The sequence below is a fragment of the Maylandia zebra genome, linkage group LG13 (assembly GCF_041146795.1).
Source record: "Maylandia zebra isolate NMK-2024a linkage group LG13, Mzebra_GT3a, whole genome shotgun sequence".
Taxonomy (NCBI): Eukaryota; Metazoa; Chordata; class Actinopteri; order Cichliformes; family Cichlidae; genus Maylandia; species Maylandia zebra.
The window spans coordinates 5,259,277-6,412,709 of record NC_135179.1 but is presented as its reverse complement, the minus strand read 5'-3'; the positions used below and the strand labels follow the sequence as shown (position 1 = coordinate 6,412,709).

Here is a 1,153,433-nt window from a genome sequence, read left to right as displayed (position 1 = left end):
GCTTTATATAAATGTAACTCTTCACAATTTTCTGACATTTTACAGTAATGTGGATGACCTCTAATAGTTGGCCACACACTAATCCCTGAGAAAAGTCTTAGGTGAAAAACTTTATTCGCTTGTTTGGTCCGAGGGGAAAAAATAGATTCACAAGAAGGGCCAATGCTCAGTCACACAGTCTGTTATGAACAGTGGCTATCATTTACACAGCTGGTCCTTGCTTTTAATGGATTGTAATTGCAACAGCAATCAGTAAGAAAAATCATAATGTATGTAAGAAAATCCAAAGTGTGTGATAATTCCTGGAGTCACCAAGAAGGTAACTTGCAAACTCTGCAGGCAATCATTCAGATTGCCTCATTTGAAACACATAAATAGCTTGGCTTTTGCTCGTGGTGACATTAGACAGTCCTCCCTGCTGGTAGGTGTGACATTCAAAATTAGTACAACTAATGTCATTAACATGCTGCTCGATCTGTGCGCGCACTTAAAAAACAATATTTTGAAGGCTTGTTATACAATTTGGTATTTCTCTATCATGATGTCCTGTGTCAAGGCTGTTTCTTAGAGAACAATGATCTTTCTTACCTGGCAAATAAAATTATTTTTACTCTAAAATATCTATTTAAGTAGTTAATTAGTCACCGCATGACTGTAATATATATATATTAACTAATTGCTTGAGTGATTACTAGTCTTCTGTCTCTCTTTTGTCTCTCTCTTCTCCTCTTCCTGGTCTTTATCTTTGTCTCGTGTGTGTGTGTGTGTGTGTGTGTGTGTGTGTGTGTGTGTGTGTGTGTGTTGTTGTTGTTCTATCAGTGATAAATGAAAAAAAAATGCAGTAAAAAAGTAACCTGAAATGCACAGGAGGAATCAACAGTACTGAACAGATGAATCGCAATACTTGGGGGCTGCATGTCGGGTCTGCAGTTATGATGTAGCTATAGTGTATAGAAGCACAAATCCGCAGGAAGACTAGCTTCTACAGGGTTGGCCATTCTCCTACTCAGTGCAGAACAGTCGTTCTGGCCACTTTGAAATTAGTTGCCTTGATCTGGTTCTAAACTTTTACTTTCCTTACTTGTCTTCTTCCATCATAAAATGCCAGCATCCCCGCCTCTGGAAATTAATGCCCGTATTCTGGAAAGAAACACACCTGCCAGGCAAAGGTGAAAGCTGTGGTACAAATAGATCTGGAAAAGCCGTAGAGGCCTTGAAAACTGAACTTGAGTATCCTAAAGGAAAAAAATCTATTGATTAATTCTTTCTTGAATGCACAGTGCACAATCTTGACCTATAACACCTCCCTGAGTGCCTCATTAATACCTGTTGAGCTTTCAGCTTTTTGACTGTGAGTCCTTTCAGCCCACCCATAACACAACCTGTTGGCTGCTCCTCATGAGTCACGGTCAATTTTGGAGAGAGATCACTTTTTGAAAATTCTGACTTTTTAAAAAGCCAAATCATTCTCAGACTCTGGCCTGTGGCTACCTGATGCATTCTGAAAAATGTCATGACTGTTTCTTTCTATATAGACCATTTACCTGCATGCATCCAAAGCTTGCTCAAACATTATTGGTCACTGGAGCTGGGACTGAATGTGTACAACAAATGAAATCCCAAAAAGCTCCCAGCACTGAAATCTTGTCCCTTGCCTACAGACAGTTCAAATTCAGTATATCCATTTGCAGATATGTATTTGGAAAGATTAAAGTGAATAACTTTTAATAATCTTTAGTTGAGTTAATAATGGAAATGTTTCCACAGCAAAGAAAACTGTTCTATTTCAAGCTGAAGTAATCTTGTTTGAACCAGCTTGTTAACCGAAACGTTTTGGGATTTTCTTAATAATTTTTTGGGGCAAACAGAGTAACTTTAACTCCCTATTGGAGATTTTTTTTGCACACTTGGATGTAAGTTTGTTCTCTACAAACTCAGGATGAAAACATCTGACTCTATAGGTCCTATGTACTCATCTTCAGTGTGATCTTTACTGTGTCTGTTTGGTGATGCACAGGTAGTGAACAGTGGTTTATCGCAGTGTGTTTGTTGAAAAGGGCTGCTTGCTGCTGCTGCTGGTAAACGAGGTTTCTGAGAGCACTGAGGCTGAACCATACTGTGCCTTAAAATTTAAACTGAGCTGAAAGTGGCTGAAAACTTCTACAGAGCTGCAGTGGTTTGCTAAGAGAGTCTTCGTTTTTTTAAGAAAAAAAAACCCATAACCATCATTTAAGTTTGGTTAAAGATATACAGTATTTTAATATCCTTAGAGGTTGAATTTCCACAGACATCAGGTAGATACTGTACTTCCCATCATTTGACCTCCTGTCGCCCTTTTCTCAGTAAACTGACACTGTCCTTGTCACTGAAGGTGTGTGACAGAGTTTGTGTATGTACCTAAAGTGGCCGACAGCCTTTGTCCCTCAGCACTCAGACTTCCTGATTGCTGCTATTTGGTCAGCCATGGCACCCGCTCACTGCAATTTAAAAGATGCGAGAGGTTGGGTGTGTATGTGTGTGTGAGCGAGTGAGCGAGTGAGTGAGGAGAAGCGGGAGAGAGAAGAAGAGGAGGAGTGAATGGAAAGAGAAGAGTATGGCAATTTGGAGTAAGCACAAGTGTGTGTCTCCAAATGTGTTTGTGCGTTGTGTGTGCAGACAGTTCAAGCAGCAATTTGGAGTAAGCAAGTGTGTGTGCACATGGTATGTGTGTGTCTGTGTGTGACTGTGTGTGTCGACAGCTCCAGCAGCTTTTCTAGTGGCTACTTTGATGTCTGACCCACTTTGGCTGTTGCTGAGTATAAAGCTATTTATTTAGTTTCGAGTGTGTGTGTGTCTGTGTGTGTGTGTGTGTGTGTGTGTGTGTGTGTGTGTGTGTGTGTGTGTGTGTGTGTGTGTGTGTGTGTGTGTGTAAAGCTATTTATCTGGCAGTGGACTGGGAGAGTTTTGCTGTGTGTGCGTTTGGACCGTCAGCATCTGCTGGTGGAGACAGCAGAACATCTCAAACCCGTCTGCTTCGCCTCCCTCTTCTCCTTTTCTGTTTCCTTTCTCCATTTTCAGTATTTTCTTCTTTCTTCAGCTCCCCTGCCTGTGCTGCTGTTTTTCCTCCTACTCCTCCTTCTCCTCTTCACTTAGTGTAATGTGTTCTCCTCTTCATGCCTCGTAGTACCCTGTTCTTCCATCTTCCTCGTGCCATTAACTCTCTGTGATATAGTGGTTAGTTGCGGTTCTCAGTTTTGATTGGTCGAATCGCGTTAGAAGCTATTACAAAGCACCAGATAAATCTTTTTTTTTCTCCCCCTTCCAGACTTGAAAATGAACGCTGCTGTCTAGAGTTGTGTAAAAGTGCCGTCATTGGAAGGGAAAACCAGAGCTTACAGTACCTTAATAATAATACTATTAAAAATCTATGTAAATGCTATTAAAAATGACAAATCTCACCAGCTTTCTACTCTCTCTTTAATGAGCAATTTTATTTATTCGCCAATTTCTTAATAATAACCACAGCACAGTCTCTGTGATGAGGATGTGAGGATATCAAGTACCCCCACAGATCTACTAACATCTTATTATTAAAATAGTTTGGATTTCATGTTACTATAATCTTGGCACACCTTGACCACAAAAGCTAGCATTTTCTAATGAATGTGTACATTTTTATTAATAACTTATTGTTTTTATTAATATTTTTAGTTTAAAAAATATTTCAGTAAATCAGTCAAGAGGAAATGTTGGGGCCTGTTTTCCATGCAAATGAATCTACACTACAGGTCCAAGCTGCAGTATCATGCATAATTCAAGTGTGTGGATATAAATGAGATGTCATTGTTGTGAAATTGAAATGATACAGTCCTTTTGTAAGGTGTTATAAGTGCATAAATGTTATACAAATTGGTCCTTTTAGCTTGTTCGTAGGTAGTTGCTAGGCGACATGATGCCATCATAATTTGTGATATAAAAGACTATTCAGGGTCGTAAGATGTACCTGTGTGCCGATTTTGAATGCTCATCTGTTCGAGGACAGTACAAATTTGTACATTTATGGAAGCGGGGTGATGGGACTGAATTAGAATAACCAGTATTACTAAATACATACTGCATATTAGTTAACTCAAAATTACTCCTTCCTCACAAAAAAGCGACTGCTTCCAGCTATAACTGCGCAGCTGTAATGCTACACTTACATCTGCTGCAGAGAGTGCTTGGATACCATTTCTACATTACACCCAAACAGCTTTTTTCTATACAAAAATATTGGAAAATATCAGCCAACAAACACATTTACAGTATACTGAGAGAAAGGCCAATATGGGCTTATAAATGTAATGATGAAAGAATTGGTGTCACAAAACTATATCAGTGTAACATCTGTGGGTTGAATCATTTCATTTTAGGTTCTGATATCTTCATGGGATTTATAGACAATAAGAAAAGACTTTTTTTTTCGAAAGTTCATGTGAACTTGATTTTTGTCTGATAAAGACGATAAACGGTGAAGCAGATAAGCACACTGTTGTTTTTAAAATGCAATCATTAATTTAATATTTTAGGAAACCTGCTTGAATAAAACGAGTAAACCTTTTTGTGTATTTCATCTGTACTGAAAATCTGTTAATGAAGGTTTACAACAAATGGTGATAATACCACTAACTTGTTTTGACATGTGACAAAGTAATCTCACTAAAGTCTGATTCTGTTTTCCTTTTTTTGTTAATATCATACAACCCTCATTGGTAGATGGAGTTTGCACTGTTTTCAATGGCTCGCTTTGACATTATATGCTGACATTTACATTCCTCTCTTTTCGTTATGTGTATTTTCTGCAACAATGCTGCTCTGTGGCTATTTTTGTACTGCAGTTTTTAGAAATCATTTGTCAGTGCAGCCAGTGCTATGACGTCTTTTTTTTTCTTTCTGTGGATAATCTGTCGACCACAGGAGTGCCCTTTTTTCCCTTTGTATGTGGTATTTCAGGGCATGCTGACTCTTCGGTGCTTTTTAAGATATAAACTCGACCTCCAAATACAGCTTAGACATTTGGACATGCATCATGTAATACTATAGCAATGTGCCGTGCATATCGATTAATTGTTCTGGTTTTGTTTTGAATGACCTTTACAGTTTTCAAAAGCCCAAGAATGACTCTTTTGTTTGTTCTGTTCCAACATCCGTCATTATCACAAAGATAGTCAGATTACACTGCTTTTTAACTTTGAAAAGCAGCAAGTTGTCACAGAGTAGATATGTCTGAAAAATGATTTCCATTAAATGAATTATTAAAATATAGATTGATTTATTTGCATTGATCTCCTAATTATTGTTATTTTATTTAACACATTTAGGACCATAGGTTTTTTTTAGTTTAGCTTTTTGGGTAATGCGACAATTTTTGGAATTTTCCCCTGGTACACCACCACAGCAGACTCTAAATAAGAAAATCAAATATGTGACTGCATTTACTTCAAAAGGCTTTGGCATAAGTATTGGAAATTATGTTCAGAAATTACAAACATTTTTACACAATTTAAGCTAATAAAAGATCTTGAGTGTTGCATTTGATATTTTTACTTGAACTCTCTGGTCCAAAAAGATGCTAATGCAGTGGAAGGAAGCTATCATTAGACTGGAAACCAAAAAGAAACCTGTCAGAGCAATAGGAAAAACTTAAGTGGCCAAATAATCTTCTGCATTCTTTAAAATAATTAATACACTAGCCAGTTCACTAACACTGAATGGCCAGGAAGACCAAAAGTGGATGAAGTCTTTGTAGAATTATTTCCTTGCTTAAGAAAAATCCCATCATAATACTAGCTCAAGTAGAGAAGACTCTCAAGGGGGAAGGCATATCATGCCTCATGCCTTGAGGTAAACAGTGTTTACCTCAAGGCACTTTATACTTGATATTGTACTTTATATCAGCAAACACTTGGCGACAGTGGGAAGGAAAAACTCCCTTTTAATAGGAAGAAATCTCCAGCAGAACCAGTCTTGGGGAGGAATGACTGTCTGCAGTGACCAGTTGGGGGTGAAGGGCCACGTTTGACATTCGTAGTCCTTTCTGAAGTAACTTTGAGCACGTAAAACACCCTCAGATGAAGTTAGACTCCTAAATCCTTGGATGAGGAAGGGGAAGAGGAAGACTGACTGCATGGAGTCATATGAGTTTAACCTTTGATTTAAAATGAAAACTTCCCTGACAGTAGAAACCTTGGCATGCGATGGGATTTGAGTCAGGTCACTGGAGTTGAAGGTAAATACACACTTTGATCCACCAGCTCAGCCTCCACACTCTGACTTTGCACTTTGCAATTTCACTCTTAGACCTCTGACTGTATGTGCCGCTGCCTAACATATTTTTCCCATTTTTCATGCATTTAGTCATTTCTCACCATACCACATTTCTTCAGCTCTGTCTGTCACCCTTGTTTTATTAGACAACACATGAAATAGTATTATCTGTATGTATACACTGGCAAAATTTAGAAACCCACCACTCCTTTTATTTAGCATGATCTTCAAAGTAAAGACGCATTACGCCATAGGAACACTGCGCCCAATCAAATTTTAGATTCCAGCTTTGTCATATATAACACTGTAGCCTTTTTATTACACTGGTGATAAGACTATTTTATACAAGCAATAAAAGAGCAATAAACTGCTTGACAGCTTTCTTTACTCTGATGTTAAATCAGCTAACAGGATTTTTAAAAGGCAGAGACTTCTCTTCTGAAATCACTCTGGCCTCTCGTGGTTTATTCTTTAATTTTCTGCTCCTCCAGTCTCCTCTCAACTCGATCCCTTTCTTCTTCCTCCTACATCTCCCTCTTGCTCTCCTCCTCCTCAGCTCTGTGTTTTGATGTAATTGAGGAGGAGGTGGTGTGCAGTTCTCCCCCACAGCCAAGGGTCCAGTGAGCAGAAACGTCTAATCAGTGATGTCAACAGCCGACACTTTACAGCACTGCAATAGATGCTAGAAAAAAGACTGACTTTGTGGACTCGTAATGATTGTCTGAGCTCCTGACAACCAGATCACATTCATTTCAGCAAGGCTACAACAGACAGGAACTGTAAAGACACTTCTCTATACTAACCCCAATGCTAATGCAGGCATACTCTCGCTTTTCCCCTTTAATGTGACGAGGCTTGAAGTGATGAAAGCCCAAGAGGCTGAGGTGGAGATGTGAAGCCTCACACCAAGCTGGCTGTTATTTCTTTAACAAAACAGGCTGTAACACAGAAATGCTCAATAAACGGACCTTGCTCCCTGTCCTCTTCTCCTTCCATCGAGCAGTTTAGCTCCCGTCAGGGTTTGAAGGCTGATCTTCTTTTGGCACATTAACATTTAAATTAACATTCATGCGGTCACAGGTGTTCGTTTATTGGGTATTTAAAAATGGCTTCAGCTCAGCCAATCAGAGCCTAGGACAAGAAGTATCCATTTTATAAGTCATCATTAACATCGGCGAGCGGCACAGATGTCATACTCGCTGATGTTTCTGGGGAGCACTATCTGCGTTCACAAGTCTATTTCTGACTTTCTGGGATCTCGTCTCAATTATTTTTTTACACTTAAAGGCGGGCAGGACTGAAATCACCTCCCTATCTTTTCTTTATTATTGAAGGGGGAAGAAAAAACCTGATGAATAAACAGCACTTAAATGAGAGACAGAGCCCTGCACTGTCATCTGTAGAGCTTCAGCTCAGATGTCACACTTCAGTCACTGTGGATTACGTCTTTAAAAGGAGCCTCTGTGTGCATTTCTGTGTGCACATTTTCAATATATACGCAAGGCTCTTACTGAATTGTACTTCAGCCTTTACTCTATTAAGTGATTTTCTGAAAAAATACATACACTTAAATGGCTGTATGGTTATTTTGTGTTCAGCTCTGAATGCACACATTAGTTGAGAAGCTATTTGTTAAGATTTGTTCACATGTTATGGGGTGTATACAGTGGGGCAAAAAAGTATTTAGTCAGCCACCGATTGTGCAAGTTCCCCCACCTAAAATGATGACAGAGGTCAGTAATTTGCACCAGAGGTACACTTCAACTGTGAGAGACAGAATGTGAAAAAAAAAATCCATGAATTCACATGGTAGGATTTGTAAAGAATTTATTCGTAAATCAGGGTGGAAAATAAGTATTTGGTCAATAACAAAAATACAACTCAATACTTTGTAACATAACCTTTGTTGGCAATAACAGAGGTCAGACGTTTACTATAGGTCTTTACCAGGTTCGCACACACAGTAGCTGGTATTTTGGCCCATTCCTCCATGCAGATCTTCTCAAGAGCAGTGATGTTTTGGGGCTGTCGCCGAGCAACACGGACTTTCAACTCCCGCCACAGATTTTCTATGGGGTTGAGGTCTGGAGACTGGCTAGGCCACTCCAGGACTTTCAAATGCTTCTTACGGAGCCACTCCTTTGTTGCCCGGGCGGTGTGTTTTGGATCATTGTCATGTTGGAAGACCCAGCCTCGTTTCATCTTCAAAGTTCTCACTGATGGAAGGAGGTTTTGGCTCAAAATCTCACGATACATGGCCCCATTCATTCTGTCCTTAACACGGATCAGTCGTCCTGTCCCCTTGGCAGAAAAAGAGCCCCATAGCATGATGTTTCCACCCCCATGCTTCACAGTAGGTATGGTGTTCTTGGGATGCAACTCAGTATTCTTCTTCCTCCAAACACGACGAGTTGAGTTTATACCAAAAAGTTCTACTTTGGTTTCATCTGACCACATGACATTCTCCCAATCCTCTGCTGTATCATCCATGTGCTCTCTGGCAAACTTCAGACGGGCCTGGACATGCACTGGCTTCAGCAGCGGAACACGTCTGGCACTGCGGGATTTGATTCCCTGCCATTGTAGTGTGTTACTGATGGTGACCTTTGTTACTTTGGTCCCAGCTCTCTGCAGGTCATTCACCAGGTCCCCCCGTGTGGTTCTGGGATCTTTGCTCACCGTTCTCATGATCATTTTGACCCCACGGGATGAGATCTTGCGTGGAGCCCCAGATCGAGGGAGATTATCAGTGGTCTTGTATGTCTTCCATTTTCTGATGATTGCTCCCACAGTTGATTTTTTTCACACCAAGCTGCTTGCCTATTGTAGATTCACTCTTCCCAGTCTGGTGCAGGTCTACAATACTTTTCCTGGTGTCCTTCGAAAGCTCTTTGGTCTTGGCCATGGCGGAGTTTGGAGTCTGACTGTTTGAGGCTGTGGACAGGTGTCTTTTATACAGATGATGAGTTCAAACAGGTGCCATTCATACAGGTAACGAGTGGGGGACAGAAAAGCTTCTTACAGAAGACGTTACAGGTCTGTGAGAGCCAGAGATTTTCCTTGTTTGAGGTGACCAAATACTTATTTTCCACCCTAATTTACGAATAAATTCTTTACAAATCCTACCATGTGGATTCATGGATTTTTTTTTCACATTCTGTCTCTCACAGTTGAAGTGTACCTCTGGTGCAAATTACTGACCTCTGTCATCATTTTAAGTGGGGGAACTTGCACAATCGGTGGCTGACTAAATACTTTTTTGCCCCACTGTATGCTGGTGAGAAGGTCAAGTGTAAAAGAGCATTTCAGAGTATGAAAGCTAAAATCTAACACCTGATAAGAGAAAAAAGAGACAGTATAAAAGTACATTGACATTTTGGGGGTCTTTCATGATGGCAAGATTTTAAGATGACGAGGGCTGCAACTATCAATTATCTGTTATTCTGTTTATTTTACTTAAAAAGAAAGAGAAAACCACAGATAAGAGCTGATATTATATTAAAAAAAGCAGCAAACTGTCACAGTGCATGACCAGTTTTTGGAAGACCTATTATTCACATCTTCAGCTCTATGTTTTTATTCTTGGTCTATATTAGAGTAACTTTGTGAGATTCACAATTCAAATTAATTTTTATTTGTCTTATATCGGCCAAAGATGGAACCCCACAGTCAAAGGAGCTTGCAAAGAAAAGCGTCTGGACTTCTTTAAGTTGCTTGAAGACGTTTCACCTCTCATCCGAGAAGCTTCTTCAGTTCTAAGGTCAAATGGTGGAGAGTCCCAGATATAAACCTAGTGGGAGTAACCCCCCATAGAGGGACAAAAGGACCCCCTGATGATCCTCTAATCGCCTGAGCCAAGGTGTGAAACTGGGTGTGGGTCCCAATCAGGCAGAGCTTCGGGTGTGTTCATTGTGAAACCTGGCCCCACCTTATCATGCGAATTCCTGAGGTCAGATGGCCCAGGATGTGAGTGGGCGTTAAGGCGTCTGGGAAGGGATCTCAAAACTGGATTGTAGATGGCAGAGAGTTGGTGTCGTAAACCCCCGCCTCTGTACGACACCAACTCTCTGCCATCTATAATCCAGTTTTGACACTATATAATCAGGGGGTCCTTTTGTCCCTCTATGGGGGGTTACTCCCACTAGGTTTATATCTGGGACTCTCCACTATTTGACCTTAGAACTGAAGAAGCTTCTCGGATGAGAGGTGAAACGTCTTCAAGCAACTTAAAGAAGTCCAGACGCTTTTCTTTGCAAGCTCCTTTGACTACGATGACCTGGATGACTGAGAACCTTCACAGACATGGAACCCCACAGTTCATCCACTGTCTGAAGCAAGCGGTTTTAGCTCCCCTCCCTTTAAGCAGTCTTACTTTAGATTGGCTGCCCCTTGTAAACAGAAGGTTTAGGCAACAAGTGGGTGGGGCTTCTTGCTTAATTTATTTATTTTTTTGTACTTTTCCTATGTCCCAGTTTTCCAATTTTGGAATGTTTTCTTGCTATTTTCACTCACTTGTTAGTTTTATTTAAACATATTACCCACTGGAATGTTTCCCAACCAACGTGCTGCAGCACACAGGTGTGCCGTGGAAGATTATCTGGTTCCACCTCTAAGCGATCGCCGTGAGTAACGGGCAGAACAATTACATTCTCTTCCAGTAGAGGGCAGTACAACTTGCTCCAATTAAATGGGTTTGCCAACTGCCAGTAAAACAGAACAAGATGAAGAAGAAATTACATAATAGTCATACTGTGAGACAACGCAGCAAGTAATAGCAATAGGTAAATAATGGAAAAGAGTCTGACCTGGGTCCTGATGAAAATTCCGACCTAGATGAAGGCCCTAGCATGAGTAGTGGTCAGAAGAAAGCAAAAAAGGTATACTGGGGCCAAACTGAGCCAATTCCACTATACCTGATGCACGGGGAAAAATGATCAATATGCTTTTTGTGATGTTTTTGTTTGGTGGTGTGCTGTGTTTTTTTTCTAATGTGAAAATCTCCAAAAGGTTCGGAAACACGGACCTACTGTAACAGGGAACACCAGAAGCCCCCTGGTTACAGTAGGATGAAATGTCCCGTTGATAACAGTGATCGTGCATCTTGAAAAATTCAGTTTATTCAGGCCATTTAATTGTGGTATAAAGGAGTGTCCAAGCTCATCTATATGGCAATGAGTTGGGAGTTAAACTCATCTCACTATTATCATATTCCAGTCTATTATGTCATGGCAGATCTTGCTCCATTAACCACTATCTGTGCTTCTAACAGCCTGTACACTATGCCTTATGTACAGTTAATTTATACGAGGAATCTGTTCAACTATTGATTCAGTCAGGTAAATGTATGGCACTCAGTAAGCAAACCATATTTGTAGTTGTTGTTTTTTTTAAGTACATTTATCTGTAGTTTTAACCTCAGCTACTTTGTTTTGTTTTCTATTTCACTGAGCAATTTTTTTCTTTGCTATTTGTTCTGTTTATTGTTTTAAGTGCTGTAACACAGAAGTGGTAGAAAAAAGTACATCTTAAACTGTTATCTTACATCTTACTCTATTTTATTTCTCAAGCTCCCACACAACAAATAAAAAAATAAAACTTAATGAAAAACTAAACCAAGGCCTAGGCTGTTACAAGCAAAGAAATCCCATAAAAGCATGTAGTTATAGTAAAAATGTGCAAGTTTTGCAGCTCCCTGGTAGATTCTACAAACTAAGTTTTATGACAGCAAAATCACTGCCAGCACTTAAGAGGAACAACTGAGAGACTTTGACTGCAAGATGAAAGGGGAGGTTTTAAAACATATCATAAAGTACTCAAGACAAATCCGACCTGTCCACCTACCTGTAATGTGTGGCACTGTTTGGTATGTAATTTGAGAGACTGACAGTCAGCACATTAATGTCACACCAGCTGAAGGACTGAAGGTCTATGCTCAACCGCCAAAGAACCACAGTAAAGCTCTCACATGAGGCCCATTCATCCACTCTGCTGCTGAACCATAATCACTTCGCTGCTCCGCGGCTGGCCGGTGTGATCGCCACCTGTGCTGACAGCGCTGGCAACGGGAACAGCAACCGCAGCCAGGAAGTGCATCAGCATTTCACCACCACACCGCGATTAGAGCACACACTCTGTACTTCATTTCATGGCATAAGAGTCTGTGAGATTTCTGTTCCACAGCTGTGAGAAAGCAGTAAAAACAATAAAGTGTGAGTTTTGCAGGTAAAATGTGAGAACTGACTGTTGTTGGCATTATGCTGCTATAAATAATTTCCTGCTGATTTTTTTAAAACTGTTTTGACATTTACATTAATACGAAAGTCTAATTCTCCTTTTATTGAAAAAGTAAAGACCCCAAGTTATTCTTAAACTACACAATATTGCTTTAAATCATCAGACTGATCCTTCAGGAGATTTTGAACGTATAGCTTTTAAGGTCTGCTATAGAACTACCATACATTAATAAATACATAGGTAAACACGATGGATTCCCATCTTACATCACTTCATGTTGAGAATTATCACTGGTAGCATGATCGAGACGTTTGACTATGACCGAGAGACCAGGAAGCAGTCTTTGCGGAGGAAGATTTCAGAGTCCCCAAGCCAGAAGGACAATTTTCTTCAGCATTGTGCTCCATCTGTCCACAGGGTAAGAGTGTCAACACTATCATCTAACATAACTGTAACATCGTGATGCCTCTGAGGGAAAACACTGGTTGCAAAAATCTCAGATGTGACACGCCAGCAGTTGGGTGATCCATCACAACACTGCACAAGTTTTTTTGGAGCTACAAGTATCACTGCCCACTCGTCCTCTTCACCAGATTCACCCTCATGAATGAAATCCAGGTGTCTTTCACACAGCTTTGTGTGAAAGCTGTGTGAAATATATATATATATATATATATATATATATATATATATATATATATGCAAGATGCTAGCAGGCAAGGCATACATGGAACGCCATAACCAAGTGGCCGGCATAGTGTACAGGAACATCTGTGCCGAGTATAACCTAGAAGTCCCGAGGTCAAAATGGGAGATGCCCCCAAGGGTGGTGGAGAATGACCGAGCTAAGATCCTGTGGGACTTCCAGATACAGACGGACAAAATGGTGGTGGCTAACCAACCGGACATAGTGGTGGTAGACAAACAGAAGAAGACGGCCGTAGTGATCGATGTAGCGGTTCCGAATGACAGCAATATCAGGAAGAAGGAACACGAGAAGCTGGAGAAATACCAAGGGCTCAGAGAAGAGCTCGAGAGGATGTGGAGGGTGAAGGTAACGGTGGTCCCCGTGGTAATCGGAGCACTAGGTGCGGTGACTCCCAAGCTAGGCGAGTGGCTCCAGCAGATCCCGGGAATAACATCGGAGATCTCTGTCCAGAAGAGCGCAGTCCTGGGAACAGCTAAGATACTGCGCAGGACCCTCAAGCTCCCAGGCCTCTGGTAGAGGACCCGAGCTTGAAGGATAAACCGCCCGCAGGGGCGCGCTGGGTGTTATATATATATATATATTTTTTTTTTTTTTGTTTGTGTTCTGATAGTGAAGAATTTGGCTCATGGTTTAGCCAAATGCTGCCAATAGGTTCTCTTCTTTTGGAGTTCACTGCATCTTGTTCCTTATTTTCTGTCATATAAACATAACATAACATGAAATTCAGTTGTGGACATTTATATTAACTATTTTTTAGCATTTTGGCCAAAAAGCTCAGACTCAGAAAGCTCGAATTCTATGTGGTCATTTACTCCATGCACAGAATAACACAAAAAATGTTGTTCCGAGGCAAAAATCTGCCCAAACCCAAACAACCTTTTAAAATGAACATATGTTCAAAAAAAAAATAGTCTATTGGCGTAGTATTACCAGCATACCCCAAGCATATAAATTGCTGACTGGGCTGAGTTATTAATAAATGATGTAACTGGTTAAGTTTATTTGCCTTTTTAGCATGAAAATTGGTTACATTTCAGTCTGTTTCTGGAAGCCAAGTGAGGGGCAGCCAGTCAGAAGGAAGCAGGCACATATATGGGGAGACTGGCCTTAAAGGACAGGAGATAAAGTGGCTTGTTTCAGACAGAAGATGAATCGAAGGCCTGCATGAAACCCCAAGATGAAAGAAATATGGATTATTTTGAACACTGGTATGTGCAAAGCTTTAGACCAGAAAATAAACATAATAGGCCTTTTAATGTCAAATCAGGCAGTGATTCATAAGTTATTAACTTTGTGGGTTTTCTGAGAGGGTTTTATGGCGGGGGTAAAAACACTTCGCACTTGTTCAGTCGGGAAGGTTCCCCTGCAAAAAAAGTCATCCTTGAAGCGTTTTTCTCTCTTAAAAGTGAAACATGAAATAGCATCAAAGGCAAACACAAATCCCATAGTTGCCTAGTTTCTCTGCCAGTCACATAATCAAACAGCTTCTACTGTCTGGTTCTTGCAGCCGACGAACATTTTGCAGCCCTTCAGACATTTTTCCTTTTGTCTTTTTTTAAGCTCCTCGTTATGACACTCAGTGACAGCAGTAATTCTTGGTTGCTCGACAGATCATTTGGTCCCCAGTTTGTTTCGCTTCGCTAGTAAAAATATTGAGAGATGTTTTCGACGTTTTTTGATGGCATTGAGGAATTTATTTTCACTTTTTTTTTCTCTAGCAGCAAAATGCATTACCTCCCCCAGTCAGAAACTACTGAACATTAACCTGATCTTCCCATTAACTTTAAGGGCTGGCTAAATCTAAACGACACACCATAAAGAGACTTGAAGAACATCGTGAGCCTAGCACCATTAAGGCTACTAATGACCCATAATGCAGTGTCACACTGGTGCTCTCTACATCCGAAAAAACTATATCTGAATAGATTAGTGTCTCGTCCTCACTTAGAATATGACCACAAATGCAATTTTCAAAAATAAATGTAGCTGCACGTTTGGGTCAGTACTAAATGAGAAATCCAAACTGCCCTTCAGTCTTAAATTTTATCCCCAAATGTTTTCATTAAAGGAAATAGATCGTTTAACTGAAAAAAAAACAAAAAAAAAACAAGTCAATCCAGCTTCTTTGGTCGATCATGGCAAAATCAAGATTCTGCTAATGATTTCTCTTTTTTTCGGAGAGCAGTTTAAATCCATTGCACTCTCAGACAGGCTGGATTTGACTCTGTGCCACACGTTGTGTAACTGGGTTTTAGGCTTCTTATGGAGAAGAAAACAGGTGTTTGATGAAGCTTTAAAACAGTTGGTTATTGAGCACAGGAGCTGCTCAAGGTTGTTCCGCCATCCTCCGTTGTAATTTCTGCACAATTGGTTGTGTTTATCAGGCTGAGTCTGTAAAGTTGTTTAAGCTCACAGACAATGCCGCTGTTGTTGGGCTGATTGCAGATAATGAATCACTTTGCATAGCTAGCACTGAAGCACAGTGGAGAGGTTTTCAATCCGAAATAACCTTTTGTTTCGCCTGAACAGGAGCAACACTGAGAAAGAAACTCCAGGCGAGAAATGAGATGCAATCAGTCATCCTAAATGAGCAGAAAAGTGGAAAGGCTAGAAAAACTTTTTAAGTTCCTCAGCGCTAAAATACTGTCAGTTTTGAAACTGGAGAGCAATGTTGACAGCGTGGTGAGAAAGACCCATCAGAGATTCCACTGACTCAGACGACTACAAGATGTTTGATGAGTTTCTGGCAGCCATGACCCATTTCTGCAGTAACAGGAGTGATCAAAAATGTTAGAACAAATGTTATTGCTTTCTGTTGCTTCCCTGTGGTTTGGGGCTTTCTGAGTCTTGACTTCCTGTGAGAGGAAACATTCACCCATCCTGCTTAGCCATTACCAACCATCCCAGTGTGTGTCGGTGCACCGCACACAGGCAGAGTAATGCCTTGAGGATCCCACTGTTGTTCTGCTTCCTTGAAGTTAATGTAGTAATGCCACAATGGTATAAGCCTTCGTTACAAACAGAAGTCATTTAAGGACATATTTTCTTGGTAAACATTAGGAGTAAAATTAATTCAAATAGTCTCTGTCAGAATTGAAGAAATTAACACAGTGAAGCATAAAAATCGCCAAAGCTACAGATAAAATGTTTAAGACCCACCAGAGGAAGGATTACATGCTCCTTCACTGGCTGAGGTAAGTCTCTAAAACCCTTAAGATAATGTCTAAAAGTAATTTTCATCGAGGACATATTTTATAACCCCAGCAAATCAGAACCTGCAGAGCAGCTCGAAGAGATACTGTAGCCGTAAAAGACAAAGTAAAATAACTTCCCACTTTCTTTAAAAAAGGAGAAATTGTATTTACCACCCACAGCTCCAGCCGAGGATGCTAATAAGCTTAAAGTCCTAAACAGAACGGATGGGGAGTCTCATGTTCCTCGGAGTCATAGAGCCTTTCAGCCCAGCAAAGATAAATACATACATTAAAAAAAGCGCAAGCCACCTTTCAGTCTTGAGGTTTTTCTCTAAATTTATCCTCCGAGTGATATTTCACCATCATCAAGAGCGCCAAATCCATCTCTATAAAAATGAAAATTGCTCTTTATATGTCTGTGTTTAAATTTTTCAAATGTATTAGATTATACAATGCAGCAGACAGAGAGCAGCATTCAGTGCTCATAACTAAATTCTGTGTATTATTATTCTGCCGAGTTTCTATGAGCTATGAGCTGGGGTATATTATGCTGTACCCTTGTTATGGTGCTCTATTGACAGAATTTGATATGTATTTATTATTTTCCAGTATAATAAAATCCCATCTGCTTCAATAGCTAATATAGCTAACAGTTTCTGTGAACAGCAGCACTCTGTTTGAAAATGTTATCAATCCACTAAATGGTTTTTATCAGTCCCATATTGTGAGTTGGAACCCTCCTCTGCCTACTAGAAGGTTCTTATCACATCTTATCACATTCTGTGGGGTCATTTTGCCTTTCTGAACAGATGAATGGTAGAAATGAATGGTGTGTTCTCAGTTTAAAATAAAAGAAGCCGTATCTGGATGCTGGAGGGCTGGAAGTTTTTCAGTCCGCTCAACTTCTTTTTCCTGCCGCTCCCTTTAGCGGTCATCAAAGCAGATTATCTGACTCCATCTCACCCTATTCCTATCATTCTCCTCTGTCACACCATCCCTGTGTTTGTCCTCCATCACTAAATCTATCCGATCTTCCTCTTTTCCTCCTGCCTAGCAGCTCCATATTCAACATCCTTTGTTTAATATCCACCATCCCTCCTCTGCACATCCAAACTGTCTCAGCCGTGCCTCTCTAACTTGGTCTCCAAACTGCTCAACCCGAGCTGTCTGATTTATTTGTTTCTAATCATGTCCATCCTAGCCACTTCCACTGAGAAATCTTAACATCTTCATCTACTGCCACCTCCAGTTCTGCGTCCTGTCTTTTGTAAGTGCCACTGTCTCCAAACTACATATCAAAGCAGGTCTCACTGCTATCTTCTAAGCCTTCCCTTTCACTCCTTGTGTCAACCTTGACACTCATCTCCACCCACTCTACCCTACCGACACTTTCTTCTTCACCTCTCTTGTGCACTTATCATTACTTTAGATGGTTGACCCAGGGTATTTAAGCTCATCTTCTTTAAGTACCACTACTCCTTTCACAAGATATTTGATTAGGTGAGGCATCAAAAGTTAGTGGTAACTAACTTTGTTAGTTTTGGTAAAAAGATCATCTCTTCACTTAAAACACATACATTTCTGAATTTCAAAGCACATTTTATAGAGGCACATTTGCCAGCTTATGGTAGTCATAGTCCAGTGGACACATCAGAGAGCAACATGAGGTTCAGTATCTTGTCCAAGGATACTTGACCATACTTGGCTAGGCATTCATACTGGAGATTGGAGCAGCTAGAGATTGAATCACCAACCTTCCCATTAGGAGATGACCTGCTCTACCTCCTGAGTTAAAACCACCCTGGGTGGGGTACAGTAACACCATGGAAAAGTGGTTGGAGATGCAGTGCAAATAAAATTATTGTACCATGTTCAATGAGTCCTTGCCTTCAACATTTAAAGGCTGAACCATGAGATAATTGCTAAAATTTCTTTTGTTTTTTTTTGAAAATGGAGTGTTTACTGAACCTCCTGACAAATTTAAGAAAAAAAAGAATTAAATATTAATTTGTCTTATGTGTGCTACATTAGGCATCCTTTTTTTGCAATTTATTTCTTAAAAATGTAAAAATCTACATGATACACTTGGCGTGAAAGGATTAAAATGATTGATTCAAAGACAGGGATCCAGATTTGTGACCACTTGCAGTTGGTTGTGATGTTCAATGCCACTTTGGTGAATCAAGATGAGAGTAAACCAGCAGTAAAAGAGAGTCTGTCTGCTACCAGTCTAATTCGACTGCCACTGTTTTGATGCCTCCCACCAGGCAACCTGTGCATTCGCCTTGTAATCTAAAGTAGTCGCCCAGAGATTGAAGCTGTTGCACACAATTTAGTGACCACCGCGACTTCTAGCAACTGGTCTCCAACACCAAAATAATTCAGTGCAGCGACCAAACAATCACTCATTTTTCCCAGTTGCAAAGAGGTTGCTCTCCTATTTTTACTTTGACTGAGTCTGAACACATTTACTGCTCATATTTTACATGCACTTCTTAACATGATCTCTAGAAGTTTTTACATCGCCTGTGTGTCTCTCCGTTTGTGGCTGATTAAATTGCATAATAACAGCCTGCTACTAATAACAACTGATCAGTGCCATAATATCTGAATCAGATGCGAGCTTCAGGGTCGTAGCTATGTAAATTTTCATCTGACACATTCCATGTCACATGTGGATGATGTAGCCTCAAGCAGAGATGAATTTCAGACTACAGCCGTCTGCTAGGCTCACTTTTTCTGACGTCACACTTCCAGATTGTTTTCAAGCTCGTAGTCATTAGCATCAGCCAGCAATTTATGAGACTTGGCTCAGCTCCCTCTGGAGCATCAAAAGGCTTTATACGTCTTCTATGTGAAATATGTAGACCTCTGACCTGTCAACAGATTTTAAAGTGTTGTTCCCTTACACTCGTGTGCTGAGCTGTTAGTTGATATATATACAGACAAAACATGTGCGTAGGGGCCCGTGACTGCCAAAGGCCCTGTTGCGCAAACATATTTTTCCCTTCTGCAAATATAAATTGATACATTTGGTAATTATAGGCCTCAGTACTGTCGCAGTGCATAACAATCAACTCTCTGCCCTCCGAACATAAGATTCTTCTGTGTGCTTTTCCAGCACTGCCCAGTTGGCTCAGTTGGTTAGAGCTCATCTTTACCAACATCAGACAACGTTTTGCATCAGAAATGGAAACAGACCTGCTTATATGCGTAACTGTAGCAGCTTTTTGATGTAAAACACATTAGCAATCGTAAAGACATTTTACACAAAATGGACCAAACACATCCAATATATGTCATCCAGTCCTTTCTTTTTTAAATTTTTTTGAACCTTTGATCTGTTTTTTAATGTCTGGACTTGAGAAATTTTTGTTGAAATCAAGAGAAATCAAATGACAATTAAGACATGATGGCATTTCCAATTTTGTGAAAAAGGCTTTTTTCCTGTTTCAATATCACAATGCGTCTTGTGCCACATGTCAGGTAAAGAAAAGGTTTGGCCTTCTCAACCCTTTAACCCCATCCAAGAATTTTACAATGACCTGTATCGCCGCCTGTAAACCCGCTCTTATCGCCAAAATGCAATTGACCTTATAGATACTCTCGTTGCTGAACAGAGGCAAATCCCAGCAGCCAGGTTTCAAAATCTGGCAGGACTGAAAACAGAGAGTGGAGGCTGCAGCAAATAATAAATTGCTTTTTGTAGCTGTTAATGAGACTTGTGCAGTTCTCAGCTGGTGATTTGGCCCACTCCTTTTAAACAAAATCCTTCACCAGGCTTGATGGGTGCCCTTTTATTAGCTGTGAGTTTCAGCTTGTTTCATTCAGGATCTATCAGATTAATATCATGCATCATAGCAAGGCAATTCATAACAATTAGTCTTTGTTTTTCATCCATGTATGCAGGGAACATGACCTACAACTGAGGCAGACTCTATAACGCTGGGCTGATAGTTTTCCGATTTCCTTGTGTCCTGAGCCAACTGCTCCAGAGACACCAGATAACACAGCTGAGCCTCCTCTGTGTTTCACAGTAGGGGTGCTGTTTTTCTTCTCTGACAGATTCTCTTTTTATCATTGCATGAACACAGGACTTATGAAACTTGAAGTGACAAAAAACACTAATTTTGTTTCATCTGTTCCAGTGACATCCTCCCAGAAGCCTTGTCAACATGCATTTTAGCAAACTCCAGTTGGGTTTTTTATGTTTTTCTTTTAAATGTGAGGATTTTTCTTCCACAGAGCCCACTTTCCCTCAGAAAGCCACATACTGTGCAACCTTGAAGACTTTTAATTCACCACTCAAACCCTGCTTTAATCAGTCTGGTGGGTCAGTGTCTTGTAGCCTTTACCACAAGCATGCTTGTCAATTATTTTCCTTTCCTCAGTCAGCAACTGTCTTTAATTTATCTTGTTAGGATAAAGCAGTATGACAATGAATGTTTTTCCCTATTTAAAAAGCACTTTTTGCCATTGAAGATAAGTGCAATAATACTTAAGGACAATTGGAATTATTAAGATTTTTCTTCAAGATCTCACTTATAGTAAATAGCAGCCAGTTGCTGCTAATCAAATACATTTGATTCATCAATCATCAGCAAGTGTGGCCACCTCTGCAAAAGCAGAAGTTTGGTGAGTTTGCTGGTCTGGAGCATTCAGGTATGTGTTAACACATCTCATAATCTTCCCAGGAGTTGATGTGTCAGCAAATTCACCCCAAGGTCAGACTGTGGTTGGAGAAATAGCAAAAAACCCAAGAGCTACATGTCAGACTCTACAGGCCTCAGTTAGCATGTTAAATGTTAGAATTCATGACAGAATGAATAAGTATGGACAGTTTTGAAGGCTCTTCTCTACCAAAAAACAATATGGAAGAATGGGTCTGAACAAGCCACTTTTTCTGGAAGAATATTCTTTGAAAATATGAGACCAAAGTAGAATCATGATTCTGGCTGGTAATGGTTGAAAAACTGTAAATAATATTAATAATAATAATTTTTGTAGAGAACAAACAAATTCAGTTATGAAAATATTAATACATTACTGATTTGTGCATGAAATGTTTATATGCATGGTTTATGCATTAAGTTGTGCAGTGGTCCAATCAAAGCTCAGACCTCAACCTGACTAAAATGCAGTAGCAGGACTTTGAGATTGAGGTTTGCTGGCATTATTTAATTAAAAGTAATCTACTGAAACTAGCACTGTAAAGAAGGGTGGGCCAGAACTCTGTTCTCTGTCAACGTACGTACTAAAAAAATCTCAGCTATGGGTGTAAATATTGTAGTAGAAAGATGGCGAAGCCAAACACCTGCTAAGTGTCATTGGAAAGTGATTGCACATTAAAGTCACTCCGACACAATGTTTTAATTATTTATTTATTTATTTATTTTAGCAAAGACGGGAAGCACTATCTAACCACATGCTCTCAAAGTTTTTACAGCTCCGCGGGCTTTTCTCTTTTACTCAAGTAGGTTGAAGTTACATGAACATGATAAACTGATGGTTTGCCCAAACATCTGGCTTTTTTTTTTTTAAAGTGATTCATTGGAGTGACTTTTGTGCACAAACTGACATTATTTCTTTTTTGAACATGCTGCGTCCTATGTTTTGGTGGTATTGTTGGTTGAAGTTAGCTCATGGCACATATGATATAAGTCCTCTGGAGTTCTTCCTATGAAGGTGCCAAGGAAGACCTAATAATATGCTAACTACCCAGTTAGGTACATTGAGTACTTGTTGATCTTATTAGATAAAGTTTGCTTATTTTGAACAATGACAGAACATTTAACCAAAGACATGAAGATGACTTTGTAAGTGCAAGTAAGTAGAATTAGCAGTTAACATCACTAGTTTTGAAGTATTCTCAAAGTAGGCTACTTGTAAATTAATTATTTTGCACACAAAGAGAGTGTCCTGCATAGTTCCAAAGGTATTGCATTTCAAAGTAGGCCTAAGCATGCTAAAAGATAATGGAAATCATTAAAAGTTTTTATCAAGTTAAAATTATTAGTTGCACCTCACCTTAACAAAAAGGCTCAAATATGTTTTAGTTTGAATTTGTTTCACTAGGAATTGCTTGAAACTGATGGTAAGGGTTGCTGACACCAGTGGTAGAAGGGTGGGTCATCCATACACCTGACAAACGTTTAACAAATATACTCTGTGTTAATGCCTTCTATGGATATATTATTATACAATGACGCAAGTGTTTGTGTTTTTTAGCAAGCACTGTCTTATAGTTCTTTTTTTGGTTTAGTTGTGATTAGCTTGTGTTAGACTACACAAAAGGAAATATCTGCAGCTTGTTTTTCATCATCAGTGTTCTTCACGCTTGATAGAACGATAGTTTGCCCAATAATCAGCAAGTTATGTTTTTGAAAGTGCCTGCCCTTTTTCAAACTGTTTCCAAGCAGGATTTCTGTGACCAGCCATCTGGTGTGTCAGACACAAAGAAGGAAGCATTTGGTTACATTTGTACATGTCCCAAAATTGCGTACACACAACATTATAAATGAATGAATCTGAATTTAACTGGGTAAAACTGGCAATTTACTGTGTTCCTGGTAAAAACATTTTTACATATAAATCTCTTACATATAAATATTTCTACAGGACGCGAGCGGCTTTCTAGCTTTGAGTGCTTCTGCTACAGAATTTATTTTTGTCAGAAAATATGCATTTTTCAACATATTTTGTTTCTAATTGAGCCTGAAGACAGTGAAAACAGCAGTTTCTGTTCAACCTACTCTCCATGCTCCCTGTGCACAATGAGCCACTGCTGAGGTTTTCTTAACACATTGTTGAGTAGTTTCTGTGGTTGGAGCAAAGGAAGTGGACCATAATGTAGTGCCGCTGATGCACCGCGAAGTCTATTAACTCATTCACCATAAAGTGCCTGCCTGACTCGAGACATCCATCAACCCTTTCTGCCAAGTGCGGGGAGAAAAGTCAAATCACGGAGGCTGTAAGAAGCTGACTTCAGGGCCGAAAAATCACACGCACTCTTTGTGAAACTAATTCCATATGGTTGAGTTTTAATGTCAGAAGTTTCTTTGTTGGTTTTTAAAGGTCACTGAAGCAAATTACTGAGAACCGTTGATTCAGTAATGAGGTGAACTTGAATCGTCACACTCGCTGCATTTGTTACTTCCATACCCTAAACACGCTCACACACAGATGGAAACACTGTATGCATGTACACACTAACATAGCCCAAGGTGTTGAACATGTTGAATTTTGCTGCTATTTTAGTCATTGAACATGATGGTCGCAGCTGTCGGTGGGCCCTCTGGACACATGCACACACAGCCACACATGCATAAGGTCTCAATCCCAAAGCAAGCACGGATCATCTGAGGGAAATCTATGAATTCCCAGGCATGTTTTTGCCCCTAGTTTGCGATCCAAGTTTGAAAAATTATTAAAATATTTTCGAAATGAGCGCTGTACTCTTTTTGTCTTCATTTTCTTTATTGTTTCACAGGCAGGGGGAATTACAGGGATGTGGTGGTAAAAGGTATCGATTCACAGTTTCATGGACTGGGCTTATGAAAGCAAGTCAAAGGAAGAGAAAAACAGTGACAACAAGACACTCTGATATCAAGTCCACTGATTTATTTCCATTTTCAGAGTAATTCGTTTTTCTCAATGGATTTACTAGATCTATTATATTAGCAGGGTAATATCATTGAATATGAGTTTGCAGAAATGAGATTACACAAACAAATCAGCTAAATATTAGTTTATCAGATCTCAAGACAAAACAGGATAAAATGCTTTCTGAAGAAACTGAAATAATGCCTTTCGAACCCATTAATTGATGACCGGACCTTTAAAAGAACATACAGTGTGCACAACAGCTCAACAAGAGGACATAGTAGGTGGGCGTGGGGGTTTGTTTACTAGCTAAAATAGCATCAGAGTACATGATACAAAAACTGTGCCTCATTCAACTGAGGGTTCTCTACAAAAATACATCTAATAACAGCTTTTTTTTCTTCTTTTCTAATGTACACAGTTTATCACAATAATACAGAAAACCTATGTTCATAGCGAACATATGGTTTCATACCCCGTGTGGTGCACGGCTACAAGGAGAGGACACCTTGCTGTGTCATCACACTAGCTATAATTCTCATGTTTTCTTGCACACACTGCTGCAAGAAGAGGAATAAGTTTTGAGGTTTGCTACTGTTCGTAAGCTGCATGTATGTCACCGCAGGCACCTATAGTGTCACTGCAGAGACATGTCTAACCTACCAAAGGTGAGGAGGCAGCATTTACTTAATGATGAGCTCTGGGAAAAACAGCAGAGCAGGCAAGGCAGGCAAAGACTGTTCCTATTAAGCTGTGTGTGTGCGCGCGCGTGTGTGTGTAGGTGTGTGTGTGTATGTGTGTGTCTGCGTGCGTTCAAGTTTCTGGGATCAATAAGACCAATATATTTTACAGAGCATGCCTTAAGATTTTAGTGAGAATAAGGATGCCAATCTGCCCATGCATATTTTTATTTGTTTTTATTTTGTCATAGACGCCTGCACCAGAATAATCCATATTCGCTGAGATGAATAGGTGCTGCCAGTGATGCCCCACAGCAATCGCAGCCAGATGTTCAGCTTCAGAGGAGCGAGAGAAAAACAATGTGTAAGTAGGTGTGGGCGTTTCTCCGCTCTTCCTTCCTCGTTACTCCTGCCATTCACGCCTCTGAAAGTCTGAGTGTCATGCAGTCGGGAGCGGCTCTCCGGATTTACGAAGAAGCGGCGCATTTTGTTATCTGAGACAAATTTCTCCTGCACTTCAGCCGAGATCATTTAAATGCGACAGATTTAAACAAAGAATAAGGGTAGAGCTACGCCTTTTCCGTATGTACTGTGTCGTATCCCTCTGCTTTAAAGGAAAAATCCACCCTGAGGCGTTGTTCAGATAGAAAAAGAAAGAACACTTTGAACATCCTGCGTTTGAGTGAAATGATGTGACTGCGCTTGGGTTATTTTGTCACACACCACAGAGTGGAAAATCACCTGTCAAAGTGCAACAAGCAACCAGTGAGTGACAACAGAGGGGTGAGAGTGTTAATTTAAAAAAATGGTTATTTTTTCATTACCTGTCAGTCAAATCCTCACATCTTTCTACGTTTCATCGCGGCTCTGTCTCATGGGGAAAACCCCTGTTGGAGTCAACTGTGTCCTGCGGCGTGCTAAATCACTCATTGTGTGCGTTTAGGCCTAAATGGGTGAGTCACTAAATGCAAAGTTAACCACCTCTTCGGGATGTTTGTAGTTCAGCTGCAGTGGAGTGAGACGGGAGAAAATCAACAGTCTAAAACGTCAAGCGTAAAGGTCAGACGCTGGAGCCAGTTCATCAGAAACAAAGAGCAAAGGCTTATTTCTGAACTTAACATTTTGTTCTGACGTTCAGCCGTCACAGCCTAAAGACACACTGCAGTACAGACTCACAATTTATGTTATACCATAGACGATAGTATATAAAAGATGGACGTGGTTTCGTGGTCTAAAAGGGGAAACGTTGGATTTTCTTAAAGCAGGTAGTATATGGTAAAACAACCCTAATCCTCACCTGATTTATGACCTCTGATTATTTTATTATCTCAATAGCTAGTTTCAAGCCTTACTGAATACAACATGTCGTTCGTTTAGTAACTTATGGTTGCATTTAGAGTCAAACAGTTCATAAACCAGGGTATGTTTTAAGGCCAGAGGTGGGCAATTTAACTTTCCAAGGGGCCACAAGAGACGTTGGGTCTGCTGGAGGGGTGCACCAATAGGCTTGTAAAGACTTAAATGAATATTGAAAAGAATTGAGTTCAACTTATTGGTGCAGCTTTCCACTGTGTCTCGTGTGGTCCCATGGGAAAATGCATAGCCCACTCCTGATTTAGCCAGTGCCAGAATATAAATAATAAAGTGTGACAAGGGGTATTTTACAACCATGCATGCATAGGACACAGAGAAATGGAGCTATAGTTGCAAAGTGCAGAAATATCTGTCTTTGATGGCGTGTTGTGGAAAACAGGAAAGTAATTTTTCCTACGTGCAGAAGTGGATTAATGAACTCGCTGCACAGAATTACAGTCGGGGTCACAGAGAGAGCGCAGAATGTGCTCAACACATTTCCATTTGTTTTGCGATTTTTGAGTGAGATCATGCTTTCAGTTACAAAATTGTAGGATTTAATGTAGCTGAGGGAGCGCACAGTTGCTACCTTATAATAGATATACAAAGTGCTGCCATGTGAGCATGTATTTCTTAGTATGAAGTCTTGGCAATGGCCAAAAACGCTTCAGTCAAGGTTTTAAGATTTTACAAAGCATTATGTGAAATCATTGTGGGTTTGTTCATCTATTATTTACAATCAATGGCTTTTGCTGTAATGGCAGCATTAGCAGTCCTATATTGATTCAGAAAATAGAAAATAATCATTAACATTTTACATTTTACTGTAAGTTGTGTTCGTGTTATCCACTGATTTTCCAGCTATTCACACCTCCCCCTTTTTTAAAATTTAGTACTGTAAGTTATAGGGTAATACAACGTAAAACAAAGACTATATTTTTGATACATTTATAAATTTACTTATAAACAAATAAATAAATTTAATCACTTTATTGCTATGTAGGATTTAGGACATGGCTTTTCTGTAATTTCAGATGTCAATGTAAACTCTAGACAAATTCATCTGCAAGGTTGCTCTTAAGTGTTTCTTGTGTTTCTTTCCCACACGACTGGGTCAAACTTGTCTGATGCTTGGTTCCGAGATACCTGTTGTTAAGCTTTGATTGGTGTACATACAGACTGCTCTGCGACCTGCAGTTATCCCTAACACTCATCTCTAAATACAGGGAAACCAACATCTTTCTCTGCTGCTTTAAAATCTCATTGAGCCAAGGTTTTCAAAGGGCGACCCACAGGCCAGTGGCAGTCCTTGGTGACATTAGGTAACAACAAGTCAATTCTAGGTAATAACAAATCAGCTTAGAATTACCATCAGGAAATCTGCTCATCCTTGAGCAAATGCAGATGTGTTTGCTGCATCATGTGCTGGCTCCCTAAATTGGCACTTTTAAAACCTCTCTCAAAGAAGGTTTTTTTTCTCTTTGCACTTCCTGAAAATCATTATTCATCTGTTTTATTGCTGTACTGGACAGTAAAATGAAAACATAATTTTGAAAGATAGGAGAAAGAAAGACAATTTTGTTACACAGAGTCTCTTAAGAGACCTTTTTTTTGGCTCATGCTGCATTCACATCGTGTTGGACCCTGAAAATTTCCTGTTATTCTGACTAGATAGTGTTCACATTATCTCGGCCTACTTATGCTTTCACGCCCTGAACATATTATCTGTCTATTACTATGCCAGTCTTGTAGTATTCTACCATTTTAGCATATATTAACTCTGCTGGACCCACAATGGGCAAATTTACTGTTAAAGCAGACTAAAGAGATATCATCTTTTTTAATTCCATACATTTTCTTCCTTGTCTTACTCTGATTCCTACATTACCCACAGTGCCGAGTGACTGCAGATGGTGCACTTCAAGGTTTGGGTATGTTATGCTAGCATTGGATCCTTTAGCTCCAAGCCTACAGCTTTAGGCAGCGATGAGGAATGGGCTACATGTGCCTGCTGCTAAGCTCAGTTCTTTCCAAACTCCACACCCCCAGATTTTATTCAGTTTCAAACTTTAGTCCCAGCCAGTTGACTCAAGGGCAACTCCACAAGACCTGTAAACAGTCTTTGATGTGTAGAATTTGTGGAGTTCTCCTTTAATTTTGCGCTTTATTTAGCTCCAAGTTAAAGAGGATTTGCTGCCATTAGTTCTATACAAATATCTGAGATTCTGTCTAGAATATCTACGATTTTTCAAGTTTGTTTCATTATGGTGTGGATGTGTTTTTCCTGTCTGTTAAATGGTGGATGCTTATACAGTACTAAACAGGGTCCTTTGAACAGTGAATCACACAGAGCTACTCCAGTATAGTTTAAGAATAAAAACATGTAGGTTTAAACTAAGTGAATGTGGCAACAGACTCATATTTTGTTAGTGAAATCTAACCAGAAAATACCCTTTCGTATTTGTTAAACGATGAAGCTTTCTAATTATGCAAAACAGCAAAGTAGCAAAAAATTGCGTGTTTAATGTTTTTAGAACTTTGGGTTTCTTTTGAACCCATTCTGGGAAAAACAACTTCCTGTTGTCCTGTGCAAATCTTGAATGCCATCAGCTCTTGATGGCCAGCGACCCGGAACATACAAATTAATTTAAAGAAAAATTCCCGCACATCTACGATGACAGACTGAAGAAATCTGAGCATGCGAGGGTGAATTCATCCTTTAAAGTCACAACATTTTCTAACGTGCCTCATGAGCAAATCGCCAGCTTAAAATGCAAAACAGCAGCTCTGACTGATTTCTGCTGAGGGAAACGAGCCCAGCTGTGTATCCCTACCACGATCCCGCTGGCTGCACACCTGAGGCTCATTTCAAGTGGGATTGCAGTTGATGAAGATAATTAGCCATCTTTATTGTTTTTCAGATGTGTGAATCAGTGCTTGAGTGTTTGGACGCGGTGATGAAGTTTTCCAGAGGATTTGACTTTAAGAAGGATCAGTTTTGTGTTTTTACTCAAGAGTTCCTGAAATTCCTCACATTTCATCTACAGTAAAAGTATGCAAGCGATGACACCCAAAGCTGTTTGCACCCACCTGACAAGTAATTTTTTGTATCACAAATGTGAACATGTACCACTCTCAATTCTTTCTTTTTGTTCCTCTTTTTCAGAACAATAACTGCAAGGGCAAAACTGCTGGATGTGGAGTGGGGTACAGAGATGGGTGGTGGCTCTGCACAGGGTGAAATGCTGCTGCTAAGGGATATGGACCAGGGGCATCCAGGAGAGGGATGGGAGAAGATGCATAGAAAGTGGGAGTAAGAGCGGGAGGAGGAGGTAGTGGTGGTGGAGGTGGTGGTGGAGGGATGGGAGATAAATGTGGGGAGAAAGAGGGAATAAGATGAGGGTAGGAAGGAACGGGGAGGTGTGGTGCGGGTGGGAGGAGGGAAAGGTGATGTTGGATGATGGTGTGATGGAAGGAGATAGAGGAAGAGGAGGATGATGAAAAGGATGGCTGGAGCAGGAGAGGAGGATGGAGGTGGATGCATGATGGAGGGAGGCGATGAGGAAAGCGGGGCATCTTCTCTGGGAAGAGAGGTTCAAAATCTATCTCCCTCTCCTTACTTCTTTCCTCCCTTTCCTTCTCCTTCCTCCTCACCCATTCCTTCTCCCACTCTTCGTGCCTCTCCTTCAACTTTTTCCTCTCCATCTGTTTCTCCTCCTCCTTCTTTCTCTCCTTCTCCACACCGCTTTCATCCTCCATCTGCTCCCTCACGGGTGCAACTTCTTCATTCACAGCATTAGCACAGTGATTACAATCAGTGACATGATTACCGTTAAAATCGTCACACTGACCACCGTCAATATCATCGGCTCCACCTCCAACACTTTGCTGAATCCCTACGCCGCTTTTGTAATCAATCACTGAATCAGAGAGGCTGCTTTTGTGTCGAATGTGGCACTGAGATTTGGCTTTCTCCTCCTCGCTGTGGTCACTTTTGTTATTTTTCTGGCTGTAATCGCAGTTATGACTAAATGCGTCATTGGCTTTGGAGTCATTAGACTCTATTTCATTCACTGTGTTTTTACATTGACAGTGGTCAGTGTGTCTGTTATTAGTGCTACAGGCAAAATAATCTTCAGAAAGGCCATCCACAGGTGTGTCTGCAGTTTTCTCACTGGCTTTTTTAGCCACGTGACCATGACAAAGACTTTTGTCTTTCTCAAAAGTAGCACTAGAGATGGCAGAACTGTCACGCTTATTTTGCATGGTGCCCTTTCCATCATCCTGACTGTGGTCATTGGGTTTGTTATTGGTATGACAGTCACTAAAAGGTTTCTCCGGTGAACACTTCACCTTTTCCTCGCCTCCAGAGGGACCGACGTTAAACTGGCTGTAGTCATTAGCGTCTGCATTGCTGAATTTGCTGTCATCAGAGCTGCAGTAGTTATCGAGTTTGTCAGCAGTGTTACCCTCCCTGGTATTTGAACACAGAGAGTGTTTTGTCCTGCAGAGCAAATGGCAGTCAACAGTTTTGTCCTCTGAAGTGTTGCAGGTGTCCTTGCTATTGAGTTCAAGCGCCTCGTTACCATCCTGAATGCAACAGGCCTCGCCCTCGTTTAAATCCGAAGTCATATCAGTGCAAGCTCCGTCTTGCCTTAAAACACTAGCGACTCTCCTCGCCTGTCTCCTTCCCCTTTTCCGTTTCTTCCTCGGCGTTGCCCCAGCCTCCGGCGATCCGCTCTTCCTCTTGCTGGCTGTTGCTGCTCTCTTCGACATCCCTTCCTCTGAAAGCGCATCGGCAGGGAGGGTCATGTCTACACAGGCCGGCCTCAGTCTGGGCTCTGTTTCTGTCTGTTGGGCAGAGCAGCATGTGGTCGGGCTTGACACAAGATTGCTGTGTCCTGCAGGTATTGTTTGTCTTTGACTGCACGCTGTTTCTCTAAAAGGAGCAGGGACAAGGCTAATCGTTGGTTTGCATGCTGTTTCTCTGTGAGGTTTAGGAACAAGACAAATTTCTGCCTGGCTTGCAGTGTCACAACAGGAAAAAGGAAGACAGCTAATCGCTGGGTTACATGCGTTTTCTTCAGCTTTCGGAGCAGCGCTTATCTCTCCCTTACTCAGATTCCTTTGCTCCTCATCTCCCTGTCTGTCCTCCTTCCCTGCTTGTGTATTTTTGTGTATCACCCCCATCTCTCTGTCATTCTGAGCAGGGTCGGGTGTAATTGCAGGACAGCATGGCATCTCTATAACAGACCCTGGGACGAGGCTAATCACTGAGTTACATGCTGCATCCCTGCAGAGGAGCTTTCTGAGCCCCTGGCCCCACCCGGAGGCTGATTGCTGAGATTGATGCTGGCTGGCCTCCCTTTTCACCTGCAGACACAGCTGGTTACACCGATTACACCGATTCACAGGAAGATTACTTAATAGCTCCACTCTCTTCTCGTCATTTCTACCTGCCCTCTCTTGCTCTGTCTGATCTCGTCTTATCCTTCTCTCTTCTCCCCTCATCCTCTTTTTTATCCCTCCCACCAGCCGATGTGCTGCAAGATTACTTAATAGCTCTTTTTCTCTCTTCTCCTCTTTTACGGTGCCCTCTCTTTGCAGCCTGTCTTCTCCTTTTCCTTCAAACATCTGATTCACACAAAGACTGCTTATTATCCTTTTTCCCCTTTCTGACTCTTTTCTGTCTGTTTCCTCTCCTCTTTTCTTTCTCCCCCTTTTTCTCATTCCTCTCCTTACCCCACCCCTCCTCTTCCTCCTCCTCCTCCCTGATTTTTGAAGGCCTAGCGTCGGAGCATGGTGGCCTTCTGCAGAAATGGGAACAAATTTTAAAGCGCTTTCATCATGGCAGCTGGAGCGATCCGGAACTGCGTCGCTACCGCTACAATGGGCTACAAGTTCCATAGGATTTCCTGCCTGTCCTCCTTCATCCTCTTCTTCCCTTTCATCTATCTTCACCTCCTTTCCTCCCTTCATATCCTTCTGCCTCTGTTGGCAGTCAGGTTGTTTGATCACAGATGGCTTTATTCTCTCACCCCCTTCCTCCAGCCCTCCTTTCTTTTTTTCACCCCCTTCCTTGGCCCTGTTATGCGCTCTGAAGTCATAAAGTAGAGGATTGACACTGTAGGAAATGGAGGGCGAAGTTTTGGTGTAGCTGACCATCTCCGTTGGCCACAGAAGAACCCTGCTACCATCTCGGCTCAGGACACGACAAAACGGCTCTTTGGGACGACTTGGAGGCAAAGAAGCCGACTCTTTTGATGGAGCGGAGTTTGACTGGGGAGATTGGGGATTGGGGAGAGGAGTTTGCTTGGGCTGTGCTTGAGCTGACGTGGTTTCAACACATGAAATTGATTTTTTAGGCTCATTTGTTGTAGGACAAGCCAGATCTTTTACTTCTTGGGGTTGGGTTAAATCTGTCTGATTTTCCACAGCATCATGGATTTCAACTTTGCTGCTTCCGCATTCTGAATCTGTGCTTACACTTTCAGAAATATGTCCTGAAATGCCACTGTTTAAATAAAAATGAGCTCTAGTCCCACTTTCACTGCTGACTTGGGCTCCAGTCCCATCGTCCTTACATAAGGAGAGCTGGGCTCCATTCCCATTGATAATTGAGTCCTCTACTCTGATCACATGGCGATTACATAAAGAAACCTGGGCTCCAGTCCCAGAGAGTCCCACAGTTCTTTTCTCAGTAGACATAATGGCTCCAGCCTCAACGGGTCGAGTTTCAGTTTTACTCTCCTCACTGCACTGGTTTCCAGTATTCCAGTGATTTACACCAACAGCAACCATGTCTGCGGATGATTTGAGCTGCTGATCGGTGACTTTCTCCCCCAGATTTGTTTTCCTGTCATGCACTGCCGCACCTTCTTGCTTCCCTGACAAGCCAGAGCCCTGCCCTGCTTGGATAAATACGGCAGCTGATTGGTGTAAGAGGACACAGCTCCTTTTGGGGAGCGAGAAAGAGACAGGGCGGACTCTGCTCAGGATAGACTGGACGTCAGAGGCTCTGCATACTTCCCTGCTGCTGTTGATGCTGACATTGGTGGTATTAGTAATGGAGGGGGTGGTGGAGTTCTTGCTGATGCTGGTCACTGTGGTTTTGTTGAAAATGGAGCCATTATGGGTGGCGCCAGAGGCTGTTGTTGGGATGTTATTGGGAGTAATGGGATGGCTTAAATAATCATGAGCCCAAGGGATCTTGTTAAAGTGGCTGTTTTCTGTAGAGCTGTTGGTATCACTGTTTGTCAGGGTGGTGCTGATGCTGGGTGTAATGGTTGGCAGTTGACTGTAATCCAGATGGGTCTTGTCAAGCACGCAGGAGTCAGAAGCAGCAGTAGTTGTGGTGCTGTTGGCGTCTGTTTGCTCATAGGTCCACTGTGTTTTGCTCAGGAGTGCGGTTTCCAGAGGAAGGAAGGGCTGTATCCGGGGGATCTGAGACTCTAGATGGAGAGGGGAACAGAAAGGATTATAGCAGCTGACACTGGTTACATTTACATGTAGAACATAACAGGATTATGTGTCGAACCTAACTATAAAGAAAAGAGTAGGAAGGGATACAAAATACCCTTCCTACAAAGAATACCATTCATTTTTAAGGCTTCCTATACAGTAATCTCCTTAGGCTTTTTTGAGCATTTTGGTACCGCACCATTACTCTTTTGTTGCTTTCAGCACGTCTAAATATGATTTATGGATGTAGGATGGACTTAGGAAAAAATAAGTGCAGATTTGAATGTGTCTCACTTAGAAATGGCAAAAAATAAGACTTGTGTAATATGTGTAATATCCATCTTTTTACAGCCATTATGGGGCTCACCGTGCTGTCAGACATTCGTCTGTCTATACGTCAGTTTGGTGAGAGATTTAGAGAAATTGTTTGTTGAGTGAAGGTTTTAAGATGAATCATAACTTTAAAAGTGATCTATAATATGCTACATCAGAAACCTTGTTTGTAAACTGTTTGAATTTTAGAAGGGGAATTATGAGTCTTCCTACTCTAAAAGTGAAATGTATTTAGGACTTCAACTCCACTTAAATTCAACCCTTCTTGAACTTTTGCACTGATTTCAAATTTAAAATGAGAAGAGGAAACATATTGAACGCGTTGCTGTTGCTTACTTTTGATCTTATTGAGTTATTCTCACAGCATTTCTATTGAGACATTCACATACACTGTGAATGTGTTGGACAAAATACTGTAATCTCAAGTACAGTATAATAAAATAATAATAACTTATCTCAAGTGCAGTTTTCTCCCTCTTAACTAAAGGAGAAGTAAAGTAAAAAGTAGTAAAAACTCTATAATAGTAAGCAACTTGACCCAGAAGCATCCTTTAGTTATGCTGCTATAGGGAGGTTGCTGGGGATTTCCCATGATGCACTGACTACTTCTTCTCCAGGCCCTGCTACCACAGCATGTCATTAACTCTTGTATTTTTCTTTCCCAGAGTTTGACTGATGTTTTTGTTGTTCATGGACTCTCTATGAGGAGCTACAATCTTTTCTGTCTTCTATATTCTCATGGCTGCACCTCCTCTCTCTCTACTTCTTCCTGTTACAAAGAAATTCCTTCACTGGGACTCTCCACCATTTGACCTTAGAACTGAAGAAGCTTCTCGGATGAGAGGTGAAACGTCTTCAAGTAACTTAAAGAAGTCCAGACGCTTTTCTTTGCAAGCTCCTTTGACTCCTTCTCCCCACCTTCACCAAATGCTTGTTCATATCATCTGGGATCATCTGATCATTTATAATTTGAGTTTTTACCTTACAAAACAAGCCGCCTTGAGACAAGTATTCTTGGTGCTATATCAGTAAAACCGGTGCTATACATGAAACTAAATTCAGTTGGAAAAATATTTTTGAACAAGATACGAAATCTTAAGTTGCGATAGTTATATACCTTCCACCTGTGTTGCTTCCCGTTTCTTTCATTATTCTGTTCTGCTACAGTGTTTCCTCTATCTCAGGTCCACCAGGTAGACTAATTAAGGATTACCCTGCCCCTGCTTATAGGAGGCTGGGAGAAGGGTCTCACTGTCTCCCAGACCAAGTAGCTCTCCAGCATCCCTGCTTCTTTGCTTATTTTCTGGTTCAGGACTCATTGTTTGGCTTGCCCGGACTCTTTATATACTTTTTGTTTCTTTTTTTGCCAAACTTCTAGACATTTACTTCCCATTTTTTCCTGGTAAACTGAAGTTCAGGTGTTGTTCTACTGGGAACAGCAACTTTGTAATGTGTTAAGGTGAGCATTTTTGTTTTTCATCGTAACTATGATAGTCAAGCCACTTCCTTGCAGAGGACAGTAAAAGCAGAGATATAAGTGCTAAGTAAATGCCACCATTTATGCTCAAGCTCCTTAATGCACAACTAAAATACCCCAGTGTCTGCCAGAGCAAAATATAAACTGTAAAATGCTCATATGATATGATTTATTCTGGAGTCTTAAGCCATTCCATTCGCACAAAGGTCAGCACTGCTGAGATGGGTTGGAGTTGGTCAACAGCAAGAAATTGTGTGTCAAGGTTCATCAATGTTGAACACAGGGCAAAATGTCTGTGTTGATTTATTACAGCAACTCCAGTGATAGCTTAATTTTCCCTAATATTCACTGCAACTACAGAGACCCTAAAGCATCATTTTATTCAGTGTCTAACCAACCAGATTAGGTGCTTGTTATGTTGTACTCCACTCCTCCTCAAACCACACCCTCTCATATGTGTGCATTTCAGGTCTTATACATTGGAAAAGAAGTGAAAGCTCTGACATCAGAGTCTGCTGTCAACAGAGATATTTCAGCGATTCTGCAGCAGACCACACGCTATTGAATCCCTCAATATCAAGAGTGATATCCTCATCACCCAAACCAAACACATACTCATAAAGTATTTAAGAAGCCTAGTACATGCCTTTTTAAGTGGATAAAAGCTCTTACTTGTTCCCAGTGTGGTGTTGCTTGGATGGATATTGCTGCCGTTCTGCACAATCTCTGGTCTGGACTGTTCGGCTGAGTCGACAGCCACGGTGGTGGACCGGAACATGGGACCAGAACCGGGAGCACTAAGGAGAGGAGGATACAAAGACCAAAGCGTTAAAAGACCGCGAGAACAGGATGCAGCAATAGATCAGAGAATGAAATAAACAGAATAAATTAAAAGAAGAGAAGAGAGAAGAGTACAAAGGAAAAAAGGGAGAAGGGAAAGAAAATGGGAAACGTAGACAAAGGCAAGGCAAGGCAAGGCAAGTTTATTTGTATAGCACAATTCAACAACAAGGTGATTCAAAGTGCTTTACAGAGACATTAGAAACAAGAACAAATAAAAAGCATGATTTAAAATTGAATAAAACAAGCAAATAAACTAACTAACTAATTAACAAACAAACAAACAAACAACAGTATATAAAATCAAAACAGATAAAATCAGAACAGTAGATAAAATCAGTAGTTAAATGTAAGTTTTGAAATTTAAGCTTAAAGTGTGGATTTGGTGCTTTATTCAAATGCAGCTGAGAACAGGTGAGTCTTCAACCTGGATTTAAATAAACTGAGTGTTTCAGCTGATCTGAGGCTTTCTGGGAGTTTGTTCCAGATATAAGGAGCATAAAAGCTGAATGCAGCTTCTCCGTGTCTGGTTCTGACTCTGGGAACTGATAAAAGACCGGATCCAGATGACCTGAGGGATCTGGATGGTTCATACTGGGTCAGGAGGTCATTGATGTATTTTGGTCCTAAACCATTCAGAGCTTTATAGGCCAGCATCAGAACTTTAAAGTCTATCCTCTGACGGACAGGCAGCCAGTGTAAGGACCTCAGAGCTGGACTGATGTGGTCCACTTTTTTGGTCTTAGTGAGGACTCGAGCAGCAGAGTTCTGAATGAGCTGTAGTTGTCTGACTGATTTTTTAGGTAGACCTGTAAAGATGCTGTTACAGTAATCAAGCCTACTAAAGATGAATGCATGGACTAGTTTTTCCAGGTCCTGTTGAGACATCAGATCTTTTATCCTTGATATATTCTTGAGGTGATAGTAAGCTGACTTTGTTATTGTCTTAATGTGTTTTTCTAAGTTTAGGTCTGCATCCATCACTACACCCAAATTTCTCGTCTGGTTTGTGGTTTTTAGATGTATAGATTGAAGTTCTCTGGTGACCTGTAATCGTTTTTCTTTGGCGCCAAAGACTATTACCTCAGTTTTGTTTTTGTTTAGCTGGAGAAAATTGTGGCACAACCAGTCATTGATTTCCTCAATGCATTTACCAAGAGCCTGTACAGGGCCTCGGTCTCCTGGTGACATTGTGATATATATTTGTGTGTCATCTGCATAGCTGTGATAGTTTATTTTGTTGTTGTTTATAATCTGTGCCAGTGGGAGCATGTAGATGTTAAACAGAAGGGGTCCCAAGATGGAACCTTGGGGAACTCCACATGTGATACTTGTCTGCTCAGATGTGAAGTTACCTATTGATACAAAGTATTTCCTGTTTTCTACGTATGTTTTGAACCAGTTTAGTACAGTTCCTGAAAGACCTGTCCAGTTCTCCAGTCGTTTGAGTAATATGTTGTGGTCAACTGTATCAAATGCTGCACTGAGATCCAGTAAAACTAGGACTGACATTTTTCCACTGTCTGTATTCAGACATATGTCATTAAACACTTTGGTCAGAGCGGTTTCAGTGCTGTGGTTCTGTCTAAAACCTGACTGGAAGGCATCGTAGCAATTATTCTGTTTTAAGAAGTAACTGAGCTGTTGAGAAACTGCTTTTTCAATGATCTTACTTAAAAACGGGAGATTTGAGATCGGCCTGTAGTTGTTCATTTGTGTCTTGTCAAGATTGTCCTTTTTCAGTATAGGTTTGATTACAGCAGTTTTTAGTGATTCTGGAAACACACCTGATAATAAAGAAAAGTTGACGATCTGTAACAGGTCTGACTCTAAAGTCTTTGAGACCTTTTTGAAAAAACTTGTTGGCAGGACATCTAAACAGCAGGAGGAGGAGTTCAGTTGACCTAAGATGTCCTCCAGGTCTTTGCTGTTAATAGGTTGAAACTGTTTCATGGTGTTTAAACAGTTTTTTGGTGGACACAGTACATATCCTGGATCTGCTGTTGATGTACCAATTGCTTGTCTAATTTTTTGGATTTTTTCAGTGAAGAATTTGGCAAAGTCATTGCAGGCCATGGTCGAATGAAGTTCAGCTGCCACTGGCACAGGAGGGTTTGTTAGCCTGTCAACTGTAGAAAATAAGACCCGAGCATTATGGCTGTTTTTAGTGATGATGTCAGAGAAGTAGGACCTCCTTGCATTCCTCAGTTGTAAATTATAATTGTGAAGTTTCTCTTTATAAATGTCATAATGAACCTGGAGGTTTGTTTTTCTCCATCTGCGCTCAGCTTTCCTACACTCTCTTTTTTCATTTTTCACCAGTGTGGAGTTTCTCCATGGAGACTTTTTCCTTCCAGAGATAACCTTCACCTTAATGGGAGCAATAGTGTCCATTACATTTAACATGTTAGCATTGAAGCTATTGACGAGCTCATTGACTGACCCTCTGGGCAGGTCAGGTGTTAATGGGAAGACCTGGTTAAAAATTGCACTACTGTGTTCAGTTATACACCGTTTTGTGATCACTGTTGTTGATATATTTGTGTGGGCTGAGATTTTACTTTCAAAGAAAACACAGTAATGATCAGACAGGCCCACATCAGACACAGTAACCTTTGAAATGCTCAGGCCTTTGGAGATCAGTAGGTCAAGAGTGTGTCCTCTATTATGTGTGGCCTCTGTTACATGCTGAGTCAGCCCAAAGTTGCCCAGAGTGTTACTCAGGTCTTTAGTCCCTTTGTCCTGAGGGTTGTCCACATGAATGTTAAAATCCCCAACAATAATTACACAGTCAAAATCAACACAGATCACAGACAGCAGTTCACTGAGGTCATTAAAAAAGTCTGTGCAGTATTTGGGAGGCCTGTAAACATTAAGAAACACAACTTTGGATGGGGCCTTCAGCTGTAAAGCCACATATTCAAAAGACTGAAAACTTCCAGGAGATAGCTGCTTACATTGAAATGATTCATTAAATAAGACAGCAACCCCTCCCCCTCTCCTGCTCGCCCTGACCTCACTGATAAAACTGTAGTTAGGAGGGGTCGTCTCGATGAGAACAGCTCCACTGTTACTTTGGTCCAACCAAGTTTCAGTTAAAAACATAAAATCAAGGCTGTGCTCAGTGATTAAATCATTAATTAAAAATGTTTTCCCAGCTAGAGATCTAATGTTTAATAAAGCCAACTTAAGTGTTTTAGAGGTATTACTTGTCCCCTCGTGTTTGGGAGCAGTCTGTGGCACACAAGGTATGTTTACTATGTTTAAAGATCTTTTAGAGTGCAGCTCTCTGTGTTTTGACCAGGCCACATGTCTCCTGTCACCTAAAAGTACAGAAATTTTAAAACCTTCTAGTAAACAGGGTCCCAGCTTCTCCTGGGAAAAGTCATCACTGCCATAATCCTCACAGCCCGGACCCTTCACACATCACGCATCAGACTGCGGAGACAGGGCATGAAGAGGAACTAAGGGGGGCGAGGCTGGGCAATGTGACTTCGATTGCTCTGTTGAGGGTGGGGCTCGATGGCGAACCTTTGGCCACTCTGGTGGGGGGTTTATGGGGGACAAAAAGGGATTGGGACGGGGGGTAGATCTGAGCCCAGCATTGACCCGCTCCATCATCTCCTCAGTGAATTTCAGGTGTGGGGAGGAGGGAGAAAGGGAGGGGGAGGAGGGTGATGGCCTGTCAGGGGTTTGGGGGACTGGGGAAGGTCGTGGTCCCTTGTCCTGGTCGTTGGTGTTGTTGAGAGAGTTGGAGGCAAATAGGGACCCCTCTTCTTGCCTTAGATGTCTCTCCTTTCTGAGGCTCTTCCTCAGATGCCATGGATGTCTCTCCTTTCTGAGGCTCTTCCCGGGTGGGGGCAAATAGAGCTCCTCCTCAAGGTTTCTGCTGGGCTTTGTCTGTTCTTGGAGTACTGTTTGTTCCTCTTTATGAGATAACTCCTCGTTTATCTCAGCCTTGGCACCAAGCACGGATGGATGACGTATGGAATAAAACAAGTTGGAGGTGAACAGTTTCACCCCTGACTTGTTAAAATTAAATCCATTTGCTTTGAACAGATGCCTGCGTTCCCAAAAAATATTAAAGTTGTCGATAAAGTGCACTGAGTGGTCAGCACATGCTGATATAAGCCATTTATTCAGTGTAAACAACCTGCTGAATCTCTCGTCTCCTCCGCTGACCGGCGGTACAGGTCCACTGATGAATACAGCTGCATTCAGAGAGTTTACAGTATTTAATAATCCAGTAAAGTCCCGTTTCAGAACCTCCGACTGTTGTTTGGACACATCGTTTGACCCTGTATGCAGAACAATGTTTGTCACAGTTGGATATTCATCTGCAATTTGAAGAATTCTCTCCTTCAGGTTGTTGACCATATCGTTAGGAAAGCAGAGGACTTTAGTGTTCTTACCGCACATCCTTTGTACATCCTTTACGGCAGAGTCACCCACAATCAGAGTTTCAGGCCTAGCCTTTAGCTTTCCCTGTGGCCTTTCACTTTTCAACAGATTTTCAGACCTTACTTCGCTGCTTTTAGATGGATGGTTGTCCGATATAGATCCAGGGTCCTTTGATAGTGGAGCAAATCTGTTCTGCAGTTTCACATTCAGTTGTTTTGGAGGTTTGTTGTTAACCTTCCTATTCACGGTTGTCCAGTCCTGTTTCCTCCCGTATACAGGGGTAGAAGAGCTTCTCTGTCTCGTAGGAAGTGAAGGCCAGTCGGTTTCAGAGATTTCAGCTCGCTGTGCCCTGCCTGTGATACGTCCTCCCCCTTCCAGGAGACATGATTTATGTCTTGGTTTTGCACCAAGACAGTCTAAGGGGGGATTATCACTTGAGGATTTATAATAATGCACAGAGTCTACTTTCTTGGTCATGTTATCTGTGCTCCTTAGCTGTGTACTAGCTTGCTCATCGCCATTGTTTTGAATCAAAGGCAAGGTTGTTTCATTTCCACACAGTCCATTTACCTCCACGTTTACTTCTAAGCGATGAATTTTTGTCTCCAGTACTGCAATCTTCTGCAGGAGGCTGTGGTAGTCATCTGTGGAGAGGGAAGGCATCTTGTTGCTAGTTAGCCTAGCGGTTAGCACCTTTCCAGGCTATTGAGGCTGCTCGGTGCCCAGACGCTGTAATCAGGCTTCAGCTGTGTCTAGGCCACAGACACACGGAGCGCTGAGGATAAGGTAACCATAAAATGTTGCTGTTTCTGTTAAGAACACTCTAGTCCTAATGATCTACAAGTGTCCAGAAGTTATCGCAGGTAAGCTCACACGGAAAAAAGGGAAAAAATCAGCGTAAAAATCAATAAAAATCAATATAAGAAGCAAAGCATTCAAGAGCAAAGAGATGAAGCGTCCACCACAAAAGATGAAGGTAATGAGAGAAAAATGACAAAAGAAAAGATAAGGAAATCAGAAAGAGGAAGATAAAAAGAGATGGAGAGGAAAAGGTTAGAAGAAAGAAAATGCAAGGAAAAGAAAATGAGGAGACAAGAAGAATCAAATGATGAATAAGAAGAGATGTGAGGAGAAAATGAAGTGGAAACAAAGAGGAGAGGAAGCAAGGAGATAGGAGGGAAAGATTAAAAAAATAAAGGCAAAGAGGACAATAGAAATATAGATGGGAAACTGAAAGGAAAAAAATGAAGAGTGGAGGAAACAAGAAGATGAGCATTGAGGAGGGCAAGAGGAGAGTAGAGCTGAAATCCAGCTGAAAATCAATTTGGCCACGCTTCTCTTCTCTCTCCTTTTGTGCCAGGAGCCAAACTGCATTGTTGCAAATCTGAAAATGGCTATGACAGCCGATACTGATACATGTACAGTGAGTGGGTTCAGCCGTGCAGCGTGATTGGTCAGAAACACTTCATAGCCACTCTGAAAATACCCGTTAAGCACAACAAAATGCATTTTATTGCATTGTGACCAACGAGATTCTCAGTGATCTCTCTTTTCTTCTTTACTTGCAAGGCTGAGAGACAAACATAGGTCAGTCCAGGAACACATGAAGAAAACTTTCATGCATGGAGTCAAAAGTTGGATGTTAGATCATGTCTTCAGAGAGTATTTTAAGGCAGAGATCAATGTTCGCTTTACGTGGGCGTGTTCGGGTTGGGACTTGCAGCTTTGAGCTCAAATTGTGGATTCGTGTGCAATCGTATACATTTTGAGAAATCAATTTTTTGTGCTTGGTAGCTCGCCAGATGAACCTTTCTCATCACACGCTTTGAGCAAGAAGCAGCCAAATCTGCATCATCTGTTTTTGGACCTCTCTGTTTGTTTATCATTATTCTTACAGGATTTTTTTAAAGACAAACAGCACGTGAGCACAACAACTGTTTGGCAGCCCACTTGAGAGTCCCAGATGTCGGAGCCTCCCACTGGCACATGAACAAACAGACTGATATGTAGATTTTTCAGCAACATTAACACGCAGCTGTAAAGCAGCTCTGACAGACATAAACATGGCGGGGTGTTCCCCGTAATGGATAAGCCAGCTCACGCAAGTTCATCATTTCTACCGTCTGATGATCGTAACTCACTGCAGCTACATGAAAAGGACAGGGCTGATTTAGTAAAAGTCATTCCTGTTCAGTCGGGCGTGAGAAAGTACCCACCTCCAATATTTTGTGAGCTTCTGTTGTGATAATTGTGGTAATTTTGAGGCATATTTTCCACTCATTTTGCATCCTATCTGCTGTTTTCAACCCCTTTCTAGTAACTGTAGATATTTGTGTTAATTTTGTGCAGTCGGAAATTATATTTCAAATTAAAGCCTTAATTTGTTGGTCAACTATTTTTTCAATATTTTGATTACAGGCTTGTGTGGGGCAAACATTAGGTTATTTTTAACCACTCTGACAACTATACTGTAAACATATTGGAACAAACATAGTAACTGAACATGCATAATATTTTACGTAACACCCATAATTTGCTTCTGCAAACCCAGAACTTATCCAACACACCCACTCTGGATGTTACAATAGTACTGGACAAATGCAGCTACAAAGACACTATAGAAATAAGTACAGTGAAATTTTCCTAAATGGGTACTGCACATCTGTAAAATACTTCAAGTTAATTTAAATATAATCAGTTACACCAACTTAAAAAGGTCGAAAATTTCTGAGACATTAAAATGATTGAACTAGGATTTTCTAAAGTATAAGTTTTGATACAGTTTTATTCAATTATGTTAGTATTTGTCACCATGCTCTTCACTCTGAAGCCACCCATGGGTATAACTACTACAACTACTGTTCAGGTCCTTAAGTTTTGTGGCGTACTGTATTTGGGTCTCACGTGGTTACTTAAACACATAATTTTAATCAGATGAGGGTATACATACTAACAAGCGCAGCTATATAAAGTACTCTACAAGTTCTTGAAATATCAAAAGTTTGAATGTGTTCTCACGAGGGTCACCACATGGGCTACACAGGAAACAGGGAATGTCTTTGGACGTGAACACATGAGCAGCAGCGAGGCCAGTACGAGCGCTTTGGTGTTTGTGGATTTTAAATTGTTTTCTTGAATGAAAAAGATGTGCTCGGAGGTTAGACAAGTTTCAAAATGCAGCAGGTCAGGTTGCTGTTTGATTAGTGACATTATTATCCTGTAATAATTCACACTTTGCATATTGTTTACACAGAGTACTAAAGTAAACCAGTGGAGCTATCAAACTGAGACACAGTGTGAGGCTCTTAAATACAAGGCCATCATTAATTCACATTTGAACTTTGAATGTGTCAAGTTCACTCTGCTACCACATGACTGTACCGCACAGTGCAGCTCAAATCACATCATCAAGTTTGCAGATGACACAACAGCGGTGGGTCTCATCACTAACAATGATGAGTCTGAATACAGAGAGGAGGTACAACACCTGGTGGACTGGTGCCAGAGCAACAACCTGTCTGTTCAGGAGACTAAAGAGATGGTTGTTAACTTCAGGAAGACACCCCACTGCACATCAATGGATCTGCTGTTGAGTTGGTCAACAACGGGAAGTTCCTGGGTGTGCACATATCAGATGACCTCTCCTGGAACCTGAACACCACCACCATCACTGAAGAAAGCCCAACAACATCTTCACTTTCTCAGAGGCTGAACAAGGCCAGTCTCCCTCCTCACGTCCTCACATCTTTTTACCGGGGAACCATTAAGAGCGTTCTCATTCCTCACTATCCAGTACGGGAACTGCACTTTCGCTGAAAAGAAGTCTCTGATAGTGAGAACAGCAGAGAGGATCATTGGAGGCCCTCTCCCAATCATTTCCTAGCTCATCATCAAACACATCATCCGATGTGCAATCAGCATAGTGAATGACACTTTCCACCCCTCACATGCACTGTCCTCCCTTCTTCCATCTGGCAGACGGTTTCACAGCATCAAAACCATAACGGCCAGACACTGCAAGAGCTTCTTCCCCCAAGCAGTCAACTACCACCAAAGGGCCGATAAACATAAACACTTTTACAAACAAACACTTTGACAAACATAAAGATCTCTACAAACATTTTTACAGTACTCACCAGAAGACTCAATAATAACAACACAAACTTTCACATCTACATTATGCTACACTTGCACATTTTACATCTTTCACATGTCTTCGTCTTGTCTTGTCCACAATATCCTGACCATAACTTGAACATAGTATTCAATACCAACATCTCACTTTACTGTAATTACACATGATCACTTTGTATTGTCTTTTGTCCGTGTTTATTATACATAGATATAGTTAGTATTAGTACCTTTTCATCTTTTTCATTTTACTTAAATATAGTGAGTTATTAATTTTTTGTCATTTCTAGTTTTATATCCCCTGTAGATATATTTTGATACCCTTATAAATGCACCATGGGGGGCTTGGGGTGAAATGGCATTTCAATAGATACACTCTATACTATATATATTGTTGTATTGACAATAAAGATCTTGAATCTTGAATCTTTTCCCGCCATCTATTCTGGAATGAGCATTGTCACAGTTTTAAGTCCTGTGTGATGATGAAGCAGAAGACAAACTAAGTGTGGACAGATTATTAATAATATTAGTCTGATAATGTGATTTATTTAGCTTAAAAGATAGAATAAGTTTGAGATTAACCTCATGCAGGACAAATGTACTTATTTATGAGCAATTTTCCAAACTTCTTATAAACATAATGGAAAAAAAATTGTATTTGATAACATTTAATATTACAATAATGGATTACACAGAACTGGGCAATAAATGTCATTACACTAGATGTCTTTCTGAAAGTGCTGTAACTACGTTTAAGGAAGTACGTCCTTCACTGTTATCTTCTTTAGTGCCATGTAGCAGGACAAAGCAGAGCAGCTACCTTAACTCTACTCCCACAGAATGCAATACAATGCAAAACACCTTGAGGTGACTGTTGTTGTGAATTAAATTCAGTAACAACTGAATTTCATTTTTAGCTTATTCAGTAGTCCATCTAGTTTTTTTCCTCTAAATCTGCTGCTTGGTGCTGGTGGAAATGGTACTCCTGAGAGCTGGAAAGTGAACCAAAACTATAAATCTTCTTGGTCATAAAACAAAAAAAACAAAATAGATTTTTTTTATTCATGCTCTGTGGGGCTGAAGAGAAAGGCAAGAGAAAGGCAGATGTGGACATTGTACTCTTTTCATCCCATTGAAAAACTACAGCTTGAAGTCCTAAAAAAGACTTTAAAAGATAAAGAAAAACACAATGTTTAACAGTTTCACTGATTTTTGGAAAACATATTTTTTTACCAAGTCGATTTTGAAACATATTCCATAAAATATAAATGGAGCAACTGATACAATTGAGCTTTTTACACATAAAATATAATAAATGGGTTGAAAGGAAAGAAAGAACTTATGGATGCTACTAACCACTCTCCCGTCCTCCTGTCTTCATGCTGATTGAGTCTCCTCAGCACTCTCTCCTCTCTCTTCTCCTCCCTGCGCCTCCTCTGCCTCCTGCAGGCCAGTGCTCTGTAAAACTCCCTCTGTTTCAGCTCCTTCAGTCGCTGCAGGACAAGCAGAGTGATTAACAGAAGCAGATGCGGTCGTATCAGGGCTGCATTAAAAAGGAGATGTAAGAGGTCAAATGGATAATGCATTAAAAAGATGAATTTAAATGTTTAATTTGTGAGGTAAGTGGGTGGAGTTATCAGTCTTGTGTATTTGCTCTGTCTGTAAGCGTGTGTGTGTGCATTGTTTGTGCATGTGTGTCTATATGCACCGTCTAAGTCAGCCAGTGTCAGCTTTAGTAGAGTCCAGACCAGCTTAATTCACTTATTGAGCTCTGTCTGCAAGCTGTCTGCTGACCGGAGATACTGATACAGTGTGCGAGTGTCATTTGTGCCCGTGTGTGTGTGTGCCTATGTGTGTGTCACAAATAATAATAATGATAATAATATACCTGTGGGTTCACATCTCAAATAGACAGATGACAAGAGACAGACAGCGAGGCGGGCGGAGACACCAGCAAATAGATAAGCAGACATAAATAGACAGACAGATAAAACATGGAGGCAGGCAGGGAGACAGACGGACAAACAGAGGCACAAAGAGACAGGCTGGAAGACAGACACTGTGGGGTTTGTTAAAGTTTGTTATGTAGCCTGTGATTTTTCATGGAAGGTGTACATACAGTGTGAAGGGTGGACAGAATGACAGGAAGCCTCACGGTAGACCATAACAACGCGACAAACTAGGACTGAATCAACACTGTTAGCACACCGTCAACCGTTAAACTGTGAAACATGTAGACTGGTTTACAGCATATCAATATAAATACGAACATTTAAAAAAAAACAACCCAACACGTGATAGTTTCCTGCAATACCGATGATGTTGCCTATTAACCTGAGGTGGAATGAAGGCTATGTCTCTTTTGTGCAAACTGAGCCCAAATGCTCTTTTTTTGCTAACATTTGAGTGATTATAGCATCATATTTTTTAGCACTGATTTAGGCCACATTCATTCATAACACACACATTTACTGCTTACTTTTGAACCTATTTTTAACAACCTTTCACACACTTACAGGGAAATTCAGGGGATTCAAGGGAAATTTGGGGTTATGTATCGTGCCCAAGGACACTTTGACACTTTGTGGAATAGAGCCAGTGTCCTTCCAGATGGTCAAGCTGCACAAACTCCTAAGATACATTCATTCAGGTGAGCCCTACATACCAAATCATATCATAGAATGGAGACTACAATAATAGAGCCCTTGAAAAAGTATTTGCCCTCTTTCTGATTTTTTTCTTGCATATTTGTCACACATGTTTCAGATCATCAAAACATTCAATATCATATACAGATAATTCACATGATTAACTGATTATCCACATTTTCTAAGAAACTAACTTACATTTCATCAGCCACACCATGCTCAGATTAATGTTAGACCTTTTGAATAAATAACTCACTTAAATATAACCTGTCTGACAAAATGAAGTATACTATCAGATCAAAAAGCAACACATCATGCTGTGATGTAAAGAAACAGATGAGAAACAAAGCCATCCATCGGTCTGGAAAAACATTATAGAGCATTTTATAAGGCTTTGGGACTCCAGTGAACCACGATGAGAGCCATTATCCACAAATGGAGTAAACAGTGGGACAGTGGAACAGTGGTGAACCGAGTTGCTGGCCGACCAAAATTACTCTAAGAGCGCATCAACAACTCACCCAGGAGGTCACAAAGGAATCTAAAGAAAACATCCAAAGAGCTGCAGGCCTCAGTTGTCTCAGTCATGAGTTCATGAGTCAACAATAAGAAAGAGAGTGGGCAAGAATGGCATCCATGAGTTCCAAGGCAAAAAACTCTTTTGGGAAAATATTTAGTGGACTGAAAAGACAAAAGTCGAATCTTTTGGAAGGTTTGAGACCCGTTACATCTGGTGTAAAACTAACACAGCGTTTTAGGTCATACAAACAGTCAAACATGGCGGAGGTAGTGTAATGGTCTGGGGCTGCTTTGCTTCTTCGGGACCTGGCGACTTGCTGTAATTGATGCAATCACAAATTCTGATGTCTAACCATCAGTTTCAGAGTCATTACCAGTTGCTGCAAACATTTGATTACAGTTCTTGCAGGCAAGGGTGGCACAACAATTTATTAAGTTTAGAGGGCAGTTACTTTTTCACACAGGCACTTTTAGATACCGGTTTTTTTTCTCTGAATAAATGAACTGATCATTTAAAAACTGCGTTATGTATTTACTTGTGTTTAATATCAAAATGTGTTAGACTAACATGTTCAGATCATCAAAGAAAGATACAAAAATAAGAGATTAAGAATCACAGCATTATACATGCTCTACAACTATCTAGGAACATGAAAGTCGTGCATTGCGAACAGTAGAACCTCTTGGAGTCTTAGGATGATGCATGATGACATTTTTCATCCAAATTTCATGTTGTCACATTTAGCTGAATACAGTTTGAGTGATAAACAAAAATAAGCTATTTCCAAAAACAGAAACATGATATTAACAGATTTTCTGGTATTTCCCCTGTTTGTTTTCAGTAATTAATTTGCCCTGTGGTACACAGCAAGATAATGAAATCAGAGGAATTTCCATGTACTTTACATTGTGTCAGCTGGGATACTGAAGCGTCATTACTCAGATGTGAAGCTATCAACCAATGCATAGTGTTTATAAAACAAACACCTCCCTCCACTCCTAGCATCATGTAGCAAATTCCTTTTTAAAAATATATATTAGTCTTACTGCTGTATTAGCAGCATTTTTAAATTAGACATCTCCTTTGTGTGAATCTTTTTTGTGAATATTTCTAAAGGGAGCCCTGGTTCAAGGGATCCTTATGCTTAGTATTCATCTACAATCCAAGGTTGCATTTATTTCCTCCCATGCTGATATTGTTATGTAGTGGAAATGATGCTGACCAGGTGAACTGTAGATAAATCACTGCTGGCAATAGCAAACAGGGAATAACAACTTACCCCAAACATAATGTAATCAATTGGAGTGTTTCACTACACTACACCATATAGAACATGAACAATAGATTTGAAATTAAAGATCCACATCGAACAGTACAGTTTGTATACAAAGGGCTACTGTATCTAGAAATTTCATCAGCTGTAAAGCATTGGCCGAAAGTCGGTAGTTTCACCTCGAGGATTATTGTTTCCTTTAAGATTCACAGTGCTGGAGTGCAGAGCACACACAAAAAATGATGTGTCACCTTTCTGCTACTGACAGGTCTCACTGTTTAATTTATATATTTTATAAGATAAAAAAAATATGTCTCTGTAAGCAGCATATATAGGATAAACTGTGGATGGTTGTTTTTCTCAGTCTGGCTCGTTTCATCTGTCACAGCAGCACATCAAGCGCTGGTGACGTAGCCCCTCTGCAAACCACTTCATTTCTAAAAGAAAATGGGACCGTGACTGACCGTGAACCAAAAGATGGGCAGCTTAGCCGAGTGTGTGCAGGCTAGAGAATATTAGTGCTGGAAAATCCATTTCCTGCAAGTGTTGCAGTCTCGAACAATATGCCCTAAATGCTCCGCATCCTCAAGTAAACCTAATAACTCTGACACACAGCTAACTGTGAAAAATATTATGCCTCTTTCATCACTTGCAAGTGAACAAATGGTAATTGCAGCAAATACATTCCTCCCAGCACCTATAATTTTGTAAACACCCAAACAGCTGCAAGTTCTCAGAGTTGCCTTCCTCCACATCTCTCTTTTTTACATCCAACTGAAGAGAGAAAAATAATGAGAGAAGAATGTTGCAGCAATGCGACAATTTCACATATTTAGTTCAGGTAATCAGGCTGCATTATTGATAATCTTTGTGTTTTTATTTAATTAGGAGAATTTGTACTGTTGATTTTTAACCTAAAATGACCCTGTTTGCCTATTATTGGCTTTATAGATTTCATTTAATCTTTATGTCTTACTCTATAGAGGTATAGACTTCGGAATATCTTCATGAGGAATGTCTATGCATGCTGGTTAGTCAACCACAAGATTAAAACCACTGACTAGAGGATAATAACATCGATCACCTCATTACAATGCAATGTCCTGCTGGGAAATCTTGGGAAATAATAGGACTGAAAGCTATATTCTCTTGGGTGAAAGTCCAGCATCTGACTTACGCCATTGCACCTTCCTCCTCTGGACTTTGCTTCTTATCACAATTTACTAACTTGAAACCTGACACTTCAATGTGTAGATTTATGAGTAACCAACACACGTGGAGCTCTTTGGCATTGATTCTCCAAGCCTTTGAAATCTGCTACAGTAACGAACACCATTTTTCCAAATGAAATTTCCTCATTTGGTGTTTTGTTGATGATGGAAAACACATTAGTCTAATGTCTTCCTTAAGTCTTCAATGCAATTCTAGTGACTGTTTCTAGGATACGATTCACATCATTTTCAAACTTATCAAATGTGTGACCTCGTACCCTATCGATATGATTACTGTCATCCTAGAAGACACTAGAAGAAATGTATCATCATATGATGAACGTAATCACTCAGAACATCTTTGTATTGATTTGTGCTGACCTTTTCCTCTAAGAAGACCCAAACCATATCGCCCCACCATCAACTATCTGTACATATAAAGTAAAACTGATGACTGCTTTTGCCCAATAAAATAACTTGTATATATTAAACATTGATTATTTCAGTGTTTACTCTTACTTTTTTATATTATTTTCTTTCTCTCTTTCTCAAGTGCAAATGGCCCGTGGATGATATGTATAAAATCCAATATAACATTATACAATTTTGGAGGGGCATAATACTGATATACAGTGGGCTGTGTCATCAGATAAAACCGCCATGCATTATGTGAAAAAAATCAATCGTTAATGGATTTTAAAAAAAGAGGAGAAGAATATTTGTTTTTGGCGAATCTTGTAAGTTGAATATCTGACTGGTTGTGATACTTAATCACATTGATACGAAAATCATTTTTAAAAAATCTAATGCTGCCATAAAACAGTTGTACTTATTGATTTGTAACATCAGCCACAATAGTCTAACACACACGAGCTGTGTAACTGTTAAAGGGGCAACAGTTTTAAACAAACTATCTAAATTTCTGCTTCAGATCTCTTGGTATATATATATAAAGTATATAAATTCAAGAACTGTAACAAGGACCTAATATAAACTCATTTTAAACTTTATTAGGTACACCTGTTCAACTTCTTGATAATGAAAATATCTAATGAGCCAATCACATGGCAGCAACTGAGCAATTCAGGACAGGGGATGAAATGTGATTTAAGTGACATTAAGTGTAGGCGGTCAGAGTATTTCAACAATGGCTGATCCACTGGATTTTCACACACAACCAGCTTTAGGGATTACAGAAAACAGACCAGATAAAGAAACTCTACAGTGAGCGGCAGTTGTCTCGGTGGAAACACCTTGCTGATGTCAGAAGTCAGAGGAAAATAGCCAGACAGCATTTACCTGAGAGAGGCAACAGCAACTCGAATAACCAGTTACAAGCAAGATATGCAGAAGAGCATCTCTGAATACACGACAACCTTGATACTGATGGCTTTCAGCAAGAGAAGACCACAACAGGTGCCACTGATGTGGGCTAAACAAAGGTAACTGAGGCTACAGTTCACACAGGCTCACCAAAATTGGTCAGTAGAAGACTGGGAAATGCTGCTTCATAGGAGGAGTCTGGATTTATGTTGCAACATCTGGATGGTAGGGTAAAAACTTGGCATAACCAGCATGAAAACCTAAAGCCATCCTGCCTTTTATCAGTAGTCCATGCTGGTGATGGTGTAATGGTTTGTGGGATACTTGCTGCACGTACCTCCCTTTGAGCCTCTTAGCACCAACTGAGCATCGTTTGAACTCTACAGCCTGCCTGAATGTTGTTGCTGACACTGTCCGTTCCTTCAAGATCATAGTGTGCCCATCTTTTCCAACAAGATGTAATGCACCATGTCACAAAGCTTAAGTAATCTCACACTGGTTTCTTGAACAGCACAATGAGTTCACTGTATTTCAGTGGCCTCCAGAGTAATGGGACCTCAGTCCAATAGTGCACCTTTGGGATGTGGTGGAACGGGAGATTCTCATTATTATCATACAGTCACAAATCTGCAGCAACTGTATTACGCAATAATGAAAACGTGGACTAAAATATCTCAGCGATGTTTCCAGCACCTTTGTGAATCTATGTCATTAAACTTTAAAGTAGTTCTGAAAGCTAGAAGTGTGTGCCTAATAAAGTGTCTGTTGTGTGTAATGTTGTTGAATACGAATATATTTAAAAAGTAGATCAAAACGTATATTTCAACACACATAAAGTTGTTCAAACTTCTGGTTTCTTCTCTTGAGTGTGTGCTTTCCCTCTCGCTCTCTACCACAGAGAGCTAATTACTGTAAACTCAGCTTTTTTATTTTTGTTTTTGCTTTTTTTTTTTAGCACCACTTGGTCAAAAGATGCTTTGATACATTTTCTCTGCTTATCACAGAGGAAAGAAAAACCCGGGCTTTATGGTTTGATGTTCTGCTTGCTTGTCTTGTTTGCCTATATGTTCTACTGCTGTGCGGTGTGTGGGCCAGACCATCAGGTCAGCTGCAGACGCTTTGGCCCAGTGTTTCACCCATAAAACTAAACCTTTGGGGGCCCTTGTTCCATATGCATCTTTGCTTCGTGCCACTCAACATTCCCACCAGCGTACTGTTCACTAATCCACTCACACATTCTCGGTACTGATGAAACTGACTTCCAGAGCTCACGGTCGTCTTTGTGTTGGTATTTTTATGTTAATTTCATGTTTTTTGTTAAAATAAATTAGTATTTACTGGCCTTCACCCTGTGTCTCTGTCTCTTGTCATGGCTTCTGAGCTGAGGTCTTGGCAATTTGCATATATTAAGAACATTATTATCCATATTAATCACATTATAATAGTGGGTTACCAAACAACGGGCTTTGCCTAGTGCTACTCTGTCACCATGTCCACTCCGAGTAAAAAAAAAAAAAAGAAGCTAATCCTGTCATAATGTAACTGTCAATTCTTCCATGAAATGAATCAGAAGTGCTGCAATTTTTAGTCATAGTGGTCATGAGGATGGATACGGTTCTGTGTTAGTGGGATTTTGTAGACCACAGCGAGTGTGCCGTGTGTCTGAAATCAGACTCGAGTGCTTGTTGTGGCACTGGGATGTAATAAATCCATGACCTTGGTCTGGAAGGTTTAAGGTGTTCTGTGGCAGGATAAACCAGACCTCTTGGTGCCTTGTTAAGGTGGCATGACTCACCTGCCTGTGGTGATGGTCGTAGGAGTTGATGTGGTTGTCAAACTGTTGGTGTCTCAGATACTGCTTATCGCAGAGCTCACAGTAAAACCTCGAGTCCCCCTCCTCCTACCGAGAGACAAAGGTGAGAAGGAAATCAGACAAGGAGAAAGGAGTGAAGTCTTAATATGAAAATATCATTTCTTATATTGTGTCTGTGTGGTGACCTTGGGAGTTATTGCTCCATTAACAAGACATATGGCTCTTTATTCTCAGTTTATGATGATTTTTTATTAGAAAAATATTCATTTTTTAAATGGTACTTTTTGAAGCATGAAGCATATTATTTTCTTTATTTCATGTGCAAAAGGATTCTGGTTAGTGCAAAGGGAGTACAGTGTGAAAAAAAGGAGGAAAAACAAAGATGAAGCTGTATCACACAAAGTTTCTTTCCAGATTAATTTTCAGCAAACTATCACAGTTTTATCTCTTTAAAAGTTTGGCTATAGCTTCCTCCTATACACACTTTTCCCTTTGGACTTTTGAAAATGAAAGATTTTAAGAACAGACTTAAATCATTCTTTTTAATAAAGCTTGTAATTAGGGCCAAATCAAACTCAGACTTTCTGTGATACACAGACCATTTCTTTCCCACCCTCCTCTATTATAGGCGTTTGTACACCATCTCTGCATGTCATAAAACTGTGTCTTCTCTGTCCCAGGCCAGTGTGTGTTCTGTTTCCCTGTGCCTTTTTTTTTTCTTCTCACCCCCGAGCTGGTCAGGACAGATGTTTGCCCTGCTTGTTCTGCAGAGGTTTTGTTCTGTTAAAAGGGAGTTTTCCTCTCCCTCTGTGTAGTACTTGGTCACTGGGAGCCATCTAATTGAAAACCTACTGGGTTTCCATACTGGTTGTCTGTTTTTCTGTGCTGGCCCTGTAACAGGCTGGTGACCTGTGCAGGGTGTACCCTGTCTCTCGCCCTATCATAGCTGGGATACACTCCAGCAGCCCATGACCCTGAATTGGATAATCAGAATAGAATGGATGGATGAAGTGAAATGAACTAACTGAATGCATTGACTGGATATTGAAACCTTGACTCTTCAGTATGTCCTTTGACATCATGGTATCTTGAACCCTGGCAGGAAGGTGAGGGTGAAAGACGAAGGACCCCCCAGGTTTATACAGTAGCAGCCTGTCACTGACAAGAGTAGAAACCCTACCTACCCTATCATACCTTGCTTTATCATCTATTTTAGACGGGACCATAAGTTTCTAAATGAATATCATGGTATAATGCACAAGACTTGCAACCAGTGACTGAGACTGTAAACTCTTCTTAAACTGTTACTCAAGTCATAGTCTGAGTGAAAAGTGAAGTCATATTCTCAAGGTCTTCTTTACAATTGGACTTCTTTTGTGCAACAAGAGAAGTCACCCGAGTGCTGGTCATTAGAGATAATGCAGATCAGAGATCTTTTCGATTTGTCTATGTGTGCTGACCGTAATGAATTTTAGGTAATGGTTTTTCTGTGTAAACACTCTGCTTATTACAGAATAAGAAAAAAGATTTGTAAACCCTCTAATATATATTTTCTACATATCTCCAACAAACATGAACTAAACTTCACCAGATCTGCACACAAGTCCTCAAAGGCAATAAAGAGAACCCAATTAAACAAATGAAATGAAAATATCATTACTGGTGATTGTATTTTTCTGGGCTAGATGACATTTTAAAATACGTAACACTATTCGGATCACAAGGCATGCAGCTTTTAAAAAATGTAGAGTTTGTTAAATTAGATTGAAAATAGTCATTCTCACAATATCCCAACAGAAATTACAAACAATACTTATACTAAAGCACTGTAAAGTATTAACTAGCTAATATGTTTTTTGTATTCAAATCATCTGATCAAGATGTTAAATACAATGCATAAATGTATGTGAAGGCCCTGAAGGTGTTTTGAGAGAAATAGCTGATTACAAAGACGTAGATTGTTATGCAAAACCAAACAAACTAACAAAGCCTCAGAGTTACACAGAATGTTTTTATTTTCATCTTATTGCACAGGATAAAAAATAAATATATAAACTTTAAGGACCTTCGGGCTACATGATTTAACTGTGGAAAAGCCCAGTTTGCATGATGAACACTTTTAGTGTTGATACCCTTAAGGAATTTGACTTCTGCCAAGTGGAATTTAAAATACAGATGTTTTTCATATTGCCATTTTCACATAAAGAGGACCAGTGATGCTCATTTTCATATCCTTTATGTAATCTTCAGGTCTGCTACTGTAGCTTTGATTCTCATTGTTCAAAATCAAGGAGTATTTTGATGTTATTATCTGCACTGATGCAGCCACTTTTAGTTTATGCCCTGTCTGTAGCAAGGTATTTTAGCATCCTTTCCTCTTCCTTTAAGCCAGCCTTGCCCCTTATTAGCACAAGGATTGAATGTGCCTACAGCCAGGGCTGTGTGCTTCAGAGGAGCATATAAGGGATATCCCATCTGTCTGATGTCTTACAGGTCCAAGCTTACAAAAAATGAGCATTTAGCGCAGTCTGAAACCTTTTCGCTCACAGGGATCAAATGCACATACAGTGACTTCAAAATGTGGCAATGTTTAATATGAGCATTCCCAATTCTAACAGTAAATAGTTAACAGAAAATAATAAAATAATAATAAAAGCACTTTAGCTGTGCATTTTGTAAAGTGTAAATGTCTCTTATGACCATGTCTAAAGCAGATTTACCTCATATACTCTTTCCTTATCGAAGAAAAAAGAAGAGAAGACAGAAACAAAACTGCATTAAGCCGCCTGCTGATTAAATTATTAGTCATAGACTCGAAAAATCAGTTCACAGCCATTTAGATTATGTAAAGAAAAATAAAATCTGACTTATCAGATAAAGATGGAAAAGTACATTTCAAAGTGTGTTTGCATATTTATAAATCATGATTTTGAAAGTTGGCCATAGGAAGCAAGATGAAAACAAAATGTGTTTGTGGAAAATCCCTCTGTGTTGGCTGGAGTGGTAAATTACAGCCATAACCAGTATCGGTTGTAAAATGCGTTTATGGGGATGTGTATTCATCATACTCAAGCTTTTAATTTGTTACCTGTCATATTGTGTGTGCGTGAGTGTTTGTGTCTGTGTGTCTGTGTGTGTTCATTGTTGAGTTTGTCATTTGGAGTGATGCTGTCTCTATTGCTTCCGATGGCTAATGGGCCCTTCAATCACAATTATTGATCAGCAATCTGAGTGTCTGAGTGAACACACACACACACGAGCTGATACACACCCAAATATACACGCACAAAAAAAACACACACAGTTTTGCAAACCCATATGTGATAATTTCTCTTTATACAGAACATACAGAAGTGTGTCTAAAGCCCACGTGCTTTCACAAATGCAATGCAAGATTTTAACACGCACGCACACACGCAGACACACACATTCTCCATTAATGGAAGATTGATTTATCTTTTAAAGCAGGGAAAACTCAATCTGTGACACGACCTTCAGTGGAGGTCTGGGTACTCGGCTGTGTGTGTGTGCGTCACAGATTGCATAAGTTGGAAAATTCCAACTTTTTGTCTCTAAAAATCGAGAAGCTTCCTGAGCACTGTGAGCATTGTGAAGAGGTCTGTGGGAGAGGAGGGGCCAGAGACAGAAAGACAAAGACAGAAAATGTGATAGAGGACAGACAGAGACAAACAGAAAGCCTGTGACAAAAGCAGAGGGGAAACGCAGACAACCTCCCTTAATCCCTCAACGTCCCAGAACGGCTGCCATCCTCTGCCATTACCACAGGGATCTCCTCCTTTACTCAGCATTAGCTCATCAGAGAAGTGATTACCGTAGCTACCATAATTCCATTAACTAACGAATTTATGTTGCATTATTCTATTACACAACGAAACATTACATTTGCATTATTTAATCAAAGACGGCATAGGTTTGCATTATGTCATTAAAGATGTCGTTGGGTTGCATTAAGCCCGCTGAGGATGGGTTTCCATGTCCATTACACATGACTTGCTGGATAGTTTGGAAATTGCTGCTCAGTAAACTCAAATTAAAACACATTACAGTTTAGAAGCTTTTGGTGCACTGCTGTGCAACAAAATAAAGATGTTTTCTTGCTGTTCTTTGAAAATCGCATTCCTTTTTTAAAATTTTATTTTATTTTGTTTTTTTACTTCAGTTGTGGGAGAGCTTTGTGGAAGAGTTTGGGAAATTGTCTGACCTGTAGAGTGAATGAATTTTTTAAAACCCTTTGGACAAACTCAGATGCACAGTTGTGAGGAGAAAAAGTAACCTCCCAAATCCACACTACATCTTACAAGCACAGTTTTCAGTGTGAAAAACAATTTCTGAATAGCTGCTTAGTCAGACCACATGTATTTAAAAAAAAAAAAAAACTCAGCTAACTGAAGTAGAGGTGAGTCACGACATATCAGTCAATCTCCAAAAGCTGGTAAACAACTGCATTTAAAAATACTGGCTGCTGCATTCCCTGCTTTAATTTCCAGTTTATTTCAGTGCTCAGGTGTTTGGTTCATGAGAGAATGAGCATAACATCTCACTGTTCTGCCTTGTGACCTAAGTGGGTGATTGGTAATTCATCCAACTGTGTCTGTTCAAGCATTACTCAAACATTATTCAGTTGCAGATGAGTTTGAAGAGACTTAAGTAAAAGTAGCTGCAGTAACATTGTCTTGGCTGTTTGACTCTCTATGTCTTTACACACCACTGTGCATTTAAATATTACTTATTATTAATCTCTGGCTCTCTTCCATAACATGTTTTTTGTCCTGTCTTTCTCCCATTATCCCCAAACCGTGGCGAACGATGATGTCCCTCCATGAGGATAGTGCCTTGCTGTTAAAAGGGAGTTTTTCTTTCCGACTGTCACCAAGTGCTTGCTCATAAAGGGTCATCTGATTGTTGGGGTTGACTGCATTATTGTAGGGTCTTTACCTTACAAAATAAAGCGCCTTGAGTCAACTGTTGTTGTGATTTGATGCCATATGAATACAACTGAGCTGAAACTGAATTGAATAAATCTGTTTTCCCTTCATGAGACACCAGGAAAAAAAGAAAAGAAAAAACAGGGAATTCACTTTCAATCACTTTCACCAAATTTACTAAATCATATAACTAAATAGCATATTTCCATACTTCTGTGTGGAGCTTACATGCTCTCCCTGTGCTTGCAGGGGTTCTCTCTAGTTGCTCTCACATTTTAATACATGCATATTTGGTTAATTGGTGATTAGTTCACTCGGAATTGGTCACAGGTGTGAATGTGAGCATGAATGGTTGTCTGTCTCCCGTGCTGGCTCTACGATAGACTGGCAACCTGTCTTGTGTACTGGACCCTATCCTAGTGTAGAAGCCTGAATTGGATATGCAGTTAAAAAGATGGATGGAAACACAAAAGCAACTCTGATGGACCTTCATCTTATCAACATGCCAATATGAACCTATTGGCTAGTCTGTTGACTTGATTTTCTGGGTACAACTCCCAGTTTTTAAGGATTCTGGTCTAGCCACAATAATACAGAACATGCATTATATCTATACCCAATGATGAATGTCCAATTCTTTCATTTCTAATTCTTTAAAATGGAAATTGATGCTTTCAAGATTGTATTTTGGTACTTGCGTGCAGCCAAAGCATGTTCAAACATGATTGCTCACGAGAAATAACAAAAAAAACTAGAAGACTTCTGGTACTGAAGATCTTGTCCCTTGGTTACAAATTCTACATATTTATATGATGATATCTGATTATATAGACATTAACAAGAAGTCAATAGGTAAATTATAAATAAGATACAACCGTTAGATGCAGAGCAACATGAGCATCCTCTTGATTTCATGATTCTGGACACTTGACTAATGTTGAAAGGTTGGAATGAAGCTATTAGAAGAAAAGATAACTTTCTCCATAGACCTGCAGACAGCTGGTATACATTTGTCTGAATTTGAGTTTCCTTTTTCATATTATGAAACCAAAACAGGGCTCATATCTGCTTGCAGATGCAGAATTGTCTGTTATGTCTTGTTACTGTAATTGTCAACATCTGATTAGACCTGAGTGTTTCATCTTGACTCCTCTGCTTTTTTTTACATTTCAAGTTGAAGAAAATATATGAAAGAAATAGAATATAAAGCATCAAATAGTCCACATTTTGCCCCGCTCAACTCAATATCTTGAAATGTTTTACTTTTGGTGAAACAAAGCTGTCGGCTGTAACTAATTTGATTTTCGATGTCTTGTAACTGGCTTGATAAGTCTGATGTGTGAAGTGAAGCCCCTCTGCAGCTTTTTTCCTGCCTCGCATGCTCACTGAGCTGCTCCTGTAAATGACTTTCTTACTGACAGATTTCTCTTCCTCTGTCTCCCTCAGGGTTATGTTCTTTCTCCAAGCTTGTACTTTCTTAACACTAATGACAAACCACAGTCAGGATGTAGATAGACTCTTTTATCAGGTTTAAGGGAATAAAAAGGAGAATATTGATCATTTTATGCTGCCCATGGTGTGGCTTAATCATCACTTTAATGCACTAAAAATTAGGGACAAGGTCAAAACATTTTTCAAAAAAAAAAAAAAAGGAGAAAGAAATGAAAGAAAGATGAATTATTGAATATTTTCTGTCAGTGTATGAAGAAAAAGACGAGATCTGTAGGAAATGCTGCGGCATTTGTTCACCTTTATACTGACTGAGCTCTTTAAATGTTCTTTCACTGCTTATAATGAATACCGGCTGATGTGACAACTAGGTGATAAGTAGCCTGGAAGGTTAGCAGCATTCAATAAGAAAAACTGAGTCAACCTTTTAAAGAGCATGCAGCAAGGAAAGATGAAGTCACTGCTCACTACTAGTAAGGTCTCTGTGTAATATCTCAGAGTGCCAAAAGTCAATAAAATATGTAATATAAGTAAATATGAGGTTACTTTATTACCACCAACCAAAGAATGCCACATTTTTTATTGATCATCTTTTCAAAGGGCCACATGGAGCTATTGACTCGTGCGCTGTTATTTTGTGTCTTTATATTAAACGCAGTTATAATTTTCTTTGCATTTGATCCGTTTTATTCATGTGTGGTTTTGGCAGGTTTTTTTCATCATTACATCCCTTCTGGAAAAATAAAGGCTTGCAATAAAAAAGGAAAATCAAATTCAGTTAAATGGTACTGTTCTCGTGTGTGTGTCAAGTGTGTGTAGTCGGAATAAGTATGTTCTAATTGCAAGAAGAAGGAAACATGGTTCACCATTTTATCAAATGTACCAGTCTCCAAGAAGGACCTATTATATTATATTATATTATATTATATTATATTATATTATATTATCTGTAGGTTCTGGTCTTCTAGAGGGGAAATAAGCATTTATTAATTTGTTGTGAGAACATCCAGGCCTTCACATTATGGCAGACCAGCTCTATTACATTTTAGAAACTAACAGACTCAGTTTTAGAGCTACAGAAATGTATTTTGCCTTCAGTGGATAAATATAAAAACCCTTCCAATTTAAGGCTAAATATGAGAGTTTCAGTCCCTTTATTTCCTCCATGAGTCTTCAGTTGATGAGTGCTTTGTAAGGTCTGGTAGTCCAGCGAATATTGTCCCTTGTTCATTTACTGGAGATTGGAAATGGTTCAAGAACAGAATGACCCGTCCTGCCAGAAGATGTACAGACAAGCTCATGTACATATAACTGAAAACTGAATTGGTTGCTCTTTGAAAATAACAGTGTTGGTTTAAGGGAGGTAAGCTGATTTAGAAAGAAAGAAAGTAAACATAGTATTTGCAGTAAAGGTCTTTTTATAGCCTTGATGCTATTCTATATGAATTAAAGGCAACCTATTTGGATCAGGTCCAGGTATGTATTTCTTTTGTTGGACAGAGCAGCTTTGCATGCCCTCCAAGTCATCCAAGTCTTTTTAGCTCGGGAGGGTGGAGCTAAAAAGCCAACTTCCTTCCAAACAGCTCTGCTCTGTATGATATCATGCAAAACCAAGAATAAAATTCTATATATAAATAAAATGCATATGCTCATCTCATTATTTGAAACTACGGCCACCTTTAACATAAACGTCCACCATTATAAGTATGTAATATATAAGAAAAGTAAAAAAACAAACAAACAAACAGTTGTTTAAAAGAAAGCTCTCCTGATATTGGGACTGATAAAAATGCCAGTGTTGTGTTTGAATCTTTGTTTACCCCAATAATCAAACCAGCAAAACGACTTTCAGATTCATTCTTTCGAGTATGTGATTCATTAGAGATTCAACAGTTATTTCTCTACTAATAACAGAAATGTGTACAGATTCTTGTCATACATAGTTTTAATCGCAGATGTCAGTAATGCCTTTGAAAAAAAAATGAATATTAAAAATCAAACTTAGATTTGCAAGCATGGAAAAAGACATTCAAGGAAAGGAGGCAATGCAAAGAACACTTGTCTGCATATAGCACTTTGCAAGAGTCTTGAGTCTTCTTTATGGTTTACTAGGAAAATGGGAAAATGCTGCAGCATTATACTGAAACATAGGAATACAGCATATACTATCACCACAGCCTGAACCCTTTTAGGCAACTTCATTGTAATTTTTTAAGCAGACCTCGGGAATACTTCTCCAGGCTTCTTGAAGGACATTCTTCTTTGGATGTAGAAGGACTGGACTGAAAGTAAAACATTGAAAAACCTTCAGAAAGTCCAGAGAACTATTCATAAGTCTCAAGAAATCTTAAAAAAGTCTGCATCTTAAGAGGCAAAATACAAAGAAATGAGGGATGTAGCTCAAGACTTTTGCACTATTATTATCATGACTATTATTATTATTAATCATGGTAATAATTTTATATTACTATAGGTAACTTGTTTTACTTTCAGTATCCACTGATGTGAATTTATGTCAGAAGAGCTGCACAGAAATGTTTGGCTGTATTTCAAGCTTTGCTCTGGGGAGCACACTCCTGCTCACTCAGCTGTTGGAGCTGCTGCATTTCAGTTAGCCAAAACAACTTCTTGTTTTGTACATGCAGGGGACCTGCGGGATTACTACACATTTTATAACATGTTGTCAGAGTCAAAGTATGCTGGTAGAGTCAGAGTTTCTGCACTGAGGGACTGCAACAAAGAGAGGCTGCTGCCTAAAAGCACCACCAGTAGCTGGGACTATAAAGGCCGAGCTGTCCCCAGCCGACTGGATGAGTCTGTGCTTAACCTCATCGCGCTGCAGTAAGGTCTTCTCTGGACTCTGTCTTTTTATGCCATTGCTGACAACAGCACTGAAAGAATGTGTGTGGAGTATAAAGAGGCTCAAAATTTTCCTGGGTGCCAAACTGAAGGAAACTATCACTGCTGGACAGCAAGAACTATTACTTGGATTTAAAAAATGACTTCTTGAGTATTTCTGCAGTGATTTAAACAAGGTGTGCATCAGTCATGGTTTTTCAGTTTTGATCATGCTTAGCCTCGGGCGATTCTCTGTGATCCCTTTTCATTGCTGTCAGTTTAACTTCCTCCCTTTGTTGGTTTTCTCCCCAATTTCCTCCACCACCTGTTCTTGATCAGTTAATCGCTCTCCCCAGCGTACACACTCCCCTGTTTCCCTCGCCAGATTGTCTTGTCACTGTCCAGTCAAGCTTCCAAGTGGATATTCCTTGAGCTAGATTTGACTCCTTGTGTTTTTCTTTCCCAGTATTTATCCCATGTGGGGTTTTTTTCCCTATTTTAAATTTTTCTTGCATGTTTTTCATAGTGTGACTCTGCTCACGTGTGACCTTTCACCAGAATCATCTGCCTTACTGACTGGGAACCCATGTATGACCATTGGTAACTTTGAAAATAAGCTTTTGATTTGATATTTTGCATTGTTTCGTGTTTTTGGTTTGTTTGTTTGCTTCCCTCATTGAATTGATACATCATCAGATGGTCATCATCATCTTTGGTGTCATTACATCACACAGTAAGTTCAACTACAGTCAGTCAAAGAAGACACTGATACACTGAGATAAAATAATAAAGTAACCACCTGATCGTTGCAACACCCACAACTTGATGTCTATTTTTTACGATTGCAAACTTTTAGAAGCAGTGAAACTGGATCCAAGTTATTCTATAGGTTGCGTGAATAAATTATTATAAATTATTATTATTATTATTATTATGTTTGTTTGTTGCATTATCAGAAATGCATTATATTATTTGGTGTTTATGGCTAAGACAGGCTAGTATAAGGATATCTTACTCGGTTTACTTGGTTATTACAAATGTGGTTATTATTGTGTTGGTGGGACAGGACGCTTTCTGCAGTTAGACATTAAAGGCTGCAGCCAAGTAAATGTACTTTGGTTTGAGTGTTTGCTTCATTCATACTGGCAGCCAAGTAGAAAAACATTTGTCAGCTTCGTGGTTGAAATAACAACTAGTAGATTTAGAGAATATCAGATGGCTACAAGTTCTCCTGCGTGAAGATGTGCCAAAAAATAAGTGCCAAAATGGCTCCAAAGCCACCATTGCTGGCAGTTTACTAGAAGTAAAATCCAAGAGTACAACTAATTACAAGAGGCATACACAGTATGACCTGGTCTGTTTATTTATACATGCTTTAAATTAGAAGCCCATTATCTTTAGGCTTCTGTATATTTGGAATGATTATGGGTCTAGAAATAGGTATAAGCCACATGAGAATAATGTGTGAATGCTTGTCCTTGAGTATATTTTTGTCATTGTGTGTCAAAATAATGTGAACATTGTGAAATATGGTACAGTACACGCAGGATCTCTGAAGTGGAGAGTTCCAGTTTGTAGAGAATGCTGAAGTGGTAATTAAGGACTCATGCAACCAGCACAGACTGACATTCATCTAATTAGAACAAAGACACTGTGACACTGGAAGGTATTTTTGTAAAACATGCACACCTGGTGGCCCGAAGTGATACTGAAATGTTTTGATCCAACCTAATGTCTCTCACAGAAAAGTGACAAATTGTTCTTACCTCCAAGTTATCACATATTGATATTTGGGCTACGTCCACACGTACACGGGTATTTTTGAATACGGAGATTTTCCGTTTTCATTTAAAAAAATAATCCCGTCCACACGTAAACGCAGAAATGAAGGAAAACGCTGCTAGGAACATGCCAAAGCAACAGGTGGCGATATATTCCTAACCGTGTAGAAATGTTGGCCAATCAGAAGTCTAGAAGCCTCGGTGGGAAATAGTAAACAAAGCTGGGGCATAGAAGCAGAACCGAGTCGTATGTGTGGAGGGACAGTAACTGTGTGTGTATATGTAAGAGAGAGAGAGTAAAATTAACAGTAACAGTATTGTAGAAATTAATTTCACCGAAACAATAACGTGGCGCACAGTGTGACGTCAAAAAAGGCGCACACCTCTGACGCTGCGTTTTCTCCGTTTTTTCTCGTCCACATGCAAATGCAAAAACGGAGTTTACGAAAATATCCACCCTGGCGGCGTTTTTAGAAATCTCCGTTTTCAGTGACCGAAAACGCCGTTTTCGTGTGGACGAAAGGTGCAAACCCATAGAAAAATCTGCGTTTTCAAAAATACCCGGGTACGTGTGGACGTAGCCTTGGTCAGAACTCATTTCCACTTAGAGGTTAGCCACTTACCATCAACTTTTTTCATCTTCTTGTGTTGTAAACTAGACTTCAATATGCTTGCTGGTGTTTTCACAGAACCATTTAACAAAGGAGGAGAAACCTCTTTGCAAATGGAAGAAATTTGCTCTTTATCATGTGGTTCAAGTTGTTGAAGAGTGTGTGTGTGTGTGTGTGTGTGTGTGTGTGTGTGTGTGTGTGTGTGTGTGTGTGTGTGTGTATATATATATATATATATATATATATATATATATATATATATATATATATATATTAGGGGTGCAACGATACACAAAATTCACGGTTCGGTTCGGTTCGATACTTTGGTGTCACGGTTCGATATTTTTTCGATACAAAAAAAATGTTCATGCCTTTTTAATTTTTCATTTATTAAAATTATAAATTTATATTTTAACTCAAAAGTACAGTTTTTAAATTTAACCCTAACCCTTGTGCGTGTTTTTTATTTTGACAGCGAATGCGCACCTGCGGACCACTTATGTGCAGCCCTGGTTATATAGTTCGTCATATTGCAGCCACAGAAATTATTTTGTCCATGAAACCATAAAGCTGCACTTTCTTTTTGCCTTATAGTCTGATTTGTCATAACATCTCCGTTTTGTGGTAAGCTTTTCTTTGGCTGTCACTTCTTCACCCTGACCTGTCTTATTTGGCTCAGCAGAACTAAAATATATATATCCTGCTGCTTTTACACACGCACTCACATAAGCTCAGCGATTCTCTGCGCAATCAACCTCTCACATGTTTAAGCTTGCTGTGGGAGATTTCACTTGTCATGTTTGCATAGTAAGCTAACGATTAATAAGACGATGTCAGAGGAATTGGTGCGCAAATCATCACTCACAGATCAGTGCTGTCGCTCTCTATACACAGTTCGCACGATTGCAAAGTGAAAGCAAAAAAACAAGCGCAAATTCAAACGCGATTTCAATATGTCATATATTGACAGTGGCTCACAGATGCCAATGACATAATTACCTAGCTACATTTCTGAAAGAATGCAAAAGCATTGACATATATTTTTCCTTCCTACAATAGCCCGACGGGCAGGGCAGAGATAGATTTTGGTAGCCCGACTGAAAAAAAATCGCTAGCTCCAGGACGTCGGGCTAGCGATATTGCAAGCCCTGTATCTGATTGAGGAATCACTCATCTTTGGAAAAGAGAGTTTATTACAGAGAAATGTCTCTTTCCAAAATAAAAGCTATACTATCCGCTTCTTCTGGGCTATATTCTCAGCAGCATAAGGAGAATCATGTGCTAACAGCTGTCTAAATGACTCGGCTAAAGTTAGTAGCATGCTTGTTGTTTTGGTCTTTGCACTAGGATGATGTCGGTGTAAATGTGCAGTCATATTCGTTGTGTTCCCACTAGTGCTTTCAGGTTAATCTCGTTGAAATGACCTTAACGCCACAACACGGCAAATCTCCATTAACGAGCTACCGCCGATCGCCCCGTGTGTGGGGCTAGACAGCCAACACGTTAACGAGCTAACTGCGCTAACACACTAGCTCCCACCCATGTAATTGAGCATTGCATGGCACATCCAACATACTGTTTTACTTTAGTCCATGACTCGCTTACCTTCAGGGTCATACGTCACATGAAAACCAAAATAATTCCAAACGCCAGATCTGAATGAGGGTGGGGGAGGTCCATGTGTCTTGCTAGCTTGCCCTGCGCTCTTCCTTCTGACTATGCTGTCTATGTTGAGTGCTCAGTGGATCTGCGCTCGACAGTGCAGCCTAGGCGGAGTAGTCGAACGAAGATTCACTGAGCGCTCAACACAGACAGCATCGTCGGAAGGAAAGTTGATAAAATAAATTACAAATGTTGTATTGTTCGATACATATGCGTACCGAACCGAAAGCACTGTATCGAACGGTTCAATATCGATACGAATATCGTTGCACCCCTAATATATATATATATATATATATATATATATATAAACACCCAGCACGCCCCTGCGGGCGGTTTATCCTTCAAGCTCGGGTCCTCTACCAGAGGCCTGGGAGCTTGAGGGTCCTGCGCAGTATCTTAGCTGTTCCCAGGACTGCGCTCTTCTGGACAGAGATCTCCGATGTTGTTCCCGGGATCTGCTGGAGCCACTCGCCTAGCTTGGGAGTCACCGCACCTAGTGCTCCGATTACCACGGGAACCACCGTTACCTTCACCCTCCACATCCTCTCGAGCTCTTCTCTGAGCCCTTGGTATTTCTCCAGCTTCTCGTGTTCCTTCTTCCTGACATTGCTGTCATTCGGAACCGCTACATCGATCACTACGGCCGTCTTCTTCTGTTTGTCTACCACCACTATGTCCGGTTGGTTAGCCACCACCATTTTGTCCGTCTGTATCTGGAAGTCCCACAGGATCTTAGCTCGGTCATTCTCCACCACCCTTGGGGGCATCTCCCATTTTGACCTCGGGACTTCCAGGTTATACTCGGCACAGATGTTCCTGTACACTATGCCGGCCACTTGGTTATGGCATTCCATGTATGCCTTGCCTGCTAGCATCTTGCACCCTGCTGTTATGTGCTGGATTGTCTCTGGGGCATCTTTACACAGCCTGCACCTGGGGTCTTGCCTGGTGTGATAGACCCCAGCCTCTATGGATCTTGTGCTCAGAGCTTGTTCTTGTGCTCCCATGATTAGTGCCTCTGTGCTGTCTTTCAGTCCAGCTTTGTCCAGCCACTGGTAGGATTTCTGGATATCAGCCACCTCCTCTATCTGCCAGTGGTACATACCGTGCAGGGGCCTGTCCTTCCATGATGGTTCCTCGTTTCCCTCCTCTTTCTTGGGTTTCTGCTGCCTGAGGTATTCACTGAGCACTCGGTCAGTTGGGGCCATCTTCCCAATGTATTCTTGGATGTTCCTTGTCTCATCCTGGACTGTGGTGCTGACACTCACCAGTCCCCGGCCCCCTTCCTTCCGCTTAGCGTACAGCCTCAGGGTGCTGGACTTGGGGTGAAACCCTCCATGCATGGTAAGGAGCTTTCTTGTCTTTATGTCAGTGGCTTCTATCTCCTCCTTTGGCCAGCCTATTACCCCAGCAGGGTACCTGATCACGGGCAGCGCGTACGTGTTGATGGCCCGGATCTTGTTCTTACCATTCAGCTGACTCCTCAGGACTTGCCTGACCCTCTGCAGGTACTTGGTGGTTGCAGCCTTTCTAGCGGCCTCTTCATGGTTCCCATTTGCCTGCGGGATCCCCAGGTACTTGTAACTGTCCTCTATGTCTGCAATGTTGCCTTCTGGTAGTTTAATCCCCTCAGTTCTGACTACCTTCCCTCTCTTTGATACCATCCGACTACACTTCTCCAGTCCGAACGACATTCCAATGTCATTGCTGTATAGCCTGGTAGTGTGGATCAGTGAATCGATGTCTCGTTCACTCTTGGCATACAGCTTGATGTCATCCATGTACAGGAGGTGGCTGACAACTGCTCCGTTCCGTAGTCGGTATCCGTAGCCAGTCTTGTTAATGATCTCACTGAGGGGGTTCAGGTCTATGCAGAACAGCAGTGGGGACAGAGCATCTCCTTGGTAGATCCCGCGCTTGATGGTGACTTGTGCTATGGGCTTGGAGTCGGCCTCTAGTGTTGTACGCCACATCCCCATTGAGTTCCTGATGAAGGCTCTTAGGGTCCCATTGATCTTGTACAATTCTAGGCATTCCAGTATCCAGCTGTGGGGCATTGAGTCATAGGCCTTCTTGTAATCAATCCAGGCAGTGCACAGGTTGGTCAGTCTGGTCTTGCAGTCTCGGCTGATTGTTCTGTCTACCAGTAGCTGGTGTTTTGCGCCTCTGGTATTCTTGCCAATTCCTTTCTGTGTCCCGCTCATGTATTGACCCATGTGCCTGTTCATCTTAGCCGATATGATGCCTGACAGGAGCTTCCATGTAGTACTGAGGCAGGTTATTGGTCGGTAGTTGGAGGGGACCGGTCCCTTCTTGGGGTCCTTGGGGATCAGGACCGTCCGGCCTTCAGTTAGCCATTCCGGGTGTCTCTCGTTAACTAGCAGCTGGTTCATTTGTGCTGCCAGACGCTCGTGGAGTGCAGTCAGCTTCTTCAGCCAGTAGGCGTGAACCATGTCGGGCCCTGGTGCTGTCCAACTCTTCATACTGGAGACCTTTTCTTGGATATCTGCCACTGTGATGGTTACTGGACCCTGTTCAGGGAGGTCGCTGTGGTCTGCCCTCAGATCCTCTAGCCACTGAGCATTGCCGTTATGGGTTGCATCCTTCTCCCATATGCTCTTCCAGTATTGCTCCATCTCCAGCCTTGGTGGTGCTGTTCTCTTATTGTTCCCTTGCCACTGAGAGTACACCTTTGCTGGTTCTGTGGAGAACAGCTGGTTTATTCTCCTGCCTTCTATCTCTCTGGTGTACCTCCTCAAGCGGCTGGCCAAGGCTGTGAGTCTTTGCTTGGCAGTTTCCAAGGCCTCAGGTATGGACAGCTTGCTGTATTTCTTAGGCACCTTATTTGTCGCACCTTTCTGCAACTCCGTTAGTTGGCTAACCTCCCTCCGTGCTACTTTGATCTTGCCCTCTAGCCTCCTTCTCCATGGAGGGTACTGCCCCTTGTCGCTGTTCAACTTGTGGCCAAGCATCTCACTGATCACTGCTGCCGTATTGTAGATCAGCTTGTTAGTGTCGGTAATCGTGGTTGTAGGTATTGCCCGTAGTGCTGCATTAACATCATCTAGCAGACCTTCTGAGGGTATTTCACGTAATCTTGGTAACCGGCTACGGGGGATCCAGGTATACATACATATATATATATATATATATATATATATATATATATATCCAAATCCCTTTCGCTAAACGTAACCAAGTAGACAAAGTGCCTAAACACAACCAAACCAAATCTATGATTCTGTCCCCACTTAGTGTCATGTCATCTATGAGTACAAACTGTGTCCATAGGTGGGAATAAGATTGCAGATGCAAGTGGGGCAATTAGCTTCCTGGGCTCCCCTCAGTGATTTGCATGAACCACTGCTTTCCTGCATTGTAGTGTGGCATCTAACTAGGATGCCTCCTGGACGTTTTCCATGGGAGGTGTTTTAGAGAATAACCAATTGGGAGAGGACCCCGGGGCAGGCCCAGGACATGCTGGAAAGATTATGTCTCTCAGGTGACTTGGGAAGGCTTCATTATCCTCCCGTATGAGCCGAAGGAGGTTTCTGGCGAGAGGGTGCTCTGGGCATCTCTGTTTAGTCTGCTGCCCCTGCAACCCAGACCCTGATAAATGGGAGAAAATGAATGAATATATGGATGGATGGATCAAAGTAAAATAAGTGGGAAAATAGTGGTCCCAAAAGGGATATGAATCCCCTTCTTCTCAAATCGAGAGATTATGCCAACGACATCATTATGCAAATTTGACTCATCTGGCAAAATGGTATTCAGGAGCCTTACCGTGTATGTTACCTGGTGAGAAAGCTTCTCTCCAAGTATTAGCATGTGAAAAGTTGGGACTTAAAACACGTTTTGGGTCTTTTCCATCAAATGGGGGGAAAAAAACAAACACAGAAATACACAAACAAGCAGTATTAAGAGCCAGGGTGCATCACGACTTTATAGAGCCTTAAACTGACAACAACTTCTTTAGACCCACAGCACATAAGGAGTTTTAACCTCAGAAGCGATGTCGTGCTAAAGATGTCAAACATATGGACGTGCCTCTGGCTTCATGTCCACAACAGATTTTATGCACTTTTTATAAGTTGTGTTGCATAAACAGGGTGAGGATGTGTAACATTTGGAATGGGGATGTGCTGCAAACACATTTAAATTGATGTTCCTGGCTACTTTAGACAATAGCACCCCCAAAGAGCAGCTTATATACTGTGGATGATAAATACTGCATCCTACTCTGTGCTCGAACATCCCAGCAGGGGATTAAAACCTGAACAGGCTATCCTTACAATGGTTTTGCAAATCAGCTATTTTTTCAACTTTGCAGACTTTGAAATGTTTTTGTACATTTATTGAACTGTTGTCCCCTGGTTGACTCACACTGTTTTGTCCCTGCAGTACCTTGTTAATTGCAACAAATTAACCCAATTATCTTAATGGGACATTACCTCATTATAGAACTATGATTGACCTCAGTTGGAACCAGGTAATTGCGGAAACATCAACAGGTCTCTGGGATAATGTGTGGCAGCCATTAATGCACGACAGAAATATTCCACAAAGATTTAATTTGATATTTTAGAGGTTTTAATATTTCTGGATGATACAGAGACAGAGATATCTGATATATGGTCTCTGTAAAAGACTGAATTTGATTTATTTTTGTTATTTTTTTATTTCATCACAGATTTAAAAACAAAACCCAGCCTGAAGACACTATTACTTCTATAAAGTCAAATTTCGTATACATTATTTTCCCATATGGAAAAGAAATAGAAAAAACGTATAAAAGACTTGCATAAGATTTGGCTTACTTCATATAGTGAATCATGTAAGGCTTATATGATTTACTCATGAAAGTGGCCACTTTCTCATTACTTTCATATATTGTTTTAGTAAGTATCCAAAACATACAAGTTTCATTTATATAATTTTTCAAGGGATCTTATATCTGTTTTCACTCTTGTATGCTTTTCATATAAGTTTCGCACAAGACAGATACAAACTTTATAAGATTTATATATATCTTTTCCATATGGGTTGTGAGACCTAAATGTCAATGACAGTATCAATACTTTTATGAAAGACTACATCTACATTATGGTGCAAGTAGCATTTTTATGTTACTCATATTTCACCTTTTTAACAGTAAAATTCAGTTTGTCTTATAAAATAAATAATTCTATAGATCTGTATTATATTTCTTTAATAATATTTCAATGAAACTTAAAATACATCATTTAGATTATTATATTATTATAAAACAAATCTACAAGGTTCAGAATAAATGGTAGCTAACTTATAAGCGTTAACATGAATAAATATCTGTTTCATTCTGTTATTGTCAGTGGTCCAAAATATTTTTGAATTCTTAACAGACATTTCATTAAATAAATAATATTTTACTTATCACAATAAGGATACTGTAAAACAAAAAGTGATTCATACTCAGCTTCTCTTAAGTGACATAACTTACATACCTGCTGCCCTCCTTTATATTTGTAAATCTGCCAAATTTAAGAGAAAAAAGCAGGCGTCCTGTTTGCTGCTGGTGCAACTAAAGCTCTTTGACCATTTGATAAATTTGCAGAACTTTTTGGGCCATAGTTATGCTTGATCTAAATATAGATTGGCAATTTTCTTCGTGCCCATCTTAGATGATAAATTATATATTTATACAGATATATATTAGTTCCTTAACAACTGCACTGGAGCTCCAGAGCCCACAAAAATTGTTTGATTTACTAATTTAATATGGAGTAATTTAATATGAAAACACAAAACAAGAGTGCAATCATTCATCATTTGATATTTTCAATCTATTGATCCAGAAATCTATCCCATAACTCTATCACAGCTCAGGCAGCAATTATTAATAATTTAGCCACCTACATGTTTACCACAAGGAAACAAGAGGTTCACTTGATTGCATCTCTAAACCTTTTCTTTCATAGAAATTACACACTTAAAGAAAATCCTTTGTGCCTGAAAATGGCTTCAATGTATCTCTACACCCCCTTAAATATGTGCAGATCTATGCATCTATGAATATGCAAATTGTTCTTTGCTTCGGTCTCCACCGTCCCTCCACCAAGAGCATACCTGCTCACCTCCGACTCTGCAGAAACCATTTGAAAGTATGCAGTGGGAAGTTATATAATTGGAGCACTTTAATAGTTCGTGCTCAAACTGAAAAACAATACTGAACAATAACAAGAAGAGTTGTTGTGGGTTGTCTTCATGGGAATTTTATGTATCAGTCTTTATGGTAGAAGTGGAGTGATAATTACTAAAATGAGCCTTAACAAACAGATCAAAATGTTCTGCCAGTGTTATATTAGCTGAACCTTGACTCCTGAAGCCTGCTTTGAATAGACAGCCATACCCTGGAGTTGTTTGAAATTATTCCATAGGTTTGTTATTTATAAACAGATGTCTGAATCTTTGTTTTTGAGGCTGCAATTCGTCCACTGCACTCGCTTTGTAGTAAAGGAGTGGTCAGTGGCCCCAAGTCTGCCTACCCAGCACAACCTATAAGTGCTTGATCATAGAGCTGAAGATACCACCAGTATTATTTATCTGGTAGACCTTTCTTGCAGATCCTGCTTGAGTCTACTGTTTTTAATTGTAAATATTTGACCAACAGAACACAACTACCCATTACCTTTTTGGTATTTTAGCTTTCAAAACAGTTGAAAAAATGTTCTTTTATAAATTGTATCAGATTTATTTTCTCATTAATTGAAGGTTATCATGGTACCTCATGGTACACTTTAATGTGGGAATCAGTCTAAACTATAAAGAAATCATATAGCTGAATTATCAAAAAAAAAACTTGACTATTTGCCACACAGACACAGAGTGAGACATCAGTTTCTGTACCATAATGGTCACAGCAAGGGAACGGTACAGAAACTGTCCCGCTCTGCCACTGTCATTTCATGGCAACTGCTCACCTGTGGTGTTGGCTCTTTTGTCTCATTTATCACTTTATTCATCCCTTTTCTTTCTTTTTCTTTTTACTAATATTTGAAACATGTTAGCAACTATTAATAATATTTTGTATATTTTTTCTATCTAATTTTTTCACATTACAATTTTTTAATAATCCTCTATTCTAATAAAGTTTAAATGAATGGGCTTTAAAATGTTCATCCAAGGTGTATATGTCATTTCACTTATCTATCAAATTTAGAAAATACAACTTTTTCATTTCTAACATTTTAGCCAAAACTAATTTTTTTTTTTTTTTTTTTTGGGGGGGGGGGTCCTTTAGATGCCCAACAAATGGTATGTTAATTCCTCAGCAAGCTTTGTCCACCTTTTTAGTTAGCAGTTCTTTTTTGTTATAAAATATTTGTTAAAAATGTCCTAAATTGCAAGTTTGTTCACTATATGTGGTCGGCATGAAGCTGGACACTCTGGTGACAGTGGCAGAGAAAAGGACATTAAAGAAACTGATGGACATTATGGACAATGCCAGGCATCCTCTGCACACGGCCATTAACAACCAGAAGAGTCTGTTCAGTGACAGGTTGCTTCTCCCCAAGACAAGAACTAACAGACTTAAAAACTCCTTTGTCCCACACGCCATCAGACTGTTTAACTCCTCTCTGGAGGGGAGAGGGAGGGGAAACAGGAGGACAAAGGAGGGGGGAACAACTAAGCTGTAGTGCCTCTTCACCTCACTGTGCAATACCTTTTGTGCAATACTTTTGTAAATAGTCAACAGTGCAATAGACTCAATACTTGAAATGTGCAATTCACTTGTATTTTTATTTTTTATTCCTATTTATTCTATTTATCCCCTTCGTATATTTTATTTATATTGTCTCTGTATTATATATATGTGTGTGTGTGTGTGTGTGTGTGTGTGTGTGTGTGTGTGTGTGTGTGTGTGTGTGTGTGTGTGTGTGTATATATATAATATTCTGTAACTCTGTAACTTCTGTCGGTGCTGTGCTTTTTTGGAAATCGAATTTCCCAGAGGAACCCACCCGAGGGATTAATAAAGTTCTATCTTATCTTATCTTATCTTATCTTATCTTATATGTCTTTCAGAGGTGCTTAATTAATATTTGTTCTTCAATGCTGTAACACGTAGAGGCTGTGCTGCACATGCAAAAATTACTCTGCACAGCAGCCTGCAGCTTAACATGTAGTTGAGGAAAATGTTTCTAAGATAAATTTGGTATTGGATGAGTGTTTACCCTTTATTAAAAATAACGATATTTTGTTTTCTTTAGGGACCTACAGAGAAAATTACGTGTTTTTGATGATTCAGCAATACCTGATATTGTGGTCAGGGATAATTCCTGCAAGAATATCTTTACATAGCAACTAGTCAGGTTTAGGGGATGATTGTGTTTTATTAAACAATAAAACACAATCTTCTGTGCTAATTTAGTAAATTTGCTTGTGAGATTTCTGGCTAGGATCTCCGTGAAACATCCTCTCTCCTTGGCTGGTCAGCTGTGCAGCCATGACTAGATTCACAATTTTTAGCAGCCAATTTGATTTCCTGCCTGCCAAATTACTTTTTGGATCACAGAAGTCGGATCAAACGCAGGTGGGCTACCTTTCAGAGTGGCTAGTAGACCTGACAGACTTAAAGCCAAAGTCATAATGCACACAAACACCCACTCTCATGTGCACAGCCTGCCACCCACACACACAGAGATACACACACTCAGAAACTCTCTCTGTGTCTTGATGGCGAATATTTCATGGCTCATTTGTCTGAGTGTCTGAACAACAGAAAGCAAGAGAGACAGAGAGATAAAAACTAATGATAGAGACATGAAGAGAGAGGATGAATAATAGAAAGAAAAGATGAGAGGGAGTGCGAATAATAATGAAAAGAGAAGATGAGACAGTAGAGGGAGAATGGGTGTTGAAGTAATGATGCAGGAATAACATCCTCCTTATTGTCTCAGTGTATCTATGTGTCTCCTATCTTAGTCTTATTCTGTCTCTTCCCCTTGCCTCTCCATATCTCCGTCTTTCTTTGGCGGTCTCTCATCTTTCAAGTCATTTCATCATCAGCCATGCGGCAGAGTCAAAAATCACTCAGAGACATTTTTTTTTCTTCAGATTTTCACTTGAACCAAGACCGCAAAGGACCTCTTTGTGGTTTACATCAATGGATAACTTACTAAACATGCCTACTGAAGATGATCCATGACACAAACACATAACAACCAAACAGAGATTAAACAATCAGAAGCAGCCAGAAAATGACCACAAAGAGATACAAAATCACTACAAAAAGATAGGAAATATCGGCACATAGAGAAAGGAAATTACCATAAGAAGAAAAAAAATGATAATATAACACGGTAAAATGGCAATGCAGACACTTAAAAAAAACCAAATACATAAAATAACAACCAAATCACTCAAGAAGTGAAATATGAGCACAAAGAGATTCTAAATGACTACAAAGACAACCAAAATTGACACAAAATTGTCTTAAAAAAGAAGCAGAATTGCCATAATTGTCCATGAAATGGTGCAAAATGACCAAGGAAGGCATGCATTTACAACAGAGCAACACAATATGACAAAAGAAAATGGTCAAATGAACAGCAACACTATATAAAATTACATCAAATAAACACAATGTGTTGCAAAGCATGACCAAAAAACAAAATGCCAATCAATAGACAAAAAGTAACTAAAAGGATGTGCTACTGACAAAATGGAAATGGAATGGCCACAAAGAAATGATCATCATTACAAACAGAAAAATGGGTGTGCATTATCCATAATTAGACACAAATTACCCTAATAAGATGCTAAATTGCAATACACTTAAATCCTAGCAAAGTAGCAAAAAAATGGACACAAAGAAACTGAAAATGATTATGCAGACAGTCCTAATCTCCAAAAACAGACACAAAATGACTGCAAAGAGATGTAAAGTGACAAACTAGATGCAAGCTGCAAAATTTCTACAAAGAAACCTCAAATGTCTACAGACTATAATGACTGAAAGGAGAAGCAAAAGTGCTTTAAAGGGATTCAAAATTACCACAAAGAATGCAAAAGCATGACAAATGGCCTACCACGAAACCTTAAAGTGACAGTAAATTGCAGCAAATTTGACAAAAAAAAAGACATATAAAGCAGCCATAAAGTTACATCACAAAAAGATAAGATTAAAAAAAAAACAAAAAAAAAACAATTGCAAAGATACAATGCAGCAACTGAGAGAAATGGAAGTGAGTCCAAAATATGCCAAGGGAGATACAAAATGTCAATAAAGTGCCTTCAGAGAAAGCCAAAATACCAAAGAAATACAAAACAACTATTTAACTATTGTGGCAACAAAAAGAAGAAAATTTATGTTGAAGTATTTTTTTTTTATGTCTGCAAATAGAAACCAAAAGAAGGCAGTGAGGTGGCTATATAGCCTTAAAATGACTCAAACATGAAACAACCACAGGAATAGTTCATTGGCCAAAAGCAGTCCAGAACCAAAAAGAGAAACAAAATGAATGCATAACCATAAAATGAAATGAGAAACAACTACAGAAATAAGTCACAAAAAGAGAACTGAGACTCAAAATGACCACAATCAGAATTTAAAAAACAGACACAGAATGGACCCAATGAAAAAAGCCACAAATAAATATTAAATAGCTACAAAGAGAAAGACAATGACAATAAACTATAAAAAAAAAAATAGAAACATAATTCAAAAGTACTACGGAGCAATGTAAAAGAGTGTCCCTTTTTTTCAGGGTATTTATCTGTGGGGGGGGGTATGGTTTTTATCGTTAACCCTGTTTCCCTGGGTCTGTTCCCGTGTATTATGAATAAATCTTCCTTTTTTTGATACCGGTACTGGTTTTATTTTGTTGGAGATTATGTACCAGAATTTCAGGAGCAGGACCACGCCTCCAAACACGCTCCTTCCGGTTGTCGTCTATATAGGTTCCCCCAGTTCTGCAAGCTGTTCATTCTCGTTTACGTTCCCCACCCTCCCTCTGCCAGGACCTGCCGGGCCCGGGCGCCGTTGCCAGTCCCCTTCGAGGCCTTCCCCAAACTGCAGCTCAATTCATGTCCAAGCATTCACCTTTACCTACTAAAACACTGTCAAACCTAAAATGAGGATGTGGGCCCAGCTAGTGAATTGTATTTATCTGCAACACCTTAAAGGCCGGTCCGTGAAAATATTGTCGGACATAAACCGGTCCGTGGCGCAAAAAAGGTTGGGGACTGCTGTTTTAGTTGACCTATCCGCTTGTCTTGTGTTCACATTTGATCTTCACAACTGTTTCAAGAAATCAATTCCACTCTCAAATATAACACAGAAAAATGCACATAGGTTTCCCCCTTGCAGGCACCTTTCTCTCACAGCTAATTTAAAATGAGTGGATTCATATGTTGCAGACATTGGCTCTACATCTCCAGGGAGGTTCTTAGGCTACACGTTACTTTACTCTAACTTTAATGCTAGTCTTAATTAACACCCCGCAGGCATCACCGGCTTCTCTTTTCTTACATGGACTGAAGCGATCAAAATATGTGTGTCTTTGTCCTGTTACGCCTGTTTTGAATTGCTTAATTCCAAAACACAGAGCTACAGTGAGGCTCAGAGGAACAGGAAATCAGTTGCTTGTCTGAGGAGCTAGTTCCTTTAATAGGAGTTTGACATCCTCGAATCATGACTTCTTTCTTCTCAGCTTCTCCCTCTGACCCACCCCTTTCCTCCTCATCCTCCACCTCCTTGTTCTCCTCCTCCTCCTCCTTTTCTTCCTCCCCTCCACCGCCTCATTACGTGCTGCTTTAATTAGCCTGTCTGATATTGCAACCGGACTTCAGAGAAGCGGCAAGAGATGAAGATAGAGAGATAGAGACAGGGACGGAGGAAGGAATAAGTAAAGAGGGTTTTTGAAGTCGACAGTGTACTTTGTGGGTTAATTACACAGCTTTTCCCTCCCACTTCTCTTTCACATTTTACTGTTGTCAAATGATAAGTGCATGTAGGGATGTTGGACTAAAACTGACAACAAGCATACGTTTGACACACTCCCAAACCATCTGCTGAAGTCCTCAGAATTAAACATAATTCAGTTGTTAATAGTTTAAACAAATTTAGACATTTGGAATTTGTTTCTCTTTTATATTACCTCATTAAAACTAGTGGACTGACTAGAGGCTGTAGTTAAAAAAAATGCACTAAAATGCAAGTAACACAAGCATAAAAGCAGTATAAAAGTAGATCAACAGAAACATTGTACTTCTTACACCCTTGTCCCAAACTTTAAGCCACGCCCATTAAAAATGTTCCTGTCCAAGGACAGCTGGGAAACATAAAACCACAGAGGGTATGTAAGAGATGGACATTGCTACTGAGGAGTTAGATTTTGAAGTCTTATTGCTGGGTTTTCAGAGCCCGATGTGACCATATTTGGTCAAGACGGTGGAGCGCTAAGTTATCAGCTAATGCTTGCAGGCTTAGCAAGATGCATGGGTAAGCTACAGGGCTAAATGCACAGACATGCATGCACTCATTACCTTTTTAAGTTTCACAGCTGTGTCTTTCTGTGGGCAGAACTAGTCACTTTTAATTGTGTTCCCTTATTGTTTTGTAATTTATTGCTAGGTGTCAAACACTTGGGGGTCTGGCTAGAAAAGCACAAACTTCTGGGACAGTCAGCACCACACTGCAAGAGATATTATTTCGCAGGTAAATCCATTAAAATGCTAACAACTTCACAAACATAACAAGAGGCCCTTTTTGGACTGACTTAGAATTATGAGCTAAATGATTAATTGGTTAATGGAGAAATGAACCAGCAGGTTAGACAATAACTTAAGTTGCTGCAGGTCTGATAAAAAACAAACCTGTTTTTAAAATAGCTTATATCTGCGACTGGTGACTTTGGTTTGAGAGTTATTTGTTTCAGCCTTTAGAAACCATATGGGTTCAACTCCTTTGTGTATGTGTTGTTGTTGTTCCTCAGCGTGCTCCCACGCAGGACAGATATTGGCCAGATTACCAAGCTGTGCTTCATGCCAGCTACTTTTTAATGGCGATTTTGCTCTCAGTGTGAACTCCTATTCGGGAAAGCAACTTTGTTCCATAAAAGTAATAGTTCCTTTAATGCTCAGCTGCCTGAATCGGATAAGGTATGTTTTTTTATGATATGTCTGCAAAAGTTTCGCTTTCTTTTCGTCCTGCAGTCCTTCATGCTTGTATGAGAAGTAAGAGATGAAACAGATTTACTGCCAACTCTGTTTCAACACAATCGCAAAGATAGATTTGGATTTCTTGGCTGCTTAGCCATTCTTTTATTTTCTCTTTCTCTATTATCTAATAACCATTATCATACTAACATGCCTGCAGTTTAGTATTTATTAAAGTTTTCTTTCTTTACTAACTAGTTTTGTCCACTACCTCTGTGCAGATCAGCTAAAAGGACATTATATCAAGTACAGATTCTAGTACTTTTAGGATTTTATTTCTTTAAACGAATGCCTAGTTGATCACCTTTTCAACAAGTTTTTCTTGTTTTTCAGCTTTTCTACAAGCTGTAAAGAGTTCTTTAAAGGAAGAAAAAACCAAGACTAAGAGTCCTGATTCCCAGCTTTAAAATTGAGGTAACAGATTTTTTTTCATTAAATATTAAACATTCACACTGAAAAAATTTACAATTTAAAGAAAAAAAATTCTTATAGTGTTTTTATAAATTATTATAAAAAATTATTTAGTGTTTGACGGTAGCAACAGATCTCAAAAAGACCATGTTTACCACTAAAAGTCTTGGAACTGAGGAGAACGGTTGGTGGACTTTTGGGAAAGAAAACATTCCCATCCTTGTCTGATAGAAGATTCTTCCTGCTCATCAGTCCTGGGTCTGTGTTGTTTTTTGCATTGTTTGTCTCATGGTGCTCCAAATGTTTTCAGTTGGTGAAATGTCTGGTCTGTATGACAGGCCACTCTAATACTACGACGTCATGCTGTACTATGAATAGCTACAGTATATGGTTTAGCATTGTCATGCTGAAATCTGCAAGGCTTTCCCTCAAAACATATGACTCGGAGCATATGTTGGTCTAAAACCTGGGTACACATTTAAATGTTCAGGCTGCCAATTCCATAGGCACTAACGCACCCCCATACCATCAGAGATGCAGGCTTTTGATGAGTGCTGATAATAAGCCAGATGGTCGCTGTCTTCTTTACTCCGAGGGATGCAATGTACATGTTTTCCCCAAAAAATGTCAAATTTCAATTCGTCTCACCACTGAACAGTTTTTCACTTTGTCTCAGTCCATTTTAAATGAGCTTTGGCTCAGAGAGGACATCAGTGTTCTGGATCATGGTTACATGTTGCTTCGTCTTTGCATCATAGAGCTTTAACCTGTATTTATGGATGGCACAGTGAACTGCGTTCACACACAGTGACTTCTGGAAGTGTTCCTGACCCCATGCAGTGATTTCCATGACAGAATTGTGTCTGTTTTTAATGCAGTGCTGCTTGAGAGCATGAAGATCACTGGCATCCGAGATTGAGTCTCGGCCTTCTCCATTGCACACAGATTTCTCCACATTTTTGGAATTTGTTGATTGTTACCACAATTTTTTTTTCTTCAAAAATGTTGAACCTGTGCTCATATTTACTTCAGAGAAACACTGCCTCTCTAAGCTACCCTTTTTATATCCAGTCATGTTACTGACCTCCTCTAACTGTATCCAGCCTTTAGTTTTCAGCCAAATTCAGAATACGCTGATATATTTCATGAAATATCTTCTCAGTTTAAATAACTGATCTGTTTTCTGTGTTCTGTTGTAAATATAAAATATGGGTTTTTATGAGATTTCTAAATCTTATTTACATTTTATTCAACATGTCAGTTTAAAAACATAGTTATATTTAAATTGTATATAAAAGAAAACATAAAAAATATTTTATCTTGTATTAGTTGGGCTACAAAGCCGCAAAACCAATGAAATGCATCCGCTGTTGAAATTATTTGTCAATATTTCGTGTTGTTATCTGACAAAGTTGGGTGTTTTCACTTGAGAGTCTGATTTTAAAACGAATGGTCAAAATTGAAGCCTGAAAAGTCAAGATGTCCTGACTTTTATTCCCCAGAATGAAAGATCAGGTTGACTTGGCAGCTTGAACCTGATAGCATCTTTTGTTGAATCCTTCCTGCTGAGGGATACAAAACTCTTTCATATTGCCCTCCACTATTTATAACACAGACTTTGTGTTTAAAAAAAAAGTTTTAAGGTAAGGCTATTTGGACAGAGCACTTCATATAAAATGGCAAACAAAGTGCTTTCTTAATGCATTGAGGATCTTCAAAGATAAGCAGCATAAATACATCACTGTACTAATTAGAAGAGTTGAAAATGAAAATAAAAGAAAAGCATGCAAAACAGATAACACAAGTTTAATCCATCCATCCATCCATCTTCATCCGCTTATCCGAGGTCGGGTCGCGGGGGTAGCAGCCTAAGCAAAGAGGTCCAGACCTCCCTCTCCCCAGCCACCTCCTCCAGCTTGTCCGGGGGAATACCAAGGCGTTCCCAGGCCAGCCGAGAGATATAATCTCTCCAGCGTGTCCTGGGTCTGCCCCGGGGCCTCCTCCCGGTGGGACATGCCTGGAACACCTCGCCCAGGAGGCGCCCAGGGGGCATCCTTGCCAGATGCCCGAACCACCTCAGCTGGCTCCTTTCGATGTGGAGCAGCAGCTGCTCTACTCTAAGCCCCTCCCGGATGGCCGAACTTCTCACCCTATCTCTAAGGGAGAGGCCAGCCACCCTTCGGAGGAAGCTCATTTCCGCCGCTTGTATCCGCGATCTCGTTCTTTCGGTCACTACCCACAGCTCGTGGCCATAGGTGAGGGTAGGGACGTAGATCGACCGGTAAATTGAGAGCTTCGCTTTTACACTCAGCTCCCTCTTCACCACGACTGACCGGTGCAGCGTCCGCATTACTGCAGCCGCAGCCCCAATCCGTCTGTCGATCTCCAGCTCCCTTCTCCCATCACTCGCGAACAAGACCCCGAGATACTTGAACTCCTCCACTTGGGGCAGGAACTCATCCCCGACCCGGAGTGGGCACTCCACCCTTTTCCGGCTGAGAACCATGGCCTCAGATTTGGAGGTGCTGATCCTCATTCCCGCTGCGTTACACTCGGCTGCGAACCGCTCCAGTGCGAGCTGGAGGCCCTCACCCGATGAAGCCAACAGAACCACATCATCCGCAAAAATCAGAGATGAGATTCTGAGGCCACCAAAGCGAAAGCCCTCCGCCACTTGGCTGCGCCTAGAAATCCTGTCCATAAAAATTATGAACAGAACCGGAGACAAAGGGCAGCCTTGGCGGAGCCCATCACCCACCGGGAACGAGTCCGACTTATTGCCGGCAATGCGAACCAAGCTCTTGCAACGGTTGTATAGGGATTGAATGGCCCGTAGCAATGGGCCAGACACCCCATACTCGCGCAACACCTCCCACAGGACGCCCCGAGGGACACGGTCGAATGCCTTCTCCAGGTCCACAAAACACATGTAGACTGGTTGGGCAAACTCCCATGCACCCTCAAGTATCCTCGAGAGGACAAAGAGCTGGTCCAGTGTTCCGCGACCAGGACGAAAACCGCATTGTTCCTCCTGTATCCGAGGTTCGACTAGCGGACGAACCCTCCTCTCCAGCACCCTGGCATAGACTTTCCCGGGGAGGCTGAGGAGTGTGATCCCCCTGTAGTTGGAACACACCCTCCGGTCCCCCTTCTTGAAGATGGGGACCACCACCCCGGTCTGCCAGTCCACAGGTACTGCCCCTGATCTCCACGCAACATTGCAGAGACGTGTCAACCAAGACAGCCCTACAACGTCCAGAGCCTTCAGGAACTCGGGGCGGACCTCATCGACACCAGGGGCTCTGCCACCAAGGAGTTGTTTAACTGCCTCAGTGACCTCGCCCCCGGAAATCGGTGGGTCACACCCCTCATCCCCAGACTCTGCTTCCTCCCCGGAAGACGTGTCAGTGGGATTAAGGAGGTCCTCGAAGTATTCCTTCCACCGCCCGACAATTTTCTCAGTCGACGTCAACAGCGCTCCGCCAGCACTATACACAGTGCAGGTAGAGCACCGCTTTCCCCTCCTGAGACGCCTGACGGTTTGCCAGAATCTCTTCGAGGCAGTCCGAAAGTCTTTTTCCATGGCCTCTCCGAACTCCTCCCACACCCGAGTTTTTGCTTCAGCCACTGCCCGAGCCGCATTCCGCTTGGCCTGTCGATACCTGTCGGCTGCCTCCGGAGTCCCACAGGCTAACCAAGCCCGATAGGCCTCCTTCTTCAGCCTGGTGGCTCCCTTCACCTCTGGTGTCCACCATTTGGTTCGGGGATTACCACCACGGCAGGCACCAACCACCTTGCGGCCGCAGCTCAATGCAGCAGCTTCGGCAATGGAGACGCTGAACATGGTCCATTCGGACTCAATGTCCCCAGTCTCCCTCGGAATGCTGTTGAAGCTCTGCCGGAGGTGTGCGTTGAAGATCTCGCGGACTGGGGCCTCTGCTAGACGTTCCCAGCACACCCTCACTACGCGTTTAGGTGCACCAGGTCTGTCCAGCGTCCTCCCCCGCCACCTGATCCAACTCACCACCAGGTGGTGATCAGTTGACAGCTCAGCCCCTCTCTTTACCCGAGTGTCCAGAACATATGGTCGCAGGTCTGGTGATACGATTACAAAATCGATCATCGACCTACGGCCTAGAGCATCCTGGTGCCACGTGCACTTATGGACACTCTTATGTTCGAACAGGGTGTTCGTTATGGCCAAACTGTGATTAGCACAGAAGTCCAATAACAAAGCACCGCTCGGGTTCAGATCAGGGAGGCCGTTCCTCCCAATCACGCCCCTCCAGGTCTCGCTGTCGTTACCCACGTGAGCATTGAAGTCTCCCAGCAGGACAACAGAGTCTCCAGGTGGAGCACCTTCCAGCACCCCCCCCAGGGACTCTAAGAAGGCTGGGTACTCCGAACTGCCACTCGGCGCATAAGCGCAGATGACAGTCAGGACCCGTTCCCCGACCCTAAGGCGCAGGGAACAAACCCTCTCGTCCACCGGGAAAAACCCCAACGTACCGGCAGCAAGCCGAGGGGATATAAGAATACCCACCCCAGCCCGCCGCCTCTCACCAGGGGCAACTCCAGACTGAGACAGAGTCCAGCCCCTCTCCAGGAGACTGGTTCCAGAGCCCAGACAATGCGTAGAGGTGAGCCCAACTATATCTAGCCGGTACCTCTCAACCTCACGCACCAACTCAGGCTCCTTCCCCACCAGAGAGGTGACATTCCATGTCCCTATTGCCAGTCTTGGCAGCCGGGGGTCGGTCCGCCAGGGCCTCCGCTCCTGGCCGCCACCCGGCTCACAATGCACCCGACCCCTATGGCGCCTCCTGCGGGTGGTGGGCCTGCGGGAGGATGGGCCCATGTCTCCTCTTCGGGCTGTGCCCGGCCGGGCCCCATGGACTAAGGCCCGGCCACCAGACGCTCGCCCTCGGGCACCCTCCCCGGGCCTGGCTCCAGGGCGGGGCCCCGGTAACCCTATCCCGGGCAGGGTAAACTGTTCCCTCGATATTCTTTTCATGGGGGTCTTCTGAATCGCTCTTTGTCTGGTCCCTCACCCAGGACCAGTTTGCCATGGGAGACCCTACCAGGGGGCAAAAGCCCCCAGGCAACATAGCCCCTGGGATCCCTGGGACACACAAACCCCTCCACCACGATAAGGTAGCGATTCAAGGAGGAGTTTAAATCAGAGTTAATAGAATATGTAAAAGTGGCATCTTAAATAAGTAAAAACACTGGGTCTATATCTTAGTTTTAAAAATGACAAAAGTTGGGGAAAATCTAAGCTTCAAGGGGAGCTGATGTTTGGGTTGAACTCAGAATGCCATTATCTAACCAACCCCCGAGGAGCCGAAAGAACAACTAGACTTGTGCTCAGCAGAAATAAATCTGATGTATTTTTGGCCTGGACCACTGAGAGCCTTATAGATAATAAGTAAGGCTTTAAATTCAGTTATATATTCACGCTAACAAGAGGCCAGTGCAAGTGTCTAAAAACTGAAGTAATAGTGTTTCCCCTCTTGGTGTTTATTGAGACTATCCTTCCCCCGAAAATGACCTCATAGGTGATCGTACAAGCTGTTGTTCCTGCAGTTATGTTTTAAAGTTAACCAGCTTCCAGCAGCCTTATGAATAAACACAAGTAAAACATATATTTGTTTTGTCACCTTTAGTGGAACTCACTACCCTGGTAACCTCTGAAAAATTACGCTTTGTAGCATTTGCTTCACATAAAAAGGGTAAATCGTGTTTGTGTTTGGTATGTTTCACACAGTAGGAACCAGCAGCCACTATAACTGTTAGTTGCAGGGCTGAAGTAGTTTTGTAGAAGCGGCGTGTTTAATGAGATGTCCACTTTTCCTACTCGGGAAGCCAAAGAAGAGTGTGTTACTGTTGTCCATCCTGCAAGAGCTCAAAGTACAAATGAGGTTTTCTAAATCTTCCTTAGACACCATGTTTCTCCTTTTAGCTAATTTAAGATGCCAGGATAAAGCCTGAGTCATAACTTGGAAGTGGACAGTGAAATTTAGATCTTCATCAATGATTACACCGAGATTCTCGCCTTGGGTTTTAGTTTTTAGTGCTCTTTACGCTGTGTGAGTGTAAGTCTTCCTTCTTTATTGCCAAAAGAATTACTGCACTCTTATCTTTATCTGGTTGAGGAAAGTTTTGTTACAAATCCAAGCTGAGATAAAACTTGGCATTACAAAGGGGTTTTTTCCAGGCTGAAACCGCAGAAGAGGTTTTTAAAACAGCTTTCCCAGGTTGACTAACATTACCTGTGACTTGCTGCCTGTCTGATGCTCTGTTGCATGTAACACCAATGCAATATCTCAGTTTTGTTGTGTTAAAGTCTGATTTCAGTGAAAAGTAACGGAACGTTTCCTTCACTCTGAAGTTTTAGTATTAAGAGTAAATTAAAGGGTTACACTGTTTGTTGAGTGTAGACCCTCCAAATCTGTGACACTGGGATGAAAAATGAGACGGGCATATTGACATTAATATTACATCACTTTCAAGAGTGTTTGCCATGTTGTTTCATGAACATGACAACCCACATTCTCGCCAAACAGCCTAATCCTATGAATAAACATTGTTCAAATTAGACACGACATGCACTCCCTCCCTCACCGATGCCATATATTGTCCTCATCACTAGGGCTTCAACGCAGGGCTCATCTCTCACAATTATGGCAGTTATTTCATATTAGACTGAGACTCTATTACTCACGGTGGATTAAAGAAAGAGCCAATTGTGTTTTGTTTTTAATCGAGAGGCCGAGCATCACCTTTCCATCCCCTAAATAAATGAGAAGCGAGTCCGCTCCGAAATGAGCCGGTGGGCCTGCTGCACACCCACCATCTCCACTTTACAGTCAATATTAAAGGCTTTCATCCAAGAGACTGTAGAAATATCTTGAAATGGAGAACAAAATTTGATTTATGATGTAGATTAAAATGTATTTGAGTGGCAGCTTCAACAGGGAGCACTGTCTTTTAAAGCGCAGGAAAACCAGTGCGTGTACTGTTCACTTGTGAGTAAATGTAATTGTGTGCATGCCTGTGTGTGTGAGATTGTGAGAGTGTGCGATGTAGCAGGGAGGTATTTGCAGCCAGAGGGCCAGATGGAGACAAATGGATGATCTTTCAAGACAACAGCTCTCCAATTAACACAGAGGCACACTCACAAATCACACTCACACAAGCCACATCCACACACTCATACAAAGAAAACAGGCACACAAAGCTGCATCAGCTATACTAGACACTTTCTCACACACACACACACACACACACACATATATATACATGCTTATTTAACACTTAAGAGACTTTAAGATGTATAGAGTCACAAGGGGTCTCATCGGGTCACATGCTACCTGAATAGTTATAGCACCTTTCCTAAGTTTGGAGGCGTGTGCAGAGCACTAGATCATCCTGCAGTAAGTCATGCACACATGCATATGTAAGTGCAGCAGCTAAATTAAGTGAAAGTGGAGGAAGTGTATCAAGATATGTATTAATCATCCAAGTTCAGTGCAACTTTAGTTCATGTCAGATTATAATAATGTTGTCATTGACTTTTACATAACTCATAACTGAGATCTGAGTCTTATTAGGCAGTGGGTGAAGGATCAGTCAGCGAAAACTTTTGGCAAGTGCCAAATTGGTCAGATAACTGCATTTCCAAAATAACAAGGCTTGTGGGGAGCTCTGCATTAGTTCAGCATGTAGAGTTCGTAGAGAAGCAGTCTGAGGAGAGGCAAAATAACAGACTGCTGAATGGGCAGGTACTTTTACTGCGCTTGTTTAGTTGAGTGTGGGCAAAAGTGCACCTGTTTTAGGTTTAGGTGAGAGGCTTGAAATGATTCATTATAACAGACACAGTTAAGGTTATTGACTCAAAGTACATAGTTTGAAATGGAGAAACAAACATCAGTCTCCCATATTAAAGGCAAGTGTTTTATAGACCCATCCATCCAGCCGACCACCTGTCTATTCAGACTTTGCAGCTCTGTAACTGCATCACAGCACTGCCTTCTGTGCTCTTGTCACAAATATTTGCAAGGTACTAAAGCACCTTTAGAGGTCTTGTAGAATCTATGCTTTGGCAGCAAAAGGTCAACAGCATATTAGTCAAGTAGTCATAATGTGTTGGATCATCTGAATAGGAAGTGTGGGGAAATACATATAAAAATACAACTAATCCATTAGTCACAGTACAGAAACGAGCACTGCGTATTATTCACAAGGCTGGTTATCTAGATCATACTCACAAATTCTTTCTTCAGGCAAAGTTACTTAAATTCCAGGATCTGGTTAATTACAATACATCCATAATTTTGTATAAAGCTTTTACTAAACTTTTACCGGCAAATTTACAAACTAGATTTGAAATTCGAGAAAAGGTTTATAATGTGAGAGGCTTTGGAGAATTCAAATTACCCAGAACTCGAACAACCCGTAAAGGCTTTTGTGTGTCTGTATGTGGTGTGAAAATCTGGAACAGTCTGAGTTTACAATTGAAACAATGCAAAAATATTCATAAATTTAAATTTCTCTACAAACAGTTGGTCTGGTCACAGTATACTCAATGATGGGTTTTAGTGTGCTCTGTAATGTCTGTCCTCTTACCATTGCTGGTATGGATTCCAAAATAAAAAATAAAAAATAAAGTGTGCGTATGTATGTACATATATGTACTTGTGTGTGTAGATATATATGTATGTATATGTATGTGTGTCTGTTACTTGTAGTTATTACTGCCTGTTACCTGTGGTAATGCAATTTATAATTTATATATTCTGTATTCAGTTATGAAGGCTCTAATTGTTGGTTGCGAGCTGCCGCTTAGATGCTTGTATCTGCCCGGGGCTGTTGATGGGTCTGTATGCAATGATGGGCGTAGCTGCGGGAAGTTTATTGTTTTTTTTTGTTGATGAGTGAGTATAGGGGTGGGATTTAATAAGTTTTCTTCGTCCCACTCCTTTTTCAGGCAAGTTTTGTTTTTTGTTTTGTGTATTTTATGTTCAATATAGGTATTTGTTGTGCCTGAAAATGAATAAATAAATGAATGAATGAATGAATGAATGAATGAATGAATGAAACCACATGCCTTAGCTGTCATTATTCATCATCTATTATTGTGCTTCAGCCTCAACACGATCTGACCTTAATTATTTGTAGACTAAACGACCAGCCTAAATGCAACTAAGTACTTGAGCACAGTTTAAAGGACAAACTTAAACACTGTTGATTCAAATGCGGTCTGTCTATTTAAGAGCCATTTGAAATAATCATTCACATTCTTTAGTAACCAAATCATATTTTAAATGCAGCTTAAATGTTTGACATTTTGCTCAACAGTGTACAAGTCAAGTGGCTTTATTGTCATTCCAACCATGTGCAGTGGTATAGTACACAGTTCCTCCAAGGCCATGGTGCTACATATGACATATAACAGACAATCAACACAGGACGACATAAAGTGCAATGTGCAGACACATAAACAGATTTTCCATCTTGTTAGAATGGACCTAATAGTTAAATTTCAGACATTATTGCACACAGAAAGTTAAGTACATTTTGAAAATATTCATATCATGAACTTGATTTCTAAAACTGATAAAATAACAGCCTGAGATGTATTTTTTATGCCTCAGTGTTTCTACATTTGGCCCGCCTACATTTATGACATAGACATGTTATTCTAATAAATCAGCAAGACTGGAGAGTTACAGTCTAACAAATAAATCTGTAAGCTTAAGAAACTATATTGTATGTAATTGTTCCAGTTCAAAAACTTTACATTTTGTGTTAATTCAAAGAAAATGTCCTATTTTTTTTTAGACCCACACTGAAAAATAGGAAATTTTCTGTTTCTAATTTTCTGTTTTTGATGCTGTGTCTATTATTCTGGCATTATATGGCAGGGCAAGGTTTTTATTAAATGGCTGCAAGCATTACTGTGACTGAAACCTCTGGACTTTCAGTTTTGACTTTTATGATATAGTTAAAATTTTACATTTATGTCTTATTTAATTTAAATTTTCACATTTTGCAGAGCCATGCAGTTGGCAAAATTAGAAACTATGTCCTATGTCTCCAAGTCTGTGGGAAGTCCCCACATGCTAGTGACAAATAGATACCTATTGATCTTCTGTCTGATCTTTCTAAAGGGAATATAATTCATTCAAAATTCACACAGAGCATATTTTGATAAAACAAAATCACTGCATATACGCTATAAAGACTGTGATTCATAAGAGATGGAGTTGACGTAAAGACAGACCTGCACACACTCCACATTTAGTCATTCAAACACCTTAATGTTCCACCATATGGAGCCCAAACATCTGTGCCGTGCTGCAGTATATCTCTGACTTGCAGCACTGTAATCTGAGCAATAAAGCGTTGATGAACTGCCCAACATGCCAGGATTCTGCCGCGGTGTTATGGATTTCCTGGAACCTGCAGTGTGACCAGGAATAATGATTTTGGATCCCGGCTTCATGCGTGGGATCTGGACAGGTTAGTGCTGCTTGTACTTACACGGCCCTGTCTTTAACCCCCAGCAACCCTTCCCCCTGCAACCCCAGCTCGCCGCTTCCTCCCGTGCGTCTGTTTTCCGCCTCTCTGGGCCAGCAGAGCAGACGTCCACTTGAGCCGGCTGAGCAAAGATAGCGTGACCAGGAGGAGGCTTAGTTTCACTTACTACCCCTGCCCTTTCCCCGCACATTTAATAAAGTGACTTTTTGTTGAACCTGAACTTTCCCTCATTGCATTCTGGGAGCTGCGTTTACCTCCAGTGAGGCAAATACACACTTATGTAGACATGTGCGTATGGACGGACACACACACACACACACACACACACACACACACACACACACACACACACACACACACACACACTCATTCTCAGGGCAGATACAGCAATCAGCCTACGACTCTGTATCAGACTCAGACACACATCCCAAAGGCTTAGTTAGGATTAGACCACACACACACACACACACACACTGCAGATATTCACTCACATCCACACACACACAAACAGATGCTCGATTTAGACACACATCCTCTGTCATACTGTCTCTCTCTTTCACACACACACAAACACACAAACACACGCTGTTTCTCATTATCATGCATAGTGGTAGTGGCTACATTGATTTCCACTCTGTCTTAAACTTAGCCCACACAAAACGTGTGTGTGTGTGTGTGTGTGTGTGTGTGTGTGTGTGTGTGTGTGTGTGTGTGTGTGTGTGGTCAGCTTGGCAGAGCTTCTCCAGGCTGAGTGAAGATTATGGCTCAGAGATTTTTCACTTCTCCTCCTTTTTCATCCCTCCCTCCCTTCTCTTTCCCTCTATTATACCCCCCACATACACACTCTTACTCCCTCTCCCTGTCTCTTTATTGCTGTTCACTCCATCAATCTCTGTCTTTCCTTGAAAAAAAGAAAAAAACGAAAAGTGCCGTTAAGGAATTTCTAAGAGGCAACTAGAGGGAATGGAAGGAAGAGAGAGAAATAAAAAGACAGAAGGAGATGAATTGATAAGAGAGGCGAGGGAGGAGCACAAAGAGAGAACAGATAGGAGGAGGGATGGAGGGAGACAGGGGGAGGATAGAGGGAAAATGCAAGTGGGTAAATGACAAAGAAAGATGCCTAGGAAGATGAGAAAAGGTAGGGTTTCAGCCAAATTCTGAAGTTATTTTGCAAATAGGGAAGCTGTGACAAAATCCACTGAAAGGGATTGATGGATGAAGCAGAGGGAAAAACACTCTATCGTCTCATCTCGCTGTGGTGCTTCTAATATCTGACGTCCAGCTTCTCAGACGTCAGATAATGCGGCTGGAAGCTTGAGTCGCTCCCTTCCAGTCAGAGGGGCTGTTCACATGAGATCTCTCAGGCATTATAGCTATATTATGGGATGTCTTAACCACTGGCGTTGCTCCACTCTAATTAACTACCTCACAGCGTATATCTGGCTCCTCACACATTTAGTTAATGGTTTGCAGCAAAGCATGAGCGATCCAATACCACAATTAGAAAGGTTTACTAACTATCTAGCATGAGATACCTGCAACATAATTACTTAAAGCTTAAATCCACAATAGCGAGACCCCTGTTTTTTTTTTTTTTTTTTTTCATCACAGATTTAGGTAATGAATTTCAGAGTGGAATAAATGCAGTTAATCCAATAAATCACTGTCAGCTGAGCCTCAGGCTGTATAATTCAAGCATTTGAGCAGTGAATAATAAATGCTATACAGTATGGTGCAATTTTGCATTTACATACAACTTGGGCCAGGCAGTAAATCAGCTGTATTTCTTGCATTAGATTGGGCTGAGTCAACAAGAAAGAGCCCCTCATTTAATTTTTGTGCATTTGACCCCTATAGATGAATATCACTCAGCTCTACAGCTTTGCTACAGTTTTTCAGCCTCTTTTATCCAGTTGTTTTGGTGCGATGGCACTTTTCACTTTGTCGGTCAATCTTGTTACGCTCTTTAATCTGGGTTCAGAAGCACCAAAAGACAAAATCAGACAAAATTAGTGACTGAAAGGTCAACATATAGTAATTAAAAGGTCAAATTATTCTCACAAGAGAAGAAAAAAGAGGCTACATGTAGGAAATGTATCAGTTAAATATATATAAATATATATAATAAACTTCCAGCGTGACCGCTTGTCTAAGTAAACCCTTCTTTGATGTATATTTTGCTCTTATTCCTACCGTAACTCACATTATGAACAATATAATCAGTAAGACCTGAAACTAACTCACCATAAAAAGTTGAAAGAATGCAGGTTAAAGGCACTTCTTTTCAAACGTGACAAATTTGTCCATCTTTTTTATACAGTCTGTGGTGTAAACTGGTAATCAATTCCTAACATTGTCAACTACTTTCAAAGCCAGAAATTTTGCACCAATTAAGTGAGTCAGTTCAACATAAAACTCTTCCAAATTAAATGTGATTAGAACTGAATTTGCTTGTTGTTGTCTTCTTCTGTTTTATGTATTAATTTCTGTCTTCCCTTGTTCTCACTTCTTGTTTTGCTTTGGTAATGCCTTTCCTTCCGTGTCTGCAGTGTTTTTGCTTCATTAGCTTCCTCTCCTTTGTGACCACCTACCTGTTCCTCATTAGTTTCACCTGTCTTCAGTTGTTTTCACCTGTGTCCAATCAGCCCTTTGTGTACTCGCTTGACAGTTTGTTTGTTTGCTCTAGGTTCACCTTGCTTTTTTTTCACCTATACCCCATTTTTGTTCTGTTTTTCTCTGCGTGTGTTTTTTTAATCAGTAAAGTCTACTTTGTTTTTATCCAACCCTCTCTCTAGGAGATCCAAAAACATAAGAAAATGTTAAATTTAGGTATTTAAATATGATGATCACCAGTTTGATCGTGCTATATCTAAAACACGGTTTTCATGCTTCTGAAAAGGAAAAAAGTGAACATAGCCGTAGGCTTGTGAAGTGTTTTTGTTAGCTACAGAAAAGCTGACATTTTGGAGGAATGGAAGTGGAGATGGAAGTGTTTTTTGGGGGCGGGGGGTTGTCCATTGCATACAGCAGTCTATAACAGACTGATTTCATAATGAGGATTTAAAGGATTTTGTTTACAGTTTTTGGATAAAAGGTTGAAAAGATGTGTCCATGTTTAATAGGAACATTTTCATGTTGATTTTTTTCACAATTCATATTCTCTGGGGTGTAAATGAAAATATCTATATTTTCTTAAACTGCAACTTGTGTGCAGGTATTTCCCTACAAACAGTTTTAATGCTCATTAATTAAAATGCTGTTTGTCTGACACAAACATACATTTTGAAAAAGACATTTCGTAGTTGTGTATTAGGGGGAGTTAATGCTCTAATTCTGTCTTGGCTAACGACAGCCAGTTGCTTTCAGAGTCACAGTAATAGCTGGAGATGGAGAGATGCATTGGACAGATGGAAATGTTTGCTGTTGGTTAGTTACAGTTTGTAATTTGACTAAAATCACAAACTGTTCATGAAATGTGTTAATTAGTAAGCTTGAGGTGTGTTCTTTAGGTTATTGTTGGTTATGAGTTCGAATAAAGGATTCTAACTGAACCTGTTATAAATTCTGGGAATGAGAAATAGGATGACAAAGGGAAAGGGCAGATGATTATTCAGGTTTTCACACAGTTGGTGAGAAACAGATCAACTAAAAGGACTGATGTAAACCCAGCAAAGTGCCGTTGGACCGTTTCATCACTTTCCTGACTGGATTTTTTTCATCATGTAAAACGTAGGCATTCACTGGAGAAGTGGAGGAAAAAAGAAAACATGTATTTGTTCATTTCTACTCAGGAATTGTGAACAGAAAACAAAGTACCAAAGGAAAAAAGGTTATCAGCTCTCTAAGTCCAAAGCAAAGGACCTTGGCAGAGGTGAAACGAAATAATCTAACTACAAAGAAACAGAAAAACGGTGCATCACTTCACACAAGGAAGCCAGAGTGTTACCCACTGCAGAAGCTATTTACAACAACCACATTTAACAATAATAATGATTGTTAATAAACTTTAAAATATATTTATACGGATAATAAGTACCCAAGCAGGAAAGCAAACAGGAACAATTATCAGCGATGTCTGGCATATGAAATGACCTGTTTTGTTCGACTTGACGCTCTAAAAACAAATGTATGTATGGTTTTAAGTATGTGTTACATCAGCACATTTTCACTGCACATTCTTCCTTTATAGAAACCTTTGTGATGATACAAAGCTACTCAAATATAGGACCCTTAAATCTAACTTTAAGGTGTGAATGGTAACAATGTAGGATCAAGTGAATGAGGCTCCAGTTTCACAGGCTTAGAGACTGACCTGCAACCCACTAGCAACCACCGGCTGCGAGTTGTAAGTATTGATTGATGGTTGATGGCAGTTGCTGGGAAAGTCACTAATAAAGAAAGTGAATACGCCTCTCCTCCAGCAACCATCTGTTGCTAGGGAAAAAGATGTATTCTCCTGCTGTGTGGTAATAACCTACTCGTGATCGCTTTGGGCACCAGCATAGTGCCGTGTTCATAGTTTTAAAAATTGTCAGGCTTGTCAACAAATGCTGTCAAAAGTTGCAGCTTGTGAAAAACAATTGTTATTTTAAGGGCAAACTTCTCCATATAGAGCAATCTTTCAAGTTTTAATAGTACTCAACTAGTAGTCAACGAGTATTCTCAGTCAAATAAGAAAAACTACAGGCAACCGTGGCAATCAGCTTACAACCAAAGCAATCACTAGTAGGTTTATGGTACAAGCAATTTTACCTAGCAACGGCAAGCAACTTCCAGCAAACACCACCAACCAATCAGAAAAGGTACATTTTTGGTGTTTTTATTACATCCAATCTGGCAAACAACTCTTGAGTAATGAGTAATGTGTACGAGATGCTGTTTTCATTATAGTTGCCATCTACAATCTTGATAGGATTACCTTAACTTATAGTATAGCCACAGTAGCTTTATCTGCTCTAAGCTTCAGTTTTCAGGGAGTTTTATTACATACCAAACAGCCTCTAACATGTATTTGTGAGAGGCGCTTATTTGTTTATGCATCAGCTCTCCCATGCTGCTTACTTGTTCTTTCATATGTTCTGCTCTGTATGTCTTTACCCCCTAAATGTGGAAATTATATGTTGTCAGTATAGCGGCGTTGAACTGACAAATGCAAAGTACAACCTTGCTGCGTCCTGCCTCAATCCCTCTTGTCTCTTGTCTGCACCAGCCATAACTAATTTTTTCCCTTCTCAGCTAATCCCTGTGCATCTTTTTTTTTAACTTGTTCACCTTCTATCACTCATTTCCCTGCCTCTATATCTTCCTCCATCGTCTCACTTTTGCCCTCATCCCTCCGTTTCTCTCTCTTTCTTCTGTCTTCTCATCCGTCTCCCGCCTCACCACTTCCCTCCTCTACTCCCATTTCTCTGCCGTCTTCATATCTATCTCGCTCTCTGTCAGGGGTAGAGGAGGCAGAGTATCATTTAGAGAAGATAGCTTTGGCAGACATGCTGATGCACTCGTGCACAAATACACACACTCACACACATACGCAAGTTAGCTCGGCTATCCATTGTCGTGTTTTGGTGTGCAGCTGCTAAACTAGATGTTATAAAGTGCAACTGGTGCTCTGTTTGGGGAGAGCTTGAGAGTTAGAAAGAATTGAGAAAGGATGAGGAGAAAGAGGGAAGGAAGTAGGAGAGGACGGGGGAACGGTGGATAGAAAGAGAGAGATGAGGCGGGGGAGATGGAAACAGGAATGAAACACAGGAAAAAGTGAGGCGGGGGAAAAGCAATCCTGTTGGCGCTGATAGATTTCTGGGAGAACAATGTTATCTCTGTCTCCCTCTCCACACACACACACACACACACACACACACACACACACACACACACACACACACACACACACACACACACACACTCAAATGTGCACATCTTGTAATAGAGAGAGCTAACAAATCTTTGTGGAGAAGTACATGTATCCGCAGCCTTTATTTTACAACCAAGAAACACTCCAAAGGCGGCGCGACAGACTTACAAAGAACTCGAACCAGCCCGAAATAGAAACACAGTGGAACTCGTTGCCGCATACAAATCTGTGTTGCGTGCACGTGTGTGTGTGTGTGTGTGTATGTGTGTGTGTCTGTCTGTGTGTTTCTGCATGAGTGAGTGTGCGTGCTTGCTATGGATTCGCAATGTTGGTTTATTTACATTCCACGCTGCATGGGGGCGCGTGGTGAGGAAAGAGGTAAACCGAGGGAAGCCGGAAATAGCGGCGTTAGAAAATCTGAGACAGGTGAGATTCAAGCTGCGGCGAAAGAGTGGCAAAGAGGAAATGTTTGAGAGATATCTGATTCATTGAGATGATCATCTTGTGGTTGGAGTCACCTTTAACCGCAGTGACTTGGAGGTTAAAAGGAATTGGAAATCTATCTTTTGAACAGCAAATGCTAATCCTCTGTGGGTTTGAGTGTCTGGAGCTGACAGAGCAGCTTTGATTCACAGCAGTTACGGAACAGAAACTTCTCAGACCATTTCTGCAATATAACTGACTTCTTCACAGTTCATCTGCAAGTTTTAGAAGTGAAAGATTTTCAGTTCATTAGAACTTTTAATTACGCTGTCCTCTTGCTGAGACCTAAAATTTGGCTTGGGTATTTGGAAAAGCACGGGTTTGAGGATTGGAGGGTTGTGCTGGGCCACATACAGGAGCTGATCTCCAGTGGAAACCCGTGAAGCTCCAAGCACACTGTCTGTTTTTGTTCTGATGTTTTTGTGCTGATGTTCATGCCACATGTTGTGACCGTGTGTAACTTTACATTGTCTGCAGGGCAGAAGGGAACACATTTTGGAAATTGACTTGTTGCAGTGGTGGCGTCCTGTTACAGTACCACACTGGAGTTCAGTGAGCTCTATGGAATTAACTATTTTTTCATGAGATGATTAATTTTATACACCTGTGGCAACAAGACCTAAAACACCTGAACTCAAAGACAAAGAGGTGTGGTTTAACACTTTTGTCCATATAGTCGCAGGTTTGTCAGAGATACTTAGTGACTCTTTTTTTTTGTGATTTTTATTTTTCCTCTTGCTGATTTAATGAAATTCTCATTCCCTTTTATTTACCTTTATTTTAGGCAACAAAATATACTGTTAAAGTTTGCATTTTGGGTTACAGTATGAGCCTTTGCAACACTAACCTGGCACGTTGACGAATGTCTACTCTGGAGTGACCAACCTGTCTCACTGATGTCATAACCTGATACATCAGACTCTGTCACTAAAGGACATGTTGTGCATAAACGAGTCACGCCATCAGCTGTGACAAAACATTCTTAATTGATGGCTCGAATGAGAACAGCCTGGCTGAACACACAGACTGTTTACCTGTCTGCAATCTAAGTCAGTCCCAGTGTGACTGAACTATGCAGGTCAGATAGAAACTAAACTGTACATGTTCATGTGCAGATATCTGTTCATAGAGATTAGTGATTATATGCCACTATTTAAAGTGTTATAAGCTTGTTCTGATAAGTGTTGTCAGGTAAACAATAACTGCCATCATCGTCCAGTAACGACTGATTACTAATCCTTTTTTATGATCATTTTCATAATACATATGTGTTCTTTTTTGTGGATTTTTTTTAACAAAAAGGTATTATAGAGTTTCATTTATGCATTATAAAATCTAACTGTAAATCAATTCTTAATTATGACAGTATCTGACCATTTTGGCATTTCATCTGGCACAGTTGTAGACAGACACAACACAGACCATGTGTAATCTATTTACACTCTGTGCTGAGGCGTGCTATGTCCTATAGCATTGCATTTTGTGCAACATAATAACTTGACTTCAGCTCTCGCCAAAACCTAGAGCACCCGAGGAGTCATATGCAGGTCGAGTGAAGAGGAAGCTCTAAATTGTTCATTAAATGTGTTTGTTCATGCACTGAGACAGCAATGAGAAAGGTGAACTAAAAAGTCAAACTGGCCTGAGAAACAAACACAGTCGCACTCAATTCCTAGTTGCATACAAATGTGCAGAAGCTTTCAGCACCTGTTTATCTGAACTCCCCTCTACAAGGAGATTAATGGGTAACTGTAACCTCCAAGCAATTATTAGCTTGGGGATTTTGTCAGTTAAAATTCAGGTTAGAGTTAAGCACAAGTGGCCATTGTCATATACCTTTAGATTACCTGTTAACTGTAATTTCAGGGGTATTTATTCCATATTTCTGAAAGATTCATGTCCACCTGTGCCAGAAAAACCACTGTCCCACACACAAAAAACATAAGTAGAAATGCTCTTGAAGCAATATAGCGAAGGAGCAACAAAGCCAGCTGAGAATTCGAGGGTTCAGCTTTCATTGCTACGGTCGACCACGAGGCAGTGAACCAGAAGGCAGGAAATGGAGACGCTTTTCCACAGTGCAGCACCACCAATCATGTGGCATTTTACACTTGTCACAGACGGTCACAAAGTGGCGGCTGGTGTGTGAAACATTTGCCGAGTTCAGCTTGCGAGTGTGTACACAGCGTGTGGAAGTGCAAAGCGAATGTGCTGCGTCGTGATTTTTTTTTTTTTAATAAATGTGCCCTTTTGTCTGTGCGAAACTGTCAGAATTAGATTAGTTTTCCACAGCAAGCATGGCCTTTACACATATACAAACACACTCGAAGATACACATAGACAACTGGGCGCTCATTCACACACACCAAGAAGACAAAGAAGGACACACACAGACACACACGGACATTCAGGGATAGACTCTGTGTGTGAGGCCAATTCATTTTGCCACAAGTGGTCCCAGATTGGATCTGGTCAGAGTCCCATTACGCCTCACCTTGTCTGACCTTAAGCTGCCCGACCCCACCCCCCCAACACGCACACACACACTTACAACACACACACACGTATACGCACAGGCAAATGCACCCTCACGCACGCAGGTAGCATCACAAAGACACAGGTCAGGTCATCAGTGCAGACACACACAGACAGACATACCGAGAGTGTTATTGATTGTAACATTATCTAGATGGGATCATTCCTATTGATTTAGAAAGACGGGTCATTCTGATCAATGCTATCTGCTCATCTGCAGTGTCATTAGAGCAGACCCTGAGTGCCAAAATATCTGGCTATCTTCTTTTCCTCTTAGAAAAGAAGAAGAAATTACTTGTTTGATCTCAGGTATCAACAGCGGCCGATGCTGCTGACGTGCCCCAGAGCAAGGGCATCTATATGTCATCTGGGTTTATCTGTGTTTACACCCTCTGCTCTGCTACAAAGGAGCTGTACTGGACATTAGCTAACAGCTAGTAAACAGAGATAACAAGAGGAGTGGTTCATAGCACAGCTTCTGTTCTTAATGGACACTTAGAAACCTTCAACGAGTATTTTTGAAATACTCTCGTTTATGCTCGGGACTGAAAACGAAATGGAAAGGAGTAGTAGTAGTGTCCTCGCTCAAGGACGGTAGACAGGAAAAATATTATTTATACCTGGTAAATATCCTTTCTGTGCTTAGTGAAGAAAATCAGTCAATATCAGTCCTTATGCCTTCACTGAAATATGTTTTCATATATTAAAAAATATATCCTAAATACCATGTTCCATTTATTCAGACTGAGAATAATATCAAAATAATCCTTAATTATTTCAATCAGGCACCGGATGCAGCCCTTCAGTTCCTCCTCAATATAAAAGTTTACATTATCTGCAGGGCAGAAGGGGGAAATTATTATGTAGCTCCTCCCACTGTACACCAGCTTTCTTGTCATTGGCTGATCTTCACAAACAGAAGGACAGAACAACTGGTAGAAGGACCTCTGTGCTCAAAGCCAGTGCTGAGTGCAAGAGATATCTCCCCTCTATGACATCATCCAAAAAGACAAAAACAAAAAAACTGCAGAAAACAGTGTTTCATCCACATTATTACATTTGCAGCTTTAATATCATGATCAGTGGAAGTCCACTCGGTCCTTTTGTTGCTCATATTTCTGAGCTATCTTTAAGCATCATAAAGACCAGAAGGATTAGCACTGGCGGTAGATGTGGGCAGCAGAATGGCAGATGTCCCTAATGGCAACCTCCATGGTTCAAGCCCCACATCCTAATGCTGGCAGCACTAATGTTTGCAGACTGTCAGCAGAATTTTAAGTACTTAGGTTAGTATGCTTTCTGTTTCCAAAAGCCTTAAAAATGTTAAGCTGTGTTGGTTTTCTCATGTCTGAGCTACTTGTTTAGTTGCTTGTGAATAACACAAAAGAAGCCAGAAGTGATGATTAACAGCCAGAAATGCGGCCCATATAGTGACCTATATTCAGTGGTGATAACACCAATTATTGGCCATGGAAAGCATCTCAAGCACATCAACATGGCCCACTAAAAGGACATCTTCCATTTCATTATCTTGTAGTGTTTCACTGGAATACAAATAAATATACATTTTCGTGAGATTAGCAAAATCAGGGGAATCACGTGTTTTAAACTCAGATGCTTTGAATGATCTTTTGGAAGGCCAGCAGCACTTAACAGACAATATCGGGATGTCTTAATTGGATGAAAGCAAAAGTAATTATGCAAAAAGCAGATGATGACCAGATAGGAAAAAATAATCAGAGGCCACACAGTATCATTGCTTTCTTCAGTCTTTGTTTGCTTCAGTGCTTCCTACTTATTATCTTAAATGTGTTTATACCAAACGTAAAAACAGTTTCAAAAAGTTGTTAAATACAGATCATCAAATAGAGAATCTTATTACACGAAAGAAACCGCTTATCCCAAAGCACACTCCAAATAGTCTCACCATTATTAGTTTCCACAACATAAAACCACACAGCTCGTACAGTGTTTGCCTGGAAAATGGTGGAGAATTAAAATGTAATCTGATTACATGTGTTCACAAAATTTTGTTGTCCACTACTACATGTAGGGAGAGTTTAAAAGAGCTGTGTTTCTGTGTGTGTTAGTCGACTCTCTGACAGACATATTTTTGTGGAGAGATGTTTTTGACAGGAGACTTCTGGAGAGGACATGATTGATATTGAGTCTCTGGCTGGGTCACGGTGACATGTGCTGTTGGTGCTGCTTTACCACATGTTTGTCAGAAAACTGGGATGATGGCTGAGGAAAAGTGTTTTTCCTCATCTATAGAAAACTCGAAGCAAATTTCCTGGAAATGGTGAAGTCTGCAAACCCTATTTGGTTTGTTTTTAAAACTTTGGATCAAAAAGAACATTTTCCATCACAGCTTGCATTCAGGGCTAAAGTTTAAATTTAGATTTTGACATATCTCAGCTGGAGTCTTCCACTGTGGCTTCCCTGGGGCAGTTATGACCAGATGTGCCCCTTTTGCCATATTTTTGCACCGCTGCTTCGCAAACTGGGCCCCAGCAGTTTCACTGAGGAGGTCAGTCCTTACATTAACCCACCTCTCCAGTGACAAATCATCCACTTAAATTTGAAACTGCATTTACATTTTTAATCCCAAAGCTTATCAGGTCTTATTACATTCACTTAAAAAATACTGTAAAAGTCAAACTTATACTATCAACGAATAACTTTGATGTTTTTGTACACTCCATAGTCTCTTCCCATCTAACCTGTTATAGCTCCCAATTTTTCCTATTCTCTATGTTTTGCTATGTTCTCTATATATAAATGTACACTTAAGAGCCACTTTATTAGGTACACATTGCTTGAGTAAAGCAAATTTAAACAGTTTGAGATGATCTAAACGTTGTGACACTGAGTATTCTCCTGCTTGAAGCAGCCATCAGAAGGTGGTCAGCAAAAATACTGAGGTAGGCTGGGAATTGAAATGATTCTCAGTTGGTGTTAAGGGGCAAAATGTACCGAGAAAATATCCCTCACACCATTACACCACCAGCAGCAGCTTGAACTGTTGATACGAGGCTGGATGGGTCCATGCTTTCATGCTGTTTATGCCAAATCCTGAAAAACCAAAACTCATTAGACCAGGCAACATTCTTCCACTCTTATCTTGTCCACTTTTGGAGAGCCCGTGTGAACTGTAGCCTCTTCTGCATACTTCAGCTCAAATGAGTGGTTATTTGAGTTTCTGTTGCTTTCCTATCAGCTTGAAGCAATGTGGTTATTCTTCTCTCACCTCTGATATCAACAAGGCATTTTCACCCAGAGGACTGCTTTTCACTGGATATTTTCTCTTTTTCCCACCATTCTCTGTAAACCCTAGAGATAGTTGTTTGGAAAATTCCCATCAGATCAGCAGTTTCTGAAATACGCAGACTGTCCCGTCTGGCACCAACAACTGTGCCACACTCAGAGTTGCTTAAATCACCTTTCTTCCCCATTCCAATGCTTAATTTGAATTTCTGTAGGTCATCGTGACAAAAAGGCCATTGAGTGCATGTTTTAGTTTTGTGGCATGACTTCAGGGTATGGTTCACAATGATGCTTGCAATCAAATCTGCATGTTTGTACACATGTATTAATAAATGCATGTATGTTTGAATGTGCATTTTTTATGTGAAGAAGATTTAAGAAGGAAGGAAATTCAAAGGAAATCTGAATATTTGATCATAAATAAATGTAGAAATCATTAGATACAAATTTGATGACCATGAAAGGTAATAAGCTTCACACCAGTTTAAACTCCAAAGCAAAATCCTACCTAAATAATCCTACTTAAGTAATTGTCTAAAAGCTTAAACATCCAAATATGCTTAAGACAGCAAAGCACAAGTATTCCTTATGCAGATTCCTATTCACTACATGATTAAATCATAGTATTGATTCATGAATGTGCACATCTCTTTGATGTTATAGCTGGAGATCATTTTACTTTGGTGGGTGTTATATATACTAAAAAAAAGCATAATTTATTAGGACATTTATATTTTAAAATGGTAAATATGTGAACTGGGGTTGATGCCACCAAATAACCCCCACCCCCTGGGCGCATTTAGTGACACATTAACACACACATGCGCTTCTGTAACGATAAATACTTAAAGTCAGTAATTAAATGTTAAAAGATCTTCTAAAATGCTTTAAATGTTTCATTCACTCATGTATTTGCAGTTTCAGTGGTACAACCAGACATCACTGCAGTGATTTCCACTTGATTATCAGTTTTTACTAACTTAGCCCGGCATCACTCCCTGACCTCCAGGTGTCTTTAGTCTGAAACGTTCCCTTGAGTATCGACAAAAATGTTTCAGGATTTATCTCATCTTCCTGCGGCTGCGAGGACACGAGGTTCACACAATGACAGGAGTGAATACCCTCTCTGTTCACGCACACAGTCTCGCTCTATCTCTCTCCCCATCTCATACACACACATTGTAGAGTCGCCTCCAGTCAAGCGTGTCTTATTGGCCTTCTGTTTGACTTCCTACTCGGCTCGGTGTGTGCGTGAGTCTGTGTGGCGGTGTGAGCGATCCAGATGGAGATGGGTTTATAATCACGGGACAGTTGTTGTTTTTATTATTATTTTATCGTTGTTTTTACTGCTCACTAAACTAAGGGAGAAGAGCGCAGAGGAGAGGAGAGGAGGCGGAGAACTGAATGCAGGAAAGGATGAATAGAAAGCAGGATTTTAAAAAAAGCAAAGGAAATAAAATGAGAGAAAAGGAGAATAAACAGGAAAAGATGATGAGAGGAGGAAGGGATATGGAGGAGAGATTGCAGGAGAAGTGATGGAAGAAGGAGAATCTGAAGGAGAAGAGGGTAGGGAAATAAAGGATGGCAGAGAAGAAAGGAAAACAAGGAGTGTAAAGGTAACAATGGGAGAGGCAGAGAGGAAGCAGGTGAAAGAGAGAAAAGGCAGATAAGAGAAGCGGCATATTATGATGAAAGGTGAGCAGAGAGGAGAAACAGATCAGTTGAAAGCAAGGTTGGAAATGCTTCATCGGAGAGGAGAGGAACAGGTAGAACAAGCTTAAACATGGGTAAATATAAGGAGTAAAAAGATGAGCAGAAGGCAAATTTGCAAAGATTGGGTTTAAACAAGAGAACAAAAAGTGCTGAGGAGTGAAAACAGAAAAAGGAGTAAAAGAAGAACAAAATGAGGGAGAAGTGGGTGGAGATTGATGTAGTGGAGAAATGAAAAGCAGAGTTGAGGAGGAAATGAGAAAAAAGGGTGTAAGATTAGTACATAAGTATAAATGACGGAGGGAGGACACAGATAAGAGGGTGACAAAACCCAAAAAGCCCTGTTAAAACCAAGAGAAAAGTAAAGCGAAAGAGAAGAGAGCAAGCAAAGTGCAGAGACATGCAGGAAAAACAAGAGAGAGCAGAGAAGCATCAAAGGTGAGGGCAGAAGCAGCTGAGGAAAAACCAGCCGCCAGGTTACAAACAAGGGAGGGAAAAAAGAGAGAATGTGGAAGAGCAAAGGATGAGTCCAAGTTAAGAAGAGGAGGAAGAAATGGTAGCATAAATAGTACATTCCTATCCCATTCAACTAAAGTGGTGCTTGAATCTAAAGGTGTACTCACACTAGGGTTGGTTGCCTCGTACCCAAACACGACTATCGCCACTCCCTCACTGGCCCTCACAGACACTGTAATTAATGTTCCAGGCTCGAATTTGCTTCAGTGGTCACTCCCTATATTTTACTTTATCCCTTTTCTCCCAGTTTCCATATCTTCATTACTCTCTATCTCACATAGAGGGATGCTTGTTGTTAAGGTTCATGATTTTATGGATTTTGTGCCTTAATTGGGGCCATTTTTGGACCTGTGTGTGATTTATAGATCTACTATTTAATCAACACACCAATTTTCAGCTGAGCTTCATGAATGCAGCTGAGGGAGTCGCCCAGGTCCACCCTAACTATGCCCCCGCTTCTCTTATTTATTCTGATTGGTTGCTGAACACTGGTTGTGTGAATATAATCCTGGAGAAGGTGGAGAATGGTGGAGAGCAACTTGCCTCCTCCCTAATTTTCTTCAAAAACATCTTTATCCTTTGGTTGTTTTTACAGCTTTGTTTATTAAGTATACGTTGAGTTGGGAGTTACCAGCACGTCCCGAGACAAGCCAAAGCCATAGCATGGCTGGTTTGTTGTTTCCTTCCTCGTTGGTTAGTTTAACCCAGGGTTCCCATCTCTTTCTATTTCCATTTGTTCTTTGTAAGTATTATACATCATTAAAAGCTTGTTGAAGAACAGCAGCATTGTTGTATCTGGTACGTTTTGTTTCTTTCAGCCATGAATTTCGGAGCTGTAACACAAACTAACTGGACTTTGGGGTTCAAACGTGCTTGGACACAATACAGATCACCAAGCATGAGTACATCTTTATCTTTGTCTTCATACGACATACCGTCACTGGAATGTTTTGGGGGGCAACCCAAAGAAGAAACTCTTTCTGGAGTAGCACCAATAGCTGAGTTTATTAGCGGAATTTCCAATTTACCAGTAAGTCCTATGAATTTGTTTACTTCCACGCCTCTGCCTGCCTTCAAATAAACAACTTGTCCTTGGAGAGTCCACACCTCTGGGACTTGGTCACTTTTTTACTGAAGTTTCTGTAAAAATTTTAATTTGTGCACATGATATGCGGGCAAAATGTTAAAAATCAACAAGGAGTCCTACAGCAATGAGTACTGTTAAGGTGGCTACTTGCAGTTTTAGGGCATGTGCATATTTTGAAGAATGACTGAAGGATTTATGCATGAGTTCAGAGGAAAAGTGTTTTTGAAACAAGGGGAGAAAATGAGAGGAAACATGAAGAAAGGGAGAGAAAAAACAACACGAGTGAAGACAAAAAAATATGAGTGTGCAAATGTTTTTTTCAGACTAGGGGAACGGACTGAAAGATGAGAAGAGACAAGCGAAAGAAGTGAAAAGCAGGACGTGCAAACTTCTCATAGCAACCAAACATTACCTCATTTCAGCGTTTCTTTCTTACTTTTCTCCATCTGCTTTCATTTCCTCTGTCACTTTATCTCTCTCTCTCCGTCCCTCCCACGACATTTGCAGGGTTCATCCAAGTCGCGTTGACGCCCACTCACCTCCAACATGCTACCTCAGTTTCCATGGTAATCGAGTAACGGCCATGCTACATAAATATATACTTTAACATTCAGCACTCCACAACTCATTAAGAACATCTTCAGATGAAAAATTAATCTCTCAGGGTGTTTTTCTTCTTAAAGGGCCACATCGGCTAAATTAAAAGCACTGACAGCACAAAAACCTGTAAGGTCAATGGAAAGGAATGTGACCGGGTCAAGTCATGCAGAATGAACTCGCCGTCTTCCGCAGAAGCATTTAATGAAGGCGGAGAATAAAGTTCAGCAATACAGGTTGACACGTGAAGCAATCCTCTTCTCTGAAATTCACCCTGATAACAGTTATGTGAAAATAAGCCTTTCACGTGTAATTAATATATCACAAACATCGCAGACGGCAGATCAAGCTCTGCAGGCCCCCCGCTGATTATTCCTACACATGATGTTCCTCGTGCTACATGAGCTTTGCCAGGCACCTCTTTTGAGGAAGCCACTCTAATGCCGACATTTCACGTAAATCGTGAAGTGTTGGCAAATTATTATTTCCACTTTTGTGTTTTACAAACCTAGCCTTGAGTGTCCAAACCACAAACAAGCAAGTGCATGCTCTTCAAGCAAATCAGAAAGCCCTTTGAGGTACATTCAATTTTAACCCAAGTACCACAAAACAAGTAACTCCAACCTCTTAGGCTGGCAACACAGAGAAATGAAACAGTGCAGGCTGCTCTCTCTAAATCACAGCTACCACTAATGACAAATTGGCAGCCTTTCTGAGCCAGCTGCTGCAGTAAGCTGGAGTGTGGTTGGGGCACAGGAAAAGGGCACCGGTCAAATCAGGGATGGTGGAAGGTAGAAGTGTGAAGCACTTAAGAATTGGAGGGTGGGATAAGGTTCAAAAGTAGACACCAATCAGGTGCGTGGGTCTACACATGGTAATCGGTATACAACAAAGTTAAACCAAAACCAAGGGGAAGGAGTGCAGCAACCCTGGGCTACAAAACACATCTATACTACTTCTCTTCTCTTCAAACTGAAACTTGAAACTGAACCGATCCTTTTCATCTATGACCTGTTTCAAGTCATCTGAATTTTGCTTTGAGCCGGAGTGACCATACCCTAGCACACATTTTGATATTAAAAAACTGTCGATTGAGCTTCTTTTCTCTACACCTAGTGCTAATAAAAAAACAAAGTAAAATGCAAATTAGAAGTTGTGTTGTGAAAAACTCTGAAGTGTCATCTTACTGGACTTTCTAGCAAGATTGTATACAAGAATTGCTTTATACTATCCCTTTGCTGACGAGAACTAAATAAAAGCAATTATTCTTGGCTGAGAACAATAAGAGACATGAAAATTAATCCATGATGGGGGAGGCTCAAACTAGTGACATTAGGGGGTGTAGGTGATGGCTGTGACAGTACAGGCAACAATAAGAGCAGCAGTGTGTTTAAATTAAACGGGTAACAGCTGGTAATAGTCATCTGGGTAGATGGGAGGACTTTGGGTGGCAACCACTTTGTAGTCCAGTATAATGGTACAAATGCACGCAAGGATAAATGTATAGTAGTGTTTGCAGAATCTGAGATCTATAATAATCAATAAATAGAAATATGATCCACAACTAGCAGCTATCAGAGAGACCCCCTCTCCAGACCCACATCTCTTCCACTACCTCTAAAATCTTAGTGGATTTCTCCAGATGTTTCCCTTTGTCTTTCTACAAAGCATGCTCCTGCAGATTGTGCTCTTCATTCATTCATAGTTCAGTGGGAACCTACTTTAATTACAGTGTGCGGATGGAACAACACCATATATGCATGAATCTCTGCAGTTGGCTACATGTAGAGAGGCTCCAGCTTTATTTGAAGGGAAGGATTTAATGGGGATGAGATTAGATTCACCAACATTTCATAGAACATTTCAAAGTTTGTGGACTTTGCAAATCATGTCTTTCCAAAGTTGATCTGTCACAGAGTGTCTTGGATTGTAAGCTAAAACATATTAAAACCAAAAGATGGAAAACTAACAACAAAATGTTTTAAGAAAATAGAAGAAAATAGAAACTTCTTTCACTTTTTTGTGTTTTTTCTATGTGCACTACCATCAAAGTTGGATCATCTTTATACAATAAGGATGCTGCAATCACAGGTGTTGCTGCTTCTTAAGAGATGCACATTTACGCACCCCAAGCATGGATTTCCACTTTGTGTGAAACGCTGCATTTTATTTTTAGCAGGAGGAAGACAACTTGCTCTGCAACAGTGCACTTGTTGTGCTTTAGTACATTGTGTAATCAGAATCAGAATCAGAATACTTTATTGATCCCTGGGGGAAATTATTTTTTTGTTACAGTGCTCCATTATAAACCAACATTAACAAGACAGACAATACGCTAACTAAGAATAACTACCCTTTAGTGGTTTTTCATTGCAAAATACTCACCTGTTTTTACTTAATCAAAAAATTTACAGCATGTAATTCTTGGCAAAACTGTAAACTCAAAATTTCTCTCCTACTTTACACACACCTGATCAATAAAAGCCACTATATTAAATAATTGCTTATTTCTCTCTTGAGAAACTAGTGGTTCAAAGCTGCATTTTTATCAATTTTTCATTTTTTCCAACTTGTGTCTTTTTAATAAGACAAATTCCTTTAGTTAATTCAATGTCGTAATCAGAAGATGTAATTCAAAATTGAGAAATGCAAGGTCTGCGTCTTTTTTTTAGCACCTGTGAAGCCTGCATTGACTGAGTCTGCTTTTGCTTCTGAAATACCAGCCACGTGTCTGAGAAATTATATTCATACAGACTGCAATCTCACAATGTGAAATGTTCTGTTAAATGGTGAAATTTGCTTATTTAAATTTCTGCACAGCCTATCGCTCATACACCGTTCAGATCAAATGAGTGTGTGCATGTAAACACGAAGGTGTATGAAAACCATATCACATGTCAGCACTTGGGAAATCTTCAGTTGGAACGATTTCAATCAAAATGAAAAAACTGCGCACATGGAAACCGCTGGCAGCGATGCAGTTCATACATGTGATGCATCATTCATTCATTCAAAAAGAATCTAATTGTTGCCTCTGAACATAATCCAGCCCAAATGTGAAAAGAATTTAGTTACACGGGAATGCAATTTCAAGACGACAGACTGCATCTAAGGCAAAACAAAAAAGCTGGCATGTAAATTTTAACAGAAGCAGACAGAAACAAAGTTTCATCCGGAGGAGGAGTTGAAATAATTATTAGATACTTTAGCTGAGCGGGAATCAGCTTGGAAACTTCTTGATGTCCCACATGCACAAAAAAGCAGCAACTTGTTGGTTCAGGCAAGTAGTCAGTAGTGCACACACATACTCGTACATACACTGCACTGTCACATAAACCCACTCATGCATGTAGAGCAAAAATACGTTCTCTCTCTCACACACACACACACACACACACACACACACACACACACACACACACACACACACACACACACACACACACACACACACTTGCACTCTATCTCTCCCTTTGGAGCAGATGGCTCCACAGTCATAGCTGATGTTTCACACATCAATGAAGCACACCATGTACTCACAACTACCGAATACACAAACTCACTCCATCACACACACTCATGCCATGCAAGTCACAACAGCTGAACGCACTCACACAGATCATGCTTGCACACGCAGACACATGTAACCCTTTGAAACCCAGATGAACTTGGAACGGTTAAACACACACATGCACGGACGCAGTCACACACACACACTCACACACGCACAAATCATGCACGCAGCGTCCTCCTCTGTGATAATTTATGGAGCGTGGAGCCACGTTGTTGGAGAATTAGCTCAAATCTTATAGCGCGCACACACAAAACACACAGGTTTAAAGCGTTAACAGCTGAGAGGCAGTGGGTTATGGCGTAGTATTGTCCTGGGTGTTGTTAGGCCTGATGTGAAATAGCCGATAGCACCAAATGAGTATACTGCTCAATAACCCAGCGGCTCAAGGACATTATTGCTTTTATAAGATAGTCTGCAGCACCTGTGGTTTTAACTGAAAACACTCGGCACTAAATGCAGACTTCTGATGAAGAAAATAAAACAGTCCAGAGTTAAGGAGCTATGCTGCTGGAGCTCCGGGGCAAAACGCTGTCACATCCTCAGCGGCAACTTCGGACAAAACAAATAAACAAAGACTCAAAAGGAAGTTCATGTCAACCTTTTTGCCAAGTGGGGTGCAGAAAAGAAGCGTTACTTAACTTCCGGGAATCAATGTTTCTATAGCAACATAACGCCGGCCTCACTGATATTGGGAAAGGTGTGAAAAATTCCCCGACAGCTGGGCAATCATAAATTAATGTCACCGTGGTGTCGTTGTCATGCCAGCAAAAGCACATATTTAAAACACAAGCAGACACACGCGTGATGAAGGACAGAAAATCGACATGCATGTACACCTGTTGAATGATTTCAAATGTTGCTTTAGGACCTTCATGGACAGCATGAATAGTAACACAGAGCGAAACACAGGCGGCAGGCCCAAATATCTTTGGCACCTTAAAGCAATTAAGGTACAGAAAAACATTTGATTCAAGGTGTTAGAGTGATTTGTTTTCCTTTGAAGAGGAGCGAAGTGGGTGATATCAGCATGCAGTGTGAGATGTGTTTTCTCTCTGCAGCAGGGAAACGCTCACCTGTCGGACACAAAGGTGTCAAACATCTGAGGAAATAAGACTAAAATGCTGTTTATTATAAGCATTACACAAGGTCTGAATTTTGCATAATAGTTTCAGGTGTTTCTTACATGATAGATGCCTGTAATCAAGGTACTTTTATGCAATAAAGTTAGATGCCTGATATGCCTATGATCATTTTTTAGGGCTTTGGAACATTTTACCACAGTTTCAAAATATTTTTAAATACTCGTTTGACTTGAGAAAATAATCTCACCAAAAGGTCAAATGTGATTAAAAGCTCCAGATGGACCTCATAGTGAGATTGTTTTCATAGCGGCTGTTTCCATGCGCAGCATTGAACTTTGAACCTCAATTTTGAGCCAGCATGGGCACGATGTCCTGAAAGAGGTTGGAAAAAATTAAATTAAAGTCTTGCATTTTCATGACATCTGAGAAAGTCCATCTGCTGGCGATAATGATTGAAAAAACAGGAAGAGAGGGATGCTGCTATAGCTCACCTTGTTCAGCAGGCGACCCATGTTCCACCTTGCCGTATGGTGTCCTGAATTTGAGTGCTCTTTAAACCATTTCAGACATGTTGATCCTTTGGAGTCTTTCTCTCTCTACTGTCCTCATGAATAAAAGCTTAACATGCCCAAAAAATAATAAAACATTTCAAAAAGAAGTTGCTGATCGGGGTGGATAAAAATGCATGCTGGTAATGTAGCATGGATAAAATAAAAACATGGTATAGTCAGCCTGGAGGTACAGAGCTAGGCTAGCTGTTTCGCTCCTAAGCTATGCTAACATGCTAATATATGCTAATATTTACTGGACAGATCCTCTCATCTCAACCTTTATCCAAAATGTTACTCGCTAGCCAGTTCTCAAGAAAGAGGTGTGGCAAGGCAAAAGAAGGAAGCCATTGTAGGGCTGGATTCAAACTTTTTTTAAACAATGGGAGATAAGTCTTGATCTGTACTCTCTGTAGCTCTCTGGCAACGCAAGGAGATACACTATGTAAATTAAACCTATACAGAAGCTACGGAAACACACTCGCATGTTGCCATGGTGTCTTTGTAGTTGCCCAGTGGCAATAACACTAGCATGCTGCTTAGTTGAAAAGTTGGCTTGAACAGAAATAAAAACGACCACAGAGTTTAACATTAAGAGGAAGAAGCACAAAAAAACATCAAAGATCAAAAAACCCTCTGAGAAGCACTCACATCTCTACAAAACACTCTTTATGGCCTCCATCTTCTCTTTAAGCTGACGGATCAACAACTGCACAAACATAAAGTAGACAACATCGCTGCTTGTTTGATATATTTCTGACACTTCTCTCTGGTGACAGTACACAGCTACAACATCTATATGTGGGTTTACAAAGGTCTGTGTTGCACCTAAAGACTACCAATGCACTACCACGCCATGCCCATTTTTCCCCACCAGACGTGAGGACACCTACTCTACTGGGCATTTTAGCAGATGCTAATATGTGTCTGTCTGCCTGTGGACAGATGTCTTCACCACAGTAGCAACTCAGCCATGCAAAATGCACTCTTAAAACTTTACAGGTGTGTAGCTGTCATCAGATTGTGTCCAAAGATGGGTGATAACTGGATAACTGTACTGTAATGTAATGTAATTGATATGACCAACACCGAGAAAAGGTTATGTTGAGTAATTCAAACTGTTTAAGGTAACTTTTTGATCATGCTTTACAAAAAAAAATGCTAAAAATATTGTTTGCTAAACGAGGAGTCAAGTTGAGTCATTTGAGTTGAAGGAAAGTCATCCATCCTACTGATCCCAACACTATTTTGGCGTCAGACTCTGCTGCCTATTTCTGCCCATGTCTCTCTCATGCAATTCTTTTGTGCTGGCGCAAACATATCGCTCTCATTTTCTGTGCACAGGCCATGTTATTTGAATTTTTAAAACCTCATCATTTCATGCAATTTCATCAGACCTGGCTGTGCTAAAGAACTTGAGGATAAAATTAGCTTGGGTATATGAGGATCCAAGGTGACTGGTGATAGTCATGTGTGGTTGTTTGCCAATTAAAACTCTTGATATAGCTTTCTATTCCTGGATTACATGACGAACAGAGTTGAATACGTGCCTCTGAAATGCCACCGTTTGCTTGTGTGGGTAATTAAAGAACATTTTATTTATGGTACTCTGTTAGCAGTGGAAAGTTTACCTTATGTTTTCTTAGTTGGATATCATTTAACAAGTCTGAAAGCTCTAACTTGTTGAAGGTGCTATAACAGCTTCATTAGTTTGTCATCTATTTAATGAAGCACAATAATTAATGTGTTAGAAGTAAGTGATCGTCTTTTTTTCTTTGCTTTTTATGACAGTCTTTAATGAGAAATGTGGCTTCAGTGATGAAGTTAGTTAGAAAAGAGTTGGAAATAGGCCCTGTCAAGAAGATAACTTAACAATATATATATAAGAATATATATATATATATATATATATATATAAATAAATATATGAACTTCATTTCAACATGATTAAACATTAAAACCGCTGACAGCTGAAGTGAATAAAATTGATCATCTCATTACAACACAATCTTCTCCTGGGAAACCCTTAGTCCTGACATTCATGTGGCACATACCACCCAGCTAAGCATTTTTTCAGACCAGGCATGCCCCCCCATCTCCCCACTGTGAACAGATATTACAGTGTATGTTCAACTGTAGTACATTTCATCCTTTGTCCTGTTCTATCCAAATATTCAACACATTTCACCAAAAATGCACAGCTCAAACAGAACTCCTGCATTACTGATTAAGAGATAGTATGACAACTGAAGTGAAAGTTAGTTTCTTTAATAGTTAGTGGACTGAAAGAAGTACACCAATATAGAACCAAAAGTTAGGAAAATAACATTCAAAGGAAACAGAATATATTTCTCCATCACATGACTTATGCCACTTCGATAACCTGCACAGTATCTGTTTATTTTTAAGATAGATATATCCAGATTTCAAACTGCTTCTCAGTACAGTGTAGTAATATTTTTAAAATAAACATCCTATTTCTATAAACTGTGCTGCCAGACTATGGGTTTAGAGCCCAGAGTTTTTGTCTGCATGGAGGATCCAAATGAAAAAAACAGCAGACAAACTTTGATGTCAATCTGTTTGAGACTTAATTTGAAGTTCCTAAAAATTGGTCTATTTAGCATGAGCCAGAAATAAAACCCAAACCTAACCCTAACCTTAGATGGATCACCAGAGACCCCCTGGACGTAAAGAGGTTAATAGGGAAGGTTCTGGGTCTGTGAAGGTTCTCAGTCATCCAGGTTAATAGGGACTAAAGTCACAGCAGCTATTTTTTAATGAGTAGTAAGAGGTTAAGCAAAGGTTAGTTGCTTAATTCGTTTAATGTATTATTTGTCTTTTACTCTACTATATATTGTAAGATAAAGACACTACAATATTAGAAGGGGAACCATAAAACTATGACGAGCCCTTATGGGCAACAACTTAGAAATAGTGAGGAGGAAGAACTCACTTTCAAACAGGAAGAGCCCAGGCGCAGGGAGGAGCGGCTGCAATAGCGCAAATGATTGGATTATGAGGGGAAACTGGAGATAAAGACAGCACGGAGAGACCACAAACAACAAACTAAACGTCATGTTTGCTGGATGATCTTTTTGTTGGATTTCACCGAACATCAACAGTGAGTCAAGGTTCAGACGATACTTAATTAACAACAACACATACGCAGCATTTAACAGAGATAACATTTCTCTCTTCCTTTGTTCTGTTCTTCTGTTTCCTGGCCAATTTCCTGGATGAGCCTATCCAGTGAACCCACAGAGATCCAGCAAGCCAATGAACAAGTATTCTTAAGAGTAATACTATATTGCGGTCATTGATTTTCCACTTTCACTCACTATTCAGACCTAAAAAACAACATTAGTATCTCCTAACCATGACCATAATTATCCTTGAAGTCAGTCAAGTGTTTATTATCGTCACCGTATCATCAAAAATCCCCTTACTTTGAAAACCTGTGATCTTTTTCTAGCCTAACCAAACCTCAGTCACAGCAGGGTGAAATCACAAGACACAGTCGCAGTTTTTTTAGGACACTAAGAAATAACTTGTCGAGTTCTTAAGAAACACTGACAGATTCAGCAAGCAGAAATCCCCAAAAGATAAACACGCAGGCTTTGTTTTTCCTGTTGTTTTTTCCTCACTCTGTTTTTAGGAAATTTGGAAGATATAGCATTGCTGATAAAAGTGTTTGATAAGAAATCACTTCTTTATATCACTCTAGTTAATATAGAGCGTAAACACACACAAAAAAAGGGTGGTTGGGGGGGTGTTTGGAGGCGATGGTACAAAAATTTAATTAAGGGCTTTAATATTAATGCTTCATTACATGCTGGTGCAGTGTGCATGGACTTAAATCCACTTTAATTTTAACAACTTGGGCTGTGCATTGTTGCTTTTTTATTAAAAACACAATAACACAATCCACAGTGCTTTGGCTGCACAGCGCTCCACCGCTGCTGTGGGCTCTGTTGTGCTCTCTAGTTAATTGCACGCTAAGTCAAATGCATTGTTGATTTTCTGTTGTCCAGCCGGGCTCTCCTGAAGACTTATAACCCTATCATTTCACCATGACAAGCCATCGTCATTTATGATCAATGGCTGTTATTAAAAGTATTGACACAGGTGAAATATGATCTAACAGTCCTATCACATGATAGAGATGGAGTAGAGATTTAAAATGACTTCTTTATCAGCAGAACGCTGGCTTTTAATTGATTTGTAATGGCCAATGCACAGCTCCCATCAGCGCTTTTGCTGATAGAACATAAAATCAGCCATGTTTTGCCATGCCAGGGTTAAGCGTGAAACTTTTGATTGATTTAAAATGACAGACTAATTTTATTTCTTCTAAACCTTGCAGCAAGTGTTTTATGCCTAATGAGCTTACTGTAGTTCTGCCCTTACACAACCTCTTGACATCTCATGTGATGTGTCTCTTTGAAGCCTGTTGGAATCTTTGGTGCATCTCTACAAGGACTCTCAGTAATTATGTTTGCCTGCAACAGTCAGTACGAATGAAGTACAAGGTTTAGTCTGAGTTAAGAGAACCAAAAAAAAAAGTCAAGACGCGTGTGACTCATCTGGTCAGGTCGAAGCATCCCACACAGTTTCATGACACCACAGTCGTTCTGAATAACTAATTTTCATTCAGGTTTTAATAAAATGCAGCGAGGGGGTTTTAATTTGTCTCTAAATGTTATCTGACTTTATTTTTAGATACTCCCCACTTCATTAACATAAGGAGGCTTGTGATAAGAAGATAAAGGTGAAATTTACACTACAAGATGTGCAGAAAACTGCGTGAAAATGATCCAAGTGCATGTGTTTGAAACAGAGTGCTGTTGTAAAAGCGCTGAAGTGGCGTGTCAAACTAAGGATAAATGCAAATGTAAAGAGAGAACACCTACCTGACTTTTTAACTGAACTCAATCAGTAAACACTTGAAAGGTTAAAAGGGAAAAAAAATCTAATCCTGGGCATGTTTAAGCACGGACTCTGAGCCAGAGAAGCTCTTAGTGCAACAGACGGGGACCCGCACCAGCCTCCCCACCCCCATCTGGATCTTTCTGCCTCCAATACCGAGTCAATTAACCTAATGGAAGTGGCAATTAATTAACTCTACAAACACTATGATTAAGGAGCTGACAATCAAGTGAGTGGGAGTGGTTTAACTAATGATAATTTAGAGGTAATGATTTCCTGGACGTGTTTGTTGCAGGAAAGTTAAAACACTAATAGCTACACATCTGAACTCTGGATTAAACTGGATTTATGCCAATTAAATGTAGACAGAATCTAACTAACCTCCCGCCACCAAAAAGCCTCGAGTTCAAATACCAGAAAGACTCCAATAGTCTGGACGTCAAACACAGTTACACTTATGTGACCTTTTTCCCTTCTTTTCTGCAAACTCTGCATCTATAAAAGAAGTAACTGTTTGGTCTTACCGTGTTTCTTTGGCCATTGGTTCCTATTGGTCCTCTGAACACCCCCTTGATGCTCCTCAGCTGTCCGTCACGCAGGTGGGTGGAACTGATCACAATGTAGTAGCACGCCATTGGATATACTTCTCTTTCATGCAGTTAAATATCTATCTATAACTCTCTTGATCTATCTGGACTTTGCCAAAAAACCCTTGAAAACTCCTTCTTCTCCTTCTTCTGATGTTGTACTACTCAACTCTCTCCTCACTTCATCTCCCCTCCTAGGTTTTATCAAGAAGAGGAGGGACAGAGGAAATAAAAAAAAGAAAGGATGAGCGCAGTTTCCCTTCCCTCTGCTGCTCTGATTTATTCTCTCTCTTCTCTAAGTTTTTGCCAGTGACTCTTTAACTCTGCGTTCTCCTGCTCATTTCCCCTCAGCTTCTGTCTCTTCTTAAATATTTCACCCTCTGCTCCCCTTTCTTTCCACTCTTATCCTCCTGTCCTTCTCTAAATGTTTTTTTAATTCTTCTCCCTTTCTTTTCTAAATTTGCCTTCCGCTAGATGCCCCTGTCTCCTCTTAAATATTTCTCTTTAAGTCTCCTTCTCTCCAGATGTTTTGCTCAAATCTTTCATTAATCAATCTTTCCCTGTCATTGACTCCCTCTCTCGCTCGCTCTCTCTCTCTCTTTTTCTCGCTGAGTCTAAATTTCTTCCCGAAATCTCAGCCGCTTATTGATCAGTCTTGCAGTTCCTTTAACTATCTCCCGTCCGTTCTCCTCACTCCACAATCTCTCTAGCCCCTTTTGTTTTCCCTCCCTCTTTGTCTCTGTATCTCTGTAAGTGGCTGGGAGGGATACTTTTTCCCCCTCCTGTTACTATCTCAGCATCTCCTCTGTCTCTGTCTTTGCCCCTCTTTTTGCTCTCTGCCTCCTTGTTAGTGTGGAGAAGAAGTACTCAGTCTTCTCCTCCCTCTCTTTCTCTTTCTGTCAGAGCAAGCGTGCAGCTTCCTCTCAGATGCTCCTCTCCTCTGCTGCGCTGCATGTGTTCACTCTCCTCCCTCCCTCTATCTCCCTCTCTCCGCTGATCTCTTGCTCTGTGGCCAGCAGAGTGGTTTGCTCCTCAGTTACCCGCGGTTACCATCTGCCCTTTTAACACATGGAGTGCTGACGCTTGCTCTCTACTCCCTCCCTCCCCATTTCTCTCCCTCCCTCCCTCCCTCCCTCCCTCTCTCTCTCTCCCTCCCTCTCTCTCTCTCTCTGCCTCTCCTTTTGCTGTCTTTCTTCTCTCTTTAATCATCTCCTTCTCTCCCTCCTTCTCACGCTCTCTCAAGCCAAAGGAGACAAGCTCCACCTACTGGTAAGCAGGAAATGCACAGACAGGAAAGACGGAGAAATAGAGCTTAAAGGAAAGTGAAACAAATGAATGTGTTATTTCTTTAACCCATAATGCCTTTGAATTAACTGGATGGATTAAAACTTGATAGTAAAACTGAACCATGTAGTGATTTAGTGTCTTTCTTAACATGCATGTCAGAGCAAAATCATCTTCCCATGGCGAATTTTAATCATTATGAAAAAAAGAAAACCTACACAATTAAGTTCCCAAATGATGTGCAGAAATTCAAGTATAAAGAATCTGTAGATGTCACAGGTGTCGCCACGTTTATGTTGGAGGCTGGGGTGGATGGCTGGGTTTAGAAAACACAGCCAGAACTAATAACTGCTTCACAAACCACAATCTTTCTCTGCAGCCCCTAGGACACCTCTATATAGGAAGCTCAACAGATATGGATTATTTGATTTGTCACTTTATTTGTGTGTGCACACACTTGCTGTTTTTTTCTCAAGTTATAGTCGGATCACAGGACCAAGCCCCTGCCTAAACGGTTATAGAGCCACAATTTTAACTTAGGTGGATGAGACATAAAACATAAAACAAGTTTGATTAAAGCTTTTTGACAATGACCCAAAAAAGATGTAAAATTATTCCTTATCCCCAGATTATATTCCACTATAAGGAAAGTTGGACACAGTTTAATTAAGAGTTTAGTTCAAACATGACTTAACTCTCTACATCATTCAACCAAAGCGCTTGAACAACCACCTCGCTATTTGACATTATGAATACAGTTAGCCAAGAAAAAGTACATTTACCAAAGTCTTTTATACAGTAATGAGCAGATATATCGTTTGTCCATGTAACAGTATATTTGGTTTGTATTTTCCCAGATTGATTGCCATTTTTCGCCCTAAACAGTTAGTTAAATAATTTGTTAAACAGTTAATTCCCATTAATACAGATATTTATAGCAGAAAGCTAATTTTTCCATTAATGACAACTTAAGAGGGGTTAATTAAGGCTTAAATTTATTTTAAAAAATGAAAGGTACATCGTGTTGAGTGGGCATTCACAAGAGACAAGGAGTGATGTGTCTGCCAGAGACATTGGTATGTCAGTTACATCTGATGACATGTAGCAATGCCAAAAGTGAAATAACCATAAAATCAGCAGATAACAAATTATCATGTCAGCTTTGAGGCTGGCAATTTAAGCAACTCCCATCTTGGATACAACTTTTGTTTTTTCAATAGGAAGAGGGCCATGTGACACATCAAACTTATTGGTAATGTCACAAGAAAAACAATGGTGTGCTTGCTTTCAATGTAACTTTATTCTTTCATGAGTTATTTACAAGTTTCTGACCACTTATAAAATGTGTTCAATGTGCTGCCCATTGTGTTGGATTGTCAATGCAACCCTCTTCTCCCACTCTTCACACACTGATAGCAACACCGCAGGAGAAATGCCAGCACAGCCATCCAGTATCCGTAGTTTCAGGTGCTGCACATCTCGTATCTTCACACCATGCACTAATGTGCCACAAACAGGACTTTAATATCACCAACCATTCCCATTTTATTACGGTGTATCCATATAAATGGCCCACCCTGTATATATGTGTGTATGTTTATATATATATATATATGGTATAAACCAGGATAAATTTTAAAATCTTACTTCTTACATACAAGTGTATCCATAAATCTGCTCCTTCATATTTGTGTGACCTGCTCCATATCACCACTGTTTCCCTCCCTCTCAGATCATCATCTGCTATTCGTCTTACCGTTCTGTCCTCATGCCTTATTACTATGGGGAACAGAGCTTTCAGTCACTCTGCTCCCCGGCTCTGGAACTCTCTTCCTCCAACCATAAGAAATATTGACTCCCTTTCCGTATTTAAGTCACAGCTCAAAACACATCTGTTTAAACTGGTTTATTCACTTTAGTGCTGATTTTATCTGTTGTCAAGCTCTGTTTTGTAATTTTAACTTATTTTTTGTATTTTATGACTACTGTTCCTTTTATTAATTTTGTTATTTCTAAGGTGACCTTGGGTTTCTGAAAGGCACCCTCAAATAAAATGCATTATTATTATTATTATTATTATTATTATTATTATTATTATTATTATTATTATTATTATTATTATTATATTAGTTAGCTAACTATGCAGTCAGAGCCTAGAATCTCCACTATTAACTAGTCAGTTACAAAGTGAGTTGTTTTATATGTGAACTGAATTATGGAGGTAATTTCTAGTACTTCTGAATCTGTTTTCCATTAGCCGGAATTAGCCTCCTATTAAATATGACAGATGCTGGCTATAGATCAGTCTTAAATCTAACAGAGTAACATGTGTTATAGCTACTAGCCATAGACTGTATATAAGACACTAGAGGTTCCACCCACAGGCGGAACCTCTAGTGTCTTTGACATTATCGACTAATAATCGATAAAACATTAATCATTGTTTAGGTTCAGTAAAGCACACAAGATTGTATGGGTTTGTACTGAAGTGGCTCTGCTAAGTTAAGCCCCAAAGGGAAAACCTCATTCAGTCAGTCACCAACAGCATAGCTTGAAGCCATTTCTTTCCTCACACTTTGATTTTATAGCAGTATTTAAAATTGTAATACTTCTGTTTATAAAGCTGGCAGTCAGTTTTGTAAAATATAAAAGGGTAGTTTAAAATGATCTAAGGTGTCAAAACCCAATATGCAGTTGCCAACAGTTTAGTTGGAGATTTGACTTGGAGGGTTTCTTTGGCTAATGGAAGCTAAGGTAGTCTTAAGTTTGTAGCGTCAAGCCTCTTGCAAAGACCATCCACCATACAGTACATCAAACATGGTCAGAGTTGGTTACTGAAGACGTGTAGTGAAGCCTTAAGCTGTGTTTTTCACACATCATGAATATGTGGTGTTTCTCACTGTAAAACCAAGGACACTGCACTGGACTTTTATCTTCCTGATGAGTTATATAGTTTACAAAATTAACTCAACATTTTATTCTTAAAACTAGTTGAGCCCATACCTAACAGCAAATGGCTTCTTCTGAGGTCATAGAGCAAAGGACTTCCGATCTACAGTACTGGTTTTCCAACCATTCTATATCTTCGATATCTTCCCCTGTTGGTCATTATAACAAATGCAACAAGTCCCTACCACAGCGGTTTAACCTTTTATACCTGGAAACTACATCCATTTTTTTTTCATTTACAGTCTAAAGCATAGACAAAAAGCAGATATAGTTGGTTTTAGCAGTAAAACACAACTTTTCCTTTGGGTAGAAATTCTCAATTTTATGGTTTTGGTTTTCAATTTGTAAGTATTATCTGAGTGTGTGCAGACAAGTCAGCATTTTCCATGCAAACTATGGGTAATGGCAGCAATCTTCTCGAGGGGACTTTTGGTGCTGCATCCTCTTCAAGACTAATTTCAACTAGCAACAGCCAGCAACCTCGAGCAACTACTCCCCCACAGGTTGGGGGATGTCCAATTTTCCCTGGCGCCCATAGGTTGCCAGGGGTTAGCTGAGCAGTCTCTAGGACTGTGTGATTAATATTAAGCTGGTTGATATGTTGCCATAATGGATGTACTCCATACTGGGGAGACATTACATTTTCTGATGGTCTTTGATCACATTCTCATTGTATCAGATGTCAAGGGCTTGGACCAGATAAAAGGAATTTAGTTGCTGTAGCTAATGTAAAATATGAACAGGTGGAACCGAGATTTAAGGTGAGACTTTAAAAAATAAAAAGGAATTGAAACTTTCAGTCAGTTGTGTTTTAGAGGCCAGTGGAAGATTTGGTGCCTCTTCTTCGTGCCAACAAAAAAAAAGCTGGGCAGACAGGCGAGACAGAGCTGAGTCACACAGTGCCTCACAAAAAATCAAGATGATAAGAAATAAAGGCATGTAAAACAGTCTTCATATCCCTGAAGTATTTTATTCTCAAGCCGTCCAGATATCCTGCTGTTTAGCTCAGAAGCTAAAATGGGTCAGTGTCTTATTCATAATAAATGATGAAGTTTTATTTTATTGTTAGTTAGAGAGACTACAGTAATCTCTGATCTACAAGACAGACTTTGTCTGACTTTGTTTATTATTTCCCGGCCCTCCAGGGAATTATTTTTAATCTATATGTAAACTCTGGTTTTTCATTAATTTATGGAAGGAAAAGGGGGGGGGACTAAGAAACGAATTTCACATAAGAAGTCTAGAGAACAAAGTTGGATCATTAGATCTTTAGGCTGTAAATATTCAGTATATTATACACTAAAACTAAAATAAAGCTCCACATAGTCCTTAATTTCATCCCTTTTACCTCTTTCAGTATCAAATAGGTTTATTTGTCTTATCAATCCTACCTTTAATTCAACATTTCCCCTCATACTTTATTTAACATTTTTTCATCTGAAAATGTTGATTCTGAGCCCATGTTGTTAAACAAAACAATCACTGTATTATATTCCAGCATAACTCGATTAAACTTTCATTTATAGCATCACTGACTGGTCTCAAATTGAAAAGACTTACGCTGAATCTTAATAGAGTGTTTCCAAGCACTGAGGACCTTTATCTATTTCTAAATTCCTTACTATTCTCACTTTAAGCTTCCCCCAGGGGGAAAAATTTCATAAAAAGCAATGCAGATGAATTATGGATTTGTGCTTTCTATAGAATCAAATAAAACACTTCATGTGCTACTTTAATAAAAACTTTTCAAAATTTAGACTTACTGATGAAAAAAGAGCAAAAATAAATAAAAATGTTGACAATGATAAACGAAGCAGGCCCCTGCATTTTAACAACGAAAAGGCTATTTGCCTTCTGAAATGATTCATTTGAGTATTTGTTCTGGTGTACCACAGTAAGAGTGGTTAGGTTTAAGTAAGGAAAAGGAGGTCAAATGACCTTTTTTATGTTCAAATGATAAAGCTCTCTTGTAGCTGTTGTGATGGCAGCAAAGGAGAAAGTCGAGTGACATTATTATAGAGCTACAAAGTGTGTGTAAAAAGGATCTTAGACTGTAATTCAGAAACATAAAGAGAGCCGGAGTTGGTGCTGCCACACACTCTCACTGCCAGTTTGCCCCAGTGGCCACTTGTCCAATTCAAAGCTGTCAAATCTTTCATAAACTGCAGCAGAACACAAGCGCTCTTTATGCAGAGATGCTCTTGTGGTTTGGTGTATATTGGATAAACAAAAAGGCCTCAGTTTAGGGCAAAATTTGACTCTGCTGCAGACTCAAAATATGAAATAAGCTACGGCACAAAGTTATGCACAGGTGCACTATGGCTGTGCAACTTTATTAAAGGGCTGAGGAATAAAAAAAAAAAAAAGTCACCCTCCTAGAGGAATATTGGATTTATACTCTCAGTGCAGTTGAATCTGCTGTCATGAATGAAAAGCTGAGTCAGCTTTAGTTCATGGTAGAAAATGCATCCTTTCTATATACTTCTATGTATGTTGTGTGAATGTGTATTGCACATTGCAAAGTGGTAAATTTGCACCCACAACTATTGTTTCAACTATTCCATTCCATATTGGGACGTTTCCGCCATGCTACCTTTAGTAGTATAGTAATACCTACATAGCAAAACCTTTGGAGGAGAAGTCTTAGACAGCATCACAGTACTGAGTTTACATTTAATAGATCAACAGATATTTTAAGATCTGCTGAATTTTCTATTCTTTGACTTAAGTGCAGCTTTTGCTACAGTAGAGCATAAAATTTTGATTGAGGGACTGCAGCACCAGGCTGGTATTTCTGGGACGACTCCACAGTGGTTAGAATTTGACCAATCAAAATAGTTTTACTTCCATTGCTGAGCTTTGTCTACTCTGCCCTAAATCATAGAGTCCCTCAGGATCTATACTGGGAGCTGTCCTTTTTTTTCTTATAAATGCTACTTCGTGTCCACATTATATAGAGATCCAACATTTCACTGCTATGCCGATGACACAGAGCTCTTTCTCCCAGTAAGCCGAAAGCCAGTGATTCGACTAACCTCTCCAAGCTTCTCGATTGTCTATTGGATATTAAGAAAAAGAGGAAAGTTTTTTTTAAAGTACACTCAAACAAAAGAGAAATTCTTATCATTGGTTCAAGTCCTCCCTTTCCTTTCATCACTTTTAATGTTTTTAAGTTTTTTTAAGTTTCTTGAAGACGTTTCACCTCTCACCTGAGAATCTTACATTGGTGTCAATTAGTGGAGAGTCCCAGATTTTAAGCCCTATGGCAGTGTCCCCAAGAGGGTCATGGACCCCCTATTGATCCTCTACCTAATCACACGAGCCAATGTTTGAAAATGGGTGCGGGTAACGGTCAGCCAAGGTTTCGGATGAACCCATTGTGACAAGATTACTTCGTCTAAATTCAGTAACTACACACACAGCCTATTAAGAAGCATGCACAGCATTGCAGAAACTATGGACTCTATTATATAATGATGCAAGTAGAAAGCAATGACATCACCCTTCAGGTTTAAGAAAGCATTTTTTTAATGGATTGCATATAAAGTGTTAACACATATTTCTTTTTTCTATATTCAGTGGTCTGTTTACACAGCTAACTGGAAAACAAACCTATATTTGAACACTGATTAAAGTGAGCTAATGAACATATTGTGGATAATGTAGTACCCGCAACACTAACAAGTGATGGCTCAAGTCTAATTTATGGTCACTGCATTAGATATATTGCACGCCAACTCTGAGGTCACCACAGGAGTAGAAGAAAATGAAATAGGAAGCACATAATACTGTATCTTTTATCTCATCTTTTTAAGCTGCATATTATAATCTGCATAATCTGAAAATCTCCTGTACACACTAATACACGTGTGTATTCAATCTGGTTGATGCAGGAGCAGCAGACAGAAGAGTGAGTATAAACTAGATGTAAAAGTCATATGGAAGCTGGCACATTTCCTGATTGTCACTATTATCTCAAAATCCTGCCTTAATAACTCAAAATTTCAAGTTATTTTTGAATTTCCAATGTTTTTCTTTGAAGTTTGAGTTAGCAAGTGGAAGTATTTAGATACCTAGATATGTTAAAATTTGTAAACGAGAGCCTCCTAGTCTGCCTCATTTTGTCACACCACTAGTTAACACCCGTCACTAAATCCTCCACCGTAAAATGCTTCTTTTTAAGGGTTAATCCACTTCACTGATTTGCCACTAATGCAATGATCAGAAGGAGTGAACTTGGCTTTACTGTGAAAATTAAATGACTGACCTAATGAGGGAAGATGACTGGAGATATTTTTAGTAACCTTCAGTTGTAGTTGACTTGAAGCTACTCGTCTTTTAAGCTCTTGCTGCTTGCTCACAGCATTAGACTGTTTCAGATGTTGAAGGCTGCAAATCAATCAGTGTGTTCCAGTGTTTCCCTCTTTGAAGTTTGCCAAATTAATCTTAAAAGCTCCTGACTCAGCTGCATGTTGCTGAACAGTGTACAAAGAACCTTTCTATCAACTACTACTTTGTTTCATTTTGAATAAAACATTATTTTTCCATGTAGGTTTTACATTTGCAACATTTTCCCAGAGCCTGAAAAAGCGGTTTTAAATTTGAAAATGCAATTTCATCACAAAGTAAATTTCCGTTTCTGAGATGGAACATTCTGCATGTGCGCACAATCCAAAGCAAGGCTTGTTTGTCATTACATATTTGCCATCTTTTTACTTCACATTTATTATTCAACATTTAATCATACTACACAGTGTTCTCCTTGTCAGTTGCTGCATTAGATTAGAAATTTGTACTTTCACAAAATGGTCCAAGAATAAAGTCCAAAAAGAAGATGGAGATTTTTGAGTGTTATAACATAACAAAATGAACAACAATTTACGTGTTAACCAATCCTACATTAGATTATTATAGTGTATTTGAATATGCTTTTAATGCTGTAGATATAGGTATGATCACACACGTATATTTTCGGCTTAAAAGAGGTGTGCGTGTGTGCATATGTGTAAGTGGTAAAATAATCTGCAGCCTGCACCTGCCAAAAAAATAAAAATAAATAAATAAAATAAAAATTGATGTGATGTGCCTCCTGGTGATTGCACATCCCAGCTGGACCTAATTAAGTAAAAGTGCACCTAACGACCTTTGGCAAGTACGCCAACCTGCAGTGCTTCACTGCACATCCTCAGGAAACAAATTTGCAACTTTCTGTTGAAGTGTGCAATTATATACTGTAGATTTATCATGGCAAAATATCACTATAGACAGAAACGTAAATATTACTTTAGTTTTCTAAGTAGAACACGGCCCACGGACAAAAAGCGTTCTGAGGCTCTCATCTTAAACTAGTCCTGCATGTTGAACTGAAACTCATTGCTGATTTCCCAGTTTATGTCTCTCAGTTATTTTGCATTCAGTGAGAAACAAAACAAATCCTTTGTCTTGTTTCTTATTGGATGAGTGAATTACTACTTTTGCACTGGTGTTGTGTGTTGTCTGTGGCTCACAGAAGGATTTTCCTCAACAGGAAATTGTCAAGTCCCCCAGAGTCCCTCTCCTGTTTAGTAACCGAATATTGTCGTTGAGCTTTGAGAAAATAAAGTACACAGTAAGCAGCTTATCTGATAAATTTCCTTCTTCTTTGGGTCCCATGATCCATTGCTGAAATAAGCTTAAAATCCTCCCATCGGCTTCACTAGATTAATTTTACACAAATACAAAAATAAAACAGAGTTTTTAACTCCCTGTCCAATTTTCATTGTGATTTGGGCAATGATTTATCTTGTATATACACATGCTTTTGCTTTTATTTGTATAAATGTGTACATTTATATTTTCCCCTTGCATCACATTGTGCTTTATGTCTATATATATATATATATATATATATATCATGGCATATATGTATGTATATGCACTGGAATAATATTGTGTATTAAATGCATGCCTGGTTTATTTCGCAATATATCACTTTTAGACCCATAGGAGGAAATAAACACAAATGTAGGGCAATTCATTTTTGCTATGTGCATATTTTGGAGGGAGGAAGGAAAAAAAATATTACTTGGTGGAGAACAGTATATGCAATATTTAAAAGTGGATGATTTTAGAATCATATTAGTAATATTTTAGTAGGTGTCCAATGCATTCAGATGAAGGAAAAGTTACATTGAGAACCAATATAAAGTCCAATAAATGTATGAGAGATGCACTGGTACATACTGCAAAAGAAATGTCCATCATATTTAAGTAACTTTCCTCATTGTTGAGCCGTAGACATATTAGACGCTTTCTCAAGTGGAGCTGTTCTACTTTTTCTAGATTTTGAGAATAAAAGTTAATTTTGTAGCTTTTTGCGATGTCACCATTTGCAAAAAGAAGCTAATTTTCCAAAATGCTTTTTTGACTGGTGTGCAATGATAGCAGAATATGTAATACAGTTTGGCTAGTGCCTATCCCAGTGGCCACGGGGTGCGAGGCAGGATACTTCCTGGACAGATTGTCAATGTGTTGAAGAGCTACCACACAGAGACAGACAACCGTTTAGACTTAGAATGACAATGTGGAGTCATGAGTTACACTAACTGTTCTGACTGTATGTCTTTGGTCTGTGGGAATAAGCCGGAGTGCAGACACAGGGAGAACATGCAAACTCACCCAGAAAAGCCCCAGTTATGGTGGTGGATTTGAACCTAAGACTTTATTGCTGTGAGGCAATGGTGCTAACCACTGCAACACCATGCTCCCTTAAATCTAACATATCATGCAGTAATGTATTACTACATTAGACTAATACACCACCTTACTGTGCAGGATTGTTTGTTGGCTTGGGAACAACAAACTTAATAAAAAGAAAAAAGCGTTCAGGTGAGGGGAAGAACTGAGGAGGGTGCAGCATGACCTAGGGTTGAAACTAAGGAAATGCAAGGACCTCCTACAGAAAGGAGCTGAAGGCTGAGCTCAAGCACAACATGAAGGATGTGTGCAGTGGAGGAAAATCACTGAGTTTAAGGTGACAGTCTACCAGTAGTCAACTTCGAGAGAGCAAATGAGCTTAACGGTTTCTTCAGCAGGTTTAGTTCACTTCCTCTGCTGCCTCCTCTACCTCACACCCTGGCCTCCACACATCCACTACCTTCAACACCTTCATCCTTCCATCCTGGTGAGCTCTGTCTATCACATCCTGATCTGTGAGTCACTCTGACGAGCACCTGATTCTGCAGTTACCGAATGAGTGATGTGCAAGAGGAGGCGTACAGAGCACCAGTGGATGATTTTATGGAGTGGTCTGGGAGGCAGAAATCATCTCCTTATGAATGTAATTAAGGCCAGAAAGATGGTGATTGACTTCAGAAGGAAAACGATGGCTACATGACCCATTAATGTGGCAAAGGAGTACAAGTACTTGGGCAAACCAAGCTTACACAGATGGGTCTTAAGCTTTTAAAAGTAAAAGTATCAACAATATCCACAGATCTTAAGTCCAGTGAAAGTGAGTTCCATAATGTAGACACAATGTCTCCTACAGTCCTTAGGCTCGATGGAGGTACCACCAACAAGCAGCAGACCAGTAGTTCTGTTAGTGTAAGTAAAAGGTAAATAAAATAGGGAAGGATCTGACTATTAGTAATCAATTTATAGTAATCACCAAACTTTTGACTTGAACTCTGAACTTTATGGGGATCCAGAGCAAAGACAACAAGCTGGGTGTCACTTGAGAGATTTTAGGATCTTGTGAATAAAAGCATGCACCATAATTTCCATTTCAGGTTGAAACACTATATATTTATGTCAGTCAGAGATCCACAGATTATAAAAACAAGATCTAACAAGAATCAGCAGGTTTATCAAAATTGAATGCCTGATCACATCTAACACCCAGACTCCTGACTGCTGGGAGACTGAAAGAAGTGATAGTTCAAAATTCCGACCACCATGGGGACAAATCATCAGGGGGATAAATGAGAATGTTTTTTTGTGTATTTAGTGACAATAATTCACTTCTTTATAACATTAATGTAGTCCTGAAAAACAGATTGGGCTACATTTGCATGAAATGTACAACAGGATATCATCTCTGGTATAAAATTGTCTTTATGGTTGGTCTAGGTGGAAGCAGATATAAACCAAAGAAGATGGGCCCCAGGACAGAACCCTGGGGCATGGCACAGGATAGAATGGGAGTATAGGACACAGACACAAAGATCCAATCCAGAGCTTTCGAGGTTAGCATAGAAAAGAAGAAAGGGATTTCCTAAACGATAATAAACACTGCATCTAGTTAAGTAGGTTAAATATTTACATACTATATATGATTTACATGTGATAAATAAATGCAGATGGCACACTTGCAGCAGAGCTTATATGCATGATTACTTTCTTATAAATAATAAATAGTAATTAGAATTTCCTGCCCTGATTATGGCTTGTTTATGACTGAATTTGTTTTTCGTGCATGCGATGGACGCACGTGGAAACCAAAGAGGAAAAAGCAAACCAGGATTCACCATTGTTCACTTCTGCACTTCATCAAATCTAATGAAAACCTGCAGGCCTGATAACATTGTACTGCTTCAGGGGAAATTATTCCACATCCTGCGTGAAAGCTACCTCTGCCTGGCTGTTAATATTCTCATATTTAGGCCTGCACAGACTGAGATGGTGGTTGGACCCCATGAGACCCCGCAGATGGGACAGCTTGTGCCATACTGTGTGCCGCCACATCCAGACGGTAAAATGTCACAAAAATGTCAGGGGAAACCCAGTTGGCTTCATAGCTGATACTCCTCAGTGATACACCATTGAACAACACCAAAGAAAAGGCCAAACTGCCCTACACTCAAGTACTGTCACAGACTGTATATTGGCACTGTTGCCATTAGTCAGGCATTGGTTCAATATCTTATTCTCCTGCTTTTCAGCTTGAGATTATAAAAAGCAGACTGGTGTATTTATTGGACAGATGTGTGGATTTATTGGGAACAACAAAGCCATAAGAACCAAACATTTAGTTATTAACTGTGACAGGGGCTCGCTCTTTCCAATCAGTCCACGGCTTTAAAGGGGTGTTAAATAATCTATGACCTTTATAGGACCAGTAGGAATTGCAACCAATTTGGCAGAACTTATCTCCTCCTCCAAGTCTCTGGCACAGAACCAACCTCGACCCCTCCTCTTCCCCTGAGCGACGGCGGCCTGCAACTGACAAAAGCTGTGTTCTCGGAAAAGGGTCAAATAAACTTTCTAATGAGAGCAAAAATCCAATGCAAATGTCTCCTTTGAAGAGGTAATCATGTCAGGATGAAAAATACTGGCAAACCTAGTTGTGTTTTTTATGCTTGCTACACGGAGTTTCTAAAAAGTACTGAATAAGCTAGATCCTAATTACAGCACAAGAAATTATGTATTTTACCTTTTTATCTTTACTCAGTTGTATATAGTATTTGTATTTGTATTCTATTTTTATCTTATTGTATATTTATTTTATTTTATTCTACTGTATATAGTATTTTATTTTATTCTATTCTGTACAGTTGTGTACTGTATTTATTCTTATTGTATTCTAATTTTTGCCTCATAACTTTTGCACTGTCCACTTCCTGCTGTGACAAAACAAATTTCCCACGTGTGGGACTAATAAAGGTTATCTTATCTTATCTTATCTTATCTTAAAAAAGAACATTTTCACTAGCAAACTCCAGTCAAAATGACAAAGTTTGAAATGGCACTGCTGATAACAACAAACAAAAACTTCTAATGTTTAATACATATTTTATTGCGTCTTTTTCCCTCCTGCAGATCGTTTTGGAGGTCTTCCACCAGCAACCACAATCTATTTTAATTTGTTCCAGCTCTTCCATTTCCTCTGGATCATTGCACTGATAGAAAACACTATGAATCAATTACACAGCCAAAACTCTGATTTTTGTTTGTTTGTTTATTTTGTGCATGCACACACGTTTCTGTTTACGTATACTAAAATAATACCTATCAGCCTATGATTATCATATAGCATGAATACAGTTGATAGCTAACTGTCACTATGACCAGACTAAACCATAAATCTTAACAAGAGGGAGTTTAAATAAAATAAATAATTTGTCTTAAGCCGCCTGCTTGTGTTTGTGCCAATCTACCCATCTCCTAATCGCAGACATGAAAACTTATTTTAAGAGGAAAACCTTCTATATAACCCCGATAAACACTTACATGGCTCATTTCATGCAGAAAAGTTGGAGCACTCATTGTACATCAGGGACATGAGACTCTGTGAGGCTTTATCCAGTTTTTCATATATATGATTTGTCCCCTTTTTCAAAGCACAAACACAATTTCAGCTCAGTAAAAATTATATTTTGGAAAAGTTTCATTGTAAATGTATTCAGAGACTCTGTAGTGCTGAGGTGTGCACAGGGAGGAACAGACTTCTGAAAATGCTGACACGAAGGTTCACGTCCATATTAGGACTTAACAGTCATTTCATGTCCTTCACTCATCCACTATATCCTGTGAATCTGCAAATAAGCAAGCAATCTCCTGCGTCCTCTGTATACCAGCAAGCCCATGCTCAATTTAGGTAAATAAACGGTGACTTTAATGTGCTGCTAAAATGCTCATCTGCACACAGACAGTTTCATAACCAAGTTTAAAATTAAAATTGTATGATGATAGAGCCATTACACAACCTATCATTGTTAACACACTGATAGACTGTATATAAAGGATGGTTATGGTCACATTAGATTACCCATTGTAGTCTAAAAAAGACTTGATGAGCATCTTGATGGTTTGGGAGCAGATTTGTCAATCACATTGTTAGCATACCCTGGTTTATCTCCCTTTTTGATTCTAACTGTGTACATTGTTCACAAATTGAACATTTTGTTTTATTTATTAAGAACTAAAAATAGCAAATAAGATTCTAAACATCATCACAAACACATCAATCCTATAGCGCTTATATTCATGTGATACCAAAACCAGCAATGTTATTGATACGTTCGATATTTGGATCCATCTGCGCACCTCTAACCACCCCTAACTTAACAATAACAATAACTAAAAAGAAGCCTTTAACCCCTCCAGTAGACATTAATCAGTCTGCTGAGGAAGTGTTACAGGATCATGAGTCTGCACAAACTCTATTTGGAGCACTTTTGTTTGGAGTTGGTATCTTCTCCCTGTGCTTGTGCAGGTTTTCCCTGTGAGCTCTGAGCTTCACTATGAAAAACATGCTACATTAGGTCCTGTCACTGTGCACTTGATTAAAACACTGACTTACAGCTGGATTATGTCCTCAGAAACTGTACAATGGCTGCCCACTGCTGCTAATATAATACGGTTAAATGCAGTAAATGAGTTTCCCCGCAGGGATCAACAAATGATACCTTACTCTTACACACCGTAACCTGATGATGATGCTGAATTAAAAGTTAAGAGAATATAATGGTAACTCTTAACAGTTGTCAACATTTTATGCTAAACCATAAATGCAATCCTCAGTGCAACGCTAGAGGAAAAAGCCAAGCAAGCATTCAGGTAATTAGGATTCCTCCTTTGGGTGCAGTCTCGCTCCCATCCATCCAATACCCATTCAGATACTTCATTCTGGACCGCAGCGGTGGACCGAGACATTGAGATTACCATCCTTAGAACTCAATCTGCCTCAGTGCTCTGAGCTAATAGTCTAGCCTTAAAAATTACTTTTTAAAACTAGAGAAATCTGTGAGATAGTGAAGGAAATAAAGCAGTTATAGGGGCATATTCACTTGCTTTTGTGTTAGTTTGAACTCCCTAACATTGCTGATTAAGTTGTCTTACAAATATTACATTATATTTAAACTACACTGAGGTAATTTCAACACTCTGGACATGAATATGTAACAATAATCCGTTGTAAACGTTCTCAGCCAGCTGAACAACAAACACACATCTGGCCTGTAGCCTTTATATCCATTCAAACGGTGAACATTAGGATATAATACTTTTGTGTGCTGTGTGTTTGCAGTGTTAGGAGCTCACCCCAGCGGTATTTGTCGATTAGCATGCGAGCCAACTGGATTCTCCCTCATTATCTAACAAGCTAATTACAAGCTAATTATTTCAGGAGAGCGGGGTTAGCACATCAACTTTGCAAAGTTGTGAAATTGATAGAGACAACGCTGCAGTGAGGGCAATCATTATAATTGATGGTGTACTTGTTTGTGTAGTTGAGAAAGGTATCAAGTAGTACCTCAGGAAAACCGGTGCGTCTTTAATTAGAAGACAATCTATACTGCAAAGCAAATAGCTGTGTCTAACATTAACAAATCAAATAGTAAGTCAATTTCCCAGTAGAGCTTTAACCATATTTTTTCAACTGTATTACAAAAAGACAATGCTGAAGTTTAAAAATAACACACTTACTAGCACTAGGCATGCAAATGTTTATTACTTATCGGCAGATTCATTTACATAAAAATCAAAACTGCAATGTTTCAAGGGGAGCCGCATGTAAAATCAAATGCTCATGTTCTTCCTCTGCCCTGTAGACATATTTGTCTTTTTAGACTGTTTTAGTGTGAGTCAAACAGTTTGGGAGATACTGACTACAGAAATGTCTGCTGTTTCTTACTATAATGGAATTAAATGGCAGTTGCCATATGGTGTTTTAATGAAGACTTAAAACACTCAGAGGCGATGTCTCGTTCCAGAAATATTGGCCTGGTTAGGCAGGCCATGTCATTTTATAAAGGAACTATCTTGTTTTTGCTTTCTACATCTGCCAACCTAAACAAGCATGCAGCTAGCTAACAGTGCTGCTCAACACAGTAGGACACCCGTCACCCTGTCACAAGCATGAGCGTCATTAGAAGTAGCTGAAAACTATCTCCTGGAAAGTGAAATGGTTGGCGAGTGTAATTGAGTAGAAAGAAAACAGTTCCCACATAAAAATGTTTGTGATGTTATCACAGGGCAAAGACTTCCATTAGTGCTCCAGTTATAATTTTGATTTTGTCACACAGTTTTAAAAGCAAAAAACAGACTTTTAGACCCTTAGGATTTGTATTTCTGTAACTGCTGATAAAAGCCGGGGTTTGGGCGAATCGATGGCCTCGCCAGCTTAACCTGGCTGTATGCATCATCAAATGAAAGCTCCTCCCTCAGCATCAGATACCCAATCACGATGGAGGAAGAGCGGGACACGCCAGCATTACAGTGGACCAGCACCACACCGCCCTGTGGAAAGAGAATGTGACTGTAAGACCAAAAACAGACACAGTAAACATTAAGAAAAGTCAGGATTTCACATCTCGACTTCAATCACAACCTGTCCTCATGGTAAATTAAAATTACTAAAGAAAATATATAACACTCTAAACATAAAATTGGTCAGTTTCAAACAACCATTTAGCCATTTACAAGATCAGTTTGAGGCTTTAAGGCATTTAAAAACCATGAAAACTAGTACACAGTTATTCAAAACAATTATCTGTTCCTTAGCAAGTCTTAAAAGTAGAAACAACGTCAGGTGCTGGGTCTGTGACCGAGCATTTTCAGTTTATTTTGTATTTTTGATTTCTTATTCTTCTTAGTCTTATTCTAGTTTAGGTTTCCAGTCTACTCTTGTCTTCTGTGTCAATATGTCATGTGTTTCTTGTCCGCATGTCTCATGTTGTCAAGCCTGTGTTGTCATATCTAAGTCTCTCCATGTTTCCTGTTTTATTTTGAAAGTCTTGTGTTTCTTTGTTCAATGTGTTTAGTTTTACTCTATCCCTGTGACGTTGTTATGTTACTTTGTGTCAGCTGTTTCCTCATGTGTTTCCACTTCCCCTTAACACCTCCTGTGTGTATTTAGTGTGTGTGTTTTCATTCAGTGTTTGTCAGGTTGTCTGTGTTTGCTCCCATCACGTCACATCAAGTTCCATGTACTTCATGATTCTGCTCAGGTTGTGTCCTTGTGTTTTGTTTTGTTTTTTTTTCCTCATCACAGTTTCTCGCACGTTCCTGGTCAGAATCATGTTCATATCTGTTGTCATAGTTATTATAGTTGAATTATAGTTACCACAGTTTAATTTCCCCAGTTTAGGTTTTACTTTAGTTTTCGCCCCTGTTCGCTTTTTGCTTTATTTTTGTACTCATGTTTAATCAGCCTGAATAAACGGCTCGTCTTTTATTTGAAACGCAGTTCCGTCTCCTTCCGTGTCTGCAATTGGGTCCCACTATTCACTCAAGACACAGTCAGCTCCTGCTGACAGCGGCAAACAATCTCATATGAACAACAAGACTTAGTATTTTAAACTGTATTCATTTAACAAAAATCAATGCAGATGCCAAAATGCAGGAGTGTGTGAAAAACTAAGACCATCTTTAGCACCATTTGTTTTCTCTAGGACTTTTTGTGGAACAATTTTGTTCTTTGTCCCGTCACAGCATTTCAATTGGGTTGAGGTGTACACTTTGGTTTTAAGCTTCCCTGGGAATTAAAAGGGTGAATAGCCATCAGCTGCTGGTAATCAGATGCACCTGATGAACTGATGATCAGAAAGTGTGACCACCTCTATAAATGCACGTTTCATCTGCAGCATTCTCGTGTGTGTGTTAACATGATGCAAAGGAGGACAGACATCGGCAATGATGTTAAAGAAGCAACTGTTGCTGCCCATCAATCTGGGAAGGGCTTTAAGGGCATTTCCAAAGAATTTTACGTCCATTATTCCACAATGAACAAGATCATTCTTCTGCAAAGGATCTAATTATTTTTTATTATGTCCTGACATGTGAAACCTTAGAAATGAAAGATATGCTTTCTTAGACATGCTTTCTTTTTCACATGACCGTATGGCTGAGGTTTCTACTCCCCACTTCAGTAAAACAGAGTTAAGTAAAAGCATTACACTGAAGTACAAGGGTGACTCTAAGTTCACAAAGATCACTTTGTCTCTAAAGAAGAAATCTGTCAACTAAAACAAAATTTTAAAAAGAATTTGAATGGTATAAATAAAACTTTGATTCACAAAAGATTTTCATACGACGATTTCTCTTAATGTTAGCGCACAAAGTGAGCTTTTTATGTGGCTACATACCGGTCGTGAGTAAAGGTGAATAAATATGTTTTTATGCTATTTATTAAAGCTTAAAGATAAATTTCGCTGTATTTTGTATTTTGTTATTTTCTGATTTCTTAATATTCCTGAAGGAGCATTAGACGGATGATGTAGAGCGAGTTGAGAGAGAGCAAATCTGCATCTGGGACTGTGTGAGAATGTGTCAAAAATTTGCACTGTGATACATATTAATGTTGATGTAATTATTTTACTGCCTAAAGTGCCTTGCTGGAAATATTTTTTAAAAGTCTAGCCACATCTTGCGTGCAGGCCCACGGCTCACTTCTGAAGCTCAGTGTATTGACACTTTTTTGTCTCTTTTATTCACAGCGAAATCTCCCGTCGCACAATGAAGTCTCTTTCCAGGCTGAAATTAAGTGGAACTGAACGTGTGAGTGCAGTTTTGATTTTTACTGTCCATCAGTACCCAGGAAGGAGAGGATATTTAAATGATCTTGCTGCAAGTGGCATGCTATCAGAGTGCTTTCTTTTTTTTTTTTTTAAATATAACAATATCCAGCAGTTCCACTGGGAAAAATACAATTTATTGAAGTGCACACAGAACAATATCTGTATTGTGCTGTATAAGACCTCTCTTTTATAAGTTTCCATCTTTCAGAATGGTTGATCTGCCCTTATAATATCTGTGCTGGTGTCTTCAGTCAGCATTGTTACATATTAGGTCTTGTTTTCCTTCTTTACAAAAGAAAACTACAGAAAACTTCTGCAGACTGAAAATTGCCTGAGCTACATAATCCATCACAGCAAACACAGAGACTTAATTTGGTTTTGTCAGTGTTTCTTGTTTTGCTGTTATTTCATTGTGCTCCAGTTGAGTGTTTTCATATCAGCGCTCACATCACATTATGTTCTGCTTACGGTCAATACACACACACACACACACACACACACACACACACACACACACACACACACACACACACACACACACACACACACACAAGCAGAAAGAGATGCAAGTCCGTGCCAAATAATCCCTTCAAAAGTATTTCATACAACATGTAAAATCACTGAGGAGAAAATTGAGTTAAAGCACACAAAATGTTACTTTGCAGACTACATTAGATGACCCCAGCATAAGCTTTTAAAAGGTAATCAGGCCTGCTACCTCACCTTTGTGCTGAGTTGCAGATAACTGCCTCCTGTAGATGTGTGTAAATGCATCACAGTGAGGCAGCAGAATAGCTGTGTGCGCACACTGACATGTTAAATTAGCCAGCAGATATGAAAGAAGGCATTTTCAGGCTGCATGAATCTCCTCAGGGAAGGTAGATGCAGGAGTTTTTAAATAGATCAGATTTTCTTTTTTTTATGTTGGTGTTGTTTTTCATTTTCATTTAATCTGGCAAAACCATAAAAGCTGACAAGTTTGTCGTTTATATGTACCAATCAGCCACAACATTAAAACCACCTGCTTAATACTGTGCAGCGTTCCCTCTGCCTGCCAAATCAGCTCTGACCTGTTAAGGCATGAACTCCACAGACGTCTGAAGCTGTCAGGCACTGAGACATTAGCAGCAGATCCTTTAATTCCTCTAAGTTGCAAGGTGGGGTTTGAGGCCTGGGAAATAGCAAAGCCAAGTCGACACCATGGGTGCTTTGTCATGTTCCTGAAATCATTTGTAATTTAGTTTTGCAGAACAGTTGCATTATCAAGCTCAGAGAGGCCACAAGAGTCGCAAAAGGGGTGTACATAGACACCAGTGTCCAGGCAGGCGGTAACACACACGGACTGATCGTCTACTTGATAATACAGAAGCTAAAATAATAAATCTTATTTATTACCTGATCTAATAATAAGAGGAAGCTCGTTCAACAGCGGTGCAACTAAAACAGCAACAATGTGGATCCCCTTCATTTTAAGCCTGGACCGTGGAATCTGTGGCAGCCATTGATTCTCTGATCCGAAGGGTTCGGGCGCAGAAACAGGGGGTTAAGAGTTCTGAGATATTAAGTGGAGCCATACCATGTAGTGGTTTAAAAGCAATCAATAAAATCCTAAATTGGATTCTGTAGGAATGGGAAGCCAGGGTAATTCTGCGAGGACTGGAGTAATGTGTTCGATGGGTTTGTGAAGAGCTTTGCTGCAGTGTTTTGTACTAACTATAGACGACCAACTGCTGCATCATTGAGGCACGTGCGAATGAACTGTGCTATTTTAATGAGCAGGAATTGATTGTGGGTAAGATGTCCTGTAACATGAAATTTAAAGTTCTTGTCAAAAAAATTTAACAGAGCATTTTCAATTCAGCATTTCTAAGCATACTAATTTTTTTTTTTAATTGTTCTTGGAAAACATCAGTTTTATTTTCACACAATTACAACAACAAAAAATACCAGGGTGAATATTATTACCCCCCTGATAAACTGACCTTTTTATTGAGCCATAGAACAAACCACTGCTGTGCAATGATGTGAACTTTGTAATGCTCAAAGCTTTTAAAATCAAGTTAAAACTTTCATTGTACTCGCAGTATAAAAACTTCAGCAAGGGTTTGAGTTGTCACTTGAGAAAGCACCTTGCCAAAAACAAAAGAAATCAGCTTAGACTTGAGAAAAAGAATTATTGATGCTCACAAAGGAGGAGATGGATATACAAAGTTATCACAGCATTTCCAAGTGCCAAAAACAGGAGTGAGAAGTATCATCACGAAATTCAAAGACAGCCACAAAGTACAGAACAAGCCTGACAGAGGTAGGAAGCAAAATATTTCAAAGACTCTAGAATGAAAACTGGTGAAAGATGTGTCTAAAGACCCCAGAACAACTGCCAAGACTAGTGAATGACTTAGGCAAATCAGGGATTGTAGTCACAGAGAAGACAATCACTAGAACCCTTCACAGGAATAGACTGCAAGGCAGCAGACCAACAAAACTCCACTTCTGCACTTCAAGCCAGACTGAAATATGTTAACGATAACCCGGAGAAAGATTATGCTCACTGGAAGCGCGCCCTTTAGTCCGATGAGACGAAACTAGAGCTCTTATGTTTGGAGAAAGAAGGAAGAGGCTTAAGACCCTAGTAACACTGTCCCCACAGTGAAATATGGTGGTGGAAGTATTATGCTGTGGGGATGCTTCAGTGCATCCGGAACTGGGAATCTCATCAAGATGGAAGAAAACATAAAGAAAGAAGAAGATGTGGAGATTTGTAAAGGAAGCTTCAAGCAGTCTGCAGAAAAATTGGGTCTGGTTCATCAGCCTTCATCTTCCAAGTTGTTTTTTCACAATTTAGGAATAATTTAATCAGAAATCAACATTATCTACCCAAAACATGCACCTGGTGAACTCCAAGGTGAATCCTACTGACAAAGTCCTGACTTGTATCCCACTGAAAATAGTTGAGGTAAACTGAAGACCAATGTCCATGCCAGAAGACCATCAAATCTGAAGAAGCTTGAGATATTGGCCAAAGAAAAATGGGTAGGGAAAGCTGAGGATGTGCAACACTCGTTGAAGCAAAAAAGGATACACAATTGACTATTAACATCATCATTAGAAACCATTTTGTTTGTGTGAGGAAGTAAAATAATGTAAGCTGTCAAAATAAAAGTAGCATGTTTGGGAAAAGCTGGTTTAAATATTGCTTGCTTTTTTTAGTCTCTGGGAAGAAAATTAGCCCAACGTCATTTATTCCATGGCCCAGTTCTGATGCTCTTGTGTTCACTGCAGGCATCGTTGGTGATGGACAACGAGAAGCATGGGTGGGCACTGTGACCACTCTGCGGATACACAGGTATCTGTGATCCTGTTGACATTCACCAGCCCTCCCGCCTTGGCCCACTTATGGTAAAGAAAATAAAGAATTAAGGGGCAAGGGGAGTAGGGGTAATATTCCCAGAATAACTCAGATTTTAGATCTAGATTAAAGTTATAAATTCACATGAAAGAAAATGCACATACGTATTGATAAAAAACAACAGCTTTCTTAAGTTTTCTTAAAAGGGATTTTTGGTTAGATGTCTGATATAAAGTTTGTGGATAATAAAGGCTGCAGACATTTAAAGTTATTAAAAGCGTGACATTAAATGCATTAATGTCACGCCTTTTAGCCTAACATCAGTCTTTCATGTCTTGCGATTGCATTTTATGCTTCAAAAAGATATTGGAGAAATTTGTGGAGTTCATCTTGCTGAACACAAAGTGTAAGTGTCAAAAACTTTACATCCCATAGGGCTTATTTCTGTAATAATCATAAGTTTATGGATAGTCAGTTGAGCCAAAGCAATGCCAGGGTTGGCCTGCAAAGAACATCATCTCTGCAGAACTCTGCCGCCATAACTGCCATCCACGTATAGAAGTGGATGACTTTATTCTAACTGTGTGTACGTACCTGTTCCCGAGTCTGATCTATGAAGGACCTGCACTCCTCGAAGTAGGAAGTGATCTCGGTTTCTGGGAGGTCCAGGATCTGGAGCGTCTTATAGACCATCTTATCTGGGAACAGGTTATCGACTCCATATGCAACATTTAGCACATGAGATACCTGACAGAGGGGACATGGGGAAGAGGGAGTGGGTGCAGAGACATGAAACTCCTTGAGCAAATGACCCCTGAGCATTGACTTGCTTTAAAAGCTCTTTTTGCCTTGACGGAAGAGTAAGAGAGATATTCTGTCAGCCATATTGATGACATGACACAAGCTGAATGTGACTGAGAGAGGGCAGAGGCACAGGGAGAAAGAAGGAAAGGGGAGAGAGATGGAGAGGAAAGGGTGAGGAAAGCAAGAGGGAGCGAGTGTAGGCAGGGAAGAAGACAGATGGCTCCAATTCATTTTGCAGTATCTGTCTACTCTCACTTAAATTTAGCTTACCTCAGAGGGCTAAATTCTCTCCTCCGTTACATCTCAGCGTCGCACTAATGTGCTCTGCTTTTAGACTACTTGTATCATCTAACATCCTCTTCCGCGTTAAGAGACAAGTTAGGCGTTACACTATATTTTTTATTATTGACAACAAATCCCATTAAAGGCCAAAATCAACAGTGAAATGATCCTTCTCGGAAGTATTGTGTGTGTATCAAAGTCTGATAAATCTCATTCCAGTATGCCAGAGAGCTATATTATTGCCTAAAAAGTATTAAAAACATATCAAACACACACAGTGTGGTTTATTTTCTGTCCTGCTGCTACAGTAAATACTTTCACACTTAATATATATAAATCTGTAGCTGTAAATAGTCCCAACAGATGTACTTATTCCTCCTATTCAAGTAATGTTGGCTAAAAGTGAAAGTGAACCTCGTTTTAGAGAAGTTTTGAGTCTTGCCACACAAGGTAAAAAGAAACATTTTTACCTCGTTAATTGATTGAGCTTTTAAAATATCCCTGTATGTTCCGATTAGATAACAATAATTTTTTCATTATTACAGATATTCCTTGGTGGATAAAATGCACTTTTGACAAACCACAGTTAATGTAGTTGCTGCCTACAGTGGATTTTCAAAATAAAGAAAATGACATACGGCACAATGATGATAAATAATAGAATTATGTCTGCATGCTAAATGTCTGGCTTTTGACATCCACGTGGGAGTTTTTTGTAGATGGAAAAGTGAATAGGAAGGCAAACGCAGTTAGACTTCAAGCAGTAGAAAATGTGCCTGCAATAAGCCAGACAACCAGAGAGTTGATCACTATCAAAACCATGACTACAGGAAACCAACCAAGCACCAGATGTCTACTGGGTGCTGTTTTCTTTGGCTAAACCTGCCTGGAGCAACTAGGCCTTTAAAAACACATATGACATTTTTAGAGTGTGTCTTTAGTTTTATTGATATTTGATCAACCCAGCATCTAGTACAGACAGACAAACTATTGAAGGATGGCAATAGTTTGACAAAACACGCTTCTGTCATTTATATACATCAACGTGTGACTTGGGGTTCTAACTGGGTAATGAATGGTTTGCAAAGCTGCCTCCTGGCTAAAAGTAGGAATCTGTAGGTTGTTTCATGATTGTCCATAGGAGTTCTAAAAATAAGACTACTCTTCACCTTTCACTTTTTAACCAAATCTGCTATCCAGTATATTCTTGCTGGGTTGGGAAATGGACGTTCTACTCTCTGTAGCATCATATCTATAATATGTCCGTTTTACAGTGAGTAGATCTGACATTCTGCCAGTCTCAATGTGAGATTTACCAACAAAATACTCCACTGCAGTGTTTAAAGGCATTGTTCTACTGGTAAGAGCAGGTTTTTATAAAGTGCCTTTGGGCAGGCTGTCAAATCTCCTGAGTTTAATAGCTATCTAAGAAAACCTGAATTTAGACAGCCAAGGTTTCATCCTAGAAACAGGAAGTGAAGGTATTCGTAATCTCTCCAATTCATCATCCTGAGAGTGCACAGGCAGCAATATGCCCATGCCTGGGAGCAGCCACTGCAGAGAAGGACTAGTCACATTTCACTGATGTGGAGGAGCAGCGCTGAGACTTACTGTAATCATTTACTCCCTCTACTGTGCTAAACTGTCACTGCATGAGTCATGAAGCTCCTCTGGCTATTCGCTGGCTGCTGCTGACCCGCAGGAAAGCTCAGCTACATAGCTGCCTCTAATCTCATGTCACTACACATGCTATCACAACAAAGCAAGGGCATGCCCGCCCTATTGATCCCTCTGCACTGACCTTATATCTCTGCAGGGTGTCAATGTCGTGGGCTGCATCCTGAGAGCCTGAAAAGACAGAAACAACTCGATAAGAAGGCAGACAGATGGGGCATGCATCTGCCTACCAAGTGTGTTTAAATAAAGCTTCCTGTAGCATGATGATAATTCCTCAGCCGTAAAACTGCTTAAACCAATTTAATAATAGAAATATTTTCAGCACACTGTGTTTATTTACACCTCTGAGAAGTAAAATGTACCATTTGGTCATATTTCTTTACTGGGGTGCTGCTTTTTTGAGTAAAACTTGAATTTTCACAACTAAAAGCAATGCCAGACACTGTGACTGAATGATCTAAAGAAGTGACTTTGGGTTGTGGGGAAACAAGGCAAGGTTTGTGCATTTATATTAACAATGCTTGGTGCATGAACTCCACTACTACTGAGAGTCACTGCTCACCTAATGCGGAGTTTTTAATGGTCAAATGCAGACCTTATTATCTCCCCAGAGAATTCACTTCGATCATACTCACTGCCGTGTATATACCCCCTGACGCTAATGCTAGGTTGGCCATGAAAGAACTTTCTGCAGCCATTAACGAACACCAGAATAAACACCCCGAGGCTGCTTTTATTGTTGCTGGCGACTTCAACCACACCAACTTAAAGACAGTCCTCCCCAGATTCCACCAACATGTCTCCTGCCACACCAGAGGAGACAAGACTTTAGACCATGTGTATTCCAACCTGGCTGGAGCCTACAAAGCCACACCCCTCCCCCACATTGGACAATCGGACCATCTCTCCCTGTTCCTCACACCTCGGTATTCACCACTCATCCAACGTGTGAAACCTGCTGTGAGGACAATTAAAGTGTGGCCAGAGGGGACAGACGCAGTGCTCCAGGACAGATTTAAAAACACAGACTGGAATATGTTCACCCACACAGACCTGGACCAGTACGCCTCATCTGTACTGGATTACATCTCCAAAACCACAGACAGTGTCACCACCCAGAAACGGATCACCATGTACCCCAACCAGAAGCCTTGGATGAACCGGGATGTTCGTCTCCTCCTGAAGGCCCGCAACACTGCCTTTAGGTCAGGAGATGCACACGCCTACAGTACAGCCAGGGCTAATCTAAAGAAGGGCATCAAAAAAGCCAAACACCATTACAAAAAGAAGGTAGAAGAACACTTCTCCAACTCCAACCCCCGACGCATGTGGCAAGGACTCCAGACCATCACAGACTACAGGACCACCAAACCCTCCCCCGCATCCTCTGATGTCTCCTTCCTCAACGAGCTCAACAACTTTTATGCTCGTTTTGAGCGAGGGAACCCCACAACCACAACCAAAGCAGACATGACGCCAGACCACCAACCTATGACTCTCTCCCCCACCGATGTAGGAGCGGTGCTGAGCAGGATCAATGTCCACAAGGCTGCAGGCCCTGATGGCATCCCCGGGCGTGTTCTCAGAGCGTGTTCTGGGGAGCTTGCAGGAGTGCTCACAGACATATTCAATCTGTCCTTGGCCCACGCTGTGGTACCGGCCTGCTTCAAATCCACCTCCATCGTCCCGATACCCAAAAACTCCAACCCATCTTGCCTCAATGATTACCGCCCAGTAGCACTCACCCCCATCATCACTAAGTGCTTAGAGCGACTGGTCCTAGCACACTTCAAATCCTGTCTCCCCCCCACCCTGGACCCCCACCAATTCGCATACCGCCGGAACAGGAGCACAGAGGATGCAGTCTCCATCGCAATGCACTCTGTCCTCTCATACCTGGACAACAACAACACCTACGCCAGAATGCTGTTTATAGACTTCAGTTCAGCATTCAATACAATCCACCCCTCACAACTCATCAGGAAACTGACAGACCTGGGTATCAGTTCCCTCATCTGCAAATGGTTACTGGACTTCCTGACCAACCGCCCCCAACATGTCCGGCTGGATAACCGCTGCTCATCTACCATCACAATGAACACCGGTGTACCACAAGGCTGTGTGATGAGCCCTTTCCTCTACTCCCTCTTCACCCACGACTGCAGACCTGCTGATGGTTCCAACACCATCATTAAGTTTGCAGATGACACCACGGTGATTGGCCTCATCAGTGACAACGATGAGGCCGCCTACAGGGAGGAGGTGGATCGTCTGGCTGAGTGGTGCGACAGAAACAACCTGCTGCTTAACACCGAGAAGACCAAGGAGCTCATCGTGGACTACAGGAGGAATGCTGACCCACATCCACCCATCCACATTAAGGGGACGGCTGTGGAGCGTGTGAGCAGCTTCAAGTTCCTGGGAGTCCACATCTCCGAGGATCTCACCTGGACGACCAACTGCTCCAAGCTGGTCAAGAAGGCTCACCAGCGCCTCTTCTTCTTGAGGACTCTGAGGAAGAACCACCTGTCCTCAGACATCCTGGTGAACTTCTATCGCTGCACCATCGAGAGCATCCTGACCAACTGTATAACAGTCTGGTACGGGAACTGCTCTGCCTCGGACCGGAAGGCGTTGCAGAGGGTCGTGAAAACTGCCCAGCGCATCGCCGGAGCACCACTTCCTGCCATAAAAGACATCTACAGGAAGCGGTGTCTGAAAAGGGCTGGGAAAATCATCAAAGACCCCAGTCACCCATCACATGGACTCTTCACCCTCCTGCCCTCTGGGAGGCTCCACAGGAGCCTCCGGACTAAGACCACCAGGTACCGGAACAGCTTCTTCCCCACAGCTGTCAGACTCCTGAACTCTGCCTCCTGACATCTGACCCACGTTAAACTCATGGACTGAACATACACACACCCACAATGGACAACTGTACCCTCAAACACAATAATAACATGGACTGAACCACCACTCACAACCACTAGCACTTTATATAGCCTCTGTAGAAACTATCTACACCCTCACTTATCTTAACTGCACTACTGTATAGCTCTGTGTAAATAATCATTCTGTACATTCGATAATCTTTAATCCTACAACTGTTTACAACTTGCATAGTTCACATTTCTGTATAGCTGTATATCTCAGATTCTGTAAAGTTATTTATTTCATATTCTGTATAGTTTTTCATATTTATATCCTGTTCATATCCTGTACATAGCTTGTACTCACTACAGCCTGTACATACTTATAGTTATAGAATATTCACAACATACTTCATACCGTGTACATTATAACATACCGTAATAGACCCATTTCTGTAATATACTCACATATCTATATTATTGCTAATATATATTGTAATATATCTATATCACTAAAGCACTTCTGGATGGGTGCAAACTGCATTTCGTTGCCCTGTACCTGTGCATGTGCAATGACAATAAAGTTGAATTCTATTCAATTCTATTCTATTCTATTATTTCCTGGCATTTAATAGATTACAGATGATCAAACAGACCAGGAAACAGCAACTATCTCATGAAAAGGACACCTTTGACCCTATCGATATGAGGATGTTTTAAAGCGGTGCCAAGTTTTGCAGGGAAAGCAAAAGCTGAAGGATATCAGCAACAATATCACTTCGTAAGAAAACATGCAGACACAAAACCCTTTTTGAACAGCCGCAGTACCAAGCGGGGAAGATATCAGTCAGCAAAAACCAAGAGCAAAACGGCTTAAAGCTACAGAAAAAATCTGGGATAGGAATCAGATGATTTGTGTATGTAGTCACACTCGACTAGGCTTAAAAACTGCTGAAATACAGTAGCTATTCAGAGTTATCTGTCACTGCAGAGAAGGAAGTTCATGATTCTTTTTGCGAGAAGAGACAATTTCATGACAATAAACCTTCATCAGCAAAATTTGAAAAGAAATAATGCAGCATAGAGTGTAGGTGGAAAACTGCATTATTATCATTACTATCATTATCATTATTATTATTATATACATATACATAAATTAGCAGATATATATATTCCCTATCACTCTCCCACTCACAAACCCTTTTAATTGTTACTTTATTATAGCTGCTGCTCACTTGTCCCCACCTAAATCACCTTACTGTATCTAAAATAAATGGAACTGATCATGCTCATCAACTGAACACAGAGAGGGACTGAGAACAAGTCAGGGTGGATCACGGGACATTTGAATATTTAGTGAGAAACAGAACACCGGTCAAGAAATCACTGGCTGCGTATATTTAAGCTTATAAGCAGCGCTGTGGAGTCATCCATATGGAGTTACATGCAAAATAACACAGTGAGCAAGGCTGATAATTGAAAAGCATTGAAACCCATTTTGCTAATTGGGAAACCAAATATTTAGATACTTTACATAAGTAAATGGAATACTACAAAAGTTTTGGCAATCACATACAATGTATGTACTGTGACTGTTTTCATTACTTTATTTGTATATCATGGTAATGGATTCATTAATGTGTATATTACTTTAATGTTGCAGTAGGAGAAGATTTTAATTACTATGTATGTATATTAATTACTGTATATTGCCTGAAACTTTCAACTATAATAACAGAGAATTGTATAGCAGCAGATTTATAGTTTAAAATGAGCAAAATAGTAATTATTTAAAGCTTGAAAATAATGGTATGAAGAACAAAAACAGTATTTGCATCCAAAAACTGTTAAGTAGAATGACCTGGAAATACAAGTACTGTAAAGTACTTGAGTAAATGTAGTCAGTTTACACGTCACTAGTGGCCCTATCTTTACCAGTGGTGATAGCACATGCATGTATGTGACATGTGGGCTACTTTGTGTTTGTGGTGGTGTTGCTTCTTTGTTCCTTTGCGTATGCCACAGGAAATACACACATTCATTTAAAGAATATTTTTGTAGTGCCATTTCTGAGTTTTGTAAATTGTCATGCATACATTTTTCATCATGGTCAGAGGAACTGTAGGAGAAGGGGCAGGTAGGATGTTCACAGAGCTGGAGGAAAGGGTAGTGATCAAGGCAGTGGCTTTACCCTTTCCAGGACAAGTCATTCTTTTAACCAGTGAACATTCCACTGACGTGCATAGGAAGGATGTGAGAATAACTGAAAGCAAATTACTCCAGGGTGAACTAAGACCAAAGCAAGAAAGAAATCACAACTAGCTTTCTAAAGCAAACCAAATCAGACAATCAGCATATGAGGGAAGCCTTTATGAGGAACACTTACAAAACCTGCTGAAGTGAAGGCAGTGAAAGAATTCTGTCCCTACTAAACTGGCTCATTCCTCAGGGTCTGGTTTTGAAAGGGAGCAAACCCCCTGGGCCAGCCTCTTCCTATGGAGCTCTGAAGTTGATTCAAAAAGGACCAAAATCAGAGAGAATAAATTAAAATATCTCCACACAAATGACAGCAAGTGGAAAATATGGTGTTAATCACACAGGGGTGATTTTAATAAAGATAATCTTTAATTAAAAAAAGATATTCCGCCGCCCTTGGCATTCTAGAGCTCCAGGCGGTGCCCTGTCCCTGCCTCTCTGCCAGTGGCAGGGACCAACACACTACTTACCCCGACTGATTTATTATCATTACTTGTAGCCGTGATGGAGGTGGTAAGAATGATTACTTTGGCATTTTTTCCACCACCTTCCCACCTCTTCTGATGCAACCCCCTGGTCAGACATTGTGGGACACAAGCAGGTATAGATATAATGATTCAGTCTTGTTTGTTTTGTATTTGTTTTGTGTCTCTGCAATATCCTTGACCATGCTTATTGTTTTGCAGGCAATAAAGTAAAAAACAAAAAGGCAACAGCACTCCAGTTTCAACTGAGAAAGGAAATCACGCAGGGAGACAGTTAAAATGGAGCAATGATCTCTTTCCATTTGTCAAATAACTCCTCATGAAGACAGCAGTGGAAGTCTTGAGTAGCAGGAGCTGGGTAATTATGTGAGGGAGACATATGGGCAGGAAGCAGAATATGATGGAAGCACTTGCTCCAGACTTTCCAGGGTGGATTCTCAGCTTACTGTCTTCAAAGTAGCAACATTTGCACTCTTTGCATTAGCCAATCCACTTTTACGTAATGCCAAACTCATGGTGCTGAGATGCACATCTAAAGCCAAAGGATTGAGCGTGTGTTTGGAAATAAGCCTGCTCCGGCCCATATGTCTCATCAGTATAGAAGGAGACGATTTACGCTGACACATCTGTGAAAGGATGCCAGGATTTTTAGAGCACTTTTTAAATAAGAGTCTGACAGGGGACCTTGTTCAGCGAGTCTGCTAAAGAAGAGTAGACAGATGTCCATCATATTTTTAGTGGTGTGTGGCAGATGTTATTAAAAAATCAATAGACTCAATGTGCTGGTGTTATTAAAGCAGAGGTAGACATGTTTTTAACTTATAATAAATTATTATTATTGCACAGTATAATAGCCAACTGAATATTAATGTGGTCAACAATTAGACTGGCTCTCACCGAGAAGAGGAAAGCACTTTTATTTCCTGTAGTTTTCCCCACGTAGCTGACATGGTGGAAAGTGGAAACAAAGTAACGGTGGATACAACCCGCCAAAAGAAAACGAGCTCTGTTGTTAAAAGGGAAGGCATAAGGTGAAGTGGTAGAGTCACAGAAACCAAAAGTAAAATAAAAGTGAGTATCAAATTAATGGAGAGAGCTCCCCAACATGAGAGGGTTCAAAAACAGCGTTTAGTTGTTACTGTTTCTGTTGTAACAATTACTGCACAGGGGATGAAGACACATTAAAGTTAGGCCCCAGTCATATAGCCTTAGAGGTAAGTTGAAAACCGCCAGTTGCGAGGTTAAAATGTGTAATGCACGATTATCTGCCAGCTGGTTTTTGGCCACTACTGCAAAATCAATCGCTAAAGCCTCATTTATGCAGACCTAGAGAGTTGTCTGTGAACCCAAAGCAACACAACATGCCACTGGCTAAAGAAACTCGAGAACAGATGAGAACCAAAGTGATCTATCAGTCTGGAACGGGTGACAAAGCCATCAAGGAGAAAACTGATGGTGAACCTTCCCAGGAGAAGTCGGCCTATGAAGATTACAACAAGAACGCACCCACAACTCATCCAGGAGGTCACAAAAGAGCCCAGACCTGCAATAAATGAAATCATCATTGAAAAAATGTATTTTGTATTTACTCGGGTTATCAGTGTCTAATATTAAAATTTGTTTAATGGCCTGAAACATTCTAGTGTGACAAATATGACAAAAAACAAGGAAGTCAGGAAGGAGAGAAATACTTTCTTTCATCACTGTACATTTCCCCCGTAGCAACTGAGGGTGCCAGAGCGTCACCAACTGGTCTCCAGGCCTGTGTGACTGAGGTTTTGCCACTTTCATTTTTTAGTTGGCAGACTTTGCCCCAAAACCTTTAAATTAAGTCGATACTTCTTCTATTGATTTTCACTGCATTTCCATTTAGTTATTTTTGTATATCATTATTACATGTTTCTGCTTATCAGTGAAAATTGTATCTGTGTTATTAATTGGTGAGGGAGAATCCTCCCTTAAAGCGACATGTACCATGAAAAAAACTGCAGATCATCCCAATGAATACCCCGCACACACACAGAGAATAACTTCTCTGCTCTTGCCTGCAGATGTTGTTGTAGATGCATTTGAATCAATAATGGGAAAAAAGAGTCCATTTTTATTCTAAAAATAATGAGATTTGGAAAAAATGTGTCTTAATCGATTGCTATTTTTTATATTTTTATCTCCATCCTGTCTCTTAAAAACTAGAAGAGGAACAATCTTTGCCTCCATAGATCAGATGCACTACACACGGTCATTTTTAGGTCTCCAGATAAAGGAAGGGAATTTCTCCTACAGTATGTGTGTGAGGGATTTTTCTTGAAGACTTTTTTGGGCGTTTCTTTTCAAAAGATGTTCAAGGCCACGGTCAAAGGAAAATAATGTTAGTTTAAGCCAGTGGCTGTAATACTACTACTACTAATAAAAATGAGAATAATAAATTGCATTTATTGAATTATTTAAAGTAAAATGTTCTGTTTCAAGATTCCAAAGTTGCTCATATGAGATACTTCCTATGTTTTATTACCTTCAGTCAAACACAAATCAGTTCAACATTGCATTTGCTTGAAAGATCAAAAATATTAAGCACCAGCACATAGCTAGACTGGAAACAGGGGGATGCCGTCAGCCTTTCTACACGTTAAAAATAGAAGCTCAACAAATTTTCTACAGCACTAGAGACATTTGGGTTAAATGAAAAACACGCAAACCTGTAGGTTGGAACGCTTTGAAAGACTTTTAGTAGGTAGTTTATTTTAATTTTAGAATGTTGCCAGGCATACTATTATACTATGACTCTTCTTTGGCTATAGCTTCATATTAAATGCATCTAAAAGGGGGAACGAATGTCATTTCCATGACCTGACACTCTGCAAGAAATATAAAATCGTAAAACGTTTTTTTTGTTTACTTTTTTAACTGATATTGTGGAGATATAGGAGCTGGTTTAAATTGGATGATATCTATGTGTATGTCAAAATATAATAACTGTCAGTGGATTGTAGCCAGAGGACAGCAACACATTATAAATATTAGCAATATCACAGCATCACGCCAAAGACAACTGAGGGAGTCTGCACAAAGCCTTCAGAGAGGAACTCGCCTCCAGCCTGACAGAGCTGTACTGTACTCTATTTACAGAATATACAATGAAAATCTGTCACAAGAGCACTGAAAAAAACAGAGATACTCTCACAGGCAGTTACAAAAATATCAGAGAACTATTAACACATGCCCTATCATCCTGTACAGTGTGATAACAGGTTGATGTGACCACTGAGGTACTTTGGGGAATGAAAACAGGTTTTAATGTTTGAAGCGCATGGATCACTGTATGGAAGAGAGTCACCTCTGTTGAGCCAGACAGATGTAATATTTTATTGATCCCTGCTGAGAAACTCTCTTGTCGATTGTTTCTCGCAGTGAGGTCAAAGCGCAGCGTTAGTTACAGATGTGAACAGCACCTCAGAGCAGGGTGGGAATTCAATGTCAAGCTCAAGGACGCTTCAGGATGGATGCATGCTGACATGTGGAAAGCTGCATCCTCCAGCTAAACGGGCAAGTCAACATTTATCTTTGGACAAATTGAAAATTAACAACAATGATTTATCCATTATTAGGAATTAATAATGTTAAGTCATTGCCACAGTAACTGGATCTGCACAGAGACATTATAAGAGTCCTGAATTTAAATCTGTGGGAAGGTTCAGCAACAGTAAAGATGGTGGTAGAGGTAAAATGTCCATGTGGAAAAAAAAGCTTTTTAAAATCTTGTTTTGGGGCAAAATCACATCAACTTCTTATTTCTGTCCATGTTATACCATTTACTGTATATTGAATCCTGCTATGAAAAGCCTGTGTGCTGTCCAGTTGTATCACTGTGTGAAAAGCATGGCTAATATTCCAGTAAATGTACCATTAGAGAGTGGGTGACATGCATCCTGCATGCTCTGTCCAGGCAGCTTCTTCATGTAAAGTACACAGAGTACTTCCGGAAGTGCATATGCTTCTGAAGTGGACTATTTTCTCCCAAGTGTTAGACGTGACAAAGGAGAAGCGTGGAAAATATCTGCCGCTTATTCTCCTCAAATTGTTTGTTCACGTGTGAAAACTGAGGGACGCTGCATGCTCATACAATAACTTGTCAGTTACAACAGAGCCATGTGACTCAGAGTTATTCAACCCTGCTGCCCTAAAGAACGCTTTATATATATATAAATGTTTGCACAGCTGAAGGCCCTTACTATGTGCCTGTGATGGTTTTACTTTAACTATGTTGTTTTACACAGGTTAGCCTCACAGCAAGGAGGTCCTGGTTTGAATCCACCATCTGACCAGGGCCATTCTGTCTTGATTTTTTTTTAAGGCTTTAGCTTTGATAAGGCCAGTGAAGACTGACAGGAAAGTGGAGGGAAGAGAGAGGGGAAGACATGCGGCAAAGGGCCGCAGGTTGGACTCGAACCCGGGTCATCCGCTCTCAGCCTTGTGGCATATGGTCGCCTGCTCGTTCCAGCGATCTCAACCGGCGCACCACACTAGACTCTTTTAAGACTCAGAAGCCAATAGGTGAAATCGACTGAGAAAACTGAGCAATTATGCTTGACAGGATATTGACTTACAAATCACAAGATAGCCACATACCCTGTTTTATCACTAATTTTACGCTAAACTGGATGACAATTTAGAAAATGACCATCATGCTCTGTTAAATGAGTCTTGAACCTAGCGACTGAGACCACAAACCCATCAGGAAAGGGTTTACTGAGCTTACAGAAAAAGTGAGAAGTAGGGCTGTTTTTCCATAGACTTCTAGACAACTTGAATTATTTTTGCTCCCTGCCAGCCATGAGAAAGAATACAGGTTTACAACACTTCTGCAGCTACTTTACTTGTTAGACCCAGATACTGTGTCAATTTCTGTTGAACCTATGCATATTCCCAGATTCACTGTTTTCTGTTGAGGGTTCCTAAAATAGATTTGCATGCTTTAATATTCAAAATGCAAAACTGCTGACACTCTATGTGTAATCAGCAGACAGCGATGAGAGATTTCTGTGTTATGTTTTGTGAAAATATTGGTGCATATCAGACAATCTATATGCAGATATATACGTGTGATAGGCCAATAGGTCAACTGCTAATAATGCCCAACAGATATATCGATCTGGTTCTAGAATAGTGCAATCATGTGGTGGGATTAGCACTGAAAAAAAAAAAGCATTTGTAAGAATGGTGCTACAGAGATTACCCAGCAGGAGGAACGGTCTGATGACACCAACTTGGAGGTCCAGGCTGTTATCTTCTACAAATCCACACCCATTTCCATCCTCCAGCTCTTCAACCAGCTCCACATCTCCCTCTCCTCCATCACTCCTCCTCTCCAGTAGCTTTTTGCCTGTCACTGTGGTAACACGCGTGCACTGTTTCTTCAGTCGGTCTTTCGCGAAGCCGTGGATCTCCTGAGCCAGTGAATGCATCTCAACAAAGTTTACAAGACTGGCCTGAAACATGCAAACGTATATTTAGCTGAAGCATTAAGTTTGTAATTGATTTGTTAAGTATTGGTAATGTATAGTTACACAAACTGGGCTAAAACTGTGTATGCCACAAGAAATGTTAAACTGAAAAGGGAAGGCACTGATGTCTGTAACAAGTGAAGCTGATGTCTGAATGTAAACACATCTCACGTTAGTTTCTCTACTTTTGTACTAACCTGGTTTAAATGGACTGGATTCAATCAAATTTCCGCAAAAGATTAGACCGCTGTTGCCTTAAAAGGGCTTTATGCCATCGCTGCAGTAGAATCTCACATTATCACAGCTTTATTTTTTTTAATACAAGATAAAAAAAAAAATTTAAAAAACGAAACAATCTGTGAGAAAGTGTAAGCTCCTGCGACTGACAGCTGAATCGGAAGCTACGTCACAATGTGATACGTTCAAATGCTCAAAATAAAATAGTAAATTTGTTAGATTTTTAAAGGCCCGGTTTGACTGCTAGAAAATTATACTTCTACTTAATATTTTTTTTTATCTCTGTTTATTGCATTTATTTTGATTTTGAACTATTTTTCATCTTTTTTTTTTTGCCCTGTCATATTCTATTTGGTTTTATTGAGTCATATACTCTTCTACTTATTTTTTAATAGCTGCAATGAGCAGAGGTAGTGATAGTGAAACCTGCTATGACATATGATTAGGAGATGATGGCACAAACAGAAAGGACAGGAGGTTGAGCTGGAGGTGGCAGAGTTGAAGATGCTAAGATTTTCATTGGGTGTGACCAGGATGATCAGGATTTTTTTTTTTTTTTTTAAACGAGTACATCTCAGGGACAGCTCTGGTTGAAGGGTTTGGAGACAAAGTTAGAAAGGCAAGGATGAGATGGTTTTGATATGTACAGAGGAGGAGGAGTGGATATAATGGAAAAAGGATGTTGAAGATGAGATAAGAAGAAAAGGAAGAGCCCAGGGAAGGGAACATACAGACGGTTGATGTGACAGACCCCTATTCTACTTATTTAAACTACTTTGTTATGAGCTGTTAATGTTTAGGTGGTGTACCAAATGAATTTGCCAACTTCTGTTATAAAAACAAATCTTAGCATCATCTGGAAGTATACGCCAAGTCTTTAAAATAAAAAAAATTAACGAGGGTCCGTGAACGCAGCATTAGCCAGCCTCGTTGTGAAAACCAGGACAACTCCTCATCCAGGGAACGAAAAAAAAAAAGAAAAACAGGCAGGGAGACGGTGGGGTGGAGTACAGGAAGCTGGTTGAACATGGGCGAAATTTAATCTAATAACGACATAAATCATAGTTTCCATTTCTTCCCTATTTTTACGGAACAAGACTGCGGAGATTTGTGGAATTTTTACTGGATTGCTTTGGAGATTTAGGCGAACAGCGAGGAGAAGATGTCTCGGGGAGTGATCCAGCCCAGCCAGCAGAAACTGGCAGAAAAACTCACCATCCTCAACGACAGAGGCATCGGGATGCTGACCCGTGTTTACAATATTAAAAAGGTTCGCACACACACGCAAGGCTGTGCCCCCCATTGATCGCATACAAGTCTTTGAACAGATTTTTTTTTTTTTTTTTACGGACATCCCAAATTAACATCAGGGAGATATATGGGATTAGCTAGCACTGATTGCTACTCTCACGGCATGAGCAGTTAGAAGACTTTTAGGTCTCATTTTAGACATTAGGCATTATTATTATTTTACTAACTGCGTGTTTATGTGCGTCAAACGACACTTACGTTATCCCTTTGGTATCCCTGGAAGCAGGTTGTGGGCACAGCTAGCCACTAGCTGTCACGTTAGCTTGCGGTAAAGCTGGCCATTGGATTTACGACGTGAACTGATTTTCGGTTAGATTAATCAAAATGGGAGTTGATTGTAATGGGTAGCGCGATAAACAAAAAGAACCGAAACAGCCAAACAAGCCCCTTAAATCCCTGGGCCTGCGTTAGTGGTGGAAGCTAGCTGCCGTCGTTGGCCGCTATAATGGCGGCGGCTGCTAGTTAAGCTAACTGCTAATGAAGCTAGGAGTCGGGCGTCGTCTCCCCTCCACCAAGAGCTAAAACGCCAAACTCCAGCTGCAGGCAGCCTGTTAGTTCACCCCAGTCACTGACATATACATAACCGAACTCGATGCTTTTTTCAGACCTAGCTGGCAGGTACCTAGTTTAGCTGGGTACACTAATTGTGGAAAAAAATGAAGCGAAAGTAACGAGTAAAGTCGGTTAATTGGACGTTCGATTGTTATTTTCAACTGATTACCGAACAAATATTTATGATACAACCAGAATCTAATTTTTTATATATATGCTGGCCAATGATAAACGAATGGTTTCATTTGCACCCTAGCTGTATCCAGCAGGCGTTTTGCTTGACTGCATAAATGCTATGCAGTTTGACATCTGTCCAATAAGCTTTTCATGGGTTAATGTTAATCTTTAAAGGCACGTAATGCAAAATTATGTATTTAAAATGAGCTAAAAAGCACAAAGGTAAATAAAGCTATCAAGAGATCATTTAGAAACCATCAGCATGACTTCATGTCAAAAACGGCTGTGTGTTGTGATAGAGAGGTATCAGCTGAAACTAAGCTAGGGTAAAGCCTTACTTTCACATAATATCAGTTTTTACCTGGCATTTATTTAACCAGGCAAGTTATTAAAATTTTTTCTTATTCATCTGGTTAAATGGCAGCTTGGAAAAAGTAAAGCCTCTTGAGGAAATTGGGGTCTGTATAGAGAAATTTCAGGGCTGCATTTTCCTGATCACCTTGAGAAAAGGGCTTTAGCCCTCTCCTGAAAGATAATTTATAAGGAGTTAGGGAAAGAGAAGAGAATCTGGCTGCGCTTATAAAATGTCCTTAATAACTTGATGTGGGCTGGTGTGGTGACAGTATAATATCCCAAAGATGAATTACAAGAACCTTATCTGAGATACTTTGCCCCCCTTTGCTTTTCAGTGTTCAATACATAGGAATAAATGGCTTATAGAGTGAAATGAAGTGTCTCATTGAGTTGACACTGCTGGAGAGATGGCCCAGTGTAACTCCTGCCTTTATTAAAGCTTTCTGAGCCTGAACCTTAAGAACCTTAAGGCTGAAAATGCAGTATTGGACAGAAATGATGCAAAAATGAATTATGGCAACCCTTCAGTTAACTGTAAAGATCTGAACATGCCAAAAATGCATAGAGCTCCTTGAAGCAGATTTTATCACAACAGCCTGCTTTTGATCATTTTCCTTGTTGGTATAACACGACTGATAACATATCAGGCGGTTATCAAATTAAAAGAAAAACAAACTTAATTAATGTTTACCCCATCAGCTTTGTTTCACAATCATAATGATTGATTGCTGGATAGTGCATTTCTATGAGTTATGGCATGGTATTATCTCTTTTCCTTTGATACAGGATGCTTTATCCTCTGCTAAAAGGAGGTGACAAGGGACATGCTGATCTCCTTTCCTTCATATTTAGAGGATCAGAATCTCACCAGCTCTTTTTATGGCTGTCATGCAGGTGCCTCCTGCTCACTTTGTGCAGTTACAAATTAAACTAAGCAAAACTGACATTTTTTGACCATAGCCTTAAAGTTTCATAGCAGAACACACCCAAAAGCATCAAAAACACACCCTACTTGCATGTTTGTGGTAAGTGCCCTAAGGCTATTACAGTTGACTACAAACACACTTAAAAACCAAGACTAGATCAGAAGTAAAAAACAAACAAACTGCATTTTAGTTAACTAATATAAAAAACTAGAAATCATTCTTTGATTGTTTTAAATTTTCCAAGGCAGAAATTATGAGGATGCTTTAGACTGGGATGTCTGTCGAATTATGAGCCATTAGTGTGCTGATGAATAAACATCAGCACACATAATAATTCAGTAAAATAAAAATAGATACAATAAAACTAGTAAACTCATGCGGAAGCTAAAGTGACGTGGTGGGAAAATAAATTCAGTGCCCACATTGATACTACATCTGCTTCTTATTGCAATAGGCTCAGTTATATAAGACACATTTACTAATGTTAACTGACTCTTGCTCAAGTTTTACACTAATGCTTTGTGTGTGTGGGAGGGAAAAAAAGAGTAGTGGGTCTGTTTGTGTGGGATGAGCCTTTGTTGCTTGAGTATGTATGATGAATAGAAAAAGAGGGAGCGAGTGAAAGAGGCCAGTCATATCTTAGCCAGTTTTAACAAGTGAAGAGTAGAGTGTTAAACTGTCTGAAAGCCCATACTGTTTCCCATGTGTAGTTTGGAGGTGTCTTTCTACAGCATTTAATTTTCAAAGCATTATTTTGTTTTGGTCTGAAGGCACCCTCATTGTGTAAAACACTCAGCTAAAATGCCACTGTAGTAATAAATTTGCTTTGAGCATGTCTGTTAAAGTTATAACACAGTATGAGCAGTCAGACACTAAGATTTTGCTGCTGATTACTCTTCTTAATACGCCCTTCCTTTCCTCCCTCCCTTCTTCCTTCCTTCCTTTTTTCTTTCTGTCTGTCCCATCATCTTCATATCTATCTATATTCAAACCTGCCCCACCATAAATCCTCTGAACATATCCACTCTGACCTGTTCATATGTTATTTTAATGCTTCATTTTACCTTGTAATATTAGAAAACGTCCTAGCATCCAGTATTAGCTGCATCCCAAAGCTAGGAATGAAAGAACTGGGGCAGAAATTTGTACCAAAATCCATGTGCTCAATCTTTTGATTTGGTTCTTTAATCTTGCAAACCCTATCAAAGTTTCCTATAATATTTAATCAGTGGAGATAATTGTGTTTGCTTTGTTGTTTGGTTTCTACCTTTGGGAGATAGTAATTCATCTAAGATCACAGCAATGTTCCTATCCATTTTAAGCATATTCACTCATCACACCATCGACTATCTGCAGAAACCCTAAAATCTCTTCCTTAATTAATCTTGGCTGAGCTGGCATTAAAGTTTTTCTTTGCTGTGCTTATCTTTCAGCCAGTAGACCTTCTAACATCATTTTACTTCTTCGGGGTATCTGTTCTTCTTAACCCCACTCACACTCAGCTAACCCTTCGTGCCCCTCACCCCAAAGCTAGTGTTAAGAATATTCAGTCAGTTTCCCACAAATGAATTAAGCTTAGTCCTAAAATAAGAGAAACATTCACTGAAGCATTGAAAAAACACATTTAGTCCAAGACTACAACTTAATCCATGTCTGAGGAACTTGAGTCAAAGGCCTTTAGTTTATTGTGACTAAAATCAAAACTGGCCAATATGTAAGAATGCAGTTGTGTTGCTGAAATGTATAGAAAAGTCTTTAAACTGCTTTTCAGATGTCATGTTTAAATTCAGGATGCACCAATCAGATATCTGGATCCTGTGCAGTTCTTTGTGCACGGAAGAAGCTAACATCTAAGCGCTTGGACAGGATCGATGCGTTGGCTTCTCTCTCATATTTACTTTTATTCAGGTACTCTTATTTACTTTCCTTTGATTATGTTCTGTCAGAGACATCAGGTAAGCTAGGAACTGGAGGGATGTTGGTTTCACTGTGGGCTGAAATCAGACTAGTACAAATAAATTAAACAGATAATGCTAATGTATTTATTTATTTTTTTAATTCTGTTGTATTCATCTTTGGCATGTAGTATAGTGAATTTGTCCTTTGATGTATTTGTTATTTTTAGTCAAGTTAGAATGAAAGTTGTTTCATTAAACTTTGCTCATAAAATGATGGTTTTCAGTCATTTTCTCACAGTGAGACATTAACTCTGATATCAGATTGGTACTCTGTATTGGAAAACCTTTAAAGCCAAGGATTCCTCATCATGTTGGAAGTGGAAAAAGCTGGATTGGTGCATCCCTAGTTTAAAGTTCTTCAAAGGTCTCTTAAGTTATACCTACACATCTGTGACACCATCACAATTAAACAGCATCTCTGAAACGTTACTAATTTGGTGATTCTTGCAGTACTTTTGCTTTCAAGTTCAAGTTTCAAGTTTATTCATTTATATAGCACTTTTAAAAACAACAATTGTTGACCAAAGTTCTGTACAATAACATAGTCAAAACAGAAGATATACCAAAGTTTGATGAAATGAAGCAGTTTTTGGGAAGATAATCTGAAATAATTGTTCCTTTATGATTCAGGTTCATTTGGGGATATATATACATACATATATATATATATATATATATATATATATATATATATATATATATATATATATATATATATATAAAATTTTCTTTTCTTTTTTTTTTTAAATTGTATATTGGTAAAATATCAAATATTTGTAAATTTATTGAAAGTGTTATCACTTTTACCTTCCAGAAACTTAATGCCCCTTCTTCTGTCTTTTACCACCAGCCTTTTTTTCTTCCCCTGAGCTTCAAAACCTTTTTTCGGCATCACTCTGCATTCTGATCCACAAAATGTGGTTGCTTTCCTTTTGTTGCGGAGAAAATACTGAAAAGTATCGCCTGGCCATTAGCTTACCTATTGTATGGTGGCGCAGAGGGGACATTAACACATTAATGAATAACTGCTGGGGTGAAAATTTGCAGGTTGACATTTATTAAAGGGCACACCTGATTACCAGGGGCATTTTTACTCCTCATTTTTAATTTCAAGGCTACTTTATGAGATGGATAAGGCCCAAGACCTCCATAAATTTTACATGGTTTCAGTGGCATGTTGCCCCAAAGAAAATGCAGTGCAAAGTGAATTTCATCAGAGTGCTGGCAAATTTAATATTTTTTTAAATTAATTCTGTTTGATTTGAAGATATAAAATCGGCTAGGGTGAGTTCGCCATTAAGGGAAGAGCCAGCAGTTTTTCAGGTGCTTCTTTTTGCTGACATGTGCTCAATAAGTGAAATTAGCTGTTTGATTTGGATGAAAACCTGCTGACTTTCATCCCTTCATGGCATCACCTTCACGTCTGTCACCACAGACCTCAAATGCCTGGTGTCACTAAAATGTTTCCTGAGGGATTCCCCATTTCCTTTATGTAATAGATGCTACCGGAAATAAAATCTGAACTTGTGAAAACAGAGCCCAGTATTCATTTTAAGTTTGCTTATAGGGCCATGGCTTTGTAGCCAAGCTTTGATACATAAAGACAAAAACAAACAAATCATAAATCCTTAACATTTTTAATTGACTGGCTAACTGATCAATTGATTGACACCATGCAGTTGAATATACTGCATGGTGTGTGTGTAAGAAAAGACTCATAATATATATAGATTTAAAAGAAATGCCATATTTGGCAACATATTCATCATGAATAGAATTAAATACTAATTGAGCAGTGTATTTACTCTAAGCTTTAAACATGTGCAAAGATTAATTCCGAGTGTCTTGTCTTGTTGTTTTCTTGTTAACACTAAGAAAACAACAAACTTGTTTATAAACGCTTTATTAAAATTGTAATTGAAAAATGAGACCCGGGATCTTGGCATGGGCTTTGTATGGTGGTTGGTAGAGATGCCATAGATTATAGCTGCAGGAAAGCCAATAAAAAGTCAAAGTTAGTGAGTAGCATTAGTTAACATAGTGCATGTATTAAACAAATGACATGTATATAATGTAATGTGTTTAAAAAGTGTTGGAAGAAGGTTTGGAGCTGGTGCTATCATGGAAATATTTACAGAGCGTGTACTCAAATTTGGAAACTTCGTACAGAACCAAAGATTGCATATAGGCTAAGTTACACCCATACTTTCCCTATTACCCAGATAACATGATCAAAGGATGAACTGACATGATACAGATTTCACGTCTTAATTTATTGTGCACCAGTATCTTTCAGACAAGGACAAAACAGGCATTACACAGCTTTTCCTGGCTCAGATTTGGCCTTTGTGTTGTTATCTTATTTAACAGAATCAATTCCTTTAGCTGTAATTTGTATTATTTAAATGTGTTTCATGTGGAAATACTGTAACAGATATTTGTGCCTTTGAATGTTAAGTTAGCACATCAGTTGTCACAGATTGCTTGGAAATGCTGGTGGAGAGGGAAAAAAAAGAAAAAAGGATACACTGCATTTAATGTGTATTTGTCAAATCCAGCCCCAGAACTGCTTAGTAGTTGTTGGAACTTGTTTGTTACAACTAACAAATATGTTTTCCTTATATTAATATATCTAAACCAGTTTGAACAAACTCACAGTTTCAGGTGTTTCAATTTTTTGTAGCTAAAACAGCACCAGAGCCATTGGTGTCCAGAAATAAGTGGATTGTCTCACACGTATCAGAGCACCACGGATGCAGTCAGGAAACACTGCATCGTCAGTTACTAAGCAACAGCCAGAACACGAATGTGGAGCAACATTATAAAACTGCAAGGCCCAACTTCAACTTCACACTTTTCTGTGCAAGACAAAAAGGCTTTCCATGCTCTTAAAATGGATGTTATTTTCAATGTGCTGAAGAGCGTAGGTAGAATTACTACACATTGTGTTACTTTCAAGACAGCGTGCGTTAAAATAAGTGTTAATGTGATAACATGTTGGCGCGGCATGATTTTTGTGTTTTTATGTGCTGTATTGAAACGAAATGCCAGAAGGGCTATCCTTAACAAACTCTCCAGCACGCAGGAAACACCTCAGCTGTTGTTTTTAAAACGTGTGTGTGTGTGTCTGACATGGAGAGAGCGTGAGTGAGTGTATGGATGAGTGATCCAGCAGTTTGCCTGGGTGGGCTCTTTGTTTTGATTTCTTCTCTTCTTCTCTCCGTTCCAATGCTTCCCCCCTCTCCTATGCAGCAAGGACAAGTTTGGAAGGTTTGCAAAATTTATCACCTTCCACTGATGAAACCCCTCCCCTTGTCACCCTTCCTCAACTCCTTCCTCTCCCTCCTCTCCCCTGTTCCCCGTCCTCCTCCTGGCTACCTGTACTGATCTGTTGGTCCTCTCCTTTGTGCCTCACTCCTCTTCATCTGTAGTGCTGAAAGTAAGGCTGGGCTCCATTCCCTGTCAATTTTACCAACCCACAATGTTAATTCATTGTGTTATTCATTTGCTTATGATAAAGCATTCAGACATCAACTACATTTTTTCCCCATAAAATAAAGCCTTTTAATTTTAGTTCACATAGACAGTCTTTGAAGCAGTCCCCAAACTAGATTTTTGTCGCTGGAAAAATAGTTAACAGGTGTTTAAATCTTCACCTATGGTGTGTAAAAGTCCAGTATACATGATAAAATAACAACATAGTCCTGTATTAAATTTAATAATACACACAGTGAAAACATTTCTTTAAAAAGGTTTAAAAATATACATTATGATGGGTTATGGATGTGTTTCATATGCAATAATAGTTGTGTATATAATGTGTCAGTAATAGTAGCTATATGTTTTTTTTTTCTGTTTATTAATAGCAACAAATTGAGATTCATGCCAGTAGGTAGGCGTGCCTTCTTCTGTTTATTTGGTATAATTGTAGATGGCAATATCTTGAAAGTACCACCTAAAAAGGGTTAGGTGAAATATACTGTTTAGGACCAAAAAACCCTCTTCTATTATTGTTTTTCTTTCTTTCTAACTAAATGACTATTTAGATAATATATAATATAAAATAAAAATAAGATGTATATATAAAATAAAAAACAATAAAATATAAATATAATAATTTTTAAATCTTTGAATGGTAAACAATTAGCTATTGCCATCTTCCACAGTTCATAAAGACTGCTTACCAGCAGAAGTGCCCTCTGGAGCCCCGTTTGTGCAGTGCACTTAGTACAGCATCGTTATATCAGTTTGATAGAAGGATATCATGGCAACCACTGGTCGCTAAGGAAAAATTATTCCCCAACCTGTTGGCAAATGGTTGCTGGCGGTTGTAAAGATGCTGCACTAAAACATTCACTAACTACTGGTTAAGCGGTAGTGAAAATTGGAAAAAGTGCAATACAAACTGGAATGGGCCACCATTTACCTTCAAAGTAAAAGTTGCTTCATTTGAAACATGTTGGTTAAAGCAGTTACTTTGAAGGTGAATGTTCTCCAAGTTTTCTCAGACAAGTCTGCATCTTATATACAACCGCGACAGTCTGCCAGTAACCAGAGCAATCATAAGGAGGATTTTTATGCAGCACCATCTTCACGATTGATTTCACTTGCCAACCAGTCAAGAAATACACCAGTCATAGCAGGTTGGAGTAGTGCTTTAGTGGTTTCATATCACATGAGACCATCCATCCATTCTTTGGGGAACTTTCTGTTTCTTTTTTTTCCCCAGCAGTTAATCCCTCCTTGTGAAAACGAAGGCGCTCACACTGAGAGCAATGACAGACAAAAATGAAATCATCTCAGGGAGGAGGTAGTTTTCACAGATTCTGAAGGGTCACTCAGTAGGTGCCAAGCAGCGTTCAAATATTACATCCAGTAATTAGCAACTGTAATTAGTCCTCAGATGTGTGCTTCCTTGGCCCGCTGCTAAGTATCCCATGGTCCCCTGCCATATGTCGGTCAGTGTGGGGACCCTTTGAGAAGCTCAGCTGTTTAATTGCTGCCCGGAGTGGAGAAACGATGGTGGAGGCGAGACTGAGGTCTGTTCTGGTATCCAGGCAACAGCTCCCTTACTCCTTCCTGACCACTACTGATTCTCAGCTTATTCCCATGCCCTGTCCCTTCATTCACTGCGCCCCTCCTTCCATCCATATCGCCATCAGCCCCCACCCCACCCCACCCAAACCCAGCCAACCAGCTTATTGCACTAGCCACCACCAGCACTAACAGACAGTCCCATGCCATATGAACTCTGTCAAATTTTAACTAGTATTCATGTCTTTGATCTGTGATGCTAAGATGTTAGTTATCCAATTATGGTCTGTTCTTCTGAAAATAAAATGGTCAATAATACCCAAAGAGTTATCCTAACTGAACCCAAATAAGAAAAAATTCAAGAACATTAAAGAAATCTCTTTAATATACTATTATACAATTTGAAAAATAATCAGAATTGGGGTTTTGCATGTTTTAGCCCATTAATTGCAACTCACTCGACTTGATATTAGTGGCAAACTATCATTCAAGTAATAGGAGTTTGTATGAAATTTTTCAGTGTGTGTTTCCTCCCTATTTTAGAGCTTTCGAAGGGTTGTGGAAATGTTTTTTGTTTTTTTGATTAATATTTAACTTTAGAGAATCAGTAGAAATGCTATATAGAATCACATGTATGAGCTCTGAAGGTGAAAAGTCAAACCGGAAGCACATAATTAAATTAAGTATATTTTTTTTATTGTGTGTTTAAAAACTTAGCAGTATGTCGCTAACAGACTGGCTGAATATCCATATCAGGCAGCATTGGTCCTGTTGATTGATAAAGTGGCATTTAAACACACTGGGGACTGATGTTTGTCTGTTGTGTCAAATTACTTTTGTGTGCTAAACATTCAAAATTGTGACTTTAAAAATACACAGGCTATCACTAAATGCATAAATAATACATAATTACACACATAATTCTTCTAATAACTGTTACACTCAGTTTAAAACTGTTGAAGTTGCTGACTATGTAGAGTTGTTAATGTAATTTACAACAACTATAAATGAATTGTCTTATGCTTTGAATTTGGGCTAAAACATGATAAAACACTGCGTTTAGCATATCAATGTGATGTAGTAACTGAACAATGTCTTTTCTGCAGTTCCCCGGTGTGAGTCAGAGGGTAACTACATTACAGTTGCAGACATAGTGACTAGTCTGTTGTTGGGTGAACCTAGTGGTGCTGTCACCAGATGAGTGCTGTGTTAGCAAAGCCAGGCTTGTGCTTTTTGCAGTTGCATGGATTTAACAGTCACATCTTGGTTCCTTGTTCTTAACCTAGTTAAAATTCAGCCTGCCTCTCGTACACTTGAGCAGATTTTCACTTAGCCTTTGAACATTGTCTGGCTGCTGTCTGACCTGGTGTGAGAGAGGTGGGCATAAGGAAACAAGCTGAGACTCTAGGTCCATTCTGTCATTGATGGGTCTTGAAACCTTGTTGGTGTTGTGTGTTTGTGTCCAATCCCTTCATAGTGTCCACATGTGTTATGTGTTTCAGATCCAGCAGTAGTGAGTGCGTTTCAGCTATAGAACTGTAAGAGCTAAGCATGCAGAGCAGAACTGGGTTTTGGCTTTGTCTCTAGCAAAATGCATATACTGTAGTTGATTATGCTCGCTGGGTAGACTGGATTTTCTTTTTCATGTCATAGTTTTAGGGAATTAAAATTGTGTCTGCACCATTCTGCATTCCAAGTTGAATTTTAGCAGATACATAATGGTAGCAGCTGCTTATCACTGTTTCCTCTTTAACCGGGGTTAAACCAGCCACAAGCTTTGACATGATTCTATAGTAGCTATTGCCATTTTTTTTAATTTAAAGCGTGATTAAACTTTAAATCCTAAAAGAGAGGGCACTAATTGCCATTGTTTAAAGGCTTCAGAGTCTTAAGGCCAAACCCATTGTCAGTGATGCGGTATATTACAACACAGCTTTAAATGGAGCTACTGCTCGCTGTCTTGTGGGAGTGTCAACAAAACCTGAATCTCCAGCCTGCATTTCATCATGTTTTGATACCGAGGTTGTCAGTGTGAATTAGCATGTGTTGTTGTGTTGCGGGTTCATTTTGTACTGGCTGATGCTGGAAACCTTTCAGCGCCATGCAAACTGAAATCCAGGTTTTATGCTTGTGTTGCTGTTTGCAGGCCTGATGGGCCACTAGCTATGATTTGTTCCTGCAGTGTAGAAAACAGTTCATTTATAGTACAGCTAAGTGTTGCAGTTCTCATTATGGTAACTTCATGTTACTTTTTCTGGCCTTTCTAAATGTGTACTTCCACTTTCTAAACTTGAACATTAACCACGAGGAAGTGAATCCTCAGAACAAAGGGTCTGACCTCTTCTAGGATTGTTCCTCGGTGTTGGCAGCCAATAAACTTTACACATTCACTCTGTTTATGGCACATGCATGGACCACATCTTCCTCACCATTTGCTACTACACTACCCATAATGCATGAGAGCTGTTGCTTCCTGCCAGGCAGTCAGGGCAGACAATTCAACACCTGCAGAGTAAAAGATTAGAATATGAATAAGCAGAAATGTGCAGGTGCAGTGAATTAATTCTGCTCATGTAGGATAGAAAACACTCAACTAAGAAAAGGCTTTCTCTCTGAACACTTATCTCTATCTCTCTCTCGTTCTGTGCCCTACTTTGCCATTTCTCACTTGAAGCCTCCATGTGCCTTTAATTTCTCCCTCCTTCCCATTTTCTACCTATTTTTCTTTCTCTCTTCTGTTTCATTCCCTCTACCTGCTCATTGCTCTTCCCGTCATGTAGTGGTGTTACTAACCACTCAGAGACACAGTTTGACACTGAAACCATTGTAACCTGGGACTCTCAGTGGTTCTCAGCCTCATTTGTGTTGTTGATAACAAAGCTAAACTTTCAGGATTAATTGTTTGTAAACCATCACTAAACAATATTTAACAAAAGTCTTAAAAACTAGTAATTTAACCAAATTGTAATTTCCTAAGGAACCGCCACCAATTGCTTTCTGAAATAGTTAATCATTTATTAAAATACTGTGGTTTGTCTTGAAGGAGGCTTTAGAGGGCTGTTTAATTCATCAAATATTCATTTCAGTTAAAGTTTTAGCTTCAAAAACTATTAAAACAAGATAGATGATTATTATGCCGCATTCTTTTTTGCATCAATGCTTTTGTTTTGTGTTTCAGCCACCAAATTTACTTTTGTCACTCCAACAAGCTCAAATTGACTCCCTGCCAGGCGTTCAGCTCTTTCCTTCTTATTTATTTTCATTGGAATTAGAATTAAATTTCAAGGAAGTTCACTCAGAGGAAGTTTAAAACGTCTGTTTAGGTAAACGTCTTGAGTAATCGTGTGGAATAATAATAATCTCGTTACTGATCATAATAACACAATAATGCAGATTTTAACTGTAACCAACCATGGTATTTATTATTATAATTTACCCTTTTAAAAACATTTTTTTCATGAAAATGCGTAAATAATTAGGTCATAATGTGTAAAAGTAATCTGTAAGTCAAAATCCCCACTTCATACCTTTCATATGATGTCATAGAATGGACCCTAATATCTTCAGTCATAAGTTGTCATATTTAACTCAAGACAGAATTATTTTTCTAGACTTAAGTCTGGTTGTCATTTAGTTATCAGTGAGGAAAAACATGACATGAGGTTCATAAAGCCTGGTGAATTATGCTACCACCACCCTGACTGCCGAGTTATATGTAATTTCATATGTACTAAAACAGATATTAAAATATTACCAGTTGGTACATATTATCAGTTTTAATACCAGAACTAAAATAACCAAGAACTAAATTTCAATTAAAATTCTGTCAGTTATTGGTTATAGGGTTATTATTCACAAAAAGCAACTGTCTAATCAGTAGAAATGAGCAATTTTAAGTATTTATTCTATTTAAAATCTCTAATCTCTACAGCTCAGCAGCTGAGAACCACTGATAAGTTCAGGCTCTTGCTCAGTTGAACCTGGTTTATCCAAACATGAAAACCGCAGACTTCCAAACTTTGTTCAGCCTGGTGGAAATCTACCCTGTCAATCCTTTTTTTGGCATGTGCATCTTAATGGAAAATAAGACTGCACATGCCACTGCATCAAGTTTGTGTGTGTGTTCGTTTTCATGTCTTAAATATGCCTCTGGTTTGGAAACACCACTGAATATATGCAGTGCTGATATTTCATTCACTCAAACGCCTCCTCTGATATCAGTCCTGGGATAAACCAGGTTTCACTATGAGCACTAAATCCAACCCCAGTAAATACAACAAATTTAACATGCCATACTATGAGAAAGTGAGAAAAGGGTAAAAAAGCCAGATGTTTCAGTAGCAGCACTGTACTTGTCATATTTTTTTTCCTCTCTCCTCACGTCCTCTTCTCTTTTCCTCCACAGGCATGTGGCGATCCCAAGGCTAAGCCCTCCTATCTCGTCGATAAGAACTTGGAGTCTGCGGTTAAATTTATTGTCAGGAAGTTTCCTGCAGTGGAGACGCGGAATAACAACGTGAGTATTCCTACGTATACGTCTATTATGCAAAGAGAAGTGGAAGGAAAAAGTGTCTTTTTAGCAGGATAGATGATTTGATTTGTCTTCGTTACTACACACTTTGAATCAAGGGTGCAGCTCTATTTTTATGCTCTCCATATCTTCTGATTGTTGCATTTATAATTTGCTATCTTATTGAAAATAAATAAATAAAAAAGCTCCTGCACTACAAATATAGGGCAGAAATAGACCCAGACACTGAACAACATGTAAAAGCAGCTGCTAATCAGTTGAGATATAAAAAAAAATAAAGTAAAATTTGTATTAGAAGTATTAGTTTACAAACGAAATACTTTGAAACATGACACGTATTTTTGCTAATTTAATTCTATATAATGTTTAGCGAGATATTCACTTGCATTACTAACTTGTTTATATAAACTCTGTCTGGCAATTGCCAAATGATGTTGTTTCTGAATGTGATTTATACTTTTCTTTTTTTCTTTTTTTTTATTGGACTTGTTTATTTGTTTTTTCATTAAGCTTACTTCCCACTCAGGAAGCTACATCACTCTGATTTGGTGCTTCAGTAAATGTTAAGACCATTTTTAGGTGCCTAGCAGTCAGTGTGGGAGATTCCTGTAAGGTAACAAACCATTGTCCTCCCTGACACCATGTGTCAGGCAAATTACTTTTCCATTTATTAATTAAGCCCGCGTGCACTTTAATCTTGCATTGGATTGCTCAGCTAGCCCCAAAAAACTGCTGGAGTATTGTTGACTGCCCGTGAATCGAGTAGGGTTTCCATGTGGCTGGTTGATCTGGTTGTTTGGTTGGCTGCCTGTTTGTTTCCTTGCTTTTGGAAGCTTTGATCTTTTGTTGAAGATCTGAGGATTTATTTATTTATTTAAGTTTTTCTCTATTAGAGGGTGCCTGATAATTTTACAATATTACAAAATTTTACAAAAGACATCCCCACTTTTCCTCGGGTGGCCCTAATCCTCTTCCATAGTCATGTGACCATGTAATGCAATTTGAGTTGGGTTTAATTCTAAAAAGAAATGGGTCAACATAGCTGAGAAGATGGTTTCCCACAGGTTTAGTTTTGTGTGTGTGCTTGTGTGTGCACATTTTCTTAAAAGACTTATTTGGTGACAAAGAAACTGAGAAATATAATCAGCTACCTCACAATTATCACAGCTTTCTCCAGAGCATAGAAAAGACTTCCATCATTGGTTCCAGCTCAAACAGCAAGTTCAGTTCGTCCGATGGCGAGACTCTAACCTTTCTACAGAGGCAGCCAAGTTAAATTAAAGACGGCGGCCCAGCCAGGGAATCAAAATAATGAGTAGAGTAGGGCAGTGACTAAACTTTCAAAATAAGAGCAAGGGGAATAACTGCTGATTACTGAGGACTTTGTTCTTTCAGACAAGTTAAAAAAAAATTGAAATAATAATGAGACAGAATATGCATGAGGATCTGTTCATTTCCAGTGGTGGCTGGAAATAGGCTGGCCAGGTAAAGACTACACTGGTGTGATGGCGTTGGGTATCCAGCATCTCTTACACCTTTGTCAGGTGTGCGTGTGTGTGTGTGTGTGCGCATGTGTGTCAAGTGAACTAAAGTCATTGCTCATCAGATTTTTCTTTTTAGCTTTACTTGTTAGCATATGGCGTTTGTGTCAGAGCACCATTTAGCAAAAAGCTGTTTGCGTGTGTGTGTGTGTGTGTGTGTGTGTGTGTGTGTGTGTGTGTGTGTGTGTGTGTGTGCGTGCGTGCGCGTATGTGTGTTTATACCGTGTGTGTAGCTAACTGCTTTATTCAGTATAACTGTGCTTAAAAATGTGTCTCTTATGTTGTTTTTCTGCTTTGTTTCTGTGTTTGTTTGTGTTCTGCATGCTAAACTTGGCTTAATCCGGACTTGTGCTTTTTGGTAAGTTTTTGTATCTAAGTTTCTGTAACTTTTTGAGTTTAATTTAAGCACTTAAGTTTTGTAATATTATGTATTTTTATTTGTACCTGTGTTTGTTTTTGCAGGGGGGGGATTTATTTATTTATTTTGGTTTTGTTTCTTTTTGGTTTTTTTAAAGCTCTTTTGGAGTGTGTTTTGCTTTGCTCAGCTTTCTCTGGCAGCATTTTTATTTTCTCTTCTTCATCCTGTGAATGACTGCGTGGCTAGTTACCCACCTGGCTAGTTGGTTAGGTTTGCTTGATGACTGATCAGCTGGTGTTTGAATGACTTGCTGACTGCATGCAATAAGGAGTGTCACTCAGCAGGTAATCGAAATTGTGCAAGAAAAACTGTTTTGTTATTTGTTTTGTTTTTTTAGGAATTAAAAAATAAACAGTGATTGTTCCACTTTTAGTTGACTTGAGCCAAATACCAGATGTTTGAACTCCTTGTTGCAGCAGCAGTGTTTCACGCTTCCTAGACTTGTCATGTTTTGACCTTTTTCCACCTTTGCCTATTAGGCCAGTTCTGGTTTAGGGTGCGGTTCTGACCTCAGATTGCTCTGGAGCTGGGTTCAATTTACATACAGTATGCTTCAGTCATTTCTAGCATGTTAATACACTGCTTCTCAGGTGCTGAAGTCAGATACTTCATGTTGATTTTTAGACTTTAAAAGATTGATGCAGCAATCTTTTAAAGGTAAACTGGGATTTGAAAACACTTTGTATCCACAGCTAAAGACTCGTATTGACAGTGTTTTATTTTTTGAGGTGCTGTTGGGTTAATGGTTTCTGCTTTGCTTATATAGGCAGATTTTACTTTGGTGAAACATTTCATTACAGCTTCTGGAAAACCGCCACACGGAAAACGAGTTATTCAAAACTTTATTTAACATACAACAAGGTGCAAAAGAAGAAAATTGATAACCAAGTTCTCCTGTATGCAAAGTGTTCCAGAAAATCATTAAATGAAATAAGTTCTTCACCAAAGTAAAATAACTTTCATGTATCTACATGGAATAGAAAGTCATTTTTTAAAATTGTCTTAAGAATAGTTTAGCTCCAATAACTGAATTATTTAGCAGCTGTGTGTGGTTTCTGCCGCTTTGCTGTTGATTAAGTTTCAATTAATTAACTTCAAAATGAAGAAACTCAAGACCTGATGATCTCTACGGATCCCTGAAGGGAAACTTGATAATTACATCTTTTTAGCTGGGTGGGATAGGAATATGCAGATATTTCTCTTCAGAGTTAATAAAAATCAAATTGTCAAAGAAACATATTTCCAGAGTTAAATAGAACTTAACCAGAGTTTCTTTTTTATTTAAAAGATGATTTTGATGATTCATTTAAGAAATGTCCAAAGTCAGTCCCATCTTTTAATCATACCAGCTGTAAAAGAGTAAACGGTCCTGAGTTGCTGTATGACGTTTCTCTGTGACTACTCTGAAGGGAACACAGTGAAAGCAGTACTTAGTTACTGGAAAACCTAAGCCTCAGGTTCACGCAGCACTTCTAAAATTCACAACTTTGTGTTCTTTGCCATGTGGTTTTATAGCAACAGCTGGCCCAGCTGCAGAAGGAGAAGTCAGAGATTCTGAAGAACCTGGCTCTCTATTATTTTACCTTCGTCGATGTCATGGAATTCAAGGTGGGGAAAAACACACAGTGGCACTCAGGTGAAGCACACGAGGACGTGTTTCTTTTACTTTGGTGGTTCTAATGAAAACATTTCTCTTCGCTCTATTAATAGGATCATGTGTGTGAGCTGCTGAACACCATCGATGCCTGCCAGGTCTTCTTTGACATTGTAAGCAAATATATTTTATTTATCTTTTTTAAAGAATGTGTATCACATGTAACAGGACAATGTTTTAACGCTTCAGAAAACATAGAAAGAAGCCTAAAAAGGAAGAATTACCCACCAGAACCTGCAAAGTTCTGTTGTGGGTCAAAGACTCCCTTTTCCTAGAGACTGAAAACGAGGCCCAAAGGAGGAGCAAGAGTCTAGATCCCACTCAGAAGTCTTGAACTACAATAAGCTGTAAAGTTATTGAAGATTTTTTTTTCCCCCCTGACGACTTCTAGACTTAATCCTTTCTTTTATTAGAACCATTAAGTGAGATCTTTCTCCTGTGCTTACCTCATCATGTTTCAGAACCGAAGAATCCTAAAGAGATTCTCTCCTCCCCTTTCTTTCCTCTATTTTTTTTTCATTCTTCCTCATTCCCTGAGCATTCCAGAGCCACAGAAGTATTTATGAATATGTTTTACCTCCAGCAAGGAAGTTAAATGGTTGGTTCAGTTTTTCTGTTTGCATGAAAATGTTACCACAGGGTGGGTTTAGTCTGGGACAAATCCTGGGAGTTAACCTGCACTGAAGTTTAGGATCTTTGAAAAGGATTCTTTACCTTTGTGAATTAGAGCATAATTGCACATTTTGTGTCATACTTTAAAAGATACGCCAAAGTGATAGAATTTGGAAGGTATCATCTTGATGTCCTTGAAAATATTACAGACTAAACTGGATCCAGATCACCTCCGCATGTATAAACTCAATTTATACATATTTCAGAGCAGGAGTGGGTAATTAAAATTCCCCAGGGCCTGTTGGGGCTGTTGTGGGGCTACTCCAGTAAGCTGAACTCAATTCTGCTCAATTTTATCTCTTTAAAAACTTATTGGTGGTGTTCTCCACAACAGTCCCAGTATCTCATATGGCCTCTTGGGAACATTAATTGCCTGCCCCTCCTTTAGAGGAAGTGTTCAGCCTTGATGGAGGTATATAGTCTCTTGTTTCTGTGTAATCGCTGCCTTTCTTGTTGTTTGCTTCATGTAATGACACACCTGTGTTCCCCCATCAGACGGTGAATTTTGACCTGACTAAGAACTACCTGGATCTGGTGGTAACATACACTACTCTGATGATAATACTTTCTCGCATAGAGGAGAGGAAAGCCATCATAGGGCTTTACAACTATGCCCATGAGATGACGCATGGAGCCAGGTAACTGAGAGTTAGATTGATGTGAGAAGTTTGCACACTATTACAGACATCATAGCAGCATAAACTGTTAGTAGAAACAGTTACTTAGACACTACGTCACTACCTCTGTGTGTTGCTGCAGTGACCGGGAGTACCCCAGGTTGGGCCAAATGATTGTGGATTATGAGAACCCTTTGAAGAAGATGATGGAGGAGTTTGTTCCACATGGAAAGGTGGGAGAATTGTTTGTGCATTGTGAAATGTAGGTTTTTAACATTGTACAAATGCAAGATAGTTGATGCAGAGAGCTTTTGGTTTGCAACATCTATACTAAAACTAGGAAAAAGGTTTCTGTAAAGGAACCCGTCTGTTCTGTTCATCCATGTAGATCACTTGTGTATACACCTGTAGCTGTACTGAATAAAAATGTGATGTCAGTACTGATCAAAATAATCACTGGTTTGATTTTCCTTGATCAATAGCCCTGGTATATGCACCATGATCTACAGTGTTTACAGATACTTCTGCTTTTATTGGTTAGTGTTGTTTTTGAATGAGGTTCAGTTGTCATAGCATTTCAAATGCCTCACTGAGCTTATGTGGCATATTGTCCACAAACACACAGACTTCTACTTTTCAAATCATGCATGACTTATGCTTGCGTGGGAAATCTACGTTGTGACTTCCGTCATAACTGGAAACTCGGTTTTTGCCCTACTCTGTAACATTTTCCGTAACCTGACATGCGCCTCATGTTGGGTCGACACAGCTCGCAGCGACTCGAATGGTGTAGAAGGTTACAGCATAGGGCTGGGGAGAGTTTCCGGTTACGATAAAAAATGAGGACATTTATTTCCTGCAGAAGTCTAAATCAGGCTTGATACTTCAAATAAACTTAATTGAAAACAAAGAGGATGGTTTAACAACTTTCATGACTTTAACAACACTATAAAGGGTTTTGGGGTTTGTTTGTTTTTTCCAAGTTTGCGTACAGTGGCTCTGAAATTGCTGCTTATTTAGTTTCAAAAGTCAGTTTTATACCGGAAGAATTTAGTCCTGTCTCTCCTCCTGCAGTCCCTGTCAGATGCGTTGGTCAGCCTTCAGATGGTCTATCCCAGGAGGAATCTGTCAGCTGACCAGTGGAGGAACGCCCAGCTGCTTTCTCTCATCTCTGCTCCCTCCACAATGCTCAATCCTGCTCAGTCTGACACTGTTAGTATCCCGATTGACTGTCTTAAAATAATCTGTATGATCTGAATGATCATTTAAAGCTTCTCAATAATCTATTAACCTGTTCTGTGCAGGCTTTTGATGTCAGAGCTTCTTTGTGCCAAGTGATACAACTGGAAAAACTGAATTCAACTGTGTCTTTGTCTTTAGATGCCCTGTGAATACCTGTCACTGGACACAATGGAAAAGTGGATTGTTTGTAAGTAGTGTAGAAGCAGAGTCGAATCTAGTGCTCTGATCATGTGAATTGGGTGCCAGATGATCAAAAGGCTTCAGTCTGCAGTTAGCTCTGTATTTCTCTCCGTTCTCTCTGCAGTTGGTTTCATCCTGTGTCATGTGGCGCTGAATAGCGACGCAGCAGCGCTGTCTTTGTGGAAGTTGGCTCTGCAGAGCTCCACCTGTCTCTGTCTGTTCAGGGATGAAGTTTTCCACATCCACAAGGCTGCTGAGGACCTTTTTGTGAACATCAGAGGGTATGAGAATGTGTCTATGTGGACACAGGCAGGCGCTCTTTAACTGGTGCACAATCACACAAACTGTGATCATGTCTCCTTTTTTTTACTTTGATATGATTGTTGAATATCTTTGTGGTTTGAATTTTTATTGAGGAATTTGAAGATTTGATTGTCATTTTCTGTCCCAGTTTTCCCATTTTGCTCTTTTTAAAGCATCCTTTCCTCTTGTGTGTTTTGCAGGTACAACAAACGCATCAATGACATCAGGGAGTGCAAAGAACAGGCCCTGTCTCATGCGTATGTATAACCTTGTTTCATACTATCTCATGCAAACATAAAATACACTCACATTTTATTTTTATTTTTTTCTAATGCCCCCATTTTCTATATTATTAATTTATATTCCTGGTCTTTTATTTAAAGATTTTAACTGTCATTTTAGCATATGCGTCTACCCTCTCTCGGGAAGCTTCACTGTGAAACATCACCCTTTTCTCTGTATCCTTTTTCATGTTTTCCTCCCGTTTTATCCTCTATTCGTCGTCTTCCCCCCATGCCTCATCTCTGCTTTTATCCTCATTACTTATTCCGTCTTCCCCTTTCATCTTTATTCTTCTGCTGTCACTGTCATCTACTTACTTTTTGTCCTCCTGCGGGATTGTCCTAAAAGTGTCAGAATACCATTTAATCACATTGCCTTGTATGTTTTGATGCACTGCTCTGACTTCCTCGGTCTCTCTGGCTGCCTACAGAGGCTCCATGCACAGAGAGAGGCGCAAGTTCCTCAGATCAGCTCTGAAAGAGCTGGCCACTGTTTTAGCTGACCAACCTGGACTGCTTGGTCCAAAGGTAATATAAAAAAACACTGCAAATAACACTCTGTTCAGTTGTAATCATAGACTTTCTGTTTCTTCCTGTTTCAGGTTTAAACCTTCTTTCTTTCAGCAGGACATAACTTTGTTTTTGTTACAAAAACAAGTTGGGTTTTATGCAAGTCCAGGGGGAAATATCCTCTAATTCATTTGATCTATGACCTTATCGCTGGTGTTTATCGTCTCAATCTCTATTTTCAAGTTGTGTGGAATACAACATGATCTTTATATTTTAAATCATGGTCCATATTACTGTCATGACTGATTATAAGGCAGCACATGATTAAGGCCAGGCCTGCCTTATGATTTGTGTTGAACTTCAGTTTCACAATCAGATCTGCCCAGTTTCCAGTGAGGCTTCAAAAACACTAAGCTGCCGAACACATTCAGCTCAAAACTTCAAAAAGTGGTCTTTGCAAAACAATGGTTCATTTCACAGTGGCTCACATAACTTGAAAACAACATGTCAAATGAAAGCGGCTGCAACCTGATGAATTATAAAAAGCTGCCTCAAATACTACAGTATCACCTGTTTAGTTGCTTTTTGTTGCTCGGGATGTTTGCTATTGTTTAAATTGACCAAAACCCATTAGATAGACCTAAACTAATTTCAAATTCATTTATTTTAATTAATTAATTTAACCAGATCTTGTGTACAGAGCCTGAGAGGGAGCTCAGGCAAGCTACAAAGCCACCCTCATTCAGCCATTTTAATGTTCTCTACAGAGCAGGTTGGCGTTTACAGAGATCAATGCAATTCTACAAGTTGCTTTGCCATCATCCTTTCCATGCTCTTAGACTTTAGTGGTATCATTCCTGCTGCCATTGATGTTTATAGTTCTGTACAGGGTGGTTTTCCTGTTGCTTTACCTTTCTTCAGCTTTTCATGTATGTGCGTGGGAGAGCACACAGATCCCAGAACAGGTCCCAGTAAATATAAAACTAACATGGATTGAAATAACCTTTTGTTTTCATTATAGCTGAAATTCAGTCAGGATAAACGGAATAGGTAAAAGAGTGCAACAGATTATATAAAATATGCAGTAAACTACCACAATAACATGTCTTTTAAATTATGCATCATTTAGAGTCTTTACCAGCCCAATTCTTCTAGTGGAACTTGATATACGGCACCAATAGCTGCAAAGCCATTCATAAAGTCTCAGATTGCATTTAGAGATTCTGAGAACGCAGATGCTGCGAGCTTCTCTCTCACCACTTCCCTCCAAATTTCTGGTCTGCTAGGCGCTGTTTGTGTTCATGGCGCTGTCATTCGCCCGTGATGAGATCATCTGGCTGCTTCGACACGCAGACAACATCCAGAAGAAAAGCACAGATGATTTCATAGACAAGTAAGCGTGGACAAGTGTGTTTGTGTACACGCGTCATGCCTGTATAAACACACTTGCGTCTTCACACCTGCTGATGTGTGTATGTGTGTTTTGCAGACACATAGCTGAGCTGATCTTCTACATGGAGGAGCTCAGAGCTCATGTCAGGAAGTATGGGCCTGTGATGCAGCGATACTACGTCCAGTACCTGTCTGGGTTTGATGCTGTGGTGCTGAATGAACTGGTTCAGGTGGGAACATTTAAAAAAAAAAAATACAAACTCCTGAGACTAAGCACTCTTACTGCATTCAGTCACATTTAATCTGATATTGCTTTCCTCCTAAAACATGGTGTTATTGAGCTGGTGTCACCATCCAGCACGGCTGTGAGGCTGCTTATGTCAGGTGTCAGATTACAGGTCTTACATTTACTGTAACGCAATTTTAAAAGCATGTTTTGTTTTTAATATTAATATAAAAATTCAACTTTTTTGTTTCTATAATGCTCTTCAAACTTTTAATGTACTGTATTATTTATTAACATTTTTGTCATATTTAAAAGATGAATCTACAGTGAATACAGTCCTGTCTAATCAGCCTCATTTCCGTTTTATTTTACAGAACCTGTCTGTGTGTCCAGAGGATGAATCTATAATCATGTCTTCATTTGTCAACACCATGACTTCTCTCAGTGTTAAACAAGGTAAGACTGTTAAATGGAAGATCAGAGAAATACCAGGACGAGTCGTTATTTTTGCATTTGCACTGGCAGTATTGATCGTAGTACAGTTATTAATAATTAAAGTTACTAAAATACTGAGTGTGATTTGTGTGTTTCAGTGGAGGATGGAGAAGTGTTTGACTTCAGAGGCATGAGACTGGATTGGTTCAGACTGCAGGTATATACACAACTTTCATGCTTAAATTCTTTTGAAATAAGTCTTTCAAGGAAACTATGTTATCCTTGAAAACTAAAACATAATAAAATATTTAATGTGATATTAACGATCCTGTTCAGTAAGTCGGGGTAGTGCAATATGTAACAATAAAGAACTTGGATTTGTCTTTTATGCCCTGCTTGTGCTGTTATTCCTCTCTCTAGGCCTACACAAGTGTCTCTAAAGCCAGTCTCGGTTTAGCCGATCACAAAGAGCTCGGTAAAATGATGAACACCATCATCTTCCACACAAAGATGGTGGACTCTCTGGTGGAGATGCTTGTGGAGACATCAGACCTGTCTATTTTCTGGTGAGACACTCATGTGAAACTCTGGTAAGTCCTGTGCATAATTCAGACATAAGTTTAAATATGTATATTTTCCTTTTTTCTCTGTTCTTGTGTGTAGCTTCTACAGCCGTGCATTTGAGAAGATGTTTCAGCAGTGCTTGGAGCTTCCCTCCCAGAGCCGCCACTCAGTCTGTTTCCCTCTGCTTTGTACACACTTCATGTCCTGTACACATGAGCTCTGTCCCGAGGAGGTAAATACACACATGCATACAAAAACCCAGTTTGTGTGATATTCTTTTTAATTTTACATAATGGCGCCTGTAGATGGGGAGATGAGGACATTTGAAAGTTTCCCAAGAATAGATATCTGTGGGTTGAACGGAAGGTACAGAGGAAGGAGGATAGATGGGGAGATGTAATGAAAGGGGGGTGGATATAATGAAGGGAAATGCGTAGAGGTCAGTAAATCAACCGAGACACATTTTCTTCTTTTTAAACGTAATCGAGGACGTTATCAGCACGTGTTGCTGCACTTCAAATAGGATCTCCTAATGGCCAATTCTGTGTATGTTTGATGGTATCAGTTGGTCAAAATGTCAGCAGCAAATGTTACAAAAATGTGCCCATTTGGTCAACTTTTAGTGAATTTTCCAAATATAAAAATGTGGAGTCTTTGACTTCCCAGTTTTAATCCAATTTCACACTCCGATGATTTAAATGTTTAAAAATTAAAGGGGAAAAAGGAAAAACATGGAAGAAGAAGAAGAAACTTTCCATGTGAAAAAACTCACATTACAGTTCAGGGATGTTCAGCCAGTCGAGTGTGGCTTTAATCAATGCTGGTTGGAAGTGAAAAGCAAAAATTGACTCCGTATAGGCATAAACTGAAGGACACTGATAAACACACTTGTTATTGGAACCAGCAGACAGTTGGGCTTTCTTTTTTTATACCCATCTAAAATGCATCTAAACAGGCACCCCGCAGTAACTGTTTTGGTCTTTTTGAAACAGATTCTACAAAATTCAATACAATTTTTATCATTGACTGACAGCCGCTTTCCCCTCTGAGCCTGGGCATCAGGCGTGATATGTGTGATGATTATGCTGTTTTGATAATGATTTCACTTTGAGTCTTTTTGTCTCTTCCTACTCTCCTCCTCAGCGTCACCACATAGGGGATCGAAGCCTGTCGTTGTGCAACATGTTTTTGGACGAAATGGCCAAACAGGCCAGAAACCTGATCACTGACATCTGCACCGAGCAGTGTACACTTAGTGACCAGGTAGGAACACAAAGCCAACTGTTTACAGGGACAGTTTGACATTTCTAGCTTGAATACAAATGCTACAAATTACTGATCAGACTGACAGTGATACAGGTTAACAATCTGCGTCAGCCAACCCCTCCAACACCCTCTGTTTGAACGCTGGTTAGACGCTGACAGACTTTATTGAGAATAAAATCAATCCAAAGATAAACTGACCAGTTCATCTGGTTTAATCTATACTTAAACTACTGTCAGGGTTTCCACTAGGAACAAAACAGCAGGGCTACAGTTGTGCAGACTTCCACACAAGAGGAGAAATACATCCGGGAGTTTATTTCCTTCTTCCAGTATGAAAAAAATACTTTATTTCAAGGTAGAATCAGGCTTTGTAAAATATTTTGCCACATGTAATTGCTACATGTCGATTCAGTTGTAAATTATCCCTTTTTTGGGCATTAAGAAATTAATTGCTGGCTTATTAATGTAGAAACAATAATACATGGTATTGATAATTTTGCTATTATGCAAGTTTGACCCAGTACTGAAATAGATTCTCAGATCGACCAACACTTTGCCATCAATACCCAGAGCATAAAATGATGTTTGTCCATATAAATATTTAGTCATTTGTTGAAGCTTGTTGTTGTTAAAAGCTCCTTAAATATGTCTGTCAGTCTCCTGGTTTAACTGCCTAAGAAAGATTACTACTGCTTTTCTTTTGTCTTCAACATGAGATGAAATATACCTCATTTATCCCAAACGTTCAAAAAATCCACAACCTTACTTAAATAAAATACAATAGCTAAAAAAAAATGAGAGCAAGGCAAAACAAAATCAATCAATAAGTTAAAAAAATAATCAACAGAAAAGATTTCAGTTAAATGAGGGAAAAAAGGAGCTTAATAAGTAAAATTTTTATTAAATTGTAAAAATCATAATATAAAACAATAATGATTCTTTAAACAAGTAAAAAGGTCTCATGTAAATCTGAAGAGCACTTTAAAACAAAATATCAGTGGCTTAATAATTGTAGTGAAATGTTGTACCTTTTTATTTTTACCTTAGCTGCTTCCCAAGCACTGCGCAAAAACCATCAGCCAAGCTGTGAACAAGAAGAGCAAGAAGGCGACGGGGAAGAAAGGCGAGCCGGAGAGGGAGAAACCAGGCGTGGAGAGCATGAGGAAGAACAGACTGCTGGTCACCAAGTTAGTACAAAAAGAGGGAACGTGAAGATCTGAATATTTTTGAAGGATCTGCAGAGCCACAGTCTGCCTCTGTCTGTTCTCAGGCTCAGCTTATTCTTTATGCTTCTTTTAAAAACTCATTACTGTTGAGTGTGTTTTAATTATAGTGATCTGTAATTGTTTATAGATTAATAAGTATTCATCTTTGCTCATGCAGTAAAAATGAAAATGGTAATATTTAGCTGTTTCTTTCTCCTATAAATAGTTGAAATATTATTTTTTTAACACATCAAATCTGGCTGGTATTGTTTTGAACCCTCCACCGTGTTGTTATCACCGTTTCCCAGACGTGTCAGCGCTTTCCAATTAAGTTTTTATATTTTCACCTACATATATCTATACTTCCTTCATTTTAAGTCTCATAGTTTTGCTCTCTTTTATTGGTTTTATTGGTATTGTTGCTTGTTTTCTCTGCACAGATCAGGTTTTAATCATATCTGTTGTTTATGTGTCTCCTCCCGCCCCCCAGTCTGGATAAACTCCACACCGCCTTATCTGAACTCTGCTTCTCCATCAACTACGTTCCCAACCTGATTGTGTGGGAGCACACTTTCACACCGAGGGAGTACCTCACCTCGCACCTGGAGATCCGATTTACCAAGTAAATAAGCACGCACGCATGCTTTCATAGTGAAGGTGTATAATTACAGATACATTTGTCCAATTTAGAGTTGCATCTGTCGACCTCGCAGCCCAGCTAACGCTGCTCTTCACCACCTCTGTGTTAATTAAATACTACATGTACAGCTTTCAGTGAATAGGAAAAAGTACAAATTACTACCTCATCATGACATGACAGTAATTATTAAGCAGTGCACAGTCCAGAGGTTGTGCTTTAAGCAGTTATTTAAAAGCAGATTAATTGAGCAGTTTAGGTGTAAACCGCTTTGGTGTTTCAGAATGAAAAGTTAAGGGATTGCAGCTTTATGATCGTTAAAATTAAGGTAATTAAAGTAAGTTGTGCAACTTTGAGGTTTAAAAGTGCTCTTACTAAATGTACTTTAACTTAGGCATGTCTTATTGACCTCTGATCGTGTCCAGGTCCATAGTGGGGATGACCATGTACAACCAGGCTACTCAGGAGATAGCCAAGCCCAGCGAGCTGCTGACGAGCGTCCGAGCATACATGACCGTGCTGCAGTCCATAGAGAACTACGTCACCATCGACATCACACGAGTTTTCAACAACGTCCTCCTGCAGCAGACGCAGCACCTGGACAGCCACGGAGAGCCCACCATCACCAGTTTATACACAAACTGGTGTGTTGATTTTTAGCACTTCTGCAATTCTCCAAAAACATTGTTAATAAAATACCAAAAAATGACACAGCAAAGGAAGCAGAAGTGTAATTTGAGGAGGAAATAAACAACAAACAACGCAAATAACTCACTAGACTTTTCTCAGTAGTTTTAGATGATTGTTTTTTTTAATCAGAGCAATTTCTATTCTCCTCACATCCAGCTCCATGTCTTTATTCTTGGGCTCTACTACAGTAGCTTTTTTCGGGGCCTTAATTCAGCCTCTCTGTTTACCTTCTGTCTGAAACGAACAGTTTTGAGTGCACCCTACCTTAACTTTCTTCTGAAAAGTTAGTTTAGTTAGTTTAACATTTAATTTATTATAACATTTAGGAAGATGCACTATTTAACTAGAGGACCAAATAAGCACATCCACACCAGTGAGGGGTAAATCCTGAACCCAAAACAAGCAGAAAACCAAATAAAAAATTTAATAGTTTGCAAGCTCAGTGGCTACAGTTTTACTTATTTATTATACCCGACAGACCTTAATGGAGCCCAGCTTGTTTTTCTTTTGAGGACCAAGCATGTAACCTATACTGAGACAGCATCCTGTGTGTGTTTGTAGGTACTTGGAAACGTTGCTCCGCCAGGTCAGTAACGGACACATCGCCTACTTCCCCGCCATGAAGGCTTTCGTCAACCTGCCCACTGAGAACGAACTAACTTTCAATGCTGAAGAATACTCTGATATCTCGGGTACAATCACTCAAAAGATTGTTTACTCATACAAACACACTTTGTGCATGAAAATGTTAGTAACTTGGTATTTATGACGACAAACAATAAATCAGCTATAGAAGAGAAACTTTAATGTGGGGTTTTGTGTATTAATATAAGTTTAGAGTTTAGCCATCTTGTTTTTTTTCTGCTGAAAGTTTATTGAAAGTGTTTATTTTTTTGCTTTTTCCACAGAGATGCGTTCCCTGTCAGAGCTCTTGGGCCCATATGGTATGAAGTTTCTAAGTGAGAGCCTAATGTGGCACATCTCATCTCAGGTTGCTGAGCTGAAGGTATAAACATGTCCACAATCATAAAGATATACTCACATATTGAATAATAATAATATAAACTGTTATACCAAGTTGTACAGGTGATATTATTAGTCAGTGAGTTTTATTCAGATGAGTGATTTCTTTTTCCTTACCTGATGCGTCTCTGATTCTTTCTTTTTTTAAAATATAATATTCAGAAAACTGATTCATATATTTGTAATCTTTTGTGAGAAGTCCGAGCAGTGTGCCTGGCCTAATTGGGGATATCCCTTCTTCCTTACATCAGAGAGAGCCAAAAATAGGGAAACAAATTGGTTGATGTTGAGTGTTTAGTGTAGTCTGACGCCTTCCATGGTTTCATTCATAACCAGGCTTTTTTTTTTCTTTTTTAAAAATTTTGACAAAATGTTCTTACATATATTTATGTTTTGTTTATTTGCGTTTCTCTGTAGAAACTGGTGGTAGAAAACATGGAGGTGTTGACCCAGATGAGGACGAGCTTTGACAAACCAGACCACATGGCTGCGCTCTTCAAGAAACTCACCTGTAATTACTAACACTAACGCTAATACTTGTGCTTACACTTACTTGGCACAGATCTTTGCAGCTGCAGTTTCATCATGGTGCCAAACAATAAGTGATTATCCAAACACGATGGGAGTACTTATGCCACTTTTTGTGTGTGTGATATTTAGCTGTTTACAATCAGCAGCCTTGGCTTGTTTCATGTCAGTGTCTCAGTGTCAGTCTCTTGTTTGAGATTCGATTAGATCTGTGTTAAACTTGCCATCGTATTGAAAGTGGTTGGTTAGAAATGACTTCAAGTTAGTACACTTGAAGTACAAATTGATACACCTCCTTGCAAGTTTATTTTTGTGACTGGTGAACTCCTGAATTAACACTGATCACTGTGACAGCTGCTGTAATTCCACTCACTCGCTGTGTTTTCTGTCTTTGTAGCTGTGGACAGTGTTTTGAAGAGAATGACCATCATTGGGGTCATTTTGTCCTTCCGCTCGCTTGCTCAGGAGGCTCTGAGAGACGTAAGGCACACATAATCATATACCACTTTGAGGAGATAAATACTGGCAACTTGTGTCAATCAAGGTTATTATAATTAACTAAAACTAAAGCTGGATGTGGAAAAAAATACTGAAAAAAAATTAACTCAAACAATTTTGTGAACTTGAATAGAATAAAATGAAAATGTAAAGGAAAGTTTGACTATTTACGATACTGTGACACACCGTGGGTCAGCTGCGTTTGAAAAATTAGTTTTTATTGTAAAACCTGTATTAATTTTCTCTGCGACATTCAGAGTAATAGCATGCAGTAATAATTAAAAAGACTAAGATGAACACGGAAACTAACAAGAACTAAACCGAAATAAGAAAATCCACTCTGGAAACTAACTGAAGCTAAACTTCATTTAAAACAAAAAGTCAAAACTAAAACTAGAAAATACAAAACTATAATAATGTGCATTTCTTTATTCAGCTTTGGGGCATATTCATGGCATTAAAATACAGTCATTTAAAAATGTTTTCATTTAGAAAGGTACAGTAGATGTTGTAGGCATTTTAATATTGAACCTCATCATCTTTTATACTGTAAATGGCCAAAATCAGTCTTACTAGACTGTCTCATCGACAATCACAATAGCTTGCATTATGTCCCTGTCAGGTTAAAGCTGAGTTATAAGCTGAGTTACATCAAATATGAATTAAACCTGGCTCTGATTCCAGCTACTCCCCTCTTGTCTTTTTAATGATAAATATCATGGTTTATACTTACAAGCTTTCATGTTCTTTGGTCCTCTGGATTTAGCAATTTAGAAGTTGGAGTTGGACCAAGTTCCAGAACTGGATTAACTGACCTAAGCCTTCTAAGACTGACATTTAGCTGGTTTCCGGAAACGCTGCTTATTAAAAGTGAAAGGATAAAAATATCAGGCAGCACTCTGAAATCACACATTAAATTAAGACATTCAGTGTAAGTGTTGAGGTACACGTTTATTGGCCCTTGCTCATTCAGTCTGAGATTTCCTGATAGTGGCTGCTGAAAAGCACACTTATAAATATTTTAGAGTATTTCCTCTTCCATCTTTCTCCGTCTTAGTGGTCTGTGTCGGTTTTGCTTTTTCCAGGTTTTGTCCTGTCACATTCCTTTCCTGGTCAGCTCAGTGGAGGATTTCAAGGACCACATTCCCCGAGAGACGGACATGAAGGTAAAACACACTGACGGGCTTGTTGAGGTAGATGCGCTTCCGGATGTCCCGCTCTTTGCGTTCATGTGGATGTTTTGTCTGTTTCCAGGTGGCCATGAACGTTTACGAGCTGTCCTCAGCAGCAGGTTTACCCTGTGAGATCGACCCAGCTCTGGTGGTGGCTCTGTCCTCTCAAAAGAGCGGTGAGTCGCAAACACGGTCACACACAACCACCATCCAGGAGCCACGCAATTCATCTGTATGACCATCACGATGTTTGTCTGCAGAGAACATCAGCCCAGAGGAGGAGTATAAGATCGCCTGTCTGCTGATGGTCTTTGTGGCAGTTTCGTTGCCAACACTTGCCAGCAACGTGATGTCGCAGTACAGCCCAGCCATCGAAGGTAGGACACCATGCTCTGTAGATTTGTTAAGAAGATCTAGTTAAAGTGACTCTCTCTCACACAGATTTTATGTTTGCAGTATGAAGTGCAATAAAGAGAAGGCACGAAACTTCAAAGACTCAAAGTGGCGGTTCATCCTAAAATCACATTTCTATATTTTTCCTGTGGCCTGCAGTGCTGTGTCTCCATCTAGACTGTTTTGGTGTGAGTCAGCCAGCTCTGTAGATATTATTAGCAGAGATGTCTGCTTTCTCTTGATTCTAATAGAAAGAAACGCTTCTCCCATTTTGGTATTTAAGGTGCCAAAAAGTTCATTTGGAAAAACTCAGCATTAATGTCTCTTTCCACAAATTGTGACCCAGTTACTCGGAATAAACACACCAACCTTGCAGCGAGCATTTTCATGCAGGGACTACTTTCTGCCTTGCAAACTATATCTGCCAGTCGTATCTGTGTGCAGAAAGAAGTCTGTCGTGCGCCAGTGATAGCGAGACAGGATGTAAAATTAATGGCATCCCCCCCCTCAAGCTGAGCGGTAATGATAGCTCGCTGCTTGCTTCATTTATATGGAGGATGTAGGCAGTGGAAAGAAAACGTGTAAAAGGCTGGTATTGTTTAAAAATGTTTTCCTTTTCCTTTTTTTTTTTCTTGTTGTTGTTTGAGAACCACAAAGGAAGTGCCACCTAGTAGACTGATTTTTAAAACACTACAGGCCAGAGGTGAAGAGTGTGGGCAGGGTGGAGTTGGCAGCCTCCCTCAAGATGCTCAGATTTGTTTGGTTGGGAGTGACCAGAAGGGACATGACTAGAAATGAGTGTATCGGAGAGACGGCACAAGTGGAGCTGTTTGAGGACAAAGTTAGAGAGGTAGGTTGAGATGGTTTGAATAGTGGAGTTGAATATGGAGCTGCCAGACAGGAAGGAGAAGAAAAGACCGCTGAGAAGATTCATGGACGTAGTGGTTGGCGAGACAGAAAAGCATGCTAGACACTAGAGTCGAGAGGAAAAACATGTACATCTGATTACTGGGTTAAAAACAGTAACATGACGGTGATGCCTTCAGGTCAGGGGTGTGGAATAATGAGTCCCGGAGGCCAGAAGCCAGTTGGGTCCACTGGATCTGTATTTTCAAAAGTTTTCCAGCTTTTTCTGTTGGTAAATATTGATCTTCCCCACTGCCATTCACACTACATGAAATACTTATGTAATAGATTAATAATTAAGTGAGAGAAAAGTTTCTGTTTTTCCAGTATCTCCACATTTCTAATGCTGAACACTCAGTTTTCTTATATTAGGATAAGTCAGGGATTAAATGTTTAGTTGAATGCGTTTCCACCAACAGAAAGGGGAGTTTCACTGGTTCAGCCCACTTAAGGTCAGAGTGGGGCATTTGTGATCCACGATGTAAAATTAGTTTGACATCTCCGCTTTAGGTTTCTTTGTTTGTTTAACCCACATTACAAATCTTTGTTATGTTCACTTTTGCTGTTAGCCTAACAAGCAGCAGTTACCTTCTGGAAATTACAGATGCCATGCATGCATTCTGCTGCACTCCAGGTGTGTTCTTTTAAAAAAGTGTTTGGCTTAATGACTTGACTTTGGTTTGAGGCCGGCTGAGACTCTATGGGAGGAAAGATTCTGGAGTAATTGTTGTGACTCAAATGATTACGGAACAGAAATTATAATACATGATGCACTTAAGTATATTTGTGATACGAATTGATTCCTCTCCATCATTTTGCCCTCCATTTCCTGCTCTAATATTCATTAATAAAGGGGATAATAAGCCCGTCTTGTGACTCACTGCTGGGGGAAAGAAATTCCACTTTGTAAGAAACAAAATTTACCACGTTCAACGCGCGAGACAGTTTCTGCATGCAAATGACGTCGACCTTGTGCCCCAAGATTGATTTATGTGTGTTCATTAGAGCCATATTATCATCTTCATTATGTGTACTTTTTAAATAATTAATCAGTTTTAAATGTCTGTTTAGCCCATGTGACCCGTGTTTGTTTTTATTTATTTGCCTGAAAGATTCATTCAGTTATACAGACTTGATATTTAGATCCACGGAGGGGCATCGCTGCAGATACATGAGGCCTTTTGATGAGGTATCGAAGAGAGTTATAACTCAAGGTCGCGAATTATCAAGACAGTGCCACTTAACAACCTTGAAATGAAAGGCGCCATTGTTAATAAGGGACATTTGAAAAGGATAATGAGTTGTAATGGGCTCCACCATTGTTAGTATGCAGACTGTGTCCCGACGAGTGATTGGTTTTGCCGGGAGCAGGTCTTAACACGTCGCACCGGTCCAGCCACACTAACCGTTCTCTAACCTTACGATTACACGCGCGTTTTATATTCATGTGCTTGTCATCCATGTCACATGCGATACAGAAATGAAGCCCAGGATTGACAGATCCATGTTTTATAAGCCTGAAATTTCCTCTGCTGTGAAAGTCACATGTGAGAAATTAAACCGAGTCAATAATCTCTCCTTCTTCAGCTAATCGTGTGTGTTTGCTGCCTCCTACAGGCCACTGTAACAACATCCACTGCCTGGCCAAAGCAATCAACCAGATCGCTGCTGCTCTCTTCACCATCCACAAGGGAAGCATAGAGGACCGCCTCAAAGAGTTCCTGGCTGTAAGACACTGCATTTCTGTTACTCTTAGAGAACTTTACATTATAACTGGGGTTTCTCTAGTGTAGCACTGCGCTGTGATGGCAGCTCTTTAGGGCATCATGTCTGCATTCTGACGTAGAAGATACGCAGAATAATTAGATTCATTTAAACTTATAGGGGGATATACAATCTCTCATCATAATGTCAACATCAAACACGCAATGTAACAAATTAAAGGAAAAACCTACAACTGAGGTATCCGGTGACTATTATATGGCTTGGAGCCGTTATTCGGGTCCCCTTTCGAAGTTATCCTGATCAGCTCTGTCCTTTGATGAAACCTTTTTATCCTAAAGGGAATGGTCTCTTTGAGGATGACAGTGTCCCAAACCTTGGGTCATGGACTCGCTGAATGGTTTGATGTGTATGAAAATTATGTGATGTAAGCAATGACCTTCATAGTCTTTAGATCTGAGTCCAGCTGAACATCTATGTGAGCTTTTTGGTCGTCACCCTTATCAAAATACCAGGTATCTTTCAGACAAATGAGTTTCATCCCTCGAGTTACAGCAGCTTACAGAATCTATTTCAAGGAGAACTGAAGGGCTTATGGAAGGAAACTGTTATCCCTAGAAAACTTTGTATTGTGGCTCATTATTACCAACAGTCTGTGTTATAAGAAGTACAGAGTAGACAAGCAGTCATGAAGTGCTTACATGTCTTTGAAGCTCCAGTAATTATGCAGTTAAGTCAGATTTTCTTTGATAAATTTGGAAATGGTGTGTAATTTCCCAATTTTTGTCAAGAAATTCTAAAGTTTAGTTAAAACTGATACGAAAACAAAACCGAAGATTGACTTGAGAGACTCTTAACATCAGTCTGTAACATGTTTCTGTGTAGCTGGCCTCATCCAGCCTGCTGAAGATCGGTCAGGAAACGGACAAGATGACGACACGTAACAGAGAATCTGTCTACCTGCTGCTGGACATGGTAAGAAAACTACGTACAGGAGACTTTATCTGTCGACACTTGTTCCTTTTTTAAAAGTAAAACATCCTAAAAAGCAACTATCAAAGCTATATCAGGATGTGAAAAAAAAATGGATTCAAGTTGAAGTGCAGAACTATTTTTAACATTCAAGTTTACTTCTGAGTATTACCGTATATTTCCAATCGTCTAAGAGTTGTTCTGCATTTCGTTTCTGCTTCAGATTGTGCAGGAGTCTCCCTTCCTCACCATGGACCTGCTGGAGTCCTGTTTCCCTTACGTCCTGTTGCGAAACGCCTACCACGCCGTCTACAAACAGAGCATCAGCGCTAATGCATAGACACACACAGACACTAACCACACAAAGGCATACCTTATAGTCTGCTATTGAATGGGGGTACAGACAAAACAAATACACACTACCAGAGTACACTAAATCCAAACTAAACACACTAATCTATGCCTACAAAGCCTCAGCGTGTTCGGACAAAAAAGCAACACTGTCGGCATTTAACACTAAACGCGTAGCATTGAAAACAAATCCACTCAAAATATAAGAAGAGCGTATGAAACACAAGTGCTCAAATTAAAAAGAGGAGGGAAAAAACACAACATATGAACAGAAACACGAGCTGGATGAAGTTGGGGGATCAGTGTCTTTATTTTAATCGTACCGTTTCCATGATGTTGCCAGGGACCACGACCATAGCAACACAAAAAATACATAATGTTTGGTTGGTATAAAGAACAAAAGTATAAATATATAGTATATATATATAGTTGACACTAAAATATTTTTTTTCTCCTTTGTTTTTTTTTGTTTTTTTAATTTTGCAATGAAAGTTTTGAGAACTTTAGTGGCCAGCTGATAACTACTATGTGGTGATGGATTTTTGGATGCTTACTTTGAGAATGCAAATGATTCTGATGTTTTTGTGGGGTTTATTATTATTCTTATTATATTTCTTTTATGGATGCGGGGTGAGGATTCCTGTGTTGATACTGAAAGACATGTTGCTCATTAATCTGAGTTTACACACGCGTACAGATACACAATCCTGAGCAGATCTACGGTTCCAAACACTAATCTTCGACCATTTCCTAGCAAACAAACACACACACACACACACACACACACATATTCAGACGGACACACACTTGTATAACATGGTGATGTTTTCTTTCTTTTTTTTCTAGCTAGTCGTAACATGAACATTTTGTGGGTAAAGATATAATATCTGTATTCTACTTTGATGTGAAGCTGTCTGTTTTTAATGTTTATGTTTTGTTATTTTTATGACGACGACAATGACGATTTGCCAAATGTGTTGACACTAAAAAAAAGAAAAGTGTGTATCAGGGCTTGGAAGGATTGGAGTGTTGACAAGTGGTGAGAAATGCCGTTTTTTTTTGGGCGTTTTCAGTGTTTGACGCCAGCTCTGCGGCAGCTCTGTTAAACTCTTACAGTGGGATCAAGCAAAAGAAAACACTTGCAAGTATTCCCCTCAGCTCCCCTGACTGACGCTGCAGTAGGTGCTACATGTTGTCTGCGGTAGAGTAAAACTACAAAATAACCCCTAATCAGAACGAGTCCACTTGTGGCTCCTGGAAAGGAGCTTCGTTGTTCTTTTGAAGCCCTACTGAAGCAGCTGGGGGAAGCACGCCTTACTCAAAGGCACCTTAGCAGCAGCTGATGATAGCTGACCATCTATAGTCCAGTTATATAACTGTTTAACTTTAATACTAAGGTCATTTTAACCACCTAACACTAATAAAAAAACATAAGATGAACTGGAGCTGCAATAAGAATAAAAAACAATTATTATTCACCCTCAGTGCCGCTTTCACTGGATTTGCAAATTCTGGTCGAAGGGGCATCCACCAATGACTCTTACATATTTGCGACGGTTGTGTGGGACCTTAAAGGACAGATGGACAACTTTTACAAAGTGCAGTCTGATTTTTATTTTCTTCCTCAATCAGAGCACAGCAGGGGCTACGTAATGAGACACAAACCTTACTCTCCTTAAGTTAGCCCTTTGCTAGTGTAATACTAACCCCAGGGCTCTGTCTGAAGGTTCATTCTGCATACTACTCATGACTTTTAACCACTGCTGGAGTTATTCTGCAAGTGGCTGCAAAGTGAAGTCATATTTACAGAACGTAGCAGGAACACAGAAAAAAAAGGTGTTTCTTCTGTGGCGAGTCAGTAGTTTGCATTATGAGGTTGTAAGGACAGCTCCGTGGACACATTCTGCCATTTGATGTGGAATGGTTGCTGTTTTACTTTATAACTTTTTTTTTTTCTTCTCTTTTTTTTTTGTGTTTCTGATTCCAACTTGTAACTTAAAATGACATGAATAAAATAAACTTTAGGGCTGTGTCAGACCTGAACTCTGAGTGTGTGCCACTACCTGCGATGAATGAGGTAAAAACCAGTAAGTATGAACACACAAGGGTAATTCACAGTCAGGTGACAAGTTAGACTTTACGCAGCAGGTAACCAATCTACTCAGGACTCCTGCAATGATCTACAAGTAAACAACTGTTCAAAAAAATCAATAATAAGATGTTGCTTTTTGTTACTTCATGTTATTTTATTCAATTATTCAAGATTTTATGGCATTCCTAACAAAACTACTTTGGTAGCCTTGCTGTGTCATAGAAAAGCCACCAGGAGGCATCCAAGATGAAGACAAAAAGTATACAGTAAATTCCTGGTGGCTGAGGGTGTAGCATATATGTCGTCAAATTTGACAAGTTATTGCAGTTATTTATAAGTGCCGGTGATGCCGATCACGTACGCAGAAGAAGAAAAGCACATGGTAATGAAAAAACATAACTCATCTTCAAAGTAATCCATTATAATAATATGTGGTACATTTAGTAATTCCTCATCAAATCCAGTTTATTTGAAGAAAAACAAAAGTAGATGTAGACAAATGTATCATGATGCAGAATTGCAGCAAATTAAAGTGGCAGTTTCCAGTGCTTGGATGCAGATTTTTGAAACCATTCAGTGAGTAAAATGATGAAAAGCTATAATAAGTGATTTGATTCCTGCAGCAACAAACTGCAGGAATCAAATCTCAAGAACACTTTTAAAATTAAATGCAACACAGAACTTTTACATGGTGTGCAGTTCAATAAGACACAAAAAGAAGGGGGAGGGACAATGACCTTTGCACCTGAGTGTAGCCAGTAATATTTGTGCTTTTCCAGTTAGATGGCAGAATGTTTGAGGAATGTCTTATAAACCTTTAGGGTCAACCCGACAATCAATGCAACCTTCGATCAAAATACTGCAATATTTATTGCAGTATTTTGTGTGTTTAAGATATGCTTTGCCTACAAGCTGCAATCTCACGGTGGACATTTTGAAAACTTCTGGTGGGAAATGTATGCAAATTAAAAATAATACATGTATAAATACATATTTGAAAATCCTCCTAATCACGTAGAAGAGAAGTTGGATGATAACATTTTTGCTATATTTTCATTTATCCTATATTTTTGAAATTTGCCAACTGTGTATTAGATCCCATGTTATATCTAGTTGCTATCCATTGTAGTTAATGTAATTAGGTAGAATTAAATGTACCTAGATTAATTTCCTCCTTGATATTTAAAAACTTTAAAATGATATAAAATGTATAAACAAACAATTGTATAAACAATTTTCCTTCATATATTAAGACAAGCTTGAGATGATAATGTTTCGTTTCCCACCAGAAGCATTTAAAAATCTGGGGCAGTTTAAGGTTCTTTTTTTAATCACTTCTGTTTAAGGAAAAAACATATTTCTGCCCTTATTTATGAACTAAATCTGAGCTCATTTTAATTGTTATGTACTTGGGTGTTAGTTGTGGTCAGGTGACTGTCAGCTGGGCTGTTCCCCTTTTGTTTAAAGTGAAGGAGATGCTGGTTGAACACGTTTCTTTACCTACTGTGATTAAAACCTTAACTGAGCTTTCTATAACCTCCACACAGGTCAGCTTTCCCAACAAGCCCGGACATGCACAGTAGGTGCTTGACTTGGATGGAGATGGATGTTTGAATCCGTCTTGGGGTTTGTCCAGAATATCCACAAATAAATTTGGCCGCCTGTTCAGTGCTGAGGTTTCTCTGCTGGACTAGTCGTCCTGAGCGCTGCCTTCCTCCTCTTCCTCTGGCACAGAGCTTTCCAGCTTACCTGCACAGACACACGCGACAAATGTACCAAAGTCTGCTGAGTGAATTTCAGTTTCTACTGTATTCGAATGATTCTCATACACCTTGAAGGTGTATGCATTTGATTACCTATGCAATGAAAAGAAACCATTACATGATCATAATATTGTCATATAATTAACTTGAGTGTAGCACTTCAATCTTTTGAAAAGCTTTCTGTCGTGTTGTCAAAACACTAGAGAAGCTCGTGTTTTGACAAAACAAGAGAAGCTTTATATATTAAATACTTAATGAACGACAGCTTTACAATGTTATTGTTATAAAGTCGATGTCTTTGGCTTCTGACTACTGAAATACATTCATGTTCAGTAGCACAAACGACTCAGAAACATATTTAGAAATGGTAAATGGCCTATATTTGTATAGCACTTTACTAGTCCCTAAGGACCCCAAAGCGCTTTACACATCCAGTCATCCACCCATTCACACACACTGGTGATGACAGCTACATTGTAGCCACAGCCACCCTGGGGCACACTGACAGAGGCGAGGCTGCCGGACACTGGCGCCACCAGGCACTCTGACCACCACCAGTAGGCAACGGGTGAAGTGTCTTGCCCAAGGAGACAACGACCGAGACTGTCCAACCCGGGGCTCGAACCGGCAACCTTCCGATTACAAGGCGAACTCCCAACTCTTGAGCCACGATCTCCCTTAGTGGATCAAAAAGGCAAAGATGTCCAAGTATTTTCTGTTTAAACTATTTTTTCATGCCTGTTATGCAGTTATTCCTCAGCCCTGTAAGCTCCCACCCGACTCCTCCATGAGCTGCACGAGTACAAGAGTTTAGGTTTGATGGGCAGCATCCAACTTTTAGTTTTCTAGCAGTTAGAAGTTATTAAAGGAGAACACTGTACTACACTGGAAAATGAGAGGTAAACATCCAAACACAACTACAGCCTTATCGTATCAGACGGTAAATGCAGCAAGAACTTTTAGTGTTGTTTTCTTCCCCCCTATAAGGATAATTCTGTTTGATGTGTGCTCATACGTGTAGCTTCTTTACAATCTTTACTCATTGTCAACAGTGTCAGCATCATGGACGTGTGAAGCGAGCCTTTAGTTGTGAGATTAGAAACTGAAATCAGAGTTAGAGCTCAGTCAGACTTTTATGTTTATTTCTTAGCATTTTTACTCTTCTCTCATTTTAAAATATTTTTTTCTCAAATCAATAGAATAATAACATAAATTAATTCTTGTTTGAGTCTTATCAAGGCAGTGGTTTAAATGACACTGAGCCAGCTGTAAGGTCACATGTCTGACATCAGCTCAACTTTTATTTTGAACTGTAAATCAACCAAGATAAACTTTGAGAAAAGCTGATGGTTATTCAGAGTTGAAATGTTTGCCCAGAACAGGAAGAGACCTCTGGCAGAATCAGGAGGGGCAGCTGTCAGCTGCAGCTGGAGGGTGAGGAGACGGAGCTGAAAAGAGAAGCACGGCGAGATGACCAAACCCAAACTACAGGTGAGAGCAGGAAAGGTAATGACACTGCAATTATGGCTTATAATGAAACACCCTGCTGTCCACGCAGAATCTGAAATAGTTATTTGTGTTCATGGACATGAATTGTCAACACAAATTTGTAGATAATGTGTTGGGTTTCAGTAGTAATCAGAAACATCTGTGACACATACTTTTTCTAGATAAAGCTTTGCAACAGTAACCAAGAAACCAGGTTTTAAAAACGTGACAGACACTGTGGTCAGTGCCTCCAAAAAAGTCAATACATTAAAAAAAAAAAAAAAAAAAGGTCTTACAATGATACAAAAATCTGCTTGTAAACTCCTCCTACATGATCTGGCGCACAGGTACATCTTCCACCCCATATGATGACATCATCATGCTTCCCAAAATTACACATTTGTAGCTCGTGCTCCTATAACACCTTGTAAAAGCATATTATGATTTTAATTGCATGACTGTAACATGCACTTATATCAACAAGCCTTTTATATACACAGTATATCGTGACGTTAACTATTTGACTACTTCACAATCCGCCTAGCAACCACCTAACGATGGACTGTGTATTAATAACACAAATGAAGTGTGAAAATCTGAGATGTGTGTGCCACATTGGGCTGCTTTTGTGAGAGTGAAGTGATTTGTTCCACCATCAACCTTTCCAAACACCAAATGGGAATTCTTAGATTTTTAAAAGTGGAAAATATGAATTTTGCCATTATGTCCATGAATAAGAAGTGCAAGGAAAGAGTTAACCTGGTGAGATCACAGTAATTGATGAAGACCTCCTAATTCTCATTAACTGGAGGACAAAAAATAAAAATAATGAACACACAAAAGTATTTGGTAGCGCTTGCTGATACCGTACAGTTATCATAGTCCTCCTTAGTATTCCAAATACAGATTTGTTTATCCATCTGTTACTGTTACACCGTGTAAAGGCATCACTACTAATAATAATCATAACCATTGTCATAATGATATATCTGTACTTATAATACTGCATAATTCTTAATAGTGTGACATTATTATAAGATGCTAAGTATTTATATATAAAAAGTCCTTTATTTCTCTTGTTCTTTTTTCCACCCATGAGTCAAAATGTCAGGTTTTCTGGAAATTTTGACTTTCAAACTAAAACTCCTAACTCAGTTTTGCATTATGAAGGCAGTTTTAAGCTGCCTAACCTGAACTTTTGCCACTTTTGACAGGATGCAGTTTTAAGCAGGATTCAAAGATAAACCAGATAACGATGCATTTAACCACTTGTGATAGTAAAGCCACTTCTTCTCACAGCACATCCTGTCTGTGGATTGTTTTTATTTCCCCCCTCTCACGGCCTTGGGATTTAAAAACACCAGGACTCGTGCTGCATAAACCAAGCACTCCTTTACAACTCCACATGTTAATGCAGTGATGTGCAGATGCTGATCTCCAGATAGTCACGTCGCTGCAGATATAAATGCTTTAATCTCTTAATGGTTGTCTCAGTCTGCTCTGCTCTATCCCACATGGCTTCATATTTAAAGGAGAGACAATAAGACATCGTCAGACATTTTGTTTTTTGTTTTTTGTTGAGGAAGGAAAAAAATGTGCTGTTGCTTAAAACCACACTCAACATGAAGCCAAACCCCAAATGCAAAAATGTTTCAGCCTAAACGTATGTTTCTTTAAACGGTCTTGAGAAAGTAGGACAAAGACGTGCTTGAATATAATCTTTATTTTTACAGCCAAAGTTTTTAAAGTTGGTACATCCAGCTAAAATCTTTTATGTGCATGTGTGTGCGCATGAAAGCGCGTGAGAGCTGCTACCAAATCAAATCATACTGCATATAGGTGTAGCATAAGAGTGAAGCAGAGTGTTAATAGGATGTGATGAACACCAGTGAGAAAGATGAAGGGGAAAGTCTGTTACTGAGAGACGAGGAGATGAAAGGCGGCTATCGGGAGACAGAGTCCGGACTGGACACTTCCTTTTTGTGGTCACATGACAAATCTGAGAAATGGGAAGAGAAGAGGAAGGATGGAAGAAGGCACAAGAGTGGAATATCATGCAAAGCCACAGGAAGATAAGAGAGGGAGACACAGGAGTTGTGCTGTTAGTAGTCTCTTCTCAACAAATTTCAAATCACAGACTGTTAGTATGGAAATGTGAGCATACAGTGAAGGTTAGAGGATGTGCATCAGTGATTATTTTAGAGAAATAGCAGATTTTGGACACTCAGGATTTGAGTAAAAGCAGCAGCTGTTTACAGTCGCAGTTCTTCCTTTCTAATAGACTAGCTAAGAAAAATATCTGCTTCTTTAGCTGCTCGATGTTCAGCTTTCCTCACCTGCTCGTATCTGACTTTCTGTTTGCTGTGCGTTGCTGGGAGGTGGTTTTCTCAGGACTAGGCTGCGGTGGCTGATAAGAGCAGGCAGCTGAGAGACTAGAGCTTAATTTATAGTACTGCATTGAATCTTTGCTGTAGTGATCGATGTCGTTTGAATTTATACACTGGTGTGTCTGCATAACTCTGCTGTCAGAAGCAAAACTCCGCTAATAAATCCTGAACAACAGTTAATTTCATGGCTATACAGGAAGGAGAGAAGACTTAAAGCTGAGTGCAAACACAACTTTGAAATGTTTTTGCACTGGCAAAATGCGAGCTTGTTTATTATTTTAATGAGCAAACTCGATGCAACTACATCCCATTACAGTTTGTTTCATGGAAATATTGTCCTTGGGCTAATCAGTAAACTGTTTGCACTGCATCTATGCACTCATTATCGTCTATCCAAGGTTCAGTTTCAGTGTACTTTAGTGCACAGTACTGTAAATGTCTTTCTCCAACACTGTAATATTCCTCATAGTGGATCCTGTGGCCTTTCTGTTGGGACACGTAATCTCTCCAGCTATACCTGAGTCTTCTCTCCAAGGCAGGAGGCGCCAGTCTTATTAAAAAAAGGCACTTCAACAGTCTGCTTTCAGCATGAATCCCCCCCTTTTCTAACTATGCTGTCTGTGGCCCCTGGAGGATCTCCTGAGGATAATGGGTCATGCTTGCTCAGAAGATAATTACCCCCTTCAGCCTGACCTTGGAGAGGAGCTTGCTCACAAGTGTCTGACCAGGCCTGAATACATGGGTCCTAATTTAGAAAGGAAAATAACATGGATCTGCTGGCCTGTAGGCCCATACCTATTATTATATTCAATGCAGTACTATAAATGACACTGATATAGTTTCTGCGTATGCAAGCATAGCTAGATCTGCATGGGTTCAAGTGACACAACTTTCTTCACCGGTGTTGGCCAAATGTTTGTGCTGTTTAATATCCCTACACCTGAAGGTACAAAAGTCATAACAAACAATTACTTTGTAGTGAAGTGAGCGTTAAAAACAGTGGAAAGTGTTCAGGTTAGCAATTTAAATAGCATCATCACTGATGGGCTATTTAATGTTAGGTCTTTTAGAGGACTGCACAAGCATGTCTGCACTGGCTGTTTCCATATAGTCCAAAAGGTAATACCGTGCATCAATGCAAATATAATTTTGTTTCTTGTTATTTTATTTTATGACACTTTATCTGCAGTACTTGCATGCAACTTAATCTGGCTTTTGCTGCTGGCAACTTCACAATATCATAATTTAGTCTTGAAATGAACGTGTGTGTGTGTGTGTGTGTGTGTGTGTGTGTGTGTGTGTGTGTGTGTGTGTGTGTGTGTGTAAGGCCAACTGTTTACTCCAAAAAGTCAGATTATGGTATGAGAACTGTGTTTTGGGTTTCAATTTTCCTCTGCCAACATTTAGTTGGCATGGAAGTCACTAAACTAGCTGACCTTGAAGTCAAAGTAAGTCATTATTGTGTAACAACTAGACAAAAGTGATTGGTTTGGGGGGTTTTTTGGAGTACACTGCTGACCAGTTGGTGTTATGTATGCCCAGCTAAAAATATTTTACCCCCTGAACTGTTGCTCTCTGCCATTCCTCTCTCTTGATTGGCTAACAGCAGACTCGCCTCATTCCCATTGGCTTCCTCTGGCCCATTGTGATTACCCCACATTGCAGCGGTAACATAGAGCTCTGCTGTGACTGGGCTGAGCTCGCTGTCTGTCTCACAGAGCCCTGCCCCCAGAAGGTGTTGCTCCACCCCCAGCTGAAGCTCTGAGGAGAGAAGAGCACCTCTAGTGGAGATACACTTCAACTACAGGCACATCACTTTAGCGCAGGAACGGCTCAAGATAGCAAACGTAAAAAGGAATTTGTAGAATGAAAATGAAAGGGACCAAATTAGAAGACCAAAAAGTTAAACTGAAGGAGAGCAAAACAGATTGGGCTTCTAGTAACATCAGAGTTAAACCAGAGGAATATGTATCACTTGTAGAAGAAGTCTGTGAAGGTTCTCAGTCATCCAGTTGAATGTAGTCTAAGGAGCTTGGAAACAAAAGCATCTGGACCTTTTTAGGTTTCTTGAAGATCATCCGAGAAGCTTCTTTAGTTCTAAAAGCAATTGGTAGAGAGACATCTCTAAAGGACTGATTGTGACCCACACCCATTTTCACACCTTGGCTCATGTGATTAGGTAGAGGATCAATAGGGGGTCCATGACCCTCCTGGGAACATTCACATAGGTCTTCAAATCTGGGACTCTCCACCAATTGCTCTCAGATTTGAAGAAGCTTCTCGGGTGAGAGGTAAAAAGTCTTCAAGAAACCTAAAAAAATCCATACGCTTTTTCTTTTCAAGCTCCTTAAACTATCACTTGTAGATTTTTTGCAGTTGCTGATTTACTGTAAAAGTTTAGGCTGTTAAGGAAGAACTTTTGTATTTTATAAGTTTGTCAAATATAATACTGAATCACACACAGATCAAGGTTAATATAGTTGGAACTAAACTTAAAAACTTAAAAGTGTATTAATAATAATTGTTTATTGTTTGAATTAAAGGTTTTTGTTTTGTCAACAGTGTGTGCCTGATGAGGCTTTAATGAAATATAATATTTTTAAAAAAAAAGTACGACAGTGAGAGAAAACATATTAAACACCGCGCTGGGACAGTAGATTTATAAATAAAAAAAATGTCCTTATCCAACAAAATGTAAATGCTTGCTATGGATTTAGGGCATAGGCAGTTACTCAAGAGACTATTAGCCACACACACACACACACACACACACACTCCCTCTTTCACTTAGTCTTACATACACACTCACTCAGCTGGGATCAATAAAAGAAAAGCTTTTACAGTCTCCACTTCCCGGAATCAAGTCAGTGCTGCACTCTCTGCCCAGACTTATATGTGCTGCGTTCTTTTTCTTTCCTCTTTATAATTTCCCCCCTAAAACACACACCTTTTTCTGCGTACTCCTAAAGCAGAGTTGTCCGTGCTCCCCGGATATAAAAAAATCACCAGTGTGTTTTTTCCCCCCTCTTTTTTCTCAATCAGCCTCTCCTGTTCTGCAGCAGTTGCATCACTTCCTCTGATTCCTGCTTTCCATGTGGAATCTCTATAATAGTTTCATCAATTATTCAGCTCCAGCGACGATAACAAAATGACAAAAACTGCTACAGGAAAGTCATGCTAAAAGACATCAGACGGGTGCTTTTTGCATTGTTTTGCTGGCGACAGCTGAGACGCTGCCTGAGTTGACAAATGAATCTGTTCAAACAATTAAGTCCCTGCAAATCTGTGTTTCTGATCAAAGTATTCATCAGACCATTATTCACAGCCGATTATGAAGCGGCAGGAATGAATGGGCACCTCACAATCTGAGGCCATGGTTCTCAGTTGGAAAAGGGTGGAGTGAAATGGTAAATGGCCTGTATTTGTATAACGCTTTACAGATCCAGTCATCCACACACACTGGTGATGGCAGCTACATTGTAGCCACAGCCACCCTGGGGCGCACTGACAGAGCCGAGGCTGCCGGACACTGGCGCCACCAGGCCCTCTGACCACCACCAGTAGGCAACGGGTGAAGTGTCTTGCCCAAGGAGACAACGACCGAGACTGTCCAAGCCGGGGCTTGAACTGGCAACCTTCCGATTACAAGGCGAACTCCCAACTCTTGAGCCACGATCGCCCAGAGTGGGACAAGTTGCTGCCCTAAGTAGACGAGTTTAGGTCGTATCTCTGAGTCCTGTTCATGAGTGAGGAGAGAGCAGAGTGAGGAGCTGATGGAGGGATTATTATTAGGCCTAGAGTACAGCATTTCTATGAACTATATTTGACATAAGTGGTTATTAATCCATCCATACTTTAAAGAGGACCTCTTCTGCTCAGTTCCACCTTCATAATTTTGTAATCTTGGACTCTAGAATTCCATGATTAACAGTTCAGAATCATTTTTATTCATATTATGCTGGGGCCCTTACTTCATCGTCTTCTGTCTGAACCAGGTTCTTTTGCCTTTCTTTGCTTTTAAAGCCACCCTTCCTCTAGATTTTGTCATTGGCTTCTCCTCATAAGTAGAAGTTTGAACGCCCAGAGCCGTGTCCATCTTCCTGAGGACATGTGCTCTCATCCCGAACCAAGACTAGAAAAAGCTGTCTGAAAATGAGCCTACAGAGGATTCTTCTTTTTTAAAAAACATTTGCCTGATTCCCTTTAATATAAACACCCACCACTGTGGTAGGATATATATGTGAGCGATAATAAAGGAAAAAAGACGAGCCATTAGAAGTAACCCTGACTATCTTCTCTCTGTCACGCTGCCAGCTGGAAATCAGATCACAGGCTGGGAAAAACAGGGCCAGAGGCTAAAGAACAAACAAGGCTAAAACTCAGACTAAAGAAAGGAAATCTTAAGAACAACAAATATGTGAAGCAAAACAAGCAGAGCTTCCATCCTAAAGGCAGAGCATACAGATACCACAAAACTTAAGAGAGGAGGGAAGAGACTAGTGTGTACACAGCTGCAAGCAATGACACTGCAGACATTAGAGGGTATCGTATCAAAATTTTGTAGAAAAAAAAATCAATAGACTGAACGAAAATACACGCATAAGGACAAGTTTGTAGCTTTTATTCTGACTATAAATCATGTGTTAGTTATTGAATATTGCTGGTTGGATAACATTTTCTAACAACATGCGGATTGTCGGCTCGGTCTCCCTCAAATCAGACTGATTTTGATGATGCCAAAGAGATACAATAAAGAGTCTGTTGCTAATTATCCAAAACTTTAAGCTCGTCTGAGTCAAAGATGTGTAATTGATTTATAAAAAAAAACATCAACAGTAGATGCTTTTATTTCTGTTTCTGTGCCTTTTCATAGACTACAAAGACAAACGCTGTCGCAGCTCCTTAAACATGTAGAATCTTTGCTTTTCTATCAGTGATGCTACATGTCTTTCATTATTGTTTTAATGCACATTTTGGTGTCTTTGTTGTTTCTGGTGCATCTCGTTGGTGTTTTAATTATAGGAAAAATGTGGCTTTTAAAACAATAGATAACATTTGGGCTTGTGATGCACCACATAAATCCTCATAATCCTCTCCTCGAGGGAAAACTGAGCTTTTATGCTTTTTATAGACATTGTACACATTTGGGTTTTTTTTGTTGTTGTTGTTGTTGTTTTTTTTAATTAAATGGAGACGAGGCTGGGACCAGCTGTGCATTTACCTTTCATGGAGGGTGGGGCATAGGTGCTCTGCTTCCTCTGAGAGGACTCTGAAGCCTGCAGAGCAAAAGAAAAGAAAATCATCTTTGTGACAAAAGTTCAAAATGAAAATTCTCCTCTAACCGTCAAATGACTGAGTGGAGTCCAAACATATCTATTTATCTGCTGTTGTGAATCTTTAATCATAAAAATCTTCCAATAATTGTTTTTCATTCAATAATCAATACATTATTTTTTGCAGTGAACCATGGCTAACAGTCAAATGGTTTGAAACATGAATATGTTTTTAAAAGGATGAAAAAAACACTTCATTATAATGGGTGGTTGCCTCCAGTTCATCTACACTATGATGTTAAAGTGATAGTTGGATACAGTAATACAAAATCAAAATTTGATTTTTTTTCTAGATTTATTAAAGATTGTCTAATTTTTATAGTTAGTATTTTTAAATTCCTTTTTTCATAAAATGACTGAAAACCTTAAAGATATTTTGCATTTCTGTCATAGATGAGACTGATTACAGTCATGTGAAAAAGAAATGTAACTAAAAGGTTGTTTTGCAGTACTTTATCAGTCGCTAACATCGTGGAGGTCTTTTTTTTTTTTTTTTTTAATTTGCTTATACAGAGAAGATTATTATTTTCATCTGACAAATGTTTACCTGTTGCTGAGTTTCTCTTTTCCCTGTATCTGTGTGCATTTACAACTATATATACAAACCTGTGAGTCTCCACTGGCATTGTTCTGATCTCCAACATCTGCAGGAGAGATAAAACAACAGAAATTGAGCTTTATCCTTAAATCCATTTGCCATAACCTCACCTCTTTCTTTTGATTCTTTGCTTTCTTATTATCAGGTTTCCAGCTCAGTAGTGTGAATGCTGGCATTAAGAGTTCTCATGGGGGGCGGGGTCTGCCAGCTAGTTCACACCACATGGGTAATGGGTAGCGGGTTTTTAGTAATTTGGCTTCCTCTGTGGCCTGAAGCCATGCTGTGATCCACTTCAAAAACAGCACAGCTGCAGTTTGTACGCTTCCCAGTGCAACATGTACTGGTGCTGGTCGTGTTAATCAGTATTGATCGCCCATACAGGCATGGAGGGATTATGAGAGAACAGGCCCCTGGTCATGTAAAAAGCCCCTCACCAGTATGCATGCAGTAACAATACACCCACACGGGAGGAGGTGCAAAACAATTCAGTTTTGAGTCTCTGTGGTTGTTTCTTCACCATCTGCTCGGATCTTTTTCTATTATTTCTGCACCTACTTTTGGCTGTCAGATTTTTACTGTGGTCAAAACATGTCATTGCTATCTATAGAAGATTTTGTCTGTAGAGAAATGAATTAGTTATTTTATTTCATTCTTTATTTTTGGCAAACACATAAAACCTAAATCACAAATTAACAAAAAGAACAGTTACCGTTATGATATTATTGATGAGTTGAAATATCAATATAGTATAAATACATTTTTAAGCATAATTTTTATTTGTCAATAATGGGATCTGTATTTTTTTTTATTGCTTTACATCTGTTTCTGTTGTGCATCTTGTTTTGCTTGATTTGCATCTCTTGGCAGTTTTTCATGTTATTCTTCCAACTTTTCTGCTTTTTGTATTTCTGTGTCTGCTTTGATTTAACAGCCTTAATCCCACTCAAAGCACCAAAAGCTTTTAATGCCAGGAACCTGTTACAAGAAGCTAAAGGGTTCCTATTCTGCCTGTGTTTCCACTGCACTCGTAAAGCCTGAAAAGGTTTATTCGGCTAAAATAGTAATGACTCTTTCTACATGTGTGTTACATCTCAGCTGACTCCATCTCTGTCCTCAGTCTGTGTCAGGGCTGCAGGTCTGTGCAATTTAGAAAATAACATTTTATTTCTCCGGGTGGCCACCACTGCTTACTCGTCCTCGTGCTCATTGAAACCACAGACTGTATACAAAAGATGGATGTAGTATCCAGATCTTAAATTATGGCCTGACTGTTACGATGGCCACTGTGACAGATTTGGTATAAACACAGAAAGTGCAAAAGTAGCTTCTGGATTGCAGCGCTTTTAACCTGCATCCCTATTAATGACCAGTAGGGGGCGATTTCTCTGTTTGCAAAAACAAGACTGGCTGTATAAAAGTTTGTGAGAAAACACAGTAGAGCTGCAATCGCCACTCCTAAAGTTCCTAAATTTTTATAAAATATTAGTGACTCTTCTGAAACTTGTGGGTTAAATAATTCACTGTAAAATAATAACACTCTGAATGCATCAGGAGTAACTCAGGGTCGGGTGCCTTGCGTAAGAACACTTTGGCTTACAGACCGCAGCCACAGTAATGTTTTGGGGTTTTTTTTTTAACTTAATGTGAAACATATCTGCCATCATTTCAAAGAGTGGAAAAATATTGAAACTAATTAGCAAATTTAGAACATTGGGTCTGCAGTTCCTGTCCCAGTGACCTTATTTGAAAGCATGTGGTTGCTTCTTGCTTTCACAGCTGCCAGCTGCTTCTCCTCCTACAGACCGTCGGGTGAACTGACTGAAAATTAGGAAGAACTACAAATTTAAAGTGGTTTTAGGTCATAATTGGTTAATGGAAATGGTGAGATTAAAAAGAATATTCATGTTTATACCACAGACGATAAAACATTTAGATTTATGTGCAGCCTCTCTCAAGACTCTCACTGTTGTGTTTTGAGTGTCATTTGCTAGATAAAGAGGAAGGAGTGAAAAATAACCAAGGTTTAAAAATGAAAACAGTCCTTTCTTTAACTAAGACTTGAAAATCATGAGCTTTAGATTCTTTTTGTGCATAGCATAGCCAATCATGCACAGAAAGATCGAGATGATTTGTGGCTGCCCTCTGCTGAGAATATTTCTCTCTGTGTGTTGAAGATACTGAAGTTGTTTCTGTCTGTCTCGCTCTCTGGCTTTTTTTTTCCCTTTTAAGCAACATTTTTGGGATTTTTCTTTCTTTAGAAATGGACAAAATGGCAGCTTAAAACCAAATCGGGCGCCTGCAGAGCTCAGTGCAGTTGTAATGGGACCAGCCTCAGAGCTGAGCTCACAGAATGGAATCAGCGTGATTATTCAATCAGTCGGTTCCCGTGTAGAGGGATTTATAACAGCTTAGAGCACAAACACACACTCTGCAGGCATCCATCAGCCCGCTCTAAACACTCAGATCACTTACCAAAAGTAATCTAATAAAGGTTCCATTACAGCTGCTGCTTTTCAGCAGCCCGTCTCCCACTCTACCTCTCACCCTTTCTCATTTCCTCTTTCCCTGTCTCACCTGTGCCAGGTTGTCTGTAGATCTGCAGAGTGGCAGGAGTTGGTCTTCTGCGGCGGATCTGAGGTAAACACACACACATTTTCATCATTAACCCTTGAAATCATTCGTTGGCTTTGGGAACACTAACTTCAGTCCATTGTCCAAATAAACCTTTATGAAAAATACCAGCTGGAACAAACTGTCCCGACTATCGCAGTGTAAAGAAACACAACGCTGTGCATCTGTGTAAATGTAACAGTGTACTCTTATTAGCAGGGTGAGGTTTATGGGTTTATGATCCCCAGTGCATATTAAAATTACAGTCTGCTACTTAAACTTTTATTACTTGATTCAAGGTTTAAAAGCACATCTTTCCCACAAACCACGCTGTGATAAAGTAACTAACTAAAGTAAACTAACAACTGCCTGACTTAATATTTATTTTTCTACCTCATTCTTTGGAAGAGTGTAATATTGAGGACATTTCAAATCCAAATTTCTAATTTTTAAATGCAACTCGTAGTCTATATTCCCAAAGATTTAATGCGCAGACACTTTGGCAACAGTCCCTAACCCTTGCAGTGCATGTTTTCTGGGTTTTCCTGGCTCAGAACCAGCCTGTGGGTGTACAACTGCACATTGAAGTAAACACTATACAGTAAGGGCATTCAGTCTATAATCATATATGACTAAAAAGATCACTTGACCCTTACTGGAAGGTGGCTTTTCAGGAAAAGAAAAAAATGATAGCCAGTAGTAAAAAATGCACACTGTCGTTCATTGTTTATTTGACAGGGAGAGGTTGGTGCGATGGTATCTCTTAAAACCATCTGTGAAATTTATCTGTGATTTGTGGGAATGCTGACACTTTCTGAGGCAGTCACTCCCCCAACATTAGATGCAGGGGGCCCTAATCAGTCACTGTTCATCACCAACTTCCTCAAACAGTCCATAAAGATGTCAGGAAAAAGCAAAGAGCAGCAACTCCCTGATATATGATGGTTAAGCTTGTCTGTAAAAGCAGCTTATGCTTCTTCCTCTTAGAGCCACTCAGGATCAGCTAAAGAAAAAATGTGCCTCTGCCAGGCTTCTCCACATTTGAGGAAACGGTCAGTTAGTAAGAATTATCCCATTTTACCATGAATGCCTTTGAACCAAAGTAACCTAGAAGAAAAGGTGAGCAAGATTTCTTGGGATTTCCGTCATCAGCTACTTGTAAAACAAACAAGGAAAAGCATTTCTGATTCCTGGAAGAGATGGGAGTAAATACACTATGTAAAAGTTTATGGAAGTTACAGTAAATAAGTCACTGTTAAATTATTTAAATGGTATTTCAGTGTGTATTTTTTTCTGTAATTCTTCATATCATTTATTCAAAGTCACATAAATCTCCTGCACTTAAACGCCTGACCAACAGATGTGAAAACAAAGCACTTAAAAGTGTCACATGCACTGCAGCTCAAACACAGCGTACCCATTAAATACACATGCTGTCAGCCAGATACACAAACGGCCGTTTTCATAATGCCGACTTGCGCACATGCTCTGCACCCACACACCGAAAATTCCCGATAACACACGCAGGACATAAAAGCCCCATTCAGCTCTCACATGCATGAGCCAAACTCTTTGGCCCACACATGCTCGGATACACTCACATGTTCGGCAGCCTGTGGGTCAAGCTGTCCCTGCAGCGGAGGCACAGCGAACTGGATCTTCTTTGGACTGCTGGGCTCCATTATTACTGACTGAGAGATAGAAAGAAAGACAGAGGAGAGAGAGAGAGAGTGGATGTGTGTGTGTGTGTGTGTGTGTTTGTGTGTCAAGGAGGGAGGGAATAGAGAGGGAGTGTGGGAGTGGTCTCCTCTTGGCCGATGTGGTCCATTATCACTAATTGACAGATGTGAAGAGCTAGAGAGAAAATGACGGGGGGGGGGGGGGAGAGCAGCCAAGTCAGTGCAGTGTTTTCCGAAACAACATCTGATATTTACTGAAATAGTAAATTTACTCAATTATTTCCAATCTCATGATATTATTCTGTTCATAGAGTGCAGATGTGCCTGGCCTGATCTCACATGTTCACTTGAGCTGCTTCAATTTACAGCTTTCACTTCACCACTAGAAGCCACATTTAGCCCCAGATCAATGCTATTTGAGGTCTGTTACGCTTGAAAGTTATAAGAGTATGGCATTGATTTTATGATGGAAAAAGACCATGTGACCAAAGATGGCAACAACAGGCCTCCATCGTAACTTTTTCTCAATTTAGCAACATGAGTAGGAATCTGCAGCCGTGCTCTGCTTAGGCATGGTGGAGGAAAATACTAGCACTGAGGTTTTGCAGGTATATCATGGCCACCTTATTAGTTTAGAATGCTTGTATACAGGTAGATGACAACTTAAAGGGAAAGCCTGAAACCCTTGACCCCTGCAGGGAGGATATCTGGTGAATCTGTTATGCTACATTTGGTTTGGGTGCTCTAGAGTGAAGGTTTGCTGTAAATCGATGCAAAGCTGCTCTGAGGGATCACATTTATTCCATAATGAAATATTTTTGCCCTGATGGGAGTCGTCTCTTTCAGGATGACATCCATGGGAAACGAGGATGAGGATGAAAACGGTGTGAATCATCTGCCGTGACCTTCACAATCACCAGATCTCAGCCCAGCAGAACACCCGTGGGAGATTTTGGACCAATTTTATTTTAAACCATCACCGAAACACAAAACGACAAGCTGTGCTTTATGCCTCCACAGAATTTATGCCAAGCTGCACTGAAGCTGTTCTGGTGTTACATGTTTATTTTATAAAGCTGCTACAATAGTTATTCCGTTTATTTTGTCACCTGTCTGCATCTTTTCATTTAGAAACCAAGAAAAGAAAATCTTAATGAGATGCTAACGTTTTGCTGCATAGAGTTTTGCCACCAATGAAAGATTTCATTAGTTTGTGTAATTTTTAAATGGTGAAATATAAGAGGAAAATGCACGAGTTTAAATAATACATTTAATGTGTGGTGAAGTTATAGTTTTGGTGTTTGATTATAGAAGCACGTATAAAATCATTTTGTATGTACTGAGGGAAGTTAAGAGTAAAAAAAAAAAGGAAGAACGGGAATGAAGAAAAGTCATCCTCCCCTTTGGTTCTCTGCAGATCTGCAGCATTTACATGTTCTACCCCCAACTCTGAAAAAACGCCATCCTTTACCATCAATGACATCAGTGTATGTTTGTGCGTGTGCTGGCAGCCATAGTGGAAACAGTGTGTCGCAGTGGAGACATCTGGAAACTTGGTGGCTACTGTAGGTGGAACAAACCACACACGCATCATACAAAGAGCCTCTTGTTAGTTTTTTCATGCACTTGGAAACCGTCCAATGCTGTTCTGTGAAGGTGAGACAGAAAAGACTGTTGTGTTATCTGCAGCGTACAAGCACCTGCATTTTACCCTCGTAACAGTCGAGTTCCTCTGTGCGGGGCATGACGTGAGATCACGGGTAACATGTTCTACCAGAATTGCTGTGAGTACTTGAGAGGATAATGGAATACATTAAGGAAAAAGGAAAGAAATGAGAACATCTGACAGATCGCTAAGAGCCGATCTTATCTTGGTCTTTTTAGCCATTTAAGCAATGCAGTATCCATCAGTCAACTCGTTTTGGTCCAAAGTAAAAAAAACAACAAAATTTTAGATGATATTATCCACTGTAAAAATAATAATAATAAATATCCAAGATAGATGTAGAATAAAATAATCAAATATGCTAAAAACCCTCAGTCTCACTCTCACCCACAAAACACCATACACATTACAAAACCTTTGGTAACCACACCAACCCAAATAATGTATATATAGATAGATATAGAATAGCGGTAGGACTACATGCCTTTAGAGCCAGAGTCTTAAGTTCGAGTCCCAGTATATCCAGTAAGGGGCAGAAACAAGAAGGCATTGGTAGGCAAGAGATGAAAATAGGGTGCTCTTGAAATGGGTTGCAAATGTTGTCTATAGGCATCTTTCATACCCAACAGCCACATTAATGACAAAAACTATTAGCAATAGTCTTCTTCTGACATTTGTAAGAAGGGACTGCTCTCACGACTGGACAAGGTACAACACAGGTTGGGGGGAGAGAGATATAATCACTCCCACCTGAGATGTTATTTATCAAGACTACCATAATAAACCCAACATAAAAATCAGAATAAAGGATAAAACAAATGTTGACTGATGCCGATGAAAGAAATTTCGTAAGAATGTGTTGTGGTGTATCTAGAAACTTTAGACCAGAAGGAGACACAGCGAGAAAATATTACTGGATCCAGGCATATCATTAATGCTCGATGTGTAAATGTCTTTAATAAAAATCTATACAGCATTCCAGGAGATGACACGAATTCTTCAGGGGTTGCTTCAGAGCGAGAGTCCAGCATTAAAATCTGCCAGATACAGAGGCACTGGCTTTGGTGAAATCTTGTGAATGCAGCTGAAAGTAGCAGAATTCTTCATGCAGGTCATCAGAATTCAGATTTACAGCTTCATCACGAACACTTTCACCTCAAGACAGAACAATTTATTACAAGCTGGTACTTTCTGAACCCTGGTGTTTGAAAAGGCCTCCCACCTACAACTGATAAAAAGTAACTCATTTCGTCGCCGTTTTGACGGATACTTTACTCAAGGACAGACTTCCCAAAATGACATTTAACTAAAACTGTAATATAAAAAAAAATACAAATTTGATGATCGAGCAGTCCTTATGTGACTCTCTCTTGTTTATAAGCCCCTCCTACTAGATGAGGTTTCCACGCAGGATTCAAACAAAACTGTCCTTTACGATTGCATGCATGTGATGTATGCAGAGGAGGTCCACTCTCCCAGACAGGATTATTGCATTATTGTTTACAATGACAAAACATTAATTTAATGCCTTATATTCACATTTCTTTATTGGTTTTTTCACATGCTTAAGGGCTGTATACAACACTGCAGGGCACTGTATTACCAGGGCAGCTGTGTACTGCTGTAATGACTCCAGTGTGTGTGAGGAAAGTACATACAGTAATAACACTGGCATGGTTGTGCAGTAAGTGTTTGCAGATGTGTGCAGGATGCATTTGGAGCCTGAAGAGGTGCATATAACATAGGAAACGTGTGCAGAGGTGGAGGTATATATTGACCCTGACGTACGAGAGGAGGAATATAGTCAGGCTGAAGATGTGGTGGCTGCCGCGGGCATGGGAATGGTACAGAGGGAGGGATATTGTCTCTTCTTCCTAAGGTTCCCCCTCTCTCTGGTCGGCAGATGGTGTAGGTGGTGTCATTCTTGTGTTTTTGGGGCAGCACCTGGAGGTGAAGGGTGGAGGTGACTTGGCGAGGGTGGGGCAGGAGACTGACAGACTTGGTTAGCCGAGGTCTTTTGAGCATCCCCTTCATCCTTCCCTTATCCTCTGGAGTCTCAGATGTCTCCGCTCGCCTGTCACCATCCTGCCCTCCAGAATCAGGTTCAGCAGTGTCTTCACACACAGGCCTCACTGGTGTCTCTTCTACGACGTTCCCAGTAAAGCAACTGCTGCTGGAACTGGACTCTGCTTCTGAGTCGGACTTAACCTCTGATCCAAAGTCTTCGTCAGATGAGCTGGACTCACTCCTGCCCCCCCACCGAGACCTGAAGTGTGCCTTGTGGTTGTAGCAGTCAGGGCAGCGAGATAGACTCTGGAGTTAGAATAGAATAGAATAATCCTTTAATTGTCCCACAAGGGGAAATTTGGTTGTATCAGCTCACTTTGGAGTAGAATCAGCAGGAGATAAGGACATGCATGCAGGTCCTCCTCCTACAACACTGAAACAATGCTGGCAATTCCCCAGATTTACACAAATATTGTAGAAAAGAAAAAACATTAAACCTGTTAAACTGGACTTATAGCCTCAGTATTAACATTTTGACTGCTGCCATGTTTGTTAGGATCCAGAAGCGACCATATTTTGACTAGTTGGAAACATCCAGGACTTAAAAATGAAGCCGAATTTGGCCCTAAAAGTGAGTCAATCCCAACAGAAAATACAAGGCCCACCTTTTCTGGATTGATAAACTCTGCTTACCTGTGTTACTGAACTTGAGCTCGCATACGATAATATGGTTTGTAAGAGCATGGAAAAGTCGCTGATGAAATGAACTCAGGCTTCATAGATACAGAAGGAAAATTCCTATTATGGTTAAGCCCCACCCCTTCATTTTCAAACCTGTTGTTTACAGGAGCAGCCAATCAGAGGACACTGACTTAAGGGAATTGAGGGCTGAAACAAACCTTTGTCTGACAGATGCAGAATATTTTGAGCTGTGAGTCACACAAACTCTACCCGGATACAGTCTAAGAATTTAAAAACCAACAGATCTCTTTCAAGCGGCAATTTCTCACATCATTTAAAAACATAGGTTAATACCTTTGATTGTTTTTGACGATGTGCTTGATTGTCCTCAGTGTTTTGTTCAGAATCTGAGTGAAGTCCTCCAGACTCGTCTAGAAATCAGATGGAGAAGAAAACGTGAAGGAAATAAGATGCACAACTACACGCATAACAAAAAAGAAAGACAGGTGGTTATTTGTGTTAGGGTTTTTTTGAAGCTACAGTTTGTTGAATTCTAGATTCTACATGAATATACAAACGCACAATCACCTGTGGCCTCTCATTACACAACATTTGAAAACACCTGTCCTACTTCAACACACTAGCAAGAAGTTGAATGGTTACATTTTCTTAGCTGACAATAAAAAAAAAAAAAAATACTACCAACCCATTAATAATCCGTATTAAAACTGAACCCAGTTGGAAAACAAACCAGAGAAATTACACTTATTTACTAGTGTTTGAGCAAAATGTTACAAATCACATTTAAGTGACTGAGTCTGGGCTCAAGTACTTTGAGATTAACAGGAATTCACATTTGCTATTTGAGAACATATGAGGTCATGTTCATTTTGATTTAAAGTCGTTTTGATAACTAATGAATGATTTCAGGCTCAGGATTTTTTCTGTCAAAGAACAAAATATGTCCTCACTCAGTTTGCAGCAGTGCAGACTGAGCAGATTAATTGGTGAGAAAAACAGTCCTAACCAATTTCAGCTGTTAACCCTGCGTAATGTGTGGCATAGTAAAGTTTGTACTTGCTACTTCTTAAGATAACAAGTTATTCATTTATCACAAAGCGCACTCACCCATGCTTCCCCGTTCTCTGCCTCAGGTCCGGGATACTTCTGCTTCACACACCTGCGTGTCTTTGTGCAAATGAGTGTCAGGTGAGGGCGTTTTGATATGTGCTGTTTGAGGAAGAGACACACTGAGCTCATCGCTGTCAGAAAATAAATAAAATAAAGAGCCGACTTCCAACCACAGATCGACACACACAAGCACATATGCATACACACACCTTTTGTAAACACGCAACAGGATCATCGTCCAGGCCCCTCCACAACCTCCCACCAGCTGAATAAACACAAAGCTCCTATTAAAAGTCTTAAACTGCTGTTGATTTATGGGCAGGTAGTATATGCATGCGTGTTAAAGGTCTATATAAACCCTTAAATATGAAAGGAAAAAAAAAAACACCTTCAGTTTCAAACATTTCTTTATTCAGACAATGAAAATCTGATCTGATACAACCACTTACGTCACTCAGAGACAGTTAAGGCATGAAAATCTCTGCTGGTTTGGCCACAACAAATACAAAATAATCCGCAAGAAGAAAAAAAGAGATTTGGGAGTAACTCAGGAGTGTAATATTTAAGCTTCTCTCTCTCTCACATCAGAGCTTGTTGACTGAGGTGTTTAAGGGCAGGATATTTATTTATTTATTTATTTGGGGGGGGGGGGGTTCCAAAGAATCCTGAACACATGAATCTACAGCTAAACAGTTTGCTTAGCATGGAAATGTGGAAAGGGTGGCTTACACGTAACACAGTCAGCCTCCCCGTACTTGCAAAGATGACTCATTAAGATATGGGCGGGATCTCAATATCTGGATGCAAAAGAACATCAAGAAAAACATCTTTATATTTATTTTAAAATTCATATATCTAGAGTTTGTAATATTCTCCTTACATAGCTCAGCAAATATATTCTGATGAGTTCTCTCCCCTGCATTCATCAGCTCATTGTTTATGCATGGTCTACGGCTTCTCTGGGCACAGGGGCATGGATGCTCCCACCTCCTGCTCTTTGAGAAATTCCCAAACCAGCCGAGAGCCACAATCTCTCCTGAGTGTGCTGGATCTGCCCCTGGAAGTCCGAACTATGTCAGCTGGCTCTTTCAATTCAGAGAAGCGGTGTCAACTGTATTCTGTCGGTCATTAACTGAAGCTCACGACCATAGGTAAAGGTAAATCTAAAACTTTTTTAAAAATTCACTGTATTAATAAGTGATTCAATAATAAAAAAATAAAAAAAAGTCCAGTTTTTGATCGATTTAATCTATCATCTGTGTTATTGGACAGAAAATGGATCATATATGAGGCCCAAATATGTCCCGAACCAGCCGGTGGACCACGTCAGTAGTCAGAGAAGCAAAAGCTCATTAAGCGTTGTTGTCGTGCTATCAAGTCTGAAAATTTGGCAAAATGTAGACTTTATTTTATATGGGCCCACACAATGATCAAATACAGATCTACCAGCTCTCTGCAGATGAGAGTAACATCACAGGTCAGTGACAGGACATGAAGCTAACATCCAAAGTTTAAACTGTGTGCAGCTCTGATTATACACAGGAAATGCACCTCTGGGTCTTCATCACAGAGAGTGAACAGACATTCGAGTAGAATAATACACAGAAGAAAAGTTTCAAGAAGTTTTCATATATTTAAGGCTGCAGCTTTCAAAGTTTCACAGCCATCACTGTTTCCAACACGCAGTACCATTGTCACTATAATCCACTTATTTAGTTCTCAAATATTTTTTTAAAAAAAGACTGGAGTGCAAAAGTCACCACATGAAAGAAAAATGGATGTTAAGGGAAAGTACTGTAAAGTTACTAGGAAAACTGTCTGTTTCAAAACACCCACAAAATTCACAAAGCTTAGGATACAACAGACGTGGTCCATCTAAATTGGCACGAGTGACGTTAAGGTAAACACAAACGCACTACGGCATCAAATATTTGGGGGGTTTTTTCAGTTCAGTATTCTGCCGGGAACGTTGGTGAGCATCACTGTGTTTGCTTTGTTTTCACATGACTACTTTTTCTGTGTTTGAACAACAACGCAAGCGTGGCGTGGCGTGACACGACACTGTGCAGACTTCAAAGGTGATGTGTGAAGATTTGGGACAGCCTTCCTCGTCTCTCACACACGCACACAAATCTAAATGTCTTCTTCCACTCAATGTGTCACTTTGACCTTTAGAGTGTCTGAGCCACAGAAAATTATATATCTTGTGTTTTTTTTTATTTTCTGGTGGTGAACACTGTTTATCCTGCTGTGGATACTATCTGAAGGCAGTTTTTCAAATGGCACAAACACGTTTTTTCCTCCTTGCAGCTCCTCAGAAAGAAATTTACAAAGACAACACTTTGCAAACAATACATCATCGTCTGAAACGTTAAGCTTTACATATTTTTAAAGTTTGATAAGGTTTTGGGAATCAACATGTGAAAATCAAACACTGTAAACGTTTGATCACCAGTGTGGCTGCAGTTTTTAGATGACTGCTGCTGTCTCCTTGCACTCGCTCCTCTGCGACGCCGCTTGATCGCCTCTCGTGTGTCGGAACAGTTATACTTCTCATGATTTTATACTTTCAGGAAGTGAACACAGTCACAGGGAGGCAAATCTGGGGAGTTAGACAGGTGGTGAGCGAAGCCTGAATGTCTGTGGCTGAAAAGGTGGCAGTTCAGATCGTTGCATCTGAATCTCCTCCCTCAGACACCTCAGGATGTTACAGCAGAACTCTGTATCCACAGCCTTGTGCTGGGGAACGAATCCATGATGCACAACCAGATAAATGTTGAAAAAAAATGCAGAGCGTTCTTCTAAGTTTCCTCAACCTGATGTGCTGCCTTTGGACTTGGAAACTCTGGTCTTTGACTGGAAACTGCTTGGTCATAGCTAAAGATTCAGCTCTCATCACCAACGATGATCATCCACAAACTCTGGATCAGTTTAAAGTAAAAGTTGATGTTCGTTCTTTGCACTAATGTGAGGTCCATGGTGAAGTCACACAGTGAGAGTGGTCAGAATGGAGGAAAGAAAAAGACATGCTGAAAATGACCTTAAAGAGGAGATCAGATCACAGTAAGGTTCAGATAAGGTTTTTGATTTTTACGCTTCAGTTTCCGGAACCTTCTCCAGTTTTCCGTGAAGCTGAAAATGACAAAAACAAAAGAGAAACGATGTTGCCAGTGTTGGAAACGCAGGACTGTAAAACAGACTATATGTCAGTTTATACACAACACTTTGGTTCTCTCATTTGAAAAGGCTGGATAACAAGTGTGACTGACTGGGATGTGGCATCTGTGGTGACTCTCATTCTCAAAAGGCAAAGTTTTTATCCGCCACCATTCGGTTGTTTTGAAGAGAATTTTGATGAACAAGTGATGAATGTGACCAAGAAACAGAGGACAAATAACTGAAAAGTCATAAGTCTACGAGTGCACCTGGATGATTCTCCTTTCTGACTTTAGTAAATTACAAAACGACCTTCACAGTTCCACAAAGACTAGGCAGCACAAAGAGTCGCCCCCTGCTGGCAATCAAAAGGAATGCAGCTTGAAGGCACTTCCGCCTCAATTAAATCCCAAAACTGAATCCATCTTCTAAAACATCTCCTAATCTGACACAGTGACCACACACACAAATATAATATGATCTGAGCTAGCATTAATGCTTCAGTCATGTCAGTGACCGATTGCTAAAAAGCTCAGTTTTCATATTCACCCTAAAATGAGTGGTGTCAGGGTCACATCTTCAAGGAAATAATTAAGAAATTCAAAGATTTGCTCACATTCCCAGCTAGATTATCTGAAATTTAGTATTTCTGTTCACTTGTCTTAAGAGTTTAGGTGAAACTCGGCTCAAAACGAGGACAAGCTGCAAAGAGCGTAACACGGTCCAGGCTGAGCATGACCGCCTGGAAAAAGAAAGGTGGCAGCTTTAATGCAGGTGATTATGTTTTGGCAAACATCTGAAGACACAAGCAGACTCGTTAAAGCAGGGACGGAGAGTGATGGAGAACGTTTTTTTTTTTTTGCCTTTGCTTTCGGCAATGAGCTCAGCTGGAGGCCTGGAAGAAGAACACAGAAGACGGGAGGAAAGAAGTAATTTGGGGCTCTTTAGGAAAAGCCAGAAAAATAGATGCTTTTGCGTCACAGTTGCTGGATTTCAACATCCTGTCTAAGTGCCACTGAACAAAACTTTTGGCTCTGCGGTCAGTTTTTGGATGCACAAACAAACCTCAGAACACAACAAACCTTCAGTACATTCTGATTAAAGCAGCCCTGGCATCTAATTGTTCCAGAAACCAGGAATTCATAGTTCATCGTGTCCACACTGCGTCATGGAGCTGCCTGATACAATCATCTGGTTCCAGCTGAGGAAATTCGCTGGATCGACTGGGGATACTTACAATTTTCCTTGAATCCAGGATGTGGACTTCAAGTACAACTACATGACTACAAAAGTATCCATGGTTAAATCTGAAAGGTTAACAGTGTGGAGTCCTCTCACCTCATCAGGTTAAAGCTTCATATAATTCATACTCTCAATTTCTCGAACTTCAGCTTGGGACTGAATTTCCGTCAGTCTAGTGTATACTGTGCAACTGAAAGACTTCATGAAATGAAAGCTAATGAATCCAAAGTGCTTTTGTTTGGCAATTAGCTGAGAAACAGCTTGTGAAGGACGTTCCTACAACGAAAATGTTCATCCTTGGTGTAATGGTGTCAGTATCTCAGCAAATAATGATCTGGTGGCGTTTGTGACATCTTCTAGAGTTTATCAGGGTTTGGATGGGCATCTTGGGGTCTTCAGATGGAAAGGTCAGTGTCTGTGTCAGTGGGCGTGGTCTTTGGGCTCACACTGCCTGCCCTCTCCTCGGGAATGGAGGACGAGTCACCGTTGAGAGCAGGCAGCAAACCTGGAAAACAAAACAAATATATTAACAGGTGGGTCGCTTTCATTCAGGATTCTCAAAATCGAGTTACACCGCGGAAAGTGCAGAAAGCTACAAAGAACGTAGTTAAACCACTCACTGAAACAGCCATTGGTAAACTCAACCAAGGGTCATACAGGCTTTAACTCTCAGTACTGAATACAAAACATGTTTTCAGCTCAGTTGTAAGAATTCATATTGAATGTAACTATACCTACTTATACTAATTAGCTCATATAATATCACTTAAAAACTTAATGTGTTTAAGTCTCTCTACTATTTTCTCTTTATTTAGTTCTGAAGTGTCACTTATGCAGACTATAAAAAGATGTTATGTCTTACGTTCAGTATCATAAACCGAGCTGTCAGAGTTGGTACGGTTTCTCCGCTGAGTTGACCTTTGACCTCCACTCACGTACTCCTTCAGTACACCTGACCTGAGGAGGAGGAGTAATGAAAAAGATTGAGAGAAACTGAAAACTTTCTCACCGCAGTAGTGTTATTTAACAAGTGTGTCTTACAGCTGTAATTTAATGGGGAGGTTTTGTGAACAGTAAAAAAAAAAGTCATCCACAAATATTTACCCCTATTAGCCAGAAGGAGAACAAAACTACCAAGAAGTAAAAGGAAGAGATGTTTGGACATCTCTGCTCAGACTGCTGGCCACAGGACCCTGACCCTGACAAGCAACAATGCAAGCTTTAGCTGCCCTCAAACAACAACAACGGAGAATCTCAGCTGATAGGATTTAGCAACACAGTGTCAAACAAATTCTTCTCCAAACTTGAAATATTTTCAACTATTGTGTGTTTGTCTGACTTCCCAATACTGTGGTCCCCGCCAACCTTGACAGAAACATGGTTAGGCGGTTAGCCACCGCATACAGCATTTGCTTCAGTATTGTTTAATTTCAGTCATGGCATCTAGTGTCTGCTTTATTTCCAAATCTAAGAAATGGACATTTATACAGAAACTTCTTTTTTCCCCAAATCATTATGTTTTGAAATTATAGAACTACACTGCTGATGCAGCACAGCCTGTCACGCATCTGCACTGCAGTCAAATGAGCCTTTGTGTGGCAAATGTTTATGTCTAGATTGGAAATAAGGCAGACACTAGGTGCCATGGTCATTAGAATTACGGAAAGGCAGCTTATTAGGTGCTTTTCCATAATACTAAGACTGCCTTATTTCAGCAATTACCAATCACATTTGATATAACAAGCAAAAGTGACATCGGACTCGACAGTCCTGTCCAGTTAGAGATCAAACTGCAATCAGAATCGTGCTAAATTATATAAATAAACATTTCTAATGCTAAAGAAGTCCTGAACATGTGAGAAGAACTCTTACATATTTATACGAAGCTTCCAACTGATTCCAGCTTAATTATCAGTTGTTGAAACAATAACAAAATCTGTAAAAATAAATGAACTATCTAGACTGTCAACTGCTCCTTTACAGAAAGCAAGTTTATTAAACTGATAACTGAGTTAGTTATCAGCTGATCAGAGTTAGTTCAGTTATTATTAATTATTATTGTGTTTTTTCTTCTTCTTATTATTATTATCAATAAATAATATCATTACTATATTCAGGGTTTGTTGAAGAAAAGCAGCCAGTGAGTGAGTTATGTGACCTGGGATTTCTGCAGTCCAACTACAACAGAAAACCCAGAGTTGCCTCCAGTTTTCCATTAAACCTGCTTCTGGAGCAAAGCCCCGCTTCCATCTGAGACGATGCAGGAGCATTTGCTCATCACACAATCAGACTCCAAAACACAAGAACATAAACAAGCTGTCGTTACTCATTAAATAAATGCAATATATAATCTTCATAATACTGTACAATTTCCACTCAGACCACTGGGCTGCTTCATAGCCACTCACTGTCATAAACATTATTACTGCACTCATATTAATCTGTCAGTCTTGTGACTCAGCACTATCACACTGGACTTTACAGGTTGTGCTGTAAATATTTAGTTTCATCCTGATGTCTCATGTGTTCAATTGCACATCAAATCTCACATAAAACCTTTTTTTTTTCCACAATCATGAGTTTAAATTTTATCGCTTGCTTTGCTTTTTGTCCTCTTTACAGAGAATGACATCCTCTGAAAGTTAAATGAACCAGCAACAAAAATGAAGGGACCTTTAAATCCTCACAGTCATTTTCATTCAACAGATTTGAGAAAACCTAAAGAACTAGTTTGGTTTCTGAGAAACTGGTGAAGAGCCGTTACATTTGATTTGTAAAGGTCAACAACAACAAAAATTAAAATATTCAGTTTATTTTTTGCATGGTGTGTGAACGGCTTCCCCCCCCAAAAGATCCAAGACACAAGTACAGAAGGAGTAGAAACTGTTGTAAAGCGGAGTGACGTATGAACACTTAACCTTGAAGTAACCAAGTGAGGTGTTACAACTTTTCACAGGTGTGACAGGGTTAATGGGTAGTTAGGTGGGTCATTTATTTTTTGTTTTAACACTGTGGACAAATTTTTGGTGTAATTTTCTATGTGCAAAGTGATGTTTCGCAGTGAAGTGGTGCTCACGAGAACTAGCAGACACCTGAGACCCAAACTCACGATGAAAACAACTAAACTGACATTTTGTGAGGTTGACGCTTTTGTGCCCAAAACATATTACTGATAAACAATAACTGAATATTGTCATGGGAAAAGTAAATAGTATAGGCATCATTAACACATAAAGCTGTAAGGAAAAAGGAAAAAGGTTTCCTGTACAAAATCTAATGGAGTCATAAATGAACCCACTCAGTCATTTCAGTGGCTAAAATAGCAGTCACTTGAGGGTTTAACAGGTTTTATTTGCTTTAATAATACCTGCTGTCTATGCTAGGCATTAATGTCAGCAGATTTTAAATCACTAAAGTGAACAAATGAAGTTGAGTCCGATAAATATCCTAACATCTATTTCATTCTTATGTGATGCAGCAGTCATCAGCAATTGAAAAAGCACTTACTTTATAATTTTAACATCTCCCAGTAACAGATGTATGTAACACCATTACTTTAAAAAGTGTCCTGCCATGCATCTCAGTCCAACCATTGGAACGAGACTTTTTACAGAATCCATCAACAAAACATGATTTTTTTTTTTTTTTAAAAAGGCAATCATGCTACACACAAAACAAGTCACTTTGTTGAATTAGCTCTCAGGTAGATGGTGACTCTGCTGTCAGAAGGTGACGTGTGTGCAAAGCACTGCACACGGACTATAAAATGCCAATATGTGACAATAATAATTAGTGTGTGACGTGTCCATCCTCCAGTACTCTTCAGTACCTGCTGTAGTAAAGTCTACACTGAGTTGTGCCAGTTCAGATTGACATATTTAAAATACTACATTTCTGCCTCCTGGAGGCCAAAATCAGCATTCCAGTAATTCCTTTCTTATTTGGAGAACAGGGTCAGATTGAAAGCTTGTACAAATTCAAAAACTTTCACGTAAAAGTCTGCTTCCTGTCCAGGATGATTTTTCAGTGTCTGTACTGAATAATTTTACTTTAAGTAGTAATACTGAAACAATGCTGTGCATGTTTGTATCTACTTTATTGTTCTTTAACTTCCTCCTAAAAATTCTAGTTTGAAAACTCTGATCGAGTCTTTGCCTCAGACTAAACGATCCACCCTAAAACCAGCTTATTACTTTTAAATCTGTGAAAACACATTGAATTGAATTGCTTTTAAAGGCAAGTTGTAACACAATGCTGTAACTGCAAGGCATTGTGTGCATGACATTATGATTGGAGGCTGAGCCTGCATAAAAGTTTGAAGCTAGAATCGCCCCTGGTGCATCCAAGGGTTTTTTTTCCCACGTAAAGATCTTTGAACAACATGTTTGTAATAAATATGCTTCATAAACAAACTTGAGTATAGTCTACAAGAAACTTTAAATGTGACTTTGAATGAATTTAAGTCACCTCTTTTTTGTTACAACTTTAAATTCATGATGGTTTGTGTACGTGTTTCACTCACCTGTCAAAGCTGTATGTTCCAGGGTGACTGATTGACCGCTTCATCTGTACAGAAAGTGACACATTTGGTCATTTAGATTTTTTTTAAGTTCAATTAAAACCTGATAACAATTTCAAGACCTTCACTTTTGTTTTTGTTCTAAATATCTCTGATCCCTCGATGAGCTGTAAAATGAGAAAACATTTAGACTTTAAGCCATTTTGTTAACTTTTTATTTCCATCTGGCACGTCTAAATAAAGACCTGCATCTTGAGCATTATTGGAATTATTCTGTTGCAGATTAAGATTTTTTTTTATTATGCCTGTAGGTATTGGTATTACAATGTTCAAAGTACAGTGAAAAGAATACAAAATAAGTAAAAGGAAATGAAAAGTGTCTGAGACTAAAAATGGAAATTGACTGAACAGTTTGATCATTTTTGTGCATTGTGTGAGGGTAACCTGAGTGACTGGTGCACCTTTCAAAATACAAAACAGAGTCATCACCTTATAAAAAAAAGTATTGGTCTGTTTATAAATGAAACAAGTAAAAGATCAAAGTAACATTTTTATTGAATTCTGTTCAATTTCTTTCTTACTGTAAAAATATAGTAAACTAATCAGTGAAGATAACATTTTGCTTGAGGTCAAGTGTTTTCTTAACCTCTCCTGTCACGTCTGCTTCAATGTTTTACCCTGAGTGTATGAGTACAAAATAAAATCTACAATAAAACAATTATGCCACACTGTTATTTGCCAAGTCTACAACTACACAATATTTCTATCCAATTACAGAACGCCTAATGACTCTGGTTTTGTGCACCAGAGCACTCTGTACTGCTGAACATCACGGGCACATTGTGAAACTCGAACAAACCATAGGAATATAAATGAAAAAAATCGGTCGTGTCAACAAAGATACAAAATTGTATTTTATTTTACGGAGGATGTTTCTTCTTGAATATTATTACTCATGTTGTATTAAACATCTTTTATCTACTGTAACTGAATAATTAAACAACTTTTGAGTTAGAGAAAATAGATATTATTGACCTTTTTTTTTTATTAATCTAAACCTAAATTACAGGCTTTTGATTAGCTAGAGAAGGTGAAATTACCCTTTCAGGAGGTCGGAGGTCAGGAGTCAAACTGTGATTGGCCAAGGTCATACACTCCTCCAGAGTCCTGATGAAAGTGGCACATGTGGCACTGAGGAGCGAGGCCTGAAGACACACAGACGAATAACCAATCATCTTTTTTTTTTTTTTACACTCACATACCTTCAAGCTTCAAACTGAGAAATAATTTTGATTTAATTTTAGACATCTTTCTGCCTGATGGGTCTTTTGTGTGCACTAAAGGTTCCTTTTTTTTTTTTTTTAAATGGTAAAATGCCTCCTTTTTAAATAATTTCTTTCACATATACACAATAAAGCAAAATAATATCATTTAAGTACTGAAAAAAGAAACTCTTATAATTTGAGTCTAACTTTGAAATATTGTAAAGATAAGTTTGAGGTAAAAAGAACCCCCGTTTCTTACCTCAGAAGTCGGCGCGGTCTCTGAGTCAGCGCTGTACTGTGATTGGATTGTTTGGACCTGCTGGACGAGGAGGTCACAGTACAGGCGGAGTTCAGACATTTTTGTCTTCAGACAGTCTGGACCTGACAGACAGAAGTGTTGGGTTCAGGAAACTAATAAATGTGTACCTGAATCAACTAAATGATGCCACTGTTCACTTCTGTTTTATGTTAAAATATTTAAACAACTAGATTTCCATGATAATGTACATGGAAGGGTTGCAGAGTTGGACGACCCTTCTCCATGTCTTATTCGATTTTGAGATGACCAATAGTCAATATCACTATCCACACTCCGTAATGCATATTGTGTCAAAATAAAATCAAAAAACACAACAGTAGTCTCTCACAGGATGAAAGACACTGAGCAGCTTATTTTGCAATTCCAGAATGAAATAAAGTAATATCAACAGGAGAATCATGTTCACATACAATAATGAATGGTTAAGTCTGTAATTAATGACCACAGGTGGACAGCTAAATGGCTAAAATGATAAGTCATAGCTGAGGATGCACCAAGGAACCTGGGAATCATTCCTTACAGTGTTTAAGGTAGACCTGAGCATTGTATGGCCCTGGCCTCATGTGGCCTTTACCACACAGCTGTCAAATAGCTCAACCTGGGCAAAGCGTTAAAAAGCGTCTGGGGCCTGAGGGCAGAAATTTATGAGATTTTATGAGAAGAAATGTGAGGACATTCCAGAGCTCTCAGATGCAAAAAGACAGCTCTTTGATTTGCTGTTGATGCAACTGTCCTTCATTTTTCCACCTCATACTTTGATCCTGACTGAGTAAAATAGTAAAGCATTTTGTATAAAGTTAAAGGTCTTTAAATTTTTCAAAAACAATACAATTTGTTCGGTTTGTTTTGGGAATGTTGATTAAACAGTTATGAAAGGCTGGAGTTTTTATTATGTCTATATCATGTTTTTATTGCCTAATTGTAAAAGCCACTGCTACTGCTACCAGCAGCAGTTTATAAAGAGATAAAATTAATATTGAGCACAACTAAATTTAACTCATTGGTGTAGCCCTTCACAACAAAACCAGTTTCTTGGGGAAAATAATTGTCCATCCTGGTTTAAGGCAACATCAGGCTTGACCTAAATATTGCTTTCCTAACTTTAAAAAATAAAATAAAACTAAATATAAAACAAGACAATACATGCAATACAAACATTACTAATCTAGTTTGTAAGATAAAAAAATAACACCAGGACCAGGTTATATAAAACAATCTCATTAACATGCTGCATACTGCTGTCATCTGCAGTTGCTGTTTCTCCTTTTTATAAACCTCCTCATTTAGCAAACAAATCATATACAGAGCTGCCAATAGATAGCAGAAGTGAAATATTTAATCAAGCTGTTTATAAGGTGCTGTTACTGTAAATGTAACAAAAAGTGTAATAAAACTCTCACTTTATATATTGTCTCTCTGACCAAACACAATGACCGAGCGCGAGAGATAAGCCAAAGAATTACGGTGGTCTGAGTCTTTCAATGGTGTCGGCTCACCTGACCTCAGCTTGCAGTCTTTGTAAACACGCAGATAAAACTGCTGGTGTAGCAGCTGTTAAATATCTCTGAACTGCTAACCATTTCCTCTTAAGTCTCTCTATGCCACATCAGCTGTCCCGTGGCTGACATGTGGTGAAGTACGCACAGAATAACATTGAACTAGCAGACTGGGCTGCTTGTTCTTTTACTTTGTAATTTATTCTAAATTGTTGCTGACTGAAATGGTTTCCAGTTTTTGTTAGGTAATTTTCCCACGGATCAATCCTGAGAAAAAAGAGCAGACATTGCAGACTTACCTTTGTGTTTGTTACTGTCCAGTGTCCCAGCTTTGGATGACCCCAAAGCCACGAGCCACCTCTGCCTCTCTGCAGCGTTCACAGCTCGTACGTAGAAATGCTGTTCACCAGGGATTATCAACTCTAGACGGGTCGTATCTGTCGGATGAACTGAGACATAAAATATGAGGAGCGTTAGTGTGATGGATATGTTTGCTTTTGTGGCACCATGAGAGAGAATGGGTGAGATATAGAGGAGCTAACCTTTAATGTCACATACGGACATCTTGATGGATCCTTTGCTTCCTTTGCCAACATCGTCCTCGCTGTCGTAATAAGAGATGACTCCGTTCTCTAAGACGAACCAGCGAGGCTGCCATCCTGAAGATAAAAAAACTTACATGTTTAATACAAAAAAAATCAATGACAACACTGACTTTATAATTCCATGATTTTTTAGGTTTTATATATTCTCAAAATTGCACCCGAGTTTTGTTTATTTTAAAATGATATTTAGTTTCAATTTTACAGTTTAACATTTGTTTTTTGTTTTTTTTAATTTTAATTAAAAAACATGATGTAGCAAAAAAAGGTTGGTTATGGAACAAAAACATGCATAACAAAAAACAAAACAAAAACCTAAACAAATTTTTTTTAAAGATTCTGGCACTAGATTGTGACACAGAGTAAAATTAATTTAGTTGCAGTTTTAAACAAGTAAAATGTGTCTTTCGCAAACCTGGAAATTTCATGTACACAGCCTGGACAGTCAGAATTTTCAAGGCCAATATTGATATCTGGTGATCTAAAAATCTGCTATATATGCTGATATTTTTCCCCTTTTTAGACATTTTCCCACTAGTGGGCAAACTATGCACCATCAACATCAATATTTCTCCCGTCACTTCCTTCCTTACTTTTTAAACTTTCATTTTTTGGCTGTTATCAGTGCTGATAAGGATATAATGGCCAATAATCATCTGTTGTAAACATGAAGTTATGATGGCTCAAAAAATGAAAAAAAAAAAAAAAGAACATAAAAAGACTGACCTTGATATTTGCATCTGCTATCAGCCACATTCCTATTTTAAACATTGTAATTTAGTAAGTGGTACATCCCTATTTATTATTGCCCAGTAGGTTTTCTTGATTTGACTGGTCAACAACAAGAGAAGATAGTGATCAAACTCATGAAAGCCACTTTCTGAATTTTCCAACTCTACAAGGCAGAGGACGTTGCTGAATATACTCTATCTTATCGCCTTAACCCAATTGTTTAACATCCACAGATATTCAGTTTACCATTAAATATGACAAAGACAGGGGCCCATACTTAGAGGTTGAATCAGTGCATTTTGAAGCCAAAAATCTTGACCATTTCCTGCTTCAAGTGTCTGAACTCTAACTCTGACTATAACCGTTTTTGGCAAGGGATCATACAATGAAGTGAAAAGGGAAATTTAAGTCTCTTTAGAAATGTCCCTTCAGAGGAGATTGTTCTGATGACATTCAGTTTCCAACTGACAAAAAGCAGATGACAGTGGCAGTGTTTGAGGTCACAAGCAGTGTATAGTTTGTCCTCCGCCACTATTATTAATAGACATGTTATGCTGGCATCATTAAGGTCAAACACCACTTCAGGTCCTGTTACCATGCAGCTGGTTTACATCAGAAGATACGTCCCTCAGTGGTTGTGTGTGGCTGTCAGTTCTCCTCTGAGCAACATTTAAGTTAATGCTATAAATACATTCACTCAAGTCCTGTATTTAAGTAGCTCATTTGCTACTTTAAACTCTACTCTATTACATTTTAGAGTTTACAGTGATAAACATTTACTACATTTATAGTTCCTTTGCTCTAAACTGGGAGCTCCATTTCTGGCATCCTTGGTGTGATATATCCACTAATATTTCCTTCTTAGGTTTAGACACACAAATGTATTTAATTTTATTTACTCTGTGAAGACCCACTCGACCCCACCTTCTTTTCAGTCTATGTGTGTGTTTATTTCCATTGAGCAACACCGGCAACATCTCGGCCTTCTGTGCAGGTCCGCTATTAAAGCTCTTAGAGCTTAGTTGATGTGTAGTTCTCTTCCCTGAGAAACATCCTTTGGATTTTGGTTTCTTGCACTAAACAAGATTCCATACACAAGCACTTTAGTCATCGATTCACTTACACCTAGGGCTGAACGATATATCGCATTTGCGATAATATCGCGACATGATCAAGTGCAATTTTCTAACCGCAAAGGCTGCGATTATACTCTGGACATGTCCAAATTCATGGGCTGCATCCTCCTGAGGCCGCATTTGTAGACCGATTACGTCACAGCGACGCGCCGAAGGCTGTCCAAATTACTACCATATCCCAGAATTCATAGCGCGGCCCAGCCAAACTCCAGTTTCCAGCAATGGCGGCCGCTACTAAGTTTTAAAATTACTCATACTAATCTTTCTGGGTCACAAAATAAACTTTTAACATATTTTCAGGCGAGAAAGTAGTTGTGTAAACATCAAATATCTGCTCAGTTTATCAAGATATCCCATATTTGCAAAAGTGCTTCGACGTTTTCAGAGGCGTCTGCTACCCACCAGCTCGACAGCTAGCCGGGAGCTCGAGGGTTACTGATGCGGCCGAGAACGGCACAACTCCCGGCACATCATTTTCAGATCACCGCGGAGTTTCGCTGCTCGGGTTAAACGTAATATATAAGTCACTTAGACAACCTAAAAATGTTATTGTTGGGCTTTTTTCAGTGTTTTGTTTGTTCGTGAGTAAATCGGTTTGGCTGAGATTAAAGTTATTAGATTAGATAAAATAAAACTATTAATCCCCCGGGTGGGTTCCTCCTTGGTTTTCACACAGCTGACTAAACGTCAAACAGAAAACTTATTAAACAGAAGTATGAGACAGTCGAGAATTTACACCAGTGTCTGGTTATATTTTAGATAGCAAGAAGCAGACGGCCGAGTTTATTAAACTCCACCGAGACAGCGGTGACGCTAATCAGAAGGCTAGACCGTCCAATTTCACGCCTTTAAATTTTAAAGGCGTGTTTGTGTGTGTGTTTATACAATTGCTATTATGTTTGCACTTTATGTGTAATGTTACTGACTGCAGAGATCAGTAAGATGTGTGTATTTTTTATTTATTAGTTTTATTTATTTAATATTATTTTTTAATTGAATGACTGTCTAGTAGTTCACAGATGTCGAAAAACTGAGTGTGGTAAAGCCACTGATTTTGTTTATGTATATTTCTGCAATCTGCACATTGTACTGACTTTCATTTTAATGTTTACACCAGGGTTCCTTGTCAGCACTTTATGCTCAGATGTTTGTAAGCTAAAAATAAACTATTGTGTATGTTCAAATATACTGTTGTGATTGAAGAAGTTAAATAAAAATGTCAGTCATCAATTCATGCATCACCTCATGTCATCATAACAGAGGTCTGTCTTCCAGGAAAGAACAGTTTAAAATTAATGTAATATAGTATTGGCCATACTATATGATGTATTGCTTGTCTTTGTTTAATAATACAGAAGACAAAGACCTTAAAAAATAATCGCATATCGCATCGCAATCGCAATATTGGGGCAAAAAATCGCAATTAGATTATTTTCCATAATCGTTCAGCCCTACTTACACCACTGACCATAACAGCTATACACAGCAATTAGCTCACCTACCTACTTTGTCATTTGATTTGACAAATATAATGCTTTTTATTGGTATTTGTATGCATCTACAGTGGGGCAAAAAAGTATTTAGTCAGCCACCGATTGTGCAAGTTCCTCCACTTAAAATGATGACAGAGGTCAGTAATTTGCACCAGAGGTACACTCCAACTGTGAGAGACAGAATGTGAAAAAAAAATCCATGAATCCACATGGTAGGATTTGTAAAGAATTTATTCGTAAATCAGGGTGGAAAATAAGTATTTGGTCAATAACAAAAATACAACTCAATACTTTGTAACATAACCTTTGTTGGCAATAACAGAGGTCAAACGTTTACTATAGGTCTTTACCAGGTTTGCACACACAGTAGCTGGTATTTTGGCCCATTCCTCCATGCAGATCTTCTCGAGAGCAGTGATGTTTTGGGGCTGTCGCCGAGCAACACGGACTTTCAACTCCCGCCACAGATTTTCTATGGGGTTGAGGTCTGGAGACTGGCTAGGCCACTCCAGGACTTTCAAATGCTTCTTACGGAGCCACTCCTTTGTTGCCCGGGCGGTGTGTTTTGGATCATTGTCATGTTGGAAGACCCAGCCTCGTTTCATCTTCAAAGTTCTCACTGATGGAAGGAGGTTTTGGCTCAAAATCTCACGATACATGGCCCCATTCATTCTGTCCTTAACACGGATCAGTCGTCCTGTCCCCTTGGCAGAAAAACAGCCCCATAGCATGATGTTTCCACCCCCATGCTTCACAGTAGGTATGGTGTTCTTGGGATGCAACTCAGTATTCTTCTTCCTCCAAACACGACGAGTTGAGTTTATAGCAAAAAGTTCTACTTTGGTTTCATCTGACCACATGACATTCTCCCAATCCTCTGCTGTATCATCCATGTGCTCTCTGGCAAACTTCAGACGGGCCTGGACATGCACTGGCTTCAGCAGCGGAACACGTCTGGCACTGCGGGATTTGATTCCCTGCCGTTGTAGTGTGTTACTCATGGTGACCTTTGTTACTTTGGTCCCAGCTCTCTGCAGGTCATTCACCAGGTCCCCCCGTGTGGTTCTGGGATCTTTGCTCACCGTTCTCATGATCATTTTGACCCCACGGGATGAGATCTTGCGTGGAGCCCCAGATCGAGGGAGATTATCAGTGGTCTTGTATGTCTTCCATTTTCTGATGATTGCTCCCACAGTTGATTTTTTCACACCAAGCTGCTTGCCTATAGTAGATTCACTCTTCCCAGTCTGGTGCAGGTCTACAATACTTTTCCTGGTGTCCTTCGAAAGCTCTTTGGTCTTGGCCATGGCGGAGTTTGGAGTCTGACTGTTTGAGGCTGTGGACAGGTGTCTTTTATACAGATGATGAGTTCAAACAGGTGCCATTCATACAGGTAACGAGTGGGGGACAGAAAAGCTTCTTACAGAAGACGTTACAGGTCTGTGAGAGCCAGAGATTTTCCTTGTTTGAGGTGACCAAATACTTATTTTCCACCCTAATTTACGAATAAATTCTTTACAAATCCTACCATGTGGATTCATGGATTTTTTTTTCACATTCTGTCTCTCACAGTTGAAGTGTACCTCTGGTGCAAATTACTGACCTCTGTCATCATTTTAAGTGGGGGAACTTACACAATCGGTGGCTGACTAAATACTTTTTTGCCCCACTGTACCTTTCTGTCAAGCCTGCACAGCCCAGTTTGTGCAACCATGACAACAGGGAAAACTACTGGCTCCAGCAAATATGAAATCTACCAAAGCTGAGTTTCATATAATCTAACTTGAGGCCTTTGGATCTGAGGAACGGCTGAGATGCCTTAAAAGCACGTTGGTGCACCGCAAAGAACTAAATGCACTTTCCAAGAAGAAGGTGAATAATTTTAAGACAGCAGCATTCACCAAAATGACCTTGTTTTGTTTGATTTGCAAACATACACCACCACTACCACCAACAACAACTTTAGTTTAATGAAGATATTCAAAACATACTTGTAATTTGTGTAATGTGGCTATTGTAAATTGCTGAATTATTATGACTTTTGCCAGTAAACCTGGCATGCAGTGGAGATTGAATAACTCTGCTTCCAACTGTCTCTAAAGATCATGACAAACTGACTTTTAAATTCTTCAATGCTTTAATTTAATTAAGCGCTAAAGACCCATGTGTAGGTAAAACGGTGAACATAATAAATGCCAAAACTTGTATTTACTGTTTCTCCACGTCTAATTACTTGGAATACTTTGATAGCTCAGCATTTACAATCTAGTGATGTCTTACATTTCACCATGTCGACAAGGTATATCATGACTTTTAATGCTTTAACTAAGTTTTTGCAGCAGTACCTTGGCATTGGCATGACGCTGATTAGCAACATAATTCTGACAAAATAAATCCAACATTACATTAATTTACAACCAAAAACAGCAGCCGCACAGTAACATGTACAGTTTTAATTTAATATTAGCTTGTTAGCTAACCTGCTAATTTAGAAACTTGTAACATATATAAAATTGGCTGACATTATTCAATACTAACACGGCTAGTTCAAATCAGTTTTTAGAAAGACTCACCTGTCATGTAGTTCGTCCATTTGTAAAGTATCCCCTCCATGTCTTCGTTTCACATCGGCTAACGTCGCTAGCCTTTTCCGTAGCCAGGCTAGCTGCAGCCGAACACTAGCTATATGTAGCTAACGGTCGCAGTAACCCTTGGTTTTCTGTGTAGCACCGCTGGTTATGTAAAACATGAATGAAGCGTTTGTGGTTTGTGACAGCTGAATGACAGCGTCAGCGGGTAAAAATAAAGCTGAGGTGTTGATTTGTTCTGAGCTGCTCGGAAACTCGACGGCTAACTTCTGGCCACTCAGCTGATGGAGAAAAATGTCAACAAACCACCAGCTTCTCTACGGAGTCCCGGAGCAGCCATTCCACATGAACGCAAAAATACAAAAAGGAAATTTGCTTTGAATTTACGCAAATATTTATTTTTTTCAATTTTATGGTCGTTTCAGTTAAAATATATAATTTTTTCTTCTACATTTATTTAATATCTGTTTTTGTCGCTGATATTTTTTATAGATATTTTATTTGGCAAAATATATTTATGTACGTTCCTAAAAAATGCAAGGCTTGCAAAATGTCATACATACAATTGAATTTACTAAGGTAGAAATTGTGATTTTGTAATACAATTTGGTTTATTTGTAATCCTTTCCCCGATTAATTAACGGAAGAACAGAATGAAGCACTATGATTTTCAAATATAAACAGACTAGTGACACTTTCCAGGCAGCATAAGTTAACGTAATCGGTAATTTAGACAAAGTACCTTACAAAGTGTAGGCAGATCTCTAAAGGAAAACACTAAACAGGAGATTTTTGAGAAGTTTAAACGTCTTGAGTAACATCTGAATAATGAACAGCACCTGTAGTACTGTCTTTAGTGAGCTTTTTCTGGAGGGACAGTTGTGTGACTCTGTGATCCGAGCTGGAGATGTTGAGTTTAAAATTCACAGGATCATCCTCTGCAACTGCAGTGCATACTTCAGGTGAGCAGGCCTGTGTTGTTTGGCTGTGGTTTGGTTCTGCATTTATCCTACTTCAAAGCTTTCATGTAACACAGTGCAGCAGGTATTGGGAGGTTTCAATGTTACACTGTACTTTTTGATCACTAGAAATGTTCTGGAGCAATTTTTAGGGGGAAAAAATCAGTCCTGTATTTTTATTTAGTTATTTATTTTGGGAGGTTTGTTGGGATACACATATAGTATAGGTTTGTGTTTGACTCCACAATGAGCCTGTAAGAGGTAGTTTGAAAGATTACAGACACTATAAACTGGCTTTCTCATGATATTTCATCAGCACGACAACAGCAGCAGCAGTTCTAATAAAGTTGTTCACAAACTGGCCTGCACCAAAAGGACCACATCAGTGGTGATATTAGCTGTGCCTTCACCAGTTTAGCTGAAATTGTATGTCTAAATAGGCAGGTAATCAATTTAGGGCCAGACTGAGAGGTGGCCAATGATATGCCATTTCTGTTGCAGTGGGACATGTCCGCTCTTTCCAATTCTGTCTAGTCAGTAAATTTGATAATGTGAAATTCAGTTATTATATTTGCAGCTATTTAATGCCTGCTGTCCCCTGTCGCCCTAACCCTGTTACTGTATAGGAATATTTGCTACAATGCCTAGACAACTCTATATCCTTCTGTCTGTCTAAACATAGCAGCAATGCTGAATGTTTTTCTGGACATGTCTGAATAGATGACCTTAAATAGGAGACTGCCCATTTGAAATCAAGTCATTTTAGATTTTTGTTACTTTAATTTCATATCTCTTTGATCACAGCTTGCTCAAGTAAGCATGCAGCTGAAAAATTCTACAAATGCTATTTAACTATGAGCTGCATGACATCAGGTACTTTTTAAGTTCCATGACAGAGAGACAATGTGAAAATGTTGATCTGAATCTGCACAGGGATCTCTTCTGCTACAAACCACTACCATCAAACAAGGTCTACAACTTCCCCACTGTGTCTCCAAAAGTAATGAGCCTCATTTTGGAATATGCCTATACCCAATCTGTTGTGGTGACGGAGGACAATGTACTGGAGCTGTTGGTGGAAGCAGACAACTTTATCGTGACTGGCGTCATTCAAGCCTGCTGCGACTTCCTGGAGAGGAAGCTTTGTGTAAATAACTGCGTCAGTATCTGCAATCTGGCACACTTACACAACTGTCCTGACCTCAGGGGAAAGGCCTATCTCTATATCCTCCATCACTTTGAAGAGGTTGGTGCACTCTCCTTGGAGTTCCTGCAGCTCTCTGTGCAGCAACTATCAGATCTTATCGAGAAGGATGAGCTCAATGTGAAGCAGGAGAGCACTGTGTTTGAGGCCATTCTCAGATGGATCAACTATTCCCCTGTGGAACGTGGGTGTGACATGCCCGCACTGCTCAAGCAGGTAACTGAAAATGGGATATCAATTTAATTCCTCCTCTAAGTGCATTTATTTTGTTTATTACTCAGTGAGGGGCTGTTGAATGAATGGTAAAGTTTGAAAGTATAGAAAGTAACTTCCGCTGTAGCACTTTGAATTAGGAATAAAAAATAAAGCATAAGCTTGATGCCTGATGCAAAAAAAGAAGTTTGATTGTACACTATTGTGTTTACAGAGTTGGGTGTCCAGGCCGCCCACCTGCTCACCCATCAGCCTTTTACGGCTGACGTGTAAAAAGCTAAAATTGCAATGGCAAAATTACTCAAACTTAAGGCTTGGTAATAGAGTTAATGTAGGAAAATCATTCTTCTTCATTCTTAATCACATGGGGGGGGGGGGGGGGGGCTATTTCTAATTCACTTGGGAGTGTGCATCAGAAGGTGCTCATCATTTAGTCCTTAATAAATTGTCAAAGTATTATTTACACTTGCGTCCAGATAAAACTGGCCGTTGTTTTGTAGTTTCAGAAGTGCATTATTGATAATCTGTCTGAACTGCACTTTAGCTTTTCTGACAGAAAAGTTGACTATGCCCATAGTGTTCTGCCAGAACTTACTGACTGGTCCTTAGGCATTTACAACAGGACACACCCTCATTGTGGGACCTGTTTCTACAGCAGGAGGTTACTCAGTGCTTAGATAATGGCATTGACACTTGACTGTGGCACCCCTGCTTGTTTGGAGCTAATGCCATGACCTGCCATTGCTGTTTGGCAGGTGATGCTGTGGCTCTTTACAGGTAATGTTAGGGTCTTTAAGGGCAATGCCACAGCTGATTGGAGGCGATGCCAGGAGCTACCATAGCTATCTGGGTGATTCCATGACATTTTGATTATAGAGATAGTGCTATACTTCACTAATGTGTGGTGGCATGGTGGCTACGTCCAACTCTTATATACAGTCTAATGTTGTATTTCTTGCCTTTTTCCCTTATGATTCTTGTTTTCATCCAGGTCCGCTTACTATTAATGCCCACTGAGTACTTGGTTGACACTGTGAGCAGAAATGATCTGGTGAGTAGTAGTCCGGCATGCATGAATATGGTAACCACTGCCATACAGATGCTAAATGAGTCCAATATGGAGAGACCTCTGACCCAAACACGCCTGCCGTCTGAAGTCTTATTGGCCGTTGGTGGATGGGTGAGTCATTTCCCAAGTGACAAGATTGAGTTGTACAATGTCCGAGCTGACCACTGGGTGCCGCTGAGCTGGAGACACAATGCTTCTCTGGGATTCTATGGTTGTGCTTACCTCAATGGATGTATTTATTGCATCGGAGGTTTTGATTTCATAAGCTATTCAAGTCATGTGAGAAGGTTCAGCCTCACCAGCCAAACCTGGACAGAGGTGGGCTCGATGCATGAAGAGCGGGGCTTTCTCAGTGTGGCCACACTGAATGGCTGCATATATGCTATGGGAGGGTGCCAAAAACAAAAGAAACTGAAAACTGCAGAACGATATGAGCCTGACACCAACCAGTGGACTATGATTGCATCAATGCACAAGCCCAGGACAGAAGCTGGTGCTGCAACACTACACGGTAAGGTAAGTGGAATTGAGGTAGTGGAAGATCTCTGCCATGTTGGTTTTGTGGAGAAAGTGATGGACAAAGTTAACTGGTAATGCTAACAACCTTGGTTAACAAGCTGCGTCAATAAAATGTACAGTCAAATAATTCCATTAGAAATGCACCAAAAGATGCCAATGCCTTAATCTGTCAGTACACTTCCCAAAGCAGTCACAAACCCAAATTTTAGCTAGGACGCTATCCATATGGATTAGTTTTGTTTGTTTTTTTGTCTTTTGTGTCTGGCTGTAAAAATGATTTTTAAGGCTATGTAGTTGGATTTACAACATATGGGGATTTATTATCTTTTGGAGCCAGCCAACCAACGAATTTATGCACTGGAACATGAGAGCACAGTAAAATATTACTTTTCTGTGAGCTTCTGTGCAAAAAAACATTTTTTAATAGTCTTATAAATCTGGCCAATGGGAGTAATTTTTAAAAAATGATTTTTTTTTTTTTAGAATAATGTCATGAGTATTGAGAAAGACATTCTTTCCTTGGTTGGTACTTTTTTTCTTGCAAACTTATAACAATCCTGCAAAGGATTGTTTTGGTTTTCTTGGTTTGGTTGGGATCTTTTTGTTAATTTAATCTCAGTAAATATATGTTTTTTAAAAAGAATATTATGGCTCGGCAATTTCTTTATTCCTGTTTTATTTGTTTTGCTTAACATGGCACTGATTTGCAAATGTACTTTTCGGCTTGAGGGCTTAATCATCACTGGACCTTTCTGTGGAAAATATGAATAGTTTATGAATTGTATCAGTTTTATAATATTTTTTAAAACTAAATATGTCTATTACCATTAATCCAACAGCTCAGGGAGAAGGTTAAGGTTACTTCACCCTCAGATCGTGAAAAATAGTAATTTTACAATTTCTGCATCCATATTTTCCAAGTCTGCAAAATACAGAAAATAAATGCAGCAAACCTCTGCTAAAACTAAATGTTTTAGGATAACACCATCATTTTTAGATTTTTACTACTATTATGCAAAGTAGCTACACAGAAATCTGATGAAAACATTTTTAGTTTTTCACAAGCGCATGGCACAACATAGAAGAGCCACCTCCACGGGACAAGACTCAGCAGTCCATCTGCATCTTAAGGATAAAGGACACTCTTTCGAGGATGCCAATGTTCACATTTTGGACAGAGAGGACAGATGGTTTGAAAGAGGAGTGAAAGAAGCCATTTATGACCACTGTGAGCGACCATCTTTTAACAGAGGCGGTGGTTTACGACACCAACTGTCTGCCATCTATAATCCAGTTTTGAGTTCGCTTCCCAGACGCCTTAATGCCCACTCACACCCTGGGCCATCTGACCTCAGGAAATCACATGATAGGGTGGGGCCAGGTTTCACAATGAGCTCACCTGAAACCCTGGCTGATTGTGACCCACACCCTCTTTCACACCTTGGCTCATGTAATTAGGTAGAGGATCATCAGGGGGTCCTTTGTCTCTTTTGGGGGGACACTCCCACAGGGCTTAAATCTGGGACTCTCCACCATTTGACTCTTAGAACTGAAGAAGCTTCTCGGATGAGAGGTGAAACATCTTCAAGCAACTTAAAGAAATCCAGATGCTTTTCTTTCCAAGCTCCTTAGAATACGATGACATGGATGACTGAGAACCTTCAGACATTTTTAGTGTTTTTAAGTATTTTCTGGAAGCTGAAACATTTAATTCTATTAATTTTGACTTAAACATGATTTTAATTTCTAGGTGTACATTTGTGGTGGTCTTACTGGAGATGAACCTCTGTCATGTGCTGAGTCCTACAACCCTGACACCAACCAGTGGACACTGATCACACCCATGGAAACCGGGAGGACTGGGGGAGCCGTGGTCGCCTACAATGACGAAATCTATGTAGTAAGAAGAGCTTAAAACATACTCTTACTACGGACAGAAATTCAAACATGGAATGTTTACTGTACCTGTATTTGGGAGTCTGTATTATTTTCCAAGTACCATGTACTGGATTATTGGAATGTGATTTCTATGATTACCCTAGAATCAGATATTTTGGAATCTGGAGACCTATTTACTTTTTTTACAACAGAACATTTTTACGTTACAGACTGTAACAAGTCCTTTGTCTGCACAGGTTGGTGGCTTTAACGGTATCACTCAGTTGCGTAGTGTCATCGCATATGACCCAAGAACAAGACACTGGCGCAACGTTGCTCCCATGTTACACCCTCGCAAAAACTTCGGCATTGCAGTGCTGGAGGACCAGCTGTATGTGGTTGGAGGTTTCCACAATGGCGGCTCATTCTGCAATGTGGAGTGCTATGATGAAAAGACCAACAGGTGGTACATTGTCAGCGACAAAGGGATGACCCAAGGTGCTGTCAGTTGTTGCGTTCTGAAGCGACACCCTGATCTGACTGCTTATCTTTCATAATTATTTCACATAAAGAAATAAAGAAATACATTTTTCATCAATAAAAAACTGGCTGTTTTTCTGCTTAAGATCCTGAGGTCTGACATCCCAGTGAAAAAGTCTCTTTTAGCTGAACAGAGAACTTGAACTTTCTTTTCAACATGATGGGCATTGCAGCTTCCACGTTTTATGGCCACAAGGGAGGTTAACAGCTATGATATTAAGATCCCATTGGTAAAAGTCAAATCGTTTCTTCACTAATAGGTGATCCATTCAAGCCGCCATCTTCATCTCTACCACCAGCGTCTAGACTCCGGGGGGTCCTGCCCTAATCCCTATCACTGCTCCGATTCCATTCTGCCAGGATGGACTATCAGAGTCTAACTGGCAAATACCTCAAATTGAATTCTGCACATTAATAAATCATGTTCAGTTCCTTTGATTGATCTCTCCTTATTAAAATAAAGCTGATGTGTTTTCTGAAACCCAGTCTGTAGAATATATTCTGGCATTTAAATTTATAGCGTTTGAAATTATTTTGAAACACAGGAATTTACAATAGGAACCTGTAAATGAAATGCCCTTTATTTTGTTTGAAGTCGTTATGGAAGCATGAGAGGGCTCAACATCTCACTAAGGCCTTGATCACATGCCCAGACATCAGTCAGTGATCCTCTGGCAGCCCCAGCTCATGAAGAAAAATGTGTATTCCCAAATCAGTTGGTGAGTGGTTCCTGGAGGTTGCTACGTGAAATACTGTAGGGCACAGAAGGATATGCTTCATTTAAAGCCTCCTTGTGATTGCTGTAATTGCAGGCAGATTGTTGCCCATAGGGGAAAAAGTGGAAGCATGGAAAAAAGTAACTTCTTTGCAAATACTTGCCAATTACCAAAAAAACTGATAAAAATATGAAAAATGTAATGTAACCTGGAAATCACTGCAGTACCAGTGAACGGTCTTCATTTCCAGTTTACATAAACTTTTTCAACTTTCACTGCCACTTTGTGACTTGTTGGAGAGTGTTTGCAGAAAAGTTGGATACTTTTATCTAAATTACAAGAGACAATCAGTGGCAATCTGCTGGCAAGCCAAGCAATAACAAGGTTTTTTGTCCAAAATCCTCTTAGCGACCATTTTTATCAACAGCTAGCAACCACTCACCAACCAGTCAAGGAATATACATTTTCTCTTTAGACACCACTGTTTAGCTTGAGATAAATGCTTGTAATAAAACTAGAAGTTTAACAACATATTATAGCTTTGGTACAAAAAAGTGTTTGTTAATTCTTTTGTCTTATTATTGCTTCTGTTCTTTAACACTACTCACCTTTTTCCATGACATGGTCATAGGCTGTTTATAAAACATGGACATAGTCAGCATGATGTTGTCCACTGGTTTGTGAAATCCCATTTCTGAAACCACAAAATGAGCATTTGGACCAATTCATCTTTGATGAAGGATGATGCATTTTATCTAGCTTTATCTAGCATTCTGTGGCCTTTCGACATCTTTACCAGCAGAGAGAGGACAAAGAACTAAGTTTAAAAAAAGACTCTGGGGTTTCAATTGACAGTACATTCACCTCTGACTTAATTAATGTTGCTGCACAGAGTTATCTGGATAAATTTAAGTAATGCTACCCCCATTTGCACAGTCCCCTAACTAAAGTGCTTCTCCAAAGTAAAACCACACATCTGCATTGGATCTGACTCTAGGTCCTTCTCAGACCTAGAGAAAAGCTTCAGCATGGAACTAAGAGAGCACAGCGTTGTCCTTACTGCCACAGTAAGGACAACACTGGGATGGGCATTATAACGTCTCTTGGTGAGTCACCTGAGCCACTTCTATTCACTGTAATCACAAAACAACCCGCAGGAAGAAAAATACACATTGAACATTTTTGTCAAGTTGATACCCTTATCTTCAGATATGAAAGTGTGATTACTCAAAGCAATATAAGCAGGCAACGGAGCTCTTACAGGCAAAGACCATACAAGTAGATGTACATGGTGCACCACCCATCCACTTAATCATCCATCCATTAAGAACACCAAATCCTGATTAATTGACACAGACAAACCTTTTGGAATGGACTTCTGGATCTTGTGTTTAAATGTGCACATCACATCATTTACTGTGAGCCAGCTCAACCGTCTTCAATGTAGTTTTCTCGCCTACTTTAATGTCCAATTAAAGTAGATAAAATTCAATTAGAGTCACAAATTAGAGTTACTAAGGCTGACTGTAATCGGATCCACAGTTTATGAAGTGAATGCATCATGTCACATCAGTAAGACTTGAAACTAGCAATGGGACATAAATTCTTCATAAACTGTTGAATTGGGTTATATATCACTTTACAGAAAGAACTTTTTTCCATGTAAATTTTACACAGATGTCATTTTGAATGTCTGCTGGCCTTAAGATATGAGGAACGTTAAAGTTACTCCAGCTGTGGAGTCAATTTTCAGATGTCAGGCGTCAGTTACCTTTTATCTTTTTTTAAGACACTGTTTGAGAGAAATATTCATCATGTGTTTATTTCGATAGCAGAAACATATTTTACTGGTTGATTCTAAACAATACTCTGTATAATGTGTTTAAATATGATTGAGCTTCTTTTAATAGTAGAAAGGGATGTCATTCATGCAGAAGTCAGGTTGCAGGCTCTCAAAGGTGCAGTCAGATGTGTCCATGGCACAGCGACCGCAGTGGCAATTCAAAGCCACAGGGTAGGTGACGATCGGGTCTACACCAGGTGGGCAGTCAGGAAGCTCAAATGTTTTATAGTACAGGTCCCGGTATGTGCACACATGCTGGTACACATTGCTGAATGGTATCTTGATGACAGGGTCCTAAAGGGAGGGGAAATGAAAACAGTGTCCTTACAAAAATGTTGTTATAACACTACAGAAGCAACTGTTTTTAAAGGAGCTTGCAAAAGAAAAGCGTCTGGACTTCTTTAAGTTAAAGAAGTTAAAGTTAAAGCTTTTCTTTTGCAAGCTCCTTTGACTACGATGACCTGGATGACTGAGAACCTTCACAGACAACTGTTTTTAAACAAGAAATTCACCTAAAATGTTAAATGAAGTTTCAAAGTCCTGGTTTTAGGCATAAAGTCTTACTGTTAAACTGTTGTGCATCACAGTGAGGGAAAGTTGATGCTTTCAATGAACCATGTGCCAACACAGTGCAGGGGAGCTACCTAAACGCTACTCCCACAGAGGTTGATTATCTTGTTAATAGTGTTACATCTTCGGTGCGTTCAAGTCTGCATGTGCTCCTCAAATTTAGAACCAATGGACTCCCTGGTATAACTCACAAATGTACACCATAAAGTCATAAAATTTACTTTTGGTTCTGAGGGATTTTTAAAAGTAGAAAGGGAGGCAGAGCCTTCAGCTTTCGGGGCCCTCTTCTGTGCAACCAGAGTCAGACACACTCTCTACTTTTAAGGCTTAAACCTTTTGGGTTTTTTCTTTTCATAAAGCATATAGTTGGGCTGGATCAGGTGACTGAATCCTTCCTTAGTTACACTACAATAGGTCTAGCCTGCCAGAGAGGCTTCCCATGATGTGGTTTTATTGGATTTATTTTCTTATGCTCCACTCTGCTTTTAATCATTATTTATTATTAATCTTTGGCTCTTTTCCACAGTGTGTCTTTTTTCCTGTCTTCCTCCCCTCACCCCAAACCAGTCACAGCAGATCGCTGTCCCTCCCTGAGCCTGGAACTCCTGGAGTTTTATTCCTGTTAAAAGGGAGTTCTTTCTCCCCACTGTCACTAAGTGCTTGCTCTAAGGGGGGGTCATCTAATTGGTGGAATTTTGTCTGTATTATTATTGGGGTTTTTGCCTTATTATATAAAGCACCTTGGGGTGACTGTTTCTTGTGATTTGTTGCTATATAAATTAAATAGAATTGAAATTTAATATATTCCTTTACTTTTGCTGAGAAACCAGAAAGTTTTTAGTATCTGTGACACAGATACAGGTGAAATGCACTGACTTTCTTCCCAGTTTAGTCACTTACATGTTTATAATAAAGGTCTGGAGTCACATGGTAAATATACTAGACACACAGCTTGACTTTACTGCAAACAGCAGCTGGCAGCATGTTTGTGACTTCAGGAGTACTTAAACTTAACCTTCCTGATTTCACCACAATAAAATCCACAGACACATCAATTGAAATTGAAAATAGCTTGAAGCGGCAGCTAACACATTCTTAATAGCACGTATTTTTTTAAACCACAGATTATGCAGTTATACAGGTATTAGTTTTTGCTGACTGATAAGCTTTAGAGGCACCATGACTGACTTGCTCAGAATATTTTCCCAATTTGTATACGCATGAAGTGGAAGTTTTGCATAATGTGTGTCAGTGCATAGCATGTGGACTGTAACACCAGTCAGTATAGGTGGTGTCTGTAACCAGCAGCTGAAAATGTAGAAAAAAGAAAAGAGTCTGATATTAATATGTGGTAACACTTGTAAGTACCCTGTACTTTCTGGGGTGCACGTTATGTTATGGAGTGACTACGGTGCAAGTACCCTACACTTGCAATTTGTAGGCAAGTGCGGGGTACTTACAGTGTACATGTTTCATTGTTTCTTGCAAAAACCTGACTTGTTGCCTTCAAGATGCACATAAGTACAGAACACTTGTGCCTTATTTGCAGGTCGGGGTATAAAGTGTTACCTCATATGTTTTTGTAAAGAATCAAATAAGCCCTGATTGTATTATTTTTTGGTTTTGGGCCTCCAAATGATTTGTTTTTATCTCCTGATTTTTGCAGCTTTGAAATTCTTTTTGGTTTATATTTCTCTCCTTTACACTCATGAACCACATTACCTTGGTGATGCAGTGTCCACTGCAGATGGTTGTCTCCACTGGATGACAGCTGGGACAGCCCTCCTTCTCCAGAGACACTGTCTGGTTGATGAGCTGACAGGGCGGCAGCTGGAAGGCCGCTGATGGTGGAATAAGTTTTTATTTGGTTCCAAAAATAAAAGCCTAAAACTTGTTACAGATTTTGGTGTTTGTGATGTTTGTGGTAATACAGGATGTCATGTAGCTTTTAAATTTGTTTTTATGTACAAAACTGGAACAACACAACTGGAACACAACCATTAATTCTATATTTTTGTTTGTTTGTTTTCTATTATTATACATTTCCTTTATAAAAGCCTTGCACACATATAAATATATGTTATCAGCATTTTTAATATAAGAATGAGAGAATCCTCCGCCTTTTTCACAATATTTCCAATAACATCTTAGATCAATATAAGCTTCCTACAATAATCATACAGTTCTCTTACCTGCAGGAGATAAGATGAAAGTTGAAGCTCCAACAAACAAACTCAACATCAGTGCAAGGAGCATTCTGCTAATCTGTGCCATCATTCTGTAGGCGTCAAGTTGCATTAGTTAGTCACTTAGTTAATTATTCCTTAAGACTTTTCAGCTAGCAAACATAATGATGGGGGGCATTGTACAAAATAATTTTTAGACTATATTGGGTGTAATTCTAGTTTCAGTGAGAAAATTAAAAGGTATTGTCCCCTTATTGTGTTCATGTTTCAGATTAAATAAAGAATAAGCCTTTAATTGGGTGTTACACCACTATCCCTGGTGTAAATCTGTGTCACTAACATATCTATACATAAGTAAAACATAAAATATATGCACATAAATCATTAATAACTCATCTAATATCTATTAATTAGGTCAGCATATACTGCAAAAACACCAGCTTTTCTATTAACAATTTCAATTTCTTGAGCTCCGTGTTTATAATACTGGAGCTGGAATACAGAATAAAGTTTTAAAGCTAATAATATAGATATGTAAATATCTATATAGCCCTCCACATTTAAACAGCATTCATATAAATCATCTGTCTGCTAGTAAGAGCAGCATGTCTTACCTCTCCGGTGGCTGCAGGCAGTGTCTGGAGGTAAGCTGCCCAGCTTTATAAAGGACACAGGAGTCAAGTATCTAGTACCAAACAAACTCGTATAGGATATCAGTGTTAATCCCTACTACCTGTTTTTATTAGAAGGATAAAACATTTAAACCTTTTTTTTTTTACTCACAAGCTGGCAGAAATATAATTTTAAGAGGAAAATTTATTTTTAAAACCTTTTTTGACACAGAAGCACCAAAAATGTAAATGGTTTTCACCCAGTTCTAAACATGCAGTCTTCGCTTTAACTATTAAAAATAAAAGTCGGTTCAGAGAATGCTTAAAAATCTGTTCAAATAACTTTTATAATATATTTGACACAAACTTTAAACAATGTTTTACACTGTTTATTAGTCTACACCTCTTCTTTCTAGTCACTCCCCCTGTTATAGGTACAGTGCTCAAGTCTTTAATCTTCCTCTTTCATTTTTGTGATATTCAGTCAGACTCCTAAAGTGATGTAATAATAATAATTACCAACAAAACAGGATGACTGCTAATCTGTTGCGGATGTAGTGAAATAACCTTGTTTTTAAATGGGGGATCATTGTGACATGCAGGCTTCCTGTTTGATGTTGTTTAATGGAAACGTTTACCCTGTCACATAATTCCCGTCAGGATTAATGTTTGTGATAGGTTAGGATGACACAGCAGTGTGACTTCAGTTTCTTTTTCATTTAACTAATTAACCATTTATTTACTGTATCCATTTTCTATAACACATAAAACAAGGCAGCACAGTCTGTATTTAGAACACATTGTCTTCAACCAGTTTACTGGAGTTTTTTTTTCCTTAAAGCAAATAGGCACATCTACAAGCTTTTTTTGATTGATTGGTAATTTATTTCAACATGTGAACAATATACAAGTACATTTAGAAAAGAAATGAGAGAAAAAAAATATACTATACAAATTACATACAAAAAAACATTCTGATTAATTTACATGTTGAAAGGGAGTGGGAAGAAGTATACACTTATTTAATCCCACCCCTGTCCCATAAATTATCAGTGAATATTTAGTCAGCTTCCTTACTGATATAATTTGTAATAAAAATAGTGAACAGATTTCTGATATACTATATACTATAATATCACATCATGAATTTTTTGTTTGTTTGTTTTTAAATAGAGACATTCACTTAATTTAAATATTTTCCTTTTCTTTATAGATCGAGAAGATCATATTTTTATAACTCTTTTTGAACAGTTTTATGTTTGGACATTGCTTTAATTCCATATTCAGTTTGTTCCATAGTTTCACTCCTTGAACAGAAACACAAAAGCCTTTTCTTGTAGTACGTACCTTCATTGTTTTGAAGTTACAAAAACCCCTTAAATTATAACTTCCTTCTTTCAAAAAAAAACATACTCTGAATATTACCTGGCAGTTCTTTATTTTTTGCTTTGAATAGAATTTGTGCTGTTTGGAATTTCACTATATCGTCAATTTTCAATATTTCAGACTGCAAAAATAGTGAGTTTGTATGTTCCCTATAACCTGCATTGTGGATGATTCGAATTGCTTTCTTTTGAAGAGTAAAAAGTGAATGTAATGTGGTTTTATAGTTATTGCCCCAGACCTCTGCACAATAGCTTAAGTATGGTGAAACCAGTGAACAGTAGAGAATATGAAGTGATGTTCTGTCGAATACCTGTTTTGCCTTGTTTAGTACTGCAATGCTTCGTGATACTTTGGAATGAATATATCTTACGTGAGCTCTCCAGTTAAGTTTTTCATCTATTATTACCCCCAGAAATTTATTTTCACTGAAAAGTGATTGCAAATGTCAATGTTCTCTGTTTATTTATTTTTTTAGTTTTTTTTTAAATATATATCTCTGCTTATATTGGCAAATAGCCTGTAGTAAACACTACTGCAATCATTTTTTGTCAGTCAGTTTTATATATCTTTCATTTATCATGGGAAAAAAATTCAAAAAATTGGCAAAGAGGGCAACAGAAATAGTAGAAAATAAATAAATAAATAAAACAAATAACATCACAGTTCATATTTTAAGTGACCGAAAAGGCCTGGGTTGATTACAATGTAGGCACAGTAATGAAGAGTCATAAAGATACTTGCTAAACATGTCATTACTGACGTTTTATATCTAACCCCTTTATAAATCCTGTTCACTACTAAGTAGCGATATTAGACGTGAAAAACACAGAAAAACAACAGGAAATCATTTTTGCAGACGCCGGAACCACACATCTTTAGTACGTTTGAGTCGGCGACTTATAGGGAACGGACCATTCGACAGGTACGACGCATGCGTATAGAGGCAATGATGTTACGAAAGTGATTATATGTTTTTAATATAAATTGAACTTGCACGTTGAAGAAGGACACAAATACGGCGGCTATATGGCAGGAGAAGATAGGGAGACTCAGACCAAGGTGAGAACTCGAAGGGACTCGATGGAATCGCGGCGGAAACGCATTGGTGTTTGCAGAAGGTCAACATCAGCCGATTTGATTTAGCTTGTTTAATTTGAACTGTAGGAGAAAATGAGGAAAATATAAGTTAACAAAGAGCTCAATTCGAGTAATGACAACAGGCCGAACGTTTAAATTAAGCAGCAGTTAAAGAGGACAGCTGGATGATACATAACCTTCGTGAGACAAGACGCTTCAGACAAGACCCGATTTGGAAATTTGGTGCTTAAAGATTAACTTTAAGTAGCAGACATGAAACCAGCATCCCTGTTAGTGAGGCAACGATTTTCTTAAACAGTATGGCAATCCGAAAACTTCGGCTTACGGATTATTGACCCTATTATTCAATATTTCTGTAAAACGCCTGTCTGTGTTCACAACAACACATTTAAATGAATAAAAAACAATGGACTGTGAGTGGTGTGACTGTGAGTACTGGAAAACATTAACGTGCAATAAACTGTAAAGATATTCTTTTTGGCATCAATGGATTTCTACCCAGTGTGGGGAAAATGTTGTAGGTGCCCGTTGGTCACCATGAACATCTGATTATTTCCTAACTGACAAACACAGTGTTCACACAACATTGTAAAGCATTTATAGACAAAGATGGAATTCGTTTTTGGAAGGAATTAAGATCAACGTGTATGTCTTTACTGTCTGTTCTTCAGGGTCTGAGGCTGCTGGGGATCCTGGATGTCCAGAACACTCCTTGTGCCAGGGAGGCCATCCTGCATGGAGCTGGAGGCTCAGTAGCTGCTGGGCTGCTTTATTTTCTGGCTACTAGTGAGTCTTGAGTCTGAAATGTCTCTGAATTTACTGCTTGATTGTTTTTATTACTGTCACTCAAATGTTAAAGTACAGTTACTTTTGGATGCTCCCTTGCCACAAGAGGTCGCTACAGCAGGTAACTGTAGTCAACAGGGTTTATAAAGGGGATATGCACAAAATAAAGAAAGGATGTGTTTTGTAATTATTTTTATGACGCTGCATTACTGTATCTACATTATAATCAATACAGTACTTTAAAAAATACTTTTTGATAACAATGTGACTTTATCTGGATAAAAACAGAAAATCTAATAATCACTTTGCCAAAATCTGATCGCAGCTTCCACCTTGTGAGAGGGATGCTGTTTGCGACTCAAAATGACTTTATATGTTTCACGAGTAATCTATTTGGCAAACATATCACGGATTATAGGCCAACAAGTCACTTAGAACAGTTTAAATACAGGCAATCATTTTTTTGGCAAATAACGTAAATCACCTTTTGGCACAACATGCAGTACCCTTCCTGACGCAGCATCAGAGGGGACGTGTGTCACGGTTCGCATGTGGAGTAATTTACTATAATTTTCTTGTACAGTTCATCATGCAAAGCCAAAACCTCTTGATGTATCCAAACCTTAATACACATTTTATGGTAGTCCCTTTAAACAGAAATGCAAGTAAACAAAAGTTATTCCAGTTCGTCTTATAGTTATCTGACTCGTTTTCTTGTTTTCCTCAGGTCGGGTGAAGAGGTCTTTTGATGTGGGATTTGCGGGTTTTATGGTCACCACACTCGGGTCCTGGTAGGTCTTAAGGACACAATTTTTCTTCAGTGCCTTTCACGTTTTAGTCAGAATAAACATTTCTGTTTTGGCTCTTTCTCGCCTGTCTAGCTTGTTTACTACTTTGTTGTGTAACTGGAATGCTCCTGTTTCTTCCCACTGTTAAGGTTTTATTGCAGGATGAACAATGCTAAGCTCCGTGTGCAGCAGAGGCTGATACAGGAAGGCATCAAAAACAAGGTCGCGTATGAAGGAACTGTTATGGACCCCACAAAAAAAGGCAAAGCAGAAGCACCTTCAGGCCCCTCGTGACCTCTAGCTCTTTTCCTCTCGGAGGACAAAAGAGAATGCAGCTAGGCTAAACAGACCTAACTGCGTTTCTCTGAATTGATGGACAACATTATTAGAAACATTTCATGGATGTTTTTCTGTGTTGGATTGTTAAGGAGCTCCTTCTCTGTTATTGAAATTCCTTCATAATCTGAAAGCGCCAAAGCAAGTTAGTTTCATTTTCCAGTCCCTGACATGATGAGTTTGACTCATTTTCACTGTATCCTAATGCTAAACTAATAAAAGAAGTACTGATTTTGTTTTAAAATGATGATCAGGTTAAGTTATTACTGAGGTTTTCTACACATCAGCCTCTACATAATGTAAAATGGAAACTGCTAGTGTGAATCTGTTGTTTTATGTTATTAAAGCAACAAAATCAAAAGGTGTATCAGAAATGAAGGAAAATCAGGATGTACTGGAGTCTTTTCAGTGGTGTTTATCTGAATGTGCTGAATGAAGCGTCTGTGGGAGAAAGTACAGAGCAGCAGGATTTGTGACTCAGTCTTTAAATCCACTGTATCCCTGAAGGTTTGATTATTTAATGTAACAGTTACATGCTTTCGAAATTAAGATTAAAATTAAAAATCAAAACAAAGGCCTCATATAGAAATTGTAATTGATCTTTTTTTTATTATAAACTTTTCTGTGATTCAACTATTAATAAAATTACTGTGAGCCTTAAATTTAGGTTTAGCTTACATTTTGAGTCTGTTACCAGGGTAACAGTTTCTGTGATCCTAGCTTACTGGCAGGTTTTCTTTATTAAACAGAACTTCTCTCTGACTCCTCTTCTGAAGCTGCAACTGAACCAGCTGACCGAGGCTCTTTTTCATTTCTGCAGTCACAAAGTTGCCATTTTGATATTAATTTGTTACTTTTGTTTGTTTAGTTTGCATCAGGCTGTCAGCCTCTTACTGTAGTGATCACGTATGTATGAAATTTCAAACATATACGATCTACGAACAAGGTCTTCTCAAGTTACAGCTGAATTCAACTCAAGAATCACATGAAAAATTTGGTTGACTCCTGCTTTATTTATAGAGTTAAATTGAGTGCAGATAAATGCTGACTGAGTGGAGAATGCTGATTACGATGACTCATTTTCCCTTGTGTATTATTTATTTGTTTCTATGGGGCTCATGGTCCACACTCAAACACATTTATTTGCCCTTTACAGCTGAATCAAAACTCAGGTTCTGCAAGCTGATCAGTTTTTCTGGAAATTCAGTTTCTCATTTCTAGTCAGGATTTTTTAAACCTGCTCTCTGGAATATAGCCCCAGATCCTAGCTGGATAAATGTGTTTGCTACATGTTCAAGTGGTTTTATATTCTTGGCACACTGTTATAAAATGTTGGCTAGCAAGTGTCTATCTGTCCTTCCTGTTTGTAGTACTGCAAGCCATTGTAGGTCCATTCTAATATCAAAACGGCCTCTTTAAAAAATATTTAGTATGTTTTACGACACATATTACACTATTTCAAATGCTTTTGGGGCCAGAAAATGTTAGTATGCCCTCCTGTATGAAATCAGCTTGCTTTTTGTCCTTAGTGAGTTCCTGGTACCAGCTACAGGACATGCAACAGGAGTGTAAAAGTAGTTTTATATCTCAGCTGCCTTAAAAAGGAAAAACTGGAAAATGAAATCTAAAACATTGTGCAGAAGAAGTAAGATATGCAAGGCTACATCAAACAGATCAAATTAAGAAGGGAATCATTGTTCAGTCCAGGTTCCTGTTCAGCTCCTGTATATTTTACTCTGATGCACAATGTACAAAGAATTTCTGCTCACATTCTTCATTTACATTTTTTCTCCTGCATAGTCACATAAAGTAAAAACCTTTATCAGGTTGTGTAGCTAATACTAATCTAATGAACATGAGATTCCATTTATTGTTATTTAGCGCATGTGAAAAGTTTTGTTTTAGGTTTTCTATCCGATCAGTTTTAGAAAGAGAAAAATCATTATTTACCACTTTAGCAAGTTAATAATTTGTTCTGTCTGATCACTTTTGACCATTTATAGCCCTGAGCCTTAGAACTTCAAAGAAAAAGACAAAAACAACAACAACAAAAAGAACATTTAGAAAAACAAAGCAGAAAATATGGCAGCATTTTAAACAAACAAAAATAAAAACAACAACTACCATTTTAGGAATTACAGTATTTAATTTAAAAAAAAAACGGAATAATTTGAGGGTTTTTTGATTTGTTTTTGTTGCGTTTCCTGTTTTTTGGTCTGTTTTGCCCTTGTGAGTCATATATTTGATATAAAACAAACAACTCTTTAAGGCAAATAATCCTCCTGGGTAAAAATAAAATCTAAGCCCCTCCCTTTAGAAATAAAAAATAGTGCGACACAAACATACAGAAATAAAGTTTACATACAGGCTGTTAAATTATACTGATATCAGTTTTTAATGCAAATCTTCTCATCCTGCTGTGTCACAGACACGAACACCAACAGAGGCTGAGCACATCCACGCCTCATTCAAAGCAGCTTTCTGAGTGCTGTTGAGATCATGAGGCTCAGCACAGCAGCAATAAACAGCTTTGTAAAAGTTCCATGACACGTAGTTTCACAAGAAGACTTAATTCACACACCAGACATGTTACTCAGACACATGGTGTCTGACATTTTAAGACGGAACTGACATATTTGAACAGTTTTTGAATTTAATCTGGAAAAAAGGCTGGGATCACACCTGAAGTGGTTTTGACGCATGGCAGTAAACACGACATACACCACAGGTAGGACATGAAGAAAGTTATTAAAAATGATAAAAATACAGTCTGTCCTTTCTCTGAATTCAGGATTGCAATGGATGTTTTTAGGATGCACCATTTAGTTCCATTATAATCTAGACCTCAAAAACGGGTAACTCTCACTCAGACGTTCTGGATGGACAAGTAGCACTGCAGGGAAGCAGAAAATTATGTAAATGTGGGGATGAATTGTCTCTTAAACGATCTCTAAACTTAACTCGCTTCTCTGCTGCTGTCATGTTGGTATGTTCCGTCAGTTTGATGACAAATATATATTTATTTAGAAAAAAAAATAACCATGTTAACAAAAAAACATTTTTTTTCTTAAAAGGAAATGTGCTTATATTGAAATAGAGTTCAAAGGTCTCATATTAAATTAAATGGGAGCTCAGTGCATAGTTTAGACAGAATCGTGGATAGCTAAGCACTGTTATTCGTCTATATTGAGGTTTGTGTTTAAGGGCTCACATGTACATATCGGATGTGTTTATCTGGCACATTAAAAATGATTTTGTCCTTGTGTTTTTGCATACTGCAGTAGGTGGTCACTACAGCCTGCTGCCTTCACAGCATCACCTCTTTGATCATCTAAACAGCTGAACACATAAAGAGCTGCTGTGCAGCCTCTTATAGCTGACAACATGGTGACAATAGCTGTCCCTGACCTCGTCATTTCCACTTTTAATGCCACTAATAATAAAACCGCCACCAATGTCCACTTAGCCAAAGTGATGAATTGGCTGACCTTCAGCCTTGGGCTGCCCGCCATTGGACTCGCTCTTTACATCCTCAAGAATCTCTCCAAAGGTTTGTCTTCTCTGTGTTTAAATATGTCTTGTGATTAGAGTACAGCCTTTCAGAGCTAAAGATGCAGAGGTTTGAGTTAGACATTTTGGCTAAATCTGGGACAAAGTTGGCACTAGCAGTGTGTGCAGCACAGTATATGTTTTTTGTTTTGTTTCATTCTTGGGATTTTATCACTGTGCATCACTTTAACCCCCACTTCTAACTGCTTGTCACCACTGAACACCTTTTTCAAGTGTGGCTAATGGAAACCAAAGAAAATAGCCCCTTCGATCTAACATGAATTGTCTTTGATTACTTTTACCTCAAAACTGGGCAGATAACAGCTTCTGGGCACCTCCTGCGCATCCTGCTGGACACTAGGAGGCAGTCAAATTTCATGTAAAAGTAAAATTTCATGTCTTGCTTTCAGCAGTTGTAAATTTACACACAAGGTAACAGCTAAATGTAGACAATACAAATTTGTTTCTTCACCCTGAATATATAGCCACTATTATAAATCTACTGAGCCACTAAACAGGTAAACCAAAGACAGTGGAGACGATTGTATCATATCATCAAAGAGGGATAAGGAGGCTGACATTTGTCTTCAGGAATGCAGCGTATGCTCCCGACAGGTTGATATCACAGCTAATGTGATGGCAGCAGCAGAATACACTGATCTAAATGGGACTGCTTACTGATGGCACCAAAAAGACCTGAAACAAAATTCAACACAGACATATGGAGATAAACTCTGGGTCTCTGGCATCATAACAGCCTGGCTGATAACCTTCAGGAATACTTCTTGTACCAGAAACCTTCAAACTGTTAGGTGTAGAACACATGCCTCACAGAATGTAAAAAGAAATGAGAAGAAAAGCAACAAGCCACTGAACCACAGCAAAGGAATCGTAGGCACAGATATGTAGTGGCTCTTAACACACTTTAAACAAATAGCCCAAATTACTGGTGACTGTGGTCTACGACATGCACATTCAGTGGAGAAGGGGTGATTAAATGCTGCCTCCTAAAAGTAAAAGACTTTCAGACAGGTTGTTAAAGCACAAATACGATGAATGTGATATTTTGCGCTGTGCCGCATACATTTAGAGAGGAAGCGTTAAACCTTGTTTAAGCCTGCTGATGGCTAACTGTTATCAGATGTCCACAGGCAAAGTTTTGTTTAAGCTACTCAGCCTGTGCATCTGTTTCAAATAACTATGTATTTTTTTCATTGGGATGAATTTGATAAACTATTTGAAGATCATCTGAAATTACTCAGAAATCTGATTGTGACCCACACCCAGTTTCACACCTTGGCTCAGGCGATTAGAGGATCATCAGGGGGTCCTTTTGTCCCTCTGTGGGGGGACACTCCCACTAGGTTTAAATCTGGGACTCTCCACCATTTGACCTTAGAACTGAAGAAGCTTCTCGGATGAGAGGTGAAACGTCTTCAAGCAACTTAAAGAAGTCCAGACGCTTTTCTTTGCAAGCTCCTTTGACTACGATGACCTGGATGACTGAGAACCTTCACAGACATACTCAGAAATCTATGCTTATAACAGCAAACATCAATCTTCTTTTCCCTTCATCCCCCAATGACCTTGGCCACGTCTCATAAGTAATCTGCAGCTATACAGTAAAATACAAGAAAGTAATGTGAACCCTTTTGAACAAAAATATCGAGTATCTGTGGGACGTGCTGGACAAACAGTCGCCAACTGCTAGTGATCAGGGACTTCTGCGCTTCTGAATAAATATCTTCAGCACTTCTGTTGGATCAGCAAATAATGGATAAGCACCTGTTTCTAACAACATGTCATCATCTTGATAGGTTTTAGTATTTCCTGAGTACAAGTGAAGTATTTAATAGCAATAGCTCAGCAATTCATTTAATTTCTGTGTTTGTTTTCCAGGTGGGAATAAAGTTCCCATGCACGTCATCTTCCTCCTGGTTTCTGACATCATCAGTTTCTTCGGACGTCCTGATGTGAGTCAGAAAGTGGACAGCGGGTCCACGTTCTCTGCCAATCCCACCGACTTCATCTTATATTTTGGTGTCGTCTCCAATATCACCCTCATGCTGTTCATAGCTCAGGAGCGCCATCTCCAGGTGGCCTACCCACAATGCCTTGCCTGCTGCACCAGTATCAGGAGGCATCCCGTAGTGGCCTTGGTAGCATGGGCTGCCCCATTCGCCATCCTGGCTCTCGCTGTGCTACAGTACAACCTCTGGTTCGCTGTGGCTCTCCTTGCTCCTTTCCCCTTTCTCCTCTTCTTTGCTGTGGACTCATGGAGGGCTCTGAATTGCTCCAGATCTAATCCTTCATCACCAGAGAGGAGAAGGACAGTGGTGGGTATCGGTGCAATCTGGGCCAACTACACTGTCCTCTATGTCCCTTTCATCCTCAACCTCCTTCTTGAAGCTCTGTCCTTGACAGAGGTGGTGAGCTATCTGGGGCTAGTGTCTCACTTGCTGCTCTACCTCAGCCCTCTGGTGGACCCTTTCATCTATATATTCATGAATAAGGGTCCCAAAGAGGTGCTGCAGGCACTGCCCTGCTGCCAAAGGTGTAATCAGAAAGAAAACACGACACCCACAGTGAACACTGTGTCTGAGACAGTAGAAACAAGACTTTGAAGAGGAAATACAGGAAATACACAAATCTGGCATGGGACAGTTCATAAGTCTGTCAGATTTCTGGAAGAGATTTTTAGTCTGAGGCATTTTACACAGGAATGATTCTGTTACTCTAAACTTGTAAAACTATAAACTACTGTAAACACATAAGACTGCAGTTATGTGCGGGCAAGGAGAAGAGAAATCTGATAGCAATTAGCTTTGGCAAGACCACACAAGTAGTGTCAATGAAAAGTGTCAGGTTGAATATAATTGGATGTTACAGGTCAGCTGGTAACAAGGTGGTTGATGAGATGGTAAACAGAATGAGAGGCTCCATTCCAACACTGAAATAATGCATATAGAGAAATCTGGCTCTCAAATCCTTCCTCAGCCATACGAGCACATATGCTTCATATGCACAATCAAAATAAGGGTCACTGGATTATCCATTGTCCATCATAACTGCAAAGCTACCAACACGGTCTACTCATCTATTTTAGCTTATCATAACGTCTCTCTCTATATCTGAAATGCTTTGTATTTGTTTGTATTAACACTTGCTTTCTTTCATTGTCAATTTCTTTTTATAAGTTAGCGTTCCTTTTTAAGTATATTTACAATTGTAGGAAATTGTTACCAGTGCTGGAAAATCAACTTTTCTTGCAGGAATGTGCACACACACACACACCTGCATCTAAAGGGCAGCCTAAAAAGCGATCTGATGGCTGTTCCCTTCAGGATCTTGCTGGATACATTTATTTTTGCTGTGTTCTCATATTTTAGTTAATGCAAAGCTCAGTATTGCTGGATAACTGTAAAAAGTACAAGTTGAAATGTAATGAATTGTCTGTGTTTACACTGAGCAGTAAGGTCACTTTTGATCACCTGACAGGTTGTTCTAATATTAGAACTGCCTCACATACATTAAAAATAACACGGTGAAGCTCTTCCATACATCTTGCATACGTTTTTTTTTTTTTATTTAAAAAAAACAACTGTGAAAATGTAAATTCCTGCTGATTTGTACAGTTTTTAAGATCTCACAATACTTCTTGCTTCATGTACTTTATTAAACCTATAAATTTTATTGTACTTAGATTTGAATGCAGTTACACATCTATATTTCTTTCGTTTTCCTTTTTTCATTTTGTTTTTCTTTTCTTTTTTTCAATTGTGTAAATATCAGTGGGAAACTGTCTCGGTATTTAAAGAAAAAGGTCCACATATAAAGTCTAATACAGTGCATCATCTTTTAGATCAAATAAAATTGTAACTGAACATTGGTCAGTGCAATTTTTTAATGTTATAAAAAATGACATTTATTCTTTCTTTTTTTACATTTTTGGTCAAAATCTCTTTTGATTTTGAATTCATTCTTCGTTAACCTAATTGTGACTTAACTTCTAGGGAAAAAAGCGAGGATTCCTTGGATACATCTTTCTTTCTGAAATTAAAAAGAATGGAAAAAAATGAATACAGACCAACATAATATTTAAAATAAGTTAAATAAAACATCAGTAGCTCAACAAAAGGCTTAAAAGTCTTTAAAAAAAATCACACAGCTTATATTTTAAATAACTTCATATATATATATATATATATATATATATATTTTTTTTTTTTTTTTTTTTTATTTTTTTACACATTTAATGTATTAATTTAATATATGTATTGTATTATGTCACCAACCTTGGATTTTCTATGTCATCAATTGTCTCAGGCAGCTTCACATTCAGTGTTTCTGGAAGAAGCAGAGCCACTAGGCCAGAAATAATGGCTAAAGAGCAGAGGATGATCTGAGGAAGAAGAGTCCACACATCCTCCAGCAGCAGGATGAGTGGAGCAATTGATACTCCCAGACGACTCACGAAACTAGTATAGCCCAAACCATTCTGCCTGATAAGACAGAAAATAAGTCAGAGGAAGTGAAACCTCTGTAACCCTGCTGAAGGCAGACGAGTTTATAGACCTTAGGTGATCTTTACTCAAATAATAATTAACATCCAATGCCGGAATAATGCATAATAATCCTACCAAATAAAAAATAACTGGCATGGGTCAAGGGATTGGAAGTAAGTGAATCACTGACCTGGTCACGGTAGGGTAAAGCTCAGTGGTGTAGAGGAAGATGGTTGTAAATGAAGCTTCTGAAAGGCCTTTTCCAAGTGTGGCAACAATGGCACGCACGTGCCACAGATCTAAAGAAAAAAAAAGGAAATAAATAAATAATCATTTACATTTAGTTACTGTGAAACAAAAGGGAAAACTGATCACTGCAGTATAAGCTGCAGTATTTATTCTACAGCAGTGGTCTGGTAATCTAAGGATATAACATCTGTAAATAAAAGTGGAGCATGGTTTTAAAGTCTTACCAAAAAAGTGCCCTAAAAACCTGCATTCTTTCTAATGGCCAGCAGAAGGCTTTTGTGAAAAAGAAATCAAGTAGTGATTGCTTGTAAGTTATTACTTGACTAAAAACTTAAGTGATGACTAAACAGTCTCAGTCACAAAAATCTTTAAAAAAGTCTAATTTACAGTAAAAAAAAAAAAAGATAGTAATACTTCAGGTAATGGCTACATTGTGATTGACAGGTACCATTAAATACAATTTCGATGCCAAAACTAGCATACAAATTAATATCATAGTAAATGAACAATGTATGCTGGGAAAAAAACAGGCTAGCAGAAACTAGCAAGCTTGGTTAGCCGGGTCCTGTATGTGTGGAGTTTACATGTTCTCCCTCCCGCTGTGTGGATTCTCTTTGTGTACTCAGGGCAAATCCCAGACCTTAAAGACAAGCATTTCAGATTAATTAGAGACTCTAAATTGGCCATAGATGTGAGTGTAAGTCAAAGGTTATCATTCTTCGTGTGTTAGCCCTGCGATAGACTGGTGACCTGTCCAAGGTCTACCCCCCTTCTCCCAAATATGACAACAGGGATACGCTCCAGCCCTGCGATGACCCTAAACTGGATGTGTTTTCAAAAAACAGAATGGATGGATGGCTGGATGGACAAATAGATGGATGTATATCTTCACAAAATGCCAACAGGCAAAACTCCCAACTCAAGCCTTCAAATCAGTGATCCACAAACGACTGGCTGTAAAAACTGCATACACAAGAAAAACTGCATTCTTCCTCTTCCTGTAAAAGAGAGCACATTAAAATCTCACGGTATGATTTTATTGTGCTCTCTTTTACAGTGACCCTGTTTGGGTGAATGAATGCACCTGAAGTGAGAAGTTATTGGTTTCACAAAGATACCTCTGCTAATAAAATGAGTGCACTTTAGTTTTCACAGTATTACAAATAAACAAACCAGCCTGCAGTCTGTGCGGTTACAAAACTTCTGGAAAACAGGTAACAAAAAGCTCTCAGTGACCTTTGGGAATAAAGATGTTTATCCCGATGCAGATCCCGGTCAGTAGCAGCGTGCCTGATTGGCATTTCCTTCGTCCAATGATGTTGAGAAAACAATAAATTGTGAGCTTGGCAGGAACTTCAATGGCTCCATAGATAAAGTGTGTGAGGTACATATTCAAACCAAACCCAGTGATGTTCAAGCTGATTCCATAGTATGTTGAGGCGACTCCATACCTGCAGAATATAAAAAAGTATTTTTATAAAACCTACAGCATTCAAAATTCAACTATTGAAAAGAGATTTCTGATTAATTCAAAATCTCAGAGTAGTAGATAGAGGTAGTTTATGATTTATATAATTGTTGTTGGTATTGTCTTCATGCTGATACACACCAAACAATTCCAAGTAAAAAAGTTAACCATCTCATTCTCGGTGTTTTGACTAGGTGGAAGTACGTATAGTTTTTTGCCTGGTTTTCCTGGACTTCTATGTTGGAAAGAGTCTGTAGAAAAACAGAAATAATAAGCAGTTAAACATGGATATTGATTTCTGGGCTAAATCGAAATTTTTATTGTTTTTTTTTGTTGCTATTTTAATATGTTGGTTCGAAACAGGTCTCTCTTGTAAATGATACACAGAGTCTCAATGTTTTGTCCTTCAGAATGCTGAGGCACAAAACTCATATTGTATTGTATTGAAGAAGGTGATGAAACAGGAGGAATGACTGCAGTTTTAAGCGGTCTTTCAAGAAAAGTTCATTCAAGAACTCTGGAGTTTCACAAAGTGTGGACTAAGGCTGATGTCACTGTTTCAAGAGCCACAATCCACATCAAACCACCCCTGAACCAGAGACAAAGTCAGAAACATGTAACTTAGGCTAAGGAGAAAAAGAATTGAATTGTTGATCATTGATAAAAAGTCCATTGAACATCAAAGTTAAAGAGTGTGGATGAAGAGTGCACAGTATCCAAAGTGTGTGAAGTCCAATGTGAAGTTTCTGCTGTCTGTGATGATTATACAACTGTCTACCAAGAGATTTCAGAGCATTTCTTTAGTCTGCTCACAAGCTTTGTACAGATCCTGAATCTCTTTTCCAGTAGGAGCTGGCGCCTTCTCACAGTGCAAAACTTTTTGCTTGATTAACCCATGCAACTTAACTTATGTACTTAAGTAGAATTGTCAGGTATCTGTACTTTACTTGAGCAGTTTTTTTCTGACAACTTTTTACTTTTACTCCCTACATTTTTAAACGATTATCTTTACTTTCGACTCATTTTCTTACATTTTCAAAATGGGCTTGTTAGTTTTGGTTTGACGTATTTGAGGGAAGTTATAAACGAAGCCCAGCCTTACCTCTAGTTTTTCTCTGGAAAGTTTTTGTCTTCTGTTGATGTTTGCACATTTGTCAAGATAAAACTGGGCCCTTTCCACTTTACCATTTGCTAAAAGCCAGCGAGCAGATTCAGGAATCCACCTACAATTATAATCATACAAAATAATCAACCATTAATTACAACGATTATAAGTCAGATGTGGGAAATACACTTCCAAAAAATGTCATGAATTAATGTTGTTATGAATAAAAAACATCTGTTTTGTTCCCCTGCTGTTGTACTTCACTTACCACCAGGTTAGAACTGCGAATCCTAACGGGGCTGTAACTGTCATGGTCAACGTCCGCCAGTCAGTGAGAAGAAAGGCCATCCCAGCCAGCAGCATGTAACCTACAGACCAGGCCAGGCTGCCAATCACCCCAATAGTTGACCTATGACTTATGTCAGCCCACTCAATGGCTGAAAGGTATGAAAAGTACCAAAATGAATGATTATTGGTTTATTGTTAATTATGAATTTTAAACCTACAACAACTGATTTTAGGGGCGCAACATGTGATGTGTTAACATTTTTTGAAGGCAAAAAAGTCATTTACTGAGAACTATTGAGATGATGCTGATTCCTGTCAGTGAAAATCCAGTGAAAAATCTCAGCACTGCAAACAGTATGTAGGAGTTTGCAAATGTGCTGGAGAAGCCGAACACGATCGACAAAATGTAAGAGACCAGAAGCATGGTTTTTCTCCCATACCTGGAAACAGCACAGGAAGTACATTTTCCCATAACAACCTACAAAGGCCTCAAAGGGGTTTCACAAATGTAAAAGTACAGTCATGTTTTTTAAGTGTGGTTTTGACCAAAGAATTATCACAACTATTATTCCTTGTGCACGATAAATTGAACAATGGAAAAACAAATGCATATCCAGCATAAAGTGAACTGCCTTACTTATCACAGAAGAATCCAAAAGCTAGGGCTCCGATCATAACTCCAACGAAGAATATTGTGTTTGTGGTTTTTGTCAGGCTCTTTTTATCACAGACAAGGTTCCACTGGGAAAGAAACCCACAGAGGAAAGCATCATTTAATTTGATCCATTTAGGTACTAGTTTCTTCTATTCAGGCCAATGTAAGGGTCAATATTTTTTTAAATAAAATTTGAATTTCATGACAGTCAATTTATGTCACACACATCTGTGCATGTTTTTTGTTTTTTGCAATATTAGTTTTTAGTCGTACACTATTTTTACTGTACCTCTGTGGCCAGCGTGGAAATGAAGGTGGAATTGTCATAAACCCATCCACTCTGACACCAAACTGTGGGCAGGTCAGTGCGGTTGGAGTTGTTGGATAAAAGCTGAAACTGAGGCTCTGCGAACATCTCACAGGATTTCGGCTCCCCATCTTCTCGTACAGGAAGGCTGACAGTCAGTTTCTGCTCCTGAGTTAAATTTATGAAGAGTTCTTCTGAAGACTTCTCCAGCGTGCTAATGTCACAGTGGTGAGGGGGCACAGCAGCAATGAAGTTATTTAGTAAGAAGTGACAGGGGAGAACCATCCGCGAGGTGCACAGCAGGATGAGGATGGCGATTTGGAAACGCCCAAACCCATCGATTTCCTCAAGGATGGTCTCAAACTTCATCTTTGCTCTGCTTATGACTGCAAAAGTAAGAGGTTTAGAGTTAGTTTAAAATGTCAGAAAGTTAAAGATGTGAACATGTATCAATACAAAGACTGAGATTACTCACCTGCATAAAAAGCTGCATAGGGTGCATGCACTCGAGCTGCAATGTCCTCTTCTGAGTTCTCTGCCCCCTTTTATATGATAGGGTTGGATTTAAGCTCTTCAGAAATTTGCCTGGCAAACTGACTTGATCATTAACTTCAGGGTGACTTTTGAACATCATTACATTGCAAAATATGTCAAAGTCCAAGTTGGTACTCCAAGTTACACATTGGAGAAGCTAGTACAAATGTCAAATGCCCCTTAACCCTCCTGCTACATGAATGTAAGGACAATAAAATTTAAATAATGCAAACCGCAAAACCAAGCAAACAAATGATCTCCATAAAAATGTATAAATTATAACTGTTGGCTAAATTTGACAATCTGTATTTATTAACTGAGCAAGTGTTTTGTTTTAGTCATCTGAAACTGATTGAAGTCATGCTCAAGTACAATGGGTATTCGTTACGGTAGTGACCATATTTGGACACTAGGTGGTGGTGTAGCCTCTTCTTATAAAGATAAATTAAACTCAGCATGCTACAGCAGGTGAAATGACAGGATTAACACACTGAATAAGTAATAAGCTAGTTTGTCTTCCGTATTTAACATTATTTTCTCATAATTTCAGAGTGTCTAGTGCACTGGTCAAACGCACAGGACATAAAAAGGAAAAAAAGGGATACAAGTCCTTTTGGACTTTGTTTGCGGTTCACTATTTTGTTAATCAAGCATTAAACAGAATAAACCAGCAGCCCACACTAAAAGCAATTAATGTGACTGATACACAGCAGCAAGAGTTGTAAGAAAGCAAAGAGTCTCTACGATACTATATAAAAGTCCTCAAGCAAACCCTTTTAAAAGGGAAAAAAAATCGCAGAAATAAAGGGTTGGCACAAATGTCACGTGCAAAAAAAACGTCAACAGCTCATTCTGGACAGTGGGTGACGGATTGACCGTGAATATATAGTAACTGTATCCGCACAAAACTGGAAAAATAAGGCCCTTAAAAACTTTTATTATCTTACATTCTTTCTGTGTGTAAACGACTGTTGATTAAATGCATCTATACTGAAACTGGAGAAATATGTCCCTTTGGTTTCAATTTAACAGGTAAACCTTGTTATCAGTGCATTTCACTTCAACCCATTTCAAAGGATGAATTAGAGTGGAAACTGTGAGCCGGGCCTGCTCGGATCACTTCTGAAAGAATGGTCAAAAATTCCCATAAACACACACTTAAACCCTGTGGAAAGCCTTCCCAGAAGAGCTGAATGTCAGGAGATCCTGAAGCCTCAGAACATGAAGAAAGGAAAATATTTACATTTCATTTTAACATCATTTGTTATTTAATATTTTTTATCGCTTTGTTCTAAAATTCAGAAATTGGAAAAAAAAAAACAAGAAAAAGTCAATTAATTTATATATTTTTAATGTTTCCTAGTTAAGACAATACCAAAACTTAAACACACTGTTTTGAATAATCATACATGTTCATTTATTTTAAAGAACATGTGAAGATTTGTGTCAACTCAGAGAGGAAAGCTTTCTGAATGTATATACACGGAGAAGTGCTTTCTAAATGACAATCTTTTATTTTTTACATAAAGTTCAATATTGAGTACACATACAGACAAATACACACATGAAAAGCATCTAAGCAGTCAAAGAGAGAAGCGTTCTCATGAGAAAGCTGATGTTTACCCTGCGGAAGCTATACAGTCTGCACCGTCTGTGGCTTTCACTTAAACACACACACTGACGGATGAAACGTCTCCCCGGCCATATGTCTGTGTGCTTCCCCTACGCACAGGAAGTGCCCTCGAGGGCGCCGAGAGGTTAATGACGCCACACTAACACAAGGTCAGAAAATGTAGCACATTGAATAACAAAATAACTGGAATGTAAGATTTTTTGCTTATAACTTTTCATTTCTGAATATAAAGATGAATAAGTAATAATAGTATTAAATTAACTAAAACTCAGCATTTAAATTGTGACAATTTACTTAGAAGACAGAGCTTTGTATTGAGCGCCTCTTTGGGCCATCGAAACCACAAAACCACAACTTTGCTATTCTGGTTTATTCTGTCTGCTGAGACACTGCCATTTTTGGCCAAAGGCATTTATTTTCATTGCTTGAGCTCGGCGACATACAGCAGACAGATGTGGTTGTGCAGTAATTGGTGCACATAATAAAGCACTTAGTAGTTAAAGAGCAAGATATTTCTGTAAGGAACTAGTAGACACCATCTGCTACAATAAGCAGCTTTATTTATACAGCACAGCTCTTCAACAAGTTAGTTCAAAGGTCTTTACAAACACAGGGGTGACAAAAAAGCCAGAAACAATATTAACTGCTTTAGCGTAGTGTTGGGCCAACTCATTGTACCAGAACAGAGTCAGTGCACCCTAGCAGGTGTCTGAACTCAGCTGGACAGATGAACATCAATATTCTAAAAGGTTTACAGTGGAGGTGGAGTGCTTTCTCTAACAAGTCACTCCAAAATGTCACATTATTGTTGAATTTGGGTGAGATCTGGTAACTGTAATTATATTATTCACACCATTTTTTAAACCATTCACTTTCTCCCATGGGGCTTAAAAAAGAATCATAAAGTAAAGGTTATCGCTCATAACAACTTTGTATTATTTGCAAAGGATCCATTATTTTTCCTTATACTTGTTGTTTGCCACCTGTCTGTAGGTGGAGCAGCAACCTCTAGTGCTGAAAAGCTATGAAACTCTAATATAAAAGTACCTTTTAATGTTGGCAGTAATCCATTTGTTTTTTATATTGAAGCTATTCTGCTTATTCTCAGCTTCATATTTTAATTCTTGGAATCCACTACAGTTGATTTGAATAAATCCCAGTTTAGAAATGAAGCATTTTTATGTTATACTTGGCCATGATGCAGTCCTTCAGCTCATTTTGCATGAAATAAGCCATTTTTGCTACCCTCCCTTTAAATCAACTTTCTTCTGATTGGCTCTCCCTTGCAAATAGAAGGTGTGAAGAGCATGTAGGCAGGGTTTTCTGTGCTCAAAGCCAGAGCTGTGTCTGGTGAAAGTGAGGCTGATCTGGACAGCACACCACCTGCGGGCCCCGACCTCCGACCCCAGCTAGGTAGATCTCTCCTGCACGTTGTCCACCACCCCAGGCCGAGCACATCTTTCCAACGCTTCAACCTCCGGCTCCAGCTGGGCAGGACCTGCTGGCTCTTCAACCTCTGAGCAGGTGAATGCACAGGTGGTGGGGGTGGAAGTTGTTCAGCTGAGCTCCTCCAGGGAACAGGCACGGGTGCAGGCTCTTGCCGGGCACTAGCTGCTCCCACCCACGGAGTGTGTACAGGTGCAGAGGGAGGCTGTGCCTTGGGTGCCCTCACCCTGGGAACCGGCACAGGTGTCAGAGTAGACCAGACCTCAGCCACTCGCACACATTTGGGAGACGCCGGTGGGGATGGCCGCGGTGGCGGCCAGGACCTGATCTTAGCTGCCAGATCCTCAATCACCTGCATCTGGTGCTCGGTCCGCTTCTGCGGCTCCTCCTGGTGAGGGTGTGCCACAGCTGCCTGTTCCTTCTGCATGGCCTCTAGGTCAGCCAACATTTCAGCCAATCTTGGGTTTTGTCACCACTGTAATAAATCCACGGCAGACCTGACCAAGTTTCCATGATTTTCAGCATGGCAGCAGTCGAACGCACACAGGAACAGCAACACAAATTCAGGACCTAATACAGACTTTAAAGCCGCGCTGCAGACCACGCTCTGCCACACACTGCCTTGTAGTTGTTTTGCCTCAGCCAAACAGTTAAGTTGTGGTTTACATCCTTGTCTGTCCACCTATGATGCAGTATACATATGTAGTCAGTAGTGGCCAAAAACTCACCTTTGATTACCATATTGCATTTACTTCATCAATGAATCCAAGTGAACATTTATCCTAGATTAGCACTGCGGGGTCTTTACCTTACTGGTAAGTGGTGCTATAGGAATAAAACTGAACAGATCTAAAGAAATTGTTCCTGACATTTGGGTTTGTTAGAACAGGACGGCTGGGTGACCACAGCCCTTTCAACACAGAGCTGACAGAACTTTTCCTCCATATATTAAAAAATACAATACCCAAAATAAAACATTAAAATAAAAATACATCAAGGCAGATTACTATACTAAAAATAAAGATAAAAGTACATTTATTGGGTTTGTTTTGTCAAACTTTGCTACTCAAAGACAATGAGGAGCAAAGCACAATTAAAAGTGCTTGTTCTGATGGCAACTTTAAACTGTAAATAGTAGCTAAGTGTCCACACTTGGGGTTTTGTGTTTTCTAAACAATGTGAGGACGCTTAAACTCCATGGTTCCAGGACATCTTTTTTCTCTGCTGCCATTTACACAACTACATTCACGCCTCAAAATATCTTAAAAGTGTATTTTGTGACCCAGAAAGAGTAATATTACAACTAAGTAGCTGCCGCCATTGTTGGAATTCAACTTTTGCGAGATCTCGCAAAAGTTTTGCGAGATCCCGCAAAAGTTTTGCGAGATCCCGAGTTTGTTTTGCGAGATCCCGAGTTTGTTTTGCGAGATCCCGAGTTTGTTTTGCGAGATCCCGAGTTTGTTTTGCGAGATCCCGAGTTAGTTTTGCGAGATCCCGAGTTAGTTTTGCGAGATCTCGCAAAACTTTTGCGAGATCCCGAGTTAGTTTTGCGAGATCTCGCAAAACTTTTGCGAGATCCCGAGTTAGTTTTGCGAGATCTCGCAAAAGTCCGTCTTAATTTTTTTTTCTCCCATGTCCCCTGTGGGGCTCCGTAATAAAGCAATAAAGAGGACTGAAAAACAGGGACAATGAAAAGATAAGGGAAGAGTAAAAAAAACACCATTTCGGTCAGGCTAAAGTTTGGTGATGTATTTTAATGATCCAATCTGTTTGATTGCAACAGATTTCTAGAACAAAATAAAAGCCTGAATCTTACCGTAGCCTTGTATCATCTGTTGTTAGACTGCAGCACAGTGTAAAACTAAGAAATTACTTTACAGTCTCATTTTATGGTAATTCCTCTGTAAAATCACAACTCAACACTATTGTTTCCTACTTCTGAGGTACTTGTCTAAGTAAGAAACAGAAGAAAAACTTTTTCTTAAATCTCTCACCAATTATTTCTTTATTTACAGTGTGTGAAGGATGTGTTACAAATGTAGCGTTTTTATGTTTATTAATAGGGAATTACCCCTGACCGCTTTGCCACCCTGTCCCATCAAAAGGCTTATTTTTGTCGCCTTTCCTGATCAGGCAAACTGGGCTCTGCTGGGGTCAAACAGTAGAATGATTAAATAATCATTGCATAAGCTCTTTGTCTTTGTGCTTCCCAGATCAGAACAGTTCCTGAAAACAAAATTCTAGACTGGAAATGGTTTGATTTGGCCAAGCATTGTATGAATGCTGAGTAACTGTATTCCCACAGAAAACAGATTGTCAGAACTTATGTGATGTCAGATAGCCATTGTCTTACTATGTCACAGTAAAAAATAGCTGGGTTCCAGTGTAGCAAACATTGCTGATTATTAATAAAGAATTAATTGTTTTGAATAGCCATTTCCCCGAATGGGGAGGAGGGAGAGATAATAAAATTACACAGAAAGCTGAGACTTCTCACTTCAACAAATATCTGCTGTTAGTCAGTTTTACTGTTTTACTTACCATCAAGGCAAAAGGTTTTGGCAATGGCACAAATTTTGTGTTTCATTTTACTGCTTAAGTTTTTATTTGGTTTATATTTGTTGATGACATTCACACAATGCTAGCATCACAGGCTAAACACAGAAATGTCACCAGCATCGCTAAGGGGTCAAATTTCGCTAGCTGACTGGTCAGGTCCCACCCCCAGGTGTGTGTAGCTGTACTGAGCAGGGATTTTTCCTCAGCAACGTTTGCTGGACAAGGATTTGGGTAAAGTAAATGTTTATTGGATATTTATATGGTCTGAAGTCAGAAACAGTTAAATAAATAAAAATTTTCAGACACCGTTTTGAGAGAGATAATGAAGTTCATATAAACACTGAATTCTTTGGAAAGTATTCGATTGTGTTGATGTTTGGCTGTTTTTGTGTGCAGCCAAGATTTTCAGTCTCATCTTTGGTCAGCTCAGCTTTTCTTGTACTGCATCTCAACTATTATCTAGAATTGTGGCATGGTTAAAATCACTTGCTAATAATGACAATTCTCATATAAGCACTTTTCCAGTAACGCTGTTCTGAGTACCGACATTGTTCCTTATATTTCTATCACAAAGACAGGTGCTAATAGCAGCAAAAAGTAGCACTGACCTGGTACCAAAACTGCCTGTGCCAAAGTCAAAGGAAAAATGGACATCTGTGAATATAGGAGGGGCTAGCACAAGATAACTGACCTATTATCAGCATATGCCCCCAGCATATTCTACCTGCTATGACTATTACTTCAGTGTATGCTAGTAATGCAATGTAAACTTTGGCCTGTTGAAATGTTGCCAGTATGTGATACCCTGATGGAAACTTCCAGTCATGCAGAATGGAAATCAGACACCAAGCTCCTCTTAAAGGAACTACGTGTCTTTTAAGTACATTTTGTCGTCTTTAATTTTTACTTGGGATTTAGCAGAAAGCAGTTCCAAAGTATTACTGTCCAAGCATTGGACACATGCTCCTCCAGGGAGCCTATGTGTGCACAGCAGAATTTATTCTCTCCACTATATTTACACCAGAGCAATCTCTGCTGTAGAAATAGCAGAGATCCTTAAACTATAATTTCAGCATCCTTTAAAGGAACAGTCTAAAGAGCTTGGAAAGAAAAGCATCTGGACTTCTTTGAGTTACTTGAAGACGTTTCACCTCTCATCCGAGAAGCTTCTTCAGTTCTAAGGGTCAAATGGTGGAGTGTCCCAGATTCAAACCCAGTGGGAGTTTCCCCCCAAAGAGGGACAAAAGGACCCCCTGATGATCCTCTACCTAATCACATGAGCCAAGGTGTGAAAGCGGGTGTGGGTCACAATCAGCCAGGGTTTCTGGTGAGCTCATTGTGAAACCTAGCCCCACCCTATCATGTGATTTCCTGAGGTCAGATGGCCCAGGATGTGAGTGGGCGTTAAGGCGTCTGGGAAGGGATCTCAAAACTGGATTATAGATGGCAGACAGTTGGTGTCGTAAACCAGCGCCTCTATTCAAAGATGGTCGCTCACAGTGGACGTAAATGGCTTCTTTCACTCTCTTTCAAACCACACCCGCTTTCACACCTTGGCTCATGTGATTAGGTAGAGGATCATCAGGGGGTCCTTTGTCCCTCTTTGGGGGGAAACTCCCACTGGGTTTAAATCTGGGACTCTCCACCATTTGACCTTAGAACTGAAGAAGCTTCTCGGATGAGAGGTGAAACGTCTTCAAGTAACTTAAAGAAGTCCAGACGCTTTTCTTTCCAAGCTCCTTAGACTACGATGACCTGGATGACTGAGAACCTTCACAGACTTTAAAGGAACATATAATGAGAAAATTAATTCTAACCGCTGTTGGGATCCAGTAACTTGGTTGTCAAAACAAGATGTAAGGTATACCACGACTCTCTTTCTATCTCTCTCATGTTATAATCTAAAAGTGCTCTCTGATTTTAACATGGGAAAGTGCCTGTTTGTTTACAGCGTGATTCGAGCTATACTGGGGGGGGTCAGTCCCAGCTGAAGCAACGCAGTGTCTTGGGACTGAATCGGAAAAAAACAAACTGTTCCTGGATCAGCTTGTTGGAAAACAAGCTGAGTCCCCACTGCATTAGGCTAATATAAGAGTGGACAGAGAAAGGTTTTGACAGAAAAAAATGACTGAGTCAGGTCACACCCTTACAAAAGTTAGTTTCCTCTTTTTATCAGCTTATCTGTTGACGCTTCTCATAAGTAAAATAACTTGTTTTTGAGGGTAATATGAAGCTTTGAGAAGCTCATAATATTATTAGCAAATATTGATTTGATCCGAATAATAAATAAATATATATAAATTACTGACAGATGAATGGTAAAAATGGTAAATGGCCTGTATTTGTATAGCGCTTTACTAGTCCCTAAGGACCCCAAAGCGCTTTACACAACCAGTCATCCACCCATTTACACACACTGGTGATGGCAAGCTACATTGTAGCCACAGCCACCCTGGGGCGCACTGACAGAGGCGAGGCTGCCGGACACTGGCGCCACCGGGCCCTCTGACCACCACCAGTAGGCAACAGGTGAAGGACACAACGACCGAGACTGTCCAAGCCGGCGCTCGAACCCGCAACCTTCCGATTACAAGGCGAACTCCCAACTCTTAAGCCACGATCGCCCAATCTTTGAATCTATTTCATATCAACTCACCTAAATGACAAAATATATCAGCTGAGACTGAAGAAGTCACTTGGATGATGACGAAACATTTCTCCCACTGAAAACGCTACGTCCAGATGAAGCGAATCAACTTTTGGAGATATCATGGCTTGGTGCATTAACTCCACTGGTTGCAAACTGAGTCACAGTGAGTTTAAAACCTTACTAAACACTTTTCTGGTGTGATACAAACTACAGATTGACAAGTTGGTACTGTATGAGCATGCACACCAAGAATGCAGTGCTTGGCTCAACGGTCCCAGTTTGGTTGCAGTAAAAGTTAATCAAGACATTAAGCTCAAATCTTTGTTTAGGTAAAAAGAAAAAAGATCTACTAGCGCTGCTATCAATCCATATTTTTAATGTTGTAAAGCATTCAGTGAAACTTCCGAGTTTCAGCCTTTTACTTTTACTTTTTCTGGATGTTCAAAAGAAATTTCAAACCAGTCCGTTGCAAAAAAAGATCAAATTTAACTCCCCGTGTAATTAACTAACACATATTTGGAGTTAAGCTTTAGGTAAGGTTTTCAAATAATTTTTTCCCCAAGAAAATATATTGTTTAAAATGGTGAGCTGGCATTTAATGACCCCAAGTCGGTTACCTTGCACCGAAAAATAGGAGAATTTTAGTGATTGATGCTTGAATTAATGCTGGTTTCACTTGAGTTGATGAACAGCCATGCCCAGACAATGCAAGTAGCACCTCCTGGCTTCCAGCAAACCTGACAGGTGATGATTCATCTCTTCAGATAACACCTTTCCACAACCCCAGAGTCAAGTGGGTTGGTGTTATTCATTTCCCATGGTGTTCCAGGCAGTTCACTGCCAGAAAAGCATGGCATGCAGCTTTAACTGAAGCTATTTTTGATGCACGTAATAAAAGCCACAGCCCTTCAAGGCATGGTGGCATAGATAAAGGGACTTGTTGACTGTGTTGAAAATGTGGTTTGCCAGAACAAGCAATGTAGTGCCTGCCATTTGTCCTTCTTCATCTCTCTCTCATTGGCTGCTCACTTGTTTCTGCTTGTGCTACTTTTCCAGACACTTTTTAATATAGATTTGGAGACCCATCTCACTTGTACACCCATTATATCATGCTAATGTGGTAAGAAATATGCTGTTTGGTGTCTTCAAAATAAAAGCCTCATCCTGGTTTGATAATCTAATTTATTATAGTCAAGCAGCATTACATTTTTGTTTTTTCACCAGTATGACTAAAAGTGATTAATTGTAGTAAAGCTAAAAGAATAAAGTGATACCATAGATATGAAAGTGAACTCAACAGACCAGTGGCAGACTGCCATCTGAATCACTGGGTCTGGTGGCCTGAGATTCATATTAACCTGTTGTTAACATTTAACTTGTCCAACTTGTCCAAAAAAAGCAAGAATGAGATACTCTCTTGCTCATCTGCCTACAGGCTTTCTGCTTTTGTGGCAGTATCTGTGGTGCACCGTAGTGCACACCAAACATGCACTTTAGTGCATGTATGCAGCCTTGCGGTACAAGCCATACATACCAGCTTCTCGTGCAGTAAATTTTAGTTTGCCACATGAAATGGGCAGAGTGAGAGATGCACAAAGCTGCAACCTGATGCTGAATACTTTACCTGATTTACATTGTTTCAACCTAAACTTATATTAAGTGTGTCTGTGTGTGCATGTGTGATTTAACTTTGCTTACCTGCTGAATATAGATATTCATTTTACCTTTGTAGCCTCTGATTAAATGGAATGATCCTTTTCAAAAAGTGCTGAAAGACACCACAAAAACTCTTGTTGTAGAGAAAGTCGGACACGCTTTTACTTTTTAAAAATTATATTAAATTATATCACTACATTGACAAGAGGAGTTGCCCTCAGCTGGCCAGTGGGCCAATGGGTCAACTGGTCCTACAAGCACTGACAGCAGCTCATTCATCCATTTTTATTGCTGACACTGTATTACCCAATCAAATCTCTTAACGCAAACACCCCACCCCTACCTTCGTTGTGTAGAACAGAGTTTAGTGTGAAAGAAGTGGTGAAAAGGTGGAACTGAAAAGATAAGAGATAAAAAGAAACTAAAAATAAATGCAGCACAAGGTGTCAAGTTAACTGACATGTTACCTGAGATTGTTGCTAGCACCAGCAGTGGAAAAGTGCAGGAGGAGGGGCCACGACCGCAACCCTAGAGACGAAGAGACGGAGAAGTTTGACCTGCTTTGACCTTGAGCCACTGCTAAAGTGTAGTTTTTAATTGTCACATGATGCAGTGCAGTGCAACTGAACTAACCCAACACCACCAGGACTTGTTAAGTCCAGTAGAAGAACTATTTTGAGATGAACTTTTTTCTTTTTTTTAAGTCAGCCTCAGCTGGTCATTACAGGAATTGCTGTTTCTTGACACTTCCTTCTACTCATTTTTCAATCCACAAAGTTTGGCAGTTTAAGAACATCATGATTGATAATTACATTAATTACAATAAATTCTGTACCGTGACACGCATATTTCACAGGCAGCTGTCTAATAATTTAACACAAACAACAACAAAACAATTCCAAAATATTAGGCACTAGTAGAGAAATGATACTAAGTATAATTTGGAAAAGATTTGGTGCCATTAAATGTTCTGCAGAAAGCACTGGATAAAGACTTGCATTGGAAACCTGAAATGAAAGGAAGCTGGTTGGTCTGCGTCGCCGGTTCCGCCCATTTTTACCTCCACCGTGTTTTCCTGGCTCCCTACCTGAAGGAAACAAAACACTCTGAATCAGCATGGAACAAAGGGATGCAAGATGTGTGTGTTGTTTACCTGCAGTCCTCTCTGAATGGCCCATGCATGCATTTGTATGGCCAAAAAGTTTGGGTTCCTGTCTTGATGCAAAGGAAGGAAGAGGTACAAAACATTAAAAGTTGAATGTATTTTGGCTGATAAGCCATCAGGATGTGCTGGCATAACACTTTACAAGAGCCTCTGCCGTCAGCTCCCATTGCTTTAATGACTGGGAAAAATTCTGTCATCATTTGTTTGAATTATGGGAAAACACTGAGCTAACTAAATGCAACAGGAATACTCCAAAGACTTTTGTTTGGTAATGGTTGTTTAAGTATATAATCTGCTTGTGAATCAGATTATCCTGTGGAGTTCATGTAAAAAAGATGGACATAGCTAGCAGGTTTGAAAAGAGAGGCCAACATGGAAATTTCCCCAAACCTGCAAAGTCAGTGAGAAAAGGATCCCACTTCTTAATTACTTCCCCAATGAGGTGTTGTCTCAGTTATTTGCACTATCAGATTATGTCTGGTTATTGAAGCCTTAGAGGGTACAGCAGAAACATTCAGTCAAGGCTCAAAAAACTCACATCACCACAAGCGTGACATGTGAATCATACATCTGCGTCAGATCTACACCATAACCAGAACCCCATTTTAACCCTACACCACAACCTTCTACATAATCTTATGTGCACCTCCCAAGAAATGTAACTACATGGTTGACACAACAACTTGAATGGTGCGGAATATATGTATTCATAGCTGCTATAGTCAGCTGCTGTGTAGGTGTAGCACTTAGAGGAAGCTGAATATGTGGTGGTGTTTGTCTCATCCTACCTGAAAAACTTCCATTACTTGTGGCTTTGTGGTTTAGTTTATCCTCAGCATTGTGACCTGAATGTGGCAGAACCACTCTCACCAGGGAAGCAAAAATGTGGCGAGACAATAAGTCTATAATTGCCTTTCTGTACCCGTTTTGGTCTGTTTGTGTGGATCTCTCAGTATTTCCCAGTCAAATAGAGGATGTGCGTCATAATGCAGCATAAAAACACAGCAACAAAAGCACAACAACAAAGGTAAAGCTTTGAAAAAGGATTTCCATGCAACAGGAAAGCAGATCAGACTGTCATCAAAAGGTTTTTAATAGCATGTGGAACATTAATGGTGGAAAGTATGCCCATCTTGAGTTTGCATTTAAAATCAGGTGGAACAAAGCCAAGTATATTAAAATGATAAAGTACAATTCATTACAGTTCATTTGTTAAACTGTACAGACAGATAGAAAACAAAAGACACAAAAAACACCAGCTGTCTTAATGAAACTGGGCCACCACATTCCTCCACAACAGGCAAACTGGTGTTCTGGTGATGGTGATGTTCACTTTGTTTCTGTTTTGATAATTGTGGTGCTGGTGTACAGCACGGTCAGTCTTCTACATTTGTGCTGACGTTAATGCCCGAGAAGGTTTAAAACTCTGCAGAGTTACTGATTTTGGTGACTTTTACTTACTATGCACATTCACACTCCGGGACCTCACTTTGTAACTTCGGTCTGTCACTTCACGCCTGAGATTCCTAAATGCTTCCACCTTACAATGTAAGTCCCAGATCTTCTATTGGTGAGTTTCAATCTAGTGATTCAAGATCACTAGATTGAAACTCAGTCAGATCACAGCATATACTTCAACAATCCATACATTTTCTGATGTTTATCTGGGTATGGGTCGCGGGGCAACACTTTAAACAGCCACGTACTCCAGCTATTTTGGTGAGACATTGAGGCGTTCCCAAGCAATCTCAGAGAGATAATCTGTCCAGCATGTCCTGGGTCTACCCTGAGGCGTACTTTCAGTTGAACATACCTAAGACACCCTTACCTAGGAAGCGCCTGGGAAACACCCTAGGCATCCCAGACAGATACCTAAATCACCTCAACAGCCCCTCCCAAATTACCAAATTCCTTGTCCTATGTTAAAGGGAGAAATGCGGTGAGGAAAAGGATTGATATCCCTTTTTTTAACGATACCATTCATTGGCCATGCAAGTAAAGTTTCTGCAACAGCACAAAGAAAGCTGCCAGGTGCTCCTAGTGTAGGATTAGAGTTTTTCCTTTAATTTTTCACCTGGTGTGTGTTGCCTCAGCTTGGCCAAAAGTTAGAGTTAAGTAGGAGTTAAGACGACTTTGTCTCAAACAGAACACTTTTAAAAAAAAAAACTTTTATGCAAATGTTAGTATTGTGTAATTATTGATTTCAAAGTGTGTGTGTGTGTGTGTGTGTGTGTGTGTGTGTGTGTGTGTGTGTGTGTGTGTGTGTGTGTGTGTGTGTGTGTTTGTTTAACAGGAACAGCAGTCTTGTTATTTATTTATTTTAAGTAAATGTTAATAGTCAGACAATTAATCATTTTCATGAGGTAATCACATGGAAAACAGTCTGCAAATATTAAGATTGAGTAGAAACACTTACTTTTAAGCTAACCTGAACTATGACAACAGAACGCTTAATTCCAAACTTTAACATTAGACTAAACCTGAATCCCCAAAACAAACTGAAACCCGCAGATTTACCTTGTAACATTTCTCCTTTGATCCCGTGCTCACAAAGATGGCGCTGCAAGAGTACACACAGCGAGCGAGGAAGACGGAGGGACCAGCAGCACAGAACAGGCTGTTACAGAATGTTCTTCAATTAAAATGTTTGAAACTGCTAAATGGTCTTGAACTGAGCACTCGATTGGCTCCAGACCAACTCAAACACAAGAATACACACGTGAGCGCGCACAAAGTTGCTTGTGCAAACTCTTTTTTTTTTTTTTTTTTTTTTTTTTTAAATGACATCAGAAACAGCAGTATGCGACATTACGTGATGGCAGAGCTTCAGTTCATCCTTTGTCATTTTTTTTTTTTTTTTTTTTTTTTTTAATAAATAGGACAGGGGGAATGAATGAGAGAGAGAGGGGGAGAGAAAGAAAGAAAACCCAAGGGGAGAAGAGACGGTGAGAAGGGGGGGGAAGAGAGACAAAAAAAAAAAAAAACTCCTGGGTCACCTGTATGGAGAAAAAACAAACAAACAAACAAACAAACAGAGGAGACAGCAAACAACAAAGAGCAACATAATAATAGAGAAAACAAAGCACCATCACAATAAACTAGCTAGTCATAGATATCAGTATTTACTAAGTAATAAACGATATTGTGCAGCACGCAAGATAGACAGCGCACAGTGTGCTTTGAGGCAGCAGCCAAGAAAGCTTTAGTCCGCGTCTGTGAATACCCATGTGTGCATACCTGTGTGGATCAGCATGCTTGCATTCCAAAGGTTTCTCCATGTAATGATCTGCTAGGGAGTGTGGGGGGGCCACAGCCCCATCCTCCAGGGTGTGAAGCGGGTATGGAGGAGATCAAAACTCCAGACATCCAGAGGCCCCCAGAACACAAGAGACCATGGAAGACCAACAGAGGGGCAGCCGCGCCACTGTTCCAGTAAGAGCTGAGGAGAGTCCCAGATGAGGGCTCACTCAGCAGCCGCGGAGCAGAAGCCAGGGGGGGTTGCAGTGACGCGCCCGTGAGCTCCGCCGGCCCCCAGCTGCGCCTGAGTGACCGAGCCCTAGGCCGAGAGGCCGGGGGCACCCCACCTCCAAAGGGGCCCGAGCGAGCCCCAGGCCCCAGGCCCCGACAAGCGGCCGCCAAGGAGTGAGCCGGTGTGTACCCGGACGCCCACCCCCAGACACAAAGAACCACCAACACACCGACACCTGAGGGAGTCCGCCACCGGCAGGGGAAGTGGTGGTGGGTGGAGATAGGCCTCCAAACCTTGGAGGGCCTGAGGTGTCCCCAGAGAGGTGGCGTCTGATACCCAACCTGACATATAGACACAGACATACAGGCACACACAGACACAAACATCCATTCCCACCCTCATGCTCTCATATGCACTCACTCCACACTCAACCAACGTGGAGACAGACATAAAGAGACGCTGTACACACAATCACACTCCCCAAGCGTACTCTACAAACCGGGTCTAGGTACCCTTGCCCCTGGAGGGGGGAATTGCACCCAGACCCAGGTGGTGTTACCCTTTTCCCTGTGGTGGGGAGAGGCAGACCACCCCGACTCCGCAGCAGCAGGGAGGCCCCACACCCCAGACCGCAGTCGGACGGCCAACTCCTCCTACTAGCCCCCCCGCTCCAGCAGGCTTGTGCGAACTCAAATCATCTGGTAAACAGTCCCGCCTGCCACAGTAACATTTTAACAAGGATGAGTACACTACATGATAAAAGTACACCAGCTTTGAAAAATGTGACACAGCTGGCTGTCAACCAGACGTGGAATGTAAGCAACTTTATTTAATGTGGTGGGTATTTACAATGCAGTTTTAATGTGCAAAACACACCATTATTTATAGTTTTGGAGCTTTACTTGTTTTTAGATGAAGTGAACATTAATTCCACATTATAATCTTTCAACTGATCTGAGAGGATGATGTTTAAATATGTCAGGTTGAAGTTCAGCAAAGCTGTGCCACATGTACCTCTGTGACATGTCATATTTTTGAACCGTTAAATACATTTGAGATGGTTTTCACTAGCTGGGACCACATCCTCATTTTAGGTTTGACAGCATTTCTAGTGGACAATGGCAGATGGCTTGAGCATGAGTTGAGGCTGTGGTTTGGGGAAGGCCTCAGAGGGGACTGGCAGCGTCTACTGGGCCGGGCAGATCCCCATGTACTAATGAGAAGTGAATATATTAAAAAAGTGAGGTAGGGTGGGGCATGAAAATGAGAGCAGCTTGTTGTGCCAAGGAGGGGGACACATATAGACAGTTCTCTGTCTACAGGAAAAAGCCATTTGCCTGCACTGTCCTTATGATACAGTTGAATAGCATATGATTTGTTTGGTTTTTTTTTTTTTTTTTTTTTTTAATTTAGGACAGTTCTGATTTCTATTACTTTTCAAACATTATGACAGTCAAAAGGAATATTCTTCAAAAAAAGAAATTCAGACATAACTATGTGTTATCCTCAGTTATCTGACTTGACACCACAGGTCAGCCCACAGCAGCAGTGCTCCAAGCTTCAGACTCAGACATTCTGAACCACACCAGCGTAAGGGAGTGCTTTAACAGTCATTAGCAGGATGTGGTTAAGGGATAAGGGTAAGGGATATTGTCATGTCTATTTTTGCTGAGGTCATGGTGGTTTGAATGTTTTGTAAAAACCGGTATGTGATAGATATCTAGAGAATACATCAAAAATAATTACATCGAAAAGGTAGGTTTTATCTAAAAAGATGTTTAACTGGGGGGGATCACATTTTTATCATGTACTCCAACAAAAACAAAAAAGATGATTCAGTTGGTGAAGAATGTCAAACTTATCTATATCACACGTACTAGGTTTCAGCTTCTGTTAACTATTTATAGATGTAAGCTTGTCACTTTTTTTAGGTACACCTCTTCAACTGCAAATATCTAACCAGCCAATCATATGGCAGAAACTCAGTGCAATTAGGTATGTCGATTTGGGCAAAACGATCTGCTGAAATTCAAACCAACCATCAGAATGGGGACGAAGGCTGAATTAAGTGATTCTGAATGGGGCATGGATGTTGGTGCCAGACAGAGTGGCCTGAGTTTCAGAGAAGGTGATTTCCTGCACAACTACCTTTAATATTTACAGAGATCAGTCTGAAAAGGAGAAAATATCCGGTAAGCAGCAGTTCTGTGGGTGAAAATATGTTGTTGATGTCAGAAGAGAATGGCCAGATTGCTATAAACAGATAGGAAGGCAACAGTAACAGAAATACCACCTCCTGCTACCAGGATGTGTAGAAAAGAATCCCTGAATGCATAATAGCAAACACATGGCAGCAGCAGAAGACCATACTGGTGCAGCTGATCATAGGAAACCGAGACTGAATATCAAATGTGGACCACAGACGATTGGGCAATCACTGTCTGGTTTGGACGATCTGATTTCCTCGTGTCAGCATTGTTCCCACATCATCATAATTAATGTTGTTCCAGGTTCAACATTGCAAGTGACCAATCACCTTCTTGTGACGTCATTCCTTTGCGACTTCGAAATACCCGCCTTCGATTATTTCGAAATACAAGTGAAGAAGCGAAAAACCGCCGCCTGTCCGCCGAATTTGAAGTCAATTTAGGATACTTTCCTTTAATAAACGGTAAGCATTATACATATGTTCCTCTAGTGATGGGCAGATGAAGCCCCATGAAGCACTGAAGCTTTTCATCCAATTGGTTCACCCCAACGCGAAGCTTCATGAAGCTTCATTTGCTCTAGCAGGACGTAAAAATAATAGCTGGCATGAATTTGAAGAGTGTGGCATTTTGCACACAGCCTGTAAATGTCAACAACAAAAGGAGTGTGTAAAACATGTATATTGTAGTGATGGCAGTATACTGTGTATATTTATAGTGGCAGTATGGGAAATGATTATTTGGAAATGCTTGAAATGGAAATGATCATTTACTGTGAGGTGAGGTGTGGTTGGGGTGTGGACAGTGGTTGTGCTTTTGTAACGTTGAGGTATGGACAGCTACACACTCCTGCCTGTTCACATTTTATTCTGTAAAAACTAAATTTTCACTGCTTTTATGACCTTTTTAGTGGGGAGAACATAGCTAGGATTTAATGATTTAACAAATCTTTTGAATCCTTTGTCCTCCACAATGCTAAATGGCTGGGAGTCCTCAATCACCATGCTGACCAGGTCTTCATCTATTTGAGATTGTTCTCCTGAGGAAAGACAATAAAGATAAAGCACAAATATAAATATCACACACGTAACTTATAACAGTTGTATAATATTGTTATATCATTTAGTAACATTACTGCATCCTATATTATCATTGCATTTGATGGCTCACCTGGTCTTGCTCCACAATCGGTGTCCCCCTTATTCTCATGCAAAGCTCTGTAGTGCCTAAGCATGGATAAGGTGTTGTTGTTGTTATATCCCAGCTCCCTGGCACATAGAAAACACTTCACCTTGTACAAAAGTCAAGACAGCTCAACATAAATAAGTATTGCACCATCAGTATCATGAAAATACATCTTCTGTAGAAATTTACATACCTTGTTGGGAGGAATAAGATCAAAATGTTCCCACACAGGGGAGGACATCCTCCTCTTCTTAGCTGGCTCCATTCTCTCCTGACTTTCCTCACTCTCATAAACCTCCAAACGGTCTCCAAACTCTCACTAACCGCAACTCTCCATCAAACACCCACATTTTTGAATGAAGTCTGAGGGGTTTATATCGCTGTCATATCTCGCGGCAAAGTTCGAACCACTTCATGAACCAGTCACGTGGTACAGCCGGGCAGCGAGGCTTCGGACGTCATCATTTTCAGCTCCTCCCATAAATGAAGCAAGCCTCGATACGCGCTTCGCGGAAACGCCCCCTCCATTACTCGACACACGCTCCGAAGCCTCGATACAGAACGTCCCATCACTATGTTCCTCACTTGGCTTGCTGTTTGTTTGCTAGCGATAGGCTACTTGACGACAGCATTAGCTAACCAGTGTTCTCTAGACCAGCGTTCCCCAACTTTTTGGGTGTTTCGTGGCCCGGGGGTTGGGTCAGGCAAAATTGCAGTAGCTTCCCTGATCATTTTACAAACATAAGTGAAGAGAATCTGGACTAAAAGGCCTAGACTTATGGTTGTGTGCTGAATCTATGAATCAAACTATCACCTGGAAACATAATTAACTGGTCCATAGCTGTGAAACTGGACATGAGTTCTTGATTCTATGGAGATTAACAGTAATCCAGAAATTTACAAATTTGTCCTGGTACATCGCGTAAATGTTGTCCCAGGGACATCGCGTAAATGTTGTCCCTGGGACATTGTGTAAATGTTGTCCCTGGGACATCATGTAGAATTTGCCCTGGGACATCGTGTAGATGTTGTCCCTGGGACATCGTGTGATAGCTTGTAAATAATGGAATGAAAATTATTGATTGTTATTAATTTGTGAAAAAGAAGTGTAACAAATCCACATGTTATGTTCTTACACCCTTACAGAAACTGTGACTCCTTCACAATGTCAGGTAAATGTCAACTCATGTTGAATAATCAACCAATCAAGCCTTTTATTATCACATGCAATGTTACACGTACAACTGCAATGAAAATTTCACCCCCTTCTGACCATACATATATTGCTTAAACATCACATTGGGAAGACAGGTCGGAAACAGTTAGGAAGGTCAGAAAACAATTTAATTAACAGATGAGGAGGAGAAAAAAGAACTACAACCAGACAAAGCTCCTAGAAGACTGAAATGGATGATGGTTGCAGCATGCAAAAAGAAAATGATATCTGTTGACTACAGCATATGCTTTCTCACAGATTACCTTGTGGGAGTAGCTGGACCAAACTCTATTGGTATTTCAAGTTTGAAATCCCTGTTTGACCAGACTAACATTTCAGATGAGGTACCTCTTGACATAAAAATCCTTTTATGTTGTCATAAAACTAATGTTAAATTCTGCTGTTCTGATGTTGCAGCTCTGAAATATGGCCGAACTGGTGGCAAGTGGCATCTTGGCAGCTGCACGCTTGACTTTTCTCAGTTCATGGGCAGTTATTTTGTGCCTTGGTTTTTCCACACGCTTCTTGCGACCCTGTTGACTATTTTGAATGAAACGCTTGATTGGTCGATGATCACGCTTTAGAAGCTTTGCAATTTTGAGACTGCTGCATCCCTCTGCAAGATATCTCACTATTTTTGACTTTTCTGAGCCTGTCAAGTCCTTCTTTTGACCCATTTTGCCAAAGGAAAGGACGTTGCCTAATAATTATGCACACCTGATATAGGGTGTTGATGTCATTAGACCACACCCCTTCTCATTACAGAGATGCACATCACCTGGGGGCAGGGATAGCTCAGTAGGTAGAGTGGTGGCCCCATGATCGGAAGGTCGGGGGTTCAACTCCACTGAACGGCTACCCTGAGGTACCCCTGAGCAAGGTACCGTCCCTACACACTGCTCCCCGGGCGCTGCACTGGTGGCTGCCCACTGCTTCACTGGGTGAATGGGTTAAATGCAGAGGAACTATTTCCCTATGGGGACTAACAAGCTCACTTTACACTTTACACCTAATATGCTTAATTGGTAGTAGGCTTTCGAGCCTATACAGCTTGGAGTAAGACAACATGCATGAAGAGGATGATGTGGACAAAATACTCATTTGCCTAATAATTCTGCACTCCGTGTATATTACTATCTCTATCTCCAAATAAAACATACACACATATAGTTGATGAATAAGGGTAAGATCAGTATGCTTTAATAAGATATCAGTGCAGAAACACAAACTTCTTATTGGGTTACATTCCCCACATTGTTGTAATAATAATATTCATAATAATAATAATAATAATAATATCATCAACATAGATTTTAAGCATATTTTTAAAAAAAAATCAAAATGGTATTGTATGACATTGACAGAACAGAATACAAGTAGCTTAACATGGATCCCATAAGGAAAAACAAAAACCCTGTTACACAAGCCAAAGATAAAATGCGGATATCTTTTTAAAGAGGAAGCGCGATGAGTGAGTGGATTAACTCCTGAATGATTTGTCACTTTACCCTTCAAGCAGCACAGTATGTTGCGCACTGGTGATAAGCCTCCTAGAGTTAAAACACAAAGCTAAAGACCCAATGATTTTTTTTGGGGTTAGCGTCACTAATGCTCGTGTCTCTTCGACATTTCTTCAGGGAAGGAGTTTTTGTTTGTTTGTTTTTTGCTTTTACCCCCTTTAATTTCCGACTTTGCAACATATCTTAGTTGTTGTTTTATTTCAACACTGGACATACATTTCACCTATTTGGCATTCAACAAGTTTCATGGTAGCTGCTGAATGCTAACAACATAATAGCTTTTAATTTTCTGACCAAAGCTAGTGGAGTTTTTTTCCTTCTTTTTAAATCAACTTCCGTGTAGCCAACTTTTTCCACATGCATTACCACAGTTTCTTTCTTATCTGATGAGGTCATTTAAACTCATCTGAGGTGCTGTTCTTTGTCGCTGTGCATATTTCCTCACACTAAATACATCTTTGGTTTGTAATATTTCACTTACCACTGAGATTCTTTACTAGTTTATATTGCACATAAAATTTGCAATTAAAAAACGATAACATGCTTCAAACATGCTGTAAGGTGCTTTTCTGGAAACCAATGTTTCTATATTTTTATATATTTCAAACACTGTACATAATCCTACAAACATTAGCATTTAATTGAAGCCTCTTTTTACTCCAAATATGAAAAACTTCCAATTTAATCAAGGGTATAAATGGCCTCTTCTTTTGGGTTGAAAAGAAACATTTTGGTAAAGTGAAAGGAGTGAAGAGGAGAGGAGAAACAAAGAAGTGATTTATCAAATTGGCAAGTGGAGAAATATGGCGCAGGTAGGCAGGCTGAACAGGAAGTCTGTCATTTCATTTGTCCTTCAACTGAACTTCACTTCTTTACATCTCCTCTTATTTGAGATTGTTGCAAATTTTGATCAAGTTTTGGTTGCAATTTTACTGTTAAAACTCTTCCTCCTGACAGATTTGGCCTAATTATATGCGGTTAACTAGAGGAAATTTAGAGGTAATTAATTTAGAAGTAATTGCACATTTTCATTGTGTAATTACCTACTGCATTTTTTTTTTTTTAATTGTTATCAGGACGGTCCCCTTCCTCTTTTTTGGCACAGTTTCAACATAATCTTTTGATATTTTACAAAATTATGCTTGTAACAGACACCTTTAGCACCACTCAGTACCAGAAAACCCTTATAGGCACATGAGCGCTGACTGAAGCAGCATGTTGAGACACTATATATTAAAATATAAGAGCTTAACATTACAGTCAAATCTTTTTTCCCCCACCCAACTAATTCTAAAAACCCACAAGCAGCCTCATTAGCAAACAGGTCATCTGATAAGCCTCACACAAAGCTTAATTTGTTATCAAAAGGAAGGATTGGTTCTAATGGGATTCTACTCAAATCCAAGAGACTGGCTCATCACTGCTGATCAATTAGGATCGAAATAGATCCCAAAAGCTCTATTAGGTTTGGGTATATTTAAGGAATAAGTGAAAGAAAGCTACAGTGGCGCAAAATCTGAAGAGTTATCATCAAAATCATTCCAACTGTGAATGTTTTCTCCAAATATTATAAAACACATGACAAATTTGTATTTAACAATAATCTATATTTCTTTAAAAAAAAAAAAAAAAAAAACTTTTGGGGGTTTTATTTTTAGATTGATATCTTCTACTTGGCTGCGAGAAAATATCTCAATTTCATATCCAAATTTAGATTCATGCAGCAAACAGGAGAAAAGAATTTACCTTTAACTTAAGATGCAATGTCAAGTTAAGATTGCATTTGATAATCATCCCCCGCAGACCTACAGTATGCCATCTACAGATCTAAAGGAACAAACTGTGCACTTGAAGGGTGACCTCGGTATGTTGAGACAACCATAAAGTCATAAGGCACATCATAATGATTAAAATGAACTTGAAAGAAGTTGAGCACATCAGGCGGAGAACATCAAAATACAGTGTTAGTGGATCCAAGAGATGTAATAAAAGTTCTACAAATGACAATGATACAATGTCTATGAAGCACCTTTTGCTTTTATATATGCAACTGGAAAACTATGTGATTAACAATGTGGCAACTTCACCTTCCTTACAATATTCAAAATGCTACATATCTGAAAAGTGAAACTTAGAAAACTGATATTTACCTCTTGTTTTGTTGTTGTTGTTGTTTTTTTATCTGATTTTTTTTCTTGTTATTTTTAAAGCAAGAACAACAACAGTACTGGCCAGCCAACAGATTCCATGGATATTTTAGGATAGAATAAAAAATAAAAAAAAATGCCACCACAACACAGAAACAGCACAAGAAGAAACAGCACTGTGAGGGACTGGCTCTAACTGCATCTATGGGGGGGTAAGGTAAGGACAAAGTACCAGGACACAAACACGAAAAACACCATCTTTAACATTAGTTCTGTTTTAAATACATAACATATGTGTACAAAGCTCAAAGTGGTCACCACACAGAGACAATTACCTCAAAAATATAGACTGAGCTTAAGAAAATACTTTGAGAGGAAAGAACAGAAAAACTGTATTTCACTGAAGACATACTGACAATGTTTGGATGAAAAATTAGTTTCAAAATCTGCTCTTATGGCAAGTAATAATCAAAGCCTTAAAGCTTTCTGTAACTGGCAGCCACTTGGTTTGTGAGTAAAGAAAAACTGGCCTTGTCCTAATCTTTAAGAAAATTATATAAACTCCACTTTCAAGTCATGTCACAGGCTGCTGTACTGCATTAAAACCATGGCTGCTGCTATGTACATATGCATTGTCTGAATGAGTAAGTGATCATGTCAACGCTGCCGTCTTTACCCTGTCTGTTATGTGCAGCGGTGTGCACAGGAGGTCGGGGCGGGGGACGACATCCAATCATGATCTTTTGCCCTAATAAAACACCAAGGGGCAACAGAGGTTACTAGAGCCGCTTAAGCTAAGCGCTATTTCGGCTCTACTGGGTCCCCCAAAAAACACCCCTCAGCTGCCCGTCTAGACAGCTCAAGTGCCCACCTGATCAGCTAAAGTGCCCTTTTGATCCCTCCCACGGCACTTGTGATTAGCCCAAGTGCCCCCTGTGTTGGGCTCAAATGCTCTCCAGTTGGCTTAAAAGAGCATACCAGTGACAAATCTCACATACTTTACCACCTGACCATTCTCTAAGCATTCTGCAAACCACATTTTTTCAAGCTGTGCTTCCTACAATGATTGTACAGCTTGTCTGCTAACAATTTTGTTGTGTACTGTACATAATTCAAACCAATAAGTGTCTCAAACTAAATGTAAAACCGTGGCACGACAGGATTCAGCAAATCATGCAAACTTTTTCTTAAAGCTTCCCCAAGTACAGGTGCAGGACAATAACGAAACCAAAACACCCCCACCACCACACAAAGGTGTCCCCCTTTTTCAAACAGTCCCTGGTCCCCTCATAGTCTGTGCACACCACTGGTCTGGTCTTTATGGTTTCCTGTATTGCATAAAATGTGTGTTAGCTAATAACATTTAATTATATGAACTCTTACAGTGTGTGCATGTCACATTCCTTTGTGCAGGCTATTGATTATGTACATAAAGTCTAGCTTTGTTACTGACAATCTAAGTTTTAGCTCAATGAAATAATTGCACAATAAGAAAATAACCCTGTATCCACACAAGCTACACACCTGACTGAGACACTAAAGTGAGGAAAGCGTGTTTAGACAGATTTAAGATGAAGATGTTAAATCTTAAATGTTCAGATTACATATATTGCAATATGTTTATTACAGTGTCAGAGAGAGAGTGAGAGACAGAGAAAATAAGAGAATGTAGAACGTTGAGTAAGAACTAAAGAAGAAAAAAAGGCAGTGTTAATGTGGTGAAGTGTCCGGTCAGTTTGGATTGAATAAACTGGGGGAATTTCATAAAAGCTTCAATATCTCAATTCAGGAAAAGAAGAAAAGACTATTTACAATAATGATATGTCATTTGAAACATACAGATCTAATGCTACTAGTTTATCTACTAAAGCAGCAGAGATATGCTACAGTGATTTATGGGATGGATTCAGACAAAACGAGGCAGGCTGATGAATGTGAATATGTGGAAAAAGGCTTGAGCAAGGCTGGGTATCACTTTTACTGCTTCCGATTCTGCTCGGCAGTTCTGGTTCTGGTCATAGCCTTTCAAATAAAGCAACCTTTAATTCTCTAAAGATTAGAATAATACTTAAATTGGAGTATATTTTAAGTCTTGGGCATAGAGGAAATGAAATTAATACAGATTACCGCAAAGTTACAACATTACATCTGGCCGCACTGTAAAGTACTCCAGTCCAGCATATTGCACCACTATGATTAAAAAGAAATCATCTTTGGGTGTCCGTAATGAGAATACAATAGTGTAAAGGATTCTTAAGAAATCTTTAAAATGGCTACAATTTACCACAGTTCATGATACCCAACTCTTGCTTGAAGCTTCAACTGCGCTGTGTCTACAAGTTGCTGGTAAAACATGCAAATGTGAAAGAAGACCGTGTCTCTGTTCATGTGTAGGTAGTATAATATCATCTCTTCTGAGCCAAATGCTTTAGCTAGAAGAGCAGTAGGGCTGGGATCTGAGCTGCATAGAGTCCATATCAGGACGTAGGTCAGAGACCCACTGCTCACAGATTCCCGCTTTGCTAAACCTAAGCAGGAATCGGCTGGTAGTCAGGGTGATGTGGCTGTAGATGTTTGAGCAGAGCTGGCCTTTGAGGCAGGTTTTCTTCCACACCACTAACACCCCTTTACACCAGAGACCCGAGTTCAGGATGTGTTTTCAAACATAGCTTTGCCACCCTGTTGGCATCTATACCAAACCCGGTGAGATCCCAGTGTCAAAACTCTTAATTAATGTGATGGTGTGACCATTGTCATGTATTAAATGTGCAGCATTGACCTTTTTTTTTTGACCAGTGATCGTTTGTTATACATGCGGGTCATTTGATGTTTGGCTCAATGGTGGTCAACCTGCATCTGATATGAGTCAAGAGCTTGGCAGGGAAAGGGGTGCATGTGGCTTGACCCTGATAACTCAGCTTGGTCTACACAGAGAACTTAAAAAGGGATGGGGAAAAGAGTGTGAGGCTAAATAAGGCAGGATGTGGCCATTAATACCATTCTCTATAGTTAGCTGAGCTTTAGGGCTCATAGAAGGCCTAGAGGTACAAAGGTAAAGAAAGGCTTAAGTCTCGTGCTGCAGGTTGAGGCTCAGGGCAGGGAGTAAGTCCAGGTTTATGTCGGTGTTTGAATCTGGGGCTCTAGGTGGCCTGGTCCAGGGCTCTCAGCAGGTCACAGCCCTGGAGGAGGTGCAGGTTGCCCTGCAGCGGGACATTGACCTCGCAGTCATAGCGGGTCAACTCCGGCAGAAAGGAGGGTTCAAATGAAGGCCCCAGCAAACGACTGGCTATGCCTAGAAAATGACAGAAATAAAGAAAATCCCTGTGTGTCAGTGATTTACTTGTTTATTTGAATTAGAAGACCACTTGACATGAGTAGATTTAGTCAGAGCAAGATGTTAATGGCCGAGTCATATATTCTGCAACGTAAAAGTACTTTAAATTAAACAGAAGACTAAATGAGTGCTTTAACTGTCCACACAGTGATATTAGCTGACTAAAATCTGTAAATGTTAGTAATTCCAGCTCACCCTCACACTTGTTAGAAGGCAGCATGTTATACTCTCTGTAGTCACAGCTCTTTTGGGGAAAGCCTTTTTCATTTCGACCACTTATCCCATTTCCTGCGTACAGTGACTTCCTGTGTTGTTGCAGCGAGTTGAGACATGGAGCCATGTTCCCTGGCATCATTCTCGCCATCTCCGACTCTGAGAGGAGAGAGCGAGAGGTTAAAAAGGTGCAGCTGATGCGTGGAAGAGATGATAAAACATGGTTTCCATCCATTTGCTGCACAAGCATACCTGCCAGTGATCCTGCACAGAGGGAACGATCCATGCAACTGTCACTCCTTATCTTCTTCCATATGAACTCTGGCAGCTTGCTTTCACCCTGAAACAGTCATACTCAATTGATTAGCAGATTGTGCATGCAGATATTTTTTTAGGCAAACTATCAAACTCAAGAATTTAAATCGTGGTTTGGAAACTAACATGCAACCTTGCGTGGAACACTAATGCCTCAAAATAATGCACTATGTTACACTGAATACTTTAAGTTGCAGTGGAACTTTTGCTGTACGGTAGGAGTCGGAGGAACTCACCACAGCCATCTGGCTGAAGGAGCGCTTCATACTGTTGGCCATGGCCACTCTGGCTGGACTCATGTCTCTGTAAGCTTGTACAAAGTTGTCGATGGACCTGCATACACAAAGTGGATGAAAAAAAATAATATTAATAATAAATAATTGCGGCAATAATAAAGAGAATTTGGTGGTCAACACCCTTTTTTATTTAAATCATGTTGTTAAGGTTTTTATTCCTTATTCCTTTTAGTCTTATATTTTCACAGTTATATGCATCAAGTTAAATTTTCCTTGAGCACTAAAATAAGAGACTCATAGTTAAGTCACCTCTGTTTCTGCATGCCATGTGGCATGTTCTGCTTGCAGGATGGCCGTTCTTCCAACATCGTGTCCATCAGACAGGCTTTGGTGGGCCGTGGTTGTTGTTGGTAAGTCAACAGCGGGTCTGGTGGCCACTGCAGATTCTGACTGCCACCCATGGAGGACAGCGGGGAGCTGGCCGGGGCCTGGTATGGGGGATTGTGCAGATGCCCCATCATGTATGACCTTCCATGGGGATCTGCATTCCCCTGGCTGGAGACTCTCTTTTCCCCTCCAGCCCAGGATGAAGATGTCGCACGCTGGTAGTGGCCTGGGGATTGGGAGGAGGTGGACAGGGGCTGTAAGAGGCTGGCCACATTGTTGAAACTCTGCTGGGTGGTCTGGTTAATTTGGGGCAGGCTGGTGTTGCTCCCCATGGATCCTGCTGGAGCTGCCTCCAGGGGCTCTGACTCTGTGACAATGGGATTGAGCTGGAAGTCCTCTCCATCCATAGGGATATAAGGAGCCAGAGTCTCCAGGTCCAAATCATTCAAGTCCCTCTGGATAGCAGAAATAATTTTTGTTTTGTTTTTTTCAACACAAATATTTAAGAAAAGAGATCCTTTTAAGCATTTGGTGAAAACTATAAATTATTGCTTTACACATGTGAGTATTTGTGGCTGAGATAATGCTGCAGTGTTCATAAACTGCCACTCAGTTTAGACTAACAGGATTATGATGATTACATTAGGAACTCAATAATAAAAACATCATTGAGAGCACTAATATTTTATCAGCAGCCACTCAAATATGTAAACCACTGATTTATAGTTTTGTTTAATCCAGTACTCGTTAAATTGAAGAAATACTAACATAAAATGGAAAATGTCCTGGATGCTTTTCTCACAGATTTATAAGCTAAAGGTCAAAGACACTATAGCAGTAAATTAAAAAGCTAATGATACAGAATACATATGTTGAGCTGGTTAATTCAGGCTTTTTTCTTTGTTTGTCTGAGTTAACATAAAATTCACTAACTCTACACAACTTTGGTCACACACACACACACACACACACACACACACACCTCAGTGTTTGCAGAACTGTCTCCCTTTGTGTCCAGAGCAAACAGCTTCTCTGTGAGCTCCACCCTCAGGTCACTCTCCACTGAGCTGTAGTAATCATCTGGGCTGCTGGGCTGCAGAGGTGAAGGACAGAGGGAAGGATGAACAAAAGGAAGAAATTAGATTTGAATGAGAGAAGTGGAGAGAAAGAAAATGATAAACACAGACAAAAAGGACTAATACATAAGAGAAACAAGAGAGATGAGTTTTGACAAAGGCACTATTCACTGCTACGAGCCTATTCCATCCAAATAACCACCCCCGTTATTCTCACACACTCTGCCCAGTTTTAGTGACCTCATCGCACACTGAAAGAATAAACCATGGAACAAGTGTAACCAACCAGTCACTCGCTCACTAACTAATTACTCTTTTCAATTTCACAAACTGGCTCTCAGTCGTGCCCTGTCGCGCTGTCCTCACCGTGGAGCAGCTGCTGAGGCTCGGAGTGGCGCTGCCCGATGGAGGATTCTGCTGCACAGTGAACGAACCACCGGCCATTTTACCCACGTCCCCTGGAGCTGCAGTTGGGGGTCCAGAGGCATTGGAGGCAGACTTGTGGCTCTCACTGGCCCAGGACGGTGGTCCCGGAGGGGCCATGGCTGAAACAGACACCTGGGAGTATGCTGGCTGCTGGGGCTCTTCAAACTGAACACGACCTGCGAAAAAGAATCACAAATTTGAGCCAATTTTTTAAAAAAGACAAAAGGAAACTGTATTAAAAAGTTGTTTCTGCTATATTGTTTTTGCCAAAGTAAGGTGGAAGAATACTATGACCATAACAGACACAGTTTTACAGAAGTAAATACTGACTGAAGTCGAGGGAAACGATCGTGTCTCCAGGTGTTGGAGCAAGCTGAGCGAGATCTTCCGGCTCCTCTTTGAATTTACTGAAGAGGGCATCTCCAGGCTCTCCGCTCATGCCCACTCCAGGACTGAAGAAGCTGCTCATGTGTGGTGGCTTGAACAGGGACTCCGTCTGCCCCAGGGACAAAATCATCGACTTCTCCTCAATGTCACTACGGATTGGAGAAAACACAGCAAATTTGAACTTTGAGATATAGAAATCTGAATATTTTATGATTAAATCCAGGCAAAGATGGCATTTAATTGAGGGAAACTTGGATTAAAAATGAAGACTCTTACCTGAGGACATAGTTGATGCACACGATGCACTGCGGCTGAGAGTTGCGGCTGTTATAAATGACAGTTCCCTGGGTTTCTACCCAGACGTAACCCCCGTTCTTAGCCAGCATACGATACTGACCGCTTACTGCCTGACCCTTGGTACACACTGCATAAGGAAGAGAAGAAGAAACAAAAAAGAAGCTATGAATAACATTGGCGTTATTGCTTGCAAGTTTAAAGCAGATATAAAAAATTTTCCTGAAACTGTGAGCATACTTCCTTTATTCTTCAAAAGTGGCACACTGATTTGACTCGAAAGTGAATGACACTGAAACAATAATGTCAGGATCTGGAACATTACATGTCTTTAGTTTTAAAAGTCTCCATCTTTTACTGGTCAGGGTTTTATTAAGTCATTTCTCCATGTTCACCTTTTGTTGTCATTTTTATTAGAGTCTTTACATAACGATTTAAAATGCCATGAGATGACTGTTGACTGGCACTAAATAAAACTGCGCTGAATTTGATTTCAGCTACTGTCCTCAAGCGTACAGGACTGCTTTAAACAGGGCCAATGTAATCAGTGTTCTTCCTTATTACTCAGAAATTACTCACTGAGAGTACTTGTTGAGTTTTTGTTGTTCATGCGTAAAATTGTGACGCGTTCACATTGTTGTATAACCCAGTGAGTAATCTTCTGATGAGGAAACAAAACCAAAGAGAAAATAAACTGACAGTTCTTTTCAGTCTGTCGATGTCAGTGACAGATGGACTGTTTAATCTTCTGTGTTGCAACTTTCCAATCAAAGGTCACATCAGTAGTAAAGTTCATAAGCCTCAGGCCAGTCAAATTAGAAGACTGTGTAAACCTTCAGTACTACTTATTAAAAGATTTATGTGAGTTTATGTATATATTGGAGCTTGCATGTGTACTTTTGACCATGTGTGTATTAGAGGAAATCCAAATAAAGTCAATTTTTGCTTTTTAAGGTTATTAAAAGATCTATTCTAGGAAGAGAACAGATCAAAGAAAGTATTAAATTCATGCCCATTTGGAGTGCCTGTAAAATCTTGACCACAACTGTATGTGGTGGATTTTTATACTTTGTTTTTATTTAGGTGTTTAAAGTCCAGATTGGCTAATTATTTGTTAAATATTTGCATAATCCTTTAAAAATCAAGCAAATATTTGTAAGCGGGACAAGGCGGGATGTTTGACTTTGACTCGAGAAGGAAATGTTCTGGCTACAGTCCAAAGTTCAGCACTGGCGTGGGAAAGGCGTAGGAATGGTCACAAAGCGTACATAAGGCCAGTGACTCCCTGTGTGTGTGTGTGTGTGTGTGTGTGTGTGTGCGCGCAAGTAAGACTGTTGAGAAAGCTTGGAGGGGACAACACTGCATGTAGCAGAGAACACTGTTAGCATGTGCTGATCGACAGGCTGGTCACGTTGGCCGTGAGAGCGGCTCGTCTGTGTTTGTGAGACGTTCAGATGGATAGAGAGTCCTTTATCTTGGCAAATGTCAGACAGCTAAGGGCTGCGGATGCAGATGACTTAAGATCAGTGGAAAGAGAACATGGCTAAAAGAAAAAAAATTCACATGCAGCACACTAAACAAAAACCCGAGGACTACAATCCTCTTTCAAGTCACTTTTTTGGTTTTTGTTGACATGCAAAATTAAAGTGCAGCGAGACCAAAAGAACATGTCTAAAAGGTCAACTTTGGAAGTGCAAAACTTCAAAAGACAACTTGGTATCAAACAATCCCAATATGTGCTGAAATATTTCTGTTTCAAGCACAATGGGTCTGTTTTTTAAGCCTATTGTTTTTTTGTTTTTTGAGCCAACCTTTCAAAGTAAGTCTTTGATTTAAAAAGTCATAATAATTTGACTTTTGTGAATGTGAGTTACTTTGTTTTTTGTTTTTTTATTTAAAAAGAATGCACTTATTACCCCAGATGCTTTTAGATATTATTACTTTGGGCCTGCGGTGTTTTTTAATCCATCCAGACCGTTTCAGTGTGAATTACCATTTTCGGAAATATTGTCCATGTTCTCTTTAATACTAAAATATGACAGTCATATTCTATACTTCTTATGGTTATTGAAGTATCAAAAACAGAATTTAAAAATTTGCATTTAAAATTGCACAAAATAAATCGATCTTTAATTGTAAGCAGTTTCCCCCATAAACTATTTTCATTCAGTTAAACTACACCTATAAACTGCATGATTGTGGAGAAAGACCCAACTGTGATGAGAGGCTCGTGCTTGGCTGTATGCATTAATGTCATCCAGTCTCTATTGAGGGTAATGTTAGCTAGCGGCATGTTTTATCTGACTAGTGAATGGAGAAAATTGTAAAACCACAATTTGTCTTTATGATTTTGGACTAATTGAGTGTGGAAAAAGTTGTTGGTTTATTTTATTTTTTACTTCATGGTAAGACAGGGAGAGTGCTTTTAGTTTAATGAAACAGGCAGCAAAGACTTGTACAGCTCTGAAACTCACACCATTACAATCTAGACTGAAACACACCACTACAGGCTACAGGGGGAAGTATTTGGGTTGTACTGCTTCTTTAAGTTTCTGCTTGACATCTTTTTAAATGATGAAAGTTTTGGATGAAAATATTATTTTCTGTGAAAAGTAAAATATCAAATTAGGTACAGTTTTGTGTCTTGATGCATACTCAATCATCCAAGTAAGGAAAGTTGATTCTGGTCATCTGGATGTAGCGAATCAACTTTTTGGAAAGTACAGTTTTACTTTTCAAAGAAAATATCAGGATTAGTGTTGGCCCAGATATGCCAGGAGGGAAAAAAAGAAAAAGAAAAGCATAATCCTCTTTGTAACAAGAGCATTTTTTGCTGTGTACACACAGACACACACACCCATTATGTTGCAGGGGTGGTTTTAAGGAACTAAATTACCACTTTCCCTCGTGCACTGTCAAAGCCTCTAATGATACAGTACTGTCAGTGAAGAGAATAGCCATGACACTTCAGAGCCTTGTCCGCGCTCGCGCGCACACACACACACACACACACACACACACACACACACACACACACACACACACACACACACACACACTTATTAGATTGTAATAGAGGCCACCTGGTCCCCTGTCCACTGTGTTTGTGGCATCAGATGTGCAAACCTCATCAGGCCATCAGTGGATGCACCTAATTTAATAACAGACATCTTAATACCATGTTGCTGCTCTTTACATACACACAGACATCCACATATGTCTAAACAAGGATAAATGTATTTGTCTACCTAAAACATAAATAAAGAAAATAAAAATAAAATTTAATGAAACAAAAATGTCTGACAAGAAAAACCCCCAATATCGTCACTCAAACCTTAGGCTGTATTACCAGCTGACTACAAGCTTGAAGCGTTTAGCTGATCTGGCTAGTGATTATGCAGTTTTTACATCCTGATCACTAAAATTAGAGTTCATTTAGGGAATCCTTCAAAGTAAGTTTGGGTGACCATGGCTCAGGGGGTTGGGAAGTGCATCTGTAACCGGAAGGTCGCCGGTTCGATCCCCAGGCTCTCTGTCCTGGTCGTTGTGTCCTTGGGCAAGACACTTTACCCTACCGCCTACTGGTGTTGGCCAGAGGGGCCGATGGTGCGATATGGCAGCCTCGCTTCTGTCAGTCTGCCCCAGGGCAGCTGTGGCTACAATCGTAGCTTGCCTCCACCAGTGTGTGAATGCGAGAGTGAATGAATAGTGGCATTGTAAAGCGCTTTGGGTGCCTTGAAAAGCGCTATATAAATCCAATCCATTATTATTATTATTATTATTATTATTAAGTGCCTCGAATGTGCCATTTCAAGATGGCTGCCAATACTGGCAACCATGCAGAAAGGCTCTAATTATTGTTTAAGAGTTGCTCCATATTTCATCAGGTTTTTGAACCAATCGCTTACTGCTACGAGCAAAATCTGAGGACACGCAGGCTTAGATCTTAGCTAAAGGCTAACTACACGTGCAGATTGTGTTCATAGCTGAATCACCGTGGCTTGTTTTGCTTCATATTTGATGTTTGAGGCGTTCAAAGTCTTTTTTAAGGTCCGAGCATGTACTTACAGTTTTGATGACTCTTGGTGACACTGTCTGAGTCCAAGGCGTGGTAGAAGTCGTAGATGGAACGACCCAGCAGATCCTCGGGAGTGTAACCCATCAACTCTGTTACCCTGGAACACAGACACAGACATCTAATAAGACACGGGCTTTTACTTATTATTTGAACTTTTCTCACATGTACGACTCAAAACACAAATCCTGCACTTCATCCTGAACTTAAAAAGACATCATGTACCATTTGGAAATCAAACTGAGAGGTGGATAGATTTCCAAAAATAAGAATTGCTCGTTCTGTCTCCAACCTCCCGGTGCTTCTGGGAACAGCTAATCTCTCGTCTCTCATCACAAGTTCACGTTGTTAATCAGGATTTTGTTGCTGGCTTTCAATAACCACGTTTATAAAACTCCCTTTTATTTCTCTCCAACTCTTTCGCCAGTAAGTAGAGGTTTTGAGAATAAATAACAGGATTACTGTAATCTGATTACAGGTGCACTAATTTAAATGAAGTTTTTGAGTGCTGAAAATAATTACATACTTAGCTTCAGGCTGTTTTGACAGCAAATAAACTCAAGTTAATAACGTATATAAATAAGTGTAATTTTGACTTCACTGAGAAGCCAACAATTAGGCTAAGGGTCAAAAGCAGAGCCTCTTCCAAACAAACTGTGCTGTGAGAACATGATCCAAACCTACAACAGGAAATGGGCCCCTGAAAACAAGGTTTTATCAGGATAAGGAGACCGGGGAGGGTAAACTGGGACAGAGAATGAAGATAAGTTGTACTTAACCCAAATTAAAGTGCTAGGAATGTGATTTTACTCCAACTGCCACCAAAATGTTTTCACTCTGGCATGAGGATAGACTCCAGAGTTTAGGGATAGGATACACTGCAGCATAAAAAAACGTTTCAAATTTCCAGTAGGTATAAATGTACTCTTTCACTCCGTTTCATCCTATTTGTACCTCTGATCATCACTCTCAACATTTTTTGATGTCAAATCAGTTAAAATACAGTTTTCATCATCTATATTGCCCTTTGGATAGCTTTGGAGGTGTGAAGCCAAAGTTTCATTGAGATGAACAGTCAGCGGATGATGATGATGATGATGATGCGGTGGATTTATTGTGTGAGGGACAGAGTGAGAGGTCTGGTGATGCAGACCCTCAGATTGCATAACGCTGACAGATGTAGTGAGGAAAGGGAGGGAAGGGAGGAAAGGGAGGGGATGAATGTCTGGAGGGAAGAGGAGTACATAGGCACAATGGGTTTAAAAAAAAAAAAAAAAAGAGACACATGAAAAAAGGAAAAAATGCATTAAGGCCAGAGAGGAGAGTCAGAGTGGGGAAAGAGACGAAACAAAAGCATTAATAAAACATGGTCACAACTAAAATAGCTTCAAATTATAACAATGATGATTACGATGGTGATTGCTTTCTTTTCTTTCCTTCCATTCATTTCCTCCATGTTAAGTAAGTACAAGCGTTTCACTGTTATTTTTATTTTATTTTGTATCACGGTGTACTTTACATTATTACAGATATAAAAGTAACAAATGACAGGAAGACCAAAGCAGAGGAGCACATTACCCTGCGGGCTATCGTCTGCATACAAATGATTTTATACAAATGTTTGAATTAAAACTCTAAAATTAATTAATGCAGGAATCAACAATACACAAATTGTATCTAATTTAGTGTAATATTTGGGTCAATGTCCCTGTATTACTGATAAATCTACAACATGCACTGTAATAAGTAGTGATTACTTGCATGACGTTTCTGACTGACACTTAAAAGTAACATAGTACACACAGAAGTGTTGTCCACGTCTAAATTATCCAAGTTGTATAACTTTAGAACTTCCCTTTGTGTCCTTTTGTGTTTGTATTCCTTATACTGTAGAATTGAGAATATAGCCAATAGCCTTACGTCATTTATAAAGCTGGTATTTAATCATAAAATGGACTTTCTTACTGTACTTAGTAAATTATAAAGAATCAACAGGGATATTGAGGGGAGGAAATAATTGTTCTTCTTAGGTCAAGCAGAGTTTAAGCAAACTAGAAGGTTAAACTTCTGATTGTTACCCCTCTTGAAGAACTAATTATTCCTAAGTGATAAGTCTCTGTTCTTTCCCCCTCTCTCTCCTTCTTTGTTTCCTCCATCTCTCACACTGCCAGGCATGAGCTAAAGAAACTTTCCGTCCCTCCTCTAATGAGTGTAAGTCTCTGCTGAGCCAGGAGGGTCGACCCACCTACAATAAACTCATTTGCGTAATTGGAGAGAAGATTTAGGCGGCTATTAAATTGCACTAAAAAGGGTGAAAAAGAAAATGGGCTCTTGTTTGTAGTGCGGTCACGCACAGACCTGTGCATGCAATACACAAAAGGAACATTTCTCTTGCATGAGAGGCTTGATAAGATTACAGATTTGCGTGCATGCGATTGTGTAACACCAATCTGAAAATGCGTTGTGTTCCCTTCTCGTGCCAGTGGGAAAGAAATATCTGGGCGCAAACTATGAGGTTCTTTGGGTTTAAGATAGCCGCTTTTCATGCTAACCTACAAGTGACGAATGATAACTGACACAATGTCAGATGTCATTTTGTTTGGCAGCTTTAAAAATGTTTCAGCTTTAGGCTTGTTCACGATCTAATCCAGGGTCATTAACACTTGGCACGCTCTGACAACGTCATGACAGCGCCTTATTAATTTATGTTTCATCACCAACTTCTATTTTCTTACCTGCTAAGTCAACACACTGCAATCGCTCAAATCTTCTGTGTGTGTGTGTGTGTGTGTGTGTGTGTGTGTGTGTGTGTGTGTGTGTGTGTGTGTGTGTGTGTGTGTGTGTGTGTGTCAGACTTTAAGGGTTGTGTTTTAATTGGCAGCAATGTGAATCTGCTGCTCTACTGAACTCTGCTGAGGTTCAAACCAAATATAGGTGCATAAAAATATATTCACCGAAGCATATATTATCATTTAATACAAAATCTAAAAAATATGTTTCTGCCTACCTCTCGTCACAGTAGGTGAATTTCATGTCCATGCTGTGTCTGCTCAGGAAGGTCTTGCTGTCCAGCGGCGTGTCGATGTTGGACGGGTGTGGTATCGGTTCGCACATCAGGACAGCGCATGTGAGCGGAGGCTCTTTGAAGCCGCACAGCACTCGCGGAGGGCAGCTGTTGTACATCCTCAGTTGTCCAGTGCAGTGAAGCACCTGAGGAAGAGCAGCAGGAGTGTAAATGGAGTTTACACAGTGTCAGAGTTACCCCTGTGGTGAATAACATGCAGCCATAGCGCGATTATTACAGTTTTCCCTATCTGAGTGTTCATATTTACCATGACGCAGACACCTATTGTAGTGGTCATGTCTTTTTTGGCCCCACATTAGTCGATATTAATGGCCAGGGCTGCGATAGGTTCTTCAAAAAACGGTAAAGTACTTCTTACCTTTGAAAATAATGCTTTGCATTACTGCTATACAACCCAGAGAAAGCATTTCTCTACACTATTTGTTACACTACTTGTGTTGCTGCACAAGATTGCTTGTGGAATTGCTATTTAAGGATATAACATTAAACTTTTAATATGGGCTTCTAGACTCCTACCAGCATCATGAATTGCTCTGGATGATGGAACTCCAGGCCTCAAGGGCCGGTGTCCTGCAGGTTTTAGATCTCACGCTGGGTCAACACCTGAATCAAATGATTAGTTCATTACCAGGCCTCTGGAGAACTTCAAGACATGTTGAGGAGGTAATTTAGCCATTTAAAGCAGCTGTGTTGGATCAAGAACACATCTAAAACCTGCAGGACACCGGCCCTTGAGGCCTGGAGTTCCCCCAACCCTGTTCTAAAATCTAAACCCTACTTGTGTCCAATATGTGGCTAAATCTATTCACAATGTAATAATCTCATTTTGTGTGTGCAGTTGCTGCAGATGTGATGCTTTGTAGATGTAGCAGTTGTTACCTTCCAGCTGGCTGACTTGAGGTTGACAGTGCGTCCTCTGTTGGTCACCGTGCATTTCATCCTCATGAAGAAATCTCTCTCTGTGCTCAGCTCTTTGCATTTTTTACCAAAGCCACTTCCTGGAAGACACAAAAAAACAGTGTGTCAGAATTCATCATCTGAATCATCATACAATAATACAATGTCACTGAGCAGGGGCAAACATAAGCATTTAAATGATTCAGATCCTGCTCTTGTGAACAGCTTTTTAGCTTTTTGTACAGTATATAAAATTCGCTTGACATTAAAGCATAATAATATATGGATCCTATAAGTATGAGGAGATTTAAAACAAAGTTCAGTGTCTTTTGTTTTTTTTTTGCAATATAATAAACTGGAAGTTCACTCCCTTTATCTCCCTTCCAGCTTAGTCACAGAGGACTTGGAAAAATAGGCCAAGTTGTTACATCATAAGGTCAGAGTTCAGCCCCGGAGCTGCAGCCACAAAGCAAAGAGAAGTGTGTCTTTTGTCAAACTCCACGCTTAAAAGTGTGTCTCTAACTCCATATGGTTACACTTGAGCAAAACAAACACCACATAAATGTTTCCCCGACACTTACAAGCACGTTCATGTTCAGATGTGAATGAGTGTGGAGTGAAAGTGCGTTAAATAGAAAAGGTCTATAAATCAGAAGGTATTGTTCTGCTGGTGTGCTTTGTGGCCACTGCTGATAAGAGTTATCAACCACAGCACAGCGAGTGTGACCCTGTGTGTGTGCAGGAGAGAGGGATGGAGTAGAAAGTGGATTCACAGACAGAAAACATGTAGTATGGGTGTACTTCTGGCTCTGCTTTGCACTGCGTGTGTAACATACTAAGGTCATTATCTCTACCCCATAATGCCTTGTTCCTCTCTCAGCGCCTTTCCTCGTCTGCTCTTCCTCACGGTAGCAGCTCTTATCTGCTTTCCTTTGCACATGTCCTTTACAACTCTACTTTATCTGTTTATAGGTTCATCTCTGTATGACCTTTGAACTTTTGTTCTCATGTTTTTTCCCCCCTTGTGGACCCATCAGATATAGAATATTAATAACCACACTCTGTTCATGTTTTGAATTGTTTTGCATAGATCATCACCCACACTACACTACAACACAGCAACCACGCTTGAATCTTCCATATGGACAGCTGTCTATTCACAGCTGTCTGCATAAGTATCTGCAAAAGCATATCAGCAACTGTGCATTCAGTTTTCGGAAGTTCAAAGGTTTTTAGGAAGAAAATGGGCAGGGATTTCAATAACTCCTGAATAATCATTTAAGTTAATTTAAATTCCTTAGATCCTAAAAAGTGAGCATTTATCTGATGGAATTAGCCACTGACATCAAATCGAGTCAACGCCCGGACCAGTGAGACGTTTTTGGGCAGCACAAGGGATTTTGTTAATTATGTGGCCGAACTGTGTATCCGGGAATAAAGGGCATAAAAGGAAAATTTAAAAAAAAATCAATTAAAAAAAAAAAAAAAAAAATCACTCTATTAAGAAGAAGAAGAAAACATGCTTATTATGACTTAATGTCATTAAAAAAAAAAAAAAAAGTCAAGGTTAACACAGTCATTACATCTCTCGGCCCACATGACAGGAGCTGGAAAGTAAGCCAAGCTGTTACATGACAAGTGAGAGTTCAGCCTTGGAGCGATGCCTCAGAGCCAAGAAATTAAGTGTCTCTTGTGTCAAACTCCAAACTCACAAGTCTTTATCTCCGTATAGCTAAGGTTGAGCAAAACAAAACACCAGACGAACATCTCTTCAGGCCAAAAACAACTGCGTACGTTAATATGTGAGTGACTGAGTGAAAGATTTAAATAGAAACAGGCCTATAAAATATAAAGTATTGTTCTACTTGCAAGTTTTGCGGCCAGTGCTGATAAGCGTTATCAACACTCTGTGTGTGCTTATATTCTATATATACATGCAGGGGAAAGAGTTCGAATTCTCAACAAAAAATAAATAAATAAAATAAAAATCACAAAATCCTGCCTCAGAGTTTGTTTGCGTTAACATCAGCTGATGACATTTTATTTCACTGGAGTCACGCTGCAGATACGCAACACCAGTGCGACCACACATACTGAAGTAAAGAAGTCACACCGGTGTTACTTGTCCACAGAAATGTCCAGAAAGCAGCAAACTAACACAAGATTGGTTTATTGTCTTTTATAATTGAGGCGACTGTTGTTGTGATTTGGCACTACATAAAAAAATTTTTTATTTGAAATCAGAAACAACTAGAATTAAAATACAAACTCTCACATGATTGGGGGAAGTTTACTTAGATTATGCCTCCAGTTATCCAGCATGGCTGCATGACTTCACACTTACATAATCTCAAAATGCTGTGAGTGGACCTAATGAACCACTGCCACGATTTCAAATAAGGAAGTCAGAGTATGTACAGGCAATTAATATGAGGCACACTCTCGGGCTTAGATAATACACAGTTTAACACAGTTTCTTTTGCTCTTGTTACTGTATGATGTCATTGTGAGTAGATTTCCCAATATGGTCATGAAAGCCGACTCAATACGGAGGGTGACCATAAATGAGGAGGAGCTGATTTCAGACAGAGTGAACTGAAAGGCGAATTGTTCCTTTACTAACAATATGAAGCTGGTAATGAGTATTACAGGTGACCTTTAAATGTTTCCAGTCTGAATCAAAGCTTAGGAATCTTGTCTTCTTCGAAGACTTAACTATTTGTATTGTGAGCATCTTTTAAGTGTATTTGTTTTTTTAATTAGCGTGGTATTAATGCTCTCCAGTGAGTTGCTTAATTTGTTTTCTGTTACATACATTCTATGATCTCCTCATGGTGACGTGGGTGGGACAAAACATCAACTTTGTACACAGGATATCCTATTATCTAATGGGCAGCATAGCTTGTGAATTGCTGAGCAAATTTATTCTTTTATTGAGTAGATAAGACTCCACAGACATTCCTCTACTTTATTTCAGGGGGCATTTTCTGATAAGGAGGAGAATGAAAAGATCACTTGTCATGTCAGAATGACTGCATATTTTTTTTTAATCAGTAAACCATAATCAGGTGAATGTAACAGTTGTCATAGGTGGATAGAAGATAATGCGTATGAGACTGTGTACTAACCAGTCGTCTTCAGACTGAGGTTTTCTCTGATCTCCTCATGGTCGCATGGGTGGGTGAAGTCAAAGATGCTGTGACCAGTAAGCTCCACCTGAAAAACAAAAAGCAAACAAATAAATAAAAATCCTGAAATAAGGAATGTTAAATAAAGATATACAATTGCCTTTCTGTTACAGTTTTCTCTACATTTTACAGTAGTTGTTCCATCAGTTAGACATGCTGCATATTTCTTTTTCTGGCACCAGCACCAGTAGTTTTGTTTGGGATAAATAGATGAAGAGGGGGTAGTGAGCGTGAGTAATGGCGGCCACCATGAATGAACAAATGCACAAAAGTGTGTCACCTCCAGAAACACAGAATGCTTCAACACTAAACAAACAAAACTTTAGCAGCTTGTGATTGTAATCCTCCGATAACCAGTCAAGCTGCACTTTCTATGCAGTTTATATTTGCCCCATATAATATAAAATATGTAATGAACACACTAAAAGAATAAAATTTGGACATCAAAGACAAGTGTCCAACCAGAAGTGAAATGTGTTCTCCTTCTGTTCCACAGCAACGGTGTAAGGAGTGAAGGAAGACCACGAAGTTTTTGGACAAATCTTCTACCACAAATGATTTTCTTCCAGAAAATCCACTTAAGGGACATAAAGTTCAGGCAAATGGGTCACAAGGAAAGCCTGAAATCAGAAAGCTGAGGGCAGCGTAGGGTCGCAAAGCAGAGCTTTTGTTTCAGCGTTTACAGTAAACTTCTCCTTTACGATTTGCTGTTTAAGTTGGTGCCAGAGAGGGTGGGGAAAGAAAATGCACAATATGTTTATAGTTGAACCTCACCGTCTTGACTGAACACACACTGCTGGCATAACAGGCATTTCACATAAACACACCCCTCTCTCTCTCCTGAGTACCCGTTAACATCCACATCTGCGTCCTGTCTGACTGGGTTAATGTCTTTCTTCCAATCTTCTTGAGAAGTTAAAGAAAATTAAAAAAAAAATCTATCCACATGTCACGTGCAAAGATGTTAGATGTTGGTGATGTTTATGACCTCTCAAAGCACTTTAAACTACAAGCCAAATTCACCTGTATTTATATAGCACTTTATTCTGTGTCTGTGTCCCGCAAAAACAAAAAATAGCATCAACTATGACTGCGTGCAAATAAACAGGAACTGATCACATTTAGAAGTGTCTGCACTTGTCTGTTTATTTAAGTGTTCTTTAATGGCTGTGTACCTGCGTGAGTCCCATGAATTTGTTGATGTTCTCGGACAGGAAGATCATGTCACCATCTGATGTTACTACGGTGATGAAGCCCTCCAGAGACTTCAGGTACAGGCTGTCCATCTGTCCGTTGTCCTCGCCGTCGCTGCTGCTGCAGCCTGGAGGGAGAGGCAGCAAACAGGAGACGCTTACAAATTGTTTCTCATTCAGTGCTGATTATAAATGGATATCATTGTGAATCTGTGTGTGTTTGTGTGCACGCATCAGGCTTGTTTTCCCTCTTGAAGCTTTGGCTCGGGGACAAAACAAACCACTGTAGCTTCTTCCTGCATCTCCGGCCACCCCTGATGCTCGACCCTGACAAACTGCAGGCAAACTGCTCAAGCGGTGCCCGCTTTTAGGACATAACTTGCAATTATGCTCAAATACACTCAGCGCAGTATCCAAACATTTACACACAGTGACTCCAGTCTGTCCACAGTGTCTTGTTTCAGCTAATTGATAGAAAAAACACCTCTAGCCTCGAGCTGGCCCCAACTCAAGAGGCGTATGTGTTTGCAGACGCTGGCTTCACGCTGAACAAAGCCCAGTAGTTGATGGGGGTGGAGGGTGGGAAGCTTGCAATTCCTCTAGTGTGTTTCCCTGAGATAAGAGAGAGCAACTCTCAAGGCTTCCAACAAGGCCTGGGGCTCGAGTTTGGAGCTGGGCCCAGATAGCATTAGCCCCTAGAGGACCCGGAGCTTTCACATGGGCCCCAGGGAGCTGGGGAGACTCTCAAGGCTCTATCCAAAGACCAGCGCCACCTTTGGCCTAAATACTAAGCTGTGATTACCAGTCATTTGGACTGAGTTGCACTTTTCTTCTCTGTGCTGTTCTTTGGTTGCGTAACTGCCCTCGTTTCAGAATAATGGGGAGCAGAACAGAGCGTTTGATAGGGACAGCTGCTGCTAAGAGAATCATTTCCCCTCTATTTTCTGACATTTGTCCGGTCATACTGGACAGAATGAAGGGACAGAGCAGTGAGGCAAAATTAGTTTCTCATAATATGAACTCAGAACATTATGTGACTGTCATAGTGGGAATTCTTTTTCCACCATTTTCCTGTTCATCACGTTTGTAAAGACAGAATATCTGGTGCATGCTTTCACATGCCAAACAAAAGAGATAGTATTCAGGGTGTGCTACACATTAGGACGCCACAAGAGAAAACCTTGACAATGTCACCTACCCGATGTGGGCTTCAGGGACTGAGGCTCAAATGAGCATCTATTTTTGGGGTTAGGATTTGATTTTAAAACGAGGAGAAGAAAACGTGAAACTGAACAAAAACAAATATTTTCTTTCTTTCTTGTTGATAGAGCCTAAACTGTCAGAATAGTTTTGTTAGGTCAGTAAATGCCTGAAGGGAACCAGTACCAAATATTTAGACATAAATCTAAAAGTAAGGCACAATTTCGATAAGTACCATTAAAAAAACAAAACAAATGCATGACACACAAATTGTGTTCTGAAAAGATGAGAAATATTCAGTAATGAACGCAACCAAGAATAGAAAAAAAAAAGAAAAAAAAAGAAAATCCATATGCAGTTACTAAAGTTACTAAAGCAGTAACTTAATATAAAAGCACTCTACTGAAAACATCTGTTATAATAGTTGTTTGGAAATTTCTATATTTTTCCCCTTATTTTGGTCAATCTGCTTTTTATTCTACTCCTTATCCAATCGTTAGGGTTGCTGGAATGCTGAGCATAATAATTTACGTTTTTAAAAAAAAGTAATATATTATGAACTCAATTGAGGGAACTTGCAATTTGCCAGAGAACAAATGGCGTACAGATGAAAACAAAATATTTGGCCGCCTGATCAAAGGGCAGTAAATCAGTATATTTCCCAAAATGTAGGACTCTACTTCAAACACAACTGGGACCTCTGCAATTAGGAACGCATATGTTTCACAGTATTTTGATCCAAGTTAAGTCAAAGTCAAGACAAAAATACAGCTGAATCCTTTGAGGTATCTCCTAATCAGTACATCAAAGTTCATCAGGTCCCAACTGAGCGTAAGTTACTTAAGGGAGGTGTTCCCTACAGCGGCTCTTGGGTGCATATACAGTATGTTTGTGTGTTTGTGAGGGTGCATTCCAGCATGTTTGGCGCCAAGGCAGTCGGCTGTTATGGCTAGCAGGGGTAATGCCAGCACCAGCCGAACGATGGGCAGAGCTCTTCGTTTCCTCCGCAATCTCTCCTTCCATCACGGAGCAATCAGACCGGCCTGATAATGCTGTATCTGCAGCTGCATCTCACGGATCTCCTTGTGCTCTCCTCCCCTCTCACCCGCTGCTTTCCTACCCTCATTACCTTTACAGCTCCTCCCCGTGCACGCCTCCTCCTCCTCCTCTCGTTCGCACTTGTTAACCTCTCCTTTACATACATCTCATACATACTCCCCCCCTTTAACACTTCTTTATCTATGCGAGCACGTCTGACAACCGCTACTGGAATTTCAGAAAATGTTAATTACCCTAAATTGGTTGTATCACCCAAATGACTTTTGAACCCTGCTTTTGAGTGCTTTGAGAAAGTTTCAGTAGCTACCATTGTGTTTGGATAGAGGCAGATGTTTTACAGGTGGATATCTCAAAATCTTGGAATTTGAAACTGAAACCATTTGCATTTTTATCTCTTTTTGTGGTTAACTAACCCTTTAACCTCAGGCAAACGCGCAACGAATGTGCTGCTGGATTGCTTTTTTTTTTTTTTTTTAATCTTTGTAAAACACCCTGATTAATTGTTCTTTTTTTAGTGGAAACGCAGCCCATATTCCACATCTTTATCAAGCATCGATTTCATTTGTGTAATTTGTGCGCTAAAATCCTACTTGAGATGCTAAATGAATAAAGAAACGACACATAAATGCTCTGATTAATGATAGTCTACAAAGAAGAAATGGGAAGTAGTCATCATTGTTGTTTAAGGAAGCACTGGTTGAATGCATGGCTATTTCCTCTGCGAACAATGAAAGTAGTCAATCATAAATAAAGAGCAATAAATAGAAAAATCAAAAGTTACATAAGAATAGACTAATGGCAGTCTAAAGATTTACAGATAAGTCTAAGGTATGGCATTAATCACAGTGCTTTCCTGTGTTTTATTACTATGGTGTCGTAGAGCTGACAGCTTTTATTAATTGCTATAAAAATGGTTTTAAAGAAATTATAAATCAGGTCAGCTCACAAAGTGTGAATGATGGGAATTATTTAAATTACATGCCAACATTTTTTTTCCTCCTCCGTGTGTTATAATGACACAGTCAATAAAACCAAAACCAAAAACAAAGACAGTCATTTAAATCAGCGACAACATGAATATTGCTCATCTATACACAAACAGCTTTGACTTTAAAGATATCCTGGGGAAGTTTACCAGCATACAGGTGTCAAAGGTTAAAACCTCACTTTACCGCCTCCTCCCCTGTGTGAACTCAAGTTTTCTAGCTCTATTAAGGAAAAATAAACATTTTTTAACAAGCTGCAGTGCTGACAATTGACGTTGGTTGTTAAATTTTGTGGTTCTCTGATCTCACTTCGAGACACGGACGCAGTGGAGGAATTCCAGAACAATAGGTCTGATTCTTTGTTAAGCTTCCTCGGCTTCTAATTTTAACTAAGACGATAGGAAGGAGGAGAAGTGCAAAGAAAGACGCCAGCAAATACTTTCCTGCTTTACTGGACAACTCGACATAGCAACAGACACACACACGAACGTGCCGACACAAATCTGTGATCACACGTCAAAGAAGCTGCTGGAGGGAGGTGGTGTGCCGTTTGAATTTTTTCTCCTTTGTGTAACGAATTAAGATTCACTGCACGGAAGCTTGCACCGATTTGCATTTAGAGGTGTGTGAAAAATTAAAGGAAAAAAATACATATGGGCTTGGTAAAGAGCTGATGTGCTGTAAGAACAGCACATCTTCAGAGCACCTTGGTATTGACACACTAAGAACTCTACTGAAGGGATGGCCAATTCTCCCAAGTTCATTCTGTTCTCCTAGAGGTAGGGAGTCCTGTCTGAAGGACCAAAATCGTACATATTTGACAGCAAAGACCAATCACAGCATTGGTGGCAACAAAAGTTGCCTCAAGGTGCTTTATATTGTAAGGTAGATCCTACAATAATACATACAGAGAAAATTCCAACAATGAACAAGCACTTTGGCGACAGTGGGAAGGAAAAACTTGCTTTTAACAGGAAGAAACCTCCAGCAGAACCAGGTTCAGGGAGGGGCGGGGCCATCTGCAGCGACCGGTTGGGGTGAGAGGAGGATAAAAGACATGCTATGGACATGCATATGCCTATGACTATGTTCATAACTGAAACCAAGTCAGGAGTCTCAATTTCTCCCTTTAGTTTGTCACCCATGTGCATATTTGTGTGAGTCTGTGTGTATCTGCCTGTGGTGTAGCGTTCGTACTTATGGCGAGCAGCTTGCGTGTACGGAGGAAGCTGATAGCGAGCCTCATGATGGATGCCTTGTCCAGGTGAGCGCTGACGCTGTGGGATAAAGGCAGCTGGTGGGCCAGCTCGTAGAACACCTCCGTCTCTTTGCTGCGCCTGCAGCGCGCTGCATCGCGAGACTTCTCCTTACGTCTCTCTGAGCTGCTCCTGCGCCACAAAACAGACAAATGGTCATTTAAACATGAACAATGACACATAATCATACGGTTACTCTGGAAGTCGGTTGGCTTAATGAGACAGTCGGTCTTCGTTAATAATTATATTTCAGGTTCTTCTGTATCATTCAGCAGTTAATCTTCCATGAATGCACTCACTGTCTGGGGTCTTTAAAATTTCCTACTCGACCTTGCTGCGGGCACACCACAGCATAAAGAAACCAATCTCATAAATCCCCATGTGATTCGACAAGCACCAAATGTGCCCGTTTCAAAGGGGGTTCGCTCACAAGTTCGAATACAATGCATCATTCAGTATAAATACAAAGAAGTGGTTGGTTTATAAAGCTTTTCTGCAGCCCTGAGGTACAATAATTGCTCTTTTGTTTTTTTCCCCCTGAAAAACTAGGACTTACATATTTCCACATCAGAAACAAACTGGGCCATGTTGAAATATCAGCAATATCAGAAATTCACATCAATGATACAACAAATAGAGCTGCAGAAATGTTATTGCGCTGCCTTTGTTTTTGCAACCCAACACACATGAATTCACTTTTTTGATAAAGTTACGCAAACATATTCAGTATTCAAAAATTGCTTGACTTGCTTCTTAAAGGACTACGATTGAACCTGAATTTCACTTTGTGTGAGCTTGACACCAGTTATTGATCATCATACATGCTTTTGGTATCGCTTCAAAGCCTATCAGTGTCTGTCAGTACAGAAGGGGACGTCCCTGTTTGAGATGCAGAAAGCCAGTTCAGTTCAGCAGTTGGCAGTCAGGCTGGTTTAAGTTGCAGAAACAGTTTCCGTGTAATGGAAAGAAATAACTTGTATAACGAGTAAAGACACTGCAAGGCAGAACTACAGAAGGAACACAAAAAAGATGTATTTAGAGATAAGAAAACAATAACTTCTTATGACGCGACACCATTTCCTTCACTTCCTGCATGAAGAGATCAGTCACCAGGTCACTAACACAAACACTGTATATCTATGAAAAACACACATATGTACTCGCTGAAACAGCACACTTCAAAAATGATCAAAAGATCCTTTTATGAGAAAAGTGAAATGTGGAAAAAAATGCATTAAACTTGTTATAAAAGATGTTCATCCTGGCTTCTGATTTGAATACTCACTAAAATTCAGTCCCTAACCAACTAAAGACTGGCTTTTCTCAACCTTTTCCTCTTGATGTTAAAAGAACAATTACAATATCTTAAAAATAACCATCCCACTGGTAACTCATTCACCTCCTGTGTCCACTTTCATGCATATTTTTGTTCAACTTTCTCATTCGTATTTGGATTTAGTGAAACCTATTGAGCAAAATTCAATTTGAACTTTGCCAACAGGAGGATTATACAGCGTGTTTGGAGTCTGTGTTCCATGCGAGGAAAATGGGTTTTAATAGATGTAAATTGGTCTTTAAAAATAAAATTTAAATTGGAAACCTGGTTAAAGACGTGTAGGCAGGTGATTATTTTAATTTCCTCTGGTTAATGCATTTGTTGTTTGAGGGAGAGAGCTTTTGCTCACAGCACCGAGGTTCCAAGATAAAAGCGTTTACTTCAACAATCAAATTGCAATCTGAAAATCTTTTCATGGCGGTCAAGCTATAGCAAAAATGCCGCCAACAAAGCCTACACAAGAGCGGGCCAAATTATGTCAGCAAGCAGAACTCTGGGTAATTTTCCATGGATATGGTTTCTTTTTTTTGGCTCCAGGCTCTGAAAAAGAAATGCATCAGATTTGGACGTGAAAGCTCAAATAGGCAAACAGTCCTAGTTTAATCGCTGATCCAAGACATCAGCACAACAATCCATATTAGGACATCACACGTGGAGTTTGGCTTTATCTGGGCTCCCTCGTATGCTCAAATTCAACTCTTAGTCACTGGATACCGTCTGCACAACATGGGACTGGTAAGGTTGCGCAACAGGGTTCAGATTTATATGAAAAAGCTGCAAAGCAACAGCAGCAGGGGAAGAAACTGACAGAAGAATGCTGCCGGATGGAATAAGAAAACTGTGGTAACATCATAATAGCAGACTCATCATGCTCCATTTAAATCCACTGAATCACCTCTGCTGAAATACCTGGACAGGAACAGCATGATTATGCAACAGGTGTGACTATAAATAAGACAGTGACCAATATGTGTTTTTTTTGCAGTTACTGCAGTTTCTCACTCAACCACCTGGGGATTACTCCAAAAGAGACAATTGTCATAGACTTTCATATTATTTAGAGTCTGTTACAAAAATCAGTTTTCATCTGTATAGCTGTTCAGAATTACTTGGAGGACTTTTTTGTTTTTCTAATTTATTCGTTAAAACATTTTTAAGGCTTAAAAGTTATACTCTCTTTTGCTAGTTTATTGTAGTTTATTGTATAAATACCCATCTATAAAGTCTTGGCTCCAGTTCTGGTGGTGTAGTACTTTATTTGGGCATTAAAAAGCAGGTATCTGCACCTTAAGTTCATAAAAGTGTATTAGCTTGGCTCTGGGATATCAATTCTCAGGTAAAACAGCATTTAATTCATTTTTTTAAGTAACAAAATTCACTTTAAAATTTCTTGAGTAACAAGACAGAAACATTTTTACAATCTCCATCCTAAAATGCAGAAAAGAAAAAACTAAAATAAAAGTTCCGATACAATTAAGTGGGACCTTTCTCATACAGATTTAAATTGAGCATTTTGTTCTTTAACAAGAGCCAAAAACAGGTTAAGTTAAAAAAAAAAAGTGCTGTGAACAAAAAGCTTTTTTACCCTCAGATCTGTGAGCAGCCTCTACGGAAAAGATAACTTTACAAACCACAACAGGCGAGGTGAAGCTCTGCTGAACTTCACATGCCCTCTGTCAGTGGTGACACGATGTGGTTTATCAGACTTGATCACATCTGTGGCAGAACTGCAACATGCAGGGCCAGAAAGAAAATGTAACAGTGCAGAAGAAACAAATATTTTGGCACCAAGGTTAAAAGGTAAAGAAGCCAGATGCCTTCACACCGTAAAAGATCTCTTCTGAAGCGGAGACTTACAACCCACTGAGATAAGAGAATAAAGTGCCAAATTAAACACCTGATGAAATACTGAACCAAGTGAGACGACTATAGAAGTGTTTTCTTGCTATGACAAGGTCGAACAACAGAAAACGTCCTGCATGCCCATATAGAAAGTGTACATTGAACCATTCAACCGTTGTGCATACCGATGCTTTACACAACACAGCAGCTAAATGCCAGGAAAAATGGCAGTCGTGTGTGTTCTGGACGCGTTTACATTATTCCATACAGCGGAAAGTACATATAAGAGGACATTTTATCACCACTTGGATCAGATTTACAGTCTCGGTGAAGGAACTCTGATGGGGGTGGGATCACTGCTGTTTTAGGACACTGTGGGGCTTAAAGTGTTTTTACTGACTCTTGTAGATTTCAATATATTACTGGTTTCCAATATTCAGCTTACACTTTATTTAAGATACTTTAGATGACTCTTGGTGAAAAACACTTGCTACCTTTGCATGTGTATTGAGTGGTTTTCACATTTCCATGAGCCCTGGCTCGATGACACATATCCCTTTACCTCAGGAAGGGCATCCAGGGTAAAAAAAATTATTAAAAAAAAAAAAAAATCTGCCAAATCAAAGATGTGGAGTTGCTCACCGTCATGACCCTTTGTGATTAAGTGTTCTGCCAAAAGTGGCTTTTGTTGTGCTGCAATGAAGGGATACTTCAGAAAAACTAAGTTATGATAATACTCAACAGGTGCTGAATGTGTTCATGACCTTCCCACTGGAGACTACAAGACATAAAAGCTTGTGCATTAACATAAGATCGCTATGATGTACATTTATCAATTTATGTAAATAAATGTTCTGAAAATATATATCCAAAATCAAAGTAGAAATAAAAAGGGTAAATTGGCATTTTATTTTCTATTATCAGAATTATTTTGTCACAACATCGTTTCTATGGAGAGCAAAAACTGCCAAAAGTAAATAATCATAAATTATTTTATTTTTTGTAACTTAACTAAAACAAATTCTAGAAAGTTTATAACATAAATTTATAGTATTTCTGATTTGATTTGCACTTCTGTTAAATGACCATAATGTTAATTCCTTATATCTGTTTATGCTCCAGAGACAAATCCCCTCCTTTTAACAGACAAGATTTTTTAAAAACATTTTTTTTTTTTTAAACAAAAACAGGACCAAATCATCTCTTTTACTTAAACATAAAGCAAGAGCGTTTTCAGTGGTTCGCATTACAAAATTAAACTTTTCCCTGCAGCCAAAATCTGGAGTCCACAAAACGCACAAACTAGAAAATACAACATGCAAACACACATTAAGGACAAGATAGCATACAATTAACAGGAAAGGCAGAGCACAGAAGCACCATTATCTTATCTCATCGAGTGTTATGTCCCATCAGTGCGTCTCCCTGCTCGTCTCTGAGGTTTAAACTCATTAACCCCGACTGTCAGTCACTCAAAGTCTCATTACTGATGAGCCAGCAGACAGCAGACTGCTTCCACTCAATCAAGCCAACTGAGAGAGCAAACTTCAACTAGCTCCTTGATGTGTGTTCTTTTGTCTTTGTCTGTGTGTGTGTGTGTGTGTGTGTGTGTGTGTGTGTGTGTGTGTGTGTGTGTGTGTGTGTGTGTGTGTGTGTCACTCTTTGATTGTCCAGGGCCATTGTTGCTGAAGATCCCAGCAGACTATTTCAGTACAGAAAACAATGGGAGTCACAGCGCTTCACCAGGGCATTGCAGCCTTCCGATGTACTCACTGACCCCTCGCTCATATTCACAAACGTGCACGCAAACACACGCACCCACCTGCGCGTGCATGTGCATACCAGAGGTTAGAGGTCAGGTGCATCTACTCAAGTAAAACTTTAAAAAATTTCCAGTATTTTTCTTCTTCCTACCTTCTCTTTCCTTCATTCCTCAAATCGTTCCCACAACGATTTACTGCAGAAAATGTGTTCACTTTGACCTGCAGTAAAAGATAAATCTGGTCTGACAGATTTATTTCATCTTGTGCTTCAGTGACTCAAATCAAACAAAACCAATGCTGGTAATCAAGTAATGCCGTTTCTAGAAGAAAAGAGTCTTGTCAGATACCTCATATTCAATTATTTTCCACTTACGTTTATTATATATGTATATGGTTTTTTTTTTTTACCTTCCCTTATGTCATTCTTTGAATATATTTAGGCAGTAAAACTACGTGACTAAGTTTGCAATCATGGCTCAGGTTAAAGCACAATGCATTTATGACAGTATTGACACAAATGCATCACATCCATTTCAGACCATAAAGCACTCCTACTGAACTCTATAAATGCTTAAAGTGTTTTACAATGTGGCGTCTGAGTCCTGAGCGAATTGTTGTTCCAGTAGTAAAAATACATCAAGTGGAATGTCTCGTCTTAAGAGAGAGGGCCATATTGGACAATTTGCCAACCAAATTTACTCAATACTATCTCAAGTTCTTGTGTGGAATTGCCTCACTTGAGTGAGACAGGAAGTTTCCTCTTCTGAAGCCTGATTTCTGGACATTGAAAGTTACTGCGCAAACTTGAAGTGGCTTAGATATTGACCCAGATTGGTAAATGGAGGTAAATGGAGTCTTTCCTGTTTGCTCCATCTCTTTTTAGGGTTAACCCCAGCTCTTAGACTTTGCACCCTACTCATGCAGGACTCCTGATCTGATACATTTATTTAAAAAGAAAGTCTTCGGCCTACAGTACCTGCTCAGACTTGCCTTTGCATTGCTGCATTTTGTATGTTTTGTCTTGTTTTGATACAGTTTGAGATGCTGCATAAAAAAGGAAAAAAGATAGTTGGTAGTTGCTGCTCGATACAGACGCATATTTGAGAAGACAGTCTGGCTGCAGAGGGTACCGAGTTCATGCAATCAAGCCATGTGGAAAATTCTGTACGATCAGCCAGTTGCTGCCCTCCTCAGACTCTCAGCTCATCCCGAAAAGTTGGATCAAACATGAAAAACACATTAAAAGGGCTACTAAAGGACATTATACCGTTTGCGCCACCCTCTCAGCTCCTACTGGCAGGGCCTCATCTTTTAACCTTGGGCTACGCACACTAAAGCAAACAAGCCAAAGGTTAAACAGACCACAAACCAACATACCACAAGTTTCTGCCACTTCAGAATGACACACTAAACTCACAACCACAATATATAGGTACACATACATGTACAGCAAGGTGACCTCCAGCAAGCTGACAATGATGATCCGTCAGTGCTGCAGTCATAAATACTATTTTGAAAGCTGAAACACACCTAAAAGAAAAACCCAAAACAGCACACTCACTCACCTCAGGCCAAAACATGAATCTGTTTGTTAAAGCTTCTGAAATGAAAACATCCCACAAGTTTCAGCTCCAACTTCTATTCTTGCCATAAAATGATGTAAAACGCGGAGATAACATTCTTTGTTCTGCTCCGATTCATTGGCACATCCAAAAGCTGCTTTTAAAAAGGCCTACGAGAGTTGCAACCAAAGCTGAGAGGGGGGAGATGCGGGTCACCAGCTATTTTAATCATCAAGAACTCACGCAAACGTGGTATGAGTAGCTCCAAAAGGATTTCTGTTTGTGTTGCGTTTGTGATGGAACAGATGATTTGGTTTCGTCTGTTTCTCCTCTCTAAGAGGGCGACGTGGTGTGAGATCTGGGTATTAAAACAAGTAGAAAACACATATCTGGCATTCTGAAACCTCTGCGAGAGAAGTGAGACTGTCACTCTAAACCACAGCCAGTCACATGCTCAGGTACATGCAAAAGGTACACGAACACGAGAGGCAGAGAGCAACATCAGCCTGACTCACACTGAATGTAGAGCCCTGAATGTGACAATACTAATTGTGGTTGAAAGGCTGAAGATGGAAATAGTACTTTAGCAGCAGATACCACTCAGAGATACTCAGTCCCTGGAAAAGCCAACCTTCATACTGAAGTATACCTGCAAGGCCATCAACTTTCCTTTGTTTGCTTGCAGTAGTTGTGACTTAACTGGAAGTTGTGGTCAAGTCGGCGCCACTGAAGCAGGCGTCATTTTATGCAACTCGTCAGCCTCGCACACTCACCAGTACTCTGTGTTGTGTTCAGATGCAACACTTGCTGGGAAGCTTTCGGCGCCAATTATCTTTGTCACATTGTCATTCCGAATACCAGTTGAGCCAATTCTTTTAAATCCGTCTCAGCATATTTTCTGTTTCACTCACATTGCAAAATAATGACGTCAAACTCGTTGCAGAGCAGGGGAGCGTTTTCACATGCAGGCCGCTTATCCTACTCTGTTTGCACATTGTTCATACACAGATAAGAAAGCAGCTTCTTCAATTTACCCTCCTCCCCTCGACACACAAAACAGCAGAAGAAGTCATTACTTTAACTGACAGCAGCGTAACACTAATCAAAACAGTGGAGGAAATAAAATTAATCACAGTGAAATAAGAATAGTAGAATACAAATCACGTCTATTTTGATTTGTGAAATTAACTTGTGTATTTTTAAAATGACTTTTAATGGTTTTTAAAAAAAAAAAAAATCTATAAATCATTTGGCTCTGGCAGTAATTTGTCATCCAACAGATCCACACTTGCTTTTATTGAATAGACTTCAAATGACCAAATTTGCTGCTCTAATTATGTGTAAGTCATGTTTATAACTTTCACTTGGCTCTCAAATCGTTTTACAAGCATCAATCAGAATTATGAGCTCACCCGACAGGCAGCTTCGGAATCGAACAATGCAGCAGAGCCAGATGTTTTTCAACCTGAAGCGTTGCTACTTGGAAAGCAAACCTGAAATCTGAATGTGGTACAACAGTCCACACCCTCGGTCCTCATTCATTATTTTTCTCCCCCTTACCCGCAAGCTTTTTTCAATCACTTTTGGTACTCTCGCTGCGATAAACTTGCCATTGGACGCCTGCAGCCTGGAGCGTAAGGAGGAACATGTGCACGCACACTCACATGTTGCCCAGTCGCGAGATTATTTTCAGGCCTAATCGGAACAAAAACAAAGAGGGCAGAGCTGCTGCCGCTGCTGCTCTCGGACATATTGTGTCTGTTCCACTCTCTGCTGGCAGTAATGAGGCCGTTAATACAGTTTTCCCCTGCAGCCCTCTCTGTCTGCACAGCACAAAGCTTCATCTGTTCAGATCTGCATTCAAACATGAACAGATAGAGAGCGTGGTGTTCAGGGTGATCTGACACTGCATCATATCTCATGCACTAACGTATGACAATCTTATGTAGATTCATGTACAGTAATAAGCATAACAATCTCTCTCACACACACACACACACACACACACACGTTAACATTTAATTGAATCTGTCCAATTCTTATTTTTAGGTGCTTAAAGATTTATTTTTGTATCTTTGGAAGGAGGTTTTAAGGTTTCCTGCGACAGAGATTTGATTTAAAGGATCATTTCAGCAAATGTGAAGCTCCAAGTGAAATTAAGCTTTAAAAAAAAAAAAAAAAAAAAAAATACTCCTTTTTTTAATTAAAAAAAAATTTAAGGCAAATCTTCCATTTAAGAATGGAAAACTTTCATCTCGTTACACATTTATTTCTTAATTTTTACTTACACAGAACATCAATGCCCATTCTTTGGACATAATGTAATGGTGTGTTATTACAACAAGGCCGAGGTTTCCATCACTTAAAAGATGCAAACAGATACAGCTGGAATTAAACGCATCAACAGCAGGCGAAAAGAATTCCACAAAAGCCTTTAATCTGAGTAAGCCGAGTTTAAAAGACACGAGCTCATTGCAGGTTTATGATTCATGACTTATGTAAAGACACAACAACAAAAATAAAAAAGGTGGATAAGGGAAAGGGGAGGCAAGAGGAGGAGAGACCCGAGGCGGCCGCCGGTCATAGTGGCAGAGGAACTGAACTTCAGGTAAGAAGTTATGACCTGCTGTCTGTGTCAGATATAAACCAAGTTTAGTTGTAGTTTGTTTAAGTTGTGCTGACTTTTTACAGGCGCTTAGAATAACTGGTACTGCGTACTAGCTAGCATGACGGAGTTTATATACTGCTGGGCGGGTGCTATGAAGTTACTGATAGTAAATTTTATTTTATGCTTAAGGTTAGTTTCTCAAACTCCTCAAAATCTTAACAAATTGTGCCAATCCTTACATGTTGCACCAGGCTGATTTATCATCAAAAGTGGAGAAGTCTGTGACAGAGGAGACAGAAGAGCAGCAGAGAGAGAAATAAAAGAGCAGGAGAGAGAGATGGAGATGGAGAGATGACTTTATGTCATCCATGAGGGATGCATTTGGCATATGTTTCACATATTATAGCCCAACAAGTTACTTATAGCAATTTAAATACGAGCAATCAGTTTTTGGCAAATACCGGCTATTTTTGTGTTTCTTTTTATCGCTGTGTAACTGAGTTCAATTGAAAGCCTGCATGCGCTAGTACCTCTTGCCACGAGTTCCCAGAATCCTTTGCGGTTTTACCCCTAATGACGTCACATTTTTGGTGGGCCGGTCTCTGGTCAAAATGCCCGGGCCGATTTTTTGTCCCAGTCCAGCCCTGCATATTGGTACCATTTAACCTCCCAAATCTTTACTTAAACTGAAATATACATACATATAAATATATTCCTGCTGTCTGGGAGATGTGTCTTTCTGTTGACACCAGAAACTACAACATGCAGGTGCTGTTAACTGAAGAGACACTAATCTACGAGTTTGTTATTCAAGTTCTGGATTGAATCTTCAGGTTGTTCAACAAGCAGCCCCAAAAACACACGAACACAAATGCCCAGAAAACAGGTCCTGACTCCTGCTGTGATTGTTGTGATAACAAGCCAAAAGGTGCTTATAGGAAACAGATCCTGTAACCAGAGCAGGTGTCAGGCTGTGTTAGTGCGAGCAAGAGTGTGCACGTGAGTTTGTGTGCGCATGTGAGTGTGCTTCATGGACCATTTGCTCTTTTGCCCAGTAACTAAAACTGTTCTAATCAGTTTGTTGTCATTTCCATCACTCTCGCCGAGTACAGATCGACAGATTTCGTTGACTCTGAGGCTTGAACTTTTGTACCATTCCTTCACCTCTTCTTTAAAGATCAGTACAGCTGTATGAAGATCGCTATCAATTCCACTAAAACTAGATGAAGTCTTGTTGTGCGCAGCTTTGCTGAAAAGTACGCCGTTTACATGTCTGTCTTTGGTCTGAATTTAAAATAAAAAAAAGAAAAAGAAAAAAAATATTTATATAATTAATATATACATATACACACACACACACACACACACACACACACACACACACATATATTAGTTCTGATTTTAAAATTAAATTTTCATTATTTAACGATGAATAATTAATCTTTGTTTAAAAAAACAAAAATATATTATGTTGATCAATCAGAAGAGGGAGACTAATAGATTTAAAAGTAACCAAGTATTTTTTTTAGTGTGTTACTAAAACTATAACTGATGAAGTAGTCTTTGGAGGAATGTTACAAAACAAGAATACTACTACTATCATCATTATTTCTTAGTCATTTATTTCCCCGGGCAAAAGGGAGAATACACACTAAAGTCTCACACAGGCATATTGGCACTTATTTTTTTAAGTGTAGTTTAAAGAATGTTGAAGTCTGTTTGGATATTTTTAGATTGTGCTTATGGAAAACATGCTGCTTTCCACTATAAAGGTGGTCTAGAGTCAGAAAAGGCCTACCCACACCCATAATGCACACACAAACAACTTAGCAGACACACACACACACACACACACACTGTAAGCAAGGAAAGGTGTGTGTCTTCCTGTAGTTGTGGCGCCTCGCCGAACAAACACAGAGCAACAATACAGTACTGGCTAATCTGTGATCCTAAGGAACATCAAGTTCTGGAAACACAGCCAAACAGGCATTTGTCTGTGTGTGCATGCGCACACACACAGACACACACAGGCGAACAAACAGCTATCCCAGACAGGGGCCCCGACTTCGCCTCAATCAAGGGAAGAACGATGCAGGAGATTGCTGATGATTCCGATAGTCCATGAAAGAGAGCCGCGCGCACACACACACACACACACACACACACACACACACACACACACACACACACACACACAAACCCGCCCACAGCACGCTGATGGTTGGGATAGACTGGCTGATTGAAAGAAGCACAGAGGGGATGGAGAAAGGGAAAAGGCGAAAGAGAGGGAGGCCACAGGTGGTGTGAGGGAGGTCAGCTGACCAGACTAGAAACCCCGCTGAGAATACCAAATGAGCTGAATGGCACAAATCTAAACATTTAGATAGAGAAGGCAAACTAAAAGTAAAAAGATTTACATGGTGAGTTCAAAATCATTTATTTCAGCTCATCAGAGAAAGTTAAAAAAAAAGTTTTAAATTTTAAAATGAATGGGTTATTTTGTTGCTGTCTTTTTTATTATCATTGTCATTGTTACTGTATCCAGATTCTCCAAGACCTAATTTATGTTTTAATTAGTGTTCTATATAATCACAATAACTATGTCAACAATGTCATTTTACACAGTGAATTGTACTATTTTACAGTAAGAAACTGCTGTTGTACATGAGAGTAAGTGCACTGTTAAAGTTTCCTGTACTTTATTGGAATTTAAGTGTTATTATATAAATAAATATTTAAAAAAAATCAGTACTGTTGGGGGGAAAAAACAGCACCCTTAGTCATGATGAACAAAGTTTTTCCCCATGTGATCTGAATTATTGCCCCCTGATGAGATAACAGCCGACCTGAAGTGATTAACTGCTACAGGAGTCTTGTTCATGGCTCTGTAGAACCAACACATTTACAACAACAGCAATCAATAACCTAAACACTTAAATCAGTAGAGCACTAAAAAGTTTGGGACGCGGTCCATTTTCTTATTATAACTATAGATGAAAAGGGATGAGCTGACTGCTGACTCAGTTAATGTGGTGGGGCAGATACAGATGGCACCTGAGAGAAGCTTTGGTGGGTAAATCTGTAGTATTTGTGGTTTAAGGGTCTCGCATGGAAAAACTGAAGAAAATCCAGTTCCTAGCAATGATAAAACTGTTTCATTACTCAAAGTTTCTGAAGAAAGATAAAGAGATGATTAAAAAGAGAACGTAAGGAGAAAACAGACTGTCTTTACTTTGCATGTTTTTAAACGCAAACCCAATGAACAGAGGACTGACTACAGCGGGATTACAGCGACAGGATTACAGGAGGAATGTGAGTGTGTTACTGGTTTTCACTTTATTATTGCTTTCACTCAAGTTTCTGACATAGTTGTCAAGTCAAGGTTACTCGACTTCAAAAGCTGCGAAACTCATTTTGGGGCATTTTTAAGTGTTTGCAAAATGTTTTTCTGGCAGAAAAAAAATGCACCAGGTGAAGGTCAAAAACAAGCCCTGATTTACTGTTCCGTCCTGGTTATCGGCTCTTGACCTCCGGTCCCGTTTTGCAAATTCACCTTGAACAGTAAAAGTGTCGAGAGAGCTGAAAAGGACATTCAAGGAAAAAGCTTTTAACACACAGGAGGGGGAAACAAAAGGGAACAGTAATCTCTTTCAACACAAAAACTTTTCAAATGACAAAAGTGAAATAATGACAACTGTTGTTCTGGAGAGATATACAAGTTTCCTGAATTTTTTATTTATTTATTTTTTTTAAAACAGCATAAACTCCACTGTGAAATTAAAAAAAATATATACAATCTTACAGAGCACTACAAAGTGACTTTTGCTAAAGTGCATTGTATTCCAGACTAAGAGGACGGTGTCTGGACTTCTAAATTTGTGAATGCGCTCTAAAGCTCCAGAACAGTGAAGCACGAGGGAGCATGTGGAGGCTTTTTCTGTGTTTGCTTTTAATGAGTGCATGAGGTGTGATCAAAAAATCCCCATAAAAAGAAATAATCTAATCTGATTTCTATTAGGCCGATCTCCCTATGAGGCCATCTCTTTGTGCACATACGTTCTGTTCTGACATGCAAATCTGCACAATGGATGTGGGTGGTGACTGAAGACCGTTTTTCCACTGCACCTGCTCACATACAATGATACACCAAATCTTAGACACCTGTGGACATGGCAGTAGAACTCTATATTGATGTCCTGATCCTGGAAGATGATTGGTGCATAAACTGGTTAATGTGGAAATGTGGGATAAGAGTCTTAACTGGAGATATAGCTCTCATCAGCACTGATGACCCCCCCAACATGAAACTCGGGTCACTTTACAGGGTGAGGTTTTCCTCTAAGAGCAAGTTTGAGGTGAAATTGTAGATGCATACGTACAAGTCTTCAACATGAACACTTGAATACATATAAATGTAAAAGTTTATGCAGCTGCACTGTGTTTAAGGAGCATGAATCCAGTCTTTATGCAGTGCGGTTAAAATGACTCTTCTGTTGAAGTTAAGGGAACTTTATCATTGGTTACAATAACAGAAACAAGGCTGCGGATATGGAATGATTGCGGTCAAGCAGATGTTTCGGTGTGAAATAGAACAACAGCGGTCCCTTTTTAAAATTCCCTGTTTTGCTGACATTTCCTTCCACCCTGACTTCTTGCTACATGGACTTTTTACTTGTGTTTTTTGTGGGAAATGCAAATATGTTTACAATAAAACTCCACAGGGCATCTTTAAAGTTAAGGAAAATGTGGCTACAGTTAGTTACGATGAGTTTCAGAAATTGGTAAATAAAGCAAAATCCCTTCTGCACACAACTTTCTATGTCCAGCTTCTGACTTTGAAGAGCAAACATTTCACAGTCACTCTTGAGGTGAAACGGGAAGTCTACAGGGAGATGGAGCTCAGCCAGGTGACATACAGGGGATCGTGGATCTCAGCCAATTTGGTAGCAGAGGAAAAGGAAGAAGGGGAGCTGGCGGACGGGAAAAAGGAAATGGCAAGGAGACACAGTTCTGAAAAAGAGGAGAATGTGGCGAAGCAGAAGAGGCAAAGAACAGAAGTGTGGTGGGGAGGCCGTGGCAACAACAACAAAGTGAGCGGGGTAAACAGCGCTGTCGGGTGTCCAGAATAAATGTGAGACAATGTGATACGAGCGAAAAGCAAAAAAGAAAGAGGTTAAAGACAGGAGGAGGTAGCGTAGGCGGGTGAGAATGAATGAGATAAAAATAACAATGGAAAGATATAGAGAGGTTTCCCAGACCGACTTCTCGCCTCCCCTGCTGTTTCCCCCTCACTGCGCAAGGGTCTGATGGCCAAATGGGACGCTGGACTGTACGTACGGCTGACCAGGGCCCTCAGCAGTTAGCAGGGTCTCAGGTTTACCAGTTTGTTTATTGCACACACTCACTTTTGAGCTCTTTTTGCCATTGAAAACAGAAACATTCTTTCTTTATTTAATGCTTGATATTTACAGCTCGTTGGTGCACTCACTCACAGACTGCATCTCTAGCTGAAGAAACTTACAGTTTAATTACAGAAAGAAGTGCAATCTAATTTGTTTAAACACTCAGAGTGTTTGTGAAAAATTCCCCAACACTAAAAACCTGCAGATAAGATAGTTGATCGTTTTATGTCTAATTATGGTTGATGAGTTTTCTCATTTAACTAATGGTTATGATAGCCAAAAACAACAACCGTTCCAACAGTCTGAGTACTTATAAAGAAAAGAAACTCATTTTTAATCATTTAAAAAATAAATAAAAAACAGCCAGTTCCCTTTTACCAAGGCTGTGTCATGCTGATTGTTCCAACGAGGGAACAACACCGTTTTTTTTTTTTTTTAAAGCTGTCCAGTGAATTCACAGCAGGTGAGTGCTCATCATTGTCCTCCTTTACTCAGGCAGCTCCCTCTGCTAAACCAAACCAGCGCGCTTCCAGTAGTGAGAACACGTCTGACACAAACCATCCCCTGCGGCGTGATACATGTGAGAAAGAGAAACCTTCAGATAATTCAGAACTGATTCTCCCAGCATTTTCCATGGCTCATGTGTAAAAACAGCTTGTGTCAATAAGATCATGTTCAGTAAAAAGCAACAAAGTAAAACAAGCACTCTGTTCACAGGCATTCCCACTCAATTCACAGCACTGTATAGAAAAAATGAAATAAATCCACACCTGTTGCTGGAAAGTAACAATCACTGACATGCACTTTTATTAACTTGTAAATTCTGTCCTTCCTGCTCTGTAAGTGCTCTCAGCGCTGATGTGTTAAATAGCTGTTGGCCAGCCGCCTCTTTCTGAATCCACACATGCTTCTAAAGCTTCAAGTCCACCGCTGTCCGTAAGCAGCAGCAGGAGAAGCAGCGGGCTCGCTTAAAACCGTTCACCCAGAAAGAATCACTCACGGTAAACCACACGAGTCACACAGCTGGCAAATGTAGCGTAGCTGTGTCTGTATCACTTTGCTACTTAATAACCCCAAGCCTCTCTCTCTCCCCACTCAATCTTTCACTCGCTCTACCTCGCTTTAGTCTCTCTTTTTGTTTGGCCTCTATTGTTTCGGTCCTCATCTTCCTCTCAAATTGTTTACCCAGAGTAAAACACTGAATAAGAGCTTGACAAACACAAACAGTGGACTCTCAAAATAAATGGACACATTCCTAACCACAGAGACTCAAAAACTGACAAACAGACTGAAGTGTCTTCTAATGTTGCTGCTGGTACCAAGCTTTTGTTTGTTTATTGAGATTCTAACTGAAAATAACTCACAATGGCAGAGCCAGCGAGCAGCTCATACTGTAGCACCCCCCTCCCCTCCACCCCCTTCTTAAGGGAAGCAATAAATTCTGCCCATACTTGATATTGAAGACAAAGTTCAGTCGAGGTCTGGGAATCATTGCGAGTTGTTAAGAGGCGCTTCTTGTAAGTCATCAAACCAAAAGTGTAACATTACCGGTAGTATTATTTAAGGTCACGTTTCCAGCTTTGCCACACTCCGGGAAAACCGTTTTGGGAAATCCCAACACAACTTAAAAAGAACCAAAAAAAAGGAAAGGTAAAGCTTTCCTTCTTTAGACTGGGCAGTAAGGAAGATAGATTTTAGACATATTGTTCCCAATATGAATTATTTTAAAGAACTGTGAGGATTTAGAGTTTCAAACCTCACTAAAGCACTCTACTTGAGTTAATGTACTTAATCACTTCCCATCTCTGAATACAACAAACAAGCTCCAATTTTAAGCATTTGGGCTTCACCCTCTCCGTCTTTCCTTTCACTCCTCTGTCTTGCAGCGGGCAGGTTGCACGCCTTCTGTAAGTGGCGTGATGTTTGGGTCGGGAGGCCGGGTTTGCCCGAGGTTAGCACACAAAAGAGGCACGAAGGCTCTGTGCCAACCAAGCCCTCGGCCCACTGTGGAGCACTGCGAGGATGGGAGGCACTGAGTTGACGGGCTTCTGTAATCTGACGCAACGCCACAGCTGCTCCTTCTGCACTTTACTCATTGGTCTTTAAATGCCTCATTGATTTACGCTCATCTATAATCACCTTTGCATCCACTTGATTATTCTTGATTATTTCTGTCCTCCCTTTTGTGTGCTCTCTGTCTTATCTTTGGCAACTTGCTCACCTCCCTCACCCTCCCCTCTCCTTCCCGTGGATGAGCATAAGAAAGCAGGACACAAAGATGTAACAACAGCAAGAATATGTTGCCAAACTGGTGTGTTTAGGAGATCATTAAAACCACAAATCAGGCTTTTAAACTACTCGCTCCACAGCACCAACACCACTCAGGATAAGGTTCAACATGACCAATATGATGAATGTGAGCAGTTCTAGCTTAAAAGCACTGCAGCACTGACAGCTCAAACAAGCTGCCAGAATTATTCAGCAAGCATTAACACTGCCTGATGTCAGATCATCAAAAGGTGAGTCCAGCCCACTGTATCAAAACTGCATTTTACACTTTTCATTATATATTACTCTAATAATCAAGTTGCAGGTTATACTTGGAGCAAATCATAAAACTGTTGCTTGTTAATTTCGTCCAAACCAGAAGTTTTTCAGCCTCCTGACAGGAAAAAACAAACACGACCTGTGGCCGCTGTGACGATCTGCTTCTTTGATTTACGATAAGTTGTTTAAATGACACTTGTTTTTACAAAGTCATTTGAGCCGGCCCATATATTTTATAAATGGATGGTTCATTAAATGTCAATGTTTTCCATATGTACCTCTTAAAACAAACAAAGGGAAAATTTGGAGGCATTTCTTTTTAAGTTATTACAGTTCAACTGGTCTGAGGTTTAAACTGGGCTACATGCGGTCCATAAAATAAAGTGATTCTAGCTCAGCATATATTCCCTCAAAAAGAAAAACTTTTCAGACATTTTCCCGTTGAGTCTTTGGAGTGAGTGAAAGGTTACAGACAGACAGCTTAGTACGTACCATCTCCTATAAAACAGTCATTAAGAGAAACTAAACTCAAAGTCATTAAAGGTCTTAAATTCATTCAGCTATGTTTTGGTGTGGAGATTAGAAGAAAAAGAACCCCACAGCTGTCATATAAACACCTCAAAGACACCATAAAATGTGGTTCTTGTTAAGATGACTTAACATGCACATGGCTACTAGTTGTTTTTCCTCCTAGAATTAAAACCAAATCATCTCCTCAATAAATGCAAAAGTTTTATACCTAGAAACTGCTATGATAAGGTTCTTAATATATTTTTTTAACATCCACAATTTAAATTGGCCCATTTTGTTATTGCTAGAATATACAGCTACACCCCCAACAACTATGATAACGGTAAAATGTCCTCCAAAAAGACAGAAAATACACCCGAATGGCTCAATCTCTCAGCAGTCATGTAATGTATATCTGCCTGGCAGCTGCCCTGGACTCTGACCTTTGAGCATTGTTTCCAATGGGATCACATGCTGAAAGAAGCGAGAGGAGTTCCTCACAAGCCCACAACTTATTTCTGGTATCAGTAGACCAACATGTAAAAAAAAAAAAAAAGGAGAAAAGAAAAGAAGCTATTCAATGTATTCAGTAGCGTGACAAACACTGCTGGTGTGTTACGGAGTCTGGTTGTGGTAACGGCTTTCTGAAGTTGTTACAAACCAAAGTAAACATACAAGTGTACACTATGTCAACCACTGTTATACATAACAAGAAAAATACTAGTAATGTAACATTACTTGTGAATCCAGTTGAGCAATGTAAACACTCGGGTCTAAGAAATGAATAAAAGAAAGCTACAAAGCAATACAGTGAAGATTTTTTTGGCTTAAATGATGGAGAACATTTTGAACTTATTGCCGATTATAGTAGTCACACTAACATAACAGGAAAAGTTCACGATGTGAACGTGGCGCAGACATAAGAATATAACAGATCAGGTGACTTGGACTTACAGCGTTGTAATAATCATCATCGCAACTCAACAAGTAACAAAATCCAAATTATTGTCGCAAGAAAATTATGTTTATATTATTGATAACACAAAATATGAGATGCAATTCAAAAATAAGAGAGAGCTTTACTTTCCCACTGATGTACGGCCGACACCCTTGCAGTCATTGTTATTTTGGGAATTTCAGCTTGCCTGGAGGACATTTTGGGGTTTTGGGAGCACTGCTGGCTGCTTATACAAACTCAGGAAGTGTTTCTTTGCTCCAAATCAGAAAGGTGTGGTAACTCTACCAGCAACTAATATCATCAAGACTCAGAAAAGATTGCAGTGACAGTTCAAATCAGCGTTGACTCAGTGGATGACAAGACACAAAGCTGGCCTTACGCACACAGACTTTATCAGATGTTTTTCACCCAGTTCAAGGCTCTTGTAACATTTTCGGGCTCCTCTTTTCGGGCTCTTGTGAAAAGGTACTCCTGAGAGGCTATCCTGAATTTATTTGTGCCTTTAGTTTGAACTTTTTTTTTTTTTTTCTTATTAACCGATTTATCTGATTACGTTTTTTCTGTTTTTCTAAGAACTTGTGCGACTGCTTTAACTTGCCGAAACTCGTAATGGCAATGTAGAAAAACCTAAAAAGTACCCCGTTTCCTCCAATTTTGCTTTACTGCATTCTCAGTTTTGCTTCAAGGGGGAATGCATTTTCTCTCTGACAAAACATCTTCCAAGCAAAAAAAAAAAAAAAAAAAGGCAAAGCCCGCATAAGGTGGAAGCTTGATCCAAAAGATCCAAGATAGTACATGTAGGAGACAAGAGGGTTCAACTACAGTGTGAAATCACTACTTTTCCCCCTCATCAAGTCTGTTTGCTGATTTGTGCATTTTCTTTTTTAACTTTCAGTTACCCATCAAATTTTTGAATATTTGCCTTTAAAGTTCCAACTGCAGAAACATAAATGATTAATCAGTTATTAAAAAACACTTATTATTTTCTCCATTTGCAGATATCTGACAGTTCATTTTTCCTTCTTCCATGAACATGTTGGGCTTTTACAAAACAATAAGCAAAAAAAACAATCAAATACGTTCCAGCTGTAGCTTTAAAATAGACACGCACACCAACATATAAAGAAAAATCAGTGACTCTGTGATGAAAATCTTCTGAAATCTTTTTGTGTATCAGGATACAGAAAATATGTACCTGCCGGACAAGAAGTCAGTTCATCACATCCACATGATTATTATTAATAAAACCAGTGAGAGACACCGGATCTCAAATAAACACTGGCAGCTGTCATGAATCAAAACTTATCAAACCAATTATGACTTCCAGGCAGCAGCAGTGACAACATACTACTGTGTGACACAAAGACAAACACACACAGAGCACACCAGCGAGAGGACAAACACCAGTGAACTCTCACACACTTACACACACACACGCTTTTCATGTGCAGCCTGACAGAGACACACTTGCAGAGATCCTTTTCCCTAAAATGGCCGATAGGTCTTCAGTGGGAGCACAGAGGCGTTGACCAGTCAGAGGAAATGCCCTATACTCATCTCACTTTCCATCTCCCCAAGTCATTTTCTCCCTCTTTCTCTGAATGTTTTCACCCCTGGCACAGTTATCCTGCCTTAGTCCCCTGCTTTGTTCACCTTTACGCTTGATCTGACAGACAAGAGTCAGAGAAAAGAGTCCGAGGTGAACAGGACATACAAGCAGGTGTCAAGCGAAAACAGCTGCACTGGTTGAAATCAGTTTTCTTCTCCAGGTAGTGTGAAAGATTAATTTGCAGAAAATCTCTGGGAATCTCTTAATTAAATATTAAGTTGAGCATCGTTTCACGCTCTCACCAGGAATCAACCAGGAAACCTAATTTAGAATTTCCCACAGGTAAGATGTTAAAGCTAACTGGCCTGTTGTGACCACACAAACCAAGACAGGCTGAGACGAGTAAAGCATTATTACTAAGCCTGAGGCTTCATGGCTACTGATGAACAATTAACAACCAGAAAAAAGGGAATAAAGCCAGGGAAACTGAAGAAACCTGAAATATTACAATACATAATTAGAGCCAAATTATAAACAACTTCACTGGTCAGATCAATGCTGGGATACACTGACCTAGATAAAACATGCACAATTATCTCCTGTTTGACTAGTTACAGGACAAGATTATCATGCTGTGTGATATGACTAAGTTAAGAAAAAAAAAAAGATGTCACAGCTCTATGAATGCTGCCAGTCATGCCGCCAAATATCAGTTTTTGAGATTTTGGCTAAACATCAGGTGGTTAGAGCAAGAGCAAGGTACTGCAATATATCTGCAGGTCTAGAACTTTCCTGATCAGGCAGTCTGATATCTGCTGTAATGACTGATTATCCTTTACTGATGCCCAGCTTCTGTTAAAAGGAGGTTAAAGGTTAAGAGCTTGGATTCTCTCCAGAAAGTGCTGCCTTACTTAAAAAAAAAAAAAAAAAAAAGTGTGGTGTCTTTTTTTCTTCTTCTTGTTACCACTTGTTCAAAAGTCCATGTAGATCTTGTTAATATTTATACATTCATAATGACATGCACCTTTCTATAGTAAGCTGCTACTTCGCATGCAAGTTGAGCCTTCTCTGTGTCTGCTCTGCATCCTGTGTGCAGGATCAAAGTGTTTTATGTGGGTTTAATTATGCAAGAAAATTTTTCTTCATATGAAACTTCATAACTTCCATCTAAAAAGATTACAAGTGTTGTGCATAGAGGTATTTACACACATCCTTTTTTAAAAGTTAATGGTTTGTTTACAGGACCACTTAATGTGGAAATTAGTCAGTAGTGGGGTTTAACCTTAGAATGAGCGAGAAGCAGATCAGAAATTGTATTAAATTTCAAATTTGAATATATTTAGAAAGTATTTTAAAGTCCTTTAAAGTTCATTCGGGGTTTTAAAATATGCACAATTCAATGTGACTGCGGCTTCTCGCAGTGAAACCCAAATCAGCTCATTTCCAAAACAAACGCTCGGTTCAGTTACAGGCTAAACCGGCCACTTGCCTTCCAGCCCCGGTGCATCAGAATTAATGCAATGCTAAGATTAAAGCTGTGTGAAACCACCGCCTGTCGCTGCCTTCCAAACAAGCAGAGAGCGCAAAGCTAGGCCAAGTCACATGCAGCACTGCAGCAACAGGTCCCTCTCTGTGCCACAGCAGCCAACTGTCAGGCAATTTCTGCACTAAATAAACAGCCTCTGTTATTAAATCCGCGAATTAATAAAGTCACATCCAAGCGGAAGGCAATTAAAACCGCAGAGAGGCTGAAGGAGAGGAGTGAATCCAGTATCTCTTACCTCTTTTTCTCCTTTTCGGCTGTCATATTTTCGCAATGCTGTTTCCACGACAGTATTGAGTAAAGTCCAACTTTAGAGTTAAAACAAAATTATATTTAAAAAAAGCAGGTTTAAGACCGAAGTGCGCAGGTCACAAGGAGCCCGCTGACAGATGAAGTCATTAAACCTGTGAAGCGTTCAGTTAGTCCAGGCTGGCGGTGATTGAGCTGGGGGATTGGGGCCGTACAGTCTCAGAACACTGCCGAGGATTGTACAACCTCTCACCCGCTGAGAAAAGACTCCACACAGGCTGAACGCTGAGCTGCTGCTGCTGACAGAAGCCGCCCGCAGGTCCGCTTGTCAAAACTTTTCTTCGCTTGCTGATATGCAAACTCCCAGAGCTGCTCTGCCTCTGACCTGAGGCTCAGCTGAAGCTCAGTCCCGAACAGCTGATTGGCTGGAAATGCCACCGGGAGACCACCCCGCCCCTTTATTCAGCCCCGCCCCTCCCACTGTGGCCGCTGAGCTCCTTACCTGTTTTGTGCAGGTTGATCTTGTTCCTACAGGTGAGGACGTTATAAAGCTCCAGTGCGGACAATCTGTAGATAAAGTCGCTTTTTGGCCTAAAAACTAGCCTACAGTAACCAGACTAGAAGTATAATGTAGTCACCTCTCACTTTAATGTAAGCTTATGAAGCTTTACATGAAACCATGATTACGACTGTTCTGAGAATTTATCTTTATGCCATAAACACACAGGATCAGATTGTCTCAAAAGTGAGTTTTAACTCTTTAACAGTGTATCCTAGTTCTGCTCCTTTAAAGGCACAGTTTAACTACTCGTGCGACCTTTCTAGGAGAAACTAAACTTTTACTGGAGGAAATGCTGTGTCAACTTAGACTAAGAAGTTTAAAAAACAGTCTTAAGTTTGCCAGAGTTTGCCCATCATTTATAGTTCATGTATTAAACTTAGGAAATCCTAATCAGGTAACGCTCAACCTCCAAGTTCAGTAAAATTATGTCTTACTTGAAAGTGAATTGACATTTTGAGACCCTTGGTCAGTAAATTCAGATTTTGAGTCAGGTAACTCATTTTTTTTGACCATTTCTGCTTTTCTAGTGGTGAAAAGCCTCCACAGAGTGGGATGATTTTCTTTATTTAACAACTGGATGCATCTGGATACTGGAATCAGGGCGACGGCCGCGGTGATTATTCCACCGTCTCCACACTCACTCAAAAAACATGACGACACTCAAAATGCTATTGTTGAAACTTTAAAATGTGGAATTCAAAACCAGTGAGTGATGTCATGGTCATAGTCTGCATGTCATAGGTGTGTCATGACTATGATACATCTACAATCTGTTGTTTGAAACACACTAATGTCACCATTGCACAATACAACCAAAATCTATAGTGTTGTAGTTTGTAGTACTGTAAGTACTGTTACACAACCTGTTAAATTACTTTTGAGTTACTTTGGCGGTTAGTTTTAATACAGACGCCAACGACAATTTCCAGTTTCCAAATTTATATACGTTTATTTACACACACACACACACACACACACACACACACACACACACACACACACACACACACACACACACACACACATATATATATACACATTCCATGGTTCCAACTTCCAACCATGGAATTCTTGACATTTTCAGTGTCTTGTGTCAGATTAAAATGCCGCGGCATGCAACGTCAGCCTAACGTCATTGAATGACCTGTGGTCTTAGTTAACTTGAAAAGTATAAAATGTACTAAATGTTTTTACTAGAGTTTTAAGTTGGATTAAGTAGGACAGGAGTCAGTCCCGAGGCCCGTGCACGAGAAGCAGCCTCGCGTGTTGTCTTCTCTTTGCCTTTCTTATCACTGATCTGCTGGCAGTCTTCACAGCAGTGTTTCCATCGGCGACGCTCCAGAACGTTCAAAAAATGTCAAAAACATGGAAAGTATATTCATCCAAACTCATTTCTTCCACTCATTCTTTAATAGAATAATGAAAACAGCCTGCTGCCCTGCTTTTAGCCTCAGTTAAAATGGAAATCTTGTTCTGGGTTTTACGTAAAACTTAGATTTTCTATATTGAATCTCTTATCATGAAAATTTTTACCATTAAAGTCCATACAAGTTCACCATTTGCACTTTTCTGGCGGTTGCCGTTTGGGAGTCATTTACTGGCATTGTCCGCTGAACTAGAAAACAGATTTCTATCTATGCTGCAGGTTGTCAGGTGTAGATGTAACACAACTGTATCAATTTGTGTTTATGTGTAAGCACCTGCAGAACAGACCAAGAGCTGGCTTTAAATATTCACTTTTTCTAATTATGATATGTAAGGTGTACAACTAAAAACCAAAGTAGACAGCAATAAACAGCCTGCGTCACAGCTATTGTTGCTATTCTCAGCGAAACATCAAAGTTGAGCTGTCGTTTTAAGAGCAGGTTGCACCGCATTGTTCAGAAACACATGCTTTGTGTGTTTAACATTGTCCTCCTGAGTCAACATCTCAAATATTTCAGATGGAAAAGATACACATACAGTAGCTTCTGCTTTTTGCTCACTGTGATGTAATATGGGGAGCAAATTATAAAACATATTTTCATCTGTTTTTTTTGACACATCTGAAATCAGTGCAAAGTGAGCATTAAAAATCATAGGAGCTGAAATGATACACCAAACAAACAGCCGTCTCTCTTTGACATCATGATATTTAATTCATTTCAAAAAAATTAAAATACACCTTCACATCCTTTTAAAATACAGTACATTTGGCACGTAGCGCATAAGGGCGAAAAGAAAAAATCAACATAAACACACATGAAGGGCATGGAAATAATTCATCAATGAACAAAATGTACAGACAGAGCTTCACAAATACAGGGACTGCGAACAAACCGCATAAACATACAGTAACACTCTGCGGGAAGATGAACGTTTGACACTGTATGCATCATAATACTGTATCCACTGTTTGAAATCAACATCGTGCCTCCTTGTTTTACATTTATCTCCAACCGCCTCCATCGCTGATGTGACAACGAGTGAAGATGAGCTTCCTACATGAAGGATGTTTTTGTTGGAAATGGCATTTGGCATTTAACATGGAGGACTAGGCATCCCTTTCTAGTTGTAGTGGGACAAATAGTTTGACTTTTTTTTTTTCAAATGAAAGACTAAAGCAACAGGAGACACGAGAGAAGAAGAAAAGTTGGACAACGTTAATCGATAGATCCGCTGTATTTACAGTAACGCATCTTCAGCTCTTTAAACTGCTGCTACAGCATGGGTTTTACTGCTACATGAACGGTGCTGCTTGTTGTGCTATTCTTGGACTTTAATGAAAGCTCATTTAAATGTTATCTGCATGTGAATAAAATTAGATCACAACTCCCACAAATTACCACATATGTAACTGTTTTAGCACGATTTGAAACCAGTTTCGCAGTAACGGTTTTATGTTGTCATCTTTTGGCTGATATTAGCCAATCACAGCTGTATGTTGTCAGATTTCTTTCTTTTACACAATAAAAAGAAAAAGCATAAAAGATGCTTGATGACATTTATAAATGCTGTCATCACACAGTTTGTTCAGCTTTAACTGACTGGCGCTGGTACCGGTCCAAAAAATGCAGTATCACCCTTGAAATGTTTGAGCACTTCGTAAGCAGAGGCTTTATGGGAATGGATGGGGAATCATTTTGGAAATTGAACATTTATTCTATGCCGTTAACATCCCTGACACCCTGCCTTCTTCCTCTACTCTGTGCTACCTTAAAGGGACCAAAAGTAGCTTCTGAGATACTTCTGAAATGTGCTGCTACATGTCTGGTGGAAGTATTGTGCTCAGTGGACACAAGCAGCTCTGGTGTATTACCGGGACCAGTCTTGCTCCAATCATAATGCTTTTTTACACACAGCACTCAAAATCTTCAGATCTGAGAATGGCGTGTCTGAAAAACACTCATCGTGTATCCCTGTAATTTCAGGGTGATATCTTGAGGTTAGGCAGCTAAAACGTGGAGATGAATCGGATTTTAATTGTAACTGCATTTTCTTTCTGTTTGTTTCAACAAATACAAAAACATGATAATCAGCTGTTATTGATTTTAAGTTGTTATTTTGTGAGTTGTAAATTAAATGCAACCCATCAGTGCCAGTGCAGTAGTTTTGTCCTTGTCTAATTCAAAATCAAAGTCTTTGGCCAGCATCATCCATCCAATTCAGGGTCAAGGCGAGCTGGAGCCTATCCCAGCTGCCATAGGATGAAATTGGCATTTTGGACAGGGCTAACACGTAGACATCCACACCTACGGCCAATTTAGAATCACCAGTTCACCTAACATCTACTATCTGCATGTCTTTGGACGGTTGGAAGAAGTACCTGGAGCGAACCCATGCAGGTGCAGGAAGAACATGCAAACTCCACCCAGAAAAGCCATAGCCAGATGGTGGATTTGAACCTGGGACCTTCCTGCTCTGAGGCTGTGTGCCCCATGATCTGTCAAGAAGATCTAACATGTTCCAGATATTTTAACAGATTACCTGCAACTGCTTCTGCCCCCAGATAACCAAGGATTTCTCAGCACAGAACCGGGGTGTTGTCTCCCTTGTGGCTACCGTGTTGGTCTATGTCCTCTCCTACTGGAGCTGTTGTTGCCTCTTCGTGATGGGGTGTCACACATATGGGTGGAGGCTGCCCCTGTCAGACAGGCTTTAAGGTAACAGCCCAGCATCCCTCACACCGTTCGATTAATTTTGTCATTTATTTGTTTTGTAAGAATCATTCTAAGTAAGAATTAAAACTACAAATGACCAAACTAAATGGTCACCATGACGAGTTAAGAAAGGTGTTGATGTCCACAACCTGCATGGGACAGGTTAAGAATACCAACTCCTGTGACCTCCAAGCACTCCAGTGTTGCACATTTCCTTAAAATTGAATTTGAAGTTTGCACATTTACTCACATAGCAGCTCAACATGAAACGTGCACTTGTGTTTGAGCATCAAGGAGAGTTTAGATTTGCTCCAACTAGTGGTGCATGAGCCCATCGCGGTACAGAGACTACTTCCTGTTTAGCTATTTGGGAACTGTGACCATTATTTACACAGTTCTTTCTGAAAAAGTACAAGGAAATTAAAGAGCACATACGCTTTAGGTATTAGTCTATTAAATAGGCTCCCAGTAAACTTACAGTCATGTTTGTGTTTATTAGTGCCCTTATCATCATAATTTCTGTTAAATATGCCCTCAGGGGCACTTATTGATATGTTTACATAAATGATTATTTTTTATAGGATCTGAAGGCAGATTTCAAAGCTTCAATCTACTTTAAAGTGTAGCCATTGTTTTTCTTATAATAGCACGCTACTTTCTGCGCTGGCTGCTCTTGACAATATTAATTTTTGGCAAATATCTTTCATCAGTGTGTGGCAATTACATATGAATGTGAGAGAAATGGTGCTGAAATGCTTATTTGATGGTTTCTGAGAGAACGTGGTGAATACTTGTCACTTCTCTCTGTGAGCTGAACCTACTGTACTTCTCTTCAAATGCAGGAACAACGGAAGAAAAAAGAGCAAAAAAGATAGAAAACCCCCCAAAACTCCTATTTCAGAGTATTGCACATGGAGTTTTCTTTAACATTTCTGGATTCTTTTCAGCTCCCTATAAAGGTATCAACCTGCAACATGGAGCAAAATCGGTCCAATTTCTTCCTTATTTGAAGCTTATTTTACTTCCATGTTTAGGCCGTACAAGAGAGGGGAGGAAGAGGAGGGTCTGATCACGTGAGTTTCACTGAAATCTACAACATGAAATTTAAAGATTTCTAAAAACACAAAAAGAACAAGACAATCCAGTAAAAACTACTCAACAAAAACCAAAAGAAATGTATCAAATTAAAAAAAATAAGTACAACTTGATGGGAAAACGGGCTCTCCTCGTATGTACACACACACACACACACACACACACACACACACACACACACACACACACACACACACACACACACACACACACACACTGCAGAGCAAATACATTCAGTTGAACACATTCTCCTCTGTGTATGATCCTCGACTTTCCTGTGGAATCACGGGGGTTTGGTTTGTCATGTTAGAGACAGTAGGTCCAGTACATTCACTGGTAACACAGTTACTGTACACACACGCGCGCACACAAGGCATTTCAAGGATAAACTGGTCAAAAAGGTGTTTAAGGAGCTGACCCAGGAAGATTTCGCTCCACAAGGTGCATCGAGAGAGTCAGTAACAAGCACTTCAGCTAAAATGAATCGTGTTTTTAAAGGGCACCTCGGACGTTTCCGATTCAGCTTGTTCCAGCTTGTTATTTGGCTTTACTAGACTAGTGTCTCCGTGTCAAGTATCGTGTTATATGCAAAACAGCTTGTTAACACTGTAAGCAAACCTCATCCCCATAATGGACACTCCCAGTAGTAAGCTACAGTAGTACCATTTGTTTTTGTTTGTATTTTTTAACGAGGAACTGGAATGTCGATGTTGAGAAGCTAAAAGAAAGTTAGTAACGGAGCACAGCAGAACTACTGACATAATGCTAAACTCAAATTTAAAATGCCAAAGTGTCACTCCAGTGATGCCTCTTCTCGAGTTATTATTTAAGGTAATGACGCACTGACGAATACTGAGACTAAACTTTTAACGTCAGAAAAATCTCTGATTTCTCACACCTCCTTTCCACACTTCTTTCCATAACGAATAAAACAGTTTTCAAGATATTTCTTGTTTAAATACAATCATTGGTTCAATGATTTTTTTTTTTTCATTTACATACACGTAGGAAGGAAAAACACTGTTTAAACACTGAGACACAGCACGCAGCACATCATGTAAAGAAACGACTCTCTCTCTAGAAGAGGTGTGCAACAACACATGCATGCACACTTGTACACACATGATCTTATTTCTCTCTCACTCTCACACACAGAGAACATGTATCGCCTTTGTATCTACTTCAGTTTGGTTTTGTCCGCCGCGCTGCCTGCTTTTACAACACATCCGAACCAGCCGAAGGAGCATCGGGTCATTTCTTACAGTAACTGACCTGAACTTGCATGCTGCTTGAGGTCCATGGGATATGCACAAATGGACAAACGACAAGAGCACAGAAACCATAATGAGTAATACAAATGGTCTAGTATATTTCCTGGAGTGGTCAGAACCTGGAACAGCTCAGGAGGCCGTGTTTCTTTAAATACGGTGTCTTTGAAAGTTTTTCAGGTGTGGTGTGGTGTTTGTGGTTAATGTTACACATCGGCATGTACGTGTCTAGGCTTTGGTCTCATCGCCAAAATAGGAGAATCCTTTGAACTCGTCTTGGTTGATCTGCTTGATGATGCTTTCTTCAACAGGCGTCAGAACGGGTTCCTCACGGGTGAAGTCCTGGTCAAAGTTATTGACGTCCCTTTTGGTTTTCTGGAAGGAAAGGAAGAAGAGATAAGGTCTTCTTTTGGTGGATTTAGCCTTTGGACATGAAGTAACTGGGTGTGCAGCAGTGTCAGCAGTCTTCAACAAGTAAGATCAGTGTTTGGTCATTCAAAGAAATTGCATTTTTGCAACAAAGGCTTAACTTTAACTTCTTCTCTCTACCTTTGAACAGAATAGTAATAATCTTCACATTTTTGCATCATCCTCTGCAAACAGTCTACAGATGCTTTCCCCCACAGTTGCTTAGTTACTTAGCGTGTGTGTACTCACGATGCGAGGTTTGAACGGTGGTCTGATCTTCCTCTGCTCCAGCAGCGTCCAGTCAATCTCTCTAAAGAACGGGTGGAGTTTAATGGCCTCCTCCAGACCCTGAGCCATCACGCAGCCCAGACGCTTGTTAGGGCTCTTAGTCATAAACTGACAAGTGCCAGAGAGAAAGAGGAGAAACAAAGACGAAAAGAAAAAGAGTGAGAACATTTTAAAGGATATGATTTAAAGAGGGAGATTCACTGCTGAACAAGAATGTCTTTGTGAAGGAAAGAAAAAACTAAGACAGGGTTTTAAGTCTGTTTCACTATTCATTTCTATTTCATTTCCTGATTCTAGTCTTGTAAGAAGCAATTAACAGGTATCATTTTCAGAGATCTCAGACTGAGTCAGAGGAAGATTCGCACAATAAGGCCAAAAACACCAAACATCTAAAAAAGACAAAGTTTTGTTTCAGAACAGAAAGTAAAATTAAAAATCTTTCATTTTTTTCTGACTCTTCAGGGTCTTGCTGCTGCTCCCCAGAACACACTACCAAATATAAATTACCACTGATGGAAATAATCTTCTTCTAATATTGTGTTCCTACCTGAAATTAATTTTTGGCATTACAGTTTGCTCTTTTTCTAATGCAATCTTTTACGTATAAAGGCAAAAAAAGGGCTCAGGATGGGTTCAGATCCAAAGGTTTCTAAAACAGCATGTGAAGAATCACCATATTTTCAAGCAGAAAAGGGGAAATTCTGGGACTATTAGTTGCTTATTCGTATAAACGATACATAAGAGCCATTGCTTTTTATTAAAATGCCTTCAGGATATTTCGCATGTATGTTAATTAAAAACTAGTGGGGCAGTAGCGCACAAGCTGTTCATGTGACTTGAAGTCCTTCAGCTGGATGACATGTCCAATCAGAGCCCATAGCACCGGTCAAGTGACCGGTCAGAGTCCAAGACACTGTCCAACATAAACACACACTTTCCCACAAGGCTTTGCAGTCAAACTGTACCCACAGCCAAGGTAAACGCAAAGCTTGTGATGGAAAAACTGGATGAACAAATACACAAATGGACAAGTGGTGCTGCACACACAACCAGTAACACACAGAGACAAAAGTAATAGAGAGGGAATTATCTTATGTTGCTTTAGTGGAGGAACAGGAAACATGGATCAACAAATGACACTGAGAAAAAAGCAGCATCCTCACTCACATGTGAAAAAGAGACAAAAGCAGGGAAACACGAGGACAATTGTGATACACTCTACTTGAATCCTTTATAAAGTGAAAGTTTTAGTGCTAAAACAAACAAACAAAAAGTAAGAATTATATAAGATATACACAAGATCTAATTATATATCTTATGTAGCATAAGGAAAAACACAAGAAAAATCATGAAAGACTCAGAAGACAGTAGTAAAAAGGGTGATTTGATTATGTTAATTTGTGTTCTTACTAAATATCCAAAAATGTCACCACTGGAATTATCATGATATGTGGAAACCATTTCTTTCTGTCTTTGTGGAATCTAAAATTGGTTCAGAATCTTCAGAATAATCCCCAAAGTCTGGACGCCGCATTATCCACATAGCAGACTGCGTAAGTCAGGAGTGTCCAACTCCAGGCCTCGAGGGCCGGTGTCCTGCAGGTTTTAGATCTCACCCTGGGTCAACATACCTGAATCAAATGATCAGTTCATTACCAGGCTTCTGGAGAACTTCAAGACATGTTGAAGAGGTAATTTAGTCATTTAAATCAGCTGTGTTGGATCAAGGACACATCTAAAACCTGCAGCACACCGACTCTCGAAGCCTGGAGTTGGACACCCTTGGTGTAGGTGAACTGTTTCTATTTAATCTGTACGAAACTACTTAAATAACTCATTTGCTGGATGTCGACAACAGCGCAAACAACACAGTGCCACAACTAACTGACCGCTCTTAGAATGGACACGGCCTCCTTGCTGAGCCAGACCGGATAGAGCACGTCATCGTGGAGGATGGACTCAAACAGGTCGTCTTCGTTATCGGCCTCAAACGGTGGCTGTCCTGCCATCATCTCGTACATCAGCACTCCTAGCGCCCACCAGTCCACTGAAGGACCATAATCCAGCTCCTGGAGGATCTAAAAAAAAAAAACAGAAATACTCCTCTCAAGCCCAAATTGCTTTTATATACAGTTTATGAAGACGAGCATTGGTCCCCCTATTTAGTCTATCTTAATAAACTGTCAGGGATGGCGTGCTTGGTTATAAAAATACCTGTCTAATCACAGCTTAGTGTTTAATACTCAAGTGACAAACTCAAGTGTTAAGAAGATGTTATGTCTGTTGCTCTGTTTATGCATTGTTTGAGTGTTTCTGGGGTTACCTCAGGTGCTATGTAGTCCGGTGTCCCACAGAAGGTGGTGGTGGTGACTCCATTGAGAATTCCTTCCTTGCACATCCCAAAGTCTGCCAGCTTACAGTGACCCTCATCATCCAACAGTATATTGTCCAGCTTCAAGTCTCTGCAGAGCGGAGAGGTTGTACGGATAAATAATGACAGACATCTGTGTTGTATAGCTACAGCGTGTTTCCATATTCAGAAAGATGAGTCAAATATAGGCATAGTAAAAGCTTTTCAGGAACAGGGGAAGAAAATATTTGTTTGCAATGACTCGGAAAGCAAACATGTTAGTTAAAGCTACAGTTATATCATGCACTTTATTTCACACAAGAGTATATATTTGAGAAATCAAAGATATAGCCACAGTTTTATAGTCACAAGAAAAAATAATACAGGGAACGGCAGGAGGACGGGGGGCAAAGAGAGAAAGTTAAGGGTTGAACAGGAGAAGCATGTAAAGGCAAAAGAGAGAAAATGAGAGTCACAGAGATAAGAGCAGCAGTGTTGAAAGATGACAAGGTTGGTCATGAATGCAGCCGCTCTGGGCTTGATGGTTGATCGCTACAAAAATGTCAACATGTCCTCGATGCAGCCACTGCAGCCATTCAGCCCGAGGTGTTTTCATAAATACAGTCGCCCTGACAAGCCAAAAAGGAGACGGAGCGTGCGTGCTTCAGGTCGAGAGCTTATGCAAGTGTTCTGTTTTTGTAAGCTCCAAAAATAAAAAAGGGAGTTGCACAATCCCGTGCTGTTGAAAAGTTTGTTCTTTTCTGTCACACTGTGTTTTTGTCTGACGGAGCGTTAAAAAAAAACCCCTACGAAAAATTCAGATATGCTAAAAATGTCTATCTGGTTCCTGTCCATTATATTTCATAACTACACTTATATAATTTTTTGTCATGTGATGTATTTCGCAGTCATCTAACAGGTCCGAGCAGTTAGGAGATGCATCTGGATCTCGTGCAAAGTTAAGCCGCGAATGCTATGCTAATGGGAAAACTAGCGTGACATGTTAGATGCAGCAAAGCCTGACAGCTGGGTTTGACCACGTTTTTGCATAACAGTTACACTTGGAGTCAGGCTCAGGTCACAAAAAATACTGAACGTTTTCGTGCTTTTTTTCAAGTTGGAGTGATTTTCAATTGAGGAGGGGAATGTAGTGCACGAGAAGATGATGTTTAATGTTGCGCTGTTTTCACATTCATTCGGTGATTAAAGAACATTCAGCTTCGCCTGCCAAGAAATCAATTTTTTTGTGCTTTTTGTTGTTGATGAATGTTTGCTTTCATTTCTCTGAAATCCACTGGAAACCCTAAACTCTCATCAATCCGAGCTGAGCTGCCCAGAACAACCATGGTTTTGTCCCGCTGAAGAGCTGGACGCTGTGCCTTGCCAAAAGGCACACTGGCACAGCAAAGAGCAGCACTTGTTCTGTACTTTCCCAGATGAAAAATTACAACTGCGACCCCCCCGGCTGCCTGTTTGCATATCTCACCCCAAGGCGACTCCCTGCACATTAATTCTGCGCTGCCTGTGGAAAGGTACAAAAATCACATATGAATTTAATGCATTTTTGATTGAATTTAAAGGCACGCTGACGTTAATCTTTGTATTACACATCACCTCGGTGCAGGAAATTCAATATTAAGTGGCTGCAGGTGTTCAGCAGCACTAATGGAATGATATTTATTAATGTGAAAATGCTTTGTGGGCTCAGAAGTGGGTGTAAACAAGAGCTAATAATCTATGTTGCAAACCAGAAAACAGACAAAATTTATATAATCTTTGTGAGTATAGTTATGTCTTTAATTAATATACTGTAGATTAAGAATCCGTTTTCATCATCAAACTTAGATTCTCTGCACAAATCTTCACTGCTATTATCACAAGTGATGAAGTCTTTCTGTTAATAATTGGTAGGATTATGGTGTTATGACAGTCAATGGATGCACGGCAGCCTGGATCGGAATGAAAAAATAAAAAAGGTCTCTGGGCTTTGAACCAACTTCTTTATTAAGATTAACGATCAGTACAGCCTATAAATGTATTAGTTTTTTATTTGCAGGAACAACTTTCAATAGAGATTTCACATTAACATGTCTTTATTACTTTACTAATAAATGCTATGGTTTGCTCGTTTCATTCGTACAGTGTGCTCCTTAATATCAAGTCTGAAAAACATGTTCGTTGTGTTCAAACAACACAATAATCAAAACCATAAAGCATTATTAACTTATGTCATAAAGATTCAGGATCAAAAGTTGCAGTATCAGAGTCTAACATTCAGTTAATGCTTAAGTACGATGGCTTGTATTTCAGTCTTTTATTAAGTCCAATGAAAGCAAATGATAAAATGTATCATCAGTAGATGGTCAGGGTGTACGAGATATACAAATCTAATTGTTTGAGTTTCGCAGCTTCAAAGTCGATTGAATCAAACGGTGCGGAAGGTGGGGAGGGGGTCAGTGCATGCAAGGTAGTAAAAAAAAGAATAAAGCCAAGACAGAAGTGCAAAACACTACAGCTACTCAAAAGGACACTTCAGGGTAGCTCGCAGAGATTGTGTTTAATGTCTCCAATCTCCAAAGCTCCGTATTGAAGCAAATATAAACGTGTTTGCAGACATTTAAGTTGCATTGCGACTTAAAGGTATACATCTTTAGAAATAAGGTTGCTCCATATCACACTGCCCAATGACAGAAATACAAAGCAGGACCAACATGTAAGCCGCCAATGATGATTCAATAAAAAGGGAAGATAAAAAGGGACCTACATGAAGGTTCAATATTAACGTTTTTGTATTCAGGTACCTCCGTCTGTTTGATAATATGCATTCAGTGCACTGGATCCAAAAATCAACATCTATGATATTATCCCTTTGCAAACTCTGAGGTCAATAAACAAAATTCTTACTTTAGGCAGCAGGTGAGCTTTTACTCAAATGTTCAAATACAAACTATTATTTATTATATTTATTTATTTATTCATTTCTAATGAATAAAGCATTACGAAAAACTGAAATTTTACTTCATAGAATCTCCTGGGATGGAATTTTGTAGAAGATTGTATCTTATTGTATCCAAATCAGTATCAAGTCATTTTCTTTCTGCAGGGAATTCACAGCTGTAGTTTCTTTTAGAGGAGCTGCAATAATGCTCAAAAAGTTGTGCCAATAAACAGGAGCTGCTCTGCTCACACTGTCAGGGGCTCTATTTGGAGTTCACACACACACACTCACGCATGCACACACACACACACACACACACACACACACACACACACACACACACACACACACACACACACACACACACACACACACACACACACGGCAATCAGGCCCAATTGAGAGCATTTCCTGTGTTTCATGGTAATCTTGAGTGATTTTTCCATTACGTCCCCAGCGGCAGGGCCTATGCTCTATGACAGCTAACCCTTCTCTCCCAACTCTCTTACCCCCATCCTTCCATCCCTCCATCTCCTCATCTGTGTGACTATATGTTCCAAACACACATCTGGTCAAACATACAAACACACACAGACTGTTGCCACTGTATATTTTCTCTTTGTGGAATCACTGCATGAGAGGCACATCAGGCTGGGAGGATATTAAAGTCCATAAACTTGAGGATTAATTTGAAAAACTATAATATTGATGTCAGTGAGTGTGAATATTAGGTTTTGCAACTATACTTTAAATAAGCAACCATGCCATATGTGACAGAGTAGCACTCAAATACTTAAGTTAGATATTAAGGATGGAGTTTTATTACTTTTAAGCAGAATTTAAAACTTGCAAATTCTTCATAAGAAAAAAAAACCCTTATCTAATTACCTATTATAAAAGAAAACAACTTACCTAATTTCAGTTACTACTACTGCTTATTTTTTTGGATTCCTCTCAGATTGTCATATCTTTACTACTTGTTTTTGTGCATGTGCAATAATCGCTACTAGTAAAAGATCTGGGTCTTGAGGTTTGACCCAGACACCCAACAGCAGAGTTCAAAACAAGATTTTGTGATGACCAAGTGTTGCATCAGGACAGGAATGTGATCAATTGGGAGACAACAATATAATCGTCACTCAAATTGAAGACAAGCTGTTTTGACACAGATAAAAAGGCACATGTGCAGGAGAGCATGTGCAAATGTAAGAGGGTGCACCGAACAAGTGGAATGAGTGGTCCGAGTAGGAATTTGACTGTGGTGTGGAAAGAGTCTAGAACTATAGAAAAAGATGATCCAGAAAGAGCAATGTTATTACATCTTGTGGATGGTGTTCCTTTTTAGCATCAGGGCAAGCAATTTCGATCAAATGCTACACTGTAAACGACTGAGTAGCATTAGTTGTTTTGACGTATTCATATTCACGTTCCTAAGTTAATAGCATATTAATTATTAATTAACTTAATAAACTTCATTTATTGCATTTAATAATTAATAGATTTATTATCCCATTGTCTTTTATTTGGATGTAATGTTTCCCAGATTTCCTCTAACTTCCCTACTGTGATACTGTCCAAAAGAGGCACATTTGTTTGTCAATTTCATTTAAGCAAGGGGTCTAGAACTCCAGGCCTCGAGGGCCAGTGTCCTGCAGATTTTAGATCTCACCCTGGGTCAACACACCTGAATCAAATTATTAGTTCGTTACCAGGCCTCTGGAAAACTTCAAGACACGTTGAGGAGCTAATTTAGCCATTTAAATCAGCTGTGTTGGATCAAGGACACATCTAAAACCTGCAGGACACCGGCCCTTGAGGTTTGGAGTTCGAGACCGCTGATTTAAGCTATCCAGATAGAAGATAGCAATAGCTATCTGCTATTCTACAGGACAGATTTAACAAGTGTTGGATACATTCCTGAGAAATTTTGGTCCATACTGGCATGATAGCATCACACAGAGGTTGCTGCAGATTTGTCGGCTGCACATCCACAATGTGAATCTCTCATTCCACCACATTCCAAACATGCTATTGGATGGAGATCTGGTGACTATGGAGGCCATTTGACTACAGTGAACTCATTGTTATGTTCAAGAAATGATTTGTGAGATTATTGAGCTTTGAAACATGTGATCTACTGGAAACAACCATAAGAAGATGGGTACACTGTGGTCATGAAGGGATGGAAACTGTCCGCAACAATACTCAAGTATGCTCAGTTGGTGCTAAAGGGCCAAGAAGATATCCCTCACCCCATTACACTACACAAGGCACAGTTCATCCGCGCTTTCATGTTCTTCACACCAAATTCTGACCCCACCGCCCCAATGTGGCAACACAACATAAGAGACACATCAGACTAAAATTTTATTTTCTACAATTTCGGCGTGAACTGTAGCCTCAGCTTCCTGTTATTAAATGACAGGCGAGGCATCTGGTGTGGTCTTCTGCTGCAGCAGCTCATCTGCTTCAAGAATCAATGTGTTGTGCTTACAGAAATGCTTTTCTGCACACCTTAGTTGTAACTAACACTCATTTGAGCTACTGTTGCCTTCCTGTCATCTTGAAACAGTCTGGCCTCTTTCCTCTGACCTCTGGCATAAACAAGACATTTTTGCCAGAGAAGTGCCGCTCACTGTCGCTATTTTCGCTTATTTGGAACATTCTCTGTAAACTCCAGAGATGGTTGCGTGGGAAAATCCCAGTAGATCAGCAGTTTCTGAAATAGCCAGAACAGCCCGTCTGGTACCAAAACTACGGCACGTTCGCTTAAGTCATCTTTCTTCCTCATTGTGATGCTCGGTTTAAACTTCAGCAGTTTATCGTGATCATGTCTACATGCTTAAATGCACTGAGTTGCTGCCATGTGATTGTCCACTCAGATACTGGCATTAATTCAATTCAATTAATTTTTTGCAAATGGTGCAAAAGTTACTTTATATTGTAAGTTAAAGACCCTAACTAAACTATTAAAAAGGAACCCCAACTACATCTGACTCGTATAAGCAAGCACTTTGGCGACAGCGGGAAGGAAAACTCCCTTTTAACAGGAAGAAACCTCCAGAAGAACCAGGCACGGGGAGGGCAGGCATCTGCCATGACTAGTTGGGAGATTAGAAGGAGACAGGAAAAAAGGCTACACCTCTTCAACTGCATTAACAAGCAGCTGAAGAGGTGTCTATAACAAAATGTACAATACTAAAATAGGATATAACTAATATTACTAACCATATAACTAGCAGCAATCACAGAACTGATTCAACTATAATACAGGTTAAAATGAACAAAATGGCTGAACTCGAAAGACAGACTATCTCATTGAATAGTGGTATTGTAAAGCGCTTTGGGTGCCTTGAAAAGCGCTATATAAATCCAATCCATTATTATCATTATTATTATTATTATTATTATTATTATTATTATTATTATTATTATCATCATCATTAGGTCAGGCATTCAATCCTAATAACATTATGCTGACTGTGACTCAAAAGACTGTGAGGTGCGACATCTAGGTCTTTGTTCCCACTATTGTATGATGCCGTGTGATGGTGTTTTACTAAAGACTGCGGTGTATATTCATAGGTTTACTTTACACAGATACATATCTACTCTTAAACCAGTCTCAACCTGCTCTGACAACAGTATCACCTCTAAACATTACCTTTCATTTGGTCACATAACAAAGTTGAAAAGAAGGGAGCTTGAGCTGCAGTCTAAAAATATTTCTTTACGAGGAGTGCGGGGTGGTGGTGGTGGTGATGGGAGCATAGATGAGAGGCTTATGGGAGAAAAGACGAGATGGTGAGGAGAGGGAGGGAGCAGAGGAAGAGAGCCGGGACGTAATGTTCCCAAAACACTTGTTGTTCATCTTCCTCTGTTCAATAAAGTGGGTCAGGGACAAGAGAGAGTGAGAGGAATAGGTGGCGAGAAAGACACAGTGGTAGCTTAGTCAACTCAGCCATCATGAATTAACAAGCATGTGTGCGCATCCTTGCCAACCTCTGACAGAGTAATATTCACTATCAAAACAGCATGACTGAGAAAACACTGTTGAAAGACTGAACCATTAATCTCAATGTTCGCGAACGCCAAGTGGAGTCAGTTTGACCTGGGAATGGGAATGAATTCTTTCTGGAGGTGAGCCAGGAACTTAAAAAAAATTTCTCCATTATGGTGCATTTCAATATGCTCATGCTCTAAACTCAGTGGAAAATTACCTTCTATGATACATGAAACTGAGCTGGAGCAGTCAACAAAGCCTTGGAAGCCCTTTCTCCCCAAAAATGCAGAATTCAGATACAGAGCAACAATCCTGCTAACTAAAGCAAGTATTATTCTGACAACCTACTTAAAAATGTCCAAACATGGACATAAATCTTATTGTCAAGTGATGCTCTACAGCGATTAGTATACTAGAAAAAAAAAAGGTGCATCTTTTAGAAGTATTTCTGTTTTTACAAGATTATACCCCATTCATGAGGTGGACTTCGGGTGGAGTTTCACTTTAATGCGTGATTATGAGGCCAAAAGCAACAAAAACTAAACGCGGGACAATAAAGCTTAGAGCTCTTGGTTAGGACTTTGATGACTGATTTGGATACCATTGTGCCAACCAAAAGAAACACAGACATGTTCACACAGTTGAAATTGTATGATTAGACCCTCCCCCTTCATTAATAAAACCATTGTAACACAAGCTGTGTGAAACAATGAGTCCTGTTCGAGCAGGCACCAACAGGACGGGACATTTGTTTGTCTGAGATCATGTATCCAAAACAACCACGTAACAAAACAGAATTATGAAAAACTGTAGATCTGTATTTGACATCCTCTGTTTGTAAATTATGTAAATATGTTACACAAGTGTTTTTTATAAAAGTTTTTTATCCTTCTTCTTTTTTATGTAATAGCTTGTTGCTCTTTCTTCATATTTAGTTTTCCACTATGTTTAACAGTTCTGCTCTTTGCCCTTGTTCTGACGGTATTTCTACATATTCTGAATTTGATGTTCAACCAACCATAACGTACTATTTCAGGCATTCACTCTGTAGCTGCTACTCAATTTAACAGCTATATGTTTCATAAGTAACTAGTTTAGTTTGTTTACCCATTATAGTCAGCTTTACATTTTTAATACTGTTAGTAATAAAAACTGTAACTTAGATATCTTTTTAACAATACCAAGTCGTTGGCATAGTTTTGGCAAAACACTTTAATTAACATTCATATTAATTAATATTGATATTTTAATATTTTAGCTTACTGAGAAAAACATATATCAACTGTTGTATCTATTATATGTAGCTAGCAATGTAACTTTCCAAAGCATGAAGTACTGGTAACTATTTAAAAACTTTTAGACCATTATTGTGTGCTTTAATTATTTAACCATTGTCAGCATTTTTTCTTTACAATGTTTGCACGCGCACACACACACACACACACACACACACACACACACACACACACACACACACACACACACACACACACACACACACACACACACAGAGCAAAAGGTCAAAGGCTTCAGTGAATAGGTGACATAATCCATTTAATCCATTACTGGTTAAACTTGTTCAAATATACACAATTATTCTCCGTGTACCCCTGGTTGGGAAACACAGCTGTAACTGGCTTATCTTTAGCACCCAGCAGGTACTGTTATATTTTTTGTTGTATTTCAATGTAAAAAAAAAGACTGCATAAGAGATGGATGTAGCTTCCAGGTTTTAAAAAGGGATGTTAGTGTTCAAGTGCCTTACATTAGCTTTTTTTTTTTAATGGCTATAAAAAGACTTTCAGTCCTGAGTCGAACACACACTTTCCTGGTGAGTTGAGGTTCTCAGTCACTGGGTTACAATCAATTTTTTTAAGTTTTCTTCATATCATGTCTTAGAGATGCTTATTTGTGGTATGCTTATTGTTTATTGGCTAATGATTTATTTCTTGTTCTTTTTTATCCTATTCTTTCATTTGAAATGAATATTTTTCCTTCAAAGCACATCTGATTTTACATTTTCAACTAAAATCTTCTATATTTAGTTTTATTAATGCTTTACTGACACATAAAATACTGTAAATATAAACTAAATAACACGTCAGACACTAAGATTTGTTAGGATTTCAAGGGAAAAAAGTTTTATTTCAGTAGATGCACTAAAAGTGACAAAAAAGTTTTCTGTTCTATTGCTCCTTTGACTCAGTCATATTTCATCCTGTCTGTCTGAAGAGCAAAACAAAGAAAACATACCTGGCAATATTGTGATCAGCTAAAACAAAATGAGACTTTATTAAACCCTCTGGCAGAAATGAGCTGTTGGAGCAACAAAAAAACAGGATTCATACAAAGTAAGCATGTTTAAAGCAGTTTCCTGCAACCATTATTATCCTGCACATATTCATCTGATAGTTATGACTTTTTGAGTAATTTTTAGAGGGGTGTTGAAGAAGAACTTCCCCAAAAAACACATGCTTGGTAGGTTTCTGGAAATGAAACCAAAAGACTGAAAGGGCAGATAACAAGAATTTTAGGTGGGTGATTGCAGGAAGAATGTGCATTGTGCAAATGGAGTTTACCATCATCTCTGGCGTGAACTGACCTTTAATTTCTGGGCAAACGAGCAAATTCCCAGCCGTGTTCTGCTCACACTGTGTTTTTGTGTGTTTGTGCATGAGGATTTCATCCCATCACTTTGTATTCATGGCTTTGAAGGGCAGACACATGGACAATAAAAAGTCACAACAGTAAACGTGCACATACACACAACCAGCAGCCCCGGGATAAGCTGCAACCAAAACAGCCACATCTCATGTTAATGCAGTATTTGTTATTGTAATAACTGATATATCATTTTAACAGAGGCATTTTTTTATTTTAGGGACATGTTTTGGAACAACTCAGAGACATTTCCAAAACAGTGGTGGTTCTTTTTGCTCTTAAAAATAGGCCCAATGTTTAATGCCAAGACTGGAACCAGTTAATTAGACTATTAAAGGCTTAGAGTTTTTGGAGGTTCTCACATCATAACCAGCCAGGGTACCTGCTTATTTGTGAACAACTGCTGTATTTATCAGGTATCATTAACAATATCAAAAAGTTTGGGTTCAATGAGAAGTTTTTTTTAGAGTAAGCTGAAAGTGCATCACCAGGCTGCTATTTTAGTTTAGACTGGCATTAGCTCATGTTCATCCCTTTGATAGGCTTAGAAGTTACGGTAACTTTGTAGAGCTGCACCGATTACTGGATAGTCACTGGTCTCATTGACTGTTAATTTACATAAAACTGTTGTGTCTGCTCTGACATGATGCTTACAGGTTTAAATACTTTCACGTCGTGAGAAAGAAGGTTTTCACAGGACTCTATGCAGTCCTTTGAAAAGTCGTCGTGGAGGACTTTTGGCCCACTCTTCTTTGCAACAGTTAACCAACATTTGCAGCCATTCATTTATATACAGCTCACTTAAGGTCGACCCACAATATTTCAGTCGGGTTGAGGTCTGGACTTTGACTGGGCCACAGGGACAACTTTTCTTTTTTGGCCATTCTGTTATAAATTTGCTGCTGTGCTTGGGACCATTGTTGTGTTGCTTGAGCCAATTTGAGCCAAGCATTTAGCTATCAGACAGATAATCTCACATTTGACTCTAGAACACTCTGGAGTTTGGAGTGCATGGTCAACTTAATTGCAAGGTCCCCAGGTCCTGTGGCTAGAAAGCGAGCCCAAATCATCACCCGAGGTGTCGACACGAGGTGTTTATCCTGATATGCTGTGTTGAGTTTTCGGCTGAAGTAGTGCTAAGGCTTAAGGCCAACCATCTCCACTTGAAGAGAGATATTTGGCACCCCTTTCAAACAAGCCATAGTTGTTCAGTCTTTTTCTAATTGTGTGGTCAGCTTTAGTATTCAGTATGCTGACTGAGGCCTGTAGAGTCTGATATGTGGCTTTTAGGTTCAGAATGAGGATTAAATGGTCTGATCTTCTGGTGAATCTGCTTGTACATCAATCCCTGTAAAGACTGTGGCCTCCTACAGCAGCCTACAGTTATCTATCCTCTTCTATGGAAGCAGTAAGGCTTTACTCAGTTTTTCACAGACCTACATGGAAAACTATAATTTTTACACAACTTCCTTAACCCGTAGGTATTGGTTCAGAATAACAAGGTAAAATGCAATTATTTGGTAAATTTTACAAATTATCCTGATTGCTAATGTCACCGTATTGTCCTAAGTTTGATAAGCAAACAACTACCAAGACTGAAAGTATAGTTTTCCTCGCAAATCTCACATCTGTCCTTTTTCCTGTCAACTACCAAGCATTTTGTTTTTTGTTAGTTGGCAAACAGCTTTTTTTTACATTTCGTCCAATCTTCTCGCCCACTCCAAAAATAGCACACTCTTAACAGTGCCGTTGCACTGTGTGATCTAAATGTGTCGAGGGGTCAAAAATAGTAGCATTCAGTTCTGAAATGTTTGTGCTGGCAGAATTCATACAAACTCTTTTATCAGTAAATGGGTGTTTAAGATTTTTAAGAACCCGCAGCCAGCCTGTAAACAAGACAAGCAAAAGTAGCCAGTGTACTTATTTTTTCTTGAGACTTTTTTTGAGAATAGACAAAACAATGAAACAGTTTTCATTGTTCTGCTCAGTTTGTAGAGTTCATCACAGAGCAAAACAGGGTGAATCTGAAACTGAATAGAAACTTACTACTATCCCAGTACTCTTTGGCCGACCTTGGCAGGGTGGAATAATCAGGGCTATGTAATTCTTTTCAGATAGGTCAAAGCTGTTGTGGTATTCTTTCTCTATCATTGACAGGAACAACCTAAGACCTTGACAGTCTCCACACTGTGAAGGTTTTGACAGTCTGCCTGATTTCACATAGCCTTCTAGGGTTCAATTTTGACCACTTTTGCATACATCTTCCATGTATGCAAAACCTTCCACTCAACTCTGACCCGTCAGAATTTAACATTTTTAAATATTATTTGTTTTTCTCTTGCTGCACTGATCTTTTCTGCTGTGGAACAATCAACTTTTAAGATAACAGTGAGGAAAAAAACTCGTTTGGCTTATAGATGAAATATGAATATCAGAGATGTGCCTCAATCTTTAAATTAAATTAACTGACAAGAAACTGGCCTGAGATGTTTGAAGCAAACATGTCAGAATTTTGTCATCATCAAGTTAGAGACATTTTATTTCTAATGATAAAAGTATTTATGAATTCTTAATGAAAAGTACATGTAAATATGTTTAGAAAGTGGGAGTATTGAAAGTTGCAGGACATTTTCTTAAAAAAGATCAAGTATATGGACATGATATTTTCAAATATGGTCTTAGACAAGGATGACATGTGGAAATGTTTAAAAAAGGAAGGGGCACATGGAGGCTGCTGTGCTTCAGGAGGTAAAATTATGGGTCGTGTAAGACTGGAAGGTCAATAGTGAATGACGTTTGTAGTATACAGATATATATATTTATTCTTTCTGGATTCTTACAGTGAGTGTATTTTCTAACATACAACAGAACATTTCAACAGTTTTTTTTTTCACGGCACCATTCAAAGAGACCTGGTTGTTAGTCTAGATTCAGGCTGGACAGACTGCTGTGAGGACACATCAGGTTTCAACTAAGGAACATGTTTTATATCAACAAGCCTGTAGGTATAGATGTGTGCTTGTTTATGTGTTTTAAATATTTTGCTGTTGGGAGGATCATACAGGTGTCAGGGAATTGGAAACTTAAAGCCATAAACAAAAATTCTCTCTGCTAACATGCCACAGATGGTACGACATAAACACATGCAAACTCATGGACAGGTTGCATGATGAGAGACTCTAAACAGCAAATTAAAGTTCACATTCATCCGGGAAAACAGCAGAGAGAACAACATGCTTTTCTTCCATCAGTGATATTTTTGGATCAAACAACCAAAATCGTCTCTGAGTCTCCATCCATCACAATGGTGTTATGATTCAAGTTGTGTGGATTTTTTAGGACCAATTGTGTGTTTCTTATTGGTTGACAATGATATTATGACTGAATGGATCCATGCAGACAGAAAATACCTGGAGCAAAAGGACAGTGAGGTAATCTCAGCACACGTATGAACGCAGAGCACTTCCAGGGTCATGACCAAACACAAGAACACTCTGTGAGTACTCGACAACAAGCAACACTGTGTTAAAATGAGCTGTTCCTCTCTCAGTCGGTGTTCTGAAGGATCCAAACCAACCTGACATTAGTGCTACTCAACATGCCTGGATGAAGTTTAACTACACTCACATATTTGGCTTAATTGTTCTACACCTACTGTAAATCAGCTGATGAAGCTTGAGGATGTTTTTTCTTAAAGGGTGTCCATCCTCCACAGAACCAACTAGCAGTGGTATAGAAACCCAAACATTCACTTGCCATCACCGGGTAAAGTATTCGTTAGCAACACGAAGTGAGGCAAATGACTGAAGCAGCTATCAGTAGGAAAACCACTGATTTACATGTGACTGAGAAATAAATCCATTAGAGAGTTATCTACCTAAATGATTGTGCACTAGTTACCAACTGTCAGCTACAAAGCAACCCCCACTGAGTGAATCACTTTCTATCTTAATAGGGCTTTGTGTTGGAAAATTAAGATTTTCTGTGGTTGTTTGCAAAGCTAACAATGTGCAGCCCAAGACTGATGATGCCTGAACTAAACTTGAGTTTAGCTTGAAAGGAAAGAAGTTAGAAAAAAACAATCAAACACTGGTCAAACATAGCTGGTGAATATAACTGAGACTACCAAAAATCAGTTATTTAAATTTTTCCCTGTCCTAGAGTTTCCATATTTTTATATTTTTTTTAGGTTTTTGCAATGCAAACATCTTGGTATTTAACAAATAGTTACCAAGATTTTGAGTTTGAAGAGAATCACGGCTTTACTATTATTCTCAAAGACACCAAAGTGTTTTTTTTTTCATCCACCCAGTATTTACTCAGAAAATACATTCAGAACAGATGATATATTAGATAGACTTACTGGAACACACTTCTACATACAGGGGTGGATGCAGCTACCAGCATCGCCATCACTGGCTGATAAATCATGCAATAAATGACTCTACAATAAATAAATTGTCGTTGCTAAAGTGTTTAGAAAATGTTCAGGACAAACTGTATAAAGTTTGCAGTTGTTGATTCTCCATTCATTCTCTGACTTTAAGCATTACAAACTGCTGCACTGCAGTGCTGATGTACCAACTTTGGACAAATGCTAGTGCCTTAGCCAAGGGCAATGACAAAATAATAATAGAAAGGTAAACCAGATTAAGCATGGCGACAGCATGCAAACTGCACAGAAGAGATGTTATGCAGCATTTTTGTCAAAATTAAATGGTTACCTAGCACCGTATAACAAAATTTGAAAAGGACTGGTTCTTGCCCCAAAGCCACTATCAATAAACAGATAAAACTACATTTGGAACAGAGGAAAAATATTACTTTAACAAGATTTTATGTTTTTTAATTACTGTGCTGCATATGTATCAAAGCAAAGCAATAGTTGTAAAGTATTTGGTCATTTGTGTTTTCCACCTTGGAAACTCAAAAGTACATATTTAAAGGTTCTTAAATATATTTTCAAACCTACCACTCCACCTTTTATGGTTCGTGCATTCAGAAACTTTCAAACCAGCAGAATGATGTGCAGCCACTGAGCAGTTTGACAACAAAGTTCACAAATTACGTGCTCAGTGATTCTGTGAATCACCCACCCCTGAATGACTGTCCAAACAATGGAAACATGTTATGTGTTGTTAGAACATGGGCGCTCTGACACCTACTCAGACCAATGTACATTTCAGGAAAGGAAGGCTTTGCTGCAGTTTTCTTCATTCTTTGATTTTTTTCAGAAATTCTCTTACGTCTCCTGTTAATCGAACAAGCACATCACGGTTACCTGTAAATGACTCCGTGTCGGTGCAGGAACATCAGGGCAGATGTGACCTCGGCGGCGTAAAAACGAGATCGTGCCTCATCGAACTTCCTCGATCGCTGGATCTGAAACATCAGGTCTCCTCCATTAACATATTCCATCACAAAGAACAAGCGGTCCTGCGGGAAGACAGTGAAAAAGAACTTTATTCAGTAAGTGTGTAAATATTTCAATTCGAAAATGGCAAAAATATCAACATAACTCACTGATGTTGGTAATTTTGTGAATGAAACATGGCAATAACAGAGCAGCACTTCCTCTTTTAAGATTCTTGATTTTAAGCTAGTGCTCTTACATTTATCCATTAACAATAAATAATTTAAACTCATAAATCATATACAGTCACTAAAACAAAATACATTGTATACACTTGCTTTTGAATATTTTCAAAACTTTAGATTAATTGAGTTTTGGAAACTACGCAGAAATCGTTTACAGTTAACTGTTAAATCTTCTGTTACATATTTTTTGGAAACTTAAAAGGAACCTATTATTCTTTTCTTTATATTCTGTTTAATGAAAATCATTACACTGGCGGATGTTCATTTTAAATATGTTTCAAACGTTTCAAATAATGAGGTCGCTGTATGTACGAAGAACCGCTTTAAGCCAAAAGTTCCATTTTCAAACCGTTTTTCTGCTCTTGATTCTATATGATATCCTGGAGCCTCTCATATGATCATCACAGGTACACAGCTCTGGCTGAGCACAGCAGCCCCGCCCACCAGCTGTTCAAACATTCTGTTTTTCACAATTTTTTCACATCACATCTGCCTAAATCAAGACATTAGAAGAAAACAATAAATGGAACACGAACTGTTTATTAATCAGAGAGAAAATCTTAGTTGTAAATTTAACCCATTTTTAAAAACACAAGACACTTTGGATTTTGTCTCAAATTTCCCTGAGTAGAGAAAGAAAAACAATACAGATTGCTATGTGACAACCACTAATTGTCCCTACTTCCATAGAACCCCTTCCTGTGATACACACACATACAGAGGCGAAAAACAACACACACACTGCTGTAGACCACGCCCTCTGAGCCCTATTCTCTTGGTAATGAAAATGGGCTCCGTGGGGAAACAAACGGCCTCCTTCCTGAATTCCAGCTCGCTTTCTTCATATAGGAAATAAGAGAGAGAGAGAGTATGTGCAGTGAGGGTGCTGTGATATAAACAGCTGGGTATATAAGAAACAAGGAGGAGCCCGTCAGAGCCATTGTGTGAGGCCTCAGGGTTCACATCGTTAGCTGTTAAGGTGACACAGAGCTACAGATCTGAAGCTTCTGTGTTTCCACCACATTAAAGGAGACCCCCGGCTGTGAGGCGTATATAGGATTTGTAAAGAGCGACAAAGACTGAATCTGAGACACAGGAAGTATGTAAACAGAATATGTGCACGTGGAAAGGTAAAAAAAAAAACTAAAACCAATTTATCCTGTAAACTCTGTAGAACAAAGACAAAAGCATTTCTATGTGTGTGTTTCATTACATTGAGAGCAAACAAAGTTCTGTTTCTTGCATGTACCTAAAATTGTGGAGCTAGCTGCACAAACAACCGCAGTTTCCTCTCCAATGCAATTAGCTGTGAATGGGTTTAAGCATGACAATGATTGTGCATGTTCTACCCTTTGTTATTTAAAAAAGACAACAGCAAAGAAGAAGTAGAAATTTTATGATTGTCTCACACCCACTGAGTTCTCCTTATTAGCATTGGAACAGTGATTAAGCACGAACATTGAACATCTTTGGCTTTATACAGCACCTGCTCCATTAACTCATCAGATGCACGTCAAACCTGTCGCCATCTGGATATTTGGGGCATGTTTACCTAAAAAACCGTCTGTATGTTTGGCCATAATGAGTGTTCATAACTGGCCACAGGATACATTAATTCTTAGTCATTGTCTATGTTGCCTGCCTTGCAACACATCTTGAGAGCTTTGGACTGCACTTTAAGAGACAGAGTGTTGAGTTGCTGATCCTGAACTAGTGAAAAATTTTGAAGGTAGTCGTCACGCTAAAAGAAAGACACATCTTGATTTGTTGTTTCGAACATTTCAAAAAGCTGGAACATTTTTCTAATACCTTAAAAAAGCAGTTGGTCTTGGTTTATAGTCTCGGAATAGACAGCGAATGTGACACAATCGACCTGTCAGGTGCAACTCAGTCTTTGCAGGTTTGTAAGCGACTGTAAATGTCTAATGGGCTAAAGTAAACAAATACATAAGGACAACAGACATTTATGAGAGCATCATTAAGCCAGAGAATTGAAAAAGTTTATGGCATAAAAAAGCCTCTTGTTTCTTAAATCTAAAATTAGAGACTAAACAAGTTTTCTGTTTTTTTGACCACTTTGCCCCAGTTTTCCCAACCCACTTTACAGATGAGGACATAATTATTAGCCTCCAAATATGATTTTTTTTAAGTATTTCCCAAGCGATGTTAAATAGAGCACAGCTTTTCCAAACATCCTGGTTTTATTTTGGATGCTTACATTTGCACAGAAGCAAAATGAATCTGAGAAAAATCGAAAACTACCAGCGTCAAAATGATTAGGCCCTGTGATACTAATAGACAGTTATGTTGTAGTGCAATCATTTGTTGTAGTCTCACATCCTTCTCTCCCGAGTACTCCCAGACTATTTTGCTCTGGCGAATCTTTCAAACTTCTCTAGATTTGCTGGTCTTCCTGCATAGACCTTGATCTTCAGTTCACCTCAAAAATTTCACTGGGATTCAAGTCGGGGCGTCATGCAGGCCAGTCAGTAACCTTCCTATTGGTCTTTTGGAGGCAGATCTTCACCATAATCGTTCTCCAGGTTGTGCTTCACCTTCAGCCTGGTTTGAGGGTGTTTCTTCTGCAGAAGTGAAATTTCTTAGTAAGTGAAAAATTTTGAAGGTAGGCTGTTCTGGGGTCTTTAGATACTTTCTCACTTTGACTTCTTACCTCTGCCAGGCTTGTTCTGTACTGTGTGGCTCTCTTTGAATTTCTCAATGATTCTTCCCACTTGAATTTTAGACACTTGGAAACACTGTGGTAACTTCAATTCAATTCAAAATGTTGGAAATTTATAAAACAGTGCACAGATTTATTTCTCTTCTGATAGCAATATTAACCAGATATGGCAATTCCATTTTAACCATTGCAGCTCAAACAAAACAACAGTCACCAACTGTATGCTTCCTTTCTACCGATATGCATTAACCTTCCTCTGGTTCCCCTTTTTTAAAATAAAAAATACAAATAATTTATATTTCAAGTGCTAAGCTTCCCAAGGGTGAGGGTCGTTGCTAGATGGAGAAACTACAGAGCTTGAAAGACTTGATTGTTCTTTAATGAGAGTCACTGAATCTAGACGATGAGGAAGTCCAATTTTGTTCGGATGCAAAAATTGTACATTAGCAGGTATTTTGCAGATGACTGCGAACTTTTCTTCTTCTCATATACAGATACTTCATAAGACCATTTTAACCCTTTCATGCATGAATTATGACAACCTCAATCAGGATTTTTTTTCTTAAGTATTTTTATTCATCTTCAGGCATGAAAAAAAGATTTTTGAACTTCATTTTTTTAAACATGAGTTTTTTTTACATATCTGAATTATGAATTTGGTATGGAGGGACACATCACTGTCCAATGTACTGGTTGATGTGCAAGTATACCATCAACACTGGCACAAATGCAAGAAAACAGCCTTTGAATAGCCACTGTAGTGACCACTATGCGTGAAAGAGTTAATGTGCTATCATTATTTCCAGTAGGCAGGTTAGTATAACAGATACGATGGAACTCCTTTGACTTCAAAACAGTTTGCAGTTGTGTAGCAACTATATGAAGGCTACAAGAGCTAAAATGTTACGCTCTATATGAAATATGTCAACGCTGACCATATCTAAGGGTATGATAAGGGTACCAGATGTTGGTAAATATTATGGTCTGCTGACCTGCTGAGATTGCGGTTTAAATGATTAAATTGGATATAGACTTAATTAAACAGCATTTGAAAATCATGTCTTCTTAGCTTACCAACCTCTGTCCCTATGTAGATGTTATACCTTATTTTGTGTTGTGTTGTGTAGCACTGCCTAACAAGTCTAAAACTGATTGTAAGCAGGTACAAAGTCCATTAAAATGTGATGCAAAAGGGTCCTGACTAGCAGTGGGTGTATCTTACTATACTAATACACTTTTAAATCCTTTTTAACTGCCATGAAATCAGGATTGCTACTGAGCTTTAGGGACCTTCCACAATGAAGTGTTATACTGTCTGTAGAGTATTGTTGCTTTTCTTTAGTTGGATCGGAACTGATTAAAAAAATTAATTTGGCCATTCACCAAAACATGTCACATTCATGCCATGTATATTTAACCCTTGTGTGGTGTTTGTATTTTTGTTACTCAGCCAGTGTTCATGGGTCTGGTGGACCCGCTAGAGTTTTGGCTTTCCAAATTAACACTATCAAACAATTTTATGTTAAATTACTCAACAGATGTTTACTTCATCCCAATTACAAGACATATGAACAGCAAACATGGTTAATTTTTTCCCTTTACCTTTGTTAGATCACATTTATGAATTAATGTGCTTCTCGTTTTTCTTTTATATAAAATGTTATAAATAAATCAGTTATAATCAAGTGGAGTGAGTGGAAAGACACAACACATTTACACGTGAAAAAATAATTAATTGTTTAATTTTTCTTTTGAAAAAAACTGAACACGGGTCTCACAGACCCGAACACCATACAAGGGTTAAAGCCAACCTTGGGCTCTTTTCTCCCCTCTGTTATCAGTTTAAAGAGGCCTCAAAATTTCGTGTTACATAAGTGGCCGATAGTCCACCTCAGAGAGAATTTCTTCCCTCCCTCCACTCCTCCTGAAAGCGACTTTAAACAGGATGTTGAAATAGTTTGTTTAAATGTACCCAAAGTCCCAGCTGGTCCCACCCAATCAAACATGAATAAACATTTCCTGACTGTAATTACAAATGTACAGATACTGGCTTCCCATTTCTGACACACGGGCGCGCACACATAGACACACACACACACACACACACACACACACAGAGACAAAGTCAGGGCATATTTTAGAGGCACACGGCCAGACGATTCACTACATTCTACATAATGCTGACAATAACGTCTTGATGGTTATCCGACTATTTTGTGTGTGTGTTTCTAAAGTTTGTGTGTATGAGCCCTCTTGGTGCCAGCCTGCTGTTAAACAAGTCTTAACTTGAATCTCATTGCATCTTATACAAGCCCAAACCATTACCTCATACTGTCTGTACTGTGACCACACAGTCAATCACACACACACACACACACACACACACACACACACACACACACACACACACACACACACACTTATATATATTAGTGCTGTCAGCGTTAATCTCGTTAAAATGACGTTACACCATAACCGCATTAACGCAGCAAATCTCCGATAACGAGTTACCGCGGATCGCCCCGTGCGTGGGGCTGCATGGCGTCAACGCGTTAATGAGCTAACCGCGCTTATACGGCTTTAAAAAGGATAATGAACACCACTGAGATTTATTTTATCAACTTTTCTTCTGACGATGTTGTCTGTGTTGAGCGCTCAGTGGATATGCGTTCAACTACTCCGCCTAGGCTGCACTGTCGAGCGCAGATCCACTGAGCACAGCGCAAGCTAGTGAGAAAGAAGCTAAGCTCTTTGCAACATGGCAGCTGCCTCAACGCTACCCGAAATTGAACCTCCCCCACCCTCATTCAGATCTGGCCTTTGGAACTATTTTGGTTTTCATGTGAAGCATGACCCTGATGGACAAAAGTAAAACAGTATGTCAGCTGTGCCACGCAATGCTCAATTACATGGGTGGGAGCTAGTGTGTTAGCGCAGTTAGCTCGTTAACGTGCTGGCCGTCCAGCCCCATGCACGGGGCGATCCGCGGTAGCTCGTTAACGGAGATTTGCCGTGTTGTGGCGTTAACGTCATTTCAACAAGATTTACGCTGACAGCACTAGTGGGAATATATATATATATATACACGCCGGTTCGAGCCCCGGCTTGGACAGTCTCGGTCGTTGTGTCCTTGGGCAAGACACTTCACCCGTTGCCTACTGGTGGTGGTCAGAGGGCCCGGTGGCGCCAGTGTCCGGCAGCCTCGCCTCTGTCAGTGCGCCCCAGGGTGGCTGTGGCTACAATGTAGCTTGCCATCACCAGTGTGTGAATGTGTGTGTGAATGGGTGGATGACTGGATATGTAAAGCGCTTTGGGGTCCTTAGGGACTAGTAAAGCGCTATATAAATACAGGCCATTTACCATATATATACACACACATACATACATATATTTGTTTATTAACTTGCAATAATTTTGATGTGCTCACATTGCCCTTAAAACTGAGATCTAATTATAGAAATGTTAGATAAGATGAGTTCATCTGCTGAATTACTTTCCACCACTCCAGTTGTTGAAATGTTAGCTGTAACGCACTGCTTCTCCTCTCCTGAAAATATGAACGGCTGACATGAAGCTAAAATAAACACTTTCATCAAAGTCAGTCAAAAACGGGGAACAAAAAAACAACAAGTGAGGTTTGAACTTTTGTCCATGCACGAACAAAAAAACTCAATTGCTGCCCTATTTTCCTCGGAACATTATGAGCCATTACCGTTTGGCTGCTGGTCATTACCACACAGAGGCAACCAGTAAAGATTCACTTGGTGATTTCTTTCAACAGAATCTGGGTCCTGAGTTTGTTTTGTGGTAATCAGAGTTTTCGTAATGCTATATGGTAACTTTGAGAAGTGACTTTCACTCCAGATGTGACAATTAGTCTTCAGAAAAACTTTGATTCATCCTTTTATTTTTATTTTTATTTTATTTATGTGTTTTTCGCAGATGTTGACTTGAAGAGAAGAGCTGGACTTTTCCTTTTTTTTCTCCTTGCAAAAGGAAATAATTGTAATTGGAGGACAGAGCGTACTCTGTGTGTGTGGCCACTGAACCTGTTTTTGCTTTCAAAAATTCTGCATTCTAATCAGTTAAACATATTAAACCCTGATGTGTTTAGTAGAAAAATCATTCCTGCATTCTTGGCTTTGCCTTGAGTCTGTATAATCTTCAATTTAATTTGTTCCTCATATTTATCAATCACTGCATGTATAAACACACAACAGCAGTAATACAGGGCAATGCAAAATGCAGTAAGGGTTTCATACATATTTGTTTTACGCAAATGGAAGTTAAAGTTGAGAAATGTTGATCATTTTAGATGTCTGTTGTATTCCAAATGTCCTTCTACTATCCAATGTTATTAAAAGCTACCAATAGCAGAAATTAAATATAGTGAGATGTACATTTAATAAGCTGCGGCTTAAGGTGGATATATTAATACAATTTTCTGGCTCTGGCACAAAAATACAACATCCAGAAATCAGTAATTGACTCAATCATACGAACAAATGTTGGCAGCAATTTAGAGTTTTGGAAGCAGCCTATAGATGATGTGTCTCTATGGACAGACCGTAGACTGTATATAAAAGATGGTCATAGTCATCCACTAGTTTGGCATTTCAGCCACAACTATGTCAGTGTTTCCAACACATGCTATATATATATAAAACAGAGCCATAAAATACATACTTTGCTCATTTTAAAAGTGTGGACATTGCATAGTTTTTATGGTACTGTGTGATGTATGGTATTGCTCTTAAAAAAAGCTTATATATTCCAGGCTCAAACTGAGAAACAGAGAGACATGCACTAAAGCATAGCTCGATTTATTTTCTATTTTCCACTAATTGGACCATAATTTTTTAATTTTTTTTTTTTTTTTAGAAAAACCTGAGATACTATATCAAAAAAGTAATTTTCTTACAGAATTTCTTAGAATCTGACTTTTTCTCCACCTGCTGGCCATTAGAAAGAATGCAAGTTTAAGCCACTTTAGTTTTTGGCACAGATATGTAAAAAATTATGTCAATAACTATATTAAAAAAAACATGTCATCATAAACTAAAGACAAACTTTATAACAAAAAAAATCTTTTATAAGATTTAACATCAAAATTGATTTATATTAATCCTTTCTGACCTGCCACCTCTACCACTGTTGGGTTTAGGTAAGTAAACATCAAGTCTGAGGTCTAAGGAATGCATTATGTAAGGGTTTCAAGTATAAAATTACATGTTTGTCTATGCCTGAACTGCAACCCAAGAACAGCAAACATACCTCTACTAATGACTGTAGTTTTGTAAAGAACAACTCTGCACTGCTCAAGGCTGACACATATTTGGCCGGGCAACCTCAATGTTGTGCCTGTGTGTGTTTATTGTTCTCACACACTAAATTCACCCTCACTGTAGTTCTCTGACAGAAGTTAAATACTTGGTGTGGGCTGCTGGTTCTCCCACAGAATATCGTCTTACTCCTTGTTCCCATAATAAATAAATAAATGAATGAATGACAAGTGTAGAAATGTTTAGCTTATTTTAGAGTTTAGAAATGTGTTAACATAGAATGTAGAATTATTGTAGAGACACTGACACTGCCCTCAATGTAATAAAGGCCTGACTGTGTCATGAAGTTAGGAGTAGATTGTAGAAGACCCCTCCCCCAGTTGAACTGTGAAAGGTCTCAACATTTGTAACTGGATAACTGTGGTCTGGAAGGGAGATGGGTTTTTATGACCTCTAGGGAGTCACCTACACCCACAGTCTTTTAACTGTCACGGACACTCACTCACGAGCACTCACATAGACACAGACACAGAGTTTGCAGCACACCGTGGGGGGATTTTATGATGGGGACGCCTCTATAAAGCTGGCTGTAACTAACAAAGGGGTGAAGATTTTGCAGGGGGGCACCAGCCTGGCAAGTCTTCCCTTCTAGAAGATGCATGCTTAAATGAGGATAAATGAAGATGAGTAAAGATGAGTAAAGATGAATAAAGTTTTGTGAAAATGACTACTGAGTCCGGTGCCGTCTCTGGTCGAGGAATAAAAAGAACAGGGGTAAAACTGATTTGTTTTTCATTGGTCAAAAGGGAAAAAAAGGAGGTAAGTAGTTGACTGTGATTCATTTAATGAGAAACAGACTTCCAGGAATGTCAGGTGACTATAAAAGGTCGATCAGGTGAACTGTGTACCGTGTGTGTTTTGTGTGATTTTGAACTGGACAAAGAGGTAGATGATTCTGTGAGTGAAGGTTTTTTCTGTCTCTAAGCAACAAAAAAGTGCTGTGAGGACAATGTTCATCCATACATGTGTGAGCACTCCCTGCACATCTTCAATGTGTGGACAGAGTGAGAACGTGTCAGCAGCACATCAGGAGGAAGAGAGGAGGATGGAGGGAACAAGTGGCATAATAAGGATGTTAGGATAACTGGAAAACAGAAGAGAGTGGGACAGATGAAGCCAAATATGTACTTTGATGGGTCGGCACAATAGTGCAAAAGTTCGCCTCACGGCGAGAAGGTTCACCTGTTGGTTCTCCTGTTTCCTCATGTTTTTTCTTGGTTTTCTTGAACGCTCAAAGATATTAAACTGTATTTATGGCTCCCTCTGCCTTCTCTAGGAGTAGGATTATGGGAATTTAACCAACGCAAAAGCTGAGGACACAAACCTGTGTGCAGGCCTGTACAAGCAAAAAGTGTGTTGCCCAACAACCATGGGGATGGATGCTACATTAAGGCCAAATTCTGACTGGCTGCAAAGTGAAATTAACCCAAGTACACATCAAAAATCATCTCAAGTTACTTTATGTACTAAAGTAATCATCGTACAACATCAGAGCGTCCCAGTGATGCGAAGACTCCCAATCAGGAAGAACAGCTACAACAGAGGAAGGGATTACCAGCAACATGACGAGAAGAAAACACAAAAAGTCAATCACATTAGGTGACGGTCTGGTGCAGAGGTCCTGAGATAAGGTTTTCTCAACTTCAAAGCAAGCAACTAAAGCAACTACCAATGAGAGTTAAGGACACTGTTGACAGACATATGGCAGGGTAGTATATACATTGGAGGGTTACCTAGGAAACCGGAGCCTGGACTGTGCTTTAGTGACCAACCAACAACTACATCTCTGTGTGAACGGCCCTTTAGGAGAGGCAGCCATCTGTTGCAACCAGTCAGAGAGTGAGGGGCAAAAAAATACAGAAAACAGTAGTACCAAGAAACCAAAAAGGGCAAAAAGTATGAAACATAAACTGAGGAAGAGACAGAACATGATATTTAATGAAAAAAAATCTACTTTAACTACATTAGTCCACTACGACAAAAAACCCTATGATGGGCTGGTGAGGCTGAACCCTTCTGCCCAGCTAGGCTAGGCCGCAGCTGCCTTCCACCCTAGTCAGATAAGTAGTTAAAAAATGGATGGGTGAAGATGTGATTGTAATAACAGCACTGTCAATGTTACCAGTGCTTTCCTCTTTTCATTTGAAAATGTGCAAAAATGGTGCCAGTAAAATCTGTTGTGCGAAGAAAGGAGCAGCATGACACTGCTGACATCGGGTTAATGGTTGTGTCAGAGATGCTTTTTTAACCCCACTGCAACTCTCAAAAAGCCCACTGCAGTCTTCAAAAAGCTCTTTGGGGAAAAGAGGACAGGACAAAATGCTCTCATTTTAAAGGTTGCACAAGAAGTGCAAGAACACACACACGCACGCACACACACACACATCCAAATAATTTGTACTGATGAGGTGATAAACACAGAGCTGGCATCAGGTTGCTGGTTGTTACTACTGATCCGTCTATTGAAAAGCTAATTTGCCCAGAAGAAACGCTCAGAAGACATCTTCTATTCACATAATAGTGTCACAGTGACTTGTAAAGGGTCTAACTATCACCCAGCTCTCTTGAACACCACTGAAGATTTGTCATAATGATAAGAAGTAGACTATTCCTGGAAGGGAAGGCTGTCTGGGTGGATATGTTTGAAGTTTTTTTTGTGAGTGTGTGAGTGTTTACATTCAGTCTAAGGTGAAGAGATGGGGTCAGTTCAAGGGTGTCAAAACAGGCCTCGCAACTTACATTTGTATTGTGTAACATCAGGTGCTGGTCTTAGTTTATATTTAATATCTAAATCTAAATGCAAATTATGGTCTAGTTCACCATCTACATCTCACATGAGATTAAAGACTGCAAACACATCTTTAGCTTAGCTTAGTTGCAAGAAAGGTTCAAATTTCACAATAAAATAAGTTTGCTATTACCACAAATAGCTACTAGGTTTGTATTTAGATATTATGACTGTTTACTGTCCACATAAAAGCACATGTAGATGTAGATATTGCACCCCCAACCTCATGCACACAAAGTTATTTGCAGGTCAGGTCACTGCTAAACCACAGGTAGGTTTAGGGTTAGGCTGCATTTTAGCAAAACAAGCATAACTTTCAAAAGCAAAAAGATCTTATCTTTCAATCAAAGTCTCTGAGGTACAGTTTGGCCTTGCAATTCTTCAATTACTAAATTATGTATAAATTCCATATAAAGGGGAAGATATGACCCCAGCCATAACCCTGACACAAAGCCTGTGATGAAGTTAATGTGAATAATGTCCTGTGTTACCTGAGGTACCAGGTTAAAGTCCTCAAAAGCAGAGCTTATAAGCATGAATTAGTAAGTCTAGTACATCCTAAGTAGTGGTAGTAGGAGTGCTAATGAGCTCGATGCTCAGCTGAGACATAGTGTCACACATAAATGACCAAAACAAGGTTGCAAGATTGATATCTATCAAACTGATTTATCCATTATTACTGCTAAAACAAAGGTGGTCACTTTACATACAATAGGACAAAAAATTGATAAATACAAATAATTTTTATGTCGCCACATGTGAATGTCAATAGTTGCAGATATAACAGATGTTAAAAACTAAGACACATGGGTTGAGTTTGACTGATTTTCATCTCTGCTCTCAGTCTTCTAAACCTCAGTCTGTGTCTGCTATTCTCTGGCTGTCTTCATCTCTATCCGTCCTTCCATCGTTCTGTGTCAGTCCATCTGTCGCTCTCTGTCCTAAGCACCGAACAACAAAGGTTCATTAATGTACCTGCCTGGTTTCTGGCCATCCCTGCTTCCTCTGATCTTTCCCTCTTAGAGTTCATTAAAAAACACTCACTCTCCACTGCAATCTAACCGGGTCTTTGCATCACAGCTACCTTTTTCCCCCTTTAAACCAATCTGTTTCAACGTCTGCTTCTCTTTATGTAATCTTTCCTTCACTTTGGCAAAAAGAAAACAACAACACAAATACCACCAGCCATCTTGTTATCACAAATACTGAAAAAAGACTTTTTCACGTCTTCCCCTCATCATCTCTAGTTTGCTCTCCTCGCCATCTGCATTTCCTCGTCCTCTCCTTCTCTGACTTCACTTTTCAGCCTCACAGTGTATCGAGCAGAACGAGGCCTTGGCGCTACTGTTGTATAATGTTATTTACATTTCTCAGCGGTAATTAGGCTGATAGGGGAACGGTTGTGATCCCACAGTCGATTAAGAAGAACGAGGAGGGCGGGGCGGTTGTAGGTAGAACATAGGTCACACAAAGTACAAAGACTTTTTTAGGCATAGTGATGTCACCATGAACTCAGTGCCTCCATCAGGTTTTGGGATATCTTATAATGTAGTCAGAAGTTTAAAATTAAATTGAATAAAAATGCATAATATAAAAATCGACCGCAATAATGATCAAAATCGATTTATACAAATAATATAATAAAATAACTTAAACAATTAGTAAAATAACAAAAATAAATAATCCAAATGATAGTTTTCTCAAATTTTTGAATTACTCACATTTATATAAAATGAATCAATACAAGCACTAAATAAAAAAAATCCTATAAATATTATAAATCAAAGAAAATGGATGGACGGAGGTTTTTACAGTTATCACTTTAGAAAAAAAATAATATTTCAAATTAGCACAATCTCTCTTAGACAGACAGACACACAAACACTTGCATAACCACGTTCCATGTATTCACCACCAAAGATTTGTGCACGGCACAACATGTCTGGACAGGCTTGTGTACCGGAGGCCTGCAGGTAGGGGCCACTGAAGCGTTCCGTCCTTAGACCTCACCGAGTTAAAGGGACAGACCTGGTTACTGAGGTGAGATAAGAGGTTTTTTTGGGGTTCTTTAAAAAAAATCATAATTATTATTTTAAAGTGGAGTAATGTTTCTAGCTTTGTATAACCTACAAGTAATTAGTAGGTTATATTAAAAGTAGCATCTGCAAAACCAAGGCATGGTTGTCATTTGGACAAGGGTGGACTGGAGATGAGTCAGGGCCTCAAGTTGAGGACTTCAAATATCTCAGGAACTTGTTAGAAGTCGGGAAGAGAGAAGATGGACTGAAGGCAGCGTCTTCAGTGCAAACAGTGTATCAGTGCGCTGTGGTGAAGAGAGAACTGACCATAAAGGGGAAGCTGTTGATTTACTGGTAGATCAATGTTCCTTCCCTCGCCTATGGCCATGAGTTTTGGGTACTGATCAAAAAAAATAAGATTGTGGATACAGGTGGTGAAGCTTTCTCCAAGAAAAAGGTTGAGAAGCTTGTGATTGGGAAAGCTGCTATGTCTTTGCATAGTAAGAAGCCAGTTGACGTGGCTCAGGCCTTTGATTAACACACCTCCTGAACACATCCTTAGTGAGGCTGGAGGAGGTGGCTGAGTAGAGCGAGGTCTAGGCGCCTCGCCTTAAACTCCATAGTGGAAAACAGACGGATGGTGAAAACACCACAAGGAACAGAAATCCTTCTGCAGACACTTAAAAAGAATGGCAGAATAAATCTCTTGGATTAAATTCTTCAGTTTAAATCAGTGCCACATTGTATCGTCACGGTCAGACTAGCAAACTGAGTCGATACAGATCAGCCCAGTGAAAGGCTGAGTGGAACTGGCGTTTTGCAAGAGGCGAAGAGTGACACCGCTGCTGTGTCTGTGTCATTGTAGATGCAGGATGTAAATGTGGGTTTGTTTACAGAGCATTCAGTGCGTGTTCTAAGAAGAGTGAGGTGGGAGGGTGAGGGGAAGTAGATGGGGTCAGTTGGGTGAGGCAGGTGATGAAGGTGGGGGTTCCACAACATATGGAATACACATCACTGATAAGGATCAAAGCTGTTACATAAGAATCGCAGTCCCTTTGTCTCAATCAAGAACACAGTTTCAATAACCGCTGGTGGGTGTGTGTGTGTGCGTGCGTGTGTGTGTGCGTGCATCCGAGGATGAATCTGATAAGAAAAAAATAGGAAGAACAAAATAAAGACGAAATAATGCAAGACACAAATACGCAATGCAGTCTCGTCTCTATGACGTTTTCTATCGTTCTCTCCGTCTCTGTCGACTCCACCAGAGCGTTCTCACTCCCGAGGCGTAACATGTCGACGTTTTGTCACGTCCCGCGGCGTTCCTGAGGAACGCGAAAGGAGACCTTCGGCGTTCTTATGGTACGCGGCGGGTTATTGCTGGAATCCAGTGCAATGACGCTCCCGCGGTAGTAGACGTTCCAGCCCTGTATTCCAGCCCTAAACCTAACCTTATCCCTAGCCCTGACCATAACCTTATTCCTGACCTTAACCAGGACTTTAATGATGTTAAATAGCGTGTTTCTAAGCGATTTGAAGAAAAAGAGCGAACATGTGTAGGTTCAGTCCAGACGGTTCTCATATTTCCTCTTTTTCCGAGGTCGTCATTTAGGAACGTGGTGGGTAGCCGAAAACGTAATATGGTGACGATTTGTCACCTAGCGTAAAATGTTACGCTTTGGGAGTGAGAACGGGTTGACTCCACACACGTTTGTGTTCGCTTTGGAGGAAAATAACAGGAATAAATAAATTGAACAGGAAACACCATCAATTAGTGTAAGACTTTCCAGAGCATTCAGAGAAAATAAATACAGATGCAGCTTGCAAAATATCTTCTATGCCTCCTCCCTGACATATCTGGCTCCCACTGGTCCCCTGTAGAATTCCAAATTTTTCACTGCATATGTTGCAATGTATGTTCAAACATGAGAAGTAGAAGCAGAAGCAGGTGAAATAATCTCTTTACCGGTGTGTCATAATTCTCTTCCTTTCAAACATTTTTTTAATTGTCTACTTCTTCTAGATTTTTAAATATAAAGAAGGTGATTATGGTGACACTCCCCCTTTCAAAACATTAAAAAAAGGTCATGCAGCCCCCTGAAATGTCTTAAAAATAGTATTATATGGATCACTGGCAGCAGCAAACACACCTTGAGAAGCTACTCAATTGATGGTCTGTTGACACAGAAAAGGAAAAGAACAAAGAAGCGCTGTTTTATCAAAGAAAGTTATTCCCAAAAGTGAGGTCATGTTGCTTTAAATGAGCAGGTTAAGGATTCTTTCACACTTCTGACTTTTTACTTTGATGTTAACCTAACTTTGAGGCACGAAACCTCCCCTGAACTTCGGTCCAATGACGACAGCTGGACCAGATCACAAAACTTAAAGATGGTTGGTTTCAATTCTAGAGTGGAAACTTAACTGAAACTCTGAAAAATGTTGATTCTTTCCAGATCTCTTCAGAGATGATGACAGAAAGAATGGAAGAAAAACGATACCACGTGAAGATAAGGAAACTATTTCAGCAAACCAATCCCTAAAACAATGTAGAGCAAGAGAATAAATCCATGCATTTATTATTTATACATCCACTTTTGCAGATAGGAAGCTACCTGCTGAACTGACAACAGTCTATGTCATAGGCACAACCTTCTATAAACTGAGGATTCCACATAAGTAAAGTTCAGTGGTGTGGTATGATTGAAATATGAAATATAACAAACTGAGAAAAACTCACATGCAGTAGAATCTGACCATTAGTGTGAATTATGTGTATAATGTATATAATGTATATCATTTTGACCCTGTGTGGATTAGAGAAAATTCTAAATATTATCAAAGTTGTGCACCCGATTGTTTTATAAAACCATAAAAGTTAAATGCTATAGAATCATTCCACCCTGCAAAAATTGCATACCCCCAAAAAAATCATAGAAAGCCTAAAATTACCATGACATCTATGGCCGTGACAAGTGTCTGTGAACTTGTGACCAGAGCTATACAGACAACACACATATGCAGTATGTGTATATTCCATTTCCTGTCAAAACATCATTTCCTGGAACATAAGCTGAATTCTCAGAAGTAGGCTTTGTTAGTACCTGTAAGAACTGCACAGCAAGTCTTCTAAAATAAATGCCTCATTTACAGCAGACCTATAGTGTACAGTGCATGTAGTGAATATATAGTGTAACTTTTTTAAAGACTGTTTTAACGACTGAAGTGTTATCTCATACAACCGATTCCTGTCTATCTACATGAACACGAAATGGCTATTTTTCACTTTTAAGACACAAAGGTCAGTAATGGATCAAATTATTTTGCCGATCACACCAGACACCAAAGTGTGAGAGATATGCATCATAGGCTTTTACGCTTTTACGGCTCCTGTGTGACCAGGCTGAACTCTGGATGCTGGTGGAAGAACTGGGATGGGACAGAGTCAGCAGGCTGTCTTTTCTCACATGTTGGACATGATGGGAAATTCTCTGCATCAGATGCATCCTCACTACTCAAAAGACTCTGTTTGTTTCAAACAAGGGTCTGAACCAGCAACGTCAAACATGCGGACCTAAGAACAAAAGTGCACTGGATGGCTTTTTGAAAAGTGTGAATAAAAGCAGAAAAGTCATTAATAACTCCAATTTTATAACTAAGTGCGCTGGTAGTATTGATGTGGGGTCACTAGTGTTGCTAAATAGCAGTGAAAATACATGCACATTAAAAAAAAACAACTTCCAAATGTGAAGTTGCATGGGTCATAAATAAGCAGCACAGCAACTTTTGTAGATGTACTGTGATCCATAAATTTTAATGTGCATGTATTGGCACTTTTTCAGAGTAGAAAAATAGAGATTTTTAAAGTAGTGTTTATCTTTCATCTGTTTGGTAAAACGATGGTTCATTAAAGGTGAACAATGGTTGGTCTAGACCATTTGAGGTCAAATTGAGCCAACTACAATGACTTTGACACCCTTGGTGTTAACTTTAAATGGTCTGGTAGAGCGTGCAGGAGGCAGAACACATGGCGTTCACTCACTCAGTGTAAATTCACTGGACAGCTGCCTCGGCTTTTCACACATGGGCATGATTAGATATTAAATTGTAATTCGCAGTAAAGAGGGATGGCAAAGAATTTATAAATCCAGCAGAACATTTGCATTCTCGTACTCAGCTCCACCAGGCTGTGAAAGTGCACACATGAAGGCACATTGACACTGATGAGTGGTTTTAGCTATTTCAGGAAAGAGCTGAAGAGATGCTGTATTTGTAATAAAAAAATAAAGGTTTCAGCTTTTTTTCTTTTAAATAACAAAACCTCTCCAACTTTCAGTCAGTTTTACCTCGCTGACTGTGTGTGCAGCTTGTGTAAAGCACCTGAACCTCTTCAGGTTCAAGCTGATCAGAAAGAAGTTTGCACCTCAGCGGATTATGTGTCCTGCTCTCTTCTGCATTTTAGAAAGGACACACCTGGAAGTAGCTTTATCATAAATACACACGCTCTCACACATGTGCATGTACAAAGCCACTATATGGTTCCCGACAGGAACATTTATGTAACGCACAATAGACAAAACATACAGAGGTCTGAAAGGACTGCCCATGTAGGGGCGTCCCACCCACAGCTGCCCTTTGTGTGTCTGTCTGTCACAGCCAACTTAAAGTATTGATGGATAAAGACGCTAAAAGTGGAGATGATGAAAGCAGAGTAACCTGTGAATGACAGAGCAAGAAGACTGAAGACTGGTGCTTCGCTGCTTTAGTGTTAAAGCTGCTTGAAATATTTTCTTAAAAGTCTTTCTTAGCTGCCTGTTTAACAGCACAGTTCATAAAATGTTGCATTCAGCAGATATAAAATATGACAGCTGAAGACGATTTGATCCAAAACATAACGAGAAGTTGTGATGTGTTCTGAGAAGTGAATACAGAGCAGTTCTCTTATTATAGTTCTTGTATAGGTTGACTGTCTTGCTATAGTTCTCTCAGTCTATTACTGCTCTGGATGTGTTTACAAACCTACACGGCATGCTTAGCTGTTAACACGTCCTCCTTTAGGGCCTATTTAACCCTAAATAATGAACCTAAAATACAACTAGGTCAAGGGGTGGACAGGTAATGGCCTTAGGCCGTTTTCACACATGAACTTCGAAGTCTGAGAGGATCAAGTTGGGATATTTTCTCCACAAAGTCACTTAAATCCTAAATTTGAGCCACCTCTCATTCAAAATCATCTTCTCAGAGATGTTCAGGCAGCTTCCAACAATGAAGCGATTTTTGGATCACGCTCCGGAGGTCCTGGTCTGGCACCTGTGATATCTCTGTGGACCTTAAACTTGCTAGCATCGATGTCGTTTTCAAACAGACAAGACTTTCATGTGGAAAATCGCTGCTGGTTATGAGAACTGTGCGTCCCACTACAACTGAAAATTTTTCATCATTTTGCTAGACCTACCACACTGTAAGGGAGGATTGAGGATTTTTTTTTTTTTACTTTTACAGGATTGTGCACTAAGAATGTGTACCCCAGGTTAAGTTGTTGGGGTGTTACTGCAGCATCCTGAGGGAGAACATTTGACAGCATGTCACAGTGCCATCTTGTGTCAGCACAGGGCACAATGATTATGCAACCCACATTCGCCTTTGACCTCTCACCCAGATATGCATCCCTGTGACTTTGTCCACTTTCTGAAAATCAAATTTAAGGTTTGCTCATTTGACACTGAAGTGAATCCAGCAGACGTCACAGCGTAACAAGTCCAAGGGCCAAGGTGGCGTGCTTGAATGGAACTTCAGCTACCTACTGTCTTTACAGCAGGTAAGGGTTTTGACGTTTGGAGAACCATCATTGAAACGTTTTGATCACACCTCACTTCATTTGCACTGGTGGAAACACTCCACGTGGTTTAGCCAGGAGGCCTAAGGCGAGGAGCCTGAGTGTGAAGGAGGCACGTACCTCCCAGTGGTAAATGCACCAGACTATTAGCAGCACCATTTTTACCTCTGAGCAAGCCAACATCACTCAGGCTTTGTTCTAGGAATAAGGCAGGTTAAATATCAGCTAATGTTCTATCCAACATAATCCCCTGCCAAGCACAAAGGTTCACTGCTGCAGTGCACGTGTGAACACAAGATGTACGCAGTTTAACCCAACAATCGTTTTTCTATTAAGGAGAGGGGAAGAAAACAAAAGGAAATTACAAAAGAATTAACAGAAGACTGCCTAACGGTTTTTCTCAGGTTTTAAATGACCTTTTATCCCCTTTACTAATAATCTAATAAGACTAAATAATCAAACTTAGAAGAGCAGTAAAATCTTTTATCCTGAACATGTAAGTTATTTTTATCTTATTTCTTCAAATTCAAGATGCAGCAGAAACAAATGATCAAAGATTTGGATTAAAGATGTTCAAAAGAAAAACAGCAGAGAAAAAGCTCGAGAACAGCCTGCAGTTTGATTCCGTTTTTCCTGTGATGTTAAAACTTGTCGGGTGAGAGTTTCCCTCTTTTTTTAAATTTTTCTATTTTCATTCTTTTTAATCTGTTGTACTTTTGAAGTTTTCATCAAGAAACAAACTGCAAATGTTTTCTCCAAGAGAGCTTGTCAGCTTCGATGTACGACGGTACAGATTCTAATTCCAATGCTGCCCCCTGGAGGTGCAAATAATGTCTGCATGTTTGTGTGCGTATGTGTGTGTGTGTTTGTGTGTGTGTGTGGGGGGTCCCTACTTTAGTCTGGAAGCAGCAGAAGAGCTGTGTCAGATAGGGGTGTCTCCTGGCCAATGCTAAGATCCGTTTCTCAGTCATGGTGCAGTCCACGTCGTCATCCTGCAGGATCACGTCTTTCTTCAGCACCTTGACGGCATAAACCTCGTCTGTGCCCTTCATCTCCGCCAGCATCACCTGGTCACATGACACAAACTCGTTTGTGTTTTCTGGTCCATCCTTTTCACTGCACATCTTACTGAATTTCACAAACAGAGCTGCAGAGGAAGTGAGCCCACCTTTCCAAAGCTTCCTTTCCCCAGAACTTTGATAAACACAAAGTCATGCAGGTTCATCCTCTTGGCCTCTGGAGCGCTGTGACCTTTGACCTCGCCATTCGCCTGACTTTCTTCGCTTTCCTCTCCGACGCTGTTCCCATCACCTCCTGTGTGCGTGTCACACGTTACCGTGTCCACAGACGAGGAGGAAGACAGTGGGTGTGTTTTGTGCTCCTCTCCGCGGTGGTCAAATGACAGAGCCTTCCGGATGTTCTCCAGCTCCTTCACGTCTGCAAGAAACCAAGAAAAATAAGAGCTGTGCTGTGTGTCTCCATTCTGTTTGCTCTTCAGAGTTTAATAGTCAGAAAATGTGCCTACCCTGATCACACGGGGAGGTGGGGGCAGACTTCGAGCGATCGTCTTCTATCTGAGGGATCCCTGATAACGGCTGCTGAGGATCCTGAGCCTGAGTAAGCTGTTCACAGAAAACATGTCCCCATCAACATTTTCATCAAGAACTTATGATTCACGGTCGGTATGTTAACACCACATGCAGGCGACAGCAAAAACGCTCATCTCAAGGCTTCATAACAGGACTTCACACAGCAGCGGTTGACACCATAGTGCGTAGATCCATCTTTATAGTACATGGTTTTTGAAGGACACATCCCCAGTGGGTACGCCCCTCAATTAGTTTCCACTGTTTATTCAGAAACACCTTCTTTAAATACCATTAAATATAAAATTTAGAATAACTCTAAAGCCTCTTGAGAACACTCTGGCATATTTCCAAACCTTTTTCCGTCTCTGGGCGCTGTTAGAGATCTTGTCTGGAGTGACTCCGAGGTCAGACAGGACTTTAGCGATCCCTCTGGCATCAACGCCACAGTTTGGAGCTACGTTGCTCTCACAGCGTCTGTGTACGTTCACCTTACAAACTGGGAAACAAAGCAAGAAGAGTAAGAACAGTTTCAGAACAGATTCTAGAAAGAGTTTATCCGAACGATAATATACAGACATCTTTAATTTGCTTACAGTTGTATTAACTAAAGAATGTCACGTGCTCACTTGTACCTTTACACTGGAGTCCCTGTCGCATCAGACCCCACAGCAGAGACCCACAGTGGTCACAGAAGGTGAGAACTTTAAAGTTGTGGATGCTGAACTTGTGCGGGACATTAACGCTGAATCTCTGAGACCCCACCTGTAGGATGCACCAAAGGACAGTAAGACAAACCTGCAAGGATCTAATGTTAGAGTGGTCCCTGAGCTTTCTAAGAATCCGTGCGTAGGTTGTCAAAGTGTTTCACATCCGTACCTCCCCGACCATGTCATCCTGCTTCTTCATGCCGGCACATTTGGTAATGATCAGCTCATGGCAGCGCTTGTGGACAACACAGGTGCACACTGCAGCAGGTACACACATACAACGCACGCATTAACAGGTTTTACGTGTGATTAAAGTGCAGCCACTTGTAAAGGTAAATATTGTCTTACCTTGACACTGATAGCCCTGCTTTCCTAAAACCCCCCTACAATCAGACAGAGATAAGAGAAATGTTTAAAAAAAAAGTGTTGTGGACTGCTGTCTTCATATTTTTTACATAATTTAGAAACTTTGATTCCCTTTTTCAAAGTTTATGTCACAATTTTAGAAGATTATTTAAGCTGTATTTAATAGAAAATAGAATATCTGATTGTTGCAGTACTTTGATTTTGAAGGTCAAGCTTTATTGCAAGCCCCACAAAGGTTATGAGTGAACATCAAGGTCTGAATGATTATAAACTAGTCCATTAATTTGTTACATCAGCTTCTACCAGGGCCTAGAAAAACGGCTTATCTTTCACCTGTATTAACTTCTCTTTACTTTGAATTTATAATCAGTCTTTCACAGATAAAGTCCTGAATGATGAGGACTTATTGTATTTGCTCAATGCAAATGTGCAATTATTTGCTCAATGCAAATACTTTTTTTTGATTTGTCTACTCTGTTCCAAAGTTTGGGTTTTGTCCTGTTTGTTGCCACTTATCTTTTTCCTGCTTAACTAACTACAGCAGGCGCTTAAACCTGAGGCTGGTTCGACTGGAAGTGTCTCCCATTTAAAAGGGAGTTCTTTCTCAGTTACGTCATTAACCAGTTGTTGTGGTTGTTTTTCTAAAACCGTGTGTCCTTACTTCCAATTTAAAGCAAATGTGTTTCACTTAATAAAAGAGAAAGAAGCGCAGCTGTAAGCCAGTTTGTGGAAAAAGCCTTTTTGTGTTTAACATCATGCAAATTCTGCAGCATCTTCTCTTTCTCCTTTGGCTTTTTGTTGCACACATAAGGGAAGGTAGAGGTTGGAAGTTTTCCTCCTTCTAAAATTCTACCAGGAGGATGATGGGAGTCTAGTATTATTCTTCGGCAATATTCAGTGGATTCTTCAGCCTCTGCAAAATGATGCAGTCTATGCTGGTTTCCGACACATTTATACACGGCCAAGAAACGAAAAGTGGCGCTGTTCTCAAACCCACTGAAAGGGTGTATTTTTCAGAGATTATTTCAGGATATAACAGTGAGCTTACACAAAAATTAAACAGACTCCTTGCAGTTTTTTTGCTGATTCACCACATCACAGACCCTGACCACTCGGAGACTGAAACACAGCTCCCTTGTGATTCTGATTACACATCAAACGTTCTTTCAGAGCCGGCTGAAAGCGAGCGGAGCACCGAGGCCACATGGTTTCCATGTGAGTGAAGCTAACAGCCGTTTGTTGGGATGGAAACAAACACAGCTGGCTTTGTTTGTTACTCCCCACTTCACAGCATCCACTGTGCTTACGTGTAAACAAGAGAGCAGGTTATTACTGGGAGAAAATTGGGTTAAGGAAGTGAAGCAGTGAACACACATCAGTGAAAGGCAGCTATTGTAAAACTGATGTTTACATACAGCTGGTCAGTTAAGAAACTTTTTCTTTATTAACCTATCAACACTTCATATGTTCACTCTGAACCACCCTTGGCATTTTCAGTGAGAGACTCTGGATTCATTAATCTTTGATAGAAGGACTCGCAAATCACACAAGTGAGCCTTGCTTTCATCTCTCTGCACTGCTGCCACATTCCCGTCCTGTCTTCAATGCAGACACACTCTCATCTACAGTTTGTTGATTATTTTTCTTTCTTTATTTACAGGTTTCTTTCTGCCGACCTGTAACGACTGTGTGCATATTAATCACTCTATAGACATGAGCGTGCATGTGCTTCTAACCAGATAAAGTCCCTGCAGTGTGAGCAGTACGTGGGCTGTCTCAGGTAGGTGGCCATGAACTTGTGTCCGTTGACTTGGTGGACTCTCCGACGGACGGCACCTTGACGCTTCCTGGGACGCATCCGCTGTCGAAACACACGCTCCTCATTTTCGGTAGAGCCTGCCGCTGCTGTACGAAAACACAACAAAAATACAAGAAGGATGTTATGTTGTGTTACAGTTATGGTTTTATTTCCAGTCTCTTCAGTAAGCCAAACTAATGTGAATAAGCTCCATTCATTCCGCTTTTTGATAGTCAGTGCTTTATAATCTTGGTTACTCATGCTGGCATCTCCTATAAATGAGCAACACCTGCACGATTGATGATAAATAAAAACTGCATTTCCAACAAGTAGCCAGTAGATGGCAATGACACTACAGGGCTGGCAGTGTGTCCCTTTGGTGACAATCAACGCATTAGTCCTTTTTCCTTAAACCAAGTCCCAGTGTTTGTGACCTCTGCTTTTCTTCTGGTTTAATTACTCAGGGGTTTCCCAATGGCAGTGCAGAGGTTTCAGTTACTGCCTGATCTTGTTAATTACACACACATTTCATAGGATAGAGGTGGTGAGAAATAAAAAAAAAATAGAAATGAGGTTATTTGTATTTATTAAATAGACCAAATTGTTCAATTTGATGTGTTAATACACCCAGATCTATCAGATTGTGCCATTTGGATAGAAGAACTCCATGTGGACTTTCCCCCCCCCCCCCCCCCCCCCCCCCCCGACTACAAGCATTATCACTCACAACTAAACTCCGAGTACTGTGTGTTACATTCCACCTGACAGTGTGTATATTTTGGAGACGACTCAAACTCTCCGCTCACTGAGAATGTTTAAAAAAAGAACAATTGAATAATTCAGTCCTGTGATATAACTGATTTGCATTTTTGATATGACCGACGCTGCGCGAACATCTGTCTTCTGACTCTGTCGGCCACATGTGCCGTCGAGTATGCATTTCCAGTTTCCTCAACAGCCGTGGCTTGAGAACTCCAAACATCCTCTCTCTTTGATCTTACATTATTCAGCATTCAACAACGCTCATCGTGTAGGAAAGTAAAGCAAAGAGCAAAGCTCATCTGGGACCCTGACAGAGCAGCTGCTGCCAGTGACAGCCCAGGCTCAGCTGATATCCTTCAACACACCCAACTGGACAATCTCAAATAGGGAAAGCTACTTAAGCTACTGCAGCATGCCCATCTGCAAGCTGCTCTGCATCCCAACCCCACCACATCTCCCTCTTTCCATTTAATGCTCTGACTACATCAGCGTCATATCTGCTGTCACTGATGCTTGTTCTGTTCTGCGCTTTGTTCTCAACTTTTTTTTCCACTGGCAACACCTGCAGCACTTTATCTCCCTCCCTCTGGAGGAATATGAGTTCCCAATGCTCCCGCAAATACATGAACTTGAATGCATGAAAACTTGGTTTGCTATCTAAAAAAAGACACGTCTACATCAACTTACATGGAACCTGCTGAATGCTATTACGCTTAATGATTCTTGTTCATGTATATCGCATGTTTGCTCATGTATTTGGAGGTTTGAGAGATTGGCAGTGAAGCATTTTGCCTCTCTCTCCAAATACTAGAGCCAAACATGTGACAGATCGTTACACTTATTTCTATTTCTTCAAATTAGGGGAGTTCCTGGACTAATCTGATAGTTCTTTAGGTGACAGAGAAAACACTAAGAATATTCGAGTGGTCTAAAAGACAGAAGACACTTAAAACTGAGCAGATTGTAAATGCACAGTTTCCTGCGTAACCATATGTAACCATTCTGACCAGTATAATGCTGGTTAGTGCGGTCATAATCGGTTTACTTTCCACCTGTGCTCGATTATGACTTCCATTAAGATAGAGTGGGAGAGAAGGTAGTAGGAAGTGGGATGATGACATCTTCAAACGGGTAACTGTTGTTGTAGATTAATACTATAAGAATAATATGTTTAACCGACCAGTATTTCTGGATATGACTGGACATGCGCATGCCTGTTTTAACACAGTGTTAGCTTATAATGTGCGATTAATCACCATTTAAACTACTACAATCACAGTTAAGGTCAAATACAACAGTTGTCATGTCTTTTAGAGCTTTTTTCTTGGAGGTCAGAGGGTCGAAAAGTCTGGACAAGTGAAATACATCAATTTCAAAGTCATGATGTTAAAAAAAAGGAGACAATTAGTATCCACAAACATGAAGAGATGGATTTTTTTGGGTGAGTATTTCACATTTTGCTGCTATGCGGTGGTAGCTGACGGAAGACACTAAAAGAACAGAGAAAGTGAGAAAGAAAGCTACTGAAATAAAGACATAGACAACAATGCTTTAGCTGGGGGAGAATTGCAAATCACAATCTGAAGTAAGTACAGAACAATTTAGGACCTGTGGTTAAACTCACGTGCAGTATTTCCCATTCAAATTTGGCCGGTTTGTGTAACTTAGCTTGAGTTGTGCTGTGTTTTCTCAGAGTGAACCCTAGTGATTGTGGTGATGTACTAACTGAACTTTCCTCTGGTATCACCACCTTGTCAAACTTTACATCTCCAGCAGCACTACTCTCTAAGCCTCAAAGACTTAGTCTACATTCCTTCCTGCCTGTCATGTTCTGCTTGTCATCAGTCTTACTCCTTCAGCCCCTTTGCCATCAGCATCGCCTAGCAACTGATGACTGCTGCCTGGCAACAGTGTTAGACTTGGTGTCTTACACTAGGGAAGGAGTCAGGGTTGGAGGTTGGCAGCGGTAGAAAGGTTGCTCCTCTGTCATGTCCTTATGACCCCAAAAGTTAGACTTAAGTAGGCCAATGCTTGCATCGTACTCCGAGCTCTTTTACCTTTTTTGGCTTTCAAAGTCAGGAACATATTGACAGATAGTCTCTGATATTTGTTGAGATGCAGCACACTAGTATCAAATGTTACCTTGAAGATTAAATGCCTGAAGAATTTTGTGAATAAATCTGAACATCATCTCCCTGCCATGAATGAATTAAATCTCTGAATCCTGAAGGATATCTGGATGCAGATTCATTTGTAACATTGTCTGAAGAACACTGGCCTGGTGTTCTTCAGCTCAGTGTTGATGTTCAACACTTTTATGCTCGGCAGCGCCAAGCTTGCTTGCATTTTCATGCAAATGCATCCACAGTGTTTCAAGTAATTTGGCAAATGAATAGTCAGACAAACCAAGTAATCACATTACATCCTGGGTGAGTGAAGGAGGTAAACATAACTGCAAAGCTAAGTTATGTTTATCTAAAATGTAGATATTTATTGTTGCAAGGATTTTAGTCCAGAGGGCCCGGTGGCGCCAGTGTCCGGCAGCCTCGCCTCTGTCAGTGCGCCCCAGGGTGGCTGTGGCTACAATGTAGCTGCCATCACCAGTGTGTGAATGGGTGGATGACTGGATGTGTAAAGCGCTTTGGGGTCCTTAGGGACTAGTAAAGCGCTATACAAATACAGGCCATTTACCATTTACCATACTGGCATGATATACTGGAAATGTTTTGGCTCCACATCCATGATGTGAAGCTCAGACTCCTCAGGCCAGGCAATCTAATCTTCCTTTTTTGGTTTTGGTGAGCATGTGCAAATTGCAGCCTCGCTTTCCTGTTCCTAGCTGACAGGATTGGTACCCGGTGTGGTCTTCTGCTGCTGTTGTTGCCCATCTGTTTCAAGGTTTGATGAGTTTTACCTTCAGAGGTGCATGCTCACCTGCATACCTTGACTGTAATGAGTGGTTATTTGAGTTACTATTAGCTTCCATCAACTCAAAGAAGTCTGCCAGTTCTCGTCTGGCGTCTGCCATCAGAAAGGTATTTTCACTCGGAGAACAGCTGCTCACTGGGCATTTTCCTCTATTTTTGGACTATTTTCTATAAACCCTACTGAAAGTTGTGCAAGAAAATCAGAGTAAATTAGCTTTCTCTGAAATACTGAGACCAGCCCATCTGGCACCAATGATTATGCCACGTTCAAAGTCACTATATCACCTTTCTTTTTTTTATTGTGTGCTTTTTTTGTGTGTGGCTTTATTTTGAGCCCCTACTCTATTAACCTATTTCTATTCTGATGCTCAGTTTGAACTTTGAACAGCAGGCTGTTTGACCATATTCCCATGCATAAATGTGCTGGTTTCTGCCATATAAGCAGCTGAACAGGTATACCGAACAAAGTATTTGGTTGGTTAGTTTATGTTGCATGTATTTGGTTAATACGATTTTTTATCAATAAATTATCAATAAAGAACTCACTAAATTGTTGTGTGTCCTGGAGGAGGCCATAGTCAGTGTTTACTTGTAATTTTATTTTATTTTTTTTGCTGTTGTTATTGTTTCTTGTTCTGTTTCATATTAATGTTAATATTTAGTCAACACAAAAGTGAGGTGACCCACTACTATCAGTATACGGTATCCCGTGTGCCGACAAGTCTGTGTTGAGCATGTGCATCTTAAGCATCATGACTGCAATTGCAGTAGATCACAAACACACAGGCACATAAACTTACTGTATGCCACTGCAGAGAAACAACAAGGAGCAGAGTCCCAGCAGGCAATATAGCTTTAGAGTCCATTTACGAAACACAGAGGGAAAAGGAAAATTAATATTTCCTGCAGAAAAACCTAATGAGACCTCTTTGTCACTCTCTACTGATCTCCCTCTCAATCACTTTCAATGATGTAACTGGTCCATTAGCGAACACTCCACTTTACTAATCAATTTATCACCCCACAACCACTCCATTTCTCCTCTCGCGACCTCTGGATAACTCCCTTTCTGCCTTCTCTCTCACAGTCTCTCCAACATACCGTAAAAATGCAATTAGTTACAGATTAGATGTACCAATGTTAACTTTTCACCTCTGGTTCAACATTCTGTTAATAGGAGGCCCAATTGAAAAGCTCCACAAGTATGAAGAGAAATTTCAAAATAAAATTTTCTACAAAAAAAATGATTTGCAATATCACTGTATTTTGCTAATTTGCGTGCGCATATCACTCAGTAGTTACATCTCCACAACAATAGAATAGAATAGAATAGCTCTTTATCGTCACTGTTGCAAGAACAATGAAAGGCAGTTTGGCATCTCTCCATGTGTGTGAAATACACGGTTAGTGTCCAGGGTGCGAGGGGTCTTTGATGATGATATTGACTTTCTGCTGAAGTCTGCCAGTTTAAATGTCTCCGAGGGGGATTAGTGAGGTGCCAATTGCCCACTCTGCTGCCCTCACCACCCGCTGCACTTTCCTCTTGTTGTCCACAGTACAGCAGTTGAACCTGAGTGTGCAGCAGTAAGTCAGAAGGGTCTCGATGGTGGAACGGTAGAAGTTCACTAGCAGTCTCTGGGGTAACTGGGCATGACGCAGTTTCCTGAGTAAGTACAGCATTTGTTGTGCTTTCCCTACCTGGTGGGAAATGTTTGTGGACCAGGTAAGGTCGGCCGAGATGTGGACTTCGAGGAACTTAATTCCTTTCTACCCTTTCTACCTCCTCCCCATCAATGTAGAGGGTAGAGTGCTCAGATCGCCTTGTTCTCCTGAAGTCGGTTACCATCTCCTTGGTCTTGGCTGTGTTCAGATGCAGGTTGTTGTTTTCACACCATTGCTTCAGATGCTGAACCTCCTCTCTGTAGCTGAAACATTGTTGTTCTCGATCAGTCCTAGGATGGTGGTGTCATCAGCAAATTTGCTGATGGGTTAGGGTCTGAAGTCCGAGACTGAAGAAGTCACTTGGATGAGTGATGAAACGTTTCTCCCACAAAACGCTACGTCCAGATGAACAGAATCAACTTTTGGAGATTTACTTTCCTGGATGATTGAGAATGCATCAAGATATTCAGGTATTGCTACAAATCACCCAAACTGGCAGAACTGGCATTTCGAAACAAATTAATGCACAAAGCTGTAAAGGATGTCACCGTGGCTACATCCATCCGGTGGTGTAATAATTTCAGATTTTCATTGCATGATAGCAAATATAATTCACAAAAACAATAATATTGCAAAATTGATTGAAAATCTGAAAAATGGATGCGATCGGTCAAAATCATCCTCAGCTTCATTTTATTTACTTAGCTGAAGCAAACATCAGATATGCAATGCTCAGTTTTTATACTGCAGTAACTCAGTCAGGCCATGCACAAACTGAAGTCACACCTGTAAATCAAAGCTCAGTGTAGAGCCACACAGTTGCAGTGCTATGGTTAGCTTACACTACTCAAAATGGAGAAGAAAAATCACTGCAAGAGAAGACAATAAATCAATAATTAAACTAAGTATTAATTCATCAACAGCTTGCCCGTCTCCAATGCTTCACTCAACACTGTAACAACAGCCTAACTATACTTTTGTATATGACTAAGGAAGCAGGTTTGCTGCGGGAAGTACCTCGCTCCACAAGTGAGAAGTTGCTGCAGCAACAGAAAAGTGAACCGGTTAGTGGTTGTCAGCTTACTTTAGTCAGGCATAGTGTGGTTGCAGAGTAATGGTTACTGAAAGGGAAGAGAACCACGATAAATTGGAAAGTGATTCTGCTGCCCTAAATGGGCTGGGCTGATTATTTTGTCATGTGCGAATATTTGACATATCAGTTCTTCATTTTTATATATCTTGAACCTTATGTCCATCTTTTACATGCAGTCTATGGGCCTCAGCATTTAGTCAAAGCATCAACGATTATAGTCTTGTTGCAAGTGTAAGTACTAGTTCTGTATATCACATCAGCATCTGCACTCCTTCTCAACTACACTGTTACATCTTTGTTTTGCAGTGAAACATACAGCAACACGTAGGAGTACAAGATTACAGCTCGAGGCTCTCTCGAAGCACTGTGTCTCATATCTTAAATGATGAGGTGATCTCTGAGTTTACAGTCAAACTCTGATTGCATCATTTAACTTATATCGAAGAAGAGCGCTGGCTGCACAATATCATTGTCATAGAAACACATAGGGAATCTGACACATCTATTTCCTAATGTAATGCTGCAAATTCTGTGCAGTGACAGGGTGACTCACTCCTGACTTCACGTTCTCACTGAGTAACAAAAACAAAAAAGAGAAGTAACTTAGAACTAAACACACATATCTGTTGGTTCATCTAACACCAACATTGTTTTTACATTCTCTTTGTTCCTCTATTCCTAATTCCAAATAATTGTCATTTTTAAAGTGTATGCTGCATTATAGAGCAAAAACCTACGTTCTCTTAATACAAATGGAGCACTATGCTTACATTATTGCTTTCACTTTCCTTTCACTTAATACCCACTAAAAGCTCAAAAACTGCACATTAAGATGATTGGAGAAAGGATGTGAAACTATAATGACGATCAGTATGAGTGCAGTCATTTAACAAAGGCTGTGCAGACTGTTCTGGGTTTTTTTATATTAGATATTTTTTTCCTTAATCTGATGGACTTTTATAAATCAAGAGGTTCAAACTTTTTTGTTTAACGACCATTTTAAAAAATGAAATAAAAAATAGCAGCTTTTTGCTGATGTTTTTACAATTTTGCCATCATTCTGTGTTTCTGGGAGACTTTACACATCATTATTTGACCTATTTTACCTCTATCAGAAAAACTATATGGACTGTAATTTCTTTTTTTATGACAGTTTAAATTTTAGGAAGGCTTTGAGTTGTGCATACTTAGGGCATCTCTTTAAGTGACAAAGCCAAAGCTGTCTTCTACACTTTACATGCACTCATTCCCTTCTTCTGACTGTGCCTTTGCTAGCACTTAAAATAATATTGTTAGGTTGTTTTTAACTATATTCACTGCATGTTACAATTCGAGTATTTTATTTTAAAACTACATAACATGTGTTTGTCTCTATGCAATACAACCAGAAAGTCCAAAGGATGTACCCTAACAACACAACAAGGAGGGCCAAAGTGGTATACTTGAGCTCCTGCAGTTAGAAACTTTAACTTTTTAACTGTTTCTAGCTGCATGATAAGAGACCGTGGCTCAAGAGTTGGGAGTTGGGAGTTCGCGTTGTAATCGGAAGGTTGCCGGTTCGAGCCCCGGCTCGGACAGTCTCGGTCGTTGTGTCCTTGGGCAAGACACTTCACCTGCCGCCTACTGGTGTTGGCCAGAAGGGCCGATGGCGCTTCTGTCAGTCTGCCCCAGGGCAGCTGTGGCTACAACTGTAGCTTGCCTCCACCAGTGTGTGAATGTGTGTGTAAATGGGTGGATGACTGGGTGTGTAAAGCACTTTGGGGTCCCTAGGCGGGACTAGTAAAAGCGCTATACAAATACAGGCCATTTACCATTTAATGGTGTAGTCTATGCTTTTATTTTAGCTCTGGCATACCTTTGAATTGTACTTACATATTTAACTTCACAAATATATCACTACTAGCGTTGTTATTACAAAATGCAAAATAACAAATGATTGAACTGTCATTGCATATTTATGTATCCTATTACTCTGTCCCATCTTAAAGATAGTGTTATTAATATCCTATTTATCTTCAATATTTGTTATATGAGCTTATTTGAATTTTTTGATATAATTTATTAAAGTTTATAAAACATGCTGCAAATATGTAGAAGGACTTTGCACACATGCAAGGTGTTTTAATACATCTGAATGTGGCAACACTGGTTTTCTGCAATACAAGGAGGAGAAGGTGTGAATGTAGCAGCAGCTGTGAGAGTCAGAGTGACTTGACAAACACAGGCTTTTGCCTCAAAATACATCATCATCATCATCACTTTACACTGAAAGCTCCTGCGATAGTTACACAGCAGCTCTTAACAAGAGATAAGTGAGACCGAGAGCAGTCGCTCTGTGTTACATACATGACAGACCCCGCTGAGCTTCATAAAACAGTTTCACTGAGTTCTTACCTTCACTGGAAGATCCTGATAGGTCAATAACAACATACACCTTCCCCTCTGGTTCCAGGTCAATCTGCAGAGAGAAAGGTAATGAGGAATAAAATAAGAAAAAGACAAAAAGAAGGCAAATACAAAAAAAAATTAGACAAACTCTTACTAAACGATGCCAAATTAGCAGCTCATGCTGCAGTGTACTCATAAGAGTCAACTTAATTCCTTTTATACTAAATGAAACTGAAATATTTCCTGAAAATAAGAAAATGATTCTTTAATAAATAATAATTTATTAACAATGCTTCTCTACTTTTTTACGTGTCAGGACCATTCACTCATCCTACACAGTTTTCCAGGGGTCCATAAAGGACAACACGCATAAAAAAATCACAATCCCCCAGAATAAAAACATTTAGAGATAAGATAAGATAGATAGAGATACAAAGCATTGCAGTTATGAAAAGCATTAAACAAAAGACATGCAAATATGTAAAACATGTCATTTTTCTCAAAGTATCATTGCACGTTTAAGGAAATTGGTGTTTGCAAGGATGTTACGAGGCAGCTAAGGCAGCTAGTTAGCAGAGTCAATAAGAGTAGCTTATGTAATGTTTTGGTTGTTTATTGTATTGTATTTATGCTTTGTTTTTTTTTAATGATAGTATTAAATGGGGTTTTTTATATACTCCTGATAGAACAATGAGTCATTGCAAACCTGATGCAAAAATAATATCTATCAAAATATGAAGCTGCTAGACTCGCAGAGAGAAAACAACTGCGATAGATATTTCTGATTATACCGCCCAGCGCTATCTATGTTGGTTAGATATCCTGAGTAAGCGGAAAATCACACTGAATGAGGCCCGTAGATTCATGTGGTAAATGGTAAATGGCCTGTATTTATATAGCGCCTTTACTAGTCCCTAAGGACCCCAAAGCGCTTTACTTATCCAGTCATCCACCCATTCACACACACATTCACACACTGGCGATGGCAAGCTACATTGTGCTCAGATAACTCTTAAGTGGTGTGACTCAGCAATTTATAACAATCAGGCGCTATCAGTTTTAAAATGCATGAACTTCATGCAGCAGTAAGACCATTTAAATATATATGATATAATTCCAATGAAAAATTATTTAAATGAAGAAGTGAGAAGATGGGGGACACAGGTTAGTCTGGTAGGGATTTAAGCCCCGATTAGGTTGCGTCTTTGACCAAACGGTACATCTTACAAGACCATCCTCCAGACAATGCCTGCAAGTGAAGCCAGAAGCAGAAGGTTGCCCAGGCTGCAGCGGACTTGCGTGCCTCAGGAGACCAACATGGAAACCACAGGGCGAGTGAGCTAAAACCAGCTGCAAAGTTGTTACTCTGACAAGCGAACAGGGCAAGAGATGCAAAGTGAGATGTAGACAAAGGAAACCATTAAAAATCCTTGCACAGCTTCACCTGAAGGCACCTTGTGAGTGTTGCATCCTCTAAACACATCTTGTTGGCTGAGGACTCTCTTTTAGGCTGGAACTGAGCTAAACATCAAGTGAATTCTAACTTTCGGCAGGGTCAAAAGTGCAATCAAGTAAAAGAAAGAGGTGCACTGACTCACAACACAAGGGGAAAAAAACACGAGTTTCCTAGAATTACTAGTTTTATTCCAATACCGCTGGAAACCAAAACTGCAAATTAAATTAAAATACAATTTTCCAGCCACCCAGCCCTACCAACAACTTCCCAGATTTGATACCATCTGAATTTGAAAACGCATAAAAAATCTAGACTTTTAGACAAGGGGCACGTGGTCTGATGGAAAACTGCTTCTTATTCTGCTATCACTATGCACCATCACTGCAAGCTAATTAGCAGAGATCAATGGAGCAAGAACAGGGGGTGCATTACCCTGCTCTGCCTTCCCTTCTTCAAAGTTTCAGTCACCTTGTCTCAGTTACAGTTAGAGTGGCAGGTATGTAAATGTGAGGTCTGTTTTGTCAAATGTTTTTGCATGCTATGTTGCTCTCTTGCATGCACAATTATGCAATGAAAAAACACAAACCCTACCAAAAGAAGTTTTAAATAGGGGATCATTCAAAGGACAGCCCTATGATGTGATTGTTTCACATGTGGTTTTCACAGTATTTTCCGTTATGTGCTTATGGTATTGGAAAAAAAAAAAGCAACGCAACCAAAAAATTTTTACCAACCTGTGAGAAACCGTACAACCTGTTGGGCCAAAATATCACAGTGCCACTTGCAAGACACACTGGCAATGTGGCAAGAAAGTTCAAGGAAAAAACTGCTGTGGCGTGCAGTTGAGATTGACACATATCCTGTCAGACACCCACACGTCAAATATATACCTCACAAACACTCACAGCCACACTCTCACACGCATAAGACCCATATGCAAATATCGAGGAGTCTGAATGGTTTTAGGGAGAAGTTGAGGGAAGTGGAGATTATTGAGTGCCTGCACGTGTGTGTGCATACAGTATAAATCAAAGCATGTATGTCTGCGCCTTAGCACACTTGAGCAATATGATGAAAGTGGGTACTGGCTGAAGGGTTCACTGAGTTTCTACCAGCAGATTGTACCACCCACGGTGGTGATAATCCCAATGTGAACACACACATTCACACATTCACACGCACACCGTGAACAGCAGTAAGCGAAGACTCGTGCAGTGAAGGCGAACAGGCGTGGGTTCAGTAATGTATACAGTAAGAGATGGAAAGCAAAGAGAGGGAGACGGATGAGGGGGAGGACAGAGAAAGTTTGTTGGCTCGTTCCAGTACGACAGTGAAGGAGAAAGAGGAGGGGGAAGAGGGTAGCACTCTTCCTGATCTTTTTTTTTTTTTTGCAGTTGTAGTTGTTAAAACACATTTTATATCCAGTACTTGTTCCTGGAATGGCACTTCTTTTTCTTTCCCCGCTTAATGGATCTTCATCATTAGGCAGGACAGTACACTGTGAACATTTTGAGGTTTAACAAGATAATTATTCTCATCCATCTGCATTTTCTAGAAGAACAAACGGAAGGAAGGAAGTCATTGTGGCAGATGGACAGATGAGAGAGGCAAAAAATTACCATGAAACTGACAGAGGAGGGACAGTTGCATTCTGGTGACAAGACTGAACGATCTATAAACAACAAAATTACTCAGATTTGGGCTGTTTTTGTTGCCTCTGTCTATCAAGCAAAGAAAGTGTGTTGTCTTTGTGACAGATATGGAAAGAACATGTAGGTGTACTGACAAGTGTATTGGGGATGTGTTGTTTTTCTAAACCCATACACACTAAAATTATCCAGGGGAAAAATGTTTTATAGAGAGGGATTGACATTAAGTGTAGTTATAAGTCAGGCAGATTGTTTGGAAGCAGTAAAGCAGGCCAATGATAGCTGTTTTTGATGAATAAAATGGGCTGTTTCCCATAACTGCTACAGCACCAGAAGTCTTTTTGCAACCAGAAGTATAACAATCTGGCTGTTCATCCACCCATCCACCTTTGCTTATTCAAGCCTGGGTCATGGAGGTAACAGTTCCTTTAGTAACCTTCCTTTTCCCGGCAAACAAGGTGTTCTCAACCCACCTGAGAGATCAATGCAAAAAGCAGAAACCAGATCCTGAGAAAGTGCAAACCTTCCATCACTTGGTTACTCTGTTAAAATGGCGTTCATTCCCCTTTTCATACATTTTTTGAACAGAACTGGTGACAAAAGGCAGCCTTGGTGGAAACCAACGCAACTGGGAATGGCCTGTAGCAATATACCCCTACTATATACCCCACCACAAGATACCCCATACTCTCAAAACACCCCAACACACCCACATACATTCTCAAGGGGATAAACAGTTTATCCAGCATTCTGGATAGGACAATAACCAGATTGCTCCTCCTGAGTCCGAGGTTTAACTAATGGATAGACTCTCTTCTACGGGACTCCGGTACAGATCTTCCTAGGGAGGCTGTGGATTGTGATCCCCCTTTAAAACTCTCTGTTCCACCTTCTTAAAAAGGCAAACCATCCAATGGTCTGCCAATCCAGAGGAATCGTGCCAGATCTCTGTGCAAGGATGGGTCAACCAAGACAACCCCACAACATCAAGAGGGTTAAGGAACTCAGGCCGAATCTCATTGACCCCAGGGCCCCTTCTACTTGGGTGGATGAGAGTTGTTTAACTATCTCAGTGACATCACCCCTAGTGATGGATAAGGTACCCCCCACATTCCTAGAGTGCTTCCTCCATGGAAGCAGTTGAGGAGATCATCCAAGTATTCCTTCCAACACCCAACTATATCCACAGTGGAAGTCAGCAGTGCTCCATCCCCGCTGCACATAGTGTGACCAGATGATTTTCTCCTCCCTAATCATCTGATGGCTTGCCAGAATTTCTTTGAGGGCAGCCAAAAGTCCTGCTCCAGGGCCTTAACAAACTCCTCACACACCCAAGTTTTTTTTATGAAGGTCCATGCTGGTTATTTGGGATGTGCCTGACGAGGCCCAGCAGGCAAAGGCCAGGTAACCAGGCACTCTCTCTAAACCCCTTAAAGACCAATCACCTGCAAAGTTAAAATTACCAATTACTGTTTGGCATGTAGTTGGCAAATGTTTGCAGACATTTTCCAGCCCATTCTCACTCCTGAGGCGTAATATATTGACGATTTGTCAAGTCCCGAGGCATTCCCGGGGAACGCGAAAGGTGACCTTCCACATTCTTATGCTATGCACCGGGTTAGGGATGAAATCCAGTAGAATAACGCTCCCGTGCTAATACACATTCCAGCCATGTATTCCCTAACCCTAACCATAACCTTATCCCTAACTTTAACCAGCACTTTAATGATGTTAGATAGTGTTTTCCAAAGCAATTTAAGTAAAAAAAACATTACATGCGTAGAACGGTTCTCATTTTTCCTAATTTTTCCGATCTCGTAACATAGGGACGTGTTGTCACCTGGCGCAAAATGTTGCGCTTTGGGAGTGAAAACGTGTTGCATATTCCATGCAAACTACAGGAAACTGTAGCAATATGCTAACGACTAATCGCATCACTTGCCAACAAATTTTCCCTAGCAATCTGAGATTGTCCATAATTTTTGCCTGGAAAAGGAAGGTGTGGGTAATTTTAGTTCTACATTTACAATAAAAGAATATGTGAAGCCCCAAACTTAAAATCAGAGACCTACACAACAAACATTCAAAAGTATAAACACTGGTGTAGAACCTTAGAATGGAAACAACATCAGAAAAGAAAAAAGCGCTGTGTCCATCAGGACCTCAAAGATCACAGCATACATGCACACAGTGCCTTTGAGGTCACAGCTCTCCATTCATCTACTGCTACTGAGCGTGCTCAAACTCAGGTGCAGATGTCACTAAATATAGATGCTGAAGAGGAAGGAAAAGGCCCTTCAGTGTGCATGTGTGTATGTCCGCTGGTTTTGTTATTATGAATTCACACCCATACACATGGCACATGCTCTAGATTTACTTGTCATCGCGTTCGACTGGTAAAAGGAACATTTTAAGATTAATCAGGGAATAACTTCATCATATGACTTCATATAAAACAAATCCATTTTTCAGTTTTCATAAAAATCAAACATGTTAATGTGAGATGTATGTTAATTCAATCTAGATTTGATTGGTTATAAACAAACAGAACAATACTGTATATCTGCTACTTGATTTCACTGGCAGATCAAACGTCACATGGTTTTCATCAGTTAGTACTTCACTGTGCATATTGTGTTGTATATCAAACAAGTAGTCAAATTTAAAATATATTTTTTCTTTCGAAAAGCCTTAAACTGTACACTTACTTATAGCGGAAAAGGCACACATACAGACACACACAGACAAACAAATGCGCACATAGGGAAATTAAATTGTAGCCTTTAACTCAATTGAGCAGGTTTTCCTCCATCCTGCCTCATCTGCCCTAATGCATCAAAAGCATGTGTGTGTGTGTGTGTGTGTGTGTGTGTGTGTGTGTGTGTGTGTGTGTGTGTGTGTGTGTGTGTGTGTTTGTGGTTTATGTTAATAACTGTAAAGTGGAGGTGCTAATTCTCAACTCACACTCGGCTGCAAACCGCCCTAGTATGAGCTCGAGGCTGTCACTCGATGAGGCCAACAGGACTTAATAATCGACTACTAGCATAGGTGAGATCCTATACCTGTAAATTCTTTCCATAAAAATCATTAACAATCTGGAACAAAGGGAAGCCTTAGTGGAGTCCAACAGCCAGCTAGTCTACAACTACCATGACCAAAACATATGTAGGGACTTTTTGTTACTTCACTGCTACTGTATAAAATGAATTAGAGATGCAATTAAGGACTTTTTGAACAGCTTAATTTTTGTTTATTACCCTTTTTGCAATTTACTAAGCAGGAGTATATTTTGATAATAAATTGAGCAAAATGTATCTTATCCACAAAGCCCAAGATTGGTTATTTTATGCAGCTGTTGACTAAATTTGGGTCTTTTCTTTTTCTTTTTTCCCCAGGTAGAAACTTCAAACAATAGCCCTGGGTGTAAGGGGCAAAAGTGTGACTCAGCTGTATATTGCTGTGCAGCTTCTACTGTGTATGAGCATGTGTGAGAAAGTGTGAACTCCTAGTGATCCAGACTGGCCCAAAAATAAAGGTCCTTCAACAAGTCATGACTCCTTTCCACACCTGCCAGCTCTCTAAACACACAGAGACACACACACACAAACACACAGCCCCACTGGCTGTCAAGGTTGAAGTGAAATCACATGACTTTGGTGAACTCTTGGCTCTAAGCCGCTCCAGACACGCTGTACGCTGACACGCTGACGTTCTCTCCTCCAACATGAAAACAACAATGGTAATGTAATAATATATGTCACTCTGATTTTAGGGTCTACATTTATGCAATTAACATGAATGAAATACTATGGGGCGCAGGAGTTTGGGAAGCGCATCTGTAACCGGAAGGTCGCCGGTTCGATCCCTGGACTCTCTGTCCTGGTCGTTGTGTCCTTGGGCAAGACACTTTACCCTACCGCCTACTGGTGTTGGCCAGAGGGGCCGATGGCGCGATATGGCAGCCTCGCCTCTATCAGTCTGCCCCAGGGCAGTTGTGGCTACAACTGTAGCTACCTCCACCAGTGTATGAATGTGAGAGTGAATGAATAGTGACATTGTAAAGCGCTTTGGGTGCCTTGAAAAGCGCTATATAAATCCAATCCATTATTATTATAATCCAGGGAGAAAACTGACAATAAAATCATCGTGTTGTACAATCATGCTGTATTTTAAGTCAGGAGTGACTGGGGAGTGCCCAAGACTAAGACCAAGTATCCAAGTCTTTCAATGCCAAACTATCTGTGCAGCCAACTTGTTTACCAAACTAGAAACACCGAGCGAAGCATCATGCACTCCCATGGTAAAATGCCCTCTTTAACAGGAGGAAAAAACATTTACAGATTGCTACAGAAAATCTTTTCAGTTCATTTGAACTCAGCTGAGTAAAACCGTATTAGGCCTTTCTTATTGATCGGGCAAATATGGTCACTTCTGGTGTAAAAAGCAACATGTGATCAAAGCATAAAAATGGAATTCCTCAAACCAATCTCTAATATCGTGGGAGCTGTGTACAGCTTTTATGGAGTGTATAATTTTCAGTGTGGACAAAACTATTATAAAACATATTCAGCGATCAGGATTAAGCGCGGATGTGGTCTCAAAAAAGAAGAGAATCACAACTGCGAGAGAAAAACTCTGAGTGATAATGAGTGAGAGACAAAGCGAGAGCGAGAACAGGGAGCACATTGTGTTTTATCTATTCTCCGTGACAGAGAGCACACGGCCCCTGTGGACTGACACACTGCAGAACCTTCAGACACACACACACAAACACAGACACACTGCTAAACTTGTAAGAGCGCCTGTTGAACACACGCCTAACATAAACCCATGCAAGCTTGGTATAAGCTTGCTCTTCTGCTCTAAGAGCTCCAAAGGACTGTCTCAGATTTCAGTTTCATCCCGTTTCAGCTTGTTGGCCTGATGTGCCCCTTTCTCAAGGAAGTGATGATCATGCTTCAGTTCACCTCAGTGTAGCCACTTTGTCACTAGGTTAATTTATTTAATTTTTCATGTCTTTTTTTTAATTATGGCATTAATTCATTTTCGTGACCGAAAAAGGGACATTGTAACATTAGATATAATAATGCAAAAAGGGTTATGAAACTACCAGAATCATAAAAGCTGGTGAAAACAAATTTGGTCATAAAAACAGAAAGACAATAAATAAATATAAATATAAATAAATATAAACAAATAAAACAGTTTTTTTTAAGTAATGAAAAAATGTCAACAATGAAGTGATGCATGCGTATCACTGTTGTGCATGGGATGGCTGGAGGTAGACAAGCTGAGATTGCAAACATTGCCACATTTACAAGAAACATGCAGAAAACGAAATCCTTATCCAACAAATATCTGAAAATCTCTAATATGTTACAAAATTTACAAAACCTATAACCTTTCAAAAGGGTTTCATAACTTCATTCTCACTCAACCAGCAAATTAGGTCACATTGCAAAGATGCCCAGTGGTCTAATGGATAAGCTATCAGCTACTGAAGCTGGGTCCAAGTCCAATCTGGGTCATATATATACAGTGGGGCAAAAAAGTATTTAGTCAGCCACCGATTGTGCAAGTTCCCCCACCTAAAATGATGACAGAGGTCAGTAATTTGCACCAGAGGTACACTTCAACTGTGAGAGACAGAATGTGAAAAAAAAATCCATGAATCCACATGGTAGGATTTGTAAAGAATTTATTGGTAAATCAGGGTGGAAAATAAGTATTTGGTCAATAACAAAAATACAACTCAATACTTTGTAACATAACCTTTGTTGGCAATAACAGAGGTCAAACGTTTACTATAGGTCTTTACCAGGTTTGCACACACAGTAGCTGGTATTTTGGCCCATTCCTCCATGCAGATCTTCTCGAGAGCAGTGATGTTTTGGGGCTGTCGCCGAGCAACACGGACTTTCAACTCCCGCCACAGATTTTCTATGGGGTTGAGGTCTGGAGACTGGCTAGGCCACTCCAGGACTTTCAAATGCTTCTTACGGAGCCACTCCTTTGTTGCCCGGGCGGTGTGTTTTGGATCATTGTCATGTTGGAAGACCCAGCCTCGTTTCATCTTCAAAGTTCTCACTGATGGAAGGAGGTTTTGGCTCAAAATCTCACGATACATGGCCCCATTCATTCTGTCCTTAACACGGATCAGTCGTCCTGTCCCCTTGGCAGAAAAACAGCCCCATAGCATGATGTTTCCACCCCCATGCTTCACAGTAGGTATGGTGTTCTTGGGATGCAACTCAGTATTCTTCTTCCTCCAAACACGACGAGTTGAGTTTATAGCAAAAAGTTCTACTTTGGTTTCATCTGACCACATGACATTCTCCCAATCCTCTGCTGTATCATCCAAGTGCTCTCTGGCAAACTTCAGACGGGCCTGGACATGCACTGGCTTCAGCAGCGGAACACGTCTGGCACTGCGGGATTTGATTCCCTGCCGTTGTAGTGTGTTACTGATGGTGACCTTTGTTACTTTGGTCCCAGCTCTCTGCAGGTCATTCACCAGGTCCCCCCGTGTGGTTCTGGGATCTTTGCTCACCGTTCTCATGATCATTTTGACCCCACGGGATGAGATCTTGCGTGGAGCCCCAGATCGAGGGAGATTATCAGTGGTCTTGTATGTCTTCCATTTTCTGATGATTGCTCCCACAGTTGATCTTTTCACACCAAGCTGCTTGCCTATTGTAGATTCACTCTTCCCAGTCTGGTGCAGGTCTACAATACTTTTCCTGGTGTCCTTCGAAAGCTCTTTGGTCTTGGCCATGGCGGAGTTTGGAGTCTGACTGTTTGAGGCTGTGGACAGGTGTCTTTTATACAGATGATGAGTTCAAACAGGTGCCATTCATACAGGTAACGAGTGGGGGACAGAAAAGCTTCTTGCAGAAGACGTTACAGGTCTGTGAGAGCCAGAGATTTTCCTTGTTTGAGGTGACCAAATACTTATTTTCCACCCTGATTTACGAATAAATTCTTTACAAATCCTACCATGTGGATTCATGGATTTTTTTTTCACATTCTGTCTCTCACAGTTGAAGTGTACCTCTGGTGCAAATTACTGACCTCTGTCATCATTTTAGGTGGGGGAACTTGCACAATCGGTGGCTGACTAAATACTTTTTTGCCCCACTGTAGAGTCATATATAGACAATCCCTATGGTTGCAAACACATCTCTGGGCCTATAGAAGTTGATAAGAAAGCATCCTTCTGGTCTGAACTCTTTCATTATAAGTATAAACTCATCACTTCAGTTATCCATTTGTTTTAATATTTTATTTATTTAAAGTGAGAGAAAGAAGCATTATCTGAGACACGCTCACTGGCTACCAACACATAAATCATGAGTTGGTAGCCAGCGAGTACGGCGACAGTCAGGTCCATCACTCACTCATCACATCTGATTTCTCAGACTTGACAAACCAGTTGGTGGTGTATTCAGCACAGACTTTTTGCACCATACGCTGAGCAGTGTGCATGATGTATAAATGCAATGAAAAAAAAAGTGTTTCTGTTTAGATCTGAAGGTCTATAGAGACTCTGTAACCCAGAGTAAAGGACGAAATGAAAATAATGTCTTTTGCTGTTGCAGTCAATTAATGACAAACAAATGGAGGCATTAAACCCAAGAAGTAAGATGAGCGCACATATGTTCTGGCTCCAGAGAATGACTTTAAACAGCTGGATTGTTTCTACTAATGCACTGGATTTACTTCAAACAAGCCAGAAATACGGCAAACATACAAATATACACACTTAAACACACAGGCCCTCTGTCGGTTCCCATTCATAACTGTCCTTGTCTTTAGCCACGTCTGTCTTTGCCTAATTTGTCCCTGTTGAATAAGTGATGCCGCAGCATTGTGAACTAAGCAGCTATGGTGACACACACAGACAGACACAGTTTCTCTGCCTCATATAAACTATTTCCACCAGAGTTATGCATTTAAAAGTGTTTACTTTATTAGTTGTCAGAGATTTATTTTTCAAATAAGACTTTTGTACTTCAGTTACTTAATAAGTAACTCAATAAGAGAAGATACCAGAACATTAAATTCAGTGTCAGATTGTGGGTATTTTACATGATTTAATCTACTGCTGCAAACTGACACTAACAATACAGAGGATTCTCACACACAGCTACAGTCGTCTGATAATGTTTGATCCATTGCATATTGATCAGCCAGAAGCACCACAGAGGGGGACCTTGACCTTTCCTCGTTTTCCAAGCTGCATATCCTTAAATCCTTCACTCACTCCCCTCACACAAAGATTAGAGGAGAGGAGACAAGGCAACTTCCCTGGGCGCCTGCTTAGTGGCTGCCCACTGCTTCACTGAGCGAATGGGTCAAATGCAGAGAAAAAACAAGTAATTTCCCCACGGGGATCAATAAAGTATACATTATTATTATTATCTCCCTAAATGGGACTTCTAACCTCACTGTGACATTAGGCACAAATGCACCATACAATTTTTGCTGTAAATGGTAAACGGCCTGTATTTATATAGCGCTTTTAATAGTCCCTAAGGACCCCAAAGCGCTTTACATATCCAGTCATCCACCCATTCACACACACTGGTGATGGCAAGCTACATTGTAGCCACAGCCACCCTGGGGCACACTGACAGAGGCAAGGCTGCCGGACACTGTCGCCACCGGGCCCTCTGACCACCACCAGTAGGCTACGGGTGAAGTGTCTTGCCCAAGGACACAACGACCGAGACTGTCCGAGCCGGGGCTCAAACCGGCAACCTTCCGATTACAAGGCGAACTCCTAACTCTTGAGCCACGATCGCCCCGCAATTAATGCTCATGATATGTTTTGCGGAATACTTTTAATTAATTTACAATATGGTAAAATATGACAAGATAACTATTATATAGCTACGAGTTCTCCTCTGGTTGTGGTTTGCATATTCTACAACTGTGTCATCCCTCTTTAACATGTTGAAGACAAAAACAGCACCTCTGCCCCTCCACCAAGCCTCCTTTCCTCTGTCCTCTCCACTCCAGATGTATTTTAGGAGTTAAGACCTCTTTCAATATGGCGTGCTGACACTGATTTCCAAGTCAGAGGCAGGGGTACAAAGCACAGAGGACACAGTTAGGAACAAATTAGAGAAATGAGAAAACCCTTTTTCTCCTACTTCATGCAAAACTACAAGCCTGCTTCAGTGTTTCGGGAATTTAGAAGCTGTTCGGGAAAAGAAAGGAGACCAACCAAAACAAAGACATTGATGCAGCTCATCAGGTTTGTAAGATGAACACAACGGGGGAAAGATAAGACAGAGATGTTGTAGTTCGAGGAGTTTTAAGAGCTGTAGTTAAGCTCACAAGGGATTTCTCCCCAAAACTGTAAAAACCTTCACTATGGGAAGCTTTTAAGAGGAGAGTTGCCCCATTTATTGTCATTAATGATCCAGCATTAGCTGTATGTAACAAGAAACCGGAATAACTGCAGAATAACTAAATTATCCTGGTTAGTCCAATCAATATTTGTGGACATGGATGTACTTGTCTCAGTAATGCAGAACAGCCAATTAGTCGATCCACATACTCACTGGCAAAGAGAGAGTCGGAGCAAGCGCCATACTTTAGAACATCCTCTCACATCCTCACAACAACCTGCCACCGTCTGAAGTACGTTTCCTTCCCCAATACAAAAACTTTGCCTAATTGCACCATAAATGAGCTTTTCTATTCTTATCGATCACTAAAGCATTTTACTTGATAAGTTACGCTTACACAGGCATGGGTACAGGGCTCGGTCTAAATGATGCGTGGTGACTTTTGAGGGACTTTAGTGACCTACTTCTATTTCCTAAATAAAACACAACCACATGATGTGCAGGACTGTGTCACAGCTTATGATGACCCATTGTCAAGGCGTTTCCTTGCTGAAAATAGGTCTTTGGTATAAATGAATAAATGAACCTGGACTTTAAAATATTCTAATCAGTGTGCTGGTGACTTTCATTTGGAGTAAGTCCAAAAGTGTCGAGTCTTGACTGAAAATAAGGGGAAAATAGTGATGGGGAATGGCAAAGCTTGAACCATGGATGACATGGTCAGCATAACCTGTGCTCAAACCTTTATCTTGACATTAAATGTTCTTTTTGATCTCATTTCATTTTTTTAAACCACAAAGAAAAACGTAAACATATGCAAAATAGCAGATGAACGAATGAGATGGCATTGAGGCAAAATTATAAATGTACACACTGTGATAACCAAAGTAGGTCAAAAATGTCTATCATCTAAAAATATAGCACATTTGGCACACTGGATAAATATATAGCAAAGCATATCTGCAGTTTTTGTATTGAATTCTCCTTTTCCATGCTAGCTAAATTACTCACATGTTGCTCAAATTTACAACAAAATCTTGAATAATCATGCCTCATAGTGCTGTATCACCCCAACAGAGCACTTTGCTGTCAGACTGCTGGCTTGCATGTGGCTCCTGGAGTATTTAAAAGTAAAACGGGAGGCAGAGCCTCCAGCTTTCAGGCCTCTCTGTCACGATCCTGGGTCTTAGGACCCAGTGTTTTGAGTTTTAGTTCATTTTGATGTTTATAGTATGTTAAGCTCATCAGGTCTCCTATGTTCATTTGCTTATTAGTTCCCTCTTGTGTTTTCAACCCCTGTGAAGTCTCCCTTGCCCTTCGTGTGTTTCATGTCTGTTGTCTTATGTTGTCATGTCTGCCTCTCATGTTTCCTGTTTCATTTTGGAGAGATCTTGTGTTTTTATATTATGGATTATGTTTTGAGTCCTTTGTGGTACTGTTTCGTGTTTCCCTAGATCTGTTATGGTTATCTTAGGTTTTGCTCTTTGGCTTTGTCATATGGCTTCCCTGTGTTCCATGTTATGTCTCCCCTGTTGCTGTTAAGTTTGCATGTTTAGAATTCAGTCAGTGTGTTTCCTGTTTTACTTTGTAGGTCCATGCCTCATGTGAGTGTTTCTAGTTTTGCGTCTCTGTCTCGTCCAGCCTGATTGCTCCCCTTCTGTGTCTCATTCCCTCGTTATCCCTCTGTGTATTTAAGCCTTGTGTTTCTCTTTGTCAGTGTCGTAGTCTCCATCATAGCTGTGTGATTTTTTCCCTGTGGCTCCTTGTGCTTTAGTTTTCCCAGTTTAGTTTATTTTGTATTGTTTTTCGTGTCCCACTCCACGCCAGCAATAAAGCTGTGTTTTTTGAGTTTACCTTTTGTCTCTGTGAGTTTGCGTTTGGGTCCTCTCCTGCCTGCCACACAGCCGAAACATGACACTCTCATCTGCAGAGCCAGGTCCCACTTTGGATTCATAACACAGAGACACTCTCTACTTTTAAGATTAGGGTTAAAACTTTCCTTTTCATAAAGCATATAGGTGTAATGTTTATTTAACCCTTGTGTGGTGTTCGTATTTTTGTTACTCAGCCAGTGTTCATGGGTCTGGTGGACCCGCTAGAGTTTTGGCTTTCCAAATTAACACTATCAAACAATTTTATGTTAAATTACTCAACAGGAGGTCCGGTAATGGCGGCTGGCTGAAAGGACGTGCCCACTTCTGCTCCGCTATCTTTCTGTAAAATCCTGAATAATACTCGTTTGTTAGACATTGAACGACACCTAGGACAGCTGTGATGCCTCTCTCGCAAAGGAAACCCGGGAAAAACATTGGTAGACCGACTCAATCGAAATTATCTGACTTCACTTCTAAGTTGAACTCTGAGGCTAGCTGTGAAGCTAGCGTTAGCCGTGAAGATAGCGAGACTAATATTAACGCTAGCCAGGCGGTGGAGGAGGGAAATGATGAGCCGACTGAGAGAGAAAAGACGGCCGAAGGCTCAGACGTAATACTGGCGGCTATTGCAAGCTTGAAATCCGATTTTTCCTCCAAACTTGATGGTATTTTGTCAGCAATAGAGACCGTGAGGAAGGATGTTAATGAGTGTGCCAAGCGGGTCAACGAGGCGGAGGCCCGGATATCTGCAGCAGAAGATAGCATTACCACCTTGGAGGCAAAGGTACGGACTCTTGAAAATAACAACAAAAACCTCGAGGACAAAGTGCTGGATCTGGAGACCAGATCGCGACAATCTAACTTGAGACTTGTTAACCTGCCTGAGGACGCAGAAGGAGAAGACGCGTGCGCTTTCTTGGAAAACTGGCTACCGGAGGCTCTGAACTTGGCGCCGCTACGAACCACTCTGACGCTGGAGAGAGCGCATCGGGTCGGCCAGAAGAATATGTCAAATACCGCTGCACCAAGGACTATGATCATGAAGTTTCTAAATTACAAGGATAAAATGACCGTGATAAGAGCTGCCAGGGCAAAGGGACAGATTCTTTTCAAGAATCGCCCGGTGAGATTTTATGAGGACCTAGCGACCGGAGTGCACAAAAAACAGAAAGAGTTTGACGCCGTGAGACAACAGCTTCGCTCCATGGGTATCCGGTATGGCATGATTCCTCCTGCGCGACTGATAGTGACACACAACGGACAGTCCCGCATCTTTAACCTGCCAGGTGAAGCGGAGAACTTTGTGAAGGCTCTGAGGTCAGAAGGTGGACCGGGGTGAGATGATGTAATCATGGTCATACTACAGTGTGTTGGCATGGAGGGGTGATTACTGAGCTTTAAGTTTAAAAAGAAGTGAGAGGGAGAGAGAGAAAGGCCAGTTTGTTATATTTATTTGTTTATTGGTCCAGAGGCTCACAGCCACTATTAGTACCCTGATTTTCTTATCGTATTCAATAACGAGTTTTTTGTTTGCATAGCGGGGTGGGGTAAGGGAAAAGTGTTCAGGCACAGTCGGTTGATCCTCACTTTTGGGTGGAACAACCTTTAGCTGTTAGACAGGTGCCAATATGTATAGGGGGAGGGAAATGGGTGCCCAAGTTCAAGTTAAAGGGGCATATTCAGTATTCATTGTTATGGATGTAGTTTTTGACATTCAGGTATTATTTGTTTCTCTGTCCTTTAATATTTCAAATGTGTTGGGAAGCTCATTCAGTGTTATATGTTATGTCTGGTGGGATAAGAATTAAAATTTCTTCTTGGAACTGCAGAGGACTACAAAAACTGGAGAAGGTAAAACAAGTAATGTCTAGGCTGAACTCTATGCACTCTGATATCATGCTGCTACAGGAAACGCACCTGTTGTCTAGTCAAGAGGCGAAGATTAGGAGGAGGTGGCAAGGCAGTATATATTCTGCGCCCTTCACTTCTCAGTCAAGAGGTGTTATGATCTTGATCCACAAATCTATACCATTTCAGGTGACAAGGGTTATTAAAGACAAGGCTGGGAGATATGTTATTTTACAGGGCACACTTATTACGGAAAAAATAATCCTGATAAATATCTATGCTCCAAACACTGACGACCCAAAGTTTTTTCATAATCTTTTTCTTACAGTATCGTGTCTGTCTGGTAGCCTTATTATAGCAGGGGATTTTAATTGTACGTTGAACCCAGAATTGGATAGGAGCTCAGGTATTGATCTCTCTCATCCTAAAAGTAGGCAAACTATTCAACATTTTATGAAAGAACTTGATCTGAGGGATATTTGGAGGGATATGAACCCTAAGGTCTTAAAATACTCCTGCTATTCACATACACATAAATCATACTCGCGTATTGATTACTTTTTAGTTTCTGCCAATTTGAGTTATAAAATAAAGGACTGTCACTATGATAATATTTTAATATCTGACCATTCGCCAAACTCGTTAATATATGAAGATTTGAGACTGAAGAGAGATCCCCCTAGGTGGAGATTTAAACAAAAGTGGCTCCTAGACTCAGAATTTATATCTTTCATAGATAACCAAATAAACATTTTTTTTGATACTAATAGGGATGAAACATCACCCTGCTCAAGATGGGAAGCTTTTAAGGCCTACATAAGGGGTCAGATTATTAGCTTCACAAGTTATAGAGCAAAGCAAACTTATCAGAAAACAAAAAAGTTGGAGGCAGAGATTGAGATGCTTGAGGGAGAATATTTTCAAAGTTTTTGTCCAAGAGTCCATCAAAAGCTTCTGTTACTAAGAACACAGTATAATGAACTTTCTGCTTCTAAGGCAGCCTCACATCTTTTGCGTCTTAAACAGACATTCTATGATCAAGGGGAAAAGCCCGGGAAATTATTAGCCTGGCACCTCCGTCAATTACAGAATGAGAAAAACATTGCCTCAGTTGAAAACAGTGATGGACAGGTTATTGTTGACCCTCTAGGAATTAATGAAACTTTTAAGGTTTTTTTTGAAAAATTATATAACTCAGACATAACACACATGGGACAAGAGCAAGATCTCTTCTTAGATACCCTTCAGTTGCCCAGCATTTCAGGACTAATGAGCGCAGATCTTGATACACCTATAACAAAGGAGGAGATATCTATAGCAATAGACCATTTGAAAACAGGTAAAGCCCCAGGCCCAGATGGGCTGCCGACAGAAATTTAAACTAAACTGCTGTCCCCTCTTTTTGACATGTTTTCGGATTCATTTGAAAAGGGAATCCTTCCGGTCTCATTAAGAGGAGCCCTGATAACTTTATTGCCCAAACCTGGTAAACCGTGCAATAAATGTGGTAACCTAAGACCAATAAGTCTTCTTAATGTGGATCTAACGATACTTTGCAAAGTTTTGGCTCGAAGACTGGAGAGATTTTTACCTGATCTAATTACCTGTGATCAGAATGGGTTTATTGCGGGTAGACAGGGATTTCATAATGTGAGAAGAGTGTTGGATATTCTTCATAGTCAGGAGGGAAAACCGGACACTGCTCTACTATCATTAGATGCCGAAAAGGCCTTTGATAGAGTTGAGTGGCCCTATTTATTTGAAATATTAAAAAGATTTGGCTGTGGGGATAATTTCTGTCGGTGGATTAGACTTTTATATAATGAGCCATATGCTGAAATACTGACAAATGGAATTATATCTAAACCGTTTGAAATTAAACGGGGCTGTAGGCAAGGGTGCCCTTTGTCCCCTTTATTGTTTATTTTAGCAATCGAACCATTTGCCATTGCGGTGCGGTCCCATAAGAGCATAACTGGTCTATCAGTAAACCAACAGGAACACAGAATTGCTTTATTTGCAGATGATGTTATTCTTTTCTTGGAAAAGCTGAAGGAGTCTATCCCAGCCTTGTTGGATCTACTACACATATTTGGACGGATATCAGGATATAAAGTGAACAAAGAAAAATCTTCATTAATGATACTTAACTCAGAAGAGAGAGAGGGTGCTGGAAATTCTTTCCAATTCAAAATGGTAGACTGTTTTACCTATCTGGGGATTAAGATAGTGCCATGTTTGAGAGACATTGTTGGAGCTAACTACACCCCTATGGTAGACTCAATCACCTCATCCCTAGATAGATGGAAGCCCTTGCCCTTGGCACTTATAGCGAGAATTAATGTTCTTAAATTAAACATAATGCCCAAACTTTTGTACCTGTTCCAGAACATCCCATTGTCACCCCCTGCTAACTTATTTTCACACCTGAAGACAATTTTTGTACGTTTTTTGTGGAATGATAGACGACCAAGGCTCCGTTTATCACTCTTGTACTTACCGTATGAAAGAGGAGGCCTCAAATGTCCCAATCCACTTTGGTACTATTGGGCAGCCCAATTGAGGACTATGATGTATTATTTTACAGATAAATCCCCCCCGCCTTGGACAAATATGGAAAACAGTTCAGTACCTCTTCCCCTTCCCCAGTACCTATACTCAGCAAAAGTCAAAATGTTGAAAAAAAAGACAAAAAATCCTATAGTCAGAAATATGATTATGATCTGGTATCAGGTTAAAAAATACCTGGGTGAACCCACCTCTTTCGCACGCTTTAGCCCAATATGGGGTAATCAATTTTTCCCTCCAGGCAGAGCAGACCCTGGTTTTAGGAAGTGGGCTGACAAAGGCTTAAAGACAATAGGGGATCTCGTGGGATCAGAGGGTGAGATTTTGATGTCATTTGAGGAGTTGATTTCCAAGTATGATATCCCATGCAAACATCGATTTAAATATCTACAAGTGAGAAACTTTATTAGATCATCTCAAAATCAGTGTTTGTCAATCCCTCCGTTTTCCACTTTGGAAACAGAAATGAAAAGAGATTGCTTTGGAAAGGGAATAATCTCCAAATTATATAATATGTTAGTAGAGGGTTCCCCTGAATCTTCTTTAGGAAAACTTAATGCCTGGAGGGAAGATTTACAGGAGGACTTATCCTCCGAAGACTGGGAGGAGGCATGTGCTGAAGCACAAACACAAACTACCAATACTCGTCTCAAAGTATTGCAATATAATTGGCTAATGAGGACGTATGTGACTCCAGAAAAGCTTAATAAGTATAATGGTGATATCCCAGACTTGTGTTTCAGGTGTGGAGAGGAGAAAGGGACGTTTTTCCACTGTGTCTGGGAATGCAATAAAGTACAACGGTTTTGGAAAGAGATTAAACAAGCTCTGGATATTATATTGGGTACACAACTAGCTCTTGACCCTAAACTTTTTATTTTAGGGTTATATCCTGATGGACATCTTATGTCTAGAAAGGTAATTACTGCCCTGGACTTATGTCTACTGCTGGCAAAAAGAGTCATAGCACTCTCATGGAGGAAGACCAGTAAACCAAAATACATTAACTGGATTAAGGAATTGTCCACAACTTTACCTATGGAAAAAATTACTTACATTATCAAGGGGAAACTACCACTTTTTCAAAACATCTGGGGTCCCTTTATGCAATATATGGGAAATATGGATCTTGGCAGTATGGTGGATGGGGCAGATGGGGTGTAAATGTTGGTGGTCCTCTGCAGTTTCCTAAATTAATCTCTTTTATACTTGATCTTTAATGCTGTGTGAATTGTACATTTGAGTTTGTAACTTTGAACCATGCACAATAGTGTAACCGAGTTGATGTTGAGCAACCCTTGGAAATAGAGAAGCTTATTATTATTATTATTATTATATATATGTGTATATATATGTATATATATATATATATATATATATATATATATGTGTGTGTGTGTGTATATGTATGTATATATATATATATATATATATGTATATATATATATATATATATATATATATATATATATATATATATATATATATATATATATATATATATATATATATATATATATATATTTTTTTTTTTTTTTTTTTTTTTTTTTTTTTTTTGGGGGGGGGGTTGTGTTTTCCTTTTCCTTTGTTTGACTAAGTTATTATTTACAGGTGATATAGTTTGTACTTCCACTTAACTGTTGCTCTCTAACATCTTATAAGTGTCTGATTTGCAAGGGAGGGCGATTGACTGTTATACAATAATTTAGCTGCCCTGGATGTTTCCTTTGCTTGGAAGTACTCCAATTTCTGTATGTAATTTTGAAACGCAATAAAGATATTGTTGGAAAAAAAATTACTCAACAGATGTTTACTTCATCCCAATTACAAGACATATGAACAGCAAACATGGTTAATTTTTTCCCTTTACCTTTGTTAGATCACATTTATGAATTAATGTGCTTCTCGTTTTTCTTTTATATAAAATGTTATAAATAAATCAGTTATAATCAAGTGGAGTGAGTGGAAAGACACAACACATTTACACGTGAAAAAATAATTAATTGTTTAATTTTTCTTTTGAAAAAAACTGAACACGGGTCTCACAGACCCGAACACCATACAAGGGTTAAGTCATCTATACTTATACATCAATACTTGTTATTAATCTCTGGCTTTCCTTCACTTTGTGTCCTTTGTCCTGTCTAACTCCCCTCACCTACCGCTGTTTACGGCAGATGCCGCAGCCCCTCCCTAAACCTAGTTCTGCTGGAGATTTCTTCCTGATAAAACTGAACTTAATTAAATAGAATTTTCACCTCAGCCACCACATTGTGCACATTACATGCTGTGGACTGATTTATAGCGTAAATTACTTGATTGTGCAAATATAGTCTGTAAGGCATACTTCCTCTGATTGGTTAACTGAGGTCCTTTAGTTTGTCACTTTTATCTGGCTTTAAACAAACACTGTACCAACCAGGTAAATTTAGTGAGCGCGCGCGCACGCGCACACACACACACACACACACACACACAAAAACACACACACACCTCCACAAATATATCAGCAACTGCTGGACTGACAGTGCAGAATTTTAATATACTGCATGTTAGTTTGTATGTTTCACAGCCATAAACTAGTCTTTGCAGCATAAGACTTTAAAGCATTAAGTTAGAAAAAATGGCACACTGAACCTCAACTTCCACAACCAAATCACTCTCAGTGTGCCTATGCAGATCCCTTAGAGGCCCTCTCTGACAATATCTGTATGTACCATTTGAACGCAAGTGCATCTGTGCAAAAAGCAGCAGTTGTGGTTTCTCACAGATGGAGATAGAAATCATTGCCTGGAATAACGGAAGAGAGAAAAACAGAGATTGAGGAGAAACATGTGCATTAACCTCCAACTGACTCGAGGCAGGGTGGATGACGCTCTAAGGGAGCAGGAAGAGAAGTGGGGAAAGAGACAGACAATACTGGAAGGAGATTCAGAGACAACTATACTCACAGTTACCACTGACTGCCACACAGCGCCTCAGTGTCCAAACCAAATGTTAACAAATGTATCTGAAGACATTTACTTAACAGAGATAATAAATGCCGGTGCAGACATCAAAGGAAAATAAAATACTGTACATAAAATCTAATACTCATAACTAGAGCTGGGCAGCATCTCCAAACATTTGTATCACGATATCTTCTGAATTTTTGAGTTTGCATTGACTTCTTCTTTTCTTTGGAGTTTATAAAAACTCTTGTGTCCTCATAAAACAACAAAGAAGACATGAAAACAATAAAACACAGCTAAAACAATACACGCTCCACTCTCAGGCTCTGTCAACAACAATTAAATATTTGGCACAGGGCTTCAGAGCCAGTCTTTAAAAGACTTGTTATGATTTTGACTTAGCAGTAATGTCTGCTGCCACTGTTTTTAAAACAAGTCAACATCTGGCTCATTACCTTTAGTATTTCCAACACACAGCTGTTACATGTAGACTTGAAACAAACTCCATTTGGGATAATTCTTCCAAACTCGGGGGCACCAGTTACTCTGTCGTTGGGTTAAAACATTATCTTTGCCTCACCTGGTTCCTGAGTTGCCTCAGTGAAGTCCATCACACAAGAAGCACAATGACAAACAGGCGCAGTGAAGCAAACTAAGCAAAATGATTCTCATATTTAAAAAATAACAATATTTTCTAAAAAAAAAGGAAGACACAACTGGTTACATCGTTAAAAAACAGTCTGCAGGATTCCTTCTCTCCTATTTTAACATCCGGTAGCTAGCATTACTAGCATTTCCTTCACCTTTGTAAGTTTATAAATGTGACATTAATAATGTTAAAAATAATTTTCTTGGTTTTAAAGTAGTGAGCCAAGAAAATTAGTTCTTAGTTGTAGTAATACAGGCCTCTTCTCTAATGGCTGCTAATATATCATTTTTAGGCAACTACAAAGTCCACAATAAATTAATAGTGTGAATGAAATTCAGATCAGTACGCCACATGTAGAACTATACAACCCGGCAATATTGGTCACTTCTACTTAAACACCAGGGTTTTTATAGTTAACCAAAACGAATCTAAAAACTAAAACTAGATGTGAAAGGACCTTATTGTAGCTGGAATTTTCGCCTCATTCACGCAGCTCCTGAAGCAGTTTAATATTCCTCGGCGGCATTTTTTCTGCTATTTAAAATTTCGTTCATTTCTGGAATTACCTGAGGAAACTTCTTTGGATAAAATTATTAATAAAAACATTCATAAGAGAGGGGCGATTAAAGAAATCTATACTATATTATTAGATCTACAGTCTCCTTCTCTCTCCATCCTTGAGGCACAGGGGAAGAAAGACCTTGGGATGGATATAACAGATGAACTCTGGCAATCTTTTCTCCACAGGGTACACTCCTCTTCTATATGTGCCAGGCATGGGCTCCTCCGATTCAAGGTCCTACACCGATTACCTATCTCCAAGGAAAACATAGCCAAGTTCTATCTGGGAGCTGACCCCCTGTGTAACAGATGTAAAGCAGAAACAGGGTCACTCCTTCATACTTTTTGGACGTGCCCCAATCTTCATAACTATTGGGTGTCTATATCTAATACCCTTTCAGAGATATATAACATTAAATTTGATCCTTCTGCTCTTAGGCTGTCTTTGGAGTGATACCTCAAAGTCACTCTCTCAAAATACTTTTCGAATTCTATTGTCTTTGCTTCACTTTTAAGATGGAAGCAGGAAGCTCCTCCCACACATGAACAGTGGCTTGCAGACCTCATGAGGTTTTTTCAACCACCAAATTTCTTAAGGCATGGCAGCCATTTCTATTTAAAACATTTAAAATGATCACCTTATCATGACCTGATACCAAATCTCTACATCACTATCGTAGTTAACTGTACACTGAATGTCCCTTATACATTTTATTTTTATATTTGAGTTTTGTTTGGGGGTTTGTTTGTTTGTATTTCTTCTCGCTTTCTGTTATCTTTTGGGGTATTGTACATATTGAACAACAAAGTACTGTATATTCAAAGTTCTCCCAGTAACATGCGGTTGTAACTGAAAATTTAATTATTAAAAAGAAAACTAGATGTGAAAGAAAAATGTTTCAATTAATTAAAATCAAAATAGAAACTAGACTTTAAAAAAGCCAAAATAACTGAAATGGTTTTGGGAACCTGGAAATCTGAGTAAAATAAAATAATAAGAGAGAGGTAATATCCTTAATTTTAGTGCTTCTTAAGCTGGTAAAATTTGTTATCATAACTTACCTGATGATGCTCTGTTGGACATGTTTATTGAGACTTTAGATGTCTATAAGACTGTACCTATAAGTCAACAAAAATATAAATATGATATAACTCAGACAAACACTGAACATAATTTAGTAAAAAATGTCCCTTGAAAGAGATCCTTCACACTTAATGTACATTGTGCATTAATACTAGTTTAGCATACCATTGTGTTTAGCAGCAACAACCTAAAAAAAAGATTTTGAACGAAACTCTTTCAATGCAGTTTAATTAATTAAATTCAGACACTTTCTCTTGAAGAAAAAAAAACTCATCCACTGCCCGAAGCCCTTACTGTGCGTTCTGTGTTAACAGACACGTTATCTGCAGAATATGTTGCATGTATCCTTATGACTTTGTGCCTTGAGGGGAAACTGACTGTGGGAGGAGCAACAAGAAAATTAATATTACAGAGCTGAAAAACACAACTACACTGCACAAGTTCATCTTCTCGATAATACTCGTGTTTATTGCTCTCTCACTCTCAGCATGAGTGGAGGAGAGAGGAAGAGACCGCCCACACACCCATCTGCTTCTACTACTACTGCACACACACACCCACACACGCAAAAACACATACATACATCTACATTCAAAAAATCACGCGAAAAAGACACAAATTATGCATTAGTATTAGCAATTACACCACAGCTTTCCAACTTAGATCCATTGTGCCACAAATGTCTGCAAGAAAGTGTTTTGTATGCACCAGCCTATATTACGGTCTTGGTGTTCTTCCAGGTCTCTTGTACTGTGTGATCTATTTGAACATGTTGTCATGTTGCTAAAAAAAAAGGTTGTCTCTGGGTTATCTTGCACACACTTCACACAAACACACACACACATATTCACAGTACACACATAGTATATCATACTGTCCTCGCCCGCCAACGCTAATTCAAAACATACCTGAAGCATTAGTCGACCATTAGCTCCACTTAAAGATTTATATTAGAGCTGTTTGGCCTTTATAAACAGCAGGCTGCAGAACACAGCCCTGTACTGAAGGCCTCGAACACACCACATGACAAACATCTTAACTTGTAAATTTACAAGTTGAAAAAAAAACCCCGAATTACTCAAGATGTCTGCATCTGCTCTGGATGAAGAAACTACTATGAGAAATACCCAGAAACATGTGACTTAAGATTTATCTCTGTTTGATCAACAGAAGATGAATGTTAGACATTTTCAACCACATAAAACAGCAGTTTGTCAAATGTCTAGACCCATGCTGACACCATATGAAAATAGGTAACAGGGTATCTATTCTATGTCAGAGTGAACACTGTGGTTATTTTAAAATTAATAGTTTATTTAGTGGGCAGCACGGTGGCACGGTGGTTAGCATTGTTGCTGCACAGCAAGAAGGTTCAATTCCACCATCAGGCCGGGGTCTTTCTGTGTGGAGTTTGCATGTTCTCCCCGTGTCTGCGTGGGCTCCCTCCGGGTACTCCGGCTTCCCCCCACCGTCCAAAGACATGCAGCTTGTGGGGATAGGTTAATTGGATAATCCAAATTGCCACTAGGTGTGAATGTGAGTATGAATGGTTGTCTGTCCCTGTGTGTTAGCCCTGCGACAGACTGGCGACCTGTCCAGGGTGTACCCCGCCTCTCGCCCCATGACAGCTGGGATTGGCTCCTGCGACCCTGAAAAGGATAAGCGGTAGCGAATGGATGGATGGATAGTTTATTTAGATGCCTCTCCTGTTGCACAGAAACAAAAAAGAAGCTAAAATTCAGTTCAGTTCTATTCTATTTATGTAGTGCCATTTCACAAAACCAGTCACTTCAAGGTGATTTATATTGTAAGGTCAACACCCTACTAGACAAAAAACTCCAAGAATCAGATGAGCCACTATAAACAAGCACTCCATCACAGTGGGGGAGGGGGGGGGGGGGCTTTGCTTTTAACACAAAGGGAGTACACACTAGCTTTGGTGGAATCGTAACTGGAAATGGGATACTGGCATACCTTTTATCTGCATCTAATGTAAATCAAATCACAGTTTACACAATAAACATGATGTACTGAAGAAGTCTCGCAAGTAATGACCGAGACCATAATTTCACCACAAATGAGTTTACCAAAGTCATAACTGTAGTAAGCACTAGGGGAGTTTTGTCATGTATATATATCATCTATATATATACAATATATAGGTTGTATATATACAATACAGTCTATGCTGGCCGTCAGAGAGATGGTTTAAGAAGCTTCACTAGTGGCTCCACTTTTCATTTTCACAGGCAATGTCCATCTTTTATGTACTTATATACTGTAATATCAAGTAACAGGTTGATATTATCTGTCGATACTAACTACTTGCCGATCTGACAGTATGGCCATTTGTGATGGCCTACAAATGAAAAATTAAAGACAGGAGAAAGATATTGATATTGTATAGTTAGTCCACCAGACAACATTGAGCAACTTCCCAGCTGATCCGAGCAGAGTCAGGCAGAGCATAAATAAGTAAATAAATAACTATACATAACACACGTTAGGAAAATCTGTTTAAGACTCAAAAAATATTGGTCGATATATCAGATTTTTAAATGACCAAACATTGGTTTCGGTATCATTCTAATGGCGCCTATGCTTTCAGGTAGAGGGATTCATTTTGCTGGATTCAAAAAATGTTGTTGCAAGTTTATAATATATAAGTTAATAAGTTGCTAAACCTTAGGTTTGGCGAAACATCAAGACAAAGGTGTAGTAAATATACTCTTTTTATTTTTCATTTTGCTTTATTTTGTTTTTACAATATCCGCAAATGACTAAGGGGGCAACTGACGAAGAAGTTTGGATACCTCCAAGAATTTGTGGTCTATCTCTGACTACGAGGTTGATTCAAAGATTCAATTATTAATGTCACATGTTGTCAACTGAAGCTTAATGAGCTTCATCTTAACCTAATCACACTGAGATGCATTCCTCTGGCGTAGGGGAGAGAGAAAACTGTCCCAAAGCCTTTACGGTATCACATGAGCTTTAGTCAAGCTGAAGTCATGTGGCTTCATGTATCCTCAAAGAGACCTACAGCTACAAACTCACTGACACTTGTACAGGAACACAGCACAGATAAACACAGAGATACAATCATCTAGGGGAAGTTTCATGAAGGCAAAAACTAATGAGAAGAATCATCTTGCACTTTTACTAAGAATGTCACCTAGATGAAAATTTGCAGTAATTTTCCAGTTATATACTGCATTGTGCATATGTAGGTACATTCCTGTATGGCTGCTTGTGCTTCGAAAGCATGTTAACATTTCCGAAGCTTTTATTGAATCTAGCAAGACACATGATTTATTATTCCCCAGGACATCACGTTGCCTTACTTAAGAAGTCGACCGCTTTGGAAGCCAACAATTTTTAATTTAGGAGACTCAGCTCTAGCCATGATTCACAGCTCAACAACTGTTGTCATATTTTGATTAAACTGATAGTTATATCTAGTTGGTACACCACACTGTAAAAAAAAAAAAAAGTAATATATAAGTATTTTACTGTGTATTTTACAGTTTTGTACAGTTTTTCTAGAATATCATTAAATTTACATAAATAGGCTGTGATTTTACATTTCAAATGTAAAACAACATAAAATCACTGTAAATGTAATAAAACAGAATTTTCTTGTTTTTTAAATATATTTGTCTGTACATATGCATATTTAGATTGTTAAAATACATTCACAAATGTATCATAATTTCACAAATATTTGTCCGTTATTTGACAGATTGAACTGTTAAATTCAAATGTAATGCTATGGAAAAATATATAAAATGATTCTTATAAACTTTTTTTTTACATCAAATAATGTTATTTAGGGCGATCGTGGCTCAAGCGTTGGCAGTTCGTCTTGTAATCGGAAGGTTGCCAGTTCGAGCCCCGGCTCGGACAGTTTCAGTTGTTGTGTCCTTGGGCAAGACGCTTCACCTACCGCCTACTGGTGATGGACAGGGGGGCCCATGGCGCGATATGGCATCCTCGCTTCTGTCAGTCTGGCTCAGGGCAGCTGTGGCTACAACTGTAGCTTGCCTCCACCAACAAGTGAATGAATAGTGGATTTGTAAAGCGCTTTGAGGGTCTCGAAAAGCGCTATATAAATGCAATCCATTATCATTTAAACCAACTGTTAACTGCATATTTCTGTACATTTAAGTATTATTATTCATATTGCCGGATTCATTGACCTTGTTTATAGGTAATTTCATTGTTTAATCACATTAAAATGAAAATAACCGTATTTTTATGAGAAAGTTATTTTCTGTTATTTTACGGTATTATTTTGGCGCCCCAGCTGCCGGAACATTACTGTTTTTTTAGGATTTTTCTTTTTTACAGTGCATCTCTACCTGACTGATCTGCTCTGCTTTTTCTGGGGTGGGGCCACTATCCAGAATACTGAGTTTACACCTAATTATGTGCATTAATAGTTGGATGGCTAGACGTTTACAGACATCTTTGCCCAACTGTTACATAAGAAGCTAAGTGGAAGACCACGAAAAGCAAAAGAAACCGATTACATGTATTTGTGTAATATAGAAGTAGCTGATCACAGCATCATAAGCCACTCAAATCCTTGAGTTTGGCTGAAAGCTTGATAAATGTCCACTCTGTGTTTGTGTGAATGGAACAACAGGGTGTTTTCTCTTCTCTCATCCTGTTTATGAGGAAATGTAGATGGTGCCTTACTAAGTTTAATTCTGTTGTGTGGAGCTCACCGGTGATTTACGTTGCAGACATTCCACAGATGCTTGACCTCTACACTGCAAATTATGATTTACAGACTTCATCAGGCTGTTACATAAGCTCTGCAGTACCTCTGTGTGGTATATATCAAATCTCCAGTTGATTTTCTTCCTTTCCTGTTCTGAGAGCCCATGTTTACATTTCTGTGTTCTGCTAATGTAATGTTAACAATTCAGCAGGTTAGCCACACATAGGTAGCACCATGTTTTAATCCTCCCAGTGCCATCCACAATCCTTTTACTAGTGAACAATCCCCTCGCACTTACTTTTCAGGATCAGATACAGCTGAGCAGCTAACTAGTAATGCTTGCTTTTGTTATGCTTTGGAGATCTACTGCTACTTTAACTAGAAGATGGTTGGGCAGAGAACCGTGCAGAAGCATTCTCTCAGGCTAATGCTGATATCAGTACTTGTGTCCAGACTTGTGAGATGCCTCTTTTCCGCCCCCAAGCTCAGGTGTCACTACAGGTTCTGGCACGTCCTCAGACTTTTGTTCTGTATTTAGCTGTTAGCATTTAGATATGAAAACCCACATTTTAAATGTGGTTTATCATAGCTACACATCCAACTTTTGCAACAAACCAAATTGCTTGAAAGTCACTTAATAGTTTAGCATGACATATATTTAGCACAAATCCTACAACAAATAGACTGTTTTTGTCTTTTGGGGTTGTTTTTTTTTATTATTACTTGGTTATTTTGATTATATGGAAAGATTATGAATGTGTCTGTTTTAGCCTAAAACCATTCTGCAAATAATAGAGCACCGGAAACACACTGGAAAGAGACCAGGAAACGTCATCAGTCGATAGAGAAGAATATGTTATAAATGCTAATAATCCCACGTGTGGCAAGCACAACGATATGGAGAAATTTCACAGTAATTCTTGCTTCAGTTCTTTTCTTGTGAAAAGTGTTTTTATGAAGTGGTGCTGACAGGAACTGCAGGAGAAACAGTAAAGCTTTCATCACAAGTGGCTTATTTCTTCATCATGCATTCCTTACATATCTGTGCCACTGTAATTTACTGTGTTGTAGCGAACACGGACAGCACAGCAGAAAAATGAATGATAACAGAAGCTACGGCGGGGCACCTGGAGAGCCATATTTCTCATCTCCCTCTTCCTTTCTTTCTCTGGGAAGTAAACTTGGACAGTGAAAACAGGAAGTAGGGCCTACCGTGTGACTCCAACACACTGCCCCTATTTTTAGACGCACACACATACATAAACATGCACAGCCCAGCCCCCGTTTCCTTCAGCCCATACAGAGGACACCCCTCTACTACAGCCCACAGGCAAACAGGGTCAAGAAGAGAGCAAGCCTGAGCTCTTCCTCTATTCCCCCTGCATGAGAGTTTACAAAGCCTACGGAAGCCAAACTGCACTGCACTGAAAATGCTGAAGAGGCTTTCAGCAAGACACTTCCAGGTCCAGAACCCATGTAAAACACAGATATGCATGTCATTTCACAGTGTTTACTGAAACTTCTCCAACAGACTGTATTGCATTTTATTGTATAATGGTGTAACTCTGCATTAACATGCAGACAGCCTTATATTTTTGTAGCTGCCTGAGATGGTGCAAGTAAAGGACCATTAACTTTTAAGTGGCTTCATCTTCAGGGATTATCGTTTGATTTAATTTTCTACTGTTGCACCACTGTAGAAAGGCTCACTGTAAAAACTTTAGGTGAATGATTTAATAATAAGACTAGTAAAATTTCTAGATTCTACCAAATAGTCCAGATGTGATTACATGTAGGTCAATGGTTTAACGTGGTCAGAGTACTAACACTGCTCAGTAACAGCAACAGCGGTAAGTAATGCCAGTTTCTGGCAAATACATTGGTATAATTATTAATTTGATCACTATCCTCTGCTAGTTATATCCTTATGCAGATTTGGGTCATTTCCTGCACTTCTGCTATTTTTTAGGTGACACCCTGAAAGTCTGTTCTGACCAATTACACTTTTGAATGTGCAGTTTTCACCACAGACGTGCAAATAAAAACTGCTGAGTGAGCGAGACCCAATGGGCATATCAGAGCACAGGCATACTGGTATGCAGGTATTTTTTTCTCTCTCTCTCACCTTTCATTGTGAATTGTATCCTAGACTGAAGGGGAACTTTAAAAATGAACATCTTTACATTGTGTTCTTCTGTCAGAATTAAGTTGTCATTTCTTTTCTGAAAAAGCGAAAATGAAACACTGCATAAAACAATCAGCCGTTTGTACGCCCATTTGCATTAGCACACTAGGGCAACGCCTTTCTTTAAAATTATACAACATGAAGTAAATTTTACTTTCCACACAGACCTTCCAGTGCACAATTGTTTTTGCATGAAACATTCCTCAGATGACTGAACATAAAGTATATAACTGTTTACAGAAATCACAGGCTGGGGCCTTCATCAACATGAGCCTTGAAGTGTGGCGCACTCGTTAACTCGTCAGTCGGAGCTGAACTTGTTTTCGCCTCGGCAGACTTTTCCTGTGTGTCTCCTCTGTCAGCTCCAGCAGCTGAACCACAGTCGTTTCAACCGCAGACAACCACACAGCAATCTGGCTTTGTCACAGTTGCAATACCACAAAAACAGTGTTAGCGCCACAGCTGGGAACAAGAGAGCTGGGAGACACACCAATGATAGTTACTGGTTGAATAAAAAAATATTTTCCCATTTTAAAAACTTTATCAGTCTGCTTTCATTATCTCCATCCATCCATCGATTCTCTTCCGCTTTTGCTTTTCAGGGTGGGTTGGGTTGGGGGGGGTGCCCGAATCAGCAGATCCCCTAAACCGATGCATCAGTATCAGATTGCAAATGGAAAAAGTTGGATCAGTGCATCCCTGGAAAGTGCAGTCTTAATGAAAATGAACTTGATCTAACCCACATTTTCACAGATAATTTCACAGGTTTCATTTAATTCACCTAGGTAGTTTTTGTACAATCTTACCTCTACCTTAGAAGAAGATGAAGAATATTTGCACATGTTTATTTTCTCTATGTACAACGGTTCTATGGTTAATTCTGTGCTAATCACAAAGAAGCTATCTCAGCATGTTTGAATGATTTATAGTGTTTTTGAACCTGTATTGTTTGCAATGCACACATCCCACGTGAATATACTACAATCACTGTATTCCTGCCTCCTACCCCTCTTAGAGTGATGTGTTCAGCTACACACAGATTACCATAGTCTACCACTGGCACTGGTACTTCATAGACTTTTTTTCATATGTATTCCATGTCCAATAGAATTAGACTCTGCACAGAGTCCATGGATGATAATTGCTAATCAAAAGTGATGCAGGAAAGTATAGAAAATGAGAATAAATTGTAATGCCTTTCATTGCAGTTCTGGCAGCTGCTGGCTAAATCCATATGGCACAGAACCAATGTTAAGAAGATATAGCTCCTGCCAACACTACTCACATCACACCCTTTACACTGCTAACAAATGAGGGAAGGTGGGAGTCTTAGCAGGAGAGAGTGAACAACAGAGAGAGGCCAAATGTTCATGTTTTTTTAACAATTATGTGAAGCATTTTCATTCGAGTGTATCAATGTGAGATGGGCTTTTACAGCAAGTGCGCAGACCACTTAATCTGATGAACCTAACAATGAGAAGAGTTGTGACTAAAACATGACTGTACAAAGCAAATGATATCTGTTCGTGCTCATCAGTTAGCCACTTCCTCCTCTTTCATTACATCAGGTGCCCCCAAAATACATGTGAAACATTACAATTTAAACACAAGGCACAGAAAGAGAGAAAGATCTTTACATGTTCCTGTGCAATCTTAATCTGCAATACCAATGCTCACTGTCTCATATCTCATTTTCCTCCTTCTGTTTTGCAGTACACTACAGTACACCCCCGCCAAGTCGCAGTTCAGAGTTTGTGGCCTCAGCCATTTGCAGATTTTTTCTTAGAACCTAACTAATAAATGTTCATGGAAATATCCTCCACAAATAAATACCCCTGTACTTGGAGGGGGGAGGTTTGAAAGACGGCATCGGCATTTCCGCATCATAAGAGTTTACCATGTGCAGCTATCTCGAGTGTTCTTTGTTCTTCTTAAAACCCTTAAGATGCCGCCCAAATGCATATTTAGGATTTTAACTACTTTTTCTACCACATCTGAAATACACGGTTTAAGGATCTTGCTTTGGCACGTACCACCAACCTAAACACTGTTTTCAACCAAGCCATGGCAAAGATGTCCCCCCGGCAGGACAATAGGAACAAAAACCATGACACAAGCCCAAAGTGTTGAGCCAGCCTTAAAACAGTGCATATCCCAATCCAAGTGAGAGTCTGTGGGATGTTCTAGAATAAAGCTGATCCACAAAGCCTCCATCACGCAATCCACAGTACCCTGAGGTCCTCTGCCAGACACCACAGGTATTTGAAAACAGGAAAAAAGTTAATTGAGTGGGCTGCTGTTCAAACACCATTAGACCCTAACCTCCCATTTCCCAATGTATGGAGAGGTCTGCACAGCTCTACCTCCAACTTTGACCATATCCCTGACTTTCACAAGAAACACTTGCAACTATACTTCTATAACTAGGACTGATATATGTAAGAATATGTTTAGCTGAAAAAGAGAAGTTATGGTTCTAGCATTTCTATCACCAGTGCTATGGTATAGAAAAATGTCTATTCAACCATGGAATCCATAAGAACTTTTATTTTGATGTGCATTTCTAAAATCCTCAACATGAGTTTGACAGCTGCTGCAGTCCTCCCCCTCCATCCCTCAGTCATTTAACCATTCAAAAGCAGACAGCTTCCTTCAACACCCTCTTTGTCTTGCTCTTGACTGCCTCTCTACCTCCCCTCAATCGCTGCCTGTTTGGCAGAAACACCAAACCCTGAATGTCCTTCTCCACACTTCTCTCTTTAATGACAAGTTCCGACAAGGCAGCTGCCTACACACGATTCAGAGGAGAACAGAAATTCCTGACAGATTTAGGAATGCGATCTCCTTTTCATGTCAAACGAACATCAGTTCTTGCACCTTTTTTCTGTTCTCCAGCGTTTTTTTCTCCAGCTTAGCCAAAGCCACATATCAAACTGATATTTGCTGGACTGAAGTAGCGTTAATTCATAAATCATGTTCACCACAGACCAACCAGTGACCAGCCCTGCTAAATCACATCCCACATGTGCTGGATATGCAAGGCAAAGCACAGTTCTCTCATTAATTCTGAAATTATTGAGTTTATTTACAATTTGCCACATACTTTATTACGTCTTGGCAGTTTGGAAACTGGTCAGTACCCAAATGCTGTTACTTCAGCAAGTCAACTGTGAGCTACTGGAGCACTTTGCACAATCCATTACACAACAATTTTCATATCGTTGATTACTGTTCTTCATGCATGCTTGAATAATGAGCTCAAATTTCTGGGACGTGAACTCACTGTTATGACAGAGTGTGTGTGTGTGTGTGCGCGCACTATGTGACCTGCTCGGCAGGTATGACTTTCTCCTGAAGGTGATTATTCACAGAGCTTGTAAAGGCTTGCGGGAATACAGTGACACATTTGGATTTATGCCCAGGTTTTTTTTGTTGTTGTATTAATATTGTTACTTGTCACAACACGGGTATTAGGTTTCAGTTCACATGCTTTTGTCAAATGAAATATCTGCTGATTTTTTGATTTCCAGGCACAGTGGATACTGTATCACCATTAGACAAAGACAACACACCAGTGTCTCCAAAACCTCTTTCGTTTACTGCAGAACTATTTTGCGTCATGGGATAAGATCTTGCCAAAGGATAAAACTGTCCAAAAACCTTAACTCTCTGACGTTCCTTTGCCATGAATGAAAAGGCTATTGTATGTGCTGCAAGTGGGGAACTGTGTGGATTATTTAATGGAGTTCATAAAATTCATAAAAGATTAAAGGAGAAAGCATTATCAGATATGAAGAGACAACAAAAGTGTGTGAAAGCAGAAGCCACAGACATAGACAGGGGAGGACAGTAAAGCATTCAGGTGGGACATTGTGGGACAGTTCAATGTGTTCTCGTCCCAGGGTTTCAAATACATCCATTCTGTCACATACTGCTGGCATTACAGAAATACACGCAGGGTTACCTTTGGTGTTGGTGCTGTGATGCACCGACTGCGGCAATACTGGTCTAATGTTTTAAAGAACAGTGGACCCTGGATTGAGTCCCAGGTGGGGGCTTTGTTTTCTGCACTTTTTTCCAATTTCTTTTCACTCATGTGTTTGTGTTTGTTGGTAAAGTTTAATAAGGTTTGTTTTAGCATGCAACACTCCACGATATTAACCCTACACACTGCAAAATGATGCTTATGGCCACTGACTGCATCTAAATCAGGGGTCTTGAACGCCAGGCCTCGAGGGCCGGTGTCCTGCACGTTTTAGATCTCACCATGGGTCAACACACCCAAATCAAATGATTAGTTCATTACCAGGCCTCTGAAGAACTTCAAGACATGTTGAGGAGGTAATTTAGCCATTTAAATCAGATGTGTTGGATCAAGGACACATCTAAAACCTGCAGGACACTGGCCCTCGATGCCTGGAGTTCGAGACAACTGATCTAAATGAAAAGCTGTGGTAAGTCTACTGACTCTGAATGCGCCTGAGTGACTTTTATGTGGCAAAGAAATAATTTTAACTCAATATCTTGATGAATTACTGGATAACACAATAACTGCTGAGTTTAGATAGAAAGCAGCCTGGGTTTTGTTTTGTTTTCTCTGTGCCTGTGGTTACTGGCTACTGACAAGTGGCAAGGCACCATCTGATATGTGTATCAGTCTGATCCTGACCCAAAAGATTTCCCTCACCAACAATCAATGGGGCGGTCTATTCAGTTCTTTTAATTTATAAAGCGTGGATAGCCATGTTTAAGTTGAGCCGTTTGTCACCTTACACACAAAACAGACACTCACAGTCTCTTTATCATGCTGACGGATTCAGTTTCCTAATTTAACACTGATATTCATTCATTATTCTCATCATTTCTTTTAAATTAAAGATGTGTTTGAGTCCTATGGCCTATTTTTCATTGTCCCAAAATTTTTATATTAATTTCCATCCTCTATACAGCTACCACTGTTAGGCTTTTGCTCACTCTGAAATCACATATTTATTTTCTTGTCTGGTGTTTAAGCAATCCACACAACATTTTATTTCATCTCCTGTTTTCAAACCTACACTCCCTGAATCAGCAGCAAATTTCAAAAAAATGTAAGATGAATTAGTCTTGTATTCATTAGTATAAAGAGTAATTAAACTTGGAGAGATACCATCAGTCTCCCACCCCCATGGGGCCCCGGTGTTGGTAATACTAGCAGATGACACTGCAGCACTTACTCTAACACACTTTGGTCATCTAAACATAAAATGATGAGAACCATGTAGCTCCAGAAACAAAGCACAGACTGCATTTGTATGACACTCGGGGGAAAAGTAAGAAGTTGTGTTTCATGATTGATGACGTATGATACAAAAACAATCTGCTGACTAACAGTAAGTACTCTGCCTGAGTTCCTGGAAGACATGTTTGGGTGTCACAGACAGGTGGCACGGCTCTCCTGAAAAATACTGTGTATAATAAAACATCACTGTGAGGCAAACAATGTGCACATTGTGATTTGTGGTAATGTTCTTCTGACTTTCTAAGCAGTCTGAGTATCATTCTCCTAAAAAGATCTCATACTTCTTCAAGTCTGTCATATGCCGAAGAATAAAATAATAAGGTTCTTTTTTGTGTGGGAACTTACACAAATCTGTAACCGAGCCTGAGCCCAGAAATAACAAATAAATCACTCTTTGGTATAAGAGGGACTGTTTTAGTCTGGAGCAAAGTTAGTCTCCATCAACCTAACGATGAAATTTAGTTAAGGTTCCACTACTGATTTCACAGTCTAATATTATTATGGATGCATGTTATGCCATATTCTTGATATTTAAATAGATTTATTGTTTCCCTGTATGCATGATTGAAGAAATATTTGGAAAGATGTTACGGCCCTAGCGTAACGTAACAAAAGAACAAGTGGAAAAAAATTTATTCATTGACTTCGCACCAGATGCAGTCACACTGAACAAATCTCGTAGTTCATAATATAATACAACATGACACAAAAAGATGTGGTACCATGTAATGCGATACGATACAATCCAATGGAATAAGATTGGATCAACAGACATGCAGGGTTGCTAGTTGGTACATGATACAGGACATGTTGGTTTACACAAGAGTTTTCTTTACAAGTTTCCTCTTTCTCACCACAATAAGAAACAACACATGGCCTCAGCTAATCAACTCACTGATTGGTGATTACTTCAGACTTGTATTGATTTCAGCCATAAGGGCAGCGCTAAGTGTTGGAAGTGAGAAAGAAATCCAGTCCAAGAAAATCATGTTTTGTTATTCTGGAATTATTTGATGTGAAGAATTGGTTTGAAGCTACTATAGTAAACATCAACTTTCTGAGCCTTTGCAATTCCTCTGCTTAAAGGATAAAAACACTCCACAACAGACTTATAGCTTACGTTAGCATTACTCATGAGGAAATTACACAGTCTTAGTTCCCACACGCTGTTATCTAGTTCTTCTTTGTCTAAGCTGACATAACTCTTGATGTAGCTTAAGTTGAGACATGTTCGCCCGTGGGAGTGCCTTAAAACAAGTGCAAACACAAGGTGCAAGACTCAGAGGATCAAGATGAAAAATTCCTGTCATGCTGATGAATGAAAATGGATCAGGCTGACAGCCGTATAGCACCTTTTGACTTAAAAAGCACTACTGCAGTTCAAGAAGATTACTATTTTCATGTGTAGTAATTTATATTTAGAGGTATACCTCTGCGATCTTTCTTGCCCTTTACTTGCATACATGGAGCTGGAGGCTGGAAAAAAGCAGCAAGACTAGCACAAATCACAAGTGACCGTACTGGAACGAGAAGGCATAGCGCTAGGTTACCAGCTAATGCTAGCAAACACTTTTAGTAAGTACCATTCATAAACTGTACAATGCACAGACACTAATAAAATATCACTCATCAAAAAACTGAAGGACAAACTTCTTGGATTAGCTGTGCCTCACATGTTTTTTGCAAGATAATTCATTATAAGGCTACAACGGAACGAAAGCACAAACGGTTCTAGTTTAGCAGCTAAAGTTATCAACAGTGGCCATACTGTTGGTTAACATGCGTTTTGATGCTGAAAAGTTGGGCATTTTCACATGAAAGGTCTGATTTGCCTTCAGGAGTCAGCCTTGAGTGGCTACAAGAGGAAACACACTTTTTTGGCTTCATTTTTGAGCTCTGGAGGTTGCCACTTGCAGGCTAGAGTAGCTTCAATAGTGTACCTTAAATGAGATTTGTCAATATGATGCTTTACTTTTTGCTTGATATAACAACTTAAGAAGGTTTAACAAAGACCTGAACTCGATAAAGTACTCTGTGTTTCATAATAACTAGCAGAAAGTTTCAACAGGCACATTGTGTAATACTACTACTTAATTTAACTGAATTTTATCTAACTTGAGTTACTAGTGAGTAGTGAGGAGAAAAGTCATAACAGCATCCCTGTTTGATTATTCCCTACATTCTACAACATTAAGGGCAATTAAATGTTTTTAATATAGCACCAGATTACAACAACAGTCATCTCCAGCTGCTTTATATTTTAGGCAAGAGAACTCCAACAATCCGATAATTCCTATGAACAAGCACTTGGCCATGGTTAATAGGTAGAACTCAGTTTTAACAGAAAGAGACCTTCAGCAGAACAAGGCTGTGTGATGAGCAGCCATCTGCCACGACCGGCTGTGGGATGAGAGGAAAGTGAAGACAGAAACAGAGGAGCGCAGAGAGACTGAACAACAAACAAGCGAGCAGAAATAAATGTAATGATATGAAATAGTGTAAGTCCACCGGCAGCACATGTGATACAGCTCAGAAATATTTAAACCCATCAGAAGATTCACTGAGAGTCTCGTATTCCGAGTCCTTCTGTCAAGAACTTAATCTTAACACATGAGACTTCACACTCCCCCACAGAACAACCTTCTCTGTCCTACAGTGCAACATTCTGTAAAGGTTTCCATCCACTGCTTTCTCTCTTCCTGTCCTTCTCCCAGCTCTCTCTCACTGTGTCTAATGGACCTGATGGCCTCATCAATAATACAATCAACCAACTATTTGCTTCAGCGGCTTCAGACAACAATGGACGGCTCCCCAATGCTTCTGTGAATGTGTGCATGAGTGTCATGCATTTGGCCTAACTGCATCCACTCTTTGTAGCTCTGTTGTAGGTCACTGGTTCATCTAACAAGAGCACAACAAAGGCAACAGGATCTATATTGTGTGTGTAGCGAACCCTGTTGTGCATCTGCTAAACTTAGCTGCAGGACAGCAGAGTTTGGGTTGCAGAGATCCTGTAGTGTACAACAAAAGTGTGATCATCTTTGCACAGTTTATAAAGATGCGATCTGTGGTCTTTCCAGTAGATGTATCAATATACTGTATATCTGTATGTGAGAGTTGGATGAAACACCAACAGTGACCATGTTTGGAGTCGCTTCTGCTCACAAGTCCCTGCATCCCAGCATTTTGTCTTTAACCACCTTTCAGCTGCTCTTAGTGTTATGTGGCTAGCTGCTGAAGACAGTCAAGTTAGCTAGAGGAGCATGTAACAGAAGCAGAGCCAGACATTTCCCTTGGTTTGGTTCTCTGCACAGAAAACATGACTTCATATGAATCAGCATATTGTTCCATGTCTGCTGGATGTGTAAATAAGCAACTGTTCGCTAACACAGCATAACAATTTAATAACACACTATGTCACTTTCCCACTTGTTCATTTTAGAGGAACAAATAAACTAAGAGTCAAGGAAACTGATGTACCAGCTCATGGTAAGAACATGAGCTTCTACAATATAAATGCTGTTATAAATAGAAATATTTGTTTGTACTTTTGAATGTTTGAATGAGCTAGTGTCATGCTAAACTCTTATGCCCCATGTCATCTGCTCTGTTCAGTTGACTTGCAGGTTGAGATCTGCTCAATCCAACTTTGTTTACCTAGTTCACAGCAACAGTCATTTCAAGATCTCAAAGATACGCACAAGGTGTCCCATCGCTGCATTAGGAAATAGTGAAAAGGGTTTCATATTCCCAACTCGTCCTATACGGAGGCTTGCAAAGGACCATCTGGAATCACATTATAAGTCATTTAATGTACATCATCAGTGGTGAGAAGGTGAGTTTAAAATTTTAACCCAAGCACTGCTCTTCTTCTTTCACCATGTCTTTCTTCAACACGCTAAAATGCAAACCACAGTCTCTGCAGCAAAAACCTCCGAGGCTAAAAAAGAAAGTTTCTTTTAATGGCCACTTGAAGCTAGCTACAGAAGTCCTCACATGTTAAAATGTCCTAAATTAAAGCAGAACTAAATATTTTACATTCTGTTATGATAAATAGTTATGGGTTTCTTTGGGTGATGAGAATTTTGTATAATTCATCCACCTGGATACTGGTGCAGCCTAGACCTAGGAACATGGCTGCTTTGATTGACAGGTGTGCCCACACAAGGCTCTGTGGCCAGCAGCCGTCTGCTGAGCCTAACCTCCACTAACTGAAGTCACTGAAACTGACTTACTGGTACTGATGCCTTTGGAGTGAAATTATCTTAAAAATAATACTACCCAAAATAAAAAACTGTGTTTAGGTTTTTGTGAGTCAAACTTTTGTACTTTATTTTTAGGTTACTTAGCATTAATTACCCTGTCTGTACGTTGCACTTGTACAGTTTATAGATGCAGCTCGCAGACCTGGGCTAATAATTTAGCGCTCCACCAGCTCATCATTTCCGGATCCAAAAAAGCAGCATGTGGGTTTAGGAAACACTAACGCTGAGAGTTCAAAAGAGAGAGTCTGAAATCAATCTTTGACCATCTTTTATATACAGTCTATGGTCTTAATCTACTGCCACCTCTCCATTTTCCAAACGCAGCCTTTGTAGCTTTTTAAGACATCAGTTCTCTCTCTTCATCCACTAATGCTGCAGCACGTGCGCCAAGCACCATACAATAGGACACCGTGATGCATCTTGTGATGCCAGCTCCATGTGGCAGTATTTAACACACTGGGGTGGGGATCTTTCCCATAACTTTTCCATCTGAAAAAGCCAGTTGGAAAAGTTACTTTTTTTTCTTGGCATCCACACTTTACAGCTATCATTCGCTGCAAGTAGATGTTTGCTTTCAATTGTGAACATGTCTAAAAGGGCAGGGCTTGAACTTGAAATCGAGATGATGAGCAAATGATCTTCACTTAATCTATTAGTTGACTCCCACTTGTTCTGAATATGAATCATTTATCAAGTTAAAAGCAATTAATCATTTATCAAGATAACACACTAAATACTGAGCGGTCAAAGCTTCTCAGGCATCAGGATGTCAAACCCTAAAACGATGCACGTTTATGGTGGGTCATTTTGGTTAACTGCACTTTGCTTTTGAAAAATGCACTCACTAGTTATTCATCTCTGCCTCTCTTCCACACTGCATCTTTTATTTTACTTATTTATTTATCTATTTATTTGTCCTGTCTCAAAGGGGGGTGTTGGGGTTTTCTCTCATTTATTGTGGAGCAGCCACATAAAAAACATTTTTCATCGCGGGCACATACAGCTCACGTTGATATCATGTTCCAGACAAAGGACTGATAAAAATCAAATTTCTGTTAGTGTAAAGAAGTTTAACTAAAAATGTAATCAATTAGGTATCTTAATATAAGACAAAAAGTGCAATTTTAACAGTATGTCTCAGTTTTTCTACATGATAAAAAAAAATGCTGCTGTAGTAAATGAAAGGAATCTGTGAGTGTGACTCTTTGGGATTCAATTTGGTGTATTGTAAATGGCCCGAGGGGAAGTCTTTAACAGTAGGAAAAGCTGTAAAACTTGTTAAAATGTATCCTCTCCTTCACATTTTCCAAAGTAATCCAGAACTGCTTTGTTTGACACCCCTGTTGTTGGGTCTTTAGATTATATATACAGCGCCTGGAGGTGACTGCTGTTGTGATTTGGCGCTATATAAATAAAATTAAATTAAAAACAACATTAGCTAAGCCTTCTGTATTATTAAGTGTTGGTCCTGTCTTATTATATAGAGTCTGTAGATTATGTAATATGATGGAACACACAGCTTGTATTTTTAGGTGTAAATCCCTGCAACTATATGACTACTTATAGTCTGCTTCCTGCCAGACTCCCGGGAGAATTGTGATTGGAAAAAGAGTGATTAACTGATTCATTGGAAAACTTTCCACTGAGGTCCGTTTGCCTACGACAGAGAAGGTCTGAGCACCTTGTTCGACTATCACTCCCACTGTGTGTGCTTCAGGTGTCTTACCCAGTCCTCAAAGTGCTTGCTGCTGTTCTGCAGGATGTCCTCGAATTGGATGATGCAGTTGGCCACGAAGTCGTCGTAGCCAATGGGCGCGTCGTGGAAAACTGATAGCTCTATCTTGCGGCCGTCGTGGACCTCCGTGATGAACTCGTAATTCCACGTGGGGCTGTTGGTCTTCTGCTTGGTGGAGGTCTGGCCCACGCGAGAGTCGTCCACGTTGAGGGCGATGTACGTGTCCAGGAGGAAGGTCTGAGTCTTGGGACCGACGGCGTGACGCAGGGACCAAGCTGTGGGTTTGAGGTCCAGAGCCTCGCGGATCCTGATCTTCAGCTGCCCGTTGAAGACCACCATGGCGATGAAACGCGCTTCCAGTAAAACCACAGGACACCTTTCACCTCAAACACCCCCAAATCAACCGTGCTTTAGCGCTTTGAATAACAGCTCCGTTCAACCGGTGGTCCTCCGGGCAGAGCGTGTTCCTTCCACTCCGATATGAAGGAGAGAGTGCAGTCACCAAGCACACCAAGCTGCTGTCGTGTCTCGAAACGTCTGCACTTGTCGATTATGCTACAAAATTTCCCCCCAGAAACTGAACTTCAGTGGCGGAAAAGCGACCGTTAGCCCGGGAAGCCTTCAGAAGTGCACGGAAGAAACATGAATAGCTACGGCGCACATACGAGCAGAGGCCCCAGATGTGAGTCGCTCTGTCATGGTGTTTACCTTCGAGGTATTAAAAAGCTCTGTTAGCTGCAGCGGGGCTCCCTGGAAGCACTGGCCTGCGTTGCATTGCACCGTGCGGAGGGTGGGAGGCTCCAAATACCTGCTGCCAGCCGCCGCGGCGCACTGGAGATGTTCGAGCTGCGAACCAGACAGCGGCCGGTAACGACCGCAGCAGGGGCGGAGAGAAGGGGGGCGGTGGGTGGATGTGTCAAAACGGGCTCCTGCTGCTTGGTGCACGGCCTGGTGTCAGTCCAGTGCAGCTGTTTGAGCTCAACTTCCAGTGGACACAGCCTCCCGACACCGCTGTGTGTCTCCGTCTCTCTCGCGCGCGCGCTCTCTCTCTCTCTGGTGCAGGAAATGCGAAAAACACGTCAGATTTAGCGGAGCCTGATGTGACAGACGGGGGAGTGCGACGCAACCAAGACTGGGGCGGTGTTTAGGAGCAGCGGGGCTGGGGGGGGGAGGTTGGATGAATATGAAGGCAGAGAAATAAAAGCCTGAACAATTCACCAAGGTGCCCTTGAGCAAGGCTAGGGCTGTATAAAGAAGCCAGTGCAGGTTTACACAGTAATAGGCGTGTGTGTAAAGCTGTTTTATTAATGCAGAAAAAAACAGGTGTGTGTGCAGAAAAACAACAAGAGTGTTTAATACTGAAATGTGGACGCCTAGCAGCATGTCTCCACTCATTTTGCTGCATGTCCAGGTGCAGAATTATGAACATTCATTCACTCAATAAAGGCCACTTGCCAAGGCCATAAAAAGATGGGACCTTAGGGGGATGAATGTAGGGATATGTGAGGCATGTGTGGAATTTAAAAGAGGTGACTGAAAGCCATGTTACTTATCAGCAGCATGATGTGTGCAGCACTGAAGAAAAATATAACCTAAAACATCTGCAGCCTCAAGTGGCTTTCACAGCATTAAGCAACATTTCAGTTTTCAGTTTTGGTTTACCAAGGATGCAATGCACAGATTGTGAGTAATTGCCTACTTTGCACCAGCAAGACTGCATTGCAAGATATGAATGTTTGCCAGGGCTCTAGCAGGACTCTAATTAGTTTTGCAAAATTGTGTCATGAGTCTTCATAGTTTCCATAGTCTTTAAAACTGTACCATCGTTGTTTGAATTCCTTCCAGGGTAAAAATGAAGCGGTGTGTTTGCAAGGAGCCAGACACAGCATGTGACACAGAGGAATGAGATTTTCTACCTTCTCATATATACAGACAAATGCTTTATATATTTGACACAGAACCTGCAGTCTGTTTCTCCCGAGGCACAGATGACAAATGTGATTTATGTGCAAGCTTAGTTTTATTTGGAATAATTGTAGAAGAAGAGTCAGGCGTCTGCTTCATTTAACAGCAGAAACTACAAGGTGACCGCATGCACGGGGATCTGTCTTAGTGCAGGAGCACACATACCTGACAGGCTCAGTACAACACCAAGAGTGATTCACATTTTACACAAGGGAAGGATGCATTTATGTGCAGATAGCATTTAGTGTTTTCAGCACTGGAGCAGCTGAAAACACTGACAAAATATCAGACTGGTATCAGTTTTTAATAGAGAGTGAACATGTTCTGCTATCTATTAGCAAATATGTAGGACAAATATGTAGGCTTTCACTGGCTTTGTTTAATGTGTTAGACAAAAAAAACCCAATTTAACCTGTTTTGTTGACCTGTTTTCAAACAGCTGGTCTCTTTCTTTAAGTTCACTTTTGTTGAATACTTGTGCAACAACAGTTACAAAAACAGAGAACCTTTTTTTGTGATGTATCTTCATCTCTTTATCTTTTTTTTTTTTTTTTTTTTTTCTTTATCTCAAATATGAGGAAGTTTGAGAAGACTCCAAAATATCTTTACAATCTGCAGAACACAAGTGTGTTAGAGGCTAGTTTACTTGCCTCATTTAGGCCATGTTATGCAAAAGTGAACATTAATATACAGTGGGGGTGCAGATTGACTGAAAAAAGGTGGATATTGAGAAACACTCAGATGAGCAGGGTGAAAGTGATCTGTTATGCTTAAACCTTGAACATCACTGACCCCTGTTGTCGATTGTTTGTAATTTCAAGTTTCAGGCACCTCCCACCAGCTGCAAAAATGATAAACTGCACTGCTTCTGAGAGAGGACAGAGAAAGTAAATTACTCTACACTGTCTGTCCCAGTTTAATTCTCTTACAGCCTCTTACCATGGCCATTTCTGTGTCAGAAATACAAGAACTAGCGTATTACTATCATGATTTTTTTCAATGTCCTAGAAAATTACAAGGTGACTGAGAAATAAGACTTTTTCATATACTCATAATATACTGACCTAATGATTTCTCTGTGAAACACACAGAGGTGGAACCATACTTGCATACAGGCAGGGAAACATTTTTAAGCCATCTTAGGTTTTTAATCCTCTGGTTTGTCAAATCAAATCAAATAAAATCACTTTTATTGTCACATCACATGTGCAGGCACACTGGCACAGCACATGCGAGTGAAATTCTTGTGTGCGAGCCCCACAAGCAACAGAGATGTGCAAACACAACAACACAAACGAGCAAAATACAAGAATGGCCAACCTGAAACTAATAAATATATGTACAATATATAATAGTGTATGCATTTCTGGATGTGTATACTAAATATTTTCCTACGTGTGTGTGTGTGTGTGTGTGTGTGTGTGTGTGTGTGTGTGTGTGTGTGTGTGTGTGTGTGTGTGTGTATACACATTTTTACAAATTAAATAGTAAAAAATTTTTTATTTTATTAAATGTTACACTTTGTTACAGTAAATGTAGAATATTAGCAAATAGTTTAAGATAAAATAAGGCTATGTGTGTGTGTCAGTTTAAAATGAGTTTGACACCTCTGATCTAAAAGAAGTGCATTGTTACTCATGTTACCAGTAGCTGTGTTAGCTTAATGTTGGCTTAACATTAGCTAATGTAACATTTGATTCCATTCAGTGCTAATGTTAAGGCAGCTTTACTGCATAAAGTCAAAAAAAAAAAGAAAAAAAAAGGGATGGAGCCACAACAAGGCCAAACACGTGGATATTATATTGGAATCTGGCCTTGTGGTTTGTTTAATTTTTAACAAAGGAAACAAAAAAGTCCAGAAACTAAGGAACCATTAATAAGAATTATAAGGTCAAATATTACTACATGTAGAGAGAGGGGTGATACATAAGGATCAACAGAGACTTGAATTATTAGCAAAGTGATGAGGACCTGACAAACCTTTGAAGATATAAAACAACTATAAGCTTTAAATATTTCTTTGAGTGAAATCAATCATCATCCAGATACTTTGGATGCTTTGAGTGTATAAAGACATACAACTGAAAGCAAATATGTGGGAATGTCAGCAGTTCAACAGCTGCAGAAAGATGTTATTTGCTGTGTCTAGCGAGCATTTGGTGGAAGTTCAGTCTATATTGTTATAGATGTGAAAACACAATTTTGTCTTCCAATTGTAGAAAAGGGTATGAAGCTTCCTTTTATGACTCTTTCAGCTGCTGCAGAGAGGAACGACTGTGGTCGGTGGTTGCAGCAGTGAATCTAATATTCTTCTTTTCTGTGGTTTTCCATCATTGTTTAAAAGGAACAATATATTTCTGTCGAAAACTTCTCCAACTTGTTTTCTCATTAGCACATCAGCCAATGTGTCTCTGAGCTCTGCAGATAGGAATCAATCACACGCACAGGAAATCCCCTGGACTCCGGCCACGTCCTGCCCTCTTTCCCCTCTCACTCGGCCGGATCTAAATCAAACGAGCATGGCTTGGCAACAGTGGATAGGCTCTTCATCACAACTGTAACTATGGTCACACTAGGACAGTAACATCCCCATGGCTACAGGAAAATAACTGTCCTGAACATTTTTCCACTTTAAGTGGCTGCAGGAATGAAAGGAAAATTCTTTTTATGGATCAGAGAGGAAGTTCCCAACAGGAGAGAGGAGAAACTGTAGACTGTAGAAAGATGGAAAACTGATCTGAATAATTGTAGGAACTGTTACTAATTTGTTTTTATTGAATTTGACATATATTCCAAACATAAAACTTCACATCTCCAATAACAGTTCATCCATCCTTTCCCTAACTGCTTATCCAGCTGTGGTTCCTGGAGGCTGGGAGCTGAATGATAAATAATAAATTCATTAAAAATAATAAAACATGCCAATATTGTATACGTTTATCTAAAAGGAAAGTTTTAAGATAGTCTTATAAGTCTTATTGGAGCCTGATAGCCGAAGACTCTGCCCGCCACTCCTACTTTCAGAAACACGAAAACGCTGACATCTAAAAAAATTGAATAAAGATGTTTACATCTCTTTCTGAGTTGTTCTTCCCTTCCTGTAGTCGTACAAGTCAGTTTCTCCACTACTTACCTACTTTTACTGGTAAAACAGCAATCTTTCTGAGAAACTGAGAAATTTGATTTTGAAATGAAATTAAACAATTACTAGTTGAAACTAATCTCATTTTCTTACAGTTTATGACCCTGTTTTTCAGAGCGGTAAGTGTTTATTTACAGGGCAAGTCTTCTCTTCTCCTTTTCCAAATGATTGACACACTCAGTCACAGATGTCCTAAATCCATGATTTCACAGTCTTTTGTCATGCGTTTATTTTTCAAGAAGGGCAAAGAAATTAAACAAAGAGTCAATCATGACTTCCTCACATCTTCTGGGGGCCCTAAGCAGGATGGAAAACCCCACTCAGCCTCCAGTTAAGCCCTTCTGTGTCTTCTGTATCATTATTTTTTTTATTCTTTTCAACTGGATATTGTTTGTGTTCCTCTATCAATCTTGAGTCTGAGTCTGGCTTACATCTGCCGAAAGTTGAAAAATATATATCAGCATTGAAATCTTTATACTGGGGGTTCTCTAAGCTCACAAGGACCGAGTGCCAAGTTAGGAAACCAACATATGATTGAAGACTTCACAAGAAAATAAATGTTTAGTCCATGTTTGAAATGTGTCAGGTCAGTGCACCAGCTGTATTTGTAAATGTCAGGGAGGGTTACACTGTTGTGATGGCTAGAAGGGCTGAAATTGAACACAGGGACACCATCCTAGCTTCAAATCACGCACTGATGACTTCACCTTGTCCTCGAGCTTAGAATAATTGATTCCAAATTAAACAATTGCTTTTCCCCTATCTTGTTGGTAAATTTCTATGTAACCTGACTTAGCAGCTACTAAACACCAGGGGGCACCAAACATCAATCTCATTTCTAACGTTTTTATTATCTCTTCCCAAGGACAATATAATTTCCCTTTCTTTTTTATTATCCACTCTCCCGCTGTACGTCAGTGTGTGTGTGTTTTAGTGTGTCTTCTTTCTTTTTTATGTCGGTGAAATGGCTGCAATAGCTCTCAATCTGTAGCCATTTTTGAGGCACATCTGTGTTATTAAACACCTCACAGCTGGTAGTGAAAAACATTAATATGAGCACGGAGAGGAAGCTGATGGGCAGCAAACCAAATACCAAATGCACCTTCTCTGTATCCTGCATGTCCGCATAATCCTTACTCATCCCTGTCCCCTCCGCACCACTTAGTTATTGCACTGTTTAATTATAAACAAACTGTCAAAATCAATATTGGTTTATTTATTTTTTTCATTTTTCCCCTCAAAGTGGGTTTTTTGTGTAAGACAATCAATAATCCTACTTTGGCCCTTGGGGGGAGGTTAAAAACGATCTATAATAGGATTCAACTCAAGCAGCAGGAATAACAACGAGCCAAACCAATTTCCCACAGGCTAACAGTGAGGTTTAACACCACAGTTTGCTGTCCCTTGTAGCTTAAAACCATGAAATTTGAACACAGAAGTGACAGTTTGTGTTTATTAGGCCTTTCAGCCTAGAAGTGTTTTAAAAGAATGATGACATGTAACTTTCATTTGTATTTATTCACTCAGAAACATCACCAGGGATGAAAGCATCTAGTTAAAGTTACAACACTGACAGTCCTGACACCGCACTGTGACAATTAATTTTCTACTTCATGTCCTGCCAGAAAGTTAATGAATATGGATATGGAAAAGGTGCACACCCCCATATTCTTGACCTTGTCATTTATCTCATCTTATGAGGCGAAGCAGAACCCAGATCAGTATTCTCATCGGAAGACATTTGATAAATACTCTCCCTAATTTAGAAGCAAAGCAGATGGTCTTGTTGCTGGCAATAGAGTTGCGAAATTGGGGCAGAGAAATAAGTGTATGTCAGCAGCAGAAGCATCAGCAGCAGCAAGGTGCTCTGTGAAGAGCAGGAGGTAGTGCTGCGTGTCCCAGGAGGGGTGTAGAAAGGGAAAAACCAGCCTGCAATAAAACAGCTGTTTCCGCAAGAAATGGCTGGCTGCCGGAATACCTGCTCCGCTCAGATAAAACCAAGTCCAAATAAGAGTTCTTTCTAAGCCAAATGTACTCTTTACATACCCGAAGGCACTAGAAATGAATTTGAATGTTCTTTTTTTGGGTTTTTTTTAAAGTAGGCTGTTAAAATCATTTAATGTTGTTGATTAATGTGCCTAGTGTGAAGTAACAAACCCACATAAAATCAGTCCCAATCATATGCAGCTGATGGATCTTTTACACTGTAAGATATACTCGGTGTTTTTGCTGAACACTGCAGGCTTTCATTTATCTTTTTCAGAGAGTCATCTTCTTTTTTTCTTCTTCTTCATTTTAAAATTTCCTAAATCAGTGAACACCAAAGTTTGGATGCTTGGTGTGCGGATCTGTTCCTAACCTCAACTAAACAGTTTCAAGTCTTGAGGTAAGTATCACTCATGTGAATGTTGCTCCTGAATGGCTTATGGGGATCATAGGAAATAAGAAAAAAAGCTCCAGAAAAGCATCTAAATTGATGTTTGCAAGCTGTTCTGGTGCGATAACGTCACCAGCTGTCTTATGTGTCAACTTACGGTAATTATCATTTAGGTTTAAGACATTTTTGCACCAAGTAAGGTTCTCAGACTCAGCAATTTCTTCTGAGCTCACTGTCTTAGAGGTTGCTCTATTTATATTTCAAAATAATATTTCATCAGTTATATTTGTATTAATAATATTTGTAAATGTCATCATGTAAGGTTGTGTTACATTGGTGCTAATTTAAGCTTTTGACCAAACAAAGATTTATTTATAAGTGAGTAGTCAAGGATGTAAAATGTGTGTTTTTGTTGTAGCCTTTACTCCTGGCCTATACTTTCTTATAGACACCTGCCACCACCAGTATGTGTGAGTGTAGTGGTAACAGTACTCACCTATGAAACTAGGGCGTGTGCACCTGTAGGTAGTAGGTCCATATAGTGTGTTTTAGACCCTTTCAAGAAGACAGAAGTAATATTATGTGAATGACTTATTTGTAATAGCTGAAGTCTGTGTGTGCTTTTTGATCTTTGACAGTTGCTCCTTGTCTTGTTCAAGCATCATCATGGTGTCAGTCAGCAAAATGTTTGTACTACACAGTCCCCGTGTGGTTTAATGTTACACAGGTGGACACTGATACTGGACCATAAGTAATGCATCACAAGAAGCATCACGATCACCCTCTGATAAAATTAATTTGTCACAACAGTGTTACAAGAACTTAATGTCATAAAAAGGATCTTTTTTAACCAAACTATGATATTTTCTTTGATATACACAAACTTAAAAAAGCAGCAAGTGAAAATCAAAGCAACACTGAGTGAAAGCAAAACTTAACTGTGGTCACAGATGAAGCTTGAACTCCAGTTCATGGTTGAAAGTCGGGTGTGTTCGTGTCACCTTCCTCCGTGGTCACATTTCTAATCTTTTTGTTGCTTCAGGAATGCTAAAAGAAATCGGAGCAGCAAATCTGGTGATCTTTCAGGTGGGAGACTTATTTAATTTAAAGCTGCTTTCTTTTTTATTTTGGCTACTTGGGGGAAAGATTAACTCTTGTTCTGAGTAGTTTTGTAAAGAAACTATTTTCTGTGTATCAAACTACACCTGCAGTTACTATGGAGGTTGTAGACACCCCTGTTGCTCTGGTCAGCTGAGCTGCTATGTTAGCTAGCTTGCTGTATACTTGTTGATGTAGATGTTGACATTAGACTGTATGGTCATATACAATAACCTATGGCTACAAAAAAGTCACACAGACTAGTGCTAAAGCCAACAACAGTAGCCCACAATCACATTGGTCAAGGTCAAATTTATTTATATTGCACATTTCAAACAGCTGATGCTGCACAAAGTGCTTAACAATGTAAAAATGGCATTAAAAAGCAACAATGTAATACAATAACAACAATAAAAAACAATAATAGGACAATAAAAGAATTAAAACACTAACTAAAACTAATTCAAATAAGACCAAAATGCTTGGGTCATAGTGTGTTAAAAGCCAGGGCATAGAAATGTGTCTTTAGTAATGATTTAAATTGCTCAAGTGTTTGTGCAGATCTAATATTTAAGGGGAGACTATTCCAAAGTCTGGGACCTGCCACAGAGAAGGATCTATCACCACGGGATTTGAGATAAGTCCGTGGGATGGACAGCATTAGTTTTGAGCTAGACCTCATGGTTTTACCTGGAGCATAGGCAGAGAGGAGCTCAGACAGGTAAGAAGGGGCTCGGGCATTAAGTGACTTATTAAAAACAAAAAGTAAAAGTTTAAATTGGATCCTGTAGGAGAAAGGAAGCCAGTGTAAAGAAGCTAAAACTGGGGTTATATGCTCTCTCCGTTTGGTACCAGTTAGCAGGCGAGCAGCTGAATTTTGAAGACGATGGATGATGGCCTGATCTAGACCATAATACAATGAATTGCAGTAGTCTAATCTGCAAGTAAGGAAAAGGTGAATAACACGCTCAAAGACGTTAGCTGGGAGGTATGGCTTTACCTTGGCTAGCTGTCTTAACTGAAAAAAGCAGGTGAGCAAAACATTGATGACATAGGGTGGCCATGCTTTGCACGAGGTATGATCAAAACGTCCAGGTCCATAAAAATATCTACTTAAATCTGGCCAGTCTTATCTTTAGAGCTCTCATTGTAAGTGATGTTATGTCTCTGTGCGTCTGTGTTGGATCTCCCCCATTGTGCCAGAAGACCAACTCTTCAACTTGTTTTTTATTTTTATTTTTGGGAAGTGGGTGAAGCTGAAGGGAGGAAGATCTGGGGTACAGCTGGTGAAAGAAGAATGTGCTGGTGTGACCCACTCCTCAGCTGTTGCAGCATGACCTGAATCTCATCACCAGCCGTGATCCTTTCACATGAAATTCAGGTCAGTTTGATACACTTGCTCTCTGCACAAGTTAGAAGTTTATGGTGAAATCGCTGAGCACACAGTACAAGTGGTCACAAAGGGACTTCTCTGCTAAAAACAGCTGAGAGAAGCTGTCTGTACATGCCTGAACAGACTTTGAACTGAATTACAGCCAAATTTTAATCAGGCAGGGTTTTTGACGTTTATTAACCTGCTGGTAAAATCTATATTCTCCACTAATTATTAAGAGTCATTTATGACCGTTTATGAGCTCTGTAGATGTTCCTGTTCCATCATCTGCTGACTGCTAACTTTGCCTGACTGTTTGTTTTGCAGGAAGGACAGTGTGCAGTGGATTTATCAGAGCTTGTATTATTAAATAGTTACATATTCCTGCTGAAAACAGCTTTTTGGTGAGGGCAGTGAGATCGAACCTTGCAGCAAATAAGCTGTAAACCCCAAAACTGCAAGATCAAAGATACTCACAAAGCTGCACAGTTAGTAATAATTTGGAGTCCTTTTTTGTATTACACACCTGAACACAGAATACCCTTAGCTTTTATGTATTAGTATAATTTAGCCAATAAATGCATTTTTGGCAAATTTTGTCCGTGCCTTTTTGTAGCTGGGGAAGACATTTGGATACAAATAACTCACTGCAGTGTTGAGACTCACCTTGTTAAACACCAGGTGTCTACACACATATGTAACTGCTGTAACCAATATCTCAAGTTGAAACAGTGTTATTCTCTTCATCACACTGTGGCAGAGTAATATCTTGCTTTAGATGTTTCGGTTTGAGGATTATCGTCTTTTGGCTTGCTGCATGGTTTTTCTGAGCCCTCGGGGAACGCAGATGCAAATCTTGGCTTTGTTTTTCAAAAGCACAGCGTGGCTCTAAAGAACATCTTTGTGTCTTTAAAGCCTTCAGAGTGAGATGGAGTTATAAATCAGGCAGACAGTTTGGGGAATTAGGCCTCCGTTGTGTCAGTCCGGTTTTAATGTTGCTGTCATATCTGTCTTTGAATCGACTCAGATGCATCCAAATGTGTCCAACCAATGCACCGAGAGCTTAGGTGGAAAGAAAGAGGTTAGTTTCTTATTTGAAAGCATCTTTTCTCAGCTGTAGATATTTTGCACTTTAAATCAACACTGATTGATCTCTGAAATAAAAGGACAGACTGTAGGATTACACATCTTTTACTGTTTCCAGCTGGTTTTGAAATGTACGATACATAGATAATAACTATTTGAGTAATAAAGTGTACCAGTGATTGCTAGAATGAATTCGGTGGGGGTTGTTATGCTGTCTCCAATTTGTCTCGGGGCAATTGTTCTAGAAAAAATTACCATTTTGCTGCAGTTTTATTAGCGATCATTCCCCGCGGTTACCCTTTCTCATGATAAGTTTCTGTGAAGGCGCGAGTGTGTGCGTGCGTGAAAAACTTCTGTCGAAAATGAGTAACAAAATTGGATTTTGACATTATGGTTGAATTTACTCAGCCTTGAAAAACTAAACAGCCAGTGTTGGATTTTGCTGAAAAGAATTAAGAGCTTCTTTGAGTAACCAGAAAATTAGCTATTTTTTTCATCAAAGACACAAGAAATAATAGAAAGACAATCATATGGATAACAGACTTTCAGCCTCACTGGGTAATGCTGTGGGTAATAACGTGTCCTTTACAAGGCATGCATTTTGTTTTGACATAAGCAGCACACATATACAGTGTGCATGAATATCCTTGGTGGCCTAATTACTGGATATCAAGGTCATTCTGCATGATGTCAAGGGCCAAAAAGGTCCACATTCACAACACTTCTTCTAGATTTGCTGGGGGAATATCAGGAGACAGCTGGCGGTCAGGAAAATGCAGAAAGATGGTGGGTTTTCCCTGTTTTCCTCCAAAACATGTGCAGTTTTTGTTTTACTGGCGAAGTTTGCTGTAGTTGCAGATAGCCAAAGATTTCAGTGATCAGTGACACTGAAAAAAAGCTACAAGAATTAAGTTTCTAAATGGAAGAAAGAAAAATAATTAAAATAAATGTAAAGGAACCCCTATACCCGATTACTTACAGTACAGCACATGGTGCATTATTTTTGACTTGGAAATACAATAACTCTCTCTCTCCACCCTCTCTCTCGCTATCTCTGTATAGATTTAGGTAAGGAAAGTAGTGTAGGTATGCATGCCATCGGGATAATTATTGTAAAAGGAAAATATTTCTACTGTGCGCAAAATGTCTTTCTTCATTCTTCCTTCTTTCATTGTTCGTCTCGAACATGCGCTTCAGGTGTAGAAACGCGCTGAGATAGTCGGTGTTGCAGACGAATGTCACCGGCTTTGTCTCTGCTGCATGCCGTTTAAAGGGAACTGCCCCTTTAACCGCGTGGCCGTACTGCTCATGCTCGGGGCTTTGTGCTGGAGTTTCCCCCTGTCAGAAACTAGCTGTGTGGACTGAAGAGCGAGAGCAGCAGGCAGGAGAAAGAAGCAGAAGAAGCGACGATCCGGGGGGAGCTGCGGCTGTCGCATCCTCGGAGGAGGACAAACCCGGGCAGAGGGGAGGGCGCGTCTTTGTCTGGGAACACATCCAGCAGGAGAGAAGCGCACGGTCGTCTGAGCTCCGTGGTTTGATTTTATCTCCTGGATTACAGCTTTTCCCCGCTGAGAGAGCATCATCCGGTCACGATCGCTTGTATTCATTGGAAACTGCACACTGGAAGTTATCTGGAAGAGTTGCTTGGACGCGCGTAAGGGGGCTTTCGATGTGAAAGTGGATGAATACGAGAGGAAATGCGTTCACGGGCTTTTTAACGTCGGAGCAGTTTCCATCAAAGTTTCACCTCTTTGTCCCGTCCCGCAGCTTCTCTCGTGCAGCTCGGCATGTTCTGACAGCGTAACTGCTGTTTTCCTGCGCCTTTCCCACAGGCGTCACAGGTAAGCTGCTTGAGCCAAGTGACACCTCAGCTCATGACAACACATCACCTCACAGCCTAACGTGACGGCTCGCTTTCTCTCAGCTTGCAGCCTCCGAAAAAACAAGTCTACCCGCGTCCATCATGGTCCTTGTTAGCGGGACACGTCTGCTCACCTGGACCAGGTCTTCACAGAGCAGGTCCCGGGAAGTGTTGAAAATATACCTGGGAATACTGATGATGCTTCATCTCGTGGTCCACGCGGAAGCCTCCTCGGTGTCCAAGTCTTGTGATAAAAGCTGTTTTTCAGGGAAGTGTATTAACGGGACCTGCGTGTGTGACCACGGCTGGGTCGGGGATCAGTGCCAGCACTGTCAGGGAAGATTCAAGTAAGTTGGTCGACAGCTTGCGTGAATTTACAGTTCAAATCGTACCTGTTGTACTGTTTCTCATATCACTGTTGTGGTGATCAAAGGCCAAAACATGCAGGGTCTAAACTCTGCTAATGGTTACTACATCTTCTTTTCTTTGTAATATTAGTTAACTAATCTCACTCTTCGGGGATTAAGTGTAAAATGTTCACCTGCGTTTAAACCCAAGCACTGTGGATGATACTTGGCTCTATTGTCAGAGTGTATGAGGGTAAATTAATGCCACAGCAAAACAAAGACTGAGCACCCTGATATTATGCATTCATATTTTATGTAAAAAATTGGTAGAAGTTGGTAGACAGGAATATTAAATGTAATCTACAATAGTAAGTCATGGTTATGCATGAGTGTAATGTACTGCACAGCTTTGTTTGGTTTGGTTGGCTACATGAGTGTAAACATATTTCTAAAAGGAGGACATTAAGTTTTAAAGCCCAGAAATCAGACTGGTCACTGCTTTAGAGCTGCTGGCACGAGTCTCATACAGCTGGCATCAACCAAGTGATTCAGTGATGCCTTGCCTGTGATGTTTTCTGAGACAAATTTGATTTGGTTGCAAAGCTGAATTTTGAGTGCGTTTGAGTAGTAAGTGAAAAAGTAAGAAGCGACCATACTTCTTGAGAAAACTTAAAGCTGACTTAAGACGTTAAGTTCTGATTAACGTCTCCAGAGAGTCTGAACGGGTTCTGCTAAAATATTTATAAAGACACAAGCCTGACCCGAAAAAAAAGGAAGAGAAGAAAAGAATAGGCATTGTTTTGTAGAAGCACTAATTAGTACAAACCACTGTCACCTGCTCAGCCACAGGCAGGAGAAGATGGTACAACCACAGAATACAGTGCTAGTGTGTACTCTAGAAAGGATTGCAGCAACAGTTAAGTTTAATAATACATCCGAGTGGGGACATACGTGTCTGCGTGCATGTGTGCAAAAAGACAGTATGCAATAATTTCAAATATGGTTCATACGGACCACATGTTTTTTGTTTTTTTTTGTGTCACTTGCCCAGAACTGGCACCAGAGTAGGTCCCTGGTACACCTGTCTCAGCGGGCTGACTTGATCATTTGATCTCTTCATCTTCATACATGTTCTGAATTGTTCTTAGTCTGGTTTCATTGGGAAACCGTTACAGGAGAAAAGGTGGAGATTCAGAGAGGGTAAAGAAATTCCAGCCCCACAACTCATTCAGTATTATATATAGATATGAAAACATCCCTTCTGAGAAGTTTAGGTGTAGAAACATAATCTGTACCACTGTATTTCATAGCACATTATCTTTTAATGCATTAACGATGTAGTAGTAGACTGCAACTGATTTTTTTTTATTTTAATCTTTTGATCTTATGCTGCATCTATGTTCAGCAAAAAGTTTTTAAAGGTACAGGCAATGGCACATGCATATTTTGTCATTAAAATCCCTTTTAGTATTGCACGTAATGAAACCTCTAATAAGTGGAGCCAAGTGAAGAATGACACTTGGAAGGGAAATTACACAGCAAAGAGCAGATACTGGGGGGAAAAGTCAGTCCACCCACTGCCTGTTCAACTGGTTTATTCCCTCTTGACTTTTATAGCAATATGGAAGCCCCACATCACATATGCATGATGATAAAAGTGAAACATTTTATATGAAAACAATGTGTTTGCTGTTCATAAAAGCACACTAGTATAGTCACTGATGTCTAGGTCAGGTTAGGCAGGAATTGCTCTGCAAAATGCTTCCAGCTACAGAACATTATTCTGATAAGCCTTCCTGGGGAGTTTGTGTACGTGACAAAGAGGCAACTTAATCAAATGTTAGATTAAAAGTCTTCTATAAAGGAGGTGTTTCATGCTTGACTTAGAAAAACTGCTTTAGGTATCATAAAAAAACAAACAAACTTGGAACAGATATCCCCCTCTCTCTGCCTGGAGAGCAGCTTAAATGGTCAGATCCCCTCTCCCTCCTTGCTCTGTGGCAATATTCACCCCTCATATCGTCCTGAAGGAACAAGCATACCTTGTCACGGTCACCTGCAGCCTGCTCTGTTGAGTATGGATGAAGAAATGGCAGGATATCAGTCTGGTATTTTCTCTCTAGAGGACAGTATCGATTCCTCAATCAATACGAATGTTGCAAGAGCACTGGGCAAGACAAAACTGCAGGGATGAGCTTTTCTTCTTAGCGTCCGCTTGATATCATTCACTAATACAGAGTGCTTCTTATATACAAGCAATGGGAAATGATGGGAGTGCTCGATTAAAAAGGTAGAACAGCTGTGCCATCAAATTGCCCAATGAAGTGAAAGCGTATCATTGATGATAGTTCTGAGCTATCAGTCTACAGCATGTTTAACCCTTACATGACCACTTTACAAGTATACAACTAATAAGGGCTTGCTAAGCAGAGGCTTACGGTGTCAGGAGGTCCCTGCAGCAGATTGCATCTGTTTGGACTGTTTACATTTCTTGTTTGAATGTTTATCAGCTTGCTACAAAGGTCACTAAAAGACAAGAAAGGGACTCAAATGAGTACAGAGAGACTGACATGACCATAAAGAAAGAAATAATGATTGTAGAGAGACACGAGCTCACTACAAAAGGGTGCAAAAAAGCAAATAGATGAAAATAATAAATGACCACAAAGAGATAGTAAAAACGATACAAAGAAAAGACAGCTAAAGTGACCACCAACAAAGAGAACAGTTTACAAAAAAAGAGCAAACACAAATAGCATAAATTGGGATTTTCAGGCAATAAAGACACAGATGAAAATGGCCCACCCGCTATATCCTAAATGACCGTAGACCACAGGGAGACCTAAATAACCACAAGGAAAGACAGATTTATCGCACGGAGATCCTAACTCATGAAAAATATGAAAGAAATGCAAAGAGATGAAAATGATGGATGTTTTTTTTCATTAGGAAGAAGCCGTGAAGCGAGACTTTTAAACACGGCACGTCTTAAATGAAGGTGGTGGCATTAACCGATAAACACACTGAAGATGGTGATTTAATGGCATAGGAGGTCGTTACATATAATGGGGACACAACTATGTGGGAAGTGACATGCGGGGAAAAATTGCCTGCATCTCGGGCTTTATACGGCATTTATTCTACTGCCAAGTGGCGATTAAAAAGTGCCTACTGTGGCTCTCTTTATCCTGTTGCAGGTATGGGCTTAATTAGAGTTGCTTCGCATGACTGACAGTTCAAAAATAATCCTTATCTATGTTTGACCCTAAGTTCATCCACTGTATGAAACAAGCTGTTCTTTGCTCCTTTCCCACTCTCTTTTAGTCAACTTTGGCTGCCCCTTGCAAACAAAGTTTAAATGGCAGGTGAATAGCTTACAGTCAGTGATATAACCACATTAGGGATATCCTCTCTCACTGATCTTATACAGAGGCTAGAGTAGAATAAAAATTGTCTGAACACTGAGCTCAGACATTTGGCATCAACTTGCACATATCCTAAAATAATTATATGAAACTTCAGCCATGTTTGATAGAAGCATCCACCAGTGTAGCAGGTTATGCATGACAGAAAACAGGAGAGAACAAAATAAGATCCTTTCATGATACACATCTGATGTCAGAAAAGGATTAAAATGACCATGAAGTCTTGATGTTACTGGAGCGGTGGGGGAGTGGGGTACATTTACAGGCCTATGCCTGGGCGCCACTGACTCAGGCTGCTCAAGATGTGACTGTTGAGTGACCTTTGACAACAAGTTTCTAAACATAATAATCTTCCCATCCTACTTGTATTAATGTCTAAAATAAAAGTGGATGGATGGATTTCAAAACCTTCCTTTGACCACTAGAAGCAAGCCTCATTGTCATGCACTGTAATTAGCCCTGTGTATATATTTTACACATTGTACCTTAAAAATGGACCGATCCAGCACAATGGAACCTACTGTTTAGACTGTAGCTATTTTGTTCTGTGTGTTTTTTGGAGTCAGAAGTATTTAAAGGATGGAGTGCTAATTGGAGTGGAGTGCAGCAAATGCTGCATCTGTAAAGCATATGGGTGCATATGGGTACACCTGCCAATTAGTGGGAAATAACAGATAATTAGTATCCCAGAGTTTCACTCTGAGACTGGAGCACAGACGTCATATTGTCACATACTTCCAAGGGATCCAGTTTAGTTATGGAGATGAAGTCTAGCAGACAGCTACATACTTGCCAGGACTCTAACTTTAAACCTCACCAGTATCCAAATGAAAGAGTTTAGTTCTTATGAATAGGGAAAAATGTATCAGGGTGTAAAAATGTTTATTTCAACAGTTATTTTAACATGGAAAAATAACTATTGAAACATTTTAACGTGGGAATCTATGGAAATTTAAAGTGGCTATTTGAGGAACTGCAGTTTTCAGTATTTCGACATTATCTTCATTTTCCAGCCTTGGAGGTTTTGCATGGAAATATAAAAAGATACCTTAAAAAAAGACTTCTAATTTTAATTTGTAAAGTGAAAATGTGTCTTTATGTTAAAGTTTTCATTTCTAAATCATCTAATAAGGGAGCAGAAAGACACTGGAGGTTGCTTCTTGGTATTATGAACAAGCTGTTGATAAGTTTCCTTGTAAACTACCTGTATTACAGGAATGCTCTCTCCAAACAGCTGTATTATCTAATGAAATTCACTGTTTCATCAGCTGCATCTAATAGTGAGGACAGACTGAAGGGATCTGTGCTGGTCTGCTTTGAAAATGCTCTATAAAGCTAAAGCTTTACTGGCCATTGGATTGCAGTTGGATGAGACACACACACACACACACACACACACACACACACACACACACACACACACACACACACACACACACACACACACACACACACACACACTGTACTGTGCCACATAGATAGATCCAATAAAGGAGAAATAGGGAGACAGCTCTGCTTGTCTATTGATTTAAGGCATATGTGTTCTGTTTGGTCTTATTGGTTCACAGTATCACTCTTTGTTTTCAAAAGGTATTTTCTCTCTTTATTTTTTTCTGCTCTCCTGTTGTTTTTCTTTTGATACAAACTAGATAGCATCTTTTTCCCCACCTACAGCACACAAAAGCATACTTAAAGAAGTCATCAGCCATCAAAACGCTTAACTTTAAAATCCAATTTTCTTTGATGAAATGGTTTTTATAACATTTCACAGCACTACAGTTTCCAGTATATTTTAAGTTTGTGAAGCTTTATAACATCTTTAAACACATTGTGTTTTCTTTTGTGTTGGTTTGCAGTAATCTATTTCTGTCAGAGCTTTCTATCACAGTGAAAGAACTCATCAAAGATCTATCCAAGTCAACATGGTAAAATTGTTGGCCAATCCTTAAGCTCTTATTTTGAAAGTTCAGTTCAAAGTTCACTAACAACCTAATAGGTCCAGTCGCCACCCTCTAGTAATTTCCTACAGCTTGATCAGATTGCTCTTCTTGTGGTTCTCAGTGACATTCTGCTGTCTTGAATCTGTGATCTTCATGTCGTACTCATTCTTGTTCTGCTCTGGAGATCGGCTGTAAACTGGAGGGTGACTCAAAACACAACCCACAATAGTTGGAGAGCTGGTGCTACTACACTGAGTTCAAAGAGGCACCCAAGCAGAATGGGGAAATACTGCTCAGCTGCTCTCCAAGGTAAAAGAAACTATGTTTAACATCCATTTTCACAAGTGCTGGATCTAAGGTGTAGTGGTTTAGAAATGTTTGCCTTACATTAAAAAAAGATTCCTGGTTTGAGACCCAAACCAGCCTCTGAGGGTCACAAGCTAGTGCACTCCCAGTGTCTCTCCCAAGCCTGGGTAAACTGGAGGGTTGGGGCAAGCAGGGTATTTGGCATAAATGGTTACAGTCCCCATTGGGAAATAAAGCCACAGCTGAAAGTACTTATCTTTCACAAGTTGTCCTTGTGTCCTTCTGTTAAACTGAAACATACTCTTTCTTTTTATTTCTGTGTTGGCCTGTATCTACTGTTCGGTGTGGGTATTGCTATTTATGTATTTACTTGGTTGACATCAGCTGCAGGACTGCATGCTTGCCTTGTACTATCCCTCCTCCCCACGCTCCTGCTGGACTGTGTACACCTTGCCTTGCATATCAGTTTATGTTAGCTGCTCTCTTGCACTTGCTCACTTTCTCTTTTATGCACTCTTGAAGCTCAGCTGGGGAAGCGTTGACACACTGTCCTCTAACATATTTGGTAATTAATTAACAAAATTATTTTTTACAGAGGTAGCAGATCCCTGGTCAGACACTGGTAACGATCACACTACAGACAGACTCCTACGGTGCATGATTTGCTTAACTGTGCAGTTATCACACTAGTTGAACAAACTGATCTTTGGGGGACAACTGTGCCAGAAACATTATAGAAATCGCTAAAGAACTACAAAATAGTCTCTTCTAGTAAATGCAGAGGTCGTCATCCTCCTTATGTTAACTTTGGAAGCACTTCGTGTAGTTTAGCACCAAACCTCAATATCTCCATAACTTCAAATAAAGTATAAGAATAAAGGTTAGCAGACCCATCCATCCACACCAGGAAACTCTTGCTTACGTTAACACAGTTCAGAAAAGTAGCCCTACAAACAAACAACCACATTGTATTCGATAATACCATAGTTTTGAAAACAACTTAAATTTCGGTGATGAAAGCCGAGTGTACGATGTCCAAATCAAGCGCTTTGCTTGTGTATTCATCTTTCATAGCTCCTGTCAGCAACCTTTCTATTGGAAACATTTGAAAAACAACCCATGCTTATTTTTGTAATGTTTTCAGCACTGTTCAAATGGCAAATTGAAGAGTCTCCTTAAGTCAAGTGCACAATCAGTATGAGTAAATCATAAATCACAAAGGAGAACTATGCAGCAATGAAAGAGTACTCTCAATAGAAGGATTTCTTCAAACTAAATATGTTACCTGTTTGTCCTCAATTAACCTCATGGTTAGAAGGAAGAGGCGGTGAAACACTTGTAGACCTGCGTAACAGTGGCATCTGGCAGGTTCACCAGCAAACTGTCTGATGCAGCACATCAAAGTAAATCTTCTTGCCCAAGGTTTTGCTAGAATAAACTGCTGCATTAATCTTGCTTTGTCTCTTGAAAGTTAAGTGAAAAATGAATTCACACTGATCAAACATTTTCAAGCCATTATCTCCCAACAGAGATGTAACAGGGAGGTCTGAAAGGAGATGCTGATGGTACTAATTGATAGAGAGGAGGGGAAAAAAACATAATGCTGCTGCTGTTGAGCCAGATGGAGCGAACTCAGTCAGTTTATCAGGCTTGGTGTGATAAGTACAGCATGCTTCGCTCCAAATTTAGACAGCAGCCGATCAGATGACAATACAATATTGCAGTTATATTTAGTGAAAATATACATGCAGAAAATGCTATTTTTATTTCTATAAAAATGATTATAGCTTTAGATTAAAACCCTCCACTTCATGTCTGATTTAATCTGTCAACTAATACTGTGAGCGCAGTTTTGATATTATAGTGGCACCAAAATCCTATTACGTGATGCTGGAGTCCATTATGGTCCCCGTTCAGCTCTGCACATCACATCTGTGTGCAGCAGTATGAATATCATGAATATCATTTCCCTTGTTGGTTTAGAAGTTTGGCCTAACAGAGTTAAATCCATAGAAGTGATAAATGAGAATTTAAATCATGATCATGGGAATTTGTTCAGTCTGAACATGACATGAAATCTTGTTGCCAAGTCGGAACAACGTAGGATCTGTTGCCAAAAATAACTGTTAACTGTTTGAAGATACTTTACCTTCTAATAAGTTGATGACTCATTCTTCTGTATAGAGTAAATTGGATTCAGGACACATCCATTGCAAAAGTAAAATATGTACCTTAGCAAAAAACAGTCTTTTATTTAATATGAATTAATCAGCAAACATTGACCTATACTAACTTTGAAAATAAATCTCCACCACAGTAGAAAAGCTGAAAAATTAAGGGATTCTACATACCATATGTAGAAATGTGTTATTAAGGAGCTTTTTGTGTTTCTAACTTATTGTGTTAGACTCATGGGGTGGTTGTAGCTCAGGCGGTAGAGCAGGTCTTCCACTGATTGGAAGGTTGGTGGTTCGATTCCTGGCTTCCCCCTAGTCTGCGTGCCAAATATCCTTGGGCAATATACTAACCCCTTGTTGCTCTCCGATGCATCCATCGGAGTGTAAATGTGTGACTGTTAGATAGACAGAACAGATTAGAAAAAGTGATTGAGTGAATGAATTAGTTGTATAAAGAGCTTTGAGTGCTCAGAGTAGAAAAGTGCTATATAAGACCTAGTCCATTTACTTTTTACTTATATTGGGAGATAAAAAAAAATGAGATAAATGTAGCCACTATCATGTGACTTATTATTTTGTGATTTTAAAATTATGAACATTATTGTTATTTTTATTATTATTATTATTATTAGTAGTGGTAGTAGTAGTAATTGGTATCAGAGCAATCATCTTGAGTTATTAGCTAATGCTAGCTTGGCTAGCAAGGTGTATCCATGGACTGATGACGTAGCTCGAGTACTGACTCCTTCTTGGTCTGTCAGTACAGCTGAGTGCAGAAAAGTCATTGCTGTAAAACCACAAATGTGGTTGAGAGTTCCAGTTTATAAAATTAGCTGGGGTGATGCCTGGCAGACAGTTAGTGGCTAAAGCTACTCATGACAGGAACTGTCTACCATTCAAAAGCAGCCTTATCCTTATTAACTCTTTTTCACCCAAGTATCAGACAGACTGCCTGGACCTATGTTGTAATTTTGGCTGTAAAATTTCAAGATAATTCTCATCTTTTCTGAACCATTTCAGTTTTCTCTCTAGCCCAAAACGGTTGAGGAGTTATGGAAATATAAGCACACATGGTAACATCTATGCCCAGCTGATTCCTCTGTCTGTGTGTTAAGTGAGCAGTACCTTTTGAATGGTTTGTGCTATTGTGATACAACAACTATCCTTATAAAGCACGTCTCTTTTCTTCTCTTCTTTCTGAAACCATTTGCGTTTCTCTGTAGCACAAACGGTAACAGAGTTACGGTCGTTAAAAAGTGCCCGTAAAATTGGCCCACTGTCAGGCTGATGGTAAAAAGAGTTAATGTTTCATGTCTTAAAACAACTGAAGTGACTTTTTATGATTAATACCATAAAAGGAAAAAAAAATCTACCAGTTATCAGCTGTTACTAGGAAGGAAGAAATGAGCCTTTAGAGAACAAAAAAAGGTTTCCTACCAGACTGTAACCATGTTAATTTGTGCTTTAATGGGAGTCTGTTGTAATTGACTTACTTTTCGAAACAACCCCAAGTGGCTATTACTGTGCTTTGTTTTGTTTTTTCTTGGTATTTTAGGTACATCTTTTTTAGGCCATGAGGTTGTGGAGCTTGAGTCTAATCCAGATTGTTGTAGATTGTGAAATAGAACAGCACGGCTTATTTGAGCTGCAGTGTAGAGAATGCAGAGCTACATTATTTATGGCCAGTTTAACCATTATCACACAAGACGCCTCTATATGAGGATCAGGATTTAACTGTTAAAAACTAAAACAAATGCCCCTTTTAAATAAATTTGTAGAGAAGTTGTAGAAATTTTAATGTCTTAAAAAATGCCAGCAACACGATGTTTTAAGTGCATTAAAAATATTTTGGAGACTAAAATTCCCAATCAGGTATCATCATCTCACTTAAAATAACAGTATCTATTGTATTTATAATACCGTGCCTGTATAGTTATTGTTTTCTGTAAATTAAGTATATTAAAAATATGTCATATTACATTTTCTTGAATATCCTAAAAGTGATAAAATGAACACTGTGGCTTGAAGTTTAACACTTTATTTTATAGTTTGGTAAGTACCGAAATATTCAACTTAAAAAAAAAAAACCCACACACACACACAAAAAATAAACAACAAAAGAAAAAGTAAAAATGTTCTATAACTACCAGTAGCTGGCAAGAATTTCAGTTCAAGAAAACTCCAAAATATTTATTGCAGTTACATCTCAATCCTGCCAGTCTCGATTTATCAGAGCATTTATACCCGCCATCAGATTTTCTGTTTTTTGTTTTGTTGTAAGCCTCTTTAGTGAATTTGACCTGAGGATGAACGTTATCGAGAACACAAAGTATAATATAAGAAAACATTTTGATTGCCTTAGGAGATGCTTTTGATTACAATCAGTGTCTTATTCTTAAAAAAAAAATCTTAAAACACACTCATCATGTTTACAGTAAATTATAGCCACAAATATGCATAAATAGTCACAGTCGCAAAGGGAGTTCCAAATATAAATCCTGCTGGGAGAATGGAGCCATTCAAGGATAAAACAACCACACAAGTGTTTTAGTGAGAGACGTGCAGAGTGGAGACAGAATAGAGTGCTTTTTTTGCCATCAGAGTCATCATCTGCTGACATGGGCTTCAGTCCATGTGTGTATGTGTGTGATTACGTGTGTTTAAGCCTCTGGCAGTGTGGCGTAATGATGACACAGCTCGTCTACTGAAGATGCCACCGTTCTGTGCAGAGCTGTGGTTTGTTTGTGAGTGTGTGTTTTTGTTGGTGTGTGTCTATGACAAACCGTGCGTGGGAGGGAGGAGCATCACACTGCCATCTGTCCAGTGGGAGTTAATCCTGCTATGATGAGAGAGCGCAAGGGCATAACACACGCATGCACACACGCACGCGCAGCCGGATTGGCAGGTGTGTTACATGAATAATGTCCCCCATGTGGTCCTTCCTGAGGCCGTAGCAGTTTCTCAGAGATGAAGGTCCGTATTTATGACATCACAATAACAATGGAACAGTGGGCTCCACTAATACTCCATCTATAGATCCGACAGGACTAATTTAGGTTATTTTCAAGTAATTTTCCATCATTTGAAGAATTTAACATCAGTCATCTACAGCAACCACATTAAAACAAGTAACGTGAATGTCACTGATCCAGGCATGTGCACCCCATTTAAGCATATGGGCTAGGCACATATGATTGGAGAGAAATTATAAGGCCCAATCATATCATTTCCTCTCTGTCACCTTGTTTTCAGTCCTGATTTAGTTACATGCAACTCCACATCATTAACTGTCCTTCTATTAAAAGTGAGTTTTTTTTCCTTCTGAGTGTTGTCAGTCTCTGCTATCAGGTTACTGTAATAATTTAGGATGTTTACCTTTCAGTATAAGGGGGTGTGAGGTGACTGTTGTTGTACATTGGTGCTTTATTAATGAAACTGAATAGAAATGAACATGCCTTCATGAAGGCATAACACTGCCTTCTGTAATGCCACACTGCAAAATCTGCTCAGTGTGTCAACACATGAAAAAGAGCCGAAGGTACCGACCCCGATTCTCCAATCTTAAGATGTTAGACTAATTAAAACTCCACAAAATGCTATGAAATCAGCCTGATCTCTGGAGACACCGCCCCATAGAACAAGGTGGGAAGTCACTCAAACTGGCCAGAAGGAAGTGACTCCTCTGGTTGGAAAAAGAAGTATGATTGTTGGACTCTATAGTTAGCTTAATTTAAGACCTCGGTAAACACCCGATGACTTTATAGTCTGAATCTATTATTTTATTTTATACAACATGTTGTAAATTTTTGTTTTCATATCTCAAGGTCTTGTTTATGAGTGTGGGAACAGCAGAGTGGGAGATTGACAGAAAGATTGGTGTGGCATCTGCAGTGTTATGGACCATATACTCGTCTGTTATAGTGAAGAAAGAATTGAGCATGAAGGTCAAGTCATTGATTTACTGGTCAACCTACCAACCCAGTTAAGGTGGTTGCATCTGACTAGGATGCCTCCTGGATCCTTTCCTGATGAGTTTCTTTCTTTCTTTCTTTCTTTTTAAATTTGTATCCTTCTTGGAGGAAGCTACAGGGTAGAAATGCTGGAGAGATTCCATATCTTAGCTGGCTTGCGTACAAACTGGTGACCTCCCAGAAGAGTAGATTCAGTCATTAGGGAGACAGAAATCTGGGCACATCTGCTTAGACTGCTGTCCTTAGACTTGGTCGAATATAGAGACATAAACCTGGATGTGCTTTAGGATGAGAAAACCTTTTGACTGACATGTTTTTTCACTGCATGAGCATGCAACATTCCTCTGTTTCATAGTCAGGGTCACATTTGGTTTCAAAATTGGTGGAGACAGTTATCCAACTTAGGACAGCAAGACCCCGCTATGCAAGGGAAGACCTCAGGTGATAATATCTGTCTTTCACCTACAGATTTTGCCCTACTACAAAACCCATTTTTGTGACTGTACAATGTGAAGTCAGTTACTTGTGGTTGTGAATTAATATATGCTACAATTCAGTGATTTCCTGTGGTTGGTATATTTGTAACTTGAACATCTTTGTAGTTTGGTCAATAGTCAGCTAAAACAAACAACAAGATCTGGTAAGATCCTCACTCTAAGCGTAATTTATGTTCCTTAGAATGTGTCTGTCTCAGTACATCTTACCGTTCACACAGCAAGCAACGAGGGTTTTCATCCACATCAGACATGCTCACACTCAGTGCTTCAGAATTCCATCTATGTGTCGCTGGAAGTGGATGACATTTGCATCTGCTAAATGTTGATTGGTTAACACTTGTTTCTACTTCATCTCTTTGTATGTTCTAACTTGCTGATACAGCACAAGCAACAGCAGCCCACAGACTGGTTGTATCATATACTTTGTGCATTGCCTCCATTGACAACAGAGCTCTTAGCAGATAGATGGGTCATCCTCAGATTGGCAGCAAACTGCGAATGTGCTACCCTCACTAAACGGCAAGTTACACTTTAATAAAGGTGTTGACAGATTTAAAAGTAGTATGATAGTAAAATAGTTATCTCATGTGTAACCCAAAGGCCATATTTCCTCTAAGATGCAGTATGAAAATGATTTTGCAAATAAGACTCTTTTTTTTTTTTTTAAATTCAGTCCAATTAAAAAGAGGACAGCATAATAGAAACTTGAACTCATCAGCAGCAATGGTAGTAGAGCAAACATACTCAGCCTTTAGCTTCTTAGGCATTCGTAATGGCAAAATTTAGTGTCCTCATTGGGTAATTGGACAGAATGTTCATAGAAGTGACTTCTGGTGGAGTTTAAATCAGCTGATTTTCAGTGACATTTGAATTTGAATTTGATCAGTACTCATGGATAGCTTGCTGGATTTCCAGACGGTCTTTACTCCTGGCTTTCTGCTGCATTAGAGCTGAAAAGACATGTAAACAACTCACCCCAATCTTTATTTGTCATCTCAAGACATGTTTGTCACAAATATGTAGAACCTGGTGCGCTGTCTGTTCATTCATCTGTCACTTTCAAGTTCTTCCAGTGACAGGAAAAATTGATATAGCTTGCTGTTTAGCTGATAATTGATGTCATGGTCCCGGGACTTCTACCTGGTGTTTTGTGTTTTCCTGTATTTTTGTCATTTGCTGTTATTATGTTTTAGGTCCACTGCTTATTCTAAGGGTTCCTAGGTTATTCTGTTTAGATGTCATTTATTAGATTTCCCCTCGTGTCCTTACCCCCTGTGTCTCTGTCTCCCTCCATGCCTCGTTTCTCCTCCTTGTGTTTTATTCCATGGTTTCCCAGCTCGTTTGGTCTGTGGTCTTCCCGTGTTCTCTCACTCCCTCCTGTCTGCGTCTGTGTGTACTTCCTGTTTTACTTTGATAGTCTCCCGTCAGTATACGTCGTGTTGTTTGCTCCTGCCCTGTCTTGTTATGATTATCAGTGTCAGCTGTGTTCCCATGTCCCTCGTTATCCTTCTGTGTATTTATGTCTGCGTCTCCCTCAGTTCCGTGTTGCATCCTCCCTCTTGGCTGTGTTTTTTTTCTCGTGCGCCTCCCGTGTGATTAGTTTAGTAATTTCCCGGTTTAGTTTTGTATTGTTTGTATCGCCTTTTCCTCCGTTTCAGCAAATAAAGCTGATCTTTATTTGGTGAGTTTGCGCTTGGGTCCAATTCCTGCCTGCACACAGCTAGTTCATGAGAAATTGAATCAAAAATGGTAAATATCTAAGACTGACACCATATGTCTGGTCAGCTACTTTCTGTTAATGTGTGGGGAAACATCAACATTTTGTGTAAAAATTAGACTCTTAACAGATAATTGTCACTTTTTCCTCTGTCAACTAGAAGTCTTGTAGGCAACATTCAAACTGCAGTCCTGGGTGCACAGTTCAGGTTTATTGCTAACACACAAAGACTGTAGAAAACGGTTATACAGTCAGTGGTAACACCTGATACTTTTTCTCTAGGTGTTCACATTTTTGTTTTTTAAAATAAAGCCACAGTATTTAATTCCAGCGTGCACTGGTCACAGGCCTGAAAGCCGTCACATGAGTAATGCTATTGTACAGGAAAAAACACTGAGGCCACAGAAACCAACATTTACAGTTTTAGAGACGAGTCATTAGAAGATGCCATTAAAGCCAGTAAACTTGCATGGATGATAAAGACATAAAATTATGGCTTTTCTATGGAGTGGTGTTTCTGGCTGCTAGAGCACAAACAAGTAAACTAATTGAGAGCTAAAAATAAAAGTGGTTTAGACTGAGTGTGTGATGCAAAAAGAAAAATGAGATCTGCATCTGAATTAGGATGATACACGGAAGTGGACAAAGTTAGATCTGAAAAGATTAGATATGATGTGATTTGTGCTGCTATTACTGTAATCATTTTTTAATAAAAGGAAGAGGCACCAGGAATCATGAGGCGTACCGTGCTGCTGCCGGAGTCTCTGTTTACGATCTCTGTGAGACCACTGCTGGTTTCCATGAGTCAGTTTTGTGTCATACTCTTTGCTGAATGGTCAACAGAGTTTGATTTGGGAAACAAAACATGTTCCTCTAAAGTCAGGAGCAGATTTTCCTACACGTATACCAACCAACTGTGTCTGTTACGCATCTAATAAGTACATACATACAGATTATAATGTTTCTGCGCAAGATTTATTATTGTGGGAAGCAGTCACATGAATTTATGACATAAGCTTGATTGTGTCCATCTTGAATTTTTACTGAAATACGACCAAGAACAGCTTTATTCCCCTGCTGAAACCCTTAGAAATAAATGGTGTGTGTATGTACGGTATGTGTCGTGTGTGTAGTTGCTTTAGAAATGCACACAGTGTGTTGATGATCCTGCGGGTCTCTGCTGACTCTGAAGTTATATCCTGGCGGGGTGCATCTCTTTGGATTCAGACCTCTGTGTCCTTTCTGTTTTTTTTTTTTTTCTTCACTCTACCTGTTTTCATCTCCCCTTTAGTGCTCTCATTTTTGTCCAAGCAGACAGACAGACACACACACACACACACACACACACACACACACACACACACACACACACACACACACACACACACACACACACACGGCCATGTTTTCCATCCATGCCTTGAGAAAAAAAAAGTCAGTTTCTCTTTTTTCTAACAATCTGTTAGTTCTCACAAATGATTTCATCACTAAAGCATGTGCTAGCTCTGCTTTCCTGTTTTCTGTTTTTGTATCCATCTGTGTGTGTTTGTGTGTGTTTGCACGTGGTGGGTGGTTGTGTTTACAGTGAGAGCTGGGCCTCCGTTATTTGTCTCCATGTTTGGTGTTTGCCCATGTTTGCTTGTAACTCCCAGTCCTCTTCGATTTTATTTTCTTTCTTCTATCACTGGCATGATTCTCAGGCAGTGCTCTCCAGACAGGAGTGTACGTTTATGAGCGAGAAAGAGGGAACATTTGTGAGAAGGACAATGTGATAAGAAGTCGTAAACGTATGTATCTGCTGAGAAATGCATGCTCTGCCTGAGGGGGAACAGTTGTCTTCTTGTGGCCTGTCACTTTGTGCAAGGTGGTCAGGACTTCATGTTCTTTCTCGGGTACTCGGGATAACCAGGTATTATTATTTTACTTGGCTTTAAAAAAGACAAAAAACAAAATAATGTTATAATAAAAACACCCATTTACAAATTTTTAAAGACTGTAGTCGATAACCACGTTTCTCTCTTCTCTATAGGACGTTATCAGAAGTGTGTATTCTGATGGTGGTCTTACCTAAAGCTAAATCTTAATACATCCAAGATGAAGGGACATTTGTTTAACCGGGTCTTATCAGTTCTGATCCCAGATTGTGTTTTAACTTTAATGCCATTTGGGATCAGATCAAACCCTTGTTGGTCAGTTTTGTGTTGGCGCACTACTCCAGGTAATTATGAGCAGAAATTGCTTCTAGAAAGTCAAAACATCAAATTACATTCCATTATAATATCTGCCAGATGATTTTGAAAAAGGTGACTTGCAATAGTTCAGCTTTTGTGTCAGTGGTACTCAGGCTTTTTCTGGCGTGTACCCCTACAGAAGTTCAAAAAAGTTCAAAACTAATTTTAGTGAAATAAAGGTTATCACGACAGCATGAGCAATCTTCATTCATGCTATTTTTTTAAGCCTTGCACTCCAAACCCCATTTGCCACTGCGAGCCAGTCCCACAATTGTTGAGCATTTCAAAACAGCCTCACACCTGAATGATCAGTATGTAGATTTACAGCTATCAAAACAAAAATGTCTGCAGATTTGATGGTTGATGGTTAATTATTGTTTTATTTGTTACTGTTTTTCTATTTCTATTGCTTTTGTGTTTTTAGTCTTATGAATGTAAAATGCTTTGCTAGGTGTAGAATAACCTCACAGTCTAAGTTAAAGTTAACCAATATGATAAAACACACACACACACACACACACACACACACACACACACACACACACACACACACACACACACACACACACACACACACACACACACACACGCACCTCACACCCCTATCATCTACTGTACAGCCAATTTAGAATCATCCATTAACTTCAAATGCAATACATACTACAAATGTACACAATTACAGTATACTGCAACACACTGTTGCATGCAGTAGTAGACAGAAAACAAGCATCATTTCCAGTGGAGAATCCCAAACACTTCTCACTTTGTTTTCCAGAGTAAACTCATTGTTGATCCTAAACCTGTTTTCCTCCACAAAGCACATCCAGTAGCTTTCCGTTATTGACAGGAGGAAGTGAGGACAGGTCCAAATCAGTTCAGCTCCCGAGAACCAACAGCAAAAGTTTTTTGTTTAACATTTTTATAGCTTTAATAAAAACTGTTGTGCTCAAGCTATTAGGGAACCTTGTTCAGTGATTAGACAAACTAACCTCGGCGCAATGTTTAAATTCATTTGTTTGTTTTTGTGCGGCGGTGTGTTGAAGTGTATTCAGGACTAAGCAGGCATGTTAAGGGCGTGCCGTGGGGCTTGTGTGCACATGAGTACATGCATGCAGAGTATTGGAAGCCAACCAACAATAAAAGAAAGAGGCTGACAACATGGGATTGTGATTTCAGTCGGCATGACAACCTTTTGCAGCCTCATAACACACAATAGCATTTTAATGCAGACCACATGTGATGGTACTCACCACTGGGGCAGGACACACACACATAAACACATGCATACCCCTCTGTTGGCTGTAGGATAGTATATAATCAGTCGCGGGTTGTCTGGGCTGGAGTGAAAACTTTAATAATACAGCGTACTGTTGTAAGAGTTTAATAATGGTTTGATTTCTGCACACAGCTAACAGACGTGTCAGTGTAGCTGTGTCAGCACACAAAGAAAGAATAGTTTCTCTGTCCCAGGAAACATCAGGCTTAGCTGACTGAATTCATCAAACTGCTTAAAAGAATCACTTTAAGATTTTGTTGTTTTTGTAACAAAGCCAAGCATCTGATGTATAGTTAGTTTGAATGATACTGTAACAAACCCTTCAACTCTAATTTGGCCCTCAACATGTGATTGCAGTATACTGGTACCAGGAAATAAACATCATATCCTTTAAATCATGATTGTAATAAAGCCTTTTAATGATGAATCAGTGCTATGGCAATAGTTTGATTCAATTTAAGCCAAAAGCAAGTTGGTTATATTTAGGGAAACTTTGTGGTTTAGGTTGAAACTACATAATTTAAGATTAGAAAACCTTTGTTGTCTTGATTACAGTAATAAACAAGTGATTAAGGTTGCGGGTGTTCCTTCAGCAGCCAGTCCCTGGTACAATTCCTGGCATACTGCATGTCATTCCCCTGCTTTGTTATCTAGAGGCTATGACTCAGTAATCACAGGGTTGGCTATTCAGTCCCTGGCCCCACCATGCTGCAAACTTTCCTTGGCCAAGACAACAAATCCTTGCTGATCTTGATTGCAGCTAAGCACCTTGTGTCTTTGTGTGCGTGTGTGGGTGCATGAATTGGTGATTGGGAAACATATTATAAAGTGCTTGGTTGACCCAGCTATCTAGCATTTCTCCACATTTTCTGTCTAAAAGTAACAATAGCAAAATGTCCAAAAAAAAAAAAAAAAAAAAAAAAAAAAAGAAACAGCAGATCTGGGACATGGGAGAGACTCTTTGGACTTCTGTGTCTATTGACTATAATAAAAATGTGAAACTTGCAAGAAACTTAAAATTCTTGCTAACTACTCCATTCAGTGAACAGCGCAAACAGCAGTGGGAGGCTCATATCTGAAAGTGTGTAGTTTAAGACAACAATGCCTACTGTATTTTACTGTCAGCTGCACTAAATAGTATTTGTCAAACACCAGTGTCAGCATCAACAGTGAAGCGGTGACTTCAGGACACTGGACTTCCTAGCAAAGTTGCCAAGAAAAAGCCACATACTTGCCAATAAAAAGAAAAAGACTGAGGCAAAAGAACACAGACATTGAACACTGAAGGACTGGAAGAGGATGTTGTGGATAGTAAATCCAAGTATGAGGTCTCCAGATCAAACAGAAGAACATTTGTGAGACATAAATAAAAATATGCAAGAACAGTTATTAAAACCATCAGTGAAGCATGGTGGTCTCCGGAGCTTTGGAGGTGGTAAAATAGCAGATTCATACACAATGGAAGAGACCTTAAGGAAGGAGAGCTATCACAAGATTTTGCAAAACCATTCAGACAGCATATGATTAAGGCCAGTTTCAACCCACAACAGCATAATGACCCAAAACACACCTCCAAAATGTGTCAGCAACATTTAAAGACTAAGCAGTCAGACAGAATTCTAAATATATTGGTGTGGCCACCACAGTCTCCAGATCTGAACCCTGTAGAGCTGGAGGGGAAGTTTGAATATATTATAATTAAGTATCTAATTCCTATAGGTTGTCTTATTATGACAACAGTAAATGTGATTTCATCTGCACAACCGGTGTAAAGTACCTACATTTTCTTTAAAACATTTTTCCCTGATGTGTACCAAATTAAACCAACTATTTTTTTGTGGGTTTAAATTTTAGCGTACCCACAGTTTTCTATGATGTATCCATGAAGATTTACCATTCATTGCTGTGAGCTCACAAAACATGAATGCTTTCTGTACGATCATTTCTTGGTTTAATCTGCAGTGTATAAAATGTACACTGCTGCAGGTGACAAAGCAGAGCAAGTCTTTGTTTAACTTGCTCCCACTTCGAGCATTTTCAAACCTATGTTCAGTCAAGCTGCCCAAACAAATCACATTTGGTTGTTTGGTTTGTTTGTGATACGAGTGCGATCCGCTATCAATATGATATACCTTTAAGGCATATCCCTCATAGTTATTAGCTGTTAGCAGCTAGTGGGAACAGAAACTGAGATTTGAGCTTGAGTAACTGCAATGTTGGCTTTTTAAAATTTACTACACATCGATTCCATGTGTCAAAACTGAAGTCACTGGTGAAGAGACCTGAACCTGCATTCTTTCTAATGACCACCAGGGGGCAACACCTCTCGTTACCAAAATGCATCTACTATTATAAAAATCTGTGGAAAAAGTGACCCTCTGCTCTCTTACTGTGTGATGTCAAACACTGTCTTGCTAAGAATATGGGCTCATTTTGAGTCACGCTGAGTACAGTATGTGCATTTTGTAAATGTCGGTCCCCATTAATGTCAAGAAGGATGCTAGTTGCTAGCCTTTAAGCGTGCATTATCCCTCAGTTTCTCTGTCAGATCTACCCCTCGCCTGCCATGTCTGGTTTCAAAACCCCAAGATGGCATGACTATTAAGGTTGGTTGCTATGTAAAATCTTTGCAACCAACATTCGTCAGTCCAATAACCGATGATAGTCGATATATCTGCGCAGGCGCAGAGTTTTTGATGGGCGGAGCAACATAATCCTGCACGGATTGATTTTTCTAGGTTTTGTTTGAAGGGAATATTTTTCTTTCATTTCTTGTTTGTGTCAGTTTTAATATAGCTACTTTTTGGACTATTCATTCATTCCTTTATTTATTTATTTGAGATGCGCCAAATCACACTAAAGAAAACTTTACATTAGAATTTTTTTTTTAATGTTTGCTGGAGGAAACATTTTGGTTTTTAACTTTTTGTTTAATTTTGTATTTGTTGTTTGGTCGAGTGTGTAGGACAGATAAACACTGGAACGCCCTGTAAACACTGTTATAGTGGAAAATAGAAGCCAGTTTCTCTTTGTTTCCCTCCCCACCATTGTGTTTTTACTTAAATAAAATGTTTTGGGGTTTTTTCTGAACACTGCTTTTCTTTCTTTCTGTTATGAGCCTGAGTAAATGAATCACTACTTTTGGGTTAGAGTTAACCCAAATGTAGTGTTTAATGCAATTGTTCGCAGCTGAAAGAGGGTGCCGTTAAAACAGCGCTATTATTTTTCCATTGACTGCTTCTCTTAGCTTCAACCAACACTATTAGCAAACTTATTCATGGGCAAATAAATAAATAAATAATTTGCTCTTGTAAAAACGATCTGTGAAAGGCTCAGCCTATCGTCGATGGTCGATATATTTGTCCAGTCGCCCAACCTTAATGACTATGTCAATGCTCACCTTTAGTCTTTACAACATAACTCAGCAAGTTAATCCTTAGTGCCTGTCTTTTATATACAATCTGTGCAGTAGCTCAATAAAGGCATGTAATGCATTATTTTAACTTATGAAATTCACTGTCCTGAAATTGGCATTTAGATAGGCCTATTTAACTTATAAGACACAAAATACCGCTAGGAAATAGCTACTGAAGGAACACGATCTTGTAACACGTTTTATTACCACAGCCCAGTTTTGTTTACTTGAAAGCAAACTTTTCATCTTATTAAATCTAGTTGTGTAGGATCTTTACTTTGGTGGTGGTATATCTCAACTCACAGTGGCATGAGGCATCTTTCAGTTTTTTTGAGCAGATTGAATTGACAAGGAGGCAACTTTATGTAACCCAAAGTCAATGAAGAGTCATCTTGTGCATCTTGAGCAGCTATGTGGTTATGCTGGAGTGCAGTTATATATTTTTGAACCAGCCTTGATGGGACAGAGCGTTTCTTATCTAAAGAAAAATCTTTAGATAAGAAAAGATCAACAAAGCTGCAAAGAATGAGACTTTATTGAAGTGCTGTATATATTATTCCATGCATGAGCACAGCTGCTGATACTGATGGCCCTATAAAGGTTTCCATAAATTAAGCTGTGTTTTTCATAGTGATGCTTACGGCTGAGTCAGGATGATCTTCTATTCAATCAATAAAATAATTCCAACAGAAGTGCAGCTGTCTGGTTGAAAAACCTCTGCATACACTACACCTGTGTGATGTTGCTTACAGCTTCCCCTGGAACGCCCTCTCACTTCATCTTCTCTATGTCATATGTAGACAACACAAATGTCCTCAGTGATGATAGAGGGGGGGTAGTGACTGAAGATGAGCTCAGAGCATAGGGTTTGTGATGATGTCTGGCTTAAGTAGCTCTAAGTTTTGGTTCCTATTTGTAGTTCATTTAACAACTTCTCTTATTTTTCTTAGTGTTTATCATCTGTTTGTCATTACCTGTTTTAGTTTGGTGTCTTTGTTTATTTCCCTCCTTTTTATTATCTGCTCTATTTCAACATCATAAGTATATATTATCCTTTGTTTTCCTTTTCAGTTGTTGGTTTGTCAGTTTACCACCGGTTATCTTCCTCCTTATGTTCCCAACTTAACCTTTTAACTTTGTCTTTGTCAGTGGCTGCAGATTTTTATCACACTGTCATATAAAAAGACAACAAAAAACAAAGTTTTCACAGGAGTCTTTGCAGTCCTCTTAAGTTGCTGCCAGAGCATTTCAGTCATTTTGAGGTCTGAACTTGGCCATTGAAACACCTTGATTATTATTATTATTATTATTATTTTTATCCATTCTGCTGTTGATTTGCTGCTGTGCCTAGTATCATTATCCTGCTGACAAAGTTTCCGTCCAGCTCTAGCTGGCAGACAGATGATCTTAATGTTGCAACTAATGCAACTTAACAATTGCAAGGTGCTCAGGTCCTGTGGCAGCAAACCAAGGCCAAATCATCACCCGTCCACAAGCATGCAGTCTTGTTTGTTTGTTTGTTTTTACAACAGGGGGGGGGGGGGCTGTGCATTATGTCAGATATCTCCACTTTGGTCTCACCTGTCCAAGTACATTATTGTAGAAATCTTGTGGTTTATACGCATGGAATTTTTGCAAATTTAATGTGTGCAGCCATGTTCTTTGTAGAGAGAAGAGGATTTCTCCTGGCAGCCCTTCCAAACAAGCTGTGCATTCCTACTGACAACATCTTCATCTGACATTCCAACTAGATAAAAATTACCAAGAGGAAATTAGACAGGTTTTATTTTCTGTGTTAAATTGAGTTCAATTTACAGCCAATTGCATGTTTCAAACCTAAGTAAAGCATATTTGTATGATTAACTTAAATACCTAAACCTTTGCACTCTGCAAAGAAAACTGCTGCAAATTGTATTGTGTAAGACCTGTTGCAAATATATTCTTGATTAAATCATCTGTTCTGGTTTGTTTTAAATTAAAGTTGGTCTCTGTAATCATCAAGAGAAATTAATGCACAGCAAGAAGTGATCATTTGGCCACAAATGGCATGGATATGAAAAATCTACCAACAAAAAGTTTGATAGAAAACAGATGTAGTGTTTAATGCCCTTTGTAGTCATGTGACTTTTTGCCTCATGGTGTATTACTCAACTTTAAGTTTCCCCAGGTTAATAGAGCTGAGACACCATTAATAGACTGACTAATAAAGCTCATTATCTACAGGTTAAACCTTGGGGGACTGATGAAGATGAATATTTGAATATGACTTTCACTTCCTGCAGAGGCAGATGGGTAAAGCAAAGTCACCTCATGCGTATGGATGTCCACATCGATATGCGGCTTGCTCAGTGTTTTTGTGAGTGATGGTGGAGGAGGCTGGGCACGTGTTATATCTGTTCTTCCTTCTTTGCTCCTTTTCTTGCCCATAAGAATAACAAATAGAAATAAAACCCTTTTATCCTTTATCCAAAAATATCTGGTTTTTGGTTTATATCTAGATGCCTTAAGACTTGTAAGTGTCATCCCGTAAAACACTTTTGTGACTAAATATCTATTATAATACATATTTATCATAGACACCCATCCTATCTTCAAGGTTCAAGGTTCTTTATTTGTCACATGCATAGTTATACAAGTATAACACACATTGAAATGTAACCTGACACGCTCCTTGACATGTGCAAAAAAGGGGGGCGGGGGCGGGGGGGGGGGGATGTAGAGGAAGAACATTATATATATATGGTATATACATTAGGTGAATGTCTATCTGTCTATCTGTTATCTTCCTAACCACTTTCTCCTCTTCTTCCTTTCCTTTCCTTTCCTTTCCATCATTTCTTTCTACTTGTTTCTCTTTTTATCTTTGTCTTGAGTCTGTTTTCTTTCTCTTCTATTCTTCTGTATTGATTCTATTTTCTTCAGTCATCCTTCTTTTTCATCCCTCTTCCTCTTTGTCTGCATCTTTAATTTTCATTCCTCATTTTTTCTTTATTCCTCTGCACCACAAATTTCTCTTCTCCATCTCTTTTGTTGTTTAACATCTTGTATTCCTTTCTGTTCTTTTTTGTTTTCCCCGTATTCTTCTCTTCCGATCCTCTTTGCTTCTTTCTTTTTCCTTCTTTTTCTTGTTTTGTCTCTTCTCCTTTAGGTGACTCTGCTCTGTTTAAACAGGTCATGTTGCTATTAGCTTTGCTTTGACCTTATTTGAGGTACAGGAGTAATTTGAAGTGTGTGTGTGTGTGTGTGTTTTGAGAGAGAGTGCGGGAGAGAGAAAGATTGGGGGTTCTTGCAATGAATGATGCTCTAGTGTGAAACCCATTGGACCATGACTATACCTTAGGTGATAGAGACCCAGTAACATCAATCATACACACTCACACTCTCTCACATACACAGACACACAGTCTCACTCTCTGCCTTTGTTATTCCCGGTAGAAGGGCTTTTCTTGATTTTTAATAAAGGATATCTGCAGAGAAGGTCAAGGTTATTCAATTGTTGGCCATTCATCTCCTCATTTCACTTTCCCTCGATACACACACACACACACACACACACACACACACACACACACACACACACACACACACACACACACACACAGAGATATCTCAATCTTCCTTGTTGGCCCTAGCTTGGGGACCCCTACACCTTTGGGCATGTGTGTGTATGTGTCCACCTTTGTGTGCACACTCTTCCGTGTGAACAATGCAGCCGTCATTTCTGGCTTGTCTGGTTATCCATCACTGGCTTTGCGCAGCTCTGTCGCTATCTTCTGTGTATTTTATCCACTGCGAGAGTTTTGCACAGACTTCAAGAGGTGTCACAGATAATATTACTTACTGTTTTATCAGAAGACTCTTTGAACTTAATACAAACATAAATGTTTGTGGATGTATTGCCAGTGGCAAGATAATGCTGAAATAATGTATGGAATCTAGTAAAAGGCAACTGTGGCAGGACAGAGAGGGCATATAAAGCTCTGAGGTTACTGTGGAGAACACTGTTAATCTGTTTCCTTGGGGGATGGAAGCTAGAGATTTTTGAAAATAACAGATTAACACAGGACAGTGAATTACCAGATGGAATATTATATGAAATTCCAAAAGCCTTTGTGTTGTAATCGTTGTGAACCAGAGACGAGATAATACAATCAGACCTTCTTATGTGATCCAAATAAAGGCTTGAAATAGCAGAAATGCTGTATCTACCGTCCCCTTCAAAACAATGGAGAGAAGCCTTTCCCTATTCAGAAATAAAAACAAGGCAGAGGCCCAGTGGTGGTCTGCTTCTCCCCACTGCAGGGAAAAGGGTAACACCACCTGGGTCTGGGTGCAGTTCCCCCCTCCAGGGGCAAGGGTACCTAGACCCGGTTCGTAGAGTACGCTTGGGGAGTGTGATTGTGTGTACAGCGTCTCTTTATGTCTGTCTCCACGTTGGTTGAGTGTGGAGTAAGTGCATATGAGAGCATGAGGGTGGGAATGGATGTTTGTATCTGTGTGTGCCTGTACGTCTGTGTCTATATGTCAGGTTGGGTATCAGACGCCACCTCTCTGGGGACATCTCAGGCCCTCCAAGGTTTGGAGGCCTTTCTCCCCCCACCACCACTTCCCCTGCTGGTGGCGGACTCCCTTGGATATCGGTGCATTGGTGGTTCTTTGTGTCTGGGGGTGGGCGTCCGGGTACACACCGGCTCACTCCTTGGCGGCCACTTATCGGGGCCTGGAGCCTGGGGCTCGCTCGGGCCACTTCGGAGGTGGGGTGCCCCCGGCCTCTCGGCCTGGGGCTCGGTCACTCAGGCACGGCTGGCTGCCGGTGGAGCTCACGGGCGCGTCACTGCAACTCCCCCTGGCTTCTGCTGTGCGGCTGCTGAGTGAGCCCTCATCTGGGACTCTCCTCAGCTCTTTCCGGGACAGTGGCGCAGCTGCCCCTCTGTTGGTCTTCCTTGGTCTCTTGTGTTCTGGGGGCCTCTGGATGTCTGGAGTTTTGATCTCCTCCATACCTGCTTCATGCCCTGGAGGACGGGGCTGTGGCCCCCCCACACCCTCTAGCAGATCATTACATGAAGGAACCTTTAAAAAAAAAAAAAAACAAGCGCGTCCATGCTCACAGGTGTACACACGGGTGATCACACCCACAAACTACACCCTTTTTGGCTCCTACCTCAAAGCACACTGTGTTCTGTTGATCTTATGTGCTGCACAATAATGTTTAACATTTAGTATTTACTGTCATATTCCCATATATCATTGTGATGTTGTTTATTCTATTACTCTTGTTCTCTTCTGCTTGTTTTCTTTTTTCTTTCTCAACAGGTGATCCAGGTGATTGATATATGCATTTTTTTTCTCTGCTTATTCTGTTGGTTTTTGTTTTTTGCCCTTCTCCCCCGTCCCTCTTCTCAGCTGTTTTTCTTTCCCTCTTTCTTTCTCCCCTTCTTTCCCCCAGTCAAGTCTGTCCCGTATTCAGCAAATGCAAATAAAATAAACAATAAAAGGTGAATCAAATGGACCATTACTGCAAGGCTGGGATGGTCAATTTGGTAAAGTAAATCCGTTGGGCATCTTTCCTCGTCTTTAGACAATAATTCTGATGGCAAAAGAGCCAAACGGGACAGGCAAAAAAAAAGAAAAAAGAGGCCCAGTGGTGTCCTCATCTTAATGAGATCAATACATCAAGCTTAGTTTGCTGATATGGAAATTAATTCATTAAAAATGCCAGACTGCATTGAGGAAAAATACGTTAAGAGGGTAGACAGGTACCCAAAATAATTTCTCAGGAGGGGAAATAATGGGGGAAAAAATTTTTTATTTACTGTTGAATCCAAGTTTGTGGCAATAACAGAGAAGTTTATGTTAGGAGACAAACAGGAGAGAGAGAGAGTGATTCTGAAGGAGAAGCAGCAGGACAAAGAGCTCAAACTCACCTTAAACACTAAGTACTTTGCAGTACGGAAATCTGAGAGGCGTTTATATTTGATTATCCATCCATTGCTTTTCTTCTGCATGTCCAGTTCAGGGTCAGATTCAGGGGCTGGAACCCATCTTAGCTGCTATAGAGAGAGGTTAGAGGCAGGGTATAGCCTGGTCGCCAGTCTGTTACAGACAACCAATCACATTTACAATAATGGGCAATTTACACTGCTTCAAAAAAAATTAAGGAAGTAGCATTAAGTCAGTTAAACTTTTGGGATATTGATGTGGTCAGTTAAGTAGCTCTACACATCTTTTCTGACTGTGTCTCTACTGTTAGCTTGAGCTGATACCTGGAACCTACAGAGGTTGCAGAGGTAGTCCAACTCCTCTAGGATGGCATCATCAGTACATGTCATTGCCAGAAGGTTTGCTGTGTCTCCCAGCACAGTCTTAAGAGTATGGAGGAGATTCCAGGAGACAGGCAGCTACTCTAAGAGCGCCGGGCAGGCCTTAATCCATCACCAAGTCCTTAATCCATCAGCAGTTCCGGTATCTCCTCGTCTGAGCAAGAAAAAACACTGCCAGAGCTCTAGAATATGACCTACTTCAAACTGATGGTGTGAGTGTCTCTGACAAAACAATCAACAAACAGACTGCATGAGGGTGGCCTGAGGACCCAAAGTCCTCTAGTGGGCCCTTTTCTTATTGCCTGACACCGTGGAGCCACAGAGTAAAAGAATTAGCATATCCACCACTGGCACCATGTGCTTCTCAAAGATGAGAATATTGACCCTCAGTACATGTGGCAGATGTGAAAGGGCATGGAGGAGCTGTGGAGAACTTGTAACATCATTCAGTATGACTGGATTTGTGGCGTGTCAGTGATAGTCTAGGGAGGCAGGTACAAACTTCATACATAAAGGTCCCGTATAGATAGTGGATTCAAAACCAGGACCTTGCTGTGAGGCTATGGTGCTAATAACTTCACCTTTGTGCTGTCCTGCATTTAACTGTGATGAAATAAAAGCTAAAGCCAGTCTCTGCTTTTGTAGCATATGTGTTTTGATCTCAAAATAAAAGAACTAAAGTAGGAAAAACATTTACAACCTGTTGTCCAAAAACTCTACACAGTCTTACGGAGTGATTATACACGATGTACCTTACATATACTGTCCATTCTCTTCTGCTTGTCCTTGTCAGGGTTGGGGGGCTGGAGTCTGTCCCAGCTACAATAGTGTGAGAGACAGATTACACCCTGGACAGTCTGTTACAGGGCTAACAAAGAGAGAGACAGACAACCATTCCCACCCTTATTCACACCTATGGGCAATTTAGATTCACCAATTAACCTAACCCCACTAATTGCATGTCTTTGGACTGTGGGAAGAAGCTGGAGTACCTGCAGAGAACCCACGCCAACACGAGTCCGCAGCCCGGTGGTGGACAAACTCAGGACCTTCTTGCTGTTAGACAACAGTGCTAGTCACTGTGTGTTGCTTCCTTTAAAATAAAAGTTTTCACAAACTCATTAGTATATCATATTTACAAAAAAAGTGCATAAATTGTAAATGGCCTCCTCTCGATTCAACACAATTTCATTTCCCATCTATATTTTATTCATGGATCCCAGATGTCTTTGACTGACTGAACACAACAGAAAACTGAACACTGACGATGAATCAAAGTTGGAAACGTCCCCAGGCTCTAGTGGGACCCTGTATTCGAGGACACATTGCTGGTATTGTTACCTCAATGTTACCTCAGAAGAAATGAACTTTACTTGAAATCCCCTTGTGATTGAATTCCAACTTTCTCTTGCTTCAGTATTCCCACCACTTCAAGCAAGCAAACTGCATGTACAGAATTAAAATAAGGTCCCAGTTATTCATTCCCAGATGAATAGAAGAGGCTTCTCTCTCTGCAGAAATGAGCAAAACCTTTTATCAACCAACTTATTGGGTAGATTTACAGTAAAGTACTCTTAGATGATGTTGTTATTGTGTTGTGTGTGATGATATAACCACATTTAACTGGGCCTTCTAAAGTCATTCAGAGGGCATATTCAGAAAAAGCCCAAGTAAACAAAAGTGTTGTTTGGAGGTGCAAAGGCAACCTTCCTGACACTCTACTCTCATTCAGGTTAGGAGTTGTCAAGTCATTATCTAACCCCAGTAACCTAATATTCAGCTGGAAAAGCTGGCAGGACATTGGATCTTTATTTCTTCTCGTTGCACCATTAGACTTTCCTAGAATGTAAAATGCAAAACATATAATATCACAGTGAAGTATATTTTGGATCTGCACCTGAACTATGATCCATTATACTATATATGGTTTTAAATTTCAAATTAGATCATTTACGTTAAAATATGACTTGCTATGTCATATCAATATACTGTGATATAATGTGCAACCATGAAAAGTATTCCCATGTAGTAAAAGTGGTGAACAGTGCTGCTGAGTGTACTCAAGCTGCAGCAACCTCAGCAGAGACTCAGCTGTGTTTTTTTTAACACAAGGGAGGGTACCGAGTGGCCTTAGAGGGAATTCCACTGTGCTGTGCATTGTTATAAATTATATGATTCAATCAGGCGAGTCTCTGCCACAAGCTGTTTTTTCTAAATATGGTCATCTAAACTATACAGCGCAGGAGTGGTGTTATTCTTGGAGGATTTTCAAGGCTGTGAATTTTTATGATTTCTTTTTCCCCAAATGTATGAAAGTGTGTGTGTGTGTATCTGTTTCATGAGGGAAGGCATTTTTGCAAAGTGAAATCACTTCTGGACAACTCTCCCTTCTTTAATAGGTCAGTTTACGGCACAGTTTGAGAGCAGGCGTGTGCTGTGAAGGGTTAGGGTGATGATTAAAGGGCTGGGAATGAAAACAGTCTCTGGAAGCTCTTAAGCACAAACGTGTGCGTCGTTTTGTTTCTCACATGGATGATGTCAAACTCAGCTGACTAGATGCTGTCACTGAAAGTCTTTGTGTGTGCGGTTGTGTGTTTGTGTCACTGCGGTTGTTTTTGATTATGTGTTCCTCTCTAGTATGAATGTGTCACTGGGCTGTCGTGCAGTTAGCGGTCAGTAAATGTCTGTCTGTAGTGGGGGATTACAGAGAAAATCAATACTACAAGGCTGCTTTGATGTAGCCAGTAAGACACATTGACCTGTCAGTTCAACTTGTAGCCTTGAATTTCTTCTTCTCTTTTTGGTGAGCAGACAGTCTGCTTAACTTTAGTTCTGTAATTCAGTTGGGAAGGGAGACAGTCAGGGTGTCACTGCAGACTCTCTGGGCTAATACTGCTGTAATTCAATTTCCTTACAGGTGCCATTATGGCTTATTAAATCTTAAATAACCTGATGCATTAACTGTGGCACTGCTGTACAGCATAACAGTATAGACAGATGTCCACCCAACTTTCTGAGGCATCCTCCTGGGAGCTGTAGTTTTTAAATGCTCATAAAGATGGTGTGTTTTGTCTTTATTAAATGAGGTGTCCATAGTGTACCCACCTCCTGTCTAAAGACAGCTGGGATAGGCTGAAAAATCTGATTTAAACTTGGCCAATCTCCCCTTGAAAGTCATCTCTGTGCGCACCTCTAGGCCACTTGCTGTGCTATTTTCAAATCACTTCCTGGAAGTATCACTTGGTACTTTTGTGCATTTGTTATGAGCCTCAAACATGCATAGAGAGTAAACATCAGCTCTGAGCCTAAACCGACTTTAATGACTGCTGATAAAAACTGGGTCTCCAAACAGCAGCTTGTAGTGGGAGATTCATAGCTAGAAAGCAGCACGGGTTTTTTTTTTTTTTTTTAAAGACATCTACAGTGCTGTGCATCATAAATTCTTCCCTCAGGGTGAGACTGTCAATGCTGTGTTCTTCTGTAAAATCTCAAGGTGTATGTAAGGCGTACGCCTGCAGTTTCAGCCCCTCCCCTACCCAAGCGTGCACGGGTAGGGCCACGTATAATCGACACTTGCAAAACAGACGTGTCTGTCTGGCTTGCATGAACATGTACACAAGAAGCAGTACTTAGTGTGTATGTGTGTAAGTAGCAGTTCTACTGATCCATCATCAAATAACAGAAAACAGGAAGATATTTCCGACTATTGATTTTTAAATCAGATTGTAATTTGACTGCATTTGCCAGTAAATGTCATGACTTAATAATGTTATAGCTGTTTAGCTAAATGCAGGCACTTGTGTTCACTAATTAGAGTTGGCTAAATCAATCAGCATTGTATATCAACTTTAAAACATTTCTTCATGTTGGAAATAAGAAATACCTTATAAATTTACTTCCATTGATTACAACCTTTTATAATTTACTGAGAAGCTGAAAGATTTAGCTTCAGCATATGACAACAACTATACTGCTATTCTGAGACTGAAATGCTCGAGAGAAAAAAGTGTGAAAGGGACGAAGAAGTTGTTGGTGTCATGAGTAATGCTGCTTTATAAGAATATGTTTTTTAATTTTTTTTATTTGAATAGATGAGGAGGTGAGTGAAGGCTTGAGCTTTCCATTAGCAGATGTGTGCATGACATGAGCAGATGGTATTAAATGAGTAGGGAGGTGGTGCAGAAGGTGTAGCCAGGCCTCCCTCTGGATAGAGTGACAGGGGAGAAGATGAAAAGGGAGATTTGTAACTACACTACCTGGCGATATTGGGCTCTCTCTCTTAATCTGTCGGTCCCGCTTGTTCTTTTTCCATCCATTTGTCTGTCTATCCCCCATGCATCTGTCTTCTGTGCTGCATCAATTATTCACCCGGAGCAAATGAATATTTCAAGGGGGTGCTGGACTCTCTTCCTCCATACCTCATGCTCTCATTGCTGTCTCTGTTTTTATCAGTCTGCTCGCTGCCCCTCCTCTTGCTCTGCCACCGTCACCCTTTCATGGCTCGTCCCTCGGTGCTTTCGTACAATATATAAGCATGTGTTACTCCTGATCCCAATTCTGTGGTGTATGTAAAGGATTTGACTTTGGCCTCGTATTATGACCAGCCTTCTGCCCCTGCTCACCATTTATAACCTCAGCTAGCTGTGAGTCTGCCTGTGAGTGATGGCTTCCTGCCGACACATGTACGCCGTCTTCTTCTGTGCCAGGCGTTTTTGGGGGGAAGATTAATGGGAGAGGTGTTTGGAGTGACGGCTTGTTGGGACTGTAGGAGGCTACACCAGTCAGCTTCACATTAACAATGAATGTGATCTACCTTGCACATGCTTTTATAGATACTGAATATGCCAAAGATCTCAGCCTGAGAAAACCAGAGGAGAGCTACACCAAGGCTTTGTCAAAATTTAACTCTTGATTCTATTTTTTTGAATAGTAATTTTTGCACGTTTCAAAATGTTAGGGTTTGGGCGATATAGTGAACCAGTCATTGTCCCACACATCTGTTTTCATAGCTGCTTATACAACTGTCGGAAACAATGATTGCAAATAGTTGTTCACGACTTCAGATCACAAAGGAGAGTGGGAGGCAACCTAACTGCAACCAATCACACTCCAACATGGGCAGGCTGCAGTCAGACTGAATGGTCAAGGTTTGCAAATAATTGGCATCTAATTTCTAAACACAGGCAGATTACTAACACGTTACTATCAATCTGAATTAGTGCAACTGTGACATGTCTTTCTGCAATAGCGGGCTTGACTCAGCTGGTTCCCAACTGTTCATATTCTGGTTATATTCCTATATAAAAGCATGACTGTCAAGCCCATTTGTCGTTGTGCAGTTAAATTGCTGTCTTGCAGCAACTACATCACTTTTCATGGAGGAATTTCTGGACTCTGAATATCTGTTTAATGCAACTTTTTGTGTATGTAGACAGCAACAGATTTGTCCTTTCTTGTCAATTTATAGCAGTTAATCACCAAATGATCACAGATTGCATATAACTGACTCCATTTTATCACAAACCTAAACTGTGCACAAAAGCTGCTTTGAAGACAGACCTGATTGCCATCCTTGAGGCAACCATTTCAAATTTCCAGTCTATTGCACACGGTCACATTAGTATTTAGCATCTGATTACCACTTGCTCATAGTAATCGTATGATGACTAATTAGCTGTTTTTTTTTCCCCAAATGCAACTGTACCTGTAAAAATACACAAACAATTAAAACACAAAAAAGAAGAAAAAAACAAGTGACAATGGACTCTGAGTGACTGAGGTTCTGCAATTGAATTTCTAAGAAGTTTACAACGCAGTAAGCAGTAATTAAAATAATAAAAATATAGGCTGGGAAGTGCGTTTCACTGCTGCCACACATCAGCACGGTTTAAGCTTTGGCTTATTCAACCCACTGAGGAACTTTTTCTGCAGGCATGTAACCCAGGCATGAGTGGCCTTCTTGCTTTCCCTCACAGTCTAGTTACATGCATGTTTGGATAACTGAATAGATTCAAAGATTCCAGCTGAGATTAAATTTTAGTGTGAATGGTCATCTGTGCGTCAGTGTGCATTATTCCCTCTATTACACCATCTTATTTGAAATAAGCTTCATCCTGCTCCAACCTTGCATGCAACAGTGTGGAATGAATAAATGTTCCAGCATTTTTTTCTTTTCTATTTCACTTTTGTTTTCTAGCTTATGAACTCGCGCTGTCACAGCACAGCCTTTTAACCTTTTAGTTGCTGTTGTGGGTTAAGATAAAATAGCCATACTAGGCTTTTGGTTGCTGGGATGTTGCTTCGTTCTAGTTCTTCATCATTTAACACCCACACTGCAAAGAAATTGCACGAGTGACAGTTAGTGACTTTGTAGGACTGTTCCTCTTTTTCTTAGACTTTGATAATGGCTTTACATTTTATTAATTTCACCTTTCAAAGCTCTTTGCTAAAGTTTTACAGCATTTCCATAATGACCTTCTTTGAATGGGATGTGAAGTATGGCCCTAAATTCAAAAAATGTGAACATCAATAAAACAGGTGCAATAATAAGACAAGAAAATAGACAATAGATCTTGGGAACAGACATTCAGTTTTAGACATTAAAGATGTTCATGTGTCATCAGCAGTAAGAAACGAGTTTTCATCATCATCATCATCATCATCATCATCATCATCATCATCATCATCATCAATATGATCACCATCAATATGATCAACATTTAAGTCAGTGTTACAGCAGCATGACATGAATATTTGTCTTCTAATCCAGGATTAAAGTCGGGGGATCTAACTGTGATCAGCGGGGACTGATAGAAGAGGGATAGATGGAGGAGTAAATGGGCAGAAGTGAAGGGAAGAAGAGATGGAAAGGAAACAAAACAGACAGACCTTCTGCATCCTGTCTTGTTCCTCCTTTACATATATTGTGTCTGTCAGTGTGAGTGTATGTGTGTGCTTCTGTTTTACTGGCAGGATGTATGCATTTACTGCAGCTCGCATCCCGCTGTGCAGCAATCTGTTAGCACTTCCTTAGGTTCCTTTGTTTACCAGAAACAGCATATCCGGCTGAGGTTCTGAGCTGGGAGTGAAATGTAGTGAAATGTTGCACTCGCACAAACACTTGTTGCCTCAAAGACTGAGTGTATGCACTCTGCAGGATGCTAGGGACAGGGCAGTTTCTTCTAAACGTAACTTATGATGGTTTATGACTTATGAAATGCTGTTTTACAATTGCAGCAGTAAGTGTTTTGCTGGGCGTGAGAAGCATCATGGCAAATATAAATATGCTTTACCTTTATTGATTCGATGGATGCTTCTATTCAAAGTTATGGTGGTAATGTTTTTCATTCCTGTGCTATATATGATGCTAGAGGTTTTTTTTCCTTCCATTTATGCTTTCAATCACTATTTGACGTTTTATTAGCAGTAATACAATACTATATGCCTTTCATTAATGAATGTCTTTTTCTCTATTTCATATCAAGCAGCACTATGTTCAAGACAAATTTCCTCTTGGGGACAATAAAGGTTATTTGGCTTGATTGATTTATTTGAGTTCTGTTTCACCTGACCTTAGATTATAAGGTCAGAGGAAAGCATTTTACATTGATTGTAGAACTAATTGTCTTTAATTGGTGTATCATTGGACACAGTTCATAAACATGAGTTAGGATAATCACATAGACTGACGCTACACCAGTGAATTATCTTCATTTATACCATACTTTTTAAAACAGATTTTTCAGTGGGTTATTCCATTTTCGATGTGTGCTTCAGAACTAGCTCTCAGCTTGCCTCATGTTGTGATTTTGTGGATGAAGTTTTATCTACTATGTCGGTCTCTGTTACCTTGTTTTATGCTTCCCCCCCAAAGACACAAGAAAAATGAGTCTTTCACTCAGAAAAATCAGAAAAATGAGAGTTTCACTCTATTTTTCTCCTTCTTTTTCTAGTCTGGCAGTGTGCCACAGTGAGCACAGATCCTATAGTGAGGGCTTAGATAATGAGCACACACGGTCACACAGTAACATAGTGTTCAACTGGCGGCAGCCGGCGACATCGTCACTGTATGTGGTGCCGATATGTTGTGTGTGACAGTGTGCGTGTGTGTGTTTTCAGATTTTCCCTTGAGCATGGGATTACTTTGATTGACAAGTGCAATCGCTGGTTACCACCATCTTGGTTTTTACAGATGTCACACGAATTTGTCATGTTGGGATCGCTATAGCAACAGCATCAGGGATTGTCTCACCTTGATTTCAGAGGGATGCCATGTTTCGTCACCTCATACTGTTATTCTGCCAATCTGTCAGTCAGTCTGAATCAATCTGAGATGCTTGTTAGGCCTGCTGCCTGGGAAAATAATAATTATTAACATGACTGCAAAGCAGAGCTGTGTTGGGCAGTCTTTGGTTCCACTATAGCACCAGGAAGGACAAAAGGGGAGATGACAAATCTTAGTTTTACAAGACACAATGTAATGTAATGTAATCCAGGATTAAATAATGAATACAGCCGTGGTGTCTGCTGTTGTGAAACCTGATGGTGTCTTCACAATAAAACCAGCTCCATTCATAAAAACTGGCACGAAGAGGATGAGTTATAATACACACCAAAGGAAATTACATTTTTGATGGGGTGGGTGGTGCTGAAAATATGGAGAAAATTTTATAATAAAGAAGTGTGCAAAATATTAAGTATTCTTTGGTAGGTAGACTGAGAAGAATCCTAGCTGAAAGTAAAAGATGGTGACTGGACAGAGTTCAACCAAACTAAAAACTTGAGAGGGAAAAAAAAGATGATACACTGAAATAATGTTGTACACTTATAAAATTTACTGAAATAACATAAAATATGTTGGAATATAAAATTTACAGGCTTTAGTTTTAGTCTTTGGTGCATCTGTTTATTGAGTTATCTGCACTGAAAAGGTGCTGTGTTCTTATTCTAATACCTGTGCAGAACCTCCATATAGTAACAGTTAAAAATACTAAAATGAACAATCAAAACTAAAAACTGAAACTGAACATTTTAAAATGGTAAAAACTCAACTGGAATGATACCCTCACCCAGGCACCACCCACCCCCAACACTGCTCACTGGTGGTGGTGATGAAATCATGGCTCATGAAGACTTTGGATGAGGTGCCTGAACAAAACACATGATGTACAGTAGAAATGGGGAGGAGGAGGATCACTTCGCCATGCCAGACCCCTTCAAGGGAGAGTGGAAGATCACAGTGGATTAAAAGACTGGTGATAAGAGGCCGACTGGCTGTGTAGACACAGTTTGTTGGACAGGAACATTGACATTTTGAACGAGGTGAATTTGACAGTGTGAGATAATGTATGTGCTGAAGAATAAAAGGCAGCAAGAATAGGCGATGTTACCAACTAACTTCCTTCCTGGCTTCCACCTTCTTCTGTGTACATGTTGGTTGTGGGGATAATGAGTTGAGCTGTGTTGATGTTTGCAAGCATCTCTCCTGATAGGATTTTGTCAGAGAGCCGGCACAGTTGCGTCCCAGTTTGTGTGGCTTTGTGTCTTCATCCTCAGCTCAGTGGATGCATCCATCATGGCAGGCGGTTTTCCTTCTTTAACACTGCTCTCTTCTGCCAAGGTCAGCTCATTATATCCATGCAGCTCAGTACTGGTCCCATTGTATTGCAGGCTCTCAATCTCTCACTTTAATAGCAGCTTCCTCTCACTGATGTTAGGGCACTGAGCTACAGGATCCTTCTTGGTTAGTGTGGATGTTCTTCTGCTCGTCCATAATTTCCATGTAAGGTCTCTGCTCGGTCCTACTGTTATAGCAGTCTTTAGGGTGTATGATGTTCTTAATCTGGGGGATAAAAAAAATAATTAAATGGGCCATTTTAGAACAGTTAGGCTGAGCACCAGTTGTTATAAAGTGCTCACTATTTCATATTGCCAAAGTTTTACTGTGCAGTCATCAAATGGATGTTGATTTTAAATAATTTAAGCTATTATTTTCAATTCAAATGATATAATATTAAATTCTTTGCTAAGAAGAATGGTTTCTTCTTCTTCTTTTTAGATGATTAGTGTGTTTGTTTAAAACAAATGTTTATTTGTATTTTCTTACCAAGGAATAACCTGAAATAAGGAGGGGAAAAAAGCTCATGCCCTGCCACGCTTGATCTGGTGGTAGTAAATCAAACATTAAGCCCAAATACAACTCTTTGATGTCACATGATTGCACTGATGGGGACCCTCACTGATGTAAGAATGAGTATCTTTGTCTTGTAGGGGTCACAAGATAAGATTTCAACTCTAATTTTTGTCTGTTTTGTCACAGACTCCCCCAGTTGTTTCTGATTTTGAGCATATTAAACTGCGTCGCTGTGTTCATGTTTTCTCCCCTCTGTGTCTCTTTCTGCAGGTTAACAGACCTGTCAGGCTCTCTCACAGATGGTCCATTCAACTATAAGTACAAGACCAAGTGCACTTGGTTAATAGAAGGATTGTAAGTACCACTGTTTTTATCTTCCACATGTCATCATTAATCTTACTTACTTCCACTTGGATAAAGACTTTATTCTGTATCTAACTTAAGGGCTCTAGATAAGAGAGACTGTATTATTCTGTAAAAAGAAGGAGTTTGTCTGTGAATATAGTAGTTACTGTGCTTCGTAGTTGCTTTTTGCATATTTACTGCTCATGCTGCACCGACTGAAAGTGCTTCATTTGCAATTTTTTTCTCTTGCTATGGAAATACAATGCTTGCTTGCACTACATGTAGTATACACTGGTAGACCACCATGTAAAAGTCACAGAATGGCAATCATTATTTTCTAACACGGTGTGTAAGGTCATACATTTAATGGTCTCTGTATGCTCTGGAATGTTAGATGAGCTCTGGGCAAAGCAATGAAGATGTCCATGATCTCCTTGGGAAATGCTGAAGGGCAGCTCAGGCTCCGTAATATATTACTACTATTATATATGCTATTATTTATTTTACTGTACTAGCTGCATTTTCTCTAAGAAAGATGAGAGAAAGTTACTCAAAAGTGAGTTCAAGCTAATTTTATTTGTATATCGTATCACACATTCCCCTCAGAAGGCTTTAACTACTGGATGGGGTGCCAAGAGATTTGGAGCAGATATCCATGGACTGTGACTGAAAATGTGATTTTCAGGCATTTTGTTGCACAACAAGAAGGTCACCTTGCCAACACATTTCAACTCCCAACTCAACACTTAATGGGACTCACAGTAGTGTGTTTGTGTCATTTTGTGTAGGTTTTTGGTTACTGACTAGAAAAGGAAGTGTCAAATTTTAACTCTCTGCTGGTTATCAGCTCTTTGTATTTTATAAATTCGGGCTTGATGGCTGAAGGACCAACAACAACACAAGCCAGTTGTTCCACTTATATTCTTTTAATCAGCTCCCAGCTAACATCTACATGTAGAGGACAGTCTACAAAGCTCTGCACACTCTCTGATAGGACCAAAGCACCAAAGCTTCTCCTTTCTTGTTATACTTTAACATAAACTTCACTGATATGTCTCCATTTACAACACGTCACATTACTGTGACAACTTTTGCCCACTGTGTTGTTGTGCCCATTTCAGACATTGAGGCATTCATTAGAACAAGCTGCACAATGAAAAATGATGCTAAACGGTTACTGCCAATCATTTTTACACATGCTTTAAAACGTGCTACTCAGCTAATATGAAGGATGATTTTAAGTGATAGCTTCATTTTTAAAAAAATTTATTTTTTAATGACAGATTGCTATAAAATCTCCAGAGCATATTCATTTGTCAAAGAGGAATAAATAAATCAGGTATGAGCTAAGAAAAGAAAAAATCTCCTCCATCACACCCTGGTGTATTTAAATTTGCAATGATTGTACAGTGCAGATTTTCCTTCATTTTAACGTCTAGGCCCTTATCACATCAATTATCATTAGGACTTTTATTTTTTATTTTTTAACCAATTAGGTATGCATGTCCACATATGGGAGACAATGATTAGTTCCCTGGTGTTTGCCTTCATGTGTAAAATTGGTTGATTATCATATGCAGGTTTATCTAAAGCTGAAATAAAGGTTTATTTCAGGATTGGACCTTTACAAAACTAGGATACTTGATACTAATAGTCTGCATGTGAACAGACACTGCACGAAATGCATCTTCTACAGTGCTGGCATTAGGCAAGGACACATCTCACAAGGATTTTAATATAGCAAAAAGGTTTTCTGCAGTGAGTGTGAGTCCCTGAACTGTCGATTTATGATCTCAACCACAGATTTTATGAATAGTGGAGACACTTCTATAAAGTAAGAATCATATGAAGCTCATAGGTAGTATATATATTTATCAAGAGTATTTTTGTCACACCTGTTTATTCTGCATTCCCTCTCTCCCCGTCTCCCAGCCCCAACGCTGTACTCAGGCTTCGCTTCAATCACTTTGCCACAGAGTGCAGCTGGGACCACATGTACGTCTATGATGGAGACTCCATTTACGCCCCTTTGATTGCTGTCTTCAGGTGAGCACCTGCTAGTCTGAATAGGAGAGCTGTGCAATGGAGGAAATATGTAAATGACTTAGGTACCCTTTGGCACTGCTTCAAAAGTGCCAATAAATTTGTGCTTGTGCAGTCAAATGACTTCATGTATGGCCAAACAAACAATGGACCCCATAATTGCTGGCTTACCACAATACAGCAATAATAGAAAGAAAATACTGCAATTACTCACATTATCCCTGAATGCCACTTCTTTTTCTCGAGATTTATTCTGTACTTTGCTCTTTTTTCCCTTCTAAAGAACAATCTACAAGCATGTGGGTGGAACTCTTTCATTTCATGCAAATTCATTAAAACAGTAATGCTGCAATATTTTACCAACCTCCCACTTATTCTAATCCACTGAGGCTTATCTCTTGTTAAGAGTTCAGTTGTTTCCATAAAGGGGCAATTTGGACTATTTCAAGAAAAATATATAAAAATATCTGCCATTTGATTATACATAGTCTTGACTTGTGTAGCATTCTTACCTACAGTAAGTAAACTTAAATTGTTCATTATGGATGGGTACCTCCGCTTTGCATTGTAAAAAAACAAACACTAGTTCCTGCAGGGAGCTTGGGCTCAGTGTGGACATGGGTACATTTACAGTGCATTGCACGGATTAAAAGTGACAACCCGGTCCCCACAAAAAATCATAATCAAACGAAATTTAATTTGCCACTGCACTGCAATGTTTTTTTACTTCAAGGCTAATTACTGTCATGTATTTTCTGTGGGGTGGCAGTGCTTTCAGACTAGAGCACATCATACACCAAATACATTTCAGAAAACCTTCTGTTATTATTTTGGGTCCATGGGGGATGTCTGTCTTTGCAGGTCTCATTGCCTTTCTGTTGAATTCTTTTCTCAGCGGTCTAGTGGTGCCAGAGACCAGAGGTAATGAGACAGTTCCTGAGGTTGTGACAACGTCCGGCTACGCTCTGCTTCACTTCTTTAGTGACGCTGCCTACAACTTGACTGGTTTCAGCATCGCCTACTCGTAAGCCTCAATATTGTTCTTACCGTCACTCATTTCCTTGTCTTCACCTGTTTGTTTTTCCCATCCTCTGTTTTTCCAGTTGTTCCAGTTCATGATCAGTCTGTTCTCTCCGATATAAACAAAAGAGAACACATCTTATATTTGTATTTATACTGAAATTTGTACTGAAATGTCAGCCAAATACCAAATCCTGATAGCATCAGCTTGTTAATGTGTGCTTATTTGTGGCAGCAGATCAAATGCATCATCAGCTAACTGATTTGCAATATCAAGCAGTTACATCGACAGCTTACTAAGTGATTATTTTTACCAAATGCTATGGCTGTGTTATATTTAGGTGTGCTTCTATTGTCTGTGTGATTTCATTTGTCACTTGTAGGGCAATGAAATTAGTCTCACCCAGGATTTTCCCATTAAGACAAGTCAAAGTGACACGAAAAGTTCAATACAGACAGAAAGTGCGCAACAGGCTCATATTATTAATATTTTGATAAGATAAGATAAGACTTTACTGATCCCACGACGGGGACATTTTTGCATTAATGAGAACTTAACAAGGTAAAAAATGTAATCTGTATATTCCAAAATTAAGCAAAGGCTTTATAAGAGTTTTTGCAGCTTCTCATTATCATCTGCTGCCAGACTTTGACTTCAGCTTGTAGTGGCATTTGTTCCCTGGGGCGACAGAGAGAGACGATCACAAATTTTTGTGTGTTGGTGGCTGATTTAACAACCGTGATCACTGATTGGGATGACGCCCACTCATGTGAACCTGGTTATGTAGAGAGAAAACTTGGAAAGACATATAACTGGCAGCTGTGTGTGGATACTCTCCCAGGAAAACAACACAAGAAGAAGGGGGGAAAAAAATCCAGATTTTTCACACCACCTAGCTTCTTGGATTTGGTAAACCACATGCACTATTAGCTACACTAATAGTGTGTTCAGAGACATTGCATAAGCAGGACACATGACATTTAAAGAAAACTTACCAGGAAGCCTCATAATACTCTCCAATGTTGCTCTCTATAAAACCACAGTTGAATTACAAATGGCAACAGTAAGCCGGTCTCCATTTCTGGGTGTCTGTTGCCGGTGGGGACAAAAGAATCCAAGGTCACTGGGAGAAACTCACGTGATTGGGAAAAAAAGAAGAAGAAAGAAACAAAGCTGAAATACTTTCAGCTAGCACAGATCGTGAAGACACCATTATGTGGCACCACCTGGTGAGTAATGATAATAGTCAAGCAAGGCAAAATTATAATCTATAATCACAGCTGTGTCATCTGAATTGACAACAATGCTAACTTACATCCATCCTCCTATCAGAAACTTTGACACAATCCACAAAATGTTCTTGCTGCCTATGGTGCAAATCCCATGTCTTTTTTTTCTATATATGCTTCCAGACACCTCTTTAGCTTTGGCACGTTACCTATGGGCTGAAAGCCGTTGAAGTTCCCAGTCTGATGAAGTCATAAAGGAAGTTGCTTTTGCAGTTGTTTCTTTTCTTTTTTTCCTTTAGCTGGTTTTGTGTACACCATTTTTCTATCTTCTCACAAATGCTCATCACTGTCAGGCAGGGCCTTTGATATGTAATAATAAACTTAATGTTATTCATCACTTTTGTGGCTCACACAAAATCTCAAGTGTGGGATGGTTATGGCTTAGGGAGGTAGAGCAGGTCATCTACTAATTGGAAGGTTGGTGGTCAGGGAGGGATCCTTGGATATCCAAGATTCTGAACCCCAAGATGCTCCTGATGCATTCATTGGGGTGTGAATGTTAGATAGAAAGCACTTAGATGTGGAAAAAAGTGCTTGTGTGAATGGCTGAATGGGACATCTTGTATAAAGTGCTTTGAGTGCTCCAGTAGAGTAGAAAGAGTGCTATATACATTTACCATTTACTCGGACTGAAGGCCAGCCAGCCAGTCTGCCTCGCCATGCCAACTGGGAACGGTGTTTGGGAGCCGCTGTAACATTGCTGGTTTTTGTTTCCTGGCTCTACTAAAAGCTCAGTCGTACAGGACCATTCACACTGTTCATGTAGATTTCTATCACCCCTAATGTTAAACCAACCCACTTTGTGCAATTAGTGATGGTCATTACTGAAAACTGAATGCTATGTAACTCCTCCCAAGCTGGACACCTGCTTGGGAGGAATACGTGCATTTACACAGGTTCTTCTTAGCACACACATACACATACAGACGCACACACATGCCCACGGAGAGGAGATGAAGGTTGTCATGACAACACCCTTGTTACGGTAGCAAACCAGCTTTTTGCATTAACAAAAACATGATTCTCCGCCTCTGGTCCTTCACATCTTTCCCCCCAATTTTTCTATCTCTTTCATCTCGAACTTATCTGATATTCCATAGAAACGCCTTGTAATGTCGGTCTCAGTGCTTTTTGTTCCGTTTTGATTTTTATGTGCAATTTCTTTGTTCCACCTCCGTTTCCCATTTTCAGTCACGTCTGTCTTTTTCTTTGCGTTTTCCTCGCTGTGTCTATAATTTATCTTGTTTAAAATCAGAGGTAGTTTAGCTCCATCTCTATTGTGTGTCACATTGTTTATTTTTGCATAACATTCAGTTAGATTTGGTGGCTTTTATCCAAAGCCACTTACAGTAAGTGGATTCAAACTTTAATGTAAGCAGACTCAGATGGCATCAAAAACAGGAAGTCCAAATCTACACAGTGATGCCTTCGTGGTCTCTGGCTTTGCTTTGTATTTTTAAGGTTCTTCTTCTTTTTCAATACATAGTATTGCATTTGTTGTCACTGTTATTGTTAGGTTGAGTTCTGATTCCTCATTTCATTTCATTATCATTTTTTGTATGCTTAGTTTACTCTTCAAGTCTTATAGATTTAAGACGTCTTTAGTGTCACTTTCTATTCTGACTTTGCTGTAATTCACTCAGTAGCTCCTATTCCTGTCTCACCTTTTGTGTATCCCCCCCCAGTCCCTCTTGTGTCTTGGGTTTTATTTCCAGTCTGATTGTCTTGATTATGTTCAGCTGTGCCCCTTTCCCATTTCCCACCTGTCTCCACTTCCCCAATCAGCCCTTTTTGTCTTTTTGGATTGTGTGTTGTTTCTCCTGAGTTCCTTGTGTAAATTTCCTGTATTTCAATGCCAAGTTGTTTGGGGTTTTCTTTTTGTATGTATTTGGATTATTTATCTTTTGTTGTCTTCCCAACAAATCTGATGTTCATGTGATGTTTCAGTTTCACGCAGCAAGACTGAGTGAACATTCTTTGCTACATTTTATTTAATAGTAAGAAATAGTTGATGTACTTTGTGGTTATTTAAAAATGATACAAGATGTTTGTATACAAAAGCCTTGAGAGGGAAGTAAGAGAATAATATATCCTAGGGATGCATTTTTCTTTTCTGTTCATGTGTGGTCATCAGCTAGTGTTTGTTATGTTGAAGGAGAGGTAAGACGATTGAGTAGTAGTAGCACAAACGTTGTTGGCTGATAAACTTGGCAAAACTCAAGACTATTTTTTTTTTTTTTTTTTTTTTTAGCTGGAAGAAGCAAAACTGGATTAGCTTAAAATGAGAAATTCAAAGAACTGATCAAAAATGACAGCAAGACTCCTGATAAAAGAATTAAGAAGATTTGATTGTCTTGCCTCTTTAATGAGACGAGAACCTCAATTTTTACTGGGGTTGATAACGAGGAAATTGGAAGACTTTTAGATAGCAATGCTGGTGAAATATTCACTGAAGTTAGTGACAGTTTTGATGGTATTGGGCATATCTGCTGAACAGTCGTTCCAGCAGATATTGAACATGAATCCACTCTAAAGCAAATAATACACACATCTAATATGTAAAGGTAAAAAATAGCAACTTTGGCTATCAGTAAATTTTACTATAAGTATATAAGTAGATGACTGTAGTCACCTCAGTTAATATTTCATGAGGCATGCACAATATCTCAAGGCCATATACTCATCTAAAAATAATATCTGGCCCGTCACAGTCAAGTATTCTCTTTTGCTCATGGCTCTCCATAACCTTGAAGATGTTGTTTGACTTTCTGGCTAACTGTGTCTCCCGCAGGATAAACTCTTGTCCCAACAACTGTTCGGGCCACGGCAGATGCAGCACTGCGAACTCGGTCGCAGGACGTGTGTACTGTGAGTGCGAGGAGTACTGGAAGGGGGACGCATGCGACATCCCTTACTGCAGAGACAACTGTGGCAGCCCAGATCACGGCTACTGTGACCTGACCGGGGAGAAGCTGTGTGTCTGCAACGACAGCTGGCAAGGTAAGAAAACGGAAGGCTGAATTTTATTGGGGAATTTAAAACTTAGTTTAGTGATACATAGTAAATGAGGATTTTATTGGGGGAAACTTGGCTTCATGTGGTGCAGCCAGGATGGCAAAACAGGCACTTTGGCTTGGTGCTACTGTAATGGGCTTCCTGCAGTGAAGACAGGAGTGGAGTGCAGGCGAGATGATAACAGAGAGGAAAAGGATAGGGATAGTTTAAAGTGCTGTATCTGAACTTTCAGGACCTTATTTATTAATTCATGAAGTGTTCACAAACACAGTAACCACTGATCCAGTAAGTATTTTGTACACTGATGTCTACAACTGTAGTCTAAAATGGGGCAAAAATGACTCTGAGATATGACACCATGTTTTTAGAGATGCTTCTTATTGGATTCTAGTCATGCAAACACATTTAAAACGGTTAATTTAGTCCAGTTTCATGATGCTTTTTTTAGTCATTAAATGAACAAATGAGCGCAGTGTGAGTTTTTTGCTTATGCTTTCCTTTCGGTTTTGCAGTTTTCAATATTAATATGAAAAGCAATTGAAAGCACAATCCCAGTGTCCTCTTGGTTTATGCCTAACACAATGCTGCCTGAATCAGTATTCTTTAATATCATAAAATATTATACGGGATTCCCAGGGAAATGTTCCCTAGTGGCACAATATATATCTAGCTTCATTTTTTTATTTATTTTTATTTTTATATTGCAGTCATAAACAAATCCCTCTTGCGGCTTCAAAATCAACAACTTTATTTCAAATGACGTTTTCTGACTGAGAGTGATTTTAGACTAATTTCTTTTTATAAGAAAAGCGGCTTTTCTTGGTGCTGTTCGCAGAGGTTTCATCATTTGTAAAAGGCTTTTGCATGAAATGAAAGTAACTGTTAAGTCACATTCTTCAGCCAGTATTTACATCTTCTAAAGCACCGGTTACAGATTTACGTGTTTCGGTTCAGTTTTTGTAGTTAAAACATGGATAATCACGAAAATCTGACCAACTGCATGTTCATTCAAGATTCAGATCCAGTTTGATCCTAAATGTCTAACAAACATATTAAGAGAATACATAAGAAGAACAATTCAGCAGACAACAAAGTCTGTTGAAGTTGGATGGTGAAGTGCTGCCCCCTCCTGGAAGGATAATGATAGCACAAGGAGAAAGGAAAACCAACTTTTTCCCATAAAATGTTGTTAAAAACAATACAATAAAAATCTCCAAGAATGAAGATTAAAAATGGATGCATTTTAAAAGCAAAAAAAAAAAAAAAATAGGCAAATATCCCAAATTGTACAGTACAGTGATGAACAGCAGGCTAAGCAGTATTTACCCAGTGTTGTGTATGTCAGTTACATTTTAGTTTTTCAGAAACAAGACACCAAATTGATGAACTGATTATGTGTTATAACTAAACAGATTAATATGAGAGGTGCTACAGTAGGAACATATTGCTAAATGGCAATGATCGCATACTCTGTGACTTGTTAAATAAAGACCCAGTTTAAGTACAACAATAGGAAAAAATATTAAAATCATTTAATATTTAACACTTCAGTTTTAGGGATATGTATGTGAGTGTAAAATTCAGCAAATGTGCTGTCTATTTCAGTATTTGCTTTAAGTTTTTTAGACACAAAGACATAAGACTAATCCTAAAATCAAAGGTGTGTGTAGGTGTGTGTGTGTGTGTGTGTGTGTGTGTGTGTTGGTAGGAAAAAAATCCAACCTGCTCACAACAATGCTTGTTGATTTATTTATTTATTTACTTTTTGTGTAATGAAGTCATAATTTGCACAAAGAGATATCGGTTAACATATATATATATTTTTTTGGTGTTTTGACAGCCACAAAGGTATCATCTCTGAACCTAACTAAGTCACTTGAAAACAATTCAGATGGACTGTGCTATCCATCTATATGACAGCGAATGAGTCAGATTCTGAGCTTTGGGATTCAGCCTCTTATTTCCACAGATCACAAATTGTTCACACAAAAGCAACAGAGACACCAGTGAGGCAAAGGGATGTATGTGTATCTGTCTGGTAATGAGTGAGGTGGAGGCAGATACAGAGCCTCGGAGCAGGCATCAGAAACACAAACGGGCTTTTAATAAAGGTATTGGTCACCATGGAAACCACCAGTTGGCATCACCAAAAAAAAGTTTTTTGCATTAATGGAAAGAGCATTTTCTACAATTTGTCCTTCATTCCCCTCTTCCCTCTACCCCCCGCAGAAAGAAAAGTGCTGAATGCGTCTGTGATCGAGTGCTTTTCATTTATCTCGTTTTCTCACGTCTTGCTTTAATCACTCGCCTGCAATGTTAGAAAATCCTCATTTAATCTGTAAAGATGTGCTTTTATTCTCGACTGCCATCTGAATAAGCTCTGCTTTGTGGTCTGTCAGTTTTCTCACTTTGAGTTATAATATTTTAATGTGCTTTACAAACTAATAAGTAAAAAAAAGAATAAAATCATTTAAAATAAAGGGTTTTTTTTGCATTATATAAATGAGTAGAAGCAAAACTGTTCACTGAAGAAAACACGATCAGATCAATTAGTGAAACTAAAGAAGGCAAAACGGTGACGATGGGTAGAAGGGTTCAAGGAAGAGCAAGAAAAAGGTAAAGGTCTGAGGGAAAAGTATAAGCTTTAGAAAACAATGGACAGATGCAGTGAATAACGAAAATGTATATTTTAATAAAATGTATTGTAGAAGTGGTCTTGTTTTTCTTTTTTTAAAAGATATGAGGTTGCTCATCATCTGCTCATAAATGAGCTCGAGTTGTGTTTGGTGCCTATTCATAGAACAGCCACTAGGTGGCACCAAAGTAAAAATAAATAAATAAATAGACTGGCAACCTGTTAAGGGTGTTCATAGGCTACAGTTCCCCCATGACCCTGAACTGGATAAGCACAATAGGATTTATAGATTGATATTTTGAGAAAATTGAATTCATTTGCCCTTTACTACCTGTAAAATAAATACTGGAAACAATGTATGTACGAATTCCAAAAAGTGAAACATGTCCTTTTGCCTCCATCAGGTCCAGACTGCTCCCTTTCCGTTCCCTCCACTGAGGCTTTCTGGGTGCTGCCCAGCATTAAACCATCTGCTCAGTCTCTGGGTCGAGCGTCCCACCGGGCTCTGGTGCATTCTGGGTTGATGTGGGTGGTGGGAGGTTACTCCTTCAACTACTCCAACTACCAAATGGTCCTCAAGTAAGACACATCCATCTGACTTAGTCGACTGTGATTGTCTTTGAGCTTTTGCACTTTTCCTAATCTTTCCCTTTGTTTAAAGCTACAACCTAGAGACCAGCACGTGGGATGTGGTGCCTGTCAGCAGCGGCCCTCTCTACAGATACGGACACTCACTGGCTCTGCATCAGGTAATCCTGCTTAAGTTTTACATTTCACCAGTGCTAAAAACAAGAAACAGGTACTACTCCATACTACTCCACAGCAGTGAAAATGTGGACTACAATCAGAAGGTTTTAGCATTTATTCTGGATTCTTAGCTTCATATGCTGCCTTCCTCATGTGCTTACCAGACAGTGTTGAATCATTATATTTGACTATTGTTGGAATGGAGTGGTGCTGTCAATTAATAGACTTCCTCAGTACAGATGTTCAAATTAAAGAATTAACTGACTGCCTTGAATGCGTGCTTCTTTCTTCATTTTGATAAATATTAAATAAGTCTGCTTTGACATTGTATATATCATTTATGGGGGGGAAAAAGCCCAGACAACAAACTGATTAGAAGTGTACGTGTTGCAGTCCATGTCTAGAAACAGCTCTTGCTCTCTGAAGTTATATGGGGTCATTTCACAAGACTGAGGCGTTTCTAGGAGACTGGCCCATATTTCAGCTTACCTATAAAGAAATGAGAACATCAGAATCATTCATGTGTCTGGTATAGATCAATCACGCCAAAGCCAGGAGCATCAAATGATGTGTCGCTGTCCAAATACTGGGGCGCTTACTTTTTTTTTTTTTTAGCGTGGAAGGAATGGTTTAATGGTGGAAGACAGGAGGGAGAATGAAGACAAACATCTCGTCCTGCTGTGCTGAAGGTGAGATTTGATCCAGAGGAGGTCAGAGCGACTGACTGAAGCCTGCTGATGATTTGTAGCCTGCAGTAACTCCTGGCTTGTTTACTATACACACAGCTTTAACTTCAAACCCACCCTGTTACTGTGAAGGTGGATGAAAGGAATCACTTTGCTCCATCGGCAGAGTTTCTTTTGAAACGTCTTTGACTTGAGGACAAAGCAGACGTGCTTTTGTTTTTTTCATGAGACACTCATGTCTTCACCTCTCACCCTTTAGTTTCACACTGGTATTTTTGGTTACTCACTATTTTAGGTGATTATGTTTGGCAGATGGGAATCACACGATGGCTGATGGGTGCATGACAAGGTGTAAGGCTGCAAAAAAGAACAGCAAACAGTTTTTTTTTTTTTTCATTTACAGCTATTATGATTAATATATTCATATTTACAGTTACTGACTAAATATTTACTGTGCCAAAGGTGTTTGTCAGTATAAAATGCATTAATAGCTGTTCTTGAAAGGTTCACAGCAGCTAAGTGCTCCTGCAGCAGCACCTGCAAAGACAAGTGATTTTATTAGCTGATGCTAACAGACGCCATATTAGAACCACCTGCCTAATGTTATCAAGTTCCTCCTTATGCCACTAAGTAAACTCGGATCTTTAAAGGAGCTGTGGTGTTTTCTGTTTTATGGCACCAGAAGTGTACAGCAGGTTTTTGGGGTCCTTATTTGGGCTTGTAGTGATACTGTCAGGGTGTAACATGTACACTAATCAGGCATAACATTATGGGCACTGGCAGGTAAAGTTTATAACACTGATTACGTCTTCATCGTGGCACCTGTTAGTGAGTGGGAGCAGGAAGATTGGGCAAGCATAAGGATTTTAATGGTTTTGGAAAGGGCCAAAATGTCATGAAAGACGACTGGGTGGAAGCAACTCCAAAACTGCAGCTCTTGTGAGATTTTCTCGGTGTTCTGTATGAATCAAAAGTGGTCCAAGGAAAGAGCAGTGGTGAACCAGAGACTGGGTGATGGGCAGCCAAGACTGAAGGCTGGCCTGCGTTGTCTGATCCAACAGACGAGTCGAACGTGCTGGACGAACAAGTCCAATCCAAAGAGGTCCCACTTTGCAACTTCCACAATTTAAGGATCTGTTGCTAACATCTTGGCGCCAGATACCACAGGATACCTGCAGGGGTTTAGTGGAGTCCATGCCTTGATGGGTCAGGGCAGTTTTGGCAGCTAAAAGGGGGACCAACACAGTATTAGGCAATTGGTCACGATGTTATGGATGATCGAGGTGCACCCCTGAAGATCACGCAGCAAAAAGTTGAAGCAAGATGATCAGTTTTATTCAGGTCACTAGTTTACTGCAATCCCCACAAAGTGGTCAAAGATCAGTAATAATATTAAAAACATATTGATTGAATCAATGTCTGGATGTTTTGTCTTTGTTGAACACAGTGCTGTCTTTTGCTGCAGAAGACATTTCTCATTATCATGATGGGGGTGGTAAGAACTCTGAAGTCTTATTACTATCAGACAACCAGGGGGCCCATCAGAAGGTCTGCAGACTGCTCAAATGTGATTAGATATTAGAGCTCAGGCAAAACTTCATAACACTTCCACAAACATCACATCACTCTAATACGAAATCTGCCTCGTGTTTCCCTTGTGTAGGATGACATCTACATGTTTGGCGGGAAGTTGGAAGCAGGTCCTGCTAATGTGACAGATGAGATGTGGGTGTTCAACATCCCCAGGCGTACCTGGTCGTTACGGAAACCAGTCCCGCCACCTCCTTATGCCCTGGAGGGACACATGGCGCACGTGGTGGAGCTGGCCAATGGCGAGCCAGTGATGCTCATCATTTTCGGCTACTCACCAATCTACAGCTACATCAATAAAGTGCAAGAGTACAACATCAGTAAGTGTGCTTGCTGAACGATGTGCAAAAATATCATCGTCCTTTAGAGACTTTTCAGTTGGTTTTCACTGATGTAAGCTGGACACAAGAAACCATCAAAAACTGCTGATATTTTCTGTAGAACATTTCTTGAACTGGTTGGACCGTAATTAGGTGCTTTTAGGTGCAAGTAAAAGGAAAGCCATTTTTTTCCTTTTGCTTCCTTCTACCATTGGATGTTCATGTCAAATGTGGACAAAGTTTCAAGCAGTGACAAAAGCTTCTGACTGCTCTGAACTCTCATATAGTAATAGCTTATGTGAGGAGGGGATTCTGCACTTATGGAAGCCAGAGGAGGGGCACCCAACCGGTAGAAAGGCTTATGGTAAAAAAGACTGACTGACTGATGACTGAAGCTAAAGTGTCTTGTTCCAGAAAAAGTAAAGACATAGTAAAGAGACAGTATTTTTTAACTGCAAAGAAAATCTAGTGGACCTATGTTACTGCAAATCTATCAAGAAGTCTAATGTCATAAATTCAATAGTTGTCAGTAAGAATACTTCCACTTGTCCTTGAAGTGAGCAGTTTTAAAAGCACGAGGACTACAGGTTGTGTGAATTCTGTGAATTAAGAGAAGATGAGAACGTGTTGAATTTTCTTCTTTGTTGTTATAGTGATAAGTTAAAAAGACATTAAAGTCTAGGTTTAATTAAATGTCCTTTAACAATTCAGAAATGTTTGTGGCACACTGGTGATGACAGAATGAAATGGGTGCTTTAATAATTCTGGTGTTTATAGGTTAGCAGTCTTTGCTTAAAGGTTATGCTGCTACCCTGGCTTTGCTTTCTGGCTATGTAATGCTTTGTTGCAATCTATCTGGGCTGGGCGTGTTGTTTTATGCATGGCACAACAATAAAATCCAATAAATGAAGCCAGAATAAGAAGACAATGAGCAAAATACATCCATATTCATATTCTTGTGAATGGAGTGATTTGCAATTGGCATTTGTTTCCGGTTTGACACTGCTTTTGTACAATTTACAATAACATTGTACTGTACAGTATACATGCTGTTGTAGTACATAGTGGAGTATAATGTAATTACCACACAATAGTCAGATATGTGATAAACAGCCTTGTGTTTCATTTCAGTTTGTTTTGAACACAATCGTGGCCTAAAGACTAAAATGACTGGAGAAAAACATCAAGCCAGACTATCTAAAAACTGAGAAGTACAACATGCACAGGCCCTGAAATCTCTTAGTCTCAGCTTTGTGTCTGTGAGCCATACTTCCCCAAGCTTCTCTGGTTGAATTTAAAACACCGACTACATTAGAAGATTTTTCTTGAAGAATGCAGTTTTGCACAGTTGCAGGCTAAGTGCTGCTCCCTGATAGCAGAAAGGTTTTATGAGGAGTTTACTCTAACAGTCCATGTATGACTGATTACTGATTTTATTCTGTCTGTGATAGATGAATGTGAGCTTGCAAAGTTAACTGTGTGGACTAAAGCCACACCGTAACCCTGGTTGGCTGAGGCCCTGAGGAAATGGGTGGATGGTTCTAGTTTTTCAGGTTGAAAAAATCTTCTCCAAAGCAAGTTTACTGCTATAGTTTTGTCTGTGTAGCATCACTTTCACATGCTTTTAAAATAATGTTGATATTGCATTTATCATCAGTGTATATCTGACTCCGTGTCTTTATGGCTGTATAGAAGATGGCGGTATTGTAATGTTGTACACCAGCTGATGGCGCTAGAACCAAATGTTTAAATAATTCTGGAGAGGAAAACACACAAGCATACATATATTTACACACTTCCCGCAAGATGCACAGACTGAAAAGCAGAGGTGTATGCAGCCACACAATCTTTACACACACCAGTGCACAGAGCGTGGTCATTAAGAAGAGGTGGCACCTAGGCTGGATTGTCTGGGAGAAGACGGTGATTAATGAATCCGCTGCATCCCCTCACTCCTGTACCTCCTTGTCATCTTGATTTTTTTTCTCCCCCTCTCCCATCCCTCCCTCTGCACTCTTTCATTTGCTCCTCACATGCTTTCTTTCTTTTTTAAAATCTCCCTCTGTATTTTTCTTTTCACCTGCCAGCCTCAGCTTCTGACCCCCTCTGTCATCTCTTCCCCCTCTGTCCACATCACTGTGTGCTCCTCTGCCTCACCTTCTTCCTTCCTTATCTCCACTCAAACGTCTATCACTTTCATCTTCACCCACCTCCATCGATTCCCTCCTTCCTCTTTCTCTGACAGTGTCACAACGTAAGTCTGCACTGAGCATCATTAGGCTTCAGAAGGAGCAAGAAGGAGTCAGTGTAGTGTGGAAATGAACAGAGGGGGAGTCGAAGCGAAGTGTAAAATATGAGGTAAAAGGATTTAATGACCATTCGGAGAAGCGGGTTCACAGCAATTAGCTGTGAGAGATGTGATAAGAGTTGACCTTCTCCTTTCTTGTCGTCACTTCAGTGCTGCCTTTCCTCCTACCCCTGTTTCTCTTGTTCTTTTATGCTATTTTTTTCCACTCCAGGTGTGTGGTCGGCTGTCAGTTGCTCGCCGGCTTTCTTTTCTCCTGTCATTTTTCCTTTCTCAATTGAGTATAGTTCAGTGAAGCTTTTTTTTGGGCAAAATGCTGTCATTAGCAAAGAGAAATCAGATCGACAGGCTGCTAAATCATTTCAAGACTGATGTCAATATTAATATATATATGGGGCAGGAATAGCTCAGTAGGTAAAGTGGTCGCCCCATGATCGGAAGGTCGGCGGTTCGAATCCACTTAACGGCTACCCTGAGGTACCCCTGAGCAAGGTACCGTCCCTACACACTGCTCCCCGGGCGCCTGCTTAGTGGGCTGCCCACTGCTTCACTGAGTGAATGGGTCAAATGCAGAGAAAAACAAGTAATTTCCCCATGGGGATCAATAAAGTATCCATTATTATTATTATTATTATTATAAGACGAGAAACTCTGGTCTAAAAGATGAAACAAACTTTCCGCGTCCCTGCTAAAAATATACAACAAAAATACAGCAATTTTGTTCTTCTGGCTGCTACCATCAGGACCTTATCTCTAGCATCCACTCTGTCTCACCAACTCTTAGCATGTCTTTCACTACAATCATTAATTTTCTTTGTCTTCTTGACAACTCCATATTCAAAATCCTTTTTTCCAATATATTCACTATCCCTCCTCTGCACATCTGCCTTCGTGGCCTCTGGTCCTTGCAGCTTAACTGTTACACCTGTCTACCTCTCATACACATGCATTCTGTTTTTCTTCTACTTACCTTCATTCCTCTTCTCTCAAGTGCATGTCTTTACCTCTCTGGACTCTCCTGTGCCTGCTGCCCACAGATCACAATGTCATCTGCAAACATAGTCCACAGAGACGCCTGCCTGACCTCATCTGTCAATCTGTCCATCACCACTGCAAACAAGAAAGGGCTCAAAGCACTGATGTAATCCCACCCCCACTTGAACCCATCTTTCAGTCTAACTGCACACCTCACCACTGTCTCACTGTGCTCATACATGTCCTACACCACCCTCACGTACATCAATGCTTTCTCTAGATCCACAAAAACAATTCCTCTTCTATTCTTCCCCGTCAACACTTGCAAAACAAACAACGCATATAGTATGCAAAGTAACTGCAAAGTGCTCTCTTTAACTTTGCTCAGTTTCACTTAAGCAGCATCGATCTTTTCACAGGTAATTCTCATATATGGTTTTCTTCCATTTTTGATCCACTGCTGCATATTTTCAAGGGGGTTATATGCTATAAGAGGCCAGGCCAGGAAAAACTCCCTCATAGTTTGCTGTGTTGTACCCTCAGTTACTTTGACACAGTGGCATCTGCTGTGATGCTTACACCTCTGAAGTCTCACAAGTGTTAACTTTAGTTTGATACCACACAGTTTGTAATTGCGGAGAAATGGTCAGTTCACTTTGGGCATGTCCTTTTCAAGCAGAACCTCAGAAAAACTTGAAAGTTTAATCATTAAAAAAAAAAAGACTTGGGGTGCGTGGCCATCTGGTGTAACCTGATGGGATGAGGGAAAAGCAAAGACTAAAAAAAGAGCATAAACGACAGACAACAAACAATATAACAATAAACAGAGGGCATGTTGGTGAGCTGGTAACCGCTGACCTGAACCATTCAGCTCTGGAGCCAGAGATGCCTGCAGGAAGGTACAGAGCGGGCAAAGCATGATCTGTGACATGAAAAAGGCACAAAGTTAGTGACATGAAATATTGCATGGAGCATAAAAATGAGGCATTTTATTTTCGTTTTATTTTATTTTGCCTCCAAATATCTTAGAACTTTGAAATTAATTTAGCTTTGGTGTAATAACCATCCACAATACCAAATAGATCGGCTTTCTCTGAATTGTCTTTTATGGCTCTCGCTGTGATGTTACTATGAAGGAATGCAGTTATTATGATTTGTAATTTTAAAGTGTTTCCATTTTCCTTTTTGTACAAAGTTTGTGGAGTGTTCAGATTTGTGTTTCTTTTTTTGAAATCGTCATTCTCAGATTTTGAAAGAATCATGAGCAGTTTCAGTTCAAATGCACTCTCTCCTCCCTTTTCTGTCTCTATTTTTGATACTACGCTTGGTCTCAGAAAATTCTTCTTAGGCTTTGTTTACTTTCTTTTATTTATTGGGGTTTATCTGATGACGTAACCCCTGCCCATTTTTAAAATCATTTTTTTATGCACCTGGATTAATCTTGGCTCTTTGAAAGGCCGCTTTTAAACTGAAGAAACTCTAATTTTCTGTGGCCTTGCTCCCTGTTTGGCTCGCTCTCTCCTCTCTTTGCTTTATATCACCTCTGGAATAAAAACTGCTTTGCTTTTTGGCAAGCACAGTGAAAAGCCAAACTTGCCAAAGCATAAAAAAACATTTTAAGTGATCAACTTTGATCTTTCCACAGGGGTGCACTCCATTAATCAGCCCCTCTCTCTCCCCCCTCCCTGTTTGTTTGTGTCTCAGGGTCTAACTCGTGGCAGGTTGTGTCTTCCGGAGGTGCAGTGGTCCAGGGAGGTTACGGTCACAGCAGCGTGTATGATGAAGCCAGTGGCTGTGTGTTTGTCCACGGGGGATACAAGGCACTAAATAACAACAAATACGGCCTGGTGGACCACATGTACCGCTACCACGTCCACACAAGAACATGGTGAGAGCACATTAACAGTACTATGGATTTTTTTAAAATTGCAAACATTTCTTTTTAATGCTAAATGGATATGATTTCTTCAGCATCAAAAAAAAGAAAAAGAAATTTACTTTGATGTCCATAGTAAACATAACAGCTGTCTGAATCATGGTAACTCCAGTTTAGCTGTTTGTCGTGTTCAGGGCTATACAGAGGTTTGACCAATCCCATCATGCACGAGGTGAGTGGTTCTCTAATTGGGGTGCAGGGACTACATAGTGCCTGTGACTGAATTACATCAATAACACAAGTGAAATGAGTCCATTACTCTTTCCCTCATTATCTTTTGGCCATAGCACACCATGCACTCCATGCACTCTGTTATGAAATCACTCACTTCTGTGAGTTTGCAGCAAGGTTCCTGCTGCTACATGGCTTGGCTCAGCTTAATAGCTGGTGTGTGTTTAGAAATATGTGAAATATACCCAAGCTATCAAAAGTAGTGTTTATATTATGTTGGTGTCTTAAGAAAATGTCCTCACTGGCTGCAAAAAAGGTCAACCCTTAGTTTAGATCATAGGCAGGGTGCATCCTGGACAGGCTCACAGAACCAGCATAAATATTCAAACATGTTTTAAAGTTAATTGAAATCCAACAAATCACAGCTCAAACATCACTCCACTGTAATCGTGTTTTGATTCACATGCAATTTACCAAAAGTAGATGTTGGTCAGCTCGTGTCCCCGGCCTGTTCACGTACTGCAGTTTTAAAGCTGCAGGTGTTTCCATTAAAATGTTCTTCTTTACATTACAGATAATGATTTTGTTCTTTTTAACCCTGCTGCTTTTCCTGACTTTTCCTGATGTCATTAGTCACTCTGAGATGATTAAAACATTACTTCCACCCTGTTGCCTTTTAGACATTATTCATGCATTCTTGCAGCCTTTAGAGGACTTGCATGAAGGAGAGATTTTCATAACAGAAATTTATGCAAAATCATAATGTGCCAGAAACAAGAGTATCCCTTGAGGAACAGTTCTTCACAATGGGTGTATTTACCTTTGATATGGTCCTATTTACCTTTGTTAAACGTTGAGGCTGAAATCATTGAATTTAGCAACTTTGTTACACAGACCAAGATAAATTTGTGAATGCAACAGCGGTGTGTTTGCAAATAAGCCTGTTATTATAAAGATATTGTACTGTTTACATCACAGCTTAATATAGAAATGTTTCACCATATAATAAAAAAACATGTTTAATAAGAGTTCTTAATAATAGTAGTGAAAATATGATAATTTATTGTAGCCTCATGTCTTAGAGGATAAAAGAGAGTCTGCATAAAAGCTGACTTAATAACTAGTTAATGTGATAATATTAATAGTTCTGTGTAATCACTTTAAATATACACAAACTCTTTCTGAGGAAGGAAAATCACCAAGTTCCTGTCAGAAAGAGGAGACTGGAGTGAGAATGCCAGGATCTGCCAGGAGCTTTGACCTCAGATGAACTCTGACAGATGGATTGGTGAAAGTGGATGCTGGGCTCTATCGTGCTTTTAACATCTTTTAATATACATACGGACAGTGGACACACAAGTAGGCATACATTAACAAATGCTCACATGTGCATGCAATCTCTCTGTGCCTCTCACTTTCCAGCTGGAATGTGTTGTTGGAGTCGAGTGTCACTTGAGCTCTTGGACTGATGAAATTCCCAGACTGACACATCCCTGGGTGTTCCACTGATTTATACTTCTCCCTACCAATGTAAAGATCATCTGGCCTCTGTCAGTGTAAAGCTTCTGACAGGCATCCCACAGCATGACAATCTTTTCTACATGACATCTATATGTTAGTGGTTTCCAACTGATCTGTAGCCATTAAATTTGTCACATATACTGGTCAGTTTAACTCCTATTCCAAACTGTTGGACGACAGCACATTTTGCTTCTGTACAGCTCTACAGTAGCTTTTTCCCCATCTTTTCTCGTGTTTGCTCCCTGTAGATGGCTGCTCTACAGGTAACCCAGGATTTGCTCAAACCTGGAGAACTGCCTTCTCTTATTTTTCACCCTGGTCAATTGAATAACCTTGAAAAAACACTAAAGCTTGATGATTTTTGCATCCCTGGGAGTGTAGAAGCCTCTAAAAAATATCCTAAAGAGTTTGGTAGCTATTCCAACACCTAGTCTTTGGTTTGCTTGATTGTTGGCTTTTTCTATATTCATTATGCTTGATTTTACATTTTTATAACCTTGTAATGGTGTGAGATATTTACATTTATTGGCAATTTTACCTTAATTGGATTTGTTAAATTACACATGTATTTTTTGTTTGATAAAAATGTTTTTAATATAAAGATATTTCAAGCTCTTAGAAGTAGACGTTTGTTTTGTTTTGGGGTTTTTTTGTTTGTTTTTTGTCAATATTTTAGAATCAATAAATATGACTTCCATTCCAGGTCGCTGTTTCAATACCATATTTAAAGTATGTTCTGAGTAGTCGTTGCCTTTTCACAATAGAGATAACGACGCTGCTCGTACATATAAAAAGTCTGACATGAAGGGGTCTAGTTTCTGTATGAGAAGATTTAAATCAGTTGAAGGCAGGGCAGAAAATCAGCATTGCTGCAGTAAATTAGCCACAGATAGACACTGCAGTTGTTCTCTACTTTACAACCTTTGACCTCAGAGAGATTGGACACCACAGACTGAGACCCCCTACAATGTCGTGTGTGTGTGTGTGTGTGTGTGTGTGTGTGTGTGTGTGTGTGTGCGTGTGTGTGTGTGTGTCTCCTGTGAAAGAACAGTTGGTATGAAGGGCAGTCACCACAGGCCAGGTCACAACCTGAGACAGATGCCATCAGTTGCAGTACATGCATCTATGGACACACATGTCACGCAGACACACGCATAGCTGACAAATTGATGCTTTCCTGACGTGCTTCACATTGCTGATTAACCCAACTCTGTGTGGGTGTGTGTTTGTGTGTGCACGCAGGTTAATCCTCAAGGAGAGTGGTTTGGCACGGTACCTCCACTCGGCGGTGCTGCTGAGTGGCACAATGCTGGTTTTTGGGGGAAACACTCACAATGACACATCTCTGAGCAACGGAGCCAAGTGTTTCTCTGCAGACTTTCTGGCTTATGATATTGGTAAGAACAAGTCACATATAAACAGACACTTTCACATGGGTGGATGCTAGATTTTGAAGCAAATGTTGGTGTGAACACCAGTTTTCTTGTGCACAGCTATTAAAGGTCAGCCACTTGGCAGGTAGGTTGTTCCAGCTAAACACCTCTCCAGAGTTCTCATGTGGATTTAGTCATGCCAGGGTCTTTTGTATCTTCATGTAATCCAAAACTGACTTAATAATGTTAAGATAAGGCGTCTGTGGGTATATTTCACCGTCTCTTCTCACAGGCAGATAAGACAGTGAGATATAGTTTTTGCTGCACTCCTTGTTTTTGAGTTAATTTGTGATAAATTATATGCCTGCCTGATGGTATTAGTTATTATTGATTAATAACTGGAACATCTAAAGGTGCTTTCATTTATTTAATTCTTCCTCTAAGGCTGGAAAATAGGTCCTTTCATTGAGTGATCTGGATGGAATTCACAGAATGTCTTTTCAGATAGATTTCCTATTTTCTGTTAATTTGATATAATACTACTTGGAACCAAAACATTCAGTTTCTACAGTAAACTGTATATAATAGGTGGCTCTAGCGTCTGAGTCTCAAAAGTGAAGCTAATTCAGAAGTACCGTAAACAATAATTCCCCCCCCCCACTACCAGCAGGGGGCGACTCCTCTGGTTTCCAAAAAATTGACATGTTTATTTTGTAAATATGGTCCTGTTGTGAGTAAAGCAGAAAGTAGAATATGCTTTAATATAGAGCTCTGCCAAGCCACAAGTGTGCAGTGTGTCTGTTTTCAGAGCCGCTTTTTGTATGTTCAAAAAATTAAGATGATGACAGTCAAAATATTCAAGTCAGAGTTTAAAAACCAAGCTTCAAAATCACCACTGGGTAACAACATGGTGTTTTTATCTCTCTTTTAAAAAATTTATTTCACTTTTTGGGGTTTTCTCTTTGATTTTTTTTTTCTTTTGTCCTTCCACTTCCATCTGTTGCTGTTAAAAGGCCAGATTTGCCTCGTGCCTACTTTTCTACATATAAAATTGCCTGCTGCTTCTAACCATGACTTGTAGTTGACTAAAAGGGGATGCTTTAACCTCACATCTACACTCTGAGTGCTCCTGCTTGCAAGGAAAACATGTTTTTAAATGATGTTCTATATCTTATGTACGATAAGCCTTGGTTTGCTCTCAGTTCTGGTATTATTATAAGCATTCTACATATTTATATTCTGTATTCACAGGTGATATTATCTGCAGGGCAGTTCCATTCACTAGCCACTCATAAGCATAATATTCAACTCATCCTGACCATCAAGCTTTATGTAGTATTTATTTGTTCTTATTAGTCATTTAGAGTGCTTTCTTCTAAAAAGAAACACACATGCATATGGTATTTGGAAGCGATTTCCTGGTGTGAATCCAATTTGTGCAGCAACAGCATGTTGAAATGCCCTTAATAGTACATAGAGGAAGCTGCAACGTTACTGCGCTGTGACAGACCTAAAAACAAGCTAAAAATATTCTTGCAGCCAGAAGAGACAGTAAGAAAGAAACCAAGACTGTGTAAGGTTGCGAACACTGCAGTATAGGTATGGAGTATTGATGATTAAGGATCCCATTATAGGCTAACCAGTTATACCATCAACCAGATGGTATGGGAACATTAACAGCCCTTGACAGGGATAGAGAGAGACAATAATGAAAGGGGCTTCAGGTGAGGAAGATGTAGATTAGTTCTGCTCTTCACAGGAGGAAACAGTGTGCAGTAGACAGATTAACAGAAAGAAGGAGGAAACGATAAAGATGTGCGAATATTTATGCAAAAGGTGCTGAAAAAAATCGAGTGAAAGTGAAACATGAACAGGAAAAAGCAGCATGTTGGTGATGGTGGTTCTTTAACTGTATATTTATCTGCATGTAAGGTCAGCAATGCTTGCCAGTGTCTGTTAGTGGTGAAATAATTGTTTTACTGCAAAAAAAAGTCATTCAGAATAATCGTCTGCCAGTTTTTATACTGATCAGTGTTTCTTTGACTATGTGATCAGGGGTGTGAGTGAGACATTCATGGCATAGAGCCTCGGGTGTGGTGGTTAACCTTGTCAAATCTGATTTCTAATCACATGGCGCTAATAGTGAGAGGCAATGGAGACCCTTTGTTTATTTATTTAAGATACTTTTTAGGTTTTATTATATTCTCGAGGTGCAGAATATGTTAAAAATTTCCGCTTAGCCACAGTTCATCCAACAGATGTCAGTGCAGTATGTTGGGATGTTGCTGGAATTTAAAAGCTCGGAACAAAAGGAGCAGAGCCTTAAAACGTCTAAATGGAAATCATGTAGGGATTATACTTGGGAAAAATATATTGTAGAAAAAAGTTTTATATTTTTAAATATTGTTAGTTAGAATGTTTTTTTTTTTTGTTTTTGTTTTTTTTTAAATTTACGGTCTGCCAAGAATTGGGAAAACAATTTTATTGAAGCAGCAATTATAGATTGTTTAGGCATCGCTGGGTGAAATGAGCAAGTTTTCATATCAGGGAAAATGAAACATGCTAATGCTTACCTAGCTTTTTTTGTAAGGGTCAGGAGCTTGTTATCTCTGAAAGTTGGTGGCCACATCCACATCACAAATGTTAAATGTAATCAGATTAAATATTTTTTTGAGTGCATTCATAGAATTACATACACCCAGCACTAGACTTGACCAATTATTCATCTATTTCGCCATCTTTATGTAGGTGATGTTGATGCTCTCCTCTTGTTTTCAAAGTTGCTGATCAGGTTTATTATAGTCCTTTGAAACCTGTCAAGTGATGTCATGACCTGTTGTATTGTCACTTTAACTAAAACTTTAGTTTTATCCAGAAATCTCAATCACTGCTTCGACAGCAACTTCTCAAACTAAGATCCACTAAGAAGCTTTTTAGAGTAAGTAAGTAAAATTTATTTATATAGCACATTTCACAGATAAAAATCACAAAGTACTTCACAATAAGATCAGACATACAGGTTAAAATTAATTAAAAACCCATTTGTATAAAAATGTCTTCAGCTGCTTTTTAAAGGAGTCAGTAGAGTCTAGACAGCGTAAAGACAACGGCAGAGAGTTCCACAGCCTAGGTGCCAGTGCCTGAAAAGCCCGATCCCCACGTGTTTTAAACCCAGTACGTGGGACCACCAGTAGCCTCTGACCTGAAGACCTAAGTGCTCAGGATGAAGCATGAGGTTTCAACAGGTCAGAGATATACTGGGGAGCTTCACCGTGCAGAGCTCTAAACAACTAAAATTTTAAAATGAACCCTAAAATTTGCTGGAAACCAATGAAGAGAAGCCAAAACTGGAGTAATGTGTGACTTCTTGTTTGTACCAGTTAAGTCTTGCCGCTGCATTCTGTACAGACTGAAGGCAATCGAGAGCTTATTTGTTGAGATACGTAAAAAGACCGTTACAATAATCCAAACGAGAAGAGATAAAAGCATGAAGAATCATCTCAAGTTCTGCTTTTGACACCAGCAGTCTGAGTTTAGAAATGTTTCTTAAATGATAAAAACAGTTCCGGACAAGTTGTTTAGAGTGTTTCTCAAGAGTTGTTTAGAGTGTTTCTTAGAGTGCTTTCAGCCATGACAGAAGGTCTGCCTATAATGCTAATGTGCTCAGCTATTCCGTGTTTGAGTTGTAGTTGAAAGCTGCAAGTATTTTCTTTTAAATTTATAAAAATGGGCTTTAAAATGCTTTTTTGTACTTGGAAATATCAGCCCACTGTCCAAATCTGTCGTCCTTCCCACTCTCTCTTTCATATTTCTCGTCACTCCTGTAAATTACAGAACAACAGGAAAAAAGCGACTGCTGATATTAGAGTAGCAGGTGTGAGAAGGGTGATGAAATAAAGGAGAATAGTGCTAAAGAAGGAGAGAGGGACGAACACGGAGTGGAAGAGAAATAAAGAGTAAATGAAGTAGGGATTTAGGGAGGGGAATGGAAGCACTGCGGACTTGTGAAAGAGAATTACCTAAAGACATTAAAGGTGTGCCAGGGTGAAGATGATGATAAGCTTGTGAACAAAAGGCAAAATAAAAGGTGATAAACAATCAGGCATGGGTTTACAGAACGTCCCCATCTTAATGAAGGTGAAAGCCAAATGGTTTCAGATACTGTTTTCGCTCCATCAACGCTTGCAATAAATGTGTGAATTTACGTGTCCCTTAACTCTGTGCAAACACCCCTGTCTTCATAAATATCATAATTTATTCATTACTGCTTTTATCACCTGCAACATTTGTCCGTTTTCTAGCTTGAGTTTACCGGAGAGGCAGATAGAAGCTGCATTATAGTTTAGGTGGGAAAATGAAAAACCAAGAGGAAAGATGATGACATGAATGATCATCAGCTGGAGAAAATAATATGTTGCAGTCAAATATTTATTTGTTTTTTAAATATTACTCGTGTGTAACTTAACTGGGCCTTTGCACATTTTAATCTGGCCCACATGTTGCTTTAGGTTCGTATTCATTTTGCTTCACCAAGGTGTAGCTGTGGCCTGCACAGTGACACTAGGGCCGTGCACCTATCAGCCTAAACAGACGGGCGAACCTCCACAGCACCTGCAATCTAACTAAAGCTTCAGTTGCACAAGGCCGAGACTCCTCCACGAGAACTATGGATGAACACAGCAGTCTACTAGAGGGATGGAAGCTATTACAAGTGGTTTTAACCGGAGCCATGTATACCTATTGTTGACCATTTTCACCTGGACACTAGCAAGCAACTTTCAGCAATCATTCGTCAACCAGTCAAGACCAACCATAGCAATCAATGGTTAGGCTGTGCATAAAAATGTTTACTATAATATTTTGTTTATAATTACAGTTTTGTTAAAACTGCATATGTGTCCTTTGTACAAATGTGACATAAAAGGCATTTTGTACATCAAGCAGTTCTGATGGGGACCAAGAGTTTTTCCAGTGTTATCATTATATTATGCTTGGCTAACTGACTGCTTGAGTTTCCATAGGTAAAAGCTTAAGTATATGCTTGCTGGCTCACTAGACTTTGATCAAAATAGAAAGCAACCAACACTCCTCAGTGTTGTAACTAGAAAAGTGAGCTTTCAAGCTATGATTTTCTCCTAACCATAACCATGTTGTTTTTGCAAACGTTGTGCAAAAACTGAAACTCGAGGCATTTATTCCACCGTTGGAAGTCCCGCTGCCTCTTAAAGGGACTGTTGTTTGGTGTAAGTGAAAACGCGTTGCCCATTATTTCTGTCCACCGAAGTGGAACAACCACCATTAAATCAGGTAATAACTGAGTTCTGGGCTCTGCCCTGCAGATTGTCTACTTGTAATATCTATGGCAGTAATAATAGTTAACAACCATACAACAAGCTGCTAACATTCAAAACCAGTGGTTATGTTTATAACACAGACATGAAATATATGATAATTTCATAAACACTGAACAGTTGGTTTGGTTTGAAGTAAAAAAAAAAACCAAAAAACAAAACCGTAAACATCACTATCTGTGATAGGAACACTTTTTGGTTAAGAGTCAGCATTGGATAATTATTTTGGTTAAATGAATAATTAGGTTAAGGTAAAGAATGATTATGTTATTTGTTCTCCGAGGCAGTATAAACAGGTTTCCTGTGTCAAAAAACAACTACACTTCGACCCACACTTTATTGTTCACTAGCTCTTTCTTCTGTGTGTGACAGTAGGTTTTAGTTCAATGGCAGTTTTACGGTTTTGCCCTGAATACAAACACCGGCTGCTCTGGGATTTGCTTAAACAACCAGTGCTGTTTGTTTTCTTGGGAGAACAGTCTGAAGTATACACTGTGTTACAAAAATGTACGACTTGGGGGTCATGACATTCTGAGACAGCTGCAGGCTGTTTTCCAGTGTGGCTCTCTTCTTGCACATTATAGCGGGCTCCCCAGTGTTATGGACTGCATCTTCTGCAATGAAGCCCTTTCAAAGCAAGGATGTCAAGGTTTGGCTAAGAGAACTGGGAGAGCCAAAGTGACCGCTGAGTAAGGGTTCAAATGAGTTTATGGAAAGTTCAAATAATGAACTTTGAGTTGGGTGAGAGCAAGACTAGATTGTTTGTGAGGAATGAGGAGGCAAAAGGAAAACTTGAGCAAAGGTGAACCAGGTGTAGGAAGCCATAAGCCAGCAAGCACATTTAAGGAAACCAGGACCACACAGTGCTGGAGGTTTTAAATTCAGCAATCAGACTAACCACTCACGTAAGGTGGCTTATTAACTCGATAAGTCAGGCCAGGAAAGGGCCAAGAGAGCTGGCATCAGAGCAGCATAATTTACAAAGAAAATAAAACTATCATTTTACAGCAAAAATACAAAAAGGCTAAATATTACAGGTTAAAAGTGACACGGCTGCTGCACACAAAGCTAATGCTTGAGAAGAGTTTTGCATGTATAGTATTATTTAGCACAATGTCCTGGCTTCTAATCTGTTTGAAACCAGGACAGATGCTGTGTAAGTTAATAGAAATATCAATTTCACAGTTCTTTCATTAAGACAAAGAACAACCTCACATGAATACAATTCTGTATTCCATTATATTAATATATTGTTTAGATGTGCGTAGGACAATTTTAGCCTTATTCTTTCAACTGCAGCTCCTGCAGCAATAAGCAAAGTGAGTTCTGAACTGTCTGAAAGCATCTTTTAGCCAACAGGAAAAACCAACAAACAGTGAAGTGAACATTTTATAGATGCTCATCAGCAAAAGACAGAGTTCAAACCTGACTGTCTTTAGGATCCTCCAGGTGATGTAAGGAGATAAAACTGACTGTGTGTGTGTGTGTGTGTGTGTGTGTGTGTGTGTGTGTGTGTGTGTGTGTGTGTGGTCAATGACCAAAAATTAAAGGAAAGTTCAAATATAGCAAACAAAACATACACATTAATATATTGATATAAATATTTTAGTTCAACTTATGTATTTTTTAAATTTGTTTCTCGACATATATCTTATTCTTTCTAGTAGAAGTTTATCTGGTTTATGACCTTGATCTTAAATATCTTCTTAGTTTTACAGAATTACTCCATCCCTGTTGTAACCATGTTCCTTGCACAGTACATTATATTTTTTGACAAACTGGCAGTTGAAATTTGTTCTTCGTTTGTTTTTTGGGCATTTATTTTTTTTAAGTAAAAAAACCCCTAATGATTCCTTTCACTACAGAGTGTTGTGGTGCCAGGTTTCTCAAGGAATTGATTAATTAAATACCTGAAAGGAAATATCAGCGTCAGTTTCTTACAGTCCAGGATGAAGAATTCCAATTAGTGCTGAACAACCGACCAAAACGAAAAGATGTTCAGTTTACTATTGCCTTGGTTTAAGGAAACAAAATAGTTTATGTTTCAGTAGTTGCATTTTTGCTTAATGGGATAATTAGACAAGCTAAAAGCTGCACTAGCATCATATATCGGTGTGGAGTGTGTCGCATGGAATTCCTTTCTTTCCTCACTGTGGTGCAACAGACTCCTCTCACCCAGAGAGGGATTATGTGGAATTAAAGGCCTCCGCTGGGCCAGTGTGGTGACTGTTAACACACTCAGGGTTATGAGGAGCTTAAAAAAAAGAAGAGTTTAAATCTGAGCCAAGAAATGTCTCCTAGCTATAGTTTCCTCCTTCCTGTCTTCATTCTTTCTCTTGCTGCATTCACACTTTTCCTTTAATCCCTGCTAACTTTAGCTAAATCTGTGATTTTTGCCCTCAAGTTAAATTTGAAAATTTTGATTTTTACTTTGTTCTTTGTGATTCCTGTCTTTGGTTTTTAATCATTTACAGATAATGTTACCTTATTAGCTGTTTACTGCTCTATTGGCATCTGCATTTATAAGGGCTGATAAATTAAAATGTATAAAGTGGAGACCATCATCGTGAGTAACCATCATTTTCCGACCAGAAAGCACTTCAACTTAAATGTGTCTGGAAGTCCACAAACATAACCAGCTGATCCGAGCATTGTTGGGCAGAACTTAAGCAAGGAATACGCGACAAAACCCCTAAAACAAAACAAACAAGATTATCTTTAAATAGAATTAGCATATAGTCTTTACTAAGACAATATGCTATCTCTTTATTTTTCTTGCATGTTTGAAAAAAGAATCTATTCTATTTTTAACTCACCAGCTTTCATTGTGAGTATTGGTCTTAAAATCCTGTATCAGTGAATTTCTAAGTACAAGAACTTCACGATGAAGGCATTTATGAATCTCCTTATAAATGGAAAGAAGTCAGAAGAAAACGTCTTCTCCTTCTTGTTACGGTGCTGAAGTTACAGTATTCATATTGGCACAACGTGGTGTAGATACAGGAAAGGCCCCTATATCGTTTGTTTACATGTCTGTGGCTCCACCCAAACATGAGGTGATGAAAAACACTTTTAACTCCGACATTAATTCTGCATGTGCACAGACAGGGGAATTTAATAACAAAAAAGGAGAGAGCTGAGCTGCTTAAAGGCTTTTCTTCTTGTTCATGTCAAAGTTTATGCTGTTGAAGTTTCAGAGAGGGCAGCAATCCTCAGACCTAAATAGGACCTTTTATATAAAATTCTACCTCCCTCTTTTTATTGTTAGACTATTCCAGGGTGTCTTTGTGTGAGTCACAGTTCAAAATAATCCTGGTTTATCATTGTTGTTACTGCCCATGTTCCAATCACATAGAACTGAGAGTAAAAAATAAATTAATTAATTAAAAAAAAAACAGAAACGGAGCATTTAGAACCTCCTAAGTTTTGGGCTCACTGCCCTTATTTGTATGTATACTGCTTTCAGTGTTCAAAACAGGGCATGTTTAAACATCCTAACAGTATATCGACACAACAAGAAGCACAATATAGCTCTTATACCCTAAGATTGCTGAACCTCTATAAGCAGGCTATCAGGGGCACTCAAAAATCCTCAGACTAGCTACTTTTTTCTCCTCCAAAATGGCACTAAAGGAGGCCGTGCAGAGGTGCTTCCTGCAGTGGAACACAAGTTACTGAGAAACAGTTTTTCTTAAAGTGGCTTCAAGCAGCAGAACAAAAAACATCAGTTGGCTTTGACAATAACATCGTAACTAAAAGCACAGCAGATAATTTATTTGATTCTTGACTTTAAAGAAATACAAATTTGTTTCTGGAAAGTCTGAGAAATGTGTTAATTGCTGTCATTCTGAATAATGCGTCTCGACTGAGCACAATTTGGTCATTTATGGGGGAAACCTTTAGTGTTAAATAGGACATGCTGTGAAAAATACTATACGTGTTTAGAGTTACGACAGGGGGTTGCTTGGCTTCGTATCTACGCGTCTTCACAGAAAGTGTTGATCTGCACAAGTTCTTTTCTAAAGCTCTGCCCTCTGTCGCATCTCTTCAGGAGATAATTAATTAGTTCCACCTGTGAAGTCACTTCTCTCCATCCCTTGTTTTGTCTCCATTTGCTCCTCCGTTCCTCCCTGTCTCTGCGCTCGCTGCGAGCGGGGGCGTTTGGAGCACTAATTTGTTTTTGTTTTGCCGCGCTAACCTTGGAGGGGTGACATGACGTTATTAGCTTCTCCTGCTCTTCTGCTGCCACACATTAGATTCAGGTAGACATGGAAGGCACTTTTCATTTGAATTTAATTCTCCCCCTTCAGCTCTCCTTCCTCCCCACTCCCATCCTCCCACATCCTCCCTTCCCCTTAACCGTGCCACCCTCACACTTCTAATTAGATTTTGGGGGAAAATGAACTCTGATTAAAAACGCAGTCCTCTCCAACCTGACACACCATAGGCGCACGCCCACGCTCTGTGTGCAACACGCAAACACCTGACACATACACAGATCTCACTGAAAGGCCTGTGGCAAGCTGAAAGCTTGTTTGGAAGATGTTGGAAGTCGGGATGTATCTGAGGAGCAGACAGTGGCTGCCGTTCAAACCTCCATGTCCTCCTCCTCCTCCCGCCTTTCTCCATCAAGTTCTCCATTAGCACAGATCCGATCAAACTGTCAATCAGCCCGGCCGCACGGCTGCTTCGATCTGGACTCGTGATTTCTCCCTCTGTCCCACCATGCATTATTAACACAGATTTTCTCATATCCTAAGAGGAAATTAAAATCTGTGTGGGTCTGTGTGTGTGTATGACTGTATGTGTGTTGTGGCTGATAAGTATCTGTTGAGCCTGCAGTTCTTGGGTGGACAATTTGACAGCAGTCTCGGGGTGGCTGGTTATGGCTAGAGGATGGGATCAAAAGTCACAGAGGTTGTAATCTTTTTTTCATTTAGAGCTTGTTAGAGAAAGATTTTTAGCTGTGGCTGGAGGTTTGAGGTCAGCTTCATCATCACAATCAGGCTCTTGATTCACATGCACGAATCATAGTTCCACATTACATTTTCTTTATAGAGTAGAGCTTTCAAGCACAAGTTCACTCCTACTTCCAAGGTGCATGGGGAAGCTCTGGATCCTCAAGAAGTAAAATCTCAAAAATGCCACAAGTTGAAATGTGTCATTCAAACAATAAGTAGACAATAAGTCCATCCATCCGTCCTTTTAACAGCATATCCATTTTAGGTACCATTCCCAGCCTCGTCAGGGTTTCCCAAATTAATGAGAACTTGTCATAAAGAAAGGTCTAGATTCAGTCAAACTGGAAGACACAGGAAAGGGAAAATGACGGGACACAAAATGGAAAAATGAGAATACTTTTTTTTTCCCTAGAGGCATTTACATTCAGAGTTGCTAATTCCTTTTAATAGTTTTTTTGTCCACTTAGGATTTAGTAGAATTAGTACCTCAGATTTTATTGCTTCGCTTATGTTAGAAAATCCATCTTTTGTCCATGTAGTTGTTACTATCCATTCCCTTAGAGGTGGAGTCACAACGTTGAGTCACCTACAAAAAAAAAAGAAAAGAAAACTTTAAAGCGTTCAATCAGAAATCTGTCCTCTCACAGAGATGCAAATCTGCTTGTTTACTGTTTTCTATCTTTCTATTGGAACACAGATTGCAAACAGCTGGGACATTTCGGTCAACAAAAGCGAGAACTCCACAAAACAACAAAACCGTATTATTTTTTATTATATATTTCTGATGCTGTTGGTTATTATTTGCTTATTTTAGCAGTTATGTGTCTTGCAGCCTGTTTCATGTGGTAGATTCTCTAAATCACATGAAACATACAGCAGGTCTCCGAGGGTGTTTATTGGCTTCACAAGAACTGCAAGGCTTATTAATTATTAATAATTATATTATAAAGTGAACATAAAAAAAACACACGGAAATATTAACGTAGGAAGCTGTTGACATTTTGTCATAATTGTCTTGCAGATTAATTAAAAATAGCGCTGGCTTTAATAATAACCTGCTTATTTAAAAGATATGGGCCCGTTCTCTTTTTAACCGCTCTCTCACTGACTTCAGTAACAGTAAATCAGTCCAGAGAAAATAACAAACCAAGCGCACCTTGGTATATTCAGTACTAACAACATGATTTATTAATTCTGATGCACAAATTCAAGTGAAGTTTTGGTTGTAATGATTAATTCTGGAGCAAAACAAGTGAATAAAATATCGAAGATAAACGTCAGCTGCTTTATTCTGCAGCCAGCACAACTTGGAAAGTTCTCAAGGAAACAAACTCCTGCCTCACTGCTGATTCCCTGTAGTGCCTAAGCTTATTTCGGTGCTCAGAGTGCCAAGTGCCACAAGTGAAAAATATTTAAACTTTTAGCACCACGTGTGACTCAGGCTTTAGATGGATGTTAGATGCCATATAGTTGTGCACACCTGGATCCCACACTGAGTGATGATTACCCAGGTAGAGGTGCCAATTTGATTCAGGTCCTTGCAGGTTATATTAAACATGAGCTGACAAACAGCTGTGTGTGTGTGCAAAGCTCTAGAAATAGATGCTACAAGGATAAATCTCCACACTGGAGTAAAAATGTCTAGTGTTAATAGCAGCTGTCTTATAAATTATTTGCCCTTCTTTTGTGCGTTCTTAATAAACTTTTGGTATTCTGCTTCTCATTGTTTAAACCCTAAGTTTTATTTATTCATAAATATTATTCATCAGTCTTTTTGTCAAACAATATTAAATAATAATTCCATTTACATGGTTCTTTTGCAAAGTGCTTTGACAGACTAGCAAAGCCGAATCCAGAATTTCAACAGAAAGCTGGAAATTAGAGCTTCCTGTTTAAAAGCAGTTAAAGAAAAAGACTGCACAAAAATGTAATGACATCACATAATAGTGAGTTTGTAAAAATGTGTTTTTAGAAGTGATTTGAAGGAGGTCGCAGATTATCTCCTCAGGGAGGTCGTTTCAAAGCCCACAACTTACTCGCTTTAGTGATTTTTGAGTTTCTCGAGCAAAAAGACTTGAGAAATCTTGCTGTGGGAGGTTAAAAATCGGTTAAAACTTAACCTATTTAAAAAAAAAAAACCTGAGTTAAATACCTACAAACCGGTGCTGTTTAATTTAGCCGCACAATCACCGTTCTTCAGAGCTGCCTGATTACATCAGCATCACTCTTCTTGTCGTGTTAATACGAATGACCTTTAACCCCTGCTAGTTATGAACCCATTGCTCTTGGCGTTGATTAGAATAACCTCTTTTTGTCTGTCCCGTCACTGCGTCCTCTGTGGCATCCCTCGCTCTTAAACAAGCGCTCCCAATTAGCACAGCGCTTAACGAGGTCGTTAGCAACCTGGTGTCCTCAACTCTACCAGCGTTCTGTGTTTAGGGAAAGGCGCCTATAGCTAAATGGCACATTTACACTCACAACTTGGACTCCTTTTCCATCTATCTCTCTCACTCACACACACACACACACACACACACACACACACACACACACACACACACACACACTCACACACACACACACATTCAGTCACTCAGTCATTTCCATATTAATATAATGGGAGTATGTAGGGGTCATTAAAACATCAGAGAGTTGTAAAATCCAAATAGTAAAACACACAGAGCTGAATAGCACCAATGATAACTTGAGAGGGAGAGAGAAAGAGAGGAGGCTGTTTTATGATCATATTTGTGGCATGATGTGTTTTATGAAGTCAGCTCCCACATTATCTCCCCTATCATCTCTCGATCGCCATAATTCGATGTGAGAAGGTTATGGTAATGAGTTCTTATGGAATTGGGGGAAGGGGTTGAGCTGTGGGTCACACTCTACTGCTCATTGCTCTTGCATATAGTACGTATGGTTCTCCTTATTCTTCTATTATAACTGCATGGGGAAAAATGAAGACAATATTATCCAGTCGTATATTATCGTTAGCATTACCAGTTAAGGAAAACTGTAATTTTGCTGCTTACAGTGATGTTCACAGTAGCTCTTTGTCTGTTTATTTTGTGCAGTGCATTATCACTTCCTCAATAAGTGGGTTATTTATGTTTTGGTTTTCAAACGCTGCAGCAGTATAGCAGCACACACTCACGAGTGAATATATTCCTAAACATCGTTGTGTGTCTGCATGTGCTCGTCCTCAGCTTGTGATGAGTGGACTGTCCTTCCCAGACCAGGCCTGCACCGGGACATCAACCGCTTTGGACACTCTGCTGTGGTTAGCAACGGGTGAGTTTCTGCTTTTCATAACACGTCCCCCTAACCGATCCAATCCCAGACTCTATCTGGCTAATTCTTGTTTCCACCCTATATACAATAGTAAAACTTTGATAGAAAGTTCTTTGTAATGTATTTTCTGAAGTTAATGTAATTTTGGAAGGAGAAACAGTCATAGCCTACAAATAACGGTAGTTCTGCCCAAGGACAAGCCCCCGTATTACTAAAGGTAACAAAGTATTTTATTTTTTCTGAGTGTATCTTGAAATAAAGCGATTTGGTTCACAAAACATGCATGAACTTGCATTTCCTAAGTGTTTTCTTGTAAAAGTGCCACTTTAATCATAAATCTGTACCTTTACCAATCGTCCTTTGGACATTTCAGCAGTGATATTCAACCTTTGAAAAATATAAGAACAAGCCTTCCTGCTCAAATTACATTCATGCAAATAAAACACATCTATCCACAATGCGTGACACTCCAGCACAACTTTTTCATTTCCTTGATGTCTTCCTGTGATGTCCTTCAAATCTTGAGCGTCTCAGGTGAATTTTGCCTCTGCCTTCCTCCTTGACTGGTATAGTTTTGTTGTGTAGACTGTTTATGGATTGATCTTTTTTTTATCTCAATCTTATATTTAGTTTTGGTTGGCACTTCTCTTGTCACTTCTTCCTCCGCCTGCTCCTCTGAAGCTCCCTGTTTAGAAACTACGTCTCTCCCACCTCAGCTCTCGCCTGTATGTGGATGTTTCTCCTGCTACACTCTGTCAGAAACTTTCTTTGCACTTTCTATATATAGATACTGCATATATATATATGTCAACGTGTATTTCACTTCATTACCTCGAGACCTATATTCATTTCTAGTTTTTTCCTCTCTAACTTTTTCTCACCCTCATTCACATGCAGGCGGATGTGTGAATGGCCTTTGGGCTCTGCTTTCTAGAAAGATGTGGTTTATTACAGCTATGTACAACAAAGAAAACCCTGCCGTTGATGCACTGAGCATTTCTTGTTGCTCGTAGGGTTTAGCCTGAAAACAGATTGTGATTTTCTTGAAAAGAATCTGTGAACATCAGTCCCAGACAATCGGAGAGTACAAGACATTTTGTTTGGTGAAATAGAAAAAGTTATAGTGAAAATATAAATATCAGTGCTTTGTGATACTTAAATGTTTGCAGGAGTTTCATCGACTGACTTATTGCTGGGCTGAGAAATGACAGCCTGACCTGTTAACACCATTTACCCACCAAAAAGTCAGCTTTGAGCTCAGAAATGTCAGCTTTGAACTTCACAAGGACTGCTTCAAAATAGCAGCTTTTCTTTTTCACCCCCCCCCTCACCACCACCTAAGTCCAGGTTTATTTTTAAAGGTGTTCCTCTAACTTTCTCCTCCTTTCTGGAGGCATTTCTCATCTGTATAAAGCGTGTAGTGTCTCGCTGTTGCTTCCTTCCACAGCTCTCTGTATAAGTTCTCTTTTCCTGTTAGTTTGTATAATCGTCCCTTCTTCATCTTCAGCTCCATGTACATCTTTGGAGGCTTTTCTGGTATGCTTCTGAACGACGTGCTGGCTTACACGCCTCCATCCTGCCAGGCCTTCTCTAGCCCAGGTTTGTGCGCCACTGCCGGGCCAGGTGTTCGTTGTCACTGGGTGAAAAGTAGATGTGTCCCCTGGAAGCCAACACCACCCGACCACATTTTTCCTGCTCCTTTCTGCCCTGCTCGGCCTGGTATGTTATGCTTCTGTTTACCGAGCAAATTCTTTGCCATTTATATGCATCTGTTTCTTTGTTTCAGTCTAAATATTTTCACTGCCATGTCAACATAGTTTTCCTGAAATGTACCACACAATCAAGCACAAGTGCAACTCCCAAAAGGCTTATTTTTTCACAAGAATCGTAATTATTCTGGAGGGCTCTGAAGTATGTTTGCAATTCATAATTACAGGAACAGAAGGTCAGCACTGCAACAATTACCTAATTTCAAAGTAATTAGGATCGGTCTGAACCAGATGTAGATGCGGTAGCTCTTCCAGGTATTCTGCTTCAGGCACCTCGCTCGAGGTTTAAGTAGAAAGTAATTATGAAAATGATTTTGCTGTCAGTTTTAAATGGAGCATAAGCCCACATGGATTGAATGAATTAAAAGATCAAATCAATGGGTTTGCATTTAAAAGCCTGCTCATTGCAATTCACATACACCTTATCTAACCTTCATAACTCATGACAACATTTATGTGTCATCCCAAGCACACAAATCCCATTAATGTCCATAAAAACAAAATAAAATCTAACCTTAATTTAAAAGTTAAATGCTACATTTTCAATTTTTTTTCCTGGGTAATGCGATAAATGACTAACACACGCCAAAATACACCCCAATAACAGGTTAAAATGTGTTCTTTACTGACGCCAGAATAACAAATTATAGAAACTATAGTTCAAAAAGAGCATGTAGTCAAACCAGCAGCCTTGTGAACACTGATCATCTCTTCTACTGCCTGAGCCAGCCTGTGCAATCTATGTTTAGCATGTTGAGACAGTCTTAGTGTTAGGTCTGCAAATCCCGAATAACGAAGTTGTCACTTGGTAGCTTCCTGATTATTGCATCCAAATATGGTAATACATTTTATTTTACACTGCCCTAATAGTTTAAGTAGTTGTACATGTTCACCTGATGACTCTGTGCACTATATGTATTAACTGACTGATAGACATTTCCATGAAAATCACATTTACATCTTTGCTAGTCAAGAAGTCAAATCACCAACAGATGAACTCTTTGAAACATTTGTTGGCTGATTTCAATAAGTGGAAATCGATTACTGAAAGTAAAACTGTACGAGTTGTGCTCAGTCCATAATAGTATGAAAGCATTTTGTCCATACACTTTATTTAGACAGTAACAATACAGATTAGGGGGGAAAAGGCTGTGACCTAGTGTCTTTGTTGCCTTTGTACCGATGTGCTTATGTTTTTTAATTTGTCTGTGTTCTCCATTTTTAGACAGTACAGATGAGCAGTGTTTCCGCTTCTCAGACTGTGCGAGCTGCACTGCCAACACAAGAGGATGTCAGTGGTGTGAGGACAGGAAGTGCATATCTGCCTCAAGCAACTGCACTGTGGTGAGGCTTTACTGACTATCAGTAAAATATCTATGGTAAACCTTATCGTATAGTATTGATAGTGCAATAATTGAATTAAATCTTTGATGGAATACTTAACATATTGGTTCCTGACAATGCTAGAAGTCATAAAAAGTGCAAAGACTGTTCTGTCAGTGGCTGAGCATCAATGCAATTTGGCACCATAGAAAGTATAAAATATGGATAGAGGTAATTATATTTGTATAAAAAGGGCTAATCAGCTAATTGTAGCTTGTATGGTTTTCATCCATAAGCTGTATAGGGGAACACACACATTTGCTAGTTAGCTAAGTGGCATACAACACTCAACAAAACCAAAGCAGAAACTTCTTGGATGATCTGTATCTCACAGCAAGCCATAATCTTAGATTACTCAATAAAACGTGACAAAAGACAATGGAAAGGTCGAGTGTAATGACCCAAAGTATTTAAAGCAAGGCCTGCCTCCAGCTGCCTAATTTGGGACACCTGTCAAATTGGCCATGCCTAAAATGCCCCACTTAGTTATTATAGAGCTGTGAAATTTGACATTTTATCATACAAGTCTGTGAGGATTGACTTGCTTTTGCAGTCAATCTCAAGTGACCATTAAAGAAAATGCATTTAAAAAATAAATAAATCTCCCGAGGCCTGAGGCTTTTCCTTGTCTGTCACCAAAATTGCACTCAGAATTGGAGATGCAGCCATTTGGAAACGATCCTTTGTTGAGCGTGAGCTGAAAACGTGAGCTGATAAATGCTGGAAGAAAGTTCAGAGGCTTTTCATATGACTGGTTAAAGGAAGAAGCTGTCGATGTCTTATATAAAGTCTTAAAACAATCAACACCAATCAGTGTGGTCTTTTTAAATGATCACACAGACACACGCTCATTTAAGGTTTTTGTTTTTTCTTTTATTCTCTGAAGCATCAAAATGAACATTTAAAAAAAAAAAAAAGCAAAGTAATTGTTGGACTGAAATTAAACTTGTTATAAATATTTTCTCGTGTTATTTTGTTACGTTTGCTCATTTTGTTTCCTCCTTTCACAGTCTCTGTTTTTAATCTCAACCCTGCTTTGTGTGTGTTTCTTTGTGTGTTTGGCTATCTGTTGCTTTCTTTCTGTCTACGTGCTTGGCTGGATTTGATCTGAATCTGTGAATGGATCGGACTGTTTGTGTGTGTGTGTGTGTGTGTTAGCTGACTCTGGAGCTGGCCCAGCAGCATGGCGGCGCTCTGTCTCTGTCTCCCCCTCCGTCCATGTTGTCTGAACATCAGCTGAGCTTGTGGAAACACGGAGCCAGGAGAAGGGGACATGTGTGTATCATTTGACACTTCCTGTTAAGCTTCAGGTTTGGGCTGCAAGGTCACAGGTCAGAATAGCCCCTAAGGTTATGTGGACACTGGGGGGCAATATAAGTACAAATTTGCATGTATTTCATGCATTTCTTCTTTCTCCAACAAGTGGTACTAAAAATGGTGTGAGAAAAAGAACACTATGGTGTGAGGAGCTGTTCACGTCATTGAGCGATGCAGAAATTGTTACTGATCAAAAGCTTTTGAAGGTTTTGGTAAATAATTTGTAAGCAATAAAGAGAATCATAGAATATGGTCTCTGTTCTGAGACAAGACTTGTCATGCTTGTTTGAACATGAGTCTGTTTTTGGATCAATCCAAATGACACATCCATTTAATGCCATTTCAAGAGCAGAAAAACAAAATGTACGCTCAATAATCCTCAAGAAAATACGTAAGCAAAAATTGTCATGAAAACAGGACATGAGCAAAGACCTCTCCTTGGCCCTTTGTCTAACCTTCAAGGTTTTCATAGAAATCACTTTTTAGTTAATATGCTAAGAAAGTGGTGGACTAAAAAAATGAAGGTCAGGATTGTATTTACCTGTGCAATCATGGATATAAAGATGTGTCATCCTTTAGCAGAAAATGGGATTTTGTTTTTTAGGCTAAAGTACACTTTGCTGGTACCTGATCAAATTAGATTTTTTTTTTGAAACTTTTAAATAAAAAAAAAACAAATTTCCTTTCTGTTCTGAAACCTTATAGCTAAAACTGCTGCAGTGTAACTGTGCAGCATATAGAATAAAAACTACATCTCAGTATAATGTGTCCTGCATATTGATTTTCTTTTCCACTCTGCATGTTCTGTTGGCTGTTTAAATCACCACGCCCATTTATACTTTATTCATTTTCACCATTTGTTGCACACTATATCGAATTCTCTAGCTTTACTGTATTTATTGTTGAAGAGAAAACTGTCAAAGAACTCTAGCCCGACTGATATTATTTCCTGTTATTTTGTGTGTGTGTTTGAAGACGGTAAGAGACTCATCCAGGTGTAAGCGCAGGGAAGAGCTGGAGTGTTTCAGGCTGGCTAGCTGCAGGAGCTGCTTGCTGAACGTCAACTGCCAGTGGGAGCCACAGCAGCAGGAGTGTCAGGCGTTGCCTGGTGAGGAGAAACACTCACGCATGTAACATAGTAGCAAGCAAATTAAGTACCTCAAGTTAAATTCATGAAGCTCATTTTATTCCAAGTGAATCTGAAAACTTTTTCACCCGGCTTTGCAAAGTCTTTGCACAGCATGTTTGTGATTTGCTTTCTAATCTGCTTCCTCATGCAGATTGAGGCCATATGCAGCAAAATGAGAACACCTTGAGAATCTACTCTATTTACATAAAGAGTTTACAAATGCACGCATGGATAACCTGTTTTATAAATGCTCTGTGAATCTTTTTGATGATATTTACGACAGCGTAGCGTTCGCCCTGAAGTGACTGCAGTACTTTTTCAGAACTACTGGAATGTGTATCATATAAAACATACTGTGAAGTAAGACAAAACATTTTGCATGTTCCCACGCTAACCAGTGGCATAGTCTTAGTGGTCTTCACAAATAAACACCCTCATATTCAGGCAAGCATACATTCAGACAGGATTAGTATGAACACACACATAGAAGCATGCACACACTTGAGAAATGTGCTCTGCACTCAGCAGCATAGAGAAGTAGGCCAATTAGAAATGTTTACTGGATGTTCTGAATATGAATCCTTGGATGACTAACAAGTTTGAGTTATGCTGTGCAGCCTTAAAGCCATAGCTGCTCCTACTTTGACTTTTACTGCTAGCAAATATAGGGGCACAGGAAACACTCCTGCTACTTGAGTCCATAAATGATGCAGTTCCATGTTTTATTGTGTTATAAGGACCTGCTGGGTTCATTGGCAAAGACTTGTGAACTTGTACTAGCTTTAAGCCGAAGATGGCGGGCCCTTATGTTTTGCTGGGATAATAGAGTTTGATAACTTGATTATTACTCAGGAATGTGGTAGTTTGTTCATTTGCAGTTCAAACCCATATCTGAAACTGGATAAAACGAAGCAGAAATATCAAGATTTTTCATGACAGTACAATGTAGACTAACTAGGAATGTTTCCGATGACTAATTCAGCAGTCCATTAAACAGGAGAACTACTAATGGGCTAGGTCTGTGAAACAGAAAAACAAAATTATGCTCAAGCTAATGGATCAGGTTGGGGGGGTTCATTATAAACGTGTACTCAATATTGTGTCAATATTGCACATAGGATAATGTCAAATAATTTGGTAATTGTTCATTTGCACAATTATGTTCAGAAACATCTCACTACCAACATGCACGTTTCATTTGAGTTAGATCTTGAAAATAACAAGTACAAAATAAAACCATAGATCAATTTTAGTCAGAGCATTATTACAGTGTTTTTTTGTTTTTTTAAAATATTCTATAAATGTTACAATACTGTGAACATTTTTTCACTATTGAACTGAAATTCTGTCAGTGTGACAGCCCTAGAAAGGTTAAACCACAGACGGTATATATGTATGACGCATTGGGTTTTGGACTGAATTTTGAAGCCTAAGCATTTCATTTTCATTTTAGTATCATATCCATATTTGGATGAGACAGTGTACTGTTAATCTAATCATCTAATGTATACAAGGAAACTTCATTCAACTGTAAATTGGTGCAAAGCACTGAAACATATGAGTTAATTAAAACTAACATGATATCAATAATAAACAAACTGGATCTTCTGGGTGGGTTGTACCTTATAGCAAGTTATTCTATGTTAGATCATTCCATTAAAATTGCACCAAAAACACCAAAGACACAAACATGGCCCAGGGATCTAATTCAGTGACTACACTTAGCAGAGGTGAGGCCTAGCAGAATTCGACTGACCATAACTCAGTGTCATTTAAACACCCACGCCCTTAATTCCAGTATCCAGATTGAAGAGACAACTATACAGTTGTTATGAGAGAAGACCCCATAGAGGCCAAAGTTGTTTTGTACCAGGGTGTAAAAATATTTTAATGCTATAAAGTTAGGCCTTTAACATGGCAGTGCCAGATTTTTATCAGGATTTAAAATAATTACTGGTTAGTACTTTTTGTGCCAAATAGCAAGGGTATTAACGTACTGTGTACAGTCGAGTAGTTACCCACATCCCCAAATAATTCTAAAGTTATGGTTTTCTAATTATTTTTTTTCTATTGTTTTTTGGACTCCGTGGGAACTGTTTGGGAAGTGGCTTGTTTTTTAGCTGCTGAGGTTGCAACTTGAGTTGAAGATCATCCATACAGTTGTTGCCTCAGAATGTTAGAGCGATTTAAAACTGTTAATTACAGTTTTAAATAAATGAAATGTATTTGAATTACCATTGAAAATTTAGCCCTTACAATCATCTGCCTAATATTTCACAAATGTACGTAGTTTATCAAGTGTGCTTTAACGTTAGCAGTGCTAGCACTAGTAGACTCATTTCCTTGCAGTTTAATGTCGTATCCCAGTGCAGACTATGGCTGGATATTTCTCTGGTGGAGTGGAGACTTCACATTGGTTTATTATCCAAATGATGAAAACGGCAGTTCATTTTCTGGTGGTTCTGGCAGTATAATTTTGTAATGGTATGTTTATTTTCAAGGTTTAGGAAACTAAGGCTGTGATTGTATTTTGTTTAAAGCTTAAATGGACAGAGATAGAAGACAGACATGTGCTTCTATTCTCTGTAAATCAAAATGAGTACTACTATTTGCATCTTCCATGCATTTGATAGTATTCTGCAGCTACCCTCTTATATTGCAACACTGGAGCTTCACCATCCTGCCACTTCTCTAGTATTTATATGTCCACAGGCAAGATTATGCTACTTGGCATGAAGCGTTGCAGACCACACAGAATAAATAAGATATTTCTTTTTTGTTTGAGTCCATTAACATGCTGAGGCCGAAACAAAGCTTCTGTTTTCCTGGAGTTTTATGTGGAGATGGCTAAGAAGAGTTGGGTTATTTAAAGCTGTCTCTAACACCATGACAGCAGTGGCCTTTTCTTTAGACATCATGTTATGACTCATTCTAAATGGTCCAACATGTTTATCTCTGATTTTTACACAAAGACTGTAACCCAGTCAATCTGTTTATTCTTACGCTCCCCCCTTTTTAACCCTTAACTTTACTTTCTCCTCCTGTTTCAGTCAATTATTGCGTACTTATATTGCATGTAAAAAAGATAAATAAATAAAGAGAGCAGGTATTTTCTTTTCTGTTTTGGAAAGGTTGGTGATGGAAGCCATTATAGGCATGTGAATGTAATCAGTCCTGGAGACCAAAATAAACAGCAGTGCTCTGGAGACTGAATGGCTATTCTTTCCTTTCATCCTGGCTAATTGAACGGCCTCTGCGCTGTTATAGTCTCCCACAAGACACTTTAGTGACCCAGATAAGAACAATGAGTGCATATATGCGTTTTATGGGTGAATTTATCTTCCGCTTCTACTCAGTCCTGTTCCTTTATCCTACGGGCGACATATTGTTAACTCCTGGGAATCCTATTTGTCAGGTCTGTACAAAGCAAGAATTTGCTGCTTTAATCCAAGACAGCATTAATCAACAATTACATCAGCCTCTAATATTAACTTCATAAATATTTAATCACATAAGCCAGAAGAAATTCTTTTAATGTGGTTCAGTCATCTGTTTGTTCTGGCAGAAAAGTTTACTCTCCAGGCCATCACATCTGTTCCAGTATCAGTGACTTCTTTGTCCATCACTTACCTTCACTGAGGATCCCACTTTGGTCTCAGCTGACTCTCAGCTCACTTGCACACCTGCTCCTCATTAGACTTGGTCTAAATACCAACCCTCAACTGGCAGCATGAAGGATATCAATTAGATGCCTGCTTGACTAATGAAACCTGCAGTTACATCCAAGTAAAGGCTGCTTACACCATTCTTCTTGTTTGCTCCCCCTCCTTGATGTTGCATTGTTGCAAAAAAATAAATCTGTAATATAAAATGTGTTAGTCTAGCACGGGGGTCGGCAACCTTTAACACCCAGTTTCCACGCAAAAGAAAACACTGGGAGCCGCAAATACTTTTTGACGTCTAAAATGAAGATAACACTGTATAAATTGTTGTTTTTACCTTTATGCTTTGTGTGAACAACTAAGGTGTGTTGCTTATTAAATCCATTTTATTTATGTAATTAACACATTTTGAACTCTTAAAGAAATATAACAAAAGGAAAGACACCCAGCTGAACTAAAATGATCCACGTAGCAAACAAAAACTGTTATATCGCCTTTGGGCTTTTAGAGCCTTGACCTGACTTTTAAAAAATAATTGGGAAAAAAAGCACTATGCTGCTAAAAAATGAAAAATAGATATTTGCAAATTTCTGCCTAAATATGTATTTTACCTGGTTAATGTGTGTGGCGGGGCGTGGTCTGCAGCGCCGCTGCATGGGAGTCGGACGCACCTGAGCGGCACCCGCAATCACGCCTCGCTAAGGTATTGCTTTGAGGTTTTTGTTTTTACCCCAAATGTGTAATATCTGTACATCTATTTATTAATCATATTGTTCGTTTTCTTCTGTGTAATGAATGAAAATTTGAGGATTACAAGTCTCTAAAAATATCATTTTTATGCTTTTTATAATGTACAGATATGCAAGTTCATTGTACAAATGAAGTCGAAGGAAAAAAAAACAGTACTGTGTTTCTGTATGCAGGCCAGCTGTGTGGGGATGGCTGGCACCAGGTTGGTGAGGTCTGCCTGAGGATCAACTCCAGCAGAGAGAGCTATGACAATGCCCAGCATTATTGCAAAAACCTTGGAGGAAATATTGCTTCTTTGTTGACAGACAAACAGGTCAATTTTGTTCTGGAAGAGCTACAAAAGTATCAGCTACAAGACAAGGTGGGTGGTTGTCATGCAGTAAATTCAGAAATGACAGGCATGCAAACAATGTCAGTGACAGGTATTCATTATTTTCCACTTGTATGCCTTATAAAATAACTGTGGCTGTTTATGCACCATTATATGTTGGTGGGCGAAGATATAAATCCAATTTTTAGACATGTTTGGAATGATAATCATAAGAAAGAGTAGTGTGGAAGCAGATGTAGGTTATCACTTTAGAATAGAGGTTCCTGGTGAAAGCTATATTCTTCAAGTCTGTGTGTATTCTACAAAAAAGTTACATTGGAATGCCAATAATTTAGGTTTTTAATCATCTTTAGCACTCCTGACTAAAACGATGTGTAGTCACAACCTTAAAAAATTATTGTTCATAGTTATCTTTATTAATTTGGTCATATGAAGAATGCATGAATCTTCTGTGTATAAATTTTTTAAAAATTTAGCTGATGTACCTGAGGTTTTACCAGGCCAAATTTGGTGGCATTCCTTCTTGTTGAAACTTGTTATAACTGTAAGAAAAGGTTTGAAAGTGTATGCTAGATCACTTCAGGGCCAGTGTTGAAAAGATGTAATTATTTCCAATAGATCCTCCAAACAAAATGATCAACTCAGTTGTTTGTGTCTATCCTCAGGAAACTGGATGAGTCTGGTCTGAGATTAAGCAAAATTTAAAAGCATTTTGCCCAGATATGATTAAAAAGTTGTATATGAATGTAACTTAAGGTTACAACTGCCACCATCTTCGTGCCATTGACACAGGTGCAACTTTGTGAATTGTGGCCATTCTGTGATATATGTGTACACAAACCTGCCTCCATACATTATTTATCATTGGATGCCAAATAATGTGTTTCTCACCAGCACAAAGCAAGGCTCACAAGCAACTAATCATTAACAGAAGCAGTTGTGGCGGTTCCATTTCCATAGATTCAAGATATTTCTAATTGGGGTGTGTATGTGTTTTATCTACCATGGAAATTGAACATTTAGAAAGCAAAAAACCCTTCTAAGGCCACCATGGAGCACAAAGACAAACTGCATGGTTATAAATGACCGTCACACTGAAATGTTCACTTCTAATTCTCATGTTAGGAACTCCATATGAGAATCTGACATGCTTGACAACATTTCATGATGAATCCAACCTGTCCGGAGAAACAGTGGAGGGTACAAATGTAGTTAATTTTCTTCATTTTTTGACATTTAGAAATCAAAATCTCACAACCTACATTTACTATGCCTTCAAAAAAGGTTTTTTTCTTTTCATCTGGATTACAAAGGATTTTCAAATGGAGGAGCTGACTAGACACAGAAAGGCGTGCGAAAATATGCATTTGCTGACATATAAATGCAATGTCACAGTATTCTTGGGATCCTGAATTTATCTAATGAAATGAATCACAGCTGTGGGAAAGAATTCTTTCACGTCACAAATGTTTTGTCGGCAGATAATTCAAATGTTCACTGAACTACACTTCAATCAGCTGCTGTAATTTCTGGCCCTTTTTGAAATTTTGAATGAGTTTGTGCTTTTATAGCAATTACAGTCATTTGCAGATGGTTTGATTTAGGATCCACTTTAATGGAAAACACGACACTGTCTTCTTGGCAAAGTAGATGTTGTCTTAGTTAAATTACTATGTGCTTCTTGCTTAGGTGATAAAAAGCATAACGTGACCTGCTATGAAAGAAACAGGATGAGGATTAATTGTGTTTATACTCTTTCATTTGATGAATCTGACAGAAGCACAGCTATCTCTCTAAAGGGCAGCGTCTAAATTTGTGCAACGTTTACTTACACAACTCTACGTAAGAGTTTATGAAATATTGTAGGGAACATGAATGGAGACTTTTACCATCTTTGTCACCCCAGAAACACGTTTATATTTAACTATGAATAAAGCTCAGTTAACTTCTGAAGAAAATATTGGAAGGATCTTCTCTTACTGTGATATGAAACAGTATCAAGTAACATCATAAGGACTGTCAGCTTTCTCCCAAGTTAATGACCAGTGCTAATTCCACATAACAGAACATCAAGAAAAAGTTTGTATATGTTGTACATAAAGTCAGTCACTGACTAATTCAAACCTGTCTTTCTGCTTCTACAGATGTTATCTCCATGGGTTGGCCTGAGGAAGATTAATGTGTCGTACTGGGGCTGGGAGGATGCATCCCCCTTCACCAACACCACCCTGCGATGGTCACCTGGAGAGCCCAGTGACTCAGGCTTTTGTGCTTACTTGGAACAAGCTCAAATGGCTGGTCTTAAGGCCAACCCCTGCACTGCCACCACTGATGGCCTGATCTGTGAAAAACCTGCTGGTGAGAAAAAAAGAATAGAAAGACAAAAGAAAAAAATGTATTTGAAGGTTAGCGCACCTAATGAAACCATACACCCACCAGCCACTTCATTAGGAACATCTGCTCAGTGTGCAAAATGCTAATCAGCCAATTATATGGCAGCAACTCAATGCATTTAGACATGTAGATGCGTTCCAGGCAATCCGCTGAAGTTCAGACTGCTGTCTTTTTCTTGCACAACCATTTCTACAGTTTACAGAGGTCAGAGTAATTTGAGTAGTCTGGCCGTTCAGGCTCATGGTGGTAGGGTCATGGGGTCATAGGGGGATATTTTCTTGAAACACTTTCGCCCCCTAAATATTACTTGAGCATTGTTTAAGTACCACAGCCTGCCTGCGTATTGTTGCTGACCCATGTCAATTCCTTTATGAGCAAAGTGTATCTATGTTCTGATGGCTGCTTCCAACAGGAATGTGCCATATTGTCTCCAGATCTATAAAATAGTCAAACTTGTGTTTTTACAGCTACACTATCTTACTATTTGGATGTCACTGAATGCAAAACAAATATAGCTAACAGGTCATTTAATGTTTCACACACCATGGTGCTGTCTATCCCTTGCTCAGGGAGTCCCCAGAGTCAGAGTGCTCGTCCCTGTAAGACGCCTTGTGCTCTGCGCACCAGCTGTGCCAACTGCACCAGCCAGGCCATGGAGTGCATGTGGTGTGGACGTACTCAGCGCTGTGTAGACTCCTCTGCGTATGTCATTTCCTTCCCCTACGGCCAGTGTCTGGAGTGGCAGACCCAGGATTGTACTGGTGAGACTTTTTACTATGCTGCTACCATCATTGTAGAGGAAAATATTATATTGTTTTTTGCTTTTATTCATCTGACAGGTAGACTTATAAGTATAACCATAGGTAATTACGTGCAAGAACAAAAAATCACACTCATTTAGTGTGCTTGGTGCGTTACACTGTTGTTTTTTGTTTTGTTTTTTTACACGTAGCCTGAACAATTCCTTACAGTCTGTAATTCCTATTTATTTAGTGGAATATTTACTCAAAATGGGTCATTATTTTTCTTTTTTTGCTTTTATTAAACTGAGAAATTCTAGTACTTTTTATTTGATTACTTTAATTTTTGCGAGTTTTTGGATTGGATTCTTGTACAAGTCTCAGTGGTTTAAAATTGTTACTGATATTGGGAGAAATAAGTTACAAAGGTCAGGTATAATATTATTTGTTCATAATCAAAGTGGAGTGTAGAGCCATGCCAGAAAAACATAAACTTGTGGCATTTTTGAATGTTTGTACTCTGCTGTATGTTATCTTTGTGTCAGGATAGTTTATGTCTACACAAACAAATGAACAAAAGATAAAAACTGTTACTCATACCTTTGGGAAAGAGACCAAAGTGCGATGTGTGGACAGAGTCATTCCAGGCTCCCATCGACTGTCTTATCAGCAGTCAAGGCTACCCATCAGCCTCACACACACATTGACTCAAACACACCAACACTAGGGCAGCGCCAACTCTCCTGTAGCTACAGGGCAGAAAATCAATCACCTACAATGACACATGACTCACTCAATATGAAGTCCTCGCTGCTGTCTCTTAACATTTCTCTGATATACAACCTCTCCCCGGGGATGGTATAGTTCAGCTTCACCGCTGCTTTCTGATGAGATGGTTTCTTAGCATGGCTGAGCCCTGTGACTCTTTCGTGGCGCCTAATCGTTTTTGGAGTTTCTAAATCCTCAGTCTCACCGGGAAAGTAACTTGGTGAATTCCGTACAACAAATTAAACAAATAGGTGGTTAGGTTTTTAGGTGAATTTTCATCCACTCTGGGTCAGATTTCAATTGAAAGGTTGGTTTGTCCAGGCTAACACAAACAAGACAGAGGGTTAAGCACTAAGGCGCAAATGGAAATACAGGGAAGATGTAACTATTACTACTAGTACAGAAAAACAACAAGATGGGAACCAAAATACAAGCTATCACATAATTGAACTGTCCCTAGAAGTGATAAAATAATAAGCAGCAAGAGACTAAAGGGACAGGAAGATCAACTAAAGACTATATCACCACAACTGAGATTCACAAGAAATGTGAATAATAAAGAAATGAAATATAATTATTCTCAAACACAACCCAACAATATTCAAACATCCAGAGTACTCAGAAAACAATAATAAACTAATAATAAACTGATAATAAACTGATAAATAATACATGAATACCAAATCCTCACAGTAACTCAAAATCCAAAACCTGGGGATAAGTACTCTAGGTTGTACTTTTGGAACAGCCAGCAGACCACATAGGGATTATAGGACCACCTTGTGTCTTCCTTTTACATTTTACTTTCCCTTGCTGTAAGAGCTCTGTAACACCAAAATTTCTCATCCGTGGGATAAAGGTCTATTCTATTCTAACTCAGAAAATCTAGGGAAACAATAGAAATTGCAGTTTAATTGACCCGAAGAAGAAGTTTGGGTAGAAAACCTCAGTTTATTAGGAATATTGAATAAAAAAAACAAAAACAACAGTGGCTTTTTCTTTTAGTTCATGGGACAGATACAACCAGTGTGCCAACCTGTCTTAGTTTTTCTGAGATGTGGCATGAGACTCTATAGGGGATGTCCTTATGAACAAGAAATATATTAAACTGGTAACAGTATACACTGTGGCACTCAGTCCTAGCTGGGGCTGCACAAGACCCTCAGCCACGGGTCAGTTGCATCTGATCGTCCAGACAGCTCAGGTCTCACAGGCCGAGGTGGCTCACACAGGGGGCTCAGGATCCACCAACTGGGGCACAGATTTTGCAATAACCTGGACAGGTGCCAGTTCAGTGTGGGGAGGCCCCGAGCAGAGCTGTATCCGGTGGAGCCATCTGTGGGGAGGTCCTGGATACCCTCAAAACACTGGACACATGGATTTCAGTCTAATGTACAGTAAGTAGAGCTGAGTTAATCCTGCTTCCAGAGAAAATGGCCAACTGCAACCTTGAGGTGGCAGTAGGAGGGAGGCCAACAGGCCAGAGTAGACATCATTTTAATTGAGATCGATTTTCAGATTTGACTTGACAAGCCCTACTTGCCTCACTTGCCCTAATTCAATGCTGTGAGGAATGAGGCATGACTTATTCTATACACATAACACTCATTTCCTATATTTCTATATACACAGCTGCTTGTGCAAAACAAAGCTTTACAAGATGGAGTTGATTACAAATTTCTGCCTTTGATTTTATTGCAACTTTGGAAACTTCAGACGTCTAGTTTAAAATTCTGGACCTCACTAATTTCCAAACCCTGTTTAGAAATTAGTTTGGTTTTATTTTAGGGAAAGTTAGAGCAAGGTAGAACTATATTTTATTTGGCAGTTCAACAAGTGTCTCTTAGGGGACAAAAAAAAAGTATTCCCCTGAGGCAAAACTTTGCATTGTTATTTTCTGTCATTTGTTAGACAAATACTCACTTTGGAGCAAAGTGTTCTTGTTTGTGCAGTTACAGAAACGGCTTCAGAAACAAGAATTTTCTTTCTTTATGTGACTGGTGATTATTATTCCTTCCTGATGCCAGTACTCTAAGTGCAGACAGCTCTCCAGCCTACTGTTAGCAAGCCAAGGATGTCTTCCTGTCTTTCGTCTTACGTTCAGTGCTTACATAATGGCACGTCCCCCATCTTCTCTTTTATTATTCATGTCTCCATTTGGTGACAGAAGGTATGTAGGAGGCTTTTGTTTTGCTATTTTTTTTTTACCTTTGTTGCTGAAAGCACAGCTTAGTTTACTTATTGTAAAATATGACATATTTTATTTTTCAAATTCCCCCGATGGTGCATCTCAGTCCACAATAAAGGCACTTCAGCTAACATTATTTAATATCAGGTAATTTATAAATTAATTAGCATTAAGTAACGATAAACAAATGTCTCAATGTTTAAGGATTTACCTGTTTATTGCTAATGTATGTTACTATATGGTTAGTGAAAATTAATAACATGTATATCATTACATTGACAGCCAAGGTGTTTCATTAATCATAAGCGATTGCTTTATAGTGATAAAATACAACACCATTTACTTTTTTAAATCAAATTTATTCAAGGTTCATGGTTGTCCACCTACTCTTTCATTCTCTAACTTGTAATCGGTTTTTCCTTGAGACTTACGTGAGACTTATATTTACTGATTTCAACTCTGACTTGACCCCAAACTAAGTGATACCACGTCAACAAACAGAAACATTAAAAATGTGCACCACCTGTACCTGAAACAGTTTTTTTTTTTTGTTGTTGTAATAAAAAGGCCAAATTTGGGTTCTGCAGTGTGATTGTCCCCCCCCCCCCCCCCCTTCCTTTCACTTCCTTGTTGACTTGTTTTCAGCTAAAGCGCTGTCCCAGTTCTTGCCGTGGCTATGTATGTATTCAGTTTTTCATTACAGTAGTTTTGTCCTTAAGAAGTTAGAATTAGAATTTCACTGTGTTTGGTCTTATAGTCCTGTTTTAAAAACCAAGTTCACCCTTGGTGGCTTGAGCTTCAATATAAAATAATAAGGTTAAAATGTTGAAACATGTAGAAAATAGCAGCATTTATTTTTTATCATTTTTCTAGGTTGGTAGAGCACAGTTCTATGTTCTCTGGTAGACAAAGACTGGTAGACTCTCGCTCGTTGCTGCTTCTACTTCTATAGTGCGTAGACGTTGTGGAAAAATAATTAGTTAACAAATGGTCTTTGTGACCTATATTGTAGGTCGAAAACAGTTATTTATTAAGAAATGCTTTAAGCTAAGATAAGATAAGATAAAACTTTATTAATCCCTCGGGTGGGTTCCTCTGGGAAATTCGGTTTCCAAAAGCACAGCACCGACAGAAGTTACAGAATATTATATATATATATATATATACATACATACATACATACATACATACATACATACATACATACATACATACAGAGACATATATAAATAAAATAAAATATACAAAGGGGATAAATAGAATAAATAGGAATAAAAATAAAAATACAAGTGAATTGCACATTTCAAGTATTGAGGTCTATTGCACCATTGACTATTAACAAAAGTATTGCACAGTGAAGTGAAGAGGCACTACAGCTTAGTTGTTCCCCCCTCCTTTGTCCTCCTGTTTCCCCTCCCTCTCCCCTCCAGAGAGGAGGGGAAACAGTCTGATGGCGTGTGGGACAAAGGAGTTTTTAAGTCTCTTAGTTCTTGTCTTGGGGAGAAGCAACCTGTCACTGAACAGACTCTTCTGGTTGTTAATGGCCGTGTGCAGAGGATGCCTGGCATTGTCCATAATGTCCATCAGTTTCTTTAATGTCCTTTTCTCTGCCACTGTCACCAGAGTGTCCAGCTTCATGCCGACCACAGAGCCAGCCTTCCTGATCAGTTTCTCCAGCCTGGATGAGTCCTTCTTTACTGTGCTGCTATACATGATAATTATGATTGATCAGAATTCATAGCACTCACATATGCACACATTTGCTGTGAATGAGCTAAATTAGTACATTGGTAAATTGGTACATACACAACTGTGGCACAATGACCTGCCGTAAACAGCTGAAGGGTTCATGACCGTGGCGGTGGAAACTCCCCCCCCCCCCCAAAAAAAAAAAAAAAAATAGAAAAACATTCTATTGCTTGTCTGATGATCCAATTTGAACTGTGTTATTTCTGTCTCAGGCTGATTTGGCTGCAGGCTTTCTGTATCATTCCCATATTTCATGTAAGCCAGAGGCTGTCTACACACTCTTCAGCCAAACATACTGAAATAATTAATTTCCAGACGTCAAAGTTGGACGCTCTTTTGTGGGTAAACTGGTTTTAATTTCCAGTCTACAGCAATGACTTTGTGTTATGAAATGGTGTATATCGTAGACCTAACAATGCCATGGGAAGGCTCTGTTGAGAAGTTCTCCAAGAGCAAACTTGACTCATACTTGAATGTGGCAGCTGATGTTCAACTGTCAACTGTGAAAGTGGAGAACCCACAGAGATTGACTGCAGCGCCTGTGTTGCATCATCTACAGTTAGGTTGAAACACGCTGGGGTGCAGTACAGGGCTCACCATCAAACATCACTTACATCATCAACAATCAAAGATCTGTCAGCAGCAGACACTGCAGGCCACTGGATCTGGATAAGGCAGCAGAACACCATATGGGCAACAAAAGCAACATCAACATGGTGCCATGGGGGGGTGAACTTGGGATGTTGAGATTCACTGTTAAGCTCTCTGGAGGGGGTTTCAGGCTAGTCAACAATACAGAGGAGATGGAGGACGTTACTTAAGAAAATGGTGATGAAATCATGCGAAGTCTAACAGCAGGACCGACAATGTTTGGTAATAGTCCTTGGACTCTTATGTATATTGTCAGTAAAAAAGCTCTGGCAGCAAAAAATACTTTGTTAGCTTGTCTTCAGGTGGTGTTAACTTTGGTGACAATTTTTATTACACTTAAGATGATTAATGGATATGCTGTTGATGTCTATGCTTGGGGTTATATGGCATTACAGTTTATTATGGCAAATAAGGCAAAATACATGCTGTTAACATGTGGCGTGAAATCAGCAGTGGTGTAGGAAATTCACAGGTTCTTTTGTTGAAGTAGTAATAAGTCACCATTAAGACTCCGTTACCTTACAAATAAGAGACCTTCTTTCACGATAAATCAATTATACTTGTTGTCTGATTGGGAAAACAGTCTTTTAGACAACTATATTTACAGTGGAATAGTTTAAGAAAAGCAGCAATGATGAGCCCCTCCAACACTTTCATCTTCTGTTTCACAGTCTGTTTCTTTCCCAGAGACCCAGGGCTCCCTCTCCCTAAACATACATGCACTTGTGTTCGCCTTTCAGTTTCTATTGCTGTCAATTTTAGCTTTTCTTTGCCACCTCTGACAAAGAGACATTTTCTTTCACTGTGGAGAGCTTCCACAGTTAATCTGCTCGTTCCATTATCCTTCATTTCAGCAAGTGGCAGTGGCCACAGATAGCAACAAAAGTGCTATCCTGTTCTTGGTTTGGTTGAAAGATTGTTGCAGATTTGGACCCTGCTGAAGGGTCTCTTAAGGGTTAGAAGAAAAAAAAATACAGGCTTTCAGTTCAATTCAGGTTTATTTATATAGCTCCAAAACGATTAGTTATGTCTATAACTTCTGTTCCCTGAAGGAGAGGAACGAGGTACAACACATAAGTATGGGATATCACGCCCTCGCGTGTCCTGGCTGAAGAAACCTTTATTCACGCCTTTACGGCAGATGACGTGTGATGACACGCGCAAGGCCCCGCCCGCACATATAGCCGCTGCCATCACCGTCATCCCTCAGTTCGATAGCCGCTCTTCACCGAGCCAACTGCTCAGTGGGGCCACCCTGTGTTGTACCTCGTTCCTCTCCTTCAGGGAACAGAAGTTATAGACATAACTAATCGTTCCCTTTCAGTCGATTCACTCGGTACAACACATAAGTATGGGACCTATATACACGCCCCGCAGAGCAGCCACCGAACCGGAACGGGACCACCACATCCTTAGTGAGTGGTAGACCCAGCAGAAAGGACAGCATGAGCCACCGAAGGGGCTGTAACGTCCAACCGATAAAACCGCACAAAAGTGTGCGGCGACGCCCAATTAGCCGCTGCACAAATATCAGCCACAGGCACCCCTCTAAAAAGAGCCCATGAGGTCGCCATCCCCCTGGTGGAATGAGCTCCCACCCCGTGGGGCAACGCAAAACCTCCGGTGCTGTATGCCAGCGAGATAGCTTCCACAATCCAGTGGGACAGCCTCTGTCTGGACAGAGCTCTACCTCTATTCGGATTAGCGAAGCAGACAAACAACTGGTCACACAAACGCACATCCCGAGTGCGCTCAATGTAGGTGCGTAGCGCACGCACCGGACAAAGAGAATGCACCCTCCTCTGCTCCTCAGATTCAAAAGGAGGGGAGCAAAAGCTCAGCAACTCAAACTCCATTGAACTATAAGATGCAGGCATGACCTTGGGAAGATAGGCGGCATTCGGACGCAATACGACCTTGCGGCCATCAGGAGAAAACTGTGTGCAGGCAGGATGCACAGACAGCGCATGAAGGTCCCCCACTCGCTTCGCCGAGGCCAAAGCGAGAAGTAATGCGGTCTTATACGAAAGAAGTTTCATATCTACCGACTCAACGGGTTCAAACGGAGGGCCACAAAGGGCCTCCAGCACCAAAGACAAGTCCCAAGCCGGGACACTGGACTTAAGCACGGGCCTCAGCCGGCGAACCCCTTTCAGAAAACGCACGGCGAGGGGATGCGCACCTGGTGTCACCCCGTCAAAACCGATATGACAAGCAGATATAGCCGCTAAATAAACCTTGATCGTTGAAAACGAAAGGCCTTTATCCAACAGCTCCTGCAGGAATGTCAAAACATCCACAATAGAGCACTGAAATGGGAGAGTGTGGCGGTCCTGGCACCATCGCTCGAAGGCTCGCCATTTGTAAGCGTACAAGCCTCTAGTAGACGAGGCCCTGGCGCTCTGAATCGTCGCTACCACACTAGGTGGCAGACCCTTAGCAACCAAGTTTAACCTCTCAGCAGGTAAGCATGAAGGTGCCACAGATCCGGGCGCGGATGAAGCACTTCCCCCCCCCGCCTGAGAGAGGAGATCCCTGCGGAGAGGAAGCTGCCAAGGACTTGCTGCAAGCAGGCTGATTATTTCTGCATACCACGACTTCGCGGGCCACCAAGGGGCCACCAGGATCAGAGAGAGGGAATGCCGACGCACCCTCTCCAGAATTGGAGATATCATTTCCACTGGGGGAAATGCATACAGGAGCACGTCTGGCCATTGGTGCGCTAGCGCGTCCAAGCCCAAGGGTGCATCGTGGTCGATTATGGAGAAGTACAGGGGGCAGTGAGCATTCACCCTGGAAGCAAAAAGATCTATTTGCGCCTCGCCAAATAGATCCCAAATCTGAGCCACTATTGAAGGGTGTAACCTCCATTCTCTCACCAGAGGACCCCCCCTGGAGAGAAGGTCCGGCCCCAGGTTCAGGTGGCCCGGGACATGGGTGGCTCTTAGAGTCAGAAAATGAACACTGCACCATAACAGCAGAGAGCGAGACAGCTGCAACAGGGGAAGAGAGCGTGTTCCTCCCTGCCTGTTTATATAAGACACCACTGTTGAATTGTCCGTCCTGACTAAGACATGCTGGCCCTGCAGGACTGGACGGAAACGCTTTAGAGCTAAGAACACTGCCAACAGCTCTAAGTGGTTGATGTGCAGCTGGCGCTGAGCCGCGGACCAGATCCCTCTCACTGACGCACCCTCGCACAGCGCTCCCCACCCACTTAGGGAAGCATCTGTGGACACCACCTTGCGAAACAACACCCTCCCAATCCGAGAGCCCTGGTGCAGTAGCCCGGGCTCCCTCCAAGGACGGAGAGCTAGCATGCAAGACGCAGTTACCGGCAGCCTCCTCCGGAGGTGACGCGAAGCACACAAACGGTGAGAGAGAGTCCAGCGTTGAAACGCTCTCATTTTCAACAGCCCAAGCGGCACTACGGCGATCATAGATGCCATCATGCCCAACAAGCGCAATATCGTCTGGAAACGCAGTCTGCGTCCCAGCTGAAATTGAGCGAGGCAGCGATGAAACGCGGCCACTCTGTGCTCTGACAACCGTGCGCGGCTGGAAAGAGAGCATATTTCCAGACCGAGAAAAGCGATCTGTTGACCTGGGATTAGCGAGCTCTTCTGAAAGTTCACAGAGAACCCCAGTGTCTGAATGTGTGACAGAACCCGCGACAGCTGCGTCTCCGCCTGTTCTCTGGAGCAAGCCACGAGAGCCCAGTCGTCCAGGTAGGCCAAGATGCGGATGCCCCTCTTCCTGAGGGGCGCTAGCGCTGCCTCGGCACATTTCGTAAAGGTGCGGGGAGCGAGCGACAGCCCGAACGGCAGCACTAGGTATTCGTAGGCTACGCCCTCGAACGCAAACCTCAGAAACTGCCTGTGTTTCGGGTGTATAGCGACATGAAAATAAGCATCTGTTAGATCGATTGTCGCAAACCAATCTCCCGGGCCGACTGCACTCAGGAGCTGTCTGAGTGTTAGCATCCTGAACCTGTACGTTCGCAGGTACGTGTTCAAGACTCGCAGGTCGAGGATGGGACGAAGCCCTCCCCCTTTCTTCGGAATGACAAAATAACGGCTGTACCAACCTTTGTCCGTCTCCGAAGCGGGGACCACCCGTATTGCTCTCTTCTGTAATAGCGCCTGTATTTCCTCTCTGAGTACCAAGGCTGCCTCGGGGTTGACAATCGTGTTCACGACTCTTTGGAAACGAGGCGGCTTGACCCGGAACTGCAACCGGTAACCCATGGCAACGGTTTGCAGCACCCACGGAGAGGGGGCGCAAGCGCGCCACTGAGGGAAGTGAGCAGCCAGCCGGCTGGCCTGCAGCACTGACGGCGGGGCGCCGTCGCCCCCCAGTGTGTCTGCAGGGGACTGCATCCCCTGCCTGACCTGGCTCGTTTCGCCTGCAGGTTGAGCATTTGAGATTGTTTGAGAGTAAACAACACTCTTTATTGATTGCAACATGGGAACATGTACATTTATACATTTTGTTGGGTGCACCTTTTCCGGGGCATAACAATGAAAAACAGCGGGAACACTCGATGTGGTCGCTTGAACATTCAACACATCTGAACCGTGTGCAGGGGTTATGTGCTTGGGAGACCGCGATAGGGAAGTGCAGCGCCTTCTGGGGCTGACAACCTGAACAGAACTTAAGCGGCACCTCTTGTGCGGCAACAGAGGGGTAAGAGCAGCGTCTCCCTGCGTCTCCCGGCCTTTGCCCCAGGCCGACTGGCGTGGAGCTCGGGCCGGAGTACGTGCTCTCGCCGGCGGCCCTCCCACTCCAGCAGTGGGCGCCGGTCTCTTGCCAGCTGTCAGAGGAGCGGCGGGCCTGTGAGAGCTAGCAGTGGGCTTGGGCTGGCGTCTGGGGATGATGTCGCGCAGAGCTTCCGTCTGCTTCTTCCTCAGATCGAATCTAGCCTGAATGGCTTCAAGTGAATGTCCGAATAACCCAGCCGCAGACGCTGGTGCGTCCAGATACACAGCTCTGTCTCTATCAGGGACGTCGGAGAGGGTCAGCCACAGGTGCCTCTGCGCCACCACTGTCGAAGCCATCCCTCTGCCCAGGGAGAGCGCTGCACAGCGAGACGCACGGAGGATGTAATCCGTGGTGACTCTAACCTCGTTAAGAAGAGGTGACAGCGGGCTGTCCTCCGGAACCAGCGATCCAAGCTCCGCCAGGCACATTGCTTGGTACGTCTGGAGCATGGTGACGGAGCTCATGGCTCGAGCGGTGCCGGCCTGAGCCCGATAAATCTTCTCCAGCTGCGAGGCCGAGAATCTGCAGTGCTTGGACGGCAGAGTTGCGGGGCCACCGACACCATGGTTATGGGACGGGGCCAGATAAGCAGCCAGAGACGGCTCCATAGGGGGTGGGTTAGCTAAACCAGCTCCCTCGGCGCCGTCCAATTCCATGTACTGTCCATAGCCGGGCACAGTGACGCGGGTAGACAGAGGTTTGTCCCATGACGCTGTTAGCTCGCAGAGAAAGTCTGGGAACATGGGGAGGCAGTTTTTGGCCGTTGCGGGCTCCGGTGGAAGGAAAAAACCCGCAAACCGCGACGGCTTCCGAGCTGGTGGAGGAGAGGGCCAGTCCACCTGCAGCTTCTCAGCGGCACGGCGAAACAGGGAGAAAAGAGAGGTGTCATCGTGGCCGACCGGCGCAGCAGCGGCGGCATATTGGGTCGACAATGAGCTCTCCTGCTCATCCTCCGACAAACCATGGATGTCCAGGCCGATGTCCAGCACGTCATCGTCTTCCTGGGGAGCGCTGGCGGGCTTCAACCCAGGCTGAAGCCCGTCAGCGCTCCTGCATGGTTCCGGTCCGTCATCGGCTAACCCGTCAACGTATTCCATGTGGTCAGCCCAGCTAATCGCGGGGACATCGACCTGAAAATTTTCGTCTTCGGACTCGGACGAAGCCGGGGCTCCAGACTCGGAAAGAAGAGGGTCATGCCGTGCGACAGCCGAGCGTCCCAGCACTCTTTCCACAAACGTCACCCGTCTTTCCAGGGTCGAGCGTCGGAGCTGGCGACAAAACGCACAAGCTTCGGGCTCCGTCAACGCTCTCCTAGCGTGGACGATCCCCAGGCAGACAGGGCAGGCATCGTGCTGGTCGCTGTCGTGCAAAGAGAAACCACATCCCTGAGGACAGGGGCGAACAGAAGATTTCTGCTTTGCTCGCTTCGGTTTGGAGTCCATTCCCAAAACGCAAAGCGAAACGCTGCACAAGAAAAACTTGAAAATAGCGCTCCGCGGGCAGCCTACGCACCAGCTGGGCGGTGGAGGCTAACACCAACAGGGGCAGTTAAGCTAGGTTCAAGTTGGCAGACAACGGAGCTAACTAGCAGTAGCTAGCTAGCCCAACTCAGCAGAGGTGTTCTCAGCGAGGTGAAGAGCGTAAGAACTGAGGGATGACGGTGATGGCAGCGGCTATATGTGCGGGCGGGGCCTTGCGCGTGTCATCACACGTCATCTGCCGTAAAGGCGTGAATAAAGGTTTCTTCAGCCAGGACACGCGAGGGCGTGATATCCCATACTTATGTGTTGTACCGAGTGAATCGACTGAAAGGGAACACAACGTATCTTCAAGGTGCTTTGTACTGTAAGGTAAATACCCTACGGTCTTCCTCCAGTCTCTTCAGCAAGTTATGGTCATTACCTATTGGAAAATGTGCCTTTCTATTTTAAATTCTTCGGCAGCACTTCCAAAAGGTCCCATTTAATTATTTTGTTTGTCTTGTTCTTTATGATTATCATTTATAATGGAAACAACAAAATTATAATTTTTTGTACATTTATAATTTATTTTTTTTGGGGGGGGGGGGGAGACATATATAAATAACACAAGTTATGGACATGATTAGTTTTTGTTTTCTTGTGTATAAAAAGTGGCTTCCTGTGGTCTGCTAAGCAGTGAAAAGCCAACATTTGCAAAGGTGGGGTTCCCCACTTTATAGCCATTGTTTTATTAGGGCTAATTTTCTCATGATTATAAAATAAGCAATGAGAAATTTCAAAAGGAGCCAGTTGAGGAAGTTCTGGCTAGGGTTCCTGCCTTTGGAGGTTTTACAGGCACACCTAACTGGGTGGAAAGCCTGTAGTACACTAGGAACCTGTTACTGAGATAATGTGTCTCCTCTGGCCTGAGAGTGCCTTGGGATTCCCAGGAGGAATTGAAAAGTGTGACTGGGAGAAAGGGGATCTGGAATACCCAACTTCTGGTAAGCAGAAGAGACTGGATGGATGGATATTTACTACCTTTATGTGGAGCAAGGTGTAATTCAGTTGAATGTAACAAATCGCTACAGTTCAAAGGCTCAAAAAAGCCCTCAGAGATGAAAACGTAAGTGCTCTGCTGCAGAACTGCAGCAATTTGAGCAGAACTGGTTACATTAGTGTGCATGATTTTATTTTATTTTTTTGCTCACTTACTACCTTCTTGTCCACATACAGACATAAACCAGGTGTTAGTTATATTATTTGAGCTGATATTGAAAAATAACCTTATTTTCTGTGAGGAAATCATGATGTGTGTGTGTGTTTCATGTTTATCCCACATGGTTTCTGTGTGGCGTTTGGGGGTTTCATGTGCTTGGAGAAAAGTGAAGGGGGAAGACAGCCTATGGGTTCTAGACTTGATGTATTATGCATGGAGGCTTACAGATCTGTATTCTACTGGCTTCAGTGATGCTAACTGTCAAGCACCGTAGGAGCAAATAGATTACACGAGATGGAGCCAGACGATCTGCGCTATCCAGGGACACCAGATATCAGACCCAATGTGATGAACAGAATGTGGCACTGAAGATTTTTGATAAGGTGAAAATTCCCCCTTCAGAACAAACAGTCCTTTCTTTGCAACACCATAGATGTCATCTGTTGTGTTTAGGTATCCTCAGGGTGATTTCTGTCAATGATGATGACTAATCCTGATTTCAGTAAGGAAGCTGATGAGAAAGAACACAGAGCAGAAATGTACCTTTTTTTTCTACACATTGCTTGAAGTATGTGGTGGGTGTTATTTCATTTCTAGCCATTTAAAGCTGCCATCGTTGAGGAAATGCAGTGCTTAATGTTTGTTGTTGACACAACTTTAAAGGCCCTCAGTCTCCAAGTGATGATAGGAACTTGAAAAAGTTTTTAGCGACTGATGTTGTGTGAGATGCAAACACATGTCCTCTTGGATATGACCCAGTTACTGCATTTATGTCTCTTCTTCTAGACGGAAATCCAGTAGATCCTGTCTTCCCCAACTTTGACCAGTGCAAAATACAAATTTTGTTAATCTGGTTACTTTATATATTTTACAGGAGTAATTAATATAATATACATCATTTTACCTGCCTATGCAAAAGGGATAATTGTCTCATTCCCAGATCGATATTTTTGTTATTGTACAGTATAACATCAGTTGTGCATGATTCATATTTCAGAATAAGAATTATTTATCTTATATTGGGCCTTGGTCCAGCATCACCCTTCATCTGCCACCTGGAAATGAACTATTTTGGATTTGCTCTGAAGCAAAGTTGAACAGCATGTATGAGGGGCTTCTGTGCCACGCCTCTCTTTGACCCAGAAAGTTGATTCTCTTCTTCTGGTCGATGTGTTATCAGTTGGAGAAATTATGATGACTTTAGTCTCACCTGACTGCAGTTTTCCCCAACCTTATAAATGTAGCTACATAACAACTGACTAGCACCATTACATAAAAATGAACCACAAGCTCAGTTTCATGTTTGTTAATAATTATCATGGCCAGTGATCAACAACCATTGGTGTCATTCACAGAGAGTTGAAAAATTGCCGCAATTCCAGCACTTTAGCATATACTCTTGTTCACTGATAGTTGTTACCTTGACTCCCCATTCAAATCGGCATTCCTCCCAGTCCAGGATGTGCACATGCTCTTCATTGAAGGTCTGGCCCCTAGCCTGTAAACGTAAAAAGCCTACAAAATCCTGGTTTGATACGGTAACTCTGTGTTTGTGTTTGTGCCGAGGGACTCGATCCTTGGTTTGATTGTTTTTTGTGTAGCATGTCTTGGGGTTTGAAAATCAGAGAGAGATTGTGTTTTCAAAAAAAAAAAATGCACCTCAGCTATTCTTACACTCCTGACACATAAGAGATCACCACTGATTTTCCTTTAGGAAGCAGTTGTCCTTCTCTCTTGGATCACCGGGAGAATTCTTTAGGCATCTTCCCAGCTTTGACAAATGTAACCCTGGGATAACCACATTTACTCAGGCTCTTTTTGATGTGATGTAGCTCTGCTTCGCCTGCCACTGGGTCTTTGAGGACAGTGATGACACCCAGTCTGTGCTCCAGTAGATGATGAGAGTCAAACCTTAAATATTGACCCGTATGTGCTAGTTTACAGTACACATTGACTTTCACGTCCCCCACTACTTATGGCAATGAGAGCCTGTCATTTTTCATATCCTCCCTGTTGAATTTGATGTATTTGTCCAGCGAGTTAATGGCATCTGTGAATTGAGGTAGGTCCTGAGATTAGATTTTCGACCAGGTCTCATCCACATACCTGAACCAATGGCTCTGGGATGTCCTGGGATAGGATAACAGAGCCCTCTTTTCTACTTCCTCCTTATACAAGTTGGCCGTAATAGACGAAACTGGGCAACCTGTAGGACACCCATGTTTCTGCCTGCAGTATTGGCTCTTATAGCTAAAATATGTGTGTTAAGATACTGTTTAAAGAGCAGACATGCTTGGTTGATAATAAAGCTTGGGTTCATCCTGTAAAATATTACAACTACCTCCATAGCTTCGGTAACTGGAAAACAATTGAAGTCTCTTATGATATAGCATTCTTATTACAGAGCGTTGTTTAATCTGATTCCATAATGACGTTCCTGACCTTCCCCTCAAAATTCAAAGTGTTCTGAATGTAGTTTGTGAAGCTGGCTATCGACGGGTTGAAGACCAAAGCCAGAAAGCTGTAGGGAACTCATAGGCTACAACCTGCTGCTTTCATTTGTTGTGCTGGAGAAGGAAAGTAGTGGTACAGTCTGCAGTGTGGATATGGGCATTACTTTTCATTACTTTTTAAGTGCAAACTCCAGGACAGAAACAACAATATTATGCTGCTAACACAATTTTGGCTCTTTGCTAGTTTATGCTAACAATAAATTAGCCAAAAGCTCAGAGTTAAACTGAGTGAATCCCGACCCCAGCCCAGCAGTCAGACCCTGAACTCATCCAGGTCTGGAAATCCCCAAAAAATAGTTCTGTTCATCTGGACGTAACGTTTTCAGTGGGGGGAAATTTTCCATCACTCATCCAAGTGATTTCTTCATTCTCACATCATTTTATGGAGAAATGCAAAAATAAAGTTAGAAGTGTTATAAAAAATGTTTTTTTCCTGGGAGTAATTACTTTTAAATTTAAGAAAAGTATTCTTTGTAATATGTGTAAAGCATTATTTTGTTTTTGAAAACAACTGATCACAACAAAGAAGGGAAATACTTCCAAGATACACAAACATTTGACCACACAGCATGCAATTAATCTACAGGAAGGTAATGTCTTTAATATGCTGCTTGGTGATGGTGTTGAATCTCGAAGCAGAGCTAATGAAAACCCAATGAGAATTATTAAGAGAATTGATAAGTGATATTGATAATGGAATCAGAATCTCTAAAATCGTATCATTTCCCATCCCTACACCTCTATAGCAGGTTGTACAGATCCAAGAATAGAGGAAAAATGTGAACTGAGCATTTGACCCTGAGCTTGTGGATCAGTGATTACTTTTACATAATATACTGACCTTGTTATGTGAAAGTCCATTTTATTATGAAAATCCACCATTGTGTATATGTACTGTAAGTGAGAAAAATACAGAAAAGCACAATAACCCTTTTAAAATGATTTGTTCAATCGTGACTGTAACAGCATCTTTGTATTGCATTTGCCAGCCATAATTCATATTTTAATAACTATGAAGTGCAATACATTAAAATTAAATCACCATTGTCCATCATTGTTTACTCGTTGAGATTGGTTAAGTGAGAGAAAACGAAGCTCTTTTGCAAGATATTAGAGAAAGTATTTTAAGCCATTTGAAGTATGTAAGTTATTATTTTCTTATTTTAATCTTAACAATATTCAAGAAGGAAAAAAGGAAAAAAAATAGCCAGTGGTCAACAGTTTCATCAGTGAATCATGATTAGATCTCATGTTGCTGTTGTTGTTTTCTTTTCTTTTTTTCTTTTACCCACTCTCATGAAGGCACCATCCAAGAGAATATTTTCTCTAGAAATAACCTGGAGCTAATGTCATGCAATGGCACATGGTACAGCTACATCTTTGGTGCTGTTAAGTAAAACTAAGGCCTTGTAAACCCTGTAGGCACTCTATTTTTCCTCTCTCTCCTTCATCTGCTCTGAATCCCAAGACTTCAGGAGGCAATAACCTCTTTAAATTCTTTCCATGTGGAACACAGATGAAGCCAGATAATTGGAAATGCTATTAAAAATAGAAAAGGCTCAGGCAACGAGAACATAGCAGGTAAATTCAATCATCCATGCAAACTACTGTTATGTAAGGGAACATCTAAGGATCTCTGTATCTTCCGTCCATGCTAGTATTTATTTTCTTCTACATTCTCTCACTTTTGAATTAATTGCTCTTACTTGTGCCACTTAGTGCCCATTGAGCCCGTTTTATCCCATTTGTGGCGTTCAGACTGATGCCTGAAATATTTGGTGCATTTTCTCTCACTAATTTTGACACATTTTGCAAATGAATTGCAGTTCAAACTTTTAGTCAAATCTTACATTAATATTTTGCTGAAAACAGCCTTTAGTCGTGAAGAAATTGTCTTACACTAAAATTACATCTCAAGTCTAAATCCTGTAACTTTCAAACCATGCAAACCATTGAAACAAGTATCTGCAGACACACAACTATACAATTCACTTTTTGGAGAAAAAAAAAGCTGGGGGAAATTTAATTGGTTGTTGAGTAAACATTTTGTCTGTCTTATGGTCCAGAACTGGTTTAAATTGGATATAAATTGAAGAGGAGATAGGCACAAACTCAGCTGTGACTAGATAAATAGTGTTGCTTCCTTCTCAGTGTGGTTCAAGAAATCGAGAGCCAAATAAGCTGTAGAAAAGAAAATCTTAAAAATTTTGAGATTTTTAAGGAAAGGTTTTGTTCATGTGTCTCAATGCTAGATTGTGTAGCATTCATTACTTGGTAAAGACCGATATGTAGTGATGATATATAGTAGTGACATATCATTACTATATAAAGGTATAAAGAATGAGATCGCTGATACAAAGGGGTGGGGGGGTGAGGTTTCTCCAAAGGGTGGCTGGCATTGCCCTTAGAGTTAAACTAAGTAATTCGGTTATTTGAGAGGGCTCAGAGTAGAGCCGCTCCTCCACATCAAAAGGAGCCAGTCGTTTGGACATCTGAGTAATAGGCATCCTAGTAAGATGCCCAAACCATCTTGGGAGATATCCTAGGGAGTCTGCTTGGATCTGGAATCTTATTCTGACGTGCCTACTGGGAGAAGAACCAGGAGTAGGCCGAGGACACACTGGAGAGATGACATCTCTTGGATGGCCTGGGAATGGCTCAGTGTTACCCTGAACAAGCTGGAGGAAGTGGCCGGGGAGAGGGAGATCTGGGCTTCGCTGCTGTCCCCACGACCCGGGCTGGGATAAGCGGAAGAAGATGGATGGATGGAGCAAAGAGTAATGTCAGACTGGTTTGCACTCAAGTATATTAAAAAAAAAAGTGTCATTGTCCGGGGACTATGTATTGAGCATTACTAAGACTGAAGCAAAAATTGTGGCCCTGCACTGAGAGTCTGACCTGACCTGGAGGGACAAACAACAGCTGTCACAGAATGAGAACAGATTGGATCTATTAAATCAAAGAATTCTCTTTTCATGAAAAATGAATAAATAAAAAGATCTGGCAGAAGAGAATTGGAGTTGGTACCAAAATCTGCCAACATAAATGCAATGGACTGATATTTTTAAATGGTAAACAGGCCTGGTATATTTATTGGATATTAAAGTCTGCTCTTGGGTATGTAAATGTGTGCTTTTCTGTCAGCGGAAACCCTACCATGCGGTGGATTAGGGATATTCTGTTGAACCGCCTTTCTTTGAACTACTGACTTTAGTGAAAGATCAAGTGAGCTGTAAGAAGAGAAGGGCAAAAAGAGATGAACTAAGGGGAGGTGAAAGTAAAAAGGGAAAAGAGCGCAGTGGGAGAGCGGACAAAAAAGAGAGGATGAAGGAAAAGTAGAGTGGTTCTGTCGCTTGTGATTTCATTTGTGCCTAAAAGGGTTTTAGACGAATAAATGGAAAAAATCAAATTAAATCAAAATGACAGAATATGTAAAAGAGGGTATAATGGTGGAAAAAGCAGCAGTGAATGAGCACGAGATGGGGAGATGCCTTAGTGAATAGAAACGGAGAAAGAAGGATAGGACTGTGGCAGAGAGGAGATAAAGAGCAAATCTGAAAAAGGGGGAGCAGAAGTTGGTAATTACAAAGTGGGAGAGAGAACAAATGAATCAGCATTGCTGAAGCTGAATAATGCAACGGCGTAGCTTGCAAACACACAGAGGACAAGGAGTGTATTTCAAGCAGGAACGCATAGAGAAGGAAACAGATACTGGTTCGGCTAGAACATCTGTGGCTTATGAAAATGCCTCATGTTCAAAAGAGAAAGAAGTTCTGGTGAAAATGCAAATGTTACGCATTCGAATCATCTCACTGGGCTATAAGAAACAACACCTCGCATACCTCCTCTCAACCTTTTGGTTTCTTGTGTACACGGCAAGATACCCACAAAGTCTCTTTGTCAGTGTGTACTTCCACCCTGGCTTTGTAGACTAAAATTCATCATGACAAGAAGATGAGCTGAACTGGAGAACAAGAGCAAAACAAGAATGAGATTCAAAAACAAGCTGTAGAGTTAACTTTGGAAGGCCAGAGACTCTAGAAGAAAAAAAAATCTAATGTTCGTCACCGATTGCTTGCTCTCTGCAGCGTTTGCTGAACTAAAAAGGCTTCAGTATGGAGATTTTCAGTTTTCTTCTACAACTATTAAATGCCATACCTTAAAAACATAATGCCATTTTTAAATCCCACTAGTAAAGTGTTTTTTGAATGTCACCTCCACTTTATGAATACAAATGCTCCTCTGAACATGTGGAATGGCATGGCAAAGAAAAGCCCATTTATTTCTAAATGTTGAGGGTCAAAGAAAAGGTGAAAGCAAAAGATGCAAACAATATTAGACGGTGTAGATTACATCCCAGAAGGCTTTTATGGTGTTTATGCTTTTATTCAACCTGTTGGGAAGAATTGTAAGTGTAAAAGACAGAATATGGTTAAAATCAGTTTTTAAGGTTTCAAACCAAATGTGTGTTGAACATGTCTCTCACACACAGATAAGACTGGTGCTGAAGTATATGATAGTAGTTCTACATATTTAAAAGGTTTTGAGTTTGAAATGCTGCACTAACTAATATGTTGGGAACACAACTGGTTTTTGTGCCTCTAAAGTATAATCGGTAAAATTTGTCAATATTTTACTATCAAATGTAAATTGAGTGACCCATTAGTTGAATGTTCATATTCAAATGAACATATCCAGATACACTGATGTTGTGACCTTTAAAACTATGCCAGAGAGACTGAAATATCATGGAGTAACATTACTTATTTTCCTTGGGCAGTAAGCAGCTTAAGGTAACTGTTGTTATGATTTGGTGCTATAGAAATAAAACTGAATTGGACTGAATTGCATTGTCATCCTGACTACACAAGCAAAATTATCTTCCGTGACTGTAAAGTTTGCATGCTTGTATGCAAGTTTATATTTGATTTCTTTCTTTTTACATCCCTTATCTGTCAGCCCAAAACTGTTCAGGTCTGAGGACGTGCGCCGAGTGTCTGGAGAGGGTGGAGTGTGGTTGGTGCGGTGATCCCAGTAACACCGGTAGGGGCATTTGCATGGAGGGCTCCTACAGAGGCCCTCTAAAGCCTGTGACCGCAAAGGCAGGGCCCAGAGACCGGGATAAACTGCGAGACAGGGACATGGTGGTGGATCAGGGTCTCTGTTCATCAGACAGAGGCTACAACTGGGCTTTTATCCAGTGCCCCGGTGAGTGAACCACGAGACCAGACTGGACCAGATGACACTAAGGTTAAGCTTTGTGGACTCACCTTTCATACCCTGTAATTGAGTATCCCACTTAATATGAATAGTGTAGCCTCTTCTGGCTGCGGTGTTTTATCTGCTGCTAGAACTGAAGTAGGAAATGTGCATTTTCAATTGTTACCCACTTCATCTATAAGTATGCGATTGCCAAGTGATTCTGATAGTGAGCAATGTGTATGATGGAAGCAGAAAAAATATTAGGAACTCCTTTCAATGCGACGTTCAGCACAAATAAAATGATAACCTTTGCAGGTATTTATTGTAGTGTGCTTGCATTAAAACCACTTATGGTGAAGTGAAGATGATGTGTACTACTGCACATGCTTTCTTATGTTCCTATGAATGTTCTCTTCCAGCATGCCAATGTAACGGTCACAGCAGGTGTGTGAACGGCAGCGTATGCGAACACTGTGGAAACCTGACAGCAGGGACGCACTGCCAGAGCTGCATGCCTGGTTACTATGGCGACCCCACCAATGGAGGGAAGTGTAATGGTAAGTGCAAAGGTCACGGAGGTTAATAACTTTAATTTTGATGAGCATCAGCAAACCTTGTCAGTGCTCTGCAGAAACATCCTGTTCTGTGTGTGTCTGTGAAATAAGTTCATTTAAACGCAGCAGAAACATTTTGGCAGACATTCCCTATTTTAACAGCTTTCAGACGTGTAAAAATATTACTTGTAACCAGCAGTTTACAGCATTGTAATGGCCACAAACAACCTGGTGGGGGCAGTATTTAGAAGGCATGATTCCCAGCTTTGGTTCCTTTAGAGCTTGTGGTCACCAGCAGGACACCGGATGAAACCTGAAATGTATGTAGTACGAAGAGGAATGCAGTGTGTGCTTTTCCTTTATTATTTTTTCTTTCTTTCAAACCTTCAGAGTGAAGATGAACACACACAGATCTGTATGTTTTGATTAGAAGCAACCTCTCAGCAGTTCCTCCTCACTTTTTTTTTTTTTTTTTTTAAATGCTTCATATGGAAATAATCGTAGTGCATAATCCAGCAGTCGAAACAGGAGAGCGTGTGAGTGTGGGATGAACCCACAGGAAAGCATGTGTTAGTGGAGTTAAGCGTGATTTGAAGGCTTCTGGAGTCTGGTTTGGGAAGGTATGGGTCTTGATAGGAAAAAAAAAACCCCATCAGCGACAGGAGAGTGTAATGAATGAGTGAGTGACTGCTAGAGTGTGAGTGAGGGAGGGAGAAGTGAGAAGGAGGTGTAGGAGCATCAGTCTCACAGTGACAGATGTGCGTTTTGGCTTGGCGGCGGCATGACATTAAATCGCTCTTAATCATTTTCTTATTTCCTGAGTTGACTGGTGTCTCTGTCCCTGGCGGCTTTTTGCAAGGAGCATGGCGCTGATAGATGCACGCCTCTCTACGCCCCCATACAGTACAGCCTTTAATACAGTTTCTCTTCTTTTTTTTGGCTTTATTTTCCTCTGTATCCTGTCTTTTGGCTTTTCTCGTGGTCTCCTTAACATCCCCTGGTCACATTTTCCCAGCTGTGTTTCTCTCCATGCTCTACACATTTCCTCTTCTTGACACCTCTTTAATATTTCCTCCATATGTTTTATGTCATATTCAACTTTCTTTTTTTCCATTCTTCTTCTCTCCTTACTTCCTCACTTTATTCCTCATGTCCTTTCCCTATTTAATTTAGTTGTCTAATCTTTTTCCTAAACTGTTAACTATCTACTTTTTTTCTCTTTGTCACATTATCAGGATTTGAGTGATCACGGGCGCTGTGCTGTTAGGAGTAATTTTGTTCTGTGAGGGTTTCTATGGTCAAACTGGTCACTGTTGAGAGTCCAGACATGCATATAACTTTAAAAAGTTATATGCATTCTAAAGTAGTTGGAGAAGGCAGCGAGGACAGCTTTGTGGGCTTTGACGAAGACATCTCCTATAGCCACGGTGTATAGAGAACAAATCACCCTGCCTCAGAGAGGGTTACCTGGTCACCACCTGGGCCAGGCCTGGTGTGTTCCTACTGGCACAGCTCAAAAGAGCGACATGGGGCTTACCTTCCTCTAAGCCAGGGGTCTTGAACTCCAGGCCTCGAGGGCCAGTGTCCTGCAGGTTTTAGATGTGTCCTTGATCCAACACAGCTGATTTAAATGGCTGAATTAGCTCCTCAACATGTCTTGTAGTTCTCCTGAGGCCTGGTAATGAACTAATCATTTGAATCAGGTGTGTTGACCCAGGGTGACATCTAAAATCTGCAGGACACCGGCCCTCGAGGCCTTGAGTTTGAGACCCCTGGCAACCACAGTGTTGTGTTTATGTTTTACATTTTATTTTCTTCTTTGGCATATATGTGCTGGTTAAACTGGATTTCTTAACAAACTAATATCATCCATAATGTCTTTTTTCTTCTTTGACTACAGTGACTGCACTGATAATATAAGGGAAATCCTCCTTCAGCCTTAAATCCATCTATCCGTACCTCTTTTCACATCACCTTATATTTTTTTCTCTTTTACACTTCAGCTGTTTGCTCTCTTAGACCCTACAGCAACTCTTTGTCATCGCCATCTTTTTGTGTCACCTGTCCATCATTTCTATCAATATCCATTTTCTCCATCTTTCTTTATAAAAGGGACCACTAGATTTACCTTGGGCTAAATGGCTGGGAGGCAATGATGTGTGGCCGATTACGGTGCTGAATGATAGAGACACAGCTTTGTCCCTAGCAGGAAGGGGAAAGGCCTGTGCTCATAGCATTGTAAAGAGTATGGGACAGCAAGACAGTGGGGGGAAAAGAGTGAGAGAGACAGAAGCAAAGACAGGCTGACAGGGGAAAAAAAAGATAAAAGCATGTGGTGAGATTTACAAGGTTAATATCGGTGGAAAAGGACAGTTGCCCTTGGACAGAGACGATGAAGGAGTAGAGGAGGAGATGGAGGGATAAATAGAGAAGAAGAGATGGAGGACGGACAGAGGAGAGGGGAGTCTGTCCGTTCCCCTGTCCCCGTGACAGATGATTAACTAACCTTGTCAAATCTGGATGAAGTGTGTGTCTGTGTCTGTGTCTATGCATGTGTATGCCGGGCATTAGTGTCCCTTTCCTCTGACTATTCCATTCACCTTGTCCTGCACACATACAAACGCGCCCACAACCACACCAACCTTTAGAGCTGCAGCTGACAAAATGTTAGATGTTTGGTTAGACTTTCAGGCCCTCAGAGGAGAACATACATTTTAGTGTGACAGGAAGCATGCATGTTTTATACACATTCTGGCTGTTTTTGTTCTGTTGATATTTTTTTTTACAGCAGAGAGACAGACTGGTGATTCTTAAAACATTTTATAATAAATTTGTCATAGTTGGGTTTGCCCTGGAGTGTTTACTTGCTTTCTAGAGGAAAACATCCACACCTGGGAGTATTACAACCTGAGTTGTACTCTTGTACCACGATCTACACAATGCCTGACCTCCAGCCTGTTCAGTGGCCTCATGTGGGCCATTTAGCCACCAAACAGCGCTTGACCATAAGGACTGAGTTACGGTGCATTTACACATCTTTGTGTAGGTGTTACAAAGGCTGTGTGTAGGTGAACATACAAAAGGATTGTTAAATATTATCTGACGCTCTCTTTGTTCTAAAATTATGAATTGGGGGTCTTTGTCAACAAAGATGTTAATTTGTGGTTGGCTTTGTTGCTGCCATGAAGGTGTCCAGTTACCACTGCGGCCTCTTTTTTTTTTTTCTTTTTTTTTTCCTGGTCTGTACATGCTGATGTCCTTTGGTGGTGGCAGTCTCCAGCAGCTTCCATTAGGAGACAGGCTGACGCATTACAATCAGGTCCACACATTTGTATAATGACAACATTTTTGTAGTTTTCCCTGTATTTTTTTCCCATCCGCCACACTGGATGTTAAATAATGAACTGTCATTGAAGTGCAGACTTTGAGCATTATTTCACAGGGTCCAACAACATTATTATTTCAAGTGCTTGTCCCACACCTGGATAAATGAGGAGGGTTGTGACAGGAAGGACAGCCGGTGTAAAATCTTTTTGCATCTTTGCCAAATAAGACATGGAGATTATCAAGAAAGACATTCACATATCAGATTGGTTGGGGTGATTGCCCCTGGTGCAACAAGTCATTGCTGGAAACTGTGCTACTTTTTGCTGAGGAGAAAGTAAGAGGAGGGGGGAAAGGAGTGTAACGACAGGCTGGACTGTGGAGGTGAGTAGCAAATTTAAAAGTAGGGTCACAAATAAAGGGAGATAGTTTACTGATATGATGGAAAACACATAGGAAGTAAGTGTGCAGGAGACCGGGTGGCAAGGAAGTAAAGCCAGGAGTATTAAAGGTTGATTCAAGCTGTTCTACAGGAAAATCATTAAGGAAAAGTGTGCGAATAGTGTTGTGAAGGTGAATAGTGTGTCTAGAGCTGGAAGTCAAAGGGGTGCAGGGCTCGCAAAATCGCCCGACGGGCAGGGCTGAGATAGATTTTGGTCGCCCGACCGGAGATGTCGCTAGCCCCGGGACGTCAGGCTAGCGATTCATCACCGCGAGCCCTGCGGTGATGTTCAGTGTTATTCGTGTGTATGCCCCACAGGTTGGATGTCATCTAGAAGAAGTAGTCTTGATTAAGGCCTGGTTTAGATTTCTGCAGAGTCTTTGTAGAGCATACAGTGTAATCTATGTGGTCGACTTATGTTTCCAGCATTTATGCTTGTTTGTGTGCATTATGTGTTAATTACTGTGTGGTTGTGTGCCTGTGTTTTACATTAGGTGTCATCCAATAGAAACAAATAAGATGCCACCCTCTTTTATCCCCGCTGGGTCCCATCTCTCTGTTGTGATGTGTCTGTCTAGAATTTTCACTTCTTTGTACATCCCTCATGTCCATTCTAGTTTCAGTCATCTCTTTCTGGGAATTTATTCCTTATATTGAGACAATGATTGTTATTCTATCACTAAAAAAATTTTAAAACTCCAGTGAAAGGATCTGCAAAAAGTAGCTGGAAGTGCACAGGAGTAGTTGATGGTGCTTACAGGCCAGTCATAATAGTGTAGTTACATTTCTAGAGAGGTGCACTTCAGGTTATGGTATAGTGTTCAGAGGGTTTGTAAATTTCCAGCTGAAGCATAAATCTTCAGTAATTTGGATGAAGTGGTGGAGTGTGTCTCCTGGGACTGGTGACAGAGAAAGAGGAAGGCAGTGGCAAGGATTAAATGGTGGAAGTTGAAAAAGGAAGAATGTTGCACAGAGTTCAGGAAGGAGTTGAGACAGGCTCTGGGTGGTAAGGAATGGTTACAGATGATGGGAATGTACTGCTGAAGTATTGATGGAAACTGAGAGACACATTTGAAGTGTCATCTGGAGAGAGATGACACTTTGGAGGATGGTGGTGGAATGAGGAAGCACAAGAAAGTATTCAAAGTAGACAGGGGTACTGGTAAGTTAAGTGTATAGCAGAGGGAAAGCCTTATAGTGAGTTGTATGTGAGGCTGGACACTAAGGAAAAAGGAAGGGACCTGTATTAATTGGTGTGGCTTGGAGTGGCATCAGCTCATTACGCCTCCCCTGTTCAAAAGAGTGTGCCCGGACCTGGAGGTGGTTGTTGTGTGTAGGACACAGCTGAAAAGCTGCGGCCGTGTTTCAAGGCAAAAGCAACCAAAATAAAGGGTGTAAAGTGGGAACGATGTGGTCGGGTCTGTCATTCCCGTTACAATTGGTTAGGTAGAAAAATTAAGACAGAAGGTATGTGTAACAAGTTAGGATAATTGATGAAAAGAGTCCTTGAGAAGTAGGAAATAGTGCTTTGAGGAGCTGATTAATGAAGAAAAGAAGAGAAAATAGGATGGAAGAAGGACAGTTAGTGAATCAGAAAATGCAATCAATTGGTAAGGAGGAAGTGGGGGCAGCTATGAAGAGTAGAAAGGCAGCTGGTAAAGGTGACATAACTGTGAAGGTATGGAGTTGTCAAGAAGAGAGCGCAGTGGAGTTTTTAACCAGATTGTTCAAAAGTGAGACGATGCCTAAGGATTGGAGAAGAAGGTGCCAATTTTCAAGAATAAGGGCGAAGTGCAGAGCTGTAACTACAGAGGGATAAAGTTGATGAGTCAAACAATGAAGACAGTCTGGTTAATCAGTTACTGGTATATCTTGTGTACTTCTTATAAATATCTGTTGTGCTTTAACAATAAATAACACAAATCTTTAAAAGTGCAATTCTTTAACACACTCAAGCTAAGAAGACAAAAAAACAAAAGATTTGTCAACATAATTGACTGTTGACTTTCATTTATTTTGTGGTGAGAGTAGACGCCCAGCTAACATGTGATTCATTCTGTTTCCTGATTTTTGGGGGAATGCAATTTCTTGGCCTCTGTTTGCTTTGTATGGTATGAATATAGCTGCATATCCTCATTATTTACCAATTCAGAATAAATAAGGCTTTTAGAATAATCGGAATGCTGTGGCACATATGTGGCTCTTTCCCTCAACCAAGTTTCTCATACTCATCTCATTTCTTGTATTCAAATTATGTATTTCTTTTAAAATATTTCTAAATATATTTTTTGGGTATTGCTCAGCCTCGGTGAAAAGTCATAAATAGCAAACAGACCACGGACCTTCTGTGCTGCCCTCTCAATTGTCTTCCAGGCAAGACTTGAGCATGTATTATGTCTTCTTGAGCTTGTTATCCTTTGCTACCCAGTGCTTCAGCATATAATGCTCCTCTGCCATCGGCACCTCCCGTTGAACAGTTTTATTGCTTCCATAAATTTTGCATGATTCACATCAGTAGCTCCCTGTCTCCATTGCACTCTGATACTCCATCTTTCTCTGCACCACCTCACTTGCTCTCTCTGGCTGTCTCGGAGTCGCGGTGAATGTCTGATACACAGAAACGCTTCACATTTCAAAGGTAGCTACTGGGGCTTGGGGATGTTTTGTCACTTATCTGTATGGTTTCATCATTTCTTACAGGTTCAGCTCAGGTCAGTACTTGTTTCTTGTGTGATACAAAGAACTTCTTCAGTGTCCTTTAGTGTTCAAGCCTGATGAGATTAATAAATCTACAGAAGCTTACAAGAATAGGCAATCTGCTATGAATTAACTGAGAGAAAGAGAAAGGAGGACTTAGTTGTGGAGAATTTTTTTCAGTCAGGAGTTTTAGTTTTGTTTTATTTTTTTTTCTCATCACACATCTTGTCAACACGGCAGCACTTATTTTCCAGTTGACTCCAGACAGTCGATTGATGGTTTACTTGTGAAAAAACCCAAAGAAGCTGAGAACTAGAAACCAACATGAAAGTCCTTCGATGACCACTTAGGTTGGCTCCAAAAGTGGGTGAATCCCCTTAGATTCTCATGTTAAAGTCATAGATAAAGAAACAAAACCAAAACATGTTTGTGGTCTCTGTACAGTAGCTATTTTTTTCTTTTGCCAACAACTGTACAGGGAGTTAAGTATAACAAAAAAGAGCTAAACATCCAGAGATGAACACCTTATCTGGTTATTTAGTTTTCCTTTTGGAGAGACATTAATATCTGTAACATTATGCGCTACAGATGCGCTGCTCATTGGTTCAGATGTTTTAAATGGCCTATATTTACGTTTCCCTGATGAGCAGCCTCTTGCAGACAAGTGACCCAAGACAGCAGCACAGTGGAAGTAATTCAAAGTTTGTTGAAACGCTTTAAAACCTCTTCAGGATGGAGTTTAGTGGATGTTTTGGATGGTGTCCTCAGTCCTCACCCTCAGTCTCTGAGCTACTATTTGTCTATTTCTGGCTTAAGTAGAAGGAGTTTTGGATCAGGCGTGACTCATGAGTTGAATCCCTTTGTTGGTCATAGACACATAAACTGTGTTTTTATTGAATTTTGAAGCCAACCTCCAATATCACAGGAAAATGCCCACAAAAAAGAAATCAGTTGGATGACTGTAAGGCATTGCTGCTCTATGAGCGAGTTAAGTTTGTTTTTTTGTATTTAATGTTTAAATATGAACATTACTGATGATTATTTGGTAAAGGTGGCATCTCATGTTCCAACTGATGCCTTTTTGTTTTCCCTTTCTCTGTTTCAGTCTGTCCCTAGTTTGAGGTTTTGATGTACAGTCTCTAAGCGGGGTGTGACTGCAGGAGCTCTTTGTAAATTTGTGTTCAGTGCTGGAGCTATAGAGATGAGTGCTGTCTCTGCAAGAAACTGGCAACCCAGTAGCATCAACCACAGAATGGGACAGATAGAACAGCAGGGTTGTGTGTGTGTGTGTGTGTGTGTGTGTGTGTGTGTGTGTGTGTGTGTGTGTGTGTGTGTGTGTGTGTGAGTGAAGGATCAGACAGAGCCGGCTGCTGTTCAGCTTCAACAGCAGTGGAATAGCAGAGGAGGGATGCTGACTGCAGAGTCGCTCCATTCACTCTTCTCTGTGGAAATGCTGCCAAATTCACTCTCACCTGCTGTCTCGAGTATGTCTTTGTGAGTGCGTGTGTTTATGTGTGTTTGTGCATTTTTTTAACATTTTTTTTTTTGCCTTTAAATATGCTTGTGTGTGTTTATGTACCTGTGGATCCCTGTGGCAGAATTGCAAACTACCCAGCATTCGTAGCGGTATCCAGTCATCTCCCCCCTGGCAGCTCTATTCCTGGCATGTGACTGGTCAACACAAAAACACATAGACAAACCCAAAACACACAAGCAGACCCACACACAAAACCACACACGTACAAACACTTCTGTAAATATGATTTTAAACGGCTTTTGAATCCTTTTTGATCTCCAGTCAGTGGAAATAGTGTTTTTGAAGTCTTTCTGCAGCTGTGACTCATGTCTCATCTAGAATAAGCCGCTTTCTTTGAGACTCTCATTTATGGCATTCAGCTCAAAGAGAGATTAACCGGCATGCATTTAATAAATTAGTTCATGTGCTATCATGGAAGACAAGAAGTTGTGCTGAATATACTAAAATAATGTATCCTTTACCTTTGACAACTTTTTTCTTACAAATGCAACCACAACAGTTCACACAAAAATAATATTTTAGGGTAAATGTGATTTTTGCTTTGCAAGGTAAAAATGGTGTGCATACTCCTAACTGGGGCCACTGACCAGGCAGGGTTGACTAAAACAGCATTACAGGTTTTTAAAATTAAGTGGAGACCATGCAGAGAAATGTAATAGTATAGAATGTAGGGGGTCAGTGAGGTACTGAGGGTCTTGCAGGTGAGGAGTCTTTGAGGTTGAACCCCGATAATCTTCTTCAGCATCATTTGTCCTGTTCATGTATATTTTTTAAATGCATCAGTTTGGATTTGTACAATGTTGAACAGTGTCTCCTGAATCTCTGGGCCTGCCTTAGGTTTTTACAGTGCTTAGATGCTGACCAGGCCCTGGAGGGTTGGTGGTATTTGAGAGATTTTAAATAATATTTTGTGTTTTTGACTTTTATATTTACCATATTTGGGAAAGAGAGATGATTTTTTGGCTTTCAAGACAAAACACTATTCAATTCACCAAATAATGAAATATTTAATACCACTGCCACACATTCACAATCGCTGTGATCCCACTGCAGTCCTCCCTGATTTTGCTCCATCTGTCAGTTGAAACATTCATAACAGAAAAGAATGAGGTATAAAAAATTACTTTATTTCTGTTGGTAGAATATTCTGTATAGGATCAGTAAGCAGGTTTATGTTCAGTGGAGGTAGTGTTTTGTGAGTGTGTGTAGCTACTAGCCTATATTTAAAACTAGACTTAAAGTAATTATAAAAGAGAGAAATTAATTTCAGTTCATTTATGTCACTTTTCATGTATCTTTAATTTAATTGCTTAGCTTAGTTTTTTTTTTCTCTTCTTGACAATGAAAAATATAATTTGGCAAAGTACGCCGATGTTTTGCAGAATCGCCAAACAGTAACGTTTGTTAGGTGAGTGACTTGAAATCATCAAAACACCAGATAAATCTGCATTTGGAGAAAGAGTTGATACTTCACATATTACAAAGAAGAAAGTGAAAAATAACATCCTTAGATAGAACTGAGAGTCGGTTAATTAACAGCTTACTGCAAGTGTGAAAGCCATCGCTTTTATATGTGAGTAATATTAAGTGACAGCAGCGTGTCAGGCTAAGACAGATGTGCACTTGCACATCTGTACTACTTGGGCAGCACTATAAGCACTTATATATACACATACATTATAATCATCCACTATATGATGTCTATATTCTGGTCTGCAGGCCAATCAACACATATGGTCAATCAACACGCATTCCTGAATGCGTTTCATATTCAGGAAATCCACTGGAAATAAAGGCGCTGCTGACCATATGTGTGACCTCTAATTAAATCATAGCAACTCTTTCTGAATTGGCCAGCATGAGGAACTGAATCTGAATCAATATGTAGTTAAGAATTGACCAAAGTGATCTTTTAATAACCATCTTATTTAGGAAACTATTTCCAAGTTTGCCAAATCTGCATAGACTTTATTTAGATGGCTGCTTATTATAAGGAATAAACACCTGAATATGGATCTCTTTTTATTTATCTATTTATCTATTTGTAGATGACAAACATAGCGCTGCAGCTACAGTATGTGTGCTTCACTTCTCCTGCAGCTGATGATTCCACACATCGTGTGCCTACATTGCTGAATTGCAAAGAATTGTTTAGTTGGTGTTATGGAAAGAGATTTTTTATTTACTGTTTATTGTTTGTTTTAATTATAGGTTCAAGGGCTATCATTGTATGATCTCTACCTTACAATTTAAAGAGCTTTGAGCTGACTGCTGTTATGATTTGGTGCTTTATAAATACAATACATAAAACAACCCTGCAGTGTACTCTCTGAGTACAAAAAAGTATTTGTATCAGGATTGATTTTAAATGTAGTTAACGTGATCTTTATGCAGAGCAGCACACATCAAATCTGTACTTGTATACATTTAATGTTCTTTTTTTTATTGATTGATGCCCCCAATGTTGCAGTTGGATAGCTTATTATATTATAATCTAGCAATGGCATATTTTAGTGGTGATTTTTTGTTTAATATAAATAACCTAAAACTGCACATTAACAAAATAAAAGCTTTAAAACATATTTTAATATAAGTAGAAGTAGCATGCATATGAATGAGTAAGTTACTATTGGCAGTGATCACTGTGGTTCATTATAGAATGGAAACGAATGAAGAAAAAGGGGGAAAAATTATTATGAAGAGCTGTTATTTACAATGCCTCATTTATAATGTTGCATTTAGCTGTACTGAATTTTTTCAGCTCTAAATACCTAATTGAAATATATGCTGTTATTAGCTTAGACTTACAGTGGAAAAAGTGTTTACCCTCTTCCTGATTTTCCTTTTTTTTTTTTTTAAATGGAAACCAAAATGTAGTTTCTAAGTAAATGCGTTTATTTTTAAGGGGAAAGAAATCCAAATGTGCATGATCCTGTGTGAAAAGTGATTTCTGAAAAACTGAGATGAGCCTTTATTTCTTTTGCTCAGCAGTGATTTTCTTGGAACTCCATGCAGGCCATTTTTGTCTCTTTGTTATGTTGGAGTTATGAATACTGACCTTAACTGAGGCAAATTAGGCTTGGAGTTCATTGGGTGTTGTTGCTGCACTTTTGGGGTAATTTTGGTTGGTTGCCATTTGTGCATAATGGTCACTGTGGTTCACTGGAATCCCACAGCTTTAGAAATGGCATTATAAACATTTCCAGACTAAGAGATCTCAATTACTTGTCCTCTCATTTGTTCCTGAATTTCATTGGATCACAGCTTGATGGCTGGCTTTTGGGGATCGTTTGGTCTATTCCACTTTGTCAGGATGGTCCTATTTAAGTTTCTTGATTGAGAGCAGGTGTGGCAGTAATCAGGCTGGGGTGTGGCTAGAGAAATCAAACTCAGCTTTCTAAAGATGTAATACACCACATTTAATACATATTATAATGGGGAGCAATCACTTTTTCACACAGGGCCATGTAGGTTTGGATCCCCCCCCCCCCCCTTAATAATAAACACCTTTATTTAGAAACTGCATTTTCTGTTTACTTGTATTATCTGTCTCTAATATTTAGATTTATTTGATCAAAGTCCACAAAACTTTATTTATCCCCAAGGGGCAATTAAGATACATGATACCTTGCCAACCATACATACAATACACAAACATCACATTGGGGAGACAGGTCAGGCTAGGGTAGTACTGGCCGGTCGACCAGACGAGCAGCGACCAAAACCGAAACCATAGAAAATGCACAACATGAGGAAACACGAGGAGAAAAAAAGAACTCCCCCAGACTGAGCTCCAACAGGGAGATCAGTTTGAGAACAGAAAAAACCCACCTCAGCACATAAATCATCACATCTCACAGCGTAGAAGACATAAGCTTCGAAGTCGTTTGGAGGGGGTGGGGGCTGGAGTGTAGGTATGTGTCCGTGTACATGCGTATGTGTGTGTGTGTTCCGTGTTCAACTGAGAGAAAGTGTCCCTTCACCCGGTTAAGCAAAAGTCAACAGTCTTCGGTTGACGCAGGTGGCCTTGAATGAGGGGAAGAACGTCACAACACAGTCCTATTATCTAAGGGAGAATTTTGTTATTCCCGTCAGCTTTTGCCTTGAGCATCCAGTTGGCGCCAGGGGGGGCCGCATGAGATGAAGATGGTCTGAACCAGCTCCAATCAGCCAGAACTCTGTTATTGTGGTTTCGAATTGGTAGATGTCGTTCAATGTCCTCCATCGAGAGTGTCGCCAGACACACGACGATTGATGATCTGAAACGTTTAAGTGTGACAAACATACTAAAAAAATAGGTAATTAGGAAAGGGGCAAACACTTTTTCACACCAATGTATAAAATTCAATAAGTGATGTAGCAAATTATATTTGACCTTTTTCTCCTTGTGCATCCTGCACATGTGCTGAATCACTGCTGATGTAGATAATGTGATACAGTGTGTTTGGACTGAAGCTGCAGCTGGCATCGGCATGTTGCTACGCTGCCAGGATGAGCCATGCTAAAGGTAGCTGGCTAATAGTTATTGTTTTTGGACAGGCTTCTGACGGCTTTAGCTGAGATCAGTGTTGTTAAGGATTGCTGTTAGGTTGTGGGGCAATTTTTTGTGTGGTGTTAAAGCAGGACATGGTACCACATTTGGCTCTAGTTCTCTAGGCAATCAACCAATGCAGGTGAGTTTGCATGCATTCCTCAAAAAACCCAAAGTGCATTGCCTGATGTTGGTGATGCGATTCATAGGTAGAAGGCTAATGGCTTGAACAAAATGGGAGTGACAATCTTTTGTCGTTTATTAGTTCAGTGGCAGGAGCAAAAAGCACAAACATGAACAAAAGTAGCACACATTAGTTTGAGATGCACTTCCCCATGTTTTAAAATGCAATCTATTTTTTCAGTTACTTTACATTTTAGATCAAATTCTTTTGCCTTCAAGTGTGCATGAAATATTTTCCAAGTCTTCGTAAAAGCATTCATCAGATTTTCTAAAGAGCTTTTCAACTGTAGAGGTAAAAGCATTTCATTTGTGTCTGCATGATTTTCAGTATGTATGTGAATGAATTTCACTTGTCTGTGTGAAATGTCCAGATATATAAATGAACACATTTGATTAGTATGTGAGGAAGTCTTTTGATAACACGTGTAAAAGGTTTCACTAGTTTATGTGAAAGTGTTTCAGGTGTGAGTGCATGGTTTTCAGCATAGTGTGCGAATGAATTTAATATCTCATGTCTATATTGGAGATCATTCAGAATAATGCCCGTAATTGTCGCGCTAGTTTTTGGTGTGATACCCGTTTCATTTTGTTTTTCTTCTTGATAATATTGTTGTTGCTATTGTTATCATTATTATTTTACTTTGCTACATGTAAACATGTGCTTTTATTCTGAAGAACTGAAAAGTTGAAATTAAAGGGTAGTGTCTTTTTTTGTCTAACCTTTTTCTAACCTTAACATCTAATCATCACATCACATAACCAAGTGAACAGTACAGCAGCAACATGCAGAACTGGTGCAACTGGTGATTGAATTGGAGAATGACAAGTCTCATGACCTAACATAGCAAGTACTGAGCAGTTTTACAGCCAGTGTTTGTATAGCTATCAAAATTCAGCTTTAAAAAAAAACAAAGAAACACCGACCAAAAGGACAAAACACAAGAATGGTAATGTGTCTTGTTTAAGCACCTTAATATTTAGCAGAAATAACATTCTGCTGGTTTGGAAGTCAAACTGCACAAAGATCATTTATTTATTTTTTAACCTTTTTCTGCAGAAATGAAGTTGCATTGAGTTTTGTACCTGCAACCCTATCGGGAATAAGACAGAGCAGACCAAAGTAACGTAAAAGGTTCATTTATGAGTCAGGTTTTCTGACTGACGAACATACCCGGCCACCTTCTCACCTAAACACACATTCAAACACATACTGGCAACAGTCTGGCTTTTTATTGTGTGCGTACATGCGGAGGCAGTGGAGTGAGAAATTGTACTCTCTTCAGGGGCTCACACAAGTCGTGGGAAATATGATTTATATCAACTTTTTTGCTAAGAGATCAGGTTTCTTTTTTCCCCATTGCTTATTTTTGTGTTGTCAGCATTTGCCTGATGTGCTTTCTCCTCCATCCATTTCATTCATTCATTTATTTATTCATTTTCTCGCCCTACTCTTGGCACTTGAATACGTCATATTATGTGGATGGATCGGATGACTTAAGTACTTATTTTATTTTTAGTGACAATATATATGTATTAAAAAGATTCAAAAAATATTTTCCATTTTTACTGAAAGAGTCCGTCTTAATGAAAGGGTTTATTGAATAGAGAATTCTGAGAACTCCTAACCTAAAGAGAACTATAGCTATATTTAAGTGGTAGAGTTAGCTTCCATATCATCTTTCAATAGAGGGTAATATCCTGTGCATTTAGCACGCACTGAATCATAAGTAGACATTTAGAAGACTAATATAAGATAAGATAAGACTTTATTGATCCCACAACGGGGAAATTTTTGCGTCCTTGGTCAGGTCGTCTGGTCGTCATCATGATGTCTGTGCAGGACAAACGTGGATTGTACTTTATTATCTGAAAAGTATGATAAAAGAATGCTGGTTAAACAGATCTTATTGCCACATTAGAAAGACTGAAACAAGTTTCAAGTAATGTTCGATCTTATTTGCATGATGAATTTTATTAACAGCTTACTGGTTGAAAACTCATTTTGATACAGGAGGGAACTGCCGGTCCATAAGAGGGAAAACATACCTGTGTTATATCTGCCAGGTTGCTGTATTTAGTCATTTCATATGGTGGGCTAATTAGGTTTAAACTTTCACAGTGTTTCAGTTTGTTAAGGAGGAATTCTAGAGAATCTATTAGCTGTCAGAGTCAGATTGTGTACAAATTTCCTTTGTTGCTGATGTTTGCTTCACTGTATAATCCAGCTCATGCTACTACGGTAATTACATTTTTCCACGAGTATATTTGTCAGCAAGTGAAAAATATAGTAGTGTATTTCTTAAAGTAAAGATAATTTTGGTTGAATCAGTAGTTTTTAGTAGTATTAGTGAATTCTGACTAATAACACTTGTTACACTGGGGTGTGCCAAATGTGTGTGTTGGGGGATATCTGGGTTTATACAGTAGCTATTAAATATATGGATGTTAGGTAAAATGCAACGTATGTTCTGTCATAATCAGTTGTTTTTCAGTCATATATTTTGCACTACATCACTGAATTACTCTGTGTGGAAAGCAATTTCTTACAGTACTCAATAAGTTACTTTTGCAATAATAAGCTGGTCTGAGAGGCATTGTCACTACTCCTTTTGTTAATGGTCTAAGATCAGGCTCTGGCTGCTTGGCTGGGATCAATATGCACTCAGCTTTAAAACCACTCTGGATTTGTCACTGCTAACTTTGTGCTGGCATGCTGTCAATGCAGATATTTGCAAAGTCATATTAGCAGCACCTACAGTATACCAGGCCTGGGCACAGTTTGCACTTTACAAAAGTTGCAGACTCAACTTTTCAAAAGTTACCGACTTCCCTAACAATTTCCTCATCCCTTCTGAAGTCAGCTAACTGTAGAATGAGGATAAAAGGGTAATGTCAGGAACTGCATTTCTTTATTCTTTTTTTTCTTCAGTTGCCATTTCCAGTTGAGCTGTGGCTAGGGTTGGAAAAGTAATGTATTACATATGTAGTCCCAATCAAAAGTTTAAGACCACTTGAAAAATCGCGAAAAATCCTATTTTGCATGGTTGGATCTTAACAAGGTTCCAAGTAGAGCTTCAACATGCAACAAGAAGAAATGGGAGACTAAACATTTTTTTCAGCATGCAATTTATTGAACACAACGCTTAAACTAAAACAGGCTGTTTTTACTCAACAGTTTGATTCTCAGATTCTCCCTCTGTCCCCTGTTCTTATTCTTTAAGAGCCACTGGCAAAATCAGTGCGACTAGATGAATACATGTTTCTCCTGGCTGTGCCCTTTGTGCGCCTTTGTTGGCTGCCAACTAAATCAATATTGTATGAACAGCAGGGTGACCTGAGCCTGCGCTAACACACCTGTGATTTGTCTATTATCTCAAGTCTAAAAGCCATTTCTTGTCAAGATTCTGTTATCTTCCAGAGCCGCGCAGTTCAGTGTGCATCTCTGAAAAGGTTTTCTATTTTTCTGACCGGTCAATTTAATTTAAAGTAATAGATTGAAATTGTATTTTGTTATTGTTTCTGTCTCACCAGTTGGCATCTGTTTCTTTTTTTTTTTTTTAAGTCACAGAATGTCAGTTCAACTCAGCCTTCTGACATTTAAGCTCCCCTTGTTTTTGTGCCGTAGCAATGTTTACGTGTGCTACTTTGCTTTTGCTCCGTGTAAGCAATCGAACCGAGCGCTCTTTCCAGGCAGAAGAGGAGAGGGAGGACTAGAAGAGGTTGCTTTCCTCTCATTATCTGTGTCTTGCCTTTACCTTGACCTGAGCTCACCACTGTTTTTATTACAGGCCCTGTCTCTGAGCCAATCGGGAAGAATAAGAACAAAGCACAAAGTCAATTCAGCTGGAGTGGGACACAGTAACGAGTGGCTGTGTGTGAATGTGAACACACACACATACACACTGAACTACAAGGGTGCAGAGAACGTTCTTGTTTGTCACTACCTTTAGGAGCTGCATGCAGAAGTGATTTAGTGTTTAAATTACAGGCTTGGCTCCATGTGAATTATCTGGCGACATCATGCTTTTATACAAGAAAGTAATTAAAAAGATTAAACTCACATTTCTGTGGCTTGAATCAAAAGTAGACTAACTACAACAGATAGCTGGAAAAAGTCAAATTTTACCATCCACACTGTTACCACAGGGCTCTATCCTCTTTTAAAGTTGGATTTTTTTTTACATCATGTCATTGCCAAAAGTTTTGAGAATGACCCAAGTTTTGATTATCACAGTTTTGCTGCTTTAGTTTTTGTGATGCCAATTTGCGTAAACTCCAGAATCTCAAGAAGAAACAAACAAACAAAAACAATTTATACTGCAGTTCAGCACTGCAACATGAGCACCTGTTAGCATCATTTCAGGGATCCTCTCATTTACACAGGTGCTAGTGGACAAGGCTGGAGATCACTCTGTCATGTTGGTTGAGTCTGAATAGCAGACAGGATCCTTTAAAAGGAGAGTGGTGGTTGAAATCATTGTTATTTTTCTCTGTTCACCATGGTTATGTGCAAGAAAACTTCATAACTTTGCATAAAAAGGCCTTGTCCAGAAAGACTGTTGCTGCCAGTAACACTGCACTCAAATCGACAATTTACCGAATTATTGAGAACTTTAAAGTAAAGAGAGAGGTTAAATTGTTGTGAAGAAGGCTTTGGGGCACCCAAAAATGTCCAGAAAGTGCCGGGACTGTCCCTTAAAGATGATTCGATTATAGGATTATGGCATCACCATTGCAGAGCTTGCTTTGGCATGGAAGCAGGCAGGTGAGGGTTGGCACTTTGCAAGTTTGATTCAGACTCAATGGGCCAAACCAGAGACTCGCTTCAGGCCACAGTGGGTGCTACGTTCCCCTAAAAAGGTCCAGGGGATTAGGGAAAGTAAAAAAAAGATGTCCAGGTTGGAAAAAAGACAAGGAGGCAAAATGGTTAAATTAACAGGTTTTATTAATGTTTCTATTAGTAACTAAACTAAAAGAGACGGACAAGCCGCTATCACCTTTTAAAGAAAGAAAACACCAAAACTCAGGTGTTGGTTGATAAACTGAAAATAAGTCAAAAAGGGTTAGTACCAAAACACACTCCTCTCCACAGAGCAGGAGCAATCAATCACCACACACAGCTCACTAGCTGCAACACAACACGGCTCTCTGGCACTACAGCTCACCTTTCTCTGGCCTTAAGTATTCCTGATTGTTAATGGGAGTGAGCTGTACAAAAAAGGTGGCACCTAAGGCTGGAGAGGTCAATTTCACAAGTAACAGTGGTCACATCCACTGTAGACTGCAGTTTGGTCTCTTGGTTTCTCAGTGATGATCTTTGACATGAAGGTCAGTGTGACAGACGATGATATGTGCTCTCTGTGCAGGTTTGAAACCATGCGGTGAAATCACAGATGCGCATGCGCAAGTGGTCAGAACAGGACCTCTAGGAAAAGATCTAAAAATAACAACAGCAGCGCTGAAAGCAGTGCAACAATGCCCAAGATGACTTAATTTGCATTAGGAAGCGGGAGTGGTCTTCATATGGACATTTGACTTTGACATGGACAGTGCTACACCTGTCAACACAAATGGTACATTACACTATTTTTCTTACATTTGTAACACACACTTTCATATTTGTTGGTTGAGACATTTTAGTTATCCATAATGACTTTGAGAAGCTAATGGGTTTCTAAGAAATGCACATTGAAAGAGTCCTTGGCTGAGGCAGTCTTTCCTCGTGTTCATACTTCTGCTGTGAATAAATCTCCTGTAATGTACTGCAAGATGGAAAAAAAAATGTCTGTCTTCATTCTGTGTAAAAATGTGTAAAGAGGTTGAGCTGAAAAGCTGAAAGAATAATATTCTTTCAGCTATTGGTTGAACAAATTATTTTATTTCTGCTCTTCTGCTAGAGTTTGAATTACAGGATTAAACATCCCACAGAATGAGGACATCATTTACATTTCTTTCTTTAACTTTGAACAACATGGGGAACAAGAAGATTCTGCGTCCTTTAAAAGTCCTGATAATTTTAACAGTGACCCTCTCATTGCATGGATACAATCCTGACCAAACACTTTCTTTGCAACTGTTGGGAAATGTGTCGTGTTTGAGTGAGCGTTCTCTTTGAAGAATGCATTAGCTTAAGCTCACTTTTGTCCAAGAAGAGGGAAACAAAAGAAATTAGTTAAACAAGAGATATCAGTTCAATCAGAAACTAAACAACTGTTATGATTGGGAATGATGGGAATGATTCAGAGCTGCAAGATGCCTTGATTTTCTTCCAAAGAGATGAGTGATTTGTCCTTTCCTGTGTTTTATTTTTTCATTGCCATTTCTCTGCTTTCTTATCCATTTTAGCTGCCTTCTTGCTTCCTCCCCACACTGTTTTCTTTCTGCCTCTATCCCTCCTACAACTCACTTTGTCTGCATACATTTACTCATCTGGAACATTGTGAACGACAATGTTTGAGGATTAGTGTGTTTATATACAGTATGCATGTCTCAGTGCTGTGTGCTGAGCAGGTCCATTGCAGTAGATGAAGATTAATGTCTTGCTTGAAGGGCACCTCAGCATTATTTCCACAAGTTGTCATCAAGAAATTGCTGGTTTTCTGTTATGTCTCTTTGATATCAAGAGTTTTCAAAAACCAAACTTGACACATCTTTGCTTCTTCTCTTTCTCTTTTTGTCTTTACAGCATGCAAGTGTAACAGCCATGCCAACGTTTGCCACGTCAACACAGGAAAGTGCTTCTGTACCACCAAGGGCGTCAAGGGAGACCAGTGTCAGCTGTGAGTGTGCCAACCCCGATCTAACTAAAATAAAACTTATTTAATCAGTCACTTTAATACTTTAATATATGATATATGTATACTGACAACAAGAAGCGGACTGGAGAGAACACTTATTGATGTTTCAATGTGCAAAGACGCTTCATCGTGACACCGAATCCATTTCAGGATTGTAAATTTGCTGATTATTGCATACGTTTTGGATTACGCCGAAATTAGGTTGATTCAGGATTTGATATTTTGGGTGATTGGAAAGCTAGAATAGTGTTTAAAGAGTGCATGGGTTGTGTATGCATGCTTTCCCTTGACTGCCAGACTGCACCGCCGCAGCACTACAATATCCTAAATGGCTTGGCGGACCAATGCGCCGCGGAGACAGACTGAAAACTGCTGCATCAATAAATCTAGCAGGCGAGGGTAGAAAGCAGAGCTGGTGAGTGCTCTGGTGTTTGTGTGGTCTGCCATGTACAACATGCAGCATGATGAGACAAGACAACCCCGGCTGGGACAGATTTCTTTCCCTTATTCTTAAAGTATAATAGCATACCTCAGATTATTTGAGGTCATCTAAGTGAGTGTGTTTGATAATTTGCCACCAGTTATATATTTTAATAATCAGGTATAGATTCTCTGCCCAGTCTTTTCAATTACTTCACTCAAAACATCAGTATGTTAACTCATTTCATTAGAGCTGCGGCAATTGTTTTTGATTTTCAGAACAAATAACCATCTAGAGAAATGATTTGCAACATGAGTTTTTATGATTGGTGGTAAACATGGTTTATATAATGATATTTCCTCCTCATTATTTCTCCTCCATGCTCTTGTAGCTGTTGCCTTTACCTTTTCTTCCCTCACTATATGCATGAAGCTTACAGCTATGTGTGGAGGAAGAGGGTGTCACATTAGTTATTGGTGTTATCTTCCATATTTCTTTTGACATTTACACTAATGTTTGCATCTAGTGTCAGTACTTAAACAGTCTCGGTCCTTCAAACAGTTAAAACTAGAAATTAACTCTAGCACATGGGTCCTGATCATCTTGAGTCATACCTACTGCATGTGACATTTTGACCCTGATTTAGACTTTGACCCTCACCACTGACGGCCTTTTGCCAACCTCTCCATGACCTTTAAGTAATCCTGAACCCGAGCTCTGCTCCTGACATGAACATGACTTTGTCTGAGGGCAAAGCACCTGCCCCCTCACACTACCAGAGACTCTCCACATGTTTTCTGTCAACTTTAATCAGTGTTTTCCTGCTGTCAGCGTGCAGAACATTTTGTACTCATATACAGTCCTCCCCATGTGACCTTGGAAACTTAACCTAGAGAGACACAGATTTTTGCCAATATTTCCCAACTGCATTTTGTCTTCAAACATGTTTCTGTTGAATTGTGTTGTTTTTGATGGACCTGCAGAGCTAAATAAATTTTATAATACTTTTGAAGGCCAGGATCATTTTTTACAACACAAACTTTGATATTTTCTGATAAACAGTGAAGAGGTTTGTGTTCCTATTTCAAACAACAGCACCAGGGTTACAAAATGAAGCAAATGCTGAACTCTTGAAAACAGTCCCTTAACTGTCTGTGAGGGTGGCTGCTTCAAAACACTGACAGTATAAAAGGTGGATGTAGCCACTTTGGCATCATCTACTGTGTTACAAAGTCCCCTTTAAAGGCTTGGAGATGTGTGTTTTAAACATTGCCATTGTGACGTTGTGAAACTCGATGTCACAAGTGGTGTTTTGTCAATCACAAGTTGCTAGCCAATGAGCATTCCCTGTAAAATTCTTCTTTCTGATTCTTAATTTTAAAATGTACAAAATGCTCAACAATGGCATGAAAAAGGAAGAAAGGACGTTTGCTTGAGTCATGTTTGAGTTCCCGTCACTTTTAAAACCTGTAAACTGCATCCATCTGTTTATAGTGTATATGCTCCAAAAGGAAGTTAAAGCACCACATATGCTCCCATTTTCAGATGGGGATCTTTACAGCACAAACAAAAGACATGTTTTTGTATCAAGAACTCAGTAAATATTCACTACACATTGTCTGGGCTTTGGCTACTCAGACAGTCAGGTGTCTGTAGCTGCCATCCCTCATCTAATGAGAGTATCTCAGCTGGAGCTCTCTAGTGTTTATGCCTTTGTGAACACAAATATTTCTATATCATAAATAAAAACAAAAGTAAACAAGTGAAAATAAGGCTTAAAATGGTCCCAGACAAGACTCTGACTCTAGCTTCGCTGGTGCTTAAATATGGAACTGCTTGCTTATGCTGTCAGGTAGTACAGTAGGACCAAATGACTTGTGTTAATTTAGTTGGAGGGAAGTCTAAACAGGAGAAATCACAGCTACAGTAGCTGGTTAGCATTGAGTGAACTTTGAAAATAAGAGTGAGGGGTTTATCCACTAGTAAGTCATTGGCATTATTGTCTCAGATGGAATAAAAAGTCAAAAGAAAATAAATAAATCACCAAATTTCCATGTGCAACCTGCCCAAGCTAAGACTCTGTGGGAAACCCCGATCATCACTCAGCTACATCAAGTCAACCACTATTAATAGAAACAGCTATTAAATATGTGGTGGGTCACTCTGATTATCATGTTAATAACGTGGCACATTTGGAACAAAACTCAGCTGCAGTTAAGCGGACTAAATAAACGCTGAATTGGAATCGGGCATACGTCCTAAGTACACCTGCTCATTTGGCATTTGTGCTTGTTTTTCCGTGTAACGTTTCCTTTCAGTGCACACGGATATTTCATTATTCTGTTGGAAACTCCACAGAGGGCTGAAAGCAGAAAAGGTTCACTTGTGTGTGTTTACTTGTGCATCACTAAGCCACCGTGCTGCTGTCGCTTTCACCTTTGATTTGCCCTGACGCCGCATCTCTCTTTCTCTCTTACTCTCTGTAAATGTGTCTCCGTCACAGCGGTGGGTGTTTTGGTTGAGTCACTCCAAAATGGTGTGCCAAGCAGAGGGCCATTTGTTTGTTGTTTTGATTATGAACAAGCAATTTCCCCCCGGGGGTGGATGGCGAGCACCCTCGGGTTGCAGCAGGTGCGTGGATGCATATTTGTCTGTGTGAGAGAGTGCATTCATAAATGCAGAGAATCAGAGAGACGTTGGGACTCTTTTTTTTTTTTTTTTGTCTTTTGTGTCTGTACATTTGTACAGCTCTGTGCTCATGAAGATATTGTCACTTTGTCTCGGATTAGAGTGTCTTTTATATTTTTTTCACTTTATTTACTTCGCAATAATTTTGCATCCAACATTTACATAATCAGGTCAGGACACACACCAATACAAGATCTTCACTGACACATTAATACAGATTCAAATTCCAAATAACAATAATTTTAAACTTCACTTTAAAAAGTTGCATGCATTAGTTGTACATTTTAGATAATTCCAGCAATCTTTGATTAATGATTATTTGTGCACACTTGTGTAAAAGAATATGTAATCAGCCATAACTTGAACTCTAAATCAGATAAAGCTACATAGCAACAAGTACCTAGTTTATCAAGAGCATGAGATTGTTAGCTTAGAAAATTTAGCTTAGAGTGTTAGCTCGGACATGGAAATGGAGACTTTCCATTTTCAACACTAACACTCACTGTGCGTTGTCATAGCACTACATAGTCCTGTTACACAGTCATAGTCATACTGATTACGATTTCTGTCAGAGCATATCTACACAACCTCAAAACAACACAACTGTGGGAGGGACCATGTTGAGGGAGTCGCTCAGTAACAGGTTCATTATTCACCTGTTTGAATTTCAATGAAGTAGAGTTTCAATAAAATGACCAAATTTGTATAAGAACAAAAGAAACTGTTTATAAACTCCAGCAATGTGAAAATCTCAATGAATCAATTGGTATTGATTTAAAAATTTTCAAGCAGTATGTACTTCCACAATAAATGATATTCATGCTGTAAAGTATTTGGTTTTGGTTACAGTTTTAATGTAAATTTATATATAACCTTTTAAAAATCAAACCATTGTCTGTGTCAGCACTTTTAATGTGCAGTCTATTGAACAGTCCATAATTTCTTCTTTCTTGTCGTGTTGTTTGATTCTTTGATCATTTTGATTTGGCTTTAATTTGCCTTCTCTACTGGGCTCCTTTCATTGAAAGCCTATTTGCATGTTTTACTATTCCCAAGTTCAGACCTTCCCAAAGTGTGGGGCCTGCCCCCTAGGGGGGCGCAGAGCCATTGCAGGGAGGGCGCGGTGTGGAAAGGGGGGAAAAAACAAAACACTTGGACACTGCTAGCACGGGGCGCCCACACAAATGCAAAGCAGGAGATGAAGCATCGCTGAATATGTTACCAAACCAACTTCATTCTAAGCCAAAGACGAGAAAATATGGTGAAGCATGTCTGCCCTTTGGCTTCACCTGCACAAGTGCCGAAGTTGGTCTCCCCTGCAGGATTAGTTTTCCCTGCATCGGGAGCAGCGCTGGGGCCCGTTCTTCGTACCTCGCTAAGTAAGTTAGCTGGATTTGATTGTTGACGATTTTGCGTGATCTTGGATCGTTCGGTTCCCCGAAGCTCATCCGGGACTTGCTGTCATAGCAACAGATCCGTAAGCGTAAACCTGCTCGGGAGCAGGCTTACTTTATGTAAACAGGATTAGATCGCGGCCACGCAGGTATGTCCGCTTCATGTATACGAAAGCAACAGCGATATTTTACCACTGTTTTTCCATAAATAAATATTATCAATGTAACTAAAGATAATGCAGTACTTGATCCTTTTATTGATTTCACACAGATACATACAGGTCATTTCCTAAAAAAGGGAAATGTACTATTAATCATTCTATTTCATGTATTTGATTATTTCAGATGTAATTCATATTTTAGAGTAGTAATAGTAAATTACTTCGTGTAATCAAGATGAGAGACCACGGCTATAAAAGCGAAGGTGGATTTGGGAAGCCTGTCGCAGCCATGTCCTGTCCGTATACGCAAACCACCCATTGCGGAAGGTGCAAGATTGATAAGGACAGTGATAGGTTTGTAGCTTGAACCTATTCGCTGGAACGTTGAAGACAATATAATTACACAGCAAGCAAGACACGAAGTAGGCAATGTTCTTCATGTTTCTCGTGCACGGGAGAGAACCGGACAGACGCCGTTCCTTCGCTTGACCCCAGTTGCTCTCGTCCATTCTCCCGTAACACTGCTCTTTTATTGAGGTTACATGAATATGCATAGGTTCATTAACATATGACGTCTACATACAAACAAAGAGTACCTTGCCTGTGTGTGTGTGTGTGTGTGTGTGTGTGTGTGTGTGCCAAAAGGCACTTAGACTAAGACAGATATAGCTACGTTAATCCTACCATAAAACAATAAGAGAAGGTACGACCTCTCCCATGCTCCCAGAGTGCTCTCTATGCACACAAGGTTTGCAGACTATCAAGGATCAAACCTCTACCAATCTAAAACTAATTATAAAACTCTAAGCATATATAAGTAGATATTTCTAAGCATAAATGACAATCAACAATACAAAACCTAACAGAGAGTTTTCAGAATTCCGCGTATATTGCGGGATAGACAGGATCCTTTAGCTCAGCGCGACAGTGTGCTCATTGAGAGATATCGATTTTCCCTTGAGGATATAATTTACTTAACCAACTTGTTGACGAGGGGGTGCAGGACCACCACCTGTCTTTTTTTGCTCTGCCCTTTTCTTGGTTGCTGTTATGAACAAACAAACAGATTATTTCAGGGTCTCTTTTCAAGAGATGAAAAGCAATATAAGTGATAAATATTACCATTCTGTAGAATATTCTTATATTTCACTTTTACTTGTTCCCATGTTCTAGTGGGTCCTGTTGTGGCTCTAATGTGAAAGAGGATATAATGTAACATAATGTAATATAATGTAATATAATATTGGATAATATAGTGTAATATAATAAATCTACCCTACCGCCTACTGGTGTTGGCCAGAGGGGCCGATGGCGCGATATGGCAGCCTGGCTTCTGTCAGTCTGCCCCAGGGCAGCTGTGGCTACACCTGTAGCTGCCTCCACCAGTGTATGAATGTGAGAGTGACTGAATAGTGGCATTGTAAAGCGCTTTGGGTGCCTTGAAAAGCGCTATATAGATCCAATCCATTATTATTATTATTATTATTATTAAATTACTTACGAGTTTAATTTGTCAGCAACTTTCTGCCAGCCCTCTCTCCTTGCTTTTGCAGCCTTTGCAGTGTTCCCTTGCGTTTTAATTAAACTTTGAAACTCCTGAAATCCCTCAATCAAGAGTTCTTGCTCTGCTGCCGAAAAATACCGAGCGCGCTCCTTCGACATTTTCACCGACCAATCAAAGGGTTGCCGATCAATGTTTCTACTATCGATGCATAGCCCCTGTTAAGCCACCCAGTGATCTCACATTACTTCATCCAGCTATACTAATCGTCAACAACAGGTGTGTTCGAAGAACCGGAATAGCGAGCTCAGAGTTAGCGCGATGATTTGATCTTGGATGTGTCATTTGATCTTGGATGTAGTAAGCGAGGTACGAAGAACGGGCCCCTGGGCTCTTCAAATCACGGACAAACAGAATCCCACATTCTTGATTTTTAGTTCACAAACACTTCTCATAATGACTAACCACTCCTGACATTTTGGAGATGTTAGCTCTTTATACAGTAAAGTTACAGCGGGATACAAATAATATCAGGCTGATCCTGCCACGATTTGTCCCCTGGTTCAAATCCCGGACAAACAGTATCCCACAGTTTTTTTATGTTTTTAAACCCATTTTGCACAGAGGCATTTTTTTGAAAAATGTATTGATAGTTTTTTTTAAAACTCCAAAAAAGGAGTTTTAAAAAAATCTCCATTTTCAGTGATTCAAAACGCCGTTAACGTGTGGACGAAACAGCTGCGTTTTCAAAAATACCCTTATAAGTGTGGACGTAGCATAAAAGAGTTAGTAGTTTATTTTATTACTACCTGTAATTTATTGCAGATTACTTGTATTTCCTTAATTGTTTAGCACTTTTCTTGTAAAACAAAGGGGGACCTAGCAAAAAAAGTTTGGGAACCACTGCCCAAGTTTAATACCATGTGTGGTCTTTTTTGTCTTGTTTTGTTTTGTTTTATTCTGTGAATAATCTGCCATAATTAAACCCATGAAATCCCAGCAGTAAAAACATCTTTCTATAGTAAAAAATATATATAATATATATGAGCTAAAATGTTTCGTCTTAATTTTATTTACCTTTGCTGAGTTTTACAAGATCGGCGATCACAGCTCAGCACTTGTCATTTGCTGTGTGTGTGTGTGTGTGTGTGTGTGTGTGTGTGTGTGTTGTGTAGCTGAGTCACCATTTGTTTTAAGTGATGAGGCTCTCCAGTCTCGTGTGGCCCCTATCTTGTTCCCATTACGGTTGTTTTAAGCAGCTTAAGTGTCTGTCCCCTTTTTGTGGGAGCTTTGCATCCAGGACTTTATGGTCCCTTGAAGAGTAAAAAAAAAAAAGAAAAAAGAAAAACATGTCCTCTGCCCATAAACTAACCCTCTTGCAAGTCTTTCAACTTCTTGCGTGTAAGAGTTACAACATTCAGTATATATGCATGTTTAAAAAAATCATTATTGATTGCTGCTTCAGCAAATTTGCTAAGTGTGTAATGTTTATAAGATTGTTTATAAGATTGGGGAAACCTGCAGTCAGCTGAGACTGAAGAAGTCACTTGGATGAGTGACGAAGCGTTTCTCCCACTGAAAACGCTACGTCCAGAAGAACAAAATCAACTTTTGGAGACTGTGTATTTTTTTTATTCAAGATTATTAGCAACAATCCTTCCCCTTTTTACAAATGTAATAATATAACTTTTTTTTAAAATATATGAAAGTAGTATTCATGTTTTGAATAGAGGAGATGAAGCAGGAAAGTCCTCCACAAGAGATGTTTCTGTGCATATGCTGCTGGTGACAAACTTTTTAGAAGAAACAACGTTAAAAATCTGAGCTCATATCACCAAATGCAGCCTACAAGTAGAGACAGCTACTTCAAAGCCATCCTATCTATAATTGGGGTCGCACTTGAATTTGTCCCAAAAGACGATATTCCTGCGCTGCAAAAAGATCCAGAGCAACAGAATATATGTTTTGAAAATACTATTTTTATAGGTGCCCCTTTTTTTTTTGATCAACAATTAGATTAATGACTAATTTAATTGCATGATTTCTGTTCGTAACTAACTCGGAACTGCACCCAGAATGACAACACCGCTAATTAAAATTAACCCAAACTCGCTCACAAAACCATAAAATCTGTTTGCATTTGTGTTTTTTCAAAAACATACATGACCATTTTTTTCCACTTTGCTGCAGAAATGTTCTGCTTGAATTGAAAATACAAAAAAATAGGACAAAAGTGCTTTCAGTATTAAAGGACCAGTCACTCACAACTTTATTTTGTGAGGCGAGAACGGCACAAAACAGCCTCGTCTAAAAGGAAAGCTCTCTCCATTTTGGCCTCCGCTGTGTCCGGCCTTGCAGAGCATTTGTTTGATAAAAGTGAGTGCAGAGTGAACACAGTGCCACATCATGAAATAACGGTGGTTAAATCCAAGAGTAAATTTTGTAAGAAGGCAGAGTAGGGCAGGTTCATGCTTCTTGTACCAGCTAACATATTCTTCAGAGCAGCTAGTGTAAGTAGTTGGAATGAATCTCTAACCTACGTTGTGGGTAGAGAAGCAAAATTGAAAATATTTGGAAATATAACCACAGCTTAAAAGAAGAAAACTATGATTAAAATGAGTGAAAGTACTTTTAAAATCATATTTGGCTTCAGATAAAGGCCCAAGGCAATTTATGACATTGTGTTTATCACAGTAAATCTCCTTGTGCTGAAATAGGCTTACTATATTCATTCCTTTGTGGCAGTTGGCTGGGAGCGACTCCAAAGCTTTTAAAGTCACAGAGTCCTCTTGAGATGACGCAGCTCCATTTACCAAGTCTCTTCTCTGGATTCAACACTTTTTAATAAGCCTCTTTCATCCTCTCTTAAGCTTCAGTTCTCCTTTTAAGAAGGGCACTTCACCTTCCTTGTGCTCCACTTTGCTTTGGCTTCTAGTCTCAGAGACTGGGTGGGGGGTGTATTTGATTCTTATGTTTTTTTTTTTCTCCATCCACATCATATCTGGTGGTCTATATGTAATAGAGTCTTGCTCATTTAAGTGGTTTTGAACAAATAATACAGAGGGCGGTACTGTGAAGCAGGTTCAACAAATCCAGATTTTCTTGGTTATCCAGAAACCTAATCAGGGTTAACCCAGACTTCCTGCTTCAGGCTCTGTGTTTGATTACATGTGCATTTGCAAGGGAAAAAAACAAACAAAAATATACATAAAAAAAACTAAAAGCATCTGACTGAACTTGGATCTTGACTTGGTAATTACACCCAAAAGCTAATCGCGTTTTTGCTTTTCTTTGGTACTTTTGGGTCAATATCTTGTTGCACCACTCAGGCTGTCCTTAACATTAGGTCTTGGACTCCTGCTCTGATATTGTTTCTTAAAATTATGAATTTATTGTTGTCTTACTGATTTTCCAACATGGTCCCAAATCATAATGCTACCTCCACCATGCTTCAGTTTGGCTCAGTTCCTGGCATTGGTGTGCCATGCCTTTTTCTCCAAATGAGTGTTGTTTAAACAGAACATTGTGGTGTTGTGGAACATCCAGGTGGTGCTTCACAAACTTGACATCTGTTTTAATTAATGGATTAATTTTTTAAGCAGTCATTTCTTCTGTTTCCTTCCGTGTCCTGGGTAGAATTCTTTTTCAGTATGATTTTTACCAAGTTATAGAAATGTCTGCAGGTGCAGGTTTTGTTGTTACTTTATTTCATCTTCACCTTTTCAAGGATTGTATATTGTGTACATCATGCCTTCTCCTAAAGATTGCAGCTGTCCTGTATTTACTTCAATTGTAGACAATATATAGTTTTTAGAAATGCTTTTTGGGTCTTTTCCAGCTTCATACATCTTTAAATTGTTTCTTGTAAGGTCCTGTGAAGGTTTTTGTGATCGAGACATGGTTCACACCAATCAGTTTTTAATGAGCGGAGCTGTAACCGGGATTTGTGTGTCTTTATTTATAGGCAGGGCACATCTACAGCCCACTCTACTAGTCTCCTAATTGGAACAACTGACACCAAGTTGCTTTTTGAAAAGTATCGTTTGAATCCATACTGTTTCACGGGTACTTGGGAACCATTGTTTATCTGTTTAAAGTCTGAGAGGGCTTTTCCTCTAATTTATTAGAGAAGAATCTTGTTGCTGTTTCTTGTTTTATTGTTTTCCTAAACTCCTGATTCAGGATAAAAGCTCCGTGAAGCTGCTATGGTTTAAGGCCACGTCCTTGGCCAGGGTTTATAGAAGAATGAAATATTCAGCATCCAGCATAGCTCTGTGACCTGCTGCAGCGCTACAGAAGAATTCATAAAGACCAGCTGTAAACTCGACCTGCTCTCGCCTTCTTGTTCATGTAGCCCCCCCTCGCCCATTGTACTCTTGAATGTTCTTTTTAGGCTCTATTTTCTTCCCACTAACTGTCTGTGTTGTTGAACCCTCCCTCCTTAATCTGTTGCACTATGAATCAGTCATTGTTCTGTGGAGCTCTTTGGATGATTCATTGACCATATTTGGCAAAGCTTGTCAGTAAGCTGCATTTGATAGCAGCTGGTTTGCTTTCTCGCTCTCTCTGGTCAAAATACAGGATTCATCAAGTCATTGCAATATCAGTAAACACCTTATTGTTTTTCATTTTAAAGTCTTCCAAATGAATGTCCTATAGAGCCACTCACCCACTGACACAAAAGAGATTTTTCACTCCCTCACGGTGATGCAAAGAGCCTTGAAAGCCTTGGCATTATAATAACAATTATATTTGCTCTTATCACATTTTTTACGGTTCCTTTTCCACTGAGCCTGCACTGGCAGTTTAATAACTGTAGCTTTTGTTCTGTTCTGCCAGGCAATAATTTACTTATCTGTGGCCTAAGCTGCTTCAGGTACACATCATCCATCTTGGCACTTTAATGGCTTTAAAAGTATGCACATCATTTCCTGATGATAACAGAATAAAACCTGTAACTCTGACGTTTTTCTTCTATTACTTCTACTTACGAACTTAAAACATACATTAATTCTCTGTTTATGTTTGATTTTTTTTTTTTTTTAGTTTTTAGGGACTTTTTGTGGACCTAAAGGTCACAGATGTCAGCAACAGCCAATTACCGCCCATCAACAGATGATGCATGCATTTTAAAAAGATGTTAAAAGTCTTTTTGGTCACAGTGAATCCGCCTAAATGTCAAATGAAGTCCAGATAAAAAGTGAAACACAGACCCTGATAAACAATTTATTGTGTCACAATGCTTTTTGGAAAATACGTCCACAATGACAGCGGCTGTTGTCTGAAAAATGAAATGTCAGGGTGTTTGTCTCTTGCCATTGTCAAAAATATGACGAATATGTTTCCTTCTTTGCTTTCCACTCAGGGACCTTGATTAGAGTCAGCCCAGACAATCCAAGACAGAAATTTCAATCTGAGTGACCTAGAAGAGTACAGATCGAACCTTTGAGTCACATTTGAAAGAGGTAGTATTTACCATAAAGCACTGTGCTTTTAAAAGTCTGTCTACTTCAATATCAGTCTTGAAAGATAGCAAAACACTGTCAGTGTCTGTTGCTTGCCTAATGTTTTGTCTGAGCTCTTCTACAAGTCTTGTGAATTTTATATTTATTATAATTGAAGAAGTTCATCCTCTGGTCAGTTTTTGATAGATTAATCTGTCATTACTAATCCGTCACAACCATTGTAGCAGAATTTACATTTGCCATAATTACCACAACTTGCTATCATTCTGTCTGTGAAAGTTTATTGGTCCACGGGCACCTTCTCTGAGTGATACTCAAATAATTTTTATTTATATCCGTAAAAATGATAATATGTGCTATGTGTAGTGTGATGTACTTGAGCTACCTGTCGCAAACCACTCTGACTGACCTGGACGTTTTACTTTCTTATCCAGAAGCATTCTTTTTCTCTATAATGGATAATGCTGAACTGATTCCACTTTACAGGCTGTAGCTGGCCAGTCTGTCTGACCAGTTAACATCCTGTCTTATCTAGGTAATCGTTAAATACAAAAACACAAAAGATAAACAAGGTTGTTCCAAAGTTTTCCACCCCAGCCAAACCCGAACAGTTGTTTGAGCTGACGTGGTACTCTAAAGCGTGATCGAGAACAGCTACGCTATTGTCCCAGCTATGGATCTGAGTGCAGCAGTTGCTTTTCAATGTTGTCTTTTCAAGTGATGTGTTTTTGTATGGATTTCCAGTGTGTTCTCATCCCAGGGCATCTAATAGTGCAGATTTGTTCTCTGTTTAGCTCTTCGGCTTATGAGGGAGGCACAGTTTGTGCCCTGTTTGTGGCTTTGTGTCTGATTTAGGCAAGGCAAGGCAAATTTATTTGTATAGCACAATTCAACAACAAGGTGATTCAAAGTGCTTTACAGAGACATTAGAAACAAAAACAAATAAAAAGCATGATTTAAAATTGATTAAAACAAGCAAACAAACAAACTAACTAAACACACACATTTCACACCTGTTCGCGCGATCTGAACCCTTATCGTAAGGGGAGCTACCAGTCCTTCTGTGGACGAGCTACTTTCTATTTTAAATTCCCTGAATTTAAAATACTCTCTAGACCCAGTCTAGACCCAGTTTACTGTTAAGGTTGCCAAAACAGCTTTTTTTATATAATGGAAGTGAAGCCAAAAGGACACCTTGAGCAGTTTCCTTTGGACTTGGATTGAGCTGGGCCTCTATTTGCATACAAATCCGCCACATTTGTTCAGTTTGTTCAGAAATCTAACCTGGTGACCCACTGTTTCTCGTGCATGTGCATGAAATTCTTTAGGATGTGGAGACATTGAAGACTTTTGAAGAAACTGGCTCTCTCATCAGCGTTATAGTTTGAGGTTTTATTTTTGGTAATTATGCATGCCTGCTTGTATGCGTGAGTCTGTGAGGCTCTGGGAAATAGAGAGCACGCAGCTGATTAGAGAGAATTATCGGGGGAATTGGCCTCACAAAAAGCTGGCAGAAGACGAGACACACACACACACACACACACACACACACACACACACACACACACACACACACACACACACACACACACACACACTTTAAGACAAAAACACCATGAGACCGGACAGTGTGCGCACCGCGGATGACATCAGTGCGCACACTGTGTCTGAGGAGGATGTGCGGAAGTGCTTCAGGAAGGTGAACGCACGCAAAGCTACTGGTCCGGACGGGATTCCCGGCCGCGTCCTCAGGTCATGCGCGGCTCAGCTGGCTGGAGTGTTCACGCACATCTTCAACCTTTCCCTCTCTCTGTCTGTAGTCCCAGCCTGCTTCAAAATGGCCACCATCGTCCCTGTACCCAAATCCTCCACCATCTCCTCATTGAACGACTGGCGACCTGTAGCCCTGACCCCCATCGTAAGCAAATGCTTCGAGAAGCTGGTCAGGGACTTCATCTGCTCTGCACTACCCGACTCACTGGACCCTCTACAGTTTGCATACCGCCACAACAGGTCCACTGATGATGCCATAGCCCTGACACTACATACTGCCCTGTCACACCTGGAGAAGAGAGACACGTATGTGAGGATGCTGTTTGTAGATTACAGCTCAACATTCAATACCATCGTTCCCTCGAAGCTGGACAGGAAACTGCAGGATTTAGGACTGAGCAGCTCCCTCTGCAGCTGGATCCTTAGCTTCGTGTCTGACAGACGCCAGGTGGTCAGACTGGGCAGCATCACCTCATCCCCCATCACACTGAACACTGGTGCTCCACAGGGGTGTGTACTGAGCCCTCTCCTGTACTCACTTTACACCTACGACTGCACAGCCACTAACAGCTCCAACATCATTGTGAAGTTTGCGGACGACACTACAGTGGTGGGTCTTATCACCAACGGTGATGAGACGGCTTACAGGGAGGAGGTCAGCGCCCTGACCCACTGGTGTCAAGACAACCATCTCACCCTCAACGTCGCAAAGACAAAGGAGTTGATAGTGGACTTCCGGAGGTGCAGAGAAGTACACACCCCCATCACCATCAACGGCGCTGCTGTGGAGAGAGTGAGCAGCTTCCGGGTCCTTGGCGTACACCTGGCTGAGGATCTTACGTGGTCAGTACACACAAACAAAACAGTGAAGAAGGCGCAGCAGCGCCTCTTCTTTCTCAGGAGACTGAAAAGATTCGGCATGAGCCCCCGTATCCTCAGGACCTTCTATCACTGTGCCATTGAGAGCATCCTCACTGGATGCATCACCACCTGGTATGGCAACAGCACCGCCTACAACTGCAAAGCTCTCCAGCGAGTAGTGCGGTGCTCTGAACGGATAATTGGAGGTGAGCTTCCCTCCCTCCAAGACATCTACAGGAAGCGCTGCCTGAGGAAAGCGGGGAGGATCATCAAGGACTCCAGTCACCCCAGCCATAAACTGTTCAGACTGCTTCCATCAGGAAGGAGGTTCTGCAGCATCCGGTCCCGTACCAGCAGACTGAGAGACAGCTTTTTCCATCAGGCCATCAGACTGCTGAACACGTCATAGACACCTCAGCTTCATTACTGGAACTTCAACATTATGCACTCCACACTGTATATAAATGCCACTTGTTTTGCACACATTCAACTCTGTATATTTTATATATTTTATTATTATTATTATTATTATTATTATTATTATTATTTTATTTTATTTTTTTTACTATTTAATTTGTAAAAATGTGTACACACACACATACACACACACACATGTAGGAAAATATTTAGTATACACATCCAGAAATGCATACACTATTATATATTGTACATATATTTATTAGTTTCAGGTTGGCCATTCTTGTATTTTGCTCGTTTGTGTTGTTGTGTTTGCACATCTCTGTTGCTTGTGGGGCTCGCACACAAGAATTTCACTCGCATGTGCTGTGCCAGTGTGCCTGCACATGTGATGTGACAATAAAAGTGATTTGATTTGATTTGATTTGAAAAACTTCATGCAAACTCAAGCTGCGTTGAATGCAGATGCTATTATTCTTTGTCTCACTTATTCTTTTCTTTGTACCGGTCTCTTTTTCTGTGTTGTTGCAGATGTGACTCAGAGAACCGTTACCTTGGTAACCCCCTTCGAGGAACCTGTTATTGTAAGTATCCCGCCACCGATACACCTGAGTCTCCCTCGCCTGCGCACATCCATTCTTACCTTGGTTAATATGTCAGTCTGTGTGCATGTTTTGTTTCATTTTGTGTCTCCAAAAAGAAAGGAAAGCATCCAGGAAGCGGACACAAACCCTGTTAGTTTTCATTATTTTACGTGACCACAGAGTAATAATCTTAAGTAATTACTTAATTTAATAAAGTAAAAGAAACTTGCTTTATTTGAACTTTGTTGAAACTTACTGCAATGGACATACACTTCAGTTGGGCAAATGTGGAAATTAGTGATTAGCTTTATCAATCACACATACTGTAGCTATGCCAAAGGGTGACTTTCAGTACAGCTTAGAAGTGTCATTAAGTACATTTCATAGCATTTTGGTGAAAAATTGATTGTAACTTGAATACAAATTTGCATTGTTGTTTACCAGTTGTATCTAGAATGTTAACTGATTTAATCTCTATGAGCAAACAGAGCTGTAGTAACTACAGAGGGATGCAGTTGATGAACCACAGCCACAGGCTGGGTTTACATCACGATCTGCCCTGAGAATCTTCTTGTTTGCAGTGACTGATAGACTGATAATACTTTATTCATCCCGAGCGAAATTGGGTTAAGGCTGCCAGCCGTGCCAGCGCCATCTTACCATGCATACATTACACAAACATCACATGGGGAAGACAGGTCAGAGAGGTATAACAATGGAAAATGCACAACATGAGGAAAGATGAGGAGAAAAAAGATTGGTAGATGTCGTTCAATGTCCTCCATCGAGAGTGTCGGCAGACACACAACGCAACCGACCAATGCGTGTCCGGCAGCAAACGTCTCCGCAGGACAATCGGGCTCTCCCAAGCCCAGGAAGGTGTCAATTCCGTTACGGGACCAGTTGATCAAATCCATAATTCTTTAGGTTTTCGAGAACAAGACTGAGAAACTCTTTGAGGCTTAGAGAATAAGCGAGACTATGCAAAAGACATGAGAAACCAAGCAGGAAAGATAAGGGAGAGGGAGAAGGAGAAAAGTGCGAAGAGCCAAGAGAGCAAAAAATAAATAAATAAATAAATAAAAAATGATGGAAATGATGATGGACAGGTTGACAGAAAGGCCTGGAAGGGCTCTCGTGGACTATGATTCAGATGATGTTGTGAGCTGTAGTGAGAGCTGGGAGCATGTGAAAGTGAGCCTGGAACGATGGAGGTATGAACTGGAGAGAATAGAAGCAAGAGAGAATACATGTGGAAATGAGAGGAGGACAGGTCTAACAGGCTGCGAGGACTAGTAAAAGTAGATGAATTTAAATATGTGGTTCCAACTATTCAAAGAGAGTGCAGACAGGGTGGAATGGGTGGAGACAAGTATCAGGGGTGATTTGTGACAGAAGCACAGCAGCAAGAGTGAAGGGCAAGGTTTATAGGATGATAGTGAGACCTGCTATAAACAGGTTGCCTCTAAACTCCACTATGACCTCTAAACGGAGCAGAGCAGTCAAAAGAAGATGAATCTCTTCAAGAAAACATGACCCTATTTAGGTAAAATGCAAATGAAGCTTTGGTTATGTCCCTTAAAATTGAATTTTCAAATCAAATTTCTGGCCCTGACAGAGAATCACACTTCCTTCCTTCCTAGCATGTCATGTAGCAGGTTTACCACAACTATACATTCATTTGAGAGTCTAGTGGGGTGATTGATTTTCAAAGAGTAGTTAAATATTTTCCAGCGAATATCTGTCTATCCAGTACTTTTGGCTCAAAATGGACATTCTTAGTTGGTAGTAAACCTTTTGGTAGATGTTAGTATTGAAATAACTGCATCACTGTGTTGTTTTGCCCTCTCGTGAGCAAAAACATGGTATGAACCTGAAGGTTTTCTCATAAAATAAGAGTCAGATCCAATTTTAACACCAATATGTGCCTCACTTTTGATTGTGAGAGAGGGTCCAGTTATTGTTATTTATTTGCTTGACCACAAAACCATCATATCTACTGCATGTCTGGGGCAAATGTAGAAATATTCCATAACCATCTCTCAGTAGTTGGACTCATATATTGAAGTTTTGAAAAAGAAACCGCGAACACCATCTTTGTGTAACAGTTGGTTGCAAATATTTTCCTACTTTTGAAATGGATAAAGAAACAAAGTTTTGTTCCGCTCCACAACTTTGTTTTCCTGCTTCCAGATGCTAGCAAGGATCACATTGACTTATCTCATTTGCAACAAATTGCTGGTTTTCCTTTCAAAGGGCAAACGAAGGAGGAATGCTGCAGACAAAACAGATGTTTTGTGGCACACAACCATTCTCACTCAGTCTGCATCTTCTCTGTCTCTCTCGCAGCCACTTGTGCATAAATACATACACACGTTCAGTCTATGAATTGCCATCATCGCTTCTTATATTATAACACACTACAATCAAGTTCAAGTCCTGTCAATGTCAATAACCCTCTAGTTTGAGTGAGGCTATCATTGTTTCAATGAGGGAGGCTTGAAAGGATACAGCAATCAGAAGAGTCATGCCATCAATTGCACTGGTAACATCAGAAATGCCTTTGATCGCAAAACAAGGTCTGTTGAAGAAAGGATAGCGGCATACTCTCACCTTTGCTGCTGGAAAACTTTTATCGTGATATGCTTTGACTGAGCGGTTTGCACCATTGTGCCCTTCAAGGAAAGGCAACAGTCAGTTAAAGAAACAAACCAGCTAAGATTTTGGAAATTAATTATTTATTGTTAAACAGTTTGATCACACTGCAGTTATTTTTGCCTGGAAAGAGGGCAGTTTGCTTTGAAGGTACATTCAGTAGCTTTTTTGAGGATTTTAAATAGGAAAAAATAAGTTATCGTCTTGTACATATACTCTATACTGGCAAAATTATTCACTTATCAATTAAAACTATTAAAATCAGGTGTTTTGATCACTTCCATAGCCACAGGTGTAAAGAGTTAAGCACCCAGGCATGCAGACCGCTTCTACAAACATGATTGAATTACATGCTCTGTGAATTCCAGCGTGGTATTCACTACTAAATATAACACAATCAGCTGTTAGCAGTATTATAACAAAGTGGAAGCGATTGAGAACAAAAGCACATCAGCCACAAAGTGGTAGGTCACTTAAAATCACAGAGCGGGGTCGGCGGATGCTGAGGTGCATAGTGTGCAGAGGGCACCAACTTTCTGCAGAGTTAATCAGTACAGACTGCAAACTTCATGTGGCCTTCAGATTAGCTCAACATCACTGTGAAGAGAGCTTCATGGAATTGCTTCCAGTGGCTGAGCAGCTGCATCCAAGCTTTACATCACCAAGCACAATGCAAAGCATCAGATGCAGTGCTGTAACGCATGCTGCCACTGGAGACGAGCAGTGGAGACGTCTTCTCGGGAGTTAGAATCATTTGGCGATTGATGAGCCTTTTGATTGATGAGCCAATTGAGGTTCTGTACTTGTCAGGAGAACAGGACTTGTCTAACTACACTGTGCCAAATGTAAAGTTAGATAGAGAGTGTTGTGTGAGTTTGTTTCTTCAAGAGTTAGGCTCAGCTTCTTAGTTCCAGTGAAACGGACACTTAATGGTTGAGCATACCAAGACCTCTGGGACAATTTTAGGCAGATGAGCAAACACTTTTGGCTATGTAGTATAAATTGAGTAGTGTGTGATAACATCTTCCAACAAAATGATGCATTCTCATGAACTTCAGAATTAATCTGTGATTCAAATTCCTTCCACTAAATTGCTTTTTATTTATGTGGCTAGAGACTGGTCAGATACTTAGCACCTTCAAACTCAAGATATGAAGGATCATACCTATGTTTATTATTTAAGAAGGGGTCCTCTTTATCCAAGGAAGTAATGATGTGAAAGAAAGAGATAATGAGACCAGGTTAAAAAAAAAAAAATCTTCCTCCTCAGTTCAATCCTCATCTCCTGAACTGAAGTAGAGCTCTACAGGGAGTGCAGAATTATTAGGCAAGTTGTATTTTTGAGGAATAATTTTATTATTGAACAACAACCATGTTCTCAATGAACCCAAAAAACTCATTAATATCAAAGCTGAATGTTTTTGGAAGTAGTTTTTAGTTTGTTTTTAGTTTTAGCTATTTTAGGGGGATATCTGTGTGTGCAGGTGACTATTACTGTGCATAATTATTAGGCAACTTAACAAAAAACAAATATATACCCATTTCAATTATTTATTTTCACCAGTGAAACCAATATAACATCTCCACATTCACAAATATACATTTCTGACATTCAAAAACAAAACAAAAACAAATCAGCGACCAGAATCAGAATCAGAAAGGGGTTTATTGCCAAATGTTGAGCAGGTTTACAACATTAGGAAATTGCTGCGGTGCTTCAGTGCAAGCGTAGTGTCATAAATAGCACTTAAATAGACATGAAAAAATAAAAGTAGGAATAAGAATCAAAAGTGCTACGTAGAAAGATATGTGCATGAGATATATACATGAGAATAAGAATTAAGAGTGCTACGTTGAAAGATATATACATGAGTGCAGGTGGTGATCCGTGCCAAACATGGAATGATGCAGTGACACAGCGTAGGGTCATGTGTTAGTGGCGGGGACAGTCATATGGTTATTGTTCATGTGTCCAACAGCAGAGGGGAAGAAACTGTTCTTATGGCGAGAGGTTCTGGTGCGAATGAACCGGAGCCTCCTGCCTGAGGGGAGCAGGTCAAACAGACTGTGTCCAGGGTGAGAAGGGTCAGCTGAGATCCGAGCTGCACGCCGCAATGTCCTGGAGGTGTACAGGTCCTGCAAAGATGGGAGTCTGCAGCCAATCACCTTCTCAGCAGAGCGCACAACACGCTGCAGTCTCTGTTTGTCCCTGATAGTGGCTCCAGCGTACCACACGGTGATGGAGGAGGTGAGGATGGACTCGATGATTGCAGTGTAGAACTGCATCATCGTCCGTGTTGGCAGGTTGAATTTCTTCAGCTGCCTCAGGAAGTACATCCTCTGCTGGGCTTTCTTGATGACGGAGGTGATGGTGGGCTCCCACTTCAGGTCCTGGGTGATGGTGGTACCCAGGAAGCGGAATGAGTCCACAGAGGTGATGGGGGTGTCAGTCAGGATGATGGGGGGGAGTGGGGCTGTGTGCTTCCTGAAGTCCACAATAATCTCCACTGTCTTCTGGGCATTCAGCACCAGGTTGTTGTGGCTGCACCAGGACACCAGACGTTCAACCTCCCTCCTGTAGGCAGACTCATCCCCGTCCGAGATGAGCCCAATAACGGTGGTGTCATCTGCAAACTTGATTAGCTTGACAGACTGGTGGGTGGAGGTGCAGCAGTTGGTGTACAGGGAGAAGAGCAGAGGAGAAAGAACACAGCCCTGAGGGGAGCCGGTGCTGATGGTCCGGGAGTCCGAGACATTCTTTCCCAGCCTCACATGCTGCTTCCTGTTCGTCAGGAAGTCAGTGATCCACCGGCAGATGGGATCAGGCACATTCATCTGGGAAAGCTTGCCTCGGAGATGGTCTGGAAGGATGGTGTTGAAGGCAGAGCTGAAGTCCACAAACAGGATCCTGGCGTAGGTTCCTGGGGAGTCCAGATATATCCACCAATATAGCCACCTTTCTTTGCAAGGACACTCAAAAGCCTGCCATCCATGGATTCTGTCAGTGTTTTGATCTGTTCACCATCAACATTGCGTGCAGCAGCAACCACAGCCTCCCAGACACTGTTCAGAGAGGTGTACTGTTTTCCCTCCTTGTAAATCTCACATTTGATGATGGACCACAGGTTCTCAATGGGGTTCAGATCAGGTGAACAAGGAGGCCATGTCATTAGTTTTACTTCTTTTATACCCTTTCTTGCCAGCCACGCTGTGGAGTACTTGGACGGGTGTGATGGAGCATTGTCCTGCATGAAAATCATGTTTTTCTTGAAGGATGCAGACTTCTTCCTGTACCACTGCTTGAAGAAGGTGTCTTCCAGAAACTGGCAGTAGGACTGGGAGTTGAGCTTGACTCCATCCTCAACCCGAAAAGGCCCCACAAGCTCATCTTTGATGATAACCAGCCCAAACCAGTACTCCACCTCCACCTTGCTGGCGTCTGAGTCGGACTGGAGCTCTCTGCCCTTTACCAATCCAGCCACGGGCCCATCCATCTGGCCCATCAAGACTCACTCTCATTTCATCAGTCCATAAAACCTTAGAAAAATCAGTCTTGAGACATTTCTTGGCCCTGTCTTGACGTTTCAGCTTGTGTGTCTTGTTCAGTGGTGGTCGTCTTTCAGCCTTTCTTACCTTGGCCATGTCTCTGAGTATTGCACGCCTTGTGCTTTTGGGCACTCCAGTGATGTTGCAGCTCTGAAATATGGCCAAACTGGTGGCAAGTGGCATCTTTGCAGCTGCACGCTTGACTTTTCTCAGTTCATGGGCAGTTATTTTGCGCCTTGGTTTTTCCACACGCTTCTTGCGACCCTGTTGACTATTTTGAATGAAAAGCTTGATTGTTCGATGATCACACTTCAGAAGCTTTGCAATTTTGAGACTGCTGCATCCCTCTGCAAGATATCTCACTATTTTTGACTTTTCTGAGCCTGTCAAGTCCTTCTTTTGACCCGTTTTGCCAAAGGAAAGGAAGTTGCCTAATAATTATGCACACCTGATATAGGGTGTTGATGTCATTAGACCACACCCCTTCTCATTACAGAGATGCACATCACCTAATATGCTTAATTGGTAGTAGGCTTTCGAGCCTATACAGCTTGGAGTAAGACAAACATGCATGAAGAGGATGATGTGGACAAAATACTCATTTGCCTAAAAATTCTGCACTCCCTGTAGAGTGCTAGACTTGACAAAATATTTAATTGACAAATATCCGATTTATTCTTGATTTATTGCTAAGTGTTGATTATTCAAATATGTTGAAACACATCGGCCAGCAGCAGCATTATGGAGACATGCGAAGAACTGTCTGTGGCTGTTATGGAGTACAGACTTGCATTTAATGCTTCTGATCTCTCTTGGCTTACTAAAACATGTTTTTTCCTATATGATTATACACTTTAATGGGGAGGTGTAAGAAAACAGAAATGAGCTCACTGCAATCTGCAATCTACTGACATCTAGTGGTCATATTTTGCACACTGTGCCTTTAAAGCAGGGGTAGGCAACCTTTCTGATGATGAGTGCCATCTAAAATTTCCTCAGAAGTCAATGTGCCATATGATTGCATTAGCAATAAATTTAATAACACTTTATATTAAGTTATACACTATATAGAAGAACTTTATAGAATTATATTTGTTCACAGATGTTGGCAGCTATCAGCAAATAGACAGTTAAACTTGTCAGGTAGTGATGTCCAGCAGGTGAAAATGCAAGCTCCATGAACATGAACAGCTATGGATTCCAGCTGTGTTCGTAGTTCTGCAAACTTTGACCCCCACAGAGTCGAGGTTTTTATTTCAATCAGCTGCATTTCGATGTCGCATTAACTCAGCCAGTTAATGCGAGACAAATCCAGCTGCTTATTAAAGCTTTCTGGTTTGATCAGAAAAGAAAACATTGGTCCATACACTTGAAAGTCCCAAAAACGCATTGTGAATTCTGTCTTGAGTCTACGGATGTATCCGTGTATTTCCATGGTGCTGATGCTGCGCTGAGCAGACAGCTACTGAAGCTTTTGAAGTGTCGGAATGTGGAAATTTCAACATCGCTTGAAAAAACTGCCAGCTAGCAACGTCCCTCTCACCGGTAGGCTAAGTTATTTTTTGCCAATTACAAGTTGAATCTGGTATTTGGGGTTGTTAGCTAAGATGTCGTCATTAAGAAGCGGCACAACTGTGTCTATGCGAGCTAATTTGCGATGTGCACTGCTGGCGCGGCCATTTATTTTTTATTCAGATGAATTCACTGTGTGTCGTGCCCAGGGCTGGACTGGGACAAAAAATCGGCCTGGGCATTTTGACTAGAGACCGGCCCACCAGGTATTGAAGCCATAAAGCCTTTGAATGAAAACAAACACTGTTGTAACAGTGATGTACACTGTCTTGTTGGTATATGTATGATTTCTATACATTTTACATCAGATAAAAACTTTGGTTGTAAGATTCAGATAATTATTTAATAACAGCGAGACATTTTAAATGAGAATAAGAAAGTATTTCTTTGTGCCCCCCTTTCCCTGTTAATGCCCTACCTGCCCCCCTGGTAAAACTTTGCTAGACCCGCCCCTGCACAGTTAGCAGCTGTCAGCTACTTAGAAAAGGATCCTGGTGTTATTTGTCTCTCAGAAACAGTTCATAAGTTCAACTCATTCATGTCACCTAAAAGGTAAACCTGTTTCTCCATCACCTGTTCAGCTCTGATGATTCAGCATGAATCTCCTGGTTTCATCTTCATGTTTCCCTCTCACCACATATCCAAACCGACATCATGACCAGCAGCTTTTACAGCTGTGGCTCCAGCAAACATCAGCTGATACTAGAAAGTAATATTAAATAAATTCTAACAACAGCTGATCAAGCTTAAACGTGCTGCTGTTGTTTAGCGCGACATCCGCTGGTTTCCTCTTTCTGGCACAAAGTGAGCGATAAACAAACAAGAGAGACGGGACTTGTGTCAGATAAGCCGATCAGCTGATCATTGATCAGTTTCATGATTGAAGTAGCAACAGAAGAGGCAACTGACAGCGTAAAGACGCAGAAAAACTCCACCTTTGCGTCTTTTTCCATTCTAGCTGAAGTACAGGACTGTGTTCTGTTAGGTTTTGTATTGTTGATTGTCATTTATGCTTAGAAATATTTAACCATATATGCTTAGAGGTGTATAATCATTTGTAGATTGAAAGAATGTCTCATCCTAGGAGGTCTGTAACAACTCTGTGTAGCATAAAGAGGGGAGTGCGTTCACTCCTCTACAGATTGTTCTGGCATAGATCACACACCTCCTAGGAGAGGTCGTATCTTCTCTTGCTGATATATGGTTTAGCAAACACACGTATATCTGTTTAAGTATAAGAGCCTTTTGTTCAGAAGGAGCCCTAGACTCCTGGCACCAGCCTTTGGGGAGTCTTCACAGGGTCACATCTTGACCACACACACACACACACACACACACACACACACACACACACACAGTATTCTTTGTTCACATGTATACCTATGTAAGATGTCATATGTTAATGACCCTATGCATATTCATGTAACCACAATAAAAGGAGTGCTATGGGGAGCCTGGCTGAGAGTCTGACGGAGGTCAAGTGGTGGAACGACACTTGGCTCCAGGCAGGTCTCCCTCATGCATGAGTAACATGAAGAACTTTGCCTACTTCGTGTCTTGCTTGCTGTGTAATTATATTGTCCTCAACGTTCCAGCGGATAGGTTCAAGCTACGAAACTATCATGTTCCTTTTCAGCTCAATACGAAACGCGTAATATTTTCTCTGAATACGGGATGATTCCATTTTTACGGGACGGTTGGCAACTCTACTAACTTTATGTATAAAATAATGCTCACTATCAGTAACATCATAACATCCACCCAGCTGTATAGAAACTCCGTCATGCTAGCTAGTACGCAGTACGAGTTATTGTAATTGACGGTAAAAAGTCAGCACAACGAAAATAAACTCCACCTAAACTTGGTTTATATCTGACCCAGACAGACTGAAGGTCATAACTTCTTACCTGAAGTTCAGTTCACCTGAAGCTCCGACCGGCGGCCGCCTCGGGTCTCTCCTCCTCCTGCCTCCCCTTTCCCTCATCCACCTGCTGGCCTCTGTGGAAGCTTCGCCATAACCACGACCAAAAAACTGAGTTATTTTTACACATCGGCCAGCATCTGGCCAGTCCGCCACCTTTCACTGTTTATACCGTTACAAAAAAAACAAAATAAAAAAATCATCGGCCCATAAAAACAAAAAGTCACCGGGCCGACTATGGACGTGCCATCAGTTAATCCTTCACGTGCCAGCTGTGGCCCGCGTGCCCAGGGTTGCCGACCCCTGCTCTAAAACATTTTTGCACTGGGTTGTAAACATGCTTATTCCTCTGCAGAGTTAGGGTTATTCTAACGTGGGAGTCCAGGGAGCTGACTAGCTTTTGGAGTCTGCCTCAAATGGCCATTTAAGGAACAGCAGTTTTTTTGGTTTATTTTTTTGATTTATCCACGTTGTCTTAATTGTTTCCCCAGACACACTGCCAATTGATTTGTCCCAGTCTTGCAGCTGTCTCTGACCAGCAAGCAAATGCTATTTAGTTCCTTCATGTCAAAATCAAATCAAACGCTCTACAGTGAACACTACTACAAATAAGAAGTAAATATGTGAAAATATGTGTTCAAAAGGATAATATTACCCCTGTGATTGCTTTTGAAACAACTGCTATTTTATTTGACTCTTAATAGATTGTCTATTTTTATCCAGTCTACTGGCTTTAAGACTAAAGATTCAAGGCACTAGATGGCACCAATCCAATGCCCTTACTCAGTAGTGTGAAGAGCTTTGGATAATGCTTATATATATATATATATATATATATATATATATATATATATATATATATATATATATATATATATAATGCAAGTCAGGCATAGAAATGCACATGTGCAAGTTTTTAGTGTTGTTAGTGTGTATGTACAGGGGTCCTTAATATCACCACGGCTGCACCTGAAGTGCTGCATGTTCGACTCCATTATGTTATGTCATTAATGTGGTTTTATCTTTTCTGCTGTTTATGAAATGGAGCTGGCTCTGTTTGAATAAGAGCAAGCACACTTGGCTATGCATGCATGAAAGCACACCGCAGCCTTTTCTGTGCACACATGCAGAGAGCGAGTGTATAAATTACAGATTTAAAAGCCATCTATTTCCTTGTACTTTGAGGAAAGGAGCTACAATTGTGGGAGAGGTCAATATTAGCTTTAAATGTCATTGGAAGGAAGGTGCTGATAAGAGAGGCTTCATCTCCATCATGTGAAATTACATGCAGAGTACATGAGAGGAAGCACACCATGTGCTGGAGATTCGGACAGATTTACAGTAGAATTTTGGTACAGCTGCACCACCTGTGGATGTCTATTGATGTGGAGAAATGGTGAAAAGCTGTCAGACAGCTGACAGCAGAGAGATTAACTGGAATCTAAGGAGTCAGTGTTGGGAGTATTAGCCATGCGAATAATCAAAGGATGTGTATTTAAACCTTTATGTTTATAAAGTGCAAAAGGAAACCAGTTTATATGCTTTTCCATTTTTTATTTAAATAACAAAGAACTCCCAAGTTTCAAATCAAGAAGTTTTTTTCTTTTTTTATTATTTCAATCTTAAATTGGCAAATGGAAGCACTGAGTTACTGTCCAAATTTTTTTTGCTTTCACTTCTGATTTTGTTAGGCGTAGGAAAGAAAACTACTTGGTTATGAAAATGTTAGTATTTTCCCCATACAAAAATTCAATTTTCTGCTTTGTCACTTCTTTAGTATGAGAAACAGAAGCCAGGGAAACTACCCAGCAGCACTCTGGACCTCTAGTTATAAGGCAGGACCTTAGTCAAAGGCATAGTGACACAAAAATAAGTTTAGCTTGTTTTAATGGAGGAATTCGCCCCACAAAAATGAAAATTCCAGAGAAATGTTCGGCTCTAGCTTGAGTTTGAAACCAGGACCTCGCTGCGAGGTAACCGTGCTAACTGCGTGACAAATATATACTATTTAAGGTTTAGGAAAATATCCCAGTTCAAGTTAAAATACACCACTGAGCAACACATCAGAAAACATCCATAATCCAGTGCAGCAAGATTTACTGTAAAGCCACATTTAAAGGTGTCTGCACCGACTCAAACATGTTTGTGTACACTGCGGCCAGAGGTTGCTTTATTTAACTATAGGTCATAAAATAGCTTTTGATAAGATTGTTTTGTGTAGAAGAGCAGTCACAGCTGCTTCAATACCCTCCTTTTCCTTGAATTAGGTTGATGCACCTAGTTAGCATCACTGTAGTCACAACAGGGTTGAAATTTTCCCTCAAAACACATTCAACGAGATATTTACCTTTTCAGTTTATTGTAAGCAATGTTTCGCTTAAGTGGTTTAAGCCAGTAAAGTCTGCAGTGGGACTAAAGGCAAAATTGGCCTCTTAAGGGACAGTCATAAGGAGTGTACGTGATTCTTAAATTTAAATAAAATATTTCTACGCTGCTTCTGCAGAGTAAGGTTGGATTTATTCCATTAATGTGGCAGTGACCATCTGCCCTAAGGAGCAGCAACCCTTACACAAAATACTTAACAGGGCATCAGAAGTCCAGGAAAAGGGGTTGAGTACTCACCTCGAACTTCTTAAAGGTGAGCAACAAGCCATTATCTAAACCAAGCAGCTACTCAAGGTCTAACAGCTGAGTGTCATAACAAGTCCAGCACCCTTGGCATCTGCTCTGAATCAGACATGTTTAGCAATCTGCTCCCTTGTCTCTCTGCGTCTGCTAGCCTCTTACTCATTTGTACAGACTATTTCAATATCGGCTGTAAATAGGATCATTGGATTATGTGTTGTTTCAATCTGAACTTTGACCTAAATTTTCAGGAAGATGGACTGATGCTTGAAAGCTCATTCAGTCATCGACAGTTTTAACTCAGAAATCCTGTTCTGGTAAACTGCAGTGAATTAAACAGATAATTAAAAATTGCTGCGGGAGGTTTGCTTTTTTATTGCTGTCATGCACACATGGGTAGTTCTTGTACAACATCATGGTCACATGAGTTCTTTTTGTGTGACATCATGTGCACGTGGGTTGTTTAATGTGTTCTTAACCTGGGTTCGATTGAACCCTAGGGGTTCGGTGAGTCGGTCTCAGGGGTTCGGCAGAGCGTCCGCCGTGACATGCACGGCTCATTTTGTGCACCAGTAAAAAACATATCTATGTCTTGAATTTGAAAAAAATCACATTTTATTTTTCACTAAAGAGGGGTTCAGTGAATGTGCATATGAAACTGGTGGGCTTCGGTACCTCCAACAAGGTTAAGAACGACTGGTATAAACAAAGCATATTGGATGTGATACAACCACTGGGGGGTTTGGTGAGGGTTGCTGTCTAATTCCCATCTGATTGGTGAGTGATTCCTGGAAGTTGCCATATAGCCATATAGCCATATTGACCTGTTGCTTGGTAAACCAAAAACCTCCTGGTGATTGCTTTGGTCACCTACTGTTTGCATGGAAGATGCCAAGTTGCCTACAAACACTTACCAAATACTAGTCAACTGGTATTAAAATCTGAGAAAAGGCAATGCAAACTGGAAAGGGAGAATGTTGTAAACATATCTGTAGCCAACATACTTCAGAAGGCACAGCTTTTACATTTCTGTTTCCGGTCTGTGTTGCACTTTTTGCAGTTTCACTGTGTTCAAGGCAATCTGCTAACGACCAATGCAGCTGCAAGGTGGTTTTCACTAACCAATTGTCAAATTCAATTCAGTTTCATATACACAGTTCCAAATCTCATCAACAGTCACCTCAAGGTGACCTGCTTCAATATATAATTGGTCCATCCTTGTGCAAAATTTGAAGAAATTCCCCTTAAATGTTAAAGAAAAAGAATATAAAACTTGATGAATTGGCCAATCTGAAGCCTCTGGCCAGAGCTTCCTTCCTGGCACAGAGGCTGTCACGGGCTGCGATGGCAGACCGTGGAGTGACAGTGAAAGCAGGGCCCAAACGCGAGACTCTAAGTGAAGGACAGTGGATTTATTTACAGGAGGTGAAAAACACACAACTATATACAAAATCCCAGCACTGTGGTCCCGTGGTGATTCTCCCTGAATCCCACACAGTGCAGATGTCCGTGAGAAGTGAAAGGTGGCGACTCCAAAAAACTCCAATTCCCACACCGTGACTTTAGAGGCGTACTCCGCTCCCGATTCCTGGTAACACAAAAGGCAGAGGGTTAGCAGGGGATCTGTTTCCGCGGAGGTTACGTAAAAGCTCACGGCAGTACTGACGAGTTCTGACTCAAGGATCCAGCGTCGGCCTCAGCTCAGCTGCAGTCCTAAATGCCGTTCCTAGACGAGCGTAATCTGCTGCAGCTGGCAGAGGACGACGAGCGGCAGGTGCGGCCGTCTCTCGAGTAGACCACTTCCGGGTTCGCAGTCTCCTCAGCGAACCCACACCTCCGGAAGCTCACACAGAGACACATGGAGAGATGGAGAGCAAACCAATACAACACACGAAGTCTAATTTTCACAGAGTTTACAGCAAATGTGTGGGGAAAAAAACAATCCAAAATTCTTCTTGATGAAATCTTTTTTTCAGAGTGACGAATGTGAGCGTCTGACTGGTGACTGCAGTGTTTCTCATCTCACTTGGGGATGGAGAGCAGAGAGCAATGCTTTGCTTCAGTTAGCACTGTCATATTGAACTAGCAGATCATTGATGAAAAGCAACTTTGCTATTTAATGAGTTTGCCCCCAGTCAGACTAGCATTTATGAGGAGGCATCACCAGGACAACGCTTTAATGAACCACTGTCATATTCTATCACAGTCAGCTACAAGCGACGTCTAATTAGGAATGGCCACCAAGTGTCCCACCACTTCCATTGGGAAGAACAGCAGTCCCTTGAATTAAAAGCTAACATCAGTCACTCCACAGTCAGTGGCGCTTGCTACCCTCAGGTCTGCTGGGAAAGCCTAGTCAGGCCGAACAAAGAAGCTCCCGTGTTTACTGACAGTATCACACTCACAATTAAGGGATAATTAATGATAGACACCAACAAACGAGACTGAATAGTGATGCAATTTCTATAATATGAACCAGTGATGGGAGAATATTGAGGACATTTACTTTGTCATATCCCCATTTCTTCTAGATAGCACTAGATTTGTTCTTGTGGTGATGTGACATCAAAGACAAATGAAATATAAATTGGAGAATGTTGTAGCCACTTCAAACCTCAAAGTAGCCGCATGGCAGTAATCAGCAAGCAACAGCATTGCTGGCCAAAGGCCGTTCATTAGGCCACGACGTGGCGTCCGTCCAAGACGCCTTAATATTCGCTGACAGGCAGTCTGTCTGGACTCCTATCCAACATACACTAATTGGTCCTATCAGGCCAAAAAACCTTTTTTGCAATCCAGTAGTTACCCTTGACAGGCTATTAAATATTATTTTAGATCACTTTCACTGAGGTTCACTTAGTTTGATACATAGTTATGAGCCTGTGACATTTTGGAATGATATACACACCAGACAGTGCAAACATTTTAATTGCAGTCTGAGAATACAGTGCACACAATTTTTTATGGTGTACTAGGCTCCAGTATATACAAGTCCTATGGAGTATCTTTGTATGACAATCTGCTAATAATGCATCATGGACATTTGCTTATCTAGAGTATTGGGAAAACTGACTGTATGGAGAATGTTACCTGTGTAGTCTTATTTTATAGTTATATAATATAACCACAACAATTATTCTTTGCATAGGAGTATAAGTACATGTCCATGTGCATTATTTAACATTAACAGAAATGGCATCAATAATATAATAATTGCTTTGTTGTAGCGAAAAAATTAGACCTTGGAAGGTGATCACTTTTTAGCTAAGCTAGTACAGGTAAAAACTTTTCCACAAGTTTATTTCCAAAAAGTTTGTTACTTAATGTCTTTTATTTGCAAAGTATAGTGGAAAATGATGGCTCTTTTCCAGTCCTTTAAAAACACACTTGCTTTCATTGTTTTGTCGCAATATAAATCAAACTCGATTGAACTGAATTTTGTGTTACATTCTTGAGAAAGTAAGATGACGTAGAGCTAGCATGGTGTGATATTTTTGGAATATGCAAATTTGCACATCATGTACATGTACTCTTTCTGTGATATCACCACCTTTAGTATGCATTGTATTATGTATTTTCACATGTATTTGAGCAACTTTGGATGCATCTGAAACACTGGTGATTGTGCACTTTGCTACTTGCTTCCACCTCTGATTATTGTATTGTTAAGGCTCAGCCAAGGTCACTTGACCTCATGCATATATTACCTGAAGCACCTTGAGCTCCTTCCGGGTCTGATATTGAATCCATTGTGTCCAAGTGTTTACTCGCCCAGGTTTAACTTGTTTTCTCAGTGAGGTGACGTTGTAATATCTGGCCTGTGCTCTGTCAGGAAAGTGTTGCAAATGGGAAATAATGAGTTGTTAACAAGCATTAAATAAAACCTCAGCAAGAGATTGTGACAGCCTGACATTGTAGGTGAGTTCACGCTTGTTTTGAATTTCTATTTGAAACAGACTGCTGGAATATCAGATTATGTTCTGGGTGAGGGCTTCCTCATCTGTCTTCTCATTTCTCATCACAGTGTTTAGTTTCATAAAGGCTAAATCAGCGTACATACTATGGTAATAAGATCACCCATCTGTGAACCTGAGAAATTGGCACAGACTATTTCAATTTCAGTTGTTTTTTTAATTTTTTTTTTGGTGTCGGGAGGGGTGCTAATACCTTTAGTGACACAATGATACGATTCATTCAGAGTGAGAATTTGCACATGCACACTTGTAATTGAGATTGTCTAACTGCTGTCAGATTTCTCAGAATTGGAATTGTAATTAGCTGAAATGAAACGAACTTTTAAACCTGCATGATGCTCTTCTTCTTGTTAGGCTTGAAATCAAGCATATTGGAAATGCACAGAGGGACTGGCAGAAATTGTTTTAGTGCTACTTTTCCTCTTGTTTCCTTGATTAACCATACAGACAAATATGCAAACAAACAAAGATGCATGCAACCACCCATGCACAGGAAATGTACATACTGGATGTGAGGACTGAGAGGTAAATACATGAATACTCTTTTCATGCACACACGCACACAAGTCCCTATCCTACTTACAAAGTTAAGAAAAAAAAACAAAAAACTAAATACTGTGAAGTTGTACTGACGACCCTTATGGGATAAACAACTGAGCAGCAGCAGTGCATGTCTGCCTGGGAGGGAGGGAGGACGGGAAAGATGTTAAGGAAAAATATTGTCTTTGATCTGATGATATCTGCTGTTTGGGCTAACTTGCCATGAAGGCTGAACAAAACAGGGCTGTTTGTCAAACATAATTTGCTTTCGTCTTGGAGACGCCCCAGGATTCCACAGCTGAAAGGAAAGTAGTAACTAAACATGTTTCTTTTTTTTACAGCGTGTGACACAAAGTTTTTCTGCTGTGTCTTTTGAAAGCTTTCACAGCGTCTCTACTGACTCCTGCCACTCAGTGTCACATTTTACGTTTGACAGCACTGGCGGTTCTTTTTTTCATTCACACAGTAACTCTGCATCAGATCTGCTGTGGAGCTACAAAGCCCTTTTTACCACTCAGCCGTAAAAGGCTGATGGGGTCCTGTCGTCACCCCACTGGGCAGGAGGGCGGGTAGGTGGGGAGCCTGAACACATACGTTTCTGAATGCATCAACTCGAGAACAAGGCGACGTAGGAGCTTAAAATTGATTCCATAGGTGTATCTACGAAAAAACTTGGACAAGTTCAAATCTCAGTGACTTCAACCTCAAAGTCAGAGGTCAAGTTTTTTGAAAATCTTGTGACTGCAGTAACTCCAGAACGAGGTGACGTAGGATTTTGAAATTGATACCATAGATGCAGCTACTAAAACTCTTGGAGGACTTTGAGGACTTTGTTTCTTCAACGTTGTCTGCTTTCAACATGGTCACTATTTTTTACTCGGTGCAGGTTCCAGTCTGACCGAAGCCATCATTGACATCTGTGTCAAACTGACCCGACTTTTATGTCAACTGTCAACATGGTGTTCTCCTCGAAAGACCCGAGGCATGTGACAGAGAACATTTGGTAGAAACCACCAGAAGTGTGGGGTTTGTGCCATTGGGTGCAGGCATACAGTACATTGAAAAGTCAACAGACACCTGCCTCATTAGCCAGATTTGTCTCCCTGTGACTTTGTCCAAATTCAAGTTGAATGGTCTGAGGAAAAGTGTCTGGACTTCTATAAGTTTCCTTGAAGATGTTTCACATTTCATCGGAAAAGCTTCTTCATTTCTTAAAGAAGTCCAGACGCTTTTCTTTCCAAACTCCTTAGACTACGATGACCTGGATGACTAAGAACCTTCACAGACATACTCAAGTTGAGTGGTTTGCCTTCATGACAGTGGAGGAGATCCTGCACACAGTGGTCAGAATGAAACTCAAATAACAGCATCACTGGAAGTAGATGCATTATCCAAGGGAACTCCCCTGAAGGAGCTTTTTTTGCTTTGTATCATGGAGCTTTGTAACTGCAGCTCGTGGTTTGTGTGGTTATTCAAAGTTCAACTAATTAAATCAGTAAAGGGTAAGAAACAGTGGGATTGAAGTCTTGCCTACATGGAGGAAAAAAAACCCCAAAATAAAACAATTATTTGGTTACATCATGAGTTTTTTTAGTTACATTGGTTCAGTTTTAAGACTTTGATGTTTTGTGTTGTGGTTTGCATGGAGTTTGGGTAAAAAAAGTGTTTTATGTATTATGTCAGTCTGGTAATTATCTGACAGATCTGGTGCTGAAATACAATACACAACTGCTCCGGCAGATTGTTAAAAACTATGAAGAAAAAGAGAAAAACTATGAACTTTTTCTTTGACCTAAAAATAAAAGTTGTGCCCGAGTCTGCTATAACCTTATTTTCCCTTGTATATGTGCATGCGTGCACACACAAACACACACACCTGAATTCCCCTGAAGGGTTAGCAGGCAGCAGTTACACTGATTAACTAAAAAATTATCCTCTCAAACAGTTATCTTCTCATGGCCGCACAGCTGCTTTCTCTCCTCTTTCTGTGTGTTCTCTCTTTTCCTCAGTGTTCCCTTCCTCCCGTTCTTCTACCCCCCCTTCCGACAGGCAGACAAGGTGACCCAGCGTCGCTCCTGCTGTCCATCCAGATGTTGAATCACTGTGATTCTCTCCATACGTTGCTCATTGTCTCGCTGACAAAGAGCTGCCTTGAGATGCTCAATAAGAGCTCCTTTCAGAAATTATTAAATCACTGAGACAACATGATTATTTAAACTCTAAACCGTGTTGTACTGATCGATTGGCCTGTTTGCTTATAGAAAAGACTGGCATCCACAATGAAAGCAGCCGTGTTCGGGTTTATAAAATACATGTGTGGCTGCGCTTTTACTCAAATATGCGCACCTTATTTATTTTGTCACTGATTGAGATCTTTGAAACTCCACTACTGTAATCTTATTCATCTAATTGAATATCGACTCACCATCAGTGCCTCCGGTGTTTTTACTTTCATAAATCTGTGTTTGATGGTGACGTCAATAAAATCAGGCAGGATGGAGCCTTTATTTGTAATGCCATTCTTGAAGAGAAAACTATTGAAATCAGAGGCAGCTAAATACCTAAGAATGCTCCACTGCTAAAAGATCGGCTTGTTCACAAGACTTCTCATTTGTGTTTTGTGCCTCTGTTTGTCTTTCTGTTGATCAGATAACCTGTTGATCGATTACCAGTTTACCTTCAGTCTGCTTCAGGAAGATGACCGCTACTACACTGCCATCAACTTTATGGCAACACCTGAACAGGTAATGTCAAGAGAGGTTAAGGTTCATTAATTATTTTTAGTATTTAAGAGTGGCCTGTTAAGTTTTTATCCAGCTCGGTGCTTTCATTATCCTCTCTACTTTTAGGATTTAGGCTTAAAACTTTCCTTTTTGATAAAACCCATAGCTGCCCCTCCCTGAGCCTGGCTCTGCTGGAGGGTTTTATCCTGTTAAAAGGGACTTTTTCCTTCCTATATTCTCCAAAACGCTTGCTCATAGGGGGTCATATGACTGTTGTGGTTTTCTTTGTATTATTGTAGGGTCTTGACGTGACGTGACTGTTGTTTTGATTTGTTGGTATATAAATAAATTGAATTGAAATATATAGTTCCAATACATGAATGTTGTGTAATACATAGCTACAGTGGGGCAAAAAAGTATTTAGTCAGCCACCGATTGTGCAAGTTCCCCCACTTAAAATGATGACAGAGGTCAGTAATTTGCACCAGAGGTACACTTCAACTGTGAGAGACAGAATGTGAAAAAAAAATCCATGAATTCACATGGTAGGATTTGTAAAGAATTTATTCGTAAATTAGGGTGGAAAATAAGTATTTGGTCAATAACAAACAAGGAAAATCTCTGGCTCTCACAGACCTGTAACGTCTTCTGTAAGAAGCTTTTCTGTCCCCCAATCGTTACCTGTATGAATGGTACCTGTTTGAACTCATCATCTGTATAAAAGACACCTGTCCACGGCCTCAAACAGTCAGACTCCAAACTCCGCCATGGCCAAGACCAAAGAGCTTTCGAAGGACACCAGGAAAAGTATTGTAGACCTGCACCAGACTGGGAAGAGTGAATCTACAATAGGCAAGCAGCTTGGTGTGAAAAAATCAACTATGGGAGCAATCATCAGAAAATGGAAGACATACAAGACCACTGATAATCTCCCTCGATCTGGGGCTCCACGCAAGATCTCATCCCGTGGGGTCAAAATGATCATGAGAACGGTGAGCAAAGATCCCAGAACCACACGGGGGGACCTGGTGAATGACCTGCAGAGAGCTGGGACCAAAGTAACAAAGGTCACCATCAGTAACACACTACAACGGCAGGGAATCAAATCCCGCAGTGCCAGACGTGTTCCGCTGCTGAAGCCAGTGCATGTCCAGGCCCGTCTGAAGTTTGCCAGAGAGCACATGGATGATACAGCAGAGGATTGGGAGAATGTCATGTGGTCAGATGAAACCAAAGTAGAACGTTTTGGTATAAACTCAACTCGTCGTGTTCGGAGGAAGAAGAATACTGAGTTGCATCCCAAGAACACCATACCTACTGTGAAGCATGGGGGTGGAAACATCATGCTATGGGGCTGTTTTTCTGCCAAGGGGACAGGACGACTGATCCGTGTTAAGGACAGAATGAATGGGGCCATGTATCGTGAGATTTTGAGCCAAAACCTCCTTCCATCAGTGAGAACTTTGAAGATGAAACGAGGCTGGGTCTTCCAACATGACAATGATCCAAAACACACCGCCCGGGCAACAAAGGAGTGGCTCCGTAAGAAGCATTTGAAAGTCCTGGAGTGGCCTAGCCAGTCTCCAGACCTCAACCCCATAGAAAATCTGTGGCGGGAGTTGAAAGTCCGTGTTGCTCGGCGACAGCCCCAAAACATCACTGCTCTCGAGAAGATCTGCATGGAGGAATGGGCCAAAATACCAGCTACTGTGTGTGCAAACCTGGTAAAGACCTATAGTAAACGTCTGACCTCTGTTATTGCCAACAAAGGTTATGTTACAAAGTATTGAGTTGTATTTTTGTTATTGACCAAATACTTATTTTCCACCCTGATTTACGAATAAATTCTTTACAAATCCTACCATGTGGATTCATGGATTTTTTTTTTCACATTCTGTCTCTCACAGTTGAAGTGTACCTCTGGTGCAAATTACTGACCTCTGTCATCATTTTAGGTGGGGGAACTTGCACAATCGGTGGCTGACTAAATACTTTTTTGCACCACTGTACATACAGTTTAGGTTTTTGTCCTATAGACTGATGGAAATGTGGGAATAAGCTTGCATGCTCTTTAGTGGCTAGCTGTGGATGACTTCTCTGTCCTCCCAAAAAATAAATAAAATAAAAATAATAATAAATAAAGTCTAAAACTGATCCTAATCCTTCATGATTGCTGCCCACCAACACCACAGCTTTTCTGGTTTGCTACTGGAAACCAAATGCCCCATAGAAATTTGGTCATAGTGACCATCAAGTCATATACTGGTACTGAAATCCTGACTTGTAGGCTAAAGTAGGAAATTTGTCATTTTCATTGCCATCTTTTCAAACGGGATGTGATAAGTCAGGAGGAAAGTTAAAGTAAGAAACCAAGTTAGCTCTAAGACATACACCGATCTTCCTCATCCATTTCCATTAAATTGGAGCATAATTTGCAAAATTAGGGTCATGTAGTTTTCAATAAGACTTAAAAATAATGATTGAGACCGTAAGCTCACTATGACTTTACTTAAATAATAGATCAGTGGAGCTGAACACTCTTTTTCATCTAGGTTTCTTTTTGCAACAAGTAGAATTTCCCTCTGCTGGCAGTTTGAACAAATGCTTAATTAACAAGCTTCTACACTGGCTTCACTTTTTAGACCTGGTAGTTGTCTTTCATATACCGTCTAGCCTGCAAAAAGAAGTGCATGTAATATGACAACTATAAGAAAGTTTCCAAGTTGACATCAGATCAGCGCAAAATTTTAAAAACTTGAGAAATCATGTGCTTGGAGCAGTATAATCCCTGTGCCCTTGCTTACAGGGATTATTTATATATTCCCTGACCTCATGAACTCTGCCCATGTTCCATTTCAGCATCTGACATTGTAACAATACTTTTAAATGGTAGAAAAAAGAAAAAAAAAATTAAACAAAGACAGAGGATGGCATGTTGTGGCAGCGTACTGCTTTGGATCTATAAAAACATATATCCTCCAAATGTAAAGATCTGTTGTCAGACTAAGGAATCTGTCTAAACTCTTGACTTTTATCTGTCCTGTTTTTCCTTCTCTGTGCCTAAAGCTGTGTTGAAATACAACTCAGAGTGGTAACACTGGAGACAAAATCAATGTAACGATGCAAAAAGAGGCCAGCAGATTCAGATTTGCCCTAGGTGACATGAGTTGAGGCCAGGATGAGTCTGCTCAAGTTAACAATGTTTTCCCAAATAGTTCTTCTGTTGACTGAAGGAAAGCGAGTTGAAGTAATGTAAATAGCCTGGGGAAGGTGTCCAACAACAGCGTGAACTGCAAAACCTGTACATAGACCAAAAAAAGATGTGAAAGAAATAAAAAATTTGCTTCAGTTTCTTGCTGATTCCTTCTTAGGTCTGTCTCTAAGGTTCTCCATCTTCAGTCAGTTTGTCCCCAAGCTTTGATTTCATTCTTCAGCTCAGTAACACAACCTTGCTTTTTTTTCTTCTTCCAGGCCAACAAAAACCTGGATATGTCCATCAACGCCTCAAACAACTTTAACCTGAACATCACCTGGTCCTTAAGTTCAACCGGTATGCTGCACACACACTTATTCATACTATTCTTAAAGAGTTCCTTTTGCTTGAGTTGCTTGAATGGCTTGTCCATCCACTTTCTATTAAATAATAAATAAAAAGAAATCTTCAGGTAGCAAAGTTTGCTCCTTCACACACACTGGGTTGTGCCCCATCAAATAGCTTTAATGTGGACATGAAGATATCTCGAGGCATGTTCCCTGTTAGGATGCTGCATATGAGCGTTACATATAACTATATATAACAGTGTTACACAACTTTGTAATACTGGAAAACAAGGCCACCTTTATTTGTACCCATACACAGACTTTATCTGCAGATAGTAAAGGGTTTAAAAAGATGAACATACCGCAAGGAAAAAAACATCCGTTTATCTCAGAATAAAAGCTATGATTTGGTTATCCGAGTGATGACTGCTGGAGCAAAACATTTTGGGACTGTGTTTCCATAAAGAAGAAATTCAAACAGTCGAGTTAGCAGTGTCATGTTGCCCTGCATCACACCCAGATTCATCACCAGCTTGTTAAAGCCAGGTCAAGTTGGGAGCTGATTTAACATGGCACATTTGAGTGGCATTTTTCCTTAATCAGAATCAAATGGCACATATAAATAAAATGTATTATTATTACTATTATTGTTGTTGTTATTATTAATAATAATTTGCTGAACTTATTCTTTATTCAGTACTTATTTTCAGTATCTCCTATTAAATGTGTTGTATCAGGAATTAAACTGTACTCAACTTCGAATTGCAGCACATGTTATGTTGATCTGATAAAATGTGGGTGAGGGGTTTGTTAAAGTACAATCTCTGTCTGTAAACAAAAAAGTGCCAAAATTACCCGGTAAATTAAAAAAAAAAGACAAAAAACCAAGGGGGTGGGGGGTTCAGGGCACGAGGCTTTTTTGGGGCTGCAGAATTTTGTACATGGATGTGAAAAGCCTCCAACTCAATTTTCTAAGTGGTACTTCTAATACACACACACACGCACGCACGCACGCACGCACGCACACACACATACATATATATATATATATATATATATATATATATATATACCAGTTTAGTCATGTGTGCAAATTTCAGAGAGTTTTCAAGCAATTTAAGATGTTAAGAGGAAAAAAATGTGATTAATTTTGTAGGACATTTTTAATAAACACAGCAGTTTCATGAAGGCCCTAATAAAAGAATCAAAGTGCCTACAGGGTTAGCATAGAAGCTTTAGTAATGTTACTGATTTTAGCTGATTAGTGCTCGACTCAGGACTCTCTCTGAGCACAGTGTGTGCTTGGCATTAGGACTTCAGCTAACTATTTTTAATTACTTTCATTTCTTTTTTTGAATTAATAAAAATATATATATTAGTCCCGCAGAGCCCTGGGCAGGAGACGAGCTCGTGACTCTCCTGTTAGCTTGTTAGCTTTGTTGCCGGCATAGTTCTGCTCACGTTTACACTGTGCATAGATCTAATCGGCCAACATAATTGGAAACACTTTAAAGACACATTTAAAGAACTCCCTTCATTTTAGCCATCTCTCCATTGAAATCTTTTGTCAGTTCTCGTCTATGTCAATGTTGTGATACAGTGGTCCAGTCTGTCTCCAAAGCTCTTATTTAGCTGTCAGTCTGTAATGTTATCGCACAGTCAGGATTTGTCCAAAAATGGTCAGCTCCACTTCCTGCTTGCCTTGCAGGGATTCCCCCCCCCCTGACAAAACACATCAGAAGATATTCAGAATTTTGGCATTAGGGTATTTTAGACGCTTTCCCTCCTGATTCCAATTAAGATAAAAGCACTTTCTCACTCTTGGGATCTTGGGGCCCACAGCTTAGTCATTTTGGGACTCTGCGCTTTGTGTGTGTGTGATTGTCTTCAGACTATTGCAGAGTGTTTAATGGCCCTCGATAAAGCAGGAGGTGGAAATATATTATTCACACCATCTGAAAACTCAGCCATTAACACAGAACTGCTGATGATGCTCCGAAGGATCCTGAAATCAGACCTCTTCAGTGCTGCGAGGAATTTACAGGCTCACTGTGAATTACTGCAAGGTGTCATGATAATGCTTTTGCTGTGAATGTTAATTTGCCTGCTTGAGATGAAAGGCATGCCTTGGCATTTTAAAATTCACGCTGTTTTCGCTCAACCTGTCCAATTACCAGTTTTTGTTTTAAATTTATCTTTACAAGGACATTTGGATTGAAAACAGCCTTGCTGATGGGCAGCTCATTGTGGTGTTCTCATGTGGCTGCTGAGTATGAAGTAGGAAAAAAGGAGAAAGTTTTTACCGCTGTAAAACAGAGTTGTACTCTCCAGGCTGACATGACACTGGTCTTCATATGTCTTCATTTTCAGAAGTTATAACAAGTGTTTTGTCAAAATCTGTGTAATTTCCGTTGTGATTTGAGTTATTATGAAATGTATCTGATCAACTTCATTCAAAATATCTACAGGAGAGACAGGTGTGCTGGAAAGAACTCCACAAAAACAATTGTATGTTACCGGCAAAGTTTCAGTCATCCAGTCAAAGGATATTTGGCTAATGCAAACTTAACAATTTGTTAAATGGGGCCTTAAAAAAATGGTATTACTTTATGCCAGAAAAACCTTCTTTTTTCTTCTTTTTTTAGGGCTTTTTCATCTATTTTTTTAAAATATAACATTTATAGGAAACTATAAAATTACACTAAATAAACCTTTTTTTCAGTCCTTTGATGGTGTCTTTAATATAAATAGAAAGCCTCTCTTCTTCTTAAAAACAAGTCCTGATCTCCACCTCTTGGTGGCCCTGAAACAAATTCAATGCCACAGACGCAAAGGTCCCATTTAATATCATTGAAATGTGCTGCTAACAGCTTTACGTATGCATGGCCATGTATTTTTACAAATGCAGGTACTAAGGCTTGTTGTCACCCAAGAAGGCTTTTGACTTTGAAGGCAAATTTTGTTCCTTTTACCTCTTCTCATGGACTGTTATAAACTGCTAATACATGTGTTTGCTGAAAACTGGTTATTGAAAACAATTATCACCACAAGCCACGAGCGGTTGTTGTTAAAATAGAAGAAAAATCGTATTCATTTTTTAACCTTTTTCTGTTCCTCTCAGCTGGAACCATCTCAGGTGAGGAGATGCCCATCATAGCGAGGATGAACATTAAAGAGCACCGTGACAGTTTCTCGAGTGAAAAGTTTAACTTCAGACTTCACCACAACATCACCTTCTACGTGTATGTGTCCAACTTCAGCTGGCCAATCAAGATCCAGGTAAGGTTGCATGGATGCAGGGATGTGAAAAGTCAGGAGAGTTGGTAATGCTGTAACTTCATATTCATTTGACTTAGTAACTGACTGTAAGTCATGTAGACATGCCTTCAGATTTTTCTTTTTCTTTTATGATACATTTTCTGAACATTAAAAATCAGCAGTTTAGAAATGTGTTAGTAAAAAGATTAAAACGAATACTGAAACTAAAACACAACAACTCTGATTCTGAGTTAATGAGGTTATTATTGCAATTATTTTAAATTGACAATAATATTTCTGCTGTTTAATCTGCCATTGATACTGGATATGATGAAAATTATTAAGATGGTGTTCATTTTGAGGTCTGACTGTGATGCGTGCTGGGAACTCATCAGCTAGTCCTCCAACTTCAGCCTCAAAAGGCAGACATTGGAGCTAAAACTTCCTGTTTCATCCACCTACCACTCTGGTGGACCTGCTACATTATCAGGTCTTTGAATCTATACCTTCAGTACAATATTGTGGCAAGCTGAGGAATCTTAACAACAAAGAACTCACCCAAAGGCTGAGCCTGTTATTCTACCCCAAGCAGAAAGGGGTTTTTTTTTATTGAACAGTTCACTGTGTTATACTGTGCTTCAGAGGGTCAATAACCCCACACATGGACTCACTCATGGTGTAATATTTTCTCTTTCTATCAAAACAACAACTATCAGTGAATTTACACCAGAATATTAGCAGGAACGGTCATAAGTTACGTAGCCAAAACAAATGCAAGTACAGTTTAATCGTCTTAACTGGCAACACATGTTCCCAAGGCATGATGGGAGATAGCCGCTCCCAACACGTCACAATGTGCTATATCTCACAGCCACAGTTCTACTGTGTGTTGAGAGCACATTTTTCTTTTATATGTGCATAGTGTGGAGGATATCATAAGGCCTTGAGGGAATCCGATATAAAACACAGTATTTATGAGTGTTTTAAGTTGTAAATTGGTCAGATTTGACCCGAACATGACGGGAAGGTTAATCAGCACCGTCACATGTGTCTGCATTTGATGTGGAAGTCTGTGCTTCTTTTTGTTGCTACTGGGCCTAGAACAGGATTTACATCAGGAACATCTCCTGAGCAGGACTAGTTTGTGGGTGGCATATGAAATAAAATGCACATGAGTAACTCCCACCATTCCCTTTGGCCCCAGTTGCACCTCAGCCATGTGGGTTGGCTCATGTGTTGGCAAGACGACCATTCAGTCCCACCATTTTTGACAACCACATTTCTCATTATGAATTTATAGAAAACATGTTTTTATATTTTCTGCAGAGGACAATAAGCAAGAGGTTGAAAAAAAATGCATTTTTTTTTCTAGTAAGCATTGAAAACAGATCAGGCAGACCTGAAGATCAAAAAGTTTGTGCAAAATTGTTGTCTGATGACAATTGATGGTTTAGTATTTTAGTAAATGGACTCGCTCTTTTGTTTGCCACCTGGTGAGCGTGCTCAAACATGAAGGGTCAGTAGAACTCAAACTGATTACAACCACAAAACTAAAGCTTCATGTACTATAATCTTGTTTGTTAAATACACATTCCCACTGTTCATATGCAGATATGTGTTTTTTGAGACAAAGTGTGATGTAACAGAAAGGATGCTTGAAGTTGACTTTGTTTGGATCTCAAACAAGAAAAAAAAGAAAAGGTTCATTGTTCAGTTGTTTTCATTTTTTTAGTCATCTATAAAAGTGTGTTGCACAAGTTCTCTGCATTTAATTATATTTTGAACGTGGTATTATTGAAAAGAATAACTTCTGTCCACACTTTAAATCAGTTTAGCTTTGGGAATCATAAACTTAATCAATCAATGAATAACACAATGCATCATGCAAAATCTGAAATGATTGAGTCATTCTGTCATGTTTAACTACACAGAGACCAAAGTTCACAAAAGTAAAAACATGTATTGTTTTCTTTTGTCTCTGATAATCTAACATCTACTGGGACTGTGTCTACCTCACATGCTTTGCTTACACACCATATGCTGCAGATATGCAAGCCGAGAGTTTGACAAGCATCAGTTTCCAAAGGCTCAGGAAACAAAGGTTTATTACAATATTGCTCTCTGGGGACTTGTGGGTAAGTTAAAAGAAGCTATTAATTACTCATTATAAATCCAAATAAAACAGTTTTTGGATGGACCCATTTAAGTCGCAATCATTTAAAGATTCTTGAAGATTTAAAGTGTTGGGAAATATAATGTCTAAGGACTTCACAGCCATTGTGTTGAAACGTGTGCCTGAGTGAGTCAGTAACAGTGTTCGGAAGAAAATGTTAAAACACAAAGTATGCCTCGTGATGATGATCACCATCATTCCCAGTTTTCAGGAGCTGTCTCCCTGCAAAACATATAGCCCCGACAGGACACTGAGCATAAACTATTCTGAAAAGTGTTTGGCAAATCTGCTATCACATTTAATGATCTGTGAGTTTTCCAGTGTCTCTCCATCAATTATGCAGCACCGGATTAAATCTCCAGGCGGCAGCCGCACACACTGAATATTCACACTCCAGCCTTATGATCCATTAAATTGAAGTAGACTTTTAGTGGTGATATTTTAAAATGACTGTCGTCATGCAGGTTCTGGAGTGTGGGCTGATGAACGGTGTCAAGAAGTGAAAGAACGGAGAAATTAGGGCAGAGTGATGACGGGTAGGATAGCTAACTGATGTTGAGACTATCTTACAGTCACAATGTCCAGTGCTGAGGAATTGGAGACATTTTAATTGACAGACTGGGGAAGACGGACAGCAGGTCGAGAAACAGCTGAGGATGGAGGGTTGGATGAGGAGATGCATGCAAAACTACAGTAGCTCTAATTTTTGTTAACTCATTCATTCATATAGTGCTTACTGCAAATGGGGGGCTTTGAGAATCGTAGGGAACCTTGTTATCAGTGCATGATTATCTGCTTATAAGTTGATTTAAAAAAAGACCCTCAATGAAGATTTAGCAATAGGAATGAAGTAGTTAAAATCAGTAAATCTACATGTGATACTATTAGAGGAAGCTCAAGGCATTTGTTAATGTTCTTAAACAGACTGTAACTGTAGGATTGAATTGACTGAGCTTCAACAGAGAAGAAGCTTAAAACAAAAAAAAACTTTTCCTCACCTAATTCACCTAATGAAATATTAATTTTATATTATCAAACCATTTATTTATCACATTATTGAATCTTTTTTTGTTTTCATCAGCCCACTGCTGAATATGATATGAAGCACGCCATATTAACTTCTAATTGTTCTTTCTTTCTGAGGGTTTGATGTATAAAGTACATTTTAAGCGCACATGGATCAGTAACACAACCCCAGTCGGCTTGTGTTATCAGAGTCGTTTGGTGTGTGTAAAAGTCAAAGTTTAGTGCAGAGTGTTCTGTACCTCATTATGGGTCATTTGTCCATCGATCGCTCCCCTCATATGCATTTCCCATTAATGGTACATTATCAAAGCTCCATATATCTGCTGGTGGAAAGGTGATATGATAATTACCAAGAGGAAGCCTATCTCGCCACCATGTCAGCCAGGCTCGTGTGTAACATGAGAAGCATGCGGCGTCCGGTCCTGTGACCTTGGTGGCTTCTGATGATGGAGTAGGGCGAGTTTGAGAAATTGTCCTGAGAATTGATAATGACCTGGCCTGATATATTTGATTTAATAGATCTGGGTACACGCACACACACACACACACACGTACATGCGAGTCACATGATAGCAAATGGAGTGACGGCACAAAGGGGCAACACAAGAAAACAACAAATCTAGAGGTACCTGCTTGATTGTCAGGAAATGTAGAATTTGCTAGAGGGAACGATTGCAAGGCCACCCCTCTAACCTTGGGTCGTGAGCTCCCATCAGCTCCCGTCTATTTGTTTTGAATTTAAAAATCCTAATATCTGTGTTAAAAAAACGTTTTTCTCATTCACGGGCACTGGCTTTTATAATGTCAGGGATGCAGTGATCCAGCAATAGTGATAAACTAATAAATTTAGCAGGTGCTACAGAATATTTACAGACATTGCAGGAAGATATAATTCTGTTAAAGTTAACCTGGCTTACTCTGTTTGACCTTTTAGCTGTGTGCACTGCTGGCAGCATGAGTTGACACCAAAAGTGACGTTATCTTTTGTGGCAGTGAAACACAAACAAACACTATGATCCACAGTCTCACTTCACATGGCTTTGATGTTGGCTCCTCCTCGACTTCATATTGAGCCCCGGGCCAATAAGACTGCGGGCCAGCTGAAGTCTGTCATTCAGAAGCTGTTACACAGACTCAGGGCACAACCTTACATGTAACCTTTTCTCATTCAAAAACAACCTATGTAAAAAAATAAAATAAATAAATATTGAAAATATCTGTGGCAAACTATTGTGGCCTTACAGTGTTTCCCTCACAGGATCTTGATATTGGCTGAGAATTGAGAGCTGGATGCGGAACAGATTTTTATTAGATGATATTCCCCCTTAGCTTTAGCTCCTCTGCACTCATCTCATATTTTTATGTATTTTATGTCATATGTAACTCCATCCATCGGTACCTACATACATCCTCTGTCATGTATCTGGGTCCAGTTTGTGGGGGCAACAGTCTAAGCAGAGATGCCCAGTTTTCCCTTCAAGTGGCCAATTGCTCCAGTTCTTCTGCAGGGAAACTGAGAAGGCTCCAAGACAAGCCAAAAGGTATAATCCCTCGAAGTGCTCTGGGTCTATCCCGGCCACCTCGCAGTATGACTTGCCTGAAACACCCGAACAGGCATCCAACTCAGATGCCTGTTCGGGAATCTGATTAGGGTACTTTCAGGGTGAGAGAATACAAACATGGAGGAGGAAGATGGCATAATGGGTTTTCATTAAATGTGTGTGTGTCTGCTTTTTCAGATCCAACACTTTGCAAATGCTGAATTTCTCTCTCTTTGATTAAACAAACTTAAGTCAGAGATAATAAAATTATATGTTGCATCTGCAAATACAGATGCAACAAATCCCAAGAAAATACAGACCATCACTCTAATTTGTTCATTTGACACCATTTTTTCCCATAAAGTAGGACTGGCCTGGTTTTGTTTCTAATCAGAAAATCATGTTTTATTGATTGGGCACACAAACATTGTTGGAACATGACCCAGTTTCTCTCCATCTTTTCTTTTCATTTGTTTGTTTTGAAAGAACAACTAATTTAGCCAGAAGTTCTATAACTCAACATCATAACTGTGTCTAATTTGAACATCTCTGTTTGTAATTTAGCAGAAAAAGTTATTTTAACAGCGAAGGCTTTGTAATATTGCTTAAATTAACAGACGTGTGTTTCCATTTTTCAAAAACACTAAATTGGAATCGATGACAGGAAAATTAGCTGTAAAAAGAGCTTGTTCTGTACATCTGCTTCCCTGCTGCATCGCTCCATGCATTGCAGCTTATACGCCAGTTGATTAAAAGCCTTCTGTCAGAGGTGAGCAGCCATTTTGTTGCAGAGGAACTCAGGGCTGTGATAATTTGATTTGCTGCGCAATGCTCGGTCACTCATCGTCTGTGCCATTATTGAAAAGGATGCCTCTTCTAATCAGATATCCGCCACACACACAAACACCCTCTCTGATCAGTCAGTTGCAAAGTATCCATTATTGGATTAAAACAGAAGCCTAAATGGTTAACTGTCTGACCATCTCTCACACACACACACACACACACACACACACACATACACACACACACACACGACAAAGGAGGATTGAAAGCACATCTATCTGATGCATCTCATTGAAGCAGTATCACATTTCATAGGCTAGAACAGAAGTCGAGAGGCACGGTGCTACACATGTAACCAGAAAGGAAGTCATCATCAGTCATCAACACAAATTAGGTTGGTTACAGAATAGATACATGTGTAGCATGCGTGTGCGGGAAATGGTCACCTGACATTTATAACAGCAACATTTAGTGACCAAAATCAATGTATTTAATCAATCATCTGATCAGTAAAGCTAAGTCAATTTAAATATTTTCTCAAGACATTTGCAGGTTTAACTTTTAATTCAGAGATAATATTTGAAATATTAAATTGTAACTAAATAGTTCAAATATTTGAAACAGAAGTCCTGACTGTTCTGTTATTTGGGGTTTTTACTGCAGTTTGTTGCTGGTGTTTGAGCTGTAGATTAATGCATGAGCGTGCCTTAAGCACCTGTTTAAAGAAGACTGCATCTGTGAGCTCTCCTAACAAGTGCACACATATGGTAGAGCAGGACTCATTTGCATAACATGTAGGTGGAAGCAGCACTTGGCAACTGCTTCACTTTGGTCATTAGGTTCTTATGAATATTCAAATACTGAGGGAGCATGCACTGTAAACACATCGCTTTTCGTTTAACATGCTGATATTAGCATGTGTACATGATTTCTATATGCTTCATAAGCAACTCTCAATTTCATTTTATAATTGAGCACTGTCTCACTGCTTTGGGCTGTTATAAAGCTTTAAACCCTAAAACTAATATAGAGTTGTATGAAATAGTTTTAGCATATTTATTTCTCACTTAGACTATTTTTGTACCAGATGTACAGGAGACATGTATGTGTGGATGTAAGAAATATTTCCCAACATATTGATTGTTTTGATTGTTTTAATGGATTTCCATACTCATTTTACAAATACCTTCAGAATTTCGTTTTTAAATATACTGTACTACACTTAAGCTGGTTTTATAGTTTAAATTACTATTAATATTACTTTAGTAAATAGCACTTAGGTGGGGAGTAGGATTCCTCTTTTAATACTCTTAATACACTAAAATCGAGCATACAGGCCAGTGAATATTTTAAAGTCAAGTGAGCTAATGCAAATAGATAAGATGACTGCACAGCCAGCCACTATCAGCAGATTGGTAAAGCCTCCAGATACTGTACATCTGCAAGCCGCTTTGAAACCCTACTCCACACCTCCTTTTTTATGCTGTATTTGACTCAATCACTGACAAATGTGTTGGTACTGGTGCCTGTTCAGTGCTCCACAGGTTTCTTTCTGCTGCTCTTACTCTGCTTTATGCTTCCCGCATGCATATTTACAAGGGCAGTTAGGGAGATGAAATATGTACTTAACTTTCTGACTGTTGAACAATATTTTTATTTCAGTCTTTAAAAATACCCTTGCTATATTGCTCAAGGTTGATATTTGTTATGATAAACATAGTGGCTAAACTCAAATACGTTGCATATATTAAACATAAAAAGAGACCTTTGATTTGGATCTTAATACACAATCTCTCTGCTTGTCTGTTAACTCCCCTACACAATCACTTGCGCAACCAAACTTGACACACAGGTACATCTTAGGCTTCTGAGGATCGGCTATCTAACAACATTGTGCTGCCTAGCAACCACCTATGAATTGATTAAATGGTATATTTGTAATGTTTATGCATGTATAACAACTTAATAAAAGTGCTGCCATTTTAATTGCATGAGTATCTAATTTATAGCCACAAAACATTATCAGTTATGATAACTGATGATGCCATCACTTTGCCTGGCACCCACCTAATAGACTAAAACGACTTTTCCATAGTAGGGCTTATGAATGTAGTAGCACACATATTTTTTAGACAGAATGGTTGGCAAATTATCAAAATTATCAATTAATCATAGATATTTAATTATGCATATTCACTTTTTCTGGATATTAGCAAACAGTCACTCTGTTCAGTGTTATCTTCAATACTGATCCCTTTGTTTTGTTGCTTTTCTCAGTGTGATTAAGTTATCAGTTTGCCAGAAACACAAACAAACCACTGTTGTAGTATTTCCATGAACTAGTTTTTATAATTAAAAGGCCCCAATTGCTGGTTTGAGTGAACAATTTATTCTTCTTTGGCTTTGTAGAAAAAGATTCCCAAAAATGCGCACCACATTGAGGCCTTCCTCATCATTACTGCCTGAAGTCTGTGTCAAACATGAGTTCCAAAGTTTCCACTTACTGTTTTCAGCTGCTATAGGTTTGAGTATCTATCAGGGTCTCTGTGTTATAAAGTAGTTTCCCGGTGATGGACTGTTTCTTTCAGTTAATATGAACCATAGTTCCACTGCCCTGCAGCCTTGATGAAGATTAAGTGAGAAAAGTTCCTCAGCTGCTCTTTTCCATCTTCTTTTCCTTCTGTACTTTCTGTATACTCATTTCCTCCTCCCCTTTCGGTGCACCCCTTTCTATTTTTCTCCTTTTCCTTTTACCTTCCTGTATTGATTAGCTAAGCACTTTCTTTTATTCCACGTTTTAACAAGCAGCCCTTGGTTCAGGGTTAGGGAAATCAAAGGCAGCCCACTGCTGTCACAGCTCTTAAGCTTGTCCCCAGAGGGCCACCGGAGTCCCTTCATAATGACTGGATTGTAGCACTGGAGTCCTTGGAGCCCTCTTTATGTCATTCCTGTTCTTCTCATTTTTTACTCCTCCCTCCCAGTCCTTCCTCTCACTCTCACTCTCTTCTCTGGTAATTGCAGTTCTGACTAGCCGGTTGACCCCTGACCTTCAAACAATTACATTCTATCATGTGTTTGTGCTGTGATGTGTGGGTTGTTTCAGTGTTTATTGTCTGAGTTTTGGAGAATTCCCTTCTGTAGTATTTTTTCTGACCCATTCTCCCTGCTGTATTTCCTGTAGCTGCAGTTTCTTTTAGGACCAAGTCTGCTCCAGCAGCACTCACCGTACTGTTTCAAAGCTTTGTTATATCGCAATAGAAACATCAGTTCTTCTTATGTTATAGTCATTTAAATCCGTAAGTGAAATATACTGAGGCATCTCTTTTATTCTAAATCATTGTTCGGTGTATATGAATTCGATCTTTTTCCTGAATCCTTCATCTTTTTCTTTTTTAACTTGAGGTATGTCTGAAACTCATTTGAAAATTCTCGTAAAAACTTTCTGTAATTTTTGAAATGTTTGTTTGAGCGAACTCCAACAATAAATGCACAACTATTTTGACAGCGCTATGTGTGCTTGTGCCACACCCCCACAGTGTATTATTGCAGCTTTGTAGAATAGTTTGCTAATGTTAACAACATAGCACTCCACCCTTCTTGTTCAAAACACCAATAACATGGCATTGGCCAAAATGCTGATGTTAAGGCTTTAAAATGAGCCGAAAACTAGTTGGTGATGTCACTGTAGCTATGTCCATTTTGTTGAAGTTAAATTCACTGATTCTGTTGTGAAAAACAGAATCTGTTTTATTATTATTATTATTATTATTATTACAACAGCTGCAGTATATTAAACTAAAACCACTAACCTCAGTAGAGCTGTTTCCTACATCAAAACTATGAACGGGCTTAAAAAAACTATGTAGCAATAAATAATTCAACATGCAAAGCACACAGGAGCACTTTCCATTCCATAAATAGCATATACTGTGGTGACTCATGTAATCGCTCTTTTTCAATGTAAATTTCACTAACGATGTCTAATCTTTCAGGAGTGCAGTACTTACCATTACAGTATCTGACATTGATTTGTCTTAAGCCCTTTTTGGATGGGATTATTGTTCCCTGGGGGCCTCATGTGATTGAGAAATTACCCGTCCCACTATCTCTGTAGGTTCTCAGTCATCCAGATCATGGTAGTTTTGAGAACTTGAGAAATAAAAGAAGGAAACTGGACTTCCTATATTAGTCCTGTGTTAGAATCCCTTTATTAGAAGTACAGTTACTATTTATTTTCTATCACTCCTGCTCCAACCAGCTGTTTCATATGTTAGTTTCGCAGATTCAGTTCATTTCAATTCAATATAGCGCCAAATCACAAGAACAGTCACCTCAAGGCACTTTATATTGTAAGGTAGACCCTACAATAATACACAATACATATGAAGAACAACCCCACAATCATATGACCCCGTATGAGTAAGCACTGTGGCAACAGCGGGAAGGAAAAACTCCCTTTTAACAGGAAGAAACCTCCGACAGAACCAGGCTCAGGGAGGGGCGGGGCCATCTGCTGCAACCGATTGGGGTGAGAGAAGGAAGACAGGATAAAGACATGCTGTGGAAGAGAGCCAGAGATTTATAAGAAGTATGATTCAAAGCAGAGAGGTCCATTAACACATAGTGCATGAGAAAGGTGACTGACTGACATAGTATTTATAAAGTGTGTTTTACTCAGATGTACTGTCATCACTAGTCAACAACTAGACCTAAAGTCAACCTAAAGGCTGTTGGGCCTGTTCACAGTAAGGACACTGTCATTTATGTTATCCATCTCATTTCCTTTGACAGTTAGCTCCTCTCCATGCTGTACAGAAGCAGAAAACCTAGATTTGTACCAAAAGGTTTCCCAACTTTCCTTTTTAATGACAAAGCATCACTTTAAAACACACACAAAGATGTTCATTCAGAACATCTTTCCTACAAAAAATATAGGAAAAAAGGCAACATCACCAAGATGTGACATTGTCTTGGTGAATGAGGCTAAAATTGTCACAGGACATTTGTCTTTGATGCGATTTTATTGACATGGCTTTTATTGCTAAGGATTGATATTGAAAATGACTTACTACAGGTCTCCATAAAATAATTACATCATGTAAAGAATGGTAGCAGGATAACAACATGGTTATACAAATAGTTTAGGGCACTTTCTTATATGCATCAGTTCTGTGTTTAAAAAATGCTGCAAGTTACACCATGGCAAACTGCCAAACGATAAGTGTGCACAGGTCTTTGCTGCCAAAATCTAAATGCCAGTATTGCTGTACACCACTCTGCAGTTTTTACTTAAAGCATATAAAACCTGTCAAGAGACACAGTTAAGTTTGCTTTGAAGAAACCAGCAAAAACAGTAGCTTGAAAACGACCATAGAATTATCTCCTCTGTATCTCAGTAAGAGTTGCACAAATATAGTGCATTTCTTGTCACTATTGAAATGAATTAAGTTATACTTAAATTGTCCAAATTATACTTGTCTGATGGTAATTTGCTCATTCTATGTATGTGCACATTAAGCTTGCATTATGTGTTTGTCCTCGTGTTAGATTCTCGTTTGTGGCTCTGCAGTGGTGTGTGCTGGGATGAAAAGGGTGTGGTCTAAACATCTTATTGATTATAGTTGTTTAACGACTGCAGTTGTTGTAAATTGAAATGATGGTAGTTGGCTGGAGCTGGTATGGGACTCATGAGTGCGGGAGAGAAAAATTAAGAGCAGTTTAAACTTACTGCATTAAGTGCAGCGATCATAATTTGTCCACTGTGCAAGTTTGTGTTTGTTTTGTTGCATTTGTTTTTCAGTGTACAGGATGTTTATCCATTGTTTGACAGTAAATGTGTGCTTTTTTTTTGTTTGTTTTTTGTTTTGTTCTTTTACCTTGTTGCAGTATGTGTGTACACTCATAATAACTCTTTATATTGTCAGGGGGGAATGATGTAAACTGCTGCAGTAGAAGCCTGAATGCAAAGCCAGGCTCTTTTCTCCCTGATGCCTGTATTAATGCTGTGTCCCACTGGACCAAAATCAGCTTTTCTGCAGCTTTTTCACTGTCAGGCCATTTTACCTGCTGCACAAGTGCTGGTAAACCTCTTAAGCTCATTCTGCCCCATTTCTTTCCCTCTTCCCTCCCAAGTAGTCTCAAAGGATTCACCAAAGACAAAGACGCAGCCTCTTTGACTATTAGGGCCATTTAAAGGTATCCCCATGTTGAACATGGCTGAAATACAGTGCCGTTATTTTGATGCGTCCCATCAGTATTTATTTTATAATTTACAACCCCAGTTAGCTGCAGTGGTTTAATGTTTTTAAATTCATTTTTCACAGTCTACTGTGTGCTACTACTCAGTGCTACTAAGTACATAAGTGGTTTTGCCTGTACCTCTTTTATATTATCTTAAAGTTTCATGAGAGAAAGTGTAAGATTTTGACACCTTTGAAAGACAATTAGTACAAAATGAAAGACTTTTCGCCTCTTAACGTAAAAATGAAAAAGAATAAGAAAGTGCGGGTCTGTCTAGCATAGGATGATTTCTTATTAAACTACTGATGCACATTTAAAGACATCTAAAGTTTAATTGTTAAGAATTTATCAGATTCTAAAGTTAGCTTTTAATTTCAAGAGAAACTCTGAGGGCAACATGTCCTCATAGTAATTAGATGTCATAGTCTCTCCTCGGATATCTTTTTTTTGTTCCAATACACTTAATATCAAAAGCATAAGCTGTCCTTATAAACATAATTTACTTTACAGTTGGAAGAAGTGATATTTCTTCATGAATGACACATTTGTTATTTATATAATATGGTTTGATCTTCATCTACATGTGAGTCACACTTTTATGCACAAACTCACTCAACAAATAAACAAAAACACAGGTCTCAGATGTTCTAGTTAAGGAGGTAAGACAATGTTTTAGTTGAGCTCCTATAAAGAAACACATACTGATAAAGTACGCTCTTCTCAAGAGGATTGGTTGGTATGAACTATGCCTTGTTCACAACAACTTTCTTAGGGCCTTAATATAATCATTATGTAATATCCTGGAGGTTTGAAAATGCAAAGAAAGCTATTCTAAAGACATAGGCGTTCATTAATCCACAATAAGACAAACAGTTTACAAATGGAAGAAATGTTGGGCTGTTGCTATTCTGTATACGGGTGAAGCTCTGTGGATGGTGAAGGAGAATTTGAAGTTTTTGGCAAAAATGCACAAAGTTCCTTTAAGAAAAGAGACACTGCCAAAAACTGACTGAGAAGCATGGTGGATGCAGCATCATGGAATAGTTGTTTGGCTGTCTTGCAATCACAGTGGGATCAAAGAATTAGAAATGACATTAGGACATGTTGCACAAGAACATCTGGGCAGCAGTTCCTTAAGCTTATGAGCGCATTCTGTAGGTGATCTAATTAACCTTCCTGCCTTCTTGGGACCTTTTTGTGCCACTGCTATGTGTTAAATGGCTGCCATTTCCACTGTGTTCAGTGGAATATAACCAAACTTGCCACAGGATAGTTTTTACCTGTCAATGTTAATATTCCAGTGTGAATTCCTTAAATCAGCCTAAAATGGCTGAGCAGCAGAAATCCCCACACCCATCACCCTGGGGACCATTTTCTGCCCATTGACTTCCATTATAAACGCTATTTTTCAACCCCAAATTATCATCATATGATTTTATTTTTTCTTCTTTTCTTGGATGTCAATGAAGACTCAGGGCCTTGAAGATTTAATTTTTAAATTGCAAAAAAAATGCAAAAAAAATAATGGCAGGTCAAAATGTATGTTGGTGCCAATCTTTGGTCCATCTAAAGGCCTACTTATAATGACAATCACATATTACTTCAACTGGTTTTTTGTGGAAATATTTAGTTTCGTTTTTTGGTTTTTGGGGCTTATAACACAGGGCGCTCATGTAATAACACTGGGATTTGAAGGGTTAAAACAACGAAAATATAATTAAAACTTTACATGAATATTTCAGGGAGAAGTAGTTTTACAAGGTTGGCTAATTTAAAGTGGAATAAAATATGGATATATGGTCTTTTTATGGCGTGGCTGAGAATGGTCCCTAGGGTGATGGGTGTGAGTTTTTTAAAGGATGGCAGGAGGGTTAAACAATAAACCAAACCAAAGTAAATATTCAACAGAGTGCTTGAGAGAGAACTAAATTTAAGTTTTGGAAACTCCAAAGCAAGTCACTAACTTTTACCTAATTTAGACGTCTGTGGAAATGCCTGCTGTGTGCCATCAAGACATCAGTTGATGATGTGGAAGTGTCAGAAGCAATTTTAGGCTAAATCTGATGAAGGCTATTGCTGTTAAAAGAGGACCTAAAGGTTTCAAGGCTACAATTTGCATTTGTTCAGTAAAACCATTAAAAAAAGCTTTTTATTTATGTTAATGTCAAAATAGCAGCAAATACAAACACATTACGTGTGGAGGTGTTGAAAAAAACTCCTTTGTGAAAAGGTTTTTAATTGGCAGTCATCTTAGTGGGACTTTGACAAATCAATTGTTGTTTGGTCTGCTGCTGTGCAACTTTTCAGTTCTCCATTCTTGTATTTTCTTAACCAAGAATGCTCACTTTCTTAAATGTAACCATATTTTAAATGAGTGGATAAGACATTGGGAAACACCATTAGTAACAGTCATACTGGTTGAGCTTGGAAGAAACTGACAGGTAATCAGTTTTCCTGTGAAGCAGACCTCCTAATTGAATTACTCCATTTAATTACTAAATGGATCAAAGCTCTAAGATGGTCATTACAATTCTTAGACTTTACTCTTAGTTTTCTACGAAACAATAGCAGTGATTTTGCTCAGTGCACTGGCACACCAATACTTGCTCTAAGATGATGACTACTACTTTTCCCCAGTACTTGTGTACTGGTTGTGCTGCTGGCATGAAATCATAAGTGAAAACAAACAAACCACCAACCAGTAGCCGTCAGTAAATTTGTGCTGTTGAGAGTTTTACTTTTGTACACCAATATTCCTTTTGTTTTTTTTGTTTTTTAAATTATCCTCATTAACCGCTCGTCTTTGGTTGACTTGGTCATTTGGTCATTTATCTTAGAGCATTGATCCATATGAGGAGTCTTTGTGCCTTCTAACTGTAACTGAAATATCAGCTTTTTGTTGTCCCTGCAGGACAGGAAAGTGAATGGAAAATCAATTATTTTTGTAATAAATAATCCTCTTAACATGATGGATTTGAGACATAGACTGCAGTGGCTTTTCAAGAGTTTTCATATCTGAGAGCCAAAACTGTACTCTGAAGCCAGAAGGCACATCTTACATAGACACAGAAAAACACACAGTAAACTCACACAACTGTTCATAAACACGGATTGTATTGAGTTACAGAGTGAGGGATGAGATGAGGTGAGAGGTGAGGATGGCTTTCATGCTGTTAGGAATATGTGTGGGTGTGTATGCTGATGAAACGAGTGGAAATATAGATAATACATCTTTTAATATTGCAAAAACAGTACAAAAATGTGGCTCATTTAAACATGCACAAACTAGATGAAGTTTTTGGCCACTTTAAAAAGGGCATATCATATTTTTTTTAACTTTATGAGCCTTAATTAGTATAGCAGACATTGGAAACATAGTAAATTGGAAGCTTGGGTTTCCACAAGCAATAAAGAAACATTGTTTGATAATCAGCCAGGATGTTGTATTCACTAATATGGAATTGTGCTTTTCTTTACTGAAATATAGAATAATCTGTTAAAGTTAAACCAGTTAATATCTGCATGGTTGAAGACAAGCGGAAAAATCAATTACCAATAATTACAATAAATACACAGTGTGCATTGACTGAGTCGACATGTTTTATATCTGTGGCTTTGAACACCAGAGTGTCACACACTGCACCAGCATCCCAGAACAGAGAACATGATGGATGATGCAGCCAGTTGATTTAGTGGAGCTATAGCATGCAGTAGGTTTGTCAAATTTCAATTGTTGAACAAAGTGCTGCAGAATACCGAAGAACACAAAAGGCCAGAAGCTTTTAGTCACAGGCTAATCTTATAATAACCTGCAACCCATATGGTGGTGCATCACATTGTATTCTTTGTGTTTGTGTCATGTTTGAATGTAAAAGGCAGGAATAAAACCAATGGTTTTTTGTAAGAGGTCTGAATGCTGGCCTTGGATAAAGAAAGATGTTTAACAGATACTGTTTTAGTTTCCAGTGTTCTGTAAAAGGAGCAATAAAAAAGCAGTGCAGTGACTTGTGTCGATTTTAGTCTGTGTTGTTCTTACATTTGCAGGAAGAAGTTTTGTTGGAAAAAGTTCCAATCACAAATGGGAGGAGAAGAAAATCAGCATTTTAACTGCTGTTCAAAGGTCATATAGAGGCAAAAAGTCAAACTTGTACATTTTGCACTAACCTCTTGCACTCTCTTTCCCTTTCTTGTCTTGTCTCAGATTGCTTTCTCTCAGCACAACAGCATCATGGACCTGGTGCAGTTCTTCGTTACCTTCTTCAGGTAAGTTTTTGTTTTTTTTTATTGTTATATTTACTTATTTACTGACTCTTTCATGCCGAGCACCTTGTAGGGCTTTTGCTGCTCAGTGGTTCAGCTCCCAGAAGATCTTTGCTCAACTGAGCTCTAACCTGAAGTCACAAAGTTACAGTAGGAGGCAGCAGCCTCAGGAAAGACACTTCACCCTCAGCAGCTGTGTTACCTTCTGCAGGAGAAGTGTGGGTTGCTAAGAAAGAGCATGGATGCACAATTGATTGAAACATAATTTTATCTTGAAGAAAACCTGCAGGATTAATAAGATGAAGGGTTTTGTTTGTATAATGTATAAAGTTGCTGTGCTTGCTCTTAAAAGAATCATTTCGAAATCTTAATACTTAAAAAATTTAGGTTTCATGAAACAAAAAACTTTAAAAAGTATCCAAATGAGTTGCTTTGACCTGCAAATCAGCTAATTAGTGGGCTCCCAATCTTTGAAAAACCAGTGCATTATTAATAAGCTCATAAGAATTTTATAGTTGTTTTTCATACCTTCTCACTCACTTGAATTGAAGAAAATATATGAATTTCATATCTAAACTCAAAATGCTGAAACCTAAGAATCCAGTGAAATTAACTATGAGTTTTTCCTTACTATATTTGTTATGTTTCTCTTATTATAATAAAGCCATCATAGCAAGTGAGGAAACTTTCACTAAAAGATTAATTTATATAGTAATATTTATGACATACTTGCCCTTGGTATACTTTTTATTGCATACGTGTAAGAAGACTATAAGTGTACACTATTTGTGTCCAGATGGTTGATTCTTCATAGTCTTTAATCATCTCTGGGTTGTTAAAAAACACATTATAAATACAATAATAGTGGTTATAACAATGACGATAAACAGCTAAATAAAACACGAAGAAATGAATGTAGGTTTGTTAACAGCTCACGTACCTTGTAGTTCACTAGTGCACATGCATGTCTTTTTAAAGTAACCGGTCATCAACAGCCATCAAGTTGAGAATCACAGCTTCTGGGATATTACCGAGCACTTCCATTCAGTGCAATTCTTTCCTTCTAAAATTAAGTTTTTCAAGGCTAAGTGTAAAAAGAGTGACCAGAGCCACAGAAATAACTCGTCATTTCCTTTTCTAGTTGCATTATAGTCTTTCATGTGGGAGAGTATTAAAGATTTCCCACTACCAAATTACCAGTACTTGGATGACAAGCTTTGATCCAACTGTGTAAAATAGACTTTCTGGCAACTCTCTAGAGGGTAGGCCTAAGAGGAATCATCTTTTGTATTGCTTAATTTATTTTTTATTTTCCACTAAGTTCCAGGAAATCCTAAGAACCTGGAAATCAATTTACTCCCCAGAAGCAGCAAAAATATGTTCGCCTCTCAGAATGCCACTTAATGCACAGATGAGGTTTTACCATGTTTAACTATATACCTTGATGATATTTGACATGTGTTTGTTCAGACAGTTTGAACTGAAACAAATGCAAACATACATATAAATAAAGTGTATATGTAGGCGATCGTGGCTCAAGTGTTGGGTGTTCGTCTTGTAATCGGAAGGTTGCCGGTTCGAGCCCCGGCTCGGACAGTCGCGGTCGTTGTGTCCTTGGGCAAGACACTTCACCTACCGCCTACTGGTGATGGCCAGAGGGGCCGATGGCGTGATATGGCAGGCTCGCTTCTGTCAGTCTGCCCCAGGGCAGCTGTGGCTACAACTGTAGCTTGCCTTCACCAGTGTATGAATGTGAGAGTGGTATTGTAAAGCGCTTTGAGGGGTCCCAAAAAGCGCTATATAAATGCAATCCATTATTATTATTATTATGAGAAAAAAACAGAATTTATATAATTCTAATGAGTTTGGGAATCAATATTTGATATGATCACCTTTATTTTTCAACATCGCCTGAAATCTTTTTGGCAAATTTTCATAATTCCATTAATTCTGACAAGATCCCCAACACTACTGCCTCAAATGCAACCCCAAACCATGACAGAGCCTCCTCTACATGCTTTACAAATGGTTGTCATAATCAGTGCTGTACCTCTCTCCTGACCTACTCCAGGAACCAAAATTTTCTGATTTGGATTAATCACTCCATCAGATCTGTTGCCACTGATCTTCATTCCAGGTCTTGTGTAGTTTGCCATACCCCACTTTTTTCCTCTCCATTTCTCTTCCTTATGAACTTCTTGACAGCCACGTTTCCACTGAGATTTTGGCAAACAGTAGATGGATCAACCAGGTGCCAAGGACCAGGTGCATCGCTTAGGCCCTGTGTCACATCTTTGCTGGATTTGTTTTCCAATTTCTTAAGGACAAGACTTTCTGATGTTATTCATCTGCTGTAGTTTTTTTGTCCTCCACTTATCTGGTTTCCTCAAAATTTTTAATGGCACACTGCACATATGCTGCCTGTTGTGGTGAGATTGGGTGCCAAATGTTCATCTAAAAGCTCTTTGGAATCATCTTCCTGGTGCAGAAATACGATTTATAGCTGTAAAACTATGTTTCCCCTGTTACTTGTAATTTTTGGTTTTCTGGAATTAGTTTTTTTGTTGCTTGTTAGACTACCTGCCTCACTCTAATAATAGTTCATTGTCCATTTCTTCATTCTGTCTGCAAGTCTGCATTTGGCTCCACATTATCCACACATTATGATAACTATCCGGTCGTTAAGTGATGACGTGACGAATCCTACTTCCGGGCCTAAAGTAGTCTGTGTTTAATATGGCTTTTGTGTTGTTAACATGTTTAATGTTTTGTATTTTCTTCTATTTAATCTCAAAAAACTCCTAAAACAGTCAGTGATCACTGTTGACCTCCCTCGGCTTTTATTACTGCTAATCATTTATTTAAGCTCAGTTTTTAAAACCTTAGGCTGTAGCTACAGCCCAGCCCATGCAGCAGTATATGAATGACTAACCTCATATTGTGGATGGATTATCTCAGTTGTTCTCCTGGCTGAAGTTTGGTCCTTTTACAGCATCCTGCCATGCGATTACATTTGTTCCTGACCACCGAGAACACTCACGCTAACTTTTATCGAGTGGAAAAAAAGTTAGCTTGTGTATATTATGCTAACATAGCTGTGTCGCTAGCGGTCACGTAGCACATCATTATATACCAGCTAGCAAAACTTCAGTAACCCTACAAACGTCACTGCTGTTTAGTTTTCTGTCTTCATTTACGTTGGAAGTGATAACAGAGCTGTACGTTTTAATTTGTTTCCAAAACCCCGCAGTCAGAACATGCTATATTGTATTTATTTATTTTTTTATTTTTTTATTTTTTTGTGTCCCGTTTGGATCTTTAGCCATCAGAATTGTTGTCTTGAGGCCAAGAAAGATGCCAAGCGGATTTATTTTACCAAGTGGATCATCATGGCCTTGCCATATTGGTCCATTTGATTGACCTTTATTATAATTATGAATTTATTTTATTTTCAGTTGCTACAAACGGGACAGACATGACTGGGGGATAGGACAGGGAGAAAGAATGAAAGAAAGAGAGGGAGAGAAAGAAAACCAAAGGGGAGAAGAGACGGTGAGAAGGGGGGGAAGAAAGAAAAAAACAAACAAACAAACAAAACACCTGGATCACCTGTATGGAGAAAAAAAACAGAAGAGAAAGCAAACAACAAAGAGCAACATAATAAAAAAAACATCACCATCACAATAAACTAGCTAGCAGTAGATACTAAATAATAAACAATGTTGTGCAGCATGCAAGATAGACAGCGCACAATGTGCTTTGAGGCAGCAGCCAAGAAAGGCTGTGAACACACGTGTGTACACCTGTTTGCACACCTGTGTGGATCAGCATGCTTGTATTCCAAAGGTTTCTCCATGTAATGATCTGCTAGGGAGTGTGGGGAGCCATAGCCCCATCCACCAGGGTATGAAGCAGGTATGGAGGAGATCCAGGCCCCAGATATCCAGAGGCCCCAGAGTACAAGGACCCGAGGAGGACCACCAAAGGGGGGGGGGGACCGTGCCACCCTCCTGGGAAGAGCTGAGTAGAGCCCCAAATACACCGACCATCCTCTGGATGCTGTAAAATGTGCCCACCCCCAAGGCCCTATATGTGTGTGTTATGTGAGAGTGTGAGTAATGTGGATGTCTAGGTTGCAGAATAAAATTGAGGCACAGGCGGCCAGAAGGGGACAGAGGGGGAGTGCCTCCCTGCACCCTCGTGACATACCTGCACCCCAAGCCCTGCGTGTGTGGGTGGGTGACCCCAGTGGGCACCCCCACACTCTGGAACCCACCAGGGCAAGGGGGCCCAGGCCCATCCGGACCGGGGCCCGCAGCTATATATAGCTATATTGTATTTAGATAGAAGCTAGCGAGCTAACTCCCTGCTAACTTCTAACTCCGTTAAATGTCATAAATTCCGTTTTCATGGATGCCTGGATGTTAAACTCAATTGTTACACCTGGTAGAGCAGAACACTGATCATTTTATTAAAGATGAAAGACTTTAGACAGTTTTTCAACTCTCAGTAATGCCATAGTGATCGTTTGATATATGGACCTGCAGCGGAGCTTAGGCCCAGACACGGCTAGTGACGTCAGACTTAACGACCCGATAGTAGAAAGGCAGTGTTCAGCAGCCAGTCTAGCAGTATATCATCGTTGATTATGCACACAAAAAAAGTCAAAAGATAGAATGAGTTTCACATTTACACATTAATCAGCTTAAAGCAGCAAGAATACAGATGATGGGAAGCTACATGGGATGAAATGTCTTGCTTACCCATCTTGTTTATTTGTCTATATACAGTAGAGCTTGCTGTGGACATTTAAAGGAATCAGCACAAATAGACATGAAACAGGACAACATCCTGCTGTCTGTGCATTTTCCTTTATCTTTCTGAGGCAGGACGTTGTTTAATAATATTATTATTGCTTTTTGTTGTTTAAGATAAATGGAAATAATTAAATCCAAAAATAATTTCCATTCCATCTATGGTTTTCCTTTACAATAACTCCATTAGAAAACACACAGCCAGTCATTTTTATTTTTCTATTTTTGGACTGGGTGAGAGTCGTTTGTGTTACAGCTCATAGTCATGCAGACCCACACTGGATCTAATGAGACTGTTTTGGGAAAGATGTCTGGAATGAGCTCTGCTGTCTTCAGGCAAGATTCTGCCACTCAGCTCTGACGTCGGACAAGTGTGTGTCTCTGTTTGTGTTAGTGCGTGTGTGTGTGTTATTTCCTGTATATGTTCACATGTATCCTCTTTCCTGTGTTCATGCTTGTGTGTGTGTGGGAGTGTGTGTCACTATGCAGCCATGTGGGGAAGTGAGACGTTTTGTGCCCAGGGCCGGCTTCTGGACATCGGTGACCTTTAGGCCAGCATAGAGAGATGATGTCACCATTCAGGGACAGTGTCAAGTTTTGCCGGGAGAGTTTCTTGCATGTGTGTATGCATGTTAGTTACTGCTATGTTGATGAGTTGCTCTCTTCTGCACTGCAGACTTGAGAAAAGGATATGTGCTAAAACAAGGGGACTTTTCTTTCCATTGTTGGTTTATTTGCAGCATGTTATATAATGTGATGTGCATTTATTTTTCTTTAAGTTGTGGTGAGTTCATTAAAGGGTTTTGAGCAGCAGTTTTTGCCAATGTTGAACCGAAAAGCAAACAGACCATCCCGTTCTCGTTCCCATAACGAGGTGAACAATGTGGCCTTTGTGTCTGTGATATTGGGTTATGAAATAATAAGACTTGTTACCACTATGCCAACTCTTGCCACAATGCCAACATTCCCTGCTGAGTTTGGAAGTTTGTTCACTTACAAATGTATGAAAAGGCTCTGCGGTAGCTTCATTGTTAAGTAGAGAGACAGAATATTAACTAGATCCAGACACATAACATTACATAAAAGTTATAAACGGCTGTGTGCCCATCTGCCATTACACAATAGACATACATTGTAATATACTTTGCATAATAGATTACAGTCAATCAGTTACAGATAATACTGATCTCAGCTTGTGTGAATAAAGCACACCTGTACACAAAATCACCACCATCATTGGCAAGACCAAAGAGTTGTCAGATGATGTCATGGACAAGATTGTAGATTCTAAGGAAGAAGTTCGGAGAACTGTTGGTTATTCAGAAATGGAATAAATGCAGAATGACTATCAATTTCTCTTGGGCTCATACGTGAGGATGATCATGAGAGATGGTAGATCAATCCAAAACTACACGGGAAGATGCTTGTTAAAGTTCTGAATGCAGGTAGGACCAAAGTCACCAAGAACACCTGCTGTGTTTGAAGGAAGATAAATGCTAAATATGATCCAAAGAACACCATGGCCACAGTCAAGCAAAGAGGTCAATCTACGTTGCTCACGAGCTCTGGGTAGTAACCGAAAGAATGAGGTTGCGATACAAGCAGCAGAAATTAGTTTCCTTTGAAGAGTGGGTGGAGTAGAGCCACTGCTCCTCTACATTGAAGGAGCCAGTTGTGGTGGTTTGGGCATTGGACTAGGATGCCTTCTCAATGCCTCCTAGAGGTGGTTTTCTGGGCATAGCCTACTGGGAGGAAGCCCCGGGGCAGACCCAGGATTCTCTTTAGAGATTAGATCTCTGTGTTTTGAAAAGTGAACTACTTCAGCTGGGAGGTAGGGGTGGGGCAGTGTGTTCCGTCTATGCTGTATGAAGTTGTGTGTAAAACTGAAAGAGGTGAAAACTGTTCGGTATTGGATGGATTATCTGTTCAGAGATTAATTGTTAGTTATTAGTATCTGAATATTTTTTGACAACACTTTAGGGTAATTGAAGAAAAACTAAGAAGTCTGATAAATGAAATGCAGTCTATCGTCAAATGTTGTCCTTACCATGTCCACATGCGGTGCTGTAGATTCTGAGTGTGTCACAAGTCTGGACTTCTTGGCTTGTGTTGCAGTGTGCAAGTACCAAAGAGCCTTAGTCATGACTCTCATTTTGTGTGTGTATGTGGGGGGTAGCCTTTAGGCAGAAGGCAGAGTGATGAGATGCAGTCTGGCAGTGGGAATGCAGAGAAAATTGAAAGATATGCAGCTAAGGCAAAAATCAGGACTGAAAGTAAATATTGAACATGTATCTGCATGTCAGTTAGTGATCTGATTTACCCAGATTACTTATTACCCTAAAAATACATTTAATTTCTATCTCTGCAATAACCACTCCAAACTTCTAAAAAGGGTTCAACAGCTTTAAATTCGGTTTAGGCAATCAAATCTCTCGGTTAAGGCTGGAGAAAGATTGAGTTCTGGGCCAACACTGCTTTGTGCATGACAGTGATCTACAAACATCTGTTGAGTATTCAACAGTTAATTCAGTAATTGAGCAATTAAGTGTCCTTCAAAATCAATTGAGGCAAATTAGTTATAAACATATTTTGTCAGAGATAGGTGATGGAACCTGGCCTCCATTGCTGCCTGAAGAATTGTGTGACAGTGTGATGTGAAAAGGCATCATGTTTCTTTCAGCATTGCTGGTCAAAAATCCACAACAGTCTTATCATATTATAATTAATGTAAATGTAGAAACTGTGGTGCAGCCGATTAAGTAGAGTACTTTTACCCACTCAGAGTTGAATCCTGTATGAAGCCAAAAGCCTGCATGAAGCAGGCTTAATACAGAGGGGGAACTGCTGCAGGAGAAGGGCTGTCTATTTTCAAATCCTTAAGGGTTTTTATTTTTCAGTTCTAGATTTCTGCCTACTGCAGCTTTAATTATAGTCCAAAAATTTGAAGCAGAATCAAAGTTGGCGACATGAGGGCAGAGGGGAAAAGAGAAAAGACTGAAATGCTGCAGTATTAAACAATAGCTGGAGAAAAAGCTCAGCCATTATTAATTTTATGTGATATTTTGAAAGTGGCATCGTTTTAAGTGTAAATACAGTCTCGTAATGACTCATATCGATCTGTGTTGGATGTGCTTTTGAAAATTAGGCCCAGATGTTTAAAGACTCCCGGAGTAGTTGTAAAATTTTCTTCCACAAAGAATCTACAGTTTAAAAACTCTCCTCTCCTCATCTTCCCGTCTCTCCCACCCTTCATCCATCCTCCATGCACATTCTTTTTCATATCCAAATGAAGGAGAATGGCCATAATTAAACAGCATTTATGTTGCTCCTCTCCACAGTCTCAGATGCTAATTGGTGACACCGCAGCGCAGCTTTGTCCAATTACTCCCAGCTCTGACTCGCTTGATTAGCAATCAGTTTCATTCTCTCTCTTTTCCCCTAAAACAGCAGAGTCGCTACTCAGAAGTGAGTGGCTCATGAGACTCCCCGAAATTGCCCATGTCATTTCAAAATGACCACCATGACCAACATCCACTTCGAGTTAAATTCTCTGTGGTGTTCTCTTTGATCAAATATCTGGGTAGTGACCGAAAGAATGAGATTGCAGACAAGCGGCGGAAATGAGCTTCGTCTGCAGGGTATCTGTGCTCAGGGTGAGGGTGCTTGCTCATTTGGGAGGGACTCAGAGCAGAGCTGAACTTTAGAGCAGCTGACTGAAAATCTGACTAGGTTGCCTGCCAGGTAAGGAAATTTGGACAGACCCAGGCATGGCTTTACATTCAAGTGCAGATAGCTACGAATTTAACTATTGATCTTTTCAGCATCGTCCCTAGTTACTAAATTTTTCAGATTTTACACTCAAGTCAGTATAAGGAAGCTGACTGAGTGGCAGTGGGATAAACCAGTGGTCCAACCTGCCAAATATTATGATAAATAATATAACACACGAGCACATCAGTGCATTTTTCCCCTTTCCTGCCATGAAAGATGACTGCTCTCTCTGTGGGCATAGTTCTTCAAGAGGCTTCTTTCTTTTAAAATGAGTGCTGGTTCACAGGGAACCGTTAGACAACCGACATTGTCTAACTTTGTAAGATATTTACCTTACAGTGTGGAGCACCTTGCACTCACTCACTCTTTTTATTTTTGCTTCACTTGCTGTTTGATTAGGTCTGGGCACCAAAATGATCAGGTTATATTTGCATGTTGAAAAGTGATAGTTACGGATTCCCAGTGGGAAATGCTGGTGTTCCATATGTGATTAATTGGAAGACAGACCAGATAACTTATTGCAGAGACCAAATGAGTCAACTTAAATGGTTTCATCCAGACTGTGCAGCACTTTGTAACTGTTTATTTTAAAGAGTGCTTTAAAAATAAATTATAATTCTTTCCTTTGCTGAAGTGTCAAAATCAAGGCTTAGAAACAAACAAACACACACATTGAAAACATTACAGTTAGAGAACCTGCAGCTTCTCTCTCATGACTCATGCCCTCAGCCTGTCCCTACACTTAGAGTTGATTTGCTGCTTTAGCAAATAGCACAGAATCAGAAACAGCTTTCTATCTGTGGCCCATGTTAATTGACTATCTTATTGATTTTTTTCCTACCTTCAGGGGTTCAGATGATTCACTGTACTTCCCTGCATGTGTGTGCTCTTGTGTCTGTCGTATGAACTGTGCTTTTCTACATTTATTTGCCAAAGGCTGAGTCACTTAAAAAAGAAGGAATAAAAGCTGTGGGACCCAGAGTCGTTCTTACACATCCCTCGGCTGTTTAATCGTTTCAGTTGTTCTTACCTGTAGCTGAACAGTCTTAAAACTAAACCTATCAAGAAGCTCAGTCGAGTGTTAACAAACCCACAGGACAACCCTATCCTCCCCTCTTCTTTCTCCTCCCTAATAATTGTAAGAGCCACAATTAGCCATTCTGCTTCATTGGTTAGATGGCTAAGCTCAGGCCCTGTGGCCCATTAATGGTGAGCTGAGGTAAAACAGATTAAATTGGGAATCATGTGCCCGATTGAATCTGAGCCAGTGGAGTGTTTTTAGAATTTAGAGGATGGGAAATCATTGCAGTGGAGTTACTGAGTGTGTATGTCTTTGCAGTAATTATTCTGGTGAATAGTTGCTGTAATGGGGGTCCGGTACTATCCGGTGTGGGGGTTGTTGAGCCTGTGAAATCAGGATCATGTTATGCTGATGGTTCAAGTGGTTCTCCAGTTAGCTGTGAATACACCAAAAATAATGTTGTGTTGTGTCATTTAAAAAAAATCAAGTTTGTCTAACTGGTGACCACTTAAGCCAATAAAACAAGCATTTTATGTTTATTATTATACAATCTTTGGGCAATGGAAAGACACAAAATACATATTGCATCAGTCTGTCATGTATTCACTACAACCACCTTTGTACTTCAACAAAGGCTGAACTCTTTGAGGCAAGCTTTTTTATAATTTATTTAAATAGCCTTCAGAAATGGTTCTCCAGACTTCTTGAAGGATTCAATTCAATTCAATTCAATTTCTTTATTGTCCCACAAGGGGAAATTAGTTTAGCAGCAGGAGGATAAGAACAAACAGAACAATACTATAAAACAATAATAACAATAATAATGATAAAAAATTCAAGGACAATTATTTGCCATTAAGGAGACAAGACGCAGTAGGGATAAAAGAGACCTGGAGTCTTTTAGTCCTCCTCGGAGGTACTCTAAAACGGCGGCCGGAAGGCAACAACTCAAACTCACTGTGAAGTGGATGGTTCACACAATTAATAATAGAATGAGCCTTTCTAAGCACATTTCTATGTTAGCTACCTCTTCCTTCTCTCTGTCAAGATAATTCCCCACTGCTTCAGTAATGACCGACCATGTGGGTTTTTTTTCCCCAGATACGCTGTTTTGCTAATGTATTAGGGATCACTTTCATGCTGTGAGAAAAATCTGTTGCCAATCAGATGTTTTCCAGATAGTATTGCATGATGGATTCAAATCTGACAGTACTTGTACGTGCTCCTAATTCCATCAGTTTTGACAAGAAAGCCACTGGTTGAAATCAGCCATGACAGAGGCACCACTGTGTTTTACAGATGGCTCTAGATACTGTTGTATCTGCCATACACACTGACAATAATTTGAAACACACGTGAAATTTGGATTCTTCACTCCCTATGACCCTTTGCCACTGATCTTTATTTTAGTTCTTCTGTACCTTAGCATACCGCAACCTTATCTCTTCCTTAAGAAGAACTTCTTGACAGCCACCCATCCACTATGACCATTTCTGAGGAGACTTCAGTGAACAGTAGAGGGATTAACTGAAGGTCAAGCTGCATCTCTCAAGTCCTTTGTCAGATCTTTGCTTTTTTCCCCCCAATTTTTTTAAGGACATGACTTTTATTTCTTCTGTTCTCCCCTTTTCTAGTTTCTCTTAACTTTTTTAAAGACAAAATGGTGAGAAACGCAGCGAATAGCTCTTTGGGAATCATCTCCATAGTACAAAAATACTATTTTATTTATTTTAGACTGTGCTATCTTTGGCTTTTTCATAGTTTCAACTAAAGGAACAGAAAAAAGTGTTTTGATGACAGGCTGGTAGTAATATAAAATCTAAAGATACAGTTAGTAATTGGCTCTTTGCTAAGCTGCCTGCTGCTTGAATAAGTCACAAATCATTGGTTCAACAAAAAAAAGTTCAGTGACTGAACTGAAAATCAGTGAAAAAGCAGCCAACGTCCAACAAAACTCTTAGATGGATGGATGGACGGATGGTCTATCAATCTTCTTCCAAGTATCCGTGGCCGGGTCGCGGGGGCAGCAGCTGGGTCTGTCCCATGGCCTCCTCCAGGTGGGACATGCCTGGAACACCTCACCCAGGAAGCATCCTTGTCAGATGTCCAAACCACCTCAACTGGTTCCTTTCGATGTGGAGGAGCAGTGGCTCTACTCTGAGCCCCTCCCGGATAGTTGAACTTCTCACCCTATCTGTAAGCGAGAGTCCAGCCACCCTTCGGAGGAAGCCCATTATTGCCGCTTGTATCCGCAATCTTGTTCTTTCGGTCACACCCACAGTTTGTGACCATAGGTGGGGGTAGGGATGTAGATTGAATAGTAAATTGAGGCTTCACATTTACACTCAGCTCACTTTGATAGACATTCAGAAAAAAAGTCTTACTCCTTGAGAACTAAATCTAAAGCCATGAAAGGTGACACAATACTTTTGGTCAGTACTGTAGGTGTTTGCACCATGTTTGTTTTAACCGAAGACATGAAAGACACTGTGATGCTAGATGAAAGCTTTCATAATCTGCAAAAGTCAGCAGCAAGAATCTTTAAAGTGGATGGTTTTCATCCAGCAGCAGCAATGAGCATCTTGTCCTCACCACCGGAGGGGATTTCCTGGTTGCGATGTCTCTGAATGCAACTGAAAAGTCAGTGGACTGAAGAGGCCATGACAGCAGTCTCCTCGCCACAATTGGTCTGAAAATGTCACGCTCATTACAACACTAATACCCTTTACAATGCTGTCATCTCCATACTGAGAGATGGGAGAGCACATGCACACGCACTGACACACACAGAAACAGATGAAGAGCAGGATTGTTTCGAAGCTGCTGTCCTCAGCACTTTCTCAGGGACTTCCTGTTGTTAAGTCTTTGGGTGTGCTTGTTTTGAGTTGCTGTCAGAAGTTCTGCTTGAGAGAGAAGCTTTGTGTTTGGCCTGATAACTTTGGCCTCCAGACATTGAACTTTGTAACAGAATGTGTGGATGTGTGTGCGCATCTGTGTGTAAATGAAACCTTGTTCTTTGTTAGAGAGCATCATGTCGCTCATTGCCCTCTTGCCGCCCCTTTTGTGTCCTAAAATCCCCAGCTGCCTGTGGTCGCTGCGGTTTTGTATCTTGCCACATATTTCTCAAGAATTCCTCTCTCCTTTTTAGCCTATGGTCTGCAAGAAATGGAGGTAAAGGGGAGGAAATTAGTGTGGAAATGCAACCATTTATGGTTGTATTTTTATAGTGAGAGCTTAAATGATTGTGTTATCCACAGATACTGGACGCAGGATAACCCCAACAAATAAAAAGAAAACATTAACAGCTGGAAAGCTAATTATAAGCATGAACACAATGATTTTTCTTTTGTTTCACTGACTATTTTGTCACCTTGAGTGACGTCAAGCACTTAGTTGTAATATTTTGACTAACAAGCAGAATAATAATAAAAAAAAAACAACCCATGTAGTCTCTTGGTTGAAAGCCATCTGTTCTGATTCGTGCCACATCAACTGCTGGTTACTTGAAATGCTAACATTTCTTGTATAACCTTTTATTCCTAGAAGTAAAGCGGTTCTTTAAATTGTTTCCATCTAATGCTGCCTGATGGGTTGTTGTTTTGTTTTTTTGCATATTCTTGTTCATGCACTACTGAGAAATCATTGATTTTGGATTGATTTATCATCTGTCTGTCTCCTCTGTCCAGCTGTTTCCTGTCGCTGTTGCTGGTGGCTGCTGTAGTTTGGAAAATCAAACAGACCTGCTGGGCCTCACGGCGTAGAGAGGTAGGACACATCTTGGATAATGTATTGCCTGTGTGTTTGTAATGCGTTTTTATGTGTGCCATTGTGTGCATATGCATTTGTATACATTACATGCAGAGCGTTGTCAAGCTGTGTGTGCACTTGATTCTGCTGCACAGAAACGCAGATGCAGCTGACACATCAAAGGGTAAACACTGATACTACTTCCCACCCACAAGTTGTGAAGGGTGGGTTAATGTCATGAGTACTGGAAGGAAAAAAAAAATCTCTCTGCTTAACGAGCATCGCCATGACGATAAACAAGGCCATTCCCCTTAATTAGTGCTCCTCATGAGCCAATTAACTCAGACGAAGTGATGCTAAACGGAGTGGAATAGAGTGATATATCACTTAAAGCCTGAACAGATGCCACATCATTTCATATTTACTTCTGACCCTCCTCCGAACACACTCGCAGACACATGCAAAAACAATTTAGGCTCCAAATCAATCCCATGCTGCGCTGTTTGACATGTTTTTTGGGGGGATTTTTGTTTTGTTTTTTAGCAGTAACCCTTATTCTCTTTATCACACTTTGTGTTTTATGTTTGTGTCATCAGGGAGGAATCACTGTTGGTTTTGGACAGCTGTGATAATAGTCTATTGTTACTAGTGTAATCCATAGATGTACCACAGGGAGCTATTGTGTTTAAATACACTTGTTGGTTCTTGCTCTTCCCCCTTTTCTCCTCCACTGCTGTTTTGTCATCGTGCAGAAAATGCTGATCTTTTCATTTGCAAATTAACTTTCCCCATTTAAATGATGACGACGTGTGTCTTTAAGATTTATGATGTTTCAAAAATGAATTGCCTTCAATTAGGACTATTCGTAATCTTCTTAAGTGGAGTAAACCTTTATGTTCAGTTAGTGACGTTTTTCTCACATGGTGTATGCAAAACTAATTGTTGTTTGGTTTTTACAGATTTTAATGAATAGAGTCCAGATTGCAGATTGAGCCAGTATGTGACTTTGAGTTTGCATTAGCGTCTCTGCCGAAGAGAAAAGCTTGAAGAACATTTCTGGTTGCAGAAAGTAAACAGAAAATATATATATATATATATAAAAACACAAAATAAGCTGCTAATTATGTACCTGAGACTCTAAAAGATGTGTGTGCTGAAAACTTTAACAGACTTGCTGTTTTTTTTAAACAGTCCAAACAAAATGAGCTCCCCTGCTGCTAATCAGTATAACAAACAGCAGTGTTGCAATGACAGTAAACTGGCATTAGCACACATCTGGCAGGCAAACGCTAATGAAGCAAACACGAAACACTGAAAACCGCAGTTCTTAATATAGCCACCAGAGGCTGTCTTCTAAAGAGAGTCAATCCCAATAAAGTCCAATGTTAAAGTGACTTTAAAGATGAAAGAACTATTTTTACAGCTTTATAACAACAGTATGTGTGGTGAATCTTTTATAACTCACCCCGTCTGTATCACTGTATTAAGGGGTTAGCGTTATGCGTGATTGGAGCCATGGCTGCTCTGAGGCCACTAGCTGTTTTCTGGGTATACCCTTAGCTAATTTGTGGTATTGTTGCCTTTTGGAGCATTTTGGGAGTGAAACTGTAGAATTTGCTTACATGTTAATCACCACTACTTCATAGATATGCGTCTTTGTGTTTATATTATGTACCAAGGTTGTTGGCATTAGGTAGTTACTTGAAGCGGCATTTAAATATTATAACTAAAAAATATTATTAGAAAATGGCATCACAGTGGTAGGACATATACAGTCTGATCATCCTACAGCTATAAAGCTGTAATAAACCCACCATGCTGTGACAAGGGGCAGAACAAGCTATGTTCAAGAGTAGCTCATTTTAAACGTGTGTGTGCATTTGTGTTTGTTTGTTGTTGTATATGTATGTATGTATGTATATGTATATACATAGATAGATCATCAACTCATTGGAGTGTCCAGATAATGAATGCAAACGTTGCTCTGACCAAATCACTGCCAACACATTTCACACATGAGCCTGATGATAAATCAGTAATGTGTTTAACATCTGAAAAAAGGTGCTTACCGACAATCCAGTTGTTGTCAATTTAAATAGTCAGATTTTTGACCTTATCATCTGTCTTTAATATTTTATGTTGTGCAGAGTCTTTCCTGAGAAATGACAAGTGAAATATAGAGCTTGATATAAACATTGAGGATTCTTGAACAGCTTTGTCCTGTGTGTGTGCGCGCGTGTGTGCGTGCGTGTGTGTGTACTTACAGGTGTGTATGTTTCCAGCGCAGTGATTGTTTAGCCCTGTTTTATCAGTGTGAGGAGCAGTATGTTGGTTGCTGGCAGGCTGCTTGACACTCTGCTACAATATTTATGAGAGCTGGTCTCATATCACAGCACATTCGCAATGCTCACTGCACTGTTGGTTAATTTCCACATTTCTCTGTCTTTAACTGTGTGTCTCCCTCATTCTTCCTGAGGGCTATTTTCTTTTTACTGTCCTTTCCTCTGGATGATGGAGGATATAATAAGTGAAAAGTTGCACAGTGGAGAGAAATTATTGTTATTGGAACTTGAAAGATCCGGCTCAGTTTTCCTCCCATCATTATTTACAGTGCAGTTATATAAAATAAATTACTTCTTTAAGCACATGGTTAAATCAGAAAATTCTAATAGAATTAAAGTGCAGCATTCAAAGTATCAGGCAACAGCCATTTTTACAGCTAGTAGTGCAAGTAGTTACTGTCTACCACATGTATATAAGCAATGCATTCATTGTTTTTGGTAAAGAAGTTGGGGGTTTTCTGTAATACATGACCTCAATACTGACCTTAATCTGAAAAACAACAGATTAGTCTGTCAGTGACAAAATCTCATCTTCCTTCTTTAGCTCTAAGGGCCAATTGTGTCTTTTCTATTTTCCTTCAGATGATACCTGAAGCTTACAGATCAATCTCCAACCTCAATTTCCCACTGTATCATTTATGTCAGATGATATACGTGACTCTGAGACACACTTACTCACACAGATATAGTTCTAAGCTTCGCAAACTCAGTTTGGCTTCAGAAAACCATCAAGCAGAAAATTAACCAGGACAATCAATAGCGCTGAATTCTTTGTTTTTATGATTTCTTGGTGTTGATGTGTTTAGTGTCAACCTGATTATTAGAGAGATAAACTGCTGCTCCTTAAGGGGAGAGATGGATAGTACAGCCATGTTTATCTCATGGAAATTTTGCATTATATGAACTACAAGCTGATTGCTGAGCTGTTTGTGTGAGCCTTGTTGTAACAGGAATCCACTCAGTGGTCAATTCATTAGATACACTTTTTAATCTACCAATTAACGCAAATATCTCATCAGCCAATCACATGGTAGCAGCTTAATACATTGTAGACACGGTCAAGGTGAACTTCTGAACTTCAAACTAAGCATGAAAGTGGGAAGGTGATTTGTTATTTAAGTGACTTTGAACATGGCATCGTTGTTTCCAGACAGGCTGGTCTAATTATTTTAGAAACACACAACCACCTCTAGGGTTTAATAGTTTGAAAAAGAGAAAACAATCCAGTTCTCCTTCTTGATGCCAGAGTTTAGAAAAGAATGCCCCAACTGCTTTGAGCTGAAAGGAAGGGACATGAACTCGAAAAACACGTCTTACATCCAAAGTATGTAGAAGAGCATCTCTTGAAAGAGATGTGCTACAGCAGCAGATGACCACATTGGGACTGTTAGTATCAGCTAAGAACAGGAAACTGGACAATAGAAGACTGGATAAACATTGCCTGGTCTGATGAGTCTTGACTTCTGCTGTGACATTTGGGTAATGGGCTCATAAACAACATCCTGCCTTGTGTCAGTGATTCAGGGTTCTAGTTTTGGTGGGAGGTTTTAAACACAACTGCTGCCTGAGTGTTGCTACTGACCATATCCATGTCCTTATGACCACTGTGTATCCTCCTTTGATGGCTAACACGCAGTGTCACAAAGGTCAAATCAACTCAAACTACGTTGTTGAACATGGCAATGAGTTCACTGTATTTAAATGGTCTCCAGAGTCAAATCTGGCAACTGTGTGATGCTACCAGGTCAATATAGACCGTGTTAGTGTGAGTGCTCGTGACAGTGTGCCCGGCTCACATTATGCTACCGGTCTGCTGACGTCACTCAGGACTAGGGCTTTTTGATATAACGATAACGATTATGGGGTGGCTGTAGCTCAGGTGGCAGAGCAGGTCAGCCACTAATCAGAAGGTCAGTGGTTCGATCCCAGGCTGCATGCCAAATATTCTTGGGCAAGATACTAACCCCATGTTTGCCTACTGGTGGTGGTCAGAGGGCCCGGTGGCGCCTGTGTCCGGCAGCCTCGCCTCTGTCAGTGCGCCCCAGGGCAGCTGTGGCTACAATGTAGCTTGCTATCGCCAGTGTGTGAATGTGTGTGTGAATGTAGTGTAAAGCACTTTGGGGTCCTATGGACTAGAAAAGCGCTATACAAATGCAGGCCATTTACCATTTACATATCGGATGACGATATAAAAACATCTATCGTTTCATTTTACACTATTGTTTGTTTCGTGGTGTCGCAAAATAAACTGTTTACGGCAATATTTTTCATCGTTCTGATGGTCACTGTACTGTCTATATTAATTTCTTAAAGTTCTCTCTTTCTCTTATATGTAATATAACCACACTACTGACGGACAAGCGCCTGTTTTTATGCGTTGTGGTTAGCAACAACGACAACAGCATCGCGAGTCCTCTTGTTTATGTTCCACATAAACCTTTCACAATAAAGCTCAAGATCCTTTTGAGACTTTTCAAAATAAACTGAATTACGTAAAAGAGCAGATTATTTACGGATGAGAATTAAAAAAGAGCCGCCAGGTGCTAAAAAATAAACCTTAGACTCAAACGTTAGAACAGGCTTTTCCCCGCAGCACGCCGTGTAATAAATACTCACAAAGAAAACGGCGGCCGTTACAACTTATGTCTAAAAATGTATCGTTTCATGCATCGGTTAAAACACTCGACTCCAGCTACATGACGCGCAGCTGGAAACACTTCCCGCAAGACGAGCTGCCCGAGATTCACAGAATTTACAGGAAATGTTAAATTTTTGTGATTTATATCATTATCGGGACGATATATGTCTTATATCGCGATATGAGATTTTGGTCATATCGCACAGCCCTACTCAGGACTTCCATATGATATGGGTGTGACATAGATGTGAATATGCATATTTCAAAGAGAATTTTCTGACATCTTTCAACACATCTTTGTTTATAACCACCTTTTTAAATGATCAGGATTTACTGTGACTTAACATAAAACGAATTTATGAACTGAGCCATAATATAAAGATATTAAAAGTGTCAAGTCTGTCAGGTTGTAATACTAGAAAAAAAAAGTCTCTTTCTAGCTTTTCTGTGTGAAGTATCATCTGTTCATTGCTATCTCCCTCTCTCTGCTGCGCTCTCCAGAGAGCTGGTCTAGTGGGGAACCACAGCAGAAGGTGAAAATGGGATCTCTTCACCGTTAATTATGGATCACAACCAGCCACGAGACTACAGAGAAAACTGGATATTAATAGAGCTGCAGCTTTATGTTAATTGCTTTTTTCTCATACTTGTTTTTTATTACCAACAATCATTTTTGGATATGAGATCAAACAATCAAAAGCTACTTTGAAATTCTAATGCTGATGCGCAGAGACAAGCTGCGCACCATGTCTCTGGTTTTCCCTAATAGGGTTGCTCCTCTGAAGACTGTGTGAGTGTGTGTGTCTGTAGTGTGTGGATTTTTTGAAATCCACCACAGCTGATGCTGCCTCGCGGCTAGATAAATTAGTCAAATAAAAATGAAAAGCTAGAAAGATGGCCAGCCAGAAGGACAAGATTAAGGTCTTCTCTGCACCGCTGACACCCTTTCAGATGCCTTTTTTTAATCATTCTTTCCTCAAGTAGTGAAGTCATTTTTTAAACTCTTATTTGGCCTCATCAGAAAAGCAGAATTTTGTTATATGAATCTGTATGAACACTCTTATAGTGGAAACACGATATTTATGGGACAATACCTTGAAAAGGTCTTGGATTTGGTGATTCTAAATTGACCATGGCTCATGGTTATGTGCCTCCATGTGTTACCCTGCAACAGACTGACAACCTGTCTGGGGTTTACCCTGTGTCTTGCCCTATGATACCTGATAGGCTCACATTTTAACATATTTGGGCAAGAAAGTTACATGGCAAACCCTCCTTCCACTCGCTTAAAGCTTGGAATGGTATCTGATTAATGTTACATGCCTTCTGTTACCCATCCATCCATTCGCTTCTGCTTATCCTTTTTTTCAGCGTCGCGGGGGGCGCTGGAGCCTTTCCCAGCTGTCATAGGGTGAGAGGTGGGGTACACCCTGGACAGGTCACCAGTCTGTTGCAGGGCCAACACACAGAGACACAGACAGCCACTCGCTCTCATATTCACTCCCACATTCACACCTATGGGCAATTTAGATTAATCAATTAACCTATCCTCACAAATATGTCATGTTAATAGATATGTCACCAGAGTGCATGTTAGATGTCTGGCAGTTTTGGGCTATTGAGGTCTGTCCAGGGCTTTGCTGTTGATCCCGAACAAGACCCCATTGCAGTTGTCCAGTGGGGTGGTAACAAAGGCATCGACGAGTGTCTCTGCTACAGAGTCAATAAGTGATGGACGAAGTCAGCGATGCTCATTTATTGGAAAAAAACTGCTTTATTGACAGATTTAATATAAGCCTGGAATGCAATGGATGCTGATGTGGTGCAACCGTCAGTGTCGAGGAGTAGAATTCCAGCCTTCGAGTAGGGCCTGGGGGGCCACAACCAGGAGTTCTGTTTTACTACTGTTGGGCTTGTGCTGAAGATTATAAAATTGGAGTATGTCTCAAGTGGCTATAGAAGAACTGCAATTTACTACATTCTTACCTTGGCTTCATATTTCAGCCCATATTTGAACATTTGCTAAAAGCAAGTCATAAAATGCCCTACGGTCTTTACTCCAAGTCGTCAAACACCAGTTTAACCCTCGGTTAGCTTATGAATGTTCTGATGTAACACCTGTGGCTCTCTTCTAATGAAGTTGTGTTTTAATACTGCGAAGCCACACCCTAAGTTGATAAACAAGACACATTTACTCAAATATTAAATTGTAAATTTTAGCTGTCTTCTTAGCAGCATTTAAACCATCATCAAAACAAACAAACTGTCAAAAACCAGATTTTCAGCTGCTGATTCACATAATTATCTGATGCTATGATGATTTAGTTGCTGGCTTTATACTTCTAATACAGATTAAAACAAACTTTAATATCTGATTCAATTAAAAGTAAATTTTTACCGACTGTTTAAGCTGGAAATCAATAGAATATTACAAAATAACCATTTTTAATTAATAGGAAACCTTTTTGAACAAGTCTGTCTCCCATGTTGTTTTTATGATGATGTTAAAAGTCTGCCTTCACATTCTGTGCATTTGTCTCTCTACTCTATAAAAAACTGATTCTCATTTAGTTTATTGGTTTACTTGGTAGAGTATTTTTTTAAATTCACATCCCAGACAGATGTTGTCACTCTTCTTTGCTGATAAGTTATCCTGAAGACTTTATTACTTTGCAGCACAGCCGGTTTCTGCTTCTGAATCTGAGCATCGCTCTCCCTTTAGCTGACGGTGCCCCCTGACCTCTGCAGTCTTCACTACAGCGGCTCCACCTCTCACATTAATTTTCTTAAATTAGATGTTTGCACTCCCCTTGCATGAGGCAATTAACATATTGTGTCATTTTTCCTCTACACTCATTAAGGAATTATACTCAGAGATGCTCCACTCCAAATTACAGGAGGGTTAAAATTCTGTGCATAATGAAGAAGAAGCAAGCTTGATTAAATTTAAGTTTTGAGGCTGTTTTGTTTGTTTAGAACTTGTCAGTGCTGCACTGCAACCAGCAAGCTGGCTTATGGAGCTAATTATGCTGCTGTAAATGCTTTCCTGAGGTCTCTTACTGTCTAATTTCAATGGCAAGATGATGAGTCAAAGGTGCTTAAGCTAATTTTAATGACAAGATTGTGTCAATATTATGGCGCTGTGAGCCAGAAGCCATTTATTACCAAAGTAAGTAAGTCAAGTTTAAAATATAATAAGCAACCTTAATTTTTTAATAAAGCTTAGAATTAGATTATATTGCTCGGAGACTTTTTTAATTTCAAAATAAAGGCTCTTCTTTTTTTCCCCTCTTCTCCTTTTTATTAAAACTGTTGGATTTCCACGATTCTGCAGAGGTGATGTTATGCTCTGATTGCTCAGTCCTTGGCTGCAGCACACTCCAATCTGCAGTTGGAGAGATTAGCCTGTCTGGACCACTGAATGCCAAATCACTTGTGTACGGGTGCTGGGTTTTTTTTTTTTGGGGGGGGGGGGGGGTTCCTCTATGTGTGTTGGTGCTACACAGCATGTGCATATGTTTGTGTGTCCTATTATTTAGTTGGCATTATTCGAGGTGGCAGATTAGTAGAAGAGGTTTAATGTGGCCAAGCATGGCTGGATGTCTGCGGATGACCGCTGTTTAAACAAATCAAAGGGACGAGAGGAGAACGTAGACAAACACATGCACACACCATGACCAGCCACCATGCAGCCTGTGCTTAACCTCCAAACGTAGTCGTCCCTACTGTTGCATTTACGAGCTGGCCAACTTGCAAGTGTACAAACACAGCATACAGAGAAAGTAATGGGAGTTAGTTTACACTCTGTTCATCTATTTATGGATAGTTATTTATAAATTAGGCAAACATTAAAAATATATTTTTTTAAAAAGATGAATGAATCAAAAAAAGAAAGGAGAGGGAGGTCTGGGCATCTCTCCTTGTTCTGCTGCCCCCACCTCTCGGACCCGATGGAGGATTGAGGTGTATTCAGTGGAAAGCCTTTTTTATTTATTTGGTTAGTCTTTAAATTGAGCCGTGTATTTGTGTGCTACTGATTCTGGCATTTTCAGGTCTCTATACTTTTTGAAGCCACTCAATCAACAGAAAGCAGAATGACATCCTGACATTTTCACTATTGCAATGCTGGAAAAGCATTCGACCTTTAAATGTATTCATTTAAATATTTTCCTACCCATGACGTGTTGCATTTAAAAAAGAAAAACATGTACTTTGTGTGATATGTGGCTTTTTGAGTCCTAAAATAAAAGTCTGTTTGTATTCATTTAAAACTGCAAAGCCTGATGCACATTACTGTATAGATAGACTTGTGTGTCAAGTGTTCATATGTTGCTGATGATTTCTTTCACATAGGGAACATTCTTGCTGTTGATAGTACGGAGTCTGTTGTCTACCACCTTTGATATATATTAGGGCTGAATTTTGCAAACAATGTGGCAATTATGTCATATATTCCTGTTTGCCTAAAGGATTGCAGAGTCATCCTTTGCTCCTTCTTTTAAATATGGTGCTTCTTTGTTTGCGAACGCACATTGAGCCGTATGTGAACAGGATTCATAAACGCGTCTCTGGGTTGAAAAAGACGGTGCTCTGGAAAAGCACCACCAGGTGCAACAACTTCTATCCAACGAAAGTCTTTTTCAGGGAAGGCCTTGCATATTTTCAGCAAGACAATGCTAACTGCGTATTGCAGATATTACAACAGCATGGCTTCATAGAGAGAAGACCAGGTCATGAACTGACTTGCCTGCAGTCCAGACCTTTCAAACCTTTTGGCACCACACAGTATAAAATACACAAAAAGACGGTGAATGCGACAGCATCAAGGGTGTACCCTGCCTCTCAACCCCATTTCTCTCCCAGTATGAAGATTATTCTGAAAAGCATTCTTGCGAAATTGTTTTGCAATTTCAGAAGCACAGTGGAACCCCGACTTACGAAATTAATTTGTTCCCGAGGGTCTTTCGTAAATCGAAGCACCCATCGCGCCTTTTGAGTGAAAGATAGGGCTATAGGCTAACTGCTAACTGCAACAACAATACGTCGTTCAAGTGGAACAGCAAAGTGCAAGTACACAAGCCAAGGGGGTTGTCACATGATTCGGAAGGCATTGTGGGCATTGTAGCCATTCTGGGCTCAGCCAATCAGAGCCAGCGGATTTCGTTACGCTGGCATTTTGCCGTAACACGAGCAGAAATATTGCCGTTAAGTGCCTTTGTAACTTGAATTTTTCGTTAAATGGGGTATTCGTAAGTCGGGGTTCCACTGTAATGTTAGACTGCTGTCAGATGGGCTTTTGTATTCAACCATATATTTAAGATACTGTCATTATATTAATGCTGCTATCCTGTATATATTGTACATACTATTGTTTGAGTACTTACGATTGTTTTTTTGTACTTTTTATATTTTACATTTATATTTATTATTGAAACTTGCACCAAGGGAGTGGCACTCCAATTTCGTTGTACTCCGTACAATGACAATAAAGGCTATTCTATTCTATTCTATTCTATTTATATTTTACCATGCTCTGTTGCTATTGACCCAATTAGTTGCAAAATTTTCCTGCAGATGTTTCTTTATAGTACCACTTGTTACCCCATGTGATGCCACCATATATAAAATGAGCTAATATTATTCTTAAATGGATATTTTTGGTACTAACAGTCTTAAAAACTGTTCAACTATTTCTCAGCTAGTGCTCATGTTATGTTTACTCACTTGTCGCTGATACAAAAAAAAGTAAAAACAGGCAATATGATAAATGTTAATGATGCTGCTATCAGTGCAGGCCAGGTGACCACTGTCACTGTCAGAGACCCCGATTAGCTTGAAGGTGTTGGTGTTCAGAGAGTGGTTTAGCAGCACCTCACAGCCACCAGCAAACTTCAAAAGCACCGAAACGTGAGAGACGATGGGGGAGAGGGGGGGAGGAAAGGGGTGAAGAGAGAGAGTGGAGTGTTTTGAGGGACACAACAAGGACATCTCCCCGGAGCCATATGGTGGTGGAGATGGTTTTATACGGTTGTGTTTGTCTGCCTGTTCCGTTTAAGATTTTTACTGGAAAGTGCCTCAGGCCAGCCGTCTGTAATAATATAACTCCCTCCCTCTGCTTCCCTCTCCTCCTTTTTTTTTTTTTTTTTTTTTTGTGGTTTCTTTGTCTCTGCTGCCATCCTAAAAATCTCTCCGCCACACAAAGCATTTTGATTGATGGCTGCTGTTGACTCTGCTGTTGACACATATCTGGGTGGGCGTGGGTGGTCGGGCTCATATAAATAACTCTAGCCTAAACCAGCGACTTGATTCCTGGACTTTAACTCTCCCCTCCTCTTCACTCTGCTGACCCATGACTGCACTCCATCATACAGCTCCAACCTCTTCACCAAGTTTGCGGACGACACAACGGTGGTGGGTCTCATTAGCAACAGGGATGAGACCGACTACAGAAGTGAGGTGAGACGCCTGGCCACGTGGTGTGCTGACAACAATCTCTCTCTGAATGTGGAGAAGACGAAGGAGATTGTTGTGGACTTCAGGAGAATGCACACCCAACATGCTCCTCTGACCATTGACGGAGCGTCTGTGGAGAGAGTGAGCAGCACCAAGTTCTTGGGTGTGCACATCACAGAGGATCTCTCCTGGACGTACAACACCACAGCACTGGCCAAGAAATCACAGCAGCGTCTCTTCTTTCTCCGCAAACTAAGAAGAGCAGGAGCACCAGCCCCCATCATGTACACTTTCTACAGAGGCACCATCGAGAGCATCCTGTCGAGCTGCATCACTGTGTGGTTTGGAACCTGCAATGCGTCCTGTCATAGAACCCTCCAACGCATAGTGAGAGCTGCAGAGAGGATCATTGGTGTCTCTCTCCCCTCCCTCCAGGACATTTACAGCACCCGTCTCACTAAAAAAGCCCTTTGCATAGCGGCTGATCCCACGCACCCAATGCAAAGTTTCTTCAAGCTGCTGCCGTCGGGGAGGAGACTGCGGAGTCTCCGGGCCAGGACCAGCAGACTGAAGGACAGCTTCATCCATCAGGCTGTCAGGAAGCTTAACTCCCTCCCGATTCTGCCCCCTCTCCCCTCTCTCCTCCACGGTCCTACTGAACTCTGTCACACACACACACACACACACTCTCTAACTCACTCACTGGCCTGCACCAGTTACCAGTCACTTTGTGGAGCAGTGGACTGCCACTACCTCATAAGACTTTGTTGTTACACTATCTCTTACCGTACATTACCAAATCTCCATTTGCACTATTTGCCCATTTGCACTACTCTGCCTGGTTTGCACTCAATGTCATTTACTCATTATATTGTATATTGTATAGCTTTCTTGTTATATGTAAAAATTGTATTGTATTTATTTATTTAAATTTTACTTTTTAATTATTTTACTTGCATTTTTAATCACTCTTATATTTAAATGTTCATTTGCTATTTTATCTAGGGATTGAGAGTAACGTAGTTTCTATTCTCTGTATGTCCTGTACATGTGGCAGAATTGACAATAAAGCTGACTTTGACTTTGACTTTGCCCTTGTGCACGTCTGCATGGACAGACTGATATTTTATTGACAGTTTCTCTGTGACTTTTTTTTCCCATTTGTTTGTGTTCTAGACTGAATACGACACGTTAACATGATCATATGCTTGCATATATTTGAATAAGTATAGCCTAATTATTAGGAAGGCATGTAACCCGTATATGTTTAATGATATATTTTCTAGTATTGAGAAAAGTTTGACATAAGAAGAGTTTTGACTACATCCCAGGAGAAACCAGAGTATAAACTGAAGCTCATCATTATCTTTTTCACTTTATAATTCCCTGACAAAAACTGAAGGTGCTTTTCACTTCGTGTCAGTGAATTATAAATGGATTGTGGTCAGATTGTGGTTGGACAGAGCATGTGCCAGGTATGAATGGGCGTCACTGTGTGAACAATGTGATCTTATAAAAGAAAAATTACCTGTCAGTAAAACTACTTGGACTAATTATAGATTTATCACACTTGACTTGAAGAAAAGAAAGATGGTTTCAATTAAAAACCTGTTCTGTCTTGTGACTCCAATCAGCATAAAGGTATTCCAATGGGGGTGAGAGGTGGAGGTGCAGTAAGTCACTGTTTTATCAGCCACGAGAGAGAGGGTGTCTGTCACCCAAATCTAAACTGGGAGCTGGTTGCAGAGAAGAGGAGCCCAAAAGGTGAATGCTCTGCCTCCCGTTGTACTGTCAAACTCTAGGAACCACAAGCAACCTGCAGTCTGAAATCAAAGTGCGCTCTGGGGTGATGCAGTACTGTCAGGTCTTTTAGATAAGATGGGGCCTGATTATTCAAGACCTTGTATGTGATGAGCAGGATTTTAAATTTAATTCTGGATTTAACAGCCAATGAAGAGAAGCCAATATGGGAGAAATATGCTCCCTCTTTTGTGGATTTCCAACTCTAGTCACTCTAACCAGGATCATCTTAAATATAAAGTAATGTCTACAACCCTCGATGTAGTCTAGATTTAGCCAGTTCAGCAAACACACAAGAAAAACCTGATTTATAGATTCAGTATCTGATTTTAATTTTCTAAAATGAATGAGGACATTACTTGTCTATAAATTTTCACTTGCTGAGCAGTGAGCAGTCACCTCTGAAAATAATGTCTAGTCTTCCTGTGCTTCTCACATTTTTCTGCATCTATCAGTGTCACACATTAATGTTTTTGTTTTTTTTTACTCAGTGAATAACACAGCAACCGTACATTTACAGACACGATTTCTGACAAATGGCATACAGTAGGAAGAGTTTGTGTGTTTGGGGATATTTACAGAGTCATTTGAAATTAGTATTGAACGCTGTTTGAGATCATACCAGCATACTTTAACTCCTGACTTTTATACAGTATATGCCCAATATATAAACATGCATCACAGATAATTGTGTCATTTCAGCACATTTGACTGAGAGTCAAATGCAGTAACTAAATATTTGTCAGGCCTTTTTGCTGTGGTAAAATATTGCACATTTTTTGTATTTCTTCCTTGATTCAATTTTAATTGATTAAAAGAAGAAAAATGGTTATAAAAAAGAACAAATCAAATTTTACATATATTTCGCTTTTATTGATATTTTATTAAATGGCTGAATACACTAATATAAATCAGGAAGGAACAAATATGTTAATACAGGTTTATCTTCATTGTTTAGTTTATCTTAATTCAGTTTTGCACCTATTCTGAGAAGTACAGCTGTTCTGTCAAGTGTACTAAGATGTAAAAACAATTCTATGCCATTTACAGGATGGGCAAGATCATGACATGAGTGACCGGTGTGCTGCTGGAGTCATAATTCCACCCATCCAGTCCCCTCTGGAGCCACAGTGCCTGGCTGAAGGAAGCTGTCAGTCCCCTGACTCCCTCTCAGAACAATTAGAGAGACCTTTAATGGACTACAACTAACAATGTGCACATAAATGCATCAGCACAACATGGCATCTGGATAGTAGTTAAAGTGAAAAGTTATTTCATATGATCTGGATCAGTCTGATAATTATTATACATAATTATCAGACTCGGCAAAGGGCGCTGGTGTTATCAATCCTCATTTTCATTATATACACAATAAAACTAGAAATACAAGCTGAAAATACTTTATCACGTTAACACTCGTAATAAAAATAGAATTTTTTTGTATTATTCACAGGTTGTAGGCAGGCAGTTTAGTGCAGCATAACCTGTTGTTGTTGTTTTTTTTTGGTTTTTTTTGCAGCACTGTGGGGAAGTTTACAGTGATGCATTATGTTCGACTGGCTAAATCTAGACTACATCAAAAGTAGATATTAGTTTATATTTATGATGCTGCTGGTTAGATTCACTCACTAAATTCCATCTTTTATACCTTTATAGTATCTGTGGGTTGGATAATCAGCTGTGCAACTCATGTTACATGTGCGTATTTCTTTTTGAATGCAGTCGACTAAATCTACAGTGAGCAGTGAATACTGGAGCAGCACAGATCAGCTGATCGCAGCCTACTAGTAAAACATCTATTGGAGTTCACTAAACAAGTTTTTTCCTGAGTGATCCTTTACCTGGGAGGGTTACCCCACCTATCAACTGATATGGTTCACATTGTATCCTCTGAGCTGCTTGATTTTACATGTTGAGCACATGTGGAAAATGAAGACAAGAAGCAAAACCTGTTTTGAGTTTAAATTATAAGATGCTATGACTGCAGTAGAGCCCACAATCTATAAGCTGCATCCCAGTATACAGCGCCAGTGTGGGCGTGCAAGTTTGGGATGTGTTGCTAAACATATCTTTGTACTAACATAATCCTTGTCGTATCATAAGCCAGTGGACAATGATGATCCTAATCCAGCTCTAAGAAGCTTTTCATAAACAGGATGCTCACATGCACTCACACACGCATGCAGAGCGATGCTTCAGCAGCAGAACTTGGAATAAAAATTCAGAATGAAAGCTTTGAAATGTGCCTTCAGAATTTGAGGTTCACAATTTTAAAATGGTGTTTTTTTTACTTACTCATCATGTGTCCTCACATTTCAATACTTTGAGGATGCTTTTAAGTACCTGATTATTGAAAAAATTTACCTGCTATAGCAGAAATTCAAAAGCAGCATTTATTGTTTTGGTGAAAAGTTTAACACACTATAGATACACCACTCAATTTCTTAAAGATTCAATTTAAATTAAAATCTATAGATGCCATTAAACAAACTATGTCCTTTTTTATTTTTTTATTTTATTGTTTATTTTATTTTATTTTCACTTGCTAAACACAGGACAGACATGACTGGGGGAAAGAAAAGGGAGAAAGAAAGAGGGAAAGAAAAACAGCGAGGAAGAGGGACGGGGATAAAGGGCAAAAAACAAAAACCAACAAAACAAACAGACAAAAAATACATTTATCACTCACCTGTTGAGAAAGAAAAAAGAGAAAACAAGCAAAGAAAAAGAGAGCAACATAATAAACAACATCATCACGATGATCTATAAGATAAGATAAGATAACCTTTATTAGTCCCACACGTGGGAAATTTGTTTTGTCACAGCAGGAAGTGGACAGTGCAAAAGTTATGAGGCAAAAATTAGAATACAATAAGAATAAATACAGTACACAACTGTACAGAATAGAATAAAATACTATATACAGTAGAATAAAATAAAATAAATATACAATAAGATAAAAATAGAATACAAATACAAATACTATATACAACTGAGTAAAAATACAACGATGACAGAAAGGATTATTGCACTTAGTATTATTGCATATGTATGGATGGGAATGTAACCGTAAATACTAAATATTAAACATTATTGTGCAGCACGTAAGATCGACAGCACACAGTGTGCCTTGAGGTAGGAGCCAAAAAGGGTGTAGTTTGTGTGTGTGAGCACCCGTGTGTACACCTGTGAGCGTGAGCGCGCTTGTATTTAAAAGTTTCCTTCATGTAAATGCTCCCCACACCCTCTAGCAGATCGCTAGAGGGTGTGGGGAGCCACAGCCCCATCCTCCAGGGCATGAAGCAGGTATGGAGGAGATCTAGGCTCCAGACATTCAGAGGCCCTCAGAACACCAGAGACCAAGGAAGACCAACAGAAGGGCAGCTGCGCCACTATCCCAGAAAGAGCTGAGGAGAGCCCCAGAGGAGGGGTTACTCAGCAGCCGCGGAGCAGAAGTAAAGGGGGGTTGCAGTGATGTGCCCGTGAGCTCTGCCGGCAGCCAGCTGTGCCAGAGTGACCGAGCCCCAGGCCGAGAGGCTGAGGGCACCCCACCCCCGAAGTGGCCCGAGCGAGCCCCAGGTTCCAGGCCCCGACAAGCAGCTACCAAGGGGTGAGCCGGTGCGTACCTGGACGCCCATCCCCAGACACAAAGGACCACCAACGTACCGAAATGAGCCAGTGTTCATTTCAAGAAATCATCAGTTAGCACATCGCATGTGAAGGTCAGAGCTTTCAATCAGCATCCAGCAGCTGCTCTGTGAATGTTTCTGTCAGATCCATAACTAGATTCAGGGAGAACTTGAACCATGAAGATGACTTTCCATATTCTTAAGGTGATGCTTACAGTACAGATTTCAGGAGCACTTATGAAATCATAATTTTCTTGTGTTTCAAAACACGACTGAGAGATCTGTGATTTCATCAAGTCTCTACTCCCATTATCGCTTCTTTTCTGACCCACTGAGGAACATATTTTATATGATGGGATATTTGGGACATGCCAATCATTCCTGAGGGGTAATTGTTTAACCCAGTAGTGGGCAGTTCATTTTCCCGTGGGGACCACATGAGGAGCTGGCACTGTTGTGAAATACTGCACCAATAAACTTAGAGATATAAGGTAAAACTAATATTGGGCGGTATTGAGTTCAGCTAACTGGTGTAGTCCTGCAAAACGGTCCGGCTTTCTCATCCGGCCCTTCTGGACAATGAACTGCCCACCGCTGGTTTAAATGCAGCATGAGTCATTGAACAGGAGCTTTTTCCATACTTTTATTTGGCATATGTTGGAAAATGCCTGTTTGTTTTTTGTTTTCATTATCTCCCATCACACCACAAACCTTGGTGCTCAATTCTTATGAATTGCTCAGATCTCACTTTTTGTTTATCTATGCGCTTTATTCTTTAGATGTGGCCAGTATTCAGGACGCTCCTGGAACTCACGTGTCAAAACGATGCCGCGTGCGTCACGCTTTTACGCAGGAGTAAATATGCAGGCGGCTAAACTCAGCATTTACGGTTTCATTTACGAGATCATGTGCAGTGAAGGGAATTTGTGAGGGGATGACAAAGAGGATGCAGATTGTGATGTGGAAAGAATCATAACAAGACATTAAGGTCAGCCAAGTGACGTTTTAGTCGCATGTAGATAAGAACAAAATCAGACGTGTCTACGATTCAGGACCACAAATGGACAGAATTGAAAAGATCATATTCAGTGTGATTGGGACCAATCACACTGTCATGAAAAAACAGATCTGGATCACATATAAATAAAACATGCATGATTTGGGCCACTCTTCCCTGCAGTGTCGACTTAGCCCTTGAAGTCTATAAAAAAAGACAGAGCAAGAAAAAGAGGGCAGGTGCGGGATTACAAACCAAAATAGCAATGTACAAATATATAAGCATTCCTCGTTTCAGCTTTTAATAAATGATTTAAAATGTTTTTCCCAGAAGGAAACATGCTTCAGTTTGAATGTACTGCACAGTTGAACATATCTACACTCATTACACAAAACAAGCTCTCTCTTAACTAGCTATGACTCTGTCAGTTCTGTTTAAGACCTAATGAAGCTTTTTTTTCCTCTTTCTCTCTCTCTCTCTGTCTGAACATGGCGATGATTCCTTGAGTGCAGAACAATCTCAGTCCAATTAGCTGCTCGCACTAGAAATTCATCCTACAGGGAAGTGGAGCTGATGCTTTCTCAGCGATGTTGACTTGTTTAGGGAAGCAGATTAAACCGATTCTCGCTTGAACATAACTTCATTTCACATACCTGAACAAATATCATGCTGAATATGGGGGAGCTCTTTTTCTTTTATTATCTTTTTTTGAATTAGTGGAAGCCAAATCGCTTGTTGGGATTCAATTAGAGACTGTACACACACAAAACAATAATGAGGTAAATCTACAGAGAGAGCGGCTTGCATAACACTGCACAGTCTGAGTGTAAAGTGTTTTATACTCTTCTGTTAACCCCCGAGTGCAGTAATAGTCACTGTTGTTGTCTTTAGTGAAGGCATGTCACTTAGTAAGGACAGCAATGTCAACATCATCATCCTTCTGGTAGACAAGGGTGTGTGGACAATTTTGTTAAACCAGACTGAGTGTAATGAGAAATTTAAGTCACTGTTCAGTGACAAAGATACTTCTGAGCCCTACAGATTACAGGGAGTGCAGAATTATTAGGCAAGTTGTATTTTTGAGGAATAATTTTATTATTGAACAACAACCATGTTCTCAATGAACCCAAAAAACTCATTAATATCAAAGCTGAATGTTTTTGGAAGTAGTTTTTAGTTTGTTTTTAGTTTTAGCTATTTTAGGGGGATATCTGTGTGTGCAGGTGACTATTACTGTGCATAATTATTAGGCAACAAAAAACAATATATACCCATTTCAATTATTTATTTTTACCAGTGAAACCAATATAACATCTCCACATTCACAAATATACATTTCTGACATTCAAAAACAAATCAGCGACCAATATAGCCACCTTTCTTTGCAAGGACACTCAAAAGCCTGCCATCCATGGATTCTGTCAGTGTTTTGATCTGTTCACCATCAACATTGCGTGCAGCAGCAACCACAGCCTCCCAGACACTGTTCAGAGAGGTGTACTGTTTTCCCTCCTTGTAAATCTCACATTTGATGATGGACCACAGGTTCTCAATGGGGTTCAGATCAGGTGAACAAGGAGGCCATGTCATTAGTTTTTCTTCTTTTATACCCTTTCTTGCCAGCCACGCTGTGGAGTACTTGGACGTGTGTGATGGAGCATTGTCCTGCATGAAAATCATGTTTTTCTTGAAGGATGCAGACTTCTTCCTGTACCACTGCTTGAAGAAGGTGTCTTCCAGAAACTGGCAGTAGGACTGGCAGTTGAGCTTGACTCCATCCTCAACCCGAAAAGGCCCCACAAGCTCATCTTTGATGATACCAGCCCAAACCAGTACTCCACCTCCACCTTGCTGGCGTCTGAGTCGGACTGGAGCTCTCTGCCCTTTACCAATCCAGCCACGGGCCCATCCATCTGGCCCATCAAGACTCACTCTCATTTCATCAGTCCATAAAACCTTAGAAAAATCAGTCTTGAGACATTTCTTGGCCCAGTCTTGACGTTTCAGCTTGTGGGTCTTGTTCAGTGGTGGTCGTCTTTCAGCCTTTCTTACCTTGGCCATGTCTCTGAGTATTGCACACCTTGTGCTTTTGGGCACTCCAGTGATGTTGCAGCTCTGAAATATGGCCAAACTGGTGGCAAGTGGCATCTTGGCAGCTGCACGCTTGACTTTTCTCAGTTCATGGGCAGTTATTTTGCGCCTTTGTTTTTCCACACGCTTCTTGCGACCCTGTTGACTATTTTGAATGAAACGCTTGATTGTTTGATGATCACGCTTCAGAAGCTTTGCAATTTTGAGACTGCTGCATCCCTCTGCAAGATATCTCACTATTTTTGACTTTTCTGAGCCTGTCAAGTCCTTCTTTTGACCCATTTTGCCAAAGGAAAGGACGTTGCCTAACAATTATGCACACCTGATATAGGGTGTTGATGTCATTAGACCACACCCCTTCTCATTACAGAGATGCACATCACCTAATATGCTTAATTGGTAGTAGGCTTTCGAGCCTATACAGCTTGGAGTAAGACAACATGCATGAAGAGGATGATGTGGACAAAATACTCATTTGCCTAATAATTCTGCACTCCCTGTATACATAATCTAAGCTACACCAAGTCTGTGTGTCTTACTAAAAGGCTGCACCTTTTAAACCCTTTGCTAGTGTGAACAGTTGTGTTACCTACAACATCTTCCAAGTTTCTGATTTCAGTCTTCAGTCAGTTGTTAGGCAGCTCAAAACACCACATTCAGAACACTTTGGGTTTTATGGAGAAGGTGCGGAGGCAGATGAAACACTGGTCTTTCTTCACAAGAAATTACAGGATGACCTCAGCAATGGAGACACCCTGAACGTGTGTCTGCTCTCCGAACTGTTTACAGTCCACATGGGTGTCCCACAGGTTCCCCACTTTCACCTATTGTGGCTAACTTGTATCTAGAGGAAGTAGCAAAGATAGCCCTGATATCCTATTCTGGAACAGCACAGAGCTGTTGGTTCAAGTATGTGAATGAAACCTGGGTGAAAATCTAATCTCAGGAAGCACCACAATTCACAGATCACATTAACCCAGTGGACAAATACATCAGGTTCACCAGCGAGTATATGAAAGATAACAGGCTAGCATTCTGGGACTATGAAACTGCCATCAGTAAAGGGGATATTTGAAAGTTGATGTGTGTTGTAAACCAACACACCATCTCCGTAGACTCAGTTGCCAGGGAAGCACAAGAGCATCATATCAAAAGAGCCTTTAGTAAATGTCGTTATCCCGGCTGGGCATTCATCAAAGCTCGGAAGATGCCGAATGAGCCAACTGATCCAGGAAAGAAGGACAACTGCTTTCTATATGAAAACCAGTGGTGATCCCTTTGAGTATCAGAATGGCTGAAAGGATTTTTTTTTTTAACACACAGCATCTCTTTCAAAGCCCCCAAACATCCATGGATTCGGTCTTCAAGCACAGACAGAGAAATATAGTGTAGTAGATTAAGTACCCAGAGGATTGCCTTAATCAGACATTGGGGAAACAGAACAAACTGTTGCAAAGTTGTCAAATACAGAAGAGCTACTTCGTCAGGCCAGAACTTTGCTACTGTTTTATGCCTACAGGCTAGACCAGTCCTTCAGTGATGAGGAAATGCACATCCTAGATAGGGAGGGGTGCTGGTTTGAGTGGTGCAAGGCAGCCATCTGTATGAAAAGGGAATGACCATGATTTATACTACTGCAGGTAATCTAAATCATAACCGATGACATAACCGAGAACCGATCCACGTAACCTGACTGCTCCTTCTGAGAAATGTCACTAGTTGTTGGGTCCACGGAGCCCCACAGTGACTGAATGCTGTGGAAGGAGTTTGCGATTACATTGCAAGTTACAACATAGATTTCCTGCAAAAGTCTAAATCAGGCGTAAAAGTACATCTGTTACCATCTTACAGTGCTGTGATTGCAGCTATTCCCCATCTCTATGTGAACAGTAGTCATGGATCAGTAGTCATGACAGTTTGCATATTAATGATCAATAAAATGATCTCTGGGGCTGAGCGGTAGGTAAGGGTGCTAGTTTTAGGTTTAGTCGTTATGCAGCTGTACTGTTTATAAGGTCCGGGAAACTTGGAGTCAGCTGAGACTGTAGAAGTCACTTGGTTAAAATGTTTCTCCCACTGAAAAGTCCCAGAATCAACTTTCTTGCATCTGTGTGTATGTGAGTATGTAGGTAGAAAAAGAATGCAGGGCAGCAGCACTGGCACATCAAACGCAAGCTTTACGCAACATGTGCTGTCATATTGCTGCTAACTGTCCAAGAACAAACATCTCCTCTGTATAAGAAAATGATTTTCAAGTGACAAAGCTCATGTTGTCTATATTCAACAATAAATATGATAACACGTTTAAAAGCTTTAAAAGTAATGCAGCATTTTACTGGGTACATTCCACAGATGCAATATACCAGAGAACAGGAAAACAGAAAATCTCATGCAAAACCAAAGCACTGGGACATGTTAAAGAAGCATGCTTTGACAGCTATGATGTTTTCAACATGAATATGTATCTTGAATTCTGTGGGTAAAGTTTTATATATTAAATATATTAAATAAATTAAACATTATCGGGGCTGTATGATCTAGTTAGAGACCTGCTGAATGTGGTATAATTTCATTCTGTTGTTGCACTCTGTCCACTGCCTGTGCTTGCTCCTGAGGCCGTCTGCAGGACTCAAATGAGATTTACATTTTCCTTTTTCAGCTAAGTTTTCCTTTGTGATTAAAAAAACTTTGTAGTCGGAGGTACACTCATACTGCAGGGAGATGCACTGGTAAACAGACTGAGAGACCTGGTGATTATTAAAAGTTTCAAAGCTCTGTTCCTGGGGCATTTGGCCCATCATCTGCGTGTATTTGTATTTTGCTACATTTTTGACTCACTCACAAAAGACTGATTTGATTTACCTCGAATCCACGAATGCTCTCATTCCACCATCTGTGGCGTTGAGTAATCGCAAGAGAAAAATCAGGCATATTCAGTGATGTCAAAACATTTAAAAATACACATTTTGCATCCATTTCATGTCTACAGTTACATCTCAGACTGCAAATAGCAGTGATCCGTGCCAGCAGTTCAGCAGTGACTTCATAGATTAACTTATCAGCCTGAGAGAAGAAATTAATCAGTCAAATCAAACCTCCTGCAGTCTGGAGGAAAAGGAAAAGCTGCAGACACCCACTCCATGATGCATAAACACAGGTCAGGCTGAAATTACTGTCGACTCAGGAACAAAATAATGCCAGCACAAGTCTAATGGTAGTTTAATCCTGGAGAAAAACATTGTCTGTAGTTTTCTCCATCATTTCTCTTCAGCTAGCCGAGTGTCTGAAGCATTAGCATCTACTTGGTTCAAAACTGTTTTATTTTGTTTTTTTCAAACTGGGCTGAAAAAGTACCCAAAAAGAAGCGAAAAAACTCAAAGAAATTAAGGTTTTAGGAGACTTTATTTTGTAGACAAAATACTTAATACTCAGGTTAAGTATGTGTGTGTGTGTGTGTGTGTGTGTGTGTGTGTGTGTGTGTGTGTGTGTGTGTGTGTGTGTTTGCTGTGACTACAGCAGCAATCACACCTAAAAATGAAAATATGTAGGTAGACTAAAATATTTCAATGGCAAACTTAATTACAGTAAAAATTCTGATTTAATATGATGTCATTACTGAATAACTTCCATTTGCACCATGTCTGATTGTAACATTTGTAACAGACACACACTGGGCATCAGGGTTTAAGAGTGTTTTCTTCCTGCCAGCCCAGCAAGCGTATCAACAAGTACCTAACAGCGTACATCCTCACAGAGACATCCACATAAATACTCGCACTTTCCATTTAAGACGCCCAGAGTGACTCCACTACCAGGAAGACAATTAAAGCCTCTAATCAGAGCCTCTGATCAGAGCGCAGCATCTCGCTTTCCTCCCGCTCTCTACCTCGTGCTCGCGCTCCTCCAGTGTACTTTCCTGTTTCTCGCTTTCATTAGATTAGACATAGAAAAGAACATACAGACCAGGGCGCTTAAATGTATGATTCATAAAGGCTGGAACGACAATGGTGTTTCTCTGTAAACATATTGGTTGCATGTACCCAGTTAAAGTGCACCAATACATCAGACAGTTTTTATAGTAGGCTTCTTTTCTCTGAAGAACATGATTTATCTTTGAATATCTTTTTTACTCTTTCAGACAATAAGATTTCCTGGATCTCTTGTTCAGTGATGCAGTCTATGTATTTTGAATTTAGGTATGAAATATGCCTGCAGAGATGCGTTTGAAATTCAGCTTTCTTATGTTTTTTCCACTTAAGCTGCTGTTAACTCATCTTCTATGCCGGGGGTCAGCAACCTTTAACACCCAAAGAGCCATTTGGATCCGGTTTCCACACAAAAGAAAACACTGGGAGCCTCAAATACTTTTTGATATCTAAAATGAAGATAACACTGTATATATTGTTTTTTACCTTTATGCTTTTTGTGAACAACTAAGGTGTGAAATCAATGAAGTGCTACAGAGAAAATTACATTTTATTTATGTAGTTAACACATTTTGAACTCTTAAAGGAATACAGTATAACAAAAGGAAAGACACCCAGCTGAACTAAAATGATCCATGTAGCAAACAAAAACTGTTGTGAGCCGCCACCCTTATATCGTCTTTGGGCTTTTGGAGCCTTGACCTGCTTTTAAAATATGTATTTTACCTGGTTAATGTGTGTGGCGGGGCGTGGTCTGCAGCGCCGCTGCAGGGGAGGTTGACGCACGTGAGCGGCACCCGCAATCACGCCTCGCCGCCTTAACGTCTGTGCTATCTATGCTGTTGTGTTGGTGTGTGTTGGGCTGTGAGCTGCAAAGCTCAACGGACTGTACGAAGTCACTTTCATCTTTACGCAGGACTGTAAGTTGTCATCTGTGAGGCGTGAGCGGTGTTTGTTTTTCACATAGTTCACGGTGGAGAACAGCTGCTGACATAATGTGGATCCGAAGATCCATAATTGGCCTACCTGGGGTTGAAAGCCTCGATAAATGCACGGCGTTTCGGCGGGTACACCGGCTTCCGCGAGTGTGGCGCTTATTTTGAGCAATGAAAAAATAATAGAATATAATTGTATTTTTATATTTCAATATCAAAATAATCTTTCAATTTAGAACTACAAGTTAAAAAAGAACTAACATAAATAAAATACACTTCAGCTAAATACTTCTAATTTATTTTCTCAAACCACCCGGAGCCGCACTATAAGGACTAAAGAGCCGCAGGTTGCCGACCCCTGGTCTATGCTGATGTCGGACTGTAAAATGTGTTTAATCAATGGTAAGGTCAACTCTAAGTATTCCTCATTAAACATAGCTAAATGTCACCAGGGGAAAATGAGGAAGTACCTACTGTAGGTTCACCTCTGCTTTACAACTTTTTCTCATGTTCACAGTTCACATTAAGAGAATTAGTTAATCTGTTTATTAGTATTTTTTGTGTGAGCGCTGATTAGTTAAAAAAAAAAATCTGTGTCTGTTGGGAATGTTACATCAGTTACATGCTTTAAAATGACTTAAATAAATATAGTGAACAACTGTAGATGATATGTGGTATTGTTGAGGAAGGCTTCATAACAAATATGATACAAAGAAATTTGAGACTATTTTTCTCCTGGTGTACGGCTCATTGTTATTGATGCTTCTCTGTATATACTTGTTCTAAGCTGCCTGACGTATGTGTGTGCACTGCACTTATGAGACTTCAGAACTCATGCATATTCAAATTTACATACATTAAAAATGCATATAATCTTTTAAAAAATTCAGCCAGCAAGACAACGAAAAGACAAGCTAAACTCACAGATAGCTGCTTATATACAAGTGCACTTTGTTTTAACCACCACTCTGACACTGAGTGTTTTTTGCCCTTTATATACACAGATTGACTGGTTGAGCTTCATATGTCTGGATAAATAGGTTCATCCTGATTCTGAGCATGTCGGTGCAAATTTCACTAACCTCAGATAGAAAATTCATATTCTCAGGTTTATTTATTTACTTATTTTTTGTCAAAGCCACTGGCGTCTCATAGATATGCACATTGTGTCCTTTGGTTTTTCATGGCAGGTTTTAATGCAAGAATGAGATAGATTTTGCTCCCAACTTATTAAATATGATTAAAGACCCCTTGGAGGCACATTTAAACACGCAATATAAACAAATCTTTACAAAATGCATGGTTATATTGTGAAGGAGCTTATTTTAGCCAAAACCACAAACTTTTCCAGTCATTTTCAGGACCTAAACCTAAACAAACAGCCATCCTTTCAAATTCCAAATGCAAAATATCTGCCTAGAAAATGGTAGCACTTTTCAGAATTGGCTGTAATTGAATGTTTCATCTTTGCAACAGCAGTATTTGATACTCTGAGGTGGGTGAGAAGGAACGTGATTTAGCTGTGACTAGCTGTGTGAAACTGTTCTGTTGACCTCAACTTCACAATCAGCTGTTGTACTGGCTCAGTTGTTTCATCCTTTTTTAACCATTTAAACCTTGAAAAAGTTGGCAGAAAATTATATATTTTTTGAAAATTATGTTTATTAAAGCTTCTGACAAATTTAATACAAGAAAAAATGTTATATTAATTTGACTATATGAGTTTTAATTTGTATTATATTTGCAACGTCCCTTTTTTTTTAGCTTTTTTTTGCAGTTTATTGCTTAACAATGTATTGTGCAATTTATTTAGAATTTTCAGTTGAAAGAATAAATCACACTGATGATGCAGAAGCTTCAAAAACTAACTCATGTCTTAAATATGATATACTCGGCATTACAGGGTTCAAATGTTACTCTAGTAAGCTCTAGTAAGGTGCAAAGGCAGTCTTTCTCTTTCTGCTCAGTTGTTGAACAATCAAACTAGAGAACAGTCTTCACTGTTTCTCGTGCTTGGCTGTAATGGGATGGGGCCCTTCTCTGTCTGAGTGATTGGCTCAGTAATGTAGGCAGAGTGCTGTGGTGGCAGAGTAATTGGCTGTGATTTAAAAACCCTCGGATGGCTTAAGTGGGAATGCAGTTTGGCAAATTAATGGTTCTTAATCGAACATGTGTGAATGGTTTAATATGGTGGAAAAAGACTCCTCGGAGGGCTCTAACGGAGAGCGGCGAGGCCATGGAGCTGTATTCCTCCCATAAACTGAAAAACAACTGACGGTTACAATATAGACGAGCGTACGATATTAATAACACAATGACGCATGCTACAAAGTTTTTGAGTTCACTTTCCTTTTTCAACTTTAAATTATAGTTTGTCAACTCTAAAAGCCTAAAAATTAAGTTTAGTTTAGCATAGCAACATGTTCCATGTTAGTGTAGCCACGGCTAGACGAGAGGGTCTCTTCAGAGCGTGAAAGTGGAGCTGTTTCTCTTTGATTACCTGAGAAGGTAAATATTGTTGTGCAGTGGAGAGAGAAATGGGCGAGAGATAGAAACTCCTCGAGTTATGACCCTCTCTGTTCGCAGTGTCTCTGTTCTGCTTGACGAAAGATGCCAGGAAATTAGAATAGCTGGGATGGGAGCACCGGATGGGGTTGATCAATAGATTTAACACGCTTGCGAACACCTATCTGATGTTTATATTGGGATATCGGGATAACATGAGCTACTCAGTCTGCTTCATTGGTCCCGTCTTTGCAAGTAGCTTAGCCTGGAGCAAGTTATTTCATCCTAAGCCTCTTCTCTTCATCTATATTCATCTATATCCAAGGTACAACACCATTGCGCTGATGTCCTCTAGCAAAATTAAATTCCAATGTGACTGGACACGAGTTATCATATTTTACATGATAATTATCCATATTTCCACATATTTTTAGCTGCTTCCTAAACAGGCTCTTAGAGTAAAGGATGTTTATCGGGGGTAAAAAAAAAAGAAGAAAGCAGATCACGTGACCATAAATGCTCACAAGCACCCACTATTTACCAACAGGAAATGCCAATGCTTTGTTTCACCAATCCAACACCTTAACAGGACACTGAAGGGGAGGATTGTGCTTCAGTGACTGGTGAGTCAAAGTATTGTGTAGCTGCCTTTGTAATGCTAAATAGGACCACCAAGTGTGCACCCTTGGTTGCACTAAAGACATGCAGAGTAATAACAGTGCTTCTAACTTTCTTAGTGAACACAGAAATGAGCAGGGAGCTGTGTGCGTGCGTGCGTGCGTGCGTGTGTGTGTGTGTGCGTGTACTTCTGCATCCCTATCTACTGCCCACAGTCACTGAGGGAGCCACTCAATCCTGCTGTTGCTTTCAGCTGCTGTTACCACTGAGAAAAATTGCTAAAATATTTTTTCTGTTTGAATTTTGAATTCTATATCAGTAAATTAGAAATGTCCAATGGGATTTTTGAGGAAGAAGTGTGTGCAGAGCATAAGTGAGCATCCCATAACCATCTAAATGTGGTTAGCTGTACTACACACCAAAAAAAAACTGTCATTTCATTACTTGCGCTACATGTTAATTAATTGTGAACCACAACTTTCAAGAAGTCCTGATTAAAATTAATAATTATAGAATAATTGAAATTTATTAGCACAAAGCAACAAGAATAAGTGATTTAAAAAAACTGACTTCAATCCAGGAACAACAATATAAACACATCTGCAAACAAACCAACTCTATACAAGATGGCCATACTGGCTGTAGCTGTGTAGGTAGAGCAGGTCACCTACTGACCGGAAGGTTGGTAGTTCGATCGTAGTCTGCTCCAGTTTGCATGCCAAGTATCCTTGGGCAAGATACTAACCCATGTTGCTCTACGATGCATCCACCGGAGTATGAATGCGTATTGATGTTAGTTAAAAAGCACTTAGAAACAATAGAAAAAAGTGCTTGTGCGAATGGGTGTGTAAAGCAAGTTGTGTAAAGCACTTTGAGTGCTCAAGATAGAGTAGAAAAGCACTATACAGGAACCAGTCCATTTATTATTTCTAAGCATTTGACAATGCAACGTGCTAACCTCATCCATAAACACATTAAGCATGTTAATGTTAAGCTAGCAGAGTGCGGTGCTGAAGTGGAAGGTATGCTAACACCAACTTTAGCACAGGTGACCAGGTTTATTTCTACCAACTTTCATAGGATCGCTGTCAACAGAAAGGCTTCTTTGAACTGCTCTGTTAGCTGATTTTTCACAACTTGGTTGTCAACTCAACCTATCCCAGCTGGCATAGGTGCGGAAATGTGAGCACATGAAGAGTTTGGGAACGGGAATTACAAAGACGGCGTATGATGATCACAAAATTAATGGAATGTAGTAGTGATAGTAGTATTAGCAGTAGTGATTTAGCAGTGTAACAAATAAGTAAATAAGTAATCCAGTGCATTACTTTAAAAAAAGAGCAAATGTTAGTGTGAATTTTTCGTGACTTTTTTTGAACAACAAATCCTAAACTAACTAAAAACAGAACATAAGTTCTCAAAATACATACTGTACCATATGTCCACCTTTGCTGTCTTTGTTTGCCATAAGAGAAAGTGTTGTGTGTTTTTGTCTCTCACTCCTTCTAGAGCATCCCACCTTGTGTGTATTTACTTGCCAGTGTGTCTCATCTGCCTGCATGTGGAGACGAAGAGTAGATAAAGAGTGTAACTCTGCAGACTAGTGGAAAAGTCTCCAGGGGCGAAAAGCCACTACAATCAACCAAACGGAGATGCCATTAACCCCCCACAGGGACACAGGCCCAAGTGTGTGTGCGTGCATGTCTGAGAGTGTGTGTTTTCTGATCAAGTTTAGCCGCCCTCGTCGCTTTTTACATCATTACTTCATAAGAGAACATTGTGATTCTTCTGTGGTTGGGTTTTCATTTGTATGTCTGAGCATCTGTTTGTGTGCATGTATCCATGCATGTGTGTCAAAGTATTTGAGGGTACTTTCTGACAAACGCGCTTTTAATCAAACACTTGAGTTTCTTCTTTCTTTAATTATGTGCGACCTAATGATGCATAGGGCTTTGTTGTCTTCATTAAAACACAAACGCTCGTTCTGCTCTTCACTTTCCCCCTCTCTTTCCTCACGCTCACTCTGCCCCTGAAGTTAAACTATTTAAACTTTTTACCAGACGTTTAATAGAGAGAAGAGTAAGAAAAATAAGATGACGGAAAGAAAATTAATTTTGCTGTCCAGTGAAATTCTGACAGTTTCACATTTAATCTGCTGCAAAGGAAGTTTATTTTTTCACAACTTGTAATAAAATTATTTTCATGTAAATGCTTTGAGCAGTGGTGAGAGAAGAAATTATTAAATTCAAGGAAAAGTAAACTTTTACCCTGTCTTCCTGAAAAGTAATCAGGTATTCGCAGTTCAAAAAAAATTGTATTAATAGATAGTATAAGAAAACTTAAGAGTTTCTGCTACATAGTCTAAGGAGCTTGGAAAGAAAAGCATCTGGACTTCTTTAAGTTGCTTGAAGAAGTTTCACCTCTCACCCGGGAAGCTTCCTCAGTTCTTTGGTCAAATTGTGGAGAGTCCCAGATTTAAGACCTGTGGGAGTTTCCCCCCAAGAGGGACAATGGACCCCCTAATGATCCTCTATCTAATCACACGAGCCAAGGTGTGAAGTCCCCTGTGGGGACACTCCCACAGGGCTTAAACAGGTGAAACGTCTTCAAGCAACTTAAAGCAGTCCAGACGCTTTTCTTTCCAAGCTCCTTAGACTATGATGGCATGGATGACTGAGAACCTTCACAGACTTTCTGCTACATACACACGAGTAAAAACTGTGGCTGGATTCCACTAATAGAGTCTACTATTGCAAAGAGATGCATCAGATTGCTGCTCTGCTTTTACTCCAGTGTCTGATCCATTTGTCTTTTTTAAAACTTTGGAACAGTTCATATTTAATGCTCTAGGAAAAGAAACTGATTTAGGAGATGCCAGTAACCTCACTCCCACTTTATGTCGCTCAGTCCTCATTGGCTTCTGACCACTTTAACAGCACATCTGAAGGTATGGCCCAAACTAGGCAGTCTTGGATCCGTGCACTATTATGAATGTGCAAAAGTCACGGCATCAATCTAAAGATGACTTCTGCCATCGACTTTACAAAAACTTACCTGCAGAATCAGTGACATCTAACTAAAACTAGATTAATTAATGATTTTTTAAGATTTGTTATAATGAGATTGTATCAGCCTTTCTTTTATATATTAATAATATTGATAATAATAATAATAATAATGCTTTTAATGTTTTTTATTCACAGCAATTTCAACTTTTGAATTACATTCCTGTATTTGTTTCTTCTTTTACATTTGACTTAGTTTTATCTATTTTGGCAGATTTTTTTTCCTTTTGGTTTGATGTTGAACAAAGAAGCAGTGACATAATAATACATTACAGGAGGCGACGGGTGTATTTGCTGACATGCTGATATTCTATTAACTCATTTCATGTAAGATAAAAGTGTTCAATGGTCTCTAAATGTTAGAAAGTAGGTAAAAACTAAACTCCACAGTTTATTTTCACCTAAAACCTTTCTTTTTGAAATCTTGTGAATCTGTCTAAGATAATGACACTGACTGGACTCCAACAGTCATATTAACAGTTCAGGTCGACCCATAAAGACAAACCCTGACCTGGACTACAGTTTTAAGGAGGAGGGTAAACGAAACGGGCAGAGTAGAATTACAGGACGGAGAGCATGGAGGTGATATGAGGAAATAGTTGTGAGAGGACAGGGACAAAAATACAGAGTAGTTGTGTGAAAGAGAGAGAGAGGCATAGCCGAGGCTACCTGCCTGTGTGATTAATGAGACGGTGGAGAAGCTTGAGCTTCTACATGAAAGTGACTTCAGGAGAAAGTTTTTATTAGGTGTCAATACAGCCCAGGTAGTTTTTAAATACTTTAAAATTGAAAAAAGCAGTTTCCCATCTCTGTAATGATTAGATTTTTTATTTTATTTTTGCTTGTTGTTGGTATCGGTGTCTTTTAAAATGGGTTAAAAGAAGCAAACATCAACAGAGTCAACGTTGTCAAAATGTGTGCTGTTTTTAGTTGTAGTAATGTGTCAGATTTGAGATATGAATATTTAAATATATATATTTAAATATATTTTTTCTCATTCTTAAGCATTTAATTGTTTTGGTCTAGAAGAGAACCTAAGATGGTTTTCTTAGAGTCTCACTTAACATGCCGGATATCAGTTACACAAGCGTAGAAACTGTTACACTGTTACAATCCCTGTTACAGGGACCACCACCTTAATACATCATGTGTCACTATATTTAAAAAAATAAATTTAAAGCATGTATCCTACAGCTGATGGTACATGCAAAGATAACAGATTATTCTCATTTAATTTGTGTGCACAGAGAAATACGATGGAGGAATTTAGTCACTTAAAGCCTCGTACAGTCACACAGCTGCCCTGGCATTTTTCTAAGAAAAATGTGCATTACTCAACCAGTTGCCAAGTAGTTGCTAGAAGTTGCCAGCTGTCACAAAACAGGTACAAGGTGCTCCTCCTGTGCAGTAAAACTTATGAACAGTGCAACTCTTACTTTGATGGTAAATGGTCTCTGTTTCCAGTCTTTTAGTTTCACCATCACTAAGTAGGTACCATCTGTTTCCAAACAAGTCTTCATTCAAATTATGGGCATATTGTGGCTACCAATCACGAGGAAGTTTTTGGTACAGCATCCTCTTCGAGCCTGATTCCACCTCCAATCACTCACCATACCCTCAAAAAGACAGTTTCCTCTAGGAACTGCTGATTTTCAGGAGGTCACCAACCAATCTCTCAGCCCTAATTACAGCACCCTGAATTCTTATTATCTATTTGATTTAGGGCTATATTGCTAAAATTAAGTATTCCAAATGTAATTTATTGAGTGAGTAAAATGTAAGAGTCACTTGAGGTAAATCAGAAATACTTGAAAAAATGTAAATACGAGATGATAAAGATTATACTTTTGATTCAAATCTAAAGTTTTGGGTGTTAAAGATAATAAGAGGTTGCAAATTAAAGTAACATCATTATTTACATATGCCCTTGTAGATTCTTACTTTTAGCTCTTTGTATGGGTTTAGCTCCAAAATCAACAACTCTCTACCATCAGTTGTCACCCTGTCTGGTAAAACCATAAAGGAAAAAGAAAAGATGTTGTTCATAGCTGCGACATTCCAGCAGCTTTAACAAAGCAGCAGTAATTGACATTACTCAGAGGACTGTCCCTTTCCAAAAACAAAACAGTCAGCCCACACGTCCCTGATACATATTTTCCTTTCCTCATGAGGACTCTCTTCTCGTCTCCTCTTTTATCTTCCTCTGCCCCTCTTTCTGCGATGTGACCGGTTTGTTAAAAAGTGACCGCCTCTCATTAAACAACACTAATGCAACTTTTAATGAAGCTGCCGTTAGGAATTACTGGGCAGTAACACATTTGCTTTCACATCCACAGAAACACTCACACTATGTGAGGGAAAACAGTCTCATTAGTTTGATAGTTATTGTCGTGGTTACTGCGAGCATCGTTACTGTGGACACAATCTGACATCATTAAGCGTTGGAGGCCAGCCCTTTAGTTATGAAGTCAGCAAAGATTTCACATTCTCAAAGTTTGAAATCCCTGCAAGGTTATATTTACAGTGAACAGAAATAATGGAAATTGGACACTTCCTGAAAGGTAGTGTCCAATTTTAAAGCGTTCTACCAGTATATTTATGTTGTATCGAGTGTATTAGCAAGTTCACAGTTTCCACTTGGTGGCTCTAATAGCTTAAACAGACAGATATTTTTGCTGCGTTGTTTTATGTGCAAATCAGTGAGTGTGTATCAGCATGTCCATGTTAGCTTGTCTGTGAAATTGCTGAAGAAATGCTCATTGCTGATTAAATCACTGATGCATGATTTGAGAGTTTAGTGATGAGGAGGCTGACAAGAAGCATTCTCCCTGATTTGTTTTATACAGTTTTGAAGTTGAATTTTTTTTCTTCTTCTTTTGTTAAATCAAGCATCATAGAGTGAAAACACTGTGCCGATGAGTACACCAGAGCAAGTAGAGAGCAGGTTCTTAGTAGAGATCAACCCCCCACTGTTTTGGTCAAGTAAAACCACATAGCTACATATGCATGTGGGTTACTGAAGGCTTTACTTCCTCATGCGTAAATACAGTCCTCTCAACTAAACATTTATATTAGCCTTTTGTTCCTGCTGGCAGGCCTGTAAGTGTTCCCGAGGCAATATTTACCAATGCCTTAAATCTGCGTTCTCTTTAATGGCCAGCATGGATGATTACTCTAGCTGTAAAAAGATGAAACCTGGAAAAGATGAAAAATAACCCCCAGTTCCTTTACTCTGTGACCTCCTTAAATACTTTTTCCTGATGACTAAATGGGCTTATTGTAGGACAAAGTGAATATAACACAAAGGTCATTTTGTGAATTTTGGTCATTATTAGAATCAAAGAGGAAGACTGCTCAGATTATGCTCATTGGCTGCTCTCATGAGGATGCTCTCATAAAGCAATCACCATTACCAGCCAGGAAGTATGTTAAGTTTGCAAAGTATGCAAATACAAACTCTCTATAGCTCAAACGTGCCACACACAATCTATAGCTGGCTGCCATTTAAAGGGTATTTTCTTCAAGTATCTTTAGGAAAAATCCACTGAAACACCTGCTTTCACAGTTTATGCAGGTAAAGTTCAAAGGTAACTCCAACTGATACGCAGCTGCATGTAAACGCACCGACTGCCCCATGCCTCAGAGGTACGGCAGCACTGCATCATGGTTGGCTAGCTGGCAGGAAGCCTGAGCAGCAGCAGCTGTTGGTGCCACTCTGCAGATGTAAATAACGGTCCAAGATCATGAGCCCACACTCACAGCTTATACACAAACACACTCAGAGAAAAACACCTCCCATAGCACCTTGGGAAATTCTCCTGCACTTGTGTGCCATCTGTTAGCGTACATGGATGAGATGGAGAGGAGGAGAACAGGTGGGAAGGGATCCCATTCAGCGCAGGTGGTAGGTTAGTCAGACATAAAGGGAATGAAGTTGGGAAAGAGAAAATAAAAAGGACTTTATATACAGTCGGCGTACTCACGAAAACAACTCATTTTACAGGTTTGAAACAAAGAAAAGAACAGACTTTGACAAATTAGGACATAATGTCTCAATTCTTATTATTATTTTTTTTAATAACCAGCAACATAACTGGGGTTGCTGTGGTCGATCAGAACATCTGCTAATTGTAAGGTCAGGGGTTCAATTACTGGCTCCTCCAGTTTGTTGTGTGTGTGTGTGTGTGTGTGTGTGTGTGTGTGTGTGTGTGTGTGTGTGTGTGTGTGTGTGTGTGTGTGTGTGTGTGTGTGTGTTAGTGTTTTTGGGACAGGGTCCTGAACCGGAGCGTTCATCAGGGAACACAATAAGCTATAAACAAAGTAATATATAGTCTTGACCTTTGACTCTGTTGCTTAATTTCAATACTCCTCCGAATGTGATATTACTAAAATCACAAGCAACCTGGTGACACAGTCACCGAGTACTGGAAGTGTCTTGCAAACATGGCACAAATAAGTCAAGAAAAACCCTTGAATGCAGCACACAACTTTACCGTTTACTGACATCAATCTTGGACAGCAGCGTGTTATTCTCACTTTTTTCCCCCTTTTCTGTCCAGATTGATAGTTTTGCTTTCGTTTCTTCACTCATCAAACTTCTAAACACAGACACCTATAATGACACCAAGGGAAGGTGGGGCCCTCGGTACTAACCACTGAGAGCTCATATCTCACCCACCAGGTTCCTCTGCTGTGTTATGGAAATCCCTGCTAATTTCATTAACTTTGTGCTTTTTATTTGTAACCTTATGAATCTCTTGACACAGTATTCAGGAGTCTTTGTTCTGGTATTTGTTACACTGCAATAGACACCTTCTTGTTAACATGATAACTCAAGAATGAAACACACTTACACCACAGGTGCTCCATATGGAGATGATCTAATTAGATGTTAGCGCACCTTGTTGCATATATTTTCATTTTAATGAGAGAAAACTAGCTTCCCAGAAAATGCTGTAACTTCTTAACAGTTTACAATTCAAACTGACACCAGACGTTAAGAGTACGCAAAAAGTCAAACATATTATTGTTGGGGAAAAGTTGATAATTGCTAATTAATGAGCTAATTGGCTGAATTAGGATAAACTTTTTAGTGAACATGATAACTCTACAATACAGGAACTTTGCACTTAAACACTGCAGGGAATCCACATGAAGTAGATGATCTGATTAGATGCCTCTCGGCATAAATTTGCATCGTAATGAGTTCAGTTTGATTTGTTTAAAAGTATTCGTGGCAAACTTCTAGTACGTGTTCTGTTGTCACAGAATTAATGATGGGACATAAGGCAGCCAAAGTGCCTTTTGCATTACTTTCTCAGATTTCGGTGACCTTGCGAAAATCGAAACACAGCTCTGCCAGTGTTAAAAAGCAACATAGGTTTAATCAGCCAAAAATATGCAGTCAACTTAAAAACAAGGAAAAAGATCATAATAATATGTAGCTCCTATTTGCTTTGCAAACATATACTAAACCTACTTACTTTAGCTGTGCCCTGACCCAGATATGCTTTCATCTCTTATGCTGCCCTTTTCTGCTTCTGTAGAACACTTCCAAACTTTATTAGTATTAAAAATCAGGATAATAAGAGCTCCAGTCAGCGCTCCAAAACCCTGTTATTTCATTTTGAATCCTTTCCTCTCTGTGAGCATGCATTCTTCAAAAAGGGATTTTCTTTTTTTTTTTTGTAAATGATGAATATCTTGTTTTCAGAGAAGGGCTCATTCATTTCCACCTCCTGTCATCAGACTGAGTCAGGAACAGACTCTGATATGTGCCTTCCAACAATCTGGTCCCCTGCTGTCTATTCATCTCTAGTAATTTCCTCACCTCACTAAGTTCATAATTATAACTCTGCACAGCCATTATTAGGGCTTCAAAACAAACAACAGAGCCCCTGCAGCTGAGAAGCCAGCCATGACAGCCTAAATACTCTTCCTTTCCTTTTATTAGCTAGCTTATTAACATTTTAGCCATCAGGGCTTTCAAGATCCAGGCTGCCACACAGAAATGATGAAATGTAATATCCAGCAGATTATTCAAAGTAAGTTTGACATTATTATTATTATTATGGTGTGTGTGAAGACGTTGATGGCAAAATGAGATATTCAGCTTTTAAAAGTTTGACATTCACTTTGAAGATAATCAAAGTAAAAGGAGTAACACCTTTATGGACTAAGTGTGTTGTAAGATATGTATGATAATGTTTTCTTTTTTCTTTTTTTTGACCAAATATTGACTTTCAAGCTCATTAAAATCGTACACACTCATCTGATATACTGTATTCAGATTGTACGTTTGCATAAGTTTCAATAAATCAATGCAGCTGATTCCCAATTTCCAGGCAAAATATAAAGAAATAAAGAGTGGCTCGAGAAAGTTGCACAGTCCTTTATCTTTATTCAGCTCTTTTTTTACAAATAAGTATGGTCCAGTTTTCCCAACAGTGCATGAACTGATTTCGCTATGAGCTAAAGTAAAACAGAACATTTCCCTGTGAAAAACAGTATAAAAGCATGAACAACTGTCAAGATACTAAAATACAACAAATCAAAAGATAAAACGTTAGCCGGTCATGTCAAGAAAGGCGTTAATAAAATTGAATAATACTTGAAAGACAGAAATATAAATAAACACACTAGAACTTTTTAAGTTTATACTTATGTTTGGACAAATGCACATGTGCAAGCTTCAGATACACAGATATCTGAGTGATGGTTTTGGTAAGATTCAGGGCGGATCTCTGTACTAAAGCTATGAAAGCATGGTGACGTCGCAAAGTCTCTTTTAGGCCCACATTTTGTCACATACAGGTTCTCACACCCTGTACGAGGGCACAACAATAGGCCACCCACACATTACTGCCCTGACTTCACATTCCAGTATCGTAACCTGTGAGACTACAGAGTAAATAGAGTGATATTTTTCAACTTTTTGTATCAGTTAAATCTACTGCAAAAAACAAAAATGCTAAAGTGTGTTTTGGTTTTAGATATATATATCAGTTGGACACAGTTGGTTTCCGTCACATCCTAAGATGGGGAAACATCTGAAGTCCAGACAAATTTGAACACCTTCAACCAAATAAATAAAGAGAGAGAGGGGCAAAAAGATGATATAGACCAGGGGTCGGCAACCCTAGGCATGGGTTAACTGATGGCACGACCATAGCTGGACTGGCCATCGGGCATACCGGGCATTTGCTCGGTGGCCCGATGATTTTTTTATTTTTTTTTGTAACGGTATAAACAGTGAAAGGTGGTGGATTGGCCAGATGCTGGTCGGTGTGTAAAAATAACTCAGTTGTTTGGTGGTGGCTATGGCGGAGCTTCCACAGATTCAGTAAAATTAACAAGTGGTGGAGGCCAGCAGGTGGATGAGGGAGAGGGGAGGCAGGAGGAGGAGAGACCCGAGGCGACCGCCGGTCCGAGTGTCAGGTGAACTGAACTTCAGGTACGAAGTTATGACTGCAGTCTACCTGGGTCAGATATAAACCAAGTTGTGCTGACTTTTTACAGTCAGTTACAATAACTCGTACTGCGTACTGGCTAGCATGACAGAGTTTCTATACAGCTGAGTGGGTGCTATGATGTTACTGATAGTGAACTTTATTTAATTCATAAGGTTAGTTAGTAGAGTTGTCAACCGTCCCGTAAAAAGACGGAGTCGTCCCGCATTCAGAGAAAATATTACGCGTTTCGTGTTGAGCTGAGAAGGGACGCAGTTTGTCTAGGATGAAAAAAGACACAAAGGTGGATTTATTCTGTCGTTACGCTGAACAGCTGCCTCTTCTTCTCTCATTCTCTCCCCTCCCTCTCCTGTTGCTACTTTAATTATGAAACTGATCAATGATCAGCTGATCGGCTTTTCTCTCTTGTTTGCACCAGAAAGAGGAAACCAGCGGTTGTCGCGCTAAACAACAGCAGCACGTTTAAGCTTGATCAGCTGTTGTTAGAATTTATTTAATATTACTTTCTAGTATCAGCTGATGTTTGCTGGAGCCACAGCTGTAAAGCTGCTGGTCATGATGTCGGTTTGGTTATGTGGTGAGATGGAAACATGAAGATGAAACCAGGAGACGTCCTTACTGAATCATCAGAGCTGAACAGGTGATGGAGAAACAGGTTTACCTTTTAGGTGACATGAATGAGTTGAAAGGAAGTTATGAACTGTTTCTGAGAGACAAATAACACCAGGATCCTTTCTGTGTAGCTGACAGCTGGTAACTGTGCAGGGGCGGGTCTAGCAAAGTGTTGCCAGGGGGGCAGGTAGGGCATTAACAGGGAGAGGGGGCAAAAAGAAATACTTTCTTATTCTCATTTAAAATGTCTGGCTGTTATTAAATAATTATCTGAAGCTTACAACCAAAGTTTTTATCTGATATAAAATGTATAGAAATCATACATATACCAACAAGACTGTACATCACTGTCACAACAGCATTTGTTTTCATTCAACGGCTTTATGGCTTTAATACCCGGTGGGCCGGTCTCTAGGCAAAATGCCCGGGCTGTTTGTTTTTTTTTTGTCCCAGTCCAGCCCTGGACTGGGACATCCCAGAGGAACCATCTCACGACACGCAGTGAAGTAATCTGAGAAGGTGCATCAAAAAATAAATGGCCGCGCCAGCAGTGCAAATCCCAAATTAGCTCGCATAGACACTGTCACTACCCGATCCGTACCGGAAACCCGATCGGTACCCCGCATGCGCGAAAGGTTTCTACTTCCGGTCGTAGCGTTTTACGATAGTTATGGGTCAGAGTATCTGTTAAGATGTTAAGAATAACAAGTATATCTTAAAATGTTTGCAATAATGAAGCATTTCAGTGCAATGTAGACAAAAACGAAAAATAAAAAGAAAGTTACGGATCAGGACTCTCCGATCCTTACTGCGCATGTGTAGAGTCTGACCGTACAAATCGGGTCTACCCGATCCGTACCGCGCATGTGCAGATGTTTTCTTCTTCTTCTGTTCATTTAATGGCAGTTTACTCCCCAGTGTACGAGGATACCGCCACCTGCTGACCGAGCGAATAAACCCTATTATAAACTGAATTAGCGTCATTACAAACGTGTGTTAAATTTGATTTAGCGATAGTCGAGTGTGTTTATGCTTGTCTGTGAGGAGAGGATTGTTGGAATAGTGATGATGATGTCCGCTATCACTGTGAATTGTCATTAAACACTTAATCTGGCTGATGAATCTACACGTGAGATATTACAAAGTCTGCATTATTAACTCTGTAATTAGGCGCCATTCTTCTTATTTTACGGCGCTGTTGCTCAATCGGGGGACGCTCTCTGTTGAGGAGAAAAGCATGAATTTGTTTGTGTACGGATTATCCATTGTTTAAATGTCCCGGGCAGTCGAAAAGGAGGCAGAGCTGTTGAGAAATGCTAGGAGCTAACTGGGCGCTAACCGTATCATTCAAATATATTGAATGTCGCAATGTTGGCAAAGAGAGGAAGTGACGTAAGATTTGCGCATGTGGGGTACCGATCGGGTTTCCGGTACGGATCGGGTAGTGACAGACATATTAGTTGTGCCTCTTCTTAATGACGGTGTCTTAGCTAACAACCCCAAATACCAGATTCAACTTGTAACTGGCTAAAAATAACTTAACCGGTGAGAGGGACGTTGTTAGCTTTCCACATTCCGACACTTCAAAAGCTTCAGGAGCTTTCCGCTCAGCACAGCACCAGCACCACGGAGATACACGGATACATCCATAGACTCGAGACACAATGGATTTTTGGGACTTTCAGGTGTATGGACCAATGTTTTATTTTCTGATCAAACCAGAAATCTTTAATAAGCAGCTGGATTTGTCTCGCATTAACTGGCTGAGTTAATGCCAGTTAATGCAACATCGAAGCAGCTGGAATCCACAGCTGTGTGTGCTGCATTTTCACCTGCTGGACATCACTACCTGACAAGTTTAACTGTCTTCAGAACATTGCAGAGGCCTTATTGACAGTATTTGGCTCTACATGTCTGTGTGAGCAGATTTTCTCTCACGAGTGTCCTCAGGTAGCCGTCTGAATGCTGGACACTCGGAGACGTGTGTCTCTGAGTGAGAGACCAGAGATCACATTAACATGTGTGTCTCTGTATTAACAGACATGCCATATTGGCTTAGTTTATTTTTCTTATCATTGTTGTGAGGCGACCATAAATAGCATTTGTATTTTCTGTTGTACAGTTCATTTGCTGTTATGGAGTTCTTGTTATGGATAAAAAGTGTATTTTTTTTGTTTCAAAATAGCTGATAACTATTTGCTGATAGCTGCCAACATCTGCGAACAAATATGATTCTATAAACTGGTTCTATATAGTGTGTAACTGGTCATATAGAGCGTTATTAAAATCATTGCTAATGCAATCATATGGCACACTGACTTCTGAGGAAATTTTAAATGGCACTCGCCATCAGAAAGGATGCCTACCCCTGATATAGACAATATAGTGAAATATTCAATACCACAATATAAGAGCAGCAACGTGTTTTATGGATCCATGAGGCTCTTTGATAGGAAGCTTGATCTCATTACACATCCTGAGCTCGTTGATTGCAACATACGCACTCGTATTACCATAAAGAGCTATAGGCTGTGAGCACCAGACCATGCTGTGTGTGTGTGTTTTCAGCTACTGTACATGTGTGGTCCAAAGACATGTGACTGCGTGGTTCCTATCTTTGTGAAACTTCTCACTGGGAGCAGTGAGGCGAGACTGAGGAGGCGCAGTTTGTGACCCATGCTTCATTATCCGTCTTGTAACGGGCTACAGTGCGTGGTGAGCTGTGACGGACACTTGGCACAGCCAATCCTTGCTGGCAGCCAGACAGAGCAGACAGGTCGTCGACAGCAGCAAAGGAGGCCCAGGGTGAGCGACTAGCCCACAGAAAACGAGAATGCTACTTAAAAGATTTATGAAGCTACATATTCAAGTTTGAAACAGTTTGCACATCAGAGAAGGGAATTTATAGTTGAAGGGAAGCATTTAATTAATTTATTTTTTTCCAGAAAAAAAAGTGTTGTCATTGCTTAAAGACGATGATGATGATCATCAGTGTTGATCAGTCTGTGGGATCTACAATTATCAAATGACACATTTTATTATTATTATAACTAGTAAACTAATTTGTTCCAATAGTTAATGTTAAAAAAATGTAACACTAAAAATGTTTTCCCATACTGAAGAAGACGGAAAGCCCATGCAAGACCCCAATGTTGAGATATGGGAACCTGTTGCTTTACTTGAGTTGCTGCATCTTGCTTTCTGGTTTCAAGAAATGAATTGAGATGTGCTGTAAGGATGCATGGATGCTTGAGTGTGCATGTGTGAGAGACACAGAGGAGCAGAGAGGAGGAAGGTGATTGCAACTGAGTGGAGAGCGGACATCTGCTCTCATCTCACTGGAGAGGCACTCGCTTCTCAAGAGGACTCGATCCCCATGGGCCAATCAAAAACCAAGCGCAAACCTCCTTCCTGAGTCAATCGTCCAATCAGGCAGAAGGACACCAGCTCCTTGTCAGTCAGTTAACCAATCACTCTTTTTTTTTAATTTTCAGGTTAAAGTATGCTCTTTTTGTAAATTTATCAATGGAGGGCAAACACAGCACTTGTATTTAGGCACGGCCAGTGCTAGACTAGAATGCTGATAGACTGCAGTGTGGTTACAGCATGGATTGAACCAGCTAGAATATAACTGAGTATATTTGCTTGAATACAGGTACAAACTTAAATTAAGTACAACAGGGCACATTAAGTTTTTCTGTTATGCTACTTTATTCTATTTTGCCACTTGCCTTTACGCCAATATGTATGTATATATAATCATGGCAGCACAGGAACAAGCTCTGAGCACAAGATTCATAGAGGCTGGGGTCTATCACACCAGGCAAGACCCCAGGTTCAGGCTGTGTAAAGATGAGACAATCCAGCACATAACAGGAGGGTACAAGATGCTAGCACGCAGGGCATACATGAAACACCATAACCAAATGGCCGGCATAGTATACAGAAACATCTTTGCCGAATACAGCCTGGAAGTCCCGAGGTCAAAATGGGAGATGCACCCAAGGGTGGTGGAGAATGACTGAGCTAAGAACCTGTGGGACTTCCAGATACAGATGGACAAAATGGTGGTGGTTAACTAACCGGACATAGTGGTGGTAGACAAACAGAAGAAGTCGGCCGTAGTGATAGATGTAGAGGTTCCCAATGACAGCAGCTCGAGAAATACCAAGGGCTCAGAGAAGAGCTGGAGAAGATGTGGAGGGTGAAGGTAACAGTGGTCTCAGTGGTAATCCCAGCACGTGGTGACTCCCAAGCTAGGCGAGTGGCTCCAGCAGATCCCAGAAACAACATCGGAGATCTGTGTCCAGAAGAGCGCAGTCCTAGGAAAAGCTAAGATACTGCGCAGGACCCTCAAGCTCGAGCTTGAAGGATAGACCGCCCGCAGGGGCGAGAGGGGATTTATTTTGTTGTTCTTTGTAATACATCATTAACTGTTAGGATATAGTACGGTATATGACTGGGAAAAGTTCCATCATACATAATGATTATGCTCACTTTTTAGGTACTTTAAATATGTTTTGATTATACAACTTGTGTGCTATTAATCTACTTAACTAGAATTATAAATTTTACTTACTTTTCCACTTTGTACAACAGTTATCCAACACAATATTACTCATATAAAGTCTTGTTCAGCACCACTTTGTGTAATGAATCGGACGCAGGGCTGCAGTCTGAATATCATGCCCAAACTTTCTGGAAACACCCCTGTGGTCTGGTTAGGATAATTTAAACCCATCCTGTGCTAAACTGTAATAAACATTATGCTCATCTTAGTAAATGAATCCAAGCAGGATTGAGATTGTAAACACTTTTTAAAGGAACTTTTTAAATGTCTGGAGAAGACCAGACCCAAATCCAAGGTGCCTTAGTGTCACTTTGAATGGCTAGCCTACTGCTGTAGAGAGGTCTCACATGAAAAGAGGACAGACATTACCACAACCAAAAAAGGTGCAGCACTGGAAGATAACTGACAGTGACTCAATAACAAAAATCTATTAAAACCAGTAAGATCTTTTCATTCTGCATCAAAAGGGTTACACTGATCTCAAAATTTAAAAATAAATGGCACAATAAGAACCTTTGATCAAAACAGAAACTGGCATAATGTGAGAAAATTGGTTATTTCTGATGCTGAAATGGTGCAGCGTAGAAGAGGGAGTTACAACAATGGGTATGATATTAGTTACCGTCAGGCTCTCAGTAAGATGAATGGAAGTGCATTAGTGCTGTGTTTATTAATGGTTTGGAACAAAGGAGCTGAAAAGTTGCTATGCAGCATAATTTTTTTCATTCTTCTTCCCAGCACAGAGATTTCGTGTTCACGTCTTCCCTGTTTAATAGCCATGTCATAAAGGACCAGTAAGTAAATTTGTTATCAAATGAAGTTTTAAAATTAAAGAGCAGAGGTAACAGAAAGAAGCTACTGCTGAAAAGATGTAAACAGCAAAGATGTCGCTGTGAGACATCCATGTTTTTTAAAAGGAATGACAGTGTGTGTGTGTGTGTGTTTTGCTTAAAAACAATAAGAAACTACAGTGGCTTGCAAAAGTATTCGCCCCCCTTGAACTTTTCCACATGTTGTCACATTACATCCACAAACATGAATGGATTTTATTGGAATTCCACGTGAAAGACCAGCACAAAGTGGTGCACACGTGAGAAGTGGAACCAAAATCATACATGATTCCAAACATTTTTTACAAATAAATAACTGCAAAGTGGGGTGTGCGTAATTATTCAGCCCTCTGACCCAATACTTTGTAGAACCACCTTTTACTGCAATTGTGTGTGTATATACATATAGATATATGTGGAGAGAGAGAGATAATGTATAAACGAGAACACCAACATTAACCCCATGAATATCAAAAGTTGATGTTCCTCTGTAAGTTGGAAAAATGAACCGACCTCAGTCTCTTGCATCCGCGTCTTAACTCTCTCCTGCTTCTAACACTCACCTCTGCTTTCCAGCCACAATGTTTTGTCTTCCTGCAGTACTTTGTTGCATGTCTCTCTGTTTATCCACCGTTCAGGCAGCCTATCTGTGCCTCTATCTCCTTGTTGCTTCCCCATCCCTTTCCCCCCTCTTCTTTCATCAAACACCACTCCTCACCTCATTTCTACCCCAACAAATATAGATCTTCACTTCTGCTGCTATTCCTTTCTGTACCTCTCTTTCTTCTATTTTCTTCTTTCAAGAGGAAAACATAGTTTGAGCTCTATGGATGTGAGTAGTGCTGTCTTATCACAGCACAAATCTATCATCTTCTCTCTCACCGGTTTCTTCATCACTTTGTCTCTCAACACCCAGTCTGAGAGTCCTTACCTCTGTCTGACTTGTGGAATAGTGTGCAGCTCTCTCTCTCTCTCTCTCTCTCTCTCTCTCTCTCTCTCTCTCTCTCTCTCACACACACACACGCAGACACACACACACACACGCACTCTCAGGGTTTCTCTGAGGAGTACAGCTTCGTTCCAGTGGCTTTGACTGTGGTACTTTACCTTTAGATGCTGCTCTAAATGCTGTGTGCTTCCTCTGTCCTCAGTCTCTAAGGAGCTATTTCCTGCCTTTTCATGTAGCTCTTTAGCATCTCACCAGTCTCACTGTCATTGAATGTCAATCCAGTGGAACAGATCCTGTGACTTAGTGCTGAGAATAAAACCAGTGACCTCCCAGTTATCAGTCAGTTCTGCCACTGAACAGGCATAAATGCATAAACCGTGTGAGTAGACAGTTTTCAGCTTAAAATTTCTACAGCCTCTAGGATTTTATCTTTTCAGATGTTTGCATTAGATTTTTTTAGACTATAATAAGAAAAAAATGACTTTAGCCTCGTCTGAAAGGCAATGGACTTTGATATAATTATCGCATTGCCTTTAGTTTAGACAGATAAAACGTATTGTACTTTATTAAAAAAACACCCTCCCTCATAACTGAGCCAAATCTGAACATGCTGATGTATACATGAAAAACCACTAAATTCAGTTTGATTCACAATTTCACATAGTTCACATAGTTAAGATTTTTTTGATTTTAAGCAGGAGGTAAGTTAGCACAGGGCCAATTAGCTACTTGTGAAGCGCAATGCATTGTTCTTCCTCTAATAAGAAACATGATCAGGCTAAAAAATAATACAAGTGATTCTGTTAAGGCGAAAACAACAACAAAATGCAAAGATTTAAAGAAACTATAAAGCTGAGCAAGAAAGAGTGAACAAAGCCCACTGATTTGAGTCAAACATTAAAAACACGCAGGTTGGAAATCTATTTAATCACAGATTTAGTCTGCATCCATTGTTTTGGGAAGCGGCGCGAATCAATAATTTTGTGATTGTAACAGCCCTGAGGGACGAAAGAGGAAAGGAATCTGCTCAGATAATGAGCTGCTACTCGAAGCTGCAGGGCAGCAAATTATAACAATACACACATCACACACACTTCTGCACACACACACAGACTGCTGAATGGAATAGAGTGAGTTATGAGCATGCCTGATTTATATGTATTCACCTCATGTCATATTTCATGTCATCAGCAGCCTTAATTTTGCCTGGAAGTAAAATTGAGAAAGTAAAGACACTTTAAAGAATCTTTAGGCTACACGGTGATAAACCTGAACATTGTAATGTATACTGCTGCTCCTAATAAATATGCCTTAAACTTAAAAGAATATCTCAAAGTTTCTATGAAATAAGACAAAGAAGTTCTTGCCATCATGTTAAAGAATCAATAAGATGTGTGCACTAGGTTTGTGCTTGTTTTTGCTCAATAGAAACAGGAGAAATCTGAAAGCAAAAAGCATAAAATATTTCTTTTAACAATAAAAATGTTAAAACTGCTGCTCTTGGTTAGTGGCTTTCTTCTTTTGACTTGAGGCTCTTCTATAGTGTTTATCTGTTGTTTCTGTGGCCCTTATATAGACAAAAACTGCAGCAAAAAACACACTACCAACATGTAAGACCACGTGAGAGTTCACGAGTCTCAGGTGTACGCTCGCTGCTCCACAGATGCACGATCAGCTCTTGTTGCATTGGTCTGATGGGGCAGACGCTCTAATGCCTCTATCCTGTATACTTAAGCTCTATGGTAATCTGCAATAGTGCTGTGCTGGCTTGTTTATTGGCAAAACCGTTGGCTTCCCTCACTCTGCTCTCGAATTCCTCCCTCCCTTTTACCACCTCTCTCTCTCTTGCTTTCATGCGTGCTGTCTTTCTACCTCGCTCTCTCTATCTCTCTCAGAATATTTGTTTATCCCAACGTTATTGACTTCTCCCTCTCTGCCAACTTTCCCTCTTGGAGGCCGATAGCTCGGCCAAAGACGCTGCTGGTTTTTCATTTCCACAGCTGGCACACTGTGCTGAAAGGGGCCCGACAGGATCAGCACTATGCCTAGATGTCTAAATTAGTCAGCCTGACAAACAATTGCACTCACACACCCCTGTGTTGGCGAGCTTCAGCTAGTTATCGATCAGAGATTGATTGACCGGCTCCTTGTTAAAAAGATCTCAAGATGAGGCCTGCATGCTGGCCAGTAAACTTGCTGACTCCTCTGTCACTCACAAACACAATGATAGTTTACACACACGTATATACACACTCCTAGTTGATGAGTTGTATATATTGGCGATCTGAGGCCATTGTTAATGAGATGAGGGAGTGTTGAGTAGTGCTGGTCTCGGCAGCTTTACACTGAGGTTTCACCGACACTGAGAGAAAGATGAGGGGGGCAGACAAATAAAAAGGGAGTGAGATAGATCGTGTGGAAAAAAGATGGATGAGATGATACAGTAAAACAAAATTAAGTAAACGGACACCGGGAAGATGTTTTGGTCATATATCATGTATATACCGTAATTGTCGGGCTATAAGCCGCTACTTTTTGCACAAGCTTTGAACCCTGCGGCTTTTAGTCAGGTGCGGCTTTTCTATAGATTGTCCATGATTTTTGTGATATCGTAAGACGATTTGTTTTGTTTGTTCCGCTGTTGTACGGCACTACGTTGCCTGGCGGAAGGGGATGTGATCAGACACACAGTATCGGGGTTCAAGAGTGGTATGTTGGTCACGTGTCCATCCGCCAGGCAACATAGTGCTGTACAAATAGCGCGAAAAACAAACTTCAAATTAACGCTACGCGTTCAGCGGGAGTCGTGGATGACGAGCGGCGATAAACTTGCGAAAAGCAAGTTATGCTCAACTCCACCGGTGGATTCTGACAGCGTGGAAAAGTGTGAAAACATCCATGATCACCAACGGATTTCGAAGGGCTGGACTGCTGCATGATGGAGAGGAGGACACCGCCACGGCCCTTCAGAAGGTGTTCGACTCTGACACTGACAACAAGGATTTCTTTGGTTTTGTAAGTGACAACGAAGGAGAGAAGCGGAGAGTGGATGACGAAGCCATCCTGAGCCTGTTCGTATCCGACACTGGAGAAGAGGACTTTGGTGGTTTTAGTGCACAGGAAGAAGAGAAAGATGGTGGTGAATGACTGACTTTTCTTCTTGTTAAAGCCGTGTCACTGCACCTGAGCCTAAAAGGTAGTCTGAATCTATTTTTCTGGTGTGCTGTAGGTTATTGTTATGTACTACATTTGTTACTCATTTATGAAGCACAGTACATGTTTCGTACTTGTAATTACCGCTACTTGTACATATACCTAAAAAGTTATGTAAATATGTACCCATAACTTGTTTTTCAAAATATTAATAAAAGGGGTGTGTCTCCAAACAGCCATCTCTTTCCTGACAATTCCCTTTGTGCATATTCTCTTACATATGATAAGTCAACATTGAAACACCTGCGGCTTTTAGTCAGGTGCGGCTAATGTATGTACAAAACAGGATTTTCCCCTGATTTTAGCTTGTGCGGCTAATATTCAGGTGCGCTTTGTAGTCCGGGAAATACGGTACTTTACTTTCTATAACTTCCAACTGGTCAGTACTTCTTTTTAAAACTCCACTTTGTGAAACTCAAGTTACTCAAGTTAACTCAAGTTAAGCACTCAAGTTAACGTATTGTAGCATTTCAAATGGGCAGAGACGTCAACCAGAGCATGCAAATACTTTTAGGTTGGAATTGTAAATGTGGACTAAGTCAACCAGGACACCCGGTTTGTGTTCGACTTTCTTTGATTTTTTTTTCAGGTAAAGGTCTTGGTTTAGGCTGAAACATGCCCCTTCAGAACATTAATTATGAGTGCTGAAATACAACAAAAGGTTCAGAAATCATCGAAAATAATCACTTTAAAATGGAAGCAACTACCACTGAGACCAAAGTATTGATAAAACAGTACATATGCATCTTTACATTTTTTGGTTTAGGTTACCAATTTCTACCTGGTTCCTGTTTTTATTTTAACTTGTTAACTCGGGTCTGTGACAGTGCTTACACACAATCTTCGAATTTGAATTCCTATTGAAAAAAACAAAAGTTGTATCCAAGATGGCCGACTTCTAAGTGGCCACCATGGTCACCACCCATCTTGAGGAGTTTGCCCCCTCACATATACTAATGTGCCACAAACAGGACTTTAATATCACCAACCGTTCCCATGTTATTACGGTGTATCCATATAAAGGGCCCACCCTGTACAGTCATGAGAAGAAGAAAATGTACTGTACACTATGCAGTCTTGTGAAAAATTAGGTACACCCCACGATACAGTAGATTTTATCAATCATTAGGGGGGGAATTTTGGCCTACTCTTCCTTACAGTGCTGCTTTTGTTTATTGGGGCTTACTGGCATTCGTTCATGCACAGCTTTCTTAAGGTCTGACAATAATACTTCATTCAAGATTCTATTGTAGATTTGCTGCTGTGCTTGGGATCATTGTCACCCTGCCTGATCTAATTTTGGACAAGCTTCAGCTGTTGGGCCTCACATGTGACTGTAGTACATGATCAGCTCAGTCACTGCAAGGTGCCCTGTGACTGAAAAACAAGCCCAAATCAGCACCCCTCCACGACTATGCAGACGACTGATGTGAAGTGTCTATGTTTGATTGTTGACAAATGTGATGCTGAGCATTATGGCTTTACATTCTTACTTTGGTGTTGTCTGTCCAAAGGACATTGTTCCAGAAGTCTTGTGGTTCATTCAGATGCAACTTTGCAAGGTTATGCTGTACTGCCATGTTCGTTTTAGAGAGAAGATGCCTTGTCCTGGCAACTGTCATAAACTTTAAGGTTTTACATGGTGACATGGTCTATACAGGGTCACGGCAGCCTCACCCCCTGTGATTCTGATAAGGACAAGCTGAATAGAATGGATGGAGAATGGATGGATGCTGAGTGTGGCCTTTAGAGTCAGAAAGCTAGCTATTTGGGGGGGGGCTTTGAGACTCATGGTAACACACCTGAATGGACCAGAGTAGCAAACTGCCAAAACATTAGATTTTTTAGAGGTGCGAACACTTGCTGGTGATCAGTTAATCAAGTTTGATGAGCAACCTTTCTGCTTTTTAACCTGTTAATTCCTATGTAACTAGTAACAGTGGAGTCAGTTGTGTTTTTACTAGCATTTTCCTTTTTACATGACTGTATGCCTATTCTCTTGGTAGCATGATAGTAGCGTTCATCTCATTTCTGAAGCTTGAATACATGCAGAGAGTTGTATGATGTCATCGGAAAAATACCATGGTATAATAACTATATAAATATATTACTGCCTCTTTTGATGTATTATTTTACAAAACTTACATCTTTGGTGTTTCCAAGCCACCAGAACTAGAAGCCAATTTTATTCAGTTGACCTGTGTTAATTCCCTTGGAGGAACCATAAAGTTGTGAATAAAATTATATTTGACAGTAAATTAAGCCCAGAATGATTAAACATCTCTTCACATTACTACATCATGAAGATGTAATGATCTCATTAAGAAAAGGTTTGCCTGTGTGGATGTTAGCCCCCTAACAATCATTTAGAGAAACCTCTCCTTGACCTCAGGGTTGACAACCTTAGCCAGACTATCCTGGCTGGGGTCACTTCCCCGCCAGAATCTAATTGGGCATGGGGCAGGAAGTGGCAGTCACCTGGCCCGTCAGCTGTGGAGCATAATTGGTGGATAGGACGGATGCCAGCCAGCCAACCAGAGAGGTCAGAGATAATGATCGTGTGCTGCGTCACTGGTGCAGGTGGGAATTGATGAACGTTAATCTGATATTTGATTAGTTTGTGAAAGGGAGGGTGTGATGATCAGACACACACACCCCACACACACTACTTTTGTCACATACATATACACAAGAATAGTTAAATACACAAGCATCAGTCACACACACACACTGGCGCTCCTCTTGGGGCCAGGTAGACAGATGGGAGGTTGATGCTAATGGGACACACGGCTAAATGGACTAAATGGACTGGATAAACACAGTTCCCAAGGAAACCAAAGGACTGTGTGTGTGAGAGAGAAAGAGGCAAGAAGCAACACAAAGAGAGAAGACCAATGCATTTACAAAGTCTGTTTGCAATGTGTGTGATTGGGGACTCCTAGAATAACAAGCCAGTGGGCTCATTGTGGATTACATGTGTGTAAGTGAGAAAGACTGCGGTCAAAGGGATGCACGGTTGTTTAAATCTTGTAAATCAGGCTGTCAAGGCCATAATAAGAACCACCTACAGGTTTCTCTCCTGGCAGACACATTTATACACACACACCTACACACAGGCCTCATCTCGAGGAAAAGTTATGCGTATGTAAAAATAAATTCTCCTTTATAGAAACCATATGTACATCCATTCAGTCAGGAAAGATTTAAAAAAATTAAAGCAAGCTAAACCTTAAACAATAATAATCCAATTAAGTGGTTAGTGAGGAATTTAGTTATATAACTCAGCCCTACATACGAGATCATGACTGACCTGAAATCCTTAAATATACACACGTACACATAATTTTAAAAATGAATAGAAACAATAACCTGTTGTAATAATAACACAAATAAATCATATGTTAGCACAAAAAATTAACACAAAAATACAGAATCAATTAACAAAGTGAAATTTATGAACAATACAACAATAAACGATGACTTAATGAACAATAGTCTATCAACTCGTGCATTTGTATAATAATTTTGAGTAGTTCTTATTCAAGTCTACCTTTCTATATCGGTTTACAAGTAAAGAAGAAACTTACATGTTCACATACTCAAGTGGAAAATGGTGCAGTTCTGCAAGATTCCAGTAACACTGTTGCCCTCTGCATGGTTCTCCAGTGCTGGAAATATTTGATATTTGTGTTTTATTCTTTATTCTGAGTTGTCAACTTCTAATTGTAAAAAACAAACAAACAAGAGTCTAATAATATAAATGCAGGCAGACTGACTACAACATGTCATCTGAGTCAGTCTGCATCGATAAGCCCGACTTGTGTGAAATATGTCTCTTTGGGACTCCACTCAGCTGGCTGTGTCCTGGACTTATATCTTATATAAAAACAGGGTTTCCAGGTGTCCGTGTCACTTTGCAGTTAAATCGCTTTGCTACAGCAACCACGTCACTATTTCTGGAGAAATTTCTGTTTCAAATTAATGAGCTGGCTGGACATTGAACGCAAGTAATCACAGACCTGCCTAGTCATTGTATATGGTCATACCTTTGGTCTTGCTAGGCTCTCCAAACACAATTTTCCCAACTGTGACTCTAGCATTAGGCGATAAAAACTACTTGGTTTTATAAAAAGATTGTGATTTTGGTTAAAACAAACCCCCACACAACACTGACCCTTCATACTAATAAACTATGTTTGATTAACATCAAAGGACACCTTGTGCGTATCTGTGAGGCCCAAGTGGCTTATCCAAAATTATGATATTTGATGTTCTCAGATAGAGAGCAGGCTGGCAACACCTGTTGATCACTTACTGATATTGGTTATAAATACTGGTCTGAAACACTTCTGTGGGAGCTCTATAAGCACCATATTTGGCTCATATACATGGTTGTGTTTCAGTTTGCAGAAGTTCTGAGCGTAACTGGAGAGATATATACTCCAGGTACATCAGATTAACACCAGCTGCTGGATTTTTGTCAGTCCTGTAACAAAATGAGATGGCGAGACATGCTAAAGACACCAACACATGCAGCCTAGTTATACTCGCTGGTCTTTCATTCTCTTAAAATATGTGCACACATGTGTGCTGGCCTGTGGAGAATGGGGATGGATGATGGCTGTCTGAGGAGGCCAATGATGAGGGCTAATGTGATAGGATGTAATGAATGACCTCTGAAAACAGCCCACTTTTCTTTCGCTCCAGCCCTGTCTCCTGCTTACTCGCTCTGTCTTTATGTCTCCCTCTCTCTGTCTGTCAGCCGGGGGTGATTTAGTGGACCAGGTCACCACACTGTTTAACACTGCAGTCGCTATGTTTGAGGAATAGAGGGGTGGACAGCGGGGTGGAGAATAAGAGACATGTCATCAGCTTATATTTCCCCTTGTTCTGACACATTTTCGATCCACCTTTTTATGTTTAGTTTGGCCAAAGTAACACAAAATGTTACGATTTTGACCAGACTTGCTATTTTTCATGTTTTGTATACATCAGTGTCATATTTTGACTCTGAGAATATATTTGGATATTTTGAAGTTTATCATGATCGTTACAAGGTTGGATAAAAGTGCTGAAACTTCACGTGTCAAATCTCATAAATGGATTTTAAAAAACTGATTCAACTTTGCCTATTCTCCCCTTCAGGTTCATCTACTTGATCACATCTGAACTGCCTGTTGGTGTTATCTAAGATGGAGCATTATGCATAAACGATTATAGCTGTTCATATCACTTACGTAAACTGATTTCCACTTCGGAAGAAATGCAGTCAAAATTTTGTGTAATTGTAATCTAGTATTATTGGACATATAGGATAGGAGGCAGGTGTTTTGCAGATCCAGTATCAATCCTTTTTTTGGTAGCAGTGAAAAGAGAGCTACCCACCTGCAGTGAAGTTAAGGGTCTCTTATAAAATGTTCAGGCTTTCAAACTGTTCATGTATACATATCGCCCATTTTTGTCACATACCCAGTGATTTTTTTTCCTATTTCTATTTTTTCTCATGTAATTCCTCTATTTGTGTCTCTGTGTGTGGCCTTTTCTTTTCTCTTTCTCCTTCCAGTCAAAGCCTTAGCAGAAATTGACAGACAGTTAGCCGTGAATGGGACTTACTGGTCATAATACAAGAGTGTGTCCGCCTTGTTCACAGTAACAGCTACAAGCCATGCGATCTATAAGCCGTTTCTGTCTCTCTTTGTCTCTCAGGCCCTCTCTAATTAGCTCCCGAAATCAATGGGGGTTAATTCTACCACTATGCCAGGATGTGTGTCAAAGATATTCTGCTGCAATCAGATTGTGTGGCTCTAGCTGTAACATACCGCCTCCAATTACTGTAAAGCTGTTTTGAGCATGGTTTTCGCTATTGGGACCAGAGTGAGGTTTGAGATGCAGCTTTACATTTTAGTTGTCTGTTTTTTTTTTTTTAATCCTCAACAAAGTCTGCTGTCATTCTAACCTTATAAATTGTGCTTTTAAGTCTTTCAGCACAACCCTCACCCCCCACCCACCCCAAAAAAGACAATCACTTAATTGTTATGCTGAGAACCTTAAATGACCGGTCAGTAAGTGAGCAGAGGCATATCACATACAGACTTCCGATTGTCATGTTTTGTACTTTTGGGAATGTATTTAGTGATTTATTGTTGAATTTTTGTAAAACAAAGGGAAACAAAGGCTTAATGTCAAACATTTGCTCCTAAAGACAAAGTCAAAAGATGAAAAAACATACACAAAAAAAACATGCGGGTTAGAGGACCCATTCCTGAAGGACTCTACAGGAGTGTTTTGCCCGTTGCCTCTCGAATGCTAGCATGGGTTTGTGTCATCAGTTGCAAATATTGTAAGCCCCTTACAAGACTGCAGACATATTTTTGTTGGTATCCGTTCAACTACAATCCAAAGCCTTGTCTTGCAGCCAGCTCTGAAAAAGAAGTGTTTTGTCCAGTCCTCGAGATGGTGTGTTGGAAGTCGGTGTAGAGTGGCGGATTCTATCAGACGAGGATATCTGTGCCCTTGTTTACTCTACTCAGATCCCACTCACCACATTCAGCCAGGAGACAAATGCTGTCTGGAAACTTGGCAAACATGGCGGAAATGAGATTTGTTATCGCCTCTTGATTGCGGCCCCGCTAGCATACAAATTCAAGAGGCATGGAAGTGTGTGGGGCGAGTGTGTGTTTGTGGGTGTGAGATTCCCAGTGTAAGTCAGTCTTTCTTTACTCACACCTGTTTCTTTGCAGACACCACACAGACAAATTTGGCTTCTTTTTTTTTTTTGCCAAGTGTTTTTATGATGTAAATCCTCGAGTGCACCCATGTGTGCGTCCTTTGTTAAGCAACCGCATTGTATCAAACAATCAGTCCAGCGGCATCTCTGTGGACACGACGTTTGTACAGATTCATTCTTCTTTCAATAGCTAATATCATACTTTATGCTGAGAAGCAAAGCTGAAAATCCTATCTGTCTTCAGTCACAGTGCTGAACTCCAAAGCCACATAATGAAGGACTAATTGAATACTTATCACTATCAATCATGGCTTTATGAATATCTGTGTGTGTGTGTGCGTCTGCGTGTGGTGTTTGTCCATGTGTCTATTATGGTGTTCCAACAAAGCTTTGCTGAGAGAGTAAGATATTATTTGTATCTCCTTGTATTTCTTGTCTCTTTGTGTCCTTTTCTGAAAGCATCCATGTGTCTTGGCATACTTGAAAGCCTATGTATTAAAAATGAAACAGCATTTCTGGATTGCACTTTTTGTGCAGAATGAGTTGATGCTCCAAGTTCATGTATCTAGGGATCCCATTCCCATTAATGAGAGTCCACCTTTTTCACACAGGCCTTGAACTGTAAGCTCCATATCAACAGCAAAAAGGCAGCAGCTTCAGTACTCAGCCAGTTAGCACAATTAAAGGAACAATTCACCCCAAGTTCATTTTTTTCCCCCTATTTGGCCTGTAGTACTTTTTTATGGATCTTGGTTATTTTGATCTAAATACACTCTACACTAGATGTAGGGCTGTGCGATATGACCAAAATCTCATATCCCGATATAAGACATCTATCGTCCCGATAACGATATAAATCACAAAATTTAACATTTTCTGTAAATTCTGTGAATCTCGGGCAGCTCGACTTGCATGAAGTGTTTCCAGCTGCGCGTTGTGGAGTCCAGTGTTTTAACCGATGCATGAAATGATACATTTTTAGACATAAGTTGTAACGGCCGCCGTTTTCTTTGTATTTATTACACGGCGTGCTGCGGGGAAAAGCCTGTTCTAACGTTTGAGTCTAAGGTTTATTTTTTAGTGCCTGGCGGCTCTTTTTTGCTTCTCATCCATAAACACTCTGCATACTCTTTCACATAATTCAGTTTATTTTGAAAAGTCTCAACAGGATCTTGAGCTTTATTATGAAAGGCTTATGTGGAAAATAAACAAGTGGACACGTGATGGTTTTACTGTTGTTGTTGCTAACGACAACGCATAAAAACAGTCGCCTATCCGTCCTTAGTGTGGTTATATTAAATATAAGAGAAAGAGAGAACTTTAAGAAATTAATATAGCCACTACAGTGACCATCAAAATGATGAAAAAATATTGCCGTAAACAGTTTATTTTGCGCTACAACCGATAGTGTAAAATGAAACGATAGATGTTTTTATATCGTCATCCGATATACACTCAACAAAAATATAAACGCAATACCTTTGTTACTGCTCCCATTCCCCATGGGATGGACGTAGAGACCTAAAATTCATTCCAGATACACAATATAACCATCCCTCCCAAACAGTGGTCACAAATCAGTCCAAATGTGTGGTAGTGGGCACATCTGCCATATTGAGATAATCCATCCCACCTCACAGGTGTGCCACATCAGGATGCTGATCTGACATCATGAGTAGTGCACAGGTGTACCTCAGACTGCCCACAACAAAAGGCCACCCTGGAATGTGCAGTTTTTTGCGCTATTGGGGGTCTGGGTACCCAGAACCGGTCAGTATCTGGTGTGACCACCATTTGCCTCATGCAGTGCAACACATCGTCGCATGGAGTCTATCAGATTGTCAATTGTGGCCTGTGGAATGTTGGTCCACTCCACTTCAATGGCTGTGCGAGGTTGTTGGATATTCGTGGGAACTGGTACACGCTGTCGTATACGCCGGTCAAGCACATCCCGAACATGCTCAATGGGTGACATGTCCGGTGAGTATGCTGGCCATGCAAGAACTGGGACATTCTCAGCTGCCATCTGCCCTGAACAATGTGAACCATGATTCATCCGTGAAGCGCACACCTCTCCAACGTGCCAGACGCCATCGAATGTGAGCATTTGCCCACACAAGTCTGTTACGGCGACGAGCTGGAGTCAGGTCAAGACCCCGATGAGGACGACGGGCATGCAGTTGAGCGTCCCTGAGACGGTTTCTGACAGTTTGTGCAGAAATTGTTTGGTTGTGCAAACCAATTGTTCCAGCAGCTGTCTGGGTGGCTGGTCTCAGACGATCTTGGAGGTGAACCTGCTGGATGTGGAGGTCCTGGGCTGGTGTGGTTACACGAGGTCTGCGGTTGTGAGGCCGGTTGGATGTGCTGCCATATTCTCTGAAATGCCTGTGGAGACGGCTTATGGTTGAGAAATGAACATTCAATGCACGGGCGACAGATCTGGTTGACATTCCTGCTGTCAGCATGCCAGTTGCACGCTCCCTCATTGCTTGTGGCATCTGTGGCATTTTGCTGTGAGACAAAACTGCACATTCCAGGGTGGCCTTTTGTTGTGGGCAGTCTGAGGTACACCTGTGCACTACTCATGATGTCAGATCAGCATCCTGATGTGGCACACCTGTGAGGTGGGATGGATTATCTCAATATGGCAGATGTGCCCACTACCACACATTTGGACTGATTTGTGACCACTGTTTGGGAGGGATGGTTATATTGTGTATCTGGAATGAATTTTAGGTCTCTACGTCCATCCCATGGGGAATGGGAGCAGTAACAAAGGTGTTGCGTTTATATTTTTGTTGAGTGTATATCGTTATATCGAACAGCCGTAACTAGACGTAGATTTACGCAAAGCAACATCCAGTCTACAGCTGTGCACCTTATTTTGAATGTACCTATAGTGTCCTAAACAAAAAGTTAATATATTGAAGTTATATTATATTTATATTATTACTAAATTTGTTACTAAAGCAAACCGTGTTGTGAGCAGTTTCCCAGAGTAATATTATTTATTTTACGGAAAAGACAAAAAACCCTTGATGATGTTGACAATCTTACAGGATGCGAACATTTGCGGCAACCCCTTCAGCAGTAATGCTGTCATGTTAGCACTTCTTTCAGTGGCAAATGTAAACAGGAGACATAGTTTCTATGTAAAACTTTGAGTATATTGGTCATGTCTCTAGAGACAGGCATTGCTTTTGAGTTTTTCAAATATATTCCTGGGAGCTTTACACACCACACGTTGAGTGGCATGTACTTCCATGAACAGAAGGCAAACATTTCCACAGATGAAATCTCCAAAGCTGAGCAACTTGCAGCATCACAACACTGCTGTTATGACATATTAGTGTCCAGAGCCTAACCCAGACACAACTGAGGTATGTGCAGAAGTCAGGAGCAAACAGACTTGATGCCTGAAAACTACTTGCTGGTCTAGACAGATATATTGATACAAATTAAGGCTTATCTTCCTATCATGCTTCTGTAAGACAGATGCCTGAAAAACATGGCTTGAATGCATTAAAGGTAGATGGAGTGTTAAGATGGTGTCTGAGATCAAAGCTGAAGACAAATCTCTGTGTTTCCAACTTGCACCCATTGTTACGAGTTGAAAAACAAGTACTTGGTCTTTGAGTGAAGGATTTGTTCAGGTTCAAAGCTGTCATTTGACTCATATTCCAGCTCTATTTTACAAGCTTTAATAAGGACACCAAATGAAAATTAAATGAGATAAGACTGCAGATGTAGGAGAGGGAAAAAAAACTTCCTCAGCGACAGTGAGAGGAGGCCAGAGCTGACTCTGGTTTGTAATTGCACACATGCTGCTGTATTATATATTTTGACATTGTGAACTCCTTTTTAGCTCCTGCTTATAATCGCCACATTGATCAATTATAGAATGTAGCATATCAGCAGGAAAAACCTCAGAATCCCTTTTATAGGCTTTTATTATAAACAATGAATTACCTTCTCCTGAGACTAATTAAATAATGTACTGAATTACTTTTGAGTAAAGTGCTCTGTTTCATATGTGTAAAAATGACTTTTTTGAGTAATGACCCCAACATTGCTCACAGCAAAGAGGGGAAATACCTCCAACATTCACAAAAATTTGACCACACAACAAATCTGCAATTAATCTGTAATGTCTTTGATCTGCTGCTTAATGATAGTGGTGACTCTAAAAGCAGAGCCAATGAGAACCCAATGAGAATTGATAAGGTATCGAATCGAGAAGTGATAGCGATAATGGAATTAGAATAGCTAAATTCTTATCAATTCCCCATCCCTAATCGGGGCTTGCTGGTTGTGCAGCATAAAAGGCTGAAAACTGAAGGAGAAAGAGCTTTTGCAGGCTCTGGAAGTCTCTCCCTCTCAGATCTGTGGACTGTGGACTCTATGCAGGTTTTCAAAAAAACATCTTAAAACTCAACTTTTTAGCCTAGCGTGTGGTTAACTTTTGTTTTTATGTTCTGGCATTTTGTTGTGAAGCTCTGAATATTGCTATACATGTAAAATTTAATTTAATTTAATTACTTAGTTTTGAATATAGCAAAGGACAAAAATTCTTTTGGGGAAATACTGTTCCATCCCTCCAGAAGGTTTCCAGGTGTTTGGAGTAGACTTAATAATTTGAATCATTTTGGATAAGGATAAGTGTAAGATAATGGGGAGTTTCAGTTTTTACTTTATAATTTGTTTAGCATAAGATTTACAGTTAAATTGTATTTTTTTTCTTGCCTTATTTAATTTTTACGTACTGTTCCTTTAACACACGGTAACTGTGCACGGGGGGAGCGTTCGCGACGGGCAGTGTGGAGCAACGGGGGCTTTAACTAGCTGTGGAGAAAAACAGTTTCTTACCGTGTTTGCAGTGTACAGGAACATTCAAACGGATCACTGTATTTCAAAACTGTGGAAATAAATGTTTGCCTGTTTGTTTTTCGACGACAAGCGGACTTTGTGGATGTTCAACTGCACTAAGACACGCGTACGGCCCGACTACCAGCTAGTGCTTCCGCGGTATTATCCACAATCTTAAGTCAATCTTACTATATATGCATTTTCAGGATTGGATATGGTTCTCAGAGATGTGTTTCCTTTTTATCTTATCTTACCCAGAAACATTAAGAATAATTTATCCATCACTTTACCAGTGCCATTGTTACTACAACTCTTTATCATAAAACTATACAGACAAAAATATTCACACTGCTTTTCATCGTTGAAGTTTTTATTAATACTCATATCTTTGAACTCTTCGGGGGAAACCTACTCAGGCACGATGATGGTATGTATTCTTTGCAAGGAAACCTTTAAAAGGACTGTCTTACTAAAAAAGGACTTTTAATTTACCTAAAACTGAACTTTATCCCGCTTCTTCGAAACAGATAATTATGTTCACATGCATAATGACACAAATAGGCCAAGACCCAGATCAAAGCCAGAGCAGTGATTTTTAAACACCATGAAAGCATATCACTCTCTTAATCTTTGCTTATAATCAAAGGGGGCGAAATCAGTTTCAGATGACTGCTATTCCTGTAGCCAAGGGACTGATAACCAACTTTTGTTCCTATTGTAATTTTCCTCAAAAAGATTCCAAACCTGAAATTGTAATTTGTCACATCTAACGGATGAATAGGCTTGTCCTGCTCTACTGACACAGAAGAGAAGACTTTATTTTACGAAATCACATATTGCTTGACCAGATTTTACATTAAAACTTAACTGAACCATAAAATGTACTGTCACAGTCACCCTTTTCATCTGCTCCTTCGCACATTTGCATTTCCCTTTGAGGCACACAGTAGACACTCTTTCAAGCAGAACTATATTACACTCTTTATGGGACATTGGGTGATTCTGTAACATCAGTTTCAACAAGGCCTGCGGGAATATTTGATTTGAACATTTTACACTAATTTCTTTAAAAAAATCAGTTTTTAGCAGCAGCCATTATAAGAACTACAAGTTGTTTTTTTTCCTACAATTTAAAGTGCTACTTATTCTGGGACACTTATCATTAGTTATAACACTACTTTTGAAGCATACCTTGCAACAGAGTGAAATTCTTTGCACTGGGAGCAGTCTGTAAGAGTTATTAAGCCTTGTCCAGAAGAGGTGGTTTCTCTTGTATCTCTGATTAACACATTAATCACAACTAAACTTGCAGCCTTCGGTGGAATTGATGAAACCATCTAGTTAGGTTACAGATAGACTGTGGGGACATGGACGCTGATGTTGCATTCCCTCTACAGGGGAAATGTGAGGCTTGCTATGCTATTCTCCTCTGCTTTATCAGTAAGGCTTCATTTTATAACAGATTTGCACATTCAATGCAGGAATCAAAACTTTATATTACTGAACAGCATTTCACAATCCACAGTCAAACTGGATGACAGGTTTAGGAGTTTCAGCTCCTTATGTGCGACGCCCTTTTTAAAGGGACCAAAAGTAATTGGACAACTGACTCAAAGGCTTCTTCATGGGCAGGTGTGGTCAATTCCTTCAGGGTTGATTTGAGGTGTGGTTCTTGTATTTGGAAGTTTTTGGTGTTGTTGAATATATCCCAATTCTTTGATCTTTGGACTGAAGGAAGAACAACACTCGGTGTATAAAAATGTTCAATCAACAATCTCTTTATTCCATACAATTCTCATTATTCCCTACAACACTTCGACCATAAACGCCCAGACGGGAGATGTGTACAGGAGGGTGTCCGCCAGATCTCGAAGTGTCTGACAGTTTCTCACATTCTTATAGCGTCAGCCCCCCTCCAAAGTCATAAAACCTAAACATCCACATTCTTTCTCTCTCAGTGAGCCTAAGTTTTGACCTTCGCCTCCTGTGCAGTATGTTCTGTTCTTTTCTAATCAGACAAATAAGACCATGATTCTCCGAAAACAGTATTTCTTATAAATCAGCAGTATAATGCATCATAAAACAATTTAATTCATTCACAATAAATCAGCAGTCTAATGTAATACAAATCAGTCTAATAAATCTAATAGTTGTCAGGAGTTAAATGCAACCTAAAACTACATAATGATTTTACAATCTTTAATTAGGGGTACAACGTGGTATAAGTTAATATAATAATCTCACAGTGTGAGCAGACAAGATGCGGTTAAAGGAGCTCTCCATGCAGGTGAAACAAGCCATCCTTAAGAGTCTTCCTAACTTGGCTAAGAGACTGGTCAGGGGTAATATCGGCAGCAAGGGGTTGGGCAAATCTGCGAAACAGGTGAGGGCAGTTAGACGGGGCAGAGTAATCAGGGAGAATGTGTCAGGTAGCGTGTACACAAAGTAATAATGAGATCCTTGGAATCCAAGCTAGTCGGGCAGAGGAGGAGGCAGTAGGAGAGACCTTGGTCCGAGAGGAGGCTGGTGGTGGATGGGCAGGGGGCGAGCGAGGAGCAGTACCGGAAATGAATGCCAATAGCCAGTAGGTGAGTGGTGGTCCAAGCTGACAGGAAATAAGTGGTGTCTGTCTAAGGGGGTTGGTGCACATGAGATAAAATCTGAGGCGGGCTGGGGAAGCAGGGGAAATAACGGACAGGAAACAATCACTAAAAAACGTCTAACTGGACTGGCCGGTTTATCACACTGAGTGAGCCGATAATCTGCCAAAGACTGGATAGCCGCATTGGTCATTTTGAGCGGCGGTTGTTTGCGTCCGAAGATTTGCAGGTGTTATTACAGTTTTCATTCATGTAAGTTACCTTCCTGTGACTTCCTATATTTGTTTTTCTTCCTGTCCACCCCATTTTTTCCCACCTGTCTCATTTCTCATGTGCTTATATTCCTGGTAGTCAGTTCCTATTATGTTTGTAGTCCCACCTTCCCCTCTTTCCTTGTTAAAGTGTCAGGTTGTCTGCCTTTGTATGTCACTGGTCTCTCTTGGAGTTTGTGGATTTTCATTAGCTTTGCGTGTACACTGACAAACGCATGCTGGTTTTGTTTTTGTAGTACCACCAATTAGGGGCTGATGGTTACTGAGTGCTTGGTGTTGTATTACACCCCCCACCCCCCCAACAAAGACCTACAATCATGCAAACACCCACATACATGGATGGGTTTACTAACCTTTCTATAGCTGTGCCCTCACAGAGCTTTAACTGCTGCCACAGTAGAAGAGGGACACTTGTGGTGCTAGGAAACCCATCATTAGACAGGAGTAGATCTGAAATCAACAAACATCACATTACACAGATAATTCCAGCCTAACAGGACTGGCAGTTTGAGCTTGCAGGTGCTACTATGGTTGAGCGGTGTTCTGTGAAACATAATTCAGCATGTGATTGGCTTCATTGTCGCAGCACTCTCATTTTTTCTCTTGGCTGTTTATGCGTCTGTCTGTCCAACTGAGATGGCTGGATGAATAAATGTGTGGATTTTGTCCCGCCCCTCATGGCTAACTAAACACAAACATATTTGATATGGAGTAAAAAATGTGAAGAAACGCCAGTATTACCTGAAAAATATCAGCTTTGTGTCTTTCTCTGATTTAGTTTGGGATTTCAGGTACCCAGCTAAAGCCCTTGCAGGAAAATTGGATAATATTTCTAACTGTAACTTAAACACATACTCGCATAGGCTTTCTTTGCTCTTCGCCCTCTTTTGTCATCTCGGTGGTGTGTGGTGTGGCACTGCTTGTTTACAGCACAGCAGAGTTAATTAGCTGTTTTATGGCTGATTTACAGTCCGACGGGCAGACAGAGGAGATGGCCGCTGTCTTGTCCTTGTTGCCTGCTCAAGGACTTGTCAAAGAGGGCATTAAACTCGCAACACATGCACAAGCACTCACACACAGACATAGACAGACAAGTGGTCTTTTTCTGACCAAAATGTATATTTGTATTTTTTCTTTGTATTTATGTGTATATATAAAGACGTTTGGAGGTACCACGTACATGCAGTACACACTTGCATCTTCAGTACACTTGAAAACTTACCCCAGACATGAATATTAAACCCACTTTTTATGTCTAAACATAATTCCACTGTCTAGACTCATTTTTCAGGTTGCAGCGCTCACACACGCAGATGTGACCCGGCTCACCTTGACCAGTTTGTCTAATCTCACTAACAGAGGAGCAACAGCTTTAGGGAATAAAGAGCAGAGAGAACACCTCGCATAACACAAACTTGCACATGGGTGCACGCAAACGGTGTATAAACAGCTCAGCTACCATACTGCGGTAAAAGCTATCAGGAAGGAGACTTTGTTTAATGGTCTAATGTCTTCTTCACACCGTAATCCTTGTCTAAACTAAACCAAGCAGCCTTAATTTTGGAAATTTAAAGAAATATTAAGGGATCCAGTTAAGGATGAATTAATTAGGAATTTTCAAGCCCAAATTTTCCAATACCAGCACAGCTAAGAATAAGAAGTGGTAGAAACTCCGATGTTACAAAAAGTAATAATGTAAATGGAAAGATAATTTATTAGGATGAGGGATATGCATTCAGCATACAGCATATGATTTTGTTTTTTAAGCTTTAAACAAAGATGGATAAATGAAATAGCAGTGAAGTTTTGGATGGTTAGTGAACCATCAACCAAAGCTAGGATTGCTAGGCTAATATATAAAACAGAAGCAATCCAGTTTATTCACCACACTGACATCCTAATTGGCCAGACGGTGGTTCTTCTTATCAGATATATTAGTTTTGGTGTACTAGGAGTCTGGAAGCTGAATAAGCTTAATAAGTTTGCATAAAGGTCTTTCAGTCAGAAGCCACTTGGATGAGAAGTGAAACATCTTTGCAAACCTAAAGAATAGATTGTCTGTTTTCAAGCTCTCAAGATTTGCATAATGGTAAACTGCACATGAATACTGTTAATACATCAAATGACTACTGTAAATGTTTGGGCGATCGTGGCTCAAGAGTTGGCAGTTCGTCTTGTAATCGGAAGGTTGCCGGTTCGAGCCGAGCTGTGGCTACAACTGTAGCTTGCCTCCACCAGTGTGTGAATGTGAGAGTGAATGAATAGTGGAATTGTAAAGCGCTATATAAATGCAATCCATTATTATTAAATTCTGAAAACAAAAAGGAAATCAACACTAAAGCGTGACGGACGAAATCCAGAAATATGGCTGACATTTCATTACTTACCAACAGCGTAGCACCGTCGCCCACTTAGGTTCAGTTACTCCAGACAGTACAGACTAGAGGCACATTTGCATGTATAGTAGTGACCTTCACATTCAAAATTGTGCCAATGAATCTGAGTGTTACTTATGAATAGTTTTTCAAGGGGGCTAATATGCAATCTGAAAGGCCTGGGATGGTTTGGTGCTGATCACAGGTCTGTCACACTACATTTTTAAAATAAATCCTTTTTTTAAAAAACGTAATCAGGGTGATTAACAAATGTCTCTGTGTCTAACAGATGCACCTCTGGACCCTATTTTCAGTAGTTTTGGGCCTATTTCTTTCCCCCTGCCACCTATCCTGCCTTTACAGCAGTATAACAAATCCTGACGCACTCATAAAGGTTTAAAAACGCTTAAAGGGGATCTCTTACCTCATCCACAGCTTCCAGTACACAGACACCCTTCCTCTCACACACACCTACTCAGCTAGTCTTTTACAAATCTAAACTGACATCTGCAGGAGGCTAACAGCGATGCTAGCAAGCACTCGCTGTCATGTGAGCAGCATTCCCACAGTGGTGACAGCTAACAAGGAAAGACATCACATTAGCCGGCATGGCAGCGTGCTAGCAGAGCGCTTGCCGCCGCCGGAGCACCTGACTGTGCTGATGTAGCTACAGGTGTACTATTCAGTCATGCTTAAAGAGTCTGACACCGGCAATCGAGCAGCCGGCGGCGCGCTAGCACAACACCTGACAGCCAGTTAATGTCAGTGTGCAGCCTTTTCTCATCAACAGGAGAGGACACAGCAGCAGGAGAGCTGCTTCAGTTTAGAGAAGTGTAGCAGAGTGTAGAAGCCATTGATATTTAGGATGGGTTTACACTTTTTTCTCTTTCCTTTGCTTTTCTCCTTTTCCTGTCCTGACCTTACCTTGTGTTGTTAATTTGTTTTTATTTTTCTCTTTCTTAATCTAGTACTGTGCTTTTGGCTTCTTTTATTGGTTTTGCTCCTTTCATTTCATTTTTTCTTTATCGCCATCCATCCATTTTCTTTTGCTTGTCCAATTCAAGGTCACAAGGCGGGCGGGGGCTGGAGATATGCCTCGTTATCTGTTTCTTTTTCTTTCAATTTCAAATATTCTCTAACATCCTTGCAGTGCTTCTGTTCCTAATGTCTTTCTTTTCTTTTTCTTTTGGGCTTGTTTCCGATATTTGTGTACTTGGATGACTTAAAGCAGAGAATGTTAGGAAGTATAAGGAAAAGTCTGTTTTAAACCACTTCATCGCATCCTGATGTGGTGAAGTGGGTTTTTTTTCTTTTTTTTTACTTCGACCTACTGTGAGTGTTTTTGCATGCTAAGTCAAACTCCTCCAATGTTCAGGTTATTCACATTAGAGACCAAAAACTTGATCGACTCCCTCTGTCTTCCCAACATTGTTTAACATGTCACAGCCTGCATCAGGCAGAATTTCTGCCAAAACGACCAGAAACATACTGATTATTGCCTGGCATGTAATTGGCTAGAAATGAGTTCTTCTGTGTGTAAAACAGGTGGCTAACCCCAAGCTAAATGTAGAAACAAAACCCCATTAACATGTCCGTATTGATTTGGAAAGAGCTGGGAAACCGAGCTAATGATGGAGAGGGGAGATGAAGATGCAGTGAGCATGTTGTTATTTTTCAGGTGTAGATGGACTCCTTAGCTTTATTGATGATGGTGCGTGTCTCTGTTTTACTTTGTGTGGGAGGATTCTTCTCTTTCTTTCTTCTTCATTCTTCATTTAAATGCTGTGCTGTATCTTTGTTTGTGTTTTCGGTCAGCGTTTGGACCTCATGCTGATGAAGGCCTCGCTGTCTGCCTTTGTTCATCTGACATTTCCTCATTAATGAAGTTTGCCTGCCCTCCTCCTCCTCCCCTCTGACTCCCACCATTCCCCCACCAGCTGCTTTTCCCCACTCATCGTTGCCTTCCTCCTGTGTGTCTAGCAAGCATCTACTTTGATCTCTGCCCCCCTCCATTCCTCCTAAACCTATATTTTCATAATCCTCCTTTCTTTTTTATCATTTTTCTTCATCTACCTGCTTCTTTCTTACTGCTTCGTTACTTCTGGCCTTCTTTCCAGTGATATCCTTTTTGTCAGTATTACTCCTTAGCCCTGTTACTTCTCTTTCTTACCACCTTAACATGTTTGCTTTTGTCAAACAACCCTGATCGGTTTTGGGGAGTTTTTTTTTGGCAATGGAGAAATTGTGAAGCACTTTAATCTCATTTAGTTTGCACTGTTAGGATGCCCTTGAGCAAAGCACTTAACCTTCAGCTGTTCCCTGTAGAGTTTCTCAAGGATAAATCCAGTAAAAGAATAACAACCTGTGTTTGAGTTCTGACACAGTAATCTGTCAGAAATAAATCCATGAAAATAAATAAATTAAAACTATTTTCTTTTTTTCCCCCATCTCACTCTACAGCAGCTGATGAGAGAGCGACAGCAGATGGCCAGTCGTCCCTTCGCCTCGGTCACTGTAGCACTGGAGGTTGGTGATGACCAAGAGGAGCTGCTACAGGTCAGAACAAAGGCACAAACACAGAAATATACAAAACCAAAGAGGACTTGAACACGTGGGTGAATTCTTAGCATTGCAATGGATAAAAGACATGTCTAACACTTGTTGTGTTTGCAAATCAGCAGACTTCATACTGTTATGACTTTGTTAGCCCTATGACCTTCTGTCATGGCTGCTGTTGTGGAAATGATATGTGTGGATGCAAAACATGATCTAGACACTGTGTCTGTGTGTTGAATTGCAATTTGGATTTTTCCTTTGAACTACTTGGAATATCAGGCTCAAGTTGTGAAGAGCTGTGATAAGAATTATCTCACATCATCAGCATCAGCAGGTTATCAAAGTAAACTGTTCACATGAGTCCATGTAGTAAGCGATCAAGTTCCTTTAACAAAAGAGTAAAACAGATATTAGTGATGGAGTCCAAAGATCTCCCATGTAGTTAGGCATGTAATCCCTGCTGGTGGCCCAATAACTGAGAACACTTGTACCAAAGCCATAACTATTGGGATAGTGCACCGAGAGCTACAAGGAAGTCTGGTGAGAGGGAGAGGCTTAAAAAGACAGTGTGACATGATTAAGGTTTTTATTTGGAATACACAGAGCCTTCCTAAAGCACAGTGCATGGCCAAGTCAATAATCGACCTTTGACAGTTCAGACAGAATGACAGTGTGGTTATACCATTGTTTCTCAAGTAGCCATTAGAAAACAATGAGCTACAGAAGGTACATGCCAGCCATAGCAGCAGTGTGTGGTGGATCTGAGCAGAGTTCAAATTATGCACAAACAACCTCCTAATCCCTCTCTTGTGCCAGGAAGCACCTGTATATACTCTGGTGTTGCACTTATAACCTCATAACTTTGTCATAAAAATGTAGAACGCCAGGTTTGTTCTGCAAAATTTGTGTAGTCACACTGACTTAACCCGCTAGGTTTGAAGACTTACCATTTTTTGTGTTGTATTTTTTTTTTTTTTTAATCAAACTCATTTTGGTTCACAGGACACAGGCAGGCCTGTGCATGAGCCGAGAACTTAAGAGAGCTGAAACGCTGAGCTCAAGTGAAAAACACCCTTTACCCCACTCTCTTTTATAATTTGCCAGACAACATAAGATTTTTTCCTGTTGAAATATCTTTCTCATTCAGTTAGATATTTTTAGAATAAGTGCATCATTTTGTTTATATTTAGTGAGTCTGACATACAGATCACAAAGGAAAGGCACAAAACCTCCTCATGCACTCACTTGTAGTATTTTTTTGTTTTTTTGCAAGTAAACAAGAAAATACATTTTCAGTCCTGTTCAGTGAGGCTGCTGTAACCACAAAATAAACAGCAGTGCATTTTATAGAAAATTTGGAGCAATTAATGACTTCGGTTAATCTTCCAAAATTCCCAATGTGACAGGATCTCCACTCATGTGTATGACACCACTGTCACTTCTGGTCCAGGAGGGTGGAATGTTTCCATATTGTTTATCAATATTAATTCATAGACTTTATAACTGTGTCACATTGGTGTGTCAAACAGGTGTGTCTCCACAAAAAAGGGGGAGAGGTCCAGTTCAGGGACTGGTTAAGATGGGAAGGCACCTGTTAGCTGCAGGCACCTACGACACCATCTCCATGTTAGTCACCAGTATGACTGAGTAAAGTTTAAAAAGATGATTCTTTTGTATTTGTCTTGTTATATTGTTTTTAACTTGGTTGTGTTTTCTGCTGAACAGTTGGACATTATTGTAGGCTATGGATATTGACCCTCTTTTGAAAACAACCTGAGGTGGTTATTAGAGAAACTGCACTTGTTTGGATCTTAATTCAATTAAATTCAATTAATTTGAATTCAAATCAATTTGAGTTTATTTATATAGCACCAAATCACACCGAAAATCACCTCAAGGTGCTTTATATTGTAAAGTAAAGACCCTACAATAATACTGAGAAAACCCCAACAATCAGATGACCCTCTATGAGCAAACACTTGGTGATGGTGGGAAGGAAAAACTTCCTTTTAACAGGAAGAAACTTCTGGCAGAACCAGGCTCAGAAGAGGCAGCCATTTGTTGCGACCCAATTGGAGGCAGGAGGAGGAGGACAGGACAAAAGACACGGTGTGGATGAGAGTCAGAGATTAATAACTAATGACTGAATGCAGAGTGGTGTATAAAAACTCCTGTGTTGGATTATATTTTCTAGCCCTTAAGGTTGGAAGAAAGAGTCAAACTTCCCTTGACTCTGAACTGAAGCCAGTGTGAATACTAATGGCTGTTTGTTTATTTTCTATTGACCAAGCAAAGAAGTGTGTTGGCATTCTGAAACAGAACTAAACAAAAGATTTAATTTTTAAAGAAGATAACTGCTCAAAGATTGATCTACAAAATACAGTATGCTGTACTAAGTGAACTGTGGGTGAGCTGCTGAGCAAATGGTGTTAAGTGGACATTTGCAGACATTCAGTGTGTGTGTGTGTGTGTGTGTGTGTGTGTGTGTGTGTGTGTGTGTGTGTGTGTGTGTGTGTGTGTGTGTGTGTGTGTGTGTGTGTGTGTGTGTGGGCCACAGCAATTGATAGAAATGACTGAAAACAAATTAAACACTCGCATGTCTTTCTGTGATGTTGCAGGCGCCCTCAGGCTTTAAGGTTTGCAAGAAAACAGGACGACATGAAATTGTCTTTAAGATGCTCTGCCAAGCAGATGTAGACAAACACAGCTCACCTTAAAAACATCCATTTTACACCTCAGGGAAGATAGGAAGCTGAGGGGGAGAGAGTGCAGCTGGTTTCAATAGCTCACTTTTCACTTAACTGTCCTGTGTGAGAACAGGCTCGCTCTGTGATTGTCCAACATGCTGGCGCCTCACCTTCATCTGCTGGCTCTGAAGGGTCCTCCAGAGGCAGTCTGGGTGGTGGAGTAGGGGCCCTGAGAGAGGCAGCTGGCCCCAGTGCTCCTATCAGCCTCTTGTACAAAGAGAGCAAAGGACATGAAAGCAGCACTCTCAGTGAAATGGTAACTGCCAAATCAGCCGTGCCCTTCTCCGGCAGGCTATTGTTCAAATACTGGTGTCACCTCTGTTTTGTGATTCCTGCCGAGTTTAAATAAACAGAGAGACAGATCGGCTGTGGAGTGGTAATTAGACTGAATGGCAAGTGGATCCAAATACCCAGAGTGAAACATTTCTGAGAAATGAATTGAATTGCATTCTGAACAATGATGTTTGCTTCCAACAGTTGTGGGAAAATATATTCAGTATTGTGCTGCATACTGTTAAAATAACCCCTTTCCTTAACAGCAGTACACTCACTAACAGCCCAAACACATTCCCTTCCGAGCTGTGACAGGTTTAGTTCAGCTTAAGCCTAAATAAGAGAAACAGAGCTTTTGAAAATATCAAAACAAGAAAGAAAAAAAAAGAAAGGTTAAACTAGTTCAGCTGGTTGGAAGCTTCATGGTTTCAGCGAATCTGAGAAGAACAAATATATCTAAGTTCAACCTCAAAAGTTGATAAAGTGTGACATTACTTAATGGGCCATAATGAAACAGCTAGTGTGGGGTTAAAAGATGTGGTTATGGCGAATGAGTGGGATTCATTTGGTTCATAGATTGGGAAACATTTTTCTACCTTGTCTCTTGTCTAGCATATTGAAAAATTGATTGGCTTGATTTTACAACAATGAGCACTGCTGGGCAGACACTTTATAAGGTCTAGCTTTTCTCCAGGAGCTGTACTGAAGACAGGGAAGGCTGCCCCCATGGGAAAATGTGGGTCACCACTAAGTCACAAGCTTTGTGGACTTTGTTGAATATCACAAAAACGACCTCAAATATAAAGAAATGCAGCTACAACAGAGACTCTGGCAGTTCCGGTAACTGGTTAAGGCCATTAGAAGGTGACAGAGTTTGTGGTTACTTCTGTTTTTTGCATTACTTCTGTTGTTCTTGAGTTTCACAAGAAACTTGTGGATTGAAAAGAAATGTGACCATCCATGGACGCATCGCTAGTGAAATCCACTTGATTAACAGACAAAACGGCAATTAAAATATCAATGCAGTCTCATTGCAGTTTGTGAAATAGTCACAATGTGTAATTATTGATTTGCATTTCTGATGTTTATCTGTTCCTGGATGGCAGGATAGCAATCTGCCCAGGCGGATTAGGACACACACGCACACACACACACACACACACCTCTGATCATCTCCCTGCCTTAAATTTTTTTAGTGCTGCATCTTGAATCAGTCTAGAGCTCAAACAACAACCAAATCAGAAACTGACTTTCACTTTCCATGCTTGGCACTGCATGGAGGGATCAGGCAATTTGGTCCATTCCAACTTTTCATTAAGCAACCAAGCATGAGTGAAAACTACTGCTGACTAAATAAAAGGTCAATAAAATGGATTTAGAGCCTCAGATTTTACAGGAGACTAAAAAAAACCCCCTGCAAATACTTGCCTGAGCACTGACATTAGAATTCCTCACAAAGGTGAGATCTAAACCTTCCTATTTTAACTTGCTGGATCTCAGTTTAGTTTCACCGAGTCTGCAACATCCTGCAATTAGAAAGGCCATCTTTGCTTTGCTGATAAACCACAACTTACCTTAGTCAGAGCATGTCGTTCTGAAACTTGTGCCAGAGTTCTTCTTTATATATGGAAACATATTGCTAAAGGTTTATGCACAACAATGTGTTGCACTTTTTCCCTGTATGCCCTAGTAAACTATCGATGTGTCATCTTTGCTTAAAAAAAGAGAAATGTGCCTAGTGTAATGTACTGTGACATTGTTTATTTGCAAGTTGTTTAACAATAGATTATCTCATTACACAAGGTGCATGGAGCAGCAAATCAGAACAAACTAATTTAAGTGACCTTGCCTTGATGTTACTCATTTCAGCAAATAAATAATCCTGATGGGAGCAATGCATTGTGGGAAGTGAACTCTTACTCCTGAGCCATCTTTGTCATCCACATCTGAAGCCACGGTGGAGCCCCGTGACAGATGCTGCAGGAGATTTGATGGCATTCAAGAGGCCAGCTAGTCAGAATAAAAGCCACATGAATAATAAAACTCTTCTATCAAAACACGACACATGTGCACAAGTGTGCATTGAAAGCTTTGTTAGATGATGTGAAGTTTAAACAAAGACTACTAGAGTCCTCGGCATGTTTGCTAAATCAAGAGAGATTCATAGACTTTAATAAATATTTATTGTAATAATTGTTTTGGGTTTTTTTGCAACATTCAACTTTTTGTAGGTTCAAAGATGCATTAAACTTTAACATCCTCTTTATTAAACAAATAGCATTACTGAAATGATATCACATTGCAGATCTATTGGAAAATGGTTCCCCTTGTGTTGTCGATGACGTCGATGCAGGAAATATATCGATTCACGTCTTCAATTTAAAATCCCGTCCACCTCCACGTATCTCCCCTTCCTGCTTAAGGTTTCCTCTCTTCGCATTGTTTGAGCTGAAGGTTACAGAAACAATAGTGAAGAGGGCTATCTGCACCTGATGTTTAATTAGTTTTAGTTTCGTTTTGGCCGCGTTGGATTTGGCTGAGCTCGGTGTGGCTCATGTGCCTGCAGAAACCTCAGGAGTTCCTTCCCTTATCGCTGCCTCTCTGCCTGGTTTCCATTTCATTCTTGAAGGTGAGAGACAATGGAGCAGAACGCTATCTTCACACTGAGGTTAATTACACAACATCTGGTTCATAGTCAGGCATGCAGCTTAGCATAATTGTGTAATTAATGAGAGAAAAAGAACATTTCCATCCTGCCCCGCTATTTTATGTTGTCCTGCTTATGCAGTGCAACAAATAGAGTCATCATCACCCCATTTCATGCCATGTTTAGACAGCGAACAAGGAGCACAGCACCTGTTGTTTCCACACTTGAGCAGTGATTTGGTGTGCAGAGGAGAGATGGGGAGGTGTGTCGATTCAATGATTAACATATAATTGCAAGGAAAGAAGGGTGATGGAGGATACATGCATGGAGGGTGACTGAGTTGTGCTTGTTTTACATTATCTGAGTTGGATCGCTTTTTTGACAATTTGCGCTTTGAACCATTATTTCTCCATTGTCATGCTGTGTGCCGTTTTAATCCAATCACCACTGTTGAGCTTTTCATTTTATATTCAATCCAAGGTAATTGGTATTTCTGCTTGTTATCTATACATACGAAGTGAGATGACTGTTTTTTGTAGAGATACTTTGTCTCAAATTCAATCAGCCATGAAGAAGAACCTGGCTGATTACTCTGAGGGGTGAAGTAGGGCTGGGTGTCGTCACTGATTTCTATAACTGATTCAATTCTGATTCACAAGGTTTTGATTCGATTCAGTTTTGACTCAGACAGTCAAAAATATTATAATTCTGATCATTTATCAGTGCTGACACTTGTGAGACTTCATCAGAGGTGCGAGCATCGAAGCAGATGCCTTTGTGTCAAAGTAACTGAGGATGAAACACAGAAAAACATGAAGGAGATTTTTCTGGCCTGGCTTTTTATAGCAGATAACCACCTTAAAAATATCCTGCAGTAGATCAAAAACAGAAGAAAACCATGATTCAACATATGAACATTACCTGATGCTGCTTGTCTCGAAGTACACAGAGAGAAAGCTGTGCAGGGAGTGCGATTTTATTGTGGTGGAAGCAAAACTGCCAAAGTAGGAGGGAATTCAAGCATAGTTTTGATCTTCTTTTGCTGCTGGTTCAGTGAATTTGACAAAACCTGCAACTTCAGAATCTGTGAGATGTCAATTTTGAGCACCCGACGGCATACCCGCGTACGTGCTGTCGTACTTTGTGTTTACATCTTTTTGCGGAATCCGTTTACCAGCTCTTTAATCGTTTGCTGTTTTAGCTGTTTGATGGTTGTTCAAATAGTTTTGTGAGCTTTAAGCTGAGATTCTGGCATTTCTGGCAAAATACATTTATATTTAAAAATCGATTCAGGATTTAATGAATCAAAACTGCATTATTCAAACTAAAATTGATTTAAATCAACCCCTAGTGTGAAGGTATGAGGACTGAGAGCTCTGACTACAGTCCTGAAAAGTGCCATAGTAGTACTAAATAAGACAGCAATTTATATATTTGTGAATTCCATTTCAGCACCAGTTTCTGAAAAGTCTGAACATTAAAAAAACAGCAACTGATTTGAATCTAGCCAATTTCCCATTCAGTGATATGTCTTTGTGGACCCTTCCAGCATGAATGCTGTTTTCAGTTTGCTCTTTTTGAGCCACAAACTGAAACTGCAGAAAAGCATCTTTTCTTTGTCGAACTGATCCAATTTTCATGTTGAGGTTCATCACTGTTGTTGAGAGCTGATCCATCAGTGTGAAGCATCCAAGCCGCAGGAGTCTTTTTTTTGGGGGGGGGAGCACACACTAACTCTAACACATTTTTTGCTCGCTGTCTCCCTTGCTTACCAGATTTGCCTCGCTGCAACTTTTCCTGTTCCCCAAAAACATATTCGTTTGAAGTCTTGTTGTTTTAACACATCAGAGGTGATGCAGTGTGATCACAATGGTTCTTACAATGAAATTTGAATCAGGTTACTTTATATACAGTAGTCAGAGTCACAGAACTCTGTGATCATACTTGATGGGTAACATCTCACTAAAATCATTTTACTGTAACCAGAAACAAATATTTAGAACAAGTGATTGTGTAACCAGTATTCAGTAGCTGAACTTTGGTGTCAAGTTTCACTGTACTGTGCTTTCCATACACCCCACTCACATCTGTACACTTCACCATTCTTTTGCATGAAAACATTGTCTGGTAACATAACTGAGGGAATCACTTGCTTTTCTCACGGGAATATAATTACATGAGCATCAGTTCTAAAAGCCATGATTAAAATAAACGTATTCATATGCACAAACATTCATCAGCTGACTGATGATTCATGCTCACTTTAACCATATGGGATCATTTTACCATATGGAGAAATACTGTATCTTCTTGCATAGTAAATGGTAAATGGCCTGTATTTGCATAGCACTTTTACTAGTCCCGCCTAAGGACCCCAAAGCGCTTTACACACCCAGTCATCCACACATCAAGGATGAACTTAAATTCTCCAGGTGGATTTTTCTTTAGACATTATTTCCATCTGTGGAAGACTTGCAATTACAGGTATTCTTGGAACAAGAGCCTTCTGTCATTAACATTTTCAAATGGCGAGGTGTCTGGGCTCGGTTAATCTCTTTTAGTGATGGAGACTGCGTATGTCACAGCTGGAAACCTTTTTGTCGTCTAAAGACTTGCAATTATACTCTTTAGACAGAAAGAAAAGTACGTTGAGCAGAACTCTGTCAGTGTCAGGGATGGGTTAATGATACAAACTCCATGTGTCACAGCTGGAAAGAAATGTGTTGGCTCGCACACGTCCATGCAAACTCGTCTGTGTTATCGTCTCTGTTCTCAGAAGATGAAAAGTCCAGTCGCAGAGAAAAACAGAAACCATATGAACTTTTTACAACTTCTTTCTCTGGAGAGCATTTTCAGCTGGAAATTTACAAATTTTCAAACTTTCCGTGGCTGCAGTGAATACTGTATGTGTAAAGTTTATTGGATTAGATTGTCTGATATGCAGTGCTGAAACAGTTCATGGTTGACAAAGATTAGAAAACTTTTCGATGGCACGCCACAGTTTCAATTGGTTTACTGCTTAAAAATGATTCAGAATTGTTCGAAAGCAATTGTTCATCTTCCCTATTTTGTAAACAAATCATTTCTATTAAAAATTAGAAATGAATGCATGAGACTCAGATGTTTTGATCAAGTAACCATTAACATTGTTAACAATGCATTGGTAGTCGCTTAAGTTAACCCAGTTTTATCTATGATGATTTATTTACCAAATCGATGTTTTTTCAGCATGTTGTGGGTTCAGAGATGCTCTTCTGCATATCTTGGTTGCGGTGAGTGGTTGTTTTAGTTCAAAGTTCTTCCAAATCGACATTTTTACCTGCTGCTTACTGGATAGGTTCTCTTTTTTGGACCATGCTCTGTAAATCCTTGAGATGGTAGCAAAGGTAAATCTCAGTAGATCAGTAGTTTCTGAAAACGTCAGACTGTCTGGCACCAACAACCATACTACATGCAGCCATGATACATTCAAAGCCACCACCCCATGGCGTACGTGGGCCCCTTTTGCAGCTAAAGATCACCTCCTCTACAGCCCAACTTTATCAGAGCTTTCCAGCGAGTCATGGAACCCAGGCAAAGTCATCAGCATAAATCGATGTTTGCACCACCTCTATAAAATACTGCCATTACATCATAAAGCTGATGAGCCCGCAGCAACTAGCATCTGCACGCCGCACGCCTCCGCCTGCAAAAAAATCAGTTCCCACCTTGCTGCTGATTAATGGCAGGCTCCTGTTTTCATAATGCTATTTAAAGGAAAGAATGAATCAATTTCATATCTTATGTTTTAATGTGGCATATTTATTCTTCAGTTGTGTGGATTTAATGTGCCTCAGAAAGGAGTGTTGGTGGGTGGAGATGGATGCATGGATGGATGGATGGAAGAACAGCGAGAGCGAAGGGGAAAGAAGCAGATAAAGAATATTTATGATGACTGGGAGTAATATATGTTTGGTAGAAAAAAAGCACAGATAATTATTGAATGCATGCAATCACATCACACACAACGACCACTACAGGGCTTATCGGATAACACAAAAGCTTTTATCCGACAGAGAAGAAGAATGAGAAAAGGTGCAAACACATATGAAACACACACTCATTTGCATTCATCTTGGACAATTGCATGTACGCTCCTTCGGTTTACTTTGGCTTTCCAGTCACCTGTGGCTCTTTCTGTGTGTCTCACGGCTGAAAAGCATGGCTTTCACACACAAACACGCAGAGCTGTTATTAACTCAATAACTCACACCTCTGTCAACACTAACGAGGCTAAAACAAACCCATTCCTCTTCATGTTCTGTTTGCACTTTACTAAAAAGGCGCTTTTTCTTTTTTTAATCAGCCAAAGCATGAACAGACAGTATTTCACTGCACCTGAACAACCTCAGCTGAGCAAATTTACTGATGGGTTTTCACCAATCTCTTTCTTGTTTTCTTTCTATAGTGTTTTTCTTTCTGTCTTTACTACCTCGCTGTCTCTCTGCGGTGTATTTAAATTTTTTCCTGAGGGAAACAAGGGGTGAACGGTCTATTTTTTTGCGTCTTTTTACCCAGCAATTTTATCATTTTGCAGTTTGCAATGAAGTAATTCAGGGTGAAGACAAAGATGCCAAGCACTCAGTCAAGGATAAACAGTGGAGGTTAAGATATGGCGCCAGAAAATTATGGTTGAACTTGTTGACCCAGCTCAGATAAAATACCACAATAACCAGCTCCTCCTGAAAAACATGCTGTGCTCAGTCAGACTTGGATTTATTGTTTCTAGTAGGACGAAATTAAAAATGTAATCAGTTTTTTTTCTAAATTAATCATTAATGTCTCCATTTCTTTAAAGGTAAGAAATGCTTGAGTCAACCCATATTTTAAAATCTAAAAATTGAGAATCAGATCTGTATTATATATCTTCATATAGATAAATATACAAACACAGTCCCATTAACATACTTTCCTTTTCACCCAGATAAAGTTATGTCTTAGGCATTGTACGTAAAAGGCCAAATAGATTAGTCTAATGATTAAAATGTTACTGAAGACTAATAAAACATGTATTATTTATTATTATTACAGACAGTACCACTAATGCTAAGTTTAAATTGTCCAACAGATTATAAAGGTTGCATTAGATGTATATTTCTAAAAACATCTCAAAATACATTAAAAAACTATTTCCTGCTACTAAGGCCTGTCTTTAAATACTGTACACATTTATAATAATGATGTATCTAATAGTAATGTGGCTCTTACAGACAAAGTTCATATATTTCTGCAGAGCTAAGAACTTGTTATATTTCTGCTTCATTGTCCTTCCTCCTCTGTACTTGAGGATTTACCTTGAAACAGTAGGTGGGAACCAGTATCTTGCGGAGAAGAGACACAAAGGGCAACAAAAATATGGCCGTTAACCTTTTATGACTGAGCCTCCATCCTAAATTTTGGACTTTTTGTAGAGTCTAGTTTTAGCTTTCGTCCCTGGTTGTTTTTAACAACTTTTATCAGTCGAAGCCAGATTTTTTGCTTTAGCTTTAAAGAACAGCTTGCTCTTTTTACCAATGGTACACTATATGTACCCTCTACATATTTGAGGAAGCATAAATGGGTGTTTCATTTGATCTTTGACCAAACTTTACATTTCTGTTTTATTTTCAGCCTATATTCTCTTCAGCTCTCACTACTTGCAGCAGTGTTGCTATCACGGTGTTTCAGATGTTCTGAACTCTTTACTGCCTCTTCACAGGTCATTTTATGGCTGCCATTGCAAACGTAGCGTACCTGCTTTCTGACCATCTCTCCTTGGGTGAAATTTTGAAAGTTGCATAGATTAAATTTTTATTCTTTAGCATAACCCCAGTGAGTTCTGATTTGACATATAGGAAACAAAACCACTGCTGCTATTTTAACAATTAGGTTTGTTTGGGTTTTACTTTGCAAAATTGTTTTTTTTGACAGTTTCAACAAGATGATCCAGATGAAATATATTTATTTAGACATGTTCTCATGATGAAAAGTACTTTTCTTTTGCAGTTGATAATGATGCCTACCTTTCTTTCTTCTGCACTGTATCAATCGCATAATGTCAGTGTTTATGTGCAAGCAGGTGCTGAGGTGCTTGTCACATTTCTCAAGCCTTTTTATCTGTTATGTTGTTGTTGTTCGTGTGTAGGCTATCACCACCAGCCTGTATATAAAAGATTAATGTAGCCCCCGTGATGTCACCTGTTAGCTTGTGAACTGTCTTCAGCATTCTCACTGTCTTAGTTATCTTGAACCTGTACATGACTATATTTGGACCAGAGGGTAGATTCAGTAAGTTAACAGCCAGCATTAGATCTGGCCAGCTAGCCTGGTTAATAGGATCCATATACAATTCAGTGTGATATTGAATGAAAAGCTCATTTTGACTAAATACAGGTTTCTAAGACTGTGTACCTTCTAACAGCACACTTAACCCCTTAGAGACGTGCTGGTAAACATGTGCCACAGGGCAAATGCTAACCTTCATGGTGCACACTCCGGTTTGGCTGACTAGATGACTTTTCAATATATGGACATTGCAGGAAGCCATATAATCACTTATTTTTAATGGAAACCAATGCCGTTCTCAGTGTAGTGATGGAATGCCATCATTTCACATACAGAAGTTAAGTGGAATGTGTGGAAAGTTGGCTTTTTTGTACTGCCAAATCCAAATGTTTCTGCCTTTTCACTGTTGTCATTACAAACTGGTGACATATTGATATTGCCCTTTTTTTTCTAGAGACTTTAACTGTTAAGAACATTTTCTAGATTGTATTCTTATTCCTTAACTGTTAAAAACAGGGAGGCAATAGGAAAGAGATCCATGGACCTAAATTTCTACACAGGCCATTTATAAGTATTAAAGTATTAAAACCTTGCCTGGCCCATTGGACATTTGTAGTAATAATAGTAGCATCTGAGCTGTGCTACAGCAGTGTTTATGGGTAAAGTGACCTGATGAAAGGAGCTGGACATGTTGTTGCCCTGTGTCTCAGGTGGTACAGCTGTTTAGTGCCCACTAGCTTGCTGCTTCTATGGTGCAAAGAATCACTCCGTGGCAAAAACATGACTGTGCTTAAATTAAAACGAGTTTGACACCCTTGCATTGGAGTCTTTCTAGAAGTATGTCTCGCCTCTCACTTTAATTTCAATGGTCCTCAGAACATAAAAAGTGTCATATGACATGACTCTTATATTACTGAACACTCAATGAGAGGATATAACATCCATTTATCACTCAAAGAGCCTTAATTACTTGCTTACTACTTAGTGAGATTAGGAAAATTCACCTTCAGAAGACAAAGTTTTGGTATTTTGGTGAAACTATAGGGTTTTTTTGGGGGGGGGGGTTGAAGCCCCAGAGGTTGGCTAATGGGCTGGCAATGACAGGCTCAATACACAACATCTCAAATTGTGTAATGATGTTTCAGTATCTCTCAAATTTTGCGCTCATTTCTTCACAGCAAAACCCATTTCTCTCTTTGTGTATCTTTCTTCATGTTGCGTCTTTCCTCTCCCATCTTGTTAATCCATTTTTGAGCTCCTTCCTCTTTCTCCCCCATCTGTCCAGTCCATCACGTTATTTAGTGTCAGTTTCAGGTTCAGCTGACCAAGCAGCAGCGCCTATTATGTCCAGAACACTCAGCCGGTGCATATACTGCGTTTGTGGGTGATGTTTTAGTGTGTGTGTGTGTGTGTGTGTGGATGTGGGTGTCTGTCCCTGCTTGCAACAGTTCTCATTTCTCAGTTCTGAGAAAAGGGTTGGGGTGTGTGTGTGTGTGTGTGTGTGTGTGTGTGTGTGTGTGTGTGTGTGTGTAGATTCACAAGGTTAGAGGTAAAAGCTTTGTGTTTACTTGATAAACCATAAACTACTGTACATCAAAAGAAAAATAACAATAGCACTTTTGTTACTGATGTGACACCAACTTGCCTCAGAAGGAGACACAAATAAATTTGAGGATTGATGGAAGTATGTTGATGTGTTAACATGAATAATACCTTTCCCTAATATTTAAAAATCAGCTTATGCATGGCTTGTTCTGGTGTCGAGACAGGGACTCAAAGCAGGCCTCAATGATAAATGGATAAGAAGCTGATTAAATCAGATATATTAAGAAAGGAGATTGGGTGGTGGTGGGTTGTAAAGCGGCTTGTAGATTGTGCCATACATGAGGTAGCCAAAAAGGAGGAGGGTATCAGCTGATATGGACTGGCACTGACATATGCTGGGATGGAGGTTTGACTCTGGCCTGTCCTAATTAATGTTAAGCTTGATTTTGGGCATCTTTGTTTTACAAGGTTGTATATGTGCATTAGGGAAACAGACTCCTGATGTGTCAGGTTGTAGCAGAGGCCAAACTTGTCCTATTTACATAGTGTCATATCTTCTTAACACTTACCTTATCTGTCTGTGGTCCATTGCGGCTTACTTTATACATTAATAATATAATGTAATTACTTTTAATGTACTTCAGTGTCAGTGTCAGGCCCTGACTCTCCTTTGTGCTGCTTTTTTTTTTTTTTTTTTTTTTTTTTTTTTTACCTTCCATATACTTAATGATGAACCGGTTAAACGCTATTCTCTACTTTTAGCTGTGAATCTGAATATCTTGGAGTTACAAATATTTGCTATTTTGTCTTGCATGCTTGAAAGCACAGTTTCATTATGATTATTAAACATCTGTCCCAAAGTCGACCAAGGTTTTTCTCATTATTGTTAGTATTGTGTTATTTCATATGTGACATTCATGCACTGTAGCATCAGCAAGCCTTAAGGCTCTTTAGATAGTCATACTTTTAGATTGTAGCACCACTGCCACACCAATAAACCAGGGTTGTGTACCACAAAATTGAGAGAGGGAGGAAATGGTTAAGAATATGCTTCAATCAAACTAGGCCGCTTGAGGTCTTGGTGTTGTCCGGCCGATTCTGAATTATCCAATTAGCTATGATGAATTTGACAAACAGGAATATAACGCATGCTTTCAAACAGCCTGTTCTCAAAGATGTCCATAGTACCGAAAACCGATGGAAGCAGGCGTGTAAGGAACGAGTAATGGCTTCAGAGAGAAGGTGAAAATATTCACACATCCTAGACATTCACTATGCCAGCTATGGCTGCCAGCTGTTAGATGTTTGTTTGTAAAAGTAACAAAATTTGTTGCACTACCACAAAAAATCAGATTTGTTAAATGCTTTTTTTAAACTTAACAACAGCCACTGATGGAAGCAAAACCACGTCTTTTTAAATCTGATAAAATATCTGTGCGCACAGAGACTGTCAGAGGTGTGCTACAATGCAGTATTGTACTCATTCACTTTAGGCCATTTCTTCAACATACAGCCTTTGCTTCCCTGCCCTCTTAATGATGAGTGTTTCTTTGTTCTCCTCTTGCCTCCTTAATCGATAGCTCTTCCTCTCCACCTCTACAGTCCATCAATACTGAATTTGGAGGGGAAAAAAACATTTTCAGGAATGATGATAGCCATCTGAGGATTTTTATGTGGTTCGTGTCCACATGCGTACATATATACAGTACAATACATGTCTTTGTATATGTGTGTACAATCATGCGTGTACGTATTCCCCTATGGATGCAACCTCACATCCTTGGCAGCAAAACACATTAATCTTTCCAACACTAATAGTGAAAAAAGAAGTGGAAAGGACAGAGGATGTGTGGGTGTGTGTGGAGAGAGGGTGAATGAGAGATATACTCCACCTTCCAAATTAAGAAGAGCCAAAAAAAAAGTTTGGCTTTCATGAGGCATTAGAGAGATGATTAATTTGTCGTCTCAGAGAAAGAGGGATGGAGGGATGGAACGAGACGAGGGAGCGGGAAAGAGACAGTGAGGGAGAGGTTGTGAAGTGGCCCTTCTGTCCTCCCTTGCGGTAATAGGATTGTTCGTTTACTGACGTGCTGATTAAAATGGAAATTCAACACAAGTCCAGACTCCCTCTGTCTCACACACACAAACACACACATTCATACAGTGTGCTTTGTATGCAGGTGTGTGGAGACAAGGATGTGACCTGGTGTCCCGCTCTCAGGAATGCAAGAGGAAATGACAGGAACAAAAATGAAAAAATAAATAAGTAAAAAGGAATGATGGAAAGTGAGAAAACATAAAAGACAGATAACGGAGTAAACATAAAGCAGGAGGGGGAAACAAAACTTAGGAAAGGCACAAGGATAAGTATCAAAGTTACAGGAGTTAATTTAATCATAAATTATTCATATTCAGGAGTAAAACTCCAAGCCGAGGAAATATCAGCTTTTAATTATATAGTAAATATACATGATGGCTGCTTCCTGTGACCGCTGTGGTTTTGTTCTGTTTGCTGTATGACCATTTGTGAACTTTAAACATGTGTGTTTGCAGACTGCAGTTTGGTACACCAGCATTTAAGGATGAGAAATTACATGCCAGCATTGTATTAATGCAGGGTCTTTACTTTATGTACCTAATATAAAGCATCTTGAGGCAACTGTTGTTGTGATTTGGCGCTATATAAATAAAAATGAATTCAATTATTAAGACATTTCCAAATTTGCTCAGTGTTGTAAATGTTGTAAATGAATTGCCATGCTTTGGTTATGCCAAAATACACAAGAAGTAAACTGTACAGTAAGCAAAGCAAGTGCTTGCTTATGGAAAAACTCTATGGTTTCTGTTCATTACAGAGATTATGACTGATAAAAATATACTCTTTGCATAGTTGTCACGCAAACAAATGTTAATTTTAGACATAGATATCCCAAGTACATACAAAATGCACTTTTTAAATGGTGATTTCATTTTTTAAGGGAAAAAAGCTATCAAAACCTACCTACGTTGTCTGGAAAAAAATGTGTCCTCTAAACATAATAACTGGTGTCCCACTCTTCTTACTCCGGAGTCTGAATAGGCCACTCCAAAGGCTTCATTTTGCTTTTTGTTTTTAAAGCCATTAAGAGCTGGACTCACTGGTGCATTTCTGATCACTATTCAGCTGCATAACCCGAGTGTGCTTGAGGTTCAGGACACAAAATGATGGCCAGATATTGTCCTTCGGATTTTCTGGTACAGAGCAGAATTCATGGTTCCATCAAATACACCAAGTTGTCCAGGTCCTGAAGAAGCAAAGCAGCCCCAGGCCATCACACTACTACCACCATGTTTAGCTCCTTTTCCATTAGTACCAGCTTGGATTGACTCGGCTTGGTTCACCATGGTTTTCAGGGTTTTCCATTTTAGTACCTGCTCACCTGGGGTTCCAAACAATCTGAGCAGGTACTAAAATGTGAAGCTGTCAGACTGCATGCCACCAGTTGGTTATTCAGTAGCATCACCCTCAGTCATAAGAGCGTCTCATTCATGAAAAATACAACCACCATTTTTGAAACCCGGCAATGAGGGAAATAGCTACAGAAAACAACGCCATGATCCCCGGGTCTGCCGAAAAGCCACAGACTGAGCAGGAGGTATATTCTTACCTCAGCATTTGTGTTGCATATTAATTACGTCCCAGATGCTCGGACACGTTGCAATGACAATGCACACTAGTACGGACTGGTTGATGATCCGTAGCAAGTCGATCCCAGTAGGTACTAATGGAAAGGTACAAATGGACTGTTTTTTCATGCAATGTTCTTAGTTTTGCTCCAGATACTTTATTCCAACTTTATTCCAAAGTTGGCAGATTATCAGGATGTATATTTGGCAAATGTACTTGTTGGTCAGCATTGGAACTTGGAACTCTCCCATTGATGCCATTCTTGACCACTTTCCTACTGTTGAACCATGAAAACTGACCTTAACTGAGCCAAGCAAGGCCTGTGGTTCCACGTGCTGTTGTAGGTTGTTTGGTAACCTCCTGGGTGAGTCATCAGTGGGCTCTTGGAGTAATACCTAGGAAGGTTCACCACCGTTCCAAGTTTTCTCACAGTGGTTTGGTGGATTCCAAAGCCTTGGAAATGGCTTTGTAACCTTTTCCAGAATGATAGATGTCAGTACTTTCTCACCTGCTCTTTTTTCAGATTGTGACATGTTGCTTTTTGATATTTTTTAAGCCTCCTTCACTTTGTCAGACATTTTCTGTAAAGTAATGTCTTGATTCAACAGGTCTCACAGTGGTCAGGTCTGGGTGTGGATATTAAAATTAAACTTACCTTTAAGAAATGATGGTTGATAACAGCACCCTGTATTTATTGCAGGGGTGGGGAACTCCAGGCCTCAAGGGCTGATGTCCTGCTGGTTTAAAATATTGCCCTGGGTCAGCACACCTCAATCAAATGATTGGTTCATTACCAGACCTCTGGATAACTTCAAGACATATTGAGGAGGATTTAGCCATTTAAATCAGCTGTGTTGGACACATCTAAAACCTGCAGGACACCAGCCCTTAAGTCCTGGATTGAAGACCCCTGATTTACTGTATTGTATTTATTTATGTTTTTCTAGGACAGAGAGAGCGGTTATAGCAAGAAACTGTTCAGCACTTAAAATGCCAAGTAAATAACCATAAATGGTGCGAATGTAACCTGGCAATGAGGGGAAAAGGACACCAAGGTTAGTTAAGCATGGAAATTATATGCACATATTTAGTGTTTATGATGATTTTTAAATTATAACTGTAATATTTGAAGATGTTGCCGTTCTTGTGGAGGCTTCCTTTTGTCTGAGTTAATGAGGAACTCCCATACTGGACTTTTATTTGGTTGATGTAAAACTTGACTATACTGACTTCAGACTTGATATTCAAATTTAATTAGAATTGGAATTTCCTTAATTATGTTTTACTAATTCTAGAAAGCGGTCATTCCACCCTCTTTGCAACTCAGTAGAGCACAACAAAGAATATAAGAAGAGGAGGGAAGAAATGCAAACCAACATGCAGAAGGAATGTGAAAAAGGAATGAGAAAAGATAAAAAGCAGCCGTTAACAGCGAGGCAGAGGGTGTTGTGTGATGTGCAAGGCATAAGCTATAGACACATTAACACTTATAGATGAGAATTGTAAATAATTTGCAGTAATGGTGCATTCAGGCAGCTGTTGCAAAAGGCTGATTCAACATGACACTCGATTTCAGTCCCACTCTGGGAGCCTTCAAACACCACTAAGCGATTTGCTTGACAAGCAGCCGACTTCGTTCCCACCAGCACAGAGAGCAACAGCGAGCCACCAACTCCCAGCGGTGCAGCTTAAAGCCAGGGTGCATGTGTGTTTAAAGGAGTATCATTCCTCATTTCTGCTCCTGATTTCAGCCCTGTCATCCTCTCTCTCCCTCATCTCTGTCCCATCATCTTTCCTCCTCCAGCTCTCTACCCTCCTGTTTTGTTCTTCTCCCACTCTCATCTCTTTTCACATTTCATCTCGTGTTCTTCTGCTGTTTAAGCTTCTTTTCTCGCCTTTCTCTTTGCCTCCCTTCACTTCCTACACTCTTTCATCTCTTCTTCTTCTTTGCTGTCATCTGTCTTTAACTCTTCAGTCCCTCTCCTCCACTTTTATCCTGTTCTTTGCCCTTTTCCTGTATTTTAAGGTCTGTTTTTTGCTTTCCCTCATGCCATCCATCTGTCCTTTGTCTCCTTGTGAATGTATGTTTCTAATCTCTTCATTTCTCTGTTTGTTTTTTCATCTTCTTTTTTCCCCTTGCTCTTCCTCTCTCCCTTTGAGTCTTCTTTTCTCATTTACTTTCGTACATCCTTATAGTGATTTTCATTTGAAGTTGAAAGTCTGCGTTTCCAGTTGGAATTTTCAGCTGGAATGCCCCCTCAAGTTGAGCTTTTAACTTGGAAAGTCAGAGCGGCCCAACCAACCCCAACTTAAAGATTCAGCGGCAGTGTACATAAACATTTAGTGAAGCTGTAAAACTTGTGTCATATTTGTGACTCACTAAATAAACCACACACAGAGCACTGACCAGGCTTTGCAGCAGTGTCTTTAAGTTAAAACTGCATTGCTAGTGATGCATTAACGGATTTGCCTTTGCTAATGAGCAAAGCAAATCCTGCTTTTCCTTCTGTTTTCTAACTGTAATAATGGAGCACACTCAAATTGGGATTGACATCACTTCCAGCTCTTAAAACTGATTTCTGAGGATTTCTGAGGCACTTTGCCTCCTTTCCTTGTTTCTTTTTCTCATCACCTCTACTTCTCAGCATCCCCTCCTCCTCCTCTCTTCTCCTCATGAAAGCCACTCTGTCTATCAGTGTGTTCATACATTTTAAAAGGAGAGCTGTTACAATAATGCTGGAGGCAAGCCTGCAGGAAGCTGTCAGAGATACAACAGAACGTCCGCACTGCTACTCCTTTCTGTTTACTTGTTTACCAGTTGTGACAACAAACAGTTTAAGAGAGAGAAAGCGCAGCTTTTATAGAGAGAAAAGAAGAAAAGGGAGAGGGAGAAGAGAAGCGACGAGGCAATCTGTATCTCCTGTTGGATCTCTCTGATTATAGGGATAAAGATACCACTTTGTGCTGGAAAATCTCTGCTCCCTCTCAGAGCCAGAAGGGATTTTTTCCCCCCTTTTTTTCATAGAAATACCTCAAACATGTTGCATGCCTGCTGTCTCTGTCGTCCTCTCCTTGGGCTACCGGCTGAATCCAAATGTAAATGGCAAGCTGCGCTTTTGTTTTTTTTTCTTGTTTATTCATTAAAAGCAAACTGCTCCTTGTTAAATGCCACAAGGAAGGAATAAAGGTTAGAGACATTTGCTTTTGCTCTATTTGTGGGTTGACAAGTTTTGAGATTTAAATCCTGATGTCATTTGATCATGTTGTTGTGAACTCCAGAGTAAATTATTGCAGGTATATATTAAAAATTACTACATATTAATCTGTTTGAAGTGATGAACAGCTTATCATGTGAAACGATACCTGCACTTTCATCCAGTAATGGCCTAGAGTAGAAAAATAGTAGACTTTTTTCCCCCACCAGTTACTGATTTGATTCCCTGGTGCAGCTGAGTGTGTCTGGACAATAAAGCTGAACGACATTCATACTTCTCTGGAAACTCCTCTTATACAGGATCACAAGTAGGGGTGGGTTTTTATAATCGATTTATCCATTAAAATCGATTCTGGCTTGGATAACATAAAATCGATTCATTAAAATCCTGAATCGATCTTTTAATATCAATTTATTTTGCCCAAGATGCCAGAATCTCAGGTGAAACGTCACAAAATTTCAACAACCACCAAACAGCTAAGACAGTAAATGAGAGCAGGAAAACGGCTTCTGCACAAAGACTTAAACACACAGCGCGGACCCACGGATCAGAATCAGTTAGATGTCGCCTTTCTCACGGTCCGGGATGAAAGCCGACAGCTCGCTGATTCTGATGTTTCGGCGGGTCCGCGCCCTTTATGCGCTGATTCTAAAGCTGTTAGTTTGATGTCTCTCCAAACAATATTGACCGAACCAGCAGCAAAAGAAGATCCAAACTACGCTTCACATAAACATCGTCATGAATTCACTCTGACTTTTACTGTTTTGCTTCCACCACGATGCACAGCTCTCTCTCTCTCTCTCCCTCTCTGTTTTCTGCATTATTCCCTTGCTTGTTACCCATAAGTCTACCGTTGTTTACAGTGCTGTCGGCCGCTGTTTTTTTGCCCTTTTACTTTCTGCCGTTCAATACTGAACAAATTTAAACTTTTTAAAATTATGCAAAATGCAAAACGCTTAGACGTGTCTCTAATAAAACCGCTGTAACGTCAGAGGTAATGTTCATATGTTGATTAATTGTTTTCTTTCGTTTTTGATGTACTGCAGAATATTTTTATAAAATCCCAGGCCAGGAAAATCACCTTCATGTTTTTCTGTGTTTTATCTTCAGCTACTTTGACACAAAGGCATCTGCTGTAATGCTCACACCTTTGATAAAGTCTTGTGTGTGTCAGCTTCCTTTTTATTGATACAAAAATATGTAAATGTACTGATCTGAATTGTAATATTTCTGACTGTCAAAATTTCCCAGATTTAAATCGAATCGTGGATCGAATCGATTCGGGACCTTGTGAATCGGAATTGAATCGATTCTAGAAATCAGTGACGATACCCAGCCCTAATCACAAGCAGAAGAATGATGAGCTACGTAGAGCCAGCCCCTTCTTAACAGCACAAACAGCATGAAACTCTTACCTCGAGTGTCCAGAAAATGATAAATGTTGACTTAAAATTACACAATTATTAACTTTAATTATTATCAACTGTTTGCTTCCATACTGCATATTCTATGTCTCTGAAACAGATTTTCGTAAAAACCTAAACGTACTTATTGTTAAAAAGATAAAGACCTTTGATCCAGAGGAGGTCAGAGGATTGTGAGGCTGGCCCAGTTAGAGTGAGTAATTAGACTTGAATTAAACACACACACAGATGGTGAATAGTGACACTAGTCGATGTCTGATGCTGCATTAATTAATGGCGATTAGCATGTTTTCCGAGAAATTTGTGTTGTTGTTTTGTTTTTTTCTCTTCGTGGAAAAATGAAATGATACATAATCTGATCATTGCTGACTGTTTAAACCCCATCAGGTTTTACACATGCCAGAGGTCTGTAGTACTGGACTCAATCCTGACTCAGCAAACGAATATGAAACTGGGTTAGCCAATATTTTCTACGAATTGTGAGGAGTGCTTCTGCTGTGGCCTTATTTAAAATGCATACAGCAAAAAGAAAATCATGCTTCTTAAATGTGTTCCCACCTAAAGTAGAATATCACACAGATAAGCAAGTCAAATGTACTGCACAAACACACACACACAGACACACACTATCTGTGTTGCTCCCTGATCAGCACCATTTCCTCTCAATCCAGCAGACTTCCCGGCGAGAGCGGCGACAGATACAGACAGACAGAGAGAGGAGGAAATGGCAAAAGGGGCTTTGGACGGAGAGAGGATTGGACACGACAATTTTCTGCCCCACGGGGGTGGACACGCATGGGCGGCCTAATCGGCTAAGGAAGGCACGGCGGGGGGGGGGCACTCTTCACACCTCAGGGGTCAGAGAGCGAGGCTTTGTGTATCTGTGTGTTCCCACGTGTAGGCTAGTCTGAGATGTGTTTGGCAGGGAGGCCATTCCAGGGTTACAGCACCTTCAAAGCCCTTCAATCCAGCGTCAAGCCCTTTGTGTCAGTTTAAAGCCACTTAAAATGCCACCAAGGAGGATGGGAAATGGTTGATAAGGGCAAAAAAGGGGAGAGAAGTAATTCAGGACCTTAAATTACATTCAGATATATGAGGTTTTTTTCTCAAAATTAATTTGGCTAAACAGTAGAGCATTGCCTTTTTTTTTTTTGTATTTGTAATTGTATTCTTCTGGATATAGGAAATTTAACAAGTCAGAGTCCAACTTTGGTTCCATTTGGAAGTCTGGATACAGCCATGTACAGCAAAAGTACATGTGATCTTGGGCTACGTTCACACTGCAGGTCTTAATGCTCAATTCCGATTTTTTGATCAAATCCGATTTTTTTGTCTGCTCGTTCACACTACAAATAAAATGCGACAGCAAACGCTCTCTAGTGTGAACGCTCAAAGCGGCCCGCATGCGCAAAAGAAGACGTCACACACAACGCGCTCTGTTTAGACCCAGAGCAAACAGTGTTGTTTGACTGATGGCCGTTAATATAAAGACTTCGGTCTTCACGTTTCCCAATTTTTGCTTTAAGTTATTTTGTTATTTACATAATAATGTAAATAACCTAATAATGATCCTTATTGCTGTTTAAGAGAGGAGCGGTGCTTCAAATGATAGCTGCAGATTTCTGTCAGAATCTGCAGATTATACAGAACAAATAAAATGTTTACGTTGTCTTCCCAACAGTTTCACTGACATCTACACTGGATGGCCAGGAAGCGTTCGCGATGTCTTCTCGGGCGCTTCTCTGGCGCTGATAATTGGCTTCAGTCTTGTGTCGGTGACGTAAAAGGCGGATTTAATGCGACTTGACCGTTCAAACAGCAGTCGCTTTCTAAAACATCGGATATGTATCGGATTCAGTACCACATACGAAAGTGACCCAGATCGGATTTGAAAATATCGGATTTGCGCCGTTCACACTGTCATACCATGATCGGATATGAGTCGCATAGGGTCAGAAAAATCGGATTTGATGCGCTTTCGCCTGCAGTGTGAACGTAGCCTTGGTTTAGTCAAGCATCTGAAAACGGATTTCTTGCTAACAACTACCGGTAACAGTGTTGGCAGTTTTGAGTCAAGCTCAATTAGGGGTCGGCGATATAAACGATATACGATAGAAACTATATAAATTTGGCCAACGATAGAGATTTTGACTATACCGCTCTATCGCGATAGCGCATGTTGATGATGTCATCAAGCTGCGCCTGTTTCGGTCGAAAGCATCGCAGCGGCTAAAACCATTATCATCTGCAAATTATGGCGGGCGACAGTCACAGCAAAGAGATGAAGCACTTTTGAAATATGGGGAAAGCCAAAAACCGCGCTTCCTCCACTTCCGTAACATTGATTCATTAATGATGAATTCTCTCGCAGCTGTTCTATTCCCATGTTGTTGCAGTTTATTAATAACTAACCTCGTATTGTGGATGAAAAATCTCAGTTGTTCTCCTGACTGAAGTTTGGCCCGTGTATAGCATCCTGCTATGCGATTGTATTTGTCCCTGACCACCAGAATCCCTCACGTTAACTTTTATCAAGTGGAAGAAAAGTTGGTGTTCATCCTCCAGCTTCACTCTGCTAATGTTATGCTAACATAACTGTGTTGCTAGCAATCACATCGCACAACATTATATACCAGGTAGTCCAACTTCAGTAACCCTGCAAATGCCACTGCTGTTTAGTTTTCTGTCTTCATTTATGTTGGAAGTGGTAGCAGAGCTGTACGTTTGAATTAGTTTCAAAAATCTCTCAGTCAGAACATGGTATGTCATGTTTAGGTGGAATCTAGCGAGCTAACTTCCTGTTAACTTGTAACTCCGTTAAATTTAATAAATTCTGTTTTCATGGATGCCTGGATGTTAAACTTAATTGTTACACCCGATAAAGCAGCAACGATGATTTTATTAAAGATGAAAGAATTTAGACCGTTTTTAACTCTCAATATTTGTTTGACTTTGGGACCTGAAGCTGACTGAGTTTTGGACCCAGATTACTCCGCGAAGCTCCTCACTACGGCAGCCGTAATGCTCTGACAATCCATCAAGCAGTGCGGCTTACCAAAGTTGAACTAAAACATTTTTAACAGATTTCTGCACGTCAAAATCGGTTAGAGGTCAGTAAGCACAACCAGAATTCATACATAAGGCACACTCTCGATTTTTAAAGGATTTTAAGTGTGCCTTATAGTGTGTAAAATACGTTATACAGAAGAAAAGAATACATCGCGATATATATCGTTACCGCAGGTGCTTCAAATTATATCGCGATATGGAGTTTAGGCCATATTGCCCAGCCCTAAGCTCAATGCATGCTCAGCAGAATAGCTGTCAGTAGAAGAATGCAACTGAAAACTGTTTAAAAACAAGCTCCTTCAAGGTAATCACTTACTACTGCTCTTTTTAGAGGGCTCCCCATTAGTTTTTTTTAACAAATGCACAAGTGCATCTGTGATTTCACCACACGTCTTCATTAAACTCCCCCGACCTTTGTGATCACTGGCAAATGAAGCTTAGTCTACTGCTAGCATGAATACACTAGTCCTAAATGGAAGAGTCCACAGTCTCGAAACGTCAAAGTGGATGATGTGAGTGTGAACAAGTCTCTGCTGGCTTTGTGATGGACTGGCAACCTACACATGGTAATCCCTGGCGCTTACCCAACACCCCCTAAAGTTGGGGTAAGTCTGTAAAATAATAAAACTGCCTAAATACCTGTTACGGCCCGGCTCTGCTAGGCGGCAGCGGACGTAACATAAACGAGCCCAGAGACCAAGGAGTTAGATAGGAAGACAAACATAAGGTTTATTAACACAACTGAAATCCGTTAGTGAAACAACTCACTAGGCAGCAGAGAAACTTTAAGCAAACACCACGATTAATAACACCAGTAGAGCACTGCTCTACTAAACGTCTCGCAGGAGGCAACACAAAACACAGGCAGAAGGCAAAAGGGAGGGACTCTCTGTACAGTCTGTTCAAATCAACAAGTCCCTCGACGAATGAAGACTCCTCAGCCTTTTATACTATCAGTTAACTGCAGTCAGCTGTGTCACTTGTCATAACTGCAGACAGCTGTGTCACTTGTCATAACTGCAGACAGCTGTGTCACTTGTCCGTCGTACTCCAGGCTCCTGCGGCAGCCAATGGTGTGCGTAGTCTGACAGGCTCGGATCCGCATGAAGTTGGGGCGGGCATATGTCCGGGCCAGCCAATCCCCCGTGAGTCCTGGAGCACTGTAGCTTCCATGGAGGAAGGCAGGGCCACCTGAGGCCAGCGGCCGTAACAATACCCCAAAAAAAAAAAAACAAAAACCCAACAACAACCAAACAAAAAATGCAAAAGTGGAAAAGACACGATCCGGAAGATAGTATTATACATTTTTATATCATTTCCATTCCAAATATTGTGCTTCAGCCTTCTCAGCCAACATGAGGTGAATTTATCTCAACTGAATCTTTTGTTACTTTTATTACTTAGCAGTGCACAAAAAGCTAAACCCAAGGAGATTTGATAAGGAGTTTAAGATAAAGGAATCCGATTAAGATTCAAAGGCACTTTCACATTTGATAAAAAAATTTGCCAGACACCCCTCTACATATCGGTGCCGCTTTGCACACGTGCAAACACACACACCGCAGTAGCTTTGGACATTTGAGTGTGAGAAGTGTAACAACCAGACAATCAGCGTAGCAAAGATCCTGCTGTGCATTGAGATGGTCCCTGAGGCTCTTGTTGATATGAACAAAGATAAAATCCTTTTCCTGAGATGTACGTGATATCCAAGTTTTAATGCATATATATTTTCCTCACTTGTTAGAAAGCATTTGATTTGGGACATATTTAATAATTTTTAGTCATTCATCTTTAATCTTGTTGGTCTCTTCTGACCAGTAAAGTCACTGGATTGCTGGGATGTTCAGGACTGTTGGACATTATCTGGTATTTGTTCTGCAATGCCTTGATAGTGTCAGTTTCAGAGAGTTTGATGAGATACAGAAAGAGGAAAATGAGATGGGAAATAGAGGGACACAGTGACAGACAAAAGACAGAGAGTGATGGAAGTAATGGGTAAGATGAGCCTGACAGTGAAGATTGGCTATGAGAGGACGGTGGAACCAAGGAAATGATGTGAAGCAGAGGAAATGAGGGAATTTGGAGGGAGGAGACCTTGGGAAGTTCACATGCAGGTCATCTCATTGTTAATATGCATATTTCTGCATCTGTTTGTCCCCTGAACTATAGCCACTTTATTAAATTATACTCTGAAAATTGGGATTTAAGTTATCACCTTGCTGCAAGTCTCAGCTAATCCTGAGGCCCGACGTTCACTCTTCAAACATCTGTTATTTTAAGAAATGTCAAACGTAGACCCTTCAGGTCAGGTATTTTCCTGCTGAATATTGAATGCACATTTTTACTGACCTTATAGTGTAGACACTGTGTCAAAGCACAAAAGAAAACAAGCGATTTTAGAATCGTTTAAATATACCTGACACAAGTCCTCACAACTTTGCTGAACTCTAAGGTTCTATCGGTCTTTGAGAACGATGCTGTCTGTGATCAGTTTTCTAATTTTGTTTCTGTGCTGGTTGGCTTGCTGGCTAGGTCACTGTTGTGCTACAGAGCAGAACCTCAACTACTGCCACTAGCTACAGTCCATGATGTTAAAATTTACTGACTTATTGTGTAGTGGATTCAGCCTACTACTCAGATGTGAGATGAAATCCTGTAGGAGAGGAAAAATATTCCAGACTTAGGTTGTCCTTTGTTTGCTCAAACAAGAGATAAATTAAAAAAACAAAAAACAAAAAAGTTTTGTACTACACAGTAAATAAAAGTGCATAATACAAATTCTAAAATATAAAAATTATTATTGCTACAATGAGAACGACTTGATCCCTCCATTTTTGTCAAAACCTATAGGTAACTTGACAAAACCATCTCCTGTAGCTATTTCTCACAAGTTTGCCACCTTAACCTGAGTGCAAAGAGCCACAGCAGAACCCAGTCACCTGAGAAGAAAAACAGGAGTGCTACTGAATGGTGGTAATGGTGTGGGATATTGGTGTGTTGATATTAAATACTTCCATTATTCCAGATGTTGCCTGTGTTCATCCCACAGTTGTTCTTTGTCCACCAGCTGCAGTAAAATTTGACACCTCTAGTTTGCCTTTAAAGGGCAAAAAAGGGAGTAAGTCCTCCGTTTGTCAGCAGGGGACTGGCAGGTCATGTTGGACCTGGTTTTGACTGTTAGTATGTTAATGACTGTTAATAACTCCTTCCTTTGGCTTTTAGTCACTGATTAAGTTAAAGCACTAAAAACTGCTGCTATCCACAAATGTGCCTCCCCAGTGTGGATAAATGTGACACCAGTGGTGTCTTTTACAGCATCCATATGTGACAAGTTGGGTGTGAAAGACCTGTCTTGCTAGAATCTGTGTCACACACAGATGTGTTATTTTTAAGAGCAGAAGCGAGCAACTGACTCCCAAGGAATCACAGCATGTGCAAAATGTAAAAAAAAAAAAAAAAAAGCAGAATGCTGATTGGTGGATCATTTCAATCATTTATTTAATTGAAAACACAGAAAACGCACTGCAACCTGAGATAGAATTATATATTAATACTGTATGTACTACATTTGGCCAGCTTTCTGTCAGTGGCTAAAACAACAGTCTGTGGCTGCTTCTCTTCACCTCAGAGTAGATTGCATTTTCATGCCATGCTTGCTGTCCACTGGTTACTTACATGCTTATTTGGATGTCTGGATTAGGAATTTGCAATTTACCACATCTGTGGTTTCACTCTGCTATACCCGGGGTTGAGCACATTCTCAGAGTAAAAATAACAAAATGCAGTTATTCAGAGGAAGATAATCTTTGGCTCTATTTCCTCTGGCCACAGACAAAATATCTATCAACGTCGTAACACACTAACCCACACCTACAAGCACTGCTCAATTGACAATTGTTCATTCAGGGAACAAAATGGGGGTGGGGGTATTGGACTTTTGCAAAAACTGTTTATTTGAAACAAGTACAAGAGACAAGAAGCAGGGAGATTTGAATGAGGACCAAACCGGAGAGCTGAGAAAGGATGCTGTGAAGGGAGGAGATAAAAGCAGGAAAGAGGCGAGACTGACACCTTTTTGAATGACCTCACTTTTCCTGAAACATCTTAAAATTTTCCTCTTTTACTCTGCTCTTATATTTGGTAAATGCAGAAGGAAAGAACCTGAAAGAGACAGAAGGAATGGACTTAAAAGAAAGTGCAGCGTAAAGTGACCTTGTCTGTTTCTTTTTCTTTTCAGTTTATAGGGTGCAAGGGGAAAAAAAAGTTAAAGGCAGTTTTCCAGCCAGAACCAGTTTCGTGATCTGATGTAACCAGCATTTTCTTTTTTTTCTGTACAGGGGGGAAAAAACACACACAAAAAAAACACTGACTAAATCATGAAATAAAAATTACAGGAACACAAAAAAATATTCACACTTTACTTACGCACACAGATAACGCAGATAAACACACTGTGTACCATTTGCTGCAATTATGGTGCTACTGCTCTGCAGTGACGTTAGCTGGGGTCATCAGCGCTACAACACTGCATGGCCAAATCTGACTCCATCTGTTCTCACAGGAAGGTGTGATTAGAAAGCAACAATGTATGGCACTGAATATTAGATTCATTTACAAAAATGTTTCCTTTAGAGGTTTTTCTTTTAATTACCAAGACAAAATATTCCTCATCCTGTTAATTTGGAGAAAGGAAAGTTAGAGTTTGTGTTTACTGTAGGACTGTAGGACAAAATGCTTTTGTCACACAGTTCTGCTGATCCACTCAAACTATTGTAAAATGTTAACAGAAAAGAAATTAACATGCTGTGAATTGATTTTATTTGCACAGTTTAGCATATTGTTCACGCATGCCACGTTACCAAGCTTAGCGCACATCCTTTGGATTTCGATGCCAAATTGGTAAATTGCATGTAGAAAATATGCTAATTAAGCTCCTCCTATGACCCTGAATTGATTACGCAGTTGTGAAACTGCATAGATGGAGCTGGTTAAACTGCCTTAGCATCTCTGCCACCAACCGTTTACCAAAAAAGTCCATATAAATCCATACTTTATGGATTCGCTCGTGTGAGAACGTTAAAAATACGAGTTTGAGATCTACATTACGGACTGGTCACTAACTATTTAGAGGGGGTTTTTTGCTTTCCTTTTTTCATCCTGTTTATTGGTTCAATTGAATCGAATTTTATTTATAAAGCACCACATCACAACACTCGTCTCGAGGCACTTTAAATTTTAAGGTAAAGACCCAGTAATACAATAATACAGAGAAAGCCCCAACAGTCAGACGACCCCCATGAGCGAGCACTTGGCAACAGTTGGAAAAAAAAATCTTTTAACAGAAGAAACCTCCAGCAGACCCAGGCTCAGGGAGCAGCCATCTGCTGTGACCAGTAGGGGGTGAGGGGAGGGAGAATGCAAATGCAGAGTGGTGGATAAACACATAGAAAGTGGAAAAAAAGATCAAGAAGAAGAAACTCTCGGGAACCTAGGCCTATTGCAACGTAACTAAGGGAAGCTTCAGGGTCACATCCTCCAGCCCTGACTATAAGCTTTATCAAAAAATCATCTTAAAAGTAGAGAGTTCCATAGGAGAGTACCTATGGAACTGGTAAAAGCCATTCAGTGGGTGACAAAGTAAAAAAACAAAATTAGTATAGTTGTCTGTAAGGTGAATGAAAATCTGATATGAGACAGTTCTGCCTGTCAAACATGAGTAGAGGTAAGCAAGTGAACAGTGTGTGCAGATAGCTTTATAAGATTGTGCTAAAGACAGCACAAAATCTTTATCCTTTATTGCTGAAAATCATTTTGTGTCTGTAAAATTACATTGTATTAATAATATGCATGGAACAAATGAATAAATACATCAAGACAGCTTTGGCATTCCCAAAGATGGGGCCAAAGCTCCAAGAGCTGCATGCTTAAAAACAACAATCTTTCTGGATTATTTCCAGTAATTCTTTATAGAATGAGGGAGCGAAATAGCTCAGTATTGCCAAGTAGCCAATTTCAACATTGCACACAGTCAGCAAAAGCTGTTGTCTGGGCTTCAGTGACATTTAATATTTAAAATATAAATAAAATGAGAGTAAGAGACACTGAGAGTGTGTTGTCTCTCTCTCTCTGTCAGGTCAGAACCTTCATCTCTACTCGGTCACTATCAGCTGAGAAAGCTTTTATACTACACACACAGCTCAGCACGAATTTGCTCTACACTTAAATTGCTACCTGGACACCACCCACCTGACTCTCCTTTCTAACCTTACTAATTTCTGTACTCAGCCCTTTTTTTTCTTTGGTTCATGTTTACCCCCCTCTTCCCCCAGCACAGTCACCCCCCCCCCCCCCCCCCCCTCCCCACTCCTCGCTCCCTCTTACTTACCTTGATTACTTTGGGAAAGGAGCCAGAGAAAGTTCCTACAGTTGTCACACTGGTTATGCTATGTCATTTACTATCTCACACACACAGACACACACACACGCTAGCATGAAGTCAATATACCATAGAAAGACGCACGCACTGTACGCTGTGCACACACACACTACTATTAGATTTGTCATTTTGCAGAACTGATAAGACTGCTATTAGACAGAAAAATAAAATAGTCCAGCTTGTTATGTTTTTTAAGCTGAACTGCTAATTGCACTGCTCACACAAAAATCAATGTAAACAGTGTGTGCGTTTGCAGATATTGGTCAGTAGGTGCATTGCTGTAACTGTTTACTAGTAGACAAGCTTTTCATACTATATCATGGTTCCTCTATTCAGGTTCACTACTCAAGGCACTATAGGACAGTCTACATTTCTGCAAAAGGCAATGGTGTTTTGTTAGAGATGTGTTAAGATCTCTTTATTAAGTTTAAAGATGAGTCTCTTTTATTCACAAGTAAAAGGTACTCACTCAGTAAATACCTTAAAGATGTCTCAAGTGTGATCTATTGGTTAATCTTTGAATCACCTTATGTTGCCCTTCCTGGTCGTGGCAGGGAGTGGTGTGGTCATAAACTCTGCAACTGTATGTTAAAACAAAGAGCAGCAAATGTATGCCTGACTGCAGAATGTATTCTGCCTTCTTAGACAGTGAAACAAACTCACAATAAATAGCAAGTTGTTTTAAAGTGCAGTTTGACACATGTTAATACATTTATGAAAACCCCATGTCTTCCACAGGACTCTGTCCAGTCCTGTAAAAAAAAAAAAAAAAACTAAGTACATGCTTAATTCAATTCAATTCTTTTTTATTTATACAGCGCCAAATTACAACAACAGTCACCTCAAGGCGCTTTACCTACAGAGAAAAACCCAACAATCATATGACCCCCCTATGAGCAATCTCTTTCATGACAGTGGGAAGGAAAAAAAACCCTTTAACAGGAAGAAACCTCCGGCAGAACCAGGCTCTATCACTACTCCTCCACTACTGCTTCCATTGCTCATCATACAGTGGGGCAAAAAAGTATTTAGTCAGCCACCGATTGTGCAAGTTCCCCCACCTAAAATGATGACAGAGGTCAGTAATTTGCACCAGAGGTACACTTCAACTGTGAGAGACAGAATGTGAAAAAAAAATCCATGAATCCACATGGTAGGATTTGTAAAGAATTTATTCGTAAATCAGGGTGGAAAATAAGTATTTGGTCAATAACAAAAATACAACTCAATACTTTGTAACATAACCTTTGTTGGCAATAACAGAGGTCAAACGTTTACTATAGGTCTTTACCAGGTTTGCACACACAGTAGCTGGTATTTTGGCCCATTCCTCCATGCAGATCTTCTCGAGAGCAGTGATGTCGCCGAGCAACACGGACTTTCAACTCCCGCCACAGATTTTCTATGGGGTTGAGGTCTGGAGACTGGCTAGGCCACTCCAGGACTTTCAAATGCTTCTTACGGAGCCACTCCTTTGTTGCTCGGGCGGTGTGTTTTGGATCATTGTCATGTTGGAAGACCCAACCTCGTTTCATCTTCAAAGTTCTCACTGATGGAAGGAGGTTTTGGCTCAAAATCTCATGATACATGGCCCCATTCATTCTGTCCTTAACACGGATCAGTCGTCCTGTCCCCTTGGCAGAAAAACAGCCCCATAGCATGATGTTTCCACCCCCATGCTTCACAGTAGGTATGGTGTTCTTGGGATGCAACTCAGTATTCTTCGTCCTCCAAACACGACGAGTTGAGTTTATACCAAAAAGTTCTACTTTGGTTTCATCTGACCACATGACATTCTCCCAATCCTCTGCTGTATCATCCATGTGCTCTCTGGCAAACTTCAGACGGGCCTGGACATGCACTGGCTTCAGCAGCGGAACACGTCTGGCACTGCGGGATTTGATTCCCTGCCGTTGTAGTGTGTTACTGATGGTGACCTTTGTTACTTTGGTCCCAGCTCTCTGCAGGTCATTCACCAGGTCCCCCCGTGTGGTTCTGGGATCTTTGCTCACCGTTCTCATGATCATTTTGACCCCACGGGATGAGATCTTGCGTGGAGCCCCAGATCGAGAGAGATTATCAGTGGTCTTGTATGTCTTCCATTTTCTAATGATTGCTCCCACAGTTGATTTTTTCACACCAAGCTGCTTGCCTATTGTAGATTCACTCTTCCCAGTCTGGTGCAGGTCTACAATATTTTTCCTGGTGTCCTTCGAAAGCTCTTTGGTCTTGGCCATGGCGGAGTTTGGAGTCTGACTGTTTGAGGCTGTGGACAGGTGTCTTTTATACAGATGATGAGCTCAAACAGGTGCCATTCATACAGGTAACGAGTGGGGGACAGAAAAGCGTCTTACAGAAGACGTTACAGGTCTGTGAGAGCCAGAGATTTTCCATGTTTGAGGTGACCAAATACTTATTTTCCACCCTGATTTACGAATAAATTCTTTACAAATCCTACCATGTGGATTCATGCATTTTTTTTTCACATTCTGTCTCTCACAGTTGAAGTGTACCTCTGGTGCAAATTACTGACCTCTGTCATCATTTTAAGTGGGGGAACTTGCACAATCGGTGGCTGACTAAATACTTTTTTGCCCCACTGTATCTGATCATCAGCAGAAGGTTTTAGCAGTTTGCTGGTCTGGAGCATTCAGGTTTGCGTTAACACAATGCCACAATCCTTCCAATAGTGGATGCTGGAGCAGCTTCTCCCCATGGTCAGACCCCCAGAACCACACCTCAGACTATAAAGGCCTCAATTAGCATGTTCAATGTGAAAGTTCATCACAGAACAGTTAGAAAGACTGAACAAGCCATACTTGTTCAGAAGGCTTTCCAGGTAAAAAAAGAACACAGTAACACAAACTACTATGCTAACAAGTTTTCTGCAACAAGGAGATTCATTTACTAAGATTTGCATAGAAATGTTCTTACCCTGAGCAAAAAACAAGTGCGTATCCAAAATTACCATTCATAAAACATATGCACCAACCTATTTTGTTCTGTGTTGGTGAATGGACATCAATCTAAGCCAACAAGCTTCTGCAAACTAAATGCAGACAATCTGCATACTATCCCACCTCCAGTTTCTCTGTAATGAGACCCGTTTACCTGCAGGTAAAACGGAGACAGCGGTGACAGTGATGTAAGAGAGAAGACTGCACCTCAAAGGCAAGAAAAGTGGGAAAAAGCCAGACTCAAGAAACTGTAAAATAGTGCATGTGAGGATGCCACAGCTTTCTAAAGTGTTTCCACCACAGTGATGAAATAACAGGATGCTGAATATCATTTCCCGTGAGATGCTCACTGTGGCTAAAGTAAAAAGTAAAAAAAGTTTGGACATCAAAGCTGATATAGAAAAATGAAATTGTTCAGAAATTGTTGTTCGAGAATATAGAAGTAATTTTTAATAAAAGATTCTAATTCAATTCAATTCAATTTTATTTATATAGCACCAAATCACAACAGCAGTTGCCTTAAGGTGCTTTATATTGTACAGTAGATCGTACAATAATAGATACAGAGAAAGACCCAACAATCATATGACCCCCTATGAGCAAGCACTTTGGTGACAGTGGGAAGGAAAAACTCCCTTTTAACAGGAAGAAAACTCCGGCAGAACCAGGCTCAGGGAGGGGCGGGGCCATCTGCTGCAACCGATTGGGGTGAGAGAAGGAAGACAGGATAAAGGCATGCTGTGGAAGAGAGACAGAGGTTAATAACAGATATGATTCGATGCAGAGAGGTCTGTTAACACATAGTGAGTGAGAAAGGTGACTGGAAAGGAAAAACTCAATGCATCATGGGAATCCCCGGCAGCCTACGTCTATTGCAGCATAACTAAGGGAGGATTCAGGGTCACCTGGTCCAGCCCTAACTATATGCTTTAGCAAAGAGGAAAGTTTTAAGCCTAATCTTAAAAGTAGAGATAGTGTCTGTCTCCCGAATCCAAACTGGAAGCTGGTTCCACAGAAGAGGGGCCTGAAAACTGAAGGCTCTGCCTCCCATTCTAATTTTAAATACTCTAGGAACAACAAGTAGGCCTGCAGTGCGAATCAAGTGTGAGGCCATCTGTCCAACAGCAAACGTATTGCCCAAAATGGGACACAACGGGACGATGAGTCCAAGAACTGCAGCCAAAGAAAAGAATCAAGGTGTTACAACAACCAGTCAAAGTCTAGACCTCAACCCCACTGCCACTGCTCTGGCATGGCCACCAAATTTATTTTTAACACTTTAATTTCTGGCCAAGTCAACAAACACACTGATGTTTTCACCGTGTTTTCTTCATCAGAACATGCCAGAAAATGGCAGTCATATCACTTACAGATGACAATCTACAGTAAAAGTTTTCGTGTTTTCTATTTTGGCCTGTTTATGACACTTTAGTGCATATTGAGTGAAGTTCCCAAAGGATTTTAAGCCATAGTTAAAGTAGAAAATACCACATTTTCTTAAGCAAAACTTGTTTCTTACCTCTTATATTTTATACTAGGTGCTCCTAACACATGCACTTGTGACCTTTATGTGACTCTGCAGATATTTTTACTGTTTCCTTACGTTTGAATTTTAATGACCCCATGCAATAGTAACGAGTAATTTCCTGGGGGAAATAGTGTCTCGTAAACAAGATGTAATGCGAACATGATTGCGAGTGTGTGTTCTCATTCCTTGTGGGTTGCAGTCTATGCATCTCAGATTAAAGAAACTAGTGGGCCATAACTATACAAACACACACACACACACACAGTCAGAAGGGCTGCTGTTGCTTTGGAAACGATGCATTCAGGTAAAAGTATAAACCACAATGAAGGAAATAAATAAAAGTGAGCAGTTTGATATATGTTGATGAGTGAAGTATGCAAGTGTAATTTTCAGGTCTAACAAGCACCTGTTGTTCATTTGATGCCATTCCTTTCTTTCCCATATTATCTTCCTCAACCTCTCACTTAACAATCCTCAGCAGAACAATGACTCATTTGTTTGTCTGTGTATTATCTCAATCAGGACAAAGAGTGTTTGCTAATAAGAAGTGGTAGTTACAAACTCAGTTAAGTGTGTGCATGTGTCTTTCTAGTTAGCAGAGTATTCATCATTTCCTGACACTCTGGAAACACTAAACAAATAGAGGAGCTTCCAGCTTCTAATTACGCTGTACACTCCAGCACTTAAACCTATTAGCACTGCAGGGGAGTTTGTGTGTGTGTGCGTGTGTGTGTCCTGTACCAAGCTGGTCCAAGTGCTCTGTTAATTTGATCACTTTTTTGATAAAAGCCCACTGTGCTGCCCACTACTTATATTTACAGTGTTTAACATACAAACATTGTACTCAGTGTTGGAGAGTTGAAATCAGTCTCATTGAATTTTAAGTTATTAGAATCTAAGGTCACCCGTAGTAATCCCATAGTTGGAGAGCTACCTTTATTTACTTTTGTACGCACAGATGGTGTTTTCTCACAGCGGCCTGTTATGAATTTATTCAGTTTGACAGAGTTGTGCTTTGAGCTGCCCATGTTAACCACAGTATTATACCAATGTGCAATTGTGCATTCAGCATTTGTGTGTTTAATATTTAATGTTCTTCCATGTGTTTTGATTTTTCTAAAAAAAAAAAAAAAAAAAAGTCATGTCACTCTGCAAAATTTCACTGTGCTATAACCAAGCTATGCAAAACACTCACCAGAGCCAACGCAAAGTGCAGACATTGGAAAGAAAAGTTTGCAGACATCTCTAAGCAGTCCTGTGAAAAACTAAATACATCCTATGATTTGTAGAACCAATTTTAGCAACACAAATGTGAAGAGTCATTTTCTGTATGACTTGATCAACCCCTCAAATGAAAAATAAACAACATACCATAAACATAGGTGTTCACAGCCTGTGCTCAGTACTTTGTTGAAGCACCTTTGGCAGCGATTACACTCTCAAAACCTGTGGTTGTGATGCCACATGCTTGACACACCTATTTCTAGCCCATTTCTCCCATTTGTCTTTGCAGTACTGCTCCAGCTTCATCAGGTTCGATGGGGAGCGTCCGTGCACAGCCAATTTCAGATATTTCCAGAGATGTTCAAATGAGTTCAGGTTTTTTACCTTCAAGTCTGTGACAATCACACAATGATATTGAAGCCACTCCTTTGTTATCTTGGCTATGTGCTTAAGGTGGTTGTCCTGTTGGAAGATTAACTTTAACCCCAGTCTGAGTTCCAGAGCGCTCTGGAGTCGGATGTCTCTGTACATTGAAGCATTCATCTTTAGTCTCCCAGTTTTTGCTGATGATAAACCTCCCCACAGTATTATGCTGCCACCACTATGCTTCATTTAGGAACGGTATTGGCCAGGTGATGAGTGCTGCCAATTTCCTCTAGACATGATGCTTGGCATTTAGGCCAAAGAGTTCTACCCTTAAACTGGGGGATTTTGTTTCTCATAATTTGAGTGTCCTTCAAGGCACCTTTTGGAAAACTCCAGGCAGACTGTCACGTGCCTTTTACAGAGGAGTAGCTTCCGTGAGGCTTTATCATACAGGCCTGATTGGTGGAGTGCTGCAGAAATGGTTGTTCTCCAGGAAGGTTCTCCTCTCTCCGCTGAACAACGCTTGAGTGACCGTCCTTTTCACTTGCCAACTAAGAACCATTTAACCTGATTGCTTAGACTGGCTTTGGAGCCAGCTCTAGGAAAAGTCTTGGTGGTTTCAAACGCCTTCCATTTGTGGATGATGGAGGCCATTGTGTTCACTGAGACCTTCAATGCTACAGATTGTTTCTGTACCTCGATGCAATCCTGTCTTGGTCTTTTTCTTGGACTCCATGGCTTCATTTGTGCTCTGACATACACTGTCAACTATGGGACCTTATAAAGACAGGCACACCATCCAAATTATGTCCAATATACTGAAGTGGACTACAAGTTGTAGAAACATCTAATATCTGATCAGTAGAAGCAGGATGATACTGAGCTTGATTTGCAATTTTCAACTGATCTTCATGTCAAAGACTGTGAATAGTCATGTACAGGTTTTATTTGTTTTTCATTGTAAATACATTTGCAAAGAAATCAAGCAAGTTTTTTCAGTATGGGTCATTGTATGTAGAATTTTGAGGTAAAAAAAACTTTGAATACTAAGTTTCAGTGTGTTTTAAAAAATTGATGTGCATATTTCCCATTTTCCAAGCAAAGTCTGAAGTAATGAGATACTCAATACTTTTGCATAGCACTGTATGTTAAATGGCCTGCATTTGTATAGCGCTTTACTTAGTCCCATTCACACACACATTCACACACTGGTGATGGCAAGAAGAGATGGGCAGTAACGCGTTACTGTAATCTGATTACTTTTTCAAGTAACAAGTAAAGTAAGGGATTACTATTGCAAAAACTGTAATTAGATTACCGTTACTTTCCCGTAGGAACACTGCGTTACTACGTTACTAAAACCGTGATTTTTTGCGAGAATGTCTCACGACAGTGATGTAAGCGAGTGCGCCGTTAGTGACAGCAGCTGTGTGCAGATCAACAATGGATCACATATCGATTGTGGGAGAGAATATGAGCGTGCAGCGTTTAAAGCGTGCAATTACTGACCTTACTTTGAGTTTGATTCCATAAAAAGTGACAAAAACATTAGCGTCCATCGTGCGTGGGAAGAAAACTTCTTTTTACAGCGAAAAAAAACCCCTAAACTTCCGGGAAATTCACAGAGAAATTCGCGGATTCTTCAACTGACCGCAGCACACCTGCACCAGGGTAAACCTCCGCTTACCCTGCTCCTGCTTTACAGGTGAAAATAGAGCAACAGGACCGCTGAGTCCAGTAATTAGTTACTGATTACTTTTTTCAAGTAACTTGACCAACACTGATGGCAAGCTACATTGTAGCCACAGCTGCCCCAGGGCAGCGTTGTATACCATAGATATACATACATATATTGTCTTCATTTGTTTTATCAAACTGCTACTGTATTTCAGTTTTCTTTTTGATTTTTTCAGTTTAAATTTTCTTTAAAAGTAACAACACAGAATAGTGTATATTAAAACACAAAAACTAGACTGCATTTGCAGATTCTCTGAATGTTCTTGTCTCCTGATTTCCACACGGAAAAGAGGATGGATCAGAAAAAGCAGAGAGAAAGGGTAAACAAGGCAATAAATTGAAAGAAAAAGTTGTAATAAGAAAATTATGTATTTATGCATACAATATGTGAGCATGCCACTTTCCCACAGACTGCAGTACTAAACGGAGTCCATCCCTGTGACCTCTGTGGTACAGTGCAGCAGGCGGGTCAAACCAGATCAATATATCAGTGACTCTTATCCTTGTTGTGTATTCAGATGAAAGGAAACACAACTCCATTAGACATTTAGGTATTACACAGACAGTAAGGAAAACTACATGTAGTGAGTCCTAGTAGGACTGCACAGGGATGATGTGGTGTCCTTATATTTTTTAAAACTTCATAGCTTTCATTTTTTACCATATTTAAATGTGGTTAAATAAGGTAAAGGTTTGTGTTCAGGAATTTAAAATCAATCGCAACACCTGTTTGAATGCAGAACTAACTGATGATTACGGATTGCTTGCTTGATGGATGGATCAATGGAAACAGAGGAAACAAAGTTGTTTTTTATATATAAATCTGTGTCTGTGTTTGGGGCTTGTAGAAAAACACAAGGCATTAGCAGAAGGGGCGGTGCAGCTGATATTTTAACGCCTGTTTCTGTGCACTCACCTGGAGAGCCTGATAAGATGGTCTCCATCTAAATCAGCTGCACAGCAGGTGCAGCTCCACAGGCTGCCAGTCAGCCTGCTTCCCCCAGCTGGGAGCTTTGCTCATGGGGATGTTGGCAGCAGGGATCTGGGCACCACAGCTTGAGTTGAGGATGTCTGCTACATCCTTCAAATTGACTGGCTTGCTGTTCTGTTAACCTATAGGAGTACTGTGTACATACAAATCACACCACTGCCTACTTGTTGCATACTTAATGTGTTGATCCTTTTTGTCCCTGTCTGTGTGTTCTGTTTGTAGGCAGTGCCGAAGCCCATAGCCATGGAGCCATGCTGGGGAAGCAGAGCAGGTGTTCTCACAGTGCTACTGTACCTGCCCAGAATCCCATCTGGAATACCTCCACCTGGACAGTCTGGTAAGATCCTTAGACAGTAATAGACAATATGCAGTACAGTATGTTTTATGTTCAAAAGATTGAGAAATTCTAAGAGTGATGGGCGGTATTTGCAATGTTATTTAAGGACCTGAACCTTCTGCATACATCACTGCAAATTTCTAGTAAACTTCTGCAGTGTTGTGCATGGATTTATTTTTTATTTCTTTGTTTAGGGAGGGGAGTGGAGTAGTAATTTCCATCTAATTCTAATTTGTTGTTTGTTTTTTTCCTTCCAATATATTGTCCATTAAAGTTTTACACAGTTTCTCTATAAGAAAAACAAAAAACTGCTGCCTTGGCCATATTTTGTGCTGGCAAATTTTAGAAGGCAGGTTGTACATAAAGAATAGCTGCAGTAGTTGCAACTATCAACACAGTATTTATGTCCACACATCCATCTCCAACGACCTAAGTTGCTTTTTCGTGATCAAATATAACAAATACAAAGCCCCACACTGGTTATTTCTCTGCTTTCATTTGATTCTCACCGCTGTAAACTAACAGCTGTTTCTGAAACCTGAATTCCTTTGTTACTGCCACAGAAAGCATTCACACCATTATGTGATCTTTTACAAGGTGAGCTGAACGATGTTTCAAAAAGATCCAGATGCAGCAAGCTGTGCTTCATATGTGCCTCGCAGCAGCTCCCCATCAGCTTTTTTGTAGAACAGGCTGTGGCATTATAATCAAAAGCAGAATAAACACTAAAATGTGATGGCATCAATGGCATCATCAAAAGGATGTCTTGATGTTTCTTGGTTGCCACCATTAGAACAGACTGCTGCCATGAGCAGAGCAGAAGGGTAGCTTAGTAGTTTGTTTCTAAGTCATTTAATAGCCCAAAGGTTAAATCTTCAATCCCTGATCTTACGCTCAATCATGGCAGAGCAAAAACGTGTTCTACTTACACTGAGTTTAATGTTGAAACTGTAAACCTAGAGGTAGGGCTCACAGTATCCTGTGTGCAGAGTCTGTGCAGGTTATGCTCTGCATCAATCTGTGGCAATTAAGGGAGAAACAGCGCCGTTTCATTATTCCTCATCCAATAGTGTTTAGTTCAGCACATGTAAATCGGGATTCGAAGTGTACCCACTGACGTTAGTAAAATACAAATCTGGGATTTAATTAATTTTTTCTTAAGTTGTTCTTTTGTTAATATTTGGAGCAACACAAGAAAATCTTAAGCAGGTTTTAAGAATCCCATCTATAGCTTCAAGACTTCTAAAGAGATCTAAAACCCTCAAGTGTCCTAGACTTAAGTTTTCCCATTATGATGGCAACACAAATAAGGTTTAGTCAGGAAAAGATCAAAGCAATGGCAGATAAAAAATGAGACCAAGTAAAAATGTATCTTATAGGGTTGAACAACAAAATAAAAAGTGCATTCAAATCATGATTCTGATAGCAAAAGATCCGAGACAAGACGGGCTTAAAAAAAAAAAGCAGCTCCTTTGTTGTCCAGTATCCAGGAATCCTGCGGTCCAACCAAATTTAAATGTGTTGACTTTACCTAATTTCATGTTGAGTTGATATTTCTAGCAACTGTTTATCACATAACCAGCAATACGCTTGTTCATTTCCTCTTGGAGTCCCAGCTTTAGCCAACACAGTTCCTTTCCCCTTCCTATGGAGCTGCAGATGTTTAGATTGCAGATGTTTCTTGTCTTTCATGTATCTCTTTGTATCTGATGCACACACATTAGAGATATAGTGTTTGATCTACTAGAAAAATGTTCAAAATGTATGTTTTTTTCTTTAAATCAAGATATTAAAATGTCCTTAATTTTAGTATGTGAAGAATAATGAATTATTCAGAAAGACTCTTGACATATGGCATGTTAAAGTTGGTCTGATGTGGTTAGACCTGCCTGGTTTTCCTCCAACACTTACTGTTGGATCAATTGTTCCCCTCAATGAGACATCCTGACTTTCCGCTGTCTGAGCTCATGTTGCACTATAGACGGGTGACATGCGATATCCCCAGGTCGCTCCAGTCGACCACCAAACAGCTGTGGAAATCAGTGTAAAGACAGCAGTGCTTTCTTTGAGACCTGACCAAAGCTTGCAGGGATGTGCACTGTCAGCATGAGGTCAATCTTCTCTCTCTCCAGCTCATCTTCCACCTCAGTCAACCTTTCATACTTTTCTCGCTCAGGCATATATATTTAATCTCCCCTTGTATTTTCCTTTCCCCCTACAGCCTTTTGGTTGAAGTAGACTGTATGTAACTGAAGCTGGTGTGGGAGGCTTTTGCTCCTCCAGGCAGGAAGTGTTGCCTTCAATGCGATGAGTACCTTGATGACGAAAACAAACAGAGCAGACAGAAAATTGACCACTTTGCAAGAAAGCATTTTCTCAACGTTGAAAGATCCTGCAAAACATAGCAACAGTCACTGGAGTCTAACACAGGGGAAGGAATAAAGCATTAAAGACCCAGAAGTAATTATGCTAACTATAGAGAAAACTAGAGACACTAAAGGTAACACAAGTGTTTCATGAAAAAATGAGGACCAGAAAGTAGCCAAGAAATGTTAAATTTCTCCTTTGTGTGTCATTAGGCCATCCATCAATTTCCTGCCATTAATCTTAGCCAACCAGTCCATAAATAACAACAACAATAATAATAATTTGCCCCACCAGCAGATAGAGCAACTGGCTGATATCCAGAAATCCTACCGCTGGCTGGACAAAGCGGGACCAAAACAGCTTGTCCCTGTGCTGCCATGATTAGTGCCTCTGTGCTAATCATGGCACTACAAGATCCATAGAGGTTGGGGTCTACTTCCCCAGACAAGACCCCAGGTGCAGGCTGTGTTAAGATGCCTCTGTGACAATCCAGCACATGTGGCTGTAGCTCAGGCGGTAGAGCAGGTCATCTACTGATCCTGGTTCAATTCCTGGCTTCCCAAATATCCTTGGGTAAGATATTAACCAGATGCATCCATCGGAGTATGAATGTGTGTGAATGCTACTTAGAAAAGCACTTAGAACAATGTGCTTGTGTGAATGGGTGAATGCACAAGTTGTGTAAAGCGCTTTGAGTGCTCAGAAGAGTAGAAAAGCGTTATATAAGAACCAGTCCATTTACCATAACAGCAGGGTGTAAGATGCTAGCAGACAAGGGCATACATGGAACGCCATAACCAAGCTTAGTATACAGAAACATCTGTGCCGAGTATGCCCTGATGATACTTCCAGATACAGATGGACAAACCAGTGATGGCTAACCAACTGGGCATAGTGGTGGTGGACAAGCAGAGGAAGACACCTGTAGCGATACCGAATGACAGCAACATCAGGAAGAAGCAACATGAGAAGCTGGAGAAGTACGAAGGGCTCAAAGAAGAACTCAAGAAGATTTGGAGGGTGAAGGTAACAGTGGTCCCAGTGGTAATAGGAGCACTCGGTGCAGTGACCCCAAAGCTAGGCAAGTGGCTCCAGCAGATCCCGGGAACAACAGATCTCTTTCCAGAAGAGCGCAGTCCTAGGAACAGCAAAGATACAAGCTTCCAGGCCTCTGGTAGACGACCCAATCTTGAAAGAATAAAGACGGCTCACAAGGACAAGAGGGGATTTTTTTTTTAAATGCACACACACAGAATCCCTATTATAGGAATGTATTCACTGTTGACAAATTTGATTTTAAAAAAAAGCCAGTTAACTGCTGAACCACACATGCAATGTGTTATAATGAAAGTACTACAATTGGCATGATGTTTTTTGTTCACTACCTTAATCTACCTGATGTTTTGGACATTAGCTCATCACAGAAGGTTTAGACTCATTTTCAGAAAATTAAGGGCAATACGAGGCTCATTGTTCCAGTCAGGCTGCTCTCTGGAGAATGTTTAGGCCTTTTTCATCACAGTGGAACAGCAGTTATTGTTACCAGTGTTTGAAGTCTGACATTGTTATTGTTGCTCTGATTACCACATAAGCACACACAGACAATCACAGTATTCAGAAATACAAACGAAATGTAGAACATCAACACAACTTTTAGAACGCCACATGAAAGTGCTTCAGTAACAACAAATTTCCCGCCTACTATACACTCATGCTCCTCTCCTACCAACCTTATGCTCCCTAGAGAGGCTCTTGTGTAGGGTCAGACAGCAGTCCCCCATTGATGTTAGCATGTATGAAGGTGAAATTACTGCAGGCTTGCTCCACCCACCCTCTGTGAAAGACACTTCAAGAGGAATCTATGATGAGCGTGCCCATTTTAGCTCGCTTTCCTTCGCATCATCTTTGTTTTCTTCTTGTCCTGCGTTGCTCTGCTCCCTCGAGGTGTTACCATTAACTGACCCTTTACATGTAAGAGGGGGAAAGAACAACTGGAAACAAAATGAAGCCCCATGTTTACAGCTCACAGTTTCTCAGCTTCCTGTAAAAAAAAAAAAAAAAAAAAAGAAGAAATCCTGCTTACTCTTTCCTTAATCTGTAATGTTCCATTACTGTTCTTCGAAGGCGGGGGATAGAAAATGTCCTCCACACAGGTTCTTTCAGACTGCAGGAACTTATCCATAATTCTAGTAACTGTACAAGATAGTACCTGGTATTTTTTCCTGTGTGTACACTGCTGGACCTGGGAACCATTCTACTTTTTGGTGCTACGTTTTTGTAGTCTTACTCATCTTGCTTAATATAACGTAGGTGCATTATAACTGGTGTAGATAAGTGTATGCTAATTGGTCATTAAATGGACAAAAAGGCGTAACGCTAACAAAAACAAGAGCTCTTAACATCAACCTTTAAAAAAACACAACTAAATAACCTGAAATCTATTAAAAAAGCCAGAGGAAATTATAGTTTTGACAGGTAAGAGCAAAATAGAGAACACTTCACAAAAAGCACAGAAAGAAAAGGAAGAGGCTGAAAAAAAATGAAAAGACCACAACAAGGCGACACTGCATTACCAACCACTACCCAGCAACTAGTACTTCACTTCAGAGTTCCTGTTAGTGCAAATGTCAAGAGAAAAATGCCTTCGATCTACATGATTTCCATGTAGTGGAAGGTATGTAGTTACTGTCCAGCATCCACTTAGTCTTACATAATCAGCACAAAAAACACTGATCAAAAAGCACCTACTGAGAAGAGCTACATCACCTTCCAATTCAACTAAAGATATTCTGTAAATCACCAAAAGACGTCATTCCAAGCTGATGTGTGGATTTTTTAGTAATCGTCTCACTTTTCATTATCCAGACTCCAGCAGAGAAGACATTTAATTGCAATCAGTCCCTAAGTTGAAAAACGTCATTTACTGTACCTGCAGCACATCTGGTGCATACTGCAGCAACTACGCGACAAATGGCACATTTTAAGCATTAAGCCATTACGCTGTTCTAAGAGGTTTCTTTATTTCAGCCGAATTTGATTTGGTTTTCACCCTCTTTCAAAGCAAGCGATAAATGGAGCACAGATAAACTGGCATATTGTTCAAGCATTAGCCAGGGTTCTGCTAAACTTATGATAAAGAGAGCGTACGCCTAAAGGCAAAGCTCCTGCTTTCCTGGTGAGTCTAGTGTCCAAGTCTAATCAGTGAAAAATGAGACTGCAAATCCAAGCAGTTACTCTTTCTGCTTGGAGAGGTAATTTGGGAATCTGATGAGTTTTAGAGTGTGACATGTTGCACTGCATGAGCTGCAGAGCAGTTCTACTTTCCTGCACCGCTACAGTGTAACTGCACTCTCCATGTATCACAGGATGGTGTGAGTTTTTATCATGCTGCATGAGCTAACCTCTGCATGTGAAACATCCTTTCTGGATAGCAGAAGAGGCCTCCAAAAGCTCCCGTGTGAAGCTCTTGTTTCTTCATTTTGATCCAGCTAGACAGAAATACAGTGACATTGCAAATAACACAAAGATCACTGTGTAAAACCAAATCCATTTCTCTAATAATAGATTCACTTTCTGGTCCAATAATTCAATCAGAAATCCTGAAAAGTCAAGTAAATAGCAGGCAACCACTCCAGTTAGACCGGCTGACAGCTGTTGTCAGCCAAATTGCAGTGGACAACTAACACATAGTGCCTGCCTCTAAGAGCTCAGCGCGACAGCTTGACCACTGTGTGACTGTTTGACTGATTCAAAGTCACAGTGGCCTGACATGATGGACAGAGCAGGAGAAAAAGGCTGACAGGATGGGTGACATAGGGGAGAATGGAAAAAAATAACAAGAGATCGTATTTTTGGCTCCAGCCACCACTTCTCCGTCTCTGCATCCCAATTCAATTGAACTTTCTCATGTCAGTTTTACCCGTTTCTGCTCCATCTGCTGCAGCTGGTGTCTCCCCCCCCCCCTCCCACTTTTTTATTATTTGGTACATAAAGCGGCTCTATCAATGATATTAGTGGATTTAGCAGAGTGCAACTATTCTCAGTTCAACGCAGCAGAGTTCAGGATGGAGAAAGACAGACTGTAGGCTACATTTTCTTCTCAGGCGCTCTCCTGAGCTTAGATAGTGGGTCAATAGAAACAGAGGCACAGCACTATTCACAGCCGCCTTTTCCTGCACTAATCTGCCTATTCAGCAGCACAGTTAGGCCCTTGAATATATGAGAAAAGGGGAAAAAAGAGAGAAATACAGGTACTGTAAGATGTTAAGTCTTTCAAGAGTAAAAATAGAAAAAGCAATATGACAGACAAAGAGAGAAAGGAAGACTTCAAAGACAGTTTTGATAAGAAGCAGAACCAAGTTTCTAAAATGAATTATGTGTGAAAACAAGTAGAAGATTGGCGATACATCAGTGGTTACAGAATTGTTAAGAACGGAGCCCAAGGTAACACCTCTTTGTTAACAAAAACAGATTTGCACAGTAAGACAAATGTTGTAGGCATCCATCCATCCATACTTGTTCCATCCATCCATCATCATCTTCTTACCCAAAGTCAGGTCATGGTTGCAGAAGTCTAAGAAGATATTGTGACCAATGTTTTTGGCTTCTCGTGTAGCATCCTGAGGCATTCCCAAGCCAGATACATCATGTAATCCTCCAGTGAGTTTGGAGTTTAGATCTAGGGGCTTTGCAGGAAAACATGCACAGATGCCAAAAGTACCACAGCTGACTATTTTCTCAGACAGCAGCTTTGTGTTGTGCTCTCTAAAGTTGGATACACCCAAAATGAAGTTCAGATAAAGTACATTTTCATTCTCTTGGTCATAATATAGAGGTAATGACTAAACGTGAAAAGTGGAATACAATCTTGCCTTCTGATTCATGTTTGAAAATCATTTGGTATCATACCACTATTACTTACCATCATTCGCAGATTTCCAGATCTGAAGTGCAAATCAGAACCACATTATCTGTAAAAAGTAGAGGCGATTCTGAGTTTCTGAACCCTGATACCCTCCTCACCTCAGCTGCATCTTAATCCTGGCACATCACAATGCCACTAGAAGTTCAAAATCCACAGCACCTTCCACAGGTTTTTGTGGACAGTATCCACAGTGAAATTCTGTCATTCCATAAAGCACATGTTGAATGGATGGTCAAACTTGGGGACAGATTTGGGAGATAAGCCAAACCCCTCTAAAAGGCTTCTCTTTGCCTTGTTCCCTCTCCTGAGAAAGCATCTTTTGCTCATTTTGCTCTATCATTCTCACGTTGGCCCTCTCCCGAAAGGGAAGAAAAATTCAACTTTATTATCCCTGAATAGGGCAAAAATACACCACTATGGAAAAAAATGATAAGAGTTGACACATTAATAAAACACTTTCCTAATTTAGTTAAGCCTCGTTTGCCATATTACTCCTTGATGCAGTATGATTGTGCAGGGAGCAAACAAAGGATTTATAGAAATATTCTGCAGCTTTATTGAACAGCTTAGTAGATCCACAAAGCTGGTCAGAATGTGCCTAACATCTCTCTTTGCACAATTGTTGTTTGGAAACAACATTTTAGCATTTCCATTGTGAACACTTAAATATTTTAAAAATCCATTTTAAAACAGCTAAGCAGCAGTTTCTTTTTTATTCTAGAAGTAACAATGAAATTGGAAAGCAACTGTCTGTTTTTTTTACCTCAGGACCAAAACAATGGTTCGACTTTCATGTCGTTCTACTACATGTATAGCTACCTGTTAAAACTGTGTCTAGATAGGGACCCTCTGAGACTGCTTTCAAAAGTGAGCAAAAAAAAGTGCGTAAATTCTTGAATCCTTTGTTTAAATGCCAACATTTACAGCAGAAATCAACATCTTTAGGGCCTAGTCCCCAAAATGGTTTGGGTCTCTTTAAGTAATTACACAATGTTAGGGTATGTGAAACCAGGAAATGATCCCCTTGGTGTTCTTCAGTACAGGGCCCTGATATGTACATTTCTAACTCCAATAAAAATAATACCGTGAAAAATACTCAAATCGAGGCTTCTACATAAACATGTGAAATGTGTTTTCAAGCTATGTTCATGGATATACACAAAGAGCAATGCAAGCTGTTACATACTGACAGCTGGACTGATGAAAACAAGAATGCATTTGTTCTGTCAGACGTAAGAACAACAAGTGCAAAATGCAGCTGAAACTGTTTTTGTGTTGACAGGCCAAGATGTTTGTAACACTAGCTCAGCTCATAGAGTGAGACCAGAGGGGTATGCTAGAAAGAAAATGAATAGGTTAACAAGCTTTGTTGAGCCTAAAGCCAAAGTTTTTAGTGTCACAACGATGGCTCTCTTTACCTGGTTAGATCATGATAGACATAAGCTGCACGGAGCAGATCAGATTTAGAGCTTTGGTTTAAAATCCACAGGAAATGCCATGTTTTCACAGATTCTTTTATTTATACTATGCGTTAAGTGTTGTATAGACTCTTTGCTGTAGGAATATGTTTTATACAATGATCTCGTAAAGAATGTTGTCACAGGACTGCATTACAGTAATGGATGCCCCATCAAATTCACCCCCAGAGCAGAGTGTACAATGGTCAGACATTATTAAATGTTAAGGTTTATGACAGTACAAAGACAAGTAAGGCTTTTTAGGAAGGGATGCCAGGAGAAGGCCTCTTCTCTCTAGAAACAACACAGGAGCACAGTTTAGTTTTACAAAGTTGCATCTGAAGAAACCACAAAAGCTCTGGAACAATGTCCTTTGGACAGATGTGACCAAAGTGGAGCTTTTTGACTATAAAAGATAAGTTTGTTGAACAAAGCCATATGAAAAACTGTCGAGGGTAATGATTTAGACTTGTTTTGTAGTTACTGGATCGGGTACACTTTGCATTCACCTTAAACTCATCTGCATACCAAAGTATCCTGGAGTCAAATACTGGGCCGTCTCTCTGACAGTTCGACTCAGTCATGCAATGTGACACTGATCTGTGACACTGTATTTTACTATCACCACTGAATGGAGCAGAGCTTTACAGTCACAGCAGTGCAAACTGTGTATCACACTATTATAGAAATCTTCCTGTTTTCAGTTGGCAATGCAGAAAATGTATCAACGTTTATATGCTTGATCCTCATCTGCTGCCAAGTCTCTTTTACATTGCTCAAACTACAGCTAATAGAGAAGAGATTAGAAAATTGATCAGTTAGAATGGTATGCTATTTATCACTAACAGCCTTCAATGAATAAAATTGATGCCTGATTAAAGCGAGATTAAATTAAACACATTTCCATGTCTCCTTTATTAGGCGGGAGGGTGTGAGACCCAAAACCAAGTAAGCTTTACCGTTTATAGTTGTGACTAAACATTAGCACCAAAAGGACAGAATAGAAAAATAAATATTAAGCCAACTTTTATTTATTTTTAATTTACATGCTGTTCTTATGAAAATAGATTTAAGAGAGAAAAGTGAGCTCTCTGTGTTTTGGGCTTCAATGCTAATTGTTCTTAAAGATTTTTAAAGAGCGAGACAAAATACTTCTTGGATCTTATTCTATACCCAATGATTAGATTTCTATCGACCTCATTTAACTGTCTGGCTATTATAAATAAGCACATTTCTCAACATGAATTTTTATAAGCAGACTGAGTGTCCTAAAAGGATTGCTGTAGCTGTATTGTCCTTTTCTTCCACTCTGTGAGTTGACCTCTTCAAACCCTCCTCCCTACACCCCCACTGTCACCCTCTGAGTGTCAGACTTGAGAGCTGCATGACAGGAAATGGAGGGCAAAGCTTGGAAACTCAGCTCCATTGACCCAGAATGGATCTCCAATACTTTGATCCTCTCCATCTTTGAAACCATCTAACCCACTGGGATACGCCCTCCTGTCACCCCCCACTCCTCCATCTGTCTGCTTGTTGACTTTTACCCATTGTGTGGCATTTACACACAAACAACTCCTGTATTTATTGTGCAGGTTTGAATGATGAAGTCTTAACCCTTATCTTGTTTTTCCTTTGCCACTTGCCTTTTGTTTTGCTCCAAAATGCGGGCGTACTATTAAATTGATGGACATCAGTTTAGAAGTGTATACGGATCAAGTAAGAGATTCAAGGTCTTGCTGACTTTATAATTTTATCAGATACATTTAAAAGAAAAACGCAGCAAAGGAAAGTCGAGGCAAAGTCAGCTCCCCAATGAGCACCACTGCTTGAATTCATGTAGCCACTAAAATGACTGCTTTTCAACTTTAAAGACACATGGTTTTGGTTGTTTTGTTTTACTGTTGGGCATACTGGTCTGCCTTTTTGTCCTCTTGGCTCTAATACACTTAGAGATATTTAAATGTAAATTTGTGCACTTCAGATCTCTTAGCAGGCGTGAAGAAATCCACCACCAAATGCTGTCATGTACTATTAATGTAAAGCATCCTAGATATCTGAATCCCAACATGTGTACTTCAAAGCCACTGTAGCTATGTGTCATGTTTACTGAAATCTGTGTTTCGTGGATCTATTAATATTTGAATATCAGTATGTTGCTGTTTGACTGACTTTAATTTACGTTGGCTTCATTGAATGCTGATAGCTCTGTTCTTCTGTTTACCACTGCTCTGCATCCTCAGCACGCTTCCCACTTTCATTCAAGGGGAAACACAAAACCAAGCTTTGATGTTTCTTATATAGGAGGGCCTCACTGTGAGTTTTGTGACCAGGTTAGCAAGCAGGCTCCGCCTGTCACAGATGTTTTCCAGCTGCAGTCCCAGTTTTCCACATCGGGTCTGTGTCGATATGTGTTCCTGGGGAATTTTGTCTCCTGCTAATGACCCTATTAGTACATCAGGAGTTGGAGGGGTCTGTGCATGTTAGGGGGGTGAGGTGGGGTGGGGGGATTAATGATGCGTCAACTCACCTGACAAAACAATCACGTTAATGTGCTCTGTTACCACGGCAGCAAATGAGCACTTGCACTCACCTGCAGCATGATTTGATTACTTTTGACCAATTTAATTTTGCAAATGGAGATGTGTGTGTTCACCTGGAAAAATCAACACAATTATGATGGCAATTTGTCAGAGGTGAAAGCTTTTTTGATGGAGGAATATTCAGATATCACGTTAGAAAATTAATTCGGTTTGCTTTTTCACTCTGTGTGATCTTTCATTGTGAGGCCATGTGTTTGATAATGTGCAGATGCAGTGCATGTATGTAGGTAAATGAAAATGGCTCAATGTTCCACAGAAACATTACATTCCTGCTGCATGTGTCTTTTTATAAAGTTCTTGTGGTAAGCAAATAAGTTGCAAACAACCAGGTAACAAACCTGTGACAGCAGATTTAGGAAATGTGAGAAATGCCTCTTATTATCTGTTGTGCTCATGTTTTTCATTTGATTATTTATCAAACACTTCTAAACCCTCAAGTTTCTTTTCTCTTCTCATTGAGGGGAATTTAATTTAACTTCCTAAGACCCGAACTCTTCCACGGCATGCATTTTTAATTTCTCTTTGATATTTGGGCATATTGGGACCCGATGAATGTAAAAACAAAGAATTACCAGATTTTTTTTTCTACCTGATTTTTGTTTCTAAGAAAAATGAGAGCCATATATGAGGACATTCGTTTAAAATTTCAATAGAACAGTAGCAGTATACTGAACGACACAGGAAATCATTCCTGCCTGTGGCCATCTCCCTGTACAACGCATCCACTTAACACACTGTTTGCTGCTACAACTACACATGTTTCTTTTCCAAATATTTATTTATAAGTGACTTATGTATGTATGTATGTATGTATGTATGTATGTATATATATGTATATATTGTACTATTCTTAGTTAGCATATTGTCTGTCTTGTCTTAATGTTGGTTTATAATGGAGCACTGTAACAAAAAATAATTTCCCCCAGGGATCAATAAAGTATTCTGATTCTGATGATTCTGATTCTGATAATGTCCTCATAAGTGGATATCAGTAGGGTTGGGTATCGTCACTGATTTCTAGAATCGATTTGAATCAGGGAAATTTTGCCTTAGACAGTCAGAAATATTATAATTCAGTTCATGCAGCATTACATTTCCATATTTTTATATCTATAAAAAGAAAGCTGACACTTGCCAGATTTTATCAAATGCCTTTGTGTCAAAGTAACTGAGGATAAAACTGAGGCGATTTTCCTGGCCTGGGATTTTATAAAAATATTCTGCAGTAGATCAAAAACGAAAGAAAACCCTTAATCAACATATGAACATTACCTGCTGCTGAAGTGAAGCAGAGCAAAGTTACAGAGATTTGATTAGAGACACACCTAAGAGTTTTGCAATTTTGCATAGTTTAAAGTTTAAATTTGTTCAGTATTGAACAGCAGAAATTAGGCTTTCTTTTCGGAAGTAAGTAAAAGAAGAAAAAAAAACAGCGGCCGATAGCGCTGTAAACAACGGTAGACTTGTGCAACAAGCAGGTGAATAATGCAGAAAACAGAGATTTTTAGACGGGAAACTGTTCTTGAAGTACACAGAGAGAGAGAGAGCTGTGCATGAAGTGTGATTTTTATCGTGGTGGAAGCAAAACAGCAAAAGTCAGAGGGAATTCATGACGATGTTTATGTGAAGCGTAGTTTGGATCTTCTTTTGCAGTCAATATTGTTTGGAGAGAGATAAAACCTGCAGCTTTAGAATCAGCGCAAAAAGGGCATCAACACAAAGCGCGAACCCGCCGAAACATCAGAATCAGTGAGCTGTCGGCTTTCAGCCCCGACCGTGTCCGTGCCTTCGGGTGAGAAATGCGACATGTCACTGATTCTGATGCGTCGGCGGGTCCGCGCTTTGTGTTTACGTCTTTGTGCAGAATCCGTGTTCCTGCTATCATTTACCGTTTTAGCTGTTTGGTGGTTGTTGAAATTTTGTGAGGTTTAACCTGAGATTCTGGCGTTTGGGGCAAAATAAATTTATATTGAAAAATCGATTCAGGATTTTAATGAATCAATATCACGTTATCCAAGCCAGAATCGATTTTAATCAATAATCAAAACCCACCCTTTGATATCAGGCCCCTGTAGAGTATTTTGGTCTAAATAACCCAAAATGTGATGTCCACATATGTGGATGCCAGGTCATAGGAGGTTAATGCAATAAATATATCTTTTTGCTGTCCCAACAATCTATGAAGCCTTAAAGGATGTGAAAGGAGTTGTTTAAGCTCTTTTGTTGAGGTTAAAGACTTCTCAGATTTAAATGAATTAAAGAATACTGGAATCTGTCTTTACTATATTCAATAAATATTGTTTTAAAATTCCAATTTAAGAAAAAGAGGAAAATCCAAGCACACAGCTCAGCGTTATCAGTGGCACTGCATAGAATAAGCATACAAGCAATGCAGCAATAGCATGGGCGTGTATTTACTCCACAGACATGCAGAGAATCTGCAACAATCCTTGCTGGAGTTTAAAGCAAATTACAAATTACCAAAAGTCCAAGACAAGCCAAATCCTGTATGTATGGTCGCCAAACAAGCATACCTATGAAACTATTGCCAACAAAAAACAAAGAGCCGTAATGAACCATATTCCGACACACCATGTGCTGCTAGCTGATCATCTGCCTCCAATGTTTTTTGGAAGAACAGAGCACATTACCGCTCGCTGCCATGTTTGCTTGTGTCAGAACTTGCAAAATACTCATAATACTGTGCACAAGTGAATGCACACTTAAATGCATAAACTTGCAGAGTCATGTACACACTGTCACGCACTGTGTAATCAGCTTTCCCCTTTCCACCCACTGGAGAAAAAAAAAAATCCCAAGAATCACTTGAGTGTGAAATGCTGAAAACATCCTGCATCCAAATCATATCAAGAGCACGGCAGATTCCCTTTGCTATTTGCCTGTTTTGTTTATTTGGCTCCTGCATGCCGGCAGATTGAGCACTTGTCGTAATGACCATGCATTGTCAGGCCCACGGTTGTCGGCAGGGAGAGGACTGGCTGTATTGACAAAGCTGCCATGACTCTAAAACCACATTAACAGTACAACTGCCAAACTAACACAATGCTCCGAGGCATCTGATGCTTGGTGCATCCATCCTGATGTCTGTAAGCCCTGCTGTGGAAACCGTGGCAAACTTCACTCACAGAAGATGTTTTTAGAGGTGTGACATCCTGATGGATGGTGAGAGGGAGACAGAGGGAAAAGAAGGAAAAGAGACACAATGGCGGGAAGATATACTTCACTGACCTGAGCGCTATCCCCGCTGCCTCCTACTGAGTTCAGAAAGATGTTGATAAAACATTTTTTGGATGTTGTGAAGAGGTGCCTATTGAAAAGATGATGCATCGCCACATGCTAAGGAATTTCACCTTGATGTTTTCTCCCATAGGGCCAGATTCACTAACTCGTACCACCAGCACCAACTAGCATTAGATATCGTTCTATATTTACAAACAGAGTGCAGTGATGGACCCTCTGTCAAACGCATCAGGTTCCTTCCTCAATGCACAAAATATAAGATGGAGAATATTTAACTTAAGCAAACAAATTGATTTACTAACATTTGTGCCACACAATTTACATAATTGTGCCAACATTTATCAGATATTTTCAATTACTGAAGCCGGTGTTCATTAAAACGACTCTCTCTGCCAGGCTACATTTAATTACATTAAATGTAGGCCTACATGCAACATACGTATGACCTATATTTATATGTTACTGATTACAATTAACAAGCTGTGCCTTTCTTGTTAGTAAATTACCTGCAGCTGAATATCATCTCTTAGTTTGTGACCTAAATTGCACAGGTCTTGGCAGTTACATTGAAATGAACTCTGACTTTATTTTGAAAACAGCAAAACTTTTGTAAATTACCTGCAAAACTAACCACAACTATCATTACTATTTCTAGATTGTGCTCACATGCCAATTTGCCCCATCTAGTAAATCTGGCACAGCCTCTTTACTTTCATCTGTCCTATTGTTTATTTTTACCATCAGTAATAGTTTAATATTAACATTACTGGAAATCATCCCTGAGAGGGTTGCATCAGGAAGTACTTCTGGCATAGAAATTTGCAGAATACTATGCAGATTCATCTGCTGTGGCCAGAAAGAAGCTTTATTAACATTATTAGATAAAAGAAATAAATCACAGTCCTCCTTTCACTTTGGGGGTCACCACAGCATCTATTTCCATCTAATCGTATCTGTAGCATCCTTCTCTGTTACACCAAGCCTCTGCACATCCTCCTTCACTACATCCATTCAACATCTTTTGTCCAATATAACTATTATCCCTCCTGTGCAAACCAACCCTCATGCCCAAACCATTTCCAAAACACTTGACTTGAGCTGTCTCGCTGATATACCCACTTCTGTTCTTGTCCATTCTGGTCATTTCAACATCTTCAGCTGTGCTACCTTTAGCTTGGCCTTCTGCCTTTCTGTCAGTGCGACTGTGAATATATGAAAGTCCAAACGAGGATAAAATAGCACTTCTCTGATCAAACTCAAAAGATACAAACAGGGACTTGCTTTTCTAAGGACTATAAAAATAGAAGGTACAAATTTAGATCCTTGCAGAACTCCACTTTGAACTCCACAATTTAAGCACTGAAAATAATTACTGGATATGGAAAAGATTTAACCATGTGAGGTATAAGTTATCATTGGTGACAGACCCAACTCTCCTTTACTGGCTATAATGACATTTTTAAAAAGAATGTCTTTTCAATCAGTCTTGTCTTGGCAGGATGTGTTCTTACAAATGAAGATATTCTGCATTTAAAAAAAAAAAAAAAAGAATTTTAGCCCTCTCTCTTTTAGGGACTTCTGAAAAAGGGTTATTTTCAATTTTGGTAACAATTAGCTGTTTCTAGCTGCTTGTAGATAAGGAAAGACACTATGCCACTTTACTATCTAGAGAGATAATCAACCATGTCAGTTGCAACATGTATCCACCCTTTCTTGGTGTGAAGTGATATTCTACGATAAATGTATCAATGTTTTGTACTACTTGTCTACATCCCTTTAATTATTTCTGTATAAGGACAAACATGGGTTTATAACAAATAACACAGGCACGTATAAAAATCTACTCTCAAAAAGTGGTCGTAGTTTTACCTTGATCAAGCCGTATTTATCTCACCTCTGTCACATCACACTTTCAGTAAAATTTGAGCCCATCTAAAACAGCATAATACTGCCCATCTTTCACTGATTACCCTATTTTGTCTCTGGGATTGCAGGTATCGCCATAGCCAGTGCTCTGGTCGACACGTCACAGCAGCGAGTGATGGACTTGAAAGAAAGAGCCCTGGGTCTGAAGCACCGCAAACACATTGTGCACCATCAAGGGACCTGTGTATGAACTATGTGCCCTCAACGAGGTACCACCGCATCCAAAACGTCCAAAGGGGAATTTCACTGGACACACTATTTTTGACTTTAGACACAATGGAGAATTGTGAACACAAAGGCAAAGCCTGCAAAAAAATAGGGTTGGATGATCCTTGACCTTAAAGTGGTTTGGAAAGAGGACGGATATGGATTGAAGCATACAGATGGGGCGAAACTACTCTCTTCACAGGCACCCAAAAGGGGTAAATGGTACTTGTAGTCATATTCTTCCTTGGACCAGATACAAGGTTTTTGTCATTGTCCCTCGTCTGTATATTTTCAGAGAAGTACTTGCAAAGTGAGAATGTCTCTCCACCACAGCTTTCTTTGAAATTTGCCACGAGGAGCTGGCAGACCTTTTCCATTTTCATGCCATGTGGTTTTGTCTCTCCCGGGTTCTACAGTCTGCCATATTGACAGAGAAAATAAAATAGAACTTGTTTTTCACCAAACAAAACTAAATGACTTTGACCTCCAGTCAAAAGATATTGATAGTTGATATAAAGTCCTCCTGATTTACAAACCCAATGAGACTCAGGAGCAAAACCAGTAAAGAAGAACACCGATTTAACTAGATAATTGCAAAAGTCTTTAGTTGGCGGAGGTCTATTACAATGATTCACTAGAGGAAAAAGTTTAATTTGCTAATTTTGAAGTTGTGAATTCAAAGAAATGCATTTTTGCTATGAAGCTCATTGGATGCAAGTAAAAAAAAAAAGTGTTTTATGAAATGTGTGTGGTTTGTTTTTCCCTACACAGTTGAAGTTATAGGTTTTAATATCTGCTCAGGTCCTCTGTGATGAAAAAGGTCCATTATCTGTAGCTCTGGGCCTTATATACACACATTTGTATATGCACTATAAGTGAAATGCTTTACCCGTACATTAGAACCCTCTGTGGAATTTTATTATGCAACTGATCTTCCAAACATGATGTTTATTCTGGGCTGCGATGTAACCTCAAGGTCGGTATCACACACAAACTACTGATGGTGTTCATATGCCTTTTTTATTTTTTCATTACTGTGAAGCTACCATATACATCCTCCCTCGTGATATTTCAAGTCTGTTTATCCGTAACACAAACTTTAATATAACACATCTCAGTATATATTATTTATTAAAAATGCAAAATGCGGTTTAACATTTTTTAATTAACTCACAAATGTTTGTTTTTGTTTTCTTTTTTTAAACAGAAACTGTAGATAATTAATTTTATAAAGGAAGTCTGTGCAGTAATCACATTTCTTTGCTTGTGCCCTCAGTGTCTTTATTCATTTCTAACTCTTTATTTTGTACATCACAGAACGTTTCATGTGATGTTAAGATGCTTTCCCTTTATCTCTCGTATCAAACCTCCATTTAATGTTGTAAAGTCACCTTTATCAGCTGCACTGCATACAAAGTAACATGATGTCTTTGATGCACATGTATTACCTACTGTTTTCTTTCAGGCATTTTGATGTAATTTTGCACCAATTTGTTGCTGAGATTTGGATTTACAAAGGGCAGCTCACCACCGTGTATTTGTCCATATGAGCATTAAATCTGCACATTTACAATTTCAAAAGAATAAATGCTTCTTTGTGTTGATATTCAGTCTGAAACTGTGTGTACTGTTACCTCTGGTGTTGGGAAACCGCATTGATTGGTGTTCTCAGGATGTCAGTCAGGTCAAATGACAAGATCAGCCAGAACTACAGACAGTGTCATCCAACACTGTTTCTAGAGTTACACAACGACTCTCACAGCATCCTGTGAAACAGAGTAAAGTTAACGTTACTTTAAACGTAATGTATCGCAGAAAGATGGTGTTGAATTTCCACGATTTCCATGTGCTATCAACATCCTAGGTATCTAAAGCACCCCTGCTTTACTAATATGTACCAAATCTAATTATTAAAGGCTTCGTTAAGTTAGAAATGCTTTTTATAAAGTGGATTCCACAGGTGTACCTAATATAGTGGCCACTGAATTGTATCCTGTTCACTTTCTGTTCTCTGTCTCTGTTTTATAATGTCCCTGGTTACAACCATCACTGCCTCCTATTTGTCATAATGTGTGTGCAAAGGGGGGACATCGAGAACAAGCACTTCCATTACATTTCTCACCATACAAGCCAAATGACCTGTTTAATATACAAATTAAACAATAACTACATTCCATCCATGTGTACCTCCCTGCCAGAGCATCACAGTAAGATGTTGTTTAATAAAACCTGGATATGGCTCAACATTTGTACAAATACTATCGTTTTAAAATAAATCCATGTCTCCTTCTGCTGCACTCATAAATGGCTCCTGTATGCTTTTAAATCGACTATATCCCTTTGTCATAAAGCGGTGGGGGTTGCTTGTTGAGGTGATCCCAGAATCTTCTGAATTAGACACTCTTATGCAAATGTGGGGCTCTAAACAGAAGAAAATGCCAAAATATATCCTTTCTAAGGAAAAGCTGTGGGGGATCTAGTGGCTACACTGCTCTAATGCCTGGATGCATTTCAAGATCATTCACAGTCTGTAATACAGAGGTAAAGACATCCAGTTAAACAATGTTTTCATGTCAGTAATCATTTATATATTCCTTCTTTTACCTTAAAATAACCTTAAGAACTACCAGTTTATTCCACTGGGCATTTCTTTCATGTTTTTTAATGTCATATTTATGTCTAATCAAACAACTACATTAGGGTGTACATCTTAATTGGAGCTTAATTGCAGAAAACTATGAACAAAGGCGTAATTGTTATATTAATAGAAGCAATTTAACATGCTGTTTGACTGTTTCCTTTTAAAATCTCATCTGGAACTTGAAAGCCCTCTGAACATTACATTGGGTCAACGCTGCTGCTGTCACCACCATTAGTGACCAAGAGGAGATAAGTGCTCCTTTTTATGCTCTTAGCTCACTGTATTTTCTTCCCTCAAGATAAAAGGCTACAGTATTTAACATTAAGTGGATTGCTGGCATCTCCACTCCACTCAATACCCAAACGTCAGGGGCAGCAGGAAGTGGTTCACTTTCCCTTTTATCTTGATCTGAGATGTTTTTGAACTGGTTCTGAGTATGAAGAGGGCCTGTGTTTTTAGGGTAAAGTCAATGTAAGAAGCTCAATAAATGACTGACATCCCCCACCACGACAACACGCATTACCAAACAGAATGCAAACATGCAAAGTGTCTCAAGAAAGAAGGGACACCTGTCTAAGCAATAGCTTTCTGCTACTCTTAAGCTCAAACTGCTTTACAACTTATACATGCAATTTACCTGTCATACACCCAGGAGGATAAGATGGGTAGGAAAACAGACAACAAGAAAACACATATAATGTATTCTTGAATATATACATGCACAGTGACTTAATTACCAGTGAATAATGATTATACGCCATCTGATTATATGCAACACATGTATTCTCAGGTTATATTTCACACCTAACAGAAGACAAATGGAACTAAAAGCTGATCCACATTTTGACATTTGGCTACACAATACCATTGGTACTTCACATATGATTTGACATTGAATACATTATAGAAAACTGCCACAACTATCATGTCAATTATTATTAAGATAGCTCTCTGTCACTCACTGATGACATCAAAGGACTGCTATCAGCATGCCAGTAACAGAAGGTTTTCAGTAACAGAGCCTTTTTAGCATCATTTAGGGTGTCATTGGATAGCCCAAAGTGATGATTAAAAGGGTTAAGGATGCAATGTATTGATAACAGCCTCCTTTTTGAAGCCAACTACAACTGCTAGTCGGCCTCACAGCTGCTCAATAAATGACTGTTCGCCACGGTCCTTGAAAACTGAGGTTATCCAATTATATCTTGATGCATCCTCAATTATCCAGGTAAGTAAATCCCAAAAGGTTGATTCTGAGCATCTTGACGTAAAGTTTTCAGTGGTAGAAATGTTTCTTCACTCATCCAAGTGGCTTGTTCAGTCTCGGCTGACTGCGGGTTTCCCCAATCTTATAAACAGTACATTTCCATAATTACTGAAACCAGCCCACTGAATGAATGCGCTGTGAGGTCAGTTCCTTGATCATTAATATGCAAATTTTCATGACCATTGATCAACAACCATTGATCAAAGACCACTGATCAAAGGCCATGAGTACCATTCACAGAGAGTTGGGGAATGGCTGCAATCACAGCATTGTAAGATGGTGAAAGTAGCCTTAGGCCTCCTCGATTCAGAGATGGTCTTTCCCCTCGCATGTTTCTGTGGTTTCTTGTTTTCAGTGTGCTTCAAACCCAAAAACACGATGTCCCAGCTATAGCAGCCGGATAGCATAGTGGTAAGACCACATGTGTTTCGCGTGGGGTTCGCAAGTTTGATTCCTGCCTTGTGCATCTGTATCCAGTCCTGTATCCCCATGGCTAAAGATTGATGAATTACAATAGACATGCTAGGGCAAGGGGGAGTCAGGACAACAGGTCGGGGGGGAGATATGATCACCCACCAGTGGATGAGGTTAGCCAACTTCGGGGCCTTAGAGGTGGTAGTTATATTATTAGTTTGAGTCCTATTTGTTACTACAATACCTCCCAAACATGTGCTCTTGATGCTCAAGCTTAAATATGATAACTTATCATTAAAAAAAAACTGCTACTACTTAAATCCCCTTTGTTAACTTTTCAGTTTTATGTCAGAGATGATTTTCAGCTCGGTGGAGATAAAGTTTCTAATTTAGAAAGCTCAAGGTCTAAATTTAAGACATAAGTAGAACATTTAGTCTGAAATGAGTCTTCTATTAAATTAGCAAAAATCAATCACACATCACCTCTGCCAAGTCTGCATTTTGTCACATACACACACAGTCTCTGTTAGGAGCCTAGTGCACACAGTGCAACGCTCTAATACAATGTCCTCGTGTCCTTTTCAGAACATGTTAAGTAATAAAACTGATTACTTCTTAAGGTCAGAACTCTGGTTTTTCTCTTTTCTCCTTCAGCTTCCCCATCTCTCACTTCTGTCTCAATGCACCATCTCTGCTGCCCTCTTCCTGCCTCCTTTCTCACATCCGCTTGGCGTCACCTCCTTCTTGTTGAGGACTCAGGGTCAGCTGAGCCACATCCTTGTGATTAATGCCCCGTCCAGACCTCAATCTTTATGCCATTACGGGCCAATTGTGGCGGGTAATTCGGGCCACAGTCTGAGGACGAGTAACCGAGTCAGGCAGATGAGGGTAGGGGGTGGGTGGGGAGTGACGAAGGATTACAAAGCACACTGCTGTCCTCTGTCCACCTCCCTCCACACACACATAGGCGTGCGCGCACACACACACACAACCAAACCAGCGACCAGCCAGTAAGTCAGCCAGCCTCAGTGACGCTGTGAAGAATGTTGGCCCTGTCAGCGTCGTCCTTTACTCAATACCACCACGCACTGCTCTGTCATAAGTGGCCTTCTGCACTAACAAAGAGAGTATTTTTCCCCCCTCACCACACAAAGTGCAATGATGTGGATGAAAGAGGAGTGAAGCTATTGATGCACTATATCAGCTTAATTTTGTGAGCAATAACCAGAGAGACAATAAACAGGAGGGTCAGCTGACAGGTCGAGGTGACCGGTTTCCTGCTTTGTCAGAGTTTAACTTCAGAAAGAAAACATTTTGTGTCATCGTGTAATCTGTGTTCCCTCTTGTTCTATCAGTTTGTCACCCAGACTGACTTTATGTAATTATCTAAAGTTATTCAAACTTTTCTCTAAATAAAAAAGCTAAGTTAAAAAAAGTTCAGCAAAACCTTGATTTCATCCTTTATGTTTAGATCAAACAGGTTTCTTCAATATGCTTATAAAATAATCCCTGTTTTGCATTTGTCTACAGCTTTTACGATTTTATTTAGCAAGGTTAAGGCATTTGAGAAATGTGAACTTTTTGTAGTGTGCCATCCCATATGGAAAAGAAATAGAAAAAACGTATAAAAGACTTGCATCAGATGTGGCCTACTTCATATAGTGAATCATATAAGGTTTATATGATTTACTCATGAAAGTGGCCACTTTCATATATTGTTTTAGTAAGTATACAAAACATACAAGTTTCATTTATATAATTTCTCTAGGGATCACTATTGCATGCTTTTCATACAAGTTTCACACAAGACAGATACAAACTTTATAAGATTTATATACTTCTGTTCCATATGAGGTAGCACCATATGACGATCCCATGTACCACCTGTCTTCTCAAATCTGCTCTGTTTACACTCAAATCTGCCTGACAGAAGAACAAGCCACAGCATTATGGTCTGTGTAGGTTCTCAGTCATCCAGGACATGGTAGTCTAAGAGCTTGGGAAAAAAGTGGTACAAAAGGGTAACCGTGGAACATGCAAAGAGGAGGCTATTAAGCAGTAGAGAGTAAGACACCCAATATCACGGCAAAGCATGTCATAGGCACGTCTCTTAAGCGTGAAATGAACACATATGCTTCAGTTGCAGATTATATTTCAGTAAAACAAAACTTCAAATCTTATTCAAGCCAACATGAAAATAGTCATAGGAAAGCATAAACAGACTGAGGAGCTTGGGGAAAAAAACGACTGGACTTCTAAGTTTCTTGAACAACAGAGCTCTGGTTCTTTAGACTACCATGCCATGGATGAGACTGAGAACCTACACAGACACATTTAAAGAGACATTACTAACACATTTGCATATAAATACACACCAGCCACCTAGCTTTATTGTTTCTGGCTTAAAAGGAGCTTCGAATTTATACCTTCCTTGGTGACTAGTGGCTTGTTGGCTTTAAATATATTATCTCCCTATGCTGGTACTGCGACTTAAGCATGCGTGTCCATTTCACTCTTAGGAGAGACAAAGCGTGACATGTACACAACGAGCCAGCGTGTCTACTGAATACTGAGGAGTCTAATGAGGTTTAATTAAAATGCGCCACCATAAAGTTTTGAGATCAAGAATTCTTACACTGTATTGTTGCAGAGCTGTTAGAATTGTTCTCGTTTTCTTGGTTTTAGTTTCAGTTAATTTGCTTGTTTCCCCTTTAGATTTTGATCTTTAGTATTTATTAATTTCTCTTTTAGCTTTTTTCTAATACTATAGTTCTGCGTATGTTAGATGCAAGGTGTAGAAAGAATTTGTATTACACACTTGTATGAAGGCCTGTTAATTCACTGTCATGGCATCCACTGATGCCCCCTCAGACTGGTTGTGTTTACCAACACAGCCAAGACAAAGACCAAAACAAGGACAGTTTATATACACTTCTATTTATTTTTGGAAACCAGGGGGTATTCTTTCTTTTTATCATGACTCTAGTGTCAACAAAAATTGTACTAAAAAAACCTTTGAAGCTGCTGTGCATCTGCAAACCACTTTGCAACCCTTCTTGAAATTGCTGACTTTTACACTGTCATATCCATTTTAACTGATGCCTGCTCTGTGCTGATCTTGTTGCTGCCCCTCCCATCTTTATGTCTATGCATGTAGAAGGCAGTAGGTGCCAGAACAGAACATTTCTCCAAAATATAATATAGGTCAATAATACACATTACAATGTTCTCAAACCCCAGTGCCAAGTCCTAGAGGCCAGTCTGTGACTCCCTGGCAACCCCAAATCCTTGTGATCTCTAGCAACTAACGCAATGAAGGAGAATCCACATCTTTTTAACCAGCAAACTTGGTTGCCAGGTGGTCACTAAGTGGTCACCCACTGGTCTGTATAACTTGTGACTGGGACATGAGAAGACTGTTATTTGTTTTGTTATTTATTTACTTCTAATTATAAAATTATAAGTAAGTATACTTATATTAATAAATATTCAGGAGCATAATTCTCGGACCAGCCTACCTCGTATAACACCTGACTTAACACATGAGTTTATCAGTAGTTTGTTGACATACATTTTTTCTTCTTCTTCTTCTTCTTTTTGATCTCTTAAAATGTTTATTCACATCTCACTAACACACATTATTGGTTGTTCCGTCTTACAAGAGAATTAAATGAAGAAGAAAAAATTCAGACATTAAAGTTACAAACAAAATGACCAATTATACCGGGATTATAAAGACGCACAGATGATTACGACAAACACATCTATTATTATTCATAACCTATTTGTCACAGGGACATGAATTGACCACACAGGAGTTTACTGCACTGCAGTGCAATTCCCTCATGATACATTAATAGCTGATAATTCATGCTGGTGTCAGGAGACCCGGTGTGTTTATGTTAAGTTTTATGATCCTCTTATAAACTGCCCATTAATGAATAGAGCTTTTGTATCGATGAACTATAAAAATAGATAATATCAGGAGCCTTGTTATGAGTGTGAGCGAATGAGGCTGCAGGATGATTGTCAATTCTAACAATGAGTCTGGTTCAGGTTTATTCTGGTTATAATTCATATGCATCACCTATCTTAAAAGTTATTGATGCTAAAGTGAAAGTGTTTATTGTACCACAAATCTCTATAACATGTGTGCCTAGAGAAAGGAAGGGCAATGCAAGAGTGTGTAGAAACCTTACCTGTGTTGAACTCTGGAAAGGTCGAGTCAAAGAAGATTAAAATGTTATCTGGACCTATCAAGGTGGATGAGTTGGAAAACAAACAATCCAGTCAGTTCTTATGAATGCAGAAAACATAACCATCTGTAAACACGCTTTAATGCTGGTCATTTTCAACATGTGGTTGAGAGGGGATTGACTCCAATTTGGTGGCTACATGAACTTTTAGCACCTCCATGTTGGCTACATGCTTCATCTGTGGGGGTTGTACCTTGATCCTAACAAATGACAAATTCTGTGGCCACAAATCAGAAATCAGTCCAACAACTAGTAACTGTTTGAGAGATGAGGCTGAGATGGAGATCTACTTTGTCTCGAAATTAAAACATTTTTAAGAAGATCAAATCTAAACTGTAGTTTCAGATTTCATAGAACTTAATGACCTCTAAAAATGAAAAATGTCTGAGGAGGGTCAGATAGGACACCTCCTGTTACTTAATATATACAAAGATATTACAACCTGAGGGACAGAACTATTATTTAATGGGAAGCATCTTCATTTCATCTCAGCCAATATGACCAAGCAAATCTCATATAAGACTTTCAAACATTAAGGAAACACACAAAAACATGTGCAGAAAGCTTCTACACTAAAAGAACTTCCAAATGGCACCTAGCGAGGTAACCATGCAGATTTTGAAGCCAACATTCAAAATTTAGATTGTACCCATGGCCACACTCTAAAGTCAGTAACTATCATGCATTCTTTGTTTCTTCATTCAAAACAACACATTTTAGTTTACAGTAGGTTTATTGATTTGGACCTATTTGTAAGCGCATCCATTTAGTTTCCATATGCATTTATACCAATTCATTTCTTTTTTGCTTTGTGACTAATCATTGATTCTCTTACCTGCCATGAGCCCTGGGAGTTGCCAAACAAAAGATGGCAGCCAGGGTTTAAAGCACTTAAATACATAGAGGGGATGATTGGACCGCACCACCACTTCCTGCTGAAGGGGGAGAATGTGTATTTTCTTTGATTTAAAAAAAAGCTTTTGTATTTGATTCAATATTTGTCTTTAGGGTTTAGTGGTTTTGATTTTCTTCTTTGGTGTTTAATTTATTGACAAACTGGACTGTACTGCATCGTTTTTGTTGTTTACGACTGTGTTTTGTTTAGTTACCCCCTGTTGCGTCATAGTGGTCTGACCTGCCTTGTGTGTCATTTCCTGTTTAGATCGGTTATGTTTGGTTTGTCAAGTTCACAGTTTCGTTTTGTTTCTTTGACCTCTTTTATGAGCTCAACATTTATTGTTTTGTAAATATAACTTTTTGGGTTAAATAAATGAAAACCCTCTTTTTCTAATAAGTCCACAATGCAACAACTGCAAAAAGAAAGCAAACAATCACCTGGAAAAAAGCCATGAAATGACCACAACTACCATAATTATCAAGTCAAGTAAATTCTAAACACTCATTGAAAAACAAAAAGAAAAGTACAGAATTTGCCTGTGCAGTAATTCAAGCATGGTGTCAGTCCGGTCAGGCTAGGACGTCACGTCTAGAGGCAGATTTGCTCTGCCTACAGTTGCTGCAAATCTGCAAACTAATTTGCAAGGCATCTCTACACCGGCCATGTTATGTGCAGTTTCTGACTTAAACGCCATACCTGTTGTCACTGATGCCTCCTCTAATATTTGCTGGGTTTTGCTAAAACTCCCAAAATCTTACTAAATATATACAGTGTCACCTTAGATGGAAGTATTAACCTTCTTTTGAATATAGTGGTCCTATGTTTCATTTGTATTCTCTTAAAAACAAATCAGCATGATTCAAGATTTTGATGAAAATCTCTTGTGGAAATGACACCTTTGTATTCGCGCTAGGACCAAATTCTAGTTCACTAAAATACGCGGTCATTAATTTGATTTTGAGAGTCAATTCTTAACTAAAATGAGGTGAAGCTCATTCTTGTCGATTTTATGAATGATGAAATTTGCATCTATAGCCAACCACTGTTCTTATTCTAAAGTTATTCCATTTTACTGCACAGAAGCCAGGTGATGCCTGCTTGTGCCCCACAGCTTTAATCACAGCACATTCATGAATGGCGTTCCACAGTATGAAAAAAATGGCTTTAATGACTCTTAATAGGCTCAATTTCTGAATGTGAAACGTTGCCTGCTATCAAAAAGTCATATTTTCCACATTTACTGGATTTTATCATTTGATAGCTGTCTTTACAGTTTTGTTTGGAAGCTGCAGGTGGAGTGGGGACTAATTTTAGGATTGTATGTCATGTATTTGTGTGACTATTTTATAGTCTATATTGTGACTTTCAGATTCAGCACCACCTGCCCAGGGGCTCGTCCATGTAAAGTAAACTGGGTAGAAAGAGACTTACAAAGGGGAGCTATAAGGTTGAGATTTATTATTTTAATTGGTACCATTCCAACATGTTAGATTTTGGTGCTTTGGTGTTTTCATTAAACATAGACTTTTGTTTTTAAGCATGTCTCACACCTCAGTAATCCACACTTCTCCTCCAGGAAGTAGAAAGAAAATGTCACTTTTAATTGTGTTATCTGCTCTTTGTACCCCCTCAGGGTGGAACAGAAGCAAAGACAGGTTTGTAAAGTGGACAGAACTGAAGGGTAAAGTATGTTTTTGGAACAAATTAAGTCTTTCCACTTGAGGCTGCCATATTAATTACATCATTGCAGTTATTCTACTGTATATTCTGCTTGATTCTCGGACATCGAAAACGTCAATGCAAGACTAATCTTTGAAGGAAATCTGAATTGCCAGGGTGAAGAGAAACAGCCAGTATGATTCAACTTGTTTCTTTTTCCACAAATGGACTCCAGATGAAACAGATTATAAAATAAATAAGTTAACCCAATAGAAAATGAATGTAAGCAAACCTACAAACAGTAACAGATCTGGAATCCCCACTGTTCTTTTACCATATAAGTGAAACAGCCTTTATTTTAAACTGATGTAAAACAAAAACATCAGTTTGTTCTACAAAATAGATTTTTCACTAGATTTGCAAAGTAACTGGTACAGTAACCTAGATAATAAAGTATAGTTTAACAGGGATTTTGGAGGTTGTGCATGGTGGACCTCGACAGCAGAAAGTGGATTAGCACGCACAGCAGCAGCTCTAGATAGCCGAAGTGGAGTTCAGTAGACTGTATAACAAAAAGTTGGGTAAACTGCTAGTTAAATAAATACATTTGAATAAATATCAATAGTAGTAAGAGTTTCCATTAACTGAGCAGGCACAGTTTTGTTTTGTATGTGGATGTCTGCAACTTTGATACAGTAAAGGAATAAATAAATGACATCTGTGTTGAAACTGGATATGGAAATGTATTCTTTTGTTCACTTTACAAATGCTGAACACAAACTTCAGACCAGAAATGAGAGTCAGCAAAGGAGGGCACACTTCACTTATAACTTTCTTTATGTTCCTGTTGTGACCAACGGTTGTGAACTGGTCTCCTTGGCAATAGTAAATAAATAAATTACTGAAACCATTACATTTTCTTTCTGCGTGTATGAAATTTGTTGTATAGTTAATGGCTGCACATAAAGAGTGACTTGAACACAGTGGTAGAGAACGATGTCTTTAAAGAATAAGCAGCAACAAAACACTTGGAAACACCAGTCCATCTCAAGCTGTAGCTGGTTACTTTCCACGGATCACCTTATTTTAGGCATTAAAAATACTGTGAGTCAGATATTTTTTGCAGCTTGTTGCATTAAGTGATGTGGCATTTATGTTCACTTCCCCAAATTAACAAATTCTTGGCTAATGGGTTTCCAACTGCAAACGCTTAACACAGTGCTTGGTATTAATGGGTGAGGATGTGCAGTTCACTTAATGGAAGAGAAAGTAAACTCAAATGTCAGACTAATTTGATGACATTTGATGACGATGCACACAACAATTTCCCCCATCGTGCTTTTCTATTATACAATAATGTTTTATTCATATTGCTTAAAATGCATCTGCAGATGTGCCCAATGCCAACTATCAACTCCACTTTTATGACACATTTAGCCATAACTGGGAGCTCGAGGGCCAGTATTTACCTGTTCAAAGGAGTTTTTCAGCCCACTTTCTGAATCTCTGCTACAGAAGTGCTCCAAAGCACTAAGTATTTGGAAACCTTTCGTGAAAACCGATTCAGAAAGGAGGTGGAAATGAGGAGGGACAGACAAAAAGTGAAATGCTGGAGGAAGTTTGGCCTCACAGTGCAGAAGGTCAGTTTTTTTGTGCTTTTTCTAAAGTGGCTAAAGTGTTTTCTTGGTAGGGAAATTTTAACAGTGCAAGGTAATTTCTTTATGCAGTTAACGTTACACTCAAGTGTTTCCAGAAAATCAGCAATAAGACCACTCGAGCCAGGTGCTTGAGTCCAACCCACATATTAATGACTCCTTAAGGATTATTAAGTGCAGTTGACATGAATATTTCCTTGCTTAAAAACGCCAAAAAAAAAAAAAAAAAAAGCCAAAAAGTCCAAGTCTCGGCATGTGAACCATACTTCTGGTCATTAAATTATTTAAAATAAATAATGGCCCCCAAAGCCGTTGAATGGAGGCTCTGGTGTCGTAGACCCCAGCCTCTATTGATCTTGTGCTTAGAGCTTATATATACATAAATAAGATGTAATTGATCAAAATGCTGCACATTATCTGTACAAAAAAAATATCTACAGGAGTATGGATCTTGCCTTCTTTCTTTGAAAGTTTTTCTTAAAGTCCAGCACCTGCCACAAAGGTCTCTGGTATGCGTGTACCCTTTTGTTCCCCGTGGTTCTGTTTCTCAGCACGGTGCCTCGGATAATATAGTATTGCTGTGTGCTCACTCGGTCTGCTGTGACCCCTCCTCCTCACACCAGTTGGTCAAAGCTAAAAAATTGTGCGAAACCTCAGATGACTCTTACTTTATCTTTGGGTTTCCTCTGGCTTGGTAACCCAGGGTCAGCTGCATTAACACACATGATCTTATCGGCCTCTCTGGATCACCTCACACGGCCTCAATGTTTCTTTAATCCTGCCCGCCTCACCTGCCTTTCCCACGGGCCCGGTGCCTACCTTTCATGTTTCCACAGGGAAATAACATCACATACAAGCAGTCTGGGTGATTTAACAGTTTTTAATTATAACTTTTTGTACAACAGATTTTACATTTTCACAAGCTAAGAAGTTGATGATGCCACATAGCTAAGGGAGTCTGCAAACTCAAAATCAAAAGAAGCTGGTATTTCTGGTATTTCAAAAGAACAAATGGGACTGTGAAGGACAGCAAATATTTTTACCATCTCTACTGTTTGTTTGGTCCAAAAGTGGGGATCCTTTCATTGTGAGGAAGTGTCCCCAGTTTTGAGGCCTTCTGTGATCAGAAAACACTGAGTCACTCTCATATTCCAAAGACCACGAAGACACGGCTCTGGGATTCAAATATAAAATGATCACACATACTCTAAGACACAGTTCTTAGAAATGCAATCAGTCCCAGGCAGGGCTTTTTGTAAAACAACAACTAATAAGATTTCTCTTTAACTTTCCATCCAAACAGACATTCAGTTTGTGGGAATCATCCCACGTCCCCAACCATCTTCAAACACACCATGAAAAAATCCTTCCAAAGCATGGTCCGGAATATATTTGTCCTTAAATATTGATTTCTAACACCATGCAATGAGTTTTCTGTCTTCCTTAACTTCAGCATAAAAAAGAACCATTTAAATCTTTAGCAGGTCCATCTCATTAACTTCAACTCATCAAAAGAGCACAAATTAGTAAAAGATAGAAAAATAAGTGTAATTTTTATCCAAACAACAAACAAACAAAGAAAAACCTGTCAACACTGCATTTTAGCAACGTCATAAATGGGGCTATGGTACAAAACAGTATGCTTAGGAAATACAGCTGTTTTTAAAGGTACAGTAAGAGAGTTATAATGATATCCTCTGCCTCAGATGCAATAATATTCCATAATCATGTACATACTGAGAGAAATATACATTTAAGTTGTTATAAAAAAACAATATTCTGGCTTATTCAATGTACTCTATGTTGTATCTGAATGTCAAAATAGCTCACAATGCTCTGAAATAGAATATTATCAGACATTTATTTGTCCAATTCATAGTTTCAGCCAAGTACATACAGTGCATATACCATGTTTATGCTCGGTAAATAACATTAAAGTTCTACTATACATTAGTTGTGTTTTGAGAAGCGACATAAACCTAAGCAGCGAGTGATGAGTATCTTGTCAGTGGCTAGTGCTGAACATGCCACAGAGATGTGTGTAAGTATCCCGATCACAGAGAAATCTGTCAAAATTAAAAGCTAAGATTTTATTTGCCTCCAATGGAAAAGCTGGAAAAATGATGCCACAATGCCGTGTTTTTCCCTTTTTTTAATTTTTCCAGTAGTCATCCAAAGTAGACGCACAAAACCATTAATGATTTCCATATAGATCAGAAGACAAAAGTAACCATTTGCTAAACTCCTGCCTGTGCTTAAGGTGTCAAGCTTTGAAGTCTGTTCAACATGGCAAAGTGGTGTTCGTCACGAAGAGCAATTTAACAATATTTGAAAAGTAGGAAGGGTGGTATCATCTCTTGACTCTAACGTTCCATTTCAAATACCTAAATCAACTCTTAAGTTGATATTCTTTATAATTCAAATTTGAAAATTATTAGGTTATTAACAACTAACACTGTCAGATCAGGACTCTTTGCCCTCAGGAGCATCATCCACGGAACATTTACCAAAGTTAGCTCTCATTCTCAAAACTGTTTCTAGTTTTCCAAGTTTCTAATGATGACATATTAGAACAAAATAATTTGCATTTCCAAATCTGCTAAATGCATGCTCACGGTTTCCCTGGAACCACAATAGGCTGTCTATTGTGTGTGCGTCTTGTTTTAAAGCAGCTTGTACTGAACTTTGGATACTTTCTTGTTATTTATTTGTTTGTTTTTGGAACTAGAAGTGACAGATTAGGACCACAGAGTCAAGTGCTAAGCTGTTAGCTAACACTAACAAGTTTTCTTAGGAAGGTGCACCCACAGACTGAACTGTCACACTGCACAGACACATATACCTGTTGATAATATTCAAGTAATATACAACTAAAAGATGAGAACTTCCGTTATTAAAACTGGACTTAGTGGACAGACTATTGGCCAAATTAACCACACAGGAATCTTATTGAATAAGTGATCACACTAGAAATGCTCCAAAAGGTAACAACACCACGAATATGGCCGAGGGGTCAAGTTCAGTGACCTGAATTAGCTGAGGTGAAGGCTAGCAAACATCTAGCATATTTCAGGCAAACAGCACAGCTTATATTAGGAAGCAGAGTTGGCGTGTAGCCTGCAAGTGTACAACAAAAACCCTCATTTGAGGTTCTCGTTCTCTAACCAGTAAATGTTAATTATGTAAATAAGCTTGTTAGTTAGAGATTATAAAGTATCTGTGACAGATCTTTGCTACTTAAAATGAAGAGGAAATTCTGCCTCTTTTATGTCATTTGAAACTCACCATACTGGAATTAATTAGCAACAGTGACTACGGCTTATGGGGTTTAGCAAATGGTCAGCTTAAATTTAACATTTCCTCTCTGAACATGCTTTGACAGTTTTACAATTGAGGCAATAAGTTGTAACACAGAAGTGACAGAAGACGATGTACTGATGGATGCATGAGTTAGTGCTGATTACACTCTACAGCAGCAAGCCTGCTTTTTGTCAGCTCTGGTTTTTGTGGGCTCGATGCAGTGGCGTTCATCTAAGCAAAAAGGAAAATTCAGGTAAAACTTTAGCAGCTTCTCTCTTACCTTCTCCAAAAGAAACATTAAACATGGTTTGGACAATTGCAAGTATGCACAATCACTAACGAGTGGAGTGGATTCAGCCGTCCACAGCAGCGTCCCGACCTGTGATCGCTGAGCAACACGCCGTTTTATAAAGTGAAGAAAGGGAGCCGAAAGCCTCGGACCTAGTGTGTTGCTGTGTGTTTCTGTCTGACTGTGTGAAAATGTGCATCAAGTGTTTGTGGGACTTTGCCTGTGTGCTTCTGCCAGCGGCAATCTGTGTTCAGTATGAGCTACAATAGAAACAGTTTGGGCGCTAAACTTCTCTGACGTTTTAAGTTAATGTATTTTGTCCTAAAAAAAGAAAATGACTTTTTTTCGTCAAGTGACATTTAATTCAGCTCATAAAAATGTAAAATACCAGATCACGGCATTATCAAAACAGACACATACCACAGAGGAGATGGAGTAACACCTAAAAGGCTGCCCAAGTGATAATATGTAGCCATTACTGAACTCACTGTGACTTTTAAGCGAAAGATCCCACCTATAGCCTCAACACACAAACAGACATGGGTGAAAACTGATCAGACAACTCTGAAAATTGATGTTCGTTTACATTGCGTTGCAAGAGTCACACGCTGTGGTTTATTGGAATGTAGTCCTCCAGTATTTTCTCATCTCTGCCCAAGTGAGCGGGGTACGAAGCTGTTTTAAATCACCTCTTTCTCTGACTAACCCAACGTGAGCACACAGTCAAAATTTGAATTAACATGTATAGCAGATCACTGTTTTAGCACACAGCAGCAATGCTAAAAAAAAAAAAAAAAAGAGAAGAAAGAAAGAAACAACAAAGCTTTTCAAAAATTCATTAAAAAAAACAACAACAAATCAAAGCAGGAATTAAAAGACAGAATCCAAGAGAAAAAAGTACAACAGGTCTAACTGAAAAGAAAGGATATAATTCCTTGTTTGTCTTCTTCTTTTATACAAATGTGTTTGTCAGTCTGTTTGTTGCTGGGAAGTGACGCAGCTACAAATTGCCTTGCCAGGAAAGCACCGGCAGGCTGCAGTACCACAGCCAGAACAGCGGGGGCAGCAGGGAGGCCAGGCCCTCAGGCCATCTGGAGGCAGCCGAGTTTCTCAGGATGGCGTTGGAGGTACTTGGACCATCTATCTGAGGGTCCTGTTAGACAGGTAGACAGAGATTGGAGAAAATGAGCTCAGCGTGGTTCTGAGATGTCCCAGAAAGATTATGTTCACAATATGCAGCTGGCATTGCAGAGGAAATTAGGAGGAAATGCAAATGCCTCAACTTTTGCTTATTTTTATTTTATTTTGTTAATATTATGCCTACATACTCATGTTCACAATGTTTAAAATGTCTTCAGCATTCATTTGGTGTGGCACACTAAACCATGAAAGGTTGTTTTTATAAGTAAAATGCCACCGTGGAAAGTTAAAAAGTAGAAGTGTGTGTGCGTGCTTAAATTTGCATGTGCACCACGTGCTGGTATGTGTATACAGGACTTCACCAGCGGTCTTTGGCTAATAAAGCTGCAAGCTAACGGCTGGGTCATCTCCCCAAGACCTGGCCCTGCCTCTATTAAATGTCAGTCCAGTGCATAACAGTGCCTTATTATTGTACAATGACATTTACAGTGAACTTTAAAAGCCACCAGATAAGCAACGATCCCATTTCAGCCTCAAAGGAACTACAAAGAACAGGAGTTTACAAAGAAGGCAGGAAGGATTGCTGTGGCAATCACTGTCAGATGGAGGTCAGAGACTTTCAGCTGGGTCAGATTAGAATTGGTGATGATATGATAACTTGTCGATTGCCTTGTGGTCTTGAATGAAATTGTCGTATCAAATGAAAGGGCATAACAGTTTGAGCTTTCACCACCGAAACAAGTTATAGGTTCTCTTTGTGCGATACTGTATCTCAAAGCAAATCTTTAATAGCAGTTTTAACCTGTAACATCAATATAAACCAAACGGCCACCGTAATAAAACCTCCCGTCTAAAAAAGCACAGGTCCCCCTTCGTGTCACCAAAATAACCCTGACGCTTCGGAGATAGATACAAGACCTTTATGGTGAGTTTTCTTAGTGTGCTGTGGTGTAGATGCGGGGATGTTGGCAGCACATCTTCTGTTTCTGTTACTTTAAAATGAGTGAGGAGGAGAATACCTCACACATATTGTGGGATACTAATTTGGACTCAGGGCTGGGTGAAGACCTTATGATCATGTGAACAAGTGTGATATTATTTATTTGGGTGGTATGTGTCACAGTAACACCCACATGTATACCAGGAACACGTTTCCCTAGCAGAATCATTAAATTATAACGAGATTATCAATGTTAGTTACTTTGCCTGTCAGGGACAGCGTGCTGTGGATAGATACTTGCAGAGCTGTGAAACATACTTTAGATGGATGCTTTCCACTCTAGTTATTAACTTTTACTTTAATGTCAAGGTTTTGGTATAACTCTTATCAGAAGGTCTACATTTTGTTGTTTTGTAGATGCCTTTTTAACCGTAAAAGGTTTACTTAAATACATCTCTAACCTTACTCAAAACACATAGTTGCTCTTCATGTGCTAGACATTCAGCTTATGCTTATTCTTCACTTTATACAATAGATTTGTAGTACAACATTCACCGACATTGAACTTACCACACAGATGACGCCATCGGCACTCGAGTTTGACTGCGATTTCTGAGCCTGCAACAGAAGGATACAATCAAACATCTCAACCTACAATCAAGCTTATATCTGCAAATGGCAGTCGGGTTATACGTTACTGAAGTTTCAAGGTCGAGAGTCTGAAGTGTGCATGTTACATCACAAAACAGAGACTGTCAGCAGAGAATCAGAAGCAATTCATTTGCTTTGTTCAACAATCAATGCAGCAATATAATTTTAATTAGACTGAAAATATTCTGTCAATGTGTTTTCACAACAGGTGAAAACACACGGATCGGTGTTCAAACACTGTGACTGTGACTAAACTTCAAACAACTATCACATTCATTCTGTGCATTTATGAAAGCTCGGTGCTGCTCTGATCATAAAAACAGATTGGAACCTGAAGCTGAATTGGAAAAATCTACAGTAACCTTGCAGAGTTTACGCTGAGAGCCTGTTAAACTTTTAAAGCCTCTGATATTTACACAAGAAGAACGAGAGTGAGCGCAGGGGGACAGTCAAACCCCCACTCTGATTTGATCTCAGATTTATCATTCAGCAGCTGTCACACACTCAAATACACTGCCTTTGAGTCCCAGTCTGTCACACACACACACAAACGCTTTCACCATGTGCGTAAATGAAGGTTAGGGACTGTTCTGTGATGACAACCATGACGGATAATTTGAAGGCTTAACTTTTTTTCATGATTATTACGAGAGTACTATTAAAATTACAGCATACGTAGATATCATACCAAACGCAGAAATGCTCTGTGATGCAGAATGCAACTCTGTGGTTGAGCTCAGCCAACCATGACCATCCAGTTTTTCAACAAAATGCTTGCTGGGTTACTTAATTACTACTTAATAACTGTGTGTCAGCTAATATTAGTGTCTTTCATTTTTTTATTTAGGAAAAAATGTAGAAATGTATTTGTATTTTGTTAAACAGTGTTGATTATATCTAACAATATATCATACAATCACATAAGGCAAAGGTACTAAACTAGAAATTGCTTTTTACATCTCTAGCTGGTATTTCAATCATACAAAAACATACAAAATACAGTCCTGATCAAAAGGGACGGTCGGTTTAACTGGAAATAACTTTTGTCATATCTAAGAGATCATCTTTAAAGTAAAGAAGCAGCTTCATTATGACAACTGTGGTTTCAGTGTTGAAGTTAACCACCAGAGCCCAGAACTTAACATTACTGAAGGTTATTGTGGCATCATCTTGACAGAAAACAGAACAAAAAGTCAGCAAACATCCAAAGACTGGGAGTTTGAAGTCTAGAATCCAAAATTCAAATAGAACAGAAACTAATGCGCTGCAACCAGCGTTGGAACATACATCAAAACCTCTGAGTTCACTTTGCACGAGATAACTGTGAACAGGGAATACAAAAGAACATATTTAACTGTGTTGAATTCAGCGTTACTCGGCACAGTACATGAAAAAAATATATAATGGAAAAAAAGAGCAGCAATGGAAAAAAAGAAACATATATAACATCGTGACAATCATGTCCTCTGGGTCTAAGCTCTTCAGGCAAATTTCTAAACAGATTAGAAGTGATTACCACTTTTGCTGATTGCAAGCCCACCATGAGCTGATTTACTGATTGGCAGTGTAGACCTTGTAATCAGCATGTGAACATCTTGTATTTTTGTTGTGCATTTGGTGAATTAAGCAGCTGGTTATGAGTTTGCTACCTGTTTTTCTTTTCTACCTCCAAGAAAAGAAACTTTATTTTTCTCTTTTCTTCTAATGACCTGCACACTGAATATATGTATTGAGGATGGATGCTGTAAGTGAAACGCCTGTGTGTATACAGGAAGTAGGTGTGGCAGCATAATAAATGGCTCCTGTATACAGTATAGTGAATTCAGGCCAAAAATAGGGACGCACAGAATGTAGCAGGCATAGTATTATAGAAAGTGAGAATGTGTATTTTGTTATTATACCCATGCTTCAGCGCTAAAGTGGGAAAAAAAAGGGTTGGGTGGAATGATGTCTATAAATCATGGTGTATTTGCAGGCCTCTGCACAACGACCCAAACAGCAGAACAAGCTGAGATTTTAAAGCATTGTCAAGGAAAAAATAACAACACAATGACTAAGCACAACTTGCTTAGTCATTGTGGGGTTGTGTTTCCTGATTAAGGCCCATCTGTGTTTACCGCCATTGTGCTAAACGTTTCCCCGTCTCATCACTGAAAGAGACGATAAAGTTTTACAGCTTGTTGCTGAAGTTTCGAATCCCGAGGGCACCGAGTGTTTCGCTGCAAAACGTTGGAAAAGCTTAATCATGTGAATGTGAACCTTACATCGCACATAGATGTAGGCTTCCATCTGCCACTTTATTGCTTTTATGATTGCAACATCTTCATGATGACTAACAAATTCAGCAATTTAGATGCAGATATTTGTAAGATTTGCATTGTTGCAACTGTGAATATTAGTCATTCGTGTCTTTATAAGATTTTCTGGTGATGTTAAAAGTGTAATGTAATAATAATTGTGATTTAAAACTGACAAACATAGCAATTGAAACACATTTATTGCCTTAGCTTCCTCTTGGACTTTTGAGCCATTTAGAGTTTTCGTCTTCTTTTACAAAGACATCAAGTCCGTTAACAAATATGTGCATGGGTGGAGGTCAGTGAATTCAAATACACATCGCTGTTCTTTGTTTTGTTTTTCTGATTTACTTCCCTGTTTGGAAAAGTCACATTAGCATGTAGAACATTTCCATATTTGTCCAGGGTACTTCCTGTCTGCTTTGGAGTCAACTATATTTATAACAACAAAAAAGAAAAAAAGAGAAATCAGGCTGACAAAGCCCTGCGGTTTTTAAATGTGTGCTGATCTGCACACATTTATGTGTATGTGTTTCTCTGAACATGTGTGTAAATTTTAGCCCTTTTGTGTGAGGAAAGAAGAAACGCGGCAATTCTAGTATCTTAATTTCCTGTAAAAACTAAAGAGGATGAAAGCGTCTTCACATTACCGCCAAAACAAAGACACACAGTGGGGAAATTAAACAGAGAGGAAAGTACCCTCTCCAGCACAAGAAACGAAGACAAGAAAAAGGAAGCTGGGTCTCTTCTAATTCAGCTGGCAGCTTGAGAAAAACACTGTTCAGCCACATGTTTGAACATTTTATAAAGGAGCCAAGTTCGATTTATAGACACTGATAATTTGAAAGGTCTCAGGCTGGTTATTCTCCAGCCCCTAAAAATATAGATCTCACTGGGAGGTGAGGAGCTTTCAGCTTTTAACACCTTCAACATTTTTTCTCTCCACTTTAATTTTTTTCGTCTTTCAAGCCGGGGTAAATGCACTTCAGATCTGCCAGATTCTCACTGGCTGAAACTGGAAAGGTTTTGAGTCAGTGTTTAATGGTGATTGTTCTGCATGTTTGTGCGTCTGTGTGTGTGTTTGTACAGGAGAGAGATCAGTGAGGAGAGTAGAGTGAGTTTTCTTGACAGGCCTGTCCCCCGAGTGTGTCATTTCAACAGCATCGTCCGCATTGATGCTTACATACACACACACATTTAAAAAAAAAAAAAAAAAAAAAAAAAATCACACACATACATGCAACAGCACTCGAATATACCACACACACACACACACACACACACACACACACACACACACGGACACAACAACTCTCTCATTAACTTGTATTTGACGTGGTATCAGAGCAGTGCCAACAGCACACACGCATCAGTACACTACCAAAGCTCATTATCAGTGCAGACTGGGTGTTTGTGTGAGTGCGCTTGCCTTTGTGTGGATTTGTGTGAACAGGCTTGAGTGTGTAATTGCATCTATCTAGAATATCTGTCTGTTAACTTAACTTGCAGGGCTTCATGGCTGCTTATACTGTCTGTGCCTACGTGCATACAGTACAACCTTCCTCACCCACATACATATTATATGTTGCAGCTATCACTTTCACATAGATTAAAAGCTATGCTATTCTCATACTGAGTAAGTAATGTGGAGAACGGCCCAGCATAGCCAGCTACATTGCTACTAAGACACTTTGAAGTGTTGGTGTGGCGCTCGGTAACATCACCTCAGAACCACATTACTGGTTGATTCTTCTCTACATCACTGAAAGCAGCCACTACTGATTTGTCCTGCAGCAACAAGTGTTGTTCAGTGTCAGGTTTAGCTCTTAGCAGACTTTTTCACCTTCTAACCTCTGATATACATACAGCAGACCTTTGTAGGACTTTGAGCACAATGGTATGTAAGCCAGGTTTGCAAAGTCATCCTTTGTCATTCTGGTACATCACTGTAATGCCAGCCCACATCAGATCACCAAGCAACTGGCCGATTTTATAAATGGCATGCTATTTGTGCATCTGCACGCCACTTTGCAACTTGCTCAACTTCCTTCATGCAGTCAGTCATAGTTTGTCTAAATGTGCGTCTGTAGTTTCATAAAAATCAAAAAGATTAAACATAGAAAATATACACAGAACTAAAAGTAAAACTAGCTAAAAGCAAAAAATGGTAAATTTTCATAATTATTACTTTTATTAATGAATTTTTAATGTCACAGTTGTTCTGCCTTCAGTCAGGTGCCCAGTTTTCCATGATTAATGCAGCTCTGGCTTCAGTGTTGTGCTAATTAATATTTTAAATATTTAAATAAAACATGTTTGGTAGGTTAATTAAATTCTAAATTGGCTGAAGATGTTAATAAGTAATGAATGTTTGTCAGTCTTGCTTTATCAGCCATGTGATAGACTGGCAACCTGTCCAGGACGTACCCTGCCCTGACTCTATAACGCTGAACAGTCACGGGTTCAGAGTCCCCCGTGACTCTGAACTCCATAACTGGTTGATTAAATGGATTAGTAACATAAATAATCGATTTTGTTTCTAAAAAGAAATAGGTGATTTCAAATGACAAGGCTACATAGATCTTATGTTATCACTCTTTATTTTGGCCGGTTTGTCGTGGGTTTAAAACCCTCAGCTTTACTACTGTGGTGCACTCTTACTACACCCATCAAACAGGTTTCTAGAAAAAGCAGCAGTAAAAGCTGCAATAAACTCGGCACCAAACTGCAACCAAAGTGCTGACTTAAATCGCTAAAGACCCAGTCATTTCCCTCAGAAGATGGAGGATCTCAAAGGAGGCTTAAATTTATCAATCAATCAATCAATCAATCTTTATTTATAAAGCACTTTTCATACAGAAAAAATGTAGCACAAAGTGCTTTACATAGTTAAAAGCAGCCCACCCCACCCTCCAACTCACTCCCCACACTCTCAATACACATATATCCCCCCACCCCCACCCACACACACATACACACACGCGCACACTTAAAGAGTAAAAATTGGGCTGGGCTCGCATGAGCCAAGTGAGGAAACATTATAACAGGGAGCCGGTCACAGACCGCAGCCTCCGGGCTGGGCACACAGCAGGAGGGAGGCCAAGGAGCCCCCCAACCAGGCTGAGAGGACCCCAGAGACCCAGCAGCCACGGTCAATAACAGCCCCGGTGCAGAGAGCGCCCTCCGAGGAAACACTGGAGATATGACGCAATACGATATATACAGGGTAAAATGATAAAATAAATAAGAACAGGATACAATATAAATATAAATATAAATAGAGTAAGAAGATTAAAAAATGAATAAGAATAAAATCAATAAATATTAGGTAAATCCTAAATTAATAATAGAATAACAGGATAGAATAAATAAGCATAAAAAATAAATAAACGCTAAGTAAAAGCTAAATTAAAAAGGTGGGTCTTGAGCCTGTTCTTAAAAACATGTACGTTCTCTGCGGCCCTGAGCTCCTCCGGCAGGCTGTTCCACAGACGAGGACCATACCACTGAAAAGCTGCCTCTCCGTGAGTATGTGTCCTGACTTTAGGGACAATCAAAAGGCCAGCACCAGAGGACCTCAGGGTCCGCGAGGGTTCGTATGGTAAAAGCAGATCTGAGAGATAAGAAGGCCCAAGACCATTAAGACATTTAAAAACCAATAAAAGAACTTTAAAATCGATCCTGAAACACACGGGGAGCCAGTGCAGCGATTCTAAAACCGGTGTAATGTGGGCCCGCCCTCTGGTCTTCGTCAGCACACGAGCTGCCGAGTTTTGCAAGAGTTGTAAAGTTGAAATATTCTTCTTAGGAAGACCAGAGAGCAGGGCATTACAGTAATCAATGCGACTGGTAATAAAAGCATGCATCAGCATCTCCGTGTTGGCCCGAGAGAGAATAGGGCGGACTCTGGCTATATTTTTTAGATGATAAAATCCAATTTTGGTTACATGTTTAACATGTGGGATAAAACCAAGCTCAGAGTCAAAAATAACACCCAGGTTTTTCACTTGTAGCGAAGGACATAGTGAAAATGCCTCTAATTTAGACAAGAGTTTCTCTCTCTGAGCCTCAGGACCGACAATTAAAACTTCAGTTTTGTCCTGGTTAAGCTGTAAAAAGTTTTCTGCCATCCAAGATCTTATATCCAAGATACAGTTAAAAAGGGCATCCATTGGTCTGGTGTCATCAGGAGACACGGAGATGTACAGCTGCGTGTCATCAGCGTAACTGTGGAAGTTCACTCCATGCCTCCTGATGACACTGCCGAGAGGCAGCATATACAAATTAAAAAGTACAGGGCCTAGAACCGACCCTTGAGGCACACCACATGTCATTCTATGGATCTTAGAGGAGCATGTATCCATACTCACCATAAAAGTTCTGTCAGAGAGATATGAAGTGAACCAGTTGTGTACAGCACCAGAGAGGCCCACCATGTGTTTCAGTCTGTTTAAAAGAATAGCGTGGTCTACTGTATCAAAGGCTGCGCTTAGATCCAGTAGCACCAGGACTGAGAGCTTTTGGGAGTCCCAGTTACAGGTGGCCAGAAACACGTCTCCCAGTGAATCGTAATGTTGTGTGTGTCCACTGAATGTGGAAATAAACAGTCTAAAAAACAATGTTAATAATTGTCTAGCACTTGTTCAGTTTCTCTCAAACAGCAGAAAAGAAAAAAAATCAATTTATGAAAGGCTGGGTTCAAAGGCTGGGTTTTTAAAAACGAAGCTAATTTTGTTAAGTGGAGTTTATCCTCTTTAAAATTTGCTGACTGTGGATTTTTAGCGGTATTACAAAGACGAAACCAAAACTATTCAGAAACGGCCGAAACAGGCACATCATGTGCAAATATAAGATAAGGATAAAACATGGTGTTTACAGTTAAGATTTCTATTCACAAAAAGAAACGATTAAGGTGAAAGTGCCTGTAAACAATAACTTTAACAGTTGCATGCTGCTGCATTGGGTTGTGGTATCGTTATATGTGAAACGGCCCTCTGAGGCTCTGTCATCTCTCTGCTGGTAATCACAGTGTTATCCTCATTTCCTCCCTGACCCAGGAAGAGCCCGTCACCAGTGTTCAGGACTGATCCCTCCATTTAGTCAGCCAGATAACTGTTGTTCCTGTAGTGCAGAAGAAGCTGCTCCAAAGGACAGACTGACAGTTTCAGAGCCTTACAGGCCAAATTAGGGAATATGTGGATAAATGCATAGATACACACAGGAGTGTGTCAGTTAATGAAGGGGCACGCCTAGAAATCTACATAGGGGGTAAACATGAATAATCCCACTAGAGAAAATATTCCTGTCCACTTAATACAATATAATCTCTGATTTGACCTAAGAGGAAAATCTCCCTCCATATCCCCATCGGCAACTTTTTAGTACCAACCTGGCAATATGACAATTAAAAGAATCGTAATGTTGAGTAAAGCTGCAGATGTTAGCTGGTATTCTCAGTCTATTTGGCAGTAAGGACAACACCCCACATTTATTTGTACTACAGTACTCATGGATCTAGGGGGGTGGTCTTCACACGACAATGAGGAGAATACTATGAACCAAAGTTATATAAGATTATTCTTTTTAGAATATTAATTAGAGAGAGAGAAATGACATTTACCAAAGAGTTGCAGATTATCAGGTCAGATAAAAAAGAAGGAAACTTTAATACCTTTTAGAAAAAAAAAGTCCTTTTTTACAAAGTAAAACTATCTTGCACCTGTGCTACATTGACTAGAATCCAGCAAAAATAAATTTGGGGCATGCTGAAGGAGGGTTTCAATCTTGATATGTATAACCTCAAATGTGAGACTCACATGTATGGTGTCATATGGTGTCTAACTGAGAAATAACACCGGGAAAAAGGGAAAAAAAAGGTCTGAGAATCATTTTCTTACAGACTTCAGCAGTCATTTTTTTCCTTCTTATAGTGCTATTTAATTTTCTTTGTGATAGCCTCTATAAAATCCCCCTGAAAACTCCTTGCCGGCTCGCTTTGTGGTAGTTTGCAATTTTTGAGGGGCAGCATTGGAGGCAAAAGATGATGACAGGTTGACCTGCAGGATGACAGCCTTCCCTGCCATCTTCAAAGCCACTGGATAAACCCAGACTAAAAAAAAAAAATAGTACCGCTCCTGCAGTGTTGATCTTTGAAAACTAGACACAATAAAAAATGTTGGAGATTGGCTGGATATGTGGGACATCTGGTCAAGCTAACCTGCGTGTGTGACCCACCTGTAGGCTGCCGCAGAAGTGATAGATTGCAGGGTCTGTGTTAATGTGGTTGTCAATGGTGTTGGGGTTGCGTTCACGGTTTCTTTGGTAGGGGGTGGTGATGGAGGTGGTGGTCTGGACGGGGGACATGGGCTGCCACACCCCGACATCAGTTCCATTCCCGAAGGCCTGGATGGCGTTACCTACAAAGGGAAGAAAAGAAATGATTATAGGTTTCCTGTCCAGAAAACCAAATCCAGGTAAGTTAAGTTATTTCATGGCTCAAATGCACGATAATCCCCGTGTTAAAAGTAAAACTGTATTTTGCCCAAACCACAATTATAGGAGAGTTAGTGGGTACTTAAGTTTTGTTATCACTTCCCTCCATTATAAATTCACCACACCGTCAAAAACCTGAGTGCTGATGTGGCTATTTACCATTAGAGTCCATTAGCAACCCTATTAATAGCCTTCTATGGCTTTGATGTAAAACACACACACATGCATATACACACACATCAGAGGGAAGCTGAGCCTTACAGAGCTGCTGTTTGAACGTAATGATATTCTTCCCTCCAACAGTGAATTATGACCCTGAAAACTGTGGTAAAGGAAGGAAGAGCTGATCTGCATAACTGCTCTTTAACCCCACTCAAATATTCATACTTACATGTGCAAAGACACGTGATTATGTCGGTATGATGAACAGCATGCAGTATTTTCATATTGCATGTTCAGGTTTGTTGGTTTCCGCAATTTTCTTTGACAAATCCAACGTCAAAAATTAAAAACGCAGTTGTGAGACAAATTTATATAAATATTAGTGTAAATTATTACTATAATCTGTGTTTAAAATTGATTGCCTACATAGAGCATCAATGCAGAAACGCAGTGTTGCTTTTAGAGGGGAGCTAAAATAAAGTGCTGCAATTAAGTTTAAAATAAAATGTGTTTTATTAGCAGAATAACCTATCAGTCTTTTCTAGCTCTTATTGAGATATATCTGTATTAAAAAAGATCCATCATAATTCATTAATGATAAAAGATCTATATTTGAGAGTAAAAGCAGATTCATGGTTGCAGATTCATGTACCTTAAGGTATAACATGTCATTAACCTGCACCTGCAATAACTTGCAATGCATTAAATACATTAAAAAGATCAGTCAACGTTTGACATTAAAAACTTTGCATAAAGTCCTTAAATACACCCAGCTGGACTTGATAAGTTCATTTGTGAAATGATGTAATGTAACACACAGTAATGTTGTTACTTTGAACATAAAAATGATAAAAAATTAGTATAATGACATTTAGTTGCTGAGTTACAGATGGTGTAGCAGGGGTTTGAGGAGAAATAAGCATACATACATAAAGACAGATATTTTTTGTATTATAGTAAGAAAGCTCATACTGACTAATACATATATGCCTGGTGATTTGCCTTGTATCTGAATATGATGCTGACACCAGTCTATGTTGTTGCTTCTGGAGAAAATGAGGCTTTATTTTCTCCAGTAGTTCAGGAAACATTCACTCCATTAAAGAGAATATGGACACACATCCATAACCAGTTTAAAGGAGGATCTAAAAACCAAGTGAACCTGTTTCAGCCTGCAGACCTGTAAATTTGCTGATTCAATTCCAGGCCTTTGTAGAGTGGCATCCTTTAGACCGGTTGTTTCTTTGCAGGACCAAAGGAGTACCAGCAGCCGTGTTAGCAAAATTAATTTGTGAAAACTGAAGAATGGCTGATATCAGATCTGAGAGAAACAATCCTCGTAGTCTTTTCTGAACACAGCAAGACAGCGTCCCCTAATTCCTGCTGACCCAAATCTACTCGTTTTCTTGTGCAAGAGGAATGATGGGATCCTCGGTGTGTGCCTGGCATCTCAGAAGGTGATAATGTTCTCAAAATGTTTACCTCTGGCTACATGCATTAGAAAAGTCTGGATTTTAAGGATATTTTATGGAATTTTATGCAATCAGATTTTGTTCTGATCTGTTTGAATAGTCCATGTAAAGAAAATGGTGAAAGATAAATGACTTAGATTTAAACAGAGTTTCTTTGAAGCCACTGAACAAATCACGATCTTCCGCTCCTCTGGTCTTTCCTTTCCTTCCTCCTGAGAAACTGATTTCCAATTGAACTCCCCATGACCTAGAAAGAACCTTTGAGTTAGTTCCAGTCTGCAGATTTAATAAATGTGACTAGTAATCTCGAACTAAGCAAACCCAGAGGCTTCTTCACTTGATGTGCCTTGCCAAAGTGAGCTCTGGTAAGAGAAAGATCTCTGACACAGACAAACAGCATAATGTTTTCATTAATGTAGATTCTATAGAACTTTATTGTGAAGGTCGTTGTTGTGATTTGGCACAACTTAAACAAAACTACTTTTTTGTTTAGTTTAGTTTTATCAGTGTAGAAATCACATATAATGGCAGAAAAAAAAAAGGCTATGATTGTGTTTTATTTATTATTAGCTATAACAATAGACATGCCTTTTCTGTGTGTACCTTTCATTTTGACAGTGACAATGCAAAATATTATTCCCTCAACATATTTGTTTAACATTTCACAAGAGATGCGGTAGCTGAAGAAATTGGCTGGCATTAATTTTTGGAGATGCAATATTCAGCACAAAACAAGTAATTTTTGTCAATATCCTGCAGCCCTGATGCGTGCGGCTCTGCTCAAGCACGTGAATATTTAATTTTTCGCCGATGTGTGTGTATGCGATTGCGTAGCTGGTAGCTTTGTGTCGAGACAGCAGAAGGCTGATGGGGATATTGGAGGTGTTGATGGGCTCTTTTTTGTCTCTTCTGTCTGTCTCCTCACCTAAGGCCTAATTACAAAACACACTCGCAGCACAGTGAGCATGCGTGAAAAACAGGTTACATGTCAAATTAAGGCACAGGACATCAGACCTGCATGTGTGCTCACTCCACTCCTTATTTTTAGATATACAATGTTTTGGAACCTGTGTTTTTTCCTGGCTCCTCTCTGACATTTCCACTCATTTGAAGTGTTTTTGGCAAGGTGACGTCTTTGACTAATTATTCAGCATGCTATTGTAGAAAGAAATAAAAACTTTGTTCAGAGATTAAAAAAAGGATTATTGATATTTCCTTAGTTTCTGTTGGAAGAGCTCACATACAAATATCTGTAAATATATCTACAGTTACAACAGTGGATGCGCATATTAAACATGACCACAGTTTTAAATATTGAGGTCAGTATGTGTATAAGCCAAATACTAAGGATTCGAGTTTTTTTTTTCCATTTTAAAATCACACTAAGAGCAGAATTTCATACTATAGTCATTTTAAACATTAGTGCAAAAGTAGCACTAAAACAGTTTCTTTCAGTCAGAAGATCAAGTGAGTGGCTGCACAAGGAAAAGGAACCAATGATGATTTTGATGTGTGCATCATGCAAAGTCACTCTCGTGAGTTGGCAATGAGGATAATAGTTCCCATTCTCAAAATTAGACAACAACCAAAACTGAAAAACAAAATACAAGCTAATCTTCTCTAAAACATTATAAATGCAAATACAGCTAGGTGTTATGCAAATTATTTTTGCAAAATACCACATTTTAAGCATCAGAGCTGTTTGCTTACCAGCATTTGCAAAATAGCAGTTAATCAATATTTGATCTTCTTATCTTGAATGAAAAACAAAACCTTTTTGTACTTATGTAAAATAGCATGTGTAGCTTTCATTGTGAGTGAAAATGTCATCAGCACACTAACCAACATGAGCATATTATTCACTAAGGTGACACTGGGCAAGTTCACACTCGTACCTCTGACATTCACACACTACCACACAATTTCTATGGTTTCACTTCACTTCCTACAGATTAAACTTCAAGAAGAGAAAGTATTATGTTAAGGGCAAAGCATCAATCCTTGAGCATATTTGCATAATAAACCTAAAGACACTGAGCCTTTGGCTTTCCTCAACACATTTGATACAGAGCTAATGGAAGTCCTGCTACTATTTACTCAGGATACATAAAAATGACTCTGTGGCATACCAAACAAAATATATTCAGTACATTAGTTTTCAGATACTGTTGACTGTATGAGATTTATGTGGCCAGTTTGATGTCACCCGCTGGTTTTGGACTCCACATTCTAAAGTTTCAGCATCAGCCTTTAATATGCACCCATGCTGTTTTTCTGAAAAGAAAAATGGCCGCAGTGAGAACGTAGAGCGTTAAATTATCAGCTAAAGCTAGAAAGCAGGGTTGTTAAGCATGTCTGCCAATTAGTGCAAAGTAACAAACTAAACAGGTTAATCAAAAAGAAATTCACAGACTTTTTGAGTGGGCTACACCAGCGGTCTCCAACCTTTTTTGTGCCACGGACCGGTTTATGCCCGACAATATTTTCACGGACCGGCCTTTAAGGTGTCGCGGATGAATACAACAAAATAAAACTAGTACCGGTACCGAAAAAAGAAGATTTATTCATAACACACGTGAAAAGACCCAGGAAAACCAAGTTAATGATAAAAACGATAACAAAATAACGCTGAAAACCGATAAAAACTATACATTTCACACCTGAGCCTCAACTCTCACGGCCCGGTACCAAACGACTCACGGACCGGTACCGGTCCAAGGCCCGGGGGTTGGGGACCGCTGGGCTACACCACACAGAAAACCATATTATACCTGATATAACTTCATTAATAAAAAACGACTAAAACCACAAACACAAGACGTCCAGTTCAGTGACTCAAACAGGCAGAACTGATGACTAGTAAACAGCAAACAGCCACGTGCATAACTCCAGTATCCAAATGAATGAGTCAAATTAAACCGGAAGCCTTTTTATATACACTAAGTAGCAAATCTCTTTCAAATAAACCTTTCTAAAACACTAGGACAAACAATGATTTAACCTTCATCAATGCAAACGGCAATGTGCACTAGAACAAACATGATATCATCTTCCCACTGCAGCAGATATTGGTGTTAGTAGTATGAGTTTGCCTCATGCAGATGTCTACATTACCACTTTATCTCACTTTACATGTACATGGATTGTTGTAATACTAGAATTATGTTGGACGGCGTGACCTTTGCATATGCAGGAAACAGGGAGGAATTACACTAAAAAAGCTTTGAATATATTAAAGTTACAGTGTCTCCTTGAGAATATTAAAGCAGCGGATCCGAACCTGGGGGTGGGTCACACAATAACCGAGAAGCTGTATAAAAAAATTACAGGATAGGAATGCAGAAGGAGGTGTGTGCTATAATCAACCTCAATACTCTGAAAGCTCACACAACAAAACATACACATTTAAGGAAGTCAGAAGCTTAGAAAGATACAAACCAATGTAATGCTCAAAAAATCCTCTTTTCTGTCTTTTTGTCTAGTCTTTGTCCTTCCTCAAGTTACTTTCTAGCCATGACCCTGTAGCTGGTGTGTGTCAAGATCGTCAGAGTTGTCAGTTCCACTTACTGCTGAGCAAGCCTAATGAGAGCAGAAGGAGGGAAGGCATGAAAGGATGGAGATGGAGACAAAGAGTTGGGATGAGCAGACAGAAGTGGGATGAAGCATGAGCTGGAGAACAAGGGAAAAAGAAAGGGTTGTAATGGGAAAAATAAGGGAGCAGTGAAGAAAAAGGGAGAACTGAGACTAATAATGAAGAGTCAGAGGAGGCGTATTCCTTCTCACTTTGAACTATGTTCAACTTCCCCAGTGAATAAAAGCAAATAGTAAATATAGAGGGTGTGTTTTAACCCACGTTAACCCCCTTTGATCTTGGAAATCTCACAATGACACTTGAACACACAAAATCATGCCAGCACGCAGAAGCAAAGACTTACAATACGTTTCATGTCTCCCACGTGCACTAACTGGGTGCAGACTCACACACACGCACGCCGACTGCAGCGGCCCTTATTATCTAGAGCAGAGGAACCTTGTTAACCCTGACTGGTAAAAAGACAACGGAGTAGAGAAAACAAGAAGAGGGAGGGGAAAAAGATAATAGAAGAGGAGAAGACAAATGAGAGCGTGAAAGAGCGAAGAGTTGGTGAAAACGAGGCTGCCTCTTGTTGGTGTTTTCTCATCTGCTAACTGCCATTCTGACAGAGGAAAATCAAACCACCCACTCTGCTCATGTAGAGCCGAACAACCGGCACCAACTCATTCCCCTCATTGTGACTACAGCTCATTGTCTTCAATGCACACCACTTTCTACAGCACACACCCACGCATGAACACCCTGCCCAATTGACTGCTTGCCACACGGGTCTCGTGGTTGATTGCTTCATCAATCGAATACTGAATTTTTAATTAAGGTGACTGTACATCTTGACAGCTGCAAATAGATAGTGGTCAATCTGTGCTATGTTGCACAAAACTAATTCATCATTCAGACCAACTTTCACCCAGTGACAGGTTAAAGCTGCTTGTACCACAGCAACGTGAACAAGATTTCAAAGAAGCTGCAAGTAGTGTTAACTCATTCAAATTGCCACTCGAGGCTTTTTCAGGAAAAAACAAAAAACACTGTACATTACACTGTACATCAGGATCAAGCTGGTGAATACAGAGGGACCTTCAGCAGCTGATAAGACAGATATTCTCACTGGGAGTTGGCAGAGATTAGAAAAAGAACTGAAGGACAGTTAAATATTGAATTAATATCTACCCTGTGACCAGAAACACAGCTAATGGCAGCGTATGAGATGTGATTATAAAGTTACGCAATTCCGCCCAGGAAACATAACTTTCAAATCCTCCTGGTGCACTGCTGGACCACGTCAACAATGGCTGCTATTTGTAAATGCCACTGACATAGTCCTGAAAAATGTACTTGTATGGGAATTTTAATGAACCTCCACTTCTCTTTCAAAGGAACCCCACTTTTATACCGAGGCTCATTCACCAGTGATGATGAGAGCTGGGTTACCATCTACAACACAGTGGGAGTAAGTACCATGTTTAGCATTTATAGAGTTCAACATTCTTATCGTAAAGCTGACATGACAGCCGTCTGATGGACTGGCTACTTGTCAGGATGTACTCAGCCTCTTGCCCTGTTAGAGTTGGGATAGGTTCTTAACCTACTCTGAACTATATAAGCAATGCAGAGGCCGCATTACTGAAACAACAACCAAGTTTTATTTTGATATGTTTAATTTTTTTTTTCAATCACATAAATAACAATTTGCAATTTTAACTGATTTTTGCTTGCCGACATAATTTAAACCAAAATGCCAATTAAAAGTGTCTTAAAGTAAAATTCCAGAGCGCAAGAAAAGCTGGAATCTTTAATAGGAGATTTGTTTTTATCAACACTTAACCCATGTCATACCAGCTACCACACATCAGAAGCTACATTAAACATACTTTATAACTAAAGCAGGAGATGGCAGCGACACTGTCTCATCAAAATCTTTGCTGATTAAATGAAAACATTTTCCAATTTTAAGTTCACCTGATTGTTTTCACCTGTTTTCTGCTCCCTCCTGGTTCTTGTTGAGTTATTAGTCCACTGTGTGTCTGTTCCTGCATTCCTCTTTCCTGAGTCAGCTGTTATGCTTCCCCTTATGATGCTGCCCTGCCTTGCTCTCCCTCTCTCTTGAAATACGGTGACACCATGAGGATAAACATTTGTTTAAGACTCTGCATTTTGAAGCCTCTGCATGCCATGTCAGTTTTTTGGAATAGCATTTGAACGAGAGGGTTGCATGCCAAGTTCCCAAGTAAAGCTATTATTGTTAGTTGCATTATACCTATGACGGCACACTCAAGCACACATATCTGGCAATTAGTGCAAAATAGCAAACCAATGAAATATTACAATTTCACTCACAAAAACTGAAGCATAAAAGTGACAACAGCATCTAAAACGCTCTAAAAGGAACCACAGAATGGTCAAGTGGTTTGGGCTCAGGAAAGAGGAAGCCTAGCAGAGAGCTGCCACCTACACCTGCCTGGATCAAGACACCTGTAATCCAAAACCAACCACTTTCACAACTCAAGTGTCTAGAGGGATTTTAAAAACATCTACACACCATTAGGCCAAACCCATATTTTAGAACCAGCTGTAAATGTGCTTTTTAATATTGCTAAGATGGGTATTTAACCTCCTAAGACCCAAACTCTTCCACGACATGCATTTTTTAATTTCTCTTTGATATTTGGGCATATTGGGACCCGATGAAAGTAAAAACAAAGAATTACCAGGTTTTTCTTTTTAACCTGATTTTTGTTTCTAAGATAAATGAGAGCCACAATGAGGATATTCGTTTAAAATTTCGATAGATCAGTGGCAGTATGTCCTCATAAGTGGATATCAGGCCCTTGTAGAGCAAAAGTGAGTATTTTGGGCTAAATAACCCAAAATGTGATGTCCATATATGTGGACGCCAGGTCCTAGGAGGTTAAACATGGGAATGTGTGGAAATGTACTCACTTTTAGAGCCAACCTCAAGTGGCTGCTACAGAAACTGCAGTCTACAGTTCCACACTGCCTTCATTTTCCAGCTGCTCGGTGAGCACATATGCTCATCCAGCATGGGTGTCCTTGAGGGAGATTGTCTTCCAGCTGTGACCCTGTCTCCTGACCTCCGTAGAGGAATCAATTAGGAATCACATTACACTTAAACTGTGTTGGGGAGGAAAGAAGCAGCTGACTGCCACTGAGTGTAGTATCAAAACAGAAGGAGCAGAACCAGTTTAGATTACAAGGAAACTCAAAGTGAGGCTGGCTTACATGTGCACAGACCCATATTAATCTGGTTAGAAACAGGTGTGTTTACACTGAATGTATGTGGAAGAGAGAGAGAGAGAGCGCGAGAGAGTTTTCCCGTCTCCATGAGTTTGAAGACATTTTTAAGACTCCAAAAGTGGTTTTAGTGTCAAGGTTACAATTAGGCTATGGTTCCATTTATGCTAAGGGTTAGTGTTAGGCATTCATTTTCGATGCTTAGGGTTAGGGTCAGCAGCTAGGGAAATCATTTTGTCAATTAAATGTCCCCACTAAGATATGAAAACACGACTGTGTGTGCGTGTGTGTGCGTATGTGTGACTTCAAGTAGGTTTGTTAATTAAAGTCATTGCGTAAGAGGGTTTAGATGGAAAAGCCTCTTTCTGTCAAAGATCTGGAGCAGGAGTTCTGCTACACATTGAGACACTCTGGTGCAATATGACTGGCTTTTTTTCTGTTATGCTGCTGGATAACAATGCAAGCATGGCAATGGGATATATTTGGTAAGAAGGAGATACTGGAAAGAAAGGAAGGGATAAAAGTGCACAACAAGAATATGACCAGCAGAGCAGAGTAGGTGAAAACAGACAGACACAGAACTCAGAAGAGCTGCTAAGACTAATCCACAGTCAAAAAAGAAAATTGAACAGATAACAGCTGGTCAAAGTAGAGCAGCACAAGAGGAAAACTTACGTAGGCAGGTGTTCTCTGTGAAGAACTCAGTGAATTTGTCACACTCATCCTTATTGTTGCCGCTGTTGCTGCAGTCGCAGTAGGGAGAGACACTGATTTTGGGTGAGCGCAGGTAGTTGGGAGTCATGACAGTACCTGGAGAAAGATGATAGAATGATTCACTGATTATTTTCAGTAACAAATGTGGTCCATAAACAAGGCTTTATTGTAAACTGTTCAACCCTGAATGAGCTGCTAACTACCAATTAAAAAAATAAAATAAAATAAAAATTTAAAGCCTTCAAAATATCAGGTATCATCATCGTGCTGTGTTGATGATAAATGTTTAGCAGTGATGATTTTTATTTTCTACAAGAGAAACGCAGTCTGGTGGAGTTTCTCCAGGAAGCAGAATGCAGAGAAGGTGGAGTGAAGAATAGGCTCTCTCTCTGCGAGGGAAAGTAAATAGCTTCAGTCAGTGATTTCTCACTCCCCCAATGGATTGTTCCCTTGTGCTGGCTGCAGTCCAGAACAGGCCATTTTGTTTTGCAGTAGGCAGAATGAATTGGCGCTGTGTGGACAGTGTGTGTATGCGTGGTCAGGTTTGGCGACTTGAGAGGACCAAATCTCGAGTGTTGCAGTAACTGTTGTCGGGAAGAAATCAAGAGTGGGATTGGTCCACGTTGTGAGTGAGATAGCTACAAAAAATTACAGCTTGGTTCTTCATGTCAAAGCTGTGTTGCATTTTTAACAATGTCTTAAGCAAATTCTCATATTTCAAGATCTTAGAAACTGCAGTTAATCCCGAGTCAAACCTGACCGGTCACAATCGAGCGAACTCACCAATCAGACCCGAGTAGGCAAGGAGGCAGTCTGCATAGTTCTCCTTCAGGCAGCCTGACAGCGAGCGGGGCTCCGGCTGGCAGTTGACAAAGAAGTCAGCGAGTCGTGACCTAAAACACACACAGATCAAAAACTATTTTGTGATTATAGCTCCAGCAGATAAGTTCAGACGGCCAATGCGACTGTAAATGAGCAGCAAAAGGCCCGGTTGAAATTAGTGTCCACTGGAAGTCATTTGTCTCAATTCAATTAGCCTTCTTAATGGCTGACTTCAGTGCAGTAAGATGACCCTTTATGCTGCGGCTGGTTTGTATCCTGGAATGAATGAAGCTACGGACTATTCTCCGCCCAGTCTGTTCTGTTTCATTTACCTCCTTCAAAAATGTTTGTTTACACTTTTGCACCAGGTGCAGTGGTTTGTGAAATTGAAATGGTGTTTGTAGTCCCAAGGAATTCACAATTTGAAGTGAAATTACGTGTGATATAGTGGCTCTTTGACACAAAGCTAACACCTTCAGACTCAAACATCTTTAACCATCTTGGTGTGTTGGTGCAGTTTCGGCTATAAATCCTCTCACTACTGTTAAAACGTCAAACTAAGCTGAGACATTTCCCAACACGGTCAGAACAGGTCAGAAAATCAAAAGTTACTTGCACAAAACAGCAGATGTTACTGGATAGATTTTCACATTTTTTGTACATTTTTTTAAAGTAAGTATGACACATTTTTTCCAAATGCTTTTTTTTTGGTAAAATACTGTTAAATGGTTTTAAATGTCAGTAAAAAGCTTCGCATAGCTTGTGTTCCTGCACTGTTGCTGAGTAAAAGCAACAACAATAGCCAAAACTGCACATAAAATTCAAAGGTGGTATGCTGAATGTGCAATAATTGGTCTCCACCAACTACTCTTGCTTAATTTGTGTGCGTGTTTGTTAGGACTTGTTTAATACCTGTAGTGACTTCGAAGGAATTTAAAAACTGGACACCAAAGATCGTCTTTAGTTCAATATTTGATCAAATGTGAAATATATTCAGTGGTGTTCTGTTTGATTTACTAGGAACAAAAAAGTCATTGAAGAATATTACAATGCCCAAGTAAAGTTGATCTTTGTAATATAAGTGAGTTTGACCAAGTTCATGCCAAACATGAGATGTTAGGTTTTCAAGGACTTGATGGACAGCCTGGGTTGTATTCATCAAATTCAAAATGAGCATGTTTAGTATTTCTCATTTTCAGCATTTAAGATGCTCTTTATACTAGTTTCACGCATCCAGATACAGTTCAAATGATTTGCAAAGCAGTGTATCCTTTTTCCTCCCTCTCTCTCTTTTGTTCCTGTTAGTTTTTTTGGGCAGCACGGTGGCACGGTGGTTAGCACTGTTGCCGCACAGCAAGAAGGTCCTGAGTTCAATTCCACCATCAGACCGGGGTCTTTCTGTGTGGAGTTTGCATGTTCTCCCCGTGTTTGCGTGGGTTCTCTCCGGGTACTCCGGCTTCCTCCCACCGTCCAAAGACATGCAGCTTGTGGGGATAGGTTAATTGATTAATCCAAATTGTCACTAGGTGTGAATGTGAGTGTGAATGGTTGTTTGTCCCTGTGTGTTGGCCCTGCGACAGACTGGCGACCTGTCCAGGGTGTACCCCGCCTTTCGCCCTATGACAGCTGGGATAGGCTCCAGCGACCCTGAAAAGGACAAGCGGAAGCGAATGGATGGATGGATGGATGGATGGATAGTTTTTTTGGACATGGGGTTGTATCTGCACTTGCAGTGTGATCCGTCTTATCACACCAATCTGGTGCAGAGCTGAGCAGTGCCTGGCGAGAGCTGTCAACAGCAGCCAGCATACTACACCTGACATATGGTGAGGGAACTTGTGGAAATGCATGGCTTTAATCTGTCTGTGCTAACTGACAAATGGACCGGGAGGAAGCCGTGCTGCAGTGAGACCTGTTGTTCAAGCCCTGAGCATATGTGTGATGGATTGAGTGTATGGAGGGTTGAAGCTGCCAAAATCAAAAATGAAGAAAAAAAGATAAATGACTGAATATGTAAATATGTTACAACAACATAAAAATAAATGCAGCCATTCATTGTGTTTCGTTTTTGATTTACGTTTATCAATATTAATAAAATGACAAGTCAAAGAATTTGAAAAAAAAGTATTTATATATGCATCCTTTTCCTCTGCATCCACCATACTAATGTCCTAAAACCCTCCAAATTCAGTATCTTTCTATATTTCTGTAATCACTTTAAAAAATTACCTTATACAAAAATAAATGCAGAAAATTTACATTGAATTCTTAGTATAATAAACTAAATTCTGGCATCTTCGGTCCTTCATAGGAGAGTTCCATTGGGAGAAAGATGGACGGAAGAAGAGAAACTTGCAGTATAAATTTACTACTGCTGCCTGCTGTTAAGCAGAGACAGAGGGTGAGGCGAGAGGGAGGGAGACCTGAGGCCACAGTCCAAATGGAGCTCATTTATGATGCCTAATGCCTCCATTTAATCCCAGAGACCCACAAGACTGCTGGCTCAAGCCTCCGGAGACTGCATAACCACATATACACACACACTAGTGAGGGCAGTGTCAGATGTCCATCACTGAATTACTCTTTTCTGACTCTTAATGCAGGAACCCTACAGTGTACGTGGGTGTGAGTCTGAGACTTGAGGCATAAAGGCAGACAATTTATTACTGCTGGTGCTACACTGACTACTACACAATGTAAAGAGGTGTCTATGGGGCATGTTAATGCACAAATGTGTTTCACAAAGTGGGGACTTGCCTCAGATTTGCAGACAGAAAGCTTGTCTGCACACTGTAAAGAATTCGATTTTAGGCTCTGTGAGTTAAGATTAGAGTAAAGCCGAGGTCAAAGCATATTTGCCGCAAGCCACTTTCGGTGAAATTTCCCTCTAAGTGAGGACATACAGTTTTTTTATTTAGTTATACTGTTGGAGGTTTTGTTCCATTTCTCTATATAAGGAACGACAGTATGTCAGTGCACTGTGTACAGGCAGCTGCCTTGTTCATCAAAGAGCCAAAACACAAAATGATACTGATCTTTTTTCCAAGCTTGCACATATATAGTGCGTCCTCACCAAACAGAAGGGTAACCCTTAAAAGAGCCATGGTTAGCCTATGGTTTTGACTGATAGGCACAGGATGCTACCACATGATGAAAACTAGTTACACAGTTGATCACAAATCGCTTTTCCTGCATATCCTACATCGTCGATTTGCATCTAATGCCAGCTTAAAAAACACAGTTAATATCCAGAGCACACAGCATTTATCTCAGAAATAAACCATGGCATCACATGGCATCCAAGTTACAGTATATCTGGTACTTATTGACCATATTGACATAAAAAGGGGTTCCTCACTTGCAGATGTAGTTGGTCTTGCAGGATGCCTGCAGCTCCAGACAGTTGGGTTTCTGTTTCTCTTCGTACGAGCAGACAGGAACGATGGTTTGACGTCTCCTTTCAGAGCATGCGGTTTGGTCGCTGAGCGGGCATGAGCAGAATAGCATGCCGTAACTGTGCTTGGGAGGAACCTGTGTGGCAAAAGAAACCACGACATTAAGGATAGAAATTAATTCCTTTATTAAGACCCGCATTATTACTCATATTTTAGCATTATTCTGGGCTACATGTTGTACCGTCTGTGCCTTTAGACACATTTTCTGGATTTCTTTCTTGATGTGGTCTGAAGTAGCTGTTTTCTATTCGTTTTGATGGATTGTTGTTGTTGTTTTTTTTTAACTGCTCCTAACTTTATTCAGTATTTATTGGTACAAACTCACCTTGCTGCAGCTCATTTGCAGCAAGATGGTTTAACATCGCTTCAATAAAGCATCAATCAAATCTGACGTTCAAGTTGAAAGAAAATGTAGATGTAACAAATGACAATCGGACCACAATAGGAGAATGTAATGATACTTTAATCTCCAACACAAAGAAAAGCCTAACGCTCAAGGCTCTTTACGCAAAGACATCTCTATTATGATAAAATAAAGAAAAATTATACATCACACAAAGATTAACAATGTCACACTTTCTCTGTAACATTTCTATTTATTCATCTTGTTGCTTTGCAGAAGCAGTGCCAAGTAAAGTTATTCAAAAAGGGGCATCACAGAAGCTGGGTTGTAATTACAATGCTTCACATCATTTTTCACAATATGGAACAGACAGCAAAAACATCTTTTGTGTTTTATGACTGAATCAATGTCAAAGCTTGGCGCTGGAATAGCATACCCTGAACAAAAAGACCCACATGATTATTTATTGTGAGTTTGACAACCCCTCAAACTTATGCACTTCAAAATCGTTCTTTCTTTTGAAGCAGGTCCTTTGTGCTGGACATTCAGCTTTTATCAGATATCAGTCATTTGGAAAACCTCCAGTGTGTGTGTTCTTTTTCTTTCTGTTTGTTTTTTGATAAGCTCGTATCAGAAGTGCCTTGCCTTGTCAAAGAACTGCCGCAGGGCCTTGTGGCACTTCCTCTTGTTGCAGACTTCAGCTGTGGAGACGCGGCTGGTACAGGGGCTGATGTAGGCCGAGCGGTACTTCTTACACGTGTCGTTCAGGTTGCAGGCCTTAGCAGCATTGAGACAGTTGTTCTCTCTGGCCACTGCAGGTTCACCTAGTGACATAAAGGGGAGAGGAGACATTGGGGAGAGGAGAGGATGAAAACAAGAAAGAAGGGTTATAATCACAGAGGTCATCAAGCATGTGATGCTAATGCAAAGCAACCCAGAGATCACTAGAAAAAGCAGAAAGCGCTATCACTGCATAACTTATTGTCACATTCTTCATAAAAGTGACTGTGTGGGAGTGAGAAGGAGGACCCAGGTGCAGACACGGAAGGAGACGGAACTGAGTGTAAACAAAAGGCGAAACGTTTGTTAGGCTGAAAAAACATGAATACGAAAGCAAAGCAAGGCGAACAAGCGGCGAGAACTAAAACTAAAACCTAAACTAGGAGAACTAAACTGAGATAACTATGACATTAGACATGAACAAGATTCTGACCTGAGAAACTATAATGAGGAAGAAACAAGAACATGAAACATAAACATGACCTGAGCAGAATCATGAAACACAGGCACTGACACGGCGTGGTGGGAGGAAACACGGACGACCTGACGAAGACCGAATGAAAACACAGACTAAATACACACAGGAGGTGATCAGGGGAAGTGGAAACACATGGGGAAACAGCTGACTGGAATAAACAAAATGACACTGTGGGGGAAGTAAAACTAAACACATGAAACATGGAAACACCAGACTTTTCAAAACTAAAACAGGAAACAATGAGAAACGTAGACATGACAACACCAGCTAGACACTTGAGACGTAAAACACGTGGCGAGACAAACGCACAGGGATAAGTGAAAGTACAACACTGAGGACAAGACAGACCACATAGAGACAGGAAAGACTCATAACTAAGGAGACACAGAAGAACCTAAACTAGACTTAAAACTCCAGAACTTAACATCCTTTCAACTGAACATAAGAAATCACAAATACAAAAATAAACTCAATATGCTGTGTCACAGACCCAGCCCCTGACACTTATTGTATAATGAACAAAGCATACGAATCCTCTGCATCAAAAACAATCACAACAATGCAATACATCGTCAAATTAAAAGTGAAATGTATTAGCTTATGTAACACAACTGGTTTTCTTTAAGGCCATGTGAGGTGGCTTGTTTTTGGTCAACGAGGTTGTATCCTATCTCAGCTCCACATAAAAACACTTTAATTGTGGACCAAGACAATTAGCCAACTGTTCCAAAATAACTGCATTTTCATCTGGTGTAAGAGCTTACTCAGGCAAACACACATACACAAGCCTGGCCTTTTTAATTTGCTCCAACAACATTTTATGCCATTCAAAGTATATTAATGAGTGAGAATTTCTTCCTTTGGGCAATTGGTGATCTAGCCTAGGTGCCAAATCTATGCTATGTGTATCTATGTGTGGACAAATTAACAGCGACCACAGGCAGGCTAAAGGAGCTTAAACAAAGCTCGGTGCATAAAAGGGCATCAGCTGAGCCAACAGCACGGAGATCAGCTGGAGTGTTGCATAGCTTCCCTCTCTGGGCTGTTGAACTAATAAAGTTCAATTTGTTTGTGGAAAAACTGCATTAGGACATCATATCTTATTTAACTATTAACAATCAATACGTGTATTACACTAGAAATGCAGCATCTAATAAGCTCTATGGAGCACACAGATTACACCTACAGATCATTACAAAACCGAAGCATATCAGCTGCAAAGGTCTCTCAACAAGAGAAGTAACAAAAGACTCAGAGACAATGTAAGAAGCAGAGGGCCGGCAGTCTAATAATGTTTTCTCAAACGAAGCAGATAACCTCAGCAACACATTTTCAACCTACATCGGTGTTTGTGTGCCTTAGTGTTTGCATTTCTGTCTTTGGAAGTGTATGTGTGCATATGCTTATGCTAATTGTACAGAAGACCCCATTTGGAGTCTCACTTTCTGTTTAGCCTGTAACAAACAGTTGCCTTCATCTCCGTGGCCCTGCAGGCTAACAGGCATGCTTTTGTGTATGCAAACAGTCGAGGTTCAGTACTTGTCACAGTCTCCAGTGCAGTGCATCGCCTGCCTGTCAGCCTGCACTAATTGCCAGGGTTGTCCTCAATCCACCATTAATTAACATTTTTATACACCCCCTTAAAATATTTTCTTAGGTTAAAAAAAAGGAACAAAAACAGCATTTTTTTCCTTTATGACAGCGTCAATTAAAATGGGTGCAGCCCAGTGTGATAAACATACCGATGCTGCAGTGGGGGGGGAGTATGGTAAGATCCGTTATCAAGTCGACAAACCCATTGGCTGATGAGTGCCGTGTTGTCCTGAGCAAACTGTGTTAATGAGATTCAACACATCAAGGCGAGGGTGGAGGAAAAAAGAGGGAAGAAGATAAAAGGGACCCAGAGACATGTGGGGATATGAGCTGATAGTCCAGCGAGGTATTAATTGGCGACATGGTGCTGTTTGCTTTACTACAGAGGAGGAGATCCTTGAGGTGAATGCTTCCCAAAACCTCCAGCCGACTCAGAGGAAAACCAGTGCTGACTCACTCATTGCCAGTTTTTACTATTTCTTTGCTTTCATGCCTTCACCTTACCTTTCACCTTTTTCTTCCAACATGGAAAAACAACAAGCTTTTCCATTTACAAGACTTTCCCCCCTCTCTGTTTGACCTGCCTCATTTGGTCCACACCTCCCTCTGTTAGTTTTCAGGCTCATTTGGTGGTATTAATTACAATGTATGCAATTTGTTTTGGTTTGAATGTTTTTGACAATTTTATATTGGAATCAAGTTTAAATTGCTTCATTGATTATTAATTTAGTTTTAATGCTGTGTGTATAAATGTCTAAACTATGAATAGTGTTATTGTACATCATCCTAAACAGGCGCATTCTCTTCTTTGTCTGCTATTAACATGATACTGTAACAACTCATAATAAAATTCTATCCATCCATCCATTCTTATCTGCTTATCCAAACCAGGGTCCCAGGGGTGCTGGAGTCTATCCCAGCTAACATAAGGCAAGAGGTGGGGTACACCCTGGACAGGTTGCCAGTCTGTCACAGGGCTAACACAAAGAGACAGACAACCTTTCACACTCACATTCGCACCTATGGGTAATTTAGAATCACCAGTTAACCTAACTGCATGAAGGAAGCTGGAGTACCTAGAGAGAACCCACAAGGACACTGGGAGAACATGCAAACTCTAAACAGAAAGGCCCAGGAATTTATTTATTTTTTTTATCTTGCTTTTATTACAGAGTGTTTTATGATCTTATTCTTTCTGTTTTATTTGCATAAACAAAGAGCCATGTTTAAGACAAATTTCTATTCAGTTACTGGCTACTGTTTTAACCCTGTCTCAAAGATGACTTCTGTTATAATGATAAGTCTGACCTAAGCCCCTAAAGATATTAGGATATAACCGCAGGAACAGGGGACAAGACACAGTCACTTTCAGGTATTTCTTTTACACTCTGAATGGTTCTGTGACATCTATAGGGAAGATTAGAGACAGCATGTCTAGTTGAGGGTGGATATTCATTCACTGTACCCCATTTCATTTATAGTTATTTTAAATATAGCATGAGAACAAAGACCTGAAAAATGAATCACTTCCAGTACTGTAAAATTTGCTTTTCTAACATTTAAATGGCATTTTTATGTCACATGTTTATTTTACATGATTGTTTGTGCTTTTAACTCCCCCGTATCACCCCCACGTCTACACAATCAAACATGTGAACTTTTTTTTTCCTTTCACTTGCTCAGATCAACTGCCTGACTCCAAAGTGTCCAATCTGTAGTTGCCCCATGCACTGCTTTAAGAGGTTTGTTTTTTCCCTTGTTTATGTTCAACTCTATTAGTACAAACTGATGTAACTAAAAAAAAAAAAAGCTTCACAAAGCTTCATTTTAGAAAGTCCAAGACTTTTGCAGTTTGGGAGGCTTGATCTAAACTAGAATTAAGTATAAAAAGAGCCTCTTGTTCTCTAATTAGATTCACAAGTTATTTTTTTTAAAGTGTTCTCATCAAAATAGAGTTTTTAATGTTAGGGACGCAATATTTCCTGAAGGAGAAAAAAAAAAAAAGCTTGTGTTGTAGGATTAGTACAAATCAAGACTTTTCAAGACCCTTTGAGGTTGAAGCCAGCTAGTATTTTCAACTATTATGCCTGCCTTAATAAAGGCTTTTAATGTACTTTGGATCCTTACTCTGGCTCAGAGCCTGAATCGTTTTTTAATTTTTCCTAGCATTTAGCTTCAAAAGTACTAGAATTATTCATGGACTAATATTCATGGACGATATATATACATGTATAGAGGTACAGCTGACTGAACCCTTTCCCTCTGAATTCCTTTTTCTTTTCATCAGATATATTACTTTTGCTTTGATATCTCTCATCTGAGCCTGCATCCGCCATAACAGCACATGATTGACAGTCCCATGGACTCTTCTCCCTGACTAGATGAACACGCTACTTATTCCTCTGCCATCAGTTGTCTGATTTTCGGACCGTAAAAATATGGCACCTGTTCAGACAGCATCAAATTTCTGCCAAACTATTCCCTCAGATGAGTTTGTGAATACATCTGAGCCAAGAAATAGGTCATGCACTTGGAAAATTGGGCTTTGTTTTACATCTGTTAAACCGTGTTTAATTGTTTGTTGACAGGCACTTTCAAGTTGCAGCACAGTATGTCATCATCTAAACACTTCTTAGTGAAATCCGAACACACCTGATGTGCTCTGGAATTATGAGACTTAAATGTATCTGCTCCATAAGGAAAGTGACAATTCTGACTAGTTCTACGGTACTCTAGATGTTTGGACTTTCAACAATTAGTCAGTGTTTGACTGGTTTCAAATGCATTTTGAAACATGACAACCTAACGTACACAAGATTTTCCTGGCTCAAAGTGGGTCTTTGAGGGGTGAATGAGCAAATAAGGCAGTCTGCATGTAGTAAAGGCAAAGTATCTGTGTTAGCTTACTTAACTGAAATCTGTGTAAACTAAAACAATTTAGTTAATCCAGGCAACACTAATATATTCAAAAGAGAACAGCTTTATTCATGTGCAATAATTTAGATGTATTGTCATGGTTCTGTTCTGGGTTTTTTCCACGCTTTCTTGTGCACATGGAAAACTAGAGGCAACAGCAAGATGCCCACACAGAACAGAACTAGCATCAATAATATCATGTTTAACGCTGATTAAGTTATTAAATACAGAAGGTGGGTTGCAAAGTGGCCTGCAGATGGCTTGTAACTATGGAGTAGCATAAACACCATGTCCTGTATGAGAATTGCCAGTTGTATGTATAGTGGGGCTGTTCAGTTAGTCAAATTTACCTTCACTTACAGTTCTGGCTGTAAAAAATCTGCATACAACCAGAGCAACAAGCAGCATTCCCCCTACAGAGACTTGATCCGAAACATCCTGGAATCTGTCCATCATTGCACAGAGAGATAGAAGACAATGTAACATGACCTAAATGGTAACACTGGGAAAAGGTTTCATCCAAACAGACTCACTCGGTTGCTCCTCAGTGACCAGTGGTGCTTTGACAAATAGCCGCAGTATCATGGCTTTACCCCAAGGGCCCATTAGGACAAATACAAAGTTGGACTGCATGCAGTGTGAATGTGTGAATCAAGTTTTTGTGGATACATGCCCTTCCTGCATCAATCTGCCCACATCCTTGAGTCTGAATATGTCTGTTTTCCTCACGCAAACATGCACAAAAACATGTTTGTAGTATTTTGCTTATACCAGCCTGCGCCCCTAGTGTCAGCAAATACATTTAATGAACTCCCTTTGCACTCCTGGCAGATGGCATTGTCTCTCCAAAACACAGGCACACACACAAACACACTGCGTGCTATGACAGGGCCCATACAGGGTTGGGGCCGGGGCCATCTGGAGGCCTGGTAGGGGGAACGAGGCCCCCCCAGTGGCTCATGTTTCCGATTCAGCCTCAAATTGATTATCATGTCGCCTGTTTCCTCCAGTCCCGCTGCCACCCTACCCACCACCCCCACTGTCTAATTTCAATTACCACGGGACACCACAGGGTCGAATCCTGACCTCATCCACCTCTGTACTCCCCCATGCACCACTTGTTCAGCCCCTCTTCTCATCTTTTTCTTTCTTCTCCTTCTCTCTTTTTCTGTAACTCCCCTGAATCTCCTTCCCTGTTTCTCTTTTCTGCTTCACTCTTTGTGCTCCTCTTTCATGTCTTTATCCATGCAGCTCTGGATGTATTCCAATCATTACCTCCCTTCCTCTTTCTCCATCATAATCATCCATCTCTAGACTTCTCTCTTGTGGCTTCCATCGCTCTTGTTTTCCGGTATCTCCTCTCCCCTCTGCCATCTGTCCTTTATTTTGTCTTTGGAGTGAAGTGTAGCCATTTAATGGCCTTCGGTGGCCTTTGTATGACTTTCAAATTTTCATTATTTACCTTATAGGAAGGGTTTTTGTACTGCAAAAATTTGTGAATTTAAAACTACCCTTCCTTTTTTCCGTTTTTCTCTGTCAAGGTTGTACTTTTCCAGGCGAATATTGACTTTTGTTTTATGATTGATATCGATTGCTAAGGAAAACTGTGTAAAAATGTATGAGTCAACCCTGAAATCCAACTTGACTTCAACCTCCACTGGTGGAAGGCATGTTTTTCACTCTCCATGTCATTGATATGAGCATACCATTGTCCTTGCCTTGAGCCTTGCTATTGTTGCAGTATGTAACTGTCCTTGTTATAGCTGTTTTAAATATAATGACATTCTGTTTTCCCAGCAGTGTTTGTCACTAGCGGTTTTACTCCAGTCTGACAGAACATATTACCGCACTTTATCCAGTCATTTGGGGGTCAGCGAGGGGAAACTGGGAGCACTTGACAGGTGTGTTTGTTTCCACTACTCATAGCTCTGCAGCAGTGGAAACAGTCAGTAGTTCCATGCTGTGTCACTGGGTGATTGCTCATAATTCACAGCCTCTTTGTTTGCTAAGTACAATAAATGCGCAGGGATTTGTCCTGGTGGTGTGGCTGCAAGGGATTAAAGAACAAACAACGTGACACCCAGGGCCAAGCAGACTTCATAGACAGTGAAAGGTGACAGCTTTAAAACACTACATATTAAAGTCTAAAAATAAATATATTTCTGTTACTATTTTAAATATTTGCTTCATGACTCTGCTTTCAAACTGCACCAACTCAATTATTGTTTTTATTAATTACTGTGTGGAGGACTTTCGGCTTTTCAGAGCTGTTGTTGTTGGGTTTTTTTGTTTGTTTTTTTTAAACTCATTTTGCATTAACTCTTTAGGAATTGTTGCAAGTGCAAGTGAGCTAGGCCATCAGTAGACCTAAAAAACAAAACAACAACAACAACTAATGAATAATGAAGAGAGAGCAAAATCTTAAAGAGTAGCCAATTCACCATTTTGGTACATTCTTAAAAAGAAGGAATGCAGAGAGTATGTGAAGGCAGCTGCAGTAAATCAGAATGTCACACAAAACAAGAGTGGTAACAAAGCACTAACACAAATTGAAGCAACATGAGCCTCAGTAAAAACAGTAGCTGCTCGGATCTGAAAAAGGGTCGGTACGTCATCACTTAACAAGCAGATATGGGTGATTTCAATCTGTTACACATTATAGGCCTTGATTTTAAAATGTGATGTTCACTTTTTATTTCCCCTTAGAATTTTTCCCAACCGTAAACTTAATTTGCTCTGCTCTTGTCTTGATTATTCATTGTCTAAATTATTTTCCTTGCACCTCCTTCCCACTTTGAGAAATTACCTCGCAGTCAGATTCAATAGAAAAATCTAACATAATAAACGAGGCCTGAGGTCTCTTCTCTGGGAATCCTCTCTCTCCCTCTCTCTGTTGATTATCAGTGGTGAGTTACACTGCCATCTGCTTTAATGGGCTCCACGCTTGAAAGTGCAAGACAAGCAGAAATGGAGAGTGTGGTGTGGTGAAGAAGGAGCCTTAAGGTTTACTCATCTTTCTTGGCCTCTTTCTATTTTTCTTTCCTTTCTAAACTATGTACCTCGTTCTTTTCTCTGTGCTTTTCTGATTCTCTGCTGGCTTCCTCTACCTCCCTTTTACTTTCTTTCAGTGTGGTTAATAATCTCACTCTTCCTCCAAACACTGTCCCAGTGCAATAAAGCCACATGGCACTTGGTGCAGCAAATACCATAACTCACAGTTCCTAGTAATTGATCCCTGTAGTGCAACAGTCTCTTTCTCTTTTCCCTTTCATTCCCACCCTTCCATCTATATCTTTTCCTTCCCACCTCTTGTCATTTGTACCAACTTTTCCCTTCCAATTTCATCAAATGCATTGAGGCTAGTCCAATAAAAATCCGCCAAAGACAATTATTTCTGTCTCTCCCATTAGCTGCTTTCTGTTCTCAGTTTCCTGAAATCACATCGCACTGCAGTGTTATACTTCTCCCTCCGTCAAGAAATCCCTTCACCTCATTTCATCCGTCCTGCTTTGCTAAAATTACAAGCCAGATCCCGACAGGAGTGCTTACCTGATTACTTAAACTGCTCTCAGACCCTCATCAGGTCTTCCAATTTCATACATGAAAGGTATTTTCTTGCCTGAAATTTTGCCTTTGGTCCAAATTTGTCCTCCTCAAACCCGGGATTTTGAGAGCTGGAACTGAAAGAGGAGCAGCAGTACAACCCTTTGGCAAATGGTGTATGCTGGCTAGAAAAAAGTTTCCCTCCTCTCAGCTTTATGTTGGCCCTATATCCCAGCCAAAACTTATTTCCTTTTGAACCCCCCGGTCTACTTTGCAATATCAACAAGCTATTAGAAGCATACCTCTCATGGTTGAGTGGTTACCTTCAACACCTCTGGAACTAGATGTTCCCCACATGGCTGGAATCCCAGCCGAGTTTTACTCCTTTGATTCCCTTACTTCGACTTTGTCCCAGCTTTCAAAGAGAGGTAAGAGATAGCATGTTAATTGTTGATTTCTCTTTAATGTTTTCTCTAAAACAACTTGTTAATAACAGTTTCATGAATTTGGCTAAATTAGCATGACAGAAAGAAAGAGTTCTAGTGTGTGAGCTAACCAACTGCAGAGCAAGTTATGGGGCTAACAAAAATAAAATCAGTAAGCTGAATAAGCTTACCTTGTTTCCCTGTTAGTTTGTTTGCTATGTTGGGTTAGGCCTTGGGATTCAGAGGGAACAACATATTGTCAAACTACGATTAAATTCTCTCAGTCCTTCTGGGATAGGAGAAAAGAAACTGGCAGCAGTGAGCCAGTAAGACAGTCATATTGCTGGGACAAAACCCTGAGAAGCTCTCACGTGTTTGAACCAGAAGCACTGCATCACGTTCAACAGAACAAAGCTCTGTGAGAGAGGAAGAAAAAAAAACTTGAGGCGGCAAAAGAAAAGGGGAGTGGGAGGAAAAGAGAGGGAGAATTGCCTTGGCTCTCCACAGTGATGAATCTCCAGTGAGGCCTGTTTCATAACCCGTCTGCCAGTGTGGAGATCAGCCGGTAAGAGCAGGCCCTTTGGGGCTGCAGGAGAAATATATGGCTCTTTAATAATCTCCACAAACACACTCCAGTACAGTATTGTACAGTGTACCACCCCCACACAACTCCCACCCTGGTCCAACCCTCTGAACACTATCTACACTCTTAGAGTTCTTGTCATATAGATTTTTGTTATGTATAGATTTTGGTGGCCAGAATGAGGAAAAGTAACCCAATGTGGTAATGAATGGGAAAAGAAAATCTATTGTCTGAGTTGTTTTGCTTTATATGACCGTTTAAAAAGTGCCATAAAGATGCCACTATGAAGCTTAGCATTTGAGATTTTATTTATATATATATATATATATATATATATATATATATATATATATATGAATGAGAGAGAGAGAGAGAGAGAGAGAGAGAGAGAGAGAGAGAGAGAAAAAAGACACTGTTTGCCAGAAGCACCTGCTCTAAAAGCAAAAACGGTAAGAATTGCAAGGTCCTTCACTCTCATTAAGTATTTTTAGTTCTGACACAAAAATATACTTCAGTGGAAGATTCAAACACTTCATAATGACTCAGCACATTAACTGATATTTAGAGAGCTTTGCCAATTCCTATACCCGGTTAAGAATCTGCAAGTGGAGGGGTCAAGTGGTTGTATGCGCTGGTTTGTTCTAGAAATGTTGGTATAAACACAGATGAACTGCATCATATGTGTCTGCTCAGACCTTCTCCTGTGAATACAGCCATCTATTACCCGTTTTGTGGTCTACGTGTAAAAGTTTAATTTAAAAGTTGCTAAATGAGTTGGGAAAAAAAGGCAGAACATTTTGAGTTTTTAAGTCTAAGTCTGGTGTTGTAAAATAGCTGATACTCTACCTATCACCATGTTGATGCTACTTCTACTGACCATAAACAACACTTCAAACAGTACTAGCCTTCTTATTCTCAATTCACTAGATCCAGGCCATTATCTTGATGCCAGACTTTGTGGCCTCTAGTTCAGTACCTTAAAGCTAATGCATCATCGCCCTACCTCACACCAACTGCCACCCTCATATCTGGAGAATACCCCTAACACCCATTTCCTTCTGCTTAATATACCCAGCCATTCTGCTTTCCACTGGTCCCCTGCTCGAATGGCTTGTCCCTTCTCCCCAGCCACCAATATGTCCCAGCCCTTCTGCCTTTACCGTCCCCAACACGCGCTCCCTCTTTGAACATCAAACAGTCCGCTGCAGAGATGGATGTGGACATCTAACAACTGCTGAACCTGTTTACTCCTGTGTGAGTACAAGTTGCAGCACAAGCACATGGTGCATGAATGTATTCAGCACCTCACTTGCGTCTGTCATATTGATTTACAATAGTGGCAATGATGTGCCAATGAATTTGTTACGCAGTCGGGAATAAGCCGGAGCTGGAGGGGGGCAGTTATTGTTGTCCGTAATTAGTCCTGCTGGTGCCCTCTCAGGTATCTATGTGCGAGAGAGTGGTGAGCAGATAAAAAGAGAATGAAACGGCAAGGGAAGGCCAACAGGAGAGGCAGAAAGAGGATGCAGTTCCCAACAAAAAGTTAAATGCAGAGACTGTCAGCACTTTTCTTGACGAGAGAAATTGAGAAAAGACAGAAAGACAGGATGATTTCTCTTTTTTATCCTGCAAAAAAAAAAAAAAAAAAAAAAAAAAAAAAATCAACAAAAACATCACCACATTCCCCATCAATCCAGGTCATAGACTCAGCAACAGCACCACAGCCATGCTTCCTTCAGCCATCGTTCATCTCTTTCGGACCACTAAAAGAGGGAGAAATCTGTGCAACTTTCCCTTTATGACAGGAGGAGGTGATGGCTGCTGAAAGCAATCTGACGGCTCAGGACTTTCCGATCGATACTAAGAGGCGGCAGCGCAGTCAGCTAGTGCAGTACTTGGGCAGAAAGGAAAAAGAGAGAGAGGCTGTCACTGTCGAGCCTGGATAAATAGATCACCGGGATTACCAGCAGTCACATTTGACTGCTAACCACACTCTTTTTAATCTTCCAGCCTGACAGAACTATCTTAACCCAAATGAGAGCTAGGTAGCAATTCATGAATCCAGGGAGACATTTGGGACTGAAAAGTATGATTCACTATAAATAACTTAAATTGCAGGACCTGTGGATCAAGCCCTTTAAATATTCATCCTGCCTAAGTGCCCTGGAGCAATCCAATCCAATCTAATTTTATTTATATAGCACCAGTCCGTGACAAAAGGCGCCTCAAGGCACTTTGTACTATGAGATAAAGACCCTACAGTGTTACAGACAGAACCTGAACAATCAGATGACCCACGATGAGCAAGCACTTGGCGACCATGTTGAAGAAGAAGTCTCTCTTAACGGAAGGAGACCTCTGACATACCGAGGCTTAGGGAGGGGCAGCCGTCTGCTGTTTGATTGGCAGGGTTGGGGCAATAAGACAGAAACAAGGAGCAACAAACAGAAACTAAAAGAGAAAGTAGAGAGAAGCTAATGATATGGAGCAGTAGCATAGAAACTCATGGGAAGTGAAAAGAGGAAAAAGTAGAGGAAATGCTCAGTGCATCATGGAGGGTGTAGGAACCACAAGCATCCCTGCACTCTGACAGCAAAGTTCTCTGTTGAGATTATATAAGGTCTTTAAAATAAGGATTTTAAATTCAGGAAGCTACTGAAGAGTAACTAATATATAAGAAATATTTCTCTTTCTTGTTAAACTGGATCCACTGAATGCTTTTCAGGGAGCCTTCAGGATGACCAAACAACAGCAGTTTGTGTCTAGAAGTCACATATGCTTTTTCAGCATTAATCTGAGAGTAATTTTCCTAATTTCGTCAGCACTGGCAGGTAAAAGAAGACAGTGCAAGGCATGGAACTGCAAAGAGCTCTACAGGTATATAGATAAACATGTGCTCTATTATGTAACTAATCACTGAGACATCAAGGATTTTGTTTAAGGGAGAACAAACAGGTTGCTGATCCATGCCTGAATACAAGCATGCTGCCCTCTGGAGACTTATGCTGCTACTATCATGACTAAAAATATTCCTCATTTGGTGTAAACACAATCTAATGATAACAAAATAGGCAAAATGATTCACATCAAATGTAGAAAAACACTGTTTACCTAATGGAAAATACTATCAAAAGTGAAAACAGCCAATAAAATGTGAGGCACTGTCGGCAGAATGAGATCATTGTGAGATCTGGACAGTGTCTACAAGCAGTTTTAGGCTGCTATATGTTCTATATGTAAACTTAGTATTTTGTTTTTAAGGTAACAACTTGTGTTATAATGAAAACATTAGAGGCAACATTGTGTTCGCACATACTACAGTGGGGTTGCTAACACATTTGTAGACATAAGCTGCTGGGATACTTCACAGAAACTTGGTGTTTTTATTTTTCAGTATTTATTTATTTATTGTCATTGTCAAGAACAATGAAATTGCGTTTGGGGCTACCATACAACCCAAAAAAAAAAGAAGAAAATAATAAATACCCCCTAAAACCCAAGTGTACATATTTAACCCAGTGTGACTCCAATGCAATAAGACAATCCTTAGCAATAATGTTCGTAGAAATTCAGACAAAGACCTGAGAAACATGACAAAATACAACAATGCAACCCATTCAATATTATTGTACTGTGAGATATGATATCAGATATGATAGTTATCTATTTAAGAAAGAGGGGGGGGGGGCAGGAGGGGGAAGAGAATAAAGATATGATGCACCAATGCAGACCAGTTCATTGCTATTAAGAAGTTGGATATGGTTATTGTCCGTGAGAGGGGGGCAGAGAGTTCAGGAGCCTCACAGCCTGTGGATACAGGCTGTTGGCCAGTCTGGATGTTCTGGCCTGTATAGACCTGTACCTTCTCCCTGAGGGCAGCAGATGGAAAAGGTGGCACGCAGGGTGATGTTGGTCCCGCAGGATACTGTGCACCCTCCTCAGACTAACCAAAATGCATTTTCTTAGCATTTTAGCTTTCTGTTGCTTTTCATGGGACTGAAACGTTCTCCCTCTAGTTAGCATGGCTTCAACAGTATTGCATACTTTGTTCTGCTTTTATGGGGGAATGGTGTGTGTTTTATGAGTTATATGTGTGTGTTTCTGTAGCTCAAGTCCTCTACCAGAGGCCTGACAGTTTGAGGGTTCTGTGCTGTATCTTGGCTTTTCGTGTGTTTGCACTCTTCTGGATAGAGACCACTAATGTTCTGCATGGAGTCTGCTGGAGCCACTCTTCCAGTTTCAGGGTTACAGCTCATAATGCTCCTATTACCAATGGACTAGCTTCTGCATCTGCTCCACTTGTTCCTTTAGTCCCTGGTCCTTTTCTACTTTCTTGTCCTCCTCCTTCCTGAAGTTGCTGTCAATCATCACTATGCCCGGTTGGTTGGCCAGCAGCTGTTTGTCTGTCTGGAACTTAAAATCCCACAGTACACTAGCCCTGTTGTTCTAAGCCACCTCTGGTAGCATCTCCCATGGGGACCTAGAGACTTCTAGTCTATATGCAGGACAGGTGTTCCTGTACACTATCCCAGCAACGATCCCAGAGGTTGTGATGCTCAATGTCCGCAGTTATGGCTTGCAGGTACATCCTGCCACTATGTGTTGGATAGTCCCCGGTAAATCTACCTGGGAAGATTATGACATGTTAAGACACACCTGAATGCTTCAGACAAACAAACTGCCAAAACTGTTTCCATATGGAAACAATAAGGATGTACTTACTTTCTCACAGGACTGCAAAAAGTCTTCTGAAAACGTTCTTTTTCATCATAACTATCATCACAAGGAAAGAAACTAAGTTGAATCCTTGGCCATCAGATCAATGAACTGGTTAATGAAGTGACTCTGTGATAGAAGAACTGCTCCCTGGATTTACAGCCCAGATATTGAGTCTATCACATATTGTGATGTAGAGTACATAAACATGGGTTATCTTGAGGAGCAGACACGGACGTGGTCTGTCACTCAGACAATCTCTATACCTCACATCAAGCCAGTGAGATATTTTTATATGTTTACATCTCTTTGCTACTGTGTTTCTTTTGTCCATAAATACATGTCCAAGAAAACAAATCCCTTGCCATCCCAAACTCTTGCCCTCCCTCGTATAACTGACATAGAGATGGGCGATATCAGCCAGTTCTCTCTCCTCCACAAGCCTTTTGCAAAGGCATGGGAAGCTTTTGATTGATGATGTTCATTTTCCAAGCTGTGTCTTGGACACTTTAGCTGCATACGACCCACTTCTTTTGGGCTATATGTTTTTAATTTAACATCCAGACGTGTCAAAGTCTGGCTTGAAGATGGATGAGAACTCCTCTACCTCTGCTGGCAGGTTGAAATAGGAAAACTGAGTGGGAGGGGTGGAGTTGTAGTTGGGGTGGTGGTGGTGGAGGAGGGGGCTGAATAGTAAGATACAGAGTGTACAAAAGCTGCCTTATAATGAAAAAGAAAGGAAAGTGAGTGCTGCCGACGCTGTCCAGACTGCTGACAAAGGCGGATGAGATGAGAGACAAAACGAGTGAGCAAGAAAGAGAAAGACAGAGGGAGAGTGGAGGAGAATTGAAATGGAGAGACAAAAGCACAACTGGCATTTGGGGAGAAGAAACTTTGTGGGAGATGGGCGAACAATGATGGTAAAAGTGGAAACAAAGAAAGATAGACAAAGAAGAGGAAGAGTGCACGCATTTCCCTCATAGGGGATGTTAGTTGTAACAAAAGCTTTTTTTAAATCACAGGCAGGGCTACAGTGAAACTCATTTTCTAACGAATATAAATTCTATTAGTTTGTACAGGAATTATTGAAGGGGAAAACTGAAGTACTTTAGAAGTCTCCAGTTTTGCACACAAAGTTTGTAGCATACTTGGTAAAAAAAAAATAAAATAAATGAAAGGTTCTTTTTTATGGTCCTTGTTTGCATTCTTCTGCAAACACGTGACATCGGTGCTTCCTCACTTAACAAGACATTTCCAACCATTTGCACATTTTATCTTTCTAGATGTTTGATTAGATGTCTTACATTCTTTTCAGAAATTAAAAGTCAAACTTGCATCAAATAGATAATCCATCATGTGTGTGAGAATTTGCAGTAAGCAAACGCAGACTTTTCAGTTATGCTACGATAAACAAATACACCCAGACAGCAGACACATTTAGGCTACACACTTGGGGGCTACTTGGTGCCGTAAATGACGTGACCACAAGAAAACTGCAAATGTTGGCAACATTTGAGCTGTATTTGATGATACTGGTATGACAAATGGAAGACGAGCAGATGATCAGATTTCAGGTCAATAAATACACACAAATCTGGGCTCGTATGAAAAGTAAAGAAGATGCCATTACTGCACTGGGATCTCTCTACAAGTTGAGCACACGTTTTAACAACAACATATAGGAAAGCAGGGAGGACTTGTCTCACTACAGGGGCACTGGGCAGAAGTAATTTAGCAGAAAAGACTTTATTCCAAACAATAACGCCACAGAAAATTTGGTTAACAGAAGTCAGTCTCACAGTGCCTCATTTGCAGCTGCCTAGCTTAACAGTAGAAGACGAATATAACATCCAGGGCTCAAAAGCAACGCAGGCACAGAAGTGCCTTTAACCTTAATGTCCACCAGGAGGCTTCCAGTTCAATAGAAGTCTACGGGGAAATGGGCTTGATTTCCGTAAACACTTTCCTAATGAGTTTATGAGCTCACTTACTCATTTCAGGTCATACTGAATAAAAAAAATCTCTAAATTTTTTTATCATCTTGGTGGCTCTAAGTTTCAGAAAGCGACTGCGGTAATGGTGCTGCAGCCAGTGGACACACAAATCAGTCATCGGATTCTAGACGACTAGTTCATGAATATTTTACTGACAATTTTGTCTAGTTGCACCTCAAAGACTGTATATTGCCAGCATTTCTTGATGAAACAAATTTCCCTTCATGCAGCCTTATCCTAAGAGGGAAATACAAAAGAAATGGTTTTACCTGGAAAGCCAATGAGCAACATGAAACTGCAAGCTGATTTTAGAGTCGTGTACTGTGAAGCTACACCAGACAGTGCTGACATTTAGTTTACAGTGTAAGGCCAGTGAAGATCTGTGCCTGTAGTACCCATAAAGATTTCTCCCATAGCACAGGATCTGGTGGGAGTCTGGGGGCTGGGGAACAGAAGGGTTGTGTGATGAGTTCATGATTAAATGAGATTAGTTAATGATTACCTAATGACTCGACAGGCGACCCCAGCCTCATTTACTGACCAGCGACTTCCCCTGCATACTCTTATTTGGCATCATGAAAACAATGGGTCAGTGTGCTCAGACAAAGCCTAATTACATTGACTGTGGATGCTGTCTCATTTCAAACCTTATATTTCAAAGAGTAAACCCCAAAAAACAAAACAAGAAACCCACCTCCATAAGCTTAGAATTAGAATTAGAATTAAACTTTATTGTCATTGCACATGCACAGGTACAGGGCAACGAATCTGACCCAGTTTAGGTTTATATTCTTTGCTTTCCCACCCTTTCTCTGTCTCGCTTTTAGACCGTCTGCATTGCTTACAGTCCATGTTTCATTCAACAACTCTGTTCTGTACCTTTCAGTAAAATCAAACCAAATAAAAAGCACTCAAAGGAAATCAGCAAAGGCTCCAGTGCCTTGACCATCCATTTGGTCTCACTGTAGAGGTTTAAACACAGTGGCTCAACTGATTCTATAAGGCAGTCTGCTGAGTGACTCAGGATCCATGAGCATTTCCCATCTATTACCAGGTGAAAGTGAAATTGACAGAGTGAAGAAGAAAGCTTCTGGAAATATATTTTGAGTGTGGGCTGCCCTTTACTCTTGCTGTGCCAATAAAGTTATTTGTCTTTTTTGACAATCCTGCAGGACTTAGTTTGTTGTCAGTTGCTTCTAAAATTTGAAGCTTGCAAAGTTACAGCTTATCTGCTTTGACCTCCAAAAGTGGACTTTTTAGAGACTTCAAAGAGTTTTTGTAGTTGTTGTTTTTATGTTATTTTATTCCTCAATTATTACTGAACTGCAGTGGAGAAAGCACATTTTGGTATTTTCCACTTAAGCCAAGCTTACAGTATATACATATTGTTTGTTTGTGTGTAGCTGAAGCTGGTAGAAGACGCCAGTTAGTAAGACAAAAAGTTTGTGGCTCAAAGACACTTAAAGTGAAATACTGAACATGAAATATAGGAGTTACTACTATCACATAAACTCATCTGTTAACCTCTTGTAAAAAGTTAGTTTAAACAAAACAACAACTTCTTTTCAAAACAGAGAAAGTCACATTTTATAAAATGAAAACAAAAGTAAGTCTCATCAACAGCAGACAGAACCAGGCAGGACTGACTGTATATAAAACTGTTAGACGGTTTATACACGAATTGGCCAATGGGGGAAACTCATTTGTTTGCAAACAGCAATTAAATTGTGCCAAATCCATCCTTTACATACAGTCTGTGGTCTCACTTCAGCCAAATGATGTTTAAAGTACATAAAAGCTGAATGTAATAGATGGAGCATCCTCCTGATCAAACCTCCCCAAACCTCAACATGAATTTAAAGCTTTAAGCTGTTCAGAAACAGCCGTTTACAGTCGCCATTAAAAGAAATGTTGAGTCACTGACATCTTATAAAGAAACATAAATGTTTCTTTCCATCCATTTTGTTTTGTTCTGAATAAGGCAGCTGAAATCTTAAATATTGGCTTTTTCTCTTGCTAACTCAGGGTGGGCGCGTGTTTTGTTATTAAATTTAATGAAGGAAAGAAAAAAAGAATCCCCTTGTTAAAAAAGAAAAATAATAAAAATCTGTGTTTTTCACGTGTTCAGAACTTTCTATTAGCCTAAATGCATGTGTTTGCTTCAAGTTCCTTGATCAAAAGATTGGCCAACCAATTATTTTCTTATTAACACTTTCAGACATCGTGTAATGCCGTGGAAGTGTTTGACTTGTTCAGAAATCCTCTGTTTGAGTGACAGCTGCGATTTAGCTGCTACACAGCACACGTCAGCAAAGGTTTGTTCATCCGCTTTGCTTAATCCTGTTTGTTATCTAAATCCACTGTTTTCTTTATGACTGAAAAGGGATAGAGGTGTGTGTGTGTGTGTGTGTGTCCATGTGTGTTTATAGTGGAGTATAAATTTGCAAGTTTAGCTCTGTGTATCATTGCGCACTCAAACCCCTGTTTATGACTGCATGTTTGCCCACCTGTATGCGAGTGCAGTCATATAAATATGCACATTTACCTGTGTGTGTGTGTGTGTGTGTGTGTGTGTGTGTGTGTGTGTGTGTGTGTGTGTGTGTGTGTGTGTGTGTGTGTGTGTGTGTGTGTGGTTACTCGGTTCTGTCTAAATGCCTGCCTGTGGTTTATGGATATTCATTACAGAACCATTACAGCAGAGGTTACACAGGACGGGGGGATGTATTATCTGCTAATGCATAAAATACAGTCTCCCACAAACACGCGCGCACACAGACACACACATACATGTCCATATCTCTTCACATCTCAGGAATGAAAGCATCAATCATCCCGTGTGGAGGATCGACCCGAGCGTCTACGACGCCGTGTAGTGAGATGATGAGAAACAAATCACCCAAACACATTCCTATCTGCTACTTCCCGGACAATTGAATCACTGCAAGTCACAGCGGCAAATCACCGCCTCGCAGGCCCGACATCCGTAAAGACGACTCACTTGTAATTGAGCTTTATTAAAATGGGAGCGCGTCAACGACAAATAGATCGCAGTCGCTGGCTTTTCACGAGGCAAACTTTCATTACATTCAACAGCCGCTTCACTTCCTCACAAGGTCGATCAATCCCGTATTCCTCACCGGATCGATGGGATTGATCTGCATAGCCGACTCCATCATGTGACAATAACAGCTGGCTGATGTCCCGCCCAAGGCGCTGTCAGTTGAAACGATGGGTGTTTTTATTTACTACTTGCTTCATCAAAGTGAAACAGAGTAAAACTGTGCCTCATATGCTCAGGATAGATTTCAATCATTGGAAAAATGAAAAGAATGCCACGGAAGTTATGGAAATATCAATGTGCCGAGATATTGTGATATAGCGGGAATTTTAAATCTATAAGTTGAAATTTGTTCATGAAAAAAAATCCAGAACCTTTAAATTCAGTGATAAAATTATGCCCAGGAATAAATAACAAAAATAAATATTTGTCTCAAATGTGAATGTAAAGACCAAATAAGCAGAGCACATTACTAATAATGGGTACAGAGACACAGTTTCTTAAAACTAGGTCTTTCAAATGTAAGTATTTGAGGTTTCTCATTCCTGCTGAGTTTCATGCATTGTTTAGTTTAGCTCTTTGTTTGGTGAAAGTTATTACAAAAGAGGCTGAGGGCTGTTTGACTTTGTTAGAGCGAGCGCTCCCCGTGTGCCTGCGGTCATGTTCAGGAGATAAACACAGGACATTAGCTTCAGGTTGGATGAGCCTCAGGGGCTACATGAACTAATCTCCTCTAATAGACAGCAAATATTCACTCATTACACCCGGAGTGTTCAGTGCTGGTCACTTCATCCCTGTTTGACTTGCGCAAAGACGCTGAGCTATAGTTAAAACAAAACCATAAAGTGTGAAGTAGAGCAGAAGTTAAACGTTAACCATTGGCAAGGACATGGCTTATAACCAGAACCAATGACAATGAATAATTATCCTCATTGTCTTAGAAAATCCAGCCTTGACAAGAAAAAAATAAAACTCGATGGAGGTAAAGTTACTGAATGAACAATGATGCCGGCTGTGAGTTTAACCTCATATTTTGAGGTCCTCATTTTGTGGTGTTTATTTTAATAAATTAAAAGAATGGAAAATGCAAATTGATCAGTGTTCATTGTGAACACATACACACAAAACAAAATCTGATCTGCTTATTTAATAGCATCTGTTTGAAAACTCCAGGTACGTTTTGGTTTGTTGTTAAACAAATATTTCTGTTGTTCATCCCTTAATTTTTATCTTGGTACTTAAAGTGTGATTTTCCACTGACAAAATGAAATAAAGATTTAAAGAAATTTTTGAATTCTGAAAGTTGGCGTGTAAAACGGTCGCAACTTGGACAAATACAAAGACATGCGAGTAACAACAACTAGAAGTAGAAATTGCATCATTTCAAGAGCGAAGGAGGCAGAAAAGTATGTTTTGTCTTTTTTTGTGAAAGGGCCTTTCCACAACAGACAGCAGAGAGGAGGAGGACAGAGGGGGAGAGTGGCAGAGTGGGACAGACAGAGAGACACTGACAGACAGAGACAGATGGAAGCTGAAAAGAAAAAAAATGGTATGCACGAGAGGAATGTTCTTAAGGGGTTTTCCTCCCGGACAACGAGAGATTGTTGATTTAAACTGAGATTTAAGCAGCTGCAGCAGTGGATTATATATGTAAGTCGTCTTCTACTGTCCATCATTTCACTTTTTAGCCAATTTATCTACACACGTTCCAGCTTCATTCCATGTGAGCACGTTTTTGTTGTGCATGTTCCTGTGCGTTAACCAGGTACCATATATCTACGAGAGTGTGGTGCAGAGCACAGCTGTGGAAGTGGAACGCACACTGCAGCAGCAGTGATTGACCATATTCCCCCTGGAAGGAAACATAGTGTCTGTGCATCTCTGCATGCATCACGCACCGAGCTGGGAGAACACTGATAAACCTGCCGCAGCCTGATTACCTGCCCGCCAGATTCACTCACTCAACAAATCCCGCTTAGGCCGAGGCCACATTGCAGATTTGTATTCATCAACGAACACTTTACCCGCAGTCAATCTCCATGGTGTGCGCTAATCAGGACCTTCAGAACAGCACTGGAGACTATTAAGCAGGACTCAACACAGTCGAGCCCACTCCATTTCCGAAAGCACGCCTGGAGAGGCACCGATGGAGCCATCACCTCTGCTGGTTGTTAATTCACTCTTTTTCACGCCGTTGCTCCTTGTCTCCCTGTAAGTCGCTCTTTCTGTTCGTCTTCCTGTCTCTCTCTTGCTAACTGCTCCTCAGTGATTTGCTTTTGCCAGGTTTGATTCATACAGACTTCTCGTTGCCTCTCTACAATATTTTAGCTGATTTTCTGTATTTCCTACAGCAATTCTCTCTCTAGTGTCTGCATGTTGATGAGGGGACCTGTATCGAGCGCTGTGGCTGTATTAATCAGGGGCACATGGAGCCATTCCAGGGACTCTGGGCCCATTACTGAAACATTTAATAATTGATCAGGTTACTCAAACACGCACAGGCTCTCGCACACAAGCTAGTACATCCACAGAGAAACTGCATATGTCAACGTTTGTCAGGACTGCAGTACAAATTAGTCATCAATTCGAGAAGGGAGCCGTCAGGTGAGGAGCTGAAAGCTGACAAAAATGTGCATACAGTTACTTAAAATAACCAAATATTCAAAATACACTGTTGTTAAATATATATTTAAAAAAAAAAACCCACACAAAAAGAAAAACTCTCAGCTTCAACTGCTTGTTTTAGTTTTCATGTTTTTTCAGTTTTGTTAAAATAAATTAGAAAAGGCAGTTTTAAGTCAAATAAGCCTTACTGCCAATTTTACATGTCACAGTCAATCACAGAATTAGTTTTATGGAGAACTACTCAGCCCGTGTAAAGAGTCACAGATGTCTACAGCAACTTTGGAAAAAACTTGAGGAGCCTGAGAAAATAACCCACTTTACAACCTTTGCCTGGGTCTGAAGCGTACACATTTCTACAACAAACCATGAATGGATTTCCAAACTTGACCAGTAATAGAAGCCGATAATGTCACGGCCGAGTCCGCTTCAATTCTGACCGCTCTTGCCGTTGCCTCTCAGAGGTCACGCAGGGGTATGAACATGCAATATGAAATCCCTGCAGTATGTTGAGATAACACTGATGACAGATTATCATGATAGCATCATGATTGGAACACAAACCTCCCTCCTCCATCACACTCACATTTTCTTAACTCTGTCCCCTCTGGAAGGTGCTCATCCGGTTATTACCAACAACACCATTTCACCCAGCTGGGGTAATTTCATGCTCACCAGAGTCACACACAAGTGTCCATGTGGACTGTGGCATACATTATGCTGGAGAACTCATGATGTAACATCTGGTAAAACTTTTTCTTTTAATCTAAACCACTTTTAGAAAAGTGGAAATTGAGGTAATAAAAGCCCCACATAGAAAGACAGGCAAGCTAACTGCTTCCCTCCGTATAAACACTAGGCATTTCAGCCCATCAAGGCCTTAATGAGGAATTTAACATTACAGCACTCTTGTGATTGAATAGCCTGCGTCACGTCTAACAGTGGTATGTCGGTTTATTTATCAGACAGACATACCTCTAATAGGTGGAAAAATTAGGAAATTAGGAAAAAGTACAATCCTTGTTGCATGGCTGGAACATAACATTGATATATTTCTCTGTACACCTGTTCATTGTATTTTTCTACTAATGATAACTTGCAACAATCGAGGAGTAATATCAAATCAAATCAAATCAAATCACTTTTATTGTCACATCACATGTGCAGGCACACTGGCACAGCACATGCGAGTGAAATTCTTGTGTGCGAGCCCCACAAGCAACAGAGATGTGCAAACACAACAACACAAACGAGCAAAATACAAGAATGGCCAACCTGAAACTAATAAATATATGTACAATATATAATAGTGTATGCATTTCTGGATGTGTATACTAAATATTTTCCTACGTGTGTGTGTGTGTGTGTGTGTGTGTGTGTGTGTGTATACACATTTTTACAAATTAAATAGTAAAAAAAAAAAAAAAAAATAATAATAATAATAATAAAATATATAAAATATACAGAGTTGAATATGTGCAAAACAAGTGGCATTTATATACAGTGTGGAGTGCATAATGTTGAAAAATGAAATATGAAAAATGCTGCATGTGTTTTGTGCTCGAAATGTAACACAGCAGTTAAAAAAATCCCTGTCATGTGTTTGGAATCGGAATTAATGTATTTCCAAATCTACTGGATTTATTTGTTTACTTATTTTTATTGAACATTGAATGTTCGTCTCTTTTTTTGATCGATTTTCTTTGTACGGTGCCACGTATTACACAACTGTTTTCACTAGCTAAATGACTGAATAATTATCTGATCTCCAGTTGTATAACTGGTGAAGTGGCCCAGTGTGGTTAATACGCCATCGTTGCTTAGAGCTGTGAGCTGATTGGCTGTTACTGTTATGCAAAAACTAAAGTTTATGCAACTAAAACTTTGGGTGAGGTTAGGTGGGTTAGTGTTAGTGTTTTCAAACTGTTGCAGTTTTAGGTCATGAATGAATAAGAAAATGAGTGAAAAATAGATTTTTAAAAAACATCTTGAAACAAATAAAACTTCCTTGCAGTAGAAAATGTCTTTGCATGACTTGACTGAACCCAGAAAGCAGATGTACAGCAAACACCCACCCACCACCCGACTCAGCTCCCTTACTTTTTTACTGCATTAAATCAGCAGAAAACTACAGTGCTTTGTGTTCCTGTCTGCCCTGAATAGCCTTTCATGAATATTTCTCATATTTTTTCACACTTTTCATGTTTACTTTGGCTTTAGCACTTTGTTGTTTGCATTTTAAGATGTGTTAATTTAAAAAAAGAAAAAAAAAAAACCTTCAGGAGGACGGCCAATCCAAATGGTTGGAGCTTCATTACCCATCAGTAAGTAGCGTAGGTGATGAAGAGTTTCATATGCGACTCTCTTAAAACCCCTTGACCAGCTACACAGCTTCAAAATGACTGCTTGAAGAGTATGAATGCATCTAAGAGAGTGTTTGCATAACTAAGCAAATAGCTTTTAAATAACCCTGTCAGAAGAGGCTTCAAGTCACCATATATGAGCCCTCTGGTGATAATTTAAGATAATCATGTGAAGCAAGATGAAAAAGGCTGATGAAAAGATGTAGAGTTACTGCTGTAATTCAGTAGCAACCCTGCAGGTATATATAATGCTTCAGCCACAGAAGCGCTTATTATTTCCAAATGGTGTGAAATTCACTGTTATTTCATTTCGATACAAACGTGTCACGAAGAGCTAAAAACAAACGGTTGAAAGTCAAATTCAAGCAATGGAAGCGCTCTTTGGACTTTTTTAGTAAAGAAACAGCCGCTTCTTGGCTTAATATATAAACAAGAGCAGTCTACACTGGCAAAGACACCACACTGTAATTCTCAGTGTGAAACCTTTTTATGGTTCAACAGTGGCACAAACAGGAGGTAATCTCTGCAGGTACAAAACACTTTTCCCACAGGCTGCTTCCTCTTCACTTCCACACAGCATAAATCACATGATGAAGCCACAAAGATGATTTTATGTGCATGTGTGAGACGAGGAGTGTGAGCGTGCCATGTGGCCGAGGACAGAATGTCCCCCAAAACTGCTTCAGTTTAATTGGTACTTTCCATTGAAGTGGACCTAGTACAGTGAATCTCTTGGACTTTTTTAATAACTTGAGCTCCAAGTCATCAGTGATGATGAGAAGTTGCATATCCCCAACTCCTGACTCTGTTTTGGAGAAAAATAAAGGATTAAAAAATAAAATGGAAACAATTTCTAAAGTTAAAGTTAAAGTTTGTCCTCCGATTGTCGAGTCCTTGGAGAAAGATGTTCAAAAATCTAATGTTTTGATGGTCTAGAGTCAGCACTAACAGGCCAGCATGATTGCATAGTATTGGTGCCACAGTGAGCTTTGCAGGCCATCGTGTTTTAACAGTTTATGTGTAACAAATAGTAATTGTGGTGAATTCTGTTGCTGCTACTTGTCCTCTTCAAGCCAGCTTTCTTTTCCTCTGATCAGTCTTCTACATTTGCATAGCACCATCAACATCAAGCTTTTGAAAGACAAGCACACAAGTCTTTCTTTATAGCCTCTGCGCTGGTTGAATTCCCACAATTCCTCATTTGCACTGCCAAAGAGACATGTAAACTGACTCCAGTGCTAGAACATAAATCCTACAAAACTTGAATCCAGCAACGCAACTAGAATAAAATCTGATGGGAAAAAAGAGAAATAACAGTTGATCAGATAAGCAGGTAGGCTATAAGCAAGCCAGTTTAGCGTGCTTAAAGCCTGAAACATCTTATTTGGATCTAACGTTTCTAAAACACCTCACATTAAAACACTTTACCATAGAAGGATGTCTGAATTACCCGTGATACCTGTAACATCGTAAAAAGAGTTCATATACACGTGAAAGTCCTCTCATTAGTTCATTGTCACAGAGTGAAAAAATCCCCTCTGTCCATTAGGTAGACGGCCTGCTATGATGGAGGCGGCCATATAGGAGCAAGTGATGCTCCACAGATCCAGCTGTCTACATACAACCGGTGAGCGTCACACCATAGATCCCTGTCTGTTTGAAAGAAGACAATGCAGGACACATTAGAGCGAACATGCACGTACACACACACAGCTTAACTTGTACATTTGGTCAAATCTGTCATCTGAGGTAACAGAGCTTAGTTCTCTGACACTGTTTAAATAACAATTCCTGACCAGGACCGAGCAGTTCTGCGATGAAGTGAAGCGATCACACTGTGACCTTTGACCTGCAATAGCACTCCAGAAAACAATGACTAACCTCTCTGACATGCATCGTTTTTTTTTTCCACTTAAAATAAAAATCTCTGCATATACAAAATTGACCTTTTGAAAAATTCAGGACAATTTGTCTCTTATCCTCTTATCCTTAAAAAAAAGTGCTTATCAGGTCTCATAAAGATCTCATAATGAAAGTGATTTAGCGAAATTAAAAAAAGCCTCTTGCACTTTTGAAGAAATGAATAACGGGAAAGATGTGTTAGAGTAGTGTGGGTAAATCTAACAACAGTGTGTTACAAAGTACATCCAGGCTGTTACTTCTACTACTACCTTTAAGAGGCCTTGGAGAGGTAGTAGTTTGCCTTTAAGGCATGTTCCCAATTCCCAGCTCCCTGCTACAGATACCGCTGCACGACTAGATGTTTACTTTTACTCGTAATCCGAAGAAGCCCTTTCCCTCTGTCATTCCTCTGTCGGCGTTTACACCCAAACCCTCCATCTTCTGGACACAGTCCAGATGTCAGATTCTCTCCACCCAAGTGAAAAAGTGGGGATGTTCCCAGGTTGTAAAGATGACGGAGAAGATAAACAACATGGGGGAGCCAGAGAATCAGCAGGAGAGAATAGGGTCCCCTGCTGTTTTGCTTGAGCAGCCATTCATCAGGTGTTCAAGTTGTTGGGCAATCTATTTCTCTATCCTTTTCGGCCATGTTGCTGAGATATGGCCTGGCAGACCTGCGGGCAAAGGAAATGGGCTGCCTTTTTCTTTCCTCCAAGGACCTGGATTTATTTCCTTTAGTGGGAGGCTCAGAGAGGATCCTGCTAAACACAGAACTGGATGAACAAAACAATTGCCGCCGTTCTAACCCATTGCTCAATTTATACTCTGCAAGGGGCTGAAAAGAAAACTGCATAACAGCTATTCAGTCAAAGCTACTAAAAGCTACTTATGCATGACAACAAGAGTCCCTGAGGATGACCTTTTGCAGTCATGCATTTAATGATTGCACTCTCCAAGGGTTAACAGCAGCTACAGTGTGACGTCAACCATAGCTTGCCGTAAACGTCTTCGGGAGGAAGTTGAGTTTTACGGTTGAGCATATAAACCGTCAGACTTGAAGAGCTTCACCAAGTAGTTAATTGTCACAGTTTTAGATTTTGGTTGTGTGTCAGTGTCATTTTTTCCTTTTTTTTTTTGCAGGACTTACAGGGGTCTTGCAAAGTGCTAACAAAGTTAGCTACCGTATGAAGACTTGTTAAATTAGTATCAGTGACACTAAGCACCTGCCCTTTGAGCTCAAGCTCATTTTGGAGGTAAACTTCGACCTGGACAGGCTTTTAAAAGGGAATGAATAGAAAAAGTTACACAACAAATCAAATACACACATTTTACATGGCTTGATGATAAAGATCTTTCAAACAAGAACAAATCCATGTGAATGTCTAGTTATTAAAAACTGCTTTATATTTGATATAATCTTTCGGTGCAGAGGAAGGATTTAAAAAAACAAACAAACAAAAACTAATGTTAACATTATGACCACAACAAGATGAATAAAACCACAAAGACCTCAAAGACACCAAAGCACTTGCCTACAGGCATAAAAGACAAATGCGTTCCAGTGTACAGTGTTTTTGATCAACTAGTGCATCTAAGGCATGAAAGAAAAAACGTAAGGCTCAGAGTCAAAGTGTCAAGGCGCCACGCTGATGCACTAGAGAGAAACTTTCAGCGGGTCTAAATAATATTTGACAAGCTAAAACACCTGACTTACCGCGGCTCTTCTGCAGCACTGGGTTCCACTTAAGTAATATGTTTCCCCTGACCATTTGTAAAGCGAGAGCTGCTCTTGTTTCTCACACACAACATTTCCAGCCGTGAAATACAATTTCAATCTATCCAAATAGTGAACCTGTATCTATTTTCCTCTTTATGTGGCCTCAGAGACAGACGGCAGTGCCAGGGCGGCTGGTGATAAAAGCAGGAAATCGGGGCGGTGGTTTTATGATCACCTGCTGAGTTTTTGATGTGTGTCAGTGGCCATGTGAACATGATGGCTGAGGGGAACAAAGGAGCTGCTCTTGTGAACTTTGGTTCAGTAGGAAGCTGACTGCAGCTGTTGATTTAAGAATAGGTGAAAGCCTTTTCATTTGCAAGTGGGCCACAGCTGAAGACTAACACAGACACAGGGCTGGGAAGCAAAGGAGTGGATGCACGCAGCACACGTGAGAAAAGCATAATCGACATAAACATATGTCAGTGCGCCCCAGGGTGGCTGTGGCTACAATGTAGCTTGCCATCACCAGTGTGTGAATGTGTGTGTGAATGGGTGGATGACTGGATATGTAAAGCGCTTTGGGGTCCTTAGGGACTAGTAAAGCGCTATATAAATACAGGCCATTTTACCATTTAAACATGCAAGAACCGGCTTGATTTCCTTATGGACAGAATTAAATATAAAGGAGATTTACTGTGTCCATAAGGATAAGAAAATACAGCACATTAAAAGAAACCTAAAACTATCATATCCATTTCGCTCCAAGCTATTTATGCAAGAATCCCAATCAAATGTACCTTTTATTATCATGGTTGGCTCTAATAATCATTCTAAGAAAAAAAAAACTATTTGAGAAAGCAACAGCTTTATTTATTCAATTAAAGGAGACAATGTCAGAGCGGAGACTTAATTCTCTTTTAACCGCTGCCAGCACAATATGGCTCAACCGACATCCATATTAAAGACCCTAGTGCATTAATTAAAATGTGACGCAACCAGTGCACTCAACTGCAATTTGAGCACACAAAAGAATCCATTCATTTGGCCTAAAACAATCATTAAATGCCGCATATCCTGTTCCCTAACTCATTGCCGAGTTTTCCTGTTATTTATTCATTGAATGTCTATTAACCTGAAGGCATTTCACAGAGAGTAATTTATTATTCAATAAGGGTAACACTGGGGTGCCAACACTCGGAAACAACATTTATTTGAGACAAATGTGAAATAAATCTCTGCTTGAAGGACCAAGAGAAGGTGAGGAAGACAGAAGAGAAAAGAAAACTTTACCAGATTTTAAAAAAATAAAAAAATAAATAATCAAGTGCTGAATATACCAGTGTAAAATTTCAGTTCCAATGAATCAGTGTGCATGTTTTCGTGTGCTCTGCATGCCAGCAAACATTCCTAACAATGATGCGATTTTCAGCCTCCAGGCTACGGCCAGCACAGCTTCACATGTTATTGACCGTCCAATTTGCTGGATATGAGTTGACCTTGACATACACATACAGATCTGGGTCAAACAGCTGCACATGCTAACATACATGCAACGTACACACATACCATCAGAGCCGTAACAACCCCAAAACCAATCCCTTTCCATCCCTGTAGCTATATTTTAATTTGGTAAAGCTCACGCAACTCAGGCTCATCTATTTTATGTCATGTTCAGCATTGTAATTCAATTCCTTAACATGTTATATGACCCAGTTAAAATGTATTGTAGGCTTGTACAGTGGGAACAACAGTGAGCTGTATGGACACAATGAGCCATTGAAAGTATTTTTCCTGTTGTGAAGATCTCTTGTATTAGTCGCATTTTGTTACCAGATTTTAATTATCTTGAGAAAAATGCATCACATGATCAGAAATAGTCACACATATGCAAAGACTTATGTCACATAACAGAACATGACAATATTAGGAGGATCCCCTCTCTATGACATCACAAAGATTCAAGAGTCAAAAAAAACATTGTATGAAACTGAGCTTTTTGCTCACAAGAATTCCTTGTGCACACACTGACATCATTACTTGGTAGGACCCACTTTTGTAAAAGCTTTTATTTGACAAATACTAAACAAAATAGGCCTTTAAGTTCATAAGTAATTTTCATTTTCAGTCACCTTTCAATTCATTGACAGCAAATTTTTCTTGCATGACTCTCGAAGAGCAATATCATCCCACTTTGATAAAGATGTATTATTACAGTTGCAGCCATTGAGAAACAGCTTCATATCCTGCATCTTTTATTCAAAAAGCTGAATCCATATATTTGCCATATTTCCACATATATCAGGAAATGGTAAAGCCCCAAGTTACAGTAAAGCCTTATGGAACATTTCTTGCACCTCTGGACAGGCTTAAATCAAAATCATTTTTTTCTCAGAGGTATAGGAACACTTTCCTTATAGCCAGTGCTGAGGTCCACTTTTTATACTCTGCTTAAAAGTGCAATGCTTATCATTTTTGATAAGTTTTCTGCAGACAAATGCAAGTCATCCCACCCAAGTGCACTCCAAGTGGACTGTTGTAAAAGAAGAAGAAAAAAATAGCCTCTCAGACTCCATTATTTCCTTGGCCGTCTTCCAGTGTGTGGACACATTTCAGCATTTAGCCAGAGTAGTGAGAGAAGATAAAACAAGCGCACTGCGAACTGTTTCCGTCAAATTTCCATCATGCAGTATGATAGCTGCAGGTGGAGAACACAGGCAGCGTGTTTCTCTCAAGAAATCTTTCTATTTAATTTCCCAGGCCGCCCGCCTGCTGCCTGCCTGCCATCCAGAGAGGATATGTTAAATGTGCTTGGCCTGGGGATGTTTGATTTCTCTCTGCTGCGCTCCCTTCCATCTGACAGATTGGAATAATAAGGAGAGCTAATTGGAGAGGCTGCTCATATGCTTATTAGATGGGATTTTTTAAAAAGCTCCCACCTCTCCCTTTTTTTTCCTTTTTTTATTTATTTATTTATATACATTTATTTATATACACACATATATACATATACACACATACATACATACACACACATACATACACACATATATGTGTGTGTGTGTGTGTGTGTGTGTGTGTGTGTGTGTGTGTGTGTGTGTGTGTGTGTGTGTGTGTGTGTATATATATATATATATATATATATAACCCTATATATGTACACATGTATATACACGCACACATATACATTTTCTGTCCCTCATAGTTCATATACTGCGGCAAACTGAGTGTGTGTGCCTGTCTGTGGGCGTACGTCTGTCCTTATATATGTCCAGAGCTTTGCCACGACTCTCTCCAGCTTTCTCCAGCCAGCTGATAACAGCATATTGGGACACATTTTCAATTTCTACTACTTAGCATTACAACGCTTCTTAATCCGGGAGAAAATCAATGCCTAATAACCTATGAAAATGTACAATTGCTGTTTTACCATTGCCAGAGGCCTCGTCTGCATCCCCTGGGCATCAGGCTATAAATATGCCTACATTAGCGCTTAGAAGAAAATAAAAAACACAGAGACAGGCTAAAGACTGAGCTGATACTGAATACTCGAGCTGGGCAGAAAACAAACACCCCTCTTGCTCTTAAAGTTGTTTGAAAGCATATTGTAAACTGCTTTTAAGGTCACACCATTTGTCGGTAACATGAATGTGTCTGGTAATGCTACCTTGTACATTTTAATGATGGAACTTGTGCGCCACTTTGAAATAAATCTGAATACCTAAGCCACTTAAACATTAATGAATTTAAAATATACACTGCATTCAGCACTCATGCACCAGTGCTCTTCATTCAAACAAGAACAAAGACCACACAGCTCCTTCAAAAGATGCATTTTATTTTGCTCTGTTTTTTGAGCTGAATTTTCCAGACCTGCTTGTATGAGCTCTTTACTTTTGCTTCCAATGCACAGTATATTATTTTTAAGCAAGCTTTTCATTACAAATTTGCTGTCTGCCATTTCTCTAATATGGAGTTAATATTGACTGATGTTAAGCAAACTGAACCACTCGTATGGATTTATCCTTTGAACGTCATCTCATGTGTTTCCCTGTGCAGCGATGAAAGTGTGGCTTCTGTTTAGCTTCAGGAACAGAGAGAGTTTGCTGACAGTTCAACCGGCTGAATTCATTACTTTAGCTCATCTTATTTGCCTTTAAGGTCAGATACCTTCCTGTATGTTACCTTTGAAGTGCTAATTACACTTTTGCTTTTTTTAACTACATTATTAGTTAAAAGCATGATTTAAACCCAAGCATGTGAGATTGTTGCATCTACATGCATTAACATTTTCATTAATTATTAACTGATAAAACTAAAAATCTGTAGAAATTCTTGACAGTTTATGTCATAACCTAGTAATTCATAACCCAGAAATACCAAAGATTTGCTAGTTCAAAGAACTATACATGGGTTTTGCAAATGAACAACTAATCTGAAGCAGATATAAATATAATCTGTCAAAAAAAGGGTTTATGTTCTCATTATAATCTCAAAAATAGCATGGATGGTGTAAATAAAGTGCCAAAGTTAAAGTTTAGTGGTGGAAAAAAAAAAAATCAAACCAGAACATCAGTGCTGCTGTGGGTGAGCTAGCTCATGATCCATCACAGTTTACAGGTGTTTGCCTTTAAAATGACAAATGTGATGCTGACCTTCAGCACAATTTGGGTAAAGAACCATTAGGTTGCAGGTTTCACTTTAATTTGAATATTCAAGGAGGATTAGAGATGAACTGTGAATGGACAGGATGGACAATGGATGACTCACCATGGCCTGAGCTTATCGGCTGGATGAGCTAATGAAAATATCCACTTTTAAAAAAGAGGGAAAGGGGGGAGATGCCACTTCAGCTCTGTTCCTTTTTTTACAGTACTTTCGAATGCCGCTTCCTGCGCTAGTGACATTGTATTTATCTGAACCTCTTTTGGCCATACAAAGGTTTTCACTGAGAAGCCTAAGTAGTACTATTTCAATTCCATCTCCTATCAGTTGCTGATCATTGTCACATACTTTTCACCACGTCAACAATTTGAACCAAACTCGCACACTCAAGATCATTGTTGTACCCGAGTCTAACTGGGCTAGGCCATTACCCCAGCTGTGATAATGAAAAAATCAGAGCTCTCCTGAGCCTGCTGAAATCAGGGTGGGGGTGGGTGCAGCATTCTCCACAGACTGTTTGCGCTACACTTTTTTTGCTGATTTTTTTTGTCAAAGCAAAGTGTTATGGAAAGTGTTAATTGTAGATGAGAAATTTGCTAAACAGCAAACTTCAGTTAACTGAAGATTTTTGTTACAACTGAGAGTGAGACAGACATCAATCTGAGATTGTAGATATTAGTAATTATTTTATGAACAATTATGAAAATCTCCCAAATTGAAAAAAAAAAATCTAATGCTTTCCCCTCACTGACCTTTGCCTCAATACTTAAAGTGCAGTTTATTATTAACACTTTAAACAGACTTACTTCTTTCTGTTCATCAGTTAAGCACTGTGACAGTATAAACCTTGCCAGACGGCACCTGTCTTTTTGTCTGTGTGGGTCTATGCACGCATGTTTGGGTTCTCTGCAGCAGTTTATCTTGTGTTTTGGTGAGTTGGAGGAGAGATTTTCCCTGGTGACACAGAGCAGGAAAGACCTGGCTTTACTGGATGTAAACAGGCATGCCGGCTAGGAGGATGAATGACTGCAGAGCTTTGCTCGGGGCTTCATCACCTACCCACACACACACACACACACACATCACATACAGTACATCACAAATACCTGCCACCTCCTGCAAGCAAAGCTCTCCATCTTAGGGGAGACAAAGTTCAACTTTGCTCAGTTCTGCTCTCATGAATGCATATGGATGCTCGTTGCAGTCCGAAGCTCATCGCTAGCAGGTACGCTATGAAATCCATCAGCTCTTCCTCCTCCAGAAGAAAGTGTAGCAGCATTTCCCACTTTAAACACTCACACGCAGGGTGACAAATCAGTTTGCAAACACAAACACACCTCTGAGAGAAACACAGGGCCCATGTGAATATCCACAACCTTACATAAGCAGAATGAAGCTGTCAATTAGTCATTCACCAGAATATTTATCAATAAAGAGCTCAAAGATTTTGTTTTCAAATATTACGCACACAAACTTAAAACAGCAAGCCAATCACATACATATGAATAGCATCCAACCATCCATCCTACCCTCCTCTTCAAAGCATCTTCTTAATAACGTTCATAACTTGTGCCTGGCAAGAGCACTTCTGCCTGGCCTTGACAACTTCGATAGCTCTTTGGAAAAAATCGATGCTCAGATAGGAATCTGAATCAGAGCCTGAGGCTGAAAGAGAGGAATATGGCACAAGTGTAGTTTTGAAAGAAAAGCTACTATGGAGACAAAGACAAGAAGGGCAAGAGATGAATTAAGATGTTGGGAGAATGAGTGTACAAAGGAGGAAAAAGGAAGTATGCGCTTGACAACAAAGGATACTTGTTCCAGTATATTTAATTTAACATTCAGCTGTATTTTACACCTTTTAAGATGAATCTTACAGTCATCTTACAGTGGTTGCTTATTGAGCCAACAAATAACATATTTATTAATAAGGAGATCTGGAATCCCAGCCTGTTCCCAATCCCAGGGTGTCAAAACTTGTTGTTTTGCCAAAGCTATGGCCGACTATGGAAAGTGACATTGTTTTCACTCTCTACTCTATGCTTTTGAAGGACATCTGGGTATCAGACTTTATTTGGCAAAGTGGAACCTGGGTGAACAGTGTAAAGAGACAACTAGACCAAGGAGTAACTGGTGCCTAAACCTCCCCAATGACTACAAGTGGATGTACATGTACAAGGAAACAAAAGTAAAACAAAGTCCCAAACAGGACAGACATTGCCGTATCTTAGATGTTTCTTCCAAACCATCATCCCCCCAGTCTCATACTACAGGCTTCGCTGCTCTTTAAAAAATGACTGTTGTCTCTTTGCGTTGAATATTGCCTCAGCTAGTGTGCAAACATTAAAGGACATCTTGAGCATATTTTTGTAACATCAGTGGCATCTAATAGAGCAGCAGTATTTGAAGCCTTGTGATAAGAGTGCTTTAGTAATCCACAGCAGACATCTGTGTTTAGCACGGTAAAGAAAACATTCATGATAATAGGTAAAGGAAACATTTTCCTCCACAAATCTGAACCGTGGTTTAGTGCCTACTCTGGTCCAGGAAAGTTTAATAGAGCATTTAAATAAAGTGCTCTTCTAAAAGCACCTAACCAGTGAATGCTCTGATGTAAATGGTTAGCAATATATAACTTTTATTTTATAAAGGAACATATAAAAGTGAAAACCATCTTACAAAAAGCCCCAATTGGCAGCTTTTAGAAATCTACACCACATTTATTGCAAGAATTGTAGCTCTCCATATCACAGGCCACTCTTCTTGTTTCTTTGAATATTGTGTGTTCTTAACTTGATGGAATATGGACCGAGTCTACAAAGACTTTCTGGCTCACTTTGCTCTGTAATGTTTCCTGTTTCATACATTTATAATTCAATGGACAGAGAGCTTATGATGGGGTACAGAGAGGACCTGTGGTACTGCGTGAGGAAGTCAGTAGTGGCAGAACAGTATGTGAAGCTGGTTCAGGACACCACTGTCTGGTGCGAGACAGTGTTGAGGTGTGTGATAAGAGTGGGAGATGGGTTTGAGGTGGGGGGGGGGGGATAACATCAGCTATCGGCTCTGAGCCACTTGTTATTTGCAATGGTAATGAGCAGGTTGACTGAGGAGGTCAGGCAGGAGTCTCCGTGGACGTTGATGTTTACAGGTGGAACTGTGATCTATACGGAGAGTAAAGACAGGGTGGGAGAGAGCGTGAAAAGGTTGAGGTATCCAACTAAGAGAAGAAGAATGAAAGTCAGTAGAAGCAAGATATAATATGCGTCTGTGAATGAGAAGGAGACAGAAAAGGTGAATATTCAAGGAGCAGTGAAGCAAAGCCACAAACAGTGAGCAAGAAAGGGAAAGCATGGAGTGGGTGGTGATGAGTGTCAGGCGTGGACGGATATCAGCAAGAGTGAAGCACCATATTTACAAGATGGAAGTGAGACCTGCACTGGTGTATGGTTTGGAGATAGTTGCACTAGTAAAAAGACAGGAGGCTTAACTGGAAGTGGCTGAGTTGAAGATGTTAAGGTTTTCATCAGGAGTCACCAGGATGGACACAATTAGAAATGCAAAAATCTAAAGTACCAGCTCAGGTTGAACAATTTGAGGACAAAGTTAGAGAGACAAGATTAAAATGGTTTGGACATGTGGAGAGTGGGGATAGTGGATATATTGGACAAAGAGTGTTAAATATCGAGGTGCCACGCAGGAGGAAAAGAGGAAGATGAGGGAGAAGATTAATGGACAGAGTGAAGGCGGACATGCCCGTGTGACAGAAGGGGATCCAAGAGTTGGGGTAAGATCAAAGGAGATGATCTGCTCTGGAAACCTCTAAAGGAAACACCCAAAAGATGAACAAGTAGTTAGTAGTTATTTCTGCTGGGCTTTATTTTTTATTTTTTTTTTAACTAGTTGTGGCATGTTTTTTTATTACTGTTTTGTTTGGGGGTTTTTTGCTAGTGCACTTTTTTCTCACATATTCAGCCATCTATACATTTGATTCCCTATCCAATTAGGTTAACAGAGGGTTTGAACCTGGACCCTTGATAGGTTGCCAGTCTGAGTGATGTATGTAGCTTGTTAAAAGGTTTACTTAGCTACTTAGCTTAGGTTTACAGCTATGCTACCTAGGAAGTTATTTCCGACAAGAGGTTGGAGGACATTTTTCTATACTTTAAAAGATGGATGTATGATAGTGACTGAGTGTAATTAGTTTAGAGTAGATTACACGAGAGGTCCTTCATCCAATGTCCAATGTGCTCTGACAACAGGCCTGAAAAAGTACAGCTCTAACTCCTAAATGATTTTGTATGACAGACAAGTGCAAGAAGAGGAAATAAGAGCTGAGGAGATAGAAAGGATTTATTTCTACTTAAACGATAAGAGTCCAGTTCAGCAAAGTTGAGGGGCGAGATATGTGAGATGGGGATGTAATTCAGGGTGGAGCGAGGGACGTGAACTATTTCATGAGCAGATGACAGCTCAGATTAGAGCAAGAGATAGGGTGTTACTCAGATGCCCGGACCAAACTGGAAAGGTTGTTCTGCCACGTTGTTAGTAGTGACAACAGCAGTGGTTCAAATGTTTTCTTCCAAAGTTCAGTGTTTAAAGAGTTAATGGAGGTTCAAAAGTAACTAAAAGACCGTTCAGTTTCAACATTGTTTTCTAAGTCCATAGCAGACTGATTTACAAGGAAATAGTTTTGAGTTTGTTTCTCTATTCAAATTACTAATGAAAGCTGAAGCTGGGAGCTATACTGAGCACCCTCAACATACGCATCAAGATGTCATGTAAATAAATAAGATTATGACTCAAACAAAGCTATAATTATACTCTACATATAGACAGAATAATGACACAGTGAGGTCAGCATTTCTTGATGTGGTGATGACAGCTCTGCTCTACAGGAAGAAGGAAAAATGCTACTTCTGGCAAGATTTCACTACATCATCAAAGAGTGATTAATGACTTGGGATTTGCTATTGGTAGAAAACTAAGGAGAACCATTTCCATGTATAGAAACTCTCTCACAGACCTTAATGATTAGTAATTAGGCTAAGTCATGGCCAATCAGTCAACAAAATAGATGTAACAAAGTGAATCTTTCCATAGAGCAGTTGTTGCTTACCAGGATGCTGCACGTAACAAGAACTGCATCAATTTAGAATTTGAAATGACATTTCAGTATCCTGGAAATGTAAATAAAAGGCTAGTTAATGTTCAAAGACTAGCAGCATTAATTTGGCGACTGATGCACAATTAAGCAACTTTAAATTCTGACCAGATACCTGAGAGGCAACACGTGCTTGTACGACTTCATGAAAATCTAGTGGAAAGGGAGGGTCAAGGCCAGTAGTTCAAATGAGGAGCAAGAGAACTAAAAGTATTAAAAGCTTCATTTCTCTTTTTTAATTCATCAAAGAAGGAACATTTCATCCAAGTTTCAAATATTTTTACATGAACTGTCTCCATCTTTAATGAGAAGTTCCTAAATGGACTGAGCTCTACAACCTCGAAGACCTTCTCCAGCACGTGTCTATCTCAGTGACTCTTTCTCTGGTATCTGTCTGTATTATGTGTATCTGTGTTTGTAGTCATATGACGATCAAGACGCTGGGCAACACATTAGAAAGTAGCCTTTCTGGGTAAAGCAATGAAAAAATATTTGTCTATAAAAATTCTGCCAGTGAGTGGATAGTGGATAGCCCAGAATTGAGGTGATCACACAACCTGTAAAGACTCGTGGTTGTCTTGTTCTCCTTGGTACCAAGAAAGCAACAGAAACTAATTTTAAAACTTACATCCAAATCTCCCGAAGTGAAGGAAAGCTGGTCTAATCATATACCACCAAGTGCTTAATTACTTAAATGCAATGCTGGCTGAAAGAAAAGCCATTGAACTGTAATTCTCTGTGACTCACAGTGACTCAAACAATGAGTCAAATAAGTGCACCACATTAAATCATGTGACTTCCAGCAGTGTACCTTTATGTTCTAAATGTTACCATTATCACATCATATCCATAATTCCCGTGTCCCAGTAAGATCCTTCACAGGACACTTTGTCCTAGCATGTTTTAAGGCGCTACACTGAACATGAAATTTGTATGCTAATAAAATCTGAATCTTATCTGCGTTACCATGGCAAACACATCGCAGGGGTTCTCTTTCTCTTTTCTTAAAGACAAAGTCAGTTACATGGAAATGAGTGAAATATATTTTCAGACAGGAGAAGACAAACAGTATGCAAACATTGCATTAGACCACCTCTTTACCTGTGAGCTGAAGATATAATGTACACAAATGATTCCTGCCACAGAGCCTGTGGGGAAATCCACAGCAATTCCAACTTCAATTGACATTTAAGTCAGAGGCGTGTGCATGATTGCAAACGCCTGTGTGCAGATTTATGTGTCTAAGCATCCACGTTAGTGTGTTTTATGCGTTTGAATCTATCTTTTAGATTGCATGTTTTCTCTTGATTCACGCTGCTCTCCCCACACAGCCGGAGTGTAAATGTGCTCCTCTCCGTCCGTCAATCAGCGTGCTTATTAGATCGAAGTGTCAGCAACTAAACAGATTATTCCAGCAAGAGGAAAGCACGAAAGCAATAACACACTCCCAGCCTCAATCTGTTGCTTTTAACTTCATTTCACAGACAGACTCCTCTCACTTTCAATATCTCCACCAGCATCACAATTCACCTAAAAGGCAACAAGAATTTTTATTGGATCAATCGTTCTGCCACAGAAAACACAAAACATAATGTTTATGTTTTCCATTTAAAGGGAAAAGAGGGCGTGATTGGGAGGAACGGCCTCCCTGATCTGAACCCGAGCGGTGCTTTGTTATTGGACTTCTGTGCTAACCACAGTTTGGCCATAACGAACACCCTGTTCGAACATAAGAGTGTCCATAAGTGCACGTGGCACCAGGATGCTCTAGGCCGTAGGTCGATGATCGATTTTGTAATCGTATCACCAGACCTGCAACCATATGTTCTGGACACTCGGGTAAAGAGAGGGGCTGAGCTGTCAACTGATCACCACCTGGTGGTGAGTTGGATCAGGTGGCGGGGGAGGACGCTGGACAGACCTGGTGCACCTAAACGCGTAGTGAGGGTGTGCTGGGAACGTCTAGCAGAGGCCCCAGTCCGCGAGATCTTCAACGCACACCTCCGGCAGAGCTTCAACAGCATTCCGAGGGAGACTGGGGACATTGAGTCCGAATGGACCATGTTCAGCGTCTCCATTGCCGAAGCTGCTGCATTGAGCTGCGGCCGCAAGGTGGTTGGTGCCTGCCGTGGTGGTAATCCCCGAACCAAATGGTGGACACCAGAGGTGAAGGGAGCCACCAGGCTGAAGAAGGAGGCCTATCGGGCTTGGTTAGCCTGTGGGACTCCGGAGGCAGCCGACAGGTATCGACAGGCCAAGCGGAATGCGGCTCGGGCAGTGGCTGAAGCAAAAACTCGGGTGTGGGAGGAGTTCGGAGAGGCCATGGAAAAAGACTTTCGGACTGCCTCGAAGAGATTCTGGCAAACCGTCAGGCGTCTCAGGAGGGGAAAGCGGTGCTCTACCTGCACTGTGTATAGTGCTGGCGGAGCGCTGTTGACGTCGACTGAGAAAATTGTCGGGAGGTGGAAGGAATACTTCGAGGACCTCCTTAATCCCACTGACACGTCTTCCGGGGAGGAAGCAGAGTCTGGGGATGAGGGGTGTGACCCACCGATTTCCGGGGGCGAGGTCACTGAGGCAGTTAAACAACTCCTTGGTGGCAGAGCCCCTGGTGTCGATGAGGTCCGCCCCGAGTTCCTGAAGGCTCTGGACGTTGTAGGGCTGTCTTGGTTGACACGTCTCTGCAATGTTGCGTGGAGATCAGGGGCAGTACCTGTGGACTGGCAGACCGGGGTGGTGGTCCCCATCTTCAAGAAGGGGGACCGGAGGGTGTGTTCCAACTACAGGGGGATCACACTCCTCAGCCTCCCCGGGAAAGTCTATGCCAGGGTGCTGGAGAGGAGGGTTCGTCCGCTAGTCGAACCTCGGATACAGGAGGAACAATGCGGTTTTCGTCCTGGTCGCGGAACACTGGACCAGCTCTTTGTCCTCTCGAGGATACTTGAGGGTGCATGGGAGTTTGCCCAACCAGTCTACATGTGTTTTGTGGACCTGGAGAAGGCATTCGACCGTGTCCCTCGGGGCGTCCTGTGGGAGGTGTTGCGCGAGTATGGGGTGTCTGGCCCATTGCTACGGGCCATTCAATCCCTATACAACCGTTGCAAGAGCTTGGTTCGCATTGCCGGCAATAAGTCGGACTCGTTCCCGGTGGGTGATGGGCTCCGCCAAGGCTGCCCTTTGTCTCCGGTTCTGTTCATAATTTTTATGGACAGGATTTCTAGGCGCAGCCAAGTGGCGGAGGGCTTTCGCTTTGGTGGCCTCAGAATCTCATCTCTGATTTTTGCGGATGATGTGGTTCTGTTGGCTTCATCGGGTGAGGGCCTCCAGCTCGCACTGGAGCGGTTCGCAGCCGAGTGTAACGCAGCGGGAATGAGGATCAGCACCTCCAAATCTGAGGCCATGGTTCTCAGCCGGAAAAGGGTGGAGTGCCCACTCCGGGTCGGGGATGAGTTCCTGCCCCAAGTGGAGGAGTTCAAGTATCTCGGGGTCTTGTTCGCGAGTGATGGGAGAAGGGAGCTGGAGATCGACAGACGGATTGGGGCTGCGGCTGCAGTAATGCGGACGCTGCACCGGTCAGTCGTGGTGAAGAGGGAGCTGAGTGTAAAAGCGAAGCTCTCAATTTACCGGTCGATCTACGTCCCTACCCTCACCTATGGCCACGAGCTGTGGGTAGTGACCGAAAGAACGAGATCGCGGATACAAGCGGCGGAAATGAGCTTCCTCCGAAGGGTGGCTGGCCTCTCCCTTAGAGATAGGGTGAGAAGTTCGGCCATCCGGGAGGGGCTTAGAGTAGAGCAGCTGCTGCTCCACATCGAAAGGAGCCAGCTGAGGTGGTTCGGGCATCTGGTAAGGATGCCCCCTGGGCGCCTCCTGGGCGAGGTGTTCCAGGCATGTCCCACCGGGAGGAGGCCCCGGGGCAGACCCAGGACACGCTGGAGAGATTATATCTCTCGGCTGGCCTGGGAACGCCTTGGTATTCCCCCGGACAAGCTGGAGGAGGTGGCCGGGGAGAGGGAGGTCTGGACCTCTTTGCTTAGGCTGCTACCCCCGCGACCCGACCTCGGATAAGCGGATGAAGATGGATGGATGGATGGAGGGAAAAGAGGAACCCTTTGCACTTACTGTATAACTCTAGTGCAATGTTGCTCTGGATCAAAACAAGCAAAATGAGAATTAAGGGACCATTCAAATATTTGTGCCCACTGAGTGGCCTTTACAAATATTTATTGTTAATGTTCAGACCACAGGAAGTATTAAAGAGCCAGTCAGAAGCGGAAAACTACAGAGGAATACTAAGCTATCAGCTAACGCTAACAACCTCGGTTAGCAAGCAAGTGCATGCATGAACGACCAACAACAATGCCGACTACTCTGTACTACAAGAGTTTCACTAGACTAAATGAATTGGCTGCTGTACAGTATAGGCCGTATTACATTATTTATAACAGAAGTGCAGAAAAAAGGCACCGGAAGTTCAGCCGCTCGCGTTAGCAGAAATGAAGCCTAGCATAAAACAACTGGCCACATCTGCATGAATTGACTCATGTGCGAGTTAGACAAAGAAATAAATATATAATCTGTCTTACAACTGTTGTACATTCAGCTCTATAGATAAATATAAAGGAAAAAGAAGACAAATTTTATATGCCATCAAACAAATGAAGGCAAGGACTCACTGGGCTTCTAATAGTATAAATAATAATCATTTATTTGTTTGTAAGTAAGGTCAGTTCTTCCTCATGTCATTATATAATCATAAACATATTTTTTTAGTCAGTTCCAATCTCCTCATCAATACAAGTACTTTGCACTTCAGCATTTCAAACACTTTTGCAACATCACCAGTTTTGTTTTTTATCTTTTTGATTTTCTTTTGTTCAAGTTCAAAAATGTGCATAATGCTTGCGTGACTTACTTATGGTGTAAAAGACTCCCTGCAGAGAGCTTCTCTAATTGGCCTCCCTCTCTCCAAGACCAATCAAAATAGCTGATAATTGGAGCAGCAAGGGGTGGGCGGGAGGTCAGGCAGGACACTGCCTCACTTCTCATCGGTGTCTTCTCTAATTCACTCTTTCTTCCTGTTGGTCTCTGCATCTCTCTCTGGCTCTCAGTATGCATTTACAACCTTAATTTGGCTACTACTACCTCAGCAGTAATGTCCACATGTTGTCTGCCAAGTCTGCCTCTATTTCCTCTCAATCTGCTTCCTTTGTGCTACATCCACTATAATGTATTCTGTCTGATTCTCATTTTCCTGAGGTGTGACACCACAACATTGTTTCTGTGTGGGCTCACATGCTCATATTGAAAAAGCAGAATCATCCGTAGATACCATTAAGTAGAGAATGACTGAGAGGGTGTGCGACAGAACAGCTGAATGCATGAATAAAACCTGAGAGCCAGGTTATGTCATCAATATGTATTTTTTTTAAGCTGGCTTTGTATACATATATTAGCTTAAAAATTGTGTTCACCTGAGTAAAAAAGTTCAACTTCTGATAAGAGAATTTAAATGTGAGCCGAGCCCACAGTGGTGCCACAGGGGTGCAGTTACTTTTTTGTTTTGGCAACTAAATTCCTCCGCATAATCTATTTCACCACCTCCCACTCCCCATTCCAGCAGACGTTAAATTCAATCTCTATAACGTGCAGCTGCTACTTGTTTTTCTGGATCTCACTTTTCATTAATCATAAACGGCATTACATGTCTGTGGTGAGTGACTGCATTTCTTCTGACAGGATAACAGCAGTTGGGTAATGGTAGGACTGCAGATGCCTTTGCAGGGGAAAAAAGGCTCAGATGAGCACTAGTACCCTTGTGTTCTTCTTCATGTGTCCAAAAAAAGAGGCACAAAATCAGCGTCTCGCCTATGCAGATAATTGGTCCTCCGAGATTTTACGCTAGCTATCTGTAATTAACTTCACCTATGTCTGTATGCTACATGAGCCGCTATATGATCTTCTGTGTAGACAATAAGATTAGCAGCGTGGCCATGCCGAGTCAGGCCGAGTCACATCTGTTCTCCACATCTTGATTTATGGTTTAGAAATGATGGCCTTCCATACTAAGCCCTTAAAGACACACTGGGGAGACTTTCAGAGTCTGTTTGCCTTAGTGGAATGGATTTGGCTCGGGATTTCAGTAAAACTGCAAAAAAATAAAAGGAAAAAAATGTAAGACATTCAATGAAATATCCCCCCCAGGGAAAAAAAAAAAAAAAAATCAATCAAGAAATGAAACGTGTGCATATGCAAAAACAAAACAAATGCCCTCTTTACCCTTGAGGCAACAGCTATTCTACAACCAAATCCCCATATTCATTACCTTCCTGGAGCCTAACGGTAATAAGAAACAGTTTCAGACCTTCGTCCACTTCATTCAGTTCTTTACGTTAATACAACGTAGGCCAGGGAGCAGAGCGCAGGCAAGCTGAGCATAACTGGCAGCTTGAGCACGTAATCCCAACTACAACATGGCACAAAAGCAGAGAGGAGGAGAGAGGGGGACTGAGGGGAAGGAGAGAGGAGACAGGGATAAAAAGGAAGGAAAGAGAGCAGAGTTTAGAAGAGGAGAAAAGAAAGAATCAGCTGAGAAAGAGAAAAGTGGGCAGATACTTAGGAGATCTAAAAGGTGTGTTATTCATTTACAAAGCCTTTAACAAAAAGGCAAATGAGCTTGTCGTTAAGAGTGAAAATATATAATATATATCATCCAGGATTGTAAATTTTACATTAATGTTCATCCAAACCAGTGAATCTGTGCTGCTCGCTTGCATGTCAGACATTTGGGATCATTCCGTATTCAGTTACAAAAATGAAACAAAATGCAGCCGACATAAACACATCATACTTCTTAAAAAGAAAAACAAAACAGATGTCTTAGAAGGAAGAAACAGCTGCAACACTAAACTAATGTAAATCACTGCAGTGTGAATGTGTTTACTGACAAATCTGCATTGCAATTACAGGAAGTTCATGTGTTAGAAAATGTCATATTTTTCCCCCCTTTTTGGTTTTTTATGAGCGATCCACGCTTGATAAAAAACAACAACAGAATTATTGTTTCACTCGGAACTGCAAATAAAAATAGAAGGCTTAAAGAAGGCCAGAGTTAAATGTATTTACAAGCAGGTTTTTTTTCTTTTTCAAAATTGATTTCAAGCCACCGCCACCACTCCCCAACCCACAAATTCCCCCACCCCACAAGAAAAACAATGATGACGGTTTCATCATGACAGGTGTAATCTATGATCAAGCTCCAGTTTGTTTATCCGTCTGTCAGGCACACAGCGGACAGCTAACAGGCATCACCACAGTGGAGATTTCACCCAGGTAACATGAAAAATAAGACACGAGCAAACCTGCAGAGTCATTTATAATGCAACCTGATCAACAAGCAACCCGGTTGTTCAGTCTGACGTCACTAGCCGTGTCTGGGCCTAAACTCCGCTGCAGGTCCATATATCAAACGATCACTATGGCATTACTGAGAGTTGAAAGACTGTCTAAAGTCTTTCATCTTTAATAAAATGATCAGCGTTCTGCTCTACCAGGTGTAACAATTGAGTCTAACATCCAGGCATCCATGAAAACGGAATTTATGACATTTAACGGAGTTAGAAGTTAGCAGGGAGTTAGCTCGCTAGCTTCAATCTAAATACAATATAGCATGCCCTGACTGCGGGGTTTTGGAAACAAATTAAAACGTACAGCTCTGCTATCACTTCCAGCATAAATGAAGACAGAAAACTAAACAGCAGTGACGTTTGTAGGGTTACTGAAGTTGGGCTAGCTGGTATATAATGATGTGCTACGTGACCGCTAGCGACACAGCTATGTTAGCATAATATAAACAAGCTAACTTTTTTTCCACTCGATAAAAGTTAACGTGAGTGTTCTCGGTGGTCAGGGACAAATGTAATCGCATGGCAGGATGCTGTAAAAGGACCAAACTTCAGCCAGGAGAACAACTGAGATAATCCATCCACAATACGAGGTTAGTCATTCATATACTGCTGCATGGGCTGGGCTGTAGTTACATCCTAAGGTTTTAAAAACTGAGCTTAAATAAATGATTACCGGTAATAAAAGCCGAGGGAGGTCAACGGTGATCACTGACTGTTTTAGGAGCTTTTTGAGATCAAATAGAAGAAAATACATAACATTAAACATGTTAACAACACTAAAGCCATATTAAATGCAGACTACTTTAGACCCGGAAGTAGGATTCGTTGCGTCATCACTGAACAACCGGATAGTTACTAGCAAGAAACAAGTTAAGCCATATTATCAACCGTTTCCATCCACCAGTGTGTTTCATACAACTAAAGCAGCTTAATATCTTTGTTTGTGAATAAACTAAAATGAAGCAGCAACTTCCAGATTTAAGAAATTAAGTCCACACATACAGTGTAGTTCTCTTGTGGGCATTTGGGGATGGCTCCAAAAGTGAGTCCATTCCCAAAATGCAGAACTAAAAAGTATTATAAAAAAATTTTTTTGTTATATCTCCTTGGGTTAAAAATAAGGTTTAAAGCTAGAAATGTTGTTTCAGTGACTGACAGTGGTGACAGCTGTGGGCGCTGTGGCTGATCCCTTTTCGCTAGATCTCAACTCTGCTAATAAGAATCACTAACCTTGATCTGATCTTCTTTTGGACTACTTTTAATGCAATTATATAACAAATGATGTAGATTGCTGAGATACATCAAAGCATGGTAACATCAAAGGTGCTATTTAAATAGTTAGTGACTTGTACATTGCACTTTGCAACCAAGCTTGATTAACTCAAATACTTAAACTTGTGGCTCAAAAAAATAAGATTAAATAAATAAATAAATAATTCCTTTCTGTTCGGTGGCAGATTAGACAGATTACATTTATCTAATGTGAAGTATTAAACTACTGAGTACAATATACCGGGTTTAAAAGCTGACTGGAGGGCATGGAAAACATATTTAAGTTTCACATCCATAGTTCTGCCCCTTAAGTCTCATGCACATTTCACCTTAATCTGCAAAGCGAAGAGGCCTTGAAAGTTATTGAATTAAAGGGTTCTTGTCCCTTGTGAGTGTGAAGCAAAATTGCTAAGATGACCTCAGGCTCCATCGGGATCAAATTTGCTCTTGACCAACAAATGAACTACTGCATTAATGCATACTTCCACACTCATTTACTCACTGCACGAGCCGTTACTTCGCCCGCCTCATCTGATTTCCATAACTCCACTGCTAGTGAGGCTAAAGTGGTTTACCTCAATGGAAATATTAGCAAAAACATTGCTTTACCAGCTGAGTGACTTTACTGTTTAATTCAGTGGTAAGTATGCACACAGGCGGCTAATTCCGTCTGAAAGTGCATGAGCCAAACAGCTGCGGATGAATTAACTTATCGTATCGTGGCCTGGTTATTCCAGGGTGTAAATCTTTAGTCAGGAAAACAAGTCAAACATCTTAAGATGGAGCGTGGTTGAGTGTGGGAATACATTATTTTGAGTTCCCACTTGTAAATGAAATTGGTTTCCTTGCCAGTCGTAAGCGCATTTGCACCGAGTACATTTCAACCTTCACTTCCCCAAGTTAAGATGCAGGAGCACCGGCGCTTTGCATGTAAATCTCTCAAGTTTAAGCACACAGCCTACGCTTGCTGGCTTGATCTTTCTGTCCCTTTCTTTAACTCACACACACACACACTGTCTCACACCGTCTTACTCTCGCTCACACACACACACAAAGCTGCACGGCAAATCCAACTCTTGACTTTAACTCTCTAAAACTCGATAACTTGAATTTCCCATGAAATACACTGCAGGGCAATTCCAAAACAAGTCGCTGGCAAATTCAACTACACACAGACCTAAACACACACACACACACACACACACACACACACACACACACACACACACACACACACACACACAGAGCTTGTATATACACTCATTAGCACAACTGCTTCAAGTCTCTGGCAAGTAGATACAGACACCTACGCACACAAATCAGCGCTCACCCGTCATCTGAATAAGTAAATGTAACAAGGCAAGTTTTTTTCAAATCAGGTAAAAACAGACCAGGTGCTTATTTATTTATATAGATAATATAGCATACTTATTGGAGAAGAATAGATACGTGGGTTAATATTTATGTGCTTGAAAAACACACTATAAATTTGCTAATAATATAAAGTGTATATAAATTGTTACAGTATTTCATTTTAAAAAGCAGTAGAAGGTTAAAATAACAGTGAGAAAGAAGGACTTTGTTCCTGAGTCCTTTTTCTTCCATATCTCTGGCTAATTTATTAAATGGTGGTGGCGGTGTATGTTGATATAATGTGGGTCTGTTGAAATCTTAGCAGTAAAACCTCACCGCTTCATGAAAGCCACAAATTACAACCATGGCCCATGACTTTGACCAATGCAAATCAACCACTGCTTTAAAAATACCCGACAACTCAGCGGACTCAATTCTGACGGCATAAAAACCCTGTGTTTGATTTACATTATGAGGCCGCACAGACCCCAGTGCTGCCAAGGAAAGCAAATTCTGTTATGACATTCATATGTCAACATGCAGCCAGGTTTAGAAATCCAAATCAAACCAGAAAATTACTCCAACGAGCACGGCCAAAGTTTTTACTGCAGAATGAACACACAGTGGGTCCAGAGGTCCAATATTTACATCATTATCTCCTCCATTTTCCTGCACTCTAAAAGCTCATTCTGGCCTGCAGCAAACTGGCACAAGAATCCTGCTCCCGTCATGTGTTTCTCCATAATTAAATACACTTCATTTGATTTGCTGTGATGGTAAGTTGTCATATCTTGTAGGATTTTGTGTGCATGTGTGTATTTACATTTATTTTTTATTTGTTTAAGTGTTAGAAGTTTTCATACAATCTAATATTTAAGGTGACACAAACAAGTTTTGAAGTACCGGTACATAAAAGTAACGTTTCCATGACAGCTTTTAAAGACACATTTTCAACCCATTTCCAAGTCAATACCAGATCTTTTGAAGTCAACTTCAGCCTTTCTTGGGACTTTATATTCCAAACCAACATAAAGCCAGTATTTTCAATTAAACATGTATTTTTGTCTTTACATTGTCTCTGTGAAGCAGAGTTAAAAAAAAAAAAAAAAAAAAAACTACCTGCAGACTTTCCCGTATACCTGCTAGTTTGATCATATCAAGGCTTGATCCTGTTCTCCGAAATAAATAAACAGCTCTGGTGTTAATCTGGAACCAGACCAGGACCAATTCCTCCAAAGTGTCGTGATGTGGCTACTTTGGTCCGTACAAATGAATGAACCACGCCAAGAGGAAGTCCAATCTAAACAGACTATACAGCACAGGTGAGAAAATGCCCCAAATGCTTTAGTCAAATGGCTGTAATCTCACCTGACGTTCAAATTGAAGTTATGTTTTATGGAACAGGGAATATTTGGCTCATTACAATGCTGCCTGTTATAAGACAGCAAAAGTATTACAGAGTTGTGGTTTTCTTTTTAAACTGCATTACTAAATCCATTACTTAATTACGCTTCTGCACTACAGTAGAAAACCTGAGATGCATGTTTGCAATATGGTGTTGACACGCAGGTATCAGCTAACCAATACTGAGGACATACATCTTTGAACTTTATTATATTCTCCACCCCTCTAAGATGGAGACCAGTCTACAGAAGACTTCTCCACCCCCCATACAAACTACTTACCACATACCTTCCATATAAACTAACACGAGTGTGTAAACACTGATTATTTATTATTTTCCCCCCAGCTGCTCAGTACGTAGGTGACTTGTTACAGATTTAGGTTATGTTTATTCATGAAGTCATTTCCAGTTTTATGTTGTAACCACTAATCTCTATTCCTGTCTGCACTTTGTCTATTTTCCACCTACTTCATTCAGTACATTTACCAAAAGTAATTCTCATCTAATGAGCCAGATTCATTTGTGTCATTTTTCAACAAGTTTCCACATTTTGGTCATTTCTCAGCTCGTTCATTTTTCCTGTATCTCCCACATTCTTTTAACTGATTTCTCCTTAATAGCCAACTTTTAGATTACCCCGTTTACCCCAGATGAGGTGACTGGAGAGAACAGCCTGGGCTTCTCTGCTCACACCCAGTGTATGTTTCAGTGAGGCATCTATGTCATAACCTACGACATAACAGTAAACACCTCTGAACCCCAGACTCTAACCTACGATGTAAGCTGACGTGCACATCCCAAGAAACGTAGCTACTACACAATCACATGGTACTTCACAAGTAACGCACCAGCACAAGCATGAATGCAACAACGTCAGCCATAGGTTACATTGAAGGATTTACAAAGATTCCCCACAGAAGTCTAAATCAGGCTGCCCCTCAACACGGTCAGGGTTAAGAAGAAAATGGAAAGATGGGTGATTTGGCCTGATTTCTGAATCCTATCTTTGACCACCTGTTATTAACCTTTGGCTTTCTGAATGAACGATTTAGATTGCCAAACTTTGGTCTTTCATCTGTCTGAACTGATGCAGTTAAATTGTTTCACTAAAGACAAAATTAACCGTTCCTTTTGTAAAGCATACACAAAAATAGTAATAAGTTATGCTCTTCCCTGGCAAGTGTACTGTCAGTATGGAAGTAGTACTTTTTGTGTTTTACACCATAAAAGAAAATCATTAATCTTCTCAGATCAGTATTAGCTACAATGCCATCGCTTCTAAACAAAATGCCCAGCCCCTAACTTACCATCAGCTTGTTCTCAAGAGCACAATGTGGAAAGCCAAAATAGCTCTGCAAAGCCACGTCAAAGTGCCCGCCAGGGTCTGAACCACCACCACAGGCTTTCCGTTGACACGGCATACTGATATCAGTGGGAAGGAAATGCCCCCACTCATTCTTCAGTCCACAAAATGAAGCAGAGGCAGCAATCTGGTGGGAATGTATGTACGTGTGTGCGGCGTGCCAACATCAGTGATTTAAACGGGTATGCTCCACAGGCACGACAGCGGAGTATTGTGAATTACCCATCAGGACGTCTTTCTCTCTGCAGTGCACAAAACAAGGCCAACTCCGTGCTCACACACAGACACACAAACACCTGCACACACACACGCCCATGATGCACATTAGCACGTTTGGCTGTGCAACTCTCATGCTGGTCCAATTGCACAGTATGTCCCTTTCACCTCTCCCTCCCTCTGGCTGGACGGTGATAAGTACCCTGCTCTCAGGCAATGCAAAGCTGTGAATAATGGATGAAGTACAAGTTGCGAGTGACCACAGCAGAGCGCTCACATGACAGACACAATGACAGACATGGCAGGGACAGCAGGCATCTGTCTTTTTCAGCGCCTCTTCTCCCCCATGTCTGTGTCCATTTGCCACTTTCTTTATCTCCATGTTTATTAGAACAAATCAGCAGGATAATACTTCTCTTTTTATTTCAAAATAACATGATTCAGACTTCTGAAAAACTAATTTCACTCAGCAAGTTTTCTTGTCTGACAGCCTCCAGTGATTTGACCCGGGGTCGGCAAGCTTCACTGTTTGCTATCTCATTTGACCTTAAAACCACTCACACCATGTCTGTCTCAATTTATGAATAACGGCAGCATCAACACACATGCACAAACATCACCCTCCGTTCCCTTAAGGTGGTACGGTCATGCCAGCTCTAATTCTCATAATACTTTGTGTGCTTTATTTCAAGCTGTCCTGGAATGCTTTTTACCATTATAGTCTCTTTTAGCGTTCATGTGCACAAAGTACACACGCGTGCTTCAGCGCAACTCTGAGTCCGAACGCGAAGGAAGGGCAGTGCATGTGACATTTTGCGAGGTCTTTGAGGCTCGGTGCCAGTAACCTGTGGGGGTGGTGGTGGGTATCTCGCTCCCGCCTGGTTAGCTGACTGCCACGGTTACCTTCGGGGCTCACAACACGCTCAGTGACCTGTGCTGCTCTACTTGAGCAAATAACACAAGAGGGGGCGGGCGAGCAGAGGAGCTGAAGAAGATCTTTAGTAAACACCACATTATAATGTCATGTAACTGACCCAGCCCTGTTTTGTAATTTCGCCTAATGAAGTTTGTGGGTTTGTTGGTTTTCTCAAACCTCTTTAAATATGCACTGTTCCAACAGTCGGGTATTTATCTTCCTGTAGCTGCGGACTCTGCCTGATGAATTGCTCATCTTTATATTCAATCATTTTTGCATCAAATAAACAAGCAGGAAGAGAACTAACTATCTTTTACTCAGGCCAGATGCTTGGATACAACTACAGACTTTATCCAAACACATGTTATTTTGATTTGATGTAAATTTGTAACATCCTGTGAGGCTCGACATGTGATTTGTCTTCATATGTAAGAAAGTTGGCCTCTTTTATATAAACAGAACATGTAAACATGAAAACTCAGACGTAAGTCCTTTTCAAACTCCATGCCAATACTATACGCTTTTTTTTTTTTCACCTACTCTTATACTGCCATTCACACTGACCACTTTATTTCACTGGATGAATTGACAACATGTATTTTTTCAAAACAAACTGGATTTTTAAAAATTATTTGGATATGAAATAAACTGATCTGACATTCAGACCATTATGTTTGGCAACAAGTGCGCTTGTAACTCAAAACCTGCACCGGTATGAATATGCAAGAACACGGCTAGATGCTGCTTCTGGTCAATCAGCTTTCTGAAATTATTGCTCTGCCTCCTCAAACGTGGTCCTAACTCAAAACGCCGATGGCAAAATGCCTCAGGCACACCACAGTTTCTCTTGCAGGTTAAAAGATGTAACCTGTAATATGTACGACTTGACAATTGATCAACTAACCCAGTATTTAATTTTATGAGGTTATAATCCTCAGATTTAGCATCTTGCTTGGCTACTCTTTTCATTAGCTGTAATCTTACACCCACTGGCCAGAGCAATGTCAAAACTGTTTTACTGACGATCAGAAATGATCAAAACTGTGACAACATTAACATGTGAATAAGGTCTGGGTGTGGTTCACAGTATTGTCATATTGGTTTCTTGCTCTTTAATTCGAGTTAATCTTAGTTGGCCTTTTTCAGGTTGTTTGATTAAATTCTCAAATTCACAATATATCATATACTGAATTGTACCTGATATTTTGACAGTGGGCATCTCAGTCGAAACAGACGTTTACATTACAGCAATTATTTAGGAAAACGTTTAATATGACACAACATCCACATTAAAAGATGCATTTTTTTCCTTTCCCTTACGCATTTGTTTTATACAGAGTGTATTTTCTTGGAATGTGCAATAAGTTTGCTCATATGCTAATCTCAAGCATTTAACACCATTACACAGCAAAACAATAGATTTACCTTGGAGCTCTGTTTCTAATTAATCATCAGTATTTATATTAAGGCTATAAAAACTGTGCAAAGTCTGTAAGAATGGAACCAGAGGATAAACACTCTGGGCGTGGCCCATCGTAAGCTCCTCTGAGTAAGAACGCTGATTTAAAATAAGCTCTCTCTTTCAGACAGTTATGACTCATTGGTTTGGGAGGAGATTTTAGGCTTTCTCGTTAAATGATAATAGCTCATCCTAAAGAGTGCGCGCCGGTGGACAAATCTCCCGAGACGACAAAGCTACAAGATGATGACAGTGTGTTCTGTGTGGTAGAGAGGATCGTGAAAAATTCCCCTAGTGTGCTCACACAAATCAGTGTTTTGTTTTTCAAAACTTGAGGAAAAGGATAGCACTGTATTAGAGAGAGTGGTGATCATTGCTCCAATCACAAAGTCAAGGTAAAACACTGCAATGTTAAACACTTCAAGTTGTCTGAAACTGACTGAAAGTCGAGCTTAAACCACTGAAAGAATAGACTGATGTTGAGAGCCACTTTCTCAAAATTGGACTCATATACCAGCGAGAATGTCTAAAACTGCTTCAAGAATTATTAAAAGTCTCTGGGCTTGTTATTTGTGACTACACTGTGAACTAACACTCGACTTTTCCAACTTTCTCCTCTCACCTTCTTTCTCCTTCTTCCTCCCTGGGAACTGCACAACTCAACCTCTTTTGGTGATGTGTTTTTTTGCAAAAGAAACCCTCTCATATCGCTTTCGGTGAAGTTGAACAGTTCGCAGCATAAGCATTCTGACCTGCCTGAAAAGAACAAGAACAAAAAGGCCCAGAGTGAAGTTGCTAGCCGACGGCTGTGTTTTGAATCTGACACTTGGCTGCTCTTCACATGACAGCATTTGGGGACAAGAAAGAAATCCTCAAGGTGGTTGATGCAGTGAAACACTGGTGTCATGCATCCAAATGGTTGCATCACTAAACCACCTTTTCACATTCAGTTAAAAGTGTGGTGTGGTTAGAAAGTCTTCACTGAGATGACACTTTTGAACTCTGAGCTGATCTAATCTAATGGCAGGCCTGATTGTGACATTTAAGGTTGTCTGACATACATTTTTAATGATAATCTTTTAATGTTTGATATCAGAGCAGCTGGTCTCCCTTGGGCTAACATACCCAGCTGTCTTACTGAGGGCAATATTTATGTTTAATCAATTTTTTTACCATGCTTATTTTGTTGCTTAATTTCTTCTTTGTCATTTAATTTCTTTAAGCCGTTATACCTCATTAATCCATTTTTCAAAGACTAATGATGAAATGGAGGGACAGTTTACACAGTACGGCCTTCTTTGTCAAAGGCATGTATAAAAATTAAAACTAAAGTAACCAAGTCATGTTTGACTTGAAACAACTGTGTCTTACAGGAGAAATGAAAAGTCAGTTCACAAAGTCCGTTTATTTCTCCTTTTCAAATCCTCGCTGCAGGACCATAAACGACAATTATTACCTGAGATGATGAATCTTTTTAAATGACAATTTTGGAGAAACGGTATTTACAGTTAAGCCCTCAGCCGCATCCATATTCCTGTCAGAGAACAGAGGGATTGAAGTTTTTAATTAATCTGAACACCAGCATCCCTGAGGATGCACAGACATAAATACTCACTCTGTCTGTCTCACACACACACACACACACACACACACACACACACACACACACACACACACACACAGAGAGAGAGAGTATAAACCTTTGCATACACGTCTCTCTGAGACACTTTGTCAAAGTAAAAGTGTCTAAAGAATGAGATGGAGCAGTTGTGCCCATTTGAAAGTGCTACAAAGCTGTGAGACACAGTTAAGAAATGTACATACATTTACATCATCTTCAGTCGGGAAACACATCATCTATTGTTTGATGACTCTGGGCATGCAGCCCAATATTTTAGAGCTTCTGCTGTTCTCACCAGATATATGGGCCAAGACTTCCTGTCCCATGCACTGATCAGTGTTTACAAAAACGTAGAAATGTATGAAAAAGCTAAATTATAGTCAGGCAATAGCCAGTAGCCATAGACACAGACCGAGAACCGCAGCTGTGTAAAACAACAGCCAAGCAATCGCCCAATCAAGAGCAACCAGACGTTCCAATATTTCCTGTGTTTGTTATCTTAACTTCACCGTCCGCAAGATCTCTCAAATCTATGTCTGAGAAAGGGGGTTTATTGAATAGTTTCTTATGCGTGACATTAAAAACATACGATCTGGCTCCAAATCCTCATCAAACAAACCTTTCGTCTACGAGAGGATAAACCCTCACTCAGCGTGGCCACACACGACACATGGGTGCAGCCCAGTCAGCCAGTGAAATCTGCCTCCTTAATGATGCTGGTGACATTTGTGCATTTAGCCTGCGCGATAACGCCGTGCGGATTGTGATTGTGATGGCTTCTTGTAACCCTAATGCAAAGTTTGATCATTTACGAACACAGTTTGACATCTTTATGTAAAAAATCCATAGAAAATAAACAAAGATAAATATATGAAGTATAGTTTTTGTTTTAAAAACTTAACAAACAAAAAACCCTGGTTTTCACATGTAGCATCACAAATGTTCTCCTGCTTTTGCTCTTCACATGGATTGTTTACTGGCATGCAACCAAAGCCCACTTAAACATGATTGGTCAGTACCCATTACTACTGACCACTCAATAAGTTCATTACAAACTGAACAAATGGTAAATGGTAAATGGCCTGTATTTATATAGTGCTTTACTAGTCCCTAAGGACCCCAAAGCGCTTTACACATCCAGTCATCCACCCATTCACACACACATTCACAAACTGGTGATGGCAAGCTACACTGTCGCCACAGCCACCCTGGGGCGCACTGACAGAGGCGAGGCTGCCGGACACTGGCGCCACCGGGCCCTCTGACCACCATAAGAACAACAAACTACAACCATAAAGCTTTTAGAACTATTTTGATGTACACATAGCTGAATATGCAACAAAAGTATTTATACAGAGAGCCACCTTTTTTCTGAGCATTTCGTTATATTAGTGCTACTGAAGTCGGGGTGCCAGCACTGGGCCCCAGAAAGACTCCAATCCAGCTCACGGGATGGCTTTAGAAAAGTCATTAAGGAATAGATGACAGTCTGATTTTTCACCATCTACAATAGAAATGTCTATATTTTAAAGTTGGTCCATATCGTTAAAAAAAAAAAAAAAAAAAAAAAAAAAAGAATGGGGAAAAAAATCATGCAAAAACATTATTATTTACTTAGTTTCATTATTACAAAACAGTTTTGGCTGTTACTTTTTCTGTAATTTTACACTTTTATTGGTCACAGTTTAGTCCCAAAGTGCTGTGCTGACAGATTTCTTCCATTTACTATACAAGGATTTATTTACCATGTAGAAAAACAGACATGCTGTTACCACGCATTGACTCCCTCAGTTAAATTCCTTAAAACACTGACAGAAAGGGGAGTTTCACTGGTCTTCACAATGTAAAATGACTTTGACATCCATGCTCTATAGTGTCTCTTTTAGCAGAGCATGAACAATGCCATGGAACTAGCAGCTTCCTTCAGTGTACTCTGTAGTCAAGCAGAACTCTTACGTGTTAACATCTTCCTCCAAGTTTGCTCCTATGCTGAGACCTCTTTACAAAAGTAAGAGTTCTCATGTGTGTGTGTCGGCTTACTTGACCGGTGCAGCTCATTGTGATTCTAGCTGTAGGGCTGTATTTTAAGGTCAGATGCTGAAGCACAGATTAAGAGGGAAAAACAGACAAACTTTACTCAAGGCTGAAAAACAATTCTAAACACTGCAAAAATTGTAACACAGTGTGAATTATGTATAATAACGTGAATTACTCAACATGGCTTAACAAGTTACCACTCTGGTCATTTACTTCTTTCAGCCTGGTGATGTTGCAGTTCTGCATCTCATGCAGACATTCATTTTTCTGTTACAAAGGAAACAAGTCAGGAAGCTCTCAAATGCAGACACAGGTAGCACTTCACTGCTCATTCAAATGTCGTACTTCTCTTAATGCGTGCATAAAAGCCAGTGGACTGAAAAGTCCTGCTGAAATCAGGAGAGGAAAGAGGAGAGAGAGAAGATGCATACTGCCCCTGAGGTTTTAGTCAGAACACACAATTCAGCATGATTCAGCCTCATTCAGCTCGTTGCCGTTATCCCCCTACAGCAAGACTTGGAGCGGGTATGTGTATTTGCCAGTGAGTGTACGTCTCTGGTTAGTTGTGCAAGCACACAGATGTGCACCCACACGTGATGGTGTCAGTAATAAATGATCATGATTTCCAGTCCAGCCAGACAATCTATTAGCATGACACGTGGCTATATTTGTGAGTACATATGCACTCCGGGTGGATATTTACTCCAAAATGCGGTGAATTGCAAATTCGTTCTTAGCAAAGTAACTTTTCAGCAGGCTCTGATGCAAAATGAAATATTTCGCATATACATTGGCGCTGCCTGCAATAAGCTGTTTTAGGCCATAAAACTAATGTAGCAGTCACAGACATTGACTGCCCTCTAAAATGGAAATTCATAAGCCAAAATGGCACAGTGGGAATATCAAAATATGACACATCCTCTTCTTCTTTCAGCCCTCCCACTTCTCACTGGCTTCTGCCACCTCCCCATCCCTACCCATATCTTCTCCTGGGTTTTCCATCTGTTGTGGAAGTTCTTCCGAAGGACATGTCAGCTCTTCCTGACACAGCTGACTAAGCAGAGAGACGGACAGACTGGACTGACACCTCTCTCATATGGTCCCGAGTGAATTCTATAACTGGCATAATCACTCACCAGTGTGGATGAAATCAGTATTAATATCTTAAAGTCAATTTTCCTTGGATCTGTTAAGTCTCATATAACAGAGTAAAATTGATTATATTCTATTATATTTTTACATTAAATAAAAATACGAACTACGAGACACCGAGAACATCTTAGTTTTTGTTTGGTTTAGATATGGTTCCCTGTGGTAAGTGCAAAAAAACATTCAAACATGTAGTCTCATGGGTATACACAAAGATGACATTTAATAATTTGCAAAATGAGGCAAATCAAGAGTGATGTAATGTAGTCAGGCTCCCGTAATAAACTTAAACTACAATCAAATTTAGTTTTTTAAATATGAAACCTCATTAGATGACAGATAAACCCTGAAGTTGTGCAACCACGACTGCTGCTGCTACTATTTTCACAGTGTTTTAACATCACAAACTGAAAACACTCTTACTTTATCTCTAGAAAACATCATGCATGATCAAACACACACACAACTCTATTTCATTACCCAGAATGGCCCAATTGGGATGAGCTCTCCTGTTTCTACTGGGATCCTGAAGTTCCGTGGAGGAAGGGCTCCCTCTGCCCAGAGCAGGCTCTCTGCCCTGGGAAAACCTGCCCTGGGTGCCCCCCCTGCCCAGAGCCGAAGTGGCAGAGGTGCTCCAAGGTTCCCCACCCTCTGTAAGAGATGTGCTTCATTCAGGACCACCAATCAACATCCATCAGGGTTCACAAAGGTCACAGGGAGGTCAAGATGATAAAAGGGAAGCTTACAGAGCAAAGGGAAAAGGAGAACAAGAACCAGAAGTGAGCATTCACATCATTCAGGGTGTTTTCTAGGTAGGAAGAAGGGGCACAAAGGAGCCAGGCGTCTTGTGATGCTAGGTTTTACAAAAGGAAGAAGTCTAGGACAGCTTAGTGTGCTACAGAAGAGAATAAGGAAAGAGGAACTGTAGCCTGTCACATCACTGAGGGAGTATAGTTCTTATCTGCAGGCAACAGAAAGAAGAAGCTCTTTAATCAAGGTAATCACAGCTGGTCCAGATGCTGCTCTGTACCTGCTCAGAGGGATCGCAGCAAGCTCCACGACTGACATCTATGTGACTAAGGAACAATTGGCTGGTTTTTACCCATACTACCAATCGACAAAGTGCACAGTTGTGTTGGTGGGGATCACTCTTTGGCTAACTTATAAATGAAGAGGTGTACATAAAACCAAATGAAATCAAACAATCACATTAGCCTGACAATTAAACAAGTCAAGAAAGGAAGAATCTGACACTGCCTGGAAAATTGGGGGCACGCAGTTATGGAGTTTTCGTTAGAGGAACGGTTGTGGATGAAACAAATGCAAATTTATGTATCAATGCCCTCATTTAACATCATGGAGAGCAAAGACTCAGACAGAACAAGAGCTCAGCTGGATGCTTGTCTGTGTGTGTATGGGTGCCAGCGGGTGCATGCATTCCCCAACATTTGTGTGCATGTGTGTGTGTGCGTGGGAGTGGGGGGGTGCACTCTCAGTTCTTGGTTATGTGTGTCTGTTTAAGGCTGTGTTTGCTTTTCAGGGATGCTGCTGTTCTGTGATCAAAAGGAGAAGCACAAAGGGAGAAAGGAGAGAGAAAAGGGGCAAAGCTATTATTCTCCAAAGACAGCTGTTTGTTAGTTAGAGACACAGCTTTAATCAGACGTGCTGTGGCTGTTGACAAACACGATCACAGGGGGGCGAGTGTAAATTCCTTTTCCAATTGACCAATGGGGAAATGAAAATGTGTACAGAGCGTGGAAAGGAAATTTGTACTGCCGTGCTACTCTGAAGCAAAAAGTTTAGTAGAAATAGAGACTTTAGACTATTGAGAAAAGATATCACTACACTACAGGTTTCACAGCTAGCTGAGAAGATGTGCATGATCATCACAACCAGCTTACTACTAATAAGTGCAACTACTGCAAGATGCAAACAGAATAAGATGACAATAATACTCAGGATTTGAAAAACAAAAAAGTAGGACCGTGACTTTTAATGAGTTTGCAAATTAAACCTCTCCAAATCAACTGTTGGACTGGTTTTGGAGAAAACACATACATACAGTGCAAATACTAAAGTAACACCAGTGGTTTCGTACAGTACAGTGTGATGCTGCCCTCCCTCAAAGATAAAAACAAAGAAAAGTCACCGCATAATTACTAAAATAATTCCTAAAAGCCATTCTTGGATTTAAACAAGTCCATAAGAGGTCAAACATTCCAAAGATTTCGAGCAATGGAAGCAGAATAACTTTACAAATCCACTCCTATAAAAGAATGAAATGGTATAGCTCATTGCAGTCCCATTTGCTTTGGGAGAGTATGAAATTCCATTAAGACACACCGACACAAGTGGAAGCCCTGACGGCTGGAGCCGAGGCGAGTTAATCCTGCGAGTTGACTGTGTGCAGCCGAGGGCTTAGAGCAGCAGCTTAACACAAGGCCGCAGCTTTGGCACACCTGCCAGTGGTCAGTCACGCCTCAGCCAGCTGAGCGAAACACAATGTGATTATAACACATCATTATTAACTACACTGTATTAAATCAATTTTATCCTGAACGATTTAAAACATTGTTTAAATGTATTTGAGCATGGTGAGTGACGCAATATTAAAGGTAGGAGCAGGCAACTCTGTGAGCGCTGATTTGGGGACACATTTAGGTTGAAATTGGCTTAAATTTTGGAAGAGTTTTAAAAGTATTTAAATGACTGAAAGTCAAAATAAGCCAGACTATAGACCATGAGAGGTATCCGACTCCTCTATGAAAAAGAATCTAGCTACACTCATTGAGCATTGGGTTGGGTAATTAATCACATTTGTAAAAATGAATAATTTTTGCATTTATTTTGCTAAAGAGTCTGCGTTTCATAATGAAGAGCACAGCGTTCCTTTACAACAGCGGGCTCTGTAAACTTACTAATTCTGTCACGATCTGGTACAGGGATTCAAACGCAGAGCGGTAAGGTATCTCCAAGGTGTAGTTTATTTACAGTGCCAGTGCAATATATGTACAGTGAAGGGATCCAAAACTCCGGGGGAATCACAGGGTAACTCGCTCACGTCTTCTTCGCTCACACTCACACACGTTCCCGCAGCAGGGAGGTCGCAGGTCCTGGGGGGGAGATCTGAGGCAGACGAGAAGGCAGGTCACCAACTAATCACAAATCACGAATATGAAGCACAAGAGCTGTGAGAACACTAACGTTAGGGGTACAATCATCCAGCGACGAGAGGATCTGTGTTCCAGCCTCAAATAGTGCTCCCGGTGATGATGGGTGAGTGTTGTCAGGTGTGTGTGTGGGCCAAGGGCAGGAGCCCACAGTGAGCTCCGCCCAGGCAGAGAGGGAGAGAACAGAAACAGCAATTGTAGCCTTGTGGGGCCGACCGGGCAGGCACGGAGACCATGACAAATTCTTTAGTTCAAGAGCCAAATTGGGACAGAGAAGACCAAGTCTTCCACTACGGATACAAATACCCAAGTGAAATTTGAAAAGTGGAGAACTTTTCTAAATCTTTAGGCATGTAGTATTAGGTTCAGAGAAATATATGCAATTTACACTTCCAGCAAGCAACATCTGCTCAAGTTTATTTTAACGTGTACTGTTATACGAGGCTAAAAAGGGTGTTCACGCTGCATAAAAGAGTCTTTCAACCCCCCCGCCCCACGCAACTCTTTCTTGAAAACTGATCTTTCCCAACTTGTGCAGTTTAAGCTATATTTTTGCAGTGCAATTTTTGCTTGCGAGTCTTGCTTGACTGGATGTGCACACATAGCCGTGTATAACAATCAGCGTAGGTGTCTGCTGCTGTGTATGTGAAAAGTTAATTGTCCATTTTTGCATGCAGTATAAAGCAGCAGCGGGAGGCAGACCTGGCACATGCTCCCACCCACTGATTTGAGCTGTCAACCACGTTTATTAACTATGATGAATCACCCCTCCACTTCACATCCAATCAAAGACCTCTCAGAGGGACTCAAATCTGGTCACCTTTAACTAAATGATTTTCTTGGCCCATGGTGCGGCAGCCAGCGATTGGACTGGCAACCTGATGATATGGCTGCTGTTAGAATTATTCTGCCAATAGCCCACAGCTGGATCAGTCATTTTTGAAACAGTGTGGTGAATTAAGTGGCCAGCTGACATGCCGCTGCACGGTTAGGAAAAAATTTAAAAAGCTTGCTTGGCATGTTAAAGCAAAAGATAAAGAGCTCTACATACTTGGAATATAAAGGTGTTCTCTTGACCTTGCCTTGAGGATTAAATCTGTACTGGGTTTCATCTCTGCTGCATAATATAGTACATTTTACAATATGAGCTGACAGGTACCACGGAATCAGAATAATCTTTCTTCCACAATGTAGAGGGATTTTCCGTGAGTCTTGCTTTTTCTCCCAAACCTCCCGAAATCCATCTATTTTTAACTAAACATGTATTTGCACATGTTATACTAAAAATGTCAGCAGCACAGGGAAGAGACAAGGTCAATGAAAACACAAACCCCCAACTGACCAAGTCCTTCTCCCAGATCAGAAAAGTAGACCTTGGCGTGGAACTGTACACCTTGAACGTCGCTGAAGGATAAAACCTTTGATCCGGGCCTGAACGGAAGAGCTGGGGCAGCAAAGACAGAGGGAACTGCACAAAAGGAGAGCGATCAATAGATTCTTGTAGACACGGCCTCAAGTTTCCAATCCAACACAATGCTGTATTGATTAGATTTCAAGGAACAGGGATCAGAATGTCAGCAGTGGATTTGGGAGTCTTTAAAAAAACTACTGCGCAGAGGATGGAACAATAGTATATAATGAGGCACTTGCTTATGCACTGCAAACTAATAACATACTAGACCTGCAAGATAGTAGCACAAGAAGATGCACCAGAAACATGCCATGTCGGTGTAATACAGAGGGTTTTAAAAAGTACCAAGGACAGCAAAGGTCTTCCACTACATGCATCAGAGAACCAAACAAGGGAAGTTATTTTCTGCAAATATTAGAAGCACTGGATAGCCACTGTGCAGAGAAAGAGGAAACCATCATCATCTCAAAGCAAACAAACAGAAGCTGCAAGGTAATTGGAGTAACTGTGGTCTAAAGACAAATACTGTCTAAAAAGTTATTATAAATATATGCTGAAATGTTATCATTGAGTATCTCACTAATAACTTGTTCTAAGTCTTCCCATTAATCCCCATGTCATGCTGAGGTAAATGGCTAAAATAATTAGTAGTAGAGGTGACACGATATGACTTTTTTATGTCCGATGCCGATACCGATATCATAAATTTGGATATTGGCTAATACCGATATGAATCCGATATAGTGTGTTTTTTAATCAATAAAACTGTTTTTAATATCTTGCTGCATTTTGTATAAGTTCATACTCAAGTTTAAAAAAAAAACAAAAACAAAACACTAAAGCTATTCTGTTACACCTGTATGCAAAACATACACTGAACCCAAAATATTTCATAGTTCAGCAACACTGATTAATCTAATAAACTTAAACCTACTCCATCCTCCTTATTCTGGTATTTTAAAGAGTAAGCAACCTAACTAATAGGGTTCCAAACTCCCAGCAAAATAAATAAATAAATAAATAAAAATAATAATAATAATAATAATAGGGAACCACCCTCCAACTCATGATGCTTAATCGACGTAATCAACTTTAATTTGATACAGTGTGGGAAAAAAATGCACAGAAATCAATTATTTTTCAAGAATAATTAAATAGATTCAACATCTTTCTTCAACAGAATTGCAGACTGCACAGATGGTACCTTCCTAAAGGAAAAAGTAGTATAGCTTACTAGGGTATATTAGACTTAACAGTTACCATATACAGTAATTGACTTCTATACATTTTACATCAGATTAAAACTTTGGGTGTAAAATTCCGATAAAAGCTAGACATTTTAAATGAGAATAAGAAAGAAAAGTATGTCTTTGTGCCTCCTGCCTTTTCCCTGTTCATGCCCTATCGGCCCCCCTGGCTAAACTTTGCTAGACAGTTGCCAGCCATCAGCTACGTAGAAAAAGATCCTGGTGTAGAAAGTAATATTAAATAAATTCTAACAACAGATTATCAAGCTTAAACGTGCTGCTGTTGTTCAGCCACTGGTTTCCACTTTCTAGCACAAAGTGGGCCAAAAACAAACAAGAGAGACAGACTCGCGACAGAAAAGCCGATCAGCTGATCATTAATCAGTTTCATGATTGAAGTAGCAACAGGAGAGGGAGGGAGAGAGAGAGGCAGTCGCTCCATATATCGGTTGTTAAGCTAAACGCTGGAATGCTTTACAAACTTTCAGAGATGAACTTACACACTTGCTTTACTTCTCTCTTGGATAACTTTCTCGGAGATGAAATGCCGGTTTGGTAGCGAGGCTCCAAATACTCAACCAGACCGCTGACAGGTCTCGCACACCACAGCCGCTCTATCACGTGAGCACACTGCTCCGACGTGCTATGGTTATGAGCCAAGTTACGCCATGTCGCAAGTTTTGTGAGGTGCTTTTTTGATATTTAATGGATCGGATTACTTTTTTTTTTTTTTATTTCTCTCCGATATCCAATCCAGTAATTTAGGTCAGTATCAGACCGATACTGATACGTAATATCGGATTGGTCCATCTCTAATTAGAAGCATAATAACACCTTACACTTTTAGACCAAAAGAACACCTCATTGTATTTTAGAGATAAATGTAAATACAGCACTGATAATACATCTAAACTGAAATAAAGCTACACTTTAGTTGTTTTCAAGACATGCTAGCTTTGCTAGGATTCTGCTAAGGCATGCTGATTGGTCTTTTAGCATTTAGAAAATGTACTTTCTTCATGGCACCCATTTAAAAACAGTAATTAGACAGAAACACTGCAGTTAAACTAAACCAGAAACTTAAATGTGTGTTTAATAAGCATCTGGTTGTGGTAACTGAAGACAGCTGTTATAAGGAGGATGCCCGAAAACAAAATGGCAGATGTTGTAAAGTGGTGTTGCTATGACATTGTATCCATAAAATATCTTGACCGTTTCAATCCAAAAGCATGATGGACACTGCTGAAAAAAAAAGAAAAAGAAAAGAAAATGTTAATGCTATTAAATTTACATTTGGGGGGCTGCAATTCCATTGGGCCCTCTTCACTCTGTGATATGACAAAGTGCACCGTACTAAATATCATATCCGTAGAGCACGCTATTATCTGACACTAACTGGTACTAAAAAATTATTATTGCTTAGAAGCTCACTTGTAACATTAGTGATATAGTGTCGTATTTGCTACCACCAACAGACACACAACTTCAAACTTGAAGTCAGGCAGGCGCACAGGCCCTCCTCATTAATAGCTGAAGCAGTCGACTTTCATGTCACTAAACAACCCGTCAGGAGGAATTTTGAGACTTCAGTAGAGCTCTCTTATTTGAACAACACTGAAGTTTGAACATTTATCAAAAATGTTAATCTAGCCATTAGCTGCTTAATTATTAGCAATTACCACACAGACACAAAGCCAGCCTCAGGGAGTCACAAGCTAGCATAATTCATAGAGGCAACACCAAGTTAAAACATGTGGATCTGTTCCCTGTGGAATAGGAGCAGCTAAAAGTACCTTTATCTGCTAGCCACATTAGCTGTACTAACACAAATAATAATGGCCTTCCTATCTATAATAGTTGGTGTTAATTTAACAGGATAGCACAATTATTTGTGTCTTAAACATGTTAAGTTTTATTTAAACCCAATAACTTTTGTTAACCCTGGCTTTAGGCCTTGTATTTTTTAGGCTAACCCTCAAACCAGCTCCTGGTGAATCCAATACATCTCCTGGTGTTTGTTCAATACAATACCTATGAGCATAATCTAGCCAGCAGTTACATATTCCTAAATGTAACTGAAAACAATTTAGGCAAATAAATTTGCTGCAAAGGTAGGGCAACCCCTTTCTAGGAAGCCTTAATGATAACAGCTCCAGGCATGTGAGTCATTCTAGCTTACAAAGTAAAAGTCATTTTCTGGGAAATGATGGAAAAGGTTTTTAGGAATGCTGATGAGGTCAGAAGTGCATGACTGTGATACCTAAACTAAAGCAGGAAACTCATGACTTCATCAGCTGCTCTGTGTGTTCCTAGAAAAACACATGACCGCTCTTTCTCTTAGCTGGCATGAGGACTGAATAGTGATGGACAGATGTTTCTTTATGTCATGAATCTTTACGCAGTCTCTCAACATGTGTAATTCCTTGGCCTTGTTTTTCTTGTGAAACACATCAGCTATGGAAGGCTTCTTTGGACATTTTGTAATAATTTAAGGCTGTCTTAAGGGATTTTGTACATTTAACAGTTATAACTGCTCAAGGTAGCAACCTATTTTACCTGTGTCTGCACTATAGAAACTGGGTAGTCGTTGGGTCTCTGCTGTTAGGATCTTGTTAGCTCATACTACTTTCTTAGCATTAAAGGAGCATTGAGTGACATAGCTGTAGTTGGGCCAGGTAGTGCACACTGATCGGCAAACACTGCAGCACCAACAACTGCCATTAAAAAAGTAATAACATATTAGTTACGTTAACAGCGAATCTGGACACGGGCATTAAAAAACAAAACAGAGAAATACAATGCCACACTGACTCAGAGTGAAATACTTGCCAGCATTTGCCAGGAATTGCAAGTCTTTCACAACATAACAAAGCAATGTAGGAATAAAATGAAGAGGCTCAAACACGATTTCAGGGAAAGCAAATGAGTACAAAATACAGCAAAGGTGTACTTCTAATCACTAGCTGACTATAAAAGCACTTAAGCATTTTTATTATGAGTGTGGATGCAAAAGAAATAAGGCTTGGAAGGTATGTTGTTTCTAGGGAAGTTCTGAAACTAATCTGAAAAGAGTCTAAAGGGACTTTTATGTGGTCTGGCCACTAGTACTCCATCTGTTTTAATAACATCAGAAAACCAGTCACAACCAGTGTTGGAATGGTCCATCACTTAAAAAAAAAAAAAAAAAAAAAAGAAGTGATAAAGTCCTTTAAAGGAAACTGTTATGTCCAGAGAAACTCCCAGCTGTAAGTCTATTTGACTGAATAAGCATGAAGCAGGAGGAAAAAAAACGAGTAAATGCGCTCAGTCAACTAAGAAATAAAAAAAATCAAGTTAAGAGGCAGGATCCTCTTTCATTCGCTCTCTCTAAAAGATTCGGCACAATTAATGATGTTTCTACCTCCCTTAACTCCTCTGCATTTCCTCCCTGAGTTTCTCTTACTCTCTTAAACACACACACACAGATGCAGGCGTACACACAAACACAAGCAGGGAAAGAGATAGCGATAGGCACTCTTATCTCTAAACATTGGCAGCTCATAATGAGAGTGACTTCCTCTGTAGCCAGTGGTTGAGTGGTGCTGACAGCTTCTCAGCACTGTGTGTCAGCACGGGGGGATTTGAAGCGCTGCCTTAGCTTGACAGCCAGGCCACGCACTTACAGATGTTTTCACACTCACAACACACACATATGCGCAGACGTCGCAGCGACTACGCTTCAAGGTTGACTTCTGTGGGGGGGAGGACAAGATCTGTTTGAAGTCTTGACACATGGAAGAGACACAATATTGAGCTTTGGTGTATTGGGGCTTATGAGTGGTGAGTGGGTGATATACAGAGAGCTGCTGTAGCAGCCAACTGAGGGGAGGACTGAGCTTAAGGAGAGAGTTTAAGCCAAGCAGACATCAATACACGGCGACAGGGAATAAATTCATTACAAGCCAGAGACCACACTTTCTGATTACTGCAGAAAATTTGGAACATGCACAGGTTGGAGATAAATACCTTCAACACCTCGGGTGAATTTAAGCAACACTTCTCGATGCCCTTGACATTTAAGTATAGGAAAACACACAGAGAAAGGTTTAAAGAATGTAAACATTCTGTCATGCTATACTGAATTTATTAAAAAGTGCGCTGTTTATTTTAAACTTTTGAAGCAGTGGTTTAAGATAAGTGCTGCCAAGCTGAACACTATATTATCACCTCAGAACTGTCAACTGTGAAAGGTCAGTCTCCAGGCCAACGTGACAACGATAGTTGTGTAAACTCATCTTTATTCATAGGTTTCACGTCCTGGAATCTATGACGCTCTTATCCGTTTTCCACCGCTGCCACCCTATCATTTAAGTAGTGAAAGTTGTTTTTACATTAAGTCACCTTTGGCTGCTGGCCTGACAGTCGATTAAGGTCCGTGTCACTTTCTGCCCAGTGCAATGTTTCTCTCACCTCTCATCATGCCGGTGTTATATGATAATTGTCTCACACAATAATAACAGTCTTATCGGCAAACAGAGGGATCACGCAGTTTAATCTTTGTGGCGTCACGTCAAAATATATACATCTGTTTTTAGATAGGAAACAAATAGTGAAGTTCATGGGGAGACCTGGGAATTTAATATGCACCAATCAACCACAAAATGTATACAATTTAATATTTTGTGGTTCCTCCATTATGCTTACGAGGCCTCTAAAGGTGTTCTGTCATTACAGCCATCCAGACATTAGGCAGATCTTCTAAGTCCTCGCACCTGCTGGGCGAGGCTTTCATGGACAAGACTTGCTCAGTTTTGCCAGGTGTCACTGCCTCCCTGACTGCCAGTCCAAGTGGACACCTGACACCTCAGTCTCTTCGTGCTGCTGTGTAAATAGAAGAGACGTAAGTAGACAATAGCTGCTAGCGGTGCCAGCCAGCCTCTCCTGGTACTGCCCCCTGAACCCTATGCTCCATCCCTCCCCTGCAGCAAAGACAAAACTACACCCTGCCACTACAATTATTCATATTTTTTGAATAATATATAATATAAAACGTTTTTTTAAGTTCTTTCTCTCATGTTTTATTATCTGACTCGCTAGCAGCTTATTGTTGTGGCAATTGCCTGTATCAGCTACATTCCAGCAGTCCAGCTGAATCCAACTTGACAATGTTGGACTGCAGCTGCTGGTCGTAGTCCTTCTGCTGTCCTGGAAAGCTGCTGTGTGCTGGAGGCGACTCTAACCAGAACCTGAAGCAGATGGAGGACTGGCTCATGCCGAACCAACTCCACAAAGCAAAAGAACGACTACCGCCATCAGCTACACATCACAATAGTAGTTTTCGTGTCCATTGCAAGGAAAAAATGCTGCAGAAAATGTTAATCAGCTATTAATCTGCCACAGTGAAGTAGATAATTAAAATATTTGCAGATAAACTGATAGACAGAGCTGATTGATTTAAGACTGTTTCCTTTCCTTGGAAATGCATGCACAAATACAAGTGTTTGTATCCTCCAGCACATATCTAAATCTGTGGGAAACCATCATGGTAAATGGTAAATGGCCTGCATTTGTATAGCGCTTTTCTAGTCCATAGGACCCCAAAGCGCTTTACACTACATTCAGTCATTCACCCATTCACATACTGGCGATAGCAAGCTACATTGTAGCCACAGCTGCCCTGGGCGCACTGACAGAGGCGAGGCTGCCGGACACAGGCGCCACCGGGCCCTCTGACCACCACCAGTAGGCAAACATGGGGTTAGTATCTTGCCCAAGGATATTTGGCATGCAGCCAGGAGGCAGCCTGGGATCGAACCACTGACCTTCTGATTAGTGGCTGACCTGCTCTGCCACCTGAGCTACAGCCATATTTAGATCAAGGGGATTTGAATGTAAACATCAACATTCTGAACTCTTTCTCATGTTCTCTACCCATTTCTGAATTGCCATCTGGAAATGCCGCTGGCTTGAAATGATGTATGTAGTCAACAGCAATGTTACGGTATGTTTCAAAGCTACATTCACATGAATGCAAGGACCCAGGTTATTGCCCAGCGTTGCCCATATTATTGCGGCTCTGATGACTTGCTGTTTTTTTTTTGTTTTTTTTTTGGGGGGGGGGGGGGTTGTAATTCTCAGCATTCAGTCTCTTCGTTAAAAGACACACAGGAACAGTAGCAGGTTCATGTGTCCATTGCAGGACCTAAAAATCCCTCAACATTAACATTTATGCCAGCCTATGGGGAGCAGGCAGATACTGTAGCTTCTATAGTAGCTCTACTATCCGATCAAACTGCACAGATGAGCTGCTGACCGTCTTGTTGGTCCATCAATTCTCCACCCTTTTCTAATGTTTTGTAAGTACTAACCACTGTGTACAAGAAACACTCAACAAGACCTGCCATCTTAGATATCTGACGCAGCTGTCCAGCCTGCATGACATGGACGATGTCAACTTCGACTTCAACATCTGACTGTTTACTTCCTGCCTTATGCTTTATAACGCATCCCTTGGAAGGTACCATTTTAACAAAATAATGAATGTTATTGGCCTGTCCGTCTTTATTGTTGCAACTGATTAGTGCATTTACAGAATGAAATTGTCAAATAACAAGATAATGTGGAAGGCACAAGAAACAGAAGGAGCCACTGAAGAGGAAAAAAGAGAAGCGCCCATGGAAACATGAAAGGTACCTGTAGCAGCAATTGTTCATGAAGATAATAATAAGAACATACCCAGGCTGTGTATTCATCCATTTCCTGGCCACTTTGATTTTCCAGCACCCCGGGCCAAATGGCGTGGCAGTAATTCCAAGTTCACTTGAATCTCAGAATAATATGCTGTGTTTCTGTGTTGCTCTCTCCTGCATGGATCACTGACTCATAAACATGGGCAAGTGGTGAAGAAAAAGGCAGCTATTTCATGTAAAGTCTGCTCTCTACTTCCTCTAGGCTTAAACGAACTCATGCCGTGTGATAGAAAATTGCTTTTTCCCCCCTCCTCTCAACGCGACGTCTACCTTTTTTGTTTACCGATTTCCAAAGCCTGTCACTGCAGTTCAAAGAAAGGTTACACATTAAACTGAATCGAGTATGTATACGTTCGATGAAAAGATAACACATGCAAGACATATCGATGAAAGTATCTGCATCGTCTATATATGTCAAATGAAAACAAGATTTTTAAAATAAGCGGTGGTCTCTGCAGTTTCACAGATAGCAGAAGACATGTAAGCACTTTAATGAAGTAAAAGACCAAGTGAATCAGACAGAGTTGCTAAAGAGAGATGGGAAGAAAGGGCTAAAGCAACTGAAAACTTTGATATTTTAAAGAGGAAGGAAACTGATTAGTGCAATTGACGGCCTAATTTAAAGACGGGTCTGCTCTATCCTCACACACTTAAGCCTTGTTTCCTTCCACCACGCACAGTGGTTAAATAGTTAAGCACCAGTTTTAAATATTTCATGTGCAGAGATCGCATTTAAAAAAGTTCCAGACTTAAAGCTGTCATCACTTTGATACAAAAACAAGCATTTAATGGAGCTGCCAACCTACAGGAAGATATGGTAGTGTTGCCAGTCCGCAAATGACCTCTAGCAACTTCCAGACAGCAAAGAGACATTAATCTGCATATATGAGAGACTACAAAAACAGACAAGAAGGCATTTACTCTTCATTGCTTTTGAGGTCTACTGGAGAATTTCAGTAGGGTCTTTTTCACCCCAATATTTTATCTTTTTTTTTTTCAAAAGCTAAACACCAGTGAACACAGCAACAGTAGGTGCTCATCTTTTTGTACCTCACACTTGATTGTCAGTCACTAGACTGACAAGAAGTAAAAGGACTTCTCAGGTAAAGATCTGAGCTAAAATCTCCTAGAAGCACTGTGCATGTAGTATTATTTCATTATTTTGAGAGTACTATCATGTCAATAATATATGTTGGGTGATTTAAATATTTTTAAATGTTTAAAAGCCACTAACAGAGATTTGCAGTTACTAACGATTGAGTGAAGCCATGAGGAGGAAAGTGCAATGGTGTTGTGATAAACAGCATCATGCTCTCTGCTTAAAATTCCTGTTAAGCTTTCTTTAATGTTTTTCTCAAAGTCAGTGCACATATACTGTACATTTATGTTGCATAAACTGTGCATCTGCATGGCTAAGACAACACTACGCGTCTGTCTGATAAAATCAGACTGAGGTTTATGGGAGTGTCACTAGGAACAGGTGTTCAAGGGCGGTGCAGTGTGTGTTTGAGCATCTGTGCATCTGTGCACTGTATGTATGGGTGTCACTAGAGATTAGTGGCTTAGGTCAGAGACACAGGGTCGATTATGGAATTACAGGATCATCGGGGCTGCCTATTGTTCCTATAGCCTGGGATCACTGCCACGCTGCCTCACTGAGACAAACACGAAGCACATGAACAAGAAGAGAGCCTCCAGAAGCGGAGGGCTCATCACAGATCAGTAACTCGAATCATCTGTACATTACAAACAGATGTCTCAGAACCTGAGTGCATTCTGCAAGAATAGTTTTCTTTTATTCAGTAATTTGTCTCACAAATGAGTAGAAAAGCTGTCCCTAACATTTTGGGATGCAATTGACAGTGTGCAAGAGAAAGAAAATGTGTTCAGTAAGAACTTGAAAGTGATACAAGTCACCAAAGAAACCTGTGGAAAGACGATGAGAAATGCATGCTGGGTATTGTGCCGAACCATAATATGCTTCTTTAGAAAGTTCTGGCAGAACGGGATCAAAAATTGCATAATTTTAAAAAATGACAATCCCCGAAGAATGCTGTTCATATAGTTCTCCTCTCAAAGTCTGTATTTTTTTTTTAGCTTTTTTTGTATCCATTAATATTCTTTGCTCAATTCAATGTGCCACACTGTAGAAGTGAAATATAAAAGGCTGTCTGAGTGATCAAAAACAAGCACTAATCATTTCTGCCTCGATCCTTCTCCTGTCACCTTGCCCTTTAATTTCCTGCAGAAAGCGCACAAGAGGCAGAGTGAGCGCAGGCTTTCTGTTTCTGTGCTCCCTGTCCTCTTAGCCTTATCCTGCTACTCACTGATTAACCCTTACTCTGCAGCCTTCTTCTCTCACCCGTTCTTCTACACTTTGAATCTCCTCTAATGATAAGAGGCTATTCTCATTCTAGCGATAACTTCCTGCATTATCCATCTTTCCCATGCTCATCACCACTGCACATTCACTCGCCATAGAAAGAAGTCATGCTCACCATAACTGCGGCTTAATGACAGACTCGGGCTGATCGGATATTAGAGTAAGAGATATATGTGGACATAAAGAGGAATCTGGACGAGCACGGTTAAAACTCGTCAATTAATCCGGTGCTTCCCAACCAACTGCTCGGGACCTCCCAAGGGGGTCCTATGATAAATTGAAAGAGGGTCGTGGGAGCATTGAGGAAATTAAAAACTAAAGATTTATTAACATTATTCAAACTTTTCTTTTCTTTCCTCTCTTGAGCTTATGAAAATCTGTCAAGTCCAAACAATTGTGATGATAAAAGTAATTCACCTCAAAGCTTGACAGGAGGGGGTCACATTAAGACATTGTTTCATTCATTTGAGGAGAGATGTGATGTGAACTATTAAATTATGCCACAGCAATTTTGCATTTTTCACATTTCTGATCTTTCACTAAAACAAAAGTAAATACAAACTTGTCAGCCTAAAATCATCACAAGAATGAGACCATAAACCTGTCTGTTCTCGCCCCGGGAAACCACAGCTTTGACAGTCTAGAAGTGGCACCTGCCTGTGAAGTGAACTCTGATACCGTGCCGCATGTGTTTCAGCACCGATGGCCTTTTTCAGACTGGCTGGCATACTAAAAACCACAAACATATGGCGTTTCTCCTTTGAATGTACTTCCTTTTTTTTTTTTTTTAATAAATAGAGAGTAGGAATAGAAATGATTGAGCTTTACACAAACACTGGCTTTCCATCCAGTATTTCTAAAGAAGATAATTGGTCATGAAGTCGATAACCCAGTCTAAGATTTGGCTTATCTGCATCTTGCCACCCACATTATGATCTCACCCGGCTGGGAGAAAAGCACTGGTTTAGGGCGAATCAGCCTATTGTGAGATTTCACAAAAAAATAAAAAATAAACCACACACAGATGACAGAGGAAACAGAAGAACCACCTCTCTTTCAAAAGGGGTCACAATATCAGCCTTGTTCTTTGGAAATGTGGAGGCAGAGCATGTCTGTTTGATTCGTCATGGCGCTGATCACCTGCAGAGTAATAATAACAATATAAGCAGCAACATGATTGCGCCACATACATACGTCAGCCTGTCTAATATCCACAACAGTCTCAACTGTGGGACCACAGAGAGCCTGAGTGGCTGCAAAGAAGGGAATAACATCGCCATCTAGAGGCTCGAGTCAGCATCTTTCCCACACACAGCTCTGAACAGAAAAAAAAAAAAAAAAATGCTTGTCATGCTCTTCCAAGTTACTCACAGAACTACTCACACACTTCTCAACAAGTGGATTCAAACAGCCGCAACAGGAAGCTGCCCACAAAACCGCAGTAAAATACACCTCAAACAGCAGAGAGGCCCTTCAGCATCGAAAGATTTACCCACTGCTCAATGAGACTCAGAACTATAGCTCCCCATGCAAGGTCACTTCCAGCCAGCATGCAATATTGCTGGGGTGAGAACAGGGGGAGAGAAAGACTGATAGCAGAGATGATGAGGGAGGATAAATACTTGACACACAGATAACCTTCGACGAGAGCATGCACAGCTTGGAGCTTATCTCAACTGAGACAGGTGACAGTGAAACAATGGCAAAATAAATGGCCAGAGATGGAGGAAAAGCCTCCACGGGCGGAGAATTTTTAAATATTCTTACCTATGATGGGAGCCAGACGGAAAATATCAGACAGACGGCTGTTCACGGGTTCATATGGAGAGTCTTCTAAGAAATCATTACCTGCAAGAAAGATGACAGCATGTTATAGATACATTTTCAGCCTCCTTCTTGTGTTGTTAATCACCCTTCAACCCATACACTGGCCTGCATGTGACACGGGTTATTTGGGTCAGTCGATATCCACGCTGGCGCACAGCCACATGCTTGATTAGGCAGGTTGGTCAGCTGTGTTGCGCAACTGGAAGTCGACTCGCTGGCGATGAGCTGGGTGTAGTTTGGGGACTAAAAGGCCCCCCTGCTATGATCGACACTTTGAGATGGCACAGCTAGCGCTAAGGGGCTTCACGCTCTATTACCCGCGAGGGAAGTGATTTGAGAGGTCAGAAGGTATCTGAAGCTCAGTAGGACCACGTCTGTGAACCAAGTCAAGGGGGCAAATTTGTGTTGTGCATGATCACATTGGTTGTGCGCTACTTGTTTTGTTTTTTTTCTTCTTATGTTTGTGGAAGCAGATAAAAGGAGACTCGTACTTTAGAACTAGAACGAAAGGAAAGGAGGGCGAGGGCTCATTTCGCTTCCGGAGGAGCTGGAAACCAATCATGTCACCCACTTTCAAGACAGATCAGAAGGCTTAAGCTGTTATAGCTGAAAGCCCTGAGGTGGGGCGGGGGGCTGACTGGGTTTGTGACACCCCCCAGAAAATTATAATAACAACATTAGATGACAATGAGCTACTTTTTAAATTCTATGATAGACCTTTAAACTATAACAACACAAATCTATAGTTTAATTAGAAGATGGTTAAATAGTTCTAAACATAAATCTGTAGCTCGGGGTCGTTTATTTTGTACAAGAACACACAAAACAGTTCCACTAAAGTCTAAGCCAACCTTGTAAACTCTGATACATCCCCCAGTAAATGCGCAGGCAGTTCTTCTCCTTCTTCATGCCCCTTTTACACCGGCAGTTGTACAGCGGGCTCTGTTTGAGCGCGTCAATCGCGCTCCGGCACTCGTCCTTGGCTTCCAGGCCGGCCACCATGCTGAAGTTGCTCTCCTTGCCGCCGGCCACGCACTGCCTCATCGTGCGGTACTTGGTGCTGCACGCCTGCTCCTTCAGACACTGCTCATTGGCCCGCACGCAGTCCAGCCGGGTGGCCCCGGCACGCAGGTTCTCCTCCGCGTAAGACAACACATCTGAAAAATAAAAGTTTTATCCGTCGCGTGTTTTCTCACTTTCCCAGTAAACACTGGAAGCTTAAGCACTTTTCAAGCTGCTTTAGGGATTAAAATATTACACAAATATGAGCTTTTATTATGAACACGCCACAAAAGAGTACACGGGCTATTTTTTGGAGCCACTATTTTGGAGCAGTTATGCACATAGTTGCCTAACTGGCACTTTCATTCAGCTGAAAGTAGAGTATAAATTGCTGTCACGTTCACTGTTGTTTGTTGAGGCACTGACAGCTCCTCAGAGTTTTTTTCTTTTTGGAGCAGTTTACTGCACAGTTGCGACCACACTGTACTGCGAGCAGCCGATGCGTCTGCCGGGCGCCTCTTTATTAATAGACCGCTACTAAATATTTGATGAAACTCTATAATCAATTCGAAGCGAGCAGTTGCTGGTGCGAATCAGCTTAAACTTACCTAAAACAGGAAGAAGAACATAAAACACAGCGAGGATCATCGTTTTTCTTCTGCGTGGGAAACAAAACCCCTTGTTGGAACGTAATTTCTTAAGTTGATGCGAATTAACAATCGTTAAATTCCCAGGGTACTTCCACTGTATTGAAATCCATTGAAAAGGTGCAGCACTGCGCGCTCCTCTGTATACAGGACAGATCCGGCTCGCCTCATGCGAGAGATAATTTCCCCTCCAAACAAAGTGTCCAGTCCCGATTTCTGCTCTTTCCTTGACTCAATAGAGGGAGAGAGAGGGAGAGAGAGAGAGAGAAGAAGCGCTTCTTTTTTGTCTTTCCCGGGCGGGTTTGTCTTCTCACCGCGAGGAGACAAAGACAAGGGATGAAAGCAGCGGTGGAAAGCGAAAAAACGGGCGAGTGTCCTCCAACTCCAGCCAGTGGGATGCTTGCGTCTGTGCGTCTGAGCGCACACAGCCAACTGGAGTCCCACTGCTGTCTAGCGCATTCAGCAAGGAGGAGAGTGCCAGCTTCCCCCTCGCGCTAAAGTACAGTAATCTGATCATAAATTTACAATGATAGACCTTCCCATCAGAGCAAGCCCCCCCCCCCCCCCCTTTTACCACAATCTCAGCACAAAAACTCAATCGTGAACTTTTAGCCCACTTAACTCAATAATGAACCAAATAATGTAGAATATGCTTTAGCGTTATGATCCTTTGGTTTTTAATAAACTTTCCATGACAAGTACTATTAAAATGGCCACTTTTGGTGTATTTTAACTGCTGCTGCGTGCACGTGATTACATTTAAAATAAAGGGAACCGACTTTAACAACCATTGATGTGAATGTGTGTGTGTGTGTGTGTGTGTGTGTGAGTGAGAGGGGGTGTTCACATTTGAGTGTGCATAAGCTGCACTGATGGGGAGAGGGCAGAGGGAATGGCTCCTGTGTATGTTTATGACATGATTAATATAGCAACACGTGTAGATGCTTATATGGCAGGGTTTGTTTTTGTTTTGTTTTTTAGATGTGAAGCACCTTTTGAACCTGGAGCGAGAAGGTGGGACGGATGTATTTCAGCTGTTTAGTCAATACTCCACACATATCACGCATTTGTGACTCCTCCCAGCTTCATATCGTTTTTATATTATTTGCAAATACCAAGATTAGAAGAAAAAAAGTGTTATGCAACAGTAGTTACCAGCTGTGAACACAGAGGACTGTTGCGTGTTTGCTCATGTCAGAGGTATGATATAATGTTTTTGATGGCTGACAGCAGCCTGACAGCGCTGAGCTGAGAAAAACCTGCCCTCAGTCTGACACAGAGGAGAGCGGACACTGTCGCCATCTGTTGGTGATTTGAAAGAAAAGTCACTTTGGTGCTTCTGGTGATGGGCAGCTCAATTTATTGTCACATGTATAGAAAGGCAACAAACTGATTATTACAAAAACAGGGATGATGCATCATGGAACTGCACTCTTCCTGTAACTCATTGATTGCCTGTATGGTATATTTAGGGGCTAATCCACTTGGATAAATACATATGTCAAGGAGCCGCTCTCTGCATTAACGACTGAGGCTGAATCAATCACGCATCCTGCGCCCAAAGCAGTAAATCAACTGCACATATATATAGAGAGAGGCAAGGAGCAGGTTCATTCACAGATGGGCTGTGAAGCAACTGATTTGAACATCAGTGACTTATCCCTTATTGAAAAAGGTAGAGATAGGTTGGTACAGGTCAATCCTGCAGGCTACATTGACATGACACAGGCCATGGATATTATTAAAAAGAGAACATGACTGGAAAAGAGACAGAAAATGAGATGAACGGCAGTCTCAGTCCGCACTGTGGGATAATTGTCTGCTTACAATTTGATGACTTTGCTGTTCTAACGTCTCCAAAGGGAAGTTTGCCAGTCAGGGGGGAGGCTCAGGCTGGTGATTTATGAAAAAAAGCCCTAATCAATATTTGATATTAATTTTGTAAATGAATGTCAGAATGATGTAGCCCTCTGGTCGTTTAACTGTTTCACGCAGTAATGTGTTTTATGGCACCGGATCAGAGGCTTTTTCTTTTCTTTTTTTTACTAGAAACCTGGTCAAAGTCTGGAATTGTGTGACAAATGTAGGCAGCAGGTGTAGATGGATTACTCTGAGAAAGCTGACTGCGCCGATACAGCACTTCATAACACTCAACAGTCAGGCTGAGTGGGGACTGATAAATGTCAGTGTACTGCCGGTCACTATAGTTAGGCGGTACTTCTCTAATTTATATTACCAGCAGATACAGGACAAGGATGATGACTCTGAAGAAGGAAAACGTCAATTTAATTGCTGACTTGAAGATTTAACACAGGTTGAGTTGTGATTTATCTGATAAATCCATGAACTATCTACAGTTAACTGAGGCTATATCCAGGACATAAATAATTAGCTGATTGATTGTGTTTTTTTTGTTTGTTTTTTTTAAATTTGTATTTACTTAGCGAGGATAGGTTAATTGGTAACTCTAAATTTCCCATAGGTGTTAATGCGAGAGTGAATGTGCGAATGGTTGCCTCTGTGAGGGTCCTGCACAGTATCTTAGCTGCTCTTCTGGATGGAAACGTTGGATGTTGTTCCTTGGATCTGTTGGAGCCACTGGCCTAGCTTGGGGGTCACTGCACCTAGCGCTCCAATTATCACTGCGACCACTGTTACCTTCACCCTCCACATTTTCTCGAGCTCTTCTCTGAGCCCTTGGTATTTGTCATGTTCATGTTCCGTCTTCCTGATGTTGCTATCATTTGGTATTGCTACATTTATCATTATAGCTGTTTTTCTGCTTGTCCACCACCACAACTATGTTCAGTATGTTAGCTTTTACCAGTTTGTCTATTTGTATGATGATATTTGTGGGTGTTACATACTGTGCAGGGGCCTGTCCTTTCATGATGGTTCCTCCTCTTGGAGGAGCACAGTATGTAACACCGGCAAATAGAAGAAGTGGCTGATATTGAGAAATCCTACCAAGGGCTGGAAAAAGCTGAACTGAAAGACAGCACAGAGGCACTAATCATAGCAGCAATGGAACACGCTCTGAGTATAAGGTCAATAGAGGCTGGAGTCTACAACACCAGGAAAGACCATGGGGTCTTGCCTGGTGGGGTCCTGCCTGGTGTTAGGACATGTTTGCAACTGTGCAACGTCCACTTGTTCATGTCCACTTTCCTGAACTTGAACTAATGTCTAGTAATGTGACTCACTGATTATTGTGTGTGTGATAAAACCATTTCTTTTTCTTCTTCTTCTTCTTATTATCATTATTATTAGTAGTAGCGGTATTTCATCAGATTTTGTACTGCTATAATGGAGGGATTTTCCAAATATAGAATCTATAAGTATAAGAGCATAAAGTATAAGATTGATTGATTTATTTTCAAAGGAACAATCTTTATAATATTTAATGTCAATATCATGATATCAAATGTCAAATTTAATTTAAAATAACTGAATAAGCAAAACTAAAACCAAACATTTTAAGGACACAATAAAAGTAATGACTCCTGACTGAAAACTATGACTACTAAAACTAAAGCTAAATATACTGAACTACAAATACAAATTAAAGTTTAACAACAACAACAACAAAAAACTAATTAAAAAATGTTGCAACAATGTCACAATTATAATGAGCTAAGTCAGTCATTCAGACTCTTTGTCCTGACAGAAACTAGCCTCCTTAGGTTAGATGGTCTGCTAGCTAACTGTTTATTGACCCAGCTACTAAGCCAAAATGAGTTTGGACACACTTTTTCAACAAATTCTTTTAACTGAGCAACAGTTAGCAGAACAGACACAAAAAATCAAGGATGGTAAGTTTTGTTTATTTCTCTGAATGTTTTTTTTTTTTTTTGCTTAATTATCACTCTTCAGCTAGCAAATAAGCTAACAGCTAAACGCTAGTGACAATGCTAAATATGTATCTATACAGGCTACTGTATTTTAATGTTTAATGTTGCATCATGTGATGTTTTTTCAAAAATGTTTTTTAGTCAAAATAGCCATCATCAGATGCAATGAGAAGATAAAGAGTGTCACTGAGCAGTATGGAAAGAGCAAAGAGGAACTTGATGAAAAGGTGAAACTGTTGCTAGTTGATGCTAACGAGTGAATTATATATATTTTGTGACCAGAGGCAAAGCCATAGCACTGTTTTTAAGATGCTCACATTTATTAGATTTTAGATATAAACCATTTGGTTCTTCAAATAACCCTTTGTGTGATGGTAGCCGTAGTTTACTGAGCTTAAATTCATCATATATAATGTCTTAAATGATCTTGAACTGTGTTTATTAAATATTTACACACTAGCTGTAAAATCATGTCACAGGGTGATGGAAAGTGTTCACTTGTTGCACTGTATTTTAGAAGGAGCCCCTGTAAATTGGTCTGTTTCATGGTACTGTGATTTATTACATAACAGCTTTATGTTTACACAGCTCAGTGCAAATTTCAGAGGTCCCATATTATTAATTTTCTAATAAAAATTAGTAAAATGTTGTTCCTGGAATGTTTTACCTGGGATGTAACATAACACGTGTGTATGTATAACAAAAATAATTAATATTTAATTTGTTGTGGTTTCCAAAAGGAAAGAGGCCATTCTACTCATCATCACCTTTATAAAACTGAAAAAACACACACATTGTAAAATATGAATAGAAACTGATTAATTAAAAAAAAGCAGACATTGAACTATCAAAGCAGCACAATGCCATATTGAGGAGCTGATCTAGTTTATGATTTAGAACACTTAATCTCTACATTCAATGGCTAATTTCCCCAAATAACATTACTGAGACCTTTAGTTTGTGAGATATAATGCCCCATTAAAAATAATTTAAAAAAAAGAGGCTCTTTGGTTTTTTCACAAATATTGCAAGGATCACACCATGCCCTACTGATGATTTGAAACACATGGCAGTGGTATCTTTTTTTTTTTTTTTTTTTTACTATTGAGACTGTTTACATTATGCAGATATGGAAGCTGTGTTTACTGCACAGTGTGTTTACAGCTCTCATGATGTAAGGTCTTATGGTTTATGAGAGCTGTCTTAAGATAATTACAGTGTTTATAGGACTTGGAAGCTGATTGTGCTCACTGAAACATGCTGCACTTTAGTATTACAGCAGAAGAAAAGCAAAGCTACTTTCTCCTCTTTAGCTCAAGAAACAGACTGAAATTACACCAAAAGTTATGCCCAAGGCAAGAATCTACCTTCCTACATAATCGCTCTTTCTTTATGTTTATGATATCGATTTAAAAAGAAACCTGAATTGTTGCTGAACTAGTTAACGAAACAGGATGTTTTTAGTTACAGTTTCAAAATAACTCCAGTTATTATGTCTGTCTCTAATAATCAGGTATAGAGTATATACTGATTGTTCCAAACTAGAACTTTGATCTCATTTCACCCCGTCTGGTATCAAGTGATATTGCTCACATACGAAGCATCACCAATCCATCTCCCTCGCTGTACATCTGTCTGTCAGCATGTGTGTCTTGATCATCTCCTGTATTTATGCTTCAGGCTCAGCAGTTGTCTGCAATGAGGCTGCGGTGTGACCTGGCAAAGAAATATGAGAACCAGATGTTAAAGCAAATTGAAGAGCTGCTCTGTCAGAAGAACCACCTCAGGGATCATCTAGTAGGTTGAAGCCTGGATCAATACTTATCTCTCAAATTAGACAGGTTGTATCCAATATGGATACCTCTTCAGCTTTAATAGCTTTAACTTCTTGATTGAATCACAGTACTATATAGAATGACCCGATCAATTAATCAGTGAAAACACAGATCAAAAAAGTGGTACCCTTCAGAGATGTTTGCATTTTCGTAGAAACTGAGTTTGACATTTTAGAATTGCTTGTTTAAAATTCCACAGGTATTAAACTAGGTTATGTAAAAAATAATGTAAAATCAGAGCCTCATTTTAGAAGCAGAATCCCACCAAAAATGGTGGGATTCTGCATTCTACACAATAAGCTCTTAGAGCAAAGATTTTCTTTTTTTTCCAAATGTTATCATAATTATACAGTAACATTAAGTCTGTAGTACCACAAGGTCTGTTAATATTGTTGTTAGAAGTATTTCCCATGATCCTCCTTTTCATACCAGACCAAGATAAAGATGGTGGCTAAAGAAGAGGAGGAAAACTTCCTTCAAGAGATCTCAAGGTTTAACAGTGACTTCAGTCTTAAGGCGAACAGAGAAACAGTCTTCAAGAGCCAAACTCACACTGTGCTCCTGGATCTGGAGAAGGAGGTGGAATCGATACACAAAGGTTGTAAAACACTTTACTGTAGTGTTTTCAGGGAAGACAGAGGTTACATGAAACAGATGTGGCCCTGAATGCTGCTCTAGAAATTATTAGTTATTTTAGAAATGGGCAAAATAGATCTCCAATGCCTATAATTCATGAAAAAGAACGTTTTCAAGGACTCCATGCAGCACACTCTTTCTGCTTCTGTGGGAGTTAAGAGAGTGAGTAGCAGCGAGGTGCTAGTAAAGAAATGCACTTGATTCACTCATCATTAACAAGTGTGACCACCTTAATAAAAACAGAAATTTTGCCAGCTTGCTCGTTTGGAACATTTACCATAATCTTCCCAGGAATGGATGTCCCAACAAATTCACGCCAAGGTCAGATCGTGCAGCGTTTAGAGCAGCGGTCCCCAATATTTTTTGAGCCACGGACTGGTTTAGGTCTGACAATATTTTCACTGAACGGCCTTTAAGGTGTGTCGCAGATAAAAACAATAAAATAAAACCAGTACCGGTACATAAAAAAAGACGATTAATTCATAACACATGAGAAAAGACCCAGAGAAACCAAGTTAACGATAAAAACCCTTAAAACCATAAATTTCACACCCGAGCCTCAACTCTCGCAGCCCGGTGGGGACTGCTGGTTTAGTGAAACAGCTAAAATTCCTACAGCTACATCTCAGACTCACTTAGCATGTTAAATGTTAAAGTTCATGGCAGTATAATTAGAAAACGACTGAATAGCTATGCCTATTTTGGAGGGGTGTCCTGATTTATCTTAAAGACTATGGCATTGAAAAGGGCTTGAAAAGTTGAACAAACTAAAGAACTTCAGGATCAATGTCCTTTGACCAAATTGTAGATATCTGGCCATAATGCACACCACCCTATTTGGCAAAAACCAATGAAAGCATCTCAGCACGAACACTGCAAACCATCTGTCAAGGACGGTGGTGGAGGGGGGGATTATTTGGGCTTGTTTTACAGCCACCAGCTATCTGTAAATAGTCACTAACATGTCAGGTCTAGTTGAGTATTGATTTAGTCCGCAAGTAAAAAGCCCTAATTTGGCAGATCAGGTGATCTCATTGCCAGCTCACTGCTGGTTGGGAACCAAAATCTCATATCCCGATATAAGATAACGATATAAATCACAAACGATATAAATCACAAAAATTTAACATTTTTTGTAAATTCTGTGAATCTCAGGCAGCTCGACTTGCGTGAAGTGTTTCCAGCTGCGCATCCTTTACCCGGAGCCGAGTGTTTTAACCAATGCATGAAACTATACATTTTTAGACATAAGTTGTAACGGCCGCCGTTTTCTTTGTATTTATTACATGGCGTGCTGCGGGGAAAAGCCTGTTCTAACGTTTGGGTCTAAGGTTTCTTTTTTAGCACCTGGCGGCGCTTTTTTACTCTCATCCGTAAATAATCTGCTCTTTCACGTGATTCAGTTTATTTTGAAAAGTTTCAACAGGATCTTGAGCTTTATTGTGAAAGGTTTAAGTGGAACATAAACAAGCGGACACGCGAAGGTGTTACCGTCGCTGTTGCTAATGACAACGCATAAAAACAGGTGCTTGTCCATCAGTAATGTGGTTATATTACATTTAAGAGAAAGAGAGAACTTTAAGAAATTAATATAGCCACTACAGTGACCATCAGAACGATGAACAAATATTGTCGTAAACAGTTTATTTTGCGACACCACGAAACAAACAATAGTGTAAAATGAAACGCTAGATGTTTTTATATCGTCATCCGATATATATCGTTATATCGAACAGCCCTATACCCTTCTACATATTCTGTTTGCAGATCAATGTCCTGTAAGATTTTCAGGATACTATATAAGCTGTTGCCACACAGCTGCAAGCTGCTTTGCATCCCACCTCCTGCCCAGCTTATCATTTTATAAGATAAGATAAGATAAGATAAGATAAGACTTTATTGATCCCACAATGGGGAAATTTTTGCGTCACCTCAGCTCAGGTACAGATATATTCTTTTGACTGAAGTGGTCCTGAATGAAATGAATAATTGCTACATCTACTGTGTATGAGCCCAGACATCTCATAGTAGTATAACAGTTGCCTGCTAAATATAGAAATGCAAGAAACTATATCTGTTTAAACACCCAAGATTCCAGTATAATCTGTGTTAAGTTGGTTAGTGAGCTCAGGACTTATAATAATTATATAAGCTCACACTCAAACACCTGGCGTTTGCTGCACTATTAATACTTGTGCTGTGAACATATATATCTATTAAAGTGTGGTTAGATATTTAACCACACAAAGGTAAAGTAAAGGTTAAATATCAAAAAAGGTTTTAGAAAACAAGTTTAATGTAACAAAGGTTTTCTTGACAGTTTGAAACCAGCCAAACAAAAACACTGTGTTCATGTTTTTAATGTAATCGTTAGGATAACTAACAGCTCTTATACAGGCCTAATATGAAGTGATTTAAACTCAGGTTGTGGCCCCTATGACAACCTTTGCATTATGTATTTGTATTTTTGTCCAGCAGTATACATTCATTATAGAGTTTCTGGTGATTATTACTCAATCCATGAGAACCTTTGCAGATTTATCTTTTCCTCTTCTATAATTTAGAGAAGGAGTTGATGAGCTGCACAAACAGTCACATGAGCTCCATTGCAGAAGAGAAGAGAGCACTCCTGCTTGAACTACAGAGTCTGAATGATATCGACGAAGGTGAGCAGCGAAGGTTCATTTTATGCAAAACAGACCATAGCCATATTTTTAAAAGGACCTCTGTAAGCTCCTTTAATTTTTCCACATGCATTCACACAGCCTTTAACCCAGACCAGCAGTTATTTTATAATTCAGCTGGTCTGCCAAGGCAGTTTAATCTTGAGCCCAGATGTTAGATCTTCTACAACATATTTCTGGCTCCATGAACAGGTTGAGCGGGTGTGCTTGCCGTGTTTTTTAAATCTGAGTTAAGGAGGCTGTACACACACATACTGTAATAAGTCCTTTCTAAGAAGAGGAGCCAAACATTCCATGTCAAAGTAAATCCAAAAGTCCACAACTTTGTTTCTGTCCAGGGTTTTACCACATAAAATCCAAAAGGTGAGGCAGAACAAAGTCCAAAAACCAGTCTGTACATGAAGATAATAAAAATGAAATAAAGACACTGGCAAAACAAAGCAAGAAGAAAAGCTTATACTAGAATTATAAGAAAGGGCTGGAAGTCTTGACTGCCAACAAGACAATCTGGCATGGAACCAATGGGAAAGTGAACACACACGAATACACAGGTGAGTAATTGGCTGATGTAGAACAGGTGTGAAAGAAAACTGGCAGCAGACTGAAAAAAGTTAGCAATTAAATAAAATGTAAGAAAACGGACAACAAATTAAAACAGGAAGTGAGAGAAAGAACGTAACAAAATTCAACGTACCATCAAAAGATTAAGAGTGGAAAGGTAGTTGGTACAGATGACATACCTGTGGAGGCATGGAGCTGAGCTACATGAGAGATTGTGTCAGCTCTCCAGAACCTCACAAAGTCTTAGAGAGTGAGAGGATGTCTGAGGAAAGAAAAGTGGTGTCAGAATTAATCATTTAAGATTGTCATTTATCCTTAGAAATATATATCCATTCGTATGCTGATAAAAATCATATCCTTATTAGGTCTGATAAGATTCTGTGTGCACTTGTGTACCATGAGATGAGAGGAAGCAGTCTCGATGTTATAATTCTATTATAGCTTTTGAAACCAGACTGTCCTGTTCTGTTTAAAAGTGCCAGAGTTCACACCTTTAAATGTGAGTTTGAGAGTTTGAGATATGACCTATTGCAAGTTCCTGTTTTTATAGTTTAGCAAGATGCTTACTTCTGCATACAATTTAAGTTCACTGAAAGGTCATATGTCTATGTATAGAATGGCTGGAAACACACACACACACACACACATACACCTGCACACACACACAGAATACAGACACTGATGTTGCTCAGATATGCCTGTTTTAAGAATGTCACGTGTATTTGTAATTGCATATTCATGAATGATTGCTTGCTGACAATAAAAATAACTGTAGCGAAGGAATCAGTTGAAGTTGGTCGAGTTCAGGTGAAGGAATCTTTTCCTCAACTTTGATTGACTTCCCTCGCGAGCCACAAACACAGAGAGTGCCTTCTTGCCTTGTTTTGTCGTGCAGTTGTTGGTCTCGTGTTCCAGCGGGGTTTGTGCCTAGATAAACCCAACAAGTGGTGTACTGGTTCAGGCTTTCAAGAACAAGGGTGCTGTAGCTGTAGCTACTACAGAGGAATAAAATTGATGAGCCATATCATGACGATATAGAATACAGATATAGAATATAGTTATGATATGGTCTCAAGACAGGAACTGTGTTACTCCATGAGTAAGTCATGTATGTATGAGAGAATGAGAAGCACAGACTGGCTGCAGTGGACAGTTTTTGTTGTTTTTAACATTTAGTTTCACTTCACTACAGAGAACTTCTTTGTCTTTCATGACTTTGGTCTTCTTTGTGGCAGGAGCTTAACTAAAAGATCGACAAACACAGAAGCGTAGCCCACATAGCTGTTTTTGGCACTGCCCTCTTGGTGAGGGTACACAGCTGCATGACAGTCTGCAAGCTCTGTGTAGGACCAACACACAACCATACCAGTCCCTTTAGAATAAGAAACTTTAACAGTTGTAGTTTTGTATAATCCAAACCTTGTTTTGTTGTTTTAACCGTGTAGCTACAGCATGTGTCTGTCTTCCCTGAGTGACGTCGTCTTATGTTTGATTTATTACTCCTGACTGCAGACCTGGATCGGCAGCTGAGTGAGGCTGAAGCAATGACAGAATCTCTGAGATCGGAGAGCCAGCTTGTCAGTCAGAAACCTCTCACTGACAGCTCCTGTCTGAGGTGAGTGCTGGATAACTGTCTGGATGCTGAGGCAGGTTTATGCATTTGGACACATAGATGGAATCTACAGTACCAGATTTACTTGCAGTTACATCATGTCACAGAATAATCTTTGGGAGGTCCAACACAGTAAATATTACAGATAAATAAGACATAAAAGAGCAGAATTACATAAAAACACAGCATTAGGCTTCTCAGCATTTCATTAACAATATTTCCACAGAGATTCCTGGCGTTTTAAACATTCCTTGCTGAGCAGCTGTGATTTTTAATTAGTTGAGAATTTTGTTTTGTGAATGCTGTCGGAGGACTCGGTGTTCAGAAGCACAACCGCTGTCCCCTCTCTGCAGGACCCTGTGGTTTTCTTTAGTGTAACTGCAAAAAATTCCATCTCAGTAGTGGTATTATCAGCTTTGGTCATTCTTACAACGGTAAATGTACTTAAGAAAAAGACAGACGAAAGAAATGCTGCAGAGCCAAGCATTCTGGCTTTTAAATTAAACTGTTTACAAATGGGAGATCTGGATCATACCAAGAAGGGCTGAATAGACCAGTAAACCCAGTTCTTGTCTTGCCTTTTTCTCCGTCTTGATCCTGCTGGGTAGAGTCCAAACATAGAAGTGTAAATAACAGCACATTAAGGCCATTTGGTTTAATTAAGGCTTTGATCTGGAGTTTATTTCATTTTGTCAGCAACTGGAGAAAAACAACCAACTGAGGCTATTGTGATTGATATATTTATTAATGATGACAGTGTAAAGCTTAGCATTCAAGCTAAGTGTTTAATCAGCTTTGGTTTTAGTGGAATAATAAATCATGCTTTAACCACAGACTGTATATAAACGATGGGCATAGTAATGCATCATGTTCATTTAGTAAATTGCTGCATTTACAGTAAAATAGATGTTAAATCAGGGTATGATGGATATTTTGAAATCTACAAGTAGGAGCCTGCAGTTTCCCATCGATCTCTGCTCACCGCATTTCACAAAGTGCTTAGCTCGAGGTGCCAAAATGGAGTCTGATCTCGTGTCTGCTGTCTGTGGCTTTAACTGGAATAATCTATAAAGGAATTCAAACACACTCATACATGTCACATGTAGAAAACCATGTTACACAGAAGTCTGTTTTTTTTAGGTCACTTCAATAGTTTGGATTTCTCTAACAGTAGTTCTTTGACTTTCAAAGCAAATGAAAAGTATTGAATCTGTTACCATTAAGGCTCCTCAAAGTCAAGTCAAGTCAAGTCAAGTCAAGTTGGCTTTATTGTCACTTCAACCATATACAGTTTAACAGTACACAGTGAGGCGAAACAACGTTCCTCCAGGAACCAAGGTGCTACATGCAACATAAATTTACAACATAAATTAACAGAAAACACTAAACTAGCTAACTAAGAGGCCTAGTTAGCTGGCTAGCAGAGACAAGACAGACTGACCTAACATAAATTACAACATAAATTAACAAAAAAAAACAAAAAAAAAAAAACTAACTATCTAACTATCTAAGGAAGACTTTTTTTTTTGTTATCAGACAGCAGACAATAAAGCGCACGTGCAAATGTGCAAACAGAGCATCAAAGTGACAGAATGATAGAAAAACACAACGTAACTTAATAATAAGGTTTTGTGATGATGAGTTGAGGTAGTGGAGGAACAGTAAACATTCCTTAGTGTAGCAGCAAAAATTAGGAAGTACAGAAGTTAGTGCAAAAAGTCCAGTAATAATATTGTGCAAAAGAGCATTTACAGGTTGGTGTGTACGATGGTTTGGTGGTGTAGGTCAGTGTGTTTGCGCTTGTGTTGATTAGTCAGTCCAGTCTCAATGTTTTGAGGTAGTTGAGTTAACCTGAGTGATAGTGTGTGTGTGTGTGTGTGTGTGTGTGTGTGTGTGTGTGTGTGTGTGTGTGTGTGTGTGTGTGTGTGTGTGTGTGTGTGTGTGTGTGTGTATCAGTCAGTCCCTTTTTGCTGAGGAGACGGATGGCTTGTGGAAAAAAGCTGTTGCACAGTCTGGATGTGTGTGCCCGAATGCTTCGGTACCTTTTTTCAGATGGCAGGAGTGTGAAGAGTGTGTGAGAGGCCCAACAGGCTCAGCTTTCCGATCAGTTGTTGGGGGATGATCGTGTTGAATGCTGAGCTGAAATCTATGTACAGCATTCGGACGTGTGAGTCCTTCTTGTCCAAGTGTGTCAGGGCAAGATGGAGTGCAGTGGAGATGGCGTCGTCCGTTGAGCGGTTATGGCGGTATGCAAATTGCAGTGGGTCCAGTGAGGGGGGCAGCAGGGTCTTGATGTGTCTCATGACGAGCCGCTCGAAGCACTTCATGATGGTGGGTGTAAGTGCAACGGACGGTAGTCGTTGAGACAGGACACAGAAGACTTCTTGGGCACGGGGACGATGGTGGTGGCCTTGAAGCACGTGGGAACGACGGCACTGCTCAGAGAGATGTTGAAGATGTCGGAAACTTTAGGGAGACTGCTTTGTCAGATACAGTTATTTCATCATTCTTTTATCTTCTAGTGGGTATGAGCTTTATTGTCATGACTCGTGCTGTGGCAGGCAGAATGTAGGACCCAGATGCAGGACTTGAAACGAAAGGTTTAACTGAAGGAGGCAGCTTTAATGGCTGTGCAAAACTCAATACAAGAAAACATAAATAAAACTAGAAATATATAAATATAAAAATAGAAACTTTGGAACTACAAACTAAAACTAGAAACTCAGAAGAACCATTTAGTGATAAGGACCAAAAAGGCACAGCAAGACACACAGCAACATAAGGTAATGACAACACACGGACAGACGAAAACACAGGGCTTAAATACACCAGGAAGTGACGAGGGAATTGGAAACAGGAGGGAGACACAGCTGTGACTAATCTGACCAAACGAGACAGGGTGGAAGCTAAACTCAAAACAGTGAACACAGGACACGAGACCGTCAAAGTAAAACAGGAAATACAAAACAGGCAATCCAGACGCAGACTTGACAAGGAGACACGGATGACAGAGAAGACCGAGGAGATGCACGAACATAGAAACCAGGAAAGAACAGACAAGAAAACATAACTGACTTGACACAGAGAACACAAGGGAGGCACAGTAACAAAACCTAAGATCTAAAAATCACTAAAGTATAACCAGAAATCACTGAATCAAATAATATTAATAAACAAAAACATAAACACTGAGTCACCAGACTCAGGACCGTGACATTTATAGCATGACATATTGAACTCTGTTAGTATCATCAAATGTTATCAGGGCCTAAATAACAACAAAAGGAGGCACTGATCATAGTAATTTTCACAGCCAGAGAAAACAGTCAACAGCACAATATAAAATTGAGGGCTGACGAGTTGCTTGAGAACATTAGATGACTGTTTTAGTATCCTGTGTTCAGTTGGTGTTAAAAAGCTAACATTAGCTACTTGTTAACAAGTTGCTACAGTTAGCCAAGTCACTTGGACACTTTCAGTGTAAAATGACCTGAACACTCTCAGAAAGCTTCTGAGCTTAGCTTCCATGAATATAGCAGCTTAAAAGTGACATTTCCCATATGGAAAAGATATATATAAATCTTATAAAGTTTGTATCTGTCTTGTGTGAGACTTGTATGAAAAGCATATAAGAGTGAAAACAGATATAAGATCCCGTGAAAATTTATATAATGAAACTTGTATGTTTTGGATACTTACTAAAAAAATATATGAAAGTAATGAGAAAGTGGCCACTTTCATGAGTAAATCATGTAAGCCTTATATGATTTACTCATGAAAGTGGCCACTTTCATGAGTAATCACATATAAGTTTTTACTATCTCTTTTCCATATGGGTTGTTTGAAAGAGGACCAAACTCGTGCTTCACATGTAGGAAAGCTAAGCATCAAGATCCCTCTGTGCTCACTGTTTTCTCTGTCCGTTATATTACATTGTTAATAGTTGTTAATCGGTGCAGTTCAGTATTCAATTATAAATATGTGGGTGTCACAGCCCTGGGTTCTCTGTTTTTGAACTCCTAAGTTGTGTTGACGAATAATCGTCTTTAGCTTGATTCTTTGTTTATTTATTGCGTTGTCACTTTGGTGCTTCTGTTCCAGTTACTTTGGTGTTTATAGTATTTGTTCTGTCAGTTAAACGTGCCTCCCCTGTGCTCCCCATGTGTAGTAAAGTCTCTGTCACTTTGTTAGTGCTCCCCTTTTAGTTATTTCCCGTATTACTTTGATAGTCGTTTGCTTTAATTTTAGTTTACTTTTCGTGTCTCATTGAGCCATGAGCAGTTCCACGTCACCTCCTGTGGATTTAGTTCCTTGATATGTCATACTGTTTCCCATAGTTCCTGCTGTTTCTGATTTTTCGGATTAACCTCTAGTGTGTCAGATGGTTATTCATGGAGTTCCTGTCTGGACATTTTGTACCAACACATCCTTCTCCATTGAATAATCAGTCTGTGTTCATCCTGCTAAGATATTTAAACTGAAATCCATAGCCTTTGATCCATGTGGTTTTCATTTAGCCTGTCTTTGCTTTTCAGTTTCTTTATTCTATTTTTCATTCATATTTCCATTCAAATCTTTCTAACGATGTTGTTGTTGTAATTTAAATCTGTTTTTACTTTGTGCTGTAGCCGTAAAGCTACATGTCTTAATGTTTCTTATTTCTCAGTAAGTACAAGAAAAATATATACATGGATTTTTTTCCCCTGTTCTGTCTGACAGTGTAACAATCAGAATTGCTGTCTGAAGGCCAAAGAAAGGCCAACAGTGGTCTGCGTCATAGTTATATTTTATTAGAATTTTATTAGGATTTCTTTATTTTGGATTATTACGACCATAACTGACAAGACTGGGGATGGAAAAGAAAAAAAAAAGAAAGAAAGTGAAGTTGGAGAGAGAGTTAACATAAAGACTGAGAAAAAAATAGCAGGGAAGAAAAGAAAAGAGGAAAAAAAAATGACAGCATGCCATGCCAAGCGGCTGCCAGGAAGCAAACCAGTACACACCCGAGCACCCAGCCCCGGACACCGGGAACCACCAACGCAATGGCGGGTTGGGGCACTGGGGTAACCTGAGATGTGCTTAGAAGAGAAAGAGTCTTAGACCTGACCTGACACATAGGCATAGACAAACAGGCACCCACAGACACAAACACGCATTCCCTTCCTTACGCACACAAATACAAGAATTGTGAATACTTAAATATAAAACTAAACACTAAAAAGAAGCGGCAGAAAGCACCCGGAACGACATTTAGGACAGAGATGTGCTCCCATTGCAGTACAGATGGACAGTATACAGTATAGATGCATGGCATAAATTACATTCTTTCCTACAGAAACGTATTGAAACAGGTTCACCCTGTTGCTACATTGAGAGACGTCCTTTATTTAATTAAAGGTTGGAGATCAATAGTGTTCCAGGAAGGAAGGGTCATTGTTGTTGCTGATGCTGCCACTTTGGATAATGTCCTCTCCACAATACCACGGATCAGTTTTGTTTCAGGTTTTGAAATAAAGATATTAAAGAGGAAAGGAATAAGGGCATGTAAAAAAACATTTGCTTCCCTTTGGTGTGCTTTATTTATATTTCTCTATATATTAATCTTCATGTGCGCTTCCTTTTTTTGTTAGCCCACCTTTTGTCTCTCGCTCTCTCTCACTCTCTCTGTCTTAGTATCATCTTAAATCATGCATGTGCGTGGCATGTCCTGTTCATCCATCAGCCTCATTAAACATACTAGGTCCTTCATTACCGCTGGGCTTATTAGCCCCGGGAAGTGCTGAGGATGTAGCTTTGGCGGAGACACCCCCTCCTGTCGTAGCCATTCTTATGATCATCCATTCTGAACTGAAACCATCAATCCTGTCTTTAGCCACTGCAGCGTCTCTTTAAAACGCATATTTAACTCTCCGCTTATTGATTGTTGGAAATTGAATGCATGTCAATTTGAAAGAGTGCAAGAGTCATTTAAAAAGTGTTCAGTGTGCAAAACAGTGGCTGCTGGTGCAGACTGGACACTGTCACAATAGAAAGATACTTGAAATATGCACCTATGTGATTGGAATCGATTATATAAGAGCTGTATGTATTTTATTATGTGTCGGATTTTCTTCACTGACATATTACTGGCAAATTATTTATGAGTGTTCATTTAAAGATGTCATAGCTCTGTAGAGTTCCAGTAAAAGCCAGCAGAGACCACCAACAGCCAAAATGCCAAATGAGTATTGCTTTAGGGACATTATTGCGTCGATTGAAGCACAGCCTGGTCGCCTTAAAAATCGGATTTGTAAGTTCCAGAGAGAAGTATAAAGTTTAAAACGCGTCTGTTGGTTTTCAAACTGTGAAAATGCAATTTTAGGCAGGCTGTTTTATTGTTTCATTAACTTCCAATAAAAGCAGAAACGGTTCGTTCGTCTTCAATTCAGGTGTAGCTCAGTATGGATCCTCCACAACTGCCATAACAGTTCAATCACAGCCAAGGCGTCACGCTGCGTGGATCAAAGTCCAATGGTTTATCAGAGACAAACTGAACTGAGTAACACAATTGTATGTTTATGAAATTATAGTGTGAAATATTAACTCTGCTGCCATAAGCGCAGACTGCTTTCAAAGGCACAAGAAGAAGTTTGTTTCAGTCTGTAACTGAGGAGCAGCAGTCCATAAAGTTCACATATGTGATTACGTTCAAGTGCATTTTTGATCTGTCTTTATCTGATATACTTTATGTGATTGCTTTGATTAAAACTTGTCATTGTTATTACATTTCTTCCAAGATATTGTTGCAAAAGTGCTAATTTTTAAAACTTTACAGTAGTAACAGCTTCTTTCTCCCTTTTATTCTAATCTTAGGTTTAATTAAGCAAACACTAGCAGAGCACGTTAAAACTTTCAGTTTACACATATCACAGTGAAACTTGCCCAGTTTTAATGATATTAAGGCAATAAAATCATCATCACAACTTCCATTCATTATATTTTTGTAAATGCATTTTTTACACATGATTAGGACTTAATATTATGTCCCCAATAGCAAAAAATGGTTCATCATCATCATCATCATCATCATTTATTTATTTATATAGCACTTTAAAAACACACCTGGTAGACCAAAGTGCTGTACAATACTAATATGCACATAGTAATAAAACCAGACATAGCAATAAAGTTAAAAAACAATAAAAAATTAAAAAAATTAAAAATTTAAAAAAAAAAAAATATATATATATATATATATATATAAAATAAAATAAAAATGTCAGTTACCCACAGAGTTAAAAGCCAGGGAATAAAAATAGGTTTTTAATAAAGACTTAAAAACTGGCACTGATGCAGCCTGTCTAATATGGAGAGGAAGGTTATTCCAAAGCATCGGCGCGGCAACAGAGAACGCTCGGTCTCCTCTAAGTTTCAGCCGTGACTTTGGGACCGAAAGCAGCAACTGCTCAGCTGACCGAAGGGAACGAGTGGGGACGTGGGGCTTCAACAAATCAGACAAATAAACAGGTGCCAGACCATTTAGAGATTTAAAAGCCAATAAAAGGACTTTAAAACGGATCCTGAATTCAATTGGAAGCCAGTGTAAAGAGGCCAAAATCGGAGTGATGTGATCAAATTTTCTTCTACCAGTTAAAAATCGTGCCGCAGCATTTTGCACTAATTGCAAGCGTGACAAAGTGCCCTGCCCAACCCCTGTTAAAAGAGAATTACAATAATCTAAACGTGAGGTAATAAAGGCATGAATAACGCTTTCCAAGTCACGCTTGGAAAGAAAAGGCTTAACCTTTGATAAACGTCTGAGGTGATAAAATGCTGATTTTACCATCCCGTTTACATGGTCATCAAAGGTGAGTGCAGAATCAATTTTAACTCCGAGATTTGTGATCGAACTCTTTAGTTGGGAAGTCAAAGCTGCAAGATCAACATCCAGAGTATGAGAAGAACGATTGCTTCTGTCTTCCGATCATTAAAATTTAAAAAGTTGTTTGCCATCCATGCTTTGACATCAGTAAGGCAGTCAAGCAGAGGTCCAGTTGGGAGACTATCAGAATGACTAAGAGGTAAGTAGAGCTGGCAGTCATCTGCGTATAGATGGAATGGCACTTTATGCTTTCGGAAAATCGCGCCAAGAGGCAAGAGGTACAATGAAAACAATAATGGCCCAAGAATAGATCCCTGTGGAACACCCCAAAGCAGAGGGGCCACAGAGGATGAAGCCGACCCCAACTTAACACAAAATGTCCTATTTAAAAGATAGGACTTTAACCACAAAAGTGCCGAACCAGTAATTCCCACACCGTGCTGTAAGCGGGAGATCAGCAAATCGTGATCCACAGTGTCAAATGCAGCTGTCATGTCCAACAAGACCAGCACTGCATATTTACCACGGTCTGTCGTTATCAGGATGTCATTCATAACTTTTACGAGGGCTGTCTCCGTGCTGTGGAATGGCTTAAAGCCGGACTGAAAGATTTCTGACAATTTAGAGTCATTCAAGTAGTCCATCAACTGAGTATAAACAATCCTTTCCAGAATCTTACTAAGAAAGGGAAGCTTAGAGATGGGTCTAAAATTTGATATGACTGAACTGTCTAAGCCTGGTTTCTTAAGTAAAGGATGTATGACTGCATGCTTAAATTCCCTAGGTACTTGACCAGACAAAAGACTAGTATTAATAATGTTCAGAATATGTGGTCCGATGATAGGAAATACCTTTTTAAGAAAACGGGGAGGAACAACGTCATTTGGAGAGCCACACGGTTTAGCATTCAACACAAGTTTCTCTAAATCAGATAAAACAATTGGTAGAAAAGCAGAGAACAGACTTGAGCAAGAACCATGCATGGCTGGGTCAGCAATAGGTAGAGTCGGAGGTCTCAAACTAGCAACCTTTTCCACAAAATAATTAAGAAACTTATTGCACATAACCGCAGAAGAGTGCAAAAGAATATAGCCTTCCGGATTAAGTACAGAATTTATAGTGTTATATAGAACACGAGGGTTATGCGAGCTGGCAGCAATAAGTTGAGAAAAATAGGAGTGCTTGGCAGCCTTTACTGCTCTCTGATAGACTTTCCAGCTAGGCTTAAGAGCTTCCATAGAGACGCACAGCCTATCTTTTTTCCACCGTCTTTCACATCTTCTACATTCTTTTCTAGCGGCTCTGGTAAAATCAGTTAGCCAAGGACTAGCCTTTGGCTTGCATTGTCTGAATATAAAAGGAGCGACAGCGTCGAGGACAGATTTACAAGCAGAATCCAAAAAAGAAACTAATCCATCTGAGATGGACAACTCAGGAGGATAAGAAATAAATTGGTCAAACAATATGGAAAACCGCTCGGCAGTATCTGAGCCAAAAGCACGATAACATCGAGCAGGTACAGCACGCTTAAGAACAGGATTAAAAAGAACAATATCACATAAAATAGGCATATGGTCAGAGAACACCGCATCCTCGACAAGTACGTTTTGGACAGATAAACCATGTGATAAAACCAAGTCCAGTGTGTGACCACGTTCTTGAGTGGCACCTTTAACAGACTGAATAAAGTTAAAAGAGTTCACTAAGTCCAGAAAGTCCTTAGCCAGGGGCTTCCCCGGGCAGCAGACGTGTATATTAAAATCACCAAGTAAAAGGATCTGGTCATACCGTGATGCACAGTCAGCAAGAAACTCTGAGAACTCGGATAAAAACTCCTTGTTATATTTTGGGGGCCGATAAACAATCGCACACAACAGCGAAGACGAATGGCCCAGTTCACACAAACAGAGTTCAAAACTGGTGTGGCGTGTTGATGGGGATAGCTGCTTAAAGTCAAGATGTGCCTTAAAAACAACAGCTAGCCCTCCTCCGCGACCAGAAACTCTCGGAACACTAAAAAAGGCACAACCAGCCGGCAGTAATTCAGAAAAGGCACTTAACTCACCGGGTGGAATCCAAGTTTCAGTCAAGCAAAGAAAATCCAGTGCATGGGAAGCGAAAAATTCCTTCAAAATGAATGTCTTATTTGCCACCGATCTGGCGTTAATTAATCCCAACCTGAGAGGAATTGGCTCGGGAGCTTCCGAGGCAGCAACAACCAGATCCACAGGTCGGAGGTTTGTTTGGTCCACTCCACGCCAACGCAGATGTCGGAGAGGAGAGGGTTTTGCAGAACCCTTCTCGAGAGATCCCACAACAGGAACCAAGCAGGAGTCCACCGGGTCCAAAGCACGCAACGGCACCAAGAGTAGCGGGCAGGATCGACAAATTGAGCGAAGCTCATGAGGAAAACAAGAGATCCTGAGTCTCAGTTTGACAAGGCGACCTCCACGGTTACCTCGTCTCCTGCGTCGCTTCCGCACATCCAGTGGCAATGGTAAGGAGCACCAGTGAGGTGGTGTTACTTCCAAATCGGGAGGCAGAAAGCCTTGGTTGTCATTTCCAAACCGAGCTAAAGCTTGGGTAGATGAGCCTATTTCCAATAATGTCTGGCGATCATAAAACAATGCAGGGCTGACATGTTGCACAAAATTGACTAAAAACAATAAAATAAAACAAATAGAAGAGAGCGATAGACGGCATGCCAAACACACAGGCGCCATCTTTCCATCCATTTCTCCATTTTTTCCCGTTCATGGTCGCATGGGGGCTCGGGCTGGAGAGACAGACAACCACTTACACTCACATTCAGACATATGGTCAATTTAGCAGAGATTCAGATCATTGGTTCACCTGACATGCATGTCTTTGGACTGTGGGAGGAAGCTTACACAGCCACAGGGAGAACATGCAAACTACGCACTGAGAGGCCAGTTAAAACCCAGAACCTTGTTACTGTGCCAAAGGTGCTAACCACTGGACTAGGTCACCTACTAACTGGAAGGTTGGCAGTTCGATTCCAGTTTGCATGCCAAATATCCTTGGGTAAGACACTAACCCCATGTTGCTCTCCGATGCATCTATTAGACTGTGAATGTTAGATAGAAAGTGTTTAGAAGAAGTTGTGTAAAGTGCTCAGATTGAGTAGAAAAGCGATATTTAAGAACCAGTCCATTTACTAAAAAATATAAAAAATAGTCCCATGAAAATCTCTATATCGTTGTTGTTTTATGTGTTCAAACTTTTCTTAAATGTTCTGATTTTTCTTCGGCCTTCACCACATTTAACCTCCATGTTTTAATCAGCAGACTTTTAAAAACAGTTTGACATGAACAAAAATCTTTTGGGCTGGATTCCTGACTTTGCCCCTGGACTGGCGTCACACTGGGTTGCGTGCTTTCACTCCTACCCTTTGTGTCCTGTATCAGAGTGGGTGTGGAAGCAGGACCATTTAAAAGTATGCAGATGACTCTGTTAATGTTAGACTTTACCTGACCACGCATATCCTTTGCATTATGAGCTTCAGTTTCTTCTGGATAAACACAGTAAAACCAGCTTTGTTCCTGTGACCATCACTCAGATGAACAAATGATAGTTTTTGATATCCTACATAAAGCAGTGATTTTGGATTTATCTTCTAATTATATTTTATTCTTTATATTTGTCGTCTGTGTTTGTTTTGAAAATGTGCATGTGTGGATGGATGACTCACCTGCTGCAGACGAAATCTGCCTACGAGTACAAAGTAATATGACCCTGGCTGAATATGCAGATAAGGCGTCATCTGTCTAATTCCTCTCTTTTTATCATTTAGAAAATGTTGTCCAAAAAAATCTGCTCTTGCAACATTTTTAGGAATAGAAAGTTCTATAAATCAGAACATAGATGGGACTAAAACGTCAACTCTGAGTCTGAGGAAAACTACTTTTTAAGAAAACGTGACCTTTAAATATGTGGAGTGAAAAATTCTGCATATTTCTTCTGGGGTAAAAAAATATCATGTGTGTGTAGCAGCTATGATTTCCTAGAAAAAGAGAACTAAGCAGTGCGTATACATATTTGAGCTAAATAAAAAGTCTGGATTTCCAATTACTAATTGAATTTGCACATCAGTAGTTCGGCTTTAACCAGACTAAAAAGCTTTCTGCTGGTCTCAAAATGTTTCTTTCTTTCATTGACGCATTCCTTCTGCATCTGTGTGTCCTCATCTTTTATGTCTCTTCTCACTTGCAGCCTAGCACTTTAAAGCACCCAACCCGCCTTTAAAAATTTCCATTTGAATGATTTTGGTGTGAGAGAAATTGCTACACTTGATTTATTGCTGTCACTTCATTTTATACTTAGAAATTCGTCCCTCGTGGTCTTCTGTTCATCCTTATATCTGTGGAACAAGCTCCAGGAGACATTACTAAATACACAAAACAGGGAGAATGCAGTGTTGACTGCAGCTTTGTGGAGGAGCCGCAGAGTCTAACATTTTAGGCTGTGAGTGTTTGTGCTTGTCTCTACACTCCTCCTCTTCAGCTGTGACATTTGTCATACATGGTGTACATTTTGAATTAACAGCGCACAATTATGCCTCATGCGGTTTAGTCACTTTTATCAAGTACTGCAGTCCCTCGGTCTGGCTTCATTTTCTTAGTGTGCCACAAAGGTTACATCATGCAGGATCTGCTGATCACAGAATGATCTGTTACCGGTTTTGGCAACAAGGCGTTGGACTTCTGAGGCTTCCACCTCTGAACGCTGCCTGATACATAGAGCACCAGAGCGAGGGTTACCCCAGTGACTCATTGTAGCTGAGCCAGTAGATGCTTACTGGCAAAAGCCTCCCCAAGGCCAGTGTGGGGCCTGGTAACCCTGTCCTGGGTGAGGTATCATGGACGATTTTTCTCCTCATCATAGCTCTGAATCTAAGATGGGTGAGGCGTTCAGTCATTTGGAACAGGGTTAGGTTACAGAAGGCAAGGCAAGGCAAGGCAAGGCAAATTTATTTGTATAGCACAATTCAACAACAAGGTGATTCAAAGTGCTTTACAGAGACATTAGAAACAAAAACAAATAAAAAGCATGATTTAAAATTGATTAAAACAAGCAAACAAACAAACTAACTAAACACACACATTTCACACCTGTTCGCGCGATCTGAACCCTTATCGTAAGGGGAGCTACCAGTCCTTCTGTGGCCGAGCTACTTTCTATTTTAAATTCCCTGAATTTAAAATACTCTCTAGACCCAGTCTAGACCCAGTTGGGGAGCTACCCAGAGCTCTAAACCCACTTAACAAACAAACAAACAAACAAACAAACAAACAAACAAACAAACAAACAAACAAACAAACAAACAAAACAGTATATAAAATCAAAACAGATAAAATCAGAACAGTAGATAAAATCAGTTTTGAAATTTAAGCTTAACAAACAAACAAAACAGTATATAAAATCAAAACAGATAAAATCAGAACAGTAGATAAAATCAGTTTTGAAATTTAAGCTTAACAAACAAACAAAACAGTATATAAAATCAAAACAGATAAAATCAGAAATAGATAAGATCAGTAGTTAGTGTAAGTTTTGAAATTTAAGCTTAAAAGTGTGGATTTGGTGCTTTATTCAAATGCAGCTGAGTCAGTCATTTGGAACAGGGTTAGGTTACAGAAGCTACTCCTCTACATCAAAAAGAGCCGTTTTAGGTATGCGTCTGATCAACATGCCTCCTGTGTGAGGTGTTTTGTGCATATCCAACTAGAAGGAGGCCCAAGAGCAGACGCACGGGAGAGATTATGCCTCTTAGCTGGCTTGGGAATGCCTCTGTGTCCCCCTAGGAGGTGGCTGGGGAGCAGGAGGTTGGGCATCTCTGCTCAGACTGCCCACACTTTTCCCTGCTGACCCAGATAAATGGCAGAAAATGGATTGGTAGGATCTTTTTCAAGATAATTCATCAGTTTTTAACTCATGTAAATGTATTGTCAGTGGATGCTGGGATACAGTAAATTGTAAATTCCTTAGTTGAACCATAGTCCTAATCCAGTAGTGAAATTGTTTTTGTGCAAACAAACAGTCACCGAGTCAAACGCTGTGATTTATGTTGCACATATAGTTACAACACCTCGCTCTGAACATTCATCTGAAATGTCAAACAGTCAAGTAAACTCAGACTTCAGGGGAAATCTGTTTAACAGATGGCAGCTATTGTGTTCATTTTGTTGTTTTTCAGAAAGCATTTGAAATATTTTGTGCATGTGGATTCGGTGTTCCCACCATTATAAATACTAGAGGGAAAATTGTATTATGTTATGTATTTCTTTTATTTTGGACACAATAACAAAGCAAAAGTAAATATAATGATAAAAACAATATACCGGAAAAAAATAAGCAGTTTAAACTCTACATGCAAAAATGAAGTTTATCCAAATGTTATGTTTTGTTACTGACGTGGTTTTATTTACTTGCCAGGCTGAGGAAGGAGCTGGAGATACACAAAGAAGGACAACTTGAGCATCTGCGAGAGGAACTAAGCTCAGAAATTCAAGTTGGTGGCTTTTATTTAAATTATTCCATTTATTTTTTTCCCTTTTTTTAGCATGACAGTCATACACAGATGCTGTCAAATTTGTTTAGATGTTTTGAAAGGTAGTTGTGGGCAAACTTCCAAATGTAACACATGAGCTAAAATGCATATCTTTATTCATTTGCAAAACATTTGTCATTGTCACATTTGTTCTTTGTAAACCTATTTTTTTTCCTTTCTTTTTTAATTGCAGAAGCTGGACAGCAGCCAAGGGGCTGAGAAGTGTTAGGTTAGGCACGCTGATAATTTGCAAAGTTTATCTTGTTTGTCTTATGTTCAAAAACAAAGATGCTGATTTACAGACGGTTAGTTTCTGCTTCCCTGCTGTCTTTATTCTTCTTTATCTCCTAAGAGTCTTAACTAAGCCCTGGATAATATTTGTTTTTCTATGTGTGGATTGAATATTTTCTTTCTGTTGGTCTTTACACTTTTGTGCCCATTTCTGAGAAAAAAAAAAACAAGTTTATTAAAATGTATGAATCCTTTTTTCCATGTGTCTAATCCTTGCTTATAACACCAACAAGTTATATAAAAAAATATGATTCTTATTAATGTAACTACTCACAAACACGTGCAAAAAAGGTATTCAAAGTTTTGTCCCAAAAGTGATTTTATATTGCCCTCTAGTGTATAGAATATGGTAATGCTACATTCCAGTCCAATCAGATCATGCCTACTGAAACAGCGGTGAACAGACATTGCATGATTGTTGCATGCATTTTATTTTATTTTTATTATTTATAACATTCATCATATCCTGTTCCCTGGATACCTACCTATCTAATGCTGCCTTTTTCAGCTTAAGTATGCTCTTTACCACCAGACTGAAACAAATACATTTTTTGATTAAAAAAAAATGGCTGCAGTTTTCTCCCAGTTAGCTATAGGATTGTTAGAGAGGACAGCCACTCATCACTGGTCCAACAGTAAAGTCACAATCATAATAAGGGTTCATAGACGAGGTCTGTTCAACACAAAGATTAGATAAGCTGAGGGTTAGGGCTTTGAGCAAGGTTGCCATGCTCTTCCATTTCTAGCTGGGTAATTAAACTTACTGATCAATAATAAATTTGGAGTACATGGGTAAATAAAAGTTTTACTGAGTGAGTTACCAGCCAGAAAACACAGAAGCTTAAGATGCAATATTTAGGCTTTTGCCACCCAATGGAAGCTCTGTGCAATTACAATTTACCACCATTAATCATTCAGTCCACAGACAGTTATTTCCTTAATTGATAATTAGATGGTCTGCCAGCTTACACCAGAGGGTCGTGCTGTGGGGCATTTTCTCTCTGATTAAAGTGACTCCTACTAGAATGATGTGGAATGTCAATGGCTACCTAATGAGATCCTGCAATCTCATTTTGACTTTTTAACCTCGACCCCGGTGAGCTACATCTGGATGCGTCTGCAAAAACTGAGAGCAGACAGAACAGCAGACAAAGCAGTCCATTTGACAGGGTGGTTAACCTCATTTTAATGGCTGCTCTCATCAATATATGGCTGTCAAGCACATGAATATTGAGTGTCTGTTAGTCAAATGAAGTCAGATGGAAGAACAGTGAAGATGGTGGTAAGACATCTGCTTTTGTTAATGTAAATGGAAGAGATGCAGCCATTTATTTATTGATATTTAAGCGGCTGCATTGACACAGATGCATTTGCATTGTTTAGGTTCACCTCATTTTCCACCAAAGATGAAGACCTAGATGAATTCCAGAGGGTGGTTGAAAAGCTTGTCTTGAATATAGTTCCAGTTGCAGAGGTAATAACCAATATACTCTGCTGTGTACACCAGTTTTTCTTTTAACTTTAAAAATCTAAGTTTAAATTACTTATTATAGGAGTAGTCAAAAGATAAATTATTAATGTCAAAAAGGGGCAGAGGATGGCAAACTCTTTTGGCATGTTTGCATCAGCGACGTGTTTTTTGCAGTGCCACCTGTAAAGGGATGTGACATAAGGTAGCATTTGAACTATGATATCTCGGTATCACTAGAGTAACATAGGAAATCTTGTCTTGTCAAATGTATAGTACCTACATTACCAAAAGGTGTCCCTGTAAGGACGTATTTTGAGCCAGAGAAGGGAAGAATAGTCGATTAGAGTTCAATGATGCTGTAATCTCAATACGTGCAGCTTTTGGGTGCTTGTTTAGCTCAGTGTGTCGAGCAGGCCACCACATGCCATACAGCTGAGAGCGGCCGGCCCGGGTTTGAGTCCATCCCATTCGCCGCATGTCTTTCCCTCTTGCTCTGTTTTAGAAAAGGCTAAAATAACAGCATCTTTTACACATATAGTTAAAAACCTTAATACTGGTTGTGAGAGAAATATGTGAGACTTTGCAACTGCTTTGCCTACTCTGTCTTTTATTAGTTTACTACCTAAAATTCCATAAGCACCTTTAACAGCTGCACAATAATATTTACATACTAATCACAGAGCGCGACAAATGTGAAAATAGAGTTTCAACGTGCGTTGTATGCCCTTACAATATATTTCGACATCCAATGAAGAACAGTTTGGAGACAAACACACTCCGAACTTTAAAGAGTGTATAGTTAAGACTGGCTCATGTGACCCGAACCCTCCTTTAGTTACACGGCAATGGGCCTAGGCTGTTGGGAGCTTCCCATGATGCACTTCTTTACTCATCTCTTTTCACATTCTGTTTTTAATCATTCGTTATCATTAATCTGTCTTTTTTTTTACACAGTATGTTTTTTGTCCTGTCTTTCTGCCTTCACCCTCAGCCGTTTGTGGCAGCTGGCTGCCTCTCCCTCAGCCTGATTCTGCCAGAGGTTTCGTCCTACTGTCACCAAGTGCTTGCATGCAGGGGGTCTTCACTTTGTTCAGGTTTTCTCAGTGGTATTGCAGCATCTTGGCAGAATAAAGCACCTTGAGGTGACTGATGTTGAAATTTGGCCCATATCAATAAAACTATATTAAAACGAACTGTTCCTTTGATCTGACAGCATGAGGGGCCAGTATAATATTAGTATTAAACTGTTTCATTATGATACATGATACACCGCCAGTGTGTAAACTTTAATCTGGATTTTGTCCTAATAACAGGTGAAAAATATTGAGATATTTTCAGGCTTTAAGTGCACACGGGTTATGAAAAATAACTGCTACAGTGGTGAGCCACTGTGAAAATGCAGGGTCTGTAGAGTGTGAAACTATGCAAACATATATTTATGTCCATATGCACAAATGCCAGAAAAAAAACACTCCATGTTCAAGTATTTATTAAAATGTTTTTACTGCAGCAGGAGGTCCTTTTATACCCATTTTCATGACACGGTTCTCTGTCATGTTTAACCGCATACAAGACAGGCATACTTCAGCTCTCCTTGTATGCCTTTACCCTTCAGCTCAGCAGTAAAATCTTCACGGATGCGATTCTGCATTTGACTGCTGCTCTTGGTTGTTATGCAGTCCTGATCTTTTGGAAAATATGCAGTTGTTGCTCCTGAGACTTGAATAGATGCTTCTAGAAAGCAAGAGCAAGACATAAGTTCAACCTCATATCTTAAAATTTACATACAGTTTCTGGTATTTAAACTCTCTGTTTAGGGCCACTAAGATTACACTTATTAAAATGCAATGAAAAAGAACTTTGCAGAGAAAATTGCAAGCACATTTGGATATGACTGAGTCGTTGGGAGCGACTCCCTGCTTTGACCTCAGCTGCAGATTCATAGTAATAAGAGATGAATAAACTGCTGCCTTACCGATGCACTCAGCCAGCTTGTTTCCTCCTACGTACTGGCTCTGCCACTGATATCCTGTTTGCCCACTACATTCATCAAAAACACGTCTTTTTCTCAGAAAACCAAAATCATAACCCTGTGAAAAAAGACTCGTATTACTCATCCCACTTTCCACTATATGAATCATGAAAAACTGAAAAATATATGACAGATGCTGGTACATGCATGTACCACTTACATAGTTGCACATGGGTTTGCAGTAACGTTTGTTGGCAACAGTGGCACATGCTAGCCCCCCGTTTTTTGGCACTTCAGCTTCCTTGCATTGTGTTGGCTCAGATCCTTGGCATTCTGTAAATCAATGAATCGTGAACATTTATATATTAGATGTCTATTTCTTCTGTCTTTCCTGTTTCTTTAGTTCTGCATTATACCAGAGCTTCTGTTCAAAAACAGGGAAAGTAACCTTATTTTAAATGTAAATGTTATTTTCAGAGGGATTGTGTTCCTCAGTAAAGTTAAGGGTGACATGAAAAGCCACTTGGCAGTTACTACTTTCAAGGGTCCTTCTGTGCATAGTAGACTACAGTTCATCTTAATAAAGCTTCAGTTCCAAACCAACCACTCGTGTGCCAGTGATTCCACTTCATCAAGTATTCCTCAAGGAATGTGCTCATTTTCTTGTACTCTAAAGCACTTCTGAAACCAGTTGTTTCCAAACCTTTTTTGCTAGGCCCCCTTTGTTTTACATGAACATCTTTGCGCGCTCCTCCAGCCACATACACCTATATTTTGTTTTCAAACTCCATTGTAGTTTATTTCACACCTCAAACCTTTTGTAAACAATTAATCAAATAAAAATGAACAGCAATAAATTAAAGGTAGCAATAAAATAAACTACTAACTCTTTTATGCTACGTCCACACCTACACAGGCAATTTAAAAAATGCAGCTTTTTATATGCTTCTGGGCCTTTTGTCCACATGTAAAAACGGCATTTTGGGTCACTGAAAATGGAGATTTTTAAAAACTGCTCCCAGGGTGAAGTTTTCAAAAAGTTGGTTTTTGCTTTTAAGTGTGAATGAGGAAAACAGAGATTTAGTCACACAACGTCAAAGGTGTGCACCTTTTTTGACGTCACTAACCTTCCGATCAGTAGATGACGTGCTCTCCTCCTGCACTACAGCCACGAGGTGGAGTAGTGAAGGTTAGTAATAAAGAACTATAGCAGCTAGGACGGGCTATGAATGGATGGATGGATCTAGCCTTAAACTCAACTACACACCCCAACATAACCAGCCTCTGGATGTGGTTCCCAATTATGTTTCAGACTCAGTAACATGAGGAGGGTCCAGTGGGAGCTCTAATGTGATCCTTACATAAATCCTCATCTGGATAAACATAAATTTCAGTTTGGGGGATCATTTTAATCGCAAACTAAAGTAAATATTAGTCATCTAGTTGTTAATGACATTCTGCTTCTTGTTCGGTGGTACTTTATTAGTGCGTCTTGTTTCTAATGAATATATTCAAGAACTTTCACGCCTCAAAATGGGCTTTTGGGAAGAGACTTGTTTTTTTTTCTTTTTAATGGCCCTTAAATATACAAAAATACATTTTATGCTTGAGTGAATGAAACTCCATTAAAAATGGTTGAAAATTGACATTCAAGTCGTGGCAGTTCTCCTTTGCATGAAGGCCAAAATGCCATTGCTGAGCACCAATATTTATTTTATGCAGAAAAAAATGCATTTATGTATTTGCACTGCCGCTTATGAATCTATTAAACGTTATGATCTTGCTTAGTGCTTCTTTTTTGTTGACAACTGAGTTACAATTATTTTAAGATGGCTAAAATTGGATTACTAAGCTATGAATGTCATGAAACGTCTGTGTGCAGGCAGGATAGGACCCAAACGGGAGTATTAAATACACGGGGAAGGACACAGGGAAATGCATACTGACACAAATGCACAGAAGGATTACTAGGAAATGAGAACACACGGGGAACACAGCTGATACGAATTAACAAGACGCCACAGGGGAACTACACCGAACATGAAAACACAAAGCTTTCAAAATAAAACAGGAAACTGTCGAATATCACAAAGGAGTGGGAGAAAGATAAGAGTGAGGAAGGGAGAGAGACATTACACAAAGGGAGACAATACACCATAACATGACCTGGGGACTGGGAGGACACAACATTCGGGGAAATGAGAAGGTCTAAGGAGATAAACATAGATGGGAAACATGGAATGACACACACAAGGAAGAGAAGATGGGCACAGAAAAGGGAGATAAGGGACAAGGACTGACACACCTAAACACATACAGAAGCGGACACAGACATGACGGGAGCCTAAATGTACAAAGGTTAACATAGAATAAACTCAGGATTACTACTAAGATAATAAACCATAACACCAAAGGTCAAGAAAACACAATATATATTCTTTTTGACACTGGTTCACCCTCATCCCAGTTACAGTTAAACACTAAATAAATAAAAATATACTTTAGTCAACTTTTAAATGTATCTTCCACTAATTTAATGAAAGGGTGAAATACTTTGAGTGGACTCAAGTGGATGCGATGTGCAGTTAAGAAATGGTCGCGTCTAAGACATTTCAGCAAACCTGAGGTTGTGAGATCAGCAGTACTAGTCAATGTTTCTAATCAAACTGCTAACACCGTGATCAATAACTTCTTCATGTATAGCAGCAGGTTGTGTAACTGAAACAGAACCACACATTTCTGGCGTTTTTGACAGAACTGGCTTCTTTTTAAGGTCCAATGCACAAAACTGAGATGAGAACAAATGTGAAATTATAGACTGTAAACATCAGTCGTTAGGTTATATTTACATTCATATCAGCCTTTATTTTTAAACATTGATCATTTTATATTTATGTTGCAACGGTAACTAAAGCCTAACACTTATAGTTGTTCTAACAGAATTGAAGTGAAATGCAGAAACAACACAAACAGTTGCACATGTCGCTGGCTCATCCTCCTACCTTTCAGCTGGTGTTTGTGCAGAGTATCCGTCAGATTCCTCATGTAGAGCTCCAGTGCAGCTGTCTGCTGTGCAGTCCAAGAAGATGGTGGGTTTTCGCCACACTCTACTGCCACCTATTGGTTAATATCAATTTAGTTTATATGGAAAGCAAATGGAGAATATTGTCAAGTTATTTATTTTCCTTTCCTTTCTTTACCGTCACTTAATTTTAAGTAAGTAAATGACGTGAGTTGTATTTATATGCATGTATGTGGAAAGACAAATTAATAACTTGCACTGAGATCAGCTGACAAACGTTCCCAGAGTTCAGCTTGTGAGCTGCAGTTGAGCGGAATAGTTTCATGAGCCACACAGGAGGACAAGACTGCAACCAGGCACACAAACATAAAGAAAACCCCAATGTAATATTCATCTTCTCTTTTACACCTTACATTTTAATCTTCCTTTAGCTGCATATTTGTATTCCTCATGTACACTCTGCCTGTGATCTCACATTAAGATAAACATATGTAAATATGAGTTTACCTGCAAGTGAGCAAAGCCAAGTCAGTGTTGCCTTTAAAGCCATGGCCACTAAATGAGGGTTTTCTGCCCCAGAACTGAGAACTCAAAGCTATGACAGGTGAATTTATTGACTCAGTCTGTCAGGGCAAAGTTTACAGAATTGGTAAATACTGTTGTTTTCAGCTGCGATTGGAGTCAGCATCTGCCAGCATTTCCTTGACTATGACGTAACATGAAAGTGAAAAAGATTAATTATTGAGCACCTTTACAAAAAAAACCAAAAAAACAAAACAAAACAGTGTCACTTATACATACAGTATACAGGAACTCCAGAAATTGTTCTTCTCTTAGTAAGAGAGTTGTTTTCAGTATGCATGTCCCTGCTTTGTGCTGATGGGGGAGCTGGAAGCACACACTTACTGCTCCAATTAGGGCTTTGTGCTGTTCTGCTTCAAACTGGATGTCACTACTACTTCTTAGCTGCGAGACCATTATGGAGCCAAATGTCAGAATGTGATTCAGACACACACCCTCTCACATACATGTGCGCACACCAACCCATCAGACACACTGGGTGACTTGGTGTCAGCCAGTAGTTGTGCCACGAAGGATGACTGTGTAAATAATTCACGGTGGATGTTATTCATTATGGATGTCTGATGATCTGCGAGAAAATGAATTATTGAAGCTTTTAGGAAGAGTGATTGAGCTCATTAACATGGAGGGTTGCCTTCTTTGTTTGATTTGACTAAAAAAAAGAAGAGTTCCTCCCTGTCTTCTTACCGACTTGTCCTCTACATCCTTCTATTCCTTGTCCTTCTTAAGAAAATCCTTATTTTGTGAATGCCGCCTGGAATTCTTTCTATAAAAAAATTTAACAATAATACATTTCTTAAAGTGTGAACCTATGATTTTCTTCATGTTGCAATGGTTTGCACAACAAAGGGCAGTTACTGTCGGGGAAACCTGTGTTGAAGCTTGCTATTTACTTGCATCAGCCTTTGTAGAAGTTTGAACAGAGAGAGCAAAAGAGAGAAAAAAACAACAATCATCTGGTGAATTATGAAACTGCAAGGTCAGACGTACAGTTTTATCCATTTTATAAAAATGTCTGACTGAAAATATAAAAGTATAAAATATAAAGGTCTTCTGGTACAGCAGTAAGAGTAAAGTCATTTTTCATCAGCTTGTTCTGGCATACAGTCCTTCATGTAATTCTACAAATCCCCCAGAAATGAATCATTTTAAGTTATTCAGTAGCATTGAAGCAACAACATAGCCCTTTGATGCTGTGATTAAGCATTTGGTAAAGGACATTTCGAGTACCTATATCTTTTTGAAACATGCACTGGAGTTAACCTAACTCAACCATCTCTACCACTTGCTTTTGGCTTTTTTATTCTCAAAAACTCCACTGAATGATGATCTGCACTTTTCATTTAGCTTCCTTTTCTCATTGCTAACTTCCTCAGCTAAGTATAATTTAAGTATATTGTTTAACATGATATAGTGTCATAGGGTTAACTGAGCAGAATTAACTAGCATGTTAAGACCTTTAGACCAAATGCCTTTTTCATACACACATTTGTAATGTAACGTATATATACGTACCCAAAGGACTGTGATTTAGCAAAAAAATGTTTCCCCAAAAAATACATTATGAAAAAAAATTTAATTGCCATCAAGCAATCCAAGCTTGTCCTGATGTTTCTAAAAAAGAAAATGAAGAAATAGAGGTTCTGAGTTCATCCAGATTCCAATTCCTAAGAGATGGCAGCAACAGGAACAATTTCATGATTTGATCCAGAATTTGAAGCGGTATGACAGCTTTTTGGGACCACTTCTGATGAAGGCAGAGAAATAATTTCAGAAAGCCAACTGATCCAGTGTCTAGCTGTGTGTCTGAGGTAAAATAGTCATATTTGATCATTTCCACATCTGCATTTGTTCTGCACCGGCACGTTTTCAACTACTGAGAGCACACTTGCTGCCACTTGTTGCAGTGGTCTGATTGGTCATATCTGCATGTGAAAAATAAAGCTTGACCCAAAAAAAGCTGCCGAGCCGCTGCTGTAGCTCGGCAGTGGTATCCTTTGCTCCAACTGGTTTTAACTTCGGTTGCTCACATTGTAATTGTGAATCATTTAACTTGCCCATTGTCTTCTCAACGTTAATGATTATTTTGTTTAAAATCCCTTTTTAACAGTAACCCTATGTGTTCTAAAGAAATGCTTGTCCAGTGTTTAAATGTGATACCAATGGATTTCTTTTTATTTTTTACAAGCATCCATATGTGGTGAGTTGGGAGTGAGACCTATTTCAGTATTGCCATCACTTGGCATGCCAAAAACATCAGTTAAACGAGGCGGCAGTGGCTTTTACAAAATTAGGGAATCAGTACAGACTGTCATCTCTGTTTAAAGATGTTCCAACATAAATGTCTCATTTGATGTCTGTGATGACTTTAACCCATTTTCAGGCAGACCTCTAATATAAGACATTAAGAGTAAAAGTTCACTCATTTCTAAACCCTGGTTAAAGGTGTAGGACCTGTTCTCCTGCAGTAGAAAAGGCTACACTTCTGAAGAGACTGAGTTTTAATTTGATACAATCAAATAGAGACATTTTGAAAACTGTAAAGGACTTTAAAATTCATTCTTTTGCAGTATAAACTGTTTATCTAGAAATATGGTAGAGGTGTGTTGTGTTTAAAGATGAGGTTTAAAAAAAGTAATCTATTACACTTCATCCCTTCCTGAGCACCAGCATGCATTGTCATATAATCAGTTAACTATATAAACCTATTATTACTACTACTCATTAGAAGGTTCGGTGTTCGATCGCTGGCTGCTTCAGTCTGCAGTTATCCTTGGGCAAGATGCTAACCCCAGGTTCTCTCCAACTCTTCCATTGGAGTGTGAATGTTAGATAGAAAGCACAGAAAAGGTGCTGGTATGAATGAGTAAATGAGGCAAGTTGTATGAGCTGCTTTGAATGCTATAAAAGAGTATAAAAGAGCTATTTAAGAACCATTTCATATATATATATAAAACACAAAACTGACAACAAAAAGTAAAGATCAAAACCAGCACAAAAAGAGTTTAAAGCAATGATTACTCCAATTCTGTTTATGGGTTCTTGGTTAGCGTTAGCACACTGTCTGTGCAGATGTTTGCCAAGAGCCAAAGTTAGCATAATGGACGCAGCTTGTCTTTTGTGCATATTGTATAATGTGCATAATGTCCATATCTCCACTCCATAAAAGCTGGAGGCCCCTCCACCATTTCCCTTCTCCTGGTATGCAGACATTTGAAGATCCTTTGCAACACAAGTAACAATTTTATTTTAACAGTGATGTAATTACTGAATTTTATAGAGCAATGTGTTACTTTAGCACATTACTAGAAAATGCAATTTGATCACAATAACACATTCCAAACATTGCTTGTGTTTATAAAAAAAACTTTCTGTTTATCCGAGACTGGTTTGCAGGGGCGTGTCCCCAGCCACCGCCTACAGGTTATCCAAGGCATTCCTGAACCTCTTCCTAGACATGCCAAGAACACCTCACCCAGGACACTAAGGAAGCAGATCCCCAAACCACCTCAACTGGCTCCTTTCATATGGAGAAGTGGCTCTACTCCGATTTCCTCTCAAATGACTGAACTCCTCATCCTATTTCTAATGGAGAGGCCAGCCACCCTTCAAAAAGAAGCTCATTTCTGCTGCTAGTATCCTCAGTCTCATTTTTTTTGTCACTACTCAAAGCTTGTGACCATAGCTCATGGTATGAGGAATTAGGTCAACTAGTAAATTGATAATTTGGCTTTTATGCCCTCACCATGAATTGCTACCTTACATGGAATATGGCCCCGTCCACCTGGAGAAGGTGGTATAGGGGATGACTGTCCAGGCCCCAGCTATCTGGAACAAAATTACACACCACAGAATTATTCTTTAGTGTTATTCTTTACTATTGTTGTCACTGTGGTGACCTCATAGCTGGTTATGGCCATGTTTCCAGGGAAAATGATTGGCAGATTTAAATGAACTGTTTGCTATAATAGGAAAGAGAAGCTCATTTGAACCTTGGATCCACTCCCCAAGCATTCTCCTTCTTCTCCTGGATTTATAAGTGCCTGCTTGCTCCACACGTCATGTCGTTCTCATTTCCGTGTCCTACCCTGCTGCCAGGACTGGCCTGTCGTGAAACCGCAGCCTTGGACCCAGCTGTTGCTTTATATCAATAAACATTTTTCATTCCCATTTAAGGTTGTGGTCCTTCTTATTGGAAGAGAAAGGATGGTACTTATCTTTATACTTCCTTTATTTAGATACATCTGGAAAGCTTTTTAGTAAACTTAAATAAATATGGAAACAATAAAAACTAAAAATCCACACGTTAATCTAATATTTTGTCAATCTTTTTTATTTATTTTCTTTATAGCATTCAGAAGGACACACACAGTTTCCTGTTATTGCACAGAAAATCTAGAAATAACGCTCTAAATACATTCTGCTTGGGAACATTGACGTCCAATATTTAGCCCTAGGGAGCTTCACTGGTGTCGGTCACTGTAGTGACAGAAGCTGCAGCCAGCATCTGGTTTTCTTTGCAAAGCATCGAGATTCAATGCAGGATTAGCCTTGCTGTCCGTGATAATGAAATCGGTGCAACAACCATCCAAAGATCAATACTAACACTTCATTTTTCAAATATTTTTGCACAGCCCTCTGTTGTAGAAGGGGATAATTATGGTTATTTAAACAGTAGACAAAGCTTGTGAATGCAGTATATTGTGTGAAACAATGACCACCGGTGCTGTCATTGTTTATTCACACAAACAAAAAGTCACCTGTCAGGAAAATATAACCATGAGTCATTTTAAATATTTGAACAAACCAAAGCTGCTGTTGAGGACTTTGACTTTATGTACAAAAGCGCTCGCGCACACACACACACACACACACACACACACACACACACACACACACACACACACACACACACACACACACACACACACACACACACACACACACACAGCTTAAACAAACAGACAGTGTGCCAATCCAGCCTGATTCCCTGCACACTCGCTTACATCAGTATAGAGCCATACTCACACCTACAGACACCCTGCGTTACTGTGTGCTATCAAAGCGATGACGAATGGCGTGTATGATAGCAACATGCTCTCCTCTCTGTCTAACCTTTCTGAAATACTCGTGACATTCTCCCTGCAGCGCACCTTGTCTGCCTCCCTCACAGGCATTGTGCTGAATTAGCCAGCCATGGAAAACGGCTACTCTGTTGTCAAATGATTCACACGGATGAGCTGCAAAAAAACAAAAAAGTCTGGGCTAATTGGTATTCAAGAAGACGCCGTGCTACCTGTTTCAGAGAGTCTTCCTGTTTGAGAGGCTCACAGTGCCTCCGGGGAAAGTTTGAATGCAGTTGCAGCTGATGAATAGCTAATAACTTCTATTAGCTCATTTAATTACCTCTTTGCTTTTATCACAAGGCTGATTTATTTTCTCAACACACACACGGGCTGCAGCAATTGCGCATCATTTTAAAGCTGCAGCACACGGCCCTGTAAGAGATTTTGGAAGATTAAATGCGTAAATTCCTTCGGAAGCGAGGGTTTAACACGGATGTTTGACTCTGAGCTCACGAAGAGACAACCAAACTGATCTTGTCAGTTGAAAAAGGGCTTTTCTTTCTAAACAAAAATCAAAGCAAAAGACTGAGAGAGAGAGACACGTAGGGAACAGGCCAGTTAAAAGTGGGCCTGATAACTCCAGCTGTGCAGCATCACACATTTGAAGCACCAAAAAAGAGGCTTTCTTCTCCCTGTCTCGTCTAACCTTGCACACTAATTAACAAACTATTATAGTGACAGAAACGTCTGCTGAGCGCTTTCAATGAAAATGTCTAAAAACAGTTGACTGGCAGCTCCAATCACCACTCATCTCCCACTGTTTTTTCCTCTCTCTATTGTTTAGTGCACACAAATTAGAAGGAAATCACAGTGGTACCATTTTGGGGGAAAAGTGCAGCAGGAGAGAACGTTTTAAATGAAAGACTCTCTCTGCCAGATAAATGGATCCCACTGAGTGAGCCTGTTCACACAGTCACTTAGTCACCCAGTCAGTCAATCAGTCAAATGAACATGCAGATTGTTCAACACCTACCGGAATGAAGAGAACATCCACGTACTGAAGCAACAGCCCAGAACACACACCAGATGGGGGAACCTATTAATTGATCAAATATTTATAAGATGCAAATGTGGGGGGAAAGAAAATGATGCCGTCGCTGTCCCTGAACACCTGTTTCCCGGCCGGCTTACTGAGCTCTTGTTTACCACCTGTCTTTGTACATACTTCCTCCCTTCCTGAGCACCAGCAGGCCTGTGACTTTGCCTCATGTCTCACTGCTTAAAGATTCTACAGCTTGTTGGCTAGCAGTGTTGTGCGCTACAATTATCCAGTAAACAGGTATGTTTACCCTTTCCTTTACCATCTGTATTCATTTAATCACCTACATATTACATCCCTGTTCACTGCTCCGTGTCTTTTTGCATACCTTGGTCCACTAATGTCCAAAGATTATGCTCTAATTGGCTTTTTGTATGCTAATGGCTATAATGGACTGTATATAACAGTGAATGTAGGCTCGCTTTTAGCATGTGGACTGACCGTATTTGCATGACAAGTTGGAGCGCTACATTTTCATCTACATACATGTGACAGGTAACAATAATAATTAGTGCTAAGAAACAACAAAATACAAAAGAAAATTGAATTTCCCTGAGCAAAGATCTGTGCTGCACAGCATTGTTAGATAATCCAAAACAAACATGCTAAAAGGTCCAGTTTGGGGACTTGGAATCTTGTCAGATGCCTGAAATTGCTGTTACAGGCAACTGAGCTGCTCACTTCATCTCTAAAGGTGAGCCCAGACACCTCATTTCTGTTTCTGTATCCACCCAGAGCTTGTGGCCGTAGGTGAGGACAGGAACGTAAATGAACCAATAAATCGACAGCTTCACTTTCACGCTCTACCACAACAGGCCGGTACAGCATGCACACTACTGCAATCCATCCGTCAATCTCCCACGCCATTCTCAGTGGACACTCTACCTTTCCAGTGGGAGAAGTTAGTGTTTACATCATAGTGCAGTGGCAACTACTGTACTGCAGAAATCGCTTGAAGTATTTTCATAGGTGTTTGTATGTCTGTGAACAGATTTTGTCAATAACGTCACAGCTGGTGGATTTTGTGCAGCCCAGTTTTGCAGCAAAACGTGACACAGTCACAGAAAAGTCTATTATATTGAGTCCATGGACACAAATGTCCCGTTTTTTTTCTTATTTTCGGTACAAATCTCATCTCATCTCACCGCAGCAATTTCCTAATGTTGTAAACCCGCTCAACATTTGGCAATAAAACCCTTTCTGATTCTGATTCTGATCTTAGAACATATTTCTGCTTCCACCTCTAATGTCATTTGTAAGGATGCCTAAACCTAACCATATAACAGACTGAAGTGAAAAGCAATACCAAAATTATTGTAAATTATTGGTATTTAGACAACAATACTTTGTGTACATGAACAGAAATAAGTAGTTTTCATGAAAACGTGGTAATAATAAGAGAATGTTTGTGGTCACAGAGAAACACAAAAATAATGCAACAAATTACTTTCTCCTTTGTATTTAAGTACAATACCGCCTCACTCTTAGGAACATTTTGCTGTGTAAAATATGTAATATAAGTACATTTTTTTAAATTAATGACCCCAACACTGATCACAACAAAGTGCCGAAATACCTCCACAAACACTTGACCACACAGCCTGCAGTTATTATTGCACTTGCTTAGCGATGTGAGCAGAGCCAATGAGAACCCAGTGAGACTCGATAAGAGAATTGATAAGTGATATCGATAATGGAATTGTTAAATAATTATCAGTTTCCATCTCCAATCATGTGAGACTGTGTTGCTTGGTATGAATAGCTTCAATCTGCCGAGTATGTCATGATTTTTCTTTTTTTAAAAATTCTTTCCACACAAAAGCAAAACAGGTGTAGTCGATGGAGTTCTGACAAATGCCTCACTGCCTGAGTATCTGAGAATCCTGCACCTTAATGATCTGTAATGTATGGAAAATGTAAATGAAGGAAAAACAAGGTTTTTGAGCACTTGAATTTGCAGAAAAATAATGAGCTCAGTCTGTGTTTCTAACTTGTCGCTATCAGAGAAAATGTCAGTGTACATGTTGAGTGTCACGTAAGCCGTGTGCTTATGGTTTCCTTGAAGCAGAAAGTCATATAACATAAATGAAAGTGCACCGGCTCATCCACGGGGGATCAGTGTCAGAGGTGGGGATACGCTTCACAGCTTCATGACAGAAGGGCACAAAGAAGGAGCAGGAGTTCGTTGTTCTTGTCTTTAAAGGGTTAGCGCAGCTGAGGGAGGCTGACAGGAGTGCCAAAACTTGCAAGTGTCTTTTCTTAAAGAACAAAAGCACAAGTATGAAAGGTTTTTGAATTGTGCGAGAGGAGGCTTTGTTAGCAATCAAAAGGATTTTAAGTGAGATTTCCAACCCTTTTCTTTTAATAACTTTTTGTGCTTTGAGGGGGAAAAAAAAAAAAAAAAACAATAAAAATGCTCTTGACATGTTGGTGCCTGGTGGTTAATTTATTCTTTGTTGCAGACAAAGATTTAGAACCTGTGATTCAATGAGTCGCTGCTTTAATAACTACATGAACATTTTCTTTTAAACAACAGAAATGAATTATATTAGTTGAAAGTTTTTTAGAAAAAGATAGAGCTGTAGATGGCAAATTAAATTAAACAGGAATACCGAAGCAAGAAATAGAGATGGAGCTACAAACAGCAGCAGGACAAAAGCCTGGCTGTAAGAAATGAAAGAAAAAGAACGTCTTTGATTACTGCACTGCCACTAAATGTTAGGTGGCACAATTTTACATCATGTTTTCTTGACACCACATTTGGTGTCACGATGATAGTTGCTGGCATTGCTGCTGATTTGATTGGTTGTAACAGACAAAGACTACATAGGAGGGGAAATACCTTCATGGAGGTTCTACGAGACTTGGCCTGAGATATCTTGACACAGGACTGCAAGGCTGAAGGCAGTGTGCATGTTTGAATACAGCAGTGATACCAAGTGATACCAAGTGCCAATTTATTTACTTGTGCTTCCTGAAAAAGGGCTCGCGAGCCTCTGGGCTGGGCATCCTCTGTCCTCTATTCTTCATTCATCCAGAAATCAATCACAGTAAGCCAACTAGAAGGATGTCATGAGCCTCTCTTATGAAGATGTGCTTTAGGAAGAAGAGGGAAAAGCCTGATGAAGGAACTATAGGATATTGTATTATTGTCGTCCTGCTATCTGGAAACCTTTCTGCAGCCATTGGAATAGGTTTAATTTGAGTAGAACTTAGATGATCATCACATGGGAAACCTTGACTAGTAACCACTTTAATTCCGACCTTTTCAGTCCTCTTTTATGTTGGTCTCACTTCAGATGTGAGAGTTTGATATCAGACTGTTTTTTGTGTATCTTTTAAAATGTTTTAACTTGGAATAGCAACTTGATTAAATGCTCTTGAAGTAAACTTTTCCGATCAGTTATTTTAATTCATAAGGTTGTGGTTTGACTGTTGCTCATTTGTGTCGCATTAATATTTCTCCTTGTTTGCTGTACTCATTCAAAAAGTCACAAATATGTTTTGGAAAGATCTTTAGGATTCATAGATTTCTTAGCTGTGTTACTGAGTCCAACTGAAAACAAGAAGTGGGTTATTTCGCACTTTTTCGAAACCTAAGAAAAAATAAAGTGAGTCACAACTTCCTTTTTGAGGAAAAAACAAAGTCTACATATGAGACCTCCTTCTTTCTGGCTCCTCTGCATTTATTAACACTGCCAGCGTGCAGCTGCTGACTGAAATCACAACGCCGTGCGTGTACACGTGCCTGTGTAAGCTTACCACAAAAGATTCAATAGTGGTATTAACTTATAATTCATATTTTGGGAGCAGAAAGTTTGAGAAAGAAAATAGATGTTTGCTGCCCGAGGCATTTCTTGTTTAGTAGGGGAATGTCAAATGCATGTGTGCTAATTACTGGAGGACGGCTCTGTATTAACCAACTCTAGTGCATCTTTAAACTGGCAAATTTAAGATTCTTCTTAGTGCCAGCTGTGAGACTCTCCGCTGTTAGGTTTGGCTACACACAGACGCACACACACACACAGACGCGCGCACACACACACACACACACACACACACACACACACACACACACACACACACACACACACACACACCAAGAGTTCTTATTAACTTTGAAGGCTGGGTTTGATGCTGTTGCATGTAGTAGAATAAGAAAAGCTGCCTTTTGGGGTTTCCATTTGCATGTGTTGATTTCTATATGCGACAGTGTGCCTGAATTATTAGTTTAATTCTCCCCCTTTAAGTCACTGAATGAGTGCTGTTTAAAAAGAAGAGCCCAGTAAAAGTGCAGGGTATGAAGCAGGTATGGAGGAAATCCAGGCCCCAGATATCCAGAGGCCCCAGAGTACAAGGACCCGAGGAGGACCACCAAAGGGGGGGGAACCGTGCCACCCTGCTGGTAAGAGCTGAGTAGAGCCCCAAAGAAGAGGTCACCCCGCAGCTACGGAGCTAAAGCAGAGGGACACGTAGAAGTCTGTCGGTCTGAAAACTGACCAGAGATCAGACACTACATAAAGTCAAAGTATAATGTGGGTAGAGGCCGTTCACCCACACTCATCCAATGATCCACTTCAGCCAGCTTTGCAGACAATTCATTTGATTTCTTTTTCAAACTGTGGTAGAAAAAACATTAAAGGGACTAATTTTCAAATGATACGTCATTTCTAATAAATCAGTTTTGGAAAGCCTTTGCTGTGTGACATAGATAAGCTTCTTTGTTTTTTTTCCCAAATCCAGTTATTATAAACCTAGTAAATGCCTTTAAAAATCCCATTTGAGCAGTTTTCATGAAGGCATTGTGTTGTGAATTATTCATAGGGTCTCATTCTGGGTTGTTACTGATCAAAATTTCATGGTTAACATCACAAAATCAGGTTTAATAAAAGATATATACCTGTGTCATCCATCCGATTAGAGGCCATCCACAGGGATCGGTAACATTTACCTCCAGAAAAATGACTAAAAAAATAATTAATGCATGAAGGGTAAATTTAAGGGCGTGAGATTCCCAATATATAGGCATTAAAACACGAAATAATAGCACGCTAGTGTTTGCACTCCTCACTCCAGTAATGATTGTGGAATCACTTTCAAAATATTTTGCAGCATCCTTTTTTTCCCCACAGCAGAAATATTGCATTAAACTAATGAAGTTTTTTTTTTTTTTACCTTGCACTTTCATCTGCTTGATAAATTATTTTTAAAAAAATAACCTGCCATCTTTGTTGGGAGCTCAAAACTACCGGGATGGAAGTGCAGACATTTGGCTTTATTCAAACTCATATTAGTGAAGGTTTTCTAAAGAAACATTTCAGCTCTGCTTGTTGACTGCTGGCTGTTTGTCTGTTCTTTACTGTTTGGAACGGGAGACTGAATCATTTCAATGAAACTTATTTTCTGGCAGACATTGAAACAGTCATTCCAGGTTACTGCACAAGGTTTCAAATGTTCTGCATGTTTTCACAGTTTTCGCCTCATGGAGCGTTTGCATTAGTGGCAAAGCATAGAGTATACAGAGATCCCCGAGCCGGCGAAGCTTATTGGCTCACCTGAAAGGAATAAAATAACATTTTATCTTATTCAGTGGAGCAGTATTTCAAATCTCATTGTGCAAAAGGAACCAGATTTCAAGAATAATAATTTAAACTTTTTAAAAAAACTCTGATTTTTCTTGTAGGTTGTAGCTGTCTGTGAAGAAAAACACTCAGAATATAGAATAAAAAGTCTCCAAAAATTTGATTCTGTTCATCTGGACGTAGCGTTTTGTGGGAGAAACGTTTTGTCACTCATCCAAGTGACTTCTTTCACCATCTTACATTGCTGTGATTGTGGCCATTCCCCAACTCTCTGTGAATGGTACTCATGGCCATTGATCAGTGGTCTTTGATCAGTGGTTGTTGATCAATGGTCATGAGAATTTGCATAATTAAGATTAAGGAACTGACCTCCCAGCCCATTGTTCCTTCATTGGGCTGGTTTCAGTCATTATGCAAATGTACTGTTTATAAGATTGGAAACCTGCAGTCAGCTAAGACTGAAGAAGTCACTTGGATGAGTGACGAAACATTTCTCCCACAAAACGCTACGTCCAGATGAACAGAATCAACTTTTTGGAGATTTACTTTCCTGGATGATTGAGAATGCATCAAGACATAGAATAAAAAGCTTAGTCATAAGTCAAAAACTACGCATTATTATCTACTCTTAAAGAAAAAGTTTTGACAGGGATAAATCCATCGTTGAAATAAACTGTAAGAACTCTTGCAAGTCAACAGAGCATCATATTAGTATGCTGGTGACATGACAGAGGGTGGATATTGAATACAGATTCATTAGGACAGTCCTGTTTGTGAGGTCCTGTGCAAGATTAATCATTTGCAAGACACCATCATGCGACTAGTGTTGGGTGCAACTTGTCTCACAGAAATGCATTATTGCAATCACATTACATTTTTGTTACTCTGTATTATAATGCATACGTTTATAAATTCAATAGTCACATCACAATTATCTGCATGATGGGTGGATAAAAAAATGTGCTTGATTTATGTGCACTTCCACAATACTCAATAATATAAAAAAGGTGGAGGTATTACTTATATTTTATTGCACAAAGTATGGAGGCAAAGAGCAAACTGTTCCTAGAAAAATCAGTCCATCAATGCAAACTTGTCTTTAAAGCTCTTCAAACAACCTGCTGATCTCTGTTACCCACTCTGTGATGCCAAAATGAAACTAGCAGCACAGGTTATACTGCAGAGTCACACAAATGTAAAACATCACTTTGAAAAGGGAGTAACGAATGTAAGTCATTAGCTATTTTTTAGAAAGAGTAATATGTACTACGTTACTATTTTTAAGTTAACACCCAGCTTGAAGTTTCACAGCAGTTTGCATCACGCTTGCTGTTCCCATTGTTTATATACAGTCTGTGTTTGCACCATTGCTGATAGCTAATAACACAAATACATTTATCTGACAGTTTGACGATTGTGGGCCAATTACCTTGCAGTGGTTTTCCTGTCCAGTCTCTTAGCAGCTGAAAGATAAAACCATATGTTTAAATATTATCTATAAAGTCTTTGTTCTCCTACATGATCATAAAAAAAGTAAACCATGATTTGTTCATATTCCTAAATTCATCCTATATCAAAGGATGAATAAATATTTCCCTAGATAGGCACACAGATGTACTTTTGTTTTTGTCTCCTTTAGTCTGCCTTCTTACTTTTCTCTCTCGTATCATAGCACAGCAGTATTAGCATATGAGTCAATGTACAAGTGGGGCAACACCTGGGCTAACATTTAGTCTCCATGCAAAAAGAACAGCACAGAGAACGATGGCTCACTGACATGTCAGGTATCGTTTACCTCCAAATCTGCTCAGAGTGGCTTTGTAGATGTAGGGTGAAGCACCGTATGTGTCTGTTTAACCCCGGGACCTAAGCAGATGCTTCACTTAACACGCCGGTGAGCGTTGCTCCTTCCTTCATTATTTTTAAATGTCATGTTGTCTTTGTTTTTTTTTTCACATACACAACACTGTACACCGCAAATGTCACAGTCTCAGCCCAGTGTCTGTCTTCTGTTATACCCACCAGTGTTTATTTTATTTCTACACACAAATCAATAGAAAATTCAGACAGGATGGTAAATGAGCTTCTTTGTCCCTAAGCAGGTACCGCTAGGGTGCCTCTAGTCGAGAGATTCAAGCCCTTCTTTTTTGCCACTAAGCTGTTAGAAAACTGAATTGTGCAGCTCACCACAATCTAACCATGTGAAAGTGATGCCTCATGATTAGCATGAACCACATGTTTTATCCTCACTTTGGTTTTTGGTTCCCATGCACATCTCCTCACGTGCCCTACCAGTCAGTGGAGCATGTGTGTACAAAGTGCACCAGTCTTGTGTACTTAAAGGGCATGTTGCGCTTCAGTTAATATAACCTCTTCAGGGAAAATGTCTTGAATGATTAAATTAGCAGCATGTGAGCTCAAGCACACATAATTTCACCACCTGAAGCTTAGTGACTAATTGATTGTTTCTGAGCAAGTAACAGCAGCTGGTATTGGGTTCAATGTGCACACAACCTTAACCAGTGGTGGCATTATGTGACTTTGCCTGCCCTGATTTCAAATCAAAAATAGTTTATACTTTTTTATCGTGCAGGAGGCAATTTAACTACATGGATATCCCCTTTATGTCCCGATAAACGTCCAAGGAAGACAGAAGTGTAAGGGCCAAGGGGTACCACACTTTACACTCCTGTCCCACATTCTTTCCTGAGGGCACTGCATATTATTTTAAGAACCAATGGGTTTTGCACCTGAGGCTAAATTCTCACAGTTGGAAAGTTTTGCAGACAAAAAATAAATAGAAAAAAAATCCACCCACAAACATCCCTATGCTATCATTGTAAATACCGTCCACTGAATGGGCCGCCATTACGATAAGACCACTGCTGTTTTCATCCTCTCCTCTGCTGTTTGTTGCACAGTGTGTGACCAGCCCCACTGGTAGTGAAACAGAAGGTAGAGACGAGCAGAAAAACACCTGAGGAGACTTGCACTGAGCTTAAACGAAACAAGTTTGAATGGCTCAATAAAATGAATGCACTCTTTTTAACTATTTGGATTAATGGGAACTGTTTGTACTGTGTACTCTCCGTGCAGCCAGTACCAACAAGTCAAAGTAGGATGTGAACAACAGCTCCATTATTCAAGTGTTTAAAAGTAAAAAAAAAATTTGCACTTTCACTCTTCTCAATCAATCAATCATTATTTTGACTGACTGATGTGAAATCTACCGTGGTAGTGAGGTGAAACTGAAAAAAAAGTCTCTGGCTTGAATACACTACCCATACACTTTCCTCCTTTCTTTACCATTCTTGTGACAGAGGGGACAGATGACTTAATGCTGCAATTTTAAATTTTGCATTATTGAACGGTGACTTTGTTTCAGTTTGACTTCTAAATCAAGCAAACCAATTTAAGAGAGAAAGTTAATGTCACGTTACTTTATTTTAAGCTTTTTTTAAATGTGTCGTTTCAGTATTTTTAATCCCCATTTCAAATTTAATTACCAGTACTGATAAGTAAAAATATCTTCTTGCAAACATTAGCCAGTCTTTAACTTGCCAGCTCCTTCACAAAGCCTAGGTAATAACAGACTGTGCTTTTGTGCGTTCAGAGCTACTGAGTGGGTGCGGGTACTGCCTCCTGCACACTCTATCCAGGCAGCTCCCTCGCATAAACCACTGTGTAATCCCAGGAGTGCAGAACTGTTCAACGTGGAACGCATCCTGCTGTGTGCTACCCGTGAGAAAGTGGAACATATCTAAACCTGATTCTGTCAAAATTATCTGAGGTGTGATGGCTTCAGTTTTACAAGCTTCATTTTTTAACTTAATAAAGTAGAGTTTGAAATTTCATTATTTTTACTGTCTGGTCTGTTAGAGAGTTACCACTTTTGATTTTCTACTGTTGCTATGTCTATTTTGGTGTATGGCATATGGCTAGTGGTTGGTAAAGATCGTGGTCACTAATGCATTGATGCGTACTCAATAATCCAGGTAAAGAAATCCCAGAAAGCTAATTCTGTTCATCTTCATTTTCAGTGGGACACACCTTTTGTTACTCATCCAAGTGACTTCTTCAGTCTCAGGTGACTGCAGGTTTCCCCAGCTTTAAAAACAGTACATTAGCAAAATGACCATAACTAGCACCACCTATTACCAGTGGGTCATGAGAAGAGTTTCATGTTCATTAATGTGCAATTTGTCATGACTGGTGATCAATGTCCATAAATATTATTCAAAGAGGTGGGGAACAGCTGCAATCACAGCATTGTAAGATCGTGAAAGATGAACCTTTAGGCCCCCTCCTCGATTTTCACCTAAATGGCCTCAAACCAGCGTGCGCCTCCATGTCCAGGATGTATACATTCGCAGCAGTGAAGGCGTGGTCACTGGTCTGTAAATATAAAATAACTGTGGTAGCTCTTCTGTGTTGTGCCATCTGCTTAGTCAGAGGTTGAGTTCCCTGATGTATAAATCACAACAATCATCCTGGTAATTAATAGGATACACTGTATCATTCTGTTTCTGCCAAGGGACACAATCCTTGGGGTGGACACATTTTGGGCTTAGTGTGTTTTGTTTTTTGGAAATCCACAGAGATATGGTGTTTTGAGAATACCCTGACACATAAAGATCACTAAACGTTTTCACCTAGGCAGCAGTTGTCCTTCTTACCTACAGTGACTGAAGCATTCTTAAGGTGCCTTACATACATCTATAAATATCAGTTTTTTAAAAAGGGAGAGCTGCAACATCGTGCTATTCAATACATCATTTTCAATAATTCATTTATGGATCTTTTGCCTTTCTGTGCTACAAATGTGCTTCTGTTGGGAATAAAAGTGGCCTGCGAAAAAAAGTTAAATACTTTGTGCAAAACACAAGTTTCTTGGACAGTTTTAGGATTATTTTATGGTTTTACTGGTTTATTGCATTTTATAGAGAAACAGTAAGATTAGCATGAGAGGTTTTAAGACATGAGACATGAATCATGAACTGCTGTCAGAGTCGTTCAGAGTTTTATAGTACTACACGTTTCTAAGGATGCTGTGCCTCATGGGACAGTTTTATATCCTCATGAGACACGTTTGTGCAAAACACCTCCCTTGATGCATTCATTTGGCATGAAACTGATGCTTAACCGTTACTCAGATTCTCTTTTTTCCTGCTTTAGTCTAAAGAGAAGTGAAGTACCTGGCAACTACTTGAAATGCATTCAGTGCATAACAAAATACATTTGGCCAATATTTGCATTTAGATTTTTTTCAAAACTCAAATGGTTTAAAAAAGTATAATATAATATTTGATTGTAGCCGTTTTAGCAGCTCATTATACAGGCTTAACATTATGGAATAGCGAAAGGAAGACATTTGCATTTGGTCTCAGACTTAGCATGGTTTGACCGAGTGGTTTTCCTTCCCCAATTCTTCCTTTTTTTCTTTCCTTCACTTAACATCTCCTTTGTAGTCAGCATCCATAAGTTTGTCATACGCAGCTGTGAACTGCAGACCTCAACGCAGGATGCTGAACACAAAAATTAAGCTAAAAATCAGCCTTAAATATTGTTTGCTTTAAAGTGTTGTATGTTGGAGCAGCAGTTTATCGGCAGCTGAGAGGGAGAGGTTGGATAAACTCATTAGGACGCCAACTCTGTTCTGGGATGCACCCAGTGCAGGTGGTGGGAGACGGAAGGACTCTGGTCAAAATAACATCTCTGATGGACAGAGTCTCCCACCCCATGCATGTAAATGTTGCTGAACTGCAGAGCTCCTTCAGTGACAGACTGCTGCATCCTCGATGCATGAAGGAGCGTTTCCGCAGGTCCTTCCTCCCTGCAGCTGCCAGACTGTACAATCAGAACTGCTCCCAACAAACATAGATGTTTTTTTATTTAATTTAGTTACGGTACAGTACTCTGTTTTTGGTAATCATTGTCCTTGATGTAAATATGCAAAAATTGTGTATGTTTCTGTTCTGTGTCTTGTGTACTGTTTGTTTGTATATGTGTCTTTCTTGCTGCTGTTACACCCAAATTTCCCCTTGTGGGACAATTAAAGAATTATTCTATTCTATTCTTTATCTATATTAATTGATACTATATGCAGTGATACATACATTTCTGTTTCAGTGGTCATTTTTAGATGCTTTTAAAATGTCATTAAGATTTTCATGAATCGAGATCTGAATGGATCAGGAGTTTCCATAAGGTTAGTATCACTTTCAAGTTGAAGTCATTGCTAAGGTATATGTAGCTTCACAAATAGATAGTGTCCCTCCAGATGGTTCACAAGTAAGAGCGAATGGTCAACAGCTTTAGTATTATTGGAGTTAAATGATGCAGCAAGATGTTATAGCTGCTCTCCATTTTTAAAGATGATCAGAGATGCTCATTTTATGGAACATTTAGTTCTGTACAGTTGCTCTAACTGCACTAACTGACCAGTGGATAGCTGGAATTTGCAGTATCACAGTATGCATAGTATTTAGGCGTTTCTCAGATTTGTGTAAAATAGTCAAATGAAAAGGTAAAGAATTACAGTCTTGGGCTACACTTTAAATGAAAACAATGTGGCAAACACTAGGTATGTGAGAGTCATCAAATAAACAAAGAGCTAAAGACATCAACATTTATTTAGCCTTATATTAGCTAATATTAGCAACCATAATATTGCAACTTCACCAGACTGAGTGTCTGAGGAAGAAAAAATGCATTTCGTCTCTTATGTCACTGATACCTTAAAATGGAAGAAGTGGAATGTGTTTCTTCTTTTAAAAAATAAGCACTTTAATATCTCAAAGAAACTTATATAAAATGTTTTGCAAACTGTTCATAGGCAGCGGATAGCTTTATGATGGGATTTCACAGGCATTCTTTTTATGCCATTCAATCACAAGCATTTTGTTGGACTGACAGCTGAATTCCTATTTAATCTCATCCCAGCTTTCTATCTAGCAGGAAGGCAGGCGCAGTTCTGAAATGTGTTTATTGGTTTCTTTAGCTCGCAACAAAGTTACACTTTCATGTGTATTCTGTTGCTTTCCACGAGTGGGATAACACTGATAGGATAACATTTATGTAATCATAGCATGCAAAATGGAAAATACCAAACATGCATGAAGGTAAAATTGTGCATCTGTGAAAAGAATCTCCCGAAGTCTCTGGAAAATGTGCATCTTTAGCCTTTTGAAGGCTAGGCTTATTTTTTATTATTTCAAAATGAAACTTAAACTAAGAATTTAAAAAAGAATCCTTCTATGAGGAAAATTCTGTGGGAATGGTAGCAGTTGTCACTGTCTATACCAGAAAGAAAAGAAAGAAAAAGGCCCATTTACCTGGAAATAACTACAGTTAAGTCCTATCAGTGAATCCTGTGGCAGATCCAGTGATTTGCCTGCAACTGGCCCTCAGATGGACCATCTGTCCACACAGACATACAGGTGGCCAGATGGTCTAACATATTTGCTGGCCCCTGGGCCCCACAGACAGAGACAAGAGGAAAATTGGAGGCTTTCCACATCAGCCTTCTGCAAAATAAAACATATAAACAGACTCTCTCCATCACAGATGTGCACACAGAAGCGAGAATATAGAATGAAATGTGACTCTTTGACCACACGGAGGTATCATCAAAAACAAATGCTTGAAAAGAAGTGTCTTCAGAAAAACCACACAGTGTATGTGTGTTTTAAGTTGTGACTGTAGACTGAATGATATTGTGAATTTAGTCTGCATGAATTGAAAGGAAATGGTATGCAAGTTATTATTACTCCCCAAAACTGCCCTGAATGCTTACATTTCTCTAGACAAGTGTGCTGTAACCCAACAAAGGTACAAAGGTAATCTAACGATTTCTACTCAGCATCTGAAAACAATCCAGAGCTTACAGGAACTGTAGTTTTGTACATTTGGTCGGGACCATGGAAGAGAAAATGATACGTTGACTACACATAGACAAAATATGTCTAATGAAGGAAAGGGGAAAAAAACCCAACAAAATTTAAATAAATAACAGGTGGCATTATGTTAATGAATCATGAGGCAAACGACTAATAATTCTGTACTGCTGTTTAACACAGTTCCAACAGAGGGCCTTCACTTATGTGTGCTATGTCGGTCTCATTATTTATTATTAATGGATTCATGCATAAGATAATGTGTTAAATAAATAGCAAAAATGAGCAAGTTGTCCATTTTCCTAAAAGGTATATATGTCTGAACTCACTGGTCAAATGTATTAAAGGCATTTCTTTATATTTTGTTAGAAACATGTTGTGGTGGGGCGTGGTCTGCGGTGCCGTGCAGAGAGGGCAGACGCACCTGCACGGCATCCGTAATCACGCCCGCCGAGTTAAAACACCGGGACTCAGGTGTGTGTTGTGTTGTGGTGAGTGTAAATAAAGATGGCTCTGAATGATGATCTGTGGTCCCGTCGTGCCTTATTCTCACCACACATGTACGACAATTTATTGAAAAATATGAGCACATTCATGGAAATACTACTACCTCAATTCTTCAACACATCCTAAATTCTCAGCCAAACTTTTTTTTTTTTACGTCTTCAGAAATAGTTCTCCAGGCTTCTCGAAGGACATTCAAACTCTTCTTTGGATTTTGGCTGCCTTTTATTTGTTTCAAAAATGTTGAGATCCAGGTTCTGGGGAGGCCAATCCATGACTGATAGTGCTCCATTGGTATTGCAGATGGTACTCCAGAATATTGCACGGTAGATAAAAATAGCGCAAGACTCTTGCACAGCACTATATGTTCAGGAATAAATAACAAAAAGACTGTATGGTTTAAAAAAATGGTTTGTGAAATGTGAAGTATCGGCAAATGTATAGTAATGTGTATATAGTGAAGTATAAAAGCAGTATTGCATTGAAACTAATTTCATATGTTAACCCATTTTCTAGAAATAAAAGTCCAGAGCAACACTTTGGCTTGGTTTTAGTATTGAAAAAAATCACCTCCCAAAAAATAGATTGTCTGAAGATTGCACTTGCACTAGAAAACCAATTTAACAGAACAATTTCATGTCTCATTTTGTTTTGTGCTTTTGACATAGGCTCACTGCCGTACATCCCTCTGCTCAAGCTGGCCTCCTCTCAGTCCTCTGGCCTTTGCTCTGTCTGCTTCACTTTCTTTTTAAAGCTCCTGAACTCCACTCTACTTATCTCCCAAGTCATTTTACTTTCGGTGATTTTGTAATCAGCTCCTCATCATGACTGTCTGCAGCTTACTTCTAATAGGTTTTCCTGTGGCTAATATCAGCTCCTTGTCTCTGTATGCTATTAGCCTCTTTAATGAAAGCATGACCCCTATCTGTGGCCCTGCCTCAGTCTTCCTCTCAGCCCATCCAGAGCTTTAGACGTCGCAACAGTGAAGTGATGGAAAATGTCACTTCTTGTCCATATTCAATTTGATCTTAGCTATTATGGCTCTGTGGGGCTCAAACACAGCTAAGGCTACAGCTCGAGGCTGAAAAGGGAGTTTGTTGGTTCTTTGTGATATTTGTCCACATGATGGGATCATTGAGGAAGCTCAACATAGCATGCAGAGCCCAGATTTTGATCTCAGCAGCTGTTTCTGCAGCCATGTTCTTGAAGTAGTTGTACAACAAAGACAGACAAAGGAGATATGAACAGCAGAGAAAGCGCTTCTCACAGTAAGACAAACCTTTCTCTGGTTTGAACTTCAGCAGGTTCTCGCGACAATGCCTGCATGCCTAAATGCATTGAGATGCATGCAATGTGATGTCATTTGTGTTCGCAAGCACTTGAAAAGATGTCCCTAATGAAGTGGATGAATGTGGTACGTTCAGTATAAATGTGGCTTATAGTGTAGAATGTTTTCAGTTGTTTCTTGGACTAGAACAGTAACTATACAAATGCAGTCCATACGAGGAGTGAGAAGAAAAATAGCAGAAACTCTGAATGAGAGGTACAGACAGAACAGTGTGTTATATTAAAGTACATTGATAGACAGCATGTTGGACCGGTTTTCTTTCCACCTTACTCATAGTAATAACTGTGATAAGTGTGATATATTAACAGTAAACAACGTCAAAAAAGCCAATACATTGCCAGCTGGGTAGCTTTAAGAATCTAATTTTATTCATAAAACACCATTTCACAACAACAATTTCTTTCAGGGTACCTGTTGTTATAAGGTAACCATCGCGTGTGAGCAGGATTTGCTGACAGTGAGGAAGAAGAACTCCCTTTGAACAGGAAGAGACCTCATGCAGAATAAGCAAAACGCAAGCTAACCAAACAAAAACAAAGGTTAATGCCAGGCACTTATATAAATAGCAAACTAGCTATTAATCAAATTATTGGTTTAAATATCCACAAACTAACAGGCTGAAATACACAAAGTGTAAGCCCTGACGGTGGTGGCTTTACAAATCTACCAAGAGGCAGCATAGCTATATGAGCAGGACCTTGGCAAGTGTTAAAGACAGTAAGATATGTCTGGGAGCTGCTAACAACAGCAGCTGAGCTATGTTAGGTTGTGTCAGGGGGACAGGTTAGCAGTATGTTAAATGATCTCAACAGAAAGAATGAAGGACAACTTCTTAGCCGCCACATGCGCTGCTAAAGAGCAAGCTAAACTTTGTGAGGTTGTGATGTTTCCTTTTCTAAGGCTGGCAGTTTGTGTGATGTTACATAAATGATGTGTAGGCAGGAGAAGGTGAGAGAGCTTTTGTCGGTGTCAGATTCAAGAGTGTGAAGCTGCAACTGCTTCCTAGAATCTTTGCAGACCCAAAATCAAAAACTGAGTAAGTTTTTCTTTTTTGCTCAAATCTCCATAAGAGACCTATGGTCACATTCCCATCTGAGCAGTTTGCATTGAAATTGCACTGCTGTTAAATCAAAGAAAGAACAGTTATATCTGCTTGAAGCTCTTAAGGCACATTTTAACACTTCCTGGGAACCAGTAAGGTTTTATCCGAGTCAGGAAATTTTGCACACGTGATAAGACAAAGGCAGATTTTCTGCATATACACGAGTGCCCTGTTACTACTGAAGAGTCGTTTTTCCTCCCTTTAACAAAGAGGAAACGTTGAGTGGGCTATTGACATGAGAACAAACATGTTGGTTAGATTTTTATTCCGGTGGATCCTTGAATAATTGAACATACCTGCTTCAGTTTGGCTCAAGGGGTAACTAGAAGTGAAGGATATGTAACTCATTTCATTACTGGTACTAAAACTGACAAGCCAGATGATGCTGTAAAAGGACAGCACTGTCAACACAACCTCGACTTTTGGGATAATGTCATCTAAAAATGGGAGAGAGTGGGATTAATGTTGACAGTAAATCAAATATCAGGATAAAGGTATCGCTGTGAATATATTTTGAAGAACGCGTTCCAAAATTAGATAGCATGCAGTAAAAGTTGTTCCTGAAACTGTGCTCAGTTCAGACTTGATGAAGTCTGTAAAGCCATTTATTTGCTTGAAACCTGTCCTCCCAGCTGCATCATTACTTCCTTGTTCTTTCAGAGATGGAGTCAGGGGGACTTCAATAATTAATGACAAACTGTTCCTCAAAGTGCTGCTCTGGAACTTGGGTTCCACCCACATGACTTTATTACCAAATGTGGCCTACCCGCCACTTAAAAGAGCACAGCCAGCAGTGGTTATTCCAATAAATGTGTAGTCGAAACACGTTCCTGGGAATTACTCCTCTTCAACGCGTCGCTCCTGTGGGTCTCTCCAGGTTTAGGATTAGCCTTTATCCTTTGTTTTCCTGTTCCAAAGAAGATTTTGCTACATTGTACCAACTTTTTTCCCCTGCAGACCATTACTGAGCAGAGTTTATTTATTGTGTGCACTCAGGGACCCCCAAAAACCTCAGGGGCTGAGGGAGCTGAGACATTATCCAATGGATTCATTTGTTTTTGCTGTTGTTAAAATAAATAAATATAACTTCCTCCGTGTTGATTTGAACTTTCTAAAAGACAAATACATGGAGGCTCTTAATAAAGCAATCTTTCAGTGTCAGAGCTCCTCTGACACCCTGCATCCTCTCTCTCCCGACTCTTCCTGATCAGTGTGTCACACAGCTTCAATCCAGTTCCAGTCACTGACCTCCAGGAGACTTAACAGTGCTTGCCATAGATTTAAACTCTTTAAATATGGTAAAGGTTTCTGAAAAGTGTGTCTATGCATGCATCAGTGGTGCCAGTACATTGCACTCCCATTTGATGGACCTCATGCTTAATTAATCAATACAGCTGTCACAGGCTGGTATTTTTGTACTTCTGTCTGTTTTGCTCCATTTTATTTTAGAAAGCCACAGCGTTTGTGAGCACTGCCAAAATGTGTGTGACGTGCAGCTAAAGCTGAAGCTGCTGACATGCTTCTTTCAGAAAACTTCCTCAGTAGACAGCGATGGCACAACAGTCTAACACTGTTAGACTTGTAAATGTCAACATCCTGATTTAACGACTCGTGATACTTTAACCTACACCTTTTCTGATTTATATGTTCGATGTTACAAATTCTGTCATGACTAATGGAGAAAGCCTGATGGCAGATGGGCTTGTACCCATTCTCGCTTGGACGTCTTAGTCATTGGTAATCACGCTGTCATTCCTGCCACCCTTTTTCTTTTTTTCTTTTTTAAATTTAAACCCTCTCCTTTTCAACGTGCTACTATCTGGGGAGACCTAAGGAGGGTTTAGTCCCAGTGGAGCCTTACAATGAACTCTGTCTACTGATGGAGCTCTGCAATGGGAAAAAATGACAGGACAGAATATGGAGAGGTGATGTGGGAGAGAGTTTAACGATCTCTGTCTCAATGACTATGCCTGCTGTTACGTGTTCACTCGTCCTTGATACCAAGTGAGTTCAATCCATGTTTTATACCATTTGTATGTCACCTAAACATTTTTTCTGCATGGTCTCATCATAAATTTCATGCCACTGACTGAATGAGCTGGCTGTAAGCATTGCTACAATATGAGTAACTGTAATGTAAAAGAATAATATTTCTGAAATGTTAAATGTTGTGAGCGTTTCATGTGTGCAGCTCTGCTGTGGCTCTAAAAATGAATTCCAATGTATGTTGTTCCATGACCAGGAAATGCTTATTATACCCTCGATATACTCGCTCTAAAGAACATCAGGCAGTTAAAACACTAATGTTAATATACATGCATTCCAGAAATGTTGATATGAAATGTATTTTATGGTTGACAAACATCTGAATTATTATTTTTTTTAACATAGCACTAAAATGTTGAATCCTTTACTTCAGTTTGTTTTGCATCAGATCACAACAAAAGCAACAGGACAGAAACGATAAAGAGTGACACTGACACAGCAGGTGGTCTTCATGTTTGTGTCCCCGAGAAACAAAAGTGAATTTGCTCTAACTCATCCCTTTTTCTCACCACCCACGTCAGAATGCACACCTTCCTTCATCCTCCTGCAATCCTGCCTTTCATCTTTTCCACTTTCTCTTCCTCCTTCCCTGCTGATCCTCATATGGTGCACTAATAATCAGCTCAGTAAATCAATATCCAAACCAATAACCATTACCTCAAATTAGAACTGCTTGCTCTAGTGAAGGAAAGCAGCTGACACCTTTGTAAAAGCACCCATCATTAGCGTCCATCGACCTGACCGAGCCACACAGAACCTGCGGGACGACTCGCACAGCATGAGGCAAAAACAAAAGAAAGGAGGGGAGAAAGGGGAAGACAGAGACTGACTGCTAGAGAAAGAAAACCCAAAGTTGTTTCCAGTAAATAAATCTCAGCCACAGATAAATTCACTCTGCCAGAATTTATCCTCCTTTAACAGATGGGATTTGGTTCGCTGCTTCTGTGGCAGAATTACTCTGTGTGTGCTCGTTTTGAGGCAGAGTGGGATTGGAGGATACATAAAATGGCAGCCTCCCTGTATCCCTCCTTCCATCTCTTTTCACTCCTCCTCGATCTGCTGGAAGCATCGATGTGGGTCACATGTAAATCAGTGCAGTGGGTCGAGCTGGTGTTACGGGATCCCCCAACTGAGACATCATACATCATCTCAGCTTGCTTATTGTAAGGCAGGTGCTCACACTGTTGGTTTATAGATCACTTATGTAAGCGAGGTGTTGGGGCGGTTTTTATTTATTTATTAATTTTGGGCTGGTGTTCACTCACTGGCCCACAGATGGCAGTGTGGGATAAACTATTTCAGCTGGCAGTGCTGGTCATCACTGTCCACTCACCTGCTACCCTGAATCAGAAGAACAGGTAGATTCAGGTAAACATGCCAAACACACAAACACAAAAACACTATATCACTCTCACTGTGTGTGCTCTCTCACCAGGTGTGAATGATGAATCTTATAGAAAAAAAAAAAATACTACAGACAAATGGTTGAATTGAGTTGGTGGGGAATTAATGAAAAAAACAGGTAAAACCAGAACAAAAGGTTCCTGCTTCACATGTTACAGAACCAGTAAAACACTGCTAAATCTCAAGTTTAGCAGTTAGTTAATCATAGTCTAGATGATCGTGTCTGCTGCTGTTAGCAGTGACTGTCAGACCATCTTCACTCCCTAAATTTATGTTGCTTTGCTTTTCACATCACCTTTAAAGCACGTGCTCTTGTCACAGCCTCCTATTCTGCTACTGAGAACTGTCATTCTCACTCATGGGTTAAATAGGCCTGTAAACACCACTGAAAAATACTTTTCCAGTTTTTCTTTTTGCACCACAAATGATAAAATGGCAATAAATAGCACAACGTTTTTTATTTCCCTAAACTCCAGTCATAGGACTGTAAAAACAGATCAAATTAAATAAAAAAAACAAAAAACAAAAACACATAATTGGAATACATTATTGAGACCATCCGCCTGGTGATTTTGGAGGTTAACTCTCTGGGAAAAGTAAATGGTAATGTTCATTAACAAACTGGTAACAACAAAGTTCAGCTGATCATCAGAAGATATTAAATTGATTCACAATCTCTGATTCATCAGCAAGATGATCGACTGAGGATTGTCGTGTAGGCTGCTAGAATGTCCACAACAAATTACATGAAATCTTGCTAGTAGATATCCAGATATGGTGGAACTAACCTATCACTCAAGCTTATTTCAACATATTTTAGTTTAAGTAATCTGAGAAGAAACTACACTTTTGTACATCCTTCAGATTCTGTTGTTGGGTTACATGCACTTATGTCAATTAGATGTGTTTTTAGAGGCAGGTTGCTACTATTAGCTAGTCTACTGTTTCAGATTTGAATTAACATCCCTTCAAATTTTGGATTAATCTATCCTGCAACAATCAACAAGAACTGGCTAAACTGCCTTGCAACCCCATTCAATGACTGTCCTCTAAGCCTTCAGCATAAGACATTGGATTGGACTGCTTAGATCAAAAGTTTAAGATGTGCGATAAGTGTGATATGAAATACATTCTAATGTGTACAGGTGATTCCTGCAGGTTTCAGATTATGATGCAGAACTGCTTTTGAACTATAATCTTATGTCTTGACTGTATGTTATGTGTTTTTTAGCATCTTAGTGATTGATGGTCATTTTCCTTTAAGGGTATACACTAGGGCTGGTTTCGATGTTCTCTTCCTCCCTGGCCACACACCGCCCTTAATGATCCAGGCCCAAGTGTGCATCACTTTGTCTCAGCATTTGTCTCTTTTGAAAAGCACTCTTGCAGATCACAGGTTTAATGATTTTATGTATTCTTGGGCTTAATTGGGGAAGGAGAGACAAACATTCTTCACACAAATTGGTTCATTTCTAAAAGCAGTTTTTATGGAGGCAGCTGTGGTTGAGGAAGCACTGAAGACCTATAGTATTCACACTATATGCGTACCTTGCCCAAGTACAACGAAACATGCCTAGGCCTGCATTTTTAAGCAGGCCACAGTTTGCAGCAATCACATTATTCAAACTAACTGAACTCTGGGGATCAAATGCATCTGGGCACAGTACGAATCATGTGAGCACACCCCAACTGTTTGTCTTGATGATGTTGGAGACCACTGGTGTTAGCAGTGACTGTCAGGCCCTAACTTTAAAGCATGCGCCCTTGTCACAGCCACATCTTCAGTAAGTGAGAGTTCTGACTCCAAAGGTTAAACAGGCGTGCACACACCACAGAAAAGTGAAGCAGCGGTTAGTACTGTTCCTCACGATAAGAATGCTCTCAGCTCAAACAGCATGCTTGTTAGGTTAAATGGTGATTCTAATCTAGTCACATCTGAGAAGGCAGTGGGGAATAGCTGTATATCCTGCTTCTCACCAATAGCCTTCCACCAACTATGAACCTGAACAGCAGGTAAGTAGGAGACAAATATGATGTGATTCAACTCATGGCTAAAGCTGTTGCTGATTCATTTGAACATTTAAATTTAAGTAGTCAGAAACTTGACTCGCTGCTTATGTTACACACGTATGATTGCACTTTTTTGGGAGTAGGCTGTATTTTCAATTTTTTCCCCCTGATTTTCCACATTCTGCTTACTCTCGTTTTACAGCCTGCCAGTATTGCGGTAAAAATGTGAATGACGGTGAGTTACACACTTTGTGCCATAGTTATTTTAAAAGATTCAGTGAAAATAAAATCAAACATTGTTAACATGCACAATGCAAAACATTCACAATCAGGCAATGCACAGAGTAAATGTTACGATGAGAAAACTTTATTCTCCCATTTCAGGATTCATTTTTCTTGCCGTTCTTTATAACAGTGATTTAATACCAAATTTCACACTTGATTATTTCTAAGGCAGGGGAAAATGTGATTTGTTAAATAAGCCACTTTAGAAACAAAATACTGCAAATGAGCTAATTTTAAGGTGCATTAAAGATGTAAGAAGATATCCTTTATAATATCCCAGTTTCCCTCTGATTAGGCTGTAGGCTCAGATAAATGTGATTTCACTTCTCCAAGGTGAAATAAAACTGATTTAAAGAGGATACATGATGAAAGTATTGATAGCAGATCTTATTGTCGGTGCCCCAACGTACCATGTAATTCTTTGGCACCACTTTTCCGTCTGTATCAGGTTTTGATGAAATCAATGACTCCCAACAATTTGCACCTGCAGATAACACTGAACCGTATCAACGTGACAAAACCCATTAATTAACATTTTCTGCAATTACTTGGAAACTTGCAAAGTGGCAAAGCAGAATTTACTTGGTCAAACATTGTAAATACAAGTGTTGACAAAGAAGACAGACAGAGACAGGCTTTGGGCTTTGGCAGGCAAGCTAAAGCAAAAGAACACACAGGCTGACGGGGAGGACAGAAATAGAGGGAGAAACTTTAATCTGGCAAAGGGGCGAGAGCTGGTTGGTAGGTATATATACTGGGCAGATGACTAAACAGGAGCAGCTGTGTAAAGAGGAGGCTGACCAGTATGAAAGTGGTATGACTCATTTTGCTGAAGCTTCAGGGCTGAAAGACATGGTTCCTTGAAACAGTGTTCAACAGGCTTTGGGGTAAATTTCCTCTTTGTGAAAAGCTTGTATAACAAAAGAGGGTGTTTAACACACCACTGTTTCTGTTTAAATCATCACTTTCAGCACAGCCCAGGTGACAGAGAAACAAAGGACAACTGGTGGGCAGGTGCAGAATGGCAAAATCTGAAGTGATTGGATCCCACTGGGCACAGCTGTGTTACATTAAAGATCTGACATATTTACCAGAGCTGATTGTCACCACTCAAGAAACTGCAGATTACTGGCAACAAATCTGTTAGAATCTGGTGGTTAAAATTCAACCATCCACACTCTGAGTCACGTTTATTCTTGAATAAAAGCTGCAAATGAATGAGACAGGACGTCAGACACAGGAATGGCATAGAGCCTCTAGCCAATTTTCAAAACAAAAGACCGTGTTTCGACTTATGGCTCTGCTGCTGAAACTCTCCCAGAGTGATGTGAAGCTACGAGAAAGATGAAAGAAAATCTGAGATACAGTGTCATCAAAAGCTAATGTCTTAAATGAATATATGATAATTTAAAAAATGCATGTCTGCTTTCTTCCTGAGAGTGAGATGTGAAGATCATTGCAAAAATGAGGACGTGACCTGCTTAGTGTAGTCTAAAAGTATATTCTCAGACAGATGTTACTAGCTTAGCTGTGCCTAAGTACCCATTAACACAGATGACCCACAACAAGCTGACCTGTTGTGAGGAGCTCTTTTATCACGAGCTGTGGTGTAGCCAAAGGAAAGGCAACCTCAAGCTGACCAAACGAAATAAAAACTGCAAATTATTTCATTTAGGAAATAGGTTAAAACTGTGGTCAGAAGTAGAGTCGCAAAGCCAGGTCAACCAATATGCACTGACCTGTTTGCACAGATAGCAAATCTGCTTTTTCTTCCCATTTTCAAAGGGTATAAACCACAATTTATCCTATTGTATCTCTTTCCTTCCTTTCAACAGTTTTTTCCTCTTCTTTTCAGTGTAGTGCCAACCATTCATTTTAATTTAAGATGCTAAATTATAATGTTAAACATAACTCAAGTCTCTGTAATGGAAGGAACGACCCAGTTCCCCACTGATTGGCAGGCTACCAGTAACTTCAGCTCATCACATCTTCCCACCAACTGGCTTTTCTGTCCCCTGCCTGTCTCACAGCTAATTTTATTGATGGTGCCATCTTACACAAGACAGGAAAGTGAGTCACTTCGATTTTCTGCAGCAATCTTGTGCAATTTTTACACCTTTCTCTTCTCTTAGGGCAGTTAAAGTTAGCAGTTAGTATATCATAATTACAGGGAAATTGGCAATATTCAAGCAAAGGTTGAAAAAGGGTATTGAAATTGCTGTCAGCCGAGCTACACAAACCAGGCACAATCAATGAAAATACCAGGGACAGAGAGGCTTCTCTTGTTTGAACAGAAACTTTGGATGAATGGTGCTACCAAAAGAGGACAATCATTTCATAACATTGCCTTTTACTCAGTGCAGGTGGCTGCTCTGGATGAGTGATTTCTGAGAGGAAATGGAAAGCAAAGCATAAGTGGAGGTGAAGGTGGAAGTAGGAGAAATAAGAACTGGATGACAGTATCAGCAAAGTGAAATGCTTAAAGCCAAGCTTTACTTTACTTACGTGTCTTTCCCAGTGTGATTTGAAGGTTTCTTATACATTCGATCCAATAAATTGACTCTCAAATTCAAATTCTAATTTTATTTGTCACGTACACAGTCATACACAGTACGATATGTAGTGAAATGCTTGGACAACTACTCGTGACCTAAAGAAAACAAAAAAAGGAAAGGCTATGAATAAGATAGGAAATAAATATGCAAAATTAAAAAGGGTAAATTTAACTAGGAAGGAATAAAATATAAATTAAGGTTAAAAATGAAATAACTGTACAACACAAATTAGAATGAAGGGTAAATTTAACTGGGAAGAATAAGATAAAATATATAAATTAAAGTTGAAAATAAAATAACTGTACAACAAAATACACAATACACAATATAGAACTATATAAGAATGTATGAAGAAATCTAAATATAAATAAATATATACACAATAACAGCAGCTGTACAAGTATTAACTGGAAATGAAGAATATAGTGACCAGTGTTGTGCAAAACCAAAGTCCAGAAAGTCCAGTGTGTGTGTAAGAACCATATGTGTGGGTCAGTACTGTGTGGTGGTGTGATTGAGAGACCGTATCGCCTGCGGGAAGAAGCTCCTCCTCAGTCTCTCTGTGTTGGTCTTCAGGGAGCGGAATCGCTTTCCTGACCTCAACAGAGAGAACAGTCTGTTGTTGGGATGGCTGAGGTCCTTCACGATCTTCCTGGCCTTGGTCCAGCACCGCCTGCTGTAGATTGAGTGCAGGTCAGGGAGCTCGGAGCGGATGGTGCGCTCAGCTGACCGCACAACCCTCTGTAGAGCTCGTCTGTCCTGCATGGTGCTGTTCCCGAACCAGGTTAAGATGTTTCCCGCCAGGATGCTCTCTATGGTGCACGAGTAAAAGTTCCTGAGCACCTTGGAGGGCAGTTGGAAGTCTCTCAAGCGTCTGAGGTGGTAGAGACGCTGTTGGGCCTTTTTCACCACGGTGTTGATGTGACAGAACCATGACAGGTCCTGCGTGATGTGAACTCCGAGGTATTTGAAGCTGTCCACTCTCTCCACTGGGCACTCGTTGATGACGGGGGTCTGGTAGTTCCTCTCCTGCTTAGTGCTGAAGTCCACTATCAGCTCCTTTGTCTTACTGACGTTTAGAAGGAGGTTGTTCCTCTGGCACCAGTTCTCCAGATTCCTAATCTCCTTCAGGTAGGCCGTCTCGTTGTTATCAGAGATCAGGCCCACCACGACGGTGTCGTCAGCAAACTTGATGATGGTGGTGGAGCTGGTAGTGGCCACACAGTCATATGTGTACAAAGAGTACAGCAGGGGGCTCAGAACACACCCCTGGGGGGCTCCAGTGCTGAGAGTGGTGGAGGCTGAGACATGTCCGCCCATCCTTACTGCCTGTGGTCTGCCAGTTAGGAAGTTGGAGATCCACTGACACATATTTCAGTCATTCATTTCACCACCAAGTCGAATTCAGTCATTCACAGCAGTTTCTATGACTCTTTAGATGGTGATCTAAATTGATTTTACTGCTGTACTCAACTGCATATAACACGGTGGTTCATTTTAGATCAGGTCCAAAAATTATAAGTCTCTGTCATCTTCTGGTTTACATTTTGTCAGCTTTTAACTGCTCATTGTCAGGAAGATGATTTTTATATTTCTAATGGGTGAAATCACGTCTTGTATTGCTCAGTAGCAGTTTTTATTCATATATACCCTTTTATTTTTACCTTAATTTATATTTATTCAATTCAATTTTATTTATATAGCGCCAAATCACAACAACAGTCGCCTCAAGGCGCTTTATATTGTAAGGTAGACCCTACAAGGTTCAAGGTTCAAGGTTCTTTATTTGTCACATGCATAGTTATACAAGTATAACACACAGTGAAATGTAGCCTGACACGCTCCTCGACATGTGCAAAAAAATTGGGGGGGGGGGGGGGTGTAGAGGAACAACATTATTTATATATATATATATATATAATATATATATATATATATATATATATATATATATATATATATATATATATATATATATATATATATATTATATATATATATATGACGTTCAGCTGGAGGTGGTTGTCCTGGCACCACGATGCCAGATTCTTCACTTCATTCATGTAGGCTGCCTCATCGTTGTTGGAGATGGCACCCAACACCACTGTGTCGTCAGCAAACTTCACAATGGTGTTGGAGCCATGGGTGGCCACACAGTCTGAAGTGTAGAGGGAGTAGAGCAGTGGCGAGAGGACACATCCCTGAGGTGCTCCTGTGTTGATGATGATGCTGTTGGAGAAGCACCTGCCCACCCTCACCACCTGAGTTCTGCCAGTGAGGAAGTCCAACACCCATGCACACAGACGGCTGTTAAGTCCCAGATCCCTGAGCTTTGTGAACAGTCTGCAGGGCACTATTGTGTTAAACGCTGAACTGTAATCAACAAACAGCATTCGCACATAGTTACCCTGTTTCTTGTCCACATGGCTGAGAGTGGTGTGTAGGACGTGGGCGATGGCATCCTCTGTGGATCTGTTGGATCTGTAGGCGAACTGCAGCGGATCTGTGGTGTCTGGGATGGAGGAGGAGATGATGTTCTTCAGCAGCCTCTCAAACACCTTCATTGCTACCGAGGTCAGTGCAACTGGCCGGTAATCGTTCAGGGATGAGGGTTTGCTGTTCTTGGGCACAGGGATGATGGTGGATCTTTTGAAGCAAGTGGGGACCACAGACTTCGCCAGGGACTCGTTGAAGATGTAAGTGAACACACCTGCTAGCTGGTCAGCACAGCAGCGCAGCAGACGGCCGGTGATGCCGTCTGGCATCAATACAATAATACATACAATATTTATATAGGTTTTATCTAATAAAATTGGCATTGCCACACTTCACTACGATAACCTTTCCTTCCATCCATTCGTCTGAGTATCAGAGGTAGGGAGTTCACTGAGGCATTCTCCAGTGTTTTCTGGCTGTATACCAGTCTCCTCCTGCCCAAAATACTTCACCTGGTAGGCTTCCAGTAGACACCTAATAAGACATCTGAATCATCTCAACTGGCTCGTTTTGATGTGGAGAAGGAGCCTCTAGTCTGAGACCCTTCTGAATAACTGAGTTTCATATGTCTAAGAGAGACTCAAAAATAACTCTACAACAGTGCCATCTGGATTGAGTGGTGGTCAGTGATGGAGACCTTGTTTTCTTTTAATAAAATTCCCAGATGAAATGTTGGGGATGGCTATAAATATTCAGTCTGTCAGATTTCTTGATGATGATACCACTGCACTGCACAGAGCTCGTACCTTTCTCTCTCTTGCTGCCCAGCTGTGGCTGTTTCTTGTCCTGTAAATCCTATCCAAGCTTTTCAAACACTTTGTGACTGTGAGCACACAACAGGTCTGGCAAATCATTAGACAGCTAGGGGCTGAACAAGTTTTTATGGAGTATTTATTCACTTGGTAATGCATAACACAAGCAGTCACAGATGCACAGCAGATGGGTTCTTTTAATGCCTTGATTTAAGCCTACACCGCAAGGACAACTAAATAATGGCTCAATTAAGATTAAATACTTCAAGTCAAATAATGGGATCTCGGCTGACCCATGACGCTTTTTGAGTCACTGTTATTGTGCAATAAATTAACAATGGCAGGATAACATTTGTGGCATGCAACCTTTACTCCACACAGATGCTGTAAGTTCTCTTTATTTATTATTTTTCCGGTTGTAGGAGTACATTATCTGTGGACTGATTACCTTAGATAGCTAAATGCTTTTTCCCCCTTTTCTTTTTTCTGCAGTTCACATTCTAACAAACTTGACTTGCCATAAGCTTTGAAATGTGCAATATGGTACACTAAACACATCATGGCTCAAACAGTCACATGAAAAATGAATGTATTTTTTTGTGCATGTGCATGTATTGCCATTCTGAAGCGCATTAAGTAACTTTATTCATTTATTTAAATGATATTCCTTCTTTTGGAATAATTTCTAGTCCAATGTACAGGCGTTTTAAAAGTCCGTGTGTGTGTGTGATATTCCCAGATAGACTAGATACAAGATGCCACTTACTAAAGGTTGTGCTGGTCGGATGGCAACATGTGCATGTTGTGCAATTGAAGAGACAGCATTAGACCAGTGAAGTTAACTGTCAGGTTGCAGTTGGTGATATTTAGGTTAGCATGTCCTCGAGTGCACTGCTGACTTTATGGGTAAAATACACCATATATTGGTTTTTATAAATAAAATTTACAATAAACGAGAAAGCCAAGTAATCAAACCATGTGTACTTTTTCCCCCAAGGGGGTTAAAGTCATGCAAAAAACAAACAAACAAACAAACAAACAAACAAACAAAAACGAAACCTGAAAAACACAAAGCTGTATTGTTATGAGGCAGTATATGAGATAAAAAGTCATAATTTAACATTTTTGGATGAGGGAAACCATGACCCCTCCCTTCCTAAAAACTTGAAAGGCCTCGATTCATAAAAAATATGGATGGTAAGGATCATGCAATAATGGAGATGGATATGTCTCAACAATTAATAGTTGTTAAGATATGTTCCTTAAAACCAGATCAGGTGGAGCAAAAGCCAGTTATTTATTTATTTATTTATTTATTTATTGATTGATTGATTGATTTATTTAGGTAAATGTTTTTTATTCAATTGAAAAGAGAGTGTAGTGTTTTCCATCAGTGCAAAAAGGCTTTCTTGAGTCAAATGCTTTAGACACTCAACACTTGCCCATTTACAACACATCCATCACAGGATTCCTAACTGTGCACTAAAAGGCATTATTGACATGAACGTAAAACCTTTGCATAGGTTTCCTTGAAATGACCAAGGCTACTGGTGCTGGCTTTTCAAACTGCAAGAATGACAAAGTGCGAAGTTTATTTGTGAAAACACACAAAAGTCATCATCAGATGGTGTTACCCAACAGACAAGTGGATGAATGCACATCTAACTGAAAAAACTGAAATCACAAACTTAGGTGTTCATATAGAATCAACTGATATGTTATCATTTTAGAAAAAAAAAATCATGCTGCTGCATCTTTGCCAGATGAGCAAAATGCTCATGAAGTGATTCAGGCAAGTTATTTATATAGATATATATACACAAGACTAATACGATTATGCCCATAAAGAATGCTGAAACTCCACTTTTGCTGTCAAATATTATTGGTGGTTTCAGGAGTTTAAGGCAGTTTATCTGTACAGTGACGTACAGGATTAAATGCGAGACCTTGAGCTGACCAACGACTCGGAGCTTTTCGGTCTGCAAGCACATTGCAAATTTATTAAGCATTTTAATCAGGTTTTCATTTACTCTTTCTTCAGCTACAATTCCCACTAAAGGATTGCTTCTTAGCAAGCCTTGCTGTCAGCCAAATGGCCTTGTGGTGAAATGGACAGAAGGGTGAAAAAAGCAGCAGGATATGAGGCTAAGTCCCTATTCTCTCCCTCTCGCTCGCTTTATCCACAGTAATCCCCGGGAGCCCTGAATGATAATGGGTAATGGATCTCCAGACCAATCCCTCCCCCCTGTAGAAACACACACACACTAATGTTTCTGTCACTTTAGAGGACATTGCATTGACTTACATTCATTTCCTGGAGACTTGCATAGCTCTTAACCCTTACCTAACCTTAGCCTTACTCTAATCCTTGCCTTGACCATTAACCATTATCTTCCATGGTGCATTTTTGTGATATTGCTTATGCTGTCTTGGTCTTTGTTCCTAAACTGCTAAATCCCCACAATGTTTTGGTCTAGACAACATTATCTATAAAACTGTGCATGATCTCCTGTATGGTCAATGCTAACAATGCAGTTTGCTATGACTAACACACTGCATCTGCAGGTCTCCATTTCTCCATCCATTCCATCCTATATTATTGTTTCCTCCCTCCTTTGGTGGCAGCTTAACATCCCTTTCCATAGGTATTTGGGAAACGTTTAAATGTAATAAACAAAGTACTTGAACAACGTTTTCTGGAAAGAAGTGAGCAGAAAATGAGTGAGTCATGCATATTTGACACACACACTGATACATATTGACGTGTGGGAAAATGACAAAATATCACTTTTAACTGACTTGTGAACAACATGTACACATTGCACATGACTGAATCCAGTTGATGTAGGTGTTGTGCTGTTTTTGCCAGTGCTCAAAATCCAAAAACATAAAATGTCCAGTAGACACCATACCTGTTGCATGTGCCCCACATTATTCTTGATACAATATAACATGTGACTGACACTGTTGTACAACCAAATGGAGCCCGTGTATTTTACACACTTTTTGTATGATATAAAAAGTGCAACTAAAAATCAATGCTTCTTTAAAAAGAAAGAGAGAGATTACATGGTTGATTTCCAAAACAGGAAACAGCTAATTCTAATTCTTTTGTTTTTTTGAACTACTGCTAATAAAGATCGAACTACTGCCCAAAAACATTCAACAACTTTCTGGAGGAGTCTGGTGCCAGAGGAAGGCTAGTAAACGGATAAAAGGTAGCGCTGCTGTGTTGCTGCATTGACCCAACCTGGTGGTCGATATCCTAACCCAGACAAATCAAACGCCCACCCAATGTCCAGTAGCCAGAGGCCATTTAACACATTTCAAAGTGCTTGGATCTCAAACCTTTGCAGACCCATGAGCCACTTCTGTTAACTGATGCCCAGCAGCAACAACCCACAGAGCTGCAGATTAATTTTCCTCATCTATAGTGCTGTTACGCCTTCTATTAGGCATCACGTTCTCAGGTTCATAACCTGTTGATTCATATTTCCCAGGTCTCCCACTGCCTTTTGCTAGCATGCTCAGAAGAGAAGAACAAAGTATGCCTTGTTAAATTCACCAACTGCTGACAAGGAAACTTTAACGTAGAAAATGACTTAACTTTGGATTTCTGAAGTAGGCTTCAACATCCATGCGGCGCTAGGAACAAAAAACTAAACAAAAACAAAAAGAGTAAAATCTCCCCCAATAATGCTGTTGTATACAACACAGTAGATTTTTTGCGCATGGAACTTGAATGAAGAACATAAATTGTTATCAATTATTAAAGACTAAAAACTGTAACAGGATGGATCATTTCATCTGTGTAATTAACTGATAGCTGCATTAACACATTGCTTCATGAGGAAAATAAATGTTCTAACAATACTCAATGTTTAGTCATTCGAGTAGTTTTCATAAAAAGGAATAAATTGCTTTGCCATGTAATTAAATGAAATTGGTTGTAACTTGTAAATTATAGCATTGAAAATTGTGTTTTAATCCGCTAAACACGTCAGTAGACGTGCAGATCATATCTACATTGGGTTCATCAGTCCATGACCAATTCTGCGTCTATATCAGGGATCCCCAATCCCAGTCCACGAGGGCCGGTGTCCCTGCAGGTTTTAGATGTGTCCTTGATCCACCACAGCTGATGTAAATGGATAAATGACCTTCTCAACATGTCTTGGAGTTCTCCAGGGGTCTGGTAATGAACTAATCGTGTGATTCAGGTGCGTTGACCCAGGGTGAGATCTAAAACCTGCAGGGACGCCGGCCCTCGTGGAATGGGATTGGGGACCCCTGGTCTATATAATGTCCAAATTTGGTCCACAGTTTTGACATTCAACATTTGAACTCTAGACAAGGTCATTTTTTGAACATCATGTGGACGTGTATGACTGGTGTGGGAAATTTACATGATTCACACGTAATTTTTTGTTTGCTAATATCAACATTGCTGTTATCAACATTATACATATGAATATTATTATAAACAAACATATAACATTAGGTGTTAGCATATAGATTTATTCAGTGCATGTGGGTTTTTGTGTTTCAATTCTATTTCAAAGGTTTTTGTATTTCTATTAATAAACTTCTATGTTTGCAACCAGGTTAAAAATGTTGGAACTCCTTTTAAAGGAGTACAATCTGTTTAATAAGTTTAAAGGAGCATTTGCATTGTATACGGTCCGCTTTTACAAGTGTCCTGTTTTATTGTGAAGAGCTTATTAAGAGGAAGTAAATGTGCAGTTTCTGTACAGCAAATATGACCTCCACCCTATGGAAACATGGGACTACAAAAGCTATATATGTAGAAGCATTATAAAAACAATATCTAAAATGTTTGACACTGAAAAGATGTCCACAACTACCACAGCTGGACTATAAATAGCCCTTACAAGGAGATTCTGTGGACGTCAATACTCAGTAGACGTAGAAAAACAAAAAAGACGTCGTTTGGTGTTACCAAACAACCCCTTCAGTGAACCAAAATTGTACTTCCAAAAATGACTTATAAAATACGCCACTTAGGGTTTGCTATAGAATATTCGTTAAAGGTGGAGTAGAAATAAATTGTAATGCAGTGTCCCCAAACTAACCTACAAAAACTGATAGTATACTAATACTCTGGTAGAGTACTAACATCATGCGTTTTTTTTACAAACACTCTAACCAAATGATAATATCCTTTGTGTGTTCCAACTGTCCAAAACAATCCATACAAGCATCTCTAAAGTAACTTAGACCTAGAACAGTTTCTCCTATAGACAAAGACGGCCTAGGGAGTAACACACACTCAACTCTCAGTCAGTAGAAATTTGACCACCTTTTCTAATACTAGCCGTTTGCTTTCATCCTCATAAGTGATTCTGGTAGATAGGCACAACAACTACTTATTTAGGTTTAGAAAAAGAAAGTACTTTAGGCTAGGAAAAGCTGAAAATCACTCTTTTCATCTGGGGAAGAAAGAAAGAGATTGTTTCTGGGCTGCTTTGGAAAGCAGAGCAAAGGTACATTCAGCCTCAGTACAGCTGCTAGTTTCCCAGCAGCTCAGGAAATAATATAACTTGGAAAGCAATTGAAACGGTGACTACCTGAAAGAATTGTTGATTAAAATATCAGAGAAACTGTTCTCATATTTAAAAGACGTTGCACAAGCCTCCACCAAGGTAGCTACTGTCTGGTCAGTCTTAGTTTTTAGGGAATGTTATTATATTTTGTACATGTTCGTTTTGGCTTATTTATGCTTTTTAAACCTACTTTAATTATGTTTGAAAATAGAGCAGTAAAAAGGGTAGATAGGGTAGCATGGCAGATGTTTACTTTGATTACACAAAAAGTATGTAGGAGTAGGCCCTGGACATATACTACTCAATAACTTGAGCTTATATAATATCATACTACAGTATATTTCTTACTAACTATCTTTCTCTTGGTAATCCTTTCTTTAAAGATATAAAGCACTTTGGGCTCAACTTGAAAGGAAAGCAGGTGTGAAATGTAGGCTAAATGTAAGATCAGGGTTCAAAAGTGACATATTTGTGTGTGAATGTGAGAGTGAATGAATAGTGGAATTGTAAAGCGCTTTGAGGTTCTCGAAAAGCGCTATATAAATGCAATCCATTATTATTATTATTATATTTGGGTGGAACCTTAATAATCCCCCATTCCCTCTGTGTTGGTATAAACAACGGCAGTCAGAAATATAGTTTTAACTACCTCTGTACACCTGTAGCATTATTATCACTTTGACCTTCAGATTAATGATTGAAGGAGAGGTTAGAGGTTAAATGTGACATGATATGTTTAATGATGACATAAGTGGGCATAACACACTTGTAAGAATCATAGTTTCTAAGTTATAGGACTTAACCAATAAATCATTAAGTTGACCTTGAAGGCCTCGGTGGATGTAAGGCAAATTTTAATGGATTGTTAACATGACCCCGTTCTTCATGCCTACACAGATTTATCAGAATTCATTCAAAACCTTTTAAGCTATCGTGTTTACAGACAGAATGACACAGAAGCAAATGATACAGAAAATATACCCTCCTTAAGTGGTGGTGGTGATGGTGATGTGGTGGAGGGAGAAAACTGAATTGATATATATAAATATTAAATATATGCTTTTATTCTGCAAATACCATCAAAGGCAGGGCCATGAAATTAGAAGCAAATATTAACAGCAAATTGAGGACATTGTTTCAGCTCCAGCATACTCAATTGCCTGTGATGAGTCAGTGGACATGAATGATACTGAGCAGACAGCGCTGATGTAAGTAGGCGAACCTAGCTGGGCTGCAGTTGATACATTTGTGAGGCTATTGTGAGCTATTTAAAAGCCAAAAGAATAAATTCCAGACACATTTTGTCAGTAGCTACAGACAGGACATTCAATGAAAGGAACACAGACTGGTTTTATGACTTTGCTGCAGAGCTTCTTGGATCGAAACCTACTTACTTTTAATTTCATCTTGGACCATGAAACACTGTCCAGTAAAACATTATTTCCAGAATGTATGGAAATGATGAACCTTGTCATCCAAATAGCAAACAGAATAACTGAAAAAGGTTGAGGTGCAAAGTTTGGTGGCTGTACCAAATGATGTGAAATGTAAAAACTTCACTGCAAAGCAAAGACCCGACCTATTAAAAGCTGGAAAATACCAGTTGGCTGGAAAAGTTACATTTTATGGTGGGGATGACAAGTTATCCAAATGTGCTGAACAAAAGTGTCTAGAGGAAGAGAAGAATGACCGTACCGAGAGGCACACACTCATAACAGTTTAAATAGGGACACATCAGCTATGAATCTTTACAAAATGTGATTATTGGAAACTGCATTTGTAGAAAGAATTAGTGTCTTTCTCTGTCACACCATTATCCCACTATTCCAACACCTTTCTTGTTCAAAAACACAAATTGGTCACTATAGAAAAACTCCAAGTATCGGATCTATGATCTATGATCTATCAAATCTATGTTTGGATGCAAATATAAATCCTGACAAATATATGAACGTAAAGATTTTTTGCAGGCCTGTGCACCTTTGGATCAATGTACTGATGCAAGTATGTTTTCTCAAGCATGAACTACCGGAAATTCAAATATTACCCTGCCCTCACAGATGACAGACTGCAGTCTTGTTTGAAGACTTACAGCCCTGATACTGAGAAAATCTCTAGTGTTGTTCAGGAACAGAAATCACAATAAATAGGAGACAACATTGTCCTTTAATTTATATCAAACTATCTGTTGTAAGTTGTATTTTGTAAATTGAATGACTGTTAGCAGTTATCGCTTATGGGTGTTAAGGTAAGATGCTGTATGGGCTGAAGAAAGCAAAGGATTGCCTCAGTGAACTCAGCTTAAATAACATAACATTAAATAACATAAGTGTTTACTTTTTGATAAATGCTTTTTGTTATTTTAGTTAAAAAGTTAAATACATTTAACAAAATGTATCATTCAGGAAAAGGTACAAAATAATCATAAATAATCGAGAGTAGTTACTTGTGGTTAACATTTTTTTTTACACATATTAATAGGGATGGGAATCAAATTGCCAGTAATATAAATGTTAGTCTGTCTGTTGATTCCTATTATTGGTTCCACTTGCTTCACTATCAGCTGATTTGTTGGAGGACAGAAATAGCGGGGCAGTCTACAGTGTGGATATGGACATGACTTTGATTTCTATTGTGTAAAAGGTTGAGAGCGTGATGGTTGCTAATGTTGCTAAAGTTGCTAACACAACTTTAACTCTTTGCAAGTACCTAAGCTAGCCAGACAGGATGCTAACACTAAGCTAACCAAGAACAGAGTAAAAGCTAAGTGACTGCAGACCCCAGCAGTCAGACCCTGAACTTCAACAGGTAACAAACCGAATAGCAGTCAGGCTGCAGCCTCAATTTCTACCTGTTCATGAGTAGAATCGCTAGGGCGATCGCTTCAAAGTGTCTTTCTGCTCGTTTTTCCTTTGTCCTGTAGGTTTTGTATTCATACCTAATTACTGAGAATATTCATGTGTGTCCTCATTAGGATAGGGATTTGTGTTGGTGTGTGGGTCTTTAGCCTGGTTTATATTGTTAAATGGTAATTATGAACCAGTGTGCTTCAGAAATTTTATAGAGTAACATGAAAGTAATGTAATGAGTAGTATAATGAATTACTTTCTCAAACACACTGCATTACTTTTTAGAAAAGTGTTCTGTGTAAAATGTGTAATACATTTTGAGTAATGACCCCAACATTAAAAACAATAAAGACAGAAAATACATCCCTTCTACTTTTGAAAACTCAATGAGCTACAGGTAAGCTTGCAGTCTGATGTTACTACAGTCGTTATAATGGCCACCTGGGACTCACTATCCTTTAGAAGTCCATGGGAAAATGGCCCACAACCTCTGTAGACACTTTCCTAATAAGTTTCTAGACTCAGTCATTCGGTTTAAGTCAAATTCATTAAAACAGTATTTCCACTTTGCATGTTTTGGTGTCACTGAGTATGATTATTCATTGTATCAGCTAAGGACTGGTGACTGTATGATTTCCTTTGCATTCTGCCCAAACTACCATGAGGAAGCCACAAGGTTTTATCCACGAGAAAAGCAATATTTTCTTTTACAGTATTCACTACTGAGAATCAGGCCTTGGCTGTTTCCAGTTGGAGTTTTCTAAAAGCACACAGATAAAAGCAAAATGCTAAAGGTGAGCGATTTAACACTAAAACAAACGATGCAGAAAGGTTCTTCAGAATCAGGCAATAATTTTCTATAGGCTGATAACCGTCTAAGGCTCCTTTCACAAATATATAGCCACTTAATTCATTTTATATAATATAAAAAGCTCATAATAGCAGTTTTATGGAACCTAATTTCTATTCTGGGCATAGTGACAACGCATCCACCGAACCGTCCCTCTGTGCACAGACCCCTTTTAAAGCTGAGAGAACTAAGTGAGAAGTGATAGACGTAGCCAGACGAGGCAGAAAAATAACTGAGCCTAAAGGTGTCATTCATAACTGCCCCATACCTCCCACATGACTGTGTAGGAGAGAACATCTTAGATATCTATGGATCATAAGATGACAAATTCACCAACAACCCACACTGCTGGTGCGGTATCGACACTGCTGGCATCACATATGATCATAGATTGATGAGTTGAAGTTAAACTGATCTATACATCTGACATAATATACCAGCAGATTCTTTTTTGTTGGGGGGGGGTACACAATCCTGCTTGCTTATTATAAATCAGCAGCCTGCTTTCTTATCTGTTCTGGAACAAATCGTGCAGAGAAAATCTTGGCTTCACAGAAACGAGCATGACATTTCCCTGACAGTAATTAGTGCTTCCCTCTTGTAACAGGAATTAATTGTGGCATTATTCTCTAATGTCTACTATGAACAAATAAACAGTGATTTAAAATAAGATTATGTCTTCGTTCGGTCAGTTCTGCTGAAGATAATGTTTATACATAATTTATATATTTTATATATAATAACTACTTTTTTGTGGAGACTGTTGTTAAGAAAGCTCAGACTGTTTTCCAGAAGATTTTTATCATTAGAAGCTCTGTTTAAAAAAATACCTCTTTCGTATTGGTCATATTCCAACACACCAATATATTTTTTTCGTCGCACTTGATTTCTAACTGAAAGAACAGTTGATAACTTCATTGGGAACTCGTGCAATCATTTGTTTCTTATTCTTTTTGGATAAATACAGCAATTTAAGCCATCACAGTAATCAGGGGTTCCATTGTATGGTAAGTGACACGTCGTTCAGGTTTGCTTGCTTGTGTAAGAGCTGAAAATAATGAATTATGCTTGACTGAGTGCCACAAACTGTCAGGACTTTTAGTGGTTTCTGTCTCAGTCACTGAGGATGTGTTGTTTAATGGCTACATCACAGAACAGCAATGAAAGGGATACATAAAGAGACTGAGACTTAACATTAAAGTTCACAATTTCATATCTCCTAGATAGCTAACAAATTTCTCTTTGGTTATCTCGGTAGTATTGTAGTTTCTACAGTATAAACTGCTTTGAGAATGACTGATGTTAACTCCTGATATATAAATAAAATTAAATGAAAGCTACTGCTATTTTTAAATGTTACATTAATATCTCTCAATCCATTTTTACCTTTTATCCAGATCTGTGTAGGCAGCAGCTTAAGCAGAGATGCCCAGATTTCCCTCTCCCCAGCCACCTCATCCAGCTCTTCTGTTGGGATACTGAGATGTTTCCAAGACATCTGAGAAACGTTATCTCTCCAAGACAGTTCTGTGCCAAATCTTAAGCCAGGTCCATCTTTTAAATATTTTCTTCCAAGGAGCCAGTCTTTCTTGTAATTTTTAAAAGTAGCCTTGAGACATAGTCCTCCAGGATTTCTGAAGGTCTTTTAAAGTTTTTCTTTGGACATCGGCTGCTTTTTCTCTCATTTTCACTTGCACCCGACCAATTTCAGAGCATTTATTTTTATTTTCTAAGTTACTTAACAGTGATGTATGACTCACTAAAGCATAAAATAGGGACACAACAAGGAATGAGTCAGTGTTTTGTCTACACATAGCAGACGACTTAGCAAATAACCAATTTTAAATCTATAATTTGACGGGAATAAATGAATGGAGGAAGAAGGCAGCCAAAAGGCCTCTGGAAGTCAATTCCTGAAGACTTCTGAAAAAATGTACAAGAACGTTTCCTAACAGAGTTCAGGCTGTGATGACAAATAAAGGTGGTCATACGAAATATTGACTGACTATTGACTACACTGCTCCAGAGTCCGATGGCAGCGTTCTTTACACCACTGAATCTGACACTTTGCATTCATGTGACACTTGGATTCAGCTGCTCAGCCAAGGAAACCCATTCCATGAAGCTCTTTACACACTGCTCTTGAGTTACTCTGAAGGCCACATTATGATTCGAAAGAATGGGTCTGCATGTCTTGGTGCTTGGCTTTGTGCACCTGTGGCCATGGAAGTGATTTGAACACCTGAAGTCATTGATTATGATGGACAAGTGAATATTTATACGTGTCAAAATACAAAAATCTAGCACCCCAAAATATCTCTTTTCTTTAACAGTCTGGAGTATTAGCTTTTCTTCTTACTAAGTTTTTGGGGCAGCTATAAGAAAGATGATTATACTGGTGCAGACATTGTGATTAAGATGATCTCAAACTGTGAAGACCAGTGTGACAGAAATACTGGAAATTATACTCAACAACGTAGTGTAAGCTGTACAGTGTAGCGCGGAATGCCTAGATGTCTACATTGGAGAAACCAAACAGCCACTTCATAAACGCATGGCTCAGCATAGAAGAGCCACCTCGATGGGACAAGACTCAGCTGTCCATCTGCATCTAAAGGACAAAGGTCATTCTTTCGAGGACGCCAATGTTCACGTTTTGAACAGAGAGGACAGATGGTTTGAAAGAGGAGTAAAGGAAGCCATTTATGTCCACTGTGAGCGACCATCTTTGAACAGAGGCAGTGGTTTACGACACCAACTGTCTGCCATCTATGATCCAGTTTTGAATCCCTTCCCAGATGCCTTAACGCCCACTCACACTCTGAGCCATTTGACCTCAGTAAATCACATGATAAGGTGGGGCTAGTGCTCACAATGGGTTCACCTTGGCTGATTGTGACCCACACCCATTTTCACACCTTGGCTCGTGTGATTAAGCAGAGGATCAATTGGATGGTCCAATTGATCCTCTATGGACCATCCACGCCCTATGGGAGTGACCCTCTTGGGGACCCTCCCATAGGGCTTAACATCTAGGACTCTCCACCAGTTGGTCTTAGTACTGAAGAAGCTTCTCAGATGAGAGGTGAAACGTCAACAAGGACACCTAAAGAAGTCCAGACGCTTTTCTTTCCAAGCTCCTTTGACTATACTCATAGGAAATTCAGCTACGGAAAGCAAAATATAATAGCAAAGTATTGAAACCAAGAATGAGTTGCACGAATTATTACTTCCTTCTCATCTGTTTTTCCATTAATAATACTTATCTGGTTTGACAAGTAAAAGGAAAATGTAACAGATTTTTAAATATTCATACTGATTTTGATCACTTGCATTTTTTCAAATATAACAAAAGAAGGCAATTGTATCTTTTGGTCACAAAGTTGACAGAAAAAAAAAAGAAATTATCATTTTAAGATGAAAAAAGTGATCAAAACAAAACAGAAAGCCCTCCTGAATGAGTTTTTCCCCACTTTTTTTTCATTTCTCATGCTTCAACTGGATTCTATGCACTCCTTTAATTCTCTTTGTCTCTATCACAGTTGCTGGTCGTTAACTATAGCTTGAACTGGTCAGCACATGTCTGTGGTACTCTGTTCCCCAGTGGCTTAAATGTGCTGAGCGCAACACCGTTTTACTGCAGAACTTGCGCAGCACATTACCTTTTTTTCTTTGGGGCTTTATCATTGTAGTGAAGCTCACTGTGCACCTTCCTTTGCTCACAACATTCACCAGAATACAGTGTTGGCATTGTATATTTCTCGAAACCAAAAGCATACTTTAAACAATAATGGGTGTCATATGTTAAGATACTATATGTTACTTTTCATTGGGTTTATTCATTGGCATCTGACAATGAGTTAAATAACATTATTTTAAATGTTCTTTATTTGAAACAATAACATAAAAGTTTCATTAGAATTTTCCATTTAACAATTTCTAATAAAGCTTTTATTTCTAGCCTGTTCATTTCGTTTTGTATATTAATTTAGGTTATTTCATGATCAGCAAAGTCATTCTTTCAACGATGTTAACACTTAAAGCACTCATGCTAACACAGGAATATTCAGTGTTTTCATAAAAAAGTATGTATAAATCCACCTTTTATTATAATGCTTGCCTTGTTGTTAAAAATATATCCAAATCTAGTTCTTATTTTCAGTCACATGGTCCAGTATCATGTGACTCAATGTCTTAAATCCTGTGTGTTTAAGACATTGTGTTGTATCACTTTAACCAAAGGAGTGGTGCTTAGTGAAGTCGCTTGGTAATACACACAAAGTCTGCATTAGTAAGAGCTTAAAGGGAGATTTATTGTAGATGTGAGTCTGGCAGTCAAGTGTGCATTTGTGTGACCACATCAAAGTAAAAATGTAAAATGAAGGCTTTTGGGGCTCAGCAGAAATGAAGATAATCTGAATTTGAAAGGTTTTTCCTAATCCAGAGCAGCCTAATTTATTACATTAACAGAAAAATAAACAAAAAGCCTCTCAATTCTTCATCATACTGAGGAAAAACCTCTTTGTCAACAATTAGGACTGATTTGTGAGGGGTTTTCAGACACACTTTCTGCACTTATCCTGTGTGCAGCCTCATTAATGCTCTGAAACATAAGGTTTGCACAAGAAACCAAATTCTCGTTCCCAGGGGGTCAGATACAAGTAATTTTTCAAAGTCAGTGGTATCTCAGGGATATGCACCAGGTGTGCTTTGGTGTTGCCCCCAGGAGCTGAAAAATGAACAAATCAGGTAACTCAAGCAAATGCCAAAAACTGCTGCTCTTGGAGTGGCCATCTGAGGCTGACATTGAAATTGAGGTAATCCCCATGCTTTTCTGTGTCGAAATACCCAAAGAAATACTATAGTGGGTGATTAAAAAAACAAAAACATCCATCTGGTGATGCTTTAAATGAGAGATGTGCTGACAAATGCAGCTATTGTCAGGAGCTGCAATATGGAGAGAGAGAGACAAGTGGACCCAAATGCAGGACTCGCAGGCAGACCAACAACAAGATACTGATACAATATTACCATAACCTTTTTCCCAGCGATTTATGCAATCATTTAAAGAAAAAAAGAAAAATGTAGACGTTTTCAAGGTTGCTGGTTGTTAACCTTGAATATAAACTGAAGAAGTGGTTGCAGCATCCCTCCAGGAGGAACTGTTAAAGCTGAAAGTACTGATGCAGCCAAAGGTGTGTGTTTGTGTGTGATTAAAGAGAGTGTTTAATGATTTGAGAAGCTGCACAGCAAAAGGTAGCCTTTGATGTGCAGAGGGTTGCTCTCAGAGTGGAAACGCAGGTGCTGGTAGACCTCTGGCTTTTGGTCAAGCGACTTGGAATGAAAACACAATTCTGTACATATATGCAAATATATGCATGTGCAAACACATTCACTGAAAAAAGAACATCCCACATCACACAATACCACCCGCACACTTGTGCACTACCTCTCGTGACTTGTTAGAAAAAGATGACTGCATCTGACATATCAGTTTGACCCTTGCTTGACTGGGGTCAGAAGTGTGGCAGCTACAAATGTGTGCATATTTGTGTGTGTTGCACGTGGTGTCAGGACTAATGTGGCGTACGGTGACATTCTGATAAATCTCCAGACGGCCTGTGCTCTGCCCTTTCACAGCTGCTGACTATGTTAATGGAGAGTGGAGATGCAGGGTTTGCTGGGTCTCCCTGTCATTCCACCCCCTCTGGAGACACTTACAGTAGAGATGGATTCGATATTTAAGTCGATACAGCTTGCAGTCCTACCTGAGGGTGGAAGACTTGAATTTAGTTTAAATGCATCCTGATAGAAAACAAAATTGGCGAATGGATATTCTGCCCAAAAGTATCAGCAATCGTGCAGCGGGGCACTCGCCACTGCTCAGAGGCTAAAATGCCTCAGGAAAGAAGGCCATTTGCCACCAGTAAAATATAGCTGCAGTGTGCCATCTGTCTGTTGCTGCAAAATACAATTCACAAGTCAGTTTAGCTTGTTTAGAGTTCGTCCAGAGAGCAGAAGTATGGTTTCATGCTGAGAAAGAGCAATAAAGATGAGATGTTTGCTTTGAGAGTGTTGATGGAGAAATATAGAGAAGATTAGAAGGAGTTGCACTGTGTATTTGTGGCTCTAGAGAAAACAAATGACATGATGCCAAGAGAGGAGGTGTGGTGCTGCATGAGGAAGTCTGGAGTGGCAGAGAAGTATGTGAGCCTGGTGTAGGAAATGTATGAGGACAGAGACAGAATGGAGAGGTGTGCAGAAGGAGTGACAGATGCGTTCAAGGTGGAGGTCCATCAGGGATCTTCCCTGGGCATCCTCTTGTTTGCAATGATGATGGAATGGTTGACAGATGAGGTCTGACAAGAGTCGTAGTTCATGGGCTATAATGTTTCCAGATAACACTGTCAACAGCAAGGATGCAACGAGTAAAAGTAGTGAAAATCAAAGAGTTTAAAAACCTTGCAAAGCATAGACGGTGAACAAGAGTGGTGAAGAAGAGAGTACGGGCAGGGTGGAGTGGGTGGAGATGTGTGACAGAAGGATAGCAGAAAAAAATGAAAGGAACTGAGACTTACAATGATGTATGATTTGAAGACAGTGCCACTGACAAAAAGACAGGAGGCTGAGCTGGAGGTGGCTGAGATGAAGATGCCAGATTTTCACTGGGAGTGACCAGGATGGGTCAGGATTACTGTGTACATGTGAGGGACAGCTCACACTGAGTTTGGAGACAAAGATAGAGAGGTGAGGTTGAGATGGTTTTGACATATGCAGAGGAGGGATAGTGGATATGTTAGATAAAGGGTACCATATTCAGTACAGATACTCCCCCCCCCCCCCTTTATTTAAATATTTGTCTTTATAAGCTGGTCTTTGATTTCAAAGAGCAAATACATTGCACACTTAAAATTTTGTGTAAGCGTTGATACAGGTATTACTAGTTAATCTGATTCTAGCCATATTGCAAGATCATCGTCAGTCAGTAAAACAAGAAATCCCACACCTCCAAGTGAAGTAGAAATCACTTTTTTCTTATGTATTATAAATGTATTCAAGTCACATTTCTCACATAGCTCAGCATCTGTTTAGTGAAATATAAATAACCTCTCTACAGCCTCAGCTCCAGTTTGTCCTCCTGATGCATTTAGCATACATTTGATCACAGGCTGAATCCAGCTTGTCTGCTAAGACTGTTAACAAGAATGATTTAAAGGGATGTTAGGAACCGTTAAAAACTGATATGCTGTCATTTGTCATTGATTGATTTTAAGAAAGCAGGTTACTAGCCTGTCAGGTGGAAGACACAGGAGAGAGGAGTAGAGGAAGTAGAGTAGAGGACTCAACCATCCAGTTGAGTGAGTTAGGCTGGAGGGGACAAATAAAGCAAGTTTGAAGAGGGTTAAAAGACGCTGGATATCCATTGTGTCTATCTTGCTGACTTAATGTTAAATATGTTATTAATTTAGGTTTCCATGTATGACATGATGAAACATTGATAGATAAACACAAGATTTCCTTTGTTTCCTGGTCATAATTAAAAATCTCTGTCTTTTTGTTCAACTCAACCCAAAGCACATGAGAAAATAGCTGCATGTATTTAACATTATTAAATTAGGAAAGCAGGGGGCGACCCACTCTCTAAGCAACACTGATGTGTCAATAATGAAAAATTGTTGACAAATTAATTACTCAGTGCTACACTCACTATTGACTGAGAGTGTAGGGGAATATAAAAATAAATGTGATAACATTTGTGGACATAGTAAAAGGGGAAAAGGACGAGGCAAAAGAATGTGAAATGGGATAAAAAGTAGATAAAGGGGGAAAGACAATGGAAAGACAAAGGGGAAGTCAGGATGAAGGAAAATGAGATGAGGCAGAGCTGAAGAGGGAAAGGGACTGGAAGAAGAAGCAAAAAATGCAAGCAGAGATTCAGAGGAAAGATGAGGCATTATTAACATTCATTATCATATAATTTCACATAGTAAATATGAATTTTTTTTCCAAATCCTCAAGGGTTATTCCAAGCATGCTCTTGATGTTCTTTTGACCCACAGTCAGTCTTGAAATAGAGTTCTTTTCTTCAGGCGTTGTGGATTGTGATGATTATTCCCGCGTGTGAACAAACATGTCTGTGACAATGCACAGCTTGCATTTTGCTGTGCTGAATAGTTTGCAGAAAATAAAAACTTTATATCTCCCTTGATTGTTAACTTTCTGTCATTTTAGTTATTTAAGGAAATGTGGAAATAATGACAGATTGCTTCTGTGTTCGGTGCTGCAATACAGAAAAAAAAAGCACAAAGAAAGCACCTAAGCGAAAAGTTGAGCAGATGATGGGGAAAAAAAGGAAATTGCTTTATAATGGTATAAAGAGAAAGATGACAAAAATGGCAACATAGGTCTGAATGGAAAAGCTTGATGTATGTCAAACTTTTTAAATAAAGCACATTACTAAGTTAATTATAGCCTCAAAAGTTTTCATTTTCTTAAGAATATGAATGCCACTTTTAAGATGTCTTAATCTCAAAAACATGAATACTTTTTTAACTCCTAATGTAAATTTTAATGTCAACACCATATCCACCACAGATTTATTCATTTATTTCTATGTGCCTACAGTGCTTGGTGAAGAAAAAACATGATTAAAATCCCAGTTTTTCTTCTAATCTTAACCAAATTAGTCTTGAGCTCTTGAGAAGAAGTGAACTTTACCTCCTTGGTTTATAAAGATGTTTCACCTGCCATCCAAGAGGCTTCATCGGTTCTCAAACAGGTGACGGAGAGTCCCAGTGGGATTGTCCTCTCGGGCATGGTCTTGAGGGTCACTGACCCACTATTAATGCTGTGAGTTGTCACATGAGCCAAAGTGAACTATGAGTCATTACCAATACAGGGGCCAAGGTGTGAATCCTCTATGAAACACACCCCACTATCATGTGAGCTATTAAAGTAACATGAGTCAAGGTGTCAGTGGGGAGTTGGAACTGCTTGGAAAGGTACCTCGAGACTGGATTGCACTGTAGGTGGCTCATAGCTGCTGTCATAAGCTTGACCAAAGCACTTTTATAGCCCAAATCTTGTGAAGTTCAAGAGGCAATTGCAGGAATGCGGATGCAGGAACAGATCAACACAACACAAGAAATGTAAGATAGAACAAGAAACACACCAAGGTGTGGGTAGTGGAGGAGAAACAGCTATATAACAGATGAGTTGATGAACTGAAATTAAATGCAAGACACAAGAGACGATAAACTGAGAGTAGAACAGGAAATAAACAACAACCATAACAGAAACGTGAGAATGCGGGAACATGAATATATTTGACAAAAAAATGGAAAGACACAGGAGGATGAAACAGAGGGAAAGCCAGGGGCGAGTAATAAAACTCCATAGATACAAACAGTAATAAGAGCAAAAATCAGAGGCTCAGAAGTCCAAGGAATAAATTTTAAAAAATCAAAACCAGAGAAGCAAAGCAACTGAAAAGAGAACATCTAAAAATAAACTCAAGTACCCAGGAACAGACCAGGGATCATGACATATAGATCTGATACCAAGAACAGGTCTGTGACATACCTAAAATCTGTGTCTGATCAATTTATTTATTTCAAAACTGTAGTACATCATATTATGGCAAAACAGTAGGAAGGGAATGCTTTCTATGGATGAAATAAACTTATAGACAAACAAGAAACCTTCATTTTAATGACAACACTCAATAAAAAATTCTTAATTTGGTTTCTACGAAAAGATAATATGATTTTATCCTGTTCACATATCAAGTCACCAACTTGAGTGCCAGTCTCCATTTCACACCCCACTAATCAAATAGTGGCCCTCAGACTTTATGAAAAACTTTTACTGGCAGCTGAGGTACAAGAACACATCAATTGCTTTGCCCATAATAGCTATATTACTTTTCTTTTATTTGATTATTCAAATTCTGCCTATCCCATGACTGAAAACTTCTTCCTGCAAAAGCACACCACAGTGCCAGTAAAGCAACACTATGGCTGCCAGTACGTTGGTTGTATAATTAATAAGCTTCTCTGAAACAATAAATCGAGTTAAAATATTGTTTTGCAGGTGATATTGCATGTGTAAGACTCTTATTGTATGCAAAGAGGATGGCTTTGTGTTGAGAAACTACAATAAAGAAAAAGCATCAAATATATATTGAACCTTGAACCTTTTATTGATCTGCAGCCAAACAGGAAGCTGCAGAAAAGTTGCCCTTAGAGACGAGAGTTTACCTGTAAGGCATATGAATGTGTGTCTCTGTGTGACATCAGTGTGTACATGTGGGTTACAAACATGCTTGTTCTCATCAGAGATGGGCAGTAACGCGTGTAATCTGATTACTTTTTTCAAGTAACGAGTAAAGTAAGGGATTACTATTGCAAAAACGGTAATTAGATTACCGTTACTTTCCCGTAGGAACGCTGCGTTACTGCGTTACTAAAACTGTGATTTTTTTTTGCGAGAATGTCTCACGACAGTGACGTAAGCGAGTGCGCCTTTGGTGACAACAGCTGTGTGCAGATCAACAGTGGATCACATATCGATTGTGGGAGAGAGTATGAGCGTGCAGCGTTTAAAGCGTGGAAGTACTGACCTTACTTTGAGTTTGATTCCATAAAAAGTGACAAAAACATTAGCGTCCGTTGTGCGTGGGAAGAAAACTTTTTACAGCGACAAAAACCCCTAAACTTCCAAGCAAGCACCGAGTGCGCAACGACGTAATGAGAAATTCGCGGATTCTTCAACTGACCGCGGCACACCTGCACCAGGGTAAACCTCCGCCTACCGCAGTCCTGCTTTACAGGTGAAAATAGAGCAACAGGACCGCTGAGTCTTTGACTTTATTTATTTTCTGCTGTGTTTTACTTGCATCTATTTGAAAGAGTGAGTGTAAACACAAAAAATATTTTATTTTATGTGCTGGAATGTGCAGAAAATAGCTTTAAATGTTAAACTAATTTCTTCAAGTCAGAGAATGTTGCATATAATTAAATTTTTGCTTGATGCATAAAGTTAAAAGATTAAAACTGATAAAACAAGTTAAAAAAAGGGACTTTTCCATTTGATTACATTTTGTATGATGGATTATGTAGAAAAAGTAGAACTGGGCTGAAAGATCTATCGCTTTATCACCTCTTCAGGTTGTAAATCGTGTTTTTAAAAAGTACCTAAGTAACTAAGTAATTACTTTTGAAAATAAGTAATCAGTAAAGTAACAGGATTACTTTTTTGGGGAAGTAATCAGTAATTAGTTACTGATTACTTTTTTCAAGTAACTTGACCAACACTGGTTCTCATATGCTTCTCTTCTTGTCACGTGCACCTTGTACAGTTGAGCAACTCAAATGTGCCAGCTTTCTCACGTTCTTTTGATCTAAAAGGATGAAAAATGCAGCCCAACACATTGTTCCTGCTATTACTAGATAATGGCCAATCATCACTCTTTCCAGGAAGGCAGGGAATAAAAGGTTATTTTTACTTCTTCCTCTTCTTTGTATTTCTTGCTTATACCACCTATATTTCATTTCCATTCTTTAAAACTCTTGCCCTCTGACTTCTATTGTTATGCTTGATTAAACACACATTCATCAGTGACAAAACTATTCAGCCTGAATAAAACTCCGCAAACTCTTGCGTTGGTTATTATTTGCATTTTATTTACTGTTGTTGTTCTGTGCCTTCTTTGTCAGCAGTAGAGTTCCTCAAAGGCAAACACTCCAGACTCTGGTGTTCAAACACCTCAGACTTTTTTTTGGCTTTGTAGAAACAACTCCTTCACACAGCTTAGTGAAAAATGTATGGAGTGTGTTTTCACCTACGTATTTCTGTCTCTGTGAAAGCATCTTCCTTTCACCTTGATCTCACCTCACTTCAACTCGGTATGTAGCAGTGACTGTCAATGCTTCTGTGTCTGCATTTGTGTACATAGCCTTTTGATAATTTAACAGTGTGCACGCGCACACAGACACACAAATATCTTTGTAAAAGTGAGAGGAACCACTGTGTAGGTGGCACTTTCTTTTTCTGCAATAGCTTTTACAACTGCTGAGGAAATTACAATGCAACATCCTACATTTCTTTGAGCTCCAACCTTTAAATCTTGGGATCAGATATGGTCTCTGAGATACAAAATAAATCGTAACATAAAAGTCAGAAAAGGCGCAGAAATTGATTCACTTTACTCTTCCATATTCTTAGCTGTTTTTGTTCCCCACACTGAGTTACATTTGGTCAGGACATTTCACCTTTCAGAACTACCAAATGCATATTTGCACATGCCACAGCATTTTATATGCACAACTATCTTCACCAGCTAACTGCAGCTGATGTCTTTCTGCTGTTTGCTGCTTAACATAGATGGCGTTGATACTGAAGGCGTGAAGTTGTTGAAACGGTTTGCAGATCAGAGGGGAACAAAAGTGCAAGGTGTTAATTTACTGTGTTCACATTGTTATGAGCAACAGGATGTAGAAAATACCCAAGAAAGTAATACGTAGGAGATAATAATAAGAAAAAATAAAAGTCCAAAAGCTAAAAAAAAAACTTGACATGAGCGACTTAACGGCTATTACATTGACAAAACGATAATAAGGCCTAAAGGAATAACAAGGAAAGGAGAAAAAAACAAAAGCAGGAAGTGAAAGTTTTAGGAGACAAAAAAAGCTACTTTGAAAATAAAGCAGGAAGTAGCTAAAAGAGAGACAAAGCATGAATAAAAATGTTAGAAAAAATAATAATTAAACTGATTTTATGTTGTGTGTGTGTGTGTGTATATATATATATATATAACTTTTCTTTTTCCTTCCATTTTCACCAGTGTTTTTTTGTTAACCATATTTACTATGTGCAGGGTTGACTTGGCCAAAGGGGAAAAAGAGTAAACGACAGAAACACTGGGAGTCATGCCTTCAGCTTGCTGTTTATTATGGAGCTAAATGAAACTAGGTGGCAGATGGGTGAGAGGCTTCACTGCTCTGAGATCCAGCACCATTCATCTGCATTAGGACCACTTATTATAAAGGCAGCAATTTATTTTCTTGGGCACTTTTTGCTGTGAGGCTGAATACTGTAAGTGGGAGAAAAGGAGAAAAAGCAATGGAAAGAGCGAATTGATTTTGCAGGATGAATGGAGTGAATGCAGTATAATATTTATCTCCACTAGATTAACTGGGAAAAAAGGGAAGCTTAATTGAACATTTCCAGCATCCCTCTTTTTCTGGCTGTCATCAGCTCACTGTGTGCCCTTTTCTTGCTTTTTTCTTTTCATTTGCCCTCCTGCCAGTGCTCCAGAAGAACAGATGACAAGGACTGCAGTCATTCATCGACGGAGGAGAGAATAAAGAGAAGACAAATCATGGCCGCTGAAAAATGTGGCGTTTTTATTAGGACCGGGGCTGTTTCTACGTTGATTTGCATCTGGATCGTTTTCAAACTCCAATGAAGATGCACAAGAGCACACACACGATGACAGATTGTCAGGGATACAAACTGACACATGCAACACACTCGCATTTGCACGATAAAAGTTGCTCTAATGAGACGGCAGCAGCCCCACAACAGTGTTTGAGGAGCTCCACTCCTGCTACTAAACCTCAGGCCCTTTATACATACACCTACACACTACAACCTACCATTAGCATTCAACAAGCTGCCTGAGTGCATTTTGCAGCAGTTATTTTAAGCACAGAGTATGATCATGCACAAATGATCAGAAACATGCTAGTGGAAACATGTTTAAGTATTATACATTCCAACTGAAGTTTGAATCATCACAAATGGAGGTTATTGAGCAACTAGGCTGTGGTTTTCTGAGACGGCATACGCTCTTTTGCTTGTTTTTACATGTTTCGTCTCTATTAACCACTATGACTATGACTATGCTAGGTCTAAGCAGTGCTTCATGCAGAATATAATACAAATACAAAGCATGACAGTCACTTCACATTTGGGCTTCCATACAGCAGAGCAGGTCATTTACTATTCAGAAGATCGTCAGCCTGTTATCGCTCAGATGCTGAAAAAATAAAAACTATGGTGCACTTTTTCATTTATTCTTACGTTTGAAACGATCCATAAGATTCTGATTTTCATGTTTGTGTGAGCTTAACATAATTTTCACCAATATTAAATCAGCTTGAGCTGATATTGGTATCTAGCATCACATAAAGTAAGAAAATGATATCTTGAACCAACACAAGTGTCACACTTGGATCTACGCCTCGCTCATCACATCTGGTTTCAAAAAACTGACTACAAAGGCACCAAACTTCAGTTTTCAAAACAGGACTGGGGACATTACAGAGGTTAGTGGTGGCTATGCTTGTCTTTTATATATCTGTGCTCTATGGATAAAAGCTAACATGAGCCAGAAGCAGCCAGATACATATGCTGGAAGGAAAGCTACGTTAGATTTGGCACATGATGCCTAAGATTCTGTCAACTGAGAAGGAAATAGTCTGTTAGTTTTTCAGTATTTAGTCTTTGATTTGTGTTAATTTAAGTCAGCAGAAGTGTTGTTGAATAAACATTTTAGTAAAATATTTGTATTGTGCATAAATCTCCATAAGTTTACATCGTATATTTTTACTTTTCAGTTTTTACATCTTCTAAATATTTTTAGTTTAATCACATCCTCTAAAGTAATGCACATTTTCCAAACTCTTACTGTCTGAACAAAACGCTTCTCTCTCTCCTCACTTAGCATTAGTGTTACTGCAGCTACCTGCTCTCCAAACTGAACATCAGCATGTCAGTCAGGGGGTGATTCACTCACTTGTTCATTATAATCCTGTCTGATGGCGCCATTTAATCCCCAGGGAACAGAGTATTTCCAGGAACAACTTTCATCATTATTCCACCAAGCCAATCACAGCAGTTCACCTGCAGCCTTGAGACATAGCTCCATTAGTTTAGTGGAGTAAGGTAAAAATGGCCTGCTTACAAGAGAAAGATGATCTCAATTAGAGTGTAGCACCTGTCCAGTGTCACGTTGCTTAGACTCTATTGCACTCTATTTCTGTAGTAGTTTGACTGCACAGAGGTGCAGAGAGTGTGCAGAGGGTGTGCAGAGGGTGCAACTTTAATAAAATTCTGAATTATCAAGCACAGCACACAGACAACTAGATCTCTGTGTCTTACAGGTCCTGTCGTCTATTTTAGTTTCCATAGTGCTTCATCAGAACTTCCAGCAGTGGTGGGGAAACCCCGCAGATACCATGTCAGGTTGTATTTGTGTGTCTCTGTGTGTGCCTCTGCTTTTATCATCAGAACATCTAGGAAGGTTGCTGGAGGGAGCAGCTACATATCCTCCGGCGTGAGGCACTCTCTCATACACAAAAACACACACACAAAAACACAGATTTGCTCTCGTAATTTGATATCTGTGAGCACCAATAAGAGTTTTCACTCTGCAGAGTGGCACGTTTGGAGACTGAGGACAATCCCAGTTCCTGGTTTGAGAGCTGGTTGCTGGTTAAATTACATTCCACATGTTGTATTTCTCAATGTTTAACTATATGCACTACGTTACCGTCCTTCAAAGAGGAGTTTCAAGTAGTACACACAGTAGTAAGGCACAAACTTTAAAACCACAACTATGGCCTGAAGAATGAATTATTAATGCCCAAAAGCTAACTCAGAGTTTACCACATTGTCTTCAAAACATCTATGATATATGCTCTAATGCAAGTGCTCTCATCCCAGAGCCATAGGTGTAGTGTTGCTGGAGTGCAACCAGAGCAACACTCCTTTACTTTCTTTCTTTATAGCTGACATATTTTTATTAATGCTATTTGCACTACTCTCTTGCACCATCTCAATCTTACTTTTTAACTTCATTTTTTTCTTTATTTATTATAGAGTGCATTGGTTTTATTCTTCATCCTGCTGCTGTAACACTGTAATTTCCCCTGTGGTATCAATAAATTATCCATCCATCTATGAGTCTATGAAGACTAACACGGGAGATGACAGAGATGGGCGGTAATAGAAACATAAGATAAAGGCAGGAGCTATTATTACTACTACTAATGAAAATGAAAACATGATCCAACACATTAGATGACAAAACTGAAACTCCTCACTAGTCTAGTCATAAAGTGACATGAGAAATCAAAGACTCAAAATGACATGAACTCATATCACACCAGAAACACTAAACTAAGTAAATAAATCAAAACATGACCCACAATTAAAAACCCCAAGTTATAGAAGAGAAAGAGTGAAATATAAACTCAAAACATAACAAAGAATGCAAAACTCAAAGAGTTCACGAAACAGTGGGACCGTGACGTAAAGCGTCCTCGGTGTAAAGCTGAAAGCAAACTTTTCTTCTTGTAAACTCTGTTTTCTTCTTTGTCTTCCTTACAAAATAATGACGATGACGACACTGGGACAGAGCAGCGAGCCACAAGGTGCCTTTTTCTTTGCCGTTGTCCCTTAAGCAAATGAGAAGCAGTGCTTGCATCATCCTTTCGTCTCTCCTCCCACTCTCTGCCCTGCTGGATATACTTTGATCAGGCATAATGAGTGTTGCACTTATGAGCAAAACGTATACACTTGGCTACATTCGCTTTAAGAAGTCTTTGTTCTGACTCTGGTATAAACATGATTTTGTTGTTGTAATTACTTCATTTCATGCTGCTCAGGACCTTTTGAAATGCAAGACCTTACAACGCAGTCTCAACAGACTTGCATTAAGGTGAATTTCAGAGGGAGTGATCTTAGAACATGAAAGGTAATAGAAAGTCTATATTAGGGACCTTTGTTAAGCTCTTAAGCACAAAGAACGCTGCAGAATGAAGTACTCTCAGGGTGTGATGATAGATTTTTGTCTATCACAGGAACTGTGGTCATGACCCATGACATGTTGTTTCCTCTTCCCAGCTAATTTGCATTTCTATTTTTTTTTTGTCCAATAAAGTGGAAACAATCTCAAAAAAGAGGCAAAAATAGGTTATAGTTTTGAAAAACTTATTGGAGTCTATGATACGCACAGCTGTTAAAAGTGCTTACCCAGCACATGTGCCAAAAAAGTTTCTTCTTCTTAAACCAACTGGGCCACATCATCTCTATTTCTGGACCTAACTTGTCATGAACTTTTAGCTTCGTATTGAAATTCGTTTTCAAGGCTTAAATACAAAATGACACAAATAATGTTGTCAGACAAAGAACTGTCTCTGTGTTCTGTTTGAGGAGTCCTATTAAATGTTTTTTCTGGAAATTTTTGTTCATAAAAGAGGTGAACACAAATAATGAGAATGCAGTCTGGATGGCCAGTCCTGTTTTTTCTCAGAAAATGCTGTCCACTCATATTCACTCCACATGTAAAACTCATTGCAAACATAAACCAAAAAGCTTTCATTGCTGATAATCTTGTCACTTTTCTAAAGATGCTGCGTATTCCAATGCAGATATGTGTTTATAATCTGTCACTCAGAAAGGCTCGAAATGGATGGATGGGTGGATAAGAGCCGAAAAGGCCTACATTAATACCGTTTTCTCTTTTTACTTCAATTAAACCTTAGCGTTTCGAAACCCTGAACTATTTCATTGAAGAAAAAAAGCTCTCATCTTTTATAGCAATCATGTCTCCTGGCTTTCTTTCATAGGAATACGTGCAAAGTCTATTTACTTGCTAAATATATATATTTTTTTCTTTTGGAAATTGGTATGTGAAAAGGAAAGCCAAATTCACCGTGAAATATGAAAAGGAAAGGGTGAGAAGGTCAGCGTTAATGTGTCTTTTTCTGTGCTAAATGATGGTATGTAGTGATACAGGTGGATGATACACAGAGTGTACTTTCCCAAACAGATGTCTAATGGAAGGTCCCTAAAAGCCATCCCAAAGCAAATACTTTAAAACAATCATTCTGTCTTTGGAGTGTCTCATCAGCTGTGAACCAGTAATGCAAAAAATCATAATTGAATCAAACTGATGTGGAGCCTCAGTTTGATTCATATCTATCTAATATATATATATATATATATATATATATATATATATATATATATATATATATATATATATATATATATCTATCTATCTAATATATATATATATATATATATATATATATATATATATATATATATATATATATATATATATATATAAATATATCTATCTAATATATATATATATATATATATATATATATATATATATATATATATATAAATATATCTATCTAATATATATATATATATATATATATATATATATAAATATATCTATCTAATATATATATATATATATATATATATATATATATATATATAAATATATCTATCTAATATATATATATATATATATATATATATATATATATCTATCTAATATATATATATATATATATATATATATATTAGATAGATATATTTATATATATATATATATATATATATATATATATATATATATATATATAAATATATCTATCTAATATATATATATATATATATATATATATATATATATATATATATATATATATTAGGGGTGCAACGATACACAAAATTCACGGTTCGGTTTGATACTTTGTTGTCACGATTCGATATTTTTTCGATACAAAGAAAAATGTTCATGCCTTTTTAATTTGTCATTTATTAAAATTATAAATATATATTTTAAATCAAAAATACAGTTTTTAAATGTAATGTTGCTGAAACAACAAAGTAATAAAAAAAATCTATCTGATCGAGAAATCACTCATCTTTGGAAAAGAGAGTTTATTACAGAGAAATGGCTCTTTCCAAAATAAAAGCTATACTATATGCTTCTTCTGGGCTATATTCTTAGCAGCATATTAAACATATCAGGTCCCCATAAGGAGAATCCTGTGCTAACGGCTGTCTAAATGACTCTGGTAAAGTTTGTAGCATGCGTGCTTGTTGTTTTTGTCTGCTTCCACTTGTCTTTGCACTAGGATGATGTCGGCGTAAATGTGCAGTCATATTCGTTGTGTTCCCACTAGTGCTGTCAGCGTTAATCTCATTAAAATGACGTTAACGCCACAACACGGCAAATCTCCGTTAACAAGCTACCGCGGATCGCCCCGTGCGTGGGGCTGGACGGCCAACACGTTAACGAGCAAACTGCGCTAACACACTAGTTCCCACCAATGTAATTGAGCATTGCGTGGCACATCCAACATACTGTTTTATTTTTGTCCATGACACGCTTACCTTTAGGGTCATACGTCACATGAAGACCAAAATAGTTCCAAATGCCAGATCTGAATGAGGGTGGGGGAGGTTCAATTTGCCATGTTGCAATGACAGCTTAACTCCTGTCTCTCTAGCTTGCCCTGCGCTCAGTGAATCTGCGTTCGACTACTCCGCCTAGGCTGCACTGTCGAGCACAGATCCACTGAGTGCTCAACACAGACAGCATCGTCAGAAGGAAAGTTGATAAAATTAATTAAAAATTTTGCATTGTTCGATACATGTGCGTACCGAACCAAAAGCACTGTATCGAACGGTTCATATCGATACAAGTATTGTTGCACCCCTAATATATATATATATATATATATATATATATATATATATATATATATATTTATAACAAAAAAAAAAAAAACACCCAGCACGCCCCTGCGGGCGGTTTATCCTTCAAGCTCGGGTCCTCTACCAGAGGCCTGGGAGCTTGAGGGTCCTGCGCAGTATCTTAGCTGTTCCCAGGACTGCGCTCTTCTGGACAGAGATCTCCGATGTTATTCCCGGGATCTGCTGGAGCCACTCGCCTAGCTTGGGAGTCACCGCACCTAGTGCTCCGATTACCACGGGGACCACCGTTACCTTCACCCTCCACATCCTCTCGAGCTCTTCTCTGAGCCCTTGGTATTTCTCCAGCTTCTCGTGTTCCTTCTTCCTGATATTGCTGTCATTCGGAACCGCTACATCGATCACTACGGCCGTCTTCTTCTGTTTGTCTACCACCACTATGTCCGGTTGGTTAGCCACCACCATTTTGTCCGTCTGTATCTGGAAGTCCCACAGGATCTTAGCTCGGTCATTCTCCACCACCCTTGGGGGCATCTCCCATTTTGACCTCGGGACTTCCAGGTTATACTCGGCACAGATGTTCCTGTACACTATGCCGGCCACTTGGTTATGGCGTTCCATGTATGCCTTGCCTGCTAGCATCTTGCACCCTGCTGTTATGTGCTGGATTGTTTCTGGGGCATCTTTACACAGCCTGCACCTGGGGTCTTGCCTGGTGTGATAGACCCCAGCCTCTATGGATCTTGTACTCAGAGCTTGTTCTTGTGCTGCCATGATTAGTGCCTCTGTGCTGTCTTTCAGTCCAGCTTTGTCCAGCCACTGGTAGGATTTCTGGATATCAGCCACCTCCTCTATCTGCCGGTGGTACATACCGTGCAGGGGCCTGTCCTTCCATGATGGTTCCTCGTCTCCCTCCTCTTTCTTGGGTTTCTGCTGCCTGAGGTATTCACTGAGCACTCGGTCAGTTGGGGCCATCTTCCCAATGTATATATATATATATATATATATATATATATATGTATATATATATATATATATATATATATACATATATATATATATATATATATATATATATATATATATATATATATATATATATACACTATGTGACTAACAGTATATATTATTTCCTCTTAGGTTGAGTTAGCTGAGCTATCAACACCAAGATGCTTCATTTAAGGCTTCAGTGTTGGACTTTATTCACCAGTATGGCTCCTATCTTCATCTTTCATATACTGTCTGCGAAAAATAACCAACTACTAAATTGCCCTTGGTGGTGCACTAATATTTTTAAATGTAAATGGAGCCCTGCAGCAATCCGTGTTACTTAATTAGCTCAGTAATGGTGCACAGTCTTTTCTGACAGTTGCTTATGTTATGATGCCAAACTTTTAGATAATGTAATTTATTCATGTTCCACTAATACCACCCTCTGGGCATGGATGACCATGCGATCAGGTGCTCACTCTCAACAAAACTCTAATTTTAAAGCTGTTGGCATCAGTGCAAATCAGCTGTGTCGAGACTGTACGGTCACAGGAATAACAGCCGGTTAAGCTGTATAGAAAATAACAACATGTAAACTTTGTTTTTCTGCTTTAGTTTTAGTGCATTGACTGTCACTGGAAACATGAAGAAAACTGTGACTGCATTCCCATGTCTTGCTGCTTTTGTTGAAAAGAAATCAGGATGTCTAGACTGATAATCTGGCTGTTGTTTGATGTCACGCGTGAAAGACTGTTAAGGTCACCGCTGACATTACTGTGGGTTAATTGCTATGCAGGCCTTTTTTGAGGAGGAGGGCGTGGGTTAGGGTTTGTGTTAACATTTTCAGCATTTTCAGATGTGAGATGTGAAGACTTCTCACTCAAACAGTCAGAACATGTAGACAGACAATACCTTCCAGTCACATATTGACTTGATGGGAAACATCAGAATGCCCTTAGAGATTAATATCATTTTCAAAGTATGCCCTGTGGCTGTAAAAGAAAGTTTAATGTTGGAAGTACAGAGTATGATGTGAGAAAAGTAACCTTATTTCTCCTTGAGTTAAATACTTTGGTTTTCCTCTAGTTTTGCTCTGCACAAAGACTTTAAGTTCCCCTAAATGTTCATGGTGGAGCATATATACAAGTGCCTCCTCTCAGTATCCCTGGACAGCATACTTTCACAGGATGCACCCACAACATGAAATAAATCACGTAGCTGTGGAATTCACCACACCTGCTTTTCTTTCTTTCTTCTTTCTTAAATAAAACCTAAAGATGCTTGAAAGAAAACAAACAAAGAAAAAAATGTCGACCTATTGTTTTTGTACGCTGGTATTTTTATACATTTGGTTTACAATTTATCTATTAGTAACCATCAGGAGCAAACAGTGTGATAATCACTAACATTTTATCTGTCAGTTCGTCTGTTGACAACACTTTCTCTCTACATTGAAGACAGGCTTCAAACTTTCCTTTTAGAGCTGAATCAGACAACACTGACCTTAGATTTCTGTTTGTTTGTTTGTTTGTCTTGTTTGACCTAAGTGCTGTGTTGTGGTGTTTGGAAGAAGCGGACTCGAGCGCAGATCTCCTTGCAATGAGACAGTGAATTTATTTACAGAGTGAAACAATTACAGTCCAGTGAAATCCCTTGGCCGTGGCCCCGTGGTCCATTCACCCAGCTCCCGTGTTCTCCTCTCCACCTTCTGGTGCGAAAGACAAAAAAAAGGAGTAAATAGCAATCCAAAAGCGAGTTGGAAAGAGCACACGATCAAGACACTACTAACGAGCTTAGTCTAATGGTCCAGCACTGACTGAAGCCTGGTTACCGCGTTAAATACACCGGGGTCTGATGGTGGATAATTCACGGCAGCTGGTGAATGTTAATTAACATCCGAGCTACTTCCGGGTCGGCGGACCTGCCTCCGGGGAAGCACTGCTCCATCAAAATAAACCCAAACATAAATGATCAGGTCGCCCAGCAGGGCTGGTCAGACCATGACATGCTGGGAGACTTGAGTATGTCTTCATAAAGCACTATTGCATTCTCCCTTCTCTCTTCCATACTGTATGTTTTGGCCCAGCTTACTATGCTCTCCTTTTTTCCCTTTCTTCTGAACACTTTTGTTTGCACATGAGATAGCAATAAAAAAATCATACGTCTCTGTTGCCTTCAAGGCTGTTGACCTTGACCCTTTTCTCTATTAATTTCTGTCTGCTTCCTCCTCCCAACCTCCATCCCTTCATGGCCTCCTCCATTTCTATCTGTATGCCACAGCAGGTGGCCAAAGGTATAAACATTTCATGTGGTGTGTATCTGCAGGGCTACGCGTCTTCCTTACTGGAATCCCATTGCTGCTTTCCTCTGGCCTTAAACCCTCCCACCTCTCAGCCCTGCAGCAGTTTACACCACTATTGATAGACTCATCCACCATTATCATCACCAGACCAAGACAGGGCTGCTTCCAATTGTTGGTCTTGGTAAGGCAACAGACACCTTGAAGGGAGTTAGTGGACAAGGTTAGCTGATCTGCAGTATGCATGGCGGAGCTACTGATTGGCTTTTGTGGTGAGAAGAGTTATCAGCTGAATGGCTACATTCTGCTCTGACAGGTTCATTGAAGTACAAAAATGGAACACAATAATTCAAGCTGTTCAAAATGAGACGTGTAATTCATTACGTTGTGAACTTGTACCACTTCCTCACATCATCACACCAGCTTTTATTGTTTTTTCTGTAGGTAGAATAACATTTTGAACTAATTTAGACCCGATTAGTTCAGCATGATTGATAACGACATAAATAAACCCAGTTACTCTGAAATATTTCCAGTTCACTTAGGGCTTCTTTTACCATTACAGCTTGAAGTTATAAGTAAGCATTATTTATATGAACTTTGTGGAAATAGTACCATGACATAATGACTGTTCATTTCACAATTGTTGCTATAGTAGCTTTTATATTATCTATCAACTGCATGCTGTCATAAATCTTACTCTATGTAATATATATATTACTATAATACATCAAACACTGAATTATAATGGACTTCGTAACATTTTGTTCAAGTTATTTTCAGTATGAATGTTTTGACAAAAGGTAACAGTGCAAGACTTAAACATGACTCATAATGTGACTTCAGCTCATGGAGTGGTGGGTTAGAAATTAATAGTATGTTATCTCACCAGAATGTTGCTTAGAGGTTAAAGACTAGAGTCCATGTTAACAATTTATTTATTTACTTTTTAATCCGATTCCCTACTTTCACCATGGCTATTAGGCACACTAGTTTATTGACTCTCAACATTGTTATCCACACAAAACAGAATGTCAGTTGCCATCCTATCATATCGTATTAATGATGATGCAGACATTGTGTCAACAAAAGGCAAACACAGTCAAACTGCATAGTGCCATAAAAAGAACATCTGACCACATCAACTGGAGATTTCCTTGCTAATCAACCCGTTTAGAATTAAATGTGACACAAAGCTGGAAACTTTCTGTCTAACTTAAAAAATGCAGTTAAAAACAAAACTACCCTTAATGGGTCCCAGTGGCTTCTCAGTCAATTTCAGTTTAGTTCCTTGCTTTAAATGAGCCTCGAGGCTGTGCTGCTTGGGCTTGGTGCTGCAACTGCTATCATACTACCACTAATGGTGTGCAAAGCTTTTGTGTAGATTCAGATTTTTATTATTTTTTTCTGTTTCTTTCTTCTTCTTCTTCTTTTAATAAAGATTACGGGCTGAATGTCTTTGAGTAAGGAGTGGGTTAATTTAAACCCGTTCATTTATCAACATTTCCCATGAGTGAGGATCTGTACGAGGGCTAGAAATGTGCACAAGTGATTAACTGTTCCAAAAAAAACTATAAAAATGCTGTTGATGCTACTGTACAAAGGAAGATTATTAACCGCTGCCATGAGATTTAAAATTCAGTGAGTTAAAAAAAATGTGCTGGAATATTTGTTTAATTCAAGGTTCAGAAAATCTTTCAGAAGCCTGTCTTGGAAACCTCATTGTAATTTGTATTTCTCAGTACACAGAAAGGAATTAAACCAAGATTTAAGCTTAGGTTTAATTTGTATTTCTTTTTGATGGCTTAAAGAGGTAATACAGACGTATGAGTTTGTATTATTGAAGGATCTTTATCCTACAATATAAAGTGCCTCGAGGCAACTGTTGTTGTGTTTTGGAGCGATATAAATAAAATTGAATGAAACTGAACCAAAATTGAAATCACAAGCCACAAGCATAAAGACACCACAATGCAGCAAAATGACACTATATTGGAATATCTATTGCTCAATAGCATCAAAAAATACAACAGTGTGTTTCCTTCCTATACATCCTCAGCATTATACCCACAAGCAGGATTCCACTTGAGAAAAAGAGCCATGTGAAGCATGAAATTAGTTCATGACAGCTGTAAAGACAAAGTCAATACGGACTAAAGAGAATCTGTGGGGCTCAGCCAGACAAATAGTTGTGTGTCATTGACTCCCTCTGTGCTAGGGTGGTGTGAAGAAATCTAAGTCTATAATGCAGGCGAGAACATAAAATCAGGCAGTGGAAATTAACCAAATCCTTACAAATAAATAGGCACATTTGAGATGTTTGTTATGACGAGTATATATATCTTTTCAGCTTATGAGAGCTAAGATTGTTTTATTAAATGTTATGCAATGCTAACATGAACCTATCTGCATATGTGCAGAAATGACAAGCTAATTACTCAAGGGACAAAGGCCGGGTTAAAAAGGACTACAATTTGCACCCATGTAGATATATTTGTAAGCGTCCATTTATCTGAGGAAGGAGTAACTTTTTTTTTTTCAAAGTTGGACAGATTTTCTTATTATTTTATGAGTCACTCAAAGTTTGTTTTGTTATCCCTGCTGTTACAGTTATGCTACTTAGGCTGCAACTTTTTTGCTTCAGTTTAAATGACTGCTAAGTGTAATTTTTCATCATTTTAACATAATCCTTTTTAATTATCAGAGAATGTTGTGCAGTTGCTCTTTCATAGGTTTAACTCATCGCACTGCAGGGAGTTCCACCTTCTGGTTTTCTACCTCGGTTCAAAGACATACAAGTCAGGTAGGGTGAATATTTTATAATTGCTCTAGTTTATAAATGTGATGTATTTCTTGCTTTTCGGTGTTGGCTCTGAGAGACTGCTGTTTTCATCACTGTTCTTGGGGAAACCTGCTCATGCTGTGCAAACTATGCCACTGACACCCTTGCCAGTAGCACAGCATGAATAGAAGTTCAAAGTGGCAGGTTATTATGGAACCTAAATGTGAACAATAACGGATTCAAGCTTCTAAACTTTCCTAACAAAAATCAAAACTTCTAAATTACCAAAAATGAAAATAAAATGACAAAAACAAAACAAAACAATAACGATTCCTCACAGACGTCTGAAAAAGACGCTGCTCACTAACTCCCTCACACACTTGCACTCTGTCTCTATCTCTTTTGCACACACACACACACGCACGCACGCACGCACGCACGCACACAGTTTAATGCCGACTTCAATGGAAAGAAGTGGCAGAGGTTTAAGAGGGCAGGTTGCTTTCAACTGGGATTTAAATGGACTGATGTCATGACCTTGTCCAATCTAGAGGCAGCAAGCCCTTCAAATGGATGAATCATGGTGCACCACCTGATGCCCGTCATCCTAGCACGCACATCCACATGCTCTTTGAAAAGAGGGAAGAAAAAGATCTGTAAATTCATTTGTCTTCAAATAAAGTTGTTACAGTATCTCTAAAATAATAGGTAGTCAATGTAGACATGACATCGTAGACAACTTAGTGTAAGTTCATTATTATTTTAGTTAAACTGGAACATACAGTGATTTGCTATCTTTCTTTAGTGTAGATCAATTTCAACATGTCACCTTAGGGTCTTGGGAAATGTGACGGCTATTTTGGGATGCATATTGATTTGTCGTAAACAAAAAAAAGATCATTAAAGCAGCGGCCACTTTGAGTGTTAAACGATAATGACATGAACACTTAGAAAGCTTGCAAATATTAGTTCTCTAAACTGGTCATGTTCCATTACATAACACCAGAATCCAATTAAACCTGTCAAAGGAGTCAGTAGCACTCCAATTTCTTCTTCTGCCCTTTACTCACAGCTAATAATCATCTGGCTTGGCCTAAAAATAGGAAAACTTTTACATATAACTGAATATTTTTCATTGTTGTGTGTAGTTGAGAAGTGTAGCACTCAGGGTGGAAGAGAAATAGAAAATGAAGAAAGTGGGTGGCAAAGTTAAGAAAACTTAGAAATCTTGACATTGCAGTGCTTTCCAACCCGTGGCATCAAAAACGGCTCCAAAAGGCACCAACAGCTCAGACGTGGGGGACGGACCGTGAACAGCTACAGCTGTCTGTGTCTGAACATCTGTCAGGGAGGTGGCCACACCCCAAAGCCCAGTGCCCAGGTGGATGCTTTAAATAAGAAAATGCCCCTTGAAGAAGGACCCCCAAGTGGCCACTACAGGAATTGCAGCCTTTTTCTTTCTTTTGAGTTCTGGAGATTGCCACTCGGTTTAAATATTCCCCTTCACCGAGTAGAAAAATGCTGAAAAATTACCCATACTTAATATGTTTAAATATTATTATTATTGAAGGGTCTTTACCTTACAATATAAAGCTCCTTGGGGCAACTGTTGACTTGGTGCTTTATAAATAAGCCTCAATTGAATTGAAAATGTGTTGCTAAGGGGTCCTTCCCATCTGTCCATATGTGACAAGTTGATAGCGAAACTCACCTTTGAAACCGACAACCTGGTGAGTCACAGCATCAGTGCTGAAAGATGCCTGGTGTGTATCTGTGTAATAGTATTTAATGCCTAATGAGATTGGATCGATTATTCTCACATCGTTATGTTGCTCTTTTGTGCTTATTTTAAAATTAACATGTTTGATTTGTTGATGTGTTTGAAGGCATGCTTCAGGGTCACTCATTGATCTCACGCTTCATTCATATTCAAATTAGCAGTCTAATCTATCCCACTTCATCTTCCGCGTCGTGATCAATGGCTCAATTTATAAAGCCTTTGTATGGTTGTTGAGGAAATAAGCGATCCAAAAGCCGTAGGAAAATGTTTCCAGGCAGCTTGCTGACAATGACCGCAAGTGCATGCAGGTGGCACAAAACAAAAGGCACAAGATGAATAATTAGCCCATCATTTCTAATTGCTGTAATATAAATGTGTGCCACATTTACCTATACAACCCTTTCCAAGTGACATAAATATTTGATTTCCACTCGCACTAATGTGCTAATGATAGATCTTCTTACTCTACAAGTGGTAATTCAAGTCACCGCATATAAAAGTGGCTAAATGTGCTCGTCAGCGCTACACTGAAGTGTTCATCTAACTCCCAAGAATATTCAATTTCATACCAGCTATTGAATTTTAAGAGGATGCAATAATCCTCTGGTTTGGTAGAGTGTTTTCTCTTTGCCGAGAAAATTGCTGATAGAGGTTACAAATGGCTGCGGAATGATGGAGACAATTGTGCTCGTATCCCTGATCGCATTCGCTGTGCCATCTGTGTGAGGAAATTGGTTGAAGGGCTTTTAAATGCAGAGTAAATGACACACAGAAGTCTACTATCGCGTTATATTCTGTTAAACTGCATGTCTAATGATGACAGGAATGAAGGAAGATACAAATATAATCTGTCTTCACAAAACAAGCTGTTTCTTCATTAATTTAGATGTTTAACAAGACACCAAAAAAAGGTCCATTTCTCTGGTGTCTGAGGCTACAAGTACATGAACATGTTTTAGCACGGTTTCAGAAATAATCTGTGCCTGTAAATGCACATCACATTGACCATTCATGCATGTTTGTAAAGTGCACGAAGACAGTTGGTCGCTTGTACAAAATGAAGTGGAAGAGCAACAACAAAAAAGTAAGACAGGAGATTTTCTCTGCTTGGACTGTCGCAATGATGAGGTGGAACAAAGTAGCATAACACCTGCACTGGGAGTTGTTGCGAAGCAAATATGTCAGCGTTGCTGGGCGGATTATTCACTGCTAGAGGAAACCATTGCAAAGAGAAAGGTGTGCACTTAAAAGAGGAATTTAATTTCACAAAATATTGAAGTTATTATTGTAATGTTTGGCTTCATTGTTGTGACTGACAGGCAGTGTTGGTCAAGTTACTGGAAAAAAACTTTTCTTCCCATGCAGTGAGCAACGGACGCTAATGTTTTTGTCACCTTTTATGGAATCAAACTCAAAGTAAGGTCAGTACTTCCACGCTTTAAACGCTGCACGCTCATACTCTCTCCCACACTTGATATATTATCCATTGTTGATCTGCACACAGCTGCTGCCACCAACGTCGCACTCGCTTACGTCATTGTCATGAGACACTCTCACAAACAAATCGCGGTTTTAGTAACGCAGTAACGCAGCGTACTTACGGGAAAGTAACAGTAATCAAATGACCTTTTTTGCAATAGTAATCCCACTTTACTTGTTACTTGAAAAAAGTAATTGGATTACTTACTGCCCATCTCTGCTGACAGGACAAGAATGTTTTCATCATCGCTCACAAAAATCGAGATGCAGTGTTCACGTTTTCTAAAGTGACCCATTAAAACCTGCAGCTGACTCAGTTTAGTTGTTTTATAGTTTCCAAAAGTCACACCTTTACTATTTCTAAAATGGAAAATGTAGTGTAAACATGGTGCTACTGCTCTTGAATTGCAGATATCAACGCGCCAGACTTTACTATTAAAGTAAACGTTACTCCAGATATTTCTGTTATCCTCCTCCACACGGGCATAAAAAGTGACTAACAAGTCTGAAAGTTGTCTGTTTGTAAGAGGTGGGTATTTATTGTGTGGATGTTGAAAGGCATAGGCACAGTATTTGAGACAATTCATAGTATTTGTGCTAAATCATAGTATTAGTACTTCAGTGAAATTATAGTATTTCTGCTAAAACATAGTATTTCTGTTAAATCATAGTATTTGTCCCAAATCATAGTATTTGTGGTAAAACACAGTATTTGTGCCAAATAAAGGTATTACTGCTAAATCATAGTATTTGAGCCAAATCATAGAATTTGTGCTAAAACATAGTATTTCAACCAAATCACAGTATTTCTGCTATGTTGTAGTATTTGTGCTACATCATAGTATTTGAACCAAATCTTAGTAGTTGTGCTAAAATGTAGCATTTCTACCAAGTCATACTATTTGTGTTAAAACATAGTATTTCTGCTATATTATAGTATTTGTATCAAATCATAGTAATACTGCTAAATCATTGTATTTCTGCTTTGTTGTATGTTTGCTAAATCCTAGTATTTCTGCTAAGTCACAGTATTTCAGCTAAATTATAGTATTTGTGCCAAAACATAGTATTTCTGCAATGTTTAAGTATTTTTGGCTAAATATAGTATTTCTGTTATCTTATAGTATTTCTCCTAAATTCTTGTATTCCCGAGAAGTTGTCATATTTCTGCTGAGTTACAATATTTCTGCTAAGTATTATGTTTCCTCTAAGTTATTGCAGTTCTGCTAAGTAATTACATTTTTCATAAGTTCTTATGCTTCTGCAAAGTTTTTACAATTTTTGCAACTTTTCAGTTTTTTCAGCTATTTCCAGCAGACAGCTTCAGCTTTACAGCATCCACACAGCATTTTCGCAGGAAATGCACATTTTTCTAGTTACACTAGTGATGGTCACAGCATGTTACCATGTAAAAATGTCCCCAACACCTTTGCTTTTCTGCTCCTAATTCATACTCGGTGTGTTTCATGTGTGCTAATTTGGTGTCACAGTTTCACCTCCTGTGATTTTTCTGAATAATGAGGAACAAAAAATATGATTTATTTGGAGCATTTTGGAGTTTGAGAGGTTATCAAATAAGCAGAAGCTAAATTAGGAGGCTTTTGGAATGTCACAGTGCTTAAAGATCAGTCTTGACTTCTTTCATTTTTAGTCTGTGGTTGATAGCTCAGTAGGCAACCTCCAGAGTAAAAAAATAAAAAATAAGCCAGTGCCACAGTCCTGAAATAGCCACTTTAGTCTGGCTCAAATAAGTCAATCCCAGGCTACCGTATTAAAATGCCTATATTTACAGCAGAAAAATGTGGATGCTTTGACCGAAAGGTCGGTGCTTTTTTCTCTTTTTTACCACTTAATATGACAGTGAATTAAATATGCACGTATCTGTTTCAGTGCTTTAAAAGGGTGTTCTCTGAACCAGGAAGTGATGTCACTTTGGCTGTGATGACTTCGGGGAAGCTCCACTAGCTTTTTAATAGCTTTAAAGCCTGCAGGGTGTCTGTTTTCATCAGCCCTACTGTATTTCTGGTCATCGTGTTTGAGTATTGATGATGGCAAAGTCTGTTAAAACATTTGTTTTGTAATCTCTAGAAGCCATGTATTGTTAGAAATACCAGTTTTTCCATACAGCCTTGACTTTAGATACATACAGCAAATTGCTATTACCTGAAGTAAGGTACAGGGGTTCACAAGACTGGCTCTCAAGGTTATCTGTGTAAACAAGGAGGTCTGCCTGCCAATCTGTGCCCTGCTTGATCCCTCATGCTTTCTTTGATCCCTTCCTAGCTCTTTCTTTGTCTGAAGCCCCTCAGGTGATCAGGCTGCTGACCAGATGAATTTCATCCATTTTAACCTCCTATCTCTTCATTAGCTTCCAGTGCTCACCGCATATAATGTAGGCTGGCATTAGATTCATCTCCATCCGTCTCCTCTCCTGCTCTTTGATGAAACGACTTTTATGTAGGCAGCATTATTTCTGGAATATATGGTTCAAGTAAAGCTGGACATTTTCTTAATATTAAATATATTTTTATGCTTTTTCACAGAAAGCTTGGAAGATAATTTTATTATTATGATTTTATGATTATGGTCGGGAAATCATGGAAATGCCTGTTAGTAATAGGCATTTCACCTCCTTACACCTTCACTTTCAACATAATGAAATTTGTTACAATGAAATCCCAATCATAATGTTTTCCTTTTTATTTGCTCAGATATGTTGACACTACCTTGGAAAAAAAGTGTGTAAAGATGTCTGGTTTTCTCCTGTATATGAATGCACTTTATTATACGTGACATGAAAAGCCAAAAAAAAAAAAAAAGACTATAAATGCACTTGTATTTTTTTTACAAATGGGAAAAAATAAACCAGTGTCCTGTTTAATTGTCTAGGTGCATCTAATTTGGTGTGCGTGTGTGAGTGTGTGTCATAAAAACCTCTTCACACTGGGAAACCATCAACAGAAGATCAGTGCAATTGCTATGCTGAGCAGAGTTTCATGTGTCGCATTGAACCTGTTTGCATATTGGAACAGCTAGATTTCCCTCTGGCATGATTAGTTAGTAAGCTGTCACTGCTGTGCTGCCACAAAAGAAGAGAAGCATCAGTGCAACTCAGGTACTGGCATTTGCAACATGGGCTTGTCTCTTTCTCCTCCATATGATTTGAATCAAAGTACTTAGGGTTAAAGATTAATTTGCCAGTCTGCATTCATTTAAATATCTGAACGGATCAGTAAAGTTTTAGTTAATCTTATAAACTATGGCAGTTTGTGTTGACAAGAAGAGAAAACATTTGATACTATGGCACTGATTAACAACAGCGCCAGTTCCCATCTTCACGTGTGTGATTTCAGGGAAATAAATCACTTCTTGTCAGTGAGGCTAGAACAATACCACACTGGCTCATTAACTGAGAAATAACATTAGTCAGTCGATACAGGACAGACTTCAAACAGACTGGAATGAAATCTGCCTTACAGATGGATAACATTGTAATCAATCACTGCATACCTTCAATAAACACAGGATAACATTGCCTTATACAAATGACAAATATAACCCCTCATCAATTTCCTTTGAGGTTGCTTAACAAAGATACCAGCTCCAGAGATGCTGTAGTCAATACGTCTCATTTGTAGTATTACAGCTCACACTGCATCCCACACCACTCATATGTCAAAGCATGTGGCAGAACACTTAATAGTTAGGCAGAAAGTAAAGTCATGTACGTAAGAATTGGCGAAATGGTAGAAAAGAACTGGTTTATGTAACATGAGATGAAAAGCCATCTATCACAGAAAGGAGTAATTTGTGACCATTTAAATATGGGGATAATGGCATGCGTTTTCACACACATTCACCTGGAAGTCTTTCCACATTATTGTGGGATGTGAAAATGACAGAAGCTGTGTAAAGACGGAATAATGGGAGCTATAGTACAAAATGTGCATTCTTCCTCACCTTCACAGAGCCGGCCAATTACAGTGTGAACTGTGATTGTTGTGTTAATGAAGTTGGAGAAATTGCCATTTTCAAAGGACTTTTTTTCTTTTGACCATTATGAAGACAACCTTTAACCACAGTATAGTAATAGAATGACAATACGATTCTTGAGTTCACCAGTTTATTCTTGACCTTGAATGCAGCAGGTGACAAAATGATGTTGATTGAAAGACAAAATGCCACTTTTTAGTGCTTGACGTTCCAAAGTCAAAATCTTACCACTAGTGTTCTGCTTAAGAGTTAATACAAATTAGTAACAGATAGCAATGTCGGTACTTGGCTATCATACTTTGCTGTCTCAAACTATGGCTGTAAATACTCTAATGAAGTAAAAAAAATCAGCTGTGTTCTGTTTTTACACAGTCTTCATTTTAGAGCAACTAATGCCACAGGTTATCCAAGGTTCATTTTTAACTTTATATAATGTTCCTCTGGAATAATAGTATTTTTGAAGCATTAGTTTTTATGTTATTCATTGTATCTAATGTGTATTTTAACTTCACAATCTGTAATCATTTATAAAATGAATAAAAACCGTAAAAAATAATCTTTGAATACTAACTTACTTAAAATTAGACAAATCAGATGACATCCTGGCATTCCTAGTTTTGAAACACACACACACACACACACACACACATATATATATTTGTCTGTTTGTCTTCTTCTATAGACAAACAGAAGAAGACGGCCGTAGTGATCGATGTAGCGGTTCCGAATGACAGCAATATCAGGAAGAAGGAACACGAGAAGCTGAAGAAATACCAAGGGCTCAGAGAAGAGCTCGAGAGGATGTGGAGGGTGAAGGTAACGGTGGTCCCCGTGGTAATCGGAGCACTAGGTGCGGTGACTCCCAAGCTAGGCGAGTGGCTCCAGCAGATCCCGGGAACAACATCGGAGATCTCTGTCCAGAAGAGCGCAGTCCTGGGAACAGCTAAGATACTGCGCAGGACCCTCAAGCTCCCAGGCCTCTGGTAGAGGACCCGAGCTTGAAGGATAAACCGCCCGCAGGGGCGTGCTGGGTGTTGTTATATATATATATATATATACACATACATATACATATATTGCAACTTAAACTATAATTAGGAATCATCAATTTGTTATGTTGAGACAAATATATAGTTTGCATTCACACAGTGTCTTTGAAGATATTTCAGTCCTGCCATTTATTTCTTCTTTTGTGACAGACACAAAAAGGCGCAGTTAACCAATTTCAGATTGTGTAAAAACTCCTTTGAAATCTAAACATGTAACTGCATGTAAATGAAACTGGGAACTGGATTGTATTTTGTGTTCGGATGCCATGATACACAACGCTTTTCATAACCCATAATTTGATCAAAGTAGCTACATAATTATGCTAATATGCATGAATTTGTAAATGCCAACATAATTTCTCCCTCTTTATCGTGTTATGTTTCTAACAATGTAAGACTGGCCACAGCTGTGAGCTGCAAAGCATGTGAGACCACATTTTAAGTGCAGCTGTCCAACAGATTCGCGTGGTGCTACCTCTTTCTCTGCCTTACTTCCATTTGTGTTTAACCAATTACAGTTTTTGTGTTTTCCTCAAGCTGTGAGAGAGCAGCTTTGTTCCTTTGCTCCTTCTCGTCTTAGTTATACAAGTAGTGTTAATTTACGATACAAGCTTTCTGACTACCATCTACATATGAATGCATTTTCTTGAAGCTTGTGTTTGGGCACTGCCTGTATATGCATGCAGCTTATTAGTGTCGGGTGTCCATTGATCACCTTCATGTAGTGCAAACGCCCCTCTTGCGATTTGATTAAACACACTGCATAGAGAAAGGGATTCATTGTAATATTGATTCTTGTCTGGGCCTCCAGAAAAATTAAAAAAGATAATTATTGATGGGGGAACCTCCTTCTTATCTACAGCACCCATTGGACCCCTGTCCTTCAAAACACAGAGGTCAAACCCACTTATTTGCCCTTGTGTGCTGTACATTGCACCAGCATCATGCAGTGCTTTGCTGGGGAACTTTGTGCTCTCTATCAAAACCTGCATGTATTAAAAATTATTTTTGTAAAAAAGAGGAAAAACCAACTATCACACTTAATCAACCAACCAAGATTTAACATTTTGAAGAAAATAATAAACCTGCCTCAAAGTAAGTTATGATTTTATAAACAGACCTGTCCAAGTAGACAGGAAAGGAGGGGAAAGGCTATGCTGGAAATAGTCTAGGCTAGACTCAAACCCAGACCTCTGTTGGACCTTTGCTACATGGTCACATGCTCAACCAGGTGAGCTATAGCCATCATGATTCATGGCAAAGAACTCAGAAGCAGACTTAGACTGAAAGCCACAGATCAGAGATTTATTTTTCAGGAACTGGTTGACACAAGGGTTAAAGCTATAAATCACAATAAACTTCAAATAAGTCTCTAGTAAGGACATCACCAGTTTCTCAGAGTGAACCTTAAAGGAAAGGGTCTTATTGTGTTTTTGTAGGGTCTTTACCCTAGAATGGCAGCGCCTGGAGGCAACTGTTGTTGTGAGTCGATGCTACATAAATAAAACTGAATTGAAAGTTGGCAGACAGGTGAATGAGATCTGCAGCTCACCAGAGCCTGAAGTGCTGCAGGTGACCCTGAATCCTCGCTTAGTTGTGCTGCAATAGGCTTAGGTTGCTGGGGGTTTCCCATGATGCAGTGAGCGTTTCTTCTTCATTCACCTCTTTTTGCTTTTTATGTGCTTATACAGCGCTTTGCATTTAATCAGTTAGTATTACTTTATTAAATTAGTTACTCTTACAGTGTTGAACAGAGTGGTTTAATCTTTTGTCCTCTACCGACCAATTGCCTCAAGTTACTTCCTGTTAAAAGGGAGTTTTTCCTTCCCACTTGTTGCCAAATACTTGCTCTTAGGGTTTTTTTTCCAAAATGAAATAAACAAAAACCGTTAATGAACGATATAAAAATCATAATTAGAGAAATGTATTTGATTTAAAGAAGTATTTTGAGGGGACAACGTTGTACATTTGCAGCATTCACTTTTTTAAAAAGAACTTTTGTTTTATTCATGCTTCCTGCTCTGTATGAATCAGTTGGGATATTCAATGGAAAATCCGCAACAAAGCATGTCTACTGCCAGCCTGACTGGGAGATAATCGAATTCAATAATAGCCTTGACTCTGCACTCTTTGGTGCTCCCTCAGTCTATTTCTATAGTCTCTTTCCATAATGCCTCCCTCTACCCCTCACTTTCTCTCTTTCTTCCTCATGTTGTTGCCAGCCTGGCGATGGCTAAGTGAACTGATGGATCCCATACAGTTTCAAAGTCTGTGTTGAATAATTCAAAATGTTTGCACAACCTATAAGGACCATCTGATACATAAATATACACTTTGTTAGACTTCATGTTTTGAAATTATTAAAAAGAAATGTATGAAAGAGAGTTCCTTTGATTTTCTGCAAGGTATTTTGCTTTAATAGAAGCAAGTGTCTCTGTACTGCATGAGACATATCCTTAAGAATCAGTGTTAACTTTCTATTTCAACTCCATTTTATGGAATTAAAACAGTCTTCAAGGACCTGCGAGGATGTATGTAAGAGGCACAGCTTTGAGCTAACTCGATGCTTACATAATGGCCACCTCATGATGCAGAACATGGTGTTGATCAATAGGAACACTGTTTCTATTAAGAGAAACCACAATTAAATGTACCTAAAAACTACAGATGCTAGCGCAACTATACTGGAAGTCAAGAGAGGTGACCCTTTAATAGGCAGTTAACATTAAATACCATATGGTTTAATCAATCTTAAGCCCTTGAGTTCTTCTGTTTGCTTCACAGTGCTTATATCTGTAAATTATGCCATTGTACATATCCTTGTTATCTGTTGTATCACTAGAATCCATCGCAATGAGTCAGGCTGACAGATGTTACCTAATTTAAATGAATCACCATAGTCAATGATGATGTACTCCTAAAAATTGCCACCAGCACCTTGCAGTCGCCTGAATGCTGCTTCACTTACATTAACATGCTTATATGTCTCATGCTGCACTAGAGCTGAAATGATGTGTCAAATGCTGCTGTGGCGTCTCATCAGCCAAGACAGTGTAAGGCTCACGCCGGCTCGCCTGCCAGCATCCAGAATCATCCTGTTGAATAATGCAGAGCCGAGCCTGCTCCTTCTCTTTGACTCGCTCATGTCTGTGCACGCAGAGCATCAAGCAAACTGCGATGCCATCAACATGCTAATTGCATGCAGATAGGTCGTAACATGGCAAACGGTATAAAGGGTACAACAGCGACTGACTCATTCATCACAAGCGGATTACAGAGCTTAGGGGGTCAATATTAAAGCTATGTGAGCATTCCATATATGTCGCCGTTAGCACATCACTGGCACCGAACATTTACACAGGTCCCCTGACAGACACACACTTACACACACACTGTTCTTTCTGAACCATAGTCCTGATTTACAGCTTAAAAGATGCCTGATTATTATTTTTTTTTTTTTTTGTGGTAAACATCATGTCAAATGCAGTAAAACACACTTGATTACTGATAAGTCATCTCTTATATGGATTAAACAAAGTGTAGTGACAAATAAAGAAGGGCAGCGTTATTATGGCCATATGTTAAAACAATACAGCAACTACAACTCATTGATGGGTGACAAATATTAGCCATTCCAACATAGGAGGGTGCTGTTATACAAGAAGCTTCCAGAACAGCTTCAAACGTTCTTGTCATACATTTAAAAGGTTTTTTCAGGCTCAGGTTGGGGTTACTTTATTTATACCCGTAGATAGATTTTGAGTCTAATAGGTGAGTCATCCATCTACATATACATATTTTTACACAACAAACACACAGAACACACAACACAAAAGCATAACGACATAACGAAGAAGAAAAATCATCCACACCACATCATGTGGAAAAGAAAAGGTAGGTGGAAGCATAAAGGGAAATATGATAAGTAAGGCAAGCTTGAAAGTCAGTCTCTGTTATAACCACCTTTTTTTCTCCAACACAGCCTCTTTAAGGTAAGTTTCTTGTAATTTCTTTAAGCAGTATTCACGATTGGTTCTCTTCTACGCATACAGAGGATCTTTCACCACTACACTGTGGAGCCACTCCACAGAGGCAACAATGCTAGTAGCAAAGAGGGTCTTCTTATATACTGTAAATACACATGATGCTAGGACATGCACATGAGGAATCAAAATAAAAGAAAAGAAAGTGCAACTGAATAATGAGAAACTCTAGGACAAATGTTTTGCAGGATGGGCCACAGGTAGGTACAAGCCTGCTAAAAAGATACAAGGAGCAGAAATGGAAGGGTACAGCTAAAAACAGGGTGGCAAAGAGAAAAAACAAAACAACGAAAGGACAGGATGCAAAATAAATAGAGACACAAAATCAAAGCATTTAACAAAATGAAACTGGAAATGACTAAAATAGTGATACAAACAGTACAAAAGATCACTTAAAAATGGAAGCACCTAGAAAACATTGAAAACAACAAAATAAACCACAACAAAACCCCTAAAATCCTGACAAATATGAAGCACTGACAACAGAGGAATATAGATTATATGATTTTTTTTAAAAAACATTGTGAAAAACCACTGTTTAAAAACACAGTGGGTGTTTTTGATTAAACAACAACACAGGATGTGTGCTGGTGCCACGAAAAACTTCTGCAAACTTTTCTGTTGAACTGCATGACGTCATTGGGCTTCCACTCTATTCTTTGTAAACCAGTTACTAAAATAGGTTTTGATTGTCCAATGTTCTTGTATTAAAGGCAGTTGTAGAACCAGATCACTGCTGTTCCTACACTACAACTGCATTTTGTAAATTACCAAGCAGGCTGAGTTTTATGTGTGATTTTACGATGGTGGACAGCCTCATAATTGAGATGCTTGCATTCTGACATTAAAGTGTTCTCCAATGTCGATGCCTCCAATAAAGATAAAACATTCACGCATTACTGACATTCCAATCAGCAGCAATTTGACCATTGGGGTGATCATCAGGACCAGAATTGCGGGTCATTAACCATTTCATGCTGTGCAAACATCAATGAGAAGTCGCCTGCTGAGAGGGTGCTGTGCAGCCTAGATTCAGATTTTCTGTTATGCCCAGTCTGTTCTCAAATAAACCACCTTTGATATTGCAGTTTGAGGTTGCATCTAAGTAGCTTTTAAGCAAAGATCACAGGCAGAATTTTATTAGAATTAAATTAATACCAATTTGTGTCTTTTCAAGAACTACAGTGAGACCGTGGACTCCCAGATATGGCTACAGTCAACTGTTTTTTTTTTGGGGGGGGGGGTTTCTGGAAAGCATAGCAATGAATAAGCCATCTAATTATGCAGGCTTGTGAGCACTTACCAATGCTTCCATTATTTTAGGCTGTTCGTATTGCAAGAAAAAGAGAAAGGGAATAATCTGAAACTGAGTATTCACTAGGATTCTGATAGACATGCAAAAACAAAGGGGAAATACACACGTTTACACCAATGGTGTTCAAGCAGTCAGAAGCTCCTGCTGTGGGTGTCGGTAAAAAATGACCCCTGCAACTGTCATCCTTCCACTTTATGGTCATTCTGCCCAGTGGGGACTAGTTCAGCCCCATTCCTTTGCAGTTTATGTCTCACTTTCAGCCCTGGGGCAGTAAGCATTGCTGCTGTGTCACTTGGCGGGCAAGAGGATGTTTTCTAAAGCAAGCTTTTATGTAGCACTCCAGGGCTGGAATCTGAAAAAAGAGAGAAAACAGTACAAGAGATCAGGCAAAAAAAAAAAAAAAACACAAAAAAAGGAAAATAAAGAAATAAACTTTACCTTTTCATAAAACTGGAAATTTTACAGAGGGAATAACCATGACAAGTAAATAGAAAGCCCAAGATTGTATAGGCTTTTTGGTGGATTACCTCACTCCACGAGCTGCAGAACAACAACGGCATGAACACTCAGATACTACACTCAGTTGTAGCACACAGGCACACAGGCAGTAAATGCAGCCTTTGTAAAGATAATAATGTTCAGTTTTCATAACATTCTGCCGGAGATTCATTTCAAGTTAATTCGTACACAGCTTTTGTTGTTTCCAGAGGCTATTATTACATTGTAAGTAACAATGACATTTTTAAAAGTTACATTTGAAGTTCAAATCAATACGCCTTAACCAGCAAGTATAATATAAATATATAGGATAATATAAAAATGATGTTGTATTTAAGAATAATCTCCATACTCTCAATCCACCTTATTTCCAGCAGCCGTCACCAAATAAGCTCTAAAAAACCACATTTTGTATCCTGCAGAACCAAACGACAGAGCTGGCATGCTAGAAGAAAGATGAGTCTTATAAAAGGAAATGTGGCCAGATTGTCTGAGGATATACTATGCTGTAGCACGGCAGCTAGGCACAAGGTCCACAGAGAATTGAAAATTTATGTGTCTTCCCAGTGGCCTTAGCCTAATGTGGGGTTGCTTTATATAAATTGCAGGTTTAGTTAGCTTTTGCGATGATTCCTGTTGTTCCTGGGCCCAGTGATTTGAGTTTTGTATAGGTTATCTTTTTATGAATAAGTTCTTGGTTCATTTGTTGTAGTTATTCTAGTTTCGTTCTTGGTTCTTTCTTCTTTATAGTTGTCTTTTTAGGTTCTCAAACATGCTGAGCTACCTGCCGTGGAGACCCCTTGTGAATAAGGGAGCAGCTGAAAGTACCTTCTTATAGCAGCTTCATTTTTAGAGCAGCAGGCTGCCATCTTCACCAAAACAAAGCTCTCATTGATCATTTGGGTTAAACGGCAGGATCTTCACCAGACAGCTGGTGGTCATGACATTGTAAATAAGGGTGTTCACTGATGTTTGCTCTCCTGGAGCTGCTGATTTCTGTGAGTCCTGAGTTGGAATACAAAAGTTGTTTACCTCTGTGTGCCTTTTAAAGCACAGATATTCATGTAACCCTGACTTCAAAGGCAAGCACACTTTGAGATCTTGAATGCATTTATTATCCATTTGTTGAAGGGTAACTTAAGTTACTGGCAACCACGAAAATGTTTTAATCAAACTATTAATTCAGTCTAAATATTCAGGGCTTGTAGTTGTGCTGCACATTTAGAAATACAATATCAACACAGTTGCTTCGATTTACTCCGATTGTTCAGTCTGACGTCACTAGCCGTGTCGGGACCTAAACTCCGCTGCAGGTCCATATATCAAACGATCACTATGGCATTACTGAGAGTTGAAAAACTGTCTAAAGTCTTTCATCTTTAATAAAATGATCAGCGTTCTGCTCTACCAGGTGTAACAATTGAGTTTAACATCCAGGCATCCATGAAAACGGAATTTATGACTTTTAACGGAGTTAGAAGTTAGCAGGGAGTTAGCTCGCTAGCTTCTATCTAACTACAATATAGCATGTCCTGACTGCGGGGTTTTGGAAACAAATTAAAACGTACAGCTCTGCTATCACTTCCAACATAAATGAAGACAGAAAACTAAACAGCAGTGACGTTTGTAGAGTTACTGAAGTTTGGCTAGCTGGTATATAATGATGTGCCATGTGACTGCTAGCGACACAGCCATGTTAGCATAATATAAACAAGCTAACTTTTTTTTCCACTCGATAAAAGTTAGCGTGAGTGTTCTCGGTGGTCAGGAACAAATGTAATCGCATGGCAGGATGCTGTAAAAGGACCAAACTTCAGCCAGGAGAACAACTGAGATAATCCATCCACAATATGAGGTTAGTCATTCATATACTGCTGCATGGGATGGGATGTAGCTACAGCCTAAGTTTTTAAAAACTGAGCTTAAATAAATGATTAGCGGTAATAAAAGCCGAGGGAGGTCAACAGGGATCACTGACTGTTTTAGGAGCTTTCTGAGATCAAATAGAAGAAAATACAAAACATTAAACATGTTAACAACACAAAAGCCATATTAAACGCAGACTACTTTAGGCCCGGAAGTAGGATTCGTCGAGTCATCACTGAACAACCGGATAGCATATTAAGCTTTTCTCTGCACTCAATTTGCTTCAGTTTTTATTTTCCTATTTTTTCTTACCTTTGGGATTTTTGGAAAGTGAACCAATATTCATCGTTCTCTGTAATCAGTTGATAGATGCAAGAAGGGAGATTGTCATCCACATGATGAGGCAGAGGCTTGTGTGTCTTTAAACACCTCCTCATTTCCCTGCTTATATAAACAACAACCCCAAACCTTTATCGGGTTTGGGTTTTTTTTTGGAAAGAATGAAGCATTCTGTCAGTCGACATGAGGATATGGGTTTCATATATGAATCAGATATCACTGTCTGTCCACATATTAGGGTTTTATATTCTCCTATCTGAAGCTTGGATTAGTTTACATTGCTTGCACTCGATGTTTTGTTTATTTATTTATTTATTTATTTATTTATTCATATGTGATCATAAAGTTTCAGGACTGGACAAAAAAGTAATAAAACACAAGAAATAAGTGTCATCGGCAACAGTGAGGCAATAGTGCTAATTGCAATAAATGCTGTTGTAATATTCTAATAACAATATAATGCAATCATAATATTAATAAACATAAGCTTTTGGAATTTTAGGTTTTGCACCTTACAATTATTTACTGAACCAAATATTTATCCTTCCTACCTCGAAAACAGCCCATGCTAATAAAGACCCTCCCAGATGAGATAAATAACAATCTAATTATGAGAGCTTCAACTTTTTGCTGTAAGCCAGTTTGTTTACCTGTCCTGCGACATCTTGCTAATTTGGCTGAGCATTCCTCCATATTGCTGTCAGTCGTTTTGATAAGCAGCTTCCTTCACCACAGAGTATAGCCTGAGGCTGAAGTATCCACCACGGGACAGAGGAAGCAGATGGCAATCACAAACTGTGTACAATAAACTCAAAGTGATGCTTATGTTCTTGAGCTTTCCTGAAAGGTTCTGCTCTTTTGAATATTTACTGCCATTGTGTTTCTTTACTTAAAGCCAGCTCATGCATGCAGTAATAGCCTTTAGCAAACATTACAGACATCACTGAATAACCAATTTCAGACAAATGGGACAAAGATGAATAATGTAATAATGTACAGTACAAGGCATTTAAATTTCTGATTAGAATATGAGTAATATATTGTTGATACATTGCAAAGAGAATATACATACACAACTGTAGCATGTATATGTATGTGGTCTCTCGACCTAAAATATCTGACAGCACAGCATAACAAGAGCTCTGTAATGCTACTGTGTGACAATCATGCAATAATGTGCAGGATATATTAGGTTTCATCTGTGCCTTCAGGTGCTTTTGAGGCAGCTAAATCTTGTGGCATATTTTGTGCTTCTAAATTTTCAGTGATTACAGTTGAGTTGATGTAATTAAAAAGTAATACAAGAAAGAGTAAGACTTATTGCATTTGGAAGACTTGTGATATTAAAGACTGCAATTGGCATATTTAGATTTCAAATATAACCATTTCCTCCTTTTCCATTGTGAAAACATTGGATTATGTGTTTGCAGTCACAAATTTGGCCTATTTTGCCTCCATATATTACTCAAGTTACTACTGTCTTGACCTTTCACATTATATATAGCTGTTGCGAGGCGAAGTGTCCATTCTGGATTAATCCTCACCCACTGGGATCCTCTCTGCATCTGAGCTCAGCACTAAGAAATTAACTTTGTCCGAATGTCTAATGAGTCTTATAGTGTTGGCACTCATAGGTCTGCATTCTGGAACTCTTCCAGTCCTCTTAGGGGCCTGTGCAGCGTTACCTGTTGCAATACGTTTTTCAGCACTTTTCTTTCATCAAATGAGCGCTGTGTGGCTTCTGGGCTGCACAATTAATCCTGCGTTAATTGTGATCATGATTTTGTCTTTCACTATTAATTAAGCTTGATCAAGTGAGATACTGACATTTTCCAATTTGTTATGACTGCTCCAGTACATCAAATCAAGCACTCCCTATACACAACTAAACGGTCTCACCAATCATAGGTGATTAACTGGTCTCATGCCTTTCACACACACACACAAAAAAAGTTATGGCTTCAGGCAAATCCTTTTTCACGACAAAGAAAATGGAACAACATTTTTTGTACTGTGTCAAATAATTTTTACTTGCATCTGGAAATCTCTGTGGACAGGGCTTTACAGAATAAATACAAACTGAAAGGGCTGAAAACTGAAGGTATTAATAATTTCACTTAGTTTCAGATAACAAACAAAATATGCAACCATCTTTTTTTTTGGTTGGGCTGCCTCATGAGGTTATTGTTAAAACAAACCCCGTCACACCTCTTACTTTCCACTTTCTTCAAATTTTAGTCAGTCATCTCTCACAGACAAGTGAGATGAGAAGCAGACATTCACACAGAAACTCTTCATTACACATGAATACTTCGTATCACATGTCACTGTTTGAACACCAAAAGTCATATTCAGTGAAACTAAATGGAAGGATGAAGCTAAAACATACAGGAAGTATAGTCTCCTGGCAGACCACTGCACTGCTATCTTCCCGGATCCTTACCAAGTACTTTGGAGCCTTTGAACAACAGAGGTTTAGATAATATGTTAGTTTGAACCCCACTAGAGCAAATACACAGTGCTGCTTTACACTAGTGTTTGTGCGTTAAGCTTTGTGCAGTCATAACAAGTTGGGGGTATGTGGTCATTTGTATGGGGATTGCATTCACCCTCTGATGACAAACCTTGAATAGTGACAGATATAATGTTAGCATCCAGTCTCCAATGTGAAAATGTGTTCCTATTTGACTTAAATGGGTTGATAAGTGCTTCCTAGTAGGCGCAAGGGGCCATTTAATGGCATAACATATGGGGACTGATAACAGCCTAAACATGAGCCTAGATATAGTCACATGTTGACTTCTCCGCTGGGCATTTTCTCTCCAAAGTAGTGTATAGGTAAATCCTTTACTTTTCTCATTACAAATGCACAGAAGTGAGAGCATGTGGACTGGGAGGAGCATTTTAAGAAAAAATAAACCATTCCAACCTCTATGTTAAACTACTGTAGCTGTACAGATGCACTCTAGAGAAAGCCAGTTAATCACACTTAAAGTCCCGATACTCATGATGAGCCTTAGTTTTTAACCTGCTCAACTTTATTTATTTCATACATGTCACCTCACTACAGTATGCACCATAGTGATGGGGTTGAGCAATGCATAACAAAGACAGGGTGCGTGGGAAATTTATGAGGCAGCTTGCCTGGCTGTGCCTGCAGGTCTGGTGCAGATGACTCTCCAGTGCTCCTGGGAGGAATTACTCTGACAGGGCAGCAGAGGGATGCTGACTGGTTCACAAACAAACGGCTGGAAGAAGAGAAACAGAGAGGGAGAGTGGGGACGACTTTCCAGCGGTGGAATTAGTTGCCTAATTTATGAGAGTTAACTTTGTTGGAGTCAAAAAATACTTGAACGGCTCTTCAGTTACTGCTGTTATCTTCTGGCCCCCCCCTACCTCTCGGAGCTACTACAACCATATACACCTGCCCGTTCCCTTAGGTCCGCCAATCAGCAACTCCTTAAGGTACCGAAAACTAAGTATAAATTTAAAGGTGATCGTGCTTTTGCTGTAGCTGCTCCTAAGTTGTGGAATGATCTGCCCTTGCATGTTAGGCAGGCCTCTTCTCTCTCTGAATTTAAAAGTCTTCTTAAAACATATTTATTCGCTGAAGCCTTTGGCATTGATTAGAGGGGTTGACTCAATTTGTTTTAACATGTTTCAATTTATTGTATCTATTTATTTTATCGTATCTCATTTTAATTTTCTTTACGTATGCTATTAACATGTACAGCACTTTGTGAAACTCTGGTTTTATGTTAAAGTGCTTTAGAAATAAAGTTGGTATGGTATGGTATGGTTTTAAAGGACAGTGTTGTCACTTTGGGAAATCTGCCATTGTTAGTTTTTGTTGACAGTTACAGAGGCTGCATGTCCTTCTGTTAAATCCATGCAATTTTGGTCTTGACCAAGATTTTCTAGGCATTAAACCATTTTCTCAGCCATACTATGTGAGTGCACTTGTAGTCTTTTTGCATCAGTCGGTCACAATACTTGTGACTAGTTTTTCAGTATCAATCAGCTGTCACTAAAGTGCTACCAGAGTGCAGCTGTCTCTGTGTGACTACAGTTTCCCTTTTCAGGCATAAGACAATTAAATACATGAACACACACACACACACACACACACACACACACACACACACACACACACACACACACACACACACACACACACACACACAATACGCTCTCTCTCTCACACACACATACACACTAAACACTATATTATGATTTATTCTAAGCAATAAAAGCTACGTTAGCATAATTGGCACACTTATGTAACATATGCAGGCTTTGCCCAGGAGACACTATGATAAACATAAAGACAGCTTAATTGGGAGTATTCTCCACAGGCCAGTGCCTTTTCTCAACCTTTCTGATCTAAATTAAATTCTGAAGCAGACTACCAAACAAAAAAGATACTTATTTTAGGGCCCTAGAGACACAAGCGGGTGCGATAATGCTTAAAAAACCCTACTCTGAGCACTTATTTTTAACCTCTACAGTAGGTAGTTCTTATTATATATAGATAGATAGTTCCCAGTAAAACTCATCAGATCCAAGATGTTGTATCTAGTTCTGATAGGAGCTGGGCAAAATAGATAATTTTCCCCCATTTCAGCTTCTTTATTGACTTTCTCTAAAGAAAAATCTTAGTACTTGCAGTCTGAGCCATTTATTGCTACTCATAATTATGTCTTAATGATTTCGAGTAGCTCTTATAGTTAGGGCTGGTTCAGGTAACCCTGAATCATCCCTTTGTCATGACTGAATAGGTTCAAGTTTTTGGAGGACTTTCAGCGAACACAAGTACTCCCTTGTACTTTTATGCCACTACTGCAGTCACTCAACTCTCTCCCTCTCTCCCACAGTTTGTACTTTCTCCTCCATGTCCTCTCTTTGCTGGCCAATATCAGGTGCTGAGAGATAACAACCCTGTTTTAGAGACCTACTAAATCCCCATAAGATGTTGACAGCGAGGGGATTTTTACAATTGCACAGGATAGAATACCCACATTCAGGAACACATGAGAAACCTTTATTCCAAGCATAGAAGACACACAGGTAAACAGTCTAGCATGTGCAAACAATGTGAAAAAGTCCAGAAAAACAAGGAAAACTTAAGGCATAATAGCCTGAGAACACCTGACTACTTTTAACTAAACATACTCCAAACAGAACTCTACTTTCAGCTGATCAGCTTCTTCTGCTTGTTCTAGAAGCAGACTACAAAACAGAGGAGACCGGGCCTTTGTGGTTACTGCATCTAAACTTTGGAACACTCAGCCTTTTTAACACAGGACCTCCTAACACTCAACATTGTGTCTTCTGTTTCTCTCTATTTTTATGCATATATATTTATTCTTTTTCGTTCAGTTTGCACAGCACTTTGGTCAACCTGTGTTGTTTTTAGATGTGGTAAACTGACTTCACTTGACTACAACAAGAACAAGAAAGGGGGGAAAATGAGAACTTGGGGCCATACACACAGCTGAGTAACAGACGTTCTGCTTTCCCCAACTAGTCAGGGCAGATGGCTGCACTCCCCCAAGGCCCTTAGCCTCAAATCTACAATGGTTTCTTCCTCTCCAAAGGAGGATGGCACAAATTGTTACGAGTTGATTAATGTTGTGAACTTGAGTAAAAATAATTAAATTCTTTATCTAATTTCCCCCTTTGAAACCAGCTTTTGTAAGTTAACATATTCAGCAGCAGCTCCTTCTATTACAGTGTATCAACACCTAAAATAGAAAATGTAAAATTATAAAATGACATACAACAGGAAATATAAAAGGACACTGGTGTCACATCACTGCATATTTTGCAGGCATCAGCCTTTCCATGACCTGCCAAAATGCTGCATTAAAGACTGTTAACCTTCTTTTTTTAACACCAGCTAGAAAGGAGTGACAGGAGAGCCGGAAAAAGAGCAAGAGCTGACAGGAGAGAGAGAGAAACAGCGACTGTGACGGAGAACACTGCATTGGCTTAATTCCGGATGACCTACAAAACAGCAAAATTTATATATTTATGTAAATAAATCTGAGTAAGGCACGGGTGGATGACAAATGTCAACTGGCAGGCTTGACAAATTGGAAACATAGACATCTTGTCTTCTAGCTGTTGGTGAACGAGATAGGGTTAATGTCACATTTTAATATGTAGTGATCAGAATCAGAATACTTTATTGATCCCTGGGGGATGATAAATTGTGTCTTTTAATTTAGTCGCCTCGTGTTACTATTATCTCATTACCGCTGGATTAACAGTGTTTAATTCATAATTAAATATTTTGTCTCCAAATATTTAGCAAGTGTGGATGTCAAAGGACCTTCATGATAATTTAATCTAATTCCTGACAAAGTCTTGATGCTCAGTGTTAGTGCTTAGAGAGTTTAAATGAGCAAAACATTTTTGCAAGCAAGCCTTAAGCCAACCCAATCTAGCATAATTAGAAATTTATAGCATGATATTATTATAACCAATACGTTTGCTTGTGTTTTCATTTGTGATCCGCCTTTTTTTTGCCATGTTTTCTAGCAGCTAATGACTCACGTCTTTAGCAGTCTATTTAATGTTACATAAAATGCAGTGCAAACTTTTGCTAAAAGTTCAAAGTGAGTTCAACTTCATACAAAAGCTTTCTTACTGGCAGAAATGAGGTACAAAATCTAAAAATAGTGATACAGCCCTGTTTCCCAGCTATGTGGCAGATATTTTTCATGTGTCCCATTAGATTTTGTACTTAGGTTTAAAAAGCCATTAGGATTGTTTACAATCTAATTTTCCTGCTGGGAATCGTCATGCTTTTAGAAGTGAAAATAAATTGGGTTTCAGACAAGAAAAACTTAATTCAACAAGGATTTTCTGTGAAGCCATAAGAAAAGTGTTTGCTGCTTTATGTTCTAATCATCCATCTGTTTTTCTTTTTGCAGGTTTAGGTTCACAGTCACAGCTGGGCAAGCAGAACATCCCAGGACAGCTGTAAGCAGATCATCCCAGGTGCCTGTTCCCTCTGCATCTTCCAGATGCAGGATGTAGGAAGGTGCTCCCAGACTAGCTAGAGCACGCGGCAACGCCATCTCACGCAGGCATTGGGTCTGTTTGAGGTTTTCTCCCATTTGTTTATGCCTAGTATAAGGGAGGCTCCCTGGTGGCATCCGTACTGGTGCCTATCTCGCTATTAAACTATTTAGCATGCAGAGAAGCAGATGCTACTTTATACATTTAACGGCCACGAGGCACTTATTGGTTCCCCTAAACATGCACTCACCCAAAGATAGACTGATGAGGATTTTTCATTTTCCTTTAAATGACTTTAATGTTTATAGTTTCACCTTTCAAGTGTGTGAGACACAACCCATACAAACAATCACAACAAAGACTTTCTATTCCCTTTTAATAAAAAAAACAAGCTTGATGTAGTTTACCTTCTTTAAAGTTGGAAGGTGAAATTACCTACCATCTACTATATACTAAATATGAAGACTAATACAGGGATGCAGTTTGACTACTTTGATTCCAGTGTGTTTTATTTTCTTTGCCCTTGCTGTTTGCATCATTGTTTTATTTGACACCACTGCTGTTTTCAGAATTGTCTTAGAATTTTAAAACTTAAATACATTCAAAATTAAAAAGAAAAACACAATTTAGATTCAAGAACTCATGTTATAAAAACACAGAGTTAAGACTTATCTCTTCCTCAGAGTTTTAATTCGGTGTAATGCTCAGAACTGTCTTGTTCAACAAGGTTGTGGTGCGTGTTCTCATAAAGACTGACCCTTAGAGGGTCAGCTGTCCATCCAGGTTCATAGTGTTACAAGTATCGGTGATGATTTGAGGCCCTAAATTGTTTACACAGTCATGCCACAGGGATGTCTGTTCCTCATGATGACAAAAAGCAAATCCCCATGAAAAATCTCTCAATTTAAAGACCAGAACACTAATGCAAGTTGATGTAATGTCCTCTGAATTCATGGACACAAAGCTGTGTGTGTTTTGAGTGTGTGTATGTGTGGAAACACATCAGCACCCAGGTGTGTTTCTTGGCAATCCCGTCCACTGACTCTGTGCCAATGTTGCTGCTTGGCTGAACATTAAATCTACTGAAGGGCTGAGTTTATTTTCCTTGCTTTTAAGGCCGTATTTATCGTTTTCAATTATCTCACATCCATAAAAGCTGACCCCTGCTCTTGGCTGCGCGGTCTGAACCGCTGGAAAGAGAAAAAAGACCAAATGTAAAACTGTACGTTCAAGCTTTAGAGTGTGTGTCTGTTCATGCATCCTGCAGGAACTTGTATAAATGCACTTATTTTTGCAGGCAACAACAGTGGCTGGTGACACAAACGTTAAAGAGGAACAAAAACCAGCATGGCATGAAGTTATTTTACACCAGTCACCTTCTCATCTCTCTTAAAAAATGCCATTACATAGTCATATTGTGGACAATCTTGAGATTCCATCCATCCATTCGCTTCCGCTTATCCTTTTCAGGGTCGCGGGGGATGCTGGAGCCTATCCCAGCTGTCATAGGGCGAGAGGCGGGGTACACCCTGGACAGGTCGCCAGTCTGTCGCAGGGCCAACACACAGGGACAGACAACCATTCACACTCACATTCACACTCACATTCACACCTAGTGGCAATTTGGATTATCCAATTAACCTATCCCCACAAGCTGCATGTCTTTGGACAGTAGGAGGAAGCCGGAGTACCAGGAGAGAACCCACGCAAACACGGGGAGAACATGCAAACTCCACACAGAAAGACCCCGGCCTGATGGTGGAATTGAACTCAGAACCTTCTTGCTGTGCGGCAACAGTGCTAACCACTGTGCCACCGTGCTGCCCACCAATCTTGAGATTATTTTTTAAAAATTTAATCACATTTGTTTGTTGGTCTGAAAACGTCTTGGGCCAAGGATAGGTAATATTAGTGTCGTATGTTTTTAAACGGCATGTATGAGTGCAGGGAAAGTCTGAAAAAGGCACACAGAAGGACTTCGTCTGGGTTTTAACACAAAAATCTCTTCCAGTGATGAAATATAATAGTTTAATTATTATAGCCTTGTCTCAGTTATGACCTTAAGTTACTCACTTACTCACTTTACTTTATTAAAGACACACACACGGGTCCATAGCAAATAAAATAAATACATGCAAAATACAAAAAAAGAAAAGAAAATTTAAAACAAATTCCACAATATTACACAATACAACCTAACTGAACTTAGTGTAGAGTCAGTCAGAGATGTAATTATACTATTTCTGGAGTCCTTTACACTACTGTGCATCAGATTGTGAAATATAGCATAACAGGTAGGTAGTCCAACACCAGTGTTGGGCAAGTTACTTTGAAAAAGTAATTAATTATAGTTACTAGTTACTTCTTCAAAAAAGTAACCGAGTTAGTAACTGAGTTACAAGATTCTAAAAGTAAATGGCCCGTATTTGTATAGCGCTTTACATAGTCCCTAAAGACCCCAAAGCGCTTTACATTCAGTCATCCACCCATTCACATACACATTCACACACTGGTGATGGCAGCTACATTGTAGCCACAGCTGCCCTGGGGCGCACTGACAGAGGCGAGGCTGCTGGACACTGGCGCCACCGGGCCCTCTGACCACCACCAGTAGGCAACGGGTGAAGTGTCTTGCATTTTCTTCTTAGTAACGGCAACGGCGTTGTAACGATAGAAACTGTAATTCGTTAGATTACTCGTTACTGAAAAAAGTAACGCCGTTAGTAATGCCGTTACTTGTAACGCCGTTATTCCCATCACTGTCCAACACTAACAAACATTTGGCTTGCACTGGCCCACCTTAGCAACTTCAGCATCAACCGCATTCCATCATTATGTGCCAGATTGGAAGAAGGCTTTGAAGAGTCCAACCTTGACTGGAACAGTGCACATACCAGACTTACGGTCAGCATATTAGCTTGTGCATACATTAAGTACTGGCATTGTCTAGAAATGTCCATATCATCAGACAAATCGTCAGATCGCAGCTTGTTACTTATACATCCACTATATCGTGGAGTCCATGCAGCCATGTTCTGCATGTAGAGGAACCACTCCAAAGTGTAGCACTGCAGGATGCTGCTTCACAGTCCTAATGTGTTTGTGTCCTGGACAGCTGAGGCAGTGATGCCGGAGGCAGAGCTCAGGTGTTCATGTCTGGTGATCTGCAACTGATATGACAGTGCTATATTTTGGCTATTGATTAGTCAGAATAACAATTAAAGGATTAGCATAGTAATGAAATTGATCCACTGATGTAAAGATCCTCACCTAAAGCAGGACAGTTTCTCTTTTCTCTTTTGGCTGACTGCTAAAATATTTTAATCAGACTCACCAAAATGGATTTTTTTCAGAAAGAAAAAACGATATATATTTTTTAATTATGCTCAGTTATTTTTTTTCCATCACAGAAATACCCTTGTACATTTTCTCTCTCTGTTGCCTCTCAACGGACCAGAGCAAACATTCATTTGCACCCTTCAATGAACTCAGCTTTATCTGCTGCCTCTTAAAACCTTGAAATCCAAACAAACCATATCAGTATCTACAGACCTACCCACTCCCTCCCTTCTGAGCGATAGTGTGATACTAACATCTCCACACTTTTGATGTTAATAGTAAATTAATAAGAGTTTGGATTTTAAAGTCTCATTATCCTGCTATGAGATACTCTGCTGGCCTTGGGGCACACAGCCAACAACAGTTCCCTTTGAACGGGGAGTGTATCAGCCTAACCCCCCTCTGTTAGCCATTTCAAAGCAACTGCTGCAATGGACATAAAATGATGCCATCTGCATGTGAGTGTGACTCCCACCCACTCTCAGCACTGCACATAATCTCCTTTTTATGCTGATTGTCAACTCTTGTGATTATGAATTTGAACAGTGTGTGTGTGTGTGTGTGTTTGTGTGTGTATCTGTGTGTATATGTGTGTGTGCACACGCAGGCGCCTGTACCTGTGTCTGTATCTGTTTATTCTTCATAGTTTGCAGAGGTATGGGGGTCAGTGCACAGAGATGAAACAAAAAATATTATTTGGCAAAAGAGGACAAAGTACGCATTTGAAGAAACACATCATTGGGAAATGCTCATCCATTTATCAGGTTGGAAGGCTGGTCATTACATGCACAGTACTTATTGTTAAGCTGTTAGCAAATGTAGCTGCAGTTCTTTGGATGATGACAATGAGTTCTTGGATAATGTTAGCACTACTAACAGTTTTTTTATTTGTTTTTTCCCTCAGCAATATAAAAACTTCTAGGTCAACTTCAGAATAACCCATGTGTGGTCATAGAAATATTCAAGAATTAAAACTCTGCTGCCCGTTTAAGCTATTAGCTAACAGACGCAGACAGGGAACATGAGAGCATCGCACATTAACGTCAGTGTGTAATCTGTGTCCAGTTGAATCAGAGGTGCCATTTACATTTCCACAGCACCCGTTTGGTATGGCAATTTATTCGTCACTGTTTCATGGTTTCAATACATCAAACTTGGCTCCATATGGATAAGTCATTTGGTATGGGTTGTGTGGGTGTTTATGTTCATCTGGGATCATTTTACAAGCATTTCCAGGTATCATAATGGTCTTTTTAATCTTTGTGTTGGAATATTATGCCTCACATCTTCAAACCAGCAGAACCTTTCTTCAGTGTGGCCTGTTGGTTTAAGAAGAGACACAAAAAATTAGTAATTGTGATGCACTTTTTGCATTTATTCAGGAAGTTTCTATGTTGCTCTATTCTTTACGATAATATTAGCTAAAAAGTTAAACGAGTTTTCCATTAAAAAGCAAAGGTTTCCACTGATAAAATGATTTGTGTTTGTACTTCAAATCTATCAAACATGTTGAACGAATTTGTTTAATCATAAAAAACTGTAAACAAAATATTATTTAATAATTAAAACTTACATTATTTAGACTGGGGCTTGCTGGCTTGGAATCCTCATCCTATTTGTTACCACTAGCATAAGAAATATTGATACTGATACATGGATACACAGATACAACAACAAAAAAAATTGTAGGTGAAGTGAATAACAGCCATAATTTCTTTACAGTGCAATATCAATTTTGGAAACCTTGGATCCTGGTATTCATGTGGATGCTACGACTACACAATGTTGTAGACCAAGCACACTCACCATAACCATGGATCTCCATGACTGCAATGGCCTCACCATCGCACAAAACCAAACCCACACTGGTTTTGTGGTATCCATATTTGTTTGAACAGAACATCTACAGCACAGGTGTCGAACTTCAGGTCTCGAGGGCCGGTGTCCTTCAGGTTTTAGATGTGTCCTTGTTCCAACACAGCTGATTTAAATGGCTAAATGACCTCCTCAACATGTCTTGAAGTTCTCCAGAGGCCTGGTAATGAACTAATCATTTGATTCAGGTGTGTTGACCCAGGGTGAGATGTAGAACCTGCAGGATGGCGGCCCTCGAGGCCCGGAGTTCGACACTCCTGATCTACAGGATGCACTGGAACAAGTGTGATCCATATCCAGCTATCAAACCGGGTTGAGACAAAGGTGTTCTTTCCATGAGTCAGAGCTGTTGTGGTAGAACAAAGTGAAAGATTACGAGCACAGGCCTAGAGCGATGCGTACTGAAAAACTACATATCTACCTTCATACAACTGAGAAAAGAAAAATAATCTCTAAAATGGACTCAAACAACAACAGATTGGTGTCCATATTTGTTTTGACTCTGACCTTCCATGGCGCTCATCCCCCTTCCAAAAAGTAGCTGTGGAAAACAGAATTCTTTCCTCAATCTGTCAGAGCGCAGCTTTTTGAGGGCTCCGTCTTCCTCACACTGTCACTGTCCCTGCTGGCTGTTGGGATCTGTCCCCTGAGCAATCTGCCACCCCCTTCCAGTCAAGCTATTATGGGAGAATGGGTGAGAGGCTGCCGCCAGCTATTTTCTGCTCACACTATTTAGTGCTTGGTTTTGCGGCTATTTTTCCCATTTGTGGTCCTCCAACCCACCCGCTCCTCTGGATAGGGATAGCAATTTGAGGGTGTGTTGTTTATAAAGTTGGAGCTGTGAACCTTCTCCGGGGCTACAGTAACCTCTGTCTTCTGATAATCTGCCAATTACCAAGTACTGCTCAGTGTTAGGAACTCCCCTCCCTATCTCTTCCAACACGCATACACACACATAGACACGTTCTACTGTCTCCATGGTAACCTCTTCAGGGGCTGACAGAAGAACTGTGGAGAATGAACTCAGAGATCATAATTTGACAACAACTGTGGGTCCCTTTATCCCATCCTAAACCATACTGGGCAAACTGTGTATTTTGTGTATTTTTTCATCAAATCTGCAATGTTAAGGCAGTTATACTCCTTTGTTTAAATACATTTACATAACCCAGTACAGGAAACTTCAGTAAGAATAATGTCACTCTATCTTAAGCATATTGTGTTGATAATAAATGTGAAATCTTTTGGGGGTTTTTTGGATTCTTGTGATGCTTGGTAAGGATTTCAGTGCTCTTGCTGCATTTAGATTGCTTAGTAAAGACACTACTACTTCAAACTTCTGGGGGCAAAAATCAACTTCTGTATAAAATTGATTCAACCTTCATGTTCAGAACCATTTCTAATGATTAGAGATGGGCTTCCAGGCAACAATTCAGAGACCAAACAATAGTTTGGTATTGTTCAGATGACCAGGAAGATGCTTGTTTTTTCTTTGATTGTTATTTATATTTATATTCTCTTGGTTAAAAAAAGATTGTGGTGTAACTTAAAATTTACCTGATGTAAAAAAAAAAGAAAATAATTTCCCGGCTTTGGCATAAATATACACCATCTCATCTCATCTGATGTCAGCTCCATGAAGCTGAGGGATTTGATTTGGGAAATTTAAAGCAAAGAACCTAAATTTTGCCACACATCCTTGTGTGGCTGCTTAGCCCTTTAGAGCCGGTCGGAGCGGGCACGCTCTGTTTTGCGTAACTATTTTTAAATCCCGGTAGCACTGCAACCACGTGAGCTAGCGCAAAAATTTTTTTTGCATATGAAACCGGAGGAGTTGTACTTACATCTTATGCCATTAGCTTGTCCTAGGTAACGGTTTCCTTCCACATAAAGCTTTGCAAAAACTGCATAGAAAGCGCTTGCAGCAACAAAAACATAATATTCCAGAAACACGCTTTGCCGATCCGATCAGCTGTTCATAACACTTCCTACGTTGGAATAGACATCAGCGCGAACTTTTGCATTTCCGCCATTACCTGCCCGAAACCGGAAGTGACGTCATTTCGCGGAAATGTAGTCTTTTTTACCATCAGGGCCTCAGGGCCTATACTGGTCTTTTTAATCTTTGACTTCATGACTTTCTGTGTCGTTTCTGGGATGCTTAGGACTCATATTGCACTGCTGGAAATAGTTTATTTTGATGCACATGCTGCTTTTTTGCAAATTTGCAGTATAATATTTATTTTCGTTTTTCCTGCAGTGTATAAAAATTGGTGTATTTCAAAAATAAAACTATGAAGACACTCAAAATAAATTTCCTGTGGTGGGAAACTATTTTGTGCAACTTTTTTGTATTTACAGTTTTGAGGGATAAGCCTCTTAAATTTCTCCAAGTAGAAATATATGTTAAAAAAGCAAAAACGATTTAATTTTTTTGTAGTTTATTGCACTTTTTTGCAATTTATGTAATTACTATGCACTTAATGAATACATATTATTAAAATCTGGGCTATAATGGTTGTATTGATGTATAGCAACTTGAAATGCTCCCAAAAATGGCTCCACAGCATGTAAAAATATAATATAAGCTCTGGCGGACTTGGTTCTATGGTAGGTCTTAAAGGGTCAGAGCACATTGAATAAAGCGTTTGACTTTTCCCTCGTACCACCGAAAAATTAAAGCTGCAAGGTTGCTTTTAAATGTGGAAGTGAAAATGATCACAATGGGGCTGACATCGAGCGATCAGCAAGAGTGTAGAAACTCTCAAAGCACTTTGCAGGGAGCCATCCTAGAATAACCAAATTAAAATAAAAAATCCTGATATGTGGTATTTAATTCTGCGATCACACACACACATATAGGTGTGTTTATAACTGTGAGCAGTTTCAGTTTCTACAGTATGTATTTTTAGAATGGCTTGCGAAACTAAGGTATTGTGGGACATGGAATGGATTAAAAGAGAAAACATCAGGATATGTTAACAACTGAGAATCAAAGAACCATTAAACATTGAATCTAAAATATCTCTAATTTGCCACCAAGACTTCCAGACCTGCATTATAATAACAATGATGGAAAAGTTACACAAATTTAAAAGAAAAAAAACAATTGATTGTGTGTATTTTCACATCATCATATCGCCAGTTCCCATTACAGGCCTCACGTAAGCCAAAGGCCTGACACATTACCACATCAGCCCTCGAGAGATTGTCTGGGGTGTAACAAATGTTGTCACTATTGGAAGGTCACATGTTACCTGGAGTAATATAGAGGGGAATTGTCAGGGTTGAGCTTTACAAATCACTTTTTCAGCCCACAGCTCAATGTTCAAGGTCCCTTCATTATATTTAAATTATTCCACTGGTCAGTTTTTGTTCACCCTGGGAGTGCTGTCTCTTTTGTTGAGCTCTTAAAGTTTAAAATACATAAATGACAGGACATAACATGATGGCTCAAGCATACAGAGGCATGAAATATGAAACATCTGACACTTTTGAAAGCTTCTATCTTAACCTATGCCACCGTTTAGGGGATTATGGGCGAAAACAACTGTTCATAGGCTTTTAGGCTCCTTTCAGATTACACAACTAGTTTAAGTGGGTACTCTTTCATTTACATATTGATCACATCTTGTGTAAATCTCACAGAAAGCCATTAGTAGAAAATTATCCTTATCCTTGCAAGTAGAGCAGGACTTTTCAACTAAAGATGTTGCACCTGGTCAGACCTGCTCATAGATATTTGCATCAGTGAAAAAGATGTTGGACTTTTGCTTTGGTGAGACTGAGGCATGGTCGCTGGAGATAAATATTACCTGAGATATAATGTATTTAAGCAGCTTTCTGTCTGTGCTTTGTTTGAGTAATTTGCCAAGAGTAAACACCGTCTGTTACACTGCAATTTACAAACAATTCACATGGATTTTCTAATATACAGTAAATGAGCCCCATCCGCCAGAAATTTGGACCACTAACAAACAAATAATGTTCTTTACCAAATGTTGCTCATCATAATCTTTAAGCTCTTGCTGTCTGCATGCCAAGTACCACAGAAAAGATAGTCAGAGCAACTTCTGTTTCTGTAATGCAGTGAGTTTCCAAAAAATCTGGGCTAATCACTTATGAACATAGTGGATAAAAAAAAAAAGTGAACATAGCTTAGCATGTAAACAGTCCCTGTAGATTCAGTCTGATAGAGAGCTTAAGAAGACTGCATCCCCTTTCATCCCCTTGCCCCCCTAAAAATATTAAATTAGCGTTAAATTTAATTATTAGTGGACCACTTTTTGCCAAATAGTAGTATATCTTCTTTTCACAATAATTAAGTGAATACATTTCACCACCCATTACACTACTGCCTATTACGGTGGACTATAAGCTAATGCAAGTGCAATTTTAAATGATTATTTACTGGTTAACTCAGATAAACTTTTTTTTTTCATTGCCAACTTTGTTCAGTTCAGACAATGAAGACAAAGCACTGCCCCTCTAGCTGAAGAGAGAAGTTTGAATTATGACTTTGTGACAGTTTTCTTTCCGATATTATTACATTTAGGAACAGAAAGCTGAGGGGTAGGTTTTGGGAAAAACAAAATACAACATTAACCACACTTTGGAAGGCAAACCGCTTTCATCTGTAAGAACTTTCTCGACCATTTCCTTGTCGGTGAAGAAATATACTAAATGTGTACCTTGTGCACTAGAACACGGTGTCTACGAGTCCTGACCATTCCTCCATATTTGATGAGTGAGAAAGGTTGGTCTGTTCCCTTTGACTGAAATAGCTCTTTCCATTTTTTGCTTTTAGTGAAATGTCTTGGAAACCACTGGATGGCTGATAGTGGTACCAGTACCATCAGACTTACATGGGAGAGATGAGTAATAACTACAGATGATCTTCAGATCAAATGAGCTTACCAGATAACGCTGGGCAAGTCAAATAGGCATTTATCAGTAAGAGGAAAGAATTGTTAGTCCTTTCGTTGTCTGTTTTGTTCCTCCTTCCTCCTTTTGTTTAATGAACCTTATCAATAACTGTATGAGCATTTCCAAAGTTTTGCTGATGAGTGGGTGTGAGTGTTTGTACAGTGGTGTGTGTATTTGCTGCTGGGCTGGCAACAGCAGCAGTCAAGCATGAGCAGTGAATAATACACACAGTCACAAACAAGTAGTGTATTAGCAAGGGCCATTACCCCCATCTCTCCCTCTCCTATGAGCACACACATCCATGCAGACACTCAGACACAGAACAGGATGTAATGGACTGTGTTCTGCTGAGCTTTGATGGTAATGAATGTGAGTAGAAATGTGAAAACAGTATAAACTTCATAACTTATCTCAGCAGAGGGTGAGGAAAATAGGTCCATTTGTTTAATTCTGCAGCTTTACTTGGTTCTGATTGAAGTGTGGTTAACAGCAGTCATTTGATTCATGATTTGGTTTTGTCTGCAGCTCCTCTCAGAACAAAATGTGTGGCCTAATTTTAGGTTTCAGTAGTCAAAATGGGATTTTAATTTCCACAAAACTGTGTTAAATAAAACCATCCATCCATCCATCCTCATCCGCTTTGTCCGGGGCCGGGTCGCGGGGGCAGCAGCCTAAGCAAAGAGGCCCAGACCTCCCTCTCCCCAGCCACCTCCTCCAGCTTATCCGGGGGAATACCAAGGCGTTCCCAGGCCAGCCGAGAGATATAATCTCTCCAGCGTGTCCTGGGTCTGCCCCGGGGCCTCCTCCCGGTGGGACATGCCTGGAACACCTCACCCAGGAGGCGCCCAGGGGGCATCCTTGTCAGATGCCCGAACCACCTCAGCTGGCTCCTTTCGATGTGGAGCAGCAGCTGCTCTACTCTGAGCCCCTCCCGGATGGCCGAACTTCTCACCCTATCTCTAAGGGAGAGGCCAGCCACCCTTCGGAGGAAGCTCATTTCTGCCGCTTGTATCCGCGATCTCGTTCTTTCGGTCACTACCCACAGCTCGTGGCCATAGGTGAGGGTAGGGACGTAGATCGACCGGTAAATTGAGAGCTTCGCTTTTACACTCAGCTCCCTCTTCACCACGACGGACCGGTGCAGCGTCCGCATTACTGCAGCCGCAGCCCCAATCCATCTGTCGATTTCCACCTCCCTTCTCCCATCACTCGCGAACAAGACCCCGAGATACTTGAACTCCTCCACTTGGGGCAGGAACTCATCCCCGACCCGGAGTGGGCACTCCACCCTTTTCCGGCTGAGAACCATGGCCTCAGATTTGGAGGTGCTGATCCTCATTCCCGCTGCTTCACACTCGGCTGCGAACTGTTCCAGTGCGAGCTGGAGGCCCTCACCCGATGAAGCCAACAGAACCACATCATCTGCAAAAATCAGAGATGAGATTCTGAGGCCACCAAAGCGAAAGCCCTCCGCCACTTGGCTGCGCCTAGAAATCCTGTCCATAAAAATTATGAACAGAACCGGAGACAAAGGGCAGCCCTGGCGGAGCCCATCACCCACCGGGAACGAGTCCGACTTATTGCCGGCAATGCGAACCAAGCTCTTGCAACGGTTGTATAGGGATCGAATGGCCCATAGCAATGGGCCAGACACCCCATATTCCCGCAACACCTCCCACAGGACACCCCGAGGGACACAGTCGAATGCCTTCTCCAAGTCCACAAAACACATGTAGACTGGTTGGGCAAACTCCCATGCACCCTCAAGTATCCTGGAGAGGATAAAGAGCTGGTCCAGTGTTCCGCGACCAGGACGAAAACCGCATTGTTCCTCCTGTATCCGAGGTTCGACTAACGGACGAACTCTCCTTTCCAGCACCCTGGCATAGACTTTCCCAGGGAGGCTGAGGAGTGTGATCCCCCTGTAGTTGGAACACACCCTCCGGTCCCCTTTCTTAAAGATGGGGACCACCACCCCGGTCTGCCAGTCCACAGGTACTGCCCCTGATCTCCACGCAACATTGCAGAGGCGTGTCAACCAGGACAGCCCTACAACGTCCAGAGCCTTCAGGAACTCGGGGCGGACCTCATCAACACCAGGGGCTCTGCCACCAAGGAGTTGTTTAACTGCCTCAGTGACCTCGCCCCCGGAAATTGGCGGGTTTTAAATAAAACCCTTTTTATAATTTGTGGAAGAAATGACCTTCCTTTGTGCAGTAATTGGTAACTCTGCAATTGCAGTTCCATTAATGATTTATTTTCATTTATTTTTCTTAAGCTTTTTTTTTTCCTTTGGAGGGCATTCACTTTGTTGCACTAACCTCTAAACGCTATTTCCACCAATGAAGTTTTACTATTCTATACCCAAGAATGTTTTGTGTTGTATCATGGGTTAATAGTGGATGGTTGTGTGTCCATCTGTGGCGCCTTCATTTCTTTTTATTTATATTATGTAGTCAGTTTTTATAAGCCCATTTAGACTTAAGGGTAAGGTATGATGTAGATCAGCCCTTCCATGTGCATAACTTGAACGTAGCGCAAGCAAAACCCCACCACAGAACACAGTAGGCACTGATAACAGATATGGTAAAGATTAAGTTTAGCATAGAAAGACACATAGAGCTGAGAGGCAGGTGGGTTGCATAGCGGCTTGCAGATCACAGCTGTAGGCACGCTAAAGCAACTTCATGTACAGAAACTAATTAACTGAGATATCAGCTGATAAGATGCTTGAATAATGTCTATGTTCAATATATGCTGAGCAAGAGGGACATGCCCCAAATGATTTTTAGTTTACCTCATATAACTCCTTGTAATGACATGGACACTATTTTTCCTCTATAAATTGACTCAAAGGACATTAATGGATTTTTAATGTTTAACTATTTTCCTTTTCTTCTGCTAAAAGTAGGCTAAGTACAAAGAGTACTCCCTAGAGACATTCTCTGTATATTCAGCGTCTGTGTAAATTCAGATTTTCTATGAATTTTAATAGACAAAACTCCCAATTGTCTAAAGAGAGTCATACATTTTACAAGACACAGTTTTGAAGGAATATATAACAGCGGAAGAGTCGACCTGAATCCCAGCAGCTACCAAGAGCAACATTTGTCAGCCGTGCTTCCATACACTGGAGTATTTTTGGCACTGCATAACAGTTTAATGATGGCCAGAAAAGAATAATTAAAAAAATGAAAACTTCTGTCATAAATCTTGTAATTAAGCTGTGAAGGCTGGGAAAAACCCAGAAAAGTGATATTTATTGCTGTATAATGTACAGTGCCTAACTGTGTTCTCGATAATGACAGAAATGATTTCATAAATCTGATTACTTTGGAGTGTACCAACCAGTAATTACACCATGACAAAACACAACATTTTAAAAGGAGAGCTGCGTGTAGGTAAACTAAAAACTGTAAATAAAGTATTTTTTCCCCTAAATTATAGATTACACATGTTACGGAACGAGAACAGTTTTTATTAATGATTGGGGTAGAAGTTCAGAAAATAAAAAAAAAGAAAAGAAATTAAAATGATGTCAATAAATTCACCACCAACCACACTGTTTTTAGCCACTGCTGATATAACAGGGAAATTACTTAAGACGGCATTAGCTAAAGTGTAAAATCCATTTTTTCCTGAAAAGTGAAAAAGCTACACGATCATTTTGATGAAGAAAACAAAGTAAAATAAGCCATTCTACATTGTGGCTGTGGCTACAATGTAGCTTGCCATCACCAGTGTGTGAATGTGTGTGTGAATGGGTGGATGACTGGATATGTAAAGCGCTTTGGGGTCCTTAGGGACTAGTAAAGCGCTATATAAATACAGGCCATTTACCATTTACCATTTTAACATCAGGTCCTTGTAGTTACAAAAAATACATGAAAAAAGAATAACTCTTGGATGTGTAGACAAGCTGCAGTCAATCAATCAAAGCCTTAATCAGTGCCTACATTAAAGTTGAATATACAAGTTAATCAGATTAATATAACTTGACGACATCTATTATGAGGTGTTTTAGTAATTTTGAAATAATGAACTGATTGAAAATAACAGACTATAAACTTTCCAAACAGACAGCGGGGCCATGTGAACACAGCTGTAGTTACAGTTATTTAAAACACTAGAGGGAAGTTTAATTATGTATATTTGAGTGCAATTTATCATAGTACATAATATAGAGCTGACTAAATGGATGATTTTTGTCTTTTTCTCAAATTCCCATAAACAAACTTATTCCACCCCCAACATCAGTGTCTAACATTAATAACCTCTGAATAAAATCTCCTCCAGTAACAGTTAAAGTGTTTCTCTAAGCTTGTGTTGCTTCATTTTAGATTTTGAGTCCATTGCTCATTTGCAAATGTTTCCAGATCACTAATGACCTTTGGTTTCCCTGCAGCCCTAGGTTCTTTAAATGCCACAACAGATTTTCCACTGGATAACCGTCTGGGACTGAGATGGCCATTGGAGGACAATCCAGAAACAATTTCTGAGCCGAGCTTCAGTCCACTCAGATGTATGATTGTTCAAGCCTATCTTCCATCAGCAGAGCGTATAGCTTCAGTAGGTGTAGAAATGTTCACTTTGCAGCTGCCCTGCACATGTTGTAACCGAAGAGTTCTACTGCAGCAGTTAATGTTAACAACAGTGGCAATAGTTTCTAAAGGGAGAGGAGATCATTACTCACTCTTGCTCCGAGTTTTCCTGCAGTGGCTGGGGATTACAAGTGGTAACCTTTTTCGTTACAAGCCCATTGGACCCTTAAATGAAAAGGAAAGCTGCCCTCAGCCAATTGGTTATAACATCAATTTTGGTGTCACATATTTCACCGGTCCTACCTTGCCTACCACTTCAGCAGAGTGGAAACACTAATTGGACTTCATGATGAAATATCTGGAGAAGAGACATGCACAGTTGTCCAATGTACTTGCCCCAGAGCGGTCGACACCTCTGAATTCTCAGTCACATCCAATCTTGGGGCTTGCCATTTGGGTGTATCATCCTCCACACCACTTTCCCCCACAGTTCTCTCAACTATTCTCCCGTCAATATCTCACTCTTCTCTGTGTTGTTAGATCAAACGCTGCCCAGTGGGCATTTTTCACTACAACCTTGAAGTATAATCAAGGGCTTACTTTGGTCTGGTGCATCACAGCTAAAGACATTACATAAGCTATCTGACATCATATTTTATTCAGCCCTGTTTCAACATCTGAATAACAATATCGAACAGAGGAAAATAGCTTGTGCGTGAACATTTCAAAGAAATGTGCGTAAACCATACTGATACAAATGAGCTGTGTACCAACAAGGGTCATTAACCTCATCTTGCTTTCAGTCCACATTCTGTATGAACAAAATTGTATACACACACACACATACACACACACACACACAAGCTCTATAATGGGCTCTGCGGTGAGCAGCTCTGATGGTGATGAATGAGAGTATTAACAGCGTCTAATTAGCAGCTAGCCACAATAATATGGTGTGTTTATGGGAGTGAAACAAAGATTGTGGGCTCATGAGGGCCAAATGCTCTGGCCGTCATTAATGTTCTCCTCTTTTTATTTATGTTGTTTATGTTTTACAATCTAGTAATGGGAGCAACATATCGCATTAGGTCTTAATAAGGTTACTACAAATGGGTTTATGTTACTTTTTAACATTATATATTTCATAGGTGTTTTAAATTCATTTAAGTTTTGTGATAAAGCAGTGATGACACACTTCCACCCATTCAATCTTACTGCTTGACTGGGGTCGGCAGAAACCTGTGTTATCAGTATAATGTCACTGTCCTGGATGCACTTTTCACTTTACCATTGCACTCTTGTCCTATTTTGCAATAAAAATAAAAGTAATGTCCACATCTCTGCTCCTCAAAATTGCAACCCACTTTACCATTTTCATTTTCTTGTACACAATCAGCTGATTTTAGCACAACTGTGGAGGAATTCATGTCTGATATTTCTTCACCGCCTTCCTGTATTTCTAATGTCTTTCATTACTGCATCACTAAAAAATGTGATTACAGTTACAGTGCAGGAGGTTGCAACTAACACTGACTATAGCTAACCCTTACTTCTGAGTGTCTGACAGTTTGTTAAAATTCTGCAGCTCAAGTTTAATCACCACTTGAAAGCTTAATTCAAGGTAAATTTAGTGAAACTGGAAGGACATAAATAAGTCATCTTGTCTACTTAGATGCATTTATGTTTTACTCCTACATGGTTATTACTGCTGCCAGGGAGGTCACTGCTACTGCCTCAGCAGGAATCCATATGGTGAAAATACTGGCATGAACATTTCTTCACATTTTCAAACTGTCAGTCACAACACAATAGTTAAATGGTGATGATGTTAACAATATTGATAGATTGCAATGTGATACTATCTGGATGGAGCCCAGATTTAATATTATGCTGTCAGTTAATCTATATGTAAAATTATATCCAATCAAAAAGGTGAGATTTTTGTTTCATGTATTTTCTTAAGACACCTTTTCACTTTAATCTTTTAATCTGTTTTTTGTAACATATTTATAGGTTTTTAAATAAATTAAAAGACTAAGCAAAATGAATTTGAGTTCTCACTTGTTTTGTGTTTTAATAATGAAGTGAATTTAAATGCAAATGCCAGCAATGGTGGGTGTGTATTCTCATCCCAGGCCATCAATTACTGCTGTTTTGTCTAAAGCTGTTATTGTCACAGAGATGCACTCAAAGTGGCCTTCGTGTTGGTGGACACAATGTCCAAGGCAATATTCTATAATAGTCCTGCTGGGTACATCAGTCTGCTGCTTTACAAACTTCCTCCTCTCGTATTCTCTATCACTTTGTCATTCAAATAGGAGCTTTGTGTTTTGTACTTTGTTTTATTCTGGTTAGGTTTTGTAACACAGGAATAACCTTGTACATGGAAATTGACCCTTACATATGCCACTTCACCAAATCAACACTGTACATAAGAAATAGGGAGTTTTAATGTGACGCCAAAGGGTTGTTTACCCATATTCTTTACTTACTATACTGCTGAGTGACTGTCTGCTGCTCGTCAAATAAATTTCATTGCAATGTTGACCCTGTGCTAACTTGCATATGACAAATAAAACTCAAACTGATATCAGTATGGACAAGTCAGGAGTGAGAGCTATGTCAGTTGTCCCTCAACTGTCATAGCGATGGTGCTAAGAGACGACGTGCACATGTCGCTGAGATGCCAGTGACTTTGACAAAGTGGCATTATTTGATGCCCTGAGCATAAAGATGGGTAGCTGTAAAATTATTTTGAACCCTTTTCATGGACAGTTATACAATTGATTTTTTTTCCTTCAGAAAGTGTCCGTACTCTTTGTTTGACAGTGCATTCCAACTCGGACTGATGCAAAAGATTGTCTAGTTTTTTTCCTCATCTATTTATAACAGGATACAATATTCTGTTACATGAAAAACAAAAACAAATGAACAAACAAACAAAAAAAAATGCATCACACAGAGTGCCTAAATATGCTAGAAGGAACTGTTAGAGTTGGTATTAAATGTCTCATAGGACTTTCAGTTTCACTTTATATTAATATGTTTTCATATTTTTAATACATCTTGGAAAACACGGGCCAATGATGCCTCCAGTGAGCTGCAGCTTTTAAAATTTTATCTGCAGAATCTAATGTAGAGAGCTGTCAACGCCACTCTGCAGAATCAAGATTTTTAAAACAGCATCTGACAGTTATTTTATTTTACGTTATTTTATTGAAAATGTAAGACTGCAGATAATCAGAAAAAACAACAAAACATTTAACCACCTGGTTTAAGTAATCCTAATGCTCTAATTTTATTTGACAGAAGTATAGAAGTATTTTTCATTCAAAGAGTTGTAACAGTTTGTGTTGAAATGTTCTGTGATATACAGAACATTTCAACACAGTCATAAACTGTGATGCTATGAGGCATTTGACACCAACTCTAACAGTTCCTGATGCTGCACCAGTCGTAAATGCAGGCAGCCTAAATGTGTTTGCCTTGTCACAGTTGTTGACACTGCAGACTTCTGCAGACTGCAGAGACATCAAAACATCAGAATTCAAAAAGAACAGAAAAAGGAAAAGATAAGACAACTTATATGAAGAAAAAAAAAGACAGAGGGAGTGTAGGAGACGCAAAAGGAAGAAACAGAATGGCACCCACAAGGATTTTGGCTGTGCGATAAGACTTTGCCTTAATAATGTCCAACAGCAAGCGTTTTGGTGATCACACCTTGCTGTCTTATCTACAGCTCCAGAAGAGAGGAGACATTTATGAGTGTCTACAGGTGTGTGCTTATACGTACGTGTATGTGTGTTTGTGTGTGTGATAAAGTGAGCAAGAGAATTATAACAGTAAAGAGAAAGAGAGAGAGCGAGAGAGAATGGTTCATAATGTTTATTATATTTTGATATTTTTTATTGTACTGGTCTGCAGAACATATCATCAAAACTGTTCATACAAAGCATCTGGAAAGTATTCAAGTGCTTCACTTGTTCCACATTTTGTCATGCTACATTTCAAAATAGATTAAATTATTTTTTCTTACCTCACAATTCCTGAAAAAGCTTTGATTGAAATCATTGCAAAAGGGACATGACACTCAAAATTGCATCCTGTTCCCACTTATCATCTGTCAGATGTTTCTACAACTTGACTGGAGTCAATTTGTCTATGTGAGGTCACACACCGACAATGCATGTCCCACACCAAGCCAAGGATCCAAGGAATTGTCTGCTGAACTCTGAGATGGTACTGTATCGAGGCACAGATCTGGTGAAGGGTACAGAAAAATTTATGCAGCACTGAACGCCCCAATGAGCACAACAACCTAAATGGAAGAAGTCCACCAGGACTCTTCAGAGAACTGGCCACTCAGCCAGTGTGAGTGGTGAAAGGGCCTAAGTGAGGGAGGTGACCAACAACCCAATGGTCACTCTCACAGCGCTCCAGCATGTGGAAATAGAAGAACTCTCGAGGACAACCATTTCCTCCTCAAATCAGACCTGTATGGTAGAGCCACAAGGAAACCATTCAACAGTAAAAGGCATATTAAAGCCAATCTGGAGCATTCTAACAGGTACCTGAAAGATTCTCAGACCATGAGAACCAAATTATCTGGTCTGATGGTTGAAAGATTGAACTCTTTGGCCTGAATGTAAAGAATCATGTCTGGAGGAACGAGGTACTGCTCATCGCCTGGCCAGTACCATGCTATGAATATGTTTGTCGGCAGCAGGAACTGGGAAACTAGTTAGGATAGAGGGCGAGGTGAATGCAACTATGAAAATGACATACATTCCTCAGTTAAACTTCATTTAAATATATAAAATATTCAGCTTTAGTAAATCCAACAAAATTTACTCAGCATCAATCAAATACCTCAGAGCAACAAAATGTTGCTTTGTTAGATCAACTGTTTTTTACTTTATGTAACAAGTATCAGTCTTGTTGAATGAACTAATACACAGTCAGATAATATTACATATCTCAATCTTGTTGTTTCAATTATTTAGATATAAATATAAATTACATTATTAACACATCCAAACAAATGTAACATTTTTACTGTAATTGGCAACAGTTAACATCCAACAGTATTGTTTTAACTAGTTCCTCATCCTTCAACACCTTTTTAAACCCATTTCTTTGTTTTTTGAGAATTAATTAAGGGTCATTTTGTGCTGAGGATGTTTAGCACTAGAGATATGTTGTAAATGCAATATGTGTTGGTAGAGCAAAAACTTGCCTGTTTCCATTATTACTTTCTGTTCTGTGGAGGGGTGAATTTAAGTGCTAAAAGGGGTGAATCAGAATTAAATAACATGAACATTTCACAGTTTGTGAGCACAGAAAAACTGTAGAAAAATGTAGAGCTTATCAAAGACGCCACATTTGAAAAGCTCTTTTGAAACAAACAGTTAAACTGAATCTGTTCCATTAAATCGAGTTTAACCTGTACTGTATTGTAAGACACACTAATTATTTCCTGCCTCAATGTTGTACTTCTATAAATGCTCTAAAAATCACAAGTGTAGTAACTTTTATGCATAGACATTCCATTCAGTACTGTGAAATTAAATACATTCATTTTTTTACAGTCAATATTAAAACAAACTTTCAAAAATAATTGATATTTTTAACATATTTAACATAGATTGAACACTAGAAGGGAAAAACTGGGTTTGTGAAGTCCCACCCACAAGTTTAGCATTTGTGGGTGTTGCTTTTTTGTTCTGGCTGTAAAACTGCATGCTCATTTGCCAACAATTTGTCAATCACCAGTCATTAGCCAATGATAGTCCTCCTTTCCAAAACACAATATGACCAAGATTTGCAAAATGAACTTTGCAGTTTGTAAAATTTGCATTTAATATGACCTGAAGTGAGTGACTGAAACCATAAATCCAATAACAATGTGTTTACAGAGGTCCAATAGTTTCTGCAGAACCAGAAATATTTTATGCAATCACATGTAAGCGACTTCCTTTTACAGAACCAGAAGCTGCAGCTATCTTTTATTCTATCTATGGTGGTAAAAATTAGTGCTGTCAAAATAAATTTAGACAACAGATAAAGTATGTATAGTACTGTGCAAAAATCTTGGGCCACCCTTCATTTCTTTTTTATTTTGCTTCCAGTGATCCAGACTTTCTATTGACTTTTAAAAGTGATCTTGAGCAATACTTTTCCAGGCTTTCTGAAATTTTTTCAAAATGTTTTTTTTTTTTTTTTATATATATATATTTTTTTTATATTGCCTGTATGCTCACTCAATTTCAGCCCAAGGGATCACCCAGTGTTGTATCTACACATAACAGATCACTTATTTGTAACTGTATATGTAGGTACTTTGTAATAGCAAAAAGCAGTCTCAGACAGTTCACGTTTTGTTGAAGAATAAAGTTGCTAATACCAAATATTGACTTTCAAGGTCATTAGAATTGTGCAAACTGTTTTTGTCTTATATGCATTTCCATGTGTGGTTGCACATTTTAATAAATACTTCCTATTTCCCTAGCAAAAACAAATAAATGAGTGGTTCACAACTTTTGCACAACAGTTTCCAAAACTAAACATGTTTTTAAAAATTACAAGCAAACTGAATTAGTTACCTCTATTTTTGTAACTATCCTAAACCTAACACTAAAGGGTGCTGTCCTCTTGTTCAACTTGTCCCAAGTGCTTGTTTTTGAGAGTTTGTTTCATGGATGATGATTTGTGTCCATCAAGATTCCAAAATATCTTCAAATATATATTTGCTGGATACCTTAAGTTTAAACAGCAGACAGCGCTAGACAAACCACTCAGGACTACCACAGCTTGAATGAAGACACAAACAGATTTCCACACGTGCTCTCTTTCTGTATGATCACTTTGAGACAGTAAATTGTACCTGGAGTATTCTACAAAAGCATACACAGCATAGGGCTAAGCTAGCTTTGTTAACTGTAAAATTATAACAGTTTAATAACTAGTTATACTCATCACTCCTGCTTAAATTAATAAGTATTTAGGTCTATATTTATTCACATGCATTGCTTACCCTTGATATTAAGGATGCAAAAAAAAATAGTTTTGCAACTGGTAGCTCTGAAGATGTGTTAGCTTAACAAACTTCCAACGCCTTTTCCCGCTTGCTTTAATTTGAACTTTTGCCGGGTGTGGAGCATGTGCAATAGTTACCAGTGACAGTTACAAGTATTTACTTCTCATTGGGTAAACACATATAAATTTTGTTTATCTGAATTTTCTTTGATTCAAATCCAACCAACAAGAAGGAATCATTTATTACCACAAAACATAACATATTTATGGTATTCAAGCATTTTTATATCTAAGTAATCAAACAAGTGCCTCCATTGATGGTTTTGAGTGTATAAAAAAAAAACTGAATTAAATTTGAAGGTTGTCAGCTTTCAGGAGCCACGTAAGTGGTAAGATAAAGGAAAAAAATAGAGAGCTAAGATTATTTGGCTGATCTACAAAAAGATGCTAGCAGTTGGAAAAGTTTTGAAAAAAATGGCCAAGAGTGTTTTAGAAGTAAAACATATTTGACTGAGAGATGTGAAAATGGGCACAGAAATACCTTAAATGTCCTCGTCTGTGGGTGTGCGTATATACACACACTCATATACACACTGCAGCCCTGAGTGTCACTTATCAGAGTGCTGTTAAGCTTCACAAGAGGTCTCTATCACACAAAAGGTGAGCCTTCTTAAAAGCTTAGTACTCCATATTTAAAATACTACATTATGCTTCTCACTGCAAACTGATTCAGAATAAGTGTCAGGGTTTAGGTCAGGATCATGAGTAGGTGAATATACATTGCCTGTGTAAAATATCCCAGCTCATAAACAAGTATACGAAGCAGGAAAGATTTAGTCGACTCTATAGGCAGGTTGAGATAGTCCCAATAATACCTTTTGTTTGTGTGACATTTAAGGCTCCTGACAATACATACATTGTTTATCCCCGCCAACTGCTTGCTCTGTGACAGATAAAAAAAAATAAAAAACAGACAGCTCAAGGCGACTCTTGCCAAAAAGATTATGACTATAGCTGTTACCTTGGGATAAAATGTTACTTCGTAAAAATCTAAATTTAAGTTTAGCGAAGCTGCAGACCAATTTTGCAAGTCATGTAATGAGGACATTTATCTTTGTCTTTGAATAATGAGCGATGGATTAACAACATTTGGCAATGTCACCGGCAGTCTGGGCAGATATACCAGTCCAAGGAAAAGAGTCCAAGAATTTTGTGCTATACACACTGCGCAATAATACCGTTTGTTTCATGTTTTCTTTTGTTTTTTGGTTTGTTTTTTTTAAATAATTATAAGAACAGGTCTGCCACTTTGAAAACAAAGAACACAGCGCTACGATGTTAAAAACTGTATTGTGCTGCAACTTTGCATAAGAAGGTAATAATAAATGAGCAGGGGTTCCCGAGTCCTTCTCAAGCTTAAGCACTTCAATTGATTCTGAGAGACAGCCATTCCAAGCTGAACTTAGATCTTCTGCTAACTCTTTTGTTCTAGAGAGATGACAAAATAAACAACTGAAGTGAACATCCACATTCTGGTATGCACCTCTGTTAAAGAATTACTAGAGATGTTCTGGGCAGTAGCGCAGATTATCTAACAAAAACAAAGCTGGGTCAGCTTTTAATTCTGGACAGGTGAATGATCATAATATATGCATAATTATTATTTAAATAGTCCATAAGAAAAAGTAAAACTCAGGAGTACACCCTGGGACCCGACTAAAATGTATCTCTTATTCTCTCTTTCTATTTTTTGTCATGCAATTTCAAGTAAAGGATTAACTCGTTATAAATTCTGCTGTCCTCGGGCGATAGCCAGCCTTTGAAAACCTAATGGACAGACACAAAAAGTACTTGTTGTTCAGCTAAAAACAAGTCTGTTTGTGGTGTTCATGGCAAGCGAGTTTTAACCCGACAGCAATGATAAGCAGAATCACCCTCAGTGGACGAGTGCAGACGGCTGGGTTGTTGCTGAATGTTGAAATATGACCCACAAGCAGCGTGCGTGACAGTAGAGGTCAAAGGACTTGTTATTCTGATGTCATTTAAGGTTGCATAAAGCCTCAGAGAGGACACAAAAGCAACAGATCACTGATGATCTGATAAAAATATGGCTTTGGCAAAAACACCATTGTTGTCTTTTATGGACGCTCCAAGAATTCATGCCACTGTCTGTAAAACCTTGTATGTGGACACTGGAAGTGGGCCATTGAGAAACAGAAAAAGATTAATGCAGTGGGATGAAAGAAACATGGAAATGTCACACTGTGAAGCCGCTGGTGGTCGACTTCTGCAAGCTGCTGACTGAGAAGCTGTGGGTTGTGTGGGTATAAGATTTTTGTAAAAGACATCAATGGGAAAAGCACAGCTGTGGGGTAAGACGAAAAAGGAGGTCATGTAACGGAGAGCCTCACTTAATAATTTTGGTCATTACTGTGGTGACTACTTGATTTTCTTAAGCAACACCTGATTAGTGAACTAATGAGTGAATGAACTCTCATGTTTACATGTTTACATGAGCATAACATCAGCATCCTGACAGAAAAGCCATGGATTTTTCTTTTAAAGCAACAAAAATAGATTTTTAATTTATTGTTTCTCATTGTAGTCTGTATGATTCTTCATATCTAACATGCACACACACTCACAACGATAGCATCTCCTTCCAGACAACTCACATACAAAACTACTTTAACACTTTTTTTTGGCACACATGTAACAACTGTGTCAGGATTGCAGACAAGGTGAGTAAAATTCTAGCCCTACTATAGGTAAAAACTTCATAGGGAACCTTTAATTCAGGTTGAATTTAGGTGTTTTTTGACTATTATCTCTCATCAGCTCCCAGATCACTGCGAGTATGCTGACTGGATATCAATAAGTAGCGTGTTGTTGTTAGGCCACAGCACTACATGCACTGTTGCCATGTCTAAGCCTCTTGCTTGCGGGTATGACTCCAGCCAGCAGTCAATCACTAATCAATGGACTAGCAGGGCTATAAGCAGTGCATACATAGATGCCTGTCACATCTTAGCTTTGACAGTTGGCTGTTCTGTGGTTTCAGAGTTCAAACAAACTGACAGTTATTTGAGGTGCTCTGATGTTTAAACAAACGCATGCTGTCTGTTAATGCAAATTCACAGAACACCTTTTTTTCAGTTCTCTCACATTTCACTTAATTGGATTTCTGTCTTCTTTTCCTCTTTGCTCCTTAAGCAATTTGTCAGCGTAAAAGCTTTCAACAGTATAATTGCACAGACAAAAGTAGCTTGGGCTCCGTGCTCATACGGAGGATTGATATCCATGTGAGTCATTTTCTGTTTACTGTCAGGTTGTGGGCTGAGAAGTCTAGGGAGTTATTGTAAATGTCTTGCATGTGCATGCTGACAGGCAGGGGTGGAAAGAAGATGAGCAAAATAATGGCTAAATGCTAGTGATGTGATAAAGGGTACGGAGGTCAGAGCAGAGAAAATCCAAAGTAAAACTGAGGGGGTCAAAATACAGAACAAGGAAAGGACTAAAATGGTTCTTGTCAGCTTGCAAAGTTTTTTTTTTTTTATTTACTGTTATCCCTACATTTTCTTCCACATATCCAAGTGAGCAGCTGGTATAGGGTGAGAGGTGGGGTATTTAAAAGTAAATGGTAAAATGGTCTGTCTAGCACAGGCCCACCGCTGGAACGAGACAATTTAAAAACACAGCAAAAGCATTGAACACCAAGTAGGCAAAGTTCTTCTTGTTACTCATGCATAAGGGAGACCTGCCTGGAGCCAAGTGTCGTTCCACCACTTGACCTCCCTCAGACTCTCAGCCAGGTTCCCCATAGCATTCATTTTATTGTGGTTCCATGAATATGCATAGGGTCATCAACATATAACATCTTACATAGGTATACATGTGAACAAAGAATACTGTGTGTGTGCGTGTGTGCGTGCGTGCGTGCGTGTGTGGGGTCAGAGTGTGACCCCATAAAGACTTCCCTAAACCTGCTGGTCTGGAAGTCCAACAGTTCATCTAAACAAAAGGCACTTAGCCTAAAACAGATACAGCCACGTTTATCCTACCATAAAACAATAAAACAAGGTACGACCTCTTCCCATGCTCCCAGGATGTAGGTGTGCTTTGCAACCTGCTAAAGATCACACATCCTATCACTACACAATTGATTATACACCTCTAAGCATATATGGCAATCAACAATACAAAACCTAACAGCCTGTATTTATATAGCGCTTTACTAGTCCTTAAGGACCCCAAAGCGCTTTACATATCCAGTCATCCACCCATTCACACACACATTCACACAGTGAAAGTATAGTACTTACAAATCTTCGTGTAATCTTTAAGGTGATTTAACAGAACATAATATATTTTTTGTATGGTTGCTGTTGGCAACCATACATAGAACAACCTGTGCTGCTAAATATATTCACAGTATTCATTCACTGTGTCTTTAATGATTTGCTAGCTTGGGTTAGCTCGTAGCTGACTTGCTAGCAGCTTGGCCTCTTCACCTCCCTCCAGCACCGTCCTGCTCAGTGTGTGGTGTGTTTGCTATGGCACTCCTTGGCCTCCTTCAGTAATAATGATATTGTAATAAATATAGTAATAAAAAAGTGGAAATTATAACTTGGTGTTAATATAAAGATCACAAAACTATACTATATGACAATTTAAGATTTGTATGTTTGGATATCTTCATCTATTTCTTATCCTTCTATTCTTCTTCCATCTGCCTCCTCCACTACTGCTGTCGCCTCCTTCATCTCCACCTCATCCTCTTCTTGCTTACCTCAAGCCTCCTGAACTGGAGTCAGAGCCTGCACTTCCCAGATAAATAGCCACCAGAGTGTTTGAGGTGGTTTAGTGGTAAAAACATAACATATCGCAAAATACTTATTTGTCACAGCTCTTTCCCCCCCAAATGTATTGCTAAGTGTTGATATTATTAAACTATGTTTAAAAATATTATATACAAAAACATTTTTATACACAAATAGTAGTAGAAACATACAGTTATGAGGAAATTCAAGATGGCCAGCCATGGTCACTATGGGGCACAGAGGGTTAAACAAAATTCTCCTGTTGGTAATTTGGCTGTATACACCCGTGCTTGTTATTTGGGAAAATGTATTTTGAAGAAAAAAAAACAAACAAAAAAAAAAAACAAACAATACACAAACTTGTAGAAGGTCTGTAGGGGTGTTTAATCTCGACCAGGGTCTTTGAACTCTTCCTCGGCATGCATTTTTAATTTCTCTTTGATATTTGGGCTGATTGGGACCTGATGAATGTAAAAACAAAGAATTTCCAGGGGTTTTTTCACCTTATTTTTGTTTCTAAGAAAAATAAGAGCCACAAATGAGGATATTCGTTTAAAATTTTGATAGAACAGTGTCAGTATAATGTCCTCGTAAGTGGATATCAGGCCCTTGTAGAGCAAAATTGAGTATTTTGGTCTAAATAACCCAAAATGTGATGTCCACATATGTGGACGCCAGGTCCTAGGAGGTTAAGCATAAATTGTGCTGTTCCGCTCTACCGTCACATGTCCATCCATCAGTCTTTTTGCTGCTAATCCATGTCCATGTGGGGGTAACATTTTAAATAGAAACGTCTCTCTCCTGACATTTGCTGCACCTCTATCAGGAGGACAACAAGGCCTTTCCAAAGCCAGCCATTAGACAAAATCTCTTTCGCATGCCCTGGAGTCTATTCCCAGCAGTTCTTTCAAATTTGATTGAATATATAAATGGTAAACACAAAATACAAAAACAAAATTCCAGTACCACAGGCAAGAAATGTCTAGTTCTATAGTTTCCAAGGAAAGTAAATAAAATATTTGTCCATCACAAGGCTAGAGAGCACAAGCATTTTTGCTGATTTGAAGGTGCTTTATTCTGTGACTGGTTTGCAGGAAGGTAACGTTGTGTGTGTGTCAGCTGCAGACTACATTCAATTTTATTCAAAATGTCATGAATAGAATAGAATACAATAGAATTCAACTTTATTGTCATTGCACATGCACAGGTACAGGGCAACGAAATGCAGTTTGCATCCATCCAGAAGTGCTTTAGTGATATAGATATATTACAATATATATTAGCAATAATATAGATATATGAGTATATTACAGAAATGGGTCTATTATGGTATGTTATAATGTACACGGTATGAAGTATGTTGTGAATATTCTATAACTATAAGTATGTACAGGCTGTAGTGAGTACAAGCTATGTACAGGCTATGAACAGGATATAAATATGAAAAACTATACAGAATATGAAATAAATAACTTTACAGAAATCTGAGATATACAGCTATACAGAAATGGGAACTATGCAAGTTGTAAACAGTTGTAGGATTAAAGATTATCGAATGTACAGAATGATTATTTACACAGAGCTATACAGTAGTGCAGTTAAGATAAGTGAGATATAATTCCTACAGAGGCTATATAAAGTGCTAGTGAAAGGCTTTGTGAAATAACTTGTGGACTAAAGTGCAGGATGCAAGAGACAGGGGTTTAACATTACCAAGCATTTAATACTGATAAGTCTAGAAAATGGAGTGATCAAAACTAAGGAACACAAAATTCCAAAATTCTCCAGTAATTTAAACAAAGGAAGCGCAGAGAATACCAGCAATCTTCCACTATGAGAGCACACAATATATGCATGAGACAAGGAAAGAGGAAACAGGTGAGGAAACCATTAGGAAGAGAGAGAACGGGAAGTAAACCATATACAATATGGAGGGAAACAGAACCTTATAAAGACAGGAAGTTAAAAAAAAAAGGCCTGTATTTGTATAACGCTTTTACTAGTCCCTAAGGACCCCAAAGCCCTTTACACATCCAGTCATCCACCCATTCACACACTGGTGATGGCAAGCTACATTGTAGCCACAGCCACCCTGGGGCGCACCAGCAACCTTCCGCGAACTCCCAACTCTTGAGCCACGATCGCCCCAGTAGTAGCTAAAAGGGAATGTGTTTGGAGACAAAATGACAAAAGAGATGAGGCATAAAGCACTGAAAAACAACACTAATAAAAAGTAAATACCAACAACAACACAGAGAAGCCCAAACCAAAGAAAACCTAAAATGCAAGACTTGAAACAAAAGTTATGAATCATTTCTAAATGACAGTAAGAAAAGAACCCAATCAAGAATCACTTCACAAAACTAATAGGAAACATTAATTCTCAAAAACTCAAGCCATTGGTCCATGACTAAAATGGCTAATGAACTGCATTTAGCCTAACTGTAGTTTTTTCCCCTCCTTCAGCTAACTACAGGCTTTATAAAAGAATATCTTGAGTTCAGTGCTGACATTTATCAACTTGGAGTCTGTCTGATGCTCAGCTTGAGACAGGGTTATGCATATTGGGCCAGCATGAGCCTTTGGTAAAGTCAAAATGCATTAATTAACTTTTATCTGCAGATTGAGCTTCATGAGCAATTGTCTTTATGCTCTCTGTAGGTTTTCTGAAGATATCTGTTGATCTCCATCTCAACCACACACATACACACAAGGAGAGAACAAATGAGGCAATGAGAAAGCGAGAGAGAGAGAGAGCGAGAGAGAGAGAAAGAGCAACTGAAGAAAGATCTTAATTAAGATTAGGCAAGAGCCACTACTGTGTGTCACCAGCTGGCTCTGTGTATCCACTACATGACTCCATTTTTTCCTCCCCTCTTCCTCCTTCTGTTTCTTCAATCTCACTTTTTTTTTAAACCCACGGGTTGACTTTTCAGTCAGGTTCTCATTGATGTTGAGAACACTTCGTCTTTTGTGGATATCTAGCATCCAAACATTCATATGCACGGAGAAGATTGAACTTCTTATAATCATCTTATAATATTATAATGCTAATTTTAATACTTAAACAGCAAAGACCACTGAGAATACTTTCACACTGGAAATTTCTGTTCTCATAAAAATGTTTTGAGGGAATTTCATTGCACAGAAAACACACAAACACACACATACACCCCGAGTCAAACTTGACACAGTCACATAGTTGCTCTGCACCTGACACCAACTCCGACTTAAAGCTGCTAAAAACAAAAGCTATGCAACCCCACCACTGTGCTCCCCCTCACTGTTCTTCCAGGAATATTGTGGGGGAGGAAAACACACACACACTGCACACACACACTGCACACACAGTACACAGAGCTGTCATTGCTTTCTTCAGGGCAACTAAGAGAGAATAAGCAACCGGGTGTGTGACAGATGCAGTGAAAGGAAAGATGGATTGGGGCAGTTGTTTTTGTTTCTTCTCTTAGAAAACACTGCTTGTACAGTATGGTGAAACTAGGCTGCTGCTCACTGGTGGTTTGGCTGTTTGCTTTATTCCATTCAAGCAAAAAGTTGCGGTGTTGCGCTTCCTTGGTGTTTTTTTTAATCACGTCTTTGATTAAAATCCAAAAACATCAGGATGAATGAAAAACTCAAAATCTTGTAAAAGCATAACATTTTGCTTTTATACCTCTGCCACAGAAGGTAGTTTCTCTATATTATATTTTCCTAATATGAAAAGCCTGGATTTCATATAACCACATACAAAATACTGTAATTTTATGAATATCTCAAAAGAGATTGATGGGGAGAAATAACAGTTTTTCAGTCTATGAAAGAAAAAACAAACACTCGATTCCCTGATGGTCAAACTTGTGCGGTTATTTTCATGATGACCTCACACTGGCGCATTTCAACTTTCTATAGAATACACTATATGTGGTGTGACAGGAAAATTAATAAAAAAAATTGTTCATTTAGAGAAGTTTGTCTCTTGTATCTGAATTTCAAAGCAAAACAGGTGGAACTGGGGTTTTCTGTTCTAAAATCTTGCAGATTTCCAAGCGTTACAAGCCAATCAGTTCCACTGTGTTTCACTCATCTTCTCTGCCTTCTCCTTCTTATGCATCTCCCAGGTAAAACGTTTCCACCTTGGGGATTGAATGTGCTCATCTCTCATGGGCTGATTTAAATTGAAGGTATCCAAATGCAAATGGGAGCCCCCAAAGGGGACCAGACTTGAAGCATGGAGCCCTACTGGTCTATAGTTAATGAGAGTAACTAAGCCTAATTTTATTTTATCGTATTCACTATTTTCTCTCTCCCCGGTCCACTTTGAATGGTCAAAGGTGGGCATGCAATTACAGTTGTCCTTTAGAATGTTTTAACTAATACATAAAGATTATCCACATGCAGGAGACCAGAGAGCAGCAATGTTTTAACAAAGAAACGTATTGGCTATGTTAGCTAGCAGACAGAAAACTAGTTTGACATTACTAGAACACCAGGGATATACTCGGGGAGTTGGTTTGGTGTCAGTATCATACAGCTGATCTATAATCTGTTGGAAAATTGTTGGAAGAGCTTGGGTAGATTTACCCCCTGTTGATTGCTTTTTCACTTTCTTATACTCTTTTTTTCACATTTTCCTTATTTGCAACAGATGGTTTTACACCGTTCATAGTAAGTGTTAAAGGAACATGATGGTGACATGCTGATTACTTGATGCAGAGCAGGTGTGACGGCCAAAGAACCACCCACATCCAGGCATCAGCACTTTGTGTCTTCACTGTCCTCTTTCCTCCTACTCTTAATATAGAAATCAAAATCATTATGCCATCTTGAAAGATCTCTCAATTTCTAAAACACATTTGGAGGAGAGAGGAGTGAGGTGAAAGGAGCTTTGCTGGTAGAGCTATAATTGAGGATGAACAGGTGCATGCTTTGCAGAATTGTTCTACCCACGATGTAGACAGAAGTGTGCTGGGATGTACAAACCAATGTGACAAGAGGACTCTACAAGTAACTTGTTTTTATTTGGTTTTTTTTTTTCAAACCTTCTTTGTTTTACCAATTGTGTCTTGTTAAAATACAGATCTGTTCATTTATTTCACGTTGTGTTGTAAATGTAAAGCATGTATTATTATTATTATTATTATTATTATTATTATTATTATTATTATTATTATTATTATTGATCACTGGCTTTCTTCCACTCCTGTCTTTGTCCCCTCACCCATCACCATAGCACTTGCTTATAGGAGGTCATAGGATTGTTGGGGTTTTCTGCGTTTTCTCTGTATTATTGTAGGGCAGAGGTGGGCAACTCCAGGCCCCGAGGGCCGGTGTCCCTGCAGGTTTTAGATGTGTCCTTGAACCAACACAGCTGATTTAAATGGCTAAATTAGCTAATCAACATGTATGTATATATATATATATATATATATATATATATATATATATATATATATATATATATATATATATATATGTATGTATGTATGTATGTATGTATGTATGTATGTATGTATGTATGTATGTGTGTGTGTGTGTGTGTATTATATATATATATATAATACACACACACACACACACACACACACACACACACACACACACATATAAAAAAAAACACCCAGCACGCCCCTGCGGGCGGTTTATCCTTCAAGCTCGGGTCCTCTACCAGAGGCCTGGGAGCTTGAGGGTCCTGCGCAGTATCTTAGCTGTTCCCAGGACTGCGCTCTTCTGGACAGAGATCTCCGATGTTGTTCCTGGGATCTGCTGGAGCCACTCGCCTAGCTTGGGAGTCACCGCACCTAGTGCTCCGATTACCACGGGGACCACCGTTACCTTCACCCTCCACATCCTCTCGAGCTCTTCTCTGAGCCCTTGGTATTTCTCCAGCTTCTCGTGTTCCTTCTTCCTGATATTGCTGTCATTCGGAACCGCTACATCGATCACTACGGCCATCTTCTTCTGTTTGTCTACCACCACTATGTCCGGTTGGTTAGCCACCACCATTTTGTCCGTCTGTATCTGGAAGTCCCACAGGATCTTAGCTCGGTCATTCTCCACCACCCTTGGGGGCATCTCCCATTTTGACCTCGGGACTTCCAGGTTATACTCGGCACAGATGTTCCTGTACACTATGCCGGCCACTTGGTTATGGCGTTCCATGTATGCCTTGCCTGCTAGCATCTTGCACCCTGCTGTTATGTGCTGGATTGTCTCTGGGGCATCTTTACACAGCCTGCACCTGGGGTCTTGCCTGGTGTGATAGACCCCAGCCTCTATGGATCTTGTGCTCAGAGCTTGTTCTTGTGCTGCCATGATTAGTGCCTCTGTGCTGTCTTTCAGTCCAGCTTTGTCCAGCCACTGGTAGGATTTCTGGATATCAGCCACCTCCTCTATCTGCCGGTGGTACATACCGTGCAGGGGCCTGTCCTTCCATGATGGTTCCTCGTCTCCCTCCTCTTTCTTGGGTTTCTGCTGCCTGAGGTATTCACTGAGCACTCGGTCAGTTGGGGCCATCTTCCCAATGTATTCTTGGATGTTCGTTGTCTCATCCTGGACTGTGGTGCTGACACTCACCAGTCCCCGGCCCCCTTCCTTCCGCTTAGCGTACAGCCTCAGGGTGCTGGATTTGGGGTGAAACCCTCCATGCATGGTAAGGAGCTTTCTTGTCTTTATGTCAGTGGCTTCTATCTCCTCCTTTGGCCAGCCTATTACCCCAGCAGGGTACCTGATCACGGGCAGGGCGTACGTGTTGATGGCCCGGATCTTGTTCTTACCATTCAGCTGACTCCTCAGGACTTGCCTGACCCTCTGCAGGTACTTGGTGGTTGCAGCTTTTCTAGCGGCCTCTTCATGGTTCCCATTCGCCTGCGGGATCCCCAAGTACTTGTAGCTGTCCTCTATGTCTGCAATGTTGCCTTCTGGTAGTTCAATCCCCTCAGTTCTGACTACCTTCCCTCTCTTTGTTACCATCCGACTACACTTCTCCAGTCCGAACGACATTCCAATGTCATTGCTGTATAGCCTGGTAGTGTGGATCAGTGAATCGATGTCTCGTTCACTCTTGGCATACAGCTTGATGTCATCCATGTACAGGAGGTGGCTGACAACTGCTCCGTTCTGTAGTCGGTATCCGTAGCCAGTCTTGTTAATGATCTCACTGAGGGGGTTCAGGCCTATGCAGAACAGCAGTGGGGACAGAGCATCTCCTTGGTAGATCCCGCACTTGATGGTGACTTGTGCTATGGGCTTGGAGTTGGCCTCTAGTGTTGTACGCCACATCCCCATTGAGTTCCTGATGAAGGCTCTTAGGGTCCCATTGATCTTGTACAATTCTAGGCATTCCAGTATCCAGCTGTGGGGCATTGAGTCATAGGCCTTCTTGTAATCAATCCAGGCAGTGCACAGGTTGGTCAGTCTGGTCTTGCAGTCTCGGCTGATTGTTCTGTCTACCAGTAGCTGGTGTTTTGCGCCTCTGGTATTCTTGCCAATTCCTTTCTGTGTCCCGCTCATGTATTGACCCATGTGCCTGTTCATCTTAGCCGATATGATGCCTGACAGGAGCTTCCATGTAGTACTGAGGCAGGTTATTGGTCGGTAGTATATATATATATGTATGTATGTATGTATGTATGTATGTATGTATGTATGTATGTATGTATGTATGTGTGTGTGTATGTATGTATGTATGTGTGTGTGTGTGTGTGTGTGTGTGTGTGTGTGTGTGTGTGTGTGTGTGTGTGTGTGTGTGTGTGTATTATATATATATATATATATATATATATATAATATTCTGTAACTCTGTAACTTCTGTCGGTGCTGTGCTTTTTTGGAAATCGAATTTCCCAGAGGAACCCACCCGAGGGATTAATAAAGTTCTATCTAATCTAATCTAATCTAAAAAAAATAGCTGATGTCAAAGAAACACCTGCCTTTTTCCAGACAGTCAAAATGTCATCTGTGAAGAATATGTACTGAAATAGCTTTTGGTATGGTATGAAAAAAACCATGAAACCTTTTGAAGAACAAGGCAACAACAAAACCATTTTCATGGAAATTATTATGATTTTAATCAGTTTTACTTATATTCGGTAGTGCCAGTTCACAACAGTCCCCTCAGGCACTTTATATTGTCAAATGAAGATCCTACCATTTCTGAAAGGAATCCCAAATAAAGAGTCAATCCCCTATGAACAAGCATTTGGCAACTTCCCTGTTAAAAGACATGAAAAGAACAGCTCACTGAAGGTGAGCTAAAGGGAAGGCTACAAACAGCAACACAAGGTATGGGAGAGGGTAGATAAAAGTTGGCAACAGTGCCATATAAACATACTGGGAGTTAAAGAGCTGAGTGGAGAAGTGCTCACTGCATCATGGGAAGTCCCTATGCAGTCTGAGCCTGTAGCAGCACAACTAAGGGATGGTTCAGCATCACCTGGCTGAGCCCTACCAATAAGCTTCATCAAAAATGAAAGTCTGAAGCTCTTAAAAGTACCGAGTGCTTTTCTTCTGAGCCCAAAGTGGGAGTTGGTTCCACAGGAGAGCTTCGAGATTCTACTTTTAGAAACTCCAAAAACCCAAACTAAGCTTCCACTCTGACACTATCATGCTCCACTGGCATAATATTGTGGGATGTTTAACATATGATGCAGCCTGATCAAACTTAACTTACTACATGAGGATTACATTTTCAATCTGACCTGTATTTGTAACATAGTAACTGTGATATATTCACAACCTTTAACGTATTGATTTGTGTTGCTGGACACAAATTTTCTTCAAAGCAAATTCCTGAATTTATTTTGTGTCCCCGAACACTTCCCCCCCTGTCAGTCATCTCTCATATATACTGACTAAAAGGCAAGGGAAAAAAATCTGGATTTGGAGGAGGTTGTCTTGACTTTCATTCTAAAGAAAATGAATCATACAGGCCACAGTTATAATTTTTAACATATCAATTTTTAATATGTTATTAATTATAACTATTTTGCTTTGTTAGATACAGATATTAAAACCTACTTGGTTAGCTTTAACAAAATACAGTAGTTTGGTTTAAAATGCAACAGTTATCATGTCTTTTAAAACATTGTTTTCCTGGTTGCCTTTGTGACATCTCCCTGCTTTCTCTACAAAAAAAATACATCCCCCTAACCGAAATATATTTCCTATTGAAATGCATTACTTGCAAATTCATGCTCAGTGACTTGAAAAAACAAATTTATTCTTCTGACTATTTCATGAACTGCCTTGAAATCGGGCTGCCTTTTCAGTACTTACTGCAGTATTTTGGATCAGCTGAAGGAATAGCTGCAACTAATTCATGTATATGTACCTATATCTTTATATCTACAGTAGATCTAGACAGAGATAGATAGAAAAAAAAATCTTCTTCCCCTCTCGCCCCTGCGGGCAGTCTTTATCCTTCTATCCTCCATCCTCTGGTTCTCTATCCAAGGCCTGGGAGCTTTAGGGTCCTGTGCAGCATCTTAGCTGTTCCTGGGACTGCGCTCTTCTGGACAGAGATCTCGGATGTTGTTCCTGGGATCTGCTGGAGCCACTTGGTAGTTTAGGTAATCTTGGTAACCGGCTATAGAGGATCCAGGTTTCAGGCTTCATCATGATTGCATCTTTCAGGTCAGTTCCTCTCAGACTCAACAATCCTTCTTCCACCGGCTTGATATCTCCCCCCTGACCTGTCGTCCTGGCTCCCCCTTGCCGTAGCATATGTGTTGTACCTCGTTAGTCTCTTGTCCAGAGAGCAGTCCCTTCTTCTGAATGTTGGAATCTTGTAATCATACTTGCTTTCCTTAGGCAGTGTTATTAGAAGGCATAGCATACATTCTCATTGCTATGCAGATGATACTTAGCTCTTTCAATGAGGCAAGATGACACACACCAATTACTGCTTCATTTTGCCCAAATGACAGATGACTGTTCAAACTTTTATTTTACTTTTATTATTCAATAATTTGTCTTACAAAAATATTTATTTTTAAATTCATACTGAAAGATTTGATTTAATAGATTTAAACTCGAATGCATAAAAAAAAATCTGATTTTCAACATTATCAGTAGGAAACTAGTAGGTTACATTGAGTTAAATCAAGCATAAGTCATCACCCTCTTGGATTTCTAGAAAACCATTTGCAAACTTAGTCTTTCTGCTAGTTTCTATGGCGTGTTGCTATTGTTCTGCCATCAGTCTCCACCCTGCATTAGAAAGAGAGAGTGAAAGAGAGAAAAGTGGGTGGGGGTGGTGGGGGGTAAATTGCTAGGTCCTTTGGTTAAGAACATAGCATCGAGACTACATTTAGCCTCAGAGACAGTATGATGGGGAGATAAATGAGTGTCATATCCAATCTTTCTTTTTATTCATCTAAATAGACAAAAGCACATCTTACTAACTTCTAGTCATTCTTTCATATCATTCAGAGTCAGGGCCTCACATTCATTGAAAGTCAGAGAAAAAGCTGTGCTGTGATGCAGTCTGCCTTGTCATGCAGAGACCTTGTACTGTGTAAACTATTTAAAGGAAATTCAAATATTTATTCTTTTTAATCATACAGATTAAATATTTTCAGGATTATTTTAACTTTTTTTCCATGTAATATCAAAATTCCATATAAATAGCATGCTTGTAGATGCACAGTGATAAGATAAAATGTGTTTTGGGGTAGCTCATGTTATATTTCAGCCCAGTCTTGGATCACAAAATTTGCTGTGTTTACATTTGTTTATCTATTCATGCTATCTGGCTCTGCCTTTGTGCTGAAAATACAAACAACATGACAGAGCACTCCTCACCATGGTCATGGTAGATGACTGCCCCTCCCTGAGCCTGGTTCTGCTGAAGGTTTCTTCCTGTTTAAAGGTTTTTTTTTTCCTTTCCACTGTTGCTAAGTGTTTGCTTATAGGGCATCATTAGATTCTCTGGGTTTTTTCTGTATTTTTTTTTCTGTATTATTGTCGGTTCTTTACCATACAATATGAAGTGCCTTGAGGCAACTGCTGTTGTGATTTCAGATTTTCTGAATAAAACTGAGTTAAGGTGAACGGAATTGAAAGAGCAGATAATGAGATTTGTCCATGACTTTGGATAATAGTTTTTCAAGAGTGATCAGGTCTATTGGCTACTGTAAGTACTTGTCCAATATTTCTTGTCTTAGATTGATTGCAATTCTGAACTCAGTTGTATATTTTGTTTCCCTTTGTGAAGTGGTCACCTTTTTTTTTTTTGTCATAGTCTGGTTGAAGCAGACTGTGTGCGTTGTAAATAGTGGACCCAAATGCAGATAAAACAAGGTGTGGAAGCCAACTTAATATTAACTGAAACTGGTAAACCGTACAAAATCAAAAGGCAAAGGCAAAACTAACAATTACCTAAACTGGATGGGCTAAACATAAAAACCCTAAAACAAGAACATGGACCTAGAACCTGACACGAATTGATGAACCTAGAAACATAGCATGACATGGAAACAAAGCAGATGATCGGACAAGGGATGAGTGGAAACACACAGAGTAAATATACACAGGAGGTGATCAGGGGAAGTGGAAACACATGGGGAAAGAGCTGATTAGACTGAATGAGATGAACTTAATGAAACTAAACACAATGAACATGGAACACCAGAGCTCTTCAAAATAAAACAGGAAACATAATGAAACACAGACATGACAACACAAGCTTGACAACATAAGACATGAAACACATGATAGGCAAGGAAGACTTAAACACAGGGGGTGAAGACATAAGGGGAATCTAAGAAACAATGAATTATATACGGCAACCTAGGCATAACAGAAATTAACTTAGATAACCTAATGAACTTAAACATAAACCATAACCATCAAAATATATAAAAACTCAAAACCAAAATCATCACAGGACTGCTGGAAGGATGTAACTACCTTTCATCTGGCAGGTGAAAAAGTAGCTTGCATGCTTAAAAGTTTGCCTTTGATAGAACCTAGAACTCCTCTGTTTCCAACTAGGACATAAGTCTTAAGTGTAAATTATCCACTGAAAAAGTGAGAGCTACATGACTGGTGTGAGACCTGTATCCATGGTGACTTTGCCATACACTATGCACGTAACAACACCTTGGGGGAGCGATAATTGCTGCTTAGTCTGTAGGTGCCTTTAGGAGCCATGAGCACCTCTGACTGCTCATTTTGGTGGTTAAAACGAGCACATTTCCCAGCTCAACCATTTTTTTTTTCTTAGGAACATTCACCTGTTTCAGTTGTCAGTCAGTCACCTGCCTTCTGTGTAATTACTTATATCATTTGGTCACTGGAGTATCTGTAATTATCTGCTCTTTATCCCCACCTCTAAATATTAATTTCTGCACATAATTACAGAAACATTGTCACACAGGCACTGCCGCTCAGCTCAGCTCAGTCTTGTAAGAGTTCACGTCAGTTACATCAGGCATGGAAAACCAACTTTTCAAGTGGTAACCCTCCCGAGGTTTTTTCAAGGACACATTATGAAATCATTGAGCATCTCTAATGAATTTGTAATTAATTAAACAAGAAAATGAAAGCTAGACCTGTTTTAATGACACGAGAATATGTGCAATTTTCAAGGATTTTGTGATGATGATAAGCATTAATGGACTGACATGCTAAAAATCTTGTAACAGATATATTATCCTGCTCAGTTTACTTTTTAAAAATGTTTAGCTAAAATAATTACAATATATAGTACTGTGTAAAAGTCGTGAGCAGCTCCTATTTTCTGTGTGTTTATCAGCAGTATTTTTGCACCAACAAGGTGATTCCTAAAACTCTATTAGCCGAGCTATTAGCACACAAGCTTGTCTTTGAGAGCCCTGACTATACTGAGGAATAAATGTGGTCATAATAAACTTTCAAGCTAATTGCTTGAGTGCTACCCTAGGCAGCAAGAATCAATCAGTCAGTCAATCAAATCATTATTTTAAAAGTAACAAGTGTCATAACACATAAAAACAAATGAACATAAAATCAGTGAAAGCCTTTATCTTTACATTAAAAATGTTGACCATTTCCCATTCGAAAAGGAAACAGCTTAATAAGTCTGACCTCTGTTTAGCTCATCTTATATATTTGGTTTGATCATGCAATCAAAAATATACATATATACTATAAATAAATATACCTGTAATACAGTTTCATCAAACTTTTAAAAATGATTAATATTTGAATGTTTTGTTTTTTTCAAACCTTCCATTTTATTCCACAAATTCACACCAAAGATTATGCTACACAGATGTGCTGACTTTATTTATGTATTTATTTATGTTTAATTTGCCTCTCCCTCTCCCTTCAACTCATATCATTTAAAAATTATTTTCAGGTAACAAAAAATATTTTAAAAATATAAAAATATTTAAATATACATGCTCGTCCTATTATATGACCAGCTTTAAATCAGAAGCATACATTGTTACATGTTTCAGCTTAAACATTATGAATTCATGTGCTCCAGATATCCAACCTTATTAACTATCCTTATTGCTCTTTCTTGTAATTTGCATAGTGACTGTAAAGTGTTTTTGTATGTCTGTTACTTGAATATCCACTCAGTAAATAAGTAAGTAACAGAAAATTTAAGTCTGAACTTTGGCTAAGTCACTTTAAAACCTCCGTTCTGTTTATTTGTTTATTTTTGCTTTCTTCCCATACGGTAAAAAAATAAATTTTTCCTGGCCAAAATATATTTCAAATATATGGTAAATATATGTTGTATTTGTGATGCTCAAAAAATATACATTTTTGAAATTGAAAATATATTTTTTTCAAACCAAAATACATTTCAAAAGATATTTCAGGGTGAAGAAAATACATTTCCAACCTTACCTTGTATATCAAAGTATCCCTTATTTAAAATGTATTTAGTGCAATAATGATGATGATAATAATAATAATAATAATAATAATAATAAAAGTAACAACATGTTTTATGTACATTTGCAAAAAACAGTTGGATACAAACAAAACGGAGTCAAAGGTTTAGCAAGAATTAGGTTGTTTATTCATTTGCTTACAGTACTTCACATTACACAATATCTCACTATAATGTAGCGTTCACTTGACTTTGAAATTATCTGTCAGTGATACAGTAAACAAGATACAACAACTGCTATGTACACTTTAGTTTTTGACAATATATATACAATATAGTACTTAAAGGAACACACTCCACTTTTTTTTTAAAATAGGCTCATTCTCCATCTCCCTCTGAGTTAAAAATGCAGCGTCTTCTTTCTAGATCCGTACGTTAATAGGGCTCTGGAGCGTGATCTTACCAGATGGGGCGTAGCCAGGATTTTTGGTTGAGGCGCCATATTAGCAGGCCAAACAAATGCTTGCTGTGTGGTCGGTTGTAATGTTAGATTGCACTACTGGCAAAGGAATAAGCTTAAAAAAGTCTCTCTTTTCATTGTTTCCTCAAATGGAAGCATCATGAGGGAGCTTATGTGTTGGATGTTACCAAAGGAATGCATCTAGCCTGGATAGCAGCTGTGAGACGAGCTGATATTCAGTTCTCTACCAGCCACAGATATCTGGTATCTTGGTATATTGGTGTGCTTCAGTATTTTCATTCTGGTAAGTTCTAAATAAGTTCATATTACTCTTTTTATTTTCAATGCGCTCTGAGGTCATAGCAAATTAGAACAAACATGCAGGACTACCTTTATTTATAGAGTTGCTAATTATTTGGCATTATTGCAGCAAACCAGCCTATGAAATGAATGAAACCATCCTGACTGGGTTCCAACACTACACATGGGGCACTACAGTAGTTTTTTGCTAGATGTAATGTGACGCAAACCATGCAATCTAAGAGCTGCATCTTAGACTCCACAGGGCTCAGTTAGCATGTTAAGTGCTGAAGTTCATGATAGTACAATTAGAGAAAGAGTGAACAGTGGCTTATGTTTGCAAAGTTGCATCTGAACAGAACATGGGACTTCTGGAACAATGTTCTTTAGAAAGATCAAACAGAAGTGGTCAAGTTCAGCAATAGTGGGCAGCGCCAGATGTGTCAAACCAGCATATAAACACAAACGGCTCATACCAGCTGTCAAGCATGACCATGGAAAGGTGATTATTTGGGCTTCTTTTTTTTTTTTTTTTACTGCCACATATCGACCCTTGCGGTCACAGAACCAAAAAATGAACTACTCTGTATACCATCTGTCTAGTAGCTAAAGCTTGGTGGAAACTGGATTATTTAACAGGAGAATCATCCCAGCACCAAATCTACAACAGACTGACTGACCAGACCTCAACCAGACTGAAAGGTTGTAGTGAGACCTCAAGACAGCTGTGTATAAATAAATGTCTGCAAATCTCAATAAACAGGACTGCAGAGAGTCCTGTGAAAACTTTCTTTTTCACATGAGTGTATGAGTCTTGTCCAAGGTGTACCCAACTCTCGCCAAATGACTGGCGGGAAAAGCTCCAGTTCCCCCATTCTGGCTAGGAATTGCTTCCCACAAAGCAATGTGTCACATGCAAAAATTGAAACAGCAGCCCCTTCCAAATCTGTCCCTGGCACCATCTCTCATTTCACTCCATTTGCACATTCGTGTGGCGGGACTACTGCATTAAGTGTTGTTTCAGAGGAACCAACCAGGCATCCACACAGCAACACAGTGATGCGCAATGACTGAATCACTTTCTGTGTCAGTAGCGGACATTTCAGGTTGTCTTGGTAGCCTTTTAATAACAAAAAAAAACAAAAAACACCCAGCACGCCTCTGCGGGCGATTTATCCTTCAAGCTTGGGTCCTCTACCAGAGGCCTGGGAGCTTGAGGGTCCTGCGCAGTATCTTAGCTGTTCCCAGGACTGCGCTCTTCTGGACAGAGATCTCCGATGTTATTCCCGGGATCTGCTGGAGCCACTCGCCTAGCTTGGGAGTCACCGCACCTAGTGCTCCGATTACCACGGGGACCACCGTTACCTTCACCCTCCACATCCTCTCGAGCTCTTCTCTGAGCCCTTGGTATTTCTCCAGCTTCTCATGTTCCTTCTTCCTGATATTGCTGTCATTCGGAACCGCTACATCGATCACTACGGCCGTCTTCTTCTGTTTGTCTACCACCACTATGTCCAGTTGCTTAGCCACCACCATTTTGTCCGTCTGTATCTGGAAGTCCCACAGGATCTTAGCTCGGTCATTCTCCACCACCCTTGGGGGCATCTCCCATTTTGACCTCGGGACTTCCAGGTTATACTCGGCACAGATGTTCCTGTACACTATGCCGGCCACTTGGTTATGGCGTTCCATGTATGCCTTGCCTGCTAGCATCTTGCACCCTGCTGTTATGTGCTGGATTGTCTCTGGGGCATCTTTACACAGCCTGCACCTGGGGTCTTGCCTGGTGTGATAGACCCCAGCCTCTATGAATCTTGTACTCTGAGCTTGTTCTTGTGCTGCCATGATTAGTGCCTCTGTGCTGTCTTTCAGTCCAGCTTTGTCCAGCCACTGGTAGGATTTCTGGATATCAGCCACCTCCTCTATCTGCCGGTGGTACATACCGTGCAGGGGCCTGTTCTTCCATGATGGTTCCTCGTCTCCCTCCTCTTTCTTGGGTTTCTGCTGCCTGAGGTATTCACTGAGCACTCGGTCAGTTGGGACCATCTTCCCAATGTATTCTTGGATGTTCGTTGTCTCATCCTGGACTGTGGTGCTGACACTCACCAGTCCCCGGCCCCCTTCCTTCCGCTTAGCGTACAGCCTCAGGGTGCTGGACTTGGGGTGAAACCCTCCATGCATGGTCAGCAGCTTTCTTGTCTTTATGTCAGTGGTTTCTATCTCCTCCTTTGGCCAGCCTATTACCCCAGCAGGGTACTTGATCACGGGCAGGGCGTACGTGTTGATGGCCCGGATCTTGTTCTTACCATTCAGCTTACCAATATATCTATATATATATCTATATATATATCTATATATATAGATATATATATATATATTAGGGGTGCAACGATACACAAAATTCACGGTTCGGTTCGGTTCGATACTTTGGTGTCACGGTTCGATATTTTTTCGATACAAAAAAAATGTTCATGCCTTTTTAATTTGTCATTTATTAAAATTATAAATATATATTTTAACACAAAAGTACAGTTTTTAAATTTAACCCTAACCCTTGTGCGTGTTGTTTTTTAGCTCGTCATATTGCAGCCACAGAAATTCTTTTGTCCATGAAACCATAAAGCTGCACTTTCTTTTTGCCTTATAGTCTGATTTGTCATAACTTCTCCGTTTTGTGGTAAGCTTTTCTTTGGCTGTCACTTCTTCACCCTGACCTGTCTTATTTGGCTCAGCAGAACTAAAATATATATCTGTCTGTGAAGGTTCTCAGTCATCCAGGTCATCGTAGTGAAATATATATCCTGCCGCACTCACATAAGCTCAGCGATTCTCTGCGCGATCAACCTCTCACATGTTTAAGCTGCGGGAGATTTCACTTGTCATGTTTGCATAGTAAGCTAACAATTAATAAGACGATGTCAGAGGAATTGGTGCACAAATTATCATCACTCACAGATCAGTGCTGTCGCTCTCTATACACAGTTCGCGCGATTGCAAAGTGAAAGCAAAAAAACAAGCGCAAATTCAAACACGATTTCAATATGTCACATATTGACAGTGGCTCACCCAATGACATAATTACCCAGCTACATTTCTGAAAGAATGCAAAAGCATTGACATATATTTTTCCTTCCTACAATAGCCCGACAGGCAGGGCAGAGATAGCCCCGGGACGTCGGGCTAGCGATATTGCGAGGCCTGTATCTGATTGAGGAATCACTCATCTTTGGAAAAGAGAGTTTATTACAGAGAAATGTCTCTTTCCAAAATAAAAGCTATACTATCCGCTTCTTCTGGGCTATATTCTCAGCAGCATATTAAACATATCAGGTCTCCATAAGGAGAATCCTGTGCTAACAGCTGTCTAAATGACTCGGCTAAAGTTTGTAGCATGCATGCTTGTTGTTTTTGTCTTTGCACTAGGATGATGTCGGTGTAAATGTGCAGTCATATTCGTTGTGTTCCCACTAGTGCTTTCAGGTTAATCTCGTTGAAATAACCTTAACGCCACAACACGGCAAATCTCCGTTAACGAGCTACCCTATACAGAGGGGCTAGACGGCCAACACGTTAACGAGCTAACTGCGCTAACACACTAGCTCCCACCCATGTAATTGAGCATTGCATGGCACATCCAACATACTGTTTTACTTTAGTCCATGACTCGCTTACCTTCAGGGTCATACGTCACATGAAAACCAAAATAATTCCAAACGCCAGATCTGAATGAGGGTGGGGAGGTCCACTTCTGTCTCGCTAGCTTGCCCTGCGCTCTTCCTTCTGACGATGCTGTCTGTGTTGAGTGCTCAGTGAATCTGCATTCGACTACTCCGCCTAGGCTGCACTCTCGAGCCTAGGCGGAGTAGTCAAATGCAGATTCACTGAGCGCTCAACACAGACAGCATCGTCAGAAGGAAAGTTGATAAAATAAATTACAAATTTTGAATTGTTCTTTTTTTTTTCTCCCCTTTGGTTTTCTTTCTTTCTCTCCCCCTCTTTCTTTCATTCTTTCCCCCTGTCCTATCCCACAGTCATGTCTGTCCCGTTTGCAACTGAAAATAAAAGAAATTCATAATTATAATAAAGGTCAATCAAATGGACCAATATGATGATCCACTTAAAATAAATCCTCTTGGCATCTTTCTTGGCCTCAAGACAACAATTCTGATGGCTATAGATCCAAACGGGACACAAAAAATAAATAAATAAATAAATTAAAAAAAAAAAAATTTGAAAAAAATTGTATTGTTCGATACATATGCGTACCGAACCGAAAGCACTGTATCGAACGGTTCAATATCGATACGAATATCGTTGCACCCCTAATATATATATATATATATATATATCCAACAGCAGGCCAGGAATTCCTTCTTTAGAGCAGAGTCCACGCCAGCCTCGTCTTCGGCAGACAAGAAAGAGCCTCCCATCTTCTTGTCCTTCCGCTGGCCCATCACTTCCCAGCCCGGCTTGCGTTCTGCACCTGAATCCATCATGCGACCACCCCCACAGCTCCCCTTGCGTCGGTGTCCTGTAAAATAACAAATAGGGGCCAGAACAATGGTCCCAGAAGCGGCCCTGGCTCATGGCCATAGCGACCCTCTCCCAATCCAGCTGCACCCAGCAAACAACAGTAGAGACCCTACTCACAACCTCTGCCCTGCTGCCAATCACACGCGTTGTCTCTTACTGTTGCCGTTCCATGAGGTCAGGACTGGGTCGCCGCGTCACGCTGGCCATCTCACATTAACCTTCCAGTCTGGGGCCTCTCTCCTTCAGTGCTCAGCTAGCCTGTTTTTAAAAGGTCTTTACACAGCTGATAGGCCACCTCTGGACACACCCCTGCCTCAGCAGGTGGCCCCTATCAGCTAATTTGTCCCATGTGCAGCCAGTCCACAGTGGATAAAAACCATGTCACATAAAACACTAAAAACCATGCAATAGAAACAGAATATAACCATGCAAATAAAACGACACTCATAAATAAACACTAAAAATCAGAATAAAAACAATATACAAGATAAATACAAATTCTGTGTGACATAAAATTTTCTGTGGTCATCATTTTCTGTTGTCTTTGGTTACCATGTAGATGCAAAATAAAGTGCAAAATCTCTTTCATGATCAGGGTGGTGTGCTTAAAAGATTTTTTTTAAAAAAGAAAAAGCTGCGAAATCAAACATTTGAAGGTACCCACTGTGGTGATGCCTCGTGAATAAGAAAAGGGAGCAGTTGAAAGTAGCTTACACTTAGTTCCTGTTTCCACTGGAGAAAGACAAGGTGGTTTTTACTTAATTCTTTAATAAAAAGACCACAAATATGAGTCCACATGGAGTTACACCCATCACTTATTTGAAGAGTGTAGGGAAGAGACTGGAATTGGGCCAAAATTAGAATGATTGTTGTGATTACAGTAATTACCTAGAAAGCTAAATTTACTGATCACTCAACTTTTGAGTGGCTCATCTTTAAACATTAAGATTCTCACCTTAAAGGGCAATTATGACTTGGAATCAATCTAGAAGCATCTCTCCAAGAACATTATAAAATCCAACCTGAAGTGGTTGCACAGGAAGCTTGGCTCAAGGGTGACACTGAGGACTCACTGAGTAGATAGTTACAGGCATCAGAATCTTTGGCCAGATTTCATTGGTTGGAAAAATGAGTCAAGCAGTTTTTTGGTGTTTTTTTTTTTCTTTCTTTCTTTTTTTCCCCTTTATGGTCAGTAAGAAGTGTCATGGTCCCTCAGTGCTCCCAGGCTAATTTAATTGGGTTTATTTTCTGTTTGTCTCTCTGCCTTAGTTTTCTCTCCCGTCTCTCCATCTGTGTTTGTGTGTTGTGGTATGTGTTTGTGGGTGGAACTCCTCTCGAGTTCCTGCCTCTGGCTTGAAATACCTGTGGCAATCACCCAGTCATTGTGTGCTTCAGTTTACTGTAAATAAACCTGTAAATAAACCTACTAAACCTAGACATCCAAGCCTTGTACATGAGTCCAACCCGCCTATTGACTGCTATAGAATGATTCAGCAATAAAATGAACTCTAATCCTGTTCACAGGAGGCCCAGTTGGACCAGAAAGAGCGGTCGTTCTGCCACATGACTAGATCGCCCAGGAGATCACAGTAAAAGTAAAAGATCACGCAGCCATCTCATCCTCCAGAAAACTGGTCTCCATGTTTCTCAGAGCCGCCAGAACAATCCTTGCCAACTCCCAATGTGCTCACAGGTGAGTTGAGCAACTACGCAGGATTTATCACTCAATGGTCACTGATTTCAGACAACCAAAGAAAATGTATGGAAGTGGCCAAAAGTAGAGAGCACAGAACGGATGACAGCGGGTGGAGCTTGGCCGGACTTACCTCCGAGTGCAGAAGAAGGTTAACGGCAGGTGAATGCTTTTAATGTGGCCAAAAAGCCCATTTCATTGCATCCTGCTCCTTGGAGCCGAAAAGACTTGCTTGTCAGTAATGGTCGGGGAACTGGCAGGTAAAAATCAGAAAGACTCTTCCCTACCACGACTCATGAGTCCTGCAAAAGTTTCAATAAACACCTGCACTTCAGGCCTTAATAGACTCAGAGGCAGAACAAAGTTTGTTGTGTTCTTCCAGGCCTTCTCTACGTTCCCTCTACGGTCCTTGAAAGTTATAATATAATTGATCTCATTAAAAAAAATTAACAAACTTAACAAAAACTATTTTCCAATCTCATGAAAGAACAGTGTCAGACCTGAATACACTCCTTGAGTATTATGTTTAAATGGATCATGTTTACATTTTTACAGTTCCAGCAATGATGTCTTTGACTGCTTGATTGTAGTTTGTGTTAATTACTACAATCTACATTCACAGGACTAATCAAAGGTCCCTAGTTCATGACTGGGAGGAGATACAAATTCCTTGGAGGGTTATGTCTGGTGAAAAAAATATATATGACCAAATCATGTAGAAGCATTGCTGTGCAAAAAAAGACTTATTCAAAAGATACTATTAATTATAACTAAAAGGTGCCTCAGGGTAAGACATTGGGTTTGTTCAGCAGGTTCATGCATTAAAAACAACAAACTGCAGACATGCTAACTGTAACTGAAGTATTTTATTAGTAACAGTAATGGACTGGTTTTATTCAGCAGTTTTCTTCTCTAGCAGACAAAATGAACCAGCCACATAACCTCGTCCTTGTCTCAGTAAGAGGGTCCTGGGTTTGAAAGCACTGGCCAACTGGTTTTGTGTCGAGTTTGCATGTTCCCCCTGTGCCTAATGTACTGTGCAAAGTTATGTAAATTAGATCAACTGATGATTCTAAATTGGCCATGGTTGTGCATTTCAGGTGAATGGTTGTCTGTCTTTGTGTTAGCCCTACATTATTACTAGTCATCTTTTCAGGCTGTACACTACTCCTTTGACAGTCATGACCATCATGACCTTGATGTGGATTAATGGTTAGAAGGATGGATGGCAGCACAAACCAGGAACCAGGCATGTTGTTTTTGCTACGAAATATATTTTGTAAATTCTATTAAATCGCTCAATGAAACCCGCTGTTGGTTTACTGAAGACAGTCCTACTAGAAATTAGTGGATTAATTTGATATCCATTATATTTGTTATGGAAAGAATAACATTTAGACTGAAGTCGCAGGCAGACTCGTTTGAGGAATACTGGTCGAAATGGTTGAACTATATACAAGAGGGAAGGCCTGATTTTCTATAATCTCGTATTTCGTGCCCCCCTTTTTTATTTATTTATTTTGGGTTTTATTTTTGTTTTTCCCACTGTTGTTCTGTTACTAAATTGTACTTTGTATCCCTTGTATAAAAAAGAAAACCAATAACACATAAATGGAAAAAAAAATCTTTCAATGAACTGTTCTTTTAGAAGGGACAGCAAAAGAGTCACATGTCAAAAGCCCACAGTTATGGGAGTCTGGATAAAACCTCGAGCACCTCACCTGGGATGACAGAGCAAGTTTAGAACCACGTTGTTGATATCTGTTATTTCTATTATAGGATTTATTTAGCTTGCCATGAAAAAGAAATCCCCGGCCATGTTGAAAATAGTTACGGTACACTCATGTGATCTTAATGAAGATGAGCTACACTGAACTGATTAAATTAGAAGCAGTGACTTGAGCTGAAGGCAGCTTACTAGGAAAGAGTCGAGGCATTTGACGATGTTTATGGGGTTCAACAAAATCTAATTGTGTTTAAGTTGATGTGTCAATAATTCCAGAACCCTTTGAGTAATTGACATCCAACTAATCTTTTGGTACAATATGATCAAAGGGCTCTGTAACCCTCTCAGTCTTTTCCACAGTAAATCCATTCCACTTATGCTGGCTGCCTGAATGGTGCAAATGTCAGTATTTGTTTATCTGGGTGGACTATGGTGACAAGCAAGAAGATAGAATAAAGACATAAGAAGAAAGGGTGAAGTGGAATACTGTTTTCTATTTTGTGTCAGTTGACTGCCTCTCCGTGTTGATTTATAATGTGCTCAATCAAATGTTATTTAGTTTGGTGGGGGTATTAAGAAACTGCAGAGAATGATTATCACTGTGAGTAGCTTCTTAAACTAATTGTTTATTCATTTACAGAGGGTGAATAATGGGAGAGAAAAACACCAGAAGACAGATGAGCATCTCTCCTATGCACACAGAATCTCACACAAAGATTGGAAACCAAAGCCAACAAAAGCACAGCAGATGCAGTAAACAGCCACAGACAAAGAAGAGGCTGCAGTCAAACAAACATTTTATTATCGAAGATATTATGCCAGTCCATTTTTATGTGTGTTCCTCAAGCTCAGGTCCTCTAACAAAGGCTTGGGGTTTATTATATAATGAATTCTTCATTAATTACTGTCTTCCAATTGTGCATGCGCACATGTACAAGCCGGTTTAATGGTTTCATGAACATGATTAAGAAATCTTTTCTATTTTTTTTAATAATACAAGCTAAGGATGTTGTATGCTGCAAATAAATTGAGCAGTGGCTCAACGATTTGAATTCTTTGACCTCAGCTTACAAGGTCAACATTCATTACATTTGTGTCTTTACGGTTTATCTGCACAAAGTGTGACTTGTCTAGTTCAGTCACTTGTGGGAGAGTAAGGCAGTTGAAGCAGAATCTTATCGCTCGAGCATTTAGCGGCAGAATTTAACAGCAATTAAAGCTGCAAAACTTCTGCCACTTAAGCTGAAGTGCCAGACATTGTGCTAAATCTACAAAGTTTTTAATTCTGCGTAATTTACATCAGCCTTTACTGACTTTTAGTCTTTGTTTCTACCTTTATTCCAGTAATGCTGTGTGTCTTGAAAATATACTATTAGCTCTTAATCAGTGGAAGACACTGGCATCACTGGTAAGGATGTCTGTGTCTTTCAGCTGCTGAAGAGCAATATCAAGTCCCATAGGGTACTAACATGCTGGTGTTTTTTTAACCTGCACAGAAGATATGATCCACACATCAAATACAACTGTATCACACAGACTACCACTGATGATGTATCAGTTGATGGTGTAAATAGATACTAAATAGAGGTGTTTTGCTAAAAAAAAAACCAACAATAAAAAGAAGCAGTAAGACCTTTTTCCAGCCTTTACTCTGTGCTGAATGCCTTCTAAAGCTTAAAGCTGTCTCAATTTCCAAAACAATGATCTCTTATTCGTAAGACATCTCTAATGTCTTATTTTCTCTAAATTCTCCAACTGAATACCTCAGAGAAGTTAAACCCATGTTTTGTTTTTCTGAAAAGTACTTTTTGTCTAAAGACTTTCCCCTTCTGACATTCTTTGTAACTTGATTTGTAAAACAGTGACAGGGAGAGGGATGCCCATAACACAGTAATGCCACTCGGTCACTCTGCCTCAATCATGAGATATTTTGGTTTCGTTACTACTGGATGGCTATCATGACCTCTGTTCAATATGGAAAGTTGTTTTTTTTTAATCAATAACTTATGACTTACTACTTAGAAGCTAGGCCTGTTCTACAAAGTCCTGCTTTATTATCTATTTGACTCTAATGGACTGTTATTTACAATCATCCTATTATAGTTAATAAAACTTGAAACTAGGACCTAGCAACTGAGTCCATGAACCCATTAGGAAAATATTAACTGAGGTCAGAGAGCAGGTGGCATGTACGGCCATTTCCCATAGCTCTTATCTTAAGATCTTAGATCTTATTTTTGCAACCAGAGGAATAACTCTCTCTCTCTCGGCCATTTGAAACAGTGAAGTTTTAAGGTACTTAAGCATTTGCTTCACTTTTTAGACAAATTATATCTGTCATTTAATGCTACGCAAGCCATAATTTATTAGATCATATAGTATATTCTGTTTTAGACATAGCTGGTAGAATGAGATTGATATTGAGATTCCTTTTTTTTATGTCCCAAGTAGAAACAAAACAAAACAGTTCTTATGTTTGTTTTGTTAATTATGTTGTTTATTAGTGGTATTACTGGCAGGAATATTTGTATTATAGTCCCTGGATGCCTATTAAACAGTCTTGATGAGCTGAGAGTAGAGTAACATAGTAACCACACAGTTAAAAGCCCCTTATCTAGTAGGATTCGTTAACAAGCAGTCAACCAGCAGTGAGGTATAAGAAGCAAACAAGGCCAAACCCATAAAAAGGATGGAACAGTATGAATGAAGGTACAAAGACAATCTGGCCAATCAAAAACATGATTGATATCTACGCAGCATACTAGATAAGTAATGAGGGAATGAACAGCAGGTGAGGTGGTTGTCAGATGGAAGGAACACAGTTAACTGCAGGGCACGTGGGAGTGGCTACATCTGAAACCACAGGAAACAGAAAAGTAACAAGAAGATGAATTAATGAAAAAAAGCTTAGAAGCTTTGGGTGTCAATACTGAGGAAAAGTTCAGTTTAACAATATATTTAGTATCAGTTGCTACTAGCTCTGCTCTTTTAAATCTCAAATGTATATCTCCATCATAATTAATTATGTGCAAGTGTTATATTCAAAGTATTTCCCAATCAGTCATTGGTACATAATTACACATTAAATACTGTCATTGTAGTAAGTGATTTTTGTAAACAACAACTGGACAAGAACAAATGGCAAATCTCTCAACAGTCATTAAAAAGTCTTTAGTTTCGGAGTTTTCAAAAGCCTCTGTCCAACAATATGTTTTAATCTCACAAGCAAATCATTTTCATCTTCCAAGTAATTAAGTCAAAGCATTTTTTAAAGCCTTGCATAATTTCTGCCGTCTGAAATGCAAGGATCATAAAGACGATTTACAGTCTAAATAAACAGCTGGAGGAACAATTTGCAAATAATTAGGTTTATGATATGCATATAAAAACAAAATCTCAGATTGAAAGAAGTAAATATGGGCAAAGGGTCACCAATCTGCAAAAAGATGCAAATTATAGAACAATTTTAGACTAATGTTGCTCGACATAAAATTGCAAAGACTTTGATGACATCATGTACTGTAGATCAGTATTGGATGGCCATGATTTTCAGACTTGGATGGCAGTGCATTCAAAAACAAGCATGATTATGTCATAGAAACACTGCATGGGCTCAGGAACACCTCCAGAAATCACTGTCTCTGAACAAAGTAGAATGTGCCATCCCCAAATCCAGGTTAAAATTGCAAAATAAAATTGCAAGGAAGCCTACGCAAACACGATCCGGAAAGGCTGCTATCTTCTCCGAGCCAAAGCTCATTTGAGGCAAAGTGGAAAACTGTTCTGTGGTCAGACAAATCAAAATTATGAATTCGTTTTTGTAAATTATTTCATCCTAAGGACTAAAGAGAAAAAAAACATTCAGCTCTTTCATCAGGAAAAGGACCATCAATGCTGAAAGGTTTACATATGCTTCCATCCAGATCATATCATTTTCAGGGAAAGCCTTATTCTGCGTATTTCTGCAAGAAAGTGCTAAACCATATACTACAGCTATCAGCAGACCAGTGTGGGTGCTGAACTGGCACACTTATAGTCCAGATCGTACACCATCAGAAAAGATTTGGCATATCATGAAACAAAAAATATGACAAAAATTACTGAGGACTGTTGAGCAGCTAGAATCCTAAATCAAACAGAAATGAGACATTTATGTTTGTGGACCTAAGGGTGGATGTTACTCAGTGGTATATCAAACTTTTCAAACAACTTTTTTGACACGTGTTGCTGCCATCATATTCAATATATAAAAAACATGGGTTTATGAGATTTACACATTCTTGGATTCTCTAGAATTGTATTTTACTGTATGTGATTAAAATATTAAATATAGATTTGATTACATGTTTAAAATCCACCAGGTCTGTACACATGTTCTCCAGGTTTATATGATTTTTTTAATTGTTTGGGTTATAATCCATCCAAAGTTTATTTGGCCAAGTTTTCAAATGAGGCATGATTATTGCTGCCCTTTTCAAAATAAAAACTCTCTCATCACTCCTTTGATGAATGAAGACATTCACTTTTTCAGCTGAGAATGTATGACAGTGAAGTAATAGTTTTATCTGCCATTTGCTAGAGCTGAATGACTGTCTACTGTTAATTATTATTATAGAGACACATAAGGTGTTGTTATAGTGCTAAACACTTACTTTAACTTAAGTTGGTTGTGTTTCTCTGTTAATTGTATTAATCAAAAATTACATATGTAAAGTCAGTATTGTAGGTTTTAGATCAGATTGAAAGAAGTAAATATGGGCAAAGGGTCACCAATCTGTAATCCACCTTAAAAAAGTCACAACAGCTACGCAACATAGTAGGAGCTCTGCCCTGCATCAGTTTCTATAAACGTTTAAAATTTGACAATTTACTATTATTTACAGTAACTGGCTTTCTAAATTGAACATTTCTAAGAGATCACCATTAAGTAACAGCTCATGTAAGTAACAGCTGTGCCAAGACTTTCCACAAGAACATCTACGCAATAAACGTAAGAACTCATATAGTCGCTTGATTAGTCCATACTTTTTCATTAAAGTTCAGTGGTTTGCACAATCTAATTTCAGTTAAGGAATATTGCTCGGTTATAGAGCTGGAAGCTGCAACTTTGATAGTACCCACTAAAGCAGCATGTGGTTCTTATATATCTCCTGTTAACAGCCTCTGCACCAGGTTCCCATTAAACACGGGCTGATCCCAGGATTCCTCACTCTGCTCTGCGTATTAAGATTATTGCACTGTGAGATCACCAAGAGACATCTTAAATCTTCTGAAAGCTAGTTTTGTTGTTGTCTCGGAGACTCCATTATCTCTGAATTAGTCTCTCAGTACCCTAAAATCTTGAAACTTTAAGGAGCTGCAACACTTTGGGAGTATTTATTTATTTTAGATTCTCAACCATCCATTTATAAAATTCAGGGTCACCAGGGGCAAGAGCCAGGGTAAAACTTGGGCAGTTTGCCAAGCTGTTGCAAAGCAAACACATATGTTAAATTCATTAGAATTACAGATTAACCAATTAACTCCACGCATATCCTAGGAGAACATGCAAGCTCCACACCCCAGACTGAATTTGAACCCAGGACCTTCTTGATGTGAAGTGCCTGTGCTAACCAGGTCAGGTCAGAGTATGAGTTGTTGAGGTCATATTACCCAAAACAGCAGGATTTTCGATGCTGTGTTGCCATTAGAACTGCCGGTATCACTGTGGCTGAGCTCTATGAATTATCTTTTATTCAGAAAAAAAAATATGCTAGAAACATTCCTCATAGATTTTGGTGAATATTAATATTATAGCATCATGCAGTTGCTGCAGATTTGTGAGCTGCACATCCATGATATGAATCTCCCATTTCAAGACATCCCAAAAGCACTCTAGTGACTGTGGAGGCCATTTGAGTACAATGAAGTTATTGTCTTGTTCAAGATCCCAGGTATGTTACCTTGCTGGAAACAGTCATCCAAAGAGGGCTACAATACACAGGTAAGCTCAGTTGATACCAAGAAGACCAAAGTCTGTTGAGAAAATATTACACCACCACCACTTTGAGTACCGACCCTGGTGTTGGGGTTGTTACTCAAAAAACCCTTACTTGCTACTTGTTACTTTTTCTTAAAAGTAATACAGTATGTGACTTAGTTGTTTGCTTGAGAGAGTTGCATGCCCATGTAGGGTTTTGAGGCAAATTTAACTGACCCATCCAACTACCAGCCAATAACCTGCTTCAGCACAACATGGAAATTCCTGTCAAGCATCATATTGGCAAAATGAACAGGCAATACACGAGTGGTGCACAGAACGGAATTGACAGGGACACCCGAAGGGCTAAACACCAGCTATTGGTAGACAGAGCAGTCCCAAACTGTTCATCGCCTGGACTGACTATAAGAAAGCCTATAACTCTCAGTACGCTCAGTATGAAGCGCCTTGAGGAGACTTATGTTGTGATTTGGCGCTATATAAATAAAATTGAATTGAATTGAATTATAACTCTGTGCCTCACACATGGATCCTTGAATGCCTAGAATGATACAAGATCAATGGGAACCTAAAAGCCTTCATCAGAAATTCAGTGGGGATATGGTGAACAACACTAGAGGCCAACATCAAGCCAATTGCACAAGTTGCCATCGAGTGCAGGATTTACCAAGGAGAAGCTCTGTCCCCACTGCTGTTCTGCATGAACCTGAACCCCTTTATCAACTATGGAATGGAGCAAATATCAGCCACCTCCTCTTCATGGATATCATCAAGCTGAACAAGACATTGACACTCTGAGACTGCAGACAAAGCGGAAGGAAGGAGGCCCAGGAACTAGTAAGTGTCAGAACCACTGTCCAGGATGAGACAGTGAACATCTGTGAGTACATCAAGAAGATGGCTGATAGTATGCTTAGTGAATACTTCAGGTGGCATAAACCCAAGAAAGAGGAGAAGCAGAGACATAACAATCATGGAAGGATGGTATGGGTATGTACCACCGGCAGATAGAAGAAGTTGTTGACATCCAGAAATCCTACCAGTGGCTAGACAAAAGTGGACTAAAAGACAAGCACAGAGGAACTAATCGTTGCAGGACAGGGACTCAGGGACAAGCTCTAAGCACAACATCCAGGCTGGGGTCTAGAGGGGTCTACCACACCAGGTGCAAGCTGTGCAAAGATGCCCCTGAGACAATCCAGCACATACCAGCAGGATGCAAGATGGTTGCAGGCAGGGAATACATGAACACCATAACCAGGTGCCCGGCATAATATGCAGGAACATCTGTGCTGAGTATGGCATTGAAGGACCACACCATCCAGCCGGCCGAGTTCTTCTCGGTTCACCGCATGGACAGGATGGGACTCGGGGAAGTCAAGGGGAGGCGGCATGTGTTTAATAGTGAACAACAATTGCTGCAACAGCGCGAGTGTTGTTCCTCTCACACGCTCCTGCACACCAAATCTGGAACTGCTGTCCATCATGTGTCGTCCTTTTTATCTACCTCGGGAGTTTACATCGGTCATTATAAGTGCCGTTTATATTCCACCACAAGCGGACACGGTCAGTGCCTTATGCGAGCTGCATGAGGCACTCACACAGCACCAGACACAACACCGGGACACCGCGCTTATTGTGACGGGGGACTTTAATAGTGCCAACCTCAAATGCGCAGCGCCGAACTTTCATAAACATATCACCTGCCCCACCAGAGGTGAAAGGACACTGGACCACTGCTACACGACGGTCAAGGACGGCTACAAGGCACAATCTCACCCTCCGTTTGGCAAATCCAATCACGCCGCCATCTTCCTCATGCCAAAATACAAACAAAGGCTGAAACAGGAAGTTCCGGTTCAGAGGAAGGTCGCGCGCTGGATGGACCAATCGGTGGCCGTGTTACAGGACGCACTCGATGACGCAGACTGGACGTGTTCAGAAACAGCTCCGATGATGACGCCAACGTGTTTACGGAAGTAGTTGTGGGATTCATCGGGAAACTAGCGGATGATACCGTGGAGATAAAGAATATCACAACGTTTCCCAACCAGAAGCCGTGGGTGGATAAAACCATCTGCAACACTCTGAGATCCCGCACCGTTCCCTACAACACGGGACTCGCGACGGGGGACATGGACCTGTACAAAGCCGCATCATATAACGTGTGGAAGGCGGTGAAAGAGGCGAAGCAGCACTACGGGAGGAAACTAGAGTCACAACTCCAACAGAGTTACTCTAGGAGCCTGTGGCTGGGATTAAGGTCAATAACGGATTATAAAGCACCAACAACCGGTATGACGAACGCGGACGTGACTCTGGCAGACGATCTGAACACTTTCTATGCTCGCTTCGAGGCTGCAGCTAAAGACACTAACGATGCTAACACTAGCGGCGCTAACGGCTGCAGACAGGAAGATACTGCCAGCACCGGAAACGTGCTCATCATCTCCCAGCATGACGTGAGGAGAGCCTTTAAGAGAGTGAACACCAGGAAAGCAGCAGGACCAGACGGCATCTCAGGTTGTATCCTCAGAGTCTACGCATACCAGCTAGCACCTGTGTTCACTGAGATATTCAACATCTCTTTATCTCAGTCAGTGATCCCCACATGCTTCAAAGAGTCCATCATTGTTCCTGTCCCGAAGAAACCCCACCCTGCTTCTCTCAATGACTATCGCCCTGTAGCCCTCACCTCAGTAGTGATGAAGTGCTTTGAACGCCTGGTCAGAGACTTCATCATTTCTTCACTACCAGACACACTGGACCCACTACAGTTCGCTTACCGTCCAAATCGTTCCACAGACGATGCCATCTCTCATCTCCTCCACACATCACTCACTCACTTGGACACTAGAAGGGGGAATTATGTTAAAATGCTCTTCATAGGCTACAGCTCTGCATTTAACACCATAATTCCCTCCACACTCACCACCAAGCTGGAGCATCTGGGACTCAGCTCATCTATGTGTCAGTGGATCTCCAACTTCCTAACTGGCAGACCACAGGCAGTAAGGATGGGCGGACATGTCTCAGCCTCCATCACTCTCATCACTGGAGCCCCCCAGGGGTGTGTTCTTTTTTTTTTTTTTTTTTTTTTTTTCTAAATGACATCAGAAACAGCAGTATGCGACATTACGTGATGGCAGAGCTTCAGTTCATCCTTTGTCTTTTTTTTTTTTTTTTAATAAATAGGACAGGGGGAATGAATGAGAGAAAGAGGGGGAGAGAAAGAAAGAAAACCAAAGGGGAGAAGAGACGGTGAGAAGGGGGGGGAAGAGAGAGAAAAAAAAAAAGAACTCCTGGGTCACCTGTATGGAGAAAAAAACAAACAAACAAAAAAAACAAACAGAGGAGACAGCAAACAACAAAGAGCAACATAATAATAGAGAAAACAAAGCACCATCACAATAAACTAGTTAGTCATAGATATCAATATTTACTAAATAATAAACGATATTGTGCAGCACGCAAGATAGACAGCGCACAGTGTGCTTTGAGGCAGCAGCCAAGAAGGCTTTAGTCCGCGTCTGTGAATACCCATGTGTGCATACCTGTGTGGATCAGCATGCTTGCATTCCAAAGGTTTCTCCATGTAATGATCTGCTAGGGAGTGTGGGGGGGCCACAGCCCCGTCCTCCAGGGTGTGAAGCGGGTATGGAGGAGATCAAAACTCCAGACATCCAGAGGCCCCCAGAATACAAGAGACCAAGGAAGACCAACAGAGGGGCAGCCGCGCCACTGTCCCAGTAAGAGCTGAGGAGAGTCCTAGATGAGGGCTCGCCCAGCAGCCGCGGAGCAGAAGTCAGGGGGAGTTGCAGTGACGCGCCCGTGAGCTCCGCTGGCCCCCAGCTGTGCCTGAGTGACCGAGCCCCAGGCCGAGAGGCCGGGGGCACCCCACCTCCAAAGGGGCCCGAGCGAGCCCCAGGCCCCAGGCCCCGACAAGCGGCCGCCAAGGAGTGAGCCGGTGTGTACCCGGACGCCCACCCCCAGACACAAAGAACCACCAACACACCGACACCTGAGGGAGTCCGCCACCGGCAGGGGAAGTGGTGGTGGGTGGAGATAGGCCTCCAAACCTTGGAGGGCCTGAGGTGTCCCCAGAGAGGTGGCGTCTGATACCCAACCTGACATATAGACACAGACATACAGGCACACACAGACACAAACATCCATTCCCACCCTCATGCTCTCATATGCACTCACTCCACACTCAACCAACGTGGAGACAGACATAAAGAGACGCTGTACACACAATCACACTCCCCAAGCGTACCAGGGGTGTGTTCTGAGCCCCCTGCTGTACTCTTTGTACACATATGACTGTGTGGCCACTACCAGCTCCACCACCATCATTAATTTTGCTGACAACACCGTCGTGGTGGGCCTGATCTCTGATAACAACGAGACGGCCTGCCTGAAGGAGATTAAGAATCTGGAGAACTGGTGCCAGAGGAACAACCTCCTTCTAAACGTCAGTAAGACAAAGGAGCTGATAGTGGACTTCAGCACCAAGCAGGAGAGGAACTACCAGACCCCCATCATCAACGAGTGCCCAGTGGAGAGAGTGGACAGCTTCAAATACCTCGGAGTTCACATCACGCAGGACCTGTCATGGTCCTGTCACATCAACACCGTGGTGAAAAAGGACCGACAGCGTCTCTACCACCTCAGACGCTTGAGAGACTTCCGACTGGCCTCCAAGTTGCTCAGGAACTTTTACTCCTGCACCATAGAGAGCATCCTGACGGGAAACATCTCAACCTGGTTCGGAAACAGCACCATGCAGGACAGACGAGCTCTACAGAGGGTTGTGCGATCAGCTAAGTGCACCATCTGCTTCGAGCTCCCTGACCTGCACTCAATCTACAACAGGCGGTGCTGGACCAAGGCCAGGAAGATCGTGAAGGACCTCAGCCATCCCAACAATGGACTGTTCTCTCTGTTGAGGTCAGGAAAGTGATTCCGCTCCCTAAAGACCAACACAGAGAGACTGAGGAGGAGCTTCTTCCCACAGGCGATACAGTCTCTCAATCACACCACCACATAGTACTGACCCACACATATGGTATTTACACACACACTGGACATTCTGGACATTTGTTTACACTAGTGGCCACTGCACAACTACACTGCGTGGTCATCTAATCTAATCACTTTATCACAAGTCACTTAAATAAATCACTTTAAGAATATTTGCACTGCACAAGACACTTACACATGTGGATTGCACAACCCTGGACATTATATTTCTTCATACCTTTTAGTACTTGTACAGCTGCTGTTATTATTCTATATTTCTTCATATATTCTTATATATTTCTATATTGTGTATTTGTGTATTGTGTATTTTGTTGTACACTTATTTTATTTTTAACTTTAATTTTTATATTTTATTTTATTCTTTTCCTAGTTAAATTTACCCTTCATTTTAATTTGTTGTTGTACAGTTATTTTATTCTTAACTTTAATTTTTATATTTTATTCCTTCCTAGCTAAATTTACCCTTCATTTTAATTTTCATATTTATTTCCTGTCCTATTCATAGTCTTTTTTTCTTTAGGTCACGAGTAGTTGTCTAAGCATTTCACTGCATATCGTACTGTGTATGACTGTGTATGTGACAAATAAAATTTGAATTTGAATTTGAAGTCGCAAGGTCAAAATGGGACACGCCCCCTAGGTGTCACGACTGGGGCAGCAGTCGAGTGAAGGTGAGAAAGGAGGATCCAATAGCAGACAGTGGCGGAGGTGCAAGTGGGTTTTATTTACAGTGCACAAAACCAAGGTATGGGCAGAACCGAACATAAACCTAAAGTGGGAAAACTAATACAAAAAGGAGGACACGGAGCACGGAGCACGGAGCAAGGAGCAGAGAGACATGGAGAAACACGGAATAATGCTGAGTATGCTAGGTACACAGAGGTACACAGACAACGCGACGAGGAGCACAGGCAGACACGCAGCATAAATACACACACCAGGTAATTAGGAAATGGCAGACAGGCGGGGACACAGCTGGAACTAATGGACATAACGAGACACAAACCTACAAAGTAAAACCGGAAACTCACAGACTGTTTTACATTACCAACTCGGGGACACGAACAGAACACAGAGGAGAGACACAGGTAGGGATGATAGAAACACACAACTCAAACCCTAAGAACAAATACAAAATTGGAATAAACTAGAAAAATGATAATAATAAACTTAAAGCGCTGGGTCACCGACCCAGGACCATGACACTAGGGTGGTTGAAAATGACCGTGCTAAGATCCTTTGGGACTTCCAGGGCAGAAACACTGATGATGGTTAACCAACCAGACATAGTAGTGGTGGATACCAAGCTATACCAAGTGACAATTAATCCAGGAAAAAGGAAGATGAGAACTCAAAAAGTACCAGGGGCTAAAAGAGGATCATGAGAAGATGTGCAGGGTGAATGCAACAGTGATCCCTGTTTTAATTGTAGCACTCGGGGCAATTTAATGTTTAAATTTAACATTGTTGGCTGCAGTGCAGTCATGCCTACTGGGCTGCATTGTGCAACAATATAAAAAAAAACCTAAGGCATTGTAGGGCATTTAAAAAAACATCTTTACCACCCTTTTCTTTTGTTTCTTAGTTTTCTAGACGTGAACCTAATGTGAGGCTCGATTTTTGTGATTTAGATCAATTTGGATATTTTATCGGATAAATGAATGATCCTCCCAAGATGGATACATCTTAACCCTTGTATGGTGTTCGGGTCTGTGAGACCCGTTTTCAGTTTTTTTCAAAAGACAAATTAAACAATCAATTATTTGTTCAACCTGAAATTCATTGGCTTTGGCTTTTTTTCTGTGAAGAACATAAATCCGAACAAATTTTCAATGACTGTATACTGTACCTCCTCCCACGCATTTGCATTACATACAAGGTGTTCGGGTCCACTGGACCCAGGTCTAACAAAAGTGTTGAAAGTGTAGGTCCTGTGTTCCCACACTCTGTCTTCCTCCTTTCTGGTGCTGCTGATAGTGTTTTTGCTCCTGCACAAAGTTGCAACATTATTGAAAATTCAACTATCAACACCGTCTGCTCTTACATCTCGCACATTTTACCCTCTTTCTTGAGGTATCCAAATTTTATTTTCTCATAGCCTGTCCCACATGAAAATTAGGGGCATAATACTATAAATAAGACTTTGCCAATATGGTTCCTTATCACAACTGATCAAGATGGCCAAAGGATTATCTGCTGCGATGGCCTTGCAATTGATTTTGGAAGAGAGAGGAGCTTCTGATGATGATGTCGAGGAAAAGGTTTCAGAATATGAGGATCGCATTTCAGAGAACATGAGGACATGAGTCTGACAGTGACTTTGAAGAAGAGGATGAGGTTGAGCACCATTTCATAACAAAACGAAGACAAGTACCCCATCAGTAGCAAGCTCCAGGACCAGAACAGGCCCATCAGACAGCAAGTGAAGAAAAATGAATGTAAAAAAATGGTGAAATTGAATGGTCTTCTTGCCCAAGAAATGAGCCAGCCTGCAGAGTTGCTAATGTAATAAGGATGCAACCAAGGCCAACATGGCTGGCAGTTACTCATGTGCAGGACATCAAGTCTTCATTTGAGATTTTCAGCCAAGATTCCATCCAAAAAATTATTCTGGATTGCAGTAATCTAGAAGGAAGGTAAGATGGACCAAATTGATCTACATGCCTACTGTGGGGTTCTTTTCCTTGCTGGAGTTTTCAGGTCCAAAGGGGAATCCACAGAATCTCTGTGGGATGCAGAAACCGGCAGAGAACTTTTCCGTGCATCAATGTCTCTGGAAAACTTCCACAAAATTTCCAGGATTTTCCGTTTTGATAACCGAGATGACAGACCAGCTCGATGGCAGAGAGACAAGCTAGCTGCCATCAGGACAGTGTGGGATTAGTGGGTGCACCGCCTCCCCCTGTTTTACACCCCTGGGCCTAATGTCACCACTGATGAGCAGCTGATGCCATTTAGTTGTGAAACATATTGCTTCATGTGTAAATGTGTTGTGTCTTTCCACTCACTCCACTTGATTATAACTGATTTTATTTTTTATAACACTTTATTAAAAAAAACGAGAAGCACATTAATTCATAAATGTGATCTAATAAAGGTAAAGGGAAAAAATGAACCATGTTTGCTGTTCATATGGCTTGTAATTGGGATGAAGTAAACATCTGTTGAGTAATTTAACATAAAATTGTTTGATAGTGTTAATTTGGAAAGCCAAAACTCTAGCGGGTCCACCAGACCCATGAACACGGTTAAGACAAGCAGTCAGAATACTCAAAGTCCTTCAACAAGTCGTTTTCTCACTGAGTGCTTCAGCTCATTATCCATATTTGTCACTTGGTCGCACACACTCCAAGGCAAGTCTGCTCTTTGTCAGCTGTTTGACACGTTCTTCACCAGTGGGAATGCTGGTACTCTTCATTTCCATGGTGACGCTGAACATAACAAGTTTGCTGTCTTTCTGTGTCTATGATCAAGAGAGACTAAAAAAAACTGATATCATGTTTGCAACAGACACACATGTGGGTTTCTGTGCATTGTTTCTATGCATGACTTTCTTGCTCCTTTCCACTCATACGTGAACACAGAGGTTAAAATACACAAAGTCACAGTAAAACAACACACAGGCATGTTTTTAATTACCACTAATAGCCAGCATGCACACACTTCCCTTGTTAGCTGAAGTCTGAGTAGTTTGTGGGGAGCAGCTTAATGATTTTTAAACAGAGGAGGAACACCAAAGTGAATAAGAAGCCAAGCAGAAGACCCCGACACAATTTCTCTCATTGAGCTGTGGAAACATATTGTACATGTAGCAGGGTAGAGTGTGACAAAAAGAATAAACACGTAACTGTATATTTCTTAAATGATTAGCACATATGAAACTGGCAGGGAGGGATGTGTCCATGATGATCCTTAAATGAACAATGCTGTTTTAGTTATGACAAAACAATTTCCGAATAAACATGAAATGATAATGATTTACTTTGAGTTAAGCTTCACACAGAGATGTGCACTTCCCAGTGGGTTGGTTCTTATCTGTGACTCACAAAGGCTCGTTGTCGAAGCAGAAAACATCTAAATAGTTTCCAGAAAGTTATTTTGTAAAAATAACCAAACCAATATTGCTGCTGTTTACTTATTTACTGTAAGCAATTACTAAAGAGTTAACTGACAGACTAGGTAATTTATTATGACCAAATGCATTCACGCTCTGAGCTACTGTGTTCTGTTCTTCTCAGTGTAAACTGCTGTATCAATCCTCTCTAAAGGAGAGAAAGAAATACAGTCTCTACCTAGTATGCAAACAGTAATTAGCCTGTATCACATGACAGTTTGGTGTTTCATTTCTTATCTTGGTCAGTTTCAGAGGAACAGACAGATTACCGCCTTATCTATACACAGTCTATGTCATTAAAGGCTTGTCTTATACTTCCGGTACTGCTTCAGCATAAAACCAGTGTCACAACAAATAAAATGAAGCATCATCTCGTAGCATAGCATATACACTCTCCCTGCATGTGCAGACACGTTTCGTTTATGAGTCATTTACTGCATATTTTGTGAAATTATATACAAATATATGCATATTTAATCTAACGTTATAACATTTTAGGGGTTTTTTTCTGAAGGTGCTTCTCCAAAATACATGCAAATTTGAATTTCCTTTAAACAAATTATCCAGAATGTTCACTGTTAATTGTTTGTAATGTGTTATAACGTGGCCAGGTTGCTCATATTAAAATAGAAACATGAAATATTTTATAAGACAGATGACAGCAAGACAACACAGTCTTATTTGTCACTTAATAATTTTCAATCCAATCCAGCCTAAGCATGATTGAAATTATAGTAAGACTATCCTTTTCAGGTTTGCATGTTTCTTTGTCTTTTCCCTAATGTATTCCGGGAAATGTTCCAGCCCACAATGTAGCCCACTGACCTTTGCTCAACTGCAATGTCCAACCTCTGGCCTAAGCTCACAAATATTAATTGGCAGCACCTGCATGTTTGATATGGATACATGAGGGAATTCCTGGATGTGGTCAGTCTCGTTTCTGAAATTGTCATACTGCCAGAAAACCATGACTCAAGATTCAGACTCAGAGAGACCGGTCAGCAGTTTGCAAAAGACTTTATTTAACAAACCGTGGAATGAAGGAACCATGGCAAACTCACACCCAGGGATTCTGCAGGGAAAGAAAGAAAAATGTTAACAGGGATTCCGAGGCAAATGAGACACTTTCAGAAAACTGAAGGTGAGACTGTCTTATGTTTTCCATGGGGGTTTCCAAGTCTTTCTACATGATTTTCCCGGGAAGGTAAGTGGTTACGTAAGGAGTGGGCAGGCATATGTTTTTATAGGCAGAAACTCTTACAAGTGCAGATACCCTGAGGAATGGGCAGGCTTGAGACAGATGACAAGGAACCGAACTAGAAGTGAGCAGCTGAGGTGGAGAGAGAAGATAATTACTTGCTGAGAATTGAACCCCACAACTAACGAAGCTGATTACCACTGCAGGGGTGATGATGATCTGGCAGAGATATGTTGCCTGCGCTGCCCTAAAGTACAGCCAAGGAAATGCAGGCCAGGTATGGACAAAGAGTACCAGAGGCAGAGCTCTGCCCAAGAGTGGAACCACTTTAGTCAACTTGAGGAGGAAAAAACGAACTAAAAAACCTGGCTGTGACAGAATGTATCTAGAATAGAATAGAATAGAATAATCCTTTAATTGTCCCACAAGGGGAAATTTGGTTGTAACAGCAGCTAAGAAGACACATGTACAAACAAACAGTACACAGGACACAGAACAGAAACATACACAATTTTTCTTACATATTTACATTTTTACATATGGACAATGGTTACTATAAACAGAGTACTGTACAGTTATTAAATTAAATAAAAATAACTACAGATAAGAGCCAAACCAGGTTTTAGTGCGAATCAGTTAATTAACTTATTGCAGTTACAGTGCAGATGTAAACATCTATGTTTGTTGGGAGAAGTTCTGATTGTACAGTCTGACAGCTGCAGGGAGGAAGGACCTTCAGAAACGCTCCTCCGTGCATCTAGGATGCAGCAGTCTGTCACTGAAGGAGCTCTGCAGTTCAGCAACATTTACGTGCATGGGGTGGGAGACTCTGTCCATCAGAGATGTTATTTTGGCCAGAGTCCTTCTGTCTCCCACCACCTGCACTGGGTCCAGGGTGCATCCCAGAACAGAGCTGGCCTTCCTGATAAGTAATAACTGTTATTTTCCATCTTATGCTATAATCTTTTTGAAATTTGATGTTGTTGCCTTGTGTGAAATGTTTGATGGCCTAAGTTTAAAAAAGTACTATAAACAAGAATTATTATTTCTATTGAAATGTTAGGTGATGGCTGCAATCTAAGTGTTGTATTTGTGACATTCTTACTTTGAATTTAAGATAAGATAAGATAGAACTTTATTAATCCCTCGGGTGGGTTCCTCTGGGAAATTCGATTTCCAAAAAGCACAGCACCGACAGAAGTTACAGAGTTACAGAATATTATTTATATATATATATATACACACACATACACACACATATATAAATACAGAGACAAATATAAATAAAATATATGAAGGGGATAAATAGAATAAATAGGAATAAAAATAAAAATACAAGTGAATTGCACATTTCAAGTATTGAGTCTATTGCACCATTGACTATTTACAAAAAGTATTGCACAAGGTATTGTACAGTGAGGTGAAGAGGCACTACAGCTTAGTTGTTCCCCCCTCCTTTGTCCTCCTGTTTCCCCTCCCTCTCCCCTCCAGAGAGGAGTTAAACAGTCTGATGGCGTGTGGGACAAAGGAGTTTTTAAGTCTGTTAGTTCTTGTCTTGGGGAGAAGCAACCTGTCACTGAACAGACTCTTCTGGTTGTTAATGGCCGCGTGCAGAGGATGCCCAGCATTGTTCATAATGTCCATCAGTTTCTTTAATGTCCTTTAGCTGTATTATCAACTTTTAGGATTAATATTAATTGTGCTTCAATCACAGATGCTGGAAGCCTTGAAAGGTTAATCTATGAGTGAACACCAAAAAAGCAAAAAGGGAAAAAACAAACAAACAAACATGTAGAGTTTTCAGTCTCTGTATGTTTTGGAGGAGTCCTGATTCCAAATCATTATATAAACTTGAATTCACCTTCTTTCAGCTTTTGTATCACAATCATGGACTGGGGTTACTATCTGTGACATCCTGTTAAAAAGCCGTGATGTGCAGGGTACATCAAAAGAAATGTTACCAGCTGATGGCGCAGCTGCCATGAGAGGAGCAGACACACTCCGATGTGGGAAGATCAATCCTAATCTGACAGTCATTCACTGCATGAATCACCATGATGCTGTCAAACATGCTACAGAGGCAACAACTCATTTTCTTCTTCACATATTTCGCTCCACTTATTGACTCTCTGGACTAGTTATTTATTCTTTTTTTTTTTCATCTATAATGGACCAAGGGTTATCTCCAGATATATGGAGAGGAGGAGTTACATGCCAATGATGGAAGCCCCTACCCAAAGAGAACAAGAGAAGCTCAGACGTCCATCCTCAACATATCTTGATTTGCAGACTGACTGTAGCTCAAATATTTATTTTTTATTTATTTGGCTGACAGCATGCTGTATCTTTACATTTCCAAATGATTTCATGTAAGTTATTGAAGTTTGCATGCCTGACCATATGATGCTATGTGCGAAAGAGGGATTTATTTCTGGCAGGGTACGTTTGTATTGTTTGGTCTGACTGCTTATTCTGTGTCTTTAAGAAGGAAACATGACACTAAGAAAAAATAAAAAATAAATTGCTTTATTTTAAATAAAGAGGTGAAAATATTTTTGCAAATGCAATAATTGTGTTTAGGTGTCACAAGTGTTTAAAAAACAAACAAGCACACAAAAATCTGATTATTCTTTTTTTTTTGTGTGTCCCGTTTGGATCTTTAGCCATCAGAATTGTTGTCTTAAGGCCAAGAAAGATGCCAAGCGGATTTATTTTACCAAGTGGATCATCATGGCCTTGCCATATTGGTCCATTTGATTGACCTTTATTATAATTATGAATTTATTTTATTTTCAGTTGCTACAAACGGGACAGACATGACTGGGGGATAGGACAGGGAGAAAGAATGAAAGAAAGAGAGGGAGAGAAAGAAAACCAAAGGGGAGAAGAGACGGTGAGAAGGGGGGAAGAAAGAAAAAAACAAACAAACAAACAAAACACCTGGATCACCTGTATGGAGAAAAAAAACAGAAGAGAAAGCAAACAACAAAGAGCAACATGATAAAAAAAACAGCACCATCACAATAAACTAGCTAGCAGTAGATATCAGTAGATACTAAATAATAAACGATATTGTGCAGCACGCAAGATAGACAGCGCACAATGTGCTTTGAGGCAGCAGCCAAGAAAGCTGTAGTCCGCGTCTGTGAATACCCGTGTGTACACCTGTGTGCATACCTGTGTGGATCAGCATGCTTGCATTCCAAAGGTTTCTCCATGTAACGATCTGCTAGGGAGTGTGGGGAGCCACAGGGTATGAAGCAGGTATGGAGGAGATCAAAACTCCAGACATCCAGAGGCCCCCAGAACACAAGAGACCAAGGAAGACCAACAGAGGGGCAGCCGCGCCACTGTCCCAGTAAGAGCTGAGGAGAGTCCCAGATGAGGGCTCACTCAGCAGCCGCGGAGCAGAAGCCAGGAGGAGTTGCAGTGACGCGCCCGTGAGCTCCGCCGGCAGCCAGCTGTGCCTGAGTGACCGAGCCCCAGGCCGAGAGGCCGGGGGCACCCCACCTCTGAAGTGGCCCGAGCGAGCCCCAGGCTCCAGGCCTCGATAAGCGGCCGCCAAGGAGTGAGCCGGTGTGTACCTGGACGCCCACCCCCAGACACAAAGAACCACCAACGCACCGATGTCTGAGGGAGTCCGCCACTGGCAGGGGAAGTGGTGGTGGGGGGAGATAGGCCTCCAAACCTTGGAGGGCCTGAGATGTCCCCAGAGAGGTGGTGTCTCTGATTATTCAATGACAGGTGGAACAACTGACAAGCAACTGACAGGTGTAAAAGGTTTTCACTCCAGATTTGTGATATCCCATAAAGGTATGCAGCTTAGTTGGTCCAATATCATAATTTTTTAAATATACATTTGCAGTGTGTAAAAAAACAAAAAAGAACAACATTCTCAATTATCAAGCTAATGCTAATACAAGTTAATGTTTCATAGCTGTTGGACTGTGAAATTTCAGAAATTGAAGATTAAGGATTCAAATGTACTTGCACATTTGGAGTGGGGCATCTGTAATTCTTCACAGATTTAAAGTCTTTGAGATAGGGTGGCCAGAGACATACAGTGTAGTCAAAAACAATTTCATTTGTATACAAACCAAACACCAATTTACAAACATTCTTTTGGAGACACATGCTGTTATGTCTGTACATTATAAGAATGTTCCTCCATCTCTGCATTCCAGTAATGCATGCCTGCCACAGTTCAATACCAGGCAGGTATTTTTGATTTCATTTGAATAATAAAGATTCAGTAGGTTCTGTTTAAATAAATCAATACATAACTCAAAAGGCTTTACAGACAGATTTTTGTACAGTATGAAAATCAATTATAGAGTTAAAGAAACACTTTTGAACATGTTACCTTGAATTTAAACTGGGTCAGTGACAAAATAATGTTATGTGGCGGTGCAGTTTAACTGTGGATTGACTTGAATTGCTTTTTAAATTGGCTATTTAATCTTTAAAAAAAAAGATAGTACAGTGTTAACGGGTATTTTTAAACAGCAGCACTTTGCCATATATCTCTAACTTTGTCTAACCCATTTAACCTTATAAATTGCAGGATTCCTCCTCACTGCATTAGTAATGAAAATTTTAACACAAATCTCAAGTAATCAATTTTTACAGCTTTTCCAAGTGATAGATACAGAAGTTCAGCTCAGTTAGGTATATTATATTTATTATATTCTTTGTAGATTAGGCTCTACAGCTCCTTCATGCCAAAGTGATGTATAACAGCAGCACTTGGAAAAGCCAGAATACAATCCATTATCATGACCAGTGACATCTCATTATCAGATGTTCAGCTCATTGGATGTAGCGTTACGCTAACACCTTCAGCTGCCACACCACTCAGATTCATTTCCACTGGGCCAACCCCAACTGTGAATATATTGCTTTCCATGCGCAGTGAGTCATTCTGGCTAATAGCATATGCCAGATAGCTTTAGGTTAATGTCAGCAAACAGCTTTAAATAAGAGAACAAAAACAGGTTTAGTGTTTCTCTAAATGGCCACGACTCTCACCTTTCTTAGAGCATAAAAAGAAATCATGCTGAGGCAATCGACTGTCACACACTGATTCAATAATTGTCTTTAGGAGAAGACAAGGAGTCAGACAGAAATGTACTCTTGGCATGAAAGCTTGAATCTCTGTCCGGGAGCTCCCAGCTCAACTCTTCTTTCCAGCCTGGAATCCCATAAAGCCAGGAAAGTCCAAAAGAGGCTCCTTTGGCTCATAGTAGTAGGCCAGACAAGAAGCTTGTGTGTCTTTGTGGGTGCATGGGAACCTCTACGATAACACTTTCTTTTGTATGTGTGCCCAAAAGGTCTGAAGAGGATAAATGGAACCAATTACTGGTACTTAACCACTCATCGTGGCTCTTCCTGTAGCCACATGGCTCTATGACAACAGTTACACACTGACACTTCACACTTACACAGATCTGGAATTAGTGGCCCGAAAACCATCTTCCTGTGAGAATTGTCTTCATACATCGGCTGACGCTTGTGGCTGCTCTCTGTTGTGTAGCTAATTGAAAAGTGATATTTTTATTCCATATTTAATAAGAAATAATGTTATCAGGTTCCAGACTCCATACTTGAGGACAGATTATCAGACAATAGGCCCCTGAGCCCAGACACACAGTTTTTAAGCCCACCTATCCCTTTTTTTCAGAAACACAAAATAAAGACTGCTTTTGAATTTCCTTCAGCAGGTGATGCAGTACATTAGGTAGTAGTGCAGCTGAACTTTAGTATTTTGTTTATACTGTAAATGAAGATGTGCTGTCTAACAGCTGTCCAAAGATTTCTGCCACTGTTCCGTCGTTCGCCTCCACAGGTTTCCTATCTTTTTTCATTGTATTTATTATTTTTAGAAGAGAACAACCAGAAGAGAAGTATATAAACAACATGCACATATAATATGTAGTAATACACAATCCCATGATAACATATAAATTGCTGTTTTGTTTAGCAGTGCTAAAAGTAAATGCATCTCTGCAGGTACAAGGTATTGTTTTAGTGAGAAAGATACAGACATAGTGTGATGAAGAGAATAAAAAAGACATCATTGCAGTCAGTTACAACCCTGTCCTGCCCTTCAGCAACATCTAAACGATTCCACAGGCTGCGTAAATATTGCAGTGTTTCCTGCAACCACTGGGGGTTGCTGTTTCAGTAAGAGATTAAATGGCTCTTCAGGCCAAGTAACACAGTAAATCTGCATTGCTCTGCATTGTAATGAAGAGAAATGTATGCATATCTTTCTTCCTAGATTGTAACATCAATATACTTATTCTTGTTTTGATGTTTCTATTTTATCTTTGATGTTAGTTGAATGTGCCAAATATTAGACAATGACATAATAATGTCAAGTCATGTCATTGTAGTTTTTAGGTAGTTCATTTTCCATATCTGTTGCAGTCTTATTAGCTCGACCCCTTTACAGTTATATCAGCACTGTTTGACAGTGATGACATATTTTTATGGTTACAGCACATCCACTGACTGAACTGTGCCAGCACTGTACGTTACAAAATGATCCTCTAATCACTGTTACTGACAAATACAAGATGAATTTGTCAATATCAAAAATTGTCAACATCCGTCTTTTGATATGAAAAATCCAACAAATATTTAGAAAATTGCAAAAACAAACCCCAAAACATCCCTTCTACTGCAGGGTATGTGACATTTGCATATCTGTTACTAATGTGGAATTTATGCAGATTTTTATAAAGCTACACATAAAACTGAAAAACATGGAAGGACAAAATAACTAAGTAATAATTAATTGCAATTAAGAGTCTTCTTCTTCATAACTTGAATTAGCCTGAGAAGTTTTTTTGTGTTAGCACCATGAAAGGTATATTTACCTGGTGACTATACCTGTAATAGTGCCACATGCACCTCCCACTGACCATTTAAATTAAGGTTACTGCCCCAGACTGCTGTATGGTGAGGCTTGCTTCAAGACGCAGTGGTGTTTAAATTCTGTATTGATCCTTTTACCTACTTTGGCCACAAAAATAGATATGAAGATCTTTATGCATATCTGCATCTATGTAAATAGAAAAAGATGAGGAATTTTTTTTTCTATCTCTTTTCCTAAGAGCCACCAAGAGCTTTACTGTACCTCAAAAGCAAAACTAATTATTATTATAGTTTGTTTTTCATGCTATAACAGGAAGAAAATAAATAAAGGTGCAGAAGCAAATTGGGATGAAAACAACGTAATGGAACCATGAATAGAAGAGAGAATGACTGACAACAGAGCGTTAGTAAGCTGAGGAAAATTGAAATGCAGATGACTTGGTATTCTGTTAAGCTCTTATACTCTCTCTACTCTTGAAGCACCATCTGCAATTTCACTCTCTCTTTACACTTCTCTATAACATGTCTTTTTAGTTTTTTCCTCCCTTTTATCTTTCCCTTCAGTTCCTTTTTGTATTCTATCTCGTACTCCAGTCTGTGTGCCCTCATTTTTATCAGCACCACTCTTTTCTCCTTGTTCTTGTCTCTCCAATCCAAATGCAAGTGACAATGAATTCCCTCCCTGGCAATGAGCCGTCTAACCTCAGGAGCAGCAGCAATCCTCAGCCATGAAGAAGGGAAGATATCGCTCTTCTCAAATCTTATGATACCTACTGTCTGTGTTTGTAACACTCAAAGCACAAGGTTCTTCCTACTGTACACTTTTGTAAAACACTTTTAAAGTACTTCTAAATGTAACAAATGCAATTCGTTAGCAATAAAAATGTATATGATCTGTATGCTTTCTGGTATGTTTTCTAGGGTAAGATTTTTGGATCTTCATAAACCTGAGCTCCTTAGCATGGACATCCATGTGTCTTGGTAAAGCACAAAACACTTTATGCTAACATGCTGCTACATGTCTATTTTAAATCGATGTATTGTTACCTCTATCTCTACCTCTATTTATATAACTGTACAGTAGCAACCAGCAGTCCTACCCTTTACTCAATGTGCAATACCATCAATCACATCGCACCTTATACTGCACTGAACCTACTTCTTACACTGAACCTGTAGATATGAAATGAGGCACTCACACAAAGGCCATGCCAGTGCCTGTGTTGGGGGTGTTAAGAATGGTATTTAAAGCAGATATCTCCATAAAATACTCACTTTTTCAAAATTGTCTTTCTGTATGTAATAATTATAGAATTTTAAAATGATTAGATTTTCATTTTCTATTTAATGGGGATGCATTACAAAATCACCTTTCATTATGTTGACGGAGAAGGATAAACCTGGCCAAGATCATCCAACAAAATTAATAATAAATAAATAAAAATTTCAATATTTCTCTGCTTCTCTGCCACAAACTCAATACTAAATAGAACTCCTGGTCCAATTGTATTTTAAATTGTAAAAGTAAAGCAGTTGCTGCTCAGACTTTCTAATATATCTGAAAAAGTACAGTGCAGTTCTATGAACCGAGAACCTCTAGTGAATGTAAATGTATGTAAACTGAAAACATGGCACTGGGAAACAAGGAAAAAACAACGGGTCATTTTATACAGCGTGTTTGGGGGTAAAAAAAAAAAAATTGCTCTAACAGTGCCTGACTTGCCTGACACAACCACGCACAAACAAATGTGGGGTTTGAAAATGCAAAAACTGCAAACTTTACTCTGTTAAGATAAGATAAGATAAGATAACCTTTATTAGTCCCACACGTGGGAAATTTGTTTTGTCACAGCAGGAAGTGGACAGTGCAAAAGTTATGAGGCAAAAATTATTGTTATTGTGTATTCTCAAACACAAATCATCAGGAAAGCTAAGGCTGCCTATAGGAGGAGGATTGAAGATCACTTTGCTGACAACGACCCCAGAAAAATGTGGCAGGGGATCAATCACATTAATTCAATTCAATTCAATTTTATTTATATATCCAAATCACAACAAAAGTCGCCTCAAGGCGCTTCATAGATACAGAGAAAAACCCAACAATCATATTACATTACCAACTACAGAAGCAATAACCAGGCAACATCTAGGACTGATGCCTCACTGGCTGAGGATCTAAACCGTTTCTTCGCCCGCTTTGAGACGACCAGGCCCTCAGCTGCCACACCACTTCCACCCGCCCCCAGCACTGGCACACTAACACTCAGGGAGCATCAAGTGAGGTGTGTTCTAAGGTCAGTGAATCCCAGGAAGGCGGCAGGTCCTGATGGAATACATGGAAAGGTTCTCAGAGCATGTGCTGACAAACTGACCGGAGTCTTCACTAAAATCTTCAACCTTTCCTTGTCATCAAACACCGTCCCCCCCTGCCTCAAAACCTCCACCATCATCCCCATCGCCAAGAAGACAGCTGTGGCCAGCCCAAATGACTACAGGCCTGTTGCACTTACGCCTGTAGTGATGAAGTGCTTTGAGAGACTGGTCTGTCAGCACATCAGGGCCGGTCTGCCTCCCACTCTGGACCCCCACCAATTTGCCTACAGGACAAATCGATCCACCGAGGACGCTATCGCCATAGCGCTCCACACTGCGCTGAGTCACCTGGAGCACCGAGGAAGCTATGTGAGAATGCTCTTTCTGGACTTCAGCTCAACATTCAATCACATCATCCCGGAGATCCTGGTCCAGAAACTGTCTCACCTGGGACTCTCCACCCCCATCTGCCTCTGGATCAAGGACTTCCTGACAAATAGACCACAGTCTGTCAGACTCGGCCCCCACCTGTCCAGCACCATCACACTCAGCACCCGGTCTCCACAAGGATGTGTTTTGAGTCCCCTCCTGTTTACGCTCTACACATCCGACTGCTCCCCTACCCATCTCTCAAACACCATCATAAAGTTCGCGGATGACACCACAGTGGTTGGACTCATCTCAAGGGGGGATGAGTCGGACTACAGAGATGAGGTCAAAAGACTGACTGAGTGGTGTTCAGTTAACAACCTCCAACTGAACACCACGAAAACTAAAGAACTTATCTTGGACTTCAGGAAGGGCAGAGCAGACCCGGCCCCACTTTACATTCACGGGAACTGTGTGGGGAGGGTACACTCCATGAGGTTTCTGGGCGTGCAGATCTCTGATGACCTCTCCTGGACTGCAAATACCACGGCGGTGGTTAAAAAGGCCCAGCAGAGTCTCCACTTTCTGAGAGTGCTCAGGAGGAACAACCTGGAGGAGAGGCTGCTGGTGACATTTTACAGAGCCACCATAGAGAGCATCCTAACGTACGGCATAACAACATGGTATGCAGGGTGCTCAGCTGCGGACAGGAAAGTACTGCAGAGGGTCATCAACACAGCCCAGAAGATCACTGGCTGCTCTCTGCCCAGCCTGGAGGTCACTGCAAACTCTCGGTACCTCAGCAGAGCTGGCAATATCATCAAGGACCACTCTCACCCCAGCAACCAACTGTTTGAACTATTACCGTCAGGCCGACGGTACAGGTCACATAAAACCAGGACAAACAGATTCAGGGATAGCTTCTTTCCCAGAGCTATCACTGTAGTAAATAAGCACAAAAACAATTGAACCTATTCCATACCGTCACTGTCATTATATTATGCTGCTATTCATACTGTCATTATATTAATACTGCTATCCTGTATATATTGTACATACTATTGTTTGAGTACTTACGATTGTTTTTTTTGTACTTTTTATATTTTACATTTATATTTATTATTGAAACTTGCACCAAGGGAGTGGCACTCCAATTTCGTTGTACTCTGTACAATGACAATAAAGGCAATTCTAAAGGCTATTCTAAATAGATTTCCCATCACCATGTTGTGGTGATTTTCTCTTTAATTAACTAAAATCTGTTTCAGTGTTCTTCATTATTTTGTGAACAAAGCAGCAATTTTTAGCGTAGGTGAAGAAACCATCTGATTAGCTACTTATTTGAGGACTTGACCGAGCTCTGTGCAAGGTGAAGTTGATAATTGTGAACAAAAGCTGTGTTTCTCTCATTACAAAAAGGCTCCAGAGGTTGTGATAAAACACAGTGCATCTTTTCAGCGGTGTGATTTACTTTATAATAGAATCTGTTAAAATTCAGTTTGTAACATTTTTATACTTCATTGTTTACGGGGCGTTACTCTGACTGATGCTAGTCATTCAGTGATTTATTGTAGTCATTCAAGGAGCAACAGACAATTAACGCTCAGCTGATCTCATGTAGAGCTGGAGAACAAGCACAAGAGTATATGTAAGTATGTCTTTAAGCTGTAAATGTCCCTTGTGGTTTTTCTCTTAACTAAGGACTCCTCTTTGGTACCTTCAGTGGTCTTTCACAGTATTGCTGTCCTGCTGTTTTTCTCTGCTCGTCAATAAATATGTCTTCTATCCAGTATGCATATGGTTTTTCTTTTTCTTCAGCTGTGGACTCTCTGTTTACTCCGTTGTCTTCACCAAAGCAGAAAGAAGGATCCCATATTCCCTCCTCATGCATGAAGGCCAGCTCTTTATCAGTCACCCCTGTGGAGATGGAGAAAAAGAAAGATAGATTGGAGGAGGGAAAGTTTTATTGTGTTTGTGTGTCCGTGCTGGATAAACAGACAAAAGAAACACAGAGTGAAAAGCTGTAAGTAATACATAATTGCAATATCTGAAAAGATAATGGAATGGAGAGCATGCATGGCAGCACTTGTTAGGCAACAATTTATCTTTCATCAGGCCACAAACAGACTTCATGAGGACATTCTTATGTTGCGTTACATTTCAGTCAAACATGCACATACTCACTGGGATTTGGTCGCTAGCTTTACGCTAAAGGTTGTGTTTTTAACAGCTTAATCAAGAGAGATCCCCCAGATAATACTTTCCCCCTGAGAACAAGGCTTCTTCAGAGCATTACATTTCACATAATACACAGAAAGTCACAAACTGCAACACTTAAGGTTCTTGACATTGTCTTTCATTACTTCCCCTCTGCACTGCTTTCAGTCCACCTGTTTGACAGCTTGATGTGGATTTATTAATCCTGGTTTCAGTGTGAAGAGCTTCTGTGAGACCAGTGACCTCATATGTTGAGGTCATACATCAGCTCTACACACACACAGCGATGGGGATTTCAACTTCTTTTGCTTTCCTTGGTCACCTCTCTGCACAACTTGACTCTTACCAATTCCAGTTCTTCACATGGACAACTGAATGTTTCACTAATATTAAAAAAAGTAAGATTGAAATGTTCAGTATGAGCTATGGCCCAGAGCAATTCTCTACTCAGCTAGTTCTCACTGAATCATGTACACTCTCATTCTCCACTTACTGTCATGTGTTCTGCATCATTTCTTTGGTCTCTTGATGGCTTCTCTTTGTGCTGCTTTCTGACATGATCTTTCTTGTCTGTTGAAATGCCACAACTGTGACTCTTGATATCTCTATTATTTGTCATTTTTTAAGCTGCTAGGCACTCGATTCATTTAATGTTACTCTATAGTTATGCAATCTGGGCAAAGGGGAATGACAGCTGTATCTATGCTTTGCTTTAAGCGCAGAAATTTGAATATCAATGTTTTAAGTGGTTGAGGTTAAGATTTAGAAAACTTAAATCTGGAATCTTAAATCTGCATTAGACTTTACAAATAATATTTTTTCTTGACAGATAACAAGTGACTGACATTGCTGATTGGCTTGTACTGTTGCATGTGTAGGAGGTGGCACATGTTCCCAGCCAAGACGGCATAGGAACAGAATTATTAAAAGAACCCTCCTGTGTTCAGTAATTTTAATAAAATTATCTCCATGATCAAGAAAAAGCAATAATTTGATTACTTTGAACACTCATTATCTGTAAAGACTGAACCACTTTGCATGATTTATTCTGGTTTGAAATCATGTTTTTCATGTTTTTTTCCCCCCAAGTAGAGGCAGTTTGTCCTTCACACATTCCTCCATCCGTTGTCTCAGAGGAGCTTTTAGTGCGCTTTTGGAGTTTGTGAATAATCAAAAACATCGCTCCTGGTTGGTTTGCCGAGTGTGTGTAATTTTTGTTGGAGAGCATGCATTGGGAACACTTGAGAGAGACAGACAGTGTAAGAGAGAAAAAGAGGTTGATGGAGGGAAAGAGAATGTAAGGCCAAGCTGCTGTTTGGTTAGGCAGTGAAGAGATATTTTCTACAGTGTGTTCCCTTTCCATCCACAGGGGCCAACTCTTTATCTGCTTCCTCTGTGAGCAGGCAGGAAAAGACGGTGGTATGAGAGAAAGGCGATGGACACAGTTACCTGAAAAAAGACTGGAAATGGTGGTGAAAGAAGAATAAGGCACATCAAGGGGATATGGACCTTCTTCCTTTCTCCCACATGTTGAGAACAAAAGTACAAGTTTATTGTATGTGCACATTGCATTACAAGAAAAGCTACTGTTTTCTTAGAGTAGGACTAGCTTTTGAAAGAAGAAATAATCTTTTCTCTAAAATAAACAAAACAAGTTTGATTCTCAAGCAACAAAATACCAACAAGCCTAACTCAGTAACTCACTATCATTATATTTTTTCATTAATGTAGACAGTCATTAAACAGGTATTATTTATCCACATGCAGTGTGTTTGCCTCATTTAAAAGCTGTTTTTTAATGGCTTTAACACTAATTTGGGCAAGATCGGGATAGACAAAGCGTTCAACAGGATTTGGCAGCGTGGTGAAGTCGTAATGATTTAAGATAAGTGAGGTTGATTGTATGTCAACAATTTGTATGCGCCTGCTTTAATATCAACTTGTAAGAGGCGATTCAAGAGCAGCCCTGCAAAGTCCATGGTCGCTCTGAGTACTATCATCTTAAATTGGTTAATTCTGTAATCTTGTAGGTACACTGATGTCTCTATTAGTTCTCTTCTTGAAGAAAAACTTGGCTGAGGCTAAATTACATATTGTACTTAATGAGCACATCTGAAGATTTTTGCCAGCTTATTTGGAGCAATTATATTACACATCTGTAACTTGCGGTTTCAACAAATAAGATTATCTCGTCAGAATACATGTTGACTTCAAAATAAACGTATCTCATCATAAAAAGCACACTTTACATTTTGGATTCCAGCACTGAAATTTTAGTATTCCAGGGTATTACATACTGATAGTTATTCAAAACAACTTTGTGTCTCCCAGATATGCAATAGGTGTCCTAACCAGCAATCCACTGGCTTTATGGTGACAGTTAGATATCTTCTAAGTCATCACATATTGGCCACGTGTGCTTCTTTTAAGTGCGATGTTTCTAAAAAAGGTTAGATCCCATATTTAAACACACATTTGTACACAACATATAACCAACCACACTTATCCTAAGCCATTACTGCTATCCATATCCACTATCCTGTCTACATTATTTTAAAATAAAGAAAAATATTTGTAATACTGATATTGGTGCTGAAATATTAAGTATATTTGCATTAATCTTTTTTTTTTTAAATCTTCCATGAAAAAGTAAAATCTACTCTTGTCACCTAACATGTGATCGCCACTTCTCGCCCATGAGGCTGTGTTTTAGCAAAAGTGTTCCACTGATATTTCCCTGCTTCTCCTTTGGATCCTGAATACACAGAATGTGATTACATAAATAGTAAGCATTACAGAAAGCCTGCCAAACCTGCCTATGGTAATATAATAATAGTTTAATAAAAATCTGACGAAGCTTGAAAATCAGATGACAATCGTGAATCTCTTCAGTCTATGTCAGTGTAGCACCCCACCCGTGATACGGAGTCTAAATCCACTTACCTCAGTTTGGACCCCCTAGGCGGGGTGTTAGGTTCGTTACAGCCTAGATACCACAAAAAGGTTCTGGTATAGACAGGAATCAGGGAAACTATCAGTAAACCTTTGCCTGCAAGTTAGACTTAACCAGTAGTAAAAGAATCAACCCCAGACAACTCTTTAACACAAACCAAACGTTTACTGAATGTAAGGGCAGGAAAAAGTAATGTATAAAACACCCTTTTCTTAACTCAACTCAAATGATATCCAGCTCCATAAACAAATGAAACATGCTGTGTAAATGAAATATTTCCCTTTGAAATTATGTTAAACAACACAAATTATGTTATCACCTCTTGGTAAGTGACTCACGAATGTACACTCAAAAATATGCTATATAATCCACTAGATACACAATATTCACACATGGGCCCCACACACACTCACATTCACACTTGTTGCAGGCCTGTTTGCTGCTCACGCCGGACGATGGAGAAAAATCCTCTTCTCCCCAGTAAGAGCACGAAAGTCCAACTTACAGTTCAGTTGCTCGGTAGGTTTCCGTTCGCCAGTCCCAAACTAAATTCACTCTCCGCTCTCCCTGCGGACCGGATGCTGTCTCTGCTACAACGCGTTAGCCAGTCACTGTCCAGCTCTCCGACAGTCCATAGCGGCTGCCTCCGTGGCGCAGCCAGGCAGTCCGGGCTAGCCTTTAGCCTCGGCGGTCGTAGCTGGAAACACAGTTTTTTCACGGTGGTGCGACCATTGAACACAAAGTCACTTCCCCCACACTCTGTTGCGAAGCTCTCACACGGTTAGCTTTCTAGTCCGACACTCTTTTGTGCTAGGTAACTTCAGTAAAACTAGCTGAGTCTCTCACTTTGGTTCAGCTAACCTCGTGCATCTCTCCATGCCGTTCTCCTCTCTTCCTCCATTACAACAGATACCCAGGTCCCGTTTCATGCTACCTTCACGGGCCTCCAGAAAATTAGAACTCTGAACAATACTTTAACTCTCTTCAGAGTTACATACCATAAAATAATACTTTATGATTAACATAACAGGTTCATTGCTCTAATTACCTGTATTTACCTTGTGACATATTACAGGGCAAATTACATTCAGAGTACAGTTAAATCACATAATATTAACTGTGAACACCTTATGTTACTGTGGCGTTTAAGTCCATGGGAATTACGAGTATCTACTCCCAAATTCCCATCCGGGCTACACCCTCCCCCTTCTAAATGCGTTTGATGCCCCTATCAAACCCCACAGATTTATAAACACAAAAATCTGTGCTTTGTTAGTCCAGCTCTAATTTAACACAGGAAGGGCATAGTGCTAGTGGGTGACACCATGAAGTCTGGCAAGTGTGATCTCGTGAATGTCTGTAAGTGCCACTTCCCACCAAAACCCCATGGCTCAAAACCACTACAGGGTGATCTGATGATTGCCCGAGTTCATCATAACTCAGTCTCATCACAGGCCTCTTTAGTCTCTGTGGGCGGCCCACTGGATGCTCCTCTCCTTCCAGCGACATCCCACTCTCTTCGGTTCCCTCCTCAGGGCCAGTCACTGTAACTGCCTCAGGGTCTAGCTGGAGAGCTGGAGGGTTATGATCATCTGAATTTCTTTCAATATCTGCCAAATCAGTGGTTGAACTCTCAAGATCCAACACGTTTGGCTTTTGACCTTGGTCCCTCAGAAGCTGTTCTGACAGTGACAGAAGGTTTTCACAATCCATGTATGGGAATTGTGTCAGGCATGCATCTTCGGATTCCGACTCTGAAGAAGATATTGCATCTCCCTGATTGTCAACTGGTGTAGCCTTGGCGAGTCCCCTTTGGGATCGAGTGACAGGTCTATCAAACAACTCTGGTTCACTATCATTTGGAAGTCTCACTAGATACCCTATGGGTAATAAGTGGTTACGATGCACCGTTTTCTCCACCCCCCTTCCCTTCTCAGGTTTCACTCTGTATACTGGTAGACGGGGCATTTTGTCAAGCACAACATAGGGTGCAGTTCTCCACTTATTCTTCAACTTGTGCTTTCCAGAGACACCAAAATTCTTTAGCAACACCCGGTCTCCTGGTGCCAAGGTCTGTTCTTTCACATGCTTGTCATGTGCTTTCTTGTTTCTCTGATGACTTTTGTCAGCAGCCTCTGTTGCTAGGCGGTAAGCTTGTTGCAAATCAGCTTTCAGCTTAGCTACGTACTGGTGATGTGTCAGACTGCTGTGTGTCTGGTCGTTGGTTCCGAAACAGATGTCCACAGGCAGCCGGGCCTCCCTGCCAAACATAAGCAGGTAGGGTGAGTACCCAGTTGCTTCGTTCTGCGTACAATTGTACGCGTGTACCAAATGACTGATGGACTGATTCCACGCCTGTTTCTTCTTGGGATCCAAGGTTCCCAGCATGGAAAGTAACGTCCGGTTAAATCTCTCTGGCTGTGGATCTCCCTGGGGATGATAAGGCGTTGTCCGGGATTTCCGGATTCCCAACACTTTCAGAAGGTCGTGGATCAGCTTACTCTCGAAATCACGTCCCTGGTCGGAATGTATCCGGGTCGGAAGTCCATAATGCACAAAGTACCGCTCACAGAGAATCTTGGCTACTGTGGAGGCTTTCTGGTCTTTAGCTGGAAAAGCTTGTGCATATCTGGTAAAGTGATCAGTCACTACCAGAACGTTAGCATATCCCTGAGAGTCTGGCTCTAGGGATAGGAAATCAATACACACGAGATCTAGTGGCCCACTACTGGTGATCTGGTTCAATGGTGCAGCTCGTTGTGTGGGTGCCTTACGTGCAACACATCTCCCACAATTCCTGATGTACTGCTCAACTTCTGCACTCATCCTAGGCCAGTAGAATCGGTCTCGTATGAGCTCCACAGTCTTGTCCACCCCCAGGTGACCTGACTCATCATGAAGTGATCTAAGCACCATGGCAACATGCTCTCGGGGTAGTACAAGCTGATGGATTTCCTTTCCAGGTTGTCTCTGTACTTTCCTGTAGAGTACTCCATCAGTGATTGCCAACTTGTTTGCCTCTCTTTGAAGCAACATGGCTTCTGCATTGGAGTCTTTGTCGAAAGTAAAGGGAATCGCTCCATTCATAGATTTCTTTACAGGAGCGATCACTGGATCATTGTCTTGTGCTTTGATAAGCTCGGCCTTGCTTATCTGGGTCAAACACCCATAGTCAAGATGAGTGGGGAAAACAAAACACTCTGGGAGTGCCTCAGGGGAAACTCCTAACGATTCAGCAAAGCTGACTGCCCCCCCTCCTGCTGAATTTCTACAGGAGATCTGCTTACACAGAGCTTTGACACTGTCCAAGGGCAGAGTTTGCCAATCAGTGTCCTCTGTTGGTAAGGGGTTGCGCGATAACGCGTCAGCATCAATGTTGCTGCTCCCAGGTCGGTACTGGAGAGTGAAATCGTAAGTGGCAAGAGCAGCTAACCACCGATGCCCGGTGGCATTGAGCTTGGCAGTGGTGAGGATATATGTGAGGGGATTGTTATCCGTCCTCACAGTGAACTGTGCTCCATACAGGTAGTCGTGAAACTTGTCAACTACAGCCCACTTCAACGCCAAAAACTCAAGCTGGTGCACGGGGTAGTTTTTCTCTGATGAGCTAAGCTTTCGGCTAGCAAATGCAACTGGTCGCAGCCCTTCTGGGTGTTCTTGGTTGAGCACAGCACCCAACCCCTGAAGGCTAGCATCAATGTGCAACACATATGGCTTGGTTGGGTCTGCAAATGCTAGAACAGGTGCATTTGTAAGAGAATGTATAATGTTCTGGAAAGCTTCTGTACATGCAGCATCCCACCTGTCCCCAAACGGTTCATTTACGCGATGGTAGGTCTTTTCTGGGACTCTGACAGCTCGCTTTCCCTTCTGGGTTGGTGGGTAACCTTTACATAGTTCGGTTAACGGCTTGACAATGATGGAGTAGTCCTTTATGAAGCGACGATAATACCCACAGAACCCTAGGAAAGACTGCAGTGATGGGAGATCGGTGGGTTGCTTCCAGCGAGCTACCGCCTCAACTTTGCTTGGGTCAGTGGCAATCCCTTTCTCTGACACTATGTGTCCAACATATGTCACCTGTGGCCTGCAGAACTGACATTTGTCAATGGACAATTTTAGGCCAGTCTCTTCCAGTCTGTCAAGAACTTTGATTAGTCTCTGCTCATGTTCTTCCAAAGTTCTTCCGAACACGATCAAATCGTCAAGGTACACTATGACCTCAATCATGTGCATGTCTCCCACTGCTTTCTCCATTACTCTTTGAAAGGTCGCGGGAGCTCCGGTTATCCCCTGGGGCATCCTCTCAAATTGAAAGAATCCCAAAGGACATATGAAAGCGGTCTTCTCCTTGTCCTCTTCTGCCATGGGAATTTGGTAGTATCCACTACGCAAATCCAAGACAGAGAACCACCTGCTGCCAGACAAACAGTCCAACGCCTCGTCAATGCGAGGAACTGTGTATTGGTCAGGGACAGTTCTGCGATTCAGGGTCCGATAGTCCACACACATGCGCAACCGCCCCGTTTTCTTTCGTGCCAAGACGATGGGGGAAGCATAGGGACTCCTTGATTCTTTTATTATCCCCGCTGCCAAAAGTCCTTGCAGGTGGCGGCGTAAGTCATCCAGGTCAGCTGGGGCAACACGGCGGGACCGCTCTCGGAAGGGGGTATGGTCAGCTAGACGGATGTGATGTTGCACTCCTTTAGCCAAACCCACATCCCATTCCTCCGTCGAGAAAACTTTGCCTCTCTCTGCAAGTTTCTGACTAAGCCTCTGTTTCCATTCTGCTGGTATAGGAGAGTCCCCAAAATTAAACAGAGATGGGTCAAGCATAGTAGAAGCTTTTGTGTTTGGGCCGGGGACATCAGTCACTATGTCAGCTACATGCAGATGTGCAACCACAGTGCCCATGGGAATGGCAGTGTCTTTTAGTGACTGGTTGCGCATGAGCACCAGAAACTTGTCTCTATCAAGCATCTTGGAGAACAGTACGGTTGGCTGCACAAGCACACTCGGGGGAAGGGCATGTGAAGCTGCCCGTTCTGTGATGAGGATGCTGTCTCCAATAGTGTGGATGTCTTTGACTTTACAGACAGCTATACGTTCTTTCCCAGCTGGAATGACCAGTGGGCCAGGACCAGTCCACTTAACGTTAGCTACTGGACTGTCATCATCCTTGGCAGACTCAGACATAATAGTCGGTAGGTTCTGAGGCTGCTGAACATTCACTTTGGCAGAGCAAACATTCCCCACCCTCACTTTCTTTCCAGTTGCAGGAATGGGTCTGATTTTATGAACATTGGTGCCCAACAAGACAGGTATGGTATCTGAGCACCGAGGGTCTGGGCACACCAAAGCGAGGACTGGGATAGTCTCAACTTTCTCTCGTGTTTCTTCGGGGAATTCCAATTCAATTTGAATGTACCCCCTGTAAGGATAGCTGGTCTCTGATTCACTTAGTCCCCAAATATCTAGGCCCGTAACAGAGCGTAAAGGCACATGAGACAAGTGTTTTGAATACCAGCTGTCAAAAATGATGGTCACCTGAGAGCCACTGTCTAAGAGAGCGGTGCAAGGTACACCATCTACCTTCACACCGGCTGTGGAGGGTGGCCCTACCAGTCCTTCAGGGAAACTAGGCGTCCTGACATTGACAACACTCCGGTTAACACCTACATTGGTGGTGGTCGGTTCTTTGGCAGGACTGGGAGTTCTATTACTTTCTCCCTGTTTCCGTTGAGCATGAATGAATTTCTGTATCACTTTAGGGTGGTTTTCTGGAGCCTTACACTTGGTAGAGATGTGCCCATCCTCCCCGCAGCGATAACAGAAAAAGTGACTGGGATCTCTGAGTGCTCTTGCTCCCCGCTGAAGGTGCGTGGGAGAACCATGGTGCCTGGGTGAGGGCACCGCAACCCCTTTGCTGGGGTTGACTGACATGACAGAGATCTGTTTTCTTAGCCTCACCACTTCTTTCTTTAATGCTTGGAAGTTTTTGTCTTCTCCCAAGCCGTCTGCTTCCACATTCTCTGTGGATGCTGCCCCAGGTAAATGGACACCTGGCACCCCGGCAGCAGTGGTGAGATCACTGACTTGGGTTTTCAGACCTTGTATCTCAAGTCTGAGATTTTCCACGTGTGCCCCTGTGGGTACAGTAGCGCTTTTGACATGCACGACTTTATTGAGGTTAAGTCTGCGCCGAGAAGCTTCATGCTCCTCTTCAATGCGGACCTCATTTAACAGCTGCAGAAAGGTAGGGGGATTATCTTTTCGTTCCCTTAAACGCAAACTTAACAGCATCAGGTCAGACCCTGTTGCACCTTTAATGAGCTGATCAAGACGTGCTTTGTCTATTAAGGCAGGAGACAGACCTCCCCTTTTGACCACCTTGCTGAGAGATCTCTCCATTCTTCTCAGAAACTCAGAAAGTTTCTCCCCTCTGTGTTGACATAGCATTCGGAAGGCAAAATAGAGTTCCTCTCCTGTTTCTGGTGTGTCAAAAGTATTCTCAATTACATCAATGTATTCTTGAGGTGTTGCTTCAGGGTTATTAAATCGTACAGCCTGTAAAATCTCCAACGCGGGACCCTTTACACTTTCCATTATCCTGATTTTCTTCTCTCTGTCAGGCCGATCATATTCCTCTATCATCAGTCGAGCCTGTAGTATCCAGTTCTCCAACTGCTCCTCTCCTGGGGGTGTGGGAACAACCCCTGAGAAGGTGCGCAACCTCCTGTAGCTGCTATTGTCACTGGCAGGCTTAGAGGTATTTTGCAGAAGGTCACCAACAGCTCTGATGATTGCTTCAGGAGTGGAGGCCTGAAGTGTGGCGGCAGGTCCCAAATCAGTTTGAGATGCCTGCCAGTCATCTGCAACCAGCTGGTCAACTGAACCATCCTCTTCCTCTAAGTGGCCGATGATTCTCCAGGGTGAATTGCTGCCATCAGCTAGAATGTCCAGAGGAATGGCTTTAGTATTTACCTTTTCTCTGCATTCGCACAGTACAGTCAAACACTTGCTCTGAGGATCATACATACGTCCTCTAACCTTCACACGTCCAAGAACTTTAATGGATTGCAGAGTTCTTTCTATGACTTCAATCTCTGTGTCCTCGGGAACATCTTTAAGTAGTATGGCATGCGAAGGGTTAAGGCCTTCTCCTTTACACCAGTGCCATAACTGAGCCATTTCTTGGTGTTGAGTGTGTGAATCTTACTGTATGTGTATAGTGTAACACAATACCAAACACAAACTGATTTTGCTCTGCTGTAACCTACTATAACTTCAAATCACCCTCTCTTTAAAGGTTGTCTGGGTCACAAGTTAATACTAATTACTACCAGTCTTTATCCCAGCGGTGCCTCCATTTTATGTAGCACCCCACCCGTGATACGGAGTCTAAATCCACTTACCTCAGTTTGGACCCCCTAGGCGGGGTGTTAGGTTCGTTACAGCCTAGATACCACAAAAAGGTTCTGGTATAGACAGGAATCAGGGAAACTATCAGTAAACCTTTGCCTGCAAGTTAGACTTAACCAGTAGTAAAAGAATCAACCCCAGACAACTCTTTAACACAAACCAAACGTTTACTGAATGTAAGGGCAGGAAAAAGTAATGTATAAAACACCCTTTTCTTAACTCAACTCAAATGATATCCAGCTCCATAAACAAATGAAACATGCTGTGTAAATGAAATATTTCCCTTTGAAATTATGTTAAACAACACAAATTATGTTATCACCTCTTGGTAAGTGACTCACGAATGTACACTCAAAAATATGCTATATAATCCACTAGATACACAATATTCACACATGGGCCCCACACACACTCACATTCACACTTGTTGCAGGCCTGTTTGCTGCTCACGCCGGACGATGGAGAAAAATCCTCTTCTCCCCAGTAAGAGCACGAAAGTCCAACTTACAGTTCAGTTGCTCGGTAGGTTTCCGTTCGCCAGTCCCAAACTAAATTCACTCTCCGCTCTCCCTGCGGACCGGATGCTGTCTCTGCTACAACGCGTTAGCCAGTCACTGTCCAGCTCTCCGACAGTCCATAGCGGCTGCCTCCGTGGCGCAGCCAGGCAGTCCGGGCTAGCCTTTAGCCTCGGCGGTCGTAGCTGGAAACACAGTTTTTTCACGGTGGTGCGACCATTGAACACAAAGTCACTTCCCCCACACTCTGTTGCGAAGCTCTCACACGGTTAGCTTTCTAGTCCGACACTCTTTTGTGCTAGGTAACTTCAGTAAAACTAGCTGAGTCTCTCACTTTGGTTCAGCTAACCTCGTGCATCTCTCCATGCCGTTCTCCTCTCTTCCTCCATTACAACAGATACCCAGGTCCCGTTTCATGCTACCTTCACGGGCCTCCAGAAAATTAGAACTCTGAACAATACTTTAACTCTCTTCAGAGTTACATACCATAAAATAATACTTTATGATTAACATAACAGGTTCATTGCTCTAATTACCTGTATTTACCTTGTGACATATTACAGGGCAAATTACATTCAGAGTACAGTTAAATCACATAATATTAACTGTGAACACCTTATGTTACTGTGGCGTTTAAGTCCATGGGAATTACGAGTATCTACTCCCAAATTCCCATCCGGGCTACATCAGCTTCTCCTCGCTTTCCTGTTTTTATCAACATATTCTCTCTTTCTTTCTCTCTGACTCACTATGGAGTGAAGAAAACAGATTTGTACTTGGCACTTTGTTTGGAAGATAATTACCTAGACCTCTGTAGTCTGCTCACTGAGCCTGTCTAAAAAAGATATACTCTCACTCACACACACACACACACACACACACACACACACACACACACACACACACACACACACACAAAAGGGAGAGAGAGGATCCATCCTCAGAATTAGTGATGTCGTAACTATGGTGGATCTGTTGGAATGCCTGCTGTTGTGTGTGTTTTTCTGTGTGTTCAAGCACTTTTACATACAGACACGTACACACTGCCAGTGTCCTCGTGTCTTGTAGACTGTGACAGAAAATATTCGCCCACCTGCTCCTCTAATTATCCAAAATGCAGAGCTGTAGATGTAGGGCGGAATATCTGGCCGGTTACCTTCCTCTTCTGTCTTCCTCGCCTCTCCCTTCCTTTCATTTCCTCCTCTTTGTTCCCCCTCTCCATTTTGTTACAGCTCCATCTGTTTCCCTTCCTATTCCTTTTGGGTTACCGTTTGTAACTACTCCCCCCCCCCCTTGTGCAGTGCATATTCACCTAATTTTTTCCCCTTTTGGTTCTCTCCTCCCCTTGTTTCCTCCCTTCTCTTATTTCTGTCACTCAGTATTTTGACTCCACAGTCGTATTCAGTGTTTTCTCCGTCTACTTTTCTCCCTTTATTCTGTTTTCTTGCAGTGCTGTCTTCTACATTGCATTGTTTCCTCTCCTTCCCACCCCTCTTGTCTTTCTCTTATTCCATTATCTTGTCTTCTTACCTTCTTATCTTTTCACCTCCTCCCTTCCCTTTTTGGTCTTTTTTATTTCCTCTCTGGTAATATTCTTAAATACATGTTCTTTAATATTTCCTTCATTTTTTACTCTCTTTTCTTCTACTCTTTATTAACTTGTTTCCTCTCCTTTTCTTCCGTGGTTCTTTCTCATCTTAATCTACTTTTCCACATCTTGCTTCTTGTTTCTTTTAATGTTCCATCTTTGTGTTTCCACCCGTCTCCTTTTCATCATTCCTTCGTGTCGCCCCTTTATGCTCTTTTGTCCTCTCCTCCTACTTTTCATCTCTTCCTACTTTTCTTTTGGTTCTTTTTATCCATGTTTCTACTCCTTCCTGTTTCTCTCACCTGTTCATTCTTCTCTTCTCCTTTGAATGCTTTCCACGTATTCAATTACTCTGGAGTTGATTACATGCTTAAAATGCGACACTGAAGGGCAAATGGTTACTTACTTTCAGAAGGAAATCTAGGGGTGTCCTGCTTACGATGCTGCAAGGTTTCTCCCCTGCTTTTGTTTTGTTTACATGCTTTAAGAGGCACCTGTCCTGCTTTATGCTGTGAGGTGTGTGGTGTAGCAAGAAGAGGGAGGGAGGGAGAGAGGGAGGGAGGATTCTCCATAGGAAGGATGCGGCAGTCTCTCTGACCTTGCACCTTTCATTACAGATAACACTTTGGTGCTCAGTTGGTTACATTGTGCTATTTAAATTGGATGGTTTTACTGAACATGTTATCAGCTGACTGATGCATACCTTCCCAAGCGACCTCTCTTGATGTTTCATTTGCCCTTTAGTACACACACACACACACACACACACACACACACACACACGAGATGCCATGTTTTAAACAAGCACAAAATATTCAAACAGTGATGAAGCAAACTTTGGTTTGGTCCCTCTGTTAATTAGTGCTTGTCAAAGATGAGTAAAAAGAAAAACTTTAAGAGTGATTTTGCATATTTTGCATATTGATTTTGCATATTTTAAAGTATTTGTCAGACATGGACGTAAACCTTAGATGAAAGGAAGTGCTTGGATTTTGACCTCACATTCTTAAATCTACAGGTGTAGATTGTGCTATGATGATAAAAATACCCCTCATGGGTATCAGGGGACTTTCTGATATCGCAGATCGAGCACAATCTAACCCCTTACCTTAACTCATGTTTACATAAAGGCTTCCTCCTCACAAAGCATGTTCTAGCTCCCTTTCTACACTAAGTTTCTACATGATGCAGAACAACACAATCACAATATTTGATTTCATTTTATTACACTTAAATTGACTGTGTATGTAACTTTGAAGGAAAAATCTGTAAACAGGTTGCAGTAATTTTACAGTGAGTGGCAGCTGGATGCCAGTAAGTTACTGTACACACTGTACAAGTTCATAGTAGTTTTGCTGTTAATGAAAGTTACAGTCTATCAATATACCAGCAAATATAGTTTAGTCTTCTGCAGAAGACATTGACACTATGTGTCAGTTATTGAAAATTCCCATCCCTTGATTCCTGGTGTGTGTATTTATAGTGTGTGTTACCTTGTCCTCGTTGCTGGTTCGTCTGCGTCTCTCCGTCCGTCATTCTATGTTCACTCGCTGCATCATTCTCTACATCTCCCTGCATCTCCGTTTGTGTCTCAAGGTTTCCAGTTAGCTTTATTCTTAGTTTTTTCCAGTTTAGGTTTTACTCAGTTCTTTTATTGCCACCCTCGCCTTTTGTTGTATGTGCACACTCCACATCTTGGGTCCGTTAATAATCCACACGGTTTGCCCGGCTAACCGTGACAAATATATAATTGCATGTAAGGAATATTTGAGTTCTTACTTTGGCCCCTTTAAAATATCACATTACCTTTAAAAAAAAAAATCATATATTTTCTTATAAAAGTTCATACTATTATGACCTCCAGTATAGTCAGATAAAAAAGCTCTTTTTCATTGGATTGTTGTATAGTTTTAATACTGACACAATCCTGAATAACTTAGATCAAGCTGTACTTAAAATGAAAAATCCCTTAAACATTATCTGACTTGGTTTATTGACAGCATAATTGTACTGAACTTAGAATATTTTTAGGCTGAATGCAAATGAAAAGCCTTAAAACAGACTGAGGAAGTCACCCAGATAAGTGAAATGGGATTTTTTTTCACTGAAAACAAAACTGCAACCTTCTTCTTAAAACCCAAACTTACCGTTTGTAGAGAAACTGCTGTTTTGAAAGCTCATTAGCTCATGAAACATTTGCTGGTTGCTGCAGACACTCAAGTTTTAGTTTTATTAGATTTGAGTACTGAATTTGACAGTACAGATTGATGTATTTTATTCACTCACCTCAAATACCTGGTTGGTGTTTCCAGAACAAAGTTGGTTTTATTTTTACTTAGGGTCGGTCTTCTGCTGTTGATGTTGGAATGTCACATTCATCTTCTATGAAGACCTGTGGAGAACCTCAGGAGTCTGTCCTTGGCCCTCTACTCTTTTCTTTATACACATTATTTCTAGGATAGTCATTCACAATCATAGTTTGAATCATCACTTTTATGCAAATTACACAGCTCAGCTGTGTCCAAAAGGAGATAGAGACAGTTATACATGCTTTTATCTTCTCTAGGTTAGAAAATTGAGGTCATGTACTGTGTGCGGCAGGCAGGAAGTGAGGACCCAAATGGAGACAGGGAACTCAAAAACAGCTTTATCGCTGATAACCAACATTAACTAAACTGGGAATCAACTAGGCCGGAAGGCAGGCTTGGCAAAAGTAACGCAATGAAAAGCGGAGGAAGATGCAAACACTAAATATAAAAGCGAAACACAGCTGTCACTAATTACACTGACTTGATGGGGAGAGCAAAACAGAACATGACGCACGCCAACGAGAGACTATCAAAGTAAAACAGGAAGTATAACACAGAGACGTGGACCTGACACAGAGACAGAGGCATGAACTGTGGGAATAGAATTTTCAGCTTTATTCCATTGTGTTGCCAGAGGGTTATGAATTTCTGATGTGCCTTTGTGAACTTCTGTCCAATATCACTTTGAAATTTTGACATTTAAGAAAATATGAACTTACAAAAATAACTCCAAATGATCAGTTTGACAGCTATTCACACAGCCTGTGGAAACCCTCATATTAAGATTTTGGAATCAAATTAGGCACTAAAACATTTTCCTGTGCATTATCCAAGAAACATTGGCCAAATGGGGAAAGAACTTTGTAAAGACTTTGTTTAGACTAATGCAGGCTGTGGGGTGATAACTTTAGTACCTCCAAGCATTTGAGGGCTTGTCCTTGATTGTAGGTGAGTTAGACTTAGTGCGCTGGTTTATTCATCCATCCCACCCGTGTGGTGAAGAGCCTTGGCATGAATTATTCTCATTTTCATTTCTTGACATTGAGACCATCCCTTGTGAACCTTCATCTGGGACTTTTATTGAAACTGCTGCAGCAATGGGAATGACACTTTATCATCAGTAATTTTGAGAATTACTCAAAGTCAAACTCAAGTACATCCTGAATGAATTTGATTTTTTATTTATTTTTTGGTGGGGCGAGAATGTACCCAGTTGCCACTTTGGTATTTATGTTCTTAAGTAGATCTGGCTGTCGCTGCTGAAAATAAACACTGAAGATAATGAGGGCTATGTTTTTTTTGTTTTTTTTTTAATAAAATGTGTGCATTTCTCTTTTTCTCCTAATTACTTGTTGTAAGTGAGCCGTAGTCCTTAGCAAAATAAAAATACCCAAGCAATTATCCATCTTGTTTACAAAGTGAATGTCCCATCAGAAAAGCTAATTGCAATTTCCAGCATAATAAAAAAATATTTTTTTGAAAGAGTAATTGCTATTATGGCAATGTATGTGAATTATGTGTTAAAGTGCATAATACACAACACTAGAATAAAGTCAAATTGTTCTCTCAGGTCCAACTTCCTGGACTGAATAACAAAACCAATCCAGAGGAATAAAAAAAAATAATTCGACTAATGGACATTTGAGGCTCACTATAAAAGCAAGGAAATCTCCAGAAAAAGCAAACTACCAAAATTTACAGCAGAAGTAAACAAAGGATGGCCCAAAAAACAATGTCTGGTCCCCACAATTGTTTAGTTGTTTATTTATTTTTTAAAAGCAAAACCTTGAAAGTATAATTATTAATATTAAAGCTTAAAGTTAGGGGTTGGACAGGTGGATGACCACACACCAACTGGAGGTGGTAGTTTCTTCTTCTCACTTCAACTAATGTGTGTATATATATATATATATATATATATATATATATATATATAAACACCCAGCACGCCCCTGCGGGCGGTTTATCCTTCAAGCTCGGGTCCTCTACCAGAGGCCTGGGAGCTTGAGGGTCCTGCGCAGTATCTTAGCTGTTCCCAGGACTGCGCTCTTCTGGACAGAGATCTCCGATGTTATTCCCGGGATCTGCTGGAGCCACTCGCCTAGCTTGGGAGTCACCGCACCTAGTGCTCCGATTACCACGGGGACCACCGTTACCTTCACCCTCCACATCCTCTCGAGCTCTTCTCTGAGCCCTTGGTATTTCTCCAGCTTCTCGTGTTCCTTCTTCCTGATATTGCTGTCATTCGGAACCGCTACATCGATCACTACGGCCGTCTTCTTCTGTTTGTCTACCACCACTATGTCCGGTTGGTTAGCCACCACCATTTTGTCCGTCTGTATCTGGAAGTCCCACAGGATCTTAGCTCGGTCATTCTCCACCACCCTTGGGGGCATCTCCCATTTTGACCTCGGGACTTCCAGATTATACTCGGCACAAATGTTCCTGTACACTATGCCGGCCACTTGGTTATGGCGTTCCATGTATGCCTTGCCTGCTAGCATCTTGCACCCTGCTGTTATGTGCTGGATTGTCTCTGGGGCATCTTTACACAGCCTGCACCTGGGGTCTTGCCTGGTGTGATAGACCCCAGCCTCTATGGATCTTGTGCTCAGAGCTTGTTCTTGTGCTGCCATGATTAGTGCCTCTGTGCTGTCTTTCAGTCCAGCTTTGTCCAGCCACTGGTAGGATTTCTGGATATCAGCCACCTCCTCTATCTGCCGGTGGTACATACCGTGCAGGGGCCTGTCCTTCCATGATGGTTCCTCGTCTCCCTCCTCTTTCTTGGGTTTCTGCTGCCTGAGGTATTCACTGAGCACTCGGTCAGTTGGGGCCATCTTCCCAATGTATTCTTGGATGTTCGTTGTCTCATCCTGGACTGTGGTGCTGACACTCACCAGTCCCCGGCCCCCTTCCTTCCGCTTAGCGTACAGCCTCAGGGTGCTGGACTTGGGGTGAAACCCTCCATGCATGGTAAGGAGCTTTCTTGTCTTTATGTCAGTGGCTTCTATCTCCTCCTTTGGCCAGCCTATTACCCCAGCAGGGTACCTGATCACGGGCAGGGCGTACGTGTTGATGGCCCGGATCTTGTTCTTACCATTCAGCTGACTCCTCAGGACTTGCCTGACCCTCTGCAGGTACTTGGTGGTTGCAGCTTTTCTAGCGGCCTCTTCATGGTTCCCATTCGCCTGCGGGATCCCCAGGTACTTGTAACTGTCCTCTATGTCTGCAATGTTGCCTTCTGGTAGTTCAATCCCCTCAGTTCTGACTACCTTCCCTCTCTTTGTTACCATCCGACTACACTTCTCCAGTCCGAATGACATTCCAATGTCATTGCTGTATAGCCTGGTAGTGTGGATCAGTGAATCGATGTCTCGTTCACTCTTGGCATACAGCTTGATGTCATCCATTTACAGGAGGTGGCAGACAACTGCTTCGTTCCGTAGTCGGTATCCGTAGCCAGTCTTGTTAATGATCTCACTGAGGGGGTTCAGGCCTATGCAGAACAGCAGTGGGGACAGAGCATCTCCTTGGTAGATCCCGCACTTGATGGTGACTTGTGCTATGGGCTTGGAGTTGGCCTCTAGTGTTGTACGCCACATCCCCATTGAGTTCCTGATGAAGGCTCTTAGGGTCCCATTGATCTTGTACAATTCTAGGCATTCCAGTATCCAGCTGTGGGGCATTGAGTCATAGGCCTTCTTGTAATCAATCCAGGCAGTGCACAGGTTGGTCAGTCTGGTCTTGCAGTCTCGGCTGACTGTTCTGTCTACCAGTAGCTGGTGTTTTGCGCCTCTGGTATTCTTGCCAATCCCTTTCTGTGTCCCGCTCATGTATTGACCCATGTGCCTGTTCATCTTAGCCGATATGATGCCTGACAGGAGCTTCCATGTAGTACTGAGGCAGGTTATTGGTCGGTAGTTGGAGGGGACCGGTCCCTTCTTGGGGTCCTTGGGGATCAGGACCGTCCGACCTTCGGTTAGCCATTCCGGGTGTCTCTCGTTAACTAGCAGCTGGTTCATTTGTGCTGCCAGACGCTCGTGGAGTGCAGTCAGCTTCTTTAGCCAGTAGGCGTGAACCATGTCGGGCTCTGGTGCTGTCCAACTCTTCATACTTGAGACCCTTTCTTGGATATCTGCCACTGTGATGGTTACTGGACCCTGTTCAGGGAGGTCGCTGTGGTCTGCCCTCAGATCCACTAGCCACTGAGCATTGCCGTTATGGGTTGCGTCCTTCTCCCATATGCTCTTCCAGTATTGCTCCGTCTCCGGCCTTGGTGGTGCTGTTCTCCTATTGTTCCCTTGCCACTGAGAGTACACCATTGCTGGTTCTGTGGAGAACAGCTGGTTTATTCTCCTGCCTTCTATCTCTCTGGTATACCTCCTCAAGCGGCTGGCCAAGGCTATGAGTCTTTGCTTGGCAGTTTCCAAGGCCTTAGGTATGGACAGCTTGCTGTATTTCTTATGCACCTTCTTTGTCGCACCTTTCTGCAACTCCGTTACTTGGCTAACCTCCCTCCGTGCTACTTTGATCTTGCCCTCTAGCCTCCTTCTCCATGGAGGGTACTGCCCCTTGTGGCTGTTCAACTTGTAGCCAAGCATCTCACTGATCACTGCTGCCATATTGTAGATCAACTTGTTAGTGTCGGTAATCGTGGTTGTAGGTATCGTCCGTAGTGCTGCATTAACATCATCTAGCAGACCTTCTGAGGGTACTTCACGTAATCTTGGTAACCGACTACGGGGGATACAGGTTTCAAGCTTGGCCATGATCCTATTTTTCAGGTCAGTTCCTCAACGATCCTTCTCCTATCGCACTTGGGGCTATGTACCCAATCTCGGGTGGGGGTGATGATATCTCCCCCCTGACCTGGCGTCCTGACTCCTCCTTGCCATAGCATTTGTGTTGTACCTCGTCAATCTCTAGCTGTGAGAGCAGTCCCTTCTTTCGAATGTTGGAACACTGAGCTACTAGTTGTTTCGCCGTCATTGTGGATGTTGGGTATCAAAGAATCCATAGGTCCCGCATCCTATTCATGTAGCCCCTTCCGCCGGGGTTACTTGCGTAGTAGCATTCCAACAATGCCCTGTTTTCGTCTCTTGCCCACCGATGCCTTCTTGTTCCAGTAGCCCACTTTTCGTCAGGGTGCCCTGGTTCCTCAACACCTGACGCGGACCTTGTTGATCCGGGCGACGTCCGAGCCGGCATGCCTTCATATTTATCTGTCTCGCTCATGTCTGCGATAGGCTTGCTTAGCATAGGGGGTCTAGCCTTAGGACCCTTACTGGATATAGACGCCCCAGGCAGGAATCAAACTTGCGATCCTCTGTTCCAAAGGCGTGTAGTCTAACCACTACGCTATCCAGCTATATATATATTTAATAATTATCCTAAAAATTAAGATAAAACTGGGCTTCATAAAACAATAAGTAGTGTTTTTTCTTACATTGTTTTAATACAGTTTATATTTAATCAGCTGTGGCTGTACTTGAACTCTCACAGTTACACTGCTTTTCCAGAAATGTAATTTTAGCTACACATATAGCCTAATCAGATTTCCTTTGTTGTTCCATAAATGAAGTTTCATTATGTGGAAACATTACGACTAGTTTTATATTGTCACAGAAAGAGAACTGATGACAATTACATCCCAAACTTGAATCCTCCTTTTATTAGAGGTGGAGGCAGTGTATGATGGGATCTCCTTCTCTCTTACACATATACACGGAAACAGAAGTTTTTTGCTCACATATAGCTGGACTACACAGCTCCTGACAGACTTGCATGTCTGAGAAGCACACTGTTAACAGGACGCAAAGTCTGAGTCACACTGTGCAATGAGCCCCAGGCCCACTCAAACATACAACTCATCATCACACCTCAGTAAACACACACACACACACACACACACACACACACACACACACACACACACACACACACACACAAACAAACAAACACACACACACACACACACATAATCCCAGGAGTGTTACGGCAGCTCAGTAGGTTAAAGCAAATAGCAGGTACTCATCAAAGGATGATGGGATGAATCTGGCTCAGGACCCCTCGTGCGTGTCATCCTTGAACTCCCTCTCATACAGTGAGGAGTGACATGCTGTCCCTCCTCACTGTATGCTATCCAATATATCTGAACTAGCATGAAAAACAATTTTTTTTTAAATCTCACAACCTCAAAACATTCTTGATCCTCACCCTTGAAAAAGTCTAGATTAGGAGATATTCAGAATTCTCAGCTGAAGATTTCCTGTGAGTATTCATTTCTTTGGTGGATGAATATAAGCAAACTGAGCTGTTAGTTTCACTTTGTGTTTGTATTCTTATTAAGTGTATCTATCCCATTTGCTTCTTCTTGAGCAATGGAAACTTTTTCAATGCACAAAAGAATGGCAATTGGAGCTCTCTTCTGCTTTGCTTGTGGGGAGGCTTCCTTGGATAAAGATTAGTCAAAGATTATAACACCATCTACTCATGCTCATTGCCCTTTCACCCTTATGCCTCTTCTTCAAGAGCCTCTGTTTCTATCATTAACTTCCAGAGTGTGTAGATATTTTGTGCATGTATGTGTTGTGAAATGTGTGTGCATGTGTGTTTGTATGTGTGCCTGTCAGTGTTGGGAAGGTTACTTTTAAAATGTATTCCATTACAGATTACAGAATACATGCCCCAAAATGTATTCTGTAACGTATTCCGTTACGTTACTCAATGAGAGTAACGTATTCTGAATACTTTGGATTACTTAATATATTATCATGCTTTTTACAACAACGTGAATGTACTATTGCTGTGTGATTTATTACTATTACTGAAGGTCCGCAGCTCCGAACCGTAGTAAAGGGACCTCTCTCTAATACGTCGGGTTCGTGTGGGGCTCGTAGCCGAAAACTAGCTTTACTTTGTTGTCTGGGTCAACTTTGTTAGCCAGAGACAGAGAGAGGCGTTGAAAGGCTGCTCCAACAGAACTTATTGTTTCGGAGGAAAACACGAACACGGTGTACAGTCGAGTCTAAATAGCTTACTTACAACTGGGCTTGTCAGGCACTCTTCTTGGCTGCAGTGGTTATTATTATATTTACATGCTTCCAGCTCCCGTTTTTGCTCGATGACACCTCGTACTTTTCCACTCTCCTTTTTCTCCCTCCTCGCTCACAGACACATAACGGGTATGGCAGTCCATTCTCCCTGCAGCACGGACTACACTGCCCATGAGGCTACATTCTTTAGAGCTATGCCTGTAGCATTCTGCCTATTAGCTTAGCACAACAACAACAACAACAACAACAACAACAACAACAACAACAACAACAACAACAACAAGGCACACTCTCACCCAGGAAACACAGTCGCAGAGAGAGAGAGAGAGAGAGAGAGCGTTGCCCTGTAACCATGGCAACCGTAACGCTGCCGCCTGGAACAACAGAAGGTAGCTGTCAAACAAAACCCAAATAGTCCTGACCCGCCACAATATGAAACAGGAAAATACCACCGTGTAACCCATTTATTTCAACAAAGTAACTGTATTCTAAATACCACCTTTTTAAACGGTAACTGTAATGGAATACAGTTACTCATATTTTCTATTTTAAATACGTAACGGTGGTACATGTATTCCGTTACTCCCCAACACTGGTGCCTGTATACTTAATAGAACAATAACTGCCTGCTGACTGATTTAACCAAGACATCTTGCAGTACAGTGAACGTCTGCAGACCCTCGGACACATACGCTTCCAGCAGAGTGATTGATTACATGTCAGAGGTGTGAGTAAATTTGCAGATTTGTATTTTTTGTTATTGTGTGTGTCTGTGAGTGAGATAGATTCTTGAAATGGTTTATAGCTTTCATGGCATTTAAAGAAAGAAGAAATAAGTCAGAGATAAAAAAAAAAAGCAAAAAAAAAGCTATATAACATCACAAGAAATGCAAATGGACATTACTACCTGTGGTGAAAATCGAATCAATATGGAGAGCCACCGTCTCCATGTTTTTACTGTCCCTAATGTTTCATTTGACAGAACCCACACAGAACTGAACCGTTTGAATAGCACATCCACAACAGGGTGAACTGATGCAACAAAAGGCAAAACTACTTTTGGTGCATTCATTTCATCAGAGAAATGTCTTTTAAAAGTTCTAAATGCCTGCGTATTTCAAACTTTAAACAAAATACATGAGTTATTTAGAATGAACATTCATAAACTGTCATAAACAGAAAGCAGGAGGATAAAAGACTTTCAACATTCAAACAGATTTATTATCTATATGAAGAGGACATATAGGAGAATTGAAGTCATGATTCTCTCGCCTTACTGCAAATAAAAAATAAGAAGAATTAAGAACTGAGACAGATAAAGGACACTCTAGGGAAATCTATGACAGTCAAATCTATGTATAATAGTGCACTAGTGCAAGATATGAATAAAATAAATAAATAAACAGAGCAGCTTGTGAGTCGTACATGGACAGATTGCAGTCAACAACAGCAGCAGTGGTGCACATAGTTGCAGTAAAGTGCCAAAGACAGTCTGCAGCATTAAAGATATGAAAGTAACTGGTGTGAGAGTGTGTTACAGTGCAGGTAGAGTTAGTGGGACGTAGGGCAGAGTTTTGCACTATGCATGTGACAAATAAACCTTGAACCTTGAACCTAGTTAGCTTCATCACTGTTAGTGTGAGGGCCACTGCAATCATGTCATCGAGCCACAGGGACATGTGTCACATGATACTTTGTCCAGTCTATTCTCTGTCCCTCCTCTGTCCAAACCATCTCAGCCTTGTCTCGCTAGAACTTTGTCTCCACAATGTTCACGCTGAGTGGTCCCTCTCATGTACTTATTTCTGATTCTGGTCAACCTGCACTGAATAAAATAACATGTTGGATGTACTTATTTCTACACTGGACATACAGATGTTTTGCTTTAGCGGCAACTTAAACAACTGAGTTAATTTAACTTTAAAACATGAGGCAATTGTGTTAAATACACCCAGGATGCTTACATAAATCCAAGAGATGCCCAGCCTCCTTTTTCAATGTGGTCACTCCCAATGCAAATCTTAATGTCTTTAACTTTGCCACCTCCAACTCGACTTCCTCGCTCTTCAACCATAAAACCACACATTATGGTATTTTAAATCATCTACCATCACTATCTCTACTCCTTACAACTGCCCCCCTCTCATTAACACACATGTATTCTGTCTACTGACTTCCATTCCTCTTTTCACAAGTGCATACCTTCTACCTGCTCCCTATTCTCACTACAAATCATAATGTCATGTGCAAACATCATAGTCCATGGAGACTCCTGTGTTACCTCATCTATCAACTATCACAGCAAAGAAAATGCACAAAGCTAATCTTCAATTTCCAAAAAATAATTAAGAATTTGACCTGCTGTATGCTGAATAATGGAGGAAATAAATAACAAAATATTATCTGAATTATATTTGAGATATCAGCACAGGGATGTGTGCTTTTTGTTGTTGTTATATATTTTCCTTTTAATGGCCCTTAGGTATAAGGCCATATTCATATATTCTTTCATATTCATATTTAATGCAAGAAATGAAAGAATCATTAATTTGTTGCTAAAAAAATATGATATATGCAATGTAATGTGTGTGTGTGTGTGTGTGTGTGTGTGTGTGTGTGTGTGTGTGTGTGTGTGTGTGTTGTAGCTGCATGACTGAAAAGCAAAAGGCTGTGCACATTGCCTTTATGACATGATAGCAGAAGAAAACCATCCACAGAGATTAGATACAGTAAAAAGTAACATACTGAGGGTATGTGTGGCTCTATGATAGCATCATATATGCCTTTGAGGTAAAGGCACATTTATGTTGATACGTTTACTGAAGGGAACCATAAGATAATACGTTTCAGTTGCCAGGATGCTTATCATAATGGTTTGTGTTATATGTGTTAGAGCCATTATGACAATAGTGTTGCCAAACAGCCTTCTGTTTATCATAAATATGTGAAATTGCACAATAAATAAATGGAAATAAAAACAGTTCATACAAAATGTTTTCTGTCATTACAAACAGAGAAACATAAAAGGGAAGTGGAAGGAACCCGAAGCTCCAGGAGAAAATCCACAAGGAATGTGCAATCTCTAGACAAAAACAACTTTATTTAAATACTGTGAATCTTGCAAGGAAACACACACACAGGCGCACACACGCGTGCGTGCGTGGTTTTCAGAGTGGAAGTTGCTTTGTTACTGTTAATCCAAACAGATTTGGACCAAATTTCAAAGACCTACTCTTCCAACCTACAAGCAGTAAGCCTATTTTTACGCATACTCACAAGAAGCCATTTAACAGCTGCCTTGTAGTCCCAGTGCTCTACTTTTGGTTGCTAACCAGCCCTTTTTATCTCAACTCACTGTTGTTTTGCCAGATGGTCCGGGGGGGGGGGGGGGGTGTTACATGATCATACTTTTTAAACTTTCATATTTTCCTGTCCTTGAATGGCTGTTTGACATCACATGTAAGTTCAGTACCTTTTCCCTTTCATGTGTGTTGGATCAAAAGCCAAGATTTCAAATGAAACAGAGAGCTGCAAGTTTGTTCTTGGTCTGGTGCAGCGATGTGACAGACACACTTAGAGCTGTGAACGTTTGTGTCTCTGTACAAACGTGTGAGTGTGTGTCCCTGCTTGCCTGCATGTGAGTGTATCTATCAGAGGGTGAGTGTGATGGTGAGAGAAGGCAATGCAGAACATAGACTAATGTTCTGACACTCTTACATAACTCTGACAGAAAGCCAGAGGACAACAGTAATTCTACGTGTTGAGTGTGAGTGAAATTGTGTGCGTTTGTCAGCAGGATAGCCAAGACAGTGCATGTCCTTGAGCACTGGGATAAATCTTTCATCAAAAAAGAAGAAAATCTGTGCATCAGCACCTCCAACACTCAAATATTGAGTCATATCACTTTTATTTAATTATTTGAAACAAAAACTGTGAAAAAAACAAGGAGTTAATCAATTTATTTTTTAAAGTCAGACTTTTCTTCACTGGCTTATTGTAAAGATGGGACTCCAGGAAATAATTGCCCCAGGCGAACAAACCATCACACATATTGTTCAGTAAAGCAGTGTACACTTTAAACTTCATATTAAACAACAAGGACATATCTCTGCCAGAATAATGGTTGATTGCTTCCTGTGGGCTGGGAGAGATACTGCAACAAGTATCTTGGGATCTTGTTAACAAGTGACAGGAATCGGTGCAGTGTCAGCAGTTATGCTGTGTAGTAACTAATAGAAAATTTTAGATAATGTCTTGGTTTTTCTATCAGAAAGTTCCCAAAGGCTTCATGAGTGGCTTCTATTAGTGGCCTTAAAGCATTCGTCTGGCATCTGTCGGTCTTACACTTACTTGTGTCTGTAACAACATGAAGGGGAAAAGGCTCAGCTGTAGGCCAAAGATTACAAAATACCTTATCAGAATGAACTGATGAACATAATATTTGTCTGTTGCATACAAATGTACCGATGGAGGATATTCTCAGAACTAGGGATTTAGTAAAACCTGTAAGGATGTAATGTTGCCTTGGTTGTCTCTTGTAAATGCAGTAAATGCAATGCAGGCATCACAACTTACATTTGACTCTACTGAAACTTCTTTCTCAGTACAAAACTATTGTGATTCGGGAGCTGAGCCGAAAGGCAAAGTTTTAGATTTACCAGTCAATCTACGTTCCAGCCCTCACCTATGGTCGTGAGCTCTGGGAAGTGACTGAAAGAATGAGGTCACGGATACAAGCTGTCGAAATGAGTTCCTCCATACGGTGGCTGTGCTCAGCCTTAGAAATAGGGTGATGAGCTCAAACATCCAGAGGAAAAGGAGCCAACAGAGTGGTTTAGGCTTCTAATCAGGATGCCTCATGTCTCCCCTTGGAGGTTTTATAGGCATGGCCTGCTAGGAGGTGATCCAATGGTAGAGACAGAATTTGCTGGAGAGATTGTACAGCTCATCTAGCCTGGGAACAAGTAGAACATTTTTTTCTGTTAAAAAAAACCCAACCCCCCCCCCCCCCCCAAAAAAACCCCCAAACAATAATAAAGAAAAAAAACCTGAAATCTTTAAGATGGACTGAATGTAAGAAGAAGATAAGATAAAGATAATCTAACGGAAATTAACATGATTTAAGTTATTTAACCTTCATTATGATAAGCTCACAAGTTGTTCAATGTAGATTTATATTTTTTGGAACAAACAAGTATTAGTGATCTCATCCTGATCTCAAGAAGAAACTGAAAATGGTTTATTAAGCAATTATTAAACTATTATTACATAATAAATTTTTTCAAAATTCAGTAAATTGTTAAAATCATTATTTTAACTTGTACATCTTTACATTGTCATCATTAAAGGCTGAAATGGCTTAAAGAGAGAGGAAAGTCATAGATAATATGGAACTTGACCTTGTGATTTAAATTCATTCTGTCAGGTGTATTAGTCTGTACTAATATTATTTATAGTACAATGCTTATTGCAAAAAAAAAAAAAGCCACAGACTGTGGTGGAGCACCAGTTTTGCTTATTTTTTGGACCATGTTGACTGTAACTTTTCCACTTCACCTGTTGTTTACCAGATCTTCCTGATAACGCTGTTTTGTTTTCTTCTTTTTAGACTCAGCCTGTAAATATAAAAGGCATTGGGGATGGGGATGAATCAGATTTTTTATTTTTCCAAAATACGCCCCTGTCCTTCATGGTTTCTATCTGCTTCAGACAATCTTATCATCATTGTTCCATTATTACCTCCTCAGTGCTTTCTCCAGAGTGGCCCTATGTCACATCTTCTGTAATCCCAAAGAACGCTTTTTCTCCAGCTTTTACAATGTGGCACGTCACTCAAATATGAGTCTCTGATCGTGGTCCTGCAAAATACCCCAAACATCTAATGACACATGCAAATTCCTTTTGATGGTGATGATAAAGTTCAAAACGGTTTCACCAAGTGGCATAATTTCAGCTCTTACACGACACTTTTCCTGTCTTTTAGGTGTGAAGGTGAAGATGTCCCGTACACTCCTGGGACATGTTTTGGAGTCTTTGTCACAGAGAAAGACTCTTAAAACAGTCAAAGTAATTGAAGGGTTGCCTGACGTCCCATTTTCTTTGAGTTGTTATAAATGACAATCATTTTTAGAATATGAGAGTGGCAGCAGATATACTACAGGCACACTGGCACTGCTATCAAGCATGAAGCCAGACAGTTCAGATTCTCTGTGGTCTCCACCAACAGACTTCATTTACTGAACGAGATATATCATGTGTTCTATAAATCAGGAACTCAGAGAAGTACTGAAATTCCATAATTACACTGCAGTTACTCAATAACATATAAGTACTGCCCAGGTTCAAAGAGCAAATAATTGCTGTTTTATTAAGTTGATTGCTGGTGATGAGAGTTGGGTCCCTGGATAAGACGTTTATAGTGGAAGATTCCCAAGGACAAAGGGTTGTATAAGGTCATGGGGCCAATCAGAATATTTCTGATATTCAGGTGCTTGTGAACTATGAATTTCTCCCTTGGGATTGCAATGTTCATGAGTTCTACTGTAAAGTGCTGAGGAGGGACCTGAATATACTAATATATATATATATATATATATATATATATATATATATATATATATATATATATATATATATATATATATATATAACAAGTGCTTAAAATCAAATCTCATTGTAGATACAATTTGTCCCCTTGTTAAGGCCACAATATACAGTTTTCACCCAAGTTTGTTCTCATGAACACAACAAGCACAAAGACATCAGTTATGTTAAAAAATTATTCATAGATTTGAACCTCCCCAATCAATAAGTTGTAAGAGAAATGTTTTTAAAACACAAAACAATGCCCTTTCCAAGCACAGTGTGGTAAACAATAAGCCACAACCTAATTTCCATCAAAATAAGCTACAAGTTGATTGTACAAGGACCAGCCACAAAATGCTATTTAAAAACAACAAACAAAAAAAGAATCAGTAATTTCACTCGCATACTTGTAGTGTCACTATAATCACTTGACACACCATGCTGCTGCTTACAAAGCAATGTCTGACAAGGAAAATGTCTTCATCTTTAATAGTCTTAACATAATCTAACCTAAAAGTAATCTCCCCAACACTCGTGTCGTCTGATTCTATGACAGGTACTCTACAGCCGTTCCACGTCTGTGCTTCACTGTGGCACTCTGGCTCAGACAGTCAAAGATGTTTGGGCAAAACTAGCTTTACACAACAACACAAAATCACAGAATGAACAGAGAAAACGGGGAAAGAAATACAGCAAAATGTGCTTTATGCTCATTCATTTTGTTTATTGTTTTAAAATGATCTCAAGTATTCTCAGAAAGGTATTCTCTCCGTTTCTCTCCAGCACTGTAGCCTTGTGAGGTTCACTGGTCCACTCCATCAAGGTAATGTGATTAGTTTACTAGGCTTGGGACAAAAACAGGTTTCCTCTAGCTTCAAGCACTGTAAGTGTGTAAGTGTGAGTGTGTCTGTTTGTGTGCGTTTGAGGCTTGGGTGGACACTTTGATGGATGATGAAGATGAGCAAATCAATACAAAGGGCCTGTCATTGTGGCTACATCCCAATTTACCTTGGCGTGTCTGCACTGTCAGTCAGCGAGGTAAGACAGAACAAGAGAGAAAGAAAGAGTGGAGATAATGATAATATGATGGGGAGGGTAAGAGGATTGAACGGAGGATAGGGAAGTGTGAGACAAATGAAGAGAAGAGGAAGAGAGGGACTGGTTTGCAGAAAGAGATCAATAGGCAGAGGATATGGTGCATGGGAAAGTAAAATAGATGACAAATAGATGCAGTGTCCGACTTTGGTATCTTCCAGCTGCGGTGTCTCTCATATTTGGTGCATTGCTTGATACCTTAAGAAATTCAGTCACGCACACGCAAGTAGAAACTAGTCCTGTAAAAACTTGTGAACACACTGTGGCACAGGCCCATTCATACAGTCATCCAATCCCTAAAGGGTTGCTCTAGTCTACATAGGAGATAAGGATGCTAACCCTTGACGGTTCAAAATGGATTAGACGCATCTTGATTGTGAGTCAATTTTCTCTGCGCTGTAAGCCTTAATGTGTGTTTTCAGCACCAGTGCTTTGCTTTTAATGGTTCCTGACTGCTTTCTGAATTTAAGGATGGAATTAAGTTATCTAAAGGGAAATAGCTCAATGAAAACATCACTTTGCAGTTGGTCGCTGCAGAACTGTCTGTGTGCATGTGTATACACGTAGCCATGCGTGCACTAAGCCTTTGAAGAGAGTGAACAAAATAATGCAGTAGCATTAAAGCATCAGTAATGTGGGTATTTTCAAAATCCCAGCACTTCACAGCTCTTGGTTCTGTCTATTCAACTGTCACAGCTGACAAGCCAACAAATGACTTTTTGTATTTCCCAGAGTTCAAACTTTACGTAAATGTCTCAAGGCTGTGGTTATCAAAGATTATGACTGTTTCGCAGCAATGCTTTGTCAGATTTGCTCAGTTAAAGGCTTGCATTAAGATAATTTTAATGTCTCATTCTGACTTTTACTTGCAACAGCAATCAGATGGATACAATTATAAGACAGAGCCAGACAGAAGCATCCATAGAAGAAATTATTTTTACTTTGCATTGGAAAATCTGAAAAGCTGAAATACTACAGATGTTGCTGTGATAACAATAACCTAATAATTCATCTAAAGGTCTTAAAGAAGCAGAACGTGATGTCACTCATTTGTTTGCAAGATGCTGTTTTAAGCCTCTTGCTCCCCATTTCAGCTTTTTGAAACAAGAGTTTCAAGAGTGAGCTGCTAAGGTGATCAGACTCTTATAATCTGCTACAAAATGAGTGTGCACTTTCACATATTTTCAATCACAATGTAACCCAAATGCACATCTTGCTTTATTGCTCTTCTGGATTCTAATGGGGACCATCATTTACAAAACACACATTGTGTTGTATTCAGTATCACTTCAAACTAGTGACTGAAGCCATAAACATATCAGGAAACTGTTTACTAAAGACATGAATTAAAAAGAACTGAGGGCATAAAAAAGTAGTTTTTGTAACCAGAGTAGCATAAGATGGAACATAAGATGGAAAATGTTTGGCTTCTTAGAAGTCAAATGTGGCTTTGTTGCATAAACTCAACAACACTAGTTGCTGCTGCACAGGAAACAATAATGCCAGTGAACACAATGCATCAATGATACTTGCTTACGTGCCAAAACAAAGTTCATTAGCTGCATTTAAATGGGATTTCTTCTCACCATTTGTCCCACTCTACTTCTCCCTTTAGAAATTAAAAAGTTGTAATAGTGTTATGAAGAGACAAATGAAAATGTATTTTTAAGTATCTTTATCCGCCCACTTTGAAAATATTAGCAAATTTGTCCTTTTCTCCCCATTAAACTATGCCTTTTATTTATTTAATTCCACAAAAATGCATTCTTTTAAACAAAGGAAGAACATTTAGGAAACCTATAAAAAGTATAACAGGGTCTTACCTGCAGTATACACACATTTCTTTTTAGCCACCAAATGAGGTTGGAGAATGTTGAAGACAACTGACGGTAGCCTCAGTAAATCCAAAAGCTAATGAACCTATACAATAAAATCTGAATTTCATATAGCAAACATTTGCTTTCTAGTCATAGATTTAGCAACTGCCACTTCACACACCTACCAGTAAAAAACAAACAAAGAAAAAAAACATCACTATTGGCTTTTTTTCCACACAAAGAGAGGTCTAAGCTGCAGGCAGACAAGCTGTTCACAGCATGCTATGATTGTGGATCACCCATGTAAAACACCTCTTTAATTACAGATTGCATACTACCTACATAAAGCAACATTGCTTGAGTTAAAGACATTCCACCTGGCAGCTTCTGTCTCAATTTTGTGTTAAACTGGAGTACATAATGGCATGTTACACAACGTACCAATTAGTAATACAAGTTGCAAAGCATATTGCTTAGAGGACATATGACAGCTATGCTTTACAACTGTGCTGCATTTGCTTGGCTCCATGTGCCAGCTGTTTGATCTAATTAAGAGGCTGTTTCAAACCTGTTAGAAACCTTATTCAAACTCAGCTTATAGAATCACAAATTTCAAACAACATTTATGTCCTTGGCTGTCCTCCCATGTATCACAGCTCTGCGTTTTTTGTTGTTGTTCAAGGACAAACTTATATTTTTTTTCTTCAAGCTGCTGTACTCCTCCAACACACACACACACACACACACACACACACACACACACACACACACACACACACACACACACACACACACACACACACACACACACACACACACACTCTCTCTCTCTCTCTCTCTCTCTTTCTCTCTCTCTCTCATTTAATTGCAGAACATCCACCTTTAATTCGTGTTATGGCTTTTCCCTCTAAGTTACAACAGTAATGAGGCAATTTCTCACTCCCCCATTTGCATGTGATGTCACGTCACCACTTATAGAACAGAGCAGAGGTGGGGAAAAAATATGGCTAATCTAGGACAAAATCTGTCAGGGTGTCATTCAAGCTTCTAGAAAATGTAGAACCTCCACAGATGGATGATGAGTGGGCATGTATGTATTCTCACAACATTTCTAGTGTGTGTGTGCGTGTGTGTGTGTATATTTATGGAAATATGTCAGTGAATGCGTGTATGTGTGAGAGAGATTGGTCACATCCCCATGACTTTGTGTTTGTGATGATGAGCAGGACACAGTGGGGAGCTGCAGCCAGCTGTTGTGACAAAGTTATAACTAGTGTTTATCAGGCCAGTCAAAAACTGCTCCACCAAATGAGCCAGCCAAAGGTATTTTAAGGCATTAAACATCTCATCCATAAAGGGGAAAAAAAATCCACATGGTACAGAAATCTTTATCTCACTCTACCAGCTGTTTCATAGTCTAGCAGTTCCTCATTCCCAATTTTTTAAACCTGTAACGTCTCATGTAAGGTTCATCAGTGCCATTATGCACCAGGTTTTAAAAAAGTCAGATGGGTTTATCACAAATATACTTGTGAAGGGCCCCATAGCATGTACCGAGAGCTATTTTTTCAATTTATCCTTAATCTTGTGAATTTTATTTATATAGCGCCAAAACACAACAACAGTGAATACAAATACAAAACTAAAAATAATGTCTGCATTATTGTGTAACTTGACACATGGCACTCGTCAGGTGACTCAATATCTAGATTCCAAAAACATTTTATCCTTTTCTTCTAATGATGCTCCGCGTTACACTTTTACATAAAGACACATTCATAGCACATCATATGATGACCTTTCAGTTGGTTAATTTGTGTAATTATGGCGGTATTCTTACTTTATGTGACAGCCTTGAGCGGGGCAATAGCATTAAGGCGTTGACTGACATCAACTGCTTGTTGAATTATACTTTATAATTACTGATTCATTCAATCATCTGTGTAGGTTCTCTGACAAAATGTGTCTGACAGATCATGGTAGTACTTTTTAAACACAATAATATGAATTTTGTTTGATATAATGGTAAAATACTTTTTTGCAGTGTATAATTTCAATTTTTTGAAACATTTACCCTGAAGAAGGTGATAGGGGAATGTAGTCTTTACTTCATCTATTCTATGCCTGTGAACTGTAGTAGGAAACCAAAATGCCTGATACCCACACCTGTTTGGACACACAAACATATGTATAATCTATGGTTGAAATAAATATGTTGCTTGATAAAATGATCACAATCTCAGCTTCAGGGAAAGTGTAACAGATGAACTCAGTACTAATTAATTTCTTGGTTTTTCTCGCTCTGTCTCTATTCCCCTCCCTTTCTATCTCCCCATCTTTCCTCAGGTGGCTTTCCTCATTCATTTCATTACATTCAGCTGGCCATATTCTCTCACTCTCTCTCTTTGCCACCTTCCCAGCCCAAAGGCCCCTTCTACACTACTCAACTCAGAGCTCATAACTCCCCTAATTGAAACCGTCATTGCCTTAATTGCTTTAATTAATCACCTTTCCTGTGGTAAAGCCTTTGTGGGAATTTGTAATAGGTGCTGACATTGGCTGCTTGCTGAGAGTGACAAAAGAGTCAGACAATAAATATCTTTCCTTTATCAAGAGAATGGAAAGCTGGATAGAGGAGTTAAAGGACCCGGAGCAAATGTTTCCCTTCTGAAGTTCTAATATTCTTCATCAAAATAAGTTTTAAATGGGAATATTTATGCACAACGATCTGTTTGACTCCACTGATTCAGATTCCTGAAACACAGCTGTGACTCGTCCTTGCAGAGTATGCTGCAAACACATTTCTTTGCTCACAAAAATCCCTATGTTTGGAGAGCTGGATGCTGTAATTTAATATTGCAATGTCAGGTTTTCTTTTTTCCACCTCTGAGACTTTTTCTGAACTTTGATAACAACATAGTTCAGCATAATGACTCAATAAAATTGTATTCTGACTTAGCAATTCATAGGAAAAGTTACACTTTAAGTGTTAAAGTGTAGCCTGACAGTTTCTCTCACACAGTTATTGAGGTTTCTGAGATATTGGTAAGTTATGTTTAATATAAAACTGAATGAAAGGTAAAGGACAGCTAGTCCGTCAATAGGAGAGTGCCAACAATGACAGGAGTGATATATATCTGAGGTGTACCAACAATACGATGGGTTAGCACATCTATACGTCCATAGATGGACTGGGATACTTCATCAGTGATGGCCATCAGGTGTTTGGGGTCTGGCAACATCAGACAACTCACTCAGGTGACCCAGTCATAGGTGATCAGGCTCAGACTTATGTCCCAGCAACATAGGCCCACAATTTGGACCTTTTGATCCAAAACCACCTACAATTATTTTGGCTCACAGTATGTTCTCTAGCTCCTCATTCCTCTTTGTATTTCAGCCATTTGCATCAATTTGCTTCTTCCACATCCTAGGGAACTGAGGGAACTGTAAGCTTACCTACAAGGGCCTGTTTGGAAGAATGGAAGTTGGTGCTACTTGGTCTGGAAACTTAAACTGCTTGCCCAAATCCATGAAGAGAATAGTCTGACTGATGATTTCGAGTTTGGCTGAGGCTTCACTCCAGCCCTTACAAAGGAGACTGTCCTTTGGCCACAGAACTGCTTATTGGTGGCCACTGCATTGAAGATGACATTCACCAAAAACTTCAGCAACTGGTTATAGTGTGAGTGACAGTCGTCCTCCCCAAGGACTATTAGACAGTGGGGAGGATACAGTAGAATACAGTAGAATAGCCCTTTATTGTTATTGTACAATAAAAGGCTATTCTACTATTGTACAACAAAATTATGGGTACTCCATGCCAACTGTGAAGGAATACAATATAAAAAGTAAGACAGCAGGAATAAATAACAATCAGGAGAAATATATACAATCAAAAGGAATAAATTCAAAAGGAGGGAAAGGCACACATTAGATAACAAAATGCTTTGAAGTGCAAAGGACTTGCTCTGACTATGGAGTCTGTACGCAAGTAGCCTGCTCTAGCGTACCCTTTGGGCAGAAAGGGCATGTGCTCACTTTTGCCTCAGATATGCAGGTTTCCTGGACTGGGTAGCACTCTGAGCATAAACCGGATACACTGACCTTCTGCACATCAAATGTCATCACAGGTCAGCCTCACCCCTAGTTTGTCTTCCTGTTTCATCAATGGCCCCTGATGCTGTATGCCTGCTGGTCCTGACCTCCTCAATGCTTGCTCTCTCCTCTTGGAGGATTGGATTGGATTTTTTTATTGCCCTGTTCCTTGTTGTATCAGAGCAGTGAGTTGGATCCCAGCCCTGCACGTCCTGTCACCACTGTGCCCAACAAGGGGTTTTTATCTAAGCCGACAGTCTGTCACTTCCATCCCCTCTTGAGCTCACCACTTCAGGCCTGCCTGCACCTGTCTGATTTTCAGATCTCGTTCATACAGCTCTACTGCTGCTATATCCGCTTGCCATTGTTGATAGTCCATTATCTGAAGTCAGCATCTTAAAGTCCACCCTACTGGGGTGCTCCCACCCTCACTCCTTTCTGTGGAAACCTTTGGGTATGTTTCAACGGGTTGATCTGTAGCTTAAATGGGTTCTTCCTCACGGAAGATGCAGGTTTGGCTGCCAACCCCTCCTACCCTTGATATCGTCTCCCCATGCTATCCGGTGCCGCTCCAGTAGTCCTCCACCAAGCTATTTTTGGTCATTACCTAGCCTGTTCCTGGGGGTGATTGGCTAAGCCAGATTTAAAAAAAAAAAAAAAAAAGTTGAAAAAGTTGTATTTGGGGAAAAAAGTGCAACCAAAGCTAGACTCCAGAGAGATACTAGAAAAAAAGAATAATAATACATAACAAGGCTTTTTTTTTAGTTCCCCTTAAAAAAGGAAACACAAGATGAATTTCTCATCAAGAAACAGGAGAAAGAAACAGAGCATTTGTAAAAGTAATTAACATGGGTGAGAACACTAAGGGAATCAGGGAAGACTGTAAACTGTATATGAAAGAAGACAAAACAAGAACTAAACAAAATAAGTACAAACAAGTCAAAGCAGTAACTACACTTAAAAAGACTAACACTCATACTGGAATAATAAAAAAATCAAAACAGGAATCCAAAAAGAATTTATACTTCGTGAAATTTGAAATAACAATAAAACCCATTCAGAAATACATATCATTAATAACCAAAAATTTCAGTTTCAATATCAATTACCCAAAAAAATCCCAAACCTGGGAGGCCTGGGACCATGAAATTGATTTTCTTTTGTTAAGTATCAGGGGGAAAGAAAGAGTACAAAGTAGAAACTATTCAGTATACTATACTGAAACCATGCAATAGTCAATGTGTAAGACTTGGACATTGTAGTGGGATTAACAAATATTACTGTACAACTTGCAGACTTTATGGTTTGGTTATTTCAAAGTTGTTTTCTTTTACTAATTGTTTGCATTTTTGTCTGCTCTCTGTAGGGAACATCAGCTCATGTGATTCGTTACAGAGCAGAGAGCCTGACACCCACTGAGTATTGATCTGTCTAAGAAACATCACATCGAGCTGTTTTTATTCAAGCTACTTTTCCCTAAAAATACATAAATGTTTTCAAAAGGATTAACAGTTACTTCTGTGGATTATAATGCATAACAACAAGGATGATGTAAGATGAAATAAAGGGCAACTTTTTTATTGTTTTTGTCGTTTGGTAGAACGGGGGAGTGTATGAATGTATACATGTTGAATACAATTAGTAGATTGACCTTGACATCCCATGTAGCCTTGCATTTAATTGCATTGCCCCTGTTTCTCTTTTGTAGGAGCACCTTTGAATTGATTCCTCTGTTTTGATGTCTCTTGCTATTTTTGTTGCAGCCATCCGTCCTCATGTAGGATGCTCAGATCTCTGTGAAGCAGGAAAAAAAATGTTGATTTGAGGAGAGTTTCAAGGCTCAGCTGAGAGTCTAGGAAATAATTGACTCAATAATAGGCTTTAAATTTGATTTTTCTCATAATCTCAGATGTTGCCCGATCAAAATGCACATTTATAAAAAAGAATGCAATGCACCATTTGAAAAGTTGGAACAGGACCATGAACCAGTCCAGTCCATAAATGTCTAGGAACTGAGCAGACCAGTTGCTGGAGTTTTTGGAAAGATATTGTCCCATTCTTGGATTCTACCTGCTCAAAAGTCCTTGGTCATTATTGTATTTTTCATTGCATGCATTTTGAGTTTGTGAAAGGTCTCAGCTACGCACAGGCTGCTATAGTACCTCGTCTCTTTTACTCTGAAACCTAGGCGTCATAAAAGCTGCAGTATGCGGTGTGACATTGTCTTAATAATATGCTATATAGGAACCAGTACATTTACCATTTAGGTTTGTTCTTATTTCTTACACTTATGTTTCAGATCAGCAAAGTAATTCTAATTTTATTATACAAAGATAACCTGAATAAATAAAAATGCAGTTTTTAACTGATGATTTCCTTTGAATTGAGCATAGTGGAAATCAAGTGCAAATCTTATAGCTAGTCTGCTGACCTACCCTTTGGGAACAGCATTTTGCAATGTAACCAGGATATCTGATTAAACACATGGATTCATTGACCAGTCACTAAAGGCAGATAAATTCAGGCAACATGAAAAAATGTTACAATGAATAATTACATAGATTATTAAATAGATAAGCTGACCATAGATAAAGAATAAATGAATACATTTAGGTAAACACAATTTCTCTCACTCTTCACATACCTGCATGCAACCAATGCCATACTACAAGCAAAGCACATGCAAAAAGAAATGGAAGGCATGAGTCTGAATATCACATTTATGAGTCTGCATGCACCCAGCCCAGACATTGGTAACAGCTACTTCAACTTTTAGTTTCAGGCCAGAAAGAAAAACAAAAATACTGAACTCAAGTTGGTACTGCAGAAGACGAAATATGGGATGAGCTATTCTGATGTGGAGTGCATCAATATTGTAAAATGAGAGCAGATGATTTTTTTAATTAAAATATGAGAAGCTGTTATTATTTGGCTTAGCCAAGTGTGTAAATGAATAAAAGGATTGCCTTCAAGTTAACCATTTGGAGTTTCTATTTTTCTTCTTGGCTTGACTTCCCACTTTTGCTCTTGTTCTCCACAAGTCAGACTGTCCACTTTCATCATTCATTTTTGGTGTCACATGGCCTGTGGTGTAGACTCTGTATTTCTAGTAGTTCTAAAGACAAAAAGACAATCGAACAACAGAATCAAGACAGAAGTCTCCTGAAATTTGAAGAAAATGGATGTCCTTATTTTGAAAGTATGACTATTTGGCCTAAATAGTGCATTTACAATGTACCATGTAGAAAAAAAAAACTTTAGTTTTTTTTTTAAAGTTAGGTCAACTTTTGAATTTTAATTGGAATCAAGAACCAGTTTGTGTGGAGAACTGGTTCCCAGTAGTTCAATTCCTTGGAATTGTTAGTCTTTTTATTTATTGATCTCACTTATTGGTTCCACTTGTGCTACAATCAGCTGATGAAGAAAAAATAATACATTTAGGTAAAAGCAATCTCATGTTTGTGTGCTGGAGGAAGAAAAAAAAATGGCACAATTTACACCATGAATGTGGCTGTTACTTTAATCCTTATTACACAAAAGCGTGAGAGCACAATGGCAAAGTGCAAACTGCATCCAAAACAGAAACATCCATATTATGGTGCTTACACAACTTTGGCTGTTTACAAGCACTTGTTGTCAAGGTGGACGGACCTGACTCAGGTGCAGACTCAGAGTTTTGAAAGAGATGGTTCGCGATTGTATTTACAATTACAGAGACGCTCTGAGCCATCCTTAGTGGCAGGAAAACTTGGTCAACGAGCAGCAGCAGGTGGATAATCAGGACAGGTGCATAGGCCAAAGGCGGGACCCCATAATGAGCTCCGCCCAGGCAGACATGAGAACGAGGCGAGAGAGAGAGAGGAACAATAACATCATGTGGCCTGGGGTCCGTTCTTCGTACCTCGCTAAGTAAGTTAGCTGGATTTGATTGTTGACGATTTCGCGTGATCTTGGATCGTTCGGTTCTCCGAAGCTCATCTGGGACTTGCTGTCATAGCAACATATCCGTAAGCGTAAACCTGCTCGTAAACCTGATCTAACAAGATTAGATCGCGGCCACTCAGGTATGTCCGCTTCATGTATACGAAAGCAACAGCGATATTTTACCACTGTTTTACCATAAATAAATATTATCAATGTAACTAAAGATAATGCAGTACTTGATCCTTTTATTGATTTCATACAGATACATGCAGGTCATTTCCTAAAAAAAAGGGAAATGTACTATTAATCATTCTATTTCATGTATTTGATTATTTCAGATGTAATTCATATTTTAGAGTAGTAATAGTAAATTACTTCATGTAAGCAAGATGAGAGACCACGGCTATAAAAGCGAAGGTGGATTTGGGAAGTCTGTCGCAGCCATGTCCTGTCCGTATACGCGAGCCACCCATTGCGGAAGGTGCAAGATTGATAAGGAGAGTTTTCAGAATTCAGCGTATATTGCGGGATAGACAGGATCCTTTAGCTCAGCGCGACAGTGTGCTCATAGAGAGATATCGATATTCTGTGTCCGCCCTGGCGGGAGGACACAGCGGGCTGGAGAGCACAGGCTTGACCTGGGACACATGGAAAACATTGTGAATCCGCATGGTACGTGGCAGCTTGAGGCGAACGGACACAGGGTTGACAGTGGAGTCTACGGGAAAGGGGCCAATGAACTGAGGTGACAGCTTCTTAGACTCTGTCCGTAACAGCACAAAACGGGTAGACAGCCATACCTGTTGACCGACGGAGTATTCCGGGGCTGGTGTCCGGTGGCAGTCAGCGAGGGCTTTGTTGCGCTCCTTAGTGCGGAGTAGAGCGGCCCGAGTAGCACGCCAGGCCCGGCGGCACCTGCGGAGGTGAGCCCGAACAGAGGGGACAGAGTGCTCACCTTCGACAGCTGGGAGCAGGGGTGGTTGGTAGCCCAGGGATGCCTCAAAGGGTGACCTGCCCGTGGCAGCGGAGGTGTGGCTGTTGTGGGCGTATTCAATCCATGGCAGCTGTTCACTCCAGGTTGATTGATTGTGGGAGGCAACACACCGGAGGGCAGCTTCCAACTCCTGGTTAGCCCGTTCGGACTGTCCGTTGCTCTGCGGGTGGAAACCGGAAGAGAGGCTGACCTTGGCTCCCAGCGCGGTGCAAAATTCCTTCCACACTCGGGAAGTGAATTGTGGTCCTCTGTCTGAGACGATGTCCTCGGGGATCCCGTGGAGCCTGAACACATGTGAGGTGAGGAGCCGAGCCGTCTCCAGAGCAGTAGGGAGTTTAGGAAGGGCGACAAAGTGTGCGGCCTTAGAGAAACGGTCGATGATAGTTAGTATAGCGGTGTAACCTGCAGAGGGAGGCAGTCCAGTGATGAAGTCTAGAGCGATGTGTGACCATGGTCGGGCCGGCGTAGGGAGAGGCAGAAGACGGCCCGACGGCGGTTGGTTTGACCGCTTGTTCTGGGCGCAGGTCGGGCAGGCGGACACAAACTCCCTGACATCCCTCGCCATGGTGGGCCACCAGAAGTAGCGTCGAAGGAAGGACAGGGTGCGGAGGACCCCGGGGTGACATGAGAAACGGGCAGTGTGAGCCCACTGGAGTACCTGGGAGCGGACCGCCGAGGGGACGAAGAGGCGGCCAGTCGGGCCGGTACCAGGATCCGGTTCAGTCTCTTGTGCCTCCTGAATGAGGGATTCAATCTCCTAGGAAACTGCTCCAACCACCCAGGCCGCCGGCAGAATGGGTTCGGGGTCCGACTCCTCCTCCGTGCTGGAAAACTGCCGGGACAGGGCGTCTGGCTTCACGTTGCGAGATCCTGGCCTGTAGGTGATGGTGAAATCAAAGTGAGCAAAGAACAATGCCCACCTGGCTTGCCGAGAACTGAGACGTCTGGCCGAACGGATGTACTCCAGGTTCTTGTGATCCGTCCAAACAATAAACGGGTGAGCAGCTCCCTCCAGCCAATGTCTCCATTCCTCCAGGGCGAGTTTTATGGCCAAGAGTTCCCGATCCCCGACGTTGTAATTGCTTTCTGCGGGCGAGAGACGGCGAGAGAAGAAAGCACACGGGTGAAGCTTACCGTCCTCTTGTTGCGAGAGAACCGCCCCCACCCCGGAGTCAGAAGCGTCGACTTCCACCACGAACTGCCGTGTGAGGTCCGGTTGCCGGAGGATGGGCGCCGAGGAAAACCTCTCCTTGAGCTGGGCGAAGGCTCGCTGAGCGGCAGGATCCCACTGAAAAGGAACCTTTGGAGAGGTGAGTTTAGTGAGAGGGAGGGAGAGCCTACTAAAATCGCGAATGAATCTCCTGTAGAAATTAGCGAATCCCAGAAAACGTTGCAGTTGGCGGCGATTAGGAGGAACAGGCCATTCAACCACCGCACGCACCTTTCCAGGGTCAGTCCGTAGATTTCCCCTCTCAACTATATAGCCCAGGAAAGCTACTGCAGGCACGTGGAACTCACACTTCTCCCCCTTCACAAACAGCCGGTTCTCCAAGAGGCGCTGCAGGACCTGTCTCACATGCACCTGATGTTCCGCGAGCGTCTTAGAAAAGATGAGAATATCATCCAAGTACACAAAGACACAGCGATTAACAAAGTCACGAAGCACCTCGTTCACCATGGTCTGAAAAACCGCAGGAGCGTTGGTGAGGCCGAAGGGCATAACAAGGTACTCAAAGTGCCCCTGGTGAGTATTGAAGGCCGTCTTCCACTCATCCCCCTCCCTGATGCGAACCAGGTGGTAAGCGTTGCGCAGGTCCAGCTTAGTAAAAACAGTCATGCCCTGGAGCAGCTCAAAAGCAGAGGAAAGCAGCGGCAAAGGATACCTGTTCTTGACAGTGATCAGATTAAGGCCCCGATAATCGATACACGGGCGCAACGAACCATCCTTCTTGTCCACGAAGAAGAACCCAGCCGCAACCGGGGAGGAGGAGGGACGGATCAAGCCCGCAGCAAGCGACTCAGAGATGTAACGTTCCATAGCGACCCGCTCCGGCTGGGAGAGGCTGTACAGGCGGCTAGACGGCAACGGAGCCCCCGGAAGGAGATCGATAGCGCAGTCATACGGGCGGTGGGGGGGAAGGGACCGCGCCCGATCCTTGCAGAACACGCCTCGCAAGTCATGATAGACCCGCGGGACCGCCGAAAGATCCGGGGGGCCGGACGGCGAACCAGAGGGCAGAAGCGGAACGGGTGACGTGGCCGCCCGAAGGCAAGACATGTGACAATTCACACTCCAACCTAGGATGTCACCCTTCTCCCAGTCAATGTGCGGGTTATGGAGCACCAGCCAGGGGTGACCGAGAACCAGCGGGGTGAGCGGAGCCGTGAATGCAAAAAAACAAATCCTCTCCGTGTGATTGCCCGAGAGAGACAGCGAAAGGAATTCCGAGACATGAGTGATATCAGGCAGGCGGTGACCAGAGAGCGCGTGCACGCGGAGAGGGCGCGACAAGGGCTCCAAGGCGATGTTCAGTTTGGCAGCGAGCGAGGTGTCAATAAAGTTCTGCTCAGCCCCAGAGCCAATGAGTACTGAAAGCGAGTGAAAAACAGATTGTACTCGAAGTTTGGCAGGTAAGAGAAGTCTGGGGAGAGGGTTTTTACTAGACAGATCGCCCACCAGCACCCTCACAATCACTGGTGAGCGCGCCCTTTTGCCAGTGTCGGGCACGAGGAGACAGAGTGACCCTTACGGCTGCAATAGACGCACTCACCGGCGGCCAGACGGCGCTGGCGCTCTGCAGGCGTCAGCCGCGAGCGTCCAAGCTGCATGGGCTCCTCCTCATCACAGGTGTCAGAGTCGCGCGGCCGGCAGGAGAGGCCCCGTGATACTCCAGTGAGTCCTGTCCCGTCCGTGTGTGTGCACTCCGGTATGCGCGCACGCGGTCATCCAACCGGACGCACAGAGTCATAAGCGCGTCTAGGGAAGAAGGCAGTTCACGAAGCATCAGTTCTTTCTTTATTTCTTCGTTAACATTAGAAAGCAAAGTGCTCTTAAGAGCCTCCTCCCCCCACATTGTCTGTTCAGCCAAGGTGAGGAAGTCAATAGAGAAATCAGCCACACTCCGCTTGCCTTGTTTGAGCGCGAGCAGGCGCTGGCCGGCTGTGAGCGTGGTGGATTTTCTGTCGAATACGCCTTTGAACTTATCCAGAAAGTCAGAATACGTTATTTCAGGGTTGGCGTGAAGCACAGCTTGAGCCCAAATCAGAGCGCGATCCTGGAGTAGCTGAACTATATATGCAATCTTATCACCATCGTTAGCGAAAGCTTGCGGTTGCTGACGAAACTGAAGGGCACATTGAGTGAGGAAGCCAGCACACTTATCAATTTCTCCGGAGAAAGCTTTCGGTGTGGGTAGAAATCTGTTAGATTGGATAAGTGAAGAAGCAGGAGGTGTGGCACTTACTGCGGAGGCCGAGGCTTCCTGGAGAGGAGCGACGGCAGGTGGAGTTGCCGGCAGGGGTGTTCGTTGGGCCACAGCCTGCGTGAGAGCAGCGATCTCGCCACGGAGATGAACAAACATCTGCTCGTGTCGCTCCAGCATAGCTGCCAGGGTGGCGAGAGTGGGAGTGGAGGCCGCCGAGTCTGCTGAGTCCATTTCCTGGCTGGATGATTCTGTCACAAACTGAAAGCAGGGACTCAAGCGCAGAGCAGGTTGACGTATCAGAACACGATTTATTTACACACCAGTGCAATACTATATACAGTGACGGGGGAAAGTCCAGGATTCCAGGGGATTAGGGGAAGGCTCTCTCTCTCTCTCACGCTCGCTCACGTCCTTACATCCGACTCACACACGTCCGTACCGCGGGGAGGTCACAGGTCCGGGAAGATAAACTGGAATAGGGAAGGGAGAAATCACTCACAAATCACGAAGGTAGGGCGTAAAGGTATAAGACCAAAAGAAAGACTAACGTCAGTAGCTCAATCATCCAGCGATGAGAGGATCTGTGACCCAGCCTCAAATAGTAGATCGGTAATCAGCTGATCGCCATCAGCTGATCGCCAACAGCTGTGTGAGCCAAGGGTGGGAGCCAGCTGTGAGCTCCGCCCAGGCAGAGAGGTAGGGGAGAGAGAGAAAAAGCAAAAACACAAGTGTAGCCTTGTGAGGCCGGCTGGGCAGGCACAGGGACCATGACAGAATCACTGTGACAATTGTTTTGTGTTCATACTTAAATCTTGAGAGAAAGATTATATATGTGTCATTTTTAGGATATAGATTTGTGTTGGTGTGTTTTGACTGTAGCCTTTAGGTGTATATTGTTAAATGTTAATTGTGAGACATTGCATTTCACATTGTTTTACAGACATTTGACCACATAGCATGCAATTAATTTGCTCAGATGTAATGTCTGATATCCTGCTTAGCAAGGGTGGTGATTCTCAAAGCAAAGCCAGCGAGAACCCAGAGAAGTAGTGACAAGTGATGTCAATAATGGAATCGGAATACCTTCTACCTTCCCATCCCTACTTTTAAATATTTCTTCAAGGCCAGAGGTATTAAACATTTAGATGGAGAATTGTTCTGTGAATATCTTAATCACATCTTAATTATTGTTTGTTTTTGACACTCCATTATATTTTATACTGCCCAGTTGACTTTGGAGTAAAAGTGAGGCCCATTTGACTAAGGCCCAAAGTGAGCATTATCCTTAAATAAAAGTAGATGGTGCAGTGGAAATGTGAATTTTCCAATCATAACTCAAAACCTCATAGATAGTGTTTAAAGTGAAGCACAAATGTGACTGCTGCACACACGCAGCCAAATGATCAGCATAATGATGCTGTTAATAAAACCTGAAACAAAACCACAGCCAAGTTTCCCATGATCAAAACCAGTTCATAACTCTATACACTGAAAAATTATTTTGGCAATTGGAAAATAGAGCATTAGGGATTATGGTGGAGGAGACAGAATTTGCTGAAGGTTTCATACTTTTGAAAAATCTCTTTAAAAAGAAATATGTTAATCCTCGTTGGGGTTTATTTCATTGATCTTCTCATCTTGTTTAAGCCCACTGTTATAAACTTAAAAATTGTGTTTGATATTTTTTATATATATATATTTATTAGGGGTGCAACGATACACAAAATTCTCACAAAATACACAAAATGTAGAAGAAGCTATACTATACGCTTCTTCTGAGATATATTCTCAGCAGCATATTAAACATATCAGGTCCCCATAAGGAGAATCATGTGCTAACGGCTGTCTAAATGACTCGGGTAAAGTTTGTAGCATGCGTGTAGCATATATATATATATATATATATATATATGTATATATATATATATATATATATATATATATATATATATAAAACACCCAGCACGCCCCTGCGGGCGGTTTATCCTTCAAGCTCGGGTCCTCTACCAGAGGCCTGGGAGCTTGAGGGTCCTGCGCAGTATCTTAGCTGTTCCCAGGACTGCGCTCTTCTGGACAGAGATCTCCGATGTTGTTCCCGGGATCTGCTGGAGCCACTCGCCTAGCTTGGGAGTCACCGCACCTAGTGCTCCGATTACCACGGGGACCACCGTTACCTTCACCCTCCACATCCTCTCGAGCTCTTCTCTGAGCCCTTGGTATTTCTCCAGCTTCTCGTGTTCCTTCTTCCTGATATTGCTGTCATTCGGAACCACTACATCGATCACTACGGCCGTCTTCTTCTGTTTGTCTACCACCACTATGTCCGGTTGGTTAGCCACCACCATTTTGTCCGTCTGTATCTGGAAGTCCCACAGGATCTTAGCTCGGTCATTCTCCACCACCCTTGGGGGCATCTCCCATTTTGACCTCGGGACTTCCAGGTTATACTCGGCACAGATGTTCCTGTACACTATGCCGGCCACTTGGTTATGGCGTTCCATGTATGCCTTGCCTGCTAGCATCTTGCACCCTGCTGTTATGTGCTGGATTGTCTCTGGGGCATCTTTACACAGCCTGCACCTGGGGTCTTGCCTGGTGTGATAGACCCCAGCCTCTATGGATCTTGTGCTCAGAGCTTGTTCTTGTGCTGCCATGATTAGTGCTTCTGTGCTGTCTTTCAGTCCAGCTTTGTCCAGCCACTGGTAGGATTTCTGGATATCAGCCACCTCCTCTATCTGCCGGTGGTACATACCGTGCAGGGGCCTGTCCTTCCATGATGGTTCCTCGTCTCCCTCCTCTTTCTTGGGTTTCTGCTGCCTGAGGTATTCACTGAGCACTCGGTCAGTTGGGGCCATCTTCCCAATGTATTCTTGGATGTTCCTTGTCTCATCCTGGACTGTGGTGCTGACACTCACCAGTCCCCGGCCCCCTTCCTTCCGCTTAGCATACAGCCTCAGGGTGCTGGATTTGGGGTGAAACCCTCCATGCATGGTAAGGAGCTTTCTTGTCTTTATGTCAGTGGCTTCTATCTCCTCCTTTGGCCAGCCTATTACCCCAGCAGGGTACCTGATCACGGGCAGGGCGTACGTGTTGATGGCCCGGATCTTGTTCTTACCATTCAGCTGACTCCTCAGGACTTGCCTGACCCTCTGCAGGTACTTGGTGGTTGCAGCTTTTCTAGCGGCCTCTTCATGGTTCCCATTCGCCTGTGGGATCCCCAAGTACTTGTAACTGTCCTCTATGTCTGCAATGTTGCCTTCTGGTAGTTCAATCCCCTCAGTTCTGACTACCTTCCCTCTCTTTGTTACCATCCGACTACACTTCTCCAGTCCGAACGACATTCCAATGTCATTGCTGTATAGCCTGGTAGTGTGGATCAGTGAATCGATGTCTCGTTCACTCTTGGCATACAGCTTGATGTCATCCATGTACAGGAGGTGGCTGACAACTGCTCCGTTCCGTAGTCGGTATCCGTAGCCAGTCTTGTTAATGATCTCACTGAGGGGGTTCAGGCCTATGCAGAACAGCAGTGGGGACAGAGCATCTCCTTGGTAGATCCCGCACTTGATGGTGACTTGTGCTATGGGCTTGGAGTTGGCCTCTAGTGTTGTACGCCACATCCCCATTGAGTTCCTGATGAAGGCTCTTAGGGTCCCATTGATCTTGTACAATTCTAGGCATTCCAGTATCCAGCTGTGGGGCATTGAGTCATAGGCCTTCTTGTAATCAATCCAGGCAGTGCACAGGTTGGTCAGTCTGGTCTTGCAGTCTCGGCTGATTGTTCTGTCTACCAGTAGCTGGTGTTTTGCACCTCTGGTATTCTTGCCAATTCCTTTCTGTGTCCCGCTCATGTATTGACCCATGTGCCTGTTCATCTTAGCCGATATGATGCCTGACAGGAGCTTCCATGTAGTACTGAGGCAGGTTATTGGTCGGTAGTTGGAGGGGACCGGTCCCTTCTTGGGGTCCTTGGGGATCAGGACCGTCCGGCCTTCAGTTAGCCATTCCGGGTGTCTCTCGTTAACTAGCAGCTGGTTCATTTGTGCTGCCAGACGCTCGTGGAGTGCAGTCAGCTTCTTCAGCCAGTAGGCGTGAACCATGTCGGGCCCTGGTGCTGTCCAACTCTTCATACTGGAGACCCTTTCTTGGATATCTGCCACTGTGATGGTTACTGGACCCTGTTCAGGGAGGTCGCTGTGGTCTGCCCTCAAATCCTCTAGCCACTGAGCATTGCCGTTATGGGTTGCATCCTTCTCCCATATGCTCTTCCAGTATTGCTCCGTCTCCAGCCTTGGTGGTGCTGTTCTCTTATTGTTCCCTTGCCACTGAGAGTACACCTTTGCTGGTTCTGTGGAGAACAGCTGGTTTATTGTCCTGCCTTCTATCTCTCTGGTGTACCTCCTCAAGCGGCTGGCCAAGGCTGTGAGTCTTTGCTTGGCAGTTTCCAAGGCCTCAGGTATGGACAGCTTGCTGTATTTCTTATATATATATATATATATATATATATATATATAGGCCTGAACCCCCTCAGTGAGATCATTAACAAGACTGGCTACGGATACCGACTACGGAACGGAGCAGTTGTCAGCCACCTCCTGTACATGGATGACATCAAGCTGTATGCCAAGAGTGAACGAGACATCGATTCACTGATCCACACTACCAGGCTATACAGCAATGACATTGGAATGTCGTTCGGACTGGAGAAGTGTAGTCGGATGGTAACAAAGAGAGGGAAGGTAGTCAGAACTGAGGGGATTGAACTACCAGAAGGCAACATTGCAGACATAGAGGACAGTTACAAGTACCTGGGGATCCCGCAGGCAAATGGGAACCATGAAGAGGCCGCTAGAAAGGCTGCAACCACCAAGTACCTGCAGAGGGTCAGGCAAGTCCTGAGGAGTCAGCTGAATGGTAAGAACAAGATCCGGGCCATCAACACATACGCCCTGCCCGTGATCAGATACCCTGCTGGGGTAATAAGCTGGCCAAAGGAGGAGATAGAAACCACTGACATAAAGACAAGAAAGCTCATTACCATGCATGGAGGGTTTCACCCCAAGTCCAGCACCCTGAGGCTGTACGATAAGCGGAAGGAAGGGGGCCGGGGACTGGTGAGTGTCAGCACCACAGTCCAGGATGAGACAAGGAACATCCAAGAATACATTGGGAAGATGGCCCCAACTGACCGAGTGCTCAGTGAATACCTCAGGCAGCAGAAACCCAAGAAAGAGGAGGGAGACGAGGAACCATCATGGAAGGACAGGCCCCTGCACGGTATGTACCACCGGCAGATAGAGGAGGTGGCTGATATCCAGAAATCCTACCAGTGGCTGGACAAAGCTGGACTGAAAGACAGCACAGAGGCACTAATCATGGCAGCACAAGAACAAGCTCTGAGCACAAGATCCATAGAGGCTGGGGTCTATCACACCAGGCAAGACCCCAGGTGCAGGCTGTGTAAAGATGCCCCAGAGACAATCCAGCACATAACAGCAGGGTGCAAGATGCTAGCAGGCAAGGCATACATGGAACGCCATAACCAAGTGGCCGGCATAGTGTACAGGAACATCTGTGCTGAGTACAACCTGGAAGTCCCGAGGTCAAAATGGGAGATGCCCCCAAGGGTGGTGGAGAATGACCGAGCTAAGATCCTGTGGGACTTCCAGATACAGACGGACAAAATGGTGGTGGCTAACCAACCGGACATAGTGGTGGTAGACAAACAGAAGAAGATGGCCGTAGTGATCGATGTAGCGGTTCCGAATGACAGCAATATCAGGAAGAAGGAACACGAGAAGCTGGAGAAATACCAAGGGCTCAGAGAAGAGCTCGAGAGGATGTGGAGGGTGAAGGTAATGGTGGTCCCCGTGGTAATCGGAGCACTAGGTGCGGTGACTCCCAAGCTAGGCGAGTGGCTCCAGCAGATCCCGGGAACAACATCGGAAATCTCTGTCCAGAAGAGCGCAGTCCTGGGAACAGCTAAGATACTGCGCAGGACCCTCAAGCTCCCAGGCCTCTGGTAGAGGACCCGAGCTTGAAGGATAAACCGCCCGCAGGGGCGTGCTGGGTGTTATATATATATATATATATATATATATATATATATATATATATATATATATATATATATATATATATATATATATATATTAGTATTTACTGGGAAAGTAAATAATAGGTCAACAGTTGACCTATAATAAAACCTGTCCATACAGCCATTGGTCTATTGAGACCAATGTCAGGTCTTTGCTAGATTTGTTCCTATTTAAGAAAATGACTTGAAATTCTTTTGTCCTCCATTTGTTCAGTTTAGTTAAATAATTTAAGGACACACTGCCAAGTTTTCGGGCAGTAGTGGTTTGGAAATAACCTTATTACCTACATTGTGCCAGTGCAACTGTGTTATCTTTGGCATTTTGTATGTGTAGATTGCCGTTTGGGTTCAAGTTCTTTATATTGTGCTTCATTGCTACAGTTCACAGGTAATTTTATTTCCTGGACCATTTCCAGCTGCATCCACAGAATAAATATGCTGCAGCATCTTCGTGTACCCATTTGTCCTTAGGGAATGATTGTCAAGTAGTTTTTTAAATTTACTTTTATGTACTTTTGGACACAGCTGAATACCGATAACATTTTGAGAAAAATTAACTGCATACAAAATTGAACTTAACAACACTTCATCAATAGATAGTTCAGGCAAACAACCTACATAAATGCGCAGGTCTCCCAGATATGCAGAGGGTTTCAAAACCATGTCTGTTTAACACACATTATCCTCACTTTTCCCAGGGGGAGTTTCCTGCTACATAAAGGGCAGGTCAAGGCACAGCAGGAAGGTGAAATAAATGACATGTGTATTTCACTGTTTTCACCAACCATGTCAAGACGGGTGCCATACATCATTCCACCACAGTGACATTTTAAATTGGTTACGTCAAATTAATCTGATGTATCATGGTGCCATACTGAAGGCTCAAATTGGTTTTGTGGCCTGTTATGAGCAATGGGTAGGGATTCATCAAGGGTAGCTTTTAGTTGTTGCCAGGCAAGTTCTGGCATACTTTCTTCCTATCCTTTTATAGCACAAGAAGCTACACGTATGTTAGCTTAGCATACTACATCATGTATGGATGCATGGAAAATGCAAAAAACTACTTTAACATTAACACAAATGTACTCACTGAAATGTGGAAACAAGTTGAATTTTTTTTTTAAATTTCTTAAGCTTTATTTTCATTTTTAAATTGGAAAACAAACAAAAACAAACAAACAAAGCAAACAAACAGAAAGCTCACAACTATGGGACAGAGCAATTATCAACAAATAACCACAACATGGCAGGCCATGTGACGACAGAAGCACTCGCAGGTGCACACTCTCTATCTATGCCTTTCAAGGATAACCTCAGACATCCGAAAACCAAACACAGAAAATACAAGCATAATAATAATAATAACATAACAACATGGATAATTACAGAAAGAATTTCAAAAACAAACAAAGAACTAAAAAAAAAAGTGAGTGAGCAAAACAGAAAACACAGAACACCATCATGTGAACCCCTCCAACCATCCCCAACAAGTTGAATTTGAGCTTAAGGTGACCTATCCAGTTGAATTTGAAGAACTCGACTTTATTTTGAATAATTAGCATTGCAACTATAGTCTAAGGAGCATGGAAAGAAAAGCATTCGGACTTTTTTACGTTTCCTTGAAGACGTTTCACATCTCATCTGAGAAGCTTCTTTAGTTCTCAAATGGTGAAGAGTTGCAGATTTTAAGCCCTATAGGAGTCTCCCCAAGAGGGTCATGTACCCCCTATTGATCCTCTACCTAGGTGTGGGTCACAATGAGCCAAGGTTTTGGGTGAACCCACTGTCTAGCCCAGCCTAGACCCAGGCTTCACAATGGGTTCGCCTGAAACCTTGGCTGATAGTGACCCACACCCGTTTTCACACCTTGGCTCGTGTGATTAGGTAGAGCATCAATAGGGGGTCCATAACCCCCTGGGGAAACTCCCATAGGACTTAAATCTGGGATTCTCCACCATTTGACCTTAGAACTGAAGAAGCTTCTTGGATGAGAGGTGAAACGTCTTCAAGGAAACTTCAAGAAGTACAGATGCTTTTCTTTCCAAGCTCCTTAGATTACAATGACCTGGATGACTGAGAACCTTCACAGGCACAACCAAGCGCTTGCTGATTTGGGGGTTGTCCGATTGTTGGGGTTTTCGCTCTGTTATACTGTTATAAAGCGCCTTGAGGTTTGTGATTTGGCAGTATACAAATAGAAGAGAACTGAGCTGAACTGTATCAAAACTGGTAGAGATGAAGTTGAAAAGGTTCACAAGAAAAATAAAGCAAAACAATATTACATTCATTTTAGTCTGTAGGAGGGCTCCTCAGTAAATGTAGCATGGTTAACAAGCTTTTAAAATGACACCAGACTTATTTTAATAGGAAATTTGGCCCGGGCCGCTGTAGGAATCTTTTAGGAAGGAAGTGGTTACGGGGTTTTTAGCAATCACTTAGAGAGTGTATAGCTATAATTCACAATCCCTGAATAAGATTTAAATTCCTTGCTGCATTTATTCATAAAGCAGTAGGAGATGAAGGGTTGACTTTCCCACAACATTCTCAAATCCACTGTTATATTGAGGAAACACCTGTCACCAGGAGAGAGAGGATATACACTGCTGCATATTCTACCACTACAAGCGTGTATATTCAGGCAACATGAATGCTGATCAGAAATGACACAGTTCACTGATCCCTATCAACACCTCTAGCCATGTGGAAACTACAGCCAAAAGCTGTATGGCAGTTTAACACTTCTGAATATTCCTTGCCATTTGGGGCTGGCAGTTTATTTTTTGACAATTCCTGAAAATGTGACTGCAGGACATGTCGCGGCACGTCTGGCAGTCCAGTTATTCAGATCAATTAATACCATGTCCCACACAAAAGTCTTTAGTTTAGTTTTTTTATTCATTGATTTTTGCCAAATAGGCCTCAGTATCTGGAAGCTTTAAAAATCTCACCAACTTTAATTTTCATTATAGTGACAGTGCTGGTATCCACAACTACCTGTAGTCTAATTAGTCTGTCTGTAGGCTTGGCAAGTATTTGTAAAGAGAGAAAAAAATGTAAAGAACATTTATACCTCAAATATTTACTGGGATATTAGCTCAAATTTATCTTTGTACAAATCTCTATGAATGTGCTAAGCAATATGAAGACAACCTAAGGAAACCATTGATTTTATCTCAACAATCCATTTGGACTGCTACTATTTTAATGATGATGATCACAAGTGAAATCCACCAATGCACTCTCATTTTTAAACCTGAATGATTGAGCATGCATCGAGACAAAATAATGGGTTAAATCTAAAAAAAACAAAAAACTGATTAAACGAGAAATTGATTAAACATATTTGAAGCAATTGGACATGTTTGTATCTCAAAAATACTTTTTGCCCAGTTTATTAGTTTTCAAGCTACCATCTGAAAGTGATGCAGTTATGAATCTACATATCAATATAACTAACAGGGATTTCTACTCCACATTGCAGTTTGCTTTTTATATTTATTGATTGATTGCCTGACATAAAGTCTGTCGTTGTTAACCATGATAAAAGCACATGTAGATAAACAAAAGCTTTACTCACAGAATTTGGGTAAAAATCTAGAAACCTGGACTGATGCTTTCAGCTTCTGACTCCTATCATAACCAGAATTCTGCTTATTCTCTCCTGGCTATAAAACAAATAAAAAACAATTCAACATAATGTCTCTGAAAACCTCTCTAGGCAAGGATCTCTCATTAACAGAGAGGGAAATATAAACTTTGTCATTTTTTTATCAGTATATGTACAAGTAGAAAAGAAAGAAGCAGGGAGATAGAAACGGAGACAGGTTGAGGTTAAGACTACAACACACACACACACACACACACACACACACACACACACACACACACACACACACACACACACACACACACACACACACACGGGAAGGAAAATAGGTGACACAAAGGGACTTGCCTTGAGTTATCAAAATGCTAATGTAATACAATGGACAACACTGGCTATGGATTTTTTTTTGGTAAACTGGTTCCTCACTTACGGTGTATCTGTCTGTCTGAGGCCAGTGGTGTTAAGATTGAGAAAGAGGAGAGGACAGCGGAATTGAGTGATAATACGCTCCATGTTAGCTGACCTTTTTCTTTCTCACCAGCTGACAAACAGCAGGAACAGTCTGTCAGGAGGAATCAGAGTTTGTTTGAGTCAAAATGCTGAGCAGTATGAAGACATTACTCTCCAAAATAATAATAATAATCCTGGCACAGATATTGGGAGTGAATATTGAGGGATGTGTGCATCGAAAAATAGGACATTTTGATTAAATCAAGTGATTTGTGAGTTTGATGCAAATGACTGTGTGAGTGTACACATCATTACACGCCTCCTGCTTAAACCAGCCTTATTCCATTATGTGAAGTACCTGCTAGAGTCCTTTAAGGTGGCACATGGCATCTGTCACACTTAGTATCCTGGCTAGAAGAAAAAGGCCTTAAGCCAGCGGCCCCCAACACCCGGGCCACGGAGCAGTACCGATCCATGAGTCGTTTGGTACTGGGCCGCACGAGTAGAGGCTCAGGTGTGAAATTTATGTTTTTTATCGGTTTATATCAATATGTTTTTATAGTTTTTATCGTTAACTCTTTTCCCTGGGTCTTTTCCTGTATGTTATGAATAAAACTTTCTTTTTTTGGTACTGGTTTTATTTTGCTGTATTTATCTGCGACACCTTAAAGGCTGGTCCGTGACTGTATTGTTCGACATAAACCGGTCCGCAAAAAAGGTTGGGGAGCGCTGCCCTAAGCTATAACTTTCTGTATTCAAAGGATACAACCAATCCTAGATCAGACACGGTAATTTGAAGTTGGATGTTCCCTTTTGTGTTTGCCACATTTACCTCCATCTCATCCTATCCCTAGCATCATCTTCTCTCACATTACATGTCTGGATTTTCTCTTCTAACTAATGTTAGTTAGTTACTGGTAAAACTTGAAGGGCTCAATTAGGACTCCTACCAACAAGAGTAATATTTGTAATGTATATAAATATACATACATATATACACACATGTTTTATTTTAAAAAAGGAGCACTTTCTGGCAAAAGTATGCTCAGAGTAAGTAAAGAAACTGGCTGCTTCTGATACTTTTTGATCCTCCTAAGAGGAGAAAGTTAAAAAGATGCAAAGTCGGGTGAAAGAGTTGTGAAGAATTCCATGTCCCCTTATTTGCAGTCTAATAATGCAGATTTCAGTCAGGGAGATTGCTTCTGGCCCATGATTTTTGATGCCTCTCATTTTGTCCTGATGTTTTCTGTCTTGTGTTTGTCGTCAGTGTTGTGATCAGTATTTGAAATGAGCCGTTTTCAATTTCTGTGACAAATGAAAAAGGACAAAGAACTGGATTGAAAATTTGCAAAATTCACCTTCTTTTCTTTGTTTTTTGTCAGTTGTAGGAAAAACATAGATAGTGGGCTTTCTCCTTTTGTTTATTTATCATAACAGAAACATTTCTATCTACTGCACACTTGCAGATAAATATATATATATATTAAGATATTCATAACACAGATTTTCTTGTCTCCTTTGATAAAAAGGGTTTGAAAAACGCACACGTCATATTCATGTATTTAAATGGGTTTTTTTTCTTAGCTTTTCAGAAGTTGCTATGCTACCATTTGTAGTAGTTCTTGGATCAGAGGTTTGAGGTAATAACAAGCCACCAAAATAGTGACATAAACAACAACCACCCACACACAGAGAACCATACATACTCTACATATTCACAGTCATACTGCATTTAGTTGTTAGAACAAGCAGTGCAAATTGTCCATGTGTGGTTGAAGTGCAATTAAAAAAAAAGAGTTATTGACAGAGACAAACATCATGAAATAGAAAAAAGAAAAGTTGAATGTCCAAACTTGGGTTTAGGAGCACTTATGCAAATATGTGATGTCTTGATAAATCGAGCAGATATTCGAAGTTTACACAGCACCATTCTCGCATGAAAATATCTTAAAAGTTTATTTTGTGACCCAGAAAAAGTAATATTTCAACCTCCACCACTCTGTGTTCCTCTGCCACTGCCTCGTTTGAGTTTTGGACGAAATGGATTCTGGGATATTGCATTTCGGCATTTCGAGCTGTTTGGAGATCAAAACAGCCAATCAGATTTTTTTTGCATCCAAGTCTGTGATTGGCTGGTTGTGTGGCACAAATATAACGGTGTACAGAAAGAGTTGAGCGCGCACGGCAGAAATATTGAGAGCGCGAGCAACACATTGCGAGCAAGCGCAAATGCAAAAACTGAGTGAGAAGGGCTGCTATTGTGTGTGTGTGTGTGTGTGTGTGTGTGTGTGTGTGTGTGTGTGTGTGTGGATAATAGGAAACACTGAAATACATTTTTTGCATTCAGCAATGAATTTTGTTCACTCAAATTTAGCTTTTCCTCACTCAAAATAAATTTCTCCTCAAAATGCAACACTTGCACCTGCAATCTTTTTTTTTTACGTGCGCTGATAATAGTGGCACAAAAATAAAGCCATACTATTGGCCCCCCACAGAGTTCATTTGCACCCACCGATACGAACATGTATGCAGAGGTGTGACATTTTAAAATGCTGAGGATGCATGATTATAGCAGATGAGCAGAGATCAGATGAACCCTTGAGAGGTTTCCCGTTGATTGAACCAATTTCATGAAAGGATGGTCAATCACTCACTCTTAAGTTGCTTCATTACTTTTGTTGTCCTGGCAACTGAGCATAAAGAGCCTCTAGAAGGTGTTCAAAGCAACATGGAGATTTCCATGTGATGTGCAACTGCAACCTACAAAGAATTCAGTTTGGATCCTTGTGGCTTTGACATTTAGGATTATTTTCTCAACTTAACTAAAGCTAATAAAGCAGACCACGTAAAAGATCTTTGATTTTAGAGTAGAAAGTTCATACAAAACCTTCTTCAGTCCCAACAGAAGTAAAAACAGAACACAAAAACACATGAAACAAACATTTGAAAACACAGGCAAACCAGCAGATGGCTAAGATAGAAATCCCCAAACCTAAAACCAAATTTGTGGAATTCCTGTTGAAAAAGCTTGCATTTACTCAACTGTGATATTACACAAGAACAAAAAAAAACATTATTTTATTCGGAGACTTGTATGAAATTATATTATGTTATGTTAAGGCTTTAGGAAGTTGTCATTTTTCAGGCAAAACTGCTTAGGGAAATCACTGATATAGTCACATGAAAAACTGCCCCAACCCAAAACAGCAAATTTACCTGCACTTTATAGAAATTGTTTATTAAAATCCATTATGAGAGTGATTGGGACTTTTTTCCTTTTTCTAAAAATGCGCTGGTGGGATTGACTCTCCTCAGGGAAATACACCTTTTGTCGGATTTGGGCCAGGGGGCACAGTATACAGACAATTAAGATGAATATGATTCATGGTTTGTGTCGGGAGAACAAACATCATTACTGCAGGTATACCTGGTCGATCTATTCATCTTCTGCTCCGTTTTTTTCAATGTCCCGCTGCTAACCAAGACCTCAAGCTAGTTAAACTCTGGCACTTGAGGCAAATACTAAGGCTACCTGAGGCAATCTAGAAGAGAAGCAGACCCATAGATTTTGTTTCTTACCATAGATGCTTCATACCGCAAACCACTGCAGTGCATGCTTCAGGTCATTGCTTGACAATATCATGTTGTCATGGTGACCCTTATTCCTCTAAATTTCAACCTCTGTCCTGTTTTTATTTGTTAGAGGAATTGGAATTGGAGCTAGAATGCCATCTTAGCAAAAAATAAATAAATATGACTATCATAAACAACTGTAGATTTGTATTTTCTTAATAAGCCCTTTGTCACTGCTCATTCTTTTGCAAAGTCCAGTGACTAATGACTTTAGATCTATTTTGAGGAAAATGTTCTTGCACTGCACTAGAGAGACTCTGACAGCCACACTTTGCTTTGGTGAGATGGCATAATAAACCAAAGCAGAATTGACAGCTTGAACAGAGAGGCAATGTTTCATGCACAGCACGACTGCAGCGCCCTACAGGAAAACGTTGAAATAAGAGAATCACCTTGCTCCTGAATAGGGGGAATCTTATTAAAGGGGGGTAACATAGAGGTGAAGCAACTGTAGGAGGGAAAGCAGATGAGAGTGAGGATAAGAGAACAGGTTAGAAGGGATGGATGGAGAAAGCGTCAAAACCTAATACCCTAACACTCTTTGAACATCTGTCTGCTTGCTCCTAAAATCAGGGAAGCAGCTGCAGCTCATATGCTGATTAGAGCTGTAATCAATCACTCATCACACTGTGTGTGTGTGTATGTAACCCATGGATACATATGTGCAGTTGGAGCAGTAATTAATAAGAAAATTCAGTCGGTTCAAGTTTAGGGCCAGATTTAGAAGCCTTCAGGAGCTATAAGCTTTACTGGTCTTGATGGTAATACAAATGTATGATCATTTTAATCAATCTGAAAACACAAAGTGATGGGAAAGTCATTTTAACAGAGACTTGATAGCTTCATCATTTTTATCTAGATGCAATATTGACCTTGACTTTCTCTGCCTTTACAGAGTGCCTTTTATAACCTTTGTTATAGCCACCAGCAAAGCTCAGATTTGCCTTTACTCCTGCTATGACAATAAAATCAGGTCTGTTTGAATGAACGCAGCTATTAGATTTGGGGGAAACTATACAAATGTGGTTGTGTGTTTGGTACAAGCACAGCACCTCTCCCATCTGTTCTCACAGCAGTGCATACGTCTGATTCAAAATTCTTTGTTATCATTATGTCTTCGTGTGATGAAATTGTGCCTCTCAGTGTAGAACATACAGTTTTAGAACACAGAAAAACACACAATAAATAAATGTACACAATAGGGAAAGGTCGTAAACAATAGGATGTGGAATAGGCAAATAATTTTAAATAATAGTGCTGTATTAAGTGTGGTAAAGCGCAGTTGTCTGGAGTTCATAGCTATAGGGAAGAAGCCGTGTCTCAGTTCAGCGGTTCTTGTTTTTAGAGTCCTATACACTCTTTGAGAAGGCAGAGGGGTGAACGGTTTATTTCCTGAGTGGGCAGACTCTGTAGCAGCGTGGTTGCCCTTCTTCTAGATATGGTTAGCATACACTGAGTCCAGGTTTTGGAGAGGATGACCCACAATCTCCTGTGCTGTTTTCACTACTTGGGCCAAGTCCTTCCTGTCCTGTTTTTGTGCAGACTGTCATACTGAGACAGAGAATGCTTTCTGTAGTGGAACTGTAGCAGTTTGTCAGCAGCTAAGAGAAAGGCCTGGCCTGCTTGAGATTCCTCAGGAAAAATAGCTTTTTGCTCAGTCTTCTTCACCAGGTGAGATGTATTCAAGGCCCAGGTCAGGTCAGCTGTGCTGTGAATATCCAGGAACTTGATGTTGTTCACCTGTTCTACCTCCTGCTGTGCCTTTCTGGACCTCCTGTAGTCACAATGACCTCTTTGGTCTTGATGGTGTTCAGGACCAGATTGCTTGGATCAGATGCTGGACCTCCTCTCTTTGGTGGGTCTGGTCATTATCTGATATAAGACCCACTATACTGGTGTCATCTGCAAACCTCACAATGTTATTAGTGGAAGAATGGATGACTGTATAGGCATGTGCCATATTTGTTCATTTGTTTTCATCAAGTAAACTCTGCCTTCAGTTGATCAAAAATGCCACAATCAGTATTCATTTTTTTATGACAACTCACCTTTCTTCGTGTTTTGTCAGACACAAAAGGAGGTGGTGCTCCAGTCAAACTGAAATGTTTTTTTTCTCATTAGATAGGCACTGGCCTGTCATGATTATAAATATATTGAAAAGAATTTCATTATATCTGACAGGACCAATTGAAAGCATGCTTCATCATGCAGTAAAAAATTGTTTTCAAGATTAGGTCTTTCTGTCACATCCTTGAATTGTTTTTTTGTTTTTTGTTTTTTTGTTTTTCAAAAAAACTGAAGTGGACAAAAAGGCTTGGGTTCCTCTGAATGCTGTCTGCAGTACACACAGATACCACTGAAACACAGAAAAATGTGTTTGTCCAGTATTGATAATGCGTATGTATTCCTGAGAGGTGGCTGTGGTATTTTGATGAAAGTATTTATATTAAGTTTGACTGTGGGTGAATTTGCCCTGAGTCATCTGCCACCAAGAAAACAATAAAGATAAGCAAATCATGTCAGCTCTTTTCACCTCAACATATATTTGGTTAGACACCAAAATTTACACAAGTGGCACAGTCAGGATATTGAAGTGAGATTAACACCATACTTACAATCATCTATATTTCTGAAACATTTAGTTTAAATGGTTAAGTGTTACCAGCCGCAGTTATAAAACACTAAGAAAAAAAACCCTCTAAAATAAAATACTTTATATCTAGTTAGAGCAGTTTTAAATATTTTTTTAGATATTACAGTGATATACTTCTCAACAGTTTTTCATATTACTGTCTTTAACACCAAAGTGCATTTGTGTTTGTTGGGGGAAAAAACGTGTTGATGTGTGTATAAATGTAAGTTTGCACGCTACTCCGGTTTTCTTCTTTGTCTGGGAAACATATTGCCAAAGGAGACAAACAAACTCATCTCACGCTGTGCCCACATGGTAACCAGGGAACAGAAACGAAGAAGAAAAAAAATATAGAAGCCGAGACAAGAAGCTGAGCGAGGGGATGCAAACAGATGCTCAGGGATGAAGAGAATAAGGGATTGAGGTGAGGAAACAAGACTGTGTACACTCACCTAGATGGATTTCAACACATTCAGTGAATGGCTCTAAGGTCTCTTGTTTAACCAAGTTATAGCTATGTATGAATTTGCAAAAAAGACAAAAAAGGAAACAAACAAAAAAACAAACATGTGAAGTAACTTAGAATTCTGCAAAAATACCTTTTAACCAAATATCTACCGAATGTCAGGCATGTCTAGAGGAGTCAACTCGATGTGACAAAAAAGGTCTGAGTAATCAACACCTATGCCCTGCTGGTCATTAGATACTCTACTGGGATAATAAACTGACCAAAAGAGGAGATAGAAGCCAGTGGCAATAAGACAAGAAGGAGGAGGAGGAAGGCGGCCAAGGACTATTGAGTGTCAAAACCACTATCCAGGATCAAACAATAAAAATCCATGAGTCCATCAGGAAGATGGCCACAACTGATCGCACGCTTAGAGAATACCTCAGGCACCAGAAGCGTGAGAAACAAGAGGAGCAAGAAGAGGAACCATCATGGGAAGAGAGGCCCCTGCATGGTATGTACCACCGGCAGAGCACTCAACCAGGTACTGAGTGTATGCTGAGTGTGGCCTGGAAGTCCCAAGGTCAAAATGGGAGACGCCCCTTAGGGTAGCTGAGAATGACCAAACATACTTGGTGAGTGGCTCCAGCAGATCCCAGGAAAAACACCTGAGATCTCTGTGTCATATGTACAGCAAAGATGGTAGACAAGCACCTTAAGCTCCCACACCTCTTGTAGGGGATCCAAACTTGAAAATTAAAGGCAACTTGCGGTGCGATTTTTTTTTTTTTCAAATACTGTTCGATGTCTGTTCAAGTTATGATAAACAAATTACCTTACTACTGTTTAATGATATGCTCGTATATTGTTTTGGGTTTTTTTTTCCAGTTAAAGATCCCAAAATCCTGACTTTTAGGCATTGTCTATGAAGCTACTTTCAGCTGCACTCTAATTTAAAAGGGGTTGCCATAGCGAGTAGTGCCAGATGTTTGATGTTTTAAGCAAATGTGTAAAATGCTACACCATTTAGCCACACTTGAGGAGTTCTCTATGAGTAACCTATTGAAGTGAGTCTTGATGCATGCTCAATCATCCAGGTAAGTAAATCTCCAAAAGTTGATTATGGAGGCAGATGAAACCATGGTCTCGTACGATGTTACATCTCTCTTCTCTTGCGTCCCAGTCACGGAAGCATTGGAGGTAGTTCGTAAGAGATTACAGGATGACCCAAACCTCAGCAACAAGGACCACTCTCAGCATCGACCAAGTGTGTTTGCTTTTGGAACTGTGTCTTCATTCCACTTACTTCACATACAAGGGTCAGTACTACAGGCAGAAACATGGGTGTGCCATGGGTTCCCCAGTTTCACCCATCGTAGACAATTTGTACATGGAAGAACTGGAAAAGAGGGTTTTGTTATCCTACCCTGGAACACCACCAGATCATTGGTTCAGGTATGTGGATGACACCTGGGTGAAAATCAAAACCAGGACGTGCCACAATTCACAGATCACAATAACCCAGTGGACCGACACATCAAATTCACAAGGGAGGATATGAAAAGTGGCAGGTTAGCCTTCTTAGACTGTGAGATTTCCATCAGTAATGGGGGACATCTAAAAGCTGATGTGTACTGGAAACCTACGGATATGGATCAGTATTTAAGGTTTGACTCTCATCATCCACTGGAGCACAAACTTTGTGTCATCAGGATGCTACAACACAGCGAACACCATCCCCACTGACACTGCGGCCAGGGAAGCAGAAGAACAGCACATCAAGAAGGCCCTGACTAAGGGTGGTTATCCCAGCTGGACTTTTGTCAAAGCTGGGAGGGCGCAAAAGGAAAGCTCCAGCCGATCCAGGAGAGAAGGACAAGCAGTGCCTAAGCGAAAACCTGTAGTGATTCCGTATGTGTCAGGAGTATCAGAGCAGTTGCAATGCATTTCTTTCAGGATTTATACATCGGGGAAACCAAACAACCTCTGGTGAAGTGGATGAGATAACACAGAAGAGCTACCTCGTCAGGCCAGGACTATGCAGTCTATTTACACCTACAGGCCAGTGGACACTCTTTCAATGATGAGGATGTACACATCCTGGACAGGGAGGAACGCTGGTTTCACCGTCTTGCAATGCTGTGATTCCAGCCATTCCCCAACTCTCTGTGAATGGTACTCATGGCCATTGATCAGTGGGCATTGATCAGTGGGCATTGATCAGTAGTTGTTGATTAATGGTCATCAGAATTTGCATAATTATGATTAAGGAACTGACCTCCCAGCCCCTTCAGTGGGCTGGTTTCAGTCATTATGCAAATGTACTGTTTATAAGATTGGGGAAACCTGCAGTCAGCTGAGACTGAAAAAGTCACTTGGATGAGTGACGAAACGTTTCTCCCACTAAAAACGCTACGTCCAGATGATCAGAATCAACTTTTGGAGACTATAGAAATGAGATTAATAAAAAAAAAAATGAAATTCAGAGCAGGACTGGATACATTTTAGGAGAGTGTGTTCCTCTCAGCCATCTGTCCTTTGAAAGGGAACCAGTCTGTTTCAAACTCTGTACTGGAGCTATGTGGTTCACTCCTGGGGCTTTTTACATGTGTATGTGTGTTTTTGTGCATTTGCATGAACACGAAAAACTGTGTTCCAACATTCATGCATGTTGTTTAATTTGTTGTCACAAAAGGACTTTAATCCCTTTCATACTATAATCCTTTTGATTCTGGCGCCTAAGTGGCACAATTTAGAAGAAAAAGTCGGCTTTGTCTCCCACAAACACTATTAAATTAACCATTGGTTTATGTCCACTTGTTTTTGAAAGCCACCATTACAAAGTGACACACACACACACACACACACAGAGAGAAGTGTTTTTCTATAGTTACGAGGACATCTGATTGAGTTAAGTCACCACAGGAGCTTTAAATCCATAATCCTGTGATCTGTGATCCAGTAATCGGATCCATGCTATGTAAATCTTCTAGCACATTCCTCTTAATGACGTCAAATCATTGTTTCTGTAGTTGCAGTTTTGAGGGCCTGTGACTCTGGAATGTTCTCAGGTATGGCATGAGGGGGATTAAGGACGACACATATACAATAAGAGGGAAAAAAGAGCTGTGTTAATGTGAATAGCTGTGTGTGCTATAGTAAGTGTTGTATGTAGTACTTCATTTTTTCACACTGCAGAAACTGAAGCTTTGGCCATGTCCACACTAATAAGTTTTCATTTGAAAACGCATCTTTTTCTCTCAGCTTTGGCCTTCCATCCACACTGAGACAGAGTTTTCGGTCAAAGAAAACAGAGCATTTTGAAAACGCTCTCCAAAGTGGATACATTTGGAAACACAGTTTTTGCGTCGCAGTGTGGACAGCGAACCCGGAGCCTTTTCGAAAACGATGACGCATTTTAGTCATGTGATTCAGTCATGTGACCAATTAAACTAAGATAGCAGAGGGCATTATACAGCAGTTGTTTTGTTTGCTCTGAATTTTGACAGTCCTATTAAAGATTAATATCTGTTTGTACATGCTCCAGGTAGCTTTTCTGCAAATTCTCACTCGCTTTTGCAACTTTGTACTTTTGTGTTACTCAGAGAAACAATTCCACCTAATTGTTAGTCCATTTAAAAAACTCTGTGTTTTTCCTCAACATTTTGCCGTGACCTTTAACAGAGCCGGAAAGTAAATAAACGGCAGACAGAAATGAGGCAGGTCAAATCGTCTTGAGTTGCACGCATGCGCAGTACTGGAACGTAAGCATTTTCAGCTGTTTCAGTGTGGATGAACAACTCTATGAAAATGATAGTGTTGACGTGGAGCGTTTTCAGATGTATGTGCCATTTTCAAATTTATCCGGGCTAGTGTAGACGTAGCCTTTGAGTAACTTATGTGTAGTGCGATTGTTCCAAAATAAGAGTATGCTGACTGATCAAACACAAGAAGTCAGCATATTAGTTATGTAAGTATCAACAGAAAGGGAAGAAAGAGACAGAGGATTATAACAAAATAAAAGACCACAACACTAGGTGATGAGCAGCATGGTGTCATGGTAGTAAGGACTGTTTTTCCTCACAGCAAGAAGATCCTGAGTTCAACTCCACCTTCTGGCCTGGGCCTTCCTGTGTGGAGTCACGCATATTCTCCCCATGTTTGCATGGATTGTCTCCAGGTACTCTGGCTTACTCCCACAGTCCAAAGACATTCAATTATTGGAGTTAGGCTGATTGGTGATTCTAAATGTCCCATATGTGTGAATGTGAGTTTGATTGTCTGTCTCTCTGTGTTAGATCTGCTGGTATTGTGTGACTACTTTTGAGTTCATTGAGCAAATTCAGAATTAGCTGCCTTCCTAAGCTACACTTTTTAATCACACCTTCATCTGGTGTTCCAAATAAATTGACATGAGTACAGGAATGCCTCACTCTTCCAGCACGCACTCTTAAATCCCTGCATGCCTCAACAATAAATGGCTCCATATAAAGCACAAAAAAATAATAAATACATTTTTAAATATATTCAATAAATATAAATGTTTTAAATACTGGCACAATTATGACTAAACTGCATGCTACAAATATAAGGAAATAAGTTTGCTAGCTTAATTTGAA

At 40.0% G+C, this 1,153,433-nt stretch overlaps 15 protein-coding genes and 9 long non-coding RNA genes across 41 annotated transcripts; 7 read left to right on the top strand and 17 right to left on the bottom strand.

Annotated features, from left to right (window-relative positions):
* Window positions 1-24,027: 24,027 nt before the first annotated feature.
* Window positions 24,028-118,772, bottom strand: LOC101471480 (uncharacterized). Its single transcript, XM_004553565.4, has 5 exons — window positions 117,644-118,772; window positions 53,474-53,578; window positions 46,060-46,196; window positions 36,001-36,125; window positions 24,028-33,508 (listed from the first exon to the last, which is right to left on the bottom strand). The coding sequence occupies exons 1-5, from the start codon at window positions 117,752-117,754 to the stop codon at window positions 29,220-29,222; spliced, it is 4,767 nt and encodes a 1,588-aa protein (XP_004553622.3). The 5' UTR covers window positions 117,755-118,772; the 3' UTR covers window positions 24,028-29,219.
* Window positions 79,052-131,883, top strand: LOC105940951 (uncharacterized). 2 transcript variants are annotated; one of them, XR_001341613.2, is made up of 4 exons: window positions 79,052-79,268; window positions 79,401-79,484; window positions 80,318-80,398; window positions 131,738-131,883. It is a non-coding gene; the product is annotated as an uncharacterized LOC105940951 (long non-coding RNA). The 2 variants fall into 2 exon arrangements; XR_001167612.2 differs by lacking the exon at window positions 131,738-131,883 and adding an exon at window positions 81,274-81,573.
* A 2,467-nt stretch (window positions 131,884-134,350) lies between these two features.
* On the bottom strand, window positions 134,351-156,923 carry LOC101483094 (dual specificity protein phosphatase 19). 3 transcript variants are annotated; one of them, XM_004553523.4, is made up of 6 exons: window positions 156,407-156,923; window positions 154,858-154,871; window positions 154,393-154,645; window positions 143,673-143,719; window positions 141,380-141,532; window positions 134,351-135,157 (listed from the first exon to the last, which is right to left on the bottom strand). In XM_004553523.4, exons 3-6 carry the CDS (start codon window positions 154,619-154,621, stop codon window positions 134,975-134,977), a joined length of 612 nt encoding a protein of 203 aa, XP_004553580.1. In that variant the 5' UTR covers window positions 154,622-154,645; window positions 154,858-154,871; window positions 156,407-156,923; the 3' UTR covers window positions 134,351-134,974. The 3 variants fall into 3 exon arrangements, with proteins under 3 accessions (XP_004553580.1, XP_004553579.1, XP_023008181.1); XM_004553522.4 differs by lacking the exon at window positions 154,858-154,871 and having other exon boundaries at window positions 156,407-156,921; XM_023152413.3 differs by lacking the exon at window positions 156,407-156,923 and having other exon boundaries at window positions 154,858-155,068.
* On the top strand, window positions 155,849-193,181 carry nckap1 (NCK-associated protein 1). 7 transcript variants are annotated; one of them, XM_012919712.4, is made up of 33 exons: window positions 155,849-156,167; window positions 163,428-163,445; window positions 166,316-166,336; window positions 169,615-169,725; window positions 173,221-173,307; window positions 173,410-173,466; window positions 174,521-174,663; window positions 174,785-174,875; window positions 175,717-175,854; window positions 176,023-176,071; window positions 176,189-176,345; window positions 176,568-176,624; window positions 177,080-177,176; window positions 178,445-178,551; window positions 178,648-178,780; window positions 179,151-179,232; window positions 179,370-179,428; window positions 179,632-179,777; window positions 179,875-180,007; window positions 180,919-181,038; window positions 182,089-182,228; window positions 182,737-182,868; window positions 183,309-183,527; window positions 184,135-184,265; window positions 184,482-184,579; window positions 185,014-185,107; window positions 185,522-185,604; window positions 186,708-186,788; window positions 186,877-186,970; window positions 187,055-187,171; window positions 189,711-189,820; window positions 190,701-190,790; window positions 191,011-193,181. In XM_012919712.4, the coding sequence occupies exons 1-33, from the start codon at window positions 156,060-156,062 to the stop codon at window positions 191,125-191,127; spliced, it is 3,420 nt and encodes a 1,139-aa protein (XP_012775166.1). In that variant the 5' UTR covers window positions 155,849-156,059; the 3' UTR covers window positions 191,128-193,181. The 7 variants fall into 7 exon arrangements, with proteins under 7 accessions (XP_012775166.1, XP_012775165.1, XP_076747566.1 ...); XM_012919711.4 differs by having other exon boundaries at window positions 173,215-173,307; XM_076891451.1 differs by lacking the exon at window positions 166,316-166,336.
* Window positions 193,182-193,677: 496 nt separating this feature from the next.
* Window positions 193,678-209,189, bottom strand: LOC101483783 (protein phosphatase 1 regulatory subunit 1C). Of its 2 annotated transcripts, none has more exons than XM_004553526.4 (5): window positions 209,011-209,181; window positions 207,374-207,431; window positions 204,808-204,845; window positions 204,090-204,144; window positions 193,678-194,979 (listed from the first exon to the last, which is right to left on the bottom strand). In XM_004553526.4, the coding sequence occupies exons 1-5, from the start codon at window positions 209,089-209,091 to the stop codon at window positions 194,921-194,923; spliced, it is 291 nt and encodes a 96-aa protein (XP_004553583.1). In that variant the 5' UTR covers window positions 209,092-209,181; the 3' UTR covers window positions 193,678-194,920. The 2 variants fall into 2 exon arrangements, with proteins under 2 accessions (XP_004553583.1, XP_076747568.1); XM_076891453.1 differs by lacking the exon at window positions 193,678-194,979 and adding an exon at window positions 196,263-196,441 and having other exon boundaries at window positions 209,011-209,189.
* LOC143421760 (uncharacterized) lies at window positions 198,190-204,075 on the bottom strand. Its single transcript, XR_013101321.1, has 2 exons — window positions 200,426-204,075; window positions 198,190-198,480 (listed from the first exon to the last, which is right to left on the bottom strand). It is a non-coding gene; the product is annotated as an uncharacterized LOC143421760 (long non-coding RNA).
* Window positions 209,190-212,274: 3,085 nt separating the features above from the next.
* Window positions 212,275-214,800, bottom strand: LOC101484248 (uncharacterized). 2 transcript variants are annotated; one of them, XR_013101320.1, is made up of 4 exons: window positions 214,783-214,800; window positions 214,571-214,672; window positions 213,797-213,873; window positions 212,275-213,067 (listed from the first exon to the last, which is right to left on the bottom strand). It is a non-coding gene; the product is annotated as an uncharacterized LOC101484248 (long non-coding RNA). The 2 variants fall into 2 exon arrangements; XR_013101319.1 differs by lacking the exon at window positions 214,783-214,800 and having other exon boundaries at window positions 214,571-214,691.
* A 162-nt stretch (window positions 214,801-214,962) lies between these two features.
* plekha3 (pleckstrin homology domain containing, family A (phosphoinositide binding specific) member 3) lies at window positions 214,963-233,466 on the bottom strand. 2 transcript variants are annotated; one of them, XR_191246.3, is made up of 9 exons: window positions 233,107-233,466; window positions 227,113-227,229; window positions 226,870-227,019; window positions 225,015-225,136; window positions 224,591-224,695; window positions 223,494-223,537; window positions 219,834-219,928; window positions 219,068-219,476; window positions 214,963-217,705 (listed from the first exon to the last, which is right to left on the bottom strand). XR_191246.3 is itself a non-coding variant. In XM_004553529.3 (8 exons), exons 1-8 carry the CDS (start codon window positions 233,144-233,146, stop codon window positions 219,367-219,369), a joined length of 783 nt encoding a protein of 260 aa, XP_004553586.1. In that variant the 5' UTR covers window positions 233,147-233,466; the 3' UTR covers window positions 214,963-219,366. The 2 variants fall into 2 exon arrangements, 1 of the variants encoding a protein (XP_004553586.1); XM_004553529.3 differs by having other exon boundaries at window positions 214,963-219,476.
* Window positions 232,312-239,529, top strand: LOC112435770 (kelch-like protein 10). Of its 2 annotated transcripts, none has more exons than XM_076891450.1 (5): window positions 232,312-232,405; window positions 235,014-235,500; window positions 236,489-237,082; window positions 238,836-238,985; window positions 239,221-239,529. In XM_076891450.1, the coding sequence occupies exons 1-5, from the start codon at window positions 232,386-232,388 to the stop codon at window positions 239,518-239,520; spliced, it is 1,551 nt and encodes a 516-aa protein (XP_076747565.1). In that variant the 5' UTR covers window positions 232,312-232,385; the 3' UTR covers window positions 239,521-239,529. The 2 variants fall into 2 exon arrangements, with proteins under 2 accessions (XP_076747565.1, XP_024660548.2); XM_024804780.2 differs by lacking the exon at window positions 232,312-232,405 and adding an exon at window positions 233,683-234,083.
* Window positions 239,530-242,122: 2,593 nt separating this feature from the next.
* Window positions 242,123-244,909, bottom strand: lhb (luteinizing hormone subunit beta). The gene is made up of 3 exons (XM_004553532.2): window positions 244,825-244,909; window positions 244,355-244,473; window positions 242,123-242,356 (listed from the first exon to the last, which is right to left on the bottom strand). The coding sequence occupies exons 1-3, from the start codon at window positions 244,907-244,909 to the stop codon at window positions 242,123-242,125; spliced, it is 438 nt and encodes a 145-aa protein (XP_004553589.1).
* A 2,825-nt stretch (window positions 244,910-247,734) lies between these two features.
* On the top strand, window positions 247,735-251,207 carry cox20 (cytochrome c oxidase assembly factor COX20). Its single transcript, XM_004553531.2, has 4 exons — window positions 247,735-247,874; window positions 248,585-248,699; window positions 249,427-249,490; window positions 249,637-251,207. The coding sequence occupies exons 1-4, from the start codon at window positions 247,842-247,844 to the stop codon at window positions 249,779-249,781; spliced, it is 357 nt and encodes a 118-aa protein (XP_004553588.1). The 5' UTR covers window positions 247,735-247,841; the 3' UTR covers window positions 249,782-251,207.
* A 5,722-nt stretch (window positions 251,208-256,929) lies between these two features.
* On the bottom strand, window positions 256,930-262,523 carry LOC101485909 (solute carrier family 22 member 7). The gene is made up of 11 exons (XM_023152412.3): window positions 262,425-262,523; window positions 261,932-262,335; window positions 261,625-261,728; window positions 261,273-261,427; window positions 260,968-261,136; window positions 260,697-260,817; window positions 259,736-259,845; window positions 259,363-259,577; window positions 258,068-258,176; window positions 257,668-257,874; window positions 256,930-257,422 (listed from the first exon to the last, which is right to left on the bottom strand). The coding sequence occupies exons 2-11, from the start codon at window positions 262,316-262,318 to the stop codon at window positions 257,359-257,361; spliced, it is 1,641 nt and encodes a 546-aa protein (XP_023008180.1). The 5' UTR covers window positions 262,319-262,335; window positions 262,425-262,523; the 3' UTR covers window positions 256,930-257,358.
* A 7,358-nt stretch (window positions 262,524-269,881) lies between these two features.
* Window positions 269,882-276,253, bottom strand: LOC111500457 (uncharacterized). The gene is made up of 4 exons (XR_002721114.2): window positions 276,110-276,253; window positions 273,435-273,514; window positions 272,895-272,955; window positions 269,882-272,539 (listed from the first exon to the last, which is right to left on the bottom strand). It is a non-coding gene; the product is annotated as an uncharacterized LOC111500457 (long non-coding RNA).
* A 3,261-nt stretch (window positions 276,254-279,514) lies between these two features.
* On the top strand, window positions 279,515-282,064 carry LOC106674711 (uncharacterized). Its single transcript, XR_001341611.4, has 3 exons — window positions 279,515-279,732; window positions 281,600-281,625; window positions 281,928-282,064. It is a non-coding gene; the product is annotated as an uncharacterized LOC106674711 (long non-coding RNA).
* A 783-nt stretch (window positions 282,065-282,847) lies between these two features.
* epas1b (endothelial PAS domain protein 1b) lies at window positions 282,848-331,213 on the bottom strand. Its single transcript, XM_004553535.6, has 16 exons — window positions 330,802-331,213; window positions 308,885-309,075; window positions 304,425-304,570; window positions 303,190-303,277; window positions 300,044-300,162; window positions 299,087-299,289; window positions 296,073-296,179; window positions 291,987-292,134; window positions 291,654-291,859; window positions 291,264-291,499; window positions 290,804-290,914; window positions 289,744-290,276; window positions 289,435-289,531; window positions 289,136-289,223; window positions 288,866-289,042; window positions 282,848-288,628 (listed from the first exon to the last, which is right to left on the bottom strand). Exons 1-16 carry the CDS (start codon window positions 330,825-330,827, stop codon window positions 288,477-288,479), a joined length of 2,628 nt encoding a protein of 875 aa, XP_004553592.1. The 5' UTR covers window positions 330,828-331,213; the 3' UTR covers window positions 282,848-288,476.
* Window positions 331,214-333,488: 2,275 nt separating this feature from the next.
* Window positions 333,489-431,370, bottom strand: LOC101486794 (protein kinase C epsilon type). Its single transcript, XM_004553536.3, has 15 exons — window positions 430,252-431,370; window positions 388,079-388,142; window positions 379,179-379,347; window positions 377,425-377,459; window positions 377,246-377,334; window positions 377,002-377,131; window positions 376,723-376,865; window positions 376,306-376,402; window positions 375,949-376,217; window positions 375,674-375,847; window positions 355,806-355,960; window positions 340,896-341,034; window positions 340,462-340,650; window positions 338,534-338,680; window positions 333,489-338,251 (listed from the first exon to the last, which is right to left on the bottom strand). Exons 1-15 carry the CDS (start codon window positions 430,597-430,599, stop codon window positions 338,105-338,107), a joined length of 2,295 nt encoding a protein of 764 aa, XP_004553593.1. The 5' UTR covers window positions 430,600-431,370; the 3' UTR covers window positions 333,489-338,104.
* Window positions 431,371-442,578: 11,208 nt separating this feature from the next.
* atrnl1a (attractin-like 1a) lies at window positions 442,579-768,394 on the top strand. 3 transcript variants are annotated; one of them, XM_004553537.6, is made up of 31 exons: window positions 442,583-443,141; window positions 443,225-443,508; window positions 481,186-481,269; window positions 483,193-483,306; window positions 484,199-484,327; window positions 488,405-488,613; window positions 491,668-491,842; window positions 491,925-492,012; window positions 494,360-494,606; window positions 499,591-499,774; window positions 502,757-502,911; window positions 516,409-516,493; window positions 518,001-518,212; window positions 519,488-519,606; window positions 520,804-520,920; window positions 521,938-522,070; window positions 526,677-526,864; window positions 528,979-529,192; window positions 529,798-529,989; window positions 550,237-550,485; window positions 550,899-551,036; window positions 570,433-570,526; window positions 585,757-585,809; window positions 605,292-605,386; window positions 608,837-608,915; window positions 612,027-612,184; window positions 628,131-628,192; window positions 641,482-641,560; window positions 709,485-709,580; window positions 749,932-750,046; window positions 766,650-768,394. In XM_004553537.6, the coding sequence occupies exons 2-31, from the start codon at window positions 443,264-443,266 to the stop codon at window positions 766,769-766,771; spliced, it is 4,230 nt and encodes a 1,409-aa protein (XP_004553594.2). In that variant the 5' UTR covers window positions 442,583-443,141; window positions 443,225-443,263; the 3' UTR covers window positions 766,772-768,394. The 3 variants fall into 3 exon arrangements, with proteins under 3 accessions (XP_076747563.1, XP_004553595.2, XP_004553594.2); XM_004553538.6 differs by lacking the exon at window positions 520,804-520,920 and having other exon boundaries at window positions 442,582-443,141; XM_076891448.1 differs by lacking the exons at window positions 709,485-709,580; window positions 749,932-750,046; window positions 766,650-768,394 and adding an exon at window positions 655,826-657,280 and having other exon boundaries at window positions 442,579-443,141.
* LOC143421759 (uncharacterized) lies at window positions 479,181-485,522 on the bottom strand. Its single transcript, XR_013101318.1, has 4 exons — window positions 485,320-485,522; window positions 484,351-484,434; window positions 483,156-483,335; window positions 479,181-480,624 (listed from the first exon to the last, which is right to left on the bottom strand). It is a non-coding gene; the product is annotated as an uncharacterized LOC143421759 (long non-coding RNA).
* Window positions 758,815-776,220, bottom strand: LOC101487080 (uncharacterized). The gene is made up of 4 exons (XR_191247.3): window positions 776,202-776,220; window positions 775,310-775,363; window positions 768,423-768,554; window positions 758,815-759,088 (listed from the first exon to the last, which is right to left on the bottom strand). It is a non-coding gene; the product is annotated as an uncharacterized LOC101487080 (long non-coding RNA).
* Window positions 776,221-780,438: 4,218 nt separating this feature from the next.
* Window positions 780,439-886,091, bottom strand: gfra1a (gdnf family receptor alpha 1a). Of its 2 annotated transcripts, XM_004553539.4 has the most exons (11): window positions 885,592-886,091; window positions 884,833-885,138; window positions 883,922-884,002; window positions 867,696-867,866; window positions 809,148-809,326; window positions 808,063-808,235; window positions 804,666-804,775; window positions 803,844-803,978; window positions 794,430-794,611; window positions 785,818-785,865; window positions 780,439-784,320 (listed from the first exon to the last, which is right to left on the bottom strand). In XM_004553539.4, the coding sequence occupies exons 1-11, from the start codon at window positions 885,629-885,631 to the stop codon at window positions 784,168-784,170; spliced, it is 1,578 nt and encodes a 525-aa protein (XP_004553596.1). In that variant the 5' UTR covers window positions 885,632-886,091; the 3' UTR covers window positions 780,439-784,167. The 2 variants fall into 2 exon arrangements, with proteins under 2 accessions (XP_004553596.1, XP_004553597.1); XM_004553540.4 differs by lacking the exon at window positions 867,696-867,866 and having other exon boundaries at window positions 885,592-886,089.
* A 3,177-nt stretch (window positions 886,092-889,268) lies between these two features.
* LOC101463646 (coiled-coil domain-containing protein 172) lies at window positions 889,269-911,720 on the top strand. Of its 2 annotated transcripts, XM_004553541.4 has the most exons (8): window positions 889,269-889,442; window positions 889,623-889,708; window positions 891,162-891,278; window positions 891,749-891,914; window positions 894,517-894,618; window positions 896,710-896,812; window positions 911,127-911,202; window positions 911,435-911,720. In XM_004553541.4, exons 1-8 carry the CDS (start codon window positions 889,364-889,366, stop codon window positions 911,468-911,470), a joined length of 765 nt encoding a protein of 254 aa, XP_004553598.1. In that variant the 5' UTR covers window positions 889,269-889,363; the 3' UTR covers window positions 911,471-911,720. The 2 variants fall into 2 exon arrangements, with proteins under 2 accessions (XP_004553598.1, XP_076747442.1); XM_076891327.1 differs by lacking the exon at window positions 889,623-889,708 and having other exon boundaries at window positions 889,289-889,442.
* A 2,755-nt stretch (window positions 911,721-914,475) lies between these two features.
* On the bottom strand, window positions 914,476-918,612 carry si:ch1073-126c3.2 (uncharacterized). Its single transcript, XM_004553542.4, has 6 exons — window positions 918,505-918,612; window positions 918,255-918,343; window positions 917,978-918,092; window positions 915,196-915,308; window positions 914,979-915,093; window positions 914,476-914,737 (listed from the first exon to the last, which is right to left on the bottom strand). Exons 1-6 carry the CDS (start codon window positions 918,545-918,547, stop codon window positions 914,562-914,564), a joined length of 651 nt encoding a protein of 216 aa, XP_004553599.1. The 5' UTR covers window positions 918,548-918,612; the 3' UTR covers window positions 914,476-914,561.
* A 65,489-nt stretch (window positions 918,613-984,101) lies between these two features.
* On the bottom strand, window positions 984,102-1,004,037 carry LOC143421726 (uncharacterized). Its single transcript, XR_013101286.1, has 3 exons — window positions 1,003,926-1,004,037; window positions 1,001,356-1,001,601; window positions 984,102-984,217 (listed from the first exon to the last, which is right to left on the bottom strand). It is a non-coding gene; the product is annotated as an uncharacterized LOC143421726 (long non-coding RNA).
* An 11,040-nt stretch (window positions 1,004,038-1,015,077) lies between these two features.
* On the bottom strand, window positions 1,015,078-1,016,246 carry LOC101464230 (uncharacterized). The gene is made up of 3 exons (XR_191248.3): window positions 1,016,124-1,016,246; window positions 1,015,891-1,015,942; window positions 1,015,078-1,015,636 (listed from the first exon to the last, which is right to left on the bottom strand). It is a non-coding gene; the product is annotated as an uncharacterized LOC101464230 (long non-coding RNA).
* Between the last annotated feature and the right edge of the window lie 137,187 nt (window positions 1,016,247-1,153,433).

Bases quoted from the DNA above. Each gene is read 5' to 3' on its own strand.
- LOC101471480 (XM_004553565.4), bottom strand. From the start codon at position 117,754: ATGGCGTGCTACTACATTGTGATCAGTTCCACCCACCTGCGTGACGGA. The intron at 53,579-117,643 runs GTAAGACCAAAC...GTCTCTCGGTAG, and splicing joins CCAATGGCCAAAGAAACACG to GAGGAGGGGGACTCGAGGTT. The intron at 33,509-36,000 runs GTAAGAGCTTTT...CTCTCCATCTAG, and splicing joins CAACACCACACTGGGAACAA to AGTCTCAGATCCCCCGGATA.
- LOC101483094 (XM_004553523.4), bottom strand. From the start codon at position 154,621: ATGCATTCACTGGCTCAGGAGATCCACGGCTTCGCGAAAGACCGACTG. The intron at 141,533-143,672 runs GTCAGTGCAGAG...CCCCTCTGTCAG, and splicing joins ACACCCTGCAGAGATATAAG to GTATCTCATGTGCTAAATGT. The intron at 135,158-141,379 runs GTACGTACACAC...CTCTTTCCACAG, and splicing joins TAGATCAGACTCGGGAACAG to GGCGGTGTGGTGCTGGTCCA.
- nckap1 (XM_012919711.4), top strand. From the start codon at position 156,060: ATGTCTCGGGGAGTGATCCAGCCCAGCCAGCAGAAACTGGCAGAAAAA. The intron at 177,177-178,444 runs GTAATATAAAAA...CTGGTCTGCTAG, and splicing joins CTGGACTGCTTGGTCCAAAG to GCGCTGTTTGTGTTCATGGC. The intron at 190,791-191,010 runs GTAAGAAAACTA...TTTCTGCTTCAG, and splicing joins TCTACCTGCTGCTGGACATG to ATTGTGCAGGAGTCTCCCTT.
- LOC101483783 (XM_004553526.4), bottom strand. From the start codon at position 209,091: ATGGAGCCCAGCAGTCCAAAGAAGATCCAGTTCGCTGTGCCTCCGCTG. The intron at 207,432-209,010 runs GTGAGTGTATCC...TGTTTACCTCAG, and splicing joins ACCCACAGGCTGCCGAACAT to ATCCGCCGCAGAAGACCAAC. The intron at 204,846-207,373 runs GTGAGACAGGGA...TCTCTCCTGCAG, and splicing joins CTACAGACAACCTGGCACAG to ATGTTGGAGATCAGAACAAT.
- plekha3 (XM_004553529.3), bottom strand. From the start codon at position 233,146: ATGGAGGGGATACTTTACAAATGGACGAACTACATGACAG. The intron at 227,230-233,106 runs GTGAGTCTTTCT...TTTTATCTTCAG, and splicing joins ATGGACGAACTACATGACAG to GATGGCAGCCTCGCTGGTTC. The intron at 219,477-219,833 runs GTAAGACATAAC...TTTGTTTTCCAG, and splicing joins CTCGGTTTATGATACTGAAC to GTTTGCTGCCTGCTCTCAAC.
- LOC112435770 (XM_024804780.2), top strand. From the start codon at position 233,950: ATGAACAGCACCTGTAGTACTGTCTTTAGTGAGCTTTTTCTGGAGGGA. The intron at 235,501-236,488 runs GTAACTGAAAAT...GTTTTCATCCAG, and splicing joins TGCCCGCACTGCTCAAGCAG to GTCCGCTTACTATTAATGCC. The intron at 237,083-238,835 runs GTAAGTGGAATT...TTTAATTTCTAG, and splicing joins CTGCAACACTACACGGTAAG to GTGTACATTTGTGGTGGTCT.
- lhb (XM_004553532.2), bottom strand. From the start codon at position 244,909: ATGATGGCACAGATTAGCAGAATGCTCCTTGCACTGATGTTGAGTTTG. The intron at 244,474-244,824 runs GTAAGAGAACTG...TTCCACCATCAG, and splicing joins TTTCATCTTATCTCCTGCAG to CGGCCTTCCAGCTGCCGCCC. The intron at 242,357-244,354 runs GTAATGTGGTTC...CCCTCCCTTTAG, and splicing joins GTGGACACTGCATCACCAAG to GACCCTGTCATCAAGATACC.
- cox20 (XM_004553531.2), top strand. From the start codon at position 247,842: ATGGCAGGAGAAGATAGGGAGACTCAGACCAAG. The intron at 248,700-249,426 runs GTGAGTCTTGAG...TGTTTTCCTCAG, and splicing joins GCTTTATTTTCTGGCTACTA to GTCGGGTGAAGAGGTCTTTT. The intron at 249,491-249,636 runs GTAGGTCTTAAG...CCCACTGTTAAG, and splicing joins GTCACCACACTCGGGTCCTG to GTTTTATTGCAGGATGAACA.
- LOC101485909 (XM_023152412.3), bottom strand. From the start codon at position 262,318: ATGAAGTTTGAGACCATCCTTGAGGAAATCGATGGGTTTGGGCGTTTC. The intron at 261,428-261,624 runs GTAAGGCAGTTC...TGCTGTTTCCAG, and splicing joins TTTGGATTCTTCTGTGATAA to GTATGGGAGAAAAACCATGC. The intron at 260,818-260,967 runs GTAAGTGAAGTA...TTATAATTGTAG, and splicing joins TTCGCAGTTCTAACCTGGTG to GTGGATTCCTGAATCTGCTC.
- epas1b (XM_004553535.6), bottom strand. From the start codon at position 330,827: ATGACAGCCGAAAAGGAGAAAAAGAG. The intron at 300,163-303,189 runs GTTAGTACACAG...TGTGTCTTCCAG, and splicing joins CCTCAGTCTGAAGACGACTG to GAAGTGGCTTTGGTAAAAAA. The intron at 296,180-299,086 runs GTAGGCAGAAAC...TCTGTGTTCCAG, and splicing joins TTCACCTACTGTGACGAGAG to GGTAACAGAGTTGATGGGTT.
- LOC101486794 (XM_004553536.3), bottom strand. From the start codon at position 430,599: ATGGTGGTCTTCAACGGGCAGCTGAAGATCAGGATCCGCGAGGCTCTG. The intron at 376,218-376,305 runs GTAGGCACATTT...GGTTTCTTGCAG, and splicing joins CACCTCCCCGTGTGATCAGG to ACGTGAAGGAGCTGGAGAAC. The intron at 355,961-375,673 runs GTAGGGACCCCC...GTCTTCCCGCAG, and splicing joins TCTGCTGCTTCCAGACTAAA to GACCGCTTGTTCTTTGTGAT.
- atrnl1a (XM_004553537.6), top strand. From the start codon at position 443,264: ATGGTCCTTGTTAGCGGGACACGTCTGCTCACCTGGACCAGGTCTTCA. The intron at 522,071-526,676 runs GTGAGGAGAAAC...TTCTGTATGCAG, and splicing joins GGAGTGTCAGGCGTTGCCTG to GCCAGCTGTGTGGGGATGGC. The intron at 570,527-585,756 runs GTGAGTGTGCCA...GTGTTGTTGCAG, and splicing joins AAGGGAGACCAGTGTCAGCT to ATGTGACTCAGAGAACCGTT.
- gfra1a (XM_004553539.4), bottom strand. From the start codon at position 885,631: ATGATCCTCGCTGTGTTTTATGTTCTTCTTCCTGTTTTAG. The intron at 794,612-803,843 runs GTAAGTTTTCCT...TTCCCTTTGTAG, and splicing joins CACAGAGAACACCTGCCTAC to GTAACGCCATCCAGGCCTTC. The intron at 785,866-794,429 runs GTGGGTCACACA...CTTCTGTTGCAG, and splicing joins ACTTCTGCGGCAGCCTACAG to GCTCAGAAATCGCAGTCAAA.
- LOC101463646 (XM_004553541.4), top strand. From the start codon at position 889,364: ATGAGTTTGGACACACTTTTTCAACAAATTCTTTTAACTGAGCAACAG. The intron at 891,279-891,748 runs GTAGGTTGAAGC...TTTTCATACCAG, and splicing joins ACCACCTCAGGGATCATCTA to ACCAAGATAAAGATGGTGGC. The intron at 891,915-894,516 runs GTTGTAAAACAC...TCTATAATTTAG, and splicing joins GGTGGAATCGATACACAAAG to AGAAGGAGTTGATGAGCTGC.
- si:ch1073-126c3.2 (XM_004553542.4), bottom strand. From the start codon at position 918,547: ATGGCTTTAAAGGCAACACTGACTTGGCTTTGCTCACTTGCAG. The intron at 915,094-915,195 runs GTAAGTGGTACA...CTTTTTTCACAG, and splicing joins GCAAACCCATGTGCAACTAT to GGTTATGATTTTGGTTTTCT. The intron at 914,738-914,978 runs GTAAGGCAGCAG...CTTGCTTTCTAG, and splicing joins CAAGCTGGCTGAGTGCATCG to AAGCATCTATTCAAGTCTCA.